The sequence below is a fragment of the Polypterus senegalus genome, chromosome 15 (genome assembly GCF_016835505.1).
Source record: "Polypterus senegalus isolate Bchr_013 chromosome 15, ASM1683550v1, whole genome shotgun sequence".
NCBI classification, from domain to species: domain Eukaryota; kingdom Metazoa; phylum Chordata; class Cladistia; order Polypteriformes; family Polypteridae; genus Polypterus; species Polypterus senegalus.
This window is the reverse complement of record NC_053168.1, coordinates 87,671,041-88,688,917: the sequence shown is the minus strand read 5'-3', so window position 1 is coordinate 88,688,917 and position 1,017,877 is coordinate 87,671,041. Positions and strand designations below refer to the sequence as shown.

Below are 1,017,877 nucleotides of genomic sequence, written 5' to 3'. Positions count from 1 at the left end.
CATCATGAGGCTGATCAAGTCACATAATCTGCCGGTGCACCAGTTGTAAGAGATAAACAATATACTGCATGTAAACAAGTGTAATGCTGCGTGAACATATGGGTTGTCTTGTGTAACGAGGCCTACCCAAAATTCAATAATAATAAGAAATAATTAATGAAATGGATTTCAGAGCAGAGTTCACATGTTGTGAGCCAGCAATGATGCACTGTGCCAGCACTAGTTTATTTTGCGTCCTAGGCCAAGCTTATTAGTGTGCCAACCGATTGTTCAGTAGCTAACCTGTGTGGCTGGGTTTTTCCCCCCTTTATGATCTGCGCCCTAGTGAAATGCCTAATTTGTCTTAATGATGATGCCAGCCTTGGACTTAAGCTATACCACATTGCTGCCAGAACATTGAAAATATTAAGATTGATTTTATATACAGGGCTTGCTGACAAGATACCAGTTCATCACGGCAAACATTTTAAAATTCAGCATCTGTCTCTTTCTGAATAGCAAAAAAGTCAAACACAAAATGTTTATCTTCTACATTTTTCAGATTTGTTGTGAAAATAGTAAAGACATACTGTATAAAACTGTATACCCATTTCAATAAAGCAAAAGTGAAGTTCTTAGAGTACTGTACTTTTCAAAAAACAAACTTGGCATTGTCATATGTGTGTGTCATGTATGTGTTTTATACTTGAAATACTTTTAAGGGTACACCAGAGAATAATGTAAAAACCCCACAGTCACATATTCATTTCCCCTCTTATCTTCAGACAAGGAGCTCTCAACCTGGTGGGAGAAGGATTACCTTTTCTGGTCTACTGGTTTAAAAAGAGCTCAACATGGGACATCATTGTAATTCTTCAACCAGCAACTGTGAGAAGCACGTCTCTGTTTTTTCAGTTTTATTTCTCAACTTAGACTTGATGTCGACATTGAGACCCCCAGTTCTTTTTACATGTTCTGCTCTTTCTTTTTTACTACATATTTTAGTGAAGATTTACATGTTTCTTTTAACTTGTGAGCAAAAATCCAAGAGTAAAATCTCTTTGAGATAATTACAATAGTAATTTATCTCACATTATATTGTTAGTAAATCACAAGACAACAAATTAAAAAACACAGGTTTTTAATTTAATAAGGACAACCTTAACAATAAATACACAATAAACAGACACATTCGAAAGAGCTGCTTAAAGAAAGTAGGCCTGCTGTAAATACCAGAATGCTTGATAGGTCAAATGCCCAAATTAAACAGCAGAGGGCGCACTTCCTTCAAGAATCGTAAAAAGAACTTGCCTGAAGAAGGGGCCTGAGCTGCCTTGAAAGCTTGAATATTGTGAGCTTTTTAGATAGCCAAGAAGAGGTGTCATTTTGCTTGATTTCTCAAAGAATGCAAAAAAGCCTCAAAACCAAAAACATCTTCTAGCATGGAAAATTGAAGTGCTGAAAAGAGATGCTTCAAGCAACAAGAATTAAGTAGGAACTTCATGGGTTTATAGGGTTATTGTTGTCACATGTAAAGAGTACAATGGAATTCCTACTTTGATGTTCTAATCAGAATGCAACATTTCACCAATCTCGAGTGCCATGATCAGTGACCATAATTTATGTCGGTCTTCTTTAATTGAAAAATCTCAGATTGTAGACAGACTACAATAATAAGAAAATATGTAATGTCACAAAAAACAGACGCAAAAGTCATGAAAAGGTTTGGGGCAGCCACCCTTATAATGTTTCCTGGCTGCAAAAGGATAAACTGTTCACACTGATGTGCTCAGTACGGAGTCAAAAACAGAATTGATGAGTTAGGGTAAATATGGCAACTTTAAAGGCCAGCAAGTCATTCGTGGCAGAAGTGGAAGGGTCCTCTTTCATAGGCTGTGACCCGTACGTGACATCATCAAAAGGGTCAGAACCGGAAGGCTCTTCATTAATGGGTTCCACCCCGGAAGTGGTGTCCTCAGAGGGGCCAGAACTGGAAGTGACATCATCAGGAGGCCCAGGAACCGGAAGTGACGTCATCAGGGCCAGGTGGGATTTCCTGTGAATGGTCTGCAAGAAAGTGAGGAAAAAGGTCAGCACACTCCACCACCCCCTGGTCTGGCATGGAGTTACTCTCATTTAGACCCTTTAGCTGCCTCCCATGTGCACATGTGTGACAGTGAATACATGCTGATAAACAAAAGTGGACAACTCAGGGTAGCCACTGAAGGGATTTAAATAAGGCTTTAATGAAAAAATCTAAAGCGGCTTACTTCTACCTAACTAACTCATCACTATATCACCAAGGATATTATGCAAGTGCTTAAGAATGTAAATCTCTTTGCTTTCCCAATTTTATAAAGATTCTCTCTTTTTCTTGAAGTATTCAGAAGTTATGACTACTGCTTTTCTCATCTGAGACATATTTCATTGCAATTAGTGCTAAAGACGGCCATTCCACACAATTTATCATCATTCATTATTTATTCATCAGTCTAATACCATTGTACATATTCTGTGCATTTTTAACTGTTAGAGTGCAAACTTTAGTTGCTTGGACACATTGCTGTTCTACAAATGGGGACTGGAAAAAAATTAAACTATCAGACTTGGAGTCAAGTAGAATCATCAAGATTTTTAGGTGAGTAGCCCTATTTATCAAGCACTTTTAATAGTTATCAAATATTTACTAAAAATTACAAAGAAGTATGTAAAAGAGGTGTAATACTTAGTACTTGTGGGTGAAGTGAATTCTGAGACAAACAGAGTTTTTTGAAAATGCCTTGAAGTGTTAAAGTTGCAACTCTCGACAGAATTAAATTGATCTTTTAAAAAAAACCAACACATTAAGACTGTTCATACAGATCCCCATTTTCAACTATGTTATTGTAGAACAGAGTTTATTTTGAAACTCACATGGTGAAATATAAGTGATTTTTCTAATTTGCTCATTTTTACTGTTGTGAGGGATTCTGTCTGGGCATTTGAGGCTGAAACCTATGTCAGCTGGAAGAAATGACAGTCCATCCCAGAATACACTCACACTTGGTCGTAATGGGCTGAATAGCTATTAAACATTATGAATGAATATTTTTAGGGATGCAAAGGGAAACCCAACTTCCTGAGGAAGACACAAGATGAATGTACAAATTCCATATAAACAACACTTGTATTGGGGTCCCAGCTATAAGATCTCCAGATGTGAGGCAGCAGTGCTAACCCAAATATTACAAGTTTTTATTAAGGTTAAAGGACCAAGACACATGGGCGGCATGGTGGCGCAGTGGTAGTGCTGCTGCCTCGCAGTTAGGAGACCTGGGTTCGCTTCCCGGGTCCTCCCTGCTTGGAGTTTGCATGTTCTCCCCGTGTCTGTGTGGGTTTCCTCCGGGTGCTCCAGTTTCCTCCCACAATCCAAAGACATGCAGGTTAGGTGGATTGGTGATTCTTAATTGGCCTGTTTGTGTGTGTCCTGCAGTGGGTTGGCACCCTGCTCAGGATTGGTTCCTGCCTTGTGCCCTGTGTTGGCTGGGATTGGCTTCAGCAGACCCCCGTGACCCTGTATTCGGATTCAGCGGGTTAGAAAATGGATGGATGGACCAAGACACAATTTTCAGCTTCCAAACTCATTTAAAAGAAAACTGTCATTTTTTTGGCTTTGACACTAACATAAAGTGGCTCAGCTTTCAGTAGCTATGGCTACGCTTCGCACAGGTTGGATAGAATCAGGAAAGAGTGAAGTCGAAAAAATAAATGACAATCCTGTTAAGCAGAAAACGAAACTATACAATGAAGTTTCTAATTTGTTTCAATTTTAATCATAGACACCACCATTTTGCGCATTTTCAGATGGTCACCCACACATTTTTGGAGAAGATGGCTCTTCTTTACTAGCATGCGACCACCAGAAGCACAATCCACAAACATCATCATCATGATACTGTTTAAGATATTCACCAACTTTGTGGGACAGGTTAATGAGGTAGTTTAGTGAGAGCTTTGACTGACTTTTGATTTTGACTTGTGGTTGACATTTTGACTTTTGGGTGTTTTAGGTTTATTGTTTACCCAGCTAAAAACCCTGCCTGTTTCAGACTCTGGTTTTCTCTCTCATCTCCAAGTCCCTTGTTCTCTCTGTTTGCCTTCTGGCATGCCAGATTCCCATCTGGTTAAAACATTTTGGAAGTCAAGTGATGGCAGCCTCTAATAGTAACAAAATATTCACAAAAAAAGATGTGTCTTCTTTCACTTTTCCTGTTGCCTTTTCTCAATGAGGTTCTAGAGCTGAAACACCAACACAATTAAATGTTGCACGTCATGGTGTGATATTTCATTTTCACCTTCCTTAAACAGTCCCTTTGCCTAATTAAATATTTTTCATTCCAATGTCTATCCACTGGCTTTAGACCAAAATTCAGATAAATATTGGGAAATGATTCCATGATCCTAGACAAATATATAATCACCTATTGAACATTACTGTCTTTATCTAAAGTTTTTAAAAAACAAGGAATAATTCTGTGAAGAAATTTGGTGCGCTGTTTATTCTGATTACCTGATTGTTTTGATTAATACATCATTTGTTATTTCTGCTATGGTATTGTGTGAAGAGTGCAATATATTGACTATTAACTCTATTTAAAAAATCAGATCAACTAAATTACAACATAGAGAAGAACCATTTTTATTGGAAGCTTAAACTCTTGAATTTCTACAAAGTATAGTGTTTAAAGCAGTGCAAAGTTAAAGAAATTCTCTACCCAAAAATGTCTTTTTATCTATTACTTATTTCTATTGATAACTGAGAATGTTTCAGTTTCATGTTTTTGTGAAGAATGGAGATACTAAAGTAACTGACACAGCAAGCTTCTATGCAAGCCAATGTTACACAAGCGGACAGTATCAAAACATCAATGAAAAATCTTCATTTACTGGCTTCACATAATCCATATGTCAGTCATCCAGTTAAATTAAATTATTTATATATTTTTATATTTTAATAATATACATTATTAAATGAATTCCTTCCAAGAAATCCTCTCGCAAATGGCTGGGGAGCACGCTCAAACAGGAATAAAACAGCCCAGTTCTGACACCACAAAAGGTTTTGCAGAAGATTAGTGGAAAGACCAGGAAGTGAAACATAGACAAAGCACAGGTCATTACAAAATTAAACAAGACAATTATTTGCCTTTACTCAAAATTCATTGTCAAATAACAGAATTGAAAGCCATTTGTCAGAGGAGACAAGAGAGTCAATCACAAGGAGCAGTTACAATTTGTTATTGTTATTTGGTACACTGTGTTAATCCCTGAGAGGAAACTGTCTTAGGAGGTCAGAGTGCAGGGTCAGCCATTACCCAGTGCCCCTGGAGCAATGTTCAGGTTAAGGACCTCACTCAAGGGCCCAGTGGAGTAGGCTCTCTTTTGGCTTCCACAAATGTCTATAAAGTAGGAAGTGTATGATGCCGACCTTTATGTCTATGATCCATTATGTCACCCATTGCGCACTTCTGGTTGACCTTACCTAGCAACTGCCTAGCAACACAGACAACAAAAACCACAAAATGGTGACACCCATAACAAGAGTGAGAGCCGCAATTTGTTTTTAATATAATGAAAAACACTTCAGATCCAAAATAAATGTAACAACTATATTCTTTGACCTCAAAAAAGTATACACTAAAGAAAATATACAGAAAAATCATACTCTCTCCCCGGCATTGGTCAGAACTCCTGCTCAATTCCAACTCCTTGTTTGGATACCATGGTGCTTCACATCCTATCAACATCGCAAAGCTTGATCTGAGAGAACATTAAGGAAAGAAAAGCAAGTGAAAACATTATCAGGTGGTGGGTATGCCTTGTATTAGTACTTCATCAAGCAGAAGGTGAATTGAATGGTGCAGTTTCACAATCTGTCGTGGAAAAACACAGAAATAGTAATGTGGCTTAATAATCAATGAATAAGGAGAAATGTAGGATTTTAATTCAAAAGCTCGATCCACCGTGAACAACATTCTCCACCAATTCATAACAGGATTTTCCGGAGGGGCTTTATTTAACAATATTTTAGCCAAAATACATGTGTTTGGGATGTTGTGAGCATATGACTGCATATCTGACATATGGATTATACAATTTGAGTAAATGGACGTTTTTTTTTCATGGACATTTTGGTATTTTTTGCTATTTGGTTGGCGTTGTTCCTCATAAAAGCCTATAATGTCAAGAACTTTGTTAAGATTTTTGGGTATTTGTGGATATTTAAACACTTTGAGAATGAAAGAAACATCACACAAGTGTTTACTCTAGGTTATTCTTTAGTTTAGTAACAAAATACTGTTGTTTGTGTCCTCTTTTTATCTCTATAGTGGCCCACTGATTTTTATCTAAAGTATTTGCTTTCTTTTCAACTGTAGCCATCATTAAGTGCTGACTTTTTTGCCTTTTCTGAATTTCTCTTGTACATGCTCCAGAGAATGGTTGGACGGAGGTCAAGTCCTTACCCAGCTGGGATGCCATAATGGAAGGATGGACAAATTGGGGGCAATACTAGGTTGGGGTGTCTTATGATCCCCATTCTGGATGGGATGCCTGAAATTTACAAGAACCAGCAGGAGAGGATGAGCAGGAGCAGTTCAACCCCCACTTAAATAGGTCGCAGTGTCCCTCATATAGAGTCCCAGTTTAGACACCTGCAGGGCTGCATGGGAGTTGGAGTCCAGAGGAGCAGCCCTGTAGGGGTCCCTGGCCAACGACAGAGAGTGCTGCCTGCGGAGGAACTCCCTGACTTTCTCATAACCCAGAACTGCTTCCAACCGGCTATGTCACATCACTGGAAGTACATCCAGGTCCTCTATAAAGGGAGGAGTATCACTGCGATGAAGAGAGAGGGAGAGAGAGAAAGAAGAAGAAACACAGTGTTAACTTGTTATACACAGGTATGTTATAATACAAACCCCTTTATTTGAACATGGGACTGTTCTGTGCATATATGTTTGGGATTTGGGGCTTAGTGGCACCCCCTAGCCTTCACACTCTGTATTGTCAACTCCACTGTGTGTTTCTTCGGAAGCACCTTTACAGGATCTTTGGGATACCCTCTACTTGTCCCAGCCTATCCATATTGGAATTTTCTATTGGTGCCTCTTCATCTGTACTTTAATTTCTCATAAATTCATATTAGTTTTCCAGCTCAAACATGCTTATTCTAGGTTTGATCTTCAGGTCATTTAGATTCTTAATGTATTTCTTTCATCTCCCTTTAATATATTCCAAGATCCTTAGCAACACTCAGCTCATATCCTTAATATACTTGAAGCAGTTTCCTGCTATTTTGTTCTTGGTTTGCTTATACTGTATCTGCATATTTATTAGTACACTTTCCAACTGCTAAATATTAAAAACCTGCTGCATACTGCATTCAAGCATAAACTATGAATATCAGGTACATATAATGAAATGGCAGTTGTTGTTTGCTAGGATTTTCTTATTTCAGTTTTCTGCAGTATACTGAAATGAGGTGACAAGTACATGAAAAATTCTAATTATCAGGCAGGAACTCTATTTCAGTATTAATTCAATAATTGTTTAAAGGAATATTAGAATTCATTTTGATCTAGAGTTTTGAAGTCATGATTAAAAATCATCACTTAATGTCTAAATGTGAAGCACATTTTATGCTCATTGTAGGAGAATATATAGCATCAGAGCTTCTGTTTATCTGAGCAAAATATGATTTCTCCTTTTAGCTTCAACAGCTCAATTAATACTGATGTGGGTTCGGGAAAAATGTGCTCTTCCCAATAGAAATGGTCATTTTTTATATTTTATACAGTTTTTTCTGCATTGGTTCCTGCCTTACAGCAGCTTTAACTATTAAGCAAGCCTGAAATGGATGGAAGGATAAAATTTAAGTGGCTGATATGAAGGCAGAGTGGCTGGCAAAAATGTCACCCAGCTCAATTCCTAGCTTGGTCATTGTCAGAGTTACATTTGTGTTAAAGTGTGACATGAGGTTGTTAGGGTGAAGAACAGCACCATGATGGCAAAGGGAAGAGGAAAATCCTACACAGGACCTCTGCAAGTGAGAAAGAAGACCACAGTGGCATGTGTACCAGTATGGAAAGTTTTTACCCACTGGCAGTGGGTGTTTGTTTCAGTAAGGCAGGTTCTCTGGAAGCAGGAAAGACAGGACCAAGAGTGCTAATAAACTAGAATGATAGGCTGGATGGAAACAAGAAATGCTCCTACGGAAGGGCCAAGAATCTGGCCAAGAATCCCAAATCCTCTCCTTAGACAGAGAGATAAAGAGACAATGAGATAGAGAGAAACAGATTTAAACCAATGACAGCTATGTAGGCGACAGCAATTATGAAGTCAAGGATCTAAAACTTTCAGATCCAGCGACGAAGAGGATTAACATCCAGGAAACAAAAAGATTTGTTTATGGAAAAAAGCCAAGAGTGAGGTTAGAGTTAAGGGAGGGTTCAATAAACCAATAAATAGTGGAGAAATCAATCATTAAAGTTAAAAAAATACCTAAAATTTAAAGTATAAAGAATCAATGCTTGAAAGTCTTGAACCTGCCAGCAATTCTTTTGCTAAATAAGTCTATTAAATTGCAGTAAGGTTTAGGTTTAGCCCAACAGTTTGGATCCAGTGAACTGTGCACCACCATCTTAAATAGGTCAGGCATAATGACATCATCTGTGACATGACTTCGGTGTCACATAATTGGCAACAGGTGCCATTGCTCTATCTATTATGGCTGCCACCATGGAACTCAATGAAATAATGGCAGCATGCAAGAGAAAAGTAAAATGCTGCTATCATCACATTAATAAAGTAGTGATAAATTGCTTTAAATTTGTATAAATATAGTAGTGGTGTTAGCAGTATTGTTACATACAATGAAATTATTACTTGAATGTCTGCACAGCACTTCACTACTCTCCAGTGGCATGATATGCCAGAATGTATTTAAATATATCACTGCATTTACATTCACAGAAATCAGCTATGCAGACATACTAAGTCTCCAAAAGATTCAGGATAAAGTTCTATAAATAAAATGTCTTTGATATGAATGAGGCTCGCCAGGATTTTATTGAAAAACATTTTAAGGTACAAGGGCATTTTAAATCAACTTGACAAGTACAATTTAGTTAATTAAACCCCATGGTCAGTAGAAGACAGCAACCAGCCTCCAATTAAGAAACTGGTTTTGTCGAAAAACTGCAGTGACTCAGGAAATAAAAAAAAGTGAAAATGTAATATTCGATGACAGGTTACATCTTGAAAGTCAAGAGACCAAGTTAGCACTTTACAGGAGAAAAAGGCACCAAATATGACTTGAGTGAGGGTATGCAACGACAAGTCTGACTGGAAGCTCAAGCTAGGGAGACATTTAAAACTGTTAAAAGGAATTAAAAGCTGTTGTCCCTTTACCAACTGACCTTCTGGTATGAACTCGCACCGTTTGAACTTTACTTGTAATATCTGGGGTTTGTTAAGTTGGGTTTATGATTTGAATCATTTTTATTATCTATCTTAATAAACGGTGTCACAAAAGCCACGATGAGACATAGCAAGGTCTGGGGCAGCCACCCGTGTAATTTGGTTTCCTGGCTGCAAATTGTCTTTAAATGATAGCACTGCTGTGCACAAAACCGAGTCCAATAGAGAACTGTGGGAATAGGGAAAAGGTGGAGGCTTTTAAAGGGGAAGACAGGAAGTGAAGTCAAAGGGGTCGTGCTCATGAGGGCCTTCTGCCATTGGTGGGAGCCCGGACGTGACATCACAGGGGCCGGAGCCAGCACGGTCTCCTTCCATTGGCTCAGTCATGGAAGTGACGTCCAGAGGACCAGGTGGGATCTCCCGTGAATGGTCTGCATGCAAGGGAGAAAAAGAGTCAGTGCACTCTGCCACATCCCGGTATGTCATGCGCACGTGTGTGACAATGGATAAGTGTCTGTGAGGCTGACTCTTTGTCCATCCAGTTGCTATGTGGTACATCACAAACATTTTTAGTAATAAAATGCATTGCATTTGTTATTCCAATAGATATCGAGTCATAAACATTAACACTGCTTTTATAAATCCCATAGCAAATGGCATAAAACAGAGACATGCATTGTATTTGTCATTTCAAAGGATAGTGCATCAGAAACATTTGTAGTAATGCGTTTTATTACTAAACACATCACAAAATGTTTTCCAATAAATGGTGCTCTGAAAATGTTAATGCTGAGGTCTACATCTATTACTTAGATTTCAACTCATCTTAGACGGGTAGCACAGCTTGTCTATATTCGAAAACGCTAAGAGATGTCATTTTAATGCTGATTTCCTGCTTACACTCAATCAGAGTTCAAGATGCAATTTTATTTGAAAACCTTACTTTTTGAGAGAGTACAGAAAGTATTAGAATTTGATTTGTATTATTTTTATATAAGGTAATTAATGATTTAGAAATACAACACAAACACAACTCTTTTGATATCCTTGCTCCATCTTCCAGTGGCTATGAAAATTACAATACATATAAATAATATGTACATAACTTGGTGGCAGGAAAAATTTAGCAGATAATACAGACAATACAGATAAAACCCACAATATTTTAAATTTACAACAAATATGCCAACAGATTATGGAAAACAGGACTTCATTCTGCACAACAGAATACTGTAGGATCACACTGTAACAAATCAAACACAGGTTGTATCAATCAAACACGTAGCACCAGTAATTTTTGCTTTTACAAAATTTGTCATAAATTCACTTGTATTTGTATCACCTCTTTAAAATAAGATCCTAACTGGCCCAACCAGTACCAAATACTTTCCTTGTCCTTGTTCAGCAAGACTTGACTGCATGCATTGTGACACTCTCCCCAGGTTAACACTAACTATTTACTGTTATTTTTGTTTATTTTTAGGGTGTCATTTTGGGTTTTTGTTTTGTTTTTTTTTTTGAGTATTTGTTCTCGGTGATTACTTTGCATGGCCATAGTCATGTAGTTTGTAAAGGGCACGTGATATCATTGTGCAAAGCCTATTTAAGATGGTAGTGTGTTTCATCTTGTATCCAAGCTTTTGGAAGACAAACACTTTGTTCAGAGATTTGTGTGATTATTGCAGTTTGGAGAAGGCTATTTGCCTACTTAATTTTCTCTCTTCTGACGTTTGATTTTTGACTCTTCTCTTAGTTTTATTTGCTGATTTTTTTTACTCTTTTTCTGGGTTTGGCCTTCCCCATTTTAACAAAATCCCTTGGCTCTTCATTTCCTGATGTGTACTGCTTTTGTCACCCATTGGCCATAATACTAGAGATTTGATTCCAGGGTTAGCTGAAATTGACTCCAAGAGGGAATGCAAAGCACTGCAGTGCTGAAGTATAATGGAATGTACAGTTAGGAGAGCAGGCTCATTAGAGAGAGGAAGTGGCTAAGACTGGAAGGAATGGAAGGAGAGAGATGTGAAGAGAGAAGGAGAACCCTCAGTTGTACTTTGTATGTGACCCTGTTGAAAGAGATTGATAAAAAGTGCAGGGTGGCATCAGTATATAAAGCAGGTTTATCATTGGTATCTTGAATGTCATTCTCAATGGCTTCTCCAAACCCTGTACACCCATCTTCCAACACAAACCCACCAAAATATGCTTTTGCTGCATCAGCTGCCCATTTTGACTTTGGCACTTAAAATCAACTTTTCACTTGAATATAGCATTTATAATGAACAATCCATTACAGTTCAGCACGAATGTTGCTCTCAAGCATGGCTTTCCAGGTATGTCCACCATTTCCTACATGAGTAATTAGTATTGATTTCTTCTAGAAGGACTGCAGAAAAAGTAGGTGGTAACCTTTCAAACACTGAATTCATTGTGTCTGTGGAGGCAGAATAGTTTATAGGCAAACAGCTGTAACAGCTTTCTTCTCTGCAGCTGAATGTCATATTTAACAAAACCCCTCTTTTTCACGATTACAAACTCCAAATGTAAAGAAACTTATATCTGCCTGGGGCATCACCTGTGGGGGCACCACCAGATTATGGGGAATGCCCATAATCCACCAAGAACTCTAGTTCTGGAGTGAATGCTCTGTCTGTAGATAAGTTTAATTATATTTATAGAGATTTTTATAACTTCCCATATAAACTCTGATGCCATCAGAGATGATATTTTCTTTGTCTGAAGAGCTTGTTTGCATTACAAATGTCTATTATTCCTAGATCTGCCCCCCATCTGCCATTGCACCTGACCCTCTTCATTTACCCTGAGGCTGGTGAGTTCAAATATTATTTGGATTCATTATTAAAGTTGTATTTTTTATTGTTCTTTTCCCAGTCACTTCACTTTCGCCGGTTTACCATGGATAACCCTATTAGGAGTCCAGACTACACAACTCATTAACATTGAGGCACACAAGCCCTGTTGCCAAAAACAATAGTCAAGAATTTCGAAGAGGTGACGTGGTGAAGTGAGATAGATGTCTGTGACAGGCTTTTAGTGTTCTCACGCTAGGGTGCACCCAGTAGCATGACCTGGGGTGTTGATGGGGACATTGGCTGATTGCACATTCATGTGCAGATGTGGTTAGCCCAGCTGGTTTCCTCATTAGCACTCTGGGGATTGTAATGAAGGCACCTATGCTCACAGTTGTATTAAAGGAGCCTGAAAAGAAAATTCAGGAGAGAAAGTTAGAAAAGAAGAACAAGATTGATATCAGACATTGAAAGGAAAGGAAGAAAAGAAAGAAGGCCCCGGAACAGAGCAGAGCTGATGCTACTCTGGAGGGGAGGCAAGCGGTTGGGAATGGTGCCCCAGCTGGAGAGAGGGTACTGAGCTCATGGGGCAGGATCGCTACTGCTGAGCACCCAACAAGCAGGCACAACCAGCCTCTTCAAGTGACTCCCACTGAATGCCAACGGATGGCAGCAGGAGAAGAGAGCAGGGCTCATTGGGTTCCCTCCTGAACTTCTAGGGATGGTGGACAGAACTTGAACTGGACAGAAGAATGTTTGGGTTTGCCAGTAGACGTCTCCTCTTGTTGAAGAGATATTAAAGGGTGAGCACAGGACACATACGTTCCAAAGGGATGCACAGATGCCTGTAATTGGATTTTAATGGACAAAGCCTGACCATATTTTAACCTTGGATTTATTGTTGATTTTAAAAGTCACTGTTTCTATTGCCATTATTTATTTATTGACTGACAATCTTGTGCTACACTTTCTGTATTGTTTTTACACTTTGTAACTAAAGGCACTGAGCACTCTGATGCACCAACTCTTGTTGCTTATGTGACATCTTTGCCCAGTCTGCTTGACGTAAACTGAGGATGATGTTCTGGGTTCAAGAGGAGGGTGTCTGCTGCAGGCAACCCAGTCATCACAGGTGAAGGGATATGTTTCCTGAAGAGGCATTAGCTCTCTTGGAAATGTGTTCTTTTGAAATTGTGGCATATTAAATAATTAAACAATATCATAATATACCAGAAAAGGCGATATTCCTCCCATAGTGATTACGGCAGTACAAGAATCACATGAGACAAAATATCTTTTAGCTTACATTTACTGACGTTTAACGCGGTTACAGACGGGAGGACATACGGACAGACTTTATATCCAGGTGGGAATCTGGATCCACGCAGCCTGCCATTTTTTTTCGTCCCCACGCTGGGAGGTTTTTTGACAACTCTTTGCCGACACAGCCTCAAAGGGTCTGGCTACTGTCCAGGCCTTTTATATGGTTCTTCTTCAACTTGCTGGTCCTTTCTGTCTCCAAACAAGGGCTGAATTCCTCTTCCACAAAATACAGAAATATCATAGTGCTTACATGCCAATTCTCATTCTGCCAATAAGAAAAGAAGATTTGTGCTGACAGAGGACAGAAATACCCTAACCTGTGTTTAAGCTGACTAATACAAGCCTCCAGTTGTCTTTGGCTATCTAATCCAATGCTTGGCTAGCAATTCTAACTGCTGAGCCCCGTGTGCCAAATTTAACATGCACATGTGAATAAAACTCATAACAGTATTGTCCAGATATAGTGCCATAAAGAAACATGCAGTATAACAGGATAATGCTAACAATGATGATGAACAGTACAGGGTGCCATAGTGGTGCAGTAGTAGCACTGTTGCCTCCCATCAAGGAGGCCAGGGTTCTAGCTCTGGATGCTCACTCCATGGAGTTTGCATGTTCTCCCTGTGTCCATGGGTGTTACCGTTTCCTCTCACTGTCTAAAGATGTGCAGGTTGGCAATATGAAGTTAAGCCTGTGCATGGGTGTGTGCATTTGCTCTGAACCTGTCTGGGATGCTTGCTGGGTCAGGGTCCAGCTTCTCTGTGATTGCGCTCATCACTATGGTTAAATCTTAAGTATGATTATGAGAGTGCGCAGGGTCTTTCTTAATTTACATAAACCCTGCAAGATCATCCAAGATAAAAAAAACAAATTGCTGAAAGTGTCTGTTGTTTTGGAATTTCTGAGAACATTAAAATGCTCAATAAGAAAGCATTGTTATTTGTTATACTTAACTGAGATGAAAGGTTGCTAAATTTGGCAAAACAAGAGCAAATAAGAATGAGGAGTGCTGTGAAATATTCTTAGAAATTAAAGGTGACTCAGTTTTAATGTGTAAGAGCAGACATTTAAAGAATATCATAGGGAGGAGTTAAGCAATAAAAAGAATAATGCAGAATGAAGAGCTCCACAGGCCACACTAATAAGAAATTATTTTCAAGAATTATGGCTTGATCTAAATGTTGAGGTGAATGGGGTCCTGGCAGTGCCATCTTCAGATGTTTTGTTTATTCTGGGAATTAGAAGGGTGCCTGCATCATTTTACTGAAGGGTAATCTCTGAATTACAGCATTAATGTGTTCTGTAAGATAAAAAGATTGCAAGACTGTTGAGTTCATAGGTCAAGAGGTGGGGTTTGAAATCAGCTGTAAACTTAACATTCCACTTAGGAAGTCTCCCAATGAAAGGTCTTTTGCATTGTTCGTTGTTTTTTTCTTTTAGCTGTGCTATCATTTAATGTAAAAATAAACCTCACTGCAGTTGTCTTGTATGTCTATCTTTCTGTATAAAAAAACTTGGCACTCAGTTGTTGAAATTTGATCACACAACATTTTTGACCCACATCCTCCCTGTGTGGAGTTTGCATGTTCTCCCCGTGTCTGCATGTGTTTCCTCCGAGTGCTCTGGTTTCCTGCAACTCTCCAAAGACATGCTGTTTAGGTGATGCTAAATTGACCCAAGTGTGACTACCCTATGCTAGCTAGGATAGGCTCTAGCACACCCACATGACCATCACAACACCAGCTGGGATTAAGTGGGTTAGAAAATGACATGACATGACATTCTCTTTGGAAATTTGTCAATTGTTTTAAATTTTCAACAGCTCTCATTTTAAAAGCAGTGGTACATTTTTAAAAACTTTCATTCTAAAACTGAGAAACATTCAGTGTGACTTCAATTGCTAAATAATTTACTATTTCAAATTTAACTTAAGAGATGCATTGCTAGCATGTTTTCATCTTCTGAAACATCAGCACAGTCATAGGCATGGAACTGGGTACACATTGTCACATCTGGGGCTTGAGTGAACCTCTGCGACACAAGTTCAGTTCTCCGACAACCTGAAGTCATACTAGATGGTCATTATAACCACAGAAAATGCAAGCAAAGGAAACTAAAAGTCACTTATCTATGTATTATAATTAAACAATCCTGGGACGAGATGTGACTTTTTCAGAGAGATACTTTCATGTTTCATGAGACAAGACTTGCCAAGAGATTTAACCACGCCTGGAACCGGAAATAAAAGACAAAGAGTAGATGACAAAGTAAAATGTCGTAAAGAATTCAAAAACGTTGGAGCAATACACATGCAGAGCAGGTTAGAGATTATGAAAGTACTAAAATTCGAAAGTCTCAAAAAAATGATAGTAAAGATTGCATTAGCGCCAACAAATGGAAATTACTCAGTCAAATAACGGAACAGCAAAAAGAGATTGAACATATTGTTCGGATTTAAACTTTAAGTCAGAGACCTGTAGATTGTCTAATTCGTGTTGCCATCAGGGAAAAGTAGTGTTTCTTCCCAATGAACAGGCGTATCCACGAGAATGAAAAAATTTGTTGTTTGGTGAAAGTGAAAACCAAATATGCGAGCGGCAGAGACACGAAGTGGCTGGCGTGTAGTGTAGGCCAGGGGGGTTGGTGAGCAAAGCAAACAGGGGTGAACCCCCCAGTCTAGAAAGAAATTAAAAGAGAAAGAAGCTCCCTAAGCATGGGTCTGTAAACCGTTATGTGTCCACTGAATATAACATATAACATATAACACTGAATATTCCCTCCTTCAATCTTCCATTGAGTTTTACTCGCTGCCTCCCAACTCTGTCTCAAATAAAGTGAGGCAGCAGACTCTTTTTAAGTCAGACCTAGGAATATTTCTGGTTCCACACTACGTGTTCCGGGAAGTACTTCCAGGACTTAATGCACGTGGGGACCCCAATAGGGCTGCATTTCAGATTCCATCTCCCAAGCACCCCTGTGGTTGTCCCAAGTGGATTGTAATACAAGGACCACTGCCACCTGGTGTATGAGGGATGGAACAGCTCCTGACTCTCGACTTCTGCTGGTTCTTCTGTTATATCATACCGGCTGGGCGCAAAGTTATTCCTCTGTCCTACCAGCCAGTTTGCTTGCGTCATCATACTTGCATCCTGTCCGAGTAATGCAATATTCTCTGTTCCAGCCAGGATGCCCATTCTCTTCCTACAATACACTGCTCAAACATATTAAGGGAACACTTAATCATTACAGTCTAACACCATATAAAATAAGCCTTCAGGACATGAATCTGTCAAGTTAGGAAACATAAGTGAATCAAATGCACCTGCTTTGGTGCAAATGAAAGTGAAAACAGGTGCATTGGAGAGACAACAGCAAGACTTCTTCTTCCTTCGGCTGCTCCTGTTAGGGGTTGCCACAGTGGATCGTCTCCTTCCATATCTTTCTGTCCTCTGCATCTTCTTCTGTTACACCCATCACCTGCATGTCCTCTCACCACATTCATAAACTTTCACTTACTCCTTCCCCTTTTCCTCTTCTCTGGCAGCTCTATCCTTAGCATCCTTCTCCCAATATACTCAGAATCTCTCCTCTGCACATGTCCAAACCAACACAATCTCGCCTCTCTGACTTTGTCTCCCAACCGCCCAACCTGAGCTGACCCTCTAATGTACTCATTTCTAATCCTGCCCATCCTCGTCACACCCAATGCAAATCTTAGCATCTTTAACTCTGCCACCTCCAGCTCTGTCTCCTGCTTTCTGGTCAGTGCCACCGTCTCCAACCCATATAACATAGCTGGTCTCACTATCGTCCTGTAAACCTTCCCTTTCACTCTTACTGATACCCATCTGTCACAAATTACTCCTGACGCTTTTCTCCACCCATTCCACCCTACCTGCACTCTCTTTTTCACCTCTCTTCCACAATCCCCATTACTCTGTACTGTTGATCCCAAGTATTTAAACTCATCCACCTTCACCAACTCTATTCCCTGCATCCTCACCATCCCACTGACCTCCCTCTCATTTACACACATGTACTCTGTCTTGTTCCTACTGGTCTTCATTCCTCTCCTCTCTAGAGCATATCTCCATCTCTCCAGGGTCTCCTCAACCTGCTCCTTACTATCGCTACAGATAACAATGTCATCAGCAAACATCATAGTCCAAGGGGATTCCTGTCTAATCTCATTTGTCAACCTGTCCATCACAATTGGAAATAAAGGGCTCAGAGCCGATCCCTGATGTAATCCCACCTCCACTTTGAATGCATCTGTCACTACTACCGCAGACCTCACCACTGTCACACTTCCCTTGTACATATTCTGTACATCTCTTACATACTTCTCTGCCACTCCCAACTTCCTCATACAATACCACAGCTCATCTCGGGGCACCCTGTCATATGCTTTCTCCAGGTCCACACAGATGCAATGCAACTCCTTCTGTGCTTCTCTATACTTTTTCATCAACACCCTCAGAGCAAACATTGCATCTGTGGTGCTCTTTCTTGGCATGAAACCATACTGCTGTTCACTAATCATCACCTCACTGCTTAACCTAGCTTTCACTACTCTTTCCCATAATTTCATGCTGTGGCTCATCAATTTTATTCCCCTGTAGTTACTGCAGTCCTGCACGTCCCCCTTATTCTTAAATATCGGCACCAGTACACTTCTTCTCCACTACTCAGGCATCCTCTCACTTTCCAAGATTTAATTAAACAATCTGGTTAAAACCTCCAATGCCATCTCTCATAGTCACCTCCATGCTTCCATAGGTAAGTCATCTGGACAAACGGCCTTTTCATTTTTCATCCTCTTCATAGCTGTCCTTACTTCCTCCTTGCTAATCCGTTGCACTTCCTGATTCACTATCTCCACATCATCCAACCTCTTCTCTCTCTTGTTCTCTTTATTAATCAGCCTCTCAAGTACTCTTTCCATCTGCTCAACACACTCGCCTCGCTTGTGAGTACGTTTCCATCTTCATCCTTTATCACCCTAACCTGCTGCACATCTTTCCCAGCTCGGTTCCTCTGTCTAGCCAACTGGTACAGGTCCTTTTCTCCCTCCTTAGTGTCCAACCTCTCATACAACTCATCATACACCTTTTCTTTAGCCTTCGCTTCCTCTCTCTTCACCATGTGCCTTATCTCCTTGTACTCTTGACTACTTTCTGCATCTCTCTGACTAGCCCACTTCTTCTTTGCCACCCTCTTCCTCTGTATACTCTCCTGTATTTCCTTATTCCACCACCAGGTTTCCTTTTCCTCCTTCCTCTTTCCAGATGTCATGCCAAGCACCCTTCTTGCTGTCACCCTTACTACATCTGCTGTAGTTTCCCAGCTGTCTGGTAACTCTTCACTGCCACCCAGTGCCTGTCTCACCTCCTCCCTAAACTCAACCTTGCAGTCTTCCTTTTTCAACTTCCACCATTTGATCCTTGGCTCTGCCCTCACTCTGTTCCTCTTCTTGATCTCCAACGTCATCCTACAGACCACTATGCTGCTTAACTACACTTTCCCCTGCCACCACTTTACAGTCTTCAGACTCCTTCAGATCAACTCTTCTGCATAGGATGTAATCTACCTGTGTGCATCTTCCTCCACTCTTGTACGTAACTCTATGTTCCTCCCTCTTCTTAAAATACATATGAACCACAGCCATGTCCATCCTTTTGGCAAAACCCACTATCCTCTGGCCTTCTTCATTCCTCTCCTTTACATCATACCTACCCATCACCTCCTTGTCTCCACTGTTCCCTTCACCAACATGCCCATTGAAATCCGCTCCAATCATCACTTTCTGTCCCTTGGGTACACTGTTCATCACTTCCAACTCACTCCAAAAATCTTCTTTCTCACCCATTGCACACCCAATATGCGGTGCATATGCACTAACAACATTCATCATCATACCTTCAATTTCCAGCTTCATAATCATTACTATGCCTGACACTCTTTTCACCTCCAAAACACTCTTGACATACTGTTCCTTCAGAATAACTCCTACCCCATTTCTCCTCCCATCCACACCATAATAGAACAACTTGAATCCACCTCTGTTCCACCTGGCCTTACTCCCCTTCCATTTAGTCTCTTGCATGCATAATATATCAACCTTCCTTCTCTCCATCATATCTGCTAACTCTCTCCCTTAACCAGTCACACTGCCAATATTCAAAGTTCCTACCTTCAGTACCACTCTCTTTACTTTCCTCCTCTCCTCCTGCCTCCCCCCTCTTCTTCTCCTTCTTCTTCAGCCAACAGTAGCCCAATTTCCGCCAGCACCCTGTTGGCTAACAGCACTGATGGCAGTTGTTGTTAACCCGGGGCTCAACCAATCCGGTATGGAAATTTGTATTGTTGTCCGCATATTGATTTGGCAAAATTTTACACCAGATGCCCTTCCTGACGTAACCTTCTCCATTTATCTGGGCTTGGGACCGGCATGAAGAAACACACTGGTTTGTGTATCCCCTGTGGCTGGGAAAAAAAAAAGGTAATGGTTTTGCAGATGGTTGCCACGGATAACTGTTTTCCCCTTATCCTTCCTGACTAATTCTTACTTAGTTTTGCATTTTGTTAGTGTCCTTGTCAATACTGGTAGCATGAGGCGGTACCTGCAGCAGATTCAGGTTGCACAGGTAGTCCAGCTCCTCCAGGATGGCACATTTATATGTGCAGTCACAAGAAGGTTTGCTGTGTCTCCCAGCACAGTCTCAAGTGCATGGAGGAGATACCAGGAGATAGGCCATTACACAAAGGCCGTAGAAGAGCATCAACCCAGCAGCATCATTGGTATTTACTCTTTTGTGTGAGGAGGAACAGGAGGAGCACTGCCAGAGCCCTACAAAATTACCTCCAGCTGGCTACTGGTGTGCATATTTCTGACCAAAATTTTACAAACAAACTCCTGTTATCTCTGCAGGCCAGATACGGGAAAACCTCATCCCCACCTCAACTCCACCAATGACGTCAATTCCAGTTCTGGTGCCCGGACTGATGTCACTTCCAGTTCCAGATCTCGATGCCATCACTTCTGTCTTTCGTTTTTTAAAGCCGCCATCTTTTCTAATCAAATCACTTTGACTTAGGACTAGAAATGATGCATGAAAACCCATTTGCAGCCAGGGACAACATATGGGTGGCTGCTCAAAACCTTTTTGTATGTGTCAAGGCTGTTCATTTCACAAAATATATATATATATATATACAGTATATATACAGTGATCCCTAGATATATCGCACTTCGACTTTCGCGGCTTCACTCCATCGCAGATTTTAAATGTAAGCATATCTACATATATATCACGGATTTTTCGCTGGTTCGCAGATTTTTGCAGACAATGGGTCTTTTAATCTATGGTACAAGCTTCCTCAGTTTGTTTGCCCAGTTGATTTCATACAAGGGACGCTATTGACAGATGGCTTAGATGCTACCCAATTAGAGCATGTATTATGTATTAAATAAAACTCCTCAATGATATACAATATGCTTCCTGCGTGGTGCTTAATTGTTTGCTTTTCTCTATCTCTCTCACTCTCTCTGACGTTCTCTGCGCCTGACGGAGGGGGTGTGAGCAGAGGAGCTGTTTGCCTAGAGGATACGGATGCTCCTCTAAAAATGCCGCTTTATCGCGGTGCTTCGGCATACTTAAAAGTCCAAAAGCACGTATTGATTTTTTGATTGTTTGCTTTTCTCTTGCTCGCGCTCTCTCTCTCTCTCTCTCTGACATTCTGTACTCCTGACACGCATTCTTTGAAGAGGAACATATGTTTGCATTCTTTTAATTGTGAGAAAGAACTGTCATCTCTGTCTTGTTATGGAGCACAGTTTAAACTTTTGACTAAAGGGTGTTATTTCATGTCTAGAGGGCTCTAATAATGTTAACAGTGTGGGAGAGTTTATAAGGGCTTAAAATATATAAAAATAACCATACAAACATATGGTTTCTACTTCGTGGATTTTCATCTATCGTGGGGGGCTCTGGAACGCAACCCCCCCGATCGAGGAGGGATTACTGTATATATATATATATATACTGTATATATATATATATATATATATATATATATATATATAGTCACACACATGCGCATAGGGATCCGTGTAAAGACCCAAGAACCAATATATCGTGCCAGGGGAAGAAGGCGGGGTACTAACCTTTCTTTCTTTTATTTCCACAGAAAGACAGAAACAACGCCGCCGTAGTTGTACACGGATTCCCTAACTACGCGCTACCACTTCCACATTCCTTTCCTCCTTCTGGTCCACTTCTGATGACGCCATGGCTCCCATACAGCACCTCGGTTCCTTCCCAGCATTCCAGCCATCAGTTTTCGGTCCCACCCCATAAATGGTCCCCCTCATCATATGCACCTTGTCTGTTGTTACACTGAAAACCATATCACTGACCTTGAATATTTTTTTTGCAAACTGTACAGTATTCGGGGCCGGAAAACCCCAAACCTTTATACTCTGCTGTCTCTTTTATTACAGTGGCGTAGCCAGCAGGATACATTGTCTGGAAGATGACTGAACGACAAGATCTCAATACTGTTCTGACAAGTATGGCGGGCCAAATCCAAGCTCTGCAGCGAGAACAGGCAGCCACACAGCGGGAGCTGGCGGAGACCAAGGCACGGCTCGCAGCAGCTGAAGCGGTAAAACCAGAGCCCATGCGGTCTCCACCTCCTCTGATCGTTCTGCTTTTGGAAGCGGACAATATAGAATTTTACCTCTTGATTTTCAAGAGGACTGCTACCCAGAATCAGTGGCCGCTGGTGATATGGGTATCCATACTGGCACCGTACTTGAAGGGTATTGTGCAGAGGGACTATCACAACTTCCCCGTCGAGGAATCCGCCAATTATGACTTACTGAGGGCAGAGATCTTAAGCAGCTACGGCGTCATGGCCAGTAGGCGAGTGAGTGGAGGCTCCGGAAATTCGACCCCGATTGCCCTGCCAGAGCCCAGGCCTGTGAGTGCTGGATTAAGATGGGCAGCTGGCTGAGGCCCGATATTAGCCAGGCTCACCAGGTGGTGGAACAGATGGCCTGTGAAGGGTTAGTGAATTCAATGCGAGAGTATCTCACCCAGCAGGTCCGACGGCACCCCTTTAAGGACATGAAAAGTCTTCTGGAGGTACTAGAGCACCAACTGGCAGTGAACCGAGTCAGAGGCCCGGAGAGGTCCACTCGCGGGGCCCGACAGGGACACGTCGCTAACCCCAAGCCCTCCCGTCGCACTGCAGAAGCTGCGGTTAAACCGAAAGAAAGAATACTGGCTCTGCCACGCTGTTTCAAATGCGGCAAAGTTGGACACATCCTAACCGCCTGCCCACAGAACGTTTAATTGATGGACTACAGCTGAGCCAAAGGAGAGAGGTACCGTGCTCTTTTTAATCCCCTGGCTGCCCCGAATATGGGAGTGGTCCTAGTTAACGGGCATTCGGTTATGACTTTGTTTGATTCTGGGAGTAACATTACCATTGTTGCTCGCCGTTTTGTCCTGCCGCGACAATGGGTAGCCCAGCATGTGAACGTAACCTGTGTGCATGGAGATACCAAGTCGTATAGGGTCCGCCAAGTGTTACATAACCTGAAAGGGTGAACCGAGACGGCTGCTGGTGGCCGTGTTACTTGAACTTCCCTATCCGGTTATTCTAGGACAAAACTGGTCTGAAAATAAAGGTGGTAGAGAAAGTACCACTCCTATTGCCAAAATGGGTCTAATTATGGATGGGCAAGGCGATGTCCCTGCAGCTCCCACACCGTGCAGCCCGGCAACTAATGATGAAGTAGAGAGCCTGGGGGAAGACTTTCTGGTGACAGGCCTTGTCCTGGAACTTCAACTGGATGAGAGTCTGGGTCAGTCAGACGATAACCCCCTGGCTCTGCAAGATCCTTTGAGCGGCCTGGTCGGCTTCATTTAAAAGAGAGCAGTGGAACGATGATTCCCTAAAGTTTGCCCGCAATGCTATCGTTTTTGTTGACAGTAATGCGTCGAACGTTCCCATACCACCAGGCCCCTACTTTGTATTGGAGAACGATCTGCTGTATGGAGTCGCAGCCCACAAAGGCGAGGTACGGAAGTTGTTACTTGTGCCACAGACCTTCCGGTGGGAGGTCTGTGAACTAGCTCACTCCCACCTCCTTGGCGCCCATCTCGGGGCCGAAAAAATGCTTGAGAGAATAAAACACTGGTTCTATTGGCCCGGAATTAACAAGGAGGTCAGTCGTTTCTGTCATTCCTCTCTGGACTGTCAGTTATGTCAGATTCCTAGGAGGGACCGTGCTCCTCTCATTCCGATTCCCCTTATTGATGTCCCCTTCGACAGGATCGGAATCGATCTGGTAGGACCTCTGGAGCCTTCAACTCGTGGCCATAAATACATTTTAGTCACGGTAGACTACACAACTTGATACCTGGGGGTGGTTCCGTTGCACTCTGTTACTACAAAAAATATCACACGGGAATTGGTAGCCCTTTTCTCCTGAGTGGGAATAACTAAGGAAGCCCTCACGGACCAAGGTATGCCCTTTACTTTGGATACGTTCAGTGAAGTTGCCAAGTTACTCCATATTAAGCATCTGAAAATGTCTGTTTATCACCCCCAGATGGATGGGTTAGTGGAACGGTTTAAGCAAGCCCTTAAACAGATGCTCCGCAAGGTAGTCGACGCAGACGGTAGGAACTGGGACCAACTTTTACCCCTGGTCCTTTTAGCTTATCAGGAGGTGCCACAAGCCTCCACAGGCTTTTCCCCTTTTGAAGTTCTGTACGGACGCCAACCCCAGGGTATTTTGCACGTGTTCAAAGAAGGATGGGAAGGTGAGGTTCTTCCCTCCACCAATATTTTGGAATATATCGGGCAACTGCGTGATAGATTGGAAAAAATCCGACCCCTTCTAAAGGAACACATGTCGCGAGCTCAAGCTGCACAGGCGCGGAGTTATAACAGAAACACCTCCCTCCTGGAATTCCAGCCAGGGGACTGTGTGATGGTGCTTATGCCTACTTCCCATTCCAAATTGCTGGTCCATTGGCAGGGCCAGTATGAGGTTAAAGTGAGGAAGGGGCTTGTCGACTATTTGGTGAAACAACCAAATCATCGACTGATTGAGAGGGTTTATCACGTAAACCTGCTGAAGCCGTGGAGGGATCGGAAGGACCGCCCTTATACGGAAGCCACCCTCGCCCTTTTCTCAACAAAGTTGACCCTTAACCTCGGCCCTAATTTGACCCCCCACCATCGACAGGAGCTAGAAAAAAGCAATCCTGTCTATCCCGGAAGTAGGCAACAAGATGCCAGGTCGCACCTTGCTGATTGAGCACGACATCGAGACAGACCCGGGAGTGGTAATTTGGGAATGGCCCTATTGCCTCCGGAAGCAAAACATGCAGAGGTGGAGCTGGAAATCCAACAGATGCTAGATATGGACATCATAGAGGAGAGTCACAGCCCGTGGTCAAGTCCCATCGTCCTCGTTACTAAGCCTGATGGCTCTTGGAGATTCTGTAATGACTTTAGGTGTCTTAATCAGGTCTCCACGATTTGATGCTGACCCCAAGCCCCAGGTGGATGAGCTCATCGAGCACTTGGGTACGGTTCGTTACCTGACTACACTTGACATGACGAAAGGATACTGGCAGATTCCCTTAACGGCATCCGCTAAAGAAAAAACAGCCTTCAGCACCCCTAGCAGGCATTGACAGTATAAAGTCCTTCCATTTGGGTTGCATGGGGCACCGGCGACCTTCCAGCGTCTGGTAGACAGAGTGCTAAAGCCCCACCAGTTCTACTGTGCCGCCTACCTTGATGACGTGGTCATCTATTCCGGCACCTGGGAGGAACACATTTTGTGGATTTACGCCATACTCCTAACGCTAGCGAAAGCGGTCCTCCGCAATAATCCGTGAAAAAGTTTCTTTGCATTTAACGAGGCCAAGTATTTAGGCTACCTGGTGGGGAGGACTGGTGAAACCACAATACTCAAAGATTAAAGACATCCTTGAATGGCCCCGTCCGATAACCAAGAGACAGGTGCAAGCTTTCCTGGGGTTAGCGAGTTACTACTGTTCACAAGGAATCGAACCCCCGAGTTACCAGGTGGTATTTGGACCTTCAGCCTTACAAGTTTGCCATCACTTATTGCCACGGTAACCTACAAGCCAACACTGATGCTCTCTCCCAGGTTCACAATCTCTCGGTTTGGGCTGCCCGACCCAATGGATCTGGATCCCCCCATCCAGACGCCCCCCGGTCATGTCACACACGCGCGCATAGGGAGCCGCGTAAAGACCCAATGAGCAGTGTAATATATCGTGCCAGGGAACGAAGGCGGGGTACTTTCTTTCTTTTATTACCACAGAAAGACAGAAAAAACGCCACCGTAGTTGTATACGGATTCCCTAACCATGTGCTACCACTTCCGCATTCCTTTCCTCCCTCTGTTCCACTTCTGATGACATCATGGTTCCCATACAGCACCTCAGTTCCTTCCTATATAAAGATTTCTGTTCTCCAGTGCTGCCAACTTGCCCTTCAACACACTCTGTTATAAAGGCAAGCCAGAAAAGCAAATAATCTAATCAAGAATGTGAAATTTTAGATTGCGATAGAAAACCGTGGCAAGAGCTGATAATAAACGTCAAAAAAAAGAAAATTAACAAAAAAGAGCTGCATATTATAAAAATCAAGAACAGAGAGAATCATCTAAAAAACAAGAAAGAGAAAAACGTCCCAAACAATATGTGAACAGAAATGCAAAAAAACAAACATTTTTAGAATGTAAGATAGAGGATAAATTAATTCATAATATTGTTTTTGACAAAGTGTTAATGTCATTAAATTTTACCATGTTTTATTATTCATTGATATTTAAAATATACAGCTGTAGTGAAACACTTAGGTAATTGATTTTCTATTTATAATAACTAAGGACCAAAACATCTTCCTCCTGCACCCCGCATACTTTTCTATATACCAACTCTTTAAATACTGTACAATCACTTTCGCTAATCAAGGGGCAACATTCATATATTAAACAGTGATGTGATAAAGAAGATGCACTCTCACTTAATTACATTGTTTTACGCATATTAGGACATAGCTAGCAATCACCAAGACCTATATTTATAAACATTTTGTTTCAGGTGATAACAAGACATGTAATGAAGAACACCTTGTGTCCACCGGGGGGCTTCAGTTTCCCATTGTCAGACACAACTCAATCCCAGTTTATTAACAGCAGTACCTTTACAGGTTTTAATTCACCAACAATAATCAAATGGCACACTGATACCTTCCATCTCCTTCATGTCATCGTCCTCCTTGAACATTATCAAACTCCCTCCGGATTCTGACTCCCAAATGCAGTGAGATGGCTACCTTTTATTTATAACCCTTGAACACTTGAGTGCTTCCAGGAACGAGGTATTAATCTATGGAAGCACTTCTGGGTCACACAAAAGGCGCCAGCTACTTTTCTATAGTGCCCTCTGGCATAAGCCAAGGACCCCTACAGGATTTTCCATCTGGACTCCCAGGCAACAATGCAGGTGTTTGACTTAGGAGCCAGTCAGAGGAACACTGCCACCTTTTGTGCTGGGGTATGAATTATCTGTAAAAAGCCATTTCCTCAGGGGCCTCATGTATAATGCAGTGCATAGAATTCACACTAAAACATGGAGTACAGACAAAAATGGAAATGTGCGTATTCACAAAAAAATCCAGATGCATAAATCTGTGTGTATGCAAAGTTCCACGCACTTCCCCTTTATAAATCCCAACAAATGTGAAATTTAACGCATGAATCTACAGCACCTACCCTGACTCCTCCCCGAATTTTGCATATTTTAATATGCAACTCAATATAAATACCACCTTGTGTTCAGTGTTTGGTTAGAAAACAATGAAAAAGGCACGTGAAAAAAGAATTTCAGCGAATGCGAAGTGGAGGCAAGGAAAAATATGCTATTTGTTGGCTTACTCAGTGGTATAACAAACAAAATTGTTTCACAGACACTTGAAAATTGAAGTTTATAAAGTTGCACAGTATTTGATCTGAACACATGAATGATCACAGCATATTGAAAGTAAATATTCTTCAAAAAATGTCACAAATGCTCAATTACAGTAAGTCTTGACTTCCTCAGATGTCCATGTAAAGCCTAGATATCCTCACCACCTTTTACAGATGCACAATGGAGTTCATCCTTACTGGCTGCGTAACATCCTGGTGTGGCACCTGCTCAGCACAGGACTGCAAAGCACATCAATGTTGATAAAGTCTGCTTCATTCCGTTCAGTACATACTGTATATAACACACATTGCCTTATAAAGTCACACAATTAAATACCTCCACCATCCAACATGGTCACTTTTCTCCTACTTCTGATGGCAATGTAATATGACCATTAGCATACACACCACTAGGTCATAAGGTTTTTGAACAGCCACTCATTAAATACTGTAAAATAAAATATACAGGGATGGTGAAGATTTTTTGCTCCAGATGGGATAATCTGTATTTATTGCTGAAATGTTTTAAGGTATGTTGATATAGGTGTGCAAGAACACCACCAGAGATTCCTGTTGCAGTATGAAAGTAGCACAGGGTCCTGCATGTATTCAGCAATAAGAGAGCTGAGAAAGAAAATGTTTTATGCTATTGGTCTGGCTGGAGGGGCTGAGGGTGTAGAGGTGGAAAGAATCACTGAGGTCACTGTTCTTCCGCCAGGTTAGCAACTTATGAACTGTGGAGGACACAGACAGACATACTGTATAACTTACCTCATTTCACCTAGAATGCCTCTCTGTTTTTCATTTAAATGTTGTCCCTGCAACCAATGCTCAACAGTTGCACTCCTGACTCTCCATTGCTAGGATTCTCCCAAACGGTTAGATCACTACCTGCAGAGAAACTTCCAAAATATTCAAGTGAAAACTAACTAATTGAATCTTGGTTTTATTTAATACAGTGCCTATAAAAAGTATTCACCCCTTGGTATTTGTCTCATTTTATGATAACATTAACATTAAACCTCAACTTTTAACATTTTCAACATTTTTTATTATTGATCAACAGAAAGATACTATTCAATGTCCAGGTGATAACAAAATGATCTAAATTAGTTAAAATGTCAGTGGTCCACCACTGGAAGCCATGACAGCCTTGAACCTGTGTATACAGGTCCCTATCAGCTTTACACTTCATGAAATTACAATTTTTCTTTGTTCCTCTTTGCAAAACTGCTTAAGCCCTGTCAGGTAATATGGAGATTGTAAATGAACAGCCTTTTTTAAGTCCAGCCACAAATTCTCAATTATACTGAGATCTTGACTCTGACTCGGCCACTCTACTCCACTCCACTTTGTTTTTAAGCCATTACTTTGTACCTTTGGCTTTTTGCTTGGGGTAGTTGTCTTGCTGAAAAACAAATTTTCTCCCAAGGTGTAGATTTCTAACAGACCTCATCAGATTTTCCTTCAGGATTGTCCTGTATTATTCTTCATTCATTTTACCCTCTACAAGTCTTCCAGGGCCATGCTTCACAGCAAGGATGGTGTGTTTTTGACAATATTCAGTGGTTGGCTTAAGCCAAACATGCTGTTTACTCTCATGACTGAAAAGCTCAATTTTGGTCTCATCAGACCATAGGACCTTCTGCTAGCTGACTTCACAGTCTCCCATAAGCCATCTGGTAAACTCTAACCAAGATGTCACCAAAATGTGACTGGGGAAACGCCTGGGCAGAAACTACTGCATGCAAAGGCTTGCCAGTACCTACCCCTTTAGCTTGTAACTCCTTCAGAGTTATTGGTCTCTTGATGACTTCCCTCACTAGTCATAGTACAATATATAATATTGCACAATATTACAATATATATAATACTAAATAATATTGTAAATGCCACACAAGATTGTCCAGTATCCCATCCACGGGAGCCAAAGTTTAAGGACAGCAATGAACTGGAGTTCCACCCTGATTGGGAATTGATGCCTTGCCAAGAAGTGAGGCTTGGATAATGGATGGTCTGGGGAAGTTAGTCTTTTCAGAGTATACACTCCCCCAACACACTAGAGGGCAGCATTCTTGAGTCGCTGCTCTCATTTTATAAAGCTGGGTAACACCAGGAGTGGTGCAGAGGTGAGCCATCCCTATTTTGTAAAACTCCTGCCTTACCCAAAAGTGCTTTCCTCGGGCTTGGGTTGAACATTGGAAGTACTTCCAGGTGATAACAATTGTGTGGAGGAAGAGGAGGAGGAAGAATTGACCGTCTCTGTGTATACTGTGCTGTGTAAAGGTATTTGGAAAAAGTAAAACCATTGCATTTGAAACCATGGATGTGTTTGTGTCAGTTGTATCCAAGTTATGACCAGATTTTGTACAAATGACAAGTAACGGGCCTTGTTTCTATAAAGACTGGAGGCAACCATGACTATCCTACAAAATGGTGGCACCTAAGCAAGAAACTCCATACAAAAGGATAGTGTGCTGGCTTCCCTATAATATCATTAAAAATTAGAAACAAATGAAAAAACAAAAGTAGCACATGAACATTTCAATGGCATATTATTTGCAACAAAAGATTGAGATTCCTGTCAGTGTACAGAATGCAATTAACTTAAACCTGAACATCGTCTCGGCCTACTAATCTTGTGAAAAGAAAAATCCCAAATAGGTCTGAATGTAAAAAGCACTTTTTCTGACTCTGCCACGAGGAAAAAACACCATCACAAAGGAAAAAATATGATATACTTAATACAGTTTATTTAAACTATTTCCTAAATGTTATGTATTTCCTTTTTACATTAGTGTACACAAGTAGACACAAACCAAAATGGTTTATTAGAAACCCAGTGAAAGGGCAAGAAACAAGCACAAAAAATTTGCATGATATTAATTATATATAGAGGAAGAGAAAAAAAAACCTGTTAGTTGTCATTTTATATCCAGAATATAAATCTTGAATGGTTTAATCTTCTCTTTGACTGAAAAAGGACAGTATAGCAGAGGAGAATTCATAAGTGGTTTCAAGGTGTAAATCCCCTACCATCTGAGAATCAATTAAAACAAATAATTCAGTGATGTAGATCACATTTTCACAAATAATTGAGATTTCTTTCTGTTTTAAGGAAAAAATAACATGTATACCTTGTACACTTATATTAGTGTCAGTATAATTTTGTAAGGAGTTTTGGACAGGAGTTGATTATGAAATTTACTACTGTGACTGCTGACTTTGTTTGCTAAAACCAAGACTCCAGGCTATTCAAATTCTGTAATTCATTCCACTGTATTTACTTTTTCTTTTTTCTTTTTATAAAACATTTCAGCAAGGGCATTCTGGCTGTCGTGCTTCTGGGTAATATATTTTGAGATATTAACATTCACAGGGAAAAATCATTTGAGCATACTGAGAAATTAAGCTAGTGATGTGACAGTACGGCTAGCTGTAATTAATCATTGTCAAAGATGATGAAATGCATTAAAGTCTACTAATTCCATTCTGAGTGAGAGTTTGCCTCAATTTCCATTATATGCATAATTTTTATGGTACGCTTTATTTGCTGTACTTTTCACAGTGTGTATTTATAATTCACATGTTCTCACATATTTGGAAGTACTGAGCTATTTTTATTTATGTGCTGGAACATTTTTATTTGTGTACCAAGGAGAAAGTAAACCAAGTACCTGTAGTTAAAGGAATTTTCCCGGCTTTGACAGAATTTGCTTGAAGAACAAATGACATTTAGTTATGACCATTGTCAGCAATAACTCACACACCGGAGCTAGGACTGAAGTACCATCTGACGATCACCTTTTAATTTCAAAATAAAAGATAATTTCAACAAAAGAAAACTGGGTACAATCACCTACGTTTTCCTTTTTTTTTTATCTCAGATCAGCCCTTCTCCCACCCCTCTGTGTGAATGCTCTCTTCATCTCTGGAGCCAAATATTTAGCATCTTGAGTCTGCAGCATTGTCACCAATACTCCAGGTTCTCCCCCATGGAGCTGCAGGCAAACAAGGAAGATGGGGTTAGTGATTGCACCTTCTGTCATCCAGTGACAGTGAAAGTGTCCCTCGATGTGTGTGACATAACCTCTAGCTGTTTGTCCCCAGTAGGACAGGCAAAACTAGCCAAGAGGTCAAGGACATGGGAAAGTAAGTAGGTATTGGCTTCAAAGACCACAAACTCCCCCGACATGCTGTAAGAGCTGTAAAGCTGTAAGGCCAGGAACCAGCAAGTCACTCAAGGTTGCTTGTGTGTGGCCAACCACTGCAGGGGCACATGGTCCATAACCAGTGTGAACTCCAGCTCAAGAAAGTACTACTTTGGTTAGGTAGTAGCCCACCTGATTTTGCGAGCTTTGCATTCAATTGCCACATACCTTGTACCCCAATCCAGCAGTATATGGTTGACGTACTTTGCAGGATGTTCAGCTCTGTGGATGATATGAATTAGGACCACCCCAAGGCTGGTGTAAGATGCATTGGCCCGGAGAATGAAAAGGTGCCAGGTTAGGTGGAATCAATATAGGAGCTGAGAGTGGGGTTTTATTAATCTGCTTCAGCATTTGGATTCCACACCAATGTATTAGGGCCTTTCTTCCAAGTGAAGTCTGCTAAAGCTAACTGGGTAGCTATTGAAGGTAGGGTGACAAGTTGTACTCACTCCTGACATAGAATATGGGTGAGTTGGCAGTTGGGACACCTCTTCTCAAACATCCAGCAAGTAAAACCTGGTTATTACCTTTTCCAGGGATTGTCAGCTCACAAATGGGTGCCTAAGTGGTGCACGTAGGCAAGCTTGCAGATCTCCCAACTAAATGGCCACAGGATTAGGAGCTATTGTTTCACCTTGCTTTGATGTACTACCACCTGGTATAATGGACCAATTGTCTAAATTAAAGTGAGGCCCAGATTATGGATCATTTAGGTGGAGTGCCCATTAACTTTTCTTGCAAACTTCAGTTAGTCATTATTCCACTGCCCTCTCTTACATGAAGTGGACAACAGCTTAACTTCCAGTTGTGGGGCCAACTCTGACTGTACTGAAATGTTACTGCCAGAGTCAAGGACAGCCGTGACCAGTTGGGCATTGACTCACATTAGGCCTGTAACAGGAAGGGAGAGAGGTTTAGGTATGGCTGCCACACACAGTAGGTTTTCTTGGACACCCAGGTGCAGACCATTGACACTCAAGTTGAGGGCAATTAAGTAAGATGGGGCCCAGCTCTCCACACACGTAACACCTGAGGGTCAATGGGCTCTGCTCAGACAAAAACATTGCAAAAGAGGTTAGAAAGTAATACTGTAGAAAAGAAAAACTCTGTCTAGTATTTTCAGAAATACCAGATCAAACTAAAATTGTATAGTGAGAAAGTGATAGCACAACCATGGAGCTCTTAGATTATGGGACAACAATTAAAACATCAGAGAGAACAGGTAGATCCTCATTCTGGACCTGAATTTATTGGCAGAGAGAGCCTCAGAAACAGACATAAGAAGAGAGTTACAGAGAGCAGGAAACCCCAAGCTGAAAGACCATTCGCCAAGAGTTGCAAAGCTGCATTTTGAAACTTTGGTTTTTTAAGTTGGTTTTAACAGAATAATAGCTGTATATTGTGTAAGCAAGATACATAAGTATTCTGGAGTGCTGGAACAAACAGTTTTACAAGAAGTACAAAGACTTTGAAATCTGGCAATAAGCCAGTTTATATGAGAGAAATTAGAGGTAATGTGCTCACAGCTTTTGGTTTCAAGATTTTGGCAGCATTACTCAAGTGACTATGTCTACACAGCATTTAAGGTTTTCCTGCAAATATGAGTAAGTTTAGGAAAGATTCTGATCACAATGCTATTCTTCTCTTTTCCTAGAGCTGCATTGTTATTGCCTGTGTGGGGACAAGTTAAGACAAGATTGTGCAGCCAGAAGATGTTTTCAACAGCCAAGCTTCTTTAACCAAAATTCTCTACTAAGGTCATAAACAAAAATCAAAATCAGAGAACAAAACAGGAATTCTATAAAACTAGAAAACAACAACAACATATATAGCACATTTTCATACAAATAATGTAGAAAACCAAATAAGACAGCACAAACCAACAAGAAAAAGTTTGTTTTGCAATCTTGGATAACAGGAAGAGTATGGCGCTGACTTTTACATCCTTGACCAGCAAAATGGCACATCTCATCAACCGCTACAACAAAATTGCACAAAATGGGAATAAAATGGGAAATGGGAAAAAGACATGGGCATCCACGAGAAACAAAACTGTAATCACGAGGCAAAATATAAAACAATAGAATTCCATAAAATTAGTAGCAAAAATGATCTCAGTAAACACAAGCCTTAACAGAAAAAAGAAAGCTCAAAACGAAGTGAAAATAAAGCCAGATAAATATTAATCATGAACCCAGTTCTGACTAGTTCTATCAGTTTTATCAGCTGTTTATCTGTTTTATCTGTATCCGGACCTTTTCAACTATGTCTTTCAAACTCTACAGTTAATCTGCATAATTAATCAAAGAATGTTGGTTGTTGAAATACCACACTAGTGTTTTCCACAGAAGATTATATATTTTGGCAATTGAATGTTAGAGTAATGGTATGGCAATGTCTATTCATGTAGATCTTTTGTCAGTAGTAAGGAGAAAAGGACTCACTCATGTTAATCAGTCAATACTTATTGGCTTTGCTTAAACTATGCAAATAATTAATGAGACAATGTGGTAAGGCTCCCATTCTATTTTTTATTTTCTACCTTTTTCTGTAGATAGGGGTTCCTGACTGTTACACTTATTTTGAGGAATTTGAAGGACACTTGTTTTTTTAATTGGAATAATACAATTTAGTAATGAGCAGAGTGGTCATATAAATATGATAATTGATTATATAGCAACATAAAAGATAAGATGCAAGACAAAAGAGATCCTTTTAGATTAAGAGTTGGCTATTATAACACCGGTGTTCTCCCTGTACTTACCTTTTCGGGACCTCCCTTTACTCTGGGGCACAATGACAGTCTGAGTCTCTTTATGAGACCTGTGTGAGACTGCAGCCAGCTTTTTTTGTGGTCTGACAGCCAACACTTATCAGCTGGCGTCCTATATGCACCTCTGCCAATTTTTCACCCCCATCACAGTCATCACAGCCACATCCACTGCAACTTGAGTCCGTTCAGTTACATCCCGGTTCTTTTCGCTAGGGTTTCCGCTATTATTTTCGGTACCGGCATCACTCACCTGTACCGCAGCATTGGTCTGGGTGGACAATCCTGTGTCGCACTGCCTTAACCACTCCTTTACAGCCCTCAGGATAGCGTCCACCTTCTCCTCCAGCCTCTCGATCACATCCTGCAGTGCCCGCATGACCTGCAAGATCGACTGTAGAGGCTGAAGGACCCCCTCCAGCTCCTGTACAGTTAGTATTAACTCATTTATGTCAGCCGGTGGTGGATTTGTGCTTCTCACATACCCACCGCTTGTGCAGACTCATTCGGGTCCTGCTCAGGCTTAGGATTGATGTATGTCGGCCCCGCCTGCAATCAATCATTGGCAGGCAAACAACACAGGCTGTCCAGTCCCTTGCCTGCTTCAGGGAGGGCTATCTGTTCCTCCACCTCCTCTTCCTCCATTTGCTTGGGCCCGATGTTTTAGCCAGTGTTCCTTCCCTGGTTTATGTTTATATTTCTGTTCTTTGTCTTTTTCAATCATTTTTCAGTCATTTGTTATGATATTTTCCTTTAATATTTTTCTGTTCATGTATTATTTAGTAGCTATGTTTGTTTTTTGTGATGTTTAAAAATATTTATGTACTGCCTCCTTAAATGTCATTCTGTTCTTTGTGTTTTGTTGGTGGTACTCCAAGATGCAGGACCACCTCTTCCATCAGTGCTAAGGACCACCCCCATCCCACAAAAAGTATGCTGGGAAGTGAGACCTGTGTGGTTCATTGAGAGAGTTTCATAGAAACAGAGTATTACTGTATTTTTGTTTTAAATATTCTGTTTTTCTGATTATTCTTGCTTTACTTTTTGACTGTTCTATTGTATTGTGTTTTATGATTTGTTTACTTAAGGATTGTATTTTGGCAACTCCTATTGGATCTTCTGAGTTTTTTTTTTTTTATATATTTTTTGAAAGATTTTCATTCCCTTATAATAAAAAGCCAGAGTTTAAATGGTTTATCTCTCTTGTTTAGTATTATTAACTTACCATAAGACTTTAACAGGTAGTCCTCATTTTTCTAGGCCTACTAGTTCAAAGATTGCAGGTATTAGTGAGTTACTGACTGTATCTTTAGCTAGTCTAATCTGGACTTGCAAGCATGGATTTCTGCCTCCTTTATGTGGCCATTTTGATGTCCTTTCACTCCTTTGTATTTTTGAGAACTCCAGATCAAAACAGTCAGAAAACACATTTGAAATGTTTAAAAAAAAGGAATATTGCAGTTTCAGAGCATTTTATTTACACAAGTTGGTGATCAGGTCTCCCTACTGTGAATGCCTTCAATCTTCTAGAGGTTTTTAAAAGAAGTGCCTTTCAGAATTTATAGAATCCAACTCTAAACGATAAGACTATGCAAGAATAAAAAGAGAGGAATCAAACCAGAAAACTTTAAGAAAAAAAACTGTCAAAAACTTGGAAGCAAAGCTCCTGGAAAATGCTATTCTTATATAAACATTTCACAAAAAACAAACAAATTAAATATTTATTTTTTTGCCAAAAACATTCTTTGAAGTGACTAAGGCTAGGGCTGTGCAAGAGTTAGTTTATATTTTGCTAGCATTTCTAAATGAAATGCACTAATTTGGTACAATGATATATTTATAAATTCTGCGAGATAAAATCTGACTTTTATATTGCACTTCTTCTGCTTCCAGTGCTGACAGAACTCTGTCATGTCAATGAAACAGATTCCTGTCTTTTAAGGTACTGCTGACTGGTTGTCATGGTTGTTCTTCTAATGTAGTCTCATTTTCTAGTGTCTTATCTTATTTATCTTATTTGTTTTGATGAGGGTCATGGTGGGAATACAGTGAGTTGATATCATATCAGACATCCCCAATGCCAGTCTCCAGCTCCCTCTGAGGAATTTCTAGGAACTCTGAAGACAATCTGTCCCTTCATCTTGTCTTATCTCTCCTGTATATCCTCAATATTCCCCTGGTCACTTCTAACAATGTCTGATTCGACCTCCTAAGTAGAAATTTCATTTTACATTTTTCAGAGCATTCTTGCATGAATTGTTCTTCCTGAATGGTGAATTTCTACACAATTTCTGTGTTGCTCATGCATAATTAAGAATATCTTCCAGGGTGCTACCATATAGTCTCTAAGTATATTGTCCACCATATATTCTTTAAATGAATTCAGAGCTTAAGAGCTGTCAAAAGAGAAGAACAAAATTGGAAAAATGAAGGCATTAGGTAAATGTAAAATTTTCCATTGTAAATTGTTTAATGAAATATTTTCATCAATAAAAATCAAATGTTCATGTTTTATCAATATATGTGACCTTGCAATTATTGTTTTCATAGACTGAAAAGAGGATTTTTGTTACACCTTATTTTACTATACTTAAATATCGGTCTTTAACTCTTGTGAGTGGACTTTTACTATCAGAGTATCCCCTTGGGGAAGCACCTTCTTCTTCAAGCATTTTGCTTGCCATAGTTCATAAGGGAAAGCTCTATTCATTTAAGCATGCCTTGTAATATAAAACAATTTAAGGTTTCACATGCTTTTAGTTCCTATTCTAAAGTAAATATTTTTGAGTTTTTTTGAAAGAATTCCTACTGTACTTGAAACAGACTACAGATAGACTACAAAGGTAATAATTGCTACATAAGACTTTTTGAGGAAAATCAGATTGTTCAGGATAACGTCTAAAGGTTGAAACAGAAAGATCAAGAGGACTAAGCAACAAAAAACAAATTGATAACTACAATTCATAATAAAATATCCTAAGAGTGTCAAAAGCAAACAAAAGTATAATTATTCTTTTTTTTATTTTTTTGGAAGAACTTTAGTGGTAGGAAATCATGAGTTTACTAATTTGTCTTTATACTTGGATGCCAGTCTGTGTGCATTGCCAAGTTTTATAATCCTGATGACAAATATTAAACAAAACAACTGTTTAATAGCATCATAAAATAATGATAAAAATAAACACTACTAATAATAATCTAAAAAAATTAAATAAAATGACTCGTTAAGTATGTGCAGCACAAAAGATCAGAAACCCTTAGTTGAAACAAAGCCAAGCAGAGGATTAGGAGTGATTGTGACACCAAGGCTGTTTGATAGGCATTTAAAAAAAAATTTACAGAAAGATGTTAATTTGGTACGCGCCCAAAACATGTGATGCCTCGTGAAACTGGAGCTCGATTGAAATGTTCACAAGTTGGATCTTTCCCTGGAAACATTTTTGACAATTTTAAATGGGAAAGATACGCTTGATAAGAGATTTTAAGTTGACTAATTATATGCTTAGTGCATATGGAGCTAGAGTGAATACTGTGCATGGCTGCCTTCCACTCCTTTAATGAAATGCTGAGTAGGAGATCCCTTTCCATGGTACTCTGGGATGTTTGAAAAGGAAGGACTTTAATTTTTTTTTATATATATTATGGAAATGGTGTCTGAGTCTTCGAGACTGATAAATATTTCTTCTGGAGTACAAATAAGTGTGACTTGAGGAAAATTGGGCAGATTTTTTTAGCATAGTTTCTAATTTCGAAATAGTGGAAGAATTGTGCTGATAGGAAGCTACATTTAGAGTATTATTGTTCAAATCATGCAAAGACATTCTCTATATACAAATCTATAAATGACTTAATCCTGTACATTTTACAACATTAAAAACTGCATAAGTTTGAGAGAGTGGAAAAACGTGGTTATCATGTATAGGTGCCACAGATAAAAGCATCTCTGTCTTAAAGTGTTTCCTACATTGGTTCCATATTATGAATGAATAAAGCAAAATTGGGTTGTTAATATATTAGAAATAACTTGTATTTACTGGGGTACACAGCAAGGAATATAAAGAAGTACTGCAGGATTTTATTTCTATTGCGGACCAAGCCTGTGTGTGTTCATCTTATTTGTGTCAATGTCCGGGATTTCATAGCTTGTTATAAAATTGAAAGTTAGATAAAGCCATGCCACCTTCTGCTTAAGGTTGTTGTAGGGTTGCCCATTGGATGTGTGGATATTTTGAATTCCAAAAAAATAGGTTATGATTGAATCTAATTTCTTAAAAAATTATTTGTTAATGTATTTGGGGATGCTTTGAAATAGAAAAATAAGCTTAGGAAGGATATTCATCTTGACAGCGTTAATTCTCCTTGCTAAAGTGAGATAGAGGGTAGACCATCTATGCACATCCAAAGATAAAAAAATCTCCAGGGTGTTACACTTTATGGGTTGTCACACACATGCGTTTGGGAGACAGTTTACAGGCTCAAATGGATGCAGTTACCCGATTTGGTGCCGCACTCTAACTCTTTTTTCCTCTCTCCCAGCAGAAAAACTGAAGAATCCACCCAGTAACATCACTTCTGGTTCCCATCCTCAAGATCCACCTCTTCATGATGTCACTTATGGTTCAGGCCCTCAAGATCCCACCTCTTCATAGCATCACTTCCTGCAAACACGACTAGGTATACCAACCTCATTTTCTCTTGTATCAGTACTATACAGGCATCATTTAATTTTCTGGTACAACAGGATATTGGGGATCCCCCTAAACCTTTAACAGTGTTCTTGTGTTTATTTTACCGGGTTAAAATATTACATTAAACAGATATTGAAGATTGGAAGCTAAGTTTCTGCCTTTATTAAATCTGGTTTGGTCTTGTGATATTACTGAATGAAGCACTTTATCAATCCTTCTAGCTAGAATTTTGGAGAGTAACTTAACATCATTATTCAGAAGTGAGATTGGTCTGAATGATGTACATTATAATAAGTCCTCATTTTTCTTAGGAAAGATGGCAATTAATACTTGGTGGAAATTTTGAATTTTATTGTCTCTGGCTTTTATAAATGTTAATAAAAGGGGATCTAACTTGATTGAATTTTTTTATAAAAATTCAGCAGGGCTGCTTTCCCATTCTGAAGTAAGTTTATAGTTTCTAGTAATTCTGAGAGTGTCAGTGGTTTATCCAGTTCCTCTGCACTGAGAGTATCTAGCTGTGGTATCTGTAATACATCAAAAAACACATTAGAATTTGTCTTGTCTTCTTTAAACTGAGTAGAATTTAAGGACTGATAGTACACTTTAAACGTGTGCATTATATTATTTATGGTCAATGATTTTTTCTCTATCTCTGTTAGTAATTGCTGATATTGCATTGCAAACTTCATGCTTGTGGATCTGTTGAGCTAAGATCTTATTAGCCTTCTCTCCGTATTCATAGTAATGATTTTGTGATATTCCTTTTCTTTTGTTGTCAAAAGGTTGAGTTCTGATTGCAAAGTCTGTCTTTTCCTATAAAGAGCATGGTGTGTTTTTTTTTCTATTCTAGTAATTTCACTAATTAACTATGATGCCTTCTTGGTTTCTGATTTATTTTTGTGGGAGTGATATGAAATAATCTGTTCTCTTAAAAATGCCTTCAGAGTTTCCCAGAGTATTCCTGCAGAGCCGTCTGAGGATGCATTTATCTCTTAAAAAAATCAATTTGCTTGGATATAAATTCTGTAGAGTTCTTGTCACCTAATATCAGGGGGTTAAGCCACCAGCTGCAACATAAGTATATGGGGTATAGTGATTTGAGCTCCATGATCAGAGGGGCATGGATGGAGATAACAATAGCGTTGTACTTGCAAGATTTAATCGTGGGCAAAAAATTATTCTTTATAAAGAAACAATCAATTCTTGAGTAGCAGTGATGTACTAGTGAGAAGATGGAATATGCTGTTAAGTTTGGATTTAGAAATCTCCATGGATCTGATAAAATATGATCAATTACAAACTGTGTAATTGTTTTTGTAGTATTAGATGTTATCTATTGCCCCTGTGGCTGAAGACCTATCCAGGTCTGGATGTAAAACACAATTAATGTCTCCAGCCATTATAATTTTATCAGTGTTCACATTAAGAATTCATGTAAATGTTTTGTATGAAGTCTCTATCATTTACATTGTGTGCATAGATATTTATGAAAAAACATTACAACTAAATAAATTACCCGTAACAATCACATATCGCCTTTATAGTCTTGAATTAAGGTAGTACATTATTTCATAAGATAGCTTTAACCTTAATTTCCAGTTTTGCCAGGAGTTATGGATATGAAGCCTATTGAGATTCTGCTCAGTGTTCTCTTGGGAAAATTTGCCCAATTGCTGTTGTCTTTTTGGTGTCTTTTCATACATTTTGAAAGTATTTGTACTCTTTGATCATGCTTGTCCATTTTTGATTTTGACCTCCTGCCAGTTGTTCGATACTCCTTTTAGATCAAGCAATAAAATTTGCTTGAAACTCATTTTCCAATTACATAGATAATACAGAAGATATGATACTGGTCATTCATTATGAGATCAGTTTTTCTTAATAATCAAATTAATTCAACAATCACCAAAGCATATAAAATACTTAGTCACAGTCTGGACAATATTCATAAGAAATGTCTCATCACTGCACAAACTTCATGGTAGGGCACAATCTATATATATAATGTATTGTTAGAGATCTCATATTAGATCTGGAGGACATCCACAAAATTACACTATGTAGGAATATGACATAGAAGAAACGAAGCATCTTTAAATACAGAACTGGCAGCAGAGCAATTTCTTAATTAGGGACACCAACTCTGCATGTTGTATCTGAAGTGTAATGGTTAAATGTATGTTGATCTGTATTTTTCTTTTCCTTATATTAAGCAATAAAATTTTTTACATACACTGCTTGTCTGTTTTTGTGGCATTGAGTTAAATATATTTGATTCAGTACCACGCTATATTTTATCCCAAATATAAACATAATATATGGTTTCCATATTTTTAATGGCATATTTGTACTTTCATGTCCATAGCAGTCTATCTGATGGAACATTACCCACTGTATTTAGTCAGTTAAACCTGCTCAACAAGGAATCTAAGTTAACAGACCTCAGTCTGATGAAAATAAAGGGAGAGAACGAGAATGCAAAGTCTATATTGATCTTCTTTTGCAAAATATACAGTACCAGTGACAAAATAAAACTGAGAAGTGATTTGTGATATGCAGAGAACAGATCAAATGTGCAGACAAATAAGAGGATGCACAGAGAAAGGCTGGTCAAAATGCTGGAAACTGATTCCAGGTTACCCCTTGACTTGCTAGGCAGAAACAGCATGGGCACATGTGTAGAGAAATGTTAGAGAAACTCTACCAGGGTCACCATGTCAGGACCAAGTGTGTCACCAGAGAACAGTATTCCGTGAAGTGGCCTAGGTTGTTCTGAGACATCAAGGAACTTATGGCCTGATGTGACATTTGCTGTCGGCAAAAGCAGAAGAAAACACAACCTTTGCTGACAACTCCATTACCAGAAGCGCAGAAAGTTGCAACAGGTATTTTCCAGTGGAGAAATGGTCACTACATTGTCATGGTAGACAACTACTCAAGATATATTGAAGTTGCAAACCTAACAATGCTGATAACTGCCACTAGAGTGGAGAGACATAAGGTCATATTTACCTGATTTGATGTCCCAGAGAGACTTGTGACCAATGATGGTCCATAATTTGCTTCATCAGAGTTTGCAGCGTTTGTGGAGAAATATGATTTTAGCCACATCATAATTAGCCCCCCGATACCCAATTATGCAATTGAGAGACTGATAGAGCAGTATGTATGGTAAAGCAAATATTGGGCAAAAACAAAGACCCCCAGAAAGCTCTTTTGGCCTAGAGGTCAACTCCTTTGGCTCATGGTGTATCTCCAGCAGAAATTCTAATGGGGAGAAAGATAAGGTCTATCATTTCTGCTTGTAGCCCAGAATGGTCAAATCTGAAGTCCTTTCAAAGAAATGACAAAAGGTTTAAGGAAAAAGAACACAAAACAGTTGTAACAACACATTGAGTGAAAGATCTACCTATTCTGGAACTGGGGCAGAAGGTTTGGATCAGAACAGTACAAACAACAAGAACCATCCAAGGAAGAACAACATCCAGACCATACATTGTGAATACAGAACAGTTAAGCTTAAGGAGGCTTAGGGCACATCTTACAGCTCTTCCAGAACCGGACCATACAGAACAGCATATGTCTGTGACCAGATCGTGGAGGATCTCTAGCTCTCCTCAAAGACTAACTTATGACAAAATAACAAAAGAGAATGATCCACTGCCATGAAAAAGGCAAAATAAACCCCTTCAGCAGAGTCAAAAGTTTCAGGTAGTCTACACTGGACTTCAGCATATAGGCATGGATTTTTTTGGTTTTCTAAATATATTGAAATAAATGTTCTTAAAAATTTAAACTGTTTCTTTAAATGGAACATAGAGTGTTAACAACTATAAGGGTATGGAGGGTAGTGGAACTGGAATTAAGCACTAGAGGTAGCTTAAGGAGAGGATGGGGCAAAACTGTATAAGGAGAATGGAGGAAAATAAACAATAAAAGAAATCTTGCATGTTATGTTTTGAAAAAAGCAACTGTGTTAAGCTTGTTTTGTTGGTGAGTAAACATAACATGACATAAGATCCTTTTACAGTGGCAACACCACAATCATACATTTCCACTATCCATATAATGCACAGCATTTACTAATGTATAAGGAATACTCTGCCTACATAGGACTGTATGTTGACAGTATAGCCACATTCTTTTGAACTTTGTCTCAAATACAATTTTTTAATCACACAATTCTTTTAGTGCTGTATAAGCAATTTGTTAACTTTACTAAAAGTAAACTGCCCATGTTTGCTAACCTGCTTTCATTACCTACTGCAGAAATGACACTTTCTAGCTGCAATAAAGATATAGAAAGTTTTCAAAAGAAAGCACCTCTAGATAATAGGCAGCAGTAGGGATGAATACTTTTAATGATATTTTCAGATAATGACTGGAAATTAAGTCCTCAATAAAATGGACTCTTAATCAGTTTGTGTAAACCATTGTGTAATTCATCTTAAAATTGTACGCACCCCTTTCTCCACCCAGATTATGCAATATTTATCTGGATCAAGATCCTAATTATGATCTTTAGTTATTAATCAGTGTTGGAGTCACAATAATCTCTAATCTTCTAAGAGCACTGTTTGGTGTAACACCAAATGATTGGTTAAAAATCTACTGTAGTACCTTACACTGTGTTGCTAGCAAGGTGAGTGACAATGCTCAAGTGGAAGACTCCTAACCCATGTAACCAAAAACACCAGAAAAAATAGATAAAGTCAAATTCACTTTTAAAGCAACAGTCCAAAAGTAATTTAGAGTCCCATGGATCAGATGTGTGTTGTGTGTGGTACAGATTGTATAAGTGTAGTTTAGCAGTCAGAATTAGAATAGTTTAGGATATTAGCAGAGTCAGTAAGCAGAATTAATTGTAAATTATTTTTACAAAGAAAAGCTAGAATCTTTCACAGACACTTTGAAGCATGGGGTACCCTGACAAATCGTGAAGACCGGGAGATAAAAGTGCTGAAATGGGTAAGACAAAATCTTTTCTGAAGACAAAGCAAACCTCTGAATATAGAGAAAATGCAAAAGAGGGAACCAAACAACAAAACCTGATAAGCAAAGCATTATACAAAGTCAAATGAATGAGCAGAAAGTTGCTAAAATGCCATCCAAGAGGAGCCTGTTAGCTTCTTTTATATCAACAAGGTTTTTTAAAATGAGATTCAAAGCAAGAATGCTATAACATGCATACTGCCATCTTACATAAATACTGTAAGCCATGATGAGCCTTGTGTGTAATGTGGTTGACAATGCACACTGTAGAGATAAACAATATTGAGACAGCTGTATTCTTCTAAACTGTTTTTTTATTTTGGTTGTTATTTGAATGTTCATCTCTAACAAAGCCTTTCCTTTGATTAGTCAAACTTTGGACATTTTGCCATATATGTTGTCTTCTACTATTATAGTAAAATTATTTTGGCACAGGTGAATACCATATTGCCAGGCAACATTTAGGACCATAATCCAGCAGCTTCCATTAAAAAACACTGAGACAAAAAGTCATAACAAAAAATAAAAATCATTAATGTATGAGGACAAAATTACCAGAAATCAAATACTAATGTGTTTTTGACCAAAATATTACTAAAATAACAATAAACTGAACAGCAAATGGGAATAAATTAATAATAAACAGTGTCAAAAAAAACCTGCTGAACTGTTTCTAAGCTTTTGGATGGTTCAGCATCCCTGAGCGATAACTCAAGTATGGTTGTTTGTTTTGTTTTTTTTTTGCTTCCTTCTCTGTCCTCTGAATGGTTAGGGGAGGTGAAATGTAATCTTTTTTTTTCTATAAAATGTATTTGTAATAATTTCATCTCATCTTCCCATCCACTTTTCCTGGTGAGGCTTGTGGGAAGAGGCATTTGTGCAGGTGATGCCAACAGACTAAATAAACTGATTAAAAAGATTAGTTCAGTCTTGGGAGTCAGGCAATTGGGAGTCCCAGAGCACTTAAGTTCCTATAAGCACTCCCAAAAATGACCACTAGTAATGAATATTACTGTCACACCCTGGCTAATAATAAGGGCAAAGGCATGATCTTTACAAAATAAAAGACTTATTCTTAACACAAGCAAGCTCAGAATAGTTCAAAAGGCAAAGAGAATTTCCTGAAGCAAAGGCTATCCAAGTCAAACACAGTACCAATAAAGAAATCCAAGGTAAGTTCAAAAACAGAGCAAACATGTCAAAAATCAAAAAATACAGAAAAAGGCTCAGGAACATACCAACACCACAGCACATTCACAATTAGCGCCAGGAACTATGGAAGGCACTCCAGATTTATAGAGCGGAGGACAGTTGCTGGGGGTGCTTAGCAGATGGTCCCGCCTCTTAAGGGACCAATCACTAAATCACACGGAACATCACACAGGCTTAGATATAGATACATAAAATATAAAGAATACTGCAAATCATAAACAAATGAAATAGTAACACATACAGATAAATCAAAAGTGTACAACAAAGACACAGAACAAGCATCTGAACACCAGCCAGGGGAAGAACCCTGGCGGAGATATGATAGGGCTCATTTAAGAAGCTGCTTTCTATCCTGGACAATGACTCTCTCCCCCTGTATGAGGTCTTGGCTAAGCAGAGGTGCATATTCAGTAACAGACTGAGACAACTTGTCGAACCAAGGAATGCTATGTGAGGTCGATTCTACTCTCAGTCATCAGGCTCTATAATATGTTACCCATGACCTAGGAGGTATTGTTCCCTGTGTGCTGAATGGTACTGAGCTGGTCTTAACAGACAATGATGCTACGTGCAATACACTGTGCCAATATGCTGTGCCAAGGATAGATATCCTGTATTGTAAAATTGATACTTATAGGTATGTGCAGTTCAAATAATTTTACACCTGGTAAATATCCACACTTTGTTAATTTATTTAGAAATAATTGCAGTTTTATGTGTATTTGTACCTTGATAGCATTAAAAAAATTGTGAGAATTCCTGTTATATGTATATTTGTCTTTTTTTGTTTGCTGTTGTAACCCTACAATTTCCTTGGTGATCTATCTATCTATCTATCTATCTATCTATCTATCTATCTATCTATCTATCTATCTATCTATCTATCTATCTATCTATCAAGAACAAATGAAATAAATGAATGACTGTTTTGTTAAATAAAAGACACTGGAGAGGTCTGAGATGAACTTATAATAATTAAATTGAGCCTGTTATGATCAAAGTTTTTTTTCTTTTTTTAACAGGTTCATATATCACATTTTTCTGTGGCCTGAGATGGATGCCTTCAGCAGCAACTGAATGCATTAGAAAAGAAACACTGTCTTGGGGAAAGGCACATTTCTCCCTTCAAACATTCAAAAGGTACATCTTCAAAACTGAGATTTTTATTATTTTTTAATTGTCTTAGCCTTAATCTGAATAACATTCAGGCAGAAAATCGTCTTTACATTATAAAATCAGGTCAATAATTTACACTTGGAGTAAACTATTTTAAGTAAATGAAGTTGATGCTTGAGTTCATTTATAACAAGATATGACTTTGCAATTCTCTTCAAGTGCCTCCCACAGAGATTTCTTTGACATACGAAGCCAGGTAAAGTTTTTACTGCCTGAAAGCTTGGTAAATGGATGCTGCATCTTGTGAAAATGGATATCAATCCACATCTGGAAATGGGTTTATTGTAATGTTGCAGTCTCCAAGGATTCTTGCACTATTGTTTGATTTTGGCACACACTGTTGGCTCAGCCATTACACTAAAATTAGGTGCCATAATTATTCCTTAAGGCTGTATTTATTTTAACTTCCTCTTAGAGGGCACAGGACATTGTGTAGTTGAAAATGGTACAAACACATTATGCAGCAGAATATGCTCCAGGTCATGAACAGGTAACATAGAAAAAATAAACTCCATTCTCATACACATTTTAGAAAAAAAAAGGAGATTCAAAGTTCTTCTTAGAGGAATACTGAAGCCAAAATAGACTGGCAGGCTTCCCAGGCCCTCTGTTGGTGATATACAAATATGTAGTTAGGATATGTCTCATTTGCGAGATTCAAATGAGAACTGAGCCGCCCAGATACATCTAGTGGTAGTTATTGCAGTGTAACAATACATTAATACATGCTTTGCTGAGTCTTAGTAAGCCTTACAGACTTTAGAACTAGGACTACCAGGAGTTCATCTATTAGTCACTTACTGGTGCATAGCAATAAACAGTAGATACAGAATATTAAGTCGTTATTACCAGGAAAAATACGGTTTGCTTTCCCTATTTCATTGCCGATCTCTGTTTTTTATGTGCGATGGAGCTTCCTACCAGGGTTGGTTACTCGAGGGACTCCCCCTGTCTTGGACCCTTATTCCCACTGAATTAACTGAATGATGTATGGCAAAATGGATATCAAAATTGAATTTTAAAATCTGCCACGTTTTTACAAACTAAAGACGGCAGTGCGCATTAAATTACCGTCCAGGTCGATAAATGCGTTGTTGTATATACCTACTGAATTTATTATCTGAGGTGCGCTTTTAAAAGGCAGCATGAACTTCGGGAAACCCTGACTTTATGTTGTCAATGAACTGTCATACTAACTGACATCGAACGTGAAGACTCCATGCACAGTTGCTCTGCAAGGCGCTTTAAGCACAGACTTGGTGCGTTCCGATTACCAGACTCCGGTTCTTCCTCTCTCTTCAGCAGCGTCTGCCGGGCTAGCGCGTTATTGGAGAGGCGGGGGATTTGACAAGCGCCATACGTTCACTTGGCGCCTGAGCCACTCGGTCAGTCGTCGAATCATCCGCCAAGTCGAAGTCATTGCAGGGGGCTCGTCGTTCCAGTCTCCGTCGGCAATTCGAAGTGTTGATCTGAAAGCTACACACTGCATAACTACAAACTTACCAGGAAACTTCTGGGTAAAAAGCCATGGATTCATCCGAAGAAACGCAGTCCTTTTCAGAAGAAGCCCGCACTCCACTGGAAATGAAGAAAGGCATGTCCATATTTATCGATGTAAGTGGGAGAAAGAGGGTATTGTTGTTGTGTCGGAAATATGGGCACCTTTATATTGCTGCTTTGAAACTTTTGGTTTTGAAAACGTTTTAACGTAGAAACCTAATGTGTGGTTAAACAAGTGCAGTGTCATCCGAGGGGTTATAGAAGTAGCAATATTCTTGAAAGTCGTCAGTATTTTGCAGCTGCAGTGGCTGGCAGCAATATAGAAATAAGCCCTGCATTTATTGACATTACATTTTATCTCAGATGTGTAGATAACGCATTGGGGCCGTGGTTCGTTGACAGCAAAAAGAACGCAGTGTAGTTTACTCGAAATTAACCTAAAGCTGCATGTTATTGCCCTGCAGAAAAATACGCTCAAAAGCAATTAAAACGAGCGCTGAGCCGCCAGAAATAAAAACGACAAACAAAGCCATTGCTATTATCAGGTATAAAGGTTGTTGCTAATTACTTTCGGAAATAAATCGTTCGAAAAAAATCTGCGCGACTTTGGCTTCAGAATATCTTGGCAGCTCAGGGGTGTATGTGCCCACAGGTGTTCAGAAACGGCTATGAGATTGTAGGACGGATTACAAATAAACGCTATTTGTGTAAACACAAATGAAAGCTGCTGTTTTTTAACGGGAACCTATACTTCTTGTATGAATTATCCATTTTAAAAACTACGTCTTTTCCGCTGTTTTAGCAAATGGGATAAAAACAAACCAGGCAGCGGTATTAACGGTGTGCTAATATTACGAAGTGTACATCTAATGATGTACTGCTTTTTAAAATACATAGCCGGTGTCCCTTTTAATAATTCTAAGTTTCTTGACAACCCGATTAACAAAAATCGGCATTTTTTCTTAATCTTTTATATCCTATTAAATTAACCTGGGGTGGAGGATTGTCGATGTGTAGTGTAGAGAAAGGAAAAAAGACATTTACATCTGACGGATACACGATAGAGAACGAGGTGTGTGGAGAGCTGGTGCGGCACTCACAGTGCACCCATTTGCATCTCTCCCCGCAGACGTGTGTGCGGGCGACTCCGTGTTGGCTCCACATGACTGAATGTGGGGGTCTGCACGATCGTTTCTTGACGCCCTGTCCAGGGCTGGTACCAACCTCGTAGCGGGTTAAAATCGTTCATTTAGATTATCCAGGTTTGACCGATTATGGATGAAATTTGCTACGTAGAGGGGAAAAAAGAATCCGCTGCTGCTGGACTATCTTTCTACGTAACGTACATACTCTAAATATCACCCTGACGATTTTTAATTTAAATAACAGCAGTAACTCTAGTGCAGTTCAGTGGTTATAGCCGTTGCATCACAGCGGCAAGAAAGTCTGATTACTGTACAAAGACCAGTTTTTCTTAGTGTGTAGGTTGAATGTTCTCCCCGTGGGAGCTGCATTTTTCTCTGTGTATCCAGTTTTTCCGCCCACGTCGCAGAGAAGTGCTGGTCAGGTTAACTACCGAATCTACATCGGCTTGGAGTGAGCTGTGTGTGTGTGCTCGTGATTATACTTTGGAAATAACTGGTGCCCCATTCCAGATTGGTTCCTGCCTTTCACATGATGCTTTAAGAATAGCCTTCACCCCTCAGGACCTTGAACTTCAAAATGTAATGTAATGGATGGATGGATTCTGCATAGGTGCTGCTTAAATCCTACAAAAAGACAGTTTACCCCACATGTAATAAAGAGCACAATGTCGGACAGGAGTGGGTGTTGCTAGTAAATGCTAGACAAATAATTTTCTTTTAGAATAAAGAGGAATGTGTGCTAACTCCACATAATATCTCAATAACTCCAACACCCAAAAACAGCTAGCCTGAAAGCCATCCCAGGAGTTACAGCAGACTTGTGCTTAAATCCAGCTCCTGTCTGTAACAGTATTTGTAATAACGTAATGTTCACTGATTGCATTTGGCACCTGTATGCCTGTAACATTGTAATCCCAGCTTCTGTTTCTGTGATGACAATAAGACATTTGTTGCATTCCTGCAAACAGTACATCGTATGGTGTAGAATTAATTTGGCTTTAGAATGTGTAATGTGCCTCTTCTCATTTTTATTGTAGCACCTTCTAGAAAGCCCTGAGATGCATGAGCACACAATGATTGTTTTATAATTTATATAATGAAAGAGAAAATAAACTCCAGAAGAGGCTTTGTTTCCTTATAAGGGTTAAAATACACAGCTACATAGCATGGCACTTAAGTAAAAAGTAGCTGGGTGCATTTCTTGTTTGAGGCTGTATTTTTTTGTAAACTGGACAGAATATTTGTAATTCAGTAATTAGTACACTAATTCAGAAAAGCTAGAATACCATAAAAGCAAATCTCATTAATGCTGTTCAACATATTGAAACCAGAATCACCCTAGTTTTAAGAATGACAAAATGGTCCTTGTTTAATAATAGAAGTGCATAGGCTGATGGCTGCAGGCAACTGCATGGATGATCGCCCAGATAATACTTGTGGTTTATGGGCATGTGAGAGGTGTAAGGACATCAGGGACTCCTGGGCAAAAGTGTGTTTGTGGATCTCATTACCACTGATTGAGGTTAATCACATTTGACATTTGCTGAGCACCTGCCTGTGTAACAGTGGGTCTCAGTCTTAGTCCTGGGTGCTACTGTGGCTGCAGGATTTTGTTCCAACCAACTTTTGTTTTTAATTGGACTTCTTGTCTAATTAAGCAAGCTGTTATTTTCCCAGTTACTCTGCTTTAGGGTCAAACTAAGTTTGGTCATTTTTTATTAGATCGTGACAATGTTAAATGGGGATAATTAGTGTTTTTTTCTTACTATATTATGATTTTTGTCATGATTTACATTCTTCTTTTCCAGATATGCTGGTTATTCAATTCATTGTTTACTAGTTAGCACTTTAAAATATCATAGCTCAATAGCTTTCATGGACAGCAGAGTCCAGTTCAAGTGATGTAAAAATGGTATTATGTTATGTACTGTTGTTAGTTATTGAAGATCTGTGACTAACTGTTGTTCAGGTTTGTTAAACGTAACATTTTTGAAAGAAGTACCCGATACAGAGTTGAAATCTCTGCTGAAATCTCAAGGTAAAAACATGTTATGTTTTATGTATGTACACCCACACCATATGACAACTGAGTGTAGCACCTCATCGATCAGTTAATGGCTTCCAGAACAGTGGTCATGACAGAGTAAAGCTTGCACAGTGTCTCTAGTTTTCCTAAGGTAACAGGATCACTTTATTTTTTTCCTATTGCAATAAGAGAAAATGGCAAGAATGAAAATGCTTTTGTGAAATATAAATAGTCACATTTCATTAATGCAGGAGTTTCTGACCCTCTGGATCAAGGCCCATGGGCTTGTTAACCCTAGAACTGTGGTTTAGAAGGTTGCCATACAGTATTTGAATGCAGAATTTGGTCATGATGGGTTGCCTACTTGATTTATAGCTCCACTTGATATTTATGATCATATCACAATTAAGAACCTATGTTTTTTCTATTTGTGCTCGATTCACCAATTGGGAGCCCATCACACACGCAGACATTCACTGTTCTTTCGCCATGGGGGGATCCCCCCTTGGTGTTTTGTGACACAATAAAGGTTGATCTGTGATGCCAAGATTAGACAAACAACATGGCTTAATAACTTGAGTCTGCCCACGGTTCATTTATTTTTGAGGCAAAGTAGCTTTGGTGGATGTGATGGTAGTGTACGTGCCTACTGGTTTGTTGGTAAGGTAAATGGCTGAACCCTCAGTTTTTCAGACAATATAAATAATATGTTAAAATGTTTAAGCAAACATTTTCAAAAAAGAATCTGGTAATAAACAACTTGTTATAGTTGTTTCTTATAGTGTCCATCAATGATTCTGTTACTAACACTGCTGGCTAGTTTTTGGTGTGAATTTATTCAGTATTTTGACCCTGACTGTGAAAGGTGCAATCAGCATCCAGCCTTTTATGGCGATATGCATCTAGATTCTGACTCTACTGGTCATCTGTTATTGCTTTATTGTCTGACACCTTTAGGTTTTAATAACCTTCATTAACACCTCACCTTCTTTAGTGTTGAGCCAGATGGAAACCCATGCCTTAATGCCATATTTACCAGAATTAACTCATCATCTAATTTTAAGAAAATTGAAAAATCATACACCACCCTCCATTTCTACAGTAAATGGCTTAGGACTGCACTGTAATATATTTTTCTTCCTCAGTCTACGTTCTGATTTTTCATTTTTTTGATGAGAAGTTGAGAATATTGGTTAAGACATTATTAAAAAAAACATATCTGCATTGGTTTTTGCTTAGATACCCCAGTTTACCTCACATATTCCAAAACTAAGTTACTTAACATTTTTAATAATGCTTTCCAAAGTACACTCAATTAAAATTTAAAAGATGTTATATGAACATGTTTCTTCTTAAATCAATGAGTGCATCGAGCATGCAGTAAATAAATCAAGATTGCATGTCACAACTGCCAATATAGCATAACAATCTGATGAATATAAAACTGGAAAATCAATCATGAAAATATTTACTTGTCAAACTAACCACAGTAAGGAACCTGATATGTGACAACCTTCAAAGGGCCTGGAGTGAGATCATTTCAGACTCTGCTGGCCATGTAATACATGGGATGGAAAAAAAAAAAAAAAGAGTTCTGCTCTCAGTAGTACTGAAAAATATGGGTTGAAAAATTTAACTGTGTGCAGAGAGCATCACAATTGTTTATTTAATCTAAAGTATTATTTATGTGTATATATTAACATATTTTTTGCCAAAAAGTGACCTTATTTGTTCATCTGTATGTCATTTCCAACAAATCTATTTCTATTATTCATTTTATATTGAAAAAAGGAAAATGTCAAATTTAGCACATGTATAGTTTTTGTAAACAAATTATATTGCTAACATATACAGGAAATTCGATAGAAATGAGTATTCTAATATGCATCAAGCAATGTTTTATACGTAATCCTATTAAAGTACTTAACACTAGAATTACCAGAGCCTACGAAAAAACTCGTAATTCCGTCCCACCTTAAATCGCTTCTTAAATCCCTTCACACCTCTCCGCCAGCGCCCTTTGTCTTCTAAATGTGCTGATAAAGAGAAGATTGGAGCAGCCAGCTATTCCATCCCCCCACCAATTTAGAACGTGCACGAACTTCTCTCAGCTCATGCCTTGATTGAGTATCTGGGAGTGAAGTGGAGTTTTAGAGTGGAAATAATAGATCGTTGTTTGGAACGTTCCGTTTCTACAGTAATCTGTGTCAACACATTGTTAAAACAGAAACGTTTTTTTATATTATAGTAGTAGATGACAAAATGTAGGCATAAACTATATAATGTATGAAGCCTGAAGTCCAAATAGCAAAGAAACATTTTCACAAGAATAACACAATTGCACTTTTATTCAAAAATATAACTGCAGAAACAAAAAGCCGTCTTAACATGCGACATTGACAGCAGATTATGGTAACTGCCTCTGTGGTTCAATAGACTCAGCCCCCGCTTGGGAATCAAGAGGTCACGAGTTCGATCCTGCGCCTCTCCATTTTGAGAAGTAAACTGCTCTTAGTCTTACTGTTTTAGAATAAAAGCATACATTTGATTTCAGTCTGTAACAGCCGGTGCAATTTATGATCCTTGTAAAGGTTAGCTTTTTTTAATTCACTTTTCATTCTCTCAGTCGCGTTCAGAATCAATCCATACAACCCCATCTGACACAGCTGTTTTCACTAAAGACGCGCTATAGCTCTGCAGTGTACCAAGATGCATACTAGCGTCAAATTCAAGTGCACTTTTTCCATCGCCTTTTCCTGTAAGAAGCAATGTACACACTTCTCTCTATGCTGTGGTTTCTATTACACAGCTGAAAGAAAGAGATAATACATGTGAAAATATCCAGCATACAGCAACATGCCAGGACTGGCAGGAACACTCAATAAAACTGAATAAAAAGAAAATCAAGTGACGGTGAGATAAGAAGAAGGCAGCTTCGCCAGCGTCTGTGTGTCAGAACCGGGTGGGGGGGGGCGTTAGTATGCATCGTGGTACAACACAGAGCTATAGCGCGTCTGTATTCTGTTTCTTTTGTACTCCGGGGCATGCAGAGGAGAGAATAGTAAAGAGCAGTAAGTTCGACACTATATGCAATCATCAGACTCTCCCCATCTGCCCGTTGTTTTGTTATACTTTTCAATACTTTTTATACTGCTCAAACGGGCATGCTCAAAAAATACACGTGTAATGCCACGAAAAGTGCACGCAGACACTTCATTTCGCAAACAAAACAAGTGCACTTTTATTCAAAACTACCTGTATAACCAAGAAAAAGAAAGCAAGTTACAGTAGGCGATTGATACGACAGCTTGCATGGTGCAATGCTAAGAAGTGCAGATTTTCATTCCGTGCTATATAAAATCATCACATTCAAATATTAACAGTTCCCACACACCCAAGGACCGTCCTTCCTACATTTACGACACGTGTACTTGTTGCCGTGTACACACCTCTCTGTGCTATGGTTTCTATTACACTGAATGAGCACCTGACACTGTACTTTCTTCCCTGCATCAGAGAATTTCCAGTTCCTGCATAAATTCACACCCGATCTGACGCTGTTCGTTTTCAAATAATATTGCATTAGTGCGATTATATTTTCACATATATTGTCTCTTTCTTTCAGGTGTGTAATAGAAACCACAGCATAGAGAGAAGTGTGTACATTGCTTCTTACAGGAAAAGGTGATGGAAAAAGTGCACTTGAATAAAAGTGCACTTTTGTTATACTTTTACACCAATATATGTTCCTGTGTTTGAACGACACGGGCAGATGGGGAGTGTCTGATGATTGCATATAGCGCCGAAGTTACTGGTCTTTACCATTCTCTCCTCTGCATGTCCTGGAGTACAAAAGAAACAGCATACAGCAACATGCAGGGACTGGCAGGAACACTCAATAAAACTGAATAAAAAGAAAAGCAAGTGACGGTGAGACACGAAGAAGGCAGCTTCGCCAGCGTTTGTGTGTCAGAACCCGGGGATGGGGAGGGGGGTTTGGTGTTAGTATGCATCGTGGTACACTGCAGAGCTATAGCGCGTCTTTAGTGAAAACAGCCGTGTCAGATGGGGTTGTATGGATTGATTCTGAACGCGACTGAGAGAATGAAAAGTGAATTAAAAAAAAAAAGCTAACCTTTACAAGGATCATAAATTGCACCGGCTGTTACAGACTGAAATCAAATGTATGCTTTTATTCTAAAACAGTAAGACTAAGAGCAGTTTACTTCTCAAAACAGAGAGGTGCAGGATCGAACTCGTGACCTCTTGATTCCCAAGCAGGGGCTGAGTCTATTGAACCACAGAGGCAGTTACAATAAACTGCTGTCAATGTCGCATGTTAAGACGGCTTTTTGTTTCTGCAGTTATATTTTTGAATAAAAGCGCAATTGTGTTATTCTTGTGAAAATGTTTCTTTGCTATTTGGACTTCAGGCTTCATACAGTATAGTTTATGCCTACATTTTGTCATCTACTACTAGAATATAAAAAACGTTTCTGTTTTAACAATGTGTTGACACAGATTACTGTAGAAACGGAACAGACATGAAATGCGTGTGTTCCAAACAACGATCTATTATTTCCACTCTAAAACTCCACTTCACTCCCAGATACTCAATCAAGGCATGAGCTGAGAGAAGTTCGTGCACGCTCTAAATTGGTGGGGGGATGGAATAGCCGGCTGCTCCTAGCTTCTCTTTATCAGCACATTTAGAAGACAGAGGACACTGGCGGAGAGGTGTGAAGGGATTTAAGAAGCAGTTTAAGGTGGGACGGAATTACTAGTTTTTTCGTAGGCTCTGGTAATTCTAGTGTTAAGGTGCATCAGGAGTTATGACCATGTCTTCATTCTGGCCTACTGTGATTAGGTTGTTTGTACTACATGGACACATTTATGATTTGGGACTGATGTCACCAAGAATACATCTGGCGATCGTTAAATAAAATTGTTAAATTGTCAGATTTAATCAAGTGAACAAAACTGACCAATTAATGGCTTGTCACAACCCACCATATCTTTATTACTTATGTTAAAACCATAGAATGAGAAATAAAAATTTGTGTAAATGTTCTTGTGGTCAAGGACATCCAAGAAGTAGTCATACGAAGGGAGTATCCTACTGATCACTTACCTCTACACGATTTACAGTTTTCATTTTTTACTTTATTGTCATGGTTTTCCACACAATCTGCCATATAAATACATATAATCCTCTCACTTTAAAAGAAAAAAAAATAAGTAAAAGTTCAGGTCATCTCTGATATACCTGCATCTAGTATCTTAGATGATATTTAAAAGACACCCCATAACAGAAAAGTTGTGAATTAATATTTCTTTTTGGAAACAACCAACATCTCTTGTTTTGCTGTATTTTCTGTTACAATGATTTCTATTTCTTTTTAGCTAAGGTTTATATATTTATTTATTTCTGAACATTTAAAAAGATACATGTTGTTATGTATGTGTTGCAAGCAGCTACACCTTTTTCATAACATTTTGCAAATCTACAAGGGTGAGTCAAAAATGATCTGCACTCCGGTTATATTAAAACTTCAGTTGGCAGCACTGTCTTATCAGCTGTTTCTGTACGAGGTCCCAGTCTCCCCAGTCACTGCTGTGCCGGTGTGAACGTGTTCCGTCAGATCATTTGTAACTATGGTGCGAGGAACAATGGCTGCTCCACTTGTGATTTGCACAAAAGAAGAGCAACATGCAGTGATTAGTTTTTTTGTGGTCTGAGGGTGTAGAACAACAACAACAACAACATTTATTGATATAGCACATTTTCATACAAAAAATAGCTAAAAGTGCTTTACACAATGAAAAAAAAGAAAAACAAAAGACAAAATAAGAAATTAAAATAAGACAACATTTGTTAACATAGAAAAGGAGTAAGCTCTGTTGGCCAGGGTGGACAGAAAAAACAAAAAAAACTCCAGACAGCTGGAGAAAAAAAAAAAAAATCTGTAGGAGTTCCAGGCCACGGGACCGCCCAGTCCCCTCTGGGCATTCTGCCTAACATGAATGAAATAGTCCTCTTTGTAGTTAGGGTTCTCACGGAGTCACTTGATGTTGATGGTCATACAGACTTCTGGCTTTTAATCCATCCATCATTGTTGGAACATGACGGTGCTTTCAGTAGATGGTGGTGGCACAAGCCACCACCAAAATGACACCGGAAAAGAAGACTTTGTGCGCAGTATGGAGAAAGAGTTTTGCCAAGAAGAAGTGTTTATGAATGGATAGAGAAGTTCAAGGAAGGTCACACAAGTGTCAGCCATGAAGAAGGAGCTGGACGTGTCCACGTCCACGACTGATGACAACATTGAGTGTGCATGTGAAATGAATCTGTTGAATAGACGAGTGACAGTAGATGATGTGGTAAATCATTTGCAAATCAGCCATGGCTCTGCCTATGCAATAATCCACGACACACTTGGGTTTCAAAAGAAACCCTACGAGGATGAAGATGATGAAGAGGTGAAGACAGCAGTGAATTTGTGGCTTGCAGCTCAGACTAAAACATTTTGTAATGAAGGAATACAAAAGCTTGTTGACAGATGGACAAAGTGTATTGAAAAGCAGGGAGATTATGTTGAAAAATGATGTATTTGTCTTTTCTGAAAGATAATTAAAATAAATTCTTCAGCCAGAGTGCGAATATTTTTTGACTCACCCTATTATATAAGCACTCTGAACCTGTCTTAAATAAAAAAGCTCTATATAAGAATAAAAAACTAGGTTCAAGATAAGAACAAGAAGAACTAAATATATACCATAAAATATTGTATAATGCTCTCCTAAAACAACTACTCAACACACCATACATTGTGTATGCTCAAATATAATATATAATGGAGACACTGTACACGGTGAAAATACATCAATGGGCTCTGTAATATGTTATTTGTAGACATAGCTAAAACAATTCAAAACATCTATTTTAGCCCAACAATTAATACCAAATATACCTCCTGTGACAACTGTAGGGGCATGCCAACCACCCATCCTGACATAGACAGACACAAGAGGCACACTTACAAAAGCTCATGCTTTTTATTTTTTTTTCTTCCAATTCAGCACAGCACACAGTGCTTCAATCACCACAATAGCTAAGTCCCTTCTTTCTTTACTTCTTTTTTATTTTCTGACGCCCTCACTCCTCCACTTGCAAGCTCTGTCCTCTGCTTCCCGACTTCGGCTCCCTGAATAGAGTGAGGTGGCCCCTTTTATGTTGTACCCAGATGTGCTCCAGGTGCTCATTGATGACCTTCCTGCAGCACTTACTGGTGTGGTAGAAGTGCTGAATGGGCACCCGGAAGCACTCTGGATGTACCTGGTTCCTGATCCAGCACCGTTTCCTGGTGTGGCAGTAGTGCTGCAGTCAATGGCTCCGTAATCATCCGGGCACCCCCGGCGGTGGCCATGGGCCACCCATGGGTTGAGCTTCTAAGCTCCAGGCTCGTGGCCCTGATGCAATCCAGGGGGGCTGCTGTCTAGTGTCCCAGAGAAGGTATTGCATCTCTCCTGGTCCTTCCTTTCTCCAGCGTCCCAGTGTGGCAAGGTCCCCGATCGTCTGCCACACTCTGTAATCTTCCATCATCGTTTTAGTTTTTGTTTTTCAATAAAGATCCAGTACTTGCTGACATTAGCACTGAATTCTTACTGTAACACAAATACATACAGTATATACCATGAAAAAATATACAAAGTATGCCAATGCTGGTTGCCACTACAGAAGCTTTAGCAGAGTTGAACTACAGAAAGGAGTACTTAATGCTAAAATGCAGTTCTCAAACATGCATATTGTGGACCACCAGGGGGTGCACCAGCCGCCCCAGCCCTGACACAGAGAGATGTGAGACACAAGTGCAAACATATGCTTTTACTTTTTTTTCTCTTTTCCATGTGGGAAACGTCTTCCTCCATTTCCCACCTGTACAGCATAGTTCAGGCACAAGCACAGTACACCAAACACAGTTCTCTTCTGTTTTTTCTTCCTCTCTCTTTCGCTTTCTTTGCCTTCAGTCCTCCTCCAGCAAGCTTCATCCCTTTCCACCTGACTCTGGCTCTCGGAGTAGTGGCCGCTGGCTCCTTTTATAAGTGTGACAGAAGTGCTGCACCAAAGAGCTCAGTAGTTCTCCAGGTGCCCCCTGGCAGTGACCATGGACCCCAGTAGGGTTGAGCTTCCATGCTACAAACCTGTGGCCCTGCTGCATGCCAGGGGTGCCACAGGGGAGCTAATGGTCTGGACATTACAGGGGCATCCCGGCTTGTCATCCCGGCCAATACCCCCAGGCAGCCAGATGGAGCTCTCCCTGCAGCAAGGAATCATGGATTATGGAGTTTTCTCCTACAAACCTGCTGGATACCCCAGGGGCCAACAGAGGATGCTGCAGGGAGGCCCAGAGAGTCACATGTGCCCTATAACCCGGAAATGCGTCATATGGAAAGCGACAGCGGAAGTGACGTGCTTCCGGGGTGAAGAAGAAGACTTTTTATCTGACCCGGAAATAATAAGGAATCACATAGACTGGGGATTGGGAACACTTCTGGGTCAGGGAATATAAAAGGACTCTGGGAACTCCAGACGAGGAGCTGAGCTGGGTGGAAAGGTGGCAACATATCTGGGAGTGGAGGATTGGTTTATTGAGAATTATTGTAGTGATTAATGAATATTGTGGAGAGGAGGGTGCTTTGTACACTGTTGTTAATAAATAAAGTCAATTATTGGACTTTTATCTGGTGTCTGGCGTCTTGGACAAGGGTTCAAGGGGGCGATAGCGCCCCTATCTGTCACTCTCTCTCTCTCTCTATATATATATATATATATATATATATATATATATATATATATATATATATATATATATATATATATATATATATATATACTGTATATCTTCCAATTATTCAAAAAATTATTCGGACGGCCCGGCGTTTAAAAGAGACCGGCGGTTGTTGGAGACCGGCTATTATTCGCCTCGCAGACGGAATGGTGATGGGTAAATGGGGTTCATTTGGCAGTAAAATACGGTATGGTACCGTATTTACGGTCATAAAATGTAGGCAACAACACCGGATGAACATTTCAGGATTTAATGAAATTATCAGTACAGCAGTACGGTCTTATTAAAGTAGTATACAGTACGGTACTACCGTAAGCATGAAAAACAGGTACGGTAGACGTCAACTTTCTTGCCAATGATGCCACCAGCACTGGCCTGCACCAGTCCGAATTTCTCACGAAAGCACTCATCAGCCCGACAAGTCCCCTGCGGAACATAAGGAAATGCAATAAGCTCCAAACTCACGCATATACGGATTCATTACAACATGAGACTGGATAAGATACCATAAAGTACAGTACTTACCATCTACTCGTCATCTGAATAGGTAATGATTGCTTCGTTATTTACGAGTTCTTCTTCATCTTCCTCTTCTTGTGATGGCAATACAGGTACTCCCATTGCTTGTTGTCGCGCAGTAATCAGTTTTATCAGGATTAACGTGTCGAAGATGGCATTTTCATGTTCTTTCCGCACAGATTTGCACAGAGTCACAGGAGTTTGTAGAGACAGGAACTTTATTCAAACACGGCAAACGAACATTTGCCTTTTTTTCAAAAGTTTAAACATACTCCATGACAAGACAGAGATGACAGTTCCGCCAGGAGCAGAGAATGTCGAGAGAGAGAGAGAGAGAGAAAAGCAAACAGTCAATTCCAAAAACTGCCAGGTGCTGTGCAGGCTTTTAAGTATGAAAGTACTGCTCGAGAGGCTTATCACGGGACAGAGCCGCAAGTAAGGTAAGGAGCAATGTGAAGGTAGTCTGTCAACGTTTTTCAGGCGTTTTCCCATGAACATCTGTGCTCTATGAGGGTGCAATTAGCCCCCCAGCTCACACCCCCTCCCTCAGCTTTATTCACATTTTCGTGTTTCAAACAGGCGTGACAATACGTCTGCGTTAACGTGCTCAGAGCCAGGTCGATGCCTAACTGTAAAACTGTAAGATTGCAAGCCCAAAAACCATCTCATGAGACGAGAGTTTGTATCTTTCTGGTGGTATAACCATTGAAGTGGAGCATGATCAGTCACTAATGTGAAATTTCGACCCCATAAGTAATAACGAAGAGCTTCCACAGCCCATTTAATCACCAAGCATTCTTTCTCAATAGTTGAATAATTGCGTTCCCTAGGAAGCAATTTCCTACTCATATATGTGATAAGGTGCTGTTCAATCAAAAAACAGGACGACGCCTACACCAAATGCACTTCCGTCTGTAGAACAAAATCCTTAGGAAAATCGGGATTCCGCAAAACCGGACAAGAACACAAAACAGTTTTCAAATCACAAAAGGAACGTTCACAAATTTCTGTCCATAAAATAGGGCGGTTTTTCTTGCCTCTAGTAAGTTTTGAAAGAGGAGCAGCCCTATTTGCGAAGTCTGGGATGAATCTTCTGTAATAACCAGCAAGCCCCAGAATAGCACATACCTGTTTCTGCATTTTTGGATGTGGGTAAGCGAGCATCTCTTCCACTTTTCTAAACTGTAGCTGAAGTAAACCCCTGCCCATGCAATAACCCAAATAATGAGTCTTAGATATACCCAATTTGCACTTCTTAGGGTTAGCTGTCAAGCCAGCCTGTCTCAAGCTTTCAAGGACAGCCTGAAAACGTTCTAAATGTGTATGCCAATCATTGCTGAAAATTACGTCATCATCAAGGTATGCCCTGAAATATTCAGAATGAGGATGCAAGATCTGATCCATCATACGCTGGAAAGTTAGAGGTGCCCCACGAAGACCAAACGGGAGTCTCGTAAATTTATAAAGTCCATCAGGAGTCGCAAATGCTGTTTTCTAACAACTGCCAGCCTCTTGAGGTACCTGCCAATAACCTTTTGTGAGATCTAGCATGGAGATATAGGTAGCCTGACCAAGTTTTTCCAACAGTTCATCAACACGGGGCATTGGATAAGCATCAAATTTAGAGACCTTATTCAAGCGCCTGAAATCGATACAGAAAAGAACTGAGCCATCTTGCTTTGGGACTAATATGACCGTACTGCACCAGTCACTTTTACTTTCACGAATTACACCCAACGGCAGCATCTTTTTGACTTCTTCGTGCACAATATTTCTTTGTGCTTCCGGGATCCGAAACAGCCACATCTGTACCCGAACACCGGGTTCAGTAGTGATTTTATGTTCTGCAAGGTTAATCACGCCTGGCAAGTCTGAAAAAAATCAGTGTTCCGTTCAATCAAAGATAACAATTCTGTCTTTTGCGAGTTAGTCAAATCATTACCAATGATTTGACCCACTGCGGGTCATACCATTCCTTCAAGAGATTAACGTGTAAAATCTGAAATGGTTTGCGCCGGCCTGGTATTCTAACCTTGTAATTCACGGGTCCCATACGCTTCTCAATAATGGCAGGGCCCTGCCATTTAGCTGGGAATTTGTACGGGTCAGACGGAATCAGTACCAAAACACGATAACCAGGTTTGAATTCACGGAGCTTACAGCGCCTATTGTAAAGATGTTTTTGAGTTTCCTGCTCACGTTGCTGATGCTCCGCAGCAATAGAAGAAAGCTTAGAAATTCTTTTTTTTTTTTTTAATAATTTTATTGTAATCATTCCATACAAATCAATCAGTTTTTACAAAAAATAGGATTGAGATTGAAAAACAAGTCGACCCCCACCACTGAGAGAGAGAGCATGGCCAACGGGGTAAAACTTATGGCTTGTAAAAATACCTAAATTGATGAGTTTAATAGGCCAATAGAGATGAATGGAGAAGAAAAAGAAATGCAGGGATAATTGCTTCCTCGGTGCTTTAAGAGCTTATTCTAAAATATTATTGATTAGATCAGGCCAGGTTTCGAAAAAAATTTTGTACAGATCCACTAACTGAATATTTGATTTTTTTCCAATTTCAAATAGTATTAAGCATCAGTTTCCTACTGACTTAAAAGAGGAGAGTTAGGATTCTTCCAGTTTAGCAAAATAAGTTTGCGTGCCAAAAGTATAGCAATTTGTTTGTCTTTCTCCACTTTAAACCCATCTGGAAGAACACCAAACACAGCTGTTAATGGGTTAGGAGGGATTGTGACAACAAGGCTGTCTGAAAGGCACTTAAAAATTTTGATCCAAAATGATGTTAATTTGGTGCAGGCCCAAAACATCTGACCCATTGAGGCTGGGACTTGATTGAAAATTTGATGATGTTTTAGGTCATATTTATGCAGAAATATAGAAAATTCTAAAGGGTTCACAAATTTTCAAGCACACCTTTTTAAGCATAAAATATAATCTTCAGCAATCTTAAAGTATTAAGGTAATAAATACAGGGAATGGTGTTAGAAAGGATAAGCATAGTAAGTCTTAATAACAATAACAATAAACCAAGGGTAGATGTTAAACAGTCTCCTTTAGGGTAGTGAAAAAAAAAGTTAATTTCTTCCACACACACGTCTATAACTGTAATTAAAACATAAACAGAAAGTGTCCGAGTAATGAAAAGGATGTATAATTATAATACCTGTATAATACCCGTATCATTACAAGTGGAGCAGACAGCAGGTTATATATCCTTACCATGCCATGACAGGATGTGACTCACTATTGTGTTTCAGAATAGTGTCAGGATCAGCTTTCTTAGTTTCTTTTCTGCTTCCTCCTTGTTGGAGAAGACGTAGTATTGGCCTTGAACATCCACTTTTAGTTTGGCAGGGTACAAAAGGCTGTATTTGATATCGGTTTGCCGTAGCCGCTGTTTAATGTTGTAGAAGGCTGCACGTTTAGCAGCTGTTGCAGGAGAGAAATCGGGGAAAATACGAATGTGGTTATTTTCAAATATAATCTCTTGCTTGTACCGGAGGAGTGCCATCACATCTATCTTACATAATAATCTCTCGAAGCGGATAATAAAAGACCTAGGTCTAAAGTTATTTGATCCGTGTATGCGATAAGCTGCTGCTGTCTTGGTATCTGATTTAAAGTCCTCTCCAATTATTTTAGAGAATAGTTCAGTTGCGAATTTCACTGGGTTTGGACTTTCACGATTCTTAGGTAGACCTTCGATTCTAATATTCTTCCTTCTGCTTCCATCTTCCAGAGCAGCAAGTCTTTTGCATTTGGAAGTGGCAGCTGTTGCTTTTCCATCAGCGGTGGATGCTAGATTTTCGGCTGTTTCAATTCGAGATGTGAATGTCTGCTTAACATCCTCCAGCTGATCGGCAAGTGTGCTCAGTTTAGACACGTTTTCCTGAATGTGCTCCTCAATTTTATCCAGCAGACCTTTAAAGGCCACCTCAAAGTGAATAAATACACGTTTCTCCAAGTCTTTATTATCCTGTCGCAGCTCTTGCAGCTCCCGCTGCAGCTTCTCACTTGCCTTCAAACTTTTCTTTATATCATTCTTTATCTCTTTCTTGAGCTCAGCGATCATCACCTTCAGTTCAGACAGATCATTTCTGCTTTCGTGCACCGTAGGTGAAACAGCGGGCTCTATTACAGCCGATGTTCCCGGCTCGTGTGGAGTAGGTGAAAGCGTGGACTGCTAGGCCTTTTCCAGTTTCAAATGATCTTCTCCAATCGTCGAGCTATCTTGACCTGCATCACTCGCACATTCGCTCCTCATTTCGCTCTCAACTGGAGACGATGCAGCGGACTGTGGTCCCAAGGAGTCTGGGCTTTCGCCCATCTGTTCCAGGTCAGTCTGTGAAAGGCCGTACCTTGAGCTTGAACTTGGACTTGTCGGTCTGGGCTTGGATGTAGCTTTAGTTTTCTTTTCCATTTCTTTCTGAGCCCCTTTCTTGAAGCCCATGTTTATATATATTGCATATATTGTAGTAGAACCCCTGGGTTGGATAAATACAGGATATCTCAGGATAATAAGGAAATAATATAAAAAAATAACTGCTGCTAATGGAGATCTGCTCAGGCGTCCATCTCACACAATGGACGAGACCAAATCTAAATTCTGTCTTGCAATGAGATTACCTGATCTGCAAAGCTCGGTCCATGATCTATTGTCTCATTTCCTATCCATTCCTCTCATACAACATCCAGGATGCCTCATGGGCGCCTGCCAAATAACAACTCGAATGGACTCAACCCAGTGGACGCCTGCGGCGATTCCCACACTGCAAACAACAAGAGGCAGGACAGAGTCCCAAGATGTGGGATCATCATGAGCGACTCGCCTGATCATCTGTTTTAAAGTCTTGTTAAATCGTTCAGTCAAACCATTTGTCTGTGGATGGTAAGAAGTTGTACTCAATTTCTTAATAGCAAAGCTGTCACATAATCGTTTCATGACACAAGAAGTAAAATGTGTACCCTGATCAGTTAAAATTTCTCCAGAGATGCCAATACAAGTAAAAATCTCGCACAGAGCTTTGGGTACAGTGGAGGTGTTAGCCTTTTTCAAAGCAGCCACCTCTGGATATCATGTTGCATAGTCAACCAACACCAGCATATATTGATACCCATTTTTAGTCTTAGGCAAAGTGCCTAAAATATTTAATCCCACCCGCTGAAAGGGGACTTCCAAAATAGGCATAGGACAAAAGGGAACCCATGGGGGTTTATAAGCGGAGACGATTTGGCAGTCAGGACATGAAGTACAGAACCGTTCAACATCTTTTATACATTATCTACATAAATACTGTATTCAGCCAATAAAATCATTTTGATAACCAATCTCTGGTCTTAGCAGCCCCCAGGTGCCCTCCTAAGATGTGAGAGTGGGCCAGCTGCAAAAGAATTTCCCTATGTACTTCAGGTACAACTAGTTGTTCAATAAATTCCCCTCTGAAAAGGCAATTTTTCTAGAAAGTGTGGGGTTTTCAAGCCCCTGGATTCTCGCTCTTGGTAATAGGAGTCATTAGCAGAGCAAGCCTGTTTAAATGCATATTCTGAGTTATCAGCATGCTAAAGGCGCCCAAAATCCGACTGCTCGCTAGTGCTCGTTTTGTGTTCTGAGGCATTTGCAAGCTGAGAAGATATAGATGGGCCTGCCTGCCACTCTGGGAAAGTGGGGGGTGTCTCCCTCAGTCTCGCTGGGGAGATCGGGTTCAGTATTTAATTGGGGCCTAGATCTTCCCTGACCGCCACCAGTTCTTCATCTCCCCCCCCAACTAAGCTTAACAGGGGATTTGACGACTGGTGCCTGACATTCAGGAAATTAGTCTAGGAAAAAGGGCATTCCTTCTGCCTATCAGTAATGGCCATGGGCAGATGAAAATTTAAAGTGGCAACCCTTATAAGTCAAAGGAAGAAGCAATATCTGATAGTCTTTAACATCTCCATGCACACAACGTATCGTTACAGTCTCAGTGTTACTATGGCATCCGTTGTCAACACAGTCCCTTTTGACAACACAAAGGTCACTGCCTGACCTGATGAATAGGGAATACAGGAGCAACAAATCTCGGCCAATCCAATTTCCATCGAATGAGCTGGAGACAAGCGACATTCCATTGCCAAATGACCGGGTTGATCACACGGAAACATCTTCCTTCAGCACCACTTCCGAAATATCCGAAATATCCGCGGCGATGTCCACGGCCTCCTTGACCTCCTCCTGTCTCTCCAGATATGGGCACCACATCAATAACTGGATCCCCTGGAGGCCTTTCTGACGACATTTGATTGTCAGGTCCTGAAGCCCGTTGATGTTCTATTCTCCATTCAAAGCAACGAGTATTCTCTGGGTGATCTCTCTTAGGTTGTAAAACAGCATACGGAGCACCAGATCCACCGCTTTTTCTCCAAGGTCTGAGAATCTTTTAAGAGTTTGGCCACAGTCATTAATGATTCAACATTATGACGAAGAAACTCATCTCTGAGAACTGCAGGTATACCAATACTATATTCATGACAACTTTTGTCACAATTTGTTCCATCTTGTGTACCTCAAACCAGCAATGTACTTTATGAATCAAATCTTGTATCTGTGCGCGGATGGAACCGTCCATGTTTAGTCTCTAGTCATTAAGTGCAAAACCTTTAGCCAAAAAGGTCGTAGTCTTACGTAAAACAACCTGCCGCTTCCAGAAATCATAATTGCAGAGCTTATCGCGAGGGACATTCCATAAGGAAAGTAAGGCATCCCTAGACAAATAAATGGACGTTGATAATGGCCTAGTTTCGTTTGTCCCATCCCAACAAAGTTGCCACTTGCTCAAAAGCTTAAAGAAACATCTCTGGATCGTTGGAAGGACCCATCTTCGTCAGTACATTCTTAGAATTTTCAGGAAGAGGAGGAACCGGATCATCTTCCGTATTGTGAGGAAGCGGGACATTCTGAGCGATTTGAAATAACTCCTCGGCATCCATCTGTGCAACCACTTCTGGTACCAATTGTCACGCTTGGGTCACAGATTTGCACAGAAACACAGGAGGTTATAGAGACAGGAACTTTATTCAAACACTGCAAATGAACATTTGCCTCTTTTTCAAATGACTAAACGTGCTCCATGACAAGACAGAGATGACAGTTCCGCCAGGGGCAGAGAATGTCAGAGAGAGACAGAGAAAAGCAAACAATCAATTCTAAAAACTGACAGGTGCTGTACAGACTTTTAAGTATGCAGAGTACCGCACGAGAGGCTTATCATGCGACAGAGCCGCAAGTAAGGTAAGGAGCAATGTGAAGGTATTCTGTTAACGTTTTTCAGGGGTTTTCCCAGGAACGTCTGTATTCTCTGAGGGTACGATCAGCCCCCCAGCTCACACCCCCAAACAAGACAGGCTATACCAGCTCTCCCAAAATGGTAGAGAAACTCAATTGCTATTTCACTTGTTTAAACTCAATATGGTGGAGGAATTCACTGAAACACTGTTATTACATCTTAAATATATACCTGTACTTCTCCATCTATGGCAGCTGTGCCTAGCACAAGCAAGGCATGATTCAGTGGTACATCATATAAAGCGTACCAAATAATCTAAAAACAACTAACTTCCCATATTGCTATTACAAGTCCAATTATGGAACTGGAATCTAAGTATAAATACACTCTAGAATTTGTATTATCTTATTCCTGATTTTAGTTGAAGAAATTTACAAACAAACAAAGAAGTAAATAAATAAAGATTTGTCACATATAAAATTAATATAATTTCAACTAATTTTCTTAAACTCCTTGGCTGGTGAGGGTTGTGGTGGCAACAAGCCAGGCAGATCATTCCTGCTCTTCTTGGGGAACTCCCAGGAATTCCCAAGCCACTTGAGATACAGTATATAATCCTTCTATTGTGCCCAGGAACTGCTGTAGTGTCTTTGCCAAGTAGGATGTACCCAGAGCAGCTTTAGAGGGAGCTGCCTGAGTGGCATCCTTATGACATTTATGATTATTTATAGATCTTTGCAGAAGGTTTAAAAGGACACAGTCTTCACACCTATGTTATACTTTACTTGTGTAGCCTTTGCAATATTCTAGCTCCCTCTGCGTCTACTTTATTAGGTACACCTGCTCATTAACACAATATATCCTAACGAGCCAAACAGCCAAACGTGATTACAGTTCTATACAGCATGCAGGCATGGTCAAAATTTTATTTGTTATTAATCCAAAATTTACAGTGGGTAAAATGTGATCTCAGTGACTTTGACCATGGTATGATTGTAAGCACCATACATGGTGGGTGGTTGCAAAGGCACAGAAACATATACATTCTTAGGATTTTCACACACTACAATTTGTAAAATATACAGAGAATGATGCAATAAATAAAACACATTGAGGACCCAGTAATTCTGTTGACAAAAACAACTTGTCAATGAAAGACATCAGAGGAGAGGAGTGGTTAAAAGGGCATCTCTGAATGCTCAATGTTACATCACTACATTAAATATATTTTTTGAGGTGGCTATTGGGATTTTTAGTTTTTTGGGATCCCTTTTGTTATTAAAAAAAAAAATTACATTATATGATGATTCCGTATTTCACTGACACTACAATTTATCAGCAAAGCTTCAGACCTGGGGGGTTTCAACTTTTGCAGGGTGGCAGGGCACAATATGAAACTGAAAAAAGCTACTGATATCAGAGAATACCTTTGCCATGAAGGGGTGTACGTGGTCTGTAACAATCTTTAGGTCGGTGGTATGTGTCAAAGTAACATCTGCATGAATGGCAGGACCCAAGGTTTCCTAGCAGGACATTGCCCAGAGCATTACACAGCCTTCTTCCCATTAAGCATTTTGCTTTCATGTCTTCACCAAGTAAACAAATGACACACACTTGACTGTGAACATAATGTAAAAGATACCATGATTCATCAGACCAGGCCACCTTCTTCCATTGCTCCATGGTCTAATTTTGACACTCACAGAAGTGGACAAGGGTCAGGATTGGCACTCTGACCGGTCTGTGGCTATGCTGCCCCATATGCAGCAGGCTGTGATGTACTGTGTGTAATGACACCTTTTTCTCATAGCCTGCATTAAATTTTTCAGTAACTGTTCTGTGGGATCGGACCAGATGGGCTAGCCTTTGCTTTCTACGCACATCAGTGATGCTTGCACACCTATGACTCTGTCGCTGGTTCATCGGTTGTCATTCCTTGGACCACTTTTGATTAGTGCTAACCAATGTATGCTAGGAACATTACATAAGACCTGCTGTTTTGGAAATGCTCTGGCCCAGTCATCTGTGCATCACAATTTGGCCCTGTCAAAGTCACTAAGGTACTTACACTTGTCAATTTTTTCCTGCTTTAAATCAAATCACCTTCAAGAACTGACTGTTCACTTGATGCCTAATATATCCCACACCTTAACAGGTGCAATTTTAAAGTTGTAATCAATGCTATTCACTTCACCTGTCAGTGATTTTAATGTTGTGGCTAATTGATGTATAGGGTGGTCCAGATCTAATTATGCAACTTTTAATGCAATGCAGGAAAACAATACAAGACAAAAGAATTGTTTGAAATATCTTGTAATAAACGAAAATAGACAAACATTGAGTTAATTCACTGATTTTCCATGTAATATCACACTTGTCCTCCATTCAGTTGGATACAGGCTCGGAGTAATAAACTTAATAAGTTATAGCATAATGAAAATTGCATAATTAGATCTGGACCACCCTGTATTTGCACTCTTTTCTGTTCTCACTTTCCACTTATTCCCATTAACACCCCCTCTCCTCTGTTTTTAATACGGAATTGAATGCCTTACAAAAAAGACAGCATATCAGTTCCTCTCTTATGCCAGGTTAGAATGGTGAAATCCTCTATGTTTTTTACCGTCCCCAAATTCCTGGTATTTTGGCTCCTTGTAAAGACTCAAACAGCAAATTATTAAAAGGGTAGATAAGGGGAACCCTTCTTAACCATTTCTCTAGTTTTATCTTTCTACTCAGTTTCTTTTAACAGTTTCCTTTATAATTTTTATACTCTTGATACATTTCATTCCTGTCAAAGGTATATGTATGAGTTAATATTCAACTTTCTCAAATGTTTTTTTCATGTCCAGATTTTATAAAGACAAGGTCCTGTTTTCTTTCTTTTGTGGGTTGCATAACGTCTCTCAGTGTACAGTACATACTGTAGATATTCAAATGCTTTTCTTCTGGGATTGGCATATTCTAGGCTGAATTAATACCTGTTAAATAGGCAGGGGAATATTAGCCTTGCAAATTTCTATAAAGAAGCAAAATGTAATTTCTAATTATGAGGGAACTAAAGTCATAATTCTGCAGATTTTTAAATTTTATATTTCCTTTTTCACCAGAAATTCTTCTTGTTTTAATTAGTTTAAACTATGGATAGGAGAGCATTTGCAACTGCTTACTCTTAAGATGACCGCTATGTGGCTAATTTGCTCATGAAAACCACTGGAAGAACCAAGTACCCTTGGATAGCAGAGTGATAGAGCCGTGAATGATGTCATTAAAGGTATAACAGAAATAATATAAAACATAAAAAAGTAAATTTAGAAGAATCCAAACATAAGAAAAATAATGTAAACAATATAAACTTTGTTTTAAATATCTGTAGATCCTGACACTGGCAGAGTGGTGTCACAAACGTCCAGTTATTCATTTCTCATTTCTTCTGCTTCTTAGGTAAACATCCAAAAATTTAACCCCATCAACAAAAGTACCTAGGGTCTGTGTGCAATCTGCTTGACTTACTGTAGTGAAAAATTAGTCAAGTCTAAGTTATGGGAAAAATATATACAGTATTTTTTTATGTAAGGGGGGTTCACATTGTAAAATTTGAACATACAATGTTTCCATAAGCGATGTTGTTATGCTGAAGGTGAGTTCTCCACCATATTCTTTTAAACTCAAGAACTGCCTACAAAGAAACATTAATCAATTCGTTCTAAATTTCTCCAACCTCATTAGTATCTGAGAAAACGAAAGTGAGTCAGTAGCACTGGTGAATATTATCATAATGCCACACGAGAAGTGTTGGTGTTAAATGTCTTTTACTGCAGATGATCTGTATGATTATAAGGTGCATTTTGCAGTTATAGGATGTCACTCATGTTATTTTATATTAGCCTCGTTTAACAAAATTAATTAACAGTTTTTATTAATATTATTAAACACATACCTATGGTTAAAATACAATGTATTTGCATTCAACACAATTTCTAGCATAAATCAACAGTATGGCATTACTCAAATTGATAGAAAGCTTATGATAATCAAACTCTACTCAGTTAAAATGGTCTTTGAGGTTGATGTCTTACTAATGAAATTCTTCATGTATGTACTTAAACATAGGGATTGTTTTAAAATAATTACTGCAAAGCTTTCTTTTAAGTCAGCGAAGGTCAGAACACTGTTATTTAATTTACTTTAATATTTGTAAATAAATTCTTTTAGCATGTTTTTTCCTGTTTGGGAATATCTGATAAGGGAGCACTGCTGAGCTACAGCACTCAGCCCAGACCAGCTGTCTTTTGCGTGGAGTCTGGATAGAAAATGTATTTTTGATCAGTTGTTACATTTTCCATGCTTCTGGAGATTTTGATATCACCTCTGAAGAAAATCCATTCACAAATTAGCAAACTCAAATTAAAAATTAAATTAATTGGCTACCAAACAAGTAACCAATAAAATAATGCACATTGGAAGATAAAGGGATACATGAAAAAATAGCAAGTACCCAGCAAATCCACTCACAAGAGCTTGGAGCCACCATGTAGTCTGCCTAATATGTAACTATTGGCATGTCCATACTATGGAGAATTCTTAAAATAATTTGCAAGTTTGGGAGGGATTTTTTTTGTAACTTCTTATTATTTTGCATAAGACAGAACTACAAACATTGCTTTACAAACTTTTCCTGCTTGCTTAGGAGTTTGTTTGGTTCCTAGTTCCATTTTCCAGACTGCTCAATGAAGCTCGTTTGGTTAGAATGTTTCTGTTTCTGTGTATGTCCTGGGAAGGTATTCTTTCTGTTTGTTTTGATAGCAAATAATATTATAATATATGAAATTTTAAAATTTCCATTTTCCAGCAAGCATTGTAATTTCTTTAAAGGTTCTTTTTTTTGTTGCTAGTATTTTTATAATAAGTATTAGGAAATTATGCCAAGTCTTCTAACTTTGTGAGGACTTGCCTGAGTTCTTAAACAACAGTTGTCATATTTTAAATAACATTCACAATGACATTTTCTTTTGAGCTTTGATTTCGGTTTTCTGAATCAAATTTTTTTTTGCCGAACTCAGGAAACTGAATAAACATTGAGTTATGTTTCAGTAATACTTTTTTATTTTATTGGTGTTATTTCTTAAATTAATTCTATTTATATTATTTATCAGTTTAAAACTCCCATGTGCTTCCACTTCTACTGACCAGATTAATTAATTTCTAAACCAAGGCAAAAAAAACTGGTTATATTCTTCTAAAATTGCATGAACACTGGAGAATTTATATCTGTTTCTATGATATCAGATTTTTATTTTTTGGATTTTGCAAATGCTGGGCTCCCCATAACCCTAACATTAAAAATAACCCCTCTGTTCATAATTACCCCTGTATTTTGAATAGGGACAATCCCTCGCTCCATACTAAGGTTAACATTAGGGCCCTGATGTTAAAAATAAACTGGGGCTTCCGAGTGATCCTTCCATTATTGGGAGGGATATCCCCTCACTTAGTCTTAAGATTAATATTAGTGGGGGGAACCCTGAGGTTAAAAATAATCATAGGGCAGATAGGTATTCCTGCAATATAGATAGGGATAACCACTTATCCAACTCTGAGGTTGAGATCTGTGGGATGGATATCGGCAGGATGAGCCCTAATGTTAATAAGATCTCTGGGGGTTTAGAGGATTCTCACAATATTTTCATAAATTTACAATTTAACCCTGATATTGAGATATTTTGGGGAAATATTATTGAGAATATTTTGAATTGTAAAAAATGAAGGTATGATTTAGGGAATTTTCTGCTGGGGGTGGAGGAGGAGGGGAGTTTAATCTTAAAATCTGAAAGTCCGGATGAGCAACAGAGAAGGAGATTATTGTAGAAATGGATGATGGAATGGAGGTTGGAGTCGGGGGATTATTTGGAATTGGAAGGATTAATAAGGGATATGGATAGGATACAACAATGGTTCATAGAGAAGGAACACAGGGATGGACAGGAGGGGGAGAGATATGGGAGACATGCATTGGTAGAATGTGAACAGGAGGAACAGGAAAGGAATAGTAGAGGGAGGAGTAGACAACGGGAGAAGGTGTTGCCTATGATATTTACCTTTTCTGTACAGGCACGAATTGTAGTGAGAGTGCTACGGGAGAACATTTTGAAAGTCCAAATACAAGATGAAGACTTGAGGGATTGGAAACTAGTGGCAGTGTTTCACAAGAATAAAATATTGAGGGCCTCCTGCACAAAAAAGAAATAAATGTGCATGGGTAATCCTATTTGAAAATAAAAAAAATATTAAGTATCCCTTTACTGTAAAGGAGTTGCCAATCTTTCAGGATCTTAATAAAAACTCCACTAATTGTATTTATGGGATACAATGCAGGAAGTGTAAGAGGATATATATAGGCGAAAAAAAAATTCTATCAAAGCAAGATTCATACAACACCTTCGACTAATAGAAAATCAAACCAAGCAAACAGAATTATACAAGCATTTTGGACAGTCAGAACATTTACCTATATTTTTTGGTATAGAACAACAAACTTATTGGAACACAAATTATAGGTTAAAAAAAGAGATGGAGTGGATTAAGGCCTTAGGAACAGTATATCAAAATGGCCTTAATGAAAAGTATTAAGTGTTTAGCACTAGAATTAAATCGCTTCTCACCTCTCTCTTTCTGCCTTTTGTCCTGTAAATGTGTAGATAAGTAGCAAACAGCAAGCAGTCTGCTATCGCATCCCACCACCCGGCACAGTTTTCTCAGCTGAAGTCTGTTTACCTGCGTGTCAGTTGCTTAGAGTTGTATAGAGTGAGACGTCAAGCAAAATGACACCTTTTATAAACACTATATCGTTATTTGGAACACTTGCATTTAATGTGTGTTCCGTGTCTGCAGCAATCTATGTAAACACATCGTTAAAACAGAAACGTTTTTCATGTTTTAGTAATAATTGACAAAATGTAGACATGAAGTGTATAATGTGTGAAGCCTGAATTCCAAATATCAAAGAAACACTTTCACAAAAGGTACAAATATTACAGAACAAGCTTCTATTCAAGAATATAACTGCAGAAAAACAACCCGCGTTAGGGTGTGACATTGACACACATTTGCTGTGAGCGCCTTGGTGGTGCAATGGTATCAGCTGTTGACTGGTAATCTAAACGTCATAGGTTTGATCCTGGACGAGTCTCTTTTGAAAAGTGAGCTGCACGTATTCTTACTATTTTAGAATAAAAACATACATTTGATTCCAGTTTGTAACAGCCGGTGTAATTTATGATACTTGTTAAGGTTAGCTTTGGTTTTTTTTCTATTTAGTTTTATTCTCTCAGCTGTGTTCACGATCCCAAACCCCCTCCCCTGCTGCCGCATTTGACACTGCTGTTTTCACATAGACGTACTATAACAGAGGTAAACCGTCCTTTGTATGTAAGAGCCAGATTGATCTTGCTTTTATGTAAGTAACATATAAATGTTAATGTTCTGGGCACGTGCACCGTCCTTACATACACCGTCCTTTGTATGTAAAAGCCAGTCATGATTTGAGTTTACCTCTGTTATAGCACGTCTATGTGAAAACAGCAGTGTTAAATGCGGCTTTGGGGTTTGGGATAGTGAACGCGGCTGAGAGAATAAAACTGAATAAAAAAAACCCCAAAGCTAACCTTTACAAGTATCATAAATTACACCGGCTTTTACAGACTGGAATCAAATGTATGTTTTTATTCTAAAATAGTAAGAATACGTGCAGCTCACATTTCAAAACTGACTCGTCCGGGATCGAACCCATGATGTTTAGATTGTTAGTCAACAGCTGATACTGTTGCACCACCAAAGTGCTCATATCAAATGCGTGTCAATGTCCCACCCTAACGCGGGTTGTTTTTCTGCAGTTATATTCTTGAATAGAAGCTTGTTCTGTAATATTTGTACCTTTTGTGAAAGTGTTTCTTTGATATTTGGACTTCAGGCTTCACACCTTATACACATGTCGTAAATGTAAGAAGGACGGTCCTTGGGTGTTTGTGGGAGCTGTTAACTTTTACATCTGATGATTGTATATAGCGTGGAACTGACCTGTCTGTACTATTCTGTCCTCTGCATCTCCTGGAGTTGAAAAGAAATACCAACATGCAGCAACATGTGGACACTGGCCAAGATTTGAAAAAAAACAAAAAAAAAACCAAACGCAGTCACGTCATGACTACAACCGCATGAAGGTATGCAGATAAATATAATGTTGCATTAGTGCAACAACGTTTTCCGAAATGTACAATACAGGTCATAAAATGAATTATGTCAAATGTCATATATATCTAAGTCTCTCTTATTTTGTCAGGGCGGCTTTGACATCATGGATCAGAAGGTGCATACTAATTCAGTGTGAGCAGGAACACTCAAGAATAAAACAATAAAAACAATTCACATCCAGAGTCATTCTCAGTCACGCACAACACTCACACCCACGTCCACAGTTTTCTCAGTTTCGTTCGTGCACAAGATCTGACACGGTTTTCAAATAAAGAGGGGGTATAACAAAATAAGTTTTTTTGTTGTACCACGTCTTTATCTGAAAACGGCGTCAGATCCGGGGGGTGTGTGGGAGCTTGAATGTGAGAGAATAAAACTGAAAAAAAAAATCGACAAGTACTATAAGTTTACAGACGCAAATCAAATGTATGCTTTTATTGTATGATATAAACAATAAGAGTAGCTCACTACTCAAAATGGTAAATTTGGGAAGCAGCTGATATCGAAACTACAACCTCTTGATTGAAAGGCAGCAGTTCTTAGCATTGCACCACGTAAGCTGTCATATCAACCGCCTACCGTAACCTGCTTCCTTTTTTCTTTGTTTGAATTCTTGAATAAAAGTGCACTTGTTTTGTTATACTTCTACCTTTTGTGAAAGAGTTTATTTCATATTTGTATTTCAGGTTTCACACATTATACATTTCATGTCTACATTTTGTCAATTATTAGTAATACTGTATATGAAAAACATTTCTGTGTTAACGTTTTTACAGAGATTGCTGATGACACTGAACACACATGAAATGTATGTATTGTAAATGACGATGTACTTTTTTACCCAATAAAGCTCTAGCACTTCACTCGAAGATAAACACTGAGCACTGAGAAACTTTTTTGCAAATTGAACTGCGAGGTGGGAGGGGGAATGGAATAGCCGGCTGCTTGATGCTTGTCTAAATCAGCACATTTACAGGACAGAAGATGCTGAGGGAGAGGTGTGAACAGATTTAAGGTGGGTCGGATTTTCAAGTTTTCTCGTAGGCTGTGGTAGTTCTAGTGTTAATTCGTTTAACCTGTGACAATGTAGATGGAAAAGGGTAGTCAGACATGCCTAACATGATGTATAGAAAGTGAAGATGACAGTGCCTAAAAGAGAACAGAGGAAAAAGAGAACTCGGACAGGACAGAGTGCTGTTGTGTTTCTTAAAAATAATGCAGCATTTTCCCTAGTGTCTTTTAGCTGGGTGAGCACCCAGCTGTCATCTTGCATGACATTGCAAGATGATAGCCGCAGATCTACAGGCACAGGCAGATTTAATGATCTGCAGAGATGGCAAGGGATGAGCGGGCGGGTGGGCAAATATTTTAGAAGCAGAATCACAAGTGGCGAGGGGAAGGTGGGGCGGGGTGTTTCAGATCACTGGATGCTGAACAAGCTAATAGTGGGGACGAGGTGGAGTGGAGTTCACAAGCAAAGAGGATGTGGAGGTGGGCGGGCGAAAGGAGGAATGCTGTGATATGTTAATAGAAGGTGTTACAAAGTTATTACACCTTCTATTAGCATTCAGGATTACAGTGTATGCAGAGTCAGTGTAAATAATAAAATAAAAAAAAGACTTGTGGAACCAGCCTGACAGATATCAGAAAAAGGGCGCCAGGAAGTGACATCTCTGTTCCCAGTGTCAGTGCAGGCTGTGTAGTGCTGCCAATCATACAGCTGCTCTCTTCTTGTTCAGTACATAACAAACCAATATATATATATATATATATATATATATATATATATATATATATATATATATATATATATATATATATATATATATATATATATATATATATATACAGTTGTTTAAGCATTAGATGTGTTCTGTGTGCAAAAATCCTTGTAGCACTCACTGTGGTTCCTGTTAAAGTGACTCCTTCTGCTGTTTTTATATTTGCTTATACTGAGGGTTTTGTTAAAGTGACCCCATCTGCCGTTCTTATTTTGCTCATATTTGAACCAGCGTCCATATTGCAAAAAGTGTGCAGAAACCTTTGCAGCACACACTGTGTCCTGTGCAAAAGTTTTGTCACTGAATTGCCGGGGGGTTTGTTAAAGTGACTCATCTGCCATTCCTTTTTTTGTTCATATCTTGCCTTGCTGTAGTGCAAGTGTGCATTGAATATCCAACAGGCTCCCACTTTCCCACTCAAAAGTCTTATTCATAGGTACTGTTAATTTTTTCCAAACATTTTACCAACATGAGTAAAAAAAAGCGTTCAGAAAACAACATTGTTTGGTTATTTCAGAAAAGAGACCCCACAAACTAATGAAGGTGCAGTGTCAACTCCTGATGTGGCAATTTCAGACAAAGACATTGCAGAGTCTGGACCATCAGGGGAAATCTTTTCAGCACACACTCTGCCAACTGATAAATCTAAGCACCACTTATCTGGCATAAGCAAACAATGGGTTAAAGATTTTGATTGGCTAATGGTCAAAGGAAATGGTATGTGGTGCTCATTGTGCATGAAATATTCAAACAAACATCCCCCAAGGAGGGAGTTACCTTGGGTAAACGTTCCATGCACAAGAATTTGAAAAGAAAGCTTGCAGGACCATGAAGATTAGGAAAGCATGTACTAGAGCAAAATAGGAATATGTCAAATTGCAAGAACTGTATCTGTGTTAAATAACTTACAGAGATGCCTTTGTGGGAGCTTTAAGATCCATGTATTGGTTGGTAAAAAATGAGTTGCCACATACAGCGTTGTTTGAAAAGTTATTGGAACACTGTAAAGAAATGGGTTTTTCCTTTTTACAACATCTCAAAGTTGGTAAAAATGTACATTACACCTCTAAAAGAATAATGCAAGAGCTGCTGAATGTCTTAGCACTAGAAATAAAGTCTAGCATACTGAAAAATATACATGCTGAAAGTTTTTTCAGTATTCTGTGTGATGAAACCACATACATCTCAGTTTTAAAACAATTAATTACTTACATTAATTATGTTTGCCAGGTCACTAAAGAGGTCAGAATTAGTTTTGTATGAACCCGCAATATGATTGATGGCAAACCGGAGACTGTAACCAACACACTGAGTGAGACTATGGACACTCTAGGCTTGAAAACTGCTAATCTGGTTGGACTAGGGTCAAATGGAGCGGCTGTTATAATTGGGAAACAGAAAGGCGTGGCAGAAGTGCTTAAAGATAAAACATCTGGACCCTTGGTCAACTGCCACTGTGTAAACCACATATTAGCCCTTGCAAGTGTACAAGCAGCAGTTGCTGTACCTTATTTAAAAAAACTGAATGACATCTTAAGGCAGCTGTTGTATTTCTTCCAAAATTCTTCAGTTAGGATGGCTGGTTTAACGGAAATCCAAAATATTCTGAACATTCCCATGATTAAGCTGAAAATGACTAGTGACACTAGATGGCTGTCCCATGACTCCACAGTACAGTCACTACGTCAGTGTATGATGAGTGTCATAGCTGCTCTGGAAAGAGAGGCCACTGAACGAAGGATTAAGCAGATGTATTAAAATGTACAAATTTTGTTTCCTCTCTGATGATGCTTCCACACGTTTTACCTTTGTTGTCCAAATTATCTAAGGCTTGGCAAAGGCAAGATGTCAGTCTTACCAAAATTGAGCCAATTTTGCTCACCACAAAATTGTCCATCATACAGTTGAAAGACACTCCTGGGAGATATTTTCAAAGCCTTCATCATTGTCTGCCAGAAGAATGGTCAGATCTCTGCATTGTTTATACACAGAGTGATACAATGTCATTCAAAACTGCAATATATGATAAATATCTAGAGACAGTTGTCAAGCACCTAGATGCAAGATTCCCTGACATGCCAGCTTCCAGTTTTTCAAAGGTGTTCAGTGCAGAAACTCACGATTCAAGTGAGTCTGCTGAAATTCTTTTCGATCATTACTCCAAAAATTGTAGCCCTCCAATTTTAAAATTTGAAAGTAGCAGTCAAGGATGGACAGTTGCATCAAAAATGATCATAAGTCAATCATACAAAGACTTCAGTCCAAAACAGATTTTACTAAAAATAACAACGAGATCAGAGCTCAAAGAGTCGTTTTCAAATTAAATTTAGCCAAACTAGCTCATATTGGGCTAGTGATCTCCTTGGAGGGCCCAGATCCTGGGGACTTTGATTATGGGAAACCTGCAGATAACTAGGCCCCTAGGAGGAAAAGAAGAATAAATATTTAATTGAAGACACCTTCTGCATATGCAAGTTGGCTTTGAAGAATATTTTTTTATTTTTCTTGATTAGGTTTCTCTTACTTTTTTTTTCATTGTTTTCACTTTTCTTCCCGACAGCGACAATACTTGTGCCTTTATGTCATAACAATTGTTTATTTAAAATTTTTGCTTGGGTTGCAGGATCCTGAATTGGATAATTCTTAAATTTAATACAAATATTCTGGCACAAGTGTCAAACCTTAAAAGGGAAGTCATATTGAGCATTGGAAAATAATAATAATTAACTAATAAAAATACAGGTAAAATTCCGTTACAATGAATATCTTTACAACGAAATTTTCATTACAATGAAGTATTTTTATGGTCCCAACAGTTTCCCCATATGACGCGAGTCTATGGAAATCTTGTTACTACAAAGTATATTCAGCAGATACTTTCATTACAACGAAGTGCCCAAAAGACCTTGAAATGCCTCAACGAATCAACCACAGAGCAGTTAGTTCTGTGGCTGCAGTTCAGTTGTGCACAATGATCCCCCAAATAAAAACATTATAATTTGTTTTGGACTTTCCTCGTACTGTTTGTTTTTTGTTTCCTGCAGTTTTCAGTGATACCTTTTGCTTATTGCTCATCAACATTTGAAAAAACATCTATTGGAATTTAACTCATTGTCACCCTCCTATAGAAATGTTAGACACAAAAAAATGATAACAGTTCATATTAGAAAAAAAAAACTTTACAGTTTTGCAGCTTTCCATTGCGGCAAAAACAAAAAAGACGTTGCCAGTGAATTCAGAATTTTGCCATCAACGCTGTCAACTTTTTGACAAGTTTCCGGTCGCTGCACTGTAGCAGACATCTCAGTGCATCTCTTCGTGTTTTGTACCTGCTTTTTGTTCTCAAATCGTGTAAAATTGTTTTCTTTTTGTTTTCTTTGGTTTTCTTTTACTAGTTTGCAAGTAGTTATTTCTATAAAATGCTTTATAACATTTGTGAAAGTTTCTTACTTTTGATCGCTATTGCCTTTAGATTCCAACGGGACACTAACGCACTACTTGCGCAGGAAATCCCAGGTGTGTGGCAGGCGCTGTTCATTTACAGCCGGGATGCGCTGCTATCAATGAGACCAGCTACCAGTTACTCCCCATGTATTACTAATATACCGGACAAATTCAAATCTTTGAAACTCAGAAAGTGAGGAAAAAGAGGTGGACTACGAGTACATCTGAAATAGAGAAGTTTTAAAACACTTTTGCCAACCATTATCATGAGCAACGCACAGTCCTTGCGAAAATAAACTGGATGAGCTGAGAGCATCTGCACGATACCGCCACTTAGTGCTGGGCGGTATGTCCAAAATTCTATATCACTGTATTTTTCAAAATTATACCAGTTTCACGGTATTGGATGATATTTTTTTCCCATGCATGAGTAGATGTTAACCACATTTTCCACTGCAATTACTGGCTAAGAATAACCTATTCCACTGTCATGAGAATTGAACAATGTACAAAAAAAGATTAGCATATGCTAAGGTAGCATATGCTGCATAATTATGTATTGATGGGTAAACACTTCCTGAAAGACACAGTTGTCCAAATGGGATGGGTTTGAGGATACGACTGTAAGTGAATGAAAAGATGGAACTCTGGAGAGAGCAACATACAATTGTCTGTGACTGAAAACTGGAGGACCGCCGCCGCGCCCCCACCTCCCAGAGTGAGGGACGTGACTGGATGGCAGTCAGGCGCGGAGGGCAGAATGGGGGGAGAGGGGAAGGACACCCAGGGAGGACTCCCTTTCTGCCCAGCCCCGGAGAGGGGGCGGGAAGTGGGCCCGAGAGGTTTCTGCTCCTAACCGTCCAACGACGGGTCGGCACAACCGGTAATGATCCTTCCGCAGGTTCACCTACGGAAACCTTGTTACGACTGTTACTTCCTCTAGATAGTCAAGTTCGATCGTCTTCTCGGCACTCTGCCAGATGCCGCGAGTGACCGCAGCAGGGCCAATCCGAGGACCTCACTAAACCATCCAATCGGTAGTAGCGACGGGCGGTGTGTACAAAGGGTAGGGACTTAATCAGTACGAGCATATGACTTGTACCTACTGGGAATTCTACATTCGTGGGGAACAATTGCAAGCCCCGGTCCCCATCACGAATGGGGTTCAATGGCTTACCCATGCCTCTCGGCGCCGGGTAGACACACGTTGATCCATTCAGTGTAGCGCGCGTGCAGCCCTGGACATCTAAGGACATCCCTCAATCTCACGTGGCTAAAAGCCACTTGTCCCTTTAAGAAGTTGGACGCCGACCGCTCGGGGGTCGCGTAACTATTTAGCAGGAGAGAGTCTCATTCGTTATCGGAATTAACCAGACAAATCGCTCCACCAACTAAGAACGGCCATGCACCACCACCCACAGAATTGAGAAAGAGCTATCAATCTGTCAATCCTCTCCGTGTCCGGGCCGGGTGAGGTTTCCTGTGTTGAGTCAAATTAAGCCGCAGGCTCCACTCCTGGTGGTGCCCTTATGTCAATTCCTTTAAGTTTCAGCTTTGCAACCATACTCCCCCTGGAACCCAAAGACTTTGGTTTATCGGTTGGCTGCCCGGCGGGTCATGGGAATAATGCCGCCGGATCGGCAGTTGGCGTTGTTTATGGTCAGAACTACAACGGTATCTGATTGTCTTCGAACCTCCAACTTTTGTTCTTGATTAATGAAAACATTGTTGGCAAATGCTTTCGCTCTCGTTCGAATTGTTGGTGGGCGGGGCCCTGTGAATCATGACGCAGGAGGAGGGTTAGAGTTGGCGGGTGGGGCTCTGTTGTGCGTATCCCATGGTCTTAGAGTTGGTGGGCGGGGCTCTTTGAGTTGGTGGGTGTGGCTCTGTCATGCGTATCTCATGGTCTCTGCCTTAGTGAATTGTTGGTGGGCGTGGCTCTGTCTTGCGAGCCCCATGGTTGTCTTGTGTGCCTTAGTGAATTATATATATATAGACTAGCCGAAGACCACCATAGCATATGGCGGTGTAAGAATAGGAACGGAAAACGGTGAGAAAGGAATTCAGTATAACAAAGGCTTAGGAAACCACTATCGCAGTATAATGAAAACAGCAAGGAGCGAAACCAATGCCAATGATTGAGAGAGTCCCTTCCTGTAGCAGCCTTTGATTTTAAGATTCAGAAATTTGTATGTTCACCTATTGTAGTTCTGGGAGAGGAGGTAGGAATAGTGACTGATAAATACTTAGGAACTTACCTAGATAACAATCTTAACTGGAATACAAATACAAAAAAAATATTCTCTAAATGCAACCAGCGCTTATTTCTCCTCCATAAACTCAAACTATTTAAAGTAGACAAATACCTTATGTTGTCCTTTTATCACAGTATGATCCAGTCTGTGATCACTTTCAGTTTCATTGCCTGGTTTAATAGTCTGACAAACCAAAACACAAAAAAGCTTCAGCAGATTACAAAGTATGCAGCTAAAGCTTAGGCCTGATGTAGATGATTTGACTAGTGTGTGTCAGAGGGCAATGTTAAAGTAACTTGAAATCATCTCAACTGATGACAGACATCCATTACATGTAGAATTAAAGTTCAGTAAATCAGGAAGGATAGTGGCTTTGAAAACCCACACAAATTGCTCCAGGAACTCCTTTCTTCCCAGTGCCATACGACTTTTCAATAAGAAATATCGGAGATAATGATTAAGGTTTTGATATATATTCTGTAACCTTTTTTTTATGTTAATACAGTATGTATTATCTAACTGCTTTACCTTAACCTTTCTTCTTTCTAATTGTCTGTTTTATTTAATTCTATCTGTTATTAGATGCAACTGAGAAGGCAAATTTTATGTTTTCTTCTGTAAACATGACTAAATAAAAGAAGTTTTTATGTGGTTAAGTGATGCTTGTTCAAGAAACATTCCTATTAATGCGGCACTCATTCAAGAAAATGTGAGGTTTGTAAAGTCTCTTGGGACCCCCCCCCCCAACTAGACAGCACGCCGAAGAGCGTCCAGAAGTCCGATCTCCACATCTATGGAAGACTGTTTATCTGTTGCCGGGGTAACAGCAGGCTCAAAGCTATGCTGTGTCTCTCAGCTATGCTGCATCTCACTACCAAAGCAAACAGAAAAGATATAGATGGGTGATGCAAGGAACATTGTAAATGCAGGTAACAGGATTACTTGATCACTGATCTGGTCATGACACTGCCTGACTGCTGTGTCTGTGTATAGCAGAGTGGCAGATCATGCTACAATAAATATGTGTGCCTTTCCTGTTTTAAGCTGAATAAAGTTGATTTTGCTACTGAGTACTGTACTGAGACTAAGCCTCATGTTTTGGGGTGCAAGACAAAGACTTATAGCACGACCCCGATCTTTTATGATTTGCTTCTGTGTCGCTTCACTGCAGCGCTGTGAGCCTGTTGTTGCCCTGCCCCAGCATCATATTCTTCACAATATGAAGAAGAAAAGAATCATTCGGCTCCTGATTGATAACTGTGTTGCCTACAACATGCTTCCACATTTAGATAATGTTCGCGTTGAATTACTCCCACCCAATTGCACAGCAGTGCTTCAGCCATTGGATTTGGGCATCATTCGCACCCTGAAAGTGTATTATGGCAAGGAAATGCTGAGAAAAATTCTCGTCAGCATAACTTGTAGGCAGGAGGAGATTAAAATTAGCGCGAAAGAAGCTATTGAACTGATTGCAAACACTGGGGCGCAAGTTAAAGAAAGCACTATAGTAACAAATACAGAATCTCATTACATCTAAATTTTCGTTACAACAAAATATTTTTTAGGTCCCTGGGAGTTCGTTGTAATGGAATTTAACCTGTAGTGCACATTTAATTTTCCCCACCACCAAATTTTCCCGTCCCGCCCCACCCGGCTGGAAATAATTTCTGGGGAAACACTATAATGTTTTTAATTCTGAGCCTTTCTTTTTTGCATTTAATTCTGGTAATTAACATGCTTTTCTTTTTACGTTTTTCTTTTCCTAATAACTCAAGGCCTGTTAATTCACTTGCCCATTGCCATGCAAAATTTTCTGTTATTCTAACTAAAGTGAAAGCTTATCTATTACCCTGGTAGAAGAACTGGTAACTATTTCTTAATCAGTTTGAGTCATTGATCTGGAACATTGAAACATACTAAATCTTAGATGTGCTTATTCAAAAACAGAAAGCTCAAAACCAGATACAGAAAGCATGTATAAAGTGTTTTTGCAAAGCAACTTAATGTGACTTAGAAAGGATTGACAATCGACCATAGAGAACTATTGTTCTCTTTTGTGCAGTTATCATTATTTTTACTCATTAATGTACTTCTCAGCAATGATTACTATCAACGGAGACCAATTTTACCACATACTGTATATTTCATGCACATCTCAGTACCTGAGAGGTCAAATAATATCTTAGTGTGTGTGTATATGAGGAAACAGGTCACAATAAAATAATTGGATGTTATGGATTCCATCTTCACAGTTATTAAGTAATATTTGCACTTACCCATCTTCAATCTATAAAAAATGTTTGCACTCCAGATTGAGTTTGACCTTTTGCTCACAAAATGACTGATCAAATATTATTAAATCATGAAGGAAATGAAGAAAAGGCAAATTAAGTCAGTATGTCTAGTACATAAAAGGTGAATCTGTAATTTTAATATGGAAAAGAACGCTATAGATGATTCAATAGCTATTAAACAAAATGGACTTAAATTACCATTAAAAAAGCTCACAAAATATTTTGCTGCATCCATTCCACTGCATCAGTGAGTAAAATTTTCTTAAATTATAGGTGCTATAAAATAAATACATGGCAAAAATGCTTAGCTGCATTCTTTTTAAATTTTTTTTCCAAACTTTCACAATTGAATCTTTCTCAGAGTACACTAATGCAAAAGTATTCTTCATCTACGTAGGAAATATAATGCATTCTTCTATTTCCTGTGATCTAGTTAGGTTTTACATTTTTTAAATTTATGTTGCCTTTCAGTTTGATGGGTACTATTTTCCCAAAATGGAGAATTGGTATTTGATAATACAAATGAATATTACTTCTTTGCCCTACTACAACTGTCCATGTTCAGAATAAAGGTCATACCTTAAAATACGGCATTTTAACCCTGAAGCATTAGTTCATTCAAAGAATAAGAGTTCAGTTTTTCTCAGTGGTTACGATACAAGACAAAACTATCTTCTATTATTGCTATGAAGCCACTTTGCCACTTTGCCTTTGTCAGTGTAGTACAGAACAAAATAACAATATAAGTTTAGTATATCTCTAACCTGGACTCTTTGCTACATTACATTGCAAAAATTAAAAAGTACAGCTTAAGGGCTAATACATCCAGAAACTGATGTTTTATATGTTGTTACAGTAAACATATAGTTTACAGTGATGGCAGAGAAAAATGGTCAATCAATCTCATATTTTAATGCATTTTCTTTTGGAATTGGTATATATGGTGATCAACACCGGACAACAAGCAAAAAATATATAAATGTTCATGAAATTAAAAAATCACATTACTTGTGTCACACAATGCATACTGTACTGTATGTCAGAGTATATATTCACAATGTCCCAAACACATTTATATTTATATCTACAGCTGGTGTACCTCAACAGTCTGTGAAACTGCATGGGCAAATTAACCTTCTGCTTGGTAATTAATGTATCTCACCTATGCACAAGTATGAGGCATATTCCATCACTTTTCTTAAACATTTAATCTTTAGTCGACTCCCTATGAACATTTTTTTATCATATGATGTACAATGTAAATCAATGAATAAGCTGTCACTGGTGGGTAGACTCCTGACCAATGAATGAGGTGGGGTGGCGGGTCTTTAATTCAAATTTTTGAGCTCCATTTTCATTCATAAAAGCATTCTCTCGAAGTGGTTTATTAAACAATATTTTATTATAAATACATGTGTGGAAGATTTTGAGCTTACAACTCGATGATTTTAAATGCGGATTATGTGACAAGAGTAATGTGAGATTTTTTTCATGGATATTTTGAAGTCGTTTGAGAGTGATGATCACCATATATTATATTAGAAACTTTGTTATACGGTATCTGTTCTGTGTGAAAACATAAGATTAAAATTTTTTCTTGACCTTAAGTACAAACTACATGTATTAGGTGACCAATGAAAAATATCACTTTAGTGTGAAGTATTCCTTCATCAAGGTTTTGCTCATTACTTACAAATCTAGAATTCTTTAACCATTCATCCATTTTCTAATCTACTTCTAAAACTGTGGGTTTTAGGAAGAAACAATCTATTCCAGATGCATCAGTCCTGGATTGGGGACAGTCTATCATAGTGCATACAAACTCATATTCTGCCAGTTTGGAGTTAACCCAACACATGTTTTTTTAAGGTGTCATATGGGTATAATGTATAAATATGGCACAGGCAATCCCCAGGGTGGAATCTTAAACCTGGGACTTTGGAACTGTGAGGCAGCAGTGCTACCCAATATTTTTTATCATAAAAATATCATAGTTTCAAAATGTATGCTCTTTATTACAAAGATGGTTCAGCTAAAAACACTTATTTTTATTTTAGCTTGAATACTTATATAACATCTCCCCATCACTGAGACTCACAATTACATTCTCAGACTGTGACAAGAAAACTATTTTACAAAGGATTCACACCTCATCAGTTTGCACTTGGTATGGACAAATGCAGTTTAAGGCTATATAATATTCCTTTCTTTGAACTGTAAAATAATCCTAATATTAGACACAAGCTGTAAAAGTTACCAACAGGCACTAGTCTCTAATGGCAGCATGTTTTGGATTCCTTTCTGACTAATGGATCTCAATTTCTTCCTAGTTGCCAAATGTATTTAAGTGGATCCTCCCCCACTTGTAAGCTATTTCCAGTTTTGCTGTAAAGTACTTGTTTGTTCAGTATTCTTTTTGACATAGGCTTTATTAAATTTATAGCTTTCATCCTTATTTTGTTTTACTGGAAGAATTCTACCTGCACCATCTATTTAGTATTGGGTTAGTGATGTGATGTAATATCTAAGAATGAAACTATCTAATTCATAAAACAGAGATGTTTTGTCTTGTCCCCTTTTATACTCTTTGTTATGTAGACTTTAACAAAATATTTGAAATCCCAGACACATACATCACTGTCAGGTACTGTAGATAGTGTAGTTCAGCACTTTCCTCCTCTATCCATCTATCTTTTAGATAGAGTAAAAGAACAGGCTATGCATTAATTCATTTATCATGTTAATATGCCCATATTATAAGGAAGCAGAGTACTACGTGAGTGTTGGTTTCAAACCAAACCATACAATCTGATAATTTGTTGTTTCAGTTGACACATAAACTTGTAGTCTTAACTTGTAGTGTAAACTTTTTGGTCAGCACATTTGTGATCACTTTTTTCCAGGGGCATCATGTATAAGTGTTACGTACTTCCGTTTCCATGCTCACATCGCAATGTATAAAAACTAAACTTGGTGTAAAGCCTCATACATTCTCATCCCAGCTCAAACCATTGCATACACAAGTTTTCGGCTTGGTTTTGCAGACTGCCAGCACCCAGCATCAAAGCAGTGCTACTGTTCCTGTGTGGCTTCCCTTTATTTTTTAGATTTACATAATGTGATATTAGAGCCCTGAGTTGATATGGTGGGAGAATGCAGCAAACACCAGATTAAGTAGTTGAAGAATAGTTTTATCTCATTGCATTGGGAAGTATTAATGTTTCTTTATGTATCAGCATAGTTGATTTAGACAGTGTTTATACAAGGAAGTCATAACTGTCTGGCATGGTTGTATCTGATTTTATTGTAAATGCCTGCTACTCTCAAGTCTAAGCATAAATTCCTTTTAACCTTAGATGCAATTGCCTGAATTGTAAACTAGACATTTAATAATTTATTTAAACGTAACCAAGCTGTTTTGATTTTGATTTACAAAAGCATCTTAAAGCCAATATGATAATGTCCCTGCATTTGTAATATATTTAACTGTCATTTCTTATTTATTCCCTTCAGATTTTGAGAAGAGCAGATAAAAATGGTGAGTCTGTTTGTTTTTGTCTTAGTATCATAATTTCTGTAAAGTGGTGACTAATCAGTTGTTATTTTTCGCTATATAAAATCAATAAGTTCATTGATTTACTTTTAATGTGTTTTATTTCTCATTGCAATCATTTTATTGTAAAGGAAAAGTACAGCTAGGTAACTAAAGATTTAAATATATCATGTAACAGGGTGCATAGGGGTAAAATTAGAGGAGGTGGGAATCTTTTTTGCTTCAGTTCCTGGGCCTGTAATGGTGTGTCTCTACCCAGATGAGATAGGAGTCAGTGGATAAGTGGACCTATCAACAACACGCTTGCAGACCTGAGTTTACAGGCAGACAGACTGCAGAAGTGGCTGTCAGGGAGACCTACCTGTTCAGTGCCCTGCCTCTAGGAGATGTTCTAGAAGAAGCAAAACATCAAAGAATAGTTTTTATCCAGCTGCTGACTTTGCAGCTAACTCAGTAGGCATAGAAGATGTAGCAGGCGTAGAGCCGAGCAAAAAATCATCTACCTGTATATGTATAATTATCAAATCATGTTACTTATTGAATGTAGAACTGTTATGATGAGTTTTAACCATTGAAGAGACAGTAACCACAGTTGTTATTACATCATGTTTAATTTCAGCACTCAATCTTATATTAAACAGTTTTATATTTAAACTAATTAACTTAATATGCTTGCATGACACATATCACACACAAGGTTAAAAGGCAAATAACTAATAGAGATAGACACTGTAATGGAAAAAGGAATGCACTATAAACATGAATTCAATAAAGTGCTTTTTGTATCTGTCAACTGTGGTAAAAACATGTATTGTCAAGTGTTGATTAGAGAGAATAGATTCAAATTCTAATTAATTACAATTAAACATATGCCATTGTGAACTGGTCTGATGCTTTTTGTTTTGTAATATCATAGTTTAAAAGTCACATAACATGGAGCAAATAAAAAAGGTTGTAAAGAAATAAGGTTGGAGTGTGTAATACAAGAGAAAATGGTTATATTTTCAGCCATGGCATAGTGAGGTATGTTAGAATGATTAAACTGAAAATGGGTAAGACAAACCCTAAATTTCATCTTAATTAATTAGCTGTAGTCAAGAGGAATCTCATTAGTCTCAGTTGTGTACATTATGCCTGAAACTAAGCTACTGGCTTTGTGAAAACTGGCTGTGGTCTGCATGGAACTATTCCAGGAGAACATCATTTTTCTTTCACCAAATGCAGATAATTAGCATATGATCATAATACTCTACAAATATTCTAAGTAGCTTTCAAGACCACACTTTGTATGTTGTATGTTGTGTCATTTAGAGTTTACCTCAATGACACCTGTGTAATTATAACTTCCAGTGGTTTTCTTTTATATCTGAAGGTGGCTCAGTTTATCAGTTGAACAAGTCTGCTTTCCTTGTTTTAGCATGTGAGTGGTGTAGACATATCTCTCCTTCATTGTCTTGTTTTATGTTCTACAATTTACAGATGGCCTATTATAGCACACATAATTGAATGTGGGGATTGTGAAGGTTAGAAAAGGATAACAAATCAAGAGAAATTAGATATTGCAGCACATAACTGTTGCCTCTGCATACATTTGAAAGCAAAGAATACTCAAGTGACGGTCAATATGTTAATCCAACTTAGAGAATATAACTCTGCTTCAGTATTTTGTCCTTTCTTAATATTTGAAACACTGAGCATTTTTATCCTGAACCATTGTCTTCTCCCTTAATATAACCTTGCCTTAGGCTTTTTTGGCTTTTACCTAGATAAAACAGCAGATGTTTTCATGACTTTGGTAGTTTTAATTCCTTACTCTACTCATTCTGTGAAAATTCACATCACTAACAATACATACAGTATGTGATTAGGTTTTGGAGGGATGTGGTGTTGGCAGCATTGTGATACATTTTTAAAACAAAACACAAAATATGAAACACTGTGCATGCCAAAGGAACCCAGAAATATGTTTTGGTTTTAGGTTTTAGTATTTAAAAAGAATGGTCTTTGTGTGTGAACTTGTAGGTGAACTGTGTGTAACAAGTAAGCCTACTGATTTAATATTACCCAGAGTTTTATGCAGTTTACCCAGAGGATTTTGCAGTTTTTCCTGATTGGTGAGTCAATGCAAACAGGATTATAGGGCAGGAAGAAGCTGGGACTTGTGGTGTATTTTCCATGCTGCAGCAGCATGAGGTAGCAGACAAACAAGAGAGAAAGAGAGGGAGAAAGGAGTCAGTTCAAGAGAGGTACAATCAAATCTTTTTGAGTAGATGAGCATTAATGATCATTTTGTAGAATAAGAGGCATATCTGGGTGCAAAAATAACCATTGATAAATTAGTTTATCGTAATGGCAAATCATCCACCCATCCATTCAGAATCTGAATCCTCTTTGTCAAAGTAATGGCTCCAGAAACTAGAGCCTAACTCTGCAGCATTTGCTGGACAAAGATAAAGCTGACCAGGCATCCTACCAAGAGGCCGCTGCTGCATTTATGGCATAAAGTAGCTGCTCCAGGCATATTATCACCTTTCTGTGCATCCTCTGCATGTCTGAACTGTAGTGTTATAAAGAGCAAGCATTTTTCACTGAAAGGGTGTGGATACAAGTAGTGGAGTGACAGTGCAATGAGTGTCCCCGTGTGGGCTCAAGGGTGGAGACACTGTCCTAGTAGAAGGCCGATGGACACCTGGGGATGGCATTGGCACCCCCCTGCCCCCTTTTTGTCCTTTCATTTAGGGGGGAGTTGTGGACCTGGCAAAGTTGTCTCCCCATCCTACACAACAACCCTCGCAGGAAAGGAAGTTTCACCCCACAACGTTCAGCTGAGGGATGAGCACTGTGACTGGCACCCATGGTCTTTAGCGGGCTAGGACATCAGCTGGATGGAAGGACCAGGGGAGAGAACATCCACAAGGCGCTACCTTCCCCGGGACGCTAGAGGGCAGCCCTCTTGGCTGGATGTGGCACCACGGATTCCTGCAGGGCACACTGGGAGCTGGAGTTTGGTACAGTCCTGTTGAGTTCCGTGGGGGCCGCCAGGGGAGCTGCAGAACCCTACATTGGACTTCCACCACACCTGGGAGTGAGTCCAGGTAATGGTGATGAGCCACTTGGAGGACTCCCAGGAGCTGCATAAAAGAAGCCGCCTCACCCCATTCAGAGAACCAGAGTTGCGTGATAAAGGAAGAAGCTTGGAGGCCGACAGAGAAGGAAAGAGAAGTAAATAGAAAAATGTGTTTTGTGGTGTGTACTGTGCTTTGGAACTGGGCTGTGAAGGTAGGAAATGTGGGAAAACATTTCCCACAAAGATAAATAAAAGCGTGTGTGTTGAACTTGTGTCCTGTGTCTGTCTGTGTCAGGTTTGGGCAGCAGACGCGCCCTATGGTGGCCACACCTAAACCCAACAAAGGAATGGCTTTAGAAGCAAAAGAAGATCATGGTTCTTTCCAGTCATATCAAGAAACTCTAATTTTTACTAGACACCAGCATGATATAGTGCCCATCTTTTATTTTGGAAAGTGACAAAGTGCAGAGGAGTTAAATTAAATGAGAAAGACACACACTCGTATTGTGGGAGTACAGAAAACACTAGAGGGTGTTAGACCGTCTTCTTCATGGTACAAAGAAGTAAAATTTACAGGGCTGTGTTCCACAATAAACAGAGAATAATGCACAAGATGGAAACATGCAGGAGTGGCTGACCACTGCTGTTAAAGAGAAAATGGATATATAGGGATTGTAAGAGGCCAAAAATCTTTGTTGCCAAAAGACAGAGGTGCCTGGTTCCTACCTAGTAATTCTTGGAACAAGTCATGCTTTTGTGAGTGTGACTAGTACATACTGGGTGATGGCTAATAATCTTCTGTCCATTTACAGCAGGTAAACTGAACTGGAGACTCGTCTATTTATGAAGCTAATAAACGCCCCAGGAATACAGTACCATTAACCCAGTGATTCAGAGGGTTGACTGAAGTTCCCATTGAAGGTGGTCTAAAGTTATCTCTTTGCTTAAGGCTTTAATACAAATTGATTTACATATATACTAGGGGTTCCCCCCCTGCTCGCTCCGCTCGCCAGCCATTGTGTGTCTCTGCTGCTTGCATTGTGAAGAGGGGGGCTGAATGCACCCCAAGGAGACACAGTCGCTCCTCTGAAACCCCCTCTTAAATGGTGATACAATGGGAAACAGTTTTTTTTATCTTCTTTTGCTCGATCAGCTGCTGGCTTGCAGCTGCTGCCGTGCCGGATGATCTGCATCTCACATGGCGTTTCAAACATTTAAAGGCCTGTACAGCAGCTGTTCTACTCTTTGGCTTTTATTTCTGGCCCCGGGCATGGTTAAATCTCTTGGCACAAATTCTCGTCTCGCAGGACGAGAGTGGGACGATGCCGGCCCCCTTCAGACTCCCTGTTCCCACATGGGAGTCTGTTGAGCCAACACCATCAATAGTTATGACCAAGATGATCTGACAAATGAGGACAAATCTCATTGAAGCCAGGGGATAATGGAAAGTGTTCAAGTGCATTTGTTAAAAAGTCAAAAGTAAAACCAAAAGTGTCCACAGTGCAGTGTTCTCAACAAAAAAAAAAAACTACACAAATAAATCCATAAAACCAGTGAAAACTGGGGATAAAATCCATAATAAATAAATCGCTAAAATAGAGGTGCAATCTCGCTCTTCACACAATCTCAGCCCACCTCCTTCTGTCTCCCCAGCTCACCTATCCCTCAAGGAGCCAGCGGAGACTCAGCAGCCATAAACTCCTTTTAGGCGACCCCCATCTTAGCTGCCTCCACATATCAAGTATTTATCTTAGCATTCTAAATGTTCAGGGAGCAGAAATATCATGAAATTAGTGTATTCTGTGTGGTGATCGCTGCCTGCGTCTCCTCTTAGTGCAAGAGAAAGTCAGTTTAAGAAGCACGTAGTGATTAACATGGCTCGGGGAACTCTTAAAACAAAGCATTTAATGTGCTACATAACTTATGACGGGGTTTGAGAAAATCTAGTAAATTAAATATTCATTTTAAGATGAAGTTTAGTTTACGAAGTTCTACTCTAATTACTAGAATAAAGTCGACATGTCGACTTTAATCTCAACATAAACAGCGAGAATAAAGTAGAAATGTCGAGAATAAAGTCAACATGTCGACTTTGTTCTCGTGATAAGCGTCGAAATTAAAGTGGAAATGTCAAGAATAAATTCAACATGTCGTCACACTATTTATTACACAGTACCCAGGTACACTACACAGTATTGGAAAAAATAAAACAAGTATAATTTGGCTTGCAGTATTATTCAGTAGTATAGAAACAGTATTCACACATTTGAACAATAATGGTCCACATCTGACCTTTTAAAATCAAAGTGTCTCCAGGCAAATGTTCTTCTATGTCATCATGTTCAACTTTACCGTCTGCTGCAGCTTCAGTTTTGGAATGTTCTCTGCTCATTTTCACCGTTCAATACCCTCCACTAACGCATGTACTCCGTTGCATGCATGTTTAGTGGTGCAGCGTTGAAAAGGTCCCCCCTTAAACAGTTTCCCGCTGCGGCATGTTCCGAACGTTGTTTAGGCCATTTAACACTAGAATTACCAGAGCCTACGAAAAAACTTGTAATTCCGTCCCACCTTAAATTGCTTCTTAAATCCCTTCACACCTCTCTGCCAGCGTCCTTTGTCCTCTAAATGTGCTGATAAAGAGAAGCTAGGAGCAGCCGGCTATTCCATCCCCCCACCAATTTAGAACGTGCACGAACTTCTCTCAGCTCATGCCTTGATTGAGTATCTGGGAGTGATGTGGAGTTTTAGAGTGGAAATAATAGATCGTTGTTTGGAACACACGCATTTCATGTCTGTTCCGTTTCTACAGTAATCTGTGTCAACACATTGTTAAAACAGAAACGTTTTTTATATTCTAGTAGTAGATGACAAAATGTAGGCATAAACTATATAATGTATGAAGCCTGAAGTCCAAATAACAAAGAAACATTTTCACAAAAGGTTCAAATATAACACAATTGCGCTTTTATTCAAAAATATAACTGCAGAAACAAAAAGCCGTCTTAACATGCGACATTGACAGCAGTTTATTATAACTGCTTCCGTAGTGCAATAGAATCAGTTCTCGCCTTGGAATCAAGTTCGATCCTGCACCACTCTGTTTTGAGAAGTAAACTGCTTTTAATCTTACTATTTTAGAATAAAAGCATACAATTGATTTCAGTTTGTAACAGCCGGTGCAATTTATGATCCTTGTAAAGGTTAGCTTTTTTTTTTAATTCACTTTTCATTCTCTCAGTCGCGTTCAGAATCAATCCATACAACCCCATCTGACTCAGCTGTTTTCACTAAAGACGCGCTATAGCTCTGCAGTGTACCACGATGCATACTAATGCCCCCCCAGAACCCCCCCCAACCGGGTTCTGACACACTAACGCTGGCGAAGCTGCCTTCTTCGTATCTCACCGTCACTTGATTTTCTTTTTATTCAGTTTTATTGAGTGTTCCTGCCAGTCCCGGCATGTTGCTGTATGCTGTTTCTTTTGTACTCCAGGACATGCAGAGGAAAGAATGGTAAAGAGCAGTAACTCCGGCGCTATATGCAATAATCAGACACTCCCCATCTGCCCGTGTCGTTCAAACACAGGAACATATATTGGTGTAAAAGTATAACAAAAGTGCACTTTTATTCAAGTGCACTTTTTCCATCGCCTTTTCCTGTAAGAAGCAATGTACACACTTCTCTCTATGCTGTGGTTTCTATTACACACCTGAAAGAAAGAGACAATATATGTGAAAATATCATCGCACTAATGCAATATTATTTGAAAACAAACAGCGTCAGATCGGTTGTGAATTTATGCAGTAACTGGAAATTCTCTGATGTGGGACCTTCCCACAGGGAAGAAAGTACAGTGTCAGGTGCTCATTCAGTGTAATAGGAACCATAGCACAGAGAGGTGTGTACACTGCAACAAGTACACGTGTCGTAAATGTAGGAAGGACGGTCCTTGGGTGTGTGGGAACTGAATAAAAGTGCACTTGTGTTGTTTGCGAAATGAAGTGTCTGCGTGCACTTTTCGTGGCATTATATGTGTATTTTTTGAGCATGCCCGTTTGAGTATGCTCAAACACAGGAACATAAGTTGGTGTAAAAGTATAACAAAACAATGGGCAGATGGGGAGTGTCTGATGATTGCATATAGCGCCGAAGTTACTGCTCTTTACCATTCTTTCCTCTGCATGTCCTGGAGTACAAAAGAAACAGCATACAGCAACATGCGGGGACTGGCAGGAACACTCAATTAAACTGAATAAAAAGAAAATCAAGTGACGGTGAGATACGAAGAAGGCAGCTTCGCCAACGTTTGTGTGTCAGAAAACTTTGGGGGGGGTGCGTTAGTATGCATCGTGGTACAACGCAGAGCTATAGCGCGTCTGTATTCTGTTTCTTTTGTACTCCAGGGCATGTAGAGGAGCGAATGGTAAAGAGCAGTAACTTCGGCGCTATATGCAATCATCAGACACTCCCCATCTGCCCGTTGTTTTGTTATACTTTTCAATACTTTTTATACTGCTCAAACGGGCATGCTCAAAAAATACACGTGTAATGCCACGAAAAGTGCACGCAGACACTTCATTTCGCAACCAAAACAAGTGCACTTTTATTCAAGACTACCTGTATAACCGAAGAAAAAAGAAAGCAAGTTACAGTAGGCGATTGATACAACAGCTTGCATGGTGCAATGCTAAGAAGTGCTGATTTTCATTCCGTGCTATATAAAATAATCACATTCAAATATTAACAGTTCCCACACACCCAAGGACCGTCCTTCCTACATTTACGACACGTGTACTTGTTGCAGTGCACACACCTCTCTGTGCTATGGTTCCTATTACAGTGAATGAGCACCTGACACTGTACTTTCTTCCCTGTGGGAAGGTCCCGCAACAGAGAATTTCCAGTTCCTGCATAAATTCACACCCGATCTGACGCTGTTCGTTTTCAAATAATATTGCATTAGTGCGATGATATTTTCACATATATTGTATCTTTCTTTCAGGTGTGTAATAGAAACCACAGCATAGAGAGAAGTGTGTACATTGCTTCTTACAGGAAAAGGCGATGGAAAAAGTGCACTTTTGTTATACTTTTACACCAACATATGTTCCTGTGTTTGAGCGACACGGGCAGATGGGCAATATAAAAATATTAGCTCATTTTGAATTTAATGGCAGCAACATGTCTGAAAAAAGTTGGGACGGGGCTACAAAAGGCCATAAAAGTAAGTGATACTAAAAAGAAACAAATGGAGGAACGTTTTGCAACTAATTTGGTTAATTGGCAACATGATTGGGTATAAAGAGAGCATCTTAAACAGGCAGAGTCTGTCAGAAGTAAAGATAGGCAGAGGTTCATTAATCTACAAAAAACTGCGTCTAAAAATTGTGGAACAATTTCAGAATAATGTTCCTTAATGTAAAATTGCAAAGACTTTGAATATCTCATCATTTGCAGTATATAATATTATCAAAAGAATAGAGAATCTGTAGAAATCTCTGTGTGCACAGGACAAGACTGAACATCAATACTGGATGCCTATGATCTTCAGGCCCTCAAGCTGCACTGCATTTAAAACAGGCCTGATTCTGTCATGGAAACCACAGCATGGGCTCAGGAACACTTCCAGAAATTGTTGTCTGTGGACACAATTTACAGTGCCATCAATAAATGCAGGTTAAACCTCTATCATTCAAAGTATAAGCCATATGTGAATATGATCCAAAAATGCCAAAGCTCATTTAAAGTGGTTCTATGGTCAGATGAGTCGAAATTTGACATTCTTTTTGGAAAACATGGATGCTGCATCCATCCATCATGTTATCAGTGCTCATTTCAAAAGCATGCATCTCTGATGGTATGGAGGTGCATTAGTGCCTATGGAATGGGCAGCTTGCATATCTGGAAGGGCACCATCTAGGCTGAAAGTTATATAGCCTTCAGGTTTTAGAGCAACATATACTCCCATCCAGGCGGCGTCTTTTTCAGGGAAGGCCTTGCATGTTTCAGCATGACAATGTTAAACCGCATATTGCATCTATTAGAACAGCATGGCTTTGTAGTATAAAAGTCCAATGTCAACTGGCCGTCCTGCAGTCCATATCTTTCGACTATTGAAAACATCAAATGAAAAATATGACAAAGAAGAAACAGGACTGTTGAGCAGCTAGAATCCTCTTTCAAACTAGAATGGGACAATATTCCTTTCCCAAAAGTCCAGCAACTGGTCTCCTCAGTTCCCAGAGGTTTACAGACTATTCTTAAAACAAGAGGGGATGCTACACAGTGGTAAACATGTGCCTGTCCAAATTTTTTTGAAACGTGTTGCTGCTGTCATATTCAAAATGACCTTATTCATTTCTTAAAATGGTAAATTTTCTTAGTTTAAACATTTGATATGCTTTCTGTGTTCTTTTATGAATAAAACATCTGTTTATGACATTTGCAAATCATTGCATTCTGTTTTTATTTACATTTTACATAGTGTCCCAACTTTTTGGAATTGGGGTTGTACATTAGTTAACCTATCTTTCACATCTTTGGGTTATGGGTGGAAGGACTGTCTCAAGAGAACATCTACTAGGACACTTGGAAAGTGCAAACAGATTTTGGCAGGAAATAAAGTCAGATCCTTTGAGTTGTGGGTCAGAAATGTGAAGCATTTGGATGTGTGTCAATATTTTGTTTGGTCAATTCATTGTAGTCTTATTTAATTGTACATTTCTTTTGTCTCTGAGATTTTGGGCTTAAAGAGTTTTATGCTCTCATTTACAAAATAATTGAATCAAAACTATGAACATAAAGCTAAATTCAATAATTAATTTTAAAAAAATTATATTCTTACAGTTCAGTTGTTTGTGAGATATGTTTTATTTTAAGAATATTACAGACCAAGTGGGTGCTTAGACAACAAACAGATGTACTAAGCCATGACTAATGAATATCAGTATGCAAACATTCATTAATAAGTGATGAGATTAAAACAACCAAAGGCTTTATTTGAGTTTATAGATGACAGAGCTAGCAGTTAAGTAAACACTGTTGTATCTGAATAGATATAAATAAAAATTTCACAAGCTCGGTGAAATACTTCAGAGCTTAAGCATATTTCAAAGGGTAACAGATCATTTCAGATTTCCTTGAAGATAACAGCTATCAATAGTTATGTAGATGTTACATTTAGCTATTGGAAAAACAAATACAACTTCAGCAATTGTTTTGATGTGATGAATAAGGCTGTAAAATGAATTACTAAGCAGATGAAAATAATGAAACAGAGGTCAAGCACATGAATGCAGTCCTTTTCCACCTTCATTTACACCATCAACTGATTTATCTTTCCTGTTTGATAGAGATGCATAAGTGCTTTATTTTTTTAAATATAGACCAGAAATGTTCCTGTCTGTAATGGTAAATCAAAAGTGCCAACCTAAACATAAGTATCTTTTGCTTTATGCTGACTAAATCTGACTGGGCATGGGTTTTGCTACATTGACAAATCAAATTGATTTCATTAAATAAGTTCAGTGTTTATCAAGTTATTTTTTCACAATCAATGTGTTCAGTAATTTGTCACAAGAAATTGTGATCAGAAATGAAGCATTTCTCCTAAATTTAAACCAAACATAGAATGAAAGTCATAAAACTTAACCAATGTACACTTTGAGGTTGCAAAAGTGTTCATTTCAGAAAATACGCCTTCCATGTTTCTGGAATATACAGTATCTGTGACAAGAAAAGGACATTGTAAATAATACTTTTCATCACTTAGTCTTTGTAATTTTTTTTTCTTTGTTTACTTGTCTGTTCTCAAGGAAACTTTGGGATGAGGCTTTCATGTATTAAGGGATGAAAAACAGCCAAATAAGTCATGAATTTATGCATGTGTGTCAAGCAGCATTACCCTCTTACCAAAATACTGTGATGACGTCTGATCACAAGACTAGAATATCATCAGTATGAACAACATGCCATGTTAACAAAACTAGAATAAAATAGTGGTGCCCACAAGAAAAACAAACACAATAGCACCATAGTGATGCAAATGTCATAACATTATAAAATACAGAGGCATGCATAACCACTAAATGTGCTTATGTACAGTAAATGTACAAAAAGGGCAAAAATACTTAATGGGGAATCCTAAAACTAAGTTTACAACAATAGGGTTCAGTTAAGAAGATAAATATAACCCCCTCTTCATAATGAAATATATTGCAGATATAAAATACTTCCTCAGATGTCCAATGAAGCTTGAGTTTCTTTATCTGTTCTCACTGACCTTTACGAGTACACAGTGGAGTCCACCCATACTGGATGCATACAATCCTGGTATATGGCACTAGCTTAGCTTAAGTTTGTAAAACATTGTAGGATGCAGTTGCAGGTGGGTAGATCATTAATGCCACCAATTAGCCTTCTTTTTGGGACATTGTGAAAAGATCAGACTCGGCACACTTAAAAAGGTTTGGGGCAGCCACCCATATATTATCTTTGGCTACAATGGGTTTGGTTTTTAAGACAGAAGTGCTTTTGTTGGAGTCCAGACATGAACTGCTTGAGGTTTGGGAAGATAGCAGTTTTAAGTGGGGAGACCAGAAGTGACGTAGGGGAACCAAAATTGACCGTCTTCTGATGTCATCATAGGAGCCAGAACTGGAAGTGACCTAAGCCTAAGAACTGGAAGTGACATCGTCTCAGGTGCCGAAACCGGAAGTGATGTCGCCTTAGGCACCAGAACTGGAAGTGACGTCATCAATGATGGATCAGATAGGTTTTCCCATGGCTGGTCTGTTGAGATAACAGGAGAGGGTTTAGTGCACACTGCCACACTCTGGCCTGGCATGGAATTACCTTCACTTGGTCCATACAACATCCTCCTACTCGCACGTGCGTGACAACATCTGTAACACAAGTTGCCCTGAAAGTCAAGAAGGAGTATCATAAAAATCAGCCATTCCACAAATGTGCTTTTCTTATTCCTCCCCGTCCATACAAACATACACCAGTAATTTCTATTTACAGTTTGGTTCATAAATTTATCATAATAAATGCTGCATATCTTCTTGTATGTGTATATTGTATATACAATACAATACAGTTTTTTTTTGTATAGCCCAAAATCACACAGGAAGTGTCGCAATGGGCTTTAACAGGCCCTGCCTCTTGACAGCCCCCCAGCCTTGACTCTCAAAGAAGACAAAGAAAAACTCCCAAAAAACCTTGTAGGGAAAATGGAAGAAACCTTGGGAAAGGCAGTTCAAAGAGAGACCCCTTTCCAGGTAGGTTGGGCGTGCAGTGGGTGTCAAAAGAAGGGGGTCAACACAATACAATACACAGAACAGAACAAATCCTTAATACAGCATAATAATAAAAATTTTAGTACGGAGCAGAATTTAACAGTTGGTGATATCATATAATAAGATTTGGATATTTTTAGAGTCCTGGAGACCTCATCCATCAAGCTGCCTCCCCCATTTGGCCATTCCATGGCTAAAAACAGTGCTGGGTCAGCCAATCCGATGAAAGGACCCCTCTTTCCCATGATTCCTGCGATCCTCCATCAGGGATGACTTTACCATTGGCAGGCAAACAACTTGGCAGGTGGGCCGTGGCACCAAGTGCCACATTTGAGTACCGAGAAGAGAAACAGAATAGGTGAGGGTTAGTATTCAATTATAACTGTCATGTTACTTATGTTTAAGTGCTAATGACTAACAACAGAGATGCAGTATGTACAGTAAATCAGCAGCTCTAATCAGGATATGCTAAACTGAAGTAGTGAGTCTTCAGCCAGGATTTAAAGGCTGAGACTGAAGGGGCATCTCTTATAGAAGCAGGTAGACCATTCCACAGTTTAGGGGCCCTGTAACTAAAAGCTCGACCTCCCACTGTTATTTTATTAATCCTTGGAATCATAAGCAGACCGGCATCTTGAGATCTTAATGTGCGCTCTGGTTTGTAAGTCATGATAAGTTCAGACAAGTAAGTCGGACCTTGGCCATTTAATGCTTTATATGTTAAAAGGAGGATTTTGAAATCTTCCCTAAACTTAACCGGGAGCCAGTGTAAGGATTTAAGAACTGGAGTTATGTGTTCATATTTTCTTGTTCTTGTAATAATTCTTGCAGCTGCATTTTGAATTAACTGGAGGCTGTATAGAGAACAGTTTAAACAGCCAGTGAACACTGCATTGCAGTAGTCAATCCTACTAGAGATAAATGCATGAATTAATTTCTCACAATCCTGTTTATTTAGAAAGCGCCTTAATTTCCTAACATTTTTAAGATGGAAAAACATGTTTTTGACAACTTTGTAATATGCACTTTAAATGACATGCTAGAGTCAAAAATAACTCCTAGATTGCGGGCTGATTCAGTAAAATTAATTGAGATTCCAACTGAGTTAAATGATGACAAAATATTGTTGGGATCAGTGTCATTCCCTCCAACAATTAACATCTCTGTTTTATCTGTATTTAAAGACAAGTAGTTCTCATTCATCCACTCCTTTAATTCGCTAACACAACTAATTAAAGACAACATCGGAGAAACTTCATTTGATTTAAATGAAAGGTATAACTGGGTGTCATCTGCATACGAGTGAAAATTAACATTATGTTTCCTAATGAGAGATCCCAGTGGAAGCATGTAAATTGAAAACAGTAAAGGTACCAGTACTGAGCCCTGCGGGACACCATATTGAACTTCTGTGTATAATGATGGAGTACTGTTAGCACATTTCTGTACATATTGGAATCGATTTGATAAATAAGAACTAAACCAAGCGAGCACGGAGCCTGTAAGCCCAACATCATTTTCTAGCCTGTGCAGTAAAATAGAATGGTCAATGGTGTCAAATGCTGCACTTAAGTTCAACAAAATAATTACAGTGGAGTTTCCTTCATCAGAGGATATCAGAATGTCATTTACAACCCTTGTTAGTGCCGTTTCTGTACTATGACCAGTGCGAAAACCAGACTGGAATTTCTCAAATAAATTGTAATTGTAAGGTGTGACTGAAGCTGACTGGCGACTACTTTTTCTAGTATTTTAGAGAGAAATGGTAAATTTGAAAAAGGTCTATAATTATTTAGTGTGTGTGGGTCTAGGTCTGACTTTTTAAGTAATGGTTTAATGACTGATACTTTTAGTGCATCAGGTACTGTGCCATGCAATAATGAACTATTGATAATGTTTAGATTAGGCGCTGCAAGAACATCCATTGCACTTTTTACTAGTTTTGTTGGCACTGGATCTAGGAAACAAGTAATGATTGTGTACGTGTAGCAGCCAGTGATCTGAAACACTTATCATATCTATTATACTCTCTCTCTCTTTCTCACTCTCTCTATATATATTACATAGTTAACTGTCAAATAATGCAAAGAGTACGCGACACGTGTCTCGCCCTATTTTGGGCTCATCAGGTGTACATACTCCACTGCACTCCTCACCGGGGATCAAACCTCGGATGTCAGCGTTAGAAGCAAGGGCTGTTTATGTTGCGCCATGGCATGTGGTTTGTTTACTTGACAGCCTGGAGATCGGGGTAACCACATACATAGTATTCGAAGTCTGAATCACAATCTGATTGTATGGGTGATTACCTACCGTGTGGTTGGTCTGCAAGTCGGCAAACATCCGCCACGGGTGCCCTCTCAGTTGCGAGAAGCAGATCATATGAAATCCCTCTGAACTACAGACATAAAAGTAAACTGTGGTAGCAATAGCACCCCCTCTCAACTTGTGGTGGAATTACATACCCGATCAGAGTCCTGGAGATGTAACCTAAGCACACATGCTTGCTAAAATATGCATGTATAAAAATATATAGAAAAAAAATATTTCAAAAATTATTTCCTTCACAATAACAATTAATCCCTTTTTACGAAATATGGAAGTAATGTATCGATGGCCAGCAACAGATTGTGTTTATTCCACTTCTCAGCTTTCACTTCCAGTGATCAATTTTTGTGATGTAAGAAGTATTGTTGAAAAGTATTAAACAACAAAAGTATCAAAAATGGACAAAGGATATACATTTTTCATGGATGAGTTTCTTTATAAATAACAAGGTAATTGTGTTAACTTTCTTATGGCAGTATGTTAACAGTTTCACTTAAACAGTTTTTTATTAGTATATTTTTAATGTTAGCTTGCTTTATTTCGACAGGCTTCAGTATGTTGTAATGTGGAATAAACAAGGTAGATTGGTTGTATTCTCTTTATCAATTCTAAGTTTACCTAGCGACTATCTATCTTCAGATTGTTTTCAAAAGTTTTTTTCATGTTTTCTGTTCAGTGGATTCAGAAAGTATTTTGACCCCTTCAGTTTATACACTGTTTATTGTGCTGTAGAGTTAATTTTAAATGGTTACATTTTCCATTTTGTCCATTAGTCTACACTTTGCAACCCATAATGAGAAAGTGAACATGTTTTCAGCAAGATTTTAAATTTATTAGAAATCAGAAACAAAAATCTTTCATTATTATTAACTATTCAAACCCTTTGTTGTGGCGCCTCAAATTATGGTCAATGGCATTCTCTTGCTTGTAGTTATCCTTGAGATGTGTCAAGAACTTGATTGAAGTCCAGCTATGGCAAAATGAATTGACTGCATGTAGTTTAGAAAGGCACACACCTACAGTATGTATATAAGGTATATAAGGTCCAACTGTTCACACTGCATATCAGAATAAAAATCAAGACATGAAGTCCAAGGAAACTTGATTCCATGATAATGTTGTGGTTAGGCATAAATAAGGCCAAGAATATAAATCCTTTTCTAAAGCTTTGAGTGTTCCCAGGACCACAGTGACCTCATTAATTGTGATGAACCACCAGGACACTTCTTATAGTTGGCATTCTGACTAAACTGAGTAACAAGACTGCAGTAATGCGTGACCTCAAGCATTACAAATTTAAGATAAAGTAGTGTTAAACTGGAACATTACTGCTTTAAAGTTAAAGTTAAGCCAGCTTAAAAGAATGGAGCTTACATGTGTGTGACCAGTAGGTAATTCGGCTTTAAAAAGGAAGTTGCATGGGGTGTGTCATGGTGCACAACGTGAATACGCCAGCGTCTACCTTGATAGGTGAGTGGAGTAGACAGGGATGGCGGATTGGCTGGATAATCTTGCCAGTTATACTTAAGGCATTGCTGGCCAGCAGGGGTTGGCAGTGGACCTAAATGCAATATAGGGATTAGTGATGTGCAAAACGATTCTTTTTAATGATTTGATTCATTTCGTTTAATTCACCCAAAATGATTTGAATCTCTGAATCACAGATTTGTTCACTTCCAAAACAACAACTATAGTCTAGTTTAAAAATCTAGAATAGTATCAGAACAACTGTGGACTGTGCCCGGTAGTTTATCCAAGTCCCCCAAGCCGCCAGATGAAGCCCTCCCTGCAATATGGAGGTGCCCCAAAGACCAGCAGGGAGTCATGGACTTTGTAGTTTTTATCCTCAGCCCTGCTGGATACCACAGGGGCCGCAAAAGGGAGCTGCAGGGAGGACCAAAGACTTCTTTTTGCCCTATACCCCGGAAGTACTTCCAAGTCACATGAGCGGAAGGGATGATGTGCTTCCAGGGTGAAGATAAGGACTATTTACCCTGACCCGGAAGGAATAAGGACTTGTGGACTGTTGGGCAGGAACACCTCCGGGTCAGGGAGTATAAAAAGACCATGGGAACTCCCAGACAATGAGCTGAGCTGGGTGGTAGGAGGGCAACACGTCTGGGAGTGGAGGATTGTGATTATTGTTATTAGATTATTGGTTATTTATGAGTGGTGTGGAGTGGAGGGTGCTTAGTGCACGTAATTATTATAATAAAAAGAATTATTGCGGCACTTTTACCTGGTGTTTGGCGTGGTACCTGAGGGTTCAAGCGAGCGCTACCGCCCCCTACTGCTACACAACATAACAACTTTCACCACCGAACAATACAAACAAAAATGAAAAGCAAACAACAAAATAAGTAATTTACACATAATAATAATAGTAATAATAATATTGAATAATAATAATCTTTATTGAATTTTGACAATAAATAAAATTACACAAAAAAATAGAACCTTAGAATAATGCACACATCACAATAAAACTGAGAATATTGAAATATGACTAAATAAAATTATTTTCAGTTTTGGATTAATATTCCGCAGTCTCCTTCTTTTATATCTCATCCTTTCTGATGCTATCTTCCTTACATCCGAGGTGTGTCTATTAAATAACGAGACTGATTAAATAACTCACCTTTATTTATATGTATTTCAAATTTAATGCCTCCTTCAATATACTCCCCATTTGCACTAATACAATGCTGCAGTCTTGTTTTCTACTGGTCGAAGGCATGGAGCAAGTTAATTTCTATCAGTTGTTTTAACACATCTACCATTTTCTTCTTTACAGCATCAACTGACTCAAAACGTTTCACTTTAAGCACTGATTTAACTTTTGGGTAAAGATAAAAGTTGCAGTGTTAAATCGGGTGAATATGGAGGATGTTCAAGTGTAGTAAAGTGCTTTTCGGTCAATAACTGCTTTACAGAAAGTGCTGTGTGAAAAGGTGCATTGTCCTGGTGAAGAATGAAACCATTTTCCCACAGTTGTGACGTTCTTTTTGCTCTGGTGTGAGAACTCTTGGGACCATCTTTGCACAAATTTTCTTCATGTTAAGATCCTCTCGAAAAATTTTCCATCCAGTGTCTTTGTCAGCTATCATGTGAACACTGAGTCTGCGGTCTTTTCGAACAATCTGACTGATTTTTTCTACATTTTCTTCGGTTCTTGAAGTGCAAGGTCATCTGGGGTGTTCATCATCTTCGACATTCTTACGTCCCTCGCTGAATCTTTTGTGCCACTGAAACACACGCGCACGAGACAGGCAGTCAATCCTATAAGCTGTAGTAAGCATTTGAAAACATTCTGTTGTTCTTTTGTGCAATTTTAGTAAAAATTTCAAATTGACATGTTGTTCATATTTAAACTTAGCATTTTTTGGCACACTACAGAAAACACAACCAAACTAAATGGCGACTCTCAATCAACTAAATGTAATAGAGTGTTGCTGCTTGTCATGCAGGTTTAGACATGTTCGAGGTCACCACACATGCAGTTATAACCAGTTCTGACTGCTTTGTTTACTAGGTGGAATCACAGTCATGTTATTTAATAGACATACCTCGTATATCATAATTGAACTGAACTGCAATTCAATATATTGTGAGTCTCTTGTGTACAGTTCAGTACACAAACTGATTCTTTTGGTGAACAAATTCAGTTTAATGTACTTCGAATCAATTATCTGCACTTTGTTCCTCAGTTCAGTACATGAGATGATTCTTTTGGTGAACTAGTCCAGCAGTTTGTTCCTTGATTTGGTACACAAACTGATTCTTTCTGTGAAATAGTTCAGTGTACTGTAGTGCAAATCTCTTGTCTGCAGTTCATGAACAAACTTCTCTAGATCAGTAGGGGGCGTACTGATTCATTCAATCAGTCAGTTTACTGAAACAGTCTTTGTCACTCAGCAGCGTGAATTGATCGATGGGAGGTGCTTGGTGTCATCTACCAAGTCAGTTATTGGCTAGCTGTCCTCATGACTGTTTCGCTGAAACAGTTTACTGATAGGGCATTTCCTGAAGACAACAGCCGTTTAAGTGAAGTTAACATAAAAATTCTGAACTGTTACGAAATGCTGTATAAAACATAGCAATCAATGTGTATGCGTCGAATAGATTACTTCTTTAATGTCATTGAACCAGAATGTTCGTTCAGAGAGCAAGACAATTACAAAAGTTAACTAGTTTTGTGTTCATTGCACATCACTATTAGGTTGAAGCACTGCTGAGCTATAGTGGGAGCAGTCGTTTTTGTTTATTGATGGCTATGTAAATAATTTTTTGTACATATGCAGTATATTACCAAGTGATAGTTTTGGTGGAGGTATATTTATTTTGGGATAATTTTCTTTTAGGTTGGTGCAATTGTTTTTTTTCTTGCAAATTTTTTTTCTCTATTGTTCCCTTTTGAAGAGCTTCTTGAGCCAGTTTCAACAAAGGAAGACTGACTTTATTTTTTTTTCTGTGTCTATAGTTTTTGTGTAGAGGACTATTGAAGTGCACTGTACCTGCAGTATATACATACACCCTAATGTTTTGTTTTTGTTTACTTTTTGTTGGAGTTTTAGCACTGAAGGACTGTGTATCAAAGCCAGCCTGACACTACTTGTTTTTGTTGTACAGCACTCTTGTAATACATTTGTACCTTTCACCCTTTAATTTTGGTCTGTGTCTCTTCTCTGCTCTGATCCCGTTGGGCTTGTGATCTCTCAGATGTCCAAAGTGTAAGATTGGGGCCACTTTCCCACTACAGAAATATTACAGTTTGGAGGCAGTGGTGGGATATATCAGGCAGGGAGAGAGATGGAGAACACTATTTTTGGTTTGAGCACATACAAAGACTGTGGACAAAGTATGGCTTCCAAGGGACAGTCTGGAGTTTGAACTCCTGATTAAGGATGTGGAGCTGACTTCAGCACAGCTCAGGCTATGAAGGACACTATCAACACTGGGGGCATCAGGGTCATGGAGACACTCTTGCCTCAGTTCATTGCTGGCCAGGATTACAAGGAATGACGGTCTGATCAGTGTATTAAGAGCCTCCAGCACCAATTCACCCAGTTGCCAGGACAAGTGGATCTGGTACCGCAGAACCTGCAGAGAGGAGCAGAAGTTACCCACCGAGAATAATGGATTATCCTTGACTGATGCCATTTGCCTGGTTCATCTTGACCACGTTATCTATGGTGGCACATTTAAAAGGCTCCCTGAAAGTAGAAGGACTGTGGAGCTAAAATGCACTGTCACACAGGCAAGACGGCCTGTGTGAGTGTTGATCAAGAACTCACTGGTCACTCTGACAGAGGCTAAGGATCTGCGCTGGTATCCTGAAAGTTGCCGGCTCGAATCCCTGTAATTGCCATAAGAGATCCTACTCTGCTGGGCACTTGAGCTAGACCCTGAACTTTGAACTGCTCCAGGGGCACTGTACAATGGTTGACCCTGCACTCTGACCCCAAGGGGTATGCGAAAACTAACAAATTCCTAATACAATAAATTGTATAAGGCGAAATAAAGAACAAAAAAACTCATCGTAAGAATGGTCCTCCCAGCAGCAATCCATCAGTCAGGCATTTATAGTAGAGTGGCTAAACAGAAGCCACTTTGGAGCTCATCACCTGCCTAATACCATCCCTACATTGAAGCATAGTGGTGGCAGCATCATGTTATGGGTGTGCTTCTCTGCAACAGGAACAGGGTGAGTGGTCAGAATTGTGAGAAGAATGAATGCAGTCAAATGCACAGAGGTCCCTGAAAAAACCTGCCCCAGAGTGCACTCAGCCTCAGATGGGAGTGACAGTTTCCCTTTCAGCACGACAATAACCTGAAGTGTACAGCCAAGACAATTCTGTTGTGCCTTTAGGACAAGTCTCTGACTGTTCTTGGGTGAGCTTGTGTGAACATGGACATTAAAAGGCATTTCTCACCCAATCTAAGCTTGAGAGAAAGAATGGGATGAGCTGCCTAAATCCAAGGTTTGCAAAGCTTTAGAGACTTACCCAAGAAGGCTCAAAGCTGAAATTTCTTCCAAAATAGCTTCTGCAAAGTAGTGATGTAACACTCTGAATAACTACATCAATGAGATATTTCAGGTTTTGATTTTTAGTAAATTTGTAAACCTTTCTGCAAACATTCTGTGGTGGGCAGACGCCCTGCCTGGGATTTGTTCCTGTCTTGTGCCATGTCTTGTGACTCTGCTTTCGGATATAGCGGGTTGGAAAATGACTAACTGACTGATGACTGTAAACATTTTTATTTTGTTATTATGAGTTATTGAGCATATATTAACAGGCAAAAAAGGCAATTTGTCCATTTAAAATTAAATCTACAACATGATTAAATGTGCAGAAAGTAAAAGGGTCTGAATACTTTCTGAAACCATTGTATGAGAGTTAATAAGTTTCTGTCAAAAATGTGTGGGAATTCATATTTAAACTTAATGTTAAATATTTTAATTACATTGTATTTATGTTTATTTGTGCATAGTAACCATTGGCAGGTGCCGTGGCTTTGACATATTCCATTGAAAAGGAACCAGCTGTGGAACCAGTTTTACCCTTACAAAAGCTGATTCCTGTGTCAGTATGACACCACAATTGTTCCAGCTAAAAAGACTCTGTATCAATCTTAAGGCTGCATACAAAAATTATGTGTTCATGAGATTAATAACGCTGGTTACAAACACAAATGCTGCTAACTTTTCACTATTATTACTTTGGGATAGCTAATTGTTTTTGTTGTGCCTTGCTGTGCAGCATATCAGATGTCTCAGACCCAGACATGTTAGATTTTAAAATTATTTTGGGAGTGTGGAAGTAAGGGGCGCTAGTGCTCCCTTGAACCCTCAGGGATGACTCCAAACACCAGGTAAAAGTCCAAGACTTTTTATTTTTACTCTTCAGAGTGCGCCAAGCACCTTCCACACTACTCATAAACCAATTAAACTACTTAACTCACAAAAAACACTAACCACTCCTCCTCGCCCAGACACTTTGCTCCTCTCCCACCCAGCACAGCTCAGCGTCTGGACTGAGGCATCGTCCCTTTATAGCCCCTGACCCGGAGGTGTTCCTGTCCAATTAAGCCCATAGTTCTTTATTACTTCCGGGTCAGGGTAAACAGTCCTTTTCTTCAACCCGGGAGCACGTCGTTCCTTCCTGTCACATGACCGTGACGTACTCCCGGGTTATAGGGCACACAAGAGCCCATGAGCCCCCCTACAGCGACTCCGGGTGGTCCCCAAGGTATACAGCAGGGCTATGTAAAAACACTACAAAGTCCATAAGGCCCTGCTGGAACTTGGGGCACGATCCTGCTGTCGGGAGAGCTCCTCCTGGTGGCCTGGGGGTGAGGGCCGGAGCACAGCCGGCAGTCCTCCATAGGAGGCAATGACAACAACACAATTTATTTCTATACCACATTTTTGTACAAGGTATGTAGCTCAAAGTGTTTTATGAAAGGTTAAAAGTAAGTAAGAAAGTATTACAAGAAAGGAAAAAGAAAAACAGCAAATCAGTTTTGGTAAAAATCAGCATATCAAAAGGGTAAATCAGTAAATAAGTATATGAATTAATACATGAAAACAAAAAATAGTAAATAAGAATAAATCAATATATACTTAAAACATATATCTACCAGTAACAGATTAAGTGGACACCTTAATTATGGATTTGTTTTTAAGTCTCTCAAGATTATGATAAGTCACAAACTATGGTCAGATAGCCAAGGAGGACAGAAAAATGAAAAACTCCAACTGGAGCAGTTCATTTCATTGTCGTAAACAATGAAAGCTTCAGGTACAGATAGACAAGTTAGGAAATGGGTGGATGGTTGGATGCACAACTTTAGTCACACCAATTACATTCAGAAGGTGAATGTGCAGTCCATGTCCCATTATTTGGGCTATTTGTGTTGCTGTAGTAAAAACTAATTAGTCTCAGTATCATTCTTAACTCTCTTATTCAAATCCATAACACAACAAGTTAAAGTGACTGTCACAAGCCGTCTACTAAAGCAGATGGCCTGCTAGTAGTTTGGGACTGACCAGGACTGAGGGAGTAACAAAAGAGGCACGAGAGAAGCAGATGTTCAAAACAGAAGGTAATTTATTTATTCCACGATAGAGTAAAAAAAAAATTATAGTAGTTGATGGAAAAAAAACAAAGAAAAAAAGGATGAACAAAAACGTATAAATAATGCAGTGACAAGACAAAATCAAATTATGAAGAAAACAAAAGGACAAAAAATAGAAATTGGGAAACACTAAGGCTCTTACCCTAATATATATATAATCAATTCCAGTTCATGAAAAGTCCAGGGCAGCCTTAAAATAATACAAAATTGGACTCTGTTTCAGTCCAGGTCACCAGTACAACTCCTCCAAAAATAAAAAATCTCAGGAGTCGTTATTTTTGGTCCTCAGGAGCTTAACACACTCCTTTACAGCAACCAACAGCTCAGCCCCATGGCACCTCTTAGGCTGGCGTGCCTCGCACTACCTACTCCTCTTAATTCTCTCCAAGCGATCCTTTCTTTCTCCCTTTTCTTTTTTTTTTTTTCTTTCTTACAGCCACAACAGTACTTATAGAGCCTTTTCCATTGCCAGGATCAGCTTACCTAATCATAGGGAGAAACCATTTAAGTCCTGCTGGGGAAATCGTACACTGCCAGTACCAATGAAAATAGCCGACAAAAACATATACATAATAAAACAATAAACAACAAAACATTTATACCTAACCTCGAGGTTACTAATAAACAAACTTAAGCATTACTATACACGTACTCTACTAACACAACTTGTACGCCCCCTATAGCTATCGTTTGATCTTCCCAGGTACCTGTGACTGCATTTAGCGTCTGTGCCCTTGTTAAATAAAAAAAAAAAAACCCGATCGGTAAAAATGGTATGTTACGCGCAAAACTTGCAATCAAAACATACGGTAAAACATCTAGAAAATAAACTAAACAACCGGAGGGTAAGACCAAAAATCTAAAAAAAAAGAAAAATCCTTTTTCTTTTTTTTCCCCCCGTGGTAAACTTGCTGAAATATTGTTCACTGTGGTTCACACTTAAAACTTATTGATAGTCCTGCCCTATATCCATCTAAATCATCATGTATCAGCATCACGGTGAGGCTATAGCGTCACAGTGACTGCAACTGACAACTATTTAGTGACATCATTTTGTTCTCAAAGCAAGCACAAATTGTAACTTTTTATTTCTGAACCAATTCCATATTAGAAAAAAGTAGCAATAACTAAGTCCAGGATTGGCTTCTCATACAGTGGATTCAGAAAGTATTCATACTCTACTTTTTTCACATTTTGCTATGTTGTAGCATTGTGCTAAAATCATTTAAATAATTTTTTTTTCACACATCAAGAAACACTCAGTACCCCCGAATGACAAAACAAAAATAGGATTTTGGACATTTTTGGTAATTTATTACAAAATTAAAAATATAAAACTAAAATATCACTTTGATACAAGTATTCAGGCCCTGTGATGTAATAGACTTTGCACATCTGGATTTTGATATTTTCTGCCATTCTTCTCTGCAGATCCTCTCCAGCTCTGTCAGGTTGGATAGAGAACATTGGAGGACGGCTATTTTCAGATCTCTCCAGAGATGTTCGGTTGGGTTGAAGTCCGGGTTTTGGCTGAGCAACTCAAAGACATTTTTCATGAATTTCCCTGTGACGATCTGGGGTCTGCTTCCTGGTTGCTTTTGGGAGCCTTTTCAACCCAGTGCCATTGATATTCATAGACCGAGATGTGCTAGGCAAATGAGGCTCCACACAGTCAGCAAGGGGTTGCTGCATAAGTGCCAAGTTCTTTAATTAAAACCAATCAAAAACAGTGTTCAAAATACTGCAGTGATTCACATTAATCCGTAAACAAATAATCCACAAAAGCCAAAGTGAATGTAGAGGTTAAAAATCAAGTTTAATAAATAAATATTCCATTAAAACAAGGTTAAAATCCAGCAGGAAGCAGTCCTTTAAAACTCACTAGCCCTGGTGCATCCCTCTAAAATCCAAGTCTCCCCGGCTTACCCTCTTCGGATCTTGCAGCACAGGTAGACGTTCTCCAGCAGGCACAGACAACCTTTAATCATGGCACGTGTCCCTGCTGCCAATCCTATGACTTTCCACGGGGTGCCTCCGAACCCAACTGCCTCCGACTCCCGCTGCCATTCCCCGGCCTTGTAGGGGATTCCTCCAGGAATATTATTGGCTTCTCCTGCTCCCTGACTGCTCAGCAGGAGCATCCCTCAGCCCCATCTTGGGCACCAGCCACATGTTCTATCCCTGAGGCTTACATTCCTGTCTGCCTGCTTCCTCCCTGTCTTGCACCAGTTCTTTCTTGCTCATGCCCTTCTGTCTATCATTTAACATCCATCTCTCTTTTTGTTTTCTCTTCTGTGTTCTTTCCACTCATCTTTCTTTAATTTTCATTTGTCCATGGATGAATTTAATATCTTTTGCCATTATACAGCACGGGTCACAAATATGTTCCATTATAACATAGATGTTTTTATCTTGTTCTTCATGAAAACATGAGATTAAAATTGTACTCAGCTATCACTACAAACTGCATGGGTTAAGTGACATATAAAAAATGTATAGGTTGTGGTGTATGGCCGGCCGTTCATCCCGGCCAATACCCCCAAGCCGCCAGGTGGAGCTCTCCCTGCATCTTGGAGGTGCTCTGAAGACCAGCAGGGCATCATGGACATTGGATACTGTGGGGGCCACTAGATGACGCTGCAGGGAGGAACGATGGTTATTTACACTACGCCCCGGAAGTACGTCCGAGTCACATGGACAAGGGTTATGACGTGCTTCCGGGGTGAAGAAAATGACTTTTTATCTGACCCGGAAGTGATAGGAGATCACATGGACTGGGGATTAGAACACTTCCGGGTCAGGAACTATAAAAGGACTCTGGGAACTCCCAGATGAGGAGCTGAGCTGGGTGGAAGGGTGGCAACGCGTCTGGGAGTGGTGGAGAGTTTATTGTAGAGTATTGTGTTTGATTTAATGAGTATTGTGGAAAGGAGGATGCTTTGTGCACTGTGCAGAATTAATAAAGTCTACTTTTGGACTTTTATCTGGTGTCTGACGTATTGGACAAGTGTTCAAGGGAGCGAAAACACCCCCTATCTGTCACAGTGGTGTAGTCGGCAGGATTCTCTGGCTGTCCTTTTGGCAGAGGACCTGTTTAAAAAAATTTCTGTGGGCAGAGAACCCCCTGAAGACAACGTACAGACACGCAGCAACAACGCCGGAACCCTCTTTGCCAAGTCCAGAATGGGGAAGAAGAAGGGCAAACAAAGCAACAACGCGATCAGAAGAGCCACGCTCGTAATGACCGACGCTTGGGAGAAGTTACGGAGTGGCCTCACATGTTCGAAGAAGCATCCAGGGACCGACGATTGCTGTGAGGTACGTGCCGGGAATGTCATCGATAATCTGTTTAAAATTACACACTTTATCCCGTGCATGTACCTCGGAGATGATCACCTGGAGGCTCTGCGGGAGAAAGGAGACTTACCCGAAGACAATGGCACGCTCCTGTTCGAGCCAAAGAGCATAGAAGAGGACTTCCGCATGTCGGCGACCGGTGAGGGACACGTGATCAACCCCAGTGTTTTATTGGAAGGAGGAGGTCCGCATCCCGCTGTTTGCGCCTTCGTATCTGAAGAAACGGACTTGGACATTCCGAAGGGGAATGGGGAGGTGAGCGAAGCACAGCTCACCCCACAAGAAGGTAAGGAGGGCCGGGAATTGGCTGATCAGTCTGTCGATAAATTAATAAAGACAGACTGCAGTCCGCCGAAGAAGGCAACCCGGTCCTCAGTACCAAAGAACTCCAATTCCCAGAAGCCTCCACGAGACCCGTCAGAGCATTTGCCGACAGCGGACGGGCTCATTGACTCCCGGCCGGCAGGTGAGGAGAACGAGGAAGTGAGTATACCTCCGGCTGAATTAATTAACTGTTTTGAAATGCGGAAACTCGAGAGGTTGATCGAGCCCGTAAAAGATATTTTGTCAGTGTCAATGTCAGTTTATTTATATAGCACATTTAAAACAACATAGTAATGCTGCAGCCAAAGTGCTTTACAATAATAAAATAAAAGAAAAAACAAAGACAATAAAACATAAATAGTAATAAAATATATAAACATAAAATAAGATAGATAATAAATAGAAATAATGTTATATGATCACAAAGAGGAAACCATCAGTATTACTGAAGGTCACTGAATGCAAGTGAAAAAAAGTGAGTTTTTAATCTTGTTTTGAACAGTTCAATTGTAGATGACTCCTTTATGTAATGAGGTAAAGAGTTCCACAGGCAAGGAGCAGCAGCTGTAAAAGCCCTGTCCCCCTTGGTTTTACATTTGGTACGAGAGACAAGAGACAACTGACCAGAAGATCTAAGCACTCTGGATGGCTGGTGTAAAACACACAATTCAGATAAATAGGCAGGAGCAAGCCCATGTTAAGATTTAAAAACTAGCAGCAATATTTTAAAATCAATTTGAAAACTGACAGGCAGCCAGTGTAAAGAAGCTAAAATAGGAGAAACAGAGTCATACTTCCTTGCCCCAACCAGAAAGCGAGCGGCAGCATTCTGGACCAACTGTAACCTGTGAATCAGAGATTTGCTTATCCCAGAATACAGCGAATTGCAATAATCAAGGCGAGAAAAAATAAAAGCATAAGTAGCTTTCTCAAGATCTTTAGAAGATAAAAAAGGCTTTATCTTACCTAATAGACGAAGTTGGAAAAAGCAACTCTTGACTACAGAATTTACTTGTTTCTCAAAAGAGAGGTTACTATCAAAGGTAACACCAAGATTGCGGACTTGAGGTTTGGAAAAGACAGAGAAAGAGCCGAGAAGTCCAAGACCAATTTGGGCTTTAGCTGGTGGACCCACTATAAGCACCTCCGTTTTATTTTGATTTAGACTAGCAAAATACCCGCGCTTCGCAGCGGAGAAGTAGTGTGTTAAAGAAGCAATGAAAAAGAAAAGGAAACATTTTGAAAATAACGTAACATGATTGTCAATGTAATTGTTTTGTCACTGTTGTGAGTGATGAGTGTTGTTGTCATATATATATATATATATATATATATATATATATATATATATATATATATATACATGTATATATATTTATTTATTTACACACACACATAAACATATATATATACATATCTATACATATACACATATATACATACACATATATATATCTACATATATACACATACATATGCATACACACATACATACATACACACACATATATACACACAAATACATATATATACATATACATACATATCTACATATATACACACACAGCTATTTCAGTATCAGTGCAATACGCTGCTTGTTAAAACGGATAACTCCGCTCTTACGTGCAAGTCTGCGTGGATATTATGAACTATCGTATTTGTTCAAGTTCTATTTAAATTTTAAATAGAAGGAATTTTTATTTAGTCGACAGAAATATCTTTGGTAGGAATGGTAAAAACAGACAGGAATATTATTTCTGAATAAATCAACTCAAAACTTAAACAACTTATAATATTTTGCTCTCCATAAAAATATATCCTGTCTAAATTATACAAGTTAGAAATAAAGTAAACGTTAAAAGAACAAACATTCAAATTTCTTTACTCTTATGTAATTTTATATAAAAATAAACTTAGATTTTAAATATCCCAAAAGATTTTGCTCTCCATAAAAATATATCCTGTCAAAATTATACAAATTCAAATATGAACATGCTGCATAACAAAACCTGGAAATATAAATAAAATGTGTTCCTTTCAGCAATAACAAATCAAATCATTCAGTTGTCTTTGCTCATATGTCATTTTAGAGCTGGACGCCTGGCATCTTTTTTTGGCCACAAGTTCGTTTCTGTTTGGTGTGAGGTTCTGTGTTGTGGAGATTCTCAGGATGGATTGCAGGTGCTCATCAGTGAGGCGACTCCTGTGTGCTGTTTTGTTAGTCTTTATCACTGAGAAGAGCTTCTCACACAGATATGTGCTACCAAACATGCACAAGGTTCGAGCCGCATGTAGACGGACTTTTTGTTCTTCAAAGTCACCAAAGCGCCGTGCAAACTCAGTGCGTGCGCTCAGTTTATCAGCAAAGTGCGTTTGGGAACACCGTAGTGACGACTTGGTTTAACATTACTTGGCAACAGGGTTGCACTGGTGCATTTGTGTCTCCCATAAAAGCAGCTTCACTTGAAATCACTTTGTGATTGTGCACGGTAAAACGTCCGCTGAAGTGTCAGATTCTTATTTAATTCTTCTGCTTTCTGTATCTTCTGCATTGCATTCAGGTTACCCTGATGTTTTGTCTCATAGTGCCGTCTTAGATTAAATTCTGTAATTACAGCCACATTAGCTCCACAAATGAGACACACGGGTTCAGTAAACATATACTCAGCCTCCCATCGGTTTTTAAAGGCTCTATTTTCAGAATCAACTTTTCTCTTCAGCATCGTGTGAGCTAGCTTCGCAATAACTTGCAGCATCATAAGCTAGACTTGATTAACGTGGTAAGTGTTCGGCAAGGCAGCTGAAGCGCATTGCATTATGGGATCTGTAGTTTATTGTGTTACCAGCGCTTCATATACCGGGCCATTAATAACAATAATACAGTATATAAAATGATCTCGGGCGGATATAATTACGCCGGGCGGATGTGGCCCGCCCTTGAGTTTGACACATATGGACTAAATAGAACTTGAAAAGATATATTTTTCAAATGTGATCGCGCAATTCAGATAGAGTTGACGCAACTACAGCCTGCATGCCTCAATAAGTCATCCTCCCTCGCTCTTACTTTTTACCGTTCATCTAATGAATACACTGAGTATGGCTTTACCAAAACAATCATTGATGGCGAATAAAGTATCCATTATTCGAGTATGTAGTCGGGATATATATATACATATATATATACCCGCGTATCATAGCGAGAAGTAGTGTGTTAAAAAGCTAGAAAAGAAAAGGGAACATTTTAAAAATAACGTAACATGACTGTCAATATACAGTATTTGTTTTGTGAGTGTTACTGAGTGTTGCTGTCATCAAGGATTTGATTATCATTATTTCTTTCAATCAGGTTCGTATTTGTAGGATGTGTTGTGTTCAAGTTACATTCCGTGTTTGTCAATCGTTGTAAAGATGACAGGTTTCATTCATCGATTCGTTTCTTACTGCATCAATAAACAGCTCGTCTTCTTCTTTATCTGAGACCTGACACACTGCATGCACGGGTTTTTTTTACACTGTCTTCCTTTAGCGGGACATTGACTTTTTCCACCGTGTGCTTTGTTTCCGCAGTAGCTGGATTTATGAATATGCTTGTATCAGGCGCTTCATATTTTTTGCTGCCTTTTCAATTGTGTAATTCGGTTTTTGTTCAGCGCTCTTTGGAACTGTTGCTTTTTATCTGTGCACTGCGTCAGTTCACGTGAGCCGCTCGGTGTACATGCATCGAAGGTTCCCAGCTGTGCTGGTGCCATCTCGTGCTATGTCCATGGCTGTATTTAATGTTACCTTAGTCCTTTCTCTCGCAGTTTCGCTGAGTTTGTGTCAAACACCACCCTGACCATCTCATCTTCCTCTCCATAAGCACAGTCCTTCACCCGTGAATATTTAGTGGGAGTTTGCTATTGGATTGCGCTGACGGACGGCCTTATATGGGCAGGCACTAAATTACAAACGCCAGCGGAAGCCTGTCTATGAACTTAATTTAAAGTGTAGGTTTACATCGTGCTTTGTTTCAGTAGCAGAAATCATGAATATGGTTGTATATGTCACTCGCTCGCTTCTTATTGTTTCGCTGCCTTCTCAATTATATAATGCATGTCTTCCTGGTTTTCTATGTACTGCAAGAGCACCTGGCTGCAGCCACTGTGGAGCTCCACAGTAAGCGGAAACACGTGACCTCCACAGTCGGAGTGGAAACACGTGACCTCCACAGTCGGCGGAGACCGCCTTCAAGCATTCACGCATGCGTTAAACAGATTGTGCAGCACCATAAAGTGTGCGATGGCGTAGCCTTTCAATACGCACGCGCATGCAGATCGGGCCGGCAACGAGAGGGGTCTGGCTGCAGCCACTGTGGAGTATGGAGGAATATCCATCCATCCATCCATCCTCTTCCGCTTATCCGAGGTCGGGTCGCGGGGGCAGCAGCTTAAGCAGAGAGGCCCAGACTTCCCTCTCCCTGGCCACTTCTTCCAGCTCTTCCGGGAGAATCCCAAGGCGTTCCCAGGCCAGCCGGGAGACATAGTCCCTCCAGCGTGTCCTGGGTCTTCCCGGGGCCTCCTTCCGGTTGGACGTGCCCGGAACACCTCACCAGGGAGGCGTCCAGGAGGCATCCTGATCAGATGCCCGAGCCACTTCATCTGACTCCTCTCGATGCGGAGGAGCAGTGGCTCTACTCTGAGCCCCTCCCGGATGACTGAGCTTCTCACCCTATCTTTAAGGGAAAGCCCAGACACCCTGTGGAGGAAACTCATTTCAGCCGCTTGTATTCGCGATCTCGTTCTTTCGATCACTACCCATAGCTCATGACCATAGGTGAGGGTAGGAGCGTAGATCGACTAGTAAATTGAGAGCTTTGCCTTACGGCTCAGCTCCTTTTTCACCACGACAAACCGATGCAGAGCCCGTATCACTGCGGACGCTGCACCGATCCGCCTGTCGATCTCACGCTCCATTCTTCCCTCACTCGTGAACAAGACCCCGAGATACTTGAACTCCTCCACTTGGGGCAGGATCTCTCCCCCAACCCTGAGAGGGCACTCCACCCTTTTCCGGCTGAGGACCATGCTCTCGGATTTGGAGGTGCTGATTCTCATCCCAGCCGCTTCACACTCAGCTGCGAACCGATCCAGAGAGAGCTGAAGATCACGGCCTGATGAAGCAAACAGGACAACATCATCTGCAAAAAGCAGTGACCCAATCCTGAGTCCACCAAACCGGACCCCTTCAACACCCTGGCTGCGCCTAGAAATTCTGTCCATAAAGTTATGAACAGAATCGGTGACAAAGGGCAGCCCTGGCGAGTCCAACTCTCACTGGAAACGGGCTCGACTTACTGCCGGCAATGCGGACCAAGCTCTGACACCGGTTGTACAATATTTCGGACAAAATGAAATAAATAAATAAATGCGTAAATAAATAAAAGTACTGTGAAATGTGAGCATAAATAAATAAATGTGTCATGAAATGAGAGCCTTAATAAATAAATATGTCATGAAATGAGAGCATAAATAAATAAATGTGTCACGAAATATGTTTTTCGTTGCTTATTTATTTATTTCATTTTGTCCGTAACATTCCTGCAAACCGTCATGAAATACGGCTTGAAATAAAACTGTCACTTTCACTCGTCAAAGTTGAGAGGGTGGGCTCTAACACGCCCTCTAGTTACTGATTGGTGAATCGATAGCACAAGAATGAATTAGAAAAATGCTTACTACTGCCGATGAAATGGATTCTGCCGAAGATATTACATATTTCAGAGAGAGAATTGAAGATTTATCGGAAGAAATGACAATGTTGGCGGCCCTTTTAGACTCCGATATAGATGAAACTATTTTTGAAATTATCAAAGAACAGGTGGAACGGACTCTACTACACTCCAGTTCAGGTGACGCAGTTCCCTGCTCTGGACGTCCATCCTTTGACATTCCAGCTGAGTCAATAGAACACCTTCTGTTATGCGGTTTAAAAGTACGACAGATTGCAGATCTATATGGTGTATCGGAGAAGACGATCACAAGGCGAATGAGCCAGTTTGATATACGGTAAACTGCAACGGCTGTATTAGTTTAGGTACTTTGACACAGTGTTCTTGACATGGAATGCTCAAAGCAGCTCCAACTAATATTTTGAACATTTATTTATTAAGGATTCATTTCATGATACATTTATTTATTTATGCTCACATTTCACAGTACTTTTATTTATTTATGCATTTATTTATTTATTTCATTTTGTCCGAAATATTCCTCCATATTATCTCAGGGTGTCTTACAAAGATGCCTTGAAATAACATTAAAAACATCACTAAGAACAAATGTATTATAAATATGAACTATAGCAGCAAGCAACTTACTGTAAAAGAAAATTGATCAAATAGATTGGTTTAAGTGATAATAGCTCATTTCCTTAATTTAAGTCTGTGGATATAAAGTTAAACTTCTTTGTAAGATTAATAGCCATTGGAATAAATGACTATTTGAACCAGTGGCTCTTCATTTCTTCGGCATCTGACCTGATTGCACAACTCAGAACGAATTAAAGAATTTTAACAAGTGGACAGTAACAGCACTAAGGACAGGGACAGTCAGCGACACAGTGTTCTTTTCTTTTTTTGAAAAAGGATCATATATTTCTATAAAAACTGGTTGGATACGTTAGGTTTTATAAACCTTATGCCTTAAGACAAATGGCAGTTTTATTAATAATAACTGATGTCTAAAGATATTCTTAAACAAACACAATTTGCTCATAAGAGGGAAGTTGCAACAATAGATCAAAATGGAAAGGAAACTTTATATGATTTACGTGAGTGGGAAAATAAAAACACTACATACTTTATATAACACACACATATAAATATATATATATATATATATATATATATATATATATATAGTACAGTACCTGCCAAATAATACAAAGAGTACACCGCATGTGTTTCGCCCTAATTGGGGCTTATCAGGTGTGCACACCTAAGCTTCCTCTTACGGCGGTTGAACATTGGACATCAACGTTACGCCACAAAGGCTGCTTCGTTTATTTTGCAGGATTAATATTTTCATTTTGGTCAACTAATGTGGAACTAAAATGAATAACATACTGTAATTTCAAATTGTACTACATGCACAGTTCCGATCGGGCCGTGCCGTAAAGTGGATATTTTTGTTTTTAATGTTTTTTTCATTAAGTGCATGCGGTGTGTGTCATTACGTGATTCCCGTTGCCGGCCCGATCTGCGTGCACGTGCGTATTGAAAGGCTACGTCATCACACACTTAACGGCGCTGCCTAATCTGTTTAACACATGCGTAAATGCTTGAAGGCGGTTTCCGCCGACTGTGGAGGTCACGTGTTTCCGCTTATTGTGGAGCTCCACAGTGGCTGCAGCCAGACCCCTCTCATGTACTGCGTGATTACGTGGAAGTCGTGATGATGTCACACGAAACTCCGCCCCCACGGCGTTCAAGATCATCTCCATTACAGTAAATGGAGAAAAACAGCTTCCAGTTATGACCATTACGCGTAGAATTTCGATATAAAACCTGCCCAACTTTTGTAAGGAAGCTGTAAGGAATGAACCTGCCAAATTTCAGCCTTCTACCTACACGGGAAGTTTGAGAATTAGTGATGAGTGAGTGAGTGAGTGAGTGAGTGAGTGAGTGAGTGAGGGCTTTGCCTTTTATTAGTATAGATCAAGAAAATTATTAGCTATCCAGGATCTTAGTTCAGACAGACAGTTGTGGAGTTGATTTGTTGCAGAGTTGCAGACTGGAATATAAACCTGAGTATAATCAGCATAGCAGTGAAAAGAAATGTTAAATTTCCTAAAAATCGCTCCAATAGGGTGAAGGTAAATGGAGAATAAAATAGGACCCAAAATGGATCCCTGAGGAACACCATATTTAAGAGGAGCTGTAGATAAAAAAGAGGAATTTAAAGTCCCTGAAAAGTGTCTACCAGTTAAATATGACCTGAACCAGTTAAGAGCAGCCCCTTTAATCCCAACAAGATGTTCGAGCCGCATCAGCAATATTTCATGGTCAATGGCAGGGCTATTCAATTACAAATTCAGTTGGGCCAGATTGTCAAACCAAGAAGGTTAGCTGGGCCAGTCATTTTAGCGGCAAAGCAGCTCGTAATGACAAATTTTAAAACCAACACAAACAAATTTATTGAAAAACATAAGGTTTATTCGTTGTTTCTCTTTTAACTTTGGTCAGTTTGCAGAGCAAAAGGTGCATACAAAAAGAGCTGAATTAACAGAATCTGAAGGAGCTCCTATTTTTTCCACTTACAAAAGAAAAAAAACTGACCTAGGCTACATATCTGACCTATCTGATCACAAAGTGCATAAAACAAAATAGTGCACAGTAGTAGGCTATTAGAAATAACATTGTTTCCTTTTGAAACAAAATAAACAACTTGCACACATTTGACCCAGGAACATGTCAAAGTGCATAAAATAAAAAGTGCACAGTATTCACAACTATAATAACACTGAGGGAACATATTTTAAATCACCATGTGTGATTAGGCATGCCTCTGTTACGCATCCCACATTATATTGATGTATTGTAGGCTACAGTTACCCTGCCGACTTAGTGGCAGAAATGATATTTTTTGTTTTGAACGAGAGCAGTGACTTTAGGCTTGTAAGTTGTCAATGCAATTCGAAGGCATTGTTGGAGAGTATGGTCAGTCAGGGAGCAATGAGAGTTGCTTTTTATGGAGTTCATGTGTGAAAAACTTGACTCACATGTATATGTTGATCCAAACATACTGAGCATGACGATCGCTACTTTCTTAATGTTAGGGAACTGATGTGCGTTGACATCAGTCCAAAACATTGCAGGCCCGTTAGTGGAAAGCTCCTGTGCCATGGTTACAGATGACTGCATGTCAACAAGTTCGAGTGTGAATTTCCCCTCGTCAATGGAAGAGACCAGTTTCTTAGCTATGGCGGATAAGTCCCCTTCTATTTCAACAGTGAACGGGTCTCTGACAAAAACGGCCAACTCTGTGGGCAGATCAAGTCCATCCAATCGACCAGCAAAGTTATTTTTCAACATCGCAATGAAATCTGTCATCACATCCGTGATTTGTGCGGAGATGAGATGCATTTGCGGAGTGTCGGAAAATGCAGCATTCGGCCTGTGCTCAAATCATTTGCGAAAAGGTCCAGTTTAACTTGGAATGCGCGCATCTGTTCCACAAGGTCGATGACAGTTTTGTCTCTGCCTTGTAGTCCCAAATTGAGATCGTTTAGTTGTTTGAATATGTCGCTCAGAAAGCAGGCATCGGCCATGAAGTTGTCGTCCAGTATGCGACTCAAGTGCGTTTCTGCCTTTTTTTGCTTGCTGCCGTGGAAGAAAGTTATGATCTCTTCTCTGAGACCGCAGAAACGCTCCAGTGCTTTGCCTTTGGACAGCCAGCTCACGTCATTATGCAAAAGAAGGTCGTGGTGCTCAGCAGACATTTCTGACAGCAGCATGCGGAATAAGCGGTGTTGGAGGCTTGATGTGGAGCGAATAAAATTAATTATAGCCATAACGCTGTCCATTGCCCCGCTTAGTTTTGCGCACAACACCGCCTGATGCACAATGCAGTGTAAGGAGATCAACTGAGGTGCAACAGCGGACCAACGTGCTGCCAAACCATTCACTTTCCCTGTCATGTACGGAGCCCCATCTGTCACAAGCATGCACACACGCTTCATATCCAGATCACTGTCTTTAAAAAAGGCGGAAATTTTCCCAAAGACTATATCGCCAGTTGTGTGTCCTTCTAACGGCAGTAGGCCGAGCAGCTCCTCTCGGAAGCATTTGCCATCAAAAAAACGGACATATATGCACAACTGAGGAGTATCAGTTTTGTCTGTGGACTCATCTACTGCTATAGACATAGTATCAGCTTTCATCAGGTCTCCTAACAGCGTTTCATACACATCTGCAGCAAGAATTTCAACCCTACAAATGTTTGAAGTATCTGACAGGGGTACGTTTTTTATAGCAGATACCACGCTCATTTTAATTTTATCGTCATTTATCACCTCATCCACGACAGCCAGCATACAGTCCTTCACGGTTTCAGAGTCTGTGAATGGCCTTTTCTTTTTTGACAGTATTCAGGAAACACGAAGGGATGCTGCAGTAGCTCTCTAGTGGGCTGTGAATGACCGCACCATGGTAGTACTGCTCCGGTTGTAAGATGCAATCAAACTCTGCACTTTTGCAGCCCTCTCTTGAGATCGCTCTGGAAAATTGGTGCGAAAAGTGTGGTGTTTCTCAACATGATGCCTCCGCACATTGTAATCTTTAAATACTCCAACGCACTCATTACAAATTAAACACATCGGTTTGGAGTTTGGATGTGACGGTAAAATAAACAAGTATTTGTCAGTTCATGCAGGGTTAAACTTACGGTTTTCACTGGCAATTTTACGTTTCAGTGTTGAGAAAGACATATTGATAGTAATCTAAGCTACTACCGGCACGCTCTGCATTGTTTGCGTGTTGCAGGCTACGGAATTTACGTAGGAATGCGCGTTTTTGGTGGGACCATAGACATACTAAATACTTTATATTTATATTAATATACTATATTTTTATATGAATATACTATATATATATATTTATATTAAATTATATTAAAATAACAATTTATGAATAATATATATTAATTTATTATCTATGGGCGGAACCACGGGCTGGGCCACTCGGAGGTTGATTCTGGGCCGCATGTGGCCCGCGGGCCGCTAATTGAATAGCCCTGGTCAATGGTGTCAAAGGCAGCGGACAAATCAAGGAGGACAAGGACTGCTGCATCACCTGAGTCAGTAATAAGAGAGATGTCGTTGAACACTTTCAGGATAGCCGTTTCAACACCATGATAATGTCTAAAACCAGATTGGTAGGTCTCAAATAAATTATTGGAGTTTAGGTGATTTACCAATTGATTATAAATATTTTTTTCTAGAATTTTAGCCAGAAATGGCAGCTGGGAAATTGGACGAAAGTTGGTTAAAACTCCAGGATCTAATCCTGCTTTTTTGAGATGGGGATGGACTGCAGCATGTTTAAAAAATGAGGGCACAACCCCCGAACTAATAGAATCATTTATAATGGCTAGTAAAGATGTGCCCAACACATCAAAGGCTTCCACTAAGAGACGTGGTGGTACAGTATTGAGGGGGCTGGAAGCTGGTTTAAGGGTGTCAACCGTTCTTTTTAGCATTGAAAGTGAGACTTGATAAAAGGAATCTAGAACAATGTAATGATTAACAGTAGGAAGTTCATAGCCAATTTGAACAATGCCACGGAGGATAGTATCAATTTTGCTGACAAAGAATGATAGAAACTGCTTACATGAATGAACAGTGCTATTTAATCCTATCATAGAATGAGGGTGAATGGACGCATTAAATTGAATTAAACAAAACCCTAGGATTGTTTGAATGGCGGGATACTAAATCGGCAAAGAAGTCATGTTTCGATTTCTTAACTTCAACCTGGAAATTGAAAAGAGAAGTCCTGAAAATCTTTTTAGAGATAGTCAGTCCATCTTTTTTCCAACTCTGTTCAGCAGTTCGACAGGCACGGTGCAGTGATCGTGTAGTTTCATTTAGCCAAGGAGCAGGTCTTACCTTATTACTGCGTATCTTGGACGGAGCAATTGCGTCTAAAACCGTTTCACAGGAGGAATTAAATTTTACAACAGAGTCATCGATATCATTATTTTGGTCATGCATATAAAGACTATAGAAAATTCTTTTAACACTAGAATTACCATAGCCTACGAAAAAACTCGTAATTCCGTCCCACCTTAAACTGCTTCTTAAATCCCTTCACACCTCTCCGCCAGCGTCCTTTGTCTTCTAAATGTGCTGATAAAGAGAAGCTTGGAGCAGCCGGCTATTCCATCCCCCCACCAATTTAGAACGTGCACGAACTTCAGCTTGATTGAGTATCTGGGAGTGAAGTGGAGTTTTAGAGTGGAAATAATAGATCGTTATTTGGAACACACGCATTTCATGTCTGTTCCGTTTCTACAGTAATCTGTGTCAACACATTGTTAAAACAGAAATGTTTTTTATACTCTAGTAGTAGATGACAAAATGTAGGCATAAACTATACCTGTATTGTGTATGAAGCCTGAAGTCCAAATAGCAAAGAAACAATTTCACAAGAATAACACAATTGCGCTTTTATTCAAAAATATAACTGCAGAAACAAAAAGCCGCCTTAACATGCAACATTGACAGCAGTTTATTGTAACTACCTCCGTGGTTCAATAGAATTAGCCTCTGCTTGGGAATCAAGAGGTCATGAGTTCGATCCTGCGCCCCTCCGTTTTGAGAAGTAAACTGCTCTTAGTCTTACTGTTTTAGAATAAAAGCATACATTTGATTTTAGTCTGTAACAGACGGTGAAATTTATGATCCTTGTAAAAGTTAGCTTTTTTTTTTTTATTATTCACTTTTCATTCTCTCAGTCGCGTTCAGAATCAATCCATACAACCCCATCTGACACGGCTGTTTTCACTAAAGACGCGCTATAGCTCTGCAGTGTACCACGATGCATACTAACGCCCCAGTCCCCGCATGTTGCTGTATGCTGTTTCTTTTGTACTCCAGGACATGCAGAGGAAAGAATGGTAAAGAGCAGTAACTTCGGCGCTATATGCAATCATCAGACACTCCCCATCTGCCCGTGTTGTTCAAACACAGGAACATATATTGGTGTAAAAGTATAACAAAAGTGCACTTTTATTCAAGTGCACTTTTTCCATCGCCTTTTCCTGTAAGAAGCAATGTACACACTTCTCTCTATGCTGTGTTTTCTATTACACAACTGAAAGAAAAAGACAATACATGTAAAAATATCCAGCATACAGCAACATGCGGGGACTGGCAGGAACACTCAATAAAACTGAATAAAAAGAAAATCAAGTGACGGTGAGATACAAAGAAGGCAGCTTCGCCAGCGTCTGTGTGTCAGAACCCTTTGGGGGGGTGCGTTAGTATGCATCGTGGTACAACGCAGAGCTATAGTGCGTCTGTATTCTGTTTCTTTTGCACTCCAGGGCATGCAGAGGAGAGAATGGTAAAGAGCAGTAACTTCGGCGCTATATGCAATCATCAGACACTCCCCATCTGCCCGTTGTTTTGTTATACTTTTACACCAACATATGTTCCTGTGATTGAGCATGCTCAAACGGGCATGCTCAAAAAATACACGTGTAATGCCACGAAAAGTGCACGCAGACACTTCATTTCGCAAACAAAACAAGTGCACTTTTATTCAAAACTACCTGTATAACCGAAGAAAAAAGAAAGCAAGTTACAGTAGGCGATTGATACGACAGCTTGCATGGTGCAATGCTAAGAAGTGCTGATTTTCATTCCGTGCTATATAAAATAATCACATACAAATATTAACAGTTCCCACACACCCAAGGACTGTCCTTCCTACATTTACGACACGTGTACTTGTTGTCGTGTAAACACCTCTCTGTGCTATGGTTTCTATTACACTGAATGAGCACCTGACACTGTACTTTCTTCCCTGGGGGAAGGTCCCGCATCAGAGAATTTCCAGTACCTGCATAAATTCACACCCGATCTGACGCTGTTCGTTTTCAAATAATATTGCATTAGTGCGATTGTATTTTCACATATATTGTCTCTTTCTTTCAGGTGTGTAATAGAAAGCATAGAGAGAAGTGTGTACATTGCTTCTTACAGGAAAAGGCGATGGAAAAAGTGCACTTGAATAAAAGTGCACTTTTGTTATACTTTTACACCAATATATGTTCCTGTGTTTGAACGACACGGGCAGATGAGGAGTGTCTGATGATTGCATATAGCGCCGAAGTTACTGCTCTTTACCATTCTTTCCTCTGCATGTCCCGGAGTACAAAAGAAACAGCATACAGCAACATGCGGGGACTGGCAGGAACACTCAATAAAACTGAATAAAAGAAAAGCAAGTGACGGTGAAATCTGAAGAAGTCAGCTTCGCCAGCGTTTGTCTGTCAGAACCGGAGGGGGTGGGGGTGGGCGTTAGTATGCATCGTGGTACACTGCAGAGCTATAGCGCGTCTTTAGTGAAAACAGCCGTGTCAGATGGAGTTGTATGGATTGATTCTGAACGTGACCAAGCTAACCTTTACAAGGATCATAAATTGCACCGTCTGTTACAGACTGAAATCAAAGGTATGCTTTTATTCTAAAACAGTAAGACTAAGAGCAGTTTACTTCTCAAAACGGAGGGGCACAGGATCGAACTCGTGACCTCTTGATTCCCAAGCGGGAAGTGATTCTATTGAACCACAGAGGCAGTTATAATAAACTGCTGTCAATGTTGCATGTTAAGGGCTTTTTGTTTCTGCAGTTATATTTTTGAATAAAAGTGCAATTGTGTTATTCTTGTGAAAATGTTTCTTTGCTATTTGGACTTCAGGCTTCATACATTATATAGTTTATGCCTACATTTTGTCATCTACTACTAGAATATAAAAAAACGTTTCTGTTTTAACAATGTGTTGACACAGATTACTGTAGAAACGGAACGTTCCAAACAACGATCTATTATTTCCACTCTAAAACTCCACTTCACTCCCAGATACTCAATCAAGGCATGAGCTGAGAGAAGTTCGTGCACGTTCTAAATTGGTGGGGGGATGGAATAGCTGGCTGCTCCAAGCTTCTCTTTATCAGCACATTTAGAAGACAAAGGGCGCTGGCGGAGAGGTGTGAAGGGATTTAAGAAGCGATTTAAGGAGGGACTGAATTACGAGTTTTTTCGTAGGCTCTGGTAATTCTAGTGTTAATATCAGATATAATTCCAAACTTTTCAAACTACGGCGGCGGTTGCCTTTGCGTCTCCGAGGGACATTCAACTCACTGATCTCACTGATACAGGTGAACACCGGTGTCCAGGTGAAGAAGTCAGGAGATGAATAAAACAAAGGTGGAGGTTCACAAAAAATCCAATCAGAAGATGAAAATTGAGAGGAAAGTAGGCCAGAAAATATGTTTAGTAAAGACTCACGATCATAGGACAGTGATCGTTGGGATGAAATAAAATATAAAAACAAAGTTAAAATAAAGTTAAATCATAGACTTGAGAGACAAGCAGAGGGCCAGCCACACCAGTCGGCAGATGCTGACGGTGATTCAGAAGATCGTCGGGGAACTGGGAGAGATGGCCGAAAAGCCCATAAGGAAAGTGAGTGAGTACCTGCGGCAATTGGGCCGAGAGCCTCCCGTGTTATATACAGGCAGGGAATGCCGGTACCGTATATAATGAAATAGGGACACAGTGTGATCTGGGCCCACTTTTAATAAATAGCGGGTGCCAGATCACTGTGTGCCCTACAACAGAGGCCGGAACATTGACCGAGTGATTGGGGAAGGGCCGATCAATCCGGAGCAGCTGGATGGTGCTGGCTTTCGAAGTGAGTCGGTCCTAAAGACCCCGAGCCATTTAAAAAATAAGTCTAGAGAGGTGCAGACAGGAAAGGGTCTCTTTTTATTAAATAAAGAGACTCAGACTGTGGAAAACTACCAAAGCAAACAGGAGATCCCAAAAATAAAAAGGGGATCTCCTTGACAAATTAGAGAAAGGCATGAGAGAACCGTTAGAGGCGGCGGGGGTTTCCTTCCCAGCAAGAAAAGGGGCGGACCTAACGTTTCCCAATTGTTTTCAGTCCCACAGGGGGAGAATTACAGGAGGACAGAGGCAGTGTTATGGATGCCGAAGGTTGGGCCACATTTGGCGGAACTGTCCTTGGAGAGCGGGGGACCAGCTGTAATTTCGAACTAATATTCCCCCTAGATTCTCCAGGGAGCAAGAAACATGGATCAGCCAAGGCTCAACCGGAAACTCCTCTTGGAGAAAGACTTCCCTCTCGGGGCAGGCCGCTCCGAATTATAATTCGTCACTGGGGGAGGAGTACTGTGGTGTATGGCCGGCCGTTCATCCCGGCCAATACCCCTAAGCCGCCAGGTGGAGCTCTTCCTGCAGCATGGAGGTGCCCCGAAGACCAGCAGGGCATCATGGACATTGGAGTCTTTATCCACAGCCCTGCTGGATACCGTGGGGGCCACTAAATGACGCTGCAGGGAGGAACGATGGTTATTTACCCTACGCCCCGGAAGTACATCTGAGTCACATGGACAAGGGGAATGACGTGCTTCCTGTGTGAAGAAAAGGACTTTTTATCTGACCTGGAAGTGATAGGAGATCACATGGATTGGGGATTGGAACACTTCCGGGTCAGGAACGATAAAAGGACTCTGGGAACTCCCAGACGAGGAGTTGAGCTGGGTGGAAGGGTGGCAACGTGTCTGGGCGTGGTGGAGAGTTTATTGTAGAGTATTGTGTTTGATTTGAGTATTGTGAAGAGGAGGGTTCTTTGTGTACTGTGCAGAATTAATAAAGTCTACTTTTGGACTTTTATCTGGTGTCTGCTGTATTGGACAAGGGTTCAACGGAGCGACAGCACCCCCTATCTGTCGCAAGGTGTAGTATACCTTTAATGCTAAGTAATCAAATTTATTCCTAAGACCCTTAATTTTTCCATTTTTTCAAACAACTAAGATTTCTCTTTTTTTCTTGTGTAGCTTGAACAAATAGCTACTGTTTGGTTATAAAATACAAATAAGATTTTGGATCAGAGTGCACAGAGCGTTAAGGCACAAGCATGGCCAGCCCTATTAAGCTTATGGTCCCACCGCTATCCTTTAGCACCCATGGGTCCTCAACAGAGTGAATGGCCGTTCCTGCACCAATGCAGTGCTCAGCAGGAGTGACCCTATCCCCAGAGAACTGTTTCTCTGATCGGGGCTTCCTCGATCACTTTTCCTCTTTTCTGCTTACACCAGCTCTGCCTCGAACCCAACTTTCTCTTTCTCTTTGAATTGATTTTACCTCTGTCTATCTCTCATATTTTATCTTCCTCTTGTGTGTCCTGTTCAGGCTACTTTTTTACCCTGTGGGTTTAGTTGCTTTCCTTAACAACCTGTGGAGTAAACTGGTCAAGCTAACATATGAATTCACAGTTAGGCAATTTCCCATTAAGCAACCAGGGGCCGTCCGACATTGCAACAGTGTATACCATCACCCACAAGCTTGAGCTGCCCTAACATGCTTCACTTCACACTTGTTTCAGGCTTTGGCATGTGAATTTTTTTACTGTTTCATTGCAAGGAGGACAAAGTATAATTTTCTTAGGGAACCATGATATGTACAGCTAAAAAGGATAATGAATATTTGTTAAAAGAAACAATGAAGTGTAAACCCCAAGGACCAGATAACTGCAATAATTCATTGAGATTTATTAGTTGAAATGTAAAGGTCCTCAATCATATCCTAGGTCATTGAAATCAGATATAGTATTCTTACAGGAGATGCATTAAAATATTACACATCAGCTTGGTTGAAGACATGATGGATTAGACAGATATTTCACTCCAAAATGTGGTAATAAAAACAGACAATTAGGAAAATTGATTTATAATGTAAACCTTGTGTGTCCTTTCAGGTAAATTTTGACTCAGAAGACCGTTAATATAATATAGTAAAAGACAAATTAAATGAAAATAGGCTAATTGTGGCTAACGTATACACACCTAACTTGGATATTAAGGATTACTCCAACCAAAAATTATACTTTTAAAAATTGTACTTATCCCATTTTCTTTGTAGTGTTGGCTGAGAAAAATAATTCAATGTCATGTTTTTGTGGAAAATGGAGATAGAAACAATTCTGTTAGAACATGAGCATATGGTGACCTGCAGTGAACAACAGCAAACAAAATCAAAAACGTTTATGAAAAAAATTTCCCATTACTTGTGTTGCATAATCCACATGTAAAATCATTCAGAACAATCAAAACACAGCATTTGTGCTAAAATGTAAATACATAACTTCAAAAAATTAAAGTAATCTACAGACAGGCTACGGCTTACAGAGCTCCAGAGTCTGCGGTGTTTAGTGTTAGGCCTTGTTCACACGGGCGTTAAGTTTTTGAATAAACGAACTTGCTCTGAACGTCCTAGACGTTTATGTTGCATTTTGTGGTGGTGATCGATTGACTTCTACACCGGCGTTCGTTTGTCTCTGTCTAACGCCAGCCTGCAGCCCAAATTGTAGTTTGTGTGTTAACCTGTGGAGGCAGTGTCGGGAACTGGATATGAAAGCCTTTGTCGTTTTATTTGAGGTGCCTCCTTTCAATATGGACCATTTTGCTATGTTAGATATTAATCTTCTTGTTTTAAAAATACTGTAATACGCGGCGTAGGGAGAGAAAAATCGCCGCTACTGGGTTCATCCTCTGACTGCACAACGTCGGGTTAAAGCAGTGCTTCTCAATTATTTTCTGTCATGCCCCCCCTAGAAAGAAGAAAACATCTCAGCGACTATAAATAGTATCATTTGTCTATAAAATTGTTATAAGTACACCTCTGCATAACACTGTATCCTTATTAACGTATAAGAGAATAAAAAAGAAAGAAATATGGACCAATTTACAACAAAGAATAGCTTTATTAAATGTAACAGAAAAGATTTAAAGTGCATTCTAAATTCAAAAAAAATTTAAAAGAAAAATAAAAAAGCATGTTCCCCGAGGTCAAACGCGACCTCCTTCACGGAGCCATGGGGGCGCGCCCCACTATTTGAGAAACACTGGGTTAAAGGAAGTTTTTTTGTGCTTTATGAAGAAATGCGAAAATTTCCGTGCAAGTTTTTTAATTACTGTCGAATGTCGGTTTCCACTTTTGATTGTCTGCAGCTGGTGCAATGCCACATTGCACGCCGATCAACCAATATGCGACTTGGTGTTAGCCCAAGAGAGACTACTTGTCACTTTGAGGTAAGGAAACAGTAGTCGAGTGTGCGCTTACACGGTGTTATGCACTGAAATGCCCCGCCATGGATTGCCCCCCCTACATAATCGTTATCAAATATTATATTAGAACATAAATTAATAGTTTCATGGTTTACAAATTAGACAATAAAATAAAATAAGCAATATGAAAATATATATGTTGTATATGAAAACATAAAAATATTAATATTTTTTCATATACAACATGTAAACTTATATATATCCGGTCCTCCGAAGCGTAAAATAAACGCAGAAAACGAACTAGAAGCGGTTTCCTTGCGCTCGTTGGGTTTTGAACGCCAAGAAAAAGCTGCATGCAACGTTTTTTTGATGCCGTATAAACGCGCTGCCAGACAAACGCACGTCACCAAAGCCCGTGTGAACACTCTCATTGACTCCTACGTGTAGAAAACACTCGGCGCTTGATCCGCTCACACGGACGCTTCTGAACGCAAAAACGCTCGATTTTAACGCCCGTGTGAACAAGGCCTAAATCTTTGTTCGTCTTTGTCAACTAGTATAAGAAAAGAAGGAGATTTAAATGATAGTAGTACACAAAAAAACATCATCATCCTCTTTAATAAAACCCTTGTGTGCGTCCAGTGTCCGTGTGTGTGTCTTCTGGTGAAATGCGCATGCGCGGGGCCACACGGCCCATGTTCAGTCTCTTCCTGTGCATTCCCTGTGTGTGCAGAGAGAGAGAGAGACACACAGGTGCGTGCGCGTGACAGACAGACACGCAGGCCCGCCCAAGAGACAGACAGACACACACGCACACACACGCACACACACACGCACGCAGGCAGGCCCACGCGAGAGACGGACAGACACGCACGCGTGCACGAGAGATAGGCAGGCAGGCAGGCAGGCCCACGCGAGAGACGGACAGGCACGCACGCACACACACACACACGCGCTTCGCAATTTCGTTTATCTGTATACTTGTATATGGTTGAGATGACAGTAAATTGCACTTTGACTTTGACATGGTTTTTTTTTGGTATTGGTATTTTGGTATTTGGTACAATGAACCACCATCTTCCCTCATTCACAGATCCTGTCTTCAATTCAAAAGTCGACACCATGTGTTTTGAATAAAATGCAGTAGTTGTGTGTCTTACTGATTTGAAATTTATTCATTGTAATGAAATATTTAAATTCATAAAAATACAAATCTTAAAAAAGTCTTGTTGGAGCACATGTGATCACTTTGTTAATGAATCAACAGGGTTTACATTTGATATCAATTAGTGGCTGTCAAAAAAGGAACTTAAAACATGGGTCTAAAATTGTCAAAGGCATAGGAGTCAAGATTATTTTTTAGTATGGGTTGGTAATGGTAGATTCCCCATGCATTTGTGCTTTAAAATACTGTACTGTGTTAAAAAACAGTCACTGATTACTTCTAGAAACTCTTTATCTAGAGCTCCACTTTTTGCAAGGTTATCCCAGTGAATATTTGTGTAGTTAAAATCCACCATGACTATAATACCCCCTGTAAACGTACCTTTTTAATATTACTGAAAATATGTGCGTTGATATTACAGTCTGCATTGGGTTTGTTATAGCACACACTTAAAATAAGGGCTCTTTCCCTAATGCTTTCCGCTTGAAGTCACATGTCCTCACTAAGATGGGGCTCACCATCCAACTGAAGAGGACTTGGATTTAAATTCTGTTTGACATGAACAGTAACTCCACCTCTTTTACTGTTCTGTCTATCTGTTCTAAAAATGTGTATCCCTCTATGTTTTACTCATCCTAATCTGTTATTTAACCAGGTTTCTGTTATTGCTATAATATCATAATTATGCTCAACTACATATGATTCCAACTCACTTGTTTTATTTTTTTTACCTCTAGTATTAATAGCTAACAAATAAACGGAAGCTATTTTCAATGTGTTACTCATTTTACTGTTGCATTTAAATGTTGGGTTAGAATTTACATTACTATGCATTTTCATTTTTACACTATTGTTGGCTCCTTAATGTACAGTTCTAAACTTGGCTTGTTCTAAACTCAGTGCCCATCCATACCCTAGTTTAAACAATCCTCGACGAAGCTACTCATGCGCCTCCCCTCCAATTCAGGTCCCATCTGTTACAAAAGGAGTCCCAATCCACACCAAGATTTTAGCCAGGTGTTAAGCCTTCTAATCTCCTCAATTTACCTGGACTGGCATGTGGCACAGGCAGAGTTTTGGAGAAGACTATGTTATCTGGTCTGCTCCTTAGCCTGGTACCTAACATTTGGATTGCAGAACTGACAGACTACCCTTATGTATGTTGTTTGTTCCAACATGGACAATGACAGCTGGATCCACCACTGCTTTATACAATTGCCTACCAGCCCTTCCAGGGAGGTTCCCACATGTGCACCTGGAAGACATCACACCATATGAGACTCTCTGTTTCTGGAGCAAGCCTGTGCTTCAGTCCCCCTGATGACTGATTCCCTAACTATAACTACCTCTCTCCTTTTGGGAACATGTTTTAGAGTGGCCTGTTGGGGCTTTTCATGCCTGCCTACCACTTCTGAATATTCACTGTTCAGCTCTGCAGGGACCTGAAAACAGTTTGACGCTTCCAGTTCTGGGGTTGCTGCCTCGCCCTGAACAGAATGCACCCTTTTCCTTGTGCCTTATGACTGTGATCCACCTCTTTCTACCTGTTTGGTCTGGATGCACACTATCTCTCTAATGGTAAAAGTGTAACTAGAGTAGTTATTCATAACAACTAGTGCTGGGCGGTATGACCAAAATTCTATATCACAGTATTTTTCAAAATTATACCGGTTTCACGGTATTCAACGGTATTTTTTCCCATCCATGAGTAGATGTTAAGCATATTTTCCACTGCAATTGCTGCAGTAGACCGGCTAAGAATGACCTATTCCACTGTCATGAGAATTGTACATTGTACAAAAAAACAGTTTTATATAACCTGCCTTAGAATAAATGTTCACATTTCAGTCCAATTCAATAATATCATACAAATTACAAGATCGAGTTTATAGTCCCATGTACATAGTACTTAGTTCACATACAACTTTTACAATGGTATTCTTACTTGCATGTCTGTAGCTATCATGATAATACCAGCAATAGCCTTTTATCGTCCTGTAGTGGCAGTCTTTTGAAGTTACAGGTCTGGAGTCATTCCTGACAGTCGGTCTCGCTGGTCCAAATATCTTCCAGAGACGTCTCACTTTTATATCAGTCGGACTGGAAGGGATGGGGCTTCTCTGGCTCCTTTGCCTTCAAAAGGTGGTTTCTCAGTGCAGTGAGGGAAAAGGAGAAAAGACTGTATGCAACAGCACCCCATCTCGGCCCAGGGTGATACCATATAACTTGGGTGAGCCTGGCCCACTGGCTCGCATGCGTAACAATTTTATGTATATAAACTTATGCATTTTTACATTGAATTGTTATTTATTATTGTGACTGGTTTTTCAGTAACCTTAAAAATCTGTGGATTGAAACTGTCGCTAAATCTGCTGTGTGTGAGTAGGAATGCCCTGTATCATTTGCAGAAGGAAGGAGTGCAAAAGCAACTATGCAGGATGGGTTAGGTCTTAACAATAAGGTTTGCCTTATTATGGCAATGAGGATTAGGTATATCCTGAATTGACTGCCTGTGGTTGCCTGTAATATTCTGAGACAATCTTGAACCGAGCATATGCTGTACAATGATGTTATGCAGCTGGTGAGAATGGACAATATACTGTAGATCAATAAATGGCTATTATTTAAATTCAAATATCTAAGATAAAATGTATTTTATTAAATTCATAAACACCTACTCTCATTCTTCTATAAATAATACTGCTACAGTATACCAAAGTTTCATCCTGCCACATTATATAATCAAAAAACACATCAGCTATATGAACAAAAACAAACTGAAAAAGCATGCCACAGTCTCCAAATGAGTATAATTAGATATAAAATTTTGTACAAGAATTCTCATGCGGGCGGCACGGTGGCGCTGCTGCCTCGCAGTTAGAAGACCCGGGTTCGCTTCCCAGGTTCTCCCTGCGTGGAGTTTGCATGTTCTCCCCGTGTCTGCGTGGGTTTCCTCCGGGCGCTCCGGTTTCCTCCCACAATCCAAAGACGTGCAGGTTAGGTGGATTGGCGATTCTAAATTGGCACTAGTGTGTGCTTGGTGTGTGGGTGTGTTTTTGTGTGTGTGTGTGTCCTGCGGTGGGTTGGCACCCTGCCCAGGATTGGTTCCTGCTTTATGCCCTGTGTTGGCTGGGATTGGCTCCAGCAGACCCCCGTGACCCTGTATTCGGATTCAGCGGGTTAGAAAATGGATGGATGGATGGAATTTTCATGCATAAAATATAATTTGTCACTTACCATTTATCAAACAAGCATTGCAATGTTGTTTTTGTCTTATTCGTAAAAGGCTGTGATTTTAAATATATTTTCTATACAGTATTAAAAAGTTACTATTCCATATTTTGAAAATTCAGTTGTCTTAGAAATTATACAATAAAAGCTAAAAAATACTCTAGGATATTTACTTATTTAACTGAGATGAGAAACCTTTTTGTCAAACAGTAATGAAATTCTAAAAAGGTTTTGGTTAATTCATACTATAATTTAAGGGATAACTTGAATTTTTTAAACTTTAGTGTATTATAAAAATATGAGATCATAAACAAAAATATTGAAGCTGATTATAAATGCATTCCTAACAAGTTTTATAGTAGCGATATGATAGAATAACAAATTAAAGACTATAGTATGGCTGCCTGAATAACTAGAGGCTGAAGGACCGATTCTGATTAATTGAGCGGATACACTGTGGTCAAAAAATCAGGTCCAAAAGATAGATATGTAGTCGGTGTGTAGCGACTGAATCATTATGTTCAAGTGACCATAATGTAATACAGGTCTCAGTGTTTTGGAAGAGTGCAGATACAAAGAGTAAAATAGTTAAGTTTAACTTTGGTAGGGAAAATTTCGAGCAGATGCAGCAAGGTCTAAGGAGGATAGACTGGGATAAGCTTTTAAGTGTGGAGGCAGTCAAGGAGCAGTGGAACAGGTTTATAAACGTTTTACATATAATGCAGGACAGGTACATACCATACAAATTTGTAATTAATAGGAAATTAAAAAAAATACTTCATAGTAATTTAATAAGGAGTTAAAAGAAGAAAAAGGAAAAAACAGCTGTATAAGATGTATAAGACTTATAACTCCAATGTGAATTATAGGGCATATGACAACATGAAGAAGGATACTAAGAAGGATATCATGGAGGCTAAAAGGTAGTTAGAGAGGAATATAGCAGATAAGGTATTTTAGTAGTAAGCAAACAGTCAAGGTAGAGGTGAGGTACATCAGGAATAGTAAAGGGGAATTAAAAAATACAGAGTGAAATAGCAGATACTCTAAACTCACATTTTTCTGAGGTCTTCACATGTGAGGAAGTAGATAACCTCTCAGTTGAAAAAGGGACTACTAAGGAGGTACTGATTGATTTGGAAGGTGTAGAAGGAGAAGTACTGCTTAGTTTAAATTGGCTGAAACAAATCACCAGAGCCAGATAACATTTATTTTGGAGTTCTTCAGGAGATCAGCGAGTATATATATATACCCTTGATCCATAGTTTTAGGAAGTCACTGTGCACTGGGAAAATTCCAAAGGCCTAAAAATGGCAATATTTGCATCACCTAAATATTATCCTGTTATTTAAAAAGGGTGACTGAGCAGATCCAAGCAACTATAGGCCAGTAAGCTTAATGTGCATCACAATTAAATTAATTGAAGGTATTGTTAAGGGTAAGATTGAGCAACGCACGGAAGAGGAGTTTAACTGCACAGTCAGCATGGGTTCAGAAGAGTGAGGTAATGTTTTACCAACTTGCTGGAATTCTTTGAGGAAGCAATAAGAGGATATGATCAAAGTAAAGGTGATGATATTATTTGTCTGGACTTTCAGAAAGCATTTGATAAGGTGCCACATGAGAGGTTGGTAATCAAACTAAAATAATTGGGAGTTCAGAATGTTGTTTGTAGATGGTTGCAAATTTGGCTCATACACAGGAAGCAGAGGGTTATGGTGCGATGAACCCTGTCAGAATTGGCATTAAGAGTGGTGTTCCATGGGGTTCAGTGCTAGGGCCACTTAATATGAATATGTTTAAATGATTTGGATAGGAATATAAGCAACAGGCTGGTTAAGCTTGTAGATGATACCAAGCCAGGTGGCTTTGCAGGTAATCTAGAATCCATTGTGATCATTACAGAGGGACATGGACAGCATAGAGGCTTGAGCAGATTTGTAACAAATGAAATGTAATGTAATTAAATGTAAAGTATTACATGTAAGAAGTAAATATGCTAGATTTGAACACACAATGGGAAATCTGGAAATTCAATGTACACCTAATTAGAAGGATTTAGGAATCTCAGTGGACTTGACACTGTCCAATGCCAGACAGTGTTGAGAAGGCATTAAGAAGGCTAACAGAATGTTAAGGTTATATAGCACGATGCCTAGAGTACAAGTCCATGGATGTTATGCTCATGCTTTATAACATGAGGCCGCATCTGGATTACTGTGTGCAGTTTTGGTCTCCAGGCTACAAAAAAAGAACATAGGAGCTCTGGAAAGCGTCCAGAGAAAAGGGACTAGACTCATACCAGGGCTACAGGGGATGGATTATGAGGAAAGATTAAAAGAGCTGAGCCTTTTCAGTTTAAGCAAAAGAAGATTAAGAGGAGACATGATTGAAGCATATAAAATTATAAAGAGAATTAGTACAGTGGATCGAGACTGTTTTATTAAAATTAGTTCATCAAGAACGGGCACAGTTGGAAACTTGTTAAGTTTAAATTTCCCTCAAATATTAGGGCTTTTTTTTTACACTGAGAAGCATAGACACATGTAGACAGTAGGCTTATAGGGACTTTCAAAACCAGAGTTGATGCTAGAAGAATTAAGTGAATAGAACTGGTAAACTTTTTTGGGCTGAATGGCCGGTTCTCATCTAGAATGTTCTAAAGTTGTAATGCACTAAAAAAAGCTTCATGTGCTTTGTTAGACCAAATGGCACACAGTGACTGTTTTTCAGTTTCTAGTAATAATACACCCATACCATTCCCAATACTTGCATAATATAAAATAACATTCTCACACACAATTAATCCAAATCCTATTTGCAGAGGGCAGTTCCATGAACTTCTTTGTGAGCTGTATATGAAGCTGATAAACAGTCTGCAAATAAAGCCTGTATAACAGCATAGTAAAATAAGAATTTAAAGGAATTCTAATGGATTACTACTGAGGACATGATGTGATTATTGAGAGAAAGTGTAACGTTTTGAATGTTCAAAAATGATACTGACACTGTGAGAAACAAGATTTTCTTGTCTGATGAACAAGATTAGTGTCATGTCTAGAGGAGACCAGGCACTGCTTATCACCTGTGCAATACCATTCCAGTGGTTAAGCATGGTGATGGCATCATCACTTAAGTTCAAGTTCAAGCACTTTATTGTCATTGTGTAAAACAACAAAATTACTTTTTGTGACAGCCCCAAGGTGCATTTAAAGAAAAGTTAAATAATTCCAATATTTCATATGCAGTGTTAAGTGATCAAGTAACCAGAGCAAATTATTATTGTTCAAAGTACAGCAGCATACATTGTTATTGCACCTGTTAATGAATAGTACATTACATATTCAATATGGTATTGCATTAATATATTGCACATTACCAATATAGCTTATTGCACATGTTTAATTAAAAAATGATCTCGGACTGAGGAGATTCAGAGTTCAGAAAGTTTATGGCAGATGGGAAAAAGCTGCTTTTTAGTCTGTTTGTGCGTACACGGATTGACCTAAAGCGTCTTCCTGATAGGAGGAGCTCAAACAAAGAATTTCCAGGATGAGTTTTGTCCTTGAGAATGTTTTTGGCCCTTCTCACACAGCGAGTCTTATACGAGAGTTCAAGTGATGGGAGTTCAGTCCCTATAATGGCCTCTGCTGTTTTTACGACCCTCTGCAGGGCTTCTTTAGTAGCCTTGGTGCAGCTGTTGTACCAGGCCATCATGCAGTTAGTTAAAATGCTCTATATAGTGCATCTATAGAAATTAACCATGGGGGATGTCAGCTTTCCTTAACTTCCTGACAAAATGGAGGTGTTGTTGTGCTTTGCCTATTATAGCCAAGTTGTTGTCATCCCAGGACAGGTCCTCTGAGATGGTGACTCCTAGAAACTTAAAGCTGGAATCTCTCTCCACAGCATCTGCATTGATTGTTATCGAACTGTGATTGGTCATTTTAGTGGTCCTAAAGTCCAGAATAACTTCTTTGGTCTTTTTTGTTATTTAAGAGCAGGTTGTTGGTGTTGTACCATTCTGTCAGATTCTGAACCTCTTCCCTATATGCAGCTTCACTGTTGTCTGTTGCAAGCCCAATGACAGTGGTATCATCCATAAATTTAACAATAATATTTGATTGGTGGATGGGTTGACAGTCATGGTGTAAGTTTGTATTTACTGGGACTGAGCAGCTAGACAGAATTGAGGGAAAGCTGAAAAGAGAAAAGTACAGAGATACCCTTAATAAAAACCTGCTCCGAAGTACTCCTGATCTCAGACTGGGCTGAAGGTTCACCATCCAACAGGTCAGTAACCTTTTCCTGAAAGCAAAGACAACACATGAGTGGCTTAGAGATAAGTCTATGAATATCCTTGTGCTGCTCAGCCAGATCTTGTACATCAAACCAAACAAACAATTCTGGAGGGACCTGAAATAGCTTTCCATTGACAGAGTTTGATAGGATCTGCTGAAGAAAATGGCAGATAATCCCCAAATGCAGGGGTGCTAAGCTTGTTGCATGCCAAGAAGACTCCAGGCTGTAATCACTGCCAAAGGTGTTGCTTGTGTCATTGTGATATTTCAGTTTTTTATTTTTAATGAATTTGCACAACTTTCTAAAGTTTTGTTTTTGTTTTGTCATCCTGGGGTACTGAATGTTTGCTGTACAGAAAAAAAAATTAGCACAAAGCTGGAACAGCAAAATGTGAAGAAAGTGAAGGTGTCTGAATACTTACTGAATCCACTAGATGAGGAGCCAGTCCTAGAATATTGGTATTGTTCTTGTATTATGGAATAGGTTCAGAAACAAAAAAAACATGATCTGAGAGCACAATAATGTCACCAATCAGCTCTGACTTAGAATTGTTTTAACTTATTACTGTAATGGATTTGAATAAAGGAGCTATAAATGATATTGAAATTAATCCTTTTGTAATACAGCACCATTAATTGCCCTGGCAAAGGAATGATGACTTCACATTCGTCTTCTGAATGTAATAGATATGGCTGTGGCTGACCATTAAAACATTCACTCATTCTCTCACTGGTTTATCTGTAACTGTGGGTATTCGTCAATGATGATGAACCAGACTGATTCATTTATACATTTCAAAAATAATTTTTATTTAGCTGGTGTTTCAAAAATTCCACTTTTGTCAGATATTTGTGTAGATCAGCTCATAATGCTTTAAAGCACAAGACCGATCACTCTGTTCTTACATGTAATACAGTAATACAAGAGTACAATTACAGAGATGCACAGTTATTGGGACAAAACATAATAATTTAAGGGTGTGTGTCACACTTTTATTTTCTAGATGTATTATGTATGTTTCTGGGGTGTCATTTATAAAACGTTGTGTAGATTTAAGTGTAAAAATATGCATACACCTAAAAGCAGGAAAATGAAAATCTGATTTGTAAATCCTGGTGTTCGCATATTTACCCTTTATAACTTACCATGATCCTATAAAGGAACCTCTGCGGTGGGCTGGCGCCCTGTCCGGGGTTAGTCTCCTGCCTTGCGCCCTGTGTTGGCTGGGATTGGCTCCAGCAGACCCACATGACCCTGTAGTTAGGATATAGCGGGTTGGATAATGGATGGATGGGTGGATAAAGGAACATAGGTGAACATGTCTCGAACCCCACCTGTTGCCACACTGAAATAACCATATATTGGCTGCTCTAATCAACCTCTTACATATCTAATGAGCAGATATACATACAAACCGGATTCCAAAAAAGTTGGGACACTATACAAATCGTGAATAAAAACTGAATGCAATGATGTGGAGGTGCCAACTTCTAATATTTTATTCAGAATAGAACATAAATCACGGAACAAAAGTTTAAACTGAGAAAATGTATCATTTTAATGGAAAAATATGTTGATTCAGAATTTCACAAATCCCAAAAAAGTTGTGACAAGGCCATTTTCACCACTGTGTGGCATCTCCCCTTCTTCTTACAACACTCAACAGATGTCTGGGGACCGAGGAGACCAGTTTCTCAAGTTTAGAAATAGGAATGCTCTCCCATTCTTGTCTAATACAGGCCTCAAACTGTTCAATCGTCTTGGGCCTTCTTTGTCGCACCTTCCTCTTTATGATGCCAAATGTTCTCTATAGGTGAAAGATCTGGACTGCAGACTGGCCATTTCAGTACCCGGATCCTTCTCCTACGCAGCCATGATGTTGTGATTGATGCAGAATGTGGTCTGGCATTATCTTGTTGAAAAATGCAGGGTCTTCCCTGAAAGAGATGACGTCTGCATGGGAGCATATGTTGTTCTAGAACCTGAATATATCTTTATGCATTGATGGTGCCTTTCCAGACATGCAAGCTGCCCATGCCACACGCACTCATGCAACCCCATACCATCAGAGATGCAGGCTTCTGAACTGAGCGTTGATAACAACTTGGGTTGTCCTTGTCCTCTTTGGTCCGGATGACATGGCATCCCAGATTTCCAAAAAGAACTTCGAATCGTGACTCGTCTGACCACAGAACAGTCTTCCATTTTGCCACACTCCATTTTAAATGATCCCTGGCCCAGTGACAATGCCTGAGCTTGTGGATCTTGCTTAGAAATGGCTTCTTCTTTGCACTGTAGAGTTTCAGCTGGCAACAGCGGATGGCACGGTGGATTGTGTTCACTGACAATGGTTTCTGGAAGTATTCCTGAGCCCATTCTGTGATTTCCTTTACAGTAGCATTCCTGTTTGTGGTGCATTGTCGTTTTAAGGGCCCGGAGATCACAGGCATCCAGTATGGTTTTATGGCCTTGACCCTTACGCACAGAGATTGTTTCAGATTCTCTGAATCTTCGGATGATGTTATGCACAGTTGATGACGATAGATGCAAAGTCTTTGCAATTTTTCACTGGGTAACACCTTTCTGATATTGCTCCACTATCTTTCTGCGCAACATTGTGGGAATTGGTGATCCTCTACCCATCTTGGCTTCTGAGAGACACTGCCACTCTGAGAAGCTCTTTTTATACCCAATCATGTTGCCAATTGACGTAATTAGTGTTTATTGGTCTTCCAGCTCTTCGTTATGCTCAAATTTACTTTTTCCAGCCTCTTATTGCTACTTGTCCCAACTTTTTTGGGATTTGTTGACACCGTGAAATTTTGAATCAACATATTTTTCCTTTACAATGATACATTTACTCAAATTAAACGTTTGATCTGTCATCTACGTTCTATTACAAATAAAATATTGACATTTGCCATCTCCACATCATTGCATTCAGTTTTTATTCACAATTTGTTTAGTGTCCCAACTTTTTTGGAATCCGGTTTGTATAAGGTTTGACAATGGGAAAAAGAATAGAGGGGCAAAAAGCTGAAATTTTGAGGAGTGAGAGAAAGAAGCTGTCTTCTCTGAGGTAGAGACATGCAAAGAACTTTTATCTGGTGGTGTATGCGCAGGTGTCATCAACAAGCACATGTACATTGAATGGCAACATGTTACTGCTGCGGTGAATGCAGTGAGCTCTACTGACTACACCATGCCTGAAAAAAAAAATATAAGGAATGACTTCAAGGCAGAAGCGGCAGTGTTTGAATATAATGGGAGGGGAAAAAAGCAAATCCATGCTCGCTGATTTCAAATTGCATCTGCAATTGGAGATGCCTTATTATGTTAAAGTATACAGATGTGGCAGATGAGAGAGCTGCAGAGGAATCAGGTAAAACACTTATCAGATGCCTTAGACTGAAAAAACCACACTAGTGCAATATGTTGTTAGTAGGTGGGTAGGAAGCGGGGTCATTTTCATGCATATCGAGGTCGTGGGGTAGACAATTATTATCCTGCATCACATTACATACAATTTCACATTCAACCACAGTGCTGCACACCTTCATTGGCTGGTACAGCAACCTCCCACCTGACACATCCAGGCACCATCACCTGCGGTGTCCTATCGTATGCCATATAACTAAGCATTCAAGAGCATATGTACAGGTTTTGCCTGATTTTAGGCAGATTTTGTTTCTTTTGCTGGGCCCAATTCAGCACATAATTCCAAAAGAATGGCTATTGGAAGCCTAAATCATCTCATCTTATCATCATCATGGGAAAAAAATAATCCTGCTAGTCCCTAAAAGCTTGTTCCTTTCAAATAGTCTTCAAGCAGTGTCGAAAAAGCCATATCATGTCAAACAGTTAGGCTATCAATAGAGAGAAGGATATTTCTATCTTTAAGTATGAAGGGAGTGAATCACACCTGTGTTTTTACTTAAAGCCATTATTGACAAGCGATTGTATTAACTTCTAATCCTGAAAAGTGATATCAGATAGCCGATATAAACTGACAAAAAACAAAAAGTTCGTCAGTGCAAATATGCAGCATTGTTTTTCTTAAAAGACAAATTAAAATAGAGACTATACTTCATATTTATCAATTTTGTGGTTTAATATGTTTATCCCATTAACAGACATTATAACTAGGACCTGATGATATGAATTATTATATGCATAAGTAGTCATTTATCTGGTTTGGTTGCATTTCCCTGGTTTATCAAAGATATTGTAATTTCTCATTTTCTCTGTTCTTGGGTCAGAGTTGCATAAATATGCGCAAGTTTTTGTATCAAGTTATATTTTATAAATCCTGACCTTTGCATGGAAAGCTAGGTATGCACAGTTTAGGCTATTTTTTGTGTGTATGCAAGTTTTACATATCAGGCCCCTGGTCTTTTATGATCATCTGATCAATTCTATTTGGTGCCAGGAATGTTGAGAACCATAAAATGAAAATAAAAGCAGGCCTGAAAGTAATACCACTTCCGTAGTTTATAGATCAGATGAGCTTGTATTGTTAATCTTTTGCAAGTAAAGTGATACAAAGAACACTAGCAATGGTTAACTAAGCAGTGGAAAAATGTAACCTGAGCAGATAAGTCAGTAAGGTACATTAAAATCATACGTGAAGACAATGCCTCCATCTGCAGGGCAGAATGTGTCAAAGAGTGGTTTAAAGAGTACGACAATGCAATAACCATTTGCAGTCTCTTAGCAGTCCTATTAACCAGCATTAGCAATTTATTTAATATAGTTCTGTCCAAATACTTTTTTATTTGTATTATCTTTTTGAAATATTATCATTCTCCATTAGGGCTGTTTGATATAACGATATATATCGGATGACAATATGAAAACGTCTATCGCTGCACGTTACGCTATCGTTTGTTTCGTGGTGTCGCAAAATAAACTGTTTACGGCAATATTTTTTTCATTGTTTTGATGGCCACCACGTGGATGCAGACACACTAACATGGCTGATGAAGACGAGGCAACACGAGGTAGCTCCACACAGAAGGACCTTGTTCCTAAACGAGGGGCTACCTCTGTAGTATGGAGATGGTTTGGATTTGAAGAGTCTGACATGGACCGGAAAACGGTACTGTGCAAATTATGCTGCAAACCGATCGCTACCACAGACTCCAACACGACAAACCTCTTCTACCACCTCCGCAAAAAGCACGTGAGCGAGCATGCAGAGTTTACAACTGAGAGGCAGGCCACGTAGGATATTACAGTTGTAAAGGTACTATTTAAACGAGCATGTTAAAAGCTTGGAAGATTAATTGCTACCAAAACAATTTGCTTAAGGCATAATTTTCCCTGCAGCGTTTGCTGTCAGCGTTAATCTTGTTAAAATTCCGTTTACGCCACAACTGATTAACACGGCAAATCACCGTTAATGAGTTACGGATCGCCCGTGCTTGGGGCTGGACGGCATCAACACGCTAGCGCCGCCCAGTCCCACGCACGGGCGATCAGCTGTAACTCATTAATGGAGATTTGCCACACTACGATGTGCAAATTAACATTTTACTAGAATGTAGCCTAAAAATATTATATTTAATATTATATATTTAATATATTTTTGTCGTAAGCCTTATTGCTGCTACAGTTTGAAGTACAATGTTTACATTTGGTTTTGACAGTTAATGTTAGACTTGTATTTATTTTGTTTAAAGGGTTTATTGGCCTTATATAGTTTAGTTGTTAGTGCTTTGATCCTTTTATATTTAATATATGTTGTGAGAGTTATTGCTGCTACAGTTCACATTTTGTTTATGTCAGGCATTTTATATAGCAGTATTTTATATTGGGCCTTTAGTAATTTGTTTTTGAAAAGTGTTTTATATTTGATACATTAACATTTTATGTTTACATTCTAAGTCAAACATTTGCTCAAATGTTCTAAATAAAAGAACAGAAATAATTACAAGTTGAGTACTTCTCATTTTTGATTTTTTTAATTTAAATGAAAAAAAAGGAGTGGTGATTATATAAACTATTCACTGAATACAAAGAAAATGTACTATATCGTGATATGGGGATATGAAATGAAATATCGGGATATAAAATTTTGGTCATATCGCACAGCCCTATTCTCCATGTTTATCAATGGGCAATGCCATTTTTTGATAAAGGATGTAGTGCATCGTTGGGCAATTTGGAAAGACATGAGTCTTCACCAATGTTTGGAGGTGTGGAACTTTAATTTAAAAGTACAACTACAACCTCTACTGTGATTTTTTGGAGGTGTTTTTTTAACAATATTTTAGGTAATAATTAATGCTTTCTGCACATTGTGAACATTGATGACTACACATGTGTATTATGTGACATGAGTAATGGGATTAATTTTTTCATGGACATTTTTTGTATTGTTTTCTGTTGTCCATCAGAAACATTATCTCCATTCTACATGAAAACATGAGATTTTTTTTTCTAGGAAATCACTACAAACTATATGGTGTAAGTAACATATATAAAATACAATAATTTTTGGGTGGAGTATTCTTTTAAGACCAAATCCTTCTTATAACTTGTTAATAAAAAGAAAGACATTGCCTTTCAAAACCATTCTCACAGCACCAAATGATGGAATTTCTAATGGCAACATAGCATGTCTTTAAAATGTTTCAGATGCTGGTAGAATCTATGGTAAAATCCATTTCATCTGTTTTGGCAGCTTTTAATGACCCAAAAACTATAACAAGAAAATGTATGGAGGCACTTCCTTTATTCATGTACTCATCTTTGCTTTCATGGTATTGGCATCTGTAATATTTAGGCATTCTGGTCATTGCTGTCACAAGCCAAATGTGACTTTCCGTTTAATGCCATATTTTCTGTAAAAAACACTGTGGTAGCAGAATTTTTTTTTCATCTTCTGTTACAGATTAATTTCATTTATCTGTTGTGAAGGACAGCCGGGTCCCATGCCCGTCAGGGACGCCTCTGCTGCTTATGCTGCGGGGGAGCCGCCATGGGCAGTCCAATACCTCCCCCGGACGCTTGGTGGCAGCCTCCCTGGCCGAGGGTGATTCCCCAACCGCCCGCAGGGCTCCAAGGGACCTGGCTGTCCTTCACACTTCCCCTCCCTCAGATGAGGCTTGTGGGGCTCATCGGCCTGCCCCGCGAGGGCCGATTCTCTCCAGGACAGGGAGTCAGCATCCTTAGTTCCACGGCTGTGCCCTGTAAAAACATAATGAACAGGTCTGGGGGTGCTGCCCCGACGTCCCTGCCACTCGGACGTCCTCTTTGGCCATCCCCTCCAGACATGGCCAGCGTGGCCACAGGTAAAACACAACTGACCCCCTCCAGCTCGACCCTTGCGGGAAAGGAAGCAGGCAGGAAACTCCTGCCCCTTTGCCCACTCCGGGGAGGGCTTGTGACGTGTTTGCCCCTCCACGGCGTAGCCCTCCTGCACCGTCACACCGACGGGCATACGCTGCACCTTGTTCGGAGTTCCCGACCTCTTTGTCCGGGTGCACCGACTGTCTGGGTCTCCTTATGGGAAGAAGGGAGACCCTGTGCTGTCTGGACCCCTCTAGACGACCATGAGACCGGCACCGGCAGACAGGACGGAGTTGTTTGGCAGCTGACATCGACCAGCTGCCTCTCCACACAGTCCTCTGCCATAGTGTCAGTCCACGCGGCAGCGTCTTGTGTAGTGGGCGGGGCAGCCTGGCAAGTAGCACTGATCACAACCGCAGCCATTGCGCTCCGCCCCCTTTCCTCTATGGTACAGGTCTCACTCACCTGCACCCCTCTGTCCTGCCGGTAGGAGGCTGGCGTTCCGCCGGCACAAAGCCATTCAGCCAGGGCTCTGCACGGGCTGCCGAGCTTCTTCTCAAGCACCTCCTTCGACTCCTGCAGGACCTGAAATACTTTCAACAAGGACTGTAGGGCCAGGACAACGGACTGTACCTCCCCTACAGACAAGCAAATTTGTTAATAGTTTCGGTCCACAACCGCAAGCCATCAAGACCCTGTGGAACCTCCACAGGCCCGTTTGGGAGTTTGAGAGGCTCAGGGAGAAGGTCCGTCACCCCCGCCTGCGAACTTTTCTCGGCGGGCAGCTGACACACTCCCTCTCCCCCTTTACCTGTTTCGGAGAGGAGCTCCTGCTCCTCTAGCTGAATCACCGTGTCGGGAAACTACTCCGGCTCTCCTCCTCCAGCTGAGTAATTGGGCCGAAGGACACAGCCCAGCCTCGCTCTCTCCGCCGTCACGCCGCGAACAGACGCCATCTGCCCACCAACAGGTGGTTCGTCCCTCGGCGTCTAGGAGGTAGGCTGATGCGAACGCGGAAAACCCTTCCTGCAGCCCTTCACCCTTGGGCTCGTCACCTACCTCCGGCTGCAGCATGTGGTGCTGGTTGGCATGGCGGCGTCTAGTGGCTGGCTTCTGTGTTCGCCCGGCTTTCTTTTTCCCCATAGCGCGGTGTCTGTAGGAGTCCTTTGGCAGTCTCAGTTGTGCTGTGCTGCACAGGCTTGCTTGCAGCTGCAAGCGCGCTCTCCCAGCGCTGTGCTGCGCGTGTCTGCCGGCAACTCCTGCAGGTGCGTACTCGCCTCGCCTCGTGGCGCTGCTGGCCGGGAGCGTGCCCCGCTGTAAAGTACAAAGGGCAATCTCAGTACTCAAATAGAGCACACTCTCTGCCTCAGGAGTGCGCTCGGCATTGCGGTGCTGTGTGCGCTCCTGCGCTGAGCTACACATACCCCTGGGTCTTGTGCCGGGCCGTTGGACAGGCCGGAATCCTGCCGACTACGCCAGTGTAACAAAGGCGCTATATAGGCGCCTGACCCGACACAGAAAGACACGGAGGCACATATAAAAAGTACAGTGCCTTTTATTTTTCTTCAGCTGTGGGACACGTCTTCCCCATGCCACACAGCCCAAACACAGTCCCAAAAGCACAAAGCACAAAACACAAACAATTCTCCACTTTGCTCCACCACTCCTCCCAGAAAAGCTTCGTCTCCTTCGTCTCAACTCTGGCTCCTTGAGTGGTGGTGGCTGGGCCCTTTTATAGCCCACCTGGTCCTAATTGCACTTCCGGGTGGGGCTGAAGACTCGTCCAGCCGGGCTGTGGGAAGAGGACAGCCCCCCCCTAGCGGCCACCCCGGGCTCCAACCAAGCTGTGGAGGACTCCATCTCCCATGGAGCCTTGCGGGCGGTTGGGGAATCACCGTCGGCCAGGGAGGCTGCCACCAAGCGTCCCGGGGGAGGTATTGGACTGCCCATGGCGGCTCCCCTGGAACATAAGCAGCAGGGGCTTCCCTGACGGTTGTCCTTCACACTGTAGATATAAAGTATAATGAAAGGTTATTGTTGGGCTGCATCATTATAGGTAGATTTTCTTGATTTAACACCTACCAGGATTGTCTTACTTTGCATTGTACCTTCTTGCAAAAAATGTACTCATTAAACCTGAACAGTAATATATTATGTCATAGGCATTTTTTACCCAACAGAAATAAACAATTTTGTACTAGAAAGTGATGTGTTATGTAAAAATAATAGTTTGTAGGTTGTCATATCCTGCAGTTTTCAAACAGGCATAAATTAATATCTGTTTACTCTTTACAGATGATGGCAAGCTATCCTTTGATGAATTTAGGGCATACTTTTCAGATGGTGTCCTAAATGGAGAGGAACTACAAGAACTGTTTCACACCATTGACACTCACAACACAGAGTATGTAATTTTTTTTTGAAAGGGGATTCTATTCTTAGTAAAAATTGCTGCATACAAAATAAAATGTTCAAATTAATTAATGTTTATAAGTAACAATTATTTCTTCTGATCTAGTTTGATTCTTTATTAGATAGGTGGTTAAAATATAAACTGCTCTGAAGGTTAAAAACTAGTCAGAGATAAGGAATTGGAAAATGTTTCAATGTTTGCTTGGTGGGGCTGAATTCTACTCATGTCTGACTTTTTGGAGTAGTCCTTAACTGTGAAATCATTAAAAATCATGTCAATTTTTTTTTTTTCTTTTTTTTCTTTTTTTAAAGACTATATTGGTTACAGATATCTCTATCTTTTAATCCTAAAGCGCCGCTGCATTGGGGCTTGTTTTGCTTTGGACGTGCTCTGTCTCTGGGTATGTCAGAGGACTGGGACTATGTGAAGTGGGTTTTAGCCTCACTTGGGGAGGCAAAAAGGTAGTGTGGGGGGTTAAGGGTGGAGAGAAAGAGAGCAGGCTTGATCTATACCTAATCTATCATCTCAATCTTTATAATTATAACTATCAACGTAATAATAAGCTGCATGGCAACAACTCTGGGGAAATAGGAAATTAAGACCTAAACTGTCTCACTTCCAGTTAAGACTATAAAATGACATCAAAAACTCAGAATCAGTGTCTCCATGATGGGACAGTTAACTTCGTAAGCTGGAATGTTAAAGGCCTGAATCACGAATTAAAGAGAAAGAAAGTGCTCTCTCACCTAACAGGTCTAAATGCTAAAATAGTATTTTTACAGGAAACCCACTTACTAAGTAAGGATCAGTTCCGCTGCAAAAGACTGGACTGGCCAATGTTCCATTCTAGTTTTACAAAGAAAACTAGAGGTGTGGGAATTCTCATACATAGAACAGTACCATTTGTAGCATCAGATGTAGTATTGGATCCTGAAGGGAGATATGTGATGGTCATGGGAGACTTATCTAACTGTAAAATGATTTTGATAAATGTTTATGCACCTAATGTTGATGATAAGGAATTTATACAAAATTTATTTGCATCCATTCCCAATCTGAACACTCATAAAGTTATAATGGCTGGGGACTTTAATTGTGTTCTAAATCCACTTTTAGATAGGACTTCCTCCACAGGGGAAGCATCTAACACCGCAAAGATAATTACAAAGTTTATAACTGATCACAACTTATCAGATCCCTGGAGGTTTTAAACCCAAATTCAAGAACATATTCTTTCTGCTCACCAGTACATCATTGCTACTCAAGGATTGATTACTTCTTTATAGACAATAACTTCTTGCCTAAGATTAAATCTTGTAAATACGATGCTATTGTTATTTCTGACCATGCACCTATGATCTTGGAGCTAAAATTACTAAGCCCCATACACTCACCCCAGATGGCCTCAACCCGCTTCTATTAGCTGACGAGAATTGTATTGAATTTATATCCAAACAAATCAAATTCTTTCTAGAGACAAATACATCCCCTGAGATCTCTGCAGGAATACTCTGGGAAACTCTTAAGGCCTTCTTAAGAGGACAGATTATCTCATATCTTTCCCACAGAAATAAATCCAAGCCAAGAAAGTAGCAGAGATAAAAAGCGAAATTACTAAAATAGATGAAGAACATGCCAGACTACCAAGCGAGACTCTACATAGGAGGAGGCAGGCTCTACATTCAGAATTAAACCTCTTGACAACTAAAGAAACTGAACAACTAATTTACAAATCCAGACATCATTATTATGAACATGGAGAGAAAGCTAATCAGCTTTTAGCTCAACAAATTCACAAGCAAGAAGTGCAACGCAATCTCGTAATCACTAACACTAACGGAGATAAAATCATGAACATAAAAATATAATGCACACTTTCAGAGACTACTATAAATCCCTATATACTACTGAGTTTAAAGAAGACAATACACAATCTAATGCATTTCTGGATACATTACAGATACCACAAATAGACGCTTTTAGTGTGGAGGAACTTGATAAACCTCTGCATTATCAGAATTACTAGATGCTATAAAGTCACTCCAAGGTGGAAAGCAGCAGGCCCTGATGGCTACCCTGCAGAGTTTTACAAGAAATTCTCCGCTCAGCTAGCTCCCTCCTATTAGCAACATTTACAGAAGCCAGAGATAACCAATCTCTTCCACAAACCTTTCGCCAAGCACTAATCACTGTTTTCCAAAACAAAATAAGGACTTATTACAATGTGCATCATACAGACCAATTTCACTTCTGAATAACGACGTTAAAATACTCTCTAAAATCATAGCTAGAAGGATGGAGAAAGTGCTCCCTCGTAATATCACAAGACCAAACTGGATTTATTAGGGGCCGCACTTATCTTCAAATCTTCGACGCCTGTTTAATGTAATATACTCACCAACTAAATCAAACACCCCAGAAATATTATTATCATTGGATGCAGAAAAGCATTCGACATGATTGAATGGAAATACCTTTTACTACATTGGAGAAGTTTGGGTTTGGCCCAACATTTGTGCATGGATTAAATTACTGTATACTAACCCAGAAGCTTCAGTTTGCATCAATAACATTTGCTCAGACTACTTTAAACTAGAACGTGGCACTAGACAAGGATGCCCTTGTCACCGCTGCTGTTTGCATTGCCATTGAACCACTGGCAATACATTGTCGAAATACTGATCAGATAAAGGGGATTAGCAGAGAAGGACTGGAACAGAAAATCTCATTATATGCAGATGACATGGTACTGTATATATCGACCCAGAAAATTCTGTGCCTGCAGTCTTAGCAGCACTCACAGAATTTCAAAAGATCTCTGGTCTCAGAATTAATCTGAATAAAAGTGTACTCTTTCCAGTGAATTCTCAAGCATATAATATTAGATTAGACACCCTACCTTTTATCATTGCAGAACAGTTTAAATACCTAGGGTAAACATCACAAGTAAACATAAAGCTCTTTATCAACAAAATTTCGCGCCTGCATGGAAAAAATTAAACAAGACTTGCATAGATGGTCAACCCTTCATCTCACACTAGCTGGAAGAATTAACACTGTTAAGATGAATATTCTTCCTAAGCTCCTTTTTATTTCAAAACATCCCAATATACATTAATAAATCATTCTTTAAGCAATTAGATTCAACAATAACCTCATTTATTTGGAATTCAAAACATCCACGCATCAAAAGAGCGACCCTACAAAGACAAAAGGCAGAAGGTGGCATGGCTCTACCTAACTTCCAGTTTTATTACTGGGCAGCAAATATACAGGCGATAAGAACCTGGACACAAATAGAAGAACATACACAGGCTTGGACCACAATAGAAGTAAAATCCTGCAGTACTTCTTTGTATTCCTTGCTGTGCTCCAATAAACACACGCTATCGGCAATACACTAATAACCCAATTGTGCTCCACTCACTTAGAATCTGGAACCAATGTAGAAAGCATTTTAAGACGGAGAAGCTTCTATCTGTGGCACCTCTGCAAGAGAACCACCTCTTTCAACCTTCACAAACATATGCAGTTTTTAATATCTGGAAAAATTTGGGATTAACTTGCTTAGAGATCTTTATATAGACAACGTCTTTGCATCCTATGAACAATTACATTCCAAATTTAACATTCCAGCTACACATTTCTTTCACTATCTTCAAATCAGGAACTTTGTTAAACAGAACCTTCCAGATTTTCCTCATCTTGCACCCTCATCCATGCTGGAAAAATATTGCTCAATCTCAAGGACTTAGACTCCATCTCTACAATATATAAAATCATTTTACAATCCCTCCCTTTCAAAGATCCAAGAGGACACTGGGAAAAGATCTCTCAATTAATATATCAGAAAAGGAGTGGAAAGTAGCAATGCAGAGAATTCACTCGAGCTCCATATGCAAAGCATACAATTATACAACTCAAAATTATATATCGAGCACATCTGTCTCGACTAAAACTCTCCAAAATGTTTCCAGGGCATGATCCAACCTGTGAACGCTGCAAACCAAGTCCCAGCCTCACTAGGTCACATGTTCTGGGCCTGCACCAAATTAACATTATTCTGGACAAAAATTTTAATTACCTTCAGACAGCCTTGGACTCACAATCCCTCCTTACCCATTAACAGCTGTGTTTGGGGTTCTTCCAGAGGGGCTTAAAGTGGAGAAAGACAAACAAACTGTGATTGCATTCACTACACTTTTGGCACGCAGACTTATTCTGATAAACTGGAAGAACCCAAACTCTCCTCTTTAAGTCAGTGGGAAACTGATGTGTTATATTATTTGAAATTGGAAAAATCAAATACTCAGTTAGAGGATCTGTACAGACTTTTTCAAAACATGGCAGGATCTAATCAGTAATATTTTAAAATAAGTTCATGAAGCACAGAGAATTTATTAATTTAGGTATGTTTAAAAGCTTAAATTTTATGCCGTTTGGCTTGCTCTCTCTCTCAAGGGTGGGGATCGATCTGTTCTTAACTCTATTTTTCTTTTTGAAAAAACTTGATTGCTTTGTATGGAGTGAAATTAATAAAAAAAAAAAAAAATCATGTCATGATGTGTAAATAAAGGGAGATTGGAGCAGCAACCTATATTGGGAAGAACAGCAGAAGGATAATTTTGGTTAACTGGCTTTTCTCTTTAACATTAATCATAATGAGTTTGAGTTTTGTCAAGCTGTTAAAACTACAGTACCAGTTTTTGTTGTACTTTATATGAAAGACTAAAGAAGAATGTTACACAAAGCTCTGTTTGTTTTCTCTCTTACATTTTCATCTCACTGCTCTTCTTACTGTGTTCAGTGAATTTTCACAATAACCTGTATTTTTTTAAATTTGGCTTTTATGAATCACAGTCCTACCAACATTATTTCAACCTTTTTCAACCTAGTTAAACTTTTGTGTTAATAGGTGCAAATAGAAGACATTCTTGAATGTAAAATGTAGTGGAAAGTATGGAAAGTAGTGAATGTTAAGGCAGGCAACAACCATATTTTAAATGGTTTAGGCTATATACTTTCAGTGTGAAGTTTTCTTTTGGCATTAGTTTTCTCCAGGTGCTCTTTTTTTTCTTTTGTATCAATTTTCCTTAATGATTTGTTATGGTGCAACTATTTCTGGTGGTTAGTATGTTCTTTATAATGATCTTGTGTCCGTTAATGGGTGTGTTCCTGCCACTTTTATCTGATCCAGAGGCAGAGTGACTTTCAGCTTTCACAAACTGCGAAGTAGTAATTTTTTACAAAGAGACACAATATTGACTGTACAAATATTTATTATTAAAAATTGTCTTTAATAATCTGCTTAAATTATACATTCATTTGAGTAACATTTCAGATGTACTGTTTATTTATAGTGCACATATTCATTACTATATACTATATTGTACCAGAGGTACTCAGAAGGAGAAAAGGACTTGATACAAAAACACAACTTTTTAAATAAAACATAAAAACCATTGTTCATAGATGTATGAATAAGAGACAAGTTTACGGCAGCAATTTAAAATTGGATTATTTCTTTAAATGTTTATTTATAAGACTGAAATAAAAATAATGTTGAGATGATAAAACTCCAGCCTTTTTGCATAGAAAGTTAGACTTTGATATTCCAAACCAAATGTCAGTGACTATGATTTATTTCTGCTTTGAAATACACTTAACAAGATGCAGATTCAGTAAACTGTATCGCTTTTCATCTTTTATGCTTTATAAATGGAAATTTACATCCTAAGATTAAAAGCTTATTAAAAATCCAACCATTCATAAACAATGTCACTTCACTAGATTATTTGAATACAAGATTTCAAGTGACTCACATGAACTGATATACTCTGAAGAATTGCAGTCAGCAAATGGGGAGGTTTTGATAATACCATCACACATTTACACAGGACTTTTCCAGATTTTGATATGCAACTGAGATGCAAGGCAGTGTCTGCACTTTGTGATTAGAGATGAACATGTTAAGCAAAAGTAATAGATTTTCTATACCTTTTTTTAGCTTTGTCAGCAGACATCAATAAATGCTTAAATTGGAGATTGTGGTTGGCCAGACATCCAATCTGACCTGAAATAGCACCAAGTGTTATTTCACTGTGTTGTAAAAATCATGATAGCAGCTCTGATTTTCCTTGGCCGTATTTAGGAGAATTACAATTTGAAATTGTCTTCATTTTCATCCACATTACATCATTTGATAGTGTAAACAAGTAGAGGAATTGACAAAAGTAAAGTGCAATATAGCAACTATTAAAAGATGAAATTTCATTGCAGATGAAATTTTTTGACTTGCATCCTTTGTAAATGAAAGATAATAGAACATCACATTTTGGAAACTGATGCTAACGTACTGTATCTTTGTCAAACTTGAGAGTGCGAGTTGTGTCATAAAATAGAACAGATTTATAGATGTTATGGTTAGTATGTGTTTCCTTTAGAAGCACATTGTTGGAATAAGTTCTTTTAAATTGCGGCATTTTAAGTAACCGAAAATATAGAGATATGATATTAAAAAAATATTAAAAGGCGATATCCCTCTCACAGTGATTACGGCGGTACAAACAAAGAATCACATGAGAGAATTATACTTAGCTTTCTTTAATGACGATTTTACGCAGTATAACAGACGAAGGAAGCTTATAGCAGACAACACCAGGTTGGATCTTGATGTATACAGTCTGCCATTTTTCGTCACTTCGCTGAAAGGATTTTCGGGACGGATGACGATATCATCCGGCCATCAGCTTCAAAAGGTTTGGCAGCAGTTCAAGCCTTATATACTGGTTTCTCCACGTGCTGGTCTTCTCTAGTCTCCAAACAAGGACAGTAAAACCTCAAACCCCACCTCCAACAAGAATAGCACAATGCTCACACTGCAGTTTGTCTCATTCTCCAAACTGCTAGGCTAATGGTTTTCAAATGCAGCCTGTGTACCTGTGTACCATACTTGGTCTGCCTGTATGTATGAATCCATAACAGTGTGCACAGAGACAGTGACATTAAACTTAATATTATAACAAACTGATTATAACAGTATGTTAAAAATTTATTAAGCATTTAACAAATTCTTCTGAGATCTTTTTTTGCATTTTTCAGAGGTTTGAATATCAAAGGCTAAATCCGTAAAAGTATTTTGTTCCTGATAAGTCTCTTATGGTTGTGTATATTTTATTATTTTAGTATTTTCATGAATCACAATTTTCTAATGTTTTGCTGATTGGCACCTGTATTTTACCATTGTCAAGACGGAAATCTTGATTGCAATTTGACATTCCTGGTGTAACCCTTTATTAGTTGACGTCATATGTCTATCTTATCCAAGATTGTGGATATCAAAAGAGAGTTGTGTGCATTTATTAGTTTCCTTCTCAGCTGGAAAAATGTGTGATTTGCTTTTTGAACTTGTGTTTGGTTTACTTGTTGGGTTTTTGAACAGTTTGTTTTGTTTTGCTCGTTATCAGCTTTGTCCTGATAGTTTTACTCTCTTAATCTTCTGGTCAAATACTCCTAGCTACTCATTTTGCACTGCTAATAAAATTCAGGAGGATTTGTTCTTCTTATGCAAGATAGGTGCAGTCAAAATAGATTTTGTTATACCTTTAATGACAGGGCAGTTGGAGAGGCCAGATTCATCCTGCTGAAGCTAGATTAAAACATTTGTCCTAAAAACAGCTGGAGAACAGACTTTACATTTCACATTATTGCGTCAAGAAAAGGAGAAATCAAGAAAGAGTTTTAGTAGTAGAACAGCTTGTGACACTTCTAATTAAGATCTTTTTCTTCTTTTGGCTGCTCCCATTAGGGGTCGCCACAGCAGATCATCTTCTTCCATATCTTTCTGTCCCCTGCATCTTGTTCTGTTACACCCATCACCTGCATGTCCTCTCTCACCACATCCATCCATAAACCTTCTCTTAGGCCTTCCTCTTTTTCTCCTGCCTGGCAGCTCTATCCTTAGCATCGTTCTCCCAACATACTCAGTATCTCTCCTCTGCACAAGTCCAAACCAACGAAATCTCGCCTCACTGACTTTGTCTCCCAACCGTCCAACTTGAGCGGACCCTCTTATATAGTGGCCTGTATATGTGATTGGATTTATAAAATAATTTTTGTACAGAGCACAGTAACATTAAACTTATATTCTTATTACACCTCACCATTCCGCTGACCTCCCTCTTATTCTGTCTTGTTCCTACTGACCATCATTCCTCTCCTCTCTAGAGCATATCTCCATCTCTCCAGGGTCTCCTCAACCTGCTTCCTACTATCGCTACAGATCACAATGTCATCAGCAAACATCATAGTCCACAGGGACTCCTGTCTAATCTCGTCTGTTAAACTGTCCATCACCATTCCAAATAAGAAAGAGCTCAGAGCCAATCCCTGATGTAATCCCACCTCCACCTTGAATGCATCCATCACTCCTACCGCAGACCTCACCACGGTCACACTTCCTTCGTACATACCCTTAAAAACTTTTACATACTTCTCTGCCACTCCTGACTTCCTCATACAATATCACAACTCCTCTCAAAGCAGCCTGTCATATGCCTTCTCCAGGTCCACAAAGACGAAATGTAACTCCTTCTGGCCTTCTCTATACTTCTCCATCAACACCCTCAGAGCAAACATCATATCTGTGGTGCTCTTTTTTGGTACTAATTCTCACCTCACTTCTTAACCTTCCACTACTCTTTCCCATAACTTCATGCTGTGGCTCATCAATTTTATCCCCCGGTAGTTACTATAGTCCTGCACATCCCCCTTATTCTTAAATATCGGCACCAGTACACTTCTTCACTCCTCATGCATCCTCTCACTTTCCAAGATTTCATTAAACAATCCGGTTAAAAACTCCACTGCCACCTCTCCTAAACACCTCTATGCTTCCACAGGTATGTTATTTGGACCAACAGCTTTTCCATTTTCATCCTTTTCATAGCTGTCCTTACTTCCTGCATGCTAATCCGTTGCACTTCCTGATTCACTATCTTCACATCATCCAACCTCTTCTCTCTCCCGTTCTCTTCATTCATCAGCCTCTCAAAGTACTCTTTCCATCTGCTCAACACACTCTCCCCTCTTGTTTGTATGTTTCCATCTTTATCCTTTATTACCCTAACCTGCTACACATCTTTCCCAGCTCGGTCCCTCTGTCTAGCCAATCGGTACAGGTCCTTTTATCCCTCACCTTGTGCCTTATCTCCTTGTACTCTTGTCTACTTTCTGCATCTCTCTGACTATCCCACTTCTTTGCCATCCTCTTCCTCCATATACTCTCCTGTACTTCCCCATTCCACCACCAGGTTTCTTTTTCCTCCTTCCTCTGTCCAGATGTCACACCAAGCACCCTTCTTGCTGTCACTGTTACAACATCTGCTGTAGTTTCCCAACTGTCTGGTAGTTTTTCACTACCACCCAGTGCCTATCTCACCTTCTCCCTAAACTCAACCTTGCAGTCTTCCTTTTTCAACTTCCACCATTTGATCCTTGACTCTGCATTCACTCTCTTCCTCTTCTTGATCACTTCTAATTAAAATACTATATCAAATTCTATTATGATGTCAAATTAAAGGCTGAGATTATCTGTACATTTTGGAATTGAATAGATTAATATTGTAAAGTTTTTAAATCTCAGAGACAGTTTTAACTCACCCTGTATTTAGAAAACCCTTCTGTATTTAGCAAAATGAATTCTTTTCTCTCTTTCTTTGTAATGTTTTCTGTTTATAAGTGTGGGCAATTACTGTAGGTGTGGAATTTATTCTCCATTTTACCCTTCTATAACAATGTGAAAATTTTGAGCTTTTTATACTTTCATATTGTTCCTTTCTGTTGGGTATGGTGCCCTGCGGTGGGCTGGCGCCCTGCCTGGGGTTTGTTTCCTGCCTTGCACTCTGCGTTGGCTGGGATTGGCTCCAGCAGACCCCTGTGACCCTGTAGTTAGGATATAGTGGGTTGGATAATGGATGGATGTGGGTATGGAATGATAGTACAATGTAACCTGGAATGGAGTTCTGCACATACTCATACATGCACTTCTCATTTTCTGTGGATATTTTGCATGCTGTTCTGTTTCTACATGTATTTACATACAGAGATTATACTTTCTTTTATTCTCTATGTTAAACATAGCACTATGGAACATTTCATTTGTAGATCATTTTTTTTTTCTGTCACATAAATGCAATGACATTTTGAAGTACAGTGTAATTTTAAATTAAGCATGAAATTTAAATCTGTTTTCAAAATAGTAGATATTTTGAAAGTATTTCCTTTGCTATGTGGAGATAGCATTGAGAAATGTGGTATTCTGGATGATACTATTACAAAATGTTCCATGCGAACAGAATACAAATGGAGCAGATTATCTGATAAGTGCTGTATTCAGAATACTAATTGTACATTGGGCTCAGTAGATGTTTGTAATGGCACATGCAGACTATAAAATCATAGTAGGCATAATAATATTTCAGAAATCAAATAAGTATAAAGGTTAAAACTCTTACTCTTGCCATGAACATATGCAGATAGATATGTATACGTTTTACAGTATAACAAATCAGACTAAAACTGTCATTATTGAGAGAATGAGCTTAACACTGTTTTTCTGCAATTCATGTATTTCCTTTTCTACACATACAGTGTACCATTTTTCTGTTATTTTGAACATGTCTTCTTCTCCTTTATATGTGGATACCATTAAATTCTGCTATCAATTTAAGCTGAATATAGAAGACTAATTGAATAGGATTTTAAAATAGATGTGTTTGTACAGATAAAAATTTATGACTATAAAAAAATCTTAAGTGAATCCATTACAATAACTTATTGTGTGTGTGTATGTGTGTGTTTGCAGTATATATTTATACACACGTGTGCGCATATAGAACAAATATATACAGCATAATTATTGTTGCAGTTAGCCTGGAGCTCTTCCCCAGCCATGGTGCCTATATAGTGGAAGGACCAGGGGAGAGAGCATATGCAGGGCATTATCTTGCTAGATGGCACCCCTCTTGGGTTGCATTGGTGCCTAGGACTCCTGCAAGACTCCAGGGGAGTTGAAGTTTTGAGCAGTTTTACTGGGTGCTGCTAAGCCCTTGGTTGCAGCACTTCTGCCACAGCTGGAAGTGCTGCTGGAAGAAGGTCATGGAACACCTGAAGCTCTTCCGGGTGCTCTATATAGGGAGCCAGCTGCCGCTACTCCGGGAGCCAGTGTCGGGAATAGGTGGATAAAGCTTACTAGAGGAGGAATGGAGGCAAAGATCTATCTATCTATCTATCTATCTATCTATCTATATACTGTATTTATATATATATGGAAGGTGCTGTATCATATAACTTTGATTTGCTTGCACAAGCGTTACCATCCAAATAACCAGACTACAATACAGACTTATAAATGTAATACTCTTATCTTTACCCTGTCAGGTAAGTAAGTAAACCAGGTGCTCTGATGCAACATCAGAGGCTTCATCTTCATCAAGAGGCTTCAAACTTGACGTCCAAGGTTCGATCCCTGTACAGGGAAGCAAAGGTGCATATACCTGATGAGCCCCAATTGGGGCAAAACATGTGTACTCTTTCTATTATTTGGCAGATACTGTATCACATAGAAAAAAGCCAGAGCATAAAAAATGGTACTGCGTTCTGGAAAATGTAAATTTCACAAAACTGAAGTTAAATATGCTGAACACAATCTGAGTGCTGAATGTCTAAAACTAGACCCAGAAGTAATTAGAGCTATTGAGCAATAACTAAACCAGCAAGTACACAAGAGCTTGTGATATTCTTGGGAGTCAATCAGCAGTTTCTAAATATGTCTACTGTCAGCGCTGCCCAAAAGGAATAAGGAGAACACAGAAAAATGAGGAATGGACCTTGAGTGATGAAAAAGTACACAAGTAATATGGAAATATAACGGTTTTATAACATGCAAATAAGTGCCTTAATGGTTTGATAGTAGCTTCATTTTACAAAGACAATACCATTTTTAAAAATTAAACATTGCTTAATTAAAATATTTCTTTCTAATCTGTTGGTTCAGCTGACTGAGTCTCTGCTGATAAGGTTAGTGAGTATTACAGTATATGAGGGCACACATACAGTTTGTTAGTGCCTTCAACAGGACATTTTCCTGTTTCTTAAAGTATGCTTTTACAATGTGATTATTTCAGATAAGCAGGACAGAGGTTTTGAGGGAAGTTTGTTATCCGCACTAATCAGGGAACCAGAGAGTATTTGACATGTTGCATGTTAATTGGCACATGCAATTAAGAAGGTGCTCCCTTTGTGGAGTTTGCATGTTCTCCCCGTGTCTTCAAGGGTTTCCTCCCACAGTCCAACAACATGAAGGTTAGGTAGATTGGTAATGCTAAATTGATCGTAATGTGTGTGTGTGTGTGTGTGCGCGTGTGTGTTTTCAATTTGTAGTGGGCTGGTCCCTTGCTGCTTGATGGGATAATCTCTATATGCCCTAAAGATGGATTGGATGGGTATGTGTTGTCACACACGTGTGCATGGGAGGCAGCTAAAGGGCTCGAGTAAGGGCAGTTCCGAGGCATGCCGGGATGTGGCAGAGCGCACTGACTCTTTTTCTCCCTTTCCTGTAGAATCATTCACAGGAGATCCCACCTAGCTCTCTTGACGTCACTTCCGGGACCGAGCCTATGGAAGAAGACCTTGCCGGCTGCAGCCTTTGTGATGTCACGTCCGGGCTCTAACCAATGGCTGAAGACCATGAGCCCGATCCCTATGATCTCACTTCCTGTCTTCCCCTTTAAAACCTGCACCTTTTCCCTAGTCCCTCAGTTCGGATTTGGACTCAGTTTTGTGCACAGCAGTGCTATATTCATTTGATCGACTTTGCAGCCAGGAACTCAATTATACGGGTGGCTGCCCCAAACCTTTTTCATGACTCATATGTCTCGTTTTTGTGACAGTGTTTATAGATAGATTATTCACGTTAATACTAATATATTGTAACTATGCAAAATTCCCAGCTGTTAGTGGATGATCATCACTTGTGCTCTGCATTACCTCTGACTTGTGTGCACCTCTTATCAATCTCTTTTCCGTACAAGATTCATCAAGGCACTGTGCCATCAAATTCTGCTACCGGGAACACCAGACTTCTACAACCCTGGCAGCTGTTCTGTTTAAATAACATGAGCCATAAAAGCTATGGAACAGACAGGATGCATTTAGAGAGTTTCTGTTATCCAGGTGGTTCCCCATGTGGTAACACAGTAGATTCTTGATCCCACGCCATTAATATATCAGTCTGCTGGCTGGTCCAATAATAATAATAATAATAAAATGTTGTAGTAACGTACAACATGCAGGTCATCAGCCATTGCTAGTGTGCAAAAACAAATTCATACAGTTAATGGAAATCAGACAGCTGTATTGATTCTAAGTATTCATAAGTCAGAGTCAATGTTATTAAAAAATTGCCACTCCCAAGATTTTGCCACCCTAGGCAACTGCTTAGTTTGCCTGAATGGTAGAGCCAGTCCTGAATGGATATACAGTGGAACCTCGGTTCATGAACGTCTCGGTACACGTACAACTCAGTTCACGACCAAAAAGTTTGCCAAACTTTTGCCTCGGTTCACACCACACATTCGGTATACGAACAAGCCAGTTTCCCTTTTGGTTTGTGCGCGCTGATGATTTCCGCACATGTTGCATTGTTCTTGGTCAGACGTGCCTGCCTGCTGCTGAGAGAGAGAGGGGGAGGGTGAGTGCACATGCGTGCCTGCCTGCTGCTGGGAGAGAGGGGGAGGATGGGTACTGCTGAGAGAGAGAGAGAGAGAGAGGAGCGAGCCTGCACGTGCGTGCCTGCATGGCTGGTTCATACACGCCGATTACTGTATTTAAGCAGAGCCGCTCCCTGTTCATTGTTCTCAGTCAGACGTGCGTTCTTTACTTGCGCTCTCTTTGTGCTTTACAGTATTTCGTGTGCTTTTGCAGTTAACTATGGCTTCTAAGCAAGTGAAGAGTGGTGAGAAGAAAGTTTTGAAGAAAATTGAAATGGAAGTAAAGAAAGAAATTATTGAAAAGTTTGAGTGTGGCGTTCGTGTTACTGATCTGGCCGCCAAGTACAAGACTAAAGCAGAAAGAATCTATTAAAGCAGCTGATATTGCAAAAGGAGTTACAGCGTTAACCAGGCAGAGGCTTCAAGTGTTGGAAGAGGTGGGAAAACTGTTTACCAGTTTACTCATTTACCAATTTGAGAACCCCCATGCTTTCAAGCAGCACAATGTAAACAAAGCCAGACTGCCAGTAATGTGGAGGGCAAACATGAAGGGTTGGGTCACAAGGACTTTGTTTTTGGAATGGCTGCATGAGGCTTTCGCTCCCACCAGCTAAACAGCTAAAAACACCAGAAACCCAAGAAATCACAAGAGAGAAAACACCTGAAGGAAAACATCCCTCCATTGCGGAGCCAGACTCTCCCTCCTCTCCACCCAGTGTCTCCTCACTTCATGACAGAACTCGACTCATGTAAGGTTAGTTTTCCTGGTGGTTTTTGTATTACGGATTTTTCAAAAGTTAATTTTTCAGTTCGAGCGTGATTTGTTGCAATGTTACTTTTCTCTTTTTTCAAATGTTCACTTTTTTCCTTGTGCTTAAAAAACATTTTAAAAAAAGTGTTTACAGCGATCGGGCTGTAAGGCTATTAGCATGAACACCTGCAATGTTACTTTTTTTGGTTGCTTGTGGTTGATTTTTAAATTAAAGTTCGGTTTTCTTCAAATGTTCCCCTCTGTTCAGAGAGAGAGAGAGAGCGCGTGCTGCTGACAGAGAGAAAGCGAGCGAATGCTGCTGACAGAGGGGGAGGGTGCGTGCTACAGAGAGAGAGAGAGAGAGAGAGAGAGAGAGAGAGCGAGCTGAGCAGGGAGCCTGGGTGTTTTGTGTCAGCGTTATTCAATGTTTTTACATTAGTTTACTAGTTTTGGAACGAATTATGGCCGTGAAACAAAGGTTCCACTGTAATGGGATGAAATAGCATGTATATATGGACTCTTACACAAATTGCCAAATTTTCCTCTGGGAACAAATCAAGTTCTATTTATCTGTTTATTATTAAAAATATAAGGCCTGATATTCTAGAGCTCATCCTTGAATCCCACCTGGGTGTGGTTAAATGCAAAAGCAGAGCACGGAAAAATGTGTTCTGATGTGGCATATGATATATCATTCCCTAGTGGTGATCTAAAAGGCAGAAAGAATCAGTAACACTAAAGGATGATTATACTTCGCTACTGTTAAATATTGGCTTAACACTCCCAATAATATTATATTTAAAGGAGAGCAATTGGCAAAAGCATGATAAAATAAGGAATTTTTGCAGCGCTGCTGTCCATTTTTGAGAGTATGAGAGTGCAGGAAAGAATTTGTTTGCCCAAGGTACAGGCATATGTGTCCATATGTAAGCTCTGTAGTGCAGGGCAGTTGTCTTTTATGCCTTGCCTTCGACCATGCAACCTCCAGACAAGCATACAATTTTTTGTTGGTATATAGAGGTTTCTTTGCTTGGCAGTGACAGTTTGAGAAACCTTGAAATACATTGTCAATGCAATTGTTTTATCACTGTTATGAGTGTTGCTGTCATATATACTGTATATATATATATATATATATATATATATAGCTGATTACCGATTGGCTTCGCTCACTAAATGCAAGGGAAAAAAATAAAATGTAGTCTATAAGTTATTAAACAGTAAAACATTAACGTTTTAAGAAGTAAAGATACATTGAGCACTACTGGAGTGGTTTCGGCTAAACTACATTTTAAAGACGGTATAACACAACAGGTAAGTAGTACTAACAGCAGCTAAAATGTATATGGATCATCTTTCGGTAGTAGATCCCTTTTGAAAGGCGCTACACAACGGCTGTGGTATAGAAATGACATTTTCAATGTGAAAATCCAAATTTCTGCCTTTGGTAATAATATTAGCTTACCGTGGTCTAGAAAAGGGATCCCGTGTTTGCAGTTGTCTGGGATATAGCTCAGGGGAAGGAGTGGAAGGAAAAAAAATAAAATGTAGTCTATAAGTTATTAAACAGTAAAACATTAACGTTTTGAGAAGTAAAGATACATTGAGCACTACTGGAGTGGTTTCGGGTAAACAACATTTTAAAGACGGTATAAAACAACAGGCAAGTAGTACTAACAGCAGCTAAAATGTATATGGATCATCTGTCGGTAGTAGATCCCTTTTGAAAGGCGCTACGCGAAGGCTGTGGTATAGAAATTATATTTTCTATGTGAACGTCCAAATTTCTGCCTGTGGTAATAATACTAGTTTGCCGCGGTCTAGAAAAGGGATCCCGTGTTTGCAGTTGTCTGGGCTACAGCTCAGGGGAAGGAGTAAAAAATTAAAGGTGCTTACTTTCATTTAAGGCAGAAGCGCAGTCATCGTCTCAAAGGCCGGCACAGCTACTTGCGCGCCGGTTAAACTACATTTGTCACTGTCCTGCTCCATTGACAGACTGAGGAGATCGTTCTTCCCCCACACTATGCGACTCTTCAGTTCCACCCGGGGGAGTAAATGCTAACATTAATTTTATTTTAATTATTTTCATTTTTATTACTATTTAATTTAATATTGTTTCTTTGTATCAGTATACTGCTGCTAGATTATGTGAATTTCCCCTTGGGATTAATAAAGTATCTATCTATCTCTCGGTAGTAGATCCCTTTTGAAAGGCGCTACGCGACGGCTGCGGTATAGAAATTACATTTTCTATGTGAACGTCCACATTTCTGCCTCTGGTAATGTGCCTTACCGGCATTACCAGCAATTAAAGAAAATTAGTTTTGTGTCCTCTGCAGTGTTAAGAGAGAAAGGCTGTATTTTGGGATAAAAGGAAAAAAGGTGTAAAGAAAGGAAACTTGCCTTTTTCTTTTACAAAGTGTAGAGAGACGTCTTCGCTGGCGATATGAGTGCCTTTTGGGGAGCGTCCACGGCGGGTCTTGTGTAGACTGGAGAGACAGCCCTGCCATTAACTGGCCGGGATGGCACTGTCGCTCCTCCGCTCCTGTGCGTGTCTTCCGCGACCCGGCACTTAAACATTTTTCTCGCACTTTCGCTGAGTTTGTGCCAAACACTAGTGTATCCCTGACCATCTCATCTTCGTTTGCATAAGCACAGCCCTTCACCCGCGAATCGTTTGCATAAGCACAGTCCTTCACCCGTGAATATTTAGCGGCAGTGTTTCTATTGGATTGCCGCTGACGGACGGCCTTATATGGGCAGGCACTAAATTACAAATGCCAGCAGGAGCCTGTCTATGAACTTAATTTAAACTTTAGGTTTACACTGTGCTTTGTTTCCAAAGTAGCAGCACTCATGAATATGGTTGTATATGTCACTCGCTCGCTTCTTATTGTTTCGCTGCCTTCTCAATTATATAATGCATGTTTTCTTCAGCGCTTTTTGGAGCTCTTCCTGGTTTTCTACGTACTGCGTGATTATGTGGGATGCGTGATGATGTCACACGAAACTCCGCCCCCACGGCTTTCAAGCTCAACTCCATTACAGTAAATGGAGAAAAACAGCTTCCAGTTATAACCATTACGTGTAGAATTTCGAAATGAAACCTGCCCAACTTTTGTAAGTAAGCTGCAAGGAATGAGCCTGCCAAATTTCAGCCTTCTACCTACACGGGAAGTTGGAGAATTAGTGATGTGTCAGTGAGTCAGTCAGTTAGTGAGTGAGTGAATGAGTGAGTCAGTGAGGGCTTTGCCTTTTATTAGTATAGATAATGACCAACCTTCCCCTTGCCCTAATCTTAATAGTAGCCCTTTCCTTAATATCAATTTTACAGACAATCTGCCCCTTCCCAACTCTAATCTTAATGACCTTCCCTTATTTTTGCCTAATCCTAAAACTACCCCAATACGAATCTGTTGTTGAAAAATGATTTGCCTACCCTTAGCCCTAATTTCAATAAATCTTCCCCAATCTTAGGCTCAATGGCCTAATCTTAACCCTATTTCTATAAGTATTTCAAAAATTAAAGATGATCTGCCCCTCCCCAACCCTAACTTTAATAATCCTCCTTCATTCTTGCCTAATCCTACCCCCATCTTTGATGTTAATCTATCCTTTAATAACAATTTGTTGATTCCTAGCCCTAATTTTGCCTAATCCTAAATCTACCCCTACAAATAATTCAGTTATTAAAGAGGATCTGGCCCTTCCCAACCCTAACCTTAATGACCCTTCTTTCTTATTGCCTTATCCTAATCCTATCCCTAAGGTTAATTCACCCATTATGAAAGTTTTATCACACCCCACCTCTGATATGAAAATTTCTTCATTGCCTTTATTTAATTATAATTGGATCTTTGAGGATAATCAATTTTGCAAAGATAAGCCTTCCGCCCATATCTTAAATCTTAATAGTGGTTCTTTATTCTCAGCTAAATTGGATTCTAACTTGGATAACAATCTGGATAAAATCTTGGAGAAGGATGGCTTGTTGTTATCATTAATGTTGTCAAAAGCAATCAATGTTATTATCCTTTTAGTATTTGGGAGATCAGATGGGACTCATTTTATTTTGATGAAGGGAAGGGATTATGGGAGACAGAGAGTAATGATTTAATTTGTAATTTTATTTTTCCACAAATAAAGATCAATCATTTTTGGCGAAACGTGGCTGGATTAATTTTTAATTTGAATTTCAAATTAGAGGAGGGGAGGAGGAGAGGGATTTGGATTGGCGAGAAATTGGGGGAGGGGGACAGGGAAAAATCATTAACTGGGGACAGATTTGGGATGGGTCTAGACAGACAAAATATTTCATTAAATTCTTCTGGTTTGATATCTTTTATTGGTTCAGTAAACACAACACAGCAACAGAATAAATTTCCTGTAGTCTTTACATTTTTGGATCTAGCTCAAAATACAGTTAGAATTCTATTACAAAATTTCAGAGATCGTCAATTGGCTTTTCCACCCTTACAAGACTACAAATGAATCGTAGCTTACAGGAAAAATTCAAACTTGAAGGACTTGTTGGTACATGCCTCATATAATTGTGATTTAAGATTGTTTAAAAATACAGGTAAATTGACAGTTATTCCCTTACATGTGCCTGCTACTGTGTTAGAATTTATATTTTCTGTCACCCAGAATAAGAAAACATTGCATTTAATTGAGTGCAAATATCAAAAAATGCTCCAAATTAAAACAATTTTGCCATGTAATGCATAAGGAAACGACCAAAAAATGCCCACAATTTACAGTATGTGCAATATTAGTAATAATTTGAAATGTATTACAGTAACTATTGTCTTAAAACTCATCTTTGACACTTCAGTTCCATCTAATGTCATGGTTGTTCTTTCTCTCACTTTTACATGCTGTCTATCAAAATGCTCTTGATGAACCACCACCAACACATACATCCAGCTACACACAATTTAAAGGCCTGATCTGCTAACCTTTTAAACTCAGAAGTTAACAATATTTCACAATAAAAATGTAGGTACATTAGGATTCCTCAGAAGTATTTCAAAACTTGCTGAATTTCCCTTGCAGCGATGCCAGTGTTGCTGGTGATTTTGTGGATAAAACTTTAAAAAATATAGGCCTTGCCAGTACTAGTCGACCAAGAATCGCATTTTTGCATGTGGTGGTTAATCATTGTGACAATCATATATAAATAGATTGTTTAAAAACTGACAGGCTTGTTAATGTTAGGTAAAACATTATATTAGCAATCCTGGTTGGAAGTTTATTTTAGAGGTTCCAAGTTATCTGTATGTTATACAGATATACACTATATTTGTTACATCCACACTACAGCCCAGGATCTGCACCACAAAATGAATTTAGGTACATGAGAAACGGATCAGAAACTGTCGTGGCCAAGTGGAGAAGATTCAGTGTGAGGCAACAGGATTATTGAACAAGAACAAGTGAGAACTTTATTAATTTATAGGAAAATAGTATGCATCCTCCACTACTTTTTTACACATATGTGTTTGCTTACTGAAGGATGATAATTTATTTTTAAATTTTTATTTTTACATTTTTATTTTTAAAGGTGCACCCAAACACTCTGGAACCCCAAGAATGTCTATATACATATGCCTGTCTGTAGGGGGCAAAAGGGCACTACCCACCCAATTCTCGAGCAATGCGAGAAAGAGGCACAATGGTAAATATTAGTTCAAAGTCCATCATGGCTGCATTTGAGTCTATGTGTTGCTACAAGTTACTAACGCTATATTTAGACTGTAGTTCAAAGTGACTCAGTTCCATTTTTTGGCTCAAGTCTGATTTTTTGTTAGTCTGTTTCAATAAGATATTCCTTTTTCTTCTTTTTGCATTCTCTAAAAAGACTGAACATGTGTTACTAGAGTAAAATGAAAAATGGTCTTGTAAGCTACATGAGATAATTTTGGATGTGGCTAGCTTTCTAAACCATGGCCATTAAAGGTAGCCTGCAGTGACAGCATAGCCATAATTAATATGGATTAAGAGCATGTAAATGAAGAGAAGAAACAGGTAAAGGTTTGGGATACCGCTGGTAACCTGTTTAATGCACAGCAATGAACAGAAATGAGATAAATGAATCAAAATGGAGAAAATCCAGTCAAAGGTTTAGTCAAGTGTAATAACAAACTTCCTGTGGTACTGGTTTTGTACTGCAGGAAGCATAAAAGACAGGGCTGATGAACCATGATATGAAGGGATTTTACTAGTCTTCCAGAGAGTTCTCATTCATTCTAGGGCAAATGGAAATTGCTTTACTGGTTGCATCACACCCAGATCCTTCAGTTTAATTATTTTTGATGTAAATAATGCTAACATGCTTGACAGTCTCTGAAATAAACTGATTTCCTTAATATAATCACACAATTCAATCAAATAAAAATACAAACATTTACCCATGATTCCTGTTACTGTGTCCTTATCATTGTATGCTAGTAGCATAATATCAGCATCTAATCAGTGCATGATGTCAATTTTATTTTTTTTGCAGCAAGAGACAAACTATGGAGAATTTTATTAAGATGCCAGGAGCAAACATGAAAAGTGAAATCTATCATCTCATAGAGAATGGTAAATTTTGTGGGGCTTTAGCACAAGTTTTTATGTAAGCCCGTTTGAGAGATAACAACAACAACAACATTTATTTATATAGCACATTTTCATACAAACAGTAGCTCAAAGTGCTTCGAGATGCTTATACATTGAATTAATTCAGTCTTTAGCAACACAATCAATTGTTTAAATTTATTTACAGTATCTGTATCTCTTATGCCAGTTTGATAATTATTGTTTTTATTATTGTTGTTTTTACTGTTAAATTATTGTCTATGTTGTACCCAACCCACTACCCAACTTTAATGTTGATTACTAGGTGGCAAATATAAAAGCTATAAAGAGCTTCACATCAGCACAAGGTTCACACTGACACAAACTGATGAATATCCACAGGCCTGGTCTGCAATAGAAATACAATCTTGTAGTACTTTTTTATATTCCTTGCTCTGTGCCCAAGTTAATACAAACTACCATCATTACACTAAAAATCCATTTACTCTTCATTCTCTCAGAATATGTAACCAATGTAGAAAGCATTTTAAGACAGAGATGCCTTTATTTGTTGCACATAACAACCAGTTTTTTCCACCCTCTCAAACATATACACTATTCAATGTCTGGAAAATGTATGGGATTAAAACACTTAGAGACTTGTACATGGATGATGTCTTTGCACTCTGCAGACAATTAGGCTTCAAATATAACTTCTCATCAGCACAATTCCTCCACTTCTCCAGAGAACCTGCCCAATTTTCCTCACTTTCCTCCTTATTTTATTCCAGAAGAATTATTGATCAGTCTTCAAGACTCAGGTAGCATCTCTACAAATTCTAAAAATATTTTAAAGTCTCTTCCTTTCAAAAACCCCAGAGTACAATGGGGAAAGGATCTGTCACTTAAATATTTCAGAAAAAGGGTGGAAGGCAGCCATGCACATAATGCACTGTAGCTCCATATGTGCAAAGCATTCAATCATTCAACTTAAAATCTTTTACCAAGCGCATTTATCTCATTTAAAATTGTCCAAAATGTTTCCAGTGCAAGATTTAACTGATGATCATTGCAATCTAGCTCCAGTCTCAGTGGGCCACATTCTGGGCGTGCACCAAATTAACAATATTTTTTACAAAAATCTTTACATGTTTATCAGACGCGTCACAATCACTCCTATCCCATTAACAGTTGTTTTGGTGTACCCCAGGCATCCTTAAAGTGAAGAAGGACAAACAAACTGTCATTTTCTTTACTACACTACTAGCATGTAGACTTATCTTGCTCAACTGGAGGAATCCCACTCAACCACTCTTAAGCCAGTGGGTAACCGATGTTCTATACTATTGGAAAATATCAAATTCTCACTTAAAGGATCTGTTCAAAACATTTTTTAAATATGGCAGAATTTAATCAATAACATTTTAGAATAAGCTTCCATTTTGGGTTAAAGGATATCGTTTTTTCCTTTTATAGAGTAGCTTCAGTTGCTGGTTCATCTCTCTTTCTCTTGGATGGGGGTTGAATTTTGCTTTGATTTTTTAAATTTGACTTGACTGTATGGAATAGTATCTGTTTCTAATTAAATCAATAAAAATATAAAAAAAATAAATGTTACTGTTATAATGCCAAACTTTAATTGGAAAACATTACTTCATTATTAAATGGGAATGAAAGTGAAGTAAAGGTTCACTTAGTAGTTGAAATGGCTCTGTTTTCACTGAAATATTAAATACCCCCATTACAGATTTTTTCCTGATGGCAGCCATGTACAATTTTAATCTATGCTGTTAGAAAAACAATACTGGATACAAAATAAGTGTTGCCTGACAATAAATACAGTAATGACTTGGCACATATATATATGTATACATACAGTATATGGTGTCAGTCTTTAAGATGTTTTGAGAACATAACCAGAAATATTGAATATCCCATTTTCAGTCAGATAATGTTGATCCCATTGGCATGCCTTATTTTTGTCTGTAGTATTATTTTCAGATGCTGTAATACCATCTCTGTGCTATTAACAGAATATTCTGAAACATATGTTAAATGTTTGAGTATATGAAAAAGTACTTTAGATAAGTTATAAGTTGGACCACCTTTTAGGTTGACAACTGGTCTGCATTTTAGGAGGGTTTTATGTATTTCTGGAAGGCCATAGAATTCAGGGAAGCTCACATCATTGGATTTCATTCTGTAATATTCCTCTGAGTTTAGATGTTTGTTATTCTGAAACTTATTTAGAGTGGTGTTGACTCTATTAAAGGTGGTTTTAGTTGGGTCGTCGGTTAGTTGTTTGCATGTGGTGGTGTCAAAGAGCATTTCTTCTATTGCTGTGACATAATGTTCTTTGTCTAATACAATTGTTGTGCCTCCTTAGTCAGCTATTGTGATAACAATGCTGTTATCCTTTTGTAGAAATCTTAACACCTTCTGTTCTTTTATTGTCTGTAAGTCTAATTATTTTCCTCGGCTGATGATTCCTCGTAGGAATTGAAAGGTTAGGAATAAAGAACTATTTTAAGATATGTGATTAATTTGTTTATTTTGTGGATTTCCAGCTACAAATATCACAGACCTTTGCCTCCATATATATATACCTTGTGTGTGTGTATGTATGTATGTATGTATGTGTATATATAAATATACATATATACAGAGAGAGAGAAAGAGAGGAAATTATTTTTTAATAAAACAATACTTGTATATAAGTATAAAAAAATAGTTCATGCTGTCCAAAAACTTGTTTTTTCCAATATATTTAACAGACCAGCATATCATTTATAAAAAAGTGGATTTACTGTGCTATTGTGAAATAATTTTGTTTCTTTCTATAAAAATTGCTGCTGTTAAAAAATGGTGGAAGTAGTTTAATAGAACTTTGTGCTATTAAAATATTTAGTTAATTGAATTTATAAGCTTTTAAGCAAAAATACCGTATTTAACAATTAGGCAGTAATTGGCACATAGTCTTATTTATTCATTTTGATATAATAGTAATACAGTGGAACTTCGGTTCACGACCATAATTTGTTCCAAATTCGTGAAACCAATTTGGTCGTGAACTGAAGTAATTTCCCCCCATAGGATTGTATGTAAATACAATTAATCCGTTCTAGACCGTACAAACTGTATGTAAATATATTTTTATTAAGATTTTTAAGTAGAAATATAGTTAATTATACCATAGAATGCACAGCGTAATAGTAAACTACATGTAAAAACACTGAATAACACTGAGAAAACCTTGCACAACAGAGAAAACTAACACTGCAAGAGTTTGCGCTGTAGCGCTACGAACCGCTAAAAAACACTTTTTTAATGAGTTTTAAGCACAGGGGAAAAATGAACATTTCAAAAATCCGTAATTTAATAAACCACCAAGAAAAGTAACATTGCAACAATGCACACTACGAACTGATCGCTGTAAACAGAAGTGAAGTGGAGGTTAAAATCCAATAGATAAAAGTCTTCATTAAATACAACAAGGTTTAAACAATGCTCGGATCTGTCTCTTTAAAAAACAAGCCTTATGCATCCAGACATCTCTCTCTCTCTCTCTCTCTCTCTCGCGTGTGTGTCTCTTTCTCGCACGTGTGTCTCTCTCTCTCGCGCGTCCGTGTGTCTCTTTCTCTCGCGTGTCTGTGTTTGTGTGTCTCTCTCACGCGTCTTTGTGTGTGTGTGTGTCTCTCGCGTGTGCGTGTCTCGCGCGCCTGCATCTGTGTGTGTGTCTCTCTCTCGCGTGCGCGTGTCTGTGTGTGTGTGTCTCTCTTTTACTGCACAGGGAATGCACAGGGAGAAACTGAACATGTGCGGAAATCATCAGCGCGCACAAACCGAAAGGGAAACTGGCTTGTTTGTATACCGAGTCTGTGGTCGTGAACAGATGCAAAAGTTTGGCGAACTTTTTGGTTGCAAACCGATTTGTACGTGTTCCGAGATGTTCGTGAACCAAGGTTCCACTGTATATGGAATACATCCATCTAAAGAAACCATTTATCAAAATTAACTCCAAGTTTGCAAAATCGTTCTTTGAAATGTATGTTGCTGTTGCAATTTGACTGTTGTTCTGGATTTGTGTTATAATTGTAGTTTGCTTGCGTTCAACAACTCTGTACATTAAGACCATGTACAGAAACAATAAAAAGCTTAATAGAATGTGATATAGTGGGTCCGTGGCTCAGAAAAATAAATAAATAATTGGACGTGCTCATGCTGAGGAGTGGGGCAAGGTGCAGGCGATCTGCTAAGAAGACGGCTTGTCTCCCAGTTGGTGTGATGTGGTCAGCCATCCGTGCGTTGCCTTGCCAGCACATCCGAGCTTAGGTCTGGAGTAGGAGCCTTGCTGTAGCCATAGAATGGCAGGGACCTGGACCTGTTGACCGCAGGATGATGGAAGGCTGTGTCTGTCAGGTAGGCATCTCCTTAGCTTATGGTCTGGTCTGGATAAACTGAGGAGACGTCAGTTAATGGATGGCAAATGGCCAATGTTTTAATGGACAGCTTCCTGCAGTTATTTTAAACCTTGTTTTAATGGATTGTTTAAGTGACATTTAACCTCCACTAACACCTTTGTTTTATTGGATTATTTATTGACATTTTGAGCACTGCACTTTTTGGACACTTTGATTTTTTAAATTATTTTTAATAAAAGCACTAAAGCACTTTTCACTATCCCCTTGCTTTGTGTGTTTTTGTCCTCATTTGCCTAGCACATCCTGGTTATAACTATTGATGGTGCTGGGCTCAAGAGGCTCCCAATGGGACCTGGTAGCATTGGGCCGACCCACAATGTCACATACTCTAGGATGCTAGATATTAGTACGCAAAGTTTGTAGAATAAATCAAGGGAGTTTATGATTAAGCTACATAAGACACTAGTGAGAATTCATTATAATTTAATACTACGCATTCCTGTCCTTGCTCTCTCGGCTCGACCCCATGTAGAACTGTGCCATGCTGGCTAGAATCTGTGTGGCTAAGGGGAAACTTTCTCACTGATTTTCTGCCTTTGTGTTTAGCATTGATAAATAGGTGGTGGAAACTGACACTTGTTAATTGCTGAATCTGTGCAGTAAATGCCAATGGTAAAAGTTATGGCCTACTGGCTAATGTGTTATCTGAACAGGGCCGAGTGGATAAGTGTGGGGTATATGGGCTTGCTGTGAATCTGAAATTTGCCTGAATAACCATTTTTGTAAATCTATCCTGGTAAACTCTAATTGTCTATTACAGATCATCCTGTCTACTATGTTGGCTACTATAGCTACTACTGATAGATTAAAATACTCTCTGGAAGAAGTCTATCGACTTTGGATGAATTACATTCTGCCTTCTGATCTTCTGCAGCACCATTAGCATTCTCCGACATCCAAAATATATTCATCAGGGATCTCATCGTTTTCTTCATTTCAGCAGTACTTGCACTGGGAATATTTATACACTTGGGTCTAATAGTTGTTACAGTTATCATCCTTATCTTTGTACTTCTGGATGACGCATAGATTAGAACATGCTTAGACCACAGGTAAAGTCACCAGATTATTTGTTTATTGATCCTTTAAAGCAGGGGTGCCCACACTTTTTTGGCTTGCGAGGTACTTTTAAAATGATCAGGTCGAAATGATCTACCTGCATTAAAAATGATATATATTGTGACAGGCGGCCAGGTCCCATGCCCGGCCAGGACGCCCCTTCTGTATATGTTTCGGGGGAGCAACTATGGACATCCCACTACCTCCACCGGGACGCTTGGTGGCAGCCTCCCTGGCTGACGATGGTCCCTCAGTTTCCCGCAGGGTTTTATGGGAGATGGAGTTCTCCACAACACTGTGGGGAGCTGGGGTGGCCCCCTGAGGGTGCTGCATGGAGCCAGGAACCCACCTGGACATCTCTGCAGCCCCTCCTGGAAGTGCAATTAGCCACAGGTGATCAAGCACCTGGAGCACTTCCGGGTGGGCTATAAAAAGGGCCAGCATCCACCACTCATTAGCCAGAATCGGGAGGAAGAGGACGAGGTTGCCTGGGAGGAGTGGTGGTGCCAAGGTGGATAGAAAAGAGTGTTTGTGCTGTATTAAGTGCTTATGGGACTGTGTTGTGGCTGGAGGGATTACGGGGAAAACCTGCACTCCATCTGAAGAAAAATAAAAAGACTGTTAATTTTACATGTGCCTCCGCGTAAGTCTGTGCCGGGTCTGGTGCTATATAGCGCCTTTCACTATATATATATGCATATATATATAATATATATACTCAGCAAAAAAAATAACGTCCTCTGACTTTCAACTGTTTTTACTTTCAGTAAGCTTAATGTGTAAATATTTGTATGAACAGTAAAAGAGTCAACACCATAAGACATAAACTAAAAATGTTTCACAATGTGTCCCTGAATGAAGGGAGGCTCAAATTCAAAAGTACCAGTGAGTATCTGGTGTGGCCACCAGCTGCTTGAAGTACTGCAGTGCATCTCCTCCTCATGGACTGGACCAGATTTGTCAGTTCTTGCTGTGAGATGTTACCCCACTCTTCCACCAAGGCACCTGCAAGTTCCTGGACATTTCTGAGGGGAATGGCCCTAGCCCTCACCCTGCGATCCAACAGGTCCCAGACGTGCTCAATGGGTTTGAGATCCGGGCTCTTCCACTGCGAGGATGATCAGCTGTCCTTCCTGTCTCCCTGTAGCGCTGTCTTAGGCGTCTCACAGTGCGGACATGGCAATTTATTGCCCTAGCCACATCAGCAGTCCTCATGCCTCCCTGCAGCATGCCTAATGCACGTTCACGCAGATGAGCAGGGACCCTGGGCATCTTTCTTTGGGTGTTTTTCACAGTCGGTAGACAAGTCTCTTTAGTGTCCTGCGTTTTTAGAACTGTGACCTTAAATGCCTACTTTCTGTAAGCTGTTAAGGTCTTAACGACCATTCCACAGGTGCATGTTAATTAATTGATTATGGTTAATTGAACATGCATGGAAAACATTGTTTAAACCCTTGACAATGAAGATCTGTAAAGTTATTTGGATTTTTAAAACATAATTGTTGAAATACACAGTCCTGAAAAGGGGCGTTTCTTTTTTGCTGAGTATATATATATATATATATATATATATATATATATATATATATATATATATATATATATATATATATATATATACAGTAGAACCTCGGTTCACGACCATAATTCGTTCCAAAATTCTGGTCGTAAACCGATTTGGTCGTGAACTGAAGCAATTTCCCCCATAGGATTGGATGTAAATACAATTAATCCGTTCCAGACCATATAAACTGTATGTAAATATATATTTTTTTAAAGTTTTTAAGCACAAATATAGTTAATTAAACCATAGAATGCACAGCATAATAGTAAACTAAATGTAAAAACATTGAATAACACTGAGAAAACCTTGAATAACAGACAAAACTAACACTGCAATAGTTCGCACTATAGCGCTAAAAGCACTTTTTTTAATGAGTTTTAAGCACAGGGGAAAAAATGAACATTTGAAAAAATCCGTAATTTAATAAACCACCAACTAAAATAACATTGCAACAATGCACGCTACGAACCGATCGCTGGAAACAGAAGTGAAAAGAAAATCAAGCCCAGTGCATTCTTTGACTGCCTTCCTAACTTAATGCGTCCAGCTCTCTCTCAACACTGCCTGTGTGTCTGTGTTTCTCTCTCGTGCTGCCTGTGTGTGTGTCGCGCTCTCTCTCGTTGCCTGTGTGTGTGCGTGTCTCTCTTGCGCTGCCTGTGTGTGTGCGTCTGTCGCGCTCTCTCGCTCTCTCTCTCTTGCTCGCAGCACAGGAAATGCACTGGGAGAGACTGAACATGTACAAACCGAAAGGGAAACTGGCTTGTTCGTATATCGAGTGTGTGGTCGTGAACCGAGGCAAAAGTTTGGCAAACTTTTTGGTCATAAACCGAGTTGTACGTGTACCGAGACGTTTGTGAACCGAGGTTCCACTGTGTGTATATATATATATATATATATATATAGTGGCACTGGCCGGGACGCCCAGGAGGACCAGAGAAGGGCTTGTACCTCCTCCAGACCGCAAGGGGGCGTCCATCCTGGTTACGCTGGTGCCCTCAGGTAGGGGGCATGGAAGCCCAGCCCTGTAGGGGCCCGTGGCCACCGCCAGGCGGCGCCCCACTTCCAGACCATCATCTGCCACATCTGGCCGAGGCAGGAACCCGGCCAGGACGCCCAGGAGGACCGGAGGAGGGCCTGTACCTCCACCAGACCACGAGGAGGTGTCCGCCCTGGTTACGTTGGTGGCCTCGGGTAGCGGGCATGGAAGCCCAGCCCTGTAGGGGCCCGTGGCCACCACCAGGCGGCGCCCCGCTGCCTGAACAGCCCTGGAGCCCAGCACTTCTGCCACACCAGGAAGTACTGGGGGGAAGACGACAGGGGACACCCGGACGGCTTCCAGGTGCGCAGCCGGCACTTCCGCCACACAAGGGCGTGTCTGCGGAGGAGTGCCAGGAAGCAGCTGGAGCCCATCCGGGTTCCCATAAAAGGGGCCGCCTCCCAGCAGTCGGGGTGAGAGTCGGGTGGAAGAGGACGGAGCTGAGAGAGAGAGAGGACAGGAGGCATTGAAGGCATTGAACTTGTGAGGCCTGGACAGTTGGGGGAATCGGTGCAAGAGGCACTGGGGTTTGAGCACAGTTTTGTAAATATTGTAAATAAACAAGTATGTGGTGGAACCAACGATGTCTGTCTGCCTGTGTCCGGGTTCAAGTTCACAATATATATATATATATATATATATATATATATATATATATATATATATATATATATATATATATATATATATATACACAGTGGTGTGAAAAACTATTTGCCCCCTTCCTGATTTCTTATTTTTTTTGCATGTTTGTCACACAACTTTCTAGGTTATTAGTAGGATTTTATATTCAATTCTGTAAGACACAGGGAGCCAGTGAAGGTGAAGCAGGATGAATGTGATGTGCTCACTGCTGCTGGTCCTTGGAATGACTCTTGCAGTCAACATTTGAATAAGCTGGAGCTGTGATATACAGTGGTGTGAAAAACTATTTTCCCCCTTCCTGATTTCTTATTCTTTTGCATGTTTGTCACACAAAATGTTTCTGATCATCAAGCACATTTAACCATTAGTCAAATATAACACAAGTAAACACAAAATGCAGTTTTTAAATGATGGTTTTATTATTTAGGGAGAAAAAATCCAAACCTACATGGCCCTGTGTGAAAAAGTAATTGCCCCTTGTTAAAAATAACCTAACTGTGGTGTATCACACCTGAGTTCAATTTCCGTAGCCACCCCCAGGCCTGATTACTGCCACACCTGTTTCAATCAAGAAATCACCTAAATAGGAGCTGCCTGACACAGAGAAGTAGACCAAAAGCACCCCAAAAGCTAGACATCATGCCAAGATCCAAAGAAATTCAGGAACAAATGAGAACAGAAGTAATTCAGATCTATCAGTCTGGTAAAGGTTATAAAGCCATTTCTAAAGCTTTGGGACTCCAGCGAACAACAGTGCTCTCACTCATTATCCACAAATGGCAAAAACACGGAACAGTGGTGAACCTTCCCAGGAGTGGCCAGCCGACGAAAATTACCCCAAGAGTGCAGAGACGACTCATCCGAGAGGTCACAAAAGACCCCAGGACAACATCTAAAGAACTGCAGGCCTCACTTGCCTCAATTAAGGTCAGTGTTCACGACTCCACCATAAGAAAGAGACTGGGCAAAAACGGCCTGCATGGCAGATTTCCAAGACGCAAACCACTGTTAAGCAAAAAGAACATTAGGGCTCGTCTCAATTTTGCTAGGAAACATCTCAATGATTGCCAAGACTTTTGGGAAAATACCTTGTGGACTGATGAGACAAAAGTTGAACTTTTTGGAAGGCAAATGTCCCGTTACATCTGGCGTAAAAGGAACACAGCATTTCAGAAAAGAACATCATACCAGCAGTAAAATATGGTGGTGGTAGTGTGATGGTCTGGGGTTGTTTTGCTGCTTCAGGACCTGGAAAGCTTGCTGTGATAGATGGAACCATGAATTCTACTGTCTACCAAAAAATCCTGAAGGAGAATGTCCGGCCATCTGTTCGTCAACTCAAGCTGAAGCGATCTTGGGTGCTGCAACTGGACAATGACCCAAAAAACACCAGCAAATCCACCTCTGAATGACTAAAGAAAAACAAAATGAAGACTTTGGAGTGGCCTAGTCAAAGTCCTGACCTGAATCCAATTGAGATGCTATGGCATGACCTTAAAAAGGCGGTTCATGCTAGAAAACCCTCAAATAAAGCTGAATTACAACAATTCTGCAAAGATGAGTGGGCCAAAATTCCTCCAGAGCTGTAAAGACTCATTGCAAGTTATCGCAAACGCTTGATTGCAGTTATTGCTGCTAAGGGTGGCCCAACCAGTTATTAGGTTCAAGGTGCAATTACTTTTTCACACAGGGCCATGTAGGTTTGGATTTTTTTTCTCCCTAAATAATAAAAACCATCATTTAAAAACTGTATTTTGTGTTTACTTGTGTTATATTTGACTAATGGTTAAATGTGCTTGATGATCAAAAACATTTTGTGTGACAAACATTCAAAAGAATAAGAAATCAGGAAGGGGGCAAATAGTTTTTCACACCACTGTATGTATATACTGAGTATACTTTATACATAAAATATATGTTATCGTACCTTGCATAACTGAATAACCTTTATGACACAATAACAAATCAATACATTTATGGTCACTACTGTAATTGGATTTAATGATATTCATGTGGGAAAAGGCTGAGTCGCATAAATAAGCATAGCCGAATAATGCAGTCAAGGAGGCAGCACATTTCCTCATGTTTGGGTACTTTTCCTCTGTGAGTTCCAAAACTGTCCAAGAGCCCCAGACTTTAGCTGAATGTCATCCTGTAGTGTCAAAATATCCTCCACTGTAGAGGAGTTTTAGGTGAGACAGCATTGCAATTTTTGATGCAGGTGAATTACCCTCAACATCTTCCCTAAATGGATAATACTTAATTGGCTCAAGTAAAGCTGAATCTTGAAACCATCTGTCAAAGTCTGACAGTTTTCAGTCTGCTCTGTGTAGCGTATGCTGTCAAGTTGCGCACACGCCTTCCATAGCGTCTCCAGCTCTGACGCGAGGTTTTGGATTTTCCCCAAATCAAGGCGCTGCAGCTTTGAGTACAGATGTTGCATTTTTCGTTTGAAAGCATTAACTGAGCTAACCATATTGACCATGGAGTTCTCTTTTCCTTGCAGCTGTAAATTAAGCTCATTCAACATGTTGGTCAGATTGGAAAAAAAATGCCAAGTCTAGTGGCCATTGATCGTTATTAAGTTGCTTGTATTCTGCATATTTAATGACAAGGAGAAACTCCTTTTTCTCCGGCCAGGAATCTTGACTTCTCAGCAGGAATTTCTTCCTAGCCATCTGTCTCAATGAAGGCATCTTTTATCATCTCTCCATCTTGGAAGGACTTCTAATGCTTAATGTTTCAGTGACTAACCCGGAACGATGCTTTGGTGTGTTTGCCTCTGCTTTTGAATTCAGCCGAGTGAAAAATGACGGCTGTCCGATTAACTGTGATTTTATTTCCCTCTCCTTTCTTTTTCTCCGATCGCTTTACGGAAGGAAGTCAGTTTCGTAGTTTTTATGAACAGTTCGAAGGTGCCTTTCCACATTTTCCTTCTTTGGAATAGCAATGATAGATTGACAGATCAGACAAACGCACTTTGATTGTGACATTGAGAGAAAAAAAATCCTCTTCCAATTCCACATCCAGCCCATACCCTCCCCAAAAATTTTTTTTTTAAAATCCCTTCTTTAGTCAATATAAATTGGAAGGCTAACTAGATCACAGCCAGAGTTTTGCAGTAGCTCGCGCGTTTGATCATGCGTGTGGGATGACCAGTGTGTGTCAATCAAGTGGCAAATGCCATAGGGAGGATATATAGACTAATGTTTAAAAATTATTTTTTTTGAATGCAATGCGCTCTACCTGCACTACCTTTACGATCTACCGGTCGATCGCAATCGACGTATTGGGCACCCCTGCTTTAAAGGTTGTATTGTTTAATACTCTATTTTCAAAAAAGCTTTCCTAATCAGTGACTTAATCATGGAACCTAAGTTGGACTATTTATGTCTTAAAGAAACTTGGCAGCAAGTGGGTGATTATTTTCATTTAAACCAAGCACTCCCACTGGTGTTTTTTTATATTTCATAGCCTTGTTCCACAGGGAGAGGAGGAGGTCTTGAGATCGTTTTAACGGGAAATCTAAAACTATGACTCATGCATTTGCTAGCTGGCAAAATCCGTGGACCATCACTTATTAAAGTTGCTGTTGTATATAGATCTCAAAAATTTTCAGGTACTTTTATTGCAGAATTTTCTGCCTTTTTAATGATTCTGTGTGCCATGTCTGTCATCCTTATGGGTGATTTTAATATACACTTCCACACATCCATTTTCCAACCCGCTGAATCCAAACACAGGGTCACGGGGGTCTGCTGGAGCCAATCCCAGCCAACACAGGGCAAAAGGCAGGAACCAATCCTGGGCAGGGTGCCAACCCACCGCAGGACACACACAAACACACCCACACACACCAAGCCCAATTTAGAATCACCAATCCACCTAACCGGCATGTCTTTGAACTGTGGGAGGAAACCGGAGCGCCCGGAGGAAACCCACACAGGCACGGGGAGAACATGCAAACTCCACGCAGGGAGGACCCGGGAAGCAAACCCAGGTCTCCTAACTGCGAGGCAGCAGTTCTACCACTGCGCCACCGTGCCGCCCACAATATATACTTTGATAATTCAAACTAATACACTTACAAGGGATTTTAATTAAATGCTTGACTGTTTTAATTTAACTTTGTATGTAAATTTTTCAACTCATAACAACAACAACATTTATTTATATAGCACATTACAAAGGTCATATTTTAGGTTTAGTTTGCTTATATAGTATTATACCCCGTATTCTCCTATTGAATTACCTATTTCAGGTCATAAATTGATTATTTTTGATACTAGCCTACCTCTTAGTAAATTAAAGGTTCAGTGTATTATTACATTTCATAATATTAACAGTGTAGATCTTGAGAGTGTCATTGGTTTACTTAACCTACAGCCTGTTTTTCCTCTTACTGCCACTCCATCAGAACTAATAGATCGTTATAATGCTGTTCTGTCTTCTGCTTTCAATACGTTGGCTCCCTTAAATACACAAACAGTTTCATTTACTCATACTGCTCCCTGGTTTACATCTAAACTCCATCAGTTCAAAATTATTGACCAGCGGCAAGAGCATCTGTTTAAGAAAACTGGTCTTGTACTTAGGGCAATGTACTTAGATCATATATTACACTATAAAATTTTTTTTTGTTCTGCAAAATCTGTATATTATTCTAACATTATTAGTACAGGAAGGAATAATGCAAAAACTGTATATTACTCTAACATTATTAGTACAGGAGGGAATAATGCTAGAGCTCTTTTTTCTATAGTGAATAGGCTAATTGCACCACCAGAAAATGGTGCAACTTCACTGCTAAACATTGTTATGACTTGTTGGCCTTCTTTAATTTTATGATAAGGGAGATTCATCAGCAACCTGTGTCTCTTATCCGTTCAGAAAATTATATGCTTTCCACTATTACTCATTTTCCCATACCTATACCTTATTCTTAGAATTCAGTCTCCCAACTGAAAATATTTCCAAGCTTATAAGAAAATCTAATTCCTCTATTTGTCAGCTAGATCCAATACCTACTAGTCTTGTTAAGTTCTTCTTGCCATATTCTCTTTTGATAACCTCTATAATGAATTCTCCCCTTGCCATTGATATGGTTCCTCTTACATTAAAAATTGCTTCAATTACACTAGTTTTGAAAAAAACTGCCTGGTTTAGACGCTTCACATTTTTGTAGTTACTGACCTATTGCCTTTCAACTTAAGTCCCATCTGTCAAAAATAACTAGTGTGAACAATTTCAATCTGGCTTTCGACCAAAGCATAGTACTGAAAATGCATTGATCAAAATTACAAATGATCTTCTCTAGGTGGCAAACATGGGCCTTTTCACAATTCTTGTACTTCTGCATCTCAGTTCTGCATTTGATACTATATCCCATCAGATACTTTTGGAATGTCTAGCTAGGTTTGGAGTTTGTGGCCTTGTGTATCAATGCTTTTCCTCTTATGTTACTGATAGAAGACGGAGAGTACACTGGTTGCACAGAGAGTCCACAGAGCTCTGTGCTGGGGCCATTTCTTTTCCTTATTTACATGTTTCCTATATGTAATATATTTTGGCATCATAGTATTCAATTTCACTGTTATGCTGATCATACACAGCTTTATGTATCCATCGAATTTACCTCTTTTCTTCCTCCTGATATTCTTACTGCTTGTCTCCAGGACATAAAGTTATGGATGACAGATAATTTTCTTCAGTTATACGGTAATAAACAGAAGTACTCCTTGTTTGTACTAAATCTGTACTTGCTAAGGCTAACAATTTTCCAATTTTGATAAATAATACATTTCAAGTCAAGAGTCTGGGTGTCATTCTGGATAGTACCTTTTCTTTTTCATCTCATATAGGCTACATGTTTCTAGGATTGCTTTTTTCATTTTTGAAATATTTCTGGACTTCATCCAATTTTGGTAAAACATAGTAATGAAGTTTTGGTTAATGCTGTAGTTACCTCACATACAGACTAGATAGATAGATACTTTATTAATCCCAAGGGGAAATTCACATAATCCAGCAGCAGTATACTGATACAAAGAAACAATATTAAATTAAATAGTAATAAAAATGAAAAGAATTAAAATAAAATTAATGTTAGCATTTACTCCCCCGGGTGGAATTGAAGAGTCGCATAGTGTGGGGGAGGAACGATCTCCTCAGTCTGTCAGTGGAGCAGGACAGTGACAAAAGTCTGTCACTGAAGCTACTCCTCTGTCTGGAGATGACACTGTTAAGTGGATGCAGTGGATTCTTCATGATTGACAGGAGTTTGCTTAGTGCCCGTCGCTCTGCCACAGATGTTAAACTGTCCAACTTTAATCCTACAATGGAGCCTGCCTTCTTAACAAGTTTGTCCAGGCGTGAGGCGTCTTTCATCTTTATGCTGCCACCCCAGCACACCACCGCGTAAAAGAGGGCACTCGCCACAACCGTCTGGTAGAACATCTGCAGCATCTTACTGCAGATGTTGAAGGATGCCAACCTTCTCAGAAAGTATAGTCTGCTCTGACCTTTCTTACATAGAGCATCAGTATTGGCAGTCCAGTCCAATTTGTCATCCAGCTGCACTCCCAGATATTTATAGGTATGCACCCTCTGCACACAGTCACCTCTGATGATCACAGGGTCCATGAGGGGCCTGGGCCTCCTAAAATCCACCACCAGCTCCTTGGTCTTGCTGGTGTTAAGGTGTAAGTGGTTTGAGTCGCACCATTTAACAAAGTCTTTGATTAACTTTCTGTACTCCTCCTCCTGCCCACTCCTGATGCAGCCCACAATAGCAGTGTCATCAGCGAACTTTTGCACATGGCAGGACTCCGAGTCATATTGGAAGTCTGATGTATATAGACTGAACAGGACCGGAGAAAGTACAGTCCCCTGCGGCGCCCCTGTATTGCTGCACACAATGTCAGACCTGCAGTTCCCAAGACGCACATATTGAGGTCTGTCTGTAAGATAGTCCACAATCCATGCCACAAGGTGTGAATCTACTCCCATCTCAGTCAGCTTATCCCTAAGGAGCAGAGGTTGGATGGTGTTGAAGGCGCTAGAGAAGTCCAAAAACATAATTCTTACAGCACCACTGCCTCTGTCCAGGTGGGAGAGGGATCGATGAAGCATATAGATGATGGCATCCTCCGCTCCCACCTTCTCCTGGTATGCGAACTGCAGAGGGTCTAGGGCGTGACGGACCTGTGGCCTCAGGTGGTGAAGCAGCAGCCGCTCCATGGTCTTCATCAGATGTGACGTCAGAGCAACAGGCCGGAAGTCATTCAGCTCACTAGGACGTGATACCTTTGGGACAGGAGTGATACAAGATGTTTTCCAAAGCCTCGGGACTCTCCCCTGTTCCAGGCTCAGGTTGAAGATGCGCTGTAGAGGACTCCCCAGTTCCAACACACAGGCCTTCAGCAATCGTGGCGATACACCATCTGGACCCGCTGCTTTGCTGGCACAAAGTCTTTTCAGCTCTCTGCTCACCTGGGCTGCTGTAATTGTGGGTGGGGATGTCTCACCTATGCTGGTATCAGCAGAAGGATGGTTGGAGGATGCAGTACTCCGAGGTGAGAGTGGGTTACTGTGATCAAACCTATTAAAGAAGTTGTTCATTTGGTTTGCTCTCTCCACGTCTGTCTCGATTGCGGCACCCGCTTGAGCTGCAGCCAGTGATAATCTTCATCCCATCCCACACTTCCTTCATACTGTTTTTCTGCAACTTCTGCTCCAGCTTTCTCCTGTACTGCTCTTTCGCCGCCCTGAGCTGGACTCGGAGTTCCTTCTGCACGCACTTCAGCTCATGCTTATCACCACCTTTAAAAGCCCTTTTCTTCTGGTTCAAAAGGCCCTTGATGTCACTTGTAATCCATGGCTTGTTGTTAGCATAGCAGCGTACTGTTCTTACTGGAACTACAATGTCCATACAGAAGTTGATGTAATCAGTTGTAACGCCATTTTGTCTGGCACCCCTAAAAGAATGTATCCATTGTTTGCAAGTTATTCAAAATTCCGTTGCTTGGATAATCGCTTGTCCCAAGTCCATGGAATGTATTAAATCTATTTTTTTCCAACTTCATTGACTCCCTGTCCACCACTGTACACAATATAAAATACTGCACTTAAAATTTAAAAAAATGCTCCACAAACTTGCTCCTCCCTATCTTAGTAATCTTTTACAGACTTATACCTTTTCCCACACTCTCAGATTCTCAACTGGATCTGTACTTTCTCTGCTACACTTTAATATTTGATGGGCGGCACGGTGCTGCAATGGTAGCGTGGGTTTCCTCCAGGTACTCTAGTTTCCTCTCACGGTCCAAAGACATGCAGGTTAGGTGCATTGGCAATCCTAAATTGTCCCTAGTGTGTGCTTTGTGTGTGCGTGTCCTGCAGTGGGTTGGCGCCCTGCCTGGGATTTGTTCCTGCCTTGCACCCTGTGCTGGCTGGGATTGGCTTTATCAGACCCCTGTGACCCTGTGTTAGGATATAGCAGGTTGGACAATGACTGACTGACTGACTTTAATATTTGTATTAAGTACTTAGAAAGGTGACCAGTAAATAAAATGTATCACTATTTTCATCATCATTAATAAACTGATTTGCTGTGAGCTATGAGCAAAGATTGAAGATGCTGAACCTATTTAGTTAGAGCAAATGGAGTTTAAGAGGTTAGATGATTGAATTGTTATGATTTTGAAGAGATTTGGTATGGTGAATCCTGGCTAATACATTCAAAATAAGATCTTCAGTAAAATATAGCAACATAGATGGAAACATGAAGTAGATTTTGCACAAACTTTAGGACATTTCAATTTGATGTCATTTTGGAGGACTTAGTGATTAGCATTGACAACTGTGTTGTGTTGAGTGGCCTGTTCTTGTCAAAACTGTTATGATGTTTTAATAATAATTGTATCCGATTTATTATCTTTGCTAAAGAAAGCAGTGACATGCTTGCATTCTCAGACCCACTTAATGAAATTTAGAGTGGTAGGGTCTGAACACCACCTCTGTAGTACGAAATGTAAGGCTGAAAAAAATGCTAGAGAGGGTGACAGTCATTTGAAAAACCCACTTATGCACACTGTGGCACTCAAAATGGGCCTACCAAACCAGCAAGTATTTGGTGCTGTGAGAGGAGAAACAGAGTATCCAGGGAAGAAAACAACACAGATATAGGAGAAAAATGACAAAGCATGCCCATTACACATTACAGTTTTGTTTCTACCTGAGTAAAAGTACTTTTTTAGTTTGGAATGAAGTGTATTGAATGAATTGCCAAGGCAGGAACTGCCAACCAAAAGTCTTGCCTTTTCTTTGATGACTGAATAGATATTATTTTTTCATTAAGTAGATAAAGGGGCACATTGTTAGCTTTTTACATATGATTCTGGTTTTTATGTTCAGGAAATATAACGTTCCTATCTAACAGTTTTTGGCATGTAAAGGGAAAAGCAAGTGAAGTCCACAAAACCTGTCTGCTACATAGATCCTGTATTTATTTCACGTAATCTGTGATGCTTGCTTTTTTATTTAAGCAATTGATACTGAATGTGCTTTTTAACCAATGTCTGATTTCATTAATAATATAATCTAAGTATAGTGTATGGTTTGAAAATAAGTAAACCTAAAAGAATAAACACAGTTGGTGAGCCATAAACCTTGTTTTTGGTCTCAAATGTAATTTTTTTTTCACCATGCATTGTACCTGGAATATGAGGAGTAGGGTAATAGAATACTGACTGCAAGAAACAAAAACCTAAGAATTGTGAATGTGACAACAAGTTGAAACAGAGAAAGACATAACTCATTTAGGACTTGTATTGTAAAAATTGGGTGACATCTTAAGTAATATAAAAGACAGTATAGTGTAGTACAGAGACTTAATGGGGAGTTATTACTAAGGCTGGGACATATTTATTATATGTTTACGGTCTTTACCAAGCTATAGTATATCCAGTCGTGGTGTGTTCATGATTTCCATCTCTGTATTCATTTTCGTAAACGTATTACATTTAGAATCTTAGGGGATCATATCTTAACATCATCATATACTAGGACAAGCTACATGTCCATCATATACAGTTATACCAGACAAATTAATTTAGCTTTCATGTCTTTGGGATATTGGTATAAATCTAGATAAAACCCATACAAACACAAAGACCATGTGCAAATTATGCGCGGAGAGAACACACAGAATTCAAAGATGTGAGACAACAGTTATTAAGCACTGAGCCACAATGCTGTGCTTTTGATGCATTTTCTCTGGTTTTATAGCACATTTCTCTGGAAATGGTCATACTACCTTTTTACCTTTGCTTTCAACCTGCTAAGCTGACAATGTCTGAGAGATTTTTGTGTCATGGTACTATGGAAAATATTATCTACCAGTAAGGGTGAATGACTGGAGATGAAAGCAAAGTAGTCCATTTATCTTCCTAACCCACTTATCCAGGGCAGGGTTGCAGTGCAGCTGGAAACAGCTAACTGATGCTTCTGACAAAGACTGCATAATACCTTTAGTGTAAATGTAAGAGGCCAAGGAGTAATTCTGTGATTCTCATTTACATGTTGAAACAGGGAATGATAATGCATAAAATGTTAAAGAATACTAGATATAATATATTACCTTAAAACTCTCATTAAAATATGCTGTATCATTCTAAGCACACATTTGTATTATTTAAGAAGAAGATAGTTTGTTTTCCTGTGTGTTTGTGACTTCCTACTGTGGTTTTATATTTCCTGAGGACTACTGACAGTTTTGCGCAACTGAAAGGAATTCAGAGTCCAGGAACAAAAGAAGTTCACACAATCGACAGCTTCAACCACCTGGAAAGGGCAGTTCTAGATGGGAAAATAATGACAGCACGAATCTCAACAAAATTGTTTCAGCATGAAGTCTATATTCTGCTCAGAACACTGAGAACCCCTGGGGAATCTTTTTCTTCTTTTAGTTAGAGAGTATTTTATTTAGCTTTATATTTATATATGTATTGCTTAACACATTTCTGTTTAGAATAAGGTTACTGTTTAGACCGTGTGGACCACCCGGCTGGCACTGGCACCTGTACCCGACACAGATAAGCGTGAGGACACAAGTTCAAGACACATACATGCTTTTTATTTTCTTTTTTACCTCGTGGGAAATGCCTTCCCCCGTTTCCCACAAATACAGCACATTCTCACAAGCACAATGCACAAACAATTCTTTTCCTTCACTTCTTCTTTTCTCTTCCACTCCTCTGGTCAAGCTTTGCCTTCCTCCTCCTGACTCTGGCTCCTGAGTAGTGGCTGCTTGCTTCTTTTATACTGCACCCAGAAGTGCTCCTGGTGCTTGATAACCTAGTTTTTGGCAGCACTTCTGGGTATGGCGGAAGAACTGCCCAAAAGGGCTCAGCGGATCCTGCTGCAGCACCCCCTGGCGGTGCCCACGGATCCCCACAGGGCTGCACCAACTCCCATGAAGCCCTGTGGGAGTCCGAGGCACTGCTGCAACCCAGGGAGCTGCCATCTAGTGTCCCAGGGAAGGTAACCCTCTGGCCATGCTTGATACCCTGGTTCTTCCGACATGGAGGTGTCCTGGCCGGGCAAGGGCCCTGGCCGCATGCTACACTAGCCCTCCCTCAGCTGAGCCTTGTGGGGGAAAGCGGCCCATCCTGCGAGGGCTGTCTTTCTCCAGGACTGGGAGTCAACGTTGTCGGATCCGCGGCTCCTCCCTACAACAACACAAGAAGACAAGTACGGGAAGGTGCTGCCCCAGTGTCATCTCCTGGTGTGTACTACTGTTTTAAATGGACAGCACATCCAAACGTGGCCCAGATTTTGACATTCATAACAGCGTTGCCCTGCCATCTTGCTTCCATGCCCAGCAGGCATGAAAACACAATGGGAAGCCCTGCTTCTCCTCACACCAGCTGAGGTGGGCGTCTCTCTCCACCTGTACACAGCGAAGCCCTCTGTTGCACCTGACTAGATAGGCTTTCACTCTGTGCTGTTTGGAGACCCAGTTTTCCCTTCCCGAGTTCTCTTGCTCTGCACCCCTTAAGACTTGTGTGAGATCGCCGCCGGCATTTGAGGCGGAGCACTCTGGCTGTTGGCACATACAAGCTGGCGCCTTGCATGCACCTCTGTGTATCCGCCCCCACCACACAATTGATCATCACACCAGCCTCCACTGTCGGAGCTCTAGCTACTCGCATTCCCTAAAGTGTTACCTCAGGATTCAATTCGCTCAGATCTCCTCCTTCATTTACGGTACAGGAAACACTCACCAATACTGTTACATCACGTCGGTTGGAGAGCCCAGTGTGCGGCTCGATTGTCTGCCTTAGCAGACCCAGCACCTGTAAGAAACACCGTACAGGCTGGAGCATGTCCTCCAGCTCATGTACAGCCGACAGCATGTTAATATATTCGGCTGAGAGCCATTGGTGCCATGCGCTTCCAGTGCAGCCACTGTCGGGTGTCCTTGAGATTAGGAAGGAGGTTCACCGTCCCCGCCTCTACCTGTTTAATGGTGGGATCCTGGCACACACCCTCCACCCTTTTACTTGCTTCGTGGTTTGCTTTCCGGCCCTCCACCGCCGTCTCCTCCGTTGGATCAGGGCCATTGGGTTAAGACTCCAGGCACTTCTCCTCCAAGAATTGTTTTTCAGTGAGCAGATGGCCCAGATCAAAACTGCTCTCACTAGAGCTCGCCCCGCCATTGTCCCACGGATTGACGTGCTTAGGCCAGCAGTGCAGATCCGGTACTTCGTCATCTAGGAGGTAGGCACACGGAATAGATGTAAAACACTCCCAGGGTAGATCATCCCTGGGGTTGGCGCCTACCACTTTGCGGACCCTGACTCCCCGAGCTCCCATCTTCCTTTGCGATGGCGTGCGTGTCAGTGCCCGCTACTTTAGGAGCCCTCCTAGACCTCTTCTTTCCCATTAGGGAAGGAGTTAGTGTCTTTAGGGAGCCTGTTCAGCGACTGTCTTCCATTTTTATTTTTTTTCTAAGCATGGCTTTAATGCGTGCCTCTGTAGCCGCATTTGTGTGCATGCCACAGTGCTGCCTTGCGTGCGTGCACCTTGCACTGCTGTGTCAGGTTGCCACAAGACTTGCTGACGGCCAGGAATTCTGCTGACTACGCCACTTGTGGACCACCAGGCTGGCACCGCCACCTGAACCTGACACAGACTGGTGTGGGACACAAGTTCAACAAACACACGTGTTTTTTATTTTCTTTTTTACCTCATGGGTAACGCCTTCCCTCGTTTCCCACAAGTACAGCACAGTCTCACAAGCACAATGCACAAACAATCTTCCTTTTCTCCTTTTTTCTCTTCCACTCCTTCAGTCAAGCTTTGTCTTCCTCCTTTCAACTCTGGATCCTGAGTAGTGGCTACTCGCTTCTTTTATGCTACACCGGGAAGTGCTCCAGGTGCTTCATGACCTAGTTTCCAGCAGCACTTCCGGGTTTGGCGGAAGAACTGGCCAAAAGGGTTCAGCAGATCCTGCTGCAGTACCCCCTGGTGGCCCTTCCCGAATCTCAATATAACTACACCAAACTCCAACTCCCATGAAGCCCTGTGGGAGTCCGTGGCACCGATGAAAAACAGGGGACTGCCGTGTAGCATCCCGGGGGAGGTAACGCTCTGGCCACGCTTGCTCCCCAGGTCCTTGCAGCGTTGAGGTGTCCTGGCCACACACTACAACCGCTACTTTCAGTTTAAATAAGGACAGTTCTAAAATAACCTTGTTGTTCAACAATATTGCTTTGCTATTATAAACAAATATAATAGAATTTTTATTCATACTTAGCACAGGTACTCAAGCTTTAGAATGTCTTTTCAGCATCTATATGGAGTTTGCACATTTTCCAGGGGTCTGTGTGTGTGTAGTTGGGGTTGCTCTGGAAATTTATATTTTTACCCCCAAAATCCTAGAAACCTTCAGATTGATTAATTGATGACTCCAAATGTAATCTGATGTGAGAGTGTTGGGTTATATACTTGAGTGCCCTGTTTAGGGTTGAATTTTGCCTTGCACTTGATACTGCCAGGACCAGCTTCTGGCAGCCTTCCTTTTGGTGAAGTGGGTACTGGAGGCATGAATGGACTTGTTCTTTCAATAACAGTTAAATGGGGAATAAAGAAAACATGAAAGAATACAGACAGCTTATACATTGGATGTGTAGTACAATTCAGAGTACAACTTACGGTGCTGAAAATTAATACAAAATGAAACATTAAAAAACATTATGGAATATACTTTGCAAAAGTACATCATTCACCATTCTTGATAAGAGAACACTCTTTTAAGGCTTTTTCAGTAGAACTTTAGTAATATGAGTCGAAGCCTGTTCACTAGGTTACGCTACCTTTACATGAAAGCAGGATTTAGAGAAGAGCACTGTGCCAATACAAATTACATGTGCAATGCTTTCAGTATGCGAATGACTTTAGCTGCAGGTGTAAGCTCCTGTCGCAGTTTACGCAACTGTTGTTATGGTTTCATAAGCTTTATGACCTTAGTCTCGGAAAGTCTCCTGGAATCTCCTCCATGCCATTGAGACTGTCCTGGGAGACATTTAATATTAAGTATTAATGTGCCATCCTGGAGATGTTGGACTACCTGTGCAGCCTCTGTATGGTCCACGCCTCATGCTACCAGTAGTGACACTGACTGTAGCCAAATGCAAAACTAGTGAAAAAACGGTCAGAAAAGATGAGGAGGGAAAAATATCAGTGGCCTCCACCTGTTAAACCATTCCTGTTTTGGGGGTCGTCTCATTGTTGCCCCCCTAGTGCACCTGTTGTTAATTTCATTAACACCAAAGCAGCTGAAACTGATTAACAACCCCCTTTGTTACTTAACTGACCAGATCAATATCCCAGAAGTTTCATTGACTTGATGCTATACTCTGATTAAGAAGTATTCCTTTAATTTTTTTGAGCACTATATATTAGTTTCAGTTTTATGTTTAGTAATTATAGTATGGTTTAAGAGCTACTATGGAGTTTAGTTTTGAGTCACAATCAGACAGAAATGTACACTTAATGGGTTTAGATATAATATGAGATTAATGCTAGTGGAAGCTTACAGCACTACATGGTTTACTATCTGGTTTTGTTTTGTCTGATAAAAACAAGCATAATCAAAACCAGATACTGAATGTGAACAATTGTATACAATTTTATAATTTTAAAAAATATTTTCTATGTCATTTGTGCTGAACAATGTGTACTGGCTGTTGCTACTTTTCTTCTTTTCCTTTTCTTGCCTTGAATGGGCCAATTTGTGATGAAATGTTGGTAAATTTTAAGGTTTGAGAGTTTTTTTACTCTGTCTACAGCACACAACATATCCTGTTCCAAGACAATGTGTTTGCAATTAATGCCTTCAATATTGTATTAAAATCTCCCTTATTGTTCTTTATTTTCCACCAGCCATATTGATGTCTGATTCTTTCTCAGGCACATAAAATTTATAGAAAGAATTTTGCCACCTGCAGGCCTGAAAAGATATCAAAAATCAGAAAATAGATTCTATTGTGTTCTGACAGGTGTGATCATGAAAATCATGGGGGCTGAGGAAGAACAAGGCATAGGCTTGAACGAGTGTGCAGAACCCAGCTAGCTGCATTGAGAGAAACAAAGAAAAACAAGCATGTAGTGTCAAGGTTAGGGATAGTGGGACTTGCGTAAGAGCAGGTAATAGGAGTATGGTGTGACGAAATAACGTACACAAAAATGCTCATAAAGTGTTGGGGAATTGCCCCGTATATTGCTTGCAGCAAACTGGTCAATTTGTTTAAAATAAATCATACAGTAGACAACGTTTGATGATTAGAGGTGGCTATTTATTCAAGAAAATGACTGCCAGACATGATTACAGAGGAAATGATGTAATTGTGGGCGGACCGGAAGTGATGTCATCGTCTGAGGCCGGAAGTGACATCATCAGAGTTGGACCGGAAGTGGCGTCATCATCGGAGGCTGGAAGTGACGTCATCACCTAAAGCTGGAAAGTTTGAATTACTGGTCTTCTTTGTTTCTAAAATATCAGAAAGAGAGGCATCAGTACCATAAAACAACCCCCCCATCTGTTGATAAATCGCTCACCTCTGGGTTTGTTGGCTGCCTCCTAAGTGCACGTGTGTGACAATGGACAGCCACGAAACAACAGAAACAGCATCTGAGATTTGGAGCAATATATGCACTTTCTAAACTCACTTATCCAGAACAGGATCGCAGGAAATCTGGAGCCTATCTAAGCAGCTTTGTATGCAAGACAGGAAAAATCCCTGGACAGGGTTCTAGCCTATTGCAGAAACATTATATGCAATATGTATGACATGACTGATGTTAAGAACAAAAAGAATATGATATTTCAACTATTTTGGGAGAGAGAAAGACTGAAAAGAGGGAGAAAATATTTTAAAACATAATTCTGCCACCAAATTATTTTCACAATATCATGTATTTTGAGCTGTGAATGTAAAACTAAAAAAGTTAAATTAATAAATACAAAAACACATTAGTAGGTTTAGTTTTTCAGTAGTTGGCAGACTCTCTTCGCCTACCTACCTGTAGTTCAGTAGAGACATTGCCAACTCAGGAATTTTATAGTGTATTGATTCATTGATAAATTACCTTTTTAAAGCAAAAGTGATTGTTCAACAACAATATGCTGATTTTGTATGTTGACTGTCAGTCTCTCATTCAGTGCTGTTTTATTTTCAAAAAGGATTTCTACTGTGTGAGGTGGCAGGGGAATTACTGTCAACAAAACACAGACAACTGAGAAATAAACCGTAATGTTACTCACTCATGATTTTTCTGCCCATACGGTAAAGATTTTGTTAACCAGCACATTCTTGTATATCAAGATGTTATTCAAAGAAATGCAGCTCATCATCATGGACATCCAACTCACGCAGAATTTAATTTAGTGTGTGCTGCTGAATTAATTGCTCTGTACATACTGTATCTTGGACTCGGTCAGAATTACAGCTAACATGCCATCATTTATGAACAGACTGAAATTCTGTAAGGGATTATCTGTATTTAAGATTCTTCTCTTGAGCAGGGACGTGTGGTCAGGGGAGGCAGGTGAGGGTGTCATCATGAAAAGAAAAAAACTTATAATGATAACATAACATAAATTTATCCACTGGTCTGTGCTATACGTTTGTTTTCTGTATGATTCCAATAATTTTGATCATTTTTATAGTCAAAATCTCTGAATTGGTGCATTTCCTGTTCAAATATAGGGGAGAAACATGAAGTGCGGCAGCGACGAGCCTCACCTTACCTCGGACTGCGCTATTCCAAACACACTGGGTTGATGTCTGCAGTTGGCGCCTGCCTGTTGCTGTCTCTATGTATGTCGCCAATATGATGTTTGCAGACATGTATATTATACATCCTGACTTTTCACAGTCTGACTAATATGTTTAACGAATGGCTGTGTCATGTCTAGTCTTAGTGAAAAGGCAGGTGAGGCAGACAGTACAGTGCCACATCAAATGTGAGCACAACAGTTGCTTGTTGCTGCTGTTCTTCGTCGCAGAGACGTAGACACCAATAGGTTAGTGATATCAGAAAGTCAAGTGCACTGCAATGGTACATTTATTTTTATTTTTTGCTCCAACTGACTGCCCAAATGGAAGATTAAGATTTTTAAAACTAAAGGAAAATAAGTAGGACTTTTACAAGAAAGTGACGGGAAATGTTTGTGGAGAAGGATACCATAACCATAACCATAAATGGTTTTCAATTTTACAAAAAATGGGATTAGACTAAGAAAAAAAAATCCAATACTTAAAAACTACATTTTGACCTTAAATAAAATATTCTTTTGTTTTTCTTGTTATCTTTTTGTTGTCTATATTAAAGTCTATATTAAAATTGATTAAAGCATCTGAATTAAAAGCTTTTAAAAACAACTAAATATTTCAATTAAGGTAAAAATGGAAGTCTGTCTTTTTTGTACACCACTCTATTCTTTCATTATTGAATGAGTATGAATTGTGGAATTGCAATGGAAAATTTAGAACACATGGAGGGTGCAGAGCAAATGTGCTCTCTCCACTCTTTCTAACCGCTATGAATGTAACGTTCTTACTTAGCCAAATATGTACTTTACCTTTGTGTGTGTAAAGAATGCTGATGAGATATGAAACATAACCAGTAGTCAATGTGCATGCTTCCAATTGATTAGTGAATAAGCTACTCTTTTGGGTTCATAGATTTGTAAATCTGACTCTTAAGAAGTCAGTGCTTCACCATAAACCTCACTGCACGTCATTGCTCTTGAGCCCTGAAGATGCATTGAACATTCAAAGCAAAATCATCACCTTGGTATGCTTTACTAACACTTGGACCAGAATTTATCATGCTGTCACTATCAGCTCCTGAAGAACTACCATTATTATCACACAGTAAATCGCTTTCTTCATTGCATGCTTTACATGCCTGTATTCAGCTTTCACTGTCTCCGCAAGTACTGTGTAAACACCCGCCCACCATCACCAGCTGTCATTCACTGGTTGTATACTGTATATGCAGGTGGGTAATGGTGGATGACTTTCTGTTTTAGTTAAAAATTACAAGGGTTAAATACTAATAGCAGAAATATTTATTCAAAAACCAAACATGCAGTTCTTATAAATATATTTTGATTCATATCTGGTTAAACTCTACTTATCCCTTGAGTAAGTCCGGTTCTTACAAAAACTAAAATATTTTTTGTAAATAATTATTTTATTTCAGTTAGTCTTTTCAGCTACTTTAATATTTTTGTTTAGTTTTAGTTTTTCATTTCAGTTTTGTTAATTATTTCATTTCAGTTTACAAAAATGTTTTTTTATTAATAGTTTCAGTTTTGATTTTAGTTTTCATTAACTGTAATAACCTTGCTTCACACATTATACGCTTCATGTCAAAATTTTGTCATTAGTACTGTAACATGAAAAAAGAGTTGTTTAGGTATGGGATCAACATTTCTTGCATTTCTCGCATTTTCTGTCATTCTACATTTACATAGATTGTTGTAGACACATAACGCAAGGAATGCATGTGTTTCAAATAACAATATATTATTTACCCTATACAACTCCAAGCACCTCACATCGAGATAAACAAGACTTGAGCTGGGAGAACCTTTTGCCTGAGTTGACTGCAGCGCTAGGGGAATGAGATAGCAGGCTGCTTTCTGCTTGTGCTGATCAACAAATTTACAAAGCAAAAGACGCTAATAGAGAGCTGCAAAGGAATTTAAGGTGGCCCGGGATTATGAGTTTTTTCGTAGACTTCAGGGATTCTAGTGTTAAAAGTGCTATCCAGTTATTTCATAATTGTCAGAAGGTAATCAGCCACGAAATCTGATCCTCATAATCAGCCCCTGCTGCCTGTCTAAAAAACAAAGCCCTGCAATCTGCTTTCCCTGCAGCAACATCCAGAGTGTTGGGTACCATATCCAATAGTGCCAGCTGCATGAACATTTGGTCGCAATCCCAAAACTATGTTTTATGGCATCTTGAATGTGACATGCACTATTCAGTTGGTCACTTTAATAATGATGGAATTGGAGCTGTGTTTGGACGCACAGCAACAGGTGAAGAAGGAGTACTAGAGAAATCCCTAGTTACTCTGTAAGATCACTGTGTTTAGTATCATTTTGGATGAAGTGATTTAACCTGTCCCAAAATACTGAGGTCTGCCAGTTAGGAAGTATGAAATCCACCTGCAGTAGGTAACTCTAAGTTACAAGTCTATGAGTTTAGTAATCATTTTTGATGGGGTAACAGTGCTAAATGCTAAGCTAGAGTCTATAATCAGTTAGTGACCTAAATGCAATCTATAAAATTTGACATTATTTTAAAGTAATGCGTGTGGCACTGCTAAAACTACAGCTTTTCGAAAAGACAAGATGGGCATTATTTAATATGGGCAAAATATAGGCACAAATGGCAATGTCTAATTTTCAAGTTTCGCAACCACAGCATCCATCTAGATTTATTTTTCAGTGTGACACAAAATATGCCATTTTTTCTCCATCTATTTTTGGAATGTAATGAATTACGCTTTGTGCAAATTATAGCAATTATTTGTTATGTTTAGGGTGACAGGATAATGAAACTGAAAGTGCTGCTGCTTCAAAGCTGTGAGGACATATGTTTGAATTTATCCTGGTCACTGCCTGTGTGGAGTTTAGGTGTTGTTCCAGTAACTTTGTGCCTCCTAGCTGATTGGTTACTCTACATTGGTTCAGTGTGGGAGTTTGTGTCAATGCATCCTTCAGTGGACTGGTATCTCACTAAGTGTTGCTTCTTGTCTTGTGCCCGGAACTTTCAGAGTGGGCTATACTGTAGCTCCTCCTGGCAACATAATGGATTGAATGAGTCAAATAATAGATGCTGACTGGAGGTATACAACTTGATTTTTAACACTTTTTGAGTGCTTATTGTCTCTGTGATACTTTTTATGTAATGTTTACCACTTTCAAATAGGTTTTATTGTATTGCAGCTTTTATATATTCATTATATTATTCATTAGTACATTACATGAATATTAAACACTAGTTATTTTGAGCTTGTTATGCTCATCCTCACCCCATTACCTTAAACAATAGGTGATGGTCCAGGTTGGCTCCATGCTCCCAGTTTTCCTCGGGATCCTCTTGAACCGAACCGTCAATAGTCATTAACTGACCTGAGCCAGGCAAATAAGGACACAAATATCCAGCCAAGGTGTAGGTGCAAAAAGTGGTAAGTGCTTTTATTTATAACAACCAAAAACCAAAACAGACAGTGTTCCAAATAAATAGTGCAGTACATGCTTCTTCTTGATAAATAAATAAATAATCTATAAAAGTGCTTGTGGAGGTTAAAATCAAACCCTAAATAATCCTTTGAAAATGAGGTTAGAATCCAAGAGACATTTCTTTTAAAAATTCATGAGCCACAATGCTTCTTTTTTAAATCTGGAGTCTCCTCTAGTTATCTTTTCTGGACCTTGTAGTAAGAGGAGATGTCCACCAACAACTGTAGTCAACCATTATATCCAGGCTTGGGTCCCTAACTGTGCCCTTGGCAACCATGGGGTGCCGCACCCAGCCACACCCACCTCCTACTTCCTGGCGATTGCTCAAAAGGAATTTCTTTCTCAGCCCCATGCTCCTTGCCCTGAGGATCTGCTCCCGACCACATGCCTCCATTCTCAAAAACCTGGGGTTTCCCAATCATATCTCTTTCTCTCCTTCTTCCTCCCACTTTTAATCCCTGTCATTTCTTTCTTTATCACAGATCTCTCTCTGTCTTTCTCTCCATCTGTTCTCTGTCTTTGTTCTCCCTTGTCCCGTGCAAGCTCTTCTTATCTTCGCTTGCCTGATTGCCATGGGTGTGACACACTGCCACCACTGAGGTGTGAGTGAGGCATCTGACTGACGCTCACTTCCGCACATGTATGTGCGAGCAGCCAGTCACCTCTATCAACCCTGGAGTGAAGCATGTTTTATGATATACTCCAAGATATAAGCAATATGTTTAACCTTCTGATCTAAGTTTCTTGGGCCAGTGCTTGCTACAGACAGAAGATACCTGTATTGGATACAAGTATCACTTACCCTTAAATTATCAGTTCATTTTGATCTCTGCATTCTCAAATCCATTTAATCCAATTCAGGGTCATGTTGTTCCAGCACTGGCAGCAACAGGCACAAAGCAGGAAATGGTCCAAGACAGGGTGCCAGTTCTTCTCAAGATGCACCAATTCACATCAATACAGAGACAGTTGGGAATTGCCAATCAACCTAACCTGCACATCTTTGGAGACATAGGGGAAACCCACAAGGACAATGACTGGGTGTGGGATTTGACCACTGCACTATCATACTGTCTCTGACCATTTCAACTAATCTTTATTTTTGTCAGTAATAACTAGATCCGTTCCATCCAAAAGATTGCACACATTCCTACATCTGTGCTTTGCATGCACAAATTACCTTTTAAACCTTGCAAGCACTCTTCCTTTGTGATTAGATTGTAGTGAAATTGTGTTTTGACACCAGCTCCAGTAGTTCCCCTAATACTTGCCCTTTACCTGCTTTTCTTACTATTTATGTTTATTTGATAACTGTAGCTTTTTTGTATGGTGAATAATGCTATTTTGATGCTTGCATTTTATGGGGGTAGCCATTTTGCTTGTAGCAACAGCAAAAGTTGATGAGGAAGTCACATGATATGTTACTTAATAATGTCCCCTTCTATTTTAGATTGCAGTATGCAGTATTCAGTATTCAAGCATTGAACCAATTTCTTTCTCTTCCTCTTCCACCACCACCACTCCTCCACAAGCTTTGTCCCCCTTCCTCCTGACTCTGGCCGCTGAGTGGTGGTTGCTGGCTCCTTTTATGACCCACCCGGAAGTGCTCCAGGTGCTTGATCACCTGTTTCCGGTTGCACTCCTGGGTGGGGCTGAAGATTCGTCCAGCTGGGCTCAGGGTCCCATACTGCGCCCCCTGGCGATCACCCCAGATCCCAACAGGGCTTTGGAGAACACCATCTCCCATGAAGCCCTGCGAGCTGAGGCACCGCTCCAACCCAGGGAAGCCATCCAGCATCCAGGGGGAGGTACTGTAGCGTCCAGGGCTGCTCCCCCTGAATGCACATTGAAGGGGTGTCCCAGCCTGGCATGACAACCAGCCGTCCGGCACAATATACTTTTTGGGTGGGGTGGCACAGTGGTAGCCTAGCTGCCTTGCAGTAAGGAGACCAAGGTCCTGGTCCTGGCTCCTCCAGGCAGTTTTCCTCTCACTGTCCAAAAGCGTACAGGTTAGTTGAACTGGCAGTGCTAAATTGGCCCTAGTGTGTGTGTGTATGTTTGCCCTGCAGTGGACTGATGCCAAAGGGCTTGTTTCTGCCTTGTGCCTTGCACCTGATGAGATAGGCTCCAGCCCTGGCTTAAACCTTGGTCTGGATTAAGCAGGTTAGAAAATAACATGACATGACCCAGCTAGTTGTTTTGGTTTAAAACGGGGTGTAACATTGCAAATGTGTAAAATAAGACTGGAAACAGCAGAAATTTCAGTTTCAGAAATAATGCCTTCAGTATTACTGAAGTATGTTTATGAAAATAAAAGCCATTAAGTAATGAACCCAATATTTAAAATACAGTTAAGAAATTAAATTCAATTATGCCATGTAAATTGTAAAGCTTTAATGTATCATTGTTGTGACAGCAATTTATAGTAGGGTTTTATAACATAAGACAAAGGCTAGATGAACAATTTATTACACTGGAAACATTCTGAAAGTAAATGAACAGAGCATAAGACAGCTTCATTTCTTAGACTTACTCAAGCCCTTTCTTTTCTTTGTTTTTTTTTTTTCTTTAACACATTATTTTTTAAAAATTTGCAATGCTTACCTAATGGCTGCTGCTATCTCTTAGCATTTTATTTTGTGTTTAGTAGGATGGCTAATACTTTATGACAGGTAAATGAGACTGGTAGTAATGTATTTTATCATACTGTAGATTCTAGACACTATTTTTCCTGAGGTAAGGATACATTACTAATTCATTTGTCTCTTCACAGAGATTGTTGTGGGTGAAAATTTTATGTAAATGAGGAAGTAGAATAGAACAAAACCACACACATATCTGAAGTTATTTACAGAGGCATTGTTTTTTTGTTAAAATGGTTTGAAAATGCATGTATCTGAAATATGAAAATAAAATGAAAACAAATTGAGTGTTTACAATTTCCATCAAATCGTTATGATAATCACAATACCTTTTCTCTGTCATCTTTAATCTGGTGGAGCTCCTAATTGGTATGCTTGTATTATAGTTATTGGAGGTATGTTTTTGATCTTGATGAGACAGTAGGAGGCAATGGCATTAACACTAGAATTACCAGAGCCTACGAAAAAACTTGTAGATCCTGCCCACCTTAAATCCATTTGCACCTCTCCGCAAGCGTCTTTTGTCCTCTGAATGTGCCGATAAAGACAATCTGCAAACAGCCGGCTATTCCATCCCCCCACCGACTTAGAACGTGCACAAACCTCTCCCAGCTCCTGCCTTGATTGATTATCTGGGAGTGAAGTGGATTTTAGAGTGGAAATAATAGATCGTTATTTGGAACACACGCATTTCTTTCATGTGTGTTCCATTTCTACAGTAATCTGTGTAAACACATTTTTAAAAAAGAAACATTTTTCATATTTTAATAGTAAATGACAAAATGTAGGCATAAACTATATAATGTATGAAGCCTGAAGTCCAAAGATCAAGTAAACACTTTCACAAAAGGTTTAAAGAAAAGACAACAGCTTCCGTGGAGTAGCGGTAAGATTGGCTGACTTGTACTCAAGAGTCCCTGGTTCCATCCCGACTGCCTCCTATATTTACCGTTTTCAGTAGTTAACTGCTCTTATTGTTAATATTATACAGTACGCACATACACTTGGTTTCCATCTCTAACACACGGTGTATAGTTATAGGACTTGTAAAAGTTACCTTTTTTCACTTTTATTCTCTCTAAATCACGATCACGATACATACTAAGGGATCTGACGCTGTTAGTTTTTATTTTAACATCATTATTCAATATCGACTTCCTGGGGAAAGCGGCTGTCTGGAACAGAAGCTTGTCGATGTTGAATCCTCCTTTTCTTTTTCTATTGCCTTTTTTAGTAAAATGACCCATAAACAGTCTTCTTTTTTCAGTGGCCCCATGCATGTCTTGCACAGTACATGTGCGTAGATCACCGCCAGCATGTTGTAGCACACAGCAACTGCAACCTGCATGTTCTTGCGTGCACTGAATAAGCTCCTGATCTGATTCTAAGTAACAGTGCCAGCATAAATTCACGCCCGATCTGTCACTGTTTGTTTTCAAATAATATTTCATTATTGCAATGATGTTTTCACATATATTGTCTCTTTCTTTCAGGTGTGTAATAGAAACCACAGCATAAAGAGAAGTTTGTACATTGCAGCAGGTACACACGTAAATGTAGGTAGAACGATCCTTGCGTGTGTGTGAACTGTTAACATTTGAATCTGATGATTGCATATAGCGCTGAACTTACTGCTCTGTATTATTCTTTCCTCTGCATATTCTAGAGCACAAAAGAAACAGCATACAGCAACATGTGGGGACTGGCAAGATCGGGGGAAAAAAAACACGCGGTCACTGATTACAACCGCAAGATGTTATGCGAATGAATATAAATAATATGAATAATGTTGCATTGGTGCCACAAAGTTTTCCAAAATGTACTATACAGGTCATAAAATGAATAATTCCAAATATCATATATAACTATGTCTCTGTTTTTTTTTTTTGTTTTTTCTTTGACATCATAGACCATAAGGCGCATACTAATTCAGCGTCAGCAGGAACACTCAATAAAACTGAATAAAAAAAACAACACAAAATAACAATGGCCACATGAAAAATGAACGAGAAATTAGACCCATAATGAGGCTGTTATCATAATGTTAAAACATATTGATGGGCCCATAAACATTCCATAAATCCACAGAAAGCAAAACAATGGAGAACAGGAATTTCAAAACACAGAATACATTAACATGATTCAGTGATGAGGCAAATAGTGTTGTTTTCTTTTCATATTTGCACATAAAATGATGTTATTAAAGTAATTAACTAAATGATGACAAAAATCTTACTCAGAGCACCCATAATCCCATAAAGTGTGATCCAAGTCTACAATCTATGTAAACACATCTTTAAAACAGAAACGTATTTCATGTTTTAGTAATAATTGACAAAATGTACACATGAATTGTATAATGTGTGAAGCTTGAAGTGCAAATATCAAATAAACAATTTCACAAAAGGTATAAGTATAACAAAACAAGCAATAATTTCACAAAAGGTATAAGTATAACAAAACAAGTGCTTTTTTATTCAAGAATTTAACTGAAAAGAAAGAGAACAGGTTACGGCAGGCTGTTGATATGATAGCTTGTGTGGTGCAACAGTAGCAACTGCTAAATCCCAATCGAGAGGTTGCGTGTTTAATACTGGCTGCCTCCCAAATTTACCGTTTTGAGTAGTGAGCTGCTCTTATTGTTAATATTATACAATGAAAACATACATTTGTGTCTGTAACAGCCAGTGTAAATTTATAATACTTGTCAAAGTTAGCATTTTTTTTTTCAGTTTTATTCTCAAACTTGTTTTGTTATACCACCTATTTGAAAACAGTGTCAGATCTTGTGTGTGAACAAGACTGGGACTGGGAAAACTGTGGACATGAGTATAAGTGGTGTACGTGACTGAGAATGATTGTGGATGTGATTTTTTTTTTTTTATTCAGTGAATAGAAAAGGCTATGGAGAAAAAAAAGAGGATGCAGCATCAAGCTTCTGTTCCAAGACCTCTGCTTTCCCCAGGAAAGAAAGTTCATTGTCAGATGCTCCTTCAGTGTAATAGAAACCACAGCATAGAGAGGTCTGTACATTGCAACAGGTACACATGTCGTAAATGTAGGAAGGACGGTCCTTGAGTGTTAACATTTGAATTTGATGATTGTATATAGTGTGGAAGTGACCTCTCTGTACTATTCTGTCCTCTGCATCTCCTGGAGTACAAAAGAAACACCACCATTCACCAAAATGTGTAGACTGGGCAAGATTGGGAAAAAAAAACGCTGTCACTGACTACAACCGCATGAAGATATGCAAATGAATATAATGTTGCATTAGTTGCAACAATGTTTTCCAAAATATACTATACAAGTCATAAAATGAATTATTCCAAATGTTATATATACCTATGTCTATCTTTTTTGTCAGTCCGGCTTTGACATCACGGACCAGAAGGTGCATACTAATTGAGCATGACTGAATAAAAAAAAATTCACATCCACAATCATTCTCAGTCATGCACACCACTCATACCCACGTTCACAGTTGTCTCAGTCCCAGTCCCATTCATGCACAAGATCTGACACTGTTTTCAAATAAAGAGTTGGTATAATAAAACAAGTTTGTTTGTTATACCACATCTTTATCTGAAAAACGGTGTCAGATCAAGGGTGGGGGGTTGTGGGAGCATGAACATGAGTGAGAGAATAAAACTGGAAAAAAACGCTAACTTTGACAAATACTATAAATTTACACCAGCTGTTACAGATGCAAATCAAATGTATGTTTTTACTGTATAATATTAACAATAAGAACAGCTTACTACTCAAAACGGTAAATTTGTGAGGCAGACAGTATCAAACAAGCAACCTCTCGAATTGGGTATCAGCAGTTCTTACCATCACACCACACAAGCTGTCATATCAACAGCCTATCATAACCTGCTTTCTTTTTCTTCTGTCATATTTTTGAATAAATGTGCACTTGTTTTGTTATACTTGCACCTTTTTTGAAAGTGTTCATCTAATATTTGGACTTCAGAATAAACTCATTATACACTTCATGTCTAAATTTTATCAATTATTACTAAAACATGAAAACATTTCTGTTTTAACAATGTGTTTACATAGATTTTTGTAGACATGGAACACACATGAAATGTATGTATTCCAAATGATGATGTATTATTTACCCTCTACAACTACAAGCACTTAACTCCAAAATAAACACTGAGGACTGAGAAGCTTCTTTGCGAATTGAACTGGGGCAGGGGAATGGAATAGCAGGCTGCTTGCTGCTTGTGTTGACTGACACATTTACAACACAGAAGATGCTGACGTAGAGGTGCGAACGGATTTCAGGTGGGCCGGGATTACGAATTTTTTCTTAGGCTTTGGTAATTCTGGTGTTAAAAATGACATGTATACTCAATCTCAAGACACGGATCAATACTTCAGATCATTCTAGACTTGAAAATGGATGTATTCTGTAATCTTTAATGCTTTTGTATTCACATTTACTATGGCAATGCCCTGTAAATAGTTCAAACTACAAGAATAGGCAGTGGTACTTTTTAATTTATAAAAAGTACTTCATTTAAGAAAACAATTTCCTGTGTCAAATTAATAAATACCATGATTGTCAATTCATTAAGATTCATTAAGATTCAAGTTTAATCTTAAACTTGAAAAATACTGAACCTATTCTTTAAGGGGTCAGTTTTTCATAATAATAATCTATACTAATAAAAGGCAAAGCCCTCACTCACTCACTCACTCATCACTAATTCTCCAACTTCCCGTGTAGGTAGAAGGCTGAAATTTGGCAGGCTCATTCCTTACAGCTTACTTACAAAAGTTGGGCAGGTTTCATTTCGAAATTCTATGCCTAATGGTCATAACTGGAAGGTATTTTTCTCCATTAACTGTAATGGAGTTGAGCTGGAAAGACGTGGGGGGGGCGGAGTTTCGTGTGACATCATCACGCCTCCCACGTAATCACGTTAACTGACTGTCAACGCAGTGCGTAGAAAACCAGGAAGATCTCCAAAAAGCGCTTAAGAAAACATGCATTATATAATTGAGAAGGCAGCGAAACAATAAGAAGCGAGCGAGTGACATATAATACCATATTCATGAGTGCTGCTACCTCGGAAAGAAAGCACGGTGTAAACCTAAACTTTAAATTAAGTTCATAGACAGGCTACCGCTGGCGTTTCACATGCCCACAGGTAATGCGGGATACAACTTTAATGAGAGGACGCAGGATATAAACGAGAGTTTTGATCACTTTGTAACTAAGTTAAAATTGTAGGTGAAGGGGTGTGCTTATGCAAATTCGAGAGACTGTGTTTGTGGGGATTGACAGTTAAGGCGGGTGGGGAGTCACGCCATCATCTCCCCCCATTCATCCATTTCACTCTGAGCTGAGCTCTGCAGCTAACGCCGCTTTGAAGCAACTTCGTCAGACTGCCACCAAATACTCACAGAAAAATCCACAAGTTAATACACACGCTCTCTCTAGAGTTTCTCCACACTGAATCCTCCAGGCACTACTTACAAAAGGTTACATTGTGTTACGTTATTTTTAAAATCTTTCCTTTTCTTAGCACAAGCACAGCTGAGAAGCTTCGATGCATGTGCTCCATAATGCGTTAAAAAATAATGCATTTAATCACACTTTGCATTACAAGCAAAGGGAGCTTTTGTCAATGCATGATTTCCTGGTACACCATTACATTGATCAGCGATCCCGATTCATTTTACCCTCGCACCACCTTAGTTTGAGAAGAAGTATGAAAAATATGAGGTTAACACAGAAAAACAGATCACCAATTCAAGCTTTATGAATAATCGATTCGCCATCAATAATTGTTTTGGTAAAGCCATCCTCCTTCCATTTTATAATTTTTCCGCCACTAGCCATGATTAAATGAACGGTAAAAAAGTAAGAGCAAAGCGAGGGTGACTTATTTAGGCAGGCATATATATGACAGCAACACTCATGACAATGTCAATCATGTTACGTTATTATTAAAATGTTTCCTTTTCTTTTCATTACTTCTTTAACACACTACTTCTCCGCTGTAGGCGGGTATTTTGCTATATATATATATATGAATGACCTCCAAAGAGCGCTGAGACTTTTGATATCATGAACGTGTCTGCAAAAACTGGGGTCTCCTGCCCAGCAAAAGTCGAGCAGCCAGCGCGCATAGCTGTGCCGCCTTTGAGACGCTGACTGCGCTTCTGCCTTAAGTCAAAGTGAGCACTTTTAATTTTTTCATCCTCCCCCTGCGCTATAGCCCAGACAAGTGCAAACACGGGACCCCTTTTCTACACCACGGCAAAATAATATTAAGGCGATTCACACTTTCTTTTGCACGTATACGATTATGAGGTCCTCAGCTCGGATTATGAAGACACGCACAGGAGTGGAGGACTGACAGTGCCATCACAGCCGATTAATGGCGGGACGTCTCACCAGTCTACACAAGACCCACGCGACTGTCCCCAAAAGGCGATCATAACGTCAGCGAACACATCTCTCTATACTATATAAAAGAAAAAGGCAACTTTCCTTTCTTTACACCTTTTTCCTTTTATCCCAAACCAAAGTCTTTCTCTTAACACTGCAGAGGACACAAAACTAATTTTCTTTAAATGCCGGTAAGGCACATTACCAGAGGCACAAATTTGAACGTTCACATAGAAAATGTAATTTCAATGTACCTGTACTTCTTAAAACGTTAATGTTTTACTGTTTAATAACTTCTAGACTATAATTTATTATTTTTCCCTTGCACTCAGTGACCAAACCTATACACACACATATAGACACATACAACCATACACACAAGTATATGTATGTGTATATATATACACACATACATACGTACATACATACATACACACATATATATAATTTGTGTGTGTATGTATGTATGTGTGTATATATGATGTAGATAGGTATGTATGTATATATATATATGTGTATATGTAGATATGTATATAGATATGTAGATATGTATGTGTATATATATGTATATATGTATGTATGTATGTATGTATGTGTGTGTGTGTGTGTGTGTGTGTGTATGTATATATATATGACAGCAGCAATCCAAGCTGTGAGAAAACAGCAAAAAGGAGGCGTTTCAGACGTCGTGGTACATTTTCTGATGCAGCTACCGAAAACAACTTTGTGACGCTGCCAAATACACAAAACAATTACTTTGACAATCATGTTACATTATTTTTAAAATGTTTCCTTTTCTTTTCATAACTTCTTTAACACATGACATCGCTGCGAAGCGCGGGTATTTTGCTATGTATATATATATCACAGCGACACTCATAACAGTGACAAAACAATTACATTGACAATCATGTTACGTTATTTTCAAAATGTTTCATTTTCTTTCTCTTTCCTTCTTTAACACACTACTTCTCCGCTGCCAAGCGCGGGTATACTGTATAGATAGATAGATAGATAGATAGATAGATAGATATATATATATGAGAACAACATATATATATATATAGATAGATAGAGATATATATATATAGATAGATATGAGAACAACATATATATATATATATATATATATATATATATAGATAGATAGATAGATAGATATGAGAACAACACTCATATCAATGACAAAACAATTACATTAACAACCATGTTACATTATTTTTAAAATTTTTCCTGTTCTTTTTCGTACCTTCTTTAACACACTACTTCTCCGCTGCGAAGCGCGGGTATTCTGCTAGTCTATAATAATAAAAGGCAAAGCCCTCACTGACTGACTGACTAACTCACTGACTCATCACTAATTCTCCAACTTCCCATGTAGGTAGAAGGCCGAAATTTGGCAGGCTTATTCCTTACAGCTTACTTACAAAAGTTAAGCAGGTTTCATTTCGAAATTCTACACGTAACGGTCATAAGGGTCGATAACGGTCAACAACGTCCGCCATGTTGAACTTTCTTATTTATGGCCCCATCTTCACGAAATTTGGTAGGCGGCTTCCCTGCACTAGCCGAAACCAATGTACATAATTATTTTGGTTGTATGATGCCACTATCGGCCGCCATATTGAACTTTCCAACGTCACTAATTCTCCAACTTCCCGTATAGGTAGAAGGCTGAAATTTGGCAGGCTCATTCCTTACAGCTTACTTACAAAAGTTTAGCAGGTTTCATTTAGAAATTCTACGTGTAACGGTCATAACGGTCAACAACGTCCGCCATGTCGAACTTTCTTATTTACGGCCCCATCTTCACGAAATTTGGTAGGTGGCTTCCCTGGGCTAACCGAAACCAATGTACATACTTATTTTGGTGGTATGATGCCATTGTCGGCCGCCATATTGAACTTTTCAACAGTCTTTGTTACTTATGGGCCCATCTTCAAGAAATTTGCTACGCAGGTTCCCAACGCTAACTGAATCCTACTTACGTACATATATACGTCCATAGCCTGCAGCTCGGTTACCGTGTGAGGTGGCGTTGGGTCCCCCATCCCAACGCCTCCCACGTTGTTGGCTGCCTGCCTGTATAAGGCCGTCTGTCGCTCCGGTCTCTACATTCTCTTCCTTGCTTCTCCACGGGATTCACGTCTCCCTGCTGATAACTGCAGCCTTTTTATTTAATCCACGGCTTCTCCGCTGTTTTATTGTTCGTTTATTACGATTATAGTTATTGTGTAGGTATTTTAGACTTACTTTACATTGTTCAGGTACCCATTTCCTTTATCATTCCAACCGTACCCCCATTAACATGTCTATTGAGGTGATCACCATCGATCAAAGAACTGTCACTTACCGAGTGGTTTCCATGCCCGGAGATGGCACCTACCTTTTCCATTCTCTTTGTTACATATTGCATGGCCATATCAGGCTCACTCTTGATATCCGGAGGAACATTGTGTCTTATGTACTGAACGACTGGGACAGGTTCAAGGTGTGGACTGATGACGGTACAGGAGATAATTAGATTACACAGGAGCACTAGAAGAGTGAAATGCTTAAGCCCTTCACCTACGGTTCTGCATGTGAGTTGATGGCTGCCGCTGAATTGTTCGGTTGTCACTTTCAAGTGTACCGAAATGGCCAAATATTTTAAACCTTTTGACAACCTACAATGCCTCTTAAACATCTTAGATTCACAGGTGACGATTTCAGTAGTGGACACTTTGATGTTTATGAATGTTTAAACTCTCAAAAGCTGGATGTGAAGTTATCAATGAAACTGGTTGTATACTTATAACGCTTGACAGATGCCGAATGTCACTTCAACACAAGTCCTACAAATACTAACGTAATTGAAACAAACCATGAAACTCAAACCGATTATGATAGCAGCAATCCAAGTGGTATACAAAGAGATCCTTAACAAATAATTATTGGCATATTTTCCCTCAGTTTAAAAAGGTTTAATTTTCTTCTTAATAAAAATTTTAAGGCAGTACTTCGCCGCTGCTAGTAATAATAATAATAATCAGCATCATTGTTAACATAATATAACCTAGCATGAATAACCAAATACCTGAATAATAAAATAAAATAATAAAATGAATATAATAATCACCTTATAGTGTACCAGTATTTCATCTTGCAGGGCACCCTGGATGTCATTGAGAGGAGTCGCATCGCATGGCTTAATGGCAACTCTGGTCTGTACTGGAAACTGAGAAAGATGGCTGCGAGGGCTCTGAGGGTTGATAAGGAGGCGTTTGTTAGAGAAATCTGTGAGCAAGTGACACACCATCTATAGTCTAGAGAACCATGTCATGCTTATGGAGGAACAAAACCATTACGCACATCTGAACTTCTCTGTTGTGGAGTCGCAGTCAGGGCGGGTGATGGAATGGTCATTATAGATGATGCTGCAGTTATGACCCGCTAGGCTGGCTACTTTGAGCAGCTGTTTAAAGCTGTTCCTGTGGCTAGGATGTTGGACTTGTTTGGGTCCATGATTATTAAGGCTGATCCTCAATAACTGTGAACCATCCAATCTCACTGGGATTGCACAGGTGGTGAACAAGCTGTGGGTAGAAAAGGATGCAGGAATTTGTTGTATCTGGGGTAAACGTTTCCAGGCTAGTGGAAAGGCTTTTCCCCTGGCATTGCAAGCAATCTTTGCTTTCATTTGGGAGATGGGTGTCATCCCAACTGTGTGGAAAACAAGACTCTTTCATTCCTCTCAGGAAAGGGACAGGTGATCGCATGGATTACGGCAGCTACAGGGGGACCACACTGCTCTTGGTGCTGGGTAAGGATCTTGCTAGGGTCATCCCAATAGGATCAGTGATCACTTGCTCACCTACCAGTGACCGGAACAGTCTGATTTTATGCTTCAGACGTCTACCATCGATCGCTTCCTAGCACTAAGCATTCTCATTGAGCTCAATCTCAAACTGTGAATATTGGCAGAGTTTCTTTCCAGTCTTTGTTGATTTTTGTAAAATGTTCAACTAAGTTAATTGAGCTGCCCTGTGGGACATCCTGAGACTTTGTGGGATCCCCTCGAAGTTGCTGTATGTCATGGCCACCTTGCACACTGGTACTGTGAGTGCTGTGCTGAGTGGAGGCAGAACTTCTGCATTTTTCCTGTTGATTCTGGGGTTTGTCAGGATTGTTTTCTAGCTCCTTTTGTTTTTAACGCTTGCATGAACTGAGTGTTTGCGGGTCCAGTGGCTGTGTGACATCTGTTGGTGAAGAAAGATTTACTGATATTAACTGTGGTAATGATACTGTGATCTTCGCGGACTCTGGTCGTGGCTCTTGAGGCACTGAGCAAGGAGTCTGAGCATCTGGGCTTGTAAGTATCCTGGTTAAAAAGCAAGATCTAGGCCTTTAATGACCTCTTTGGCACAGCCATCAGCGGTGTGTCTGTCTACAGAGAGAATGTCAACCTTGTTTAGAGGTTTACTTACCTCGGCAGCAACATTCATGTCTTTGACTCTTCCTATTGAGTCAATAAACGGATTGAGAGAGCATGGGGAATCACAAGGTCACTGGAAAGGGCTCTCGCAATATCTTTGCAAAAGGACTCTTTAGAGTCCTGGTGCTTTCTTTTTTGCTACATGGTTGCGAGACATGGACGCTAACCATCGACCTGAGATGAAGACTGTATTCCTTTGGTACTTTGTCTCTTCAGAGAGTCCTTGGATACCATTGGTTTGACTTTGTGTTGAATGAGTGGTTGCTCACTAATTCCCAAATAAAGCATAATACCTGCATTGTGATGGAGTGTCAGTTATAGCACTACAACCATGTGGCGCAATTCCTCAAGTGTGATCTGGCTCACAGGATCCTCGTCGTTGAGGACCTGAGTGGCTAGAACAGGCCTTGGGGACATCCAAGTATCAAATGCCTGCGACAGATAGATATTCATTTCTGGAGGATGGGACAGTGAAATGAAGTTAGAGTAGCTACTATATCATAGCCACAGTTATGTCACTGTTTGTGCTCTTTTATAGGGCTTCAATGACTCTTTTCAAAGTATGTGAGGTGTTCTACAATAGGTTTTGTAAGGTCTTTGATTTTAATGGCTCGAACATCCTCCCTAAAACAATCCATTAGCTGTCTCCCTGTCTCACCTATGTAGATGGCTAGCAATTTCTGGAAGGAGCTTGAGAGAAGTTAACTGTTTATTGATTGCCTGTAAAGAAGCCGCATCTATACTAATAAAAGGCAAAGCCCTCACTGACTCACTCACTCACTCACTCATCACTAATTCTCCAACTTCCCGTGTAGGTAGAAGGCTGAAATTTGGCAGGCTCATTCCTTACAGCTTACTTACAAAAGTTGGGCAGGTTTCATTTCGAAATTCTACGCATAATGGTCATAACTGGAACCTATTTTTCTCCATATACTCTAATGGACTTTAGCTCGATGGCCGTGGGGGGCGGAGCTGCATGTCACATCATCACACCTCCCACGTAATCACGTGAACGGACTGTGAACGCAGTGCGTAGAAAGAAGGAAGAGCTCCCAAAGAGCGCTGAAGAAAAACGCATACAAGCTTATTCATAAGTGCAGCTACTGCGGAAACAAAGCACGGTGTAAACCGTATGTTTAAATTAAGTTTATGGACACGCTCCTGCTGCTGTTTGTCATGCCTACGTCAAATACTTTATTCGCGAGATACAAGTTTAATGAGAAGACACGAGGTATAAACGAGACTTTGGATAACTTTGTAACGGAGTTAAAATTGCTGTAGCGAGAAACTTTTAAGTGGTGGGTCTTAACTAACATTAAATAAAGCCGTGGACATTGCAACATCACACGAGAGCAGCTCACGTCAACTGACTGAACGCAGTTCGAGTGATCACTTCCATGCATCAAACCTGTTCAAAAAACGCATTACACAATTGACATGGTAGGAAAATAATATGCTCCGAGCTGAGCTCCACAGCGAACGCGGTCTTGTGGAAGCAACTTCGTCACGCTGCCACCAAATACTCACAGAAAAATCCACAAGTTAATACACACGCTGTCTCTAGAGTTTCTCCACACTCAATGTATTCCTCGCATGCCCGTTATACCCTCTGATCTCCCATTTCAATTCAGATGCCTCCACTTTCCAGTAAGGCTCTGCTGCGCAATGACAAGTAATAAGTCTCAGGGACAGACCCTACAAAAGGTTGCCATTGATTTCAGGCAAGATTGCTTTTCTCCTGGATAACTATACGTTGCATTCTCAAGAGTGAGCTCGTGCAGCTTCGTCATATTACATCCGGTGTGCAGTGAGAAAGTTTTAAGTGCCGGGTCTTAGCTAACATTAAATAAAGCCGTGGACATCGCAACATCACACAAAAGAGCAGCTCACGTGAACTAACTGAACGCAGTACGAGTGATCACTTCCATGCATCAAACCTGTTCAAAAAACGCATTACACAATTGATAAGGTAGGAAAAAAATATGCTCCGAGCTGAGCTCCACAGCTAACGCGGTCTTGCGGAAGCAACTTCGTCACGCTGCCACCAAATACTCACAGAAAAATCCACAACGCTGTCTCTAGAGTTTCTCCACACTCAATGTATCCCTCGCATCCCCGTTATACCCTCTGATCTCCCATTTCAATTCAGATGCCTCCAATTTCCAGTAAGGCTCTGCTTCGCGATGACAAGTAATAAGTCTTAGGGATAGACCCTACAAAAGGTTGCCATTGATTTCAGGCAAGATTGCTTTTCTCCTGGGTAACTATAGATTGCATTCTAAAGAGTAAGCTCGCGCAGCTTTGTCATATTACAACCGGAGTGCTGAACTGGAAATGTGCTATATAAAGAGAACTATAACAATCGTAATAAACGAACAATAAAATAGCGAAGAACCCGTGGATTACATAAAAAGGCAGCTTCCTTGGCGAAGCAAGAAAAAAGGATGGCCTTATATGTCGTTCGTTTATAAAATAGTGGAGAAGCTGTGTAAAGGCTGCTTCACAAAAAACCAACGGAGCACCTTATATGAACAGGCAGTCAGCTAAAGAAGGGAATCAATAAATATCTATAATCATAATAAACGAACAAAAAATAGCGTAGAAGCCGCGGATTAAATAAAGGAAATGGGTACCTGAACAGTAAAGTAAGTCTCAAATAGCTACACAATAACTATAGCAATCGTAATAAATGAACAATAAAACAGTACAGAACCGCGAAGCAAGGAGAAACGACGGCCTTATATGGCGTTCGTTTATAAAGCAGCGGAGAAGCTGTGTGAAGGCAGCTACACAAAAAAACAGCAGAGCGCCACACTCTGAATGTATTCCTCGCATCACCGTTATACCCTCTGATCTCTCATTTCAATTCAAATGCCTCAAATTTCCAGTAAGGCTCTGCTTCACAATGACAAGTAATAAGTCTCAGGGACAGACCCTACAAAAGGTTGCCATTGATTTGAGGCAACATTGCTTTTCTCCTGGACAACTATACGTTGCATTCTCAAAAGTAAGCTCAGTGCACAGCTTGGTCATATTACAACTGGAGTGCTGAACTGACAACGTGGTATACAAATAAAACCTTAACAGATAGTTATTGGTATATTTTCCCTCAGTTTAAAAAGTTTTTTTTTTCTTCTTAATAAAAATTTAAAAGCAGTACTTCGTCGCTGCGAAGCGCAGGGATTTTGCTATATACAGTATATATATATGTAGATATGTATGTATGTATGTATGTGTATATATATATGTAGATATGTATATATATGTATATATATGTGGATATGTATATATTTAACTGATATTGCATTGTTTAATTTGAGATCTCTTAATGGCAAAGCATTGGTGCTGTCAGAATTCATAATTGACAACAAACTTGATATGCTGTGTTTAACGGAGACTTGGCAAAAACCAAATGAATTTACGTCTCTCACGGAGGTGACACCACCTGGTTACACTTTCCTTACAGAACTTTGTAGCTCAAGACAAGGCGGAGGTCCTGCAATAATTGTCAGAGTGGATTTAAACATCAAAAAAAAGTACAATTGATTGTTCATTGTCTTTCGAGTGTCTGGCTCTTAAACTAATAACGGAATCAGGTCCTATCTTATTCATTCTTCTTTATCATCCTCCAAAATACAATGCATCCTTCTTATCTGATCTGACTGAACTATTAACCCACTTAAGTTCCTTTTCCCAGAGAGTCATTCTTCTTGGTGATTTCAACATCCATATTGACATCCCCACATCTAATCTGAGAAATGAATTCATATCCTCACTGGGCTGTTTTGACTTGACAACCACATGTTGATTTTCTCACCCACTCTGATGGTCATATATTGGATCTGATCCGCCAACATTTGCAGCACTGATTTGGGATTCTCTGACCATAAAGCAGTGCTTTTCACTGTCTCATTACCTCTCCCTCCTCCTCTCTCCTCCTTTTCTGATCTTTTACTGTCTTCATCTATTCCATTAACACTAATAGTCTTGTTGACCACTATAGCACAGCCCTTCATTCAGCATTAGATAAAACAGTTCCTTTAAAACATAAGGAGGTTTTCTTTAAGCGTTCAGCTCCTTGGTATAATTCAGAATTGCGATCTACGAAGCAGCTGGCTGACGCCTTGAGAGAATGTCACGTAAGTCTGGCCTCACCGTGCACATCCAGGCTTTTCTCTGACCACCAAAGAGCTTACAGAGAAGTACTAACTGCTGCCAAGAACACCCATTATGGCAGAATAATAGGAAGTGGCCATAATAACGAAGGGTTTTGTTCTCTGTAGTTAATAAACTAAACTATCTGGCCCAGCTACCTCTTCTACTAAAGTCTGTGAGAAATTCCTCCACTTTTTCCGTAACAAAATTAAAGATCTAAATAATTCAACTAACATAAATACATCATCTGTTTATATCTTTCCCTGTTTTCCCATTCCATCCAGCTCCTTCTCTAAGTTCTCACCAGTCACATCTGCTTTTGTTAATGACCTGCTTTGTAAGATGAGGCCGACTACTTGTGTACTGGACCCCATCCCCAGCACACTACTTAAATCCTGCCTTCATGCCATAATTCTGACTATTACAACAATAATAAACTCATCCCTTGACACTGGCCTTGTGTCGCTCACTTTTAAAATCGCTTCTGTAACCCCAATGTTAAAAAGTCTGGTCTTGATGCTGACAATCTTAACAATTTTCAGCCTATTTTCCACTTACCTTTTCTGTCAAAAGTTCTTGAGAGTGTTGTAGCTTCCCAACTCACCAACTACTTAACTTCTAATAACTTGATGGAGCCCTTTCAGTCTGGTTTCAGGGCACAGCACAGCTGTGAAACTGCTCTGCTACGGGTAACCAATGATTTGCTTATGGCAGCAGACTCTGGACAAACCAGCATATTAATTCTGTTAGACTTCAGTGCAGCATTTGATGCTGCCAGACATGCCATTCTACTGTCCAGAATGGAGAATATGCTGGGTGTCTCTGGCACTGCCCTCCAGTGGTTCAAGTCCTATCTGACTGATAGGCAAGAGTTTGTTAGTCTTGGCAACAGCAGGTCCAGCGCAACGCCAGTCATACAAGGAGTTCCTCAGGGCTCTCCCCTCGGTCCTCTGCTTTTCTGTATTTATATGCTTCCCCTTGGCCATTTTATTCATAGCTTTGGACTGGGTTATCATTTTTATGCAAATGATACTCAACTGTATCCATCCATCCGTCCATTATCCAACCCGCTATATCCTAACTACAGGGTCATGGGGGTCTGCTGGAGCCAATCCCAGCCAACACAGAGTGCAAGGCAGGAAACAAACCTTGGGCAGGGCGCCAGCCCACTGCAGACTAAACTCTATTTCAGTGTTAAAAGTGGAACTTCATCAGAGTTTTCTCAGCTCACAACTTGCCTCAGTGAAATTAAAACCTTCATGGTTCAGAACTCTTTAAAATTAAATTGCAATAAAATTGAACTCCTGCAAATTGCGACTAAAGTGCAACTTAATAAAATGAGCTCCTTTCCAGTCAATCTTGGCAGTGATCTCATCAGACGTTCCTCTACTGCAAAGAATCTTGGTGTCATTTTTGATTCCTCCCTTTTCTTATTCCGCTCAAATAAATCACATTAAGAAATATTCTTACTTTCATCTCCGTAACATATCACGTGTTCGCTCCTTCCTCTCCTTTTCTAACGCTGAAAAACCTGTCCATGCTTTTATCACATCACACATTGATTATTGTAATTCCCTACTGGCAGGTGCCCCTTCTAAACTTACTGTATATCACAGCTACAGCTTATTCAAATGTTGACTGCAAGAGTCATTCCAAGGACCAGCAGCATTGAGCACATCACATTCATCCTGCTTCACCTCCACTGGCTCCCTGTGTCTTACAGAATTTAATATAAAATCCTACTAATAACCTAGAAAGCTTTAAACGACCTTGCGCCAAACTACTTCAGTGACCTTCTCCATAACTATGTGCCTGTCCGCCCACTAAGGTCCTCGGAGTCTGGCAATCTTGTTGTGCCCCACACTAATCTTCACTCCATGGGTGACAGGGCCTTCAGCTGTATAGCACCCAGGCTCTGGAGTGACCTACCGAAATTAATTAGATCAGCTGACTCCATGTATACTTTTAAAAAACAACTCAAAACACACATCTGTTCAGGAAGGCTTTTAGCTCTACCTGACTTTATTACCCTTCTTTCAGTTTACATCTATGTCAAGATGCTCATGTAACCTGTGTGTGTGTACTAGACCATCAATTATGTTGCCTGTTAGGCTTTTTTCTCTGAATTTACTATCTTACTCTTCTTTATTTATCTGGTTTAGTACAATGCTATATACTGTATACCCTGCCGTTCTTTCTTAAACTCTGAAGTGCCTTGAGCATGGAAAAGGTGCTATATAAATAAAATGTATTATTATTGTTACTAATAGACAGAGTCCTGGAAAGCTTATAGAAAGACTGAATTCAGTAAAGCTTTTCCCCCAACTTATATTTGGACTATATATATATTCACATTAATGTACTGGCAAGGAGTGTCTTTGAAATCCAGGAAGGAGCTATAGGACAGACTGGCATTATCCTTTCTTGACTTGCATGGAACACAGATTCATGGCTTTAAAAACCAGGGTCAGAAACTCTTAATGCCACTGAAAAAGTCTCAGTTTCCATGACAGGGCCTTAATCAGAATGAAGCTTCTGTGCCTTATGTGATAAAATGATCGACCCCACACCAAGCAACAATGCAGATACATCTCAGGGAGGCACCAACTGGACACACAAGTTTGAACAAAGAGATATAATTCAACTTGTGGCAACCTTGATAGAAAAAACTTTACACCAATTGTCATCTAAAAGGATGGGCTCATGTGTACCCAAGTAACCAGTAGTAAGGCCTCTATTCCTTCCTTTTCTTACTACTTGCCCTGGCCATAACTTCTGCCCTGTAAAGCAGGTACTCTGTAGCCTAGGGCATGACCATAACAAAAACAAGAACAATCCCTTTTACTAGAAAAGGGTAACTGGATTTGGACTGGAAATATGACAAGAGCACACTTGAAAGGAGTTGGATGAGGGATGTCATTAGTCCCAAACTTGCTAAGTTAGCAAGTGCCCGAGCAGAGGAAGACCATTCATAGAGCTGTGTGTTTACCTTGCTAACAGCATGGGGCTGACTGATCTCCAGCATACCAAGCAGACATGTCTTTGCTAGCACCAAGAAAATTAACTCCATGTGTTTGAACCTTAAGCAGAAACGGCATTTCCACCCGCAGTCGGAAGGTGAAGAAGAGCTTCCTAAACAAAGAAAGAAAATAATTCTGAAGATTCTTCAATTGCCTCCAAAAGATTAGTTTAAAACATTGCTATACATTGCATGTTTTAAATACACAACAGTAATGTAATAATGTACTTACAGTATTACATAGTAGCTGTAATATTCTGTTATTGCTTACAATTGCTTAGAGCATATAATTAAGCTTCTTATTTAAGCTTCTTAATAACAAAAAGCATTCTCAACTTTTTAAAGATACAATATTTCTCTTTTTCTCTAGAGTTTTTATGGCATCATTAGACTTGCGTCTAGCACTGCTTACACATCTGAATTTATTGTTTTCTGTTTTCCTTCACAGAAACATGAAACATGACTAACTTCAGAATCCTTTACAGCTATCAGAATACAATATTTATTTTCATTAACATTTTATAAATGTGAGTTGTACATCCTCCTCATTTTATGCCGTACAAACCGACTAAGGGTATTTTGTGATTTCTCACAGCTGTTGTTTCTCATAAATAATACATTCCTGCTAGTTCACTGTCAATGTTTTACCTATTTTCATGCTTGGCATGATTCCAAAAAAACAGATATGGAAAACTTTATATAGTAAAATCTTCCAATTATCTTTTATGTTAAGGTCTCTAGACTCTATTATTAAAGGCATCCATGTCTCAGAAGGTTTTCAAATGAAACCATTAGAATCTGCAACGGCTGCTTTATGTGTTGAAGTTAGCTCTGTTTCCATAGCAGCAGTGCACTGCTCATTTTTCACCAAAGAAATGATAGGAGTCTTTGGACCCTGTAGTCACATTGCATAACCACGTAATGAAGATAAGTTACCCTAGTTTCAATAGTCCTGGAATTTAAACACACCCCCCTGATCTCTAGATATCTGCTATAGTCATTTAGTGATTTGGCAGTAACACTGATTCAGCATTCTAAAAACTGTTTCTAATTATTTAATCAACCAATAAATTATATATTGAAGGATATTCCTTTACCAGACCTGGTCAATCTAATTTTAGGGTACTGTTGAAATCCAATTTGCATCTTTTGAGTGCAAGGCCAAGAGAGTAGTGGAATAATAAATTAATTAATGAATGTGCACAAGTAAACAACCATTTTTGGTAATTCATCTTCAAGTAAAGAGCTTATATAACTTCAAACAGTTATGTCAAGTAAATAAAATAGTAATGTCTGTTAAAGGATTCTTTGTGAATGTTAAGTAGTGGTAGTCTCTCTCTCAATCATAGTACAAAATGAAAACTAAAGTAATATTTACTCAGATAATTATGGCTGTCCAATAAACCATATTAAACTTGTGATCAATGTGATTTAAATCAAGATCATGGTCTATTCTGCAGTATTTGTATCTAGATAATCAACACATAAAACCTTCTCTCATTGTTTTGAAAACCCTCTAACTGAGCGCCTTTTAAGGCCATGCCATATTTTGAGACGTTTTCAGTGATTTTCAGTCACAAAACAGTCAAGTAATGTGACATGCCCAGCGATTCTGTCCAGCTTGTCTGGGACATGCTTCAACAAATTGAAACAGGTTTGATTTTGTATTTAGTTGTAGCATAGGAGATGATTTTTAGTGTGCGAGAGCTGACACATAATGAATGCTTATCTTGAAGTAAAATACATATAATACAGCAATTAGGAATAAGGAACGTGCATGTTTTGCACCTTACAAACGGAAGATAACCTTGTCTATCTGATGTCTCATGCCTTATATTTCAATAAAAAAAAGTATAAAAAGGACTGGCCTGGAATGTCATCACACAGTTGGTAAATATGACATGACCATTGATTTTCAGTCATTTAATTGATGTGGTCCAGTGATGAGATGAGAAATGCCAATTGGCAAATCCGACATGTCCCATGACTAGAAGTTATGTTTGCTATAACTAGCGAATGTCAATAGTCATGTGACCTCAAGCACACTGTGACAGGAAGGAAGATGGGACAAACAACTTTGTGAGTACATCCATCCATCCATGCATTATGCAACCCGCTATATCCTAACTACAAATTTTGAAAAAACAAAGTTGCATTGGTATCAGAAAAAAACCTTTTCAGTTTTGTGAAACATTTTTGGGATTAAAGACAATGATGACAGACAACAGCATGTACTGTGCATACAATGTTTTGTTCTAGTAGCAGCACCACAAGGTACTCCACAAATGTATACAACCACCTGAAGCATCATCTTAAAATGCAATATGAGGAGGAGGCTAGGAAGTTTAGGAAAACTCAGTTGAAACACATACTGTACCCCTTTGGAAACCTCCATAGGAAGCACCTTGTTTAATGCATCCCTGTATAACCCAAATTCTAACAGGTTAACAGACATAAGAAGTTACTTATGACTTGGAAAAAGGTATGCTCCCATTAGTACTATAGTGAATGATGGTTTAAGAAATACAGTTCACATCCTAGACTGGTGTCATGCAATTCCATCTCAACTATGTTTTGAAAGTTTCCTTTGTTTACCCGATGAAGTTCTGAAACTTACAGAATATTTTGCAGCTACAAGCAGTGTTTGGTGTAGCAGAACCATTAAAGATCACTGTTCTGCCCCACATCTTGTTAGCTGTTAGCTATTATTTGTCGAACTGTGCTCCCCCTTTATCTTGTCATTTATTAATACACCAGTCAGTCACGTACCACACTCACAGTGGTGCTATAAAAGTCTATGAAACTCACGTAAAGCACGTAGGTCCCATAATAAACATTTGAATACAATACACCATATTTGTCTCACGTAGGCACCCCTTTATCTCTTGTTTCGGTCACATCCGAAACGTATCTTTAGGGTATATAAACCCCTGGGTCTGGTTAGTTGTGGTACACAGCAATTTGAACCTTGGTCTAAATGCTTCTCTTTGTCTTGATCCAGCTGTGGAAATCACTCGACTTGTAAGTGTCTTTTAAAGCTTTATTGTTTAATATATACAGTCTGCTATGTATTGCTTTGTAAATCATTCTTTATTGTCTTTGGTTGTACACCTGTATATACCTGTATGTTTCTTTTGTATATATTTCAGTTTACAACGAGGTACGTCCAGTGAAAGCCTTCAAGAAAGCTCGCTGACCCCTTGTTGTTTTTTATATGGATGTGCCAAGTTGTTTAAGCTCTCTGAGGCCGCGTTGCACAGACAGCGCGGAGTGAGGCAGAAAAATCACTGTGTTCAACAGTTAGTTTTATTATTGCAAACAATGCACAGGAAAGGTGTAATACCTAACATCAAGTAATTTAGCAGAAAGTAATGGGTTAAAAATTGTGAAAAGCCATTTCTCTTAACAGACAGCAATGACGTTAGTGTTTTGTGCACATTGCTCCATTTTGTAATTGGTGGGCTATTTGTTCCATTGTGCTATTGACTGTGTACATTTAATAATCATAATGATTACGATCAAAATAATAAAAAAGAATGCATGACTGCAATTAAATGAAAAAGTTAACTATTTACAGAACCATTGAGTCCTTTAAACACACAAATACTGACACTGAAATATTGTGTTTAACTTAAAGCATTTATTAAAGGCAACTGACAGGATTATTGTAAGAGATTTGTTTATATTTTATTTTTCATTACACTTAAATGATGCTTGATTTTAAAGAGTCATTGTTTGGTTTGTATTTTATTAACATGTTATTGTGCACAAACCAAAAGATATGTAGTGTAATTTAATAAATACAGTGGAACCTCAGTTTGCGAGTAACTTGGTTTACGAGTGTTTTGCAAGACGAGCTAAATTTTTTAATAAATTTTGACTTGATAAACGAGCGATGTCTTGCAATACGAGTAGTATGGATACACTTTGTCTGCTGAGCGTCATGTGATCACAACTGAGCTGATGGTTCTTCTCTCGCGTGCGTCTCTCCCTCCTTATCTCTCTCGCGCGCCTATCTATCTATCTCTCTCTCTCTCTCTCTCTCTCTCTCTCTCTCTCTCTCTCTCTCTCTCTCTCTCTCTCTCTCTCTCTCTCTCTCTATATATATATATATCTCTTTTTTTCCTTCTCTCTCTCACACGTCTCTCTCTCTCTCTCTTTTTCCTTATCTCTCTCACTCGCGCACGTCTCTCACTCCCTATCTCTCTAGCTCTTTTCCTTGTAGTATAATTTCTTTACTTTGTTTTTGTGTGGGCTGTTTTGCTTTGTCTTTTACAAAAAAAAATTTAAAACAAATATAATTGGATTATCGGATTATCTGAACTGCCCTATGAAGCAAGCTAAAAGCTGCAGAACTTTAGTTATTTTGGACAAACACAGCTACTATATATATATATATATATATATATATATATATATATATATATATATATATATATATATAGTATTTAAGTATTTTAAATGTTTGTGTAAGACACAAAAGCCACAATCTTAAACAAAAACCTATGTTTGCAAATGGCAAAGCACACCTTAGTAATACCCTCTTAAATGTCTCTACAAAAGTCCATAGAGAAAATATAGCAAATTTGTTATGTTTCTTACACAGTATTTTGTCTTTGTCATTTTTCTTTTATTCAACTTTCTATTAAAATGCAGCTATGGGTGAATATGGAACATGGCAACGTGACAGCGCACCTGCACTCTGAAGGGAAGATGATTTGCTGCTGTGTTACAAATCCAGGAAGAATTGCTTGAGGCTCTGGACATGTTAACAAAAGATGAGAACAGGAAATGTTTATGTAATACTCCACCCAAAAATGATAGTTTGTGGTGGTGGATGAGAAAAAATTATAATTGCATGTTTTCATGGAGAAAGGACATAACAGGAAAGACATCATTCTCACAATGCTGTTTGATTGAAATGAAGACAAGACTTTTGGCCAGTGAATGAGGGGGAGGGTCAGATATTCAATTCAAATGCACAGCACTGTGGGAATGATGTCTTTCCTGTTTACATTCAATGCAGATTTTTCAGGCTGTAACGTTTAATAATATTTTAGAAAGAAATGCACACATTTTGCACAGTTTGACCATAAAAATGAATATTGGACATACTGATTATGTGACACGAAAAAAAGTTTTTTATCTTTTCTCCATGTACTTTTTTCACAATGTTTGCCACATTGGTCACCTATCAATCTCATTTTTAAGAATCTCTTTTATGTTCTTTTGCCACAAAAACATGAGATAATTGTTTGTCTATCATTACAAACTGCATGGGCTAAGTAACATTTTATAAAAATATTTTTGGGTGGAGTATTCTTTAGAAGAATGAGAGAAGTGCTCGAAAAAGTATATTGCATCTCAAGAAGAGTATTTTGACAGTGACTGTAGTAGAATCGCTGTAATGGCAATTCCATGAATTTTTGGCCCCCCAGGTTATAGAATAATTAAAAAAAATATTTTCTGTCTCTTGCCTTGCATGTACCTTCAGCGCATTTCCTCTGTATTCACATGTGTGAAAGTCCCTTAACCAGTACTTCATTCTCTCGAGCGCATTTTCGTAAAGCCTGCATCTCAGACTCTGTCATTATTTTCAAGGCACCTTTCTCACCTCCTGTCTGGTCTTATATTTGCTGAGTCTGGCTCATATGACTTTTCCTCCTCATGTGCCTCACACTCGCACATCCTCTTTCGTTGCATCACCAAAACCAAACTGAACAATCAGATTGTGCAGAGAGCCTGGACACACAGACCTTAAAGTTTTATTATGTAATAGATTTCTTTTGCTGACATTGCAATCATTTTTCTGTCATGCATTTCACAAATGAAGTACAGGACAATACTCCTATCTCACTCTTGCAGTATCTGCTACTATGGAGCTGAGGATCATGGCAACAATGCCATTCATGCATGCTCCTCTTGACCCACTTGTTTGCTGACTAAAGCAGCATGGCAATGTTCCTTATTTGTTGAAATCTCAGATATTTTGTCCACTTTATTTGCCTGGTGTTATTCTTGTCATTCTCACAACATGCTTGAACTGTGTATTCCTTCTACTTGTACCTGCCTCTTCTACAACTGCTATGTTGGCTAGTGCAATTTTCTATTGGTGTGCTGGGCTGGTAACATCACTTCAAGAGAGACCCAATGAATCAACAAGTTAATTAAAAGTGCAGGCTCAGTTATGGGGGACACTCTGGACCCCCTGGAGGTAGTAGCAAAGGTGAGAATTAAAACAAAACTGAGGACCATTATGAACAGTGCTGTAAATCTTCTGTCTGACAGTCAGAAAAGTGCCTATCAAAGGACCCCCACCCCAACCCACTCGGCTGCCTCTACCTCACGCAATAACCTTGAGAAATGTGGTACTTCTTTTTGGCTCACCCTGAATAATATAAATATATATATATTTTATATATATATAATATTTCTATTTAGGTACAGTGGCGCAGCAGTAGTGCTGCTGCCTCGCAGTGAGGAGTCCCGGGTTCGCTTCCCGGAAGCACAGCAGTGTGGTTACCTCTCTGTCTTCACACAGCAGGTGAGCGATGGTGGCAGTCGCAGTGTGACACCATATGGTTTGTACTTCTTTGTCATCATAAGTGGTGGTCCTCCCAGGCGAACGCTACTGTAGGCGTATCCGCTACATGAACATGTTCAGCACCACAATTAGCTGAGGATCGATAGGCTGATGCTGGTACCTCACTTTCGTTTTCAATCTCCAGATCACTTGCATCAAACTCGGAGTCCGACATGTCAGAGTCCGATTCAGTGATAATACGTAAAACGTCCACGGAGTATTTTGCTTTTCACATTCGCTATGGTCTCTCAACCAGATGCCGCAGCCATTTTAGAGGCTGTTCGCTCTTCACTACTCATGCATGTGCAGGGAATCGAGGTCAAATCAACAAAACTGCTTAACTTTCCTTCAAGCAAAAAGATTTGAACTAAAACATAAGGGCGAGTTTTGTCATGGTTTACAGCCCATTATTGTCCTCTTCCCCTGAATTTTGACAAAAGTGTACATCAGCCCTGAAAGAGTTAAATTGCATCTTTAATTAGCGGCCCGCTGTGCATTTTTCTGTAATTAGAAAGACATTGCAGAATATGATTTAATCATGTTACCATACATCTTGAAAGGGAATAGTTTTAATTTTTATTTTCTTATTTTTCATTTTCTTTTTCCAAAAATTACAAACCAGTAGCAACAAGTAACAAATAGCAGAAAATGTTTCTGTGTTTACTGGAATCAAAAATGACAACCGTGAAAAAATAAAGATGAGTTTTCAGATCCTTGGTTTTTTGTCAGATCAGAACACTCATGATTAATTAATTAATAAACGATTTATTTACCATGTGGATAGAATGAAGCATGGTGTAATTTTATGGAAACTAATAACTGATGGATGATCTCCATATTTAAGAATTCTCAAATCTATCCTTAAATTCACGAACCAGCAGCCTCCATTACAAGTTGATGGGGACCCAAAGCGTATCATCTCTGCACTGAACACAAGACTGAAGTTATTTATGGAGAGGATGCCTCTTCACCATGAGGAACACAGACAAGTAGATACTTACCGTGCACCAGGTCCATCTCAATTTAAATAAAATTCAGTGTCTGTCCGTCTGTATGTCTGTCCGCTTTTCACGAGAGAACTACTTAACAGATTTAGATCAGGTATTTTCCTATAATTTGCTTGAATATTCCGGTTGATATTGCAACTTCTGTCCTTGCGCTATTACCTCTGCTTAGCTTGCAAACGAGCGAACTACTCAACAGATTTAGATTGGGTTTTTTTTCTATAATTTACATGAACATTACGGTTGATTTTGCGACTTCTGTCATTGTGCTAAGAATCATAATTCGCTTGCAGGAGTGATATATTCATGCTAATCCGAGATAGAGGCCGAGGGGAGGGGGAAATGTGATGTCAGGAGTGGGGAACCAGGCAAGACCTTCCTCACTTCGTGTTTTACCATTACGACGGGGATGGCTAGTTTAAAATAATGAAATAGTCTAACATGCATGTTTTTGATATGTTTGGGGAAAGTGCTGTGTCCAGAACATACCCCCATCAAAATGGGGAAACATGCAGACATTAACTAGACCTGGTGTCAGATCCAGACCTTTGCAGCCATGTTGTAGCATTATCAACCATCTGTCTCTCACAACTGTCTCATATTTCTCTATTTTAAAGTAGGCACCATTATTTACTTTATACTTCAGAGTTTAATAGAAACAGACAAAGATGTTTCTGAGTAGAGCTGATATTTCAAAATGCAGGAAGTCTAATGCCATTTGAGTAACAAATTGTATACTAAAGTACATTTTTTTTGAAAAACAAAAGAATAGTGGTCCAGTTTATTGTTCATGAAATTAAAATAATATTTTATACTATAAATATGTTAGTATGGTATATACAGGTTGATTAAATGATTAACACCTTCACTTAATACTGCATGAAAATATTGTTCATATAAAACAGAATTGCATCTGCTTATTATAAAGAACTGTGACATTTATTTAGAACTATGGATAAAATAATTAATTGAATTAATAAAAAAAAGTTGAACAGAGGTATGTTCATTTCTTACATATCCTGTATAATGTTCCCTTCTTAGTACAGGTGGAACATAGTGACCACAGTTTTTAAATACAACCAGTTACTCATCAACAGAAGACTGGTTGCCTTCTTCTACAGAACAAAGGAACTTGATTACCTAAACTGTATGTGTCAAGTTTTTCCATAAAAATTGATGATGCCTCGTCCTCATTTAAGGCATTTTATTTACAAAATACTAGTGGGGATGCCTGGCTGTTGCTCGGGTTGGAAAAAAGTGAAACAGTTTCCATTTATCATTCGGCAATTAATTTATTATTCCAATATTGTTCAAAAGCCAAACTGCCATTATTAATGAATAACAGATTATAGTTGCTTTGAATCATTTAGAGTGCCTTTTGATACACATTTTTCATTTAGCCATTAGGAGCAAGAACATACAAATTCTTTTCAATTCTTTGTGCTTTATTTATGGACAACGAAAATGCTAGACTACTGGAAATTGAACTTGTTTGAATTCGAAAGGGAGCTCATTGGAATTCATAGGTATACATGGAATGAAAGCTTTCCCTTTCCGATTATGGTTAGAAAAGTAGACTTGATTATGTGTGGATGATGTGACAGTGTTGCCACATTTCTCACAACCTGGATATATCATTTTTTTCTGAATTAAATTAGAATTTACCGTTTTAGGGTTTTCCTTAATTTTTCTAATCATGTTCATGCATTTTAATTTTTTTTATTAATCACCAAAACTGTAGCTTTTGGGTATTTACTCTTCCTTTCACTTGGTGATTGTATTGTGATGAAAATTGGGACTGGCAGACTTTCTTGCTTATTTATTAGATTATCGTTTGCATACTTGATACATCAGGTATGTATTTTGGATTACATAAAATAACATTTTGTGTTTTTATAAATATTAATGTATTTCTGTATAGGAAAGTGGAGATGTGCATACAGTATATGTTCGTTAGACATGCAAGTAAAACTTTCACTATACTCTTTACATGGGAGAATACTACAACCACTACTAAATGATTCATCTCTGCCTAAAACAATTTTTAAAAGGAAATTTATATTGCACACCTGATATTCTTACAAATCACAGTTTATTCCACAAAAGTGCAAATAATTAGCAGTTAATGCTGGATTAGTTTTATCACCAAATGCCTCCTTCTTAAAAAGCATTTTGATAAATAATTATTGAGCAATATGAAACGAGTTCAGTAGACAACACATGTGCTTCATTGCTTCTAAAGAGACAACAATAATGCACGCATTAATGCATTTTTGAGTTAAGACTAACTCTGTATTCACCAACTGAATACAATAAAAGAAGTGAATCAGTCCAATTAAGCAAAGACTTATCATACAGATTAATTCCCCATTGACAAATGGGTTAAAGTGAAATTTTACATCCACTGTTTCTCTTCTAAAGCTCAGGATCTCTTTTATGTGGAAACATATTACCATAGAAAATTTGTTAAGATTGTGGCAGTCTATTCATTCTGAGGTGAAGTAAAATTATTTGTATGGGTTTTATTTAAGTATTTAAATGCTTTTAATGCACCCTGTTTCTTGTAATTATGAAGTATTATAACTTTTCACCCTTAAACTCTAACTCAACATTGATTTCTGTTGTAAAAAAATTATCAATCAAATATTTTTTGATCAAACATTAAATAAGTGAATTCAGAATGTTCAGATTTCAAATGTGTTATCATGTGTACATACTGTAGCACAAAGACCAATAACAGAATTATAATATCAAAAACAAAAAATGAATACAAATGCAGACAATGAATACAATATCACACATATACTGTACAACATAACTCTGCCACTGGGTTTGCACAAGCCAATGAATGCGGCCTTAGTGCTGGCTATAAGCCCGGGTAAATTGGGGAAGGTTGCATCAGGAAGGGCATCTGGCATAAAACCTGTACCAAATCAAACATGTGGATGAGAAACAGAATATTCATACCAGATCGGTCGATGCCTGTGTTACCAACAACCGCTACTGAGGCAGTTGTCCAGCAGGGTATTGGCAGAACTATGCTACTGATAGGCAAAGAAGAACAAGTTGGAAAAAGTGGGCTCAAAGACAATGGGAGAGGAGGAAGTGAAAGAATGTGGAGTTCAGAGTTGGAACTTTAAATACTGGCACTATGACTGGTAAAGGGAGAAAGCTGGCCGATATGGCAGAGCAGGGAAAAGTAGATGTACTGTGTGTACAGGAGACCAAGTGGAAAGGGATTAAGGCCAGAAGCATCGGAGGTGGGTACAAACTGTTTTACCATGGTGTAGACAGGAAGAGAAACAGGGTAGAGGTAAATGTGAAGGAAGGGTATGTTAGGTATATTTTGTATGTGAAAAAATGTCTGACAGAGTGATGAGCATAAAGTTGGAAATAAAAAGAGTAATTTTAAATGTCATCAGCGCATATGCTCTGCAAGTAAGATGTGAGATGGAGGAGAAAGAAGATTTCTGGAGTGAGTTAGACAAAATGGTGAAGAATTACCCAAATTAGAAAGAGTGATGATCAGAACTGACCTTAATGGGCACTTTGGTGAAGGGAACAGTGGTGATGAGGAGGTGATGGTCAGGGATGGTGTTAAGGAGAGAAATGTTGGGAAAATTGTGAATGACTTTGCAAAAATGATGGAAATTGTGGTGGTAAATACTTATTTTAAGAAGGTTGAGGAATGCAGGATTATGTATAAAAATGGAGAAAGGTGCATACAGGTGGACTACGTCCTGTGCAAGAGATGCAATATGAAAGAGATTAGAGACTGTAAGTTGGTGGCAGGGGATAGTGTAGCTTGACTGAATCGATTGGTGGTATGCAAGATGAATTTCCAGGTGAAAAATAAATCTATACTAATAAAAGGCAAAGCCCTCACTCACTCACTCACTCATCACTAATTCTCCAACTTCCCGTGTGAGTGGAAGGCTGAAATTTGGCAGGTTCATTCCTTACAGCTTCCTTACAAAAGTTGGGCAGGTTTTATATTGAAATTCTACGCGTAATGGTCATAACTGGAAGCAGTTTTTCTCCATTTACTGTAATGGAGATGAGCTTCAACGCCGTGGGGGCGGAGTTTCGTGTGACATCATCACGCCTCCCACGTAATCACGCAGTACATAGAAAACCAGGAAGACCTCCAAAAAGCGCTGAAGAAAACATGCATTATATAATTGAGAAGGCAGCGAAACAATAAGAAGCGAAGAGTGACATATACAACCATATTCATGAGTTCTGCTACTTGAAACAAAGCACGATGTAAACCTACACTTTAAATTAAGTTCATAGACAGGCTGCCGCTGGCGTTTGTAATTTAGTGCCTGCCCATATAAGGCCGTCCGTCAGCGGCAATCCAATAGCAAACTGCCACGGTTATATATTCACGGGTGAAGGACTGTGCTTATGGAGAGGAAGATGAGATGGTCAGGGTGGTGTTTGACACAAACTCAGCGAAACTGCGAGAGAAAGTTTTAAGTGCCAGGACTAAGGTAACATTAAATAAAGCTATGGACATAGCACGAGATGGCACCAGCACAACTGGGAACCTTCGATGCAAGTACACCGAGTGGCTCACGTGAACTGACGCAGTGCACAGATAAAAAGCAACAGTTCCAAAGAGCGCTGAACAAAAACCGAATTACACAATTGAAAAGGCAGCAAAAAATATGAAGCGTCTGATACAAGCATATTCATAAATGCAGCTACTGTGGAAACAAAGCACACGTTGGAAAAAGTCAATGTCCCGCTAAAGGAAGACAGTGTAAAAAAAAACCCGTGCATGCAGTGTGTCAGGTCTCAGATAAAGAAGAAGACGAGCTGTTTATTGATGCAGTAAGAAACGAATCGATGAATGAAACCTGTCATCTTTACAACGATTGACAAACACGGAATGTAACTTGAACACAACACATCCTACAAATACGAACCTGATTGAAAGAAATAATGATAATCAAATCCTTGATGACAGCAACACTCAGTAACACAAAACAAATGCTGTATATTGACAGTCATGTTACGTTATTTTTAAAATGTTCCCTTTTCTTTTTCTACCTTTTTTAACACACTACTTCTCGCTGCGATGCGGGTATATATATATGTATATATATATATCCCGCTCTACATACTCGAATAATGGATACTTTATTCGCCATCAATGATTGTTTTGGTAAAGCCATACTCAGTGTATTCATTAGATGAGCGGTAAAAAGTAAGAGCGAGGAGGATGACTCATTGAGGCATGCAGGCTGTAGTCTTGCGTCAACTCTATCTGAATTGCGCGATCACATTTGAAAAAATATATCTTTTCAAGTTCTATTTAGTCCATATGTGTCAAACTCAAGGGCAGGGGCCACATCCGCCCGTGTAATTATATCCGCCCGGGGATCATTTTATATACTGTATTATTGTTATTAAAGCCCAGGTATATGAAGCGCTGGTAACACAATAAACTACAGATCCCATAATGCAGCGCTTCAGCTGCCTTACCGAACCCTTACCGCTTACTACACTTATTGCGCACTGAGTTTGCACAGCGCTTTGGTGACTTTGAAGAACAAAAAAAGTCCGTCTACATGCGGCTCGAACCTTGTGCATGTTTGGTAGCACATATCTGTGTGAGAAGCTCTTCTCAGTGATAAAGACTAACAAAACAGCACACAGGAGTCGCCTCACTGATGAGCACCTGCAATCCATCCTGAGAATCTCCACAACACAGAACCTCACACCAAACAGAAACGAACTTTGGCCAAAAAGATGCCAGGCGTCCAGCTCTAAAATGACATATGAGCAAAGACAACTGAATGATTTGATTTGTTATTGCACGTAAGAGCGGGAGTCAACCGTTTTAACAAACAGCGTATTGCTCTGATACGAAATAGCTGTGTGTGTATATATGTAGATATGTATGTATATGTATATATATGTTTATATATGTGTGTGTGTATGTATGTATATATATATATGTATTTGTGTGTATATATGTGTGTGTATGTATGTATATGTGTGTATATATGTAGATACTGTATATATGTATGTATATATGTGTATATGTATAGATATGTATATATATATATATATATATGTTTATGTGTGTGTGTGTGTAAATATATATATATATATATATATATATATATATATATATATATATATATATATATGACAACAACACTCATCACTCACAACAGTGACAAAACAATTACATTGACAATCAGGTTACGTTATTTTCAAAATGTTTCCTTTTCTTTTCATTGCTTCTTTAACACACTACTTCTCCGCTGCAAAGCGCGGGTATTTTGCTAGTTGTTAAATAAATCTTGAAAAGCTCATCCTCGAACGGGTTTGCGTATCCCAATGATCCTAGGGGCTCTGTTGTCTGGGGCTTTATGCCCCTGGTAGGGTCACCCAAGGCAAACTGGTCCTAGGTGAGGGATGAGACAAAGAGCGGTTTAGAAAACCTAACTTTGGATGGCGTTTTCCCTCACCCAGACGCGGGTCACCAGGGTCCCCCTCTGGAGCCAGGCCTGGAGGTGGGGCTCGATGGCGAGCGCCTGGTGGCCGGACCTGCACCCATGGGGCTTGACTGGGCACAGCCCGAAGAGGCAATGTTGGTCTCCCTTCCCATGGGCTCACCCCTTGTAGGAGGGGCCAAGGAGGTTGGATGCAGTGTGAGTTGGGTGGTGGCCAAAGCTGGGTCTTGGGACGTAGAATGTTTGAAGGGGAAGGAGCCTGAGCTAGTGCGTGAGGTTGAGAGGTTCCGGCTAGATATACTGCATTCAGGCTCACCTTGACGCACAGCTTACACTCTGGAACCATCCCCTTGAGAGGGGCTGGACTCTCTACCACTCTGGAGTTGCCCCCGGTGAGAGGCATACTTATTGCCCCCTGACTTGGAGCCTGTTCATTGGGGTTTTCCTCAGTAGACAAGAGGGTAGCCTCCCTCCACCTTCAGGGGGGGGGTTACGGGTCCTAATTGTTGTTTGTGAGTATGCGCCGAACATTGGAGTCCCTGGAGGGGTTGCTTGAGGGCATACCTTCTGGGGACACCCTCGTTCTGCTGGAAGACTTCAGTTCTCATGTGGGCAATGATAGTGAGACCTGGAAGGGCGTGATTGGGAAGAATGGCCCCCCCGATCTGAGCCCGAGCTGTGTTTTGTTATTGGACTTCTGTGCTCATCATGGATTGTCCATAATGAACACCATGTTCAAGCATAGGGGTGTTCATATGTGCACCTGGCACCAGGACACCCTAGGCCTCAGTTCGATGATCAACTTCGTGGTCGTGTCGTCAGACTTGCGGCCACATGTCTTGGACACTCTGGTGAAGAGAGGGGTGGAGCTTTCAACTGATCACCACCTGGTGGTGAGTTGTCTTCGATAGTGGAGGAGGATGCCGGGCAGGCCTGGTAGACCCAAACGTATTGTGAGGGTCTGCTGGGAACGTTTGGCAGAATCCCTTGTCAGAAGTAGCTTCAACTCAATGCAGCAGAACTTTGACCACGTCCCAAAGGAGGTAGGGGACATTGAGTCCGAATGGGCCATGTTCCGTGCCTCTATTGTTGAGGCGGCTGACTGGAGCTGTGGCCGTAAGGTGGTCAGTGCCTGTCGTGGCGGCAATCCCTATATCTGTTGGTGGACACCGGCGATGAAGGATGCCATCAAGCTGAAGAAGGAGTCCCATCTGTCTCAGGAGGGGGAAGCAGTGCAGTGTCAACACTGTATATGGTGGGGATGGTGCGCTGCTTAACTAGACTCGGAACGTTGTGGGTCGGTGGGGGGGGAGTACTTCGAAGACATCCTTAATCCCATTAACATGCCTTCCAATGAGGAAGCAGAGCCTGTGGACTTCTCTGGGACTGAGGTCACCGAGGTGGTCAAAAAACTCCTTGGTGGCAGTGCCCTGGGGGTGGATGAGATACATCCAGAGTTCCTCAAGGCTCTGGATGTTTTAGGACTGTTTTGGTTGATATGCCTCTGCAGCATTGCATGGACATCAGATACAGTGCCTCTGGACTGGCAGACCGGGGTGGTGGTCCCCCTCTTTAAAAAAGGGGACCAGAGGGAGTGTTCCAACTACAGAGGGATCACACTCCTCAGCCTCCCTGGAAAAGTCTATTTGGGGGTCCTGGAGAGGAGGATCCGTCAGATAGTCGAACCTCGGATTGAGGAGGAACAGTGTGGTTTTTGTCCTAGTTGCGGAACAGTGGACCAGCTCCACACCCTTAGCAGGGTCCTGGAGGGTGCATGGAAGTTTGCCCAAACAGTCTACATGTGTTTTGTGGACTTGGAAAAGGCATTCGACTGTGTCCCTCGGGGAATCCTGTGGGGGGTGCTAACACACAAATATGATATTGAATAACATATATAGTATATTTATTATTTAAGAAGCAATATTGGATTACAGTATTTTATAATAGTATTATTCACAAGATGATATAGATGTTTTATAAAGTAGATTATGCTCCCAGTAAAGTTCTGCTCCCAGAAGTTGTCCTTGTGGAATTTGTGCATTCTCCCTGTGCTTGCATGGTTTTTTTTTTGTGAGTACTCTGGTTTTCCTCCTACATTACCAAAGATGTGCAGGTTAGGTTAATTATTAATGGGCTGAACATAAGTATAAGTAGACCCTGTGATAGAAAGATACCCTGACCAGGTTTGTTTTCTACCTTGTATCCACTGCTGCCAGGATAGGTTTCTGCCCTCTATGATATTTGGTTTTATGTATGCTTATAATACTAAAGTGCCTTTTTTCATTTCCTTCCTTTCAGTTCAGTCATTACTCCTCCTTAGCTTAGCCCACCAGTCAAGTATTCAATATATTATAACCTTAACCCCAATATCAACATTTATAGGTCCAAACCTTCAAGTGTTACTTTTCCCTACTGGACATGCTCACATCATCCTTGCATGGTGAAATAGATGAAGTGCTTGCTCAATGTTGCTGAGTGTTATGTGTTATTTCAGTGTGGGTATTGTAATGTTTACTCCTAAAACATTTTTGCCGTTTTTTTTAACTTGCACAGGAGCAAATGTAACCAAATTGTTTAAGAAAAGCTGAAAAGATACAGTGGTGTGAAAAACTATTTGCCCCCTTCCTGATTTCTTATTCTTTTGAATGTTTGTCACACAAAATGTTTCTGATCATCAAACACATTTAACCATTAGTCAAATATAACACAAGTAAACACAAAATGCAGTTTTTAAATGATGGTTTTTATTATTTAGGGAGAAAAAAAAATCCAAACCTACATGGCCCTGTGTGAAAAAGTAATTGCCCCCTGAACCTAATAACTGGTTGGGTGACCCTTAGCAGCAATAACTGCAATCAAGCGTTTGCGATAACTTGCAATGAGTCTTTTACAGCGCTCTGGAGGAATTTTGGCCAACTCATCTTTGCAGAATTGTTGTATTTCAGCTTTATTTGAGGGTTTTCTAGCATGAACCTCCTTTTTAAGGTCATGCCATAGCATCTCAATTGGATTCAGGTCAGGACTTTGACTAGGCCACTCCAAAGTCTGCATTTTGTTTTTCTTCAGCCATTCAGAGGTGGATTTGCTGGTGTGTTTTGGGTCATTGTCCTGTTGCAGCACCCAAGATCGCTTCAGCTTGAGTTGACGAACAGATGGCCGGACATTCTCCTTCAGGATTTTTTGGTAGACAGTAGAATTCATGGTTCCATCTATCACAGCAAGCCTTCCAGGTCCTGAAGCAGCAAAACAACCCCAGACCATCACGCTACCACCACCATATTTTACTGTTGGTATGATGTTCTTTTTCTGAAATGCTGTGTTCCTTTTCGCCAGATGTCACGGGACATTTGCCTTCCAAAAAGTTCAACTTTTGTCTCATCAGTCCACAAGGTATTTTCCCAAAAGTCTTGGCAATCATTGAGATGTTTCTTAGCAAAATTGAGACGAGCCCTAATGTTCTTTTTGTTTAACAGTGGTTTGCGTCTTGGAAATCTGCCATGCAGGCCGTTTTTGCCCAGTCTCTTTCTTATGGTGGAGTCGTGAACACTGACCTTAATTGAGGCAAGTGAGGCCTGCAGTTCTTTAGACGTTGTCCTGGGGTCTTTTGTGACCTCTCGGATGAGTCGTCTCTGCGCTCTTGGGGTAATTTTGGTCGGCCGGCCACTCCTGGGAAGGTTCACCACTGTTCCATGTTTTTACCATTTGTGGATAATGGCTCTCACTGTGGTTTGCTGGAGTCCCAAAGCTTTAGAAATTGCTTTATAACCTTTACCAGACTGATAGATCTCAATCACTTCTGTTCTCATTTGTTCCTGAATTTCTTTGGATCTTGGCATGATGTCTAGCTTTTGAGGTGCTTTTGGTCTACTTCTCTGTGTCAGGCAGCTCCTATTTAAGTGATTTCTTGATTGAAACAGGTGTGGCAGTAATCAGGCCTGGGGGTGGCTACGGAAATTGAACTCAGGTGTGATACACCACAGTTAGGTTATTTTTTAACAAGGGGGCAATTACTTTTTCACACAGGGCCATGTAGGTTTGGATTTTTTTTCTCCCTAAATAATAAAAACCATCATTTAAAAACTGCATTTTGTGTTTACTTGTGTTATATTTGACTAATGGTAAAATGTGTTTGATGATCAGAAACATTTTGTGTGACAAACATGAAAAAGAATAAGAAATCAGGAAGGGGGCAAATAGTTTTTCACACCACTGTATCTTTTTCAAAGTTTCCAAATAATGGAGCACTGTACATCACAGGATGTGAGCCATGCAAGGGCCTGTATAAGCCATCAGGACAGTTATGACCAACACTGTAGCATCTAACAATTAAAATAAAGTGATTCTCCTTGGCGAAAAGAAATTAGGGAGCAAAAAAGAATAAGGTGGAAAAAATGACTATAAGTAGGAAATCATTTATTTTAAGTACAGCACAGTGAGAAGTTAAGCAAAATGACACCTTTTATTGGCTAATTAAAAAGATTACAATATGCAAGCTTTCGAGGCAACTGAGGCCCATCCTGCCTGAAGAAGGGTCCCGAGTTGCCTCGAAAGCTTGCATATTGCAATCTTTTTAGATAGCCAATAAAAAGTGTAATTTTGCTTGACTTCTCACTACATTCATAATGGCTAACACGGTACAACACCCTAATACTAAGTATAGCGCAGAGCTTGGAAAACTGTGTGATACAGATCAGGAGCAGGAAAAGCAGTGGTAAAAGCTGGCAGGACAGTATGTGAATACACACCTTAATAGTAATAAACAGAATAAAGTAAACATATTTATTTAGTGAGAAGACATTAGGGTGTAAAAAGAATTACTAAGTAAAGCAGTTCACAGTGTTCATACCAAGGAGTAGCAAGATACTCAAAGTCACAAAATTGTAATTCAGAGGGGCTATAATTTTGTTCGCTCTGCTCTTCAAGGAAAGAGAGGTGGATGTTTAGAGAATATTTTCTTGAGCTGTTTAAACTGTAATTAGGACTGTCTCAGCTAATCCATGTTTCCCAAAATGTTAGATATTCTATTTTCCTATTAATTAATGTACTTAAAATGTCTTACTAGTTAAAGATCTAATAATAAGTAAAGCCATATTGAGGAAGAAACATGGCTACATCAAAGTTTTAGAGAAACTTAAGATGACATTTAAGTTATTCGTGTTTTTGCTAGTTTTTTGGACCTTTTAGTTAATCTGTAACTTGTTATTTATCTAATATAGTGCATGTCTTTCGGTAAATCTATTGAAAATTTTGTTATATTGTAACCTGACTTCATGAATAAAATTAAGTATAAAGCTAGGTAGGCATGAATGCTGTATACTTTTTCAGATGTTTTTAGAGAGGACCTGGCACCAAATCTATTTGGATAAAAGCCAAGACTTGTGATCTATCACAAAAATGATCCCAGTTATCCATTAAGCCAATATTTTGCCTCTATGCAGAAGGAACTCATCCAAGTGTTCAAGGTCAGGTGTTGGTTGTCAGCTTCTTCCAACTGTTTCTGAATGGGCAGCAGTCCTGAAATGATAACTCTTGCAGCAACCTTCCTTCTTCTTCATGGATTAAATAAGAGATGAAAAGTCCATCTTTTGAACTTCCCACTGGTGAAATTGAATATTGGCGATACCAGGATACAGTACTATTGTACCAAATGTTGTTTTCTTGTGCTTTTCAAAGACCCTTCTTTTAACATCAAGAAGCTTTGATGATTGCAGTTTATGTAAAAAAGAGTTAAAAATGCACATGTTCTTCAATTGGATAATGAAGCAAGATTCCTGGATTTGGCTAGAATGCATTTAGAACAGAGGCCTTTACCCATATTTATCAGACATTTCAGAGTAGGAAACAGTCCTGACGGGTTCAAAATTCTCAGAGTGATGTAAATTTGATCATGTTCGTAAAAGTAGGAATAATAGCATTTAATCAGTCTAATTTAAGAAACTACTTCTAACTTCACTAGGATTTAGGAGAGCTCATGTACTATCTTGCTATGAGCTGCCAGAAGAGGGCATTCTGGCAGAACATCACACACATTTTGAGAAAGGTGGAATGTTTTGAAAATGCTGGACAGCAACAAACTTGTTTATTTTAACCATAAACACTTTATTCCAAGATGTAAAATGTATAAAACATGTTCTCACTGTAGTCCATTGTTTTACTTAATATTTTATTAATCACAAATATTCATTTTTTTCTCTACAGTTTTTGATCAAAGTTTATGTATAGTCTATCAGCTGCGAATGATACAGTACATATTCAGCACATCATTTAACCCTTACTAGAAAGAAAATGCAGGGAAAAACAAACATCAGGCCTTAAAAAGCAAACCAGTTTATAAAATTAAATATTTATCAAATGAATACATACATGTCAAGTAACATCCTCATGAATGTTAGAACCCAAGGTTTCCCAGAAGAAAAGTGCCCAGAGCATCACACTGTATCTGCCAGTTTGTCTTATTCCTATACTGCATCCTGCTCTCATCTCTTTGTTAGGTAAATGATGGGCATGCTCCTGGCTGTCTACATTATCTAAAAGAAAGTATGATCCATCAGGTCAAATTCATCTTCAGTTGCTCTGTGGTCCAGTTCCAATGCTCATAAGCCCATTGTAGGCTCTTTAGGTGGTGGACAGGGGTCAGCTGAATGGTCTGCAGCTATATAGCCCCTTACACAACAAAATGAGAAGTACTGTGTGTTCTGACACCTCTCTCTGTCATGGCCAGCATTACATGTTTCAGCAGTTTGTTCTAAAGTAGCACTTCTGTGAGATTGGACAATACAGGCTAACCTTCACTCCCCACGGGCATCAATGAACTTTGGTTTACTGGTTATCCTTCCTAGGGGCACTTTTGGTGAGCACTAACCACACTGCTTACAGGGAACACCCAACAAGACCTGGGGCCTCATGTATAACGCCGTGCATAGAATTCTCACTATAACATGGCGTAAGCACAAAAGCCGAAATGTGCTTACGCACAGAAAAATCCAGATGCAGGTATCGGTGCGTATTCCAACTTCCACGTTCTTCTGCTACATAAATCCTGGTCAGCGTGAAAACTAACGCACGTGCACGCTCCTTCTGTCCCGCCCCAACTCCTCCCAGAATTACGCCTCTTTGAATATGCAAATCAATATAATTCGCCCTTAAGCTCAGCCTTCTGTGAAAAGACAACTGGAAAAGCACGGGGGAAAATATAAGAATTTCAGCGAATACTAAGTGGAGGCAAAGGAAAAACATTAACATTTAACATTTGTTTAATTAAACCGTGGTATAATCAACAAAAGGAAGTTGATCGAGTGACATAGTGTGTTGGAGAAACTTGAAAGCTCAAGTTCACAAAGTCACACAATACCAAAATAAAAAAGAAGTCACATATCAAAGTCGCCGTGAAAATGCGAGTTGTAGCCCACCGTCTGAGTGTCATAAGAGAGCTTATTAGGGTACAGACAAAAAAATAGGCACACAGTGGGGAAAAAAGCACGAAATGTCAACTTCAGTCTCGAAATTTCCACTTTAATCATGTAGTTTATTGTGTCATTAAAGTAGAACATAATAAACGTCATCTTAAAGTCACTTAATTAACCAGTTTCTCAAATCACATAGTTAAAGTAGTACGTTAAATGCTTTGTTTTGTATGTGATCTTCTATGTGCTCTATGTGTGTGAATCACTACTTGCTTCTTAAACTGGCTCTCTTCCTCCGACTGGACACAGAATCCATTACATTCGTGATATTACAGCTCTCTGAATAACTAAAATACTGAGATGTATACGTGATATCATTTTCATGATGATAGGAGTTAAAGCACTGTGATGGACAGCCGGGTCCCATGCCCGGCCGTGACGCCCCTGCTGCATATGTTCCGGGGGAGCCACCATGGACAGATCAATAGCTACCCCGGGACGCTTGGTGGCAGCCTCCCTGGCTGACAATGGTGCCTCAGTTTCCTGCAGGGTTTCATGGGAGATGGAGTTCTCCACAACCCTGTGGGAAGCTGGGGTGGCTGCCAAGGGGTGCTGAATGGAGCTAGGAACCCACCTGGACATCTCTGCAGCCCCACCCGGAGGTGCAATTAGCCACAGGTGATCAAGCACCTGGAGCACTTCCAGGTGGGCTATAAAAAGCGCCAGCATCCATCACTCAGGAGCCAGAATCGGGAGGAAGAGGACGAGGTTGCCTGAGAGGAGTGGTGGTGCAAGGTGGACAATTGTTGGTGTTGTTTTAGTGCTTTTGGGACCGTGTATTGCCTGTGGGTCACGGGGAAGACATGCGCCCATGGGTGAAGAAAAATAAAAGCCTGTGTGACTTTTGCACTTTTACACTGTGTAGTCTGTGCTGGGTCGGGCGCTATATAGCGCCTTTATCACAGTATGTTATTAAACATGGGTTTCACGGCGTAGTGATTGTGTGCGACTTTCGATGAAATTATTTATTGCAGCTGTACTCATGGGTGGCTCTAGGCAGAGAAAGAATCGGTGGCCTCTTCGCGCCGCCAATGTCAATATGGTATCTTATGCACGGTGGATGGCCACGTTCGTTGCGGACACTGCATAGCCGCCTCGTGCTCATGACACAAGCGTTTAAGTTTTGTCAAAATTTGCTGATGCGTTTTTAGCTGTGTCATTATTTTCTCTTTCTGTTTTATATTCAGTATATATTGGCGTGGCCGCCCCTGCAGTCCTTGATTTTCTTTCTCCAAGTAACCGATCGCCACACAATCAGCTCTGTAATAGATGTTAAGCCATCTGTAAGCTTAGACCGCCAATTCTTCAAAACGTTTAAGGAAAATTGAACTGTCTTCATGGTACATGTTTAATTATTCTATCCTTCACGCCAGTCCCAGTGAAGAATATGGATTATTTAAATGAAGTTAAAGTTTTACCTGTATAATATAATAAACATATTTTGCTGCATTTCATCTTAAATATGATATTGTCATCATATATAAATACGCGCTTTATAAAGTGGCGCAAGTTGTGCAATATTATAACTGTAGTGCAAATTTACAGTGAGGTAATTGTACTTATAAGTACAAACAGTTCTACAAGGAGCAATTGATTGAGTGCATTTATAGTTCTTGGGATGAAACTGTTTCTGAACCGCGAGGTCCGTACAGGAAAGGCTTTGAAACGTTTTGCTGTGGCTGAGGTGGTGTGTGCTTGATTCTGTATCCAGATAATTCTCTTTTCGATTAGCTGCTGCTGTGATTCACACTCAGCTACAGTGATATAAATACTCCGAGTGGTGCAGTGAGAGTAATATGGGAAAAGATGATCCGCTGCGGCAACTCCTAACGCGAGCAGCTGAAAGAAGAAGAAGAAGAAGAAGGTGCAGTGAGAGTAACAATGCTAAAGCAGTTATGGTATTTGGAATACTATGGCTATTCCCTAGATCATTATATTGTTACAAGTTAATTACAATCAGAGGCATTACACTAATAAACAATATGCGGTTAGTTTCAGTGTATTTATAAAGCTGCGTCAGGAAAATAAGGAGTAACCATACAGTAACAGTAGCACTGCTTTCACGCTGGGTGCCGCCAGTCTGCAAAACCGACTGGAGAACTTGCGTACGACAAGGTATGAGGTACCGTAGAAAAGTGTGTAGCTTTATGCCAAGTGTAGGTTTTATACATCGCTATTTGAACGTGGAAAAGTTCTTATGCAACATTTCTGTGCATACGCACCGTTTATACATGAGGCCCCTGCTGTTTTGGAGATATTTTGACTCACTAGCCATAATTATTAAGCCCTTATCAAAGTAGCTTAGATCCTTATGCTTGCCCATTTTTCCTGCTTCCAACACATCACCTTCAACAACTGTTCAGTTGCTGTCTAATTTATCCCACCCTTTAACAGGTGCCATTGCAACAAGATAATCAATGTTACTCACTTCACTTGTCAGTGGTTTTAATTTTGTGGCTGATTGGCATTTAAGCTATGGTCAGATAGCATACCCTGCTGAAACCTTTTTGTAAAGATATACTGTATGGTCTAGCAATGCTCAGTAGCTCCAAGTAAAGGGTTCCTATGATTTGTGCTTAAAGCAGCTCTGCAGACATATATGCTCTATTGTTGGATTTATTTACTTATTTAGATGTTTTACCCTATACTTATTTATATAAATAAAAGCATTCAGCTTGTGCTCGAAACATTTTTCTTAATCTTATCAGGTGTGCTCTGGCTCACTGCACCAACAGAAGCAGAGGCTTGTGCATCACAGCTCATCAGTTTTTTAAATGCTCTTTGTCTAGGCTGCATTACAAGAATCCACATCCTAAACCATGGCTGGATACATACACCTACTGTTAGGTCCATAATTTTTTGGACAGTGACATAATTTTGAAATGAAATTGTAATTATCTGATTGAAGTGTAGGCTTTCAACATTAATTCAAAGAGTTTAACAGAAATACAATATGAGTCATTTAGGAATGACAGCCATTTTTATACATGGTCCCCCCATTTTCAGGGACTCAAAAATACTTGGACAATTGACTGACAAGCTGTTCCATAGCCAGGTGTGAGCAGTTCCCTGCTTATTTCATTAACTGTTAAGCAGGTAGAAGGTCTGAAGTTGATTCCAAATGTGGAATTTGCATTTAGAGGCAGCTTCTGTGAACTCTCAATATGAGGTCCAAAGAGTTACTCATGCAAGTAAGTCATCATTAGAGAAAATAAAAATAAACCCATCAGTGAGATAACAGAAACACTAGGAGTGGTCAAATCAATCATTTGGTACATTCTTAATGAGAAGGAGCGTACTAGTGAGGTCAGCAACACCAGAAGGCCTGGACAACCATGGAAGACAGCTGTGCTAGATGATCACAGAATTATTTTCTTGGTGAACAAAAAACAATTTACAACATTTAGCCAAACCTTAGCCAAACCAAGAACACTCTCTGTGAGGTGGGCCTATCATTGCCAAAGTCTACAATCAAGAGAAGACTTCATGAAAATAAATATAGAGGGTTTACCACAAGGTGCAAAACACTGGTAAGCCTCAAGCATATGAATGACAGATTAGATATTTTTTGCCAGAAAACATTTTTTTAAAACTCAGCACAGTTCTGGAACAATTTCCTTTGGACAAATTAAGCTAAAATCAATATTTACCATAATGAAGGTTAGAGAAGAGCTTGGAGAAGGGAAGGAATGGCTTATAATCTGTAGCATACCACATTATCTGTGAAATGAGGTAGAGGCAATGGAAGTCAGTCACTAATGTTTATTGATGATACGACTGCTGACAGATGTTGCAGGATAAATTCAGACTTATACAGTGCTGTACTGTCTTCTCAGATTCAGACTAATGCTGCAAAACTGATAGGACAATACTTCACAGTACTAATGGACAGTGAGCCAAAATATTCTGCAAAAGCAAACCAAGTGCTTTTCAAGGCAAAGAAGTGGAATATTCTTCAATTTCCAAGTCAATCAACAGACCTCAACTCAATTGGACATGCATTTTACTTGCTGAAGACAGACTTGAAGGCAGAAAGTCCATCAATCAAACAGCACCTCTAAACAGCTGCAGTAAAGGCCTGACAAAGAATCGGTAGGGTGGAACCCTTCCAGTAGGAGAAGGTCATGTGTTCCAGACTTCAGGCAGTCATTGACTGCAAACAATTTTCAACCAAAGTATTGAAAGTGATCGTTATATTCATGATATTTATATTAGTTTGTCCAAATACTTTTGAGCCACTGAAAAATGGGGGTTGTTGCCAACAGGGGGTGCTACAGCTCCCCAAACAGCCAACACAAACAGGCTGTAGACACAAGTATAGCAAGCACAGCGTTTTTGTAGTGGGAAACTCTTCCTTTGTCAAGCTTTTCCCTCACCACAAACACATATACATGATACAAAGAACACAGAACTGTTTGTAACTCTGTTTTTCATCTTCTTGATTCTCTTTCTCTACGTCACTGCCTTCTCTGATCCTCCCAGCAAGCTTTATCCACCAATTCCAGACTTTGGCTCCCTGAGATGAGGCAGGCAGCTTCTTTTATATGAATCTCGGGAGTACTTCTGGTGTCCCATAATCATGGCCCGGGAGCACTTCCGGGTTAGGCTGGAGCCCAACAAAGTGCCCCCCTGGTAGCACCCATGTAACCCAAAAGTACTGAGCTAAAGAACTCCAGATCCCATGAAGCCCTGTGGTAAATGGCATGATGATGAAATGCCTAAAGAAATGCAAACATAACAAAAAGTCCAATAACATAAAACAATAGTCAGAAATATTAGTCTGGTTTTACGCCTAAGAAGTCTACCATTGATCGCATCCTGGCACTGAGGGTTCTCATGGAGCGCAAATGCGAATATCAGCAGAGTTTCTTTGGAGCCTTTGTCGATTTTCACAAAGCGTTTCGACTCAGTTGATTGAGCTGCCCTGGGGGACATCCTGAGGATTTGCGGGATTCCCTCGAGGTTGCTGGATATCATGGCCAGTATGTACACTGGTATTGTGAGTGCTGTGCAGACTGGAGGCAGGACCTCTGCGTTTTTCCTAGTTGATTCTGGGGTTCATCAGGGGTGTGTTCTTGCTCCTACTCTTTAATGCTTATATGGACTGGGTGTTGGGCAAGGTCATGGGGTCCAGTGGCTGTGGGGCATCTGTTGGTGAAGAAAGATTCACGGATCTTAACTTTGCTGACGATGCTTTGATCTTCGCGGAGTCAATGGAGGCTCTGATCGGGGCACTTGGGAGACTAAGCGAGGAGTCAGAGTGTCCTGGATAAAAACCAAGATCCAGGTCTTTAATGACCTCTTGGGCACAGCCATCAGCAGTGTGTGTGTTTGCAGAGAGAGTGTTTTATGTCTCTGGTGACTCTTCCTATGAAGTCAGTAGATGGAGTGGGAGAGCACGGGGGGTCATGAGGTCTCTAGAAAGGGGTGTGTGGCGCTCCCGATATCTGTGCATAAGGACAAAGGTCCAAGTCTTTAGAGTCCTGGTGCTTCCAGTCATGTTATGTAGTTGTGAGATATGGATGCTATCTAGTGACCTGAGACGAAGACTGGATTCCTTTGGTACTGTGTCTCTCTGGAAAATCCTTGGGTACCGTTGGTTTGACTTTGTGTCGAATGAGCGGTGGCTCATGGAGTCCCGAATAAGGCACATTACCTGCATTGTGAGGGAGCGTCAGTTACGGCACCACGGCACATTTCATGTGGCGCATTTCACCAAGGGTGATCCAGCTCGTAAGATCATCATTGTTGGGGACCCGAGTGGCTGGACTAGGCCAAGGGTTCGCCCACGTAACACCTGGCTACGGCAGATAGAGGGTCATTTCCGGAGGCTGGGACTGGAACGCGTGTCTGCCCGGAAGTTGCAAACTGGGATCCTGAGTTGTTTCGTTGTGTAATGGGTGCGGCAACACACTGTACCAGTGCATGCTCTCCAACTTGACTTGTTATACAAAATAAATTCCTAGCTATGCTGCAAAAACTTTTAGGGGGCATATTTATAACAGTCTAAAAAGGTAGAATGTCATATAGGTTTGGAAGAACCTTGCCATTAACAGAGGGTTGAAGTAAAGTAGCCAAGTAGCCATCTTTTAGGTTACTTATACAAAGATATAATACGAAGATATTATTTATTGCAAGTTGTTACGAGCATCAAATTAATGTAAATAAAGTTACTAGTGTGCCCCAGATCCTTGTTGCTTGCAACACATTTCTACGGTATATCTGTATATTTTCCATCGTATTCTTTAGTTTTGATCTCATTACAATGCAAACATAACATAGCAGCACTTTATGCTGTATAGAGCAGAATAATATTTTATTCCTGAAATTAAGGACATGTCTTATTCTGACAGGCTAACAAAATTAACCATCTTTAGTCTCAAACAGAGCAGGCTATATGTCTTCAAATGGTCAAAGTTCTCTATAAATCTGATCAACTGAGCTTTTTTCACTTTAATACTCAAGGGCATCAGTGCAAGTTAAAGAAGAATGCATTTACCGTATATACTCGAGTATAAGCCGACCCGAATATAAGCCAAGGTACCTAATTTTACCTACAAAAACTGGAAAAATTTATTGACTTGAGTATACTGTAAGCATAGGGTGGGAAATGCAGCAGCTACTAGTAAGTTTCAACAATCAAAATAAGTACCAATAAAATTGCCATACATTAATTGAAACATCAGCACATTAATTGAGCACACAGCCCGGAATGAGTCTCACAGAGGCTGCAAAGCACCACACAGAGCACGCAGCAGTTTTCATCTACCGCCTGCAGACGAAACCAGGTACAGTGGAACCTTGGGTCACGACCATAATTCGTTCCAAAACTCTGGTCATAACCTGATTTGGTTGTGCCCCGAAGTAATTTCCCCCATAGGATTGTATGTAAATACAATTAATCCGTTCCAGGCCATACAAACTGTATGTAAATATATTTTTTTTAAAGATTTTTAAGCACAAATATAGTTAATAACACCATAGAATGCACAGCGTAATAGTAAACTAAATGTAAAAACATTGAATAACACTGAGAAAACATTGAACAACAGAGAAAACTAACACTGCAAGAGTTCGCGCTATAGTGCTACAAACCGCTCGCTAAAAACACTTTTTTACTTTTAAGCACAGGGAAAAAATGAACATTTGAAAAATCCATAATTTAATAAACCACCAAGAAAAGTAACATTGCAACAATGCATGCTACGAACTGATCGCTGTAAACAGAAGTGAAGTGGAGGTTAAAATCCAATAGAAAAAAGTCTTCATTAAATACAACGAGGTTAAAATAATGCTCAAATCTGTCTCTTTAAAAACAAGCCGGTGAATTCTTTAACTGCCTTCTCGGCCTTATGTGGCCAGCCCTCTCTCTCGCTCGCTCTTTCTCTTGCGTCTGTGTGTGTCTCTCTCTCACGTGTGTGTCTGTGTCTCGTCCTCTCTCTTGCTCGCTCTCTCTCTCTCGCTCGCTGCACAGGGAATGCACAAACCGAAAGGGAAACTGGCTTGTTCGTATACCGAGTGCATGGTCGTAAACAGTTGCAAAAGTTCGGCGAACTTTTTGGTCGTAACCCAATTTGTACGTGTTCAGAGACGTTCATGAACCGAGGTTCCACTGTACTGTACACTCCAGCTTTCAGTCGGGTTGGTGGGAGCAGCGGGACCTGACTCGAATATAAGCCGAGGGTGACGTTTTTCATCACATTTTGGGTGCTGAAAAACTCAGCTTATATTCAAGTATATGTGGTAAAATGGAGTCCAGGTAGAAGGTTAAAGGTAATAAGAATCAGGAACAAACAACAGAACTCTACAGTTGAAGCAGATTCTTGGGCAGCTTTAAAAATCTGGATGTGGTATCAGGTAAAGCTAGGCCAAAAGAGCTTTGTTGTCTGAATTTTCCCTTGTTATTTGTGAATGCTTTCTTTCTTGAAAATGCACATTCTATGCATGTGAAGGGTGATTCAAGTCATGAATTGTTTTAAGTGATAAAAATGTCTCTTGGCACTGTCTCCTAAAGCACCTTAAAAGTTTGTACTAAGAAAAGTCCCATTCTGTCGCTAGTGGTGCTAGCAGAAGGAACATTGTGCAGATATTCCCCAATTTATAGATATGTGATATAAAAAACAGATGAGACCAAAGTTGAATTCAACTTAGACTCTCGATATACTTTGTTTTTAGTAAACTACACTCTTGTACAAATTGTGCCATTTGTGCTGATGTCCCAGGATTTCAGTCTGTTGCTATTGGCAACTTCTCAGAAGCCTCCTGTGAAGCATTTCCTGAATTAGACCCCATTTTCATTTCCTGGATTCTTTTTATTGATTGCCCTCTGCTTGGCATGATCATGCATTCATTAGCACTGCTGTCACACTGTTTCAAAGTTTAGGTTTAAAATCTGAGCTCAGTCCCTATTTCTTTGTCTTCAGTTAGCACATTCTCTCCTAATGAAATCCTTTTTTTTCCTGGGTACTCTGTTTTCCATCCACATGAACTGTACACATTACGTGAATTGTAGGTTAATTACTGACTCTAAATGAGTTTAGTAATAGTGGGCGTGAATGTAAGTGTGCCTGATAATAGACTAGTGTCTAGATCAGAATTTGTTCATGCCTTGCACCTGATGCTGCAGACATTTACTGCTTATGACCTTGCAATAATTATATTTACAGTATATAATACTGTAATCTGAGAGAGTTTAAGACATTGTTTGTGGCTCTTAATGAATGTACATTTTTTCTTACTGATTGAATTTATTCATCCAAACATTTGTGCATAATTTGAAACAAGGATATTATTTTTACATCAGTTCAGTCATTCTTATTCTATTATACACATGCACAACATTTGCTAACAGAAAGAAACTGCAAAGTTGTATTAAGATACTTCTGAACTTGTGTTATTAGCATAGGTAGTGTATAATAGAAAGAGACTTTATATTGTATGTCACATACAAGTGCTTTACACATGTGTAAGTAATACAGTGTCTGTTTAGTTTATTTGTATTCTCTGGATTTTTATCTGTTCTCTTACATAAATAAGATTTGTTAACCAAATTATCTCTTTTTCCATAGGAAACATAGAAACTAAACATTTTTTCTGTCCTGATTAATCTATTCTGTCACCTACCAGGCAGCTTTGTTTGTTAATGGCAGAATGAGATATGCAAAGAGGTGGGTGGCAATGAAATGAACCTGATGATCACTCAGTGTCAGTAGCAGCTGAGGAAAACAGGAAAGGCAAGCGTAATTAAATAAAATTGAATGTTGCAAGCATTATATTTGTTAAATATTTGTGATGCTTGCTTGTATAGAGTTTTTATTTGTAGACAGTAGCTGAGCTCTTTGACTGCCAGTACAAAGCAATTAAAATTACTTATTGAAATACTTAATGAAGTTAGAAGTACAAATATGATGATAAATGCTGTGTTAAACAGTCAATTTTCTTAAGAGCAGGGGCAAGAAAAAACACTTTCTAAACTATAAATATTATTATGCTTTCATATTCTACCAGCTGCGTATGGTCTTTGGGGAAAACAACAACCCAAAGACTTCCTAGCAGTTGTGCTATATTCGTGAAAGGTGACAGCTAACTCTTAAAAATGACCTACGGTAATGCAGAGAATGTGGACCCACCTGTGTTTGCTGCCCCACTGGCTTTTGTAAGAAAACACTGAAAATGCCATATCTTAACCATATCGCTGGCATATAAGTCTTATTAATGTTTGTCTCATGAAAATACCTCCAGGTAGACAATGTTTTTAGTGAAAACTTCAAGACTTGCCCTTTATTGCTGAGATGTTTCACTTGCACATTGTTGAGCTGTGGCATTTGCTTCATTTTGTCATTGTGCCTCTTCATCTGTGTCATTAGCATGACATCATTGTTGCATGGCGGCGTTTGCTGCACAAGTGAGGTGCATGCATGCACCATCTAGTGGCTGTGGAAGAGCATGAGCAGAGCGGACTGCTCCATACACACACACATACACACACACAGGTCTTTTGTTTAAATATGTCTAATTCTGCTAGTTAAGTAATGTAATAAACTCATTTATTTGCAGAAAGGTGGTGTAGTTTATATTGAAAGGCTACTGACCAAAGGTGTGATCCTGATTAGGTCACTTACCTTGTTCTGTTCCCACATTTTTAAAATGTACAAGTAGACGATTATAAGTATCCTGATCTCGTAACTTGCTTTCATTAAAGATATCTACCAAATGTTTTTATAATAAGACTATGATGAGAAGATTTTAAATTGACTGTACATGATTAAATATGTTTGCTTAAAATAATGAAAAGGGTTTATTTGTTAATTTAAAACAAACCAAATAATTCAATGTTCATGTTAAACCAAAACAAAAATGAATACATATGCGGGAACTAAGTAGTGCTTAGGGTTATGGTTACTTGGGAATCAAAACACACTAATAATGCTTATAGTGGATTGCCTTTATCTATGTAATGCACAATGTCACAGGAAGACTGAGAAGGATCAGTATTTAGCAAGGGGAACAATGGGTGTGCAAAGCCAAAACTAACACTGTCTGGGGTGTCAGTGCATCCCAGGGTGTGCCTAAAAAAATATGTTTTCATTTTTCATGAGAACATGCAAGTAAGAATAGTAAAATTCCATATTGATACATCTTTGAATGGAAGATGACCAGAATGAAATAATGATTTGTTAAATTTTATAAAAGAGGTTGTTGAATTGCAGTGCACTAGTAAACAGTTTCCCTGAAAATATGTATAATGAATATGCGATTCCTCAATGTCACCATGGCGTTGGGAAATCAGTGTCTTTATAAGTGTACTGCTCCTACTTTGGGTCTCCAAAACTTCAAAAGTCTCTCAGAAGTAATGTTTTCCAGATACCTCTCCCTGCCAGCATTTTGATTGATTTTAAACCTAATTGTTCCCACCTAATTCTGATTAAATAGACAAGTAGTAATTGAAATCTGGTATAAACAATGGGACTCCATCTATCTATTTAAAGCGTCTCCTTGCATAACATAGGAAAACTGCCTAGACATTGTTAAAAAGTTAAATTCAACAGTAATTCAAGACAGAAATACCACTATGTGCCACTGCTAAATATTTATATACCTAAAATTAATATATACTAATTTGGATCTTTTTATGATTGTTATTTGGATTACACGTAATAATTTATGTATAACATTCAATAAGGTGATCAATTTAATATCTTGACAATTTAACTTATAAAAAGCCTAAAATAGAAAACACTCACTTGGAGAAAAAAAATGAAAGATTTCTGGAATTGACTGGGCACAATTACTGAAATCAAGTAATCCAGGACTCAACCCACATCCTGAACTTGTTTTTTATTTCAATGGCCGGGGCCTCATGTATAAACGGTGCGTACACACAGAAATGTTGCGTATGAACGTTTCCACATTCAAATTGTGATGTATAAAACCTAAACTTGGTGTAAAGCCATGCACATTTCCACGGTTCTCTGCTTGGTTTTTTCAGACTGGTGGCACCCAGCAGCAAAGCTACTATTCCTGTGTGGTTTATCTTTCTTTTTCAGATCCACATTACTGACGTGGCTTTATAAATACATTGAAATTAACTGCATATTGTTTATTAATTTAATGCATCTGATTGTAATTAACCTGTAACCATATAATGGTCCATAGAATGGTCAAACTATTCTAAATACCATAGCTGCTTTAGCGTTGTTACTCTCACTGCACCTTCTTCTTCTTCTTTCAGCTGCTCCTGTTAGGGGTTGCCACAGCGGATCATCTTTTTCCATATGACTCTCACTGCACCACTCGGAGCAGCTGATCAGAAAGAGATTTATCGGTATAAGGCATCAAGCACACGCTGCCTCAGCCATGCTTCCTATTTGAACTGCTTCTCACATGGCAAACGCTTCAAAACCTGTACTGTACAAACTTCGTGGTTCAAAAACAGTTTCATCACAGGAGCTCTAAATGCAATCAATCACTCCATCAACTGCTCCTTGTAGAACTGTTTGTACTTATAAGTACAATTACCTCACTGTAAACTTTCGATACAGTTATAATATTGCACAGCCTGAGCCAATTTATAAAGGGCTTATTTACATATGATGACCATATCATTTTTAAGGTGAAATGCAGCAAAATATTTTTTATTATGTTATACAGATAAAACTTTAACTTTATTTAAATAATGTATATTGTTAATAATTAAAGGACACGGTGTCGCTACGCTAGCAAGGATCTGGCACTCCGTTCACAGATTCTTCCTGCCTTGCACTGTATGCTTCACTGGGACTGGCGTGAAGGATAGAATAATTAAACACATACTACGAAGATATTTCAGTGTTCCTTAAAAGTTTTAAAGAATCGACGTTATAAGCTTACAGATGAGTTAATGTCTATTTCAGAGCTGATTGTGTGGTGTATTTGGAGAAAGAAAAGGAAGGACTGGAATTGGAGGTTAGTATGTTAGAAAGAGACAGTACTGCTGCAGTAAATTATTTAATCAAAGGTCACACACAATCACTGCGCCACTGTGTTCTAATGTTTAATAACATGCTTTAACTCCTATCATCATGAAAATGATATCACATATACATCTCAGTATTTTAGTTATTCAGAGAGCTGTAATATCATGAATGTAATAGATTCTGTGACCTGTCGGAGGTAGAGAAAGCTGGTTTAAGAGGCACGTAGTGATTCACACACATAGAGCACATAGAAGACCAAATATAAAACAAAGCATTTAATGCACTACTTTAGTTACGATGGGATTTGAGAAACTAGTAAATTAAATGATTTTAAGATTAAGTTTATGATGTTCTACTTTAATGACAAAATAAACTACGTGATTAAAGTGGACATTTTAAGATTAAAGTTGACATCTCGTGCTTTTTCCCTGCTGTGTGCCTTTTTTTTCTCTGTACCCTAATAAGCTTTCATATGACACTCAGACGGTGGGCTACAACTCGCCTTTTCACGGTGACTTTGATATGCGACTTCTTTTTTATTCTAGGCACTGTGCGACTTTGTGAACTTGAGCTTTCGAATTTCTCTGACACGCTGTGTCACTCGATCAGCTTCCTTTTGTTGTTTATACCACTGTTTAAACCAACAAATAGTAAGTTTTTCCTTGCCTCCACTTGGTATTCGCTTAATTTGTTCTATTTTTCCTCGTGGTTTTGCCATTGTCTTTTCACAGAACGCTGAACTTAAGGGCTATTTATATTGATTTACATATTCAAAGAGACGTAATTCTGGGAGGAGTTGGGGCGGGACAGCAGGCACGCGCACATGCGTTACTTTTCACGCTGATCAGGATTTATGCAGCGGAAGAACGTGGAAGTTTGTGTATGCACAGATTCCTGCATGTGGATTTTTCTGTGCATACACACATTCCCGTTTTTGTGCTTACGCCATGTTATAGTGTGAGTTCTACGCACGGCGTTATACATGAGGCCCCAGGACCCCACATCATCTCTAATTCATGTATTTCAATCCTTTCACTTCAACTGATGTGGCCAGTGATTAGTCCACCTCTGCCCATCAGTATAGGCTCTCAATCATTGATTCTAGTGTTCTTATCATTACAAGTGAGCAAGCTCAATCATTAAGCCCATGTTTTATTCTCATGGTTATACCTAATCACATAGCTTCACTGATAAGACCTTAGTCTTATCTTGCCTGAAGAAGGGGCCTGAGTTGACTGGAAAGCTTGCATATTGTAATCTTTTTAGTTAGACAATAAAAGGTGTTATTTTGCTTGACTTTTCACTACATTCATAATAGCTAACATGGTACAACACCCCAGTACTACTGATAAGACCTTGAAATGAAGCTACAATTGCAGCATGAGAGTATTTAATGTTTACTAACTTATCAAAGTACAAGAAAGAGTTCTTGACTCCTAGGTAGATGAATATTGGCTAAGCAAAATAAAGTTCTTACTGATGCAGAAATAGTAAGTGTATTATAAGAATTTTACTATAGTTTGCTAGTGATAATATGGTGGATAATGTTGGTGAATTTGTAAAAATGGAGCCTTTGTGAGATACAACAACTGCATGTCATGTTCATATATTAGCAGAGAATATCCAGGGATAGGTGATAAATAGATTGATTGATTGAATGCATGGTTCATCCATCTATCTATCTATCAATCAATAAATAAACAGATGTATGTTTGCATACTGTATATATACACACACAAATATGCACACATTTACAAAAGAAACTTAACAGAACAGTTATTTATTATTATGAACTGTAAATATCATATTACTTGATTTTTTTCTCTTTACTTCCTCTATACCACTCACCAAAAATATTGTTTTGGCAGACACTTTCAGTAATGTTGCTGTGAACCATTCTGCTATGTTCTTTGCAAGCTCTAACAAAGTTAATGAACACTGACTGAGCCTTCAACTTTCTCATTATTTACATTTGTTTAGATCGTGACTTTTATTGTAATGGTACTTTTTCTTTTCATGATAGGACTCCTTTCATGTTGAATAGGTGATTTTGTTTTTCTTTGACTTAATCATTGCTTTATAGACTTTTTCGAATAAGTAGTTAGAAATAAGTAGCTAACTTCAGCCTCATGGGTGCAGGTGCAGGAGAGAATAGCAAAAACACCAGTAAACAGCATTCCCTCCCAAGAAGTTAATGTGAAGTATCAGCAAAGTTATCCAACCTATGCTGTGTTTTTAATGGTTACAGAGTAATCATCCCGGCAGCATTAGACACAAGTTAGGTATCCCTGCTTTACAAAGGTTCAGGATGAAGCTAAGGAGTCGATCCATGCTCTCACTTATAAATTCAAGGACCAAACACTCAGTGGGGATGGCCCTGATAGTTTCATAGAATTTACCTCACATTTTAATCAACCGAATAGAGTTTATATTTCTTGTCATTATTTCTCAGATTTTTCTGTATTAAGGAATTACTGCACTAGTAAATATAAAACATGTATCTTAGGCAATTTTCACTTTAGGGATTTACCTAAACTATGGCTTTATTTGCCTATAGACAATTGTTCTTGAAGGTAAATTACGCTAACAGTATCTTTTAGGTACCTTGAAATATTTTTAAAGACAGAAATTATGAAATTGGATTTAAATGATGTTCAGAAAGAGAACTGAAGTAGTACCCAGTGAGGGTAGCCATCCTAATTGCCCCACTTAAAGGATGAATTTTTACTTAAATATACATTAAATATCCAAAATCTTGTTCATGATTCAGAAAAAAATTAACTGTTCCTCTTAAAATGATCATACATTTTTTGTCTTTAAGGAAAGTACTCTGTCCTTTTCGCATTGTGTTTTTATTTTTATTGAGGAGGGAACTGTTGCGGCCAGGTGTATAAAATGGTAAGTCAAAAGGAGAAAATAAGTAACATTGGAGAATTGAAACGTGACAAAGGATGTTTAAATGATCGAGGCAAAAATGATAGTTTAAATACAAGCTGAGTTACATTAATGGAAGTGAAACATTGTGAAGAACAAAACTAAAAAACACAAGAAAAACGTCAAAGCAAGAGGGTGAAGTCCTAACCATAATTATTGTGGCTTTCCACATTGTAAATCTTTTAAAATGACTCCATGTTTGTCTTTATTTGAATATGAAAACTTGGACACAGAGTACTCATGCTGCCATCTTTTATGAAGTCAGTATTATGATGACATGTGCCACATTAACATGAGTCAAATGAGCAGTATGGCGTCTCCTATGAGAAAACAACAGAAAATGGCAGTACCTACAATAAACAAAATGGGATTGTGATAATAGGAACAAAATAGTGTTTCTAATAAGTAAAAATTAGTGTTCATGATGACATGTTTATACAATAAGGATGGTAGGAGTAACAATGAGAGAGGCATTCTCAATACAGTAATCCCTCCTCGATCGCGGGGGTTGCGTTCCAGAACCCCCGCGATAGGTGAAAATCTGCGAAGTAGAGGCCATATGTTTGTATGGTTATTTTTATATATTTTAAGCTCTTAGAAACTCTCCCACACTGTTTATAAATATTCTCCGCACAGTTATACAGTAAACCCTCGTTTATAGCGGTTGATCCACTCCAGACAGATAAATGGATTTCCAAGAAGTAGGATTCTTTATTTATAAATCTAATATTTTCGCAGTTAGAGCATTGAAAACCTGTTTACGACCTTCTAAATACGTTTTTTAACATTATTAGAGCCCTCTAGACATGAAGTAACACCCTTTAGTCAAACGTTTAAACTGTGCTCCATGACAAGACAGAGATGACAGTTCTTTCTCACAATTAAAAGAATGCAAACATATCTTCCTGTTCAAGGTGCGCCGTCAGGAGCAGAGAATATCAGAGAGAGAGTAAAGTAAACAATCAAAAATCAATAGGGCTGTTGCGCTTTTAAGTATGCAAGCACCGCGATAAAGCGGCGCAATGAAGGGATCAATGTGAAGGTAGCCTTTCAGCATTTTTTTACAGGCGCGTCCGTATCTTCTAAGCAAACAGCCTCTGTGCAAACAGCCCCTCTGCTCACACCCCCTCCGTCAGGAGTAGATAATGGGGCTAAATATACGGTCTCCCTGATGGTATTGCATGATGGCTAAGTATCTGCCTGTATTTCTCAGAGAGAGTGAGACACGGAGAAAAGCAAACAATGAAAAATTAATACGGGCTGTTAGAGCTTTTAAGTGTGCGAAGCAGCGCGCGGGAAGCATATCGTATATCATTGAGGAGTTTTATTTAATATGTAATACGTGCTCTGATTGGGTAGCTTCTAAGCCATCTGCCAATAGCGTCCCTTGTATGAAATCAACTGGGTGCACATTTTTTTTTAATTCCTTTCCTCCTTGTATTCCAAAAGAACAAAGTTACAGTTCTGCCTAACAAAGGAGTTGTTAATATATTTTAGAATATGCTTAAAAAGATATTAATTTAATCACTGTAAGATTTCAAATCTTAAATGAGACAAAGATAGTACCTTGTATATCCAATAATGATCCTGGAGGCTGACAGAATGCTGCATGCTGACCACAATGTCCAAGTAAGAATGTCACTTTTCTATGTACTGTGCATGTGGCAGTACTGACCCTTTATACAGTATATATATGTATATTACAAGAGAACAGACAAGAATCAAGATCAGAGATTTGGGATACCACCCTGGTAACTCTGTATAACTACAACAACAACAACATTTATTTATATAGCACATTTTCATACAAAACATAGCTCAAAGTGCTTTACATAATGGAGAAAAGAAAAATAAAAGACAAAATAAGAAATAAAATAAGACAGCATTAGTTAACATAGAAAAGGAGTAAGGTCCGATGGCCATGGTGGACAGAAAAAACAGAAAAAAAAAAAAACTCCAGGCGGTTGGAGAAAAAAAAATCTGCAGGGGTTCCAGGCCACGGGACCACCCAGGCCTCTGGGCATTCTACCTAACATAAATGAAATAGTACTCTATGTAGTTAGGGTTCTCACGGAGTCACTTGATGTTGATGGTCATAAAGACTTCTGGCTTTTAATCCATCCATCATTGTTGGAACATCACGGTGCTTTAAGTAGATGAAGGATACCAGAAGTGACATCAATGGTGTTATAGCCATCAATTTTCTAGTTTGCAGAGGGAGGAAGAGAAAGGGCATTAGGACACAGCACCAACTCATGATGTAACAGGGAATTACAATCACCACAGTCATTACACTGTCTCCTATGCACATACTTGTGACTATATATATATATATATATATATATATATATATATATATATATATATATATATATATTAAATGTATTGATTTTATTGTAATCATTCCATAGAAATAGATCAATTTTTACAAAAAATAGGATTGGAAACAAATCAACCCAACCCCCACCCCTGAGAACAAGAGCATGACCAACGGAGTAAAACTTAAAGCTGGTCAAAATGCATATACTGATGAATTTAATAGGCGGATAAAAAAAAAAAAAGAAATGCGGAGAGAATTATTTCCTCAGTGCTTTAAGAGTTTATTCTAAAATATTATTGATTAGATCCTGCCACATTTTGAAAAAGTTCTGCACAGATCCTCTAACTGAGAATTTATTTTTTTCCAATTTCAAATAGTTTAAAACATCAGTTACCCACTGACTTAAAAGAGGAGAGTTACGATTCTTCCAATTTAGCAAAATAAGTCTGCGTGCCAATAGTGTAGTAAAGGCAATCACAGTTTGTTTGTCCTTCTCTACTTTAAACCCATCTGGAAGAACACCAAACACAGCTGTTAATGGGTTAGGATGGATTGTGACACCAAGGCTGTCTGAAAGGGACTTAAATTTTTTTGTCCAGAATGGTGTTAATTTGGTGCAGGCCCAAAACATGTTACCCATTGAGGCTGGGACTTGGTTGCAGCATTCACAGGTTGGATCTTGCCCTGCAAACATTTTGGACAGTTTTAAGCGAGACAGATGTGCTTGATATATAATTTTAAGTTGAATAATTGTATGTTTTGCAGATATGGAGCTTGAGTGAATTCTCTGCATTACTACTTTCCACTCTTTTTTTGAAATGTTGATTGATAGATCTTTTGCCCATTGTCCTTTTGGATCTTTGAAAGGGATGGACTGTAAAATAATTTTATATATTGCAGAAATGCTGTCTGAGTCCTTCAAACTGAGCAATATTTTTTCCAGCATAGAGGAAGGTGCAGGATAAGGGAAATTGGCCAGGTTCTGTTTGACAAAGTTTCTAATTTGAGGATAGTGAAAGAAATGTGTTGCTGGAAAGTTAAATTTGAAATGCAATTGTTCATAGAATGCAAAAATGTTGTCTATATAAAAATCTCTAAGCAATTTAATCCCAAATGTTTTCCAGATATTAAAAACTACATATATTTGCGAGGATTGAAAAAGGTGGTTCTCATGTAGAGGTGCCACAGATGAAAGATTCTCCATCTTAAAAGTCTTTCTTTATTGGTTCCATATCCTGAGTGAGTGAAGCACAATTAGGTTATTAGTATATTTGCGATAACTTGCATTTATTGGGGCACAAAGCAAAGAATATAAAGAAGTACTGCATGATTTTATTTTTATTTCCATTGCTGGTTTTTATAGCTTCTATGTTTGCTGCCTAGCAATAAAACTGAAAGTTGGGTAGAGCCATGTCACCTTCTGCCTTAGGTCTTTGTAGGGTCGCTCTTTGAATACGTGTTTTAAGTTCCAAATAAATGAGGTTATGGTTGAATCTAATTGCTTAAAAAATGAGTTATCGATGTACATTGGAATGTTTTGAAATAAAAGAGAAGCTTAGGAAGGATATTAATCTTAAGAATATTAATTCTTCCAGCTAGAGTGAGATGAAGGGTTGATCATCTATGCAAGTCTTTCTTAATTTTTTCCATGCAGAGGGTGAAATTTTGTTGATAAAGAGCGTTATATTTACTTGTGATATTTACCCCTAGGTATTTAAACTGATCTGCAATGATAAAAGGGAAGGTGCCCAATCTGATATTGTATGCTTGAGACTTCACTGGAAAGAGCACACTTTTAGTCAAATTAATTCTGAGACCAAAGATCTTTTGAAATTCTGTAAGTGCTGTTAAGATTGCAGGCACAGTATTTTGTCGGTCTGATATATACAATACCATATCATCTGCATAAAGAGAAATTTTCTGTTCACGTCCTTCTCTGATAATCCCCTTTAGCTGATAAGCATTTCAACAGTGAACTGCCAGTGGTTCAATGGTTATTGGGAAAAGCAGTGGTGACAAGGGGCATCCTTGTCTGGTACCATGTTCTAGTTTAAAGTAATCTGAACAAATGTTGTTAATACAAACTGAAGCTTCTGGATTGGTATACAGTAGTTTGATCCATGCACAAATATTTGGACCAAACCCAAATTTCTCTAATGTAGTAAAAAGGTAGTTCCATTCAATCATGTTGAATTCTTTTTCTGCATCCAACAATAATATCATCTCTGGGGTGTCTTTTCCTATAAAGAGCGTCACTTGGACACCTGGCATGCGCTTGATCTATTCTTGCTGGTTTGCTCTAATACCTTATTGGTTTCTAATTTATTTCTGTGGGAAAGATATGAAATAATCTGTCCTTTTAAGAAGGCCTTTAGAGTTTCCCAGAGTATTCCTGCAGAGACCACTGAGGATGTATTTGTCTCTAGGAAGAAACTGATTTGTTTGGATATAAATTCTGTAAGTTCTCGTCTGAAGTGGGTTAAGACGCCATCTGTGAGATGAGTGTGTGGGGCCTAATGATTTTAGCTCCAAGATCAAAGGGGCACGGTTGGAAATAACAATAGTGTCGTACTTGCAAGATTTAATCGTAGGCAAGAAATTATTATCTATAAAGAAATGATCAATTCTTGAGTAGCAATGATGCACTGGTGAGTAGAAGGAATATGTTAAAAACTGTGTAATTGTCTTTGCAGTGTTAGATGTCATCCCCCCTGTGACAAGAATCCTATCCAAAAGTGGATTTAAAACACAATTAAAGTCCCCAGCCATTATCATTTTATTAGTGTTCACATTGGGAATGGATGTAAATACATTTTGCATGAATTCCCTATCATGGACATTGGGCGCATAAACATTTATCAAAATCACTTTACAATTAAATAAATTGCCCATGACAATTGCATATTTCCCTTCAGAATCAGATACTACATCTGAAACCACAAATGACACTGTTCTATGTATGAGAATTCCCACACCTCTAGTTTTCGTAGTAAAGCTGGAATGGAACATTTGGCCAGTCCAGTTCTTTTGCAGCCGGAACTGATCCTTGCTTAGTAAGTGGGTCTCCTGTAAAAATACTATCTTCACGTTTAAACCTGTTAGGTTAGAGAATACTTTCTTTCTCTTTAATACATGATTCAGGCCTTTAACATTCCAGCTTACAAAGTTAACTGTCCCATCATGGAGACATTGATTCTAAATTTTTTCTGTAGTCTTAACTGTGAGACAGCTTTAACCTTAATTTCCAATTTTTAGTTATTACCCGTGCAGCTTATTGTTACATTGGTAGTTATCATTATAAGGATTAAAATAATAAATTACATATAGCTTGCTCTCTTTATCTCCCCGCCTTATCCTCTCACCCCCATTTTGCCTCCCCATGTGAGGCTGAACACCACTTCACAAGTGGTCCACGTCCTCTCATATACCTAGAGACAGAGTACGTCCAAAACAAAACAAGTACCCCAGCAGCAGCATTTGGGGATTAAAAAGTAGAGATATCTATTGCCAATAATGTCTAAATACTGTAAGCATAAAATATTATCATTAACAGACTATAAGCATAGAATATAATTAAAATATTAAGACAGTAAACCCAGGGAGTGGTGTTAAAAAGTGGCCCTGGATAGGCATAGTAAACCCTAATGCAATAATATCAATAACAATAAACCAAGGGTAAGATGTTTCCTTTAGAATAGAAGCTGCTTTAATTTCTTCCACACTTATGGCTACAATTATAATTAAAACATAAACATAAACAAAAAGTGTCTGAGAAGAGAAAGGGATGTATTATTATGGTACCCGTATCATTGCAAGCAGATCAGATAGTAGATAATATCTTCTTGCCATACCATGACAGGATGCGACTCACTTTTATATTTCAAAAAAGTGTCGGGATCAGCCTTCTTAATTCCTTTTCTGCTTCATCTGTAGAAGAGAAGATGTGATATTTATGTTAAATGTCCACTTTCAGTTTGGCAGGATACAAGAGGCTGTATCTGATGTCAGCTTTCTGTAACTGCTGTTTAATGTTGTAAAAAGCTTCATCTTTAGCAGCTGTTGAGGGTGAGAAATCAGGGAAAATACGAATGTGGTTATTTTCAAGTATAAACTCTTGTTTGTGTCTGAGAAGTGCCATTACATCAAGCTTAAATTGTAATCTCTCGAAGCGGATAATTAAAGACCTAGGTTTAAAGGTATTTGATCCAAGGATGTGATAAGCTGCTGCTATCTCGGTATCTGATTTAAAGTCCTCTCCAATTATTTTTGAGAATAGTTCAGCTCCGAATTTCACTGGGTTTGGACTTTCACGATTCTCAGGTAGACCTTCGATTCTAATATCATTCCTTCTGCTTCCATCTTCCAGAGCCGCAAGTCTGTCTCTGAGTTTTTTGCATTTGGAATTCGCAGCTGTAGCTTTTCCATCGGTGTTAGATGTCAAATGTTCCGCTATTTCAATTCAAGCCGTGAATGTCTGCTTAACGTCTTCCAGCTGAGTTCAAGTTCTCTCAGTTTAGACGCATTTTCCTAAATGTGTTCCTCAATTTTTTCAGCATATCTTTAAAGACTGCATCAATTAAAGATACTTTTTTCCAAGTCTCTATATTCCTGCTGCATCTCTTGCAGCTCCAGCCGCAGCTTCTCGTTTGTCTTCTCATTTGTCTTGAGCAAGCCATTTATTTCTTTCTTCATATTTTTCTGAATGTCTTTCTTGAGCTCACTCGTGGCCGTGGCCAATGTTGCAATCATTTCCTTCAGTTTGGACAAATCGTTTCGGCTTTCGTGCTCCACGGGTGAAGTGGCAAACCCCGCTACAGCTGATGCTTCTGGCTTGCGAGGATTAGATGAATGCGCGGACTGCAAGGCCATCTCTAGTTTCAAGTGATCTTCTGGAATCGGCGAGCTATCGTGACCCGCATCACTTGCACATTCGCTCCCATTTTTGCACCTGACTGGAGATGTTGCAGTGGAGCAGGTACCTGGGAAGTCTGTGCTTTCGCCTGCCTGTTCCAGGTCAGTCTCTGAAAGGCTGTACCTTATACTATTGTCTGATGCCTGTCTAGACTTGGTTGTAGCTTTAGGTTTCTTTTCCATTTCTTTCTGACTGCTTTCCGTGTTACTCATATTTATATACTGTAGTAGAAACTCCACGGGTTGGGTAAATACAGGATACTTCGGATAATAAGAAATAAGAGAAAAAATAAGCCGCTGCTAATGGAGCTCCGCTTTAGACGTCCATCTCCCGTAATGGACGAGATTTCTCTATTATAAAAAAATCCTGGGAGGGAGACTATGGAGACGAGATGTGATCTTCTCGGAAGACAATTTGATGTCCCCCGACAAGGCAATGAGACAACATTTAAAACATGTTCATGGACGTCTAACCAAGCAGTTGTTGGAATGCTTTTGGTAGACAGACATCATGTGCTCCCAGCTCTTAAAACAACAACAATTGACAAGCAGAACACGCAGCTTGCCAGCAGCAGCAGCAGGAAGCCAGCAGATGATCCAAACGCTTAACAACGCGAGCAGCAGATACACGAAGTGGCAAAAGGACAGCTGCTGTACAGGCTTTTAAATCAGGGGTGCCCACACTTTTTCGCCTTGCGAGCTACTTTTAAAATGACCAGGTCAAAATGATCTACCTACATTAAAAATAATATATTTATATATATATATATATATATATACATATACAGTATACTTTATACATAAAATATATGTTGTTGAACCTTGCATAACTGAATAAATTTTATGGCACGATAACAATTCAATACATTTATGGTTACTACAGTATTTGGATTTAATAATCTTCATGTGGGAAAAGGCTGACTCGCAGAAATAAGTAGAGCCGAATAATGCAGTCAAGGAGCTTTTGAATTCATCCGAGTGAAAAATGACGGCTGTCCGATTAACTGCGATTTTAGTTCCCTCTCCTTTCTCGTAGTTTTAATGAACAGTTCAAAAGTGCTTTTCCACATTTTCCTTCTTTGGAATAGCAATTATAAATAGACAGATCAGACAAACGCTCTTCAATTGTGACATTGTGAGAAAAAAATTCCTCTTCCTATTCCACATCCAGCCCATACCCTCCCCAAACATTTTTTTTTAAATCCCTTCTTTAGTCAATATAAATTGGAAGGCTAACTAGATTACAGCCGGAGTTTTGCAGCAGCTTGCATGTTTGATCATGCGTGCGGGATGACCAGTGTGTTAGAAGAAAAGAGATCTCAGATTGGCCGCCCTGTATGTCAATCAAGTGGCAAATGCCATAGGGAGGATATATGATAGACTAACGTTTAAAAAAATTTTTTTTGAATGCAACGCTATCTACCTGCACTACCTTTGCAATCTACCGGTCGATCACGATTGATGCATTGGGCACCCCTGTTTTAAATGATCGATGTGCAGCGTGACATAAAGAACACACAACTCTCCAGCAGCAGCACCAGCAGTAAGACAGCATATGATCTGACGGCATCTCCTTAGCGTGCGTTCAGCCAACCCCCCTTCACAACACGAGTAACGTTATACGTCCTGCAAGAAAGATTTAACCACGCCCAGAGCCGGAAATAAAGGACAAGTATTGTTTTTACAAAAGTTTTAAAGTAAAAGTGAAAATAATGCTTATGTAACAATTCCCATGAAAATAAAAATCTCTTTAAATTATATATCCAGTAAACCAAACCCGGGGCTGAGGAGCGACATGAGCAGGGGGAAGAGCCCCCTAGAGTGTGTGTGTGTGTGTGTATATATATATATATATATATATAAAACAACGGATGGCCGGGGACCATGCCTGGCCAGGACATCCCTTCACCACATCTGCCAGGGGGACAAGGGTGGGAAGCCCAGTATCTATCCCTAGACGCTAGATGGCAGCCTTCCTGGGTTGCAGCAGTGCCTCTGACTCCCCTAGGGCCTCATGGGGGTTGGAGTTCTGTGAAACTCTGTGGGGTACTGCAGATGCCGCCAGGGGGTGCTGCAGCAGGAGCTGCTGGCCCTTTTGGGCACTAGTTTCACCTTACCTGGAGCACTTCCGGTTACCCAATAAATGGGAGGCAGCGACCACCACTCAGTGGCCAGAATCAGGAGGAACAGGACGCGGTTGCCAGGGAGGAGTGGTGGAGGAAGAGAAGAGTGTTTTGCTTTGTTTCACATGTTGTGGCTGGAGGGATTACGGGGAAGATGTGCCCTCCAGCTACAGAAAAATAAAAGTCTTTCCATTTATATGTGCCTCCAGTGTCCATCTGTGTCGGTTCAGGCGACTATATAGCACCTTTTCTTACTATATACAGTGCATTCAGAAAGTATTCACAGCGCATCACTTTTTCCACATTTTGTTATGTTACAGCCTTATTCCAAAATGGATTAAATTCATTTGCTTGAGAGGTGCTGCAAAGAGGAATGGGCGAAACTGGCCAAAGATAGGTGAGCCAAGCTTGTGGCATCATATTCAAAAAGACTTGAGGCTGTAATTGCTGCCAAAGGTGCATCGACAAAGTATTGAGCAAAGGCTGTGAATACTTATGTACATGTGATTTCTCAGTTTTTTTATTTTTAATAAAGTTGAAAAATCCTCAAGTAAACGCTTTTCACATTGTCATTATGGGGTGTTGTGTGTAGAATTCTGAGGAAAAAATTAATTTAATCAATTTTGGAATAAGGCTGTAAAAACAAAATTTGGAAAAAGTGATGCGCTGTGAATACTTTCTGGATGCACTGTATATATATATATATATATATATATATATATATACTGTATGTATATATATATAATATATATATATATTTACAGTGGAACCTCGAGATACGATCACCTCTGTATACGAGAAATTCAGGATAAGAGGAAAGTATGAGCGAAAAATTTGGATCTAAATACGAGCATTGGCTCACGTAACGAGCCACGAGCCAGGCTGTTGTTAATGCGTGACGCGTTTCCCAATCCGCCTCAACTCTGGGATTCACCCAATCTGACACTGCCAGCCTGTCAGCTCACTCAGTGTTCCTTGTTCTCCCGTAGCTTGAGGATCTACGCGTTTGTGTGCTTTTGATTTCATTGTTTCGCTGTAGCAGTTCACCGTATAAGCGTATCCAAAAATATTGCGGACATGCAGACAGAGAATAGGAGATGATTTCCCTCAAGAGGAGTACTAGGGTGTTGTACCGTGTTAGCCATTATGAATGTAGAGAAAAGCCAAGCAAAGCGACACCTTTTATTGGCTAACTAAAAAGATTACAATATGCAAGCTTTGATTACATCTTGCCTGAAGAAGGGGCCTGAGTTGCCTCGAAAGCTTCCAAATTGTAGTCTTTTTAGTTAGCCAATAAAAGGTGTCATTTTGCTTGGCTTTTCTCTACCCTAAAGAGGAGAGAGAGAGAGAGAGAGAGAGAGAGAGAGAGAGAGAGAGAGAGAGAGAGCGCGAGCGAGTGAGCAAGAGAGATAAGGAGAGAGAGAGAGAGAGAGATGCGTGCGCGAGCGAGAGATAAGGAGAGAGAGAGAGAGACGCGTGCGTGAGCGAGAGAGATAAGGAGAGAGAGACACGAGAGAGAAGAACCATCAGCTCAGTTATGATCACATGACGCTCAGCAGACAAAGTGTATCCACACTTATTTATCAGTGTTATTTGTTAGGAAAATTGATTTTTATGTTGATATTTTTGGGGGTGCGGAATGGATTAAATGGATTTCCATTATTTTCAATGGGGAAGTTTGTTCTAGATACGAGAAATTCGCTATACAAGCTCAGTGCTGGAACAAATTAAACTCGTATCTCGAGGTTCTACTGTATATATGTATATATATATCATATATATATATACTGTATATGATCAGTTGGTTACTTCATAACATCTTGAATAACATATTCCATCAGGTTGGTAAAGTTAAATTTGTATAGGTCTTTGAATTGTTGTATAGATGATTCTTGGTTTCAGAACTTGCTGTTTTTTTTAACAAAGACTGATCAAATTTAAGGTGACATGAAATTGTATTATTCAAATTAGTTCAGTATCAGATCAGTATTAGATCAGTTTAAGATCTTCTGCATTCTTCTTCATTTAGTGCAAATCGAAGTTATGAGTACAATTTCATGATATATACTATAGCAACATGTCTCATGCATAACAGGATACTTCTACTGCTAACTTACTATTGAAAGTTAACAAAATGAATTAAAATAAAGATGTTAAGGTCCTGAGTGTGGTAGCCTATTAAATATATCTATGATTCCCTATGTAAATAAATACAAAAATATAACCCACAATTTGTGTGAAATTTGTGCTAATCAGCTCCCATTTGTGCCTCTGTATTCTGACTAAAGAATTCATTTGTCATTCATTTGAGATTATTTGTCATTCACCCACCTAACACATTCCATAATTTTAAACATTTTCTTTATGTCATCTCAGTTTCTTTATGCATTTTCGTTCATGTATTTTCATAGCTCAAAGGCCTAGAGATACATTAATAGCTCTTCTAACTTTTTCTAGCACACGTATGCACTTCCTGTAGTATATTTTTTAAAAAATGCAGATTACGCAGTTTGGCCTCACAATTGTATTTTACATGTTAAATGTAACCTCTTTTGACTTGTATTTCACAATTTGTTTTTTAGTCAGTAACATTTTTTCCCTTTTAATTGCTTATGTACTCTTTCAGGTTGTGGAGATTAATCAGGATATCAGGATTCATAAGGCTTTATCATATTGTTTTTGTATTTGCTTCTGGATATTCACATTTATCTCACACTTACGCTACATCTTTTCATCCAAATTAGAATTGCGTCTAGGTCTATTTGCATCGATTTTTAAGGCTCTATGTTGTTTACTAATCCTTGGTTCCCCTATGGCATCTCTCTTTATGTATAAGATTTTTTATGGGTTGCTTCAAATAGTATAATGCACCATGTTCAGCACAGAATCTTCTAGGAAGGGCTCAAATAAATTTAGATTTATCAGTGGAGCGCAGAACACAAAGTGTTTCAAAGAGCTTTCAGAAGGGTTTTAATGTATACATACATACACTTCATCATGAGTTTCAGAGAAAGATTCTATTGAATGCAAACAGTGCTTACTTGGAAACTGAATTACTGGATAGCAAAAAGAACATTTCAGTGTTTATCACTTTGTTTATAATTCATGCATTAATTAGCCTCTCTTGAAACTAGAGCACTGGCAGACAGCAGTAATAAAAGAAGGTCTAATTGCTTTATAATGACCACTTTATGATCCAATGGTGCTTTGAGTAAAGATAAACAAATACAGGTAGCATTAGTCTTCAGCAAATCAACATTCTTTTTGTTGATATCTTCATTGCACATAAAGGCCTAGTTGATTCCTACGTAATCTTCATTAGGTATTACGGGAAACATATTTTCTTTGTTCTCCCATTTTAATTATTTGTTCAGTTTATTTAAAATGCACCTCTGTTTCAGTGCATTCACTGTAAGCAATCATTCCTAATATATCAAGCAATGTCTTATAAAGATTTTAATGGAGCTTATATTCTCAGAATGAAAACTATTGAATGTGAACATGTTGAATTCAATTATAACATCTGTTTAATATCTCACAATAATTATTTATGGTGTACAATAATGGTAGTGCACTTGGAAACCAATTTCCTAACTGTAACATATTCAAGCTGGCAACCTTTTATACTTCTATTCCCTAATTTATTGTCAACATGTTTATTTGATCCAAAATGGATAGATAAAGGTTTACACTTAGCTCAGTTTTAACTCAGTAGTTCTAGTACTATCACAAGTACATAGTACAATGAAATTCTTTTTTACATGTTCAATGATATGAATGCGGAGGGGCACAGCACATTCAGAACTTGGATTAAACACTTGTCATCTTCAGGCTTATACACAACATAAAGACAGAAATTGATAGCATAGGCTCAAAGCACGTATATTTATTATATGTAAACACAAATTGCTTGAACAGTCTGTAAAAAATCAATCTTGGTTGTTAAGCCATCCTAATATAAATTTTGGTTCTAATTGATGATGCAATAGAACAAAATAGAAAGTATAGTTTCAGTTGAACGTTATTTCAAGGCTTTACAAGAAATGATGTGAATAATAAAGATATGGTACAAGATAAAAAAAAACCAAGTTATTCAGCAAGCAAATAATCATGTGTCTTATTTGGATCAGTTGTCTGTTTTTTATTTTAAATACGATTTAATGTACTTTAATAGTCTTTCGTAAAAACTGAAATCAGAGTGGAAGCAATGTTTAACTTGTGGTTATCAATTAGATCTACAATATGTGTTAAATAAGGAGAGCTAATGAGCTCTGGGGTTGGAGAAAACAATGGAGCACAGACGGTTGCATAATCCATAAAAAAATCCAAAATTATGCAGAACAGATTGGTAACATTCTATTGTTCCCAGAGTGATAGATAGAATTTATTGTCCATTGACATTTATGTCTGTTAATTGAATGTGAATACCATCTGGTATTGTGTCAGGAAACAATAACCTATCTCAGTAATTTATTTTTTATTTGTGAATCCCAAAAATCATTACAATTTATGGATGTTAGGCTTTAGCCATGTGTGAATATTTGTCCATTCAGACTTGACTGCAATTTAAGTAGCATAGGTTATGATGAAAATGGTATAATCTTCTGTAATTTTTCTTTATGGGAGTAAACAATTGATCTATTTTGACTCAGTTAATACAGAAATAATCAATTCTTGAGTAACTATGATGTACTGATTAGAAGAAGTAATATGCCCTTGAGTCTGGATTTAAAATTCTCCATGGGTCTAATAAGTTTTGATCCATTACAAACTATGTGCTGCGGTGGGTTGGCACCCTGCCCGGGATTGGTTCCTGCCTTGTGCCCTGTGTTCGCTGGGATTGGCTCCGGCAGACCCCCATGACCCTGTGTTGGAAAATGGATAGATGGACAAACTATGTGATTGTTTTTGCAGTATAAGATATTATCACCACTGTAATTGAAGACCTATCCTGGTCTAGATTTAAAACACAATTAAAGTGTCCGGCCATTATAATGTTATGAGTGTTCATTGGGAACCAATGCAAATTAATTTTGGATGAAATCTGTGTTGTACACATTAGGTGCATAAATCCATCCATTATCCAACCCACTGCATCCTAACTACAGGGTCACGGGGGTCTGCTGGAGCCAATCCCAGCCAACACAGGGCACAAGCCAGGAAACAAACCCCGGGCAGGGCGCCAGCCCACCACAGAGGTCCATAAATATTTATCAAAATTATTTCTAATTAAATAAATTACCCACACGATGATGTATTGCTCTTCAGGATCAGATCCTACGTGTGATACTGCAAATGAGATTGTTTTATGTGTCAGGTTTCCCACACTTCTAGTTTTCTGTTTATAGCTTAAGTGTAAGATTTGGCCAGTGCAATCTTTTTTCATTCGAAACTGGTCCTTACTTAGTAGCCTCCTTAGCATTAGACCCGAGTGTTACTCGGGCTGCAAAAACCATGCTAAAAGTGTTAGTCCCAAGTGTAACTCGGGCAACTGTACATATGCGTCTTGCATAAGCGTTAGAACCGAGAATCACTCGGGCTTCAAAAGTGCTGTCAGTACTGCCATTCTTTGGAGAAATTATGTCTGAGTATAGGTTTTCACTAATTATGAAATATCTTCACTTTACCAACAATGAAGGCTTTGATGAGAATACCCAATCCAGCACCCAAACTGAAGAAGATTCGAGAGATGTACCAGGCCATTGTAGTAAAATTCCAGAGCGTTTACATTCCAGACCATGATGTCAGCATCGATGAAAGTCTTATGGCTTATAAGGGCAGACTGTCATGGATACAGTACATCATGTCAAAAAGAGTAAGATTTGCCATAAAGTTTTACAAGCTTTGTTAATCTAAAATGGGGTACCTTTGGAATTTGGTTCGGTACACAGGGAAAGTGACGATGTTTGATCCAAATGCAGTCAGTACGGCTTTGCTACGTCATATAACATCAATAACATTGATAGATGCTCTGCTGGATCAAGGTGTAATCATGGACAATTTTTATACTCCGCCAGAGCTATTTGACATCTTGCTGCAAAAAAAGACTGACGCATATGGAACAGTGTGTCCCATTTGTCATGGCAAGCCTGAAGACTTTGGCAGAGCTAAATTACAGCGAGGTGTGCTGGTAGCTTGGAAGAAGGGTAAAGTGCTTGCTCTGAAATGGAAAGACAAGAAAGATGTTTGTCTTTTTAGCACTGTACATAATACAGCTATGGTCACTGTACAGGCAAAAGGCAACAAGCAGGTTACGAAGCCTTGTGCTGTGGTCGACTGCAATAACACGATGTGTGGCATAAATAATGTGGATCAAGAATTGACTTTCTATCCAGTTATGCGGAGGCAACCAAAGAAATACTACAAAAAAAATATTTTGTTATCTGGTGGAACAATGCATTTGGAATACATTTGTTTTATACAAACAAAAAGCGGTGAAACTGTATTTCATGCAAACTTTACATACCAGCTTGTAGATCAAATCATTGCCGCACATCCACCGTCCACACTACCGCTAAAGAGACACAGTCATCCCAGCACATTGCGGATCAATCCAGAGCCTCTTATTGATAGACATTTTATCTATATTAATAAAAGGCAAAGCACTCACTGACTGACTGACTGACTGACTCACTGACTGACTGACTGACTCACTCACTCACTCACTCACTCCTAATTCTCCAACTTCCCATGTAGGTAGAAAGCTGAAAATTGGCAGGCTTATTCCTTACAGCTTACTTACAAAAGTTAAGCAGGTTTAATTTCGAAATTTTACACGTAACGGTCATAACGGTCGACAACGTCCGCCATGTTGAACTTTCTTATTTATGACCCCATCTTCACGAAATTTGGTAGATGGCTTCCCTGCGCTAACCGAAACCGATGTACTTACTTATTTCGATGGTAGGACGCCACTGTCCGCCGCCATATTGAACTTTCCAACGTCACCAATTTTCCAACTTCCCATGTAGGTAGAAGGCTGACCCCATCTTCACGAAATTTGGGAGTCGGCTTCCCTGTGCTAACCAAAACTGATGTACGTACTTATTTCAGTGGTATGACACCACTGTCGGCCACCATATTTAACTTTCCAACGTCACTAATTCTCCAACTTCCTGTGTAGGTAGAAGGCTGAAATTTGGCAGGCCCATTCCTTACAGCTTACTTACAAAAGTTAAGCAGGTTTCATTTCGAAATTCTACACGTAACAGTCATAACGGTCGACAACGTCCGCCATGTTGAACTTTCTTATTTATGGCCCCATCTTCACGAAATTTGGTAGGTGGCTTCCCTGCGCTAACCAAAACCGATGTATGTACTTATTTCGGTGGTATGACGCCACTGTCGGCCGCCATATTGAACTTTCCAACGTCACTAATTCTACAATTTCCCGTGTAGGTAGAAGGCTGAAATTTGGCAGGCTCATTCCTTACAGGTTACTTACAAAAGTTAAGCAGGTTTCATTTCGAAATTCTACGCGTAACGGTCAACAATGTCCGCCATGTTGAACTTTCTTATTTATGGCCCCATCTTCACGAAATTTGGTAGGCGGCTTCCCTGCGCTAACCGAAACCAATGTACGTACTTATTTCGGTGGTATGACACCACTGTCAGCCACCATATTTAACTTTCCAACGTCACTAATTCTCCAACTTCCTGTGTAGGTAGAAGGCTGAAATTTGGCAGGCTCATTCCTTACAGCTTACTTACAAATGTTAAGCAAGTTTCATTTCGAAATTCTACGTGTAACGGTCATAAGGGTCGACAACGTCCGCCATGTTGAACTTTCTTATTTATAGCCCCATCTTCACGAAATTTGGTAGGTGGCTTCCCTGCGCTAAACGAGACCAATGTACGTACTTATTTCGGTGGTATGATGCCACTGTCGGCCGCCATATTGAACCTTTAAACGGTCTTTGTTACTTATGGGCCCAGCATAAAGAAATTTGGTATGCGGGTTCCCAACGCTAACTGAATCCTACTTACGTACATATATACATCCATAGCCTGCAGCTCGGTCATCGTGTGAGGCGGCATTGGGTCCCCCATCCCAACGCCTCCCACATTGTTGGCTGCCTGCCTATATAAGGCCGTCCGTCGCTCCAGTCTCTACATTCCCTTCCTTGCTTCCCCACGAGATTCACGTCTCCCTGCTGATAACTACAGCCTTTTTATTTAATCCACGGCTTCTCCGCTGTTTTATTGTTCGTTTATTACGATTATAGTTATTGTGTAGGTATTTTAGACTTACTTTACATTGTTCAGGTACCCATTTCCTTTATCATTCCAACCGTACCCCCATTAACATGTCTATCGAGGTGATCACCATCGATCAAAGAACTGTCAGTTACCGAGTGGTTTCCATGCCCGGAGATGGCACCTACCTTTTCCATTCTCTTTGTTACATATTGCACAGCCATATCAGGCTCACTCTTGATATCCGGAGGAACATTGTGTCTTATGTATTGAATAACTGGGACAGGTTCAAGGTGTGGACTGATGACGGTACAGGACATAATTATACTACACAGGAGTGTGACGATGTGGGTTCTGGCTCCACACTCCCTTTGCTGTTGGGAACCCTTGAACCCAACATCGTCGATAATGTTGCCAAGTGAGCTAGTCAGTGAAGGCAAATAAACAATTGAGCAAGGGGTGGTACAAAAAGTGCAATAGTGCTTTTATTTAAAACTGTCCATCAAAACAAAAACAGTGTTCAAATAAATAGTGCAGTTCTTCATTAAATAAATAATCCATAAAAAGAACACGTGGAGGTTAAAAATCAATAAATAGAAAAAACAATCCTTAAAATCATGAGGTTAAAATCTTCTCTTGGAAGCAGTCTTAAAACACTAACAAAATCCGGTGCCTATTTTCTGTATGCGTCTCACCTGCTAATCCCGTTTGGGCATCGCAGCAGGCAAGACGCTCTCTGTAGCTGCCCTCCTGAAACACACGCACGAGACTGGAGACCTCCCGATCCCTGGCTTCGGTATGGCACTCATCCCAGTCCCGGAGAACTTGGTTTCCCACAACGGCCAGGTCGCTCACGTTGGGGATTCCCACCACCAAGTCTCCCGACTTCCACTGCCTTTCCATGGCCTCTCCGCGGCCAGTCGCCTTCCCTGGTCACTCCCGCTACCTGATCGCTCAGCGGGAGCGACATCAACACCAACACAAGGGTGTCGGCCTAACACCCAGCTTCCATGCAGCTGTCCACGAGCGCTCGATCGCGCGCTCACCACACTCACGCACCGTCTGCTTCCTCTCCTGCTCCCGGTAACCTCCGTCCTCTCCTTTCCTTCTTTCTCTCTCCATTTCTTTTTCCCTCCGAACGTTTCTTTCTTCCTCTAAAACCGACTCGCGCTTCTTTTTAAAATGACGAGGGCCACAGCAGCTGCAGCATTAGCCGCGGGACAATCATGAATGTGGGCAGTTCCTCACCTGTGCACTAGGTGAGAAACGCCCACACCCTACGGATCGTCCCGCGGCTCACTATGGTCCAACGTCCCCTCGATAAGCCGCGAGCACATCAATTATTTATTACAAATGGCCTTTTCTTAACGAGCTGTGGACCCATAACACCACAAGGAGCACTATAAGAGTGAAATGCTTAAGCCCTTCACCTATGGATCTGCATGTGAGTTGATGGCTGCTGCTGAATTGTTCGGTTGTCGCTTTCAAGTGTACCGAAATGGCTAAATATTTTACACCTTTCGACAACCGCCTATGCCTCTTAAACATCTTAGATTTACAGGTGACGATTTCAGTACTGGACACTTTGATGTTAATGAATGTGTAAACTCTCAAAAGCTGGATGTGAAGTTATCAATGAAACCGGTTGTATACTTACAACGCTTGACAGATGCCGAATGTCTCTTCAACACAAGTCCTACAAATACTGTCGTAATTGAAACAAACCATGAAACTCAAACCGATTATGACTGCAGCAATCCAAGCTGTGAGATTTGAAACAAGATTACTGTTCACATGGCCAACTGTACGTTGCATGCTCAAGAGTAAGCTCAGCGCACAGCTTGGTCATATTATAACCGGAGGGCCGAACTCACAATGTGGTATACAAATTGATCCTTAACAAATAATTATTGGCATATTTTCCCTCAGTTTAAAAAGGTTTAATTTTCTTCTTAATAAAAATTTTAAGGCAGTACTTTGCCGCTGCTAAGCGCGGTTATTTTGCTAGTTGATTATATACCTCCAACAGAAAAAACAGCATTCAACTTGTACCTGTGCAGTGTGCTGTTCAAAAACTGATAAATCGGGAAAGAAAATCCAAAAAAGAAACATGCTATTATTGTCCCGACTCTGACGTTGGATTGTGTTTTTCACCGTGCTTTAAGATTCATCACACAAAGGACTCATTTTGAGATTATGTGCTATTTTGGCATCATTATATTTTTCTTTTCATATTATTATTTGTATTCATCATTACTATTATTATTTGTATTATTATTACACTTTTGGGATTTAATAAAAATGTAATTTTTCATGCCAAAAAATACAACACTTTATACATGTTTTTTGTAATAAAATGCAACAGTAAGGAGGTTAAGCGAGTCTCATGTAAAAGTACTATCTTGGCATTTAGGCCTATTGGTTGAGAAAGTACTTTTTTTCTCTTTAGATTGCGATTGATACCTGTGACATTCCAGCTCACAAAGTTCACAATTTGGTTAGAGAGACACTGCTTCTCAACTTTTGAGGACATTTTGTAATGTTAAGTAAAGGAGGTATGTTGTTTCATACATTAACTTTAACCTTGGTATCATGCTTATTGCCAGGTAGATGGATAAGGAACCTATTATTATGTTAGCACTTACAGTTGTTGGGGTGAAAAAAATAAATAAGAAGTAACTTGCTCCCTTCCTTCCCACCAGCCCTTCCCCAATTTGCCTCCTCAAGTGAGGCTAGACCACACTTCACAAAGTCCCAGTCCTCTGACATGCCAAGAGACAGAGCATGTCCAAAACAAAATTAAGACGTTTCCTAAATATGAAGCATAGTGAAAAAATACTTAATGCATTTACTTTTACTAGGATTGACTACTGCAATGTGTTATTCACGGCTATTTAAATCATTCTTTATAAAGTCTTCAGTTAATTCAAAACGACCCTGCAAGAATCATTACAAGAAGTAGAAAGTACAACAACATCACTTCTGTTTTGAAGTCTTTACACTTGTTTCCAGTTAAGCTTCAAGCTGACTTTTAAAATTTTCCTTCTTACATATAAGGCCTTACATGGTGAAGGACCTAGATACTTATCTTAACTTATTAGTACTTACAGAACACTTGCTTATATAAGAGATGCCCTTAGTCTCAGCTATTTTTTTAAATCCTGGTTGAAGACTCATTATTTTATTGTAGCATACTCTGACTAGAGATTCTGAATAGCTGTACAAATTGCATGTCTTTTTTTAGTCATTTGTACAAAAATATAAGCATTGCAATAACTACGAAGTGTTATTAATGTCCCTCTGTTCTGTTTCCCCTCTTCATTTAGCTGTCTTTATGCCACTAAAAGAGACACCTAAAATTGGGGACATCTAGAAACATCCATTCATCCATCCATTATCCAACCTGCTATATCCTAACATAGGGTCACAGGGGTCTGCTGAAGCCAATCCCAGCCAACACAGGGAGCAAATTGGGAACAAATTCCGGGCAGGGTGTCAGCCCATCTCAGGGCACACACACACCCACACGCCAAGCACACACTAGGGACAATTTAAGATCACCAATGCACCTAACCTGTATGTCTTTGGACTGTGGGAGGAAACTGGAGAACCTAGAAGAAACCCACGAAGAACATGCAAGCTCCACGCAGGGAGGACCCAGAAAGCAAACCCAGGTCTCCTTACTGCGAGCCAGCAGCGCTACAACTGCGTCACCATGCTGCCCACCTGTAGAAACAACAGATATAAAACTTCTGTCATCAGATTACAGACAATGCAGTGCCATCTACTGTACAATGCCCAGGAGGGGATGGGTGGCAAGTTGTCCTGGGTCTCCAGGACTCTGTGTCTAACTTTATCTTTAGCTTTCTCTCTCATTACTGACCATGGACCCTCCAAAGGTTTATTTCCTACAGGGATACTCCTGACTGGAGTTTTTGTTTACTTGTTCTCCACTATCATCTGGCCATGGTTCAACTATTAACTAATGGGCAGATATTAGCGGGCTCCATTTATGTTGTACAGTTTCAGAATACTTTGTGTCTAGATGCGCTCAGCAAACAATTAGTAAAGTTAGTATTTGCATTTTACTTCAGAACTTGTCACAGTACTGTGTGAAAAGTTCTGTACAAAAATAAGTTTAATTAAATCAGATTAAATTGAAATTGTAATCACTTCATTTTTTTGTTTTTGTTTTCGCATCCTGTACAAACACATTTTTACAGCTTCAGATATACATGTTTTTTACCTTATTTACATTGAAACTCCACAATGGATATTGTAAACAGACAAATCAACAGGAACATACACCTTTCTGAAAAATATACTTCCCAGTCTCTATGATAAAATGTTTTTACTTCCCATATCCTTTTGTTATCAGTAGACCTTCCATGATGAATAAAAAATTTGGTCGCCATTTTTCCTTGCCCAGACGCGGGTCACTGGGGCCCCCCTCTGGAGCCATGCCTGGAGGTGGGGCTCGATGGCGAGCGCCTGGTGGCCGGGCCTGCACCTCTCTGAAGGGGAAAGAGCCTGAGCTAGTGCGCGAGTTTGAGAGGTACCAGCTAGATATAGTCGGGCCTACCTCGACACACAGCTTGGATTCTGGGACCAATCTCCTTGAGAGGGGCTGGACTCTCTACCACTCTGGAGTTGCCCCCAGTGAGAGGTGCTGAGTGGGTATGGGCATACTTCTTGCCCCCAGACGTGGAGCCTGTACATTGGGGTTTACCCCGATGAACGAGAGGATAGCCTCCCTCCGCCTTATCCTAACTGTTGTTTGTGCGTATGCGCCGAACAGCAGTTTGGAGTACGCACCCTTTTTGGAGTCCCTGGAGGGGGTGCTAGAGGGCATACCTTCTGGGGACTCCCTCGTACTGCTGGGAGACTTCAGTGCTCATGTGGGCAATGACAGTGATTGGGAGGAATGGCCCCCCCGATCTGAACCCGAGTGGTGTTTATTGGACTTCTGTGCTCGTCATGGATTGTCCATAATGAACACCATGTTCAAGCATAGGGGTGTTCATATGTGCACTTGGCACCAGGACACCCTAGGCTTCAGTTCGATGATCGACTTTGTGGTCGTGTCGTCGGACTTGTGGCCACATGTCTTGGACACACAGGTGAGGAGAGGAGCGGAGCTGTCAACTGATCACCACCTGGTGGTGAGTTGGCTTCAGTGGTGGGGGAGGATGCCAGTCAGGCCCGGTAGGCCCAAACGTGTTGTGAGGGTCTGCTGGGAACGTCTGGCAGAGTCCCCTATCAGAAGTAGCTTGAACTCCCACTTCCGGTAGAGCTTCGACCACGTCCCGAAGGAGGTGAGGGACATTGAGTCCGAATGGGCCATGTTACGTGCCTCTATTGTTGAGGCGGCTGACCGGGGCTGTGGCCGTAAGGTGGTCGGTGCCTGTCGTGGCGGCAATCCCTGAACCCGTTGGTGGACACCGGTGGTTAGGGATTCTGTCAAGTTGAAGAAGGAGTCCTACCTGACCCTTTTGTCCTGTGGGACTCTGGAGGCAACTAATAGGTACTGAAAGGCCAAGCGGAATGCGGCTTCGGTGGTTGCTGAGGCAAAAATTCAGGCATGGGAGGAGCCATGGAGAACGGACTTTCAGACAGCTTTGAGGAGATTCTGGTCCATCATCCGGCGTCTCAGGAGGGGGAAGCAGTGCAGTGTCAACACCGTATATGGTGCGCTGCTGACCTTGACTCGGGACGTTGTGGGTCGATGGGGGGAGTACTTCGAAGAGCTCTTCAATCCCACTAACATGCCTTCCAATGAGGAAGCAGAGCCTGTGGACTCAGAGGTGGGCTCCCCCATCTCTGGGACAGAGGTCACCGTGGTGGTCAGAAAACTCCTTGGCGGCAGGGCCCTGGGGGTGGATGAGATACACCCAGAGTTCCTCAAGGCTCTGTATGTTGTAGGACTGTCTTGGTTGACACGTCTCTGCAACATCGCATGGAAATTGGGGACAGTGCCTCTGGATTGGCAGACCGGGGTGGTGGTCTTTAAGAAAGGGGACTGGAGGGTGTGTTCCAACTACAGAGGGATCACACTCCTCAGCTTCCCTGGAAAAGTCTATTCAGGGGTTCTGGAGAGGAGGGTCAGACGATTAGTCAATCCTCGGAGTCAGGAGGAACAGTGTGTTTTTTGTCCTGGTTGTGGAACAGTGGACCAGCTCTACACCCTTAGCAGAGTCCTGGAGGATGCATGGGAGTTTGCCCAACCAGGCTACATGTGTTTTGTGGACTTGGAAAAGGCGTTCGACCGTGTCCCTCGGGGAATCCTGAGGGGGGTGCTCAGGTAGTATGGGGTACCAGACTCTCTGGTAAGGGCTTTTCAGTCCCTGTACAACTGGTGTCAGAGCTTGGTCCGCATTGCCGACAGTAAGTCGAACCCGTTTCCAGTGAGAGTTGGATTCCGCCAGGGCTGCCCTTTACGGGGGTAAGGTTTGGTGGACTCTGCATTGGGTCACTGCTTTTTGCAGATGGTGTTGTACTGTTTTCTTCATTAGGCTTTGATCTTCAGCTCTCTCTGAATTGGTTCGCAGCTGAGTGTGAAGCGGCTGGGATGGGAATCAGCACCTCCAAATCCGAGACCATGGTCCTCAGCCAGAAAAGGGTACCCTCTCAGGTTTGGGAGCGAGATCCTGCCCCAGGTGGAGGAATTCAAGTATCTCGGGGTCTTGTTCATGAGTGAGGGAAGAATGGAGCGTGAGATCGACAGGCAGATCGGTGCGGCATCCGCAGTGATGCAGGCTCTGCATTGGTCTGTCGTGGTGAAAAAGGAGCCGAGTCGTAAGGCAAAGCTCTCGGAATAGCAGTCGATCTACGTTCCTACCCTCATCTATGGCCATGAGCTATGCGTAGTGACTGAAAGAACGAGATCGTGAATACAAGCAGCTGAAATGAGTTTCCTCCGCAGGGTGTTTGGGTTTTCCCTTGAAGATAAGGTGAGAAGCTCAGTCATCCGGGAAGGGCTCAGAGTAGAGCCACTGCTCCTCCGCATCGAAAGGAGTCAGATGATGTGGCTCGGACATCTGATCAGGATGCCTCCTGGACGCCTCCCTGGTGAGGTGTTCAGGGCACGTCCATCCAGTAGGAGGCCCCGGGGAAGACCCAGGACACGCTGGAGGGACTATGTCTCCCAGCTGGCCTGGGAATGCCTTGGGATTCTCCCGGAAGAGCTAGAAGTGGCCGGGGAGAGGGAAGTCTGGGCCTCTCTGCTCAAGCTGCTGCCCTCGCGACCTGACCTCGGATAAGCAGAAGACGATGGATCGATAGATGGATATCCTTTTGGTCTTATACCTCTAAAATCCTGAAGTCATGTTTTCTGTTTCAACAAGGATGTTTTTGGTAAAGATAGAAAGAACTTTCACAGTATTTTTAAAATGTATAAACAAAAATTGATATTTAATGTAAAATCTAATTGTGAAAAAATAACTTTTACTTGTAAAATGCTGAATTTATCATTTAATATTAGACTTCTGAGTGAAACAAGTTGAAATCTCCTGAAAGTCGGAATAGTCCAGAGGAATAGTTGGAAAGCCAGCCGGGCCTTCCTTTTTAACATTAACGCACAAAAAAAAAAGTGCATGATGGCGCATTAGGCCCTCAATGACCTTTTCAAATTTCCTCAGTAGGCTGCTTTAAGAATTGCTCTTTCTGAGCAGGTCAGGTTGGGAGCTTTGTCCTTTACCAGGAACAAGTCAAAAATTTAACACTTTCTTCCAAGGATGTCTGTCCTTATAAGGCTCTGACTAGAATGGATACAGCATTTTCTGGGCTTCGTGGGCAGGTCATATGTTCTCAGCTGGTGCATTCTTGAAGCAGCTGAGGGAAGAGATGTCCTATAGTGGTATCACATACCATCACTGAAATATAAGGGTGATTCTCTGGAGCCCCTGCATGACAGTGTATCCAAAGATGCAGTCACAATTATTTGCAAATACATTATTTTTAGATGCAGTCCAGGACTCCAATCAGTAGTTAAAACAATATTGTATACTGCAGTCTTTATCTTTTTTATATAATTTTGGTTTAGAATCAGACAATTCTAGCATTTTTATTTTGCTTTTTTATATATTGATGTGAAGTTTCCTTTAATATCTTGGTTTGCCGAAAACAAATGTCAATGGTGCCAATATCCTGTATCAAGTTGGAAATATTTATTTGTTTCATTAATTTAATCTCAGTATCCAGTTACCAGGAAAATATGCTGTACCTGTATATCACCTGAGTGATTTATTGGAACAAAACAGCTGATGAATAGAAAATGAACATAATGTGGTCAACTTAAGATTTTTTTTCATATGATTTTGTCCTAGTATTTGTTTATATACAGTATTTGATGTATATATTACTATATAATATATAAATAATATATGTTTTCCTCAAAAAAATAAGGGAATACTTATATCCCACATTGGATCTCAATGAATAAAATGGTCAAATGGAAATCTTTACTGAGTAATACTGTGTAATTAGTTGGCAACAGAATGATGTAACAACGGTCAATGGAAATCAAAACCATCAGCCCATTGAAGGCTGGATTGAACACACCGAAAATCAAAAACAGAAACTGAAATCACAGGCTGATCCAGCTTGTGTGAATTCTGGCACAGCAACTCATAATGTGACTAAATAGTGTACAGTATATGGACCCTGTGTGCCTGTATGCACTCTCAACAGTATCTGGGCATGCTCCTGATGAGACAGCGGATCAGGGTATTGGTGAGCTGCTGATGGGCCGTGAGCTAATGTCCCAGTAGAAGATGTTGAGCCCTCATGCTGCCCACATGTAGTCTGTTTCTGGCAGTTTGGTTAAAAACATGCACACTAGTTGCCAACTGGGGTCATTTTATAGGTTTCAGGTTGTGCTCCTCGTGTTCCTTCTCGCACACAGGAGAAAATACCGGTCCTGAAGCTTGGTTAATGCCCTTCTATGGCTCTGTGCAGCTCTCCTTGTGTATTGGGTTGTCTCCAGGTGTTTCCTCCATGCTCTTGAGACTGTGAGACAAAGCAAACCTTTTTGCAGTGGCATGTATGGATGTGCCATTCTAGGGGAGCTGGACTACCTGTGCAACCTGAATCTGTTGCAGGTACTGCTTCATGCTACCACTAGTGACAAGAGGCCTCATGTATAAACGGGTGTACAAGGAAAAATGATGCGTACTTCCGTTTCCACGTTCACATTGTGATATATAAAAACTAAACTTGGCATAAAACCACGCACATTTTCATGCCAGATAAATGCTTGGCATACACAAGTTCTCTGCTTCCTTTTGCAAACTGGTGGCACCCAGCGTCAAAACAGTGCTACTGTTCCTGTGTGGTTTCCCTTTAGTTTTTAGATTCACATCCCTGATGCAGCTTTATCAAATGCATTTAACTGAAATTAACCGCATATTGTTTATTAGTTTAAGGCATCTCATTGTAATCAACACGTAACCATATAATGGTGCACCAAATGTCCAAACTATTCTAAATACCATCACTGCTTTAATGTTGTTATTCTCAGTGTACCACTGAGTATTTAACCCACTGTATCTGAGTGTGTACACCCGTTTATACATGAGGCCCCTTGTCACTACTGGTAGCATGAGGCAGTACCTGCAACAGATTCAGCTTTTGTCCATACAGCATATTTTAGTGTGAATTCTATGCACAGCGTTATGCATGAGGCCCAAGGTCACTAGCAAAATGTAAAACTAGAGAAGATTCAGTCAGGAAGGATAAGGAGAGAGCAATTATCTATGGCCATCACCTGCCATACCATTCCCATTTTGGGGGTGTCTTGCTGTTGCTTTCATTTGCACCAAAGCAGGTGAAGTTTATTCACAATTGCTTATTCTTCTTAACTGGACAGATTGATATCCCTGAAATTTAATAGACTTGGTGTTAGACTGTGATGATTAAGTGTTCCCTTAATTTTTTGAGCAATATATTTGATGTATATATTTTTATATAGTTACAGTACTAGTTAAATCAAGTATGTTTTTTACCTTCAGATAAAGGCCAAAGCAGTTTAGTGACACTGTTTAAGTTTTAGGTAAATTAATTTATTTTCCTAGAGAGCTGCACAAATAATGAGCATGTGAAAGCCAAGAAAAAGCTCTATTTACAGTGCATCCGGAAAGTATTCACAGCGCATCACTTTTTCCGCATTTTGTTATGTTACAGCCTTATTCCAAAATGGATTAAATTCATTTTTTTCCTCAGTATTCTACACACAACACCCGATAATGACAACATTAAAAATGTTTACTTGAGGTTTTTGCAAATTTAAGTCAAGTCTTTTTGAATATGATGCCACAAGCTTGGCACACCTATCCTTGGCCAGTTTCGCCCATTCCTCTTTGCAGCACCTCTCAAGCTCCATCAGGTTGGATGGGAAGCGTCGGTGCACAGCCATTTTAAGATCTCTCCAGAGATGTTTAGTCTTCAAGTCTGGGTTCTGGCTGGGCCACTCAAGGACATTCACAGAGTTGTCCTGAAGCCACTCCTTTGATATATTGGCTGTGTGCTTAGAGTCGCTATCCTGCTGAAAGATGAACCGTCGCCCCAGTCTGAGGTCAAGAGCGCTCTGGTGCAGGTTTTCATCCAGGATGTCTCTGTACATTGCTGCAGTCATCTTTCCCTTTATCCTGACTAGTCTCCCAGTTCCTGCCACTGAAAAAAATCTCCACAGCATGATGCTGCCACCACCATGCTTCACTGTAGGGATGGTATTGACCTGGTGATTAGCGGTGCCTGGTTTCCTCCAAACATGACACCTGGCATTCACACCAAAGAGTTCAATCTTTGTCTCATCAGACCAGAGAATTTTGTTTCTCATGGTCTGAGAGTCCTTCAAGTGCCTTTTGGCAAACTCCAGGCGGGCTGCCATGTGCCTTTTACTAAGGAGTGGCTTCTGTCTGGCCACTCTACCATACAGGCGTGATTGGTGGATTGCTGCAGAGATGGTTGTCCTTCTGGAAGGTTCTCCTCTCTCCACAGAGGACCTCTGGAGCTCTGACAGAGTGACCATCGGGGTCTTGGTCACCTCCCTGACTAAGGCCCTTCTCCCCCGATCGCTCAGTTTAGATGGCCGGCCAGCTCTAGGAAGAGTCCTGGTGATTTCGAACTTCTTCCACTTACGGATGATGGAGGCCACTGTGCTCATTGGGACCTTCAATGCAGCAGAAATTTTTCTGTAACCATCCCCATATTTGTGCCTCGAGACAATCCTGTCTCGGAGGTCTACAGACAATTCCTTTGACTTCATGCTTTGGTTTGTGCTCTGACATGAACTGTCAACTGTGGGACCGTATATAGACAGGTGTGTGCCTTTCCAAATCATGTCTAATCAACTGACTTTACCATAGGTGGACTCCAATTAAGCTGCAGAAACATCTCAAGGATGATCAGGAGAAACAGGATGCACCTGAGCTCAATTTTGAGCTTCATGGCAAAGGCTGTGAATGCTTATGTACACATGCTTTCTCAATTTTTTTATTTTTAATAAATTTGCAAAAATTTCAAGTAAACTTTTTTTACATTGTCATTATGGGGTGTTGTGTGTAGAATTCTGAGGAAAAAAATGAATTTAATCCATTTTGGAATAAGGCTGTATCATAACAAAATGTGGAAAAAGTGATGCACTATGAATACTTTCCGGATGCACTGTAAATACATTTTTGTGTGCCAAGTAATATTTCAAATGTTCTCTCTATGAGTAATAGTTTATATATTGCTGGCACATTTTGGGTCATCTTCCAAGAAGTATAATTGATTTTTTTAAATCACTTTACATTTGCTGCAACTTTTTTGCCATCTGAAACTTACATTCATGTATTTTCTTTCAGCAACTTGGATACAGAAGAACTATGCGGTGAGTCTCTGTTCATATATTTTTATAAATTTAAATAAATGTATCATATCTACAGTATATTTATTGGTTTAAAATTCAATACACTGTCAGAAGTATGTCTTGGTACTTACATATAAAACTATACAACAAATTATCTATATTATTTTTAAGATTGTTAATACTGTAATTGAAAAGCACTCTTTGTTACTTTATTGATAAGTATGAGTCAAGCTACTAAATAAAAAGGAAAACACTAGACAAAAAAATATCTAAAAGAAACAAATTCAACTGAAGTCATAGTAGTATTTGTAGGAGTAATACTGCATGTGTTCAGAGAACACTGAAATTCTTATTTGCATGTCTGACCAACATACAACATTTCACCATTCTTAGGTGCTATGAGAGTCAAATTTGTATTAAAATACAAAACTTCATTTTCTTTAGAAATTTCAGTTTCTTCAGAAAACACAACCTGACATACGCCTTACTTCTGTTTTTATGGCACTTGTTCAGTTTTACTCCCAGTTCCCACTTTGATAATGTGAGGTCTCTTTCATTAATGATATTATATATGCACTTTCTCATATTCAAATCAAGGTCTGTAGATGTTTCCCATTTTTAGATTGAGTGTTTAGGCAGTCACCAGCTCTTAAGTGTCTTGTACTTGAGGCAGTGATCTTTCAGCTTTACATCTCAGCCAGCAGCCTTACTGCTTGAGGCAACAATTGTTGAGCAGGCTTTACTTTGGATTTTATTTCCTAAATTATACATGGAGAAAACTGAAAGTCAGCACTTACTGTATAAGGATCATATTTACAGATATTTTACTTGGGGTATAGGATAATAATAATAATAATAATAACATTAATAATAGAACATTGTATTTATATAACACCTTTACCATGCTCAAGGCACTTCACAGAGTTTAATAAAGAAACAGCAGGCATTTGTAATATTGAATGCAAATGTTTACTAAATAGAACACTAAATCAGATAGATACAGGATATACAAAAGCATTAAACAGAATAAAATACAATAAACCAGTGTAAAATACTAAATTCAGTACAAAAAAAAGCCTAGCAAATAACATCATTTGTGACATAACACACAAGCAAATTATACTGAGCATCTGGACAGAGAGGAAGACTGAAAGAGGAGACAGAATGTCAGGTTAAGTTAAAAGCCTTCCTGATCAGATGAGTTTTAAGTTGTTTCTTAAAAGAATGAATGGAGTCTGCTGATCTAATTAATTTAGGGAAGACATTCCAAAGGCTGGGCGCTATACACCTGAAGGCCCTGTCACACATAGAGAGCAGGTGGGGCACAATAAGATTGACAAAATCAGAGGATGTTTCTTGTATTGTGATTTAGTGTCAATTTGCAGGAGTTCAGACTTGTTGCATTTTAATTTTAAAGAGTTCTGCTCCATTCAGGTTTTAATTTCACTGATGCATAGTTGTACGCTGAGAAAGCCCAGGTGAAGTTTCAGTTTTAACATGGAAATAGAGTTGAGTATCATATGCATAAAAATGATAATCCTGTCCATAGCTACAAATAATATAATAATAATAATATGGCCAAGGGGAAGCCTATAGACAGAGAAGAGCAAAGGGCTGAGGACAAAGCCCTGAGGAATCCCTTGTGTGAACAGCGCTGAGCTGGATCTGCTGTTTGCAAGACTAACAAACTTTTGTCTGTCAGTCAGATAGGACTTAGACCACAGGAGGGCAGAATCAAAGATACACCAAATGTTCTCCATTCTGGATAGTAGAATGCCATGTCTGACAGAGTCAAATGCTGCACTAAGATCTAACAGAATTAATATGCTGGTTTGTCCATGTGCTACCATAAGCAAATCATTGGTTACCAGGATGCAGAGCAGTTTTATAGCTCTGCTACACCCTGAAGCCAAGCTGAAAAGGTTCAATCAAATTATTAGAAGTACTGTAATTGATGAGTTGGGAGGCTATAACGCATTCAGGAAATTGTGATAGAAAAGGTAAGTGAGAAACAGGCTGAAAATTTTTAAGATTGTTCAGCATCAAGACCAGACTTTTTTAACATTGGCACAAAGCCAGTGTCAAGGGATGTGTTTATTATTGTCATAACAGTTGGGATTATGGCATGAAGGGAGGATTTAAGAACTGTAGTGGGGATGGGGTCCAGTAAACAGGTAGTGGGCCTTATCTTAAAAAAACTTAATTAACAAATGTAGATGTGACAGGTGAAAATTTTGAAAAAGAACTGGATGGATTGGGAAGACAGGGAAAGACATAAATGGAGGATGGATTTATGTTAGTTGAATTATTTAGATTATTGTATTATTGAAAAAGTGGAGGAATTTTTCACAGGCTTCAGTAGAGGAGGTAATTGGGCTAGATGCAGGTTGAAGTAGTTTATTAACTACAGAGAACAAAACTCTTGGGTTATCATGTGTTCTCTCCTGTTAGTGCATCCCTGTAAGCCCTTAGACGATCAGAGAAAGATTGGATGTGCCCAGTGAGGCCAGTCTTACGTGACATTCTCTCAGGGTGTCGGCCAGCTGCTTTCATAGACTGTAACTCTGAATTGTACCATGGAGCCGAGCACTTAAAGGAAACCTACTTATACTTTAAAGGAGCTGTTTTACCTATTGCTGAAAGAAGGGCTGTGTTATAGTGGTCTACAAGATTATTTAGTGTTGATGGAATAGGTGAAGACAGTAAAAGATCAGAAATGGAACTAGCTGGGATAGAAGGACAGATATCTTTAAGGTTTTTGAAAGATTCTGAAAATTTGACATTTACAGGTAAGAGAAGGAAGAGGTAATGAGACTGGTACTGCTGGTATGATCATAGACTCCCAAATCACTGCTATAACTGTTGTGAGTCAGATGTGGTCCAATATATGACTACCAGAGTGAGTAGGAAAATCAACAAGTTGCACCAAGTCAAACAGTCCAGTAAGGATAGGACTTTTTCAGCTTACATGTAGTTATATCAGTATGGATTTTGAAATCGCCAGGAAGAATGACTCTCTGCGAAAGGGAACTTAAATGGGTTGATAATTCAGTCAGATCAGGTAAAAAAGAAGCATTGTATTTTGGTGGACGCCAGAGAACAATGAGTAAAACAGGACATGATTTTGTTATTAGGTTAAGAGCCAGATACTCAGAAGAGAATGGGCAGTCAGCTGGAATTTTGTTGATGTTTAGTTCTACTCTAAAAATGACTGTGACTCCTATAACTTGTCTTGAGCTGTGAAGATTTGCAAGGTAAATGTACCTGGATGCCTCCATGAGAAATGTAAAATTGTTTTGGTTTTTGTCAGTTTTCAGTTAGGAATAGCATGTTAAGGTTGGAGTCAGTAATGAATTCTGATAGCACCAGCATTTTTCCAATGAGAGATCTTGAGTTAAACAATGTAGTATTAGCTGATGAGGGATCATTGTGGACAGATCCATAATTAGGGTTTATTTTAACAAATTCCAAATTTGGAACACTGACACTCCTATTTCCAAAGCTATGAATAGTATGGCGTATTCCTGAACAAATGCTGCTGTTGAAGTTTTCATTCACAGCCCGGCGGTGGCAGCGACCTGACCTACAATGTAAATATTTCGGGTGCCACACAATATCCATGTCTTTTATGACATTCAAGTCTGACCATTTTCTCTGCACAAACTGTTTGATATGAAGGAGTTTGTCACGAGAGTATTTTAGCATAGTAAAGAGCAATACTTATCTAATAGTAGCAGCACAGCAGGAAAGGTGAGACGGGTGGGGTGATGAGCAGCAATAGCAAGCAGCAGAAGAAGCATAGTAGGAGATATTATAAGATGCACAAGATGACTTGAATTTGGAAGTTCCAGTATACATCCACATACAGTACATATAATGTTGGGTATTACAGATGTGATCTCCCCAGGGCTGCAAGCCAGGTGAGCATCAGATCATTTGTTAGTCAATAAGCACATATAGAAGTAATCAAGAGCAATCCAGTATATACATTATAATCAAGAAGACAGACCATCCCCAGCTCCTAGATCACCATGGTGCAAGGAAATGTTCATAAAACTTGTCTCATGAAACCGCAGAAAGATTAATTTGTCCCCAAGGCTGCAAACTCAGTCAAGGCAAATCCATAAAGCCTATAAAAATAATTTCAAATCAGTCAAGTTTGAGTCAGATGCATCCATGAACTATATATATAGATCCATCCATCCATCCATCCATCCTCTTCTGCTTATCTGAGATCGGGTCGCGGAGGCAGCAACTTGAGCAGAGATACTCAGACTTCCCTCTCCCCGTCCACTTCTTCTAGCTCTTCCGGGGGAATCCCGAGGCGTTCCCAGGCCAGCTGAGAGACATAGTGCCTCCAGGATGTCCTGGGTCTTCCCCGGGGCCTCCTCCTGGTTAGACATGCCGGAAACACCTCACCAGGGAAGCGTCCAGGAGGCATCCTGATCAGATGCCCGAGCCACCTCATCTGACTCCTCTCGATGCGGAGGAGCAGCGGCTCTGAGCTTCTCACCTTATCTTTAAGGGAAAGCTCAGAGACCCTGTGGAGGAAACTCATTTCAGCCGCTTGTATTCGTGATCTCGTTCTTTCGGTCACTACCCACAGCTCATGACCATAGGTGAGGGCAGGAACGTAGATCGACTGGTAAATTGAGAGCTTTGCCTTACAGCTCAGCTCCTTTTTTACTACGACAGACCGATGTAGAGCCCACACCACTGTGGATGCTGCACTGATCCGCCTGTCGATCTCATGCTCCATTCTTCCCTCACTCGTGAACAAGACCCCGAGATACTTGAATTCCTCCACCTGGGGGGCAGGGACACGGTTGAATGCCATTTCCAAGTCCACAAAACACATGTAGACTGGTTGGGCAAACTCCCATGCACCCTCCAGGACCCTGCTAAGGGCCAGGACTAAAATGACACTGTTCCTGCTGAATCCGAGGCTCGACTGCCTGATGGACCCTCCTCTCCAGAACCCCCGAATAGACTTTTCCAGGGAGGCTGAGGAGTGTGATCCCTCTGCAGTTGGAACACACCCTCCGGCCCCCCTTCTTAAATGGAGGGACCACCACCTCGGTCTGCCAATCCAGAGGCATTGTCCCTGATGTCCATGCGATATTGCAGAGGCGTGTCAACCAAGACAGTCCTACAACATCCAGAGCCTTGAGGAACTCCGGGCGTATCTCATCCACCCCTGGGGCCCTGCCACCAAGGAGTTTTTTGACCACCTTGCTGACCTCAGTCCCAGAGATGGGGGAGCCCACCTCCGAGTGCCCAGGCTCTTCTTCCTCATTGGAAGACATGTTAATGGGATTGAGGAAGTCTTTGAAGTACTCCCCCCACCGACCCACAACGTCTCGAGTCAAGGTCAGCAGCGCAACATCCCCACCATATGCGATGTTGACACTGCACTGCTTCCCCCTCCTGAGACACCGGATGGTGGACCAGAATATCCTCAAAGCAATCCGAAAGTTGTTCTCCATGGCCTCCCCAAACTCCTCCCATGCCCGAGTTTTTGCCTCAGCAACGACCGAAGCCGCATTCCGCTTGGCCTGACAGTACCTATCAGCTGCTTCCAGAGTCCCACAGGACAAAAGGGTCAGGTAGGACTCCTTCTTCAGCTTGACGGCATCCATTACCGCTGGTGTCCACCAACGGGTTCGTGGATTGCCACCACGACAGGCACCGACCACCTTACGGCCACAGTTCCGGTCAGCCACCTCAACAATAGAGGCACGGAACATTGCCCATTCGGACTCAATGTCCCCCACCTCCCTTGGGACATGGTCGAAGGTCTACTGGAGGTGGGAGTTGAAGCTACTTTTGACAGGGGACTCTGCCAGACGTTCTCAGCAGACCATCACAATACGTTTGGGCCCACCGGGCCTGACCGGCATCCTCCCCCACCATCGAAGCCAACTCACCACCAGGTGTTGATCAATTGATTGCTTCGCCCCTCTCTTCACCCGAGTGTCCAAGACATGTGGCCGCAGGTCCGACGACACGACCACGACCGTCGATCATCGAACTGAGGCCTAGGATGTCCTGGTGCCAGGTGCACATATGAACACCCCTATGCTTGAAAATGGTGTTCGTTATTGACAATCCAATAACAAAACACCGCTCAGGTTCAGATCAGGGGGACCATTCCTCCCAATCACTGTCATTGCCCACATGAGCATTGAAGTCTCCCAGCAGAATGAGGGAGTCCCCAGAAGGTATGCCCTCTAGCACCCCCTCCAGGGACTCCAAAAAGGGTTGGCACTCCAAACTGCTGTTTGGCGCATATGTGCAAACAACAGTTAGGACCCATCCCCCCACCTGAAGGCGGAGGGAGGCTACCCTCTCGTCCACCGGGGTAAACCCTAATGAACAGGCTCCAAATCGGGGAGCAATAAGTATGCCCACACACGCTCAGCGCCTCTCACCGGGGGCAACTCCAGAGTGGTAGAGAGTCCAGCCCCTCTCAAGGAGATTGGTTCCAGACTCCAAGCTGTGTGTCGAGGTGAGCCCAACTATATCTAGCCGGAACCTCTCGAACTCGCGCACTAGCTCAGGCTCTTTCCCCTTCAGAGAGGTGACATTCCACGTCCCAAGAGTCAGCGCTTCTGTAGCCGTGGATCTGACCGCCACCCGACCTCCTTGGCCCCTCCCATAGGTGGTGAGCCCATGGGAAGGGGGACCCACGTTGCCTCTTCGGGCTGTGCCCGGCCGAGCCCCATGGGTGCAGGCCCAGCCACCAGGTGCTCGCCATTCAGCCCCACCTCCATGCCTGTCTCCAGAGGGGGGCCCCGGTGACCTGCGTCGGGACGAGGGAAAACGCCGTCCAAAGTTTTCATTCATCATAGAAGGTTTGGTGAACCGCTCTAATCTGTCTCATCTCTTACCTAGGACCAGTTTGCCTTGGGTGGCCCTACCTGGGCGGACAACAGAGCTCCTAGGATCATTGGGACACGCAAACCCCTCCACCACGATAAGGTGGCGATTTGAGGAGGGGTATATATATATATATATATATATATATATATATATATAAATATAAAAAAATGAAAGAAGTGTAAGAAGTGCAAATTTTAACAAAAAGTGTTGTTAACAGGGAGGAGCAGCAGTGACATGCATGCGTCAGTGTCCTCTCTATTTATATTTTTATTGGTTATAAAATAAGCCAAAAATTCAAATTTGTTTTTATTTATATTAAAAATACTTATGATTCAGCATGAGGAATAATGCACTAGGAAAAATATATTAATGCTGTGTTTGCATTTTTATTTTTTTTAATTTTAATACATCTGACAAATCATGATGATAATCTGCAAAACATGTTGAACATCATTCTGCACCCAATACTAAGAAAAGTTCTATATTAACATTAATTAGGTAAAGACACCTTGATATATATCATCTCCCACCCCTCCTCTTCCTTATGAACACCTATATAATCTTCCCTTTTTTTTCTTTGCCTGGTAAGCACATGTAAAACTTTACGTGCTTATGACTTATACATTTTTGTTTTAAAGATGCATGTTAAAACCACCATTTTCAAATGAATGTGACAAGCTGCACTTGACAATACATTTCTTCAAAATGGCAATTTGTGGATTCTTTCTGCCTTCATCGTGGTATATTCAGAGAAAAAGCAGAGAAGACTACACTTTGCATGTCCATCCATCCATCCATTTTCCAACCCGCTGAATCCGAATACAGGGTCACGGGGGTCTGCTGGAGCCAATCCCAGCCAACACAGGGCACAAGGCAGGATCCAATCCTGGGCAGGGTGCCAACCCACCGCAGGACACACACAAACACACCCACACACCAAGCACACACTAGGGCCAATTTAGAATCGCCAATCCACCTAACCTGCATGTCTTTGGATTGTGGGAGGAAACCGGAGTGCCTGGAGGAAACCCACGCAGACACGGGGAGAACATGCAAACTCCACGCAGGGAGGACCCGTTTGCATGTCCTTTTCCAGACAAAATTGCTTGTGATTGCTCAAATATATTAAACAGTGCCATGCATTCTTGTCTTGCCAGAGGCCAGAAAATGTTTTGTTGCCACCCATTTATTTTATATATATACTAGGGGGCTCCGCCAACCATCGTGTTTGGTTAATACAATAGACAATTTTAAAGCTCGTTTTTTTCTTTGGAATTGTTTCAATTTCATTATGTGCACTTTTACTTTAAAGCTTCAGTAAAAACAACATCTGGAATTACCTTTTCTTCAAGATCGCATTGAATTTTGATTCTGTTTTTGGACTTACATTGTGACAACGCAAAGTATAACTGCCCGTACGTGAATATAATTTCTTTTACTCTAATAAATAATCCAACTTTTTCAAATGTTTGTCCCTGTGATTTGTTAATTGTCATAGCAAGAGCTATTCTCATGGGAAACTGTAAACATTTTAATATGAATGGCATATCAAAGTCTCCTTTGGTGTGTAATGTTATTCACGGAATATATACTACATTACCTTTCTTTTCGCCTTTTAAAATTTGCATCGCTTCTCCGTGATCATAAATATATGCCTGACCGAATTGTGGTTTCTTCAAAATTAAACTTGTCTTTGCTTTAATTGTTGCGGGACCGCAGATTCTCATAGTGTATGTCCCATTATTGTGTAAATCTACATTCTGAACATTGAATGATCCATCCATCCATCCATCCTCTTCCTCTTATCCGAGGTCGGGTCATGGGGGCAGCAGCTTAAGCAGAGAGGCCCAGACTTCCCTCTCCCCGGCCACTTCTTCCAGCTCTTCCGGGAGAATCCCAAGGCATTCCCAGGCCAGCCGGGAGACATAGAATGATGTGAAGGTGAAAATATTATTGTAAACATGTATGTTGGTGCCCTGTCCGAGGTTTGTTCCTGACTTGCGCCCTGTGCTGGGTGGGATTAGCTCCAGCACACCCCCGTGACCCAGTGTTTGGATATAGCGGGTTGTGAAATGACTGACTGACTGACTGTTTGTGGATTTCACTTTCCCCAAACATCAAATTTTTTAATTTTTGCGGATATGCTTCCTCATTGTGTAGAAACACTACTTTTCCCTGATGGCAACATGAATTAGACGATTTACAAGTCTCTGACTTAAACTTCAAAGCCTTACAATATTTCCATACTTCTGACATATCACCTATGTCCATATATTCGATCTCTATTCGCCTTTCCGTTATTTCACTGAGTAATAATTTCGCTTTGTTAGTGCTAATGCGATCTTTACTATCTTTTTTTTTTATACTGTACTTTCGAAGTTTTCTGCTTTTATATTCTGTAACTTGCTCTGCATGTGTATAGCACCTATATTTTTTTTGTGTCTTTTGCATTCCACTGTTTTCATTATCTCTAACCAGCTCTACATGTGTTTCCCCCCTTGTTTTTGAACCTCATTATGACGTTTTACTCTGTCTTTTATTGCTGACCTCGCTTTGTCCTGCTATTTTTTCAATTACACCTGGTCCGTGATGATTATTTTCCCTTTTTTCGAGTAATTTCCAGTTGTTTGCGCTAATGCGATCTTTACCATCTTTTTTTGATACTTTCAAATTCTACTGCTTTCATATTCTTTAGTTTTCTCTGCATGTGTATCGCGCCATCATTTTTTTTTGAGCCTTTCGAATTTACTTTTATATAATCTCTTATCTGCACTTTGGGTCTCTTTTCTTCGTGCTGCTCTTTCTTCTTAGTTGTTGACGTTTCATCTAAAATGTACTGTCCTTATATGCTTTATATGAACTGAGAGGAGAGGATCTGTGTCTGCTAAAAGCCTTTACACGACTGAGAAATTTGATGACTGTGGTCTTATTTGTAAATGGTTGTAAGTAGTGCGTGACTTGCAAGAATCTCATGTTCCACGTCCCCGTGAGACGGTCCTGGGACAATCTCTTGGCACCAAGTCTCATGTTTAAGGTCCCCGTGAGACGCTCCATGGCAATCTCTTTTGTCTCGTGGGTCTGTTAAGTGTTTTCTGAGAAGATCATGTCTCGTCTCCTTGGTCTCCCTTCCAAGATTTTTTTTATAATAGAGAGATATTTACCTTCTATATAAACGTCTATGCATGAAAGTGTGTGTGTCTGTCCGGCCTGGAAGTGAGAGGTGGAGTCGGGGTAAGGGCTCCGCCTCTGAGGAAACAGATAACTTGCTTAGCCGCTAATAACACATGCAAGGCATGCACGTCAGCAAAACAAAACCTCAGAAGAAAGACCAAAATGGTATTCCTTTTACTTTTCCTCTCACCGCTAATACATAAGCGAGGTGAGCATGTCGGCAAAACAAATCCTCCTAGGAGAGAAATGCCCAAAGTAGTTCCTTTCGATTACCTGACATCTCTACATTTCAGTTTTTTTCTGATGATTTCAATAGTTTCTAGGACCCCAGGTTTTTTACAGTATGAGCTTACATGGCTATTATTTACTGTATATATATGTGTGTGATAAAAACTGGATTCACTATAAGGCTTTTGTCTTTTGCAAATGAAACAGTATGCTAACAGCGCTTCCTCATCACTGTTATCATCATTATTAAAGCAGCTTGTGGTAATGCGCGGTTCGCGTCTTACCAAATTTAAGTAAGTAGCAGCATGTATATCACTATAAGAAAGTGCACTTACCGTTGGTGTGTTCAGGGCTGTCGCTGGAACGCGGGCCGTCTAGCGGGTGAGCGCTGTGAGGCGCGGGGTGTTGGACGCACGTGGGGCCGGTATAATGGCCAGTACGGGCTCCACCGCATGTGTTCATTTTTACACTCCGGTGTCCTCGCAGCCTGCTTAGTGCAGGCGGTTTAAAGTGCGGCGCGCCTAAAAGAGAAAGCCGGCATTTAATTGATTGAGTCAGAGATGGGGATCCCATAATGTTAGTGAAATGATTTTACTTACTGGTGAGTCAACCACGGTCGTGCTTGAGCTGAGCATAGCCGTTGGCTGTACCGGAGGGCTTATACGCTGCTAGCGACCCGCAGGAGTTTGGTTTTAAATACATAGTTGCTCGGGGCGTGTCGCGGCGTGTGGCGTGAATGCGCTGCAGTCTACCGGGATAGGTGCATGAAGTAGACGTGTTGGCAGATTGGCTGGACAGTCTTGCCGGTTATATTTAAAGAGTTACCGGCCAACAGGGGTCGTTAGTGGACTTAAGAGCGAGGTAGGAATAAACGCTGCTGAGCTATTTGTAGGAGCAGTTGTAATTTTGGCGGCTTTTGCATATATTCTTTTGTATATATTCTTTTTGTATATAGTTATATATCTTCTAGTGATTATTTTTGGTGGAGGTATATATACTTATTTGGTGCTAGGATAGTTTTTGATTTTGGGTTTGGTGCAATTGTTTTATTTTTGTATATACACACACTTGTTTTGTGCATATTTCTTTTCTGCTGGAGGAACGTCTTGAACCAGGGATAAAAGAAGACAACCTTCATTATTGGAGCGTGTGTGTGTAGTTTTTGTAGGAGTGCACTGTTTTTTGTAAATACTGTACACCATATTTTTTCTTTTTGTTTGTTTTTATTTCTTTTTGAAGAGTCAGGGTTAAAGGACTGTGTCTCAAAGCTCACCTGACACTACTACATTTTTTTGTGTACAGCACTCTTGTAAATAAATTTGCACGTTCACCCTTCAATTTTTGTCTGTGTCTCATCTCTCCATTTGATCCCGTTCGGTTCATGAACTATCAGATGTCCAGAGTGTAGGCTGGGGCCACTTCCCACTACACGGGATATCACAGTTGAAGAAAAAAATGCATAATATGCAAATATGAGTGATTACAGAGTAAGTACAAAATTAACAAAAAACAGAACAGAAGTTTAAAGTAGGGTTAGGCCTGTTCTGGTTTATGATTAACCACCTCACTGTGGTGACATGCCACTTACTTGTGTAAAATCTGTGATACTGATGGCAGTTTTTTTTTTTTTTTAAATACAAAATTTGCACAATTAATCAGAGCCCCGACATTGGTATAATGTAATTGAGCTGTAGCAATTATAACGACTTTCGGGAATGAGCAGGGATATAAACAATATATGTGTATCAAACACTCGTACATTAAACAACTCATAGTTTTCACTAATACTACTTTGATGCTTCCAAGTAATGACTGGACAGGTTCTGCCGTAGTTACAGATGCAGTGCCTTGGGGAAAGATATAGTGATCCTAAGTAACAATAATAAAAGTAGTGACATTGAATAGTCGTATTATTTCAAAGCCAAATATAGCTTTGTGGTGTTATGGGTCCACAGCTCGTTTAGTAAAGGCCATTTTTTTAAATAAATAATCACCGCTCTCGCGATGGCTTAGCGAGGGGGCAATGAGCCATAGCAAGCCACGGGGCGATCTGCGGTGTGGGCGTTTCTAACCGAGTGCACACATCTGTGATTGTTCCCATGGCCAATGTGCTGCAGCTGCTATGGCCCCTCACTGTATAAAAGAAGCAAGAGTCAGTTGAGAGGGTAAAGGGGAGAAAAAGATGAAAAAAAGAACAAAACGGAAGGAGTGAGAGAAAAAGACAGAGGTTGCTAAAGAGAGCAGGAAGTAAGAGAGAGAGCGCCGGTACGGAAGAGCGAGCGAGGGAGAAAGCAGGCAGCTGGGAGGCGAGCCCACGAGGGGAGTGTTTGGCCGACACTCAGTGGGGCTGAGAGAGCGGTCGCTCCAGCTGAGCGACTAAGTAGCTGAAGTGATCAGTGGAGGAGTCGACTTGACCGTAGAAGGAGCGGGAGTCGAGAAGGCTTTGGGCTGGTGTAGTCCCAGCGTGAGCGCCTTGGCCGCTGGGAAATTATCCAAGTCTTGGTCCGGTTGGGAGCCTGACGAAGCCAAGGGTCGAAGGGCTACCGGACCTGATTGAAGGGCAGCTGATCCTGCAGGTAGGCAACTCTCCTGTAGAGCAGACCAGATGGGCGTAGCAGGGGAGCCGCCATGGAAGCAGAAGACACCGGGCTTTTGGTTTTAACATATTACTTCCTGTACTATTTTACCTCGTTGTTTTTAGAGGATTTTTCTATTTATTGATTTTAACCTTCACGATATCTTTTAAGGATTATTTATTAAACTTTTGAAGCACTACACTTTATTTGGACACTTTGAACATTTTTGTTTGTTTTTGATTTGGTTTTTAATAAAAGCACTTTTTCACTTTTTACCATCCCCTTGCTCAATTGTTGCCTTCACTGACTAGCTCATCGGTGACATTACCGACGGTTTTGGGTTCAAGGGCTTCCAAACAGCAAGGGGAGTGTGGAGCCGAACCCAAATCATCACAAGCTTCTGCCATTTAGAATCATTTCAGTTTCAAACCAAAAATTAAAGGAGAGACAGAAAAAGGGGATATTTGGCAGCATTGCCCCAAAAAAGATGATAATTAAATTGTCAAATATAACAAAATTGTGAGCATACCTAAAACACAATTACCCCAGTGCTTTGCTTCAGCGATGCCTTCCGTTTCTTCACTCTTGGCTTTGTCATGAACATACATACTGTATGCCTTAGGTTTTTCTAAACGTCTGATTCTACTTTTGGTATTATTTATTCTTATAAACAGGTGAAACTTTTAGCTTTTTAATTATTTATTCTTAAAGTGTAATTTGCAGTGAAGTGCTCAAATATAGAAAATTGAAAATTTGTTTAATTTAAAAAAAGTACCTTGTATATCTACCTCTTCTTTAGGCTACTCTTGGCAGAGAGATGATGCAATAATGTTGTGGTTTATATGGAATAACCGTTTATGATCAGGTGATCAGTTTTTTTGTTAGTTATTTGAATATGAAAAATTGCCTACCTGCGCACTCCTAACTAGGAGACACAATGTTTAGACTACACTTAGCTCTATATCTGTCTAAAAAATGCATTTGTGAGCAGTTGATAGATAGAACCCAACTTTGAGGGCAGTAGTTCAGTGCTATGAATAAAAGCAAGCAGTCAAAGAGTAACATGAGGGACTAAATTTATTCATTTTAATTTTTTTCCCCTTATCAGTTGATGTGTAATTGTAATAAACATGACCTGAATCAGGGACAGCACAGTGGTGCAGTGGTAACAGTGCTGCCTCACAACAAGGAGACTTGGGTTTCGTGTTCCCAGTGCTCCCTAGAAAGAGTTTGCATGTTCAGATACTGTAGGTTTCCTCCAGGTGTTCTAGCTTCCTCCCACAGTCCATAGACATACAGGTTAAGTGAATTGGCATTGATAGATTGGCCCTGGTGTGTAGCCCTGTTATGGATTGGTGCCCTGTCCAGGGGTTGTCCCTGCCTTACACCCAGTGTATGCTGGTATAGCATCTCTGCAAACCTGCCTTGGATAAGCAGGTTAGTAAAACTGATGGATGTTACATTGTTTTATTCAATATGCATTAAATGCAGCAGCTATTTGACAGTCTGTATGTCCTGTCACACTGGAAGGTTTGTACTGAATATAGAATGGTGTGATGCTACATGGTGGCTGGCACAACTAAAATAAACATCACTAACATTACACATGCTTCTGAAGTAGGGATCTGCTTCTGTTTGTTGATGAATGGAAGTTTAAAGGCTGCAGCACAGAAATGAAATAAGTCAGACAGTTGAAGCTCATTAGAAGGCAGGAGCAGAAGCAGAATAATTCTTTTAAGGTCTTAAAGAGTTACATTTTTAAAAAAAATTAAACAAAAACAAGATCTGAAAGACAACACAGTGTAATAAAGAGTATGCAGTGGCACAATCCTGAAGATCTAAAAGTATTAATAATTCAGTATAATATTTCAGTATATTCTGTAGTCATATATGAATAGTAGTAGTAGTAGTAGTAAAGGCTACTGAGGTGTATGACATCCATCCAGAAATTTAGAAAAATCTACTGAGTGGAAAACTTGGACAGTAGATCAGGATTTGAGAGGTGGTAAGGTGAAAGCTAATACTGTATATTGAATGAATATTTTGATTTATGTTTTATTCTATACCTAAGGTCACAAGTAATGGATAGTAACTGAAGGAAAGTGATTATAAAGTGAAATGTCAGGAGCTCAGAAATAAGAGAGGATTTTAGAATAGAGCAGTTACTTATTTGGATTACTTTTGGAATAGTTTGGGCATATAGTAAGAATTTTTGATAGGGAACTTCAACCAAATGTTTACCAAATATAGTCTTGTGGGAGAATACTCCAGGACAAACCGATGAGACACTTGACCATTTACCTAGGAGTGCTTGAAAATTCTACAGAAATTGCTGGGGACTGGTTAAGTAAAAAATGCTAATGTTTCTATATAAACCTGTTCCATAAGGTAAGTTGTCAACTTAAATCACCACTCACAAGAAAGAAAGGAAAAATAGAAGAAAAACATAACCAAGTTTCCATTCACACCTTGTAATTTCTGACCATTATCAGCAATCACTGAGGAAACAAGTGGTAATTTAATGTTGAAAAATAAATCAACTGTATTTTATTTGAAAATTAAAATTCTTGTGCATATTGACAAAAATCTGATATAAACTTTTAAAATGGTTGAGAACATTTAAGTAAAATTAAAAAATGAGAAAAATATTTTTCTTAAACCCCAATCAATAACAGTTTTTAAAGAAGAATAAAAAAGAAACAAACTCACTAAGGCAGTAAAGTGGCCACCAACACAATATGAAAATGTACATTTATTGGTGTCAACATAAATATGTTAATGTTTTAGAAAGCAAACCCAAATTTTGACTAAAAAAACTATCTTCCTCTTTACTCAGAATGCAGTGTTGATGTACACATAAAAAAAAATGCAAAAAAGTTCATCATCATTATCATCGTCATTTGCAGCCATCAGCTGTCTGGCCTTGCTCATCTTTTCCAGCAAAGGATGATTTTTGGACTTGTGCATCCAGGTTGTTTCTGCAGAATTTCATATCTCAGGCAGCTATCTTTAATTTGACTGCCTCCTTGGCCTCTTCTTATCTCTTGGAACTTTTGTAGTTCACGTACCGTCTGTTCTTCTGGTTTATATGCCCTGCCCAATCCAACTTTCTTCTTTGAATGGTAGCAATGACACCCTCTACTTTGGTTTTTGATTTAACCTATTTATTTCTGTTTCTACCTCTGCTTAAAAAATAAAAGGTTATATTTTCCAATTACTATTTTAATATTTCTAGTTATGTTTTATTTCTCCTTGACATAAGAAAAATAATTTTAAAATCAACTGTAGAAGGAGCTACTGATTCTGTTGCTCCCTTGAGTTTTGTAAGATGACATTGACCAAAATTTAAAAAAAAAACAACATAATTTGCCAGGAGAATATGCTGATGTTGTTTGAATGTCTTCCCTGCCAAGATGGTGGCTTCCAACAAAGTTTGCTATTTCTACAAAGATACAAAATGTACATAACTAAGCTATGCAAATTTCCTCCAGAATTCCTGAAGAGCTACTGTGAAGGATAAATCAAGCACTTTTAACTTCTGTTAACTGTTCATTTTGTCTGTTGAGGCCTAGCTTAACATTTTGAAAGTGTCTTAATCAACTTCTAGTAGTTATTTCAGGATAGTGACACATACTGCATAAGATGTGTTATCAAAAATGATAATGAATTAGAAATATTTTTATGACATTACATTAAAATATTTGTATTTTCTATTTTTTTACAGTAAAAACTCAAATCCAAATCAAAAGATTTAGCGAGCTCAGTATTACACACAGAGATTTTCAAAGGGCAATGCATAGCTTTTCTGTCAGGGACTTTTTGGGATATCAGTTTTTTTGAACATAATTACGTCTGTAATTAGAACGTTCTTGTATCAAGCCTAACCTTTGTGTCCTAGCTATTTAAATACAATTAATTCAGAGAAATTGGCCTCTAGATAGAAACCTACATTCACTCTTGTGGTGATGCATGCAACACCCTAAGTATCAAATAAGTGTGCGTGTTAAAATATTTTTAAAAGAGATTCTACTCTTTTCTTGTTTAAAGCAAGTTGGGACATGTACCTTATTTCTGTTTTTGTTTTACTCCTTTTTTTTGGTAGAATATTTTTCTCAGCACCTTGGAGAGTATGAGAATGTCCTAGCTGCCCTGGAAGATCTCAACATTTCAATACTAAAAGCTATGGATAAAACCAAAAAAGTAAGGCAATTTGTCCCATTTCAAAGTGGTCCTTAAATAAATATAGTTTATTTTTATATACAATAAGCTCATAACTATGAAAAATGATGTACTGCAAACCAACTGAAAAATGGTAGAAAGAGTATTTTCAAAATGCGTATAAGCAGTGATGGTGGTATAATATACAATGTGCACAATTGGTAAGAACTGTATATATGGTAAAAAATATTGTTGATGGAGTGATATTAAATTTTAAACACTTTTAAAATACGGATAGACTGCAGATATTAATACCCTGATGTAATATAGGCTGATGTTTGCTACATCAAATGATTTTATTTTTCTTGTAAAGTTAATGTAGCTTTCTGTAGGGAATGTTTTCTTTGTTTTCACAATATTTTGAGTGCTGCCAAAACTCTTGATTATTAGTCTTTCAGATATTACTTTTCTTGTAATAAATAATTTATATTTTCAGTGTTACTGTATTCTCATATATATCAGAAACTCACAACAGTCAAAGCAAAGCTAAGTTTTTAATACAGTATATTCTTTTTAAATATTTTAGGTAACAGATAAAGTATACAGTAATACCTATATGTTAGCATTAGCTATATCGTGAATATGAATTGATATTTCTTCAGACACATTGATAAATATCAATGTGTTATACTTCCTCAGAAACTGTTTTCTGTTAGCATGGATCAATAACCCTGATATCATTTTTTGAAGTATAACACATTACCAATGAAAATTGTTAATTCCCACCCATCCCCACCTCCCCTACAATGAAAAAGATTTCTGATAGCCCTAAGGTTTTTTTTTCCTGTAACACTAAGAAATTCAGCCAGCAGGTTTCTTTGCTCCATATTATACGCAGAGCTATATTTGCCATTTCTATAAACCTGCTGGGATAAAGTTTTCTAATTAGCATGTAGCCTTATATATAACACGTGCAGGTTTTCTTTATGCCATAACCACTTTATCTTATTGTGCACCAGTTGGTGAGTTTCATGCTGTTTCATAGTTAAGAAGTGTAGGTATCCTGGATGACAGATGGGCACCAGGATGGAGGAACATTTCTTACCCAGCTGGGAGACCGTAATGGAAGGATGGCTAGGTTGCAGACACTACCCTGCTGGGACACTTTATAATTCCTGTCCTGGCTGGGATGTTAGAGGAAAGAATAGACCAATAAGAGCAGGAAGCCAGGAGCAGTTCATTCCCCAAAGTATTAGGTAGCAGTATTCCTCATAAGTAGTCCTAATTTGGATACCCACAGGGCTGCATGGGAATTGGAGTCCAGACCAGAAGTGCAACCCTGTAAGGGTCCTTGGGGGACAATAGAGGGCACTGCTGGGGAGGATCTCCCTGGTTTCTGTATGAACTGAAAGTGCTTCCAACAAACCACAACATACCACCAGAACTACTCCCCAGTCCATCTTAAAAGGAGCCGTCAGCCATACCTCTGGGAGTCTGAGCCCGGTGGAAGAGGGCAAAACTCACTGGAGGAGAAAAGGAGAAGAAGAAGGAGAGAGCACATTTAAAGTATGTGTATTGGATGTCATAATTATCTGTTAAGAGCTGTGTGGATTAAAAACTCTTACATTGAAAGCCAGAGTTGATGGCAGAAACTGGGGTTTGGGGGCTAGGCGGCACCATTTACTGTTCACACCTAGTACGGTATATTGATTTTTCTCTTTTGTTTTGCATTTTGTTATTTTAGCCACATCATAAGAGTCTAACTTACCAATTATAAGTACCCTCCTACTGCTTCTAGTTGCGGAGCTTAGATAGTCAAGTGTGCGGTACCATTTGGTGTCCACTCTTGTAATCTACTTTAATTTTTTTACTTTTTGAAACCAATGAAAGTCCAGTTTTCTTCAGGAACAAACAACACACTTTAAACATTTGCTCTGTTTTGTGTTGACATAACTGATGAAATGTAAACTCATTTTTGGCTCTTACCTCAACATGACATTACTGGGAGAGGCTAAAGATGATTTGTCATTACATTTAATTTAAACCAATGTAAGGTCAAGATCAATGTAAAGTTCTGAATCTTTCTGTCCTGCAGTAGCTGCCACTGCATCTCAGACTGCAATTAATTCTCTCACAGTTTAAAGACATAAATTTGGGTGAGCTGGTGACTGACCACATTTTCCCAGGTGGATTGAATGTGAATGTTTGCCCCACAGTGGAAAACTTCCCATCCAGGATTATTCCTTAATTTGCCCCATAGTACTGTCAAGATACACTCCAGCCCCCCACAGCTTTGTTCTGGCTGAAACAGGTTCAGTAAGTGGATACACTGATGCATGATGGGAAAGTCACAATGACAGAGTGACTTGCATGATACTCTAAAGCTGCAAACACCAACAGTATAAAAATGCTATCATGAATGAACAAGCAATTAATTTAATCATATGAAGCAGCTGTTTTTAAAACTGAACACACTATGTTAGATGTGTTATGTTGTGCACAATGTAAAATCAAATTAACTTCAGATAAATATATTATAGGGCGGCACGGTGGCGCAGTGGTGGCGCTGCTGCCTCGCAGTTAGGAGATCCGGGTTTGCTTCCCAGGTCCTCCCTGCGTGGAGTTTGCATGTTCTCCCAGTGTCTGTGGGTTTCCTCCGGGCGCTCCGGTTTCCTCCCACAATCCAAAGACATGCAGGTTTGGTGGATTGGCGATTCTAAATTGGCCCTAGTGTGTGCTTGGTGTGTTTGTGTGTGTCCTGCGGTGGGTTGGCACCCTGCCCAGGATTGGTTCCTGCCTTGTGCCCTGTGTTGGCTAGGATTGGCTCCAGCAGACCCCCGTGACCCTGCGTTCGGATTCAGCGGGTTAGAAAATGGATGGATGGATGGATAAACATATTATATGGACCAATATGGCAATGTTACAAGCTATAAATATTTCAGGTTCAGGAGACTAGGAAGCATATAGTATAGGGGATACAAGTGAGTGACTGTCTCAGAATGTGTGGTGATAACTTTTGAATGGCCCAGCTTTGTCATTATGGGTAATTGATTATGGATTATGGGTTATTACACGTAATTCTTTGAAATGTTTTGACGTACATTGAACTACATCCTTTGTATGAAAATGCACAATAGAAATAAATGTTGTTGTTATTGAGTGTAGATTGGTGGGCAGAAATGTCAAATATACTGTATCTATTTAAAATTAAACTGGCAAAAAGTTGTCTCTGCATACAACATCCTAACTGCTTATTGGTCCTAGTCAAAACACCCTACCCATCCAAACTAAAGAGGAGTGTTTTACAATTACCTGTTTAGGCTTTTGACTGCAACAGACTTGGTATATTTCTAGACTGTTACTTTTGTAGTACAACTAAAGTTTTACACTTGTATTTAGAACAGCCGTCTTAATTTTGCTGTCTTTATCATGTGTATTCTAGCGTTCTTCAAATTGATTTGAATCTTTGGATTTGGTTAATTAAAAAGATACAGACCACCAACTTCTTCACAACAGAAAAATACAGACCAATAACTTCTTCACAACAGAAAAAAGATAAAAGCAGAATCAACAATCAGCATTCCAGTCTACCATTTGAATTTTCTGTACCACTTATTGTATCTTGTTGTGCATGCACATCTTTTAATTTTCTGTGGCTTGAATTTTGGAGCGACCATAGGTGCATGTTTAGGTGGTTTAAGCGAAATTTTAAACAAAACATAATAGTTTTTAGCTTAGAGAAGATTTAGGCATAATCTATAGAAGGCTCATTGATTATTGAAAGTCAATCAACTGTCCTATTAACAGTAAAGTAAAAGCAATAGATATGTAATCACAAGTATTATGGAGCAGATCAACAAAAACAAAGAACATGCTTGATAATCTTGAGATGTGTAAAGTAATATATATATATACTGTCTAATAAATGTCTAAATACATTTTCAAATACAAGATTTGTATGTATATATTCTACACTTAATGGAAAAATAGCAGATAAAACATATTGCCAATGAAAACTAAAGGACATCCCCCCTTCCGCCACACCTTATTAAGTGCAAAAGATCTTTCAGCTAGAAAACAATGACAGCAAACCAAAATTAATTTAGTTACATTCTATTATTAGATTTCTGTTTGAAAAAAGTCACCAGCTAATAGAGCCATTTACAGGCTTTGGAAACATTTTTGGAAGCTACCCCTTATGAGGTCATGCCTTGTTTTGTATGCATGAATTTCTGGTCTGTATTTTCAGATAAAAACAAGGTTGTTGTTGACTTACTGCTTGATCTGCACAAACAGCAATTACAAATTAGCTTAGCTGTTTTTGTGAAAAATAAAAAAAATTAAATGTATTAAATGTGTACTGAATTACTGTAAATACTGTGGCACCAAAGAGAGAACAGCTCAGGTCTCAAAATATTAACAAGCTTTTCATGAATTATTTACTACCATTTCAAATTTAAACCAGTTGGAATGGTAGTCCATCAAAGGGCATATTTAATTTAAGATAACTTTTAAACTAACTGTATATAAGACATCAGCATTATTTTGAAGCATGTGTGAAGCCTGGGCGCCTACAGTTGCCATTTATTTTAAGTGGGGAAGCTCTTTTCCGTTGATCCCCACTATACAGCACAGTACGATATAAAGCACCAATACACTGTCCCTTTCTTCTTTCTTTTCCTTTCCATTCCTTCTTTCGCCTCCAGTCCTCCTCCAGCAGGTTTCGTCCACCTCCTCCCGACTCTGGCTCTCCAAGGTGTGGCAGCTGGGTCCTTTTAAAAAGCACACAGAAGTTCTCCAGTTGTTCTATGATCTACTTCCAGCTGCACCTCTGGGTGTGGCGGCAGCCCTGCTGAGGAGGGTTCAGCTGTTTCTGCATGTGCCCCCTGTCTGTGACCATGGGCCCCAGCAGGGTTGGGCTTCCATGCTCCATACCCTTGGCACTGTAGCACTCCAAGGGAGTGCCCTCTTTTGTCTCGGAAGAGATATTGCCCCGTACAAGCTCCTTCCCCTAGTCCTTCCATTATAGAGGCGTCCCAGCCAGGTAAGAATCCTGGCTGTCCATTACACATCTAAATGGAAGAAATAAAAATATATAAAGGACTTTATACTGTATTTATCCCATATGCTGTCAGGATATACTCTGCCACCCATGATTCTGAACTGGATTAAGGGATTTTGAGATTTTATATTATTCTAATGTTTTGATGTCATATTTAATTGTGTATTTGGGAGCAGTATGCATTGGTTATATGTGTGTATGCATGGGTGTGTGTGTGTTAACTTATGTGATGATCTTTGCAGATGACAGAGCAAATGTAAGATACAGTATAGGACTGACTGACCTCTGAAATGCCATTTGTGCAGTGGTTAATGCTGCTGCCCCTTGGAGACAAATTCTAGAGTGATCACTAAGTGGAGGTGCCACATTCTACAGTACATTTTTTTCTATGGGATTTCTCTCCAGGTGCTCTACTATTCCTCCCACATCTCAATGAAACACATGCTAAATTCATCCTGCTTATAAAGTCATACATCCTAGTTTGAGTAATTCTTGCAGTAGAATTTTGAGTTAAAACATAGGCATCTACCGTATTTTTCGGACCATAAGACTCACCTGACCATAAGACGCACCCAGGTTTTAGAGCAGGAAAACAAGAAAAAAATATTCTGAACCAAATAGTACCAGTATACTAAAATATTTATTAAAATATAGCAAAATACGGTAATATTTAACAGCGTAAACTCAACAGTGGTGTTAAGAACCATTATTACTTCCATTAACAAATGAGAAAAGACTTAGAGGATCGAGCACTTTTCTAGTTTTGTGGAAACACCAAAAACTCATCATCGCTAGTCTCAGAATTTATGAAGCTCAGTTGCTCACAATCACTTATATCACTTTCTTCGCTATCTTCACATATGATATGATCTTCAGTTCCATCTAAGACATTGCTAATGCCACATTTTTTGAATGATTGTGCAACGATTTCCTCCTTCACTGACTGCCATGATGTTTTAACCCATTCACAAACTTAAGTGATAGTGGACCTCTTCATTCGTCCAGTAGGAGTCAGATCATGATTCCCAGCAGCCATCCATTTGTTCCACTCTTCTCTCATAAGGACTTTAAATGGTTTGTTGATTGAAACGTCGAGAGGTTGCAACTGGCTGGTAAGATCCCCAGGAATTACAGCTAGATGAGTCTTCACCTCTTTAAATCTGTTTTTTGTTGTTTTTCGCTAATATGTGCTCTGAACTGGTCAAGCACTAATAAAGCAGATTTTTTCAGAAGCCCTCCAGGACGTTTGCACCACACTTTTTCAATCCATACTTTCATTCCGTTTTCGTCCATCCATCCTTTTTCATGAACATGTACAACAACTCCTCGTGGAGTAACATCTTTTGGAAAGGTTTTCCTTTTGAAAGTTAGCATCGTGGCAATTTGGTGTAATGTGTTTTCTCATGTCCTGAGGTTTTCACGGTTATTGTTTTGGCACCTTTGAGGTCAACTGCCTTATTAGATGGCACATCAAAGGTTAGCGGGACTTCATCCATATTCTCAATCTGGTCCATTGGAAAATCATTTTTTTTAGCATTAATTACAAATTTATGAAAAGACAGAATCTTCAATTCATATTCTTGTGGCATTTTTTGTGCAATTCTAGTTTTGGTGTGCATAGCAAGGCCGCTTCTCCTCATAAATCTGTAGCACCGTGATGGTGAGCCAGTAAAATCCTTAATGCCTTTCTCTACAGCAATGTGTTTGGCATCATAGATGATAATTTTTGTAGAAACTGAGAAGCCCATATTCCGGTGACGTGTGATCCATTCTTTCATGTCCATTTCTAACTGTGGCCATTTTGCAGCATGCCCACGCAAAGTTTGCTTACCGGTAGTTTTATCAAGTTTTTGCAGCTGATCCTCTGGTTTCCTCCACTCTCTTATCATTTTTTCAGTTGGAGGTGGCCCAAAATGTCTCTCCGCTGCTCTGTTTCCATGTTCTTTTGCATATTTTACTACCTCCAGTTTAAACGGAATTTTATATGCTAATCTTTTCGTCCTTGACATTTTGTACCGTTAGAGAATTGGTGTTTTTCTGAGGAAAATACAGTAATGAAAGAAAAGAATTTTTTATTTTCCCAGGTACCAGTACAGTAAGTCCTTCCCCCTCCCTCCTTCGCTCAGTCATCGCCATAGAGGTCATCTGACTCCTACTGTTGGCGGACGCTATCCCGCCTCCTTTCACGTCATTTGACGCAGGGTGTGTGGTGTGTCTGAGAGTGGTGGGCGGGCATTGCTGTCCGTACGACATCGTTGATTGAACGACTCTAGCAATGAGTGTCGGGGAGGGCTGACATCACCTCCAGCACCTGATTCGTTTGGTGTGTCCAAGAGTGGTGGGCGAGCGTTCCCTCGGCGCCCGTCCATATGGCATTGCTGATTGAGCGGCTGTGGCTATCATTGGAGGGAAGGGCTGACATCACCTCCAGCACCTGAACTGTAAATTCTAAGTACTGTAAGCGACAGTAAGCGAACGCAGCAGTTGGTGACAGCGCATGGGACACCACGGGCAAACAAATATCCTTTTACAACAGCCTTGCTGGACAGCATTTGGACCATAAGACGCACCCTCATTTTCCCCCTACTTTTGAGGAAAAAAAAGTGCATCTTATGGTCCAAAAAATATGGTAGTTGAATTTAACTGCTTACTGACTGACTACTGAATTGTAGTCCTTGCATTGGCACTGTTTTTTGGGTTGCCCCCCCCCTTCCCTTTTTAACCCCTCAGACAAACAGCAAGGTACATGCAAAATTTTGTGAAAATCAATTCAGTTGTTTTTTGCATGAGTAGCAAACAGACACCTAAATGGCTTATGGTTTTGCTTATTCAGTTTATAAATATATCCAGTTACTATGATGTCACAGTCTCATGTCTAAACAAATCTATTTGAAAGCTTGTCCATTTATATTTTGAAGTTTTCCAAGTTGAAATTTTAACATTTGTTGCAGTATTAATGCTAAATATATTCAATATGCAGTAGTCACTGTGGACTGTAGGGGGTGCTCCAGCTCCCCAAACCCAACACAGACAGGCTCGGACACAAGTATAAAATGAACAAGAGAAGAGAAATGAACAGTCAAAAGTACAAAGCACAATATAAAGCACACAGTAACACTTTGTCTAATTTTCTCTCTTTGTCGCTGTCTCTCTGCTCCTCCCAGCAAGCTTTGTCTTCCTCCTCCCAACTCCCCAAGCAGCTCCTTTTAAATAAAACCAGGGAGTATTTCTGTTGTCCTGATGGTTTGTTCCAGGACCACTTCTGAGTAAGGATGATTAGAAAAACTACAATTCCCATGGTGCACTGTGGGAATCCGTTAGGCTGCTGCAACCCAGAGGGCTGCCATCTGGTGGTCCAGGGGAGATACAATCCTGTTTATGCCATCTCTCCTGGTTCTTCCTGGTGAAGGGCTTCCCAGTTAGGTAAGGATGCTGTCTGTCCCTCACATCACATAATGCATTACTAAGGATACTAGTGAAATTAGCCATTTGCTAAAGAAGTATCTAGAGCTAAGGCCGAAATTTTACTTGTAATAGTTGCTGACAGTGCAACTATATTGGTGAGATATGCAAGTAAGAATTTCTTTTTACTGTGTAACAATAAATTTGAACTTGGACTATAAAGAAGTCCATTGCTTCATTATCTAATTAATAAAGTAAATTAGATGCCTGTGCTGAATTAAATCTTCTACCATTATTATATACATATTTAATTTATGGACATTTAGTTCCACTAAATTGATTAAGTATGGTCACCTCACTTTATTCATCAAAGGAGTTTACGGTATTTAAGCTTTGCATACACCTTCACACATAGAATAAGTAATATACTGAATTTTACAAGATAATTTAATGTATTTAGATTATTATGTCAGCTTTTGGGCTTTGCACCATTATGAATAAATATCTAATTTAGGGTGAGTATTCTCTGGAAGGTTTTAGAGATCTTTTAAAAGGATGTAATTAAAAAGTCTTATAATTGCTCCCCTTTATTCACATTAATGTAAAATACTGTATTTTTTCCTTAACTTCTTTGTGTGAATTTTTCAGCAAAGTCTAATTATATTGCAGGATTTTCTAAATTTAAAATCAAGAATGTATGGCATAGTTCATCGAATTAAATGAATAGTTGTTCATTATTTCACTATCCATTTTGTAGTTTTTAAAATAAAACTTTGTTTCTATAATACTTTAGAAGCTATAGCCTTTGCAGTTATGTGACTTGAAAGAATTTTTTGTCAGTCATCAAGTGAGATTACATTTAGCTCTACAGTGTAGGACACTTTATCAATGTAAATTTTTAGATCCATGCTTCATTTTTGTACAGGAACAATTGTTATTTTCGTATCAATAAAATACAGGGAAAAGTTAGAATTATATAATACGTTGACCTCAGAAAGTATTCAGACCCCAACACTTTTATACACATTTTGTTATGTTGTAGTCAACATTCAATACCCCAGAATGATAAAACAAAAACAAAATTTTAGGTAATGCTGCTAATGTATTAAAAGGTGCATGAGTGGTGCATTGTTTCCTCCAGGTATGATGCTTAAAACTAAGGCCAAATAGTTATATGTTGGTTTCATTAGACCAAAGAATCTTGTTTCTCATAGTTTGAGAGTGCTTTAGGTGCCTTCTTACAAACTCCAAGTAGGCTGTCATATGTGGTTTGGCTCAGGTTAGTGGAGTATTGCAATAGTGGTTTCCTTCTAGACATTTTTCCCATCTTGACACAATTTCTCTGGAGCTCAGCCAGAATGACCATCTGGTTCTTGATCACCTCTCTTACTGTGCTCTTGGGAATTCTTAATGGTCTTCCCCAGGTCTGAGGCTCAACACAATTCTGTCCCTCCAAGCATCATCTCAACGATGATGAACAGAATGGGATGTACCATGAAGTGTCATAGCAAAGGTCTGAATACTTGTGTGAATGTGATATTTCAGTTTTCTGTTTTAATTAATTTGCAGTTTTCTTTAAAATCTGTTTTGTCATTTTGGGATAGTGAGTGTTGCTAGATGAGGGAAAAGATAATTTATAAATACTTTCTGAAGGCACTTTATTTTAGAGCCAAATAGGAACAAAAATTCATTGTTCTCCAAAAAGAGGCTTAAGACAGTCAGGCACAGATGGTTTAAGTTAATTCCTTGCAAAACAAATGTTTATTCAATCAGTCATCCCCTTAATAAACAGATGCTAACCTGACATTTTAATAATACCACTAAGTGTCAGCCTAACCCATGAGGTAATTTACTTTCTTCTAATCTCAAATCCTCAGAAAATCAAAAATTGTTTTCAAATTTGCTATAACAGTCACATTTACATTCAGGTTAATGGTCATTTGTAATAGCATTAAACCTTTCATGAGAAACTAATAGCATGCTATTGGGGCAAATAACAGAAATTATATATGAATGCTAATTAATATGTTCACAAAATAATTTTCATGTCTTAGTCACTAATCCATATAAAATTAATACTAAATAAATACTAAATCAAGGTAATTAAATGCCTTTAGTAAATTCATGATGCCACTGGATAATGATAAACTTATATTCTTAATTTTTTATATCTGTTCTTTTAAGTTGCTGAACTCAGTTTACCCATTGTATCCACAAAAATCAAAAAATGAAGTAGTAATTGAAAAATAGAGACTTATATAGGCTGCTTCAGTGTTTCGATAATTCTTAGAGAATATATTCTTGGTTTGTGCAGTGAATTTCAATTTCAAATTTAGATTAAACAATATACCTTATATTAACTCTTTTTTGATAATGGTGGCACCACTTGTGAAACAATACCTAATAAGGCAATATATACAGAATGCTCTCTCCATCAGAAGAAAATGCTACTTAGCCTCCATTAACACAAAAACTTGAAAATGTGAAAAAGACAGCTCTTCTTTTGTGATATATGTACAGTTACTGAGAAAAGGAAAGGTTAATGTTGTTTTTTTTACAACTTGCATTTTACCCTGTTATATAAGTTAAGTGGTGCAACCCAGGCACAAAGACTTAAAATGAAAGACAAAGAAAAATGTGATATAATGAGAGATTGACAGTACTGTTGTAAATATTCATAAAAGTATAAAATGTTGCAAGGATCTATGGAGGGGCCAAATAGTATCGGAAGTGTGTGATCTTGTTTAAATGCTGAGTATCTCCATGTATGGCAGCTTTATCAATAACCACTGTTTGACATAAACATAAAAAAATGGTTTGATCCATCTAATGCCTCTGTCATGTCTTCGCTTTTAGCCCTCCCTATGTAATGTTATCCTGAGATTATTACCATTCAGTCAACATGCCATTTTCTATACATTAATCTATTGGTTAATGCCCATTATGCCAAAGTAAGCCATTTATAGATGTTTTAATAGCAGTGCAAATTCCATTTCCTAAGATTCTTTTAAGAAAAAAAATTATTTATTAGAAAAATATATATGTCAAGTATACCTTAAGGAGAACAGGCCATTCAGCACAATATAGCTTGTTAATACCTATTCACCTAAGCTTTGTAAAATATCAAGTCAAGGTTTGTAGGTCTCCAAAGTATTACTACATTGCTAGGTTTTCCATGTACATATGGTGATCTATGTAAAGAAAAAAAATTCTAGAATTTGTACAATATTTGTCCTAATCAGATTTCATTTATGCTGCTGTGTTTATTGTACAAGTTCAGTTCAGAACTGTAAATAGCTTTATGATATTACTTTTTCATTTCTGCTTGCTTAGCCTGAAAAGATACAACTCTTCATTTTTTCCTTATAGTTCAATTGTTGTTGCAATTCTTTTGCCTCTAGTTCTCTTGTATCTTTTTTTGTAATGTTGAGATCAAAACTATATATAGATGAGATCTCACAAGTATCGCCTCCTTTGACTTGTACGACATACAGCATACTGTATAACCCAAATATTATTTGCCTTCTTAACAGCTTCTGTATAATGTATGGTTGTGAACAGTATTGGTATCTCTCTTATTAGGAGTAGCTTCTAGTCTCTCTCTAGGTCCATTTGTAATGATTATGCTGACTTTAGCGAATCAGCATTTTGCCAAGTTTGGTGTCGTCTTCAAACGTAACTAGCTTATTAGCTACATTTTATGATGATTTAGTAAAACATACAAGAGCAATAACCCACACATTTATCCCAGAGGGATACCACTTTTAACTTCACCAAATATTGAAAAAGTCCATGCCCCATAATTATTTGCTTTCTACACCATAATTCATAAACTCCTGCATCTTGTAATTTGATCTTTTTCGAACCCTGTAAACCTGTTATTCTCCTTTGCGGTATAATGCCTATGGGCACTACTTTAGTTTATATCCAAATCATATTCAAATATGATCCTAAAGAACTTAAACTCATCCACTAATGTAAGTATATTGTACTGAAAGAAAAAGGGCATTCAGCTTCTACAGAATCATATTATTCAGGTATGCCGACTTTTCATTGTGGCTGCACTTTACACGCCAGCAAGGTAATTTGGTGATCAGTGAAATAAGATAAAACTGTAACTTAATGGCAGACTCTGTTTAACTTAAAAAGCAAGATCTCAAGATGATTGCATTATCTTTTAAGAAATGTAAGAGTGCATTTTTTAGACTGTACTTTGTCAAAGCTTCACTATGTAAGAATGCTTATATTTGAAAGATCTTCCTGTTTCTCAGGTTTAATTTATTTGATACAGCAGGTTGTTTAGAGGAAAGTAGACCATGTCTTAAGCTTCATCATATTTTTATTTAATAGAAAGAAGAATGAAAAAAAATCTTTTGTTTTAATTCAAGAAATTCCCTCACTAAGCTCCTAAAGAAAACATTCTTTGTAAAGTTTATTTTTTACTTCTTTCAGTGTGTAGAGAAACAGTATAAATAATATTTTCTGTGTTAGAAGAACAGAGCATGTCCACAGATTTAAGCTAAAGTAGGGGATTCAGGGATTCTAGTTGTTGCTTTAAAGGTAAAGATAACTTTTGAGATCCAGTGGACTTTGTAAGATTTCGGTGAAGGATTCACAGGAGGATTACATGACATTACAAGTATTTCATCTTGACAGCTGCAATTCTCTCATCCCACAACTTCTTTCTTTGCTGTAAACACTGAAAATTTTCATCAGGTTTCTTGAACTTTTGCTCACAGATTGTCTATATTTCTTTTATAGTAGAAGAATGTTCTCAGCATATTAGTTACTATTTCTTTTTTAAAAAAGCACAAAGTAAATACATTTCCTTAAAAGATATTAAAGTTTGAAATAATGTAGTTTAGAGGAGTGTTTTTCAGTTAGTGAACATTGTTTTTTTAACTAATATAATTTTGTCTTGTACAAATTGTGTTTTACTTAATGTAAATTAATATAAAACTGACAAAAATAAACATACTGTACAAATTGTATATTGATTGTGATTTCTTAGCCTGGCCAAATAATATGTTATACCCATATGAAAGCCTAGCAGATGCTGAAACAATTTCTGTGTATACAGCACTGTTTTGTGAAAGGAAAGGGGCATTGCTATGTTTGGGGATTATTTTTAATTAATTGAAAGCTCACCTTATATTCTGATGCATCAAGGGGAGAATAAAGGTCACACTGAAGACTTCAGCTGCCTGGAAGAAAATAGAGGGCTTGGTTGGAAAGATACAAAGGAATAACCTTTTGGATAAAAGTTGGTGGTTTTCCCTTTTATCATCAATTCCCAAGAGTGTTTTTCCACCATTCGCAGAAAAATGTCTTTTCTTGGTTTTCAGTCGCTTATTTGAGCTGTTCTGACATGGGAAAATTCAGACAAGCATTGCCAAGCTGTAAGCATTACATTGTTTCTGGGGAAATATAATAAGAATTATAATGTAATGTCAACAATTAACCCAAATAAATTTGTAATGTTATTGGAAGGTTGTTTTTTTTTTTAAGGTTCAGTGTTTGCAAAAATATTTGCTAAATAAATTAGGCAAATTTAGATATTTGTATTTTATTTCTAGAAAGGCCTAATTGTAAACTATTGATTGTATGAATGCAAGCGTGTTGATGAGTCTCAAATGCTGAAAAAATAACCTATTTACATAATTTTCAATTACATTACAGGACTCTTTCAATATATAACATAATAATATAATAACATAACATATAATAACATAATATATTTCATTTCCGGCGCCGCATCCGAGTGGCAGCCTTTCCAGCAGCTCCGTGTATACTTTATCTTTTTACCTTTTTATCTATTTTTTTTTCTCTATTTCTCTATTACACTGATCACTTCTACCACTTTCTTTTATGTGGAATCGCTCCCTGGACACTTTTTACTATTTTTACTACTTGACATGGATTTTACACACCAAGACTCGCCTATTCAAGTAGTCAGCTTAAAGCACTGAGAAGAAATGCTTATGCCGGTGTGGTTCCTTATTTACCTGACGAGGTAAGAAGACGATATCGGGCAGCCGAGCCGGCACAAAGATAAAAGATAAGATTAAATGAGACAACTTGAGAGAAAATGGCATTATAAACCGTCTGTGCCTTCTGTGATCCTGGGAAATGTGAACTCACTACCAAATAAGATCGACGAACTGGCTGTGCTGGTGAAAAATGTCAGAACCTACAGAGAATGCAGCTTGCTGTGTTTTAGTGAAACGTGGCTAACAACTACCATCCCAGATGCTAACGTGGAGCTACCCGGGTTTAGCACAGTTAGAGCGGACAGAGACGCAAGTACCTGCAGAAAGAAGAAAGGAGGAGGACTCGCTCTCTATGTCAATACAAAGTGGTGCAACTCAGGACATGTAAACGTTAAAATCTCCACTTGCTGCAGGGACATCGAACTGTTGGCCGTAAGTCTGCGTCCCTATTACTTGCCCAGAGAGTTTGGACACGTGATTTTGTTATTGTTTACATCCCCTCAAGCGAACGCGAGATGGCGAGTGACATCATCCATTCCGCAGTTGCTAAGTTACAAACGCAGCACCCTGAGGCACTTGTGCTAATCGCTGGAGACTTTAACCATGTGACGCTGGACAAAACATTACCTGCCTTCTCCCAGTATGTGGATTGTAACACCCGGGGAAACAGGACTATCGACCTACTGTATGCAAACGTTAAAGACGCATACAGCGCCACCCTGCTGCCTGCGCTTGGGAAAGCAGATCATAACCTGGTTCTGCTTCAGTCTCATCACAAACCAAGAGTGAGGGAACTACATACAACCACACGCTCATTCAGGAAGTGGTCCCTGAGGCAGAGCAGGCTCTGAGAGACTGCTTTGGAACTACAGACTGGGATATATTGCTGGGTCACATAGTGAGAACATTGAAGAGGCTGTTGAATGCACAACTGATTACATCAACTTCTGTATGGACATTGTAGTTCCAGTAAGAACAGTATGCTGCTATGCTAACAACAAGCCATGGATTACAAGTGACATCAAGGGCCTTTTGAACCAGAAGAAAAGGGCTTTTAAAGGTGGTGATCAGCATGAGCTCAACTGCGTGCAGAAGGAACTCCGAGTCCAGCTCAGGCAGCGAAGAGCAGTACAGGAGAAAGCTGGAGCAGAAGTTGCAGAACAACAGCATGAAGGAAGTGTGGGATGGGATGAAGATTATCACTGGCTGCAGCTCGCGGGTGCCACCATCGAGACAGACGTGGAGAGAGCAAACCAAATGAACAACTTCTTTAATAGGTTTGATCACTAACCCACTCTCACCTCGAGTACTGCATCCTCCAACCATCCTTCTGCTGATACCAGCATAGGTGAGACATCCCCACCCACAATTACAGCAGCCCATGTGAGCAGAGAGCTGAAAGACTTGTGCCAGCAAAGCAGCGGGTCCAGATGGTGTATCGCCACGACTGCTGAAGGCCTGTGCTTGGAACTGGGGAGTCCTCTACAGCATCTTCAACCTGAGCCTGGAACAGGGAGAGTCCCAAGGCTTTGGAAAACATCTTGTATCACCCTGTCCCAAAGGTATCACGTCCTAGTGAGCTGAATGACTTCCGCCTGTTGCTCTGACGTCACATCTGATGAAGACCATGGAGCGGCTGCTGCTTCACCACCTGAGGCCACAGGTCCGCCACGCCCTCGACCCTCTGCAGTTGCATACCAGGAGAAGGTGGGAGCGGAGGATGCCATCATCTATATGCTACACCGATCCCTCTCCCACCTGGACAGAGGCAGTGGTGCTGTAAGAATTATGTTTTGGACTTCTCTAGCGCCTTCAACACCATCCAACCTCTGCTCCTTAGAGACAAGCTGACTGAGATGGGAGTAGACTCACACCTGGTGGCATGGATTGTGGACTATCTTACAGACAGACCTCAATATGTGCGCCTTGGGAACTGCAGGTCTGACATTGTGTTCAGCAATACAGGGGCGCCGCAGGGGACTGTACTTTCTCCTGTCCTGTTCAATCTATATACATCAGACTTCCAATATGACTCGAGTCCTGCCACGTGCAAAAGTTAGCTGATGACACTGCTATTGTGGGCTGCATCAGGAGTGGGCAGGAGGAGGAGTACAGAAGCTAATCAAAGACTTTGTTAAATGGTGTGACTCAAACCACTTACACCTTAACACCAGCAAGACCAAGGAGCTGGTGGTGGATTTTAGGAGGCCCAGGCCCCTCATGGACCCTGTGATCATCAGAGGTGACTGTGTGCAGAGGGTGCAGACCTATAAATATCTGGGAGTGCAGCTGGATGACAAATTGGACTGGACTGCCAATACTGATGCTCTATGTAAGAAAGGTCAGAGCAGACTATACTTTCTGAGAAGGTTGGCATCCTTCAACATCTGCAGTAAGATGCTGCAGATGTTCTACCAGACGGTTGTGGCGAGTGCCCTCTTCTACGCTGTGGTGTGCTGGGGAGGCAGCATAAAGATGAAAGACGCCTCACGCCTGGACAAACTTGTTAAGAAGGCAGGCTCTATTGTAGGAGTAAAGTTGGACAGTTTAACATCTGTGGCAGAGCGACGGGCACTAAGCAAACTCCTGTCAATCATGAAGAATCCACTGCATCCACTGAACAGTGTCATCTCCAGGCAGAGGAGTAGCTTCAGTGACAGACTTTTGTCACTGTCCTGCTCCACTGACAGACTGAGGAGATCGTTCCTCCCCCACACTATGCGACTCTTCAATTCCACCTGGGGGAGTAAATGCTAACATTATTCAAAGTTATTGTCTGCTTTTTATTTTTATTCTTTTTCATTTTTCATTTTTATTACTATTTAATTTAATATTGTTTTTTTTGTATCAGTATACTGCTGCTGGATTATGTGAATTTCCCCTTGGGATTATCTATCTATCTATCTATCTATCTATCTATCTATCTATCTATCTATCTATCTATCTATCTATCTATCGAGGTAGAAAATGAAGAAAAACCTAAAACATTTTCTTAATTAAATATGCAAGCATCTGAAATATTGTCAAATACTCTCTGTTACGTGCTACTTTTTCAAAATGGGGTCAAGTAAGCACCACACAATTAGGCCTAAACAATGTAGCACTACACAGAGTTGCAATTGTGCTAATCAACTTCAGTAATTTCAACTCAGTAGCAGTGATATTTTCATCACGAGAACTAGAACTACAAATATTCTTTTTCATTTTACAAGAATGAGAACTGAAATTAAGGCAAACAGATGAAGCTAAAACTAAATAAAAATAAAAATTAGTGTTTTTGAACAAACTAAAATGAGAACAGAAATTGAGTAAAAACGGAAAAAACAGCAATAGCATTTTCGTTCAATCCAGTTCAGTTGCGCAGAGGTTTATTTGTATGTCGCCATGAGCGTTCAGTTACGTTGCTATGTTGCTGTTCACTCTGCAGTGATCTTGTAACTTGGGCTTACTGTAGTCATGTGGTGCAACTTCCATAAAGGACCGTTGTTTGTTTGCTGCGCACATTTGGCTCGTCGGGTTGAAGCAGTAAGCCAGTGTGGTTGACGATGGTGACTTTTGCACAGATGTTTGTGGGTAGAAAATGAGGAAGTAACATGTGGAAATACTTTAATTACAGATAATAATAAAAGCAAATGTAGCATACTAGAAGAAAAAAGTCTCAGAGTTTCAGTGCAGGGCCAGATGGATCAGTGCTTAGTGGAAATCCAGCACTTCTCTGGCACCATGACTGCACTTCATAACATAAAATAAATTTGTCCACTGGTCTGTGCTATAAATTTGTTTTCTGTATGATCCTAATAATTTTGATCATTTTTATAGTCAAAATCGCTGAATTTGCACATTTCCTGATCAAATATAGGGGAGAAACGCAAGGTGCGGCAGCAACAAGACGAGACGAGCCTCATTTTGGGCAGCAATATCCCTCACACACTGGGATGATGCGTGCAATTGTTTGTCTGTTGCTGACTCTCTGTACGTGGACAATATAATGTTTGCACGCGTGTTTATTATATACCCTGACTTTCCACAGTCTGGCTAATATGTTTAATGAATGTCTTTGTCATATTTAGTCTTACTGATCAGACATTAAACCACAGAGAAAATGCACGAGTTGAGGCACTCTGGAAATGTGTGCTTGTTTAAAGCTTACCGGCAATGTGATTGCACAGACTGGTTTCTTTGCTTAAAACATTTGATCTTGCTGACAACACTCATTTGGCCACTTAATCTGTTTGATCATTGATAGTCAAGCTGTGTTTAACGGCATTATGAACTGCGAGTGTATTTTGTTGACTGAAACATAACTTGCGTTGAAATATGTGAAGGCCAGCATTTGGGGTCTTGCAACAGAAAAGAAAAACAAAAATTGTAATAATATTATGTAAAAAAGCCAGAACTAAATAAAATGAAAACTAAAATTTTAAACACAGAACTAAATAAAAATACAAATTGTTGATTCCACTGAAAAGTAGAATGAAATAAAAATAAAAATTAATTTTATAAAATAAAATTAAAAACTAAAACTGCAATTAATATCAGAACTGAAATATCACTGCTCAGCAGTTCTTGACTGCCTGTTGTCTCTTTCTCACCAGTCTCCAGTTTCCCAAGATTTCTTACTTCCTTAAGTTTCTGGTATTCATTAGTCCTCTGATCTCCACAAATACACACGAATCTGCTTTGCCTTGCCCCTATCTGTATTGTTTTTCTAAACCTGTTTTATCTAGTACAAGAATGGGTGGGACCAAATTCTAGGCAGAATGTTAGTCCTACCCATGGCACACTCAGGCACATTCCCATACTCATGTATAGTCGTTTAATCTAACAACATGTCTTTGAGCTGTTAGGAGAAATTACCGTCCTGGGTGAAAAGAATATGACACTTGATTTTCACTGTGTGGGGAAAGGTTTATGGCAAGTGGTTATTTTTTAGGCTTGGCTGCTGCACGTCAGTAATTGATGTAGAAATTTAATGGAAAAAACACTTGCTGCTCTTGTAGTGCTCCCTTTTGGGCTATAAGTGCAGTATTTTTATTCAAACTTACATTTGACAATAGTAAAATAAAATTGTACATTAATTATCATTAGTCAGATAATATTGTTTATGGCTTATTGGGAGCTGTGAAATCTCACCCGTATCACTTGTCTGTCATTAGCTCCTGAGTTGATGCAGTTAGAGGTGATACATAACAACTATACATCAGTGTGGTCTATAAACCTAACTGTTTTTAATTCTCCTATCCTATGCTCAGCTAATAGGGATATAAAATTACACTTAGCAAATGAGCTTACTTACCAAGTTAAGTAATTTTAAATGAAACTAGAAGCAAAATTGTATCTCTTCTTTAGGACAACCAACGAAAATCAGTATGTAATAATGTTTATTGTCTAAGCATTAATCATTCAAAAAGGTTATTGATGTATGATGTTAATGAAAGACCATAGGTTATTAAAGGTTACTGTAAGTTAACTTCATTTACTACAATGAAATGTGAAGTGTTGGTTAATAGGAAATGCATTCTTAAAGTTCATGAAAACTTCTCTGATATGTTATGTAGCAATGCTATGCAGAAAGTCTGCTCTTTTTCCATTGCTTAATTTTAGTACATAAGGACTGTTCCATGGGTATAAAACAAGTGAAACAGCAATATGAAATTTGCAGCTCACTGTTGGACAAACTGAGGACATTTCCTGCTGCCTATAACTAGGAAACTGCCTCCAACTTCCAAAAATAGACAATGTGGACAGGTGGAAGGGCAAGTGTAGATGTCAAGTAAGTGTTGGGGTCCCAGCAAGACCACCCCTTTAAATTCTAGCTCAAATTAAACAAACAAACAATGCAGTTAAACAAAGCAGAATGTGTCTTTCTCAGGAGCTCCATTCCAGTGGTATTTCAGGTCCAGATGGTGTAACCTCTCTCTGGAGTACTCTGTCTTTTATGGGCTCAGGTCAGAAGGGGCAGAGTAATTTGCCCTTACTGGACATCTACTTACAAATGTGGGTGAAAAAATAGATGACAGTGTTAATGACAGTGCCCCCTGTCACCCTGTGTTGGTATTGCTTACCTCAGGTAGACTTGGAATGTGATACTCTGACGTGCATATGTGATAACATACACATAACATAAAGAACAGACAGGTGTACTGTCCTGTTGTGCTAAATTTAGCTGTATGTAAATAAGAGTGAAAGACACATGTAAAAGTAAGTTAAATATATCTTTGATTTTATCTTTGCTTTATTTGAGGGATAGTGTGCCTCCTTCTGGATACAGTCAATATAATTTGCATTTGCAATAGAAGCATGGGATTTGTTTGTGGGGTCCACTGTAGTACAAACCAGACATTAATCACTATGCACAAATGCATCAAAGTGTTCTTGAAATGCATGTTCTATCTGGTAAGTATTAAATTACTTTAACTGGCTAAAAAATGTAAGTAAAAAATTCTTAAACCAGATCTTAACATTAAGATAACAGTACACATGTTTCTTTATTTTGGATAGAGAGTCGACACACAATGAAAGAAACAACAGCAATTTCAAGATTAATAACAGTAGCTTGTATTACACTATACAATCCACAAAAAAGATAAAAGTAGATAAGAAGCTAAAAATACCATGAGTGAAAAACTTTTAAAATGATTGCACTCAGTCCACACACTAAAGTCCATTAACACATGAATTACCAGAGCCTACGAGAAAACTCGTAAATCCGGCCCACCTTAAATCCGTTTGCACCTCTCCGTCAGCATCTTTTGTCCTGTAAATGTGCCGATTAAGACAAGCAGCAAGCAGCCTGCTATTCCATCCCCCAGCGTCGCAGAACGTTCACTAAGTTCTCCCAGCTCATGCCTTGTTTGATTATCTGGGAGTGAACTGCTGGAGTTTTAGAGTGGAAATAATAGATCGTTATTTGGAACACATGCATTTCATGTGTGTTCCGTTTCTACAGTAATCTGTGTAAACACATTGTTATTACAGAAAGTTTTTCATATTTTAGTAATAAATGTTACAAAATGTAGGCATATACTATAGAATGTGTGAAGCCTGAAGTCCAAAGATCAAATAAACACTTTCACAAAAGGTCCAAGGACGATACAACAGCTTCCGTGGCATAGCAGTAAGATTTGCTTACTTGTAATCAGTATGCCACCGGTTCGATCCTGACTGTCTCCTATATTTACTGTTTTCAGTAGTGAGCTGCTCTTATTGTTAATATTATACAGTACACATGTACATTTGGTTTGCGTCTGTAACAAACCGTGTGCATTTATAGTACTGTACTTGTAAAAGTTACCTTTTTTTTTCACTTTTATGCTCTCACTCACGATCACGATACATACTACTGCCCTAGGGATCTGACGCTGTTAGTTTTTATTTGAAACTGGGAATAACTGTAGATGTGAGTAGTGTTTTGAGGCAATGGAACTGGACATTCTCTGATGTGGAGGGATAAAAGCTGACACACAAATGCTGGTGAATCTGGCTTCTTTGTTTCTCACCGTCACTTTATTTTTTTTTATTCAGTTTTATTGAGTGTTCCTGCTAACGCAGAATTAGTATGCACCTTATGGTGCAGTTTTATTCTCTCAATGACGATCACGCTATAACATCCCACAACCCCCCCGGCCTTTCCAGATTTGACTCTAAGTAACACCGACAGCGTAAATTCACACCCGATCTGATGCTGTTTGTTTTCAAATAATATTGCATTAGTGCAATGATGTTTTCTGATTGTATTATTCATGTCATAAAATTATTTCTTCAAAATATCATATATACCTACGTCTGTGTTTTTTTTTTTTGACATCATACACCATAAAATGCATACTAATTCTGCATGAGTAGGAACAATCAATAAAACTGAATAAAAAAAAATAAAGTGATGGTGAAATACAAAGAAGCTAGATTCACCAGCGTTTGTGTATCAGCTGTTATCCCTCCAGATCAGAGAATGCCCAGTTCCATTGCCTCAAAACACTACTCACATCTACAGTTATTCCCAGTTTCAAATAAAAACTAATAGCGTCAGATCCCTAGGGCGGTAGTATGTATCGTGATCGTGACTGAGAGAATAAAAGTGAAAAAAAAAAGATAACTTTTACATATACAGTGGAACCTTGGTTCACGACCATAATTTGTTCCAAAACTCTGGTCGTAAATCGATTTGGTCATGAACCGAAGCAATTTCACCCATAAGATTATATGTAAATACAATTAATCCGTTCCAGACCGTACGAACTGTATGTAAATATATATTTTTTTAGTTTTTAAGCACAAATATAGTTAATTATACCATAGAATGCACAGCGTAATAGTAAACTAAATGTAAAAACATTGAATAACACTGAGAAAACCTTGAACAACAGAGAAAACGAACACTGCAATAGTTTGCGCTATAGTGCTAGGAACCGTTCACTAAAAACACTTTTTTTAATGAGTTTTAAGCACAGGGAAAAATGAACATTTGAAAAATCCGTAATTTAATAAACCAACAAGAAAAGTAACATTGCCACAATGCATGGTATGAACCGATCGCTGTAAACAGAACTAAAAACAAAAACAAGCCTTTTCTACCTTTTGCGTCTAGCCCTCCCTCTCTCGCTCGCCTGCTCGCTCCCTCTCTCTTTCGTTTGTGCGTATATCTCTTTCGCGAGCCTGGAGCGCCTGTGTGTGTGCCTCTGTCTCGTGCACCTGTGTGTGTGTGTGCCTCTGTGTTGCGCGCCTGTGTGTGTGCCTCTGTGTTGCGCGCCTGTGTGTGTGCCTTTGTCACACGCGCCTGTGTGTGTGTGTTTGTCTCGCGCGCCTGTGTGTGTGGGTTCCTCTGTGTCGCGTGCCTGTGTGTGTGTGTGTGTGTGCCTCTGTCTCCCGTGCCTGTGTGGGTGCCTCTCTTTATCCCGCACCTGTGTGTGTCTGTGTGTCTCTCTCGCATGCCTCAGTGTGTGTGTGTGTCTCTCCCACGCGCCTGTGTGTGTGTGTTGCTCTCTCTCTCTTGCTTGCTCGCTGCACAGGAAATGCACAGGGAGAGACTGTACATGTACAAACCGAAAGGGAAACTGGCTTGTTCGTATACTGAGTGTGTGGTCGTGAACCGATGCAAAAGTTTGGCAAACTTTTTGGTCGTAAACCGATTTGTACGAGACGTTCGTGAACCGAGGTTCCATGTACACAGTCTGTTACGGTCTGTTACAGACGCAAACCAAATGTATGTGTGTACTGTATCTATACTAATAAAAGGCAAAGCCCTCACTCACTCACTCACTCACTCACTCACTCACTCACTCACTCACTCACTCATCACTAATTCTCCAACTTCCCGTGTGGGTGGAAGGCTGAAATTTGGCAGGTTGATTCCTTACAGCTTCCTTACAAAAGTTGGGCAGGTTTTATATCGAAATTCTACGCGTAATGGTCATAACTGGAAGCAGTTTTCTCCATTTACTGTAATGGAGATGAGCTTCAACGCCGTGGGGGCGGAGTTTGGTGTGACATCATCACGCCTCCCACGTAATCACGCAGTACATAGAAAACCAGGAAGACCTCAAAAAAGCGCTCAAGAAAACATGCATTATATAATTGAGAAGGCAGCGAAACAATAAGAAGCGAGTTCTGCTACTTCGGAAACAAAGCACGATGTAAACCTACACTTTAAATTAAGTTCATAGACAGGCTGCGCTGGCGTTTGTAATTTAGTGCCTGCCCATAGAAGGCCGTCCGTCAGCGCAATCCAATAGCAAACTGCCACGGGTAAATATTCACGGGTGAAGGACTGTGCTTATGGAGAGGAAGATGAGATGGTCAGGGTGGTGTTTGACACAAACTCAGCGAAACTGCGAGAGAAAGTTTTAAGTGCCAGGACTAAGGTAACATTAAATAAAGCTATGGACATAGCACGAGATGGCACCAGCACAGCTGGGAACCTTCGATGCAAGTACACCGAGTGGCTCACGTGAACTGACGCAGTGCACAGATAAAAGCAACAGTTCCAAAGAGCTGAACAAAACCGAATTACACAGTTGAAAAGGCAGCAAAAATATGAAGCGTCTGATAAGCATATTCATAAATGCAGCTACTGTGGAAACAAAGCACACGGTGGAAAAAGTCAATGTCCCGCTAAAGGAAGACAGTGTAAAAAACCCGTGCATGCAGTGTGTCAGGTCTCAGATAAAGAAGAAGACGAGCTGTTTATTGATGCAGTAAGAAACTAATCGATGAATGAAACCTGTCATCTTTACAACGATTGACAAACACGGAATGTAACTTGAACACAACACATCGCATAAATACGAGCCTGATTGAAAGAAATAATGATAATCAAATCCTTGATGACAGCAACATTCAATAACACTCACAAAACAATTACTGTATATTGACAATCATGTTACGTTATTTTTAAAATGTTCCCTTTTCTTTTCATAACTTCTACTTCTCCACTGCGATACGCTGGTATATATTTAAATGTATATATATACCCCTATCTACAGTACATACTCAGATAGACAAGCCACATGCTGTGGCTCAATTGTAGAGTCTTCGCCTCTAATGCCGACATTGAGGTTCGATTCCCGAGAGGGATGCACTGAGTATGTACGCGCTACTGATTCATTTTACCTTCGCATCTCCTTGGTTTGGGACGTATGAAAAATATTCGGTTAACGCAGAATCATGTTACGTTATTTTTAAAATGTTTCCCTTTATTAGCACAAGCACAGCTGAGAAGCTTCGATGCATGTACTCCATAACACGTTAAAAAAATAACGCATTTAATCACACTTTCAATTCCAAGCAAACGGGACTTTTGTCAATGCATCATTTCCTGGTACATCCATTACACTGATGCACACATCACAGCTACAAAAATGTTAGAGTCGGAATAAAGCGCGTTCCTACGACTGATCATTTCGACTTCCCGAAAGCCTTGATAAAAGCATGGTTTTGTGCACAATGAAAAGCAAGCAAAATTAGATGCATTACAGAAAGCAGACTTTGTGGCTCTTACTGGGGATCATTGGACTTCCGTGACCGTTAGTAATTCTAATTACATCTAATTACAAAATGTTCAATGATCACACTGTTTTAGCCTAATGTACAAAATAATTTTGGCTAAGGTTACTCAGAGTTTAAAGATTAAGTTGGTCAAATTACCTTTTATGTTTCTGACTTATTTTTTTAAGAAGAAAACTGCACTTTATGTTGAAATTTTGGTTATTATTATTTAAAGACAATACTATTCTGAAAATCTACTTAAAGTACTTAAACTACCACTTTATTTTTAAGTCTGCCCAATTTTAACCAGGGATGATATTTTTGTTTCTGTTTTGAATTCAAATGCAGTTTAAAGGCTTTTTTTCAGAAATTAAAACAGCTTCAGTTTACAATATTCATGTACATGTCTATTATTTGATTCTGTCGCCCACTAAAACACTTTTAAATTAAAAAAAACATTTGCGATTTGGGGCAAATTTACGTGTCGATTACATACGATTAATCAAGATTAATTCTTACACAGCCTCTAATTAATTGGATTAATTTTTTAATCGAGTCCCACCTAATATATATATATATGTGGATATATATATGTAGATTTGTATATATAAATGTGTATATACAGTATATATGTAGATATGTATATGTGTATATACAGTATGTATATATACAGTATGTATATATATGTATGTGTGTATATGTATATATATATAACTGTGTATATATATGTGTATAGATGTATATATATATATATATTTATATATATATATGCCAGCAACACTCATGACAATGACAAAACAATTACATTGTCAATCATGTTACGTTATTATTAAAATGTTTCCTTTTCTTTTTACTTCTCGCTGCCAATCGGGTATTTTGCTATATATATATATATATATATATATATATATATATATATATATACAGATATATACATATACAGATATATACAGATATATATAAATATATATATACAGATATATATAAATATATATATATATATATATAAATAGATAGATATGACAACAACACTCAATATCAATGACAAAACAATTACATTAACAATCATCTTACGTTATTTTTAAAATGTTTGCTTTTCATTTTCATAACTTCTTTAACACACTACTTCTCCGCTGCGAAGCGCGGGTATTTTGCTAGTATATATATATATATCACAGCGACACTCATAACAGTGACAAAACAATTACATTGACAATCATGTTACATTATTTTCAAAATGTTTCCTTTTCTTTCTCTTTCCTTCTTTAACACACTACTTCTCCGCTGCCAAGCGCGGGTATTTTGCTATATATATATATATATATATATATATATATATATATATATATATATATATAGATAAATAGATAGATAGATAGAGGTATATATATATAGATATATAGAGATATATATAGAGATATATATATATATATATATATATATATATAGATAGATAGATAGATAGATATGAGAACAACACTCATATCAATGACAAAACAATTACATTAACAATCATGTTATGTTATTTTTAAAATTTTTCCTTTTCTTTTTCGTACCTTCTTTAAAACACTACTTCTCCTCTGCGAAGCGCGGGTATTCTGCTAGTAATATTATATAGGACAAAAAACGCTGACAGAGAGGTGCAAACGGATTGATGGTGGGCCGGATTTACGAATTTTCTCGTAGGCTCTGGTAATTCTAGTGTTAAAACATAACAGTAGCGGATACAAACTTTGGAGATGCAAAGTCCAAGTTGCACGCTATGTTACCACAATAATTAGTCTTCCAACTGTCCCACTAACTTACTGAATCCTTGTTGGCTTCTCTTCCTCGTGGAGTGAGCGTTCTCTTTCACTTCAAGGTACCTCATGCAGTTGCAACGACCTAGGCACACCTCATTTTTTGTTCACCATCTTTCTTCAGTCCTCTCATGAGTCTTCCCTCCCTCACTTGAAACACAGCCGGCCTCTCTCTCCTTGTCCATATATCTTGTGTCTTGTTAGCCATGTACTCTTGTTTGCCTGCGAGTCTCAGCACTCTGTGCAAATGACCTTGACAGCTTTCTCCGTTCTTTGCATCGTCTGCCCTCGAGGATGGTCTCTCTTGCTTCACATGGTTCTCTGGCCTCGCTCCATCCCTTCTACTCATGCTCTCTCTCCATACACCACCAACTGCCCAAAAGTATATAACTGCTTCTGTCTCTGCCTAGATCAACATGATCGATTAAACAATGTTACATGCTAATTTACTTTATTTTATTTTTTTATTTTCTATTGCTTAACAATAAACACATTTTCAGTGGTTAAACAGAAGAATTGTTGACAGCTATCAAGAAGTATATATACCACATATATATACCACAAATACCATATGCTGATTACATCCCCATGTCCCCAGAACACGTTCATTTTGAAAGGAAGCAGGCAGTTCTGTATCACACTATTGCATGTTGATGAGATAACCAATCAAAGCAGTCTGATATTTAAAGCAGGTGACTCTTTTGCAAGACAAATAAATATCTGCATCCTGTTATACAGCCATAAACAATAACCTGTAACAGAATTTATTTACATGTTTTTTTGCCTAATGGAAAAAAAACGCCCATTATAGAAAAAAATGTTCCCCTCTGACATCTATACATTTTAAAAATGAATAGCTATAAATTTCATTTACGTTTTTTAATTTTTGAAGTTTTTTTAAAAGAAAGTCACAGTTTAGAGATTATAAAACCTTTGTTGCATTAAACAGTATGCATCTGGAAATTGCAGTTTTTGAAGAATTAGTGAATTGGAAAACATTTTATTGGTAATTTTCTGAGATTTGTCAGGTAAGGAATACAGATGTTTTGAGCTAAGATAGCTATTTATAGTAAGAACGACAAAACTTTTGAGGCAAAGTAGTTACTCTTATTAATTATGGCGCTGGGAGTGGAGACGTGTTGCACGTAGATTAGCACATGCAAGTAGGTATTTCACTCTACTTATCCTTCAAACCTATAAAATACTACTGAAAATCCTTGAAACTTTTGTAGATATGTGTAGAAACACATTCTTTCACTGTTTAGAAGTTTCTTAATGGTTTTAGTGATCACTTCCAAAGTAAAATAATATTATTATCTATGTTGCTTATTTGTGCATTTCCCCTTGGGATTAATAAAGTATCTATCTATCTATCTATCTATCTATCTATCTATCTATCTATCTATCTATCTATCTATCTATCTATCTATCTTAATACATGTAAATCCATTGCAACACATCTATCTTTTACTATTATATGATACATCCATCTTACATGCACTGTATGTATGGGCAGAGTAAAAAATATATAATGAAAACTGAACTTCATACACTACAAATTGTGATGATCAAAATGGGCCTTCAGTACAACATTAGCAGTTTATTAGCAATCTATCAACTAATGGGAGGACAAACACCTGATACTGTACATGCAAAAATACAACATACTGTATATAATTTTCATCAATAAATACATTAATATGCAGAGGCGTAATCATCTTCCTAGGTTGTGTGTTCTTTCCTCTATTTTATTAATTCTGAACCTGAATGGATGACAAAGCACATATGAAAATACATGCAGACAGTGCTAAGACTTTGGGAGTTCGCTGAGAACTCAGAATTGCTTGTCTCTATTGAGGACTCCATAAGGAAGGATAAAAGGAAGGTTTGAGATGTAAAGGCATTTGTTAAAGAAGGTGAATATTTGCAGGGCGTAAGTGAAAAAGCCACCCTAAGGCACATTTAGGGAACATACTAAGTAGGTAGGCCTTGACGCAAAGGTTTAATTATTTTATCCTAGTGTGTGTCATACATGTATCCTGTCGCAGTTATTCTTCAGACAGGTGATTTCCATTTTACTAGTAATGTGACCTCTTTAAGCATTTAACTATACCATTAATGATTTGGTTTGTCGTATTAACGGGGGTGAATACTTTTGTGACCAATTATTTTGTGTTTTAATTCCCACCAGTCTATTCCTTGGTTTAACCTACACTTCTTGGAATTTTACTAAGATTAACATTTTTTTTTTAGCTTTTATTAATTACAGAACTACTGACAATGTAGCAGCAGTAGTTTTGTCACATGTAATAAGTAAAGTGAGATTCTTAATTGTATGTCCAACCAATATGCAGCACATTTGCATTTGAAGATAATGATGTGCTGTTGATGTCATATCAAACTGTTAGCCCTAGCATGCAGTGAATTTAGCCGAGTGTGATGCAGTTATGATAAGAATCACCACCTTCAAATTGGAGGTTAATGTTCTTTCCTAGAAAAAGAGTGGCATATTAGCTGAAGGTAAGGGTGAACAACTACCCCAGGTTGAAGAGGGTACCTTGGGCTGTTACTCACAAATGCAGTTAGAGGTGGTTTTAAAAATGTGCAACAAATCAGTCCATCAGCAGCAGTTTTATAAACAGAGTACTGAATTATTGTGGTGGTGATGAGGGAACTAAATTCACAGACGAAGCTGTCAGTTTACTGGTCAGTCTGCATCTTCATCCTCACTTGTTCTCACAAGCCCTGGTTGAAAAGTGAACGAATGACATTGTGAGAGTATAAGAAGCCAGAATTAGGTAACTGGGCAGGGTTGTTTTGCTTGCATTCCGTGACAGGGTGAGGATTTCATTAATATGAGAATACCTCAGAGTATAAATGCTGCTTCTTCAGAATGAGAGGAACCAGTTGGATGTGTTTGTAGATAAGAAAAACACTGAGGGGCAGTAGAAAGACATACTGGAATGATTGTGTCACTCAGTTGTCCTTGGAGCATCAGGATATTCCTATCTGCTGAATGTTCTTGAGGACAGGGAGAACTTGTTGACCAGCTCAGGGTGTTGCTATTGCTGTCCTTACCAGGAAAAGTGGACAAAAAATGATGATGATGATGACAACTAATAAAGAAATCAAAACGCCTGGTTTGAAAAAAATAAATGTCATTCTATACAGTATTTTAAGTAAGTTAATTTGTAATATTTTAAGAGTTGGAATAAATGGCAGAAGAAGATGGATAACTGTTTTTTCTGTTACTTATGTACAATTTTGAAAGACATGATCTGTATAAATTTACAGTATTAAAAAACTGAATAGAAAATGTAACTTTGTAACTGGCTGACACTCTGGAGTAGATTTCAACTTGCCTTTGGTAATTGAAATATAATTTTTTAATATTTTAATACTAGAGTGAAAGAAGATTAATTTTGTCCAGAAAAATTCTAATTCCACTGCAGTAGACAGAATCTCCCAATTACAAATTCAACATAATAAATGAATAACCTATGTATATTAGGTAGAGACACTTGCATAGTAAAAAAAGGCCTGGATTTGCCTTTTATTTTAAAATATATGTATTATGGCCAGTACAAGCAGAATAACATTGTATATCATAATTATTGGGTTTTTATAGAAAAAAAAACAATTTAATATCAGAAACTGGCCTTTGTTATTCTAATCTTTAAACAAAATTAGATCATTTCATGAAACAGTATATTAAAGCACTAATTTTAAAAAAGTTTTACAGAAGAGAATGTAAATCACTTACTTCCTGCTGTGATTACTGTGGTCATGAAAACTCAAATCATCCTTCTGGAACCTTTCTGACAGTTTAAGGCTGCCACCTACTATTTTTCCACATTAATTATGGCTGTGTTTATGCAAATATCTTTCTGTTTAAACATATACTGTAGTGATTTATAATAATAAAACACAACATTAATTAGTTAGCACTTAGAATTCCTGATTTATTTAAATCTCTGCATTTAAATATGGCTTTATACTATAGTATATCCAGTTGTCTTACTGCATGTTGGAAGAATTTAAAATCAAGAGGAACACAGAAAGTTTGGTCTACAAATGTCATGTGCAGAAAGAGAAATCTAATTTTCAGTGCATTTGGAGTTATGTTCAAGGGCAGTTCTTCATGTTAGGGCTATAATGCAGGAATATATTTAGTGCCTTATAAGGAAGCAACATGAACAGGTGTCTTGGATCCCCAGTTAACGCTTTTTGACACTCCCAAGAGCCAATGTTTTATATTAAAATACATGTTATGGTGTTGTAAATCACTCTCTATCCATTACTGAGTTTGCAAAAAGGTATTGTAACAGCTATCAGATTGCTGTTCATGAGCATAGTGGGTAGGCAGTTGTTTGTCACAAGAGGATTCGAAAAGTAGAGCACAGACTTTTAGAAGTAAAATATAAATAAGATCTCCTCTCTGCCATTAGGAAGCTATCCAGGAAGCTTAAAAGTGTGAGGGTGGATAGTACAAAGTGTTGGCAATCACCAATATCGTGATTCTGGCAGTGGTCACATTGCTAGGGAGCACTAATCTGATAAATGTCAGAAGACCGTATGTTACTGTAGCAACACCACAAACCTAGTAAAACACATTGCCAAACATGCGAAGTTACAACGGAGGAGATCACAGACACTCAGGCTACCGTCTATTCTTAAAGAAGCCTTCCATAAAGGCAGGCAGTACCCAGGCAACGTTAATATTGTACTCTGATGTAAGGTTGTTTCAATTATCTGAATAGAAAATGATCAATGGCTGTTTTTAGGGAGGAGTATATAACATTTATCACTTGATGAATGCACATACATACTTAGAACACATTTTCAAACTTAATATATTTATGTCCATTTTGTAAAATATTTATTTAAATATATATATAAAACATATATATATATATATATATATATATATATATATATATATATAGTAGCAATGCTACTAATAGTTAGAACTGCATCTCCCAGCAGTCTTTGCAGGGGCTGTTGGGGTCAAAGGTGGCCAGAGGGGTTTAAAAGGAGGGCAGGTGTCAAAGAGAAAAAAAAGTTTGTGCTTTGTTTTGTTTGTTTGGTGCGTTATGTATATCTGCTGGACTGCTTGCCGTTAATTCTGCCATTTAGCATTTATCATCATTGTGTCCTGGATTGTATTGTTTGTTGGGGTCTGGATCATCTGTCTACCTGTCTACTGTCTACTGAGGACTGTGTGTGGATTTATTGGCTTTCCCAGAAGAAGGAGCACTCCTGAACCATCCATCTGTCGTCATACTTACAGCAACTACCGGTAGGACTGTGTTTTCCATTCCCTTTCGTCATACAAATCGCTGGACTTAACTGCACCACTTCTCATTTCATTGTGTTTATATGTTAAATGTAAAATTGCTGAAAGAGATCGGGGTGGTATTATTGTTGTCATTTATATAATTTAATATTATTGTATTTTTTATCGTTTAAACTTCCAGCGTGTTCTTTTTTTTTGTCTCTGTAGTGTGTGTGTGTGTCCCGGCTGGGGTTGTCCCTGGTAATCCTCCAGTAAAATAAATAAATCACCGCCTCTTCGACGGTGTGAATCTTAGCGGCACTTGACCGCTACAATATATATATATATATATATATATATATATATATATATATATATATATATATATATATATATATATATATATATATATATATATATATATATATTACTTGATATTGTCTTTAAATCCTATTCTCTAGCTTTAGACCCAAGTGTCACTTGAGCTGTAAAAGCAATGCTAAAAGCAGTAGTCCCAACTCTTACCTGGGCAACGGTATAGCCGTGTCTTCACCTCTCACCTGTAGGTGTGCCTAATAATAATAGTATCTCATAAAATAAGTTTTTCAGCAGTCTAAGTGTTGCATGCACTTGACAGTGATACGAGCAGTGATGATGAGGAGCCTCTTATCAGCAGTGATGAAACATGAAGAAGTGATTCTGTCTTCCATCAATGAAATTGAAACGGACAGTAAAACCAAAAGTGAATCTGATGAATCTGAAAGTGATACTCACTCGGAATTTGCATCATTATTATTCTTTTTACACTTCTGACTGTAGTGTTTTTCACATTTTATAGTAAAAAATTAAAATGCCATTTTTGAGCCACAAAATGCAACGGTTTTTATATGTGTTTTTTGTTTAGAAAAAGTTAAAGCTAATGCTTGTTGTTGTTCCAAAGATTGTTTGCAAGATTTGAACATGTTTAATAATTTCTGTTAATAAACAAGCAAATAAGCCCGATCCTTGGCACTATATGTAATAGTCTACTAATGCAAACTCTTTAAAATGTCAGTATTGGGATCGGTATCGACAATACTGGCCTCTGTATCACCTGGCATTGGATCAAAAAGAAAATTAGCAGTATCCCCATCACTACTGTGGACCCCAGCACTCCCTGTGGGTGTCCGAATGGGCATCAAGGTCCATCAAGTGGGCGGGGGGAGCATACAGCCTTGAAATGGAGCCTTGCCTGAGCTCTCCATTGTATTGGCCTCCTGGCTGGTTAAGGAACTAGGACAAGTTCCGGACTGGACACCATGTGTCGCCCATTACAGTGACTATATTGCTACTACAGTACTACTACTACCATTGCTACTACTACTATTACTACTACTGCTACTACCCCTTCTAAACAACACAGCCATATGATTCTTCTTCTCAAACACAAACAGTTATCATTAAATCAGGTCTCAGTGGAAGCAATGAGAAGGATTTGAAAAAGAAATTTTTAACTTGCCCACCCAGAAACAGTTCATTTAAATGTAGAAACTGAGTTAATGTTAAGTTTCTTTATCATTAGTTTTGCCTTCAGCAATACTGGCACTTACTCAATACAATACAGTAATTCAGTAAAGCTACTTCTTTATGTACCTTACCTTTCTCTTTTGTAGGAGGGAGATCTCTGGCCTATAGACTGATATCAGGGTAACTGACGTACACTTGTTTAAGAAACAGAATAATACAATTTATTAATAAACACAAGAGTTATAGAATGAAGTATATACGTATATTCATACTGTATATAAGTATGAAAAATGCATATGTGTATTGACATATAAGACTGGACGCAGACAGACTAGAGAGACAAACATATAACATGTAGGCTATCTGTTTACTGGTAATTACAGTTCTGTTTTATCTTGGTACAAATAAAAGGTTTTAAGTTTTTAAAAGTGATGTCGGATGTGAGGAGTTATTTTATTGTTGATAATGCATTTGAAGTGGAGGATTTTTCATGCATTGGAGTGTACTTTTTCTATTTGCTGCATAATTCATGCCAGTGCTGTGTTGCTGCTTCTTCAGCTTGCCTTCTCCTTCTTTTGCCAATTCGTAGGGAAAAAACATTACTCATTCTGTCCCAAGAGTTGATTGGATTTGGTCCTGATTAGATTAAAGTTAACTTTCAATTACGTAATCACTATCTTCTAATAGGCAAGTTATTCTGTCCATCCTAGTTGTCATTCCTTCAATTATAAGTCTTTGTCCTGCTTGGAGTCTATTTTCATACTTTTTTTGCTTGAGAGAAGGCCTCAGCAAAGATGTCAGGTCACCTCTGATTTACACCTTTGTTATCAGATGAAGTCCAGGTAGATCCTGGTATAAGAGAGTCACTTAGTTTGGAATGAAAGAAGGGGAAGGCACAGCTGCCTGCCTGCATCCCTGTTAAATCTGATGTCTTAACAAGCCTGGTGTGCCACTAAAGTCTGATAGAATGGGTAATGTGCACTTTGTCCTTCAAATGGTATCTGTAAAGAATCAACAAATAGTCTGGAAAAATTCTGAAGCTGATTGCACTGACTGGTTAATGATGGCCAAAAAATTACTGGATGGTTTGAGAACACATCATGCAAGTCAATAAATTACAAACTATCATTATTTCCTTTTGTAACCTGTAGATATGCTTCTCTTTATATTGTCTAAAGCTAGATCATGCAGTAAAATTGTCAATCTTGCTCTTTTATAAGCTGAGCCATTATCAGTTGTTTAATTGTAGTGATCAGGGGCCTCATGTATAACTCCGTGCGTAGAACTCGCACTATAACATGGCGTAAGCACAAAAGCCGAAATGTGCTTACGCACAGAAAAATCCAGATGCAGGAATCTGTGCGTACTCCAACTTCCACGTTCTTCCGTTACATAATTCCCGATCAGCGTGAAAACTAACGCTCGTGCACGCGCATTATGTAACGACCCAAATCCTCCCAGAATTACGCTTATTTGAATATGCAAATCAATATAAATCGCCCTTAAGTGCAGCCTTCTGTGAAAAGACAATGGGAAAAGCACGGGGAAAATATAAGAATTTCAGCGAATACCAAGTGGAGGCAAAGGAAAAACATACTATTTGTTCAAATAAACCGTGGTATAATCAACAAAAGGAAGTTGATCGAGTGACATAGCGTGTTGGAGAAACTTGAAAGCTCACATTCACAAAATCGCACAATGCCGGAAATAAAAAAGAAGTCACATATCAAAGTTGCCGTGAAAAGAAGAGTTGTAAGCCCACTGTCTGAGTGTCATATGAAAGATTATTAGGGTACAGAGAAAAAAGGCACACGGTGGGGAAAAAGCACGAAATGTCAACTTCAATCTCGACATTTCCACTTTAATCACGTAGTTTATTTTGTCATTTAGTAGAACATTATAAACTTCATCTTAAAATCGTTTAATTAACCAGTTTCTCAAATCACATCATAATTAAAGTAGCACGTTAAATGCTTTGTTTTGTATTTGATCTTCTACTGTATGTGCTCTATGTGTGTGAATCACTACTTGCTTCTTAAACTGGCTCTCTTCCTCCAACTGGACACAGAGTCCATTACATTCGTGATATTACAGCTCTCTGAATAACTAAAATACTGAGATGTATACGTGATGTCATTTTCATGATGATAGGAGTTAAAGCACGTTATTAAACATGTGTTTCATTTCGATTAAATAATTTATTGTCGAAATTTGTCGCTGTGTTTTTAGCTGTGTTGTTATTTTCTCTTTCTGTGTTATATTCAATATATATTGGCGTAGCCGTCACTGCAGTCCTTGCTTTTCTTTCCCCAAGTAACCGATCGCCATACAATCAGCTCTATAATAGACGTTAAGCCATCTGTAAGCTTAGCGCCGATTCTTCAAAACGTTTAAAGAACATTGAAATATCTTCGTAGTACATGTTTAATTATTCTATCCTTCACGACACTCCCAGTGAAGAATATAGATTATTTAAATGAAGTTAAAGTTTTATGTGTATAATTTAACAACATATTTTGCTGCATTTCACCTTAAAAATGATATCGTCATCATATGTAAATACGCGCTTTATAAAGTGGCTCAGGTTGTGAGATATTATAACTGTAGTGCAAGTTTACAGTGGGGTGATTGTACTTATAAGTACAAACCGTTCTACAAGGAGCAATTGATTGAGTGCATTTAAAGTTCTTGGGATTAAACTGTTTCTGAACCGCGAGGTCCGTACAGGAAAGGCTTTAAAACGTTTTGCAGTGGCAGAGACAGCGTGTCCTTGAAGCTGTATTCCGATAATTCTCTTTCCGATCAGCTGCTGCTGTGATTCACACTCAGATACAGTGATATAAATACTCCGAGTCGTGCAGTGAGAGTAATATGGAAAAAGATAATCCGCTGTGGCAACTCCTAACGGGAGGAGCTGAAAGAAGAAGAAGAAGAAGGAGAAGAAGGAGAAGTGAGAGTAACAACGCTAAAGCAGTTATGGTATTTGGAATACTATGGCTGTTCCCTGAACCATTATATTGTTACGAGTTAATTACAATCAGATGCATTACACTAATAAACAATATGCGGTTAGTTTCTGTGTATTTATAAAGCCGCGTCATGAAAATAATGAGTAATCACACAAGAACAGTACCATTGCTTTGACGCTGGGTGCCGCCAGTTTGCAAAACCGAGCGGAGAACTTATGCGACGACACGGCATGAGGTACCGTGGAAAAGTGCGTGGCTTTACGCCAAGTGTAGGTTTTATACATCGTGATTTGAACGTGGAAAAGTTCTTACGCAACATTTCTCTGCGTACGCACCGTTTATACATGAGGCCCCAGGAGTTTGTATCAGAATAATGGGTATTTACTGTAGCCCCTTACTCGGATTCACATAGCTTCCTCCTTTGGTCGGCTACGATTTATTTATTTTTTTAAAATTGTGTTCAAAAAGCCAATATCAAGCCTAAATGCAAATTCCAAACACCCCATAGAAACAATCTCAGTCTCATTAGTTAACCAATATGTCTGCACATTGTATTGAAAAACATAAAAAGACCAAAGTATAAAATGTACCTAACTTTCAAATTCATACCCCAACACCCCACTCAGTTCCCTCAATTACTCCTCCCCCCCACCCAACACTCAGTTCTGAAGGCTTGTAAATCTGCCTACAGAGAGTTAATAGTGCATGGGTTTCCCCAGTGCATTCACAAGGCATTCACAAGTGTTCATCATAGAATGTAATCATCATTTTTATAGTTTGGTTTACTCGGTCAGTGAGGTCAGCCTGAGGGTTGCACACTATAGTCATCTTATACTGAAAACACCAATCTCCCAAAAATACACTCATAACTGATCTTGTGAACTGCAGACCTCTAGCTATAACCAGGTGTTTTGGCGTGCCCCAGCAACCTCACAGCACTTAGGTTTTGGCACCATTCCTAGGTTTTGTGGATTTATTTGTGATGGCTTAATTTTTTCCCATATTCACCTAGATTTGACTTTACAATCTAAAACCATGTTGTCTCAAAAGTGTCTTAATGTAAATGAGGTTACATTGTTTGCCAGAACCCAAATGATGTCTAATTGCAGAATCTATGCAGTTATAAATATCTGAACTTAAACGATGTACATGAATGGTACAGCGTGTTGCCCCATAGTTACAGATAACTGCGTTTCTTTCCCAGGTTAGTAGAACTTTCATATTCTCCTTGTGTTTGTGTTTTCTCCATGTACTTTGATATCCTTCTTTATCCTAAATATGTTAATATTTGGTTAATTGATTACTAAATTTGTCCAGTATGGATATATGCTTGAGTGTGCCTTGGATTGGACTAGCACCTCCTGCACTTTTGCTGTTTATAGAGTTTCTGATGCTACTGAGGTTAGCTTTGGCATCCCATCATAGGAAAGAGAAGATTAGGAAATGGACAGAGGCATATCAAACAGGCATACATGTTTAAAGACAATGAGCCACATAGAAAAAATTAGATGAGCATACCCTTTCTTAGAACATCTTCTTTTCAAATACAGATAAGTTCCAAAATGTATATTCCAAATGAAAAGGAAATTAAATTTTTAGATGTTATTATTGTGGCAGGCGCCACAGTGTCACAGTCGTAGTGCGGCTGTCTCGTAGTAATGAGACCTGTGTCTTCATAGGTTCCCTCTGGGTGGTCTGGTTTCCTTTCACAGTCCAAAGACATGCAGGTTACGTGGATTAGTGACATTAAATTGGCCCTAGTGTGTGTTTGGTGTGTACGCGTGTGTGTCATTCAACCTGCAATGTATTGGCATTGCGTTTGTTCCTGGCATGTGCCCTTTGCTAGCTGAAATAGGCCTCAGGACCCCCTTCGACCCTATTTAGGACAAAGAGGTTAGGAGCACGCACTGATACAGTGCATTGCCGCACCCACCACACAACAAACCAACTCAAGATCCAGATTAGGACATGCAATGGGTGATACCTCAGCACCACACTAGTTCAGATGGAGTGGAACAGTGTGAGGTTTTTTTATGGTGGCTGGAGTGCCAATTCTGCCACCGACCCCCAAGTTTTTCCCTGGTTAGAGGGCCTACAGGCAGAGATGAATGCAGATTAACGTCATACCCAGGACAGAGCAATTGCAGGTTAAGGGCCTTGCTCAAAGGCCCAACAGAGCAGAGACCCTTTTGGCTTTTTACGAGATTTGAACCGGCAGCCTTCTGATTGCCAGTGCAGATCCCTAGCCTCAGAGCCACCACTCTGCCTTGTGGACAAAGTGGGTTAGAAATTGAGTTACTTACTGACTATTTTTGCAGTGTGTGTATCATTGAATGGCATCTCTCCTAGTGATGTACTTTTTTTATTGCACGTTTATGGCATTTGATTTGAAATTATCTCTAAAGATCAAATTTTACATCCTTAGTTTGCCATTTCTCTCTCTTAGTCAAGACGATTTCAAATTCATTCCTGACATTTATATGTAGAAAAAAAGTCGATTGCAAAAATGTCTATGCATTTCCTGCATGATGCGTCATAGAGTGGCTGTAGTGCCAAGAATGTCCAATCATGTCTGTATGAATATAAATAGTAGAATGTGTTCTCTCCATCCACCTTTCTTTTCACTGAACAAAGTTAATCCAGTTTCAGGGTACAGTAATCCCTCGCTATTTCGCGCTTCGACTTTTGCGGCTTCACTCTATCACAGATTTTATATGTAAGCATATCTAAATATATAACGTGGATTTTTCGCTGCTTCGCGGGTTTCTGGGACAATGGGTCTTTTTACTTCTGGTACATACTTCCTCAGTTGGTTTGCCTAGTTGATTTCATACAAGGGATGCTATTGGCGGATGGCTGAGAAGCTACCCAATCAGAGAATGCAGTTAAGTTCCTTTGTGCTGATTGGCTCAGCGACGGAGCGCCGAATTAAATTCCGCTGCGTTAACCAGGAAGTCTCGTCTTGTTCATTCAGCATCAACTTGTTTCACTGTGTAAAGAGTTAACTTTTGTGCTGTTTTGTGTTTATCTTTGAGCATAGTCAAAGCCCTTCGTTAAACGATCTGCTCCTGCTACTGCTTCAGAGGCCATGCCCAAGCGCTAATGGAAGATGCTAACGATTGCCGAAAAGGTAAAAGTTTTGGATATGTTGAAAGAAGGGAACAGCTACACCGCTGTAGGACACCATTACGGCATCAATGAGTCCACGATTCTTTTTATTTAAAAAGGAGGAAAAGAATATAAAATCTGCGGCCGCAGTGTCCTTTAACCAGGGCGCAAAACAAGTTGTAAGTGGATGTAATAAGGCAGTAGTCTGGATGGAATCTGCTTTAGGGATTTGGATTGAAGACTGCCGGAAGAACAACAACGGCAGTGCTACACAGTCGCCTGAGCAGGCTCCTTTAGAAGAGCTGTAACGCTCTCCTTTGTTGTGCAGTAAAATTAAACTCATCATTATCGGACAAGTCATCGTGTCATTGTTGGTGAGTAACCATAATTAATTGTCTATGTACAGTACTTAGTACATGTACTTACGTTTAGTGTCATTGTACACACAATTTTTCTTGCATTGTATGTATTTATTGCTGGTGGCCTGTCTATCGTAATGGCTGTAACATATGTAATATCGGAGGTGCTCGATATCTTTAAAATAATATTTAGGTTTTACTGTATATAAACAGTGTGTTTACATACATAATTTCAACGAATCTTACCTAATATCTAAGAGAATACAAAAGGTTTATGCTGTATAACTGTGCGGGAAATGTTTATAAGAGTGTGGGAGAGTTTATAAGGGCTTAAAATATATAAAAATAACCATATGAACATATGGTTTTTACTTCACGGATTTTCACCTTTCGTGGGGGGTTCTGAAATGCAACCCCCGCGATTGAGGAGGGATCACTGTAGTAGGAAACTGAAGTCAGTCCTGGCAACAGCAAGCAGTGTACAGGGTGCCAGTAGATCACATAGTGCATTCATAAGCACACGCACAGGAGCCATCTGCCAAACCTAGCAAATTTAGAGTAATAAATTAACTGAACACTCTTATACACGGACAATGTAATGTCTGTTTAGCCTAATAAGTTTATTTTTGATATGTAGAAAGAAAACTGAAATACTCAAAGGAAAACATAAACACACGTGAAAAATATGCAGACACTCTCTGAACAGTGACTGGGATGGCATTCAGACCATGTATTAGTTTCAGAAAATCGTGTGCAGGGGATCACCTTGACCTGTCCTAAATTTACCAATATAACAGTGCTGTGATATGATGATTAGCTTGTTTCTGACAAAGTTACACTTTAAGCATTATATTATAGCTACAGTATTATGAAGTACAATTCTTTTAATTTGTCAATAAACTAAAAATCTGTAGTCAGCTGTAATCGTTATTTAAATTAAGCAGCAACTTTCCTTTAATTCTTCTTAAATAGTTTTTATTATCTTTAGGGTGAATAAAAACATCCCTTTACTCTTTGTGAACAACTAAATCTCTGCTTGTGGCTACCTCCTCTGTCATAGATCTCATTTATTTATTCTTTTAATCTTATTGAATTTATTAAAATCAAGTAACATTTCATATAGCAAGCAAAACTAGGTTCGAAACAAATCAACCCCCACCCCTGAGAAAGAGAAGTTAGGCCAACAGAATAAAACTTTAATAGTAGAATGAATAAATAAATAGTGAAGTGAAGGCAATTGCAGTTTATTTGTCCTTCTCCACTTTAATACTAGAATTACCAAAGCCTATGAGAAAACTCGTAATTCCGGCCCACCTTAAATCTGTTCGCACCTCTCCGTCTTTTGTCCTGTTAATGTGCCAATTAAGACAAGCAGAAAGCAGCCTGCTATTCCATCCCCCGACTGTCGCAGAACGTTCACAAAGTTCTCCCAGCTCATGTCTTGTTTGATTATCTGGGAGTGAAGTGCTGGAGTTTTAGAATGGAAATAATAGATTGTTATTTAGAACACGTGCATTTCATGTGTGTTTCGTTTCTACAGTAATCTGTGTAAACACATTGTTAAAACAGAAGCTTTTTCATATTTTAGTAATAAATGTTACATGTTGCATAAACTATAGAATGTGTGAAGCCTGATGTCCAAATATCAAATACTTTGTAAACACTTTCACAAAAAGTTTAAGGATGATACAACAGCTTCTGTGGTGTAGCGGTAAGATTTGCTGACTTGTAATCAAGAGTCCCCGGTTCAATTCTGATTGCCTCCTATATTTTCCGTTTTCAGTAGTGAGCTGCTCTTATTGTTAATATTATACAGTACACACATACATTTGGTTTGCGTCTGTAACAGACCGTGAGCATTTATACTGTAGTACTGTACTTGTAAAAGTTACAGTTTTATTTTTCACTTTTATTCTCTCAGTCACGATCACAATACATACTGCCGCCCTAAGGATTTAATGCTGTTAGTTTTTATTTGAAACTGGGAATAACTGTAGAGGTGAATAGTGTTTTGAGGCAGTGGAACTGGACATTCTCTGATCTGGAGGGATAAAAGCTGACACACAAACGCTGGTGAATCTGCCTTATTTGTATCTCACCGTCACATTATTTTTATTATTCAGTTTTATTGAGTGTTCCTGCTCACACAGAATTAGTATGCACCTTGTGGTTTATGATGTCAAAAAAAAAACAGACGTAGGTTAGTGTGATATTTGGAATTATTCATTTTATGACCTTTTATGAGGTCAGTTCAGCGCTATATGCAATCATCAAATTCAAATGTTAACAGTTCACACACGCAAGGACTGTCCTTCCTACATTTACGACATGTGTACGTGTTACAATGCGCACACTTCACTCTATGCTGTGGTTTCTATTACACACCTGGAAGAAAGAGACAGTATATGTGACATTTTGAAGAAATCATTTTATGACCTGAATAGTACAAATCAGAAAACATCATTGCACCAATGCAATATTATTTGAAAACGAACAGCGTCAGATCGGGTGTGAATGTATGCTGGCGCTGTTACTTAGAGTCAGATCAGTAGAGGTGGGTGGGGGCGGGGCTGTTAGAGTGTGATCGTGATTGAGAGAATAAAACTGAAAAAAGCTAACTTTTACAAGTACTATAAATTTATACCCTATGTCCCATATATTTGTCCTTTTATTTTTTTGCTCCGTGCTGCGTTGCATCAGAAGGCGTGAGCTTATTCAGTGCAGCAGGGTCAATGCACATGTACTGTGCAAGGCATGTACGGGGCCACTGTGAAAAGAAGAGTGTTCATGGCTCACCTTGCAGAGGAACTTCGTTGTCGCATCTTGCTAGAAAAGGCGATGGAAAAAGAAAAGGAGAATACAACATCAATAAGCTTCTGTTCCAAGACAGCCGCTTTACCAGGAAAGTAAACTAAGACAGTGTCAAGTGCCCTTTCAATGTAATAGAAATCACAGCATAGAGAGAAGTGTGTGCATTGCAACAGGTACACACATTGTAAATGTAGGAAGGACGATTCTTGCAGCACGGAGAAAAAAAAGAAAGAGACAAATATATGGGAAATTGGGTATAAATTTATGATACTTGTAAAAGTTAGCTTTTTTCACTTTTCATTCTCTCAATCACGGTCACACTCTAACACCCTAACCCCATACCCGCCTTTCCTGATTGTAATGTTCGCAGGATGGATCTTGCCCTGGAAACATTTTGGACAATTTTAAACGAGACAGATGTGCTTGATATATAATTTTAAGTTGAATAATTGTATGCTTTGTGCATATGGAGCTAGAGTGAATTCTGTGCATGGCTGCCTTCCACTCCTTTTCTGAAATGTTGAGTAAGATATCCTTTTCCCACTGTACTCTGGGATCTTTGAAAGCGAGGGACTTTGAAAGATTTTTATATATTGCAGAAATGCTTTCTGAGTCCTCAAGACTGATCCATATTTTTTCCAGAATAGAGGTTGGTGGGAAGTGAGGAAAATTGGGCAGGTTTTGTTTAACAAAGTTTCTAATTTGAAGGTAGTGAAAGAAATGTGTTGCTGGAAAGTTAAATTTGGAGTTTAATTGTTTGTAGGATGCAAAGATGTTGTCTAGATAGATAGATAGATAGATACTATGAACAGATCTCTAAGTGATTTAATCCAGAATGTTTTCCAGACATTAAAAACTGAATATGTTTGAGAGGGTGGAAAAAGATGGTTCTTGTGCAGAGGCGCCACAGATAAAAGCATCTCAATCTTAAAATACTTCCTACATTGGTTCCATATTCTAAGTGAGTGAAGCGCAATTGGGTTTTTAGTATATTGGCGATGACTTGTATTTATTGAGGTACAAAGCAAGGAATTTAAAGAAGTACTGCAGGACCAAGCCTATGTATCTATTTGTGTCCATGTCCAAGTTTTTATAGCTTGTATATTTGCTGCCCAGTAATAAAATTGAAAGGTTTAGCAATGCCACCTTCCACTTTAGGTCTTTGTAGGGTCGCCCTTTGGATACATGGGTGTTTTGAATTCCAAATAAATGATGTTATGGTTGAATCTAATTTCTAAAAAAATTATTTATTGATGTATATTGGAATGTTTTGAAATGAAAAAGAAGCTTAGGAAAGATATTCATCTTAACAATGTTAATTCTTCCAGCTAAAGTGAGATGAAAGGTTGACCAACTATGCAAGTCTTACTTAATTTTTTCCCATAGAGATGGCAAAATTTTGTTGATAAAGAGCTTTATGTGTTTACTTGTGATGTTTACTGCTAGGTATTTAAATTGATCTGCGATGATGCAAGGGAAGGTGTCCAATCTAATATTGTGTGCTTGAGAATTCACTGGAAAGAGCACACTTTTATTGAATTTTTTTCTGAGACCAGAAATATTTTGAAATTCTGTTAGTGCTGTTAGGACTGCAGGCAAAGTATTCTGTGGATCTGATATATACAGTACCATATCATCTGTATAGAGAAATTTTCTGTTCAAGTCCTTCTCTAATAATCCCCTTTATCTCATAAGCATTTCAACAGTGAACTGGCAGTGGCTCAAAGGTGATTGCAAAAAGCAGTGTTGACAAGGAATATCCTTGTCTGGTACCCCGTTCTCGTTTAAAGTAGTCAGTTAACAACAATTATTGTTGTTAATACTAACTGAAGCTTCTCGACTGGTATACAGTAGTTTGATCCATGCAAAAATGTTCCATTCAACCATATCAAATGCTTTTTCCTCATTCAATGATAATAATATCTCTGAGGTGTTTGACTTTGTGAGTGAATATATTACATTAAACAGGCACAGAAGATTGGAAGCTTAATGTCTGCCTTTAATAAATCCAGTTTAGTCTTCTGATATTACTGAATGGAGCACTTTCTCTATCCTTGTAGCCAGGACTTTGGAGAATATCTTAGCATCATTGTTCAAAAGTGAAATTGGTCTGTATGATGCACATTGTAATAACTCCTTATTTTGTTTAGGAAAGACTGTAATTAGTGCTTGGAGAAAAGTTTGAGGCAGAATTTTATTGTCTCTAGCTTCTGTAAATGTTGCTAATAAAAGGAGAGCTAGCTGAGTTTTTTATAAAATTCAGCAGGGCAGCCATCAGGGCCTGCTGCTTTCCCACTCTGAAGTGAGTTTATAGCATCTAGTAATTCCGATAGTGCCAGAGGTTTATCCAGTTCCTCTACACTGAGAGTATCTATTTGTGGTATATGTAGTGCATCCAGAAATGCATTAGATTGTGTCTTGTCTTCTTTAAACACAGTAGAATATAAGTATTTATAGTAGTCTCTAAATGTGTGCATTATATTTTTATGGTCAATAATTTTTTCTCTGTGTGTGCTGGTGATTGCTGGGATTGCATAGTGAACTTCTTGCTTGTTGATTTGTTGAGTTAGGATCTTATTAGCTTTCTCTCCATTTTCATAGTAATAATGTCTTGATTTAAAAATGAGTTGTTCAGTTTCTTTAGGTATTAAGAGGTTGAGTTCTCAATGCAGAGTCTGCCTTTTCCTATGAAGTGCCTCACTATTCCTGCAGAACCCTCTGAGGATGTATTTGTCTCTAAAAAAAATGGATTTGTTTGGATATAAATTCTGTACAGTTCTCATCTGCTAATAAAAGTGAGTTAAGATGTCATCTATGAGATGAGTATGTAGGGCATAGTGATTTTAGCTCAATGATCAGAGGAGTGTGGTCGGAGACAACAATAACGTTGTACTTACAATATTTAATCGTAGCAAAGAAATTGTTATATACAAACAAATAATTAATTCTTGAGTAGCAATGATGCACTGGTGAGTAGAAGAATTATGATCTTGAATTTGGGTTTAGAAATCTCCAGGTATCTGATAAGTTCTGATCAGTTACAAACTGTGTAATTGTCTTTGTAGTGTTAGATGTCATGGCCTCTGTGGCTGGAGACCTATCTAGGTCTGGATTTAAAACACAAAGTCCCCAGCGATTATAATTTTTGAGTGTTCACATTGGGAATGGATGCAAATATATTTTGGATGAAGTCCCTATCATCGACAGTGGGTGCATAAATATGTATCAAAATCAATTTACAGTTAAATAAATTACCTATGACAATCACATTTCTCCCATCAGGATCACATATTATATCTGATACTGCAAATGAGACTGTTCTATGTATAAGAATTTTCACACCTCTAGTTTTCTTTGTATAGCTGGAATGGAATATTTGGCCAATCCAGTCTTCGTGCAGCAGAAACTGATCCTAACTTAATAAGTGGGTCTCCTGTAAAAATACTATTTTAGCCTTTAGACCTGTTAAGTGTGAGAATACTTTCTTTCTCTTTAATTAGTGATTCAGGCCTTTAAACATTCCAGCTCACAAAGTTAACTGGCCAGTGATGGAGACATTGCTTCTGAACTGTTTTTGTCATTTTATTGTCTTAACTGAAAATAAGACAGTTTTGACCTTAATTTCCAATTTTCCCAGGAGTTATTGCCATGAAACCTATTGTTGTGTTGGTACTTATAATTATAAGGATTAAAAGGATAGATTAGAGATAGCTTGCTTTCTTTCTCCCCACCCCCACTTTCCCCTGCCCCCAACCCCACATTTTGCCTCCCCACGTGAGGCTGGACCACACTTACAACGTCCCAGTCCTCTGACATACCTAGAGACAGAGCACATCCAAAACAAAACAAGCTCCCCAGCAGCGGCATATGAGGAGTAAAATTGAGATATCTATTGACAATACAGTCTAAATACTATAAGCATGAAATATAATCTTCAACAATCTTGAGATACTAAACCCAGGGAGTGGTGTTAAAAAGTAGCCGTGGATAAGCATAGTAAGCCCTAATACAATAATAACAATAACAATAAACCAAGGGTATGATGTTAAACAGTTTCCTTTTTAAAAAAATGTATTTCTTCTACACATACATACATACATATACGCATATAATTGTAATTAAAGCATAAATAAAAAGTGGCCGAGAAGGGAAAATTATGTATAATTACAGTACCAGTATCATTGCAAGCAGATCAAACAGCCGGTAAGATCTTCTTTGCCATGCAATGACAGGATGCGACTCATGATCGTATTTCAAAAAAGGGTTGGGATCAGTTTTCTTAGCTCTTTTTCTGCTTCCTACGGAGAGGTAAAGATGTTATGCTTGCATTGAATGTCCACTTTCAGTTTGGCAGGATACAAGAGGCTGTAACTGATCTTGGCTTTTTTAAGCGTTTTGTAATGTTGTAAAAAGCAGCACATTTAGCAGCAGTTGAGGGTGAGAAATCAGAGAAAATACGAATGTGGTTATTTTTAAATATCTCTTTTTTCTGTCTGAGAATTTAGATTGTGATTTTATCGAAACACACGATAAGAGTCCTAAGTTTAGAAGTATTTGATCCACCATGCGGTAAGCTGCTGCTATCTTGGTGTCTGATTTAAAGTCCTCTCCAGTTATTTTAAAGAATAGTTCAGCTAAGAATTTCACTGGGTTTGGACTTTAATGATTCTGAGGGAGACCTTTGATTCTAATATTATTCCTTCTGCATCCATCTTCCAGTGCAGCAAGTCTGTCTCAGAGTATTTTGCATTCGGAATTTGCAGCCATTGCTTTTCTGTCAGCGGTAGATGCCAGATGTTCGGCTGTTTCAATTTTCATGAATGTTTACTTAACATCTTCCATCTGAGCGCCAAGGGCTCTCAGTTTATTCTCAAACATTTTCCTGAATTTGGTCCTCAATTTTTTCTAGAATACTTTTAAAGGCTGCTTCAAAGTGATTATTTACACGTTTCTCCTGGTCTTTAATATCCTGCAGCAGCTTCTTGCTTGTCTTGTGTATGTCCTTTATTTCTTTTCTTATAACATTTATATCACTTTTCCTTCTATCATTTATTTCCTTCTTTATATCATGCATTTCTTTCTTTATATCTTTCTTTATTTCTCTCTTGAGCTCCTTTATGTCTTGAGCAGCGGCTGTTGCAGCGATTATTACCTTCAGTTCAGACAGATCGTTTCGGTCTTTGTGCTCCGCAAATGAAGTGGCAAGCCCAGTTAAAGTTGATGCTCATGGCTCACGATGAGTAGATGAGAACACGGAAGGCAAGGCCATTTTCAGTTTCAATGAAACTTCTGGAATTGACCAGCTATCGTGACCTGAATCACTTGCACTTTCACTCTCGGCTGGAGATAATGCAGCAGCCCCAGGTCCCGGAAAATCTGTGCTTTCACCTGTCTGTTCCAGGTCAGTCTCTGTAAGGCCGTACCTTGAACTTGGACTTGGACTAGATGCCTGTTTAAGCTTGGATGTAGCTTTAGATTTCTTTTCCATTTCTTTTCAGAGCCCCTTTCCTGCCATTCATGTTTTCATATGCTTGCATATACTGTAATAGAACCTCCTCGGGTTGGGTAAATACAGGATACCTCGGGATAATAAATAAGAGAAAAAATAACACCGCTACTAATGGAGTTCCGCTTCAGATGTCCATCCCCTATAACAGACGAGACCAATTGGTCTGTATGATGGACACTGTAATAAGTCCTTATTTTGCTTAGGAATGACGGTAATTAATGCTTGGCAAATGCTTTTTATATAATTACAGAAGTCACACTAGAATGACTCCAAATATACTTTTTCATTATAGGAGATGTGCATGAAGACAGCAAGTGAATATGACAGTTCTGCATAAGCTCTTCTAACTAGATAAAGTAATACCTGGGTTTATAAAACATAGATAAAAATTATATGTCATAAGAGACAGAGGGCAGTTAATCACCTTGTAAGGAATGAAACATTACTGGTAATCACTGGCCATCTTTAAGATGTAACTGGCAAGAAACCTTAATTATACCAAAAGGAATATGAATAGGAAAAATTATATTTATTGACCACCTGGGGGTGCAACAACACCCCAAACTCCAGACACAACAACATAGACACAGGTCCCAGATTCAAAAGACATTTGATTCAGCAGAATATCTCATACAGGTATTGTCTACAAGGTTGCATAAGCACCTTCTACTACTCCCAGACAAGCCTTGTCCAACACCACCCGACTCTGGCTGCCCTTTCAAGGTGAGGTTCTTTTATGCTGAACTCAGAAGTACTTCCGATGCCATAGCATTGGAAAGTCATGCAAAAGTCTCACAAAACAGGGAGGTCTTCTCCCAACAGTGCTCTCTGGTGGCAGCAAAGGACCAAAACAGGGCTCTCCTTCTGTTCTATAAATTCCATGCAACCTTGTGGGTGTTGAACTGGGACCATGCCAGAGGAATGGTGCCATCTGTCATTCTGGGGTAGGAACTCCTGTTGACAGACATTTTCCCCCACTTCATCCATTAGTCTTTCAGCCATTATGGCTGGGCCACGAATCAACCCTTATCCCAGTCGATCCTAATCCATCCATTATGGCTCTTACAATATTTATATAAATATTGTTAAATAATGAAAGTAGTCCACAAACAGGAAGCCTGTTCCCAGGGCATTGTGCAAAAAGTGAATTGACATGACTGGATGACCTGACATGTAGATTATGCGAAACTGTGATACTGTTTTCTGTTGTCCAGCATTGGTCACCATAGTCTTCCATTCTATCACAATCTTCATTAAATCTGTTCTTCATGAAACAAGCAATTATTTTTTTTTCTACCATCACTAGAAACTACATAGGGCATATAAAATGTATAAAAAAGATTGTTTTTGGGTGGAGGATTCCTTTAAGAACATAATTAGATATTCCAACAAAGTTTACCTAGATTTTTAGCATTCACAGTTGTGCTTGAAAGATTGAGAACCTTTAGAATTTTCTATATTTCTGCATAAATATGACCTAAAACATCATCGGATTTTCACTCAAGTCCTAAAAGTAGATAAAGTGAAACCAGTGAAACAAATGAGACAAAAATATTATACGTGGTCATTTATTTATTGAGGAAAATAATCGAATATTACATATTTGTGAGTGGCAAAAGTATGTGAACCTTTAATTTCAGTATCTGGTTTGACCCCACCACCCCACCCCCAACTTTGCAGCAATAACTACAACTAAACATTTCCGGTAACTTTTGATCATTCCTGCACACCGGCTTGGAGGAATTTTAGCCCATTCCTCCATACAGAACAGCTTCAACTCTGGGATGTTGGTGGGTTTCCTAACATTAACTGCTCGCTTCAGGTCCTTCCACAACATGGGAGTCTTACAAATTCAAACAAACCATCTAAGGTAGAAAATGCAGTTTTTCCACAACTGGATTCCTCAAAATGCACCTGACAAGTACCCAATAGTTAGATACAAGGTACAAATATACATTGTTTGGTCCAATTTTGTAATAGCTAAATTGCCCTCTATGGAAACTTCAGGGTCATACAACAAACGTCTCTTTTGAAATTATCATGTAGCATTTGAAACAGTTTACAACATTTCATCCTAACTTTTTAATTTATGGGATTTATTTGCTCCTCGACAATGGCAGGGCCTTGTCCCTAAATACCTAAAGGGTGAATTTGCTGATGAAATGGTGCATTACTTGCCTTGTGCAAAATCTCAGGGCAAGACTACATTACTCCTCAATGAGTTAAATGAGCACACAGCAGCAGTTTGGAATCTATGGTGCCACTCTAGGGTAACCCTTATCCTTCCAAGTGGCTTACATTCCCTCCAATCTGCTTATTAAATCCACAAGAGAATAAATATCATCTCTGAGCAACTCTTCACTTAATTCCTCACTTATTCTATTCAGCATCTCATTTCTGGCAAGATGCTCTATTACACATTCTATGGGATCATCTTAGAAGCAGCTCTGAAACAGATCATCAAACTCCTGCACCTAAGCTCTTATCAGATGGTAAGAATCAATTTGCCAGACTTAAAATTTACATCCTTTGGACACAGACCTCAAAGAGGTATGTAGGAATATTTGCTGCTTGATAAAATCATAATAGCGTTGAGGGGGCATTGCATCTCCATTTAATAATGTCCCATTGATTGCATCTCAGTCACCTCTATCCCAATGCATCATCCTGGCGGTTCACTCAAATGTAAATTAAAAACATTCTGGATCATCTTCAGGAGTCATTTTCTACAGCATATCTCTAGCACACATTGGGGCACAAAGGTGTAGGTTCTCTTCAGGATCAGGTGGAAGGGGCACTTATTGAGCATAATAGTGTCACTGCTCTTTTTGATCCATTTGCAAAACCTCACTTCAGGTACCACCTGTCATGTATTGAGCTCAGAATTGCATAAATAAATCTAAAATATTTCTTTGAAACCCCTCTTTATTCTTGAACTTGTAGAAATGGTTTTGGAGTCTTTCAAAACAAAAGTTATTTAAGTTTCAAAGGGATTCAAATCCATTTGTGATTTCCTGAAATTAAAGTATTCACAGGCATCTTTTGCCAAGCAATCTCCCTGCAGAGGCATAGGGCCACAAGCAGCATGGCAGCACTGCAAGAGACAAGCTGTTAAAAGCCAACTGCATTTTACGATCACTCTCTTAAAAAGGTTTACTGTATATTACTGTGAGATTTGAGGCTCACGTCTAACAACTTGACTACTATTGAGAGAGACTGTGGTCCTAACTGACTAATTAACATTCTGTTATTACAGAAATAGCAGAGAAAGTTTTATTACATATTAGTTTATAGGGGGTAAAAATTATTATATTATCTAAGTAACTATGTGAAACTTATATTCGTTTCTAGTTACACAAACAATTATGTGAATTTTACCATTAACATTAAATTACTAGGACAGGTTCATAGAGTAATAGAATAGAATAGTCTGGTAAGAAAAGCAGACTTAAGATGTGATACAGCAAATCTTATTTGAAACAGAAAAGAGTACAGTGTTAACAAGCATAATGTCCAGGGCCAGAGTAAGTTTTAGGGCCATACTTTCATAGAAACTATGAGTGAAGATCAACTTCAAGGTCTCAGAGATGCACAGAGAGAAGTACAAGACTGCTACAGAGTCTTAGATTTAAAAATGAACAGCAAAAATCTGAAGTACAGATAATAATATAGGCTTACTCACTGAGATGATGAAAGGCAAAGTATGCTGTATCTTAAATTAGTTATTGCTGCACAGATGATAGTAACCAAGTAATGATCACAAAGCAAGGATTGAAAAGTCAACAGAAGCCTATTACAAATGCCTACAAAACAGGAATATCAAATACTGCATAGGCCATTCCATATATTAACAAAGACAGATGGCTGCTTTTCAGATCATTAAAATCCAGTTTTCAAACCAGATCACTCTTAATTGACATCAGAGTCAAATGATTCAGATTTTCTTGTCCTAATGTCGATTTGAGCCTATCTTTTACTAGCCTAACTTTGGAGAAAGATCTCGCACTACTTGTATTTGTGACAGGCAATGCCAAGTAAAGCAGCGTCTAAATTTGGGAAGGTGTCCTGCAAGTTTTTTTCTTCAACATCTGTAAAAATCTGTTAAAGCTCTGAAGCGGATGGAATGTCCTTAGTAGAATTCTCTGAACTAGACAATCTGTTAACCACTTTACCACCGTTCCTTAAACAACATAAGATGCAGATAGAACCAAAACCACAAAGAAAATACAACAATCTAGAGAGACTGATAATAACACAAACTTTCAATGACAAGTAAAAGGTTTATTATGAGGCATCTAGGTTTTACAGTACAAATTAAAGAAGGCAAATGTAGAATCATTTATCACAAGTGTTTGAAATACTGACTGCCTTGGCCCAGGCACTGCTGATAATGCAGGCCAATGAATCTGCAAACATCACAAATTTTTATTTGGTATTTGGGCTCATTCTCTTTCATTAACAGTTTTGAATTTATCGATTGTTGCGGCTCTGTGAGATAAACCTCTTTGACATGACCTGTGTGTCTGGGAGCAGGAAATGGTACAGTGTGTTGCCGCACCCACCACACAATGAAACAACTTGGATCCTGGTTGGCAACCCCCCCATGCAGACACGCGGTCCATCCCACCCTCTGGAAATTACCCTCTATCTGCTGCAACCAGGTGTTACATGGGCGTCCCCTTGGCTTGGTCCAGCTACTCGGGTCCTCAACAATAAGGATCCTGCGAGCTTGATCACCCTCGGGGAGTCATGCCACATGGCCATAGTGTCATAACTGACACTCCCTCACAATGCAGGCCTCATTCGAGACTCCATGAGCAATTGCTCGTTTGACACAAAGTCAAACCAGTGGTACCCAAGGATTCTCCGAAGAGACACAGTATCGAAGGAGTTCAGTCTTCATCTCTGGTCACTGGATAATGTCCATGTCTCGCAACCATATAGCAGGACAGGGAGCACCAGGACTCTAAATACTTGGACCTTCGTCTTTTTAAATTCATAACGGGAGTGCCACACACCCATTTCCATGACCCCCATGCTCTCTCAATCCATCCACTGACTTCATAAGAAGAGTCACTAGAGACATGAATATCACTGCTGAGGTAAGTTGACAAGGTCAACATTCTCTACGCAGAGAGAAACACTGCTGATGGCTGTGCCCAAGAGGTCATAGGTAACTTGACAAGGTCAACATTCTCTACGCAGAGAGAAACACTGCTGATGGCTGTGCCCAAGAGGTCATTAAAGGCATGGATCTTGTTTTCTATCCAGAAACTCATATTCCTTGCTCAGTCTCTCTAGAGCCCTGATCAGAGCCTCCATTGACTCTGCAAAGATCACAGCATTGTCAGCAAAGTGAAGATCAGTGAATCTTTCTTCACCAACAGATGCCCCACAGCCGCTGGACCCCACAACCTTGCCCAGCACCCAATCCATGCAAGCATTAGAGTAGGAGCAAAAACACACCCTTGATGAACCCCAGAATCAACTGGGAATAACACAGAGGTTCTGCCTCCACTCTGCACAGCACTCACAGTACCAGTGTACAGGCCAGCCATGATATCCAGCAACTTTGAGGAGATCCTGCGTATCCACAGGGCAGCTCGATCAACTGAGTTGAATGCTTTACCTAAATCAACAAAGGCTGCAAAGAAACTCTGACATTATTCGCGTTTGTACTCCATGAGAACCCTCAGTGCCAGGATGCGATCGATGATAAACTTCTTAGGCGTAAAACCAGACTGCTCTGGTCACTGGTAGGTGAGCAAGTGATCATGGATCCTATTGAGGACGACCCTAGCAAGGACCTTACCCAGCACCGAGAGCAGTGTAATCCCCCTGTAGTTGCCGCAATCCAGGAGATCACCCTTCCCTTTCCAGATAGTGATGACAAGTCCTGTTTTCCAGTCAGTTAGGATGATGCCAGTCTCCCAGATGGAAGCAAAGATTGCTTGCAATGCCAGGAGGACAGCCTTACCACCAGCCTGGAGAAGTTCACCCCGGATGCCACAGAACCCTGCAGCCTTCCCTCCCCTCAGCTGGTTCACCAACTGTGCAGTCTCAGTGAGAATGGGTGGTTCACAGCTAATTGGAGGATCCTCCTCAAGAACCGTGGACCCAGAGATATTCAACATTCTATCCAGCCCAATGGGTCACAACTGCAGTGTCATCTATAAGGACCATTCCATCAGCCTCCCTGACTGCAACTCTCTGTGGAACAGATTCAGATGTGTGTAATGCTTTGATTCCTCTGTAAGCAGGACGTGGGTCGCTGGACCACAGATGGTGTGTCACTTGCTCACAGATTCTATAACAAATGCCTCCTTATCTGCCCTCAGAGCCCTTGCAGCCGTCCTTCTCAATTTCTGGTACAGACCAGAGTTGCCATCAGGCAATGCACTGCAACTCCTCTCGATTATATCCTGGGTGCGCTGAGAGATGAAATACCTCTTTCTGGGAACACTGGTAACACCAACACAACCCTCAGCAACCTTCAGGTTCTTGTCACGGAAGGTCTCCGACATCACTTTAGGATTGGCAGTCACACCAAAATCTGCAGGTTACTCACACAAACTGCATGCAAACTCGTTAGAAACAGCCTAATCTTGGAGTCTGGCCAAGTCCAGCCTCATTTTCCTAGTAGGTGGTATGCACTGTACCTAAGCTGGATCTTCAGAGCAGCAACAACAAGTCTGTGGTCAGAATTCACAAACTGGGCACTTCTGTAGACCCTGCAGTTTTGCAAGAGCCTAGAATGTCTGCCCACGAGGATGTGATCAATCTCCTTCACCTCACCACCAGTATTGGAGTATCAAGTCCAATGATGTGGCTCAGGGCTCTGGAACCAGGATCCAGCGATTTGTAGCCCCTGACCCTTTGCAAAGGAACAAGGAACATGGAGCCACTTTAATCACAGTCACCAGACCCATAGAATCAGAGACAATCCTCATAGCCAGTCCTGTCAGTGCCAGTGGTTGGATTGAAGTCACCCATGACCAGAGGAGTGTCACCTCATGGGCACCCATCAACCACCTTGCGAAGTTGTGAATAAAATGTCTCCCTCACCGAGACATCCCTCACGGCAGTCAGAGCATACACTGAGACAACAGACAAGGCACCCGAAGAGTGCTGTAATCTGACTGTCATAATACACTTGTTGAAAGGAGTGACATTAATCACACTTGGAAGAAGCCAATCCACTACAGCAACAGCTACTCCCCGAGTATGACAGCCATCAGAGCGACCAGACCATTAAAAGGTGTATCCATCTACAGAGATCTAGCCAGTCCCAGGTCTGCGTTCCTCAGAGAGTGCCACGACTGAAATGTGGAGTTTATGCAGCTCCTCTGACAGCAGAGGAAGGTGATCATCATGCCGGAGAAACAAGATGTTCCACGTGCCTACCCAGATGGGTCACCTCAAATTGGGACCTGAGGACTGCTGTGCAGTGGGTGATGCCTCTGCACCACACCTGTTCTGATCCCCGACAGGACTAACCCCATTGGCTCTTCGACGGTTTTGACTCTTCGGGGGATGGGGCTCCTGAGGGCTTTCCCCCATCCACCTCATGATGCGAGCAGTCTTCCTCTGGGTGGCTGCAGCAGAGCCACTCCCGGGAAGAGCAAAAAGGAGTCTTTTCTGTCATCTCACAGCTGTGTGAAGTTTTTCAAAGGTGGCTGGAGTTTCAATCCTGCCACCAACCCCCATGATTTCCCTGCAAGTTGGAGAACCGCCTGCAGGGCCGGATGCAGTGTAATGTAATACCCAGGACAAAACATGACATGACCCCATAAAAAACAATTGCCATGAGGTCTATTGGATGCAAGGGCTGCCTCTTTGCCCAATCCACTAGTTTGGCAGATTTTCATCAAGATAGGCTCTTACATCATGATGGTAGAGGGGAGATGCTCCCTCCTTCTTGAAATAAAACTGAAATTGAAATTGAAATATATACACAGACACACACACAACTAATCAAACTAATCTAATCAAACAAAATCAAAATCAGCATTATTGTTATGATTTGTTAATTTTTGTAGAGCTTTTCCTAGACAGATTTTCAGTAAGTATTAGAGTTGTAAGAAAAGCCATCACTATTCGAGTATAATTCGAATCTATATGAAGAAATTCTTAAACTGACATTTGATTGTAAAAGAACAGTTCTTTATTTAACCTTGCTCTAATTGTGTTTATTTGTGCATTGTGTTACTCCAGAGATGCTATGCTGCAATACTTCTGTGCTTTGCATGTGTGTTGCACATCATGTCTTCAGTCTTCATTTTTTATAATTTGATTTTGTTAGTTTGTTTTGTCATTTATAAAATGGACTGATTATTCTACCACATTCCTCTGTTTCCCTGTTTGGTAAATGTGAGTATTAACAACAGATTTTAAATATGTCTCCAGCATCCTGAAAATACTATTATTTTTATACAATCCTGTTCTGTTTCACTCTTGAACTCAAAATCCCCGATTTGCTATTGTTAAAAATTAAAACTCTTAAACATTTATCATAGCAAACAAAAGATGATTTTTTTTTTCATTAAACATAATGGGAATTAACTTTCATATTTCAGATTTTCCTTTTATTATTATTTAGGCTTTAAAATTAACACTTTAAAGTATATTTATAGTGTCAGTAAGGCTATATCATCTAACACATGTTTTTAAGAGGTTTCTGGCTTGATACATTATTCCTAAAACAAAGGTATCAATAAAAATAAGTATTAAACTTACATGTATTATGATTCTGCTGCATCTGTAACTGCAGGAAAAGATCTCCATTTATTTGAATCCCGTCTTATTCTTTGACCACACACTTCACCTACCTTCCTACCTTTTTTTTAACTGTAAGATATGCTTCTTGAGATCTGTTTCAAAATTTTGCTGCATATTATTTTTTTTACTTTCTAACAGAATTTTTATTTTTATATATATGGGGGGCATGGTGGCGCAGTGGGTAGCACTGCTGCCTTGCAGTTAGGTTTGCTTCCCGGGTCCTCCCTGCGTGGAGTTTGCATGTTCTCCCCGTGTCTGCGTGGAGGTAGGTACTTCGGTTTCCTCCCATGCCCGGGGTTTGTTTCCTGCCTTGCGTTCTGTGTTGGCTGGAATCGGCTCCAGCAGAACCCCCGTGACCCTGTAGTTAGGTTATAGCGGAATGGATAATGGATGGATATATAATGTGGAGAAAATAATTGAAAATCATTAAAATGCAAAAATTTGTAATAGTTTCACCATGCTTCGACTTGTCTAAAAACACTGACTTCATATCTTTTGCTCCTAAGGACCATGTTTATGTATTCAGGAATTAATTTGTATGGGTTTCATTTGTGCATTACAGGCAAACTCTTAAAAACAATGGTGCCTAAGTGGTTCTTGAGATGGATGCCATAGTGGAACCATTTTTGTTTCTCAAAAAAAATACTCACATAAGGTTTCCAGAAAGAATATTTATTTACATCTGTAACAGGTTCCAAAGATAATGAATAGATGATAATAAATTTGTGAAATACCAATGGGTTCCTGATTTTAAAAGTAGTTTTGCTGCATACAATAATACAGGCTCAAGTTTTCATGATCTCTCAGTATTGTGCTTGGTAGCCTACTATATATCTGTATCAAATATTTCTTTTTTGTCCTCATATTAGAAACCTTTCATGCCAAAAAAATCGACTGCACATGCAAAGAATCTGTGCCAGGATGAAAAGTTTTTTTTGTCAAGCAATGGTTTTCAATGCATCCACTTTTGTGTGTATTTTCTTTGTTTTGCTTTTCCTTTAGAATTCTTTTTTTGCAGACACATTTATATTGTCATTTATATTGTACAGTACCTCTAGTGCATTGCTTCCATATTAAAACTGCAGTTACATGCCCCTATCCACATTATTTCTTCAGATTACGTGCCTGTCTTTCAGTGATAAGACATGCTAAGCTGTCATCATTCTTCAATATCATGTGTGTCTGTGCTTTGGTTTAAGTGTCACTGTCACTCATTTCAGGTTTAAAGATTAGGTTAGTTTATACAATGGAAGGGACATCCTTTGCTCAAGTAGGACAGACTGCAATCACTGTCTTGGCATGCTCTGCTCAACTTTATTTTTTTCATGCACAGAATATGAGCCAAATAGAGGAAAGTCTTCATTCTTTCAACCTGATTCTTTTCATTCCTTACCACGTCAGACTCGTAATCCTTCTTGCAGTGGAGTTTATTTGGAAGCAGCATTCTGATTAATTTTGTGTTGTAATGTAAATAAGTGGTATTTAAAGCAAAATGTCTGGTGCTGTACAATGTCCAGCAGGGAGTGCACACTCCTGGTAAATATGTTGTTAGAAAATTACATTCCAACTGAAAGCACAGGAAGATCGTGTGACTTCATTAGGTTACACAATTGGTCAAAGATAAAAAATAAACCAGCATTCTTCTGTTGGATCTTTGCTGAACTCCATTTTCTTTAACTAGTTAATGGAGAGTCTCTACACTGCCTAGCTTGAACTCAGCAGTTCTAGCTGACAGGTGAGGAGATCTTGAATCTTATCGATTGTTGACAGATGAACTAGCAGGAGTTAAAGCAAAAGAGGATGTGAATGTGGCAACAAACATCTGGAAATTTGATCTCACCACACAGCCTTTAAACACAGCAAAACAGAGTATTACTGCAAGCCATGGATTTTGTTCACTTTCCCTTTCAACTATAAAAAACAAACTAAATCTTTTTCTTGTTGAATCTCTTAATATGCTTTTTGTTTTATTTTTGTCCATGGCAAAGTTAATCTGGGAAGCATGACAGACCAGTAGTTAGTCTTTTGGTCTTATCAAGTCAGCATCCTGGATTGGAATTAGATTCCTGTTTGCCATATTTCTGAACTTTGCACATTTTCCTTTGTTTTTGTCATGGGCTTTTCTCTGAAAACGCTGGCTAGCTATTGTCCCATTAGCCAAAGTCATCTTATTAAGATAATTTAGTGGTTCTCAAATTCAGTCCCGGTGACCCCATGTGGCTGCAAGTTTTTTGTTCCAGCCCGTCTTTAATTGGACTACTAGCCTAATTAAGCAAGCTGTTATTTCAATGTTTTGGGGTCAATGTAGAAGGTTTGGCCATTTTTTCTTGTAATGTACCAAGCATAATGTTTTTATATTAACCTGTTTGAGAATGACAAGTTCAACTTCAAGCCCAAAGCATACTTTTTATCTTACTGCAACCTATGGGACATAATAATATGCTTCTTAAAGTCAGAGATGTATTCAAACCACTACTTCTCTATTTCTATCTAATGAGATCAAAAGAACACCTTGGAAAATGTTGTATTAAGTAGCCAACAACTGTTTTTGTTAGTGGGGTACTGTTTCACAAAGGGTTACCCAATATTTATGTAAGCTTATATGTATGCTGCAGCTGGTTAGATGCAGCCACCACATTTGTGACTCCACAAACATTTACCTGTCCTCACAACTTATTACATTTTATTCTGTAATTTATCCCAACTATCATTTTGTCACCTCACCCCCTAGAAACATACATCCAGGTGATTTTTGGAAGAAGTCCATCCTTAAAACGTTTTTTTCTAGTTACTCTTAAAGCACTGAAGTGTGTTTAAAAAAATAACTGCAAATCATTATTTTTAAGGAAGTCAAAAATCTCTGAAATTGCCTCTCATTGTGATATACTATGTATCATTTGTCATTGTCTATTTGCATAGTATTTGCATAATAGCATCTCAAAGCATTTTATATATAAAGGATATTTTTGTCATTCACAATTTGATGTTTACCCAATCATAATCTTTACACTGTACACAGTGCATACTTGATTATGCATGTTTATGTTCTAACCAGCGACAGATATTAAAAAGCTAATCAAAATTCCTTCTTCAGAAAGTGTCTAGTTAAGCCTTTAAATATGTGTGACAGAAGTATACACACACTTGATGTTCAGAATCACAAGAGTATGTGTATGTTTAAGCACTTTGAGCTACATTTTTTTGTATGAAAATGTGCTATATAAATAAATAAATGTTGTTGTTGTAGAATTCTGTAGTAAGTGACTATTTTATTAGTCTTTGAGCTGTTTTTTCTAAAGATGTGTGAAGAGCAAAACCTAATCAGATATACAATGTTCACTTTTTAAGAATTGCTTGTTTCAGTCCTGTAAAATATTAAGTTAAAAATCTAGATAGCCAGTCTTGACTTTACACAATAATTTACTTTGGGCCTCTGATGGGAATAAATCCAAGCATCTGTGATTCCAGTTAAACCAATGACTCAGTTATTGGCTTGCTGCTGAGTGATGTATGGATGATGCATTGATTGGTATCTTTGGAGCTTGTTGATTGCTCTGCTCCCAAAACACTTCTCCTCATCTGTCTATTCCTGGATATTGTAGATTGTAATTAGCAGACACTCTCCCTTGAAATTGTAACACTGAAGCAGTTTCTGGCAGTCACAGTCAAACTGTTAAATTAGTAATTTGGGAAATCTGGCAACAACTGCTATCCCTCTGCATTGCAATAAACGTATGCATGCCCATAAGGAATATTTAATAACCTGGGTTCTGTCGTGCAATTAGTTGGTAGTAATATTGCACGAGAGTTGAATTAAGAAGCATACTATTTATGTGTATCTGTTTGCAAGCTGTATTCTTATATGAAAGTCAGTGTCTGAAATGTATTGTTGGTACAATATTCACCTTTCTTAGCAGATTCTATTGTATGTTGATCAATAAAAGGTCAGGGTGAGGACTGCACTTAAGCTATTGGTAATACCAATGAGGGTTAACCTGAGGGAGCTTTGGAATATTTAACTGCAGTAAAGGTATGTATTAAATACATTCACAAATGTAAAGGTATAGTAGTGGTACATGATGCAAATGATTAGTAGAAGGAAAATGTTGCCTAGCAGCCCTGGGGTGATTCTGGAAGTGATGGTAGTGGTTTAAAGTAAGGGTTAAAGTCTGCACCATCAATTATACAGAGGTACATTTTGAGAAAAATTAAACCAAAGGTAGAATTCATGTTATGGTACAAGTGTTATTATGCTAATAATGCATCATTCTCCATTCCACGTAATCCAGTTGTAGGGTTGTGGTTCAGATCCTATCCCAGCAGCAGCCAAGGCAAGGCGTCGCCTAACCCTAAAGAGGCAGCTAAATCCTTCACAGGGCATATGCAAGCATACCTCCATAAAATCTTGCAATAGCATGTAGGGATAACATACAAATTCCACTTAATCTGTTTGGCAGCAGTCCTAGCCTCTTGCACTATTTATTATGTAACTATTATGTGGATGATATTTTTCAAAGGAATTTGTCTTTGCTCTAAAGGCTGTTTATGAACAGATTTCTGCATTGTTGAAGTAAATCTATTATTGAAATGGCTTCCCTGACGTCTACATTATTGATCATTGGAGTTAACATTTCAGGTGACCTTTATGTCTATTGTCTCTTTCAGAATCCCACCACATCTGTGTATGATGATTAATGTGTGTAATTATAAATCTTTTCCCATAAGATTTAATGGCTTTATACTAAAACTTATTTTTTCACCCTTTCTAAAGTGTGTAATCAACACATTAGTGATCTTTTCAATAACTTCCATCTTGTTTTAAAGCAGGGCCAATGCTGTTTGGAATAAAATTTTAACTCAGAGTATAAACCCTATTTACAAATAACACACTCTATATAATTGTAAAATATCCTTCCACTGAATTGTGACTTCTGCTGTCTGGCTTGTCAATCTTCTGGTTTCTCAAAAAGTTTTGAATAATGGACTAAGTCTTCTTGCATGTTGTAGTAATAGAGAGAAAATAAATGTGTGATGCACTGAAACAAAAATAATTTAAAGGGCTTGAATCACCAAGATGATCCTGTGTGGGTTGAATGAACATCGTAGGGCAAAATGGGCATTGACCCATTTTTTAAGATTTCAGTGGTATAAAAGTCATTCTCAGCTACAACCAGAATCCCACTGCAAGCCGTTTTCAATTAATTTCAGTTGTAGCTTTTATTTACATAATCTTAAGATAATCACACTAAGTCTTGAGCTTTTTCCGTGACCATTAGTTACATAGTGTGACATCCCAGGGTGACCCAGTCTTGGCACTCATCTGGACTGTGTAAATGTGATAGTTGACAACCATGGAGCGTTGGAATTACAATGCATGTAATGCCCACAAATAGAATAAGAGATGCCATGAGAAATGTAGGAAAGTTTGTGTTTTGCACTGCAAACGGAGGAGAGGCTGGTCTTTTTTTGTATCTTTTTGTTTGAAGAGACTTCAGCTGAACTCAGCTTACATAATGGATGTTTGTTCAGTTTAACTGTGAAAATTCATTTTGATTGGCTGGCAGTAGTGAGGTGATCTGAGGATGCATTTGTAGTGCAAGGAGGTGTGGAAGCGCAATGAAATCTCATCAGGGAGTCAGTCAGCCCTGCAATTCCATGTTATATAGTTTTACACCATCAGAGGCAATGCAGCTGTAGTCTTCAAACTAGAAATCATGTTGAATCTTGTCATGTGTGCCTGGCTTTAAAGAATAGACATAACAAACATACAAAAAACTAGATGCCCCTCCTCCACGTCCATTCCAGAAAAGCAATATAGAGACTGTATTTTTAAATCAATTTTTTATTGATAGACAAACAATAAATTGAGTGACAGAAATGTACAGTTTTGGCAACAGAGAGGGCAGAAACTCAGAAAATATTTTAAATTATAATAAAACCAAAATTCTGGTAAGCAACTTGTATAAAATTATTGCCACATATACTGTAACTGCCATCACAGGTCTGCCTGATGGATCTTGGTCTTTTTTACCATCATTGATGTCAAAATTTATACTTTTTCCAGATGCAGTAAGATCAACAATAACTGGTATGGTGGTCAACTGAAATTAATGCAGCTATGTCATAACCTGGTGAAACTTTATATGGCTAGGAAGAACAACCTTGCCAGATCTCATCTAGCTGCCTCCAATGTGAAGGAAATTCAAACTCAGTCTGAAGCCACACTATTCCAGCATCAGCCTGGGAATATCCTCTATTGAAAAAGAAATTAAATAATGTCACAAATAATATATAAAAAGGCAAAGTATGTTTGTGGAGCACAGTTGGATTTCTATTTTATTTTTTCCTCCGTCACTCCAATCTTTGCATCTTGCAGGAATAGGGGATTTTTGGAGACATCTTAGACTGCGTTTTAGGGAACTGGTGTATATTGAAAATCTGTACATAGTTAGTTTGCCTGTATGACCAAAAATATAAAAACACTTGCTAACCTGAATAATAAACAAGAATAATCACACATTAATATAATGGAAAACCACTGAGCAATTTTATAACAATGATTCAAGGAGCAGTTTATTGGTGGATTTAAGGTAGGCCAGAATTACGAGTTTTTTCGTTAGCTTTGGTAATTCTAGTGTTAAATGTTTGCATGTTCTGTACTTACAGATTCCTTGGTTTATTGGCTTTTTTACTGGGCTCTTAAAGCTCCGATGTTTGGCTTTGTTTTCAGTGTTATCATATTTATTCAATCATTTTTGTTTCAACCCTTACTAGAATCCACAATGTTTCACATTTCTTTAATAAATGTAATTGTCAGGGAGTTTTTGCAGTGGTTTTACCCAAGTAAAGGTGGACATCATCTGCATGTAAAAAAAATTATTTTACAGAAATGGGTTGGTAGAAACTGAGTTTTCTGGTGGTGACTGTGTAACAAACAGGCAAAGTCAAAGATTTGAACCTCAATGGAAAACCCCATTTATTTTTCAAATGGCAAGGATTTTAAAAAAGAAGATGTTGTAAAAATGATATTGCTTCACAATGTCATGACTGTTGGAGTTCATTCTTCCTTGGAGATATCTCCAAATGGCCATCCCTATATTTTGAGTTACTGGAAGGAGCCTGACTGATTGGCTGCCCAGAAGTGATGTCAGCAGTTGTTGCCCATTGGCTTCTCATTCATACTAAAAAGAGAAATGCTTCCTTTTTCCTTTTCAGTGACCACCAAAAAACACTCACCAAGCTTGCATTAACAGCTTTGCCTATTCCCTCTACTAATAGGGAAGGGGCACAAGATTTCAGAATTGTCTTAGAAGGAATGTGGAGGAGAAGAGTATATTGTCTTACTAAACCTGTATAAAACCTGTACTAAACCTAATCCTGTCCAAAACATGTTATTAGAAATGAAAGTCCATACAATCAAATGCTTTCTCCATGTCAAGGGAAAGAAAAGTAGCTATATCCATAAGGGATGAAGCAGAATGACTAATATGTAAGAGACTGTTGACAGAGGTTGATTGCAAACGTATAAAGCAAGACTGTTCAAGATTAATTTACAAATAACTCTTCACAAATGATAGACAAGAACCATGGGTCAAAGTTATTTAATGTACTGTATATCCCTTGTTGAGAGTGATTTTTATAAGTAATGTCCTTACCTTTTTTAAAAGTAAACTGATGACTGTCATGTTCACTCTTAGGTTTAAGAAATTAGATGAAGTGTCTTCTCTGGTTGTAACAATGAGGAGAAGGGATAATTGTTTTCAATATAAGGAAATTAGCTATAGTGACTCTGACACATTCCCATAACTCAGCAATGGAACCATCTATAAGCACAAGTACCCAGCTTGGCCTGACAACAGATGGGTTACATAGAGTCCTACTATAGTGAATTTGAAATTCTGTCCTCTGAAGCTTAGCACAAATATTGACAATTGGATATTCGTTACTGGCCTCAGCATTGGCCTTTCCAGGTAATTCAAATAATGGCAATTTACTGCTCAGAAGGGATTTATTGAATTTCCAGTTTTGTGTCAATAGTTAGTACGATTGTGTTGGGCAAAATTTGTAATTGGACAAAGCTGACAAAGCTAACCAGGCATCTAAAGGAGCATAAAATAAAAATGTAATCCATACAGAATTTCAAATCATGAAAAATAGAACAAAGAGTTTTCTGGCAGAAGGGTACATCAGCCACATCAGCCAACCAAATTAATATCTGCAGTAAGTTTACGTAAAGAAAATGTAAAATGTTGGGTACCAATAGGAGTAAGGCTGTGTCAAATAGTGGATTTGTTGCAGCTTTGGCATCAGTAAAAACAAGGAGCTCATAATCAGGGAATTTAAGCAATTGACTGTTAACATCAGAAAAGAAGGAAGGACAATACTATAGCCAAAATCAGAGACAAACAAGAACTTATGACCACCTATTTTAGACTGCAAGTAATAAAATTGGTTCAGGTCACCACTGCACAATTGTAAATCCTTAATCTTCAGTCTACATCTAAGGAGAATAATAAGAGCACAGTTTTTAGAGAGAATGTAGAGGAGAAAGCTACAATTCAGCATTGTTTTTTTCTTCATGATGGACATCAGTACCAACAAGTGCAATTCCTAAATGAAATCCACAACTGTTGCGATTTGGAGATGCAAATATGGGGAAGGTGAGTAAGGTCTATTAAAAATCTCAAAAAGCAGACAAGGAGCTTCACAGAAGTTCGAAGATATGTCATTACTCCAGGCTACCCAGCCCCAACAACTTTCTGCACTGTTAACCCTACACAGACTCAAAAAGGGGTAGATGGCTTTAACAGTTCAAAATGCAATAAAAGTCCCAATATATACCAAAGTGACTTCCAAGTGTTGAGACAACCCAAACAAAAGTAATTTTATGATTGAAAACCAACATGTCCCAATACACAATCCAGAAATCAGAGTCCAAAATCCATATAAATGAGAATATTAAAAGAACATCTAATTTTTTTGAACTCCAAACAACATTCAATGACCACCTGAGGGAATCTGTGTCATTCAACAGAAAATAAAGATAGAAAGTTATCCTACAGGTGTGACATTATGCTAGTCGTGTCTCTTGGCGCTCCACCCACAAAACACAAAGAACATATATAAACTTAAAAACACAGTACATAGGTACTAAGTAACAAATATTACAGAAATTACATAAAGAATGTGAATAATAATAATACAGAAAATACAAGTAAATCAGGGAATAAACCCTAGTTATAACATAGCAACATCTTCATAGTCACAATGTAGAAGATTCAGCATACACAAGCACAAGTGACCTGAATTCAGGGTCCTTATGTTCACAAAGTTATTTTTTACCTAAGAGATACTATACTCTGTAATAAAAAGAGGTAGACAGGAGACAGTCAAGATTTGTCTCATAAAGATCTCATCAAGATTCTTAAAAATGGTGACCTCAGTAACTGTTCCCATTACAAAGTGATAAGACTATAAGGATCAACAAGCTGGATTTAGAAGAGATTGACCAAATTGCGATGCTATGGATCATAGTAAAGCAAATAGTAGAATGGAACTTCCCATTGTACGTCAATTTCATTGACTACATAAAGGAGCTTGAAGCATCCACTGATAAATGCAGGATAAAACAGACATAGTGCCTAATTTCTCGGTTCGGTTGAGACTGACTGAGTAACTATTTGAGGAAGTGAGATGGCCTGACATAATAGAAAATAAAGAACTACAGAAAAGGACAAAGCAACTAAAAGATGATAGAGATGGACACACTCTTCACAAGCCCCATACAAACTTCACCAGGCAATTAGTAATGTGAAAAGAAAAATGGGACAGCCTGGAAAGACATGGGGAATAGAACTGACAACAGACATCAAAAGAATGGAACATACCAGGAACCAGATAATGATCAAGGCCCAGGACCGATCTGCCTGTAGGAACCTGACTGGTGGCCTATGCTTAGGAAGGGAGTGAAGGGGGATGATCATAAGATGGGAGAGGAGGTTAAACAAGAAGAATTAGAAAAATTGGTAACAGTGAGAAGTCTAATAAATTATAATGCACAAGCCCCACTCAGCTCAGGTAACGACCCAAATCCAACCTCATCTCTCCCTTATATACTCTCTGACCCATATACATAATTACAGTTAACTTATAAACCACCAACAGTAGCTGACAACTGAAATATTTTAAGATTGTGGAAGTAGTGTTGTACCATGTTAGCCATAGATTGATACAGGAGAAAGTAGGGTGAAATGACACATTTTATTGGCTAACTAAATAGATTACAAATGCAACCTTTTGAGGCAGCTAAGGCCCCTTCATCAGGCAAGGTTACATGAAAGAACTGAAGAAATTGTTAAGCAACTTACTTGTTAACATCAAGGACCACATCAGTAGTCAAATCCATGAGGATCCAAAAGTGGAATACTTCTACATGCTCCCCAAAATTCATAAAGATGGGAACCCAGGAAGGCCAATAATCACAGGAATTGGCACAATGACGGAAAATATTTCAGGATGGGTTGAAAGCATTCTCTAACCCCTTGCCAGAAACACACCCAGTTATGTACAGGACACCACCCACCTCCTTAAAAAACTTGCTGCCCTAGACACCATTTCTGAGGGAGCCTTCCTTGTTACAATGGATGTGGAGGCATTATACACAAACATCCCCCATGATGATGGGACCATGGCCTGTCAAACGTACCTGCAACAAAATGGCTTACAAACAGAGCCAGTGATACAATTTATAAAATTCATACTAACTCACAATATGTTTTCTTTTGGTCAGAACATTTACTTACAACTAATGGGAACTGCAATGGGATGTCGTTTCGCACCCCATTACGCAAACATATTTATAGCAAGATTAGAACAGGACTTCTTGTCAACATGTGCAATAAAACCAATGCTTTACCTTTGCTACATAGATGACATTCTTATAATCTGGATCACAAGCAAAAAAGACCTTCTATGCTAACAGGAATTACAATTCATTCTACCCCAACATAAAACTTAAATTATTCACAAACAGAAATCAGCTTTCTGGACACTACCATTCGCATAAATGACGGTACCCTTATGACCTCTATTTTTCACAAACCAACCGACAGACGGACATATCTAAAAAATTACAGTTTCCACCCAAAGCATATACAGAACTCCATCATCTACAGCCAGGCAATACGTTACAGTCGTATTTGCTCAGACTCAATGGATCGGGACACACAACTGCAGAAACTCGGGACAGACTTCATCAAACAAGGATACACTCCCAAATCAACAGACCTACAAATCAGGAGAGCTACGGTTATACCAAGAGAAAACCTTCTGGAATACAAAGGTGCAGAAACCAAGAACCAGGTGCCACTAGTTGTAACTTATCATCCACATATGGAAACACTTTGCAACATTATGAAAGAGCTTTAACCCATGGTACAGAAAGACAATAAACTGAAGGATATATTCACAGAACCTCCCCTCCTTAAAATATCAATATTTTATTTTAATCATAGTTTGTTTGAGTTTCATATTTTTAGAAGAATGTATCCTTGCTTTACTGTACTGACATAAGTGACATAGTGCAGAAAATTGGAAGATATTACAATGCAGAAGAATGGAGACTATTTATAGACTAATCTAAAAGAAGCCTTAAAGGAGTACATCTTCATAACGGTTATAAATACAGTGCATCCGGAAAGTATTCACAGCGCATCACTTTTTCCACATTTTGTTATGTTATAGCCTTATTCCAAAATGGATTACATTCATTTTTTTCCTCAGAATTCTACACACAACACCCATATTGACAACGTGAAAAAAGTTTACTTGAGGTTTTTGCAAATGTATTTATACATTAATACCTGTCGCTCATTCTGTGCATTTGAAAGAAACCTACAAGAACTGCTCAATTAAGTTTTTAGGTAACAACAATGATCCAAATTATAAAGAAAATGTGAAAAAATTCTTAGTTCAGTTTAAGTATTTGGGTTGCAACATGAAACTCAATGTTCACTTTTAGAATCCATATTTGGAACTTTTTCTTGAAAATCTTGAAGTGGTGAGCATAGAGCAGGGTGAAAGTTTCCATGAGGATATCAAGGACGTGGACAGAAAGTACCAGGGATAGTGTGATGTCAGTTTGGTGGCAGACTACTGCTGGATGATTGATAGGAATTAACCAATAAAAGTGTAGAAATAATAGCCCACCAAATTAAGTTTTGGGTAAAAAACAAAAACCCAGAATTGACAAAAACTGGAGAGGTTATATATATATATGTCAATGACTATGTGTTGTTCTTTTCCTTACATACATGTTTAAAATATTAGATTGCATTCATATATTCATGTTAAATTGATTTAGAACAATATTGTATATATGAATAGTGAGGAATTTGGTTAGTGTTAATTAAATTTCTTTTCAATGTTGTACTTATATGTCACATTCTGTGAAACAATCTTATTACATTTTTTATTGTTTTCATGACTGCAAATAAAAATAACTATTTGAAATTAAAACAATTTTAGTTTTTCAGACCTGTGACTGATTTCTAGTTAAAAGCTTTTTTCTGACTCTTTGACCATGATCTTTGATGTCTTTGCCCAGTTTGCATGTAAATTCCTGGTTTTGACTGTCTTGTTTTGAATCTTGACTATGATTTTTGCTTCATGCTCTGGGCTCTGTTTACTTGATTATTAATCTCCTGATTTTGATCTTAGCTAGTTGTATTTGACTATGTCCAGTTGTATTTGCCTAAGTCTATCTCCTGTTTCTATATTTCTTTCTAAACTGCTGCTTCCCATTGTAGCTGGTACAGCAGAAACATGTAAACTGTACAATTGACACAGGAATGTAACTACTAAACATTCTTTGTGTTTTGACAAATAAAGGTGTTTATATATGACTTTTTGTATGTAGTAATTTTTGTAAATTTAAATAGAATCTTTAGGCTGAAATAATACATGCTCATTAAATCAGTACATATCTACATTTTGGCTAGAAAATAATTAAAGGTGATTTGAAGTAATGCGGCCAGATATGAGTAAAAAAAAATTTGTATCACTGATGAAAAGTAGTATATGTAAAAAACTACTAATCCATTACATAGAAATTACCTGTATACAATGGAACCTCGGGTCACGAACATCTTGGAACATGTACAAATCGGGTTACGAACCAAAAAGTTTACCAAACTTTTGTATATGTTCACGACCACACACTCAGATGATGAACAAGCCAGTTTCCCTTCCGGTTCGTATGCGCCGATGATTTACACATGTGTTCAGTTTTTCCCTGTACAGTACATTGTTCTCGGTCAGAGATGCATCGTGCAGAGGGACTTTGTGGTATAGCGGGTCCACAGCAAACGTCAAGAGGCCAGTTTTAAATAAATAATCGCCGCGCTTGTAGCTTAGCGAGGGGGCATGGTGGTTGAGTGGCTGAAGCAGTTCCAGTGGAATTCGTGGTGTGGGCATTTCTCACCTGAGTGCACAGGGGGGAAACCGCCCACATCCGTAATTGGTCCCGGGGCTGATGATTGCTACAGCGGCCACGTCCTCTTCATAAATTGAAGCACGAGGCAGCTAAAGGATGGAAAAAGAAAAGAAAGATGGAGGTTGCGGAGTGAGGAAGCAGTGGGAAAAGAACCGGTGTGAGTGAGCGAGCGCATGCTTGCAGGCAGGCAGCTGGACAGTGAGCCCAAGCAGGGGTGTTTGTCCAACACTTGGTTTGGGCAGAAGGAAGCAGTTGCTCCAGTTGAGCGATCAAGGAGCTGGAGTGACCAGAAGAAGGACGGCTGGGCGCATAAGGCCAAGAAGACAGCGGGAGTCGTGAGGCTTGGGTGGTAAATTCCCTGACGTAGATGTCCTGGTCGTTAGGGAAGCCAAGTCTTGGTCTGGAGAGTGTGTGATCGAAGCCAGGGATCGGGAGGCCTCTCAGACCAGAAGGAAGAAGGAAGGACAGCTTCAGGTAGAGTGGCTCCCCTGTTGCGAAGCCTGGATAGGAAGAAGCAGGGGGGTCACCAGTAAAGAATGCACCGGGCTTGTTTTTAAAGAGACTGCATCCAGCAATGTGTTAACCTCATTGTATTTAATGATGACTTTTTTCTATTGGATTTTAGCCTCCACTTCACTTCTGTTTTTATGGGATTATTTATTTATTGAAGGATTCTGAAAGCAATGCACTTTATTTAATTTGGACTTTGTTTTTGATTGTTATTTTGTTGATTTTAATAAAAGCACTTGGCACTTTTTGCACCATCCCCTTGCTCCATTGTAGTGCCTCACTGTCATGCTCATCAGTAACATTACTGACAGTGACGGGTTTATGGGCTCCCGGAAGCAAGATGGGAGCATGCAGCAAACCCGCATCGTCACAGACTTTACCTCAAAACTGTAATCTCCTCTCCACCCAGTTCCTCCTCACTTTTTTCATGCCAGAACTTGACTCATGCAAGGTTAGTTTTCTTGGTTGTTTATGGTTAGTTTTTGTATAAATTAGGGATTTTTTAAACGTTAATTTTTTTTTTGCCTCTGCTTAAAACTCATTAAAAAAAGTGTTTACAGTGAGCAGTTCATAAAACTATAGCATGAACTCCTGCAATGTTACTTTTCTTGGTTGTTTATGGATAGTTTTTGTATAAATTACGGATTTTTCAAATGTTCAATTTTTTCCCTGTGCTTAAAAAAAGGTGTTTACAGCGAACAGTTTGTAAGGCTATAGCGTGAACTCTTGCAATGTTAATTTTCTCTGTTCAAGGTTTTCTCAGTGTTATTCAATGTTTTTACATTTAGTTTACTATTACAATGTACATTCTATGGTATAATTAACTATTTTTGTGCTTAAAAATATATTTACATACAGTTCTTATGGTCCGGAACAGATTAATTGTATTTACGTACAATCCTATGGGGGAAATTACTTCGGGTCACGACCAAATCGGGTTGCGACCAGAGTTTTGGAACGAATTACAGTCATGACCCGAGGTTCCACTGTATATGATTCATTATATGGAAAGACCACTTATGTAAGAGCCATGTCAACAGTTCCCGCAAAGTAAAAACCGTTATACAGTATACCGTTTATAGTAGGTAGGGAACAGTTAAAAGTTGATTCAGCCCTGTAAAGTAAAAATAAACTTCTATATATTGTGCCTGTTTTCATTTACATGATAAACACTCATCTTCTGAATAATGTGTCTAACTTTATCATTATTTGTTAGAGAAGAATGAACTTTCCTGTTTTTCCATTTTGTGTATGCAGTGATCAAAACACTAATCATCTTTTAGATGCTTGATAAAGTAACCTTCCAAAATGTGCTTTAGCACAACAACCTCACAGCTGTGTGGAGCTTTGTTTGAGTTACATTCCAACCAGTGTCTGTATGACTATTTTCATGGGCATTTCCTCAATGGATCGATATGAAGGAGTCTGCTTGTATGAGCTGTAATGAACTTTTTTGGCCAGGTTAAAATCCTATTTTGCTCATGATGCTGCACAGACTCCAGCTCTCTGTAATCTCTTAACAGAAACGTTGAGTTTGAGAATATTAATGGAAGGATAATTGTCATACCAGACCACTGTGCTTGAACTGGACTTTATTTCATGTTGCATGGATTGCACTTTGCATCTTACAAATTTTGGTTTTTGGTGTATTTATTCAATAGAAGACTTAAACAACAACATATAAACTATATATTGAAGAAGCAAGTTTATTTTCTTTATTTTCTTGTCACATCCATCCATCCATCCATTATCCAACCCGCTATATCCAAACTACAGGGTCACGGGGGTCTGCTGGAGCTAATTCCAGCCAACACAGGGCGCAAGGCAGGAAACAAACCCCAGGCAGGGCGCCAGCCCACTGCAGTCTTGTCACATTAATATTTTTATTTTACTTGACATCACATTACTAAAGCTGTCAATTAAATATAATTTTTATTCCTTTTGTGGCTTTGATAATGTCCTGAAAGACAAAAATCACAATTTTTGAACTACAAACACTGTATTAAAAACATCAAGATGCTTCAATCTGCCTCTATAGTAAGTTTTTAGTTTTGCTCAGATGGACTTCAATGAACTATACTTTATTCTATTTTCATATCTTTGCAAATCTGCATCTAAAACTGCCAACTGTCCACAGTTCAACTATATTATTAAAGAATAAATGAATTCTTTGGAACAAGTACTGGGGGATGGAGCAGAAGGTGTTTACAAATACACTTTAGCATAACATCCTGTTTCAGCACAGAAAATGAAAAAGCATACTGAATTACTGAAGAATGAACATTGTTAGTGTGATTGTGTTTGGTTAAGAATTACAGTCCTTGAATGACAGAAGCATAGAAGGTGTGCAGCATTGTAAATTTAAGGTATTGTTTGGTTATGCATGTTTTTGCTCCTATCTATAATGCAGTATCCATCCATCCATCCATTATCCAACTCACTATATCCTAACTCAGGGTCACGGGGGGTCTGCTGGAGCCAGTCCCAGCCAACACAGGGCGCAAGGCAGGAAACAAACCCCGGGTAGGGCGCCAGCCCACCGCAAGGAGCGCACACACACACACACACCAAGCACACACTTGGGACAATTTAGGAATAATGCAGTATCAATACTATAATGATTGTGTTGTTTCATAAGCTGTTTCCAATTTCTACAAGCATGTTGCACTATTGTCTTCCATTTATGATATCAAAAGCGTGAGCTAAAGCAGCCAGTTTTGGAACCATGATTTTCATTTTATAAATTTTGGATAACATCAAAGGGCTTTATTAGATCAATAAAGCAGCTGATTAAGTATGAAAAGAAGGAGAGAGTATAGTGTCAGATACAGATCAGTGAAACAGACACCAGTTTATCTAGACAGAAAAGAACACAACTCATGTATCCTGAAATCTGAATCTAAAAGCTGCTCATGTCAGGATAGCATCCGTTTTTGATAACATTCTTAACTTTCAGTAAACTATCTAGTACTATATACTGTATTTAAATACCATATATGCACATATTTTGGTATATTTTTCTTGCACTGCTATTATTCTGTTTGCTTTGCTTTTAAGGTTTTATAGTTTGTTTTTAACTATAGAGTGATTGAAGTAATAACAAGGCACCATATGTTGGGAGATTGCCACTATCGTTCTCAAAGATATAGCAGGTTGAGAGGGATGATCTAAAATACAGTGACCAGACGTCCCGGTTTACCCGGGACAGACCCTATTTTTGGATCACCCGTCCCGGCGTCCCCAAAAGATCAGGAAATGTCCCGGCCTGTGGCGTTTTCCGACAAAATGCATACTTTTCCCTAGAGGCCTCGACCCCAATCAGCCTTTCTGACTCCAAATCATACTTTCTACCCATCATGACGTCAGATGGTTAGTCGACCTTCTTCCGAGTCTGACGCCTGCTGGTGGCCATTGTTTGCAGTATGGAAACGCAGGGAAGGCGAGAAGGTGGAAGCGGACGCATCGTCGGATGGTATCGGCCGTGCCTTGTGATACGACACGTTTTGGCTATGCTACGGTCTGAGCCAGGAATTATCTTATTATTCCTGCTCTGAGCCTGATATAAGAGCTGATGCCTGATTCAGTCATTCACTCGTCAATACGGCGTTCGAGGTGAGCCGTTTTCACTGAAGTTAAAGCTTAAACTTAAAAGAGTTAAACTTGCCAATTTATTTTGTACGACAAAATTCAAAGTGCTGATAAAGTTTATTTTTTTAAGTTTAATTTTAGCTCTTTATTCTTTAAGTACTGCTGTACAAACTTTACTGTATAGTCTCAAGTCTGCAGACTGTACTTTGTAAATTTCGTCGTAGTTGTGAATCTGATAATATTAATTTACTAGCAAAATACCCGCGCTTCGCAGCGGAAAAGTAGTGTGTTAAAGAAGTTATGAAAAAGAAAAGGAAACATTTTAAAAATAACGTAACATGATTGTCAATGTATTTGTTTTGTCACTGTTATGAGTGTTACCGTCACACACACACACACACACACACACACAAACAAACATATAAACATATATACACGCACATATATACATATATACATATACACATATCTATATATACTGTGTATGTATGTATGTATGTATGTATATATATATATGTATGTATGTATGTATGTATATATATATATATATATATATATATATATATGTATGTATATGTATATATATATATATATGTATGTATACATATACACATCCACATATATACATATATATACACATATCAACACATATACTCAGCAAAAACAGAAACGTCCCTTTTTCAGGACTGTGTATTTCAACAATAATGTTTTAAAAATCCAAATAACTTTACAGATCTTCATTGTAAAGGGTTTAAACAATGTTTTCCATGCATGTTCAATTAACCATAATCAATTAATTAACATGCACCTGTGGAATGGTCGTTAAGACCTTAACAGCTTACAGAAAGTAGGCATTTAAGGTCATAGTTCTAAAAACGCAGGACACTAAAGAGACTTGTCTACCGACTGTGAAAAACACCCAAAGAAAGATGCCCAGGGTCCCTGCTCTTCTGCGTGAACGTGCATTAGGCATGCTGCAGGGAGGCATGAGGACTGCTGATGTGGCTAGGGCAATAAATTGCCATGTCCGCACTGTGAGACGCCCAAGACAGTGCTACAGGGAGACAGGAAGGACAGCTGATCATCCTCACAGTGGAAGAGCCCAGATCTCAATCCCATTGAGCACGTCTGGGACCTGTTGGATCGCAGGGTGAGGGCTAGGGCCATTCCCCCCAGAAATGTCCAGAAACTTGCAGGTGCCTTGGTGGAAGAGTTGGGTAACATCTCACAGCAAGAACTGACAAATCTGGTCCAGTCCATGAGGAGTAGATGCACTGCAGTACTTCAAGCAGCTGATGGCCACACCAGATACTGACTGGTACTTTTGAATTTGAGCCTCCCTTCATTCAGGGACACATTATGAAACATTTTTAGTTTATGTCTTATGGTGTTGACTCTTTTAGTGTTCATACAAATATTTACACATTAAGTTTACTGAAAGTAAAAACAGTTGAAAGTCAGAGGACGCTTTCTTTTTTTGCTGAGTACAGTATATATACACATATATATACACACATATACTTATATACATATACACATACATACATACACACACATATATATACACAGACACATATACATACTGTATTTATACAGATCTACATACTGTATATACACATGTCTACATATATACACATACATACATATATATATAGCAAAGTCCCCACGCTTTGCAGCGACGGAGTACTGCTTTTAAATTTTCATTAAGAAGAAAAGAAAACCTTTTTAAACTGAGGGAAAATATACCAATAACTATTTGTTAAGGATCTCTTTGTATACCACGTTGTCAGTTCAGCACTCCGGTTGTAATATGACCAAGCTGTGCACTGAGCTTACTCTTGAGAATGCAACGTATAGTTGTCCAGGAGAAAAGCAATGTTGCCTCAAATCAATGGCAACCTTTTGTAGGGTCTGTCCCTGAGACTTATTACTTGTCATCACGAAGCAGAGCCTTACTAGAAATTTGAGGCATTTGAATTGAAATGGGAGATCAGAGGGTATAACGGTGATGCGAGGAATACATTCAGAGTGTGGTGCTCTGCTGTTTTTTTGTGTAGCTGCCTTCACACAGCTTCTCCGCTGCTTTGTAAACGAACGCCATATAAGGACGTCGTTTCTCCTTGCTTCGCGGTTCTGTACTGTTTTATTGTTTGTTTATTACGATTGCTATAGATATTGTGTAGCTATTCGAGACTTACTTTACTGTTCAGGTACCCATTTCCTTTATTTAATCTGCAGCTTGTACGCTATTTTTTGTTTGTTTATTACGATTATAGATATTTATTGATTCCCTTCTTTAGCTGACTGTCTGTTCATATAAGGCGCTCCGCTGGTTTTTTGTGAAGCAGCCTTTACACAGCTTCTCTGCTGATTTATAAACGAACAACATATAAAGCCATCCTTTTTCTTTGCTTCGCCAAGGAAGCTGCCTTTTTATTTAATCCACGGGTTTTTCGCTGTTTTATTGTTCGTTTATTATGATTGTTATAGTTCTCTTTATATAGCACGTTGTCAGTTCAGCACTCCGGTTGTAATATGATGAAATCTGCGCGAGCTCACGCTTGAGAATGCAACGTATAGTTGTCCAGGAGAAAAGTAATCTTGCCTGAAATCAGTGGCAACCTTTTGTAGGGTCTATCCCTGAGACTTATTACTTGTCATCGCGAAGCAGAGCCTTACTGGAAATTGGAGGCATCTGAATTGAAATGGGTGATCTGAGGGTATAATGGGGATGCGAGGAATACATTGAGTGTGGAGAAACTCTAGAGACAGCGTGTGTATTAACTTGTGGATTTTTCTGTGAGTATTTGGTGGCAGCGTGATGAACTTGCTTCCGCAAGACCGCATTAGCTGTGGAGCTCAGCTCGAAGCATATTCTTTTTCTACCTTGTCAATTGTGTAATGCGTTTTTTGAACAGGTTTGATGCATGGAAGTGATCACTTGTACTGCGTTCAGTCAGTTCACGTGAGCTGCTCTCTTGTGTGATGTTGTGATGTCCACGGCTTTATTTGATATTAGCTAAGATCCGGCACTTAAAAGTTTCTCGCTACAGCAATTTTAACTCCATTACAAAGTGATCCAAAGTCTCGTTTATACCTTGTGTCTTCTCATTAAACTTGTATCTCGCGAATAAAGTATTTAATGAAGGCATGACAAACGGCAGCGGGAGCGTGTCCATAAACTTAATTTAAACTTACGGTTTACACCGTGCTTTGTTTCCGCAGTAGCTGCACTTATGAATAAGCTTGTATGCGTTTTTCTTCAGCGCTCTTTGGAGCTCTTCCTTGTTTTCTACATATTGCGTTCACAGTCAGTTCACGTGATTACGTGAGAGGCGTGATGATTTGACACACAACTCCGCCCCCCACAGCTATCGAGCTAAAGTCCATTACAGTATATGGATAAAAATGTGTTCCAGTTATGACCATTACGTGTAGAATTTCGAAATGAAACCTGCCCAACTTTTGTAAGTAAGCTGTAAGGAATGAGCCTGTCAAATTTCAGCCTTCTACCTACACGGGAAGTTGGAGAATTAGTGATGAGTGAGTGAGTGAGTGAGGGCTTTGCCTTTTATTAGTATAGATATATTAATAATGAATGAATATTTGACACAAGTTACAACAACATTTCCGGATGCTTGCCTGTTCCTTACACTTACAGCTGTATTTTACTATGTTTTACTTTAGTTTAGAGTGCAGAGTGACATTGCTTCTTCCCTTGCCTCTTTGGAATTTAGTTTGCTGTTTCTTCTTTTGAAGTCGGGACATGAACTAGCAGTTGCACATGTACGTGGGATGCAATATTGTGAAATACAATTTCAGTGATTCATGTGACCAGTTTTATGACATGTTATTACAAAATCCTGATGTCCTGAGAGCTATCCACTCATCTCAGAAATATTAGTGTTTCATGATTATGAAAGTTACTCATTGGAAAGCTGTTTTTCCTTTATAAACATTGAAAAAGTGTCATGTTCAATTTCAGAAAGTATTAATAAATTATTCACAAAACATTTCTGGCACTTCTCTACTTTCACTGCGATTCCTGATTAACAACGTAAGGTTTCGGTACGTCCATAACATACAGTATACTATATAATGTACAATAATGAGTTTGTTATTTGCTCTTAAGAATGTCTTTCAGTCAATTTTCCCGAACTGTTTTTGGCAAGATCTAGCCTGTAATTTCACGAAAAATAGCATACAATGGTATAGAACCCTACTTTGAAAATTGGTATATGTTTGTGGCTTAATAATATGATTGTTTCAAATGGAAGAAACTCGTACAGAATAAGATGCAGGAAACATGAAAATGGGTATTTCCATTATTAAAGTCTATCTGGCTTCTGGGGGGCTCCGTCCCCCCGGCCCCGTGTCCCAGGTTGCCCCAGAAAAATCTGGTCACTGTATCTAAAAGAATTGGATCTTGTGAAGAGAGTAAATGCAGTGTTCCAAAATAAGTGGGTTTAACCAAGGTGTGCCAACCTCCAAGTGCCCCAGTGATACCCATGTGTTGTTTGTACTGACATTAGTGAGTCCCTATGTAGAGTTCTATATAGTGACTGGTTGGGTTGGCATAACCCATGTACGAGGTGTGGCAGAAAACTAATGAGACTGATTTTTTATTTACCAAAGTTTTTATTTTTTCAAACATCAATGTTATCCCCTTCAAAGTAGTTCCCTTGGGCAGCTACTCACCGATGGAGACGTTGTTCCCACTGTTGGTAGCAGCGCTGGAAGTCTTCAACCGGTATGGTCTTCAGCATGTCCGTTACACTCTTTTGGATGTTTTCTAAAGTCCTGAAATGACGTCCTTTGAGGACATTTTTCAGTTTAGGATAAAGGAAAAAGTCACACCGACTGAGGTCAGGTGAATAAGGGGGCTGGGGAACCAAAGGAATGCCTTTTGAGGTCAAAAATTCTGTTATGGAGAGGGCAGTGTGACATGGGGCGTTGTCATGATGGAGCATCCATTTGTCTGCAATGTCTGGTCTCACGCGAATGACCCTTTTTCTGAGCCTTTCAAGGACGTCTTTATAAAAAACTTGGTTGACAGTTTGTCCTGGAGGAGCAAATTCTTTGTGGACAATTCCCCTTTTGTCAAAAAAACAAATCAGCATTGATTTGATCTTCGATTTGCTCATTCGAGCTTTCTTTGGTCGAGGAGAGTTTGCAGTGTGCCACTCCTGACTTTGCCTCTTGGTCTCTCCATGAATTATCACCTGTGATCACACGACTAAAGCAATCTTGCTTATTAGCGATTCTGTCAAGAAGATCAAGACACTTGTTTTTTCGATTGTCCTTCTGCTCAATTGTGAGGTTTTTCGGCACCATTTTGGCACAGACCTTTCGCATGTGCAAATGTTCAGTCAAAATTTGATGAACGGTAAATCTGTTCAAATTTAATTGTTCACTCAACATTCTTAATGTTTAACGACGGTCTGATCTCACAAGAGTGTTCACACGTTCGATGTTTTCATTGGTTTTCGAAATTGAAGGCCTCCCTGAACGGTGTTCATCTTCAACGTGTTTTCTGCCCTCCAAAAATGATTTTGCCAGCAAAAAACTTGAGCTCGGGATAAAGAATGTTCACTATAGGCCTGTTTTAACTTTTCAAACGTCATACTTGCCGATTCTCCAAGCTTAACACAAAATTTAATGGCACAACGTTGCTCCAAATTCCGCTGTTCCACTTTGCGTGACGCACAACCAAAAACACAACTTCGCTAATAGCAGTCACAAAAATCACGTAGTTAACGGAAGGAGTTGAAACTCGCACTGAGCAATGGGAGGGTACTGATACATGTGCTCTATCAAGGATAACAGCGCAGCGTTGCCAGATCGCTTGCAGTGTTGCCAGTCTCATTACTTTTCTGCCACACCTCAGATATATGATCTGTATATTTATTTTTTTCTGTGTGTATTAAATTTAGAGTGTGAGAATAGTCCAATTCAATAACGAATTTGGTGACTTTCAATCATTTCATGATAATAAAGATAGGCTTAGTTTTTTTGTAAACCTAAACCTATCTGAATTTGTTGAAACGTATTCATGTTTGCTTAAGAAGTTAAAAACAAACATAATAACAAACAAGGTTCAATATGTTTGCTGCGTGCAAATGGACATCTTTTTACCTTGCTTTTGAGTATATGAGCACCACAGGGCTGGGTGCTGAGCCCCCAACATGTATTCTCTCTACACCCACAACTGTGTACATTTGCAGACAACACCACTGAGATGGGCAAAATTTCAAATTATGAAATGTCAAATAGCTTACAAAGAAGAGGTTCAGCTGCTAGTGCCCTGGAGCATAAAAAATAATCTAGTTTTTTTATATCTCCAACTGATCTTGGACTTCAGGAGTTCCAAAAAATGCCCACTAATCCCCCATCAACTGAGTTGAAGTAGAATGGGTGTCAAACTTTTAAGTTCCTTATGTTCCAGTTACAGTAGCTGAGGGTCTCACATCGACAACTAATACCTCCTTCTTGGTAAGGAAGGCTCAACAGCGGTTTTATTTTGTAATTATTAAAAAAGGCCTCTCTGTCCTTTCAATGGATTGTCATTTTTACTGATGCACAACATGGAGCATCCAATCCAGTTGCATATCTGTGTGATTTGGCAACTACACAGTCGCTGAATAGAATTCCATGCTGAGGATTGTTAAAAGTGCTAAACATATTGGCATTCCACTTCCAACTGGGAAGGATATCTACACAAAACATTGCGTACACATTACTTACCTGTGATGCCACTCACCCCAGCTATGAACTGTTCTTATTCCTTATATCACAATGGCACTACAGGTGTCTGTTTACTACGAAATAATGCAGTTTCTTTCCCATGGCTGTGACATTATTAAATTCTCAACAACAGCTTTGTGGTCTGGGACTCTGAACTGTCTATCGATTCTCCCCCATATTTGGCACATTTATAGTTTCTCTAATGTTATTGGTTTTTATTGTTTGCCACTGTCTTGTTCATGTTCTTTCAACATAAACCATTTTTCGTTGTACATGTTTTTGTTGTGCTTAGGCGAAGTACAATGTCAATAAAGCTGATTTGGAAATAAATAAATGCAGTTTCATACAGTTAGTCTTTGTATTAGGTCTGCTGGGCTGATGCCTAAAACAATGAGACATAATTGAAAATTATTCAGTCCACCTTTATTGCAGTTTTGCTGTATCTGTAAAGAGGAAAAAGACCGTATTTAAGTTTACCTCTGCTGGTATTTATTGACTGCTGGCTGCACTTCCAGCACTCAACTGGCATCTTGCATTAAAAACTTATCAAGTTGAGGTCCGCACAGTCTGCCTACTTTGGAATAGCTGCATTTGTTAACTAACCAGTACTTACACTACTTTTGATTTTTTTTTTTTAATTTTTGTTCTGTATTATTTATTAAGTTAGTTCTTTTCTGGTAAACACTCAAACTCATTTTACCATACTTAGGTTGCTTTGAAAAGGTCTGCTAAATGAAACTTGTAATGAGAAATTACCTGATTATTATAATGAAACATTTCTTATATTTAGTTCCTTCATTTGTGAGACACAGACACAGGCATCTTCATATTCAACTGAGTTAGTGTGTTAATTTATATGAATGAGATCGACCATGTCTTCTTGTCTCAAGGAGCAAAGAACCATTAAGGGATTCATCTGGGATTTATACAGTATGTGCATTTTTGGTAATAATGCACATATTTCATCATATGCTCAGAGAAACATGTTTTCTGGCGCCCCTTACATTTGAAGGCTGCACTATCCATGCAACATTTTTATAAGCACTTTGTGCTTTGCAGACATACCACATGTACTAGATTGTAGACAAGGCAGTTGTGAAGATCCTTCACTTTTATAGAAGTCACCTGTGTGGGATTTTGATGGCTCTTATATTTAAATGACGGATGCTTAAGTATCATTATTATTTTTTTCTGCTAGGAAATGTGGTTACACAGCCATTGCACAGGGGTGGTTTGTTCTGGGTGGGTGGCTCAATATGATATTGTTTATTGGAGTCAAAATCTCTTGTGGTACCTCTGTTTATAGTAAAGAGGGTGTAGTGATCATGGGTGATTTTAACTTTCCAGACATTGATTAGGAGGCTCCTATCAGAAATCCAAAAGAGGAAACCAAAGTGATGCTGATGGTGAATGACTGTTGTTTCAGTTCCAACATGTGATGCTTATCTAGATCTCATCGTTTTGATCAATGAAGAGAGAGTAATCAAAACAGATATTATTAATACTTTAAGCAATAGTGATCACAACATGGGAAAATGTATGAATTCACCTTTGAAAACACATAAATGTATACAAAAACAAGACTTTTACTTTGTGGAAAGCTGATTTGATGGGGATGAGGAAAACATAGAGCATAGAAAACGTAACATGGGAAAGTAATAACAACACTGAGTGATAAGTTGTATCACTTCAGAGACATTCTGATCCAGGATTAAAATAAGTATATTCCATCTTGGTGTCACCTTTTGATGTCTCGAATACCAGATAAATGAGGTTATAATTGAGTCTAATTTCTTAAAGAATGATTTGTTAATGTATATAGGGATGCTCCAAAATAGAAAAAGAAGATTGAGAAGAATGTTTTTTTTTACTGTATTTATTCTCCCTGCTAATGTGAGATAGAAGGTAGAATATCATTTGATTTTTCCATGCTGGTAGCAAAATTGTGTTCAAAAAGATCTTTATATTTACTTATGATGTTTACTCCTAGATATTTAAACAGTTCTGATAAAATGAACGCATAGATGTCCAGTCTAGTATTATATGCTAAAACATTTCCTGGAAATAGGACATTTTTATTCAAATTTATTTTGAGTCCAGATATCTTTTGTTTATTAAGGATGTTTGTGGGTCTGATATATTTTTATATAATGATATTTTCTGTTCATGTCCTTCTCTGATAATCCCCTTTATGTTTAATGCATTTCAAAAGTGAAAGACCAATGGCACAATGGAGATTGCAAAAAGCAATGGTGACAGTGAACATCCTTGTGCATTAATACGTTTTAGTTTGAAGTAGTTTGAGATAAAATTCTTAATACAGGCAGAGGCTTCTGGACTGGTAAAAAGTTGCTTTATCAGTGCACATAAGTTTGGGCCCAACCCAAATGTGTGCAATGTGGTGGATAGGTAGTGCCATTCAACTCGTTCAAAGGCTTTTTCTCCATCCATAGATAATCTCTGGTGTGTTCGATTTTATAGGTGAGTATATTAAATTAAACAAACACTGAAAGTTTGAAGCTAAGTGTCTGCCTTTAATAAATCCGGTTTGGTCTTGTGGTATTACAGAAGGAAGAACTTTCTCGGTCCTTCTAGCTGGAACTTTGGAGAGTATCTTAGCAACATTATTCAGAAGTGAAATTCGTCTGTATGATGCACATTGTAATTAATTCTTATTTTTCTGTGGAAAGATGGTAATTAATGCTTGGCTAAAAGTTTGAGGTTGAATTTTGTTGTCTAAACGTTGCTAATAATAGTGGATCTAACTTAGCTAAACTTAGTAGACTTAAAGCAGAAAGCGGCAAGGCACTGCCTATCTTTCAATTTTATTACTGGGAGGCTAATATACAAGCTATAAAGACCTGGAAATTGTCACCAATTCAATAGAAATAAAATCTTGCTTTATTTAGTTTTATGCCCTGCTTTGTGGTCCAGTAAATACAAATTATCGTCAAAATACTAATAATCTGATTGTCCATCAATCATTCAGAATACAGAACCAATGCAGGATATACTTAAAGACAGGGAAGCTTTTATCTGTTGTTCCTCTACATAATAACAACCTTTTTCGGCCATCTCAGACTTAGTATTTAGTCTTTGGAAAATATCAAGGATTCAAACAATTGCAGATAATGTCTTTGCATCTTATGAACAATTAAGCTTCAATTTTAACTTCCCAGCAACACAATTTTTCCAGTACTTTGAAATCAGAAATTTTGCTAAAAATAACATACCAAATTTTCCACACTTTACCCATTTCAGTTCCAGAAAAAATACTGATCAGTCTTGAAGAATCAGACAGCATCTTAACAATATATAAAAAAATTAAAATCTCTTACTTTCAAAGATCCTAGGGTATGATGGGGAAGGATCTTTCTTTTTTTAACATTTTATTGAATTTATTAAAAGCAAATAATATTTCATTAAGTCAAAGTTTACAAAACTAAGTTCAAATCAAATCAACCCCCACAGATAAGAAAGAGAGCTAGGCCAACAGAATAAAATTTTAATAGTAGGAAAAATAAGTAAATAGACTAAAAAAAGAATAAAAAAGGGAAGAGAATTAGCTTCTTCAATTTAAATGCTTATTCTAAAATGTTATTGATTAGATCCTGGCTGGTTTTAAAAAGATTTTGCACAGGTCCTCTATGTGAGAATTAGATTTTTTCCAATTTCAGATAATATATAACATCAATTACCCACTGACTTAAAAGAGGTGAGTTTGGATTCTTCCAGTTGAGCAAGATAAGTCTACGTGCCAATAGCGAAGTAAAGGCAATTACAGCTTGCTTGCCCTTCTCCACTTTAACCCCATCTGTAAGTACACCAAACACAGTTATTAATGGGTGTGGAGTGATTATGATATCAAGGCTGTTTAAAACCTTTTCAAAATATTGGAAGATCTAATTAATATTATTTAAGATTAATCATTTATGCCAATGCTGTCAGCTCTCCTCTCTATCTCTTGGTTGTGGGATGAATTTTGTTTTGTTAAGTTTGATTTGATTGTGTTTCATGCTATCTGCTTTATTGTACAAATTTGATTTGATTTTTTGGAATCTTAATTTTTTTTAAATCAAATAAATAAATATATTAAAAAAAAAAAATACTAAAGAATTATCCAGAGTGGATAAATTAGGGAATCATTAAAGATGTAAAGAAAATTAATAAAAAAGCCAAATAATTCTGACTTTAGCTGTATTGTCTGGTTATTTTATTTATTTATTACTAATGAGCGGATTTGAATAACATACAAGCTGTTACTCACTGTTTAGTAGTTTGAAGCACCCTGGGGTGGAGTACTGAGTCTTGCAAACTTTCTACACATGAATGATAATAGCAGGAGCTCAAAAAAAGGTTCCTAGAAAACTTTTATTAGGCATATTCGAGCAGTCAATTGAGAATGGAGATCGCAAATGTGATTCAAGTCAGAAAGAAGGGAGGCAAAAATGATCTTGGTAATTATAGACCAACTAGTATTACTTCTGTTACATGTAAAATTATAAAAACCATAGTAAGAACTAAACTAGAAAAGTACTTTTTATGAAAATAGCATACTGAATAAAATGCAGCATGAGTGTATAAAAGAAAGATCCTGTCAAATCAAACTATTAGATTTTTTATTGACAAAAGCAAAGCATACAACATAATTTACTTGGACTTTCTAAAAGCCCATACCACATCGAAGATAATTTTAAATCTACAGCCTGCTGGCATCAGATGTAACCTAAAAAACTGAATCTCAAGTTGGTTAACAAACAGGAGGTAAAGAGTGCAGATAAGAAGAGAATATTTCACGTGGAAGGACATAATCTGTAGAGTTCCTCAGCAGTCTGTCTCTGGAATACTACTTTTTCTAATTTATATTATTAACATAGATTCTGGTGTAGTTAGTAAACTTGTAAAACTTGCAGATGATACTTGGTGGACACCTGGAAAGTGCAGTTTAATGTAGAAAACTGTAAAGTGCCATATAAACACAAATGGAACATCAGTTCTAAATACAAAATAGAGACACTGTGCTATAGGAATCAACCGCTGAAAAGGAATTAGGTGTTTATGTTGACATAACATTCTGTTGCCTAGGCAATATGCAGTAGTCGTTAAAAAGGTAAACAAAATCAAAGATTATTCTGTAAAAACTGTTGAATATAAATCAGGGGATACACTATAGAATGCATTAGTGAGTACTGAGTATTGTGTGTACACTTTTGATCACCACACTACAAGAAGGGCATAGCAGCACTTAAAGCTGTGCAGAGGAGAGCAACCGTGTAGCGGTCAGAAGCCACTAAGAGATTCACACTGTTGTGAGAGACGGTGATTTATTTATTTTATATGAGGATTACCAGGGACAACCCCAGCCTTGGCACGACACACACACACACACGCTACAGAGACAAAGAAAACACACTAGGAACTTAAACGATAAAAAAAGTATAATGAAATTAAATTAACTAAATGAAAACAATAATACCACCCCTGATCCCTTTGGCGATATTACAATTAACAGATAAACACGACAAACACGCAGTAAAGTCCATGTATGAAATGATCAACGGTGAAGTTATGTCCAGTGATTTGTATGAAGCGAGGGAAATGGAAAAACACAGTCCTACCGGTAATTGCTGAAATATGATGACCGATGAATGGTTCAGGAGCGCTCCTTCTTCCATGAAAGCCAATGAATCTAGACAACGTCCTCAGTAACAGTAAACAGGTAGACAAATGATTCCAGACCCCAACAAACAATACAATCCAGGACACGAAGATGTATGGCAGAAAAACGGCAGTCAGTTCAACAGATAAATACAAGCACCCAACAAACAAAACAAACTTTTTTTTCTCTTTGACCCCTGCCCTCCTTTTAAACCCCTCTGGCCACCTTTGCCCCCAACAGCCCCTGCAAGGACTGCTGGGAGATGAAGTTCTAACCAATGGTAGCACTGCTACAATCCCCCTCCCCAGGCCGTGGTGTACGGCCGAACCAAGGCTTGAGGTTAGCGATGTTAACAGTGTCTACTTTCTTCGTCCCCGGCAATCCCCACTCTACCGCATAGGTCACTGGTCCTTTCTTTTGGACTATAGTTGCGGGCGAACCACTTGAGCCAGTTTAGCTGTGAATTTATCGGAGGCTTTGGAGAGGGGATGAGTCCTGATCCAGACTTTCTCCCCAACTGAGAATTGCACAGGCTTATGTCTCCGGTTGTACGATTGAGATTGTCTGGACTGGGACCTCACCATCCTCTCCTTTACCTGTTGTGTGATAAGTTGTAGTGTTTGCAAATGATCATGTATTGAGGTGTCTGGATTGGGTGGTTTATGATTAATTATCCTCTCTAGTGGACCGTTTAGCTGTCTGCCTGAAGCTAACAATGCAGAGGTCTCACCGATAACCTCGTGCACCGCTGTGTTCAATGTGAACCGCAGCTCAGGCAGCCACTTTGTCCAATCCTGATGATGGTCTCCAACGAAGGATGCAATCATTGTCTTCAGGGTCCGGTTCACCCGCTCAGTGCGATTAGATTGGGGATGGTACGCTGTTGTCTTCAGGTGAACCACCCCCATTGCTTCCAAAATTCTTCGGCCTCTGAGCTGGTAAACTGCGGGCCCGGTCTGAGATGATGTTCTTGGCACCCCCATCGGGTAAAGATCTCATCCTTCAGGGTGGAACATATCTTCTTGGCTGTGGCATTAGCCATGGGAATAGCTCCACCCATCGGGTAAAATAGTCCACAACCACCATCAGGTAGGTCTTCCGGTCCTTACTAGTGGGTAATGGTCCCATTAGGTCCACGCCTAGGCTCTCCACCGGGGTCGTGATGGTTACTGGCTGGAGCTGTCCTGAGGGGAGACCAGGTGGGGTTTTGTATTGCTGACAGGTGGTACAAGTCTGGACATGGGACCAGACGTCTTTGTGTATCGTTGGCCACCATGCCACCTCCAAGATTTTAAACAGTGTCTTAGTACGTCCAAGGTGACCACCGATCGGGCTGTCATGGTAATACTGTAGGAACTTGGGCACGTATGTCTCGGGCACTACCAACTGATAATGGTAACCCCGGTCTTTTGTTGGAACACAGCGATAGAGTGCCCCTTGAAGTTCCCTATAATGTATGCGGTCAGACCTCCCCTGAGCCCTCTCTCAACCCCTGACACACAGGACTGGCTGCTTGAGAGTGAACAATTTCCTGCATGTTCAGGGGAAGATCAGGCCAAGGGTTAGAGCCGATACCGCACATACCATCGGTCGGGCTCGTGCACCCGGATAAGGCATCGGGCACCACATTAGCACAACCCTTCCGATAGCACACCCTGAGCGTGAACTGTTGGAGCGCAAAACCCACCTTGTTAGCCTAGACGTGGTCTTCGGGCAATTGAATGCCCAGGTCAGAGCCCTATGGTCGGTGTAGACTTCAAAGGATGTCCCCTCCAGGAAGTGACGCCACTTTTCCACGGCCCACACGACAGCAAGGCATTCCTTCTCGGTGGTGGAATAATTATACTCGGGCCCTTCAGTGACCGTGAAGCATAGGCCACCACTTCTCTTCTCCTTGATTAGTTTGAGCAAGAACGGCGCCGAGTCCGAGGTCACTTGCGTCTGTGTGGACCTGAAAGGTTAATTTGGGATCAGGCTGTGCCAGGACTGGAGGCGATATCAATGCCTGTTTAAGTCTTTCAAAGGAGTCCTGGCACGTTGGTGACCACTCCCAGGGGGATCCCTTCCTCAGCAGCTGGAACAAAGGGGCAGCGATGTCAGCAAACCCATGCACAAATTTGTGGAACCACCCAGCCATCCCCAGGAAGCGCTGGAGACTTTTACCTCCTGGGGCTGGGTAGTCCAAGATGGACTTAATTTTCTTTGGGTCTACCGGACCCGTCTGCCGACACCAAATGGCGAGGAAGTTTAGATGGTCCTGTAGAAATCTACACTTGCGGTGTTGAGTGTCAGATGAGCCTTCTGCAGTCGCTGGAAGATGTGATCAAGGTCCTTCAGATGTTGTGAGACAGATGGGGAGAATACGATGATGTCATCAATATACACGAAACAGGTCTTTCCAATGAGTCCCCGGAGGACCTGCTCCATTAGCCGTTGGAATGACGCCCCAGCGTTTTTAAGTCCAAAGGGCATCACCCGAAACTGGAACAACCCCTCCGGGGTGATGACGCAGTCTTCTCCATACTACTCTTCCCCATCCTCACCTGCCAATACCCGGACTTCAGATCAAGGGAGCTGAAAACCACTGCCCCATGCAAAGACTCCAAGATGTCATGAATGAGGGGCATGGGTAAGCATCATCTAAGGTCTTTTTGTTCAGCTCCCGATAGTCCACACAGAATCGGTAGGTCCCGTCGGCCTTCTGAGCGAGCACCGCAGGGCTAGCCCAAGGCGAGGTGGAAGGCTCAATGACCCTCCGCCAACATCTGGTCGACCCACTCCTTGATTATTCCTCTTTTCAGAGGCGACACTCTGTAAGCTCTGTGCCGAACAGGGACAGGGTCGACTGTGTGAATGTGGTGACACACCACCTCAGTCCGACCCAATTTGTCCGTCCACACAGAGTGCCACCTCCTAAGCAGCGGCTGAACAAGCTCCGGCTGTTCAAGAATAGCCTTCTCTACTGGGCTGGGCTCGTCCACCAACTGCGCGAGGTAATAACACAAGTTAGGCCAAACCAGATTACTTTGAGCCTTCGTCCCAAACCGATGGACTCCACCCCCCGGCAACTCATACTCCAGCCGTGACAGATGGATGGTAAGACCTACCGACACCAGAGAGTCCATTCCCAGTAACAAGGGCATTGACAGGTGGTCATCTTCCAGGATGTAAACTTCTGTCTCCCAGTGTGTCTCATGTAAGCAGAACCTCATGGGAACCCTGCCCTTTGCCCCGTGCGCCCTTCCATCCACAAGAAAGAATTTTACTTTTGCACTTTCCCTTAACTGCTCATGAGGCACTTTAAGCTTTTCCCACAAGCTGTATTTCATAAGGGTATAAGTGCTCCCTGTATCTCGACTGCCTCTCCAGTGACACCCCGCACTTGTATGGGCACCACTAAGAGGGCAAGGTGGCTTGCACCAGGGTGAGATCGGCCCGGGGATCCACTGGAGCTTTCCCTCGTGGTTTCGGACAGGGGACATCTCGAGATGCGGGACCCTTTCGAGACCCACTAAGCCCGATAGCCGCCCAATCCTTTTCCACTCGGGACCCCACCTTCACCAACTCATCGACCGATTTCACGACCCCCCTCAGAGTAGCAGCCACCCGAGGGTCACATGCATCAAGGACACGTCGCAATATCTCTTCCTCACGCATGTCAGATCGCCACTTCAGACACAACGCACGGAATTCAAAGACAAAGTCCCGGAGGCTCTGCGATGGTTTTTGCACAAAGGTCCGGAGCTTTTCTTCCAACAGCGCCTGGTATTCGTCAGAGAGGAACGCATTCAGGAAAGCAGCGCGAAACTCCGCCCAGGAGTTGTACTTGTGCCGCTCAGCAAACCACCAAGAGTGTGCCGGCCCGCTGAGTGCCGTGTTCAGGAATCCCCGTAGCTCAGCTCCACTCGGAGGATGCAGCTCCACAAACATGTCGACCTCCTCTACAAAGTCGACAATGCCCGTGGGTGCACACTGAGGGGCCAGCTTTGGAAACTCCATCCGCGGTACCGCAACGGACAAGGCCGACTGTCCCCAGTCATTCCTCACTCCCGCTACAGGAGTCGACTGCCCCAGTGGCTGCGTGACGGCACGCCAGCTCTCTTGCACCTGCCTCCTGATCTCCTCTCTCATATTGGCTTCCAGGCGCTGCACACACTTCGTGAAGGACTGCTCCAGACGCTGCACCCTCACAACCGCCTCTCCGGAAACTCGGGCGGCTGTGGCATCGATAAGGTCATGGACAGTTTCATCACGATTGAGAAAACTGCGGGCGATGTCATCAACCCGCGTCTCTAGCTGTTCTAGGCGCAGCGTCAGGTCTTGCAGAAGTTGTCCCTCGCCGATCTCGGGCTGCTCCGGACTGGAGACACACAGGGTATCCAGCAGGCTCAATTCCTCCTCAAGAGGGGCTCTGACCGTAACATGACGCGGCCTAGGCAGCGGACGCACATCAACCAGCGGTTCACTAAGTTCAAGTTCCTCGCCCTGCACTGCGCTTACAACAGACATGCTTCTGAAAGGGTGTTAGTGAAGTCGCACTAGAAGGTGTCGTAAATAAACCTGGCTCCTACCCGACTCGCCAAAATCTGTAGCGGTCAGAAGCCGCTAAGATTCACACCGTCGTGAGAGACGGTGATTTATTTATTTTATATGAGGATTACCAGGGACAACCCCAGCCTTGGCACGACACACACACACACGCTACAGAGACAAAGAAAACACACTAGGAACTTAAACGATAAAAAAGTATAATGAAATTAAATTAACTAAATGAAAACAATAATACCACCCCTGATCCCTCGGCGATATTACAATTAACAGATAAACAGATAAAGTCCATGTATGAAATGATCAACGGTGAAGTTATGTCCAGTGATTTGTATGAAGCGAGGGAAATGGAAAAAACACAGTCCTACCGGTAATTGCTGAAGTATGATGACCGATGAATGGTTCAGGAGCACTCCTTCTTCCGTGAAAGCCAATGAATCTAGACAACGTCCTCAGTAACAGTAAACAGGTAGACAAATGATTCCAGACCCCAACAAACAATACAATCCAGGACACGAAGATGTATGGCAGAAAAACGGCAGGCAGTTCAACAGATAAATACAAGCACCCAACAAACAAAACAAACTTTTTTTTCTCTTTGACCCCTGCCCTCCTTTTAAACCCCTCTGGCCACCTTTGCCCCCAACAGACCCTGCAAGGACTGCTGGGAGATGAAGTTCTAACCAATGGTAGCACTACTACAACCGTGTACATCCTATAACTTAAGTACATGTCCTACTCTGACAGGTGCAGAAAATGAAACCTATTTAGTCTCAAGCATAGAAGACAACATGCTAGTCCGAATAAAGGTCTTCAAAATCATCAAAGGAATAAATAAAGTAAATCCATCTTCTTTTGACTAAAAGGTGATCATGTTTGTGAGGACGAGTTGAAATTAAGAGGAAATGCAGTTAAGACTGAGGCCAGGAAGCACTTCTTTACACAAAGTGTTGTGGGGACCTGGAACAATCTACCAAGTCACAAAATTGTAACAGAAACCGTGACAACCTTTAAGAACTATCTGTGTGAGATATTGGGAAAGCTTATTTTTTAGTTAAGCAAACTGGCTTGATGAACTAAACGATCTCTCCTTATTTATGAAATTTCTTATGTTCTTATGGTTAACCAAGTTTCTTCCTGTCCCTGGCCCAGAATGTATCCTCTGCCAGCCCATTATCACATTTCTTTAGTTAATGCATGAGCCTGCTTCATCTGGACACAGGAGGACCACTCCATAAGTGTTCTTCCAATGTGCTGAAAGAGACAATAATGTCATTCAGATCTACAGAACTGTGGGCTCCAGATGGCTATAACAGCCTGTCCAGCAGGTGCTAGAATGTCACCAGAGCTCTCTTGAGTCCAAAGGGAAGGATACAATACTGTCAGTGTCTACTAGTGGTGCTAGACACTGTTTTTTCCTTTGCCATGTGTGCTAAAGGGATTTAGATAGATAGATAGATAGATACTTCATTAATCCCAAGGGGAAATTCACATACGCCAGCAGCAGCATACTGATAAAAAACAATATTAAATTAAAGAGAAATAAAAATGCAGGTAAAACGGACAACTTTGTATAATGTTAACGTTTACCCCAGGTGGAACTGCAGAGTCGCATATTGTGGGGGAGGAACGATCTCCTCAGTCTGTCATTGGAGCAAGACAGTGACAGCAGTCTGTCGCTGAAGCTGCTCCTCTGTCTGGAGATGGTACTGTTTAGTGGATGCAGTGGAATCTCCATGATTGACAGGAGCCTGCCCAGTGCCTGTCGCTCTGCCACGGATGTCAAGCTGTCCAGCTCCATGCCTACAATAGAACCTGCCTTCCTCACCAGTTTGTCCAGGCGTGAGGCGTCCTCCTTCTTTATGCTGCCTCCCCAGCACACCACTGCGTAGAAGAAGGCACTAACCACAACCGCCTGATATAACATCTGCAGAGTCTTATTGCAGATGTTGAAGGACGCCAGCCTTCTAAGGAAGTATAGTCGGCTCTGTCCTCTCTTGCACAGAGCATCAGTATTGGCAGTCCAGTCCAATTTATCATCCAGCTGCACTCCTAGGTATTTATAGGCCTGCACCCTCTGCACACCGTCACCTCTGATAATCATGGGGTCCAGGAGGTGCCTGGGTCTCCTAAAATCCACCACCAGCTCTTTGGTTTTGCTGGTGTTCAAGGGTAAGTGGTTTGAGTCGCACCATTTAACAAAGTTTTTGATTAGGTTCCTATACTCTTCCTCCTGCTCTCTCCTAATGCAGCCCACGTTCAGTGTTGTCAGCGAACTTTTGCACGTGGCAGGACTCAGAGTTGTATTGGAAGTCTGATGTATATAGGCTGAACAGGACCGGAGAAAGTACAGTCCCCTGTGGTGCTCCTGTGTTGCTGACCACAATGTCAGACCTGCAGTTCCCGAGATGCACATCCTGAGGTCTGTCTGTAAGAGAGTCCACGATCCATGCCACCAGGTATGAATCTACTCCCATCTCTGTCAGCTTGTCCCTAAGGAGCAGAGGTTGGATGGTGTTGAAGGATTTCCTCATATTCTTTGGTTATATCAGTTGTAGATGGAAGTGTCTCAGGTTCTCGATACCACCATCAATCCTTGGCATTGGAAGTCATCAAAACAGGGTACCTGGTTGAGCTGATGGAAGTCATTACAAAAATGCCAAAACCAACCTATTTTAATACAATTCACACTAAAACATGGCGTACAGACTAAGGCGGAAATGTGCGTACACACAAAACAATCCAGATGCATAAATCTGTGCAAAAACCAACTTCCATGTTCTTCCACTCCATAAGTCCCGGTCAGCATAAAAAGTAATGCACATGCTGCTACTCCCCAAATCCTCCCAGAATTACACCTCTCGGAATATGCAAACCAATATAAATAGTCCTTAAGCTCAGCATTCTGTGAAAAGGCAATGGCAAAAGCACAGGGGAAAATAAACATGGTGGCGCAGTGATAGTGAAAAGCTGGCACCCTGTCCAGAGATTGCTCCTGCCTCCCGCAAGATGCTTGCTGCGTTGTGCGCGACATTCGATGAAATAATTTATTGCAGCTGTACTGTTTCTTTCAAAGATACTATCCTCCAATTCCTGTCCTTCCTTTTCTTTCTCCACACAGCTCTTCGATAAATGTTAAGCCATCTGTAAGCTTAGAACTCTAATTCTTTAAAACTTTTAAGGAACATTGAAATATCGTCGTAGTACATGTATACAGTGTCACGCCAGCCCCAGCAAGAATACAGCGCGAGCAAGGAACAGTCCCTGAACTAGCTAGCGTTGCTATACCGTGAAGTTCACTCAATGTAGTACAAACTCCTTGATAATCGTTTTAGTACCAACCACAAATGAATGTCTTTTGGTTACTGGATAGTATAATCTATCTTTACAAGAATGCATTTATGTCTGCATCCTAACAAGTTCAAATGGAACATCAATAAGTGGTAAAGGCACTTTCTGGGTTCGGGGAATACAAGGAAGGTGACACTCTGGGCCAGAAGAAAAGAAACCCTGCAATTTTACACCAATCCCTGGCCAGTAAATAATCCTTTCAAGTGTTTTGCCAGTGCTGAGATGCCTTCCTTGGATATGCATACAGTATGTGCCAGTTTACATATGTTGCAACAGTATGGGTGGGGCCACAAAACTTTTTGACATTGTTCATCTTGACGGAGAGCTACTCAGTGGTATCACTGGAAGGGAGTCCATTTACAGAAACTACATTTTGTATTTCGGGGCAAGGTTGACAATTACAGTGTTGCTAACATTTCAAAGTCAATAAATAATCCCCATGTCCTCTTTCTGTCTTAAGAAATGATTGCCTGAGTCAGTGCAAGTGTCCTTTTTGTCCTGGGTTACCTCTTCAGCATTTCTTGTTGCTTCTTCCCCCACACTCACAGTTAGGTAGTTTTTGCTCTGGATCTCCAATTGACTGACTTGATCCGTCAGCTGTTGAAACAAATTTGTACGTTTCCCAGCTGCTCTGGCAATCCTGCTGACTACATAACTTTGGAAAATGTGAAAAGATCTTGGACTCCAACTGGGAGACCCCATTTTTGTGATCTTAATAACAGGAAAATCAAGTTGCATCATACACAGCAGTACCACTATCGGGAATAAATTAAGACAGAAATCCTGGGGAGTCTGTTCTACTCAGGTTGTTCTCTCTTGGTTAAGTGACTCATCTGAGGTATGTAATCATGTCCCTTACCCTCCACATGGCCGAGAAGATGCCAAAGTAAGGGCCAATGACTCCACCCCTTCTGGTTACTGTCCCACAAATTCTGAACCGGCCTGAAAGAGGCATCTTTTGCTGATTGAGCCACCCTCGAGACAGAGTTCCCTAGCCAGACAAAAAGCCAAGGAGGCGAGTTGGTTTTGAGAACCCAGTGAGGCTACCTTTTGTTTTATATTTGAAAACTGCTCCATTGTGCCTTTCTCGTTTGTATTTATTAATTGAAGACTTTAAAGTAATTGGGGATGACAGGCTTGGCGCCTCAACATTTTCTCTGTGGCATTATCATTCCTTGCACAAACACAATTTACCTTGACTGCAATCACGGCATCTTTGATGTTTTTTTTTTTACTAACACATATGATGCAGTGTTATTATCTTCTGTTTGTTCATTATTGTGTTTTATGCTAGATATATGGTAGTCTTAGCCTTTCCACAACTGGATACCTTCATATCCACATTTAAGTGAAAGCGAATGTGTTTGAGTGAAATATCTCATTATTATCCTTTTGTGTAACCTTTTATTTATGCATGTTACTCAGTGCGTAATGTGTGTGTGTGTTTATATCTCTTTCTTTTTAGACTGCAGAAGATGCTGTTTCTCATTACTTTGAACCCCAGATGTCTGAACTGAAGCAGGGAACTGGACGCTCAAACAGATTTTATAAATTGAGGGAATATAACTTTATTGAGGAAACACAATAGCAAGCTGCCCTTTAGAGAATAATTGAGATTTATTATATTTTGCTTTTCTTTTGCCATCTGATTGCATTTTTTCTGGTCTGGTTGTGAACTTAAGGCTTTAGACAGTGAGGAAAGAAAAAATAAACTGTATATAAAATCTGAGCTATATTTCACAGAACAGAAAGAGGAGAAGTCAACTGTTAAGGATTATCATCATATTGAATACCACCTCTAAATTTGGAGCCTAATGGCTTGGTTGACATTCGATAATCAGAAGCTCCAAGCTAAATCCTGGCACATCTTTTATAGTGTTAAATGCCACCAAAACAGTATAAAAACAGGAAAATGTGTATTTTTTTCTTTTTTACTTGTAGAACTGTAAACAGTAAAGTTTGTGGTAAACATAGTTGTATTATGCTTTCTACTGCAAAAATAGATTAGAAACCAGCAACAAAAAGAAAACAAATAATGGATGAACACAGGTGTAACTGTTCTTCTATCTCTGTAGTTTAAATGTCAACTGGCTTAAAGAGTGTATTACTACAAGTAATATCATGGTGTCTCTGCCTGATGTCTGCAGGTTCTGTCATTTCCATTCAGTGCTAAGTGCTTGTAACATATTGTAACATTCTCAAACCCACTTAATCCATTTCAGGGTTATAAAGAAGCCAGAGCACACTCCAGCAGCACTAGTACAAGGCAGGAAACAACCTTGAACTGATTGATAGATAGATACTTTATTAATCCCAAGGGGAAATTCACATAATCCAGCAGCAGTATACTGATACAAAAAGAAAATAAACAAAACAAAAAAAAAATTAAATTAAAGAGTAATAAAAATGCATGTAAAAACAGACAAAAACTTTGAATAATGTTAGCATTTACTCCCCCGGGTGGAATTGAAGAGTCGCATAGTGTGGGGGAGGAACGATCTCCTCAGTCTGTCACTGGTGCAAGACAGTGACAAAAGTCTGTCACTGAAGCTACTCCTCTGCCTGGAGATGACACTGTTCAGTGGATGCAGTGGATTCTTCATGATTGACAGGAATTTGCTTAGTGCCCGTCGCTCTGCTACAGATGTTAAACTGTCCAGCTTTATTCCTACAATAGAGCCTGCCTTCCTAACGTCCAGGCGTGAGACGTCCTTCTTCTTTATGCTGCCTCCCCAGCACACCACTGCATAGAAGAGGGCACTCGCCACAACCGTCTGGTAGAACATCTGCAGCAGATGTTGAAGGACACCAACCTTCTAAGGAAGTATAGTCGGCTCTGTCCTTTCTTACACAGAGCATCAGTATTGGCAGTCCAGTCTAATTTGTCATCCAGCTGCACTCCCAGGTATTTATAGGTCTGTACCCTCTGCACACAGTCTCCTCTGATGATAGCGGGGTCCATGAGGGGCCTGGGGCTCTTAAAATCCACCACCAGTTCCTTGGTCTTGCTGGTGTTCAGGTGTAAGTGGTTTGAGTCACACCATTTAAAAAAGTCTTTGATTAGCTTCCTGTACTCCTCCTGCCCACTCCTGATGCAGCCCACGATAGCAGTGTCATCAGCGAACTTTTGCACGTGGCAGTCCATAGCAGGGGCCATTCATGCACATATCCACACTCACACCCAAACTTATAATCAACCTAACATACATACACACACACACACTAATACACATCAATGGGAATCTGGGGGCAAAACCTAAAAAGATACAGGGAAAATGCACAAACTTCACACAGACAATGTCCAAACAGAGAAAATCCAACCCAAGATGTTTGATCCATGAAGTATCAGTGTTACCCATTCCACCACACTATACTTGTAGTATATGCTGAATCCATCTGTATCTAGTCTGATATTTTTTAAATAATATATATAAAAAAAAAAAGTGAGTTGATGTGGTCTCATTCCACATTTAGAGGTTACACCTTAAGGTCTAGTCAGTATTTTGGTCTTCTTTATTATCCATTTCATATAGCTGGATGTGGCTAAACTGTATGGGGAAACTAGGAGTCTCAAAGTTAATTTTTGCAAATTTTTAGAAGCATTTAATACGTTTGGCCCTCTTGCTTTCTTCTTGCCCAGCCATGGCATGTACTCATAATGGTGTCTCTCATTCTGATGTTTGCACAGATTGAAAATGTATTCACCTAAACAAATTTGTCTACTATGAACATATTATGTGAAATTCACAGTGCACCTATAAGATTGTTTTCTCTGTCAGTTTAATGGAAGTTCAAAATTCTGAAAGTTTTCTGAAAATTTAATATTCGTAAATTAATCTTTCCCACTTTATGTCTCAGTCCTTCTGTCTGTGAGAGTTTATATTGGATTATATGCTGCTTTATTCAAAGAGAGGGAAATGTATTTACATAAATGTGTTAGGCATCACAAAGGTTCAGGTCTTGTGTGTCCATGAGTTTACATTTTGTTTGTTTATCCAGTAATTTGTCCTGAAGTTTTGTACATATACAGGCTTAAATATTAATGTTTCCTGACAGAATTCAGAGCTTACACTTTAACATGAATAATGCTGAAGGCTTAGTCTGTCCTACCATTTTATTTTGACTTTCAAGCTAAGTGTTAGCTTGACATTGAATTGCATTTGATTTGTCAGGTCCTTACAGACTGCAGATATATTCCTCAATATAATATATGACCTGTTTTTACAACCAGTAATTATACTTTGCATTTTACCTTGTTTGATACAAAGGGGACCGAAACTACAAAGGTGCCATAAACTGCAAGTAGCCACTGCTACGTTGAAAGCATCATTGGCTTTACTGTATTACCTGTTTGCTATTATCTGGTTTCTTCAGAAATATTGAATTATGCTGTTAATTTAATCACTAAAAACATACCATAATAAATGTAAACATGATTGATTACACATGATGACTTTTGAAGGTGCTTTATGCTATAAACCAATATTTGCTTATTCTAGCAGTGTTACTTTTCCCTGTTGGGAGGCTTTCATAGTTTAACGGAAGATAAAGTATGCCTCCTGGGTCCATGTGTTTCCTCAATACATTAGGTGGCAGCATTTGTAGTCCCAATAGGCAGCCCTGCTAGGATATTTGGGGGTTACCAGGAGGAGCTGTCAGGAGAAAGCTCCACTACCCTGTATACATTCTGCCTGGACCGAAAGTGCTTTCTGGTAGCCATGTTGTTGCACCAAAAGAACACTGGGGCCCAGGTTAAAAAGGAACAACAAGGGGTCAACATCTGATGATAGTTGTCTGCGTTTAATGAGTCCAGTGTAGTCCTGTGATATAATTATAGGAGACATTTTCTCAATTATTTTCACTAGAACATTGACCAGTACTTTCTTTGACATCATTATTCTGAAATTTAAATTTGTCAGTAAGATGCACTCTCCAAAGATTCTTTATTTTTCTTTGGAATGACAGTGATAAAAGCCTGGTGTAAGATGTGTCGCAGAATATTGTATCTCTACCCAGAAATGGTAATTTTTTTTACCTGTTACTTTAAATAGGGCTTAACAGTGGTGCAGTGGCAGCTGTGGTACCTCGCAGTAGGAAGACCAGGGTTCAAGTCCCTGATCCTCCCTGCATGGAGTTATGAAGGTTCTCCCCATGTAGTGTGGCTTTCCTCTGAGTGCTCCCATTTCTTCCAGCCATTCAATGTAATTTTGGTTAGGTGAATTGGCAAGACTAAATTGGCCCTAATGTGTGCTTGGTGTGTGTGTGTGTGTGTTCACCCTGTGATGGACTGGTGCCCTGTCCAAGATTTGTTCCTGCCTTGTGCCCTTTGCTAGCTGAGATAAGCTTCAGCATCCCCGCAACCTTGGTCTGGATTTAGTGGGTTAAAAAAGTATATTACTTGCCCCATATTGTGTGTAATGAGGGCAAAAAATATTTTTATCTTATATTTTAAAAAAATCGAGAGTGGTCTCTGTTAGATTTTCTTGTATTCACATATATGGGGGTGGATATTTGAGGAGTAAACTACAAGACAATGATTATATTTTTATATTATGTACATTAAAGAACCATATATATATATGCACATGCTAAGAAGAAGCGGTCAGATCATCTGTTGGCTTCCTGCTGCTGCTGCTGGCAAGCTGCATGTTCTGCTTGTCACTTCTTTTAAGAGCTGGAAGCACATGATATCTTTCTGCCAAAAGCATTCCAACAACTGCTTGGTTAGATGTCTGTGAACTTGTTTTAAATGTTGTCTCACTGCCTTGCCTCATGTGATGTTAAAGTGTCTCTCACAGGATGTCAAAATTGTCTTTGCATGACGTTAAAGGTGTCTCTCACGGGACGTCAAATTTTTTTTTAATATATATTGTGATGGACAGCTGGCATTTCAGTCCGGCCGGGATGTCCCTTTACAAAAGAAAGCAGCCTTTTCAGGGCATTACATCCCCCAGGATGCTAGATGGCAGCTCCCCTGGATGGAAATGGTTCCTCAGATTCATGCAGGGCAGAATGGGATATGGAGTCCATCTCTTCAGCCCTGTTGGGTGCCGTGGGTGCCGTCAGGGGGAGCTCACCAAGAACCCGGGGACTATTACAGTTATGCCAACCCGCAATTACTTCAGGGTCACAAGTAAGGAAGCCCGCAGTACTTCCGGGATATGTGATAAAGGAAGATGTGGTGTTGACCCGGAGAAGGAATACTTATGGGTCATAGACTTTAAAAGGACTCTGGGAAACCCCCAGCAAGCTGAGCCGGAGTTGGGTGGTAGGGGACGGAGCTGCTGGGAGTGGAGGATTGTGTATTTATTATTATTATTGTGATTATTGTATTGATTAAGAATTGTGGAGTGTGCGGTGCTTTGGGCACTATTATTAAAGATAATAATAAAAGAATCTTCTTTGTGCTTTTACAAGTGTGTCTTGGACGTCTGTCTGGTGGGTTCAACGGGGCAACAGTGCCTCTAGCGTCCGCTATATATATATTTACACTGTATATGTTGTTGCTTTATACCCACTAAATGTTGTCCCTTTATACATTTTTAATCAATTTTATTCTCTCGCACTTCCTTTTTTTGCAATTGTTGACCTAAAATTGTTAATTTTTCTCAGTGATTGAAACAAAAATTGAAAATTAATTGGTCTGTTTCACTTGTAGTCAAAAGATTAAATCCTCCTTCCAGTGAGAACATTTTTTGATATAGTGTGTTGTTGAATGAGTGTGAATATTTTTTGTCAAACTTTTAAACCTCAGTAATTACTTTGTGATATCTGTTTAGGTTTTAGATTTTGTTTTTAAAAGGACACAAATGAAATAAACATTCCCTTCAGACATGTTTTAAATGTCTCCCAAAGTGTTCTTGCAGATATATCTGGATTTGCTTTGGCTTCCATAAAAATCATTTTGAAAGAGAATATATTTCCAGCAGTATGTTATATCAGTAGAACCAAGTGATTTAAATTTTGATATAAGGGGAACATCATTAGAAATAACAATTGCATCAAATTTACAAAATTTAAGAAAGCCCATAGGGTAGATCTATAATAATAAAAGGCAAAGCCCTCACTGACTCACTGACTGACTGACTGACTCATCACTAATTCTCCAACTTCCCATGTAGGTAGAAAGCTGAAATTTGGCAGGCTTATTCCTTACAGCTTACTTACAAAAGTTAAGCAGATTTCATTTCGAAATTCTACACGTAACGGTCATAACGGTCGATAACGGTCGACAACGTCCCCCATCTTGAACTTTCTTATTTATGGCCCCATCTTCACGACATTTGGTAGGTGGCTTCCCTGCGCTAACCAAAACGGATGTACGTACTTATTTCAGTGGTATGACGCCATTGTCGGCCGCCATATTGAATTTTCCAAACGTCACTAATTCTCCAACTTCCCGTGTAGGTAGAAGGCTGAAATTTGGTACTTATTTCGGTGGTATGATGCCACTGTCGGCTGCCATATTGAACTTTTAATGGAAACCGATGTCTACTTATTTCATTGGTATGACACAACTGTCGGCCGCCATATTGAACTTTCCAACGTCACTAATTCTCCAACTTCCCGTGTAGGTAGAAGGCTGAAATTTGGCAGGCTCATTCCTTACAGCTTACTTACAACAATTAAGCAGGTTTCATTTCGAAATTCTACACGTAACGGTTATAACGGTCAACAACGCCCGCCATGTTGAACTTTCTTATTTACGGCCCCATCTTCACGAAATTTGGTAGGTGGCTAACCGAAACCAATGTACGTACTTATTTCGGTGGTATGACGCCACTGTCAGCCGCCATATTGAATTTTCCAACATCACTAATTCTCAAACTTCCCGTATAGGTAGAAGGCTGAAATTTGGCAGGTCATTCCTTATAACTTACTTACAAAAGTTAAGCAGGTTTCATTTCGAAATTCTACGCGTAATGGTCATAACGGTCAACAACGTCCGCCATGTTGAACTTTCTTATTTATGGCCCCATCTTCTAGAAATTTGGTAGTCGGCTTCCCTGCACTAACCGAAACCAATGTACGTACTTATTTCGGTGGTATTATGCCACTTTCGGCCGCCATATTGAACTTTTCAACAGTCTTTGTTACTTATGGGCCCATCTTCAAGAAATTTGGTACACGGATTCCCAACACTAACTGAATCCTACTTACGTACATATATACGTCCATAGCCTGCACCTCGCTCACCGTGTGAGGTGGCGCTGGGTCCCCCATCCCAACGCCTCCTACGTTGTTGGCTGCCTGCCTGCCTATATAAGACCGTCCGTCGCTCCGGTCTCTACATTCCCTTCCTTGCTTCGCCATGGGATTCACATCTCCCTACTGATAACTACAGCCTTTTTGTTTAATCCACGGCTTCTCCGCTGTTTTATTGTTTGTTTATTACAATTACAGTTATTGTATAGGTATTTTACACTTACTTTACATTGCTCAGGTACCCATTTCCTTTATCATTCCAACCCCCATTACCATGTCTATCGAGATGATCACTATCGATCAAAGAACTGTCACTTACCGAGTGGTTTCCATGCCCGGAGATACCACCTACCTTTTCCATTCTCTTTGTTACATATTGCACGGCCATATCAGGCTCACTCTTGATATCCGGAGGAACATTGTGTCTTATGTATTGAATGAATGGGACAGGTTCAAGGTGTGGACTGATGACGGTACAGGAGATAATTATACTACACAGGACCACTAGAAGAGTTAAATGCTTAAGCCCTTCACCTATGGTTCTGCATGTGAGTTGATGGCTGCCGCTGAATTGTTCGGTTGTCGCTTTCAAGTGTACCGAAATGGCCAAATATTTTACACCTTTCGACAACCGCCAATGCCTCTTAAACATCTTAGATTCACAGGTGACGATTTCGGTAGTGGACCCTTTGATGTTTATGAATGTTTGACCTCTCAAAAGCTGGATGTGATTTTATCGATGAAACCGGTTGTGTGCTTACAACGCTTGACAGATGCCAAATGTCACTTCAACACAACAAATCCTGCAGATACTGTCGTAATTGAAACAAACCATGAAACTCAAACCGATTATGACAGCAGCAATCCAAGCTGTGAGATTTGAGACAAGATTACTGTTCACATGGCCAACTGTAAGTTACATGCTCAAGAGTAAGCTCAGCGCACAGCTTGGTCATGTTACAACCGGAGGGCCGAACTGACAACATGGTATACAAAGAGATCCTTAACAAATAATTATTGGCATATTTTCCCACAGTTTAAAAAGGTTTAATTTTCTTCTTAATAAAAATTTGAATGCAGTACTTCGCCGCTGCGAAGCACAGGTATTTTGCTAGTCTATACTAATAAAAGGCAAAGCCCTCACTGACTCACTCACTCACTCACTGACTGACTCACTGACTCACTGACTCATCACTAATTCTCCAACTTCCCGTGTAGGTAGAAGGCTGAAATTTGACAGGCTCATTCCTTACAGCTTACTTACAAAAGTTGGGCAGGTTTCATTTCGAAATTCTACGCGTAATGGTCATAACTGGAACCTATTTTTTCGTCCATATACTATAATAGACTTCTGCTCGATGCCTGTGGGAGGCGGAGTTACGCCTCCCACATAATTTAATGCCTGCCCATATAAGGCCGTCAGTCAGTGGCAATCCAATAGAAACACTGCCGCTAAATATTCACGGGTGAAGGACTCTGCTTATGCAGAGGAAGATGAGATGGTCAGGGTGGTGTTTGGCACAAACTCAGCGAAACTGTGAGAGAAACTTTTAAGTGCCGGGTCTTAGCTAACATTAAATACAGCCGTGGGGTGGAAAAAGTCAATGTCACGCTAAAGGAAGACAGTGTAAAAAAAAAAGCCCGTGCATGCAGTGTGTCACGTCTCAGATAAAGAGGAAGACGAGCTGTTTATTGATGTAGTATCAAACGAATCGATGAATGAAACCTGTTATCTTTACAACGATTGACAAACACGGAATGTAACTTGAACACAACACATCCTACAAATACGAACCTGATTGAAAGAAATAATGATAATCAAATCCTTGATGACAGCAACACTCATAACACTCACAAAACAATTACTGTATATTGACAATCATGTTACGTTATTTTTAAAATGTTCCCTTTTCTTTTTCATAAATTCTTTAACACACTACTTCTCCGCTGCAAAGCGGTGTATATATATATATATATATATATATATATATATATATATGTGTATATATATATCCCGATCTACATACTCTCAAATAGACAAACCACATGCCGTGGCACAATGGTAGAGGCTTTGCCTCTAGCGCCGATGTCTGAGGTTCGATTCCTGAGAGGGGGTGCACTGAGTATGTACGCGCGCTTCCCGATTTATTTTACCCTCGCATCCCCTTGGTTTGAGACGTATGAAAAAAAATGGGGTTAACACAGAAAGACAGATCATCAATTGAAGCTTTATGAATAATGAATACTTTATTCGCCATCAATGATTGTTTTGGTAAAACCATACTCAGTGTATTCATTAGATGAACAGTAAAAAAGTAAGAGCGAGGGGAGGGTGACTTATTGAGGCACGCAGGCGAAACCACAATAGCACACGGGCTCGATGCGTCGGTTGCACGTCAACTCGATCTGAATTGCGCGATCACATTCGAAAAAATATATCTTTTCAAGTTCTATTTAGTCGACACAAATATCTTTGGTTGGAATATAAGGCGAATTTACTCTTTACATTTGTATGGTGAAGAAAAATTTATGCAATGATGCCTACATTTAACTTACATTCCTACCAAAGATATTTCTGTCGACTAAATAAAAATTCCTTCTATTTAAAATTTAAATACAACTTGAACAGATGCCATTGTTCATAATATCCTATTGATAAATACAGCTGTGTGTCATCAGCATAGCTGTGGTAACTCATGTTATGCCCCGAGATAACCTGACGTTATGGAAGCATGTAGATTGAAAAGAGCAGCGGACCCAGGATAGAGCCTTGTGGAACATCATATAGGATATCATGTGTCTTTGAGTTGTAATTACCACAACTAACAAAGAATTTTCTACCTGCCAGGTAGGATTCAAACTAATTTAAGACACTACCAGAGAGGCCCACCCATTGTCTAAGGCGATTGCTAAGAATGTTCTGATCAATGGTGTCAAATGCGGCACTCAGTTCTAAGAGGATAAGAACAGATAAATGCCCTATGTCTGCATTTACATGCAAGTCATTTACTACTTTAATGAGTGCAGTTTCTGTACTGTGACTTGTTCTGAAACCTTACTGAAATTTATCAAGAATAGCATGTTTATTGAGGTGGTCATTTAGCTGCATAATGACTGCCTTCTCTAGAATTTTACTTAAGAAAGGCAGGTTAGAAATGGGTCTAAAATTTTCAAAAGCAGAGGGGTCAAGATTATTTTTCTTGAGTAGGGGTTTAACTACAGCAGTCTTAAGACAGTCTGGGAAGACCCCCGTATCTAATGACGAATTTACTATGTCAAGAATACTATCAATTAGCACGCCTGATACTTCTTTGAAGAAACTTGTTGGTATTAGGTCAAGGACGCAGGTGGAGGGTTTCAGTTGAGAAATTATTCTATGTAAATCAGGTAAATCTATCCTGGTGAAAGAATTTAATTTGTTTATAACAGAGCACTGGGGCTTAGGAAGATCCGCAGTGTTGGGGAGATATGCTATATTATTTCTAATATCATTAATTTTTTGATTGAAAAATACAGCAATAGCCTCACAGGTTTCACGGGAAGTATTTTGGAGGCATTCCTTTGTGTTACCTGGGTTTAGCAGACGATCAATCGTCGAGAATAAGACTCTGAGATTATTAGCATTGTTATTTATAATCTTAGAGAAATAGCAGCACCTCTCCAGACAGTGTTATTGTATTCTGTTATTTTAACCTTCAATATCTCATAGTGGATAGTTAGTTTAGTTTATCTCCATTTACGCTCAGCTCTACGACATGTTCTCTTTAAATCAGACACTCTTTGGGTCTTCCATGGTATAACAAGGCTAGAAGATTTTTTAATTGTCTTTTCAGGTGCAACTATGTCAACAGCAGCTCTCACCTTAGTATTAAATTTTTCCACCTTACTATTTACATTATCCTCGCTATTATAGTTAGCACTATAAATGAACTGATTGCTTAGAATGTTTGTAAGCTTTAAAGCTGCTGATGAGTCAAAGAAGCGTTTTTAAACAATATGCTTCTCATGAGTGTTTTCTATCATTATTTCTATATTAAAAAGTAGAAGAAAATGGTCTTGATAGACTAATATCAATGATCTACTTCACATCAACTTTTAGTCCTTTGGTAATTACTAAGTCTAACGTATGACCTGCTTTATGTGTAGGCTGATTAACGAGCTGTCTCAAATCAAAAGAGTCCAGGAGGTTCATGAATTCTTTTACTTTTTGGTCACATTGATTATCGATATGAAAGTTAAAGTCGCCGACTATTAAGAGTGTGTCATAGTTCGTAATTATAATTGACATTAAGTCTGAAAATTCCTCAAAGAAAGATGCATTAAATTAAGGAGGTCTATACATGGATAATACTAGAAAGTGAGCATCTCCATGAATAACAATGGCAAGATACTCAAAGGACTTGAATTTACCAAAACTGACATCTTTACAAGCCACCACCCTTCTTACCTTGGCGATCCGCATGAGTAAAACTGCAATTAAGAGGCACAGATTCGATTAAAACAGCCGCGCCATCTGAGCTAAGCCACGTTTCACTTAGTACAATAAAATCAATTTTTCTATCACTATAATAAGATCATTGATGAAAAATGTTTTGTTGGTTCATGCCCTTAACATTTAATAGTGCCATGTTTAATGTTTTGGAGGATCATAGCTGATTTCTATGTGCGTTAGTGGTATTTGGAACAGAAGTTATTTTTGTTAGCGCCGCTCTGTGTGTATTTTTTATTTAATCTATAATCTGGTTTTATAGTTTTAATACATTGTTCATCTAAATTAGTAATTGTAATTAAATTATTAGTGTTTGTGCCGCACTGCCTAGATTTTTTACGTGCATTGAGATTAGTTATTGTAGAGTAGTAATGTAGTGCACTTTTGCGGACCACTTTGTGTGGCAGATTGCTGGGGTCCTTACCTGGCCGGGATGCCTGAAAGGACCGGAAGTGGATATTAAAAACTTCTGGGACACGAGAGGGCAACCATCCTGGACTATAAAAGGACTACGGGAAAAGAGGGAAAAGGATTTACCTCGTTGGGACCCGTGGCCACTGCCAGGAGGCACTTTCAGACTCGTGGGACCCGGAGAACTGCCACTTCCGCCACACCAGGCAAGATGGCAGATGAACCTGCCAGGGACGGATGGAGTGCTTACAGTGCAAAGGGCAGCACTTCCGCCACACCAGGTAGTGCTGCCGGAAGGTCGTCATCAGCCACCTGGAGCACATCCGGACGGGAATAAAAGGAGCCGCCCTCTTACACTTGAGGAGCTGGAGTCGGGAGCGGGAGTAGGACAAAACTCACAGGAGGAAAAGAAAGGCGGCCAATGACCAGAAAGAGGACTTATTGTGGTGATTGTTTGCTGTTTGCATTGGGTGTGGTGTTCAGGACTGTAAACCTGAGTTTATTGATGATAAATAAATGTGTGCATTTTATAAAGGTGTGGTTTCCGTCTGGTGGTGTCCAGGCAAGTCTCACATTTGTTAAAGAATTATCATGTCCTAGCAAAGCATTAGCATTACGGAAGGGGTTAAGAGTAGAAAAAGACAATCAAGAGAGACGAATTACCTTAGCGATGTTTTCGGAGAGGACCCTGGCACCGAATCTATTCGGATGTAGACCGTCCCGCTTGAAGAAATGTGGCCTTTCCCAGAAGAGGTCCCTGTTGTCAATGAACCCGATGTTTTGATTCTCGCAGAAGCCTTTCAGCCAGTTATTTAATCCCAGCAGACAACTGTAGTATTAGTTTGATCTTCTAACGAGAGGCAGTGGGCCTGAGATGAAGCAGCACCATGAGAGCTGTGAAACAGTGTTAGTTGGATCTGTTTTAGGTAGACTAATAAAACTTGCTGTGGTGTGCTTGTTGTTCTGTTTAGCCACACAAAACCAAGCAAGCAGTGGTAGCTGTTTCAATAACAACACAGTGACTTCAGGAAGTCCTGCATGTTCTTCACTTTTGAAATATAATCAGTGAAACACATCATCAAATCTCAATAAAAATTTGCATTCTTCATTTTCTTTTTTATTTATGTTTATATGTAATGCCCTTATAAATTAGAACTTACATTCCTGCATATATGTGTGATCATGGTTATCCTGCATGCAGAGATAAGTATTTTTGCCACCTTGTGGAATTTAGTACAGATGACTTATTAAGTGAATATTGTAGTTTTGTGTACAGGTGTGAGCTTTGAGCAGTGATATTTTTGTCTTTGTAACTTCTTGAAGAATTACTGCACCTCTGCTATTTCACCATCCAAAGAAATGCAAAGTGTGTGAATTGTATTATCTCTGAGCTGTTCTTATTATTAGTTCTTTATGTTTCAGGAGAAAGCATTTAAATGTAACAGAACTGATTCATGTCCAGAGCATTCTTCAGTAGAACACCAGCTCTCAGAATTGCATTTGCCATTTTATTATGTTATGTTGAAGTAGAATTATTGCAGTGTAATGTTAATACAAGTTGGTTATATGTGTGGGAATGTATTATTCTGTTGGAGTGCATTAAAATATGAATGCATATTATGAGATAACTGGAATGCATCTGGTTATTTTGGAGAGTCAATAACATGCCTTGACTTCAAGTATGGTTATTTTGATAGTTTGCATAAGCACTCAAAAGGGTAAATCTATACTAATAAAAGGCAAAGCCCTCACTGACTCACTCACTCACTCACTCATCACTAATTCTCCAACTTCCCGTGTAGGTAGAAGGCTGAAATTTGACAGGCTCATTCCTTACAGCTTACTTACAAAAGTTGGGCAGGTTTAATTTCGAAATTCTAAGCGTAATGGTCATAACTGGAACCTATTTTTCTCCATATACTGTAATGGACATTAGCGCAATGGCTGTGGGGGGTGGAGCTGCGTGTTACATCATCATGGCTCCAACGTAATCACGTGAACTGACTGTGACCGCAGTACGTAGAAAAGAAGGAAGAGCTCCCAAAGAGCGCTGAAGAAAAACGCTGAATACTTTATTCGCGAGATACAAGTTTAATGAGAAGACACGAGGTATAAACGAGACTTTGGATCACTTTGTAGCGGAGTTAAAATTGCTGTAGCGAGAAACTTTTAAGTGCTGGGTCTTAGCTAACATTAAATAAAGCTGTGGACATCGCAACATCACACAAGAGAGCAGCTCACATGAACTGACTGAACGCAATACGAGTGATCACTTCCATGCATCAAACCTGTTCAAAAAACGCATTACACAATTGACAAGGTAGGAAAAGAATATGCTCTGAGCTGAGCTCCACAGCTAACGCGGTCTTGCGGAAGCTACTTCATCACGCTGCCACCAAATACTCACAGAAAAATCCACAAGTTAATACACACACTCTCTCTAGAGTTTCTCCACACTCAATGTATTCCTCACATTCCCTTTATACCCTCTGATCTCCCATTTCAATTCAGATGCCTCCAATTTCCAGTAAGGCTCTGCTGCGCAATGACAAGTAATAAGTCTCAGGGACAGACCCAACAAAATGATGCCATTGATTTAAGGCAAGATTGCTTTTCTCCTGGACAACTATACGTTGCATTCTCACGAGTGAGCTCGCGCTGCTTTGTCATATTACAACCGGAGTGCAGCCAGAAACTTTTAAGTGCCGGGTCTTAGCTAACATTAAATAAAGCTGTGGACATCGCAACATCACACAAGAGAGCAACTCACGTAAACTGACTAAAAGCAGTACGAGTGATCACTTCCATGCATCAAACCTGTTCAAAAAACGCATTACACAATTGACAAGATGATGGCTTTATATGTCATTCGTTTATAAAACAGCGGAGAAGCTGCGTAAAGGCTGTTTCACAAAAAACCAGCAGAGCGTCTTATATGAGCAGGCAGTCAGCTAAAGAAGGGAATCAATAAATATCTATAATTGTAATAAACAAACAAAAAATAATGTACAAGCCGCGGATTAAATAAAGAAAATGGGTACCTGAACAGTAAAGTAAGTCTCGAATAGCTACACAATAAGTGTAAGAATCGTAATAAACGAATAATAAAATAGTACAGAACCGTGAAGCAAGGAGAAACGATGGCCTTATATGGCGTTCGTTTATAAAGCAGTGGAGAAGCTGTGTGAAGGCAGCTACACAAAAAAACAGCAGAGTGCCACACTCTGAATGCATTCCTGGCATCACTGTTATACCCTCTGATCTCCCATTTCAATTGAAATGCATCAAATTTCCAGTAAGGCTCTGCTTCGCGATGACAATTAATAAGCCTCAGGGACACACCCAACAAAAGGTTGCCATTGATTTGAGGCAACATTGCTTTCCTCCTGGACAAAACTATACGTTGCATTCTCAAAGTAATCTCAGTGCACAGCTTGGTCATATTACAACCGGACTGTTGAACTGACAACGTGGTATACAAAGAGATCCTTAACAGATAGTTATTGGTTTATTTTCCCTCAGTTTAAAAAGGTTTTCTTTTCTTCTTAATAAAAATTTAAAAGCAGTCCTTCGTCGCTGCGAAGCGCGGGGATTTTGCTATATAAAGTATATATATATGTAGATATGTATATATATGTATATATATATATACAGTGGAACCTCGGTTCACAAACGTCCCGGTTCACGTACAACTCGGTTCACGACCAAAAACCTTGCCAAACTTTTGCCTCGGTTCACAACCACACACTCGGTATACGAACAAGCCAGTTTCCCTTGCCTGCCTGAGCTGAGCTGAGAGAGAGAGAGAGAGAGAGCAAGAGCGAGCACGTGCCTGCTGGGGAGGGGGAGGAGGAGATTGCTGCACGTGTTGGCTTGCACTTACTGGCTGCAGATAGGCAGGTTGGGGAGGGGGGGGGGTTTGGAGGAGGAGGAGATTGCTGCACTGTTTGCCTGCCCATTTGCAGGCTGTACCTGCAAGCGTACCATCCCCCCAGCACAGGCAGCCTGAGAGAGAAAGAAAGAGAGAGAGAAAGCGAGCGAGCCGCGTGGCTGCAAGAGCTCTCTGTTCATTGTTCTCCTTCCATTGGCTTCTAAGCAAGTAAAAAGTGTTGAGAAGAAAATTGAAATTGAAGTAAAGAAAGAAATTACAAGAGGTGGAAAAACTGTTTACCAGTTTACTCATTTACCAATCTGAGAACCCTCGTGCTTTCAAGCAGCACAATGTAAACAAAGCCAGACTGCCAGTAATGTGGGGCGCAAACACGAAGGATTGGGTCACAAGGAGTTTTTGCAATGGCTGCATGAGGCTTTCACTCCCACCAGCTAAACAGCTAAAAGCACGAGAAACCCAAGAAATCACAAGAGAGAAAACACCTGAAGGAAAACACTTCATGCCAGAACTCGACTCATGCAAGGTTAGTTTTCTTGGTGGTTTATACTGTACTGTACAGTAGTTTTTGTATTACGGATTTTTCAAAGTTAGTTTTCAGATCATGCTGTGATTTGTTGCAGTGTTACTTTTCTCTTTTTTCAAATGTTCGTTTTTTTCCCTGTGCTTAAAACTCATTAAAAAAATTGTTTACATGGAGGACTTCATCGTGTGATTTGTTGCAATGTTACTTTTTTGGTTGCTTGTGAGTTGGTTTTTAAATGCACTTCGGATTTGTCCACTGTTCCATTTTTTTCTGCTGTGCTTAAAACTCATTTTAAAAACAGTGTTTACAGCGATCAGGCTTTAAGTTTAATAGCGTGATCTCCTGCAATCGTTCTTTTTTGGTTGCTTGCGAGTTGGTTTTTGCATGCACTTCAGATTTGTTCTAATCTTCGTTTTTTTTCTGCTGTGCTTAAAACTCATTTTAAAAAAAATGCTGCGTGAGCACGTGCTACAGAGAGATTAGAGAGGCGAGCGAGCAAGCGCAGAGAGAGAGGGCAGCTGACAGGGAAGGGATGGGGGGGGAGGATAGGGTGTGTGTGTGTGTGTGTGTGTGTGTGTGTGTGTGTGTGTGTGTGTGTGTGCGCTACAGAGAGAGAGAGAGAGAGCACATGAGCCAGGCTGCTCCTGTAGCTGAGGGAGGGAGGTAGGGGCTTTGGTGGTGTGTGTGCTACAGAGAGAGAGGGAGAGAGCGCGAGCGAGCCAGCTCGTGTAGCTGAGCAGGGAGCCTGGGTGTTTTGTGTCAGTGTTATTCAATGTTTTTACATTAGTTTACTATTACACTGTGCATTCTGTGGTGTAATTAACTATATTTGTGCTTAATCTTTACATATATTTACATACAGTTTGTATGGTCTGGAACGGATTAATTGTATTTACATACAATCCTATGGGGGAAACTGCTTCGGTTCACGACCAACTCGGTTTACGACCAAAGTTCTGGAATGAATTATGGTCGTGAACCGAGGTTCCACTGTATATATGTGGATATGTATATATATATGTAGATCTGTATATATATGTATATATGTGTCTTTGTATGTGTATATATATATATATATATATATATATATATATATATATATATATTGTAAAAGTAAAGACAACACAGCATGAAGGGTTGGGGTTTCCGGCCCCGTATACTGTCGTAACAAAAATACTTTTTACAAAAGCAACTCAGGTCAGAATACAAACAAAACATTTGCTTATGCGCGGCGTCTGTACACGCGGCGGCCATTTTATACAGGAGGAGCGGAAGTGGAGGACTGCTGGGAAGGAGGCGTGAGGGATGGCGGGATCCGTGGCGTCAGGGAAGATGGCGGAGGAAGGGCGGAAGTGGGCGCGTGCGGTCAGGTTATGGTGGCGGAGCGTCTTTTTCCCTGAAAGAGAAAGCAGAAAGGGTTAGTACCCCGCCATTCCCTAGCGACAAACGTCCTTCGGTAATTTCGGTCCGCCCGCGCCTCCTACTCGCCCATGCGTGACCGCACCCCCTCAGCCCAAGACCATCCGGTCGGGCGGACCTAACCGAGAGGTCGTGGATGCGGGAGAGGGCATCGGCGTTGGCCTGAAGGCCGCCGCGGCGATAAGTGACCGTGAACTTATAGGGCTGCAAGTCCAGGAACCACCTGGTGACCCGCCGATTCGACTCCTTGTGAAGGGACATCCACTGAAGCGCAGCGTGATCAGTCACCAGAGTGAATTCGCGACCCAACAGATAATACCGGAGATAAGTCACGGCCCACTTAATGGCCAGGGCTTCCCTCTCCACCGCCGCGTACCTGGTCTCTCGGTCCAACAATTTCCGGCTTAGGTACATCACGGGGTATTCGACACCATCAGCGCTTTGGCTCAACACGGCGCCGAGGCCTGTGTCCGAAGCGTCGGTCTGGAGGATAAAGGGTAGCCCAAAATCTGGGGTCCGCAATACGGTGCCGGCGTAAGGGCCTGTTTCAGGTCACTAAATGCGTGTTCTGCTCTGTCGTCCCATACCACATGCAGGGGAGCGCCCTTCTTTGTCAAACTAGTCAAGGGTGCTGCCCTTTCGGAGAAACGGGGCACGAACCGGCGGTAGTACCTCGCTAGCCCCAAGAAAGCTTGCACCTGTCTCTTGGTATTCGGACGGGGCCATTCCAGGATGTCTTTGACTTTGGAACACTGGGGCCTCACCTGTCCTCGTCCCACAAGGTAGCCTAAATACTTGGCCTCCTTTAAGCCAAAGAAACACTTACGGGGGTTAATACGGAGGCCGGCTTTAGCCAGTGTCGCGAGGACAGCCGAGAGCTGCAACAGATGTTCCTCCCAGGTGCGGAATAGATGGCGGCGTCATCCAGGTAGGCGGCACTATAGGACTGGTGGGGCTTCAGCACTCTATCCACCAGACGTTGAAAGGTCGCAGGGGCCCGTGCAGCCCAAATGGGAGGACCTTGTATTGCCAGTGTCCGCTAGGGGTGCTAAAGGCAGTTTTTTCTTTTGCAGAAGCCGTTAAGGGAATTTGCCAATACCCTTTTGTCATATCAAGAGTAGTCAGATATCGAGCCGCACCCAGCCGCTCGAGGAGGTGGTCAATGCGGGGCATAGGGTAGGCATCGAACTTGGAGACCTGGTTCAGGCGTCTAAAGTCGTTACAGAATCTCAAGACCCGTCCGGCTTAGGAGCGAGGACAATTGGGCTGGACCAGGGACTGTGGCTCTCCTCGATGATGTCCGAGTCCAGCATCCGCTGTACCTCCAGTTCCACCTCGGCGCGTTTTGCCTCGGGGAGTCTGTATGGCCTCTCCCGGACGACTACTCCGGGCTCTGTGACTATATCATGGGCAATCAGCGCAGTCCGACCTGGGGACTCGCTCACCACCTCGGGGATGGCGAAGATGGCCTGGGTTATCTCCTGCCGTTGTATGGGCGTTAGCTCGTCGCCGAGGTTAAGGGCAACCGTGCTAGCGAACAGGGAGAGGGATCTATGTGTTTCGGGAGTTTCCTCCCGCTCCTTCCATGGCTTTAACAAGTTAACATGATAGATCCTCTCGCCGATCGGCGATTAGGTTGCTTGACTAAATAGTCGGCGAGCCCCTTTCTTTCCTTAACCTCGTATGGCCCCAGCCAGTGAGCTAGTAACTTGGAGTGGGAGGTGGGAGCGAGTACCATAACTCGATCCCCCGGGTGGAACTCCCGGAGGACGGAGTTGCGGTTATAGCATCGGGCCTGCGCTGCCTGCGCACGAGTCACGTGGTCTTTGAGGAGCGGCCTGATTTTGGTGAGCCTGTCGCTCAGTTGCGCTACATATTCCAGTATGTTAGAGGAGGGAAGGGCCTCGGCCTCCCAACCTTCTTTTAGGATATCCAATAGTCCCCGGGGTTGTCGCCCATATAACAGTTCAAAGGGGAGAAGCCCGTAGAGGCCTGGGGTACCTCCCGGTAGGCAAAAAGCACGAGGGGAAGGAGTTGGTCCCAATTCCTGCCATCAGCGTTGACTACCTTGCGAAGCATCTGTTTAAGCGTCTGGTTAAAGCGTTCTACCAGACCGTCTGTTTGGGGTGGTAGACAGGCGTCTTTAGGTGCTTTATTCTCAGTAATCTGGCAACCTCCTGAGCGTTTCTGAGGTGAAGGGGTACCCTGGTCCGTGAGGACTTCTTTAGGGATACCCACTTTCGCGAGAAGAGGTTGACAATTTCCCGTCGCGATGTTTTTGGTGGTAGCGGAGCGCAGGGGAACCGCCTCCGGGTATCGGGTCGCATAATCAACCATGACCAATATATACTTGTGGCCACGGTTGGAGGGCTCCAGAGGTCCTACTAAGTCGACCCCTATCCGGTCAAAGGAACATCTATCAGGGTATCGGGGCGAGAGGAGCCGGTCCCTCCTAGGAATCTGGCGAATCTGGCAGTCGGACAGGACTGACAGAAGCGCCGGACCTCGTTGATCCCGGGCCAGTAAAACCGGAGCTTGATCCTCTCCAGTGTTTTCTCGGCCCCGAGGTGGGCGCCTAAGAGGTGTGCGTGAGCCAGTTCGCATACCTCCCGCCGGAAGATGCAGCGGAACTAGCAGCAGCTTCCGCACCTCGCCCTCGTGAGTTGCCACCCGATACACCAGATCATTTTCCAAGACAAAGAAGGGGCCACGTGGTATGGAACCGTCCGCTTGTGAGCTGCCTGGCAGAACAATGCATTCCTGGCAAAGCGCGGGAATCATCATTCCATTGTTCCCTCTTAAATGAGGCAGGCGTGGAGCGAAATTGGTGGTCTAGGCCGTCCAGGGGATCTAACAAAGGACTGGGGGGTTGCGCTCCTTGACTCGTCCCTTCGCCGGTGGGAGGTCTCGGCTCAGGGCGCGTGGCCGGAGAAACCGCCCCCCTTGTGCCTGCGCCATTTTGGCTTGCCCTAGTGCATGGCGTGGAGACCGCGGGAAGGGTGCCTTGTCCCTCCATAGCCAGACCCAGTGAGGCCCCAGGAGCGGTGCATGGCTTACCGCTTTTCCTTTGCGACCAGTCTTGTCCCAGGATCACTGGAAAGGGGGGTTCGGGCAACACCGCGACCATCAGTTTGGACAAATCCCCCTCCAGGAAAGATAGCATGCTGCGGAGCGGTAAGCCCTGGTCTCTCCGTGTACACAAGTGACCCGTACATGTATGTTTAGCCACTGTCGCGGTAAGACATAACGGCGGCGACAATGGTTATGTTGCTGCGGAGTCGAAGAGCCTCCACCGAGTGCCCGTTTACTAACACCACTCCCATGTTCGGACTTGCCAAGGGGTGCGGCGGAGTACAGTACCTTTCCGCCGAGGTCCAGGTGCAGTCCGTCGGCTCCATGGGGGTGTTCAGCGGGCAGGATGGTAGCAGGTGGCCGGTCTCCCCACACTTGTAACAGCGCGGAGGCCGGCTTTTCTCGGGCTCTGGGAGGTGCTTCTGCAGCGCGTCGAGAGGGCTCGGGGGTGGCCGCCCGTCCCGGCCGGTTCCCGCGAGCTAGCCGTTCTGCCCCCCCGGCTCGGAAGACCGCGAGCTGGCGCTCTAGGACTTCCAGGAGTCCTGGCATATCCGTATAGGGGTGGCGCCGAACCTGCTGGGCGAGGGGGCCGGGCAGTGCGTTGACCAGGCCCTCACAGGCCACTTGTTCAACGACCTTCCGGGCTTGGGGGCCCTCGGGCGTAGCCACCGGCCCATTTTGCCCCAGAAGTCGAAGGCCTGTGCTCGGGCCGGCTTCTCGGGGTCGAACTGCCAGCCCCGCCATTCACTCGCATGCTGGCTCGGCGTAATGCCGTAGCGCGCCAGGATCTCCCTTTTCAGGAGCTTATAGTCCGCGGCCTCCTCCTAAGGGAGGTCATAATAGGCCCGCTGCGCGGGCCCCTTTAGGTAGGGCGCCAGAAGGGGCGCCCACTTTCGGACCGCTGCCACTCGTTCGGGTGGCCGTCCTCTCAAAGATCCCTAGGTATGACTTGATGTCGTCCGCCTCCGTCATCGGTACAAGGGGCGGAGGTTTGGACGAGGCGGTTCGCCCTTACCCTCTCGGCTTCCGCGAGTTTCGCCTTCGCGGCCTCCAGCTCCCGGGTAGTAGTAGCCTGTGCTTGCTGCAGGGACTGGATCTGGGCATTCATGCCCTGCAGCACGGTGTTGAGGTCCTGCCTTTCAGTCATTCTTGTCGTTTCTTCAGTGCAGTTATCCTGCCGACTACGCCACTGTAAAAGTAAAGACAACACAGCATGAAGGGTTGGGGTTTCCGGCCCCGTATACTGAAGTAACGAAAATACTTTTTACAAAAACAACTCAGGTCAGAATACAAACAAAACATTTGCTTATGCGCCGACGTCTGTACACGCGTCGGTGGCCATTTTTATACAGGAGGAGCCGGAAGTGGAGGACTGCTGGGAAGGAGGCGTGAGGGATGACGGGATCCGTGGCGTCAGGGAAGATGGCGGAGGAAGGGCGGAAGTGGGCGGTGCGGTCAGGTTATGGTGGCGGGCGTCTTTTTCCTGAAAGAGAAAGCAGAAAGGTTAGTACCCGCCATTCCCTAGCGACAAACGCGTCCTTCGAAGTAATTTCGGGTCCGCCCGCGGCCTCCTACTCGCCCATGCGTGACAATATATATATATATATATATGTGTATATATATATATATATGTATATATATATATATATATATATATATATATATATATGTATATATACAGTGATCCCTTGCTGTATCGCGCTTTGACTTTCGCGGTTTTGCTTTATCGCGGATTTTATATGTAAGCATATGTAAATGTATATTGCGGATTTTTTGCTGATTCGCGGATTTCTGCGGACAATGGGTCTTTTAATTTATGGTACATGCTTCCTCAGTTTGTTTGCCCAGTTGATTTCATACAAGGGACGCTATTGGCGGATGGCTTAAAAGCTACCCAATCAGAGCACGTATTACATATTAACTAAAACTCCTCAATGCTATAAGATATGCCTCCTGCGCTTTGCTCGATTGTTTGCTTGTCTCTGCCTCTATCTCACCCTCTCTGACATTCTCTGCGCCTGACGGAGGGGGTGTGAGCAGAGGTGCTGTTTGCACAAAAGCTGTTTGCCTAGTGGATACAGACGCTCCTCTAAGAAATGCCGCTTTATTGAGGTGCGTCCAAAAGCACACTTATTGATTTTTTGATTGTTTGCTTTAATCTCGCGCTCTCTCTCTCTCTCTCTGACGTTCTCTGCGCTTGACGGAGGAGATGTGAGCAGAGGGGCTCTTTGCACAGAGGCTGTTTGCTTAGGGACGCTCCTGTAAAAAATGCTGAAAGGCTACCTTCGCATTGATCCCTTCATTGCCGCTGCTTTATCGCGGTGCTTGCATACTTAAAAGCGCAACAGCCCTATTGATTTTTCATTGTTTACTTTACTCTCTCTCTGACATTCTCCGCTCCTTACGCGCACTTTCTTTTAATTGTGAGAAAGAACTATCATCTCTGTCTTGTCATGGAGCACAGTTTAAACTTTTGACTAAAGGGTGTTATTTCATGTCTAGAGGGCTCTAATAATGTTAAAAAATGTATTTAGGTCGTAAACAGGTTTTCTATGCTCTAACTATGAAAAGATTAGATTTATAAATAAAGAATCCTACTTCTTGGAAATTCATTTATCTGTCTGGAGCGGATTAACCGCGATAAACAAGGGTTTACTGTATAACTGTGCGGAGAATATTTATAAACAGTGTGGGAGAGTTTCTAAGGGCTTAAAATATATAAAAATAATCATACAAACATATGGTTTCTACTTCGCGGATTTTCACCTATCGCGGGGTCTGGAGCATAACGCGATCGAGGAGGGATTACTGTATATATATATTGTGAGACTTACCCGGACACCACCAGTCGGAGACCACATCTTTATAATAGTCACACGTTTATTAAACATTAATAAACATGAACTCTTCAATAACTCAGTCCTTCGCTACCAATCTCCTCCTGGGAGCTTCATCCTGCTCCCACTCCCGACTCTAGCTCCCCGATTGCTAGAAGGTGGCCCTTTTTATTCCTGCCCGGATGTGCTCCAGGTGGCTGATGATGTCCATCCGGCAGCACTTCCTGGTGTGGCGTAAGTGCTGCCCTTTGCACCGGAAGCACTCCGGGCGTCCCTGGTAGGTTCCTCCGCCATCTTGTCGAGTGTGGCAGAAGTAACTATTTCCAAGTTCCACGAGGTTTAAGGCGCCCTCTGGCAGTGGCCACAGGTCCCAATGGGTTATAATCTTTTCTCGTGGTCCTTTCCTATTCCAGGGCGGTTGCCCCCTTGTGGCCTGGAAGCTATTCTTGCCCCCTTCCGGTCCTTTTAGGCATCCCGGCCGGGTAAGAACCCCAGCCGTTTGTGACAATATATATATATATATATATATATATATATATATATATATACATATATATGTATATATATATATATACATATATATATATATATAGTGGGTACGGAAAGTAATTAGACCCCCGTTAATTTTGCACTCTTTGTTATATTGCAGCCATTTGCTAAAATCTTTTAAATTAATTTTTTTCCTTATTAATGTACACACAGCACCCCATATTGACAGACAAAAAAAAGAATTTTTGAAATTGTTGCAGATTTATTAAAAAAGAAAAACTGAAATATCACATGGTCCTAAGTATTCAGACCCTTTGCTCAGTTGTTAGTACAAGCACCCTTTTGAGCTAATACAGCCATGAGTCTTCTTGGGAAAGATGCAACAAGTTTTTCACACCTGGATTTGGGGATCCTCTGCCATTCCTCCTTGCAGATCATCTCCAGTTCTGTCAGGTTGGATGGTAAACGTTGGTGGACAGCCAGTTTTAGGTCTCTCCAGAGATGCTCAATTGGGTTTAAGTCAGGGCTCTGGCTGGGCCATTCAAGAACAGTCACAGAGTTGTTGTGAAGCCACTCCTTCGTTATTTTAGCTGTGTGCTTAGGGTCATTGTCTTGTTGGAAGGTAAACCTTCGGCCCAGTCTGAGGTCCTTAGCACTCTGGAGAAGGTTTTTGTCCAGGATATCTCTGTATTTGGCCGCATTCATCTTTCCCTCGATTGCAACCAGTCGTCCTGGCCCTGCAGCTGAAGAACAACCCGACAACATGATGCTGCCACCGCCATGCTTCACTGTCGGGGCTGTATTGGACAAGTAATGAGCAGTGCCTGGTTTTCTCCACACATACCGCTTAGAATTAAGGCCAAAAAGTTCTATCTTGGTCTCATCAGACCAGAGAATCCTTCAGGTGTCTTTTAGCAAACTCCATGCAGGCTGTCATGTGTCTTGCACTGAGGAGAGGCTTCCGACAGGCCACTATGCCATAAAGCCCTGACTGGTGGAGGGCTGCAGTGATGGTTGACTTTCTACAACTTTCTCTCATCTCCTGACTGCATCTCTGGAGCTCAGCCAAAGTGAGGTTCTTCTTTATCTCTCTCACTAAGGCTCTTCTCCCCTGGTAGCTCAGCTTGGCCGGACGGCCAGCTCTAGGAAGGGTTCTGGTCGTCCCAAATATCTTCCATTTAAGGATTATGGAGGCCACTGTGCTCTTGGGAACCTTAAGTGTAGCAGAATTTTTTTTGTAACCTTGGCCAGATCTGTGCCTTGCCACAATTCTGTCTCTGAGCTCTTCAGGCAGTTCCTTTGACCTCATGATTCTCATTTGCTCTGACATGCATTGTGAGCTGTAAGGTCTTATATAGACAGGTGTGTGGCTTTCCTAATCAAGTCCAATCAGTATGATCAAACACAGCTGGACTCAAATGAAGGTGATCTCAAGGATGATCAGAAGAAATGGAAAGTATCTGAGTACCTGGACGGATTAAAAGGCAGAAGTCTACATGACCATCATCATCATCAAGCCCTTCCGTGAGAACCCTAAATCCAAAGAGGACTGTTTCATTTATGTTAGGTAGAATGCCCAGAGGGGACTGGGCGGTCTCATGGTCTGGAATCCCTACAGATTTTATTTTTTCTCCAGCCGTCTGGAGTTTTTTTTTTTTCTGTCCCCCCTGGCCATTGAACCTTACTCTTATTCGATGTTAATTAATGCTGATTTATTTTATTTTATAAATTGTGTCTTTCATTTTTCTATTCTTTAATATGTAAAGCACTTTGAGCTACTGTTTGTATGAAAATGTGCTATATAAATAAATGTTGTTGTTGAGTTAAATATATGAGTGTCACAGCAAAGGGTCTGAATACTTAGGACCATGTGATATTTCAGTTTTTCTTTTTTAATAAATCTGCAACAATTTCAAAAATTCTTTTTTTTGTCTGTCAATATGAGGTGCTGTGTGTACATTAATGAGGAAAAAAAATAATTTAAATGATTTTAGCAAATGGCTGCAATATAACAAAGTAAAAAATTGAAGGGGGCCTAAATACTTTCCGTACCCACTGTATATATATGACAACAACATATCAGTGACAAAACAATTACATTGACAATCATGTTACGTTATTTTTAAAATGTTTCCTTTTCGTTTTCGTAACTTCTTTAACACATTACTTCTCCGCTGCGAAGCACGGGTATTTTGCTAGTCTTACATATATATATATATATATATATTGATGCCATGATTCGGTGTCGTGCATACATATGAATTTTGTTTATGTATTTTGACCCATTTTTGCTTTGTACTGTGGAGAATTGTACAGTATACGGGGCCGGAAACCCCAAACCTTTATGTTGTGTCCTGATTCGTCTTTTACAATAGATATATAGAGAGATATATATAGATATACAGTATATATAGATATATATATATATATATATATATATAAGTAGAGAGAGAGAGATATAGATAGATATATAGATATATATAGATATAGATAGATATATAGATATAGATATTAGATATATAGATATAGATATACAGTGTATATAGTGTGAAAGATGACCCGGACACAGACAGACGGACATCGTTTGTTGCACCAACACACGTTTATTTATAATATTTACAATTCAAGTTCAGTGTACTTCCCAGTGCCTCCAGCACCGATCTCCCAAAGTCCAGGGCTCACAATCAAAATGCCTTTCTCCTGGCCTCCTTTGCCTCGACCTTGTCATCCTCCTCACCCGACTTCAGCTACGTCCTTCTTCCACCCGACTTCCGCTACTGAATGAAGGGAAGGCGGCCCCTTATATAGGAACCCGAATGGGCTCCAGCTGCTTCCCGCCATTCCTCCGCAGACACGCCCCAGTGTGGTGGAAGTGCCGGCAGTGTACCGGAAGCCCTCCGGGTGTCCCCTGTCTTCTTCCCCCCAGCACTTCCTGGTGTGCTGGAAGTGCTGGGCTCCAGGTTTCTTCAGGCACTGGGGCGCCGCCTGGCGGTGGCCACAGGCCCCTACAGGAATGGGCTTCCAAGCCCAAATACAACCAGGGCGGTCTCACCCTCGCGGTCTGGAGGAGGTACAAGCCCTCCTCCGGTCCTCCTGGGTGTCCCGGCTGGGCTCCACCCCCAGCCGGATGCCACAATAGATATAGATATAATGTGTGTGTGTGTGTGTGTATGTGTGTGTGTATGTATGTGTATATATATATATAGCGATATATATATATACAGTACAGGCCAAAAGTTTGGACACACCTCCTCATTCAATGTATTTTCTTTATTTTCATGACCATTTACATTGGTAGATTCTCACTGAAGGCATCAAAACTATGAATGAACACATGTGGAGTTATGTACTTAACAAAAAAAGGTGAAATAACTGAAAACATGTTTTATATTCTAGTTTCTTCAAAATAGCCACCCTTTGCTCTGATTACTGCTTTGCACACTCTTGGCATTCTCTCGATGAGCTTCAACAGGTAGTCACCTGAAATGGTTTTCACTTCACAGGTGTGCCTTATCAGGGTTTTTTAGTGGAATTTCTTGCTTTATCAATGGGGTTGGGACCGGCAGTTGTGTTGTGCAGAAGTCAGGTTAGTTGGACGATCATTTATTTTTCAACAGGACAATGACCCCAAACATACCTCCAGGCTGTGTAAGGGCTATTTGACCAAGAAGAAGAGTGATGGAGTGCTGTAAATGGTCATGAAAATAAAGAAAACACATTGAATGAGGAGGTGTGTCCAAACTTTTGGCCTGTACTGTACTGTATATATATATATATATATATATATATTTATATATATTGTGGTCCCCGGCCGGGGCTGGAGCCCGGCCGGGATGCCCAGGAGGAGGAGAGGAGGGCTTGTGCCTCCTCCAGACCGCGAGGGGGCGTCCGTCCTGGTTATATAGGGGACCACGGGTACAGGGCTTGGAAGCCCAGCCCTGTAGGGACCCGTGGCCACCGCCAGGCGGCGCCCCGGTGCCTAATTATCCCGGGAACCCGGCACTTCCGCCACACCAGGAAGTGCGGGGGGAAGACTTTGTGGCGCCGGAGAGCCGCCAGGAAAGCAGCCGACACTTCCGCCGCGCTGGGGCGTGGCTAAGGAGAAGAGGCCGGAAACACCTGGGGCTCATCCGGGGGCATTATTTAAGGGGCCGCCTCCCTCCAGTCATTGGTGGAAGTCGGGAGGCAGAAGACGGAGCTGGACAGAGGACAGGAGGCGGCCAGAGGAAAGGCACAGTGACTGTGGGCCCTGGACTTTTGGGGGATTCGGTGCTGAAGGCACTGGGGTTTCGTGAGTGCACGTGACTTAATAACTTGTATATAGTGTATATAATAAACAGTATGTGGAAGCAAAATATGTCGTCCGTCTGTCTGTGCTGGGGCCAGCGTTCACAATATATATATTGTATTATATATAATATGATAGCAACACTCATAACAATGACCAAACAATTACATTGACAATGATGTTATGTTATATTATATGCAATATGATCATCTCAATAGACATGGTAATGGGGGTTGGAATGATACAGGAAATGGGTACCTGAGCAATGTAAAGTAAGTGTAAAATACCTACACAATAACTATAATTGTAATAAACAAACAGTAAAACAGCGGAGAAGCCGTGGATGAAACAAAAAGGCTGTAGTTATCAGTAGGGAGACGTGAATCCCGTGGCGAAGCAAGGAAGGGAGTGTAGAGACCGGAGCGATGGACAGTCTTATATAGGTAGGCAGCCAAAAACGTGGGAGGCATTGGGATGGGGGACCCAACGCCGCTTCACACGGCGACCGAGCTGCAGGCTATGGACGTATATATGTACGTAAGTAGGATTCAGTTAGTGTTGGGAACCCGTGTACCAAATTTCTTGAAAATGGGCCCAAAAGTAACAAAGACTGTTGAAAAGTTCAATATGGTGGCTGACAGTGGCATCATACCACCGAAAAAAGTACGTACATTGGTTTCGGTTAGCTCAGGGAAGCCACCTACCAAATTTCGTGAAGATGGGGCCGTAAATAAGAAAGTTCAACATGGCGGACTTTGTTGACCGTTATGACCGTTACGCGTAGAATTTCGAAATGAAACCTGCTTAACTGTTGTAAGTAAGCTGTAAGGAATGAGCCTGCCAAATTTCAGCGTTCTACCTACACGGGAAGTTGGAGAATTAGTGATGAGTGAGTGAGTGAGTCAGTGAGGGCTTTGCCTTTTATTAGTATAGATTTACCCTTTTGAGTGCTTATGCAAACTATCAAAATAACCATACTTGAAGTCAAGGCATGTTATTGACTCTCCAAAATAACCAGATGCATTCCAGTTATCTCATAATATGCATTTATATTTTAATGCACTCCAACAGAATAATACATTCCCACACATATAACCAACTTGTATTAACATTACACTGCAATAATTCTACTTCAACATAACATAATAAAATGGCAAATGCAATTCTGAGAGCTGATGTTCTATTGATGAATGCTCTGGACATGAATCAGTTCTGTTACATTTAAATGCTTTCTCCTGAAACATAAAGAACTAATAATAAGAACAGCTCAGAGATAATACAATTCACACACTTTGCATTTCTTTGGATGGTCAAATAGCAGAGGTGCAGTAATTCTTCAAGAAGTTACAAAGACAAAATATATCACTGCTCAAAGCTCACACTTGTACACAAAACTACAATATTCACTTAATAAGTCATCTGTACTAAATTCCACAAGGTGGCAAAAATACTTATCTCTGCATGCAGGATAACCATGATCACACATATATGCAGGAATGTAAGTTCTAATTTATAAGGGCATTACATATAAACATAAATAAAAAAGAAAATGAAGAATGCAAATTTTTATTGAGATTCGATGATGTGTTTCACTGATTATATTTCAAAAGTGAAGAACATGCAGGACTTCCTGAAGTCACTGTGTTGTTATTGAAACAGCTACCACTGCTTGCTTGGTTTTGAGTGGCTAAACAGAACAACAAGCACACCACAGCAAGTTTTATTAGTCTACCTAAAACAGATCCAACTAACACGGTCTCACAGCTCTCATGGTGCTGCTTCATCTCGGGTCCACTGCCTCTCGTTAGAAGATCAAACTAATACTACAGTCGTCTGCTGGGATTAAATAACTGGCCGACAGTGGTGTCATACCAACGAAATAAGTACAGACATCAGTTTCCGTTAAAAGTTCAATATGGCGGCCGACAGTGGCATCATACCACCAAAATAAATACCAAATTTCAGCCTTCTACCTACACGGGAAGTTTGAGAATTAGTGACGTTTGGAAAGTTCAATATGGCGGCCGACAGTGGCGTCATACCATCGAAATAAGTAAGTACAGCGATTTTAGTTAGCGCAGGGAAGCCGCCTACCAAATTTCGTGAAGATGGGGTCATAAATAAAAAAGTTCAACATGGCGAACGTTGTCGACCGTTATGACCGTTACGTGTAGAATTTCGAAATGAAACCTGCTTAACTTTTGTAAGTAAGCTGTAAGGAATAAGCCTGCCAAATTTCAGCTTTCTACCTACATGGGAAGTTGGAGAATTAGTGATGAGTCAGTCAGTCAGTCAGTTAGTCAGTCAGTCAGTGAGGGCTTTGCCTTTTATTATTATAGATATATGTGTATATGTAGATATGTATGTATATGTGTATATATGTTTATATGTGTGTGTGTGTGTGTGTATATATATATATATATATGACTGCAACACTCATAACAGTGACAAAACAATTACATTGACAATCATGTTACGTTATTTTTAAAATGTTTCCTTTTTTTTTTCATAACTTCTTTAACACACTACTTCTCCGCTGCGAAGCGCAGGTATTTTGCTAGTTAAAATTGGATACCAAACTGAGCTATGGAAACCACAGCTTTCTTAAGATAATACTTGTTAAATGTAGACCACAATTCTGAAATTTAATGTAACAATTGTAATCATTGCCCTTCTAAAGTCTATCTTTACATCAGTGAAGTGTAATAGGGCCAATCCGTATTGTAATAAACCCAATTTATAATGTGTATCAATTAAAGTAATATGGTTGTGAGATGTTCACTAAATGTTTTATTCATCCTTCCATTATCCAACCTGCCATATCCTAACAACAGGGTCACAGGAGTCTGTTGGAGCCAATCCCAGCCAACACAGGGTGCAAGGCAGGGTGCCAGCCCACCGCAGGGCACACCCACCCACACACCAAGCACAGACTAGGGACAATTTAAAATCGCCAATGCACCTAATCTGCATGTCTTTGGACTGTGGGAGGAAACCGGAGTACCCGGAGGAAACCCACGCAGACATGGGGAGAACATGCAAACTCCACGCAGGGTCGACCCGAGAAGCGTACCCGGGTCTCTTAACTGCGAGGCAGCAGTGCTACCCACTACGCCACCGTGCTGCCCCTGTTTTATTGATCTATACTAATAAAAGGCAAAGCCCTCACAGACTCACTGACTCACTCATCACTAATTCTCCAACTTCCCGTGTAGGTAGAAGGCTGAAATTTGGCAGGCCCATTCCTTACAGGTTACTTACAAAAGTTAAACAGGTTTCATTTCAAAATTCTAAGCGTAATGGTCATAACTGAATCCTACTTACATACATATATACGTCCATAGCCTGCAGCTTGGTCGCCATGTGAGGCGGAGTTGCGTCCCCCATCCCCACGCCTCCCACATAGTTGGCTGCCGGCCTATATTGTGCCCCTCATCCCCACGCCTCCTACGTAATTGGCTGCCTGTCAATATAAGGCCGTCCGTCGCTTCGGTCTGTTCATTCCCTTCCTTGCTTCGCCACAGTATTCATGTCTCCTTGCTGATAACTGCAGCCTTTTTATTTAATCCACGGCTTCTTCGCTGTTTTATTGTTTGTTTAATATAGTTATTGTGTAGGTATTTTAGACTTAGTTTACATTGTTCAGGTACCCATTTCTTTTACCGTTCCAACTGTGCTCCCATTAACATGTCTATCAAGGTAATCACCATCGATCAAAGAACTATCACTTACCGAGTGGTTTGCATGCCCGGAGATGCTGCCTGCCTTTTACATTCTCTGTGTTACATATTGCACGGCCATATCAGGCTCAATCTTGATATCTGGAGGAACATTGTGTCTTATGTACTGAATTACTGGGACAGGTTCAAGGTGTGAACTGATGACAGTACAGGAGATAATTATACTACACAGGAGCACTACACTGCGGTGGGTTGGCACCCTGCCCAGGATTGGTTCCTACCTTGTGCCCTGTGTTGGCTGGGATTGGCTCCAGCAGACCCCCATGACCCTGTGTTCGGATTCAGTGGGTTAGAAAATGGATGGATGGATGGATCACTATAAGAGTGAAATGCTTAAGCCCTTCACCTATGCTTCTGCATGTGAGTTGATGGCTGCCTCTACATTGTTCGGTTGTCACTTTCAAGTGTGCCGAAATGGCCAAATATTTTACACATTTGGAGAACCGCCAATGTCTCTTAAACATCTTAGATTCACAGGTGATGATTTGAGTAGTGGACACTTTGATATTTATGAATGTCTTAACTCTCAAAAGCTGGATGCAAAGTTATCGATGAAGCCGGTTGTATGCTTACAATGCTTGACAGATGCAGAATGTCACTTCAACACAAGTCCTGCAAATACTAACGTAATTGAAACAAACTTTGGAACTCAAACCGATTATGACGGCAGCAATCCAAGCTGTGAGAAAACAGTAAAAAGGAGGCGTGTCAGACGTCGTGGTACATTTTCTAATGTAGCTAGACGGAAACAACTTTGTGACGCTGCTGCCAAATATTCGCAGAAAAATCCACAAGTTAATAGACATGCTGTCCCTAGATACTCAAAGGCAAATCCACAAGTTCATAGAGACGCTGTTCCTAAATACTCGTAAGCAAATCCACAAGTTCATAGAGACTCTGTCGCTAGGTACTCGCAGGCAATTCCACAAGTTCATAGACACGCTGCCGCTAAATACTCTCAGGCAGATCCACAAGTTAATAGAGTCGCTGCCGCTAAATACTCACAGGCAATTCCACAAGTTCAAAGACATGCTGCCGCAATATATTTGCATGCAAATCCACAACTTCATACCAGGAATGTTTGTTAAACATCTTAGATTCACGAGTACTGATTTGGGTAGTGAACACTTCGATGAATGAAACCTTTTATCTTTACAACGGCTGACAAACATGTAATGTAGCTTGAACACAACACGTCCTCCAAATACGAACCTGATTGAAAGAAATAATGATAATCAAATCCTTGATGACAGCAACACTCAGAAAAGTGACAAAACAAATACATTGACAATCATGTTACGTTATTTTTAAAATGTTTCCATTTCTTTTTCATAACTTCTATAACACAATACTTCTCCGCTGCGAAGCACGGGTATTTTGCTAGTATTTTTATATTTTATTAACTTATTCTATCTCTAGAATAGAGGCACCTCATCTACTACAGCCAGGTATTCCAGTAGGGGAGGCACAGTGTCATATCTGAACTCATCAGTACCACACTTAAGGTCGTCACCATGACAATTATCAAATTCTCGTGCTCCAGCTGTCTCAACGCCATGTGTGTGCAGGGTGGATGTGAGGGTAATTGGTTAGGATAGAGAAGACCAGACCCTTTTGTGTTCCTCTCATTCCTCCCTACAAAGAGCTCATAATACCAACCTCTACATTAAAATATCTTTTTCATTTATTGTTGTTTTATATTAATAAGAGTAATACATACTGTATGAAACTGAAGTTTTTTTTATGTTAGCTGATCTTAGAGTTAGATGAAATAACAAAACAGTGAATAATTTGCAGCATGTCTCAGTAATTATGGTCAATGTGGGAGGTGGCTCTATATTTCAATTTCCTGCATTCACATAAAGTATTATAATATAATACTAAGGACGTCTTTGTTAAACAAACCAAGTTTGAAGTATAAATTTATCAATTATGTTCGCCAATCCATATGGGTTTCCCAAAGTCACTCAAACCAACTATGTACATGTAACATGTGGCCAGATGCAAGAATGACAACTCCACAAAAGGGAAAATTTGGGGCACCAACCGGGTCATCCTGTTTAATGTCCAAAATTGTGACAAAAAAGAAATGCTGTTCAGCATACATATCCCAATAAAACAGGACTGAAAATCAAATTAAAGCAATCGCCTGGTTGGCCGCAAGTTACTGTAGGTCATTCTGTAGCAGAGCTACATCTGGAGGTAGCTCTTGCCAAAAATTACACCTTCCTACAGAAAGCTCAGGCTTTTATGGAGAGTGAACCAGAAGGGGCGGGACCAGTTGCCTTCACTGTATGTTTTCTCTGCCCTGTGGAGAGAGAGAGAAGGAGATGACAATGTTAGTGATAGTGCCCTCCTCATTGCAAACGGTTACTACATACCCTGAACAGAGCCTGTAAGGAGATCCTCCAACAATCATGCATAACAAAGGTGTGACAGTGCCGATCCCCTACAGACTCCCTCTTCCCACATGGGAGTCTGCTGAACCAACACCATCGATAGTTATGACCGAGATGACAAATGAGGACAATTCTCTGATAAGGCCAGAGGATGGTGGAAAAAGTGTTCAAGTGCTTTTATTAAAAACCAGTCAAAACAAAAGTAAAACCAACAGAAATGTCAATTTTGCAGTGTTTTAAAAGAAGTACATAAATAAATCCATAAAAATCATTGTGAAAATGAGGATAAAAAAAAAATCAATAAATAAATCCGTTAAAAATCCGAGGTTAAAATGTAGACTAACTCTACTAATCTCAGCCCACCTCCTTCTTATTCTCCCCGGCTCACACATTGCTCGCATAGCCGGCGGAGACTCAGCAGCCACAAGCTCCTTTCGGCTGACCTCTGTCTTGGCTGCCTCCAGGTATCACGGCCAAACCGTCCGAGATCGGCTCTCCTCCCTTCTCACATGGTTGCACCTCGAAAGCCTAGGGAGGGCACTTGCCTTGTTCACCACACTCCACCCGAATGTTCAGTGGGACGAACTAGCTCCTAGAGCGCCACAACTAACGCTCTTTCACAGGGCCCCAGCTATTGCTGTCTCCTCCTTGCAGGTGGCCAGATCGTTGTTCCCAAGCCTGCCTTTAACCTCCTTCTGTTTTGATCTTATTTTCCTCTCGTCTTTGATTATCCCATCTTTGAATTCTTGCAGATTCGTCTACTTGGCTTCCCTCCACTTTCCTTGTGCCAACCCGTATATATACACTCACGTCTCCGTGGGCGCAGTGCCTTAATCATATGCTGCAGGAAGCCAATGAAACAATTCAGAAAGATCACACCTGCGCCCAGCTACCTCATTAACTCCGTGCAGTCGTGCAATTGCGCCCACGGACAGTGACACGGCTTTATGGATATAAAACTGGCCCTTTTTTTTTTTTTTTTTTAAAGCTGCGGACCCGCTATAAAGTACTTGTCTTTGTGGCAGCATCATAAATTGTGCATATAACATACTGCTTTAATCCCTGCAACATTATAACTTGTGGCGGCACGGAGGCACAGTGGTAGCACTGCTGCCACACAGCAAGGAGACCTGGGTTTTGCTTCTTGGGTCCTCCCTGCGTGGAGTTTGCATGTTCTTCTGGTGTCTTCGTGGGTTTCCTCCGGGTGCTCCGGCTTCCTCCCACAGTCCAAAGACATGCAGGTTAGGTGCATTGGGGATCCTAAACTGTCTCTAGTGTGTGCTTGGTATGTGGATGTGTGTGTGTGTGTGTGCTTGGCCGGTGGGCTGGCTCCTTGCCTGGGATTTGTTCCTGCCTTGCCCCCTGGGATTGGCTCCAGCAAACCCCTGTGACCCTGTGTTAGGATATAGCGGGTAGGATAATGGATTGATGGATAGATTATAACTTGTACACAACTTGCAGAATATATAATTTGAGGAAACAATGTAAGTTTTTGCAAAAATAAAACAGAAGCACTTTGAAAATAGAAATTGTTGCATTTAAACAACATAACGGTATGTTTTAAACTACTTTGTAGATAGTATTGCATTAAAACTGTAACACAATAATTATTGCTTTTTAAATGAGAAAATATTGTGTTTAACCTCAATAGCAACACAATGTAAAATAAGCTGTATCATTGTCTGCTTCACACCACACAATCATTATTCACCTAAGTACAGCAAATTGCCTTAATCTGAATACTTAACAGGGCACATTTTATTTATTTCACGTCTAGTATCATTTGACACTGTCAGTTTACAAATTCTAATCCTACTTTTAAGTCACAATAGAAATGCATCCTCTTAATGTCTAAAATCTTTTAGCATTCTCATGTCCAGAAAGGAAGAAATATGTGGTGACTCTTTAAAGTTTTTTGTTACCAATAGGATTCATCCACTGGGTACTGTTGTTTGAAAATGAATGGTTCAGGATTGCAGGAATTTTACCTAACAATAGATGAGTACGGCTGGACAGCAGAAATTTTGAAAATCAACTACTACTTTATCTAAATAGGAAGTTTATGAATTTATGAGGTGCATAATGTGTTTTGGATAAAAAGAAGTTCAACTGCCTACAGTTATGTACTGATCAAAGGCATTATTATTATTATTACTATTATTATTTTTATTATTATTGACCTACTCTATCTATAATTATTAAACATACTTTTACTTTTTGTACTTGATTACTTTTGAAAGCAGATGTTTTTACTTTTACTCAAGTATTTTTCAACTGAAATACTTCTTACTTCAGCAAAAGTAAAAAACTCTTTCTTCAAAATAACATTGAGCATGAAGCAAAGGTATTCAGTAGACTTTTAGAAGCCCGTTGTTTTAAATAGTATCAAGAAAATAGGACACACATACTGTAGAGTGTACAAAATGTGTTAATGTTGTCTTTAGGAGGGCCAGAAACATTCTGCTCAATGCTTAAAGACCAAAGTAATAGTTGCAATTGTGCAGTGGGCTTTACACTTTGTGCCTGATTCACTGAGTATCACTATGTCTGTTAAAAGTTGACTATTGTCACAATCTTCTGACCCTGTCCAGTTATCGCTTTTCTATGGCAAGGATGATTTTTGGGATTATAGCTACTGTTATGAAGGTAACTGATAGTCAAACCTAATTATTTCTATAACTCGCTATTCTTATCTGCTATAGCATCTTTTCATGAAATATGGCTTGTTTTACTCTGTGTCTGTTTGTGATGCTGATATCTGTTTTCTACCCAGAAGCCTGATTGCATGTAGGATTACTTATTCAAAATGGTGGGTAAGCAAAGTATTACTGGTTCTGTGCAGTGCAAAAAGTTTTGATATTTTATGTTTTATGCTTTATATATGTAACCAGCATCATTTTTACTTGAAAATCCCATGGAAAATGTGGGTTTAATGCGTTTCAATTATTTTAGCCTTATTAATTTTCACAACAGAAAAATGTTTTCTAAACAAGGGAATTTTAAATTATGGTTTTGACGTATTGCAATTTACACACAAGTATATTAAAACTCAATAGTATTTCTTTTCAGCTTAATTTTAGATTTTCTAATTTAAACTTCTTTTTTATGCATTTATAAAGCAAACTAGTTTTGATATAGATAAATATGCAGTAACCGTCTCTAACACTGAGGCACAGTAATGTACTTGACTCCCTTTTTCCGATCAGTTTATGCTGTCATTCGCATGCATCTCACAATCTTTAGTTAGCAGCGAATTTTCCAGCTGTCATTATGCTCCTGAAATGTTTATTATTTATAAGTGAAGGTGTTGATAAAGATAAGAAAAAGAAAGTATTAAGATTGGATGAATAAACAGACATTATAAAGTATACAGAAAGTGGAGACTACACTGAATTGTTATTTTAGAATAGTCGAGAAGAAAACAGGATCTCCTTTTACTTTCATAATTATCATTAATGTGAAATCTTTATGCAAAATGTCAATGTATTGTACATTGATGTGGTTAAGATTTTTAATTAATAATGTTTGTTTTTTGTGGTTTATGGATTAATGATATCACTTCACTGTTATTTTATAAGTCTGAAACATTTTTTCTGTAAAAGAGGTAATAGAGCAATATGCATTTTTGCTTTTTTTCAATTAATGGATATTCCTCAAGTCAAGTTCCAACTTACAAAGAACTTGGTAACCTAAGACTGGTCTCTTGTGGAGAAAAAAAAGTTATGAAAAATTATACAGCGTTTTCTTCTTCTAACTTTACAATATGAACTTGTGAAAACCTAATTCAGCTTGGTGAATGAAGGGAAGGTTTAACAAAAAACAAAACTACTGGTAGTCTTGCCAAATGTGCTACATCCCATCTGTGTAGCATCTGAGAGAAACTACCTCTGGTTTGAAGAGAAATGTACAAGATGTCTACAAGATCATATCCAGAGAAAGACAGCTTCAGGAAAGTAGAAAACAAGATATATGAATAAATGCCTTGCACATACAACTAATCCACCCATCTTCTTCCTTCTAACCTTAATTTTCCTCTCATTTATAATAACAAAGATTTGAGCATATGAGTAGAAATTTTCTGTGTAAACTGAATCTTGTGCTTTGATTTTGTCAAATTTTTAGGACTTTGTTCTGTTATAAAGTAACATAAGCACGCTAATCAGCTTCTCCAATAATGGCACATTATACTGGAGTAAATGTTCTGTTTTAAATTCTGACTTGGTTTAGGTCTTGGCATTAGCAGCTGTATCATTCTCTTGCAACTAAAAGATGGGCTAAAATAATTGTATTTATCCTTGAAATATGGTGCCAGCACTAATAAAACACAAAACTGATTTTTTAATTAAAACAAAATCATTGTTCAATGTTATGCTAGTTAATTATAAGGTTATTTTCTGTAAATTTTTTCTTAGACTTGCATTTGTGAGAACTCAAGGAAACTGTAGCAGAATGATGCTTCAGTTATTCAAGAAAATATTTTTATGATAACAACATAGCAGTTTATTAAGTACCAACAGAATTTCATATTATTCCTCATGAGGTTTTTCTAAGGAATTTTATTTCTCAAAATTCCATATAGTATATATTTTTTGTTTTGAAATACAACTGGTTTCATGAAATATTAATTTGTTCTTCTGATATATATATATACAGTATATGTATGTATAATTTTTTTATTTATTTTTTTTCTACTAGAGCTATCAAGAGTCGTCTCACCTAGAGCAATTTGTTACTCGCTTCCTGTTAAAAGAGACTGCCAATCAACTTCAGTCCCTCCAGAGCTCTTTGGAGTGTGCCATGGAGACAACAGCAGAGCAGACACTGCAGGAGAGGCAAGCATTTTATCACTCTTGCTGGTGTAAGAATGTACAAACATGACAGCTAGATACTGGCAGGGAAATGAAATCAAAGAGACACAGAGTCACTAAAGATCAGTGGAATTTAAAAAAATATACTGGAGGTACTTCCTCATGTAATTAGATTTTCCTTTGATTTTAACATTTAAACTCATAACTATTTCCTTATCATAATACACAAGTTGTTTTGATTTTGTTGGCATTTGTTTTAGTTTAGTTTAGCTTCATTCTAATTCATCTCAAATGTTTTTTTCCTCGAAAAGTGTCAATACACTTACCCCTGGGGTTTTTACAGACAAATCATGGCATCACACAAAAACAAATTGATCTCACCAATCAAAAGCTACATACCATGCTGTATGAAGGTCTTAGTAAAATCAAAATAAGTCAGCATGTATAAATAATTGTGAATGTTACCAATAAGAACCACTAGTTTATTTATAAATAAATTTTAAAACTTTGCAAGAATGTTAATGTTAATAATTTTTTCAGTGCAACATATATAATGCCATAGAACAGTGATATACAGAATTCTAAATGTAGTGGGTAAGGTCTATTTGTGCATACCTTCTTCTTACTCCACTACTTCTTTTTTTAAATAGTTTATATATATGTTTTTTTAATTTTGTAGCTTTGTTCTGCAATTTAATATGAATAACACTGTGATCTGGATGAAGCTATTTCTGTTATGGACCACAGGATGAAGACTTTCAAACCAACTTATATGGAGTGGGTTTTAATTTACTCACTACATGCTGTAACAAAAATATTATAATCGTATAATATAAACTTCAGACTTGTTTTTGGTGCTGCTATTGTTGAGCTAATCCATGTTGGAAAGGTTAGTGGAATTTGGTTTTGAGTCACAAAGGCATAGTTCCTATGTGGTTTACTTAATGCCAAGCACATAGGTTTGCTCATAGGCTATCTGCCCCTATCTGTGTAAACAGGACCTCAGTACTTACCCTCCAGACACCACTTCTTCTCTGTCTGGAGGAATAGTTAAGCCTTCTGTGAGCTTCATAATGTCTCCAGATTGTGCAGATCAGCATAAGCAAAAGGTCATTCTGTTCACAGTGCCATGTCAAATATACAACTGTGATAAAATAACCTCAACAACACAAAGAAATCATGACACAAATAATAAGTTTTTACTTGGCTTGTATTAAAGAGTATTTCCACATATAAATCTACAATGAGTCTATGTCAAGCTCATTGAATTAGAATTGACAAAGAAGAGTGCAGAAATTAGCTAAGGTACTCTCGGTGTTCCTGCCCTTATATTTTATAGATGATGCCGGAACCTACACAAGTTTGTAGGGTATTACAACTTTTCTAAAAATGTATGCAACATCCAAAAGGATGTTGACATTTCTTTTTGCAAAGTTCAAGAATGCTTTCTTACAAATGTAAATGGCACAAGAATAGAAGCAAAAGACGAGCACATACCATTGCAGTATGTTGTTAATCGCTTTATAGACAGCTTAGTAACAAATTACCATCCTTGTATACCTTTTTAAAGTGTTATTGCAATAAAGGTATTAGTTTTAACTGTAATCTTACTAATAGATTGCTTGGATGTTCCATCTGTCTAGCTTTTTCCCATTACAGGGTAGCAAGGAGGCAGTCTGTCCTGGCATTTTGTTCAAGGTTTGTTCCTGACTTGCACCATCTATTATTCAAATTGGCTGTTGCTGCCAACATGTATGTATTCCATAAAGAGTTCAGAAAATGAAGGAAAGAAAGTGGCTGTATACACGAAATACTTATTGACACTGTGTTATATCATGGAATGGTTTTGGGATGACTCAGTCTTAAAACATAGATTTTTTTACTCCCACGCTCAGATTCTTTGATACTTTTATCCTTTCTCTCACCTGTCTCTCACCTAAAAGAAGACAGTGAACTTCCACCTGGTACTATGGTCCAACACCCAGAATTGACTGCTAATGTGCTTCACTTTCTCTATCAGAGGACATCTCCTTCTTTTCTCTATTCTCCAGGTGATCCAAAAGAGCATCACGGAAAGCAGAGGGCAGGTTTAGATACTTTATTCAGCCGTTATAAAACCAAATGGACGTGATAAATCACCATACAATCTGGATATTTCAGCAACTGCCATAGACAATGTTTAATCTCCTAAGGCTACATTACTGAAGCTCACACATCTCACAGCATGGATCTTCTGGTCCATGTTCTTCCTTCTTCCTCTTTCTCCTTAAAGTTGCTGACTTTTTAAAACTTGTCAGGGCAAAGGTGAACATCCCTAGCCCGTCTCTCTCAATAAAAGATCAGTGTCTCTCTTTTTCACATGTGTAAATTTTAGCAAAATATTACAATGTTGTTAATGTTTAAAATTTTGACCTTTCTTTAAATCTTGCTTGTCTGCAAAATATCCATTTGTAGTGGAAAATTATTTCATTGTAAGCCTCTTCTGCAGCTACTGATATTTACAGTTTTATCCATTTAAGACAAGCCGCTGTCCATATTTATCAATAGTCTCAGAATTACTTCTAAGAATTGTAGTAAATGTCTGAATAGGATACGAATTTGCCCTACCCCAGAGTAGGACATGAAATGTTATTTATGAAGCATCCTAAACTCCCAGTTAAAAGTAGGAGTGCATGTCTGAAAATTAATTATCAAGTGACCCGGGAGTCTCTGCCTCCATTCACGAACCTTCCCAGGCTTATAAACTGTAATTCAAATGTTCCAGGGATTTGTGTAATACGGAGCTCAATGTACCTATGTGACATATTTCTGTCAGTCACCCTTCCAGCCCCACTTATCTTCAGGGTAAACTGCTGGCTACTACAGTATAGTTTACATTCATGATTGCCTATGTGTTGATACTGTGATATCACATATGCATGCTTATCTATAGTTATCCATAAAAAGTTACTTTGTTGCTACACTTAGCGTCCAGAAAAGTTAAGTAAAAGAAAGGATAATAACTAAAATCTTAATTACTGCTACTACATTCCCCTATGTACAGTTACAAGATGTGTTGCTGTTTGCCAGTTCACCAAATGCTTAGTTAACTATCAAATCAGTAGTATTAATGCGCAATACATCAGAACAATAGTTAACACTAGAATTACCAGAGCCAACAAAAAAAAATCTGGCCCACCTTAAATCCCTTTGCACCTCTCCGGCAGCGTCTTTTGTCTTGTAAATGGGTCGATAAGCCCAAAGCACCAAGCAGCCTGATATACCATTAACCCCCCCACCGCCTCAGAACAGACAAGAAGTTCTCCCAGTTCCTGCCTTGATTGTTTATCTGGGAGTGAGCTACCCAGAATTGTAAGGGGAAATAATTTGATGTGTGTTTTGTGTCTACAACAATCTATGTAAACACATTGTTAAAACAGAAACGTTTTTCATGTTTTAGTAATAAATGACAAAATGCAAGGACCGTCCTCCCTACATTTATGACATGTGTACCTGTTGCAATGTACACACTTCTCTCTGTGCTGCGTTACTATAACACTGAAGGGGCTGGTGAAGTGACGGTCTTGGAACAGAAGCTTGTCGATGTTGCAAATGAACAGTGTCAGATCGGGTGTGAATTTATTCTGGCGCTGTTAGTTAGAGTCAGATCAGAATGGGGGGGTTGGGGCAAGGGAGAGCGTGAACATGACTGAGAGAATAAAACTCTCTTTTAGAAATACCATATACTTACAGCTGTTTGTTTTCAAATAATATTGCATTAGTTCGACAGTGTTTTCTGATTGGTACTATTCAGGTCATAAAATGATTTCTTCAAAATGTCACATATATTTGTCTCTTTCTTTTTTGCCCGTTGCTGCATTGACATTGTGCACCAGAAGGCGTGAGCTTATTTAGTGCAAGCAAGAGACTGCGGGTGGCCGGTTGCTGTGTACTATAACACGCTTGACTTGGCGGAGATTAACACACGTGTACTGTACAAGGCATGCACAGGTGCCACTGAGAAAAGAAGAGTGTTCATGGCTCACCTTGCAGAGGAGCTTCGTAGTTGCTTCTTAAAAGATAAGCAAAAGAGGATGCAGCATCGACAAACTTCTGTTCCAAGACCGCCGCTTCCCTAGCCTAGTCAGCGTAATAGTATCACAGCACAGAAAGAAGTGTGTACATTGCAACAGGTACACATGTCGTAAATGTAGGAAGGACGGTTCTTGGGTGTGTGTGAACTGTTAACATTTGAATCTGATGATTGCAAATAGTGTGGAACTGTCCTCTTTGTACTATTCTTTCCTCTGCATGTCGTGGAGTACAAAAGAAACAGTTATGTGCACCAAAATGTGGAGACTGCATGGGCAAAAAAAAAAACGCGGCCACTGAATACAAGTGCAAGAAGGCATGCGAATGAATATGAATAATATGAATAATGTTGCATTAGTGCCACAATGTTTTCCGTAATGCACTATACAGGTCATAAAATGAGTTATTCCAAATATCATATATACCTATGTCTCTGTTTTTTTGTCAGTGCGGCTTTGACATCATGGACCATAAGGTGCATACTAATTCAGCATGAGCAGGAACACTCAATAAAACTGAATAAAAAAAATTTCAAGTGACGGTGAGATATGAAGCAGGCAGATTCACCAGCGTTTGTGTGTCAGCTTTTATCCCTTCAGATCAGAGAATTTCCAGTTCCATTGTCTCAAAACACCACTCACATCTACAGTTATTCCCAGTTTCAGATAAAAAGAAACCGCGTCAGATCGTTTGGGTTACGTTGTATCATGATCGTGACTGAGAGAATAAAACTGAAAAAAAAACACTAACTTTTACAAGTGCTATAAATTTACACCAGCTGTTACAGACACAAATCAAATGTATGTTTTTATTGTATAATAACAATAAGAGCAGTTTACTGCTCAAAACAGTAAATTTGCGGGGGAGCTGGTTTCAAACTCACAACCTCTGGATTATAAGTCGGCAGATCTAACCGCTGCACCACGGAAATTGTTGTATTGTACTTGGACCTTTTGTGAAAGTGTTTATTTGATAATTGACCATCAGCCATTAGCACATTATACAGTTCGTGTCTACATTTTGTCCTTTATTACTATAACGTGAAAAAAATTTCTGTGTTAACGATGTGTTTACATAGATTGTTGTAGACACAAAACACACATCAAATTATTTCCCCTTACAAATCTGGGTAGCTTACTTCCAGATAATCAATCAAGGCAGGAACTGGGTGAACTTCTTGCCCGTTCTGAGACGGTGGAGGGATGGTATAGCAGACTGCTTGCTGCTTGGGCTTATTGACACATTTAGAAGACGAAAGACGCTGACGGAGAGGTGCAAAGGGATTTAAGGTGGGCTCTGGTAATTCTAGTGTTAAAGATATAATATAACTACTGATATTTGAAATCTAGACTTTGGTAACAGGGCAGACTCTCTATAAAACTTAAGTTTCTCATATTTTCCACTTATATTATGGTGTCAAATCACCAGCTGTATTCTTGAGCTCATTTTATCTTCTTCACTTAGGCATCATGCAAATGAGTTTAATGTGCCCTCCTGTGTTTACCTCTGTCATTCAGCCATCTGGAACTATGCAGAAAAATAACTACAGGGAACTGGTGTGCTTTGTAGTGCAAACATGACAGAAGGAAATCTTAACGGCCTGTTTAATCTTCACTTCAGTATCGGCTTTAGCCCAGAGCAGCTGGTACAAGGCAGTAGTGATTTTAAACCAGATTCCAGTCCATTCTAGAAAGCACAATCACACATCTACACCAAGTAAATTAACTTCAGTAATTACCCTGACACTATATCTTTGGGCAAACCCCCCGAAAACAGGAAGAAATAGAAACTTGCACTTGAGCTTGTGGGTGGGATGGCTATACCATCAGCTCCCCCACAAGTTCTTATTTCAATATATTATTTTAACCAAACTGTAATATAAGTAGCATCCCTTATGCTATATAAAGTAAAAAATAAAGAGAACTATTTGGTTGGGTAGCATAACAGCACAGCAGGCATTGTTGCTGTCAGCATTTAGGCATGGGTTCTGTCTCTGGTGCCTGCTGGTTCTCCCACTGTTTGCATTAGTTTTGAACTAGACATTGCTGTTTCCTTACACAATCAAAAGGCATTCCTCTAGGTTGAATATTGAATATAAATGGCCATTTTGTGAGTCAGTTGAATGTGTGTGTGTGTGTGTAAATGTCCCCAGTAAATAAATGATGTGGTAGAAGAGCTTCTATTTTCCTTGAAATCTGAGTTCTGATTGTGTGAATGTGCATGGTTTACTTACAGAATGACTCTAGACAGTTGAATAAAATAAAATTCTAAAGTAAGTACTTTTTTGTTTTAATGATTCCAGTTACACTGAATTTGATAAAACATCTGTACAATCATACAATATAAGAATAACAATCTTATTATTTTCCAACCATCCACAAGCAACCAATTCAAGATGAATATTGTTGGACATATTCAGTATGTAATTGTACATTTATGCATCTCATAATTTGTGAAAAAGTACATTCATGAGGTCCCATAGTCTTGATCGTGACTAACATAAGCTGTTTACCAGACAGAAGGAGAGTTAACAAGTAGGTTGCGTGATGTGTCAGAAAACATCTTAGTTGGCTCACATCTCAGTCTGCAAAAGTAGAGTAAATCAACAGAGGGTAGACAGCAAATAATGGTTTCTCTCTAGTTGTGCACTCTCCATGGGGGAGAGATTACCATATCAACCTTTAATGGAGAATATTCAAACATTTTCTGTAACAGACATGTAGGAAATGGCCATTACTTCCTGTAACACTCCAAACTATTTTAGCTGTTTAAGACAGAACAGTTTCTACTGAGCTTCCCTGAACATAAGGGGATATGTTAGCCTCTCTGTTAGAGTGCTGAAAATGGTGATACCAGAAACTTAAGATTCTCCTCTACTGCTATGATTTTTATGTGTTCACCACCACTTCAGTAGAAAGGCATATGAGCAATGAAGGTGAGCTCACAACATTAAAGGTTTTGCAGTTTCCATGATAGTTTATTTTTTTTAATATTAACCAATCTATATTTTGGTCAATTTAACCATAATAATATTGTCTTGTTTTGACACCCCATCCTGGTTATTCATTCAGAGATATTTTCTGGTTATTTCAGTATTCTTTCATGTTCTCTGTTTTTTCACTCCAATCTCAATATGTGCATATTAGGGTAATCAGTGAATATGTATATATTCATTCAGTGTCACTTTGTGCATAAGCATGTCCTATGATGGTGCCCAGATCGTGTCTAGGATTGATTCCTGCTTTCAGATCAATTTTTTAGGATTAAATTTCACTTTCTTTAACTATAAATAAAGAAAGAAAGAAAGAATACTGTACAATAAAACAAAGAAATCAGTATATGATCTGTAAGAGATCAAGGACAGTAATATTCTGCTACAGAATAAAACAAGGCAGAGAAACAAAAAAATGTAAACTTTACAGTGCTTGACTGGAACAGTTGGACCACAGCATAGGCAAAAGGCACCTGGGGTCTGTTCCAGAAAGAGAGATTAGATAATTCTGGATGTCAGCACTAATCCCAGTTTGCTATACTGCAGTTTCTTAACAGCAGATTAGCCCTTCACAGAACAATGGATTTCAATCAGATCCCACAAATTCCAAATAGTTTGATCAGGGTTAAGGCACATTCATGATGCCCTTACTGTATAAACTCTTATAGGTCAAGTACTGAACAGCCAATCAACCATGGACTACAAGTCTGAGAAACAAACGGAAAACCTTCATGCTATTAGAACAAGAGCTGCCATCAGAACTTTAAACTACATTACAATATAGAATTTGGAAGGCGAATATCTGTTACGGGCTATAGGGTAGTGAAAGTTTCCATCTAGTTTCTGGCACTCAGCATGTTGGAAAAAGGGATTAAAGCTTACATTATCATGGTGTTACCCTCGACTTACCCAAGTTTGTTACTAGATTGGTCTTCTCTCACACTTTAAGATTAACACACACATACATAGTGTGGCATCTGCAAAGGAGGACCAGAGGAGGGCCTGTCCCTCCTCCAGACCGCAAGGGGGCGTTCACCCTGGTTATGTTGGGGGCCTCGGGTAAAGGGCTTGGACGCCCAGGCGGCGCCCCGGTGCCTGATTATCCCTGGAGCCCAGCACTTCCGCCACACCAGGAAGTACTGGGGGGAAGACGACAGGGGACACCCGGACACTACAGGGCTGGGCTTCCAAGTCATTTACTACTTTAATGAGTGCAATTTCTGTGCTGTGATTTGTTCTAAAACCTGACTGAAATTTATCAAGAATAGCATGTTTATTAAGGTGGTCATTTAATTGCATAATGACTGCCTTCTCTAGAATGTTAATTAAAAAGGGCAGGTTAGAGATGGGTCTAATATTTTTAAAAGCAGAGGGGTCAAGATTATTTTTCTTGAGTAGGGGTTTAACTACAGCAGTCTTAAGACAGTCTGGGAAGACCCCCGTATTTAATGACGAATTTACTATGTCAAGAATATTGTCAATTAGCACGCCTGATACTTCCTTGAAAAACCTTGTTGGTATTGAGTCAAGGACGCAGGTGGAGGGTTTCAGTTGAGAGATTATTCTATGTAAATCAGGTAAATCTATCCTGGTGAAAGCATTTAATTTGTTTATAATGGAGTACTGGGGCTTAGGGGGTTCCGCAGTGTTGGAGAGATGTACTATGTTATTTCTAATATCATTCATTTTTTGATTGAAAAATACAGCAATGTTCTCACAGGTTTCACTGGAAGTATTTTGGGGGCATTCCTTTGTGTTACCTGGGTTTAACAGACTATCAATTGTAGAAAATAAGACTCTGCATTGTTGACACTAGCATTGTTATTTATAATCTTGTTCTTTTTAAATCAGACACTCTTTGGATCTTCCATGGTATAACAAGGCTAGAAGATTTTTTAACTGTCTTTTCAGGTGCAACTATGTCAACAGCAGCTCTTACTTTAGAATTAAAATTTTCCACCTTACTATGTACATTATCCTCGCTATTATAGTTGGCACTATAAATGGACTGATTGCTTAGAATGTTTGTAAGTTTTAAAGCTGCTGATGAGTCAAAGAAGCGTTTTTAAAAATATGCTTCTCATGAATGTTTTCTATCATTATTTCTATATTAAATAGTAGAAGAAAGTGGTCTGATAGACCAATATCAATGATCTGCTTCACATCAGCTTTTAGTCCTTTGGTAATTACTAAGTCTAACGTATGACCTACTTTATGTGTAGGTTGATTAACGAGCTGTCTCAAATCAAGAGAGTCCAGGAGGTTCATGAATTCCTTTACTTTTAGGTCACATTGATTATCGATATGAAAGTTAAAGTCGCCTACAATTAAGAGTGTGTCATAGTTCGTAATTAAAATTGACATTAAGTCTGAGAATTCCTCAAAGAAAGACGCATTAAATTTAGGAGGTCTATACATGGATAAAACTAGAACGTGAGAATCTCCATGAATAACAACGGCGAGATACTCAAAGGACTTGAATTTACCAAAACTAACATCTTTACACTTTAACCGGCTCGAGTAAATGTTTGCCAAGCCGCCGCCCTTCTTTCCCTGGCGGTCTGTATGAGTAAAACTGTAATCCGGAGGCGCAGATTCGATTAAAACAGCTTTGCCGTCTGAGTTAAGCCACGTTTCACTTGGTGCAATAAAATCAATTTTTCTATCACTAATAAGATCGTTGATAAAAAACGTTTTGTTAGTTAAAGGTCTAACATTTAATAGTGCCATATTTAATGTTTCGGAGGGGCAGAGCTGAATTCTATGCACATTATTGGTATTTGGAACAGAAACTAAGTTATTTTTGTTACCGCCGCTCTGTGTGTATTTTTTATGTAATCTACAATCTGTTTTTATAGTTTTAATGCATTGTTGATCCAAAGTAGTAATTGCAATTAAATTATTGGTGTTTATGTCACACTGCCTAGATTTTTTACGTACATTAAGATTGGTTACTAGATTATTAATGTTGTGTACTTTTACGGAAGACTTCGTTAAGCCATTATGTCCTAGCATAGCAGTAGCATTACGGAAGGGGTTTAAAGTAGAAATAGACAGTCAAGATAGACGAATTACCTTAGCGATGTTTTCGGAGAGGACCCAGGCGCCGAATTTATTTGGATGCAGCCTTTCCCAAAAGAGGTCCCAATTGTCGATGAACCCGATGTCTTGAGTCTCGCAGAAGCCTTTCAGCCAGCTGAACCCATATCAAACAAAATACTGTAGCGACAGAATGAATACATAAAGAAAATAATTATTTAAACCTCCTAAGCAATAATGAGTACTGGGAGCTACTGAAGAATGAGGTGGGAAATCTATGGACTGAACTGCCCCAGGCAGTTATATCAAAAATACATAACAATCCAGTCCTTAATAATAATTATAATAAAAAATATTTTAAAAACCAGCACATGCAATACAAATGAAGGTTTAGACTTTCAAGGAAGACTAATAAATAAATCAGTGTCCCATGCAGTTCTTAGAGCCTGCCTACATAGGACATCACCTTAGTGATGATGAAGAGTGATAGAGCAATTTCTGATATCGCAATACCCATAGTACTCAGGTTGGGAAAAGTTCCAAGCTGGCCAAGGTTTGCTTTTGTTATTCTTTGTTTCCCGTGAAGTCATTCGTCTTGTCAGACTGTTAAGGTACAGTGTTACTGTTTAATGTTGTTCATTAAACAACCATGTTACTTTAATAAAACTTTTACAATAATACACAGAGAACTTTTGTGCAGGGGTCGACGGTAGAAGGTCTTGATCCATACTACTTTAAAGAAAAATGGTGCAGTAGCTAAGTGAATATGTGTCACAAAAAACATCTGCTCAGTGTGATGTTGGTCAGAAGTACAAGCTGGTGCCGCTTTAATTAGCAGAATGCGTGTTTGCACAGGATGCGTTTTGTCTACGTAAGGCATTCCCTAAGTAATGACTTTCTTTATAACTGCATATGTAATTCATTGTAAATATTCATTGTACATGTTGTAGTACTAGAATAAGATTTCACCTTTAAGATTAATTAGATCCACCATCAAGTTGACAAAATTTGTAACAATTGGAATATTCTGAAAAATCACACATGCTTTATTCTCAATAATATGTGTAACTGATATTAAGACAGGACAGCATAGTAGGAAATATACATTGGCATGCACTGCATACTAAATGAATGTGAACTGGGGAGCTCACTGGATTATGACATGAAGATCAGCTCAACCTTTCTCATCAGACTGTAATATGATGTGGATGTAGCATTTTCTTTTTTCCTCGATTTCTTGTAATAGTTTTATCTTTTGTGTTTTATTTTGATTTCTGCTTTGCACCTGATGCTGTTGGGTTAGGCTGTGATGGATTAGGTGAGTTTAATCATGAGTGAATTAACTCTTTCAGGGCTGATGTCGACTTTTGTGAAAAGGAGGAGTTGACAATGGTAATCAACTGTAAACTGTGACAAAACCATCTGTTATGTTGGACTCACATTGCTAGGAGGAAAGTTAGATTCATTGGTTTGACCGAGATTCCATGCGCTAATGTGAGTAGCAAGGTCCACACAATGGCAAAAATGGCACTGACATCTGGCGAGAGATCAAAGCAAATGCAAAAATCTAAATACTCCATGGATGATGTCCTGCCTATTATCTCTGAACTGGACTATGACTTGTCAGACTCAGATTTTGTCAGATATAAGTGATTGACTCAGATATAAGTGATTGAAAACGAATGTGAGGTTCCAGCTTCAGCTGATCGGTCCCTAGCTAGTCATGGTACTGACAATGTTCGCCAGGGAGAACTGCCACTAAAAAAATCAGATTGTAATGCACTGCAACCGTGACTGCCGCTGCTGCTGTCCCAGCCACACAAAGACAGCCTCGCAGCAAGCCTGCCACTCATTCTTGACAAACTGGCAGCCACAACATGCAGCAACAGACGTTTTATGTTGATTTCTGTGTGAAACCATTGTTTTTTTGGAAAAAATATTTAGCCCTCAAAGAGTTAATGGATGGAAAACATTATTTATTAAAGAAAATCTAATACGGTTTTAGCCGGTAGTCAAATTCATGACACATCACAAACATTAGCATTGGCTTTACAATTCCTATACCAAAGGGTATGTAACAGAGACATAGCAACTAGGCAGACACTCTGCACTGCAAACATTAACTCGGAGATCTACATTGATTACTTACATTTCAACACAGCTTATCTTTTATAATCTGATGCAGGTACTGAATTGTGGAATTTTCAATTAAGTTTGAATGATTTTTAATAATCTAGTTATACAGAATATTCTATTAAAAAGGGCTGCAGTTAATTGTTCAGACATTTTTTTTTACATCCGGATATTGATAGCATTAAGTAGGCCCTATATCAGTTCCGCCCAATGAATGTATGAATAAATTGTTTGTGCCTTAATTGTTTAAATAAACATGCAGCTTTAATAAATACATTTTTAAGTTTGTTGGGTAATAAATAAAATCATTCAGATTATTACATGAATAAATCATCATATTGCATAATGATAACCAGTACACACAGCCACAAAGTAAAATTTTTTACTCATGTCAACCCAGTTCTTCAAGGAAACATTACTTTTGACATTCCCTCATTTTCATGAAATGGCTAAGCAGTACATGACTATGTAGCCTAATGAGCATGATGGTTGGCAGCTGTCTTAACAGACCATGCTTTAGACATGGACGCACAGCAGAGAAGTAGTCATGATTGGGGTGGTTCTGTCTATTAGGACTTCAAGCATGACACTGACAGTAACAAGAACATGTCTGTCATCAGTGAGGCAACTGTTTGTCTTAGGCAGGTTCTTTCAATTTAAATTGATCTGTGGAACCTCTTTAGACTGAATTTAAGAAAAATACTTAACCTGTTTTCATGAAGAACTCTATAAAGAGGATGAGGTATGTGACCTGCTGGAAATACATAAATCTACAAGTACAGTACCAAAGAAGCTAAAATGATAGGTTAAATTGGTTAACAAGCTTTAACTTTGTCTGTGCAGAAAGTTGCTGGTCTGTTCATCTCAGTCAATTAAACACAAAATGATAGAAAGTATGCTGGCACATATATTTATTGACATATGCCCTGAAATATACAACCCCAATTCCAATGAAGTTGGGACGTTGTGTAAAACGTAAATAAAAACAGAATACAATGATTTGCAAAACCTTTTCAACCTATATTGATATATAATTGAATACGCTACAAAGACAAGATATCGAATGTTCAAGCTGAAAGCAACACACTGTCTTTGTGAGTACCATAGTCTCGACACAGAAGTTAATATAGTCTGTGATGCAGTGACAGTTCCTCACTATTGTCCCATGTGACTCACACATCATTTGTAGTCTGTCATTAATTCAGAGTCATTTCAACCTCCAAGGTCCACTTCCTTGCTATTCTGGTGGTAACAGGTTGCGTCTAATAACAGGCGTGTAGCTGGGAATTAGATGAATTAGGTCATGGTCAGATTTGCCTAAAGGAGTCAGTAGATACATTTAAAGGCATCTTTAACATTTGAATATAGCAGGTCCAGCTTGTTATTTCCTCATGTGGAACTGGTCATAAACTGATAGAAATATGTCATCTTTTCTTCCAAAGTTATATGGTTGAAGTCACCACATATTTATTTACTCCAGGGTCAGAGTGAGTCATTATTAAAATGTTAGTGACAGAATGAACCGTTTCTGTTGCTAGGTCTCCATTTATGGAGGGAGAAATATAAACATTAATATGAACAATGTACTTTATCTCCCTGGGCAAATAACATGGATAAATTCCTATAGTTAGAATTTCATTGTCTAAACTACAAACTGTAATTTTAACTGTAATATGCACCTTTTTACACCATTCCTCATTCACGTAGATGACCAGTCCACCTCTTGTCTTTTTTCCACACCGCACTGGGTCTCGATTAAGATGAAATCCATCCAGCATTAAAACAGTGTCAGGTATATCGGATGCCACTGTACTTGTATGCTCCATGACCCGCTATAAGTGCAGACAGCTCATTCATCTTATTTGACAGTGGTCAAACATTTCCCATTACAATAGATGGTAGTCCAGTTCTAAAACCTTTTAGCCTTGGTTGTACTGTTACTCCAGCATGTCACCATCTCCAATTGTGGACAAACAGCTCCTGCAGTAAAGTGTAGCTGATCTACTTTGGCTCTCTCAATCACAGTGCATGTAGCCAATTACATACACCCCACTTTCATTTTGTTTGTGTCTCTTATTGTTTCAAGTGTTGTAGACACAAGGCAGCCTTCGGGTCCTCTTTGTGGCTACATACAAGTTTGTAGCCTGTTTAAAGTGCAGTCATGACAAGCCAGCTCCTGGGTCTGCATGCATTACAGTTCAGTGATAAATTTAAAATACATTTATCTGATTTCTGTTGGCTACTATTAGTGACAAGCCAGAAGCCAAATCAATTCTAATTTTAAATAAGTCTAGTCACTAGTAAAAAAGTTCAGAAACAAAAAGAAAAACTGTGAGAAATACAGAGCTTCTGTAAAGAGACTACTGCTTACATGGCGCCTGGAAGTAGAAAAACAATAATTAATTGAATATTTGAACAATCTTGACAAGAACAGATAATTCAGCCTAACAAACTTGTCGTTACCATTAATCTAGATAAAATAACATTAAGCCAAGATTGGAAGGTTCATAAAGCCCCACTCTCTGCCACACTACTTACTCACGATTTATTCCTTGTGTCTATGGTTTTTTGCGTGAAGAAGCATTTTTATCATTTGTACAAAATTTGTCCTAAACAACTCTCTGTCAATTGTGTCACTGTGTTCTACATGAAGAATCTATTTTAAAATAACAGTAGGGATCCACAATATAAATTACCTTCATAATTTCAAACACTTAATCATGTCAATTAAAGCTTAGTCTTGTTTAGTATTGAGGTCCTACAGATTTTGCCCTGGATGAAGGTTGATAAAATGCCTTGAAACATTTTCCATCTTGGTACCTTTTTGGCTTTCAGGTGGTTTTTAGGAATTAGAACCTATCATTATCTTACTTATGTAACAGGTCATGGCAGTATACTCAGCAAATCAGCTTACATAGAATGTGAGCATTGCAGGAGGTGACACCAACACTAGCCATGGTCCAAAGTTAATAGAAAGAATCTATAATTCTAATTATATATTCTAAAATATAATTCACAAATATAGTCTAAATATAAATTCTAAATATAATTCTAAAAAGAATTACAATGAACTAAGGCACAAGTCTTGTTGAAAGTATAAATAGCAAATCCAAGCCACCAAGGTCAGGTGTACTTTTGATTCAAACCTATTAGTCCACTTCCATTCATTAACCACCTTTGCTTTTCCCATTATTCAGCTTAATTGACAGGTTCATTACTTTCTGCTTCTGTGATGTTATTGAGGTTACATCTGAAAAGACTAGCAGTTTCCAGCTCTTAAGTGAGATTTGGGAAACAGAACAGGCAGTCCTCAACGGAAGTGAAGGAGCTACACTATGAAAGGGTAGGGTTTAGATTAATAAGATGCTGAAGTAGAATAGATTCTGTGTGTAAACTATAAAAAGGGACAAGATAAACAAAAGAAGGAGCTGGGGCATATTGTGTTCCCCGTATATTTGTCCAAGGTGAATTTTTAAAGAATTGTCAAAAAGGCAAGTTTCTCGAAATGATGAAATAATGACATAAGTTTGGTCAGAGAAGTTCAAAGAGGTCCTCTCTTCATGAGTCAATGGTCTGGTCTGACAAGGGTCTGATGATCAAGCGACTTTATATAGAGAGGAAGAAGCGAAATGGGTGGAGTGTTTGTAAGCTCAGGCAGACATGACATTATGGTATCTCCAGATTGTGCTCCTCCATTCTAGGGCAAACAGAAATGGAGTTAGTGGTTATTGGCAGGTTAGTTACATTCAAATCCTTCCCTGTAACATAAGATGACCCAAATCCCGACTGACTCGCCCAAAGCTCACGTTTTTGACAAAATGTTACTTAGATATCAACTAAGATTGAATCTAGAACCCACTTGAGTCAGCCTGTTTCACTGTCCTGGAAGAACAACTATTCAGATATTGTCACTTCTTGATCTGTCATCTTGATCAGAAAGCTTGCTTTTTGTGGGTGTGATTTTGGGAACTCATTTTTATCTCAGTAAGTGTACTTGTTTTTCAATTTTAGTTATGCAGTATTATTTTTGTGCTTGTGATTTCTCCCTTGAGGTGTATGAAACAAGTCTTGGCAAGACTTTTTTTAAACTTTCCACAGTTTTTACAGCTCATTTTCCCAAAAGAACAACCCACAGCTCACGCCTCCTAACCATTTCACGTTCTCTTTTTCCCTTGGCCTAGATTGTACAATGACTACGAGACAACTAAGACATGTGCACAGCGCACATTGAAATTCATACTTGCTGGTCCATTCTCCATTGCTGTAGTAGACATTAAAATATATAACTCAATTGTGTGCAGTAGAAAACACAAATCAGTTTATCTGATGTACTTCTTAACCCTCTTTCCATACCACTTGGTTTCGGCACAGAGAGTGCCATTTAACAAGGATGAAAGCCAGTTCTGCTGAGCTGTTCCCTTGTCTAACAGACTTCAATAACAACATCTGTACTCCTCTGTGCAGTCAGTAGAATACCTTTAATAATAAGAAAATGACCCAAATTAAAAATTTGCCTTTAAATCCATGACTTATTTTATCAAATAATTTTATTCTGTCAGAACTGGATTTAAAAATAACTAAAGTAATGCTACGATTATTTGTAGTGATGAAGAGGTGTCATTATAGCATGTGTAACTCTCTTAGACCTTAGCACTAATTTGCTTCAAGGAATCATTGCAATAAAAAGCACCATAATACTAATAGAAACCACAGTCAGAGAGAACAATGGTGGAAAGACACGGACAAAACAAAATAAAACATATCTTGCGTGAAAATATTACACAAAATCATGATACACAGAATGACAGGTTTTACAAAGAGGATGTCTAGTAATTCAGTGAAGATCAGACAAGCTGACAGCTTACCTGCATTTCTTTACCATGCAAGGTGATGGATGCAATGTCACACATGTAATATAGTGCGTACATGTTCATGACATGCTCAACAGCAGCACTTGTTATCCTGATGCATATATTATGTTATGTTCTTGTAGTTTTTAAACTACTTCATGTCAAAGCAACAACAAAGAAATAAATACAGGACTCGGGAAGCACAGCTTAACTAGGCTAGGATTTTAAAACAGCGCTGGCAACACATAGCAGTTACAGTGCAAATATGGATTTGAGAGGACTGGGCCAAAATTGGAAAATAAATGGCAGGGAGATTAATTACACTCAGCTCCACAGAATGTAGACTTTTGGGAAGTAGTGTAATATGCAGGATATTGAGAGTGAAAGGGAATTTTATTTTGAATTTGGGAAAATAGTGTGTTTAGAAGTGCCCCGCAGGGAGCCATAGATAAGCTTCTAGTTAAATAATCACTAGTTAAATAATAAGTGTGTAGTTGAGTCCAGTAGAGCAGACGTGTTCTCTTTGTTATTCCCTTAGTGCATTTATGGTACTCCCTTTCTCTATAATTCCACATGCTTATAATAAGTACTTTATTTCAGGTGGCATGTAGAGATGCCCCATCACAATATATAATCATCATCTTCTGTATTTGGCCTGGGTATGCTTCAGGCATTCATGTTGTCGGATTTATCTCTTCATTGACTATTTTGGACACAATGTGTAGATGCTTATTGTAATGTTGTACTATGACACAGCTTGAATGTTCTACAATATATGTTCATTACCCTTAATGCTTGCTGAGGATGCTCACACTCATAAACTAAATTGTATTTGAATTGATTAAGCAATCTCTCCCTGGAGTTGTCATGTTTAAAGGTCCCTGTGTTGTGGCACAATAGTAGACATGTATTGCTGCCTCAAAGTTCCAGGGTTCAAATTATGCTTCATCCTGCATGTGTAGCTTTTTCATGTGTTTTGCTTGTATTTGTGGGTTTTTCTTCAGGAACTTCATTTTTACTCTGAAATCTCAAGAATCTGCGATAGATTAATTGTCTACACAAAAATAAATGCAATGTAGAATATTTTCAGCCATACTGTACCTATTCTCACTCCTCCAGACTTTAAAGAGAAAATTTCATTTCATTTCATAATATGGACAGTCCATATAAAGACTTGATGACATTTTTGCTGCTGTACATTACATACCAGTAGATGTTACAGAACTGAACCGTGTCACCGTTAGTGTTATAAAAAGGAGTTTGGCAGGGTAGTCATGTTTATTTTCACCATTTGTTTTAGAAAATTCCTTGTCACTGAAGTTTGAAATGTTCCTCAAATCCAGTCATTGTAAACATCAAGATTAAAGTCACTCCCCCAGGAAAGTAACTTTGAAAGCTACTAGAATTTATAAAGGCTACTAAGCCACACAGTCTCATCAGTGTCTGAGAAGCTGGACTTGTAACAAAAATGATGACCATAAATAGCTACAAAGTTGAAGAGTTCTAAACCACAAGCTTATTATTACTCAAAAATATGATTGTAATTTGACTTTTTTATTTACCCACAAGTGAATTAGAGGAAATAAAAAAATACAGTAATAAGCCTCATGTATTATTCACCATACCTAGGGCATTACTCACATACTGTAACACACTGTTCTTTTAATTCATCAATTTGAGCACAGGTTTCTATTTATTCTTTACCTGCTTCTCATCTTACTCAGAGAATAGAAGATAAAGAGAATCATGGATGGCAAGTGTAGATTTTTTCCATTTTTACAAAATGTGCCTTCCCATTTTGCTTATCCTTCAAAGCCAATAATTTTAATTAATATGCACCTCTCTAGGGGTTTCAGAAACATTCTACATCTCCAAATGGTCATATTCACAAAATCACCTTTCTTGTAAGTGACTGCTCCCTTATTTTCCATATAAGCGATAGCAGACAATATTGTGAAGAGTTTCATTAGGATCAATTTTGCAAACAAAATTCTCTAGATTGAAAAAAATGGCTAACAGAAGCAACTGAAGTGACTGGGCTACAAGGAGGAATTGGGTTTTGAAAGGTGCATAAGATTGTTGATTTTTATGTATTAAACTAGTTTGTTGCTCTTTCATAACTGGTTTTGTATTCCTTTTCATTAGCATCTTGTGAAATATATTGTAATAAGTATTTATTGTTTGTGATTATTCAAGGTGCTTTTCTAAATTTTCCTCTTTTTTTTGGCCATGCCCTTTTTAATTATATTTTTACATCAGCTTTTTTTTGTTCCCTTACTTTTGCATCTGGACAATTACTCTCACCCTCAGTATGATGTTTTGACTAAACAGAGGAGCACATTCAGTAACGGACTGAGTGAACTGTCTATCTTTCTATTTATTGTCACACGTTGTTACTCTCACCCTTAGTATGAGGATCACCTTTTGAACTCTGCTGATACCTGCAGTGTCACTCCAGGTCAAAAGGGGGCACTGCCACTAACAGCATTGTCTGTTTTTCCTTCCACAGGACCAAAGCACACCCAGTGAGAGCAACTGAGCCTCATACACAATGTCCCAGGAAAGCCCACTCTTTCTGGTCAGACATACCTGTTGGGAACCAGGCCCAATGTAGAATGTAGAACGTTATTTAGAACGTCCCTCACTCTGACTCACTCAGTACAGTTAGTATTTTAGAAAAATTGCATAGACTAACCAGGCACTTGTCACACCTGTTTTCTGTTGTTGTTCCTCTAAGTGCTTAAGTTCTATTTGTTGTACTTTTGCATTAAACGGGGTGGCCTGGTTGGTCCTCCAACTTTTCCTATGTACTCCTCTGCTATTTTGCCCATTGGCACTATCTATCTATCTATCTATCTATCTATCTATCTATCTATCTATCTATCTATCTATCTATCTATCTATCTATCTATCTATCTATCTGTCTGTCTGTCTGTCTGTCTGTCTGTCTGTCTGTCTGTCCATCCATCCATTATCCAACCCGCTATATCTTAACTACAGGGTCACGGGGGTCTGCTGGAGCCAATCCCAGCCAACACAGGGCGCAAGGCAGGAAACAAACCCCGGGCAGGGTGCCAGCCCTCCGCAGTATCTGTCTATCTATTTTACACATAATTTTCAGTTTTTTCTATCATTTGAATTGGTTTATAATGCACTTTGTGATGATACAATCCGTGAAAGGTGTTATGCAAAAGTAATACACTACTGTTTGACATGAGGAAGGAAACACATCATTATTTAAGGGACTCCCTGTTTTTTGTAATTACTGTCCTTTGAAGTGAACCTTACATAATGTATGCCAATTACTCCTGTAGCAAAGACAAGCCTGAGTCAAATAAAAATGATACTGAGGGATTTATGCATTTTACATGATGGCTTTACTGTAGCATTGCTTTACTTGTTGTCTTTTGATAGTGGGCGTAAGGAGGGTGTTATAGATTCAGAAGGTATTCAGACTCCTTCATTTTCATTTTAAATGAATACATTTGCCATTCTTGCCCATTAATCTATACTCATTAGATTGAACAGGAAGTGTCTGCAAACTGCCATTTTTAGGTCTCTCCACAGATATTCCATGGAGAGCATCTCCACAATTAGAGAAACTTGTCCTGAAGCACTCCAGCGTTGAGTTGGCTGTATGCTTCAGGTTATTGATGTGCAAAAAGGTGAACAGTCTTCCTGGTCTGAGGTTGCATGCACTTTGGAGCATGTTTTCTTCAAGGACCTCTATGTGTTTGGCTGCATTCATTCTTCCCTCATTTCTGACCAGTTTTCCAGTTCCTGCCACTGTAGGTGGTGAACAGTGCCTGTTTGACACTCTGTCCAAAGAGTTCTGTTTTCATCTCATCATATCATAGAATTGTTTTCTCAGGGCCTGAGTCCTTTAAATGCCTGCTACTCAAGAATGGATTCCATCTAGCCACTCTGTCATAAACACCTAATTGATGGACTGTTGCTGACATGGTTGTCCTTCCAAAAAGTTCTCCCATCTCTTCAGAGGACTTCTGAAGCTCTGTTTGAGTGACCATTGGGTTTTTTGTCACCTCCCTAACCAAGGGCTTTTTTGCCTGGTTATTCAGTTTTGCCCAGAGAGAAAACACTAGGGAGAGCCCTATTAGTTGCAAACTTCTTTGGTTTCTCAATTATTGAGGCCATTGTGCTTCTTGGAGCACTTGAATCTTTAGAAATGGTTTTATACCTCTGCCTCATCTCAATTGTATCATGGAGGTCCACAGGGAATTCCTTGGATTTAATGGCTTGGGTTTTCTCCTGACATACACTATGAATTGGGGGACCTTCTACACACAGGTGTGTGCCTTTTTATGAGATGTCCACTTAATTCAATTGGACTCCAATCAAGTTCTCAACACATCTCGAGGATAATTAAAGGAAAGAAGATGCACCTGACCACAATTTGAAATCCCACAACAAATTGTCTGAATACTTATATAAATGAGAGATTTATGCTGTGCTATTTTTTCATGTTGCAATTATGGGTTATTGAGTGCTTATTGATGGGCAAAAGTGACAAAATAACTTTGGACATATTTGACCATTTCAAATGAAAATCACAGTATGATAAAGTGTGCAGAAAGTGAAAGGGTCTGAATACTTTTTGAATCTGCTGCACATTTGTGAGCATATACTTGCTATTTATACATTGTGGTATTAGCGCTTTATTGGTGCCGACCCGACACAGACTGACACCAGAGGTACGTATAAAACAAACAAAAACTTTTATTTTCTTGGCACATCTTCCTTGTGAACCCCACAGGCACAACACAGTCCCAACACAAATAAAGCACCCAAATCACCACACTCATCTCCTCCACTCCTCTCAGGGCAGCTTCATCCACTTCCTCCTGACTCTGGCGCCCTGAGTAGTGGCTGCAGGCTCCTCTTATAGCCCACCCGGAAGTGCTGTAGGTGCTAGTTGATCTACTTCTGGCTGTGCTCCCACCCAGACGGGCTCGTTAAGCCGTGCAGCTCTATGCAGCTCCCCCTGGCAGAAGCCACTGAGCCCAACCAAGATGAGTTCTGCTGTTCCATGAAAGTGGCCCCGGCACAACCCAGGGGGACTACCACCAAGTGTTCCGGGGGACGTAACGTGCATTCCATTGCTGCTTCCCCAGATCCATTGTTGAAGGGGCATCCTGGCCGAGCATGGCCCCGGCCATCCGCCACAACATTATTATTGAAATTATAAATACACCCAGTTATTGGTTGTTATTTAGATATAAAATGTTATGAAAAAGAAAACTTTAGGACAAGAATGGCTGATAATGTGGTTTTAGTTTTAAGTAATCAAAACTAAAAATGTTCCAATGATTACATTTCTCTCAATCATTCATTTACCTTGCATGTTGGAGGGGCTTAGATAGTACTTAATTTATCTCAAGTGGAAATGTATCTTTTTGTAGAAGCTCAAGAAAAATTATAACAAAAGCCTCCCTGAAATACACACAAAAATTGCAAAAAATGAAGAAAACTTCTGACTTGGCTAATGATAAGAGAGCGGTCACGGTGAGGGATTATGAAGGTGTATGAAAGAGCCCAATAGCATTTCTTGACAGACTTTTGCTGAGTAGTTTGTTGTCTAAAAGTATTTAGTGAGAGTATGTCAGAGACAGGATGTACAGCATCTATATATATAATTCACTAAGGCAAGACAACCATGAAAAGCACGCCGGAAGGGGTGTGGATTCACTAAGCCGTCGACAAGTGAGACACCTATGGCGCACACAGGAAGGAGCCACGCCCACCAACTCCAAGACCATTGGATACGACAACAACTTGCAGGGCCATGCCCACCAACTCGGACACGATGACACAGAAAAAATGGCGTCATTTATGTTCGTCTGTCGTAGAGGCCACATGCAGTGCAGGTCAGGTTAATGTCATGTACCTCCAAGCTACGTTGACTGTTCATAGAGGCATGTTTTTTCTCGCGGAGGTGAATCTCCATATGCAGAGTGTGAAATGGTTTGCGAGGGGTATCCCATGGGATCCTTAAAACAATCCTTTAAAACTGAGGTTAAAGCACAATGAAGGAATCAGTCTTTAAAAACCAATAAGCCCTGTGCCTCTGTTTCATTACCGTCTCACCTGCTTCACCAATGCAGGCCCTGCAACAGTCGAGACGCTCTGTCAGCAGCTGACCTTCTCTGTGCCTGACCGGTTCACACAGAGGCAGCGCAAGAGAAAGCCGCGCCAGAGACAGACAGAGACACACACACACACAGGCAGCTGGTGGGCGGCTCTCTGTGAGTTTCTCTTGCAAGCGGACACATGACCAGGCGGTGTGTATGCTTCGAGAACGAGGCTGGACGCGGCTTGCGACCGGGCACATGAGCAGGCAGTGTGTATGCTTCAAGTGCGAGGGTGGACGCGACAGGACCATCTAGGAAAAATCATGTTGCGGATGTGAAACGCTGTATGCAGTGTGTAAAACAGTTTGCGAGGGGTGTCCCTGTGTCTTTCCAGAAGTGTTCAACCATCAATAAACAATTATGCAGCGTTTGTTATGCCGCAGGTTCACTATTGTGTTGTATTTTGCTCTCTCCAGAGTTCCATCTTTTCATTCACTTACTGATGTATTCTCACACTAACCTGTTTTAGACAACCGTGTCTTTTCAGAAGTGTTTACCATTCAATAAATAATTATGCATGAGATTGAGCGTGTGTCTAGGCGTGGGTAAGCCGTTGAACCCCATTCGGGCTGCAAACCGTGGAATTGCCACTAAGTGCGACTCATACGCTCCCACTGTTTTCGTCCCTACCCTTTGTACACACCCCCCTCCCACACGTTGACTGTTAATAGAGGCATGTTTCTCGTGGAGGTGATTCGCCATATGCGGCGTGTAAAACTGTTTGCGAGGGATATTCCATGGGATCATTAAAACATTCCTTTACAACTTAGGTTAAAACACAATGAAGTGAGCAGTCTTTAAAAAACGAGTTTTCGGTTACGACGCACGACCACGTGCAGCATAGCAAAGCGTTGTACACGCTACATACAGCATTTCACAACCGCGACAAACATGCATCTTCTTAGATGCTCCTGCACTTTGTACACACCCCCCTCCCACCTCGCTACGCCACACAGACGATTGTGTGTTGGTTCGTTCCGCGCATTGTTACAATGTTGCTTTTCTTGCTGATTTATTACATTACCGATTTTGCAAATGTTAAATTTTCTCCCTGTGCTCAAAAATTATTAAAAAAATGGCCTGATTATGCGGCGTATGGTACGCCGCGGGTTGGCTTGTTGTTCATAAAAGCCATCAGTTGTTTCTTCAATCTATCTCCAGTGTGTTCAGAGTGAATCCTATAACTGAGCATGCCTTCTTTGTTGATCTGAAGGACTTCTTTTGTTACTAGCCCAGCACACCACAGTGTAGAAAATCACACTGTCAATCACAGAGTTGTAGAATACATAATGAATGACACTAACTGCATTAGAGGAGCAAAGTCTCCTAAGAAAACAGTCTGGTCTGCCCTTTCTTATTTAGTTTGTCTGTATTACCAGACCACTCCAACCTATCATGAACCGTCATGTGCTAATAGCACTGCACCCCCTGCACATGCACTCCCTGGATAGTGACTGGGCATGGGGGCAACAAAAGTCAATAAAGGCTTGTGATCTAGTGTCTGTTGAAGACAGAGACAGGATGATCAAAAAAGAAATGTGTTCTTGTGTGAAAGTAGCAATGCTACACAGTAACTGTATTGTCAATTAATTGTTGAGTCAACAACATGGGGGTACGGTGGCGCAATGGTAGTGCTGCTGTCTCACAGTTAGGAGACCTGGGTTCGCTTCCTGAGTCCTCCCTGCGTGGAGTTTGCATGTTCTCCCTGCGTCTGCTCCAGTTTCCTCCCACAGTCCAAAGACATGCAGGTTAGGTGCATTGGTGATCCTAAATTGTCCCAGTGTGTGTGTGTCCTGCAGTGGGCCGGCACCCTGTGCTGGCTGAGATTGGCTCCAGGAGACCTCTGTGACCCTGTGTTAGGATATAGCGGGTGGATAATGACTGACTCACAACATATGAACACTGTTTTTATGTTCAAATCTCAACCTTCTAGAACACAACTCAAAAATAAAACTACCACCCACTCCCAGAATCACCCACCTACTAATATTAATTAGGACTGCAGATTAACACTGCTTAGTTAAATCCTCCTCTCCGTAGATGAATAAAAGCTAACAATATAACACAGCAATTTGTAATACTTTTCTCATTTATTGCATATCACAGTATTGAAAAAAAAATCTGTATGTACTAACTAAACCTCTAGCGAGACCAGAGTGCATCTTTTTTTCCTTTCCAGCAATCTCACGTTTAATGAATATTAACTGTTTAGTGTGAGGACATCTCTTCCGGTCCGAGCATCTTAATGGTTCTGAATTCCCCCTGAGCCCTCTTTGTTATCACTGGTGCTTGACTCCCTAATGTCCTTTTGAACTGAGTCCTCTAACAGATTTTCTAACGGAATGGTTGGTTCACTGCTTATTGCATCTGCCGGGAATTCTGAATTCATTATTTTGCTTGAATTTATGTTATTTTCAAATTTTTATAAGATCATCTACATATCTTGCTTTATCTGATCAACATGCCTTCACATTAGGTGATCCTGGGCTATAGCCACTGTGTAATAAATGGGACCAGTACAGTTTTTCGTAATAGCCAGGATCGATTTAGATTCACAAATGTAATTTCTAATCCGTACCTCATCTTCTGGTTCAAAGCTTCTGAGTCTCCTGCCTCAGTCCAGTTGCTTCCATTCTTTCTTTTCCATTTTATCTTTTAAATTGGGCATAAGAAGCTCAAATGTAGCATTTAACAATCGAGAATTAACATTTCGCAGGAGATAACTCTGTAGTCATGTGACATGTGACCTGGTAGTTGAATACAAATCTTGGCAATCTTGTATCTATCACATCTCCTTTCATTTTCTTCATCCCCTCCTTCAAAGTCTGCACTATCCTTTTGGCAAGGCCATTTAATAAAGAGTGAAAAGGCACTGAGGTGATATGGCCTATTCCATTGGATATTCTAAATGTAGCAATTTCTGCACTAGTAAAACATGTCTAATTATCTGAAACATGCATTTCAGGAATTCCATGTAGATTCAAACTTTGTCTTTGCTTTTAATTGGTTGCTTTCATTGTAGATGAATTTCACTGCAACAGAATATGTCTTTTAGAACTGGCATCCACAATGACTAACAACATTTCCCCCCAAACAAAGGTCATGCATAATCTATATGAATTCTTACCCAGGGTTTCTCTGGCCATTCCCAAGGATGTAATAATGCTTTAGACGGTGACTTCCCATGTTTCTAATACTCTTCACACTTTTACCTCTTTTTCAACATCTTGATCCATCCCTTGACCACTAGACATAGAATCCTGCCAGTCCTTTCATTCTGGACATACCAGCATGTTGTCTCAATAATAGATTGTCACCTTGCAGTGGGACAACCACTCTTGCTCCCCACAATATATATCCACCTGCACACTTAGAACTTCTCATTTGGCTTGGTTCTGTTATTTCTGGGGAACAGTTATGTATCTGTTCCTGAACTTGAAATAATGTAATATCTTTTGAAGTCAAGTTTTACCTTTTCATCCTGCAGTAGAGAATCCTCTAAAAAATCCATCATTAACATTTGCTTTGCAATGTCACTGTCCTTCCATATCTTTGGCAATGGCAGTCTGTTCAATGCATCTGCGTTAATGTGATTTTTTTCCAGGTTTATACATGATTTTACATTCATACTGTATGCTCTGAGCCAGATAAACCATCCCTGGATTCAGTGTGAAGCCCTCTGTGGTACAGGTTTCTTTTCATTAAACAAAGTTACAAGAGGTTTATGATAAGTGTAGATTATAAAACAATGTCCAAACATTTAAACTTCTCCTTAATAAATCTAGTTCTGCTCCTGTTACGATTGCAGGAAGTAAGTTTCTTTTCCGCTCATATATAACATTTACATCTACTACTCCCAATATGTTTTTTAGCTCATCTGTATAAATTTTCAGCACATTCCCAGTCCTTTTCACGGGGTTTCAGGAGGTTTCTTATTAAATAGTACATCTGCGCTGCTACGACACTGATGAGGATCACTCTTTTTCTTTCCCCTTCTATATTCTCGTTTGTCTTGGAAAACTGTTCCAGCATATTGCAGTATTCTTCCCATGCTTGCAGGTTGAAGACAGGTTAATGTTTGTTATACACCCTCAGTTTGGGAATATATGTAAAATACATTGCATTTGTCATTCTAAAACATCATGCATCACAAATATTTACAGTAATTCATTTTATTACTACATATGCTTGTGATGCTCAGTCTGTTAGAATGATAGAGACATAACAACCAGACCAGCACAATGCAACACAGACACTTGTCTTTTTTATTAAGGTGGATAAGCTAATTTCTGTCTGTTCAGTTGGATGTATTCAGAGTTAACATTTAGTGCAGTTTGTCTGTCTGGTCGCTATGTTTCTGTTACATGGTATTTGGCACAGGATTTGTAAAAGCAGTGATAATGTTTGAGATGTGCCATCTGTCAGATAACAGAGCCATAGCAAACAGACTGACACACAGACACTTGTCATTTTTTTATTAAGGTGGATGGTGTGTCCTGGACAAAAGCATCAAACAAAAAAGAACAATAAATGGTGTATTTTAAGTACACATTTGTTTGGGATAAGCTCTGTTTTCACCACCAGAAGAGCTTTATCTACATCATATGTCATGGCGCATATTGGGCATAGAGAATCTGGAATCTGGAGACTCCAGTACAGGAGGCGGTATGAGTAGCAGAATCTAAATATCAGTGGCTGTCAAGTAGGCAGGGCGGTGTGTAAATTTCTCAGGTTAGACGTTGACGACTGACTATGTAATCTTGGGGATTGGGAGCGATTAGCTTCATTATTTTAATGCAGTAAATAAATGTTGCTTTTTAGCAATTCCTGTAATTTTCAATTTGGCCACAGGATGACCTCATTGTTAATAGCCATGCACTGTAATAAGGTACGAAGATACCTTGTTTAATATAGAAATGCACAGATGGGTAAATGGGGTGCTAAGAAGAAATCAGCCTCACCTATTTGGCATCAGTTTGTCTTCAAAACAAATGACTTAATGAAGTTATGTATTGACTAACCAGGAATTTCATTCTTGTGAAAGATTCACAGACAAAAGACTTACACAGTCATTTGTGAGTACACATGGTCTGGCAGACAATGCATGTTTATCCAATGCTGCTAGCACAAGCTCTGAAGTCTTGTCTAACCAGCCGTTATTAGTGCTTCTGAATTAAAAAAAAACACACAAATATAAGCAGGGTTGTATGAGATAGACACAAAGATAGTTCAGACGTTTCACATGATTTAGTGAATAAATTATGTTTTCTGTACATGTTCTCGCCAACATTTCTTTTTAAACCATAATAAGTATTTTTCTTTCTGAGCCACATATGCCAGCCTTCATCTCCTCCAAAATGGCACACCTGTACATAAAAAGGTCAGTTATAGCCTGGATTTAAATTAGGTGGTGTTCTTTTTGGTTGTAATAATCCCTGATAAATTATTTTGGTTGTAGTGATGGGGACATGTGAGGTATTGCACTGCTGCACTAAGTTTCAAGTATTCTGCAGTGCTGATCAGAGTGCACAACTTTTATTCCAGAGAATAAACAGCAGTAACAGTTATTGAACTATTCAAGCAGAATTTTATCTCACCATACTGATTCTTTTCATGCATCCATACTGACCTTGGCACACTTGAGGCTTAGGCTAGAGCAGTCATAATTGCAACATTACAGTAAGTCCTCTGTCTTTCTTGTCTTCTCTTAACAATATGTTGTGAACGGTTTATTTAGTAGCCATCATTAACAGTAAAAATGTAAATTGTATAAAATGAGGCATCTTCAAGATTGAACCCCAAAACAGAAGAGGTTGTCAAATTGCTAATTTGCCTTTTGTGAAGGAAACCGTAAACAGATTTGCATATTTCTGTTAAAGAAGCATTTAAAGAACCAGTATAAGTGCAATGTGAGTACAATGTGTTTACAGTCTATGGCTGTTCAATCAGGATACAAGTGCCTGTTGTAAATAGGGTATTTAAGATATGTACAATTACAGGGTTCAAATTATTGGTACCAGAACATCCATTGGAGATGTAAGCAATTGGTTGTTGATTGCCGATGGTATCACCTATTGTTACAAGCATAGTGTCAAGGCAACAGTCCTTGGATATTTTGAAATGTTGAAGGAAGCCATCAAGTTAATCAGAAAGTGTTATTTTAAATAATAGGAGAGTCTTGGGATTTGGAAGATCAGTAGTGGTGTAATTCATGAGTGGTAGCAATGTGTGAAGTGTTGTCCTAGATATGAGAGGATTTTGCCGTGGCCAAGGAGAATCTAAAAGAGATTTTTGCAATAACTCACATTTGGTGGGACATCACTCTGACTGTTCTCTTCAAAGTTTGAGAAGTTTTCTTCTTATTGTGAATATAGTTTGGAGGGGAGCCTAAACGAAAAGTTGAATGTCACACATGGTCAAAAAGAATTAAATATGGTGGCTATTAGGAAGAAAGGTGCACTTAAAAAAATTCTAATCCCAGTAACTATGTCATCATCAGAGGAGACAATTCTAATAGCATCTAATGGATTTATGCCAATTTTTACTGCTATGGTTACTGTACAAGTTGTGAGAAATCAGTACCAGTAATTGAGCTCATGGCAAACTTAATAAAAGTGATGGATATTGTTCAGGTGTCTTGGTTGACATGACTCTTCAATGTTTTATAAAGCATGGGGGCAGTGCTTTCAAACAAGGAAACTTGGACAGTGGTCAGAGCATATGTCATTTAACAAGGAGTCCTGTTTACAAGCCTGGATACTCAAACAAAAAGTTTGGTCAGTTACCGAAAATACTGAGGAAAAGTTCTATACATTCTTTTCCAAAGAATGCTTGACTGACTTACTCTGCTTGATTGTTAGTCATGATGTGCCTAAGGCTTATAGAGTGTGTTACTGCAATCCTGTGTTGTAACAAAATATTTTGTAAAAAATGTTTTTCTTTTTGCCTCACTTTCATCTCCAGTGCACACACAAGTTGTTAGCCTTCAAGAGTGATCTTAGCATTTATGTGGATCAGTTCCTTTAAGCCCAACATTCTGCCCTAAAAAAGAGCATTTTACAGATGAGTGAGGAGCAACCACCCCTGATGACAATGTTTACATGTTTTGGGGCCTTGTTCATATAAGGTTAGAGGAGATTGTGTACTTTAGGAATGTGCCAGATAATTGTGGTGAGGCATGAGGCAAGTCCTTGTTGAAGCTCTTGCCATGTTTAAAATGTTTACGGCTAAACTGACTGTTTATTGCTCTCTTTCTCAAACTCATTTTTATAGTTCCCATAATTGTTTGAGATTAAACTAATTGAGGCGTATACTTCCTGAAAGATTTATTTTAATAAAACACAGAAGTCATTTTCCTACCTGAAAAGAAGCCTTAAAACTTCTCACATTTGCTGCTTAGCAGAGCTCATGCCCCATGTCTTTGACCATGAAGGCTGTACCACTAAATCTATTTTGTTCTGCTATGTTTAAATATTTTCTATTCTATGGTTCATAGTGTGAGATGTTCACTCCATCCACAGGCATGTAGTTGTTTATTTATTTATAAAGAACCATCCAGTAACAACACTATATTTGGATATCCAACTGAAAAATACCTTCCAGGTTTTATGAGACAATGCCACCTGAACATACAAACATCCCATTTATTAAGTGACTAACAGTCATCGCTGAATTTGTTCATCCTGCAGGGGCATGACATATCATACACAGAAATGCCACATCATTTACTCAAAGAGTTTTTTTGTGAGGTTTCATTCCATCTAGTCATGTAAGATTTTTGTTTCTGCTTAATGTATGCCTAGACATTCACCCTTTGATTAAACTAAGAGATCATAATTTAACTTAATTAGTAATAACAGTGCTGGTGAAATTGTTAAAATCACAGGTATTCATAGTTTCTGAGATATGTGGTACACATACTAAAATTCTTTTGGCTTGATATTATGTTTGGAATGAACAAACATGACTAGCATAGAAGTCTGATAACTCACTATATGCAAAGAAGTAAAAGAGGCCATTCCTCCTGATGACACTGCCCCTGTATGTGCCCCTCATAAGCACTAAAGTCACCCAATAGAATTACAGAGTCAATGGTGCACTTTTAAGCACCAAACCCCATCTTTAAAAAAAAAAAAATGGAATCATTTGAATTATTATTTAGGCACTGTCAGTGAAGTTCGAGCAAATCATTTAATGTCAGTTTTTACTGTGGCTAAAAAGATCCATAGTAGCAAGCCATATGGGTGCTGTTATAGGGTGTGTTCTGGATAGTGCACTTCTATTATTTTGTGGCAGGAACAGCAAATGGCAGACAGGGTTGATGTTCTAGTCACTGACCTTTTTCAAGGAAAGCCTTTGTCAGGGGAATGAAATTAGCTCAAAACTGACAAGTAGTGAAACATCATATCTAAGAGGAGCAAATGATTTGCTATGATCTTGCATAGGCAGCACGGTGGCGCAGTGGGTAGCACTGCTGCCTCGCAGTTAGGAGACCCGGGTTTGCTTCCATGTTCTCCCCTTGTCTGCATGGGTTTCCTCCGGGTACTCACGTTTCCTCCCACAGTCCAAAGACATGCAGGTTAGGTGCATTGGCGATTCTGAATTGTACCTAGTGTGTGCTTGGTGTGTGGGTGTGTGTGGGTGTGTACGCCCTGTGGTGGGCTGGCGCCCTGCCTGGGGTTTGTTTCCTGCCTTGCGCCCTGTGTTGGCTGGGTTTGGCTCCAGCAGACCCCTGTGACCCTGTAGTTAGGATATAGCGGGTTGGGTTATGGTCTTGCATAAATATTTTAAGGTTCAAGGGAGGTTTGCATTTCTTTCTTCTCATGTTATTACCATATAGCTGTTCACTGGATACTGTCATGTGTTTTTTCTTTCCTGTATTTGATCAAAAGAATAGAGAGAAGTGTTTGCACCCTTGGCATCAAGTCAAGACCTTTTCAGGTTGGTGTAGGATTCCACTGAAACTTTGTCTTGTTTCCTGTCCAGTTGATGATTGCTTTGTGCACCGTCTCTCCACTAAATCCATTGATAGTCAAAGCCCTGAATCTGTGAGTCACTTTTAGAAAAAGTGTGTCAGACACAGGGCCTAGCTGCTTCTTGTAATCATTTTATAAATTCTTTTCTTTTTGTCTGCTTTATTGTTCAGATCAGATTTCAAATATGTTTTTTTTACCACATATTGCCTAGAAAGAATAAGCAACTAACAGCAATTATGTAATGTAATGAATGTTACAAGTCTTCCTTGTTAGTGGGATGTGTGACAGTGCAGGTCCTTTGTGAGATTTCTGTAGACAGGTTTGTGGGAAGCCAGAGCCCTGGGCATGCTTTGGTTGAGGTGCCTGTTTGTGAGTCTGCTGCATCTCTGATTCGTAGTGAGATTCATTGTTGAAAATCCTGACTCACAAAATGTAACTGTCAAGTCTGTTACAATTATTATACCCTGGTGCCACCTGCATCCAAAACATGCACATTTCCACCTCATTGGACATGATTTTGATCTGTAACTGAAGCATCTCCAGCTTGAATAGCATTTCACAGATACTGGGCTATACAATCCTGACTTTCACTGTGCATGTGCCAGTGGCAGCGAATACAAAGGGGTTACAGACAACAACAGCACTTCACATGGGATTCTGAATTTGTCAAATCATTTCTTGAAATTCGCAATGAGACTTTTAAGCAATTCCTCCATTTTACAAAATGAATTTGTTTGTATTCAATGACTACATATATAGTATAGACTATCATAAAAAAGAATATATGTGGATTAAAGCAATTGTATTACAACTTGCTTACGAAGCTGCTGAGGGTTAAATCCCACTTAGAAATGCAGAGATTTTATGGTTTTGCAAATTTGCTTTATTTAGTCTTTTATCAGTAAGCTGTCTGACCAGATTCTGAATACTCGTAACTGTACAATAGAAATCTTTATATAGTTAGCATATTTGCATATTTGGTAACCATACTTCTGTGATCATCTTTAATTAAATTTGACTTTTAATTTCTTTTGTGCTCATAGGAGCACATTCTATTGTTACATATCCTGTTGAGATTGATTTTACTTATAATTAGGTGCTTCATACCTTGCGGCACTTATTTTTACTGTTAAATATTGTCATAGTCACAGGCCGTCAGGTGTGTCATTTCTTCTTATTCTTTGTTGTTGGTGTTGTTGTTTCATTCATCTTAGGATCTCATCTATCTATCTATCTATCTATCTGTCTGTCTGTCTGTCTGTCTGTCTGTCTGTCTGTCTGTCTGTCTGTCTGTCTGTCTGTCTGTCTATCTATCTATCTATCTATCATCAGCCTTCCATTGCAGGGTCCAGTGCTAAGAGGAAAAGAATGGATTAAACTCGTCTTTAATCTGGAGATGGCCCTAAGAGCACATTGGAAGGTCTGATTTAGATTGCATATCAGTCTTACACACTTGAACTGGCAGGTCCCTAATGAACCTGATGTCAATCATTTACTCGAAGACCAGTAATGACACTCCTGCATATTATAGCTGACACCATGTCTTTTGAGATCCCTCCACCTGATTTTGTGTTATTCTGCCAGTGCCATCACTGCTATCTAGATCCTGAAGCATGTACTTGTCACCCTTGCAGGAGGTGTGAGCAGCTGCATGTCTTTGACACAGAATATTGTATCCATATTTTAATAGTTTAGAGCAGGGGTGGCCAACCAGTCTGAGACCAAGAGCCACATTTTTTATTGTGTTACCGCAAAGAGCCACATCATACACATGGGCACACATGAACATCACCCATCCCTTCCTCACACACACACACACACACACCTCTGCTCAGCCAGATTTATTGTAAATGTCACACACCAACATGATAATGACAGAAATTGACTCCTACAGTACTAAAACCACAGGCCAGTCATTTTCAACAATGAACATTGTGTGCACTGTCTCACACACACAAACTCTCAGTTCAACCAAGTCCACAAACAAAAATATAATAATTTACAATAGCGTTTTTCTTTTACTATGCATGTTGCTTAGTGGGACTTCTGGCATTCCTTGCCTTGAACAATCCTCTTCAAATCTGGCTTGTATTCCGCTGTTGCCACTCGAAGCAATTCCTTCACATGGGTGTCAGTCAGAACAGATTGATGCTTTAATTTCACGTGTTTCAGGGTAGAAAACACAGACTCGCAGACGTATGTTGACCCAAACATTGACAGTATCTTAAGCACAGCCCGTTTGACATTGGGGTATTTTTCCATTGGCACACTTTTCCAGAACTCAATGGTCCCTTCCCTTAAAGCAGGTTTCAGTTGGTCCTCCTCACAAAGATTGATCATCTCCAACTCAGCTGCAGCCTCATCTGTGACTAGCGGGGCTTTCAAACAGTCAGTCTCCGCATTAAATGGGTCGACGAGGAATGTAATCTGTGGCCTTTTCAGTTGTAGATCACGGAACCTGGTCACAGAGTTTTCGTGCAGGTTTTCAACCAGTGTTGCATATCTGGTTCTTTGCTTATTCAGGGCGGCGCTGGTGACTTGCCTGCTGGCTTTTAGAAGAGTGGGAAAATGCGTTTAATCTCCCTTTTGAATATGCGCCTTGAACAGCTTCAGTTTGCTGACAAATGCAAACACACTTTGCACCAAGTCAGGCAGCATTTTGAACTTACCGTGCAGGGTCAAGTTCAGTCTGTCCAAGTGACACAGCATGTCGACCAAAAAGGCCAGATCCATAATCCACTTGAGGTCAGAGAGCTCGGGATAGTCCTTGTCCTTCTCTTCCATTAACAGTTTCACGGTATCCAAAAGCTCAAAGAAGCGAGAGAGTACTTGGCCTTTTGACAGCCACCTCACAGTGCAGTGCAGCGGCAGGACACCAGGAAGCCCTTGGTCCAGCTCAGCGATGAGATTCTTGAAATGCCTGTGGTTAAGCGCATGTGTGCGGATGACGATTTCCATCACAAGCTTCATGATGTTGTCTAAATTCAATGATTTAGACACGAGTTGCTCCCTGTGGATGATGCAGTGGAACTTCTAAAACTTTGGAAATGTTTGGTCAGCTTTGCACAGCCCCACAAGCCCGTTCACAGATCCGATCATGGCTGGCGCTCCATCCGTGGCTATTGCAGTTAGTTTCGGTATGGGCAGATTTGCTTTCGCAAATACAGCCATCATTGTTTCTTTCACATCTATGCCACGGGTTCTGTCTTTTAATGGCACAATATCAAGGAGTTCTTCTTTGATCACACAATTGTTTGACACAGACCGTGCAAATATTGCCAACTGAGGCTTGTCTTGTATGTCACAACTGTCATCCAATACGACACTAAAATACTCACATGCTTGAAGGTCAGAGTGCAACTGTGATTCAGTAGCCATGTTAATGTCCGATATTCTGTGTTCAACAGTGTGGTGGGACAGTTGGATGTCTGATACCATGCGTTTTAGTTTGTCGTTTTCAGGAGACAAGATTTCAACAACATCACTGATGCATTTTTTAACGAACTCCCCTTCATTGTATGGCTTTTTAGCCCGTGCAGTGTTCCAAGCCAGTTGATATGATGCGAGCATTACGTCTCTGAGCACTTTGTAAATTTTCAGAAAAACTGTGTCTGCTTTTCTGCCTGAGTTTTCAAAGTGACCTGGTCGATGTTAGCATGGAGTGAGCTGAAGTGGCGCTGAAGATTTGAAGCTTTGAAATGCGCTAATGACGCCTGACATATAAGGCAGAATGGCTTGCCATTACGCTCAACAAAAAAATATAAACTCTCCCACTCTGTTAAAACGTCCTGTGTTCATCTGCATATTTTCGTTTTGCTGTGCATTTTTTCCCTGCCATTTTCAGAACGAACTTGACACAAATTGTTTACTTAAATGATCTTGCCCCTACTAGGAAATTTTGCAGTATTTTCATCTCACACACATGCGCATTTGACGAAAATACCGTATTGAACTCAAGCGAAGAGAACATGAACATTAAAAAAAAAACACAAAACAAACTTCGATATGAACGTAAGAGCCGCATGAAACCAGGCAAAGAGACGCATGGGGCTCAGGAGTCGCGGATTGGCCACTCTTGGTTTAGAGGGTCTTCATTCTTTCTTTCACTTCTGGTTTTAAATGTTTCACATAAACTTTGATGCCTTGTTTAACTAGACTTAATAGGGTAAATGTCCTGCTTAAAAGGTGCATCCTTCCACTTCTTCAGATGAAGTGTGCAGACTCAGAATACACTAACTTCATATATACAGTGTGTGCTGCTGTTTCAAGAGCGTGCAAGCATTTTGGTAATCTGTAACATAATTTTGGTTATTGCTTTTACAAATATGACCGTTAATTTTAGAAGTATTAATGATTCCTAAAACAAGTATAAGCAACAATAGATTGCTTTTTTATTCTTCTTAGATTCATCAACTAACTGAGAAAAAATGTTTTTCATGATATTTTAAAAATGAAACATTGATTACTGTTATTTATGAAAGGACACTCTTTCACACTTGTACATTAATTAAATGAATAGCACTTCAGCGTAGGCAATCAAAGCTCTTGAAGTACAAGCGCACAGGCCTTATCAACAATCTCTGACAATAACCTATTCCTTTTTGTACAAGGCTTATAAATCTCATAATGCATTCTTTAATTGGCACCAAATGAGTTGGTGGCTTGATTCTGTACATTCCGAAGGAGTATCCACAAGTTTCATATTTTAAGTTCGGAAGAGAAACCTTGAAACTAATACTCACTTTAAAATTGCTCAATATAATGTAAGGTAAATTTGGTTTCATTTTTCATTATATATTGTGTCATATTTTAAAGATGTCTGGTGTCATGTCCATGCCTGTTTCTTTCCTTGTGCCATGTGCTGCCAGGATGGGCTCCAGCTACCTGAACCCATTGGATTCATTGCTCATGAATTTGCTCTGTGGTGTTGTAAAGCTCAGTGATACTTGCTGGCTGAGAACTGGAGGTCTTTAGGTTACAGAGAAACTGTGTCATATTGAGGTACCTGGCACCTCTCATCTACATGCATCTAGACTACAACCAGCAAAGAGCAGTTCTGAATGTACCAGCAGTTGTCACTGGAGAGGAATCTGCATTGGGCAACACTATCACTATATCTCTCTGATTGACCTCCCTGTGACAAAAGATTTGAGATGTGAAGATGTTGGGCATTGGGGTGAAAAGCTGCCAGTTCTACTACTCATCTGAAGAAAATCTCAATTGGCCAGCTGAAAGTCTGGCTCTGTTAGCCTATAACGCAGCTTGTCCTTGCTGTACAGTGTAAGACGCTAGGGGTCGCTGTTGCTCCTTTAACCCCAACAGACAGACGCTCGGGACACAAAGTAAAAGCAATAAGAAGTGTTTTAAATGTTTTTCTTCTTATTATCAGTGCCCAAAGAACCTCAGCCACAATATTACAGGCAATAAACACAATAATTCCAATTCTTTCTCTCTCTTTATCTTCTCCTCCATACCTCCCAGCAAGCTTTGTCCACCTCCACCTGACTCTGGCTCGCTTGCTGGGTTTTCAGCAGTCCTTTACATAGTTCCTGACCCGGAACTGCTGCTGTTCTTCCTACCACATGGCTTTCCCACACTTCTGGGTCAGCTGGACAATTCAGGTTCTTTTAATCAATTCGAAGTACTTTAGGGCTTCCATCCTGATGTTCCACTAGTATTTCCGGGCTATAGGGAAAGCATGACTCCTCAGGTCCTTTGATAGCTCCCCCAGGTGGCACCCATGGCACCTAACAGTGCTGAGAAACCGAGCTCCCAGTCCCAGGATTCCCTGTGGGAAACCGGGGAAATGCTACACTCCAGGGGAACTGCCATCTAGCTTTTTGGGGGAGGCAGTATCGACAAGTAGCCACCTTCCTCCATCCTTCGATTTTAGGGGCGTCCCAGCTGGGTTGAACTGCTAGCCGTCTCTCACAACAGTCAGCCTATTACAATTGTTTTCAGTGTGTTGTAGATTTTAATGTTATGTTTATTATTCTGTATAAATGTGCAACAGTATTGTGAAGAAAATATAAACTTTAATATGAAAATTTTATTGTTTACTTTGCTAAGGAAGTTAAAAATGTGTTGTATTGAACTTGTTATATAGTATGCTCTAAATCGTGCAAAATATTCCACATCCTATTTAAAATATGCAGGTAGAAAAAAGCCTGGAGTGTGTTCACATCACACTTCATACTAAAATTATTCTTTCTGAAAGCTGTGACTAAAGAAACGGGGAAAGGATGAATCATATCACTAGCGTATGTTCTGTTGAAGCTCTGGGGGTGATGAGAGGAAGATAATCTGTGTTGCATTCTTTGTACTGATGTCTAGAGATTATAGGTTGTTCACAGCAGAACAATTGATTTTCTGTGAGCAGAAATATATACAGTATAAAGCAAAACAGTTCTTTCTTTCTTTCTTTTTCTTTTTCTTTCTTTCTTTCTTTCTTTCTAACAGATCCATAAAGACTATATCTGGGTCTTTTGAAGTAAAACATCTGAATGCTGATAAGAGCAAATGTGTTGATGTGAACAATTTGTGTTTTACTTATAGGCAAAGACCAATGAAGCCTGAGGTATTGTCAATCCAATGGTCAGGAAAACGATCCAATCGAAGGCTTCAGCGAAATAACAGCTTATCTCCAAACAACCCACATTTCAACATTGTTGGTTCAGGTACAGTTACATATTTTATTCATATTTTTATGCTTGGAATTATTTTTGTAGATTTCACCTGAACAGTTTAAATGCATGTTTCTGTCACCTTCTGAACTGGACATTTCTTATGCCACTTATGTAGCCCCGTTCAATTTCAGAACTGCCACGATTAATTGACCTTTGTCCTTTTAACAGACCTCTACTCTTCATAGTTGAGAGACCTGTAGCTATCAAGAGTGTAGGTTTGTATCATTCAGAAGACTGAAATGTGTTTGATTGGTTAGTGGGGTCGCTATATCCAATCGTTTGCAGTGATGGGTGGACTATGGGGAATACTACTGATTCGTGGAAACAGAGAGATAAGAAGGGAGGGAGAAACAAGAGTGTGAGAGAGGAAGAAGAAAAAAGAAAATGGAGTAGTAGAGTTCCTATACTCATGTAATGAAATTAAAAGAAAGTAATTAAAGAGAAAAAGTAGAAAAAATCAACTTTTGTTAGCCAAACTGTTTAAATTGGAGCAGTACCATATTAGCAGCAGCATCTGAGATATTAAGTACTAAGATACTTGCTGACTGTTCACATTAAATACAGTTTAAGTTAAGGGTAATGTTTCTTTATTTGCCATTTGTGCATAAAACCGACAGTCAAAGCACATTGGAATTCTTGTGCAGAGCTTTTTCAGAGTCATCATAGTAAACATTTTAAAAAAAGTAAACAATAAAACAATATAAATACATAATATGAATTTTACCAGCACTATACAAAATGGTGGTAATATCTACACAAAAAAAATACAATCATATTGCAGATATTGCACAGTTAAAATATTTCACATTTATCATTCATTTACATGACAAGTGAAGTGAGGTGATGTGGGGTTATTTCGCATGTTCAGTAATTTTGTTTTGCCATCAGTCTGTGTGTGGTGGGAAAAAAAACCTATTGAAAATCTTGTTCTGTGAGTGATGATGCTGTCCGGTCTGCTGTGTCTCAGACTGTACATACAGTTTTTGTGTCTGAGCAGAGAATGAGCTGGATGGAATGAATCCCTGATAATTCCCTCTGCTCTTTTATGGCAGTGATGTGCGTACATAGAGTCCATAGAAGGAAGTTTTATACCCTATGATCTGTCATCCCTTTATGACTCTTTGCAATGTCTTCCTCTCTGCCTGTGTTGTGTTACCATACCAGACAGTGATGCCTGTGGTAAGAATACTCTCTTTCAGTCCTCTGTGGGCCTGGGTGAGAGGGCGATGGTTCAGGCCGGCTTTCCTGAGCAGCCTAATGAAATAAAGCCTTTGCTGGGCTTTTATCATAGTGGCTGTGGTGCTAAGAGTCCAGCTCAGGTCTGATGTAACCTGCAGTCCCAGGAATCTGTGGCTCACGGCCCGCTCCACCTCAGTCCCTTTGATGATAAGAGGCTGTAGAGGGGGAGGATACTTCCTAAAGTCCAGTATTATTTCTTTGGTCTTGTCTATGTTGAGGATGAGGTCATTCTCCTCTCCATAGACAAGAATGTTGTTTACCAGGGTCCTGTACCCTGACTCGTCTCCCCCCTTAATGAGCCCCAGGATGGTAGTGTCATTAGCATATTTAATGATGATGGTATTGTCCTAGGTGGAGACACAGTCATAAGTGTACAGGGTGAAGAGTTTGGGGCTGAGGCAACAGCCCTGTGGGGATCCTGTGCTGACTGTGAGCTCAGCAGACACTCGTACTCCCATTCTCACCACCTGTGGTCTATCTGTCAGGAAAACCAGGATCCAGTTACAGGTGGGAGTTGGGACACTGAGGTCTGTCAGCTTCTCGATCAGTTTGGCGAATGTTATTAAAAGCAGTCCAGGAAAAGCATCCTGGTATACGTTCTGCTACTTTCCAAGTGTTGCAGAGTGTGATGTAGGGCTATTGCTACTGTGTGATCCACTGATTGATTGGGGCGATAGGCAAACTGGAGGCGGTCAACAGTGTCCCATATGGTTAATGTACATGAGAACCAGTTTTTCTAGGCACTTCATGGTGACTGGTGTGGGTGCCACTGGCCTGAAGTCATTTAGGGCGGGTGTGTCCAATCTTTTGAAGACTGGTATTATGGTGGAGGATTTGAAAATGCAGGGGACTACTGCCTGGGATAATGATGTCAGCATACACCCCAGCTAGTTGTTCCCCACAGGCCTTCAGAACTCTGGGAGAAACTCTATCGGGTCCCACAGCCTTGTGGGGGCTCACCTTCTTCAGAGCTTTCAGGACCTCTGTATGTGTCACCTGGAAAGCAGTATCCGTGGGGTCACAGGGGGCCTTTGAGGGTGTGTCTGTGTTCAGCCTGTCAAACCTGGCATAGAAGGTGTTAAGGCTGTCTGAAAGGGTGGCATCTCAGGGGTCTACGGTTGTTTTTATAATTCTCCTGTAGTTTGTGACATATTGAATTCCCTGCCACATGCTGTGCATATTGTGGTTGAGGTAGTAGCCTTCAAGTTTTTGTGAGTGAGCCCTTTTTGCTGCTCTGATGGACTTCTGTAGCTCATACCGGGCACTCTTATACTCCACTTGATCTCCTGACTTGAAGGCCTCTCGCCGCTTCCTGATTTTCTGTTTTATGTCCCAATTAAACAAGGGTTTCTGGTTGGGGAACATACAGTACGTATAGTCCTAGGAGGGGCACATATGGACGTGCACCAACTAATGTAGTCACTCACAGTCTCTGTGTATTCATGGGTATCGTTAGTGGCCGCTTTGAAAATGCGCCAATCTGTGGCCTCTAAGCACCCCTGCAGACTAGCTTTCATCAGTCCAGGTGTTAAACAGTCCTGACTATGACTGGTTTTGTCTTGAGCCTTTTGTTGTAAACTGGACTGAGCCAGATCGCCAGGTGATCAGAGTTTTCCAAAATGAGGTTTTGGTTCAGCTGAAAAGGTGTTTCTGATGTTGCTATAGCAGTGGTCTGGTGTTTTATTTCCCTTAATGGAGAAGGTCACAAACTGATGCGGTTTAGACATGTTTTTCTGATCATATCGTGTAGCTCCTTCAGTGCAGCCTCCTCCTTAGCACAGGAGGGGATATACACGACACTCAATATAATGCATTGCAGTTCTCTGGGCAGGTGAAATGGCCTTAGCTTCAAAGTCAGATATTCCACATTTTCAGAACAGGATTTAGAAATGGTCTTACAATCGGTACACTACGATTGTTTGACGAGGGCGGCTGTTCCTCCTCTGCGAGTATTACCGATGTCCGCAGCGCATCGGTCCTCCCTGAAGACTGTGTAGCCACCTGGTGTTATTGCCTCTTCGGGTGTCCTCTCCCCCAGCCAGGTTTCACAGAAGCACAATATAGAGCAATCCTGAATGTCCCTTTGTGTGGAAATCCGAGCGTGGAGCTTGTCCATTTTATTTTCCAGAGACTGAACGTTTTCAAACAATATGACCAGGTGGGTTAGCCTTCCATTTCTAACCAAGTGGCGGAGCCTTCGGTCAACTCCTCCCCGTCTGGTGCGCCTCTGCTTCGACCTGTTCTCAGAAGAGCTTCCTACTTGGGGGCCGGTCTGGCGTCGAATCATCACAGCATGCTAGCTCAGGGTGGAATTCCAGCGAGATCTGGTCGAAAAGTCCAATATGGCTGTAAGTTGTAATAATGTTGCCCGATTATAAAGAACGTTTGCAGAGATTGTCTTAACTTGACACAAAAAAGTAAGAAGGAGAAAAGGAAAAAGAAATAACATTGCCATTGTTACTAGAAGTTTGCTTTATTAAGATATCACTATGCAACACGTGTGTTTTAATTTGCTGTAATTTGAATTCTTGAAAAGCCTGGTACGTGTGGAAGATGTATCAGTGTCCAGTTTCAGGGAGACAGTTTACATCTTTTCAGAAGAACATTTTCACTCCATGTGGGAGAGACACTGTGTTGTTTAAGATGATCTTGTGCAGCTCAGGTGATTATTGTACTCCTTGACAGATGTAACCTTTTTATTTGAGCTCGGTGCTTAATTTTTTGGTTTTCTCGGTCTCTCTCACTCTCTCTGACATTCTCTGCCTGGCGGAGGGTGTGAGCAGAGGGGCTGTTTGCACAGAGGCTGTTTGCCTAGAGGATACGGATGCTCCTCTAAAAAATGCCACTTTATCGCGGTGCTTCGGCATACTTAAAAGCCCAAAAGCACGTATTGATTTTTTGATTGTTTGCTTTTTTCTTGCGTGCTCTCTCTCTCTCTCTCTGATATTCTCTGCTCCTGACACGCATTCCTTTGAAGAGAAGATATGTTTGCATTCTTTTAATTGTGAGAAAGAACTGTCATCTCTGTCTTGTTATGGAGCACAGTTTAAACTTGCCTCTCCGTCCCTGAGTTGATGGCATTTATCTCCAATATTATCACAAGAGCAGCACTGTGGCTGATGCCTACTCAGAACTATATGTTGTACCGGCAATCAAAGATACTATGTCCCGTGACCACTATCAGACTGGATAAAGGCAGGACCGTAGCAACAGACAGCTCTCAATGGGAAAACAATCATGCTGGATATCTATACTGATACGGACTGGGTAATGTGTAAGGTACGAAAGGATGCCACATCGTTTGATGGAAATGAAAATGATCAACCTACAGAAGACTGAATTCAAAGCCACCCTGAAAATCAAAGTGAAAAAATGATGCAGCAAGCTAGTCTATTTTGCCCAAATTTCATTGCAGCAACTCAAAATCGTACTCAGTAGTTTGTATGGCCCCCATGTGCTTGTATGCATGCTTCTAATGAGATAACAGATGGTATCCCTGGGGATCTTCTCCCAGATCTGGACCAGGGCATCACTAAGCTCCTGGACAGTCTAATGTGCAACCTAGCAGCATTGGATGGACCAAAACATAATGTCCCACAGGTGTTCTATTGGATTTACGTCAGGCGAGCGTGGGTGCCAGTCTACGATATCAATTCCTTCATCCTCCAGGAACTGCCTGCATACTGTCAACACATGGGGCCGGGCATAGTCATGCACCAGGAGGAGCCCACCAGCATAGAGTCTGACAGTGGGCCCAAGGATTTCATCCCAAAACCTAATGGCAGTCAGGGTGGCATTGTCTAGCCTGTAGAGGTCTGTGCGTCCCTCCATGGATATGCCCCCCCAGACTATCACTGACCCACCAGAAAAATGGTCATGCGGAACAATGTTATAGGCAGCACAATATTTTTCATGGCTTCTCCAGACCCTTTCACGCCTGTCACGTGTGCTCAGGGTGAACCCGCTCTTATCTGTGAAAAGCACAGGTCACCAGTGTTGGACCTGCCATTTCTGGTATTCTATGGCAAATACCACCAATCAAGCTTCATGGTGCTGGGCAGTGAATACAGGGCCCACTAGAGAACATCAGGCCTTCAGGCCACCCTTATGAAGTCTATTTCTGATTGTTTGGTCAGAGACATTCACACCAGTGGTCTGCTGGAGGTCATTGTATAGGGCCCTAACAGTGCTCATTGTGTTCCTCCTTGTCCACAGGAGCAGATACCGGTCCTGCTGATGGGTAAATGACCTTCTCTGGCCCTGTCCAGTTCTCCTAGAGTGACTGCCTATCTCCTGGAATCTCCTCCATGCCATTGAGACTGTGCTGGGAGACGCAGCAAACCTTCTGGCAATGGCACGTATTGATGTGCCAACCTGGAGAAGTTGGACTACCTGTGCAACATCTGTTGGGTCCAGGTGTTGCCTCATGCCACCAGTAGTGACACCATAGCCAAATGCAAAACTAGTGAAAAAACAGCCAGAAAAGATAAGGAGGGAAACATGTCAGTGGCCTCCACCTGTTAAACCATTCCTGTTTTGGGGGTCGTCTCATTGTTGCCCCTCTAGTGCATCTGTTGTTAATTTCATTAACACCACAGCAGCTGAAACTGATTAACAACCCCCTCTGCTACTTAACTGACCAGATTAATATCCCATAAGTTTCATTGACTTTATGCTATACTCTGATTAAAAAGTGTTGCTTTCATTTTTTTGAGCAGAATATTTTGTTGGATTCTTATATGTTGGTACCATACAATAGTGGTTTCCAATAGTGTAAGTAATAGATTTAGTATGATTTAGTATATTTTTTGTTAAGAAGGGATTAAATCAACACAGACCTTTATTTTTATTATCATTATTGTTGTTATTGTTTTAAAAGTTGTTTTTATTTATTCAGTAAATGGTTGTTCTAATTTAATTTGTATTCTCTGTGTTGTTATTAACAGCTTATGAATGTGTGTATATTTGGTTTGTGCAAGTGTAAAAAAAATGTGAAAGTTTCTACATAGTTATTCCCTAAGCAAATTACAGACAATAGAAGGTCAGTTTATATTAGATTTAAATTGGCTAAATGCAGAAAAAGAAACCCAGGGCCCTTTCCCAGATTCCCTTTAGGCATTAGTAATGCACTTAGGAGGGAAAGGGTGTTGCACTTAAAATCAGAGTAATCAGTAACTCTGAGTAAGCTCAGTTTGTGGTTGTGGTTGTGTTTGAGTGTGCTAGTAATGAACCACCATCCAATCCAGGGTTGCTTTACAGAACTTTGTAATGAAAAAAGCAGGTTCTAAAAATGAAAGAGATTTGAAAAAGTGCCTTAAGTTCTGTTTATGTGTGTGTGTTTTTTTCTGGAACTTTAACTTTAAAAATATCTTTGCTTATAATTAGGTTCCATAAATTGTGATTTTCTGCGGTGGGCTGGCACCCTGCCTGGGTTTATTTCCTGCCTTGTGCCCTGTGTTGGCTGGGATTGGCACCAGCAGACCCCCGTGACCCTGTAGTTAGGATATAGCGGGTTGGATAATAGTTGGATGGATGGATGAACTTGTGATTTTATTGGTGCAGAATTTTATAAAAAGGCCCAATGTCTAAACTGCTCCTTCACAGGTCTTCATGAAGATGATAACCAATGGACTTCCCAAATAAACAGACTGCAGAAATTGATTGATAGGTTGGAAAAAAAGGTAAGAATCCTCATTACAACTGTTGCTTTGCCTTATAAAAAGAAAATTTCTTCTATTTAGCCACTTCTTATTTATGCTACATAAACTACATATTCCATGAAATAAGTAAGAATGGCTGTAATTTTTATAAACTATAGTAGAACCCTGACTATCCTCACCCCAATTAAATGAAGTTTCACACTATTTCATAAACGCTTTGCCATGAATACTGTACAGAGTGTGTAAACACTATATTTTTAATCTCGACTGTATCGAGTGGCATAACTCATTCACCACTCCCCAACTACATCCCTCGGCTATTCTCACTCTTTTGCCAGTGATGACCATGTATACAATCTCTAATCTTTCCTTCTTATTTTGAATATCACAATGAGTGTGAAACGGAAACATGATATGGTATACTTACAAGTAAATTATTAATCAGAAATGGCCACAGCCATCCATTTTATCGAAGTTTTATGTGAGGTAGCCTTGGTCCACATTTGCTTGGACAATCAAGGTTCTACTGTGTTGATATACAGTATAAAAGTATTTGTTTTTGCTTCATTTTGTACATTTTTCCCAGCTGATTGAAAAGTATTATTTTACTTTTTATAATTAAATACTGAAATGGTGTTATGCTTTGGAGAAAGGCCGCTCATGTCATAGTATTTCTGCAGGCCCTTCTCCCTCCTGAGAGAACAAAGCAATGCACATGCAATAAAGAGAAAAAAAAAGAGATGGCAAGGCTCTTGATAGTGAAAGGAAGGGGCAGCAGGTGGTCTTTTGTTGTGTTTTATATCCTGCTAGACTTGGCTGTGATCAACGGCCATATTTGAAGACTGAGGATGATGACAACAACAACAACATTTATTTATATAGCACATTTTCATATAAAAAATGTAGCTCAAAGTGCTTTACAAAATGAAGAATAGAAAAATAGAAGACACAATAAATGACAAATTATGACAAATCGTACTAGGAAAACACATTTAAGTGGCTATATCTAAAACTTTATTCAGGTCAAGAAAAATTATACAAATAAGTGGGAAAAGAAACAGATTTGACAAAATAAGAAACATAAATTATGTTGAAAATAGCTATTTACTCACAGGAGTTGCTATTAGGATAATTAAGCAGTTAATGTTCCATCATACTTGAGGTCAAGCATAAAAATGCTGCCCAAACCTAGTTACTTTTTTCATTGTTTACCATGGCTCAAGAAAGATGTCTTTGAGAGAGACGGATGATTTTTAAGCATATTTAAAAAAACTTCAGTCTACAAAGACTACTCAGTATGTTTCAGGAGGAATAGTGGACAAGATCATATAGGCCAAGGATCACATGGAAAGATATTGCTGCCTACAGGAGTAATTGTGAACAGCAGACAGATGTCTTATATTCACCTTTTTCTCAACATTACATGTATGGGACCTATTAAAAGAATTTTATAGACCAGATTGCTCATCTCAGGCATTGTGATAGTGTCACTCTCAAATGGTTTACTTCCACTTATTTCCTCAAGTTGTAGGGTAACAACAATAAATACAAAGGAATTCTGATTGATCATGTGCATCATATGGTTAACATTTCTTTCCTAATTATGGTGGAATCAGTGCTACCTGTCCATAACAATCAAGTGATTAGAAATGGTTTGAAGAGCATAGCAGCTATATAAATGCACTGGAACTACTATCAGAAATCTCACATGTCTCTGAGCACAAAGTGGTGTGCCAATGACATCACATGACATGACTTATGGGAGGACATGGCTTTGCAGCCGGGACCTGTGTCCTAGCTTTAGCACCTCAAAATGATAATGCCAGTCCTTAAACAAAATGGCATCGCAGTAAATCAAACACATAATGATAATAATTATTACCAAACAATAACTTAATAAAAGTAACAATACAGAGAGATTTTCTGATGTCCAAAACCTTCTAAAATGACCTCCAAAAAAACTTCATTAAGAGTAAAAAAATCTTATGTTATCTTTGTCTGAATCATAACACTCAGCCTTAGTTTGTTGGTGAGCCCATGAGTTTTGAACTCTTTTACATGGAAAAGAAATTTTTTGTAAAAGGTGATGGTTAGACTTTAGTACACAGTCTCAACACTGGACTATTTGGCAGTAGACTGTGCTGGTGACAAAGTTGAGCGAATTTAATAAAGATGCAACTGAATTCACTATATTCAAGTCTTCTCTCATCGTTGTTTCCATTCCAATAAAACTTTCTATTTTAGTATTGATATTCGTGAAAAGAATAAGTTTATTCATCTTCTACACATTTTAATCCTAGTTCTGTTGGCAAAAAGAGCTGGTGTTAGCACACAGACCTTTAGTGCCACATATTTTAAAATGGAGAGTCATAAAAGTACATATGGATTCCAATTGAAAATTTATGAACTTGGTGATATGGTGATACGTTTTTATTTTAATCTTCTCTTGCATAGAAAAACAAAAAGTTTTAGCCACCCCCTTGTTCTCTGGGCTGATAGGTCATGTACCAGGTGAGATATGGGACACTCAAGATTTGACCATCCTGTTCCTGAAACCATTAGCTGGTTGGGGAATAATTAGATCATATAACATTATTTATGTGATCTCCTTTAATGTAAAATAAAAGAATTTCCACTTAGGTTCTATATGAAACTTGCCAAATATATATATGCTGCTGGACAAGTTAAACTTAGTAGTTTTCATCCCATTTTCACAATAAAACCTCCACATATACAACTTTCATGGCAAGTATCCAGCTTCTTGTGCAGTCCTTGTTTTATTTGTCTTTATGGAGCAGCAGGTGCCTAATGCTTCTGCCTTACAGTCACTGGACACTGTCTGTCTGGGCTTTCCAAGTTTTTCCCTGTCTTTGTGAGTTTTTTCTTTGTAAATTACTGACGCTAAATTTGCCCAGAATGAATGAGTGTATGTATGTGTTTTCTTGAGTTAAAACTATTTAACTGTCCAAGACCTTTTTAACACCAACCACCCTCTTAAGTCCTCTCACCCATCTCAAGTAAAGAGGTATCAACTATAGTATGACATTTGTGTACCTGATATAAGGCTGTTTGAAGAGGCAGGTGTTCATACTGGCAAAGTTGGGCACAAAGCAAAAACCAATCTTGGGTGGGGTGGCATTGCATGACAGGGCCCACTCTTACACTCATCAATACATACAACAGGGATAATTTAGAATTTCATCGATTGCTTGTATTGCTATGTTAGTTTTCATTTGTTTGATAGTGTTGTTTTCTGTTTTAATGTTTTGTTTCTACATAACAGGAATTAAAAAAAAATACTAATTAACAAGAAACAGGCTGTTAATCTGTAGTTTAGTGCAAAAAGTATGTAAAGTGAATTAAACAAAAAATAAATATATAGTATATGTATATGTAAACAAGCAGGCACCAATAATGCAGCACAAAACAGTTCCTACAAAACCCACCTTTCTTATGAATCATTTCATCTTAATAATAATAGTTTTAAGAAATGCTGGCATTTTAAAATGGGTTCAAGAGAAAACTAATTTTGAAACATCCCATAAAAGAAAGCTCTGATTTGATCTCGCCTTTTGCTTTTGTATAGATTGCTTAACCCAGGCAGTTCTTTCCATCTGCAGTGAGAACACATACATATTGCCAACTATCTGCAGGCTTCCACTTTGAGGGTTTGTGGCGTCTGTCATTTATTCACAGCTCATTGTTTTCAGTAGTCGTCACGTCTTCTTAGTGGCAAAAGACAAATTCAATTCTTGTTACTTGTATATTTTGACCTTTAGTTCTTCACTCCTCTGTACGCTTTTTTTCTTTTTGCACGTTGTGTCTCTTCTCCAAAGGCAGTCTTCTGTGGCCAGATGTTAAACCTTACCTGTGTTGGCAGCAGAGCTTGTAAATGAGCATACAGCACTTATAAACTGGTGACACCAGATCAGCACACAGAAACAAGGTCAAGTATCATTAAAGGATTAAAGATGATCCAAATACAGTATGTAATGCCATTACAAAAGTTATGTCAAATAGCAAACCTGTGTACAGTGCCTAAAAATGTGAGATGTAGTGGGAAAATATTTGACTTTCAATGATGAAGACTCCTTCCATGTTTAAGATGTGTTATAATGAGCTTAAAAATAGTGTTCTACGCCAGAGATACAATGCGCAATGAACATTAACTTAATGATCGGTGTTCTGTTAGTGTTATAAGGAACGACAACTTCTGCCTTGCAGTCTCCGCTTCCAGAAAAGCTCAAACAACCCAATATCCCTGGTGGAATAAAATTAATTCAAACAAGTGATAGATGGTATTCAAAGCTTAAAATGACAACAAACAATAAATCCCCACCAAGAAATGATCACTTACTCTGTAGGTTTATTAGACATTGGGTCATTTGGTTTGGTGTGTATTCACTATAAAAACTTCCATGATGATTCTTTCATAATAACAAATATTCTCTGTGTCCCATAGGAAATAAAGCTTGAGCCCACCGAAGAGGAGGTGTTGGATGGAAGTACAAAGTCTGTAAGTTCCCTTCTTTAATTAAAAAACAATTCTGGGTGTCTTGAGACAGCACTGCATTATGCGTACTGGTTAAATCAGCACATGTTTTATTCATCATCAGTACATTGGAAAAAAATTAAGAGTTGTGACATTTAAATGAATTGTATAACATAAATCACAGCAGTTCAAGAAATTCCAGCCATGAATTTTAATTATTATGTTCCTGTCTCCTAGACATTGTTCTTTTGTGGCAGATAAAGTCAAAGCGTTGTCTTTACATGTGAACGTGTTTGTGATGGACGAGGCCTATACTCCGTAATTAGGTGGGAGATTTTACAGCGTGATTCTTCAGCACATTTACTGTGATTGCCTTCAATCTTGGGGAACATAAAAGTCAATACTGACTGTGCTTTTTTGGAAGCAGTCTGCTTGGCCTTCTGAATGACTATTTTATCATCCTGTGAGTCCAGGAGAAGCGTGAGGACAATGCAGATTACTTTTCTACTTAAATTAATGGTAGAAGAAAAATCTAATTTAAAAATTGCTGTTTGTCTACAGAGTGGGCTTCTAAAAACTTGACTTAATGTTTGTATTCTGACATTCTAACATCTCTCATAAATTACATTATGTATAGAACATTGGATATTTATATTTGAAGATAAAAGAGTAATTACAGGCCTATTACTAATTTTAAATTCCAAAGTTGGAAATGCTTCAAAATCCAAAACTTTTTGAGCGCAGACATTACATTTAATTTTTTTGACTGTTGCTTTAATCTGAGGTGATTTACAACATTTGTTTTTCCAATTGGGATACAGGCAGGTGAAATGACTTGCTGATGGTCACGCAGTATCGATAGAAGGATTTGAACTCACAAGCTGATGGTCTGAAGTCCACCACTACACCACATTGTCTGCCACTACATGACGTTACAAGTGACGTTACATGTTTAACATGTATTATAATGAGCTTAAAAATAGTGCTCTACGCCTGACATGCAATGTGCAATAAACATTAACTTAATAATCTGTGTCCTGTTAGTGTTATTAGGAACAACAATTTCTGCCTTGCAGTCTCAGCTTCCAGGAAAGCTTAAACAACCCAATATCCCTGGTGGAATAAAATGAATTCAAACAAGTGATAGATGGTATTCACATCTACATCTGACCTCACTTGTGGTACTATGACTATGTTTGCTCATTAGCAGATGTGAATAACACATGAGCAGGTACTTACCATTATGACTGATTTTTTTCATTCCCATCTTAGGAATTCAAGTTGTGCACCAAAACACAAACGACGAGCATGGGGGGGGGTCCTGTGGGAAAGGCATGATAACACCTGCATTTCCAAACTGCTGAACAAAATGGGGAGTAAGAGGTGTGATTGAAAAATGTTGCATAGCGTAGCTTAGAGGAAGTATCGGCTCCAAAGCTCAGTTGGTGCCAGTTTGTCATCAACAGTCATCACCGTCAGACCTATGTGCATTACTCGTTATGTTTATTACTTATTACTTACTGTTTAATCAAAACACAGAATCATAGTTGGAGACTGAAAGCCTGTGGTTTTTTGATGTTACTGTTGTTTACCAGCCATCCAGGTATTTTGCTGATGCTATTGCGTGCAAAATCTATTTCAGGCACAACGTTATTAAAAATATTGCATAAAATTAATTTCAGACTGTGTATTAGGTGTTGTCACAAAAACAACACAAAGTCATCAAAATGGTTTGGGGCAGCCACCCTGGCTGAAAAAGGATTAAGTAACTGACTTTGACTACCTAAGATGGCGACTTTATATGCCGAGAACAGAAGTGATGTCATCAGGAGCTCCGGAACCGGAAGAGACGTCATTGGTGTCGCCGGAACCATGCAGGGTTTTCTGTGGATGGTCTGCAAGGGATTGAGAAAGAAAGTCAGTACACCTCGCTGCCCCTGGTCTGCCGTGGAATTACTGTAATTCAGGCCTTTTAGCTATCTCCCAATTGCACATGTGTGACAGGTGTATAAGAAACATGAATAAATTTCATGTTTCGACTTGGGTCCCATCCACAGAATATCTCATTATGTATGTGCAAATATTCCAAAATCCGAAATATATAAAATTAGAAACTAGGCTTTTGGTCCCAGGCATTTTGGGTTAGGGATGCTCAACCTGCATAAATGATAAAAACACCATTAAGTCCATCCAGTTCATTTCATGGGATGGGAATTTTGTAGTTTCAGTTTTTCTTTGATTCTTAAAAGCTATCAGGATGTGCTCTTCATCAGCAATTCAGGCTTGGCTTTTCTCAATCCCTGTAACTGTGATATGAGAGGTGACATTTTTGCATTTTGCAATATAGAAAGACACAAATAATTAAATGTCTGTAGAAGGTTGAAATGTATTTACAATATAAAGCATGCAAGAACTGAAAAACTCTTCAAAACAGGCGAATCAATTTAATTTAAAATAGTACATATTTTTAAAAAGCATGGTCTATATTTCTTGTCTTTTTGGAGAGTCAAGGGTACCTTGCTAAATGATCTATGATGAAAACCATTAATAAACAGCTACACCAGCATCTTGAGCAGAACTTGGCTAAAGTAAACTAAGAGTCCTGACTTGTTTTAAATCCTTATACGAGAATACCATTCTGCAGTGGCCATCATCATTGGTATTTTATTTCAGTATTGCTGGCGATGTGTTAATGGATTTGGACTAGAATTACTGTGGCAATAGTATTTATTATATTGCACATTCAAATTCCTTTTTGTTTTGTAAATGTTTCAAGCTCTGCCTATTCATATACCAGTTGCTCTGGAGGCCTTAACTACTTAACTGTACATCAATCTTTTGCTTTTTTTAATCTGTATATCTGGAAATTCACTGTTATAACTTGAATATTTGTATCCAAATTTCAAACACGCATGACAGAGACATTTTTAAATTGTCTGCCATTCCAGAGAGAGGACTGTTGTGTCTCAGCTGTTCATAGGACAGTATTTCATGCTCTTCGGGTGTTGTGCCTTTGATTACTTTTGGCCTATTATTTTGAATGAAAATCTTTAATTTAGTTTTTCATTTGGTAAGTAACCATTCTTTTAAAATTGTTTCTTTTAGTTTGCTAAGCGTTATATCTATTTAGTACATTTTCATAGAACATGCCCATTCCAAGGAAACATAATTGGTATCCAAAACTGGATATTATTGTTATGTTTACCTTTGTACTACAAATAAACACACACACACTAATGAGCTATTTACGAGTTAAACAAATAGGTAATCAGTGTTTAAAATGTTTTATAATATGCAAAGTTTTTTAGTGGACTATGATACAGGTGTTTAACACTAGAAGCTCTGTGGCTGATGCCAATTTGCTTGTGTTTTTAATTATTTCATCAGTCACGCTCCTGTCCCTCCTTCACTTTTCCACGTTTGCTGCACTACAAATTCCCTTCTTATTCTAACCTTGAAATTCTATTTAAGAAGATGTGATTGTTGATATTTTTATTTTGTTTTATCACATGAAAAAACCCATTACCACCACAAGCCACTCCATTGAATGTTGGTACCATCACTTTCTCTCTTCTCCTGCTCACACTTTACTACACTTGCAAGTACTTTTCAATTTCACACTAGCTACTATTATCAAGATTATTGTATGGTGCTACCAAAATGTGAATGCTATCTCTCTTTCCTCCAAGCAACTATACAGTAATCATAGAAAAATATCACTTATAATAACAACTTTTATTTATATAGCACATTTTCATACAAATAATGTAGCTCAAAGTGCATAATAGTGCATAATAACTCATTTTTACTACATGTAATAAAAAGATAATAGGCTAATCTGAAAGCTATTGGTGCTCCAGTTATTTCAGTTAGCTGACAAAATCTATATAAACTTGTCTGAAATTGCATTGCAATACTGTATTTTCAATTTGACACAAAGAAAGGAGAAGACATGAGATAATACATCGTGGAAAGAGTAAGCTGTGGGTGAAGCGGCTTGATTTCAGCGTATCCATAGATGTGGCAGACCTGATTAAGTGTGCAAATGTGAGAATGAACGGTGGTCTTTCTTTGTGAAGACAGAATGACTGATGCAACCTGGTACCTGGCCATGACTGACGACTTTTTTATATGATTTGAAAACAGCAATGTTGAAATGCTGGTGCATGCACTCAATCACATGCAGACACAATCTCACATATTAAATCACACATACTGTTTTACTGCAGGCACGAACACAAGGCAAAGGAAGTCGACTGTTTAATCTTCCATTTTTATTCATTAGCTGGTATGTGGTGTCTATGAAAAGATGAGAAATGTCCACAATGTGCATTCTCATGCATAATGTTTTCACACAACTTGGAATAGAAAGTCAGCCAATATGCAAATGTGCCAAGTATTTGAAAGCAGCTTAATATACAAACTACTCACCCAGCATCAACTTGACACGGGGAAAGGGGAACACATGAGATCACATATTGTAGGCAGAGTAAGCTGTACGTGAGTGAAAGAGCGCAACATATGTTCAATTGATGTTGGCTGTGTACTTTACGTATTCCAAGTCATGTGAAAACATTAAAATGCACAGTCACTGCATAACCGAAAATGTATGCAAAAGTAAAAGTCCTATTTCATTGAACACATACTGTGTGTTTGTGATTCAATAAATGTGCCAGCATTTCAATATACACAAATCATTCTTTTTTTTTTTCTAAAAGACACCTCATTCATGGCCAAGTACTATGCTCCATTCAGGTATACGTGTCTGTACTGTACATTGTAATGTTTTAACACAACAGGCAGTGCGGAACACACAAGCAGTAAAACAGAAGTGAATAAAGTGCGCCCATTTTTAGTGCATGAGCCACTCAGACAGCAAAAATGATAGCAGATTTGTGATGTATAGAGCATTATACTCACACTAGTCCATTATGAGGCCTGCCATTTACCTACATAATTTGTAAATTATGTAAGTAATGCTGTCATTTTATAAAGTATTTTACTGTATAGAGAAAATTATTGTTTTTGTCAGCAGACAGTTCAAAGCAGTTGGCTGGAGTTAAAAAGGTAGGCAGTTAGTGTCTGTGCTGCAATCCAGCCAAGCTTTTTTGCGTTTTTGTGGCTGGCATAACAGAATGAGTATAACAGTGCTCCAATTAAAGAGTAACTGTAATGAAGACTCTGAGCAAATCGGATAAGTAATAGCAATTCACAGCACCTGGGCCTGGCTGTATATCTAGCTTACAAGCATGAAACAGCATAGCGCAGCCGAATGTCAACATTGACCTCAATCAGTTTCAGCTTTGGTTTATGATATTAAATCTTATTTTCTACAGTATGTTGTCCAAAAAATAGTCTTAGTTTCTGCAGCAAGCCAAAAATGTTGTTTATCACAATCAACTGGAGAAAATAGTTTAAATACTCCACAAGTATACTGTACATAAACACACAGTAATATTTTCAAAAGGGCGGCATGGTGGTATAGTGGTAGTGCTGCTGCCTCTCAGTAAGGAGACCTGGGTTCTCTTCCCGAGTCCTCCCTGCGTGGAATCTGCACGTTCTCCCCATGTCTGAGTGGGTTTCCTCCCACAGTCCAGTGGTGATTCTAAATTGTGCTTGGTGTGTGTGTGTGTCCTGCAGTGTGCTGGCGCCCTGCCCAGGGTTTGTTCCTGCCTTGCGCCCTGTGTTGTCTGGGATTGGCTCCTGCAGACCCCCATTACCCTGTATTTGGGATATAGCGGGTTGGAAAATGACTGACTGAATATTTTCAGACTTCAAAAAATTCCAAGCATAATTTTTTCATTTTGATTTACCTGTCGCCATATGTCTTTCTGGATTCCACTTACAGCCTAAAGCTTCACTATGTCCGTGCTTACCTTCCTTTTGGTGATCATATTGATATTACTAACAGGAAATTGAGTTGAATGGTGCACACAAATCCAATCTAATGTGTTTAATCAATGCACATGCTGTTTCCTTAAGAAGCTTATTCAGACTTGAGCTCACTTGTAGTACTCCAAAAGAGCAGCACAAAGGACAGAAATACGTTAAAACATAACAGAAAATAAATGTTTGGGAATGGATTTCATTTTTAACTTCTTAAATCAGAATGTTGTGGGGTGTTGTGTTGGGATATCTGTTGTATTTGCTTCTCACTTCTGAAGCTGGACTTGATTTTGTGCAGCACTGAATAAATATCGCTTTGGAATTGATATTAAGTATTTTCAGAGTGTAAGTGCTTCTTGGTAGTGAGCCGATTGGTAATGCTTTCTTTTGGTCTAAAATTAACCTATAAAATGTTTCTTTTTTAATATTTGCTTTTTGTTTCCAAGAAAAATACAATCCTCTGTTTAAAATGTGTTTCAATATCTATTGTGTGTAGTTGCTGTGGATGCACTTGTGGTGATTGAAAGTAGCTGCAGATTGAGTAATTAAACATAATTTATCTTCATTTAGGAAAAACAGAGAAAGTTTCTCATGTGCTGCTTTACTCATATTTTACACTGCAGAGGGCAGCTTAGATAGAAAGAACTTCAAGGTTAAGGGATAAGTTTGGTATTTTTCAAGCCCAAGTTATTTCTGCACAAACATGGTATATATGCATGTGCCACGCGAAGTTGTGTTCTAAAGTTAACCACTTTCTCTAAATTAAAAAAAATCATGCACTCAGCAGTACTTTACAATGGAGCATATGGGGCACGGAGGAAAAGCTTAAAAACATACCAAATTTGTCAGTTTTTCAAGTCAAGACAGTTGTTGAGTATTGATCCACACCTTCTGTGTTTCTGTCACATGTTTGTGACAACAAAAGGGATCTGAAAGTAATCATTTTATCGTATCGTATGTTTCTGGTACTTTTTTTTCTCATGGTAGGTATACATTTTCTATTCACTTGTGTTTGTTCTTACATAAATATGGAGGCAAGTCAAAACAAAACCAACCATGTTACACAAAAAGTGTACTGTAATTTGATCTTTCGAGAGGAGAAACCGAAGGGGTTGATAAGTTGTTGTACAGCCAAACTAATTGTTGGGCTGTAACGCACAGCTGGTGTTCTTTTGAAATGGCTGAATCACATTATATTGGTGTTTTTATCAAAAAACTTGTTTTGGTTTTCAAAAAAGACGTAAACTATTTTACATTGCAAGTGTAATCGCAAGATGTGGATCAATACTTGGCAACTGTCTTGGCTTGAAAAATGAACATTTTTGGTAAGTTTTTAAGCTTTTCCTTCGTGCCCCATACCTTCCATTGTAACGCCAGTGCGAACAAGAATTTTTTTAAACTTACAGAAAGTGCTTAACTGTAGAATGAAATTTCGAGTACCAAATGTTCAGTATATTTACCCTGTTTGTTCAGAAATAATTTTGACTTAAAAATAAAGAACTTATCACAGTGATTGGTTCAACATATAAAAAAGGTACATGTGAAGATCCAAGAGGACACTGGGAAAAAGATCTCTCAATTAATATATCAGAAAAGGAGTGGAAAGTAGCAATGCAGAGAATTCACTCGAGCTCCATATGCGCAAAGCATACAATTATACAACTTAAAATTATATATCGAGCACATCTGTCTCGACTAAAACTCTCCAAAATGTTTCCAGGGCATGATCCAACCTGCGAATGTTGCAACTTGTGTGTATGTGTGTGTTTAGGCTGATGTATACCAATGCAGCTCTATGTTAATCACAGGTGCAGGAAGGTGATTCCATGTTGCTTGGTCCATATATGGAAATTTCATCTAAATTTTTATTTTATTTTCTACAAGCAGAATATTACAGTGACATGATACTTAAGTCTCTACCCAAGAGAAAAAGAAAAAAGGAAACAGACAGAATCAGAAAAAAATGTTTGCAATGTAATAGAATAATTAATGGCATAAGAGAGTCAATTCCAGGCCCAGCATGCTTATTCTAAAATTATATTAATGAATTCTTGCCATGTCTTAAAAAGGTTTTATTTAATTTGACATTTAATAGAATGCCAGTTATAGAAGGTGGGATGTGATTGTCCCAGTTGGGCAAGATAAATCTATGTGCTAGAAGGAGGAGGAGGTTAGGAGCAGGCGCTGATATTGCACGTTGCTGCACCCACCACATGGCGAACTAACACAGGAACGCAGATTAGGACCCGAGTGCAGCCATGCAACAGGTGACACCTCAGCACCACACAAGTTCAGATGGAATAGAACAGTGTGAGGTTTTTTATGGTGCCACCAAACCCCAAGTTTTTCCCTGCAGGTCAGAGGGCCTACATGCAGGGCTGGATGCAGATTAACGTCATACCCAGGGCGAAGTGTGGTATAGAATACTAGAATCAGATTCTCCCAATGCAGTTTAATGCCATCCGGGAGTACACCAATTGTTCAGATTAGGAGTGAACCAAGGCTGTCTGAGAAGTACTGTATTAGAATTAGAATTAGAATTAGAACAATCTAGACGAGATGTAAAGACTTTTGTCCAGAATAATGTTAATTTAGTGTGTTCTCATAACATGTGGCCTAGTGATACTGGAGCTAGAAGGCAATAGACAATTTTAAATGAGATGTATTGTATATAAATGATGAACGATTTTTAGTTGAATTACAGTATGGAATGCTTGGTTCATATATAACTAGAGTAGAGTAGTAACTTCAGCGAGCGGAAGCAGAGAGCGGCGGCGTCTCCCACAGGCACGTAGCCCTTTGAAAGCACGAGCAAGTTCACCTGAGATAAAGCCGCAGCTGACCAGTAGAAATAACCGGCAGTGAGAAATTAAAGTCGATCGCTTAGCGGGTGGTGGAAACTTAAAAGCGACGGTGATTCAGCTCAACACGGAAAGCGCAGAAGCACCTATAAAAACGGCAAAGATGACTTCAACATTTAATGTAAGTTCTATCTGCTCTCTGCCCATCGAGGGCACGTTTATATGTTGTGTGTCCTGCAGTATGTACAGCTCAGGTTTTCCGGCCGACAGTGCAGATAGCTTCACCTGCCAAAAATGTTTAGTTAATTTAGAGTTGGTCGGGAAAATACGCGAATTGGAGGACCGCGTTAGGAATCTGATAGCGATTAGGCAAACCGAAAATTGGATCGACTCGGTTTGTTTAGACAATTCGGCTACATCTGATTCGCTTCAGTCTCTCCAGGTCCCACTGTAGTCAGTGCGAGGCCGAAATCAGCAGCACCAATTCAGCCACAGGGCGAGTGGGTAACAGTAAGACGGGGGTCTAAGAATCCAAAATTTAGTCCCCAGCACCCAGGTCACCAATTCGGACCCAGAACAGGTTCTCAGCTCTCCAGGCCTGTGGAAACTGAGAATAATAAAGTGCTCATAATTGGCGATTCCATAGTGCGGAATGTTAGAATTCCAAACTATGTTAAACCAGCAGTTAATGTTAAGTGCCTTGCAGGGGCCAAGATTTCTGGCATAAAGGCCGCATTGGACCGTGTTGCCGACGATGAAGTATCTACCTTATTGCTGCATGTCGGCACTAATGATATTTATTTACAGCAATCTGAGGTATTAAAGCGAACTTCATCTCTCTATGCACCAAAGCTAAAACAAAATGTCGGAATTTAATTGTATCTGGTCCCTTACCAAGATTGTATAGAGGGGATGTGATTTATAGCAGATTGCATTCCTTTCACTGCTGGCTAGAAACCTGGTGTGCAAATAAAAGCATAGCATTTGTGAACAATTGGGATGATTTTTGGGAAAGGCCTGGATTTTTCAGAAGAGATGGTCTTCATCCTAACTGGAGGGATCTTATGTATTATCCCAAAATATGGCAGCAAAACTGCCTGGTTGACTGATTAGAGCACCATCCAGGCCGCAGTCATGTGATCTTAAATCACAGGCTGTTCTTTATCCCACCTGTTATTTTCCTGAAGCTGTTACCCATAATCCCTGTTGTGGGGCATCCAGTAAATTTAGTCTTGAACAAACCATAAATTAATTGATAACCAAAAATAAGGTGTATAATTAGACCAAGGGATAAAACCAGACACTCCACCAGGGGCATCTGTAATAGAAATTTAATTCAAATTAAAACAAAAATATATCAGCAGTTCAGAAAGAACCATGCAGTTTTAAATGCTGTTTATTGAACATTCGCTCTCTTGGCACTAAAGCTGTTTTGGTAAATGATATAATATTAAGTACAAAATCTGATCTGTGTCTTCTTACTGAAACCTGGCTTAGTAAATGTGACACTGTTCCCTAGCTGAGGCGTCACCAGATGGATACTCGTTCCTTCATAAGTCTAGAGATTCTGGTCGAGGAGGAGGCCTTGGAATAATTCATTGTAACAAAATGCAAATCACTCCTAAAAATTTAGGCAACTTTACATCCTTTGAGGCATTCATTTTAAATATTAAAACAGATTCCAACACAATTATAGTGCTAGTCTACAGACCACCAGGGCCATATTCATTGTTCATGACTGAATTTAGCAACCTTCTGTCTGATTTGGCTATAAATTATGATCACGTAGTTCTGATGGGGATTTTAATGTACACATTGATGTGGAAACTGACACTTTTAGCAAATGTTTTACTTATTTGTTAAATTCAGTAGGATTTTGTCAGATTGTCAAAGGTCCAACTCATAATCATAACCATACATTAGATTTAATTATAACTTACAAAGTTGAAATTCAAAATTTAAATATTACTCCATTAAATGTAGGTATTTCCGATCACTTTTTAATTACGTTTGATTTAGTTCTGTCGCAGATTAAAACAAAGACAGTGCGACATCTAGATTGTAATTCTGCTTCAAAATTTATAGATACCTTGAGTAAGTCGAGTGTAATTGTGGAAAACCATTTAGATCAGTTAACATCAAATGTAAACGTGGAAAACAATTTAGATCAGCTAATATCACATTATAATGTGACCTTGAGAGATGCTCTGGACACAGTGGCTCCCCTAAAACAAAAGTGATCAAAGCACATAGAAACTCTCCCTGGTTTAATGAAAACACTCGAGCTCTTAAATTAGAGTGTCGAAAACTGGAGCAGATGGAGAACAACAAAGCTACATGTCTTTCAAATTGCATGGACAGAGAGTGTTAATAAATATAAAAAGGCCCTCTTTAAAGCTCGCTCAGAATACTATTCTACATTAATAGATAGCAATAATAAAAATCCTAGGGTACTTTTTAGAGCAGTGGCTAAATTAACAAATGGGAATTCAGATCAACAGTGCAAAATACCAACAGATATTAGCAGTACAGACTTTATGAACTTCTTCAATGAGAAAATTAAAAATATAAGATCCCAGATCTCAGCATCACAGTACAAACCAAATACTAGCTTAGCAGACCCTGCTCACATTGCATTCAGCACTTTAATAATTTTAATCCTGTAACTGAGCAGGAAGTCTTAACTTTAATTACTAAAATGAAGCCCACTACTTGTTCCCTAGATCCAGTGCCAACAAAACTAGTAAAAGTGCAATGGATGTTCTTGTAGCACCATTCTAACATTATCAATAGTTCATTATGCATGGCACAGTACCTGATGCACTAAAAGTGTCAGTCATTAAACCTTTACTTAAAAAGTCAGACCTAGACCCACACATACTAAATAACTATAGGCCTATTTCAAATTTACCATTTCTCTCTAAAATACTAGAGAAAGTAGTCGCCAGTCAGCTTCAGTCACACCTTACGCATTACAATTTATTTGAGAAATTCCAGTCTGGCTTTCGCACTGGTCATAGTACAGAAACGGCACTAACACGGGTTGTAAATGACATTCTGATATCCTCTGATGAAGGAAATTCCACTGTAATTATGTTGTTGGACTTAAGTGCAGCATTTGACACCATTGACCATTCTATTTTACTGCACAGGCTAGAAAACGATGTTGGGCTTACAGGCCCGTGCTCGCTTGGTTCAGTTCTTATTTATCAAATCGATTCCAGTATGTACAGAAATGTGCTGACAGTACTCCATCATTATACACAGAAGTTCAATATGGTGTCCGCAGGGCTCAGTACTACCTTTACTGTTTTCACTTTACATGCTTCCACTGGGATCTCTCATTAGGAAACATAATGTTAATTTTCACTCGTATGCAGATGACACCCAGTTATACCTTTCATTTAAATCAAATGAAGTTTCTCCGATGTTGTCTTTAATTAGTTGTGTTAGTGAATTAAAGGAATGGATGAATGAGAACTACTTGTCTTTAAATACAGATAAAACAGAGATGTTAATTGTTGGAGGGAATGACGCTGATCACAGCAATATTTTGTCGTCATTTAACTCAGTTGGAATCCCAATTAATTTTACTGAATCAGCCCGCAATCTAGGAGTTATCTTTGACTCTAGCATGTCATTTAAAGCGCATATTACAAAGTCGTCCAAAACATGTTTTTCCATCTTAAAAATATTAGGAAATTAAGGCTTTCTAAATAAACAGGATTGTGAGAAATTAATTCATGCATTTATCTCTAGTAGGATTGACTACTGCAATGCGGTGTTCACTGGCTGTTCAAACTGTTCTCTATACAGCCTCCAGTTAATCCAAAATGCGCTGCAAGAATTATTACAAGAACAAGAAAATATGAACACATAACCCCAGTTCTTAAATCTTTACACTGGCTCCCAGTTAAGTTTAGGGCAGATTTCAAAATCCTCCTTTTAACATATAAAGCATTAAATGGCCAAGGTCCGCTTACTTGTCTGAACTTATCATGACTTACAAACCTGAGCACATTAAGATCTCAAGATGCCGGTCTGCTTAGGATTCCAAGGATTAATAAAATAACAGTGGGAGGTCGAGCTTTTAGTTACAGGGCCCCTAAACTGTGGAATGGTCTTCCTGCTTCCATAAGAGATGCCCCTCGGTCTCAGCCTTTAAATCCCGGCTGAAGACTCACTACTTCAGTTTAGCATATCCTGACTAGAGCTGCTGATTAACTGTACATACTGCATCTCTGTTGTTAGTCATTAGCACTATAACATAAGTAACATGATAATTATATTTGAATACTAACCCTCACCTATTCTGTTTCTTTTCTCGGTACCCAAATGTGGCCATTGGTGCCACGGCCCACCTGCCAAGTTGTTTGCCTGCCTATGGTAAAGTCATCCCTGATGGAGGATCACAGGAATCATGGGAAAGAGAGGTCCTTTCATCGGAGCAATGTTTCAGCCGTGGCATGGCCAAATGGAGATGCAGCTAGATGAATGAGGTCTCCAGGACTCTAAAAATATCCAAACCTAATTATGTCATATCATCTACTGTTAAACCGTAATTCTAAAATTTTTATTATGCTGTCTTAAGGAATTGTTCTGTTGTGTATATTGTATTGTATTGACCCCCTACTTTTGACACCTACTGCACGCCCAACCTACCTGGAAAGGGGTCTCTCTTTGAACTGCCTTTCCGAGGTTTCTTCCATTTTCCCTACAAGGTTTTATTGGGAGTTTTTCCTTGTCTTCTCAGAGAGTCAAGGCTGGGGGGCTGTCAAAAGGCAGGGCCTGTTAAAGCCCATTGCGGCACTTCCTGTGTGATTTTGGGCTATACAAAAATAAACTGTATTGTATAAACTGTATTGTATAGAGTATATTCTACAGAAGAATATAAGAGCCACAAAGAAGATTAAAATTGGGGACATAGTGAGGAAAAAAAATGGTCTGTTTCGTGATTAAAAGTCGATATTTCACTTTAATCTCATAGTTTACTTTGTCATTAGAACCAAATTTCAATTTTAATCTTGAAATTTCACTTTCAAATCATAATTTATTTCATCATAAACTTCAACTTAAAATCGATGTTTAATATACTAGAGCTTTCCAAACCCCATCAGAATTAAAGTAGAACATAAATGCTTTGTATTCTCAAGCAGCGATCACCCCACAGAATACATTAATTTCATGATTTTACAGCTCTAAGGACATCTAGAATCCTAAGATTTATCCTTGATTTCATTTTCGTGATGCATCAAAGCAAACATTTTACCAATAAATAGTTAATTTAATTTAAATAATGTATACTGTTAATGATTAAACATGTGTAAGGTAGCAGTGGTACCTGATGTTCTCTTCCTGGAGTTTGTATGTTTTCTTGTTGGGTTTTCTCTGCATGCATCTTCTTTTTCATCTACTGCTTCTGTTAAATGTCATGCTCCTCAGGGATTCATTGTAGGTCTTATTTTATTTTCTATATATCTTCGTCCTAATGGAGCTATTATTAGGAAGTTTAATGTTTATTTTCACTGTTATGATGATGACACAGGTTTATATTCCTGTGTGCAATTCTGCAATGAATTGGTTGCACAATTGTCTTGAAGAATTAAGTTCCTGGAGGGCTGACAGTTTTCTGTATCTACATCAAAATAAAATGGAAGTACTGATAGTTGGTCCAGCAGTCAAAGCTCAAACTGGTGTTGAAATTCTTAGCTCTTTCATGGACTTTTGCAAACATCAACTTCAAAATCTTAGGATTATTTTTGATAGTAACCTGTCTTTTTAGAAACAGATTAATTATGTGTTCAGGAGTTGCTTTTTCCAGCTTCGTCTTTTAGCCAAGGTTAAGCCATGTTTATCTCCTAGGGTTCTTGAGAAAAATACTCATGCTTTCATCTTTTCTCAGCTTGATTACTGTAACTCAATGTATTTGGGGATCAATAAATCCCTGATACACAGGTTGTAGCTGGTTCAGAATGCTGCTGCTCATTTTTTGGTTGGGGCAAACAGTTTTCCCCTGTATTTCCAATTTTAGCCTATTTACACTGGCTGCTAGCTAGCTTTAGAATTTATTTTAAAATTTTGCTGCTAGATTTTAAATCATTACATGGGTATGCTCCGGCCTATTTATTTGAATTGTGTTTTATACACCAGCCATCCGGAGAGCTTACATCTACTGGTCAGTTGTCTCTTATGGTTCCTTGCACTAAGTGTAAAACTAAGGTGAACAGGGCTTTTGCAGCTGCTGCACTTCATCTTTGAAATTCTTTACCTAATTACATTAAGGAGTCACCTTCAACTGAACTTTTTAAAACTAGACAGAGGAAGCATTTCTGTTCTCTAGTTTTCCTTGACCTTCAGTGATAGATTCCCTTCCTCTTGGCTCATTTGCTTGTTTCAATTTACTGCTGGTTGTATTGTGTTCCATTGACTTTTATTCAAATTTTATTTTATGTTTATTGTATATTTTAATATAAGCACTTTAGCTACAGCATTACTGATATTGTTTAAAATGTGCTCTATAAATAAATTGGCAACATTTCCTTCCAAAGACATGCAGGGTAGGGGATTTGGTGATGCTAAACTAACGCTATGTGTGTGTTTATACTCACCCTGCGCTGAGCTGGCATCTCATCAAGGGATTGTTCCTGCTGGGATGAGCATGACTCTAGATGGATGGATGGATGGATGGAATAATCAAACATGTATAATGCAGACTTTTCAGTGTTCCTTAAAAGTTTTGAAGAATCAGTGTTCTGAGCTTACAGCTGGTTTTACATTTATGAAAATGTTTATTTTTTGGCAATTGGTTATGTGCAGAAAGAAAATGGAATGATAGGGGCTGGTACTGTATGTTTGATTGAGACAGTACAGCAGAAATAAAGAAAGTCCATTCAGAAGAACAACCATTAAATTCTCAGTACACTTTGCCATAATATCTCTAAAGATTGATTGGAAAGCAACTGTACTTCAGTTTAGAGAACTTTTATGGCAGCTGTGACAAAGCTCCAAGAGGCTGGATATATGAAGGGGTATCCCACTGGTTTAATTAAAATAATGTGTGAATGTTGGGTTTGTGAATTGGTGGTCAGCGACATGGACACAGAATTCAATGGGTAATCAATGGATGTTTGATCACTGCCTGTGGCTCCTATCAGTACAAGAGGAAGCCTATTTAAGAAGCACGTAGCACTTAAAATACAAAGCATTTAATGTGCTACTTTAGTTATGAAAGGGTTGAAATTTCTTCTTTAATCATGAAATAGACATTTTTTCTTGACTGTGTCTCTATTTTTTTCTGTATGGCTCTAATACTCTTCTATAGTATGTATGGCAGAGTTCCACACCTTGTTTGAGATGCTTATTGATAGGTCCCTTTCCCACTGTACTCAAAGAAGGGTAGATTCTTTGCAATATGTTTAGACATTATTGAAATGCTGTTTGAGTCTTCATCAGGAATAACCAGCGTGATCTTTGGAATGGACATGGCTAGGAGATGTGTAAAATCGCATAGGTTTCTTTTAACAAAATTTCTAATCTGCTTACAGAAGAAGTACTGTTCTGCTTGAAAGTTTGTGAACCCTTTAGAATTTTCTATATTTCTGCATAAATATGACCTAAAACATCATCAGATTTTCACACAAGTCCTAAAAGTAGATAAGGAGAAACCAGTTAAACAAATGAGACAAAAATATTATACTTGGTCATTTATTTATTGAGGAAAATGATCGAATATTATATATTTGTGAGTGGCAAAAGTATGTGAACCTCTAGGATTAGCAGTTAGTTTGAAGGTGAAATTAGAGTCAGGTGTTTTCAATCAATGGGATGACAATCAGGTGTGAGTGGGCACCATGTGTTATTTAAAGAACAGGAATCTATCAAAGTCTGCTCTTCACAACACATGTTTGTGGAAGTGTATCATGGCATGAACAAAGGAGATTTCTGAGGACCTCAGAAAAAGAGTTGTTGATGCTCATCAGGCTGGAAAAGGTTACAAAACCATCTCTAAAGAGTTTGGACTCCACCAATCCACAGTCAGACAGATTATGTACAAATGGAGGAAATTCAAGACCATTGTTACCCTCCCCACGAGTGGTCGACCAACAAAAATCATTCCAAGAACAAGGTGTGTAATAGTCGGTGAGGTCACAAAGGACCCCAGGATAACTTCTAAGCAAGTGAAGGCCTCTCTCACATTGGCTAATGTTCATGAGTCCACCATCAGGAGAACACTAAACAACAATGGTGTTCATGGCAGGGTTGCAAGGAGAAAGCCACTACTCTCCAAAAAAAAACATTGCTGTTCGTCTGCAGTTTGCTAAAGATCACGTGGACAAACCAGAAGGCTATTGGAAGAATGTTTTGTGGACGGATGAGACCAAAATAGAACTTTTTGGTTTAAATGAAAAGTGTTCGCTTTAGAGAAAGGAAAACACTGCATTCCAGCATAAGAACCTTATCCCATCTGTGAAATGTGGTGGTATCATGGTTTGGGCCTGTTTTCCTGTATCTGGGCCAGGACAGCTTGCCTTCATTGATGGAGCAATGAATTCTGAATTATATCAAAGAATTCTAAAGGAAAATGTCAGGACATCTGTCCATGAACTGAATCTCAAGAGAAGTTGGGTACTGAGGCAAGACAACGACCCTATGAACACAAGTCGTTCTACCAAAGAATGGTCAAAGAAGAATAAAGTTAATGTTTTGGAATGGCCAAGTCAAAGTCCTGACCTTAATCCAATCAAAATGTTGTGGAAGGACCTGAAGCGAGCAGGTAATGTGAGGAAACCCACCAACATCCCAGAGTTGAAGCTGTTCTGTATGGAGGATTGGGCTATAATTCCTCCAAGCTGGTGTGTAGGAATGATCAAAAGTTACCGGAAACGTTTAGTTGGAGTTATTTCTGCAAAGGGGGGGGGGATGGGGGTCACACCAGATACTGAAAGCAAAGGTTCACATACTTTTGCCACTCACAAATATGTAATATTCGATCATTTTCCTTAATAAATAAATGACCAATATTTATGATAGTATTTTGTCTCATTTGGTTAAGTGGTTTCTCTTTATCTACTTTTAGGACTTGAGTGAATATCTGATGATGTTTTAGGTCATATTTAATCAGTAATATAGAAAATTCTAAAGGGTTCAAAAACTTTCAAGCACAACTGTATGTAGCTGAAAAGTTACATTTGGAGTGTAAATTGTTTATAAGATGCAAATACTTTCTCTATATAAAAATTTCCAAGTGTTTTAATCCTAGCGTTTCCCATAGGTTTAATACTGAGTAGGTTTGAGAAAGTTGAAAAAGTGATTATCATACATAGGAGCAACAAACAAGAGCTTCTCTATATTAAAGTGTGTCCTACTTTCATTCCATATTTTATGTAATTGGTGGACAACTATATTACCTAGTAAATTGGCAATAGCTAGTTCTGAGCACAGAGGAGGACATACATGGAAGATTTAGAGCTAGATTTGTTTTGCAAGCCAGGCTGGTGTAAATTCATGAATTTCTGCCAATACATTTTACATATGCTGTATCTGCAACAACAGCAATAAAATTGAAGGTAGGTTCTGCTTTAGCTCTTTGCAGAGTTGCCTTTTTGAATTCCAGATGAATGATGCTATGATTGAGTCCATTTTCTTACAGAATGATTTATTTATGTATATAGGAATGCTGTAGAATAGATATAGTAACTAAGGGAGGATGTTCATTTTGACAGGAAAAATTCCTCCCTTCTTAGGTAAGATGGAGGGTGGAACATCTGTTAACATTCTGATTGAGTTTTTCCACATTACTTCCAAAATTGTATTGAAATACATTTTTATATTTACTTACATTTGGCTGACGCTTTAATACAAAGCGACTTACAACATTTTAGATACAATTGGTTACATTTCTTTTTGTTTTTTTCCAATTGGAGCACAAGGGGGTAAAGTGACTTGCTCTACCCTGCCACTGCCTGTCTACTTCTGTTGATTATCCCCAGATAATATGATAATATTTTTTGTTTTTGTTTATTTATTGCTCTTTGTCATCCTTTAAAATGCTTATGTATTTTGTTTACTTCTTATAAAGATTTGGGTTTTGTAAAGTTTTTTGTTAGAAGTTGGTACACAAACTACATACACACATGCATGCACATTTTATTTGCACAAATTCATGCATGGTCTAGGTGATATTATGCACCTATCTCAATCACAGGTCTTCTACCAGACCTTGAAGATTGTGGGTTCTGTGCAGTATCTTAATGCTTCCTACAACTGCACATTTCAGCACAGAGATACCAAAAATCAGTTCCAGAAATCTGTTGGTGCTATCATCCTAGCTTATGGATCTCTTCACAAAGTGTTTCCATCACTTTTGTCTTTACTTTCCATGTCCTCTCTGATTTAGCACAAATCTTGTGGTCAAACTTTAGGCATCAGTGATGTTGACTTAGGAAAACGGGTGTTTCGGGTCTTTCAATATCAAGCCCCTTTGCACAGGCAACCCTGCTGGGAGTGCTCATGCCCCGGTTTGTGACAATGTAGCTTGTGTACTCCATGGATTCCTCTGCATGATCCACAGCCTCTGTGATGTTCGTGATTTTCATGATTGTTCTCCTGCTGTGCATTCCCATGATGCTAAAGGACTTTAGTGCCCGGTAGAAGGACTGGCCTGCAAAGCCTCAGTGGGCTTATATTGGGCTTTCCATCACCTGGAAAGCAATCCTCCTTTTCAAAGGCTTCCTCCATCCCTTCCTAAAAAACAATCAGTTCTGTCAGAAGAACTTGTCTTGTTGTCTTTGACGCCAGGATCAAGGCTGGCCTAAGTGTGGCCTCTGAGGTAGTGTCTTGGAATTCAAGCTATATCCATAGTTAAACCATCAGCTGCCAGTCTCGTGCTGTGGCCAGTAGCCCTCCTGGTGACTTGAGCTTCTCCAGCACTTGAAAAGGTGCTTTGTAACTGGTTGTTGCTGTTTCCTGTAAGTGATCCCAGTGGTAATCACATCTGCTATGACCCTCAACTCCTGAGCCTACTTCCAGGGCTTTTCAGTAACAGCTCAATGTATGCTCTAGAGGCCCTTTTTGCTGGCACAGTGGGCATGCAGGCATTTCTGCCAGGCCCCAGCAGAATAGATTGGATAGGCTAGAAGGAATTCATAAATCTGCTGAAACAAGACCTTGATCCATAGTGGTTCTGCTTTCCACAGCACCAACCATGAAATATTCCGAAACCACTGCCATTGGGTACGTGACCCCTGGTGCCACATCACTGCTATCTTGCTGGTGTGGGACTCCTCCTCCTCCACAGAACCTCCTCTGGAACGTTCTGGTCTGTTTCTTTCCCCTGGGTCTTGTCTTTGTTGCTACCAAACACTACTTGTTCTGCTGAGACAGCTCCCACCAAAACCTTGTTCATAGCTGTGCTTCAGGCTGGTTGATTGCCTCCTGTACCCTCCACTTCCTACCAGTTCTCACAGGCAACTCCAATGACAGTAGAATCTCGATACAGCAGCATTTCTCTTACCAGAGTAATTATGAACTCTTCTGTCAGACTGCTAAAAGGGAGCTACTTCCATACAAGGCGATATGCTGAGGCTTAATGGTAGGCCACACAATCTGTGCAAGAAGTTAGTTAGCTCCGTCTCAAAGCCCTGAGCAGTTGCAGTGCAACACAGTCTGGTTTGTACCTGTTGTCATTGTAAGTGGTGGTCCTCCCAGGCGAGCATTACCATTGGTGTGTCAGCTGCACAAATCTGTTCAACACCACAATCAGCTGGGGATCAATCAGCTGATGCCGGTACCTCATATTCACTTTCGATCACTACTATCAAAATCGGAGTCCAACAAGTCAGTGATCAATTCAGTGATAATACGCAAAACTTCATTCAGGGAGTATTTTGCTTTACACATCACCGTCATTTGCTCCTTGCTACTCACACAAGCACAGGGAATCTCGGTCAAACCAACAAAGCTGACGTTCCTTCTACCAAAAAGATTGGAACAAAAATATAATTGTAACCGTTTAAAGGCCAGCCCTGACACAGGCAGGCATAGAACACGGGTTCAAAGCACACAAGAGTTTTTTTCTTTTATCTTGTGGGCAACGCCTTCCCAGTTCCAGCAAGCTCAACACACAGTCCCAAAGCACAATACACTTCTTTTATTTCCCCTTTTCTTTCTTTTTCTTCTCTTTCTCCTTCACTCTTCCCCAGCAAGCATTGTCCTCGTCCTCCCGACTCTGGCTTTCCGAGTAGTCTCTGCTAGCTCTTTATATAAGTCACCCGGAAGTGCTCCAGGTGCTTGTTGCCCCACTTCCGGGTGTGTAGGAAGAACCACACAAATGGGCTCAGGAACAGCTGCAGCACCCCCTGGTGGCACTCCTGGGTCCCAACAGGGCTGTAGATAATTCATCTCTCATGAAGCACCACTGCAACCCAGGGGGGCTTCTATCTAGCATTCTGGGGGAGGTACTGTTCTGCCCATGCTTGCTCCCCCGGTCCTCTCAGTGAAGAGGCGCCCTGCCTGGACAAGGACCCGGCCATCTGTGACACTGTTAACAGTTGACAAAATTCAACATCTGCCCTGAAAGAGTTAACAATACTAAAAAGATACTTTGCCTATGACACTGAGAAGTGAGATAGTCATGAACTTGTAAATGGTACTTGCTTTCTTCTTCCTTTGGAACGCAAATACCCTCAGTATCCCTAAACTGTAGGGATATATTTCCCCTTCTCCAGATAATCTTAGTGTCTTTCCACAGTCGCCACAAGAGTCTGGGACACTTCTTGTAGACAACACTCAGGCCTGATGCAGAGCTAGTTTTAGCAACTTTTACCTTTTTGGTCCTCTTTCAGGGTAGACTCCTTGATTTTGAAGCACACACTGGAATCTAGTGAAGTTATCAAGACTCTGTATAGCTTTAGATTGTACTCTTTTTCTGTGGCACTGGAGGCAATGGCCTAACCTCCTTTTGAGTAAAAATATGTTGACTTTATTTTTGCCCGATTATCTTTTTAGATAAATGAAGGGGTTTGTAATGAAGGCAGCTCTCCTGCTGGCCCTCTCCTGCGTTCTCTTTCTATGCCATTTGGCACTGCAAAGGATGAAGGGCTTCTGCTTCACAATGTTGCAGAGCTCTGCTAGCCCATTTTTCCCTCTTTTGTCTGCTTGAATTGCCATTTTAGTGATTTAAGCTTACCAAGTTCGGCTCCCAAAGCCTCTGTTTCTTTGTTGCTCCTTTAAATCAGGCCACTCTTTCTCGTTGTTGGCAGCAGGCCATGTAACCTGACATTGTTCAGAATGCCTGACTTGAGGTGAGGCTAGAGGACTGTGGAGGTTCTGGGCACTGTGGGGAATCTCCAGGCCTTGTTCTTCCTGCATCTCACCAGGTACCGGATCTGCGAATTGCACCTCTTGCTTTCCTGTGAAGCATTTAATTTTGGATTGGTGGAACTTCAGTCCATGCAGGTATTTGTAGACTTTCCCACATATACAAACAGCAATCGTAGTCGAAATTACATTTGCCTGGGTTGTTACCTGTCTGACTGTCCTCCCTACCTCAGATATCCTTAGAGGTATATTTCAGTAGGGTTTTCTGTAGTAATATTGGGTTCTCACTCTCGTGTGCTGCAGATTGGAGTGCTAACCCCTTTTGCTCTCTCTCCAGCTCTCATCGCACTATTCAAGGTAGTCAACCAGCCTATTCCTGGAAGTCATTGATTTAGCTATATTTCCAGCTTTTCATATTCTTTTTCCTTATGTTGTCATTATTTATGTTGGTCACAGCTGCTGTTTTCTCGGTCTTCTTTATTACCACTGCTTCTAGGTAGTTGGCCACTACTTGTTAATCTGTCTGAATCTGAAATTCTCACAGGATCTTAGTTATCATTCTCTAAAGAGCTTTCTTGTATTCACTCTGCTTGCATTGTACATCCTGTTAACGTGTTGAAGGGATTCAGGGACTTCTTTGTACAGTCTGCACCACTGGTCCTGTCTTATTTGGTAGACTTCTGTTTATGTTGGTCTGTCTATTTTTTGAAATATGGAAACCAAAATTGTACACTGTACTCCATAAGAGGCCTCATTAGTTAAGTATACTATCTTATATATCCTACCTTGACTTGTTCTCCGCATACTGTATAATGTAATATCATTTGTAGCTCTCTAATTGCTTCTGTACATGGTCTGAATGTATAGGGTCTACTATGACTCCTAGGTCCTCTTCAGAAAGTGTAATTTCAAGATTCAGACTTACCATTGTGTATTCAAACTGAACATTTTTACTTCTTACATATAAAACTTTACAATTACTTTATCTAAATTTATTCTGCCACAAAGCTACCAAAGTATATATGCTTTCTGTATATTATCCCTTCTAGCTGGGCTAGTGTAATTTGCAAATACAACTAGCCTATTATTTATAATCTTATCCAGATTGTGTGTGTATATATATATATATATATATATATATATATATATATACACATACATACAGTGGTGCCTTGGTATACGTCCACTTTGGAATAAGTCCAACTTGGTATGCGTCCTGTTTTGATGTGAAAAATTTTGCTTGATATATGGCCTTTGTTTGGAATACGACTTGCGTGCTAGAACAACGCGCGCTACCCTTGTTTACCCCTCTCGAGACAAAGCCACGACTGCCCAGTATCAGTACGCGCTGTAACTCTGTGTGAATTTTCACATGATTTTGTGTTTTTTCCCGTAAATTTTAATTGATTGTTGAAAAGTATGAAGGTGGCATGGGTATCTGGGACATGGCTGCTGCATACCGTATGCTGAGAACGACGGTATCTATGATTGTGAAAAACAAAGACGTTATTAAAAAGTAAAGTGAGGTTAAATTTTCATTTATTTCATCTAATTGCTTTTGTATTTATGTATTTTACTATTAAGCAGTGTTTAAATTATTTTATACAACCCCATCAATGTATAATATGCCAATAACAATAGGATTTTTATTCATGGGAACGGATTAATAATTTTCCCATTATTTCTTATGAGAAAAATTTGTTTGGTATACGTCCTGTTTGGTATAAGTCAAAGGATCTGGAACAGATTAAGGACATATACCGAGGTACTACTGTATATATATATATTTATCTATACTAATAAAAGGCAAAGCCCTCACTGACTGACTGACTGACTGACTGACTCACTCACTCACTCACTCACTCACTGACTCATCACTAATTCTCCAACTTCCCGTGTAGGTAGAAGGCTGAAATTTGGCAGGCTCATTCCTTACAGCTTGCTTACAAAAGTTGGGCAGGTTTCATTTTTAAATTCTACGCGTAGTGGTCATAACTGGAGCCTATTTTCGTCCATATACTGTAATAGACTGCAGTTCGATGGCCGTGGGAGACGGAGTTGTGTCTCGCATCATCACACCTCCCACGTAATTGAGTGCCTGCCCATATAAGGTAAATATTTGCGGGTCAAGGACTGTGCTTAGCATATTCATAAGTAAAAATATCTGAACCACAAACTGATGTTAATTATATTTTGTCCATGAATACTTATTAAATAATTCCAAATAGTCTGTCCACTTCCTTTCATAGCTTTTCCGATGGTTGTGCTGCTTCCAGGCATGTATTTTCATATTAAAGCATTTAACCAATCACATTTAAGCCATCATTTGTTGCCAGGCAGAGAGGTCTTCACAATCCGTTGTGCAGGCACTCTAACACAGAATAAATGTCGATTAACCTGTTGCTTCAACCAATCAGATTTTGAGTTGGTGTCAGTAGGGCCCTCTAACAGGCATACGGCAACGTCACCGTATTCAAACCCATTGATTGGATAGATGCCGATATGAGGAACTCTACGAGGCCACTGAACGCACCGCAAACGCTCCAAGCGCAAGATCCTCGCACTACGGCCAACTCCATGACAGGACTCTGGACAATATTATTTGCCAGAAATGGACCAGATTTCAAGACCACGAAAACCTGATGTTTGTCACGCTCCTCGAGCCCCAGAAGTTTCGGTAATACAAGAAAAATGTCACGCATTCAGTCTTCTCCAGTTTAACAGAAGAGCCACGGAGCGCTTTTTGATCTGTCTCGGCTAAAAACAGAACTGACTGTAATATATGCCATGGATGATTTTGCAGGAAAATCTGCCACTGATCTTCTTGACTTCCTTCATCAGAAAAATCTGAATGAGAGCATGGGGCAGCTGTTCACATTGGCATATTTGGTAGTGACCATTCCCGTGTACACTGCTTCTGTCGAGGGGACATTTTCAGCCCTAAAGCAAATTGAAACTTACGCCAGAAATACGACAGGGCAGGTTCAACTTTCAGCATTAGCTTCGATGGCGACTTTTTTTTGGAACTGAAGCGCATGGATAATCCGTACGACAGAGTAATTGAACTGTTTTTGAGGAAAGAGAGGAGGATGGATTTTGTTTACAAACAATCCGAATTTTGGGTGAGTAAAATGTTGCGATTTTCCTAAATAATATTGCAAGTTTATGAGTTATTATTGATGTTTTTTATGTGTGTTGCAGCTGTGGCTGCAGTAGAAAGGAACTTGTTCACCCCAGTTTGTCTAGTCACTAAAGGCATTTATTGTGGCTACAGGAGTTATCATATATATATATATATATATATATATATATATATATATATATATATATATATATATATATATATATATACCCCGATCTACATACTGTCAAATAAACGAACCACACGCTGTGGCGCAACACAAGAGGCTTCGCCTCTAGCACTGACATCCGAGGTTTGATTCCCAACAGGGGGTGCAGTGAATGTGTACGCCTGATGAGCCCAGAATTAGGGTGAAACACGTGCTGCGTATTTATATATATATTGGCATTGATTCAACAAGGTGCTGAAAGCATTCTTTAGAAATGTTGGTCCATATTGATAGGATAGCATCTTGCAGTTGATGGAGATTTGTGGGATGCACATCCAGGGCACGAAGCTCCCGTTCCACCACATCCCAGAGATGCTCTATTGGGTTGAGATCTGGTGACTGTGGGGGCCATTTTAGTACAGTGAACTCATTGTCATGTTCAAGAAACCAATTTGAAATGATTCGAGCTTTGTGGCATGGTGCATTATCCTGCTGGAAGTAGCCATCAGAGGATGGGTACATGGTGGTCATGAAGGGATGGACATGGTCAGAAACAATGCTCAGGTAGCCTGTGGCATTTAAACAATGCCCAATTGGCACTAAGGGGCCTAAAGTCTGCCAATAAAACATCCCCCACACCATTACACCACCACCACCAGCCTGCACAGTGGTAACAAGGCATGATGGACCCATATTCTCATTCTGTTTACGCCAAATTCTGACTCTACCATTTGAATGTCTCAACAGAAATTGAGACTCATCAGACCAGGCAACATTTTTCCAGTCTTCAACTGTCCAATTTTGGTGAGCTTGTGCAAATTGTAGCCTCTTTTTCCAATTCGTAGTGGAGATGAGTCGTACCCGGCGGGGTCTTCTGCTGTTGTAGCCCATCCGCCTCAAGGTTGTGCGTGTTGTCGCTTCACAAATGCTTTGCTGCATACCTCGGTTGTAACGAGTGGTTATTTCAGTCAAAGTTGCTCTTCTATCGGCTTGAATCAGTCGCCCATTCTCCTCTGACCTCTAGCATCAACAAGGCATTTACGCCCACAGGACTGACGCATACTGGATGTTTTTCCCTTTTCACACCATTCTTTATAAACCCTAGAAATGGTTGTGCGTGAAAATCCCAGTAACTGAGCAGATTGTGAAATACTCAGACCGGCCCGTCTGACACCAACAACCATGCCACGCTTAAAATTGCTTAAATCACCTTTCTTTCCCATTCTGACATTCAGTTTGGAGTTCAGGAGATTGTCTTGACCAGGACCACACCCCTAAATGCATTGAAGCAACTGCCATGTGATTGGTTGATTAGATAATTGCATTAATGAGAAATTGAACAGGTGTTCCTAATAATCCTTTAGGTGAGTGTATATATATACATATATATATATAGTGGAGGAAATAATTATTTGACCCCTCACTGATTTTGTAAGTTTGTCCAATGACAAAGAAATGAAAAGTCTCAGAACAGTATCATTTCAATGGTAGGTTTATTTCAACAGTGGCAGATTGCACATCAAAAGGAAAATCGAAAAAATATCTTTAAATAAAAGATAGAAATTGATTTGCATTTCATTGAGGGAAATAAGTTTTTGAACCCTCTAACAAAAAAAGACTTAATACTTAGTGGAAAAACCCTTGTTTGCAAGCACAGAGGTCAAACGTTTCTTGTAATTGATGACCAAGTTTGCGCACATTTTAGGAGGAATGTTGGTCCACTCCTCTTTGCAGATCATCTCTAAATCCCTAAGGTTTCGAGGCTGTCTCTGTGCTACTCTGAGCTTGAGCTCCCTCCATAGGTTTTCTATTGGATTAAGGTCCGGAGACTGACTAGGCCACTCCATGACCTTAATGTGCTTCTTCTTGAGCCACTCCTTTGTTGCCTTTGCTGTATGTTTTGGGTCATTGTCGTGCTGGAACACCCATCCACGACCCATTTTCAGTTTCCTGGCAGAGGGAAGGAGATTGTCGCTCAGGATTTCACGATACATGGCTCCGTCCATTTTCCCGTTAATGCGATTAAGTTGTCCTGTGCCCTTAGCAGAAAAACACCCCCAAAGCAAAATGTTTCCACCCCCATGCTTGACGGTGGGGACGGTGTTTTGGGGGTCATAGGCAGCATTTTTCTTCCTCCAAACACAGCGAGTTGAGTTAATGCCAAAGAGCTCTATTTTGGTCTCATCAGACCACAGCACCTTCTCCCAGTCACTCTTTGAATCATTCAGGTGTTCATTGGCAAACTTCAGACGGGCCTGCACATGTGCCTTCTTGAGCAGGGGGACCTTGCGAGCCCTGCAGGATTTTAATCCATTGCGTGTAATGTGTTTCCAATGGTTTTCTTGGTGACTGTGGTCCCTGCTAATTTGAGGTCATTAACTAACTCCTCCCGTGTAGTTCTAGGATTCTTTTCACCTTTCTCAGAACCATTGACACCCCACGAGGTGAGATCTTGCATGGAGCCCCAGAGCGAGGTCGATTGATGGTCATTTTGTGCTCCTTCCATTTTCGAACAATCGCACCAACAGTTGTCACCTTCTCTCCCAGCTTCTTGCTAATGGTTTTGTAGCCCATTCCAGCCTTGTGCAGGTCTACAATTTTGTCTCTGACATCCTTGGACAGCTCTTTGGTCTTTCCCATGTTGTAGAGTGTGGAGTCTGCTTGATTGATTGATTCTGTGGACAGGTGTCTTTTATACAGGTGACTAGTTAAGACAGGTGTCCTTAATGAGGGTGACTAATTGAGTAGAAGTGTCTAACCACTCTGTGGGAGCCAGAACTCTTAATGGTTGGTAGGGGTTCAAAAACTTATTTCCCTCAATGAAATGCAAATCAATTTCTATCTTTTATTTAAAGTTATTTTTTCGATTTTCCTTTTGATGTGCAATCTGCCACTGTTGAAATAAACCTACCATTGAAATGATACTGTTCTGAGACTTTTCATTTCTTTGTCATTGGACAAACTTACAAAATCAGTGAGGGGTCAAATAATTATTTCCTCCACTGTATATATATATATATATATATATATATATATATATATATATACAGTAATCCTCCTCGATCGCGGGGGTTGCGTTCCAGACCCCCCCGCGATAGGTGAAAATCCGCGAAGTAGAAACCATATGTTAACTTAACTGCATGCTCTGATTGGTTAGCTTCTCAGTCAGGAGAACTTAACTGCGTGCTCTGATTGGTTAGCTTCTCAGTCATCCGCCAATAGCGTCCCTTGTATGAAATCAACTGGGCAAACCAACTGAGGAAGCATGTACAGGAAGTAAAAAGACACATTGTCTGCAGAACCCGCGAAGCAGCGAAAAATCTGTGTTATATATTTAGTTATGCTTTCATATAAAATCCGCGATAAAGCGTAACCGTGAAAGTCAAAGCGCGATATAGCGAGGGATTACTATATATATATATATATATATATAATATACACATACACACATACATATATATGAGCGCTTCCCGATTCATTTTACCCTCGCACCCCCTGTAACGGATGATTCCAATTTCGCACCCCTTTGGTTTGAGAAGTATGAAAAAAAAACAGATCACCAATTGAAGCGTTATGAATAATGGATACTTTATTCGCCATCAATAATTGTTTTGATAAAGCCATACTCAGTGTAATCCTCCTTACATTTTCTAATTTTTTCGCGACTAGCCATGATTAAATGAATGGTAAAAAAGTAAGAGTGAAGCCACGGTGACTTATTGAAGCAGAGAGGCGAGAGCACAATAGCATGCAGGCGCGATGTAGTGCACGTCAAGTCGATCTAAATTGCGCAATCAGATTCGAAAAAATATATCTTTTCAAATTCTATTTGGATATAAGTAGGTTCTATTTAGTCGACAGAAATATCTTTGGTAGGAATGTAAGTTGAATTTAGTCTTTAAATTTCTATGGTGAACAGATACGATAGTTCATAATACCCACGCAGCACTAAGTGTACATCAGAGCGGGAGTCATCCGTTTTAAAGCAGCGTATTGCACTGATACGAAATAGCCTGCCCATTTAATTATTTAGCAATGGATAGGTAAATTAAGATTTTGTACAAATAATGTTTTTCATTTTTCTTCCTCGATGGATTCTGGCACCCCCAGCAACAGCTGCTCGCACCCCAAAGGGTGTATATATATATATATATATATATATGTATATATATATATATATATATGTGTGTGTATATATGTATGTGTGTATATATGTAGATATGTATATATATATATATATATAAATATATATATATATATGTGTATATATGTGGATGTATGTGTTTATATATACTTTATATATATATATATGACAGCAACACTCATAACAGTGACAAAACAATTACATTGACAATCATGTTACGTTATTTTCAAAATGTTTCCTTTTCTTTTTCATTACTTCTTTAACACACTACTTCTCCGCCTGCTGGTATTTTATATATATATATATATATATATATATATATATATATATATATTAAAAGCAGTGGTCTCGGCATTGATAAAAGGGGCCACCATTATAACATCACCTCATTTTGCAAGTTTCTCTCATCATAACAATTTATTCCCAGTGTTTAAGCCAATTATGTACCCTCCTACACACTGTGCCCTGAATCTCCTGTTCTATTAGTTTGATTACTAGTATACTGTACCATTCCATAATATTAGTCTCTCCATCAACTCCAAACCTCGGTTCATTACAAATGCACTGACTCACACAGTTCCCTTCTTTCAGCTACTTATATCTCCAGCACACTAAAAATTCTCAGGTTTTTCACAGTTTTTTCTCTTCTACATCAGCAGTAATGATGCAAACTTCTATAATGAAGCCCTTAAGACTTATTTTTTATTGAATGAAGATATCCTTCTCACAATGAGTATAGTATCCTGAGTGAAGCCAAGAGGAGGCTATGCAGCATTTACCCAAATGAGAACACCAAGAATGAGTCCCATATCTTGCTTGTGTCATGTGACAGTGAATAGCTGCTGCCGATGGCACCTGCCTCACTGAAAAATTAATTTCACACCATCATGTCAATTTTGGTTATACCCTACCTGGAAATGCCATACAATACAGTTTCCTATCCATATGAATCAATACCATAGTGCAGTTGCTTGTGTTAAAAACCACCACTGTTTCACCAAATACCACAGAACCTTCATGTATAGCCCCAAACTTAAACATAAAATATTCTGGTTTTGGAGTCATTTCTTACTATATGCTGTTTTTCATACAAAAACGTCTATAAAGATGTTTATCAGGCTGCTTTGCATCTCTTAACTGGCCCAGAGTGGTTATGTGTGAGTGTGCCATGTGGTAGACTGGCACCATGTCCTGGGCTGGCCACACCTAACAAGAGAAGCTCTGTGGATAAGGTTCAGTCACATACGATCCTAAACTGGAAACAGTAGACTTAAAAATGGCTTTTCTAAGATAGGGTCTCAGTGATTGTCATTGTTTTGATATTGCATGCTTTTCTTTGTTTTTGTGTTTTTTTCTTATGGTATTCCGGTTTTCCTCCCACATCCAAAAGGTGTGCAGGTTAAATTGATAGGTAAATCCTCATTGGTCTGGTGTGAGCATCAGAGTGCCCTGTGATGGGCTGGTACCCTTCCGAGAGGTGGTCCTACTTTGCACCTCATGCAACAAAGGAAAGCCCCAATATTTTGTGACCCTATATTGGAGCTGCACAGAAAAACAGAAGGTTCAAGCTATGGTTATTTGCAGTGTGTTGAAATGTATGCTTTTAAATAAGTGCTTTTGCGAAATCAAGTTAAATATTGTAGTATAAATGATAACATTTATGATACTTCCAGTGAACTGAAATGATTTTTTAGGACATCTCAACTTGGTTGTATCTGACAGGAAATTAGATCAGTTAATTAGAAAATCTCAGAGGAAATATGTAGTCCACATTAGACACATTAATATGCTCTCTTCATTGGTGATTGATCGCTCGCCGCATGATAGACTGAAATGAGCAAAATATTTAACATTTAGCTCCTGACACTCCTTTATAAAAGGTACTAAAATTGAATACAAAATAATATTATAAATTGAAATAACCAAATTAAAACAGAGTGTTAGCTATAATTGCATTTTCAGAACTGTGCTGTTTGGCTGTCCAGTTCTTTTTTGGAGCTTTTAATTCAAAAATAAAAGTTTAGTTGTTCAGAACCATGATAGTCTTTGTATAGTGCTCTCCCCAAAACATAGGATCAGAAGGAATAAACAGATTTATAAATAGAAAACAGCAACCAACTAATATACAGTGGTGTGAAAAACTATTTGCCCCCTTCCTGATTTCTTATTCTTTTACATGTTTGTCACACAAAATGTTTCTGATCATCAAACACATTTAACCATTAGTCAAATATAACACAAGTAAACACAAAATGCAGTTTTTAAATGATGGTTTTATTATTTAGGGAGAAAAATCCAAACCTACATGGCCCTGTGTGAAAAAGTAATTGCCCCTTGTTAAAAAATCACCTAACTGTGGTGTATCACACCTGAGTTCAATTTCCGTAGCCACCCCCAGGCCTGATTACTGCCACACCTGTTTCAATCAAGAAATCACTTAAATAGGAGCTGCCTGACACAGAGAAGTAGACCAAAAGCACCTCAAAAGCTAGACATCATGCCAAGATCCAAAGAAATTCAGGAACAAATGAGAATAGAAGTAATTGAGATCTATCAGTCTGGTAAAGGCTATAAAGCCATTTCTAAAGCCTTGGGACTCCAGCGAACCACAGTGAGAGCCATTATCCACAAATGGCAAAAACATAGAACAGTGGTGAACCTTCCCAGGAGTGGCCGGCTGACCAAAATTACCCCAAGAGCGCAGAGACAACTCATCCGAGAGGTCACAAAAGACCCCAGGACAACGTCTAAATATCTAATTGAGATGCTATGGCATGACCTTAAAAAGGCGGTTCATGCTAGAAAACCCTCAAATAAAGCTGAATTACAACAATTCTGCAAAGATGAGTGGGCCAAAATTCCTCCAGAGCGCTGTAAAAGACTCATTGCAAGTTATCGCAAACGCTTGATTGCAGTTATTGCTGCTAAGGGTGTCCCAACCAGTTATTAGGTTCAGTGGGCAATTACTTTTTCACACAGGGCCATGTAGGTTTGGATTTTTTTTCTCCCTAAATAATAAAAACCATCATTTAAAAACTGCATTTTGTGTTTACTTGTGTTATATTTGACTAATGGTTAAATGTGTTTGATGATCAGAAACATTTTGTGTGACAAACATGCAAAGGAATAAGAAATCAGGAAGGGGGCAAATAGTTTTTCACACTGTATATACTGTACAGTGCTATCTATGTAAAACTTTGCGCACCCCTGATAAAAATCACTGTATCAGTTTATAACTTGCTAAGATTTGAGGAAGCTACTTTAATTTTAACATATTGTATACCTTATGGAAATAGCAACATTTCAGTAATGAAATATTTTTATTAGACCATCAGAACCAATTTAATGTGCATTTAAACAAAAATAGGCAGGTGCATAAATTTGGGTGCCCCAAAGAAATAAACCCACTAATATTTAGTAGAGCCTTCTTTTACTGAAATAACATCATGTAGACGCCTCCTATAGCCACTGACAAGTCCCTGAATTCTGGCTGGTGGTATTTTGGACCATTCTTCCATGCAAAATGCCTCTACTTCAGTCAGGTTTGATGGCTTCTGAGCGTGGACAGCCTACTTCAGATCAATCCATACATTTTCAATGATGGTCTGGGTATTAGGAAGGCTATTCTAGAACATTGTACTTGTGACTCTGCATAAATTCCTTGGTAGATTTTGAACAGTGCTTCGGATCATTGTCATGCTGAAACTTCCAACTCCAGCGTAACTTCACCTTTGTGACTGACTCTTGAACGTTCTTCTCCTGGAATGCTATGTTGTTTTTTTTGCCATGCATAGTGCCTCTCATTGTGACCAAATAACTCTACCTTAGTTTCATCTGTTCACAGTATTTTTTCCAAAATGTTTCTGGCTTGTCCAGATACACTTTTGTATACCTCTTGTGCTGCTTGTGCTCTTGTGCTGAGTACTCAGAAAAGGATTTTTGCGCATCACTCTTCCACCGAGCTGTTCCTGGTACAAAGTGCACTGGACTGTGGAACGATATACAATGACACCATCAGCAGCCAGATGTTCTTGTAGCTCTCTGGAGGTGGTCTGTGGTTCATCTATGACCGTTCTAACCAGCTGTGCCATTCAAATATTTTTCTTGGCCTACCAAATCTTTCCTTCACAAGGACTGTTCTTGTGGCCTTCCATTTCCTAACTACATTTCTGAATGTGAAGACAAACAGTCCAAACCTTTGTGATAGTTTCTTGTACCCTTCTTCTAATTCATAATGACGAATTATCTTCGTTCTTTAGAGGTTCCCATGTTACCACTCTCAAAGAGAGAACCAAGGACAAGCACAACTAGAAATAGCCTATGTTAAAAAACCTTTTTCAGGATTGTTAGCATCTGTCTTTGTAGTTTAAGGCCTAATGAGCTAATCAAAAGCAATTTTGTGCTGCAACCTGTTAGCATTAAATGACTACAGGTCTTTTAATTAATGCAATTAAAACTTTTGCATATCCCATTTTTTACATTTTATTTTATTTCATACAACTCAATATTGCTACACTGTGAATTTTCGTCTGATAAACACCCCCTTGTCTACATTTCTCTAGTAGAAAAAATGGCATATAGCTGATGTCTTATGAAGACAAAGCAAATTATCGTGCAACCTCAGAGGGGGGCCAAAACCTTTACCTAGCGCTGTATGTGAATGCATACTTCATGTTATATACTTATATCCATCCATCCATTATCCAACCCGCTATATCCTAACTACAGGGTCATGGGGGTCTGTTGGAGCCAATCCCAGCCAACACAGGGTGCAAGGCAGGACACCAGCCCACAGCAGTATATATATATATATATATATATATATATATATATATATATATATATATATATATATATATATATATATATATATATATATATATATATATATATATATATATATATATATATATATATATTTATATATAATGTGGACAGACTGTTTAGAAACAACTTCAAAATAAGAACATTAGAACAATGTAGATGAGAACAGGCCATTCAGCCTAACAAAGCTCGCCAGTCCTATCCACTTAATTATTCTAAAAAACATCAGGTTTAGTTTTGAAAGTCCCTAAAATCCTACTGACTACCACACTACTTGGTAGCTTATTCCAAGTGTCTATTGTTCTATTGTGTAAAGAAAAACGTTTGTTTGTTTGTGCAGAATTTACCCTTAACAAGTTTCCAACTGTGTCCCCATGTTCTTGATGAACTCATTTTAAAATACAAGTCTCGATCCATTGTACTAATTCCCTTCATAATTTTAAACACTTCAATCATGTCACCTCTTAATCTTCTTTTGTTTAAACTGAATTGGCTCAGATCTTTTAATCTTTCCTCATAATTCAACCCCTGTAGACCTGGAATCAGCCTAGTCGCTCTTCTCTGGACATTTTCTAGTGCTGCTATGTCCTTTTTGTAGCCTGGAGACCAAAACTGCACACAGTACTCAAGATGAGGCCTCACCAGTGTGTTATAAAGGTTGAACATAACCTTGACATTGAGTCAAGATTAATCACAAAATTTTGTTTTTAAATCAAAATTACCAATTAATTGAAAATGTATTTGTATTTCCTTCAAACATATTAATATTAATCTGTAAAGCAGAATATACCATGATTAAATTCTAAAAGGAATACAGTTTTAATAAACACTTGCATAGGCATATTAAATTATTCCAGTTAGTTTATTTAACATTTTTGTGTAACAGAAACAAATAAACAAATGAAAATTATCATTTGGAAATTCAGCTGCCTGAATGTAATTGCAGTCCCTGAGTTGGCACTGCCACATTGTTAGAGATGAATAAAAATACAGAGGGTAACGGGGCTTTATTTGTACTAAAAATCTTCTGTGTCAATAGCATACATTTCACTGGTCACGAAAATCTATAGTTGGCTCATCATGAATAATAGGCTAAAATTAGTACCGGCATGAGCCCATGTGGCCTCACTGGTTCGTGGCCTATGACATAAATATCTCCCATGATACACTTTAGGTACACACATGTAAGGTCACTTACTACACGTCTCTCCCTAATAAATCCTGTTCTGCTTTTGCTGAAGAAAAGTATAGGGCCAAGTAATGGAAAAGTGATGACACTCTGTAAACTTTAATACTCTATGGTGCTTGAATCGAAGGGATGAGGACAAGGGAGTTGTGCTCTTTTACATGGAAGTCTACTGCCTAATTTGCTGTGTAAAAACACTCCGAACATGTTCAATACCAACAGTACTTGGATGAGGATGGAACGCCTGTGTTCACTGCTTTCTTGTGCCAAGATAATCAGTCTTGTGAGTGCAGCTGATTTATGATGACAGGGCTTATTACTGAGGATGGTATCAATAAGGACTGTCCAAAATTTTATTGAATGCCTAAACTAATGAGTTTAATCCCAAAGCTGACCTGAAGCAGCCATATAGTGTAATTTATTTTATTTTGTTCGATTCAAATTAAAGATGGCTTAAACAGCAAGCAGATGTATCCAAAATTCAAATATTATGCTTCTGTTTACTATGTGTTTTTTATTTTTATTTTTTGCTATATTGCTATATATTTTTTCATTTTTACCAGTCCAGCTTTTTCCTACACGATGTAAGAGTGTAGAAGAATTTTTGTTTGAATCATGGCCTGGTCACTCTGTTTGGGGTTTATACATGTTCCCCATATCAGTGTGAGTTTTTCCAGTGGTCCCTCTGGATTTCCTCATACATTTGAAAGATGTGCAGGTTTGGTTATTTGGCCATTCTGAATTAACACACCAACTATGGGTTTGTGGACATGGATTGGTGCCTCGTCCAAAGGTTGCTCCCATTGCTTTGAGGGTAAGCACTGGCACCCCATGACCATGAAGTGACTAGATAGATGGTTCAATCTGAGAGGGAGGTCACCTGACCCCTAACACCATGTCCATTGTCAGTGCCGCCTGGGAGGATTTACTTTACACAGTCTGAGAATTATAACACTTGCACTGCTACTCCATTTTGCTTCATTAATTAATTCTTTTTTTACATTCCGTGCCCCTGCTGTTTATAATCTATACTTCATTTATATAATGCTATATTCTAACTGCCTATCATTACTTTTTCATTCAGCTAATTAAAATGCTTGATTATAATTACAGGCCCCCATTTATTATGATGCTTGCCCCACCCTTGTCTGCTCTGTTTCTATTTAAATCCTTGAAATAATTGTTTTAAAAGGTTTATGTTTTTATTTTCTATGCACATATAGCTTTCAGATTCAGCAAACAGGTTTATAATGAAATGTACAAACCTTTAAAGTGTCTGAATACATTTAAAACCCATAAATAACATTGTGTAGATAGAGATGGATCATTAGCTTCAGTTCTGGGTCAAAATTTCTGAAAAAAGGTTAAACAATTTTCTCGAATCCCATTTTATGTTTACTTCTTTTTCCACTTGAAAGGCTACTAGATCCCAGTTTCTCATAAAGGCTCTTGGATATCACATGGATTATTTTTTGCTTTTATTGTTCCAGAAGGCAGAGGTACATCTTGGTCGTTTTAGAATGCAGCGCTTCCATTTGACGTCATCAGTGATCACAGAACGTTCTTTATCTTTGTTCAGTAAGCCTTGAGGATCATTACAGAAATGCTAAAATAGTGGACAAAGTTGGATTCAGGAGCCTTTTTACAAAAGACTAAAGCAAAAGTAATTCATTTGTCAGACTTCACACCCACTTTCATAAACAGGTGGTGCAAAAATGACCAGACATTTAGATATTTTATTAGTCAACTTGGTGAACAAATATTCCAGTTTCTAGTAGTAAGACTGTGCCCATGGATATTGCCAACTGTGGCACAGCGGTACAAGTTGAAAGACTTTGCCAGCCTGTTTCCAGGTAGGCATTATGAACCATGCATTTCATTTAACTGCCAGTAAATTTTTATTTTCATATTCAAAGTCATTGAAAAAAGCCACCAAAATCTGTCTAAAATAAGTCTAAGGCAGAACCTCAACTTTAGCAGTGATCAGTGCTTTGGGAGACCTCTGGCCGAGGCAGTTGACACAGAAGGAGATGAGACCTGGCAGAGAACAAGAACAATGTGTCATAACAACATTTGAACACTGCAGCTCCCTTTCCTTTTATCATGGCGGGCCTTTTTCCACTATCCATTTCAAACAAAAGATTGTGACAGAGAAACTGAGAAATGATACTGATGGTGTCAAGTCACTATATAACCGTGCATATACTATTAGCAACGTGGAAAGAGCTTAGCAGAATAAAATCTGAAATGTTGAAAGCATTTTTTTGGAGTGTAGTAAAACAAATTTTGAAGAAGGAGATTAAATTCTCTTTGATTCAATTTAATGCTGCATTGAATTTGATTATCATGCCAATTTGCACTTCTTTTAAGCTGTACTGATTAATGCCTACCCAGTGGGGCAGGGGGTCGATGTAATTTTATTATTTTAGAAGAATGCCAATCCTTAACCAAACCCAGTCCAAATGTCCAACCATCATACACAAAAAGAAGGAACACACTGTTTATATTAAGTGCTTTTATTTAGAAGTCCAAAATGTGACTAATAGTTAACAACATATGCAAATATGCATATGGCAACTGCTGAATATCACAAAAAGTAACAATAGCTAAACACAATAAATGATCTAAGCAAAGTCTGGTTTAGCCGGATGTGTAGTGGATGAAATAAATGCCAATGTGAACAGAATGATACAATGTTCCCCTACTGTGTTACTGTACAATGTCCGACACAGCACATTAACTATTCCTTCTGGTAGGAATCTTCTTTCCGTCACTTGCCAGCAAAGAACAATATCCCAATCCCAAACTGTAATCCCAAACACTACTAGAAAAGACTTTTGTCCCCAACGTGATTGTAATTCTGCAGCTCCAAAACAAAGCATCTCTCCCTCGCTCTTGCAGATGCTCTGTGCCTCTCACCCATAAGCTTGCGCAAAAGCAGTGTAGTTGGTGAGTGAGCTGAAAACGTTGTGAAGTTGACACAACCCTGTAGCAACACTGAACACTTGTGCCAAGCAAATGTAATTTCAAGTAAATGTCAAATTTTGACATCATGTAAGGATTTGCCACTTTCAGAAGACCACTTCAAAGTTGAAAAATAAAACCCTTTACTATTTATAGTAGATTTGGCTTAACTGTATACTTGTAGCAATCACTGGAAAAATCAGTTTATATGCATCAAATTAGGTTAGAGTTTGATTTGTTTTTTTATGTTTTGCTAATTCTTTTATGCTTTACATACAGTATAATGTGTTGTTTTTGTTTATAACATCATGCACAGCAGGTTTAAGAGCTTGCAGCATTCTTCCATCATTCTTGCTATTTCTGGCTGATGGCATGTGACACCATGTCAGCCTTCTTTTGTAAGCAGGAGCTCAGTACATTTGTTTATTTATGACCCAAAACACAACAGCTGAAAGCAACCCAGAATAGCTAACACTGAACTATTGTGAAGTGGTCTTCTATGAGCCCTGATGAGAATGCCTTTGGAACATCTGGAAAGAACTGAAACCTGTAGTCTGGAGAAGAACCCCTTCAAACGTGACACAGCTGGAGCAGTTTGATCAGGAAGAGTGGGCCAAACTACCTGATGAAAAGTGCAGAAGTTTCATTGACAGCTACAGAAATTGCTTGTTTGCAGTGGCTGCCTCTCAAGGTTGTGCAAGAGAATATTAGGTTAAGGGTCCCATCATTTTTGTCCATGCCATTTTCCTTTATATTATTATGTAAAATATTCTGTTCATCAATCAAAACTCTAGAGCAACGACAATGATGGGTGCCAGTTGTTTTTGTCAGTTTCAAGTTATATCAGAGATGATTGTGGGTTCTTCTTTTTTCTTAGAGGGGTACCAACCAATTTGCCCAAATCTGTGGTATTAAAGATGAACTAAGAATAAATCAATCAATCCATCAACTAAGAATGTTAGTCCCTTGCATAAAAAGCTGTAGCCATGTACATTTCCCTGCCCGCTCTCCTGTGGTTGTTGAAGATGTGTATTCTCTCAGTGTAAATTCTTCATGTTCGATGTCCTAGACAATAAGGTCTATCAGCTATGTGGACCACAAGACATTTTTCATCGATGACCTGAAAATCTCTAACCTATCATTTGAGGCACAGGAAATTAACATTTCTTCCAATTTTAGCTCAGCAATGCCTCAAGCCAAGAAAGCAATGTAATAAGTAGTTGCGGTGCAGACATTTCTTTGGTACCAGGCTTGTCTCAATTTAACTCACACTTCACTACACTTAGGGGGTTTGCAGAGACCTGCACCTTTCAACTTTTGGGAGCTGTGGGTGATCCCTACACTGCTGTACCAAGAGAGTGACTCCAGTAGTCAGGATGCAGCAAAGCATTTCAGCTGCCTCTGTACTGCACTTGCTGCTGGTTTATGTTAAGTTTGTCCCGTCTCCTTAATGTTTTGTTGAGTTGTACTGTTCCCAGTTTTCAATGCATTATGTTTATTTCAGAGGAATTTTCCATCTTCTGTTTCTTTTGAAAATTAACTTTAACTTTATTATTTTTATTATTGTGTTTGTCATGTCCATGATGAACTTCTTTTTGAATTGGTGCAAGCTTTTATCTAAGTAGGATTATGGGAGGGGGCCCTGTAAGCAGTTCTCCGTGATTACATTTCCAGTGATTTGGGGCTGCAGCAATACATCTGGTCATATTTTTTCAGACTCTCACTTTAATGTGTCTCTCTGATTCTCTTTATAACTAACTTGAAGGATACATGTTGATATCCTCGGGGTCTCAGATTAAAATGCCAAAAGACTGAGCATTCTTGACTATTTTTGGCATAAATTTAATGTTCTGTTCCTGCTAGAATCTATGCAATTACCCGATTGTATACTTTATTCTTCTTTTTCAGGCTTACAGAAATGTGACTTGATCATTTTAGTCTGACATTGAAACAACTACGCTCATGCCTGGATGTCAGCAAATTAGTTTCGACTCAGAGCATTTGGCTTAGGTTCTCACAATGCTGGCGGTGGAGACAGGCAATAGAAAGATCACACTGTGCTCTGTTTACTCACACACACCATTCTGGCTCTCATTTTTCCCAGATCTAGCTAACTAAGCTGTAAATATTAAAGTCTTTAAATTTTTTCTTGGCACTGATACAAATTCAGATAGGAATCCAATATTAGATAAGCTTATACATTTTGAAAATGTATTTCCAGTTTAACGGTTGTTGACTGCTATCATTTAATAAAACCCTCCATTAAATAATATTTTTTTTGTGTTTCCCTTGCCATCACTTGCAATCCAGGCTTGACTATATATGACTAGATGTATATTTCCTAATCTTTTGCTTTTTTTGTTACAATGCTTCAATCACACCCCCTTTGCCATGATTATAAATGACTTGTTTCATAGCTTCATTTCTTACACAACTCCCATTGTGCACCTTTTGATGTGGTTGACCCCAGGCATGACTTAGCTGAATTGTCTGCTTTTAAAAGGGGACGAGTTTGAGGTCTGCCACACATGAACAGAATACTATGTGCCTGGTGTTATAAATACCAAATAAGGCAGGTATCCAAAGAGACAAAAAAGGTTGACACTGAAAAAGAAGTCACCTAAGGAGCAGTAACAAGAATAAAATACTGAAAGAGCTAACCAATTGACTAAACTAAAACACAAAACCAGAAATGGTAGTCAAAATGATTTGCAGCAAAGGTTCTTAAACTAACCTGTTTTTATTTTTGCTCCCTGACTACTGCTAAATCTTTTTAGCAGGTTTTGTCTTCAATCCAATGAATAGTAGTAGTTAACTTCATGGTGTTTTCATCCTAAACAGATGGGGTGTGATTTCCACATTTTGTGACTAGCAATGGGCATAACAACAACAACGAACAACATGGCCATCAGAAAAATTCACATGGCCAGAAGCAATCAAAATAATCTTACAAAATGGTGCTTTGTGGATTTCACTATCAAAATGATTAAATAACAAATTATGTCAAAAAAATGGTCCAAGAAAACCAAAAATGAAAGAAAAAGTCCCTAATAGTGTCCAAACAAAACTAATTGCACGTAGAGATAAACACAAAAAATTGTGACACTTAGACTTCAACTTTTAGCTTCAACTTTCTTTGGCCATCACATGCAAATTAAGGTCTTTTTATCATTAAACCTGTCGTTACTTTTTCCTTTCAACTTAAATCATTTTGTAAAATTCAAGCCATTCTCTGCCTAAATTATTTTTTTAGAAGATCTGCTCCACATCAAGCACACTAAAGAAGCCTCCTTGTTCGACTGCCCCCTCTCAATGCATTTAAGGAAGCTTTCAGATTGTGGATAAAAGTAGGTCCCCAGGCCCAAATGAACTCCTGATAATATTTTTCAGCGCCTTTTAGATTCATTTACCGTATATTCTCGCGTATAAGTCGGGTCTTGAAACCTGAAAAATAAATCATAAAATCAGATCCAACTTATACACACTTACATTTTTTTTTTTTACATCTTCTTGCCTCCTCCAATCTTGCACCAGTTTCTCAGACATATCGAATTTTGTTGCAGCAGCACAGTTATCAATTTCTTTCTGAGTGAACACTCTATCGTAGATAAGGGATGCTCTTACAATAAAGGTGTATGAGGGCGTGAGATACAAAAAACACAAAACAGTGCAAACGTCGCTTCAGAATAGTTTGGGTATTACTGTGTGATCATGTAGGCACAATACATAAAAGAAGGCAGTGGGCTCTGTGGTCACTTTCTCAGGTGGGCATTAGCATATCATGATCTCTTGGACCAATAGCGTGAGTTTTCTACATTTGACTTATACGGCCAACATTATAAAATGCCAGAAATGACACGGTAAAATTAAGCCACGACTTATCTGCGGGAGAACTTAAACGTGAGTATATACGGTATCTAATATGCTTTTCAATATATTAAATGATGCTATTTCCTGCAAAAAGATTAATTTATCAACTAATCTGCTCACGATTACATTACTTCTAAAACAGAGTAAGTAACCATCTGACAGTTCAGTTTTCTATTTGCCTTTCCATATTAACTCCAGTGCCAAGCTGCATGTGAATATGGAATCATAAAAAAAAAAAATCCTCACTCCTGCTTAATACAATTCAGGCTTGAGGGGGGCAGTGTCTACATCAGCAGAACTTGGGCAAGGCAGGCAGGCAGGGTGCCAGTCCACCAGTCCACCACAGGGCCCATTCACGCATACACCCACAATCACACCATTTGAACTCACAGATTAACGTAAAAGCACATTTTTGAGGATGTGGGGAACAAATCTGTACAAAGAATATTGAGGGGAAAATGCAGAATTGGGGAGAATGTACAAACTCCCCAGATACAAACAAAATGCAGAAAGAAAATGATGCCAAGGTAAAATCCAGGTCTGAAGCATTTTATTTTTATTTCATTTAAGGCTTACCTATAAATTTTAAGTTAAAATTCAAGAAAATTTGTTAAATATCAGATGATACAGTTATTATGTTCTTTATTTCTAACACACTATTTTATGTTTGCCTTAGAAGAACATAAAGGCGCATTTTAAAGGAATTACAAATAGTACAAAAGTGAAAATATGCAAAAGGAATTAGATGAAACTTCTATCGACAGACTGAAAAAGCAACTGGCAGAGATCGATGAAATGAGGAGAGACCTAAAGGCCAGTCAAAGACTGCACTACAGATCTACTGTTAATAGCAGAAAAGCAAAAAGATGCAAAGTGAAAAGGAAGTCAAAATCAAAACCAGAAACATTTTCTGAGGACATTTTAGTTTGATAGAACTTTTACCTTTAGAATTTAAAGTCTGGATGTTCATTATGGCTGTGGTGGTGCAGGTTGGCTCCTGGCTCCCTTTTCTATTATGGAAGCCACTTGAACCCGACACCGTTAGTACTGTAACCGGGATGAGCTTGACAAATGAGGACAAACCACACTTGGAGCAAGGGGATAATATAAAAGTGAATGTTATTTTATTTAAAAAAATAGAAAAACACGTGTTCAAAAAGTGCAATGCTTCAAGAATGTCAATAAATAAATGAAACAATTAAAACAAAGGGGAGGTTGAGGTTAACATCAAAATAAATCAATCCGTTAACAAATGAGATTAAAATCAACTGGCAGGAAACTGTCTTTACTAAACATCGCGGTGCCTTCTTACTCACTGGCAGCTCCCCTACTTGTCTCATACGGGCCCTGCAGGAGGAGTCGCCTTACTGACAAACGCAGCTACAGTAAGGCTCCCTCTCTGAACCTACGCTTAGGAGCCCAACAGCCATGGCGCTCACGTTGGAGCTGTCCTCCCATGCCTCTTCAAACCCCGCTGCTTTCATGGTCTTCTACAACGAGTCACTCTTTTGCACATCGCTCCGGCTCCCCAAGTTGTTCAGGCAGAGTGATCACTCCTTCAGCCCCCAGTGTCAGCCTCTCGCTACGCTCAAGGGGCTGTTCTTCCCAGCTGCCCGCCTTCTCTCCCTCAAGCCTGATCACTTCAGCTCACTCACACCGGCTCCTTCCGCCTCCTGCCTTCTCCTTTCTCTCTCCCTAACCTCCATTCATTTCTTGTCTTTTTTGATTCTTGATTTCCCCCCCTCTTGGACTCGCACTTCCCTTTTAAAATGGGGATGTGGCACAGCTTTGGCATCAATTAGGGTCACGGGCAATCCTACACCTGTGCACTAAGTGCAGGGCCGTCTGCACCCGCACCACACCTGGAAACCGCTCACCACTCTAAAACGCAAATGCGGCCATTATTTATTGATACCACCAAACAACTGTGGACCTCACTTTTCCACAGTGGCACGTGGCCATTTATTCTAGCGCCAGCACAAGGACATCACACACCATGCATTTTGTACGTCATGTGCTTGGCAGTGTGAATACTGCATAGAAAATTTTAAAAAACAGCAATCTAGTGAAATCACTAAAACAAAAATAAAATATGTAAACAATAGGGAATGAATATTAATAACAGACAGAATCAAAGGCAAAGAACATCAAAGATGCAGTCCTGACAACTTTGTGCTTAAAGGAGAAAGAAATAGATCTACCTTAATAGGATAAGTGTGTGTTTGTCCATCCATTTGCTTTGTCTCCGTCATCGCAATAGATGGCACGTCACAAGCATAAACACTGCTTTTACGAATTGCCAAATGGCATACAACAGAGACATGTGCGTTGCATGGTACACTGCAGATGTTAATGCTGAGGTTTACGTTGATCGCTCAGATGTCAGCCTGGCTTAGATGGCTAGCACAGCTAGTGTTGCATATTGTATTAGCTTAACTTGTACAAGCCTTTTTTTTCTGTGCAGTTGAGGGCAAGAAAAGTTGTAGGCACACAGACCAATTATTCCCACAGAAAAAATGTTTTGTGGTCTCAAGGGAGACCTGAGTAGGGTGCCAACTCAGGGGTCCCATTAAAGGGCAGAAGGGATACATCTGGATTGACTTGCTGATGACTGGCAGATTCAGTTGGACATCTCTAGCATTATGGATGTGCCAGTATCGCATACATAGTTTTATGTGTTCATATTTTAAGTTATTAAAGTCATTTGATGGTTCTAACACTAGTTTAAAAAACGGTTTTAAAAGATAATTACCAAAATTGAAATATGTATTTGCTTACAGTGCACTTTGATTGTTATGGCTGTTTAATGAATTCTTTGAACACTGGTCTTATTTAACATCTCATGTTTTATTTAAAAGATCATCAGGCTGACTACATACATTCATTTTCTTTTTGTATTTGTTTAAATTGTTTAATATTCAGTACTATTCCATGTGCTAAAAATATATTTACAGTACATTGAAAATTTGGTAACAATGGCTAAAGGCCAAGTAAGTGATAAATGGGTTTTGAAGATTTAAACCTTATTTTAATGTCCCTTTTTCTACTATAAAATTCATTCTTCTTTACAAATTCAAAGTTTGTCATATGCAAGTATATGACCACATTGTTTTACAGTTCAAGTGGCCAATTGCTTTTGTTGGATGCTGCCTAATCAACTCACTGATCATTTATTCCTTTTAAAAAGATAATAACTTTGAACCATATTAAGTGCATGTGGAAGATGTTTTGTTCAATGCAGTTATGAAAATATTTTTGTAAAACGCCGTAAAAAGCTTCAGTGTGACAGTAAGCTAAGTCTCCTTCATCTCTCATGCAGCACATCTTGATGGTTCAAAGGCAGTTATCTGTGCTTGAAGAAGAACTGGAAGAATTCCGTCTCTCCCTGAGGCAGTACATCGAGCTGGCCACCTTACAGACTGGCTGCCTGCAGTAAGTTACATTTCCATTTGTCTAATGTCTGATAACAGGAGACCTCGATCTGCAAAAACAGGCACATCCACAGCTTATCTTTTAAAATGTGCTTTTCCTTAATAATGACTTGCTTTAGCTCACTGCAAAGGGGGAAAAAATGAGATATTTGCCAGAGTTAAATACGGAAGCCAGTCATTTTCTGTTTACAAGAAGTGCATTGTGTTTTTGAGTGGGTGTTTCTTTTGTGTGTCAACATGCAGACCGCTTGCTTCAAGTATACCATTGCTAACAGCTGCCATGAGCTAATTTTAGAGGCAAGCTATTGCTTTCAGCGAGTACCTCCTGAATGTCAAATGAAGGATGCTGTTTAATAGTCTTCCTTATTTTAGTTTTCTTTTATTAAAAGTACCATTTCAAAACATTGAAACAGTGCATCCGGAAATTATTCACAGCGCATCACTTTTTCCACATTTTGTTATGTTACAGCCTTATTCCAAAATGGATTCAATTCATTTTTTTTCCTCAGAATTCTACACACAACACCCCATAATGACAACATGAAAAAGTTTACTTGAGGTTTTTGCAAATTTATTAAAAATAAAAAAACTGAGAAATCACATGTACATCAGTATTCACAGCCTTTGCTCAATACTTTGTCGATGCACCTTTGGCAGCAATTACAGCCTCAAGTCTTTTTGAATATGATGCCACAAGCTTGGCACACCTGTCCTTGGCCAGTTTCGCCCATCCCACTTTGCAGCACCTCTCAAGCTCCATCAGGTTGGATGGGAAGTGTCGGTGCACAGCCATTTTAAGATCTCTCCAGAGATGTTCAATCGGATTCAAGTCTGGGCTCTAGCTGGGCCACTCAAGGACATTCACAGAGTTGTCCTGAAGCCAATCCTTTGATATCTTGGCTGTGTATTAGGGTCGTTGTCCTGCTGAAAGATGAACCGTCGCCCCAGTCTGAGGTCAAGATCGCTCTGGAGCAGGTTTTCATCCAGGATGTCTCTGTACATTGCTGCAGTCCTCTGTCCCTTTATCCTGACTAATCTCCCAGTTCCTGCCGCTGAAAAACATCCCCACAGCATGATGCTGCCACCACCATGCTTCACTGTAGGGATGGTATTGGCCTGGTGATGAGCAGTGCCTGGTTTCCTCCAAGCGTGACGCCTGGTATTCACACCAAAGAGTTCTGTCTTTGTCTCATCAGACCAGAGAATTTTGTTTCTCATGGTCTGAGAGTTCCTTCAGGTGCCTTTTGGCAAACTCTAGGCGGGCTGCCATGTGCCTTTTACTAAGGAGTGGCTTCCATCTGGCCACTGTACCATACAGGCCTGATTGGTGGATTGCTGCAGAGATGGTTGTCCTTCTGGAAGGTTCTCCTCTCTCCACAGAGGACCTCTGGAGCTCTGATAGAGTGACCATCGGGTTCTTGGTCACCTCCCTGACTAATGCCCTTATCCTCTGAATGCTCAGTTTAGATGGCCGGCCAGCTCTAGGAAGTGTCCTGGTGGTTTCGAACTTCTTCCACTTACGGATGATGGAGGCCACTGTGCTCATTGGGACCTTCAAAGCAGCAGAAATTTTTCTGTAACCTTCCCCAGATTTGTGCCTCGAGACAATCCTGTCTCGGAGGTCTACAGACAATTCCTTTGACTTCATGCTTGGTTTGTGCTCTGACATGAAGTGTCAATTGTGGGACCTTATATAGACAGGTGTGTGCATTTCCAAATCATGTTTAATCACCTGAATTTATCACAGGTGGACTCCAATTAAGCTGCAGAAACATCTCAAGGATGATCAGGGGAAACGGGATGCACCTGAGCTCAATTTGGAGCTTCATGAGAAAGGCTTTGAATACTTATGTACATGTGCTTTCTCAATTTTTTTATTTTTAATAAATTTGCAAAAATCTCAAGTAAACTTTTTTCACATTGTCATTATGGAGTGTTGTGTGTAGAATTCAGAGGAAAAAAATGAATTTAATCTATTTTGGAATAAGTCTGTAACATAACAAAATGTGGAAAAAGTGATGCCCTGTGAATACTTTCCAGATGCACTGCATATGTAAAGAAAACATTAAACTGAGTCCAAAGCTAATTATGGCAACTGACAAAAATGTGATGACCAAAATTGTGTGAGGATTTGCAGAGGACTGGTGCCACTGCTAAAGAAGAATGGAAGATGTGAAATTGTGAAGAGGTTGGCTTCATTTATTGAAAAATTCAGTCATTTGTGTGATGGGGAGAGACAGGAAATTGAAGTTCAGGAGTCCAGTCCGTTAAATAAGCAGATAAGTTTATGTGGTGAGTGCTGAGGTACAGTTAGGTCCATAAATATTTGGACAGAGACATTTTTCTAATTTTGGTTCTGTACATTACCACAATGAATTTTAAATGAAACAACTCAGATGCAGTTGAAGTTGAGACTTTCAGCTTTAATTCAGTGGGGTGAATAAAACAATTGCATAAAAATGTGAGGCAACTAAAGCGTTTTTTTAACACAATCCCTTCATTTCAGGGGCTCAAAAGTAATTGGACAATTGACTCAAAGGCTATTTCATGGGCAGGTGTGGGCAAGTCCATCGTTATGTCTTATCAATATCCTTAAGCTGCAAAAACAGAAAAAACCCATCCGAGAAATTGCTACAATATTACGAGTGGCACAATCTACAGTTTGGCACATCCTGAGAAAGAAAGCAAGCACTGGTGAACTCAGCAACACAAAAAGACCTGGACGTCCACGGAAGACAACTGTGGTGGATGATCACAGAATCATTTCCATGGTGAAGAGAAACCTCTTCACAACAGCCAACCAAGTGAACATCACTCTCCAGGGGGTAGGCGTATTGATATCCAAGTCTACCATAAAGAGAAGACTGCATGAAAGTAAATACAGAGGGTGCACTGCAAGGTGCAAGCCACTCATAAGCCTCAAGAATAGAAAGGCTGGATTGGACTTTGCTAAAGAACATCTAAAAAAGCCAACACAGTTCTGGAAAAACATTCTTTGGACAGATGAAACCAAGATCAACCTCTACCAGAATGATGGCAAGAAAAAAGTATGGAGAAGGCGTGGAACAGCTCATTATCCAAAGCATACCACATCATCTGTAAAACACGGTGGAGGCAGTGTGATGGCTTGGGCCTGCATGGCTGCCAGTGGCACTGGGACACTAGCGTTTATTGATGATGTGACACAGGACAGAAGCAGCCGAATGAATTCTGAGGTGTTCAGAGTAATACTGTCTGCTCAAATCCAGCTAAATGTAGTCAAATTGATTGGACGGCGTTTCATGATACAGATGGACAATGACCCAAAACATACAGCCAAAGCAACCCAGGAGTTTACTAAAGTAAAGAAGTGGAAAATTCTTGAATGGCCAAGTCAGTCACCTGATCTTAACCCAATTGAGCATGCATTCACTTGTTGAAGACTAAACTTCAGACAGAAAGGCCCACAAACAAACAGCAACTGAAAGTAAAGCCACTGCAGTAAAGGCCTGGCAGGAGGAAACCCAGCATCTGGTGATGTCCATGAGTTCAAGACTTCAGGCTGTCATTGCCAGCAAAGGGTTTTCAACCAAATATTAGAAATGAACATTTTATTTCCAGTTATTTAATTACTTTTGAGCCCCTGAAATAAAGGGATTGTGTTAAAAAAATGCTTTTGTTGCCTCACATTTTTATGCAATCGTTTAGTTCAACCCACTGAATTAAAGCTGAAAGTCTGCACTTCAACTGCATCTGAGTTGTTTCATTTAAACTTCAGTGTGGTAATGTACAGAACCAAAATTAGAAAAAAGTTGTCTCTGTCCAAATATTTATGGACCTAACTGTACTTCACAACACCTTGATTGCTGCTTAAGGTGCTTTCTGTGTAGTTTTAAGCTTCTCCTTATGTTCATGAAGCTTTTCTGCAGCAGCTGAAGTTCTTGTCATGTTGCAAATATGTGTATGTAGGTAACCGAGAAACCTAAATTTGTTTTCATGTGAAATAATGTAAGGGTATGCATAAGGTAGTGTTTTTGGAAGCCACTCAGAGACTGCCTAAGGTCTGGAGAAACACGGGTTTGCCTATTTATTATAGATTTGGTGATGCTTTACTGACAATACACGTTGGTCTTTCAGTTTCCCTTTTTAATCTTCTTCATTCTCATTCAGGTCTGGTTCAAGGGATCACTTCAGACTTCCTTTAGATCCCTTTTATAGCTGAAGGTTGTGGTTTCATCATGAGAGAACATTACATTTTCTCCTGTTTATATCCCACTGAAATGCTTCACAATGGAAAAACCTTAGTTAGCACTCCAGTGATAGTACCCTGTAATGGATTGGCATCCTGTCCAGACTAATCTGTGAAAATAGTCTGTGGATCGGCTCAGTCCTATCTTAGATAAACGTGTTTACAGAATGAATAGATGAATGTGTTGGTGAATGTTGCTTTTCCATCACTAAATTGAGAATATGTTTAATATCGCCAGTAGGTACTCAAATCAGCATTCATCCATCTATTCCTATGTTGAAAACTACAAATATCTCAAACATACAATTTGTGTTAATATTTTATAGCTGTTCTGGATTAGTTATCCACCCGCACCCTCCAGATGTCTCGTCTCATGCAGTCATCTGCTTGATTAAGACTCCATTAAGCTCAAGCACTACCACTCAGCTTACAATGGCAATTGCATTTTACTTTCTTACTGCTCATTGCTGATCACGGCACTGAAGAGTGTGGGTGTCACTTTAGATATGGCCGAGACATGTAAGTAAATATTTTGCTGTATTCTATGCACGTTACAAAGTAGGAAGATGAACCTGGACAGAGTAATGCTGCTACAATGGAGGTGAGCTGCAGGACTCAGGCAGCACAAGTCTGTTCATACTTTGATCAGGAGACCAATAAAAAGAGAAATAGTGGCAACATTACTAGGCATTACTACAGCAGTGATGGATTAGAAAACATTAGGTGGATGAGAAAATACAATTGTAACAACTGTTGAAATATTTCACTAATGTTTATATTGTTCTACTTCGTCCCATAACAGATATATACTTCTTAATAATCTGAAGTTTAATAAAATCCTATAAACCTCTGCCAAGTCGTTCCCCTGAGGTATAGTGAATATATTAGAAATTACATAACATGAGTCTAAATCTCGCAGGCCCATGGGAGTGCTGTGACTTCAAATAATAAGACACCCAGTAAATGCAGAAGTACTACAAGTACTATGAAAGCACAACATTTGCCATTAGCCGTTGCACTAGGGGGCTGCAGCAGATTCCTTTTATTTTGAGTGCTTTATCATGTCTGTTTGCACGCAACTTTGACTCATTCTGGACTGTCAGCAAAATAAAAACCTCTCAGAAAGCACGTCTGGTGACAGAAAGGCAGGGGTTTCGCTGGTGTTTGTCTTACGAGCCACTCTCTGACAGAAGCCTTTTCACAATCTGCAAAACAAAGTGAGGCTGCTTTAACCATTGTCTTCGTATCGTTTGTGCTGAAGGTGAAGCTTGAATTTCTTCAGATAGTTAAAGATACACCCCGTGAAATATCAGGGACAAATTCAACCATCCCATTATTAGATTAATCTTTATGCAACTGTTGTCATAGTAGTAGGGTGTTGCACTGTATTAGCCATTATGGGTACAATGAGAAGTGAAGGAAAATGACCCCTTTTATTGGCTAACTGAACAGAATGCAATATACAGGCTTTCAAGGCAGCTCAGGCCCTTCTTCAGACATGTTGTGGTATAGAAACTGGAGCTCCCTGTGTTTATATATACAGTACTGTACACTAGGAAAGAAACACAACTCATCTTCAGTGTTCAAACTTAACTGACCGGTCCAGCCTAAGATTCTTTTAACAGGAGAGGAGAACAATGTCAAGACATTTTGATAACGTAACTGTCCAACAGTCTTTGGATGTTTTCGATGAGTTTTCTTTACAGTGTTGATCTGTAGTCAAATCATCTGGTCAGACAGATCCTCATATCTGGATCATTGAACTCTTATCTCTATTTAAACCATGTTGTAATGCGTGACATTTTGCCATCAATTTAACTTCCCATTCTTTTCTCTCCTGCTGTGTCTTGAAGTTGCCCATCAGCACTGTGACTTTAAAGTCCTTTTCACAGTGGCCATGGCTGCTCATGTGAGCTCCTACAGGAACATCTCTGTTGCCATGCTTAATAGATCGATAGAAAGATAGATAGATACTTTATTAATCCCAAGGGGAAATATAATATAATATATAATATAATCTATATATATAATTCACTAAGGCAAGACAACCATGGAAAGCACGCCGGAATGGGCGTGGACTCACTGAGCCGCCGACAAGTAAGACACCTGTGGCGCACGCAGAAGGAGCCACGCCCACCAACTCCTGGCACCTCCGAGCCACGTTGACTGTTCATAGAGGCAAGTTTCTAACGGAGGTGAATCGCCAAATGCAGCGTGTAAAACGGTTTGCGAGGAGTATCCCATGGGATCCTCAAAACAATCCTTTACAACTGAGGTTAAAACACAATGAAGTAAGCAGTCTTTAAAAACCGAGTTTTCGGTTACGACGCACGACCGCGTGCACCATAGCAAACTGTTTTACTGTGTTGGTTCGTTCCGTGCATTGATATATGTTGTTGTTCTTGCTGATTTATTACATTACCCATTTTTCAAATGTTACTTTTCTCCCTGTGCTTAAAAATCATTAAAAAACCGGCATTAACATTAACTTATATCTTTAACAGCATTGCTGTGCAGAAGTTATCGAATGAGGGGCGATTCATTCTCTATGAATTCTGGGAGCACAGCAGTGTTTGGAAAAAGTAAGTATTAGTTGACTGTTTGGGTAAAATACATCCATGCATTTGTTAATTATTATCCTTGCATAAGTACACACGTTACACTCGATGCTGCATACTCATGTATTGTAGCTGAGGTGCCAGAGACTGTCCTAGCAGAAGCAGACCACGAACAGGAACGAGTCTTAGATGAGACGTCAATTTATCATTGGGAACGTGTAATCACAGCCATAAGGTTACAACCATCATCTTTAGAGAACTTCTTAGCTTGCCGGGAGAGAACATGAGGAGTGCTATCAACCATCTTATAAATGGTAGTGAATGACAGAGGATGATGCTTGCCAAGTTTTAATATAAGCTCAGTTGGAGGATAATTTAATTCAAAAGTCAAAATAAAAGCAAGTCCTTAGCAAAGCATTGAAAACCTCAGAATTACAGTCAAGCTGTCGTGTTGATCAGGTTAGTTTTACTCTGCTGTGTCTCTTATGCCTACTTATCTGTTCTCTAGAACATTCTTTCATTTGGGTTAGTGTGCGTCTTTAGCAGCATGAGTGCCCAAGACAAAGGGAAACTCCTGTGCCCGAATAGAGCAGCATGTAGGGTCACTGGGGACGAAGAAGAGTCAGGGCAGCAGCTAGATGAGGACCAGCTTCTTAAAATGCTCCCACAAATCCTTAGTGACCCCACTTACCCACTACATTGTGAACTGAATTTTAGCTCTGTGGCAATAAACACATGCCTACTATGTCAAATAAAAAATTACAGATATAAGAGATCATGTGTACCCTCAGCAGGTAGGCTGTTTAATGAACAGGTAACTGGAATACACGTCCATCACTGACAGTGCAGATTCATATAAGCTCCTATATACATGAGTGTAAAGTTTATTTTAGTATACATAATTTAGGTATACATGTAGAGGTTCAGATATATTTGATATATTTCTCTTTCCTGTCTTTTTCTATTTAAAACCTATACCTATGTAAGTTTCTGTTGATGCACAAACCAAATGAATTTGCCAGTATGACAGCGGTGTCTAAACTGCAGCCCATGGTCCAAAAAATAGAACGAAATTTGGCCCACACACGAAACTTGTTCTTAACTGTACTGCACTTCTTAGTTTCAGCACAAGGTGGAGCTACTGTCCTGATCAAGGCAGCGTCTTCACAAAACAAGCGCAACCCAAAAACAAATTTTGCTACAGGTGACCAAAAATGGCAGAACCAAAGAAATGCAAAATAGCAAGTGAGTGCAGAAAATTTCAGATACGGTGGAGAAATTAATGTTTCTTCCGAGAAGTCAAGGGGAAGTGTGTCTGTTTGATTTGCAATGAAACTATTGTAGTGATGAAGGAGTACAATGTGTGACGACACTATGAAACCAAACATCGACCTACACTGGTGCCGAGCGAGAACAGAAAGTTAAGCAAATGGCAGCTAGTCTACTAGCTCAACAACAGGATTTTTTCCGTGCTAACAAAACACAAGAATATGCCACATTAGCCAGTTACGAGGTAGCGCAACTCACTGCCCGACACAGGAAACCTTTCTCAGATGGTGACATCATAAAACAGTGCCTCACTAAAATTACAGGAATAATGCGCCCGGAGAAAATGCAGGAATTCAACAACGTTAGCTTGTCCAGAAACTGTTGTGCGGCGAGGTGAAGATTTGTCAGCTAACTTAAAAGATGAGGTGTCAAATAAAGCTTGTGCTTTTGATTTTTACTCGATTGCATGTGATGACAGCACACAACTGTTGATTTTTTTACGGGGAGCTGACAATAACTTTTACATTACGGAGGAGCTACTTGATCTTCAGAGTCTAAAGGGAACAACAGCGGGTAAGGACATTTATGAAGCTGTGTCAGGTGCACTTTGACAAGATAGGACTGAAATGGGACAAGCTATGTGGAGCTCCAGCAATGAAAGGCGAGTGCAAAGGAATGGCATCTATGGTGTGCACCAAGGTGCAAGAGAGTGGAGGCAAGGCTCTTAAAATGCACTGCATCATCCACCAAGAAGCCCTGTGTGCAAAGACAGTCCAGCTTGGTGATGCGATGAACACTGTTGTGAAAACTGTCAACATAATCCGAGCACGAGGGCTCTACCACAGAGAATATCAAGCTTTCCTATCACTGAATACAGGGACCTCCTCTACCATTGTGGTGTGTGCTGGCTAAGCCGTGGCGCCGTGCTGCGGTGGTTTTAGTCCCTGCAATCAGAAATCGACCGGTTTTTGAAAGAGTAGGACCGACCTCTTCATGAGCAGAGTGACCCTGTATGGTTGGCAGACCTAGCTTTTTAATTGATCTTACTGAACATCTGAACACATTGAACAAAAGCCTACAAGGCAAAGACCAGCTTGTGCCACAACTTTACACGCACATGAAAGCGTTCAGTGTGAAGCTCCGTCTCTTTAAGTCACAACTACACAACTTTAATATCGCACACTTCTCCACGCTGTCCAGAATCATATGTGCTTTTCCAGAGGCCAAGCTTTCTGCTAAAAAGGGGAAAACTGTGGCTGTGATCACATCTTACATGACAGAATTCAGTCAGCGCTTCCAGGATTTTTCTGTCATTGAGAAAGAAATCAAGCTTCTTCTCAACTCCATTCCTGATGGATGCAGAAGAAGTGGAAGAGAGTCTGCAGTTAGAACTTACTTAAATGCAGTGTGATGATTCTCTGAAGAATCAACATCAGCTTCTCTCCCTACCCGACTTCTACTGGAGCTTGGAAAAGGCCAAGTGTCCTCTGATGAGACACTACACCAAAGGAATGATCAGTCTGCTTGTCTCAACATATCTATGTGAGCAAACGTTTTCTCTGTTAAATCTGAATAAAAGCAGATTAAGAACCAAAATGATTTTGATGTCCTTCGCATTTCAACCACCCAACTTACTCCTGACATGCAAGCCATCGTTCAGTCCAAATTGCAGCATCACTGTTCCCATTATAGACGAATTAAAAATACATTACACAGTATTCATGTGTTAATAAGCCAAATTACGTAATAAATTCAGCCAATATTAAGTTCATAACATTTTCTAACAAGCATTAGTTATTAGCAGAAGGCTGTGAAGCAGCTTAACGCTGTTAAGAAAGTAAGCCACCAATACTTTGTAATACAATAAATGAAAACCCATTAATAGAGAGCTGTGATGCTGTCTTTTCTTTAAGCATATTCAATTATGAAGCATAACTTACCTACATTTGATTGATTTTACTAACTTAATACACTGGAGGGGAGGCAATGTACCTCACCTCAAGTGGGTGGCTCAGCCCTTACAATTTTTCTGTACTTGGTCCTCAGTGAAAAAAGTTTGGCTACCCCTGCTATATGAGATAATAAAGTTAAAGATGTTGTTGTTGTAGTTGTTGTATTATAGTTATTAATACGGTTGTTGGTTTTGCTTTATGAAATATGGAGGACTAAAAATACAAGTGTCAAGCAAAAAAATAAACATCGATCTTGTTTTTAGCACAAGTATTGCTTAAAGATCGAAACAGAAAAACTCCCAAGTATCCTACAGTGCCTTTCAAGAAGTATTCGGAATCTCCACTTCTACATATTTAAGACCAGGCTCCTCAAACATGTCAGGGTTTTTAAACCTTCATTTAAGTAAAAGTATTATTGTGGTCCTAAATCTTTTAATGCCAATAATGAATCTCTATACTCAAGCAAAATATGTTATCAATGATAGGCTATTGAATATAGTCAAACTGATTAATTATCATTATTATGTATCTTGAAACCCCCAATGTTTCTATCCAGGCACCCACAGAGGGCACCATCTAACCTCATCTGGTGATTGTCTTTTTATCATAAGCAACCATTTTGAGAGGCGCAAGCTTTATTATCCTAAATATTATAAATTTATTGTGTTCACTAGTGAAGTGGTTCTCAAACTCAGTTCAGGGGACTCCCTGTAAAGCCGTAGGTTTCTGACTTTTTTTATTGTAACTAAGCAAGCTGTTATTTTCGTTTTTTTCATTTAGGGATCAATGTAGAAATTACAAAACTAAGTTTGGTGCATGTACCCAATATTTATGTATGTTACATTTGGATAATTTTAGTGTTTTGTTTTAACGTCATTTTCCACATCATTGAGATTTCCATTCTGCTCTGTCACGTGTGCTGGTTATTTACTTTCTTATTTCTAATGAGCACATCAGTTAGGAGTTTTCAGCCTTTCACCATTCAGTGTTGTTTGCCCAGTGACTGCTGTTTGTTGTTAGTTGTCATCTTTAGACTACAATTAAGAGAGAAAACTACACAGAAAATATGCACATTAATAGGAAAACAGCAAAAGAGACCTAAGGATTTAAAGATACAGCAATAGTACACATACTTGTAAATTTCTTATAATGGTAACACACTGCTATGCTTTTCTGAATGCAGAATAAGAGATGAGAAAAACATGACCAGCTTTTTATTTCTGATCAGTTAAAGGTGAAAAGGACTCACTGATTGTGAAACTGGCAGGAACAAAAACCTACAGCCACATGGGGTGTCCAGGGGTCTCATGTCAAACGGTGCATACGCACAACAATGTTGTGTACTCCCATTTCTACGATCAAATCGCGATGTATAAAACCTAAACTTGGCGTAAGGCCACACACATTTTCATGGCAGCTCCAACCCTGGCGTACGTAAGTTCTCCACTTGGTTTTGCAGACTGGCAGCACCCAGCGTCAAAGCAGTGCTACTGTTCCAGTGTGGTTTATCTTTCTTTTTCAGATCCACATCCCTGACGTGGCTTTATAAATACACTGAAATTAACCACATATTGTTTATTAGTTTGATGCATCCGATTGTAATTAACCTGTAACAATATAATGGTCCACAGAACTATTCTAAATACAATAGCTGCTTTAGCGTTGATACTCTCACTGCACCACTAGGAGTGTTTATATCACTGTATCTGAGTGGGGAATCACAGCTTTAGAGCAGCTGATCAGAAAGAGAATTATCGGTATACAGCATCAAGCACACATTGCCTCAGCCATGCTGTCTATTGAACTGCTCTCACAATGAAAACGCTTCAGAGCCTTTCCTGTACTGACCTCGCAGTTCAGAAACAATTTCATCCCAAGAACTATAAACGCATTCAATCAGTCCATCAAGTGCTCCTTGTAGAATGCTTTGTACTTAAATGTACAATCACCTCACTGTAAACTTGCGATACAGTTATAATATTACACAACCTGAGCCACTTTATAAAGTGTGTATTTATATATGATGACGATTTCATTTTTAAGATGAAATGCAGCAAAATAAAACTAACTTAATTTAAATAATCTATATTGTTAATAAATAAACATGTGAGGACACGGTGTCGCAGCGCTAGCAATGAGCTGGTGCTCCGTTCACGGATTGTTCCTGCCTCACTCTGTATTCTTACTGGGACTGGCGCGACACTGGAAGGATAGATGGATAGAATAATTAAACACATACTACGAAGATATTTCAATGTTCCTTAAAAGTTTTGAAGAATCGGCATTCTAAGCTTACAGATGGCTTAACGTCTATTACAGAGCTGATTGTGTAGCGATTGGTTTCTTGGAGAAAGAAAAGGAAGGACAGGAATTGGAGGTTAGTACGTTTGAAAGAGACAGTACTACTGCAAAAAATTATTTCATCAAAGGTAGCACACGGCACAGCAAGCATCTTGCGTGAGACATGAACAATCACTACACCACCGTGTTCCCATGTTTAATAACATGCTTTAATTCCTATCATCATGAAAATTATATCACATATACATCTCAATATTTCAATTATTCAGAGAGCTGTTATATCACAAATGTAATGGATTCTGAAGAGAAAACACGCTTTAAGAAGCACATTGAAGAACATATACAAAACAAAGCATTTAACGTGCTACTTTAGTTACTAGTAAATTAAACGATTTTAAGATGAAGTTTATGATGTTCTACTTTAATGACAAAATAAACTATGTGGTTAAAGTGGAACTTTCAAGATTAAAGTTGACATTTCGTGCTTTTTTCCCCACTGTGTGCCTATTTTTTTTTCTCTGTACCCTAGTAAGCTTTCATATGACACTCAGACGGTGGGCTACGACTCGCTTTTTCACGGCGACTTTGATATCTGACAACTTTTTTATTTCGGGCACTGTGCGACTTTGTGAACTTGAGCTTTCGAGTTTCTCCGACACGCTATGTCACTCGATCAATTTCCTTTTGTTTTTTATACCACTGTTTAAACCAACAAATAGTATGTTTTTCTTTGCCTTCACTTGGTATTCGCTGATATTCTTCTATTTTCAACCGTGCTTTTGCCATTGCCTTTTCACAGAACACTGAGATTAAGGGCTATTTATATTGATTTGCATATTCAAAGAGGCGTAATTCTGGGAGGACTTGGGGCGGGACAGCAGGCGTGTGCGCTACTTTTCACGCTGACTGGGATTTATGGAGCGGAAGAATGTGGAAGTTGCCGTTCGCACAGATTTATGCATCTGGATTTTTTTGTGCGTATGCACATTTCCACTTTTGTCCGTACGCCATGTTATAGTGCAAATTCTACGCACACTTCATTACGCATGAGGCCCCAGAACTGCATTTGAGAGACCACTGCTATAATGAATGGACATGAGAAGCGTTTAAAACTTAATCTAAAAAAGCAAAATAAATAAAAGCCAAAAATCACTACAACTGCCTGAATGTCGATAGTACATTTGATAATTATCAGCAATGTCATAACAAAATCAGAAAATGTCAGAAAAGCTTCCTTTTTCAGAAGCACAAAGTCAACGCACTAAGGCAGGTCACAGTTCACAAATGTAATTCTACCTGCACGTTTCAAAACCTTCTCCTTTGTCCTCTCCTAAAATTTTCTTTGCTTACAGGTTTAGATAAGTAAAGGATATTTGTCACCATAACTGAAGATTTTACATAAAAAATATTTTTAATTATTGAAATGCAGCAAGAGCCTGGATGTGAAAGTGCAAAACCAGGATGGCTAGCAGGCAAATGTCTACACAGCTTTACTTAGTGGGGTTCCATTTTTCTATTTTTTTTCCTTAACACTTTTAACAGTGTCATTTCTTTTTCCTTTCCTTCATGCTGCTCACACAGAAAAACAGATATAACAACAGTTGCAAACAAAAAATTTCTGATAGGAATTATATATTTGCCTGATTTTTGATTGGTAATGACACAGGAGTGGCGCACTTAGTTTAAATAAAAACGACCCTCAAGCGAGGCGATATGCTGAAGGCACAAATGACTAATATGTAAAACACGCTGCCTGGCACTGCTGTGGTCACAGCTCTAGCAGCCTGGTTTGGTTTCCAGACTAATCACCAGCTCTGCAGGTTCTTCTTTGGATACTCCTGTGTGTCTTCCTCATCCATAAAGGCATCAGCAGTTCATTTCTGACTGTGAACTGGCCACGTACGAGTCCTGCTGTGTTCTGTGATGGATCATTCATCCATTGCTGACTCCTGCCTTGTGGCTTGAACAGACTCTTGAGAGTCAACTGAATTGGGATGATTTAGTAATTTTGATTAAGGGATTATCACAATTGATTTAGTAAGCTGTAATCATGAAAATGTTCTTTGAAAGCTTAACTATTGAAATGACTGAACAGACAAGTTCTTCGAACCCCCATGTGTGAGAGAGATGATGAGGCCAAGATCTGAAGTGCTTCAGCGTGAGTTAGGCACCTTGGGCTACAGCAAATTGATCTTGTAATGAATGCTGATCCAGCTGTGAACTTCATGTCACAACTTATTAATTTAATAAAATTACCTGAAAGCAGTAACAGTTATTAAATAATGCAGAAAGCATATGAAAGAGCTGAAAAGTCGCTATCCATTTCCATCAACATTTAATTGTTCAGTGGAGTTATGGGGAAATTTATCTGAAATCACTAACTTCCTGTACATACTCCTACTTGGTAGGGACTCTTCTATCATTTCATATTCTAATTCTGTATTATTTGCATTTTAAACCAATTTCTTCACAGTTCCATACATTTCAGCTATTGAATACATGAAACTAATGCATGAATAAAGAAGAATGGCACTGCAGCAAGCTGCTTCAGCGAGTACGGTTGTCTTCAAACAGCACCAAAGCTCCCATTCGATTCCCAGCTTGGGTTCCTTCCATGTGGAGCAGACTTGCTCCTGCTATGTTTGCAATGCACTGTGGGTCACTTTTCCAAGCCTGAGCTGGTATGATTTTAGGCCAATGAGCCCCGAGTGGCAGCAAAATAAAAAAAAACAAAAAAAAAAAACGGATCGAGAGACCGGGATGACGCATACTACTACTTCCCTTCTAGCCAGAGCCATCATCAGAAAAGGCACACAATCGTGATACAAGTCAGGGTTCACAAACACATCGATACACTCACACCAACCATACAATAGGTCTTGGACAGAATGTCCTTTAAACAAAGAGTTCCATTGTTGAGATGTGCAAACACTGAGCACAAACACTGAAGAACAACTAAGACACTCTTTATCCTACCACCTTCTTCAAGCCAAGGTGGCCTTCTTCCTAAGGTTTTTCTCAATATGGATTTTACTTTTCTGGGCCATTTTTCCCCATGGAACCCGGGATTACCCGCTGTACACTGAAGATGGGCTCATTTATTTTTGTCACTTTAGCCATGACAGACTTTTCTTCCCTTCCTGTTCTTTCCCTTTTTCCTCTTTCCTTTTTAACCACGTCCATCCTGCTCCAGTCCCTCTGAGACATGAACTCCTCCCAATGCATTCTGCACGGTTCTGTTCCTAAGAAATGCAAAAAGACACTCTTTATACATTTAACATTCAAAGTTAGAAACAGGCAGTGACAAAGATTCCTCATGGCAACTGCTTCTTGTTTATATGGTCTTCCTTGAATTGGGTCCTGCATACAATTTGTCAGTTTGGTGGCTCAGAGTATCTGTGTAAATATGTAGTGAGATTGTAACCACTACACTTCACTGAGTTTATAGTGAAAATTGTACTGATGATTGCAGGTCAACCCCAGACTGCCTTCAGCCCCTTCCCACGGCGCAGAAAGATGACTTACAACAATAGAAGTGATTTTTACAAAACCGCTCAGAGAAAAGATGCAACATACAAAATGTAATTAATACCATTTATAAAATTCCCCAAATTCGCCCTTCTCCAATATAGTTAGGTCCATAAATATTTGGACAGAGACAACTTTTTTCTAATTTTGGTTCTGTACATTACCACAATGAAGTTTAAATGAAACAACTCAGATGCACTTGAAGTGCAGACTTTCAGCTTTAATTCAGTGGGGTGAATAAAACGATTGCATAAAAATGTGAGGCAACTAAAGCATTTTCTTAACACAATCCCTTTATTTCAGGGGCTCGAAAGTAATTGGACAATTGACTCAAATGCTATTTCATGTTGAGGTGTGTTCAAGTCCGTCGTTATGTCTTATCAATTAAGCAGATAAAAGGCCTGGAGTTGATTTGAGGTGTGGTGCTTGCATGTGGAAGATTTTGCTGTGAACAGACAACATGCGGTCAGAGGAGCTCTCCATGCAGGTGAAAGAAGCCATCCTTAAGGTGCAAAAACAGAAAAAAACCATCGGAGAAATTGCTACAATATTACGAGTGGCAAAATCTACAGTTTGGTACATCCTGAGAAAGAAAGCAAGCACTGGTGAACTCAGCAACGCAAAAAGACCTGGACGTCCACGGAAGACAACAGTGGTGGATGATCACAGAATCATTTCCATGGTGAAGAGAAACCCCTTCACAACAGCCAACCAAGTGAACAACACTCTCCAGGGGTAGGCATATCAATATCCAAGTCTACCATAAAGAGAAGACTGCATGAAAGTAAATACAGAGGGTGCACTGCAAGGTGCAAGCCACTCATAAGCCTCAAGAATAGAAAGGCTGGATTGGACTTTGCTAAAGAACATCTAAAAAAGCCAGCACAGTTCTGGAAAAACATTCTTTGGACAGATGAAACCAAGATCAACCTCTACCAGAATGATGGCAAGAAAAAGCTATGGAGAAAGCGTGGAACAGCTCATTATTCAAAGCATACCACATCATCTGTAAAACATGGTGGAGGCAGTGTGATGGCTGGGCCTGCGTGGCTGCCAGTGGCACTGGGACACTAGTGTTTATTGATGATGTGACACAGGACAGAAGCAGCCGAATGAATTCTGAGGTTTTCAGAGACATACTGTCTGCTCAAATCCAGCTAAATGCAATCAAATTGATTGGGCGCCATTTCATGATACAGATAGACAATGACCCAAAACATACAGCCAAAGCAACCCAGGAGTTTATTAAAGCAAAGAAGTGGAAAATTCTTGAATGGCCAAGTCAGTCACCTGATCTTAACCCAATTGAGCATGCATTTCACTTGTTGAAGACTAAACTTCAGACAGAAAGGCCCACAAACAAACAGCAACTGAAAGTAAAGCCACTGCAGTTAAGACCTGGCAGAGCATTAAAAAGGAGGAAACCCAGCATCTGGTGATGTCCATGAGTTCAAGACTTCAGGCTGTCATTGCCAGCAAAGGGTTTTCAACCAAATATTAGAAATGAACATTTTATTTCCAGTTATTTAATTTGTCCAATTACTTTTGAGCCCCTGAAATAAAGGGATTGTGTTAAAAAAATGCTTCAGTTGCCTCACATTTTTATGCAATATTTTTGTTCAACCCACTGAATTAAAGCTGAAAGTCTGCACCAAATGCATCGGAGTTTAAAATTCATTGTGTACAGAACCAAAATTAGAAAAACGTTGTCTCTGTCCAAATATTTATGGACCTAACTGTATACTGTAAACAAAAGGCACAGAATATTTCCCATCGTCCAGTCGATTTAGTCTTTCTTTTTTATCCGATTATCCCATTTCCCCATAGTTCAGGTTTTTACATACGGCAATCCCAGAATAAAAGATTTACACCTCACACTGCTTCCAATCCCTTTCACAGTAAAGTTCACTTCCCTCAGTGTATCCGGAATCTTCAAGGTGGCCACCCCAGACTGCACTGAACTTGTGGTGCTCCCCAAAAACAATCTTTCTCCTGGATTCAGATGGGTCTTGTCTTTTTTTCCTCCACCATAAAAACTTGGGCTGTCCTTTCTTCCTTCTTGCACCCCATTTTAATTTAGTGCATCCGTTTCCACGGCACTCTCGAAAGTCACAGTGACAGCCCCTTATGCTATGATATTCTCAAACAGCAACGGGATTTTACATAGAGAGACAAAAAAACAAACCATATACATATGTATGTGGCAATGCTACAAGATGTCCGTACAGCCTCTCTAACACTAATGCCTTGCTCCCATTGCTGCTAAGATAAGTGCATAAGAGGAGACCACTCAGTCCATTTGTTTAGCTAATAGGTAGGCTGTCCCAACATCTTACCCAGATACTTCTTAAAGGTTTCCAAATTTTCTGCTTCAACTACATGTCTTAGTAGTTTGTTCCAGAGTCCCACAACTCTTTGTGTAAAGAAGTGCTTGCTGCCTTCAGTTTGAAATGCACTCGGGTATGTGAGTCACCTTTAAGGTGAAAGAATTCTGCTGGATCTGCTTTGTCAACGCTTTGGAGATGTATGAAGACCTGCAGGAGGTCTGTAGGAGTAGGACATCTCCTCAAGTTCTGGGATGCACTTGGTGGCTCTCATCTGCACAGCTTCAAATGCTGCTCTGTCTTTTGATGACCAGAACAGCACAAAATACTCCATATTTGTTCTCACTAGAGCATTAGAATCTGAGCGTCACATCCCTCGATTTATATTCACCAGTTTTTATGCACAACCTAACATTTTAAACTTAATCAGGAAACCAGTATATTAACATTGATGAGCGACTGTCTTGCACGGTCATAGAAGTTTCACCTTAAGTTGTTTTCCTCACCATCTTTATGCTTGTGGCTGGGAAAAGATGGCCAACTGATGCTTTTCTTATTTTTTTTTCCAGTCATCTTCAGACAAATTACAGCAAGACATTCCAACGAAGTAACATTGATTTTTTAGAAACCCCTGAGCTGATTACCACAATGCTTGTTCCAGGTAAAATTAGTTTTGCTTTTATATCATGTAAAGAAATTTACCAGCTATTGTTAAAGTGTTTTATTCTCGTTTTAGTAGACATGCAGTCAATGATACACAGTAATATATATAATATGAAAATATTAATGATTTCATTTTTTTATGTTGACTGTGTTATTATACTCATCTTAATGTCATAGCAGTTATTTTGACTTTTATTTTATTTTGTACTTTTTTCTCCTTTTAAAATGAAGTACTGGTGTGTTCCCTCTGTAGTGAGTCAAAGTGCAAGTACTGTGCAGAATTAATTTGGAAATTAAATATGTCTAATACTATTTATAATGTACACTTGAGCTTTGTCACACACGATATAAATTAAAAGGAATTGCAGCTGCAGCTTTTCCGTTTTCCCAAAGTCAAGCAGTTACTGAGTAGCAAAGATAGAGTGCAGAATAAATCAAACGGGTAGCAAGAGAAAATCCATAGGCCATTCAGTTCATTTTCAAAAACTTTAGTGCAAATTGAAAGAAGAATAAATCACAGGAAAACGTTATCACACACAAAATAAAAAGGGAAGAGAGAATTTTTTTTCGGCATGCTGTTAAGCGTCTTAACTTTCTCGTTTGTATTCTGCTCTTGAAGTCTTCGATGGCGCCTTCTAATAAGCGTACAGTTAGAGGCTGCAGGCTCCGAGTTACGCTGCACTTTGAGGCTCTTTGCCTTCTGTGCTCGAAGTGTCTCCTCAGAATGACAAGTTAGAATATATTTAAACGCAACTAGGCAAATACTAACATTCATTTAACATACCATTAACTTACTGAAAATTGCTCTTACAGTAATGTTGCCCTTTTTTCTTCTGTGGTTTAGACGCTGACATAACTCAATTATGAAAGACTGAATAAATATTGTCCATGTTGGATGGATTTTCAAAATCCAAACCACACGTTTCTTTATTTTTCATTACTTGTCAGGGTCGTCTCTGACGCATCTTAAGGATTGCAGTCACCAATGCTGTCATCATAAGCAACAAAGCAGGTATCGCACTTTCAGAACACCACAAGCCACAACTCAATAAAATGTCTGCCTGTGACATGAAGTATCTTCAGTGATTTTTTCCCCCCTAGAGAAAGAGAAAGATATCCAAAGTTCCCTAGAGAACTTTAAACACAAAATGACAAGGGAATCTGACTTGGCGCAGCGGCTACTCCGGATCCAAAAAAAAAAGGTGCATTTAGCTGTTTTTACCTATTTATTTTGTCCATACAGTCATTAAATCATGTGTGTGAAAGGCAGACAAAGACTTTCATACAATTGCGTCACTCTTCTGGAAATCAATACAAGATTTAACACCAACAACTTACCTGAAGAAGCTCTAAAAAAAGAGCTCCGCGAGCTAGGCCTGCTCCGTGAACCCGCCCCCGAATCGCCTACAGGTAACATCTCAGCGAAGAGAAGCCGCAAGCGGTGTGAGCGTACCCGGAAGTGCTGAAAAACGAGGAGGTGTCCGAGCTAAGCTAGAGGCTAATCCAACCAGACCGGCTGTTCCGTCCGTCATTCTGGCAAATGTTCATTCATTGGACAACAAACTTGACCATATCCGACTTCCAAGATCAAAACGTCGCGAAGTAAGAGACTGCTGTGTTTTTATCTTCACGGAAACCTGGCTGAATGATAATACCTCTGACGCGGCTATACAGCTAACAGGGCTACATGCTATCCATGCAGATAGAGACGCCAGCAGATCCAGAAAAACTCGCGGAGGCGGCCAGTGTGTATACATCACCACAGAATGGTGTGGAAACACAGGTATGATCATGAAGCACTGCTCATCGCTGGTGAAATTTGCAGACCTTATTATTTGCCACGTGAATTCAGTGTTATTGTGGCAGTGTAAATTCCTCCTGATGCTAATGCTAAGGAGGCGCTACGCGAGCTCTATGAGGCCATCGGTGACCTGCAGTCTCACCACCCTGAGGGATTTTTTATTATCGCTGGGGACTTCAATCAAGCGAATTTAAAGACTGTTCTGCCTAAACTCCACCAGCATGTTAAATTTCCGACTAGAGGAGACAATATATTGGACATGGAATATACTAACACCAAGTTTTCATACAGAGCAACCCCCCACCCTCACATTGGACTGTCTGATCACATTACAGTAATGCTCACTCCAGCATATATGCCATTGCTGAAGAGAACAAAGCCGGTAATAAAGCAGGTCAGAACATGGCCAGAGGGAGCTATTGAAGCCCTGCAGGACTGTTTTGAGTGCACAGAATGGAGTGTCTTCAGAGAAACGGCAACCACTGACCATCACATTGACATTAATGAATATGCCGAAGAAGTGACGAGATACATTGACAAATGCATTGGAGATGTCACCGTCATCAAATCTGTCTCAACACGTGCTAACCAGAAGCCATGGTTCACAGCAGAAGTTCACAAGCTGCTAAAAACAAGGGATGCTGCCTACAAAGCCAACGACGAAGTGGCACTCAGAGCAGCCAGAACCAAACTGTCCCGAGGCATCAAGCTAGTAAAGCGGGAGTACTCAAAGAAAATCAGTGATCACTTCGCCTGCTCAAGAGATTCTCGGCAAATGTGGCAGGGCATCCAAACCATCACGGATTATAAGGCCACACCGCGTATGTGTATTAACGACCCCTCTCTTCCAGACGCTCTTAACACCTTCTATGCCAGGTTTGAGACACAAAACAAACCAGCATGGAAGACCACCCCCTCGCTAGACAATCAAGTCCTGTACCTGTCTGCAGCTAGTGTGAGAAGGACTCTCACCAAGGTCAACCCACACAAAGCTGCTGGACCAAATAACATACCTGGACGTGTGCTCAGAGTCTGTGCTGACCAGCTGACTGATGTCCTAGTGGACATCTTCAACATCTCCCTGAGCCAAGCTGTTGTGCCGCAATGTTTTAAAAATACCATCATCAGACCTGTCCCAAAGACAGCCACAGCTTCGGAACTCAATGACTACCGCCCAGTGGCACTTACTTCAATCATTATGAAGTGCTTTGAGCGGTTAGTCTTGAGCCACATAAAGAACCAGCTGCCCCCCAAACTGGACCCTTTACAGTTTGCATATCAATCAAACCAATCAACTGACGATGCAATTTCAATGGCACTCCACCTGACTCTGTCACACCTGGATCACCGCAATGCACATGTAAGAATGCTGTTCATTGACTTCAGCTCAGCATTCAGTACTATCATTCCCAGGCAGCTGATCAGTAAGCTGAATCTGCTTGGACTTAACACCACCAGCTGCAACTGGATTCTGGACTTTCTCACTGGAAGACCCCAAACAGTACAGATTGGGAATTTAAGATCTAACACCATCACACTGAGCACAGGTGCCCCCAGGGTTGTGTGCTGAGTCCGCTACTCTTCACGCTGCTGACCCATGATTGCACTTCCAACTCTGACACAAACCACATTATCAAGTTCGCCGATGATACTACAGTAGTGGGACTCATCGAGAACGACGATGATGCGGCGTACAGAGAAGAAGTGAAACGGCTGGCACTTTGGTGCAAAGACAATAATCTGTCTCTTAAAGTTGAAAAGACGAAAGAGTTGATTGTTGACTTCAGGAAGACCAAGGCTGACCATCTTCCACTCAGCATTGATGGCGTCACAGTAGAGAGAGTGAAGAGCACCAAGTTCCTCTGTGTTCACATCATGGAGGACCTGTCCTGGACCAAAAACACCACCTATCTTACAAAAAGAGCCCAGCAGCGTCTCTACTTCCTGCGACGAGTGAAGAAGGTGCACCTCCCCAAACCCATACTTACCACCTTCTACAGAGGCACCATAGAGAGCATTCTGACCAGCTGCATCACAGTCTGGTATGGAAACTCCCATGCCTCCGACCGCAAAGCCCTACAGAGGATTGTGCGGACCGCTCAGCGCATTATTGGCAGTTCACTACCCAGTCTGCAGAAGATCTACACCTCACACTGCCTTCATAAAGCCACTAGCATCATGACTGATCCCCACCACCCCTCCCACCAACTGTTTACTCCTCTTCCATCTGGAAGACGACTCTGTAGCATCAGGAGCAGATCTGCTAGATTGTGCAATAGTTTCTTTCCTCAGACAGTCTGGCTCCTGAACACCATGTTGCCCTCCTCCACACTGGACTCTTTACTTCTTACCCTCTCTGGATTACATAGCACTACATAACACAGTATATTTCTTTTTATTATAGTTTTATATATATATATCTTGTGTATTGCACCTTTTGACTCTGGAGGACGATATTTCGTCCTACTGTGTACTGTAAGTATATTGTTAGGATGACAATAAAGCTCTACTTGACTTGAACATAGATACCATTAGCACATGAAATCTCAGGACCCTACTGTAGATGTGTTAATGTGTGTTAGTTAATACTGGACATCAAACAAACAAACGGCACCTGGAAGATAGCAATGCATAGACAACCAGGTTGTTGAAGTTTGTGGAGTTTTACTGAGACACTCGGGATGCCAGCACACGTATCTGGGACTTTGTTAACGTCATTGACCTGCAGAGTTACAAGATTCCACCGTTCAATACTACTGTCAAGGGCAGTACTGACAGGTGGTCTCTAAGAGTCCATGCTGGGCTGGACAGATTGATGCTGAGTGAAGTCTGGGGACACACAAACCGTCAAGTGCTAGGAGCAGAATTATCTGACATGCAGGCCATTGGTGGCTGAACATCCCAGACATGAAAAGCCTGCGTGAACCGAGTTGATGTTCGGACAGTCCAGTCACGGCCACAATTTCTGCAGATTTCAGGTAAACTTGGGGGTGCCTAGTGCGTGTCTTCAACAGAAATAATTCTACATTGAACATTTGGTTTCAAAAAGAAAAGTAAAACAGCTTACAAATGAAGGTGAATCAAGTTTTGTGCACCAAAAATCACAACACTAATTTATTGAATTAATGTAATAGATTTAAAGAGAGTAACAATGGAACGTGTGGCACAAAAGCACTTTGTCAGGGATACACTGCCATCTAGTGGTGACACACCACAAACTTCACTTACATTTTAAGGCAAGTACAGTACTGTACAATAAACAAGAGAGCAATAATTATTAAAGATGATGATAGCACATAAACAATTACAGTACATGCATATGTGCAACTTTGTTAAAAAACTAGTTACATGTAGTGAGGACTAGCGGCCGTGAATTAAGAAACTTTGGTGCGGAGCAGCTTCAGTGAGACTGAGAAGGTCATTCCTCCCCCACATTATGTGACTCTTCAGTTCCACCAGTAGATATGAAAGGCACTATATAATAGATAGATAGATACTTTACTAATCCCAAGGGGAAATATGCGGCTCATTTGTGGCGATTCTTTATATGTTAGACTAGGATCTTCAGTAAAACTCTCTGTGGTGTTCACCGACACCATTGCCTCCTAAGTATCACTTTAATGCTTAAAGTTAAATGCAACAGAAGAAAATTTTGTCAAAATCTGCACATTCTAATATTGTGTGAATAAAAGAATATAAAGACGTTCAGTTTCAAACAGGTAAATGATCTGCTTGTGGGATTTCTAAATGGTGAGTGCCTTGGTGGGCTCCTAGTAACACATTTTGATTCAGGAGGGAGTGAAGTTGGTATAAAACTGAGAAGCCTGAGCACCAACCAGATCTCATTGTTAGCAATCTGAGGGTACAAATGTGTGACCTGCCACCTGAGCACAAAGTCGCACTGTCAGTCAGACGTCAGTAACGTCCTCAAGGGTTTTACAAGTAGACTTGTTTGCAAAAAGTCAACTCATTAAAAAAGGATCTTTATAAATATAATAAACTCTTTGGTTCAAATATATAGAATGAAACCAAAGTGCATACAGTTAGCAAGTTAATCATTTGCAGAAGTTTAAAAAACAACGAAGCACAGCATCTGCATTGTTGTCACAAAACTAAAGGCACAATAATTTATACCCAAGACCAAAACATAAGACAGCAAATTAGAATTTCTTTGCAGATTAAACGTTTCTTATTACAGCTCATTATATATTTTCAAATTCAACACGGATGTAGCATTTAATTAATGAAAATGTGAAAAAGATATAAATATATAAAAATATAATCTTTATCATTCATTCTAAGGTTTTTGATTTGTTAAAGGTTTCTTTTGCAAATTTTATTACTCTTAAGAGTTTTTCCTGTTAGTACAGTCCTAACACAGCGCATCTGCTGAACCTGCCTAACCTCAGTTTAGAGGATGTTGTGCTGCCAGCACTGGGCACACGGCAGGATCAGGCCAAGCGACAGTCACCATAGAGAACATACAGACGCTGGCCAAACAGTGACTGGGATGGCAAATGAGCCAGCATGCCACCCAGTATCTGCATCGTAACTATTAATTTAATAATCTTTGTTACACAGAATGTTATTTTATAATTTGGTCTGAACAGTTTTCAAAATTGGTTTACAATTTGTCTTTTATGACAGATAGATAGATAGAGCAGCGCCAATAAATATACGCCCTCACTTTGTTTATTGAGCATCATGTTTTGTAGCTTCTTTTTAAATCATTGTTCTTTTTTTTACAAATGAAAATTAGCTTATTCTGCATGCAAGCATTTTAATATATATCCTCCTTTTAAAAATGTCAATTTAATTATAAATCAACACTGCAAAATTGCCAGTGCTAAATTAATTCTAATACCTGTACATGAATTGTGATTTGACAGCATATGTCTACCCAGCAAGGTTTAGAAAGTAAAATTGACTTTCAATGCCACCAATGCCAGCCACTCAAACCATGTGACACTGACAGGCAGGTAAGTCCTGTTGGAAGCAAACGTGAACAGGATAAGATCCAACAGTGTCCATGATGTCTCGACAAAGAGCCTTTTCTGGTTTTATTATTGAGTGACATGTTTGCTGCCAGCACTGCTATCGAGTTTGCTGGAATATCTAGAAGCACTCTGTCTTCAAACGTCTAAGGACCCGCTAAGATCAGAGGTGTGTGTCTGATATTTACGAACCTCAAGCTCAATGGCTGCTCACTTGTCCAAATTCTGCTTCAGCCAGCAAGGCACCCTGCTTTGTGTCTCATTGATACAACAGGAGTCCAGGATGCTGAAAGATGTGGTTGTGGCCTTTTGGTGAGGACAGTTTCACTTGTAGATTCAGAGCGTAGACACACTCACACCTGTTCAACACTTGAAGTGAAACTCACGGGTCAGCAATTTGTAAATACACAATTTACATAAACAGCAATGATAGTAATCCGCCGTCTTTTTGCAGTTATATAAAGATACTGGTCAAACGTATAACAAATATTATTTAGGCTTTTGTGCCTTGTACATCATACTCATCATCAAAGGCTAGACAGTCAGTTTATTTTCGTAATTTGGTGGATTTAAATAAGTGTCAACAAAACTCATTCAAATTAGACATGAAAAAAACAGAAAAAAAAAAACAGATGATCCAATTTATTCTGGCATGACTGGACTTTTCTTTTTTTAATTGATTCAATAATAATAAAAATCACATTGAGCCCACCCATTTATTAAATCCTGGTGCCATTGCTGAAACATACATAGCACTTTATTTGTCCCAAGGGGGGAGTTAACATTTTACAAAAGCTCAATAAATATTATATTATAAACAAACAACTTCCCCAGTCAAAAACACACTAGAGTTACTGAAAAGAAAGGGAAAAACTTCCCACTTGGCCAAAGACAAAAAGAGCAGTCAGACCCCGTGAGAACCACCACTGGTATAACGGAGCCCCGACACACAGTTCACTGGCGTAAAGTGCTCCGTGTGCCAGGGTGGTAGAGATGTGCTGCATTGTTCATAATGGTCCTCAGTTTTGTTTTAATTCTCCTTTGCCACGACCTCCAGGGGTCCAGAGTTTGTCCTACGACTGAGCCTACTACTTTAATCAGCTTGTTGATGCTGTGGGCCTCTCTTGAAGTGATGTTACCAGCAAAACAGACCACAGCATAGAAAATCACACTCGACAAAATTACTTTTGAGCCACTGAAATGGAGGGATTGTGTTAAAAAATACTTTAGTTCCCTCACGTTTTTATGCAATCTTTTTGTTCAACCTGCTGAATTAAAGCTGAAAGTCTGCACTTTAACTGCATCTGAGTTGTTTCATTTAAAATTAATTGTGGTAATGTACAGAACCAAAATGAGAAAAAAGTTGTCTCTGTCCAAATATTTATGGACCTAACTGTAGATAGATAGATAGATAGACTTTATTCATCCCCTCAGAGAAATTCAGACATACAATACAACAGAACAAGTGGGAGCCAATAACATTTACATTTTGAGGGATGTTTAGTATAAGTTATTGCACATTTTACTTATTTTAACTATGATGCACATTATTGAGAAGATGGGCTGCAGAGGGGTAAAACCTGTTCTTGGACCAAGAGGTGCCAGCTCTGATACTAGCATACCTACAGCCAGAGCTCATGGCGAGTGGGGTTGTGCAGAACTGAGGCAGCCCCATTTCTGAGGTGTTTGCTGTGTTCGGACCCTATTGTGGGAGAAGTAGAGCTGGTGATGTGCTGGGCCTGCTTCAGCACCCTCTGTAGTGACCTCTTCGGTGAGGTGTTCCCATAGCAGATTGTGAGCCCCTCCTGTCTTTACACTCTACCAGTATTTGCCCCCACATGCCACACTGCAGTGTTTTGTTTTTTTCTCTTTTGATGTCAGTCATGTCTTGACAATAGTAATAGCAACAAATAGTTTTAAAAAAATGAGAAATGGACTAACAAATGAACGTGAGTGAGGCACTGAGATTTCCAGAGAGCAGGCCATGGTTGGTGCTTGCATTTTAACTGCATATGACTGGGCAAACCCCAGTTCAGATCTGCAGCATGTGTAGCACAGCCCAGAAATGCAAACCAGACTGCTGCATATCTCATAAATGGCATAGAAGTTGACCTGCACATCAGGGTCACAGGTCCCTTCTATCCTGCCCACCCCCTCCTGTGTGCTCCCATAATACACTGCTCACAAAAATTAAAGGAACACTTTAAAGAAACACATTAGATACATCAGATCTCAATATGAAGTTGGATAGCTATACAAATAACGACAGGGCAATGTCTTAGGAACAAAAGGATGCCAAGTCTTTCTGCCTACAGAGGGCTCAATTGTGTAGACACCCTAAAATCAGAGTGAAATGAAGATGTGGCAGGCTAGTCCATTTTTTCAAAAACTTAATTTCTGCTACTCAAAATGCTTTTCAGTATCTTGTGTGGCCCCCACGAGCTTGTATGCATGCTTGACAATGTTGGGGCATGCTCCTAATGAGACGACGGATGGTGTCTTGTGGCATTTCCTCCCAGATCTGTATGAGGGCATCCCTGAGCTGTTGTACAGTCTGAGGAGCAACCTGGCGGCGCCTAATGGACCGAAACATAATGTCCCACAGATGTTCTATTGGGTTTAAGTCAGGGGATCGTGAAGGCCATTCAATTGTTTCAATTCCTTCATCCTCCAGGTACTGCCTGCATACTCATGCCACATGAGGCCGGGCATTGTCGTGCATTAGGAGGAAACCAGGACCTACTGCACCAGCGTAGGGTCTGACAACAGGTTCAAGGATTTCATCTCGATACCTTATGGCAGTCAGAGCACCATTTCCTACGCCGTAGATGTCTGTGCTTCTCTCCATGGATATGCCTCCCCAGACCATCACTGGCCCACCACCACTGTCATGTTGAACGACGTTGCAGGCAGCATATCATTCTCCTTGTCTTCTCCAGACTCTTTCACGTCTATCACAGCTGCTCAGGGTGAACCTGCTCTCGTCTGTAAAAAGTACAGGGCGCCAGTGGCAGACTTGCCAATTCTGGTGTTCTTGAGCAAATGCCAGTCGAGCTCCACGGTGCTGGGCAATGAGCACAGGGCCCACTACAGGACGTTGGGCCCTCAGGCCATCTTCATGAAGTCTGTTCCTGATTGTTTGGGTAGAGACATTCACACCAGTGGCCCTCTGGAGGTCATTCTGTAGGGCACGAGCAGTGCTCAGCCTGTTCCGCCTTGCACAAAGGAGCAGGTATCGGTCCTGCTGATGGGTTGAGGACCTTCTACGGCCCTGTCCAGCTCTCCGAGAATAACAGCCAGTCTCCTGAAATCTCCTCCATGTTCTGGAGATTGTGCTGGGAGACACATTAAACTTTCTTGCTGCAGCACGTGTGGATGTGCCATCCTGGAGAAGTTGGACAACCTGTGCAACTTCTGTAGGGTTAAGGAATCGCCTCATACTGCCAGTAGAGATAATTACTCAAGCCAAAACTAGCACGAGTGGAAAACCAGCCAAAAAAGATTAAGAGGGAGAAACTTGAAATGACCTCCACATGTAAAACCAGTCCTGTTTTGAGGGTTTTCTAATTGTTGCCACTTTAGTGCACCTGTCGTTAAGTCCATGAACACCAATACAGCTGAAAGTGATTAACAATGACCTCAGCTGCTTAACCAACCAGACAATTATCAGACAGGTTTAATTAATTTCATGCCAGGCCCAATAAAAAAAAAAAGTGTTCCTTTAATTTTTGTGAGCAGTGTAGATTGAAAGCAGAGTCCTGGCACAGCAAAGTAGGTAACTGCAGCCTCAAAAAAGCCAACTAGGCGTGGTAATTCAGTGTAAAAAGTAGACATGTTACCAACTAAGGACAAGCATTTGTCATATACAATCTAAGCTTAGTAGCACCAGATTAGCCAATTGTTAAAGAATGGTTGTGATTAACCCTAAAAGAACACTAACGTGGGGGTCTCCAGTCTTGGTCCTGAAGGACTGTAGTGCTAGCAGGAAATCAGCATTGCCTGGCATCTCTGACATTGTAAATTTTGTCTTTCATGGACCAAACCAGATTACCAAGTCTTGGCTCATCACTTCTTTTCTAGTTTTCGTTTCAAATGCTTAATTTTATTCTTATTGGCGTTAAGCCCAAGTCAGACTCAGGGGGACGTGTAATGATCTGCTTTACAATGTTGAGCCCAGTTAATGCTTGGGACAGTATTCTGCTGCCATCTAGTGGATGCTGCATAAAATCATTAATACTTCTATGTGATATTCCACTTTATGGTAACTATGGCAACTCATTAATAGTCATGAGTGCGGCAGAGTCTAAAAAAAAACACTGAACCACTGCTTGAATCGAGTGAAAGTGAGGACAATGTGAATTGGTCACCAGGCATTCACAGGGACAGTGAAAATGACACGTGTTTCAGTGCTAGTCAAGTCTGGCACTGCCTTCCTACTGCTGCGGACAGACCTGCAGCTTGTTGCTTTTGTACGATTAACCCTGGTCCAAAGGCCTTTGTCGATCAGGATTATCAGATGTTGATGATAGTTTGATGTGAAAAAAGTCACAGTAAGCCTTTTGGTTGTCGCAGTCACCAGTAGCCTGGCACTGCAGACGAGATGTCAATGTTTTTCATCCTCCTACAACAGCAGGGCACAGTGGGTAAACCTGTGCAGAGATGGTACTGGTCCACAAACCAGTTGTTGCAGAGAGCCATTTTTAGTAAAGTTATGAGTGAGTGCATTGCACGAATAACAAAGACTAATATGAAGCCATTCACCCAGCACCGAAACTGAACACACAATGGGATTTGTATCAACACTGTGCAGAAGGTGTACGTACCCAAACACAGTACAAGAGGGACAGCTGCCATGGGTACAGTACAGCACACCAAAAAGACATGGGCTGTGCAAAGCAAGCTCTGTGGACATCTGGAAATCAATACTTGAGAGCGTCGCCACATCATCGCTAGTGGCACTGGCAGAGCCCCTGCTCGACCAAGGTAATGAATGATGTCAGGCTGTGTGTTGATGAATGTCTCAAAACATATCACAAGAAGGACTCATCACAACAACAGTGGACACTGGACGTAGCTTTCCTGCTGTACTTCTGTTCACGCTTTGGTATTTACGTTTCTGTTAACAAAAATCAGCAGTCTTTGGCTGTTTTTTTTCCCCCCCGAGATAAACAACACTAAGAAAGGTATTGGAGAAATAATTTTATTATGAACTCACATTTGAAAAAAGGGAACACCTCAGATAGGGATCTGCTGGCTTTCTGTTATTTGGGAGCAGGCTCAGTAGACGGAGCAATTCGAACTCAAAACGGACACGTTGTAAGAGTTAAAGATGTGACAAACGGCAATCAGTCAGACAAACTGGCAGGCACAAGACTGAAGACCCTTGGCTCATTACCCACCTCCGATAAACACTTTCTCCAGTATCAGAAATGGCCGAGTAGGCAGAAAAGGAGTGCTAATGAGTTACGGCCTGAAAGAACGCGCTACGTTAACAGCATCAACTGGCCGCCACCACCACTACTGCCGTCCTAAATTTTTGACTGAAGACCCCTGCATTAATGCAGTCAACCATCACTGCATTTAACCATAAAATCGTATAAATGATACTTCCGAGTAGAGGAAAGATGAACCCCTTTCTTTGTTTTTTTTCTGCATTTGGCAGACGCTTCTAGCCAAAGCGACTTACATGCTAGTCAAGATATCACAGTGTGCAGTGGTCAGGAGTGAAATGGCCACATGAAGCCACATGGCCAGCCGTGAAAAATGCTCTGAAGACAACCCCAATGTCACTTTTGTAATTTGTTTTTCTTTCTCTTTCAGCTTCCTGGTGGGTCCTAAACAACAACTAAGCAGCACATATGACCATCGTAACCACAAACAAGTGAGCAGAAAACCAAGATTTTCATTGTCTGGATCCACAGCTCTATTAGTACCAGCGCTCAGTTGTGAAATATGTATTTATTATGTACACGGTTCATTTTGAGATTGAGAAGTCATTTTACCCTCGGCCCATGTGTCCCTCTTCAGTGTGCCGTGCAAATTGTGTCACTTGGTGTATTCAAACGGAGCCTCACAAGTATTGACAGTTGATTATATTGTGCATTGTATGTTAAACTGGTCATTCCAGAACGAGCACTGATGTACTTTCAGTTTGTTTAGTAATAAATTCCTCAAACCAAGCTTGTGACTAGTAATGGCGTGATTTTTAAGAATGGTCTTTGGCTCGTGCTGGTTCAGTACTTTTTGTTTTTTCTAAAACTCCGCTCTGGTTATGTGCCCCCTTTATTAAACTGCCCTTTAGACCTGTGACGTGCTCTGTTAAAAACCTAACACTGGGTGAGACTTTTATAAAAACTATTGTCCCTTACCTTTGTATGCTTCCATTTAAAATTAAGCTTTACTTTAAATAACTTTATTGCTAGGGTAATAGAACACACCAAAATGACCCTTAAAAGAAGGCAGGAATGACAATGGTCAAAAGTAAAAACACATCAACTTTTACAACTTAATTTTTAGTTTTATCACCGAGATTTTTCTTTTAAAATTATCCCGCTTATGTTAGATAATCTAGCATAGCCAGACAAGATGTCACTCCATGAGGTTTGCTGGCAGCTTTTTGTGAGAAGAGAAATCCAAAGCAAAGCAGCCCCTCCAGCATGACATCTAACCAACTGAATAAAAGTGTGAGGGGCTCGACCGAGGGCCTGGCTTGGCTTTCATTATCTGGAGCAAAAATTATGAAAACACTCTGAGAAATTTTTAGCTGAGAGTTTTTTTTTAGCTCGTTGCTTCAGCTCCACTCACACCAAGTGCAATACTGGAAAATGCACCATGAAAAAAAAAAAAGGCACTTCAACCACCGAGAAAAAGTCAAAACAGAAACAATCAGTTTGTACTTTGCTTGCATTAAAGAAGCCTTCAGCTTACAGGCCACAATAAGCTCTATGTGGTCATTGGACCCTTTGTCTGCACCTGCAGAGACCTTTTGAGGATGGATGGTTATGAAAGGCCACAGTTCAAAGGTCCTAGTGTTCAGAGGACCAGCAGTCGTGGGGTTCTTACTGCCATGTCATGCCAACACTTAATTTTAGAATAATATTGCTTTGGTATGCCAAACCACTAAGTGTCTTAATAGGAACTTTGCTACAGCGAACCACTCTTAAGAGCACAACCACACAGAAAAACATTAATGAGATCACAGTGTTCAGCCCAACACAGCTTGTCAATTCCTCGTTACGGACTGTGCCAATGTTAATGGAGTTTGGATGGCCATCATTGAGTTTAGTTAGGTAGGGTAGGTTTGGCAGTTTGTTCCATCTGCCTACAGGTCTTCAAATAAAATAAATTGAAAAAAAAATCTCTGTCCACACATGTACAGTTGAGGCTTTAATCGAGTGGAATTCTTATCCTCACAATAACCTAACTCAGGGGTTCTCAAAGTCAGTGCTGAGGACCGGCTGTGGCTACGGGTTTTTGTTCCAACCAGATTCCTAATCAGTGACAACGACTAACTCTGAGCTCATTTAATTAGCAGGCATTTTTTTCCTCTTTTATTCTACATTTGGAAAAGCACATCAGCATGATTTTTACATTTAAGACATTTAGAAATATTTCTAATTAATGTTAAAGATTAAATGCTTAACTCTCTTTTGTGATTTCATCATATTTTGCCCTTTCCCCGTGTAGTTTCCTCCCCTCATTGTATCTTAATATTGACAATTAAAAATGAGCAGAGCAGACATCCAGGCAAACAACACTGCATCATGAAAGGGGTCAACTGGTTTAGTGTCAGACCCACTAAATTACTAAATAATAATTAAACAATTAGATCACCTGGAAAAGTAGAATGAAAAATCAAAGCATCACTAGAATGGAAACTCGGCCCTAGGATATGGCCATGGGTTCAGACTTCAGGCAGCCATGGACTGTAAGGAATACTCCAAGTATTAAATATGATTATTTTAGTTTGTCCAAATACTTTAAGCCCCTGAAAATAAGGGGAATGTATAAAAATGGTCATCCTTCCTAAAGAACTCATACAATGTTTTTGTGAAATGTCTTTAAAACTGCAAGTCCACACTTCAATTACATCTTGAGTGCTTCATTTCAAATCCACTGTGGTGGGAAACACAGCCAAAATTATGAAAATTGTATCACTCGTCCAAATACTTCTGCACCTATGTATAATCTCTTCTCTCTCTCTATCCATCATACTAAAAAGGACGAGAGTCTGTGTATATCCAGTTATGTCTGTCATTCCAAAAGATCTAATCTTTTTAGCTGTAAGTGCACTGCACTTGTCATTCTAACAGATGGCACATCACAAACATTAGCACTACTTTTATGAATACCACACCAAAATGTTTCACTCACCACAGCTTAACTGACCATTTACAAAAACCTAACTTCTCAGGTAAGCAGTAGGACTGACTAATCAGTAGTCATACTGATAATCTGTGCTTTAAAAAGGTTTGTAGTCGTGCCCACTTACATTTTACCAAATTTACACACACATTTAGCTGGGCTTGCATTTATATCATCAAATGTTTACCCAGTGAACTTCCACAGTGGCTTAATGGGGACTCCCTAATTCCTAAAAAGGACCCCGAAGCCAACCAAGAACGAATGACTGTTTCAAACGCTTCCTTATGACCAGTACTAAGCCACAATACATTTTGCCCCTCAAGGTTACAGCAAATAAAGTCCAACTTATTTAACAGCATGAAAAGCATCACAAATATACCCCTGCATTCAACCATGCTATAAGCACCAAACCACATAAAACAAACAACAAGAACAGAACACGGAAGTCTTAGATGGAGTAGATGCAGAGTTTTGATACCTGACAATGGTTGAAGCAGCTTCCACAAAAATATTTTCCATCTACCACTTTTCCTGAGAGATTAGATAGGATTTTGTTGGGCAGATATTGGTGCCCTAAATCTTTACCCTTAATATGGATTATTCTAGAATGTCTCAATCCCTGTATGTGTAGCAATCAACACAAAGCATCAGTGTTCTTTTCATGAACCTGTCACTGATGGAAGACACCTAACTGGACTCCCATCACCCTCTCCAACTCCTGGGAATGATGCACCTGCAGCAAGTACAACTGCAGACCATCGGACCTTAAAGCCACAAGGTCTCTTTTACCACCGGTCATACATGACTTATTTTAATTATACGAAATACAGGTTTTTAAAAACCAGACAACTCCATACAATAATGAAGATGAAAAGAAAAGATCTTGTCACAGAGAGAAGGAACACAGCAGCCTACCGCAGCAACTCTAAGCATGCGCCGCTCTTCCTGCTGCAGTGTGCATCTGCTTTAAGGAACTACTGTGGCATTTCTCCAGCATCCTTGTGCCAATCATTACAGCCTGGGCAGCTCATTGTTTTTGGAATCTCTGGTTTGTGTAACTTCAAAAACTGGTCTGTTGCAGGTGAGCCTGTGCTCTGCTTTTACCTATTAAGAAACATTCAAGTCAATACAAAAAGACAAGTAATGCACATTTTATATTTTCTACTGAAAAATAAATATTATGGATACTATTTTATGTTTGTTTTATTGCTTTACTGAGGGGAAAATGTGAAACACGGCAATTTAACTACAGGGGTTAGTCAATTATTATTTTAATGGGAAGTGTTTTTTGAGATTTCTCCTCAGATCTGGATGAGTATGGGATGGTCATGAATGGAGTCAGAATAAAAAGAAAAAAGAAATTGATCTGAAGTTAATACAACACACACCCTTATAAAGAAGTTTATGAATGACCTGCAATCTCTTTCCTTTCTACTCCTTTCTGGCAAATATCGGAGGACAATTAGACACTAGATTTGGGAACAGCTTGAACTTGTTGCTTCTAAAGCTAATCACACTTTTGCATTCACATGGGCGGTACCAGATAGGTTTCTTTATACATAATGTCTGAGGCAATTAAAATAAAATGTATTTATTGTCCATTTCAATGCCCACTTTATCCTGTAACAAATGTATGTTAAGACACTGAAAAGACAGTGCCATCCAATATACACAAAAAGTCTAATCTAACTCTTTTAGAGTCTCACTCTGTTAGACAATTTAGTCCTCCAACACCCCAAGTTTGCTGTGTCCAGTAAAGTGGCAAGTGTCCAACTACTGCATTGTTCTCAACCATGTGAAAGCCCAAATCACCAACTTGCATCTTATGAACAAGGATACATGACAGTCAGTTAAATCTGAGATAGAAGCTGCTAGAAGTCTTCTTCAGCTTCCTCTCATAAGAGGTCTCTTTTGAAAGAGTCTTCCGATCTACTTCTTTAACACATTGATCAAGATTACTGGTGAAACAAATTTCTTTAAAACACTTTTTTTTTGTGTTTGATACATTTAAGAATACAGTGTTACAGTTGAAACATCCAAAAATAGCATTTAGTCCTATGCCATACTTATTTGGGGAAACAACCTAATGAAACTTGGATTTAAAGATTAAACCTGAATTAGACTAACATTCCAGACACAGTTGTTCACTGGTATTAAATGTTTTATGCTTTTTTTGATTTGTACTATTACTGAATTATTATTAAATAAACTGAGACTTAAGCATGTGTGCTACTGAAAAGCAAATTGTGAACAAAGATTATAGAAAGGACACCAACAAGGCAAGCTCTTTCCTCTTTAACTGACAACAGCCTCACTGTGACACTGTTTTTACAATGGATATTTAAACAAAAACACAGTTATGCTAATGTAGGGTACTAAATTCACAAAGAAATCATGTCACTGAAAACCTTTTTTTTTTTAACCAGACAATTATATTTGCAAAGTCTGAAACAAAGTCTTGCCTTCCTAAAAGCAAATCCAATGAAGCAGGGTGGACTCTTATACGCAAAGATCAGAAAGCAAGCTTAGGGAATGCAAATGAAGAAATTACTCCTTAACATTCCATTCCACCTTTGCCACAGATGCACTGAAAGAGTATGAATTTCTTCATGGAGTGTTTGCGTTTCCCTTCCTAAAAGACCTTCACAATGTAAGGATGGAGGCTTTGAAGGCTATGATTTCGACCATTCGTTCTTGCAAACAGTATAGGCTACCATCTCTGCATCACCTCATACGGATTACCTTGCGATTAACACACCAAGACAATTAGTTTCAACTGTGTTGCTCAAGATATTAAAATGAAAAACAAACTGCACTGGAAGTCACCGTGTCCTGCTTTTAGTAAGTTGAACATAACACTGAATAACCTTCTTTGAAGTTAGGAGAGGACTCCCTTTCGGCAGGGTACATTTATCCATAAAATGAAATGTACTAATTTGACTGTGTGTCAGATCACCAATAGTTAAAGTTGATTATGATAAAAGGAACCAAAATACATTCATTAGGGTGACTCAAAATACAACTATAAACCAATATAAATAGGAAAACTTTTCCCATCGCTTAGCATGAAGTAATTCAGAACTTTTTTTTTTGTATTAACCTGCTTCTGCTTTCATTTTGAATAGGGAGAAATTGGCAACAGTATGGAATTTATAGAATTCAGAGTTTTGATATCCCATCCTTTAAAAGTAAAAAATTAGTCACCAGGCTTTTACAATCATAAAGAATAATATTTACTACATTTTTATGTAATATTCTTTAGCTCTTCAGCAGAAAGACATACATATTCATATAAATATTAATGCAATATTAAAAGCCATGAAATCAGTTTCAAAGAAACTAAAAGAACATTTACAAAAATTATATACAACAAAAAACAAAACAGTAGAAAGCTAACCTTAAACTGAAAATTGTGGAAACAGGAAAGAAAACAATACATACTTTGAAAAGAAAACATGCACCTTAAAAGAAAGAAAAAAAATTGCAAGCAACTTAACAGATCAGCATTTTCCTTCAAAATCTATTCTTCCTTCATTTTCTTTTAACTGTATCCTTCAACATGGCTGCTTTTGATACTTTTGCTTATTAATTTCTCCATCTTCTTTGAAAGCACAACACTTAATACTTCAGCCAGGTTTTGAGGATCACACATGAAATGCAATTTTAACGGTTTGCACTTCAATAAACTAACTTTTGTTTTCAACTAAAATGAATCAATTTACCCAGCAATATTTTTGTTACTTTTAAATTTAGTTTTCAAATAAAAAAAATTACAACTCTGAGAATTTAAATTTATTCACAATACAAATGCGAAGGATTATCTGCCAACATGAGATCACTATGAATTTGGTTTTCTATAGAGTTGCCACGCACAATCCACAGACACATGCAACTCGTCTTCAACGAGAAAAAAAAAAATCTTTTCCAAAGGATACAGAGTTTGGCTAATTTCTTTCTCTTCCAGCTGCTAATATTCTTAAATGAATATAAAACTAGACGATGTCAAGTCAAAATATATCTATCTTCTGGTTTCATTCTGGCCACTCGATTCAAATCTATATCCATTTTAAATGCTGCCTGAAATGGGAAAAAAGAAAACAATTATAAGCTAGCTTATTTATTTGATAAATCTAAATAACATCACAACCTTTTTTCAGACAAACACCAAACAAAAAAACTTTTTTTTCCTAGTAGCATATTTCAAAACCTGGTGGAAACAGTTACACTTTAAAATTCTAACAAACATTCAGCTTATAGTATATACATGCATGGAAAGTGGAATAAGTACATTTTAAGTCACGTAAAAAGCCTTTCAATATAATGGGTAGTTTTGCTGAGTCCACTGCCAGTCAGTAGCAACAGAAAGACTATTCTGATCGTAATAAATGTATTATTTCTAAATATGAGTGAAGCTTTTTCCTTTCAACAATGCTAAGAACTCAGATATGCGCTCGAAAGATACTTTATTAATCCCAAGGGAAAATTCACATACTCCAGAAGCAGTATACTGATAAAGAACAATATTAAATTAAAGAGTGACAACAATGAAGGTATAACAGGCACACAGGCTGATGTCAATAATTGAAAATCCACTGCATCCACTGAACAGGATCATCTCCAGACAGAGGAGCAGCTTCAGCGACAGACTGCTCTCACTGTCCTGCTCCACTGACAGACTGAGGAGGTCGTTCCTCCTTACCCTAAAGAACAAGATCCACAGCAGTCCATGAATTCACAGTTTTGGATTGAGGAACTCCGTTCACAAGTTCTCTGGAGGAAGGAATTACTGTATATGCCACATTGGGAGTTACAAAAAAAAAAAAACCAACAAAACCAAGAGGGTGAATAGGATATTGAAAATAATTAAATACACCTCATATGGTGCTAATCACCTTCAGGATTAGGACAAGCAGGATCCACAGATCCATCTTACCTTGGATATGGCAGGCAGCACAATGCCCATTGCAGGGAGGTGCATTTTGAAGCAGACCACCTGGGTTGAAGCCCATCATCTCTAAGACGCTGCATCAATTCTGTAATAAGTTGTCAAGAAACTTACCTCCGCAAAATACCAGATATATAGGAGAATAGGAGTAGTGTCCATATTAGTTAACATATATATTAAACTTCATTTCAGCCCTCCTTTGACAAAAACTGGGGAGAGGGATTACATAGTACTGCCACATAATACAAATCACAATATTGAAGTCTAACATATGTTCTGTTTTTTGCTGCCTTTACTTCTGTTTAGTTCATTGTATGTCCATGAGATTCTTTCATTGCAAAACCAAAACTGGGAAGATGGGGATTGACAGCAAGATCCTTAGAAGGTGGTATTTCCAGTTTTACTCAATACGTGTTCAGTTAGCTTCCAATAAAAGCAACAGACCGGCCAAGTGTAATAACCAGACAGACAATCTAAAGATACTTGGAAAGGAATTATAAAATATATTATGTGAGCAGTCTATATAAAAGACATCTTAATTTCTTTGACACCTTATTTTAGTTACTAAAACAAACACATCTGACAGTGTCTAGAAAGCTGGAGGAGTTTAAGAAGTGTGCACCGATTTCTCGAAAATACATTTCAAGGGCTTATATTACAACTGAATGCCAGACCAGCAAGGTGCCTACACATATTCACAAGGCGCTAAAGATGCAAGGTTGACAGGATATGGATCAACCACAGTCTTTGCTTTATTAGGAGGACCTAATGATAGTAACAATGTAGGTAGGGATTACCTGAAGCCAAATGGGTGGGTGTCCCAGAATTAAACAGAACTAAACAGTTAGCTCTAGAATAGATATAGTTTGTTATGCTGGATGAGTAGATGGCTGTGTGTGTGTGCTCAAACCATTGGTTGCATTAGAGGCTGCCTATATAGAATATGTAGGGGTCTGTTTCAGATTTTTGAGGGCAGACCGCACTGATCGCTGTAGGCAAAGTTTTTAGTGTGTTAATGGGATCTGTAAGAGTTATTCATACATACAGTGGTGTGAAAAACTATTTGCCCCCTTCCTGATTTCTTATTCTTTTACATGTTTGTCACACAAAATGTTTCTGATCATCAAACACATTTAACCATTAGTCAAATATAACACAAGTAAACACAAAATGCAGTTTTTAAATGATGGTTTTTATTATTTAGGGAGAAAAAATCCAAACCTACATGGCCCTGTGTGAAAAAGTAATTGCCCCCTTGTTAAAAAATAACCTAACTGTGGTGTATCACACCTGAGTTCAATTTCCCTAGCCACCCCCAGGCCTGATTACTGCCACACCTGTTTCAATCAAGAAATCACTTAAATAGGAGCTGCCTGACACAGAGAAGTAGACCAAAAGCACCTCAAAAGCTAGACATCATGCCAAGATCCAAAGAAATTCAGGAACAAATGAGAACAGAAGTAATTGAGATCTATCAGTCTGGTAAAGGTTATAAAGCCATTTCTAAAGCTTTAGGACTCCAGCAAACCACAGTGAGAGCCATTATCCACAAATGGCAAAAACATGGAACAGTGGTGAACCTTCCCAGGAGCGGCCGGCCAACCAAAATTACCTCAAGAGCGCAGAGACGACTCATCCGAGAGGTCACAAAAGACCCCAGGACAACGTCTAAAGAACTGTAGGCCTCACTTGCCTCAATTAAGGTCAGTGTTCACGACTCCACCATAAGAAAGAGACTGGGCAAAAACAGCCTGCATGGCAGATTTCCAAGACGCAAACCACTGTTAAGAAAAAAGAACATTAGGGCTCTCAATGATTGCCAAGACTTTTGGGAAAATACCTTGTGGACTGATGAGACAAAAGCTGAACTTTTTGGAAGGCAAATGTCCCGTTACATCTGGCGTAAAAGGAACACAGCATTTCAGAAAAAGAACATCATACCAACAGTAAAATATGGTGGTGGTAGTGTGATGGTCTGGGGTTGTTTTGCTGCTTCAGGACCTGGAAGGCTTGCTGTGATAGATGGAACCATGAATTCTACTGTCTACCAAAAAATCCTGAAGGAGAATGTCCGGCCAATGTTCGTCAACTCAAGCTGAAGCGATCTTGGGTGCTGCAACAGGACAATGACCCAAAACACACCAGCAAATCCACCTCTGAATGGCTGAAGAAAAACAAAATGAAGACTTTGGAGTGGCCTAGTCAAAGTCCTGACCTGAATCCAATTGAGATGCTATGGCATGCCCTTAAAAAGGCGGTTCATGCTAGAAAACCCTCAAATAAAGCTGAATTACAACAATTCTGCAAAGATGAGAGGGCCAAAATTCCTCCAGAGCGCTGTAAAAGACTCATTGCAAGTTATCGCAAATGCTTGATTGCAGTTATTGCTGCTAAGGGTGGCCCAACCAGTTATTAGGTTCAGGGGGCTTACTTTTTCACACAGGGCCATGTAGGTTTGGATTTTTTTCTCCCTAAATAATAAAAACCATCATTTAAAAACTGCATTTTGTGTTTACGTGTGTTATATTTGACTAATAGTTAAATGTGTTTGATGATCAGAAACATTTTGTGTGACAAACATGCAAAAGAATAAGAAATCAGGAAGGGGGCAAATAGTTTTTCACACCACTGTATTATATACACTTAGAATCTAATTGACAGGGAGACAAGAGCAGTCAAGTGCTACCTAGTGCTGAATACAGTTAGGGTCAAAAGCTATTTCAAAGTATCCTGAGCAAGCAACCTCTGCAAAAACCTAATCCTGCTTGTTAGCAAACCAGTTGTGCCCATGTTTGGAGGTGGCATGTTCAAAGAAAAGGTATCAAAATCAAACAACTGCATGGAACTCTAGAGCTCACCTACGGATGGATGAAAGACATCACTCCTGCCCATGCATAGAACAATGCTTTTCCACTTTGTCAAAGACTCAAAAAGACAATGATCGCCACAATGACCACAGCTCAAGACATAAAGGAGCTCAAGGATAATATAAAGAAGGACATAAATGATAAGGAAAGAAATGAAGGACAGGCACAAGACAAGACAAATGCGAAGCTGTTTCAGGATATTAAAGACCAGGAAACCCATTTAAGTAATCGCTTTCAGGCAGCCTTTAAAAAGGTATGCTAGGAAAGATTGAGGAAACAAATAGAGGAAAATGCGTCTAAATCTGAGAATAAGCTTAGAGAACTTGGTGCTCAGTTTGAAGACATTAAGCAAACGTTCACGACTCGTATTAAAATAGCGAAACAACAGGCATCTACCCCTGATAAAGCCATAGCTGCAAATTCCGAATGCAAAGTGCCTGGAGACAAGACTAGGTGCACTGGAAGATGGATGCAGAAGGAAAAATATCAGAATCGAAGGTCTCCCTGAAAATCACAAAAGTCCAAACCCAGTGAAATTCTTAGCTGAACTATTCTCTAAAATAATTTGAGAGGATTTCAAATCAGACACCAAGATAGCAGCAGCTTACCGTATACGTGGACAGAATACATCAAAGCCTAGGACTTTCATCATGTGTTTTGAAAAACTACAGTTTAAACTACATATGTTACTTCTCAAAACGAAACTAGATTATATTTGAAAATAACCACATTCGTATTTTCCCCCGATTTGTCACCCTCAACAGCTGCTAAATGTACCGCATTTTACATAATTAAACAGTGCTTACGGAAAGCAGAGATCAGATGCAGCCTCTTGTATCCTGCCAAACTGAAAGTGGACATTCAAGGCAAGTTCAACATTTTTACCTCAACGAAAAAGAGCTAAGAAAACTGATCCTGACACTTTTTGAAAGACGAACAAGTTGCATCGTGTCCCGGCATGGCAAAGATGATCTTACCTGCTGTAGGATCCATTTGCAATGAAACTCATTCCGTAATTATACATTCTATTTCCTTACCTGCCATTTTTGTTTTAATTACAATTGAGTGTATGTATGTATGTGGAATTTTTTTCCCCATAATGGAACAGCATACCCTTGGTTCATTATATTAGGCCTTACTATCAAATGTTATCTGCTTATCCAGGTCTACTGTTTAACATCATTCCTTGTGGTTTACTTTCTCAAACCATTTACATTTAGACTGTATGGCCAATAGATATCTTTATTTTATTTTAATCGTTATGCACCACTGCTGGAGGGCTTGTTTTGTTTTGGACGTGCTCAGTCTCTAGGTATGTCAGAGGACTGGGACTTTCAGAAATGTAGTCTAGCCAATCTCGGGGTGTCAAAATGGTGGTGGTGAGGGGGGTTATTAAGAAAGAGAACAAGCTACTTATTATGATTGTAAGAGCCAACTTAATAATAGGCTTCATTGCAATAACACATGGAAAAATTGGAAATTTTTCATCTTAAATTAAGACTACAGAATGTCACCTGAAGATCCAACCGTTAACTTTTTGAGATGTAATGTTAAAGGTCTCAATCGCAAATTAAAGAGAAAGAAAGTATTCTCCCACCTAACAGGTCTAAACACTAAAAGTAGTATTTTTACAGGAAACCCACATAGTAAACAAGAATCAAGTCTGGCTGCACAGAGACTGGACCGGCCAAATATTGCATTCCAGCTTTACAAAGAAAATTGGAGGTGTGGGAATTCTTATACATAGAACAATCTCATTTGTAGTATCAGATTTAGTATCTGATCCTGAAGGGCAATATGTGATCGTCATGAGTAATTTATTTAACTGTTAAGTAATTTTGATAAATATCTACGCACCCAAAATGGATGATAGGTATTTCATCCATTCCCAATGTGCACACTCTCAAAATAATGACTGATAATTTTACTTGTGCTTTAAATCCAGACCTCGACAGGTCCCCTGCCACAGGGGTGATGACACCTAACACTGCAAAAACAAATCATACAGTTTGTAACTGATCATAACTTACCAGCCCCCTGGAGATTCCTAAACCCACACCGCAGATCACCCCGCAGATTGCTACAACCACTACGCCCCCTCACGAAGCCACCTAAAGTGCAGTGATTATTTAAAAAACTGGCCTTTGCTAAACGAGCTGTGGACCCACAACACCACAGGGAGGCGTTGGGATGGCGACCGAGCTGCAGGATATGGATGTATATATGTACATAAGTAGGATTCAGTTAGCATTGTGAACCCGCGTAACAAATTTCTTGATGATGGGCCCATAAGTAACAAAGACCGTTGGAAAGTTCAATATGGTGGCCGACAGTGGCGTCATACCACCAAAATAAGTACGTACTTCGGTTAGCGCAGAAAAGCCACCTACTGAATTTCGTGAAGATGGGGCCATAAATAAAGTTTAACATGGCAGACGTTGTCGACCGTTACGCGTAGAATTTCTAAATGAAACCTGCTTAACTTTTGTAAGTAAGCTGTAAGGAAGGAGCCTGCCAAATTGCAGCCATCTACCTACACGGGAAGTTGGAGAATTAGTGATGAGTGAGTCAGTCAGTCAGTGAGGGCTTTGCCTTTTATTAGTATAGATTGGCGAGGTTATACACTACTTGAAATTGGAAAAAAATCAAATACTCACCTAGAGGATCTGTGCAGAACTAAAATATTTTAGAATAAGCATTTAAATTGAGGAAGTGGATTCTCTTCCCCTTTTTATTCTATTTACTTATCTTTTCTATTATCAAAAGTTTCAATATGTTGGTCTAGCTCTCTCTCGCGCTCTCTCTCATGGGTGGGGGCTGACTTGATTTGAACCTAGTTTTGTAAAATTTGACTTGCTAGTATGGAATGTTTTATTTTAATAAATTCAACAAAATGCTATAAAAAAAAAAAAAGAGATATTTAAGTAATCAACAGAAGTTGGGACACCTGTGCAAAATGTTTGCTTCAACTTGCAAGGCTCAATTGTCTTTAATTGCTGCAGAACAAGGTTGAAACCTATTGTTTGTTCCCTAAATTCCCATTTATAATAATTCCTTTTTTCAGTTTTTGCTAACCTAAACTTTAAAATTTAAACCTCTATCAGATTACTGCTAACTGTACATTTTCACCATTTTAGGTCATTCATTGCATTTCAATGGATTAAATGTCAAGAAAACTGAGGTGTTCTAAAACTTTTGTCAGGTAGTATACACACGGTAAACATTTTGTAATCATACATAACTGGGGATACAAAGTACATAAACAGCATTAGATGCAATCCACTTCATAGACACAGAACTAGATAATTTATGAAAACAGTGAAATATTGTTTTTTCGTTCGTGTAACCAAAGGGGAAAAACCAAAACACAAAAGTCTAAATCATCGAATGTTAGCTGTTTCCCAGAAACTTTCAAAGAAAAAAGTTGCAGAATATTCACACAATTTGAAAGTGAAGTCTCTGGGGCATCGACTTGTACACCATTACACCCATGGTGTCACTTGCCTATACTTAAATTAACTGGGTTCCTCCCAATTAAAGTCCATAAATGCCCCCACTCTTCTAAAAAAATTTTGTATACATCTGTTCACCGAAGACCAGAGATATGCAATAATGTTTCCTGAAAGTGTCATGTATATTAATAACCACATTATGTAAATATAGTGGAGCTAGAATTTTGTAATCACATGGAAAAAAGTAGTAGAAAAAAAAAACATCTGAATCTAGTGGTATTAAACTACAGGTTAGCAAGAAGAAAAAGCACTACTGGAAGTAAAATGACGTGCTAAATGGACTACAATGTATGTGATCACTGATCAATAGTCAGAGATCATTACATCAGTGGCATTTAAAAAAAAAAAAGCATAGGTATCAAGACTGAACAGCTATAACAGAGTACAAGACATAAACTAAATGTACAGAGATATTGTGAACAAGTTTTAAAAAAACAATAGTTATGCTAGACAGACTAACTAAAATATTGAGAGTACCCAGAAAAACAGACATAGCAAAAAAAGCCAAAGAGTCGAGATCAGGACTTCATCAAACCATTACCAAATCCAAAACGAGGGACAAAAAGCAAAGTCAAAAACAACTTTTTTTTTTTTTTTAATAAAGATTTGAAAAGCATAAAGGATAGTTTGATGAAAAAAGGGTTTTATAACCTCACTCTGTGTGTCCACAGGGTCTCTTCAACATAAGCATTGGAAAACCAGTTTATGGAGGTCGGGGGAACATAATGCCAATGGTAGAGTTAACTACAAGTTTCTTTTGAGGTACAGTATAACACACACATAAATAAGGAAGTCCTCTACAATTTCATCCAAATATAATGCCACTAAGTCCTTAATATTTCCATAACACTACTCCTATTACATGTCACAAGCAGATACGCAATAAGTTTCTTTGTAGAATCATCTCTCCACTAGAGGACACCTTTAAAATGACACTTTGGCTAATTCCTCATATTTTAATGAATATTGAAATGGTTATTCTTATATTTTGTTGCTTATACATCCCATAATAATGCCTGGGTGTTGTCTCAAGTCACACCTCTGTGGTTTTATGCAGTTCTTGACAATGGGACCCAAACAAAAGTATAGCAAAAACATTAAAAACCTGGAATAATTGGAACTTCCATGGAAAACAGCCAATCTGAGTTGACTCAGATTGCATCAAAATCATTATTAGTTTATAGTATCAAAACATCAATGGATATTACAAAAGAGAAAGTAAGTTAGGACAAATGTATCCTTTTAGCTTTAGTAAAGGACATAATCCAGCTCTCTCTAGAAACTATTTGTTGAACTTTAATTTTATCAATTCCAGTTATATAGGGTAGTCCAGATCTAATTATGCAATTTTCATTACACAATAACTTAAGTTTATTACATAGAGAATTCACAAAAAATTATTTTTGTTGCTGATAGATGGCAGCACCTGCCCCGCATTCCAAAATGTCAGGGAGGTGGTTGTCAATCCAACAGCGGGTGCGATGTGTTCGCCTTTTCATAATTGTATAATTAGATCTGAACCACCCTGTAGATTAAAGAATACAATGGTGATGAGCTGCTCTGTTTCTCATGTTCCTGTCATGCAAGGCTTGGTACTGTAAATCACCAGGTTTTTAAAATATACTTTTATAAATTAAATCAAAATTGTCATGACTTACATTAATCTCAGGCCACATTAACCACTGTATGAGCTGAAAGCATATAACATCTTCCTCTGTAGCAAAATAAAATGATAGACAAACTGGTTAGGAAATCATAAGCTAAGTGGAAATTTGCATTAGAGAAAACTCCATGCACCAAACCAAAGATGCATTGTCAAACCATTTTAACCAAAACGTGCACTTCCCAAAAAAGTTAATGACAATAAACTACAATAGACAGTGGTACAGAGGATAACAGATTGATTGGCCTGTTGTAACATTAGGTTTATTATGCCATATACAGTTAGGTCCATAAATATTTGGACAGAGACAACTTTTTTCTAATTTTGGTTCTGTACATTACCATAATGAATTTTAAATGAAACAACTCAGATGCAGTTGAAGGGCACAATTTCAGCTTTAAGTCAGTGGGGTGAACCAAACGATTACATAAAAATGTGAGGCAACTAAAGCATTTTTTTTAACACAATCCCTTCAGGGGCTCAAAAGTAATTGGACAATTGACTCAAAGGCTATTTCATGGGCAGGTGTGGGCAAGTCCGTCGTTATGTCTTATCAATTAAGCAGATAAAAGGTCTGGAGTCGATTTGAGGTGTGGTGCTTGCATGTGGAAGATTTTGCTGTGAACAGGCAACATGCGGCCAAAGGAGCTCTCCATGCAGGTGAAAGAAGCCATCCTTAAGATGCGAAAACAGATAAAACCCATCCGAGAAATTGCTACAATATTACGAGTGGCAAAATCTACAGTTTGGCACATCCTGAGAAAGAAAGCAAGCACTGGTGAACTCAGCAACGCAAAAAGACCTGGACGTCCACGGAAGACAACAGTGGTGGATGATCGCAGAATCATTTCCATGGTGAAGAGAAACCCCTTCACAACAGCCAACCAAGTGAACATCACTCTCCAGAGGGTATGCGTATCGATATCCAAGTCTACCATAAAGAGAAGACTGCATGAAAGTAAATACAGAGGGTGCACTGCAATGTGCAAGCCACTCATAAGCCTCAAGAATAGAAAGGCTAGATTGGACTTTGCTAAAGAACATTTAAAAAAGCCAACACAGTTCTGGAAAAACATTCTTTGGACAGATGAAACCAAGATCAACCTCTACCAGAATGATGGCAAGAAAAAAGTATGGAGAAAGTGTGGAACAGCTCATTATCAATAGCATACCACATCTGTAAAACACGGTGGAGGCAGTGTGATGGCTTGGGCGTGCATGGCTGCCAGTGGGACTGGGACACTAGTGTTTATTGATGATGTGACACGGGACAGAAGCAGCCGTATGAATTCTGAGGTGTTCAGAGTCATACTGTCTGCTCAAATCCAGCTAAATGTAGTCAAATTGATTGGGAGGCGTTTCATGATACAGATAGACAATGACCCAAAACATACAGCCAAAGCAACCCAGAAGTTTATTAAAGCAAAGAAGTGGAAAATTCTTGAATGGCCAAGTCATTTACCTGATCTTAACCCAATTGAGCATGCATTTCACTTGTTGAAGACTAAACTTCAGACAGAAAGGCCCACAAACAAACAGCAACTGAAAGCTACAACAACAACAACAACATTTATTAATATAGCACATTTTCATACAAAAAGTAGCTCAAAGCCACTGCAGTAAAGGCCTGGCAGAGCATTAAAAAGGAGGAAACCCAGCATCTGGTGATGTCCATCAGTTCGAGAATTCAGGCTGTCATTGCCAGCAAAGGGTTTTCAACCAAATATTAGAAATGAACATTTTATTTCCAGTTATTTAATTTGTCCAATTACTTTTGAGCCCCTGAAATAAAGGGATTGTGTTAAAAAATGCTTTAGTTGCCTCACATTTTTATGCAATCCTTTTGTTCAACCCACTGAATTAAAACTGAAAGTCTGCACTTTAACTGCATCTGAGTTGTTTCATTTAAAATTCATTGTGGTAATGTACAGAACCAAAATTATATAAAAAAAAGTTGTCTCTGTCCAAATATTTATGGACCTATCTGTATTTTAAAACCTAGTGTACTTTAAAATACTCATCAAATGTTGTTAAGGTTGCAAAATACTATATACATTCTCCCATACAAAAGTCTGTGTACACCAGACAGGGAAAATTAAGTCTTTATTTCAAACAGAAAATGCATCATCAAATAAGATAAAAGAAGCACAAAAGTTTTCCCTTAAGAGAGAAACAAGCATAAACTACAAAAACTATAAATGGGCTCTAGTACCTCAAAAATTAGGTATGCAACATTTATTTGCAAAGGATACCAATGCAAGCAGGCATACATTTTTCTATCAAAAATTTTCAAGACATTTACTAAAACTTAAAACACACACCTTTTGTAGGATACGGATGTTTTGTTATGTCATATTGTGATAGTATTTTCATAAAGCTGCCAACTAGCTTATGTTAAAATGCGACAAACAAAAAACTTATCATAAAAGAGACACATATTTAATAAATACACATTATGTGGGGACCATAGACCTCTGGATACACTGAGGTTTTAGTACAATGAGCTATAAATGATTGAAGCTAACAAGTTAACTCAAAATGAATAGTACCTACCGGCTCCTCCAATACTACTGGGAGAAATGGCAAAAATGAAGGCTTCTTCTTTGAAATGGGACAATGTGATAGACTTAAAAGGAACTCCCTGGTATAAGTGATCCGTTCTGACGAGGAAAGGAAAAAAAACAAAAAACAATGCAATAAAACTAAGGTTGGTATGGCAATAAAAAAAAAATATCAGGAACGTTACATTTAACATGCAGATCAAAATGTAGGAAAACAGACCAACTTGACATTTTTCAAAAGCTACATTCACACTGCCGATTTTTAGAATTCATTATATAATACATCTGTATGGATATTATATGGGATAAATAAGAAAAGGAGTTCAGAAATGACTTAAGTTTTTCTGTAATTTCCACAATATAAATCCAAGTACATCGTCATAATATATAATCAAAGGTTACAGCGTTAGATGTGACAAATTCATCAGCAGTAATTATTCAAAACTTGCACCTATGGCTTGAACAATTTCAGGGACTATCTTCACACTTTTCTCTTTTGGTCTTTGTTAAAACTTTTCTTCTGCTAGGTCAAAGCAAACAAGAGAGCCACAAAGTGTTACATGAGACAGGAGAGAACTGCATGGTTTTGGTAAAATACTAGGTTATTTCATCTATGTATCTAGTATACAACATACATGCAAATTACATAATGTCCAATAATATCCATTAATTATTTAGAAAAATCATAAATCGCAACTGTATTTACAACACTAACAATAACTCATCAGTATAATTAAACACTGAAAATTGGAAACCAGAATCAGATTCTGTCCAGTTTCCAAAACAACAAATAAACTGATCATTATTTTAAAGAGCAGCTAATAAGAGAAATGTGGCAAAACTAATACTCTTATTCCAGGAAAAAGTTGTTATAATTAAGGATTAGCTTCTCTGCATTTACACCAGTGTTATGAGGACAAGAGAATGAACACCTGCTCACTTTGCAAAGATCACTTTGCCTGAACAGAGAGGCTCCACCACTCAAAAGGTTGGTGAACTTCATACCTATTTGAGGTTATTGCATATAGTGCTGTAGTTTTTCCACAGAGCCTTTAGGTTAACTTGCTACTCCAGACATGATATACTGCAGTACTTCTGTATTTTGCCCATCACTTCAATGATCATTTTTTTAAATCATTTAACTGTTAGTTTGTACTGTCATTTATAAAACAAATTTTTATACTGTACTGCTCCAATTTTTGGTTAACCGGTATACTGACAACAGATTTTAAGCTATTCTTCAGCTTTCTACAAGTATTGCTTTGCTCATAAATTTGCTAAGATGAATGCTTAATGGCTTAAATTAGTTCAAGACTAAAGCTGAACAAATAGGTGGCTACTGACACACATCCCTAAAAGAAAGGCATAATGAAAAACAATTAAGGTTAAATGTAATATTTTTACTTAATCTGTAATTGGGGTTAGGGGGAAGAACTCTGTTCAGAGTTACTTACAACATTAAACTAAATTAAGGACCCTCACAGCATCTGTGACTTGTCCGGCTTTCTGTTCTGTAAACTTATTACATCAGGTTGTTTTTGCACACTTCATCTACACTTAATCAGCTTTAAAATTTTGCTGTATATCTTTTTACTTAGAATTGGACTTTTACACTGCTGTTGCTATGAAAGATCAATAAAACAGAGCCTTTAGTATATTCAGTAACTCAATTTGTGAAACACAAATAGACTTACCATGCCCTGACTTGTATAAAATAAACAGATGGACAATTGTTTGCACCCAAGTAACCGAAAGGTGCACAGTGCAGAAGGGAGGGACTAAAGTAACAATTACAATTAACACATTTAAGTAACCACTAGCAAATTTTGTATGGGCTTCATACATGCATACGGGCATGTGAAGTGTTCCGATTTCCACTTTTCTCTTTGATCATTTCACTTTCCCATGCACTGAAAATCCTATTTTTGTAATAAGCTGTGTTTTTCAAGTGAAGATTGCATCAGTGCACAAGTCTGATGTTCTGCATGCTTTGCACACAAATGCATATGTTTTAAGTACAAATGTACATGTAGTAGCACTTTGAACTTTTAACCTACATTTGAATATTGAGCATTTGCTTATTTTTAATCCGAGTATTCAAAACTTAACTTTTGTATAACTTTGCAACCATGTACAATTTTATAAATAGGATGTTTACTTTCTGGTAGAGAAATTACATCTAATAATTCAGAGAGTCTGAGTGAAGCAGTCTTCCGTGCATGTACAGAATAGCAGTTGTCACAGATTGCCGGGGTGCCTCTTCATTCTATTGACCACTGGAGCAAACCTGGTCAGGACAGTACCTCCCCTGGAACACTATATGGCAGCCCCGGTGGGTTGCATCGGGGCTACGGGCATGGGATTTTGGAATTCAAGCCTGTTGGGGTCCGTGGCCAACACCACGGGGCCCTGCAGTGGTTCCTGAGCACATGTGAGTGGTTCTTCCGCCAGACACGGAAGCGCAGCCGGAAATGGATCAAACACCTGGAGCACTTCCAGGTGGGCTATAAAAGGAGCCATTGACACCACTTCGAGAGCCAGATTCAGGAGGAAAGGGACTAAGCTTGCTGCAGAGAAGTATTGTGTTTGTGGGACTGTGTTGTGCCTGTGGGAACAGGGAAGGTGTTGCCCACTGGCGAAGAAAATAAAACATTTAATTTGTTTTATAAGTATGCCTCCCGTGCCTGTCTGTGTCGGGTCAGGTGCTGGTATAGCGTCTTCGTCACATAGTCTACTGTCTAAGCAGCCACGCAATAGCTTAAACTTTAAACAAGTGCCTATCAAGGATGTTAATAATAATGTACATCTACTGTAACATTGCAAATTTATTATGCCTATTTAACAGCAGTTAAAGATAGGGTGCTAAATTTGTAACATTTGTTTCAATTTTGAAAGAAAAGGAAAAAAACAAGAGCAAAATATTTTTTATGCAGGCCATTTGGTTAATTTATAAAACTAGTATGGGATATGCCAGCACAGACTACACCCACTGAGCTACTTTCAGATGCAATCTTTTCTTAATGCAAACAACATACACAAAAGGTATAAAGTAGCATATACAGTGGAACCTCGGTTCACGAACGTCCCGGTAAACGTATAACTCGGTTTACGACCAAAAAGTTGGCCAAACTTTTGCCTCGGTTCACAACCACACACTCGGTATACGAACAAGCCAGTTTCCCTTTCGGTTTGTACATGTTCAGTCTCTCTCTGTGCAGCGAGCAAGAGAGAGAGCGCGAGAGAACGCGACACACACACAGGCAGCGCAGAGAGGCGCACGTGCGCACACACACAGGCAGCGCAGAGCGCGACACACACACACACACACACACACACACACACACACACACACACACACACACAGGCAGCGCCAGAGAGAGCAGCACGCAAGAGATTGCGACACACACACACACACACAGAGGCAGCCCGAGATGCAGACACACAGGCAGCACGAGAGAGATCTGGACGCATTAATGTAGGAAGGCAGTTAAAGAATGCACTGGGCTTGATTTTGTTTTCACTTCTGTTTTCAGCGATCTGTTCATAGAGTGCATTGTTGCAATGTTATTTTTCTTGGTGGTTTATTAAATTATGGATTTTTTCAAATGTTCATTTTTTTCCCCTTTGCTTAAAACTCATTTAAAAAGTGCTTTTAGCCGGTGGTTGGTAACGCTATAGCGCAAACTATTGCAGTGTTAGTTTTCTCTGTTGTTCAAGGTTTTCTCAGTGTTATTCAATGTTTTTACATTTAGTTTACTATTATGCTGTGCATTCTATGGTTTAATTAACTATATTTGTGCTTAAAAACTTAAATATATATATTTACTTACAGTTCATATGGTTTGGAACGGATTAATTGTATTTACATACAGTCCTATGGGGGAAGTTGCTTCAGTTCACGACCAAATTGGTTTACGACCAGGGTTTTGGAACAAATTATGGTCGTGAACCGAGGTCCTACTGTAATCTAATCATGCATGTTCATTATCTATAGTGCAACTTCTTTCGAAATGGAAAGGTTTACTACTAGGTAAAGAAAGGAAAGCACTGAACATTTGCTGGCTACAGTAAAATATATTCTAGTTAAGCTTAGAAAACACTAGGGTACATTGGCATTGTGTAGAAAGTATACACAATGTATATATAGGTTTTCTGCTTTAAAAAAAAAAAAAAAAAGCTTACCTACTGTATAAAATGTTTTCTCAAAAGAACCTAGCAATGGAAAACCATTGTCCTTTCAATTAATCCAGTACATTTCTTAATAGCATGGTATGCAATTCTGCTTTGAACAATTCAATTTGTTCAGAGTCACTAACATTCTGCTCTGTTCAGCACTGGAAACTATGTACATCATACTTAACTCATGCTCCTGTGCCACACACATACAAGCAAGCATCATTCAGATTATGGGGATCTGACCAAGGAAATGTGACTGAACTGACCACCACCTCAATAAGAGACAATACATTAACATCATCTCCTACTGGCACACATTAAGAAGGCCAGTTTCAGAAGGCCCAGTGAGTGATCACTATCAGAATCCTGCACCTTTCTCTTTTACAATTCTAAGTCCCAATTACCTTTAAAATTTCCTGGAGCTTTCAAACATAAAATAGGCCTGTTATGTCAAAAAGGTTGATATAAACTTCCAAATAAGCCACTCGCACACTAGCAGATTTAAAACTCTGACCATTTTCATGTCAAATCAAGACATTGTATATTTAGCTATTGAAAACAGAGTTCAGATTCATGCAAAGCAGTCAGTAAGACCTAACCAAGGTAAGATGCAACTTTACTGATAAGCAGCAAAATCTGGTCAATAATTAAGGATTAGAATGAAAGCCTGCAGCCTCAGTAGCTCTCCAGGACTGGAGATGGAGACCCCTGGCTTAGGTGATAAACTTTTTTCTTGCCCTCCCATTTGATTGTAGTCATTTTACCAGGTAGATATTGCACCTTGCTACAACTTCATGCCAATGAATTCAGTGGTGTTTTGGTCATAAATTCCAATTCACACAGTCATCAAGAAGGCAACAGAATACTGTCCCAAGCATGATTTGGACTTAACACTGTACATCACATCATAACACAAAAGACACTCTGGCTTAGTCATTTCTACATACTGTAGAATTCCAAGTCCGAGGTACAACTGGGGTTGATGCCAAGGAGGTTAAGAGTGTTACTCCAAAGTAACACCAACTACCATTCCTTGAGGTCCAAATCTAACTAGTTAATTTAAACACTCACTTGTAATATCCCCATCCCCCCCAAAAAAGATTCCTTCCTCTACCTGTTAGACCCCTGTTAAAGAAATAGGATATATAGTTTAATATAGTCAGTTTACCTTTTATTCCACTGGCTTCCTTTAGACAGGATGTAAAGCTATAAATGGGTTCACTGCCTTGAACCTTACAGAACAGAATATCTGCTCTGCAGGGTGTATCATGAGCAAGATGCAGGGCTATTTAAATATTTGCAGAAAAATAAAATTACTGAAGGAAGATGAAGCTGGAATTAAACTTTGAAATGATTTAAGCTAGCAGTATATGTGTACCATACATTCATATCAAGCTGTTAAACTTATTTTAGCATAGCGTTTTCTTAGCTGTCAATATGGCTTTTCCATTAATTATAGTAACTAACATAGTCAAAACAACTCGCTTTTTCTTTCTCAGACCTATCTACTGTATAGCCCTTCCATCACTATGTCTATTCAGATGTGTAACTCAAGGTAGTATCCCGTTTTAATGGAATTCATTGGACCATAAAAATATTGTTATAACGAATATGGGGAAAACACTATATACAGTAATCCCTCCTCGATCGCGGGGGTTGCGTTCCAGAACCTCCAATGATAGGTGAAAAATCCACAAAGTAGAAACCATGTTTGTATGGTTATTTTTATATATTTTAAGCCCTTATAAACTCTCCCACACTGTTTATAAATATTCTCCGCATAGTTATACAGTAAACCCTCGTTTATCGCGGTTAATCCGCTCCAGACAGATAAATGAATTTCCACAAAGTAGGATTCTTTATTTATAAATCTAATATTTTCGCAGATAGAGCATAGAAAACCTGTCTACGACCTTCTAAATACGTTTTTTAACATTATTAGAGCCCTCTAGACATGAAATAACACCCTTTAGTCAAAAGTTTAAACGGTGCTCCATGACAAGACAAAGATGACAGTTCTTTCTCACAATTAAAAGAATGCAAACATATTTTCCTCTTCAAAGGAGTGCGCGCGTCAGGAGCACAGAATGTCAGAGACAGAGAGAAAAGTAAACAAGCAAAAACCAATAGGGCAAACAGCCACTCTGCTCACACCCCCTCCGTCAGGAGCAGAGAATGTCAGAGAGAGTGAGAAACAGAGAAAAGCAATCAATCAAAAATCAATACGGGCTGTTACAGCTTTGAAGTGTGCGAAGCACTGTGCGGGAAGCATATCTTATATCATTGAGGAGTTTTATTTAACATGTAATACGTGCTCTGATTGGGTAGCTTCTCAGCCATTCGCCAATAGCGTCCCTTGTATGAAATCAACTGGACAAACAAACTGAGGAAGCATGTACCATAAATTAAAAGACCCACTGTCCACAGAAATCCGTGATATATATTTAGATATGCTTACATTTAAAATCCGCGATGGAGTGAAGCCGCAAAAGTCGAAGTGCGATATAGCGAGCGATCACTGTATACTATTGTGACCGGGGTTGCAGGCGATTTGCCATCTCTAACTGCAGCAGCACAAAGACCACTCCATAGCTGCTCTGGTATTTCTGGTAAGCGGTAAACCAAGAGCAAAGCAATTGATTGTCTTCTGCAGGATCAGGCTTAACACATACTATGCTTGTCACACAATGTTTAGAATATTTAACAGCGAGCTGTGACCTGCTAGTCCTTGCACTGTCCTCATCTGTCACAGCAGTGATTCCGAGCCACTGGTGTTCATCTGAGGAAGAAAGCCAAAGCAGGATGACTGACCCAGTGTTGCAGCTCCTATCTTGTGTGCTCAAGTATTGAAGTAACAGCTCCTATTTTGAATGAAGTCCTGAGACTGTACCCACCTTCTCTATATTGTAATAAAGTACCTGTATTTCCTTGGAAACATGGACTCCTCTTTGTGTCTTTTGCAACTCAGTGATCCAAGCTTAACACCAGCGCTTCTTATACTGCAAAAAATATTTTCTTTGAAAATGATACGTTAGATGTAACTTTTGCTTCCTAGCATAAACTAACTCAGTTTCTCACTTTTTTGTTCATTACAAAGAAAATTTTGCGAAGTGCTATGAAACTCCAACAATTTAACATCTGCACACGACACAACTACCTACACGGACGCTCGGTGGAGAATGGACTCCGAATTCGGTTGGTGTATGATGTTGCACCTACACTCTCACAAAGACTGGAAATTTCACAACAGGCTGTCACTTTCTTTTGGGCTAACAAGACAGACAGTCTGTTGCAGGGTTCCCGAGACTCTATGAAAGTATAGGCACGGAGTTAAGTATTTTTCGCATCACAATATTTTTGCTATACTGAAATTTCACTAAAGAAATCAGCTAAACATGACCTTTTATGAATATTTGTCTGTGCAAGCAAAAAGTATTTGTTATTCTCAAAATTTCGTTACTTTGGTATTCCCAAGAGTGGGTCACCTACATAATGAACATATGCATTTCTAACGTTTTTACAGGTTTCCTTGAAATTTTATGACCATTTTATGTCATTTTCACAGCACAGCCCTCATGCCTTGCATGTTCTCATCAAATATAAGCTAGGCTTCAGGCTCGTCATTTATGATAAGACACCCACTGCGTTTCCAGAATTTAGGCATCAAACTAAACTGTCATTTGCCTGTGGTGATCCTAGGATTGTTGATATCTGAAATGGATACTCCAGAGCAAACCTTACATATACTGCATAATGTCTCTTAGTATACAGTATGTTTCCACATTACATTAAGGTTTTGTTGCCTATCCCTTTGTTGTAATTATTGAGAAATTTTTATGATACATAAATAATTGGACAGCTGCATGGTCTTTCTATAAAGAAACCTTTCTACCTCATTCCAAAAATGCTCAATAGCATTGAGTTCCAGGTACTAATGTAGGGCGCTGAAGAACGAAAACTCTTGGTTATTTTCCAAAAAGCATTTGGTGACAACACGTGCCTTGCCATACAGTGTGTTGTCATGCTGGAAGTGTTCACCAATGTATCAACGGAATGTAGACAAAGTGATAAACTTGGTCAGTAAGAATGTTCAGATGCCCCTTTTCGTTCAGGCATCTCTAATGGGCATCATTGTGTGTGCCAGGAACACATTTCCTACACAGTCACACTAACACTATACATAGTGCAAAAGGAACCTGGGTTTGTCCAGTAAGCAACCTTTCCCCCCATCCATCGTAAAAGGTCCAGTTTTAATGTTTCTGTGCCAATACTTGCACCAGCGATTGGCTTCAGCTGTTGTTGCCTCTTCTAAATGAATTCTGGTAAATGGTGCACTATGAAATAACATTCTGCACACCAATGCTGAATTTGGGCGGGAAGTGTTCCCAACAAACTGGTAACTCTATGTATATCATATGGTGAATAGGACATTCTTAGGAAAACTTTCTAGAAATGGCAGTTGCGAGTATGGATGGTTATTGCTAAGCTTCCTCACTAATTTTTCCCACATACAAGTAAAATTCCATTACAACAAACTCCCAGGGACCTAAAAAAATAATGTTATAATGAAAATTTCATTGTAATGAGATTCTGTATTTGTTACTATAGTGCTTTTTTTTTTTTTTAACTAGCTTCTTTTCTGTTAATTTTAATCTCCTCCTGCCTATAAGCTATGCTGCCGAGAATTTTTCTCAGCATTTCCTTGTGATAATACACTTTCCTGAAGCACGATTGCAGCGTCTGTGGAAGATTGTTTGCCTGTTGCTGGGGAAAGGCAAAAACAGGCTCATAGCACTGCAGTGAAGTGACACAGAAGCAAATCATAAAAGATCAGGGTCGCGCTATAAGTCCCTGTCTTGCACCCCAAAACACGAGGCTGAGCCTCAGTACTTTAGGAAAACAAACTTTATTCAGCTTGAAACAGGAACGGCACACTTATTTATTGTAGTGTGATCTGCCACTCTGCTATACACAGACACAGCAGTCAGGCTGCATCATCCATCGATATCTTTTCTGTTTGCTTTGACAGAGAGACGCAAAATATCTTTAAGCCAGCTGTTGCCCCAGCAACAGATAAACAGTCTTCCATAGACGCGGAGATCGGACTTCACGACGCTGTTCGGTGTGTTGTCCAGTTACAGGAGGTCCCAAGAGAGTTTACAAACCTCACATTTTCTTGAATGAGTGTCACATTAATAGGAATGTTTCTTGAATAAGCATCTCTGAACCGCATAAAAACTGCTTTTTTGACGTCTTCAAATGCAGCAGTTCACATACATTTGCAAGCCAAGATTTTTTTTCTTTTTTTGCTTAGCCTTTCAAGAAAGTTGACAGCGTCGATGGCGAAATTCCAAATTCACTGGCAACGTCTTATTTTTTTTTTTGGCCGCAATCGAGAGCTGCCAAAATGTAAAGCTTTTTTTTCTAATATTTTTTTGTGTCTGCCGTTTCTATACAAGGGTGACAATGAGTTAAATTCCAATGGATGTTTTTTAAATGTTGATGAGCAATCTATACTAATAAAAGGCAAAGCCCTCACTGACTCACTCACTAATTCTCCAACTTCCAGTGTACGTAGAAGGCTGAAATTTGGCAGGCTCATTCCTTACAGCTTACTGACAAAAGTTAAGCAGGTTTCATTTAGAAATTCTACGCGTAACGGTCATAACGGTCTACAACGTCCGCGATGTTGAACTTTCTTATTTATGGTCCCATCTCCACGAAATTTGGTAGGTGGCTTCCCTGCGCTAACCGAAACCAATGTACGTACTTATTTCGGTCATATGATGCCACTGTCGGCCGCCATATTGAACTTTTCAACTGTCTTTGTTACTTATGGACCCATCTTCAAGAAATTTGGTACGCGGGTTCCCAACGCTAACTGAAACCTACTTTCGTACATATATATGTCCATAGTCTGCAGCTCGGTCACCATGTGAGGTGGTTTTGGGTCTCCAATCCCAACGCCTCCCACATTGTTGGCTGCCTGCCTATATAAGACCGTCCGTCTTTCCGGTCTCTACATTCCCTTCCTTGCTTCGCCACAGGATTCACGTCTCCCTACTGATAACTACAGACTTTTTATTTAATCCACAGCTTCTCCGCTGTTTTATTGTTCATTTATTACAATTGTAGTTATTGTGTAGGTATTTTAGACTTGCTTTACATTGTTCAGGTACCCATTTCCTTTATCAATCCAACCGTACCCCCATTATCATGTCTATCGAGTGATCACCATCGATCAAAGAACTGTCACTTACCGAGTGGTTTCCATGCCCGGAGATGGCACCTACCTTTTCCATTCTCTTTGTTACATATTGCACGGCCATATCAGGCTCACTCTTGATATCCGGAGGAACATTGTGTCTTATGTATTGAATGACTGGGACAGGTTCAAGGTGTGGACTGATGACGGTACAGGAAAGTATGGTAATGACGGTAAAGGAAATCATGGAGATGTAAGCATTTGCCAAAAGCTTTTGTTTCTTTTAAAGATTACTCAGACACAATGCTGCCGAGATTTAAACAGTTTGAAAAGGAGATGTTTCAATTTCTGAAATGCTGAACTTTAAAACTTACTGGCTCTGAGGCTAGGGATCTCTGCCAGCAATTGGAAAGTTGCCAGTTCGAATCCCATAAACTCCAGAAGTGACTCTACTTTTATAGGCCCCAGAGCAAGGCCCTTAACCTAATTGCTCTGTCCTGGGTATGAGATTAATTTGCATCTAGTCCTGCAAGCAGGACCTCTAGCTTGCAGGGAAAATTTGAGGGTTGGTGGCAAGACTGGCACGCCAGCCACTTATATATATATATATATATATATATATAAAAACACAACACCTTACTGGTGCTGAGGTGTCACCCGTTGCACAGCTGCACTCTGATTTCAATCCGGGTGGTTTGCCATGTGGCGAGTGCGACAACGCACTGTAATCCATGCATGCTCCCAACCGTTCCCTCAACTGGTTGTCATAAATGAAAGATAAAGTGCCCTCTCTAACCCCACTCCTTCCTAGTACAAATATACAGTGTAGTATTTGGTAGAGCACAAACAGGTTAGTGCCACATGCACAGAAATTTCAATAGACAAATTTTTGGATAATTTTATTTTAACTGGACTCTGTCCCCATATGCAGTATTTTTTTGTTTTCCCCAATAGTTATTGCCAGCAATGCATTAAATTTAAGTACCTGATAGGAATTTGTACACCAATTAAATGACAGTACTGTAGTTTTTGGAAAAGGTTAAATTAATATTGCTCTTTAAAAGGGGACCCATCTCAAAACCAGTTTTTATTTTTCATTCAAGAACAAAATGAACAGCTATTTTATTAAGAAAAATAATTTCACTGTATAAAATTATGGTGGCCAATATTTGATTTAAGGGGCTTTGAAGGCAGAAGAAACAATTATGAATGTATACTGTCCCCAAAGCTATCCACTTTCATAAATAAATTTCCAAAGTACTCATCCAGTTGAGAACATCACCTCTTAATCCTATCAAAGGCTAGTTACCACACTGCACCCATTTCTGTGCAAATACAGTGTAGAGTTCTGGGGTCCACTGTAGTACCCTGGACATCATTGTTCACATAATGTAAACATATCACATATTCCTTAGTTGTTCATCAAAACCTTGGCATTTCCAGTGCAAACAGCAAGCAAGCTAGTATCTGCATATGTAATACAATGTACCAGTATACAACAGAACAACTTAAATGGTTCTAGGTAAAATAGAAACTACAATTGGGAAGAAAAAAGCACAATTAAGATTATATATATACAAGCTGCACACTACATAAACAGACGTACTTTTAAAGATGGCAAAAAGCAGTACAGAAAACATTTTTTATTTTGCATTAGCTTGTTCTAGTAGAACTGTGAAGTTCAGTAATGATTGTACACAACTCTCTTAAACTCTTACAGTTTAAAGAAGAATACTACTAGTGAAGCACTCACATATTTTTACTTTAGTTTCAGTCCTTGTTAATTTGGTAAACAAAAGTTAATAATCGGATATTTTTAAAATTGTCTTAACATTTCCTGTACTGCTAATGTTTACATACAGAAACCAATAAATTTAATAAATACCACTGTCACATCTGTTGCTGAAAACTTCAAAACACTGTGAAGATTTTTGTTTTAAAATTAATCACTAGGTAACCAAAGACAATGCAATCACTCCTGATCTGATGTAATTTGATATGTGTTGTTGGAAGAGAAGTGCTTTGCTTATACTAATCTGCAGCACAGAAAATATACAAGGAGATATTTTTGCAATTTTACTACATTTCCTACAAAATGCAGTCTGATACAGTACTGTACTGAATAGGCTATTAAGTGCAAAACTATAAACATAAGAAAACAGAACACAAATAACAATATTCTACTATTAAAAAAAAGTTTTAGCCTCTTACCTTTCATTTCAACCTTTACTTTAGGCAGACAACTGGAATCTTTGAATGGTGAAACCTGCTGAATTCTGTTATTCTTAAAACAATTCATAAAAAGAAAAAAAGGGGGCAAAATTGGAAATTTGTCTGGAAACAAAAACTTAGAAATGACCAATACAAGACATTTATATCATCAACATATTTCAAACTTTGAAGGATCAGTGGCTTTACACTTTCCACAAACTGGAAGGCAATGACCAAAGTTTAACCAAATGTGTAAGAGCAAACAACCTCCCACTAAACTATACTAAACCTGTTTTATGTAAAGATTGTCCACTTGGGCTACTTCATACTTAATACATACTGGCATGTGAATAAGACCAGAGGTTAATACAGCTTCCACAGGACCTCAACAGAAAGATTGTTGTTCTCCGTGTACTTGCCATGAGTGACATAGTGATTTTCATTTCCTTATATGGATACAGTAGCTATCAGTATAACATTTTCAAACCCACTTAAACTAATACAATGTATTATGAGCCAAAGCCGATCTAGGCAACATTAGGCACAAGGCAAGGAATAGCCCTGGACAGGGCACTATATCTATCACAGGGTCCAGTCACACGACACCAGTTTAGAGTCAACTATGATAACCTGCACATACTTGGAGATGTGGTAGGAAAACCAGAACACTGGGAAGAAAACTGACAAGACATCCAGTAATGCAGCAAGAAAATATCTGGACACTTTAGCAACACCAGAGATGCAGTCTCTCCGGCGTCGCATCCAAACCCTCACTGATTACAAACCCCACCACAGACGTGTGAAGGTGACATCACACTGCTTAACTGCCTAAATGACTTCTTTGACCGGTTTGAGACACAAAAGACACACTGGCACAGAAAACCATTCTCCCCAGGCGAGCAGGCCATACATCTGGCCCCAGCCAGCGTGAAGAGAGCCCTTTCTAGGATCAACTCATGGAAGGCAGCCGGACAAGACAACATACCTGGTCGTACTTTGGATTGTGCTGAGGAGCTCAAGGATGTCCTTGCTGACATCTTCAACATTTCCCTGGATCAAGCAGTTGTTCCCACATGTTTTAAAGTCACAACCATAATTCCTGCCCCTCCTATCTAGCTATAATGACTATCAGCCCGTACCACTGACTTACACCATCATGAAATGCTTTGTGCGGCTGGTTATGCAGAGCATTAAGTCCGTTCTTCCCCCCTATGACGCATTTCAGTCTACATACAGGTCAAACAGGTCCATAGAGGATGCAATTTCTGCTGCTCTCCATCCAGCCCTCACCTACCTGGACTCAAAGAACTCCTATGTGCAAATGTTATTCTTATATTTTAGTTCAGTATTCAACATAATTATTCCCCAGCAGCTAATACAAAAACTCAGCCATTTCGGACTCAAGACCTCTCTCTGCAACTGGGTGTTGGACTTTCTTACAGGGAGGCCACAAAATGTGCGAGACGGCAATAAAACCTCTAAGACCATCACATTGAGCACAGGGGCCCCACAAGGGTGTGTGCTCTGCCTGTTGCTCTTCACCTTGCTGGCCCACGACTGTGTACCAATCTACAGTTCCAATCACATTGTCAAGTTTGCAGACGATACAACAGTGGTCGGCCTCATCACCAACAATGACGAAGCCAACTACAGGAATGAAGTGAGCCAACTGGTCCAGTGGTGTAAAGAGTACAAGCTCTTCCTGAATGTGGGAAAGACCAAAGAGATTGTGGTCGATTTCAGGAGAGGTCATTCACAGCACCCCCCCCCCACTGACCATCGACAGAGTAGCTGTGGAAAGGGCGAGTAGCACCAAGTTCCTGGGGACGTACATCTCAGAGGACCTCGCCTGGTCAGATAACACCACATCACTGGCCAAGAAAGCTCAAACCCGCCTCTACTTTTTACACAAACTGAGGACAGCACAAGTTCCACCCCCCATCAAGTGCTCTTTCTACCGGGCCACAATCGAGAGCATCCTCACTAACTGCATCTCTGTGTGGTATGGAAGCTGCACTGCTTCCTATAGGAAGTCCCTGCAACGCTTAGTGGATGCAGCCAGTAAGATCATTGGTGCCCCACTGCCCTCCCTCAAGGATATTTTCCACACTCGTCTCACCCGTAAACCCATCAACATTGCTGGTGACTCCTCCCACTCCTTTCAGCCTCCTCCCCTCGGGGAAAACGTACCGGAGCCTCCAGGCCTGCTCCACAAGACTGTCTTACAGCTTCATCCACCAAGCTGTCAGGATGCTAAACTCTGTCCACTACCTTCCCCTCTTACACCCTGCCCCTGGTCCGTAACAAGAGTCACTATCTACCAAGTACCCTACCTCAGCTGGTATATAAGGACTCAATATTACATCTGCTGCTAAACGTCTGTCTTTTTGTACATCTCATAAGCTACTCTATAATGCACCTTCTCTCTTTTTTTGTAAGTAGCTTTTGCAATAATGACTACTGCACATTGTACACAGGTCTACTTTACAACTTCTAATGTTATTTATCTTATATGTTATACTTCTTATATTTTATCGTACTACGAAGATGAAAGAGAGAAAAACTCCTGCATGTTCTGCACATATAGTGAATTGACAATAAAAGGCTATTTGATTGGATTATGCCAGATATTTGTAATGCAAACTATATAAGCATAAAATTCTCATAAGGAGAATAAAGGATGGGACCATGATGGTTTCATACAATTTGCCATTATTGAATTAACTATATACCAGAAAATACTAGAATAAAATACAAGTTATTTAGCCAAGAGCTCTGCAACTGTATCAGAAATGTTTTCTGAACAAAGCAGTATTTGATTCCTATGCAACAACTGGCCTCTGTCTAGGAACCTCTGGTATGCATTATGGATTGGACATTTAGCTTCAAATGTTTCTAGTTATTGTGGCAATATTACATCCTCATATAATATACTAAGGAAGAACATGTAAACTTAAGCAAAAGAAAAAGGCATTTCAAATTGTAATGACATACCGCATTGCTGTGTCATAAGGGCAAGATGGTATTGGGACACATATTAAGATTAATAACAAAAGTATTTTGCATGTGTTTCAGTAGTTCTACTGGAGAAAACAAGCAGCTCCATCTACTGTATTCAAATGTTAAAGTAGCTTTTAAGTGTAATCTACTGGCTCCTTTAGGCAAATCTGACCACAGCCCAAATGATTTTATTTCCAGCTACAAGCCTGTTATTAGAAGACAACCTGTTGCTAGCAGAATAGTGGGGAAGTGGAACGTTAGGTCTGAAATGGCAATGAACGACTTTTTCCAAATGACAGACTGGGAAATGTGCAAGTCAAATGGGGATGATATGGAGGGCCTCTGTCACTGCATCACAGACTACATTAACTTCTCTATTGACACAAATACTGTGCTTCCTTTTCTAACAAGGAGCCCTCAATTACTAAGGAGCTAAAAGGTCTCCTGAATGAGAAAATGAGAGCATTCAAATCCAGTGATAAAGAGGCTCAAAAGCAGGGGTTCTCAAAGTCAGTCCTGTGGCTTCCGGTTTTTGCTTCAAACAGATTCAAAATCAGTGACAATAATAATAATGCATTTTATTTACAGGAAACTTTACATTAGTAGTAAATCTCAAAGTGCTACATAAAAAGGTTTAAACAAAGGCAAAGCAAGATAAAAACAGAGATAAAACAACAATAATTAATAGCATTCTTGTTAATAAGCTTTCCTAAATAGAAAAGTCTTTAGCTGTTTAATTTTAATTTTTTTTTTTTTTTTTTAAAAACAGCCCACAATCTGCTGTGTTCCCAGGCTCTCTGGTATGGCGTTCCAGAGCCGTGGAACAGCGGCTGCAAACGCTCGGTCACCCACTGTACGAAGTTTGGTCACAGGGGGTGAAGGCGGTAGGTATTTGCAAAACTGAAGTTTCTTGTAGTAGATTGTAGTACAAGGAGTTCTTTAAGATATTGTGAAGCATTTCCATGGATACACTGGTGAGTAAAATAAGTTTGTAATCAAAACGGAGGTGAACAGGGAGCCAATGAAGTGACTGAAGGATTGGTGAAATGTGTTCATATTTCCGTACCCTCATCAGGATTCTTGCAGCACTATTTTGAATTTGTTGGAGTTTTTGAAGGCTCTTGCTAGGGATCCCGATGAGGAGTTCATTACAATAATCCAGCCTGGATGGGACAAAGGCATAAACCAGCTTTTCAGCATTACAGAAGGAGAAGTAGGGAAGGAATCTGACTATGTTTCGGAGATGAAGGAATGCAATTTTACAAAGGTGATGGACATGTGTATCAAATGACAGATGGGAGTCTAACTTGACACCCAGATTTGTAACAGAAGGGGAGAGGGTAATGGTACGGTCAGAAAAGGAAATACAATTTACAGAAGAACGAAGTTGATGGGGTTGGGGTGGGGGGTGCCAATTAAAACAGCTTCAGATTTAGTGCTGTTCAGCTTGAGGAAGTCGTTGGACATCCAGGCCTCAATCTATTCCAAGCAAGAGGAAAGAGTTGATGGAGATGTAAAAAGTCATATCCAGTCTCACATAGAGCTGCAGATCATCGGCATAGCAATGGAATGAAACTCCATGATTGTGGATGATGTGACCCAGGGGTTGCATATAGATATTAAAAAGGGTCGGCCTAAGGACTGATCCCTGTGGGACCCCACAGGTGACAGTGTGGGTATGAGATTTAGCATCCTCCAAGGCCACATACTCAGCCCTATCTGCAAGATTGGACTCAAACCACTCCAAAGCAATGCCAGAAAGTCCAATTACGTAGTGAAGACGATGAAGGAGAACATTATGATCTACCGTATCAAATGCAGCTGTGAGGTCTGGAGGATAAGGAGTGACGGAGCACCCTGGTCAGCAGCCATCAGGAGGTCATTGGTGACTCTGACCAGAGCCGTCTCTGTACTGTGAGAAGTTCGGAAACCAGATTGAAATTTTTCAAACAGATTGAATTTTTTGAGGCGATCCTGAAGCTGGACCAAAACAACCTTTTCAAAAACCTTAGACAAAAACGGAAGGTTGGAGATCAAACGATAGTTTGCTATTACTTCAGGATCCAAAGAGGATTTTTTTTAAATGAGGTCTAATTTTTGCAGTGTTCAAGGCCAGTGGGACTAAGCCTCTCTGGAGAGAGTGATTAATGATATTAGCAATTAGACGGCTTATATCTGATACATTAATTTTTACCAGAGGAGTAGGAAAAAGGTCCAATGAACACATTGAAGGCCTCATCCTCTGTATGATGCCCTCAACTTCTTTAACTGTGGTACAGAGGAACTGGGAAAGGCAGCCCATTGGCTTTGGTGTAGAAACATTCGGCGATGGAGGGCTGGAGACAAACAATGAGGAGCGGATGATGTCGACCTTAGAGGTGAAATATTCAATAAAATTATTGCACTGCACCTTTGTGAAATTATTACAAGCATAGATATGAGGATTAAGTAAATGATTTATCACAGAAAAAAGTTGTTTGGAGTTTCCAGGACTGTTGATTAAATTTGAACAGTATTGAGATCTGGCAGTGGACAGTGCCCTGGAGTAGTTTTTTGGTGTTCCCGATAGGCTAATTAGTGGACTGTTAAACTGGTTGCAACAAAACGCCGCTCTAGGGCTCACCCAGCTGCTTTCATCTGTCGAAGCTCACTTGTAAACCATGGGGCAGATTTAACAAAAGAGCCCACTAGTGATTTAACTGGGGCATGGGTCTCACGGATGATGACACTGATCTCAATTAATTAGTTGGTATTTTTTTTTCTTTTCTCTTATTCTACATTAAGAAAGAAGAGGCGCCAGCAGAGGAGTTTTAAATCCTCTGCATCGTAACTGCACCGCTACTTCATCATCATCAATATCAGTCAACATTGGTAAGTACCCGTACATTTTACTGTATTTTATTTAAATGAAATTATGTATTTACTCTACTTATAACAAAGAAAACGACAGCACATCCCAAAGAAAACGCGCTTGCATGAATTACAGTACGTATAGCGGTAACATCGATATTTTACATTCTAGCACCGCGGGAGACATAGCAGTACAGTATACAGGTTTATCTTTACATTCTATTTTTAGGTGAGAGAGAGATATAGAGATAGAGAGATAGATAGCATAGGGGGTCCACAGCTCTCTTAGCAAAAGCCAGTTTTTAAATAATCAATCACCGCGCTCGTGGCTTAGTGAGGGCGTGGTGGCTGTAGTGGATCTCAGGGCGATCTGCGGTGTGGTCGTTTCTCACCTAGTGCACAGGTGAGGGACTGCCCACAACCGTGATTGTTCCGGAGGCTGCTAATGTGCTGCAGCTGCTATGGCCCCTCGCAATATATAGAAGCGCGAGTCGGTTAGGGGGGGGAGAAAAAATAGAAAGAAAGAAGGATGGAGGTTGCTGCAGAACGAGGAGCAGGAGAGAAGAGAGAGAGCCGGTGTGACTGGGCGAGCAAGCGCAGGCAGCTGTGTGGAAGCCTGGGTGTTAGGCCGACACCCGGGTGTCGTAGTAGTAGTCGCTCCTGCTGAGTGAACATGAAGCGGGAGTGACCAATGAAAAACTGTCTGCGTAAGGCCGGAACGGCAGTGGGAGTCGGGAGGCTTGGTGGTGAAGTCCTTGGTGTGGGCGTCCTGGAAATCAAGGATTCCAAGTCTCAGGCCTGGGATGAGTGCCAGACCGAAGCCAGGATCGGGAGGACTCCCAGACCTGTGTGTATGTGTGAGAGAAAGGACAGCTGTTGAGACAGCGTCCCGCCTGCTGTAAAGCCCAACCGGGAGGAGCAGGTGAGATGCTAGTTTAAAAGGAGTACTGGGCTTATTGATTTAAAGGACTGCTTCCAGCGTCGTTTGAACCTCGTTTTTTTAAAGGATTGTTTTCTATTTTATTTTTAACCTTCACGTTTCTTTTAGGGATTATTTGATGAAGACTTTTTGTGAGCCACTGCACTATTTAATTGAAAACTTTGTTTTTGCTTGACTAATTTAAATAAAAGCACTTTGTACATGATCCCCTTGCCTCACTGCTTAGCTCATCTCGGTTATAACTAATCGACAGTGTTGGGCTCAAGGGCTCCCGAACAGTGGATGGAAGCAAGGAGCAGAACCCGCATCTCACACACACACACACACATACATACATACATATATTAATTTATATTTTTTTTTTGCAGCTGGAGATCCACAAAGAGAGAAAATGAATCACATATCATAAAGTAGTTTTTATTCCTGAGCTTTCAACCCCTACCAGGGGTCTTCAGGGGATAATGCTTAGACTTACAAGAATCAAAGGCAATACATAGCAATAACTTAGGGTTTGGGAGGGGTGGCTAGATCTGTGTGGTCGGGTTATTCGGTGTAAAGTCTTGTTTATTAAGAATAAGTTCTTCTTAACTTTGCATATGCTGGATTTATGTCCAAGTGTCTGTTGATGGCGTTCTCATTTGATAACCAGGATTCAGCCAGCTTTCTAGCACGTTTATTTTTGGCTTTAAATTTTACTCGTACATCGTCCCAATTAAATGTATGTCCTGTTGATTTAGTATGCGTACAGATCAATGATAGCGAGTCCTTTCTTCTGACGGCATTGCAGTGTTCCTGTATACGTGTTGCGATTCTTTTTGAAGTCTGTCCAATGTATACCGCTGAGCACGAACTGCATGGAATGCTGTACACTGCATTTCATGTTTATGCTGTCGATTTCTTGTTTTTAGCATTAAAGAGGACCGTGCGCAGATTGTTCGTGGGCTTATGTGCTATTCTGACACCTGACTTGTCCAGGATGCGTGCTGCACCTTCAGACACATTGTGGCGATAAGGGAGTGAGTGCCAGGTGGGGTGGGGGTTCTGATTCAAGTCAATTGTCTTTTGAATTTTTTGACGTCTTCTGTGTAGGCTTCGATTAATGAATGTTTTTGAGTATCCGTTTGAAGTGAAAAGGTGGAAGAGATAGCATCTCTCTTTCATTTTTGTTTCCTTCGTATTACAATGGGTGTGGACTCTTCTGAATAGAGTTTTAACACAGCTCCGTTTATGAGATATAGGGTGGTTGCTGGCGAAGTGTAATATCTTGTCTGTGTAGCATTCTTTACAGTAAACACTAGTGGTCAGGGTGGCATCATTACTTCTTTAAATGTAGATGTCCAAGAAGCTGATGTGTTGGTTAATTTCTTTCTCCATTGTGAATTGAACTGCCGGGAATATTGAGTTGATGTGGTTGTAGAATTCATTCAGCTGATCAATTTTTATTATGACGAATGTGTCATCCACATAGCTTATTCAAAGCAAACAATCAAGAACCGCTCAGGAAGCACATCGCATACAATGGAGGAGTTTTATTTAATACGTAATACATGCTCTGATTGGGTAGCTACTAAGCCATCCACCAATAGCGTCCCTTGTATGAAATCAACTGGGCAAACAAACTGAGAAAGCATGCATCATAAATTAAAAAGACCCATTGTCCGCAGAAATCCACGAACCAGGGAAAAATCCGTGATATATATTTAGATATACTTACATTTAAAATCCGCAATGGAGTGAAGCCACGAAAGTCGAATCGCGATATAGCGAGGGATCACTGTATAATATAAACTGCTCAAAAAAATTAAAGGAACACTTTAAAAACACATCAGATCTCAATGGGAAAAAGAAATCCTCCTGGATATCTATATTGATATAGACTGGGTAATGTGTTAGGAACGAAAGGATGCCACATCGTTTGATGGAAATGAAAATGATCAACCTACAGAGCCCTGAATTCAAAGACGCCACAAAAAAATGAAGTGAAAAAATGATGTGGCAGGCTAGTCCATTTTGCCAAAATTTAATTTGCAGCAACTCAAAATTATACGCAGCACTTTGTATGACCCCTGTGTTCTTGTATACATGCCTGACAACATCGGTGCATGCTTCTAATGAGATGACAGATGGTGTTGTGGGGGATCTCCTCCAAGATCTGGACCAGGGCATCACTGAGCTCCTGGACAGTCTGAGGTGCAACCTGGTGGCACTGGATGGACCAAAACAATGTCCCAGAGGTGTTCTATTGGATTTAGGTCAGGAAAGTGTGGTGGCCAGTCAATGGTATCAATTCCTTCATCCTCCAGGAACTGCCTGCATACTCTCACCACATGAGGCCAGAAATTGTCGTGCACCAGGAGCCACTGTACCAGCATAGGGTCTGACAATGGGTCCAAGGATTTCATCCTGAAACCGAATGGCAGCCAAGGTGCCATTGTCAAGCCTGTAGCGGTCTGTGTGATCCTCCATGGATATGCCTCCCCAGACAATCATTAACCCACCACCAAACTGCTCATGCTGAATGATGTTACAGGCAGCATAATGTTCTCCATGGCTTCTCCAGACCCTTTCACTTCTGTCACGTGCTCAGGGTGAACCTGCTCTCATCTGTAAAAAGCACAGGGCACCAGTGGTGCATCTGCCAATTCTGGTATTCTATGGCGAATGCCAATCGAGCTGCATGCTGCTGGGCAGTGAGCTCAGGGCCCATTAGAGAACATGGGGCCCTTGGGTCACCCTCATGAAGTCTTTCTGGTTGTTTGGTCAGAGACATTCACACCAGTGGCCTGCTGGAGGTCATTTTGTAGGGCTCTGGCAATGCTCATCCTGTTCCTCCTTGCCCAAAAGAGCAGATACTGGTCCTGCTGATGGGTTATGGACCATCTATGGCCCTCTCCAGCTCTCCTAGAGTAACTGCTTGTCTCCTAGAATCTCCTCCATGCCCTTGAGACTGTGCAGGGAGACACAGCAAACCTTCTGGCAATGACACGTATTGATGTGCCATCCTGGAGAAGTTGGACTACCTGTGCAACCATCTGTAGAGTCCAGGTATCGCCTCATGCTACCAGTAGTGACACTGACTATAGCCAAATGCAAAACTAGTGAAGAAACAGTCAGAAAAGATAAGGAGGGAAAAATGTCAGTGGCCTCCACCTGTTAAACCATTCCTGTTTTGGGGTCATCTCATTGTTGCCCCTCTAGTGCATCTGTTGTTAATTTCATTAACACCACAGCAGCTGAAACTGATTAACAACCCCCTCTGCTACTTAACTGACCAGATTAATATCCCATAAGTTTCATTGACTTTATGCTATACTCTGATTAAAAAGTGTTCCTTTAATTCTTTTGAGCAGTACATATATATATATATATATATAGTAAAAGAGAAGAGACAGCATAAAGGTTTGGGGTTTTCCGGCCCCGTATACTGAAAAATTCTCCAACGTAAGTCACAAAACAAGGTGAAAATACATAAACAAAATACATCCATGTGCACGGCGTTGGCGGCCATTTTATAAAGGAGGAGCTGGAAGTGGAGGAATGCTGGGATTGAGGACGTCAGGAACAATGGCGGAGGAAGGACGGAAGTAACGTGCTCCGGGAATTTTTTTTCCTGGAAGAAAGCAAAGGAGAAAGGTTAGTCCCCAGCCACTCCCTGCTGGCAAACGTCTTCCGAAGCGTGTTAAGGTCCATCTGCGGTCTCCTACTCGCGCGTGCGTGACTATATACTGTGTATATACTAGTAAAATACCCGCGCTTCGCAGCCGAGAAGTAGTGTGTTAAAGAAGTTATGAAAAAAGAAAAGGAAACATTTTAAAAGTAACGTAACATGATTGTCAATGTAATTGTCTTGTCACTGTTATGAGTGGTGCTGTCATATATATATATATATATATATATATATATATATATATATATATATATATATATATATATATATATATATATATATATATATATATATATATATATATATATATATATATATATATATATATATATATATATATATATATATATATATATATATATATATATATATATATATATATATATATATATATATATATATATATATATATATACACACACACATACATACACATATATATATATCTATACTAATAAAAGGCAAAGCCCTCACTCACTCACTTACTCACTCACTCATCACTAATTCTCCAACTTCCCGTGTGGGTGGAAGGCTGAAATTTGGCAGGTTCATTCCTTACAGCTTCCTTACAAAAGTTGGGCAGGTTTTATATCGAAATTCTACGCGTAATGGTCATAACTGGAAGCAGTTTTTCTCCATTTACTGTAATGGAGATGAGCTTCAACGCCGTGGGGAGTTTCGTGTGACATCATCACACCTCCCACGTAATCACGCAGTACATAGAAAACCAGGAAGACCTCCAAAAAGCGCTGAAGAAAACATGCATTATATAATTGAGAAGGCAGCGAAACAATAAGAAGCGGCGGTGACATATACAACCATATTCATGAGTTCTGCTACTTCGGAAACAAAGCACGATGTACACCTACACTTTAAATTAAGTTCATAGACAGGCTGCCGCTGGCGTTTGTAATTTAGTGCCCACCCATATCAGGCCGTCCGTCAGCGGCAATCCAATAGCAAACCGACACGGGTAAATATTCACGGGTGAAGGACTGTGCTTATGGAGAGGAAGATCAGATGGTCAGGGTGGTGTTTGACACAAACTCAGCGAAACTGCGAGAGAAAGTTTTAAGTGCCAGGACTAAGGTAACATTAAATACAGCCATGGACATAGCACGACATGGCACCAGCACAGCTGGGAACCTTCGATGCATGTACAGCGAGTGGCTCACGTGAACTGACGCAGTGCACAGATAAAAGCAACAGTTCCAAAGAGCTGAACAAAACCGAATTACACAATTGAAAAGGCAGCAAAAATATGAAGCGTCTGATAAGCATATTCATAAATCCAGCTACTGCGGAAACAAAGCACACGGTGGAAAAAGTCAATGTCCCGCTAAAGGAAGACAGTGTAAAAAAAACCCATGCATGCAGTGTGTCAGGTCTCAGATAAAGAAGAAGACGAGCTGTTTATTGATGCAGTAAGAAACGAATCGATGAATGAAACCTGTCATCTTTACAGCGATTGACAAACACGGAATGTAACTTGAACACAACACATCCTACAAATACGAACCTGATTGAAAGAAATAATGATAATCAAATCCTTGATGACAGCAACACTCAGTAACACTCACAAAACAAATACTGTATATTGACAGTCATGTTACGTTATTTTTAAAATGTTCCCTTTTCTTTTTCTACCTTTTTTACACACTACTTCTCCGGTCATATATATATATATATATATATATATATATATATATATATATATATATATATATATATATATATATATATATATATATATATATATCTACATACTCAAATAATGGATACTTTATTAGCCATCAATGATTGTTTTGGTAAAGCCATACTCAGTGTATTCATTAGATGAGCGGTAAAAAGTAAGGCGAGGGAGGATGACTCATTGAGGCATGCAGGCTGTAGTCTTGCGTCAACTCTATCTGAATTAGCGCGATCACATTTGAAAAAATATATCTTTTCAAGTTCTATTTAGTCCATATGTGTCAAACTCAAGGGCCGCGGGCCACATCCGGCCCGGCGTGTAATTATATCCGGCCCGCGAGATCATTTTATATACTGTATTATTGTTATTAATGGCCCGGGTATATGAAGCGCTGGTAACACAATAAACTACAGATCCCATAATGCAGCGCTTCAGCTGCCTTGCCGAACACTTACCGCGTTAATCAAGTCTACCTTATGATGCTGCAAGTTATTGCGAAGCTAGAGTTATTAGCGCACTGAGTTTGCGGCGCTTTGGTGACTTTGAAGAACAAAAAAAGTCCGTCTACATGCGGCTCGAACCTTGTGCATGTTTGGTAGCACATATCTGTGTGAGAAGCTCTTATCAGTGACAAAGACTAACAAAACAGCACACAGGAGTCGCCTCACTGATGAGCACCTGCAATCCATCCTGAGAATCTCCACAACACAGAACCTCACACCAAACAGAAACAAACTTGTGGCCAAAAAAAGATGCCAGGCGTCCAGCTCTAAAATGACATATGAGCAAAGACAACTGAATGATTTGATTTGTTATTGCACGTAAGAGCGGAGTCAACCGTTTAACAAACAGCGTATTGCACTGATCTGAAATAGCTGTGTGTGTATATATGTAGATATGTATGTATATGTATATATATGTTTATATATGTGTGTGTATGTATGTATATATATGTTTATATATGTGTGTGTATGTATGTATGTGTGTGTATATATGTAGATATATATATGTATGTATATATGTGTATATGTATAAATATGTGTTTATGTGTATACAGTATATATATGACAACAACACTCATCACTCACAACAGTGACAAAACAATTACATTGACAATCAGGTTACGTTATTTTCAAAATGTTTCCTTTTCTTTTCATTGCTTTTTTAACACACTACTACTCGCTGCTGGCCTTGGTATTTTGCTAGTACACTAATAAAAGGCAAAGCCCTCACTCACTGACTCATCACTAATTCTCCAACTTCCCGTGTAGATAGAAGGCTGAAATTTGGCAGGCTTATTCCTTACAGCTTACTTACAAAAGTTGGGCAGGTTTCATTTCGAAATTCAACACGTAAGGGTCATAACTGGAAGCTATTTTTCTCCATATAATGTAATGGAGTTGAGTTGGAGATGGCCGTGGGGGGGCAGAGTTTCGTGTGACATCATCACGCCTCCTACGTTAGTACGTAGAGAACAAGGAAGAACTCCAAACAGCGATGAGCACAAAACGCCATTTCACAATTGAGAAGGCAGAAAAACATTATGAAGCAAATGATGCATACAAGCATATTCATAAGTACAGCTACTGCGGAAACAAAGCACGGCGTGAACCGTAAGTTTATATTAAATTAAGTTCATAGACAGGCTGCCACTAGCGTTTGTAATTTAGTGCCTGCCCATATAAGGCCGTCCATCAGCGGCAATCCAATACAAACACTGCCGGTAAATATTCACGGGTGAAGGACTGTGCTTATGCAGAGGAAGATGAGATGGTCAGGGTGGTGTTTGGCACAAACTTATTGAAACTTCGAGAGAAACTTTTAAGTGCGGGTCTTAGCTGACATTACGAGATGGCACCAGCACAGCTGGGAACCTTGATGCAAGAACACCAAGCGGCTCCGTGAACTGGCGCAGTGCACAGACAAAAGCAACAGTTCCAAAGAGTGCTGAACAAAAACCGAATTACACAATTGAGAAGGCAGCAAAAAAATATGAAGCGTCTGATACGTACAATCATATTCATAAGTGCAGCTACTGCGGAAACAAAGCACACGGTGGAAAAAGTGAATGTCCTGCTAAAGGAAGACAGTGTAAAAAAACCCGTGCATGCAGTTTGTCACATCTCAGATAAAGAGGAAGATGAGCTGTTTATTGATGCAGTAAGAAACTAATCGATGAATGAAACCTCTTATCTTTACAGCGATTGACAAACACGGAATGTAACTTGAACACAACACATCATACAAATCGACCCTGATTGAAACAAATAATGATAATCAAATCCTTGATGACAGCAACATTCAATAACACTCACAAAACAATTACTGTATATTGACAATCATGTTACGTTATTTTTAAAATGTTCCCTTTTCTTTTCATAACTTCTACTTCTCCACTGCGATACGCGGTATATATATATAAATATATATAAATGTATATATATACCCCGATCTACAGTACATACTCTAGCATAGACAAGCCACACGCTGTGGTGCAATTGTAGAGTCTTAAGCCTCTAACGCCGACATTGAGGTTGATTCGAGAGGGATGCACTGAGTATGTATGCACTACCGATTCATTTTACCTTCGCATCTCCTTGGTTTGGGACGTATGAAAAAATATTAGGTTAGCAGAATCATGTTACGTTATTTTTAAAATGTTTCCTTTTCTTAGCACAAGCACAGCTGAGAAGCTTCGATGCATGTACTCCATAGCGCGTTAAAAATAACGCATTTAATCACACTTTCAATTCCAAGCAAACGGGAACTTTTGTCAATGCATGATTTCCTGGTACATCCATTACACTGATGCACACATCACAGCTACAAAAATGTTAGAGTCGGAATAAAGCGTGTTCCTACGACTGATCATTTCGACTACCCGAGCGAAGCCTTGATAAAAGCATGGTTTTGTGCACACTGAAAAGCAAGCAAAATTAGATGCATTACAGAAAGCGGACTTTGTGGCTCTTACTGGGGATCATTGGACTTCCGTGACCGTTAGTAATTCTAAATACATCTAATTACAAAATGTTCAATGATCACACTGTTTTAGCCTAATGTACAAAATAATTTTGGCTAATGTTACTCAGAGTTTAAAGAGTAAGCTGGTCAAATTACCTTTTATGTTTCTGACTTATTTTTTAAGAAGAAAAACTGCACTTTATGTTGAAATTTTGGTTATTATTATTTAAAGACAATACTATTCTGAAAATGTACTTAAAGTACTTAAACTACCACTTTATTTTTAAGTCTGCCCAATTTTAACCAGGGATGATATTTTTGTTTCTGTTTTGAATTCAAATGCAGTTTAAAGCTTTTTTTTAAAACAGCTTCAGTTTACAATATTCATGTCCATGTCTATTATTTGATTCTGTAAGCCCACTAAAACCCTTTTAAATTTAAAAAAACCATTTGCGATTTGGGGCAAATTTACGTGTGTGATTACATACGATTAATCAAGATTAATTCCTTACACAGCCTCTAATTAATTGGATTAATTTTTTAATCGAGTCCCACCCCTAAAATATTATTTATTTATACATATATATATATACACATATACACATATATATATACATATATACACATATATATATACATATATACACATATATATATATATACATATATATACACATATATACATATATACACATATATACACATATATATATATATACACATATATATATACATATATATATATACACATATATATATACATATATATACACATATATATACACATATATATATATATATACACACACACACACACACACATATATATACACATATATACACACACACATATATATATACAGTGGGTACGGAAAGTAATCAGACCCCCCTTCAATTTTTCACTCTTGATGTTGCAGCCATTTGCTAAAATAATTTAAATTAATTTTTTCCCTCATTAATGTACACACAGCACCCCATATTGAAAGACAAAAAAAATAATTTTTGAAATTGTTGCAGATTTATTAAAAAAGAAACTGAAATATCACATGGTCCTAAGTATTCAGACCCTTTGCTCAGTATTTAGTAGAAGCACCCTTTTGAGCTAATACAGCCATGAGTCTTTTTGGGAACGATGCAACAAGTTTTTCACACCTGGATTTGGGGATCCTCTGCCATTCCTCCTTGCAGATCCTCTCCAGTTCTCTCAGGTTGGATGGTAAACGCTGGTGGACAGCCATTTTTAGGTCTCTCCAGAGATGCTCAATTGGGTTTAAGTCAGGGCTCTGGCTGGGCCATTCAAGAACAGTCACAGAGTTGTTGTGTAGCCACTCCTTCGTTATTTTAGCTGTGTGCTTAGGGTCATTGTCTTGTTGGAAGGTAAACCTTTGGCCCAGTTTTTTTCCAGGAAATCCCTGTACTTGGCCGCATTCATCTTTCCCTCGATTGCAACAAGTCGTCCTGTCCCTGCAGCTGAAAAACACCCCCACAGCATGATGCTGCCACCGCCATGCTTCACTGTGGGGACTGTATTGGACAAGTGATGAGCAGTGCCTGGTTGTCTCCACACATACCGCTTAGAATTAAGGCCAAAAAGTTCTATCTTGGTCTCATCAGACCAGAGAATCCTAAAAATGGCTGTCCACCAACGTTTAACATCCAACCTGACAGAACTGGAGAGGATCACCAAGGAGGAATGGCAGAGGATCCCCAAATCCAGGTGTGAAAAGCTTGTTGCATTGTTCCCAAAAAGACTCATGGCTGTATTAGCTCAAAAGGGTGCTTCTACTAAATACTGAGCAAAGGGTCTGAATACTTAGGACCATGTGATATTTCAGTTTCTTTTTTTAATAAATCTGCAACAATTTCAAAAATTATTTTTTTTGTCTGTCAATATGGGGTGCTGTGTGTGCATTAATGAGGGAAAAAATTAATTTAAATGATTTTAGCAAATGGCTGCAACATAAAAATTGAAGGGGGTCCGATTACTTTCCGTACCCACTGTATATATACACGTACACATATATACACATACATATATACATACATATACAGTGATCCCTCGCTATATCGTGCTTCGACTTTTGCGGCTTCACTCCATCGCGGATTTTAAATGTAAGCATATCTAAATATATATCACGGATTTTTCGCTGGTTCACAGATTTCTGCAGACAATGGGTCTTTTAATTTATGGTACATTCTTCCTTAGTGTTTTTGCCCAGTACAAGGGACGCTATTGGCGAATGGCTTAGAAGCTACCCAATCAGAGCATGTATTACCTATTAAATAAAACTCCTCAATGATATACGATATGCTTCCCGCGCGGTGCTTGATTGTTTGCTTTTCTCGGTCTCTCTCACTCTCTGTGCCTGACGGAGGGGGGTGTGAGCACAGAGGCTGTTTGCCTAGAGGATACAGACACTCCTCTAAAAAATGCCGTTTTATCGCGGTGCTTCGGCATACTTAAAAGCCCAAAAGCACGTATTGATTTTTTGATTGTTTGCTTTTTTCTCGCTCTCTCTGTCCGACATTCTCTGCTCCTGACACGCATTCTTTGAAGAGGAAGATATGTTTGCATTCTTTTAATTGTGAGAAAGAACTGTCATCTCTGTCTTGTCATGGAGCACAGTTTAAACTTTTGACTAAAGGGTTTTATTTCATGTCTAGAGAGCTCTAATAATGTTAACAGTGTGGGAGAGTTTATAAGGGCTTAAAATATATAAAAATAACCATTCAAACAAATGGTTTCTACTTCGCGGATTTTCATCGAGGAGAGATTACTGTATACATACACACACACACACACACACACATATATATCTATACTAATAAAAGGCAAAGCCCTCACTCACTCACTCACTCACTGACTCATCACTAATTCTCCAACTTCCCGTGTAGGTAGAAGGCTGAAATTTGGCAGGCTCATTCCTTACAGCTTACTTACAAAAGTTGGGCAGGTTTCATTTCGAAATTCTATGCCTAATGGTCATAACTGGAAGGTATTTTTCTCCATTAACTGTAATGGAGTTGAGCTGCAATGATGTGGGGGGGCGGAGTTTCGTGTGACATCATCACAAAAGTTAAGCAGGTTTCATTTCGAAATCTTACACGTAACGGTCATACCAGTCGACAACGTCCGCCATGTTGAACTTTCTTATTTATGGCCCCATCTTCACGAAATTTGGTAGACAGCTTCCTGCGCTAACCGAAACCGATGTACTTACTTATTTCGATGGTATGACGCCACTGTCGGCCGCCATATTGAACTTTCCAACGTCACCAATTTTCCAACTTCCCGTGTAGGTAGAAGGCTGACCCCATCTTCACGAAATTTGGTAGGTGGCTTCCCTGCCCTAACCAAAACCAATGTACATACTTATTTCGGTGGTATGATGCCACTGTCGGCCGCCATATTGAACTTTTCAACAGTCTTTGTTACTTATGGGCCCATCTTCAAGAAATTTGGTACGCAGGTTCCCAACGCTAACTGAATCCTACTTTCGTACATATATATGTCCATAGCCTGCAGCTCGGTCACCATGTGAGGTGGTTTTGGGTCCCCCATCCCAACGTCTCCCACATTGTTGGCTGCCTGCCTATATAAGACCATCCGTCGCTCCGGTCTCTACATTCCCTTCCTTGCTTCGCCACGGGATTCACGTCTCCCTACTGAGAACTACAGCCTTTTTGTTTAATCCACGGCTTCTCCGCTGTTTTATTGTTTGTTTATTACAATTAGTTACTGTATAGGTATTTTAGACTTACTTTACATTGCTCAGGTACCCATTTCCTTTATCATTCCAACCCCAATTACCATGTCTATCAAGGTGATCACCATCGATCAAAGAACTGTCACTTACCGAGTGGTTTCCATGCCCGGAGATGGAACCTACCATTTCCATTCTCTTTGTTACATATTGCCCTGCCATATCAGGCTTACTCTTGATATCTGGAGGAACATTGTGTCTTATGTATTAAATGACTAGGACAGGTTCAAGGTGTGGACTGATGACGGTACAGGAGCTAATTATACTACACAGGAGCACTAGAAGAGTGAAATGCTTAAGCCCTTCACCTATGGTTCTGCATGCGAGTTGATGGCTGCCGCTGAATTGTTCGTTTGTCGCTTTCAAGTGTACTGAAATGGCCAAATATTTTACACCTTTCGACAACCGCCAATGCCTCTTAAACATCTTAGATTCACAGGTGACAATTTCAGTAGTGGACATTTTGATGTTTATGAATGTTTAAACTCTCAAAAGCTGGATGTGATTTTATCGATGAAACCGGTTGTGTGCTTACAACGCTTGACAGATGCCAAATGTCACTTCAACACAACAAATCCTGCAAATACTGTCATAATTGAAACAAGCCATGAAACTCAAACTGATTATGACAGCAGCAATCCAAGCTGTGAGATTTGAGACAAGATTACTGTTCACATGGCCAACTGTAAGTTGCATACTCAAGAGTAAGCTCGGCGCACAGCTTGGTCATATTACAACCGGAGGGCCGAACTCACAATGTGGGATACAAAGAGATCCTTAACAAATAATTATTGGCATATTTTCCCTCAGTTTAAAAAGGTAAAATTTTCTTCTTAATAAATTTTTAATGCTGTACTTTACCGCTGCAAAGCGTGGGTATTTTGCTAGTATATATATATATATATATATATATATATATATATATATATATATATATATATATATATATATATATATACACACACACACACACACATATATACACATATATACACACATATACATACATACACACACACACACACGTGTGTGTGTGTGTGAGAGAGATTGAGAGAGAGAGAGATATGTACATGGAAATCCAACGCCCGACTCGGGTTAACTGACCATCGTACAAGCGTGTTTTTCTGTTTCAGTTGCCCACGGACAAGTGCAATTTTTTGGAGAAAAAAGAATTATATGTGCTGTGCAGGGCACATTTTTACCACAACTTTCAAATTTTAAACAGTTGGGTACGTACTTTGTACAGAAGCAGTCTACTTAGGTATGTTCTTCACGTCTCAAATTGGTATTCAATATTGCTTACAAAATGACGGCTGATTTTTCAAAGGGGAATCACTCTTGTGGTCTTACAGAAGTATTTTACCCTACTATTTACACGCTTGGAGATGCAGTCATTTTTTTCATGCCGACATTACGATGTAATTTGATTTTTCATTATAATCGATAACTTTTATATATTATTGATAACATTAATTTTTTCTACATAAAATGCAGTTATTTCACCTAGAATGCAATTGTTTTCTCCACATAAAGCTTGTTGGGCAGTTAATCTTTCCTGAAATTTGTTGTGATATATTGAGGAGTTAACAAATTTATTGCGTGACATCAATTTTGATGAGCTGTCTATAGATCATTTTTGATTAGAGAAATTTTCATATAAAAGTTGGTTTCGCGATGCCAGTTTATTAAAAATAAAGAAGAAAACATTCTAACGGTTTCCAAATGTTATGAAATATCAATATATTATCCCCGACAACATTGGTAATATTTACTTCTTTGGAAATGTTCCATCTTGCAGAATTTCGAATATATCATTAGGAATTACCTGCGTAACACATAATGCACTGCAGTAAGCACGTTCTCGCTATATGCGTGTTGCTGAAACAAGTAGAATCGCGGATGAGAAATGGATCATTGTTTGATTAAAACTGGCACAACATGCCCTGAAAAATCTACGGGAGCGTATTAAGGCCACGGTGAAAAAAAATACGGACACAGTGAAGACAAAAAAAAAAAAATGTAAATGTCGAGATTAAAGTCAACATTTTCACTTTACTCTCGTAGTTTACTAGTAGAATGTTGCAAAATAAATTTCATCTTAAAATGAATGTTTCATTTACTAGATTTTCTCAAACCCTGTCATAAATTAATATAGCACATTTAATGCTTTATATTAAGTGTTCCCCGACCCAGCTGTTAATCTCTGCGTGCTTCTTAAACTGACTTCCTCTTGCACTGAGGAAGCGCCGGCAGCAATCGCCGCACATTGACTGCTCAATGAACATTCAGAATACTAAAATAAAACACTTGATATGTTTTTCACGATGAAATGCATTAAAGCATGTATTAGACATGGGTGGCGAGGGGCATGGTGGCGTGACTGTAGTGCTGCTCCCTTGCATTAAGGGGTCCTCAGGTCTACGTTCAGTGTAGGGAAGTTTATGGCAGGTGTGACGAGGCGCCAAAAAACTGGATATCTGAATGGGTATCGCACAGGTTTAACTGAAATATTGTGTAAACGTTGGGTTCGTGATCAGGAGGTCGGAGACACGAACGTAGAATTCAGTGGATATTTTTCTGAGCAGGCTTTCTTTATTGCATGTTTGCTGTGTCTATCTTACGTACTAAAAACCCAGTTCCTATCCTTTGTCTTTCTCCATATAACCAAACACCACACGATAAACGTCTTTGTGAAATTAAAACTTGTTATAAACCTAGACCTCAGAGTTATACATCATTATAATAATAATCGTTATACATGTTTAATTATGCAATCCATTCAGAGGTCTAAGCTTATAACTAGTTTTAATTTCACAAGGATGTTTATCGTGTGGGGATTGGTTATGTGCAGAAAGAAGAAGGATAGGAACTGGGGGTTTAGTACGTCAGATAGAGACAGGAGTCTAAAAGTAAGAAAAAAGTTGGTTCAATTGAAAAAGCGTTTTCTAAAGCTGAACGCTCAGAGGTTGAGCATTATGCTAGGCTGTTCAATGCGGTTTCTTTAGAAGAGTTTGACCCACGACCAGCTGTGGAATTCTGGCTGTCACCTGGCAACAGGCACATCACTCATAAAAAACCTGAAAAGTCGTCAGCATTGACTTCTGCAGGACCATCAGTCCAGGAACCATGCAGTTCAGCTCAAGCAGAAATGAACAGCCCATGCTGTCCGAGATAGTAAAGATGCTAGGGGGAAAAGATGTTGCAAGACAAAAGCTGAACAACATTGCAGAAAATGAATCAGGACAGTGTTCTGTTATGTAACTGTAATATATGAAAAAAGAACTGGTGCAGCTATAATGAAGGCATTGTTTATTAGCCAGTTAAAATAAGGGAATCTTTTATATAACATTCTAGAGCAAGGTGGCAAAATACTACTCCCTGAAAGAACTTTTTTCAGTTTTAAAATCAATAAAAGAGATCAGAAAAAATAAACTATTTTTCACTTTTGTTATTTGTTTATGGGCAAGTGAATTTAACTGGCGGACAAGTGGATTTTCTAAGTTTACTTGTCCGTGGACAGACAGACAGCGCTAGCGCTGACCTGACCTCTCTGTACACTTCTTTCCTTTGCATGTCCTGCAGTACAAAAGAAACAGCACCATACAGCAACATGTGGGGACTGGCAAGATCGGGTCATGGGGAAAAAAACACAAATGAATATGAATAATGTTGCATCCAAGCCATAAGGTTTTCCAAAATGTTCAATACAGGTAATAAAATGAGTTATTCCAAATATCATATATAACTATATTTTGTCAGTGCAGCTTTGACATCATGGACTATAAGGTGCATACTAATTCAGCGTGAGCAGGCACATTTAATAAAACTGAAGAAAAAAAAAAAAAAAGTGACGGTGAGATACGAAGGCGGCAGATTCACCAGCGTTTGTGTCAGCTTTTATCCATCCAAATCAGAGAATGTCCAATTCCATTGCCTCAAAACACCACTCACATCTACAGTTATTTGCAGTTTCAGATAAAAAGTAACCGCATCAGATCCCTTGAGGTACTATGCATCGTGACTGAGAGAATAAAAGTGAAAAAAAAAAGGTAACTTTTACAAGTATTATAAATGTACACCGGCCGTTACAGATGCAAACCAAATGTATGCGTTTATTGTATATTAACAATAACAGCAGCTCACTACTGCAAATGGCTAATACAGGAGACGGTCTAGATCGAACCGAGGACTCTTGATTACAAGTCAGCAATTCTTAACTCTACGTCACGGAAGCTGCTGTATTGTCCTTGAACCTTTTGTAAAAGTGTTTATTTGATCTTTGGACTTCAGACTTCACAGTTCACAGTTTGCGCCTACATTTTGTCATTTATTACTAAAATATGAAGAACGTTTCTGTTTTAACAATGTTTTACACAGATTGTTGTAAAAAAAGAACACACATGAAATGCATGAGTTCCAAATAACAATCTATTATTTCCACTCTAGAACTCCAGCACTTCACTCCCAGATAATCAAGGCATGAGCTGGGAGAAGTTTGTGCACGTTCTGCGGTGGTGGGGGGGATGGAATAGCAGGCTGCTTGCTGTTTGTCTTCATCGGCACATTTACAGGACAAAAGATGCTGACTGAGAGGTGCGAACGGATTTAAAGTGGGCTAGATTTACGAGTTTTTTTCATAGGCTTTGGTAATTCTAGTGTTATGTGCATACCAACATTTGTAAAACCATCTTACATGAATGCGAAGCAAATAAATGTAAAAACACAATGGCAAATTCAGACGCTCTTATCCAAAGTGAGTTACAAGATAGGCATCAGCTATGAACCACAGACTTAAGTACAATCAGATTTTACTAGATAAGATTTAGTTGATGCCATCAGACATACAGTACTGACTTCGGTGTGCTGGTAACCCAGTTCGACATGGATTACACGCCTGTGGCCATAATTCAAAAACAAGCCTATTAGGTCCCTTCCTGAGAAAGGTCATACGATGCTGTGAAATAAGGAAAGATTTATTACTGATTAACTTAGCTATCTTCAGCCTATATTAGGGGGTCATCTCGAATTTCAAAACAGGAAAAGCTAGAAATCATCAATATGGTCATAGCCAACAATATCATTCACCTGTATGAACTAAAGGAGTGTTAAGGATAAGGGAATACAGTAATCCCTCGCTATATCGCACTTTGACTTTTGCGGCTTGTTATGGTGTATAAAATCTGTACATTTTGGTTTCCATTATATTTTGTTCAAGACAAGACAACAGATGAAATTAACAAATTAAAGCAGGTTTTCTTCCCTTACACCTTACTTTTATAACACTTGTTCATAGCTTCGTGCTAATTTGGTTTTATAGCCCGGGAAAGGATGCTGAGGTGATACCTCAGGCTATTGATGGATGGACATCTGGAACAACAATTTGCTTTATGGCCTAGGACAGGAAGAATTACTGATGCCGCCGAGTACATCAAAGGTTTTGTTGTGTGATGAATTAATTCACTGTCTGTTTTCCCAATCATTTGGACAGCCAGCCAATCAGGTGCATGTGTTGTGAAACCAAGGCTTGACATTTCATAATAAATATGCCTTGGTTTGGAAAGAAGAGGAGAGAAGTAAAAGAAGAAGAAAGAGAAGCAAAGGGAGAAGGAGAGAAGAAGAGGAACGGACGAAGACGGCCCTGGTCGTCAGAAAGGCATCATGAACATCGATTGCTAAATCAAACGCCTCCCTGGAACATTCATCCTTGTCATCTGTAACTTTTTCGTAAGCTTTTTCTAAAGACTATATATTCAGACTTTCCTATCACTACCTATTTTCTAGTATTCTTTGTTCTTGTGGTATTATTATTATTATTATTGTAATAAATACCAGGCTGCTTTTAACGTTCAATGCTTTGTCTTAATGTCTAGAGTGATTGAAGTAATAAGTTAGATTTCTTTGAGCACCTGGTGACAGCCGGATTTTTGCCATTATTTCTGTGCTGCGAGGTTTATATGGCTGCGAGTGAACAGCGCTATACTCAACAGAAGGGACAGATACGATAAAGAAGGTATTCTTGGCTGATGAATGGCTTATAGTCAAGAGTGCCGAGTCTTTGTATGTTTAAATGTATTCTTGTAGACCAAAAGTAATATTTAGGTCTGAGATATCACTAAAACATCGTATTGTTGTTCGTGCCGAAAATAAGTAAGTCTCTTGAAGTGCTGTTTAATCCTAAAGCACTTGTGTGGTTTAAAGTGCAAACGGTTAATCAGCATGTGTGTGTCATTCATGGAGCACTGTTGTGGTTAGGGTCTGTGTGTGTGTTTATCTATGTGTGTGAGTGTGTTCATCTTAAAGTGCAACAGTAGACCAACCCGATAACGAACTTGACGAGAACCCTTACCCTTGAGGAAACAGGTAAAAGGGCAAGTGGAGGGAAATACCACGATAATACAGGCTTCATTCTATCGCAGATTTTATATTTAAGCATATTTAAATATATATCGCGGATTTTCTGCTGGTTTACGGGTTTCTGTGGACAATGGGTCTTTTTACTTCTGGTACATGCTTCCTCAGTTGGTTTGCCCAGTTGATTTCATATAAGGGACACTATTGGCGGATGGCTGAGAAGCTACCCAATCAGAGGACACGGTTAAGTTCCTGGGTGCTGATTGGCTCAGCGAAGGAGCGCAGAATTCAATTCCACTTTGCGTTAACCAGGAAATCTTGTCTCGCTCATTTAGCATCAACGTGTTTTGCTGTGCAAAGAGTTAAGTTTCGTCAAGGTGTTGCTCAATGCCCACTCCGAGACGCTGAGCGACGAAGATTTGGCTGAGATGACAAAGTCAGCAAGCGAGGAAGATAAGGAACAAGACGACCCAGCACAGGAAGACGATACCGGCCTAACTCTTCAGCGTCTTGTGACTATTCTATGAATGGCAAAAGATCTCCAGATATCGGTTGAAGAATGAGACCCGCAAATGATTCATTCTTTGCAATTTAGAAATGCTCTTGATGACGCCACGGAAGTGCATAAAAACCTCCTTACACAAATGAAAAAGCAGTGTCAGCAACTGCCCATCATGATGTTCTTTACCCGCAAAACACCACCTAGTACGCCATCAATGGAAAAAGAAACTCCAGACGACAGTGCTACACAGTAGCATGAAGAGGCTCCTTTAGAAGAGCTGTAACACTCTCCCTTTGTTAAAAATTAAACTCACCGTTATCGGACAAGTCGTCATGTTGGTGAGTACCCATATCTAATTTTCTACATACTCAGTACATACTGTATATGTACGTTTAGTGTAACTGTACACACATTTTACTGTATACAATTTTTCTTGCATTGTACATATTTATTGCTGGTGGCCTGTCTATCGTAATGGCTGTAACATGTGATATTGGAGATGATCGATATCTTTAAAATAACATTTAGGTTTTACTGTATATAAACAGTGTGTTTACATACATAATTTCAATGAATCTTACCCAATATCTAAGAGAATATAAAGGGTTTATGCTGTATAACTGTGCTGGAAATGTTTAAGAGTGTGGGAGAGTTAACAAGGGCTTAAAATATATAAAAATAACCATATAAACATATGGTTTTAACTTTGCAGATTGTCACCTTTCTCGGGGGGTCCTGGAACGCAACCCCCGTGATCGAGGAGGGATCACTGTATTCCAAAAAACTGATGCACTCAGCATCTCAACAACTAACTACTAACTAACCACATCCTTCGACGTAACAGGATGAGGATGAAAAAGGCCGATCATCTTCTGTTTCAAATGAACTCCTTTAGAGTCAAATAACAGCACTTGGAATATTTGCAAGTATGGGTTTTCACACTGCATTAAGTATCGGAGTACAGTTCGGTATCACAGCATTATATACTGTAGTACAGGCTATATGATTGATATAGTACACAACAGTAGGCTGTGTGTTTCAGAGTAGTCATTTACATACTGTATTGTGTTTCATCTCTTTTGTAGAGAATTTTTGAAATTTATTCCAGAGACACTCTTCATTAGCTGATCTTTGCTGATGAAGCAGGATTCATTCTTACCAAAAGGAAGAGAAGGGGATGGAACATAAATAGCCACCGGACCATTGTGAATGTTCCTGGCCAGTAGGTGAAAATGTAACCATAACCATGTGTGCCACCATTAGCCACAGAGGTTCCCTCCACCACTTAGTTCATAAAACACCAGGCTTCTGCAGGCTTTTCTTAATAGTCTAGTCTGCATATATGATCTTGCAGAGCAAAAAGAAGTTATCATAATCAACACAGCTATGCTATGTTGACATATGAGACAATGTCAGTTTCCATCGGGCTATTCTAGTTCGTGACTGGTTCATGAACCACCCAAGATTTGTCAACATCTTTCTACTTGCATATTCTCCTTTCCTAAACTCCGTAGAGTATTTTTTTTTTTTCAACTTGGTGGTGAAATCTCTATGACCAATACATTTACATGTGTGTTCACCTCCTCCCAGTCATGGAGGAGGCTTGTTTAGGTATTATAGTTTAGGCTTGCTAGGAGTGGATAAGGCATGCACTGGGCCCCCTTCCCCCCAACTTGATGCCTGTCAAGGGCTAACTATTGCCAGTGATATTAATGAGAATCTCTGGCCTAACCCAGACCAGAAACAGGGTGTCGAGGCAGATTAAATGTCATTTTGTTTATGTACAGGGTTCCCCACATTGATTTATATGGATAAATACGTGGAACTTTTTATTACATTCTATGTTCTTTATCAGATGTATATTTTTACAGTACAATTACTTTTCAGTCAATTAGTTTTTTTTGTACTACAGTGCATTGAGTGATTACATTTTTAAAAATGTGTACATGTGCCTTAACATTGTGTTTATTAAGAGAAGAAACTGTTCTGGGAAAAGATCATAAGTGCCATTACTCATTGTAATAATAGGTTTTTTATGGTAGTGCTTTGAATTGATCTCAGCAGTGTGTTATGGCTATTTTATAGCATATGTGTATTTGATGCCTTTGTGTGATGTCTGAAGGTAAAGTTTGGTTTATATGGAAGATTACTTGGATTTGAGTGGAGAGTTTGGTTTTGAGAAGGAAATTTCTAACTATGAGTATGCAGGTATGTATTTGTGTTTAATTTTGGGAAATGGAACATCATTAAAAAAAATGCATCAAACCAATCAAGTTAACTAACCAGCACAACTGTTGGCAAGTTATCCATTTGTGCCCTTTATTCCTCCCACCCCCATCCCCATCCCCCATCCCCCATAATCCTGTGCTCAGAATTCAAATACTACATCCAGTCATAGTCTGTATGGGGATTACACCTTGTGTGTTAGGTTAACCGTCAATAACAAAATACCCTTCAGATTTATACTAGGTTAATAAATATATGATCATAAAAAAAATGTCCTTCTGTGAATGTGTTTGACTGAGGCTGGCACTGGTCATATGCCCTGTTCAGGGCTTGCTCATTCCTTTCTCCTGATGCTAAGAGACCAGGCTCTGGGTAACCATGACCCAAAGCGGATAAAGATTGTAATATTTGTTTTCTAGAAGAAAACTCTCAAGAGGTATGTCAGAATTTAGGCATCTTGGATTAGACACTCACTTAACACTAGAATCCATGCAGCCTATGAAAATTTGTAATGCCAAGCCACCTTAAATTTCCTCGCACCACCTCATCAGTGTCTTTGTTTTGCAAATTTGTCAATCAGCACAAGCACCTTACTATCCCATAACCGAACAAGACAGCTGAACTCAAAGTCAGACAAAACTCTCAGAGCTGAAGTCTGAAGGTGTCTGGAATTGTATAGGATAAATATATATAGTTTTTATTATATATTGTGTTATTAGGAATGCATAAATTTCATGTGTGTTCTATGTCTACAACGATCTGTGTAAATATGGGATGAAAGGAAATGCGTGGCAAGAAATGTCGAACTGAAACAAATTTCATGTTATAGTAACAATGACAAAATGCTGAAATGTAGAATGTGTGAAGACTGACGTCCAAATATCAAATAAACACGTTCAAAAAAAAAAATTTAACAAAAGAAGAGCACTTTTATTCAAAAATATAACCGAAGAAAAATAAATCATTCAACTTTTTTTTTTTTTTAAATAAGCAAGCACCACAGACTGGATCTACACTTCACAGGCTAGGAAACTAGGTGGAAGTGAAGGTAGTCATCAGTGACAGTGTTAATACTGTTAAGGAATGTGGAAGAGGAAGGGCAAGTAAGAGACAAATAAAATAGTTTGTTGATATTCATGCAGCTCTAGTTGACCATGCCCTTGTCCGAGGTATGTCAATGAGGTAAACTGGGTAATTATTGCAAATACTGGTAAAGATGGGAAGAGCCACACAAGTCTAGTGAATGCGAAGCTGAGGTACAGACTTAGGAACTACTGCCCATTTGTTTATTGGAGAAGATTACATACATTTTTGCTCCCCTTCAGTTGATAACACTAATAAATTTCTGAAACAAATTCACCTTTTGCACTTCTTGAAATTGGTGTATATTTAATAGGCAAATGCTGTAAATACTAATTCAACTATCAGAAATTTCCATGAACAATTAAATTAAAATGTACAAAAAAAGCACACAAACTGGAGAAATGTAGAGAAAGTGTTTATTGGATGAGTAGGAAAACAGGACAGGATGCCTACTGGATAAACAAAGATCATTAATAAATTTGAGTTCAACTAAAAAAAGAAACCAATTAGTTTTAAACATCTCCAAAAAATGAAACCAAGAAGATGTTGATGTGAGTTATAAGTCCACGATAAATATTATTTAATAAAGAATTTCTGTATAAAACTTGTTCTAGGAGAAAGTGGTAAATTGTATGTAAATTGACTAAACAATACTTTCATTGCAGATTTCAAATTATGCAGCCATCATAACTTAGCAATGGCTTTTTTGCTGTCAAACTGGGTCTTATTCCTTTGCAAGGTTCAGAAGAGGTGACAAGACTGCTCCCAGTGCTTTAGCTGGTTAATGGTTCTGCTTAACCACCAGTCAAAGTGTCTGGTACTCCAAGTACCCTGATTGATATGATAGAAACAGTCAACAGCAACCCTGAACTGGGTTTGTTTTATAATCAAAAAAAGAGAAAATGAATTTTAGGCCCAAATTGAGCACTGATGTACAGAAACTAAATAGTGTTCATTGCCGTTTCACTTCTGTCCAGCCTGGTCCACCACTGAAATAGAACTAAGCTTTGCTGCTTTGTTATACACCTGAATGGGAGATGATTGAATTTCCCCTTGGGATTAATAAAGTATCTATGTACACCTTGTTTGCAAAAGCAAAAAAAAAAAAAAAGCATACATACTAAAATCATGTTAAAGTGGTGCACTAGGCCAACATCACATTTGAGTGTACAGTAAATAAGAGTAAATGGTGAATCTACAATGATATTTTTTCTTCAAGTGTTCCATCTATTTAGTAAAAGCCTATCACTGTTGTACCTATTTTATTGTCATCACAAACGATCACTTTCCTGCACTTAATACGTCACATATCCTGCAAAAAGAGTGTTTTTGTATCACTGAAGTATCCCCACTCTCCAACAGTTTGTTACTCTATTATCATTTTCTTGTTTTGACAATGGTGCCAACAGCATGACAAGTAGGAAAGCAGTTTTACCATTTTAGAACAGGGTCTGCTCTTCTCCTTGTCTACCGTGTATGCAAAACATACACTTATAAATCTTATTGAATCATACTTGAATATATCATTCATTATTTCAATTTAAAATGCTCAATTAGAGAGATACTCCATCAAATTAAAAAACCCAATCAAAATTATAGGATGCCATTAGTTCACCTTTGTGTGACCAAATGATAGAAAAGTCTGGTGTTGGTGTAAAAGCTGTTACAATTTGCAGTTTTACATACCATGTGATCTTCATCAAGTAAAGAATTCTTGCAGTTTACAGCATCATTGTCTAACTGGGAAGACTCTAAAATACATACAAAAAGGAGAAAGAACTAGAAAATAGCTTCACAAGTAAGTGATAAATATTTAAAAAGAAAAAAATTACAAAAATGCAAATTTAAAAAATTTTATATACCATGTATCATTTTCTAATAGTATAAACCTTGGGTGATACAACATCTGATGGTCTTCCTTCAGACATTCTATTTATTTGAAGTCAAACTAAGTTAGCTAAAATAAAGTTCAATTATCTCCAGTTTATCTTGCATACAGGTTTCTTTATTTAAAAGAAGAAAACCCAAAAGTTTTGCAAGCACTTGTTCTTTTTTCATTTCTCCTGTGTTTTTCTCATTTTTTGCCATAAATCTACCTACTTTGCTTTTATGTAGTGTGGCGAGTTTTGCTTAATTTTTTTTTGGTTTGTATTTTGCCCTTCAGCTATGTAACACTCCACAACTCTGAATTTATTTTTAAGCTGCTAGCTTGCTACTATATAAGTTAAGACCAAAGTTGAGACATTGATATTCTATGTTACCTTGGTAATGAATGTCAGCTGCTTTGAAGGATATAGCCAATGGCAGGCTATGCAAGGAGAGAGTTTTCTGGGATTGTGATACATTTTTGGCTCATGATAACAGCTGGCTAATAGGCCAATTTAGACCTTCTGGAGACATCCTCTTAGGGACACATGCTGAAGTTGAGCCTACATTACAGAGACCATCATGTATAAGTCACCCAGTACTTGTTTCATTACAGGGTATCAGGCAATGGACATTTTTCAGTATAAACTAGCCGACGGATCAGGAATCTCATCCCTGAGCTGAGCCATGCCATGATTAAGGCGCTATCCAGACACATCCAAACAGATCAAAAGGTAATTTGCAGTGATTGTTTATTTTTTTTATGTAATCCATGCAACTGACTGCACACGTTTAGATAAAGGCACCATCAAGCAATTAAATTTGTTTTTGTAAACTGAAAGCATCTTCATTCAATTAACAAACAAACTAAATATGTAATGCTCAAATGTGTCCGACTACTGTTATTGCCCAGCTGATGCCACAATTCCTTTATTTTTATCAAACAGTGTGGGAAGCAGACTCCAGGGTCATGCTGTATAATGGCTTGTTTGTTGGTAATATTGCCATTACCAGTTCTGTCATACAACACAGTAATTCCTTTTAATGGACAAAATAAACAGGCTACACACTAAAGCAAATGACATTAAAAACTATACGTTAGGTGTTATTGTGTTATTATGGACGCTGGAGATAGCTGTATTGTGAGGATGTCGCACACATTTCCGAACTTAAATACATTTCATAAAGGAGGCCTCTGTTGCTTTAATTTTCCAAATCACTTTTATTTTTTATTTTTTTTATATACAGTATAAGCATTTCTCCCAACTTTAAGACTTCCTGTGTGTAATAAATCTAATCAGTTTTACATTAACCCATTATTTCAGAACTACTATAACAGCCTTCGCTCTGTTATCCTAGTTGTCTTGTACAAGTTATTTTGTTAATGCTTATGACCATACACAAATCCAGAATTAGAAAATTTAAATTTGAACAATGTTGTTTGTATTCAATTACTAATTGAGATACTGCACCCCATTTGACTATTTACACGTTACTTTCAAGTTCACCACATTTTTGGGATAATATTCATGAACATTAATTTGCCTTCAAACACCAAAAAAATTACACATATGTTGTTTGCAGATTTGAATTCAACCATAAAGCATGCTGTTTTTGAAGTCCTGTTAACTTTGTGTGTGGCTCTGCAATTGGACATTTCTATTAATGCAGTATGGGAAGAGTTCCAAAAGTCAATTCACATGAACGTTTGGATGTGTTCCCTTTAGTTGATTTCACCCCACCATCCCCCAGAGAATCTGAACTACTCAGTCTTCCTGAAATTCTCATGTTCGTAGGTCATCATGGAGATAAGAAATGGAGGTTAGATGTGAATGTAGTGCACACCCACAAGTGAATTTGTCAGATGAAAAACAAACAAGTGCTTATACTCCATCACATTTTCATCATGGTTTTTAGATGTCAGAATGCTTCAAGAAGCTGGAAACTAATCGTGGTGACCAAGCACCAACACAAAACTATTCAGAGGTGGTTTACCCAGTTTCACAAAATCTCAATAGTAACCACCCCCAAGTTGAGGGGCATCATGACAATGCCCCTGCACATCAATCCACCTAGACTATACTCTTCATTGGTGCCGCTAGGAACAACCTATTGGATTCCTCACCCAACTTACAAATTGCTAGCCACATCACTGAGCACTGAAAGTACATGTAAAATCTATTTCTGAACTAGCTCCATAATGAGATAAAACTGGCAACAACTAAAGCTGGCGTTTTATTTAAGGTCTTATGGTGACCTTATTTTCTCTTTTATGCTCTTTATTGTGTAGACCTAAAATGTCTAAAATCCCATATACTTACCACTCTGATCAGATACTTAATCACTTCCTCCTCAATTCCCTTCTCAGGCAATTAGCGTAAACAAAACCAGCCAGGAGTTAAGTTTTATATTTAATTATGTATAATTGACAAAAACAACCAAAACATTAAGGTCGGGTTTATACTTCACTTGACAAGACGCATATGCTCCAGCGGACACTCCTGCTACGCAAGCGTTTTACTGTTTATACTTGCACAGGTACTTCACGTAAATCTGTAGGAATCAACCAGGTGGCAGTGCAAGATATTATCATGGTGAGAACAGGTTCGGCTTTTGTGTTGTGAATTGCCTGGAACACCCATTAAATTCCGATGACAGCTTACCGCAATATCTCTGAAAAGGATAATTAAATAATTGAATCCATCAATCCAGGATGTGTCCATTCCAGCAAGCATTGGGCACGAGGCAGAAGTGAACCCTGGACAGAGCCTCAGCTCATCACGATGTGAATACAAGCACACACATACACTGGAATAATTTTAGCTACACCAAATCCCCAAATCTGTATATCTTTGCACAGTGTGGAAACCCAGCAGGAAAACATGCAAACTCCAAGCAGGGAATACCAGCGACGTGACTCCCTGCAAAAACAGCAGTGCTACCGCTCCGCCACAGTGTCACCCCCATGTGTGTAATTAACAGTATTCATTATTTAAACAAAATTAATGATTTATCGGTAAAATGTAACATACATACTTAACGCATTTCATCATGAAAGTGATATCAGATATAAATCTAAAGATTCTAAATTTGCAGAGAATTGGAATATCATACATTTAATGTGTTCTGTGTGGTGATCTATTGCTGCTTGCCACTGCTGTCAGGTCAGGAGTAAGTCCAAGGAGCTCCTAGCAATTAAAATCTGGGATGATGTTTACGACAGTCTGCTTTAGTGATAAAGTAAACTACGAAGTTAAAGTGGACATTTCGAGGTTAAAGCTGAAATTTCCACTTTAATCACAAAATACATGTTTTCAACATGTCCTTCGTTTTTTTTCTCTGTGGCTCAAGTACAGAACTCTGGGAACGCATGGCAGCCATGATGTGTGCACGAACGTGTTCTGAGCGTGAAGTATAAATGAACCCTAAGGCAGCAGAATTCTATGTGAAAATTGACAAACCATACCATTACAGCCTTAATAGCAGTACATAATGCACCCACAGGCAGCTCTCTGCTTATCTTCAGTATAGCTTGCTTTGCTACTCACCATAAATTCCTCATCCTGATTCATCCTGAAGACTAAAGTAGTTGCTAGGTAAACATCACAGCACCTCTGTTCTCATCAATGAAGTAAAAAATTTCTCCTGAAACACTAATTGCATTTGCTTTGTCTAGTTTACATATAAAAGACATACAAAATATTAACTTATATACTATAAATCAGCCCATCACAGCCTGCATGCATGCTTATTCTTTAAACTTTTTTTTTTTTTTAAAAAAGAGCAGCAATCTGACAGCCGCAGGTGGAAATGACCCTAACTTGATCTTAAAGCATCTCTAGAAAGGACCTCTGCTCTTTCTTTTCAACATTTATTAATATGGTACTATAACATTATTACTTTGGGCCATTTTCATTAATGGGTGTAACTCACGTTTTATCACATTTGATTGCACCTTTTGCCTACTTGGTATTGCATGAAGATGTGACTGCAGTACTGACTCTAAGTACTATCAATACTGTATTCAAAAAAAATTTAAAAATACCATCATCGGTATGATGGTATTGACTTGGTACCAAAGTATTGGTTCTTTTGACATTTCTACTAAAGACAGTGTTTTGGTTTGTTAACTAAGTGGTAGCAGACTGATATAAATGGACAAGTAATGATACAGTGTATACTGTATGTGGGTGGGGGGGGAATCTATAATTTATAACATATAGAACAATCAAAAAAAAAAAAAAAGACTAGCTTGCTCTTCAAACTGAAAAATGCTGTTATCACGGTTGAAGACAAATTCATGAAAGGAACATCCTTGCATTTGATAAAACATACAAGTTAAACTGATGGATGATTATATGTTCTTTTCATTGAAGTTAACTGAAAATATACAGTACATCTACATCCGCTTAAGTCTGTTTGAATAGCTCCTCCCTTGCACCAGAATTGGGATCAGTTCCAGCAGCCCATAAGAAGGAACTGGACTACGTTCAATCTAACAGTTACTTTGTGACTGTGAAATGATTCCAATGATTTTAATCACTGCATAAAATTTAGAATTTTAGTATCAGTATCCTAATCTGAACCCACCATGGGACATGTACAGACAGACATATGGAAAACATTTTGTGTTGTCCCAGTGCCAATGAAGTGGGAATTCAGCACAACCCAGGATATTAGATCAGTTGCTCTCACATCATAAAACATTGAGACCTTTAGAGAGTAGTCCTAATACAGCTCTGGCCACTGGAGGCAGACTAACGTGATGCTTAGCAGTCTGCCTAGCAGCCTCATAAAGGTGTGTAGGGTTCTCTGAGCCTACTTCCACTTGCACAGTTAGGACGTTCTTTGATTTCTCAAGCAGCTCTACCACCATCACACCTCACAGAATAGGGAACAAGTTAAGGGCAATGAATTTTGATGCCCTCAGTCACCAGGCCCATGGGCTACCTGACCAACAGGAAGCAGTGTGACAGCTTGAGAGCAGAGTCTCAGAGATGGTGGTGTATTAACAATTGTCATGTGTGGGCAATGTCACTGTCGAATTATATATTCATCATTGCAGAAGGTCAAAAACTGAACTGGGCACCTGACTCAGAGAGCCAATAAAATCTAACTGGGAAGAGTTCACCACACCACAAAAGGTGAAGGTACAGTGGCAGGTAGAGAGAAGAGAAAAGCCAAGGAACAGCAGCAGAGGAAGACTGCAAAATTACAGGGGAAATGTAGTGATAATGGACTGAGACCAACTACACAAGGCTGATAGTGGACTTTGTCTTGCAGTGCAGTGAGAACCACCTACAGCTCAACATCAACAAAACAAAAGAGTTGGTCGTGAATTTCTATCATGTTAAGGAGCCACTGAGACCAGTCATCACCCAGTGGGAGGAAGTGGAGGTTTTGTACAGCTACAAGTACTTGGACCCCATATGAACAACACACTGGACTGGTGCGACAACACAATGATGCTCTTTAAGAAGAGTCATAATAGATTGTACTTCCCAAGGAGACTCCAGTCTTTTGACATGTACAACATGTCTAGTGTTGTTCTATGTGTTGGTATCCTGCAGAAGCAGCTTTAGTTCAAGTGAGGCAAAACTGCCCGATTAAACTTATCAGTAAGGATGGATCCATTAAAGGACCAACTCGACACTCTGGAGGCTATTAAGAAAAATAGGGGGGTAGCAAAACTGGATGCCATCATTTACTTTTCTACCCATCCCCTCCAGGGGGAGCTTTCTTGAAATACCGTTAGAAACATGCTTATATCTCTTTGGTACAATAAGCAGAGCCTCTGGGGATTTTTTCTGACCGCAATATTTCTCCCCAACGTCTCTTCTGTCACGCCAATCAGAAGCCAAAAAAACAAACTTCAAATTGTTACTTTTAAGCATAATTATTGTATTACAAATTTATTTTATGGTCTCATATTCTACTTTGAGTTGACAGAGTATTTTACTATGTCTTTTGTTTTGTTGTGGCATGCAAGTGAATTGTTCCCTTTTGGATCAAAAACGTAACCTAATCTATAGGATCTTGAAATTGGCAAAAAGCTTCAGATCAGCACATTTCTTCTTGAAAGATAAAGACAGAAATTCACAATAAACATCACAATGAGTAAACCTCAGTACTAAATTATCATGAAACCTGCTCAGAAAAGTTAAGCCACTACTTCAGTACAGCAGAGTGTACATGACAGTTCCACAATTCAAAATGTAGTTAGGCCAAGCCCAACCATAATATTTAGTATCTTAGCAGTAAAATAAAAAACTAGCACATTAGCGCAAGATAATTCCACAACAATGTAAGGAAAACTGCTTTGTCTGTATATACAGTTGAGATATGTAATATTTTTGTTTAATGCTAAAGATAGCTGAAAAGAGAAATTCCTTGATAAAACAGAACTGCTGCACGACACAGCAAACACCACAGAGGCTCACCAAATAAGATGCCAGAAATATTTCGCAAAGTAAAAAAAAAATTGTATCTGCGTTTAGAAAAATGGTAAATGGTTATCCCACAATATTTCATAAAAAGATGTTCTGGATAGGGGTGCACTGTAGATTATGATTTAACATTTATTTAATGGATTGTAGTATTGATTGAACTGTATTTTAGTTATTATAATATGATCTCGAAGGTTCAAATTGCATACTAAAAAAAACACAAAGGTTAAACATGCATTGTTCCTCCTTCCTCAAAGTTGTTAATTGGCAGTCAAAGCACCACGATCATTTGGCTTCACAATGTGAACTGATCCAACGGAGTTACACCCATATTCACCAATATAATACATACAATATATACAGGGTGGCGCACGAAAAACTGGACCGTCTCCGACCGGCTGGCTCGAGCTATTATACAGCAGCCCCAACTGTGCATTAGTAAGGAAGCTGTGAGCCAGATGATACAGACATGCGTGAAAGAGATCCGGAAGATGTATTCTCTGCAAAAGAGGATTGGAATAGTGGAGGCATGTGTGTCTACCAGTTCTTTTAAGGAAACGCGGAAGACTTTCGCAGAGAAGTTTCCTGGCATAAACCTACCAGCAAAGAGCAGTATTAATGAGTTGTTGAAGGAGTGGCGCAAGACTGGTTCAGTTGAAAACTGCAAAAAGAATTGGTCCTTGTCCATTCGTACTCCTGCGGTCGTAGCAGATATTCAGGAACGGATGGTCAGAAGCCCTAGGAAATCAACACGTATATTGGCACAACAAGTGAATGTATCACTCAGGTCTTGTCAAAAGAAGCCGTACAGAATGACTTGTGTCCAAGAACTGAAGGACAAGGAAAAACATGCATTTTTATTGCACGTGGCTCCTTCAAGCAACTGTGATTGGATTTTTGTATTGTATATCTTTTGTTTTCGTGTATGGGCTAAGAAATGCACGTTGACGGAGTCGGAGATGGTTCGGTTTTTCGTGTGCCACCTGATATTTAGGGCTTTTGTATTTAGTTTATTTTTAAATTACAATCCACAGTGTTCTCTTGAAAGTGTCAGTGTTTTGTGCAAAATAAGTGGATAATGAGAAAGGATATGATAATTAAGCATTGATGCTTCTGAAGCTTTATTTCAGAAAGAAAAAAAAAAGTAGTGCATGGTTGCTGCCAAGGTCCCCATTCTCTTTATTGAAATTGTATGATTGTACTCACTGCTGGCAGGTGCCCCTTCTAATCTTATATCACAACTCCAGTTGATTCAAAACTCTGCTGCAAGAGTCCTTACATGAACCAGCAAAAGTGAGCACATCACACCTATCCTGCTTCGCCTTCACTGGCTCCCTGTGTCTTACAGGATTGAATATAAAATTCTATTAATAACCTATAAAGCTTTAAATGGCCTTGCATCGGACTACATCAGTGACTTTTTAAAATCACTGTGCTCCTTTTCGCCTACTAAGGTCCTCTGATTCTGGTAATCTTGTTGTGCCTCACACTAACCTGCACTCTATGGGTGACAGGGCCTTATGCTCCATAGCACCCAGACTTTGGAATGCCATCACAAAATTAATTAGCTCAGCTGACTCCATTCATTCTTTTAAAAAACAACTTAAATCATCTATTTAAGAAGGCTTTTAACATAACATTCTGCCCTTTCTTTCAGTTTACCTCTATGTCCAGGTGCTCAGGATAATTTGTGTCTCTGTTATATCACAAATTAGGTTATTTGTTAGGTTTTTCTTTTAGTATTTTACTCTGATTTATTGTCTTTTATTCTGTTTCATTGTACTATTCAGGAAAACATTTCTACCAAATGTTACATATAACCTGCTGTTATTTTCTAAGACTCCAAAGTGCCTTGAGCATGGTAAAGGCACTATATAAATAAAATGTATTAATATTATTTATTATTACGATTATGTGAGAATAGCATCAAACCTGGTAGCCACTCTAGCAAGCTTAAATGAGCAAAGAGTAATAAAATCCATGGAATGGTTAACCCAGGAATTTTGGGTAGTACATGTGTGAAAGGAGATAATACCTCTCCTGGTTTATTTGATTAATATGGAATTAGTTTTTAAATTAAACTTAAATTTGCATTTTTTGCTTTTCATATTTATATTTAAAACACAAAAAAAACACACACCAGTTAATCCTCTCCATAGTTATCAATAGTAGCTAATTATTTGTTTACCCCTTAGCAGTACTGCATGAAAAACAAACTGCTTTCATTCTGTACATTAATGCATTCATTTGAATTCTACTTCACTAAACATGCTTTTCAATTCTGAAATTTATATAAAGTTAGTAGCAAGCTCCACAAGAGCACAACCAAAGTCAAAATTAAAATACATTCTGCCTTAAATACCAAATCACTAAGATTTCTAAGATTATAGCTAGTATTGGCTTAATTAATTCCCAATTCATCCAAGAAGAATATGCCTTTGTCCATACTTGAATGCCTACATCTCACTCTCAATAAGAAGTGCGTGTCAGATCTAAAAGTACCGCAATTAGCTTTCATTTTCAATCCTCTCTAAAATGTCCCAATATAAATAATCCTCCCTTTAAGAAGGTGGAGGTGCGCATGTGTGTAATAAATCATTCAAGAATAAGCAAGAATGGCATTTCACATACATGCATATATTGTACACAGAGAGCAACATAAAGAACCAGGACTTTTAACCAATTGGACTGGATCATTACATCATTAGTGGTTTAACAGTCATCTTCCAGGTTTAAACAGTGTGGCAAGGGGACCCTTTGCAATGAGAACCATTCTTCTTAAGTAACCCACCCACACCAAACATCTTCACTCAGAGTCTATTCTCTTCCACTGTCACCCATGCACCACTTTATTCAATCATCCTGTGCAGTGCCTTTTATTATGCATGCCCAAACCTGTTTCGACCTTTTTCTTTGTAACACAACAAAAACGTTCTACTAAACTTCAAATTTATCTTCCTGTCACTCCACAACACAACATATATCCATCTGATCAATTCCATTTGTATTCTTTCCACCTTACCCGCATGTTCCATATCCAACTCCCATACACTATACTACTCGTACCAGAGCTTTCATAAACCTTTTTCCCTATAATCATCTCCTATAATTTCTTCCATGTAGTTATCAGTCACACTTGCTATCACTGCACTTAAGTCACCCCAAGTAATAAGATCCCCCCTCTTTTTCCAGAACAATTCCACTGCTGGTGCTAAATTTATACTTACTACATCAGTATCCTGCACAAATAATGCTTGCACAAGCCACCATACTGACACACAATTCTGTTTTATGCAGCCATTTCAGAGAAACCCAGGCCAGTGTATAGATTGTTCAAACACCTATACTGCATACGTTACACATCCATGCACTGATCTTTCATATAAACAGCTTACAGATTTGGAATGGGAGTTATAAAGTTTGCAATTTCAGCTTTTTAACAACCAGTGATAGATCCAACATCACGTTTTCTTATTTTGCATGAGCTCAAATATTTGCCTGAAACATGTTCTACCGCTAGAAGTCAACTGACTGGAACATAACTCAGGGATGACTTTTGCTTCAGAACAGGAGAGACACAGGCTCTATGCGACTCTTTAGGCAAGAGCCATTAAATTGGATAAAGTGAAACTGCAACAATAGTCCCAAGCAAAAGGGTATTTCTGGCTACAGACAACATGGGTCAAATCAAACCATTCACATTTAGATCCAAAAAATAAGGACTTCCTAATTTTCCTGAATTAAAACACTTTACGTGTTTGTTAATAACCAGCTTAGTGTAAGGAAAATGAAGATTTAGAGAGATAAATGTAAATGTTATTCTATATGTTGTAGTAATTGGTTTGCCAAGAATTGCCTTTTACAGTGAAGAGCTTTTTTGATTAAAAAAAAAAATAAAAAAATGTTAGTTGTTAGAAAGACAAACTGTTATCTTGATCAGGTTACTTGAATAGGACAAAAAGTAGTTTAGCTTTGCATACAATAACGATAGTAAGTCAACAGTGTTATGTCCATTTTGTAAGCTGGAAAAAGAGATAAGCTGAAGCAGTAGAAACTATTTTTTGCACTGTTACGTTTGATTTTTTTTTATATAAAAAGGTAGCTAATCTAAATTCCCATTTCTTATTCACAAAAGAAATAATTTCACATACCGTATTACAAAAAAGCAGTGCACTAATAAAAAAAATAAAAAAAATCTGTTCCATTTCATTTAATAAAGTATTAAATCTTCATTAAGTGATGATTTCTCAGAACACAGTATCACAATTTTGTTTTATGTCTTAAGCATTATAAGCTGCAAAGCACTTACATCAGGCTATAACCAGACTCTTCAATTGAAACCTATTGATAAAAACTGATAATTATTGGGAAACTTTATTCACCAATGCATAAACAGGCATCTATTCAAATCCTTCTACTAGTCTGTTTCTACATATTTCATTAAAATTTAAAAAATTTGGAAACTTGATACACAATATTTAACCCATAGTAAAAACAAAACAACTTAATTTCGCATATTGCCAAATTTCACTTTATAGATAACAATGTTGCACTTTTATTTTACTATAAAAAGAGCTTTAAGTAATCAATTTATTGTAAGAAAAAAATATATTTTTTAAAAAAGTGCCAACAAGTGATACAATATATGAACATCTGCCTAAATTCAAATAATCTCAATGGTGAAATTGTTAACTCTTAATTACAGGATCTTGAGGCACAAAAGCCAATCTGGGCAGCATTGGGCACAACATATAAACCAAAGACAATGCTACATCATCATAAAGGCCAGTCAAACACACAAAGTCCAAACTCACAGACACTCATACCAGACCAACTTGGAGCAATCTATAAACCTAACATGGAATCCATATAAATACACAGAACTACACTAACATTAAATTGTTATATTAAAAGTATAGATTTTCATAAAATTCAAAGACTTACCACTTAACCGGCGCAATGGTTTTGCTGGCTTAAGTGCTTTATATATTCTTCTTTTAGGACCTTCCATTGCTCTGCTGGAACAAGTACTTCATATTAGTCCAAGTATTTAGGTCAATCCTGGGTCAAACTGAAAAAACAAACACCCTCCTCCATTATTTTTGAATAGAAGCCCAGATTCTGAAATTCTCTACAGCACCCCAGCAAGTACCAAAAAAACCAAGTAGATATTCGTAAAGTGCATATATAATAATTTAAGTGCAACATTGGTGAAATTAAATGTTTATTTTAGTTCCATTAAAATACTAAAGCCAATATAAAACAAATGATTAAAAGTATATCATCTATAAATTAGCCTGTAAAATGTATGCTCCATGATTAGGTATTTAGTTAAATAAATAAATAATTTAAGGCTAAATATAAACCAAAGAAGCAAATAGCCCTATCTCTAGATTGACTATAAATTGAAAGTACTTTTTTTATAATAAAAACAAAAAAAAAAAAAAAACACCCCAAACAAACGAAAAATAACAGGACTTTAAATGCAGTATCCGTGGCAGCCAAACACACCACAGTGGTATTGTAGTTAGCAATATGCTGCCTTAAAGATCCAGAAGTCGCTTTGCAAGACTCTGCACTCTCACATACCAGTATAGGACCAGTCACAAAGGAAAACAAACGTGCTGCATCAGCAGATAAAACATACCCTCTGTCAAAACTGTACATTTTTAACTGTATTTACATAAATAGGGAGTTCAAACCTGTATTAATTGCATTTACCATAAGGTGGTGATTTAATAGGTTTCTAATGCAATATCCAATTAGAAAAAAAAATGTATATCTGCAGTCATCCTTAAACTCATTTAATCCAAATAAAGGTCTAAGCCTCCCAAAACTATTCCAGCAGGGCCAGAGACAGTATGGAAAACCAGGGTCAATGTTCCAATCTACCACAGGGCCCACAGACACAGCCACGTTCACTCATGACCGGGCCAGTAGATGTGTTAGTTCAACTAACTTCCATGTCTTTTGGGACTAGGAGGAGAAGGGGTGTTTGTTGGGAACCCACACAGACAAGGAGAGAATACACAAACCTTACATATACAAGACTCATCCTTAGATGTACAGGGTGGTCCAGATCTAATTGTGCGGATCCAGATCGTCTGGATGACTATGATTTATGCGTGAACAATTCCAGGACAGTGCGAAGACGATTCTTCATGTCGTCAGTTCGCACACTTCTCGATGGTCCGGGATTTTTTACGTGATTTTCTATGTAATAGACTTAAGTTACAGCGCCATGAAAATTGCATAATTAGATCTGGACCACCCTATAGAATTCATGAGGCTGAAGCACTAGTCACCACACTTCTATTTTAACTCTTTGAGGGCTGAATATTTTTATGAAAAATTCAGTTTTCTGAAAATCACACAAAGCAAAGGTTTCCCACATAGATCAACATAAAATGTCTGTTGCTACATGCTGTGGCTGCTGTTGACGCATGTTAGTCATCTCTGAAGGCAGTGGCTGCATGGGGGCACCTCGTTGGCCAGCAGGAATTCACGATGGGTCGGCTGCCTGGCTGTCTTAGCACAGCAGGTGGGCAGTGGTGGCAGTCGCAATGTGACGCAATATGGTTTGTACCTCTTGTCATCATAAGCGGTGGTCCTCCCAGGCGAACGCTGCTGTAGGCATATCAGCTACACGAACGTGTTGAGCACCACGATGAGCTGGGGACCAATAGGCTGATGCTGGTACCTCACTTTCATTTTAGATATCCATCTCCATAGTCTGATTCAGCAATAATACATAAAACGTTCATGGAGTATTTTAATTTGCACATTCGCTCCTGTCTCTCACCAGATGTCAGTGCCATTTTAGAAGTTTGTTTGCTCTTCACTACTAACGCACGCGTAGGGAATCAAGGTTAAAACAAAGCTATGTAACGTTCCTTCTAGCAAAGAGAGTTGAACTAAAATGTAAGGGTGAGTTTTATTGCAGTTTACAGCCCATTGCCGTCCTCTACCCCTGAATTCCGACAATAGTTGACATCAGCCCTGAAAGAGTTAACTAGGATACGGACTCTGCAGCAGTTAATTTATCGATTTGTTTAACAGTGAGTTGGCTAGTTGACATTTTTGATTAATATGGTATTTCAGCAGTTCTTCAGTTCAGCAATATATTCTCTTAGACAATCAAGCCTGATTGCATCTGTTCACTACCAAATAATTACATAAGAGACTATTTTAGAACAAGACCGATTCTCCCCCCCAACCCCAAGAAAGAATACTTGATCGTTAATTCATGTTCCCAACCAGTTACATTTAATTGAAATGCAATTAACATACATTAAGAGGAAACGTATCAGCTAAATCTATCTATCTATACACATATAAAAACAATGTATGTTCCCTATACAAATCCTGCACCTTTTGACCAATCTTGATCAAATTTTGCACAGTAGCTCTCCAGGACCATATGGAAAAGACAGACTGCGTTAGAACTACCCCAACCATGTTACAGTTTGGATACCAGTACCACCTGCTTGCTTACAGCAAGTACAATATCCAAACAGACCAAATCCAAAGTAGCAGACAAAATGACCAGGACTTAACATAACTTACCTTGGTAATGCAACGTACTGCTTCTACTTGCTCGAATATAAAAAGTATTGTATGCTTTTTGCAGTGGAAGTGTTAATTGAGAGTCTTGACTGACAGTGGAAGTGCAGCACATCACAAATGAAAATCAAACAGCTGTTGCATAGCTCCTGCTTTGTCGGCTTTTCCTTGTAACTTAAGCACTATGAACCATCCACTTAGAACTAAGAAGAACAAATTCATTGATAGAGGCAGTGTGGACGTTAGATCAGACAACTAGCAATAACAGGGTCAACTCTTTTTTTTTTTTTTTAAATAAAATTAAAAAAAAAAAAAACAAAACACCTTTGCTTCCTTTCCTTAACCCATTCTACAGATATACAATACCCATGCAACACCCAGTGCTTTAGCTAGTGTAAAATAAAATATAGGCAATTTCAGACATTGTCATTGAAATATGACTATGATTGTTAGCTTTAAACAAGCTATATAGTTAGCTAACGTAACACTAGTACACCCAATCACATAACATTCTGAACCCCACTATACTCAATTCAGGGTCAGAGGGTGCCCTACTATCTTAACACAAGACACAACAAAGGCCCAGTCTCCCACACAAACAACCTAATGTGCAAGTCTGGTATTTTTTAAGGAAATTGGAGTACCTAAAGAAAAACTCAAAAATCTGATCTATGGGATTGAACAAAATGATGCTGGATTTGTGACGCAGCAATGTCAAAATATTGCATCACCATGCTCAGCTGCAAGTGACAAACACACATTAACTTCCATGTTTACTATTTCTACAAATGTCAAGGCTAAACATAAGATGATGCATGCATTTTTATCTTATTACTGGTGAAATGAGATGATGTTTTTAGTAAAAAGATGCTAGATAATGTAAACTTAATTTCCTCAATAAAATCAAAAGATACAACAGCAAATCATAATATGCCGAGACACTGTCTAAATTTCTCAATGAATCAACTGAACGAAGCCAATTAATGAGGCATGAATTCAGAGTAATTCAGGTTCCCTTATTCTTTTCTTTAAATTAATTAGTGTGTTTGCTCTTTTTCACAGTATATAATCAAACCAGTAACTGCTGCTGGAGATGGAGTTTATTTTAATAGATTAAACAATCTTTTTTTGGCATATTTGCTATGATTATTATTAAACTTGTTTAAATATTCATGTACTAGAACCATAAGGAGAAAAAAAACACATTAGAAAATGCTAACTTTGTTCAGAACCTACAACTTCCACTAAAACAATAGATTTGGTTGTTTCCTGTGGGAAACAGTACAAAAACTAATTGAAAAAAGACAATATTGATAGTGGAAAAGCGACCGTTTTTCCTTTTTATTTAATAGGTTTTCAGCAACACAGCATGACGCATTCATCACAGCAATCCTTTTCCAAATTATTAAAAAAACACCAACCACTTTCGAGAATTTACTGTGACAGCACGCAACCATTGAAGAGTTCCACTATTTACCCATCCACCCACTCTCAAACACTTATTCCAAATTAACGCCAATCGTGATTTTACTTGTTTGATTAAGACCAATTGGGCTCGCAGTCTTTGCTGCCGTATCAGAAATGAGGAAAATTTTCGGTTGCCTTTTGTTGAAAACAGACTTAATGCTGCAATCGTCATTTTCACATTTTTGTTTATTTTAATTTTCATGCTTGTCAACAATTTTATGCTTTTTAGTTACTATGTGGTTTTATTATCCAGCAATCAATTAACCTCGAATGGCAAAAAAGGGGAACATCCAATTAGCTTGGCACCATACCCACCTGAAAGTCTAATCAATAAACAGTTACTATATATATATATTATATATATATATATATATATATATATATATATATATATATCAAAGTTTAAATACTACTTAACAGTCTATTCGTCTAGAAAGATAAAAGGATAAGGAATATAATTTATGTCAGAGCGGAAAGACAACAGGTAGAACAAGCGGACTATCTAATGAAATTGTATTTTTCTACAACAAAAGTAAGCTTTCCGGTCGATTCCGAAGCCCCAAAAGTAGGCAAGTAAAGTTTACAAATTGCCGCGTTCACCTGAAGCGTTAAAAGTAAAATATCCTTTGATGCAAACAAAATATAGCAAAATCTAACAAAACATTAGGAAATAAAGATAAAACTTTTGCATGCATTGATGCGGTTACATACAAATTAGCGAAAGCGTCGGTTTTACGCCTCTCAACCTCCGTAAAACGTGAGGTGATCAAAGACATAATTAGAATATTAACTTTTGAAGTGGAGGAGCGTTATACATCATTTGGAAACATGTCAGCATTTCAAAAAGTCTGACAATCCTGCCCCAAACGCTGATGCAGCTAATGACATTCTTCAGTGATGACAGGACACATACCACTTCCAAAAAGGCACGCGTACGAAGCAAAATAAACCCACACAGTAAGCACAACCGCCAGTACCTCGCGAAAAAGCCACTACCTGTTGAAAACTGATGGAGGAGCGGAGCAGCAAGTGAGATTGGAAAGCAGCAGCGCCGCTGCCGCTCGCAGGTACTCGTAGCCTCGGGTCGTGGTCAGCGGAGCCACGCCCAACGCCGCCCTTCCGCTTTGCGCCAAGGTAAGCTTCCGTTTGTCCTCTCCGGTAGGTCAATCTTGTGTGTAATCGGAACCATTGGCAGTGATTTAAATTTTTTTAAATAGTAACTAATAATGGTAACACATCGTCGTATATCGCTGAAATTACGACTTCATTGGTTTTTACTATGTAATGTGTAAAGGGACGACAAAACCTTCAACATCAACATCTTTTTAAATAAAGGAACAGTTGAAATCATATACGGACAATGATTACTTAACCAAAAAATAAGCAACTGCATAGGTTAAAAGTTTAGTATTACACAAATGGATAGTCAAATTTTTCAGCCTTCTCTTTAGGGTCGAAAAATAAACCCCACCTTTCCATTTGTTTAGCCAATATAAAGTGTCACCTGTGCTGAAGAAGTAATATCAACCAGGGATGAGTTACCAAACGAATCAATAGCAGCGGGAGCGCCTATAAAAACGGCAACTGACAATCGCACGTGCTTTTTCCAACTAGTGCTGCAAAAGACAAGCAGTCCTTCTAGCACAGCGAGCCTTCTCGAAGAGCCACGTAAAGATTAGAGAATCCAGCCATTGCACTACAATATATTCTCAGTGTATAAAGTTAGCTTTTACCATCATTTCTATAAATACAATGTGACATGGCCAATGGAAATGTTCCAATTTATAATGTCACTTCTTTGAATTGCAGGGAGCCTCCAGCATCTCTCAGTCAATGATACAAATGTGTCTCGTGCTTACATGTTGTTGTATTCACTCTGCCTTTGATATATTGTAATAATAACATGGAAGCCAACCTGCAGATTGAAATGTTAAACTACAACAGCGAAACGTGTAGAATGTACAGATAAGCCCAGCTTACTTTAGAAGGTTTTAAGAAAGTGTCGTGGCGAAAAATTGCCACCAAGAGGCTTTTTACCTGAAAATGAAGGCTATTAGGACTCAGGATAGGCAAACAGTTTTAAAGCTTTACTGCAATAGAACAACACAAATAATAACACAGACTCAACCCAATACGGCCAAATTGAGCTGAGCCCCATACAGTTCAGCAATCGAAGTTTATATAACAATTTCTTATCACTCCGACCTCGCTCAATTAGCTCATTTGCTGTTTTATTCTGACTCCCTTCAACACCTGTCCGGCCAATTTCTCGAGTTCTCATGGGAACCATCATTATCTCCTAACTTTCCGTGCAGCTGGCGTCTGTTATTTCACTGTCTATTGTCCTCTTTTCAGTTTCTGTTTTGCTTATTTCTTTCTCTGGCCAAGGCCAGTACAGACGTTCTTCTTCCTTTTATGGGCTTTCCTCTCGTCACTTCCTCTTTCTCGGACTTTCGAGCCGGTTTGTCTGATGCCTAACGCTAAGCTTTAATTAAAAAGAAATATGGCAAATGCCTTTATTTAATCATTTGCTCGGCATGCTTGACTTGCCTTAATTTCTGCGCTAAAGTTAATTTCTAATATAGTCTTCTATATTTATTTATGCTAGCGCCTGTATATACTAATTTTACTTTCATGCATTACATCATTGTGACTTTGTTTATAGCAAAAGCCTTTTGCTGTCTTTTTGCTGATTCACCAATCCAGCTGCTTTCTCACATGTCTACCAAGGCCACCTTGTTCTTAGCTTCCTATCTTGTCCACACAGGTGTACGGCCAGTTTCTATGCCTCATTCCTGTTCTGCCCTTTTCCACACTAGCAATTCTGCCGCAAGCTTTAAAATATAATGCAATATGACTGATTTTTTTAGTTAACCATTTGCTTGACTTATCTTATTTGCTTGACATTCTAATTTATGCTTAATCTAATGTTTCAGAAGCTTTTATTACTTTTTATGCCAATCTGCTATTTATGCTAATATATACATTTTTTCTCTTCCATAAAATGTTACGTGGGGAATGTTTTAGTTTTTAAATTCAGGTGATTTTGTTTTGTTTTGATGTGTTAATTATTTTTGGTTGTTTCAGTGATACTTTGAATAAAGTGAATGACTTCAGAATGGCGGTTATATTTTACAAAAGTAATGAAAGAAATGTCAGAACTTAAACAAAGAAAAGACTTTTGTGAGAGTTTTAGGACCCACAATATCATGTTAAAAAAAAATTAGGAGGATGAAGTCCTGGGTTTAAATTGTCCTTCATTATGTGTTTTAGATTCCTAATAATCTACTGAAAGACTAATAACAATTTTTGTATGCCTACTGTCTTTAACGTACCCAACAAATTTGCTTATGTTAAACCTTTAAAAATTGTCTACTCCTCAGTGCATTTGTTCTCTGGGGCGTCCTGTTTGTCCTACCACTATAGTCACACCACTATAGCTTTTGTTACATTGTTGACCGTTTTTACATATTTTTAATTAAGAGCTGTATCAGAAAGGGCCAGGGTGTCTACTGACTTACTGATGTTCTTGTTTCTTGGGAAAATTCCTTTATGTTCTATATGTCTGGGTGCTAATTTATTTTTCTGTTACAGATATTTTCACTTCTGATGCTCCATGTATAAAAGTTACTACTAAGATTTGTCTTCCCATATTGCCATACAGATGTGTTATGTTGCTGTGTTGCATACATAATTTCTAAAAATATGCTTCCCTCTTTATCTGTAAAAATAATACATTTTTTTTTTTATTTAGATAGATACTTTATTAATCCCAAGGGGAAATTCACTCCAGCAGCAGCATACTTGATAACAAAAACAATATTAAAGAGTGATAAAAATGCAGGTATAACAGACAATAACTTTGTATAATGTTAACGTTTACCCCAAAAACCCGGGTGGAATTGAAGTGTCACATAGTGTGGGGGAGGCACGATCTCCTCAGTCTGTCAGTGGAGCAGGACAGTGACACCAGTCTGTCACTGAAGCTGCTCCTCTGTCTGTAGATGGTACTATTCAGTGGATGCAGTGGATTCTCCATGATTGACAGGAGTCTGCCCAGCGCCCGTCGCTCTGCCACGGATGCCAAACTGTCCAGTTCCGTGCCTAAAATAGAGCCTGCCTTCCTCACCAGTTTGTCCAGGTGTGAGGTGTCTTTAGGCTACCTCCCCAGCACTCCACTGTGTAAAAGAGGGTGCTCACCACAACCGTCTGATAGAACATCTGCGGCATCTTATTGCAGATGTTGAAATACGCCAGCCTTCTAAGGAAGTATAGTTGGCTCTGTCCTCTCTTGCACAGAGCATCAGTATTGGCAGTCCAGTCCAATTTATCATCCAGCTGCACTTCCAGATATTTATAAGTGTGCACCCTTTGCACACAGTCACCTCTGATGATCACGAGGTCCATGAGGGGCCTGGTCCTCCTAAAATCCACCACCAGATCTTTGGTTTTGCTGGTGTTCAGTTGTAGGTGGTTTGAGTCACACCATTTAACAAGGTCCTTGATTAGGTTCCAATACTCCTCCTCCTGCCCACTGCTGGTGCAGCCTACGATAGCAGTGTCATCAGCGAACTTTTGCAAGTGGCAGGACTCCGAGTTGTATTGGAAGTCCGATGTATATATGTAGTCTGAATAGAACTGGAGAAAGTACAGTCCCCTGTGGTGCTCCTGTGTTGCTGACCACAATGTCAGACCTGCAGTTTCCGAGATGCACATACTGAGGTCTGTCTGTAAGATAGTTCACGATCCATGCCACCAGGTATGAATCTACTCCCATCTCTGTCAGCTTGTCCCTAAGGAGCAGAGGTTGGATGGTATTGAAGGTGCTAGAGAAGTCCAGAAACATAATTCTTATGGCACCACTGCTTCTGTCCAAGTGGGAGAGGGATCGGTGTAGCATATAGATGATGGCATCCTCTGCTCCCACCTTCTTCTGGTATGTGAACTGCAGAGGGTCGAGGCCATGATGGACTTGTGGCCTCAGTTGGTGAAGCAGCAGCCGCTCCATGGTCTTCATCACATGTGACGTCAGAGCGACAGACCGGAAGTCATTCAGCTCACTAGGACGTGATACCTTTGGAACTGGGATTATGCAAGATGTTTTCCAAAGCCTCAAGACTCTCCCCTGTTCCAGACTCAGGTTGAAGATGTGCTGTAGAGGACTCCCCAGCTCCAACGCACAGGCCTTCAGCTGTCATGGCGATACTCCATCTGGACCCACTGCTTTGCTGGCACAAAGTCTCAGCTCTCTGCTTACCTGGGCTGCTGTAATTGTGGGTGGGGATGTCTCTCCTATGCTAGTATCAGCAGAAGGATGAGTGGAAGGTGCAGTACTCCAAGGCGAGAGTGGGTTAGGGTGGTCAAACCTGTTAAAGAAGTTGTTCATTAGGTTACTCTCTCCACGTCTCTCTTGATGGTGGCACCCCGCTTTGAGCTGCAGCCAGTGATGATCTTCATCCCATCCCACACTTCCTTCATGCTGTTATTCTGCAATTTCTGCTCCAGCTTTCTCCTGTACTGCTCTTTCGCCGTCCTGAGCTGAACTCGGAGTTCCTTCTGCACGCACTTGAGCTCATGCTGATCACCGTCTTTAAAAGCCCTTTTCTTCTGGTTCAAAAGGCCTTTGATGTCGCTTGTAATCCATGGCTTGTTGTTAGCATAGCAGCGTACTGTTCTTGCTGGAACTACAATGTCCATACAGAAGTTGATGTAGTCAGTAGTGCAGTCAACAACCTCCTCAATGTTCTCACTATATGATCCCTGAAGGATATCCCAGTCCATAGTTCCAAAGCAGTCTCTCAGAGTCTGCTCTGCCTCAGGGGACCACTTCCTTTTCTACTTACCCCTTAAGACATTGCTATTTGGACATCCCTTCAGAACAGTGGAAAAGAAATGCACTTACTTATAGGGAATCCCCTATCATAGCTACATTTTGGTCCAGCATTGCCTCTTTTCTGTCTTCCAGTTGTGCCGTCCCCATTGGTTCATCACCTCTCTTCTTCTTGGGAGCTCAGGTGTCTGCACCCTTTTCGTAATTAAAACCACATGGATCTTGATCCTACAAAAGAAAAAGCATTAGATTATTTAGCATGTTCTGACTCAAACAGGTTTTTATTCTTTGTAGGGTAGAAAATTCCCTTTCACATTCAGTTGTACTCACAGGTATGAACTGGCCACTTGCAGCTAGTTTTGCTAAATTTGGAAAAGACCGTTTATCCTTAAATGTTGTTGCTGATTTTAGCAATATTTGTTTTAGATTTAGATTTGTGTAAGTCTGTCATTTAGTAATTTTTGATGCAAAAACCCATTCTTGTTTAGTGCAGTCATAGTTTAAAACTACAGGACTGCCATTTTTAGAATAATAATCAAAAAGAATCTTGGCACCTTAACTTTTATCATGACTTTCAGCACTGAGAAGCCTAGAAAAGGAGGAAATGATTGGCATAACAGGAAATCTTGCACCTAGGTGGTTAGCAACTGTGCTTATGTACTTACCATAAATTGTATGCTTGAATGAAGTAACATTAGCATTTGAATTATCAATGTGAAGGTCTGATCATTCATCTATAAGATGTTGTTGAAGATTTTGAAAATGTCTGCCGGGGTGCTCTTCAATTCCAAAATGGATGATTATCTGGCTTGTAAGATTGGCTCTATTACTGTTAAGTCAAAATCTTGCTTTTGCCATACCCGAGACAAATTAGACAATAAAGGCAATATATTTTAAAGCATTGTCTGTGAAGAAGTAAAATTGTATGTTTTAGTATGTCTGTTGAAATCTTTAGCTGTAATATCAATATGTTTAATGGCTTCACTTTCAAATTCAGGTATACTGTAATACTTGTCACTCATTTGTGACCAGGGATCCACTTCCAGGCTTTGCTGAGGTCAGTAATACCACTTCGGGGCAAGAGGGGGCTCTGTTGCCAACTGTACCTTCTGTTCCACTGGGAAAACATTCAATGATAGCACTCAATTTTGTCCATGACGCCCTGAGCAGGCCCCACCTCCACCCCTTATATTGGGATGTCATAAAAAGGGACGGCCCTGGAATGTGGTTTCTCACTTGTGACCAGGACTTGAGTCCAAACAAGCTCAAAGCAAGAACCAAGAGAATACAAAACTGACAGAGACTTCTGTATAGGCTATTTTTTTTTTATTCAGCATCCTTTTTGTTTTGTTTTTTGTATCAGTTAAACAGGGATTTCTGGGTTGGTACTCCTACAATTCATGCTGTTATGAACTGGTTCCCCACTGCTGATCTGTGCTGCCAAGTAATGACATAGAAATCTAGTGTCACAAGCTATCTTGATGAAAGAATTTTGGAGGAAGAAAAACAGTTAAAGTATTGTTAAATTTCACTAAATAAGGAACTTCAGCAGCTGTTTAGGCATTAGCAAGAGTAAGTTGGTGGTTTTACACAACGACAGGTGACCATAAGTTTGAACTTTCTGTCTTTGAGCAGTTTTGCAACTCCCTTTTGTTTTCCAATTGTAATATCTCCTCCATCCTAGGCCAACCATATTAAGCATTTTTAGACCTACACCGTCAGGGGTTTCAATTAGTGTATTAGTTATAGTCTTGGCTTTGCCATCGGTCAAAATGCAGGTTGCTACAAAACAAACCATAACATCTTTATTTAGTTAACTAGTATAATAATGTATACAATCAGTTGGTTTAAAACCTTGGTGTTTGTAGTTTCTTTACACAGAACACCACAATATTTTTTCAGTATTATAGCATTATAAGCAATATTTAGATGAATTCTTTTCATTTCAAATAAACTGTGCAGAAGGTAATCTACCACAGTGTCTCTGTTGGAAACCAACAATTCTGAAGTAGACTGGGTAACTTCAACACCAGGCTTAGATGTTTTGTGTCTTTTAGAATATTAAATAGTGTGATTTTCTGAGTTAACCTTTTACTTCCTGTTCTGCCTTGCAGAATAGCTGTCTGTTATTCAAAGGAATGTTAACATAACTTTGTGAATTTTCATGTAAATAATTGTAAGGAAGTGGAAATAAAATTACAGGAATTCAGTGGTTAGACAGCAAGCTAGACGAATAGTCAGTGTTTGTTAATCCCATCAAAGCAAAGCCTGTAAATTTTATTTTAAATTAACTGGATACGTCTATGTAGTGAAGTTATATTTTTTTATTGCAAATCAGTAATTATTTGTAATTTGCTTCTTTTCAGTTTCACTGTAACTTCATAAAATCAAAATAAAATTGGAGCAAGGCAGTATCTCCTGACTCTGAGTCTTTTGTGAAGTAGAATTTGGCTGCTGTTTAGTTTCTGGTTCAAAAACCAAAGATGAGAATAGTACACTCCCTATGCCTTAAAATGATAGTAAAATTACTCACACTACTAATAATTTTTAGCAATTACTTTGAACCTCTTTCCTAGGGCAGCAAATTGTTTTCTCTCTCACTAGGATAATCTTAATTTAGAGGTCCTACTGTCTCCTTTAATGACTCTCAAGGACTATTTGGAATTCCTTTCTGTTCAGACCTTTCTATGGAATTTTTTTTATAATTTTGTTTTTAATTTGCAGCCCTCTGTCCTCACCCATGGGGCCTCCACACTCCTTTCCTAACACCTGTAAATTCGCCAGTGCTTTTCAATGGGAAATGATGAAATTTTAAACATATGTAGAACATGGTACATAACACAATGAAAACTGAAAATTTTCCAACAAATTTCCTTGAATAATAAGTACATCAAATTGCAACAAATTGGTCCACTGACAGCAAGTTTTGTTTTCATGCAGGTAGACAGACAGATGGGCACACATGGCAATCACAGCTAATGCTTTTAAAATTATATGTAAATGTTCCTAAAAAAGACTTATCTCTGAACAAGCATGAGTGGTTTAAGGCCGCATTCACCCTTAAACTAAAAGTAAAAAATCAAATTAATTTTGTGAGTAATATAAATCTGATGTGATTTTGTACATCTACTGTATATCTCATGAATGTGCCCTATAAACAGAAGATTAATAACCTACCCTCTATAAGGGTGGAACAAAAGCTTTATATTCATCAAAAATGTCAATCTCCAGTTTTTTATGGATCTCAACATTTTAGGGTCCCCTGATACTGAAAACATGGATATCTCGATGATGGGTATGTGTCTGTGTGTCACAGTTTAAGGACAGTCTAGAGCTAAAACTGCTGGATGGAAAAATACCAAACTCTAAGCTTAAGCCTGTTTTGAGATAACAATGTGCTGATTAGTTTTTGAGCCAAATCGTGCAAGAGAAAGAGGCACTTTATAGGGACCTTCAAATACCGTAATTCTGCAATTAATTATAAATTCTTCTCGTCAATTGTTATCGTAATGACCTATTTTATGCTCAAAATGATCTGCATCAGAGTGGTAAATAATTATTGAAATGTTATAGAATAGTTTGGTTAACTCGGTTCCTAGAATGCAAAGCCTACTGACGCTCACGTCTGAATTGTTTTTAGATAGACAGATAGATGCAATATCATTCACATTGTTTCTGTATAGGATGTATGCTAATTTGTCAAATCACACTGCTGACACAGAAGATAAATATAAAATGGAAAATCATAGTTGTTGCTTTGAACATAGTTGTCACTGCAGTATCTGTTCTTGTGGACACGACAGGGATGGAAACACTGGTAGCAATGAAACATTAAGGCTTTGGCTGTGAAATGAAAGCAGTGTAAATCTTTTCTGAAAAGTTAACATCCATGTTGTTTATTGCTGCTCACACAGACTTATTTTGTTTTTAAAAATCAAATCCAACTTGACTTCAAACTAGCATGGTTTAACAAAGGTATAGTTGCTACCAATAACACAGTGGCATTCATGAAAGGGAATAACAATCCTAAACAAAAAAATAATAATAATAATAAATCCACAAATTAAAGTAAACAGATCAGGACACATTCATAACTAGCATTATTAAAAATAAGCAATAAGTAAATCATAAATATAACTAATAAAAAAACCAAACACAATGAGCCCAGGCCTATATTAATGGGATCCTGACAAATTGGTGAGTTTCCTTCATTATACTCTTTTTTTTCCTTTTATGCTTTTTATAAGCTGGTTTCTAGAATGGTGAGTTCTAAAGCATTTAATTGTCATACAATTATCTCCCTGCAGCACCATCTGTCATGAGTTATGCCTTACTGAGGATGTGGATTCAGCTAGAAAGTACAGTATTAAGAATAAGGACCTTACTTTGGAAGTGTGTTATAGACCCCCGAATGCAGACAGTACTTTCAATGTGCATCTTTTTTTTAAATATTAAAAAAGTAACTTTACAAGTGGATAATATCATTTTAATTGCCCAAGTAGTACCCTACAAATAGGTGTTTTTAGATGTAATTTGTACTTGTTTTTTAACACAATATGTTAAAACACCAATGAGAGGGGAAGACTGTCTTGATTTAGTATTTTGTAGTAACCAGGATAGAATGCAGGGCATAGAGGTGATGAGCATAATATAATACATTTGACAGTGTTTTGGTAGAATACAGATGCAAAGACTAAAACTGTTAAGTTTTACTTCAGTAGGGCACATTTTGAGCAGATACAGCCAAGTCTAAAATGAATAAACTGGGAAATGCATTTAAATGTGGAGACAGTCAAGGAACAAAAGAGGGGGTTTTAAAATGTTTCATATATGACGCAGGACAAATTCATTCAAAAATTTGCAGGCAGAATGAAAAATATCCAAGTCATGGAGTATGCTCTGAAGTCCAGTTAAATCATCATTAAGAAATGTAAAGAGTATGGCATAGCTGTAAATCTGCCCTAGAGCAGGCCATCCACAAAAGCGGAGTGATTGTGCAAGAAGACGACTAGTGAGGGAGGCCAACAAAACACGTAGGAGAACCCTGAGGGATTTGCAAGCTATAGTGGTAAGTTTGGAGAGACCGTGCATACAACAGCTGTTGCAGATGTATAGGAATCTTTTCACCTGTCACAGCTTTATGGAAAACTGGCAGCAAGAAAGCCACTGTTAAAAAAATGCACACAACATCTTGGTCAAAGTTTGCTAAACAGTGCATGAGAGAATATGAAGTCAGCTGAAAAAATGTTCTATAGTCTGATGAGACCAAAATTGAGCTTTTTGACCACCAGACTAAATGCCATTTTTTTTTTTCATAAGCGAAAAGCAACACATTATCAGAAATATTAGCCTCAACAAGAGCATGGTGTTGGCAGCATCCTGCTGTGGGGATGCCTGGAAGGCTTGTGAGGGTGCAGGCTAAAATTGATGCAACAAAATACAGGAAAATCCTGGATTTTCCTGCAAGAAGTCTGAACCTTAGGAAAAGATTTGTTTTATAACAAGACAGCGAACTCGAGCATAAATGTAAAGCTATAGCTACAAAGGAATGGCTTAATAACAAGAATGTTAATGTCTTGGAATGTGTGAGTGAGAGGCCAGGCCTCAATCCATTTGAGAATTTGTGGCTGGACTTGAAAAAGGATGTTCACTCAAAATCTCCATGCAACCTGACAAAATCTGATCCACTTTGAAAAAAATGCAAACTGCAATGTCCAGGTGTGGAAAGGTGATAAAGACCTCGCCACACAGACTCAAGACTTTAATTGCTGGCAAAGGTGCATCTACTAAATTCAGTCTTGAAGGGATTGAATCCTTATGTGATCAGATATTTCATAGTTTATATTTGTAATTAATTTAGGCCACTTTGAAGAGATCTGTTTTCACTTTGACATTGAAGAGGCTTTCAGTGTCAGAAAACCAAAATAAATCACTGTGACTCAATGTTGCAGAAGAAAAAAAATGTGAAAATTTAGTTTATACACAGTATGTACCCTTTCATCTAGAAACAATTGCATTTTTACTTCCCAGTACTGACTGGTAACTTTGACTGTCTCATATTTCTAGTCCAGAATTGCCTATGTTGTTTATGTTCTCTCCTTATGTACACATGGATTTTCTGTAGGAATTCATATTATCCTAAACAACATTCTAATAGCCTGTGATAAAGGAAATTCCACAGTAATAAGTTGATAGATATAATCACAGCATCTGATACCACTGACAATTGTATTATGAAAGCTAGAAAATTAAATTAATATTTATTAAATTGATTTCAGTATGTACAGAAATGTGGTAACAGTACTCCATTTATCAAAGTTAATTATGGCACCCCATAAGACTCGGTACTCAAACCTTTACTGTGTTCACTTCACATAATTCCATTGACAACTATCATTAGAAACGTAACATTAATTTTCACTCATATGCAGATGACACCTAATTAAACCTTTCTTTTTGACGAAATAAAGTTTCATCAGTGGTACCCTTAATTAATTGTGTCAGTGAGTTAAAGGAATAGATTGATGAGAACGTCTGGTCTCTGAATACAGGAAAAAAACAAATATTTATTGGGGTAATGATGGTGACCACATCAACACTCGGTCCCTTTTTAACTAGGTTGAACTCTCCATTAGTTTTACTAATTCAACACACAATTTAGGGGATATCTTTGACACTTGCATGTCTTTTCAAAAATAAATTACAAAGCTATCTAAAACATGTTTTTTCTATTTGAAAAATATTGAAAAAATACGACTTCTAAGTATGCAGGATGCAGAGAAATTAATTTATGCATTTCTTTCTTGTTGGATTAACTACTACAATACATTATTCACTGGCTGTTAAAATCATTTCTTATGCAGCTTTCACTTATATTAAAATGTTGCTGCAAGAATCATTACAAGAACAAGAAAGTATGAAAACATAACTCTGGTTCTCATTTCCTTACACTGCCTATCAGTTAAGCATAGAACTGATTTTAAAAACTTCCTTTAATATATAAAGCCTTAAAGGCCCTTCATACTAATCTGAATTTATCACTTTTTACAAACCAGAGTGCGTATTAAAATCTTAGGATGTTGGCCTAAGGTTTCTAAAAATTAATAACAGTGGATTGAGTAGTAATTTTCTCAAGCTAAATAAAGAAAAAAATGAAATTTTAGTGATTGGCAATAATGGATATAATGAGGTTATTAGAAATAAACTTGATGCAATAGGATTAAAAGTCAAGACAGAGGTAAAGAATTTAGGGGTAACTGTTGACCGTGACCTGAATTTTAAATCGCATATTAATCAGACCACTAGGACAGCATTTTTTCACTTAAGAAATATAGCAAAAGTTAGATCTCCTATATCACTGAAAGATGCTGAGAAATTAGTTCACGCGTTTGTTTTCAGTAGACTAGATTACTGTAACGCAATCCTCTCAGGAATACCCAAAAAAGACATAAATCATTTGCAACGAGTGCAAAATGCAGCTGCTAGAATCCTGACTTGGAAAAGAAAATCCGAACACATTTCTCCAGTTTTGATGTCACTACACTGGTTACCTGTGTCATTCAGAATTGACTTTAAAATACTGCTTATGGTTTACAAAGCCTTAATAATCTCGCTCCATCTTATATATCGGAGTGTCTGACATCTTATATTCCAAATCATAACCTTAGATACTCAAATGAGTGTCTCCTTAGAATTCCAAGAACAAAACTTAAAAGAAGTGGTGAGGCGGTCTTCTGCTGTTATGCACCTAAAATCTGGAATAGCCTGCCAATAGGAATTCGCCAGACTGATACGGTGGAGCACTTTAAAAAACACATTACTTTTACATGGTTTTCTCATAACTTCATTTTAACTTAATCCTGATGCTCTGCATAGTCAATTAATTATCATTACTATTCATGGTGGCTCCAAAATTCGTACTAACCCTTGCTCTCTCTTCTGTTCTTTTTCTGGCTTTCTGTGGTGGTGATCTGCGCCACCACCACCTAATCAAAGCACCATGATGTCCCTACATTGGTGGAATAAAGGCCAGAAGTCCACGTGACCGTCATCATCAAGTCCTTCCATGAGAGCCCTGAATACAATGAGGACTGATCATTTGTGTTAGGTAGAATGCCTAGAGGGGGCTTGGCGGTCCAATGGCCAGGAACCCCTGCAGATTTTATTTTTTCTCCAGCCTTCTGGAGTTTTTTTTTTTCAGTTTTTTTCTGTCCTACCTGGCCATCGGACCTTACTTTTATTTTACGTTAATTAGTGATCTTTCTTCATCATGTAAAACACTTTGAGCTGCATTATTTGTGTGAAAATGTGCTATATAAATAAATGTTGTTGTTGGGAGGTTGAGCTTTTAGTTGCAGGGCCCTGAAGCTGTGCCTGCTTATGTAAAAGATGCCCCTCTAGGAAGAAGACTCAATACTTTAGCCTGGCATATTCGGATATGAGCTGCTGATTAGCTGTGCATACTAAATCTGTTAGTCATTTGTGCAAAAATGCAATTGTCTTTTAATACAATATTTAAGTAAGAAATGCAATATTTTAATTACTAATCCTCCTCTATTCTGTTACTCATCTCTGTAACTTGTTGTGCCACTGCTCTACTGCCAATCTGTTCTCCTGCCCATGGAAATTATCTAAGATAGTGTGAGCCTTGGAATTGTCAGATTGGATAGCTCAGCACAGCCTCTAGTATAGAATGCCCAAGAGGGTTTGGGCAGCCAGTCTTTATGACTAAGACTGTGCCTGACTTTGTCTTTGATTTTTCCTCTTATAGTTGACCATGGATGGCCCCAGAGGTTTATTTTCTCTAGGGATGCTTCTGACTGGAATTATTATTTCCCTATCCTTCATTTTCAACTGGCCATAGTTCAACAATGAATTAATGGACAGATATTTATGGTTTCTATCAATGTTGATCAGTTTCAAACTACTTTGTTTTCCTGTATGTTTAATCAAATCAAATATGTATCTTTATACAAATTACTACATACAGAATTAGTACCTATAATCTATTCTTTCACTTTATCTGAGAACATTTCACTGAGGGCAGGTGCAGTGCGCTGTGACGAGTGCTATAGAAAAATAAACTGAACTGAACTGAACTCAGACTGACTGACGATTGTAAAATGGGTTTGCACATCTTATGTGGGCTGGTACCTCATCAAAGGATAATCTAACACCTGGTACCCGATTCTGTCCAGATAGGTGTTGACTGCCTAAATACCATTATGGAGTATGTGGTAACAGATGTAGAAGGATTTTTCAACCATGTGATGAAAAGCAGTGGCAAAAATGTGTTACCCACAACTGAAGGTAGACTGAAACTGTTCTTTTTAAATGTAGCACATCACATAAGAACTGAAATACAGCAGATATTCAGTAGGTACTTCTCGAAAGAGTCTAGATCCTCTGAAATACAAAATTAATGAATCTCACTGATGCAAGTCTATTAAAGGAAACATTTCAATTATGTCTTTATTTAGAAATAAGCAAATATCTGACTTAAGATTGTAACTAACATAAGTTAGAAAATGTATACATGGCATAACATTTACATGCATTTGGAGACCTTAACTCATGAGATTTTGGAAAATTTTAAATGTTGGTTTATTTATTTAATCAAATACAGAGATTTCACCTTTTACCTTAATAAATATTGTATAAGAATAAGTCATTCAAAAATAACATTGTTACAGAATGCAAGCACATGTTTTAGCACATTATATAAAACATTTTTTAAATAGCATTTTACAGTATCATACCATTAAAAAACAAGCTGAAATAGGCTTGTGGTGGCTCAAATGCCCTTTGCAGACACCAGACTAGATTACAGGATGTACAAATTGCATTGACTGATGCACTGTTGTTAGTCGTGGAGGGTCTGTGACTAAATGTAGTTCATTTTTCAAAGACCTATTCAATGGAGAGTTAAAATCAATGTTGTAGTCCCAAGCTAAAAAAATTCTAAATTAAGTAAGATGTTCTAAGTACATAATAAACAAGAATAGTTGCATGAAATATTTAAAATATTAAAGTTTGTGCTTCACCTTCTTAATATTCTCAATTTAATTGTCATTTTTCACCTTCTGATGTAGATCCATAGTTTGGAGAATGCACTCATACAGCATGTTGCCACACCCACCACACGACAAACCACCTCAGTGATCTCTAGTAAAGGATAAAAAAAAATTGAAAATAACATCATATTTGTAATCATTGACTTTAAAATAGTCTAAAACAATACTTCACATACCATGTTTTATATTTGTCATTTTTAACCTTCTGGTAGTGGATATTAGTGAACTAGGACTATCGGTAAAGAATCAAATCAAAAATACAATATTTGTAAGCAGCAACCTTGAAATAGCATAAAACTCCACAGACCTACTGTATATTACCAATCCCCATTTTTTCAAAGTGTTATGAAAAAGAGCAATTTTGACCCCTAATATTCTATGAGGGGGTAAATCCCTGGAGTTGGTTAAAGTGGCATACACAGCTTCAAGTTCCTCTGATTCATTTTTGCTGAAGACACCAGCTGGTTTACTCTATCATAAGAATGTCATCTCCTGCACAAAATATGGTCTAAAAATGGTATAATGATTAGAGTTTTTGGAGTCTAGGGGGTCAAAAATAAAAAAAAAGAGTAAATATCTTTCATAACTAGACATCAGGACAAGTCAATGAGTCAGGAGTCCCCAAAAAAAAAAAAAAAGTGATCTCATTGCATTCACAAGTAATTCCTATGAACACAATTGTCGGTTGCAACTTTGTTCACCATGATAGAAAGCAGATCACTGTGCTTTGCCAGCTGATTATATAGTGCTAGTGAAATGTTGAGTCATTGTAATCTTTAGGCAGTGCAGCCGTGAAGTTCATGTTTATTCACTGCACATACATAAAGGCTTACAGAATCATGCTTAAGGAGCTCCTTTCATTTTTAGATAAGTTAAAATGTCATTTTGGTTTCCTTGCTTGCATTTTGTTTAATTTTCACAGTTATGAAAATAGGTCATCTTTTACAACTATAGACAATAGGAGATGTGAGTGGGTGTAACAGAGAAAAGCACAAGCCGCAGTTATGATGATGTGTTTCCACTTACGCACACAAGTCTGCCAGCTTTTCAGTAACTTGCATTGGGGAGCTGATCTAATGGAAGGAGTGGCCATTGGATGTGTAAAAGAGGGAACTGTTCAAAATATAAAGCTGGAATAACTTATCTGAAGGTAAACTTGAAACTTATTTTTTGTTGTTGTTACTCATCAACTTACTATTTCTACCAAGTTTCAATGAATTAGGTCCATTGGGAGAAGAGTTGTTTCATGCGGTGACAGAGGGTGCTTCTTGCATTTTATGTTAATATTGCTATTAAAAAAAACAATTCAATATGTATAGTGCTTGGTATGCTGTAAATTTGATTGGTGATATTAATAGCACTTTTGTGGTCTATTTGCCTCTTGTCTCTTTGAATCTGCTTTCATTAGTTCCAGTCTGTACCCTATTTAGATGGTACTGTGGCTGCAGTTACAGTAGTTTAAGTTGGGTTTGTTGATCATGCTTACAGCCCATTTTTTAAATCCACCATAACCTCCTTTAATGATACTGTATAAAGCATAGCATAATGACTTCTCTTCTTGTATGATTGAACTACACTCGATTCCTGTTAATTGGACCACATCGGGATGTGATCATTTTGGTCCTAATAACCGTCTGTTCCGATTACACCAACATGCCCTATACATGTGCATCCAAGACAGGATGTGCTATTAGTAACATATTAAAACGTCATTATGACTTTTATTGTGCTGCACACGCGTATGGTGAACATACAAACAAGAACTACGTACATGTACGGTTGCTTACAACTTTGTTTATTGAAAAAGAAATCTACAAATTCTTCGAAACGATCTACACGACAATAAAAAAGGTTACATTACCAAATTTCAGTCAACATTTGAAGAACTTGTCTAGTGTGATCTGACGCATTCTGTTTACGCACTGCACTTGTTTACGCTCGACTTCATGTGGTTGGCTACTGGGCAGTGCATTTTAGGAAAGAAAGGGCAAGCATGTTCACCCCCACTGGTTTGCACTTGGTACAAATTGTCCGACTTCCTGACTTTTGATAAAAGCATAAATTCTCCTGGGGAGCACAGGGATCCTCCCGATGTCGCTGAACTGTTTCGGTTCTTTAGGATTCGGTCCGAATAAGCGGCTGGTCCAATTAACCGGTGGTCCAGTTAACCGGAATCGACTGTACTATGGCTGAGCTCCTGACTGGAGAGCACCTCATTTATATATGGCCCATTCAGAGAAGTCCATGGTCGTTTCCAAAGGAAACACGTAAAGGAAGCATGGCATTTGAATCCTGTACTTTGGAGCTTCAAAACAGTGCCAATCACTGGGCCTCACATTTTAAAAATTTGCAGGTATCTTGCAAAAAATACATACAGTATGTGAAAATTCGACAGTAGTATCTGACCTTAGAAATGTACATTTTTGCTTCCCTAGTTTACTTAAATCTCCTCAAATATGCAAATTTATATACAGTATGTTGTTTTATATTCTTTATAGAAGAAACAGAAGAAATTTAAAGAGGTGACTCCACTGGCGCTGCTGAACAGTGTCATGCAGAAGTACAAGAAATAAACAACAACAACAACACAAAGATGAGAAAAGTAACATTTCATTATTTTATTGATAAATAATTTTTTAAAAAGACACGAGGCATATTCCATCTAATTAATTAATGTACAAACAGTTTCTTTAGCTCACATTCAGAACAAGATATTGTGCCCACATTCTTTAGAGAATGCTGAACTATTTCAATGCTACTGATATTTACAGATCCAAAAGCAAGCTGGAAGCAGAAGCATGTATGAACTACATTTTAGATGGGAGAATTAATGCTACATAATTCATTTCTGTAACCCAAAGCAAACAAATTAAAGAGCATTGCCTTAAATGAATGCCTGACTTCCAGTACTGTGCTGAAAGCAAAATACCTGCCTACACTCAGAAGGCATCACATTTTAATTACTTTAGTCCTCTTTTTTATGACAACTGATAGGTTTATTGCTTCTATCCAGTGCAAGCTGTAGTTTTATGTTAATACAGTAGAGAATAAAAATATGAGCTAATTTAGAGAGGCTGACAACAGTTTCTTTATAATGTATTCTTGTATTTTGAACAACAATGGCACTAATGGAGTTTAAATACAGTTTGGGGGAAAAATTAAAATGTATTCAAATTAAACCATTCAAACAATATAAAACAATGACAGCCATCTGTTAAACATGTAAACTCAGCTTTATCTGATAAGCTGAACAATCTAGCAGCAAAGAAAAGTCAAGAATTGCATAAAAATGTAGTGCAATGGGCATCTCTCTTTAAAAGATTAAACGTTTTGGTCTACTCTGAAATAAAAGTAAATTCTGCAAAGAGAGAACACTGTATGACGTCCTCTCCCTATAATCTGGATTCTTTATTAATTCAAAAAAAAAAATAAATAAATAAAAATAAAAAATAAAAAAACAAAACAAAACTACGCTTTGCTGATTAAAGGGAAAAGTCTACGCAAAGCTGTGTTCAGGATAGCTGACTTTAATAGCTCCCCAGTAACAGGCTCGGACCAAACATATCAGACCCAAAAGGTAAGCAAAGGCCCAGGATACATATGTGGCATGATAGCGTCTTGCAAAGTCTTGGGTACCAACCTGGAATGGAAAGGGAAAAAAAAAAATGAGGAAATACATTAGGCATTCCCACTGTTTTTGATTACTGCAAATTTTGTTGAGAATAAATACAATATACAATACAATAATATACAATAATAGTTTTTTACATTTTAATATACAATACACAGACAAAAAAGGGAACACGTTAAACTGAATTTGTACCATTATACCTACACAAATAACAATGCCTCCCTCTAGTGGCTGACAGTGTTACTACTTTCATCTTAGAAAGAAGAAAGATTTTCTATAATTTCTTTTGCTGTTAGTACAAATTCAGATAATAAAACAATGAAGGCATCTGAATTATGTTAACTCAGTTTTTACTCTTGCTATTTATTTTAACATACTAAAAATAATTTGCGAAGCAATTTAGTTTTCCAGTTACTGTTCTTAACTAGATAGACAGATAGATAGGATATACAGACTGACTATTCCTCCCAGGAGGAAATTTATCTTTTCCAGAAGCTCAAGAAATAGAGAAATATTATAACAAATGACAACAGCTGCCCTTTCCAACACACACATCAATTACAAAAAAGAAGAATCAGTCCCATAATTGTTTCTTGACACACTTTTCTTGAGTAATCTGTCAGCTAAAACTACTCAAAAATAGTGCATTACATAGAGTATTTGTAGCTTTGTTCATAATGGCACTCGGGTTCTTCATCCTTTTACTGAGTCTCCCTTTTCAATTAGCCTGTGAATTCAGTGTGGCACTCTTGAAATGATGTTACCAGCCCAGCGCACTACAGCATATGAAATGACACTGGCTATCACGGAGTTATAGAGCATGCAAAGCATGCTACATTCCACACTAAATGAGCACAGTCTCCTAAGGAAAAAAGGTCTAGTCTGCTTTTTTTTTTTATTATAGTTCCTGTGTTCCTGGGTTACCAATCCAACCAGTCACTGTTGCAGACCGTCAGGTACTTGTACTTTTGTATCCATAACCTGAACAGTGACCATGACACAGAGACTGTTTGATGCAGTAAATATCAATAAGCAGTTCCTTAGGTTTGCTGATGTTAAGTCGTAGACACTTCTTTCTGTACCAGGAAACAAAGTTCTCCACCTGACTCCTATACTTTGTCTCATCACTGGCATCAATACAACCCATTAGTGCAGAATCATTAAAGAATTTCTGCAAGTGACATAGCCTGGTGTTATATTTATAGTCAGTGGTACAATGGTATACACAGTGAAGAGAAAAGGAGACTCCGGAGTCTCCAGTTTTGCTAACATCCATGTAAGAGACACAGCCCATGTGGATCAGAAATTGGGGTCTACTGGAAAAACACTTAATATCACATGGATTACAGTAACACGGTGGTGGAGCAGTAGCACTGCTGTCTTGCAGGGAGTCACGTCGCTGGTATTCCCTGCCTGGAGTTTACATGTTTTCCTTTTGGGTTTCCACAGTGTGCTCCGGTATCCTTCCAAAGATATGCAAATGTGGTGACGCTAAAATGGCAGTAGTGTGTGTGTGTGTGTGTGTGTGTGCTTGTATTCACCTTGCGATGAACTGATGCGCAATCTAGGGATTATTTCTGCTTCATGCCCAATGCTAGCTTGAATGGATACATCCCTGGATTGATGGATTTAATCATTAAACATCCTTTTCAGAGATATTGCAGTAAGGTGTCATCAGAACTTAATGGCTGTTCCAGGCAATTCACAACACAGCGAAGCCGAACCTGTTCTCACCGTGATAATATCTGACACTGCCACCTGGTGGATTCTTCCAGATTTACGTAAAGTACACACGCAATTATAAACAGTAAAACACATGCGTAGCAGGAGTGTCCGCTGAAGCATGCGTCGTGTGAAGTATAAATCTGGCCTTAGAGTGCAGGCTGGTATGCTGGTCACCCTTGTATTTTTCATTAAAGAAAAATTATGCAAGTTTTTAAAATATGATATGTAAAGAAAGCGTTTCTGCTCTTGTAGTCGTCTTTCTCTTCACTCATACCAGACCAGCCATAAAGAGTCACAGCTCTTCAGCTGTAAGTGTCCAGGAGCCTGTGAGTCCTTTTTGTATGGTTCTAGTACTTTATTTTTCTTAAACAGTCTAAATTGACCTTACACTCTCTTATTTTAGTGCCTTAATATGACCATCCCCAACACCTCTTTTCCGGGCCTTGATGTCACTGCTATTTAAATTTGCATACAAGCATTCATGCATTTCATTGTATGTTGAATACCTCATCAGATATGCATGAAATTCTAAAGATGTTTCTTTGATTTAACCAAAAACACATTAAACAAGCCATTTTGTTTCATAATTTTGGTCTAACATCCTGCATTTTGGCAAACTATTCCACAATTTTGTGTATTTAGTTTTGCTCCCATATTAAAAAAAGCAAAGCCAGCATTTGAGGACTATGTATTCTTTTATTAGCGCTGGAATAATAAATATTTCTATACATAAAACATGTAATTACTCTGGTGGAGCTTCCAAGTGATCTTCCAGTGTTGTGCTCAGTAGACTACACAAAAATACACAAAATAAAATCTGACAATTTTAAGCTGCTGTAATTTGATATTAAGTTCTGTATTCTGGGCAAACATCTAAATGTTTTAGATTCTTTATACAAAACATTTAGCAAATATCTTGGATTTTAACTTCCTTCTACTGTGGTTATACTTCATTGTAAGCATTTGCCTTCTTACGAAGCCAGAAGAATGTTACCACACCAACGATAACATTGTGGGAAGGAGATGAACATAGCATATAATTATAAAAGCTTTAATTCCATTTTTGATGACTTGTGTAGAATTTGCAGGATATTTCTTAATGCTGCTTGCTTTCTTTAAACATGCTAACCTTTACGATGCTTCAGTAACTTTGAGTGATCACTTTATATTACATCTTCTGATTTCTTGCAGTCTACAGGTGTTAAGAAGACGCCAGATTTGGATAAAATAAGATGTACTACAGTATGTCTGATGGACTTTATATACTGTACATTCTTTGGAATGTGATTTATTTCAATGATTACAAAAATTATATTTAACAAATGGGAATGCCTGAACGAGTGATAACAATAAAAAAGTGGTAAGGCTACTTTCAGGGTGCAGAAGCTATCCAAAGCGACAGGACACATTCATTTTTTTTTTTTTTTGGTGATTTTTTATTGAATTCATTAAAAACATATAACATTCCATACCGTCAAGTCAAATCTTAACAGAACTAAATTTAAATCAACCCCCACCCATTATGTGTCCACAGTTCTTACCGTTGCACCATGGAAGCTGCACCTTTTGTAAAAGTGTTTATTTGATATTTGGACATCAGCCTTCATACATTATACAGTTCATATCTACATTTTGTCACTTATTACTAAAACATGAAAAATGTTTCTGGTTTAACAATATGTTTAAAATAGATTGTTGTAGACACAGAACACACATTAAATTATTTCCCCTTACAACTCTAGGCAACTCACTCCCAAATAATCAAGGTTTTTGAACTAGGAGAACTTCTTGCCTTTTCTGTGGCGGTGGGGGAGATGGTTTAGCAGGCCGCTTGCTGGTTGTGCTTATTGACACATTTAGAAGACAAAAAAGATGCTGACAGTGAGGTGCCAAGTGATTTAAAGTGGGCTGGGTTTACGAGTTTCTTCGTAGGCTTTGGTAATCTAGTGTTAAAGGTTGCCTCAAAGCGATTAGTTAAATGTTTCTCCAAGTCTTTAATATCCTGAAACAGCTTCTCATTTATCATGTTTATGTCCATTATATGTTTCCTTATATCCTTTGTGATCTTCTTTATATTACACTTTATCTCATTTATGTCCTCCCCGAGTGTGGTAGTTATAGCGGTAGTTACAGTTGTGCTTGAAAGTTTGTGAATCCTTTAGAATTTTCTTTATTTCTGCATAAATATGACCTAAAACATCATCAGATTTTCACTCAAGTCCTAAAAGTAGATAAAGAGAAACCAGTTAACCAAATGAGACAAAAATATTATACTTGGTCATTTATTTATTAAGGAAAATGATTGAATATTACATATTTGTGAGTGGCAAAAGTATGTGAACCTTTGCTTTCAGTATCTGGTGTGAACCCCCTTTGCAGCAATAACTGCAACTAAACATTTTCAGTAACTTTTGATCATTCCTGCACACCGGCTTGGAGGAATTTTAGTCCATTCCTCCTTACAGAACAGCTTCAACTCTGGGATGTTGGTGGGTTTCCTCACATTAACTGCTCACTTCAGGTCCTTCCACAACATTTCAATTGGATTAAGGTCAGGACTTTGACTTGGCCATTCCAAAACATTAACTTTATTCTCCTTTAACCATTCTTTGGTAGAACGACTTCTGTGCTTAGGGTCATTGTCTTGCTGCATGACCCCCCTTTTCTTGAGAGTCAGTTCATGGACAGATGTCCTGACATTTTCCTTTAGAATTCTCTGATATAATTCAAAATTCATTGTTCCATCAATGAAGGCAAGCCATCCTGGCCCAGATGCAGCAAAACAGCAAACCATGATACTACCACCACCATGTTTCACAGATGGGATAAGGTTCTTATGCTGGAATGCAGTGTTTTCCCTTCTCCAAACATAATGCTTTTCATTTAAACCAAAAAGTTCTATTTTGGTTTCATCCGTCCACAAAACATTCTTCCAATAGCCTTCTGGTTTGTCCACGTGATCTTTAGCAAACTGCAGACGAGCAGCAATTTTTTTTTGGAGAGCAGTGGCTTTCTCCTTGCAACCATGCCATGCACACCATTGTTGCTCAGTGTTCTCCTGATGGTGGACTCATGAACATGAACATTAGCCAACGTAAGAGAGGCCTTCAGTTGCTTAGAAGTTACCCTGGGGTCCTTTGTGACCTCGCCAACTATTACACGCCTTGCTCTTAGAGTGATCTTTGTTGGTCGACCACTCCTGGGGAGGGCAACAATGGTCTTGAATTTCATCCATTTGTACAAAATCTGTCTGACTGTGGATTGGTGGAGTCCAAACTCTTTAGAGATGGTTTTGCAACCTTTTCCAGCCTGATGAGCATCAGCAACTCTTTTTCTGAGGTCCTCAGAAATCTCCTTTATTCATGCCATGATACAGTTCCACAAACGTGTTGTGAAAAGCAGACTTTGATAGATCCCTGTTCTTTAAATAACACAGGGTGCCCATTCATACCTGATTGTCATCCCATTGATTGAAAACACCAGACTCTAATTTCACCTTCAAACTGCTAATCCTAGAGGTTCACATACTTTTGCCATTCACAAATATGTAATATTCGATCATTTTCCTTAATAAATAAATGATCAAGTATAATATTTTTGTCTCATTTGTTTAACTGGTTTCTCTTTATCTACTTTTAGGACTTGAGTGAAAATCTGCTGATGTTTTAGGTCTAAAAGGTTCACAAACTTTCAAGCACAACCGTATGATGGTAATCATTGAGGCGATTGGACTGCTCGATGGTGCTGGCTCGTGGTGGGTAGTTGACAGCACGGAAAACAAGGTCATTTTCAGTTTCAATAAACCTTCTGGAATCGGACCTAGAACTGTAGAAGTCAAAAATAAATCTGTGGAATACCAATATACACTAAGGTCAAGAAAACAATGGGGTATTTATAACAACAAAATCAACCTGTTCTATTCTGACCTGTTCTCTGTATGTTCAAAAAAATCAAACAGCACAGGTTATCTTGTATTTAAGAGCTGCAATTTGAAGCAGACTTCCCACTTCAGATGTTTCTGTCTGCTCAGAGTGAGCATATTTCATACAGAAATAATTCTGAAACTTGTTATAGAAACATTCTCTCACAGCATCAAGAAACCCAATTGTCAGTAGATTAAGTCTGCTATACAAAGGAGATGATGCAAAATAAATACATGCATACATGCATACATACAACTACAAAAGACCCAAATGCACATGCATGGATGAGAGTCACAGCATTACATTCCATTGGCTTGCCCAACAATTCTGATACTGTATTCTCAGGTGCCAAGGCTCCTGATTTGTCCCCTGCTTCAAAGATCATTTCTTTTGTATTTTTTGTGTGTTCAGTGTGTGCAAAGTTAAAATGTAGAAGTTAACATAATTTTAAGTGTTAGATATTGTAAATTATACAAATCATTGAGGATCCTTTCAGATAAATGTATTAGTCATATGCAATGTGAACATACTGGAATTCTAAATAACTTTATGTTAATATTAATGATTTTATAGCATGTCAAAAAAGAGAAATTCATTAAGGGCAATTAGCCAAATCCTTAGCAGAAATATATTTTTCAGTTTTCATGATATGTTTTTTGAAGCCACGTACTTACAGTTAGACCAACTCCAATGAAGATACATATCATTCCTATTGTGATGTACGCACAGCAACGTCTTCTCGGAAGAGCACTACCTACAGAAGAGCTGGGAAAAGGTTTGTTGTTTTAGTCATAAGAATCATGATTTAAACATTATGAAGTAATTAAATTATTATTGATTCAAAAGGGAAAAACTAATATACCTTGTAATCTGCCATCAACAGATACATTTCCTTAACTGCCCAAGTCATGTTAACAATAAAAGACAAAACTATTTCCATGAGAGTGGCATGGAAGTCATTAAAAACCTCATTAAACTGCAATATGATTTTACTTCCATGGAAGTTTTGATATTAGTTAAAAATTTGACTTCTTTTTGTTCTACATTTTTAAAATATAGTGTACATAATAAATATTAAATATGTTAATGTACTTTATTATATTTTATGGCACAGCATAATCAGTATTGTAAAATCTCCCATTGAGTAATTCCCTATGGAATCATTAAAGTAAGATTTACATGATGGTACTTATTTTCTGATATATTAGACTATGCCTTTATTTAACTTAATTACTTGTTAAAAAATAAAATTTATTTGAAATTAAATGGAACAGCCTCTTAATATAAAACTAGTTTGACCAGTTTGGTAAGTAACCATTTAAAAAGTTCATAACTATGCAATTCATCATTATATTTTAATCGGAATGTGACAAACATTTTGTATACAATTCTTAAATATGAATTTGAAAATCATTTTTCTTTTATTAAATTACCCTACGTTTGCCATAGGTATACGGGGAAGGTATTGTGAAGGAGTCCAAATTCTCGATGTAGGCATCCAGTTTGACTAATAATTTATTGTAAAATGTTAGAAGCATGCTGATTTTGAGTAAAATCGCTCTAGTAGATTTTGCCCTACAAAGAAGATATTTTTTGTGCCTTTTTTCCATACATTTCTGTCGCCAGCTGCAGCACAATTGGGAAACAAGAATGTAATTTTTCAGTTTCATTCTACATAATAAAATACTGGTCTGCAATAATTTACAAAGTAAATCACAAATTTATCTATGAGAAACTCATACCATTTACTACTAGAGACCAAAGAAAATAAGCAAAAATCTTACAACTACCTACTTACCCAAAGCATAGCAATTTTTTTAAGCATACTTTCATTCAAAAGTGAAAATAAAACCCTAGTTAAATATTTTCCCCCCTCTATATATAATTTAACTATCTCAACTGACACAGAGATGTGAAGGTCTGCATTTCATTACAGAAAGACAAGCAAACTCATAACTACCACATTTAATGTAAATTAAAGTCTTATTTTCACATCTATCTCAAATAAATCATGTTTTTCTTTGTTTGGTTATTTTAAGACTCCCTCAAAGTCACAGCCTGGTTTAATGTTTCTGTTTATGTCCTATATTGTACAAACCATTTTGTGATGGGATTTTGAACCATAGAAGATACAACAAAGTACCACACATAAAGCATTTAACATACAGACATACTGTAGTTATCTAATCTCTAGTGCACTGAATGCATATTAATCATACATTTATAGATAAAGTGCTAATTCATTGCTATGCCAAGTTTACTTGGTACAGAAGGAATATAGCACAAAAAAAATTCACAGTAACTCATAATAGGTACGATTTATTATCACATTGGACAATACAGAAGAATGTTAATTGGAGGAGATGTCAGCAGATAGAAGGTGTCATCCAAACATTTCAGGTCCAGCACCATACGTTTGAAATACATTAACAAAAAGCAGTTCGTTAAGGGATATTATGCTGCTTTTCCACTAGCATCAGGATCCAGAATGAGGCCAATAGCCTGGTGTGTGTGTGTCTCGCATACAAGCAAGAACTCAAAAGAAGGTGCTACAGTTAAAGTAATCAATGAACAAGTAGTAGGTATGCTGAGCACAAGGTGAGAACCAACACTGTAATAATGTAAGTACAGTACATTGGCAGACAATTGAATCATAATACTTGAGCATCAGTTGCATAAACAATATCCTGCAGCAATTTCAGATGCATTGGAAGGTACAAACTGCAGCTTGGCCATTTAATTATTAATTGAGCAATCCTCAGTTTTCAAAATGAGTTGTAGTTGTTGCATAAAATGTTCAATTTCATGTTCCTTGTCCTATTTGTCTAAATGATAAATACAAAAGGGAAAGGGTCTTGAAACTGCAACACGTCTTTGAAACCACAGGACTTTTGTAAGTAATTCACACCTGGAATCAACGTTAAACATCCTGACAGGTGTATATTTCTTAGATAATTTGTTTAAAACATTAAAATAATGGTCCTCCCTGCGTGGAGTTTGCATGTTCTCCCCGTGTCTGCGTGGGTTTCCTCCGGTTTCCTCCCACAGTCCAAAGACATGCAGGTTTTGGATGGATGGATTAAAATAATGTGGACATTCAGCTATGATCATTAAGCTGTATGTACAGAATGGCATCTACTGCATTTCTCATTATAAACCTGACATAAGTGACTGGGACTAATGAATTTGTTTTGTGTTTTTAAAGTAAATCAATACATTAAAGAAGGACTTTTTGTTTGTCATTTTTCAGTTTATTTAAAGACAACTTGAATGTAAATACTGACACATGAGCTTCTGCTAACAGGCATGAAGATCAAAATCAAAGACTAACATTAAAAACAGTCATTTATTGTTCAGAAACATGTACATTATTGGCTAGATATCCATAATTAAAAAATATATCTTTGTGCATATTTTTTGTAGTTGAATATCAATAACACAAGACATTAAAGGTTAGTAAAAAAATAAGCAAATAATGCACACATTGAAAGATTCAGAACACAAACCTGAAGGAAATGAAAGCAATTCTAGCGTCCAGTGAGCTAGAGGGCCACATTTACTTTACAGGATTATGTTGTATCAGCTGTAACACACTGCATATCATGTGATATATACTGATACAGGATGGGCTACTTAAGACTTATGCAAGCTTTCACATGCTCAGCATGTGATTAGATTTCTGATACATTCTCTAAAGCCAGAAAAAACAAACCAGAAGGCTTAAGCTTCCTTAATCTTGGGAACTCTTGTTACATTAATTCACAAAAGTATTCGTTGAAATACCCCAGACAATCAGACTCTAAAGTTCTGCAAACATTATACTTAACCATTCCAATACTTTCTCAAAGCAAAAGTGAAATGGCCCAAGTCAATTGTGGAGATAATTTTTTAATCCTTTCTCTCATGTTAAAAGTAAAAATATGCCCTACCCTTACAATATTTAGTTATTTTCCCATTATCTTAACAAAATGCATCTATTGTGCCTGTTATTTTTCCTCATATGTTTGAACAAATTCCCCACGTTTTTCAGTCACAAAACTTTTTGTTTTACGTTATATTTCTTGAAACCTTCTCTAAGGTTCACATACTTTTTATATTCTGCATACTAAATTATAGCCTTACGCATATTTTACTGCCAAAACCAATTGTAAAATGAAGTAAAGACCACTTTCTCTTGTCCTGTATGTCTGCTCAGTTACACTATTTATTTAATCACTTTAGGTCTTTAAAAATGTCAGATTTATGTAAGAGTACAAAACACTCAGTAATAAATAACAGTATAATTCTCCCATCTCTTCTCAATTCCACATGTGTACACAAATGTATCTAACATTCCCAATCATAAATTGTTATCTTGAATATCGGCATACTGTGCTACACGATCATAAGCCTCAAGACGCTTCCAAATTTCTCCTAAATAGTATTCATGTGAATGGTTTTAACAAGACTACAACTTTTTCCACGAATTTCTAGTATAGTTGCTTTTAAAGGTATTTTAAATACCAAACATTGTCTATTACATTACTGAAATGACTGAGGTCAAGAAATTTACCATAAAAGCATAAGTATGCTTAAAAAAATAGTATTACTAGAATTAAAAATATAAATTCAAACTTCAGTGATACAGAAATTAATTAAAATAAAAACAAGGATTAAACTTTCAAAACTTGTATGCAAATGTATAATTGACTAAGTACATGCATGGATGGTACTGAAATATTTTTTGTTACATTAGAGACGTGGCAAAAGACAACACAAAATGGAGCAGAAACATAATGGGAGGAAACCATTTATGAAATAATTATTTTAATGGATTGGCATGGAAATGTGTATTTATGTTAATTTATATAAATATTATATCAGTATAAGCTTTTTATTTGGGATCCATTTGTGATTTATGTTTATCTCCCAACATAAAACAGAGTGCATGGACAAAACTTGTTATATAAGAGATATAATAATTCACAGAGTAGTTTAAAAAAAAAAAATGTACCTTGAAAAACATTAAAAGGTTACTCATTAATTTTACACAAGGACTGATGACTGCAGCAAGGCTTTTTTTCCCCCCAACAGGACAATCATAAAACAAATAGCATAAAATGGAAAATGTTTGAGAGTAGGATATTATTAAAAGAAGAATCTTTCAGAACCTGAGGGGAAAAAAATAAGACTAAAGTCTTAACAAAAATGCTACTAATAGACCAACAAGAATGTACAGTATGTCAAATCACAGGGGATATCACGTCACACTATTACCAACAAATATGAAAACTGCAACTTACGTGGCAATGGAAATTAAAAGCAAAGATAGTGGTTAAAATGAAAGTTGTCTCTTGTATCAAACTACACTGAGAATATCAGTTTAAAGAAGTGGTTAATATGCCAAGCAAAGATGCATGTGCATATATCCTGTACCATACATATATAATACACACAAATATGCATTCTCCTAGGAGTTCATGGGGTCACCTCTTCAGCTCTGTAGGGCAGACAGCAAATTATATTAGTAAATGTTAAATGGACAATTTTGATATTTCACACTGCCATCAAGCTTATTTCTGAAAATCATTCCACGTTTTGTGATTTATAATAATTTTATAAACATGGAGGTTAAAAAAATTGCAAGCCTGCATGTATTTTACCCTATCTGACCGAGGGGTGCTGGCGCAGACACAACTGCAATATTCACCATGCCCTTGTAATAATTTTTTATGTAGATCAGTTTGCTGTATCAAGACACTCTGATTCTTACAAAAGAAATACAAAATCTGCAGCTTTCAATAACATGCCACACTAATGTGTATGTGCCATGTCACCATGGTGAAACCTCTGTTATTAACTATTATTTATTGTATTATTGACTGGTTGTAGGTATCAAGTTATTTCAGGCCTCATATCAAAACTCTAAATCTGCCATTTCAAAAAACATGCAACATTTGTCTGTGTGCATCGGACAGGCATTTACCTAGAAGCATGTTAATGATCAGCTTTATTTATTATAGATTGGCAATACATAAAAATGAATCAAATTTAATGTAAAAGCAGATATTCTGAGCTTTTCAACAATATTCACTGTTGTGTATGTGTTTAGAAGCACCCCCTGCAACAATGACACAATGGTGGTATAGCTCTGTGTCATTATCAGCCATTCGAGGGTCCTTTTTCTAATCTTACAGGGTTTTATATAATCCATCATGAAATGGAATACTCTGTAAAACATTTGGCAAGTGACCCAAGGTGATGCCAGGGTTTCCTAAGCCCAAAGCCAGCATGCTTAGTGTGGCTGTGTCAGCACCATGTTTGGCATATATCTTTTTTCAGGCCAATTTAAAAAAGTGATTTTTTTGTATTTCAATATGAAACTGTTGCAAGAAAATGTTCACAAGAGTACAAGAAGCTCTGCACCAAACATAGGTCAATGTAAATTATTACAATTAAATATAGGTACAATTGGAAGTCTCTAGTTGTTATAATGACAAGAACTGTAATACTAAAATAGTCTTTTTAAGCTGAATTATATAATGATTTACACAGATTGAAGAAGAGTGCATATTATGAATGACTAAATTTTACTTAATGGAGGGGTCCTTTTCCTGTCAGGTCAAATTGGGGAGCATGCACAGGTACAGCACGTTGCCGCACACACAACAAAACAGCTTGGTATGCTGGTTTGCAACCCCTCAGGCAGACACACAGTCCAGTCCCACACCCCAGAAATGAGAACCAATCTGCTGCAGCCAGATGTTATGTGGGCATCTCTTTGGCCTGGTTCAGCTGCTGTGTGAGCTGGACCAACCTTGGGGAATCATGCCACATGCCTGTAGTGCTGTAACTGACGCTCCCTCACAATGCAGGTAATGTGCCTCATTTGGGACTCCATGAGCAACCACTCATTCAACACAAAGTCAAACTAGCGGTACCCAAGGATTCTCCAGAGACACAGTACCAAAGGAGTCCAGTCTTCATCTCAAGTCACTGTATAGCGTCCATGCCTCGCAACCACATAGCAAAACAGGAAGCACCAGGACTCTAAAGACTTGGACCTTTTACAAAGATATCAGGAGCACCACAGACCTCTTTCCAGCGACCTCATGACCCTACATGCTCTCCCAATCTTCATAGGAAAAGTCACCACAAACATGAATGTCATTGCTGAGGTAAGTAAACCTCCGGATGAGGTCGACATTCTCCCTACAGACAGACACACTGCTGATGGCCGTGCCCAAGAGGTCATTAAAGGCCTGAATCTTAGTTTTTATCCAGGACACTTGCAAGCCCAGGAACTTAGACTCCTCGCCCCGACAGGGCCCCGATCAGAGCCTCCATTGACTCCGCGAATATCACAGTATCATCAGCAAAGTGAATATCAGTAAATCTTTCTTCACCAACAGATGCCCCACAGCTGCTGGACCCCATGACCCTACACAACACCCAGTCCATGCATTGAACCCCAGAATCAACTAGGAATAATGCAGAGGTTCTGCGTCCACTCTGCACAGCACTCGCAGTACCAGTGTACAGGCCGGCCATGATATCCAGCAACTTCAGGGGGATCCCATAAAGTCCTAGGAGGTCCCACTGGGCAGTTCACTCAACAGAGTCAAATGCTTTACGAATATTGACTAAGGTTGCAATGGAACTTGAAATTCGCGTTTTCTCTCCATGGGAACCCAGAATGCGATCGATGGTAGACTTCTCTGGTGTAAAACCAGACAGCTTCAGTTGCTAGTAGGTAAGCAAGTGATCACAGATCCTATTACGGATTAACTTAGCAAGGACTTACCCGGCACCAAAAGCAGTGTTATCCCCCTGTAGCTGCCACAATCCAGGCAATCACCCTTCCCTTTACAGATAGGGACAACAAGTCCTGTTTTCCAGACAGTTGGGATGACACCCATCTCCCCAAATGGAGATGGCTGGTTCACCACCTGTGCAATCTCAGAGAGACTGGGCGGTTCACAGCTAATTGGAGGATCAGCCTCAAGAACAATGGACCCTGAGATGTCTAATATCCTACCAGGGGGATCAGCTTTTAACAGATGCGCAAAGTACCCAGCCCAGCGGGTCACAATTGCAATGTCATCCGTAAGGACTGTTCCATCACCAGCCCTGAATGCGACTCTCCAAGGAACAGATTTGGATGTGTGTAATGCTTTGATTCCTCTGTAAGCAGGATGTGGGTTGCTAGACCACAGATGGTATGTCATTTGCTCACAGATTCCTCTAACAAACGCCTCCTTATCTGTCCTCAGAGCCCTCGCAGCCACCCTTCTCAGTTCCCGGTACAGACCGGAGTTGCCATTAAGCCGTGCGCTGTGACTCCTTTCGATGATATCCAGGGTGCCCTATGAGATGGAACACTGGCAACACCAACACTGTCATTTCCTGATATTGTCCAAGGGTGTGCTCCTTGAAATTAGTTGATAAAGTGTAGAAATAATAGTGATAACTTAATCTTTACTAAAACAAATTTAAGAACAGATATAGATGGAAAATTAAAGATTTTGGGCAGGTTCTTTTTGACAATGCTTCTAATTTGCACTTAAAAATGTTGAGGGATTGAAATGTGGATAATCAAGCTGGACCAAAACGCATATAGAGGGGAATTTGAGCAAGAATACCTTTCTAAGATTTAACCAAGGAAGTGCAGCCCCATCTCCTCCTGATTCCTTCCATAGCCTTAAAGGGTTCAACATTAAAAAGGTATTTATATATGCTATACAATGGTTGTTTCCTTATTGTAATTTTTATATCATTAACTACAAAGAGATAAACACACTTACATTTTCTTGCAATGTGGACACTTTGCCAATGTGTTGAATCTGAGCTCCATCCACTGTAAACAAAATAAGTGTGATTAGACCCAAGAAAATATAATACTTCTGCAATGTTTTTTTAGCCTAAAGACCAAAACTATATGCAGTATTCAAGAAGCAACTTCACCAGGACAGGATATATCCTGATGCAACATCACCAGTACATGATATATCTGGATACAACATTACCAGTACATGATATATTTGAGGAATAATCTTTAACTTGTACCCTTCACATTGTGCTATATATTCTAAAAACTTGTTAGCCATGTTAATGGCTTCTACACAATGTCTGGGCCTTTCACATGTACTTTCAAGTGTCAGACCTTGCATTGTGTATTCAAATCGAATATTTTTACTTCCTATGTGTAATTAAATAAATTTACTTACAATATATTTGAAAACAGAGCAGCACTTAAAGCTGTAGAGGAGAACAGCAAGGTATATCCTAGGACTTAAAGACATGTCATACTCTGACAGACTCAAGAGAATTAATCCAGTTTAGTGTCGAGCAGAGCAGGCTGCATGGGGACCTAATCCAGGTTTTTGAACTTCTCTAAGGCATTGAAAAATAAGATTCAGCCAAATTCTTTCAACTTAAATGTGAATCAGTTACAAGAGGACACCAGTGGAAATTAAGGAGAAGTGCGTGTTGGACTGAAGCCTGAAAGTGGGGATCTGGAACAAACTAGCAAGCCATATAGTTGAAACAGAAACCATGGTATCTCAATGACATTTTGGAACACCTTATGTTTTAGCTAAACAAACGAGTCTAATGGACTAAATGGTCTTATCTGATTTGTCAAAGTTCATTCTTATCTGCCACAAATCTGTCCAAGCCTGTATTCTATTCCATGTCCATCTGTTATAACTCTCCAGATTCTATCTAGACTGTAAGCCATTCCACTTCGTTGTGTATCATCTGCAGCCTATTATTTATACTTCTAGCCACACTACACACACACACATATATACATACATATATATATACACATATATATATACATACATATATATAACATATCTCTATCTAGATAGAGATATATATATATATATATATATACTGTAAATATACAGGTATATATATATATATATATATATATATATTTTTTTTTTTTTTAAAAGAAGCAGCAGCCACAGCACTGATCCCTGAGGTGCACCATTTAAAACTTCACCTAATTCTGATAATGTACCACATTCCATAACTCTTTGCTTCCAGTGTCTGAGCCAATTTTGCATCCATCTATACAGTGCAACTTGAACTGCCACTTCTTTTAGCTTGATGCCTATTCCTTTGTATACAAAAATTAGATAGACATATTATTATACGTTTTATAGAGCAAAGAGTATAAACTTTTATAATGTACTTAATATATGCTACATTTACAATTATGTTTATAAACAAGTATATATTTTTATTAAGATTTCCTGTTTCTTTTTTGAAAGCTGTAAACTCAAAAATTGTATTGTATAGCAAGGATATTATATTTATCAGAGCCTTAAAAAATGTATTTATTTTTCTACTACTATTAATGTGGTACGGTATCAAGGAGAACACAACAGCTACTCTAATCCCAGCATAAATTTAACAATTGCAATAACCTGCCAAGATTTTTTCTTAATGGATCATAATAAACCTCTACAAAACAATATAAAACTTCAATTAGTAGTGATGGTTTACAGACCTTTTGAATTGTGTCAACATGTTCTCTCAATGCTTGCATTTCCATTTGGCACCCTGTAAATGGTCTCATTGTGCTAGTTTAGAATGTGTATACTTTATGCTCTTGATGAATTTCCAAGTTCCAAGAAAGGCATATTATAACTGACTGGTTTTATTTCTTACAACCAAACTGAAAAACAGATCAATTATAAAAAAACATAAAGTTACATACAGTATTTTATATTTCCATCTATTTTCCTGTTACCCCTATAAATATTACATTGACCCTGTGCTTGGATTCAGCAGGTTGGAAAATGGATGGATGGATAGTTACTAGGAATTAGGCACAAGACAAATCTCAATCAGAGTAAGTATACTAATCCACTGACCACAAATGCCCAATTCAGTCGCAACAGGCACTCTTATAGTCACTAACTAACTTGAGATTAATGGTTTTGGGAGAGGTGGGGTAGCCAAAGTAGCCTGAAAAGAATCCCAATCAGATACAGAGAGGGCTAGTTAATTCACAACAGACTGTCTCCTTGCCAGGAATCAAACTCATGTTCCAGATTCTCTAAAGCAATAACGCTGCATCAAAGTGTTATTTGTTAAATCAAATATATTTTGCAATTACCAGAAACATTACAGTACTAGCGGAGTACACACCAGGAATGTATTTCCACAGTGGCCACACACTACTCTTGTGCCTTCAGGTTGGACTGGTAGGGCTGGCTGTGCAGGTTGCTCCTCCGGAATTACCATAACTGGGCTCAAGTTTATGATTCTTCTGCTGTACAAGAATTGAACAGATAAGAAAACAAAACTATATAAGTAACACTTATCACACAGGAATAACCTCCCAAGCACCATCATAGTAGTGTAAGATTTCTACTCATCTTCTTTAATTTTCTAATAAGTTATTTAACAAAATATGCTCTGCTACCAATAATACTAACAGATTCTGTATTCGGTTTTGTACGGTTCATGGCTTACATATGGTCTATGTATGCAGCCACGCATGAAAAGCAAATATCCCAGTGTCTGAACATTAAAATTAGAAAATAGCGAGATTTTAAAATGTATAGTATTACACATAAATAGTCCTATGATCTCACTCCGGAGAAAAAAAAATTATAAAAGCACACCCTAGTAAAGCAAGACATAAAATTAGCAATCTGACTACAGAAACAGTCTTCATTAAACAATAATTACAGACTTCTGCTAGATTATCGCAGAAATCCAGAAGAATTTCAAAACAGTTAAAAAAAAAATCATCTTTAAAACAGACATGTCCATGGAGGGGCCACAGTGGTTACTTGTATTTTTTTAATTGAAATCAAAGAAACCAACATTCGTCATGAACACAGTTATCAGTCTTGATAGATAATTGGCAGGAAAGATAACTTGTGTATATGAGCTCTGAAGAAGAAAGCAGGGTTTCCCAAAATGCAAATGCCTCCAGTTTTCTTTTCATTCTGAGGCTCTAGGATAGGACACATACAAATGGACATTCTTTACAGATGATACAAAATCATGCATTAGAATGTGAATGTGTTATTTGTCTAAATTTAACAAATTTTAACATAACTTCCTACAAGTCCCCGAGTTTATGGTTATTTTTTTAATTCAGATTTATTAGCCTCTTATAAAGTAACTTATATACTATATCTGTGTGATATACTTACAGTTGATGTCAGTTTTTGATATCTGTAATATATAGGCCATATGTGGACTTCTGATTGGCAGGCAGAATATTGCATCAACAGTAGTTTGGTTTGTATATTGCTTTATTGGTTCAGAGCAAACAAATAGAAAACATTAATATAAAAATATATTCCTTCAAAACAGCCTTTGAGCTTAACACCTTACCAGTTTGGTCTTGGACATCCTATTCGTCTGGAGGTGTCTTTACATATTAGCAGGCAATTACATGGACATCTTACATATTTTTTCCCAGCAGGAGGATTTTTTATTGGCTAAAAGAATAAATCGATAAAAAGTTTTTAATGTTATTTCAGATTAAAATACCCCAGTCATGATTCAATAACCAAATTAGTCATTATATTTTAATACATTAGTATATTTTATACAAAATACTATGAGGGGGAAAAAAAGATGCTGACACATTTCCTCAGAGTTCCCAGTTTTAAAAGTAAAAATCCAGGTTTTGTGGTTCTTTTCACAATGTACTGATTTACCAGGATAGTACTGCTACTACTTACATAACCATAACATATACCTTATACAATATCAATTTGGCTTTTTTTTAGTATTTAATCAATGATGATTGTTTGTTCAAATATAAAAAGTTTTTATTTGCTGACCTTACTAATGAAAAAGATATAAAATACGTAATTAACATTATCATAACTAGGGCTGGGCGGTATACCGGTTCATACCAAAAAACATTTTTTATTTTTGTTATGATATAGCTTTTTCTTATACCACAGTTTAAATAGCCTAAACAACGTTCGGAACGTGGCACAGCAGGAAACTGTTTAAGGGGGGACCTTTTTCACTGCTACTCTGCTAAACACGAATGCAACGAAGTTAATGGAAGTATTCAGCAGTGAAAATGGACAGAAAGCATTCCAAAACTGATGACGTAGCAGACAATAAAGTTGAACATGATGACACAGAAAAACTTTTGCTGAAAAAAGGAGCCGTGTCTGTTGTCTGGAGATACTTTGGTTTTAAAAGGTCGGATGTGGACCAAATAACTATTTATTACAAAAGCTATTGGGCTAAAGTTGTTGCTGGAGGCGGCAACGTGAGCAATTTGCTGCACCACCTTAGCTGCAAACATGCTTTGGAGTGCCATGAATGTATGGAACTATGATAGTCACCCTCCACGTCCTCAGGTAAAACTGAAAAAGCTGGAGGACACTTGAGTCAGACGTCACTTGTAGACATGTTTGCTAGAGGTACTGCCTACAACAAAAAAGCAAGTGGTGGATCAAGATAACAAACGCCAATACAATCCATATAGCTAACGGTGTCAGTGGACAGAGGTTGTTAACATTAACAGAAAGTGTAGTTGTTTAATAAAAAATATTTATTATTTATTCCTTTTCTAAGACATGTTCAGTGCAATACAAGTTTTGACAAGCACCTCTGGATATTTTACTAAGCCTCTTTGGATGGTTGAAAATATGTTGTCAAAATCATATTTTAAGTTGTTTGCAAAATTTGTTCAATAAAAAGGTTCTATATTTTAACTGCGACTGTCATGCAATGTGATTCCTTTTCTTCATTAGTGCCACCCTCTTGAAAGCTATCACTTTATGGGGTCAGGCTAACCTGTATTAATATTTGTGTGCACATTAAAATGTTTTTTTGTACAATGTAAAATTCTCATGACAGTAGAATAGGCTATTCTTAGCCAGTCTACTGCAGTAATTGCAGTGGAAAATGTAGTTAACATCCACTCATGCATAGGAAAAAAATACTGTTGAATACCGTGAAACCAGTATAATTTTGAAAAATACCATGATATAGAATTTTGGTCATACTGCCCAGCACTAATCATAACTATATCATATTGTTAATAATCATTTTCATTAATTATGGACTAAGCCATTCCCATTTTCAAAAAAGTACACCAGAAAGCCAGTCATATATTTCTAAACTATTAATAAACAAGTTCACCTCTGATATCAAGAAAAAATTCTAAGTTACAGTTTCAATCCAAAAAAACAATATATCAATGGACGAAATATTTTAAACCTATATATTAAAAAAATATTTATCACTTCTTTATCAACAAGAAAATTAATTAAAACTTAAAATCAAAAAAGGCTAATTTAAATGTTGAAGATTACAAATGTCCAAGTAATTCCGATGGCATACTTTTTCCACAATGAATCCAGGCCTCACAGGCTACTGCTCTAAACTTACAAAGCTGACATCTCTGGAGACAAAGCAAAGAAAAAAGTTCTATAAATTTAGAAGTATTTACAAATAAAAACAAACAAAAGAGTCAGTTGCATTGTGCTGTCATTGTCATTTCTTTCTGTTTAGGGATTAACTTCAAGGCCTTTTCATGTACTTAAAGGTAGTATTATTGACAACAGCAGCAGCCATACTCATTTCAATCTAACGTAGCTTAACTATTGCAGTTATTTTTTAACACGTTTACATGAGCATGTACTTTTCCCTTGTGCTCTGTCCCTTTAAATCAAGGGGAATTTGTAGTGGCAAGTCATTAGCTAAGAGAGAGAGAGAGACCAACAGACAGACATTAATTGCCTGCGCACTGTTGTTAATGGGCAATCAGACTGCCAGCTATGCAATTTGGGGACAAACAAGAAACTAAAACAAGACTATCTGCATATTAGTAAAACTTTATACTAATCTTGTCCTGCTGTTTAACCTTTAATTTCAAAATTATTTTTCATGCCAGTCATTGAAACAATTTCTGTATACCACTAGACACAGAAAGTTATACAATAGCTTGGGTTTTTTGTGCTCATTTTCTCTTGCCATCTGTTGCATTTGCCCCATAGAAGTTCAGTGCATTTTTATTTATTTATTTTTCTTGTTGATGTTGCTTTTTTCTTGCATTTCAGGTCTGGAATAAACTTAATACATACATACATACATTTTATGAGCATGAGACTAATTCACAGTATAATCTGCCCCACCATTGCCACCAAAAGAATCATCAGAGCTGTGTGTGATGTTTTTTATCCAGATTCTAATCTTGTTTGTTTCGTTTCACCGAACACTCGGATCATAATCCCCCCTTCCCCAATTGCAGCACTTCGATTTTATGTCCCATTTATAATGGCACCGTTCCCAGGTAACTGGGGATTCAGAGGTGAGCACAGTTCAAAAACGTAATAAAAAATGCCACACAGCCCAGTTGATCTCTTTATTTGACGCAGGGTGGGAGATTATACCAAGAACAAGACACTTGCTGAAATACCTTTTCGCATACCTTCATACGGTTGTAGGCAATGACCGATCAGGACCGATCAGGTTGGGTGGGAGGGACAGTGTGAATGTGACTGAGAGAATAAAACTGGAATAAAAAGCTAACTTTTACAAGTACCATAAATTTACACCCGATCTGACGCTGTTATTTTCAAATAACATTGCATTAGTGCAACAGTGTTTTCTGATTGGTACTATTCAGGTCATAAAATGATTTCTTCAAAATGCCACATATATTTGTCTCTTTCTTTTTTTTCCCCGCAGTGCAGCGTTAACATCATGGACCGGAATGTGTGAGCTTATTCACTGCGAACAGGAACACGCAGGTGACCAGTTGCTGTGTTCTACAACATGCTTGACCTGGCAGCGATGAATGCACATGTACTGTACAAGGCATGCACAGGGTTCACTGAGAACAGAACAGTGTTCTTGGCTCACTTTGCAGAGGAACTTTGTCGTCACTTCTTACAAGAAAAGGTGATGGAAAAAGAGGATTCAACATCAACAAGCTTCTGTTCCAAGACATCAGCTTCCTCCAGGAAAGAAAACTCAGTGTCAGGTGCTCCTTCAATGTAATGGGAACCAGAGCATAGAGAGAGGTGTGTACATTGCAACAGGTACACATGTTGTAAATGTATGAAGGATGGTCCTTGGGTGTGTGGTAACTGTTAAAATTTGAATCTGATGATTGTATATTGCACAGAACTGACCTCTCTGTACTATTCTTTCCTCTGCATGTCCTGGAGTGCAGAAGAAACACCACCATGCACCAAAATGTGGAGACTAGGCAAGATCAGGAGGAAAAAAAAAGACAAAAAAAAATTTGGTTTATGAATGAATATGATGTTGCCTCAGTGCCAGAATGTTTTCTGAAATGTACTATACAGGTCATAAAATGAATTATTCCAAATGTCATATATACCTATGTCTCTCTTTTTTTTATCAGTGCAACTTTGACATCACGGATCAGAAGGTGCATGCTAATTCATCATAAGCAGGAACACTCATGAATAAATCTGAATAAAAAAAATTCAAGTGACAAGTAGATACCAAGAAGTCATGATGCAACAGCATTTGTATGTCAGCTTTTATCCCTTCATTTCTAGATCCATTGCCTCAAAACACCACTGACATCCATAGTTATTCTCAGTCACGTACACCACTCAGACTGATGTCCACAGTTTTCCAAGTCCCAGTCTCGTTCCCGCACAAGACCTGACACCGTTTTCAAATAAAGAGATGGGGTGGGGTGCAGCGTGAATGCAACTGAGAGAACAAAACTGAAAGAAAAAAAACTTTTACAAGTACCATAAATTTACACCGGCTTTTACAGATTCAAATTAAATGTATGCTTTTATTATATAATACTAATGAAAATAACAGCACAAAATGGTAATTGGAGGACCTGGGTATCCAACCCGCGATTTTTTAATTATGAGTCAGCAGTCTTTACCGCTGTACCACCCAAGTAGTCGTATCAGTGTCGTACCCTAAACTAACTTCTTTTTATTTGATTATATTCTTGAATAAAAGCGCACTTGTTCATTTCAAACATGTCTTTTTCATACCAAACATAGTAGCGCCTAATTTTCAAGGAGTCTTCCACTTGTTCAGTAATAAGCATTTTGCTCACAAAGCTGTTTAGTAAATGAACCAAATATTTAGGAAAATTGCAGAGATGTGCAAACGAAAATGTTTTCGAACTTCCATAATATTTTTTCCCTGGCCAAAAAATGTTTGTGCTAAATGAAAAAAGTTCACAAAAACAGCCACTCGGTGTTAAAATGTTTAGTTTGCTTCAAACTTTACAGTGTGTAACGCAACCAAAATAAATGGAAATTGAAACAAAGTAACAAAATACCCCTAATTCAAAATTTATATATATTTATTTCATAAGCTGCCCTATTGTGGGGCAGCTTAAAAGCTTGGATAATGGTAATTTCCTGCTGGGGCACAGAAGAGCCCTGTTGACTAAGACCTTATCTCTTCCTAGCTCTGCAGACCAGAAGATTGATGGTTTTACCACCCTTGACATCAATTCTGGTGTCTGTCTGCCTGCCTGGATCCGCCTCTTCTTAGTCTACTTGAAGACTTACATCTGCAATGCTGTTTTTCTTTTCTCTTCAACACATTTTGTTTAAATTATATATGTCTTGCCTTCTGGCAGCCCAACTCTTCACAGTTGTTTGTGTTGTTTCTTACAAAATATAAAATTTTTGGAGTTCATTGATTTTTATTTACTTAAATGATGTGGCCTGGTAATCAGTGATGGACAATGAAATACAATCATCGTCTGAGCCCTGGGCTACACTTAATAAAAACTCATTATAGCAGTACTACTTGGAAATATCAAAAAATATTTAAAAAAAAAATTGTCTAATTTTCTTTTTTCTATAAATGTCATCAAATTTCAATCAAATCAGTCAAGTATTTTTGAGATTTATCCTAAATACTGACATATCAAAATATCCTTTCTTAGCAGATACCTACCAACCCAGATACATCATCCTGCAAAATTTCAGCTTTTAATTAAACGGGAAATAGTGTTTGTGTTGAAATGTGTATTACTGAATGAGTGAGTGAGTGAGTCAACTTTGCATTATATACATAATTGTATACAGTATTCTTGGTTTGTAAATCAATAAAACATAAATTGAACTAAACGGAATCTCATTACTTACAGTTACTATTTGAATTGTCAATGTTACTCATTGTGGAAAGAATGTGTATTTGAACTGGTATAGTTCTGATTTAGAGCAGCCAATTTTTCCATTAAGAATACTGATGATTGAAATTGACCTAAAAATACTGACTGATGCAGAATGTGGTTAGAAATTTCTATATTTTTTTAAATGTGTGTGGGTAAAGAATTAGACAGATTCCACTGTGTGAAGCTGCTGTTATAAAGTATTAGTTAACTCCACTGACTAGTGTTGCAAGCCAACACTTGTCCAATTATAGAAATATATGAACACTTGGACAATGATGCACAAGTCTTACAGCATGGTACATACAGTATCTTGATGATGGGTTCACACTGCCCATCATTGTTGTTTGTGATCCAAATTGTTCTAGGTTAGGTGTTATGTCACCTCTCGATATTTCAAACTACTTCTCTAGCCAGTGCAGCCTGCTAAATAAATTCAGACTGCTTTTAATATGCATTTGTTACATTACACTGGCCCTGACAATGCAAAAAACAGATGTTTCTGAGGTTGGGGAGAAAATAAAGCAAGGCAGAAAACATTTGTGGTCCGAAAGCTATCTCCCACACACACTTAGCTGTTCTTATTTGCACAGAGCTAATTAGCATGGGTAGAGGAAACGGGAATTTATGAATAAACCGCTGTCAGCCCAATGGTCGCAACTGAACTCCACTCTGAGAAGAATAAGAGAGTATCCAAGCAATGTGTGTGTGTGCTTGTGTGTGTTTATTGTGGACTGCCCCAGATAACAAGCAGCCTAGCTGTGGATCGCTAGAGGAGTTAGATATAAAAATGTAACGAATATTAACAACAGATATTGCTTATTTTATTTTGTTGGTAATTGGATTTCTGTTAGTAAAAAAAAAAATCTACTTGGCTTGTCTCTCTTTGCTCTCATCTCTACTTTCATCATGTTTAGCTGCTTTTCCAACCATCTTTTTGATCCTCCAATTACTTAATTGTACTCTTAGAAATATGGATGAGTGTCCCATTGGTCATCTATCATATAATGTGATCTGTAAGTCTAGAAGGTGGGGGTCAGGGCATGTGAGGTGCAGTTGGCAACATTGCTGGTGATGGTAAAGGCGTATCATTAGGAGGGCTCAGTGCCAGGAGAGGGTCAGCCACAGTGCCTTGTCTCAAGCTGTTCCAGTTAGTAGCTGTTTCACTTTGCCTTAGGTCTTTGCTATCCACAACAACAGGATGAGACTCTGTTTGATAAATTCACAAATTTAACAAAAATGATACGATATTCCTAATCAATAACAAACCTATGATTAATGCTGTTGCTCCAACTGAAAACTTGTTTATTGCCTTCTACATTGCACCCACCCAAAAATCCATCCATTCAGAAAACAATCCCAAATGGAATGTCACTCCATCTCAAGGCTCACTGACCAATAAAGAGTGAATACATTATTCATACAGTAGCTTCTGAGGAACTGAGAAGAAACTACAGTATCTGGAAAAACTCGTGTGGGCATGAAAATAACAAGATATCAAACTGGACACTACAGAACTATAAAGGGATACTATCCAAACTAATTTCCAAGAATTCTCAGTGGAGTGGTATCAAAATCATCAGCCCACACAAGGTACCAAAGCAAGTTGGACAGTTATTCTATGTTATGTATACACAACTGGTGATATGATAAAATAATACTCACAAACCTATTCAAGCAGTTCTGGGAATAGCATCAATCTATTACAGGATCCACTCAAACAACATGCTCACATACACACTCAGACAGGGACCATTTAAAACAGCCAATATGGGAGGAAAATGTAGACAGATGCAGAGAGAAGGAGCAAATTCTACACAGACGATGACTAGGCATGGAACTCAAAACCTGGACACTGGAGCTGTGAGACGGTGGTGGTGCTAGGGCTAATCACTGTGTAACTATGCTGCCTAATATGTTAACATATCAAAGGAAAAATGTTAATTATCAAGCTATAAAATATTATTTTATATTGTCACAACACCTGCATTTTGTTGCTAACAAAACAGGTAAAAAAAAAAACAGCATGTAGTTGCATTTCTGCACATTTTTGAGTAAAAAGTAAGTTTAACAATTACGTTTCTACAACTACAGTCAACCCTCGTTTATCACGGTTAATCCGTTCCAGACCCTGCTGCGATAAATGAATTTCCGTGAAGTAGGATTCTTTATTTATAAATAAAATATTTTCGCAGTTAGAGCATAGAAAACCTGTTTACAACCTTCTAAATACATTTTCTAACATTATTAGAGTCTTCTAGACATGAAATAACACCCTTTAGTCAAAAGTTTAAACTGTGCTCCATGACAAGACAGAGATGACAGTTCCATCTCACAATTAAAAGAATGCAAACATATCTTCCTCTTCAAAGAAGTGCGCGTCAGGAGCAGAGAATGTCAGAGAGAGATAGAGAGAGCGCCAGCGAGAAAAGCAAACAATCAAAAATCAATAGGGCTGTTTGGGCTTTTAAGTATGCGAGGCACCGCCGGAGAAAGCAGCTACAAGGAAGGCAGCAATGTGAAGGTACTCTTTCAGCATTTTTTAGAGGTGCGTCCATATCCTCTAGGCCAGTGTGCGAACACCCCCTCTGCTCAGAACCCCTCTGTCAGGAGCAGAGAATGTCAGAGAGAGAGAGAGAGAGAGAGAGAGACACACACAGAGACAAGCAAACAATCAACAATCAATACGTGCTGTTTGGGCTTTCAAGTATGCAAAGCACCGCGCGGGAAGCATATCGTATATCATTGAGTTTTATTTAATACGTAATACATGCTCTGATTGGGTAGCTTCTCAGCCATCTGCCAATAGCGCCCCTTGTATGAAATCAACTGGGCAAAGCAACTAAGGACGCATGTACCATAAATTAAAAGACCCATTGTCTGCAGAAATCCATGAACCAGCGAAAAATCTGTGATATATATTTAGATATGCTTACATTTAAAATCGGCGATGGAGTGAAGCCACGAAAGTCGAAGCACAATATAGCGAAGGATCACTGTATATCGATTACCTGTTTCAACAGGCCACAGCCAAACTCTGCAATTAGGCTACAGTAACTATAACTTGTTCAGGGACCCTGTCACCAGGTTTAACCTTTTTGGTTTGCAGTATCACCAAATTACAGACTTTCTAGCAATCTGTGCTTCACAATCTACTATAAAGAGGATCATAGTTCATACCTTACAAAAAACACATTCTCAAATTAATAAAGCGGCGACAAGCATCCTATATTGAATATAAGTGGCTGAAAGTCCATGTGTTACATAAAATGCGTAATACCTTTTTAACCTCTTTCTTTAATTTATAAATATGCTCATTAACTGTTTCATTATTTTGTAGTTTCACAGCAATTTATTTAGCACAGTGGTGTATAAGACATCATCACTACATGTCAGTGCCTGAATCCAATGCCTACACCAATGCTGTAATTATGCTTTAGTAGGGTGTGGTTTTTCTACCTACATTTACAGCGTATTATAAACAAACAGTCTAAAGAAATGTGTCAAATTTATTTGTGACAGTTAACTGCTGTTTTGCAGCCATGTATGAGGATGTGCTTGTTTCATCGCACGAAGGACTGGTATATTGTATATTGTACATGTCCTGTTGCCAACATTTCTTTCACAATTAAAAAAATAATTCTGTTAAGAAAACCAAAGCAAATAAAGGCACACATTTTAGTTTTATTATTATTGATGTATATTCAAATTCCTATGCATTGTATTTACTAACCAAAAAGAAAACAAAACAAATAAATGAAAAGCACAATAATCACCAGTCATGACACTGTAGAAATGAGGACTCTTTGATAAAAAAAACAGTATACTGTAGTGTATTTATTATTAGTTTCAAAAATCATTCAGTTATTCAAATAAACTGGTAAAATCTTTCTTCCTTAATAATACAATGTGTTAGCTGTACAAAAACGACAGATGAGACAAGGTTCTTACCGTAGCTTCATTACATACTGTACATTTAACTACATGCTGATGCAGTTTACCATCGAGGTTGATCAAAGACTGACACACGCGGCAGTTTATTACTGGCACTCCACCAGCATCAGGACTGGCAATGGCAGTGTAAGGAGGAGGTAATTCCGCTAAGATAATAAAAGAAAACAGCAATCAGGGCACAAATTCTTAAACTTCTTGTGTTAAAATTAAACTACATTTTTCTTTCAAAGCACTGCTTTAACTTATTGCTAAAATTAACAACTACAATTAAAATAATTAAAAATACATTCATAATCAAGTTTTAAAGAATACCCTGACATGGTATGTTAAGCATAAAGTCTTTTTCAGAATTTTGAGAACTTCTTTTTTAAATCATCAGAAAAAACTGAACTGACCAGATTGATTCAGTTTACAGATTTGAGTTGCATCCTTTTTCTAACACATATCTGCAAAAATTTTTTATTGTCTGGAATTGGTGAAGGAAATTGATTTTACCACAGCATACCCAGAGACATTAGCACCACATTTAAACCTATTACGATCTAACTGTTTTTTGTCTCACTTTATGTTGCACCATTTTTAGAATTAGCTTCAAATGGCTCACAGTGCTTTATAAAATTTAGCTTACCACATGCTAATGAGAAAAAAAAGTATTATAAAAAAAATCTCAGTAGAAATTATAGAAAATTATATTCTTAAAATTAGTAATCTCTATTTATTAGGAAAAAGTATTATATGCATATGAGAAAAGTACACACTATATTTTACTAAACATTAACATGTAAGAGTTAGGATTAAAAAGACTTATGCCTACATATTTTTTTATTATTCTGTATGAGCCAGAAAACACTAACAATTTATTAAGCCAAAGGTTAATAAAGACGTGCAAGAGAGCTGGAGAAAGTGAACTCTTTGGCTGTAAATTATTGTAGCAAGCAAGACTAGTCCTTTATCAAACAGATAAGACAGACAGAGTGGGGCTTGATACCTCCTTAACTATTATTATTGATGGCATCAATCAGAGGCTGGACTAGAGCAATGGAGTCAGATGAGGATGAATAATGACTTGTGTAGGTGCTTTTAGTTGTTTGCTAATTGTTCCGTCTGAGATGTTACAATAAAGCTTAATTCTGCTGTCTGTTTTGAAGTCTCCGAGTGCCTTCTTTGGGGCTGAGGGCGCCCCTGCCATGTCAGTCTGCTTCAACAAAATGTACAGGATGCAATCAAAGAATACAATTGGTTACTTTTCCACAGTGACTACTGAATAAAGGAGGATTTATGGAATAAAGGAGTGTGTCAGTAAGTGGCCATAACCATAACCTTTGCATCAATGAATTGTGTTACAGTTAAAATGGGGCTATAAGGTGTTGAAATCTAGACATACTAGTTACAAATTATGAGAAGTCGCCTACCAGGAAATTAATGTTAAGTGTGGAAATGAACACAGTTTTCTGAACGTTTCAGTGTTTTTGCCTAACCATACTCTGCATCAAAAAAAAAAAAAAACAAGTATAAGAACACTTTCCATCAATCTTTTTTATTAAGGCAAGATTTCAGATGCAAAATTACAATTTTTCTTTAAAACATTAAATTTGCGAGCATTTTCATTTAAATCCATTTCTTTATTATTGGATATAACAACAGATAACTTGATGGAATGAGGGAAACAGTTTTCAATAAGCATGTAATGATTATACCCAGTATATGCTGTACAACTAATAATGGATTTTGTTTTCCACAAACCAGTCAATTTTATCTAAAGGATACAATTAAATCTTTAATTTAAAATTTTAGTCTTATTCAATTTATGTAATTTATTAAAAAAATCAATAAAAGTCACCACTATAAACATTAGATGAAATTGTGCAAGAAACTTCTGTTTTCTTACTGTTCAGGTTTGCTACTAAACGTGCAACTTTGTTATTTTTCTTTCAAAACCTGAGTTTGAGACTTTGCTTCACTTTAATTACATTTGTGTTGCCTTATTTAAGATGTTTTATCGAAAGCCTTATTTATGTGCGAGTTCATCTAATTTTAAGATGGCATACATAATGATCAGCGTCATAAATTCAACTTCAAGTATTTATTGACTATCTCAAAAGCAGGTTACTTAATTACATATTGATGCAAAATGGTTTGATTAACAAGAAGGATAATTAATCTTTGAATGTTAACACCTCATGTAATAATTTCACCTAACATATGATCATGTAACAAAGCAGGATTTTTCACACTTTAGATAAAACTTAATCAATTAGTGAACATTAATCAAGGACAAATGTGTTCACCGACATTGTGATTTTGGCAACAAAATTACTTTATCATAGTCAACATTTCAAGTTTAAGGCTGCGGTGAAAAGCCAAGCAAAATGGCACCTTTTATTGGCTAACTAAAAAGATTACAATATTCAAGCTTTCGAGGCAACTCCGGCCCCTTCTTGCCTGAAGTTTTAACCCAGTTATTCGCTATAGACACAGTCAGGTCCATAGGTATATGGACAGTTACACACTTTTCAAAATTTTGGATCGGTACGTCATCACGATGGATTTGAAATAAATCATTATGTGACTGACATGTAAACTTTCAGCTTTACTTTAAGGGGTTTACCAAAAATATCATATGAGCCGTTTACGAATGACAACCATACTAGTGAGCCAATGAAAATAAGGGGACCATGTATAAAAATGGCTGTCATTGCCTACTGGCTCATACAATATTTTTAGTAAAACCCTTAAATTAAAGCTGAAAGTCTACAATTCAATCAAATAATGATTGCTATGTTTCAAATCCATTGTGGCATACAGATGCAAAATTATGTCACTGTCCAAATACTTATGGAACCGACTTTAATTTTAGACAGTGTGATCATGTGGTGTGGCAACTAGCGTTTAGATCTAGCATGGATGTTATTTACTGTACAGCACACGAAGGACTGAACATATTTTTTTATTGGAGTTTATGTTCCACTGTATACAATGCCACAATGGACATTCAAAGAAAAAGCAAATGTTTAAGACAGGGAACACTAAAAGCTGCTTAATAAAACGAGTAACACCGAATTCTGCTTTATGTTACCATCTTGATCCGGAACAGATTAGTAATATTCTTTTTTTTATCTTTGTTCAAGGAAATAAATTTATTTTGAGTTTCATGTTTCTACTTGAAGGAAAAGTAACACGCCATTTGTAAAACATCTCATTTTAAAATAAGTAACTATACAATACAATCCAAATTATTTTTGTATAGCCCAAAATCACACAAGAAGGGACGCAATGGACGAAACCTCGGGAAAGGCAGTTCAAAGAGAGACCCCTTTCCAGGTAGGTTGGGCATGCAGTGGGTGTCAAAAAGAAGGGGGTCAATACAATACACAGAACAGAACAAATCCTCAATACAGTATAGAAAATAAAAAAAATTACAAGTACGGAGCAGAATTTAACAGTAGATGATATCACATAATATGATTTGGATTTGTTTAGAGTCCTGGAGACCTCATCCATCAAGCTGCCTCCCCCATTTGACCATTCCACAGCTGAGACAGCACTGGTCCAGCCAATCTGATGAAAGGACCCCTCTACCCCACAAGGGGGGAGCATAGTATGCAAAGCCAAAGATTAAAATTATACTTTAAAATGAGTCTGATCCTTCAGCTATAGAGAGATAGATTTTAAAACATTATTCAAGAGTCATGGAGTTGTTCTGGATGAATGGAGTTGATTTTACAATACTGTATCAGGTATTTTCAGATGTTAAAATGATACTATGAAAAGTGAAAACAAAAATTAAAGTAGGTATAAATAAAACAAAAATAATAATAAACACATCAGCAGATTTAGTTGTTTACCAGTTTGAAGATTCTGGGCACTTGTGTCCAGCTACCAATAAACACTGCCTATTGTTCAGTAGAGACACAGCCAACTGAGTAATTGGACGAGGCCCAGTTTGTATCGCTTCATTACCAAACCTCCTCTCCAAACAATGTGATTTTTCAACAACAACATTATGCATAAATTTATTTTAAAAAAGAATTTCTCACTATTGTGCAAAGTGACAGGTAAGTTGATGTCAACAAAGTGCAAATACTAGACAGTCAACCTGAAATGTTTTTCACTCCTTATTTATATCCAGGGTGGTCCATAAGGTATTTCAAATGAAGGTTTTGTTGATCAGTACATTTCATCATCAGGCTTTTGAATTATGAAAGCAAGAGTGTCATAACTGGCATCAGGCCACATAAGCACTCTGGAATTTAGTTTCAGTGTTCAGTGCTGGATAAGTTGCTCTGTGCATATGTTGGCTTCAATCACAACTACAGCTAACATTCCATCACAACAAGCACATTCAGAAGTGGTGTTATAGTTTACCCTGTATGCAAAATCATCACGTTTGTATGCTCCATTATCATTAGAATTAGAACTAGACTCTACAATGTCACTACTAAAACATAACAAATCGCTTTTTTCTTCACTTGCTGGCCATTACTAAAGAACAGTTCCGATTGTAATGTGACAAACTGCTTAACTTTTCACTCTCTTTACATTCTAATAGCTTATGTTCAGCTTTCCTACAACAACAAATGCTGTCAGTTTACATGATGGCATGAGTAGAGACTAGTGGATCATTTATCTCAAGAAAGTTACAGTGAACTGGGTCAGCCAGTCTAGCAGCAGAAATATTTCTTTGAAAAACAAAGAACAATTTTTTTTTTAATATATCGTGAAAAATGTTGATGCCCCTTCTGCCCACAGGGCCCTGGCAGCATCCCAGGTTGGCCTGTACAGAATTAGCTAACATGATTGTGACCAGAAAAGGAAACCGACAGTTATAAATTTTCTCACAGATTCTTTTCACTGTTTCTTGTTGGTAGGCATTTACTCAAGCCCATAATACAATGAGGTATTTCTCAGTTGTGATTTATAGAAATTTTACTAAAAATAAATAAAGTTGACTTAATCATTATAGTATTATTAGACACTGCTGTTGTCCCATATAACAACAGAATCCTGCACCAATCTCTCTGTATTCACAATCGCTCGTCTGTTACAAATCCTTTCTGCATACCATGACTGAAGTAACTGTTGCACAGACAGTTTTTTGGATTTGTTTTTAATCTTATTCATCACACGGCAAAAGACTGTGTAATTGATGATTGGGTGAATTTTTTTGTTGATTATTGTCTAATTGTCCTGAGATGGCAAGGAATTGCAAGCTGGGAATTACAAGCAGCAGGTTTCCCCACTCAGCTACACAGTCAGCTGCCAATCTACAGTAACTACTAACCTGTTAAGGTGATTAGATACATGGTTGCACATGCTGCATGTCATACTTACTGACACGTGTACATTAAAGCACATAATAATTGAAAATGGTGACAAAGTACATACTGTACTGGCTGCTACAGTTGAAACTAAAAGTTTACATTCACCTAGGCTAAAGACATTCAAACTCAAAAGTTCACAGCTCCACATGTCATGTCACCATACATTCCCTGTGTTCAGTCAATCGAAGCATCAATTTTATCTCCATAAGTGGTCAAGTCAAAATAATAGCTAAGAGACAGATTTATTACAGGATTTTATTATATCAGATTATCAGTGTGCCAAAAGTTTATATACACTCTTAGTATATTTGGTGGCACTGCCTTTTACTTGTTTGACTTGAATCAGACACTTAGGGTAGCCTTCCACAAGCTTATCACAATATGTGGCTGCAAGTGTTGCCTATTCCGCCTAACAGAACTGGTGTAAGTAAACTTGGTTTATGGGACTCCTTGCTCAGACACGTCTTTTCAGGTTCAGCCAACACATTTTTTAATGGCATTAAGATGAGGGCTTTGTGATGGCCACTCCAATACTTTCACCTTGTTGTCTTAAAGTAGGCCTGCAGGTCTGCTTTCATTCTTGCTTTGTGTTTCCTCTAAGAACCAGTGGTCAAAGTTCCAAATAAACATTACAGACAAAACAAAAAACTGCAGGAGAATTTGTAATATCATTTGAAGCATGAGCAGCAGCATTTGCAAAAGGCAGCTGCTACATAATTGTTTACAAGCAACTACAGGAAATAGCAAATTTTGATTTAATTATTATGTAGCAAGCTCTGACACAAGTTTATCTTCTGCTTTAAAAGGTATCAGGTACAAGTCCAGCTGAATAACAAAGGTACGTTTTAATCCAGTCTATGCTCTAAGTCAGTGTTTTCAACCGGGGTTCCGCCAAAAAAGTCCCATGATATAGGACATACTGGTGGATAATTGCACAGGGTTCCATGAGCAAGGTAACCATTCGTGCAGGGTTCCACTCCAGCGAAAAGGTTGAAAAACACTGCTCTAAGTTACTGAAGAGAGTTAGGAAAAAAGGATTTCATATAGACAAGCTTCCTTAAAGTGGAAGGAGGTCAGGTTAACATAGACATACTTTTTCTAAATCAACAGCATTTAACCTGGATCTAACATTGTACTGTATAAATGATCTAATAAGGTAAACAACTTATTATGCCCATTATAACAGATTTGTATCTGCACTATATTGCTGGCATTTTACCTTGACTGACCTTCGGAAAATAAAACTGTGTTGCATAGACATATATAGATAGACTCCACATTCAATGTGTTGCCCAGTCGACACAATACATCAGCGCATCCGCCATATTGCGAATGGAAAAAGTGCCATTTAAACTAATACAGGTAGACGTGGAAACCGGGTTTTCTGATGAAAAACAATAACGTTTAAAATAGTATCGTTTACATACAACAGATTTTGGCGACTGTGGTGGGTTGGCGCCCTGCCCGGGATTGGTTCCTGCCTTTCACCCTGTGTTGGCTGGGATTGGCTCCAGGAGACCCCCGTAACCCTGTGTTCGGATTCAGCGGGTTGGAAAATGGATGGATGGATGGATTTTGGCAAATCGTTTAAATGCAATTATTTATATCCATTTATACACCAATAATGGCAATTATTAAATAATAATTATTATTATCTATACTAATAAAAGGCAAAGCCCTCACTCACTCACTCACTCACTCACTCATCACTAATTCTCCAACTTCCCGTGTAGGTAGAAGGCTGAAATTTGGCAGGCTCATTCCTTACAGCTTACTTACAAAAGTTGGGCAGGTTTCATTTCGAAATTCTACGCCTAATGGTCATAACTGGAAGGTATTTTTCTCCATTAACTGTAATGGAGTTGAGCTGGAAAGATGTGGGGGGGCGGAGTTTCGTGTGACATCATCACGCCTCCCACGTAATCACGTGAACTGACTGTCAACGCAGTGCGTAGAAAACCAGGAAGACCTCCAAAAAGCGCTTAAGAAAACATGCATTATATAATTGAGAAGGCAGCGAAACAATAAGAAGCGAGCGAGTGACATATACTACCATATTCATGAGTGCTGCTACCTCGAAAGAAAGCAAGGTGTAAACCTAAACTTTAAATTAAGTTCATAGACAGGCTAACGCTGGCGTTTCACATGCCCACAGGTAATGCGGGATACAAGTTTAATGAGAGGACGCAGGATATAAACGAGAGTTTTGATCACTTTGTAACTAAGTTAAAATTGTAGGTGAAGGGGTGTGCTTATGCAAATTCGAGACTGTGTTTGTGGGGATTGACAGTTAAGGCGGGTGGGGAGTCACGCCATCATCTCCCTCCCATTTACCTCATTTCGCTCTGAGCTGAGCTCATGCTAACGCCGCCTTCCAAGCAACTTCACACTGCCACCAAATACTCACAAAAAAATCCACAAGTTAATACACACGCTTTCTATAGAGTTTCTCCACACTGAATCCTCCAGGCACTACTTACAAAAGGTCACATTGACAATCGTGTTACATTATTTTTAAAATCTTTCCTTTTCTTAGCACAAGCACAGCTGAGAAGCTTCGTGCATGTGCTCCATAACGCTAAAAAATAATGCATTTAATCACACTTTGCATTACAAGCAAAGGGAGCTTTTGTCAATGCATGATTTCCTGGTACACCGATTACATTGATCAGTGCATCCCATTCATTTTACCCTCGCACCATTAGTTTGAGAAGAAGTATGAAAAATATGAGGTTAACACAGAAAAACAGATCACCAATTCAAGCTTTATGAATAATCGATTCGCCATCAATAATTGTTTTGGTAAAGCCATCCTCCTTCCATTTTATAATTTTTCCCGCCACTAGCCATGATTAAATGAACGGTAAAAAAGTAAGAGCAAAGCGAGGGTGACTTATTTAGGCAGGCATATATATGACAGCAACACTCATGACAATGTCAATCATGTTACGCTATTATTAAAATGTTTCCTTTTCTTTTCATTACTTCTTTAACACACTACTTCTCCGCATGAGGCGCTGGTATTTTGCTATATATATATATATATATATATATGAATGACCTCCAAAGAGCGCTGAGACTTTTGATATCATGAACGTGTGTACAAAACTGGGGTCTCCTGCCCAGAAAGTCGAGCAGCTGCGCGCATAGCTGTGCCGCCTTTGAGACGCTGACTGCGCTTCTGCCTTAAGTCAAAGTGAGCACTTTTAATTTTTTTCATCCTCCCCTGATCCATCCCAGACAAGTGCAAACACAGGACCCCTTTTCTACACCACAGCAAAATAATATTAAGGCGATTCACACTTTCTTTTGCACGTATACGATTATGAGGTCCTCAGCTCGGATTATGAAGACACGCACACGAGTGGAGGACTGACAGTGCCATCACAGCCGATTAATGGCGGGACGCCTCACCAGTCTACACAAGACCCACCACGACTGTCCCCAAAAGGCGATCATAACGCCAGCGAACACATCTCTATACTATATAAAAGAAAAAGGCAACTTTCCTTTCTTTACACCTTTTTCCTTTTATCCCAAACCAAAGCCTTTCTCTTAACACTGCAGAGGACACAAAACTAATTTTCTTTAATTGCCGGTAAGGCACATTACCTGAGGCACAAATTTGAACGTTCACATAGAAAATGTCATTTCTATACCACAGCCGTCGTGTAGCGCCTTTCAAAAGGGATCTACTACCGAGAGATGATCCATATACATTTTAGCTGCTGTTAGTTACTTACCTGTTGTGTTACACAGTCTTTAAAATGTAGTTTACCCAAGAACCACTCCAGTAGTGCTCAATGTACCTGTACTTCTTAAAACGTTAATGTTTTACTGTTTAATAACTTATAGACTATATTTTATTATTTTTCCCTTGCACTCAGTGACCAAAGCTATACACACACATATAGACACATACAAACATACACACAAGTATATGTATGTGTAAAAATATATATATATATATATATACATACACATATATATATATAATTTGTGTGTGTTTATGTATGTATGTGTGTGTATATATATAATGTTGATAGGTATGTGTATATATATATATTATATATATATATTATATATATATTATATATATATATATATATATATATTATATATATTATATATATATATATATATATATATATATATATATATATATATATATATGTGAATATGTAGATATCTATTCTCCGTAGCGAAGCGTGGGTATTCTGCTAGTTATTAAATAATTCCTCCCATATAAGTAACATTTCTCTGTTTCAATCTCTGAAACATTTCTAGACTTTGTCCTGTTCTTACACAACACAGTACTGAAGTATTGGTCAATGCCCGAGTATTGCGAGTATTACGTATTACAGTACGTACGTACTGTAATGCTATTCTATCTGGCATCCCATAAAAACATATCCATCTCTTACAACTTCTTCAAATTTCTGCCGCCAGGATAATAACCTACCATTCTAAATCCACTGAGCATATTACACCGACTCTCTCTCAACTTCACTGGCTCCCTGTTCACTACTCAATACAATACAAAATACCGCTCTTAACATTTAAATCTTTCTACAGTCTTGCTCCCCCTACCTCACTGATCTCTTACAGACTTATACTCCCTCTCACTCACTCAGATCCTGTAAGTTGAAAGTATTCAGTCTGGCAATATGGTGCAGCCTTAGTTTGTGGAAGACAAACACAACTAAAGACATGAGCATAAAATGATGGTTGTCAATTTCAAACTGTGTTTCCTCAATGTGCACCTTGAGAAAAATCACATCATCTGAACCAATCTCAGCCAGAACTAACTGATTGATCAAAGATACACGAATGGCTTGCCCTAATGTCGACTGTCGGATAGCACGCTCAGCTACTTTGACCACCTTGACTGTACCATCAGAAGGAATCAATAAACCTCATTTTTTTTTTTTTAATATGAGTAAGTGGTAGCTTTAATCATATGATCCCAGTACAGCAACTGTTACCAAACTAGCATGGCACACATCACAGGACAGCTTTCTCAAAATCCCATCTAATGGCTACCTCCCACTGCTTCCGGAGGTGGATTTCTTTGGGAAACCTTCAAAGTTTGAGAAATGTTAACAGCTAACAACAATCTACATAGTTAGTGACTAAATACATTTAGCCAAAACATTGTTTGGAGGCTCACTTGAGCACATTGCTAGCTTAGCCTGGCGTAACTAAGGTTAAGATTATAAAATAGGATTTTCTAATGGCCAAATATAACCAAAACAATTGTTCAGCCTTACCTATGAAATGTTATCCCCCCGGGATCTGGTTTGGAGGGGACAGCAGTTTGTACAATCCTAAGCAGCACATGCGTGAGGTATCTTTATCCACTACTTCACTCCACAGCAGTGCCACTCGCAATATGGTGGCGACGTTGACGTATGATGCTGCTGGTCATGCGGTGTCTAGTAATTCTGTGTCTATGATGTGTTGCATGCGGAATCTGTGTCTTGCCTGTATGTGTCAGCGTTAGAGTGGCCATACGCGCACGGGCTTCACACCCCATATCGCGACGTTACTACAAGCATGTCCCACATTATGGTTGGTAGCTTGTTCTAAATATACCACTTTACAACAAGTATCACTTTTTTTAAAACAAGGATTTTTTAACCACTCTTCCATGATGCCAACATTTTTAAAGCAGCCATACCGTAATTATAGCGTACAATGTTTATCCCAATACAGCCGCAGAACACCTTACAATTGTATTGACAGTCGATAAAATACAGCAACATTTCTTTTAATGGACTTTACTGAGTTTAGACATTTTTAAGTGTCTTCAGGAGTATTGCACATTCTTTCCTTGACTGATGAAAGCCAATAAGATTATGCTGGGTTTGTTCTGAATGTACTTTTTTTTTGTAATCTATTCTCTTTTTAAAAGCTGCACTGAGCAACTATAGGACTTTTTAACAATAATTATCTTTATCCTGAATGCATTCCACCAGGGCTTTTTAGGGGTATAACAGATAGAGAGAAAAGTGTTATGTCAGATGCCTTCAGCATGTCGCTCGCGAGCTACCATTAGTTCACAAACCCTTTTACAAGTAGATCGCCAAAGGGTTAATGAATCCTACATAAATTTGAAAACTTGATTAGTCAAATTAGGGGTGGGCAATCTTTCCAAAAAAAATAATCATATCACGATCCTTTTAACACAAAATCACAATCCACAATCTGAAATGCAATCGATCTTTTCAATGTGGCATACATTTAAGAGAATATCCGGACTCAAACTCATCAAGACCTAAGTAACACTTTATTTTAAATATCAAACAAAGTTGAATTTAATTGTTCTCTCGTTCGCTAGCTAAGCGGAGTTAAGGAACGCACCCCAAACCTGGCGAGTGAGTGAGGAAGGCCCCTCCCCTCGGCCCATTGCGTGTCTCAGATTCGTGCAAATACATCGACACTGCAAGTGAACTATGATACATAACAAAATGAGAGGAGTCGCAAAATCAACCGGAATGTTGAAGCAAATTATAGAAAAAACCCGATCTAAATCCATTAAGTAGTTCTCTTGTGAAAAGCGGACATACAGACAAGCAGACGTTGGATTTTATATATTATATATTAGTAAACCTTTAAAATAATGTGCAGTTAAAGTCTCAACAGCATTCTCAGCATTTCTGGAGCTTAGTAGAGCCAGATAACTATAAGAATCTTCACCAAGCAGCTCTGAAAATGTCTGCTTTGTTTGGGCCTACATACCTCTGTGAGTCTACCTTTTCTGACATGAATGTAATGAAATCAAAGTTCAGAACAAGACTGACAGATGAACATTTAAATGATTCCAGAAGAGTGAACATAAGTGGCTCCACTCCCCCATATACCTGCCTCTCTTGTTGACTCCATGCAGTGCCAGTCATCTTACTAACTAAAAAACACATCACACGTGCAACTGGACATGTGAATACTCTTGTGAAGTGAAACAGTGACATGTAACAAAATGACAAATGAATAAGGAATATCTGTGTGTTTGTAATTGCATTGTTTTGTTTTGACAGCATTCCTGTTTTAATTCATTAGTGTGAGATACACTAGAAAATGCATACAGACATACAAAATGCACTTGCAGGTGAACTAAATATTTTTTGTGATGTTTTAATGCAAAATGTGAGTTGTGGACACCAACATTTTGTAAATGTTCTGGCAAAACAAGCTTATTCAGTTTGTTTGGGTTGAAATAAGCTATGAAAATAAACATTAGAAAACATGAGTAGCTCTCGGCCATTTTCATTTTGTAAAAGTAGCCCTCAGGGGAAAAACGGTTGGAGACCCCTGGGTTATGTAATCTACTGTTTTTATTTTTGCATTGATTTCGAAAAATGTGAAGAACTCTGTTTTCACATTGACATTGTACGGTTTTTTTTATGCTGCTTAATAAGTAATTTTAATTGTATGTCCAAAAGGTGAAAACTTCTTAAAGCTGCTGTACCGGAATATTAGATTTTTTTTTTATCCTTTAAATAATACTTAGGATGCCTATTGTTTGTACATTATATATGCATGACAAAAAATCATAATATACAAGTTAGCATTTATTTTGTTCTTATCCAATAAATCGTGGGCTCTTTTCATTGAAGCATGTAACAATATCCTTTTTTGCAGGCTTTAAAATTTAAAAGCGTACTTTGTTTACAACTTAGTTTCAATGTGTGAAAAAAATAAAAAATGAATTTGTAAAAATAAAAACATGAAATTTTTAGGGGTTAAAGCCATAAACATATACTTCTTTCTTGGTTTCTAAATTTTGAAGGAAGATCCTAAATTAATATTTTCTACATTGTACAAAAGCAGAGTTTCCTGTAAGCCTAGCAGGGTGTTTGCTCCACTTGCCAGATGTGTGGTCAGAGAAGGAAAAACTGCAAGCCACGCAGTGAATTTGAGAAACAGACCTGTAGATAAGCAAGAAAAAAGCAAAAGTGGAAGTCAGAGCTAGATGGCCAAAAATACCAAAGCCAAAAATGTTAACTAAAAGTCATTGTCAAAAATACTACTTGAACCGAAGTGAAGGACTCAAAAACTAACATTCTCAACACCCAATATTCAAACCACCATATGATAAGCGCTGAATCTCAGGTTTCTGTGTATCCCTAAGCCCCAGTATACTGTTTAAGAGCCAGGCATCATAAATGTGTCTTGCACGGACCGTTTATCAGAACAGGACACACAGCTGTACCTGTTCTACATAGGTACCCTATGTTGACACCTACCGGGCTGTTTTTGGGCGAGAGGCATTCCAGCCATCTTCTACAACCATTGCATTAAATAGTGCCTGTGGAGTTCTTATGTCTGGGCATTCCATACGTTTCTGAGCTCACAGCCATCAAGGGGCCCCTACCATCCTATTGGATTCCAATCCTCACAGTGCTTACAATGAGGTAGCCATCCAGATGATGCCAACTTACTTTGCTGAACCTGTGGACTGCCCTTCTTATGCCTGTATGAAGCATGATGCTCCCTTTCAGCTCTTTTCTGCACTATCCATCCTGGAGTAAACGCTATTAGTCACAGGATTCTTATTGACCGCACTTTTTGGCAGTGCCTTGAGTTTGCTTCATCTCTATATCACAAAAAGAAAACTCTGTGTCAGCTATGGTAATTATATATTAGAGATCAGTGATATTACATATACAGTGTCACTGGGACCTATTTTGGACTCCTCATTATTCTCAATCCACATACTCCCTTTAGGCTTGATTATTTCAAAACATAAAGTGAATTATTGCAGTTGTGCAGATAAAAACAGAGGTTTATTTGTCGATAGCACCAAATGACTCTGAGGCTCTAAATACTCTGACCCAGAGTCTAACCAGCATTGTCAAATGGGTGAGTATTAATTTCCTTAACTTAAAAAGGAAGTAAAATAATTTTCATTGTTGGCAGCATCATTTAGATTTATAAATAAGGCCAGAAGCAAGAAATCGAGGCAACATTTTAGATTTGAACCTAATCTCAAATCACACATTAAACATATTACTAAGATTAAATTCTTCTATATAAGAATTGCACAAGTTAGACATTCTCTATCATTGCAAGATGCTAAAAAGTTAAAATCTACTAACTTTTTGTCTTTAGTCGTCTAGATTATCGCAATGCACTCCTATCAGGATTACCATACATCCATCCATTATCCAACCCGCTATATCCTAACTACAGGGTTACAGGAGTCTGCTGGAGCCAATCCCAGCCAATAAATGGGTGCAAGGCAGGGCGCCAGCCCACCACAGGGCATCAGGATTACCAAAAGAAGATAAAAGTGGGCTGCAATTAGGCCAAAATGCAGGATCGATTTTTAAATAATTTTGAATGTATATAAGGCTCTAAACAATTTAGCACCTTCTTATATTTTGGACTACCTGTTCCCCTTAATTCCTAATCTTAGATCCTAACACTGGTTTGCTCAGTATTCCAAGGGAGAAGCATAAAATAACTTCTTTCCACTTCTATGCAACAAAAATCTAGAACATTTTCCCATCTGATACACGAAGCCAGTACAGTTGGAACTCTTTAAAAAAATAAAAAACAACTAAACACCCACCTCTTTAATTTGGCTTTTGTTATCACTTAAACTATTACTAGCATCACTAGAATTGGTTCATATTGAATGGAAGTGAAAAATTATTAAATTTTTTTAAAAAGTGAGTACCACAATAGTATCCAGTTAATGATAATATAATCATAAGATTGTACAATGCCCAATGGGTTTCCTTCCAGTCCATCGGATAATACTTTGTAATTAAGATGGAAATTAGATTCTCTACTGTTACAATGAGCTTTTCTTCTTCTTCTTGTAACTGTGTTTAGATATTATTACTGTGAATACAATACAATGAAATTTATTTTTGTACAGCCCAAAATCATACAAGAAGTGCCACAATGGGCTTTAACAGGCCCTGCCTCTTGACAGCCCCCCAGCCTTGACTCTCTAAGAAGACAAGGAAAATCTCCCAAAAAACCCTTGTAGGGAAAAAAATGGAAGAGACCTTAGGAAAAGCAGTTCAAAAAGAGACCCCTTTCCAGGTAGGTTGGGTGTGCAGTGGATGTCAAAAAGAAGGGGGTCAATACAATACACAGAACAGAACAAATCCTCAATACAGTATAGAAAATAAAATATTTACAAGTATGAAGCTATGGAGTAGAATTTAACAGATGATATCACATAATATGATTTGGATTTGTTTAGAGTCCTGGAGACCTTAGCCATCAAGCTGCCTCCCTCATTTGATCATTCCACAACTGAAACAGCGCTGGGCCAGCCAATCTGATGAAAGGACCCCTCTACCCCACGATTCCTATGATCCTCCATCAGGGATGACTTTACCTTAGACAGGCAAAACAACGTGGCAGGCGGGCCATGGCACCAAGTGCCACATTTGAGTACCGAAAAGAGAAACAGAATAGGTGAGGGTTAGTAACAAATTATAATTATCATGTTATTTATGTTTTATTGTTAAATGACTAACAACAGAGATGCAGTATGTACAGATAGAGAGATATAGAGATAGATAGATAGAGAGAGATAGATACTTTATTAATCCCAAGGGGAAATTCACATAATCCAGCAGCAGTATACTGATACAAAGAAACAATATTAAATTAAATAGTAATAGAAATGAAAAAATGAAGAACGAACGAATAAATAAATAAATAAATAAAAAAAGCAGACAATAACTTTGAGTAATGTTAGCATTTACTCCCTCGGGTGGAATTGAAGAGTCGCATAGTGTGGAGGAGGAATGATCTCCTCAGTCTGTCAGTGGAGCAGGACAGTGACAAAAGTCAGTCACTGAAGCTACTCCTCTGCCTGGAAATGACACTGTTCAGTGGATGCAGTGGATTCTTCAGGATTGACAGGAGTTTGCTTAGTGCCCGTCGCTCTGCCACAGATGTTAAAATGTCCAACTTTACTTCTACAATAGAGCCTGCCTTCTTAACAAGTTTGTCCAGGCGTGAGGCGTCTTTCATCTTTATGCTGCCTCCCCAGCACACCACCGCGTAGAAGAGGGCACTCGCCACAACCGTCTGGTAGAACATCTGCAGCATCTTATTGCAGATGTTGAAGGATGCCAACCTTCTCAGAAAGTATAGTCTGCTCTGACCTTTCTTACATAGAGCATCAGTATTGGCAGTCCAGTCCAATTTGTCATCCAGCTGCACTCCCAGATATTTATAGGTCTGCACTCTCTGCACACAGTCACCTCTGATGATCACAGGGTCCATGAGGGGCCTGGGCCTCCTAAAATCCACCACCAGCTCCTTGATTTTGCTAGTGTTAAGATGTAAGTGGTTTGAGTCGCACCATTTAACAAAGTCTTTGATTAGCTTATTGTACTCCTCCTCCTGCCCACTCCTGATGCAGCCCACAATAGCAGTGTCATCAGCGAACTTTTCCACGTGACAGGACTCCGAGTCTTAATGGAAGTCTGATGTATATAGATTGAACAGGACCGGAGAAAGTACAGTCTCCTGCAGCGCCCCTGTATTGCTGAACACAATGTCAGACCTGCAGTTCCCAAGACGCACATATTGAGGTCTGTCTGTAAGATAGTCCACGATCCATGCCACCAGGTGTGAGTCTACTCCCATCTCAGTCAGCTTGTCTCTAAGAAGCAGAGGTTGGATGGTGTTGAAGGCGCTAGAGAAGTCCAAAAACATAATTCTTACTGCACCACTGCCTCTGTCCAAGTGGGAGAGGGATTGGTGTAGCATATAAATGATGGCATCCTCCGCTCCCACCTTCTCCTGGTATGCGAACTGCAGAGGGTCGGCGTGGCGGACCTGTGGCCTCAGGTGGTGAAGCAGCAGCTCTAGTCAGGATATGCTAAACTGAAGTAGTGAGTCGTCAGCCGGGATTTTAAAGCCGAGACCGAAGGGGCATCTCTTATAGTAGCAGGCAGACCATTCCACAGTTTAGGGGCCCTGTAACTAAATGTTCAACCTCCCACTGTTATTTTATTAATTCTTGGAAACATGATTTGGACAACTCCTAGATTGCGGGCTGATTCAGTAAAATTAATGGTGATTCCAACCGAGTTAAATAACAAATTATTGTTGTGATCAGCGTCATTCCCTCCAACAATGAACATCTCTGTTTTATCTGTGTTTAAAGATAGGTAGTTCTCATCCATCCACTCCTTTAATTCACTTAAATAACTAATTAAAGACAATATTGGAGAAACTTCATTTGATCTAAATGAAAAGGTATAACTGGGTGTCATCTGCATACGAGTAAAAATTAACATTGTTTCCTAATGATAAATCCCAGTGGAAGCATGTAAAGTGAAAACAGTAAAGGTCCCAGTACTGTGCCTTGTGGGTCACCATATTGAACTTCTGTGTATAATGATGGAGTACTGTCAGCACAATTCCGTACATATTGGAATTGATTTGATAAATAAGAACTAAGAACTGTACTGTAAAGCAATCTGAGCTACTTTCATGTATGGAAATGTGCTATAAATATAAATGTATCAGGTTTATATCCTGTCATTTTCCCATTTCTCACACCTGTTTATCCCTGGGACCACCATGTCAGTCTGAAACGCTGTAACAATACATACAAATGTTCAACATATTAATGGATTAGGCCAGAACAAAATACATAGACAAAAAGTGCCCAGAGAATTAAAACATTTTGCCACTATACAAAACATATTACAACTTTTTTTTAGACCAATGTAACTTATACAAACTTATTAATTTAGAAAATTATTTTTCTGCTGAGAAGCTCGTGAATGAAAATTAAACGAAAAATTCAAAGCACAAAATTATTTTAGCTTTTTTTTTCCCCAAAATGCCCCTATTTTGCTCATGTACACATATATGGCCATCATGTGATGTTTACAAATAAAATGTACTGTTAGTGTTGTCATGCTGTCTGTAATTAAAATGACTACCTGGACTGACATCATGAACTGAATAACCAGAAAACACATAACTGCAACAAAGACTGCAGTTTAAAACAGATTTATGTCATAGACAAAGATGCATGTGAGAACACACATTAAGAAAAAAACTACGCAATACTAAAAATGCTGGTACTTTACATGTTTACTAATTTTGTTCCCACTATAATTACAGTAACATCTGCAACACAGCCTAGTCGTAAAAGGAAAATTCTTTAGCTCCTTCTTGAAGCTGCCATTTATAATCAAGAAATCCCGTATAGTGTACAGCTAGCTATTTAATCAAATCATATTATCATGACTATTTTACAATTACGTGAACTTCGATTAGTATATTATTGCATACATCAAATTCCGTGGCTTTTTTTTTTTTAAACAGTATAACATTCATTTAAAATTATCGATCGGCAGAATAAAATTAGATGTTAAGCTTACCGCCTACATTATGCCACTAAAGACTGGCCGTGTTAATTCAGGCTACAGAGCAAAACTGCACTTCCTTTGCTAACATTTAACATTTTAATTTTCTCTATAATAGTTAATCATTTCTCTATTAAATGCTCTTTAAAAAAAGCAGCAAGAAAAATTTAGCTCAGTGCCAGCCAGGCTCTAGTTCTAGATCTGAAACTCATGATTGGTCCACAGGAGTCATTGCAGGGGGGTTGTGTTGATGTTTAAATTGGTTAAATATATTTAACGTTAACACCAAAATATAACCATTAAATCATTAAAATTATCAGTATCAAGAAATATGTTTATGTTGGTAGCCAGCTTGGAGGGGCTGGCATTATTTTCAAATTCTGAAAGCCAACACTTCATCTCCAATAAAATTATATCTAAACTGCTCAGCATTTTCCACCATAGAACACCTGATGCTGTAAGACCTTCAGAACCTTCTCACCCTACAGCTGACAAAATTACTGAATCAGCAAAGCTGACAGTAAGTGTCCTTTGGCACTTTACATAAGATCCATCAGTTGATGTGTTATTGTAGTACTTCAGCCATTTAGTGTCATTTTCTTATAGATCAACAGATGCCTGTTCCTACATCACTTGCAAGGCACACGGAGACTGAAATATTAAAATGGCACGGAGGCAGATCAGAAATTTTGCAATTAAAAAAAAAAAAAAAAAAAAAGATCACTTCAGATGACAAACAATCCATGAAGCTTCTTTTGTAAGGTCAAATGAGGCATTGGCATGTTCAGAAACATTTAAACGAATATCAAGAATTACTTATTCATTTGCCACCACACACTTTGCGGCAGCACAGTGACTTGTCCAGGCGAAAAAAAATTTTAAAAAGTGTACACGTCGAAACACATGTCAAAAAAATCCTTTGTGACAAGATTCATTCTAAAGAGTATGTATGATGGAGAGATGAAGCTGGTGGTTATACCTGTAGATGAAGAGGACATGTCTGCCTGGCCTATGATGAAGTAAAGTCTGAAAAGCACAATCCATCCTACTCAACACTGATGCTTCATTATAACACTGGCTCAATATATCATCTGCACTGAATCCTGTGTGAGTTAAGTGCTTCTACATTTTGTAATCTGCTTCCAACTGCTTTAAATCTAGCAAGTCAATTAGATGTTCTTCTAGCATAACAACAGACACAAAGCATATAACAGACAGATTTTCAATGTTGCAATTATCACTTGTTTCATCACTCTCCAGACAAAGTGCAAAGGAATCTGTAGTCTCATACTTTTAATTTATATCTCTCAAAACCATGGAGGTTAAAGTTTTACTTCTTTGTGGATGGTTTTAGAAGTGTGTTTTGCATTGCAGGGGATTGTTGATGCAAAGTCAGTAAGGTATTTATGTTTTTCAATTATGCATTTAAAGAGCTTAACAAAAAGCCCGGCACCTAAACTTCTACCTCAATTTCACTTTCGTGAATTTTAATTTAGTGTTTCCTTATTCCCCATAAACAAGAAGCTCGTGAATGCTAAAAATGTAACAATGTCACCCAAACCGTTAACGGAATATCAGTTTGTTTGGATCTGTTGCCCTGGATGAGTTGGGCGGCTAGTTGACTAAGGTCTGCAGGACCGTGACTTTGTCTTTGACTCTTTCTCTCTTACAAATGACCGTGGAAAGGGTAGCTTATTGTTTTGTTTTCCTCTCTTCTATTGTCAACTGGCCATTGTTCAACAATTAATTAATGTACAGATATTATTGGTTTCCATTTATGTTAATCGGTTTCTAATTTGCTTTTTGTGTGTTATAACAAATGTGTTTTATGTGCACTAATTCTGTATGTAGTAATTTATAAAATATATGTTTAGCTTTTACCTAAAACTTGTTCTGTTCCCGCACTTATTGAAGAGAGCTATACAAAAATAAACTGAATTGAAATTGGAAAGGACAAATCAGAGACAATATGAAAATCCTGACTGCATATACAGTGTATGTTCTAGTGCTTGTTTCTACAAGCAGTGGAAATGTGTCATTTTCCAAGAAAGCAGCACTATATGCCCTACAAGAAAGCACAAGTATATATCAAGCATGACGCAATACTCAAGCCACAGTTATGACTGGTATCATGCAACATTAAATCACCTTCCCCTACTAAAAATAAGCGTTCTTGAGTACGTTTTCAAAATTGCTTGATTAAGTTTATCTTTATTTGAATAAATTGTGACTCATCAGGTGGTCTTTTGACTATGTGTAAAATGTTTTTAACACTGTCACTTGCCACAGATGAGAATGCTTACTTTTTTTCAGTATCCTGTCAATTACAAGCTACAGCAGACAAGGCTATGGTAGCTGATGCATGTATGTTAGCAAGACTTAGTTTTGATTATGTATGTTAACATTACTACTTTAACAGCTTAGTAAAATCTGTTAAAACCAATCCATTGCCCGATCCGATTTAAGGAGCACCTCATTTATCAAACTCAAATGGATATCTTTAATATGTGATAAAGCAAATATAAAACTTACCTTGCTAGCAGACTAGCTGCTCAAGGCTTGCTAGAGTCTACCTTACCAAATCCTTCACCATATTAAACTTTATAAAGGCTAAAAAATTTTATCAAATTAAACTGGTAGTTAAAAAAAAAAAAAAAAAAAAAAGTAAAATTTGTTAAATAATTTTGTAAGAAAATGTAATAGCAAAATACTTTGGCTAAACAGTCTAATTGCAGAAGTGGTGAGAAGAAAATATGCAGTGCTTAAATGACCTTACTTTAAAGAGTGAAGATAGGGGAAAAAAGTTTTTTGGTACAACATTTTCTTTTTCTTTTTTAAGAAAGAACCACCCTACTGCAAACACCAGAGCAGTTTTGTGAGTGGCTTTTTGGCTTGGGGTGGGCATGGACCTCCCTTGTCCTGGGCCTGTGTCAGTGCAAATTACAATAAATACCAATAGAAAAAACACATGATGCATAGAAACAAGACAACATGCAACAATCATCTACAGTAAAAATATGCATACACCATATTAAAAATGTCAGTACGTTTAACCTATAGGGAGATGTTCTTATATCCTACATGCTCAGTGAGGAAGAGCTCAAAATGGAAGAGTCGGAAGAGGTCAGCTCACAATTTCCAAGGTTTACATTAGATGCAAGTGAAATCGACAGAGGCTACAGCATGTAATTTTAGATGTCCTAAAAAAAAAAATCTCTAGCTGTATCCAGCTTCCCACTTCAGCATGTGGCAGATGTTGGTACTAGAGATAGTTTGAAAATCAATTTCTGTTGCAGATCAGCATAACCTAATATTATGAAAATCAATTTAACCCAATTCCAGGTCGTTGGGTCAGCAGCTTATTTCAGCAGAATCGAAAATAAAATAGGAACCAAACCTGAACACAGCATCAGTTAACATATCCATATTAACAAGGACCCAATACAGAATCACACTTAGCCAAACACATATGCAGAGAGACCCAAAAATTCCCAGAATCGGTCAATAGCACTGGAATAGAGTATACAGGTAAAATTCCGTTACAACAAATATCTTTACAATGAATTTTTCATTGCAACAAAGTATTTTTATGGTCCCAACAGTTTCCTCATATGACACAAGTCTATAGAAATCTCGTTACTACGAAGTACATTTAGCAGATACTTTGATTACAACAAAATGCACAAAAGACCTTGAAATGCCTGAATGAATCATCCACAGAGCAGCTAGTTCTGTGGCCGCAGCTCAGTTGTGCACAACGTTCCCCCAAACAGAAACACTGTAATTTTTTTTTTCTTTCTTCGAACTTTCCTCATACTTTTTTTTTTGTTTCCTGCAGTTTTCAGGGATACCTTTTGCTTATTGTTTATCAACATTTGAAAAACGTTCATTGAAATTTAACTCATTGTCACCCGCCTATAGAAACAGCAGACATGAAAAAACAATAACAGTTCATATTAGAAAAAAAACTTTACATTTTTGCAGCTCTCAATTGCAGCAAAAAGAAAGAAGACGTTGCCAGTGAATTCTGAATTTCGCCATCAATGATGTCAACTTTCTTGGGTTGCAAACGTACGTGAACTGCTGCATTTGAAGACGTCAAAAAAGCAGTTTTTATGTGGTTCAGTAACGCTCGTTCAAGATACATTCCTTTTAGTGCGGCACTTATTGAAGAAAATGTGAGGTCTGTAAACTCTCTTGGGATCTCCCCTAACTGGACGACACACAGAAAAGTGTCGCAAAGTCCGATCTCCGCGTCTATGGAGGACTGTTTATCTGTTGCCGGGGCAACAGCAGGCTCAAAGCTATGCTGCGTCTCTCCACCAAAGCAAACAGAAAAGATATCGATGGGTGATGCAAGGAACAATGTAAATGCAGGTAACAGGATTACCTGATCTCTGACGTGGTCACGACCCTGCCTGACTGCTGTGTCTGTGTATAGCAGAGTGGCAGATCACACTACAATAAATAAGTGCGCCGTTCCTGTTTTAAGCTGAATAAAGCTGGTTTTGCTAAAGTACTGAGACTCAGCCTCGTGTTTTGGGGTGCAAGACCGGGACTTATAGTGCAACCCAGATCTTTTATGATTTGCTTCTGTGTCGCTTCACTGCAGTGCTATGAGCCTGTTGTTGCCCTGCCCCGGCAACGGACAAACAATCTTCCACAGACGCTGCAATCGCGCTTCGGGACGCACTTCAGCGTGTCATTCCCATTGGGTGGTAAGTGGGTGGGGGGTCTCAAAAGAGTTCTGAAACCTCACAATATGAAGAAGAAAAGGATGATTCAGCTCCTGATTGATAAATGTGCTGCCCAGAACATGCTTCCACATTTAGATAATGTTCACGTTGACTTCCTACGATTTAACTGCACAGCAGTGCTTCAGCCATTGGATTTGGGCATCATTCGCACCCTGAAAGTGTATCATGGCAAGGAAATACTCGGAAAAATTCTCGTCAGCATAACTTGTAGGCAGGAGGAGATTAAAATTAACGTGAAAGAAGCTACTGAAATGATTGGAATCGCCTGGGCGCAAGTTAAAGAAAGCACTATAGTAACAAATACAGAATCTCATTACAATGAAATTTTCGTTACAATAATAATAAAATATTTTTTAGGTCCCTGGGAGTTCATTGTAATGGAATTTTACCTGTAGTTATCTAATATGGCACTAATTACTGTGTGCCTAGAAGTGTGGTTAATCAGTCCGACAAGTGGCATCATGCCAAACTGATAAGAGTATGTTATTTCTGGAGTTTATTCAACAATCCTGCAGGAAACTTTGGCGATTTTTGTTTTCAGAAAAAACGGCTGAGACTCAGCACGCGGTAACAAAAGATGAGTGCAGGTAATGTTAGCATCAATGAGACAAGCAGTGGAACAAGTGCATCTCAAGGACAGCATTTTGAAGGTGGTTTAAAGCAAACTGCAATTATTTATAATACAGGGTGATTTTTTTTTTTTTTAGCAGTTTAATGAATTTTTGCATCTGGGAATGTGTAAGGGAAAAATCAGAGTACGTATAGAAAACCCTTTATGCAAACAGGGTAGATGTGGAAAATCCACAAAGACAAGAAGCAGGTATTGGGCTCAGACGTAGGCAATTCAATCCATGAGGCAGCAGTAGTAAACACAGAGCCACCCTGTTTCTGTTTAGGTAGCTGAAAACTACAACAATACAACACTTATTTTTGTATCGCAGATAAGAATATAGTTACCTGGAAAAGCAATAAAATAATTATACTAATTTTAGTACTTCTTCAAAGTGTAGATATGTTTAATTGTATTTATTGCTTACTTATATTCCAAATGGACTGGCACCACATTTAAGGCTGGTTTCTGCCTGCACTTGATCATGAATGAGATTAAATATGTTTCAGAATGTTAGGTTTAATTTCCTCATTATGAGTCTTTCTGTTCTGCAGCAATTACAGTACAGTAATTTCAAAAATAACTACTGGGGAGCTTATTGACAACAGTCTTCTGGTGGTGCTGCTTAGATTTGAAGTCATGGCATAATGTTAAATAAACAAAGCATTACTGTTGGAATATTATCAAGAAGTATTTAGACAGGATTTATGCATTTTTAAATGAAATTTCTTAAGAAGGTAAAAGTTACTGAAGGATAGTCTTGTGCCTTTTATGTCACAGATCACCTCTTCATTCAGTTCTGTTAACTGTCAATATATCCTACAGTACAATGAAAACAATGTATTGTATTACTATTCCATTTGGTGCAAAAATATCAAAATGCAGCAACAGTACTGTAAATAGGATGATGACAAAGTGAAATGCACACAGATTACAAAATACAACTATGGCAATAAATAGTTGAAATAAAAATTATCCAACAGTACCAAATTGAAAAGTCTGAAGATCAGGTACATATGCAATATGCACCGAACTGAACAAGAAACAATATAAGCAAATGTACAACAGAACAGACAATAACGGTAGATTATTAGTTAAGATTATTTCAAAGTTTAGTCACATATCAGGCAGATGGCTATATGTATCATAATTGTGTAGAAGCACAAGGAAAAACTGAGATTCAGATGGAAAGACACTAAATTCTCAATAACTTTTGATATGCGATATTTTTTTTGGCAGTTACTAGTTTTGATAAACACAGTTTATGAATGGTAATTTAGATGTGGTATGGCATCTGGCTCATCCCTAGAAATGTATAAATGGATATTAAACTGATAGTATGCTGCTGTCATTACAGACCTTTCCGACAAGCTGTGAGCTTGGGTGAAGTCACAAGAAAAGCGAAGAGGATCTGAAGGCTGGCTTAGGATTGCAACAGCTGGTAGTGCTGCAATCACCAGTAAGGAGCTCTATTACTCCTTATTGAAGATGAGCCATGTGCGCCCAACTACGTTGCGCGTGTTAAAGTTGTCTGTGAAGGGCTCCCTGTTTAAACGCAGCTGACAGTCGTGAATTAGGCCCTTCGTCGCACAGCATTATGATTTTTTATAAGGGAAACAAAATTACAAAAGAAAACCCTTGGATATTGATTCGATAGGAACGGCCTACTCGGAATCACTGTCCGAATCGTAATTATGTGGTGGTGTAGGAGCATTTCTGCTTCTGTCCGTTCACAGTCCGTCTCGTTTTCACAACGCTGTTGTTTCCTCTCACGATCTCTTCTCAACCTTTCTCCAATCCCGCAGGTTGCTTTATGGCAATCCAAAGAGTAAGGTAATATACACGGAGCAATGGTGATAAAAGGGGGACAAATAGGTATCCAGGCTCTTTAAAGCATAAATAGGGATCACTTCACTGACATGTGAGCAAGTCACAGTACCACTGTTAGACGCGCCGCACTTGCCGCCTACAACGTAACAATAATAATTTCCGGAACGTGCTGTTACCTTGTCATTCATTTTATCAACTGTCTTTCTTTCATCCATATGTTACGTAGGCACGTACCTTTTATCTTCGGCAATCTCATTCTATAACCAGGCATCAGGAACTAACCAGCGTAACACTGTCCACCACCCCTTTCGTTATTCCGGCACATTGTTGACATCTGTGAGTAACAACAATGTACTAAACTGGAAGGTGGTCTACGCATGCGTGAAATTCGCAGACAAAGATCAAGATCTAAATGAAGATCTCTTTAGTTAATTTAAAGTACAACAATTTGTTTAGTTTGAATGTCTGTGTTCTGAGGTGTGACTGGCGAACTACAGTCTTCAGTAGTATAAGCCTGGAGGAGATTCTTAATGCAATGCCTATGTTTTAGCTGTCTCTCTACTGCCATCTAGTGCTTCTTCATTCTTAATTCATTCGCAGACAAACAAAGATCAAGATCCAAATGAAGATTATATATAGAGATAGAGATAGAGATGAAAAGGGAGAAGAGCCAGAGCAAGGATAAAAGTAAGATGGAAAGAACTCACAACTGGCCTGCCTCTTTGTAATGAATAATGTTTGATCACTTTCGAATAAAGTGGTTGAACAGCAGCAATATTGGCAAGTCACAAACATGTTCAGGCACTGCGGCATTTAGTGTATTGTGGATAACTGGCTTAAACCTTTTATTTCAGATGCTATATTCAGGGGTGAAGAAATTAGTTGTAGAAACGCCTACCAGTTTTTAATTCAGTATGACCAAACTGCAAATTCGCAAAGCCTGGCAGACTACCAGATGTTTTGGATGTTAGGTCCATGTAATATTTTCTTACTTACAAACAAACTGATAAAAGACAAAAGACCCAGTTCTTCATGTACGATCATAACATGAAGTGCCGTAATCACCTTGTAAAGACCAGTTTATACTTAATGTATCCAAAGTGGTTGAGAGGACAGCACAGCAAAAATGATGTCAGGCACAGAAACATGCTCTACACACAGAATATTTTCTTACAGACAGACAAACAGACAGACACTTTATTAATCCCCAAGGGGAAATTCACATACATTAATGCTGAATTTCAAGGAGAGGATAGTTACATGGGTGCCAGAATGATAGAAAAAAGACTGAATGTGAAACAACAGATCATCAAACTGCAAGAAAGGCATGCAAAAATATTTCAAGTGCATCTTTTCATCATGTACATCACCCACACACTAGAATATTATATTCAACTCCCCTTTACCATTTTTGGTTAATGGGTCTCCATGTGTGCACACACAAGTGAACAATAACAAAAGTGTGCTGCAAGTATATAAAGCAAACAAGAGAAACAATATTGTTAGCTGTAAAGCAGCTGGGGCAGGGGAAAAAAAAAGGAGAGGAGAGAACGAGGCAAACTATTCCATTTCTGCTCCGCTTCAATATCAGTTATGAGTGAAAGGAATCATAATTATAAGCGGCATTATGACAAAAATAAATAGAAAAAACTCTTTAAATACTATAAGAACTTTTTAAGAATGTTAAATACTGAGGATATGCTACAAAGTAGTGATGACTGCAGGGAGGAGACAACATCACAGCCAGGTCCGAGAACGTACTATGCTGTATGCAGAGAGCATCCAGAAACCACATACAAAAGTGGTCCTTTGTTTTTAAGCAAAACTAATTTTAGGAATGAAAAGGTAAGAAAGCACAGTAACTGATCATTTACTAGTCACTCTACTCTCTATAATAAATGTTGCAGTGCTGCATCAAACACAGAGGAAACAGAAACTGCCACCCAGGCAGAGTTTGCTCACCTACAATGAGCTGATAACAACTTGGATTTTGCATTCAGACAAGGGGGTCATCTTGCCATGGAAAAGATGAGGGAACGCATTTTGAAATGCTTTTATTGGGTGAATATGGGCCGGGAAATGGAGCGATTTTGTAAGGCTTGTCCTGACTGTCAAATTGTTTCTGCTCACAGACCTGCCAGGGCATTCCTTGTGCCGATGCCCATTTTAGACGTCCCCTTTGAGAGGGTGGGATTAGCAGCACAAGCAAGAGACACAAAAATGTAATTACGACAAGACAAGTAAACTCCGCGAGTTTAAGAAGGGGGATCATGTGCTGGTGTTGATCCCATCCAATCCACATAAATTTTGGGCCGAGTGGTATAGCCGGCAGTGATAGATGAGCATATGTCCCCAGTGAATTACAAAGTCAGAATTCCCAGGTGGCGGAAACCCATATAAATTTTGCATATTAATCTTTTAAAGGAGTGGCACGACCGTCACGAAGTCCTGGTTGCAGCCGCAGCAGTCTCCCAGACTGAGGTTGTTATTGGGGATGATTTAACTGACACCGGAATTGCTATCACTGATCGATGGGAACTCGGATGTGTTTTTGCCCACACCTAGCCGGACAACGATTGCAGAATACAAGATTTGTCACTCCACCTGGTGTTACTATACAGGTGCCCCCGTATTGCCAACCAGAGACAACAAGGAAAGTGATACATGAGGAAGTGCAACAGATGCTCTAATTAGGCATTATTCGGCCAAGCAAAATCGAATGGTGAAGTCCAATCGTACTTGTCTCAAAGTCTGACAGTTCAGTTCAGTTCTGTATTGATTTTAGGCAATTGAACAAGATTTCCAAGTTTGATGCATACCCGATGCTGTGTACTGGCAAGCTGTTAGAAAAGCTCGGGCAGGCTTCATATATCTCCACCCTTTACCTCACGAAGGGTTACTGGCTGGCCCCCTTGGTGAAGTCAAGTTGTCAGAAAACCACAAAACAAATCATGCAACCGACAAGAGTACAACTCGATAGAAATAAAGTACTGTTGGTGGGAATAAGGAAACACATCATGTCATTCGGTTCATTTAACCCATAAGATTGTACTGGATTAAATTTAAAGATCCAATGAGCTTCTGGACGTAATAGCAGATTATTGCAATCACTGTACCGAGTGCATGGTTTCACAATCTCTAATACTGTAAATTTTACATTTGTAAATTTAACGTTGTGCAGATGTCAAATAGTGAGAAACTGACTCTTTAAAAGAATTTGTTCTAAAATTACTTTTATTTTTCACAATGTGGTATCTGATGGTGTGAAAAGTATTACCCACACTGAAAAGAGGGTAAGAACAAACCAGTAAATACACAACTCCTTTAGTGCTACAATGAGAATGATGCCTATAAGTTGTAATAAGTTCATCCTTAAGGATGTCTGAACAATAGCTGCAATGCAAGCAAGGAACATGACCAGGTTTTATTTATTGTGCAGTACTAGAGAGACACACAGGGAAAAGCTGTACATAGATGATTTACTACAAATTCCTTAATATTCAGTCAATGGAAAAATGCAAATAAGGTAGGTTCTCAAATATGGGATTAAGGTGAAGAATGTGCCAATACTTTAATCCAACACAGCAGATCCAATTAGCCTGTGTTGAAAATATGCAGTAGATTGCAAACAAGTCTGTTGGTTTTGTTGGTAAAAAGTAAATCCCCATTTATGAACAATGCAAAGTTATATGCTTTTTGAATGCAGGTCTGCATTCATTGCATCAGCCCGACTGATAAAATCATATTGGTCTGAGCAGATAGGGTATAACCTAAAGAACTGTAAAATTATTTATTTCTTTATGTAGATTATTTATTAAAGATCTAGGATGAAAGTTAGATGCATGCAATAAAGTATCACAGCAGGTAGGTACTCTAAATAGTAAGAATTAAAACAAATTATTGGTAATTCTAACTGTGATATCCAAAAAAGTGAATAAAGGTAAAATCGTAATTAAATGAAAGGGACAAATTAGTTTCACAATTGTCTATACATTCTTATTCACATACATACAAACATACATACAGATATATAGTATATATACACACATACAGCATATACTGCTCTTCAAAATATGCTACATGAAAGATTCGCTATGCTTAGACTAAACATAGCACCAATCGCAACTCCTTTATGTTGATGATAAAATTGATTATTGAAGATAATCCAACTAGAAATGCATTCTTATCTCAAGAAAAACAGGGCTAAAAATCTGTGATAAAGTAATTATTTCCAGTTTCCTTCCCTTATCACAAGAGGTAAGGTTGGTAGCCAAGGATGCCTCAAAAATGCAAAACACATTTTCTCTTAAATCAAAACCTATGATGCTTCAAAGTAGACATATTTGGTAAGTTTTAAGGCTTAATGTAATATTTGCGAGTTGCACTATAAACTCTATAAAATTTAGTTGATGGGATGACAAGCGTAATAAAGAGTCACATACTAGTTGTTGGGCAGTGTGCTGTGAAATATTTGTTTACAATGATTCTACGTCCATTGTGGCTAGAACTTCACCATCATAAACAAATAGTGCTTAAAGATAGCTGATAAAATCTGTCAAGTCCTTCATGCAAGAACAGAAAAATCCATTATTTCAGTAATTCTGTTAAAAAAATGTTTTGGCTTTGTGGTTTTCAAAGGCACCTACTCATATTGAAATTTCTGTTGCTTCACACTTTTGACTCGTTCAGAACTAGCCATAAAAAAGGACATTCATACCTGGAGACTGCATCCCAGTTACTCTCATAACTTGTCAGGTCACTGTTGTGTGTACTTTTGTGGTTCATTTTCTACTAATTAGTACTATAAATTCAGTGTTTGACAATTTATTTTAAGCAATTAAACTCACTATTTTAGCAGCCCTATCAACTGCGCATCTCAGAGTTTCTGCGATATCACAAAACATTAGATATTCCCTCATTTAAATCAGTTGGCCTAATGCTTCAAAGTAGCATCATGAGTAGGGATGATGCAATTGATTTTTTTCACTTCAAAAGAATCAAATCAGTGACCTGTAAATTGGCCAATCACAAAAAAATTTTCTTTTCAGCCCCTTTCTAAGCTTTAAAGTAAAATTAGTTTTAGCAGTGCTCCTTTAAGCAAAGTAATACGGTAGATGAGCCAGATAATGGAATATTAGCCTTTATGTTAAAGAAAGTGGATTAATAAAATGAGAAAAGGGAATCAGAGAAGTTGTCCAGTGCAACTAGACCAGTGTTTCCCAAACTCGGTCCTGGAGAACTCCTGTTGCTGCAGGTTTTTGTTCTAACCAGCTTCTGTTTTTAATTGAACTCTTGGACTAATTAAGTGAAATGATATTTCCCAAGTTCTGTGCTTAGGGAACAATATATTAATTAGAAAACTCAGTTTGCTAAAAATATATATATATATATATATATATATATATTATATATATATATTAAAATGCACCATGCAGGTATATAGGAATTATATATTTTTTTCTTTAACAGTATTTTCATCTTGAGTTTCATCCTACTTTTCAAGGTGTTCTAATTGTTTAATTAATCCATTATTTACTAATTAGTGGGTCTGACTCTAAAGTAGTTGCAGCCTTTGAGTATTCAGTGTTGTTTGCCTGGCTGTCTGATCTGCTCGTTTTAAATTGTCATTAATAAGATACAACAAAGGAGAAAAAGTGCACAGAGAAAAGGCAAAGTATAAAAAAAAATCAACAAAACAGAGTTAAGCAACTAAATCTATAGCAAAAGCAGAAATATTTATAAATGTCTTATAAATGTAAAAATCATGCCGTTTTGCTTTTCTGAATGTCGAATAGAAGAAAAAAAAAAACCAGCTAATTAAATGAGCTCAGTGTTATCAGGTGTTGTCACTGATTAGGAACATGGTTGGAACAAAAACCTGCAGCCACAGGGGTTCACCAGGACCGAGTTTTGGAAAAACCGCACTAGACAAATGGCAAGAAAAACTACAGTATTTTAAAAAATTCAGACTATATTTTGTCCTTTAATTAAAACTGGAAACCATTTGTCTTCGTTTGGACAGCAATCTTGTGTTAAGTACAGCAGTTTACATTTTTATTTGGAAAAACAAAAAAGACAGAATTTGAAATTGCTACTTGGTAAATATCAGGCATGTTAGCTTAACAGCAATATGTGTCTTTTACTTGTAAACTTGATAAGCTTGTTAGCTTTGTGTCTTTTTATAAACAACTTATGAACATTTCATACATTTACAGCTTTTTTAAAGAGCTGTACTGTGTTTATTATTTGTCCATGTCATATAGTATAAGTTTTGGTATGGTAATCCATATTTATAACACCACCTCAAGAATAACGAATGTCTTGCTTGTATACTGAAGAAAAAAAAAAGAAAAAAAATTATGTATATTTTAACAGCAGAAAAGCTGTAGTGCAATTAATGATTAAAAATTATTAAAAACTTATAAGTGCATGTACAGTTCATCCGCAAAGTATTCACAGGGCATCACTTTTTCCACATTTTATGTTACAGCCTTATTCCAAAATGGATTAAATTCATTTTTTTCCTCAGAATTCTACACAAAACACCCCATAATGACAACGTGAAAAAAGTTTACTAGAAATTTTTGCAAATTTATTAAGAATAAAAAAAACTGAGCTCAAATGCATCCTGTTTCCCTTGATCATCCTTGAGATGTTTCTACGGCTTCATTGGAGTCCACCTGTGGTAAATTCAGTTGATTGGACATGATTTGGAAAGGCACACACCTGTCTATATAAGGTCCCACAGTTGACAGTTCATGTCAGAGCACAAACCAAGCATGAAGTCAAAGAAATTGTATGTAGACCTCAGAGACAGGATTGTCTCGAGGCACAAATCTGGGGAAGGTTACAGAAAGATTTCTGCTGCTTTGAAGGTCCCAATGGGCACAGTGGCCTCCATCATCCGTAAGTGGAAGAAGTTCAAAACCACCAGGACTCTTCCTAGAGCAGGCCGGCCATCTAAACTGAGCAATCAGGAGAGAAGGGCCTTAGTCAGGGAGGTGACCAAGAACCCGATGGTCACTCTGTCAGAGCTCCAGAGGTCCTCTGTGGAGAGAGGAGAACCTTCCAGGAGGACAACCATCTCTGCAGCAATCCACCAATCAGGCCTGTATGGTACAGTGGCCAGATGGAAGCCACTCCTTAGTAAAAGGCACATGGCAGCCCGCCTAGAGTTTGCCAAAAGGCACCTGAAGGAACTCTCAGACCACGAGAAACAAAATTCTCTGGTCTGATGAGACAAAGATTGAACTCTTTGGTGTGAATGCCAGGCGTCACGTTTGGAGGAAACCAGGCATCGCTCATCACCAGGCCAATACCATCCCTACAGTGAAGCATGGTGGTGGCAGCATCATGCTGTGGGGATGTTTTTCAGAGGCAGGAACTGGGAGACTAGTCAGGATAAAGGGACAGAGGACTGCAGCAATGTACAGAGATATCCTGGATGAAAACCTGCTCCAGAGTGCTCTTGACCTCAGACTGGGGCAACGGTTCATCTTTCAGCAGGACAACGACCCTAAGCACACAGCCAAGATATCAAAGGAGTGGCTTCAGGACAACTCTGTGAATGTCTTTGAGTGGGCCAGCCAGAGCCCAGACTTGAATCCAATTGAACATCTCTAGAGAGATCTTAAAATGGCTGTGCACCGACGCTTCCCATCCAACCTGATGGAGCGTGAGAGGTGCTGCAAAGAGGAATGGGCGAAACTGGCCAAAGATAGGTGTGCCAAGCTTGTGGCATCATATTCAAAAAGACTTGAGGCTGTAATTGCTGCCAAAGGCGCATCGAGAAAGTATTGAGCAAAGGCTGTGAATACTTATGTACATGGGATTTCTCAGTTTTTTTATTAAATAAATTTGCAAAAACCTCAAGTAAACTTTTTTCACATTGTCATTATGGGGTGTTGTGTGTAGAATTCTGAGGAAAAAAATTAATTTAATCCATTCTGGAATAAGGCTGTAACATAACAAAATGTGGAAAAAGTGATGCGCTGTGAATACTTTCTGGATGCACTGTATATTTACATAAAAGTAGTGTTTAATTGGCAATAACAATTGATTGTATGCTTGTGTGTACAGTATATTTTTTTGTTAAGAGAAATGGTGAAAACTACTTTTTTTAATTAAACTATTTCAGATAAGAACATTACAGACACACTTAAACAATATGATAGCTTGTAATTATGAAAAGCATTTTATTTTCTTTTATGCCATATTTATTATGAATAAATATTTTTGTACACATTTTATTAATTGAAGAAAGGAAAGGAAGGAAATTTCACTTAAGTATTTTTATGGTTAATGAACAGTAAGCATACAGAATGTCATTTTGTTAATAAAAAATGAACATTCAATACCTGTGGTCTATAGTTTAATTATAAAAATGCCCAAGTTAACACTTTGATATAGGACACAAGGCTCCAATGCATCTGGTTTACAGAAGCTTAGTTAAAATGTTTTTTAAAGTGATAAAGAAAAAGACAAAAAAAAAAAAAATTTAAATCGGTATCAGAATCAGCTTATCCAGTAACATGAAACTGGTGATCAGCATCAGCCTTAAAAAACACGTGATCAGAGCACTCCTAATTATGAGCTTAACCACTAGAATGTCTGGCAAATGTGGAACTTTTGAAACACTGATTTTATTTTGAAATGAAGATAAGGAACATCTCATTCTGTCCCCATTGCTGACCAGAGATACCCACTAAGTGTGAAATTAGTCAGGATTTCAATCTACAAGAAATAAAACTGGCACTTCCTATGTAAAGTCTGCCTGTTTTCTTCTTGCATCCCAAAGATTGGTACATTTGGTTACATAATTTCTTCAAATTGTTCCTGCATGAGTATGTCTGAGCGTTTTGCAATTGTGTACTCTGCAGCAGAGGGCACTTCATCCAAGGTTGTCTCCCATTGGTTCCACGGTTCCCTGGATAAGCCTATTCACAGTTCTGAAGTGGATAAGCAGGTAGAAAAAGGGTGAATAAAAAGATGGTCAGACAACTTGCAGCCATGTCAATTATATTCAGAGGAGAATCCAAAATCTCCATTCCATTATATGGGGCATGTGTAGTGTGTTAAAAGCCAGCGATGATAGCCAGCCTATCATTTCTAACTCCTTTCAAATGTGGAATGCTACAAGTACAAATAAATGCAACTCCCAGCTGTGTGACTGGTTATATAATCCTGCTCTCTCAAAGCATATGCAAATCATGTATCATGTGTGACCTGCACAAAACACATACTATATTTGTGATTTGTGTCTCCTTCTCTAGAAATCTTCTTCCAGGAATGTATCCCTCATGTTTATAGTTAATCTGTATGCTACCATTTTACAATTTGTCAACTCAAGTATGTCTATTGATACTCATTGACTTAAAATCTTATACTCTCTTCAGCTCTTTTTAATCCATGTACACTAAAATGTCTTTTCCTTTCCCCGTTACCAAGCCTCTGCTACCTCTGTAATGATGAAATCAAGCACTGAAATTGGACTTTTTTCTATTGACAGCCAAGCCATGAGTAAACCATGCAATATTTATTGGAAAAATAATACTAGGAACAACCACTGCATTTCACTGATCATCCAATTCTGTCCCATCAGTTCTCTCCTTCCCAGGAGTCATTAAACACAATTTTTCATCTTCTACTGTTGGCCATCTAACATACATAATCTTACTAACCTGCCTACCCCCTCATTCATTGGCAAAGAGTCCCGTCTTCAATTCAAAATCAAAACCCTGTGTGAAGGGACTTCATTGAAGGGCCATATCAGGCTCACTCTTAATATCTGGAGGAACATTGTGCCTTATGTGAATGACTGGGACAGGTTCAAGGTGTGGACTGACGACGGTACAGGAGATAATTATACTACACAGGAGCACTATAAGAGTGAAATGCTTAAACCCTTCAACTATGGTTCTGCATGTGAGTTGATGGCTGCCGCTGAATTGTTCGGTTGTCGCTTTCAAGTGTACCGAAATGGCCAAATATTTTACACCTTTGGAGAACCAATGCCTCTTAAACATCTTAGATTCACAGGTGATGATTTGAGTAGTGGACACTTTGATATTTATGAATGTTTCAACTCTCAAAAGCTGGATGCGAAGTTATTGATGAAACCGGTTGTATGTTTACAACGCTTGACAGATGCCGAATGTCACTTCAACACAAAAAGTTCTGCAAATACTAACGTAATTGAAACAAACCACGAAACTCAAACCGATTATGACAGCAGCAATCCAAGCTGTGAGAAAACAGTAAAAAGGAGGAGTGTCAGATGTCGTGGTACATTTTCTGATGCAGCTAGACGGAAACAACTTCGTGACGCTGCTGCTAAATACTCGCAGGCAATTCCACAAGTTCATAGACACGCTGCCGCTAAATATTCGCAGGCAAATCCACAAGTTAATACCGGGAATGCCTGTTAAACATCTTAAGATTCACGAGTACCGATTTGGGTAGTGAACACTTCGATGAATGAAACCCGTTATCTTTACAACGGTTGACAAACACGGAATGTAACTGGAACACAACACGTACTCCAAATACGAACCGACTGAAAGAAATAATGATAATTAAATCCTTGATGACAGCAACACTCATAACAGTGACAAAACAATTACATTGTCAGTCATACTACTCTATTTTTAAAATGTTTCCTTTTCTTTTTTATAACTTCTTTAACACACTACTTCTCCGCTGCGAATCGCGGGTATTTTGCTAGTCAAATATAAAAGTATTACTACTGTAAACAATAATCAGATTTGGTAAAAATGGTATAAAAAAAAATCCAGAATCCCTTTACATTCTACAGATGTTTTTAAAGATTCTCAGGTTTCAATGGGATAATTTTAAAAATTAGTACTTCTCTGTGTAGATCAAGCATAATTTAGTCATAGCAGAAATCAACATTCTAGCACAATATTACAAAGAGTACATGAGTAGCTTTGACCCAAGTTATATCAAGATGCTATAAAGCCCCCTAGGAATGGAAAACACTTACCTATCACCTTTCTATTATTCTATCTCTATAGATGACTTCATTCAAAAAATATTATTTAGCACTTCAACACATTATTACATAAAGACATAGACTTTTACATTTACTTTAAGAGTGGGCATCCTTTATTAATGGCTTTGACATTTACTTTAGGAGGGGGTATAGTTTATTAACAAAAGCAATGCTAATCACGGAAATTCTCTCTGCATATTAAAAAAAACAGACAGGAACCTGGAACTAATTCAATGACAATGCACTTCTGTTCTAAATTTAACCACAATTAATAGAAACTGAATTACAATTCTATGGCATTATTAACAAAATAGAATCTAAGATATGACTACTTTGAACATAATGATAAAATGGGAAAATATATCGTAAATCGGCTAATAAGAAATAAAAGGAAATCTACTAGACAGGGAACTCTACGAGACATGGGCAAGAGATCAAAGAGAGAACATCATTCAGAATTCTAACCACAGAAAATACATTAAATAATTACAACAAACTATCCACATTGAAAGGAACCAAATATATGTATATTTAGGACAGCAGGCAATCTACTAAAAGATAGTAAAGGGAGAGAAATCACATGACACACGCTGTTGATGTCTGCTTAGTTCTGCATCTGCTCACATTCTTTCCATCTTTTGCTCACTAATGATTGTCCATGCTGTCTAAACATTTTCAAAAAGTCCTATAAAGTTTAGCTTATCTTGGTGCATCCAATCACGACTACTTCGCAAAGAAGATCCTGTTCTGTCCTTAGCAGTCTGGATAAAAAGATACCCCGACCTGAAGGCAGCACAGAGGGTGCCATCTCTTACTTCATGGCTTCTTTGATTGAGGAGATGAAAACATTTGTTAGGGATTAGGTGAACACTTTACAGGGTATCATTCAACCAAATCTGATATGAACATCTTAATGGCTAACTTCCAGGTCCTTCAGAAAGTCGTTGCCTCCATTAAAGCAATGATGGACCGCCATAAATGCAGAAATCATTGGCATCAAGGTTATTACAGTTTTGCCTTTTTGTATTAGTTTTTATTCCTAAATTTTTTTCTGACCTTACTTGGAAATTCAGTTTAGTTTTTCTTCATTGTGTATTTTTAGTTTTAATTTAGTTTGTATTTACCAAAGACATTTATATTTTATTTTTATATCTATTAGTTTCAGTTTTAGTAATTATGGTATGGTTAAAGAGCTACTATGGAGTTTAGTTTTGTGTCGCAATCAGACAAAAATGTAAACTTAATGGATTTGGATATGTTAGTGGAAGCTTACTACACAACATGGTTTACTATCTGGTTTTGTTTTTTGTCTGATAAAAACAAGCAGAATCAAAACCAGATACTGAATATGAACAATTTTATAATGTTTTAAATATTATTGTCTAGAATGGGGGAGGCACGGTGGCGCAGTGGTAGCGCTGCTGCCTCGCAGTTAGGAGACCCGGGTTCGCTTCCCGGGTCCTCCCTGCGTGGAGTTTGCATGGGTTTCCTCCGGGCGCTCTGGTTTCCTCCCACAGTCCAAAGACATGCCGGTTAAGTGGATTGGTGATTCTAAATTGGCCCTAGTGTGTGCTTGGTGCGTGGGTGTGTTTGTGTGTGTCCTGCGGTGGGTTGGCACCCTGCCCAGGATTGGATCCTGCCTTGTGCCCTGTGCTGACTGGGATTGGCTCCAGCAGACCCCTGTGACCCTGTGTTCGGATTCAGCAGGTTGGAAAATGGATGGATGGATGTCTAGAATGGGCCAATTTGTAATGAAATTTAGGTGAATTTCAAGGTTTGAGGGTTTTTTTTACTCTGAATGTCTACAGCACACAACATATCTCCAAGACAATATGTGCTTATAATAAATGTCTTCAATATTGCATTCAAAAATCTCCCATACTGGGCTTTGCTAATTTCTACCAGCCACATTGATCTCCGATTCCATCTCAGGCACATACAATTTATAGACAGAATTTTGCCACCTGCAGCAGGGCCATCTTAGCAGCATTATAGACCCCAGGCAAAGCAGTGCACTGTGGCCCCTACCTATACAACCACTCACAGGAATAAAAATGTAAATGATCGATAAAATTAAGCACATATTTGTTATATTGGTACTTCTAACAAAAATCAGTGTTTAAACATTAAAAATGCTATCAAATGATATCAAAAATCAGAAGATTCTACTGTGTTCTGACAGGTGGGATCATTAAAATCATGTGGGCTTAGGAAGACCAGGACTCTTAGGCTTGAATTAGTTTGCATACTCCACCTGGCTCTACTGAGGGAAACCAAGAAAAACAAGCTTGTAGTGTCAAGGTTAGGGGCAGCGAGACTTGAATAGCCCATGCATAAGAACAGTAAACCCTTAATGAGCAGAGCAAGAGCAGGTAATCTGTGTATGGACAAACACAAAATGACAGAGACAGCATCTGAGATTAGGAACAATATTTATATTTTCTAAACGAGTTAATCCAGAGCAGGATCACAGGAACCTGAAGCACACCCCAGCAGGTTTGGATGTAAGGCAGGAAAATCCCTGGTATGCAATATGCATGATATGGCTGATGTTAAGAACAAAAAGTGTATGATATTTCAACTATCTATTTTGAGAGAGAGAGAAAAATTAAAAAAAGTTTAGCAAATATTTTAAAACATAATTCTGCTACTGGATTATTTTCACAATATCAGGTATTTTGAGCTGTGAATATAAACTAAAAAAAAGATAAATTAATAAATATGGCATAAATACAAAAATACATTAGTAGGTTTAGTTTTTCACCAGTTGGCAGACTCTCTTCGTCTACCTACCTGTAGTTCAGTAGAGACATTGCCAAGTCAGAAATTTTACAAGGTTTGTATTGCTACGTTGTTAAATTACTTTTTTTAAAGCAAAAGTGATTGGTCAGTAACGATATGCCGATCTTGTGTGATGACCGTCAGTCTCTCGATCAGTGCTGTTTTACTTTCAGAAAAGATTTCTCCAGTGCAAAGTAGCAGGTGAATTATTGTCAACAAAGAGCAGGTACCTGAGAAAGAAACTGCAACATTACTCACTTGTGATTTTTGTGTCCATACAGTAAAAGGTTTTGTTGATGTTGATATATGGAATATGTTTTTTGATTTGTCTAGTGCCTTCAATACCATCCACCCATCTCAGTTAAGGGGGTATACTGAGGGAATTAAAGATGGATGAAGGTATGATGTCCTGGATAATGGACTGCTTGGCCAACCCTAGTTTCAGAGGCTGTGTCCCTGGTGTGGACGTGAGCAACACTGCGGGACCACAAAGAACAGTCAGCACGTTTTCTGTTCATCCTGTATACCTGGGACTACAAGTATAGCAGCAGGCCATGTAACTTTCAGAAATTCTCAGATGATTTTGCACTAATAGGTTATATTGAAAAGGAGGATTAGACAGAGTACCGGAGACAGGTGGAGAACCATGTTTATGATGAAAACAAAATTGTCTGCAATTTAACTTCAGAAAAAACAAGGAATTGGTTATTGATTTTCACCACACCAAAGAGCTTTTACACCCACTATTAATGGAGTGGATCTGGATGTGGTCTACTGCTACTCGGGGGTCCACATCAATAAATGGTTGGAGTGGTCGTGTAACACAGGGGAAATATAAGAAAGGGTGGAGCAGACTCTTAGTAGACTTTGTCCCTTTAATGTGGGTAGTGACATTCTTCACAGTTTAACTAATTCAGCAGAACAGACTTTCTACACTACGGTGTTCTGAAAGCATCACTTCAAAAAAGGCTCACTGAGTCAGCAAGCCAATTAGAAAAGCAGACTCAGTTACCGGATGCACTCTCGACTGCTGGAAGTAGCTGTGAGAGACAGAATGAATACAAAACTGGGTGCTTTATGAACAATATTTCATATCCTCTTTCTGAGACACTACCAGTAACAAATTATTCAGTACAAGTGAGTTAAGAAATCCTATTGGGGCTCTTTTATACCAACAGTAATATGCCTTTACAGTATAATGGATGTGACTGCTATTTTTAATCTTTGAGCCAAGTCAAAAGTCTTCTTTCTTTTTGGTGTGTATTTGAGGGGAGTGGTTGTTGTTTGTTATAATATTTATTTATTTGTCGTGCTACTATAAAAAGATAAAATTTCCCCTTGGAACATATAAAGTATTACCTATTTGTATATGGTTATCCACTAGCCTGTTTCTGATTGCTCAACCTTACCTAAATTCCTGAAAGCAATTAAAAATGACCCACTGTATAGTGCTAGAGCAACATGTAATGTTCCATTACTAGACACATTGCCACAATTTAGAACAGCCAAGCTACTGAAAATTAATTATCTGTTCACAATGATTTAAAGTCCAGCTTACGGTCAGCTGGTTCAATACACAGTATTATCCCCTGGGGAATGCAAGAAAACAAGGAAGCGATCATGACTCTTTAAGAATGTTTAAGAAAAAAAAAAACATTTCTCACAGAGCTCTTGTTGCCCGAAATGTCTTTTAGTATTATCTGGTAGGTCACATGTAAAATTTAACAAACTGGATACTCTTTAAAAAAAAATCAGCATTTCAGATGGAGGAATGAAAGCTGGAAGAATGGTGAGAAACATCTGTCAGAGAAGTGACAAGACTAATTACAACAGTGAAATACCTCAGTTTCTGAAACTCTGATTTCAGGCAAAGCTAATAAAAATGGCATATTGTTATTTCAAACAAATAGTAAAAAAAGAGTGTAAACCTATACAAAAATGTGCATTTTTCTAGAAATGTTCACAAAGTAAGGCACAGAAAACTACATGTCTACAATATGCATATGTTATAAAATTCACCTAAAACAAACCAAACCCCAAAAATACCAACTTTAATAAATGAGATAATGAAATTACAACCAAAAAACTCCACTTTATGTCTGTTAACCATGTATTCAGTCACAGCATTCTCTTTTATTAGATGAGCAATGCATCCACTAATGCCATTCCCAGTTCAAGATAAAAAATATACATGGACATTTAGTAAAATGAATTTCACAAATACACAATTTGCAATGAGGTAAAACATAAAACACGTATCACAACATGCATATTGATTAATTTACAGAGTGTTATGAACTATTTTAACTCAGTCTGGCTCTGCTCACCAAGTCAATTGTTCTGTGATCTGGTTTTTCTTAATTTGTTTTAAGAGATCTTTCAACATTTCATCACTTACATTAAAATTTGGTAAACTTATTAAACAAACTTCTCTGTGTTTAAATTAATACAGGCAACATATAAAATATCAAACTAGTCAGAATCCCTTGAATCAAAATTTGTCTGTGAATATTGTCTTTTTATTCTACAAATGAACACGCGTAAACACCTTTTAAATGCAATACACCCTGCACACCTTGCACTTTCATAAACCAAAAATTGTGTCACCTGCATTATCTGTTGTATACTTCTCTAATGGTAAATAAGCCCATTTCATAATATAAACATATTGAACCCCCAACTTCCATTAATCTAATCTATGCATTAACTGAATAAAAAGTATTGACGTTTGTTTAGAGAGTGTGTGTGTGTGTGTGTGTTATCAAATTACACACCCCAGCAGTACTTACAGGCTTGGTTTTAAAACCAATACACATTCAAAATTAACAGTACTTTCAAGATAATAACAAACGTAACAAAAGGATTACTTAATAATATGTTTGTGAAGAATTAAATATCTAAATATTTTTAGGAAATATGTCCTGATGCCACAGTTTTATTTGGTAATATTACATCCCTGGCTTACTGTATCAACTATTTGTATACAGAACTTCTTTTACATTTAGCCTTTTATTGTATAGAACTCCCTCATGCTAGATTATAAAACAGGTTGTGACTGTATACCAGTAGAAGACATCTTTAAAAAAAGTACCCATTTTAGATTATGTTCTTTGGCATATTAACTTTTGTTTTCAGATATAACTAAACAGTGTAGTGCTGTTACATTCATTGATTTGTGCCACTTCCTTGCCAAGTGATTTATAAATTGAGAAAATCCAGACTGACTGTGTGTAAGGTTGAGTGTATGTGTGCATACATGGACCTGCGATGGACTGTCTCACTGGCCGGGGCCATTTCCTGCCTGTGCACAGTGCCATTAGGATAAGCTGCTGCCCCATGAGACTAGAACCAAAAATGAAATAATAAAAAGAAATTTAGACAGTAAAGCTGTTACTCACAAATCTTAAACAATAAATCAAAACAAAATGTCTATTATTGGTATACAAAATGATATTAACTGTATATAATTATTAATGTATCCACTTTATATGTTAGTAATAAAACACTTGGCTGTTAGCATGATGTAGAAATCATATGCGTCGTATTACAGCTGTCTGCACTGTTACACTTTTAGAAACAATTCCATCCGTCTTAGGTTTTTGAGGCTCTGGATCAAAGCTGGCAACATTTTTCAGCTTTATTTGAAATTATTTTCTCTAATCTGAAGAAATGTTTAACATACACGAGCAGACCAGCAAGTGCCACATTAAGTCAGGCTCAAATATAGATAATATGTTGAATTAACTAGCAGGTAAAAGCAAAAGTTTACAAAACAGATGGGACCAATTTTTCCTTGAAGGTCAGTATGTAAACTGAAATTAACCTTTCTTCTACCTTACTGCACATGAACTGAAAATGTCCAGTGACAGCTTAGGTTATTCTTAGTCTCATCAGTTCATTTCTGGAAACTGTCTTGGGGTTTACTATTTCACAGAATCAAACTAGTAACATGAACAGCACAGGCTGTTTCCACAACAGGTTTCTCAATCCAGAACCAATAAAAACAAAAACGTATCAGAAGCCAGAAGCTTTTTCTTCAGTGATGTTACTGTAATTACTGTGAATACGTACGCAGCTATTCTAATTCATTTTCAGCCATTTAGCAGCTATGGTAGCTAACTTTAAATATTTAAGTACACAGTATATGGACTAGTAAAATTAACCAAAGAATGCCTATATTTAGAGCAGACCATAGTAAGATTAGGATTTACTTGTTTCATCAAGCATGTTTTTGATCCAGCTATGCCATGAGAATCACAAGACGGCATTTTTTGCAGACATTAATTGGCTGTGCAAACACGGCTCCTTAACCATTTCCCCGCCGAACTAAAGGGCCCCAGCTATTCCCTTTAACTTCAATCGCCACAACGTTAGATATGTTTATAATATGGGTGCTTGAGTAGCTACTGACAATTAAGCGCATATAAATAAAATGCTTTAAAAACGTTCATCCTTGTCATTATGATCGGTGATTAACAAACAAAAGCGGTTTCAGGCATGATGAACCCCTTTATTGACCCCACGCGGGTGTAAGTGCAAGACAGATCAGGAAGTGATTTCGCCTCTTTCTTTATGTTTGACTAAACACTGAACAGAGTGACTACTTTACTAATTTGGGACGCATTGCTTTACTTCAGGCATCGTTTTTCAAATGGCTATGAAAAGATGAAAGCTGGAGGTAATTCATTCTGAAGAGATCCAGCACGGCGGGTACAGTATAATGTTGTATCTGCAGCTATATCCCAAAATGAGGCTTGCTTTGTACCAGTCACGTTTCAATTATAAAATTGGTATTCACCCTAATACAAATAAAGCAATAAAATGCATGCTCAGTGACTTCTGTCATACCCAATTTTAAACTTGCCAGATTCGGAATACTAATAACATCTCCACAGAAAGAATGATTACTTCATAGAAAGAAGACAGACATCTATATACAAGAAAAATACGCAAATCGTCAGCAACTTGCACTTGCAAATCGAATGATGAATCAGCAAAGGTAAGATATTCTTCAGAGTCGCCGGGCGATACATTAAATTTGGCGACTGAGCGCAGGTTACATTGTTTTATACATGCAGCCCGGCTATTCGACCTTTCACAAGGAGAAATCTTTAGATTGTTATCTTGCTAAAACGCACAGCAAGGCAACGAAACACCCCCTATGCCTGGAAGAATACTGTTAATGCGGTGGATTGACCAAGACAACAAACTGTCTTCCTTTGTAGCTTTAGGACTAGGTACCTTTATTTAGGCCCGATAGGTCCTAAGTCCTCAACCTAGCCTAGCGTTTCCACAGGGGTTATTTGCAGCATAATACGATCAAATACTACTTACTGTTTGTTTACGTCTTCCAAAGGCATGAATGCACTCTAGGGGGCAAATAATAAAGGCATCCAGTTACATTACAAAAGGCGTCAATTGCTTGGCAATTGTCCTTACCTCTTGGGGGGTTGTCTTGCAAATACGGCGGGGCTGTAGGTGTAACATTCCCAGAGTTTGGTGCTGACAGCAACGGAGACCGCTCATCCACTCCATCTGAAGCCATAACTGCAGTAGGATCTGTGGCACTGTAAAAGCAGTCAATCCTCCAACCCTCCGGCCTCCCACCCCCTCTGTTCCTCTCCCTTTTTTCTCCCCCTCTGTCTCTGTTTCCAGCAAGTAGGTGGAACGGGGTAGGCGTGGTCACATCGTTGGGCGTGGTAAAGGCCGTCAACGTGGGAAGGGCAATGCAAAAGAAGACGTTTCTGGTATTCCACCGTCACTAGTCGAGCAAATCAAGCAAACGTGTCACACAAAAGGAAAACGTATCCATCCACACTGACCCTTTGTCTTGTTAGCATTCCTGGGTTTTCTGTGGAAATGGAAAGAGAGTCATAAAAGAACAGCTCAGAATATTCCCAGGAAAGAGAAATCTAAAATTGCTTATCATAAATCGTTTAAGGAACTATGCTGCTATATCCTCAATATAATAGTAATAAGTGTATAGAATCTCATAATAGTCCATCAGTATAATTGCCTAGCTTATCTGAATCACACGTGGGCAAAGTAAAAAAAATAATGAGAAAATGGGAAAAGATAGCATGAGGGAAATATCATGTACTGTATTTTGAGAATACCAACTTCTTGAATGCTGAAATATTGACTGTGTAGTCCTTAATTATAAATTTCTCACTGTTTTTATTGCTTACTTGGATGAGCTTTTAGGGAAAAGTTAATTAGTCTTAAATTTTGTAACTGCGTATTCCATATTTTGCAGGGCACTCTTAATAGTTTCCATGTGATCAGTGCTTTACAGCTTGAACTACTCAATTACTAAGTGGACAATAAATCTAAAAATAAACTGAAGCATAATCTTATTTTACTGAACTAAGCAATTAATTGAAGTCTGCATTTGCTTTTCAAAAGACACCCATCCAATTGATTTATATTTTCGGAACCACTTAATTCAATATTGAGTCACAATGGGAGGGTGCCTATCCCAGCAGCACTGGGAACAATACAGGAAACAGCTCTGGGCAGGGCACCAGTCCATTGAAGGGTACACTAACATACTTATGCCAAGCCAATTTAGAGTCACCATTTAACCTAATTTGCACAATCTTTGGGATATCAAAGGAAAACAGGAATTCCTGTTGACACAGGGAGAACATGCAAACTTCACATGCCACTCGTGGATCTGAACCCAGCCACACAGAGGTAGCAGCACCATTAACCAGTGCACCAACATACCACACTAACTGATTTGCTCTCTTGGAAAATTATGTAAAGTGTTTTGGTAATTGAAAACAATTTTTGTAAGATAATGTATTACATGGTGGCACGGTGGCGCAGTGGTAGCGCTGCTGCCTCGCAGTTAGGAGACCTGGGTTCGCTTCCCGGGTCCTCCCTACGTGGAGTTTGCATGTTCTCCCCGTGTCTGCGTGGGTTTCCTCCGGGCGCTCCGGTTTCCTCCCACAATCCAAAGACATGCAGGTTAGGTGGATTGGTGCTTCTAGATTGGCCCTAGTGTGTGCTTGGTGTGTGGGTGTGTTTGTGTGTGTCCTGCGGTGGGTTGGCACCCTGCCCAGGATTGGTTCCTGCCTTGTGCCCTGTGCTGGCTGGGATTGGCTCCAGCAGACCCCCATGACCCTGTATTTGGATTCAGCGGGTTAGAAAATGGATGGATGGATGGATGGATAATGTATTACATAATAATTACTACAAACAAATGTCAAAATGTGGTGAGCACCTTGCAGTAATCAGTGACATTTCACAGCAATTGACAACATAGAGGGGACCCTTCTATGCTGAGTGTATATGTTCTCCCTGTCCTCATATGCTTTTTCCCTATTGACTGTGACTTCCTTCCACAAGCTAAACATGCTTTTAAAATAACTGCTCTCCCAAAATGATACCATTGTTATGAATGAAGATGTGTGCATGACCTACAGTACTTCTTGTGATGGACAGGTGAACATTCTGGTTTTTGTTTGAGTATTTTAGCCATACTTGTCAGCACATGTTCTGTTTCCAAGATCCCTGACCAGAATGAAATATGTAATGCAACAAATTGGTTAGCTATTATAATACGATTACAATATAGAATTTTGCAGAATTTGGTCACATTACATTTAAATATAGTGTTTTTTTTTAGTTTTACATTAATTAATAGTTTCATTAATGTAAGAAATTAACAAAACATAATAGGGCAAAACAGTTTTACAAAAATATAAAAAAATCCCATGACGTGAATATAATGTACTTTCAAAATGTATACACATTTTTTAACATACTGTAGCAATTGCAAGCATATTTTTACTTTAATCTTCATTTTTCTATATCTTGTAATTAAAGAGGTGAAATTTAGCTTTTAACCTTTATAACTGATTTGCATATTAATAAAAATAACATTGCAGTATAGCAGTCACTGCTACCTCCTCTCAGCACTTGAACACAGGCTTTATTTCTACTGCAGTGACTTCTGTCTCATGTCTGTAGTATCTGTTTTACATCAGATTCCACCACCCAGGATTGGTCCTGGCTCCCCACACAGGACACCTTCACCCTGCACCAGATAAGCAGGTTTATTAAGTAGAAGAAAATCATTCAGAACATCTGTATGTATGTTTTTTAAAATTTGTTAATACGGAAGCCCACTACATTATTTTGATATCCATTCAACCATTTTCCTAACCTGCTTATTCAAATACAAAGTCATGATGAGATGATCTCTATTCCAGCAGTGTCAGGCACAGCCCTGTACAAACCTAACCATAGCACAGCATACTCATTCATTCACCTACACCAATGTACAGTCATCAGTTATACTCAGTTGCTCATTTTGGGATGTGAATAGAAATTGGAGTACCTGGTGGAAAACCATGCTGATGAACCAGCAACGTGCACATAGATGGTGATCAAGCCAAGAAATTAACTTTTTTGAAGTGGTGTAAACTGCTGTGATACAATCAGTTAATATTCAGTAATTTAAAAATCATTGTATCAAAGCTCTGTAACTTTTTTTCTATTTTAAATAAATGGAAGTTAAATCAAATGTAACAATTTAAAGCAAAATTAACCCCCCCCCACCTAAAAGAAAGAGAGAGGAGCCAGAAACCGAAGGTACTCTATAAAAAGAGCAAGAAAAGAAGGGTATCCTTTTTCCTGAAATGGAAGCTTATTCTACAATGTTATTAATTAGATCCTACCATATTTTAAAAATGTTCTGAACAGATCATCTAAGTAAGAATTAGATCTTTTCCAATTTCAAGTAGTATAGAAAATTAGTTACCCACTGACTTAAAAGTGGTGCGGTGGGATTCTTCCATTTGAGCAAGGTAAGTCTGCATGCTAGTAGCGTAGTAAAGAGAATTACAGTTTGTTTGTCCTTCTCCACTTTAAGACCATCGGGGAGTACACCAAACACAGCTGTTAATGGGTTAGGAATGTTTGTGATGCAAAGGCTGTCTAATAGGCATGCAAGGATATTTTTCCAAAATGTTAATTTGGTGCACAACCAGAATATGTGGCCCAGTGTGGCTGGAGCTAGATTGCAATGTTCACAAGTTGAATCTTGCCCTGGAAACATTTTGGACAATTTTAAATGAGATAATTGCACTCGATAAAAGATTCCAAGTTGAATGACTGAATGCTTTGTGTTGTGTATTTGTATGTTCAGTAACAAGTTAAATTTATATTGATGTTGATTGATATTCCTGTTGTTGGTAATTTCCTGTAGAATGTTAGTGGGTGGGATTTTAGAAGGAAAAAGGAAGTTCTTAAAAAAAGGTATTTTGGTCTTTTACTGAGAGAACCTAATGAGAAACTGACATGATGTTACAGTTATTAAAAACTGTATTTAAGAATCATTATCAACGTCTGTGTGTTGTCAATCGATGTACTTTGCACATATGGAGCTAGAGTGTATACTGTGCATGGCTGCTTTCCTCTCCTTTTATGAAATATTGAGGGAGAGGTCCTTTCCCCAATGTACTCTGGGGTATTTGAAAGGAAGAGACTTTAAAATATTTTTATAAATTGTAGAGATGCTATCTGAGTCTTCAAGACTGATCAGTAATTCTTCTGGAATAGAACAAGGTAGAAGGCAAGGGAAACTGGGTGGGTTCTGTTTAGCAAAGTTTCTAGCTTCAAAGTAGTACTGATGAGAAGTTGTATTTGAAGTGTAATTATTTGTAGAAGGCAAAGACATTATCTAAGTGTTTTAATTATGGACATTTTCCAGACATTGAATAGTGTATACAGTATGTTTGAGAGAGTGCAAAAAGGTTGTTATGTAGAGGTGCAACAGATAAAAGCATTTCTGTCTTAAAGTGCTTCCTGTATTTGCTCCATATTCTGAGAGAATTAAGAGTAATTGGATTTTTAGTATAATGAAGGTAGTTTGTATTAACTGGGGCACAGAGCAGGGAATATGAAGAAGCACTGCATGATTTTATTTCTATTGTAGACCAGGCTTGTGGATATTCATCAATGTGTGTCAATGTCTAGGTGTTTATAGCTTGTATATTTGCTGCCTAGTAATAAAATTGAAAGTTGTGTAGTGCTATGCCTCCTTCTGCTTTACGTCATTGTAGAGTCACTCTTTGGATGCGTGGATGTTTCGAATTTCAAATAAATGCATTTATTATTACATCCAATTACTTAAAAAATGATTTGTTAATGTATATGGGGATGCTTTGAAATAAGAAAAGTAGCTTGGGAAGGATGGTCCTCTTAACACCTTATGATTCTTCCTGCTAACATAAGGTGGAGGGTATACCACATAGTCATGTCTTCTTTAATTTTTTCCAAACACACAGGAAAATTTAGTGGAAAAAGAGCTTTATATTTACTTGTAAAATTTACCCCTAGATATTTAAATTGATCTGCTAAAATAAATGGGAAGGTGTCCAGTCCAATATTACTTGATAGAGAATTCACTGGAAAAAGCACAATTTTATTCAAAATGATTTTAAGTCCATATATCTTTTGAAAATCTGCTAATGCATTTAGGACTGCTGGCACAGAAGTTTTGAGTCAGATATATACAGTACCATCATATAGTGATATTTTCTGTTCAAGTCCTTCTCTGATGCGTTTCAAAAGTATACAGCCAACAGCTCAATGGCGATTGCAAAGAGCAAAGGTGATAAAGGGGCATCCTTGTCAAGTACCACATTCTAGTTTTTTTTTTATTATATTTTTATTAATTTTATTGCAATCCATACAAATCAATCAAGTTTTTACAAAAAGAAAAAACTGAGTTAAGGACAAATCGACATTCTAGTTTTAAGTTATCTGAAACAATGTTGTTAATATGAACTGAGGCTTCTGGACCAGTATAAAGTAGTTAGATCCAATCACATATGTTTGGGCCAAACCCAAATTTTGCAATGTGGTGAACAGGTAGTCCAATTCAACCATATCAAATGCTTTTTTGTGTATCAAAAAAGAATAGGATCTCTGGTGTGTTATATTTAATGGGTGAATATATTATATTAAAGGTTACACATTAAGTGTCTCCCTTTAATAACTCCGGTTTGATCTTGTGATATTACAGAAGGAAGTACTTTCTCAGTCCTTCTGGCTAAAATGTTGGAGAGTACCCTAACATCATTATTTAGAAGAGAGATTGGTCTGTATGATGTGCATTATACTAGGTCCTTGCTCATCTTAGGAAAGATGGTAATCAATGTTTGACGAAAAGTTAGAAAGTTAGAAGTTAAAAATTAGAATTTTTTTATTTTTAGTTTCTATAAATGTTGCTAATAATAGTAGAGCAAATTTATTTGATAATTTTTTTATATAATTCCACATGGTAGCCATCAGGGCCGGCAGCTTTCCCACTGTGAAGTGAGTGTATAGCATCTAGTACTTCTGAAAGTGTCAGAGATTTATCCAGTTTCACAGTACGAAGAGTATCTAGCTGTGGTATCTCTAATAAATTAAGAAACCCTTTATATTGTGTCCTATCTTCTTTAAACTGAGTAGAATATAAGGACTTACAGTACTCTCTAAATGTGTGAGTTATATTTTTATGGTCAATAGTTTTATCTCCATCTGTGTTGTTAATTGCTGTTATTGAATTATAAACTTCCTGCTTGTGGATGTTTTGGGCTAAGATTTTACTGGCCGTTTTTCTATGTTCATAATAATGATGTCGTGATTTAAAGATAAGATGTTCGTTGTTTAGTAGTCAAAAGGTTAAATTTTAATTGCAAAACCTGTCTTTTTCAATAGAGTGCCTAATTTGGAGGCACGGCACATGGTAATTTCACTGATTAACTGGGACACCTTCTTGGTTTCCAGTTTGTTTTTGTGAAAAAGATATGAAATGATCTGTCCTCTTAAAAATGCCTTCAGAGTTTCTCAAAGTATACCTACTGACACCTCTTAGGATGATGATGTCTCAAAAAATAATCAATTTGCTTGGATATTAATTCTGTACAGTTTTCATTAACTAATGACAGGGGGTTATGATGCCAGCTATAAAATGAGTGTGTAGGACACAGTAATTTAAGCTCCATGATCAGAAGGGCATGGTCAAAGATAATGATAGCGTTTTTGTTTATAAGATTTGATAGTGGGCAAAAAATATTGTCTAAGAGGAAATAATCAATTCTTGAGTAACAATAATGTACTGGTGAGAAGAAGGAGTATGTTCTTAGGATTTAAGAACCTCCATGGGTCAGATAAGTTATGATTCATTACAAACTGTGTAATTACCTTTGCAGTATTAAAAGTAATCACTGTTGTATCTGAGGATCTATCTAAGTCCGGATTTAAAATACAATTAAAATCTCCAGCCATTATAATTTTGTGAGTGTTCACATTAGGGATAGACACAAATACATTTTGGAAGATAGCTCTATCATCTGCATTAGGTGAATAGATATTAATCAAAATCATTTTAGTATTAGATAAATTGCCCATTACCATGACATATCGCCCTTCAGAGTCAGATATTGCATCTGACACTACAAATGGGATAGTTCTGCATATTAAGATTCCCACACTCCTGGTTTTCTTTGTATAGCTAGAATGAAAAAATTGGCCAGACCACTCTCTTTGCAACCAAAACTGGTCCTTGCTTAATATGTGTGTCTCCTGTAAAAATACTATATTGCTATTTCAACTTATTGTGGGGTGGCATGGTGGCGCAATGGTAGCGCTGCTGCCTCGCAGTTAGGAGACCTGGGTTCGCTTCCCGGATCCTCCCTGCGTGGAGCTTGCATGTTCTCCCAGTGTCTGCGTGGGATTCCTCCAGGCGCTTCGGTTTCCTCCCACAGTCCAAAGACATTCAGGTTAGGTGGATGGATTGGCAATTCTAAATTGGCCCTAGTGTGTGTCCTGCAGTGGGTTGGCACCCTGCCTGGAATTGGTTCCTGCCTTTTGCCCTGTGTTGGATGGGATTGGCTCCAGCAGACCCCCGTGATCCTGTGTTCGGATTCAGCAGGTTGGAAAATAGATGGATAGTTATGAAACTTATTAAAAGTGAGAGTACTTTCTTTCTCACAAAGTTCACTATTTGGTAAAGGAAATATTTCGTCTGATCTTTTGTTGACATTTTCTAGTCACAGGTTAATGTAGTACATTGTACATATGATAGCTTTGACATAGATTTCATATTATTGTGAAATGATACAGCTATGAAGCATATTTTTATGTTGTCACTAATGGTTATTTTGGTATAACGGATACAATAGAAATAGCATTGCTTTCTTTCTCTCTATCCCCTATCCCCCCCACTGGGGCCTCTGGACTATATATATATAGTTACTACAACTTTCGCTTTACAAATGGTCCAAAATGCGCTTCAAGTAGAATCTATATTGCCTTGCCAGAACACGATGTGACTCATGATTGTGTGTTTCAAAAGAATCAAGGATCAGTCTTCTTAGCTCTTTATCTGCTTCATCAGGATAACTAAAAATTTAAAACTGATCTTCAATAACCACTTTCAGTTTGGCAGGGTACAAGAGGCTGTATTTGATTTCAGCTCTACATAGACGCCATTTACCAGATGAGAAATCTGGGGAAATATGAATGCAGGTATTTTCAGAAAACATGTTGTCTCTCTCTCTGAGAAGGGACATGAGATTTTGTTTGGCCTGTAGTTTCTCGAAGCACACGATTAGGCTTTTTGGTTTGGAGGCATTCGAGTCATGTATATGGTAGGCTGCAGAGATCTCAATGTCCGATTTAAAGTTCTCTCCAGTTATTTTAGAGAATAGTTCAGCTATGAATTTCACTGGGTTTGGACTTTCCTGTTTTGGTCTCATCTGTCTTTGGAGATGGACGTGTAGGGGGGGTGCTCCGTTAGAAGCAGTGCTATTTTAACCTTTTTTTTTATTTTGAAATTGTATTAATTTTATTGCAATCATTCCATACAAATCAATCAATTTTTACAAAAAGTAGGATTGAGAACAAGTCGACCCCACCCCTGAGAGAGAGCAAGACCAACGGAGTAAAACTTAAGGCTTGTAAACATACCTAAATTGATGAGTTTGATAAGCCAATAGAGATGAATGGAGAAGAAAAAGAAATACAGAAATAATTGCTTTCTCCGTGCTTTAAGAGCGTATTCTAAAATATTACTGATTAGACCCTGCCATGTTTTAAAAAAAATGTGTACAGATCCTCTAACTGAGTATTTGATTTTTTCCAATTTCAAATAGTATAAAACATCGGTTTCCCACTAGCTTAAAAGAGGAGAGTTAGGATTCTTCCAGTTTAGCAAAATTAGTCTGTGTGCCAAAAGTGTAGTGAATGCAATCACAATTTGTTTGTCTTTCTCCACTTTAAAACCATCTGGAAGAACACCAAACACAGCTGTTAATGGGTTAGGAGAGATTGTTAGACCAAGGCTGTCTGAAAGGTAATTAAAAATTTTGGTGAATGATGAATGAATCAGAATCAGAATGATGAATGAATTAGAATCAGAATGATGTTAATTTGGTGCAGGCCCAAAACATGTGACCCAGTGAGGCTGGGACTTGGTTGCAACGTTTGCAGGTTGGATCTTGCACTGGAAACATTTTGGAGAGTTTTAGGCGAGACAGATGTGCTCGATATATAATTTTGAGTTGAATAATTGTATGCTTTGCACATATGGAGCTCGAGTGAATTCTCTGCATTGCTATTTTCCACTCTTTTTCTAATATATTGATTGAGAGATCTTTTTCCCAGTGTCCTCTTGGATCTTTGAAAGGGAGGAACTGTAAAATAATTTTATACATTGCAGAGAGTGTGTCTGAGTCCTTGAAATTGAGGAATATTTTTTCCAGCATGAACGAGGGTGCAAGATGAGGAAAATCAGGCAGGTTCTGTTTAACAAAGTTTCTAATTTGAAGATAGTGAAAGAAATGTGTAGCTGGAATGTTAAATTTGGAATGTAATTGTTCATAGGATGCAAAGATGTTGTCTATATAAAGATCTCTAAGCAAGTTAATCCCAAATTTTTTCCAGATATTAAAAACTGCATATGTTTGTGAAGGTTGAAAGAGGTGGTTCTCTTGCAGAGGTGCCACAGATAAAAGCTTCTCCATCTTAAATGCTTTCTACATTGGTTCCATATTCTGAGTGAGTGAAGCACAATTGGGTCATTAGTATTTTGCCAATAACTTGCATTTATTGGGGCACAGAGCAGGGAATATAAAGAAGTACTGCAGGATTTTAGTTCTATTGCAGACCAGGCCTGTGTATGTTCATCTATTTGTGTCCAGGTTTTTATAGCTTGTATGTTTGTTGCCCAGTAATAAAACTGGAAGTTAGGTAGAGCCATGCCACCTTCTGCCTTTTGTCTTTGTAGGGTCGCTCTTTGTATACGTGGATGTTTTGAGTTCCAAATAAATGAGGTTATTGTTGAATCTAATTGCTTAAAAAATGATTTATTGATGTATAATGGGATGTTTTGAAATAAAAAAAGGAGCTTAGGAAGAATATTCATCTTAACAGTGTTAATTCTTCCAGCTAGTGTGAGATGAAGGGTTGACCATCTATGCAAGTCTTGCTTCATTTTTTCCATGCAGATGGTGAAATTTTGTTGATAAAGAGCTTTATGTTTACTTGTGATGTTTACCCTAGGTATTTAAACTGTTCTGCAATGATAAAAGGTAGGGTGTCTAATCTAATATTATATGCTTGAGAATTCACTGGAAAGAGTACACTTTTATTCAGATTAATTCTGAGACCAGAGATCTTTTGAAATTCTGTGAGTGCTGCTAAGACTGCAGGCACAGAATTTTGTGGGTCCGATATATACAGTACCATGTCATCTGCATATAGAGAGAGTCCTTCTCTGATAATCCCCTTTATCTGATCAACATTTCGACAGTGTATTGCCAGTGGTTCAATGGCGATTGCAAACAGCAGCAGTGACAAGGGGCATCCTTGCCTGGTACCACGTTCTAGTTTAAAGTAGTTTGAACAAATGTTGATACAAATTGAAGCTTCTGCGTTGGTATACAGTAATTTGATCCTTGCACAAATGTTCAGGCCAAACCCAAATTTCTCCAATGTAGTAAAAAGTTATTTCCATTCAATCATGTCAAATTTTTTTTCTGCATCCAATGATAATAATATTTCTGGGGTGTTTGACTTAGTTGGTGAGTATATTACATTAAACAGGCATCGAAGATTTGAAGATAAGTGTCGACCCTTGATAAATCCAGTTTGATCTTGTGATATTACCGAAGGGAGCACTTTCTCCATCCTTCTAGCTATGATTTTTGAGAGTATGTTAACATTATTATTCAAAAGTGAAATTGGTCTGTATGATGCACATTGTAATAAGTCTTTATTTTGTTTAGGAAAAACGGTGATTAATGCTTGGCGAAAAGTTTGAGGAAGAGTATGATTGTCTCTGGCTTCTGTAAATGTTGCTAATAGGAGGGGAGCTAGCTGAGCGGAGAATTTCTTATAAAAGGTCACTGTTTCCACCATATTTGTCATATTAAATCTATGCAGTGTGTAAAACCTGACCCAAATAAGAGAAAAGGATAAATAGAAGGCCGTATTCAATGCATCCACTTGTCATTATGAATACAGGGTTATGCCCTATGGACTACGTAATGACAGAATATTTTTTTTGAAGAAACTTTGTGAATAACATATTATGTGTTGATTTGAAAATAACATATTTTCCTACATTCATACAATTATGAAAGTCATGTCTATAATATCTGAGATATTTATGAAAGGGTAAAAACCAATATATTTTATGGTAAACTAGAGAAATGTGAATTTCATAAGAACACATTTTTGGTTTTGACATATGAGACATCAACACCTGGTCTTAATTGTCACGAATATGGCAAAAGGGTGAGAGGCCTCCTAAAAGTCCCACAATGCAGGCGAGAACCTTCACCAACCTGCCCAGATGTAGCCTCACCCAGAAGTCAGTTCAAATATTCCACAAGCAGGCTGCTGTCTGCATATGCCTAAAAATAGGGAGCTGACTTTAAATGTTCAAAAATACTATAAATGTTCCAGAAATATACCAAAATACCAAAGTCCAACAAAGAATCTTTATTAAATAAAATAATCTTTAGCAAGGGAAAGGCACCATATAAATAAAAATTATTATTAAAATAGGAAATATTTATTAGTAATTCAAAAAGTAGCAAAAATTGCAAAAGGTGAAAAATATGGCAAAAAAGGTGAAAAATATTGCCTGTAATCCCACAACATATCTCCAAATACAACAACCAAACAACTGAAGAACAGAAATCAGAAACTATAAAACAATACTTAAAATAATTAATATTTCCAACAAACCTAATTGACCCACTGAAGAGCTAACTAACTAGCCTCAGATATAGATATAGATATAGATATAGACATGAACCTAAAAAAATTAATAACATTTAAAGACAAAGTACATAAATATGAAATAATAAACAAACCTAACAGAAATTTAACAAAAACACAAATTAAATAATAAAGCCAAAATAACAGAAACAACAATAAAAAAGACATTACACATAAACAAGGGAATCAACTACTGCTGTAACATAACATTAGTATGGATGAAACAAAAAGTAAAAACAAGCTAATCTGGGAACGCCAAGGAATTGTAAAGCAAGTACAAAAATTTGTGGGATTTGCCAACTATTACAAAAGATTCATTAAGAATTTCAATACTATAATTTACTCAATCATGTCTTTAACTAAGAAATTGAATGCAAGATCCCGTGACCCTGTAGTTAGGATATAGCAGGTTAGATAATGGATGGGTTGAATGCAAGATTTCAATGAACCCCAGAAATTCTTAAATGCTTATTTACCACATGAGTTATGCTTCAATATCCAGATACCACATTAAAAATTACAACTGATATAGGTACATCAAGTGGGGTTTTTATTTTATTTTTTCATAAAAGGTTCTTGACAATGCTAATGTACATAATTGTGCATACTTTTCCAAGAAGTTTTCATCAGCTGAACAAAATTATTGTTATATTTTAAGAGCAGAGCTATGTCAAAGTGAGTGAATGCCTCAAAAAAATCCACAAACAGGGCCCGCCCCATTTAGACTTGAAGGGAGCCTTAGCTTTTAAACGGAAATATTGAATCTTGAAATCTTGCTAGCAAGATCAAGGTCAAAGCAAAATCTTTAGAAATAAAAATATTTATTTGTATAAATTAAAATAAGTTAAAAAATGACAGAAAAGGTCAATAAATAAAGCAAGAAGTGGTTTGCATGAAAAGGTAACCCAGCACTAACAAATCCTAGCACCCAATCCAGTAATCAAAAAACATTAACAGAAAAAATAAATCCAATAAACCAGGAAATTCAGTACAATAAATGCACTCGTTTGAAATTCGGTGGACTGCTAAAGGATTCACTCACAGAGTCAGAAGATATAGGCTGAGGTTGGTCCTTCGGCAGCTACATCAGGGAAGCCCTGACTTTTGGGTCTCCACCTGCAAAGTACAAGGAATACAATAGAACTAAACAAAATACATTGAAACATGATATTTGCAAATTAAATAATTAAAGAAAATATGATCTAACACAAATCCAGAAAAAACAAATCATTATTATGAATATATTTAGAAACATAAAGAGTAAAATAATATTTGAAAAATAACACTTAAATAAAAAGGAATAAGCATGATCCAATGTACAACCCTGGTTAAACCATAACAACTGTGATGTGAGAGAATTACTAGCTATAAAGTTGGCTCTCTGTGGTGGGTGACGCTCTGCCCGAGGTTTGTTTCCTGCCTTGTACTCTGTGTTGGCTGGGATTGGCTCCAGCAGACCCCTGTGACCCTGTAGTTAGGATGTAGCGGGTTGGATAATGGATGAATGGAATTTGGCTGTAGAGTAGTCACACCACTGGCTGGAATGTGTTAAATTTGTTAAATGTTTAAATTGTATGTAGGCTAGATGGTCATTATTTTTCACTTGTTTTGATTTTGTGATTTCATACAGACTTAAACATAAAAACGGTAAAGCAGATGCATTGTGTTGTAAATCACACCCTGATGAGCCTATTAGTCACTGGAAAATATTTTGCCCCAAACATCTTTTACCTGCAAGAAAAGAATTAAATGAAACATTTCTTCTTCTTCATAGTTTTCCCAGTTCCATCATTTTGGATCATCTTTATCTTCTTCCGGCTCCTCCCGTTAGGGATTGCCACAGCGGATCATCTTTTTCCATATCTTCCTGTCCTCTACATCTTGTTCTGTTATACTCATCACCTGCATGTCCTCTCTCATCACATCCATAAACCTTCTCTTAGATCTTTCTCTTTTCCTCTTCTCTGGCAGCTCTATTCTTAGCATCCTTCTCCCAATATACTCAGCATCTCTCCTCTGCACATGTCCAAACCAATGTAATCTCGCCTCTCTGACTTTGTCTCCCAGCCGTCCAACCTGAGACGACCCTCTAATGAACTAATTTCTAATCCTGTCCATCTTCGCCGCACCCAGTTCAAACCTTAGCATCTTTAATAACTCTGCTACCTCCAGCTCTGTCTGGTCAGTGCCACCGTCTCCAGCCCAGATAACATAGCTGGTCTCATTACCATCCTGTAAACCAGGGGTGCCCAATGCGTCGATCGCGATCGACCGGTAGATCGCAACGGTAGTGCAGGTAGTTCGCGTTGCAGTCAAAACATTTTTTTTCAAACGTTAGTTTATATAGTTCATATATCCTCCCTAGGGCATTTGCCACTTGATTGACATACAGGACGGCCAGTCTGAGATCTCTTTTCTTCTAACACACTGGTCATCCCCCACGCATGATCAAACGCGCGAGCTACTGCAAAACTCCGGCTGTGATCTAGTTAGTCTTCCAATTTATATTGTCTAAAGAAGGGATTAAAAAAAATGTTTGGGGAGGGTATGGGCTTCATGTGGAATAGGAAGAGGATTTTTTTTCTCTCGCAATGTCACAATCGAAGTGCGTTTGTCTGATCTGTCAATCTATCATTGCTATTCCAAAGAAGGAAAATGTGGAAAGGCACTTTGGAACTGTTCATAAAAACTACAAAACTGACTTCCTTCCGAAAAGCGATCCGAGAAAGAGAAAGGAGGGGGAACTGAAATCGCAGTTAATAGGACAGCCGTCATTTTTCACTTGGCTGAATTGAAAAGCTCCTTGACTGCATTATTCGGCTCTACTTATTTATACGAGCCAGCCTTTTCCCACATGAAGATTATTAAATCCAAATACTGTAGTGACCATAAATGTATTGCATTGTTATTGGGCCTTAAAGGTTATTCAGTTATGCAAGGTACGACAACATATTTTATGTATGAAGTATACTCAGTTTATATATATATATAAACTGCTCAAAAAAATTAAAGGAACACTTTGAAAACACATCAGATCACAATGGGGAAAAAGAAATCCTCCTGGATATCTATACTGATATAGACTGGGTAATGTGTTAGGAACGAAAGGATGCCACATCGTTTGATGGAAATGAAAATGATCAACCTACAGAGCCCTGAATTCAAAGACGCCCCAAAAATCAGAGTGAAAAAATTATGTGGCAGGCTAGTCCATTTTGCCAAAATTTAATTTGCAGCAACTCAAAATTATACGCAGCACTTTGTATGACCCCTGTGTTCTTGTATACATGCCTGACAACATCGGTGCATGCTTCTAATGAGATGACAGATGGTGTTGTGGGGGATCTCCTCCCAGATCTGGACCAGGGCATCACTGAGCTCCTGGACAATCTGAGGTGCAACCTGGTGGCATTGGATGGACCAAAACATAATGTCCCAGAGGTGTTCTATTGGATTTAGGTCAGGAAAGTGTGGTGGCCACTCAATGGTATCAATTCCTTCATCCTCCAGGAACTGCCTGCATACTCTCACCACATGAGGCCAGGAATTGTCGTACACCAGGAGCCACTGTACCAGCATAGGGTCTGACAATGGGTCCAAGGATTTCATCCTGATACCTAATGGCAGCCAAGGTGCCTTTGTCAAGCCTGTAGCGGTCTGTGTGACCCTCCATGGATATGCCTCCCCAGACAATCATTAACCCACCACTAAACTGCTTATGCTGAATGATGTTACAGGCAGCATAATGTTCTCCATGGCTTCTCCAGACCCTTTCACTTCTGTCACGTGCTCAGGGTGAACCTGCTCTCATCTGTAAAAAGCACAGGGCACCAGTGGTGCATCTGCCAATTCTGGTATTCTATGGCGAATGCCAATCGAGCTGCATGCTTCTGGGCAGTGAGCTCAGGGCCCATTAGAGGGCATGGGGCCCTTGGGTCACCCTCATGAAGTCTTTCTGGTTGTTTGGTCAGAGACATTCACACCAGTGGCCTGCTGGAGGTCATTTTGTAGGGCTCTGGCAGTGCTCATCCTGTTCCTCCTTGCCCAAAGGAGCAGATACTGGTCCTGCTGATGGGTTATGGACCTTCTATGGCCCTCTCCAGCTCTCCTAGAGTAACTGCTTGTCTCCTAGAATCTCCTCCATGCCCTTGAGACTGTGCAGGGAGACACAGCAAACCTTCTGGCAATGACACGTATTGATGTGCCATCCTGGAGAAGTTGGACTACCTGTGCAACCTCTGTAGGGTCCAGGTATCGCCTCATGCTACCAGTAGTGACACTGACTGTAGCCAAATGCAAAACTAGTGAAGAAACAGTCAGAAAAGATGAGGAGGGATAAATGTCAGTGGCCTCCACCTGTTAAACCATTCCTGTTTTGGGGGTCATCTCATTGTTGCCCCTCTAGTGCATCTGTTGTTAATTTCATTAACACCACAGCAGCTGAAACTGATTAACACCCCCTCTGCTACTTAACTGACCAGATTAATATCCCATAAGTTTCATTGACTTTATGCTATACTCTGATTAAAAAGTGTTCCTTTAATTCTTTTGAGCAGTATATATATATATATATATAATTTTTAATGTAGGTAGATCATTTCGACCTTGTGATTTAAAAATTAGCTCGCAAGCCGAAAAAGTGTGGGCACCCCTGCTGTAGACCTTCCCTTTCACTCTTGCTGATGTCCGTCTGTCACAGAATACTCCTGACCCTCTTCTCTTCCCATTCCACCTTGACTGCACTCTCTTTCTCACCTCTCTTTCACAGTCCTCGTTACTCTGTACTGTTGATCCCAAGTATTTAAACTCATCCACCTTCACCAGCTCTATTCCTTGCATCCTCACCATTCCACTGACCTCCCACTCATTTGCACACATGTATTCTGTCTTGTTCCTACTGACCTTCATTCCTCTCCTCACTATAGCATATCTCCACTTTTCCAAGGTCTCCTCAACCTGCTCCCTACTATCGCCACAGATCACAACATCATCAACAGACATCATTGTCCACAGGGTCTCCTGTCTAATCTCATCTGTCAACCTGTCCATCTCCATTGCAAATAAGAAAGGGCTCAGAGCTGATCCCTGATGTAATCCAACCTCCACCTTGAATGCATCCGTCACTCCTACTGCAGACCTCACCACTGTCACATTCCCTTGTACTTATCCTGTACAACTCTTACATACTTCTCTGCCACTCCCGACTTCTTCATACAGTACTACAGCTCCTCTCGAGGCATCCTGTCATATGCTTTCTCCAGGTTAACAAAGACGCAATGCAACTCCTTTTGGCCTTCTCTATACTTTTCCATCAACATCCTCACAGCAAACATCGTATCTGTGGTACTCTTGGCATGAAACCATACTGCTGCTCACTAATCATTACCTCACTTCTTAACCTAGCTTCCACTACTCTTTCCCATAACTTCATGCTGTGGCTCATCAATTTTATCCCCCTGTAATTGCTACAGTCCTGCACATCTGCCTTATTCTTAAATATCGGCACCAGTATACTTCTTCTCCACTCCTTGGGCATTCTCTCACTTTCCAAGATTCCATTAAACAATCTGGTTAAAAACTCCACTGCCATCTCTCTCTTACCAGTCATATTGCCAACATTCAAAGTTCCTACCCTCAGTTCCACTCTCTTTACCTTCCTCCTCTCCTCCTGCCTCTGGACATGGCTCCCCCCACCCCCTGCTTCTCCTTCTTCGGCCAACAGTAGCTCAATTTTCTCCAGCACACTGTTGGCTAACAATACTGGTGGCGGTTGTTGTTAACCCTTGGCCTGACTGATCCGGTATGGAAATTTGTATTGTTGTCTGCATATTAATTTGGCAAAATTTTACATGTGATGCCCTTCCTGACGTAACCATACCCATTTATCATGGCTTAGGACCGACACAAAGAAACACACTGGTTTGTGCAACCCTTGTGACTGGGTTAATGGTTCTTAAATCATATTGCTGTGTTTGGCAATTCTGTGTGAAGACTGGGTGCAATCTTAATCTATAATCTGAGTTTCTCCCTAAATCTAATGGGCAGGCTGAATGGGTCAATAAGGATTCTGAAATATTCTTTCATTTCTTAGTTTATTAAATTGAGAAGAAATGGAGTTCCATGTTACTCCCAGCAGAAATCACAAAGGTCTCTACCATTCATCCATTAAAACACCTCCTTTGGAGTGTCTTTATGGATTCAAGGCCACCTTGTTAGATTAGGATTCTGTCATATTCTTGGTACCTTGTTTGGCTGTCTACCCTACTAGGTTATGTAATATAAGGAAATAAGACAGAGTGGAAACCTCTGCTAAAATATTTTAGCACACGTTCTATTTGCAGCTTCGCTTGGTGTTTGATGGGTGCTCACTCCTCTGGTCATGGATGATTTCAATAAGACCACTAACACTGACAGAACTGGCTATGAGGATTGTACCGGTCCCTATGCATCTGGTGACCATGGTTAAATTGGCTCCAAGTTCATTGATTTTGCAAAAGGTCAGGGGCTGTGGATTGCCAGATCATGGTTCCTGCTCCCTGGGCCACATTGTTGGACTCGGACTTGGTACTCCAGTACTAGTGATGCGGTGAAGGAGATTGATCACATCCTTGTGTGCAGACACTGGAGGCTCTGACAAAACTGTAGGATCTGCAGAAGTGCCACACACTTTTTGTTCTTACTCTGAAGATCCAGTTTAGGTGTAGTAGGCTTCCACCTACTAGGAGAAAGAGGAGAAAGTAGGGTGAAATGACACCTTAAACTACTAGGAGAATGAGGCTGAACCTGGCCAGACTCCAAAACCAGGCTGTTTCTAATGAGTTTGCATGTAATTTGTGTCAGGAACTTAAAGACTTGGGTGCGACTGCTGATCCAAATGTGATGTGGAAGACCTTCCATGACAAGTCCCTGAAGGTTGCTGAGGGTTGTTTTGGTGTTGCCAGTGTTCCCAGAAGGAGGTGTTTCATCTTACAGGGCACTCTGGTTATCATCGAGAGGAGTCATAGCGCACGGCTTGATGGCAAGTCTGGTCTGTACCGGGAACTGAGAAAGGTGGCCGCATGGGCTCTGAGGGCAGATAAGGATGCACTTGTTACAGAAATCTGTGACCAACTGACACACTGTTTATGGTCTAGTGACCCATGTTCTGTTTACACAGGAATCGAAGCATTATGCACATCTGAATCTGTTCCACAGAGAGTCATAGTCAGGGTGGGTGATGGAACAGTCCTTACAGATGGCACTGCAGTTGCGACCCACTGGACTGGCTACTTTGAGTAGCTGTTTAAAGCTGGTCCTCCAGCTAGAATGTTTGTCATCTCTATATCCATGGTTCTTGAGGCTGATCCTCCAATTAGCTGTGAACCACCCAGTCTCACTGAGATTGCACAGGTTGTGAACCAGCTGAGGGTAGGGAAGGCTGTCCTCCTTGCATTGCAAGCATTTTTTGCTTCCATTTGGGAGATGGGCATCATTTTTAGGTGCACATCCCTGACGCGGCTTTATCATATACACTGATACTAACTGAATATTGTTTATTAGTTTAAGGTATCTGATTGTAATTAACCTATGACAATATAATGGTCCAGGGAATAGCCAAAGTATTCTAAATACCATAGATGCTTTAGCGTTGTTACTCTTACTGCACATTCTTTTTCTTCTTTCAGCTGCTCCCATTAGGGGTTGCCACAGCGAATAATCTTTTTCCATATTACTCTCACTGCACCACTCAGAGCATTTATATCACTGTATCTGAGTGGGGAATCACAGCTGTACAGCAGTTGATCAGAAAGAGAATTATTGGGATACAGCATCAAGCACACGCTGCCTCAGCCATGCTGTCTATTGAACTGCTCTCACACAGCAAACACTTCAAAGCCTTTCCTGTATGGACCTCGAGGTTCAGAAACAGTTTCATCCCAAGAACTATAAACGCAATCAATCAGTCCATCAAGTGCTCCTTGTAGAACTATTTGTACGTATTAGTACAATCACCTCATTGTAAACTTGCACTAGTTATAATGTTGCACAACCTGAGCCACTTTATAAAATACGTATTTACATATGATGATGATATCATTTTTAAGATGAAATGCAGCAAAATATGTTTATTATATTATCAGATAAAACTTTAACTTTATTTAAATAATCTATATTGTTATTAATTAAACATGTGAGGACACGGTGTTGTAGCGCTACCAAGGATTTCTGTTCACGGATTGTTCCAGCCTTGCACTGTATTCGCGACAGTGGATGGATAGATGGACAGAATAATTAAACACGTACTACGAAGATAATTCAATGTTCCTTAAAAGTTTTGAGCTTACAGATGGCTTAACGTCTTTTACAGAGTTGATTGTGTGGGGATTGAGTATTTGTAGAAAGAAAAGTAAGGACAGGAATTGGGGGTTAGTATGTTTGAAAGAGACAGTACTGCTGTAATAAAGTATTTAATCGAAGGTCGAACATGGCATAGCAAGTATCTTGCGTGAGACATGAACAATCACTGCACCACCGTGTTCCCATGTTTAATGACATGCTTTAACTCCTATCATCATGAAAATGATATCACATATACAGTACATCTCAGTATTTTAATTATTCAGAGAGCTGTAATATTACAAATGTAATGGATTCTGTGTCCTGTTGGAGTAAGAGAAAGCCCAGAAGCACGTAGTGATTCACACACATAGATCACATAGAAGATCAAATACAAAACAAAGCATTTAACGTGCTACTTTAGTTACGATTGGATTTGAGAAACTAGTTTATGATGTTTTACTTTAATGACAAAATAAACTACATGACTAAAGTGGAAATCTAGAGATTAAAGTTGACATTTCATGCTTTTTTCCCACTGTGTGCCTATTTTTTTTTCTCTATGCCATAATAAGCTTTCATATGACACTCAGACAGTGTGTCTGTATTATTGATAATATTCATAAATAATAACAATATGCAAAGTACATTTAAATATTGGCAACCATACAACCTGATTAAATGGTGATGTGTAGTTTTAGACGGCACACAGACTTGGTAGTTACTTAATAATGTCTCTAGTTCATTTGTGGTCGGCTTTTTCAGAACAGGCCGCATGCCTGTTTCAATATGGCTGCCGAGCTGTGCTCTCCATTGTGTTGTCCGTTCAGTTCATCAGTTTGGTAAGAGAGAGCGATGCTCCTTCATCAGATGTTAGTAAGAGAACGACAGTGAGGGTAAGCAAGCAGATTTCTAGATTCTCTGTCCAACCCTTGAGCCAATAGGACATCATGGTACTTAAAGGCTTCTGATAAAAGCCAGTTCCAAACAGCCATACTTCAGACCAATGGGGGAATAGAGCATTTTAACACCTGCCATCCCCCAAAACCATATATTAAGTTAAAGCTTAGCAGTTAGACAGCCTGGCATTCTTGTGGAAGTTGATAAAATTTAGCAGAGAAACACTTGGCAAACTGGTTTAAGGCACTCAAAACTCTGTCGTAAAATTCAAAGAGACTCAGTCCTGGTGGGGGAAGGGGTTCTTAAACCATCAAACCATTGCTGTTATTATCAATAATGTAACACTAATATTACATTGCTTTGCCTAAGTTACAAATAAAGATATACAAAATATTTATCAAGTTATATGCAAAAATCTCACATCACAACACTTGCTTACCTATCAGTCTTGTTTTACGCCTAAGACGTCTACCATCAACCGTTTCCTGGCACTGAAGTTTCTCATGGTGTGCAAACATGAATGATGGCAAGAGTTTTTTGCAGCCTTTGTCGATCTTCAAAAAGCATTTGACTCAGTTGATCGAGTTGCCCTGTAGACATCCTGAGACTTCACAGGATCCCCCCAAAGTTTCTGGATGTCATGGCCAGCCTGTACACTGGTACTGTAATTGCTGTGTAGAGTGGAGGCATAATCTCAGCGTTTTTTCCCAGTTTATTCTGGGGTTCATCAAGGTTGTATTGTCGCTCCTACTCTGTTCATTACTTGCACGTGGGGTCCAGCAGCTGTTGGGCGTCTGTTGGTGAAGAAAGATTAACTGATCTTGACTTTGCCAAAGATGCTGTGATCTTCGTGGAGTCAATGGAGACCCTGATTGGAGCCCTTGACAGACTTAGCGAGCAGTCTGAGTGTCTGGGCTTGCAAGTGCCCTGGATAAAAATGAAGATCCAGGCCTTTAATTAAATCTTGGGTACAGCCATCAGCAGTGTGTCGACTTTGTCAAGAAGTTTACTTCCTCAGCAGTGATATTCATGTCTCTAGTGATTCCTCCTATGAAGTCAGTAGACAGATTGGGAGAATGGGGTGTTATGATGTCGCTGGAAAGGGGTGTGTGACGCTCCCGATGTCTTTACAAAGGGACGAAGGTCCAAATCTTTAGAGCCTTGAAGCTTCCTGCTTTGCTATATGGTCGTGACACACGAATGCTATCCAGTGACCTGAGAAGAAGACTCAAGTCCTTCGGTACTTTGTTTCTTTGGAGAATCCTTAGGTACTATTGGTTTGACTTTGTGTCGAACAAGCTATTGCTTAAACAGTCCTGAATGTGGCTCATTACCTTCTTTGCGAGGGAGTGTCAGTTACGGAACTATGGCCATGTGGCACGATTGCCTGGGGGTGATCCAGCTCACAGGATCCATATCGTTGAGGACCCAAACAGGTGAACCAGGCCAAAGAGATGCCTACATAACACCTGGATGCGGCAGATAGCTGGTCATTTCTGAAGGACGGGACTAGACCATGTGTCTGCCTGGGGGGTTGCCAAACAGGATCCTGAGCTGTTTTGTCGTGTGGTGAGTGTGGTAACTCGCTGTATTGGAGTATACACCCCAACCTGACCAGACCAGCTGCAGCACATTGGTGTCCCTTTTCAGATAAAGTTGAACTCCTGGGGTAGTCTTATCATCTGTGGAAGATGACCCTCAAGGCTTTTGTCTCAGCTGTGCCTCCAAAATGCCACACACTATTCCCAAACTAGAAAAAGAAGAATAACAGAGAAATGCTGGCATGTGGCTCACTCTACAGAAGCTTTATCAGGAATAAAAAAGCATGTGAAGGACTTTACCTTCTGCTCATTAGCAGGAAGCATACCTGATCAATTCAACAGATGATCCATGCCAATACATGTTAGAACAATTGATCGATGGCACATAAGTTATTCCTAATTAAATGTTTCCCTTTTTTACATGCTTGTAAGTTAATTACAGATCTGAACATAAACCTCCATCCATCCATCCATCCATCCTCTTCCGCTTATCCGGGGTCGGGTCGCGGGGGTAGCAACTTAAGCAGAGAGGCCCAGACTTCCCTCTCCCAGGCCACTTCTTCCAGCTCTTCCAGGAGAATCCCAAGGCATTCCCAGGCCAGCCGGGAGACATAGTCCCTCCAGTGTGTCCTGGGTCTTCCCCGGGGCCTCCTCCTGGTTGGACGTGCCCGGAACACCTCATCTGACTCCTCTCGATGTGGAGGAGCAGCGGCTCTACTCTGAGCCCCTCCCGGAAGACTGAGCTTCTCACCCTATCTTTAAGGGAAAGCCCAGACACCCTGCGGAAGAAACTCATTTCAGCCTCTTGTATTTGTGATCTCGTTCTTTCGGTCACTACACATAGCTCATGACCATAGGTGAGGGTAGGAATGTAGATCAACTGATAAATTGAGAGCTTTGCCTTACGGCTCAGCTCCTTTTTCACCACAACAGACCGATGCAGAGCCTGCATCACTCCAGATGCCGCACTGATCCACCTGTCAATCTCACGGTCCATTCTTCCCTCACTTGTGAACAAGACCCCGAGATACTTGAACTCCTCCACTTGGGGCAAGATCTCACCCCCAACCCTGAGAGGGCACTCCACCCTTTTCCAGCTGAGGACCATGGTCTCGGATTTGGAGGTGCTGATTCTCATCCCAGCCGCTTCACACTCAGCTGCGAACCGCTCCCAGAGAGAGCTGAAGATCACGGCCTGATGAAGCAAACAGGACGACATCATCTGCAAAAAGCAGTGACCCAATTCTGAGTCCACCAAACTGGACCCCTTCAGCACCCTGGCTGCACCTAGAAATTCTGTCCATAAAAGTTATGAACAGAATCAGTGAAAAAGGGCAGCCCTGGCAGAGTCTAACTCTCCCTGGAAACGGGCTTGACTTACTGCCGGCAATGCGGACCAAGCTCTGACACCGGTTGTACAGGGACCGAACAGCCCTTATCAGGGGGTCCGGTACCCCATACTCCCGGAGCACCCCCCACAGGATTCCCCGAGGGACACGGTCAAACGCCTTTTCCAAGTCCACAAAACACATGTAGACTGGTTGGGCAAACTCCCATGCACCCTCCAGGATTCTGCTAAGGGTGTAGAGCTGGTCCACTGTTCCACGACCAGGATGAAAACCACACTGTTCCTCCTGAATCCGAGGTTCGACTATCCTAATTAAAAATTGTTTCAAAATGTATCCATCACAGTAGCAACTATTTTTATGTATTTATTTATTTACAATTCCTTCTATCTAGATGATGGTTTAGATTAAAGACAACCACTCGTTGACATTCCCACCTCATGGTCACAAACTTACATAAATGCCACACGCATATGGGAAGATGGCTTCCAGTTACATTGTGATTCATAATGTTTCATTATCAATATCCAGACACATATTGCCCTTTGGCCATACTTTTACACATTTTCTTTTATCTTAATTCAGTTTTTTTTTTATTTTGTCTACTACATCAGCCTCTTAAATGCAGTTCAGGATTGTCAATATGGCAGATGTGCTAAATCATAGTACAATAAAGGAACTCATTATCATAGCAGTAAAACTCTGCCTTGTAATAAAATAAAAGAGCAAAAACAATAAAATACAGTACTGTATACTGTTTTTTTTAACTTGCACTACACTTTTATTGCTCTTTAATTAATATTGTGTTTATCAGTATGCTGCTGCTGGAGTATGTGAATTTTCCCTTGGGGATTAATAAAGTATCTATCTATCTACTGTACTATTGGGACTTTATGTAATTACTTAGTGGTATGTATTTCAATATTAAAATGTAAAAAAATAAATGAAAAATGTTCCAAAGGAAGAATCACTGTGATTATAATACAAAAATCAGTAAAATATATATTGTTTGGGTTATTTTACTTGGTTACATTTCTACGCTTTTCTAAAACTGTGTATTTCAAATATGTAAGATAATATGAAGAATGACTGTATTAAGATGATATGCCTTTGAGTTTTTTGAAATAATAACAGAGTGAATTACAGAATAATTTTATTGATTATTTAAACCAGCAGTAAAACGATTTTTACATTTCCTATATAAAGTTTTTTAGCAAAAATACAAATGAATAATAGAACATTTGGGGATTTTGAATTTTAGTCATTGTTTTTGTTTTCCTATGAAATTTTACATTTCTCACATAAATTTTAAAAGCAGATTCCAGTGTTTGTCTTCCAGTCAATAAGCTACAGTATATGCTGATAATTTATTTTTAACAAATCAATGTGCTTATCATTAGCAAATCATTTTATCTAATATATAATAAAATACTAAAGTCTGCACATCCAGCCCCTTTGAGCAATCTGATTGGTCAGTTTGGCTTTGGTATAATTGGTCTATTTGGCTTTGGTGACACAACAAAAGAGGAAATACGAGTACGAGACAAATGAGGAGGAGTAAAGGTGCATGCTGAGAGATTTGCCATCTAAGATGATAGTTATAAAAACAGGCAGGAAGCAAGAAAGACACCTCGAAAATAATGACTGAGTCTGAGAAGCACACTTCATAGGAACATACTCAAGAGAGGGAGAGCTGGTGAACAGTCATTCATATTCAGTCTTTTTTTCATCATTCTGGCACCCATGTAACTATCCTCTCCTTGAAATTCAGCATTAATGTAAGTGAATTTCCCATTGGGGATTAATAAAGTATCTATCTATCTATCTATCTATCTATCTATCTATCTATCTATCTATCTATCTATCTATCTATCTATCTATCTATCTATCTATCTATCTATATTTCTATCTATCTATCTATCTAGATATCTGGTATCTGATATCTAAGGTTATCTGATGATGAAAGAAACATCAATCTCAATTACATCTTGAACTGCAGGGCTTCTAAAATACACTGGATATGGCCAGAACTTTAAATCCTCTAAAGATAACATAAAGCTGCCAGTAAAGTGGAACAACAATTGATAATTGAGCTATGTGAAATCCTGAGGTAGAAGGAGGTGGTCCACTGCTGGGCAGAATGGCACAGGAGATGAAGCAGAGAAAGAATTAGGAAACGAGCTGTGGTGCCCCGTGCATTAGCCATCATTGCCAGCCTTTTTAAGTTCACCAAAAAACTGCTTCGGAAAAAGTGCAATAGAAGAGGTGAACCATTTCCTCCAAGACACTTTGATTGATCTAGAGAGAAAAAATAGAAGCTTTAACATCACAAGGCTATCATCAATTCAGCACCCCTTACAACTGAGTGCAACCTGAGGGAGCCTAGCAGGAAAGAGGTTCAGGACATGGTCAAAAGAACATGGTCAACATGTGCCCCAATGCCCAGTGGAGTACCACTCACCATTTATAAGCAATCTCAAGACCTTCTCCAGCATCTTTAGAAAATCCTAAAGGTGATATAGTTTAGGGGAAGTTTAGCTGACTAATGGATGCATACTGGATTTCCAGAGAAGAAAATTCAGAGAGCATCAGTGAGTTTTGATTTATCTCACTAATTAGCATAGAAGGAAAGATATTTTTAGCATTGTTTCTCAGTGCCTAACAGTTTCTGATAAAAAAAAAACACCTATATTGATAACTCAGTGCAGAAGAAATTTGTCCCTGGAGTATCCGGCTGCCTAGAACACACAGGTATAGTCATGCACCTCACCTGGGGCCTCATTTATAAATGGTGCGAATGCACAAAAATGTTACGTATGAATGTTTCCACAGTCAAATCGCGATGTATAAAACCTAAATTTGGCGTAAAGCCACGCACATTTCCACAGTAGCTCATTCCCTGGCGTACGCAAGTTCTGCGCTCGGTTTTGCAGACTGGCCGGCACCCAGCGTCAAGCAGTGCTACTGTTCCAGTGTGGTTTCCTTTTCTTTTTTAGATCTACATCCCTGATGCAGCTTTATAAATACACTGAAATCACCCGCATATTGTTTATTAGTTATCTGATTGTAAATAACCAGCAGCAATATAATGGTCCACAGAATGATCAAACTATTCTAAATACAACAGCTGGTTTAGCATTGTTACTCTCTATGTACCTTCTTCTTTTTCTTTCAGCTGCTCCCGTTAGGGGTTGCCACAGCGGATCATCTTTTTCCATATTACTCTCACTGCACCGCTCGGAGTATTTATATCACTGTATCTGAGTGGGGAATCACAGCTGTACAGCAGCTGATTGGAAAGTGAATTATCGGTATACAGCATCAAGCACATGCTGCCTCAGCCATGCTGTCTATTGAACTGCTCTCATATGGCAAACGCTTCAGAGACTTTCCTCGCGGTTCAGAAACAGTTTCATCCCAAGAACTATAAACGCAATCAATCAGTCCATCAAGTGCTCCTTGTAGAACTGTTTGTACTTATACTGTAAGTACAATTACCTCATTGTAAACTTGCAATAGTTATAATATTGCACAACCTGAGCCACTTTATAAAGCACATATTTACACATGATTGAAGATATCATTTTTAAGATGAAATGCAGCAAAATAAAACTTTAACTTAGTTTAAATAATCTGTATTGTTAATAAATACACACGTGAAGACATGGTGTCGCAGCCCTAGCAAGGAGCTGGCTCTCCGTTCACAGATTGTTCCTGCCTCGCGCTGTATTCTTGCTGGGACTGGTGTGACACTGGATGGATAGAATAATTAAACATGTACTACGAAGATATTTCAATGTTCCTTAAAAGATTTGAAGAATCTGCGTTCTAAGCTTACAGATGGCTTAACGTCCATTACAGAGCTGATTGTGTGGTGATTGGGTATTTGGAGAAAGTAAAGGAAGGACAGGAATTGGAGGCTAGTACATTTGAAAGTACTGCTGCAATAAATTATTTCATCGAAGGTAGCACATGGTGCAGCAAGCATCTTGCGTGAGACATGAACAATCACTGCGCCACCGTGTTCCCATGTTTAATAACATTCTTTAACTCCTATCATCATGAAAATTATATCACATATACATCTCAGTATTTTAATTATTCAGAGAGCTGTAATACAGTATCATGAATGTAATGGATTGTCAGAGGAAGAGAAAGCTGGTTTAAGAAGCACATAGTGATTCACACACATACAGCACATAGAAGATCAAATACAAAACAAAGCATTTAATGTGCTACTTTAGTTATGATGGGATTTGAGAAACTAGTAAATTAAACGATTTTAAGATGAATTTTATGATGTTCTACTTTAATGACAAAATAAACTATGTGATTAAAGTGGAAATTTCGAGATTAAAGTTGACATTTCGTGCTTTTTTCCCACTGTATGTCTGTTTTTTTTTTCTCTGTACCCTAATAAGCTTTCATATGACACTCAGATGGTGGGCTATGACTCACCTTTTCACTCTGATATCTGACAACTTCTTTTTTATTTCGTGCATTGTGCGACTTTGTGAAATTGAGCATTCGAGTTTCTCTGGCACTCATTGTCACTCGATCAACTTCCTTTTGTTGTTTATACCACTGTTTAAACCAACAAAACGTTTTTCCTTGCCTCCACTTGGCATTCGCTGAAATGCTTCTATTTCCCCCCCTGCTTTTGCCATTGCCTTTTCACAGAACGCTGAGCTTAAGGGCTATTTATATTGATTTGCATATTCAAAGAGGTGTAATTCTGGGAGGAGACGGGGTGGGATAGCAGGCGCATGCACGTGCGTTACTTTTCACTCTGACCGGGATTTATGTAGCATTAGAAAGTGGAAGTTGCCATTCGCACAGATTTATGCATCTGGATTTTTTTGTGCGTACGAACATTTCTGCTTTTGTGCTTACGCCATGTTATAGTGTGAATTCCATGCACGCCATTATACATGAGATCCCACAGGAGCCCATAAAAGGAAAGGTGATCTGGTTATCCTATGGTTGGATTTGGCAAATTCCTATATGCTGATACCACATATGCTGGTTGAGTTCGCACTACACCAACACCATGTTCCCAGCAAAATCAGGGACCTGATTTTGACCTATGAGAGCAAGTGTAGAGGTCCCCTAACCAAGATGAGTCCTCAATAGCCTCCAACCATAGCATCATGGATGACCTTTTCATCACAGCAGGTGGATACTCCAAGGCCTGGAAAAGCTCATTAACTAGGCAAGGATGAGTTTTAACTCTGCTAAGTCAAACGTTCCTCTTTGCTAAAGAGAGGGGATACATGATAGTGGATAAATTCTGTTGCACAGTATGTGGAACCACCATCCCCTGTATCACACAGAAGCAAGGGAGATGTTTGGGGAATATTTGGAACTCAAGCCTGAAGGATTCAGACACAACAGAGAAGACCAACAACGAGCTTCGGGCTTAGCTTACCAAGGTTAATAAATCTAGTTTTCCTGGTAGGTTTAAGGCCAGGATTTATCAACACTGAATTCTGCCCCAAATCTTACGGCCTCTCTTGGTGTATTCTGTCTCCATTATAGTAGTGGAATCGTTAGAAAGTAAGATCAGTAGCTTGTCTTCCCTGTAGCCTTAGTAGGGAAGCACAATATGGAAGCAGTGACACCCTTCAGCTGACATTCAGCGATTTATCAGAAGAGTTCTAGGTATTGAGAATAAGAGAAGGGTACAGAAACTCAAAGCAGCATTAGCTGACACCTTCTCAACAGCTGCCTGAAAATCCCTTGGGGAAGGCCAGTATTACTGGTGCCATGACCAGGTGCCCAAGGCAGTTGCTGATAGTGTAACCACAGCCATCAACACCAGCAAACGCCAACACCCCCCAAAGAAGACTGTTGCTCTTTAAGGGCTAGAGAAAAGCCATACTCATGGCCAGAAATATGTACTATACTTCTATTTGCCACATCTGATTGGCAGTTCAAATTGGACCTGGGCAAAAGACTGAGATTTCTAGAGCACATAATTACAACATTACATTCAGATAGGATAATCTTGTCAGGGACTAACAAACAACTGATCATGCTGGAACTCTCAATACCATAGGACAAGCACATTGTGGAAGCAAATGTAAGAAAGTGTGCCAAGCTCCAGGAAATGGTAGAGTTGTGTTGGACTCAAAGCTGGCAGACTTGCTGTGAGAAAACAGAGGTGGGCTGTAGAGGCTTTGCAGGATGCTCATTCAGAAGCCACAGAGAAAGCCAAAAGGTGACTTTAGATTAAGAGGACAGATCCGTGGGCTGTTGCTGCTGCAATGCAGGTTCATGTGTGATCAACACTGGCTAGATCGCATGATGTTGAAAAACCGAAAACAATCAATGACTCCAGGTAACATCATTGACGCTATATTGCAACATATCCAGAAGAGGTATCTTGAACCTTAACATTACAGAAATGTGCACTGTGAACATGGCCCGGACACAGACAGGCAGACATGTTGTAATCCACCACCACACGTTTATTTACAATTATTATATACAATTCAAAGTGCACACAAACCAACCCCACACAGTCCTGGCCACACAATGCCTTCTCCTTCGGGCCGCCTTCTCTCTCTCTTCTCCTGCCTCGTCCTGCTTCCACCCGACTCCAGCCTCGACTGACGGGAGACGGTCCCTTTTATATTATCCCGGATAAGCTCCAGGTGTGTCCCGGCATTCCGCCCTGGACACGCCCCAGTGTGGCGGAAATGCCAGCTGTTCTCCCGGAAGCTCTCCGGGTGTCCCTTTTCTTCTTCCACCCAGCACTTCCTGGTGTGGTGGAAGTGCTGAGGTCCAGGGTCCCCAAGCCATTGGGGCGCCCCCTGGCGGTGACCACGGGTCCCTACAGGGTTGGGCTTCCAAGCAACCAGGAAGGCAGCCCCCACGTGATCCAGGGTGGGCATTGACCCTCTTCCGGTCCCTCAAGGCGTCCCGGCCGGGCCGTTGCCGCTGGCATCCCTGACAGCACACATAAAGGAAATTTCTGGTATAGTCCCACCAGAAGTTTCATGCTAAACAAACCACTGCTTAAAAGTGCCCTGAAAGGCCTGTTCCCTGGAGGCAGCACTACTGTAGTTATGCCTGCTGAAATGAGAGGTGACTCCATGCCAGGTTTAATAAGATTTTTTGAACAATACCATGTCATATGATTTCAGACTTAAGAATCATGTAATGCTCTCTTCAAAACGATGTGCTGATAATGAATCCAGACTTTTGGTGGTGTTTATAGCAGGAGAAAGTGACCATTGTGATGAAGTCTGAAATATCTAACTACACCCGTAGTTATGTTCTTATAGGCTAGCCAGGTATGCATTGCTTTTTCTGTATTTACACAAATAGGAAAAAATAACACTTGTATTCATTCATCAGCTGAAATTTCAACCTTCATTGATAAAATTACAATAAACAAGTGAGAATATTAGGAAAACATAACAGTACAGCTGTAAAAACAACATGAAATCTCTAACAACTGTAAATATAAGAGTCGCCTTGCAATTCTTCAATTATGTTGGTGACCGCTTCTTGTAGTTTGTTTTTTGATGCCTCTGATGCATAGAGCAACTGAGCCTCTAAACTTGCATTTGTGGGATGGTATGCTTTTCCTGCAGAGGGGCCTGATAAAAATACTGATCACTGGCTGGTAAACAGTCATATCTTTGGAGACTGTAGTTAAGGGCATTTTAAAATTGTTCTGCAAGGTTAAGTTCATGTGAAAAGGCAGCCAACTGCACACTGTTTTACTGTGTGTAAGGACAGCGCCTCTGACAGGAAGTAACCTGTCCTGCACAGACCTGTCACTTATGTGGGCATAATGTCTGTCATCAGTTTTAGCAGCAATAAAGGTAGAAGAACTGAAATAATTTCTTAAATGGTCTGGTCTACTTTGGTATAGTCATTTGAAGGTCTGTTGTTGTGCCAGTCTGCTTTAACTGGTTGAGCCACAACAGAATGGCTTTTTTGAATTGAAGGCAGGACTTGCAACCAATGAAAGAGAGGAAGAGGTGAGCCTTAATTTTAAATGCTTGATCCAGTGTGAATATGTTTTCACTGCGTGCGCAACTCTGATTTTCTAGAAATGTTTATTTAGCAATAGTTTAGGACAAAATGCCAGCATACAACTGGATGACTTGACATGTGGGTTATGTAACACGAGTAATGTGAGGTGTTTTCATAGGAAATGATTTTATTATTTGCTGTGGTCCAGCATTGGTTTCCATAGATGGCTTATTCTATTAGAAAGTTTGTTATCTCTGTTTTTGATGAAAACATAAGATTACATTTTCTTCTGTACCATCACTACAAAATACATGGGGTAAGTGACATATAAGAAAAATATCTTTTTGGATGGAGTATTCATTAAAGAAATATGAGAAAACATAGAAAAATACAAAAAATAAGGTCTTAAGTAATAAAAAAGAAATTTATTTCTGTTGCATGTAATTATGAATATCCCATCCAAACATACAATCAATTGCTATAGGTGTACCAGCATAAAGAAAAAAAGATGCAATTTCTGTATGAAACTCAATTTCATTTAGGCAGCCATAGATCTCAAAATTATTTATTTGACTTGATAACAGTGAAAAATGGATGCATCATCATTACCAACAGGAAATAAAAGGAAAAAGCAGTGGACTGAGAAAATAGGTACGCTAGAAGAGAAGGTGAGATAATGAAGTGCGAAAAGAAAAGCAGAAGAGAAGACAAACCCCAGTGGACCAGAAGTGACAGAATGTGTCAGGTGAAAACTCCACAGTATGTTTCCAATGAGTACAATATAAAATATAAAGTATGTGTAACTGGAATATTTAAAAGAGAACACTGCAAATACATTTTAGTGAACATACTGCTCTTAAAAGAAAACACAGGGTAAAATAAACCTGATTAAATTTACTCTGATTTGATATCTCAGAACATCAATTAAATTGAATTTACACTTAATTGAGAAACCTTGGATTGATCAGCAATATTGAACAAATATGAAGCAAAATTAGTCTCTCAAAAATCCTTATCATCAGCACATACAATACTAGTTTGTTCACAGAATTTATTTTACACCAGGATTACATTAGTCACTAGATCTGGAGTCTGAGTTGCTCTGTACATTTCATCCAATTAACACTATAAGAACTGTATTTCACACCTTTTCTGGGAATGCCTGCGACCCCCCAAGCCACCCTCTGGTTATCAGTTTCACCTTATGCTACCACTATTCTGGGAATAATTGTTCCCTAATTACACGGTCTTGGATTTCTTATCCTTCTTCTTTCCTATTTTTTTAATCAAAGTGGTTATTTATTTGTGTTTAATTGCTGTCAAAATCTTGCTGGTTTCAAGATGGAAGGAACCAGGTAGCCTCATTTTTACAGCAAAGATATCTTCCTTTTACAAAATTATTTTTTTAGAGTTAGGTTCTCCTGCCATTACAATTCTAAATTGAAAGCACATTGCTTACTATTTTAAGGGCTACAAAGGCAATAGTATATTCTCTGTTTAATGTACTTAATTCTGCTTTTTTACTTGCCCCTCCTCATTTTTCTTCATCTTTGTACTTGCTACAGTATATTTTTCTGTCTCTTCTTGATGAGAGGTGGGTAAGAAATGGGCCATCAATAAATTACCTTGTGGGGAAGGTGGGGGTGCTGCTGGGTGGTTGGCATTGTACCAGAAGTTGTGGTTTTGTTGCATGTTCTACTATTCTACGTATTTCTCTTATTTTTATGATATCACATGTTGCATTTTTGATTCCTTCTTTGATTGGATATCTGTTTCTAAATTCAACAAAAAATGGTTACAGTTTTCAAAACAAAAAAGCAACATTAAGAAAATCCATAGTAAGTCACTTGGAAAATGTCACAAAGATTGTGCCTTGTTACCTAATGAAGATGGTGAAAACTTATCTGAAGCAACTATTTAATTCTTTCCACACAACCTGAGCAAACACTTGACTTTTGAATATTTATTCTGTTCACCTTATTTGAACCTGTGGTTTTGTATTATTATTATTCATAAATTTCTTAAAAACCAAATATAAATTATTCTTGTCAAGTTTTTTCACGTGCTGTAGCTCTTTTAAATAAATAGCAAATCTTTGTACCATACTATAATATTAAGAAAAATGCTCTAAGAATGAGTCATTTTTATAAACTGACACCTGATTTTGACACATTTAGAGTAAGTATAATTTTTATTTTTAAAAAATATGGCTCACTTTAATTTTTCTCTGACTGTTACAGTGAAATTCAACTCCAACTTTCTGACTTCAACTTCAAAACTATTTTTTGCTTTGTTCTTTAAATGTATAATTAATGTAAAATTCTCCGGGCAACTTTATCTGGAACTTATCTAATCTGCGCTTTGTAATAGAATATCCTTCTGGTGTTTGTCCATAACAGGAATAATGCCAAGATGTAGTATCTATTCAAAATGTTGTGCTTACTATACAAATGATAAAAGGAGGCATCAACAGAAGAACATCAAAAATGAGTAGATGAAAAAATAAACCTGATCTTTGCCTTGGACTTAGACTGTACTGGTTTGAACATATGACAGAATAGCTTGTCTAATTATTTCTATGCCTGAGGTATCATTAAAACACCCTTAACTTCCTTTTCCTCGTTCTCTCTCATGACTGTGGCTTCTTCTTACTCTCATAAGCTTTTGCCTTGACTATCCTTCCATCTTGGGTTTAAATGAGCTCTGGCTGAGTCAAACTGGAAAGGAACATTTGTCAAAACCAAAACACTAGACTAAATTACAGTCAAAAGAACTTTTCCAGACATCAAAAACAATAATTCCTTTACTAAGGTTTACTATATGTCTTTTCAAGCATGTATCCAAAAGCTTGGACATTAAATCAACCACAGTTCTAATTTGAAAATCATCCCTTGTGTGGCAAAATGATACACAATTGAAGAGTACCACAAGATGGTGTTAACCATGAAAAAAATGAAACCACAATGAATACAAAGCAAAGTTAAAAAATATCAACTTTGTATTAAACAAATTATCTAATAGAAAAAATACATTCAGATTATCTGCATTCATAAACATCTAAACCTTCTAATCAGGAGTACAGCAAACTAGCAAACTACTACACAGAATTCAGAGGATTTGTATGATAAAGCTGTTAAAAATGGTAGAGAACATCAGTAACTGTTCAAGCCAACAAAGTTTGGAAGGATAGTTCAAAAATCATAGAAGAAAGTTCTAAAGTTAGAGCTAGGATTTCAAGTAACTCATCTAATATTGTCCACATTTAACATAAAAGCCCAGAGGTACATGTACACTGCATCTAGAAAGTATTCGCAGCCCATCACTTTTTCCACATTTTGTTATGTCACAGCCTTATTCCAAAATGGATTAAATTCATTTTTTTCCTCAGAATTCTACACACAACACCCCATAATGACAACGTAAAAAAAGTTTACCTGAGGTTTTTGCAAATTTATTAAAAATAAAAAAACTAAGAAATCACATGTACATAAGTATTCATAGCCTTTGCTCAATACTTTGTCGATGCACCTTTGGCAGCAATTACAGCCTCAAGTCTTTTTGAATATGATACCACAAGCTTGGCACACCTATCCTTGGCCAGTTTCGCCCATTCCTCTTTGCAGCACCTCTCAAGCTCCATCAGGATGGAAGGGAAGCGTCGGTGCACAGCCATTTTAAGATCTTTCCAGGGACGTTCAATCGGATTCAAGTCTGGGCCACTCAAGGACATTCACAGAGTTGTCCTGAAGCCACTCCTTCGATATCTTGGCTGTGTGCTTAGGGTTGTTGTCCTGATGAAAGATGAACCGTCTCCCCAGTCTGAGGTCAAGAGTGCTCTGGAGCAGGTTTTCATCCAGGATGTCTCTGTACATTGCTGCAGTCATCTGTCCCTTTATCCTGACTAATCTCCCAGTTCCTGCCGCTGAAAAACATCCCCACAGCATGATGCTGCCACCACCATGCTTCACTGTAGGGATGGTATTGGCCTGGTGATGAGCGGTGCCTGGTTTCCTCCAAATGTGACGCCTGGCATTCACACCAAAGAGTTCAATCTTTGTCTCATCAGACCAGAGAATTTTGTTTCTCATGGTCTGAGAGTCCTTCAGGTGGTCTGCCATGTGCCTTTTACTAAGGAGTGGCTTCCGTCTTGCCACTCTACGATACAGGCCTGATTAGTGGATTGCTGCAGAGATGGTTGTCCTTCTGGAAGGTTCTCCTCTCTCCACAGAGGACCTCTGAAGCTCTGACAGAGTGACCATTGGGTTCTTGGTCACCTCCCTGACTAAGGCCCTTCTCCCCCGATCGCTCAGTTTAGATGGCCGGCCAGCTCTAGGAAGAGTTCTGGTGGTTTCAAACTTCTTCTACTTACGGATGATGGAGGCCACTGTGCTCATTGGGACCTTCAAAGCAGCAGAAATTTTTCTGTAACCTTCCCCAGATTTGTGCCTCAAGACAATCCTGTCTCGGAGGTCTACAGACAATTCCTTTGACTTCATGCTTGGTTTGTGCTCTGACATGAACTGTCAACTGTGGGACCTTCTATAGACAGGTGTGTGCCTTTCCAAATCATGTCCAATCAACTGAATTTACCACAGGTGGACTCCAATGAAGCTGCAGAAACATCTCAAGGATGATCAGGGGAGACAGGATGCACCTGAGCTCAATTTTGAGCTTCATGGCAAAGGCTGTGAATACTTATGTACATGTGCTTTCTCAATTTTTTTATTTTTAATAAATTTGCAAAAATCTCAAGTAAACTTTTTTCATGTTGTCATTATGGGGTATTGTGTGTAGAATTCTGAGGAAAAAAATGAATTTAATCCATTTTGGAATAAGGCATAACAAAATGTGAAAAAAGTGATGCGCTGTGAACACTTTCCGGATGCACTGTAACTATCTGCCAGATAGGGAATTATTTTATATCAAAACACTTTACTTAGGCCAGGAGATAATGTAAACTCCTAAATTCCTCTCCAAGTTTGCTTTCTTTAGGATTGTGTTAGACACCTTGCATTTATAATTAATGTTTCTTTTTTCTGCATATAGTCCTTTGTACTTAACAACATTCAGATAATTTTTCCAAAACTTAATCCTGTTGTTAAGATTTTCTAAGTCTTTTTAAATAGTTTTGCCACTTCCTCAGTATTTTCTAATTGTTCAATTTTATCATTAGTGAATATCACAAGGTCACTAACTATAGCCAAATCAACATCAATAATATAAATTACCATTAGTAATAAAAAGCCCAAGTTCCAACCCATTAGTAAGTTTGATGACTTGAGAATACTAGCCATTCATCAACGAGTACAGTAATGATGACATTTCCTAATTCAGAAAATTATCCCAAAAAATGTGTGTTTTTCAGGCTTGCTGATTAGGTATTAAATGTGAAAGAACAGCTTTGAGTTCAAATGGTGAAATGTTGAATGGTAGCTGGAACAGCAATGCAATGCTACAATGTGCTAATACCATGCACAGGTGAACTTAAAAAAGCAACTTTGACCTTCATGAAAGATGACCCCAACCCTAACCCTAAACCTAACACTGCCCACTGCTTTTTTAATGGCACATAAAATAATGGTAGCAGTGAAGTTACTTGAGGTAGCACAAATCGCCTGTTAATGAACTGAGGCATTTTCCAATGCCTTAATTTGCCATGAGGCCAATGATACTTCTGGAGCTTTTATAACATTGTTTAAGTGCTGCCCCATAGGGTAGTGTGCTGACCCCAGTGCTGTAGCCCTTGTTCACCTATGACTGTGTGGTCAGAAACGGCCCCAACTCTGGCATTAAATTTGCTGATAACACCACCAGTGTAGGTCTGATTACTAGTAATTGTGAGGTGAGTTATGGAGAAGAGATGTACCTTATGTGAAGAGTCAGCTGCCTTATATTTCATTCATACAGTAGATGATCTGATGTGGACATAATGGGTACAATTAATTTTAGCTACGCTGAGAAAGCTCACCAGTGTTCTTTTTTCCTCAGATGTCAATGAAAGCCAAAATGTCTCCATAAACAGCCACCAATTGCTCAATGACTGCATTTCATTCTTGTACAGTACTTGTTCAACTCAAAACTGTAGAGCACTGTAGAGGGTGGTAAGAGCAATTCATAATATTACTGGTACACTGCACACTTCTCTCAATGACATAAGTAACACATGTTGTTAAAGATCTTACATAGTCACTTTTTTCCCTCCTCCATTCCAACAAGTAATGAATGACTGTTACTAATAGCACTAGATTGAGGAACAGTTTTTATCTCTATATTATAAGGCTACTCAACAATCTCTCAAATTGACAACACCATGAGTGATTCTCACAAATACCATGTAAGGTTACTTTCAATATATAATGTTGTACTCTTTGTCTGTTGCTACTGTACTACTGTCACTAGTCTTTATGAGACAATTAGAAAATAATTGCATTGTACATTGTGACAATAATGTTATATGTAAAGTTGAATTTTTAACCTAAAGTTGGCATCACAGAACAAGCGGATCAAGTTATTTCATGTGAGTACTCATTTGTTTTAGAATCAACACCAAACAATCATTTTAGACTATGTGTAGATATAAGGGAAGAAAACAGAACTATATTACATGTATGGTATTCAGAGCCCACTATTGAAGAACTGTTGCAGCACATGAATGCTGCTGGTTTACTGAATAGTAGTGTACTTATCTTTAATAAACTATTGGGATATCATGAATTAAAATAAAGTTCAGTCTAGGGACATTACAACATTTGCAGTACACAGAGGTGCTTACTAATATACTATGTAAATCTAATATTTAGAGTAACATCTGTGGCTATAAAATATCAATTGGCATTTATACCAGCAATAGATAGCATTGCAGAAGGAGAAAGCAAATCTGGTACTTTAATCATTAAAGGCCCCAAAAAGGTAACTCATGACCACTGAGTACATGCAGTTCTGAGAAAGTTACAGAATTATAGACTGGCGGTAAACAGAGAAACATTCATAGAACATGTTCAATGTGGACAAGCTAGTGTTTATGGACATAATGCTGACACAGAATGTCATTAGCTCTTGAATGGAACACAGAGCTAGAAATCTACTTCACTTTTGAAACCTCTTTAAGAACTAGCAAATAAAGACAAAATTCTGCTCTGGCACAGCACAACAATGGGTGCAGGATCATTTAAACATAAAACTGGATGAAGAACATACTGTTGTTTATTTAGACTTTAGTTACTGCAGTTGCACTAATAGAACCAATGTTTATTTAAGAATAAAAGGAATATATAGGTCCAGTTAGCTCTGTCACTTAGGGACTGAGAGAATGTGGGCACAGATACTTCTAGGCTGAGCACAGGGCTTTAGCCCAGGTATGAGCAATTAAATGACTCCAGCCATATGTTTCTGGCCAGAAATTTGACCTGGCTACATACCATAAGTTGTCATAAGCAATCTATACTCAGTACTCAAAAAATGTGCATACATTTGAAAATAGGTACTGAGATTAACCACTAAAATAGCAGAGGAAGCATTTGCTCTGTATAATGAGGTGAAAGTGGTAATATACAATGTAATTGTTTTGACAAATTCCAAGGATATCCTCTGCTAGCAGGAGAGCTATTTGTAACTGGGCAAATTAGTTTTAAGAGGGGCACATATCCCACTACAGTACCTCAATCGCTTTACATCAGTCTGTCAGCTTTAGCCCATGAAAGACCTTAATGAGTAAAGAGTGGTTGCAAAGCATTGATAGAGGTGCTTAGCAACATCTAAGATCAATCTACAGTTTCCACTTCTTGCTAAAATAAATGTTTTCAAACAGTTATACCAACACACCTTGAAAGACCATGGCAAAATGTTGCCACTGTTACACTTGATCCTGATCTATCTGAACACACAATATTAGCTTTGATTGATTACTATTGTTAATTCAACAATACAACATTCTTATATTTGTAACAGTACTGAATGGGAAACAACTTAGAGACAATATTAAGTTACTCAATACGCTCTGACTACAGTGCAGTAAATAACAGTTCAAATTCAGTTTTTACAGCACGAAAATATTAATCATAATTTAAGAATAAAGCCAAAACAGGTACATTCAGAAGATAGGGCAGAACACCCATTTGGACTTTAATGAAAATGGGAGCTGCACAGTATGTCATAATTTATGTAACCACCTGCCATTCTTGCCTGAAATTATGCAATGTTGATTTCCTGCTTTGTTAGGGATTAATTTATTTGAACACCTTTTTCTTCATTCAGGACAGCACAGTGGTGCAGTGTTAAAGCTGCTACCTCACAACAAGGAACTCAGCATTCACTTCCTAAGTACTCCCTGAGTGGAGTTTCAATGTTCTCTCTGTGTGCATGTGTGTTTCCTTTGTGTACTTTGGTTTCTTATTACAGTCCAAAGACATGCAGGTTAGGCGAATTAGAAATGCTAAATAGACCTGTGTGTTCTCCCCATGATGGACTGATGTCCAGTACAGGAATTGGTCCTGCCTTGTGCGCTATGCTTGCAAAGATAGGCTCCTGTGACCCTGGTCAGGACAAAGCAGGTTTGGAAGACTGATGAAAGGTTTTATTCATTTTTGCTGTTTTGGTTAGTGACATCACCACTGGCACTTTTCCCAGTATGTGTTTCTGTTTTCAAAGTTTACAAAAAGGTGTTAATATCTTGTGCTAAACAAGACAACATGATAGTTAAAAGAGATATTTTTGATTTTACTTCCTCTAATTAAACGTGGCCAATGATTTCAATTGCTTTATGCTTTATTTTGCAAGGATGTCGACTTTCAAACATACTCTATGTGAACTGGAATTAAAGTAACTAGGAAGCAGAAGCTTAGGACAACAGCTTAATTCATCCATGTATTAGGCTCTCTCACCCTTAATATTTTTTAATGTTCAGTCATGTGCAGCATCCAGAAAAGCAGAGCACAAGTGGAGAAAGGCAGAAGGAGAGTCGGGGAACACAGTGCAGTGTCTGTATAGCCTGTGCTTTAATGCCAGTGAGTATACTGTACAACTGAATTTAAGGAATGTTATGTTTTCCTACACTTAAGAGGGGTTGCAAGGATGTTTGAAATCTTGCTGATTGTGGTGGGCCAATCTGGATTAATTTCATAAACACATTTCAAAATAATAGCAACTCAGGATCCATTCAACATTTTAAACAAACAAACAAACAAAAACTATTAACTATTAAACTGCCTTTAAAATGTAATTACATCTTGCCTGAAGAAGGGGCCTGAGTTGCCTCGAAAGCTTGCATATTGTGATCTTTTTAGTTAGCCAATAAAAGGTGTCATTTTGCTTGGCTCTTCTCTACATTCATAATGGCTAACACGGTAAAACACCCTAGTACTACAGGCTCCTTTCAGAAAACTTTCATTTTTTTTTTTTGCAGCCACTATTTTAAATGAGAATCAATTTTCAAAATTTTAAATCTGAACCTTACTATTTTTGTATTTTATTATAATTACTAAAGACCCTACGACCCAGCTCAAGGTCAGTACCTGCCTTGCACCTGATGCTGCCAGGACAGGCTGTGGTCCCCACGCAAACCTCGAAGTGAATTAAGCAGGTTTATAATTACTTTACCTTTTATGGAGTAGCTGTAGTTGCTGGCTCCTCTCTCTTTCTTTGGGGTGGGGATTGAATTTTGCTTTGATTTGTTATATGTATCTTGCCTGTATGGAATGTTACCTGTTTCTAATTAAAATCAATACAAATGTAAAATAATAATAATAATTACTTTACCCTTTGATCTCTCTTAAGAACCTGAATGTCTGTTTGACTAGTCAAGCAGCCCATTATTTTGCATTCTGTGCCACTGTATTTGAAACAAAGATTAACTTAATATTTAATACAATTTGCACTACAAAGCACAACATGTATAATCCTTAAAACATAAAAATTCTGGGCTGATAGGAAATATAAGGGGGCACCCAAGTTAATCTACAATACTGAAGATTTCATTATAAGCCCCAAAATGTTTTAGGAGCTGAAAATTCTTAGTGTATGCTTTTTTCGGAATGTTAATCTTTTACATTGTCACATCTTAATTCATTTCCACAAACATTTAAAGGACCAAAAGATTATCTGCTATTCTCAAAATTAGATACCCTGCCTTAAAAATGCTTGCCTTTCCAAGCTGCATTTTACATTTTTTAAAAAATATAATCTTCATCATAATTCATTTAATTAAGTCTGTTAGAGCTCAGTGGTGCTGACTTATCAACGCAGTGTCCTGAGTTTGAATCTCGTGCCCTGGCACTGTCTGTGTGAGTTTGCACCTTCTGCCCACGCCTGTGTGATTTTCTCTTCCAAGTACTGCCTTTTTTTTATTGTTTTTTCTATGGTGTGTCTTAGGTTTAATGTCTATTGTAAATTAGCCCTCTGTAGCTGTGTGAGTAGGTCACACAGCTGACTAGTGATTCATTTGTGACTGATTACTATTGTGTCTGATGTTGCTGTAACAGACTCAAGTCCCCTCAACCCCAAATTGGGTTAAGCAGCTTTGAGAAGTCTGTGTTACTGTATGTTTCATAATCTCTAGCTGTACTTAATAAATAATACATTATATACCATTTTGTAAGCCACTGCCCTTCTTCAAACATGGAAGTTTATTTTGTAATGCAAAACAATTAATTATTAATATTAGTTATTCATCCGTCCATCCATTTTCTTAACCAGCTTTTCCAGGGCTGAGTAGCTGAAGTATATCCCAGCAATCATCCAAAAGAGTTAAGTTTCAGGCGAGACACTTGGGTGCAAGCTCCAAAAGTAACACCAGGACAGGGTGCCAGTATATAAATGTTACATATACAGTATACTGTATAGTATATTCATGTATGCATATATACAGTACATATGCTGAATAATCTTTAATGTGTTAGTATTACTGTATCAGTTTTCTTGTTTGATGCAGAAATTTCTTCTAGTAGACATAGCATTCTCAGACCCACTTAATCCATTTTCTACAAATGATATTAACTCATATTATATAAATTAATAATTATATTATCAATAATATAAGTCCTCCAAAGGCTGGCCACCAAGCTCAGGGATCTGGAACTGAGTTCATCCCTCTGGGACTGGTCTTGAACTTCCTGGCTGGCAGACCACAGAGGATGAGAGTTGGCCGCATCATCTCTGACACCCTCATCCCTGATGCTCCACAAGGTTGTGTCCTGAATCCTCTGCTGCATTCCCTGTACACTCACGATTGTACATCTATGCACAACTCCAACCCAATAATGAAACTTATAAATGACTTGGTGGATGCAGGCTTGACCTCCAATGAGGATGAATCTGCTTACCTAGATGTGGTGAAAGTGCTGTCTCCAATGTATCAGTCCAACAACTTGGACCTGAATGTCTCCAAAACCAAGGAAATGATTGCAAACTTCATGAGGAAGCAGCAGGGCAGCTACAAGCCACAGGATCTATGGGTCTCTAGTGGAGAGAGTCATCAGCTATAGATATCTTGTTGTGCATACAGTATTTCATAGGACCTGACATGGGATAATCATATCTCCACTCTGGTACAGAAACTAAGGCAGCAGCAGTATCACCTAAGGCAAGTAAGGAAAATCTCAATTTTCCCTGCCATACTGAAAGTATTCTACAGTGCTATTGCAGGGTTGGTGCTTATTTGAGTGCATTACTGCCTGGTTTGGTAGCTGCAACTCCCAGGAGCACAAATCCCTGCAAAGAGTGGTCCAGTGTGCTGAAGAAATCATCAAGATAACATTGTCAATCCTGTAGGACACTGATCAGGGCAGATCCAGGGCAAATCAGAAAAATATTTTTCACCCAAGCCATAAACCTTTCCAGTGCCTGCATTCAGTCAAATGTCTACATAGCCATATGGCCAGGACTAAGAGGCGGAGGATTTTTGTTTTTTCCTCTCAGGTCATACAAATTTTAAACTCTGCCTAATCACTCATTTGTATCCTTGTCGTTTTATTCTGCATATGTGCTGCACAGGCTATATACATACTTTAAGCTACGGGAATTATGCCACGTTATGTACGTTACATTTAACATACTGGGACGTTTGCATTTAAGTTGTACGCTATGCAACCATACCTATTATAGGCTACGTGTTTATTTTGACCCCTCATCCCTTTTTAATCTTACATTTTCTCCTTCGAATTATATTTTGTTTTAGCTAGTGACGAAGTTTGCCACAATGACATTTCACTGTCCTTGTTTTGTACAACTGTGGAAATCTCCAGTGTGGTGCTGAGGTGTCACGCGTTGCACGGCTGCACTCGGGTCCCAATCCGGGTGGTTCGTCGTTTAGTGGGTGCGCCACCTCACCTCACCTAATTTCAAATACCGTATCGTTACAGCTTGAAGACTTTTCTTCCAAAGAAAAACTACAATATCAGTAAGACCTTACGCATCTGCCACGTGATTCCTTCTCGTCTTTCATTGGCTCCAGCGTAGTTTGACCCTGTTGTGATATCCAATCCCGTTGATAAAGAAATACTGTTAAAGGTGAAAGGTTAAGAGATTCTCGTGGTTGATCTTCAGAGATATACTGTCCAGAACGATATAAAATTATTGGTTTACATTTTTATTGTACAATATACAGGCATAATGGAAGAGATAGAAGCCGACGAAGAGTCGTTCATAAAGCAGCACCGCAAAGAAAAGAAGGATTTGCAAGGTAGGTGCGAGTGGTGAAAACTGTTTTAAAGTATTGCAGATGAGATCAATAGTGCGATGTGTCACACAACACAGTGGCTTAGATTGTTTTCACTATTACCTGGAAAATGTAAACTGGTCGTAATCCTGCATGTACGCCTTTTAAGCATTTAGTTGTTAATGTTAAAAACTATGGTTTGTCAAATTTCCCGTAAACATTATATGGGCTGGTAGTTTAATTGATGCACTCTGGTGCTCACCAGTTAAACACGATTTATAAATAGTCGTCCTTTGAAATGTATACGATATGGGCACTGCTGAAACAAATGATTAAAAAAACACTTGTGCATTTTCGTGCTTTTAGCCAAAATTCAGAGTATGAAAAATGCTGTACCCAAAAACGATAAAAAGAGAAGAAAACAATTAGTAGAAGAAATTGCAAAGCTTGAAGCAGAGTTGGATCAGAAACACGAGGAAGAGTTGAAACAACTGAAAAATAAAGTGGATGAAGAGACGGTAATATGGTTTTCTTTACATTTTTAAGAATTTCTTTTGATATTGCGTAACATTTTAACGTTCTTACACTCTTTACGTACATTTAATGAGCATGCTTGCCATTGCCTACCCTAACGTCACACCTTTAAATTTAATAATCCTGACCCACACTTGAATCCACTCACATCCACACTCAAACTCACACTTAGCCAGTTTACACTAATCAGTTAGCCTGAAACACAGGATTTTGAGGTATGGAGAGAAAAGGTTATTTGAAGAAAACCCATTCAAACACCAGTAGAACTTGCATACTGCACACACAAGCAGAATGGGCCTAGTACTGGCATCAAGATCAACAGATGTATTAAGAAGTGCAGGCCATATCTATGTTTAACAAAGGTATACTAAATGAGAAGGGATGAGACAGTGATGCAGTTGTTAGAGTGGTTAGACTTTATTATCCAATGGTTAAATTTGTTTGCAGCAAGAACATACCAAGCATAAGATATTGTTACACCGAATCAAGAATATAAGTCAAGACTGTACAACCGACAACCAGTATTATAGTATATACACACTCAGGATTTTTACAAAGAAGAATAGTCATCTTTAACAGTACATAAAATAGTAATTCAAAATTTAGAAGCATCCCAACAAGTAACAGAATTCCAAATGCTTAAAGCACTGAGAATAAAAACATTTTGAAATCTGTTGTTTTTTACCCGCAGCAACCTAAATTTGCAGCCTGATGGCAATAGCTATCAATTTAGAAAAATGAGAATGGCAACTGTCTGAGAGAATTGTGTCATACTTTATTTTGGCATGTTTGTAATACAGCTTAGTGACAGAGGTCTGCTGCAAACCAATAACTTTACTGCTATATTTAAAATGTTGCTAAAATTGGTTATATTCTTATTATTGAGGTCACAAAACCAACATATCAAAACAAATGTTATAACAGATTCAATAAAAGCCTTATAAAAAAAATTGTTATTGTTTTCTCCACATTAAAACAATTGAGTTTCCTGAGAGAGAATAACCATGTCTGCCCTTCTTACAAATTTGTTTACTGTTTAGATCAAAGTTTAGCTTGTTATTAATGACTGTCCCTAGATATATGTAGTGATTCTCCATGTCCACTGTCTCCCCTTTAATTAATGCTGAGATAGTGGGAGGGACCTAACCATATCCTTAGAAATATTTAGCTGTAAAAAGGAACAATTGCAGCACTGAACAAACTCATTATCAACAGGTCTGTGGCTATCCTTATCTTGTAGAAGACTTGCAGTGACAGACACACAGGCACATTTCGGGATATGTCTGTCATTGTGTGAACTCCTTTAATCATTGGTGTATAAGATAAACAAAAGAGGTGACAAACTGCTACCTTGGTGTCCCCATGAATGTTTCAGTACTACCAGAAAAACAGCTTTGTGTTCTGTTAGGTAAAATGTCCAGAATCCACCCTTCCGGACATAATTTATCAGTCAGTTTGTCAAATAAAATGTGTTTCTGGATTGTATTAAAAATATGCAGGAAAATCTATAAACAGCTATGTTGTGTGTTTTTTTTTGTTTTTTTTATTCGTCCAGGTTAAGCCTGGGTTTTGTTTTGTAGTTGACTGTTAACTAACTTCTCAAAGGATTTAATGATAGGAGAAGTTAAGGCCATCAGTCTGAAGTTACTTAGTACTTTTGGTTGTGCAGTTTTTGCTAATTGAAAAACATTTGCCTTTGTTTCTATAGACTGGGCACTTGGACATCTCAAAAATGGAGTGGAATTTTGGAGAGGGCTTTTGCCTAACAGATTTTGGGACTTTTTTGGTTTGCGGCCTACAGAAGTTACCATGTGGAGTTTGCTTAATTTAGCTATTTGTGTTTGTACTCCAGCTTCATCACACTTTCCGAAGACCTGCATGTTAGGTTAATTGGCGGTTTTAATATTAATGTGCTGTTGCCCTGTAAGAGTTCTGGTTTCTTCAAGATCAGGCTTAGGCTCAAGGTCCCATTTCCAGCTGTACAAGCATTGTGGGGACAATTGTTATTGTTTGTTCACGTCTGTAGTACACGTATGTTACTGTTTTAATGTATATAAATCGGTACGCCACACTGCCCTGCTTCTGATTTAACAGTGAATTCCCCAAGGTCCAAAAATAAAAAAAATGAAGCACACACAGCTGTATTTGTTCCCCACTTTACCATTCCTTTGTTTTATTTGTTTACTAGCTGTGCTACCCATCCTGGTGTGGCGGAAGTGCTGGACTCCAGGGTTTTTCAGGCTCCGGGGCACCTACCCGAGGCCACCAACAAAACCAAGGTGGTCGCCCCCTCGTGGTCGGGAGGAGGCAGCAGCCCTCCTCCGGTCCCCTCGGGCATCCCGGCTGGGCTCCACCACCAGCCGCCTGTGACAAAATATATATATATAATATGTGTCATTTTGATTTGTAGTGTTAAGTACTGTAAGTGTAGTGATATGGTATAAGTATAGTAACCTAATACTCATTTCTGGTTATTACTACTATATTTGTAATAATAGGCAGTATACTGAATATATATTTTATTACTCTTTTCTAAAGTAAAGCTTTGTATGTCATTTAATGCACAGATTAAGCCACTTGAAAATGGGATTGAGTGTTTATCCATGGAGAGTGGAGAGCAACAGAATCTGAAATCGTGTCGAATTTCTAAAGCCCAGAAGAGAAGGGTATGTACTTTGTTTGTTATATACTGTGTTATTGTGAGTCCTGCAGACCAAGCATTTGCAGTAAAAAAAATACCACTAAAACCCAGAAAGATAGTGTTTTGTTGCGGGAAAATGGTTCCAGGGATTAGAACATAAGTAGGCAAAGAATCAGAGAGAAGAGGTCCAATACTTCTATTTTATTTACTTAATCAACTATAATAATCAAACACATATAATGCAGACATACAAAACAAAACAATACTTACAGACATATAAAAAGACACAGAGCCATCATCCCAGACCAGTAGACTGAGGGGGCCCGCTTGTCAGTCTTGTCAAAGGACCAACCCATTTTGCCTTTCATTTACCGGGTGGTGCGCGCTGTCCCCACGGTTGAGCCTCCAAAGAAACCGAGGGCGAAACCTTCCCTTATATACTAATTGAGCGTCCTTGCCCAAAGCGGCTTACGTGCAAGCAGTGTATACAGAAGTGATCAGTTTCAGCACACACACCTTTCCACGGGACGCGGTGTTGTTTTGCACTTGGTCCTGATGATGACGACACCTGGTACCAAAAGGCACACAAAAAAAATAAGAATTGCGTAGTGAAACCCCTTGAAGTGAAAAACAAGTCAGCATGCCCCTTTATCCTGACGGAGACGGCGTCTGGTACCAAAAGGCACACAAAAATACAGTAAAAGCCCCTCGAAGTGAAAAACAAGTGAAAAACAAGTCAGCATAACCCTCTGGCCATATTTCCAGTACTATTCCTTCTTGAAGCTGGTTTTTGCGCTGAGCGACCAACGCCCATCTACTCTCTTGATCCCCCCCTCTCTTTAGAAAAATCCTTCCATTTCAGATAGGAAGGAGAACAATGTGCACTGCTAATGGTGACATTGTTGTGCTTTATACATGATCTAGTACTTTTTGCAGGACAATAGTTGGAGACACTTGTGAAGGTGTACCCAGCAGTTGTACCCAGCTCTGTGTGTAATGTGTTGTTTAAGAATTGCATCAATATTGCAACCAATAATATCCCTCACTAGTAGCCACAGTAGAGATGTTTAGAGTATGGAATATTGCACTGTAGAAAAGTTACAGGTTTTCTGTTTTTTAATGTTTCTTTCTTTTCTTGAGACAAACGGCTGAAAGAAGAAAAAACGACAGTACAGTTGACAGATTTTTCATTCTTTATATTAAGCATTATTTACTTATGCTTAAAGACAAGTACCCTCTGTAGCTCAGGCTATAAAGCATAGCGCTCAAATGGAAGGGCACTGTAGAATTCAAAGCAGGTGTTACATTGGCCCTTGTTCATTTTAGACATTGAAGATTTTAAATATTTGAATATTTTTTGTTTTTATTTTTCACATTAAATAGTAGAAGTAACTTATACACTTCTGTCACATTATAGCACCTAAACTAAAAAAGACAAAAAAACTAGCAAATAGCCATGGCTAAAGAGAATTTGAAAAACTGCAGTTTGACAAGTGTGCATCCGACTCTTCCCTTTACATTTTGAGCTGAATTGTGGTTTGTTTTTACATAGTGCTGTAATTAGCTTTTTGTTACTAGTAAGAAAACGGAAGTTTTAACTTCTGTTTTTATTTACCTGTAGTTGGAGACAGTAGTTGGGAAATGTAATCCATTTTTTTACTTTTTTGTTGCTTCTGCTTAAAGTACCTTGCCAATGAAAACCTCTTTCTTAGCTGGCCTGTCTCACTTGGCATGTTAATTCTGCTTAAGAAACACTTGTCTCTAAGAACCATACTAGTGGGTCTGGCTGCTTTGTCTTAAGTAGCTTGTTATTCTACGATTTCTTCAGGAAAAGCACAAGGAGGCTATGTTTGAAGGAACAAATTCAGTAATGTAGACTTTTTTTAATTACAGCATTCTGCTTTGGAACTTGGAACAGCTTAGCTATTGGCTAAACAAACAAGCTTGATGGACTGGTCTCCTCTAATTTGTTAAATTTCTTATATAAAACAATGCTATGCTTTCATTGGCAAAGGTCAGCAAGTGAGTGCACTTCACCTCAGATTTTTCAACCCTTTTATGGTACAAATCCAATCTTTCTTAGAAAAATGTGAAAGTCAAAAAATAAAACACACACACAGAATCAGAACTTTTGAAATCAGATTTATACTACTTTTGTGTGATACCAAATCCATATATTACTTGCATTTAAATGCTTGAATTAAAATTGACTGAAATTTACACTCCCCAATTAATTTTATCTCAATGTTTATGCAACTTTAATTATATCTCAGTGTTGAAAATAGGAGAAGGATTTCAGTACAGACACAGTGTGCTGATGAAATATTAGCAATATGTTGGTCCTATTAAACACTTTGTACAACAAGTGCATGATTTCTGAGAGTCTTGCAAACTGATGTTGATATAAATAATTGAACATTATCCTCAACACACAGATCCTGGCAAACTACTATAATAAATCAAAACTCTCCACATCTTATCCTTAGTCCTGGCTACTCTCTTTCATCCACAAGTTTGTACATACAGATACAGCAGTAATAAATCTACTCAAAGTAGAAACTGTGATCTTTTATTTTCTATATCTCTTCCTTAGTTTCATTGGCTAAATTTTCAGACTTCCAACACTGAAAAAAAAAGCAGAAAGCCAGCATGCTGTTGGTGTTCATAGTGGTTTAGTAGTTCACATCTATCTTTTTTTTGGAAAATGTATTTTTTGATAAGTGTATTCATACAGGGCATATCCAGGTTAGATATCTATACACTCTAGTACTGAATTTTAATAATTTGTAAAGTTAATTTGAACAGTCAAGCAAAAAATTGGGTATGAGCCAAAAATCTAAATTGAATCATATTGAGCTATAGACTGGAGAGAGTGCAAAATCCAAATTCATTTTTTAGTATTGTAATTTTTCTAGTGAAAATACTGTCTCCAGCACTGCTGTGCAGTCTCCTGTAAATAACGATGCTAATGATTATACTTTATTTGCACCCAAGGGGAAATTTTAAAGTTTTACAGGAGCTCCCATAAATGATCATTTGTTTGAGATTTGTAACAGGAATGGATATGGTATATGGTACACCTTGTTGTCATGCCTTTCATAATGTTCATTGGCCACTTGTAACCAGTTGATAGGGCTGTTAAGTGTCTGAATGAAAAAAAAAAAAAAAAACATGCAGCCTCCAGGTGTTAACACTAGAATTCCCAAAGCTTACAAAAATACTCGTAAATCCGGACCACCTTAAATCCGTTCGCATCTCTCCATCAGCGTCTTTTGTCTTGTAAATGTGTCGATAAGCCCAAGCAGCCTACTATCCCATCTTCCCACCGCTGAAGAAAGTGCAAGGAGCTCTCCCAGCTAGTTTATGAGGGAGTCAGATACCTAGAGCTGTATAGGCTAAAAAAATATTGTTATTTGGAACACATTAATTTCACGTGTGTTCCTTGTCTACAAAGGTCTATGTAAGTGTAGGATGACAGGAAATGCAAGAAGTGTTGAACAAATTCCTAAAAGGCAAGCTTTTTCCATGTTTTAGTACAAACGACAACATTTTAACATGAAGTGTATAAGGTGTGAAGACTGAAGTCCAAATATCAAATAAGCACTTTCACAAAAGGTACAAATATAACCGAACAAGCGAGCTTTTATTCAAGACCATAACCGAAGAAAAAGAAAATCGGGTTAATGTGGTTCGTTGTAGCGACTTCTTTGATAGTATAGCGGTAAGAACTGCCCTTGTCAATCAAACAGAGGAAGCGCTGCAGTTTACTTGTGACTTTACGCTGTAGGAAGTTAAGTAAATAAATCAAGGTAAATAACATTCGATCTGGCTTTTATATAAGTAACATATAAATGTTTCTTATGTAAAGACAATCACAAACAGATCTTTGCACGATACTTGGCGAGCTTTGTAAGCCGTGCTGCTTCGTTGGAGAACAGGTGTGTGGTAGACTGACTGGCCATCTTTCGCCTTTACGCCTGATGCAGCTGCATTATTCTTATATGTGAGTGGACATTTCTTGTGGGGTGGGGGCAATGGTGGTGCTTCTGTTCTCTTTCTCCAATGTAGAACCCTCGTCCTCATCTGAGTTCATCTCTGTTATAGCACATCTTTATTTAAAAACTAACAGTGTCAGATCAGGACGAGCGTTAACGTGACTGAGAGAATTAAACTAAATAAAAAAAAAAAAGGTAACCTTTACAAGTACCATACATTTACACTGGCTGTAACAGACTCAAATCAAATGTATGTTTTTATTGTATAATAGTAACAATAAGACCAGCACACTACTTAAAATGTTTATTTTGAGATGCAGGGAGGCTCAAACTGGCAACCTTTTGAATAGGAGGCAGCAGTTTTTACTGCTGTACTATCAAAAAAGTCACTACACCGAACCACAGTAACCTGATTTTATTTTTCTTCAGTTAAACTCTTGAATAAAAGCACACTTGTTCTGTTATATTTGTATCTTTTCTGAAAGTGCTTATTTGTTATATGGACTCCAGTCTTCACACATTATACACTTCCTGTCAAAATTTTGTCGTTAGTACTAAAATTATGGCAAAGGTTTCTTTTAGGAATGTGTTCAACATTTCTTGCATTTAATGTCATCCTACACTTACATAGATCTTTGTATACACGGAACACGCATGAAAAGCATGAGTTCCAAATAATGTTTTTTTAGCCTATACAGCTCTAGGTACCTGACTCCCTGATAAATCAGCTGGGAGAGGTTTTTGCACTTCCTGTGGCAGTGGGAGGATGGGATAGTAGGCTGCTTGGGTTTATTGACACATTTACAAGACGAAAGATGCTGATGGAGAGGTGCGAGTGGATTTAAGGTAGGCCGGATTTATGAGTCAAATAGGCAAATTTACTGCTGAAGTCAGCTGAACTCTCTACATATTACTGTCTTTTGCTGCCATCTAGTGGATAAAGTTAAGTAATACATGCAAGAATGATTTTCTCAACTTTTGCAATTCTACCCATTAATGCTGACTACTGTTGACTCATACCTTCTGTCCTTTATGCTGACTTTCTTTGACAACTGCCTGAAATTAGTTAAGGAGAAGAGGATGTACCACCTTTTAATTTAAGAACTAATAATAATAATACATTTTATTTATAATGCACTTTATATTTGAAACAAATCTCAAAGTGCTACAAAATTAATTCGACCCGAAAGCTCTGATAAAAGATAAGTTTTAAGACCAGATTTAAAAGCATCAACAGTCTGTGGCGTCCTCAGATACTCAGGGAGAGCATTCCACAGTCTGGGTGCAGCTGAGCAAAAAGCTCGATCTCCCATGGTATGAAGTCTAGTCTTAGGAGTTTTCAAAAGATTTACTGATGCAGAGCGAAGGTTGCGTGTGGACGTATGTAAGGAAATAAGTTCTTTGAGGTAGGGAGGGGCATCCTCATAAATACACTGGTGGGTAAGAAGGGCATCCTTGTAATCAATTCTAAATGAAACAGGGAGCCAGTGAAGAGATTTAAGAATGGGCGTAATATGATCGTATTTACGCAATCTCATCAGGGTCCTAGCAGCACTGTTCTGAATATACTGCAGCTTTTGAAGGGTTTTTCCAGTAGTCCCAATGAGAAGTGCATTGCAGAAGTCCAGCCTGGAGGAGACAAATGCATGGACTAACTTTTCTGTATCAGCAAACGTGAGTGCTGGACGCAATTTTGCTATATTCCTGAGGTGAAAATAAGACGTTTTACACAGATGTTTGACATGAGCCTCATACGTCAAATGAGAGTCCATTTTAACCCCAAGGTATATAATGGATGTTGACAATGGAATATCCTGACCAGAACAGGTAATACTGGTGATGTTAGATGACCTAACCTGGTGTGGGGTGCCTACTAAAATAGCTTCAGTCTTAGAGTGTTCAGCTGCAGGAAATTTTGCTTCATCCATGACTTTATCTCCTCCAAACAGATGGTCAAAGTGGATGATGGCAGAGTAGACGAGGAGGTTGAATTTATCCTGAGGTAGAGCTGAGTATCATCTGCATAGCAATGAAGTAATATACCATGCTGGCTGATGATACAGCCCAAGGGAAGCATATACAATATAAACAAAATGGGACCGAGCACAGAGGCCTGAGGAACACCACAGGTGACATTGTGTATAGCGGATTTAGCCTCTCCCAGGGCAACATGCTCCGTTCTTTCAGTAAGATAAAATGAGAACCAGTTGTAAACAGAGTCAGAGAGTCCAACAGTGTGTCGTAATCTGTGAAGCAGAATGTTATGATCAACAGTATCAAAGGCCGATGACAAGTCCAACAGGATGAGAAGCGATGGAAAACCAGCATCAGCCGACATCAGCAGGTCATTCGTGACTCTAACCAGAGCTGTTTCCACACTGTGGCAGGGGCGGAAACCAGACTGGAATCTCTCAAACAAATTATTTTGTTTTAGATGAGACTGAAGCTGTGCAGCAATTACTTTTTCCAGTACTTTTGAAAGAAACGGGAGGTTAGAAATGGGCCTGTAGTTTGCAAGTACTTCTGGATCCAAGGTGGATTTTTTTAAAAGTGGTCTGATAGCAGATTTCAATGTAGCGGGAACATATCCAGTCTGGAGAGAGTGATTTATTATCCTGGTAATCAGGGGACTTGTAGCACAAAGGTTGGATTTAACCAAAACTGTAGGAAAAGGGTCCAGAGCACAATTTGATGGTTTCATCTTTCTGACAATGACCTCAACCTCTTGCTGTGTAACTTTAGAGAAACAGCTGAAAGGTTGCAAATTCCCTGGCTGTGGGTCATCCATCAAGACAGGTAGTGCAGAGGAACTCGATAGAGACGAGCAGATGGTATTCACTTTTTTCCTAAAGAAAGTAATGATGTTATTGCATTTCTCCTCTGTAGCTTCCAGATGAGATTGAAATTGTGGTTTCAATAGGCGATTAATGGTAGAGAATAGTTGCTTTGAATTTCCAGAGCTATTGTTAATGATATTCGAATAAAACTGTGATCTTGCAGCTCTCAATGCTCTTGCATATGCCTTCTGATTTTCTCTGTAAACTTGCTTATGAACAGTGAGTCCTGAGGCCTGTAGACGTTGCTCAAGAACACGCCCAGTTGTCTTCATCTTCCGCAGCTCACATGTATACCAGGGGGCTAAAAGTGAGAAGCAGACAGTTCTATATCTGACAGGGGCATGGAAGTCAAGTAGACTACTGAGGGATTGGTTGTAGAAGTCAACTGACTCAGTGACTGAGGAACATTCAACAGAGGAGAGATTCTGAAGATCTTTGCTCAGAGTATCTGGGTTGATCTTTTTCAAATTTCTGTAATATATTTGTCGCTTTGCTTTTGTGGGGGAACAAGGGAGTGACAGCTCCATCGAAATGACCTTGTGGTCAGACACCCCCAGATCATACACAAAAAGGTTGCTAATGGGTACAGAGTTTGTAATAACCAGATCCAAGATCTGCCCTCTGGAATGTGTGGGAACAAAAACATGAACATTAAAGTCACAGAGTATAATAATGTTGGCAGAAGTGGTACAGATGGATGTAAGAAAATCATGCATCTCGGAGATAAACATTGAGTTTGGTTTAGGGGGTCGATAAATAAGCAACATCGTCATGGGGAAAGGGACTTTACACTTAAATGCAAGGCATTCAAATAAAGACAGTGTAGGCACAGTGAGGGGAGACAGATCCAGTTGCTGTCGAAATAATACAGCTAGGCCACCACCACGTCCAATACTGCGGGCTTTCTCCAGGTAGCTATAACCAGAGGGACAAGCTTCATTTAGTGCTAAAAAAACCTCTGGCTGATGCCATGTTTCTGTTATGCACATAAAATCCAAGCCTTTGTCCATAATATGATCTTGTATAAGGACTGATTTATTTGTGAGAGATTGTGAATTAAAAAGTTCTATTTTGAGCATTTTTGGTGTAGTAAATTTCTGTAATGGCTGTAACACAGTGAGATTCACTCCGCGTTTTCTGTCCTGCTTGGTGGATAGCGTCCTCGGGAAAATGTCCGAAGCTGACCGACAGAAATCTCGTGGTGTTTCCCATGCTACAAACACCTGGAGTAACATCGCTCTGATGATGTGTTTGATGAGCGACAGCGGTCCATACAGATGGAATGGATGAAGCAGAACAGCTAGGTTGATGGTAAATAAACTTTCGCCGAGAACTTCTGTGGATATAGTGTGGTCGGCGCAGAAGTCCGAATTCTTTTATGGCTGCAATGCATGTTGGAATGGAATAATTGTTATGACTTAACAAGTGCAGGATGGTGTATTTTAGCTTCATGCCGGTCGCTGGAAAACTAGCAAAACAAGCTAGCCATGCGCCAAACGCCGAGATGCAGCCAAAAAAATAACTGCAGAGGCAGCGAAACCAGACTCAAAAAATCCAGTGTATCGAGACCACAGAGCAGACGTCCAAGAAAGCACTCAACGTCTTAGCAGTGCTAAAAAACGCCAAAAAAAAAACCAAAGGTAAAAAACTAAAGTTTAAAAAACAGCCTTCGGGTTACTAAAATAGTCCGTATAAAAATAAAAACAGCAGCAGGAGAAGCGGCGAACAGCAAGCGCCAGCGTCCTCTCCCTCCAAGTCAGGAGTCTTGAACTGCCATACAACCATACAACCATTTGTGTGTGTGTGTGTATATGTTCTTCTGGTGAAGCAATACTCAACTGAACTTGGGAGAATGATATTCTACACACTAGCTGGTAGAGACAAGATCAGTCATGCTTTCCTACCCCGCATTCACTATGTTGCCCAGTCGACATGATACGTTAGCGCGTCTGCCATATTGCGAGTGGCAAAAGTGCAATTTAAACTAATACAGGTAGACGTGGAAACCAGGTTTTCTGATGAAAAAAATAACGTTTAAAACAGTATCGTTTACATACAACAAATTTTGGTGAATTGTTTAATCGCAATTATTTGTATCCATTTGTACACTAATAATGGCAATTATTGAGATGAAAACTTAACCAATGTCTGAAAGTCAAAATAGTAAGACTGCAACTGGCAGTCTAGTCTTTTCTTTAACAGTGAAATGATATACTCCATGACAAAAATAAACAAATTTTATTGTGTACAAATTGGCTTAATAATTTCTGAAAACATTTCACTAATTCCTCTCTCTCTAACGCACACAATGTGGTTACTTAAATATATACAGGATAGGATCTAAAATTCTTGAAACAAAACTGTCTTACATAGCTTTTTCCGTGTGTTGCCAATCTGTGATTTGAGAGTATTCAGAAATGTTAACAGCTAACAATAATCTACATAGTGACTAAATATGTTTAGTTGTTTGGAGGCTCACTGCAGCAAATGAATGCATAGCTTTGCTAGCTTAGCTTGGCGTAGCTAAAGTTAAGATTATCAAACGGGATTTTCTAAAGGCCAAATATAACCAAAACAATTGTTCAGCCTTACCTATGAAATGTAATCCCCTGGGATCTGGTTTGGACTGTACAGCGGTTTGTACAATCCCAAGCAGCACATGCATGAGGCATCTTTATCCACTACTTCACTCCACAGCAGTGCCACTTGTAAAATGGCGACAACGTCGACATGCGATGCTGCTGGTCATGCGGCGTCTAGTAATTCTATGTCTATGTGTATGACCATGAACAGTTCACTTCAATTACCTGTGCTGCAGGTGAAAAAACAAAAGAAATGTGTCCAATTCTATCTCGAATGTTGTAAATTGCTTTGGACAAAACATTAGCCAAATAAGTAAATTTAAACTTGAAAGTAAGCCTCTCTGTTTTCCCTGGAAAACCCTAAAGAAAAACTGAGACTGGCTGCTTCTGTGTTATGTGATTTCTGTTGTTGTCTCTTCTTAGTCCTTTTAATTAAATTAAAAAATATATATATATTTTTATTATTATTTTTCTTTGTCGTGGAGAATTTTTAGTTCATTTGCTGTCATTTAAGTTTAATAGCCAAACCCAAAAAAGAAAGATAAGAAAAGATGTAGTAGCAACCTTTCCAAATGTCTCATTAATTATTTTCCTCTAGGGTGTTGTAACTTGATAGCCATAATGGATGCAATGAGAAGTCAAGCAAAATGACACCTTTTGTTGGCTAATTAAAAAGATTACAATATGCAAGCTTTCGAGACAGCTCGGGCCCCTTCTTCATCATCTTTCTTAAAGAAAGGGCCAGAGCTGCCTCAAAATCTTGCTTATTAATATTTTTAGTAATTGTGCTTGACTTCTAATAGATGGATACTTTATTAATCCCCAAGGGAAATTCACATACTCCAGCAGCAGCATACTGATTAAAACAATACTAATTAAAGAGCAATAAAAAAAAGCAGTACAAGCTGAAAAATGCAAGGTGGAGAGTGTGAGGCAGGTATAACAGTCTATAATCTTGTATAGTGTGAACGTTTACCCCCCTGGGTGGAATTGAAGAGTCGCATAGTGTGGGGGAGGAACGTCCTCCTCGGTCTGTCAGTGGAGCAGGACAGTGACAGCAGTATGTTGCTGAAACTGCTCCTCTGTCTGGAGATGATACTGTTCAGTGGATGCAGTGGATTCTCCATGATTGACAGAAGCCTGCTCAGCGTCCATCGCTCTGCCACAGATGTCAAACTCATTGCTTCACTAACAATAAAAATGATAGTTCATTAAAAAACCAAACAGTGTTACCTTTCCAACATCATTTCTGAAGTTGTCAACATACTAGTTTGAGTGACATATTTAACAATCAAATGAAATTACCAAAAATCTGTGAAAAAGTTGTAATCATTTTGGAAAATAGTAAAAAGCCATTCCTAAAGCTCTGGGTGGGTCTTCACCAAATCACACAGTCAGTTCGATATTGCCTAGATGGAGAAAGGTTCTCAGTTGTTAGTTCCCAGGGATGAACTCTCAAAGATCAATTTATTATATTTAATCTACAGATTCAGAAAGCATATAAACACCTGTAGGGATTTGTAGGACTGCTTTGTTTTAGCTAAAGTCACTGTTCATGATTTATCTATCGAAGACTAAAAAATGAAGTCAGTATAAAAAAGTAACAAGGCTGAAAGCAGTGCTAAGTAATGTAAAAAAGGAAGAATAAGGAGAAAAGGTTTAAGTACGAAAATGAGAAAAAAAGCCCAGCATCTTGTTTAGATGTGTTAAAGGTCTTGGAGGATGCATTAGACTGCTACTAGTAATGTCTGCTGCATAAAATGATCTGTAGCACAATCCTACTACAATCTTGGAAAACAAAGTTAAGAAGTAACAGGGAATAGTTTCTATTTTATCTGGTAAATAGCTAAATTTAATCTTTTTTTTTAAAAAAAAAGTACAGTAGATTATGCTGTTTTTATTAAACTGGTTGAGGGTTTTTGGGATTGATGATCAGTCAGTCAGTCAGTCATTTTCCAACCCGCTCTATCCTAACACAGGGTGACGGGGGTCTGCTGAAGCCAATCCCTGCCAGCACAGGCGCAAGGCAGGAACAAATCCCAGGTAGCACACCGCAGGACACACACACACACACGTGCACACACTAGGAACAGTTTAGGGATACCAATGCACCTAACCTGCATGTCTTTGGACTGTGGGAGGAAACCAGAGCAACCAGAGGAAACCCACGCAGACACAGGGAAAACCTACAAACTCCACGCAGGGAGGACCTGGGAACGAACCCAGGTCTCCTTACTGCGAGGCAGCAGTGCTATCACTGTGCCGTCCATTGATGATTAGTATTCAACTTATTTTGATGTTTGTTTTTATGTTTAGTTCCATGAAACTGCTAATGATAATGTCAATAAACAATAATTAATATCGGAGTAATAATTATTAATATTTTATTGGGCTTCCTCACAGAACTGCGGCACTCAATACATTCCACTTGCCTATTTAGGAATTGAGATTGGCCATATTCAAAAACATTAGTAATGTTCACTTAGCTAGGATATATACAGCTAGTCTGCAGTATATGACAAACTTCCTTGTTACCCTGGAAATGCTAGAATTTTAAAACTATAGAATAAAGAATAGAAATCAACTTTTGTATGCAAATGTATCATATCAGGTTACTATTCTGTTGGTTTTCTTTTTGACTTAATATTCTCTCATGATGGAATATGTCAAAATAAGTTAATTTTAACAAATTTGTCAGATAGCCAAACTGTTTGAAATGGTATACTGTAAAATTAATACTGTTCTTTTTAATTTATTTTCAGGATAAAAAGGCTGCGATAGAAAAGGAGAGAGAAAACAGAATAGCTGAAGCTGAGATTGAGAACCTAAGTGGAGCTCGGCATCTTGAATATCAGAAGCTTTCTCAGGGATTGGCTCAACGACATCTACAGATCAAGCAAATTCCGTCTGATGGCCACTGCATGTACAGAGCTATTGAAGACCAGCTGATATGCAAGGGCCTCAATTGGAATGTCCAAGAGCTTAGAGCTCAGACAGCTAAATATATGAGAGACCATTCAGAAGATTTCCTCCCATTTTTAACAAACCCATGCACAGGAGATGTATACACATCAGGTAGGATGGAGTAGGTGAAATAATGTGAATTGGGAGTCTTTCTCTCTCTTTCTCAAAACCTTGCAGGGACTTCACAGTGGTGAAAGTGGATGTGTGTGACTGGGCCCTCTGTTATACTGATACCCTGTTCAGAGTTTTTCCCTACTTTTGCCCAGTGGTGCCAGTATAGACTTCAGCAGGCCATACTCCTGAGTTAGAACAAGCAGGTTTAAACATGCTGCATTTTATTTAATGCTTCGTAAATATCAGATACCTGATGAGGTCCAAAATTTTGAACAGTGTTATATGGAATTTATGCATCTTAACAAACATCTGCAGATCAATCTTCACCTAGAAATCACATGCTGAGCCAGTCCTTGCTTGCTTTGTATTCTTTCTTGAATTTTTAAGCATGAGTGCACCATATAAACATTTAATTGTAATCTGGACTGTCACTTGCCGTCTTGATCCATTTTCCTTGAAGACCTTCAGTATCACTTGCAGCTTTCTGTAGTTTAGTTTCACCTTCTATCCATTCCCAAAAATAGATTTCCCCATACCTATGTATCAAGACACCTTAGCTTTTGTCCTTCCAGATTTTAAAATGCGCATTGCAGGTAGATTGTCTTTTGAGATCTTTACATTACCAAATACTAAGGAAAGTAAAGTTTTAAGACAAGAAAAGAAGAATTGGTGTAATAAAACTTTTTTTTATATAGTTTCTTGTTACATATAGAAATTGTGCTGATGCCTAATATCCCAGATACATTTATGTTAGATTAATTGACCAATCTAAGGTGTTTATAGGTGCATGCCTGAGCATACCCCCTAGATAGACTGGTGTTTAAAACAGAGATGGTCCCAACTTTCTACTGCAGTGCTGCTGGAGTAGTTTCTTGCTCCCTATGACTGTAATTGGTTGCATAAAATAGAGGTATTCTGAGAGGTTCAGTGTTTAAAGATAATAGCATATGCTTAGCCTAGCATCAATCAAAGTTGCTTACAGCCTTATAGTTTAATTGTTTTTGATTAAAATGCACTTAATTGGTAAAGGGAAGGCAGTTATTTTAAATGTGGTTAAAATCTTTGTTTCATAAATTAGAAAAGTTAAGTAAAAAAAAATGTATTTTTGTTTTGTTGTTCCCATTATTTTTCTTATTCACGTATTTATCATCTGGTCTTATTATTCATTTGTGTCTATTTATACAGATGAATTTGAAAAATACTGTACAGAAATAGGAAGTACAGCAGCCTGGGGAGGACAGCTTGAGGTAAATCTAATGTAAAATATCAAATAAATACATAATCTTATAATTTTAACCAATACAATTATAGAAACAAGTGTTTTGTTTTTTTTTTTTTTTTTATCAAAATGCATTTTTTAATGTTCATTATGTTAAATTGTGACCGAGTATTTCTTGACCATGAATTTGTTTGCTGCTTAGACTTCTTGTGTTTTTCAGGGGTTTGCTTTTATACGTTTTGCTTAATACTGTTCGCTGCCTGGTAGCTTTATTAGGTAGACTACTCTTTCCTGCCTAACTAGTGGTCAGTACTGGCAGTATCTTATCTTCAAATACTGGATGTGTCATTCTAAGGGACAATGGCAAGACTGAAGACTTAGATATTTTTATTCACATCATGATTGTAAGTGTCCAAATGCATGAGTAACAGGAGCCTTATTGATATTTTCCCAAGAGATACTATCACGAGTGTGACACATGTAGACTGGCCAGACGTGGGCAGGTTACAGTGTTTAACTGGTGAAATAAAACAGTACTACTAAAACAGGTATATCAAAATTTGTAGCTTAACATACTTTGTTACAATTGGTATGGCAGCCAATGACCTAACTGAATTCCGTCCCTGTTGGTGAAAACCAAGAATGTGTTGCTGTTGAATGCTTTGCAAACCAAACACTGCTTCCTGTTGATTCTTGACTCATACTGATGAGAGAGAAAAGATTTGTAACAGTACTGCCTTGTAGGAGTGAAATGATGTGTGGCACATGTTGGGTTCCTCATGACACTAGAATGTCATAGGTCATCAGAAACTTATTGCAATTTATGTCCATACATGTAGTCATTTAAGAATTGACTTGGTCATCAGGATTATGTTCCATGGTGCATAGCTGGGAAGATCCTGGAATGGTTCCAGGAACGACTCTGAATTGAGCTTAATAACCCTGGTATCACAGTCATTATATCCCAAACAGACGGCACATCTTAATTAGAGATTCTCACCTGGGTAATTTGCAAAAACTGTGGAACTCATTGGAGGCTTTGTGAGCCAAGGTCAATATGATATGTTATCAGAACTTTCTTGAAACTGTGATGTGGTAAGTGCCCCAATAATTGAAGGAAAATGAGGAAACCTTAGCTATTACTTAATGTGTATCTAATAAAGTTTTGATTTGGCATAAGATTACTGGTTTTGTGGTATAGTGGCTAGGAAGATAGACTTCATATTTAGTTTTGTTGGTTCATTTTCCACCTCCGTCCCACTGTCTCTCTGAGAAAGTCACTTAATATTCCCTTATTTTATATACTATATATGTGATGCCTGATTTATCCTTAAGTTGCAAGTTGTATTTTAGGAAAATTACCTGAGAAAGTTGATGAAGATTATAAAAAGAAAAAATAGAATTGGCTTGTTAGGAAGAAGTTCACAAAATAAGCTACCACTCATGAGATAACTTAAAGCTGTTTTTAGAATAGATGGCTTTAATCTACATTTTTGAAGTGCGTACCACATCTTTTTTTGTTTTCAGTTACGAGCACTTTCACACATTCTTAAGACACCAATGGAAGTAATCCAGGCTGAGGCACCTTCAATAGTTATTGGTGAGGAATATGAAAATCAACCTGTTATACTTATGTAAGTATTATTTTTGTGTACTATTTTATTTAGATAAAATTAATTTTTAATCTGTATTTAAAAATTTTTAAAATATCTGCAAAAATACAAGCATATTTGCCATAACTCAAGTAGTTTATTTCTTCTGAAACGGCTATAATGTTAACCTGTGGTTTCTCTGCATTTGTCCTGTAGCACCACTGTGCCTAATGGCTTTTGTTAAAAGATGCAAAATCCTACTTTAAATACTAGACAAAGAACTATCCAGAACTTACTTGCATTATGCTTCACTAAAAACTGAAGGAACCTTACGCTCTGCAGGGTCTTGTATATTCCTTGTGATTAGAGATACATGATATATCGGGAACTGTATTGTTATTGGCCGATGTTCATTAAAAATGACAACAAAAAATGGACATCGGACAGATGTGTACATTTTAACCAATACAGCCAACCGATATAATTCGGGCTTGTCAACATTGTCAGTTCACTAAATAATAAAATGTTGCTTTCATTGTTCGGTGAAGCAGAAAAACATGCATGTAAGCACAGCTCCTTGCGCTAACCAAAAAAAAAAGGGGGGGTTTCCTAGTTTTGCTGACAGGATCTATCATGTTGTCATATTTTTCTGTAAAAAAGGAAGACCACAGAGTTGCTACCTGCTCTTTTTGCAAAAATGAAAATGCGAGGAGGCTGCAGAATTAAGTCTTTCAATACCACAAATTTAATTACCCATTATGAACAACCACAATAATGAATTATACCCAAAATGTTTAGCAACTAATGCTACCAAAACGAAAGTTAAATCAGACGTTACCGGGCTCTCTAGTGGTAGCCTCATACAGCAAACCCTTCAAAACATAGACATTTCCTCAGGACTGCACCAGAGCTAATGGCATAACTACTAAAATAATGGAAATGATTGCACTCGATAACAAACCTTTTTCCCTAGCTGAGGACAAGGGATTTCATCGGCTACTACATCATTTAGAACCTCAGTACAGTACATTCTTCCAAGCCGGTGATACTTTGCAGATTTCTCACTGCCTGCATTATGTGATATGACTGCTATACATATCCCCAAGCTTTTAAGAAACAATGTCACCAGCATTAGCTTCACTACAGATATGTAGAGCTCAGAGGTCAGCCCCATGGGTATGTTAAATCTAATGACACACTGGATTGACGAAAATTTGGAGGCAAAAAGAATGGTCTTGCATAATAATGATTTCTACGGTTCTCATTCTGCAACTTTCATTGCACTAGATTTCGATTCCATTTTAACGAATTGGAACATTTCAAAAAGTAATGTGCATGTTGTGCTTCGCGACAGTGCTTGCAATATTGCAAAAGCTATGGAAGAAAGTGGAATTAAAAGTTTAAGCTGCATGGCTCACACTTTGCAGCTTGCTGTAAATGAAGGCTTTTTGAGCCAGAGAAGCATCTCGGACTGTTTTGTCACTGGGAGGCGAATAAGTTACTCATTTTAAGCACTCACTGCTCGCTATTTCGTGGCTGAGAGAAATACAAACAGACCTTGGTACCCCAACAAGAATGCTTCCGCAGGACGGGCCTACTCTTGTCGGAACAGCACTTATATGCTGAAAAGTCTGGTTGATCAGAAGCGCACTCTTGCCAAGTATGGTGCTGCATGCGAGTTTCCTGCCTGTCTCATAGTGCATCAGTGGGGACTTGTGGAAAACATGATTACTATACTCAAACCATTCAAGCAACTTACTAAAGACATAAGTGCGCATTCATCTAAAATTGCGGACGTGATTCCGTCTGTTGAAGTGCTTAAAAGTTTGCTTAGCAAGTGTGACAAGACAGAGTTCAAATGGCAAAAATCATACTTTCGGAGGCTGTCACATAACGCTTCAGTGATGCATTCTCCATGTCACTATCCTATTTATCTATTGTACTTGATCCACGGTACAAAGATCGATTTTGTGACCGAGATACCAAAAAACAATCGCATGAAGCACTTGAGAAACAACTGCTCGAGATGTCAGCTGGTGAAGGAGATGCAGAGAGCAACAGCGAACCATAATAGATAAAGATTTGCACTCTGAGAGATGTTGCTGCTTCTTTCCTGGAGATGTATGAAGAAATTCTTGAAGAGAATTTGTATGCTACCGCAAAACCACATTTAATTAAAATAACAGAATCCTAAAATTTTTAACAATAAACATACTAATTAGGAAGACCAGATGTCCCGAATTATTAATAATAAAAAAAACTTTGTTCCAGATTTAATTAAAAAAAATCCATACACTTCAGCTTCCTAATATCCAATCAGTATCATCGTGCATTTGCTGAAAAGTCGCAGTTGGCACAGCGGCTTGCTGAGAATGTGCATAACTTAAGAGTGTGGGGCAAACTGCTCCACAAACATTAGCTGAGGAGAAAAAGAACACGTTAATGGCATCACCTCACCTTTTGCGTCAAGTTTTTACAATTTGTTTGCCAGATGACCTGCAAAACTGCTATTGCAGCGGCGCAGTTTGTGGGTTTTTCCATCTTAGACAGTCGAGTCGCTGTGGAAAAATATTGGAGGAATTTAATATAGTGGGTACTTAACAAAAAGGAGGAACAGATTCGCCTGCTTGGTAGAATGCAGCTTCAAGTTTTGTACCTTGTGAAAGATATATCTTCTGTGTCTAAACTGTAAAACATTTTAAGACAAGATCTACTCGTTTTAATGTAAGCATTACTTTAAAACAAAATGACCCTAAAATATACAGCAATCTCTCAATATTTCAAGGCACACCTGTGTTACAAAGTGTTTCATTGTGGAACAGCTTGTGCTGCATCTCTTAAAAGTCCATCTGCATCACAATTTATAGAATGCCCTTTACATAATCCAAATAATTATATGTCAAACTTTCAAAGTCACAAGTTTTTATTAATGGCGTGGTTGGTATAGGCGTTTGTCTTGTTTTTTGGTTTTTTTTTTACCACACATCTGGTCAAACTATTAATTTATTATCTTTTATTATAATATAATTAAACGTTTGTAAATTTGTTGTTCGTTTGTTTTTTTTTTTTGTTTTTTTCTCAGCACGCCCCCTATCTCCAGAAATAACTATGCCCTCCAGTATTGGAAAAGCAATGCAGCCTGTTTACCAACTTTTGCCAAGGCAGTGCGCAAGTACCTATTGGCACCCTTGTACCAGTGTAGACTTTGAACACCTTTTTTTCAGCTGTGTCAAATATAGTAAATGAAAAGAGAAGCAGTCTTGCTGGTGAAAAGGCAATTTTTTTAAAATATTACTTGGACAGAAAGGATAGAATTTATTGGTTTCAGTATCAGAAATTATCAGCAACAGTTGAGCTCCAAGACCAAGTTTAAGATCCACTGTGTAAAAAATTTAGTTTTAGTGTTTTTGGCATATTCACTATTTTAAAATAATTTAATTGGCCTTTAGGAAGTAAAATGCTCTTTTGTATTTATTTGTCAAAGTGGAAATATTGTGTCTTTTTTAATTTATTTCTCAAAAAGAAAATATTTCTCTTTTAGATATTGAGTTTTTAATGCCTCAACTAAAATAAATGTTTTCTATTCATGATAATTCACTATGTATCTCTTTTTTTTATTTTAATTACTTAGATATATGAGGCATGCATATGGACTCGGGGAGCATTACAATTCAGTGGAACCATTAAAGGAAACTCTACCTGAAGAAGAGTCCTAGCACCTTTTTCCTTAAGTGCAATGTATTACATAGTGTGATTAAGAAAGTGTTTTAAAAATCACTGTAAACAGGAAATAGGGTGATTTTGTTCTGGTTGTGTGTGTGTTTTAACACTAATATATAATTTTTGAAAGTGAGAAACATTATTGTTGGTTCTGTAGGTTATGTAGTGAATTGCCGGAAAGAAAAAACACAATTAGTGTTAATATATATGAAAACAAATATCAAGAAAAATGAAAGCCTTAATCCTTGTAATTGTATAGTTTTTCTTTTTAATGCTACACATCAGGTAAGTTGTTACTTGTAGAGAGAAAATGTGTTTTTGGCATATTTTCCAGTTTTGTAACATGGATTTTGAATGCCAAGTAAACAGTTATAAAATTGGATATCCATGCTATGTGCATATGTAAGTGTACATGTTATAAAATAATCAAATTCTGCTGTATACTATTAATGCCTGTCTGCTCATTCTCTTTTTGTTCCAAAAACATCCATAGAAAATCTGTTCATAGTAAAATGTACTATAATACAGTATAAAAGATTTGGGCAGTTATAAATGTTTCTGTTTAACACAGTTCAAAGATGTGAAAAATGTAATAAGTAATTTATTTTTAAAAGCAATATGAATTAAAGAGCACAGATTTTTATTTAGTGACAAAAAGTCATGTTTGAGCCAACAGTACAAAACAGTCTACTTCTACAGATTCTAGACATTGCATATTAAGAATGTGTTAATAATGATGTTAAACCAGTCATAAATTATTTGAATTATCAGTGGATTCTGAGAAAATGTTTGTAAAAACAAAAATTGTGATTTCAGTGGCAATCTAAATACATGCTGTGACATCTTTTCCCCCTTCAGTGAGGATTATTTCTTGCTTTTGCTGATCATGATTTTTTTTTTTCCACACCCACACTACTTTTAAGATGTCTTTAACACAGTCTACCATATTTATGTCTAATCTGTAAACACAAACACATTCTTGAACTGTGTACTTATGTAATGTAGATATTACAGGTCATCGCAACAAATCTGTAAAGTACATCAGATATTTAGTAGAGTGGTTCATTGAAAAAATGCTCCAAGGTGACAGTTATATCTGTCTTTAAATATAAAGTAATACTCTGTGTGAAGAAAACACAGAAACAAAGTTTTAAGGGTTGGGGTTTCCGTCCCCATATACTGTAAACCACAGTCAAAAATGCAAAACAACGGTCAGTTTATGGGATACACAAGTGACAACCAATGGGAGAAACACAGACATATTTATGAGGTGGGAACGGAAGTAGGAAGGCTGTGAAAGTTGACATGAAGGATCTTGGGATCATAGACATAGAATTACTAGACGCCGCATGACCAGCAGCATCGTATGTCAACGTCGCAGCCATATTGCGAGTGGCACTGCTGTGGAGTGAAGTAATGGATAAAGATGCCTCATGCATGTGCTGCTTGGGATTGTACAAACCGCTGTATGCTCCAAACCAGATCCCGGGGAATTACATTTCTTAGGTAAGGCTGAACAATTGTTTTGGTTATATTTGGCCATTAGAAAATCCTGTTTCATAATTTTAATTTTAGCTACGCCAGGCTAACATTTATGTGCTCAAGTGAGCCTCCAAACAACGTTTTGGCTAAACGTGTTTAGTCACTAACTATGTAGATTGTTGTTTGCTGTTAACGTTTCTCAAACTTTGAAGGTTTCCCAAAGAAATCCACCTCAGGAAGCAGTGGGAGGTAACCCTTAGACGGGATTTTGAGAAAGCTTTCCTGTGATGTGTGCCATACTAGTTTGTAATTGATGCTGAACCGGCATCATATGATCAAAGCTACCACTTGCTCACATTAAAAAAACAAAGGAGGTTTGATGTTGACATGTAGACTAAATGTCCTTGCGGTGGCAAGAAAACTATTAACTGCGTACGCTTGGGTAATATACTGACGTTGGAAGACTAACAACACTCTCTGAAGCTTTTTGACCAGGGTAAAAATACACCGGTCATGCGGTCTCCTTTTATTACCAAAAAAAAACACTTTTACGTACACATGCGCACCACCATGCACCAATATCACGTGAGCACTTAACAAGGGGAACACATCTTTCAATTGAGAGCATTTTACATTTATCTGTCAACATTTGATGATTCCTTCTGAGGGGTACAGTCAAGGTGGTCAAAATATCTGAGCGTGTTATCCGACAGTCAACATTAGGGCAAGCTGTCAGTGTATCTTTGATCAGTCAGTTTGTTCGGGCTGAGATTGGTTCAGATGATGTGTTTTTTGTCAAGTAGCACATTGAGGAAACACAGTTTGAAATTGACAACCATCATTTTATGCTTATGTCTTTAGTTGTGTGTCTGTCTTCCACAAACTAAGGCTGCACCATACTGCCAGGCTGAATACTCTGAAATTATAGGATCTGAGTGAGCGAGAGGGAGTGTAAGTCTGTAGAAGATCAGTGAGGTAGGGGGGAGCAAGACTGTGGAGAGCCTTAAATGTTAAGAGCGGTATTTTGTATTGTATGCAGTAGTGTACAGGGAGCCAGTGAAGTTGAGAGAGAATAGGTGTAATATGTTCAGTGGATTTAGAACAGGTTATTATCCTGGCAGCAGAATTTTGAAGAAGTTGTATGCGATGGATATGTTTTTGAGGGATGCCAGATAGAATAGCATTACAGTAATCTATACGTGAGGTGACTAGGGCTTTAACCATGTAAGTTTAAAGACCACAAGACATTGCGAAGGTTTGGGGCAGCCACCCGTATAATTGTTCCCGGCTGCAAAACTTCTTAATCATTAGATCTATGTTCACACGACTCAGTCCAAAACAGAACTAACTCAACATTAACAAGATGGCGGCTTTAAAGGCCATTACAGGAAGTGATGTCATCAGGACCGGAACCCGAAGTGATGTCGTTGGCTGCCTCAGAGCCGGGTGGGATTTCCCTAGAATGGTCTGTAAGAGATCGAGAGAGAGAATTAGTGCACTTTGCCACCCCCGGTCCGGTGTGGAATTACATGTATTCGAGCCCTTTGGTTTCCTATAAACGGGTGTGTGACAACCAGTACTTTAGTACTGTGTTGGGTAAGAACAGGACATCTAGAAATGTGACCTCTATTAATCCAGAACATCACATCTTAATACAGTGGTTCTCAAACTTTTCAAGGCACGGTACCCCTGTTATACTCCATAGATTATCTGCGTACCATCTTAAGAATGCGTTGTTCAGACTAGTACCAACAATTTTCGTAAAGTATATAGACTATACATAATTACTAAAAGCTTTGTTTTTAAATTTATTGTGTTGTATTTTTTTATTTATTAACCTTTTGTGTAAAGGGAGAGCTTGCTTCTTGGACTTTGGTTTCCATAGGATTGTTGAAATGTATGGCAGCTTTAGTCTCAAGTTGTTCTCAGTAGAAAGTCTGTGTCTTTATTTCAGTTTTAGTGCAGAAAAAATACTTTCACAGGGGTTTGTGATTAGAAATTGAAGCTGGAACTTCAGTCACATTTGACAGCTCTGGATATTCACTGTGTAAACATAACCAAAAGTCCACCAGCAGTTTGTGTTGATTTTCACTTACATCCATTCATGGTAGTCTCTATTTAAGTTCTTTTGATGACTTAGTGTAACATAGGTGTAGGGATACTGGGGCAACAATTGAAAGGATTGTGAATCCAAAACCTTGCACCAACAGTTGCAGGAAATTCCATACATACATACATACATAATATGTGAAATGCTCATTGATGTCTTGTTTGACACAGTCTGTCAGGTCAAGTTGATTTGCAGACAAACATTTGTTCAGGAGTGGAAAAACCTGCAGTGGATATTGAAGAGAGTCACCTCCCCCCTTCAAAATATTCACATTTTGTTTCTTTGCAGCCTGAAATGAAGACGCAGGCAAAAAAAATATTTTTCCAGCTGTTTTTATTGAATGCAACTTATAACAGCCAAGTGAAAGAGATACTACTAATAGTAACAGTTCAGGGGAAAAAAGCAGTATCACAAAAATGGTTAAAGGATCGCATACTTTACAGCAGGTACAGTATGGTGTTTTTTTGGCTTTCTGCCAGATATACCGTTTGATATCGAAGTCAAATAATTTGATTTCGCTGAATGAATCGGAATGATTACATGTTGGTCATAGGTGGAAGCCAATTACTTGTGCAATAGAGAAGGAGATTAGTTGCACCTGATTGAGTTTACAAGTATTTTTTGGATGGAGGTGATCCTTTAACCATCTCAGTGATTTTTTTTTTTTTTTTTATTCTCTGAACTATTGCTGTTATATCTTTCACTTTGCTGTTAGAAATTGCATTGAGTAAATGCAGCTGGAAAAATATTTTTGTGTGTGTCTTCATTTCAAGCTGCAAAGCAACAAAATATTCATATTTTGAAGGTGGGTCATTCTTTTCTATACCCACTGTATACACTGTTCTTATCTAGACACCAAGGCTAAAATGCAAGCTTTTTAATCATTGCTTTGGTTTTGTTATGTGTTTCAAATATACTACTGGGTAAATACTGAAGGCTGATACACAAGTCAGTAAAATGACAGACAGGTCAACTAACTGTTTGAGCCAATCAGCATTATGCAGACAGTCTTAAGGGGAGAAATGGATGAATATAAAATAATCCTTTATATTATGTATGTTTTGCTTCTAGGTGTCTCTTTAGCAGCGATGGTTTCATACTAGTGGAGAGCACCACACTCTTCTCTCCAATACTGGTACAAGTGACAACTATTTGTATTTGTCATTATATTTATACCTTTTTCACAATCTGTTTTTTGCTAGGTCACTTGTTTGATAAGATTTTAAGATTCTTTTTTCTATAATAATGTTGAAACAAGCTGCTGAGAAGCTCTACTCAGTCCCAGAAGAAACACTGGTTTCAGTGGCTGTATTGGGCTTGCTGCAGGCAGCTTTGTTAGATTTTAGCTTTAGCTGTCTTTAACCACCCATCCGTTTTTGTTTCTGAGCTAGAATTTGTTTTTTTGGTTTTAATTTAGTTGCTAAGTTAGCAAACTCCAGACGTTTACGTTTGTGACCCCAAGATACCACTCTTTGGTGCAGTTCTCTAGCAGTGAGCTTTGGAGAATTTTTTACTTCTCTTACCATCCTCCTCACTGTGCGTTGCGGCAAGATAAACTCGGGTCCTTGTCCAGCCTTGTTTGTCACTGATCCCATTCTTTTACACTACTTTATTATTGCTCTGACTGTAGATACAGGCAGGTTTAGGCGAGTAGCTATTTTCTTGTAGCCATTACCTGACTTATGAACATATCTGCCTTACTTGAACGACATGTTCTCTTGTCTTTCCCATGTTGAAGAGTGGCTAAGAACAATAGGACTCTGTGTCACGTCATATTTATACCCCAGGGACACAGGAAGTTATTAATTACTAATTAAAAGTTCCAATTTACTCTGATCAACTTTAAAAACTAAACTAGAAATTACAAAAATGCTTCAATTACATTTATTTTATAGGAATTGTTAGGGGTGCCAATAATTGTGGCACACATGATTTCATGCAAAAAGTGTATTTCTTAATGTGGCATTTTTTTCCCAATGAATAAATGTACTTCAATTAAAGGTTGGATTTTTCTCTTTTTTTGTGTTGTGAGCCTATATTGTTTGGGGAAAAAACAAGAATTTATTAGAAGCCTAAGAACACATCTTAACCAGGGGTGCCAATAGATAGATAGATAGATAGATACTTTATTCAATCCATGGGGAAATTCACATATTCCAGCAGCAGCATACTGATACAAAAGCAATATTAAAGAGTAATAAAAATAATTGTGGAGGGCGCTGTAGATTCTTATTTTCTGTCTTTGAAGTTCAATATTCTCAGAATTCTGATTATTGTATAGTACGTTTCGATTGGGAAGAAGTAAAAACCCTCTGCTGTATAGAGACCTCATCTTCCCGTTAGCATCTGGACATCCATCTCCTGCCTGAACACTTTACAGTGCACTGGAGTGCAGACAAATGTCAGTGAGAGACCTGATGGGAGTCTGACGCATCCATTCTATGCCCAGTAAGAAGGCGTGGATGTGTCGTGTGTCATGCCTCACCTCCTCAATCCTGAAAGGGAAAGGAAATGGGAAAATTAATTTCTACAATTATTAACAGGTAATTTTTAACCTTTCTTTCATAGCTATTATCATTGACAAGACATGACCTGATGTGATCTCAGAGAGCTGCTGCAATAGTGGCATATCCTCATTCTGTCTAGTTTCTTAATTTGGAAGGGAGTACTTTGAGTTTAAATCCTTACTTTATAAACAGGAGGTTTGCACAAATTTTGTGTTCAGGGACAGTTGTGAAATGTATTTCCATATGCATTACTGGTGTATCTTTTTGTACTTTCTCAAATAAGGCTCTTAAAATCTCACAATTTATAATGAACAAACACAAAAGTGATTAGCAATTAGGTTGCTTACTTTGATCTGATTGTGAATTGCGGTTGTAATGAAGTCCTCTGACCTTTAGAAACTTGAATAAAAGTTTGTTTGGAGATTGGCAGCAGTAGACTTGTGTAGGAACAGTGATCCACCAGGGCCATGACTGAGCACAGTTTTCATGTTGTCAGACCTGTTATCAAAGAGTGAAGACAAACTTGATGTTTGCTTCTTTCTCTTTTTACGCTATGTATTTAAAAAAAAAAAACCTGTAAAGTGGACAATGAATAAATAAGTCTTCATATTAGTAGGAGGCACAAGCTGAACCTGACTGATCAGGACGAGTGTCTTTGAAGAGTTGAATTTTGAATAATCTGAAATACATTTGTGTTATTCTCTGCTTAACAACACAATATGCAGCAGGAGGCTTTTCCACATCAGAAGATCTTAACAGTGGTATTATTCCAAGCCGGGACACCCTGAGTGCTGATTTTTCATATTCTTTCTGCATGGTTGTCTTTCTAATTTATTCTATGAGATCTAATTTCATTTTACAGGAAATGCCAATAAACTGCAGTTTTTACAATGCCTACCATAATTGTTTAATGGACTGTTAAAGAAATAAATTGCCCCCCTTTTGTTTTATAGCTTTAGCTAGTATTTTTTCCAGATTTTGCAATGGTTTAAATGTATTTTTCCCCAGTAGCTATCCTGCAAGAATGTGTACAGTTCAGTGTGAATTCCTTTAGCCAGGCAAGGCTGAGTATGCCTAATATGTTATCCCTAGTATGGTGTTTGTTTTTTTTTTTTTTATTTAGTTGCACACAGTTCTTTCTTAAAAATTTTCAAAAAACAAGTACGTCGAGTAACACTAATGTAAATTTTCTACTTGGTGAGAATGTTAGATTAATCTCTTTTGCCAGCCCATCCTTATCAGTTCTTCCTTTCAGTATAGAAGTATATGCCCAGACCTGCCAGCGAGTCAACTCGAGAGTGGTAGACCAACCTAATCCAGATATTTGGTTCCAGATCCACTGCTGTACACAGAGGTGAGCCTCACTTTAAGATGTTCCAACTCCTTCTAAGCAAGAGACATTATGTTCATGTTCCAAGACCCAGTTTCCACTGCCAAGATCTAGTATGTCAAGGTCCATTCGATTCTTGCTTTTTAAAAAACGGTATGGTGCCTGATCCTCGCCCTTCTCCTTCTGGGTGGTGACCTCCCATTTCTGCTCCTCTCATCTTTTCCAGACTGAGCCTGTTTGCATTACAGGGGTCACCTGATGCTCTCCAGGAGTGGATACCACTGTCCCTGTGTCAGGTAAGGCTCCTTCAGTTTAATTGAAACATTCATGAGAGTCAATAGTGAATTGTTCTTTGTCTGGCCCCTCTCCTTAAGTCAGTTGGCTATCGGTAACACTAATAATGTGATAATAAACATTTTATAGGCATGTTTTGTGTGTTTTTGGATTCAACAAGATTCTGATATTTATTTTACATGTTGAAATTATGGTTACAAAATGTAACTTCATTAATGTCTGTTTCTTTATTATGTAATACCATTTTGATGATCTTAGGGCTATTATGGAAACTACATTATAAATCTGACAGTGATCACAATATGTGTTATCCTTTGGTGTTAAATTTTCCACCATTTTTACTGTCTCTGAATGCATCTTTGTTTTCATTACCATCTCCTGGTATTTTAAAGTGGTCAAAAGAACCCTCGGGCCCTCTGCTGTGTGCTTTCCACAGACAACAAGCTCGTGAGCCCCTTCACCATGCCAAAGTCACAATCCGAGGAGAGGACTGTTTAATTTGCTTTTGTTATAATAGATTTCGTTGTACCTGTTGTACCTCACTTTCAATGTCTCCCTGAAGAAATCTTTCAGTTTATTAGATGTACGTTCTTCCATCCATCCACTTTCAAACCTCCTTATTCCAGTTTAGTGCTGCAGGGTCAGTCCACAGACTGCATTGGTAGGACATATCCGAGGGTGCATTCACTCACACAGGATCATTAGTTAATCTAACATAGGGTGTTGTACCGTGTTAGCCATTATGAATGGTAGTGAGAAGTCAAGCAAAATGACACTTTTATTGGCTAACTAAAACGATTACGGTATGCAAGCTTTCGAAACAACTCAGGCCCCTTCTTCAGGCAAGATGTAGTAATGATTACATCTTGCCTGAAGAAGGGGCATGAGTTGCCTCGAAAGCTTGCATATAGTAGTCTTTTTAGTTAGCCAATAAAAGGTGTCTTTTTTTTTTTACTTCTGTTTATCTAACATGTAAATCTTTGGGACATGGGAGGAAACCCATGAGTAAACGGAGTGAACGTGCTAATGCCACACAGAGTGACTGCAGCTGGGGGCTCTAAAGCTGCAAGGCACCAGCACTATTTACTGTGCCACCGTGCTGCTCTAGATGCTTATTATAATCCTGTGATATTTCTGAACATTTTAAGCTATGCAGCAAAATAGATTTAAACTTCAGAAAGACGATTCATTACTTCAGAGTAATTTAGAAAGGTGCTTCAATTTATTGTCAATTACAAGTTGAAAGCAAAGACATACTGTTATGTAAAGAAGTTCAATAAATAAGACTTAAGCAAATACAACCATAACTAAAACTTTTTGTATTTAAAATACTGTACAAAAATTGTACCTGATAGAAGGCTGTTTTTGGTAATACCATATTTTATCAGGGAAGCATTATTTTAGAAGGCAATTAGGATGAAATGTAATGGACTTCCAGCAGCTTTGCTTATTCATATCGATATTTATTTTATTACCAGTGCTGCTTTTCAACCCCATGATACTCTCTAAGCCCAACTGCAGCACTCTAGTGTTCTCCCCTTGATCATGTTCGGTTTCTCCCACTTTGTAAATATGAACTCTTTAGGTTGATCAGTAATTGGGAAATGTGTACATCAGTGTGTCTGAATGTGGCTATGTTAAGTATGGATGCCATCCAAATTTCTGTGCTTACCACAACCGTGCATACAATACGCAGATTCAGAAAACTGAACAAATGTATATTTTTTATAGATTATGACTACAGATTTGTTTATGCCTAATCATTTGAAGCGAATGGTATAATTGATTATTAGTAACTGCAGCCAGACCATCAAATTAGCAGTCAAGCAGCATGTTGGTTGCGTTTCTGAACGTCTCTTGTGCCACAGTCCTGCGATGCTGTTAAACCTGAAGTCCACTGGCAATTATTGAGCATTACGGCAGGAAAAGAGCGTTGTCAGCATGTTGGCAAAGTACATTTGATGGACTGCAATGTACGGTACACATTTAGATAGACAGATAGTACTTTATTGATGCCTGAGGGGAAATTCACCTACTCCAGGAAACAAATACAACATAAAGTGCAAAACAGTAAATCAAAATACAACTTGCTGCAGAAGTGCAAAACCTCAAGACGTACCCTAATTATACCCAGTTTACATTCTGTGTGTGTCTCTCTGTGACAGCGTTTCCTTCTAGAATGCTGGATTTTTGTTATTCCAGGGCAGTCATTACCTTTAAGCTAAACCTCCGAGATCAATAAACCAAGAAGTGCACTTCAAAACATAAGGGAATCATACAGAATGGAGGTAAGTACATAATGAAAACACGTGCAGAGCATGCACAAAAGCATACAAAATCCTGAGTTTAATTTTAAAAAAAGACCTTTCTCATTCACAAATCATATGTAAAATACTCCAAGCTTGCACGAAAAAGAGTTGTCATCAGGCTTTTTTTTTATTTTTTATCCAGGATTAAAAAATGTGTGGTTGTGTGCTTTGATCATAAAGTTCCTATTTTATGATGTCAGAGGCTGGATGAAAGTAAATGACAGTCCAGGAACAGCAACTCTGATGGTATCCAATCCACTGTCTCATAACTGGAAAGCGTGAAGATGGACATGAAGGGAGGAGGCATTTTAATGAAAAAAAGAGAGTCCTAGGCAAATATTTTTTGTCACTGTCTTTAGTCTACAGTCAGTCCTGTAATGCAGCTGGCATTCCTTAAATCTCATTATTGAGGCTTCTGACACCCCTCTAGTTGGTGTTGCTCCCCTATCAGGCCACAGCCTACAGTACACTGGCAGCTGTGGACTAATACGTCACCCCAGCAGCTTGTTATGCAAACATCAAAATGAAGATCCTGCTTTTTTTCCCCTTTTTCTTTCCAGTAGGTCTCTGTTGTTTTCTGTACCGATGGACTCCTACATATTTGACAGACTGCACCATCTCTACCAAGTTTCCTTCAAGGGTGAGGGAAAGCCAACCACCAACTCCTTGGTCTTGGTAATGTTCATATTTAGATGGATGACCCTGAACCACAAGACAAAGTCCTACCCTAACTCTCAATGCTCCTCCTTCTCATCTCCAGTATCCAGACTTGTAATCACAGTCTAAATGTTTTCGAAAATGAAACCTTTACCCCAAACCTTCTCATAACTCTTAACTTTTTGTTACCGTTCGTTTGTGGTTATGATGGAGATGAGTAAACTCGGCTAAAAAATATTCCTAAAATAATTCATTAACTTTGTACCCTAATCATTAAAGCACCCCTTTAATTCTTCACCAGAAACAATGCACGTTTTGACATACAGCACTCTTGGCAAAGTTCATCAAAGAGTGCCTCTGGGACAAGTTTGCAGAGTTCAATCAAAAAACTGAATCCAGGCTGATTCTGTAGTTAAAGTACAAAGGGAAAAAAAAATATTGTATACTGTATAATACCATCAGAATTGTCACTATTCAACAACAACAACAACAACATTTATTTATATAGCACATTTTCATACAAACAGTAGCTCAAAGTGCTTTACATATTAAAATACATATTATTTACATATTATTTATCACGTGTCGAATCACAACATACTACAAAGCTAGACACACTATAAAAAAACACGTCTCTGGTTAGAGATTGACTTTAATTGAGTAAAACAGCCGCGGTCTCGGTCAGCAAACCTCCATGACAACGAGACGCTCTTTGAAGAGACCCCGCAGAGCTCAACTGAGTGCCGCCCACGAAAGAGCGTCGTGTTGCCACGGAGACCTGCCGGTGGAGGACGCTTTCTGTTTCGCAGGCATGGCCGACGCTGTCCTCGTCCTGAGGGCGATACGCGGAAATGCGAAGTCCTTGAACTTAAATGGCAAGAAGCTAAAACAAGTCCCCGTGTCGCTTGAGAAACTAACTTCTCTGTTAAGTCTACAGCTTAAAAATAACAATATAGCGACGTTACCCGTGGAAATGAAGGCCCTGAACAATGTGAGTTTGATTTGCTTGCTAATCAATCAGCTGATCTCTTTATTAAGCGTACAAGCACAATGAACGGCGTGTTCGGAGAATATCGTGTGTTTTCTTAATAGATATTTTCGCAGCCTTATAATTTTTGCCAAGTGTAAGAGCCAATCAAAAGCAAATCGATTTGCTAAAAAAAAGTATCGGTAGTAAATGCCATCGCTACGAAAAGCACCATTTAAAAAAAAAAAGTACAGTTGCCCCAAAACAATGGATGTTAATTTTGAATAAATTTAAATGCCAAGCTGCGATGACTTCTGTATTTCTTGACTTTTTTCTTTAAAAGTCTAAAGATATGTCTTGTGTTCTTAAATGTCTCATGTGAAGGTGGTCAGTAGGCCCCCGCGTGGTTGTCCATTCAAGTGTCGTCTCCGCTTTACGGTAAGAAAAAAATGGAAATGCAAGGATGAGGATAGAGGATACAGGACGAAGCATCACAATATGTACAAACAGATCTTCCGTCCGTCCATCATGAAAACGTTAAACTAGTTCAGGATAGCAGGTGCTGCAGCCTGTTCCTCCATCACCGTGGTCGTGGTCGAGGCAGAACTGGATGGAGCATCACTCCAACTAACTGTAAACTCGAAGACTTGCAGAGATTCGTGCAAACTTCACACAGACTGCCCATTGCCTGGGCTCTGGGCTTGGAATTAAACCAAAGGGCTGGAGCCAACACTGACCAGAAACTCCCTTTTAGTGGCCTTAAAAGAGGACTATAAAACTGATCTCCACATAAATGAATTTTCCACAACTGAGTTTATACATAAATGTGTGTAGTTGGGTGTATGTGTCTGTTTACATGTGCACATATTCTAGACATCTGTCCATCCACCCATCCGTTTACCCAGGGCCAGCGCCACCATTAAGGCGAATTAAGCATTCACCTAGGGCGCAGATCATGAGGGGGGAAAACCCAGCCACAGTGGCTAGCTACCTAACAGTTGCAAAATAGGGAGCAAATAACCTAGCATGGGCCCTGCATTTAGCCCAATTTACATTTTTCACAGGGTCAGATTATATGTCAGTAACATCATTCCCAAGACACAAACCCACCCTGGAAGAGATGCCTTTTTACAGTACATAGATGTACCGTGTGCAGTGCCAGCTCCATCGTGGCTTATTAAAAACTAAGCCATTCGAACCTCCCAGTGATACAGGACTTTGGCAATTTACACAGCAGAGCTAATGACTCATTTTTATAGAACTTTTATCAGCTTCTCTACCACTGAGTCTGTTCTCACAAAATGTTTGCTTAATTAGCACCCACAATGTCCTCTTATAATAATTCTAAAATTAGCTCGCTAAGTGAGGCACCCAGGGAGGGGCTGGGCACCATTTTCTAAACAATACAAAACTTTACTTGAAAAACATAGACTCAGTACAACTCTCTGACTCCCATTAACCCAATAATATTGTTTTAAATTGGTTTTGCCTTCTAGCAGTGTTTGGTCGCAACATCTGACAAGCTACACAAGCACTTCACTGGTGGCTTTTCAAATCCTAGGATGCACCTCACTGTTTACATTAAATGTTCTTCTTTCTTTACTTTCGTTGGGTGCAGGTTTCAGTTTTACTATTGTTTTAGTACTGTTTCCCTTTTAGATAAATAATTTTCCATCTTTATTTCAACATTGGGTTGATGTAGATTTTGGATACATACATATACTTGTCTTTACGTGTCTTCCTTTCTTTTGCAAGCACAGTGCATTGCCTTTCTAGTGGATTTAGAAAATCGGTTTATATTAAAAGACCTCAAGGTGGGAGTTCTGTTTAATCAATGAACTGATCATCGAATGCTTTTCAAACTTGCATATTTAATATCATGTATAACTCTTTTTTTATACTACTGTTGTTATTATTATTATTATTATTTTATTATTATTCTGTGTTAGCATTAACATGAATCATTTTTTAAATTATTTAAAATTACAGACCCTTTCGTACAATGCCGCAGTCATTTGTGTGGTTTACATGCACATAAGAGTATATGTGTATATACAGTACTAAACACACACACACACACATATATATGAGCTTCAAGGAAATTTTAAGTTCGTATAAATGATTAAGTGAGTAAGAGAACGGTTTTGAATCGTGGTGATTTGCAATTTGTAATTTTACACTTGTAAAGAAGGATAAAAGTTGACTGTCCTCAATGAGTGAGAGGTGAGCTGCTACCTCAAGTAGAAGAGTTTAAGTACCCCAGAGTCCTGCTCATGATTAAGAGGAAAACGGATGGTGATATCAACAAATGGACATGGGCAGAGAGTGCAGTTATCTGGTCATTATACTGATCTGTAGTGAGGAAGAAGATGCTGAACCAGAAGGCGAAGCTCTCAATTTACCAGTCCATCTATGTCCCTACCCTTGCTTATGGTCATGAGCTTTGAGTAATGACTGAATGAATGAGGTCATGGGCACAACTAGCTGAAATGAGGTTTCTCTGCAGGATGATGGGGATTAACCTCAGAGCTATGGTGAGAAGCGCTGACTCTCCACATTAAGAAGTGCCTACTGAGGTCATTCTGGTATGGATGTCTCTTGGATTCCTCCCTGTAGAGATTTTACTGGTATGACAACTGGGAGGAGACCCCAGGGCTCACAGGGAGTTGTATATCTCCCAGATAGCTTGAGAATGCCTCCCTCAGTGTGGCTGGGGAGAGAGACGTGTGGGTCTCACTGCTAAGACAGTTGCTTCTGCAACCCAGTCTCGGATAAGTGGTGGAAAATGAATGAATAATTGTAAAGAACTTTACTTAAGCATAACATTCTGTGCTGCTTCACCTTCACTGGCTCCCTTTGTCTTACAGGATCAAATATAAAATTCTATTAATAACCTACAAAGCTTTAAATGGCCTCACATCGCACTGCATCAGTGACCTCCTCCATCACTATGCTTCTGTTTGCCCACTAAGGTCCTCTGATTCTGGTAATCTTGTTGTGCCCCACACTAACCTGCTCTCTATGGGTGACAGGGCCTTCAGGTGTATAGCGCCCAGAATTAGGAATGACCTCCCTAAATTAATTAGATCAGCAGACTCCATTCATTCTTTTAAGAAACAACTTAAAACTCAACTGATCAGGAAGGCCTTTAACTTAACCTGACATTCTACCTCCTCTTTGAATCTTCCTCTCCGTCCAGATACTCAGTATAATTTATTTGTGTGTTATGTCACAAGTTATGTTATTTGTTAGGCTTTTCTTTTAGTATTGAATTTATTATTTTACTGTGGTTTGTTTTTTTTTATTCTATTTAATGCTTCGTATATCCTGCATTTATCTGATTTAGTGTTCTATACAGATAATATTTATATCCAATGTGAAATAAACTAAACTAAACTTAGCAGTATGGGAGCCTTTTCTTCGGTGGCGCCGAGGCTGTGGAATTCCCTCCCCGACTACTTGAGAGCCCCACAGTCAATCGATGCCTTCAAACGAAACCTAAAAACTTATCTTTTTAGAAAGGCTTTTTGTTAAATTATTTCTATAGATTTTTTTGTTTGTTAATTTTATTCTTATTTTGTAGCACTTTGAGATTGTTAAATATAAAGCGCGGTATAAATAAAATCTATTATTATTATTAAATATATCCTGCTGTTCTTTGAGACTCTGGGAAACTCCTTGAGAAAGGCCCAATAAACATCCAGGGGCCCCTGGCCCCAGCAGTGTTGAGCTTCCATGCTTCAAACCCATAGCCCTGCTGTAAGCCAAGGGGGCTGCCCTTTATCGATCCATCCATTGTGGGACGTCCCAGCTGGCAAAGGGCCCCAGCCATTTTCCACACTTCATTTGCCTAATATTTGTGGTCAACTGCTTATTTTCTTTGACATAATTTTTCAAAGAATTACAAAATTCATCAAAACAAATGTATACTTATAGTCCACACAAAATACATACTTGAATGTGAATATATAAATCAATTCAAACTTCATTTAAAGTACAAGATTACAAACAGCATGTTATAGAAATGACTATCAAGGGCGAAAATAGCCTTATGTCATAAAAAGGGTCATACAATTGGCCAAGAGGGTTGTTAGGGGTACCATTTACAGATTTGTTTAAGGCAGTAAAAAGGCTACAGCTGGCCCTAGAAACACCAGCTACTGAGGGGCATCAGAAAATGACAATCCAGACAAATACACTGTGCAAAGTTTCAAACAATTTCCAAGCACACTTAATTTACTTAATCATTGATTTGTCTTCTGTAATGTTAATTAAAAAAAGGTTTTGAGCATCATTATGGTACCATGACATGAGTCACTAGTTTCAAGTGCAATGAAGCAGAATAAACACAATCCCAATTTTAAAGAAAATTTATGAACCGTGTCACTCCATTGCAAGACTTGTGTCATTTCACTCCTTCTTGACCATGATATGCATAGCCATGTCCTACTATCTTTGAAAAAGGAGAAAACTCTTCAGGTTTGGCGATGAATACAATTGAGCATCTTGAGCACAGGAAAGGTGCTATATAAATATAAAAGTAATATTAATTTGGCACAGTGTAGCGCTGCTGCCTCGCAGTAAGGAGACCTGGGTTCGCTTCCCGGATCCTCCCTGTGTGGGGTTTGCCTGTTCTTCCCGTGTCTGCGTGGGTTTCCTCCCACAGTCCAAAGACGTGTATTTTAGGTGCACTGGTGATCCTAAATTGTCCCTAGTGTGTGGGTGTGTGTGTGCCCTGCGATGGGCTGGTGCCCTGCCCGGGATTTGTTTCTGCCTTGAGCCCTGTGCTGGCTGGGATTGGCTCCAGTGGACACCCGTGACCCTGTGTTAGGATATAGCGGGTTGGACAATGACTGAGTGAGTATTAATAATTCTGTCATATTGTGTTTTTTTTTTTCTTATCAGATTTAGACAGTTTACTAATAATTTTTTGCTAACTGGCATCATCCAGCTTTTGAATCAGTTTGTTTTCCTGAAATAATAATTTTAACTGTACATGTCATTTTGACTAATTTACTATGTAATGTATACATTTCCTCCTAGCTGACAGAGCTCAACATTGGGAATAACATCTTAGAAGAAGTGCCAGAAGTATTGAAAGAACTTAAAGCTCTAAAAAAATTGCACTTATTTGGAAATAGAATCCAAGAAATACCTCCCAGTTTGTATGGTAAGCTACTTTTTGATTGAGTTAAAATGTTGCAGTTTATATCATTTAGTAAGCACATATCACAATTAATTTTCCAACTATGTAATTATTAAACCTGCTTATCATAATGCAGTGTCATGTTTGTTATGTACAAAAAATGAATATGATTTATTGAAAATCTTTTTCAATTGGTGGTAGTGAGATTTTGTAGGAAATCCTCTGGCTAGGCTGTGTTTAATATCCTTGTAGTAGGACTTCAGAAGAGATCATCCACCTGAAGCAAAGCATGTCTGTGCCCAGCCAGTAGCTGGATGGGAGACCATCTAGGAAAAGCTTGGGTTGCTGCTGGAAGAGGTGTTGGTGAGGCCAGCAGGGGGCATTTACCCTGTGGATTGAATGTGGATCCCAATGCCCCAGTGCAGTGACAGGGACGCTGTGCTGTAACAATGACACCATCCTCCAGATGAGACCTAAAACTGAGGTCCTGACTCTCTGTGATCATCAAAAATCCTTGGGCATCCTTTACTAAAAGTAGGGCCTATCCCGATGTCCAGGCTAAATTTGCCCTCCAAGGCCTAGTCATTCCTGCTCCCTAATCATCCCCTGTCTCTGGTTGGCTATCACTCTTACCACTTCATCACCTAACAGCTAACGTGTGGTGTGGTGAGCGTACTGCCGCAAAAATGGCTGCCGTCACATCACCCAGGTGGATGCTACACATTACGCTTTGGAATGGCTCCCACTCAACAAATGTGCTTTAAATGTAAAAAATTATCATTATTGATTTTAAACATACTATGGATATTTTGACTTATTTTTATGTTTACACTTCAGTGGACAGTTGTAATATCCATTTACCCCCAGGATCAAAAAATGTCTATCTACTGTAATTATTTACCTACCTACCTGTCTCTTTGTTGTTTGATTTGTGCTGTCTGGCATGGGCTTGTTTGAGTTGTGGAGAGCCAGCTGGAGTGGATGTGCTTCTGTAAGTTTGTTATTCTCTCTATTTACTCTTTCAGTGTTTCATTTTTACAGATTTAACATATCATTAATTATTTTTGTTTTTTTATAAAAAGTCGAAGCTTTTGGCTATGGCTTGTTGCCTAAGTTTGACAATTTTCCCTGCCGTCATAGCACCAAGGTCTTGGTACAGTAGACCCACAGCTTTTGGCTGGTGTGTGTGGTAGCAGTAGAAAAAGTGATTGGTTACAAAAATGACCGGTCCGCATTGAAAATGAATACGTCAGTTGAAGGTTTTGTAAATGATTGATTTGTCATGAATAAAATTCTAGAAAAAGTTGTTGATATTAATGGAGCATTAGTTTCTGCTCAGGCCTTATCAGTGCCTGTAAAGAAGGTAATACTGTAGTTTCAAATGTTCCACTTTTTTTAAAGAATAATAATTTGTTGAATGAATTGTGATGCTATGGGCAGATCATATCAGATTTGATTATGATACCACTCAGCTGTAAAATGCAGGAATTAAAATATCCCGTTTCCTTTACGAGTATTTATGCTATTAAATAACATGGATTAAGTCATCAATGTAGCCTTCAGATTTAAGGTAGATGGCAGTGACTATGTAGTATTTGTCACATGGTTCGGTAAAATACTTTAACTCTGGCAGAGCCGGACACAAGGCAGCGCAGTGCAAAACTGAGTCTGCAGTGCTGGTGGGGGTCTTTGCTTGAGGAGAATACTTACGGTGCTAACGATGGGAACTGTGAGACTGAGTATGAAAGCAAGGTAGACAGCACAGAGGATAATGGATTGAGTTTCAACAAGTGTTTTTGATGGAATGGGTGCTGTGCATGATCTGCCCACAAGTTCATTGTCTAAAGTCGCTCCAAGGAAGAGAGCAATTCTTGTTGACAAAGATTTGGTAACTGAGGACAATAAGATAATACACTATGGGATTCTGTAGAAAGTTCAGCGAATAAAGGAAGTAGAGTAACAGGAAACGACACTAAATGCTAATATTGAAGCGGCTGCACCAGTTGTCACCACTGTGAATGAATCTCAGGCGACCAATAAAACTGCACAAGTTATGGCCACTACAGATGCTCTCCTGCTGGAGCAAGGCTCAACCTGTACTTTTAAAAAGCGGACGAGTGATGTGTTCAGTATGAAGAGTGGAAGTGAAGGTGTGAGTGAGCAGGATGAGACTTTCAAAGTTCCAAGTCACTAACAAAAGAACAAATCAGAAAATATAATGTCATCAAAGAAAAGCCTTGTGCCCAGTGAGCCATCCAGAAAACACAGCAACCTTTTTAAAAGTTGCAGTAACTGCGACCAGGGTAACAAAGAGGATGAGGAAAGCGATACTAATGCCTCAGTGAGAAGTGAGTGTTCATCATCGTACACATTCAAAGATGGATATAGCAATGCTAGCATAAGGAAGTTTTTAGAATTCACTAAGGTCAGGAGAGGTGTCAAAGTCATTTCCCAGATGTCCTGCCGTTTCTTGTATCTGTGCAAAGCAGTGCAGCTGGTCATGGACCAAAAGGAGTCTGTCAGGTTAAAGAATATGATCAGTAAGGTCTGTAAATCTCTGCTTCAGTGATAATGGATTTATTTTCACTTGTATTTTTTTTTCTTTGTGTTATGTAAGTTATTGGTTGCTCCCTTTTTGTTTCTTCTGTATGCAGTCCTTACATATTGAGAGCTTAAAACATAAACAATTATAGTGTGGGGTGTGAAGAGGGCTGCCATTTTTGACTATTTAGAGAAAAAAGTTTTTCAAGGTGTCATGCTGTAGGATGTTAGTGAGGTGTTGGCTGGGCAGCTGCTGGTAGTTCAAATTAAAGATGGAGATCAGGGCCTTGTGTTGACTGAAGCCCACAAATAGGAGAGAGAGAGAATTTATCTCTTTGATTTTTTTGAGGAAGGTAGTGGATTCTTAAAGTATATTACTGGGGATAGACTGTTAGTATGAGGTGATTTTAATTGTATGGAAAATGCCCTAATGAAGCATAATCGGATTTGGTGGATATGTGGAAAAATAAATTTCCTGCAGATATCTGTCTGTCTAATTTGCTTAATTAATTTGCCTTTGGCCATCTCCATACTTAATTAAATAATTTGGCAAGGCTTCTACTTTGTTTACCTTACTTTTCTCTGTTGTAGGATGGATGTCTCTGGCCTATTAATAAATACAAGGATTACAGCCTTTTATTTTATATATTATAGCCATATAAGGTTAGATGCAGACACTCTAAACAGACTAACATATAGGGAGGCTGGATGTTTACTGGTATTTAGAGTTCTGTTTACTGATTTAGAGTATGATACCAAGTCTTTATGGATGATGTTCGATGTTGTGTGGAGTTGTTGCTTTGTTTTTACTCCAGGTTCTAATGGAAGATTCTTCATGCGTTAGAGTGCTCTGTTTCTCTTTGCTACATGAGCCTTGTCAGTGCTGTGCTGTTGCTTACTCAGCTTGCCATCTGCTGCCTTTTGCCACTTCTTAGGGACAGGCTGTTACTCATTCTGGCCTAAGAGTTTGGATGCTGAAGTTCCCTTCTTGAAATGATGGCCACTTCTCAGCCTTGTCAGACTACTGCTACACAGCTTTGGCTTGACAGACTGGGCATCAGTTTCTGGTTCACAAAGAGAAGAGAATTTCACCTTTTCAGCTCCTCATTGGAAGTTCAGCTCACATCTTGTTAGTTTGAGAGAAAATTTTAGAAGGTAATTTTGGAGAATGTGCACAGAATGCCCCTGGGGAAAAAACCCAGATTTCTCTAGGATTCTCTAGAGAATTTTAGTGAGTGTTCAATTCCCAATTCTCCCAAGTTTATCTTTTCTTCTCTTCTTTTTTTGAGAGTCAGGGTGCATATGTTTTTAAAGGATGGTTTAATCATCTTCTGACTGGTTTAAAGCCACTTCCAGTTACAAAAGCAGTGTTTTCTAATAGGTGAATTCTTCTGTCCTTCCTAATTCTCATCCCTTGAATTCTACCTCTTTGTTTCTGCTTGAGGCCATTTTGCACCCTCTGGCTCTTCACGTCACTTCTGATTTACACGTATATCAGGTGAAATGCAGACAGATCCTGATACAAGATAGATTGATAGATTGATTGCACTCCATCTATCAATCTAACAATCATCCCCAAATTGAAAAGGTTTAGGAGCCTGCCTTGGCAGCATCAAGCAGAGGGTATGATCCAGTTGACTGGTCCACCACAGAATACATCTGCACTCTCCCACAGGACAATGTAAAGTCACCAATCTATGTAACTTGCATAATATACAGTATTTAAAAAGAGTGGGCTGATGTGTATCATTTGTTTCTATTATCTTTCAAAACTGACCTGCTTTTGTTTACTGTGGCATCAATATGCATAAAATAAAATGATTTTTCTCTTGTTTTCTTTTTCCAGAAAATCTGACAAACTTAGCCATGCTGAATCTAAACAATAATATGATTCAAGTTATTGCACCAGAAATTGAAAGGTAATTAGAAAATAAATAATTTCTATTTTAGAACATTTGGATACTTACAGCCTTACAGCACAGACATAAATGAATAAATACAATAAAATTATGGGAATTACATGCTTGGTGTATGATTTTAAAATGTGTAAATCTGTATGTACAGCATAGACCTTCATAAATATACTGTACTTGCTGTTTAAAGTAAAAAAAATAATCAAATGTTTCGGTAGTGTTCTTTGCTGTGATCTTTTTGGAATAGCCCGTTTTCTTTTGCTCAGGCAGTCTTTCATTCATTATTATCTTTTACCCTTTAGCAGCTCTATTTTGATTATCATCTATATGACATTACTGCTTATTGTGATAACTTGCATTACATTGCTAGGACACTATGCTGTCTTGCTCAACTAGAGGAATCCTAGTCCACTTAACATAACACAGTGGGAAAAGTATGTCTTATTTTACTCTATGACAATTTTAGCTTCATTTTCAGAGGAATACTTCAAAGTTTGTTTTTTTTAATCTGACAGGCATTTCATAACCTTATTTTCAATTAACTGAGCAAGCTGAATTTTTCTGTACACTTTTTGTAGGAAGGGTGTATCTAATCTGATCTGAACATGATTTAGCACTGTATTTTTTCATTGAACTGTACTTTTATTCCTTGTTGTATGATCCTTAAATTGATTAAAAAGATATAATATTAATAGATTACTTTGAGGAATATGCTCTCCATTATATTTTTGTACCATTTTATGTGGTACTCACATTGCCATTCCAGGCACTCTGTAGCAAAAAACTGTTCAGCCGCCATTAAACTACTCAATAATGGCAAAGCTCCCAGAAATGACAACTTGAAAGAATTCTGAATTTATTTATTTATTTATTTTTATTAATTTTATTACAATCCATACAAAGCAATCAAGTTTTTACAAAAAGAAAAATTGAGTTAAGAACAGATCGATCCCCACCCCTGAGAGAGAGAGCAAGCTGAACGGCATTAAATTTAAGGCTTGTAAACATACCTAAATTAATAAATTCTCTGTGCTTTATGAACTTATTTTAAAATATTATTCTGAATTATTTAAAGCCGAACCAGGCATGGCTGCCAAAATTCTGCAACCACTGTTCACTGAAATTTGGGAGAAGGAGCAGGTACCAAAAGAATGGACAAAAAGAATAATTGCTAAGATTCCCAAGAAATGTGCAGTGGCTGATTGCAACATTTGGAGTGGTATTACACTCTTGTCAGTAACTGGTAAGATTCTTACAAAGATCATCTTCCCGTGGATTGGAATGCTGTTGACAACAGCCTATGTAAAAAAAACAAGATGGCTTCAGAAAGAACAGTGGCTGTAATGACCAGATTTTTACCTTGTATAACATCATAAAGCAATGTATAGAGTGGCAAAAGCAGTTATACATAAACTTCATTGACTTTGAAAAAGCCTCTGACAGCATCCACAGAGAAAGCCTACGGCACATTCTATGGAATTCCCATCAAGATCATATGTGTCATCAGGAAATTTTATGCTGACTTTACCTACACAGTAGGTGACAGCAGCCTATACTTTAAAGTCAAGACAGGAGTGAGACAAGGCCATGTGATGTCTACCTTACTTTTCCACCTGGCCATAGACTGGGTGATGAAAAAGACAACAGAAAATGCATGAATGGGTATCCGATTGACTCTCTTCACCACATTAGAAGACCTTGACTTTGCAGAGGATCTTGCATTGTTGTCCCACACACACCAACACATGTAAGATTATACTGAACACCTACACCTCTTTGGAGGTCAGGTGGGACTGAGAGTGAGCCAAAAGAAAGCAACAACAACAACATTTATTTATATAGCACATTTTCATACAAAAAGTAGCTCGAAGTGCTTTACATACTGAAGAAAAGAAAAATAAAAGACAAAATAAGAAATTAAAATAAGACAACATTAGTTAACATAGAAAAGGAGTAAGGTCCGATGGCCAGAGTGGACAGAAAAAAAAAAAAACTCCAGACGGCTGGAGAAAAAAATAAAATCTGCAGGGGTTCCAGGCCACGGGACCACCAAGTCCCCTCTGGGCATTCTACCTAACATAAATTAAATAGTCCCCTTTGTAGTTAGGGTTCGCATGGAGTCACTTTATGTTGATGGTCACACAGACTTCTGGCTTTTAATCCATCCATCATTGTTGGAACATCACGGTGCTTTAAGTAGATGTTGGTGGCACAAGCCACCACCAAAAGGACACCGGAAAAGGAAACGGAAGAGAGTGTAGGGGTTAGTACAGATTTTAGAGCCACCATGAATAGTTATTATAATGAGTTGGATATACAGAGTATCAGGATTTTAATTACAGTGAAGTTATGAGAAGGCCATGTTAAAGTAATGTGTTTTCAGCAGTTTTTTTTAAAGTGCTCCACTGTATTACCCTGGCAAATTCCTATTGGAATTAGTAAATAATTAAGTAGTTATATTCCTTCTCATATAAGTGACAAACTGCCCAACTCCTAACTTTAGGACCATTGAATTTATGCCAGTCTGAAATTATTGGTACTCCTTATGTACAGTGGGTACGGAAAGTATTCAGACCCCCTTCAATTTTTCACTCTTTGTTATATTGCAGCCATTTGCTAAAATCATTTAAATTAATTTTTTTCCTCATTAATGTACACACAGCACCCCATATTCACAGACAAAAAAAAGAAGAGTTGTTGTGAAGCCACTCCTTCGTTATTTTAGCTGTGTGCTTAGGGTCATTGTCTTGTTGGAAGGTAAACCTTTGGCCCAGTCTGAGGTCCTTAGCACCCTGGAGAAGGTTTTTGTCCAGGATATCCCTGTAATTGGCCACATTCATCTTTCCCGCGATTGCAACCAGTCGTCCTGTCCCTGCAGCTGAAAAACACCCCCACAGCATGATGCTGCCATCGCCATGCTTCACTGTGGGGACTGTATTGGACAAGTGATGAGCAGTGCAGGGACAGGACGACTGGTTGCAATCGAGGGAAAGATGAATGCGGCCAAGTACAGAGATATCCTAGACAAAAACCTTCTCCAGAGTGCTAAAGACCTCAGACTGAGCCACAGATTTACCTTCCAACAAGACAATGACCCTAAGCACGCAGCTAAAATAACGAACGAGTGGCTTCACAACAACTCTGTGACTGTTCTTGAATGGCCCAGCCAGAGCCCTGACTTAAACCCAATTGAGCATCTCTGGAGAGATCTAAAAATGGCTGTCCACCAACGTTTACCATCCAACCTGACAGAACTGGTGAGAATCTGCAAGGAGGAATGGCAGAGGATTCCCAACTCCAGGTGTGAAAAACTTGTTGCATCTTTCCCAAGAAGACTCATGGCTGTATTAGCTCAAAAGGGTGCTTCTAAGTACTGAGCAAAGGGTCTGAATACTTAGGACCATGTGATTTTTCAGTTTTTCTTTTTTAATAAATCTGCAACAATTTCAAAAATTCTTTTTTTGTCTGTCAATATGGGGTGCTGTGTGTACATTAATGAGGAAAAAAATAATTTAAATGATTTTAGCAAATGGCTGCAATATAACAAAGAGTGAAAAATTGAAGGAGGTCTGAATACTTTCCGTACCCACTGTAAATTAGATAGCTGAAGTCCAGAGTTCCACAAAAAGTTATGCTGCAAGTACACCTTACACAAAATTACATCTCAGAGGACTCATGGTTAGTACTCTGATTCACGGGGTGACCACAAGTCTTACTGGCTGTTTCCATCTGGCAGTGGCAGAACAATGCTGTAGACCTGTAGACAAAATTTTTCATGCAAAGAAAACCACCCAGATCCCATTTTTTTTAGCATCATCTGGTACAGTACCATTATTTGAACATACATTTGGGACAGACGAAGTCGAGATGTCAAGAAAGAAACAATAAGTTAAATGTTAGAGCCACACATCCATCCATCCATCCATTTTCTAACCCGCTATAGGGCGGCACGGTGGCGCAGTGGTAGCGCTGCTGCCTCGCAGTTAGGAGACCCGGGTTCGCTTCCCGGGTCCTCCCTGCGTGGAGTTTGCATGTTCTCCCGTGTCTGCGTGGGTTTCCTCCGGCACTCGGTTTCCTCCCACAATCCAAAGACATGCAGGTTAGGTGGATTGGCGATTCTAAATTGGCCCTAGTGTGTGCTTGGTGTGTGGGTGTGTTTGTGTGTGTCCTGCGGTGGGTTGGCACCCTGCCCAGGATTGGTTCCTGCCTTGTGCCCTGTGTTGGCTGGGATTGGCAGAGCCACACAGGCAAAGGAAAAATCATAGTCCAAAGTAAAAACAAAAGTATTAATTGAACTTGGTTTTCTTATCCCTAACTATGCTCAGCAAAAGATTAATTTGTTGTAGGTGTTTTCTCATATAAAAAGTACCTATTGTGATAGTCATGTCTGTCTGCAGGAAACAACTTTGTTCCCAATAGACCAATTTTGTTGAAATTTGGCACACTTATTGTTTAAAAAAATTTGATGGGACATTACAATTTTCTTTAAGATATTTTAGATACAGCACACTGTACACATTATTGAAATGTCAAAACCTGTCATTGAGAAGCATTGGAGAATTTTTAAAGTTGTTAGTCTTAAATTGGAGAAACATTCTTTTCAACTTCAGCTACAAATTAGTTTTCTGTTTAAGTTGTACATTGAGAGCAGTTTCTTCAACTTTCTTTTTTATATTTTCATTTTTTACTCATTTGACACATTACCAAAACACAACTGTCCCCTTTGTGAACCAACGGTGGTAGCAGCATCTTGCTGTGGGGATTTTTCTCTGTATCATGTCCTGGAAGACTTATGAGAGTAGTTATTACAGAGAGAGTGGGAAAATACAAGCAATTTACCAGACGAAAACCTGAGGCAGTCTGCATGAAACCTGCAACCTGGGAGATTTTTTTTTTTCCAATGGAACAGCAACCCCAAGCATAAAACCAAAGCTGCTCAGGGATGGCTTAAAAACAAGAATCTTAATGTCCTGGAATGGCCCTGTCAGAGTCTAAATCACAATCCAATTGAGAATTTGTGGCTGAACTTGAAAAAGGCTATTCACTCTTGATCCCCAAGCATCATGGCAAAAGAAAGTACATGTTGCTGCAGGTTACAGTATGGGATGGGGTCAGGTGTAGGTGGGATTGGATGACTGAGTGTTACCATACACAAAACATATACTATTAAATGTGTATTTAGTTAATTTGTTAATAATGATATTTCTTATTCATATGGTATTAATGATATTTTTTATTTGCTCATTACTTTAATATTCTTTACTATACCATAATGCAGGGGTAGGTCTCATTATATGTTAGTAATCTGCTTCTAGATGTAGAAATTAGTGAGTAAATGTTGGTTAACATCAAGGTTTAATTAATAGTGTCTTAATGTGAGCCACTGCTATGCTATGAGATGTTGTTTACAACAAACAGTGTGGCCAGGGACTTAGGAGAGGCACAGCAGTTCACTTTAAGTAAAGTACGAACAAAGCAGACCCCCATAAAGACTGCCAATAAGTGTAGATATTGATTTGAGCTGTGTAGTCCACACCATGTTTTAAACATCTTCCTTGACATTGTATTACCTACACCAAATGCTAGAATTTTAAACATTTAACAGATGTTAGGACCCTTAAGTAATTTATTCACTTTTACCAGAATGTTTTAATGGTTCATCATGGACTCATGACATTTTATACTGTTCTAGTGCTTTTACAGGTTGTTTTTTGGGGCTGTGGGTTCTAGAGTTCCTAACATTTGGTAAAGTACGTTGGATAATCTAAAGTTGTGCATTTTTCTTGCTATTTATTCTTTTTCAATTAACTTTGTCTCTCCTAGATTATCCAACCTTGAATTCCTTGGTTTAAGAAATAATAAGATAGAGAACATTCCTGTTGAACTTTGCTCACTGAGCAAACTTTCTGAACTCCATCTTACCAGTAACAAACTGACCACCATTCCTCGGGAGCTGAGACTTTTAACAAACCTGACCCAGCTTCACTTAGCACGGAATCAAATCTCAGAATTACCAGAGGTAGGAACCCGGTTATTTCTGCTATCAACTAGGACACTTTGTATTAAGAGCTTTATGTGTTTTATATCAGGGTATAAAATGCTGCCAGTAAACACCATTTTATTTTTTTATTCTTTTTTTATTATTCTATCCATTCTATTTTTTAATAATTGAACTCTTTAAAACATTTTAAGGTATCTTATTCAGGCCTTTTTGCAAAAAATAATATAGCTACTTTTCTATTGATTCTACTGAACATCAAAATAAATCTTAACATTCTTTGTTTATTAAAGGAGCTATAATAATCTTTCTATAGCCCTGTGCAATGTTTATAGGCATGCATTGCCATAAAAATGATTTGCTCCCTTCATGACTTCCTCTATCATTGCAACTTTTGGTATCACTTTAGTTTACCCACTACAGTATACAAATACATCTACTACTCATTGACTATTATGTAACAAGAACATAAACAGTTATGTGGGTCTTCATAACAGTTTTAAAGTATCAGTAAAGTGTTTATTCAGCTAAGCAACGTGACCTACTAACAAAACTTCACTTTGGTGTGGTCTGAGGTGGCTTAACTGCGACACAAGTCTCTTGATATTACATATTTAGTATGAGGCCAGTGAATCTCATGTTACCAAATCATTTTTACCATCACATAAATAGGCTACACTGCACAAAGATGAATAACCAGTCTACTGATGTTTTAGAAGTGTTATGAAAACCAAAAGAAGCCTTTGTAAAGGTCTTCTTACATAACAGTAAATGAGTAATAGATGCATTTTTACAGTACCAAGGCTAAAGTGCTACCTGACTTTTTGACATTGAATGTTTAAAGGTCTTAGGCAAATTGATTAAATAAAGGGCACCTTTGCATGAACATTTTTTATTCTTATGCCATTTATTAAAGAAACAAAGTTATTCAACACCAACTGTCCTTTTACATATAATAACTGGAGTCATTAAGTTGCAATGACTCCAGCCGAACACTTCCTACAATTCAATATCAGTCTTTAACATGGCCATGGAAGAGTTGTAGTCAACTATTTTTTGCAGAACATGTTTAATCCAGAAATTCTGGTAGGTTTTCAAGCAAGAGCTGTTTGTTTCAAGTTCTCCCACAGCATCTCTTTTAGTTTTACATCCTGACTTTAAATGATTTTACTTTTTTTCAGGCATTCGAATCTGGGTTTGCTTCAACTTTTGATCACTGGACAGTTGACCAGACATTCTTCTTAAGAGCTTACTGATTCAAAGCAGAATTTAATTGAGGTTCCTTCGGTTGAGCCAGCATGTTTAACTCATGATGTAGCAAAGTATCCCCACACCAACACACTACTACCACCATCTTTGTTATTCTTGATGTTCACCCCATGGAATTCTGTGCTGGCTTTACCCATAATGGTGATATAATTGGACCCATGCCCTTCAAAAAGATTCACTTTTTCATCATCTGTCCTGTCCTTTACACGTTCCTCTAAAAGGCTTGGGGATCCTCCAGGAGTTTTCTGTTAAATGAGAGATTACCTTGTGTTCTTGTTAGTAAGCAGTGGCGCCTGTCTTCCATCTGTCCAGTGAAGCCCATTTTGCCCAGTGACTTCATGAATACTGACATTTTCAGGAGCAAGAGAAAGCTACAGTTCTTTGGATGGTTTTAGAATCTTTTATGACTTCCTAGGTGATTTTATGCTGTGCCCATGGTATAAATTTGGCAGGCTGGCCAGTCCTGAGACGATTGACTATTGTTCCAAGTGTTTTCCATCTGGCGATTACTCCTCTTTTTGTAGTTCATTGGAGTTCTAAGAGCGTGGAAATTGCTTTGGAACTCTATATAGACCATCATATACTGTATGTTATAAAGATTTCTTAAGGAATATCCTGTGGTTATGGCATTATGTGCTTATGCAACTTTTATACTGTCAACTGAACTCTGATGATGTTATAAAGTTGCAATTATTTAAATTTTTTTTTTAGCTTCTCGTTATATATTTATTAACATTAAGATTGAAATTTCATAACATCATTTGTTTTTGACACGTATTTAACACTGTTTTTGGTGTGTGTTTTTTGTAGCATTTTTAGGTACAAAGCTGGTTCAGATAAAAGGGCAGCACGGACATGTCAATCTATATCTGAGGTTGCAGATAAACTTTAGAATTAAAATCTTTATTTTGAAACTTGTTTTCCTGGTTTAGAACTTTAGGCAGTGTATTTTGACTATAACATTTGATAATGTTTTGGCTTCAGCATCTGATTCTCTGAGTTTCTTGTTCTGATCCTTATTTTGTTTTCTTGGTTACTGTCTTACCATCTGATCATTTTTTCTTTTATGCTAGTAGACCATCGCTAACAGATCAAAATATTAACAACCAAAATAAGAGGTTTATATTGAGGTCTGGCTGTGTTAATACTCCTTTTAGTTTCTTGCTTATAACTAGCGAACAATACCATTTTTTACACAGAACCAGTGTGTACTGGATAAATTTGTTCACTAGCCAAATATGTTATAAAAAAAAAACCATTTATTTACTCGGTTATCCTTTATCAAATATTAGATTTGGGTTGAAGCTCTGAAAACATTTAGCATGAAAAAATTTGCAATGATAGAGCAAATTGGGAAATAATTGGGGCAAATACTTTTTCAGATCACTATAACTGTGAGGTTTTACACATTGTCTACAGTGTTAAAAGTATTCACCTCTTTGAAAGTTTTCATATTTTATTGTTACAGAGTGTTGAATCACAGTGGATTTAATTTGGCTTTTCTGACATTGATCAACTGAGAAAAACTATTTAATTTCAAAGTGAAAACAGATCTCCGCAAAGTGGTATAAATTAATTACAAATATAAAACACTAAATAATTCATCATATAAGTATCCACCCCTTTAATATGACACGTCTGATTCAACACTGGTTAACCAAGTTGGTTTTAGAAGTTGCATTAAGAATTCAATGGAGATCACCTGTCTGTAGTAAAGGGGTTTCAATTGATTGTCATATGAAAGCACCTTTTCTGGAAGGTCCAAATTCTAGTAAATCAGTATTGTGGAGTAACCTATACAGCGAAGAAAACAAGTACTCTCCAAGAACTCCATGAAATGGTGACTGAAAAGCACATGTCAGAGGATGGAAACAAGCAAATATCCAAGTCACTGAGTATCCCTTGAAGTCAAGTTAAATCAATCATTAAGAAATGGAAGTATGGCACAGCTCTAAATCTACCTAGAGGGAGGCCGCCCACAAAACCTTGAGTGATCTCGCATGAAGAAGACTAGTGAAGGAGGCCACCTAGAGAGACTTTTAATAATTTTATTACAGTGGATTGGACTGGTGAAACTGTGCATACAACAGCTGCTTTATGACAGGCAAAGAGAAGGCCAGTGTTAATTAAAAACAAAAACACACACACACACGATATCACGCTAGAGTTTGCCAGAAGGCACACGGAGGACTCTGAAGGTTCTGTGGTCTGATAAGGGCTAAAATTGTGTTTTTTGGGCATCAGACTAAATACACTAAATGCCATGTTTGGCAGAAGCCAGACACTGCACTGACCATCCCCACTGTGAACTGTGGTTGTGGCAGCATCATGCTGTGGGGATACTTCCCTGTATCAGAGTAGATGTTACAGAGCATAAGAAAATACAGGCAATGTTTTGGAAGAAAACCTGAGGTAGTCTTTGAGAAACCTGCACCTTTGGAGAAGATTTGTTTTCCAGTAAAACAGCAACCCCAAGCATTAAGCCAAAGCTGCTGGTGTGTCCAGTCAGAGTGTATAGTAGATCACAATCCAATTGAGAATTTCAGGCCGGACTTGAAAAGGGCTGTTCACTCACCATCCCCATGTAACTTGACCAGATTTACAAAGATGAATGGGGAAATATCACAGTATCCAGATGTGCAAAGATGATAAGAGACCTGTGCACACAGTCTCAAAGCTGTCATGGCTGCCAATGGTGCACTAACTAAATGCTGACTTGAAGAGAGTGAATGCATCTGTGATTAGTTATTTTGTGTTTTAGTAGAGATCTGTTCTTTCTTTGATATTAAAGAGTCTTTTTTCTGTTGATTAGTGTATAAAAAATGCCACATTGAATCCAGTGTGATTCAATGTTCTACAACAATGAAATGTGAAAACCTCCCAAGGGATGAATACTTTTTATTAATACTGTATGTTGATGCTTTGAATAAATCAAAATAAAACCCATGTTGGTCAAATATATTAATGAACTTGAACAAATTGTTTTTGAATTATAAATGTTGGAGATGCATACTTGAAAATTTAAAGAGTACTGTAGAGACAGAATTTCCTCTGATTGAAATTAAACAAAGAATCCGCAAAATCTAATTCTATTAGTTTGTACTTAAAGTAAATGGGCTTGTTTCATGCTGGTGCAGTTTTAAAGCACCATTTATGTTTGTAGGACTGTACACTGAAAGTCTACTTGAAACAGTTGCTATATTTTTTAATTAAAACAGTTTCTATATTTTCCAACAGAGTTTATACAAATTAAGAAAATTAAGAATTCTAGATGTGGCTGGGAATCTGCTCAAATTTTTTCCAGTTAATGTGAGTACAATATGGCAAACATTTTTTATACTGTATATCTATACTGTGTATGTGTTGTTTAAAGAAAACCTTTGTTCTACCATCTAAATTAAAATCATATTTCTGGTGAGCACATATTTTATTTAGACTTGAGAATGAAATATTCACCACACGCACTGACAAGAAATGCTTCAGTAGTGAACACATACCCATTGTTCGATGAATGAGATAATTTTTCATTTAATCCTAAACTTTAGTCTTGTCATAGTAAACTGTTTTCACTGAGTGGAATGACTGCCTGATGGTTGAAAGTTTTAGACGACATGGCAGAGCTGTTACTGAGTTGTAATGTGTTTGAACAACGAACACTGTTATTTCTTAAAAAGTGATTTGAGAATACTGTGAAGAAATACAGCTATAAAATGATGTAACTTTTACTTAAACAAATGGAGAGCCACAGTGGCACATTGATTAATCTTGCAAAATCACAGTTCCTTGGATTCCTCACTTTTCTGTTTTTATGGCATTCTTATGTTCCTTGCCCCATGTCCATTTTCTTTGGTATCTGCCCATATGTAGCATCATTGGTATCTTCCCATATCCCAATCCCTTGATATGTTAATTGGAGGCTTTACATTGGCCTGCAGTAAATATCAGTTGATCAAGACATGTCTAATGTTAGTGAAAGCCCCTTACCCCACCCACCAGGGCTGCCAATCCTGCAATGGAAAATTAATTCTCAAATATGGGAGAGATATATAATTTATAGCAGGATTAACAAGAAAATGAGAAAAGAGTTACCATCCTTAACCTTGAACTCTACACTAGATAATCAAGTGAAATACTGAGCCTGTTCATATGAAATTTGCTGACCATATTCAAATATCCTTTGGCATGACTTTTCAAAATTACATGAATAAGTAATGCTACTTAAAGCGAACATGGCTACCTTCCATAATCCTAAATTTCTTAAAACCTCACCAATTCAATCAAGGCTCCCATTACTGTTAAATACAATATTATTAGCTTGCATTTTGGACATTTTAAGATTTTAGACTAAAAAATACTGGTACAGTACATACAATTGTTAAGGATGCTGTCTACACTACACTATTTTTTTAACTTACTTTGACACATTGGCTACAATTCAGCTATAACTACATCATGTAGTCTCAGAACAATACACCAAATCTTGTATGACAGCCTGTGGAGCTCCATGCAAGATGGGCCTGTTTTGTCCCGGTGTTATGGGTCCACAGCTCACTGAGTAAAGGCCGTTCATTTAAATAAATAATCACTGCACTCGCGGCGGCTTCGTGAGAGGGCGTAGTAGTCGTAGCAAGCCGCGGGGCAATCTGCGTTGTGGGCGTTTCTCACCTAGTGCACAGGTGAGAGACTGCCCACATCCGTGATTGTTCCCGTGGCTAATGTGCTGCAGCTGCTATGGCCCCTCGCAATATAAAAAGAAGCTCGAGTCGGTTGGGAGGGGAGAAATAAAAAAGGAAACGAAAAGGACGGAGGTTACAGGGAGTGAGAGAGCAAGCAAGTTGGTGCAAGAGGGAGACATAGACACACGGAGCATGTGGGCGAGCAAACAAGCACTCATGGGCAGCTGCAAGGAAGCTGGGTGTTAGGCTGACACCCAAGCGTTGGAGTTGAAGTCACACTCGCTGAACAATCAGGTAGTGGGAGTGACCAGGGAAAGGCGACTGGCCGCAGAAGGCCGGAAAGGCAGCGGGAGTCGCGAGACTTGGTGTTGTAGTACTTGGTGTGAGCTACCTGGAAACTAAGGAGTCCAAGTCTCAGGTCTGGGATGAGAGCCAGACCGAAGCCAGGATCGGGAGGTCTCCAGACCTGAGTTAGTGAATGGAAAAAGGGGCAGCTGCAGTGAGAGCGTCTTGCCTGTTGAAGGGCCCGTATGGGAGAAGCAGGTGAGATGCTAATTCTAACAGAAAAGAAGCACCAGGCTTGTCGTTGTTTTTTTAAAGACTGCTTCCTATGAAACGTTTTAACCTCGTTTTAAAAGGATTGTTCTATTTATTGTTTTTAACCTCCACGTTTTTCTTTTAATGGATTATTTATTTAATGACTCTTGTTTTTGAAAGACTTTGGAAAGCACTGCACTTTTTGAACACTTTGTTTTTGTTGATTTGATTTTAATAAAAGCACTTTTGCACATCCTACTTTTTACCATCCCCTTGCTCAATTGCTATGTTATTGCCTCAACTGTCTAGCTCATCTCGGTGACATTATCGATGGTGTAGGGTTCAAGGGCTCCCGAACAGCGATGGGAGCGTGGAGCCAAACCCGCATCGTCACTGAGTGATATATTACTCTACTTTCCCCTTTTGTATTATTAATATGTAGCCTTTGTCAGAATGCCTCAAATCTCAGAGACTTACCACTGTTTATAAGGTATTGTACTATATAACTTCTTGCCACCTTCCCTTCTACATTTATAACCTTAGGGAATTAGGTGTAGTAAAAGACAAGCAGGTGTTAAGTTACAATTTAAATATTGTATTATTGATAATATTCATAAATAACAATATGCAAAGTACAAGTGAATATTGGCAACCATATAACCTGATAAATGCTGATGTGTAGTTTTAGGCGGCACGCCCGCTTGTTTGTTACTTAAAATATTTCTAGTTAAGGCATCATTTCTGGTCAGCTTTCTTCAGAACAGGCAGAACAGAACGTGTCTCAATATGGCTGCCGAGCTGTGCTCTTCATTGTGTTGTCCTTTTCAGTTCATGGTGTGTGAGATGCTCTTTCATCAGATGTTTGTAAGAGAGAGAGGGAGGGGTAAAGCAAGGAAATTTATAGGCTGTCTGGCCAAATCCTATTACCAATAGGGCGTTGTGGTACTGAATGGCCTCTGATTCAAGTCAGTCCCAAACAGCAATACTTCAGCTTTCACACCTGCCCCCAAAACCATTTATTGAGTTGATGTTTGCCAGCTAGGTATTCTGGCTTTCCTGTGGGTGTTGACTGAGAGAGTCCTGCAGAGAATCATTTGCCAAACTTGTTTGAGTCACTTCCCCCAACCCAGTTGTAAAATTACAAAGAGACTTAGTCCTAAAAGGAAGTGGGGGTTCTTAACCATACAAATCAAGGCATACAAAATATTTATCAACTTATATGCAAAATTTCACACCACAACAGACCTATCCACTCCTGGCCGACCCTTTGTTCTTACACTGACACATAATGGTACTCTACCATTGTCAGTGTAGTTGCACTCCTTTTTGTTGAGTTTTCCTAACTTATGCTATCCTGGTGGTTTCCTTGGCTTCCTTCTTCTGTTTTGTGCACAACCATTACTGTAAACAGCATGACCATTTCTGCCTATGTCTTGCTGTCATTTTGCAATCTGCTGTCTAGTGTGATTATGGCTAGCTTTCAGAGAGTCATTCATGATGTTGCAGTTAGACACATGGTGGAGTTGTCTTGAAGCCCTCAGTTACCTACAATGAGTTTTTGAGAAGCTTAGAAGTCAATGTAACATTCAATCTCACCTTGAACCGCACTGCACATAACAGGCATATTAGGAAGGCATTTTATCTCCTGGATCACCAGCACAACCATTAGATTCGTCAACAACCAAACCATCCTTAACCTCATTAGAAGTCAGAGCACAGAATTTAGTTCATAAATACACCATATATTAATTTACCAGATAAATAAATAATGAAAAACATTCTTGACGTAAAATACTTAGACACCAGTAATGGCGGACTGCACGATAACGTGCAGTGAATACACTTGACTTATAATTTTCATGCTCTTTCTTGGTACGTTTAGCTTTCATTTGCTCAGAAATTGATGTGCTTGCTGCTTCGTGAGCAGTTCTTGTTTTCTCCACTCTAGAGGCCCACTTCTTCTCTTCTTCTGTCGGCATCTTTATGCGTTAAAACTGATTAAGTCAGTTTTTGTGTTGCAATTACTTACTATGTTTTTATTTTTGACTTAAGCTGGCACTTAAGTGTTCAGTTTGCCATAAGAATGATTTAAGATATGAAGGTGGTAGGGATGAGAATGGTGGAATTTGAAAAAGGAAGATTGCAAGTTTGAGTTTAGGGAGAAGGTGAGAAAGGCACTGGGTGGTAGTGAAGAATTACCAGATAGTTGGGAAACTACAGCAGATGTAGTAAGGGTGACAGCAAGAAGGGTGCTTGGCGTGACATCTGGATAGAGGAAAGAGGAAAAGGAAACCTGGTGGTGGAATGGGGAAGTACAGGAGAGTATACAGAGGAAGAGGATAACAAAGAAGAAGTGGGATAGTCAGAGATGCAGAAAGTAGACAAGAGTACAAGGAGATAAGGCACAAGTTGAAGAAAGAGGTGGCGAAGGCTAAAGAAAAGGCGTATGATGAGTTGTATGAGAGGTTGGACACTAAGGAGGGAGATTGCCTAGACAGGGGGACCGAGCTGGGAAAGATGTGCAGCAGGTTAGGGTAATAAAGGATAAAGATGGAAACATACTCACAAACGAGGAGAGTGTGTTGAGCAGATGGAAAGACTACTTTGAGAGGCTTATGAATGAAGATAACGAAAGAGAGAAGAAGTTGGATGATGTGGAGGTAATGAATCAGGAAGTGCAACGGATTAGCAAAGAGGAAGTAAGGACAGCTATGAAGAGGATGAAGAATGGGAAAGCCGTTGGTCCAGATGACATACCTGTGGAAGCATGGAGGTGTTTAGGGGAGATGGCAGTGGAGTTTTTAACCAGATTGTTTAATGGAATCTTGGAAAATGAGAGGATGCCTGAGGAGTGGAGAAGTGTACTGGTGCCGATATTTAAGAATAAGGGGGATGTGTAGGACTGTAGTAACTACAGGGGGATAAAATTGATGGGCCACAGCATGAAGTTATGGGAAAGAGTAGTGGAAGCTAGGTTAAGAATCGAGGTGATGATTAGTGAGCAGGAGTATGGTTTCATGCCAAGAAAGAGCACCACAGATGCAATGTTTGCTCTGAGAATGTTGATGGAGAAGTTTAGAGAAGGCCAGAAGTAGTTGCATTGCGTCTTTGTTAACCTGGAGAAAGCATATGACAGGGTGCCTTGAATGGAGTTGTGGTATTGTATAAGGAAGTCTGTAGTGGCAGAGAAGTATGTAAGAAATGTACAGGATATGTACAAGGGAAGTGTGACTGTGGTGAGGTCTGCGGTAGGAGTGGCGGATGCATTCAAGGTGGAGGTGGTATTACATCAGGGATCAGCTCTGAGCCCTTTCTTATTTGCAATGATGATGGACAGGTTGACAGACGAGATTAGACAGGAGTCCTCGTGGACTATGATGTTTGCGGATGACATTGTGATCTGTAGAGATAGTAGGGAGCAGGTTGAGGAGACCCTGGAGAGGTGGAGATATGCTCTAGAGAGGAGAGGAATGAAGGTCAGTAGGACCAAGACAGAATACATGTGTGTAAATGAGATGAAGGTCAGTGAAATGGTGAAGATGCAGGGAGTTGGCGAAGGTGGAGGAGTTTAAATACTTGGGATCAACTGTACAGAGTAACAGGGAGTGTGAAAGAAAGGTGAAAAAGAGAGTGCAAGCAGGGTGGAATGGGTGGAGAAGTGTGTCAGGAGTGATTTGTGACAGATGGATATCAGCAAGAGTGAAAGGGAAGGTCTACAGGATGGTAGTGAGACCAGCTACAATCATGGCCAAAATTATTGGCACCCCTGGAATTTTCCCAGAAAATGCACCATTTCTCCCATAAAATTGTTGCAATTACAGATGTCTTGGTATACACATGTTTATTTCCTTTATGTGCATTGGAACAACACAAAAAACAGAGGAAAAAAGCCAAATCTGACATCATGTCACACAGTACTCCAAAAATGGGCCAGACAAAATTATTGGCACCTTTTCAAAATTGTGGGTAAATCGTTTAATTCAAGCATATGATGATCGTTTGAACTCACCTATGACAAGAAACAGGTGCTGGCAATATAGCAATCACACCTGAAGCCAGTTAAAATGGAGAAAAGCTGACTCAGCCTTGCAGTTGTGTGTCTGAGTGTGCCACACTCAGCATGGAGAACAGAAAAAGAGCAGATCTTAAGGCTACAAGTCCATCTCCAGAGATCTTCATGTTCCGTTGTCCACTGTGCGCAACATAATCAAGAAGTTCACAACACATGGCACTGTAGCTAATCTCCCTGGATGTGGACGGAAGAGAAAAATTGATAAGACTGCAACGGATAGTCCAAATAGTGGATAAACGGCCTCAATCAACTTCAAAACATATTCAAGCTGTTCTGCAGACTTAGGGTGCAACAGTGTCAGCTCGAACTATCCGTCGACATCTGAACGAAATGAAACGCTATGGCAGGAGAGCCAGAAGGACCCCACTGCTGACACAGAAACATAAAAAAGCCAGACTGGAGTTTGCCAAAATGTACTTAAGGAAGCCAAAATCCTTCAGATTTTGACAGAGGGGCTTCCCCCAAAGTTCTGTAGCCATATCCTTCCTGGTACTTGTCCTGCCCTGTGACTTGTTAATGCCATATCTGTTTTTGACAACTTTATGTATTCACATAACCAGTTACAAAATATTTATTTTTTCCCCTTTTTATTAATTTTATTGCAATCCATACAAAACAATCAAGTTTTTACAAAAAGAAAAACTGAGTTAAGATCAGATCGATTCCCTCCCCTGAGAGAGAGAGCAAGCCAAACGGCATGAAATTTAAGGTTTATAAACATACCTAAATTAATAAATTCTCTGTGCTTTATGAGCTTATTTTAAAATATTACTGATTAGATCCTGCCATGTTTTGAAAAAAGTCTGTACAGATCCTCTAACTGAGTATTTGATTTTTTCCAATTTCAAATAGTATAACACATCGGTTTCCCACTGACTTAAAAGAGGAGAGTTTGGGTTCTTCCAGTTTAACAGAATAAGTCTGCATGCCAAAAGTGTAGTGAATGCAATCACAATTTGTTTGTCCTTCTCCACTTTAAGCCCCTCTGGAAGAACCCCAAACACAGCTGTTAATGGGTTAGGAGGGATTGTGAGTCCAAGGCTATCTGAAAGGCAATTAAAAATTTTTGTCCAGAATAATGTTAATTTGGTGCAGGCCCAGAACATGTGACCCATTGAGGCTGGGACTTGGTTGCAACGTTTGCAGGTTGGATCATGCCCTGGAAACATTTTGGAGAGTTGTGCTCGATATATAATTTTAAGTTGTATAATTGTATGCTTTGCACATATGGAGCTCGAGTGAATTCTCTGCATTGCTACTTTTCACTCCTTTTCTGATATATTAATTCAGAGATCTTTTTCCCAGTGTCCTCTTGGATCTTTGAAAGGGAGGGATTGTAAAATGATTTTATATATTGTAGAGATGGAGTCTAAGTCCTTGAGATTGAACAAAATTTTTCCAGCGTGGATGAGGGTGCAAGATGAGGAAAATCTGGAAGGTTCTGTTTAACAAAGTTCCTGATTTGAAGATAGTGAAAGAAATGTGTAGCTGGAATGTTAAATTTGGAATGTAATTGACAATGTTTTTGACAACTTTATGTATCCACATTACCAGTTACAAAATATTAATGGATTATAAATAGAGCAGTGTCGTAATCGGGTTTCAAGTAGACATTAAGCCATGATGACACCTTCTCAGTTCCTGTCCTTTGCAAGTCATTGGCTCAGTGCAACATTCTAAAGTCACTCCCTATGGTGAAGTTAGACATTTTAAAGGGGAGTCATGATGAATTCAAGGCCAAAATGTAAGAAAGTGTATTTTACTGTTCTAAATCCAAAAGAATGCTCAGTAGCTAGCAAACAGTCAACATACTGAGAGGCTAACATAAGTATCCAAATATAAGGGGCCAAAGAAAAATCTATGAGCATAAGCATAATATTCTAAATGTGCAAAAAAAAAGTAAGATTTTGATTTTGCATCACTAAGATAAAATATTAAAGAATAACTTTATTTTTCAAGTCCAATTTATTTCTTCACAGTCATAGTATGTATTAATTTGTCACATAAAACTGTGAAGTGAAGTGTTTTTTATAAATGAAGGTGCTGACTACAGACACAGCACTTGCTGCAATTATAAGCTGTCACCTTTTTGTAGGCTCTATTAACCGTAACTTGCATGACAGATTACTAGTACAGTTTGCATGTCTGATAGAAAGCTGCATGCCCACAGATGAGTTGGGACAATGGCATACATGTTTCTTCTGACCCTGGATGAGCAAAATGAGGTGGGAGTGCGTGTCACCGCATGGTGGGAGCATACACTAAAACAACAAATAAGCTTCTATATTGTGGAAGAATATAAGCGATCGTAAGTGTGCCTTTTTCAGGTGTTATTGCCTAGTTCTCTACAGAAGGCAGGCAGCAATTCACATCAGTGCATCAACATTCAATATCAACTGCAGCACTTGGTGATTATTTTCTTAAGTGAATCCACACCACGGTCCCTAAAGATACTGCACAAGAAGACAAGCGGAGGAGTAAAATCTCCTTTTCAAATGGCTGAATGTCAGAACAATGTTTTACTTTGCGTTTTTTTTTTTTTTTTGTTTCTTAAAAGGACATAAATATGCTGTTTTGCAATATGTGTGCATTCTTAAGACACAGATCAGTACTCGCTAACATTTTTGGATGACAAAATGGATGCATTTGGTACATTTTAAGGCTTTTTCATTCATCTATGGATCAGTGTATCCATTAGGTCCACTGTAGGCTACAAGAAGAGACAAGGATTTTTTTTTTAAATTTTCACGTTAGAGGTCAATTAATATGTACTATAATTGTGAAGAGATTGACTTAACACTAGAATTACCAGGACCACCTCTCTGTCGGCGTCTTTTGTCCTTTAAATGTGTTGATAAGCAGCAAAGAGCAAGCAGCCCCACTGTCTCCTATATTTGCTGTTTTCAGTAGTGAACTGCTCTTATTGTTAATATTATACAGTACACACATACATTTGGTTTGCGTCTCTAACAGACCATGCACATTTATAGTACTGTACTTGCAAAAGTTACCTTTTTTTCACTTTTATTCTCTCACGATCACGATACATACTACCGCCCTAGGGATCTGACGCTGTTAGTTTTTATTTGAAACTGGGAATAACTGTACATGTGAGTAGTGTTTTGAGGCAATGGAACTGGACAAATATAGGAGGGAGTTGGGATCGAACCGGTGACGCCTTGATTACAAGTCAGCAAATTTTATTATTTATTATTATATTATTTTATTATTATTATTATTTTTATTATTCTTGAACCTTTTGTGAAAGTGTTTATTTGATCTTTGGACTTCAGGCTTCACACATTCTATAGTTTATGCCTAAATTTTGTAACATTTATTACTAAAATATGAAAAAGTTTCCGTTTTAACAATGTGTTTACACAGATTACTGGAGAAATGGAACACACATGAAATGTAAGTGTTCCAAATAACGATATAGCATTTATAAAAGGTGTCATTTTGATTGACTTCTCACTCTGTACAACTTTAAGCAACTGACATGCAGGTAAACAGACTTGAGCTGAGAAAACTTTGTGGGGTGGGGGGATGTGATAGCAGGCTGCTTGCTGTTTTCTGCTTATCAACACATTTAAAGGACAAACGACGCTGACGGAGAGGTGCAAAGCGTTTTAAGGTGGCTCTGGTAGGCTCGTAGGCTCTGGTAATTCTAGTGTTAAGAAATTCCAATCTTATAATTTAAACTGAAATATAACCATTTAGATATTCTGCACAAAGAAGTGTGTCCTCGTCAAATTTCTCTGTCTGTATCCCAGACAAAGGGTTGTAGGGAGCTGATTGGGGAAATTGGCATCAAAGTAATATAGGGAAAGGCTAAGGACCAGTCAGTGCCATGGACACAAAATTCATTTTGGGCAGTGTTAAAGGTAATGCTTCTGAGGAACCCATCATGAAAGAAAGAGATAACCACTGGAGGTCCTCTGGACCAATTGTGTCCAATGCCAGTTCTAGGGGCCCACTGTGGCTAAAGGGTTTTGTTCCAACCAGTTTCACAATCAGTCAGTCATTTTGCCTCTAGCTGACCTCATTAATTATTTACCTGGTATGTTTTTTCTTTTCTTACTCTGCTTATAATAACAGAGCTAGATTTAACATTGATAATACATTTAGAAATATGATTTTTTTTTGTTTGTATTTGTATTTTTTCTTATTTCTCTTTAGTCATTATCTTGTTAGTTTATCTTGCTCTCTTAACCTCCTTGAATTTAACCCCAAGCATGACTCAAGCTCGAAATTCTATGTAATTTACGGTTCCCACAAGTCAGACTCGGGGTGATGTTTATTCTGATGCCATCTAGTGGTTGAAATGACATCATGCTGAAAAAATAATCCTGAATATTTCTGTGTGTTATGCAACTCTAAGGTAATTCATCAATATTCACGAGTGGGGCGAAGCCTTTAACCAAAACACAATCACATGTAAACAAGAAGCTATAAAGTCAGTTTAGGAACAAACTGCAACTGAATAACGAATTAAATCAAATGATAGTGATGACAGTGTGAATTGTTCATCAGATGTTGATGCGGATGGTGAAACTGATACAGCACTGTACAGCTGAACCGCCAAGATATGCCTAGTGACTTCAGTCATGTGACACTGCAGCAGGATGCAGTATCTAAGTGGCAAAAGGGACAAAATGATTGCATTCAAGTAGAACATCAAGAAAGATGTTAAGGCAATAATCCCTTTTCATAATGCAGCAACTCTCAATGTTTGTGTCAGGGAAATGTGGTAGCCTACTTGTATAATAACACAAGGGGTACATTGATCGTGCGGATCAGGCAAAGGACATGTGCTCAGTACACCAGTGGACATTTGACATACCTGTCCTACTGAATTTATATTGATGTTTTGGTATTTACATGTTTCTGTTACACATAACATTTTTTATTGTGGGGAAAAAAGTCAATGTTTTGACTCATTTTTCTAGGGCTAAACATAATGTTAAGGAGGCTAAAATAGTAAAATACAGTAGGCACAGAGGCAAATGCCCTTACATGATGAAAAGCAGCAGCTACTTCAATATTAGATTGCTTAAATAACCCAGAACATGTGGAAGAGCAAAATGAAAATCATAATAATGCCAATGAAAATCTTAAAACACTCATTTTTCTCACATTACTTTTTTCACTGCAGGCAGATTAAGAAAGAAAAAACAAAAACTAATCCATTAAAGGTGAAATAACCAGTTAGGACAAGGCCTGCAGCCACATTGGTCTGCCAGGATTGGGCTGCAAAGCACTGGAGTAAACAACAATGAACTTTGACTAATGTGATTGTTATGGCTGCCTTAAGGTTAGCCTTATCGGTGTCCAATGCAAGCTTCGTGTTTTCACACCATAGCTGTTGATTATGGGATACATGAACCAGCATTTGGATACCAGTGTCTCACCACTCATTAACACAATCATATGAAATAATTCAGCTTTGTTATCAAAAAATTTCAGAAATCAGATGTTTTGTCCATTCCTTCCACTTGCCAGATTTAAAGATCTATTATTCATAGCTCAGCAACCCTGCAGACTAAAATAATTTTTCCATTTGTCCTCCATTCCCATAGCCATGCCTCTTGCTTGCTGTTGCACTGCAACTGTAATCAGTCTACAGCCACTTGAGGTCTCGTCTGCTTTTATAACTGAAGTAATATATACCAATTCGCTACTTGATTATTAGACCTCTTTCTTTAACTTCTTGCATTTACAGTTTTATATTTCTTTTCTGATTCTTATAGTGTTAGGCTTTAGTTTTCCAATAATTATCCACCTTGTGTGTATGTTTTTGCTTGACCTGTAGTCTACATCACACCATGTCTGTACGTTAGTGATTTTCTAACCTTTTTCCTGTTAATAGTGTCTCTACTGTATATACTACATCTACCTTTTCAATGTTCTTTCAAATCTGACTTCATAGTGACACAGGTCTTTTTTTGCTGACTGAAGACAAAATGCTCAACTGATTTTGAAAAGGTGAGTGACAAAAAGAGGTAATTTTCCTATGGAATGACATTAATGAGATGGAACACTGACATATAAGTAAAATATGAGCAATCTTGTTTTCTATGTAAATGTTTTAGGATTTAAAATGTGTGGTTGTTAGTACATCAAATTTGGACTTGTACTGTAATTAGCTCGATTTTGTTGTATAATTTCTATATATGATAGATAGACAGACAGAATGTGTTACACAATCATTTAAGATATTGCTAGACATTGTTTTGTTCTACAAAAGGCAAACCTAACACAAAAGCATATGTAAAAAAAACCAAAAAAAACACTTTTTTACATTACATACAAGAGAATCGCTCTTGGGGTGGCATCTATCCATTCCATGTGGCAAATGGCCATGGATCAGGATCTTCAAGGCTTTCCCAAACCATCAGTTTCTTGGCAGACAATTAAAAAAGGGACCAGGAAAATGAACTATGTCAAAAATGGCCCAAAAATCAACAACTGAGAGATCAATAAAAAAAGAGAAAAAAAAGATATTAAGAGAAAATGCTAAAGAAATTCATTGGCATTTTACTTGCATTTGTTTATATCATGCTGAACTTTATTGCCTTGTACAAGTCATTATTTCTGCCAGTTTAAGTGTAGAAACACAACATGCTTGAAGGTATAACCTGAAAACAGGTGCAACGATTGCTTATTTCTGCAAATTTAAGATGGACATTTCATACATAAAAGCTAATAAAACTAATACTTCTGGTATTATGATATTTACCTAGGGGATGTACGACCCCTAAATAACTTGGCTCTGAATAGGTTGTTAGGAAAAAGTGATTAAATTAATTTATTTTGAGTAACCTCATGTCCAAATATCATAGTTCAGTCATCCTTTACTGTTTAGTGTTGACTCTTTTTGTGTCTAATGGTGATGAGCGAACCCAACAGAGTTTTATTTGAAAATACATTAAAGGCAATGGATAAGGAGAAATTGGACGAATTTTGAGTGGATTATAATGGTGCAAGGGTCTTTTAAGTGTCCTTGAGGTCTAGAGAAAAGTCTGCCAACTTTGTGATCTGATCTGTGAAGCAGCAGTGCTAACCACTGGGCCACTGTGCCTCAAACAAAAAAGGCACAGATGGATTGAATACCATAAGCAAAATATGGTACATCAAATGGCCACACACTAGCAATAAGTAAATAAAATATTAATAATTGTGCTCACAGAGTTCCACTCTTGGGGCACATACTTGCCGAGCAGAGCCATGAGACTGGCCCATTCTATTGTTTGACATAGCTCTGGGTACAGCAAGAACATCTGTTTTATTTCCAGTTTATCTGTGAAGATTCTTTCATCAAAAAGAAAGAAATAGCTTTTAAATTGCAATAAATCATTTGTTTTTATTATTTCACACCGTGTCCTGTGTTTTCTGATGAACAAAGAGGGAGGGGGGGACTTTTTTGGGATCGTAGCTGGACACATGACTAGTTTGCATGCATAATTAGCCATGTGGTGCTGCACAGGGATTAGTGGTATATATCTGGTGGCAGTACTCATAATATTCTCATTACGGTCAGTTAATGAATTCCTCAAATGAAAATACTGCAGGTTATTTAATTTATTTAAACACATACAGGATGGAACTCTGAGGGGTCAAAATAATCATAACTGCAAAAGAAGAGTTTTTATCAGAATGAGTGTGGTTAAAGAAGGGGAAAATATTGTGCAGCACTGTCAAGCAAAATACGGTATTTTTTGTTTTTTTGCCTTGTTTTCTTATGACCCAGCAATGGCCACATCAGCAAAGATCTTAACTTAAGCAGTTCTGCACATTGCTACTACAGCTCTGTGATGTCACACTTCCCTTATAAAACATCATGGGAGACTTGGAAAAAAATGGCCTAAGCTGGCCACAGCAAATTTCTAGAAAAATAATTTGGCGAACAAAGTCACCAGCAAACACAGCAAATTTTCTGTGAAAAATGCTTTGGTGAATTCGCTGATCAACTCCAGTGTCTACTTGACACTTACAAATTATGTTTTTTGTGAACTTTGTAAGGCACTCTCACTTCATGTATAATTTTTGATCAGTAAGTAAATCTAAAATTAGCAAAATCTCACTGAACCTGACAAACGACTTCAGATACATTTCCATTGTGATGTCGTTGTTGTTAGAGTTTAATCCTCTTACTTTTATATATTCAGCTAGTTATGGTTTTTAATAATTATATTTACATTATTGTACAAGTTATGTGTTTTAAATGTTTATGTATCCAGATAATTTTGGTGTTTTTGCTTTTTTATCCTTTCAAAATGAAGTTTAATGAACTGATGCTTGAAGAGTTATATTGTGAAGACAATCCTTTCCTTCAAAAAGAACCTGTTGAATCAATCCAACAAGAGGAAGTCCTATCTCTTAAGGTAGGCCTGCTTTGGTTGTGCTATATTAGTTAATTCTCCTTATTTTGTTGAGCTAATTTACTGAAGGGAAGCACATGGTGGTGCATTGGTTTGTTTTCCAGTGCTGTCTGGTGTTTTCTTACTCCCATTAGTTGACTGGCTTTCCTTCAGGGAGTGTCCAAAGGTTTAAGGGTGAATTATATCATTTATGTGTTTGCAGAAATTTAGTTTGCCATGCAGTGAAGTGACAACCCCTGTTGGGTGGGTTTCCATCTTACTCTTGTTGCTGCTCTGTTAAGCTTTTGATATAACAGACTTTTGAATCAGATTAGATATGGTACAACATTGGTAGCTTGTTTAAGGGATTTGCCATCATAGTTAACAGACTATTACAGTAATGTTATCCGTGTTGCTGACAAGGGGTAAAGCATTAGTTTAAAAGGTTATTAAGATTTTGAAATATTTTAAGGTGAAGCAAAATTACTTGCATTATCTCATTGCAAATAATATTGTATTCTGTACAATAAGCAAATTCTACAAGTCAAATGTTATTGGTATTCACCTGATTGAAAATGAAATTTAGAGGATTTAATTTAGAACATGCAATATATTGTATGCCAGCATATAAAACTACACACTTGAGGAGCCATAATAAATACTGCAATATACTTAAACCTGTTTCAGTTGCTCCAAATATGTTTTAATTTCAAAATAATTCATTTGGGTTTTAGACAAGATCCAGCAAACCTATGTTTGTTTGAACAGTGAAAAAAGCATTAGGTTGAAATAGCCTGTTTTTAATTGATATAGACAATATTGCATTCTAAGATGTTTATGTGTTTCTGTTTAATTGCTAGGAGATTGCTGCAAGGTTTGTTATGAAGGAACTAAGAAACCGGCAGTCCTGCATTCAAGATTTAATTGCACACTACCCACTGGTGAAATCTCTGCTTTCTCAAGGAGGTCGATGTGCTCTATGTGGTCAAGGATTTCTGAACATTTGGCTTGAATGTGTAAAGTTTGTGAATCTGAAAAAGGTATTCTGTTGGTCAACTTTTCTCCAGTCTAGTGATTTAGGCCAGAAGGAGCAAGCCTGCCTATTGGATACTGACCAACAAAAATAAACTTAAGCTGTAGGCCCCCTATCATTTCACCCTCAGTGATCCTCCTTGAGTGTAGTAGTTCTTGATGGTATCCTGTACTAGAATTTCACATTTTGGGCGCAGTCATTTTTTTAAAACTGTTAACCATTGGCAGAGTTTGGCCCTACATCTATAGTTAATAGTATTATAGTATTTTGTTATATTTTATTGATTCTCGATTATACTGCTGCAGTTATCTTTTTAATGATATTTCTTCATGTAGTATCAAATACAGAATGCTATTGTTAGAGTCTGACTTAGACCTTACTCTTTAAGCTGCTTCTCTACATCCTGTTTCTATCAGATATCGAATCATCTTCAAAACACTGCCAAATGCCTTTTTAAAGCTTTTTGCTCTAAGACTCCTGAATACTTGTCTACTTGAGACACAGTTGACCTCTTCTGACAGTGCCCCTCTTACTGCTTTCATACACAATTATACAAATGTTTGCAGATTAATCTTCAGTTTTTTAGCTGCTACATCCTGCAACTCTCTCCCAAGGTGTCTCCTTGTGTGCCTTCATCTGTCTTGATAGTGAAATCCACACTCTTGATCAAATTGTTCTCTCATCTTTTTTAACAGGTGGACTTGATGACTAAATGCAATCTCCAGCTGCAACTCATTGTATTCTGATTATTACTCCAATTAATATTCACCTGTGTATTCTTTTTGCAGAATTTTGTGGCTCTTAGTCGTAACCACGTCATACCTGTCAGAGTGCTTCTTTGCTCTTACAACTGCTTTAACCAGCAGGGCCATGGCTATTATGGAGTTGCATTACTATAGAAAGGAAATGCTTTCTGTGTCTGGCATTTATGGTAAAACATTTTAAACTAATTTTATGTTTTTATTCATTTTATCCTGAAATAATAACTGACCGAAGTATATCTCTAATATGTAGTGTAATATCAAATACATTGCTCATCTTCATTTTGTTCAATCACAAAATGTGCCATGAAAACCACACCTGTAGCATGAAGTTAAACAATTACAGTAAATACATTTACTACAGACCTACATTCAATCATTAAGATCAGCTATACACATTATGTTCTAGTAAGTGCATAGTACTTCTGCCTCCCAACACTTGTAACCTGGCTGGGGCGCCTTCTGTATAGAATTTACATTGCAGTCCCTGTGTTCTTATGTCTTTCCCTTAAAGGAATTTTTTCTGATTTCTCATACAGTATATAATCCAAAAAACATGCTTTTATAAAGTTGGTTTAGTTTGAATTAGACAAATTCTCTGTTTTTTTTAAGCTGATTTTGTCCAGAGGCGGTACACGGGTACAGTGGGTAGTACAGGTGCTTCATAATTCCAACACATTTGTTTTACATTCTAGTCCAGACGCTTTCTATGTTCAGGCTGGTTGTTCTCCATATGATCATAAGTGGTTTCTCTTGGTGTTACCAAACTTCTCGCACATCCCAAAGTGTTGGATTAGGTGTGTTCAGATTAGAGTTATTTTTTCAAATAGGATATGGTGGTGCAGTGGCTAACATTGAAACCTCACTCCTTCAGGGATCTCGTTTTTGTTCAGGACTTGTTGTATGAATTTTATACGTTGTCCCCATGTTTGTGTGGGTTTTCCTCCAAGTAGATGGCATATGTATGTTAGATTCCTTGATTAAGGAGATTGTCTGATTAATGAAGTAAATTGATTAGATGATTTAATAGATATGTATGATCGGTTAATTAAAGTTTCTGAAGTGTATGGAATGAATGGGTGAGTTTCTGCATTGTTCCTTTGCTTTAAGGATAGATTTAAGCCATTTGCAAGCTCATAATTGAAAAAGCAGGTTTGGAAAATTTATGAATAGGTGATTTTATCTTTAAGATTCAGAAACGTTTTAAGATGTCGATTTCTAAGACCTTAGTAATTATGTGGTAAACATTTTCTTAAACTTACAGTCCTAAGAATACCAATAGTACATATCCATACCTACTCACTTGAGCAGCCCAAGACTAAAATAATGTCAGTAATATAATGGCTTCAATAGGGAACACATACTAAGTTAAATTAATACCATATTTATTGGTCTGTCTATAATGAAATCCTGAAGCCACTACAGCTATCGTTGCCTAGAAAGGAGTACACCGGGAATACATTTTATGTTTTATGATTGAACTTAATGTAAAATATAAAACTGTTATTAATTATAATTAATTTAAATATTTGCAGTGTTTGAATTTAAAATAATGGCTTTTTTATTTTTTCCTCCATGAATTGACCTATTTTGTTTATTTTGTGTTGTTTTTCAGTGCTGCAGCTTGATGACAATCAGACCAAAGATGTTTAATGCACACTGGGTGTTCACAAGAGCCTTACTTTATGAAACGGTTCAGGATGTTTAAAGTTTCTAGTCCAGTCGTTAGTCTTGTTCCAGTCCAATGCTGATAGTTCCCATGGAACATTGTAAAGATGCGCTGCATCAAAAGTGATGGGATGGTATGGTGAATCAGATAGGGTGGAGGAGAGATGCAGCTAAACATAATCTGTACACATAAAGGAATGATGCTGATTGTCTGCCATTTATGCTTCTGAGATACTGCAGCAGCCAATGCAAAATGAGTCTCTTTTTGTAATTTTTAAACTATTTTTATGTTAAAGATAGAATGTTTTTTTTATTAATATTGTACATTTACTTTTATGTTTGTATTAGCTATTTAGATACTTAAAGACAAAGAATGGATGATATATTATTTATTATATAGTCAAGAATTTTTAAACAAGTATGTTAATTTGTTGGTGCTGGTGTTTTACAGTTAAAAAAAAAAAAATATATAGACATTTTTTTCCAAAATATACATAACTGGCATTCTGATCCTGAGCTTTTTAATTCAGAAATGTGTGAACTCATTCACAGGTAATCAGTGTTTATCAGTTCAAAGTTTTGTTCTCACTTGTGACAAATCTGTGCTTCTGAGCTCTTGTTTTTATTTCCTGTGTATTCTGTAATTCTCCAGCATTAAGGCACTGTATTAAAATACACAGTGCTTAAATTTGTCCCACTTGATAAGTTACTGGAAGAAGCTGTACTACACAGTCACTGGATATTACTTCAGACCCTTCGAAGGCCATATCATAAAACACTACAGTATGGGAAGGGTGATTGCTGGTAGAGTATTGATACACAGACATATTATTAATTACAGTTCAGTTCAATGTCATTTTATTACTGGTTGTGCACATCTGCTCATTGGCATTAATGAATCTTGTGACTAAAGTTCAACTATACAGCAGCATTGTGGTGTCAATTCCTAGACATGGGGATTGAGGAAGGGTATAGCTCAAAGTCTTAATGTATTTTGTTAAAGGTGAACACTCAACCATGATCATATTACCAACAATGAGGTTCTCCAACAGAGTGACCTGCCGAAGCTGTAATACCTAGTCAGTGTCTGTTGATTGTACCTAATGAACCATATGTTCAGACAAACAAACAACCGCATGCTGAAGACTGCGATAAACTGGAATCCTAAGAAAGGGAAAGATGAGACAAAGACGTCCAGTCAGGACCTGCCGTGAAGACCTCAGAACCATTGATATTGAATAGAATGAAGCTGCTACAGTACATGAATCTCACTGTTGAATGCTTGCTGCCCAATGTCCCAAAAGACACTGGAGAAACTAAGTCTAATAAATGCACATCACAGTTACTGCCTGATGTTGTACACACTAAATTGTGCTGTTGCAGCTTAGAAGCTGTCCAGTCCTTGGAACAAGTGGCAGTTCTCACTTTATGGCACACAGAGATGGGACAGTATCTCTGTAAACCAAAGGACCCAGATTTGCCAGTACTTAGCTGTGACCATTCATCCATCCATCCTCTTCAGCTTATCCAAGGTCGAGGCGCGGGGGCAACAGCTTGAGCAGAGATGCCCAGACTTCCATCTCCCTGGCCTCTTCTTCTAGCTCTTCCGGGGGAATGCTGAGGTGTTCCCACGCCAGCCGGGAGACACAGTCCCTCCAGTGTGTCCTGGGTCTTCCCCGGGGCCTCCTCCCGGTTGGACGTGCCCGGAACGCCTCACCAGGGAGGCGTCCAAGAGGCATCCTGATCAGATGCCCGAGCCACCTCATCTGACTCCTCTCGATGTGGATGAGCAGCGGCTCTACTCTGAGCCCCTCCCGGAAGACTGAGCTTCTCACCCTATCTTTAAGGAAAAGCCCAGACACCCTGCGGAGGAAACTCATTTCAGCTGCTTGTATTCACGATCTCGTTCTTTCGGTCACTACCCATAGCTCATGACCATAGGTGACGGTAGGTAGATTGACTGGTAAATTGAGAGCTTTGCCTTACGGCTCAGCTCCTTTTTCACCATGACAGATGGATGCAGAGCCCGCATCCCAACCCTGAGAGGGTGCTCCACCCTTTTCTAGCTGAGGACCATAGTCTCAGATTTGGAGGTGCTGATTCCCATCCTAGCCTTTTCACACTCCGCTGCGAACCGATTCAGACAGCTGAAGATCATGCCTGATGAAGCAAACGGGACAATATCATCTTCAAAAAGCAGTGACCCAATCCTGAGTCCACCAAACCTGACCCCCTCATCACCCTGGCTGCGCCTAGAAATTCTGTCCATAAAAGTTATGAACAGAATTAGTGACAAAGGGCAGCCCTGGCGGAGTCCAACTCATCAAGGGGTCTGGTACCCCATACTCCCAGAGCATCTCCCACAGGATTCTCAGAGGAACACGGTTGAATGCCTTTTCCAAGTACACAAAACACATGTAGACTGGTTGGGCAAACGCCCATGCACAGTCCAGAACCCTGCTAAGGGTGTAGAGCTGGTCCACTGTTCTGCGACTAGGACGAAAACCACACTGTATCTCCTGAAACTGAGGTTCAACTATCCGATGGACCCTCCTCTCCAGAACCCCCGAATAGACTTTTCCAGGGAGGCCAAGGAGTGTGATTCCTCTGTACAGTGGAACCTCGGTTCACGACCATAATTTGTTCCAAAACTCTGGTCGTAACCGATTTGGTCGTGAACCGAAGCAATTTCACCCATAGGATTGTATGTAAATACAATTAATCTGTTCCAGACCATACAAACTGTATGTAAATATATATTTTTTACGTTTTTAAGCACAAATATAGTTAATTAAACCATAGAATGCACAGCGTAATAGTAAGCTAAATGTAAAAGCATTGAATAACAAAGAGAAAACCATGAACAACAGAGAAAACTAACATTGCAAGAGTTCGAGCTATACTGTAGCCTTATGACCCGATCGATGTAAAAACTTTTTTTAAATGTTTTAAGCACAGAGGGAAAAAAGGAACATTTGAACAAATCCAAACTTTATTTAAAAATCAACCATAAACCACCAAGAAAGTAACATTGCAGGAGTTCACGCTAATAGCCTTACAACCCAGTCGTTGTTTTTTAAATTTTTTTTATTAATGAGTTTTAAGCACAGGGAAAAAAATAAACATTTGAAAAATCTGTAATACCAAAACTAATCATAAACCACCAAGAAAACTCGCCTTGCATGAGACGAGTTTTGACATGTAGTAATTGAGGAGGAATTGATGGAAGGATGTTCTTCAGGTGTTTTCTCTGTGATTTCTTGGGTTTCTGGTGTTTTTAGCTGTTTAGCTGGTGGATCAGACTTCATGAAATAGTGGTCTAAGATGACTTGCCTTTTCCTACGCATTAAAATTTTTCGGACCATATTGTCAACCAAATTTGGAGGGTGTGCCAGTGCATTGTCCACCAGAAAAAGGCATTTTTTAGGCAGGTTATTCTCTTTGAGATATCGCTTCACGGCGGGAGTGAAAGCCTCGTGCAGCTTTCCAAAAACAAGGTCCTTGTGACCCACCCCTTCGTGTTTGCCCTCCACATCACAGGCAGTCTGGCTTTGTTTACATTGTGCTACTTGAAAGCACGAGGGTTCTCAAATTGGTAAATAAGTAGCAGCTTGATTTTTACGTCGCCACTAGCGTTAGCACACAGCAAAACGGTTAACCTGTCCTTCATTGGTTTATGGCCAGGCATAACCTTCTCTTCCTGGGTAATGTAGGTCCTCTTCGGCATCCTCTTCCAGAACAATCCGGTCTCGTCACAGTTGAAGACTTGTTGCGGGATGTAGCCTTCGCCCTCCACTAATTTTGTGAAATTTTTCACAAATTCTTTTAGAGCTTCAGTGTCAGAACTAGCAGCCTCTCCATGCCTGACCACACTATGAATGCTTGCGAAACTTTTCAAACCATCCTCTACTGGCATTAAATTCTTCACTTTCGCCACTCTTAGGATAGTTTTGCAGCAAATCGCCATGAATCTTCCTGGCTTTCTCGCATAACATCACCTAGCTTACGCTATCCCCTGCAAGTTGCTTCTTGTTCAGCTACACTAGCGACAGTTTTTCCACCTCTTTCAGCACTTGAGGCCTCCGCCTGATTAACGCTGTAACTCCTTTTGCAACATCAGCTGCTTTAATAGATTCTGCTTTAGAATAGTTGAAATCATAGATTTTGACTTCTTGTATTCGGCAGCAAGATCAGTAACACAAACGCCACTCTCACGTGCTTAAATACAGTAATCGGCGCGTACGAACCAAAAGGGAAATGAAATAGAGCACAAAGAGTTCACAGCGAAAGCATGCACGTACGTGCAAGCACACGTCTGACCGAGAACAATGCAGCACATGCGGAAATCATCGGCACACACAAACCGAAAGAGAAACTGGCTTGTTCGTATACCGAGTGTGTGGTTGTGAAGCGAGGCAAAAGTTTGGTGAACTTTTTGGTCGTAAGCCGATTTGTATGTGTACCGAGATGTTCGTGAACCAAGGTTCCACTGTAGTTGGAACACAACTTCCGGCCCCCTTTCTTAAAGAGGGGGACCACCACCCCAGTCTGCCAATCCAGAGGCACTGTCTCCGATGTCCACACGATGTTGCAGAGACGTGTCAGCCAAGACAGTCCTACAATATTCAGAGCCTTGAGGAACTCCGGGCGTATCTCATCCACCCCCGGGGCCCTGCTACCAAGGAGTTTTTTAACAACCTCAGTCCCAGAGATGGGGGAGCCCACCTCCAAGTCCCCAGGCTCTGTTTCCTCATTGGAAGGCATGATGGTGGGATTGAGGAGGTCTTCGAAGTACTCCCCCCACCGACCCACAACGTTCCCGAGTCGAGGTCAGCAGTGCACCATCCCCACCATATACAGTGTTGACACTGCACTGCTTCCCCCTCCTGATACGCTGGACGGTGGACCAGAATCTCCTCGAAGCCGTCTGAAAGTCGTTCTCCATGGCCTCCCCAAACTCCTCCCATGCCTCAGTTTTTGCCTCAGCAACCACCAAAGCCGTATTCTGCTTGGCCTGCTGGTACCTATCAGCTGCCTCCAGAGTCCCACAGGACAAAAGGTTCTGGTAGGACTCCTTCAGCTTGATGGCATCCCTCACCGCCGGTGTCCACCAGTGGGTTCGGGGATTGCCACCATGACAGGCACTGACCACCTTACGGCTACAGCCCCGGTCAGCCGCCTCAACAATAGAGGCACAGAACATGGCCCATTCGGACTCAATGTCCTCCACCTCCCATAGTATGTGGTCGAAGTTCTGCCGGAGGTGTGAGTTGAAGCTGCTTCTGACAGAGGACTCTACCAGACGTTCCCAGCAGACCCTCGCATCACGTTTGGGCCTACCAGGCCTGACCAGCATTCTCCCCCACCATCGAAGCCAACTCACCACCAGGTGGTGATCATTTGACAGCTCCGCCCCTCTCTTTACCCGAGTGTCCAAGATATCAGACAAGCCTAGCACAGTTCCATCTTCATCCCCCTGGCTCACCCATTGCTTGATCAGATGGCAGGGACACCAGCAGGCCCATGCCACCTGACTCCCATCTTAGCTGCCTCAAGTAGCGCCAGCCAGACTGCAGTGGGGCGGTTATCCTCCCTTTGTCCTTCACACTCCCTTGTCATACCTCGGATGCCTGGGGCAGGATTTCATCTCACTTGCACCCACTCCACCACCAAAAATCAGTGGGGACAAATCGCCCCTGGAACTCTGATCCTTTGCGGGGCCAACAACCGTGCTGCCTTTCAGTGACTGATTAACCTTGCCTCTCCACCCAATGCTGCTCTCACAGATGTTTTTACTCTCTCCATTTCTCTCTTACGTCCCATGCAGGCTCCTTTTATCTGGCCAGTTTAATTGGGTTCCGGTGTGACATGTCGCTCCACCCAAGAAACAATTAAGGCACCTGACTGATCTGCCCACCTCAGCACGTGCATGCAGCGAGGTCCATCAGGTACTCCAATTAACTGGGGAACAAAGTGTGCCTGCACAAACCTGAATCTGTTTGAAGCCCAGCATGCAGTTATTTATTTCAAAAGTTGCCCTGTGCCACGAGCCACTCATCACACCAACCTCAGAAAGGACATTTGGCTTGTGTACATTCACAGGGGAGGATTAGAGAGATCAATCCACTTTACCTGCACTTCACTGAATTATTGGAGAAAACCACAAGAAGAACCCACACAGACATATAGACAACTAGCAAAATCCATCTGGAGTATTTAAACCCAGGCTTTGGACCTGTAACCGTGTTATGATGCCACTCTTTTCCAGGACATTAAGATAGAAAGGGAGGTGTAATTTTAACGGAGTTTGCATTTTATTCCAGTCTTTGGAATTTGAAATTTTGCAACTGAGATTCTACAAAGCACTTTAATGTTATAATATCCTCCTGTTAGTTATGCAATCTCAACCGCAGTTGTCACCTTTCTTGTCGTATTTGTGATTTTCTTGTATTTGAAGTTAACATTAATTGCATATAATTTTGTTATATTTTGTTATGTTGTGTTGTGTTCATGACTAGCCCATTTGTACCCTTTATACTTGAAGTTCCTTTGCTACATCTTGTGAATTCATGCACTGTAATTTTCCACAGTGTGCAAAAGGGTGACACATAAATGTAATAATAGCAAAAGATCCTGTCATAATGGAAAGTGCATATTATGAATGTTGGGATGAATACAAAATGCTTTTATAACTACAGGGTGCATATACTGAATGAGGCAGTAATGGGACTCATACAGTCACTTCATTGTAAGCAGCCTGAGGTACAAATTGTGTTATTTGTAGAATTGTTGACTATTATAAAGCTTTTTTAAATTAAGTCAAGTGGCGACTGAAATTGCACATACTCTACACTGTTTAGAAGAACCATGGCCCCCCAAACATCATCAGTAAGTTTAGAGAGAGTGGATATTTTACTATATGTAGAAATGGCTATTAGGAAGAAACAGGACAAAGCAATAAATGGGGAAAATAGCACTTTGAATTTCAATATTTCTACAATAGAATTTCATATTACTGTCTTTTACAGATGTAATATAATTTTGCTAAAATGGAAAAGATCAATTTAAGAAAATGTAAATGTGGCCTTGTATAAAGTACTGTGTATACAAGAATTTTCAAAATATCAAGTGATCTGCCTGTTATTCTTTTTAAGACTTCAGTAAATGTACCATAAATGTAAATTTTGGTGTTCTGATACATACAGTCATTAGGAGCAGTGTTATCAAGAAATGTGCAATTTTCAGTTGTTTCAATACAGTAAAAACAATTATCAACAGCATACAAAACGCTGTGACTTTATAGAAAATACCCAGGGACAAGTTCTCCACTGTAAAGATATATGTCAGTGTTTAATGAAAATGATAAGTATTATTAAACAGTTCAGTGGTGAAGAGGCTAGTACTGGTACCTTCAAACATCTGGGTTCAAATGTCAAGCCCAAGCACTGCTTGTGGGGAATTTACATGTCCTCCCCATGTCTGCATGACCTTTTTCTCTAGATATTCTGGTTTTCCTTCCACATTGAAACAATATGCTAGTTAGGTTATTCTGCAACTTTGCTTTTACTCATACACAAATACACAAAACAGTTTACGCACATAGTACAATAGAGCAATAAAAAGTCATGATAATTCAAGCACATTAACATTTCATTTAAAGTATAGCCAGTCGGTGATGGAGGAAAGGAAAATATAAATTCTAGTCATCATTTGTGGAGAAAATAAACCTGTGAGGATCCATGCAGGAAGTTGCTGTATTGGTGATCTGACTGTCAAACTGGCAAGACAGCAATGGCACCACTTGCTACAGCAGAATTCCAAGGACAAAAATAAAATAGATGAGGGTCAGTAACAATTTATAATGATTGCTAGTCTTGTGTTATTATGCAAATGACTAACAAACAGAACTGTAATGTGAACTGCTAATCAGCAGCTCTAATCAGGGTATTCTAGCCTAAAGTGATGAGTCTTCAGGCTGGATGTAAATTGCAGTACAGATGGGGCATCACAAGCAGGCTGATCATGTCTGAACCAGTTGACGCTGATATCGTTCAGCAGAAATAATTGTTTATGTACTCACACAATTTTAAAACTTAATAACTAGTATCATAATATATACATATATTATATACATAGAGCATCTTGTATTTAACCACATGTGCTTTTCTTTTTTTGGACATTTAAGAGCACACCACCATTTTATGCCTGACCCAGTGGCATGTGACTTGTAAAATCATGGCACCCATGATATATAAGATATCCATTTGCATTAACCCTTTGAACCCTAGCCTCCCCATCAATTTTCGACAATTTTGAAAACCGAAAATGTTGATTTATAAAAGTAAAATGTATGTAATATGATGAAATTATAATGCTAAGCCACAATGTAGTAACAACAGATTGATGCTATAGAACAAGCTATTTCACTCTCTGTCTTAGCTTTCAGTATTTTCTACTTTTCATTGTAAGGACCTAACTCCAGAACTGCATTTATGAGTGATGTTCTTCAGAACAGTTTTTAGTGCCAGAAACAATGAACAAGAACTGTTCACATGATTTATGCCATCCTCCAATCAATCACCCTGCATCCTCCCTTCCCTGCGTGAATCTTGCTTCTGGTGTCAAGCACCCAAAGTCCTTAAGACACAGGGCAGCCTGCTCCGGGGACAGTGGCAGGTGGGGTGAATTTTCCCTGAGAGAACACACTCGGCTTTCTTTAAAATGTGCTTATGTAATAGGTCTATCATACTGTACTTGACTATTGGCACCTTGTTGTTTTGTTGCTCCATCTTACAATTTGACTTAACCCAATTTAGCTCAGTACTGGGTAAGCCTTGTAGCTGTTATTATTACAGCCAGTTTCATAATCAAAATGTCATTTTACCATTGAGTGATCTCATTGGGGTTTTTTTTTTCTTCTTTTATTCATTCAGAAAATCACAGCAATTAGATTTTTTACTTGTCTTTATTTAACTTGCTCTGTATGTTTAGTAGAAATCGTAGATCGCAAATTTGAAGCCCTTCCTTTTGTCCAATCGACCTCACAGTCTAAATACCTTTCTAGCCGCCTCCAGTCCTCTCTCCAGCTCCGTCCTTCTTCCACCCGACTTCCGCCACTGAATGAAGGGAGGCGGCCCCTTATATAGGAACCTGGATGGGCTCCAGCTGCTTCCCGGCATTCCTCTGCAGACACGCCCCAGTGTGGCGGAAGTGCCGGCTGCGCCCGAAGCCCTCCGGTGTCCCTGTCTTCTTCCCCCCAGCACTTCCTGGTGTGGCGGAAGTGCTGGGCTCCAGGTTTCTTAAGGCACTGGGGTGCCGCCTGGCGGTGGCCACAGGCCCCTACAGGGTTGGACTTCCAAGCCCTCTACCCGTGGCCCCCAATACAACCAGGGCGGTCGCCCCCTCGCGGTCTGGAGGAGGTACTTTTTACAAACGATGCTTATATTAAGTTAAAAAGTGTACTAAAATGTAAAATAAGTCTCTCATACATCACTCGTAAAATAAAAGTGTGGGCACTATTCATCAGTCAACATTCAAAAAACACTTCTTAAAATCTTTTTTTTTTTTTTAACCTTAGTCTATATGTCTAGGCGAAATTGTAGATCGCAAATTTGGAGCCCATCCTTTTGTCCAATCGACTTGAAATTTTGCATGCATACGTATGTCCAATGACAATACATATTTCAATTATAATATTTAATAGTTTATAGAAAAAGTAGAACATCTGAAAGGTACTGACAGGGACTTTTTTGTGGATTGTCATTTGCCTTTAATTAGTTGGACGCTCTACGATACATAGCTTGCTAAAGTTACCAGTTCAGAAGGATGGACAAATAGTTAGTTACCAGTCAGAATTGGCAAGTTATCTGAGAATAATGAGACACCAATAGAAGGATATTCAATTCCTGTTCATAGACGAAATCTCAATAGTCCCATACGAGATCCTATGTATGATAGACTCGCACTTGATGCAACTGAAGAATAACAACAAGATCTTCGGTGGTATAAATGTACTACTCTTCGGAGACCTGATGCATCTTCCACCAGTTCGAGGAAGTCAAGCCTTCAATCAACCACCAAAATTACAACCTGCCATACATATATGGAGACTCTTCACACTGATTGAATTGAAACAAAGACGACACCACTTTTGCTGACATCCTCAATACTCTTAGAATTGGAGAACTTCGCGAAGAACACCTACTACAGCTTCACAAAAGAGTGAGCACTGAAGCTACAGGTGAGCTTACAAAAGACAAGGCACTATGGAAGGCAAGGCCTTCACTGACTGACTGACTCACTCACTCACTCACTGACTCATCACTAATTCTCCAACTTCCCGTGTAGGTAGAAGGCTGAAATTTGGCAGGCTCATTCCTTACAGCTTACTTACAAAAGTTAAGCAGGTTTCATTTTGAAATTCTAATTTTAGCCTCGCATCCCATTGGTTTGAGACGTATGAAAAAATATGCGGTTAACGCAGAAAGACAGATCCCCAATTGAAGCTTTATGAATAATGGATACTTTATTCGCGATCAATGATTGTTTTGGTAAAGCCATACTCAGTGTATTCATTAGATGAACGGTAAAAAAGTAAGAGCGAGGGGAGGGTAACTTATTGAGGCACGCAGGCAAAACCACAATAGCACGTGGGCTCGATGTACTGTAGTGCGCGTCAACTCGATCTGAATTGCGCGATCACATTTGAAAAAATATATCTTTTCAAGTTCTATTTAGTCCATATGTGTCAAACTCAAGGCCCAGAGGCCACATCCGCCCGGCGTAATTATATCCGCCCGAGATCATTTTATATATTATTGTTATTAATGGCCTGGGGATATGAAGCGCTGGTAACACAATAAACTACAGATCCCATAATGCAGCGCTTCAGCTGCCTTGCCGAACACTTACCGCGTTAATCAAGTCTTATGATGCTGCAAGTTATTGCGAAGCTAGCCCACACGATGCCAAAGAGAAAAGTTGATTCTGAATCATAGAGCCTTTAAAAACCGATGGGAGGCTGAGTATATGTTTACTGACATTGACGGTAAACCCGTGTGTCTCATTTGTGGAGCTAATGTGGCTGTAATTACAGAATTTAATCTAAGACGGCACTATGAGACAAAACATCAAGATAACCTGAAAGACCTGAATGCAATGCAGAAGATACAGAAAGCAGAAGAGTTAAAGAAGAATCTGACACTTCAGCAGACGTTTTACCCATGCAAAATCACAAAGTGATTTCAAGTGAAGCTACTTTTATGGGAGACACAAATGCACCAGTGCAACTTGCCCCACTTTCCCTGTTGCCAAGTAATGTTGAACCAAGTCGGCACTACGGTGTTCCCAAATACGCACTTTGCTGATAAACTGAGCGCACTGCGCACTGAGTTCGCACAGCTTTGGTGACTTTGAAGAACAAAAAGAATTTTGAGTTGTTTCGCAACCCAGTTGTCGTCGATGTGGAAACTGTGCAGATTCAGATGGAGGTGATTGAGCTGCAGTGTAATGGCACACTGAAGGCAAAGTACGATACTGCACGGCCCGCACAGTTTATTCACTCCATTCCCGCACAAATGCTCCAGCTCTGTCTACATGCGGCTCGAACCTTGTGTATGTTTGGTAGCACATATCTGTGTGAGAAGCTCTTCTCAGTCATGAAGACTAACAAAACAGCACACAGGAGTCGCCTCACTGATGAGCACCTGCAGTCCATCCTGAGAATCTCCACAACACAGAACCTCACACCAAACAAACGAACTTGTTGCCAAAAAAAGATGCCAGGCGTCCAGCTCTGATAAAATGACATAAGAGCAAAGACAACTGAATGATTTGATTTGTTATTGCTGAAAAGAACAAATTTTATTTATATTTCCAGGTTTTGTTATGCACCATGTTCATATTTGAATTTGTATAATTTTGACAGGATATATTTTTATGGAGAGCAAAATCTTTTGGGATATTTAAAATTTAAGTTTATTTTTATATAAAATTACATAAGAGTAAAGAAATTTGAATGTTTGTTCTTTTAACGTTTACTTTATTTCTAACTTGTATAATTTAGACAGGATATATTTTTATGGAGAGCAAAATATTATAAGTTATTTAAGGTTTGAGTTGATTTATTCCGGAATAATATTCTGTCGACTAAATAAAAATTCCTTCTATTTAAAATTTAAATAGAACTTGAACAGATACGATAGTTCATAATATCCAGGCAGACTTGCACGTAAGAGCGTGAGTCATCCATTTTAACAAACAGCGTATTGCACTGATACGAAATAGCCTGCCCATTTAATTATTTAGGAATGGATAAATAAATTAAGATTTTGTACAAATAATGTTTTTCATTTTTCTTCCTTCATGGATTCTGGCACCCCAGCAACACACCCAAAGACTATATATATATATATATATATATATATATATATATATATATATATATATATATATATATATATATATATTTTTATATATATATTTTATATATATATATATATTTTATATATATATATGACAGCAACACTCATCACTCACAACAGTGACAAAACAATTACATTATTATTTTCAAAATGTTTCCTTTTCTTTTTCATTGCTTCTTTAACACACTACTTCTCCAGTGCGAAGTGCGGGTATTTTGCTCTATATATATAGATAGATATGACAACAACACTCATATCAATGACAAAACAATTACATTAACGTTCTTACATCTTACGTTATTTTCAAAATGTTACCTTTTCTTTTTTTTTTTTTTTTTTATTACAATCAATACATAGCAATCAAGTTTTTACAAAAAAAAGAATTATGTTAAGAACATCTTTCTTTTTCATTACTTCTTTAACACACTACTTCTCCGCTGCGACGCGCACCCCATGCTTTTATTTTTAGTCACAATAATATATTCACACATGTACAATACGGTTTGTATATGAAAAAAAATCAGGTTTCTGACATCCCTGGAAAAAAATTTTCTCCTTCTTTTTAGTACATGTTAAATAAAAGCATGTTTTTTTAAAAAAATATTTTTTATTACATTCATAAGACATTTGCAAATGTTTGTATTTTTGCTGTATTTTAAGTAGTTAGCTCTCATACTTTGCTTTGATATTAAGTTTCCTTTTTAAGTGCAATATATTACCTTAATTGCATCCTGATAATGGACATTTCAACAAGCAGTGCAGGTACTAGAGCCAACAACACTAAATGCTTAAAGGCTACAACTACTTCAGTGTCAGACCCTCTAATATGCTCAGCCAGTAAACTAATGGAAAAAGAATGAAAATTGTGCTGGTGATGAAAATCTTAAATACCAAGTTTAAAAAGCATACAAAAGTATCTTAATATAAGATACATTAATGCTTGGCACAAAAAAAAAAAACAAACCTATCTTTGTCATTCTTACATTGACTCCAAAACGCAAAACATGGGAAATAACAACTTCCTTATTTAGGCTAGAAGTTCAGTTATCAAACCTGCAGCCACATCGAGTATGAGAGCTGCTAATAATGACCATGGATGAAGCCTGAAATTCAAAATTGTGGGGAGTCACTGAAAAGCAATTTTAAAAATGTTATAACATTTTGATTTACTCCATATATTTACAGGGCTTACAAGAAAATACTGTAGCAGAAAGCTCAAAAAGGCAGACCTGGAAGTTAAAAATCCGCAAACACTTTACAGGCTGGATGATAGGAAACAACTGTATGACAACAGGCAGGGGCAAGGCTAGAGGTCTGAGTAGAATATGAATCAGGTCAGTTTGAGAATGAAGGCATAGGGTTTCTTGGAAAAGTAATAAATTGGTACTCCACGGGGCTGTTGGTGCTTGCCTGTATGGGGTATCATCTCAGTGATGAAGAAGAATGGAACCGTGATACTGACAGTGTTCAGGTTTCTGTACATTATAAGCCTGCCATATCTTTTTCCCAGGTTCTATAAGTTTTAAGGGATTTTCTGTAACCTGTAAAATGGCAAAGTGAAATCATCAGCCTTGTTAGGCTCTTAGAGTGCATTATTGCTGTATATTGTTACATAAATAAGCTCATTAATGGGATAGACCTGAAATAGTGCTACCAAGAAGACTTCAATTCCCAGAAGTCAATGGAATTGTGCAGTTTGCACTTTAAAGAGCACTTAGAGGGAAACACTTGGAGTGGAAGTACAATAATGTTTGACAGAGTCAGTATAAGTGCCTATATGTCACTGAAAGTGGCTGTTCTGTGTGATGCCAGCATGGTTTACACATGCAGACTGTGTATCTGTGCATAATGAGATTTGTCTACTTAACACATGAATATCTTAACTGATATCATTCTCCATATTTAATTTATTGTATATTTTCTTCAGAATTGATTTCTTTATGATGCTGTTAAATATTCAGTTTATTTGTTTTAACAGAAGTTGTGGCACCTAATTCATATTTGGGTAGACACAAAGCGAGGTAGCATGAAGGACATGAAGAAGCTGAATTTATTTTTGTTCAAATTTATATGAACAGTGGAACCTCAGGCCACGAATGTCTCTGAATATGTACAAATCGGGTTACAACCAAAAAGTTTGCCAACTTTTGCATCTGTTCATGACCACACACTTAGTTGACGAACAAGCCAGTTTCCCTTCTGGTTCATACGCGCCGATGATTGCCGCATGTGTTCAGTCTCTCCCTGTGCATTTGCTGTGAACTCTTTGTATTCTATTTCGTTTCCCTTCCATTTCGTACACGCCAATGATTTCTGCACGTATTCAGTCTCTCCCTGTACTGTACATTGTTCTCTGTGCATCACGCAGAGAGATTCTCCCTCAAAACTGTAACCTCCTCTTAGCCCAGCTTCCTCCTGTGGTATAGTGTGACGATGTAGGTTCAGGCTCCACACTCCCATTGCTGTTTGGGAACCCTTGAACCCCACACCGTCGATAATGTTACCGAGTGAGCTAGTCAATGGAGGCAAATTACTGAGCAAGGGGAAGGTATAAAAAAGGTGCAATAGTGCTTTTATTTAAAAACAGTCAACAAAAAACAGTGTTCATAAAGTGAAGTTCTTCAATAAATAAATACTTTAAGATGAAAACGTGGAGATTCAAAACCATTAGAAAAAGTCTTCTTAAAAACAACGAGGTTTAAAACGATCAGGAAGCTGTCTTTAAAAACAACAACAAATAAGCTTGGTGCATCGTTTCTTAGCGTTTCTGTTAGCGTCTCACGTACTTATCCCGTTTGGGCTTAGCAGCAGGCAAGACGCTCTCTGCAGCTGCCCTCCTACAACACACGCGAGACTGGAGACCTCCCGAACCCTGGCTCCAGTATGGCACTCATCCCAGTCCCCGAGATTTGATGTCCACCAATGACCAGGACGCACACATTGGGGACTCCACCACCAAGCCTCCCGACTTCCGCTGCCTTTCCGCGGCCTTCTGCGGCTCGTCGCTTTCACCTGGTCACTCCCGCTACTTGGTCGCTCAGCGGGAGCAACATCAACTCAAACGCCTGGGTGTCGGCCTAACACCCAGCTTCCTCGCAGCTGCCCACGATCGTGCGCTCACCACACGCACACACCGCCTGTCCGTCTCTCTTGCACCGCATGCTTCCTCGCTCCCTGTAACCTCCGTCCTCTTTCCTCATCTCCTTTCTCCTCGCTCCATTTTTTTTCACCTACCACACAACTGACTCACGCTTCTTTTTAAAACGTGAGGGGCCATCACAGCTGTAGCATTAGCCACGGGAGCAATCACGAATGTGGGCAGTTCCTCACCTGTGCACACGGTGAGAAACGCCCACATCGACGACTGCCCCGCTGCTCGCTCTAACATCGCCTCACGGCCGCCTTGGGTGCGGTGATTATTTAAAAATGGCCTTTGCTCAGTGAGCTGTGGACCCATAACACCACATATAGCGGGTCCACAGCTCCCATCAAAAAGGCCAGTTTTAATAAATAATCTTTGCACTCGTGGCTTAGTGAGGGGTGGTTGGTGTGTGGCCTAAGCGGTTCCTAAGGAGTTTGTGATATGGGCGTTTTTTACCTAAGTGCACAGATGAGAAGCAGTCCGCATCCGTAATAGATCCCATGAGCTGCTGATTCCAAGACTACCGCGTCCTCTTCATAAATAGAAGTGCGAGTCGGCTAAAGGAAAAAAGAAGAGAACAGGAAAGTACAGGAGGTAACAGGAGAAGGCAGGAAGCAGGAGGAGAAAGCCAGTGCAAGAGAGAGACAGAGAGAGAGAGACAGAGAGAGCGAGAGAGAGAGAAAGTGAGCGCAGACTCGTATGCAGCTGAGCAGGGAGCCTGGGTGTTTGTCTCAGTGTTATTCAATGTTTTTACATTTAGTTAACTATTACACTTTGCATTCTATGGTATAATTAACTATTCTTGTGCTTAAAAATCTTATATATTATTATTATATATTTACATACAGTTCGTATGGTCTGGAGTGGATTAATTGTATTTACATACAATCCTATGGGGGAAATTACTTTGGGTCATGACCAAATCGGGTTACGACCAGAGCTTTGGAACAAATTACAGTCGTGACCCGAGGTTCCACTGTAATTGGAATTCAGCTTGTTTCTTTAATATGGAGTTTAATTCACTTTTAACTACTGAGATCCATCCATCCATTTTCTAACCCGCTGAATCCGAATAGGGTCACGGGGGTCTGCTGGAGCCAATCCCAGCCAACACAGGGCACAAGGCAGGAACCAATCCTGGGCAGGGTGCCAACCCACCGCAGGACACACACAAACACACCCACACACCAAGCACACACTAGGGCCAATTTAGAATCGCCAATCCACCTAACCTGCATGTCTTTGGATTGTGGGAGGAAACCGGAGTGCCCGGAGGAAACCCACGGGGAGAACATGCAAACTCCACGCAGGGAGGACCCGGGAAGCGAACCCGGGTCTCCTAACTGCGAGGCAGCAGCGCTACCACTGCGCCACCGTGCCGCCCAACTACTGAGATTGGAAATCCAATTCTGGATCATGCACTATAGAGTGCAGTTCTTTAAAATTCCACAGATTATTTTTAAAGGCAAAGATGCTCTATTTTTAAATATGGTCTTATTAGCATGACTGCCAAAAAAAAGATTAAATTGGCGCTGATGAGTTGCTTGGTTTATTTCCATACAACTGAGAGAGCGGAGTCAGAATTGATACTTATCGAATTTATGAACTCTTTTAAATTTTTTTTTAAGAAAGATAAAAACTGGACATTTTGCAACAATGTTGTATTGATTCTCATTCTCTATTGATGCAAGTTATTCATGTTCCTCTTATGATGAAATCAAAACTCGTTGACAACCGAAAACATGGACTGAGAGAGTTACAAATCTAGAGGTTGCCTGGCTACAAAATCTGCTTGGTTGATGAGTTGTGTTCAGGTTCAAGTCCAAAACAGAACTGATAAGGCTGTAAAGATGGCAGCTTTAAACGTCATTGTGACCAGAACCAGAACTGGAAGTGATGTCATCTGGACCGGAAGTGACGTCATTGATGCACCGGAACAATGCAGAATTTCCTGTGTATGGTCTGCAGAGGATTTAGAGAGAAAGTCAGTGCACCTTGCCACCCCCTGCTCTGGTGTGGAACTATTATTCAGGCCCTTTAGCTGCCTCTAAGCCCAGACCCTTTGGGTCGGGTGTCCCTGACCGAGAGGTCTTGAACTTGAGAAAGTGCATCGGCGCTGGCAATGAGAGAACCCTTACGATGAATAAGTGAAATTGTATATGGTTGAAGGTCAAGAAACCTCCTGGTGACCCATGGATTCACTCCTTGTGTAGGGCCATCCACTTTAAGGGTGAATAATCCGTAACAAGAGTAAACTCACAGCCCAAGAGGTAGTACCTTATCTGTGTTAGTGCCCACTTAATCGCAAGGGCTTCTCTTTCCACCATCACATACCTGGGGCCTCATGTATAACGCCGTGCGTAGAACTCGCACTATAACATGGTGTAAGCACCAAAGCCGAAATGTGCTTACGCACAGAAAAATCCAGATGCAGGAATATGTGCGTACTCCAACTTCCACGTTCTTCCGCTACATAAATCCCGACCAGCGTGAAAACTAACGCTCGTGCACGCGCATTATGTAACGCCCCAAATCCTCCCAGAATTACGCCTATTTGAATATGCAAATCAATATAAATCGCCCTTCAGCGCAGCCTTCTGTGAAAAGACAATGGGAAAAGCACGTGGAAAATACCAAGTGGAGGCAAAGGAAAAACATACTATTTGTTCAAATAAACCGTGGTATAATCGACAAAAGGAAGTTGATCGAGTGACATAGCGTGTTGGAGAAACTTGAAAGCTCACATTCACAAATCGCAGTGCCGGAAATAAAAAAGAAGTCACATATCAAAGTCGCCGTGAAAAGCCGAGTTGTAAGCCCACTGTCTGAGTGTCATATGAAAGCTTATTAGGGTACAGAGAAAAAAGGCACACAGTGAGGAAAAAGCACAAAATGTCAACTTCAGTCTCGACATTTCCACTTTAATCACGTAGTTTATTTTGTCATTAAAGTAGAACATCATAAACTTCATCTTAAAATCGTTTAATTAACCAGTTTCTCAAATCACATCGTAATTAAAGTAGCACGTTAAATGCTTTGTTTTGTACAGTAATCCCTCCTCGTTCGCGGGGGTTGCATTCCAGAACCCCCCGCGATAGACGAAAATCCGCGAAGTAGAAACCATATGTTTGTGTAGTTATTTTTATATACTTTAAGCCCTTATAAACTCTCCCACACTGTTAACATTATTAGAGCCCTCTAGTCATGAAATAACACCCTTTAATCAAAAGTTTAAACTATCCTCCATGACAAGACAGAGATGACAGTTCTTTCTCACAATTAAAAGAATGCAAATAGCTCTTCTTCTCTTCAGGAGCAGAGAATTTCAGAGGGAGAGAGAGAGAGCCCTCGCAAAGAAAAGCAAACAATCAAAAAATCAATACTTGTGCTTTTAAGTTTGCCACGGGATTTTTAGAGGAGCGTTAGTATCTTCTAAGTAAACAGCCTCTGTTCAAACAGCCCCTCTGCTCACATCTCCTCCGTCAGGCGCAGAGAACGTCCGAGAGAGAGAGTGAGATTAAAGCAACAATCAAAAAATCAATACGTGTGCTTTTGTGCTTTTAAATATACCGAGCACCGCAATAAAGCGGCATTTTTCTAGAGGAGCGTCAGTACCTTTTAAGCAAACAGCCCCTCCGTCGGGCGCAGAGAATGTCAGAGAGGGTGACATAGAGGCAGAGACGAGCAAACAATCAAGCTCCGCGCGGGATGCATATCTTATTGCATTGAGGAGTTTTAGTTAATATGTAATACATGCTCTGATTGGGTAGCTTCTAAGCCATCCGCCAATAGCGTCCCTTGTATGAAATCAACTGGGCAATCAAACTGAGGAAGCATGTAGCATAAATTAAAAGACCCATTGTCTGCAGAAATCCGCGAACAAGCGAAAAATCCGTGATATATATTTAGATCTGCTTACATTTAAAATCCGCGATAGAGTGAAACCGCAAAAGTCAAAGCGCGATATAGCGAGGGATTACTGTATTTGATCTTCTATGTGCTCTATGTGTGTGAATCACTACTTGCTTTTTAAACCGGCTCTCTTCCTCCAACTGGACACAGAATCAATTACAGTCGTAATATTACAGTTCTCTGAATAAAAATACTGAGATGTATACGTGATATCATTTTCATGATGATAGGAGTTAAAGGATGTTATTAAACATGTGTTTCACTTCGATGAAATAATTTATTGCAGCAGTGCTCAGGGGTGGCTCTAGGCTTGTGGCTTGGGCACTGGGCAGAGGAAAAATCGGCGGCCTTCGCCCGCCCGTCAGTAAGGTAGCTTATGCACAGTGGACGGCTGCATAGCCGCCTCGTGCTCATGACACAAGCATTTAACTTTTGCCGAAATTTGTTGCTGTGTTTTTAGCTGTGTTGTTATTTTCTCTTTCTGTTTTATATTCAATATATATTGGCGTAGCCGTCACTGCAGTCAGTGCTTTTCTTTCCCCAAGTAACCGATCGCCATACAATCAGCTCTGTAATAGACGTTAAGCCATCTGTAAGCTTAGCGCCGATTCTTCAAAACGTTTAAAGAACATTGAAATGTCTTCGTAGTACATGTTTAATTATTCTATCCTTAAAGACACTCCCAGTGAAGAATATAGATTATTTAAATGAAGTTAAAGTTTTATCTGTATAATTTAATAAACATATTTTGCTGAATTTCACCTTATAAATGATATCGTTTCTGTTTCTGAACCGCGAGGTCCATACAGGAAAGGCTTTAAAACATTTTGCAGTGGCTGAGACAGCGTGTCCTTGAAGCTGTATATCGATAATTCCCTTTCTGATCAGCTGCTGCTGTGATTCACACTCAGATACAGTGATATAAATACTCTGAGGGGTGCAGTGAGAGAAATATTGAAAAAGATAATCCGCTGTGGCAACTCCTAACAAGAGGAGCTAGAAGAAGAAGAAGAAGTGAGAGTAACAACGCTAAAGCAGTTATGGTATTTGGAATACTATGGCTGTTCCCTGGACCATTATATTGTTACGAGTTAATTACAATCAGATGCATTACACTAATAAACAATATGCGGTTAGTTTCTGTGTATTTATAAAGCCGCGTCATGAAAATAATGAGTAATCACACAAGAACAGTAGCACTGCTTTGACGCTGGGTGCCGGCAGTTTGCAAAACCGAGCGGAGAACTTGCGTACGACAAGGCATGAGGTACCGTGGAAAAGTGCGTGGCTTTCCGCCAAGTGTAGGTTTTATACATCGCGATTTGAACGTGGAAAAGTTCTTACGCAACATTTCTGTGCGTACGCACCGTTTTTACATGAGGCCCCTGGTCTCTTGATCTAACAATTTCTGGCTCAGGAACATGATGTTGTGTTCAACACCATCAACACTCTGGTTCAGCACTGCTCCCAGGCCTGTGTCCAAAGCATCCATCTTTAGAAAGAAAGGAAGTGAAAAGTTAGGTCCTTTTTAAATACTGGTCCTGGCGTAAGGGCCTGTTTTAAGTCACCAAATGCAGCACCTGTCTTATCAGTCCATACCACAATGTTAGGGGCCCTCTTCTTTGTTAAATTACTCAAGGGCACTGCTCTCTCAGAAAACCAAGGTACAAACTGGCGGTTATATGTGGCTAAACTGAGAAATTCCTGGTCTTGCCGCTTAGTTCATGGACAGGGTCATTTCAATACGGCATCTATCTTCAAACACTGTGGCTTTATGTTACCCTGACCCACCCACTAGCCTAAATATTTAGCTTCTTTCAACCCAAAAAAACATTTTTTCAGATTGATTCGAAGCCCAGCTTCACCCAGTGTCAGCAATATTGCTTGGACCTGCTGTATGTGTTCCTTCCATGTCCTGGAATAAATGACTTCATCATCCAAGTAGGCAGCACTGTACATATTATGAGGGCAGATCACTTTATCTACCAGACACTGGAAAGTCGCAGGAGGCCCATGTAACCTGAATGTTAGGACACAATACTGCCAGTGTCCACTAGGGGTGCTAAACATGGTCGTAACCTTAGCGTACATTACATTTTTACCTGGCGGCCCCCCTGCTTCCCCCGTCTGGGCTTCTCAACAGGGGAGTCACCCTACTTGCAGCTGACCTTCACTCTGCCTACATCAGCAGTTCAGTTCACCTCTCCGATCCCTTGCTCCGGTGGGCTCCTTCTGACAGCGACTTGGGACACTTGCCCAAGTCCCGACTCCCGCTGCCTTACGCAGAGAGTCATCCTCCTTACGGTCAATCCCGCTCCATGATCACTCAGCAGGAGTGATCACTACTACTACTCCCCGGGTGTCGGCCCAACACCCAGACTCCCTGTTCAGCTGCACCGCGAGCCTGGGCGCGCTCTCGAGCTTGCTCTCTCGCTCTCTACTACTTCCTCCTTTCTCCTGCAACCTCCCATCCGTCCTTCTGTCCGTTCTTTCTTTCTGTCTTTTTCCTCCCCTTCTAGCCGACTCACGCTTCTATTTATCAAGAGGGCATGGCAGCTGAAATCAGCAGCCCCAGGAACAATCACGAATGCGGATGGTCTCTCACCTGTGCACTTCGGTGAGAAACACTTACATTGCAAATCGCCCTGAGAACCGATTCAGCCACACAACCACAGCTAGGATCTCTGTCAAGAGTGGCTGGGAGTGGGATGAAACTATGATGGGAATGGCCAGGTATGGGACTGAAATATAAAGATGGGTAAACAACAATATAAATAGAGAAGTGACAATCAATACAGTCTGCATAAACCAGGTTCAAATCATTTTTTGTCTGCAGTTCCAATTTTTGAACCTTTGCAGGTAAAGCAATCCCAGTATACAGTGAGACAACCACTACCCATAAATAGCAACCATATCAAAAAAAAACTCGACACACATATTCAGCCTTAATATTGTAATGACCAGATAGCTAGGGAGCAAGCTTGTCCTGGGCCATACTGGGAAACTGGGGATAGGAGCATCTTACTATGGTCTGGACCTTGGCTGAAAATATTCCCGGTTTCTCCCTCAGTAGATGTAACCAGGAGTGTAGCAGACACCCTTCAAGAGTCACTTCCAGGTAGCTGTCCTGGAGTCAATTGGCTCTTTTCTTTATTCACTTCCCTCTAAACAGTATTCAAAAGTCAAATAAAATTCTAAGAACAGCTGTAATAGCTGTTATTATTTTCTATTGTGGCAATTTCAAATTAATAAATCACATAAGGAAACTAGCTGTCATGAAGTATACTGAATACTGCTCTCAAGGATGTAGAGCTGACTGTCCATACTAATTCCTAATTTTATGGCAATAAAGTCTAATGAATGAGAGAGCTGAATCAGTACTCTTCTGTCTTGATCTGGCTATGAAATGCATCCAATTGAAACTGAATGTCTGTGTGATGGTGTGGGTCCTGCACTAAGTCTCCTCTTCCAGCTTTGGGAGCCTCTTGAACCTGCCACCGTCGATAACATAACCGGATGAGTGTGGCAAATGGGGACAAAACACTCCAAGCAACGGGATGTTGGAAAAGTGTTAGGTGCTTTTATTACTACAAATCAAAAACAATTGTTCAAAACAGTGCCGTGTGTCTTCCATAAATAAATACTGGGGGGCTTTGGGATACAAAGCTGTTGTTAACAATTGATGCTGCCAATGTCTGCTACTTTGGAGATCCAAAATGTAGCTGCAGAAAATGGCTTTAAGTCGCAAGGTGAGAGGTTTGGTGATCATCTTTGATGGTGCAACAGTGCTAAATGCTGGGCTCTAGTCAAAAAACAAGATTCTGGTATGGCAGATGTGCCAGAATATTATGAGACTCAAGCAACATGGTATCTTTTGTGGTCTAGTTGTGCCAATATTTAGACTGGCGAAGATGGTCCAGGTCATTGTTACAGACTTCTTTTCCTAGATTATAATAGACTTGCTTTTCAGGATTCATAATTCTTAATTTGTTTCTCATAATTAACCAGCAGTCAAAAAAATAATGAGTTGCATAGCGAGTCAACAGATGACCTGACCAGCTAACATAAATGAAAAGAAAGAGAGATAAACAATTGTAGTCATACTTTAGTTTAGGCATCATTATAAACCAGCTCTGAACAGTTTGTGAACATTTTGCAAATTATGCTATTAATAATAATAAATCATTATTTATAATATGACTCTTGAAGTTTTATACAATATTAAAAAAGGCTTATAATACAGTCATATGAAAAAGTTTGGGAACCCCTCTTAATTCTTTGGATTTTTGTTTTTCATTGGCTGAGCTTTCAAAGTAGCAACTTCCTTTTAATATATGACATGCCTTATGAAAACAGTAGTATTTCAGCAGTGACATTAAGTTTATTGGATTAACTGAAAATATCCAATATACATCATAACAAAATTAGACAGGTGCATAAATTTGGGGACCCCAACAGAGATATTACATCAATACTTAGTTGAGCCTCCTTTTGCAAATATAACAGCCTCTAGACGCTTCCTCCTATAGCCTTTGATGAGTGTATGAATTCTGGATGGAGGTATTTCTGACCATTCTTCCATACAAAATCTCTCCAGTTCAGTTAAATTTGATGGCTGCCGATCATGGACAGCCTGCTTCAAATCATTCCATAGATTTTCGATGATATTCAAGTCTGGGGACTGTGATGGCCATTCCAGAACATTGTACTTCTCCCTCTGCATGAATACCTTTGTAGATTTTGAACTGTGTTTTGGGTCATTGTCTTGTTGGAATATCCAACCCCTGCGTAACTTCAACTTTCCCTGCGTAACTTCAACTTTGCGACTGATGCTTGAACATTATCCTGAAGAATTTGTTGATATTGGGTCGAATTCATCCGACCCTTGACTTTAACAAGAGCCCCAGTCCCTGAACTAGCCACACAGCCCCACAGCATGATGGAACCTCCACCAAATTTGACAGTAGGTAGGTGTTTTTCTTGGAATGCGGTGTTCTTCTTCCGCCATGCAAAGCGCTTTTTGTTATGACCAAATAACTCAATTTTTGTCTCATCAGTCCAAAGCACTTTGTTCCAAAATTAATCTGGCTTGTCTAAATGAGCATTTGCATACAACAAGCGACTCTGTTTGTGGTGTGAGTGCAGAAAGGGCTTCTTTCTAATCACCCTGCCATACAGATGTTCTTTGTGCAAATTGCGCTGAATTGTACAGTAGAATGATGTACAGATACACCATCTGCAGCAAGATGTTCTTGCAGGTCTTTGGAGGTGATCTGTGGGTTGTCTGTAACCGTTCTCAGAATCCTGTGCATATGCCGCTCCTGTATTTTTCTTGGCCTGCCAGTCCTGGTTTTAACAGCAACTGTGCCTGTGGCCTTTTATTTCCTGATTACATTCCTTCCAGTTGAAACTGACAGTTTAAACCTCTGAGAGAGCTTTTTGTAGCCTTCCCCCAAACCGTGATACTGAACAATCTTTGTTTTCAGATGTTATGAGAGTTGCTTTGAGGATCCCATGCTGTCACTCTTCAAAGGAGAGTTAAAAGGAAGCACAACTTGCAATTGACCACTTTAAATACCTTTTCTCATGATTGGACACACCTCTCTATGAAGTTCAAGGCTTAATGAGCTAATCCAACTAATTTGGTGCTGCAAGCAATCAGTATTGAGCAGTTACATGCATTCAAATCAGCAGAATTACAAGGGGACCCATATTTTTGCACAGCCAGTGTTGTGATGTAAGATTTTGCATATAACTTGATAAATATTTTGTATGTCTTTATTTGTAATTTAGGCAAGGCAATGTAATTTAGTGTTACTTTAGAGAGAAGCATTCAGGTTTAAACTTTACACCTGAGTCTCTTTGTAATTTTACGACAGAGTTGGAGGGATGTGCCTTAAACCAGCTTGGCGAGTGTTTCTCTGCTAAAGTCTTTCAACTCCCGCAAGAAAGCCATACTTTACCTTAACATATGGTTTGGGGGTGGCAGGTGTTAAGATGTACTATTCCCTCATTGGTCTGAAGTATGGCTGTTTGGAATTGGCTTGGATCAGAAGCTTTTAAGTACCATGACGTCCTATTGGCTCTAGGGGTTTGAAAGAACATCTCAAAATTTACTTGTTTAACCTCACACTCTCTCTCTTATATGAGGGGCCAAACAGGCCATAAATCATATATTTCTGTGTGTAATCTATTGGTTTACGTGTGAACACTATTGGTTTATGAATATTTACTATCGGTTTGCATGCATACTTAATTGGTTTGTGTGCGTACAATACTGGTTTCATTCATATGAACTATATTGGTTTGTGTCCATATATTATTGGTTTGTGTGTATATCCATTTGTATATGCATAGCACTAGTTTGCATATTAACTATATTGATTTGCATGTGCATATCACTGGTTCCAGTACAATTTGTTATCGGTTTGCGTATGAATTATATTGGCTTGCTTTCTGTGACGGTATAACAATGGATTTGCGTATGCACTATATTGGTTTCGTGTGGGTAACCTGTCAATTTTGCGCTCGAACTCTATTGGTTGTATGTGTGCACTATGTCGGTTTCGCGTATGAAACATATTGGTTATACGTGCGCATCCTATCGCAACTCTGTGTATGAACTATGTCGGTTCTGCATGTGAACTATATTGGTAGTTCACATGATCTTCAGAGGAAATGGGCGGGGCAAGAAACAGGACCTCAGGGGTCCTCAGGGGCCGGTAGAATCCTGGAGTGTAAAGAGAAGTGTCTAGGAGACGCATCTGCGTTTAAACGGCACTGTATATTTTTTTCCGCACAATACGTCTGCAAAAGGACTTGGTGGCAATTATTACTATTTGACAGAATCTACCCTTGAGTCTGTAATGAACACAAGGCTGAAGTTAGGTACGTATTGGGCCGTCTTCTTATTTGCTTCCAGGATCATGTTTGCTCGCACCCAGCCATAGTACTTTTTCACACAACTTTTGAAACCAGTTATTCATTCTGAAGGCAAAATATTCTAAATTTACTAACGCCTTTATCAAACATACAACATTTAGATACTACTGGTTACATTCGCCCAGTGCTCTACCGCGCCGCACAGACAGGTGAAGTGACTTGTTTATGGTCACATAGTGTCATTATCAGGACTTGAACCCACAAACTCAGTTTAAAAATGCAGTCTTAAACACTACGCCAAAATGCTTGCACATCTATAAATTGTATATTAATTGGCATAATATAAACTTGTCCATGACAGATTCCATTGTTAAAATTGAGTTTAACATTTTTAACCCGTTCAAGTTTTGGTTGAAAATCTCAAATATTTATTTTTCAAATAATGGATCAGTTTGCGGATTAATGTACACACTGTAGAATATTTTGCCTTGCTGTTAATATAGAAGAAGGTTTGTGAATAAGTAGCTGACTGTAAACTTATACTGGATGTAGCTAGAAGTGAATAAAAAGGCAGCTGAATGTGCACCTAACTTAAAAATAATTACCACCAAACCCTTTCACAAAAACATACTGTGACGTGCAAAAGTATTCAATCCCTATGAAAGTTGTCATAATTTTATGCATGACAAAATATTTGTACACATATTTATTCATTCCATATTTTTTCTTATACTGTAACAAAGCATTTCCAAAATCAAAATGAACTATTTTATGTAGACATTTAATTGAAGAAGAAAATCTCCAAAGTTAGTGTTTACATAAGTGTTTAAACCTCTGTGCTTTGGAAGCTCCAGGTTTACACCAATGACAAATTAATTACAAAGGTGGCAGACATTTGACAGTCATATTAAACATAATGAGGTGCTACTTTCTCTCTGGATATAAAAAGCCCCTTTTGTAGGGGCCGTAGTCTTTGGTGGACAGTCACTGAAAAATTAAGAGAGAGGAGCATTCTGCTGATGTGAGAAATAAAGTTATTGAAATGCACAAGGTAGCAGGAAATATTTTAAAAAATATCAAGAGTCTGATGTCCCATTGCGCACTGCTGGATCCGTCATCAGAAAGTGGAAGGTTCATCACAGCACCCAGACTCTTACTAGAACAGGCCGTCCCTCAAGACTGAACATCAGAGTTAGACATCAACAGGTGAGAGAGGAGACTAGAAATCCAACCATCACTCTCAGATGTTTGCAAAGCTTTTTGGCTGAAGGTGCAGGGGTCCACAAATTCAAGAGCTCTCCATTAAACAGTCCTCTACAGGAGGGTGGCAAGAAAGAAGCCATTCCTTAAGATGGTCCACATAAAAACACATATGGCGTTTTTCCAGTTAAATGTGGGGAGAAGAGTTTATGGTCAAATGAAACCAAAATAGAACTTTTTTTCTCAGACTTCAAAGAGGTACAGAATGTGTGGCGTAAAACAAACACTGCCATGCCACAAGAAACACCAGACCTACAGTGGAATATGGTGGTGGCAGCATCTTGCTATGGGGATGTTTTTCATGTGCTGGGACTGAGAATCTTGTCAGAGTTGAAGGGACAATAGATGGGCCCAAATACCACACAATATTGCAAGTGAATTTGTTCCAGTCTACTAGGAATTTAAAGCTTGGGAGAAGATTCATCTTTCAAGATGACAATGACCCTAAGCATTAGACCAAAGTGACACTGGGATGGCTCAAAAACAGACAGGTGAATGTTTCGGAATGGCCAAGTCAAAGCCCTGATCTTAACCCTGTTGAGAATCTGGGGAACTGTTTGAAAACTGCTGTTCAGAGATACCATCCCACCAACATAGAGGGTACCTAGAAATCATGCCAAGAAGAATAGGGAAGAATCACGCCTGAGCACTGTGCAGAACTGGGACATATTTACATACCCCGAAAGAATGAAGGCTGTTACTGCAGCAAAAGGGTTCTTGACAAAATATGAATATGTTGGGCTTGAATGCTTAGGCAAACAATCACTTTGGAGTTTGATATTGTTTTGTTACAGCACAAGAGTTCACATTAAAAATACCAAATGGATAAATATGTGGACAAATCTTTTGTCATGTAGAAAATTAGGATGACTTTTAAAGCGATTGAATACTTTTGCACATCACTGTATGTTTGTGAAAGGGCTTGGTGGTAATTATTTTTACCAGTATTTTCCCTTAATTCTGAAATGATCACAGGGCTGAAGTTAGGTACGCATTCGGCTGGCATTTTATTCATTCCCAGCTACTCCCAGTATAAGCTTGCAGTCAGCTACTTATTCACACAGCTTTTGCAAAGCGGCTTCTTATTCTAACAGCAAGGTAAAATAATTCTACAGCGCGTACATTAATCAGCATCATTACAGACTGATCCATTATTTGAAAAAATAAATATTCCACATTTTGGTCCTGCAACGGTCAAAATTGTTAAACTCTAATTTAACAAATGAATCTGTCCTGGACAAGTTTATATATGTCAAAGTCACAAAACTATGAAAATTAAGGAGGCCCAACGCCATTTAACACTTTACAGTGCCCATTAAATATCACAGTAAATCCAATTTATCTGATCTTGAAGTGGGAATACATTGTCAGTTTCACCCTGATACTCGTACTGGGCGGAGCAAAACTCCGCTGCATCTTAAAAAACGCATCTGTCTTTTCACAAAACTGTGATAGGTAAGGTGGCCCAATATGATGTAACTGACCCATGCATCTCTTAAATGTTAAATGTTTAGCTTTTCAAAGAATGGACACGTTTAGTCAATTAATATACACGTTACAGATGTGCAAGCATTGCGGTTATGGCTTTGCACTTTCAACCCTTTGTTCGTGGGTTCAAGTCCTGGGACTGACACTGTGTGACCCTGAGCAAGTCACGTCACCTGTCTGTGCGGTGCGGGGTCACCGGGCATAATAAATCTAACTAGTAGTAACTAAATGTTATATTGCATAAAGACGTCAATCGTAAATGTTGAATATTTTGCCTTTAGAATAAGTAACAATTTTGCAAATATTGTGTGAACAAGTACAGCTACGGGTTGCAAGCAATCATGTAGATGGGACTGAATAAGAAGATGGCTGAATACGTACCTAACTTCAGCCTTGTGTTCATTACAGACTCAAGGATAGATTCTGTTAAATAGAAATAGTTACCACCAAGTCCTTTCGCAAACATATGGTGCGGAAAAAATATATAGTGCCATTTAAACGCAGATGCGTGTGACGATGTGGGTTCTGGCTCCACTGTCCCATGGCTGTTTGGGAACCCTTGAACCCAACACCGTCGATAATGTAACCGAGTGAGCTAGTCAATGGAGGCAAATAAACAATTGAGCAAGGGGTGGTGCAAAAAGTGAAACAGTGCTTTTATTTAAAACTGTCCATCAAAACAAAAACAGTATTCCAATAAATAGTGCAGTTCATTCAATAAATAAATAATCCATTAAAAGAACACGTGGAGGTTAAAACACTAGAAAAAAAAACACATCCTTAAAACCAGAGGTTAAAATCTTCTTTAGGAAGCAGTCTTTAAAACAACAAATCCGGTGTAACATTTCTGTTAGCGTCTCACCTGCTTATCCCGTTTGGGCCTAGCAGCAGGCAAGACGCTCTTTGCAGCTGCCCTCTTCTACACACACACACGAGACTGGAGACCTCCCGATCCCTGGCTCCGGTATGGCACTCATCCCAGTCCCGGAGAACTTGGTTTCCCACAACGGCCAGGTCGCCCACGTTGGGGATTCCAGCACCAAGTCTCCCGACTTCCGCTGCCTTTCCATGGCCTCTCTGCGGCCAGTCGCCTTCCCTTGGTCACTCCCGCTACCTGATCGCTCAGCGGGAGCGACATCAACACAAACACCTGGGTGTCGGCCTAACACCCAGCTTCCATGCAGCTGTCCACGAGCGCTCATTCGCTCGCCCGTCCGCTCGCTCTTCGCGGCTCGTGCTCTCTCTTTCACCGACCTGCTTCCTCTCCTGCTCCCGGTAACCTCCGTCCTCTTTCCTTTCCTTATCTCCTTTTTTTTTACCCCCTCACAACCGACTCGCGCTTCTTTTTAAATGACGAGGACCACAGCAGCTGCAGCATTAGCCACGGGACAATCATGAATGTGGGCAGTTCCTCACCTGTGCACTAGGTGAGAAACGCCCACACCCTACGGATCGTCCCGCGCCCATTATGGCCCAACGTCCCCTCGCTAAGCCGCGAGCGTATCGATTACTTATTTAAAATAAATGGCCTTTGCTCAACGAGCTGTGGACCCATAACACCACAATGCGTCTCCTAGACACTTCTCTTTACACTCCATGACTCTACCGGCCCTTGAGTTCCTGTTTCTTGCCCCGCCCATTTCCTCTGAAGATCACGTGAACAACCAATATAGTTAACACACAGAACCGACATAGTTCATACACAGAGTTGCGATAGGGTGCGCACGCATAACCAATATGTTTCATACGCGAAACCGACATACCTGTACTGCACACATACAACGAATAGAGTTCAAGCTCAAAATCGACAGGTGTAACCCACATGAAACCAATATCGTGCATACGCAAATCCATTGTTAGACCGACACAGAACGCAAGCCAATATAATTCATACGCAAACCGATAACATGCAAGCGTAAACCAATGCAGTTCACTCACAAACCAATAACAAACGTACTGGAACCAGTGATATACACACACGCAAATCAATATAGTTCATATGCAAACCAGTGGCATACACGTACAAACGGATAATATATGGACACAAACCAATATAGTTCATATGAATGAAACCAGTATTGTACGCAGGCAAACCAATTAAATATGCACGCAAACCGATAGTAAATATTCATAAACCAATAGTGTTCACACGTAAACCAATAGATTACACACAGAAATATATGATTTATGGCCTGTTTGGCCCCTCATACTCTTACTAACTAGAAGCATCTCTTGCTAACCTCTGATGATGAAGACAACACAATGAAGAGCAAAGCTCAGCAACTATATTGACCAGGCTTGTGGCCTGTTCTGAAGAACGCTGAGCACCAATGTTGCCTTAACTAGAGACATTAAGTAACTACAAGTCTGTGTGCTGCCTGAAACTACACATCACCATTTAATCAGGTTGTATGGTTGCCAAAATTCAAATGCACTTTGCATATTGTTATTGTAAGAGCCAATCTTAGAAAGTTAAAGTTTTGAGTTAAACTCATATTAATGTTTGCTTAATTTGAATAGAATATAAATTTCTTTTATAATCATACCTTATGGTATAGTCTTTTCCCCCTATAGGTTAGCAAGAGAGAGAACCTTCTTATTATAATTGAGATACAGTGTGATAATAAGCTTAGTTGTGGTAAGAATGAGTCCTAGTAAAGAGGGACTTGAAAGACCCATTTTTTTAGTTAGAAATGGGATAAGCATACAGTTTTCTGACCGTTTTGAAATGGTTCAGAAATGTTAAGTAAATAACGATTTGAGAAGTAACAAGATTATGCTTAGAACCAAACTTTTCTTAACATTAATTTTTCTTTTTTTGCTATTTTAATTTTCCTTTTTTTGTGTGAACTGTTTTACATCAAAACCTAACTAAACTTTCAAAAACGAAGATATTTTGTCTGTGGAATCCTTTCTACATGTCAGGCTTTTGTTGAATCCCATTTTTTGAGTTGAAGCTGCTGAACTCTGGTAATTTTGGGAAAACGAGGCTACATTTATTATTTATAAATATTATCAATAATACATTGTTTAAACTGTAACTTAACTTCCGCTTGTCTTTTTACTACATCTAATTGCCTGAGGTTATAGATATAGAAGGGAAGGTGGGGATAAGTTATATACAATAATACCTTATAAACAGTGGTAAGTCTGTGGGATTAGGCATTCTGACAAAGGCTACATCTTAATAATACAAAGGGGAAAGTAGAGCAATATATTACTCTACCAAGATAAAACAGCCAGTTTTTCACATTTGATTTAATTTCATACAACTAAATACTGCTTCACTAAAAATCTTTGTTCAGAAAACACCCCAGTACTCAAATGTTCCTAGGAAATGAAAGACATACCACTGTTATCTTTTTTGTTGAAAGTAGAGTAAATTATTATGTTGGGTGAGAAGGGTTCCCAAACATTTTCATATGACTGTATGTTTTAAAACATTTAGACTGTTAGTACCAGCTTACAATGGATAGATACTTAAAGTGTTACCACAGCTGTTTTACTGAAATGCTCACAGACTATGGTACACCCTAAAAGGCATTAGCCTGATAAAGAAATATATGAAAACCAGGAAGGAACCCTCAGAACCACATATGGACAACAAAATTATTTGAACTGGAAAAAAGGTCCACTTTGACAGTCTTCTTTTACCTTATCTATCTCTGTAAACTCAAGGTATCATAAAAAATAGGAATGGAAAAAACAGTATTAGGAGTAAGTGTGTTGTGAAAAATACTTAGTAGAAAACAAATGAGTCTTGAACCATCATTATAAACAAACCCCAGATTGGACGCTCTTTATTTACACCAAATGGTGCTGTTGTTCAGTGCAAAATGGCAGACAGAATAGCTTCCTTTAAATCTCTAAGCTCATTTACATATAATATCTAGAAAGCATTTTAGTTACACCAATCAGCATACAAATAAATGGTCTATTCTAGTATCATCCCTCTGCCATTAAATATTATTTAAAGGTCCCAAAATAGTTAATCATTAAAAGTCTTACAGTGGGATGCAAAAGTTTGGGCAACCTTGTTAATAGTCATTATTTTCCTGTATAAATCGCTGGTTGTTACGATAAAAAATGTCAGTTAAATATATCATATAGGAGACACACACAGTGATATTTGAGAAGTGAAATGAAGTTTATTGGATTTACAGAAAGTGTGCAATAATTGTTCAAACAAAATCAGGCAGGTGCATAAATTTGGGCACCACAAAAAAGAAATTACAGCCTCTAAATGCTTCCTGTAGGTTCCAATGAGAGTCTGGATTGGGGTTGAAGGTATTTTGGACCATTCCTCTTTACAAAACATCTCTAGTTCATTCAGGTTTGATGGCTTCAGCGCATGGACAGCTCTCTTTAACTCACACCACAGATTTTCAATTATATTCAGGTCTGGGGACTGAGATGGCCATTCCAGAACGTTGTACTTGTTCCTCTGCATGAATGTCTTAGTGGATTTTGAGCAGTGTTTCAGGTCGTTGTCTTGTTGAAAGATCCAGCCCCGGCGCAGCTTCAACTTTGACAAGATTCCCAGTCCCTGCCCTGGCCACACAGCCCCACAACATGATGGAACCACCACCATATTTTACTGTAGGTAGCAGGTGTTTTTCTTGGAATGCTGTGTTCTTTTTCCTCCATGCATAACACCCCTTGTTATGCCCAAATAACTCAATTTTAGTTTCATCAGTCCACAGCACCTTATTCTAAAATGAAGCTGGCTTGTCCAAATGTGCTTGAGCATACCTCAAACGGATCTGTTTGCGCTGTAGGCGGAGAAAAGGTTTCCTCTGCATCACTCTCGCATACAGTATCTCCTTGTGTAAAGTGCGCCGAATGGCTGAACGATGCACAGTGACTCCATCTGCTGCAAGATGATGTTGTAGGTCTTTGGTGCTGGTCTGTGGGTTGACTCTGACTGTTCTCACCATTCGTCGCTTCTGTTTATCCGAAATCTTTCTTGGTCTGCCACTTCGAGCCTTAACTTGAACTGAGCCTGTGGTCTTCCATTTCCTCAATATGTTCCTAACTGTGGAAACAGACAGCTTAAATCTCTGGGACAGCTTTCTGTATCCTTCCCCTAAACCATGATGGTGAACAATCTTTGTCTTCAGGTCATTTGAGAGTTGTTTTGTGACCCCCATGTTGCTACTCTTCAGAGAAAATTAAAGGAGGAGGGAAACTTACAATTGACCCCCTTAAATACTCTCTCATTATAGGATTCACCTGTGTATGTAGGTCAGGGGTCACTGAGCTTACCAAGCCAATTTGAGTTCCAATAATTAGTTCTAAAAGTTTTGGAATCAATAAAATGACAACGGTGCCCAAATTTATGCACCTGCCTGATTTTGTTTGAACAATTATTGCACACTTTCTGTAAATCCAATAAACTTCATTTCACTTCTCAAATATCACTGTGTGTGTCTCCTATATGATATATTTAACTGACATTTTTTATTGTAACAACCAGCGATTTATACAGGAAAATAATGACTATTAACAAGGTTGCCCAAACTTTTACATCCCACTGTAAGTAAACATCTGGTTCAAAGAAATAAGACTTCTTGTATGTAAACTGTTATCAGAGAGCAATATAAATATAATATAAATATGTTATATATGACCTAATTTTCTCAATTAAATGTACTGGTACAAATGTCACCGTGTCCTAGTTTAAAAGGCATGCAGTTTCAAGTACATTTTCCCATACAAAGTGAGACAACTCCTATACTGTCTGTCACTTCATGACCCAGAGAAGGTCGCATAATGTGCCTGCGCTCAAGCTGTAAAGTATATATTCATGATATAAACAACTGAAATACAAAGCTTCATACTCAGAATGCATATTGGGGTTTTGTTCGCCCTTCACCCTGGTTCTCAAACTCAGCCCTGGGGATCCACGATGGTTGTAGATTTTTGTTCCAACCAAAGTCTCTTTAATTAGACTCTTAGCCTAATTAAGCAAACTGTTATTTCCCATTTTCCATGTTTTGGGGTTAATGTAGAGGCTAGAAAAAAAACTAAGCTTGCTCAGTTTTCATTAGAATATACTAAGCATATATTTATGTTACATGGGGGTTATTTTTATTAACTTGCTCATGATGATGCTTTTCACTCTGCTCTTCCAGACGTTCTGGTTATTTAATTCATTATTTAATAATTACCCATATGAGTGGGTCTGACACTGAAGTACTTGCAGCCTATCATCTTTCAGTGTTGTATGTCCAGATATCTGCTTTGTTTGTTGTCATTATCAGGATACAATAAAGAGGGAAAATTACACAGAAAGAAAGCACATTTTTAGGAAAACATCAAAAAGAGAATTAAGCATTTAAAGTTATAGCAAAAATGCAAATATTCTAAATATCTTACAAAGGTAAAAACATACTTCTGTGATTTTCTGAATTCAGAATAAGAGAAATAAAAAAAATAATTAAATGAGTAATTAAATAATAATAGTAAAAAAATAATTAATACATAAGTATTCACAGCCTTTGCTCAATACTTTGTCGATGCACCTTTGGCAGCAATTACAGCCTCAAGTCTTTTTGAATATGATGCCACAAGCTTGGCACACCTATCCTTGGCCAGTTTCGCCCATTCCTCTTTGCAGCACCTCTCAAGCTCCATCAGGTTGGATGGGAAGCGTTGGTGCACAGCCATTTTAAGATCTCTCCAGAGATGTTCAATCGGATTCAAGTCTGGGCGCTGGCTGGGCCACTCAAGGACATTCACAGAGTTGTCCTGAAGCCACTCCTTTGATATCTTGGCTGTCTGCTTAGGGTCGTTGTCCTGCTGAAAGATGAACCATCGCCCCAGTCTGAGGTCAAGAGCGCTCTGGAGCAGGTTTTCATCCAGGATGTCTCTTTACATTGCTGCAGTCATCTTTCCCTTTATCCTGACTAGTCTCCCAGTTCCTGACGCTAAAAAACATCTCCACAGCATGATGTTGCCACCACCATGCTTCACTGTAGGGATGGTATTGGCCTGGTGATGAGCGGTGCCTGTTTTCCTCCAAACATGACGCCTGCCATTCACACCAAAGAATTCAATCTTTGTCTCATCAGACCAGAGAATTTTGTTTCTCATGGTCTGAGAGTCATTCAGGTGCCTTTTGGCAAACTCCAGGTGGGCTGCCATGTGTCTTTTACTAAGGAGTGGCTTCCGTCTGGCCACTCTACCATACAGGCCTGAATGGTGGATCTTTGCAGAGATGGTTGTCCTTCTGGAAGGTTCTCCTCTCTCCACAGAGGATCTCTGGAGCTTTGACAGAGTGACCATCGGGTTCTTGGTCACCTCCCTGACTAAGGACCTTCTCCCCCAATCGCTCAGTTTAGATGGCCGGCCAGCTCTAGGATGAGTCCTGGTGGTTTCGAACTTCTTCCACTTATGGATGATGGAGGCCACTGTGTTAATTGGGACCTTCAAAGCAGCAAAAACTTTTCTGTAACCTTCACCAGATTGCAGACAATTCCTTTGACTTCATGCTTGGTTTCTGCTCTGACATAAACTGTCAGCTGTGGGACCTTATATAGACAGGTGTGCGCCTTTCAAAATCATGTCCAATCAACTGAATTTACCACAGGTGGACTCCAATTAAGCTGCAGAAACATCTCAAGGATGATCAGGGGAAACAGGATGCACCTGAACTCAATTTTGAGTTTCATGGCAATGCATGGCATGTGCTTTCTCAATTTTTTTATTTTTAATAAATTTGCAAAAAACTCAACTAAACCATTTTCACATTGTCATTATGGGGTGTTGTGTGTAGAATTCTGAGGAAAAAAATGAATTTAATCTATTTTGGAATAAGGCTGTAACATAACAAAATGTGGTAAAAGTGATGTGCTGTAAATACTTTCCAAATGCACTGTATTAGAGTGAAAATGGTTGGATCAAAAATCTGAAGCCATATGGGGGTCCCCAGGACTGTGTCTGAGAGCCAGTGCCCTAAAAGGACCATATATAAAACATCCACATTTGTTGATGACATACTGGAGATCAAATTCCATCCATCCATTATCCAACCCGCTATATCCTAACTACAGGATCACGGGGGGTCTGCTGGAGCCAATCCCAGCCAACACAGGGTGCAAGGCAGGAAACAAACCCCAGGCAGGGTGCCAGCCCACCGCAGGGCACACACACACCAACTAGGGACAATTTAGGATCACCAATGCACCTAACCTGCATGTCGTTGGACTGTGGCAGGAAACCCACACAGACACGGGGATAACATGCAAACTCTACGCATGGAGGACCCAGGAAGCGAACCCTGGACTCCAAACTGCGAGGCAGCAGCGCTACCCACTGCACCACCATGCCGCCTAGAGATCAAATTGAAAAACAATTATAAAAGAATAAATGGAAAGACTGTCCTGTTTCTTTGTATAAAGTGGACTAAAAACGAGATATAAAATTAAGAAATAGACCATCAAAGATGTCATCTTTCTGGACTTAAAGATTTATGAAGAATGAAATGGGAAAGAACAATATAGCCCAGAACTGTTTCATTGACATCACAATTCTTACATGTTAGAGCACTAGCTTACCCTGAAGTAAAATACCATCATGAACACTCGGCATTCAAGAAAGTATAGTGGTAGGAAATCTGCTTTTTGAATTATGGTGTGAAAAATGCATCTAATGATGAGGTTAATGAATCCACTCAGTAACAGTAGAGGCTTATGTTTTACTTTTTTCTATAGCTTTGCAGTCCTTTTTTTCTAGTGCCTGTTATAATTAGGTATTACTTTCTACTTCTTATTCTTAGTAAACCTAGATTTTGTTTAATCTGAAGCCTACAGCTTGTTCATTACTTCATTCATTTATTTGTTATATGATCACATTTATTCCAGTATAGGGTCACAGCTGGCCAGTACATTATCTGAGTGGCATCAGGCACAAAGTAGGAATCAACCCTGCAGAGAGTGCTGATCCATTGCAAAACACCGACAACTATCTTATGAATGTTATATTTGGAAATGTGCAATATTTCATAAAAATGAATTATTTGAGGCCAGTTTGCTCTTGTCTAACAGGCAATCCAATTAGAAAATAATTGCTTAAGGGCAATTTCCACACATATCTTTGAAAACATTTCTTCACAGACAGAGGTGCTCTTGCTGTGTCTAGTAGTGTAATTAAAAGTAGCACTTCTGAGACTTTTAGATCTTGGCTCCTTAATTTTGATAATTTCACATTTTGACATCTTAAATTAAATACACTAGCTGAATAACAATTTATCAGATATGTTACGCTAAAATAAACTGTTCTTGTGTTTTTATTAGGCACAGCTAATGGTGTTAAACTCTTGCAGCTCCCAGCTATTCTGAAGTGCAAAGAAACACAACAGTGAACAGGTCTGATTTTTGGTCATCAGATATGAGGTTTATAATAACACATTTTATTTCATATTCCATTAAATGTAGGTTTATGGTGTATATACTGTTTTTTCAGGTGAGGTAAGGTCAGGTTGGGGAGCATGCATTGGTATAGTGCATTGCCGCACCTACTACATGACCGAACAGCTCAGGGTCCTGGTTGGCAACCCTCTAGGCAGACACGAGGTCCAGTCTTACCCTCCATAAATTACCCTCTATTTTCTGCAGCCAGGTGTTACGTGGTTGTCCCCTTGGCCTGGTCCAGCTGCTCAACAATGAAATTCCTGTGAGCCGGGTCACCCTTGGGGAATGGCACCACATAACTGATGCTCCCTCACAGTACAGGTAATGCGCCTCACTCAGGACTCCACAAGCAAAGTCAATCTAATGGTACCCAAGGATTCTCTAAATAGACGCGGTACTGAACGAGTCCAGTCTTTGTTTAAGGTCACTGGATATCGTCCATGTCTCACAACCATATAGCAAGGCAGGAAGCACCTGGATTCTAAAGAATTGGACCTTCGTCATTTTGCATAGATATTGGGAATGCCACACACCCCTTTCCAGTGACCTCATGACCCCCCATGCTCTCCCAATCTCCTAATGACTTCATAGGAAGATTCACCAGAGACATGAATGTCACTGCCAAGGTAAGTAAACCTCTTAACAAGGTCGTGACTCCCTCCGCACAGAGACACTGCTAATGGATGTGCCTAAGAGGTCAATATAGGCCTGGATCTTGGTTTTTTATCCAGGACACTCCCAACCCCAGACACTCAGACTCCTCACTCAGTCCCTTGAGAGCCCCAATCAGAGCCTCCATTAACTCTGCGAACATCACAGCATCGTTGGAAAAGTCAAGATCAGTGAATCTCTCTTCACCAACAGTTGCCCCACAGGCACTGCACCCCATGACCCTGCCTAACACTCAGTTCATACAAGCATTGAACAGAGTAGGAACAAGAACACAACCCCAACAAGCCCCACTATCAACTGGGAAAAACGCATAGATTCTGCCTCCACTCTGCACAGCACTCAAACTACTATCCCGCAACATTGAGTGGATCCCGCAAAGTCTCAAGAGGTCAAACAGGGCAGCTTGATCAACTGAGTTAAAGAACACTTGACTGGTTTTATCACTAACTTACACCTGTACTGCCACAGTGGAAAAAAGACAGGAAGAGCTAACAGTTCAGCTGCATCACTGCATAGGCAAAAGCCACCAGCTTTGTTTAAACCCAAATGTTGCTGCTACAAAAAGAATTTGGAAGAAAAGAGATCAGAAGATGAATTATAACCTTGAATGTAACAAAACCACAAGATCAAGTGAAGCAGGCACCAATAACAAAAACACCCATCAACCTTTTTGTCAGAAATGGCTCACTATAATTCTTAAACTAAAGATCTAAAGAAGAAGTAAACGAACTGGAATTGTTAGCAGCAGTTCCTGTTGTCAATGAGTATGCAGTGCTGGCTTTTAAAGCGTCTCACCTATGACAACATGTGCCAATGCAAAAACAAGATGGTGTTGCAGTAAATCAAATGCTCTAATTATTAACAAATTTGTAGAGGTGGTAATTTATAAAAATAATCATAAGGGGAGATTTTGTGACATTTAAAACCTTCCAAAATGACCTTGAAACAAAGTTAATTAAGAACAAAAAATACATAATTTTGTCTGAATAATAACATGCATCATTTTTATGAATGTACTTTTCCATTACTAGGGTGCTGGAGATTACCCCTGGCTTGCACTGTCACTGGAGGGGTTGCAAACTATAAAATGCTATTTCAATATTTCAAATGTTGCATTTTAGGTTCCATACAAATGGAGATTAGCTGTCTTGCTGATGGTGGTTTCTGATGCCTACAAATCATTAGTGTGATACCTTTGACATGAAACCTTTTAGATGACAATGTCAACATTCAGTTTTGTCAGAGATTATGCCTCACTGGACACCTTGATTAATAAAATTATTATTGAAAATAAAAATTTACACTATCTCTAGGAACAACTAGTTTTGCATCCTTGAAAATTTCCATCTACTTTTTGCTGCGGCTTCTTGCAATACAAACTGTTTGACGCTGACAGGGCAGAAGGGACCCCAGAGGCGTAAGCACTTTGCTACATGCCTGCTGATTATTAACTACAGCGTCTACTCGATGGACCAAGGCACTACACAGGCTTGGTGACAGATGTTTCACTCATTGTTGGCAGAGGAAATCATAGACATGAGATGGAGTGTGTGTGGCAGCAAAGAGCAAGCAGATATTCACAGTGTAATAAGGAAAGTGGGAGATGTAAAAAGGTTTGGGAATGGCCACCCTGTATACTGAAACCAGCAAAAGAAACACATTTTTGCAAAGTGGAGTTCAAAACAGAACTTAGGTAACAGGGTTGATACAGAGACATTTATACGGCTTAAAAGGGAAAGGGATGGATCATGGTAGCCATAAGTGGAAGTGATGCCTTCGGTAGGTGGGTTCTGAAGAAGACGTCATCAAGGAGGGATGAAAGTGATGTCATCAGAGGGAGGGCTGGTGGTAATGTCATTGTTTGGTTGGTTCTTCTGCTGGTCTGCAGAGGGGTAAAAGGAGAAAGGATCAGATAGCTGTGCCAAGCCCCAGTCTGGCTGAGAAATAACATCATCTGAGCCCATCAATCTTCCCCCAAGTGCACATGTGTGACACCAGATATTCTTTTACTTAAAATGGATGAATGATGACCAAGAGCTTCCTGATTTCTGCTTCTTCTTGCAGCAACTGCTCCAAAAGTAATGAAGGAGCCAGGGAAGGAAATATACATTTTCTACATTATGAGAACATGAATTTGCAAATTATGAGAATTTGCAAATTTTATAACAATGCATGGTCAATTAATACTTCACCTTTTGAGGTAGATGTCTTAAAGATCTGCCCTCTTCTTTTGAGCCACTCAGTCTTTACTGAACATCATGGCAGGCTAATCTTAAAACCACCCATTCCCACTGCTGGTGATTTCATTGTGAGTGCCTCTCACTCTGTGGACAGTCATTGCTTTTTAAGCCAGTCTTGGTTTAGCAACACCAGTACCATTCACCCAGTGCCTGAACTGCATTAATGCTCCTCTTAAAGTGGATATCTTTTTGAATCATCACACACGTGATCAATAAGCAAGCTGCTCTTCTCTATACCAGGTCACACTTTTTTGCTCCAGCTCTCTGTCCTTCGCTTGGCAGGTGGTACTTTGGTACTTTTGAGTCTCTTGAGTCTTTTCCTTTCTGTCTTACTCACTGCTCTGCATTGTAATATTATTAATGTTATATAATTTGCATATTGTCCCTGTTTCTCTCTGAAGATCTTTAATATTGTGAGGAAAATACAGAATTCTATTTTATTGTTGACTAACTGTCCCCCGTGGCTCCGCATGCATAGTAGTGAAACAGGACAGAGAGGAGGACCCTGCCTGGCTCCCAACTGCTGATGTCACGCTTTCCCCTCTCCTCGACTGGCAGCCTCTGTCTTGGATTAGCACGAATATATCACTCCTGCAAGTGAACTATGATTCTTAGCGCGATGAGGGAAGTCACAAAATCAACCAGAATGTTCAAGCAAATTATAGAAAAAAACCCGATCTAAGTCCATTAAGTAGTTCTCTCATGAAAGGCGACAGACATACAGATAGACGTTGGATTTTATATATATATATATATATATATATAGAGATAAGTTTCTGCCATTCATCCATAACTTTTGGCTTAGACTTTCTTATCATCCCAAGGTCATCAAGTGGGAAAGTAAAACTGAAAAAAAGTGATTGGATGAATTATTAAAGAAAGAAAACATTTCGCTAAATGCCTTATAAAACGCAATTACAAAAAGAGAAAGAAAGTGCCTCTCTGTAAGTGATGACATATTAGTATACTATACAACATTACCATACTTGGGCCTTTATTTTGTTCAAGATTGGAAGGAGAAGGGTCTTCTGTATGAAGTCTGTGGTGAGGTGGTGTTTTCTCCAGTACCTTCACCCAAAACATTTGCACGGCAGACTTGTTGTAGATTGGTGTTCCTTATGTTGCTCAAAAAATCCTTCTGACTTCTTGAGATCTTACAATGAAAAAAACAAACCCTAAAAAAATAATGGATGTGTGCTTAGCCATTATCTCAGTGTCTCAGTTAGCAGTTTGTAAATAAGGGCTGCAGACACCATAGTGTGTGATCTTCTCAGGTCGTCCATTTCAAGAGCTAGAAACATGGTCATTTCAACTTTAAATGGTGGCAGATTCCCAGACTCACACAGACTTCCTATAAACAACACCACAGCAGTCCAGATGTTAACAGATTAGATCGCTCAGGTTTTAAAGGAGTGACATCTGAATCAAATGGAAAAATCAAAGAGTGTCACTGATAATGGACCAAACAGAAGTCCAAAGAGCCATTAGATACGGTGCTAGACAGAAACTGAAGGTTTTTTTTGTGTTAGATAATATAAAAAAGTAACAACAGCTTACGGATGCTTTTTTCTTTAGATAATAACAGTTTGGTTCTGAAAAGTTAAAATGCAGAACTCCTTATCAGAGATCTTTCTGTACATTCAGTTACATTAACACTGCAAACCTTTTAATTTTAGCCTAGGGACATTTGTGGTGTAGGCCGCCATCTTGTGGTACATCCTTGCCATTGCAATACCAAGAATATTACACTTGTTTTTTCTTTAGTAATTACACTTCTGTTTTTGCAACTAAACATCATTTTATAATCTAGACATTGGATATGCTTTGTGAAATGGGGTATGAGAGGCAGAATTTCAGAAATCATTTTTATTTTAATGTAAAGTTATGACATTAATGGCTCAAAACATGCATCGGTAGTGCCTTTCTAACATAGTAATGACAATATTAAGAAACATCTGCCAGCAGAATTTGGTTCACTCCAATAATTAATACAATTCAGCCTCAATAATCGTTGCATATTTTTCCTTGTCTGCTCTATAAATGGTAAAAGTATCCTAGTAGATTTTATATTTATTTCAATTTTATGTACTTTTAAACAGAACACCCATCTTTGTCTCTTTTGTTCCCCCTATCTCCTCAGCCCCTCGTATTTCTGCCCATATTTCCTCAGTGACATAAAACAATACTGGATGGCATCTTGGATACAGGAAAGTATCATCTGAATTTTTGAACATCACTCCTTTATTTAAGTAATAAATAACCTGGCAGCTTAAACTTTGTGACTGGTATGCATGGTACAATCTGTGTTTTTTTTTTTTGTTCTTTATTTTTGCTATTTGGAGAAAACCTTTAGTTATTTTTTGGAATATGGAGAAGAAGGGAGGTGTTGGCAGTCAAGTAAAAGATTTACAGATATAAAATTTATAAAAACTGAAGCCACTACTTTTTTGCATTAAGGTAGGTACCAGCATTAGGTCTCATCAGAGTGTTTTTTTTTTCTGATATACACAGTAGTCGTTCAGATATGTCTAATTACCCTTTCGGTATTCCATAGCTAGTTTGAGGCGCAGTGCCAGTCAAATCTAACTCCATGTCTCTGTATTGTATTTTATATTAAAAAATACTTCAAAACTATTAAGTGGCCTGCAGTCTTCATCAGCCAAGTCAGGTGTAACTTTGTAGTGGTCCTAACTACTATGATTCACCATGTATATAGTGATTTGTTAATTCTGGATTGCATGTCAACCCTAAACTGCCTTTGGCCCCCTTCATGCGGCACCGAAAGGTTACTAATAAAATTGATCTAGAGAAACAAAGCAGAGAATCAAAATGTAATTAATAACATATATACAAATTCCCCCGACATGTGGCGATTTCGCCCACCCACTTTTCCAACACATACAGTATAAAAATAATGTAAAATCATGTACCCAAAATATCACACAATGTACGCTCATTTTTGTTTTATTATAAGATAAAATATCCCACAATGTTTCCCATTATTCAGACGTGCTATCCCAGAATAAAACATTGTTATTTGATCACTCAGATCTCGATCCTTTCAACTGGCCACTCCACTTCATTCAGTATATAAGAATTTCTTGGAGGTGGCCACCATCAAACTGTATAGGATTTTGGTGCTCCACATTAAACAGTCTCTTTCCTGGCTTCAGGAAAGATGATATGCAATAAATTTTAAGTAAGTTTAAGTGGACTTTATTGTCATACTAGCAAAATACCCGCGCTTTGCAGTAGAGAAGTAGTGTGTTAAAGAAGTAAAGAAAAAGAAAAGGAAACATTTTGAAAGTAACGTAACATGATTGCCAATGTAATTGTTTTGTCAATGTTATGAGGGTTGCTGTCAAATATATATATATATATATATATATATATATATATATATATATATATATATATATATATAGTAAAATACCCACGCTTCGCAGCTTAAGTCGCGTGTTAAAGAAGTAATGAAAAAGAAAAGGAAACATTTTTAAAATAATGTAACAGGATTGTCAAAGTAATTGTTTTGTGTATTTGGTGGCAGCATCATTATTTTATTATTTTCGTCTAGCTGCATTAGAAAATGTACCACGACGTCTGACACGCCTCCTTTTGACTGTTTTCTCACAGCTTGGATTGCTGCTGTCATAATGAGTTTAAGTCTACATATATATATATATATATATATATATACTGCTCAAAAAATTAAAGGAACACTTTTTAATCAGAGTATAGCATCAAGTCAATGAAACTTCTGGGATATTGATTTGGTCAGTTAGTTAGTTGGTTGTTAATCAGTTTCAGCTGCTGTGGTGTTAATGAAATTAACAACAGGTGCACTAGAGGGGCAAAAATGAGATGACCCCCAAAACAGGAATGGTTTAACAGGTGGAAGCCACTGACATTTTTCCCTCCTCATCTTTTCTGACTGTTTTTTTCACTAGTTTTGCATTTGGCTACAGTCAGTGTCACTACTGGTAGCATGAGGCGAAACCTGGACCCTACAGAGGTTGCACAGGAAATCCAACTTCTCCAGGATGGCACATCAATGTGTGTCATTGCCAGAAGGTTTGCAGTGTCTCCCAGCACTGTCTCAAGGGCATGGAGGAGATTCCAGGAAACAGGCAGTTAGTCTAGGAGAGTTGGACAGGACCATAGAAGGTCCTTAACCCATCAGCAGGACTGGTATCTGCTCCTTTGGACAAGGACAAACAGGATGAGCATTTCTAGAGCTCTACAAAATGACCTGCAGCAGGCCACTGGTGTGAATGTCTCTGACCAAACAATCAGAAACAGACTTCTTGAGGGTGGTCTGAGGGCCCAACGTCCTCTAGTGGGCCCTGTGCTCACAACCCAACGCAGTGGAGCTCGATCGGCATTTACCATAGAATACCAGAATTGTCAGGTCCACCAATGGCACCCTGTGTTTTTCACAGATGAGAGCAGGTTCACCCTGAGCACATGTGACAGATGTTGAAGGGTCTGCAGAAGCCATGGAGAATGTTATGCTGTCTGTAACATCATTCGGCATGACCAGTTTGGTGGTGGGTCAGTGATGGTCTGGGGAGGCATATCCATGGAGGGACGCACAGACTTCTACAAGCTAGACAAAGACACCTTGACTGCCATTAGGTATCAGGATGAAATCCTTGGACCCATTGTCAGACCCTACGCTGGTGCAGTAGGTCCTGGTTTCCTCCTAATGCACGACAATGCCCGGCCTCATGTGGCAAGAGTATGCAGGCAGTACCTGGAGGATGAAGGAATTGAAACAATTGAATGGCCTCCACGATCCCCTGGCTTAAACCCAATAGAACATCTGTGGGACATTATGTTTCGGTCCATTAGGCGCCGCCAGGTTGATCCTCAGACTGTACAACAGCTCAGGGATGCCCTCATACAGATCTGGGAGGAAATGCCACAAGACACCATCCGTCGTCTCATTAGGAGCATGCCCAGACGTTGTCAAGCATGCATACAAGCTCGTGGGGGCCACACAAGATACTGAAAAGCATTTTGAGTAGCAGAAATTAAGTTTTTGAAAAAATGGACTAGCCTGCCACATCTTCATTTCACTCTGATTTTAGGGTGTCTACACAATTGAGCCCTCTGTAGGCAGAAAACTTTTATTTACATTAAAAGACTTGGCATCCTTTTGTTCCTAAGACATTGCCCTGTCGTTATTTGTATAGATATCCAACCTCATATTGAGATCTGATGTATCTAATGTGTTTCTTTAAAGTGTTCCTTTAATTTTTGTGAGCAGTGTATATATATCTATACTAATAAAAGGCAAAGCCCTCACTCACTCACTCACTCACTCACTCACTCACTCACTCACTCACTCACTCACTCACTCATTCACTCACTCACTCACTCACTCACTCACTGACTCATCACTAATTCTCCAACTTCCCGTGTAGGTAGAAGGCTGAAATTTGGCAGGCTCATTCCTTACAGCTTACTTACAAAAGTTGGGCAGGTTTCATTTCGAAATTCTACGCCTAATGGTCATAACTGGAAGGTATTTTTCTCCATTAACTGTAATGGAGTTGAGCTGGAATGACGTGGGGGCGGAGTTCTGTGTGACATCATCACGCCCCACGTAATCACGTGAACTGACTGTCAACGCAGTGCGTAGAAAACCAGGAAGACCTCCAAAAAGCGCTTAAGAAAACATGCATTATATAATTGAGAAGGCAGCGAAACAATAAGAAGTGAGCGAGTGACATATACTACCATATTCATGAGTGCTGCCAGCTCGGAAAGAAAGCAAGGTGTAAACCTAAACTTTAAATTAAGTTCATAGACAGGCTACGCTGGTTTCACATGCCCACAGGTAATGCGGATACAAGTTTAATGAGAGGACGCAGGATATAAACGAGAGTTTTGATCACTTTGTAACTAAGTTAAAATTGTAGGTGAAGGGGTGTGCTTATGCAAATTCCGAGAGACTGTGTTTGTGGGGGATTGACAGTTAAGGCGGGTGGGGGAAGTCACGTCATCATCTCCCCTCCCACCTCATTTTGCTCTGAGCTGAGCTCCGCGGCTAACGCTGTCTTCCGAAGCAACTTCGTCAGACTGCCACCAAATACTCACAGAAAAATCCACAAGTTAATACACACGCTGTCTCTAGAGTTTCTACACACTGAATCCTCCAGGCACTACTTACAAAAGGTTACATTGACAATCGTGTTACGTTATTTTTAAAATCTTTCCTTTTCTTAGCACAAGCACAGCTGAGAAGCTTCATGCATGTGCTCCATAACGCTTAAAAATAATGCATTTAATCACACTTTGCATTACAAGCAAAGGGAGCTTTTGTCAATGCATGATTTCCTGGTACACCTATTACATTGATCAGCGCATCCGATTCATTTTACCCTCGCACCACCTTAGTTTGAGAAGAAGTATGAAAAATATGAGGTTAACACAGAAAAACAGATCACCAATTCAAGCTTTATGAATAATCGATTCGCCATCAATAATTGTTTTGGTAAAGCCATCCTCCTTCCATTTTATAATTTTTCCGCCACTAGCCATGATTAAATGAACGGTAAAAAGTCAAGAGCGAAGCGAGGGTGACTTATTTAGGCAGGCATATATATGACAGCAACACTCATGACAATGTCAATCATGTTACGCTATTATTAAAATGTTTCCTTTTCTTTTCATTACTTCTTTAACACACTACTTCTCCTGCGGCGCTGGTATTTTGCTATATATATATATATGAATGACCTCCAAAGAGCTGAGACTTTTGATATCATGAACGTGTCTGCAAAACTGGGTCTCCTGCCCAGCAAAAGTCGAGCAGCCAGCGCACGCATAGCTGTGCCGCCTTTGAGACGCTGACTGCGCTTCTGCCTTAAGTCAAAGTGAGCACTTTTAATTTTTTTCATCCTCCCCCTGCGCTATAGCCCAGACAAGTGCAAACACGGGACCCCTTTTCTACACCACGGCAAAATAATATTAAGGCGATTCACACTTTCTTTGCACGTATACGATTATCAGGTCCTCACCTCGATTATGAAGACACGCACACGAGTGGAGGACTGACAGTGCCATCACAGCCGATTAATGGCGGGGCGCCTCACCAGTCTACACAAGACCCACCGCGACTGTCCCCAAAAGGCGATCATAACGTCAGCGAACACATCTCTATACTATATAAAAGAAAAGGCAACTTTCCTTTCTTTACACCTTTTTCCTTTTATCCCAAACCAAAGCCTTTCTCTCTAACACTGCAGAGGACACAAAACTAATTTTCTTTAAATGTCGGTAAGGCAGATTACCAGAGGCACAAATTTGAACGTTCACATAGAAAATGTAATTTCAATGTACCTGTACTTCTTAAAACGTTAATGTTTTACTGTTTAATAACTTATAGACTATAATTTATTATTTTTCCCTTGCACTCAGTGACCAAACCTATACACACACATATAGACACATACAAACATACACACAAGTATATGTATGTGTATATATATATACACACACACACATACATACATACATACATACATACACACATATATATAATTTGTGTGTGTGTATGTATGTATGTGTGTGTATATATGATGTAGATAGGTATGTATGTATATATATATATATGTGTATATGTAGATATGTATATAGATATGTAGATATGAAGATATGTATGTGTATATATGTATATATATATATATATATGTATGTATGTGTGTGTGTGTGTGTGTGTGTGTGTGTGTGTGTGTGTGTGTGTGTGTATATATATGACAGCAGCAATCCAAGCTGTGAGAAAACAGTAAAAAGGAGGCGTGTCAGACGTCGTGGTACATTTTCTGATGCAGCTAGACGAAAACAACTTCGTGACGCTGCCGCCAAATACACAAAACAATTACTTTGACAATCATGTTACATTATTTTTAAAATGTTTCCTTTTCTTTTCATAACTTCTTTAACACATGACATCGATGTGAAGCTCGGGTATTTTGCTATATATATATATATATATCACAGCGACACTCATAACAGTGACAAAACAATTACATTGACAATCATGTTACGTTATTTTCAAAATGTTTCCTTTTCTTCTTTAACACACTACTTCTCCGCTGCCAAGCGCGGGTATATATATATATAGATAGATATGAGAACAATACTCATATCAATGACAAAACAATTACATTAACAACCATGTTACGTTATTTTTAAAATTTTTCCTTTTCTTTTCGTACCTTCTTTAACACACTACTTCTCTGCTGCGAAGCTCGGGTATTCTGCTAGTATATATATATATATATATATATATATATATATATATACACATACATATCTTCATGTCTATATACATATACACATATCTATATACATATCTACATATGCACATATATATATATATATATATATATATATATATACATACCTATCTACATCATATATACACACACATACATACAAACATACACACAGGTATATATATGTGTATATATATATGTATGTGTCTATATGTGTGTGTATAGCTTTGGTCACTGAGTAAAAGGGAAAAATAATAAAATGTAGTCTATAAGTTATTAAACAGTAAAACATTAACGTTTTAAGAAGTAAAGTTACATTAAGCACTACTGGAGTGGTTTTGGGTAAACTACATTTTAAAGACGGTGTAACACAACAGGTAAGTAGTACTAACAACAGCTAAAATGTATATGGATCATCTCTCGGTAGTAGATACCTTTTGAAAGGCGCTACACGACGTCCAAATTTCTGCCTGTGGTAATGTGCCTTACCGGCATTACCAGCAATTAAAGAAAATTAGTTTTGTATCCTCTGCAGTGTTAAGAGAGAAAGGCTTTGGTTTGGGATAAAAGGAAAAAAGGTGTAAAGAAAGGAAAGTTGCCTTTTTCTTTTATATAGTGTAGAGAGATGTCTTAGCTGACGATATGAGATGTCCCTGCCATTAATCGGCTGTGATGGCACTGTCAGTCCTCCACTCCTGTGCGTGTCTTCATAATCCGAGGTGACGACCTCATAATCGTATACATGCAAAAGAAAGTGCGAAGCGCCTTAATATTAGTTTGCCGCGATGTAGAAAAGGGGTCCCGTGTTTGCACTTGTCTGGGCTATAGCTCAAGGGGAGGATGAAAAAAATTAAAAGTGCTCACTTTAACTTAAGGCAGAAGCACAGTCAGCATGTCAAAGACCGGCACAGCTATGCGCGCGTGCCGGCTGCACGACTTTTGCAGGGCAGGAGACGACACTTTTTGCAGACACGTTCACGTGATTAAAAGTCTCAGCGCACTTTGGAGGTCATTCATATATATATATATATATATATATAGCAAAATACCTGCGCTTCGCAGCGGAGAAGTAGTGTGTTAAAGAAGTAATGAAAAAGAAAAGGAAACATTTTAATAATAACGTAACATGATTGACATTGTCATTGTCATGAGTGTTGCTGTCATACTGTATATATATATACATATATATACACACACACATAAACATATATATACATATACACACATGTACAGGAATTTTGGCCCACTCATCTTTGCAGAATTGTTGCAATTCAGCTTTATTTGAGGGTTTTCTACCATGAACCGCCTTTTTAAGGTCATCCCATAGCATCTCAATTGGATTCAGGTCAGGACTTTGACTAGGCCACTCCAAAGTCTTCATTTTGTTTTTCTTCAGCCATTCAGAGGTGGATTTGCTGGTGTTTTTTGGGTTATTGTCCTGTTGCAGCACCCAAGATCGCTTCAGCTTGAGTTGGACGAACAGATGGCCGGACATTCTCCTTCAGGATTTTTTGGTAGACAGTAGAATTCATGGTTCCATCTATCACAGCAAGCCTTCCAGGTCCTGAAGCAGCAAAACAACCCCAGACCATCACACTACCACCACCATATTTTACTGTTGGTATGATGTTCTTTTTCTGAAATGCTGTGTTCCTTTTACGCCAGATGTAACGGGACATTTTCCTTCCAAAAAGTTCAAGTTTTGTCTCATCAGTCCACAAGATATTTTCCCAAAAGTCTTGGCAATCATTGAGATATTTCTTAGCAAAATTGAGACGAGCCCTAATGTTCTTTTTGCTTAACAGTGGTTTGCGTCTAGGAAATCTGCTATGCAGGCTGTTTTTGCCCAGTCTCTTTCTTATGGTGGAGTCGTGAACACTGACCTTAATTGAGGCAAGTGAGGCCTGCAGTTCTTTAGACGTTGTCCTGGGGTCTTTGTGACCTCTCGGATGAGTCGCCTCTGCGCTCTTGGGGTAATTTTGGTCGGCCGCCACTCCTGGGAAGGTTCACCACTGTTCCATGTTTTTGCCATTTGTGGATAATGGCTCTCACTGTGGTTCGCTGGAGTCCCAAAGCTTTAGAAATGGCTTTATAACCTTTACCAGACTGATAGATCTCAATTACTTCTGTTCTCATTTGTTCCTGAATATCTTTGGATCTTGGCATGATGTCTAGCTTTTGAGGTGCTTTTGGTCTACTTCTCTGTGTCGGGCAGCTCCTATTTAAGTGATTTCTTGATTGGAACAGGTGTGGCAGTAATCGGGCCTGGGGGTGGCTACGGAAATTGAACTCAGGTGTGATACACCACAGTTAGGTTATTTTTTTAACAAGGAGGCAATTACTTTTTCACAGAGGGCCATGTAGGTTTGGATTTTTTTTCTCCCTAAATAATAAAAACCATCATTTAAAAACTGAATTTTGTGTTTACTTGTGTTATATTTGACTAATGGTTAAATGTTTTTGATGATCAGAAACATTTTGTGTGACAAACATGCAAAAGAATAAGAAATCAGGAAGGGGCAAATAGTTTTTCACACCACTGTATATACAGTATATATACATATACATCCACATATATATACATATATACAGTATATATATATGTGCACAAAACCACGCTTTTATCAAGGCTTCCATCGGGTAGTCTTTTGAAATGAAATTTTCCTCCAATCAGTCGTAGCAACGCGCTTTCTTCCAACTGTTACATTTTTGTAGCTGATGTGTGAATCAATGTAATTGGTGTACCAGGAAATCATGCATTGACAGAAGTTCCCCTTTGCTTGTATTGCAAAGTGTGATTAAATGCACGATTTTTTTAACGCGTTATGGAGCACATGCATCGAAGCTTCTCAGCTGTGCTTGTGCTAAGTAAAGGAAAACATTTAAAAATAACATAACACGATTGTCAATGTAACCTTTTGTAAGTAGTACCTGGAGGATTCAGTGTGGAGAAACTCTAGAGACAGCGTGTGTATTAACTTGTGGATTTTTCTGTGAGTATTTGGTGGCAGCGCCACAAAGTTGGTTCCTCAAGACTGCGTAGCGGAGCTCAGCTCAGAGCTAAAATGAGGTGAATGGGAGGGAAGATGATGACGTGACTCCCCACCCCCTTTAACTGTCAATCCCCCACAAAGACAGTCTCTCGGAATTTGCATAAGCACAGCCCTTCACCAGTAATTTTAACTTAGTTACAATGTGATCAAAACTCTCATTTATATCCTGCGTCCTCTCATTAAACTTGTATCCCGTGATTAGCCGTGGGCATGACAAACGCCAGCGGCAGCCTGTCTATGAACTTAATTTAAACTTTAGGTTTACACCGTGCTTTGTTTCCGAAGTAGCTGTACTCATGAATAGGGTTGTATGTGTGACTCGGTCACTTCTTATTGTTTCGCTGCCTTCTCAATTGTATAATGCATGTTTTCTTCAGCACTTTTTGGAGCTCTTCCTTGTTTTCTACATACTGCGTTGACAGTCAGTTCACGTGATTACGTGGGAGGCATGATGATGTCACACGAAACTCCGCCCCCCACGGCCATCGAGCTCAACTCCATTACATTATATGGAGAAAAATAGCTTCCAGTTATGACCGTTACGTGTAGAATTTCAAAATGAAACCTGCCCAACTTTTGTAAGTAAGCTGTAAGGAATGAGCCTGCCAAATTTCAGCCTTCCACCCACATGGGAAGTTGGAGAATTAGTGATGAGTCAGTCAGTCAGTCAGTGAGTGAGTGAGTGAGTCAGTGAGGGCTTTGCCTTTTATTAGTATAGATTATGTATACATCTTCAGTACAAGGATATGACACGCCATTTCCCCATGGTACAAAATAATTTTTTCCAAGATGCAGGTTAATGCAGGCATGTCAAACTCACTACCATTGGTGGGCCTCTTTGACTGCCATACTTGCGTCAGTGGGCCGCACTGTAACAAATACTATTATACTATTATACAAAGTTACTGTAGCTTTCTTTACAATACTGAAAACTTTAAAAAATGTAACACTTAAAGTTTAAAGAAAAACAATTTATTTCCATACAATCCTAGTACAACAGCGTACAATTAGAGTCTTAGCCTCTTACCTAAGTCCTTATATTATTATATTATATTCATTGCTTATATAGGAGTCTTACAGTGTGAGATTTATTTCTTTTGTCCCAACACTTGGCAACTCTTGTTAGTAACCAGTTCGTCAATATCAGGCTTGAAATCTTGTGCAGCTGCAACTTTTATAAGGGATGAAAGGTGCTCAGCAATAAGTCTTGAGCGATGTGGGGTTTTGGTAGCTTTCATTAACGAAAACAATTGCTCACAAAGGTAGGTGCTTCCAAACATAGACAGTACTCTCGATGCCAACTTATGGATCTGAACATACGAGGGTGGCAGGTAAGCATACAAGCCTGGCACACCAACTTCATTGTATTTTGCCATCAGAATAGAATCCGACTGCAGTTCAGTCAGTTCCATTTGGATATTCTCAGGCGGATTCTCAACGTTGTAAGAGTATGGTGACGTAAACAGCACAAAGTCCTGTTCGTGTGAATTGAAATCGCGAAAACGCTCACTGAATTCATTGCTCAGTAATACATGTTGGAAAACAAATCCTCCAAAAATCAAATTTTACTTTACTAAGTTTACTTCAAAGTTGATATTGTAAAATAAGCCGATATGCAAAAATAACCCTGACCTACACTAATTATACAAACTCAGAATCACAAAAATCTGTTAATAAACAACTCATCAACTTATCATGTCCACTTCAGATCTTCAGCTGTAGTCTGCACAAACTGTTCGTTACAATACTAGCACAAAATTATATAAAACTATAGCAAAAAAAACGTGAAAATATGCAAGCTATTACTACTCCTGATGGTCAGTTCTGCCAAGTGGCCAGTCTCAGCAGCCCAGCCAGTAGTGTAGCCCAGGGGTCCGCAACCTTTTTGACACCAAGGACCGCTTTACTGGAAGCAAATTTTTCCAGGCACGGATTGGTTGTTGGAGGTTGGAGTTTGTGGGGTGATTATGGGAGGGTTCGGAGGGCAGTTTTATACGCAATTTACATTACATTTCTATTACTATTAAGTTATAATATAGTAATAGAAATTATACAGCTTACCATAATGCAGAATCAGTGAGAGCCCTGAGCTTGTTTTCCTGCAACCAGACGATCCCATCTGGGGAGGATGGAAGACAGTGACACGCGAAGTGTGTTGCTTATGTTCAGTCTACTCCGTAATCTCGTTTTGGTTGCTGTCACTGCAGAAAACGTGCATCACAAAGATAGGATGTTGGAAATTGAAGCAGCTTCAATAGTTTCTTTCGCGTTAGATCAAGCATCACTGCAACCACATAAAAACGGCTTTTTCAGCGTCTTCAAATGCAGCAGTTCACATACGTTTGCAACCCGAGATTTTTCTTCTTTTTTGCATATAGCAAGTATGCCGTTTCTATAGAAGGGTGACAATGAGTTAAATTCCAATGGATATTTTTCAAATGTTGATGTGCAATAAGGAAAAGGTATCACTTAAAACCACACAAAACAAAAACAGCAAAAAAAACAGTACGAGGAATGTTCGAAGAAAGAACTTTTTTTTTCAATGTTTATGTTTGGGGATCGTTGTGCAAATGTCCACAACTGAGCTGTGACCACAGAACTAACTGCTCTGTGGATGATTCATTCAAGCATTTCAAGGTCACTTCGTTGTAATGAAAGTATCTGCTGCTGAATGTACTTCGTAGTAACGAGATTTCTGTGGACTCGTGTCATATGCGGAAACTGTCAGAAACATAAAAATACTTCTTTGTAATACTTTCTCACCACGGTCTCTCTCCTCTTTCTGTGCCGCTGCAAAGCCCCACCCACCTAGCATTCTGTAAAGTGTCCTCAGTGAAGGGGGGAGCCTTTTTGCTGTAGCCCTTCACTGAGTGAGTCTCCGTTGCTGGCAGTTCTCTCGGGCCGCGGACTGCAACCTAGCACTTCAGTTGCGACTTCACAGCTGCAACTATACTAGCAGATGACATTTCTGGTACCGTAATGCCATGGGAAAACGTGCTTTTGTCAGAAGGCAGAAGTAAGAAAAGTCAATAAGTAACACCGAAGATGCAGAATGATTCAATCACAAATGATAGTGATCATTTTGTACAAGTTTAGTGCTAACTAGGATCTGTCATGCACAGATTTCTGTTGCAAGCCGCATGGGGGCCGCCTGTTTGACATGCCTGGGTTAATGTCATACCCAGGATGGAGCAATTGCAGGTTAAAGGCCTTGCTTAAGGGCCCAAAGGAGTGGAATCACTTCTGGCATTTATGGGATTCGAACTGGCAACCTTCCGATTGTTGGCACAGATCCCTAGCCTTGGAGCCACCACTCTACCTAACTACAAAGTTTGTTCCAGATTATCGCAACCTTTTTTGTGAAGACGTCTTTCCTGGCTGCCATCTTAAATGCACTTCCCCAAATGTCCTTGAGTACACGATTCACCATTTAATTGAAAGAATTTTCAATTAAAAACACGGATCTAATACCTTTAGACCTAGGTCTTTTATTGTCCGCTTCGAGAGATTATTATGTAAGCTAGATGTGATGGCACGTCTCAGACACAAGCAAGAGATTATATTTGAAAATAACCACATTCGTATTTTCCCGGATTCCTCTCTTGCAACAGCTGCTAAATGTGCAGCCTTATACAACATTAAACAGCAGCTACGGCAAGCCAATATCAAATACAGCCTCTTGTATCCTGCCAAACTGAAAGTGGAATTGCAAGGCCAATTCTATGTCTTCACCAGCAAGGAAGAAGCAGAAAAGGAATTAAGGAAGCTGATCCTGACACTTTTTTGAAACACAATAGTGAGTCACATCCTGTCATGGCATGGCGAGTACTGTAGATATCACCTGCTGTCTGATCCACTTGTAATGATATGGATATTATAATTATACATTATTTTCATTACTTGGACGCTTTCTGTTTATGTTTTACTTACAGTTATAGACATGTGTGTGGAAGAAATTAATATATTTTTTTTACTGCCCTAAAGGAGACTGTTTAACATCATACCCTTGGTTTATTGTTACTGTTATTATTGCATTTGGATTTACTATGCTTATTCAGGACCACTTTTAACACCATTCCTGGTTTATTATCTTAATACTTTAAGATTGCTGAAGATTATATTTTATGCTTATAGTTTGGAAATGATTATATTTAGGCGTATTTTATTCAGACTATACTGGCAAAAGATATCTCTACTTTTTAATCCTAAAACGCCGCTGCGTGGAGGCTTGTTTTGCTTTGGACGTGCTCTGTCTCTAGGTATGTCAGAGGACCGGGACTCTGTGAAGTGGGGTCCAGCCTCACGTGGGGAGGCAAAATGGGGGGTGGGGGGATAAGGAAGGAAGAGAAAGAGAGCAGGCTATATCTAATCTATCCTTTTAATCCTTATAATTACAACTATCAATGTAACAATAGGCTGCATGGCAATAGCTCGTGGGGAAATTGGAAATTAAGGTTAAAGCTGTCTCACTTCCAGTTAAGACTATAAAATGACATCAAAAATTCAGAATCAATGTCTCCATGATGGGACAGTTAACTTTGTGAGCTGGAATGTTAAAGGCCTGAATCCCGAATTAAAGAAAAAGAAAGTATTCTCTCACCTAACAGGTTTAAAAGCTAAAATAGTATTTTTACAGGAGACCCACTTACTAAGCAAGGATCAGTTCAGGGTGCAAAAGGACTGGACTGGCCAAATGTTTCATTCTAGCTTTATAAAGAAAACTAGAGGAGTGGGAATTTTCATACATAGAACAGTCTCATTTGTAGCATCAGATGTAGTATCTGATCCTGAAGGGAGATATGTGATGGTCATGGGCAACTTATTTAACTGTAAAATGATTTTGATAAATGTTTATGCACCTAATATCGATGATAAGGAATTCATGCAAAATGTATTTGCATCCATTCCCAATGTGAACACTCATAAAATTATAATGGCTGGGGACTTTAATTGTGTTTTAAATCCACTTTTAGATAGGACTCCTGTCACGGGGGGATGACATCTAACACTAAAGACAATTACACAGTTTGTAACTGACCACAACTTATCAGACACCTAGAGGTTTCTAAACCCAAACTCAAGAACATATTTGTTTTACTCACCAGTACATCATTGCTACTCAAGAATTGATTATTTCTTTATAGATAATAATTTCTTGCCTACGATTAAATCTTGCAAGTATGATGCTATTGTTATTTCCGACCATGCACCTCTGATCTTGGAGCTAAAGTCATTATGCCCAACACTCTCACCTCGCAGATGGCATCTTAACCCGCTTCTATTAGCAGACGAGAATTGTACAGAATTCATATCCAAAGAAATCAGTTTCTTCCTAGAGACAAATAGATTCTCAGAGGTGTCTGCAGGAATACTCTGGGAAACTCTAAGGCCTTCTTAAGAGGACAGATTATTTCATATCTTTCCCACAGGAATAAATTAGAAACCAAGAAAGTATCAGAGCTAAAGCAAAATTACTAGAATAGATGAAGAACATGCCAGGCCCAAGTGAGGCTCTACATAGGAAAAGGCAGGCTCTGCATTCAGAACTCAACCTCTTGACAACTAAAGAAACTGAACAACTAATTTATAAATCCAGACATCATTACTATGAACATGGAGAGAAAGCTAATAAGCTTTTAGTTCAACAAATCCATAAGGAAGAAGTTCGCAATGCAATCCCAGCAATCACCAACACGAACGGAGATGAAATCATTGACCATAAGAACATAATGTACACATTTAGAGACTACTATAAATCCTTATATTCTACTGAGTTTAAAGAAGACAACACACAATCTAATGCATTTCTGGATACATTACAGATACCACAAATAGACACTTTTAGTGCGGAGGAACTCGATAAACCTTTGGCGCTATTAGAAATACTAGATGCTATAAAGTCACTTTAAGGTGGGAAAGCAGCAGGCCCTGATGGCTACCCTGTAGAATTTTAATAAGAATTCTCTACTCAGCTAGCTCCGCTTTTATTAGCAACATTTACAGAAGCTAGAGACAATCAAATTTTACTTCAAACTTTTCGCCAAGCATTAATCATCGTCTTTCCTAAACAAAATAAGGACTTATTACAATGTGCATCATACAGACCAATTTCACTTTTGAATAATGATGCTAAAATACTCTCAAAAATCATAGCTAGAAGGATGGAGAAAGTGCTGCCTTCGATAATATCACAAGATCAAACTGGATTTATCAAGGGTCGACACTTATCTTCAAATCTTCAACGCCTGTTTAATGTAATATACTCACCAGTAAAGTCAAACACCCCAGAAATATTATTATCATTGGATGCAGGAAAAGCATTTGACATGATTGAATGGAAATACCTATTCACTACATTAGAGAAATTTGGGTTTGGCCCGAATATTTGTGCATGGTTCAAACTACTATATACCAATCCAGAAGCTTCATTCTGCATTAACAACATTTGCTCAGGCTACTTTAAACTAGAACGTGGTACCAGACAAGGATGCCCCTTGTCACCACTGCTATTTGCAACCACTGGCGGTTCACTGTCGAAACACTTATCAGATAAAGGGAATTATCAGGGAGGGACTGGAACAGAAAATTTCTCTCTATGCAGACGATATGGTGCTGTATATATCAGACCCACAAAATTCTGTGCCTGTAGTCTTAACAGCATTCACAGAATTTCAAAAGATCTCTGATCTCAGAATTAATTTGAATAAAAGTGTACTCTTTCCAGTGAATTCTCAAGCATATAATATTAGATTAGACACCCTACCTTTTATCATTGCAGATCAGTTTAAATACCTAGGGGTAAACATCACAAGTAAACACAAAGCTCTTTATCAACAAAATTTTTTTTTATTTCAAAACATTCCAGTATACATTAATAAATCATTTTTTAAGCAATTCGATTCAACAATAACCTCATTTATTTGGAACTCAAAACATCCACGTATCCAAAGAGCGACCCTACAAAGACCAAAGGCAGAAGGTGGCATGGCTCTACCTAACTTTCAGTTTTATTACTGGGCAGCAAACATACAAGCTATAAAAACATACACAGGCTTGGTCTGCAATAGAAGTAAAATCCTGCAGCACTTCTTTATATTCCCTGCTCTGTGCCCCAACAAATGTAAGTTATCGCCATTTTACTAATAATCCATTAGTGCTTCACTCACTCAGAATATGGAACCAATGTAGAAAGCATTTTAAGATGGAGAATCTTTTATCTGTGGCACCTCTGCAAGAGAACCACCTCTTTCAACACTCGCAAACATATGCAGTTTTTAATATCTGGAAAAAATTTGGGATTAGATTGCTTAGAGATCTTTATATAGACCACATCTTTGCATCCTATGAACTATTACAATCCAAATTTAACTTTCCAGCTACACATTTCTTTCACTATCTTCAAATTAGGAACTTTGTTAAACAGAACCTGCCCGATTTTCCTCATCTTGCACCCTCCTCCAGTCTGGAAAAAATGTTGCTCAATTACGAGGACTTAGACACCATCTCTGCAATATATAAAATTATTTTACAGTCCCTACCTTTCAAAGATCCAAGAGGTCACTGGGAAAAAGATCTCTCAATTAATATATCAGAAAAGGAGTGGAAGGTAGCAATGCAGATAATTCACTCAAGCTCCATATGCACAAAGCATACAATTATTTAACTCAAAATTATATATCAAGCACATCTGTCTCGCTTAAAACTGTCCAAAATATTCCCAGGTCACGATCCAACCTGCAAACGCTGCAATTAAGTCCCAGCTTCACTGGGTCAGATGTTTTGGGCCTGCATGGAAATAAAGAGAAAACTGAAATGTTAGTAATTGGCAATAATGGATACAATGAGGCTATTAGAAATAAACTGGATACATTAGGATTAAAAGTCAAGATGGAGGTAAAAAGCTTAGGGGTAACTGTTGACTGTTATGTATATTTTAAATTGCATATTCATCAGATCACTAGGACAGCATTTTTTCACTTAAGAAACACAGCTAAAAGTAGACCTCTTATATCATTGAAAGATGCTGAGAACTTAGTTTATGCTTTTGTTTTCAGTTGACTAGATTACTGTAACGCACTCCTATCAGGACTACCCAAAAAAGACATAAATCATTTGCAACTAGTACAGAATGCAGCTGCTAGAATCCTAACTAAGAAAAGAAAATCCAAGCACATTTCTCCAGTTTTGATGTCACTACACTGGTTACCTGTGTCATTCAAGACTGACTTTAAAATTCTGCTTATGGTTTATAAAGCCTTAAATAATTTCGACCCATCGTATATATTGGAATGTCTGACACCTTATATTCCAAATCATAACCTTAGATCTTCAAATGAGTGCCTGCTTAAAATTCAAAAGACAAAACTTAAAAGAAGTGGTGAGGCGGCCTTCTGCTGTTATGCACCTAAAATCTGGAATAGCCTGCCAATAGGAATTCGCCAGGCAAATACAGTGGAACACTTTAAAAAACTGCTGAAAACACATTACTTTAACATGGCCTTCTCATAACTTCACTGTAATTAAAATCCTGACACTCTATATATCCAACTCATTATAATAACTATTCATGGTGGCTCTAAAATCTGTACTAACCCTTACTCTCTCTTCTGTTTCCTTTTCCGGCGTCCTTTTGGTGGTGGCGCAAAGCACCGTGGTGTTCCAACAATGATGGATGGATTAAAAGCCAGAAGTCTGTATAACCATCCACATCAAGTGACTCCGTGAAAACCCTAACTACAAAGAGGACTATTTCATTTATGTTAGGTAGAATGCCCAGAGGGGACTGGGCGGTCCTGTGCACTGGAACCCCTGCAGATTTAATTTTTTTTCTCCAGCCGTCTGGAGTTTTTTTTTTGTTTTTTCTGTCCACCCTGGCCATCAGACCTTACTCCTTTTCTACGCCAACTAATGTTGTCTTATTTTAATTTCTTATTTTGTCTTTTATTTTTCTTTTCTTCATTATGTAAAGTACTTTGAACTACTTTTTGTATGAAAATGTACTATATAAATAATTGTTGTTGTTATTGTTGCAGCAAATTAACATAATTTTGGACCAAAATTTTTAATTACCTTTCAGACAGCCTTGGTCTCACAATCCCTCCTAACCCATTAACCCATTAACAGCTGACTTATTTTGCTAAACTGGAAGAATCCTAACTCTCCTCTTTAAAGTCAGTGGGAAACCAATGTTTTATACTATTTGAAATTGGAAAAAATCAAATTCTCAGTCAGAGGATCGGTCCAGACTTTTTTCAAAACCTGCCAGGATCTAATCAATAATATTTTAGAATAAGCTCTTAAAGCACAGAGGAAGCAGTTATATCCATATTTCTTTTTCTTCTCCATTCATCTCTATTGCCCTCTTAAACTAATCAATTTAGGTTTGTTTACAAGCCTTGAGTTTTACTCTGTTGGCCTTGCTCTCTTTCTTAGGGGTGGGGGTTAAGTTGTTTTCATCCTATTTGTTTTTTTTTTTTTTTTTGTAAAAATTGATTTATTTGTATGGAATGATTACAAAAAAATTAATAAAATTATAAAAAAAAAAAAACACGGACCAACTTTATTAATATCTTTGGTCATATTGAAGACCTTGATTAGATTCCCACACAGCCTTCTCTTCTCAACAACTGTTTTATTCCTTTGGGTTGTCAGAGTAGAACATACCCTGGAATGCACTTGGCTACTCTCCTCTTTACTGCTTCTTTTTTTGTACCATGATGATCAGAACTAAACACAATCACACTAACACATTATACAGTGTGAGCAAAACATCCCTTGATTTATAGTCACTTAAATTTTATTGGACTTTCAATTTCTTCTGCACATTTTCTGAACAATAAAACCATTGTGTCAATGTTATCCCCTAAATCCTGTTTATAGGTTCTTTTGTGTAAGTCATCACTGTCCATCTTTGTGTCTTTTGGTTGCATGTCCTATTTTATTAAACTATAATGTCTAAGTGTTCACCCTGTTGTGAAGATTTCCAGGTCTTTTCAAATTGGTTTTTTTTCAAGCTGTTCAGCTTGTGCAATCCTCGACCATCCCCAAGGTCAGTGCCATCTGCTAATTTCTCAAGTTTACTAACAGCATCAGAATCAGTGTCATTAATATAAATTATAAACAGTAACAGTTGGAGCATTTTTCTTATCTTTAGATTTGCCAAGGAAAGGCTGCATGGCCAGGTGGTAAAGGTCAGTTTTTAAAGTAGCAGGTCTACTAGCTGTCTTCAAATCCAGTTTTCAAGTCACCTCTAAAGGCCTTTTGAAGGTTTAAGTTAATGGGGTCATATGCTTTGTTTCTGTCTACCATTCCAGTTGCCTGTTTGAAACAATCTTACATGCTGGTTTGAGGGGGTCTTCTCTGTGTGAATTCATACTGGTTGTTTTTTAGTATATTATATTCAAAAAAGTCATCGTCTAATTTATTTGTATTTTACAAGGGAAAAAAAGTATATTGGTCAATGATTACTAGAAATCATTTATGTCTTGTGAATTTAATTCACATGTCAATTTTTCTAATTTTCTAGCCCTTCTCTCATGTGAAGTAATGGACTGGACATTTCTTAAGTGGATAGGACAGGCAAGCTTTGTTGGGCTGAATGGCCTGCTCTCTTCTAGAGTGTTCTAATGTTCTAATGTTCTGGTATGCTACTGCACAGTCTCTGAGGCAATGATTATGACTACCGTGCCCTACCTAATACTGCAGATAATTTGGACTTTCTTGTACTTTGGCCAAATAATGAGATACTTTAAGAATTGTGTTTCCCTGCCAAGCCTGCCCTGTACATCTTATTTGAGAAAATCATTTGAGCGAGAGAGAGAGAGATACAAAACAGTTGCCATCATCACAAATAAGTAAGAATGTGTGCTTCCTCAGATTCCTGTTGTGTCAACTGGGCTATTTTTGAAGTTTGCTTTATCACATGCCAAGGCAGAAAGCTTGTGCAAAAGTTAGGATTTGGCTGTTTCAAACAGTTTTTCCACCAACTTTTTATCCAGTTTGCGGTGAATGAGATGAATATTCAACTAATAAAGCAATAAATGAATAAATCCAGATATAGACATGCTGTATATACTGTATATATAATAATAAGTACAATACATAGATAACTTCAGTAGTCCCTCAGTTATATCCTTATATTTAACATGAAAAGAAACAGAAAGCCTTTAAATAGCCATTGTCCCCTGTCCCACGAAGAAACATATAAACATAGCACACTTAAAGTTCCATTGTAAAGTCTCTGTAATGATTGTGGAGCTGAAGATATAAAGTACCAGCATTAGATCTTACAATAGCAAAATGAAAACTGATTAAAAATGGCTTCTCCGGTCCTGTTCAGCCTATATACATCAGACTTCCAATATGACTCGGAGTCCTGCCACGTGCAAAAGTTCGCTGATGACACTGCTATTGTGGGCTGCATCAGGAGTGGGCAGGAGGAGGAGTACAATAAGCTAATCAAAGACTTTCTTAAATGGTGCGACTCAAACCACTTACACATTAACACCAGCAAGACCAAGGAGCTGGTGGTGGATTTTAGGAGGCCCAGGCCCCTCATGGACCCTGTGATCATCAGAGGTGACTGTGTGCAGAGGGTGCAGACCTTTAAATATCTGGGAGTGCAGCTGGACGACAAATTGGACTGGACTGCCAATACTGATGCTCTATGTAAGAAAGGTCAGAGCAGACTATACTTTCTGAGAAGGTTGGCATCCTTCAACATCTGCAATAAGATGCTGCAGATGTTCTACCAGACAGTTGTGGCGAGTGCCCTCTTCTACGCGGTGGTGTGCTGGGGTGGCAGCATAAAGATGAAAGACGCCTCACACCTGGACAAACTTGTTAAGAAGGCAAGCTCCATTGTAGGAGTAAAGTTGGACAGTTTAACATCTGTGGCAGAGCGACGGGCACTAAGCAAACTCCTGTCAATCATGAAGAATCCACTGCATCCACTTAACAGTGTCATCTCCAGACAGAGGAGTAGCTTCAGTGACAGACTGAGGAGATTGTTCCTCCCCCACACTCTTCAATTCCACCCGGGGGGGTAAACGCTAACATTATTCAAAGTTATGGTCTGTTTTTTACATGCATTTTTATTACTCTTTAATTTAATATTGTTTTTTGTATTAGTATACTGCTGCTGGATTATGTGAATTTCCCCTTGGGATTAATAAAGTATCTATCTGTCTTATCCTGAATGAGTAAATTCAATTGATCTCACCAGTTCCTCCAAACGAATAAGCCATAGATGGTGAGACCAGAATGTTTTTGGGAACTCTACTGCTTCTCATTGGGATGAAAAGACAGAGGCATTTTGATTTTACCAGATGGTGAATGATCTGACTTTTTTTTTAAAGATGGAAGCCCAGCATAGGAAATTCTACCTCCAAAGAGTAAAATCTTCTCAATCATTGCAGCTCTTACAACACGGAACTGGATGTACTTTTACTTATTACAGTATAATGTATTAATAAGTATTCTGTTACCCTGTCATGACATGTTGAAACACCCCTTTATCTTTAGTCTTTACTCTTCAAGTAGAACTTGTTTGGGTGATCAGCTGTTACACTCCACCCAGGACAATGAGAACGTATTCCAATATGCCTTTTTCAGCACAATTGTTCTACTTGAAATTTGGCTGACAGTAGCTCCTTTACATAAGCCACATCAGTCTCTGCTATCTCTTTTCATTAGCAATTACTGTCACAGAATGACTATTTCATGACAGAAGGGCTGCTGTCCCTGGTACACTCATGCCAGCAGTCTTCTGTACCCTATCATGTCATGCTTCAGTCTTGACCCGTCTTCTTCTGTCAAAGACAAATAAAGTAATTTGCTCCTCAAATGTATGCCTTAATAAGACTGAAAATTTGCATGGTGACACAGAGGTAGTGCTGCTGCCTCAAAATAAGCAGGCTAGCACTCATGTTCTGGAATCCTTCCTGTGTGGATTTTGCATGTTCTTTCCTCTGGGTGCCCCAGTTAACTCCTACCACCCAAAGACATGCAGGTTGGCTGGATTGGTGTTGATAAATTGGCCAGAATGTGTGTGTGTTCTTTGTGCAATGCACTGGTGTCTTGTCCAGGGATTGTTCCTGCTTTGAGCCATATGCTTGCTGAGATAGGCCCCAGCTCCCCTGAGACTATGCTCAGGATAAAACTGCCTTAGAAGATGGATGAATGAAATTTAATGCGTATAATTATAATGTGGATAAATTCCCATTGAAACTTGTCAATTTTTAAATCATGTACTATCCATGCATTACCCCGTATTATCAATGTGGACCTAATTATACAAACAAAATATGTATAACATGAAACAATAGGAAACAGAAATATAAACACTTTTATGAAAATTGTATTGTCAGTGAAAAAATGACTGGACTGTCACAGTTCAGCTCACCTCCCCATGCAAGACAAGCACAAGGGAACCAACTATTAACTGGGGGTCTGAGACTTGAAGCCTCAAAGTCAGTTATCCTCACTTTGGAAGAAGGGACCCTGATGTTCTTCATTAAGGATGTGACTGGCAGATAAGGGGAGAGGACTGAAGCTTCTAGACATGTGACCCCATGAACGCATAAAGGGGACCCAAAGACAAAGACTGGCATTTTGCTTATGGTTTCTACTCCATGTGACAGGCTGCTTCAGGCCAATCACTCTTGCAAAAGAAACCCTCACTCCAACTCAACACAAATGTTATATAATGGATTCACCTGCAAGGCATTTGTTTTATTAAAAGAGCCCTGCAAGAGACAGAGAAAGAAAGCACTCTATTTAAATTACGAAGACTGCAAAAATAAAATAATCCAGTCTGGCTAGACTTGAAAAAACCTATTTAATGACATTGTGTATTTGTTTGCCAAGCACTCCCTAGTGGTCATCATATTTAATGATCGAAGACAATTACTGAGTTATTCTGACTTGATGAGGAAACTCAGAATCCCAATTACTTTTCAGCAGTATGTTGTGGTGTTTGATGCTGACCCCACTGACATGTGTCACATTTTATGATCGAGTCAGATTGCTTACCAAACAGGGAGTGAGCCAATTACTTCTGCAGTACTTCTGAAGAATGTCTACATTCCCGATATTGCTCTGAAAATGTTTTATATTTAATCAATTATAAAAAATTGAATACTGTCACTTCCCTAGCCATATGCAAATTCTCCTTTAGGTTCTACAAAGTGGAAAAATGTTTAGGTCACATCTAAGATGTTGTGACTATCTTACACAGAAAATCAAGCAACATTTAAAATAATTAATTTTATATTTAAAGAGTCATATAAGGATTCTGTACTTTGTTCACTGCCCATTAATTAATAAAAAACTGTCAAAATGAAAAAGAAAAAATCTTTTGCCAGTCTACAGTATTTGTCTGCCCACAAGACTGGGCTTTCGGACAGCATTATGTAGCTTGGTAATAAGACAAAAATGTCCTGTTGTCTGCTGTCACAGCTTGCAGCTTGTCCTTGTGGCATCCAAGCTGGTGGCAACTGGACTGGAAATCTCTGGGGGTAACAAATTTTAAGCTTGAGACACCTCCCTGTGTGTTTTTCTCTTTTCTTTAGATAGAATTAGAAATGACCAGAAGAGGACATAAGTAATGAGGGAAATGAAATTACTTAGAAACAGAGACCAACCAGTGAGGTCCAGAATGGCCACTAGAGTCCTGTCTCTTTTAGTTCCATGTCACCAGGAACTGAAAGGAGCGGCTGGTAATTTAATTCAGGAAGTAATTCAGGCCCTTTACTGGCCATGTCACAGCTCCATACATCATTACTGGGCTTACCACTGCCTTAAAAACCTTACCTTTAACCTTTGCCTTAGTTCTTCCATCACACAATACTCCAGATACCTTTTTCCAATTGTTCCATCCCCACTGCTCTCTATAGATTGTCTCTGAATCTAGAATTTCATCTTGGGCTGTCCCTGATCCTGGATATTTAAATTTATCTTCTTTTCAACTGCTCTCACTGCAGGCTAAGTTCTGAATCCTGATCATCATTAAACCTCTTATATTCTTTCTTCTGATTTATATTCTACACTCTGTCTTCTAAAGCCCTTCTCCATTCTTCCAATTTCCTCTCCACTTCCTCTTTTCCAGTGATACACAAGAAAATGTCATCAGCAAAAGGCACACACCAGGGGGATTGTTCTTTTATTCCATGACTCAACACATCCATAACCAGATCAAAGAGGTAAGGATTTAAAAAAATCCCTGGTACAGACCTACTCTAACTGGGATGTTGTCTGTTAACCCAACCCTGTTTTTAACTCAAGTCCTCACTCCATCATATATATTCTGGAAAATCCTTACATACTTTTCTGGCACTCCCTTCCCTCTCGTACACCTCCAGATCTCTTCACATGACATTTTATCATAAGCGTTCTCCAAGTCAATAATCACTATATGCAAACCTTTCTGTTGTTTTTGATGCTTCTCCATGAGTTGTCTCAATGCAAATACTTTATCAGTTGTTCCTCTTTCTAGCATATAACCAAACTTCTCCTCCCCTATGGTGGTCTCTTCCCTAAGCCTTCTGTCTATAACCCTTTCCCAATTTTTCATGGTGTGTGACATCAGCTTTATCCTTCTATAGTTCCCACAATCCTGAATATCGCCCTTCTACTTATAAATGGACCACTCCTCTGGTATTGTCTCCTGTTCATCGAACTCTTGTGCATTAAATCCAATACATTTACTCCCTCTTTTCTGAAATTCTTCCACCCTTCCACTGGTATTTTATCCAGTCTTATTGCCTTTCCATTTTTCATTCTTTTCATTGCCTCATTTACTTTCTACCTTCTTATTCTTGGTACTAGCCCTTCATTTGGGACTCCCAAATACTACCCTTGGATTTTCTTTATTCAATAGCTTTTCAAAGTACTTCTTACATCTATTCTTGATCCTATCATGCTCACAAGACCACACCTTGCTAATCTTTCATCTGCTTTATCTGACTAAAATCCTTCCCAGCCTTGTTCCCAGTCTTCGCTATTCTAACAGTCTTTGTCTCTTCCTCTTTTATGTCCAATTATTCCATACACATCTTCCAAAGCTTGTGCCTTGGCTCTTGCCACTGTCTCCTTTGCCTCCTGGTTTATCTGCATATACATTTCTCTATCTTCCTTCTTGTTGATTGGGGCTGTGTCTTCTTTGCCTCCTTCTTAGCCTTTATTATATCCCGCACCACTCTATTCCACCCCCACATCTCTGTGTTGCCAGGTGGGCTCCTTCCTGTTATCCTACCCAACACCTCTTCATCTACTCTTAATACAGCTTTGCTATTCTTCTCCACCATTCCTCCACACTCTCAAAAGATTGCACTTTATTTACCATATTTGCCATGGTTAAAAATTTGACTGTACACCACAATTGTCATCCCAACTGCATTCTATGCCAACGAAACCTGGAGGAACATGAAATAGAGCGCTCAATAAGCTCAATGTCTTACACCAGCACTGACTCCAACGAATACTCAGCATCTCATACAGAGAGAACGTTAAAAATGATAAGGTACTGAAGTGGAGTAGCCTTATTTCACAGGGAGACATTGTTGCAGAATGCAGGATGCACTTAGTCGAATACATACTACGTCTTCCCACTCAACACATTCTAAAGATACCAAAAAGGACATGAAAACCAGGCAGGCCACGTACCACTTAAAGGTCAACTTTTTTGGAGGACCTGAAAACTGTCAACCAACTACTGGATGAAGCTGAACTCGCTGCAGCTGATCGACTGCATTAGAGAGCACTTGCTGACCGATGCGCCGAGGAGTATGGGAGGACCTAACTAATTAACTAACTAACCATAGTGCCTAGGCTGTTCTTATTCTTTATTTCTCACTACTTCTTCCTACTTGTTATTCTTTTTTCATCATAACATCAAATTATTAATATTATTATTAGTCCTTGCTCATGTATTCTTCAAAAGGGCTTTACTTCCTCATTGTTTGGGGTCCCACAGGCTCTCTATGTTCTATGTATAAATATTTTAGTAATTTCAAAATGTAACTTCTTGTTTATTTCTTTTTCTGTATTCTGATGTAATTAAAACCCAAAGGAGACAGAGGGAGTGCACCAAATTAACATCGTTTTGGACCAAAATCTTTAAATGCCTACCAAACAGCTTTGGTGTCACAATCCCTCCTAACCCAATGACAGCTGTGTTTGGTGGACTCCCTGATGGGATTACAGTGGAGAAGGACAAACAAATTGTAATTGCCTTTACTTCACTATTGGCACGTAGACGTATCTTGCTCACCTGGAAGAATCCTAACCCACCTATTTTAAGATAGTGGGTAACTCATGTTATATACAATTTGAAATTAGAAAAAAATCTAATTCTCACTTAGAGGATCTGTACAAAACTTTTTAAAAATATGACATGATCTAATTAATAACATTTTAGAATCAGCACTCAAATTGTGGAAAAGGATACTCTTCCTTCCTTGCTGTTTTTAAAGATTTGCTCTGGTTGTTGGCTATCCTCTCTATTTCTTGGATTTGTGTTGAATTTTGGTTTGATAAGTTTTACTTGATTGTATGGAGTGTTATTGGCTTCAAATTAAAATCAATAAAATATATTTTAAAACCAGTGGAGGGAAAATGAAGCCTTAACCCACCACTTTACCGCAAAACAGGTATGCACATTTGAGAACCTTAAATTAACACAGTACATTATTATCATATGAAGTAAAAGAATGTTACAATTATTAATTTGTTTGATATACAGTACATCTTATTCTGTGGAGTTCAAAATTAAGAAGTGTGTGATAATTGTTTTGCAAATTGTCAATAAAATGTGAATATGGACCATGTTTTAAAGGACAGATAAGCAACAGAATTGAGTGATGCAGAACAAAAATAAAGTGATGTCTAAATTCATTTGTATCTTTATTCCTTTGTCTGTTCAATCATTAGGAGTATATCAACAACAGATGTAATCAATGCGGTGTTTAACTGACAATATTCTTTTACTTTTTCTCTGATTTTTCTGTTGTTGATTAGTAACACATATTTTTCAAGTATAGCAAAACACCCCTCGGCCACAACCTGATAATCACTGTATACGATTAAAATTATTATAAAAGATATAGTATATTAAATATGAGTATGTTTAAGAAGACAGGCGCTCTACTTTACTACTCTGCTCCGAGACAAAAAAAAGAATTTTCAAAATGCGCAGTGAGTGTACTGACTTGTCAATATATTCCATTTAAATTGCAGACAACGATATAATAAGCACCAGCATGGTGATGCAGTGGCTATTGCTGCTGTTTCAAAAGCACTTGATCCCTGGTTAATTACTAAATGCCTGGCCTCCTATGCTGCTGGGCACTTTTTTTGCCCCTTTCTCCAAATACAGTTAATTAAGAAACATAAGTACCATACATGCAGCATGAATGTCTGTGTCCACACCATGCACCCAGTGTCGTTAGGTTAGGCTCCAGCTCCCCTGCAATACTTCACTGAATATGCCTTAATAGCACAACACTGGTGTGCTGATAAATTAATATGAAAGCATACTGTATAACTAATCCCATATGTAAAGAACATTTTCTATCTACACTGCACTGCACAAGAAGAAAATAAATTAAAAATAGCACATGGGCTTGTTAAAGACACACTTCAAGTCAGCACAAGAGCGTAAACATGGAGTTGGTAGAGTGTGGTATTTGTGTGCTACATCAAGGTCCCTTCAATTAATCTTTGTGGATTTATTGATGCAAAGCCATTGATTTTTTGACAATGTAATTTAAGTTTGTTGGAGATCCATATTTTAGTACTGAATAACAGTCCATTTTGACAGAGCATTACTAACATGAAAGTCTACGTATTATATCTCCAGAGTTCAAAAGGCCAACACATACTAAAGGCTTTGGTTTCTTAGGGATTAGACGTGAGTTCATTGATTATGATGAGACTGCTTGGAGGGTAGGATAATGGTCCCAGACCCCAAGCACTTGCTAATACAAGTGACCTGGGAGAAGAGATGTAAAGTATATTTGACGCTGAAAATCAATAGAAGATTCAAAGGTCAGAGCAGTGATTGTTTTAATCTGTCATTCCAAACCATAAAGCCCATCCATCATAACCAGGCACTGGAGATGCAATGTAACCCTGAAGCACTGTAGATTTTTTTCAGATTCAGACATGCTCTTTGTCAAATTACCTCAACCTTTGTATTTTTTTTTATTCTTTTTTTCTTAGTTTGTTTAGTTTGCTGTTCAATCTGCAGTATTTAGAAAGTCATTATAAACTTTGTGTAAATTATATGTTTTAGGGCAATGATGGAATTATAAAAATTCAGTTACAAAAATAGAAAAGTCACATTTATATTTAACCTATATATCCTATAATACAGGGTGGCCCACGAAAAAGTAGCCTGCCTTCCTGCCAGAGTGGCACGCCGATTGACTACCCTCATCACGAAAGCTGTGTAGACGTAGTGCAAACGTGTGAGTACGAGCTGAGCGACATGTATTCCATTCCACAAAGAATCATTTTCAGCACTTTCTGTAAAGAGTGAGTAAAGATTTTTGCATTTCAAGTTCTTTCTTTCTTAATGGAAGGGTGCCTTTATTCGCCAGGGAGGCGGGCTACTTTTTTGTGGGCCACCCTGTATAATTACATTTAATAAAGGTGATTGTTTCATTATTATTCATACAATTTCAATTAGAAGTACTGTATATACTTGCGGATAAGTTCTCCCGTGGATTAGTCGGGACTTGCTTTTAAACTATAATTTCTGGTATTTTATAATGTCGGTTGTATATGTTGAATGCAGAAAACCCACGCTATTGGTACAAGGGATTATGATATGCTAATGCCCACCTGAGAGAGTAACCACGGAGCACAATGCCTTTTTTTTCTATGTGGGTGCGGCAATGCGCTGTATCAGCGTGTGCTCCTAACCTCTCCCTCTCTCTCTATTGTGCCTACGTGACCACGCGGTAATACCTGAACTATTCTGAAGCAATGTTTGAACTAACTGATTTATGTTTTTTGTATCTCACACTCTCATACACCTTTATCGTAAGAGCTTCCCTTATCTATGATGGAGTGTTCGATCAGAAGAAAATATGAAGCTGGTTTTAACTTCAACGTCGCTGAAATAGCAAAAGAAATTGGTAACTACGCTGCTGCAACAAAATTCGATGAGTCTGAGAAACCGATGCGAGATTGGAGGAGGCAAAAAGATGTATATAAAAAAATAAATAAAAAATTAGGTGTTGCATTTTTCCATCCATCCATCCATTTTCTAACCCGCTGAATCCGAACACAGGGTCATGGGGGTCTGCTGGAGCCAATCCCAGCCAACACAGGGCACAAGGCAGGAACCAATCCTGGGCAGGGTGCCAACCCACCGCAGGACACACACACACCAAGCACACACTAGGGCCAATTTAGAATCGCCAATCCACCTAACTTGCATGTCTTTGGATTGTGGGAGGAAACCGGAGTGCCCGGAGGAAACCCACGCAGACACGGGGAGAACATGCAAACTCCACGCAGGGAGGACCCGGGAAGCGAACCCGGGTCTCCTAACTGCGAGGCAGCAGCGCTACCACTGCGCCACCGTGCCGCCGTGTTGCATTTTTGAACGTGCGTATTAGTCGGGGTCTGATTTTTGGATTGATTTTTCAGGTTTCAAGACCCAACTTGTACGTGGGTATATACGGTACCTGAAAACTGCACAAAATAACAAGTCTGAGATTTTAACACACGTATCTAGACCTGTGAGGCTAAAGTCTTAACTACTGCATCAAAGTAATAATCAGTAACAGTACAAATAGTTTAACAGATAAAGTAAAAGACTCCACTGTCAGAAACATGGCACCTTCAGAGACAGTTGTAGATGAACATTTCAGACTTTGTCTTTGTCTTCTCAAATGAGAGAGGCTATGAGGACAGTGAGCAAGACTACTCCCTATCATTCTTGGCAGACGGCCCATGCAATTTATAGAATAAAGATTAGAACAAATTTAGAATGACATTGTGACAAAAAATACACTCATATTAAACTACAGCCAAAAGTAGGCAGATGGTCATACATGGGAAATCCAAAGCTGCAAAAACACAAATGGAAATCACAGACCAAAAAAATCCTAATGTTATAAATGGCTTTTTGTATAATTTTTTTGTGTTTTTTCTCTATTACTTTAGGAAAACCAGATATTTGCTTTGTTTATTTTATCTAGTCGCTGGTCTTGATCGTGAACTCAGTTTTCAATTGTTTTGTGCACTTTTATTGTTATTAAGATTTTTGAGTCTGGTTCAGCCTCCATGTTGTTTTTTGAGGCCGACACTAAACCAGGCTCTCATCATTAGTGTAGCGTCCCACGTTGTCAGGGGTGTGTCCTCCGAGGTCGTGACCTGAAGGAAGTAACATGACGGGTTTAAAGGTTGTCCTTGTGAATTCGTCTTCATCCAGTCTGGGGGATTCTGAACAGCCTTCTTTCATTTCAACATAACTATTTTTTTGACTCTCTAGTTATTTGATTTGTATCTGACTTTTTTACTTCAGGTTTTGTCTTGTGTTTTGGTTTTGATTACTGCGTGGCTGTCTTTCCAGTACTTTTTTTCTTTCTGACTACACTGAAAAAAATGCATATTCAAAAACTAGACAAAAAACTTTAGATGGGATTTAGCAAAGAAATCTGCCAATGTGGTAAGCAAAATTTACTTGCAATGATTTCTTAAAGCAAGCCAAATAATCATAAATACAATTTTTTGATAAGTCAATAATTCTTGCAGTAAGGAAAAGATTTTATGTCATGATATACATACTTAAATTTCATTTTTTGCAGTGTGCATCTCTTCTTCCGAATGAGTCTCCACATTCTTTTTGCCAGCGTTACTGGTGTAACACCTTATCTGTAATCAAGGGTCAAAACACTGAAGTACCAAAGCATAAGAGGAGCTCAAGAAAGGGGCCATCGCAATGCTTGAGTAAAGTTTTATTAAGTGCTCCCACTTTTCATTTGCTTGCCCCTCCATTATTTTGCTCTTATGTCACAAAGGTTGCTTTGTAAAAGACATAGGCTACTTAACAGGGCTGCTACCTAAGGCCCAATATAAGGGCTTACTAACCTGCTGGGGCTCTGAGTGAGACTCTCATTGTAGATGCCTTCCTTCTTAATAATTCTTTGCAAGCTGGAGGATTTCTAATCTTTTATGTACTTTTTCTTTTATTCGTGTCTTTTGCTAATTTAGGAATTTGGATTTTGCCTTTTTTTTTCTCTTTTACGCCTAACATTTTGGCTATTTTATACGTTTGGTGTAGGCCTAAAATATTTTTTTCTTACAAAAATATTTGGGTTTATTTGTAAGTTTGGGCTGTATTAATTTTGGAATCTATAGTAAATTGGTCCTTCCTTCTTTGTGGCGTTTTATTGAGTATTTTGGAAATCTTGGCCCTTTTTTCTTTGGGTGTTTTTTTATATCTTGGCCTGTTCTCTTTTTGAAATATTGAGACTACAGTTATGTTTACATGCACTTTCTAATTTTGTATATATTACTCTTAGACAATAGGATTCTTACGCTTATGTCATACCTAAACTTATGTTGAGATATGCTGGTTTATTGTGTTTTTGAGTGTAAATCTCATGTGCCATTTTCTTTAATAGAAAAAGATATTCACTACACTGTTGGCACGCAGACTTACTCTGATAAACTGGAAGAACCCAAACTCTCCTCTTTTAAGTCAGTGGGAAACCGATGTGTTATATTATTTGAAATTGGAAAAAATCAAATACTCAGTTAGAGGATCCGTACAGACGTTTTTCAAAACATGGCAGGATCTAATCAGTAATATTTTAAAATAAGTTCATGAAGCATAGAGAATTTATTAATTTAGGTATGTTTAAAAGCTGTAAAATTTTTATGCAGTTTGGCTTGCTCTCTCTCTCAAGGGTGGGGATCGATCTGTTCTTAACTTTATTTTTCTTTTTGTAAAAACTTGATTGCTTTGTATGGAGTGCAATAAAATTAATAAAAAAAAAAAAAAGAAAAAGATATTAGTATCTTTTCCTGCTTGCTTAACTATATGAGGCAGAGTCGTTTCTTGCTATATGTGGACTACGCCAATGCATACGGCCCCTCAAGCAGCAAGTTCAGCCTCAACATATTTTGGGAGTATTAATATTACCTGTTTGTTTGTAGCCAGCTATGCCCCATCATGTGTTTAATAAAGCATTTACTGTATATGCTTAAAAATAAAATTTAGGATATAAACAAAAGTAAGCTGCCATGATAGGGATACTTTGGCTTGTTTTTGTGGGGTAATCAACTCAAAATTAATGTTTATCACTACACAGTTATGTCCCGCAATGAGTGACGTCTACCGACAGCTATGATGGGATGGCTCATTGACAGCTGCACATCACATCAGGAGGAAAATAATGGCAACCAAAGCCACATTGATACCTATGATAGCATCAGAAAGGACTTATCCCTCTGGTGCCAAAAAAACTTGAAGAAGAAAAGTGTGCACAGAATAAAGGCAAAGCATTTGTTAACAATGTTGCAATTGATCAGAGGAGGGAAGTAATTAATTAAAACAACGTCATTACCGTTCTTAAGTACAATTTTCATGTAGGCAATCTGTATCTTTACTTGAGTATTTATTTGTTTGAGACTCTTTACATTTTTACTCACTACATTTCAAAGTAAAAAAAAAAATACTCCCTACAATAAAAAATACTATCCGTTACTAACTTGCCAACAAAATTCTGCATCCGAAAAACAGGGGAAACTAGGTCAGATAATTTTATTAAATTGTTTGCACATATATATGCGAAATTGAGGGACTATCCCATTAAAAATGTATTTGCACATTTTTACATCTTTGATTTATTGCTCAGTATAGAAAACATTAAGTGCGTGGGAGAGAAACAAACAGAACAGCACAGGCAGCAACTGCGGTGATTTAAACAGTGAAGATACGGTCAAACCAATGTAAAGCAGTTAATGAGATCAAAGATACAAGTAGGTTCAAAAATATGCCCCATACAAGAAGTTGGCACAAAAATGAATCTCGTGTTGTCTTTTGTGGCAGCTATAAAAACATGAGTTGATAGCATTCAAAATTCACCCTTTGATCTTAAGTGTGAACATACACATATAAATACACACCCACACACCTACAGTATACAGTATGGGCTAATGTTGATAATGATATCAGATGGCAGAGATATGGGGAGATAATTAACTGGAATGGAAGCCTAGGAAATAACATAAATTCAAGCCCAATTAATTTAAATTTTAAAATTGAGCTTAATTTTAATTAATTCAAGATTAATTATCGCATTTATAAGTCATTTATAAGACTTCTTAACAGATTTTTGCAACTGAAGCGCTTAATGTATGTTTATTTTCATTGTAATTCTCATTGTCTTTTCAGATTTATAACTTGAAATACGTAATTGTTTCTTAAACAATTTCTTATACCTGATTCTTAATCAGAGCAATTTTCTACTAAAGGAAATTACTTTTATACTCAAAAGTAAATATAAGAGCATGTACTTTTTGAGTGAATATGATTAATGTATACTTTGAGTTTTGACTTTTACCAGAGTATTTTTAAAGATGAGGACTTGCACTTTTACTTAAGTAATGCATTTCTGTCCTTCTGCCACCACTGTAATGGGTAAAATATTGAATTGCAAGCTGTGCAGTGACATGATACTCACCCCTCTGTCTCTTTCTCTGACTCTTTCTGATTGCTGATCATAATGAATACACCCCCCCCCAACTAAATTAATCAATATCATTCATTTACTATTACTATTATTAATTTTTATTACTTTAAAGAGATAAAAGCAGACATCTGAAAGTCTGGGTGCATGCTTTAAAAGGACACTGTATATTGCAATGTTTAGTTATATTAAAAAAAAACAAATTTCTGTATATGATATGAAAATTTGCATTTAATTTTGTTTGGCAACCTAAGGAGCGTTGTAATTTCAGATACAATTCTGAAGTACACTGGAGCTCCAGTCCAAGCACAGGGTTCTTCTACCCCTCCTGACCAACCTGAAGGTTGATCCAGCTGGCTGTCCATTAGTTTTATCCAATTCATTCAGGACAGACTTATTGGGAAGAGGGTCATTTCAAGTTAGCCCAGATTTCACACTTTCCAGAAGATAAAGATAAAGATAACGCAGACTTGGCTTACCTACTCAAGACAAAATGATGCCCTTTACTGCTTTTCTCAAAGAATGGATACAAATTCATGTCAGATGGAATATCAAATTGGACAAACATAGGCATACTTCTGAAAACTCCTGAAAGCAGTCCAGAGCACACAACCAACATGGCAACCTGGAAAGATTTTGAACAGCATCTACAAACAGGAAGGACTATAGACCAAGCTAAAAGGACGCCTTTAGAGGCTGAGCAGAGGCGAGATGTCCTGGCCCGCTTGATCTCTGTCATACAGTCTTTACCTGAGAGAAATCTTGCATTGAAAGGTTCAAAATTACACCAGCAAAATAAAGGAAACTTCTTAAAAGAGGTGAAGCTTCTCGCAAAATTTGATCCCGCCATGAAGCAGTACACATTGAGTATGTGGAGAGTGGCCAGTTCAGTCATTCCTGGGAAATACAAAGCAAAGTTAACTGATTTCTTCAATCAGTGGGAAAATATTGAGCACGATGGTTATCGAGATTAAACAGTCTAAATATTATTCAGTCATTTTTGATTGTAATCCTGACATATGCCAACAAGAGCATATGCCAGTCATCATAAGGACTGTCAAAATGGATGAAGCATCGTAAATCAAGGAAGAGTATCAGATATCTTGTATTTTCCCAAACAGCACTAGCACATGATAATGGTGCCAACATGAAGGGGAGGAACAGAGGGGTTCATGCAAGGCTGCATGAAAAAAATCCTTGTGAACTTTATGTTTCCTATGGGGCACATTTATTAAACCTGGTGGTGGCTGAGAGAGCAAAATCATTGACAGATGGCATCACCTACTTTAGTAATATACAGAAACTGTACACCCTTTTCTCAACAGCCCCGCAAAGATGGACAATCCTAAAGAAACATGTTACTATTGCACTGAAGTCTTGAAGTGACACACGGTGGGAGAGCCGTGTCAATAACATAGAGGCTGTGCACCAGGCCTATAACAGGGACTGTTAGGGACAAAGTGACAGATCCTCTGAACAAGTTTGAAACGCAAAGCTTGGCAGAAGAGGTTTGGTCATACCGCTTCCTTATTTGCACAGTGGTATGGTGTGGTATTCTAACCCACGTGAACTGTGTAAGGAAGCTCCTGCAGTCTCCCACAATGCAGCTTGATGTGGCAGTTGACCTCCTCATGAATGCAAAAAACATTGCTGACTAGTTACAGAGACACACTGATTTTACTGCAGCTCAGGCCTCTGCTAAAGATGTGTGAGGAAAAGAACGTGGAGGCTGTGCTAAAAGATAAGTGTGACACCCTGTGCAGTGGCAAGATTGGCACCAGACTACACAGTGGGCATCTTGTAGTTCGGGACCGACTGGGATCAGACTGGAGAGAAGTCAGACATGGAGACACAGACACAAAAAATGTGGCACTTTCCAAAGGCAAAAGTGGGCTTTATTTACAGGTTCACAAAAACACAAAAATAATGTCTCAATCAAAAATAGTGAACTATTTTTACAGGGACTTTTTGAAAGTCCCAATATGAAAAATAAAGACAAAAATGTATATACACAAAACTGTAGTCTTCTTAAAGGAAGAAAGCAATCAGGAAGAAACTACACACACCAAAGTTCAAAGAGTCCACCAAAAAAAAAAGTGTATATAAAAGAAAAACAAGAAGTGCACCACAAACCAAAACAATGCCACAACTAGGAGATATGTGCTTATATACAATATCAACGAAGAGACAAATGAGGCATAAAAAGAGTTGGGGCAACCACCCGTATATTGTTTCCTGGCTGCAAAAGAGTTAAGTGTTGTGTACATTTGAGTACAGATTTGAATCCAGGACAGAACTTCCTTGATGAGGCAAAGATGGCGGTTTTAAAGAAGAGGACAAGAAGTGACGTCATCAGAGCTGGAACTGGAAGTGACATCAACAGGGCTTGAATTGGGAGTGACATCATCAGGGCTGGAACCGGAAGTGGCGTCTTCAGAACCAGCTGGAATTTCCCCTAATGGGTCTGCAGTGGAAAGAGAGAAGGGGTCAGTACACTCTGCCACCCCCTGGTCCGCCATGGAATGACCCTCATTCAAGCCCTTTAACTGCCTCCCATGTGCACGTGTGTGACAACAAAAATATTTACAAATCTGGGCACAAGCAGCTGTTTTGTATACTAAATGTATACTATATCAACCATGCTATCCACACCACCAACTCTAAAGACCACCCCTAGAGGCAGAAAGTGTCTGCTATACTTGGGGAACAAATCTTCACCCAATCCTGCAACACACCGCTTTCTTCCAACTATAGTGGCTGACACCCTTATCTTCTGCACAGGTGCTACACTCAGCCCCTGTAAGGTAGGTATTAAATAGGCCAGCAGTCTCGCGTACACACGAGCTTGAGCGCAACCCGATGTGCTCCCTCTGGACAAGCCGGTATGTTCTATGGAAGTAAGTTAATTTTTCTTGGGGACCCCCTTCTTAAACTAAGACATGCACAGACTTAACTAAATGCTGCGCCCATTTCTCTCTGCTAATGGCAGGTGGCTAAAAAGGTGTTCGACTTGATGACAGGGTACGGCACCATCTCCTAGCAGTCCTGACCTGTAGGTGCACCCAACCTGTTTCCAGCATCCTGCTGCGTGCACCCGCTGAAGTCAAAGTTAAAAAGCTCTAAAAAGCACACCCCGCACTTCAACAATTAAACAGGTAAGTGCTTTCACTTTTTACTATGTAAAAGTTGACTTTACCCTACTCTTAGGATGTTTTTCCTTTAAATTGGTAACACCTGCCACGCATTCCCAGGGTTCATTTGACGCTTCCTCTGAGCACCACAACGCGTGGGCGAGTTGCAGTACCAGCAAAAGGACAGGAGGCAAAGTGTGAAGTCAGAATGTGACGTCAGAGTCTCTGTTTACTATCTACATGTGACAGAAAGCCTCTTTGTGGATCGTACAGGATCGATGTGCGTGCTTTGATGTTGGATGAATGGTTTGATGTGGTGAAGCAAAATGCCAACAAAGAAATGTATTCGTAATGCTTTTATATTCAAGTGTTGCATATTCCTCAATATAATGACACAATATATTTTAAAGGTCTCACATACCATCTTCTGTGCCGTCTTTTATTTTCTAATCCAATTGATTCTACCAATAATTCTTAGTTAGGGGGGTGTCAAACCCCACTCTGTCTATTTTATCTGTTTGATAAAGGACTAGACTTACTTGCTACAATAATTTACAGCCAAAGAGTTCACATTCTCTCTCTAAGCGAGGGGCCCATCTTTCTCCAGCTCTCCTGCACGTCTAAGTTTTGGCTTAATAAACTATTAATGGTTTCTAGCTCATACAGAATAATAATAAAATATGTAAGCATAAGTCTTTTTAATTCTAACTCGTACATCTTAATGTTAAATAAAATATAGTATTTACATTTCTCATGTGCTTATAATACTTTTCTAATACATAGAGATTACCAATTTTAAGAATATAATTTTCTATACAGGCAGCAATTGACACTCGGAACACATTAAATGTATGATATTACAGCTCTCTGCATATTTAAAATCCTTAGATTTATACTTGGTATCACTTTCAGGATGAAATGCATTAAAGTCTGTATATTACATTTTACAGATAAATCGTTAACTTTATTTAAATAATGAATACTGTTAATAATTAAACAAGTGGGGGGCGGCATGGTGGCGGAGCGGCAGCGCTGCTGCCTCACAGGGAGTCAAGTCCCTGGTGTTCCCTGCCTGGAGTTTTCCTTCCAAAGATGAAGGTTTGGGGATTTGGTGATGCTAAAATGACACTAGTGTGTGTGTGTGCTTGTGTTCAGCTTGTGATGAGCTGTGCCCCGTCCTGGGATTGTTTGTGTCTCATATACGATGCTTGCTGGAATGGGTGCATCCCTGGACTGATGGATATTATTATATATCATTAAACATCCATCATTTTCAGAGATATTGTGGTGTGGTGTCCTTGGAATTTAATGGATGTTTCAGGCAATTCACAGCACAGCAAAGCTGTATGTGTTCTCACCGTGATGATATCTCGCACTGCCACCAGGTGGTATCAGTATTAACCTGACTTAAGAAGCACCAAATAACATTTTGCCTATGAAGCCCCAGATGAGCCAATGGTAGATGTCATGAAGACGCTAGAAACTGCAGTCTTTAATGTAGATGTTGACACAATCATTGAATCCTTAAAGGATAGGTTAGAAACACTGAGTGAAGTGAATGCCAGATTTGGAGTGCTGCTCAGCTTCAATAAACTAGATATGGTAGAATTATACAACCAGTGTGACAAGCTCTGCAGCACACATGAATAAGGGCTGCAACTAATGATCATTTTGATAATCGATTAATCAAGTGATTATTTTGTCAATAAATCGATTAGACACATCTGCTGGGGACTCCCTTGTTCTGCTGGGAGACTTCAATGCTTACGACAGTGAGACCTGGAAGGGCGTGATTGGGAGAAATGGTCCCCCCGATCTGAACCTGTGTGTTATTTTGTTATTGGATTTTTGTGCTCATCATGGATTGTCCATAACAAACACCATGTTCGGGCACAGGGTTGTCCATATGTTCACCTGGCACCAGGACACCCTAGGCCTCAGTTTGATGATCGACTTTGTGGTTGTGTTGTCAGACTTGCGGCCACATGTCTTGGACACTCGGGCGAAGAGAGGGGCAGAGCTGTCAACTGATCACCACCTGGTGGTGAGTTAACATTGATGGTGAGAAAGAATGCCGGTCAGGCATGGTAGACCCAAATGTATTGTGAGGGTCTGCTGGGAATGTCCCCTGTCAGAAGTAGATTCAACTCCCACCTCCAGCAGAACTTAGACCATGTACCGAGAGAGGTGGGAGACATTCAGTCCGAATGGGCCATGTTCCGTGCCTCTATTATTGAGGTGGCTGACTTGAGATGTGGCCATAAGGTGGTCGGTGCCTGTCGTCGCGGCAATCCCCAAACCCGTTGGTGGAGACCAGCAGTAAGGGATGTTGTCAAGCTGAAGAAGGAGTCCTACAGGACCTTTTTGTCCTGTGGGACTCTGGAGGCAGCTAATAGGTACCGGCAGGCCAAGTGGAATGTGGCTTCGGTGGTTGCTGAAGCAAAAACTTGGGTGAGGAAGGAGTTTGGGGAGGCCATGGAGAATGACTTTCGGATGGCTTCAAGGAAATTCTGGTCCACCATCTGGCGTCTCAGGAGGGGGAAGCAGTGCAGTGTCAACACTGTGTATGGTGGGGATCGTGCGCTTCTGACCTCAACTCAGGACGTTGTGGGTCAGTGGGGGGAGTCCTCAATCCCACTAACATGCCTTCCAATGAGGAAGCAGAGTCTGGGGACTTGGAGGTGGGCTCTCCCATCTCTGGGACTGAGGTCACCAAGGTGGTCAAAAAAGTACTTGGTAGCAGGGCCCCAGGGGTGGATGAGATACGCCCAGAGTTCCTCAAGGCTCTGGATATTATAGGACTGTCTTGGCTGACACGTCCCTGCAACATCTCATGGACATCGGGGACAGTGCCTCTGGATTGGCAGACCGGGGTGGTGGTCCCCCTCTTTAAGAAAGGGGACCAGAGGGTGTGTTCCAACTACAGAGGGACAACACACCTTAGCCTCCCTTGAAAAGTCTATTTGGGGGTCATGGAGAGGAGGGTCAGTCAGACAGTCGAACCTCGTATTCAGGGGGAACAGTGTGGTTTTCTTCCTAGTTACGGAACAGTGGACCAGCTCTACACCCTTGCCAGGGTCCTGGAGGGTGCATGGGAGTTTGCCCAACCAGTCTACTTGTGTTTTGTGGACTTGGAAAAGGTGTTCAGCTGTGTCCCTCTGGGAATCCTGTGGGGGTTGCTCCGGGAGTATGGGGTACCGGACCCCCCGATAAGGGCTGTTCGGTCCCTGTACAACAGGTGTCAGTGCTTGGTCTGCATTTCTGGTAATGAATCCGTTTCCAGTGAGAGTTGGACTCTGCCAGGGCTGCCCTTTGTCTCCGATTCTGTTCATAACTTTTATGGACAGAATTTCTAGGCACAGCCAGGGCATTGAGCGGGTCCAGTTTGGTGGGCTCAGGATTGGGTCACTGCTTTTTGCAGATGATCTTGTCCTGTTTGCTTCATCAGGCTGTGAACTTCAACTCTCTCTGGATCGGTTTGCAGCCGAGTGTGAAGTGGCTGGGATGGGAATCATCACCTCCAAATCCGAGACCATGGTCCTCAGTCGGAAAAGGATGGAGTGCCCTGTCAGGGTTGGGGGTGAGATCCTGCCCCAAGTGGAGGAGTTCAAGTATCTCAGGGTCTTGTTCATGAGTGAGGGAAGAATGGAGCGTGAGATCGACAGGTGGAGTCTGCAGTGATGCAGGCTCTGCATTGGTCTGTCATGATGAAAAAGGAGCTGTGTTCCTACCCTCACCTATGGTCATGAGCGGTGGGTAGTGACTGAAAGAATGAGATTGCGAATACAAGCAGATGAATTGAGTTTCCTCCGCAGGGTGTCTGGGTTTTCCCTTAAAGATAGGATGAGAAGCTCGGTCATCTGGGAGGAGTTCAGAGCATAGGCATTGCTCCTTTACATCGAGAGGAGTCACATGAGGTGACTCGGGCATCTGATCAGGATGCCTCCTGGACACCTCCCTGGTGATGTTTTTTCCGGGCACGTCTAACTGGGGGGATGCCCCGGGGAAAACCTAGGACACATGGAGGGACTATGTCTCTCGGCTGGCCTGGGAACGCCTCGGGATTCCCCCGGAAGAGCTAGTAGAAGTGGCCAGGGATAGGGAAGTCTGGGCATCTCTGCTCAAGCTGCTGCCTACGCGACCCGATCTCGAATAGCCGGAAGAGGATGGATGGAGGGATAAATCAATTAGTTGGAATGTTTAAATAAATTAATTTGAAATTAAATACAAAGTTCATGAAATGGAACTTTTTACCAAATAAACAGATTTGTATAAAATTTTCAGAAATGTGTTTTTTAAATGATCTATCTGTAGATTTTTAAACAAAATATGGGTTTTTATTCAGTACTTATATAATAATATATTGAAAATAAACAGTAATAAATAGAAATAAAATACTTAGTAGCACTGCCGGCTCTGGTTGTGTAATGTGCACACACATACACATTTTTATTAAAAACACAACAGCTTTCAACAAATGAACTAAACTCACAATTTGGCTTATGTATTCAGAATCACACTAAAGACACATTCAAAATTAAACATGTATATTAAGTTATTGAAGCTTTTTTTTCAGTGTCTGTGAAAGAGACATTTTACTGGCAAAGCATCATGTAAATATCGGACCACCAAAATATTCTACCACAGAATAATTTGTTGCACCCTTATGACTAAATTGTTTTTTTATTTTTTTTTTAAGTTTGCAGTAATGTTTGAAATTAGTTGTAGTCCATCCATTATCCAACCCGCTATATCCTAACTACACGGTCACGGGGGTCTGCTGGAGCCAATCCCAGCCAAAACAGGGCACAAGGCAGGAAACAAACCCCAGGCAGGGTGCCAGCCCACCACAGGACACACACACACACCAGGCGCACACTAAGGACAATTTAGAATCACCAATGCACCTAACTTGCACGTCTTGGGACTTTGGGAGGAAACCCATGCAGACACGCAGGGAGGACCCAGCAAGCAAACCCAGGTCTTCTAACTGTGAGGCAGCAGCGCTACCACTGCACCCCAATTAGCTGTAATGTGCTGGGGAAATGTCCAGACTATTTTCCTTTTGCAACAAAGCAGGTGGTTTTATTTATGTGTTATGTAATATGTCAAGTTAATTTTAACAGAACGTTCATTTGTTTTTGCATCACCATTAGTCTATTTTTGTTTCTGGAAACCTTTTACCACTGCAGATTCTTTGGCACATTTACGTTCAGCCAACATGTTGTCGCAGCCTGCCGCATGTCATTGGCTATTGGGTGTGTGCTGTTAGACTTTAATGTTTGGAATTCTGGGATCTTGCCACAAAATCTGTTTTACCAGCTAAACTAGGCTTGCTGTGGCAGCACTTGCACATGATCATGTCTTCGTCCAGACTGTATAAAACTCAGTTGAATTCTGATAGCCAACTAGTCTGCAACTTTCGTCCCGCTCCTACCTTATGACTCAAAATGAGTCACTGTTGAAATTATTGCTGCACTGTTACTGATTTTTGGATTTCCTTTGCACACAAGACTGAAAAAAATGTTCTGCTTGAACTGGTACTTAAGTTCTTTCTGAGCCATTTTTTGTAAGCACAAGCACATTAACGTTACACTTGAAATTTAAGCTTGTAATGCAGTACCATAATTTATCAGAGTAACAGTGGCTCAAAAAACACCCAAATATGGCAAGTGAAAATCTGAATGTGTACTAACTAGTCGCGTATCATAAAACTCTGTTGCATGTGCTAGTGTTGTAGTTGGTAGTGCATTGCAAAGTGCTGGACTATGACTCAAATTATATTCCTCATTTTAAACTGACAGTCATGTCATTATGCCTAGCAAATCTTGTGTTCTCATACTAGTATCACATAACACTAAAGTGACATTCAGTTTACTTACTCCTCCACAGAGCCTAGAACGGTATGTTTCCTGCTCAAACGTCCGTGCATCTCTGTTGTGCTCTCGTGCCATATGAAGTCAGACCTACACATTTTGCAACTCATGACCTTTTTTTTCTTTGTGTTCCCAAACCTTGAAAGTCTTAGGCCGCACTTTCTTTTGTACCACTTGCTTACTGTTTGCCTTTTTCAAATGTGTTCACAGCTGAGAGAAGTAGTGACATAATTGAGTGCCACAACGTTTTGAGCCTAATGACACAATCAGCTAATTGATGAACGTGATCAATGCTAGCATTCTTAATAATCGATTATTGTATAAGTGAGTGGTGCTCAACTTTATACTATTTGACCTGGTAACATCACAGGTCACAACCTCCAGTCATATCATGGTGGCAGCAACCCTAGCAAAAGTATTCAAGGAAGCTACAAAATGGAGATTCCTATGAAAAATAAAATGGCATCAGAAAAGATAAATCACATTTACAACTTTTGTAAAACAAGTTTAAAACAAAAAAATAAAAATCAGAAATGGATTCATCAACTTAAAAACTTATAATATATATATATATATATATATATATATATATATATATATATATATATATATATTGTCACACACGCGCAGTAGGAGGCAGTCAAAGAGCCTAAAGGTGAGTGAAATCTCGAGACAAGGGTTTATCACGTGGTACTTACCTGAATCTCTTTCTATCTACAGAAAACCGGAAGAAAAATAAAACACTTTCCAATTTAAATCCAAAATGGCCGCGATGACGTCACTTCCGGTTCCAGTCTGATGACGTCACTTCCGGTTCCACACTCGATTATTCTGGTCTACTCTTGGTGACGTTGGTTCCATGGTCCATCCTCCAATCGTCACTTCCTGACAACCATTTCCTTTCCCATCATCCCATCTGTTATAAAAACGCCATCTTGTTGCAGTCATGTATTCACTTTGTACTGAAAAGTCATTTTGAATCAACTTTTTCATTCTCTGTCTGACGACAATATATGGGGACATACCCCAAACCTTTTCTAGTTTGAAAAGACTCTTGATTTATTACAATTGGCGAGTCGGCAAGGATATTGTTCATCATGAGCGAAGAACAGGACCTCAATACGGTACTTCACACCATCATGGGAGATCTCCAAACATTGAAGATACAGATGGGAGAAACCAGGACTCAACTGGCAGAGTCCGAGGCTCGCTCGTGCTGGTGCACGGCCGGAGGTGGTTCGGCCACAGCCAATCCAGTTAACTCCTTTGACTGAAGAAGATGACATCGAGTCTTACTTTTTGATTTTTGAGCGTACCGCTAAGCGGAACGCGCGTGTCAAGTCGGAGTGGGCATACCTACTGGCTCCCTATTTGAAGGAACGCGCAGAGGGCTTATTACGATTTAACCGAGGAGCAGGCGGCCAATTATGACGCTCTGAAAACGGAGGTGTTCAAGCGCCACGGCGCTTCAGCAGAACAACAGGCGAGAGTGGAGGGAGTGGCAATTCGATCCAGAAAGGCCGCTAAGAACTCAGGGCTTTGAAGCTTGGGGTAAGGTGTGTCGCTGGCTACGGCCCGATATAAATTCCTCCCACAAAATGGCTGAGCTCCTGGCATGCGAAACCTTCGTGAATGCCCTCCCTGACCACATCGCCCAACAAATAAGAAAGCACACGTTCGAGGATATGGACACCCTAATACAAATAGCAGAGCGTCATTGGGCAGCCTATAAATCGGGGCGATCGGAACGGTCTTCTCGCCGAACCCAACAGATACGTGGAGCAGCCCTTGAGCCCCCCCGACAAACTCCCGAACCTGCCGTCCGTAGAAGGGACAGCCTAGCCGGTCCCCCTCGCTGTTTCAAGTGCGGGGAGATTGGACATCTGTCCCGGAGCTGTGCCTACGAGCCTATGGATTGCTCGATAGTGAAGGGAGAAAGGTACTGTGCCGCAGTGAATAACCCTCTGTCTCTTCCATATACAGGTGCAGTTATAATAAATGGTAGAAAGGTAAGGGCAATGTTTGATTCCGGGAGTAACATTTCCATTGTTGCTGCCCGTTACGTATTACCGCGACAGTGGACTAAGGGGAAAACTAGTCTAAAATGTATTCATGGGGATATTAAATATTACAGAACTGCCAGGTGTGTAATATCGCTAGAACATAAAATAACCAGTATGGCTATGGCAGTGTTACCCGATCCCCCTTTTCCAGTCATTTTAGGAAGAGATTGGAATAACATCAACAGCGGTAAGAACGTAACTGCATCTAAAAAGAATTTAGGCTTAGTAATGGAGAATAATGCTCCGACTGCCTCCACGCCGTGTCCCTCAGTAGCACGGATCCATACGGGTACCCAGTGCGAAAATTTTGATGTCCCATCGTCCTCTGCGGGAACTGATACAGTCGACGCCGAAGACGTAGAGGCGATAGCCCCTCCCATTGAACTCGAAAGAGACCCTATTCAAAACTTAGCAACTCAATTTCGGTTAACCCCATCATCATTCAAAAGAGAACAATGGAATGATGATTCATTAAAAAATGCAAGAAATGCAATAGTATCTACCGATGGTTATACAAACCTAGATCCCATGCCACCGATGCCGTTCTTTGTAATTAAAAATGAATTATTATATAGAGTGGCAGAACACGAGGGTGAGGTGCGGGCTTTGCTGTTAATTCCACGTACGTTTCGGCGAAACGTATGTGAATTAGCACATGCCCTCCTTCTAGGAGCTCATCTAGGCTCCGAAAAAACTTTGGAGAGAATAAAACTCAGATTTTTTGGCCGGGAGTTAATGAGGAGGTCAGGCGATTTTGCGCTTCATGTCCGGAGTGTCAACTTCGCCAGATACCCAGACGGTCTAAAGCTCCTCTTATTCCCCTTCCCCTTGTTGACATCCCGTTTGAACGAGTAGGTATAGATCTCGTTGGTCCATTAGAACCCTCGTTAAAAGGTTTTAAATATATTTTAGTTCTAGTAGATTATGCCACTCGCTTCCAGAGGCTGTTCCTTTGCGCTCAGCAAATTCAAAAAATATCGCGGGAATTAGTAGGGATATTCGCGTGTTGGGATCCCCAAAGAGGTCTTAACAGATCAAGGGACTCCTTTCACTTCAGAAACGTTCAGGGAAGTGGCCAAATTACTCAGGATAAAACATCTAAAAACATCAGTTTATCATCCTCAAACTGATGGACTGGTTGAACGTTTTAATCAGACGTTAAAACAGATGTTACGCAAGGTAGTTAGCGAGGACGGGAGAAACTGGGATCAGTTGCTTCCCCTCGTTTTGTTTGCCTACAGGGAAGTCCCTCAAACCTCAACAGGGTTTTCTCCTTTTGAATTATTATATGGAAGACAACCCAGGGGGATTTTGGACATGTTAAAAGAAGGTTGGGAGGAGGAGGTACTCCCTACCTCAAATATTCTTGAATATATCGCAGTTACGCGATAGGCTAGAGAAAATCCGACCTATCCTAAAAGATAATTTAGAAAAGCGCAAGCAGCACAGTCACGTTATTATAATAGAAACACCACCATTCGGAATTTGTCCCGGTGATCGTGTTATGGTATTAGTCCCAACCTCCCATTATAAATTATTAGCTCATTGGCAAGGACCTTATGAAATTAAAGAAAGAAGGTCTCGTCGACTATTTAGTTAAACAACCTAATCGTCGACCGAGTGAAAGAGTATATCATATTAACTTGCTGAAACCGTGGAAGGAAAGGGAGCCTGATCCCTCCTCCGGACAGCCTAGTTCACTTTTTATGTCCTGTGCCAAACTTAATTTTGGTCCCGATTTGACACCCGAACAGAGACAAGATCTCAAAAGCTATCTTGTCTGTACCTGAGGTGGTGGACGAATTACCTGGACGTACTGCGTTGATTGCACATGATATTATTACGGACCCTGGAGTGATTGTCAGGGAGAGACCTTACAGACTCCCGGAGGCAAAGAAAGCGGAAGTGGAGTTAGAAATTAGGCGAATGCTGGATTTAGGGGTTATCAAGAAAGCTATAGCCCTTGGTCTAGTCCAATTGTTCTAGTTTCTAAACCCGATGGGTCTTGGAGGTTCTGTAATGACTTCCGACGACTCAATCAGGTCTCTAAATTTGATGCGTATCCGATGCCGCGAGTAGATGACCTGCTCGATCGGCTAGGAAACGCCAATTCCTAACTACCCTTGACACTTACAAAAGGGTATTGGCAAATTCCCTTAACGGATTCTGCAAAAGAAAAACCGCTTAGCACTCCCAGTGGACATTGGCAGTATAGGGTCCTTCCATTTGGTTTGCACGGGGCGCCAGCTACTTTCCAGCGTCTGGTAGACACACTGCTACGGCCCCACAATTCCTTTTGTGCCGCCTACCTAGATGACGTTGTCATCTATTCCAGCACATGGAAGGATCATGTACGGCAGGTGAAAACGGTGCTTTCCACACTGGCAGCAGCAGGGCTGCGTATTAATCCAAAGAAATGTTTCTTTGGATTGAAAGAAGCCAAATATTTGGGCTACCTAGTGGGGGGAGGTGTCGTGAAGCCACAATGTCTTAAAATTGATGCCATCATTAATTGGCCCCGTCCGATAAATAAGCGGCAAGTACAAGCATTTTTGGGATTAGCTGGATACTATCGCGCTTTGTACCTCATTTCTCAGAAATTGCTACGCCCTTATCCAATTTGACAAAGAAGCGAGCACCTGTTAAAGTGGTATGGGATGATAAAGTAGATAAAGCATTTGGTGACTTAAAATTGGCCCTTACGTCAGCACCTGTATTAAAATCTCCTGATTTTTCTCTTCCTTTTGTTCTCCAGACCGATGCATCGGCCACAGGATTGGGTGCCGTGTTGAGCCAATGTATCGACGGTGCTGAACACCCCATTATGTATCTGAGCCGGAAACTGCTGGACCGGGAGATGAAGTATGCTGCGGTGGAGCGTGAGGCTCTGGCGATTAAGTGGGCTATTACATCATTAAGGTACTACCTATTGGGGCGAGAGTTCACTCTGATAACGGATCATGCCGCTTTACAGTGGATGTCCCTTCATCGGGAGTCAAATCCTCGTGTCACTAGGTGGTTTTTGGATCTTCAACCATACCGTTTTAGCGTTACTTATCGTAGGGGTTCCTTACAGGCCAACGCAGATGCTCTCTCCGGTCCACGACCTCGGTGCAGATCGCCCGACCGGATGGGTCTGGGCTGAGGGGTCATGTCACACACGCGAGTAGGAGGCAGTCAAAGAGCCTAAAGGTGAGTGAAATCTCGCGAGACAAGGGTTTATCACGTGGTACTTACCTGAATCTCTTTCTATCTACAGAAAACCGGAAGAAAAATAAAACACTTTCCAATTTAAATCCAAAATGGCCGCGATGACGTCACTTCCGGTTCCAGTCTGATGACGTCACTTCCGGTTCCACACTCGATTATTCTGGTCTACTCTTGGTGACGTTGGTTCCATGGTCCATCCTCCAATCGTCACTTCCTGACAACCATTTCCTTTCCCATCATCCCATCTGTTATAAAAACGCCATCTTGTTGCAGTCATGTATTCACTTTGTACTGAAAAGTCATTTTGAATCAACTTTTTCATTCTCTGTCTGGACGACAATATATGGGGACATACCCCAAACCTTTTTCTAGTTTGAAAAGACTCTTGATTTATTACAATATATATATATATATTATATTATATAAAGCTTATAAAACTTTTAAAAACTATAATTGCATGTATAAAAAGCAAAATTTGGAAACCATTAAACAAAAACAATTCATGACATCTGTGGTGAAACGTCTACTCAAAAGGGTAATTTTAAATAAATAGAAAAACTTTTGGGAATACAGTCAAAAATGGAAGGCATTTGTTTGAGCTCAGTTTAGGAAAAACAAAATAACTGCCAGTAAATTAAAGCCCATTCCAGACTACAAGGTTTTGTTTAAAGACAGAGACATCAGCCTCCACTTTCAGCTTTCGTCCACTCTACCCCAGAAATGGAGGCATCTGCAAACACTCTCCAGAGCCATATACAGGGTGGTCCAGATCTAATTATGCAGATCCAGATCGTCTGGATGACTTTGATTTATGCGGGGATGATTCTAGTTTGGCGCAAAGACGATTCTTCATGTCGTCAGTTCGCACACTTCTCGATGGTCTGGGATTTTTTGGGTGATTTTCTATGTAATAAACTTAATAAGTTATATCGTAATGAAAATTGCATAATTCAATCTGGACCACACTATACTTCTAAAAAACTCTAGCTTGGTGTTTCAATGTTAACAGGTGCAAATGTAGTTTTTTAATAAAAACAGACTCTAATTGCACTAATTGGTTCTTGCTTATTACATCGCCTTCCCTGATTGGATCGTAGTCTTTACAATGACTTACTCCCTGACTGGTCACCCTTCACAGTAGAAAATCAAATTTCCACACAGTGGACATAGAAGAGTTGCTTACCATTGTGCTTGCTGTGTTGCTAACTTGTATGCATGCAAATTGCAATTTGTACAGTTTAAATGCTGCATACGTGTGCAAAAGGCAAATAATTTACTGATTGCTGTAGTGAAAAATTCAGAGCCCTATAAAATTCAGATTGTAAATAACTCAGCCTCTAATCAATGTTTATTACTTGACCTTGATCTATTCAGTAAGGAGGGACACTTTCAACCGCAAAGTTAATAACAAGATGCTTAACAAAGCGGGCAGGTGTAGAATGCATTGCTTGTGTTTATTTGTATTCTTTGTTTAACATTTTATCAATGTATCAATGCCTTAGTTATGTCCCTTGTGTTTTGTGGGTGGTTCCCCAGGAGGCAGGGACACCTGCTGATCACCGCCGCGAACTACCCCTGACCCTGTATATCTGGAGGGTCTCCCATAGTTCCTGGCAGTTCATTTCAATCGCGTGAAGTAGTGGAGTGTTTGCTTGTGTTTGGCTGCGCTATGTACATTTTTTAATTTTATTGGAAGAAAATGACATTCCATGCAATCAAATCAAACTTTACAAAACACAGTTGCACCCTCAACCTGAGAGAAAGAGATGAGAGCCAACAGCATGGAAAAAGCTTTCAAAACAACAAAGAAATGAGAATGTCATTTTCCCCGATATACAGAAGGTTTATAACCTTTGTGAATACTGGATTTTGGAATCTGCGCTCTGTTTTGGACTTTGTTTTTAGTTCTGTACTGGTTCTGTGTTTGCCTTGGATTGGCTTGCCTTCTCCGGCAATTCCTTCTGTGCTCCACAGAGCTTCTGGTTCTACAGAACATTTCTGTCAAAAATAAGTCTTTTATTTTAAAAATATTCATTTTTGACAGTTTTGACAGCAAATCCACCCTTGTAGGCAACTTTGGAAGTATTTATGGGACTTGCGTGCTTTTTCTCTATTGAGTTAATTTTACAAATGTTGTTTGGTGCGAGATTCTCTCCGATTGCTGTGGACTGCTTATAAACAGAGCTGAGCACTTTGTTTTTTTAGATGCCACTTTAACATTTACATTATTTTTTTCTTTAAAGACAAACTACAGTCACAGGTTCTGAAGGTTTACTTTCAACTGTGATGTGCACTTTAACATGACATGGTGACAATTTGCTACGGCTCCTTAAAACATTTTTTTTCTTTTTATATTCTGTGAATGCGCTATCAGAGTCCTATGAATGCTGATTGGTTTAGAAGTGCATAAAGCATAATGAAATCTGAATTTTTTCACTACACAGTCCTTTAAGGGTTTTTGCTATTTTGGATGGATGTCCAGTATATACTAATGTTTTTATCATATGCGTTTTTGCTCATTTTAGTGTGGATATAGGTACTTTTGTAAAAAGATGTTAAAAGCTAGCATGGACAACTATCATTTATATTTAAAAACTAGCAAAATACCCGTGCTTCGCAGCGGCAAAGTACTGCCTTAAAATTTTTATTAAGAAGAAAATTAAACCTTTTTAAACTGAGGGAAAATATGCCAATAATTATTTGTTAAGGATCTCTTTGTATACCACATTGTGAGTTCGCCCTCCGGTTGTAATATGACCAAGCTGTGCGCTGAGCTTACTCTTGAGCATGCAACGTACAGTTGGCCATGTGAATAGTAATCATGTTTCAAATCTCACAGCTTGGATTGCTGCTGTCATAATCGGTTTGAGTTTCATGGTTTGTTTCAATTACAACAGTATTTGTAGGACTTGTGTTGAAGAGACATTCAGCATCTTTCAAGCATTGTAAGTATACAACCAGTTTCATCGATAAAATCACATCCAGCTTTTGAGAGTTTAAACATTCATAAACATCAAACTGTCCACTACTGAAATCGTCACCTGTCAAACTAAGATATTTAAGAGGCATTGCTGGTTGTCGAAAGGTGTAAAATATTTGGCCATTTTGGTACACTTGAAAGCGACAACCGAACAATTCAGCGGCAGCCATCAACTCACATGCAGAACCAAAGGTGAAGGGCTTAAGCATTTCACTCTTCTAGTGGTCCTGTGTAGTATAATTATCTCCTGTACCATCATCAGTCCACACCTTGAACCTGTCCCAGTCATTCAATACATAAGACACAATGTTCCTCCAGATATCAAGAGTGAGCCTGATATGGCCGTGCAATATGTAGCAAAGAGAATGGAAAAGGTAGGTGCCATCTCTGGGCATGGAAACCACTCGGTAAGTGACAGTTCTTTGATCGATGGTGATCACCTCGATAGACATGGTAATGGGGGTACGGTTGGAATGATAAAGGAAATGGGTACCTGAACAATGTAAAGTAAGTCTAAAATACCTACACAATAACTATAATCGTAATAAATGAACAATAAAACAGCGGAGAAGCTGTGGATTAAATAAAAAGGCTGTAGTTATCAGCAGGGAGATGTGAATCCCATGGCGAAGAAAGGAAGGGAATGAAGAGACCAAAAGCGATGGACGGCCTTATATAGGCAGGCAGCCAACAACGTGGGAAGCGTGGGGATGGGGGACCCAACGCCTCACACGGTAACCGAGCTGCAGGCTATGAACGTATATATGTACGTAAGTAGGATTCAGTTAGCGTTGGCAGAAGCTGTTTTACTTTTTGAGATCATTGCTGTAATGTTGTAGCTTGCTCATGTGGCACCCTCTAGTATATGTGAAGCTTGTTTTATTTTATTATTGTTTTTAATGGATTCCCAGCACAGCTTTTAACTTAGGGGTTGTGACGGAGTGGCATGCAGTGATTTATAGTCAGTCAGTCTTCCATTATCCAACCCGCTATATCGTAACACAGGGTCATGGGGGTCTGCTGGATCCAATCCCAGCCAGCACAGGGTGCAAGGCAGGAAACAAACCCTGGGCAGAGCGCCAGCCCACTGCAGGGCACACACACACACACACACACCAGGGACAATTTAGGATCGCCAATGCACCAAACCTGCATGTCTTTGGACTGTGGGAGGAAACCAGAGTACCCGGAGGAAACCCATGCAGACACGGGGAGAACGTGCAAACTGCACACAGGGAGGACCTGGGAAGCGAACCCAGATGTCCTAACCGCAAGGCAGCAGCGCTACCCACTGCGCCACCGTGCTGCTCCAGTTTTTATATTGTCAGTATTAGAACACACACCTTTAACTTTAACTCATGCTAAACTGTACATGTTCTAAAATTTCACATGAGAACACAGAGCCATTTCAGTCATGTAGTCCTCATTATTAGGGCATTACAGACAGCAAGCTACACATGTCAGAACAATAATAACTACAAAAAAAAAAAAATAAAGAGCAAGAATCATAAACCACAAACTCTAAAAATGTATATATAAACCAGTCAGCAATGTTACTGACAGTGACAGTTGTGCTCTAGCTGCCAAAACCAGACTTTCTTATAAATGTTCTTTGTTAGCTAAAGGTGCTGTGCAGTTTGTATTTTTTTAGCATTATTTTTTACTTTTGCAGGATGAATTATTAGCTAGCCAGGTTAGCATATCACTTGATTATAATAAGTGAAACGAGAAAGCCCTCATCATCACAGCATCTACTGATGTGCAGTAGCATTTAGAAAGACCTTGTAGTGCAACTCTCATTTTGTATTCTTTTTCTGCATGCTTGGTAAGGCAGCATGACAATTAACAGATTTAGACAATACTGTATGAGCCTGTATGGACATATAAGGCCTGTACTTATTTTCAAAGAATTGTTTTGATAGTGCTAACAAATATTTTTTGATTACCATGCATTTTGGTAGTTATTATTTGGTGTCAAAATTCTTATTTGGCTACATTAAATACTAGGGCTCATTAAAACACCCAAGGATGTGCCTGGAGAGCAGACACATTTATGGTAATTAGACCTCATAATTTGTTTAGCATAGATGTTGTTTTTCAAAATGCAGTACTTAACAACAACAACAAAAAGTTTCAAAAATATTAGCCCAGCTGCTTTCTTACATTCATGTCTTGACATTTCTCCTAACCAAGGAATGAATAGATAAATATATTGAAGTGTCAAGTTTGTTGTCAGGCTGTTCACTTGGTACTGGGGAAAAAAAAAGAAAAAAGTACAAGCAGAAATACCCGCTGACAGATAATTGAATGTTAGAGCATTTAGAATTTTCTAAATTGTCCCTTTCTGCTGTAATTATGTCACTAAACAAGTATTTAATTCATTTCCATTTTGCTATATGCAATTGTTCTGCTTTCATTTTGCAATTATATATTTATGCAGTATTTTAGCTGTTTTGTTTTGTTTCGCTCTCCATCATGCAGAGACATTGGCAGGAAAAGCTGATAAGCAGACAATAGAATGAATAGATGGTCTACTAAAATAGATGACAGCCGTGGCTATTCGATTTTATACTCTGATCCAGTCGAGAAAAGCCAAAGGAGAAATTGTTTAGCTTCCCACTGAGATGTTTACCATGGAGGAATATCTGTCATAGTTTTAAATTGCTCTTTTTAATGATGGGTGTTGAATTGTTTCATGGTTTCAGTTTTCATTGTTTCTGCTGACTGTATTGGGATTATTGTGTACTTTAGACTAGCAAAAGGGGATTGAGAGGAGTTTTATAGTATAAATGCAGGAAGCAGTATGTTGTGGACATTAAACCACTAATGGTGAAATCATTGTTTCTAGGTTCTGATCCCCCTCATGCCCTCACTGTAGACATTGCAGCATTAACTATATTGTATAATGTGAAGCTGCACTGTAATGTGTATGTTAGATTGATTTCAACAAATATCTGAAAGCAATACATTGCTTATCAAATGATCAATGCTCTTCAGGTGGAAGAATTAGATAGATAGATAGATAGATAGATAGATAGATAGATAGATAGATAGATAGATAGATAGATAGATAGATAGATAGATAGATAGATACTTTATTAATCCCAAGGGGAAATTCACATACTCCAGTAGCAGCATACTGAAAAAGAACAATATTAAATTAAAGAGTGATAAAAATGCAGGTAAAACAGACAATAACTTTGTATAATGTTAACGTTTATCCGAAGGGTGGAATTGAAGAGTCACATAGTGTGGGGGAGGTACGATCTCCTCAGTCTGTCAGTGGACCAGGATAGTGACAGCAGTCTGTCGCTCAAGCTGCTCCTCTGTCTGGAGATGATCCTGTTCAGTGGATGCAGTGGATTCTCCATGATTGACAGGAGTCTGCTCAGTGCCCGTCACTCTGCCACAGATGTCAAACTGTCCAGCTCCGTGCCTACAACAGAGCCTGCCTTTCTCACCAGTTTGTCCAGGCATGAGGCGTCCCTCTTCTTTATGCTGCCTCCCCAGCACACCACCGTGTAGAAGAGAGCGCTCGCCACAACCGTCTGATAGAACATCTGCAGCATCTTATTGCAGATGTTGAAGGAAGTATTGTTGGCTCTGTCCTCTCTTGCACAGCGCATCAGTATTGGCAGTCCAGTCCAATTTATCATCCAGCTGCACTCCCAGGTATTTATAGGTCTGCACCCTCTGCACACAGTCTCCTCTGATGATCACAGGGTCCAGGAGGGGCCTGGGTCTCCTAAAATCCACCACCAGCTAATTGGTTCTGCTGGAGTTCAGTTGTAGGTGGTTTGAGTCACGCCATTTAACAAAGTCTTTGATTAGCTTCCTATACTCCTCCTCCTGCCCACTCCTGATGTAGCCCATGATGGCAGTGTCGTCAGGAAACTTTTGCACGCGGCAGAACTCCAACTTGTATTGGAAGTCCGATGTATATAGGCTGAATAGGAACAGAGAAAGTACAGTCCCCTACGGTGCTCCTGTGTTGCTGACCACAATGTCAGACCTGCAGTTCCCGAGACGCACATACTCTGTCAGCTTGTCCCTAAGGAGCAGAGGTTGGATGGAGTTGAAGGCACTAGAGAAGTCCAGAAACAATTCTTACAGCACCACTACCTCTGTCCAAGTGGGGGAAGGATCGTTATAGCATGTAGATGATGGCATCCTCCGCTCCCACCTTCTACTGGTATGCGAACTGCAGAGGGTCGAGGGCGCGGCAGACCTGTGGCCTCAGGTGGTGAAGAAGCATCTGCTCCATGGTCTTCATCACATGTGACATCAGGGCGACAGGCCGTAAGTCATTCAGCTCACTAGGACATGATATCTTTGGGACTGGGGTGATGCAAGATGTTTTCCAAAGCCGTGGGACTCTCCCCTGTTCCAGGCTCAGGTTGAAGATGTGCTGTAGAGGACTCCCCAGCTCCAATGCACAGGCCTTCAGCAGTCATGGCGATACACCATCTGGACCCACTGTTTTGCTGGCACGAAGTCTGCTTAGCTCTCTGCTTACCTGGGCTGCTGTTATTGTGGATGGGGGGAAACTCTCTCCTATGCTGGTATCAGTAGAAGAATGGCTGGAGGGTGCAGTACTCTGAGGTGAGAGTGGGTTAGGGTGGTCAAACCTGTCAAAGAAGTTGTTCATCTGGTTTGCTCTCTCCCCGTCTCTCTCGATGGTGGCACCCCGCTTTGAGCTGCAGCCAGTGATGATCTTCATCCTATCACACACTTCCTTCATGCTGTTATTTTACAACTTCTGCTCAAGTTTTCTCCTTTACTGCTCCTTCATCACCTTGAGCTGGACTCGGAGTTCCTTCTGCATGTGCTTGAGCTCATGCTGATCACCACCTTTAAAAGCCCTTTTCTTCTGGTTCAAAAGGCCGCTGATGTCATTTGTAATCCATGACATGTTGTTAGTGGACTGTTCTTACTGGAACTACAATGTCCATACAGAAGTTGATGTAATCAGTTGTGCAGTCAACAGCCTCTTCAATGTTCTCACTATGTGACCCCAGCAGTATATCCCAGTCTATAGCTCCAAAGCAGTCTCTCAGAGTCTGCTCTGCCTCAGGGGACCACTTCCTGAATGAGCGTGTGGTTGTTGGTAGTTCCCTCACTCTTTGTTTGTACTTATTTTACAATAAATACTTGTGTCTGCTTTTTGGCACATAATGTCCACTATTCCTTTTAGTGGGGAATACTGTCCTATTTTTAAAATTCCCAGTTGATCCCAAATTTTTGCAAATTGACTTTAAATAAATCCAGAAAACTCTGTAGGCTGTTGAATGTCATTCTTTGTTTCTTTGTAAGTTCCTGATTTAATGTGTTAAGCCCCAAATACTACTACTACTACTGCTACTACTACTAATAATAATAATAAGTTTATTTATATAGTGCCTTTCATACAGGAAATGCAGCTCAAAGTGATTTGCAGATTAAATAAGATATCAATCAGAAGATATAAGTAAAAATAAAGAAGTCATACAAAGTAAATAATAAAAACAGAAAATAGAACTATAAAATAAAAAGAAATGGATACACATAAAATGCCAAAGAAAAAAAAAGCGTCTTTAGTATTTTAAAAGTAGCATGACATTCTGTTTCTCTGATGTCATCTGGTAGTATACTTTTTGGGGAATAAAAGCTAAATGTTGATTCTCCACTATATTTTCTTTTAACTCTAGGTATATAAAAAAATCTGTTCCAAGCAGTAGCCTTTTTACAGATGCTCTATATTTATCATTGTTTTTCGTCTTTTCTGAACTTACTTACTCATTTACCTATTTATGTATTTAGTTATTTAAATAATGTCTGAAATGAGCCAGATTTACTCCTGGGGACAAATAAAGATCTATCTATCTATCTATCTATCTATCTATCTATCTATCTATCTATCTATCTATCTATCTATCTATCTATCTATCTATCTATCTATCTATCTATCTATCTATCTATCTAAAGAATCACCCCCTTCAAAATATTCCCATTGTTTCTGCTTTACAGCCTTAAATGAAAACACACAAACCAATATTTTTTCCAGCTTTACTTACTCAATGCAATCTATAACATCCAAGTGAAATATATCACAGCTACAGTTCAGAAGAATTAAACAAAATAAAAAACAAGAAATACTGAGATTAATAAAGGATCATCCCCCAACAATATTTGTAAACTCAATCAGGTGTAAGTGCCCAACATTTTCATTGCAGACCATGGTTATTGGCTTCCACCTGTGATCAATTGTAATCAGTGTGGTCAGTGAAGCTCTTCCTGGAGCATTCATTCCCTTGCTTGGTAGAGCAACTGACAGCAAACAACTGACTGTGGGTGGCAAGCCACTTTCAAAAGATCTCAGAGATAGAAATGCTTTATCAATCCCAAGGAGCACAGTAAAGTCCATAATAAGGAATTGGCAAGTGTTTGGTAGTACTAGGACCCTCCCTGGATCCAGCCATCCCTCCAAACTGGATGGAAGAGCAAGGGGGAAACTGGTAAGAGAGGCTACCAAGAGGCCAATGGCCACTTTGAAGGAGTTACAGGATTTTATGGCAAAGAGTGGTCATTGTGTGCATGTGACAACAATTTCACAAGTGCTCCACAATTGTGGCTTGTTCGGGAGGGTCGCACAAAGCCACTTCTCAAGAAAGGCCACATTAAGGCTCTTTTGAGCTCTGCCAGAATGCACCTTAAAAGTTCTGATCCCAAGTGGAAAAAGGTCTTCTGGTCAGATGAGACCAAAATTGAACTAATTGGCCTCAGTACCAAATGGTACACCTAGTGGAAATCCAATGCAGCTCACCATCCACAACACACCATACCTACAGTAAAGCATGAAGGTGGCAGCATTCGGTTTTGGGGGTGTTTCTGTGCCGCAGGGCCTGGGGCTCTCGTTAGGGTAGAAGGAAAAATGGATGGAGCAAAATACCATCAAATTCTTGAGGAAAACCTGCTACCCTCTGCCAGAAAGTTGAAGATGGGCAGAATGTTAATCTTTCAACACGACAATGACCCGAAGCACACAGCAAAATTGACCACACAGTGGCTGAAGGAGAAAAAAGGAAATGTTCTCGTGTGGCCCAGTCAAAGCCCAGACCTAAATCCCATTGAAAATCTGTGGAAAGATTTGAAGATAGCAGTCCACCAACGCTCACCATCCAATCTGACTGAACTTGAACAGTTCTGTAAAGAACAGTGGGCAAATATTGCTCAATCTAGATGTGCAAAGCTGATAGAGAATAATCCCTTCTGACTAAAGGCTGTCATTAAAGCAAAAGGTGGTTCAACAAAATATTGACATTGGGGGTGATCCTTTATTAAACTCAGTATATCTTGTTTTTGAATTTTTAAAATTTTTCTGAATTGTAGCTGTCATATCTTTCACTTGGATGTTAAGGGTTGCATTGAGTAAGTATATTGAAATATTTGTGTTTGTGTTTTCATTTAAGGCTGTAAACAAAAAAAAAATGGGAATATTTCAAAGCTGGCGATTCTTTTCTATACTCCTATCTATCTATCTATCTATCTATCTATCTATCTATCTATCTATCTATCTATCTATCTATCTATCTATCTATTGTAATGGATGGCTGGCCATTTATCCCAGCCAATACCCCCAAGCCGCCAGGTGGAGCCCTCCTTGCAGCGAGGAGGTCCCCAGAAGACCAGCAGGGCATCATGGACATTGGAGTTTTTATGCAAAGCCCTGCTGGATGCCGTGGGGGCCACAGGAGGGAGCTGCAGGGAGGACTGAGGGCTTCTTCGTGCCCTGTGACCCGGAGGTTCGTCACAGGAAGAGCGACGGACTTCTGGGTTGAAGAAAGGGACTATTTACCCTGACCCGGAAGGGAAAAGGACTTGTGGACTATTGGGCAGAAACACTTCCGGGTCAGGGAGTATAAAAGGACTATGGGAACTCCCAGACAACGAGCTGAGCTGGGTGGAAGGGTGGCAACGCGTCTGGGAGCTGGAGGATTGTTTAGTATTGAGTATTTGTGAGTTTAATGAGTATTGTGGTGGAGAGTGTGCTTTGTACACTGTGGGAGAAAAATAAAGTCAACTTGAGGACTTTTACCTGGTGTCTGGAGTCGTGGACAGGGGTTCAAGGGAGCGAGGGCGCCCCCTATTGTTCACACTATCTATCTAAATGTTCTAAAAGACACCAGTGAAGACTGTACGAAAGTGGTAAGACATGTTTGGTTTCATTTGTTCATACCAGCATCTGCAGTTTATTATACTAGCAAACCTAAAAAGGAGGTTACAGTAATCAAGGAGACTTGTAATTAAAGCATGCATCAGTTTTTCATCAACTTTAAGTGACAGACAAGATCTCACCTTTGCTGTGTTTCTCGAATTAAAAAATGATGTTTTTGTAACATATTGTATATGGTTTTTAATACTTAAATCACAGTCCTGGAACACCCCAAGATTTCTAACTTCAAATTTAGTCTGGGTTGCTAACTTACCAATACTAGACTTCATTTTCTCCCTCATTGCCTGAGGATGGATGACAATCACTTCAGCTTTTTTATCACTGACCCTTACAACGTTAATGCACATCAGTTTATTTGCAGCAGCTAATACAGATTAACCAATACACCTGGACCGTCAGATTCTCCAGCTAGGTACAGTAGAGTATCAACTGCAAAACAATGAAAATCAACACAGTAACTCCTGAAAATATTACCAAGGGGAACCATATAATAAGAAAAGGGTCATGCACCAAAGAAGCAACCTTGTGCTATCAACTGTTAAAGATAAAGATAAAAATTCACCTAACTTAATCTGAAAACTTCTTCGTATGTATGATTTGGACCAGTTTAATACTGTACCAGAGAATCCCACTGTTTCTAAACAATGGATTAAAATAAGTCTACTAGGATCAGAATGGAAACCTTGTTTGAATCTGTGTTAAGCTTGTGGTCATTAGCTACCTTTGATAAAGCTGTCTCAGTACTTTGATGGACTCTAAAACCTGACTGAAAGTGTTCAAGGAAGTTGTTATTATTCAGAAATTCAGTAATTTGAAGACAGGAAGCTCTCTTTAGAAGTTTGTTCATAAAAGAAAGATTTCAAATAGGCCTGCAATTATAACGAACAGAACTATCCAAAATATTGTTTAACTGCAGCATGCTTTAACGAATCTGGGAACTTACATATTCATGATATGTAATGTCCATTCTGACATCTGTTTGAAAAGTAAAGTAGGGTTAAGGCCAATAGGGCATGTGGATGGTCTCAACTGGAGGACAATTCTGTTCAAACACTCTGTCTCACTAAACAAATCCATCAAGGCCAGAGGAGTATTATGGGTGGCACATGCATAAGAGGAAGGCAATACAGATGTTGGAATATCATTTATTTTGTTTGTTAAAATGCTGCAGATTCATTACATTTTATTATACAGTATATGCCTTTACTACAATCGTGTGTAGGGTTAGTCAGGTTTTGAATCATAGGTAAAAGTAATTTAGCATTGTTTTCATTTTTAGTAATCATTTGTGAAAAGCATAGCTGTCTTGTTTTATGCATAACTCTCTAATATATGGCTTTATATTCCTTGTTATTTCTTTCAAAATGTACCTGTAATGTAGATTTACTGGCAGTCTATTTAGAGACCTTCTGGGCTGCAAGGAGGTAACTTTATTCCACGAAGGATTTAACTAACCTAGAAGTGCTTCTGAGCTGCATCATGGGTGTTTTGGAAGTACTCCTGTATGTAGCCAGTGGAGACTGGAGTCATGAGGATAAGGGGCAAAGGGTCATCTGGAGGAAGAACGAGAGGAAAAGGAAAGTTTTCTACGACAGCTTGTTATTGTAAGGTATTTATGCCTAAATGAAAGGCAATTTCATAGAGTATTTGGTCTTCCAGGTTTGGGTTGGGGAGCAAGGTCAAGGTCATCTCCAGAGAAGACTGGAGCTGCATGGTTTCTTGTGAATGCTGATCAGTGATCAGGAGTACAGAATGATCAGAATAATACTGCTTTACAAATAACTGATGTTTTGTGCCAGAGCCAAACATTTTAACTTTAAAGTGAAGTTAATAAAATCACCTCATGTATCCATTGTACAGTATGCTACGATCAAATAGTATTCTGACAAGTAATACCTGTTATATTTTTTTCAATCAAGTATGCGCTTAAGGTAAAATATTTTCATGTATGTGAAATCCGCAGGCTAAAGCTGACTTTCTCTCTCGAGACTGAATTCTTATAACCTCATAAACCTTATAAACTATGCTAAATGCTATGGGTATGTATTAGTCCTTTCTTAGGCTAATACAAGAAATTGCATGCTTAATCTGGAGTGTGTACATCCAATGCTGAGTGAGTTTATGTGTGTATGTGTATGTGTATATATTTTGAGGGCAGTTTAAATAGAAAAAGAGTTAAACATCAGTTATTTGCGAAGCAGGAATATTCTCATCATTCTGCATCTCTGTTCACCGATAAACATTCAGAAGAATCCACACAACTCCAGTATTTCCATCTATAAAGAGGATCATCCTTTCAGCAAACAGAACTCTTATTCTTCCTGGTGTAGATTGCTCTTCAGTGAAACGCTGCCATTAAGGAAATCACTGTGCTGTTTTTGGTCAATGATAAAGTAATGTTTCATGGGGTGAAAAAAGGGACGTACAGTGGCTGTAATCAGTGCTTTCTAATACGTTTTTGAGGAAAATCTGTTCTGGGAAAGACAGAGGGAGTGGGAGAGGTGGATGGGACAATCCAGGGGGCAGGAGGGCAGCGAGGAAGTGGGGATCTGTGTGAGTCTTTTAAATAATAAAAAGAAAAGAACAGTGCTTTGGGATTGAGAACCCTCAACCAAGATGGCTTGTGAAATAAAACGCACCTGACAGGCATAAGCTTCTTGCATAAAATATGTACAATAATCACAACAATGTTAAAGCAATGATGAAGCAAAACAGAGATGCTAAACATGGATGGACATGCTGTGCTTGCCTGTAAATCCCAACCACTCAAATTGAAGTATACCAACCAATGTACATATCTGGAACAATGTATATAAGCCAATCTATTTAAATCAATAGAGTCTGCTCCACCCAATTTGTCTCTGCAACTGAACCCACCCAAAAAATAAATTCTTATAAAGTGGGGGAAAGGGCTGGAGCAGGACGGGACTGCTAAGAAACTACTGCTTTTGTCAACTATTTGAATGAAATCTTCTTTACTGAATAAAGTCTTAATACTGTTCCTGCTAATCCCAGAATAAAGTTCTCTTTGACTAGTACTCAACTGCTTGTTTTTTGTGCAACTAAGAAACACAAGCATGACAATATATATAAGAATGGACCTATACAAACCAATGTATATATCCAAACCAATGTATCTCAATCAATAAATATATCTAGACCAATTTATATATTGTGGTTTATGGCCGGCTATTCATCCCGGCCAATACCCCCAGGCCAGCAGGGAATCCTGGACAATGGAGTTTTTATCCATAGCCCTGCTGGATACCATGGGGGACACTAGAGGACACTGCAGGGAGGAACAAAGATTACTTTTCCTACAGCCCGGAAGTACATCCCAGTCACGGGGACAGAAGAAATGACGTACCGTATTTTTCGGACCATAAGATGCACCCAGTTTTTAGAGCAGGAAAACAAGAAAAAAATATTCTGAACCAAATAGTACCGGTATACTAAAATATTTATTAACATATAGCAAAATACGGTAATATTTAACAGCGTAAACTCAACAGTGGTGTTAAGAACCATCATCACTTCCGTTAACAAATGAGGAAAGACTTAGAAGCTCAAGCACTTTTCTAGTTTTCTGTAAACCCCAAAAACTCATCATCACTAGTGTAAGAATTTATGAAGCTCAGTTGTTCACAATCACTTATATCACTTTCTTCACATATGATATGATCTTCAGTTCCATCTAAGACATTGCTAATGCCACATTTTCTGAATGATCGTGCAACGATTTCCTCCTTCACTGACTGCCATGATATTTTAACCCATTTACAAACTTGAGTGATAGTGGACCTCTTCATTCGTCCAGTAGTAGTCAGATCATGATTCCCAGCAGCCATCCATTTGTTCCACTCTTCTCTCATAAGGACTTTAAATGGTTTGTTGATTGAAACGTTGAGAGGTTGCAACTGGCTGGTAAGACCCCCAGGAATTACAGATAGATGAGTCTTCACCTTTTTAAATCTGTTTTTTGTTGTTTCGCTAATATGTGCTCTGAACTGGTCAAGCACTAATAAAGCAGATTTTTTCAGAAGCCCCCCAGGACGTTTGGACCACACTTTTTCAATCCATACTTTCATTCCATTTTCATCCATCTATCCTTTTTCATAAACATGTACAACAACTCCTTGTGGAATAACATCTTTTGGAAAGGTTTTCCTTTTGAAAATTAGCATCGGTGGCAATTTGGTGCCGTCAGCACAGCAGGACAACACAGCAGTGTAATGTGTTTTCTCATGTCCTGAGGTTTTCACGGTTATTGTTTTGGCACCTTTGAGGTCAACTGCCTTATTAGATGGCACATCAAAGGTTAGCGGGACTTCATCCATATTCTCAATCTGGTCCATTGGAAAATCATTTTTTTTTAGCATTAATTACAAATTTATGAAAAGACAGAATCTTCAATTCATATTCTTGTGGCATTTTTTGTGCAATTCTAGTTTTGGTGTGCATAGCAAGGCCGCTTCTCCTCATAAATCTGTAGCACCATGATGGTGAGCCAGTAAAATCCTTAATGCCTTTCTCTACAGCAATGCGTTTGGCATCATAGTTGATAATTTTTGTAGAAACTGAGAAGCCCATATTCCAGAGATGTGTGATCCATTTCTAACTGTGGCCATTTTGCAGCATGCCCACGCAAAGTGTGCTTACTGATAGTTTATCAAGTTTTTGCAGCTGATCCTCCTGTTTCCTCCACTCTCTTATCGTTTTTTCAGTTGGAGGTGGCCCGAAATGTCTCTCTGCTGCTCTGTTTCCATGTTCTTTTGCATATTTTACTACCTCCAGTTTAAATGGAATTTTATATGCTAATCTTTTCGCCCTTGACATTTTGTACCGTTAGAGAATTGGTGTTTTTCTGAGGAAAATACAGTAATGAAAGAACTGTCAGTTGTTATGAGAGACATGTTACTGTACACATCAATAATTTGACTCATACCGCTGGGCGATGCACATGGGTTACCGTAAGTCATAATCCATGCATCGCCATGCGGCATTAAAATTAAAGGGCATGAACCCGCCTAACAGGCAGGGCTTTGCATGGCAGGAGAGACTACGTGTGTCTCTCCTGCCAGACGGGCTCCTTTCCTTACCTGTCAGGGCACTGTGTGGCATCACATAGTCCCGGCCGGCCAATCAGGAGGCCGACTGGGACGCACCCCAAAACACGAAGCTGAGTCTCAGTACTTTAGCAGCACCAGCTTTATTCAGCTTGAAACAGCAACAACGTGGTTATTTATGGGATCTGCCACTCTCCTATACACATACACAGCAGTCAGGCAGGGTTATGGCCAAGTAGTACTGTGCCCTGCGCATTTATAATGTTCCTTGCTCCTTCTATCCTCCATCGACAGCAGGCGCTTATAGCATGTCTGCGATCTTTTCAGATTCGCGTTTACGGCAAACTGCTACAGCGCTGGGAGGCTGCGATTGCTTTAAGACGTTCTTCTGCGTGTCGTCATGTTGGGTAGAATCCCACAGGAGTTTAGAAACTCACTCACACCAGCCATGATTCTTTTCAAAGGTAAAGTGCATGTTAATTTGTTTTATGTATTTTTACTTTATATTTTGTATTAATCATTTTTATATGAATAGTTTTGGGTTGTGGAATGAACCGTCTGAGTTTCCATTATCGGTACTTCTTATGGGAAAAGTTGGCTAGTGCTCTTTAAAAAAGCACCTAGGCAGGGCTTTTTTTATTTTTATTTTTTTTAATATACCACTGTACATTTGTTTTTTGTTTAACCACATTTTGTTGTAGAAGTACGGTACCTAGAACACTTCTGGTGATGGAATTGAATCCTCCTGTCTGGACCTGTCCTTGATGATCTGATCCTGTCAGCCAGTAATCAGTGTCACACACACACACAAGGGAGGCGTGAGCTGTGCTGATCGTGTGACCTGAATGACTGACTGACCATTGAGACTCCAGGAGGCAGGACTTGCAGTGCTCTTACGAACACAGCTACAACAAGCTGGACGTGGAGCAGCACATTTGTACCAGCACAGTAAGAAGCGGGCGGAGGGAGAAAGGGAGATGACTGGGCCAGGCTGTCATGGTTTTAATAATCTTTTATTTTCCCAGGTACCGGTACAGTAAGTCCTTCCCCCTCCCTCCATCGCGCCGTCATCGCCATCGAGGTCATTTGACTCCTACTGTTGGCGGACCCTATCCTTTCCTCCTTTCGCGTCATTTGACGCAGGGTGTGTGGCGTGTCTGAGAGTGGTGAGCGGACATTGCCTCGGTGCCTGTCCGTACGGCATTACTGATAGGCTGCGGCTATGAGGGGCGGGAAGGGCTGATATCATCTCCAGCACCTGATTGGTTTGGTGTGCCCAAGAATGGTGGGCGAGCGTTCCCTCGGTTGCCGTCCATATGGCATTGCTGATTGAGCAGCTGTGGCTATGAGCGGTGGGGAGGGCTGACATCACCTCCAGCACCTGAACTGTAAATTGTAAGTACCGTAAGCGACAGTAAGCGGTCGCAGCAGCGGGCGACAGTGCATGGGACACCACGGGCAAACAAATATCCTTTTACAACAGTCTTGCTGGACAGCATTCGGACCATAAGACGCACCCTCATTTTCCCCCCACTTTTGAGGAAAAAAAAATGCGACTTATGGTCCAAAAAATACGGTACTTCCGGGTTGAAGAAAAGGAGTTTTTATCTGACCTGGAAGTGTTGCCAGTCACATGGACAGAGAGAGAGAAACACTTCCGGGTCGAGGACTATAAAAGACTATGGGAGATCCCGGACGGGCGAGCTGAGTCAGGTGGCAGGGTGACAACATGTCTGGGAGTGGAGAATTGTGATTATAGTGTATTTTGTTTATTATTTATGAGTATAGTGGAATGGAGGGTGTTTTGTGCACATTATTGTACAAATAAAACAAATTATTGGACTTTTATCTGGTGTCTGGTCTGAGGGTTCAAGGGGACAACAGCGCCCCCTATCTGTCACAATATTTACGAATCAACCTTTTTTTCTGGAACGGTCCCTGATAGATATAAATTTGGTAGTAATTATATGTATGTCACAGTGTTTTTTATTACAGTTTTTGTTGTTACGATTTTCTAATCAGTAGCCTTACAACTTGTAGACTCAAACATTTACCAGCAGAAATGAGTGAGAAAAGCTACTTAAGTCTTTATACTGTTTCCCTTTCCTAAGGCAGCAAGTGCTAAACATGAATAACACAGTTATCATAAATGTACATGCAGGAACAGAAATAGGATACTAATGATGTACTTAGCATTTGGAGTGATAATTCGAAACTCCTAAAAACATATCAAGTCAAACATGTGAACTTATAAAAAACAATACAAGACAGACAGATGTGGTGATGGTTGTGATTTCTTAAGGGGCATTGGTAAATGAATCCCTTTAAATTACAGAATGCTGAAGATGACAGTGTAAATTTCAAAGGAAATCAAAAGATGACATTAAGCTTCCAGAGAATAAAATATGATTGTTGTTGGTATCATTATTTATACTTGAAGGTCCACAAGGGGGGATTTTGACATTACAGAGGCTCAATGACTTCACAACCAGAAATAAAACCCAACAAATCCCCCACCTTTCTAGTACCCTAATAAACACAAAATAAATATTATAATTATTAATTGAAAACACAGAAAAACAGTCACAATGAGGCATTATAAATGCATACTACCTTACTTACCTATGCCATGGCCACAGTGGCACATTTTGACACACTTCTGCTATATAATGTGATGGCTAAAAGAAAGTGTGATCTGCTGTAAATCATCCCTGATTGTTTAGTAAAGCATTCATAAAACTAACTCTGGACATTTCTTTAATAGATTAGACTAATAGATTAGAATATGGTGTGGTGTGGATGTCATAATGGTGCAATATTTAGTACTTTTGCTTCACACCACTAGAGTTCAAGTTCAAATCTGAGCCCTGGGTCTGTTTGGTGTGTGGAGTTGGCACTATTTTCTCATGTCTGTGCCTGAGGGTTCTTCAGGTACCCCTCTTTCTCCCACATTCCTAAGACATGAAATTTTTGGATGACTGGTGATTCTAATTTGTCCCAATGTGAGTGAGCATGGCTGTATATGTATATTGTGACCCTGGCATAAAAAAAACTGCACTGTGCGCTGACACTTTGTTAAAACAGGCAGAAATTGTTCATTGCTGCTTCAACTGCAAGTTTGCACGCTCACCAAGGAAATGTTTCTTTTGCCCAATGGTTGATGCAGGGGACATTTAAAATCAGCCACTGACCCGACCGTATGCTCACTTTCTTATATATCAACTTCAGAATGTGTTTGTTCCAGCGACTGACTAGCAGCCACTAAACCTGCTTAATCTGAAGAAGGGAGCTAAATCGGCAAGACTGTCAGTTTCACTGCTTGCTTGCTGTTAGAGTGATGAAAATGGCAGCTTTTGTTTAAATAAAAATGCTTGGCACTGTTCATGACTTCACATCAGTAAAGCTGATTTTCTCAGAAAACTGGCCTTAGCTCGTCTCTCGTGCAAGTCTATGACCCATACGTCACACTATGTGTGCGTGCTCTATGCTGATGCACTGTGTAGGGTTCATTCTTTCCTTGAACCTCCTAAGACACCATAATAGAATAAATTAGTTTAGAAAATAAATAAATAAGTAAATAACACCCAACTACTTTTTAGGCTATAGCGCTTTATTTTTTCAATGAAGTAACATGAAATTAGTCAGTCATTCTCCAACCTGCTATATCTTAACACAGTGTCACGGGGGTCTGCTGGAGCCAGTCCCAGCCAGCACAGGGTTCAAGAACATGAAATTACCATTTTCTCATTCAGTTACAAAAATGTAATGACTTTTAAAATTTAAAATGTGATATAATGACAAAAATATAAATACTATTGCTTTACTTTTTCCACATATATTTGCAGAATGCGTAAAAGTAAATTAGACCCTTGAACAGGTCTACATAATAATGCTTCATATAGTTTGTTTTTTAAGAATAAAGCTGAACAGCATGTGAGGTCCTTGATACAGTGAAAGTTTCAAATATCAATTATAGTTTGCTTATGAAGCTAATTTCTCTATAAAAAATAAGATAGTTTGCCTTCAGTGGATTTTTATGCTATTTACAACAGATTTACATAATTTTGAATATTGTCCTAAACCAGACAATCAAGGTAAAACTAATCAACAAATAATAATAATTCACTTTATTTGCCATACAATTTCTTTGCAATAGGAATTTATCATCTTCTCCAAAGACACACAGAGAGGGCAAGAGAAGCTTGGTGTCCTTCAACATTTGCAATAAGATGCTGCAGATGTTCTATCAGACGGTTGTGGCGAGTGCCCTCTTCTATGCGGTGGTGTGCTGGGGAGGCAGCATAAAAAAGAAAGACACCTCACGCCTAGACAAACTGGTGAGTAAGGCACGGAGCTGGACAGTTTGACATCCATGGCAGAGCAATGGGCGCTGAGCAGGCTCCTATTAATAATGGAAAATCCACTGCATCCACTGAACAGGATCATCTCCAGACAGAGGAGCAGCTTCAGCGATAGACTGCTGTCACTGTCCTGCTCCACTGACAGACTGAGGAGATCGTTCCTTCCCGACACAATGCAACTCTTCAATTCCACCTGGGGGGGAATGGCATAGCATTCCTTCCGGCATTGCCAGGACCTTCCAGTTACCAGCAGAAATCTTTCAGCCAGAGAGCCCTTAGCTAAAACATTCTGTCAGATGTACCTTTCTTTTTAACAGTTTGCTGTTTGCTGCACTTCGCTGAGTCAATGGAGGCTCTGATCAGGGTTATTGAGAGACTGAACGAGGAGTCTGAGTGTCTGGGCTTGCAAGTGCCCTGGATAAAAGCCAATATCCAGGTCTTTAATAACTTCTTGGGCAGAGCCATCAGCAGTGTTTCTGTCTGCAGCGAGAGTGTTGACCTTGTTGAGAGGTTTACTTACCTCAACAGTGACATTCATGTCTATATTGACTCTTCTTATGAAGTCAGTAGACAGATTGGGAGATCATGGGGGGTCATGAGGTCGCTGGAAAGGGGTGTGTGGTGCTTCTGATATCTATGCTAAAGGATGAAGGTCCAAGTTTTTACAGTCCTGGTGCTTCCTGTCTTGCTATATGGTTGCAAGACATGGACGCTGTCTAGTGACCTAAGACGAAGACTGGACTCCTTTGGTACTGTGTCTCCGGAAAATCCTTGGGTACCATTGGTGTGACTTTGTGTCGAATGAGCGATTGCTCATGGAGTCCCAAATGAGGCACATTGCCTGCATTGTGAGGGAGCATCAGTTACGGGACTGCGGCCAGGTGGCGGGTTTCCAAAAGGGTGATCCGGCTCGTAAGATCCTCATTGTTGGGGACCCGAGTGGCTGGACCAGGCCAAGTGGTCACCCACGTAACACCTGGCTGCGGCAGACAGAGGGTCATTTCCCGAAGGGTGGGACAGGGCCACGTGTCTTTCCTGGGGGTGTTGCCAACCAGGATTTCGAGTTGTTTCGTTGTGTAGTGGGTGCGGCAATGCACTGTACCAGTGCCTGCTCCCCAGCTTGACTTTACTGAATATACTGTAAACATTTATTCTGCTAAGTAAGGATAAATATTATCAAAGTTCACTTCGCCTTCTTGGATAAAATCAATGACAGACACTGGAAAAGCCATTTTAGGGAATATGAGAACTCCTGGTGCCTCCAAGTGGGTTTTACTTCCTTCAAATTTGCAGTGCAGTGAACATACCCATAATGGTCAGCTACAAGTCCTTGGGAGTCAGGGATATTGACTAAGGTCCAGTTAGAAGTTAGGAAACTTGCACATTTTGGTCAAGTGACTCCAGGATTATGCATAAAAGAAGGATGGCAGAAGAAGTCTAGTAGTTCAGGATTAGTTACAGTAAGCTGCAGAACTCCCTGGAAGGATTTCTGTGGACCCAACGTCAATTTACCGCACATGAGATTCCTACTCAGTTAACCAGTAAGCTTTTCCTTTTATATTCCGACTGGAATATTCTGTTTGATAATGTCTCTGATTTAACTGAGATACTCACTGCTTTGAAAGAACACCTATTTTTGTTGTATAGGGACAAAAAACAGCCTTTTGAAGAAAGAAAAGAGAAATGGCCTCCAGTATGCTGGAAGTACAATTTTCATTCTGGGCATCGTGTCTTTGTAGTCGAGCACCTCTTCAGTGGTCACAAAATATTAAAATCAGAAACAAATCCCAAGGCATTAAAGGCTACATAAAAATATTTTACTTCCGTCTTCAATGACCCTGCAAAATTTCAACAAATTCAACTTCAAGTTCTCTGACTGTGGTTAGTGTAATTTCACTTTTTCCAGTTAATTCAGCCACTTCAATTAAGTCTACAGTTAAACCTGAAAAGAACAGTACAGTATATGCTGTAAAAAGGAAGAGACTCGACACACGTAAAAAGGTTTGGGGCCACCCGTATAATATTCCTAGCTGCAGAGGTTTGATTTTTCATTCAACTGAGTAGTTGATTGTAGTGAGTCCAAGACAGAACTGATGAAGGTTGGAAAAGATGGCGGTTTTAAATGGTCAGACAGGAAGTGATGTATGTTAACTGAAAGTAATGTAGGTTGACCGGAAGGGATGTTTCTCTGACTTCAGCCTGGGTGCCGGAACTGGAAGTGACGTTCTTCTGGGCGCCGGAACCGGAAGTGACGTTCTTGATTCAGATAGGTTTTCCTGCGGCTGGTCTGTAGAGGTAGCAGGAGAAGGTTTAATGCACCCTGCCCTCCCCTAGCCTGGCGTGAAATTACCTTTACTTGGTCCACAGAACGTCCCCCTATTCACACATATGTGACAGTGCATCCTATCACAAGCATCTAAAGTGATTAAACTAAAGTAAAAAGGAATGATAACAACAAGGTTTTCCTTAATGAACACTTTCACAAATGTATTTATTTTTTGCCAGCTAATTATTTTTGAATGAAGTCTGTTCAAACCATAGTAAATGTACTTACTGACATGTATATAACTCTATCGGATTTCTAACCTTTACAATGTATTCATCCAAATGAGTTTAACTATCAGCCTATTCATTTTGTGGGCCTACAAGGTTACCGGTACTCTGCTTCAAGAATGAATTGGTTTTTATAGTTAACTTGATGTTATTCAGATTATCTGTCTACAAATGCAGTCTTTATAACTCTTTCTTTATTTCATGATTTTCCTAGAAATAGGGACAAAGTATTCATTTTTGCTGTTGCTAAAAAACTGTTTATAAGTAAAAACTATTTTATTAATATACCATTTGAAAATATGCCATGCAGGTAGAAAAAAGATTTTATAAAGTACAAATTATAGAGTAATACTAAGAAATACAAAATGAAACCAATATGGATTCAAGCAGCTATAACTATTCCCCAGTCTTCAAACACAGAATAGACCTAAATCATTTAGTTTTTGTTGTAATTTTGAAATTGCTGTTCCTTAATGTTTAAATTCCTTAAAACAGTGAGATGTAATCATTACAAACTGCATAGAAAATATTCACTGGACACTGTATGTATATAATATAAATATAAATAGATATATGTATACTAACTGTAAAAAGCCTGGGGTCCTAGAAACTATTGAAATTGTCAGAAAAAAAATTGAAATGTAGAGATGTCAGGTAATTGAAAAAAACTACTCTGGGAATCTCTCTCCTAGGAGGATTTGTTTTGCCGACATACTCACATCGATTGTGCATTAGCAGCAGGAGGAAAAGTAAAAGGGATACCGTTTTGCCGATGTTAGTGGCTAAGCGACTTTGTGTTTCTTTTGAAGTTTTGTTTTGCTGACGTGCTGGCCTCGCTTGTGTTATTAGCGGCTTACTTGGCGGTGGAGCCCTTACCCCGACTCCACACACACTTCCATGTGTAGACGTTTATATTTAAGATATATATATATATATATATATATTTATATACACAAATATAAACATTATGGCCATATGCAGGGATGACATGATGGGCAGCTTTGAAAAGTTGGGAAACCAGCTGGTCGTCCCATTTAATTACAGTAAGTTGAACTCAAAATACACCTTAAAGCAAAAAGGAACAAAGCCACTTGGGCACAAAACAGAAAATAAGCTATTGGCTTTTAAAGCAAGGTAAGTGTTATTTATTGGGAGCTCCATCTGGTGGTTCACTCTCAAGAGAGAATGATGACTCCTTCTCAGCAGCCAGGCTTCTTTATAGAGTATATGCTGGAGCTGCACTTTAACTCTCTGGGGCTTTTGTCCAGGTTCCTCTATAATAATTTGACTGATTCTAGATGTAGTTTATTTGCTTGTGTTAAACTCCCTAGCCTGGTGGGTGTCAGGGAAAAGTGTTTTCCTAAACCCTGTAGTTACAAACAAAGAGGCACAAACTTTAGCTTGCGTTCCGCTTGGCTGCAGGATTTAATCTTATTTTTCATAACCACAAACACAAAATAAATATTCCAGATTTAACACAATATGTTCATAATTTATGTGACACTAACTGTAACAACTCATGTTACAGTCTTCATAACATATTTTCAAGTACTCTATTATCAATATTACAGAACACATTTAACTCCATAGAAAATAACACTTATAAAATTATCCAGCTAACATCTTTTTTTTTTCTTTAAAACCCTATGACTGAAAACTTATCAATTATCAAACTGCTCATATTCAACAACCACATAAACATACCGCGATACATTGACATAAACCAAGACAAGATGTGTTTCAGCCCTTTAACGCGTCTGGCGCTTAATGTGAAAACAACCCTCGTGGCTTTCGCTCTTCCGGGTATAGCTAAACATCTTACTTTCATCGGATTACACAAAAAATACTTAACTCCCAGTTTTGCACGTTACATACACAGCTTTACAACACTCTTATGTCTTACTCGGGAGTATTACATCTTGTTTGGAGGAATATTAACCCACCTGTAGTTACAAAAAAGAGGCACAAACGTTCCGCTTGGCTGCAGGATTTAATCTGCCGCGCTTGCCTCTGTGGTGTTTTAGGGTTCTTACCTAGCGATAGTGCCATCTAGTGAACTGTTTCGGTATTTTACTTGACATAGTGTTCAGCAGCGCACCAAGCACTATGAATTTGACATTCAAAACACTAGAAAATATTAGCAAAAAAAATAAAAAATATTGGGGTGTCTTATTTTATGCACATACATTTTTAACCTTTTACACTTGGTATCATCTGCAAACTTAACCAAGTTTTTACTTATATTCCTATCCAAGTCATTTTTATTCATATTGAAAATAGCAGTGGCCCTTGCACTGACCTTTGAGAGTTATCACTTTTAGCATCATCCAATTCTGATAAGGTTCCCCACACCATAACCCTTTATTTCCTTTGCCTTGGCCAATTTTGCACCTTTCCACACATTACACTCTGAACTCCCACTTCATTTAGTTTTATTGCTAGCCTGTCATCCAGGACCTTATCAAAAGCTTTCTGAAAATTAAATAATATCATATTTACCTCTCTGATCATATCCTTTTGTTGCTTCCTCATTGAATTGCAGCATATTAGTAAAAAATGATCTCCCCTGTCAGTACTTATGTTGACTGTTCAGTAAAACTTCTGTTCTTGTCATGTGGTGCTCAATCTATCCTTAATAATTCTTTCCGTTAGTTTACCTGTGATGTTAAGCTTGTTGGCCTATAGTTACTTGGATCTGACCAATCACCCTCTTTATATAATAGGATATTTGCTGTTTTCAAAACCTTAAGAATTTCCTTAGTGCGCACTGGCTTCTAAAATATGTGTGTAAGGGGTTTATATCTGCATTCACTGACCTCCTTAACACCAGAATCCCTGAAGCCTACCAAAAAAGCCGTAATGCCGGGCCACCTTAAATTCCCTCACACCTCTTCATCAGCGACTTTGTTTTGCAAAGTTGTTAATCAGCACAAGCAGCAAGCAGGCTGCTACCCCATCCCCCACCGACTCAGCTGAAATCAGTCACAAAGTTCTCCTAGCTCAAGTCTGTTTATCTGGGTGTGAGGTGCCTTGAATTGTATTGGATAAATGATATATCGTTTTTGGAACACATACATTTCATGTGTGTTCTGTGTCTACAACGATGTAGGTAAATATAGGATGATAGGAAATTTGAAGCAGGCAATGTTGAACACATAGCTAAAACAGAAACTTTTTTCACGTTATACTCATAATTCTCAAAATGCTGATGTGAAGTGTATAATGTGTGAAAACTGAAGTCCATTGAAATTGACATAGAAGGACAGATGTTATCTGGTTCTTGTGATTTGTTAGATTTCAGCCTATTTAATCTGAGCAGTACATCCCCGTTATGATTTAATATGAATACAGATGTTTTGTAGCCTTTTCTTTTTAGAGAAGCCACATTGTGTACAATTGGCAGGGTCATGGTCTCCAAGGTTGTTACCTTGACTTAATCAGCAAACGGCATAAAAGGCCAGCCTTTTGCTTTGAGCCTTATCTGATCTGAGGATAAAATCCCTAATTACATTTTGACTTCTCGTGTGTTTACTTTTCTTGTTTTGCCTGGGTTTTGACTTATTGCCTTTGACTTATTTGACCTTGAATTTGTCTGGATTTTGGTCACTTTGGTTGTTATTTTCTTTTATTTGCCTTTTGCTCACATCTTCTGGTTCTCTCAAGAAATTAGCTGTTTTCCTGCCAAGTCAGGACAACCTCATTCTACAATTTCTAAATAACTCAGTACCTCCTTAGTAGTCCCTGTTACTGCTGGGAAATGATCCACTTCCTCATATTTGAAAACTTCAGAAAATGCAAGTTTATATATATATTTTTTAAATCACCCTTAGTGTTCCTGATACACTTCACCTCCTCCTTGACGGCTCTTTTATTACTAAAGTAGTAAATGAATCTCTTTGGGTCATCTTCTGCCTTTTCTGCAAAACAGAAATTGACTAGTAACAGTTGGGACTATCTAACTGAGAAGTAATCAAAATTTTTCACTTGTGTCTCTGCAAAGATGTCTACTTAAATTTGCAGAAAAATCTTTCATATCTATTAATAAAATGGCATTTAGTCAATCTGCAATTTATATCACAAAACCCAAATAATTCAAGTACGTCATGTACGAGATAGGGAATGTAGGTTTGTACTTAAGTTGAATTTGTATGTAAGTTGGAACAGGTACATAAATTTAATAAATGCAATTGTTGACCGACTGTAACCAAGTGCTCTGCCAATGAATAATGGAGTTTCACCTCTCTCTGACTTTTATATTATTTCTACTTTATTTTCAATGGTGATGGTTTTTCTCTTTTTTACTCTATCACCAGCACTTGCATCAGATTTATGTTTCAGAGACATTGTTGAAGGGTGAAGGCAAAAGATTAAGATGAGCTCTTCTGCACAGCACTGTACACGCTATCACAGCAGGAAGGCACCCCTCGTCAGCACGTCTGATGTACTGACAAGAGACAACTTCCTGCTATGTACGTAACAGTACAAGTAGGCTTGCTATTGAGAATGCATGGGGGTGGCGAGGGGTGGTTCATCACCAGCCCACCTCATAGTCACTTCCACTGCAGTATGCTGCCTGCAGCGTCCACCCACTGAGAATGAACACAGTGCAGCCAAAGGAAGGTAGTGAGTCGCCCCCATTCAATAGGCAGCCTTCCGATGCACACTACAATGCTACCCCCCACCTCCCCGTTCACCCTCAATGGCCTCCATTCAGCCACAACCGGGTCACCACTTGCCGCCGAGAGCCACCCGAGGGACACTGCACTGCGTAAGCAGCGAAATCACCCCCCTCCAGCCTCCATCCAGCCACTGCTTGCAGCATTACCAGCCGCCCACCGAAACCAACGGGGCAGCCGTGTGTGGTGGGCAGGCAGTGAAACCGCTTGCTGCCGGGAGCTGCCTGAGGAACACTACACTACGCAGGCAGTGAAATCGTCCCCCTACAGCCTCCATCTAGCCACTGTTTGCAGCATCCCCAGGCCGAAGATGATGGAGCGGCAGTTACTGAGGTGCAAGTGTCGCAGCTGTGGCCCATTCGTAAGTCATAGGTCAGATGTCCGTAACCTGGGGACTACCTGTGTTGTCTTTAATAAGTTGTGTTAGTGAATTAAAGGAATGGATGAATGAGAACTACTTGTCTTTAAATACAGATAAAACAGAGATGTTAATTGTTGGAGGGAATGACGCTGATCACAGCAATATTTTGTCGTCATTTAACTCAGTTGGAATCCCAATTAATTTTACTGAATCAGCCCGCAATCTAGGAGTTATCTTTGACTCTAGCATGTCATTTAAAGCGCATATTACAAAGTCGTCCAAAACCTGTTTTTTCATCTTAAAAATGTTAGGAAATTAAGGCGCTTTCTAAATAAACAGGATTGTGAGAAATTAATTCATGCATTTATCTCTAGTAGGATTGAGTACTGCAATGCGGTGTTCACTGGCTGTTCAAACTGTTCTTTATACAGCCTCCAGTTAATCCAAAATGCCGCTGCAAGAATTATTACAAGAACAAGAAAATATGAACACATAACCCCAGTTCTTAAATCTTTACACTGGCTCCCAGTTAAGTTCAGGGCAGATTTCAAAATCCTCCTTTTAACATATAAAGCATTAAATGGCCAAGGTCCAGCTTACTTGTCTGAACTTATCATGACTTACAAACCTGAGCGCACATTAAGATCTCAAGATGCCGGTCTGCTTAGGATTCCAAGGATTAATAAAATAACAGTGGGAGGTCGAGCTTTTAGTGATTAATCCTTGGGATTAATAAAGTATCTATCTATCTATCTATCTATCTATCTATCTAGTTACAGGGCCCCTAAACTGTGGAATGGTCTTCCTGCTTCTATAAGAGATGCCCCCTCGGTCTCAGCCGTTAAATCCCAGCTGAAGACTCACTACTTCAGTTTAGCATATCCTGACTAGAGCTGCTGATTAACTGTACATACTGCATCTCTGTTGTTAGTCATTAGCACTATAACATAAGTAACATGATAATTATATTTGAATACTAACCCTCACCTATTCTGTTTCTTTTCTCGGTACCCAAATGTGGCCATTGGTGCCACGACCCACCTGCCAAGTTGTTTGCCTGCCTATGGTAAAGTCATCCCTGATGGAGGATCACAGGAATCATGGGAAAGAGGGGTCCTTTCATCGGAGCAACGTTTCAGCCGTGGCATGGCCAAATGGGGAGGCAGCTAGATGGATGAGGTCTCCAGGACTCTAAAAATATCCAAACCTAATTATGTCATATCATCTACTGTTAAACCGTACTTCTAAAATTTTTATTATTATGCTGTCTTAAGGAATTGTTCTGTTCTGTATATTGTATTGTATTGACCCCCTACTTTTGACACCCACTGCACGCCCAACCTACCTGGAAAGGGGTCTCTCTTTGAACTGCCTTTCCCGAGGTTTCTTCCATTTTTCCCTACAAGGTTTTATTGGGAGTTTTTCCTTGTCTTCTCAGAGAGTCAAGGCTGGGGGGCTGTCAAAAGGCAGGGCCTGTTAAAGCCCATTGCAGCATTTCCTGTGTGATTTTGGGCTATACAAAAATAAACTGTATTGTATTGTATTGTACCTGTAATTTAAACTAAACTTAACCACAGGTATATGCACTATGTAGACCTTACACTGAAACATCTGAGAGTATTTGATAATAACACAGTACATTATGGAGTTATAAAAGGCATTATGATGGCAGTAAAACACTACCTGACGACTGATCCCTCAGCAGTTACTGTATATTTGGTGGGCACTAAAGCTCAAAATGAGTGACAATCAATGTTCCCTCTAAGGAGTAGCATATAGTGAGCAAAAAACATTATTTATGAGCGACATTTTGTTTAAGCCAAAAATTTATGAGCACCAATTTTCGCGACAAGTACGAGCGACACCGTCGGAATGAGCGATCATGTGGGAAGTATGAACGACGCTCTGAATTCGTGTGAGCGATCGCTCACACGTTCAGCTTAGAGGGACAATGGTGACAAAGTCTATAGTGTACAGTACTATTCCTCACTGTATGTAATGGCTACTATGTTCATTATTAATCTGTGTCAAAGCTACTTTTCTTCTTTTGCAAGTAAAAACTGGAGGTTTCTAAAATTAATTGAATTCAATGCAAAAGAAAAAATTTGCAAAAAACTGCTATAACCAAAGAACCGCCTGTCTTTGTGCAGCTCACTAAAGTTTTAGAAATATTTAGTTATATCCTGAAGACAAAATTGAGCATCTAGTGTGGATGCAATTAAAAAAATATGTACCAAACACTAATAGTAATAAATGTTTTTCATTTTTTGTTCATAATAGTAATTAAAAAAAATGCATCATTAGCTATGCATCAGTGCATAACATTTTTAGCACCATGACCTACAGACATGCATGCTGGTATGTAGAAGTTAATCATTACTGAGCATATTTATTTATTTATAAATGTCCTTAGTGTGTTATAAAATAAAAGCATATAAATGCTTGAAATTCTAACGGACTGAAATGGGGCAGAAGAGGGAGGAATTTATTAAATTACATGAGATCAAAAACTGGATAATTTTACAGAGAGAAAAATTACATGTACCTTATTTTAAATTAATTGTATTTGTATTATTTAACTGCTTGATGTTGAGCTCTATAAAACAAAGTTTTAATAATGGGAATTTCTGAAACCTTCTAAAGGGCAAAGAAACTCAGCCCAAGAAAAGAATAATGACAATCTTTACCATGATAATCTGTTTTCCTTGGATTATCTACACTGAATCAGATTATCTGAAACAAAACCTTGTATAGGAGGTATGAAACTGGGAGAAGAACAACATAATTAATAGGGAATGACATGGTGTGACGATGTGGGTTCTGGCTCCACACTCCCATTGCTATTGGAAGCACTTGAACCCAACACCGTCGATAATGTTGCCGAGTGAGCTAGTCAATGGAGGCAAATTACTGAGCAAGGGGAAGGTAGAAAGTGTAACAGTGTTTTTATTAAAAAAACAGTCAACAAAAACAAGTGTTCAAATAAATAGTGCAGATCTTCAATAAATAAATAAATAATTCATTAAATGAACACGTGGAGGTTAAAAAATCATTAAATAGAAAAAACAATCCTTTAAAACGTGAGGTTAAATCTTCTTGTGGAAGCAGTCTTTAAAACAATAACAAATCTGGTGCTCTTCTGTTAGCGTCTCACCTGCTAATCCCGTTTGGGCATCGCAGCAGGCAAGACGCTCTCTGCAGCTGCCCTCCTGAAACACACGCACGAGACTGGAGACCTCCCGATCCCTGGCTTCGGTATGGCACTCATCCCAGTCCCGGAGAACTTGGTTTCCCACAACGGCCAGGTCGCTCACGTTGGGGATTCCCACCACCAAGTCTCCCGACTTCCGCTGCCTTTCCATGGCCTTCATGCGGCCAGTCGCCTTCCCTGGTCACTCCCGCTACCTGATCGCTCAGCGGGAGCGACATCAACACCAACACGTGGGTGTCGGCCTAACACCCAGCTTCCATGCAGCTGTCCACGGCGCCGATCGCGCTCACCACACTCACGCACTGCCCGCTTCTTCTCCTGCTCCCGGTAACCTCCGTCCTCTCTTTTCCTTCTTTCTCTCTCCATTTCTTTTTCCCTCCGAACGTTTCTTTTCTTCCTCTTTAAAACCGACTCGCGCTTCTTTTTAAAATGACGAGGGCCACAGCAGCTGCAGCATTAGCCGCGGGACAATCATGAATGTGGGCAGTTCCTCACCTGTGCACTAGGTGAGAAACGCCCACACCCTACGGATCGCCCCGCGGCTCACTATGGCCCAACGTCCCCTCGCTAAGCCGCGAGCACATTGATTATTTATTTAAAAATGGCCTTTACTCAACGAGCTGTGGACCCATAACACCACACATGGCAGATGTGACTTTGAAACCTTCAAATCATCAATTCCTTTTCTGTGGCAAGAGTGAGCATAACAACAATGTCATGTGTTTTCTGTTTGTCTGTCTAGTTTGCTTGTGCAGACACGAAGATAGCCCATACATCCTGTTTTAAGAATAGACAAGTGATTGACAACAGCACCCCTGAAGGTCGGCGATTGTCTGAATTTGGGTGAGCTCGTTGAAGTCCTTTTTTTTTAATGGCGCAGTACTGACTGTGAAAACATTTTACATTTAAATTTTCAGATTCTTTTGTTGGCTGTCTTCTACAATTCATTCACCTATTATAATCAGACAACTTGAACACTGGACTATTGTGTGAACTTTGGAAGGAGTTGTGGTGTGTATTCCACTGTATATATTTTTATTCAGACATATAGGGAGCTAGTTTGTTTTGGGTGGAAAAAGGGTCATTGCTGTTTTTATCTTTGTGTCTTTCTTTTTTAAATGTATGATATGTATTTTCCTGCTTTGCTGAAATTGCTTTATAACTGCTTTTTTTCATGCATTATATACATTGTGAACGATAGGGGGCGCTCTCGCTCCCTTGAGCCCCTGTCCACGACTCCAGACACCAGGTAAAAGTCCTCAAGTTGACTTTATTTTGTCGCCACAGTGCACAAAGCACACTCTCCACCACAATACTCATTATATCACCAATAAATCACAATAATACAATCCTCCAGCTCCCAGACGCGTTGCCACCCTTCCACCCAGCTCAGCTCGTTGTCTGGGAGTTCCCATAGTCCTTTTATACTCCTGACCCGGAAGTGTTTCTGCCCAATAGTCCACAAGTCCTTATTCCTTCCGGGTCAGGAGTAAATAGTCCCTTTCTTCAACCCGGAAGTCCGTCGCTCTTCCTGTGACGAACCTCCGGGTCACAGGGCATGAAGAAGCCCTCGGTCCTCCCTGCAGCTCCCTCCTATGGCCCCCACGGCATCCAGCAGGGCTTTGCATAAAACTCCAATGTCCATGATGCCCTGCTGGTCTTCTGGGGACCTCCATGCTGCAAGGAGGGCTCCACCTGGCGGCTTGGGGGTATTGGGCGGGATCAATGGCCGGCCATCCATCACAGTATTCCCCCCCCAGCGACGAATTATTATTCGGAGCGGCCTGCCCCGAGAGGGAAGTCTTCCTCCAAGAGGACGTCCTGGTTGAGCCTTGATTAAAATGAACATCTTGGTCCCTGGAGAACCTAGGGGGAATATTATTCCAAATTGACATCTTGTCCCCCTCTCTCCAAGGACAGTTCTGCCAAATATGGCCCAACCTTCGGCACCCGTAACACTGCCTCTGTCCTCCTGGTATTCTTCCCTTATGGGACTGAAAACAATAAGGAAATGTTAGGTCCGCCCCTTTTTCTGGGAGAGAAACCCCTGCCGCCTCTAACGGTGCTTTCACTCTCTCTTTCTTGTCAGGAGACCCCCGTTTTATTATCGGGATCTTCTGCTTAATCTGGGGCTTATCTACAGTCCGAGTCTCTATTAAGTAAAGAGAGACCCTTTACTGTTTGCACCCCTTTACTTTTACAAATTACGGCGGCGGCGCTTCAGGGCTGCCTCGCCCGGAGTCAGCACTGTCTAGCTGCCCCGGATTGATTAGCCCTTCCGCCGACCACTCGGTTAACGTACCGACCTCTCTTGTAGGGTACGCCGTGTATTGGCACCCGCTACTTATTAAACGTGGGCCCGGATCACACCGCGTCCCTCTATTATGTACAATACGGGTCTCGCTTACCTGTATTGCCGCATCATTCATTACAGGAGGCTCCCCACCAAATCGCCGCACGTAGGCCCTCACCTTCTCCAACGGCTCTCTGGCTGCCGCTCCCAAATCCCCGACGATCTTTTCAATGGTCGTCAGGACCTGTAAGACACTCGCTACGGGCTCAATTAGTTTTTCGAGCTCCCGCAAGTTTATATAATTATTTATTTCGACCGGCAGAACACTCACTTCCTTGTTCGCGTTACCTGCCGACCGGGAGCCAATGAGCACGCCTGCTTCAGGCACGTGCTCTGACGGGTCTCGCGGAGGCTTCTGGGACTTGGAGTTCTCAGTGGATCGAGTTGCCTTCTTCGGCGAACTGCGGTCTGTCTTTAATATTTTTGCGACATCCCGATCAGCTACTTCCCGACCCTCCTTACCTTCTTGTGGGTTGAGCGATGCCTCGCTCGCCTCCCCCTTCCCCTTCGGAAAGACCAAGTCCGTTTCTTCGGGCTTGAAGGTGCAAACAGCAGGACGCGGAGCTCCTCCTTCCCAGAATGCACCGGGTTTGCTACCGTGTCCCTCGTCGGCTGCCATCATGCGGAAGTCGATTTCTAGGCGCTCTGGCTTCGACAGGAGAAGGCCGTCGTCGTCGGGGCAGTCTCCTTTTCCCCTCGGAGCCTCCAGGTGGTCATCTCCAAGGTACATGCACGGGACAAGGTGAAAAACAATAAAAGGATTTTTAATGTCGTTCCCGGCACGTACCTTAGAGGGATCATTGCTTCCTGGAGGTTTCTCCGGACTTGTAAGGCCTCTCCTTAACTCCTCCCGAGCGGCCATTGCACCTATGGCACTCCCGCTGGCGTTGTCGCTTTGCTTGCCCTTCTTCTTTCCCATTTTGGACTTGTTTTTTTTGGGTTTTGGCGATGCTGTGGTGATTCCTGATTCCGTAGTCTTCTCGGGGTTCGTTACCCACAGAAATATTTTATTCAGGTCCTCTGCAAACGACGCTAGAGTATCCTGCCGACTATGCCACTGTGAACGATAGGGGGCGCTCTCGCTCCCTTGAGCCCCTGTCCACGACTCCAGACACCAGGTAAAAGTCCTCAAGTTGACTTTATTTTGTCGCCACAGTGCACAAAGCACATTTTCCACCACAATACTCATTAAATCACCAATAAATCACAATAATACAATCCTCCAGCTCCCAGACGCGTTGCCACCCTTCCACCCAGCTCAGCTCATTGTCTGGGAGTTCCCATAGTCCTTTTATACTCCTGACCCAGAAGTGTTTCTGCCCAATAGTCCTCAAGTCCTTATTCCTTCCGGGTCAGGGTAAATAGTCCCTTTCGTCAACCCGGAAGTCCGTCGCTCTTCCTGTGACGAACCTCCGGGTCACAGGGCACGAAGAAGCCCTCGGTCCTCCCTGCAGCTCCCTCCTGTGGCCTCCACGGCATCCAGCAGGGCTTTGCATAAAACTGCAATGTCCATGATGCCCTGCTGGTCTTCTGGGGACCTCCACGCTGCAAGGAGGGCTCCACCTGGCGGCTTGGGGGTATTGGCCGGGATCAATGGCCGGCCATCCATCACAACATTCACTTCATTGTTTAGAGCTGATCATTTCAAAAGGGAACCTACAGCGGGGACCTTCGGGGGTGATACTGGTCTGTCCTTTTATTAGCCGTCTTATAGTTTAGGAAGGTGAGCAGTAGCGATCGATCCGTTTCAGCATATCGGATCTGATTCGTTACAACACGATGGTCCCTCTGCATTCTTTTTCCAAAGAAATAATTTTATATGTAGACAGGAGTTTCAAGATGTTCTGTGTTTCAAACAGGAGGCAATTTGTCAGTAGAGAGCAGTACATGGATGTGTGTCTGTTAAAAACAAAAAATAGCGAAGCACAATATGGGTTCCCTGCAGGGTTGAGTATGCATTTCTTCAGTGGAGTTGCTGATCTGTTGAGAATTAATCAAAACTTTATTACAAGCAGGTTCTCATACATTATGCAGTACATTCAGAAAGGTACCTGACCGGTTGAAGTTGCATTTTGAAAGAGAACAGTGACCCAAGCACACAGCCCAGGCCTTAAAAAACTATCTTCGGTAAACAGAAGAAGTGAGAAGTCAAGCAAACTGACACCTTTTATTGACTAACTAAAAAGATTATAATATGCAAGCTTTTGAGGCAACTCAGGCCCCTTCTTCAGGCAAGACGTAACATCTTTGATAAAACAAAACCTGATTAGCATGACCTGGCTCTAACTATCTTCCTCATTAATATGGAAGAAGTAAGCTCATACATAATTTTTCATACTTGTTAAGCATAATATTGAATGACAAAATTGATTGTCATCAAAGGTTGAATTTGTTTAATTTTAGGACATATTTTAGGAAGACCAAGTAACTATTAGATATTTCCTAATATGCAAAACTAAAGAATTGAAAGAGGGTGTTCCTACTTTTTCATGATTGTGCACAGTAACTGTATGTAGGAACAAAAGCAGTGAGCATTTGTCTAAATGGGGTTGTATAAGTTTCTCACATAGTGTCCCATGCAAGAAATTTTCAGCAAACACAGCATACAGGGACTGATTTAAATAACTCAAAATGGAAATAAAAACTACTCTGGATTTGGTTTCAGTTCTGTACCATACTTCCAGAGCCAGTGGACAAGTCTTAACCTGAGGTGAGACTGAATACAGTAATCCCTCCTCGATCGCGGGGGTTGCGTTCCAGAACCCCCCGCGATAGATGAAAATCCGCGAAGTAGAAACCATATGTTTGTGTAGTTATTTTTATATATTTTAAGCCCTTATAAACTCTCCCACACTGATAACATTATTAGAGCCCTCTAGACATGAAATAACACTCTTTAGTCAAAAGTTTAAACTGTGCTCCATGACAAGACAGAGATGACAGTTCTTTCTCACAATTAAAAGAGTGCAAACATATCTTCTCTTCAAAGGAGTGCGGGCGTCAGGAGCAGAGAATGTCAGAGAGAGAGAGCAAGATAAAAGCAAGCAATCAAAAAATCAATACGTGCTTTTAAGTATGCCAAAGCACCACGATAAAGCAACATTTTGTAGAGGAGCGTCCGTATCCTCAAGGCAAACAGCCCCTCTGCTCACGCCCCCTCCGTCAGGCAGAGAGAGTGAGAGAGACCGAGAAAAGCAAACAATCAAGCACCGAGCGGGAAGCATATCTTATATCATTGAGGAGTTTTAGTTAATATGTAATACGTGCTCTGATTGGGTAGCTTCTAAGCCATCCGCCAATTGCGTCCCTTGTATGAAATCAACTGGGGAAACAAACTGAGGAAGCATGTAACAGAAATTGAAAGAGCCATTGTCCGTAGAAATCCGCGAACCAGCGAAAAATCTGTGATATATATTTAGATATGCTTATATTTAAAATCCGATAGAGTGAAGCCGCGAAAGTCGAAGCGCGATATAGCAAGGGATCACTGTACTAATCATTACAACAATTTACTCCTTGTATAGCCTGTCACACATGTGCGCGTTGGTCACAGCTAAAGGGCTCTGGTGATGGTGATGGTAAACATGGTAAACCTTGTCTGTACCTCCTTCTGCAAACCGGAAGATTGACAGCTTTACTAACTTTGATGTCACTTCCAGTGCCTGTCCACCTAGACCCATTTCTGTCCTCATTACTGCAAGATCCGCCAAATTGAAGCAGTCAATAGTTGCTCATGTCTGTCAGGGTGATTTCTTTAGCAACACATTTGTTAAACTGCGTTTTCTTTAAAATTATACAAGGTTAGCCTGCAGGTGCTCCAACATTTCAGGCCTTGTTTGCGATCTTTCAGCTGTAAAATCACAAAAGGAGTGCCTCAATGAGCTGTAACAGGCCCTGTTTTTTTTTGGCAGCTATCTAGCCTGAACTCTAAGAAAACAAGAAAAACCCCCAAAAGAACCTTGTGGGGAAAAAATGGAAGAAATCTTGGAAAAGTCAATTCATGGAGAGACCCCCTTCCAGGTAGGTTGGGCATGCAATGGGTATCAAAAAATGGGGTCAGTACACTACTGTCATAGTCTGCGGTGAAATGAGCTGACTGTTCTGTTTTGCTGTGTTATAACAGTAATAGTGATGGGATTGTCACATGTATGTACAGAGAGAAGTGAAGTGTTTCATTTGCCCAGTTCAAGTCAAGCTGTGATTATTGAAGTCACTGGAAAATAATTCTTTTTCAGGTGCATTCACAATAAATGTTGTAGCTCTTACTGTCGCCATCTGTCTGTCCACATGAATCACCTTGACGTCTAGTGAACCAATGTCATTGAAAGTTTGGAGATTTCTTCTAGAAGAAAATGTGCCAAAATGTGACAAAAAAGTTCAATTTTCATACTGATATCTCTAATGGAATGTGTTGTATACATTTTCAAAAGAATCTTTTTAATTCAACTTTCAAAATCATTAATAGTGAAACAGAGAATCATTCTATACAACCTCCATTACTGATTAGTCTGCTTTTTTCAAATTTCCTTTGAGAGAAATTATTTCGGCCTGTTTATTTTTTTCTTTTGCATGCCTGATAGCTGCTCACAATGTAATAGTCAGGTGCTTCTTTTAAAAATGTTACATTTAAGAATTATGAACTATAGTTGGCCATAAACTCTTCACAAGCAACACCTAACTGCACAACTTTACAGCATTTGAGTTGGAATGTGTTATTTAAACCATCACAAGCCTGAAAATGGCTCTGTTTTTAACTACGTGATATTGTGCTGTCTGTGCTAATACATGTATTGCAATTACATTCTGTTATCACTTTCATTTTTGTACATTTTTGTTACAGAATATTTAGTAAACAAATATGTGATTGCTCTGTCCCAAAGCTTAAAAATGTTCTAACTTGAACCTGAATGCAGAAATTTCAAACTGGTTCATTTTTCTTGAATTCTATTTAAAGTCAAATTAAGAGTGCAGCAAATAGATGAACCTCATTCTAAAGTGTCTCACGCACCACAGACTCCACATTTAATCACACTATATATAAACCAATTCTAAAATCTTACCGTACAGCACTATCCATTTATCACTATTTTGCGTGTATATTATTATTTAAATTATTACAACAACTAATTGGCAAATATATGCCTACCCATTTCTTTTTATTGCCGTGGCATTCAAACATGAAGTCCTTTTTATTCAGACAGCTGTTCTGATATCTCTATCTTGAAAGACATTTGTAATGTTATTTTAGGAATCTATAATTAATTTTATGATGCTGCCATGAGTAACCGTCTCCCTTTGATTTATTCGACTTCAGTGTGCATTTTCATGAGTTAAAAAGCATGATGACAAAGACTGCCTGCCAGCCTTTCCTCAAATAATGTAAATAAAGTGCTTTTTGTTAAAATGTTTGTGAGTATTTGCATAATGTAACAATTATAATTTTGTTCTATACTTTGACTTCAGTTTCCAATCTATTACTCAGTTAATTAAAACTTTCAGTAAAGGAGGCTGTGACTGTTTTAAAGCTTAATGAAATGCTCATTTACTTACCCTCTATTAACACAATGCTTCAATTTGCCTAATCCGGTACAAGGCAGAGTCCAGTCCTGGATGGGGTGCCAGTCCTTACTCCAGAACACACCCATCTTGACTGAAGAGGATTATTTCTATTGTAATATAATTTAAACATCAACGAAATAAAATGGAATCCCCATTATGCTTTCAGTGCATTATTTGAAAGTTAATTATTTTCATAATAATTAATTTGATTCACTTTCATGCTATTCATGTTAGTTATCAGAGTTAGGAGAGAACTATTCCAGATTTCTTTCTAAGTCCCAGTATATTGTAAAGATTCCAATCACATAAAACACATCGGATTGAAGACTCTCTCAGTCAGGGAGTAGGATTACACTAATCATATATTGGTGGTCCTATGCTTAGCTTCTGAAAATTCAGAAAATTATAAATAATATATTTAGAATTTGGAACTTAGAAAGAAAAAAATGATCAAAGAAAATGTAATGAGAGTATTACCTGCCTTCTTCATAGGCACGTTAGAGTAGCAACTAAGGTTGCTGGTTCAGTTCCCTACCTTGTAGGAATGGAAAGTGACTTTTAACTTGCCCACAACAGGGATAGTCATAATAATGGCAGGAAATGCTCTGAGATTTCACTCAGTTAATTCATTGTCAGTTTTGCCTACTATTTAATTGAAAACAATTCTAATGCATCAATTTTTTCCAGACTTATAAGAATTTTGATGATATGTGCACAGGGCCAAAGGAAGTGACATTCCTGCGATTATCAGAAGAGCATCTGTTCTTTAGTCTCAGGATGCACTTGGTTGTCATTTCAGTACATTTTCCGTGTTCTGTTATGTCTGTTGTTGTTTTATAGTTTGGTGACTAGAACTTCGCAGAGTTCTGCAGATGTGGTCTCACTTGTGTGTAATAAAGCCTGAGCACAGTGTCTGTGTGGCTTTTCCTCCCTCATCTCCAAAGATGTCCAGGTTAGGTTAAGTGACGACTTTAAACTCACCCAAGATTGAGTGTGAGTGTGGGTGCGTACGAGTGAGCTGTGCAGGTGGGTGCCAGTGGGCCCTTTGGCTCCCAATGACCCTGAATTGAAATAAGCACATGATTATAATAAATGGTAAATCAAATCATTGTACATACAGATCCTTGCATTGAATTAGTGCTGTATTGCACAAGTGATTTGTTTTTTAGCTGCTAGTTTGTGTTTGCTCAACATATTCAGCAACACACATTAAGTCGGTCCAAGTCTGTGGTAAAGACAACACATGCCATTATATTCTTTGCTTATCCGGGTAAACTTATTCCTGAAGTATTTAAATCCCTAATATTCTTCATTTTAACCTACTGGTAAGCTAACTCATTAATTCTCATCACTTGCTTAACCTTTTTAAATGCTCAATTATAAAATCATGTGTCTAATTACATTACAGTACCAAGTTAATAATTAGGAAAAACGAGGTTGTTGTTTTTTACTGACAGAATCGTGTTGATGACAATTGTGATGAATTATCGTTTAAAAATATACTTATTTATTTCATCGATTACATGTTGGCATAAAATTTTAATCTGATTTCTTTCGTCTTCATTTTAATGATCTTTTTCGTATAATAATAAATATATATTTTGCATTTTTTAAATATTTTCCACTATGGTCTTAGCATTTTACAATTTCAGTCTTAAGTGTAAAATGTGTTTTGTTATTTTAGGAGATGTGAATAATTTATTAATAATGACAAATTCTTTTATTTAATTTTACAAGGTTACTAGTTAACTCATAAGTAAATCTAACCAAGTTGGAAGGAAAAAAAAGTTTTGAGAATGTAATTGTCAAACAGACTTGAAGAACACACCAGAGAGAGCATCTGCTGCGAAGAGCCCATGAATTATGCATTAAGTTTAATTGCAGACCTAGAAACTAATGACATTCGAAGACTGTTTAATAGCAGAGGGGATCATACATCTTGGCAAACTGTGAATAAAAAATAGTTTATAAAATTCTCATGGATGAATAATTAATATGCAAACCTTGGTTGATTATGTGCTGTCTTTGAGGTTTAACTCTTTCATCACTAGTGGAAAGCTGATTGCCATAATGGAAGTTTTTTAGGCTTTTTGTTTTCCTTTATGAGGGAAATATCTAAAGTTGTCAAAGAGTACGCTGTATGTAAAAGGCATACATTATGAGACATTAATTTTTATTAATATCCATACTTCTAACGATTATCATTTTGTTATAAGTAAATTATACCAATTGTTATAGCTTTTCTTCCTGCAGTAGATTATAATGTGAAAACTTTGAATTTAGATTTTTATTTGTAAGATTCATCTTACATTTAAGTGGCCATATACCCAACGATTAATTGTTATGCTTTGATCAGCAAGATTTTACTGTCTGCAGGGTGGCCTTGATTGCATATTTTAAAAAATAAGAAAAAGTAAAATGCCAAGATCTTTATTTAGAGAGATTTTGTACAATGAAGTAAGCATTCCTTCAGGAAACGTCATTAACACATATCTAAATTCTTCTTTGAAACGCAATGCTAACCAACTCTGATGAAGCTTTTTAATCCAGCTGTTTTATTGCAATTTTGTTAGCATTTTTTTTCCACCAATGTAATTTTAAGCACTGACTTGTTTAGTTCTTGTAACAGTCTTTCAGATAGACAGTGCATTTAAAATATTTCTGTATATTTCATTGCTGTCTATCATGTTTGATTTGACATACAAATGCTGCTACCCATGCTTTATTTAAACTGAGCCTGGTTACATTAACTGAGATGTCATCAAGGAGAGGATTCTGCTTTATACACCACCTCTTATTTGAGAGTATGTTGTGTCACAGTTGAGTGGGGACACTGCCTGGCCGGGACGCCCGGACAGTCCCTGAGTTGGACGATACTTCTCCTCGGCCACGAGAGGGCAGCCGCCCGGGTCTAATTGGGGGCCACAGCAATGGAGCTGGGACACTCATCATTATGAGAGGTCGTGGCCACCGCCAGGAGGTGCCCGGACAATTAGGGAATTCTGGATGGCAACACTTTCGCCACACCAGGAAGTGTGGCCGGAAGTAATCCAAAGGCCACCCGGAGTGCTTCCAGGTGTTCTTCTGACACTTCTGCCACATCAGGAAGTGACGTCACGGGGAGCACCTGGGGCTCATCCAGGTCATAATAAAAGGGGCCACTTCCCACCAGTAGACAAGCCAGAGTTGGGAGGAAGGAGACGAAGCTTGTGAGGAGGAGATAGGAGGTCAAGAGAGAGAGAGAGAGAGAGAGAAGGAAGAAGAAGAGAAAGAAGAAGAGAGAGAAGAGAGTTGGTGAAAGAAGTGTGTTTTGGACATTCTGGTGTCGGTCTGTCTGTGTCCGGGGGTATGCTTTCCACAGTTGCTAAAGCAGTTACAGCACTGGGTGTAACCAGAAACATCTCTGTCAATATTGTGTTACCAGGAAATTGTAATGTTCATCCATTCTTCTTTATGGATTTGTTCTGAGGAGTGACATGACAATGTAATGGTTTGCGTTGCTGACACCCAACGATCTTGGGTGTCGGTGTGGTCTTTTCTTTGAGTTCCCTAGTTGTAGACTCACATGACATAGTCACATATGTCAGATTAATTGGCAGCACTGAAAGTATGACCTGTCATGAACTGGCTCTCACACTTCATAGGCTGTTTCTTGTTGTCACACACTCATGTCTGTGGATCACCTTATCGGCTCAGATCAGGTATGTGATACCAATCCAGGATGAGAGGAGGAACTGTTTCTTTAGAAAAATTTTCAAAGACTGACCAAGTCAACAGGATGAATTATGGATGTCCTGATCCAAATTCAAATTGGTATAAGGGTTGATGAAGGCATTTTTTAATGATCTTTGAGCACAAATGAACCTAAGCCTGATCCTTTGTTTTGTGTCAGCTGTCACACAAGCGTTGTAAGCACAGAGCACACATTGTGCCAGGATGAAGCTAAAATATCTGCAATGTGGAAATATTTTAAATTGGAAAATGAAAGTAGCACACTGTGGTGGGCTGGCGCCCTGCCCATGGTTTGTTTCCTGCCTTTTCCCCTGTGTTGGCTGGAATTGGCTCCAGCAGACCCCCGTGACCCTGTAGTTAGGATATAGCGGGTTGGATAATGGATGGATGGATGGAGTAGCCCAACTGCCACTTGTAATATCTGCAATATGAGCATTTTGCAAGGTCGTAATAATGGAGTTGTATTTAATACAACCAATTCAATGCAGTACCTAAAAAATAAATACTCAACAAAATGCAGTGAGTTCACCCAGTTAACTCAGACAAAGGCTACACTGAAGCAACAAACACCGGAGGATACATTTCCCTAGTTGTAGACTCACATGACATAGTCACATATGTCAGGTTAATTGGCAGCCCTGAAAGTATGACCTGTCATGAACTGGCTCTCACACTGCATAGGCTGTTTCTTGTTGTCACACATTCATGTCTGTGGATCACCTTATCGGCTCAGATCAGGTATGTGATACCAATCCAGGATGAGAGGAGGAACTGTTTCTTCAGAGGTGAATCCAATTTAGGGTGAGTAACTCCACCCTCATCACTTCAAGATGCCCCACCCTTTTCGGTCCAATCCAGGAACAAGTGTCTCAATCTCGACCTGGACCTGTTGCAGAATGGCTACAGTTTGTGTGTGTTCATTTTTATGCTTGCGCCTAGTCTATTTCTTTTGTTGCCAAGCGCTATTTTTTGTTAATTTGTTAAACAGAGTGGTAAGGTTGGAACCCCAACTTTGTCTGTCCCTTGTACCCAATACTGTAATCGCTGCAGGGAGATGCTCCAGCACCCCACATTCCTGACCTGGATTAAGCAGATTTTAGAATGCTACATTATAAGACAGATTTGACCTCTGTCTATCAAATAGGTTAAAGATACTTAATAGAGAGCAATTTTTAACCGTTCCTTCTCATTTTCTTCACGGGCAAGCTCAAAGATGTCAGTTGTTCATTTGTTAAGATAATGTCAGTCTTCTTGTCCTATTGTAAGGGTAATTTCCTAAACTGTTTTAGTTCTTAGGAAGGTTGAGGAAGTTTTTTGCCAGCATTTTGGAATCTGTTTTTCCCATCAATCCAAGCAAACCTCTTAGCCTTTGCAAATGTTAATAACCCCTACAATAATCTGTTTGTCTATATCTTTGATATAGTTGACTAATTGTTACTTCCGTCTCAGGCACAGATAATTTGTAACCTTTTTTGAGTTATAATTGCTCTTATAGAGCTGACGTTAATGAGGTTACTGCTTGTGCAGTAGGTTATTTAAGATAAAAATAGCTTCTGGAAATGTCTAAGCGTCTCTGTCTTCGGGTTTGCAGTTGCCCCTTTGCTTTCCTCTATAATAAACTGTGAAATTCCCTTTTTTCCTTTAAACTTTCTCCTCACGGACGATTCTTCTCTTTCCTTTAATTATTATTAAAAGAGTGTCTTCTTTTTAGAGACTGTAGCTGTGAAAATCTGTGCTGCGTCTACATGGAAATCCCAAGAATTGATGACTGCTCAACACTGGGTTGTTTAATTTTTTAATTGTCCATTGCTAGAATTAATAATGCTGCTTCTAAATCTATCAATCTGGTGGTGGTGATTGGTAATTCATAAAAATCCTATATATAGTCCACTTTTTCCCTTTTAGTTTTGGTAACCTTTTCAAGGCTGTCAGTCTCTTCTGTGGTCTTACCTACTGCATCTGTAATCTGTAACAAGGACCAAATAATATTTACCTTTGAGTTCTTAAGGAGGTTAGCAAGTACATACAGTATATAAACCTTTAACACATATTTTTAGGAAGTCACTGTTCACTGGGGAGATTCCAAAGAATTTGAAAATGGCAAACATTATCCCGTTATATAAAAAGGGTGACAGGGCAGACCCAAGCAACTATAGGCCAGTAAGCTTAACATGCATCACAGGAAAATTAATGGAAGGAATTATTAAGGATAAGATTAAGCAGTACCTGGCAAGTACAGGAGTTTTTCTGAACAGGCAGCATGAGTTCAGAAGAGGGAGGTCGTGTTTTACTAAACTGTTGGAATTCTATGAGGAAGCATCAAAAGGATATGATCAAAGTGGAGCTTGTGATATTATTTACCTTGACTTTCAAAAAGTACATGAAAGGTTGGGTATCAAAATAAAAGAAATGGGAGTTCAGGGTGTTGTTTGTAGATGAGTGCAGAATTTGCTCAGACGAAGAAGGCAGTGGGTTATGGGGCAAGGAACCTCATCAGAACTGGCCGATGTTAAGAGTGGTGTTCCACAGGGGTCAGTGCTATGACCACTGCTATTTTTAATATATATATATATATATAAATAATTTAAATAGGAAAATAAGTAACAAGCTGGTTAAGTTTGCAGATGATACCAAGATAGGTGGACTGGCAGATAATTTATAATCCATTAAATCATTACAGAAGGACTTGGACAGCATACAGGATTGGGCAGATTTGTGGCAAAAAGTAATGAAATTAATGTCAGTAAATGTAAAGTATTATACATAGGAAATAAAAATGTTAAGTTTGAGGTCTGAAAATCAAAAGTACGCCTTATGTGAAATTTTGGGAGTCATAGTAGATTCTGCTCTGTCAACTTCTAGACAGTGTTCAGAAGCCATTAAGAAGGCAAACAGAATGTTAAGTTATACAGCAAGATGTGTAGAGTACAAGTCCAAGGAGGTTATGTTCAAGCTTCATAACACACTGGTGAGGCCTCATCTGGAGAACTGTGTGCAGTTTTGGTGTTCAGGCTACGAAAAGGACATAGCAGTGCTAGAAAAGGTCCAGAGAAGAGTGACTAGGCTGATTCCAGGTCTACAGGGGATTAATTATGAAGAAAGATTAAAAGAGCTGAGCCTTTACGGTTTAAGCAAAAGCAGATTAAGAGGTGACAAGATTGAAGTGTTTAAAATTATGAAGGGAATTAGTGCAGTGGATCGAGACTGTTATATTAAAATGGGATCATCAAGAACATGGGGATACAGCTAGAAACTTGTTAACAGTAAATTTCTCACAAACATTAGGAAGTTTTTCTTTACACAAAGAACGATAGACACTTGGAATAAGCTACCAAGGAGAGTGGATTCACTTGCTGTGTGTAAGAATATAGTTGTAGAATCATGGATTACTTTCATGGTCGGACTCTTATCAACTAAGTCTTTGATACCTTCAAAGAAATGTTAGCATTTTGACACGAGAAACACGACTGGGGATCCTTTCTACCAACAGTAATACGGCTGTATAATGTGACAGCCAAATCAGAACTTTTCTTTTTAATTTTCTTGCCTTGTAGTTATTTTGGTGTGTGTTCAGACCAAATTGCGTGTATACTTATTTACTTACTTATCCACCTATTTATTTCTTTGTTTATTTAAAGAGCTTCTGTAAAAAGTCAAATTTTCCCCTCTGAACAAATATCTATCTATCTATCTATCTATCTATCTATCTACCTATCTATCTATCTATCTATCTATCTATATTTACAAACTTGGCAATTAAACCTCTCTTTTAAGAATGAGTCCAACAAAAGAAAAATATACTTTCTTTGATAAAATTAAATTAAGCTGAAGTGTCAAAAAATCATTTAATCTACACATTACAGTAGATTGCAGTACTGTAAAATACAGTTTAAGAGGGAGATTCTGAAGGACAACTGTGTTTTTTGCCATAGGTTCACTGTTTAACAGAGAGACAGCTCGCAGTTAAGAGCGTAAGAGTGTGCTGCTGGCAGCACTATATGGGAGGAAAAACGGAGCAGGGGAACTACTGAACTGCACATCGGTGACGGTCGCCACCGTCATGGGCAACTAACCAGCGACACTGGCCACAATATACAGGGTGACACAGAAAAACGGGAACTTTTGAAATGCGTAGTGGCAGCCATGTACAGTTGGCAGCACTGCGGAACAGGGACCTTGAGCTGTAAACAATCTCGCCATTTAGTAATTTAGTAATCAATTGCAAGGCAATCAATGGCAGCTGTGCGAGAATTGTTCGATAACCGTGTCATCTCAAGATTCAGTGACATTCCCTGGCCCTCAAGATCACCGGATTTGTCCGTTTGTGATTTTTTCTTGTGGGGCTACCTTAAGATTCAGGTCTACATGACTCGGCCAAGGACACTGAATGAATTGAAACAAAGAATTCAAGGCGAAAATCGTTGTATCCCAACTGAGATGTTGCAGCGATCAATGGGGAACCTCAACAGCAGATTGGAAGAATGCATACGTACAGGAGGACGCCATCTACAGGACGTAATTTTTAGACATTGATAATTTGGATTACTGTTTCTTAAAAGGCAAGTTGTAGTGGTTCAATTACTGTCGATAAAATTTTTTGTTGGATTTCTTCTATTTTTATTGGGTTTTTCAAAAGTTCCCATTTTTCTGTGTCACCCTGTATATTAAATACAAGGATATCCATGTATTTGTACATAGGGACATCTGTTCTTTGTCATTGAGGTTTTTTTTTTTGGCCACAGGATGTAAGGCTGACGTGTCTAGCCCATGAGTTATTTAATTTTATTTCTTTTATCAGCTTTGCTCAATTTGTGTCTACAACACTCTGTCATGGCATGGCCTAATGGCTGAGGATACGTGAGCCATGGAGTGTACTTGCTTTTGCACACACAGCTATTGCACATCATAAAATCTCTGGTTTATCACATGAGGTTTCATTTAACTAAATATATTACTTTGTGAGACTAAGATATCCATTAGCGAAATCATGATAGCTGTGCAGTTAAAATATGAATCAGATTAGGCATATGTGCTGGATTGTGCAGCTTTAAAGGTAAATTGAACTAGTATTACATTAGGAACTCCCTTGTCTGTGTATAATTCTCAACTCATTCTAACAGTTCTTCCATTTTTCAGAAGCCTCTTCCCAAGGCAAAATGCTTACATTTAAAAAAAATTTTCTTCTGTGGCACCCCTGCAAAAGAACCACCTCTTTCAACCCTCACAAACATATGCAGTTTTTAATATCTGGAAAAAATTTGGAATTAACTTGCTTAGAGACCTTTATATAGACAACGTCTTTGCATCCTATGAACAATTACGTTCCAAATTTAACATTCCAGCTACAAATTTCTTTCACTATCTTCAAATCAGGAACTTTGTTAAACAGAACCTTCCAGATTTTCCTCATCTTGCACCCTCATCCACGCTGGAAAAATTATTGCTCAATTTCAAGGAGTTAGACTCCATCTCTACAATATATAAAATCCTTTTACAATCCCTTCCTTTCAAAGATCCAAGAGGACACTGGGAAAATGACCTCTCAATTAATATATCAGAAAAGGAGTGGAAAGTAGCAATGCAGAGAATTCACTCGAGCTCCATATGTGCAAAGCATACAATTATTCAACATAAAATTATATATCGAGCACATCTGTCTCGACTAAAACTCTCCAAAATGTTTCCAGGACATGATCCAACCTGCGAACGTTGCAACCAAGCCCCAGCCTCACTAGGTCACATGTTCTGGGCCTGCTCCAAATTAACATTATTCTGGACAAAAATTTTTAATTACCTCTCAGACAGTCTTGGACTCACAATCCCTCCTAACCCATTAACAGCTGTGTTTGGGGTTCTTCCAGAGGGTCTTAAAGTGGAGAAAGACAAACAAACTGTGATTGCATTCACTACACTGTTGGCACGCAGACTTATTCTGATAAACTGGAAGAACCCAAACTCTCCTCTTTTAAGTCAGTGGGAAACTGATGTGTTATATTATTTAAAATTGGAAAAATCAAATACTCAGTTAGAGGATCTGTGCAGACTTTTTCAAAACATGGCAGGATCTAATCAGTAATATTTTGAAATGATTTTATAAAGCACAGAGAATTTGTTGATTTAGGTATTTTTAAAAGCCTTAAATTTTACACCGTTTGGCTTGCTCTCTCTCTCAAGGGTGGGGATCGATCTGTTCTTAGCATAATTCTTTTTTTTTGTAAAACTTGATTGCTATGTATTGATTGTAATAAAATTAATAAAAAAAAAAAAATAAAAAAAAAAAAATTTTCAAAGACTGACCAAGTCAACAGGATGAATTATGGATGTCCTGATCCAATTTCAAATATTGGTATAATAGTCGATGAAGGCATTTTTTAATGATCTTTGAGCACAAATGAACCTAAGCCTGATCCTTTGTTTTGTGTCAGCTGTCACACAAGTGTTGTAAGCACAGAGCACACATTGTGCCAGGATGAAGCTAAAATATCTGCAATGTGGAAATATTTTAAATTGGAAAATGAAAGGCACACTGTGCTGGGCTGGTGCCCTGCCCATGGTTTGTTTCCTGCCTTGTGCCCTGTGTTGGCTGGGATTGGCTCCAGCAGACCCCCGTGACCCTGTAGTTAGTATATAGCGAGTTGGATAATGGATGGATGGATGGAGTAGCCCAACTGCCACTTGTAATATCTGCAATATGAGCATTTTGCAAGGTCGTAATAATGGAGTTGTATTTAATACAACCAATTCAATGCAGTACCTAAAAAATAAATACTCAACAAAATGCAGTGAGTTCACCCAGTTAACTCAGACAAAGGCTACACTGAAGCAACAAACACCGGAGGATACATTTAAAAGAAGAGAGTAATTTCCTTGTGACAACAACAAGGCCACAACAATTGTATAGAGGGTAACTGAAATCATTGCTTTGGATGACCAACTCATCACTATTGTACAGAGTACAGGTTTTCTTTTAGAGCCATGGTATGCCTTGCCCACTCGACTCTACATTACAGACATAGCCCTGCTGGACGTCTACCAAAATGTTTGTGACCACCATACAAGGTCTTTTATTAGATGTGACTGCTTTTGGACATTTGGAGTTCTGATGTTTGGCCGATGCCATTGCTTAGCCTCACTGCACACTGGATTGACTCCACTCCACAGTTTTGCTGGTCTCATACTGCATAGCCTGTAAAACAGGCAATGGAGGAGATGTTAAAACTTAGGAAACAGCCGAGCGACGGGTTCATGTTATTTTGTGAGACAATACAGGAAATATGAAAAGTAATGGATGATATGGGGGTACCAAGCCTGGGCTGCTTTGGGCACATGTATCAACTGGTTCTACACGAGGGTCTCCTTTCTTAGCGCAGCATCACAGACGCTGTGGCTAACGCAAGGAAGATCATAGGGCATTTTAAGCATTAATCTGGAAGATATCCAGATTAATATGAAAATACCAGCCAAATACCCAGGCAAGGTGTGCAAATTACTGTAGATGGAACAACACTAACTACATGATGCAGAGCCTTCTGGAGCAAAAATAGCCTCCCAGTGTCTATGCAGCTGACCACAACCTTCCAACTACAATAACTAGTTGACATTAATGGAGAAGCCAGTCTAGGTTCTATCTGCCTTTGAAGAACCGATGAGGGTATTCAGTGCTGAGATTGCAACTACAGCTGATGTGATCCCTGCAATAACAGTCCTTAAACATGATCTTTCTGGAGAATGCAGAACTGACCAGGGAATGAAGATGATGAAAAGTGCTCTCCTAGAGGCAGTGGATAGACACTTCCACCAGGCTGAGACTGAGCCACTCTACTGCAAGGCCACTGTAGTGCATCCCATGTATGCAGATAGACAGGCAAGTCCAGTAACTAACTTTTGAATGCCATGATAAGGTCTGTTTTGCTTTATAATGAATTAAATGTACGTCACCAATATCAATCATTTAAGTCATTTTTTTTAGCTATTTATTGATTATGTGGTGGCACGATGGCGCAGTGGGTAGTGCTGCTTCCTCGCAGTAAGGAGACCTGGGTTCGCTTCCCGGGTACTCCCTGCATGGAGTTTGCATGTTCTCCCCATGTCTGCGTGGGTTTCCACTCACAGTCCAAAGACATGCAGGTTAAGTGCATTGGCGATTCTACATTGTGCTTGGTGTGTGGGTGTGTGTGTCTGTGTGCCCTGCGGTGGGTTGGCACCCTGCCCAGGGCTTGTTATCTGCCTTGCGCCCAGTGTTGGCTAAGATTGGCTCCAGCAGACCCCGGTGACCCTGTAGTTAGGATATAGCGGGCTGGATAGATTGATTATGTAGATTATGTTCTATTAATAGTAAGATGATCAGTTATTTAAGTATGCATCATTTATCTATTTTCAGATACTTCACAAATTCATACAAACCAAAGCATGCTAAGGATGTTCTCATCCAAAAGATGGAAAAGAAGGGGTTGTTGAGAGAGGCCAGCAGTGAAGTGTCAGAGGCAGAGTTTGTGATAAAAGCACCACGTCAACCCACAGCAAGTAGCATCATTGGTGGTGTCTTTCAAGAGATCTTAGGAGAGAGTGACACAGAGGCAGGGTTGGTGAGTACATCATCAACAGTCGTTCATGTGCGGAGTTACCCTGCATTGCAAACCTTCTCAAAGTCAAACAGTCCACTACAGTATTGGAGGGCACATGCTACACAGTTTCTCTCACTGGCTGCTGCTGCAACCAAATTTCTCTGTGACTCCTGCACAAGCGTGGACAGTGAGAGACTTTTTAGTGTAGTCCCAAGTGTAATCGATGAGAATTGGAACCCACTGTCCGCTTACAATAACAACAAATATTTAAATTGCACATTTTTATACAAACAATGTAGCTCAAAGTGCTTTACATGATGAAGAAAGAGAAAAAAGACAAAATAAATAAGAATTAAAATTAGGGAACACTAATTAACATAGAGTAAAAGTAAGGTCCGATGGCCAGGGAGGACAGAAAAAAAAAACTCCAGATGGCCGGAGAAAAAAATAAAATCTGCAGGGGTTCCGAGGCCACGAGACCACCCAGCACCCTCTAGGCAACAAGGACAAAGATGCTAGTTTTTCTCAAAAAGATTATTTACTTCATTTTCAAGTGTGACTAACAGTAAAGATAACTGATTTACAGAGGGGGAAAAACCCTGTAGCAGTTTCGCTCAAAGCACTTTAACAACTGGCCTTCCTTGATAACAAAAATAGTGCCTTGCAATTTTATTATTTTGATATTCAGGTTTTACTGTAATGATGCTATTCCAATAAATAGGTAGTAGAACTAATTTGTTTTCTTTCCCATGTTCAAATTCCACTAGGCGGTATGGTGGCGCAGTGATAGTGCTGCTGCTTTGCAGTTAGGAGACCAGGGTGTGCGTCCCAGGTCTGCCCTGTGTGCAGTTTGCATGTTCTCCCCGTGTTTGTGTGGGTTTTCTCCGGGTGCTCTGGTTTCCTTAAACTGACCAAAAACATGCAGGTTAGATGAATTGGTAACTTTTATTGGCCCTAGTGTGTATTTGGTGTGTGGGGAGGTGTGTGTGTTTGCCCTGTGATGGACTGGCGCCCTGTCCAGGGTTTGTTCCTGCCTTGCATCCTATGCTGGCTGGGATGGGCCCCAGCAACCCCTACAACCCTGGTCTGGATTAAGCAGGTTAGAACATAACATGTCAAGTTAAGCTAGCATGCCACTTTTAAATGGAACTGAGATTTTTCTTGTTCATTTTAGTATACTATAATGCTGCACTAAGCGGAACTGATGTTGATTTGTTGTGACTATGAATGTTAAAGTTAAGCTATTTCACCACTTTGAATGTGGAATTGAGATTATGTTACTCATTTAGAGTGTTCTAGTTTTCCACTAAGTGGAATTGATAAGTGTCTATTTATCTGAATTGTGTGTTTTACACCAGCTGTCCAGAGAACTCAGATCTACCGGTCAGTTGTCTCTTATGGTCCCTCGCACTAAGTGCAAACTTAAGGGGACAGGGCTTTTGCAGCTGCTGCACCTCGTCTGTGGAACTCTTTACATACTTACATTAAGGAGTCACCTTCAATTGAACTGTTTAAATGTAGATTGAAGACGTGTTTCTATTCGAGAGCTTTCAATGATCTTCACTGATACTGATGGTTTTCCTACTCTTAATCATCTTCTTTTTCTTTAATTCACTGTATTTTGTTTTATTGTACTTTATTTCTACTTACATTTGTTTATTTTATTTATGCTCATTATATGTTTAAATGTAAAGCACTTTGGCTGCAGCATTACTGATGTTGTTTTAAATGTGCTCTATAAATAAACTGACATTGACATTAATAAGAGCTGTTTACAAAGACAGCTTTTAGTTTGTTTATTTGGTTATTTTGTTAAAAAACAGATAAAAAAAATTAAGAAACACTTTGAATGCAATTTCTTTTACTCATTGCATTTTAGAGCTCTTCATTTCTCAAGTATAGGCATTTTATTGATTTTAATAAGTTTATTGTATTTGAAATATGTGCCACTGTATCTGGGAAAACACAAGTACCAGCAGATATTCAATATTAAATGACGGATTGGGATCAGGGCAAAAAAAACTTGATCGGGACATCCCTAGTTTTAATGTCAAACCTCACCTGTACAGGCTATTACACATCCTGTATTTTATTTATATAGCTATAATACTGTTCACACTTTTGTGTGTTAATCATCTTGCTTACTTTGCCTTTGCTAGATGACATTTGAGTAGCAACTAAAGCCAAACTCCTGATTATTCCTTGTATTCTCAAAAATTTTCACTCACCACTATATCCAAAAATAATAAATAATGTCTTCTATACAGTGTGGTAGAATTAAAGTTACATATTCTCACACACATGCACCATGGGGAGAGCATAAAGGCTCTGGCAGTGGTGATTCCTTGCCAATCTATGAGGTGGTGTTGTTTTTTAATGCCTCTTCTCTTCCTCACTCTACAGACCAGATGGCTGATGGCCCTACAACCTCTGAGTTAATTTCTGGTGTCTGGTCCCTGGACCAGCCTCTTCTCGCCTGGTCTGCACTTAAACAGAAGTGCTGCCATCTTGGAGCAGTCATTTTGAGACTAGCATCTGTAAAGATGTCTTTTTTTCCTTTTAAAATGCATTTATACACCACAGTTATATTCAATTATATGGAGTTTATCAGCGGGTGCCCCAAGTCTTTATGCTGGTCTGTGTTTTTTGTTATATATCCAGAATAATATTTCTCTCTCTTAGAAATGGAAAGGCCATCTGACTGTTTGCTGAAGCGCTGCATACTGAATATGTGATAGATACCTACAAGTTAAAAGTCACAAATAACATAAATCTGGTCATTTGACCAGAGGAAGAACATGAATAAAATAAAAATGTTACTCATTTGAACTAAATATAATTCATGTGAATATCCATTATATTCTTGCTGGTACATGTGTAACAGAATTTGGTACCAGTCTGTTATCTATGATTGTGTTAACAAAGCATAATAATGCAGGTAAAAATAAACAGTACTCCATATTAAAGAAATACTAATTATAAAAGAATTAGAAATAAATGATTGTCAGACTCAGATGGTCAAATAGTGCTTGAGCAAATATGTCTTTCAACTTGTTACTAGTGTTGGATTTGAACGGGAATCGTCCTTATTTAAGGCATTTCAGAAACAAGGAGAGTACTGGAGCTTTGAGTGTGTGACAACAGTTTGCTAAGACAATGAACATGTCTGAAAATTGTTGCAAGGATGTAAAGCAACCAGGAGATGGTTGTAGCGCTGCCACATAAACATAATATGTTTTTCTGCTGTCGATCGGGTATTGTGGGGATCATTCTTACATCCTGAGATTGACAGCGGTGCCCCAGACGTGGGACTTCCGGTTTTCTCGGGGAGTGATTTGCATGAAGCACGCTGTTTAAAGAGAGAAGACGGGGGAAAAGAAAAATTAGAAAAAGCAGATCAGCTACTGCATGGGCCATGTGACTAAGTCCAGGAGCTCCTACAGTCCTGTCAGAAGTGTGGAAGTAATTCTTTTTGACCGGGGAATTGAACATTCCGCTATTTTCTACAGACTAGGGTGAGCTATATCGAAGGAATTACTGTTCTTTATCATGGCACATGACTGGCTGTATATCTTTTATGGCGAAGACTTGATTGCTGCTAGGAGTCCGCAATTGATAGAACTCTTCATTTCGACTGCCAGCATCAAGGGTCAGAACTGTGGACTTATTTATAATCTCTGGAAGGGGAACTGGGGGAAGGAATTTTCTTATTCTTATATACAGTACAGGCCAAAAGTTTGGACACACCTCCTCATTCAATGTGTTTTCTTTATTTTCATGACCATTTACATTGGTAGATTCTCACTGAAGGCATCAAAACTATGAATGAACACATGTGGAGTTATGTACTTAACAAGAAAAGGTGAAATAACTGAAAACATGTTTTATATTCTAGTTTCTTCAAAATAGCAGAGTGAAGGCAAAGGGGCCAACAAGTGCTAAACACCTCTGGGAACTCCTTCAACACTGTTGGACAAACCATTTCAGGTGACTACCTGTTGAAGCTCATCGAGAGAATGCCAAGAGTGTGCAAAGCAGTAATCGGAGCAAAGGGTGGCTATTTTGAAGAAACTAGAATATAAAACATATTTTCAGTTATTTCACCTTTCACATATACAGATTCCCCAGGAAAAAGAATATACAGAAAACATGACATGGATTTTTTTTGAGATGCTAACTGTTATCCTGATTTTCATGTTAAACCACTTCTGTTAAATGACTTTTTTATTTGTTTCTTTGGATGATTACCAGTCCTTCAGGCTGATGTGGTCCAGTTTTCATTATTAGGCAAAGTACTAAATTGTACTGCACTTAAGTAATCAAAGTAATTCATGATATTGTTGATGATGACTTTTTGAATGCAGCAAGATGCACAAATTCACACAGCGTTTACATTGTATCACGGAATGTTCATGGTTGCTTGAACACACTGAACCCTTCAAGCCACAAGCCATAAAAGTTCAGGCTGCACATTTGTAAAGGAATACCAAAACACTCTGGGCCTGTCGAAGCAACACGTAAACAGGCTAGTAACGCCAGAAACAAAGAAAACTCCTCAAACTGCAAAAGAAATGCTTTTCAAGGTAAGAAACTGCATTGTGAATATCATTAAAAAATGATTATAACAACTAATTTCAGTTTGCTAATAAACATTTTAACAATACTATGGGGAACCCACAAATTCCCAGACATGTTAAAAAAAACTTAATTTTTTAACTTACAGCAATTTGGTTAAAGTCACTGTCAAAATCCTCTCACATTTCACAACACTTCTCCATTTCCTGTCAATATTTCCCATAATCATCTTTTGTTACTGCGTCCAGAGCCACTGGTGATTTCCTGGATTTCTAAAATGGCCCCGCAAAGGAATAAAAAATAAAAAAAAGGTCTCCTTAATATCTTTTTTCCAAGACAACAATAATATCAGAAAGAAATAAAATGGAGACATGTTCTTTTGTCTTATGCTTCTCAGATTTTTCTTCTGAGAAAAAATATCTTGGTAGTCTCACAAGTGTTTCCTCTTGTGTTTCAGCAGAAGACTCTTCAAAGTAACTCAATGGGCACAGAAATTACATAGTGGCTAAGACTTTGGACATCGAACCCTGAGGTTGTAGGTCCAAATCCCATTTCTGACACTGTGTGACCACAAGCAAGTCACTTCATCTGCCTGAGCCCATGTGGGAAAAACAAATAAATGTAACTGATCGTATCTCAGAAATTGCAAGTCACCTTGGCTAAAGGCATCAGTCCAATAGTACGTTAAAAATATGAAATCCTTAAAGAGGTTAAAACAAGACTAGATGGTGATTTCACAAAATATACCATGCTTTTCAAAACCAAATACTGAATCGTGACTCATTGTGCCTCAGTTTAAAGTTTTTGTATAAAGCTATTTCTTTTAAGGAACTTTAGGTGAAACATCTGTGACAGTTTTCTAAGTCTCATGAACCATCAATGATCAATATTTGAGCAGAAAGTTGTTAATATGGGGGTAGCAAATTGTCTTTCCTGCAGTCACTGTTTTAACTTTGGGAACCAAAAAATAAAGTCCCAGGGAGTGAGATCTGGCAAATACAGGAAGTATGAGGCAACAACTACAGTGTTTTCGATCAAAAACCCTTTGACTGACAACATGGTGTGTGCAAATCTGCTTACATGCTGTAAAATGCTGTATTGTGTGTGTCACTCCTCCAGACATTTCTTTCCTGATGCTTTTCCGCAGATGCTTCAGGAGTTCAGTGTAATGTCTGATCACAGGGAACAAACTCTTTATGAACAAGTCGTTAACATCAGAAAACCTGATCATCATTATCTTGATATCTGATATGACCTGTCATGCATTTTTTGGCTTTGACAAAAAAAATAAGTCACACGCTCAATTGTGAAATAAATGTCAGAAACATGATTCTTGATCAGCTCAACACAATGCCACTCGTTGGTCTGATTAACAAGACTGGAGGCATGTGATACCTTGCAGCATGGTTGATAACTACACCCTACTCCATTGTTATTGACAGACCTTTAGGGTCTGCTCTTGTACAATAAATTATTAAGAAGAATTTACCACTTATTTAGTTTTGCAACACAGTGACATCTTCTGCAAATGTGCAGCAGGCTTCGCTTTAGCCTAATGTAGAGATACCAATGACCACAACATATAATGAAGCAAGTGCTAAAACCACAGTTTCACAGCAGACAGGAAATATTTTAGAAGGAACTGTCAAATATAACTGAACTGAAAAGACAAGCCAAATAGAAGGGCATACTTACACACACACATACATACAGTGCATCCGGAAAGTATTCACAGCGCATCACTTTTTCCACATTTTGTTATGTTACAGCCTTATTCTAAAATGGATGAAATTCATTTTTTCCTGAGAATTCTACACACAACACCCCATAATGACAACGTGAAAAAAGTTTACTTGAGGTTTTTGCAAATGTATTAAAAATAAAAAAACTGAGAAATCACATGTACATCAGTATTCACAGCCTTTGCTCAATACTTTGTCGATGCACCTTTGGCAGCAATTACAGCCTCAAGTCTTTTTGAATATGATGCCACAAGCTTGGCACACCTATCCTTGGCCAGTTTCACCCATTCCTCTTTGCAGCACCTCTCAAGCTCCATCAGGTTGGATGGGAAGCGTCAGTGCACAGCCATTTTAAGATCTCTCCAGAGATGTTCAATCGGATTCAAGTCTGGGCTCTGGCTGGGCCACTCAAGGGCATTCACAGAGTTGTCCTGAAGCCACTCCTTTGATATATTGGCTGCGTGCTTAGGGTCATTGTCGTGCTGAAAGATGAACCATCGCCCCAGTCTGAGGTCAAGAGCGCTCTGGAGAAGGTTTTCATCCAGGATGTCTCTGTACATTGCTGCAGTCATCTTTCCCTTTATCCTGACTAGTCTCCCAGCTTATGCCACTGAAAAACATCCCCACAACATGATGCTGCCACCACCATGCTTCACTGTAGGGATGGTATTGGCCTGGTGATGAGCGTTGCCCGGTTTCCTCCAAACATGACACCTGGCATTCACACCAAAGAGTTCAGTCTTTGTCTCATCAGACCAGAGAATTTTGTTTCTCATGGTCTGAGAGTCCTTCAGGTGCCTTTTGGCAAACTCCAGGCAGGCTGCCATGTGCCTTTTACTAAGGAGTGGCTTCTGTCTGGCCACTCTACCATACAGGCCTGATGGTGGATTGCTGCAGAGATGGTTGTCCTTCTGGAAGGTTCTCCTCTCTCCACAGAGGACCTCTGGAGCTCTGACAGAGTGACCATCGGGGTCTTGGTCACCTCCCTGACTAAGGCCCTTCTCCCCCGATTGCTCAGTTTAGATGGCCAGCCAGCTCTAGGAAGAGTCCTAGTGATTTTGAACTTCTTCCACTTACGGATGATGGATGCCACTGTGCTCATTGGGACCTTCAAAGCAGCAGAAATTTTTCTGTAACCTTCCCCAGATTTGTGCCTCGAGACAATCCTGTCTCGGAGGTCTACAGACAATTCCTTTGACTTCATGCTTTGGTTTGTGCTCTGACATGAACTGTCAACTGTGGGACCGTATATAGACAGGTGTGTGCCTTTCCAAATCATGTCCAATCAACTGAATTTACCACAGGTGGACTCCAATTAAGCTGCAGAAACATCTCAAGGATGATCAGGGGAAACAGGGTTCACCTCAGATCAATTTTGAGCTTTATGGCAAAGGCTGTGAATACTTATCAACATGTGCTTTCTCAATTTTTTTATTTTTAATACATTTGCAAAAATCTCAAGTAAACTTTTTTCACTTTGTCATTATAGGGTGTTGTGTGTAGAATTCTGTGGAAAAAATTAATTTCATTCCATTTTGGAATAAGGCTCCAGGACAAAAGCAAGACCAGCACTTACATGCTTAGATGTGTCTCTGTTGAATTACATTACAGAACATATACAGTATGTCTCAAATCACTATGAGACAGGGAATAAACTCCTACAGCCATGTTTGTTCTTCAAATGCAGGTACCTTTCCTATCATCTAATGACATATTACTACTAGTTTAATAGTAACCTTAGTAAAAAAATCTCTCTGTTATATTAAGAAATCCTGGGATGAGACAAGACTTTTTCAGAGAGATACTTTCAAGTCTCACAAGATGAGACTTTGTGCCAAGAGATTTAACCACACCTCGGGCTGGAAATAAAAGACAAAGAGTAGATGACAAAGTAGAACATTGTAAAAAGGTTCACAAATGTTACCGTGATACACATGCAGAGCAGGTTAGAGATTATGAAAGTACTAAAATTCAAAAGTTAAAAAAAATGATAGTAAAGATCGCATTAGCGCAAAAAAAACAGAAATTATTACTCGGTGAAATAACAGAACAGTGAAAAGAGATCGAATATGTTGTTTAGATTTAAACTTTAAGTCAGAGACTTGTAGATCATCTAATTCGTGTTGCCACCAGGGAAAAGTAGTGTTTCTTCCCAATGAAAAGGTGTATTAAAAAATGTGTTGTTTGCTGAAAGCGAAATCCATATACGCGAGCACAAAGTGGCTGGTGCACAGTGTGGAAGACGAATGTTCTCTTTGTTCCCTTGTACTAATTCATGTCTGAGAAGTAAGCTTTACAAAACCATGTAATAGCATGCTTTGTTTTAGCAAACAGAAAAATGTTTGTGCAAAGGATTCAAGGTCTGAGCATTCAACACATGAGTCTGCCACATCACGTTTTCCCTTAGCTAACATCTGAACGCCATAAAAAAAGGAGCAAAGAAATAAAGTTTTACAAGGGACGTTAAAGGGGCTCAAGGTTCGTGTATAATAAATGTGTTGACTGTTACATTTTATAATGATATTAAATTACGCATTCTAGGGGTATAAAACTGGACCCCACCCAACAGGCGGGGTTCAGAAGAGCCCTAACGCTGTCTTGTACATTTGATTGTCTGCTTTTCTGAAACTCTTCTCACTGTGACTCTGAAAAATAAAGTTGCTTTATAACCACACCGGCAGTCTGGTCTGAAACCTTTGTCCACAATAGCGAGGTATGGCGAGCAAAGCGAACAGGGGGAGAAGCCCCCTAGTAAAAATAAAAATAAAAAATGAAACATTAAGTGGCATTTTTGCTTGTCTAGAGCAGACATAAAAATGACCAGCACCTTGACTCAAAAAAATGTATTAAATCATACATTTAGTGATTTTAATCAATGTGTGGATATCTGCTTCATTGTCTGCAACACCAGTTTTTGATATACCGTATACCCTTCAGTAATTTAAATCATAAGTAAACACATATCATGTAAATCATATGTAAACAATTTTATCAAAAATCTAAATGACACTTTAAACTTTTTAAGCGCAGCAATACCATTGAATTACTGCCAAGTAAACAAGTCTATATTCCTGTACTTTTATAAAATAAAAGCAAGCAATAAAAAAATAAAGAGCAACAACATTACTAGACACTGAGTATTAATATCTGATATTCTTTTAAAAATTTTGATGAATAAGAGTGATGAACTCCCTGTCAAATGAGTGGTAGCAATCCATTTCATGAAAATTCTCTTTGCTAGGGTAGAATATGAGATGGTCATCAGTTGGTGTACATTGACAAACAGATGGTACAACACAGACCAGTTTGCCCTAATAATTTTTTAGTTTGGTCACCTTCACAAATTGTGGAATTTGTTACTCATGCATCATATCAAGAATATTTGGTATTATCCACATTTATGTGTTTACTTTTTTTCTTCACTTCTCTATGTTGATAAATCCTAAAACTTTGCTTGCAATGGCATCGGTAACTTCAGAAAAGCCAACTCAGAATCTCAGTCAGGCACATGTTATTTCTACAAACTTCATTTGACTGCCAGTGTGAGCACTGTACTGTAATGTGAATAAAAGGAAGAATGTTTGTGTTAAAGTATTTTTGAGCCTATTGCCTTTTCGATCTCAATCTCAAATTCACCATTGTACAGCTGAATCCTAAATTGATTTTCTTTTAAACATCCAAGCACCACTAAAACATGTTATGCTGTCTTCTGTGTTGGAATTTTCTCTAAAATATGCTCCAAAGTGGTCTGATCTTGAACAATTAACCTTAAAACATTCAATATAGAAATATATAGAAATGTATCCTTTGTAACTCCAAGCACATATTCAACAGGCTATATTAAGCTTAGCTTGTCTGCACAATTCTTATCTAAGAGCTACATACTCCAGATTGTGCTAAAACAATGATTGTGGGAGATTCATGAAGTCCAAAAAGCTGTGGACCAGTAATGTCAACATTTAAAGTTTTATGGCATATAGTGAAAAAGACAATTATGATGAAAAGCAATTATGATGAAAAAAATTAGCAGTTTATCAATCTCACTTATAACTTATTTTTGAATACTATGTTTTTCCTGAAGCTTTAAGGCAAACAAAACCAACTGTTTCTGCAATGAGAAGATACTAAATAAAGTCAAAAATGATCTCTTTAGATTATCTGAGTCAATCAGCAGCTGGAGAAGATATTTCTTTGGGTTGGGATTGTGAAGGTGCGGTGTGACGGTGCGGGTCCGGCTCCATGCTCACTCTTACAGTTTTGGGAGCCTCTTGAAAGTGACACTGTTGATAGTCATGACCGGGATGAGCTGTACAATGAGGACACTACATGAAGCAAGGGGAAGGTGCAATAGTGTACAGTGCCTTTATTAAAAACAACAAATGGTGTCCAAATAAATAGTGCAGTGTTTCAAAACAGTCCATAAAGAAATAACCCATTAAAACGTGAAAAAATGGAGGGTAAAATAATCCAATAAAGCCCATTAAAAAAAAAAGAAAAAACCACTGGCTGGAACAATAATTTAAAAATAAAAACACCTTTTATCTGGCGGCTCCTCTGCTTATCCCTCACGGACCTTGCAGCAGAGGAGGCGCCCTATCAGCAGACACAGCTGACCTTCATCAGGTCCATTTGCCTTGCGCCCCATGGCTACGTACAGGTTCCCTCACTGGACCAAGACTTGGGTCCCCAACGACTAGGGCGCTCACGCTGGGACTCTCCCCCCACAAGCCCCCTCGACCCCCACTGCCTTCCACGGTGAGCAGTCCAAACTCCTGATCACTCACCCTCCTGAGTGTCGGCTATACACACCTTATAGAAGCGCTTCTGCTAGCTGTCTGCCTTCTCTCCAATGAACCTGCTCCCTTTTGCTCGCTCACTCCTACATGGGCCTTTTCGACTCCTTCCTTCTTCCTTCATTGACCTTCATTCTGTCTTTTTTTTCTTCTTCCCATCTCCCACTCGTGCTTCCTCATGGGGACATGGCACAAGTGTGGCAATTAGCAGCATCACTTACGGCCATGAGCAATTCTGCACCTGTGCACTTAAGTGTGGGGACATGCCGGCATCACGTCCAGGAACTGCTCCTGCCATGCTACTACACCACCTCCTTAAAGCTGCGAGTGTCGTTATTATTTATTCAAAATGGTTCTGATCAGCCACGGACCTCACTTTACCACATGTGGGCCAATTCCATGCTCCCTCTTTATTTTGGGAGCCTCTTGAACCCGACACCGTCAATAGTCATGGCCTGAATGAGCTGAGCAGATGTGGACAAACACACCAAGCAAGGGGATAATGAAAGTGTTCAGTGCTCAGTGCTCCAAAAATTGTCAATAAATAAATAAACAATAAAATACAGTGCACTGTGGAGGTTAAAATTCCAAATAAATAGAAAATCCATTAAAAATGAAATTAAAAAAACACAGTTCAGGAAACTCATTTAAGATTCACAAGCCCTGGTGCCTTCCTTTAAAATTGATGCCTCTCTGGCTTAACCTATTCGGATCTTGTAGCCCAGAGAGAAACAATGTCGACCAACAGGTGCAGACACCCATTTCTTTCGGCCTGTGTCCCCATCGCCAATCCTACGGCTTCTGCAGTCAACCACCAAGCCCTGATCCACCTCAACCCCTGCCAATTCTTGGCTCCACCCGGCACAGGCACTCTGTACTCCCACCATTGCCATTGGCTCCACCTGGTGAGAGCATCTCCAGAGCGTGATGGTTGCTCCTGCTTCCAAGTTGCTCAATAGGAGTAAACCACAGCCCCCTCCTGAGCGATGGCCACACACTCCTCCTTGGGTCTCTACTCCTATCCACCTGCTTCCATCCTCTGCACCAGCTTGCTTTCTTTCTCTTTCTCTTTCCTGCCTGCTTCTTCTCCCATCCTCTAACCTCCACTCTATTCATGTCTTTCTTTTTTCCTTTTTTCCCTGGCCTAGCTCTTGCATTTCCTTCATAAGAACGAGGGATGTGGTACAGCTGCGTTAATCAGTAGCTCCCAATGCCAATTAGGGTCACAGACGATCTTCACCTCTGCACTAAGTGCAGGGTCCTCTGCTCCCATTTCGTGCATGAGAACCGCTGTTGTCATGCTACCACGCCCCCACATAAAGACACAATTGCGGGAATTATTTAAAGCATGCCAACCAGCCACGGACCTCACTTTGCCACAGGGATTCTGACACATTTTCTTTACAATCAGTAGTCTGACATGATTACTGTCTGATATGATTTTGCAAGTACTTCACTCATGAAAATGTATGAGAACCATTCAACCGACATTTCACAGAAGAATCCCTTTCTGTTGGTGTTTCAGAGCTTTGAATGAGTAGGTTTTTTGCTGTGCAGAGTGTACATTGAAAGGGCTACACTGTTCAAAGAAGCTTAACAATGAACATCTGCGTTTAGAACCATCAAGTCCGTGCTCTTCCAACTATTTGGAGACATCGTTAATGATCCAGAGGTGTGTCATATCTGAAAAAGGTTTAATGATGAAGTAGAGATTACATTTGACATTTATCATCCAAAAATAAATAGTCTTTTAAAATATCAATCCAACACAAACACAAGAAAATTGCAAACTAGTCATTTTGCATTGTATGATAAAATTCTGCCAATCCTTTCCTTATGATGCAACAGAAGTGTGAAAACTGGACATTCAATAAAACTGTCCAATCAGAAAGGTTGAAAGCATTCACTGTTACCACTTTGCAACACCCACCACATGACGAACCACCTAGACTGGGACCCGAGTGCAGCAGGTGACACTTCGCAAGAAATTCAGACTTTGCAAATGTAAACTTCAGATTTGTTAAAATCACCAGAAATAACTGAGATCATTACAAAAACAAATTAGAGAGGAGCTATCCTTTAAACCCCACTCTGATCTTTCTCACTGTCAAGTGTGAGCTCAAGGAAAACATCTGGATGATTTGTTTATCACTGACGCACAATTTCTTGTGCAAACACCACTATTGAGCATATTTTCATATCCAATTCAATTAGGACTGATAGAGAATATAGTGTTTCAACAAGATGGTGCTCTTTGTCACTTTGCTTTGCACGTTAGACAGTTTCTCCATGAGAAATTCCCTAACAGATGGATTAGAAGAGGTGGACCATTTTCTTGGCTTCCACATTCGCCAGAATTGACTCCATTGGACTTCTTTTTATGGGGACATGTGAAAACGAATGTTTATTCAACGAAACCTTGATCTTTAGAAGACTTGCAAGCTAGGATAACTGATGTGATTGCTGGTATTACTGAAAATCAGCTTGAAGATGTTTTCGGAGAGCTACAGAATCGTATTACCCAGTGTATTAGTAATGATGAAGGACATGTTGAAAAGTAACAAAAACAATAAAAAATGTGTTTCTTCTTTCTATCCCTTTTAACAGATCCTTTCTATCACATATACTTACACAGTTACAACTTTTTTAAATTGCACAGGGACTTTATGGACACCCTGTATATTAGTAATATATATTGGGGTTAGGCAGCTTAGTGCACATTTAACACCTACAGACACTGTCATTCATATTATGATAATACAATACATTTGTATGCCTGAATGTATTAATTCAAATTTATATAAAATATTTTAAGTTTAGAAAAAAGATGATGTATGCAATTTTGTAACACACTGCCAAAGTTCATATGATATGAAGGACTAATGAGAAGACAATGTTATTTTATTTTCTTTTCTTTGAATGAAAAATAAAGGTTTCTCCATATGCCAATAAAATGACACAACATTTTGGTGTGAGACAGATTTTTCATTGGATGCGGATGCTTTTGTGATTAGAGTATAAGCACAATGTATAATGGGTTCTCTCTCAGCCGCCAACTGACACAGACATACAAGCTAATTGGCATCTTTTCCTGATATACACAAGAAAGAAATTCTACATTCTGTGGAAGTTCATGTTGAATGGCCTCTGGTGTTGTCTTTTTTCTGTAGGCATTTCTACTTTGTCACTATTTATTTGCTCTGTTGTGGGTACAATGGCTAGAGTTTTTGTTCTAGCCACTTACTTATTTAGTAAAAAGCTATTGCTGCTAATGGAATATATTTTGTTTTCTTGATTTTAATTGCTTCCCTTTTTAACTTTCTGAACCCTGTTTTTTTGTTTTGTTTTGCTAACCATGTTTCAGGTAAAAAAAAAAAGATTTGGTTGACATTCTGAGAAAGAGAAAATAAACATTATTAAAAAGGTCTGATATGTCATAGTGAATGTGCTGCCAAGTCATATAATGAAATAAAGTAACCTGTCATTAACAGCAAGAAATGGCTTCTAATTATAAAACTGTATTCAGCAAGAGCCTGAAGCCAGTGTGGCACTCCAGGAACTTATTTGAGGCTCCTGCTCTAAATGATTTTTGACCTGGTGCAGCTTATTACTTATTGTTACCTGACAGCACGTAAAGGAAGCAATTTAGTTTACAGAATGTTAAATAGTGAGTCAAGTAAAACCAAGGTAGCAATATATGCTCCATTAGCAGCAGTCATTGACTGCTAAGTAAGAAAGTGTCCAGAATGAAAATCGGCAGCCATTGCGTTGTTACAATAACTACGTTTGAGACACATGCTCTACAACGGACATCAGTTGACTAGTTGGCCAAAGAAATCTTGGACAACAAATGTTTGTGCCCAGCCGGGATGCCCCTTCGCTATATGTTCAGGGGGAGCAGCCATGGACTGTGCAATACCTCCCCCTGGACACTAGATGGCAGCCCCCCTGGGTTGGAGTGGTGCCTCATTTTCCCGCAGTGCTCCATGGGGATTGGAGTTAGGTGCCACCAGGGGGTGCTGTAGCTGGGACTCCTGAGCCCTTTTGGGCAGTGTATTCGCCACATCTGGGTGGACTATAAAAGGGGCCAGCAGCCACCACTCAAGGGCCAGAGTCAGGAGGAGGATGATGAAGCTTGACGGAGGAGTGGTGGTGCAAAATAGGACTGTGTGTGTTGGTGTTTTTGTGTGCTTTGGGACTGTGTTGTGCCTGTGGGACACGGGGAAGACGTTCCCTACAGGTGCAGAAAAAAGTTTCTTTGTTTTTTATACGTGCCTCTGGTGTGAGTCTGCGTCGGATTAGGTGCCTGTATAGTGCCTTGTTACACACTGGTTACAGTTTGGGAAGCACTTATCTAGTCTATATGAGAGGAATAAGATTGAATAAATAGCTGAAAGAAAGGTTTGTGAAAAGACTGACACTGTCAAAACACAAGATAATAAACTGCTCATTGTAGAGTGAGATCAAAGGAAGAACACAGAAGATATAAAAAAAAAGTATTGGGTTATAAAAGTATAATTAATAAGGTAAGCTACTAAAAGACCAAGGTAACATTAAAGAAAGGGGAAAGGAATAGCTTTAAGATTTACATGTTAAAAATGGTAGACCTACAATAGTCAAGCTGCAGTTTGAAGCAGGTGGTGAAGCGGATGGGGACAACGTCTTGCTAAGCCCTTGGCCTCTAGTAAAGGTGCCCCACAGGATTACATTTTATCACTATTCATTAATTTGCATTACATTAAAGAGAACACTTCTGACAGAGATTCTGTAAGAATGGTCAGACTTGCTGATGACACCATTCATATAGCTTTTATCACAAACAATGAATGAAATAACAGAGATGTCCAAAATTAAATGTCAAGGAAAACAAAACAGTTGTTTGAGAGCTTTAAGCAAGGCAAAGATCACTCCAAATTCTAAACTTTTAATAGCAACAACCAGACTAGCACACCACCATCTTGAGTTAGATGATTTCTGTCTCTTGACAGCTTTTTGAGTCTGCTTCTTAACAGTTGTGTGGTTCTAAAACTAATGCATTAAACAAACAATTTATTCAGCTTAAGGAAATACATTACAGAGGATTAAAGAAATCAAAAAATGTTAATGAACACAGTCACTTTGGCGTGTTATGTTACAATTTTCAATTTATTTTTTAGTACTAAATAATCATAGTGGGTTTTTTCAGTGTTTTTCCTGAAATGTTTCAGGAACTGGAAGTATACAAGAACTAGTGGAAACAGAGGTAAGGAGTCCATCAGGTATATAAATAAAAATTATGCCATGTGGCCAGAAGCAAGCATAGCATCTTTTTTCTTCATTCTTTATTCATCTTTCTTCATTTTTCTTCATTACAGAATGAATTATTTCCAGGACTGTTAATATGGCAATGGAATCCTACTCTTTCTCCTTTGATCACCATCTTTTTTCTGCCTCATCAGAGAGCCAGTCATTATAAAAATGACTAATGAATTATGTGCTGCAGTATGATACTTTCTTTGCCTAGGATCTTCCATCTAGTGATTTTAATCTTGCCTTTTGTAAAGTAGGCCACTCCTGGTTTCTTTGTCTTTAGCTGAGATGAGAGTTAAAAACCTATGTGGAGAGAATGAAGGCAGGTGATCTATAGCTGTCCAGTGGAGTTGGTTCTACAGGATCATGACTTCAATGTTGGCCATCCTTGTCTCACTGATTGCATTGGACTGCTATGGCTGATCAGCAAAGTGAACAAATTATTTAAAGTGTAATCAGGATTACTGCTTCTACCAAAAAAAAAACGTCCGGCAACATTTAGCTCCTGAAAGATGAGAAATGCTTGTTACTTCTGACGACCAGTTAGACTGCTAGTGGACACTATAAACATGAATCTTTGTTTGCCATTATTGTAATACAAGCAGAGGCAATATCTGAACTTAACAAATAAACTCTTGGCACCGGGGCAAACTATCATAGTGTGAAACTATAGACTGTTATGTGGGAGCAGTTAAGTAAGGTACATGGATAATTAGTATAAAAGTAACATAAATAATA

The 1,017,877-nt window shown here is 39.1% G+C and overlaps 5 protein-coding genes across 14 annotated transcripts; 3 read left to right on the top strand and 2 right to left on the bottom strand.

The window, feature by feature from the left end:
- Positions 1–47,771: 47,771 nt before the first annotated feature.
- Positions 47,772–571,863, top strand: necab1 (N-terminal EF-hand calcium binding protein 1). Of its 2 annotated transcripts, XM_039737163.1 has the most exons (13): positions 47,815–48,269; positions 89,510–89,534; positions 153,212–153,320; positions 291,033–291,058; positions 307,997–308,094; positions 443,955–444,091; positions 482,832–482,953; positions 489,806–489,882; positions 494,324–494,377; positions 539,955–540,067; positions 546,799–546,876; positions 558,796–558,887; positions 571,505–571,863. In XM_039737163.1, exons 1-13 carry the CDS (start codon positions 48,183–48,185, stop codon positions 571,531–571,533), a joined length of 1,047 nt encoding a protein of 348 aa, XP_039593097.1. In that variant the 5' UTR covers positions 47,815–48,182; the 3' UTR covers positions 571,534–571,863. The 2 variants fall into 2 exon arrangements, with proteins under 2 accessions (XP_039593098.1, XP_039593097.1); XM_039737164.1 differs by lacking the exon at positions 546,799–546,876 and having other exon boundaries at positions 47,772–48,269.
- A 5,394-nt stretch (positions 571,864–577,257) lies between these two features.
- gra (granulito) lies at positions 577,258–650,665 on the bottom strand. 6 transcript variants are annotated; one of them, XM_039737449.1, is made up of 7 exons: positions 650,608–650,665; positions 644,485–644,555; positions 632,915–632,979; positions 602,189–602,261; positions 589,589–589,695; positions 587,031–587,086; positions 577,258–578,125 (listed from the first exon to the last, which is right to left on the bottom strand). In XM_039737449.1, exons 2-6 carry the CDS (start codon positions 644,549–644,551, stop codon positions 587,048–587,050), a joined length of 351 nt encoding a protein of 116 aa, XP_039593383.1. In that variant the 5' UTR covers positions 644,552–644,555; positions 650,608–650,665; the 3' UTR covers positions 577,258–578,125; positions 587,031–587,047. The 6 variants fall into 6 exon arrangements, 5 of the variants coding, with proteins under 5 accessions (XP_039593383.1, XP_039593381.1, XP_039593382.1 ...); XM_039737447.1 differs by lacking the exon at positions 650,608–650,665 and adding an exon at positions 649,567–649,933 and having other exon boundaries at positions 644,485–644,611; XM_039737448.1 differs by lacking the exon at positions 650,608–650,665 and adding an exon at positions 649,548–649,932.
- Positions 650,666–667,067: 16,402 nt separating this feature from the next.
- Positions 667,068–741,278, bottom strand: pip4p2 (phosphatidylinositol-4,5-bisphosphate 4-phosphatase 2). The gene is made up of 7 exons (XM_039736669.1): positions 740,938–741,278; positions 695,825–695,973; positions 686,101–686,207; positions 684,898–685,021; positions 682,536–682,588; positions 674,427–674,517; positions 667,068–668,113 (listed from the first exon to the last, which is right to left on the bottom strand). The coding sequence occupies exons 1-7, from the start codon at positions 741,041–741,043 to the stop codon at positions 667,970–667,972; spliced, it is 774 nt and encodes a 257-aa protein (XP_039592603.1). The 5' UTR covers positions 741,044–741,278; the 3' UTR covers positions 667,068–667,969.
- Positions 741,279–785,362: 44,084 nt separating this feature from the next.
- Positions 785,363–808,627, top strand: otud6b (OTU deubiquitinase 6B). Its single transcript, XM_039737009.1, has 7 exons — positions 785,363–785,552; positions 785,895–786,046; positions 788,630–788,728; positions 800,880–801,192; positions 802,381–802,442; positions 803,942–804,048; positions 807,638–808,627. The coding sequence occupies exons 1-7, from the start codon at positions 785,483–785,485 to the stop codon at positions 807,720–807,722; spliced, it is 888 nt and encodes a 295-aa protein (XP_039592943.1). The 5' UTR covers positions 785,363–785,482; the 3' UTR covers positions 807,723–808,627.
- Positions 808,628–813,505: 4,878 nt separating this feature from the next.
- lrrc69 (leucine rich repeat containing 69) lies at positions 813,506–857,610 on the top strand. Of its 4 annotated transcripts, XM_039737469.1 has the most exons (11): positions 813,506–813,861; positions 815,081–815,179; positions 815,382–815,451; positions 824,426–824,552; positions 828,916–828,988; positions 834,806–835,001; positions 839,487–839,558; positions 853,817–853,918; positions 854,755–854,934; positions 855,716–855,858; positions 857,304–857,610. In XM_039737469.1, exons 1-10 carry the CDS (start codon positions 813,830–813,832, stop codon positions 855,824–855,826), a joined length of 1,062 nt encoding a protein of 353 aa, XP_039593403.1. In that variant the 5' UTR covers positions 813,506–813,829; the 3' UTR covers positions 855,827–855,858; positions 857,304–857,610. The 4 variants fall into 4 exon arrangements, with proteins under 4 accessions (XP_039593403.1, XP_039593402.1, XP_039593405.1 ...); XM_039737468.1 differs by having other exon boundaries at positions 813,506–815,179; XM_039737470.1 differs by lacking the exons at positions 813,506–813,861; positions 815,081–815,179; positions 815,382–815,451 and adding an exon at positions 819,194–819,406.
- Positions 857,611–1,017,877: the final 160,267 nt, after the last annotated feature.

Bases quoted from the DNA above. Each gene is read 5' to 3' on its own strand.
- necab1 (XM_039737163.1), top strand. From the start codon at position 48,183: ATGGATTCATCCGAAGAAACGCAGTCCTTTTCAGAAGAAGCCCGCACT. The intron at 89,535-153,211 runs GTGAGTCTGTTT...TACTCTTTACAG, and splicing joins GAGAAGAGCAGATAAAAATG to ATGATGGCAAGCTATCCTTT. The intron at 308,095-443,954 runs GTAAGGCAATTT...TTTTTCTACTAG, and splicing joins CTATGGATAAAACCAAAAAA to AGCTATCAAGAGTCGTCTCA.
- gra (XM_039737449.1), bottom strand. From the start codon at position 644,551: ATGGAAGGTCCTAAAAGAAGAATATATAAAGCACTTAAGCCAGCAAAA. The intron at 632,980-644,484 runs GTAAGTCTTTGA...TATGTATTTTAG, and splicing joins ACCATTGCGCCGGTTAAGTG to AGTCTTCCCAGTTAGACAAT. The intron at 587,087-589,588 runs GTAGGTACTATT...ATTTTGCTACAG, and splicing joins CAGTAGTATTGGAGGAGCCG to AGGAAGATGTTATATGCTTT.
- pip4p2 (XM_039736669.1), bottom strand. From the start codon at position 741,043: ATGGCTTCAGATGGAGTGGATGAGCGGTCTCCGTTGCTGTCAGCACCA. The intron at 686,208-695,824 runs GTAAGAACCTTG...TTATTCTTTTAG, and splicing joins CAGTATGTAATGAAGCTACG to CCAATAAAAAATCCTCCTGC. The intron at 668,114-674,426 runs GTAAGTACGTGG...TTTCCATTCCAG, and splicing joins TCATTGGAGTTGGTCTAACT to GTTGGTACCCAAGACTTTGC.
- otud6b (XM_039737009.1), top strand. From the start codon at position 785,483: ATGGAAGAGATAGAAGCCGACGAAGAGTCGTTCATAAAGCAGCACCGC. The intron at 785,553-785,894 runs GTAGGTGCGAGT...TCGTGCTTTTAG, and splicing joins AGAAAAGAAGGATTTGCAAG to CCAAAATTCAGAGTATGAAA. The intron at 802,443-803,941 runs GTAAATCTAATG...TTTTGTTTTCAG, and splicing joins CCTGGGGAGGACAGCTTGAG to TTACGAGCACTTTCACACAT.
- lrrc69 (XM_039737468.1), top strand. From the start codon at position 814,818: ATGTATTTTTCCCCAGTAGCTATCCTGCAAGAATGTGTACAGTTCAGT. The intron at 828,989-834,805 runs GTAATTAGAAAA...TGTCTCTCCTAG, and splicing joins ATTGCACCAGAAATTGAAAG to ATTATCCAACCTTGAATTCC. The intron at 839,559-853,816 runs GTGAGTACAATA...TTCAAAATGAAG, and splicing joins TCAAATTTTTTCCAGTTAAT to TTTAATGAACTGATGCTTGA.